The sequence below is a fragment of the Eptesicus fuscus genome, chromosome 8 (genome assembly GCF_027574615.1).
Source record: "Eptesicus fuscus isolate TK198812 chromosome 8, DD_ASM_mEF_20220401, whole genome shotgun sequence".
Taxonomy (NCBI): Eukaryota; Metazoa; Chordata; class Mammalia; order Chiroptera; family Vespertilionidae; genus Eptesicus; species Eptesicus fuscus.
In genome coordinates, this window is record NC_072480.1 from 35,390,247 (window position 1) to 36,543,679 (window position 1,153,433).

Consider the following 1,153,433-nt stretch of genomic DNA (forward strand, 5'->3'; position numbering starts at 1 on the left):
CGATCAAGACTGCAAAGGAGGGCAGTTAGGGGTGACCAGGCTGGCAAAGGAGGGAAGTTGGGGGCGACCAGGCTTGCAAGGGAGGGCAGTTAGGGGTGACCAGGCCTGCAGGGGAGGGCAGTTAGGGACAATCAGGCTGGCAGTGGAGTAGTTAGGGGGTGATCAGGCTGGCAGGCAGAAGCAGTTAGGGGCAATCAGGAAGGCAGGCAGGTGATCAGTTGGGAGCCAGCTGTCCTGGATTGTGAGAGGTATGTCAGTCGGACATCCCTCGAGGGGTCCCAGATTGGAGAGGGTGCAGGCTGGGCTGAGGGACATACACCCCATGTGCGAATTTCATGCACCGGGCCTCTAGTCTATTTATAAAGAGCGGAAAACTACATCTCAAAGAGTTTAAGTGACTTTTTCAGGGTTAGTACAGATAGGTAGTATGGAAGGAAGCAGGTTATAAATGCTGGTATTCAAATCTCAGGTACACAAATTTTAAATAAGTGGATCTCCAGGGAGGCATATCATTTGATGTAAAAAAATCCTGAATCAAATCTCAGAGGGAAGGTAAGGGAGTTTGGGGGTAAGGGGGAGAGATCAACCATAGGACTTGTATGCATGCATATAAGCCTAACCAATGGACACAGACACCAGGAGGGTGAGGGCATGAGTAGGGAGGGTTTGGGAAGTTAATGTGGGGATGAGGATAAATATGTAATGCCTTAATCAATAAAGAAATTAAAATGCAAAAAAAAAGCACAAATAAAAACAGAGAAATGGAAAAAGGTAAACAAAAAATCCTGAAAAATGGGAGGTGTGTTTTTTGTTGTTTTGTTTTGTTTTTCGTTTTACACTGGTACTGGGAGATATGTCTCTGACATTTAGTGGGCAGGGGCCAGGCGTGCAGATCTATTACAATGTTCAGGAGAGTCTGTCCAAGATAAAAACGCACTGGACCAGTTAAAGAGGCTTTAGTCAAGAATTTTGCAATGGGGCTACAAAAAAAGAGAGATCAAACAAACTCCTCTGAAACAAAAACTGAGAGTGTTTTTAAGCACAGGGTAGGAAATACTGGATGATGTTAAAATCCAGTTGGTCCATGAGATTTGTCCCCCTGTGTTTGCTAATTGTTGCTTATGGAAGTTCAGGATTATCTTCCTTGAAGATTACATTTCATAGAGATGGCTTCCACTTCCCTAAGAAAGATATTTCTGGATTTTAATGCTGGCAAGTGGCTGGAAGATTTACATCTCAAATAGGGAGAGTAAGAATTTAAAATTGAGAGTTTTTTTTTTTTTTTTTTTTTTTTTTTTTGTAAATGCTTTCAGAAAAAGGAAAGTTAGGGATATACAGCCAGGAAGAAGCTTTCCTGAAGTTCAGTCAGACTGACGGGGAAATTAGGGCCATCTTGTTCAGGTACCACATGAGAAAAAAATGCCCCTGTCTCCTGCTTTTATATAAAGGAAACAACTGTTTCTAATTATGTGAGCCTGGCAACCCACTTCATTTTTTATAAGGACACAGATATTCTCACACGGTCTTAATAGAAATGCATCATCCAGGGATGCAGCTAACTTTTAAATTTAGAAAAGATTGTTTTGTGTTTGTTTCAGAATATTATCAAGATCATTATATAGATCATGTCACTAACATCCATGCAGATCACAGACATTTTGATTTTATATATATGTATTTTAATTTTAGAAATGAAACAATTAAATATTTGCTTTATTGGCATACTCAGCTTAGACCTCTGTAACAAGCCATTCTAAAGTAGCACCAGGGTTAGACTATAGTCTGTTTTTCCAAGCCATCATTTTACAACGTATTAAGCAAGCAAGGGATCACGTGATGTGATCTTTTTATACACATACTGCTAGTAAGTCCCATTTGAAACAGCTGAAAATCTTTTTAAATCTGATCAATTCTAGATTGTATTAAGTTTGATATAATTGTATACAATTGATGTAAATGTACTCAACCTAGTTGTGGTGGAATAATTCTGATTCATAACTATGTAGGCTGTATTTCTTCTGTCTGATTTTGACAACTATTTCTTATAGGGCGTGTTATTTTATTTTTTTTTAAGCTTGGGTTGAGAAATTAATAGAAATTAATCATTTCACTGTCCCCACTAATCAATCAGAAATACTAGTAAATGTTTGTTGCTTTAACGTCTGTTAAGCCTCTCTCCTTCCCAAGGAGGAACACTGAGTCACCTTTAGCCAGAGCCAGGTATAGCTGAGAGATATGAGAATATGCTGGCCTTACTATAAAACATTCTCTGATCTACTAACCTATAATGTCACCCTTTCCTCCCACTTACCCACACCCTGTCCTTCATAGCTCTGTTTACTCCTCCCTGAAAAGAAAACCCTATATTGCCTAACCTTCAGACACTTACAGATCTATGATCAGAGATTATTTCCTATTGAAATGCCTCCTGACCCCTCCACAACAAAACCCATTCTAATAAAGTATCTCCTTATTAATCCCAGATATATTTTTTACTGACATATTGTTATCTTGGCAAAATGAACAAATAAACTAAAATTTATTCAAAAGTGTCAGGGAATCCAAATATATAAGATTTTAAAGAATTTCTAGAATAGATTAATATATAATTTAAAAGTTTGCTGTAGTTCTCTTTAGAAGCTCATCAAAATCAATTCCTTAGCATTCTTAGACTGCTGTAAGCCAGAGATTATTACTTTTTTATTTCTTTTACTAGAGGCCTGGTGCACAATATTCATGCATGGCTGTGTGTGTGTGTCCCTCAGCCCAGCCTGCACCCTCTCCAATCTGGGACATCCCTCTCACAATCCAGGACTGCTGACTCTCAACTGCTCGCCTGCCTGCCTGTCTGATTGCCCCTAACTGCTTCAGCCTGCCAGCCTGATCACACCCTAACCACTCCCCTACCTGATCAACATCTAACTGCTGCCCTGCCAGCCAGATTGCCCCTAACTGCCCTCCCCTGCCAGCCTGGTCACCCCTAACTGCCCTCCCCTGCTGGCCCTGGTCCCCCCAACTGCCCTCCCCTGCAGGCCTGGTTGCCCCCAATTTCCCCCCTCTGCCAGCCCAGTCACCCCTAATTTCCCTCCCCTGCAGGCCTGGTCACCCCCAACTGCCCTCCTCTGCTGGCCCAGTCACCCCTAACTGCCATCCCGTGCCAGCCATCTTGTGGTGGCCATCTTGTGTCCACATGGGGGTGGCCATCTTTGACCACCTGGCGGGGTCATCTTGTGTGTTGGAGTGATGGTCAATTTTCATATTACCTCTTTATTATATAGAATTTTTCTTAAACTAATCACTCTTTAATGTGTGGGTAAACTGGTTAATCCTAGACAGTCAGACAGGAGTTCTCCCAAGCTACATGGCAATGGGCCTTCTCTGCTTTGGTGAGGTCATACCAAGCCCCAGAAAACGTTGAAGAAAGTGTGAATGCCATTGGCAGTGATTGTTAAACAGACCATAGAAAATGGGGAAAATATACCTTTGTGTGCATTTAAGTCATATTAGCCCTTGGCTGCTCATAGCCATGCTATTCAGAGCACTTAGCCAAGGAGAAGTTTAACAACTTGACTGATTTTCCTTCCTCAGGATGCAGCATCTAAGTTAGATGTGGTAAAAGGATAGTCGACTAATAGTTAAAACCTATGAAATTTTGCATTTTATAATTGGCTAGAAAGCTCTAATTTTACTTGACAACAAAAGAGAAAAGTAAAAAAAAAAAAAAAAAAAAGAAAGAAAATCCATGGTGAATGATATTGAGAATATTTTTTAATAAATTGTATTTATTTATATATAAATTTATCCTCACCTGAAGATATTTTCCTATTGATTTTTAGAGACAGTGGAAGAGAAAAGGAAAGACAGAGAGAAATATCAGTGCTCGCCTATTTGCCTGATCACCCCTAACCACATTGATTGGTTGCCTCCTGCAAGTGCCCTGACCAAGGCCTGGGCCAGAGAGGAGCCTGCAACTGAGAAATGTGCCCTTTACCAGAATGGAACCTAGGACCCTTTGGCCCACAGGCGGACACTCTATCCACTGAGCCAAACTGGCTAGAGTGAGAATTTTTTTAATAAACAAAAATCTGATTATTTGCTCTAATAAGTAAGAAAAGCATTCTAAATTTAATAAATCAATCTGACTTGCAACTTCACATCTGATTCATTATTGAATCAAGATTCAAAATTGAAGCTCTGCCTAAATCTTTTTTCCTAAATATTCGAGACATTCGTGGTGTCCTAAGTTCTTTTGCCAATCCCAGGAACTCCTGCTGTGGGACAATGGCTGTTTGCCAGGAGGGGGAGAGAGTGTATCACACAGAGGGACTGCCACAGCTGACAAGGTCAACAACTTTGCTCTCTGCCCTAGAGAAAAGGTAAATGAAAGACAAACTTTATTTTTCAATTAATAAGATGATAATGCATCTGAAGGTAGAAGATGCCATTATCTGATTATAGTTTTCAAAAATAAAAACATTATGTGTCAGCATAATTATTGTTTTTTGCATGTGTGTTTCTTCATGAGTATAAAACCACATACACTGAAAATGGATTTTTGCCTTAGTTTGATTATTTCCTTATTTATAACTCAATGAATCTTCATTCCAGAAAGCATAGAATTAAATTGCCTAAACTGTAAGTGATTCAATCATAAAAATCATTATTTGAGTTGATTTATGGTTAAAAACTAAAGATAAACTTTAGTATGGTACTTTTAATGTAATTTAATCCCTATACAATACACTTTCATTTAAATGTTACATATATTTCTTATCCCAGTTTTGCAAAATAAAAAGAATATTTCAAAGAGACACAAAAATTTTTAAATGTTCCAAAATGTATATTTTTATCATTCAAGAATTTTCTTTATAATAGTATTTATTTTCACTGTATCTCCTTTTATGAAATCATAAGAATGCCTTTCCAACTATATAATCAATATTCTGTTTTATTGTTTTACCTATAAGCAGAAAGCAATAAAGTCTACATAAATTTCTTTGTTTTTGACAGAGAAAAGGCAAGAGAAATAACAGAAAAAAGAGTGAAGCTACATACATGTTCATTGTGAATAGCTTAGAGCTAAAAGATTTTGAGCCAACAGACAACCCACCCCCATGCCCACCCCAACTTTTTCCCCCTGTGAATATAGCCTCTATCAATGAGGGATTATAGCAAGTGGAAAAAAAAATCATAATGATCTTCATTTTCTCCTAATGTAGAAGCTGGATAATGTCAGAGACACAGGCCTGTGTCAGTCAGAAGTATCATTAACCAGGTGCAGTGGTGGTTTGAGTGTGTTTATAGCACCTTTGCCCTGGGTAATTCCAGGAGATGAAAGAACATGCCTTTCAAAACAAAGTAGAATCCAGCTCCTTGTTAGTAGAAGAGGCCAGTATGTCTCTTGGGGATGTCACTCATCTCAGATACTGTCTACTTTAAAATGGCTCATTTTAAGACCATATAATGGATACTCATCAAACTTTTTCACTTTGTAAACTTTCTTCACTTATTAACATTGCAATAGCTTCTCCTTCCTCAATTGTCATTTATTCAGTTTGTTTAGGATTACTAAAAATATTGGCTATTTTATCAACCCGATGATTTGCACTTTATTCACTCTTTCATCTCTTCCATCTTTCTCAATGGTGTGTGAGCTTGTGTGTGTTTATGTGTGTGTGTGTGTGTGTGTGTGTGTGTGTGTGTGTGTGTGTGTGTGTCCTTACTAGGAGTTATGAATACTGATCACTAGAACTTTATTTGATCTATGAGTGTGCCATCCTCAGATCTTTGAGCTATGCTAATGTAGCAGGTATGAATGTTCCATGACATCCCTAGTATGAGTAACATTTCTTAATGTGGTTCAAATCTGTTACACACCAATATTGACATGAGGTCTAATATTAATAGTTTTTCATGGTTCACTTTCCTACCCTTGAGTTTCACTGGAAGTCGGTAGCTGCCATACTCCATGAAAAATGGACTCCATTGTCTCTCACTTAAAGCTGTCACTGTTGCTAATGATCCTTGGTAAGGACATCATAAACAGGTGCATTTGCCTCTGCCTTGGTAGAGAGAAGTCCCCACAATCAATGTACAAAGCTCTGCCACAGAGACTTTTATAACCTCCAAGATTAAAGTTTTTGGGGGTGTAAATCATTACAGATATTCCCCATTTACTCTGATTCAAGACCCTCAGCTTTAATATTCTGATGGTGAGTCTGGTGTAACTATGAAACTGTGAGGAACTGGCATTGTTTTTTCTCCAATTTGAAAAATCTTCACTTCTCTTATTCAGGAATTAGCAGCGTTCAATATCCTTTCCTATTTTAGTGGAAATTTCCAACTCCTCTCATTGATAAGCTTAGACCAGAGGTTGCAAAATGGTAGTCTACAAGGCAAAAAAATCAACTCACAGAAATGTATTGGCATAGCCTAGGCCATGTTTTGAATATTAGGTATTTTCATCTCAATGTAGATTTCAGGTTGGTCTTGAAACACAAAAAGACTGTTAATCATAATTAGGGGCAAGTGAATCCAGGATTTAAAGATTATTTGACTGCAAAAACAATCCAAGTCCAGTTATAGGAAAATTTTTACATTAAAAAGTTAATATATTATCTCACAAATATGTTGTATGTGGCATCCTAAGATCTTGAACATGGAGCCAACATGGAACTCCCATTCTGGACTACTACTACTACTAACACACACACACACACACACACACACACACACACACACACACACACATACACACACAGCTTCCTTGCTTTCTAGACTACTGAAATCCAGGGGACAATTTAGCCTACCATCATTAACTCATCAATATAAACTTATAATCCAAATTTAGCTGATGACCATATTATGATTTACATGGTCAAAATTCATAGTACACAAATAATTTTGATAGTATCTCTGATTACTTAACACAGATATTGCATTTAAAGTCTCTATTATAAACTATTGGCTGTGGTGAGCCATTTTCTTCTTAACAGTCTAAACATAAAAGCGAGAATACTGAAGAGAAGATAAAATATATGGAATATTAATTTTTGTTCTATTTAATCCATTATAAGGTCATTAATTTAAAATGGTAGTGAGAGTGTTAATATCTTAAATTAGTTGCTTTTATGGATTTAGAAAAGATTCCACAACAAATTGAAAATAAAACTTAGGGGACAATGAGGTCATATATTAAAGCAAAATCATTCTTTTCCCCCCAATAATTAATTTTTCAATCTTGTGGCATTTGACCAGTATTCATAAAATCCACCCCAGGACTAAAATTATTAATGAATACTAAGAAACTGAGGTGAGCAGGCATTTAGAAATTGTTCAGTGGTCTGTAAAATGAATTTCTGATCTCAGTCCAGTCATAAAACCTATCATCACAATTGATGCAAGTCAATGCCTTTTCTATCAGTCTCATCAGGGAAGCCTGGAACTGGCTGCACACAGACACAGAAATGTCTCCGATAAAGCCAGGATCTCTAAGTCAAAATTAAGGATCACTGGTAAGGGAGTTACTGTCTCTGCTTGAATCATTCTGCAGCTAAGTGCAAGGCTTTAAAAGATGATTCTTGTTCCTTCAGGAAGATTTACATCCTCTCCAAAGATAGAGTAGAATAGATACCATGAAAACCCTGCATCCCGTTTGCAGAAATCAAAGATAAGGAACTGCCTCATTCCATGGAGCAGGAAGGGAGCAGGTCACCCATGGTCCTAGTCAGTACAACCGACATTCTCACCTAGAAGTAGAGTGAGTTCCAAAGAGTTTCCCGTACATCCAAATAGACCAATGGAATTCACAATGCTTTAGAGTGGTTAGCATTCCACTTACCTAAATTAAATGTATTTATGCCTGTCTGAAATGACATGATCATATTTTACTTGCAAAATTCTAAGTGTCCCACAGGTCTCTCTCTCTCTCTCTCTCTCTCTCTCTCTCTCAAAGAGCAATCTTTACAATCAGTGTCACTTTTTTTTTTTTTTTTACAATAAAATTACACTTTTTCTTTTGGTTGGGTTTGACTTAAGCAGGATGTGGAGGACCAATAAAAAAGATATAAAATGAGCTCTACCAAACACCCAGCAGCAAATTCTTCACCAGACTAGCCCTTGCTAGCCTTCTCCTTGATTCCTTGAAAAACTCTGGTGGTCCTTTGCATTCTGAACGCTCATTATTTTGTAATTGAAGAATTAGATAGAACTGAGATCTTAGAGTATACATAATATTTTAATTGTCTAATCCTAGAAAATGGGAAAGTAACATTTTGGAGCCAAGAGTCATCTAATTTTCCAGGCTAGAAACAGGTGCTATCCAAAGCAAGATCCCAAGAACCTAAAAGATTTAGATCAGATCACTAAATGAGAGTAAAGATTGGATGACCCTGAGTACCGACACCTCCAACTTAAAGTGAGGTGAAGTTCTCAAGCTTGAAACCATTTTAGTCTCTTTTCTCCTTATAAAATGCCTCTGAGTTTTAGAGACTACAGTTTTAAACTAAGAGGAGAGCAAATATGGGAGGAAATTTTATTATTCTTAAGGAAGTTACAGTCTGCTCAAACATTAATGAAGATTTATGCCTTTACTTCAGATGTGGTATAATATACCAATTACTTTCACAATGCTAACAGATATCATAAACATGTAAATGTGTCCTTTAGCTTTAACATGTAAATATGAATGATTTCTTCTTTTTCTAATTCTTGTTTGTGACATTCTGTATTGAGTGGGGATGGGGAGAAGGCCCTGAAGTGTTAACTGTTTAAGAGAACCAGAAAATGACTGGTTCTCTTCAACCAGCCTAAACTGCATATGGTACAGGTTCCTGAATTCTGTGAGGTTCATTGGGCTAACGTTGCAAAGATTTTCCTGGAATCTCATAATCTGTAAGATTTTAAGTTACTACTGCCCAAAAAAGGTCATTTTTTTCAAAAGGTCATCACAATCAGACATAGTGACAGACCAGCTGAAAGGTGCCAGCGGGTCCCAGCTGGTCTTTGCTCTTCTCTATTTCTCTTCTCAAGCACTGGTCACACTGATCAAAGTATCCCCAAGTTTACTACCAGGCACTTGGCTGTGGTGAGACCACTTGAGAGGAGCTACACAGAGGAAACAGCTTCTCTAGAGCTGGAAGTTCCCATAAAGTTTTTTTTTTTTTAAATCTTTATTGTTCAGATTATTACAATTGTTTCTCCTTTTCCCCCACATAGCTTCCCTCCACCCGGTTTCCACCCCATCCTCTGCCCTTACCTCCCCCACACTGTCCTCACCCATAGGTGTATGATTTTTGTCCAGTCTCTTCCCGTACCCCCTATCCTCTTTCCCCCTGAGAATTATCAATCCACTCCCACTCTATGCCCCTTATTCTATTATATTCACCAATTTATTCTGTTCCTCAGATTTTTAATTCACTTGATTTTTAGATTCACTTGTTGATAGATATGTATTTGTTGTTCATAATCTTTATCTTTACTTTTTTCTTCTTCTTCCTCTTTTTAAAGAATACCTTTCAGCATTTCATATAATACTGGTTTGGTGGTGATGAATTCCTTTAGCTTTTTCTTGTCTGTGAAGCTCTTTATCTGACCTTCGTAATGTTTTTATAAGTGCTTTCTCCATGATCTAACTTTAGTTGTCAGTTGTATATGGCTTTCAGTCCCCGACAAGTACCAGTGGTCCACACACATCAACTTTTATTGATTCTCATCTGTGTTACTATTTCTCTGTCTCTTTGGCATTCACTCACTGGAAAATTGTAGAATAGGTAAAAAGAGTTGGTCTCTTAATTAATAAACTCATTCCATATGAAACATTCCATTAACCAGTATTAATGTTCTGTTAACTAGTTTTATTGGTTACAGCAATTAATTGTCATACAGTCCCTGAGTGAATTCTAGACATAGCATCAAAGTTAGGCCACCACCATCAGGGTAGAGTTTATTCTTTCAAGGTTAGAGAAACAGAAACATTCAATGAGTAAGGAAGGGACAGAAGAATAAATTGTGTTGATTATATTGTTTCAGCATATGCTAAACCTGGTATGAGAAATGTGTTTCTCCCAGACCAGCCTCCTGACAGAAGTCCCTAATTATGAGGCCTTCTTTTGGCTCTGTCAGCACCTTTTTTCAATGCCTGTTGGTTTTCCTGCCTGCTATAATTTTAGGATACTTTTAATTGGGCTAAGGCATGTACAGACATTGAAGATCTGATATTCCATGTTCAGCTGCAAACTTTTACCCCTTCAACTTTGTAGAAAATGCAATCACTCACTTTGCGAATAGCTGTTGTTTTATTCTTTCTGCAATTGTTTTGGACAGTAAAAAAAAAAATACTAGGCAGTCTAAGCCCATGAGTAGAACTAAAACCCATTCTAGTTACCTACTGCATTACAAACCACACCAAACTTGGTAGTTTAAAACAACCATCATTGTATTGTGTCCATGGCCTTTTGGCCAGAAATTCAGGCCCCAATTATCTGGATACTTTTTCTGTTCTGCATGGCACCAAATGTGGTTATTGTGAGGTATTTATTTGGCAGCTGAGATGATCTGAAGTACCCAGGATGGCTTCACTCACATTTCTGGTGCCTTGGCAGAAATAGTGGCCCCATAAGGGCTACTTTCTTGCACTATAAGGTTTTTGTTTGTTTTGTTTTTTTGCTTTTAATGGGGCCTTTTTCCTTTATTATTTGTGGTTTCTCTGCATGGAAACATGACCGCCCACCACACCCAGGCCCAGGTACCTCTGGCACCCCCATAAGCAGTATACCAGTACCAGAAGTCCCCTTTAAAATCACCAACATAAAAAAGGAGTGGGGGAGGGGAGATGGGAGGGCCTGACTACTTCCTGGGCAAAGCAGCTCCTGGTCAGCAGAAAAGGCTGGGGCCCAGGCCGTGGGGGCAGAGGGGGACCTTGGCTTCTGCACAGGAAGAGACAGGCATTCCCAGCCCTGGGGAGGGGCCCTGGCTGGGAGAGGGCTTTGCACACTCTAATACAGATGGTGCAGAGCTAGTGGTTACGGTTTAAAGTTCGCAGGTAAGGCCAGGTGGCTGGTCTCTGGGGTGAGGACAGAGGACACATTAGGATGTTGGGAGGCCAGGGCTGTCAACTCTCCCAGGAGCCCCATCCTAAGGCAGAAACAAGCGAAAGCTGCCTTCCCCCTTTGGCAACGGGAGGGCTTGAGGGAGGGTCTCTTCATCTGGTCTTTCTAATGAAATAGTCAAACTTCTAAAGAGATAGAAGGTGGCACAATGTCACTTCTGTCTTATTCTTATTCTACCAAACAGAGTACTCACAGAGCCTCACGGATTCAAGAAGCAAGGACCTGGACCCAACATTTCAGTAGATGGATCATCAAAGATATCCTGGTTATCTTTAATTTACCAAATAACCAGAAATGGATTGGTGCATATGGTCATTAAAAATATGAATGTGTTAGAGATGGCAGGGTCCTTAGTATTCATTCAATCAATCCTCTTCACTTTAAGAAATGGTACAACTAAGCCACAATGGTAATAAGGAAATTGCTTAAGATGAAAGAGTTGATCAGTTACAGAATAGAGACTAGAACTCTGAGTTTCTGACAAAGTTCAGTACCCTTTGAACAGAAACACATAAATAATAATTACTCTTTTCTGATAGATGTCTTCCTGTATAATTATTATGCACAATGCCACAAAACACAGTATGGAACATAGCAGTTGCTGAGTATTTTATATCAATAAAACAAGTCTGTGCATATCAGTTTAAGGTTTGGAAGTAGATTGACATCTGTGCTCTAAAGTCAGACTACCTGGTTTAACTCCAGGCTCCCGTATGACCACAGTTATTCAATCTCTCCGTTCCTCAGTTTCTTCATCTACAATAATGAGAAAACATCCTTATAGGTTTGTGGTAAGGATAAAATGAGATGGTATATGAGGTGTTAGGCACAAATCGTTCAAGAACCCTCATGCATTGCTTTTACAATTTGGGGTAGGATGATAATACAGTTCTTTTCTGAAGACATTTATTGTCTCATTCTTACCTGGTAAAGCCATTAGCTGAAAGTGAGGTAGAAGACAAATGTAGGAATATTGAGCAAAGAGGTGAAATTGTAAAACTGTTTTCTCAGAGAGTGAAAAAATGTGTAGAATTTCAGAGCAATTGAGTGACTCTTTGAAGTCTGTGGTAATGAATTTAAAGTGAAACAAGGCAGTCTAAAGCAGTTTTTCTATAGCAATAGTCACTTGTTTAGATGCAGTTTCTCAGAAGGCACTAAATTGGATCAAGCAGAATTGGGATCTTGAAAGGCATGCATGACAGTGGGAGAGGATTAAGGGAAGTTAAATGTTTTTGCAAGAAAATGATAATGTAATTTGGAAATTGAGCAAAATTGGGAAGGAAGTCTGTATAATTTTTTTTAACACAATAAGAGTCATTTATTTAAAAACTATGTTGACTGAAGAGGTATAATAATTTTGGATAATGCCAAGGCCCATAAAAGAGAGATTAAAAAGTGTGGTGATAAAAGCCATTAATATTGAGGCCTAACAATGCTGCTATTGAATCTTGTGGATGACAGAATTCTATCAGTGAAAACAGAGGTTCAGTTTCAAAGCCTTAGAAGGTGCAAAAAAGTGACAGAGAAGGAAGAAGATAAGAGTAATAATGAGGAGAAAGGCTGGTTGACTAGCTGGATGTAATAGCTTAACAAATCAGGAAGTTTTCTATGAGGGTAAAAGAAGTTTTCTAAAAACTGTGTCTCAGAACAAAAAATAGTTGAGTGTATTCTCAAGATTCTTTGTTTGCTGAATTAGTGGGTATCACTTATGTCACAAATGCTGGAAGAAAAATTCTATCATCATCATCATCATCGTCATAATCATTATTGTTGTTGATATTACTACTATCACCATTATTAGTATGACCAAGACCCAGTTGAAAAGACTGAGAGTGTAAGAACAGGGCTGGGTGATTCAGAAAAGGGCAAAACAGTTAAGTGATGAGAGCATAGAGAAAATGTTTTCTGTAGGTACTTACCTACATTTTGGTGGCTGAAAAGTAGTATGGTATCAGTATTTCCAAAGAATTAGTCCTATTTGTACTGATTCAAGTGGATTATATTCCAGACCATTGTTTCTCAAAATGTGACCTGTGTGTGTCCCATGAATTTCTTATTAAAACAAAGATTCTGATTCAGTAGGTCTGGGTGATGCCAGACTGTCTAATATTCCAGCAAGCTACCAGGCGCTGTCCTTTTTAATTCACATTAACCCAATCAACACTAAATGCAACAACAACAACATAAAACAGTAAGAAGTCTAAACAACAACAACAACAACAACACAACAACAACAAAAAAAACCCACACACCTTACCCACTAGGGCTCAGTGAAAAACAGAAGAATGAGATTTAGGGAGTTTAAAAAAAATTCATAATTTATTGCCTTAAAATTTGTTATATCTGTTCTCTATTAATAACTCTGTACCTAAATACATCTAGAAAGAGTGTTAAAAATAATTGGTTAAATTATACTTATCCAATTTGAAGAAGTGCTGAATTTTGGGATGGGGAGAAAGTGATATGTATAAAGTTGAAAATTACCAAGAAAAGCCATACTCCATGAAGTTAATTAACTGGTAATTCAAGAAAGACAGAACTGAGATAGGCATTACACACTGACAAAAATGATTTTCCTGTTAAGTTATGGCCATGTGACAGAAGTAAGAAAAGAGCACTAATGCCTACTTCTCATTAAAAATAAACTGAGCATCTTGGTATATTTCCGGACACTTTTTAAAATCAACTCATGGAAGAAATTAAATTTATAAGTCTGATTCAAGTTTTTCTTTATTTATTGAGTAAAATGTCTGTGAAACTTGGAAAAATTATATTGAAATGTCAATTTCTAGTGAAAATTATTAGCAATTATTTTTTCAGGCAAAAATAAGATTATAAGTTTCCTGATTCAAAAAGGCTGAAGCAGTACAGAAGGATTTGCAAGGATTCATAAAGAGTAGCACATACAGATAAAATATGTATCTCCCCTTGGAATAACTAAAAAAAAAAAATCCAAGAGAAGATTGAAGAAGAAATGTGACTCACTTAATTGCTTGATTTTTTGGTATGTTCACATATCAGGAGTGTTTCCTCTTTTTGTCTCCACCTCAGGGTGTTTTAAAATGCCTACACATGGTCCCCAAATATAGGTAGATACTCTGGATTGTTGTGGTTGTACAGTTGGCCTTTCAGGGCTTGTAAGTATGTCAGGGTATTATAAGAACTCAACTCAATGGAGTGGATCAAAAGTTTGGTATGGAGAGTCCATAGTTCCAGTAGCAATGAACCAGTCATGAGATCCCAAATGAACGGCAGGCATGGTCTTACAGATGCAATGCTTAGATGGTCAGGGGTAAGGTCATGAGTCTTGGGCAGCATCACTCTTTCACTGATAGCATTGGCAGCCAGTACTGAGATCAAGTCTTTGTCCAAGCACAGTTCCTGGCCTTCTGGGTGACTCCCAGATCTCTAAATAAGTTGTAAATGACATTTTTTTCTGGTAATAGGCTACCAATGGAAACTCACTCACAGATCGAGTTCAGGCATCTACACCTCAGACACACTGATCCAGCTATGAGCAGGGACATATTCTAGCGTCTAGGGGTAAAACTGTAAGTGAAACAGTCACTGCCCTCATGGAGCTTGAATTTGTTGTGCTCATGGAAAACACAGGGAAAAGCTCCTTGATATTGGTCTTGGCAATGATTCTGAGATATGACATCAAAAGCACAGGCAACAAAAATAAATATAGACAAGTGGGACTACATAGAACTAAAAAGGTTTGCACAGCAAAAGAAAGAATCAACAAAATAAAAAGGCAACCTAGGGAATGGGAGAAAATATATTCAAACCATATATCTGATAAGGAGTCAACATCCAAAATCTGTAACTCATACAACTCAACAGCAAAAAAAGCAAATAATCAGATTTGAAAATAGATAAAAGACCTCAACATACACTTTTCCAAAGAAGATGAACAAATGGACAAGTATATATGAAAAGGTGCTCAATATCACTAATCATCAGGGAAAGGCAGATCAAAACCACAAGGAGATATCACTTTACACCTGATATGATGGCTACTAACAGCATGGTGGACTTGGAGAGCATTATGCTAAGTGAAATAGGCCAGTCAGAGAAAGATAAGTACCATATGATTTCACTCCTATGTGGAATCTATTGAACTAACAAGCAAAATAGAGACAGACTTATAGGAAGCAGACTGACACCTGTTGGGGGAGAGGGGCTGTGCTGGAGAGGGTGGAGGGATAGAGGAAAAAAAAAACAACCTCATGTATGCAAACAACAGTATGTTGATTGCTGGAGGAAGGAAGGGGTAGGTGGAAGAGGGTCTGGGTAGGTGATGGACAGAGACTTGACTTGGGGTGGTAAACAACATTACAGTATACAGATGATGTATTGTAGAATTGTACACCTGAAACCTATATACTTTTGTTAACTAGTGGCACCATGTTACCAGAGTCAGTCAGAGGGGCAGGTCACGAGGGGCTGCACAGAGGATGCAAGCGTGCCAGGGTACAAGGTTGTTCCACAAACTTCAACCAGCTCCCTTGGATGTGCTCCAGCTATGTTCAGAGTTGGGAGGTCAGATGATGGCTGCAGCATCTCCAGGCTTGCTGGTGGTAGGTCCTGCAGCACGGCCACCTCCCCCACCCTCCTGAATCTGACATAATAGGCAGTCAGGGAGCACCATGGAGTCTTCCCATTGGCCAAGATGGCACAGAGGGAGGTTCTTACACTGAGCAGCCAAAGGCTATACAGATAATTGGATAGAGAAAGAGCTATCCTATCCCTACAGAACCATGGCCTTGAGCAGGAAGGCAAGATGGTCTTTGAGGCAGGAGTCCACCATTCTCCCAGGCCAGCACCTGAATAAAACTCTTTCTATTTGCACCAGAATCTGCCTCGTGAGTTTGACTTTTGTTAAAGCAGCCAGCTGAACCCCTTGCTCAGTTTCAACCCCAATAAATTCAATAAAAAGGAAAAAAAGTCAAAAGATAACAAATGTTAGTGAGGGTGTGCAGAAAGGGGACACACATTACTGGTGAGAATGTCGATTGATGTACCCACTATGAAAAACAGCATGGAGGTTACTCAAAATATTAAGAATAGAATTATTTCATGATTCAGCAATGCCACTTCTGGGTATATACCCAAAGGAAATAAAATCACTATCTTGAAGAAATATCTGCACTTCCATGTTCATTGCAACATTATTTACAATAATCAAGATAGGGAAGCAACCTAAATGTCCGTCAATGGATAAATGAATAAAGAAAATGTCATATAGAAACACACACACAAACAGAGTGGAATACAGGCATACATCATTTTATTGCACTTCACTTGATTTTGCCTCAGAGCTGCTGCATTTTTTTCACAAATTGAAGGCAAGACCATCTCCCAGCAAAAATATCATGACTCATTTTATTGCAATACTGGCTGTATCGCAGCGGTCTGGAGCCTAATCTTCAATATCACTGAGGCATGCCTGAATTATTCAGCTTTAAAATAAGAAGGAAATTCTGGTATGTGTGACAATATGGATGAACCTAGAGGACATTATGTTAAGTGAAATAAGCCATACAGAAAAAGACAAATATTATATGATCTCACTTACATGAGAAATCTAAATAAATTGAACTCATAGAAGCAGAGTAAAATGGTTCTTACCAGAGGCTGAGGGTAGGATAAATAGGGGAAATGTTGGTCAAAGACTACAAATGAAGTCAGAAATAAAATTTCTTGTGCTTATAATCTTATTTGAGGCAGATAAAAGGCAACATTATAATTCTACCTTTCCCCTCATTGTATTAACTTTCTGCTGTTTTGTTTTGTTTTTTAGTTTTTTCTAATCCTCACTCAAGGAATTAGGATATTTTTTTCCATTGATTCTAGAGAGAGTGGAAGGGAGGGGGGTGGGCAAGAGAGAGGAGAGGGAGAAAAACAGGGAGAGAAACATCAAACACTGATGTAATAGAGACACCACCTAAAACCCGGGTAGTATTCTTGACACAAAATCAAACCCAGTACCCTCCAGTGTGTAGGCTGATGCTCTAACTATTGAGTCATGCCAGCCAGGGCTTTCAGTCTCCTCTTTAAACTTGGTGTGAATGACTCAGAGAGTTCCTTGAAATCTTTTCTTAATCAACTCACAGTCCCTCATCTCTAATGAATAGTTGCAAACCTCAGCTAAACTGCCAGTTCAATTATTATGGCAGGATTTCATTACAGCCATGTCGTAAACATCTCAGACAGTATTTATCTATCCATCTTGAAAAGCCTGTATTAAATAGCAGGCTTATTTTATCATTTCTGTTTAGTGTGCATCTTAGTTTTCCCAGATCTCTATCAGGTTTTTTTAAAACATTCTTTGGATGGCCATCTCTTATATAAGACTTTAAAAGGAAAAGTAAATTTTCCACATCAAAAGAAGGACCTATGACAATAAAATAAATATTTCATCTCTGTAGATTCCGTTGCTTGCATGTCAAGAAAGAATAAATGGCTCACTGGGAACTCTCTGTGTCGTATAAGTGCCTTACTGTGTGACCTCAAATAAGATACTTAACCTCTTTGTTCTAAAAGTCCTCATTTTTAAAATGAGGGCAATAAAAATTGCTACTATAAGGTTGTTGAGAAGATTAAAGTAGATAATACATGTGAAATGCTTAGGGCTGTACCTATATGTTGTTTGCTTTTTATTATTTTATGATTTTCATTATTTTTGTTGTTACTACTACTCAGAGTATCCCAAAGACTTGTTTATCCTATGTACAGGAGAAAAGAGGTCTCATCTTAGGAACACAATAACAAATATCCCCTTATTCTTCCTCGAGTAAAGAAAACCTTCTGTTCAAAAGTAGGAAAAACAAATCCCAGCTAACACAACCAGAAGTTTTATGCTCTGTTGTGTACAATTGCATGCATACCTATAATTTTTAAGCCAAATGCTTAAGTTTTTATTTAAATTCACTTTCAAAATCATATATGAACAAGCTCTTGGAAGAGTCTCTACCCAGTAATTTAAAAACAAGTATAGTTCTCAACTATTGAGAGCCCACTCTATGTTGAGAGCTGTTGTAGGCCGTTTACATCTTGTTTAATACCCACACTATATTTTCAATATAAGAATGAATATTTCTACTTTTACAGATGAGAGACTTAAGTTTAGAGTATTTTAGTAATTTCCTGAAGCCACAGTTTTAATTAACTCTTTCCACTGCACCAAAAAAATGGCTCAATTGTATAATACCTATCTCTAAACATCTATTGAGCTCCTAGAATTTATAATGACCTTCAATTATAGCAGACTGGTAAGACATGGATCATAATCCCCACTATACAAATAAGGAAACAACAGGCCATGATAAATTATTATGTTTGTCTATGGCTATATTACTTAAAGCGTTTGAAATCTGTTTTGAACTCAGGTTTTCTGGTTGCAGACAGATCTTCTTCCTATTTTACCAGCAAGCTTCACAGTAGAGGGCTTGGCCATAGTTATGCTGGGAATGAAGTGCTGAAGAGAGATTCAAGAACATATTTGGGTTTTTAACATTGGTATTATTGCAATCACATAAAATAAGACATTACAAATCCCCAAATTGGGAAGAATAACATTTACATTGCAAATGTCTGTTCTGGTGGCTAACTTTATGGCTAACTTTATTGATTGATTGATTGATTGAGTGATTAAGGTATTACATATGTGTCCTTATCCTCCTATTGCCCCCCACCCCACCCCTACTAACTTTAAGTGATATTAGCCCATAATAGCCTAAAGTTCCAATCCACTTATTTTTATTTGACTTCTATTTAAAATATGATCCAATTGCATATTATTGGAAAAAATAACTAATCCATTTTAAATTCTCCTTTTCCTTGATTTCTATATAACACAGATAATATCTTATTATCTCCTGTACTTGTGATGTTACAGTATTAGTCACTGGACCATTCCAGAGATTCATTTCAATGCACAATATTTTTGAATCAATGTAAGTCATTCAGGGGTCATTTGCCCTTGTACTGTATCTTTTATTATACCAAAGTTTTCACTAATCCCATATATTTTTACATCATCTTTAATCATGTCCACTCTTACCTTCTTACTCCTACAATCCAGATTCAGATTTCATTCCACATAGAAGATATCTTAAACTAAAATTGTTCAAAAATAACAAAGATTAAACCTTTGCAAGTATCATCTCCCATCTGGTTGACTGTCTCTGTTTTGTTTTCAGTTTCTTTTGCTACAGAAACTTTCTAGTTTGATATAGTCCTGTTGGCACTCAGTTCCTTCATCCTGCTCCATTACACCAACTGTTGGGTCCAAGCCCCTCTGCCAGGGACTAGACCTTCTGGAATTCTGGGTATTTAATGGAGAAGCCATGAGAAGTTATGGGTATATAAGATAGTCTTTATTATAGGGTCCAGTTTTCAAGTAGCCATTGCTAACAAGGAACCACTAGATAAAACAATTCTTCAAAGCAAAGTCCCATACAGTAGCTGCTCACAGGCTGGTTAACAATACATCTTTCCCATAATGCAACAGCCTCTGTACCCACAGCAGTGGTCTGCTGGTCAGTAGCACATCTTCCCCATAATACAGCCCCCCTCCCCAGTACTGGCTGGTCAGTGGCAACTATAAATAAGCTCACACAAGCTCAAACAAAAGAGACTCTTTTCCAAATAGTGACATCAATATTTGAGTTCTTAAAGAGTATGCTTGTGCAGTATATAGCTTGCTGCATCCTTGCTTTGCACCTGCATATAGCAACTCAACCTTGAACAATTTGAGTAAGATTCCCATGCTCAAAGTGGCCTTGAACATCCAGTGTACTCTGAACAGGGCCTCTATACTCCAATTGGCCTTGAGCATCCAGCACACTCTGAATAGGGTTCCCACAATTCCCATTAATTTATTTTTTGCCTTTACTTCCCTTGCTTTTGGGGTAAAGTTCATAAAATGTTCTCTACAACCAAGTTCCTATATTTTCTCCTATGTAACTTGTTTCAGGTCTTATATTGATCTAATTTGAATCAATTTTTGTACATGGGAATAAACTGTAATTTAATTGCATTCATTTGCATGTGGCTTTCAAGTTTTCCTAGCACTATTTATTGAAGAGACTATCTTTACTCCATTGCATGTTTCTGGTTCCCTTGTTGAAAATTATCTGTTCATATGCACTGAGTAGCCAGATTATTATGTGTTCAGAGATCATAATAATCTGTCCACTCAGTGTATATTGTGACAGGAGAAGATTTGACTTTGGGTGGTGGGCACATAGTGAAATATACAGATCTTGTAACATAGAAACCACACCTAAAACCTATATGAGCATGTTGACCAATGTCACCCCAATAAATTTAATTAAAAAATAGCAAAGATTGAATTTTTGATAAACATAGCTTTTTCCCCCTTCTGAGCTCTCACAAAATGAGCATTTCTTATTTTTTAGAAATTTCTTATTTTTTAGAGATTTTTGTTTAAAGCCCAGAAAGTTGCCATTATTTTACTACTTTGTAAAAATCACATCTTTATTAATTACTTGTCAAAACATATGTTTTGTAATACTCTCTGTATGCATACTGCCTTACAATGCTATCCTCCCTACCTGTCTCTCTGCCTCTAATATTATTCTGGAATAGGTGCCACAGATAACTTGTCCCTTTTTATGGCCTTGGCAGACATTGGTAACTGAGGACAGTTTTTATTTCAGAAAGTAGAGTAAAAATGATATAATTGAATAGCTATTACTTGCCAGGCATTCAACGCTTTTTCAACCTGTTATCTTATTGGATTATTATGACAGCACTATTCAGTAGGTATTCTGTTACCTCATTTTACAGATGGAGTAAGAGGCACTTAGGGCTAAGTAACTTCCCAAAAGCCTCTAAGCAAATAAAGTGAAAAGTAAGAATTCCAAGCCAATCCAGTGACCAAGTAATTAACTACTATTTTCTGTTTCTTCAAATGTGCAGTGGTCAAATAATAAAGAGCCTTGGGATTTTTAAGTTTCTGGTGCAATTTGTGGGGGTCATTGGGTGGGGTCCTGTTGTTACTTGCCTCACAATGGTGTTGTATGTGTTTGTGTCCCCAAAATTTATATGTTGAAACTTATCCCCAATGTGATGATATTTGAAGGTAGAGCATTTGATAGGTGATTAGGTTATGAGGGTAGAATCCTCATGAATGGGATTAGTGCTTTGATAAAAGCAACACCAGACAGATCCTTTGCCTCTTCCACTTCATGAGGACACAGTGAGAAGATATCCTATCTAATAAGAGAGTAATATGCAAATTAACCACCACTCTGCTACACCCACAAGCCATGCCCCAAAGCCATGCCCACCAGCAAATCAGGAGCCAGCATGAAAATTAACCCAAGATGGCTGTGGCCATGGAGAGAGCAGGAGGGAGGCTTGGGTTTCCCTGGCGATGGAGGAAGCCAAGCTTTCCTCACACCCTGGCCAGCCCAGGCCTCCGTTTAAGGCTACAAAGTTTCAATTATAGAAGATAAATCAATCCCAACAGAAATGGCTATGCCTTGGAGCAAGCAGAAGGCTTGGCTCCACTCCAGGTTACAAAGTTTCAATTATAGAAGATAAATAAATCCCAGATACCAGGGCCTCTGCTTGGGTCACTGGGGGGGCGTGGGGGCGTGGCTGGCCTGCATACCACCATAGGCCCCTTGCCCAGGCCGCCCCATGTCCCAAGGGAACCCACACCCTGATCCGGTACACCCTTTAGGGCAAACCAGCTGGCCCCCACCCATGCAACAGGCCTCTAACCTATCTAATAAAAGAGTAATAGGCAGATTGACCATCAATCCAACACACAAGATGGTTGCCCCATGTGGTCAAAGATCCTGCCCCAATGTGGACACAAGATGGCTGCCACAAGATGGCCAGCAGGGGAGGGCAGTTGGGAGGAACCAGGCCTGCAAGGGAGGGCAGTTGGGGGTGATCAAGCCTGTAAGGCAGGGCAGTTAGGGAGGGCAGTTGGGGGTGATCAAGCCTGTAAGGCAGGCCAATAGAGGAGGGAAGTTGGGGGTGACTGGGACTGCAGGGAAGGGCAGTTGGGGGGGACCCAGGCCTGCAGGGGAGAGCAGTTGGGGGGACCAGGCTTTCAGGGGTAGGCAGTTAGGGGCAAACAGGCTGGCAGGGGAGCAGTTAGGCATCAATCAGGCTGGAAGGGGAGTGGTAAGAGGGTGATCAGTCTGGCAGGCAGAAGCGGTTGGGAGCCAGCAGTCCTGGATTGTGAGAGGGATGTCCTACTGGGATTGGGCCTACACAGGCAGTCGGACATCCTTCGAGGGGTCCCAGATTGGAAAGGGTGCAGGCTGGGCTGAGGGACCCCCCCCAAGTGCACAAATTTTGTGCACCGGGCCTCTAGTTTGTCTATAAACAAGAAAGAAGGTTCTACCAGGCACCAGATCTACTGGCACCTTGATATTGGCCTTCCCAATCTCCAGAACTGTGAGAAATAAATGTTAGTTTTGTAAACTACCCAATCTATGGTATTTTTGTTATAGCAGCCAAAACAGACTAAGACAGGTGTTTTGAGGCTTAAACAAAATGATTTATTTGAAAGCATATTTTAATAATGAAGCACACATTTTGTTTTAATTAATAAAATTTTAAATAATAGATCCCCCATAAAAGTAATTCTTTATTTTTAAAACCTTTTAAGTTCAGTGCTTTTATTCTACTCATTTTTAATGTGAGCTGATTTTGAACATTTTGAATAGCAAATTGCTTGAAGGTATGTACCATACTTTAAAATAGAATTAGTTATTTCCTTTTTATTTTCCTGTGAATATCTACTTCTAAAAATGTTGAGGCTTGAAATAAAAGGCTTTTAAAATAGAAAGAGAAAGATCAAAGCAATGCAAAAAAGGAAAAGACTGTGGCTGTGAAAGGAATATTGTTACCATTATTATGATTGTACATTCTGAGCTTTCTGACACTCTAAAGTTATAGTTCATTTTATATGATGGGAGACAATATAATAATTTTTAAATGGATAAAAACAGTTTCAATGCATTAAATTCCAAAATAAATTTGTCATATGACAACTATTTCATGAATATTGCATCACAAAATAATTACCTTTTATTTTCATTTTAAAAAGTATTGTGTATAGAGAACCAGTTAACATAAGCCAGCTGTTACCTCTTAAACAGTTGTCAAGAATATATTAACTGAAAGGGCAAAATAACTTCTGTGTGATATGATTTGTCACAAGGCTAAATTTAAATTATGTAGCAACATTGTGTATCACATATCCATTTCTTGTATAATTTACCTCTTATTTATTTAACCCCACAAACTTAAAAAGCATGATTTTGCCTATTTTATACAAGATTGATAGATGTTAAGTAGCATATTCAAGCTTATTAAAAATTTGTATTCTGGTAAGTCTATCTCCAAAGTCATGTTCTTTCTAACAATTTTTTTTCTTCTGAAAAGTGAAAATAGTTATTTGAACAAAGTTTGGGAACATTAGTATAATTCTGCTAAGAGAAAAGAGATGAAGAATTCAACCCAGTAGAAAGCATCTGCAAAGCCTCGAGACAGGAGAGACCATCCCCCTACTCAGGGGTCTGCAAGTTGTCTGGTATGTAGAGTGGAGTATGATTAGCCTTGCATTCTGGAACCAGATCATTCAGAAAGTAAATCATTCTCAGAAGTCTGTATCTCATCGTATGTGAAAAGTAATGGGAAACATTGATAGATTCTATACATTATGTGGGGACTGGGGGAAAGAAGGAGTTAAAACAAAAGGAAAAAATGGTAGTAGGGTGAATGACCCAGCTAAAGTCATCATATTCTTTAAATATTTAAAGTTGTCAATAGTCTTTTTCTTTCCTTCTTCTTTTCACTAACAGGGTTTAAAAGTCCAAGTGTAGAGACATTAACTTGTGGAATTAGATAGGATATACATAAGATTGAACAAGGTATTCAAGGAATTTTAAGATAACAGCAATAGAAAAGATAAAAATGTGAGTCAAGTGCATAAGAGGAAGAAAAGAGAAAGTAGGAGTGGATAGCACGCTGAAATGTAATTTAGTAAGGGTGGTAGGTCCAGATGAGGCTAAGAGACCTGGTGTGAGGAACACTGAGCTTAGGAAACACCAAATGTTAAAGGAGTTTCTAGCAGTCCTGTCAAACTTTTGTCCCCAGGGAATCATTGTCTTATTACTGGCAATGTGAACAAATATTCTCTGGGTAGAGGAAGAAGACTTTACTTCAATATAATGTTTGGGGGAGGGCAATGTTCTCTATTTATGATATGTTAGTCAGGAAACAAATTCAGAGGACTATACTGTCTCTACTGTCAAGATAGTCTGCTATTCAAATATCTTTGATATGATAAGCTAAAATGATGTTTGGAATGCCATGAGGTATTACCTCCCAATAATCTCACAAATAGGTTATTTCCAGGTAATAACAAATTCTGAGTCGTATCCATGGAAATGAGTTGATAATAGTAACCTATAATAACAGCAGAAGTTGACATAAAGAGGTAGGCTATGGATATGTCATTAATCCTTTAATGAGTTACAGAGAAAAATCTGAATTTCAAGATAAATGATGAAAGCTCAGAACAGAAAGGTACAGCAAAATTTCCCTGGTGGTGGGGGTGGGGGGAGAGAAGAGAAAGCAATAAGCATACAACAAGATTTTTATTGCATAAGAAATAAAAGAGAAGAATGGCTATTTTAACAGTCTTCACCTCCAAAAACACACATTAACTCTAGTTTTAGCACTACGCATACTGAATTATTTAGGGCAAAGTATATTCTGAAATGTGTCAAAAGAAAACCAAATCAAGATGGTGCTGCATAGAGATATTGTTAAGCAAATATAGCAATTCTTAGTGGTAGCATAAAGGTAGTGGTTATACAGGCATTCACTAAAAATAATTTTATCTATTCTGTATGTTTGAAAAATTTCTTTAAAATGTTGGGGGGATCAGGGGGATGATCACATGATGATGGGGATACTTATTTTTTGCTGGCTCTACTGTACATCTGGGACTTTAGTACATAAGGCTCTGCACCTCTGTAATACTAGAAGAAGTTCCAGTTGTTTTGTCAAAACTGAACTTTATCTTTGGTTCAGATGTTGGTGTCTTTGGCATTGAGCATTTTAGCCTCATTGTAGACTTTATTGGGTGTCATGACTGAAACATGGAAATTGGACTGGAACTCATGGTGTTCCCCTGGGCAGGATGCAAAGGTGGCCTTCCGGGTTCTTGTCCAGGTGGATTGGAAGAATGAAGTCACGGACAAAAGGTGGTATAAGAAAAGGTGGAATTTATTGAGAAACAAGCATAGACTCCCACATGGGGAGGGGGAGAGAGATCCACCAAGTCCCTCTTTCTTAAGGTTTATAAAGGCTTTAGTTCTTTGTGTCTTGATATCTCCTCCGATTGGTCACTATAGTGGCTTCAGAGCTCAAACTCCACGTGAGGTGAGGTTCCCCTCTTTTTTCTCCATTTTGTTTTTCTATCCCCCTTGGCCTTCCTCTTTCCTCTCTGAATGAGTGGATCCCTTTCCTTTATTCTGTAAATGTGTACCTTCTGCAGCTCCCAGCCCCCTTTTTTCTATTAATGTATGCCTTCTGGCAGCCCCCTTATTCTGTGAATGTATACTTTCTGCAGCTCCCAGCTTTGCAGCCCTGTGGTTCCCCCCCATGGATCCCCTAGTTCCTAAAACTTCCTAAACCTGCCTATTTTACCCCCCAAAAAAACTCCTTTCATAACTATTATGGCATCTTGGAGAGAAGCCATGGCCTTTGACAATGGCAATGACTATAGCTACAATCCAGCAAACTTGAGTCTGAGAGGAGCTATCACAGGAGCCAAGGGGTTAGTCTGGAGAGCCCTTTTGTTACATGCCCTTGAAGACACTAGGATCTCTGGAGGAATCTAACAGTACCCAGAATTCCAGAGGAGTTGAGGGAAGAGTCACAAAACACCGATTTATAATTTTAAAAATTACCTGGTGAGACTAAGGAATCATTGCTTATAAATAATTATTTAAAATGGTTGTGGAGTTGGAGAAACACTCACAGTCCTATTCTTCAAGAATTTATAGTAGGTAGTGAAATAATGTTACCCACAAGCAAAGCAATAATACTAGTTTAAGCTAGAAACTAACTAAGGCTAAAATTGGAGTGTGATGTGATGGAAAAAAAAATAGGAAAATTTGCATACAGTGAGTTGGTATCAGAAGCCAGGGTACATAGAACTGGAAAGAAAATCAGATGGGAAAACCGAATAAGTAGCTTGCCCAGAGCAGAATACAAAGAGAACTGTTGATTAAATATGAGGTTTTTTCAAAGGGCAATATTTCCTTCTAGACTCTGAACTTCAATAATGTGGTCCTAATGTATCTGTATTTCTGTATTCCCAATACTAGTTATATAGTGTTTGAAATTAGAGGCAGATTTCTCAAATAAAATTCTTAGGCTGTAGGGTTCCTTCCTTATATAGGTGACTTCCAAGACCCTGAAAGGGCCCCACGCAGTGTGTTCACAAATTCATATGGTTTTGTTAAACATACATTGTCTTGTAAAATGTTTCATTCTATTGTCTCTCATCAAAGATAGACTCCAAAATTATATAAGCTTAGGCTACTACCTGAATCCATCACTGCCTAAAGATTCAATTAATATTTATGGGAGTAATGAATGTATAAAAATGGGATTTAATGGTAAGATTCGTAAGAAGGGACCTTAACAACTATGTCTAAAATATTGGGAAAGTATCTTTTTGTTGCAGTTATTAATCCTCACCCGAGTATGGTTTTCTACTGATTTTTAGAGAAAGTGGAAAGGAGGAGGAGAGACAGAGAGAGAGAAACATAGATGTCAGAGAGCCACATTGATTGGTTGCCTCCTGCACATGCCCCATTCAGGGCTGGATCGAGCCTGCACCTAAGGTACATGCCCTTCACCGGAATTGAACCTGGAACCTTCAGTTCGTGCACTTCCGCTGTATCCACTGAGCCGAACCTGCTAGGGCTGGGAAAGTATCTTGAAACTGTTCAGCACCTTGCATATATTGCAAAGACTCTTATGACGTTTTCCTAAAGAAAAAAAAAAACACAAATAAAAATGTATATTAGCATTTGGTAAAAGTTGGAAGAGGAGAGAGAAACAAAAAATGAGAAAAAATGTATTAAATAATGAATTTCAGGAAAATATGCACAAAAGCCAGAATATTAGGGGGGAAAAGCAAATAAATGAGACTGAAAATATTAAGCTTTTTTAGCAAGAAATGTGATGGGGCATACATATTTTATTTTCTCTAATAGCTATCAAGAATAAATAGCTTTAAGCAACTCGTTCTAATTCCATAACAGATTATAGGAGAAAGTGGGTGGCCACTGGATAAATAAAATATTAATACAAGGGATTTCAAAATATTCCTCGAAAGAAAAAGAGGCCATGATATTTGAGTAAGCTAATGCAATAATTAGGACACCTTCAGGGAAGTGTTTGAGCAATGTAGTATTTTCTGTAAATGTTTGCAAGAAGCCAAATGAAGAAAATAAGAGATACCACGTTTAAAAATCTTCACTGAAAAGCCATTTTTTTATTTTTTAAATAAAGAGAAAATAAAGTTGTATTAAATTGTTAATCCTGTTTGGAATGTTCATGCTAAGAGAGGCAACATTAGGCATATTAATGTGTTTGCTTCTCCTCTAATTCACAATTCCCTTCCTTCTTTAATGAGATCTGCTCTGCAGCCCATAAAATAATTGTTATGGTAAACTGACTTTTTAAAATTAGCTACACACCAGTTGGTCCAGAAACCTATTCCTCTAGACCATTCATGCACAAAATACCTTTGTGTGAAACCCTTTCCAAATGTGTGATGACTGGACTCAGTCCAGAAGTTTGCCCGCAGAGTCTCTCAGTGGAAGCAGCCTTACAATTTCCTTTCCTCTCAAGCATTTCCATGAAACGCTCTATCATGAGGGCAAACTCAGGCCACTGGCGGGTTGACACTGAAAATACATTCAACCCCAGTGCTATTTCCAAAGAACTGTTTTCTTTAACCTGCAGAGATGCTACCTGACCCAGTGTCTGACTGGATGGAAAGGAGTCCGAGAGAGAAGCTGTTCAAAGATTCTCAAGGGAAGTGGAGGAAGATTTACATGGAGGATCCAGCCTGTCCTAAGAGCCATTAGCTCATTGTTTCACATTCTCACAAACTGTTGTCCCTGTGTTAACTCTCACACTGTAATTGCTATTTCACCAGTGACCCCTGAGGGAAGAAGGCCAACTGAGACAGGAATGGCTGACATCATCCTTTCCTCAAAAGTGGGGAAGAAAGATGTCTGCAAGATTCCCCAAGGATGTAGAGACTATGTAGCACTCACTATTCAAAGTGATGTGGAGAGGGAGGGTTGAGATGAAGCACAAAGCTCATTTACCCCTTACTAGCACACTCCTAAAGCAAAGAGACTAACAGGGCTGAATGTGTGCTAAAGTGGTACTGATTACCGCAAATATTTTTCAAGGGTTCCAATTTGTGTTCATGAAAGCATTCTGTATATCTGGAAGAAAAATGAAGCTTTGCTTTGGTAAAATTGATATACGTATCATTTGTAACACTTAAAACTCTAAGGAAGAATAAACTGACAATAAGGAAGCTTGAACATTACTTAGCACATATTACATTATTCTACTGAATTATTTTTTTCTTAAGAGCATTATAGTTTACTGTGCAAAAGATTATATGTTTCTTTACCTACACTGACAAATGAATTCTCTCTTCTTTTTTTTATTTTTGACATTTGAATTGAGGACATAAGCATTCATTTAATTAATTTTGTAAATATATTCATAAACTGCCCTTGAGCTCCATGCTAGAAATCTAGTAATGAACTAAGTTGACAAACATTGAAAGTTTTTGGCATGCATACTACTCATTTGAAATATGCTCTGTATTTTGATAGAACTACAAAACTGATCAATTTGGCAGTGGTTTATTTTGTATCAATTGAATATTTGATATTAAGAGGCTTGTCCAGTATCAATAAAATTTGTGTTAGAATATATCATCTCAAGACAAAATTTGATATTGTCATCTAAAACACTGAAAATGTCAACCAAGAGGACAGAGTCTGAGATATCAGAGTACAGATTTAGAAAAATATCTGACTGGCAAAATCTAATTGCAAACAATATTTTGCAGTATATGATGGAGAGGATGATGAACCAAGTTTTTCAGCTTAGACTTTTCTCAAAAGGGACATATATATCTTAAGTAACTCAAAGAAAAATTATGATTCAAGTTCCAGAAATCAACTTCATAGCCTATTGCTAAAGAGTAAGATGTGTCATGGACAATCCATAGAGAGGAACTGAAAATGGGAGAAGACATAAGGGAACATAAGTCATGTCAATACTTGTCTTGTAGATTTTAAAAACATACAGGAGTGCATAAACAGGTAAGAAAAAGTTGCTGCAGTAAGCAGCAAACCTTATAACTCAACCATGCTCTGTCCATAAGAAGAAAACAAGGGACAGAAACTCAGATCAAGAGCCATCCATTGAAATATAACTGCTACAGGGAGAATAAAGTCAGATGCAAATGCTGCATTCTATAAATATAGTTTCATGGAGATATATAGACAGACAGATATATCTATCATCTATCTATCTATCTATCTATCTATCTATCTATCTATCTATCTATCTATCTATATCTATCATCGAGAGACCAAGTAAAGTTGAACTAAGCCGACTACAGGTCAACATAGCATCCTGGAAAGGGAGTGAATGTGTGTGTGTGTGTGTGTGTGTGTGTGTGTGTGTGTGTGTGTGTGTGTGTTGTGGGAAGGGCCAAAGGCAGGGCTACGTCACTAGAGAATTCAGGAAAGCAATAGATCAGCATCAGGCTGCATTTGGTTGCAGGTTACAAATACACAGATCTGCAGCTGTTCTGTGAACATTTATAGTATCTGGACTTTAGTAGCTTCAGCTAATTTAAGATTATGGCTGATCTCTCTAGGGGTGAAATAATTTCCCAAGAAATGAAAAGAAAGTGGTAAGAGATAACAAATAGTTTGATCCCATTCTTTATAAATATAACAAGTGGTGCGTTTATAAGGAACTGTTTAATGTGTTTTCAGAAAAAATTAAATTTTTCTGCCTCTGGGAGAAAAAACACACCAAAACTTTGCCTTCAACAAACACAGTTTTACCACCTTATAACTACTTGGAAATAGTCATGTTTATCAGGAAAGAATACCTGAATCAATTAATTATTTTAAGTTTTCAAAATGTACAAATTGAAATGCATGTGAAAAGTGTTAGTAAAAGGAAGGCATAGTAAACTTAATCAAGCCATAGCAAAATTTATATTTTTAACTGTGCATGAACTTTACATAATTTATAAAGCAGGCCATCTGTGAATACAACTATTGAATGACCCAAAAGTGTAGTTAGTATACTTCACAGTAACAAAGACAATTAGCAATGTCCTAGGATGGGTATAACACAGGAAGGTCAACTTCCTCTTCAAAACTAAAGAAAAGGCTTAAATATTAAATCCTGAATTCAATGACTGGCAATGGCCAGTATTTTGTTTTAAACAAAATAATATGTGGTAAATATAGCAGAAAAAAAAGAGCAAATTGATAGCATTACATATAGTTTATCTTGAAATTCCATTCCAGTTGTGCACTTGGATAATATACATTTCTCATGGGTTGGAATCAAAACAGTTGGATATTAATTGGTCTAGAAATGGAAGCAGGGAAGAAGAGGCCCTATCCTTTTCTATATATACTCCTTCAGGTGTACTCATATATTTCTTTATTGAAGTGTTTTTCCAATGTTGACTTAAATGCATATGAAAAGCGTCAGTAAAAGGAAGGCATAGTAAACTTAATCAGGCCATAGCAAAATCTAACCTGTATAAAACATAGAGAAAGAAATATGGGAAACAAAACATTTTTTTTTAAATGTGCACCTCCCTAAGGATGATTTTGCTGAATAAAATATCATTCTAATACTTACCTTTAAAACTCCAACTTAAAGATGTTGTTCAAAAAGTTAAAACCTAATGAAAATATTGATGTTATCAACCAGCATTAATGTTATTGGTTTTCAGTTACTCATGCCTCTGAGTCTTAAAACTCCTGGCACATATAAACATTCCATCATTATAATTTTAAAACAGCTTTAAAAGAAGAACTCAAATGAGTCAGACTTATTTTTTTTCTTTATCTGCTTCAGGCAATGAAGGAATCTGCTGTGTCTCCATTTGACATTTAAAATTTCCCTCATTTAAATTGTCCAAACTTCAAAGAATTGAAAATATAAATCCATCTTCTTTTGGCAGTGTCAATGTCAGAAAGTTATCAAGGGAACAAAGCCCACCTTCAGCTTAATAAAATGATACCTTTTATGAAAGACATTTCCATTATCTACAGCTAAACCAAACTCATAAACAATCACCGCAATACTGATTTCAAATTACCCTATTTATAGGAGTTGTCAGATTATAAAGAATATTAAAGACTCCAAAGAGACATAAAGTCAGGAGACAACTCATAGTTAATAATGTAGCCCACAGAACCACAGAATAAACCTGGCAATGAGAAAAACAGTTAGAATAATAGAGGAGACATTGACAATTCTGGCATCTGTTTTACATTTCAGGGAATGAAAGAATCATTGCACATATTTTATTAGTTTGGGGTCCTGCTTTCCTGCTTAGAAAAGTAATTTTGAAAACTCATATAATCTCTACTTGCAATCTCCATAAAGGGATCTACTGAATAAAAACTAATCTTTTTTAAAATTTTATTTCTAGACTAAATATTATCATTAGCTTACATTTAATAAATTATTTTTAAGCATATTTTATTGTTCAGAGTGTTACAGATGTCCTTCATTTCCCCCCCTTTGCCCAACCTCCACCCATAACCCCACCCAAGGCATTCGCCTGTTTATTGTCTGTTTCCAAGGTCTATGAACACATGCTTATAAATTATTTGGTTAATCTCTTCCTGCCCTCCTTCCCACCTTCCTTCTGAGATCTATCAATCTGTTTCATGAATCCATGTCCATGGTCCTATCTTGTTAGTGAATTTATTTTGTTCCTTAGATTCTACATATAAGTGAGATCATGTAATATTTGTCTTTCTCTGACTGGCTTATTTTGCTTAGCATAATATTCTCCAGGTCCCTCCATGCTGTCTCAAATGGTAAGAGATTCTCTTTTGTACAGCTGCATAGTGTTCCATTGTGTAAATGAACCACATCTTTTTATCAACTTATCTACTGATGGGCACGTGGGCTGTTTCCAGATTTACCTATTTTAAATTGTGCTGCTATGAACACATGGGTGTATATATTCTTTCTGATTGGTGTTTCAGGATTCTTAAGATATATTCCTAGAAGTGGAAGCACTGGGTCAAATCTCAATTCCATTTTTAATTTTTTTAGGAACCTCCATACTGTTTTCCATAGTGGCTGCACAGATCTGCATTTCCACCAGCAGGATACTAGGGTTCCTTCCCTTTTCTCCACATCCTCACCAGCACTTGTCTTTTGTTGATTTGTTGATGGCAACCATTCTGACAGATGTGAGGTGATACCTCACTGTTGTTTTAATTTTCAACTCTCTGATGATTAGTGATATTGAGCATTTTTTCATATGTCTTTTGGCCATCTGTATGTCCTCTTTGGAAAAGTGTCTATTCAGGTCTTTTGCCTATTTTTTAAATTTGATTTTTTATCTTCCTCTTGTTGAATTATATGAGTGTTCATATTGATTGGGCCTCTTTGTGATCCCTGAAATTGTGTAGATTTTTCTTTCACCAGGTTAGGGAAATTTTCTGTGATTAGTTCTTCAAGTAAGTTTTCTGTCCCTTGCTTTCTTTCTTCTCCTGCTGGTACACCTATGATACGAATGTTTTTACTTTTCACATTGTCCCAGAGTTCCCTTAAACTATCCCCATTCTTTTTGTTGTTCTGTTTGGGTGTTTTTTTTTCTAACTTGTTTTCCAAATCACTGTTTCTATCCTCTGCTTCATCCAGCCTACTTTTAATTCCTTCCAATGTATTCTTGATGTTGGATATGGTACTCTTTATTTCCAACTGGCTCTTATTCAGAATTTCTATCTTCTTTTTTTTTCTGTTGATGTAGTTCTCATTAAGTTCATTGTAGTTATCACTAAGTGGTTTGAACATCCTTACAACCATTATTTTGAACTCTGTGTCTGATAAATTGCTTGCTTCCTTTTTATTTAATTATTTTCTAGTGAATTTACTTTGTCTTTCATTTGGGAGTTCTCTCTTTGTTGCCCCATTTTAGCTGCATCTTTGTGTTTATTTCTATGTGTTAGATAGAACTACTATGACCACTAGTCTTTGTGGGGTGGCCCTATGTAGTAAGTGTCCTGTGGAACATGGTGGTAAAGTTTCTTTAATCTCCTGAGCTGAATTCTCTAGGAATATCCCTTTTGTGGGTTATTTGGACCTTCCTATTGTAATTTGGAGCTGATTATTGTTGATCCATACATGAGTGGGATTGACTTTTGCCCCACAAAAATGACCTTAGCAGGGTGGGGCCAGCTGGAAATGGGAGTGCAAATCCAACCTTCCCTTTGATTGGAGTGACACAGACCCTCAGATCTCAAGAGTGGAGCTAGCTGTTTGCCTTCTAGCTCAGCAGTACCCGCTCTGAGTCTCTGAGAGAAGGCTCTGAGGGGGTTCCAGCAGATGACTTAATTCTGAGTTGTGACCACTTTCCCTGTGAGGCTGCACCAGCAGGGAAGTGCTGGTGGGGCCTTGAGGAAGAGAATAAGGCTGACCCTACACTTGGGGTGGGGCTTGCCCTTGAGAGGGGAGAGAGAGCTGCTCCCTTCTTTATATTTCTGCAGCTCACTGCCAGAGGCCCTGGTGGAGGTGTCCCAGAGGTAGGATCCAGTTCTAACTTGCAATTCCTCTCCCCTTTGGTCTTCGCCTGGCTGGTGTTGACAATAGGTTTTGGGAATGCAAATCCAGGCAGCTTTCCGTTGGGGGTGGCACAGGCCCTTGGCCCTCAGGAAGGGAGCTAGCCCTTGCCTTCTAGCTCAGTGGCGCCTCACCAGAGCTCTGGAAGAGAGGCTCCAAGGGTGCCAGATTTCATAGCTCTGAGGTGTGACTCCTTTACCTGCAAGGCTTCACCTGCAGGAGAGAGGCTCCAAATGTCCCAGTTCTGGTTTTCACTTCCTTTCTGCTGTGGGTCTGAGCTTGACTGGTGGTGCCAGTAGGGTTTTTGGAGTGCAAATCCAGGCAGACCTTTGTTGGGGGTGGTGCAGGTTCTCAGCAGGATAGTTAGTCACTGGCTTTCTAGCTTGGTGGCACCCTGCCAGACATCCTGAAGGGAGGTTTGCAAGTGCACGCCTCCCCCTAGCTCTGTAGCTGCCTGCTGCCTAGGCCCTGAATGGGAGCCTTCCATTGGGGATGGCACCAGCCTAACCTGATGGGCAGGGAGATTGGCTCTTGTTCCCAAGCCACTCTGTTCAATGTTTACCTAAGACTGTCCAATAATAGTTTCTCCAGAAAAAAAAAAAAGTAAGGGAAAAATAAAAGCCCAGCTCAGGTCCCTTTTTTTTTTTTAAAATATTATAGAGAGGAAAGGAGAGGGATAGAGAGTTAGAAACATCGATGAGAGAGAAACATCGATCAGCTGCCTCCTGCACACCCCCCACTGGGGATGTGCCCGCAACCAAGGTACATGCCCTTGACCGGAATCGAACCTGCGACCTGTCAGTCCGCAGGCCGAGGCTCTGTCCACTGAGCCAAACCGGTTTCGGCTCAGGTCCCTTTTGATATAGCCGAGTCCTATATGCTGGCTTTGAGCTTGGCAGGATGGTGTTGCCATTGTTTGAAGGACAGGGTTAATGCTCTTTCTCTAGTTGTTTCTGTAAGAAAGAAGTGCTGGACCCTGGGAGATAGCATTGAGGGTGTTGTGAGATGTTGGCTTGGGACTGGGACCTCAGAAGCCTACCTTCCTAATCTTCAGCACTACGCCTCCCAAATCTTCTCCTTATGGCTTCCAGATGCCCCGAGTCTCCTTCCCTTTACCAGAGCCCCGGGTGAGTGCCCGAGGGCGAGTCTCTGTTCCTTAGCCTTTACAGAGAATGCTGGGATTCAATCAGACTCCCTCCCCTTTCCAATGGACTAAGTCCCCGCTTATTTTTTCTGCCAAATAGTATGCAAGCTCTTCTTCCAGGCCCTGGTCTTCTGGGTTGGGGGCCCTGGCATTGGACTGAGACCCCACTTTCCTTTAGGGGGATGGTTTGCATCCGCAATATTTCTCCAGCTTCACAGCCACTACCCCTGGGTGCAAGGACCAGCCCTTTTTCACTTCTCTGCCCCTCTTACCAGTCTCTGTGTAGCTTCCTTTTTATCAATCCTTCGATATAATAGTCCAGGTCAAGTGTCCTTCTACTGTTAATTCAGGTTACTAGCTCTAAATTTTACCTGTAAGTCTGGTTTGGCACCAGGAGGTGGTATGTGTTGCTTTCACTTATTCTACCACCATCTTTGAGCTCCTAGTTTATATTTTTGAGCAAGTTTGTTGGATTTATCACCTGATGGTTGTGTGATGTTGGACAATTACATTCTCTCAGCCTCAGTTTACTCATTTGTAAAATGGGAAGGTTGCCATGAGAATTCAACAAATTGGTAGATGTAAACCCTATATTAGAGAGTCTGGCATATTGGAAATGTTAATAATGCTTTGCTATTATTATTATTATTATTATTTTGTTTAAAGTTTTTATCTTCACATCCTGACTTTCCAGTGTGAATTGTGAGAATTAATGAGGTAACACATTTAAACACGGTTTCATTAGGTAAAAGGTGTTATCTAAATATTAAAATCCACAAGAGCATCGAACACATTTTGCTACATCTATAAATACTCTTATAGAAAGACTATATAACAATATTAATGATAAAACAATATTTACTCATAATACTAAAAAAATAATTATTCATGTATGTTCTTATATGTAGGAACTTTGAGGGGAAATCTATAAATAAAAATGTTTCCCCTGTATTTACTTCCTCTTTATTCCTTTTGAACTTTACTTTAAAAACACAAACCCAACAACACAAAGGCTTTTCCAAGAACACACGCTTATTTTTTCTGACAGAGGAGACAACAATTAAATGTACAGTATCTGGCTGTTAGCTATATTGAGAAGAGGGAACTCTTCTATATACAATGCCAACCAGACTCTTGCCCAGATACACTAGTCTCTCTTGTTGGCTTTGTCTCATTCTGTTCTTCCTACTCACTATCTGGCATAGACCTTAGGGTTCCTGTGGGAATGGTCAGGCATTGTAATCATTAAAGCAAAAGAGAACCCCCAAAAAGAGACTGTGGTAGACTAAAAAGAGAACAAACTATGTTATAGGAATGTTAAAATTTTACTACTTTTGAGCTTGGATAAAGTCCTCATCTCGAATGTTTAAAGAGGCTCTCTAAAGTCTCCTCTGTAACCTGAAATTTTATATTTAGGTGTGAGAGCGATAGATCTGAATCCTAATCTCCTGTGTCACAATGATTATGTTAAGTATATAACACTTTTAAATGAACATATTCTCATTTAATATATCAGAAACTCAGTAACATGGGTAATCTTCACACTAGAGATCCATAAATATAAATTCAGGCTCAAAAAGGTTAAATAACTTATTAATGGTATTGCAGGTTAGAGTTTGAAAGTGTTTCTTCAAAATTCAGAGTTTGTTCTGTCCTCCTATGTCACATTACTTCATATATATGTTCTTTCATTAAATATAAAATACATTATATTTCTTCCCTAATAGCCAGTATAGTTTTGCATGTGGAATTTCTCTTTACTAATTAGGTGAACTAAACAAACTCTATTAATTTAATAAATATTTACTGAACACATTTTGCTACATCTATAAACACTCTTATAGATAGACCATTGAACAATATTAATGATAAAACAATCCTATCTAATAAAGAGGGAATATGTTAATTGATCCTCACATCCTCACAAAGATGGAATGCCCACAGCCAATAAGGAGGGAATATGCTAATTGACTGCCCTGCCCTCAAGATGGTGGTACCCACAGCCACAAGATGGCGTCACCTAGTCCCTTAAGCCCCACCGGGGTGGCAGGCACACGGCAAGGCAGGGCCCGCCCCCAGGAGGGCCTGGCAACTCTGCGTGCCTGCCTCCAGAGTCCCCCAGTCCCCTCAGCCCCCCAGCCACCCAGGGCCAGCCCAAGGTGTGGGCAAGCCTCGGATGGCTGCTGCCCAGCTGCCCAGGGCTGCCCGAGGCTCAGGTAACCAGGGCGGCTGAGGCTTGCACTGCCGGCAGTGGCAGCATCAGAGGTGTGATGGGGCGTCGCCTTCCCCTGATCTCTGGATTGCCTCCTGACCCTGAGGGCTCCTGGACTGTGAGAGGGGGCAGGCTGGACTGAGGGACCTCCCTCCTGCCCGCCAGTGCATAAGTTTTCATGCACCGGGCCTCTAGTATTAATGATAAAACAATATTTACTCATAATCCTAAAAAAATAATTATTCATGTATGTTCTGATATGACAATATGGCAGACACTGAATGATGTTATCAGAGAACAGTAGTAAACATGATAAATATGATACCCAACCTTATACAATTTATAGTCAAGATGGATACACAAAATTTAAAAAAAATATAAAACGGTGTTCAATTATTATTTTTTGCAAGTTACCAGGATTTGTTTCACTATGTACCAACTATTGCTGTATACTTTTATATATTATTTTACTCAGTCTCTATGAATTAAGTTTCTTTCCCTGTTTTATAAATAAGAAAATATGCATAAATAGTAGCCTTGTGCCAATTTATTCCCCTTCCAGCAATGGATAACAGTGGCCAACTTCATCATATCTTCTCCTATATTGAGCAGTTTTTAAAATAAAACACAAAAAAACACACATACAAATAACAACCACAAAGCTAATTTGTAGTTTAAATGATTGTATTAATTATTTTCACTGTATTTTGATTTCTAATGAGGTTGGAAATTTGTTGGTATATTAGAAAGGATTTATTATGCATCTATATTAATCAAGTATTATATGTGGCATAGAGGGCAAAAACACAAAAAGCATTTTTTTAGTTAGAAGATTAAAAGAAAAAAAAAAGTTTATAAGCATCACAAGTAAAGAGAAACACATTTTTTTTTTCATGGACTAAAATCACCCATTTGGTCACAGAGTTACAGTTAGTGAATCTCAATCAGGAGGACAAAGGTCATTCTGGATCCTTGCTATTCTATTTTCACAAAGATTCTGGCCTAATAAAATTAACCATGCTTTTTACCCTTTGTATTTATGCATTTCTCCTCAGCTTTTCCCTCTGCCATACTCAATGACTTAAAATTTTATGTAGATCCCAGTTTAAGAGCACAGAATGGCTTTTACAGTGTTAATCTTCACTATATGTAGGCTTAATATCCATAATTCATCTGAACAAAGAATTACTAATGTGAATATAAAGTTTCTTTTAATACAATTTCAGAATATGTCTATTGTGTTTGCTAATGTAAGCTGTTTTGTATTTGTAAATGTTTCTTAAAAGCTATTAGTTATTCTTTAAAAATCAGATTTAAACTAATATAACATTTCTGGTGTCTTGGCTTTCATTCCATCTTTTTCTTAGCCAAATTATACTGGCTACAAACCACTCTCTGGACAGCAAGTGAAATTGCCCCAGGCTAGGATTATCACAGTAGGAAAGTCAGATGCAATGATAAAGGAACCTAATATTCATTAAACCCATATGGCATATTCATTTTTCATAGAGCTTCTTCTTTGGTTTGAAAAAATCACCTATTTTATCCTATTCTATTCTTTTTTACCTGTTTGTTTTTAAACTATACAATACTGTCAGAGTTGAAGCTACATCTATGACAAGATCTAGCTACACCTAACCTACATCTCTAAAGCTATTTGTGAGAGGTGCTATTTATAACTAACCAAAGACTTATGTGACAGTGGCTTAAACCTTAGGATGCCAATTGTTCACTTATTAGGAAGTCTCCAGGTTGGTGGTTGCTGGGTTGGCACATAGACTCAATATGCTCAGGCCTCTGGGTTAGCATTTTGATGATTCCCATGGCCTACTCATCATAACAAGGCAGGGACATCCAATCAAGACATCTTATCTTTTATTAAAGAAAAAATAAAAAGCATTCCCAGAGGTTCCCTGTAAGTTTTCCCTTCTGTGTCATTGGCCAGAACTTTGCACCAGAGACTAGTCTCACCTTCAACCTGTTCTGTTGCTGAATTAAATCAGGCTTATAGAAACAAAGAAAAGGTTAGGAAATAAGTTTGGTATAAAAATTCAAGAATATCTGAAGGAAAAAAGTCTTAAAAGCACAGTGATTGATCTAATCTAATTAGTTCTTAAATCACTTTAAAAGCAGCAGAAGAAAACATAAATTCATTATGATTAAATCTGGTCGAATATACATTTGAATACGTAAGCTTATCACAAATACCATACATTAGACCCATATTCTATAACCAAAGGAAAGCCTTTCTTATTAAACCATATTTATATGTATTCTGATTTAATTTAATTCATATGTCATAGACTTGTGGCTTGATTCCACTGTGCAGCAAAATTTTCAAAATTTATTGACTTAGTTCAGCCTCAGTAATAAAAAGAACCATATGTGCAGTCAATTCAACTAAAATACTTTGAGAACATATTTTTGTAACAAGAGAGAAATACCTAAAATTGTCAAGAAGACACTTAGCTTGTTTGAACGTATAACAATAAGACACGTTTGTTGAGAGCTAGAACGTCTTTAGAAAATTGAATATATGACAACTATGACGCGTATCATGCACAGAAAAAATAATAGCAAGTTTGGTCTAGATTTTGAAAATTTATAACTACCTGATATTTTTAGCAACATCTTATGGATAGAAATAGCACTAAAATAAAAATAGACTCAAATTTTTTGTCCAATTTTGTTGGTGTATCTTTTTAGTAAAATTATTAAAAATGTCAATATTTAAAATATCAAAGCATATTTTACTCATGTAGGATGTATTTCTCAATTTTAATTAAATGAATATGATATATGAAATCCAAGATAACTATTATAAAGCAAAATTATTCTCAAATGCTTGCATAGTTATATGATTAAATAAGCAGTGCTGCTTTAATGACTTTGTATTATTGAAAAGTTTATTTTAAATAAAATAATCTTAACTGGATTTTCTCTTATTCTTCTTAATTTGTTTTTTGATATTTAAAGCTACAACATGATCAGTAATTATAAATTATGTTTTCATTATTTCATATGCAATTGCACACAAAAGATAAAATTAAAATTTAAAGGAGTTGACGTGTATAGGTTTGTGTGAGCGGCAATGAGCATTTAACTAATCAGAGTAAGATGTAGTATTAACTTTTCAAAGATAATAAATAGTACAAACTGAAGTTAATAACTATATTTTGGTAAACCAAAATAAATTCTCTAATTAAAAAAAAATGGAAATTGTACTTGAACAAAAATGTGATTACTTAATTAAAATTGTTAGGGAAAGATTTTCCACCCCTGCATGTATAAAACAGCATTAAGAGCAGTGTTCTAATAAATATTTATTACTGAAAGAGAAAAGCTAAGTCTGTGATATAAGTGGATAAGTATGTCAAGTCAGGCTCCCAGGAACAGTTGTGTAGACTTTCCAGCATCAGAGCTAATGCTTGGAACTTGCTCTCTTTTAAGTGTTTCCTTTCATTCTCTTCCACTAACTGCAGCCTTCCATTGCTCTTCTGCCCACCCTATCTCTGCCTCTCATCATGACCCAGGGGGCGAGTCCTGAGAGTAGCCTGCCCTTTCCTCACTGGTGGAACTGTCTTGACCAATCCGCCCCATCCTGACATTCCTAACTCCATGACATTTCTAATTGTCAAGGAAAACCAGGGTCTGCCACAGCTGCCACTTTCAATGTACAAAATTCAACCAGTGAGGACTCACTGTAATTTTATATTGTTCTACAAAATTGAGGTTTAAAAAGGAAGAGCGGAGGGAAGACCTATGTTATGATGGCAATAATCAAGACTTCTTTTTATTCTGTCAATAAACATTTTTTTTTTTTTTTATTTGAAAGAGCAGTGGGTTTTCAAAAACAGTTTTGACCCAGGATGTGTCCATAAGCCTTGACGTCAGAGATTGTGGCTATGGAAAGACCGTAATGTGCATTACCTCTTGTCTCTCAGTTAATTCTCCAAATGCTGCCACTTCCCAGACCAGAGAATGATTCCACATCATTCTTGAACAGCACCATTAATACCAGTTTTTATTATGTAATACAACTTGGCTAAAGTCTGCTTATGACATCAAGAACTAAATGCAGGAAGAGACAATAAATAAATAATGCAATTATAAGTAACACTACCAGAATAAACTCAGTTTCTAGGACTTAAAACTGTAAACCTTATTTTATCCAACCTTGTATGGTCTTAGAATCTAGCAGTCTTTTCACTTCCAGGACCATCTGTTTTTATGAATCTGTTTGCCTAGGGTCAAATTCCCACTATCCTGTGTGTGTGTGTTTGGGGTTTGGGGAGTGGATAAATACACATTGTAGTAATCCTCTTCAGTTCTAACTGAGCCCTCGTGGCATCCTAACAACTCTATCTGATTGTCTTCATATAGACTTCATCGCTGGTTTAAGATTGCCTTACATGTGCTAGGGCCAATGTTGCTCTCCAGTTGACCTGACAAGAATAAAGAGAAAGAATTTCTCAAGCACACTTTCAATGTCTAACCTCACTACAGAATGCTTACAAATCCTCACTACAAATGCTTACAAATGTATTTGCTATTTTGTCAGCTTCAATAATTTTAATATCCAGATTCCACCTTGAGCAATACAAGAAACTCTTAGAAATTTTAAATAGTAGTTTATCTTCACTGTATAAACATAATTGTTTCTAAATATTTGAGCATTGATCAAATGTAAGTTACTGCCCTTATGGAATATCTTTTAGTATTTTAAATAAAATGCACCTTTAAATAATGATAGGTAACTTATAATTCAGTATTTAATGCAAAAACTTAAACAACTGTACTTGAGTATATATTTTTTTTTCATATTCATATCCTACCATTTTATTTTATAGTGCTGTTTAGCAGTTGTGGTATAATTTTTGAGTAGTTCATACTAAATTTTAAAATTTAAAATGTGTTTGAATTATTAATGCTGTAACACAAAGTTGCAAAAAGAGAAATCAATAAAGAACTTTGAGCAAGAGTTTTTAAACTTCAAGTTAGAATAAACTAGTCTAATACTAGCCCTAATATCAAGGTTAAAATAACTGCCAATGAAATAATTACACTTAACTTTGGGCCTCAATTTTCTGCTTTGGTTTATACGCATTTATTCTACAACCTACATTGTTCTATATACCTCTTCATAAATACATGCTGCATATCATTTTACAAAGTGTTATGTAACATCAAATTCAAATAAATGATGCTTAAAAGACCATTTGGTGAAACTGCAGCTGATGTATATGCTTTTAAAAGTTCTGACAAACAGTTGCCATATTTATAGCAAGTATGGCTTGTTGCTTCTAGAAGCGGAAGAAATTTGTTCATACTTCACACTATACAGTCATTAAACTCCTATCATATTATAAGTCCTATATGAGATGTTTATTCCACAGAGCTAAGGGTCAGTCTCTGCCTTCAAATAGTCCCCAGCTAGTAGGAGTGGCCAACAAATAAATTGATAGTTACAATTTAATGTGATAATACTTTCATAAGGCATTAAAGTAATGCAGAGGAGGGGTAGCTGGACAAGGGGAGAACCAATTGGTTTCTCTATAGCACCTCCCTGCTAAGGACTGATCACTTTTATTACTGCCTTCTTTTGTGTGTCAGGTAAACCCTGGCAAAGGAAATAAAGTTTAAATCAGCTTCTACCAAAGTTAGGTTTCCTTTCCCCAGACAGAAACACACACACCTTAAAACACATAGTATATTAGAAGAGAAAAAAGTAGGACAGTCCTCCTAAGTTGGTTTAATAATGCCTTTAATACTCTTATGATACCTTGTAATACCTCTATAAGGAGCACTTGGAGTATCTTCCAACTTCTCTTAATAGCACCAATGTGCACTTGCAAGAACTCAGAACACTCCACTTTGTACAGCCGGTTAGATTGCAGCCATGAATTGATTTCACAAACATTTACTGATTCCACAAACATTTACAGGACCCCTACTATGTCAAAGGCTCAGTGAATACAATAGTGAATCACAGAGACAGGGTACTTGTTCTTCAGGAGTTTAGAGCCTAATGAGGGACACTGGCGAGCAAATAGACAAAATACAGTGTGAGTGCTTTGATAAGGCTGTAATATCTGGCTACTTAAGAGCAATCAAAAAAAGACTTTCTAAAGGAAGTAATATTTTGATCTCTGAGCTGAAGAGTGAGAAGTTACCTACACTAAGGGAGAGAACAAGAAGAAAAGAATGAACCAATAGAGCAAAGAACACTCACAGAGGCTGAGAAGCAAAAAGAGCAGGTGTTTTCAAGAAATTGGGAGTTCAGTTTAGCTGGATCACAGAGGGATCCATGTTTTGGGGTAGCTTGAGAAGAGACTGGTCAAGTAATCAGAGGGCTGCATATGCTGGAGTGGGCAGCCTATTTTAAGGTGTATGGACTTTTGGATGGAGAGTGATACAGAAACACTGAACACTTTTAACCCAGAGTAATATGATCAGATTTCATTTTGGACAAAATACACTAGCTACTTGTGGAGAATAGATTTTTCAGGACTTCAAGTCAATAAGCAGATAAGTATATGTTAAAGCTTGCTACCCCCACGATGTGCCTGTATCAGATCCAATTTAAGTAATGCCCCAGATTTGCTCAGCACCAATTAACTCCCAGGTCCTAGGTGGCATGAGTGGTTTTATGGCTTTAGTGGCTTTTCATGGTTGAATGCAAAGGGCTGTCACACTACAGATAATGTCCTAACATGATCAGCTCTCCTGACACCCCCCCCCCCCCCCATGAGGGTTGTCCTCACACACCTCCATCCTGCCAACTACAACAGGACCCAGAGCAGGCACACGGGGGCTCTGGTTCTTTCTCCATTTCCAGATTCAGACATAGTCTGGAGTCATGAGATCTGACTTCCCTCGAGGCTGCATGAAGATGCTGATTGGTACCGAGTTTGAGGCATTTCTGGGATATTTTATTGGCCAGTTGTTTACATGGATCTGGTGTGTAGGAGAGAAAGCTGGAGTATATGTGTAGATTTGGGGGACAATGGAACTAAACCATTGACATGATTGAGATCACCTAGGGCCGTGGTCGGCAAACTGCGGCTCGCGAGCCACATGCGGCTCTTTGGCCCCTTGAGTGTGGCTTTTCCACAAAATACCATGGCCTGGGTGAGTCTATTTTGAAGAAGTGGAGTTAGAAGAAGTTTAAGTTTAAAAAATTTGGCTCTCAAAAGAAATTTCAATCGTTGTACTGTTGATATTTGGCTCTGTTGACTAATGAGTTTGCCGACCACTGACGTAGGGTATGAAGAGTGAGAGAAGACAAAACCTTGGGGGAAAATAACATTGAAAACATGGAAAAATAAAGGAGTTTTGCATAGGATTTAAAATATACCCTAGGTGTACAGGAAAAACCCCAGCAGAATTCATTATTTCAGAAATAAAGGAATAGAATGCTCTAAGAATATGTGAAATGCTTCTTAGAGACTGAGTGAAGTAAAACCTGAGAGGTGCCTTTATATTTAGAAATAAACTTGGGCAAGAGAATTTAGAGAAATTTTGTTGGAGTGGTTAGAGGTGAAAAAAAAAAAAAGATTGTGGTGTGTTGATAGATTGGTGTACTTTCAAGAAGATCTTAAAGTGCACAAAACAGATGAGGTGGTGGGAAAATGAGTGGAAGCAAGGTTTTCTATTTATTTATTATTTCTTGTTTGCTTTAAATTAGAGAGGGTTGAGCATTTTAAATACTTATGAAGAGGTATAAGCCTATGAGCAAGGAAAAAGAGATTAAACTTACAGAAAATAGGAGAGAACTTCTGACAAGTTAATAGACCATTTACTTGGCAAATAAATTTATTTGTTTTAAGCCCATAACCTATTGTAGAGATAGTTTTTTTTTTTCCACAAATTATGGAATTTAGGTTTATTTTGAAAATTTGAAAGATTTGCCAAATGTTGGGCTCAGTATTTTTTGTGAAAATAGCTATGGTGGCCAAATAGTTACCATAGGAAGTCAGTATGCTTTCTTGCTCCATTCATTTATCTATACTGAACTGGCTTCTGTGTTTTAATTTGTACAGGCTGAACTATAGAGTAACAATAGATAATCTACACTAATAAAAGAGAAACATGCAAATTGACCGTGCAAACATGCAAAATCACCTCTGCTACACCCAGAAGCCACACCCACCAGCCAATCAGGAGCAACTATGCAAATTAACCCAACCAAGATGGCAGCAGACATGGAGCTGGAGCGAGCAGGAGGCTTGGGTTGCCCCAGCAATGGAGGAAGCCAAGCTTCCTGCCTGCCCTGGCTGGCCCTGGCCTCCGCTCAAGGCTACAAAGTTTCAATTATAGAAGATACATAAATCTCAGATACTTGCTTCCAGCCAGCCCTGGCCTCTGCTCAAGGAGGCACTGAGAAAAAAAAAAAAAAAAAAGAAAAAGAAAAAAAAAAAAAGGAGGGGCTGGGAGCTTGGGTCACCAGGGGGGTGATCAGGCCAGGATGGGACGGCAGTTGTGGGTGATCAGGCTGGTGGGGACAGGGCAATTGGGGGTAAGCAGACCAGCAGGGAGGCCAGTTGGGGCTGAGCAGGCCATCAGTGGGGGTCAGTTGGAGGTGATCAGGACAGTGGGGGTGCAGTTTGGAGTGAGCAGGCCAGCAGGGGGGCAGTTGGGGGCAAGCAGGCCAGTGGGGAGGGAAAGTGGGGGCGAGCAGGCCAGCAGGGGGGGCAGTTGGGGGTGATCAGGCTGGCGGGGGGCATTTGGGGGCAAGCAGGCCAGTGGCGGGTGGCAGTTGGGGCTGAGCAGGCCTGTAGGCAGGCAGATGAGCGGCTAGAGCCAGCAGTCCCAGATTGTGAGAGGGATGTCCGACTGCCGGTTTAAGCCCAATCCCTGTGAACTGGCAGTAGGACATCCTTCAAGGGGTCCCAGATTGGAGAGGGTGCAGGCCGGGCTGAGGAACACCGCCCCCACCCCGGGCCACTAGTTCTAAAATAAGCCTGAAAGAACTGAAATATATGGGCTCAGAAAAGTTAAAGAATTTTAACAGAAGGGAAGAAAGAAAAGAAATAAGGAGCTACAGCTAAAAGAAATAAGGAGCTTCTGTCTGTTTTGGTAAAAAGTTGAGGGGATCAGGCGCAATATCTTTGAGAGTAGAGGACAGTTTATTAGTGAAAATCAATAATAGCCTGTAGGAGTAGGACTAAAAAATGCATTTATGATATTCTATATTATTAACATATTTAATTGTTCTTGTGATTGGAAAATGTTTTAAATGAATTATTGCTACTATGAATAATAATAATTATAATAATAATAAATTTATTTATGGAGCACATATGGTATTCCAGGTACTATTCTAAGCTCTATAAATGAATCACTCCATTTAATCTTCATAGTAGGCCTACGAAGTGAATTTTATTCTCCCTATTTTACTTCATTAAAAGATGATTCTGTCAATTATATAAAATGCCAGGTTTTATACTGCAAAGTGAAAATTTCTCAATTTGATGAGATTCGGGACCATTATCTCCTTTAATTTTTTTTTTTTTACTTAAGTAGGATTTATAAGCTAAATCTCTTTATCATTTCATTATTAATTTTCATAAATATTGAAATATTACAAGGAACTTCACTTCCACTAAATATTGCTGAAGACATCAACTGCGAACTAAATAGTTAAGTATTTCACTTTGTGCCATCTAAGTTTAAATTAATTCATGAGCTCCTAAAATGCAAAACCAATGTAATCTCTTCTCTAGAGCTATTTTGTTGGCCCTAGGTAGTTTAAATGACACCCCACAGGGAAATGGATATTTATAATAGGTGAACTTTTTGCTTAGAATTCTGGAATTGTATAAGCAATACTAAATGAACACAAAAATAACCATATGAGTTATTAGTACTAAATACTAAAAATAATATGCAGCCATCTATATAACTATGTATTTTTATATCTATCTATAATAAAATTATGCCAAGATCCCCAGGTTGACATTCTTAAAGAAAATGCCTGTATGTATTTTCTTTCTCAAGAAGATTAATATTTCTGGTGTTCTCATACTGATTATTGTCTGCACATAAAGAGACAGATATTTCCTATGAACTCGATACTCAATCATTTACATGAGCTATTAAGTTACAGCAAATAATTAAATATCAAACTATAACAGAGAAAATAAAAATTCCCCTATAAGAATGGCTTAATAGAACAACAGCTTATTAAATGAGATCATGATATTATTATACTATTATTAACCGAATATTTATATTGAATATTTTGTCATTTGTTATTGCACTGTATTATGAAAAAGTGCACTGTAACATTGGGACCTATAGGAAGTTGACATTTAAATTCTCTGGTCAGCTATTCCTAGGTGAAGGGATAGACTAATGAATTACTACTACATGCTGTAAACTTAGCATTATAAGGACAGTAATTTATTTCATATCTGTTGTTTGGGATTCTTGTTTGTCAAATTAAGAGGTACTTCTCCATGAGAAACATAAGCCCAACTTCAGGTGTAAGGACAGTTGATTAAAATTAGTGATGCAGTAAGTGAAGGCATTTATGCTTTGAAGCTTAACATGTAGCTTTCTCCATGATGTTCAGAGATTCCTTTCTCCTCTCCAAGTGAGCACGTAGCTCCCTGGATGTCAATGGGAGCTGCCTTTCCGTGACGGGAAGAAAATAGGCTAGCTAAAGTTAATTATCAGACTGTTTTCAGTCTCGTTTTAATGCCCTCTTTATTGGCAATGGAAGCCTGATATGCAGCTCACTTTGTTCCTCACCTGATTTTCCAAGGTAGGAAACAGAAGGCAAGTGCTATGTAAAAAGGTGTAACCTGTGAATAACTACACGCAGGGAACGGAAAAGGAATTCAGCGGCTTTATCTAGCCGCAGGGACCTTGGCTGGATTTCCCAGTGACGCAGTTTAGGCTGTATTCACTCTAAACCTGTGTATCACTTAAGACTGTGGGTATTTTGTCACAAGGCTCAATAGCACAATTGTTACACATTTAATAAATAAAATATTTAAACCAACATATAAATATGTCATCCATTGGGTAAAACAAACTCTAAGTGGAAAGGGGTATATTTATTTCAGAACAAGTTAATATATCATTTTATTGCTTTTGTGTGTGTGTTTTAAAGGCAGTTTATGATTCATTCTCAGAATCAAAAAGTACTGGAATCTTTCATAAGGAGGTCATGTTGCATAGCAGTTAAAAGCCCAGATTCTACAGTCAGACCAACATATTGGCACTGCGGCTAGCTTGCTCCAGGACCTAGAGTAGATTCAATTAAGGTCCCTGTATCTCAGTTCCCTCATTTGTAATATGGTGATACAAACAGCATATACTAAGCAAAAAAAGTGTATGAGAAAATTTAATGTTCATGTATGTAAATCCTTAGAACTATGTTGAGCAGAATAAGTGCCATATAAATCCAATATAATAAAAGCCTAATATGCTAAGTGTCCGGTTAACCAGTTGGCCATTCAACCAATCAGAACATAACATGCTAATGACTAGAAGCCCGGTGCACAAAATTCATGCACAGAGAGGGGGCGGTTCCCTCAGCCCAGCCTGCACCCACACCAATCGAGGACCCCTCGGGGGATGTCCGACTGCCGGTGGGATTGGGCCTAAACTGGCGGTCGGACATCCCTCTAACAATGTGGGACCACTGGCTCCTAACCACTCACCTACCTGCCTGCCTGGTTGCCCCTAACCCCTCTGCCTGCCTGCCTGATCACCCCTAACCTCTCTGCCTGACTGCCTGATCGCCCCTAACTGCCTCTGCCTGCCTGCCTGATCCCCCTAACCTCTCTGCCTGCCTGCCTGATCACCCCTAACTGCCTCTGTCTGCCTGATCACCCCTAACTGCCCTCCCCTGCTGTCCTGATCTCACCCCCAACTGCCCTCCCCTGCCAGCCTGGTTGCCCCAACTGCCCTCCCCTGCCAGCCTGATCTCACTCCCAACGACCCACCCCTGCCAGCCTGATCTTGCCCCTAACTGCTCTCCCCTGCTGGCCTGATCTCGCCCCCAACTGCCCTCCTCTGATGGCCAATTTGGTTCTGATTAGTCAGTTTCTATGCCAGTCAGCATCTCTGGGCCTATCAACAGGGCCTGATCAGAAAGTCAGGGCTGATCAGCAGCCCTGGTGGAGGCCTGGAGAGAAATGGAGATGCGACTGTAGGCCAGGCCAAGAGAGAAAGAGAGGCAAATTCTGGCTGCCACAGAGGCTACAGATCATACCCTGCCTCTCTCTCTGCAGGCCTCTCTCTGGGCCTAATCCGCAGCCCCTTAAGGCAGTCAGTGCTGGATTGGGGTGCCTGCAGTGGCCCCAGTAAGTGCTGGGTCGCCACGGCAACCCATCACTGACTTCCGGTCTGGTGGAGCCTTCGGTTGTAATGGTCATTACAACCCTGGCTCTTTATTATATAGATATGCTAAGGCCACTCAACTACTCGCTATGATGTGCACTGACCCCAGAGGGCAGATGCTCCGACTTGCTACTGGTGTCCCACCAATCTTGGGACTGGGTGAGATGGGCTGGACATGCCTTGGAGCTCTCCTGCAGTCCCTCCCCTTGGCCTGGCCTGTGCCCTTGCAATCTGGGACCCCTCAGGGGATGTTGGAGATCTGGTTTCGGCCCAGTCCTGCAGGCCAGGCCGAGGGACCCCACTGGTGCATGAATTCATGCACCGGGCCTCTAGTACAATTATAATTATTAATGAATAAATAAGACAAAGCCTCATGAAGGGTATTTATAGTCTGTAGAAAAACAAAGGACCACAAATAAATTTCCCACATATTTAAGTTTCAGTCTGACAATTGTGCAGCTGGATAGACTTTTCCAGGAAATTATATTCTGTTTCATAATGTGTCAGACCTCTCTTTCAGTTACTCCAAAGATTTATGGACCCTGATTAAAGCCACTACTACTCCCACTGCTGTTTGGGACAATCCCAACCAAAGGGAAATAGTTCTAAAATACTGTACATCCATTGTCATATTATGAAACTTAACTAAAGGCTATCTAACCCACATGCTCTGGGCAGTAAAGATTTTAACAATCTTTTGTAACCTCTGCTATATCCATGGACACGGGTCTTTTAAATTCTGAATAGGATTTTATCAGGGATGCTTTAAACAAGGGGGAGAGGCTAGGGAATGAGAACATGTCATTGAGCTGAGATATGTTGTATAAGGATTATGGTGCCCTTGGCTGTGGCAGCTGAGGAAATTATTTCCTCCTCTTAAAACTTTAGACTTTTATAAGAAAAACAGTCTTTTCTATAGTGTAAAGAGGAGAATTAAATTATTATAGAGAACTCGGTGATGAGTGGTATGAGGATCAGCCTAGATGCCATTATTATGATTTTTTTCCAAAGAGTGGAACTTGTAAGCAAGGTTACTTAAGTGATGTATAATTTAACAATTAAAAATATTATAAGTCAAGAAAACATAACTTTATATTGAATTTTATATATGTTATATAGTGTGATTCATGATTTACACAAGCTATTACTTAAAACAATGTTAAATGTAGAAATATCAGCATATTTAATCATATTGTTCACTTGTTATCAGACTTGGGAGAAAATCATAATGGGAGAATATGATATACTGAAATATAAAAACCAAGTTACTAAATTTACTGATAAATGAAGTGTTCTTCTTTGTTTTTGTTTATGTTCCCAGTAATCTCATAGACAAATATATGGCCTATTCTTGGAAAGGATACAGAATTGGTGACATGAATTTATGAAAAAATATAAAATATGGATGCACATTCCTTTTGTCTCAATTTTCTGTTTTGTTTTTTGTAATTTTTCTGTCAGTTTTATTTTTCTGAGATATAAGATTTTTTTGTGGGAGTGGGAGGAAAGTAGTCTAAAACTAGTTTGTGGTAGAAATAAGATGAGGTTTAAAATGAGAGTTGCTATAACGTTAACATTTCCCATAGACTGATGGCCACAGTAGTGTCTGGTGGGGATGCAAAGCACTGGGGTGACTGCAGCAGACTGTGAGTGTCAAAGAAGAAACAATAGTCTATGACAGCAGTGATCACATATCACAGTTTGTAATTTATAGCTTGAATGAACTAGTGTGATTAACATTATGATAGTCATGTTTAATAGTATATACTTTATAAAGACATTTTAGTTCTAAGAGAATAATTTTATATTTTTTCAACAGTGAAAAGCCTAGTTGGTATCTACTAAAATCCAGATTCATGGTTGTGAAAGAGGAAGAACAGTACTAGTATACAGAGAATTCATTATGTGATCACTGTGCCTTTAAGGACACTGGGAGAATTTGAAAGCAATCTCTTTCAAAAGAACCAATGAAGGAGCATCCTTTAGGAAGAGAAGATCAGCTTTATTTAAAACAAAGCAGAACAATGAAGCATTTTTAGGCTGGCCACACCACTCCTCCTTTTCATAGTTTGGTTTGCTCTCTTACAAACTAACACCCTGGCATTCACATTAGGATTAAAACTGACAAGGCATCCCTTTCATCCCTAGCTGCCAAAACTCCTCACTACTAATAATTAGCCATTCCTGGCTTCCGGCCAAGAGAGTTCAATAAATACTTGAATGGCTTCTGGGCCTCAGCTGCATTTGTAGCTTTAGATAAAGAATGATGGGAGTTTGGGAACACCACTCTATTCTGAATAGCATCAGTGCAGCAGCAAAATGACTATTCAGTCTATTAATGAATGACCATTATTTTAATGTATATTTTATTTCACCTATATATAGAAATGCTCATTCAAATTGGTCATATTCAGCTTTATAAAGTTTATTTCTATACCTGCCTTAGGAAATATGTTAGTATATAGCATTGTAGTATTTGATAATCACTCTAAGAACCATTATTTTTATACATTTCATATAGGTGTGCTTTACCAGGAAATGTACATGGCTTTGATTTCCAGGAAAATGTTTCATAATATTCAGTGTCTGCACAATAAAACTATGTGGGTGATATTTAAGAAATAATCACTATGAATGCCTTATTTTATTTACTTAATGAGTAAATTATTTATTTCGTTTGTGCTGTTATCAATCTTAAAATTTCACAGAACATACAACTGAATGTCTTGATAAGACTAAATATTGTATTCATTAGAAGAAATACGGTGGAGATTGGAGTTTCTTTTCTACAATTCTGTGTGTTTTTGTTTGTTTGTTTCATAAAAAGGAGGGCATTGTTATTGCATTTCCTATGGGTAGGAAAATGTATGAGAGAAATTATTTTTGTTTCTTTCATCCTTTATTCTTCAAGGCAAAGGGGAGTAACTTGTCTCATTGGGTAAAAAATGAACAAACTGTGCCAGCACAGATTCTTTTTGTTTTTCCCCCCAGAGTGAGTTCTGTTTTCAGGACACATTCATTCTCTGTGTCCTGGGGTAGGCTCTGCCCCTGGGAAGGAAATGAGGGTGTCGCCATCGGTGTGCCTCAGAATAATGAACAAGTCTGACTTAGAAGGGTTAAGGTTTCACTTATAGCCACGGGTCAAGCAAATATCTTTACCTCTATTCTTCATCTCTTGTCTCTTATTTCCCAACTCTCCTAAAAGCTCTAGAGGCCCAACATAGCTCAGGGGTTGAGCTTCAACCTATGAACCAGGCGGTCACGGTTAGATTGCCAGTCAGGGCACATACCCAGCTTGCAGGCTTGATATCCAGTATAGGGTGTGCAAGAGGCAGCCGATCAATGATTCTCTCTAATCATTGATGCTTTTATCTCTCTCTCCCTCTCCCTTCCTCAATGAAATCAATAAAAAATATATTAAAAAACACACAAAAAAAACAGGTCTAGAGGAAGAGTCAGGCCTGCTTATTGACCCTAAAGCCCTAACATGAGTGAACATTGATCCAGTTGCTCTATGGTCAATAGAAATGCATAGTATATGTGTTAGTGTGTCTTATTAGTCTTGAAAGCTTTCTGTGCTAATTTTCCTGACCTGAAAGAAATATAGATGAACTTTTGGCCTTTGTTTTAAGGCCCTAATCCCAGAGTGGTCCTCTTCTGCCATGGTCTACAATAAAATATGTGAGAGCTTTTTTCATAAAATCTTATTGAAAAGACTGAGTCAAGAAGGTAAGCTCACTAACTAACCAATGCTACCTTCCCAGTTTCTGACTTGGGATTTCACTTTGATGAAATATGTATGAATCTTGACTAGAAAGTAAACCAGTTTTCTCCACGAATTTCCCTAGATAATGATTTCATAGATTATTAAGGGAATTTTACTATCACTTGGAACCATATTTTCAGAACAACGGTATTAAACCTCTAACATATCTTTCTTGATTTCTAATTAAAAGTTAAGTTTTATCAACATCTCTTTATCCAACAATTAGTGTAGGAATCGTCACTTTGGATGTTGACCAAGAATTAACACACTCCAATCAGGAATTCAGAACGTTTATTGCAAGAGCTGAATAATTGTAAATAACGTAGAACTGGCAAAGCAGTAACAAGGATAATTGTTTAGATATTTATTCTGTCAAAGTCATCAAACACCCCTCACAAACCCACAAAAATGTACTGCAATAAGCAATGCACCCCTACCCATTATTTTCCATTATACTGTGAAAAAATGTGAATTGCTATTTACAAAGTAATTTTATTTTTGGTAACAAATTAACTATCAGATTAGCAAACCTTTTTTATTTTATTTTATTTTTTCACGTTTAAACTGATGTTGAACCGTGGCATTAAGATAACTTTCACTTCTTTCAATAAAGACAATTTGTTGCATGCTATTTATTTGTTTAAATCATCTGTCATGCCTTAACAAAAACCTCCTAAGAATGTTCAAATTTGGATTTGTTTGCACGTGCAACTGAGATCTTATTAACATTACTGGTAGTTGTCACTCTGTTGGTTTGACCTAAGTGACGAGATGCTGGTACCTGCCAGGCATTGACCAATTATGATAACAAACAGTTAAACAGCAATAATTAGAGATTTATCCCTTTATTTCCCCCAACTAGCCTACCTGGAGAATGTTCTGTTACATCATGAAGGCACAACACATTAAATATTTTGTGGCTATGGTCTAACACTTGTGTTACAACAACATTATTGTATATGAGGATCAACACAAACTCTGCCATTTCAACAAACTTGTAGACACACATTTGCCCAATTTAAACTATTTTCAAATAGTAATTTTTTTAATAGATGCTAATTTCGATATATTAGTTTTTCATGAGTGACAAGTACAGGATATTATATCACTTTCTGAACAATAACTCTTTCACTTAATACTACTAATTAAGTGATTTGCTTTTGCCTACTTTGAAAATAAGAATGTAAAGAAAATAGGTTCTGAATTTCCAAGCTTTTACAGAAATCATTTTTATATAAAGTTTTTACTTTTGAGCTTTATGTTATACAGAATCTCGGCATTATAAGCTATCATAAAAGAAGCAAGATTCCAGAACCTTTTTCAAAAAGCAAGTGTTTGAGATCCTTGGAACAATGTGTGTCAAGACAGACTACTAACGCAGAAACACCTCACTAAATGAAACAACAAAATAATGACAGAGGCAAATGAAAAAAAAAAAAAAAAAAAAGGAAAGAAGCAACCATAAAACACAGAATTATGCTACACATTTTTTTAGGTGAACATTATAAGTACACAAAAGTTGTTAATAATAACTTGCTTCTATTTACAAATACTTTAACACTGACTTACAAGTGTCCACTAACGTTGTTAACAGCACAATAGGTTTAATGCTTATCTTTTTAAGTTTTATTTGAAGTATAATGTCAAGTATAGCAGTCCCAGCACAAATCAATGACAAAAAGAGCACAATTCTCTAACTGGATATATTTGTCAGTCATTCTAATCCATGGAACTTTCTTACTCTCCAAATGCACATTCTATTGTTCATAGCAGCAGTCCAGGGTCAAAATAAAATGCAATGAAAGAAAAACAGAATATTTGCACAATGGAGAGATCTCTGGAGAGTTTAACCAATTCTAGTAAACAAGATCACATGGCTAATAGAACTATCTTCTCTCTTATGCTGCAAAACATTGTATCCTCCATGGTGCTAACACAAAGTTATGAATATCCCTGCTACAAGGGGCATAGTTGTAGAGATCTATTGAATACATAAAGCTCTGACACACACAGTATTAGCATGTCTATTTAGATTAAAGTTATTAGGTCCCATACAGCCTTTTTTTTTAATTTTGTTTTTTTAGAGTTGGTGTTCCTTCGGACTCTCCATAGCACCTCCTGGCTGCTTATAAGACTTCAGATTGGCCAGAGGAATGTCTGTCATGTGGCTGCCACTGTTGAAATGGCCTTCATTGGAGCCGAACTGCTTCCGGTCGTTGAACTGGTTCCTGTTGCTGTCTTCTTTCCAGGCTCTGGTAAGGGTGTGCCCATTCACAAGCTTGTCCTTCTTGACCCATTCTTTCTGGGGTGCAAAAGTTGAGAGAGGAGATTTGGGGTGTTGATATGGACCTAAGCCAGGAGGCATCCAGCAATTATCAGAGTGACCCAAAACCAAGCACTCCTGAGTGCACATCTCTGTAGCTTCAGCTAATCCTCGGGGGCCCAGAGGCCCATCTGCAGAGGACAAGAGACAGAGAAAATAAGAGAAGAAAAGCGTTAGAATTTTTCATTTAAAATTAGTGACTAGAGAAAAAGTGCATTGGCCATCTCATTTCTCATGAAAAGTATATTAAGTTAAACAATTCAAAGATTCTTTTTTTGTCTCTATTGATTTAAGAATAACATAGAAGGAATCAAGTTTCTTGTTAGTGAGGAAAGAATTATCTTTTCTTCATTAAGCCTTTGTTTATATCCAGAAGAAAAAAAAAAAAAAGACAGAAACATAGGCAATAGACACATAGGTACACAGACAGATATGGGCAAACAGATACACCCATGTGTATGGTAAATGGGAACATGGGCCCCTTTTCATGCTCCGATTCCCCCTCCCACTCTGTGGGAATATAGGGAAGGCCATCTTAAGTGGATGTGATACTTTAGGAACCTGGCCAGCAACTTGGTCTAAGAAAGGCCACAGAGAAACTGTGAGCCTGGATTGTAAACAGCTAATGTTTTGATTTTACACAATTTGCACACCTGCACATACTCCTCCCCCTGCATTCCACGTGTTTCTCTGTCTTCTGTACGCTATAAAACTTTGTCTTGGGAAAGTCTGGGTCTAGGCGGCAGTTAAACAATAGCATTGGTGGGCTGCCCAGATGGGCCTGAGCAGGACAACTTCACTGGTGGCAGCAGGTGCTGCGGTGAACTTCACAGGCCAGCCATCCATGGTGCACACGCAAGTCCTAATATCCCCATGTCTTTCACAGCCAGTCTCCGGGTTATTTCTTTGGAATCCACAAACAATACTGTGAGGTTTTCTGGGACCTCAGCACTTTGCATAACACCTTGATATATGATTTCTGATCAAGTCTTTATGTGTCATATGCATTATTACAGATTTATCTCCTAATTCTTAACATAAAGCTCATAGGTATGATAGATTATGAAAAATAGAAATTTTTATGTGCAATGTTGAAGAATATGTAAGTAATACAACTCCATGAAAACAAAATGAAAAGGCACTACTTAAAATGTATTATTAAAAATACTCTAAATAAATAAATATTCTAAATGGCTATATATAATGTTTTCCATATGAATATTTGTTTTTATATATGAAATCACATGAAAATAATTTTGCAACATTTAAAAAAATCAATGATTATCTTAAAGAATACTTTCACTATAGTTATTGCTAAAGGCATACCTGGTCAATGAAAGCATTCTGAAATTCAAATAAATAAGAAGTCATTTGATTCTGAAGCCAGCATTTGCTTCCTTCTGAGTTAACCTATTTTCAAGATTTGTAATGTACAAAACTATATCTAAGTTGCAAATTGTATCACATGGAGTCTAATATTCAGGGTTAAAAGTTATCATAGATATTTCTACTTTATTTATTTATTTTTTTCTAGCAGGCAATGTAGAACAGACATTTTGACTGTGATTTCAAAAGTAAACTCTTCTGTGATTGTGCAATGATATCAGCCCATTTAATGAATAACAACAGCCAGATAGTTAAGGAAAACGCTGTTTTTTTTGTTGTTGTTTTTTTTCTCCCTTGATTAAACAGTCAAGTGATAAGTGATAGCTTGGAAATTAGGAATTGATTTTACGAATGAGGTTAAGTGGATAGGTAAGAATGCCTGAGGCATAAAGCAATTTGAAAAGCAGAGTCATCAGAATAAAAATGTAGAAGAAAACGTAGACTACATACTAGAAAGGTTGCCTAATGAACAATTAAAATAACTGAAGAATTGAAATGTAGATTTTTGCTAAAACTCATGGTAGCACTACTACTGTTTTTTAAGTGCCCTATAATTGTAGGGGTTTTATTATATTATCAACTACTTGTTTTAATAATATTTAGTTCTTTCTTGCATGTTAAACGACACCTACTGAGTTAGGCAATAGTTCATAGCAAATACCTGAGATCACAAAACACAGGGGACATCAGAATGGATATTGGATGTGAAAAAAGAAAAAGTGGCTAAAATATACTTGCCTACACACTCAAATTTTAGTCATTTTTCAAATCTAAGATATGCTCTGTAGAACAATCTTAAAATTCCTTCCCATCTGACTGGTATTCCCATTCCCTCAAAAGCAAACAGTTTTATTTTGTTTAAATACATGTTTATTACTTAAAACTATTTCTCTCATAAATCTCCAATGATTACTTACTTCCTGGGACATTTAATTGAAACTTCTCTATGAGCCTTTCTTTGACCTCTGAATTCTGCCTACATTTTAAAAGTTTGATCCAATTTCTCCCTTTTAGGTTTGCTTTTGTGTGCTCAGTGACTCTATCCAACAGAGCTAACAGAGTTTCCCCAACCAATCCACCCTCCTCACATTAGGATCACAGGCTTAGAAGATGCTTTTCACCTGGCCTGTTTTCATTTAATTACTTCCTCTTTCAAGGGTCAACTTGTTTCCCACATACCGCACAAGCTTCCAAACTCTACCAATTCTTGTCTCATCTGTACCTGGAGGATTTCCACAGATCTTCCCTCATTGATGAATAACAAATTTCCTATTTGAGCTCCCTCAGCTCTTAGCTTAATGACATTTCCTCTTTTAGGGAAGAGAGGTTCTGTACATTTACGAATACCTGTTTTTATTTTTTTCTCTCCTGACTGGATTTAAAATCCATTAATGGAAAAAAAAATGACTTATCAGTCTTCTGATTCCAAAGCAATAATAATGGTCTACGAATAATGTTGTCAATTAAAATCTTATGAGATTGAGAATGTACTGAAAAATTATTACAGACATCGTCCCCTTAAAAGCAGATCTTATATAATTATAATAGATGCTGATTTCACAAATATCAAACCAACAGCTTCCTTAACAACACATCTCTGCCTAGCAATACTTTGTGACATTAATAAAATAAGTATTTAACTTCTCTGTTAAATATATTCACTCCTTTCTAGACATTAGTGGAGATAACGTAGTTAATCACCAATTTGATGTACAACATATATTGAGGCCAAATCTTAATCTTTACTTTTCTAGAACCCTAATAACTATTTATTTTCTTGTTAATATCTGTAAAGGGAGGAAAAATAACTTTTCAGCTGATAGAATCAAATTTTAACTGAGTTCATAAAAAAAGACAGGATAGTGAATATGTGAAATTATTTTTAATATAGCCTTATCCAACATGCATTGCCATTGCCCTCTTATTAAATTAAGAAATATTACCCAATGATTGAGAATAATGTTTGTACCCTTATAAGTACATGTGGACCCTAAGTCTTCAGCACTGAATACACAATTTAACAACGTGTATATGTTTTTATTTTTAGAACCGGTAACTTTTATTTATTCTATGAATATTTACTGAGCATGTACTATATCTGACACTGTGACAGGCATCAAATATATAACAGTGAATAAAACAGATGTCAACACTATCCTCATGGAGCGTTAGGGCTATCCTGGGAAACAAATAATTGCTTTAAAAGTAGTGAACTGAAAGGGGAAAAAAGGGTGTCATTGGGAAGGAATGGGAAGCAGTTAACAGATTTAGGGAGGCATGTCCCTATGCCAGGTAACAGATGGTCTTTGTTTGTTCCAAGCTATTTCATGTCTACTGTTTTCTAAAAGTTCTTATAGATAATTGACAATTTAAAACATGAATGGTTAAAATTTCTGTGTACTATTCAAAATCATCAACTTGCAAAAATTGAGCTTCTGTCCATTAAATAATATTAATTGCTCTTTGAACATTGAACTTATTATGATTCATTTATGTAAATAAATTTGGGTACTTTTGATAAAGTCTATAAATAAGTTTCTAAAAGTTTGGTAGATTCTTAGGTAAGTCTTTTAGGTACCCGATTGCTGTATAAGATTTAAATGTCCATCAAAAGGCAGGCAGGACACAAGGACACTCAGATGAAAGCCAGAAGTCTTTAGATTCCAGAGGAGGAAAGGGCCCCAGGCCGTGCTACATAGGTGGCTGTACCAGGAAGAGCATAACAGCAAGGTGGACTTGTACGGGCAGCTTCTGTATGACAAGTAGGGTTGGGTTAGCTAGGTTCCTAGGGCTCTCTGTGAATTGACTAATTTTAGTAATTTCTCAGACTACAGCGCTTAAGGGCTGTCCCAAGTCATCTGGTACCTGACCTCTGGACAATCATGGTGGGTGCATAGGGACCTAGGAGTTTGAGAGCTTTGGACAGGAGTTGGTGAGGTATGGACTTACTCAAGTAAGAAAACTGGCCAACCTCTTGCCAGGGCCTCAGACCTGGGACAACAGTGTATCTTTTTAAAAAGTTTAAAAAAAATCAGTAAGCTAATTGAAAATGTGAGTTGTATTATTAAAAAATATATTCTGCATTATACTTTGGTAAATTTTTATTTTGGGACATAACATTAAACAGAGAAAAGTTTCTTTTTTTAAAAAAAAATTGGGCCTACATATGACTCCTAGTAGTTGCATGATATTAAAATTTAAAATAATGAGTTTTATTTAGGGAAATAATAATACTTGCAAGTTGTCTTCTATAATGTCTGTTTGTGAATTAGTAACAAGAAAAAAATATTTTTTTGGTGAAGAATTGTTAAAAAGAGCATAGTCATTCCACTGGTTCCCTAAAATAGTTCCTGTCCTTTAAAAGTTTATAATCTGAAACATGCTAAACACTGAATAGTTTCCAATTGGTTTCTCTCATTATTAGAACCAATAAATGAAAATTTTAGGCCTTTTTTAAAGGATAAAAATATTCTTTAAAAAGCATTGATATTGAGGTCTGGCTAGTGTTTCTGAGTGGCTAGAGCATCAGCCCGCTGGCCAAAGGTCTGCAGGTTCAATCCCTAGCCCTAGTGGTGGCAACCAATCTATGTGTCTCTCTCACATCAATGTGCCTCTCTCTTTCCCTCTCCTTCCTCCCTTTGCTCTATCTGAAAATCAATGGAAAAAATATACTTGAGTGAGGATTAAAAAAGAAAAGCATTGATACTGAATATTGTCAATTTCCAAAATATGATTAAAATAATCTATGATTTCTTATAAGATACATAGAATTTCAAATACCTGGAAATTCTGACTAATACTGCAAAATGTATATGCAATACCCTATTTTTTATCTTTAGCATATAATTATTTTTAATGTTCTCACTATAAGTAATGATACTGATAAATAACTATATTTGTTTTCCATTTGTACATTTTCTCAATAAATATTTATTGAATATCTAACATGCAACACATGTGTCAGAGACTGTGCTAGATTTTTAATAATTATCTTGAGACCTTAAGCATGTGAGAATGCTCATGTGTGTGTTTTTCCTATTTCTCCCTTTTTTTCATATATTTTGCAATGTCCTATTTGTTCTACACCATACAGTATCTATTTAGAATTCAGATCAGGATTCCAAACTGCTTATCAATAATTTTAGCATTACATAAATTTGTTTTCTCTCTCTTAAAAGTAATTAATACCCCATCATGTTTTCTTTTTAACACTTAAACATTTAATGATTTTTTTTTTCTAAACCTAAATTATTTCTTTCCTTTCACAATCTGCAATCCATGAGTTTGGTTATTATTGCTGATTTCTGAATGTATAAAGACACAAGTACTGATAAAATTGTACAAGCCATCTGTCTCTGCATTAAAATGTTGACAGCAAAAACAAAAGCACATTAAAAAAGCTTCTTGAGAGTTGTCTCAGTTAATATTTATATCAAGTTTCAATGTAGTTCCCTCTCCATCTTTGCACAACTCACCTTCTCACTCAAAACCAAACAGAATACTTTTCCTATAGTTTAGGCAACAGCTGTCAGAGAGCTGCTTGAACTGCTAATTTTTAAAGATGCAGGTTTAAAATGTGAAACAATCCAAGTTAATGGATCTCCAGCTATACTTAAATGGTAGGACACTTGAGTGAGCCTTGATCTCATTTTATTACACCCGCGAGCAGAACTGTTACTTCATTGATTAACTCACTACTGTAATTACAAGTAGCTTCTGGCCTGTTGACCACCTGCTTTTCAACCTGATGACTTGAAACCCTTTAATTCCAAAGCTAGAAACTGATACTTTAAAAGAAAAATTATGAGACCTTCCAATTCATGGTTAGGTTTCATACTATATAAAGGGTTGGCCTTTCATGTGAATGAATTTTCCTTACAATTTTTATAGTTGGGTAAAATAAGACTTAAACAGGCTGCCAAAATTTAATTATAATATATGTTATTTTTATATCATGTTAGATCAAACTTATCACATCCCAATTTTTCATTTTGTTCAATTTTTATTATAAAAATATACCTCTTGCATGCAAAACGTAACTGATTGTTATATTATAATGGCCCTTTGGTGATAACATATAGCACTATTTTTATGCAAAATTTGTTCTTACGTTCCAATTTTGCTGTATTTTCCCAAGATATTACCTTAGCATAAGTGTAGTGTGCAAAGAAGTTGTGCATCACTAAACACTTTAAATTGAAAGATACATTCACTGATTTAGATTCATTGAAGCAGTTTCCCTGCTATTTAGGCACAGTGATGAAATGTCTTTTAAAATGTAGACCTTTATTCTATAATTTTGCTTTGCAATTGTTGTTCTTAATATATCAAAAATTCATATTTGTTCCATGCTTTAATCAACCTTCCTATAATAAAATTTCAGGGCAACAAATATTCTCAAGCACTACATTTTAAGTTTATTTTAATATCTCTAGGCGATCAATACAAAATATATATTTAGTATTTTTACTAGCTCTTTTTCATCCTTAATTTATTGTTATTCTTTTTTTTTTGAGACAAGGTGTAACTGCATAACAATATCTTATAATTTCTGTGGATTATCTTGAATGGGAAGCTAATGCTAAATATTTATGCAAATCTAGAGCAGCCTGAAAAAAATGTCAGGAAAATTCACTTGGTAGGCACCCATACTTCCCACTATTCCATCATCATTTTCCATGTTTATTGAACAGTTTCTATTACAAATCAAATAAATTAATTTGTTTCCAGACTAAATATGTAAAATTTAATTTCAAATATGAGTTGGCATGATAAACAGAGAATATTGGTAAGTATTGCCCACATTTGCTTTTGATTCTTCATTTCTATTCAGATCTCATTATACTATGTCCAATCCATACTTTTAAGTCAATGTTACATGGGCATAAATATTAGTTATCATTCTGCTCTTATTATATATACTGAAAAACTATATAAATTTTAGTGCCATTGTCACTCAGATTTTTATATGAAATAATAAAGTGTAATTATGTGAACAGTCTAAATTTAAAAATAGTTCTGGCAAATTTTAGTATCCTTATGGAAAAAAATGTTTTCCATTTACCATTCCATAATTTAATTTGATCATATGTTAGGTTCAAAAGATTTTTGCATAAAATATCTAAAATCAGAACCAACCCAGAAATCTCAAGTCACATAATCATCATAGCTACCTCAAACAGAAAAGTAGATTCAAACAAATTAGCATAGACTTTGTGAAAGTAATATTAGATTCCCTGGTTCTTAGACTCTCATCTAGAAATTGAGAGTAAAAGACTAGATTTTGATGCATGACCCCTACCATCCTCTTATTTTTTAACTAAACATCACTGTGGTTTGTCTGAGATAATATAACTTTAAATGTTATATTTGTTCTATTAAGACAGGAAAAAGAAATTATAAAACAATTGTTCCTGTAGATTATACTATTACTTAGGTCACGATTAGGTTTGGAATGAGAAACTATATTTAGACCAAGATTTATATTTCTAAATCTAAGTAAACACCTAATAGTTTAATCAGGGCTTTACCTTCCAGCTGGTATCTAAATACAACATTGTGAATTCATCTGCAGTCACCTTGAGAAACGAATGCAAAAAAAAAAACGACACCAGCAGGATTTGACAAAACCTTGGTTAACAAGTAAACAAGGATTAAATGTTTTGCACGTTCCTCATACAGATTTCTGTCCTTGGTCACGGATGAAAAGTCAACATTTGCAGATGGACACAGTCCAAATACAATAACACGTGGCCAGGCCAAGCAGCAGATTCTCTGCCGGGCAGGATATTGCTATTTGGACAGACGTTATAGCTCACAAGAAATGAAGAGCACTTCTGTATAAATCTTTCCCTTTATTCTGCATGACATGAATATCAGCTGCGTTCTTCTCATCTGCTAAAGCTAACTGCCGAAAAGAAAATGATTTTTGATAACTGTATTTATTCAGCATTAGTATTTGACTTTGCAATCAATTGAATGGCAATGGTGGAGATAGGCTTTCATCGATTATTTAAATTGATTTTCAGATTTTGACCAAATTGCTTGATGTGAACTCCTTATTTGCATTTTTGTACATCATATGTACTTTCTTTTATGGATTACCATTTCTTTTAATCATATTTGAGGTCTTTCATTTAAAAATGTTTTTATAGACTGCCATTTCCTGAATTATTCTCCATTTCTTGAAATTTGCATTATTTCTAAAAAAAAAAAATTTGATGCACAAGTTTTAAGGAGCAAATCTAAGGTGTTAAGGAATGCCATATTCTTTGCAAATTATTTTCAGGCTTAGATTCAAGTTAAAAATGAAGTGACATATAATCATTTGTCCTCTTTAACTCTCAGTTTCTCATCTGAGACCAGGCCAATAGTACACAATATTGTGAAGTTGTTTGCCTTTATACAATATTTACTGTTTCCCATATTTCAGGTATATTTAAGTAGAGTAAGAGAAAAAATAAACTGGTGAATTTTCATTTGCCCAGTGTTCTCTGATAATTTTCACCTGGGACACTTATAACCACAGCCTTATTCCTCTCCTAGTCTCTGGACTAGAGATTCTATTTCTCAAGGTCTTCAGAGGGCATAGAGATTGTTCCTAGGTGATTAAAACATTGGAAAAGTTGGGGAAAATACTTCACTTATCCCCCAAATTAATTATTTAAAGATTTAATAATTTATATATTTTAAAAGTTACCTGAAGGATTGTTATTTAAAAGGAATAAAATATTGCCCTGGACAGGTGGCTCAGTTATTTGGAGTGTCATCCCATGCACCAAAACGTTACAGATTTGATTCCTGCTAAGGGCGAGTATAGGAGGTAACTGATAGATGTTTCTCTCTCACATCCATGTTTCTCTCTCTCTCTCTCAAAACTCAATGAAACATATTCTCTGGTGAGGATTTAAAAAAAAAAAAAGATTACTGTGTGGGACTAGCATAATCAACATAATCATATGTATCCTTGAAAAGCAAGGAGTTTCCTCCAGCTGGTAGCAGAAGGTAGCAGATTCCAAGCACAAAAAGATTCTGTGAGCTGTTGCTGATTTTGAAGATGGAAAGGATCTGAGAGCAACCTTTAATTACTAAGAGCAACTGCTGCTGGGCAGCCAGCATGATAACCGGGATCTCAGTCCCACAACCACAAGGAACTGAATTTTACCAAAAGCCTGAACAACTTGGAAAATGGATTCTTCCTCAGTCTTCAGAGAAGATGCTTAGCTGATACTTTGAGAAACTCTAAGTATCGGGAGCCCACTTGGATTTCTGAGGTAATAGATGTGTACAGGAACTCAGAGATGCAATATGGTTCCAACAGCAAAGGCATCTGGGCAATGTTAGACTATATGTTTAACCCTCTGCAACTATTTAACTCTGTCACTTCAGGCTTGGCTGACTACCCAGAAGACTGAAATGTCTCCCAAAGATAAACGTCATGTCCCCAGGAAGGAGGTTAATGAAGGTATGGAGTGTGATACTTGCCTAATATTATCTGTTAACTTAGGAAAGCATTGTTCTTTCTGGTGGTCTGTGTGACTACCCACCATATGCTTTTACTGTTAACCCTCTATGAAAAGGGATACTGTCCTTGGAGGAGTGTGGATTCTTCCTAGCTGGCCACCACTGGAAGCAGCCACTTTGCCCATGTAAGTTTCTCCTATTAAAGCTCTTATGGATTTGAATAAGGTTGCATGTCAGTTCTTTGGAATCAATCCTGAATTTAGACATTGGGTCTTTCCCCCAACAGATGGGAAATGAGATGACACATATTTGTTGCTATAAGCTACTGATTTTTTTTTTTTATACAGAAATAGACAATGAACACATTAGTTCTTTACTCAAGTTACACAATCAAGCAGCATGTTCTTTAGTCTATTTACTTTCCTACAGGCCCATCAGCCCAAGTTACTACTATTTCCTAACAGATTTCCCTTCTTCTGCTCTTTGGATATTCTATTCTCCAATTGATAACTAGAGGCATATATATATTTATTTATTTTTTTTAAATGTATTTTTATTGTTGAAAGTATTACAGATGTCTCCTTTTCCCCCCCATTGACCTCCTTCAGGCTTTCGTCACACTAATAAATTTATTAATTTTACTAGAAGCCCGGTGCACGAAATTCTTGCACGGCAGGGGGTTGTCCCTCAGCCCAGCAGGTACCCTCTCCAATCTGGGCCATCCCTCTCACAATCCAGGACTGCTGGCTCCCAACTGCTTGCCTGCCTGCCTTCCTGATTGCTCCTAACCGCTTCTGCCTGCCAGCCTGATCACCCCCTAACCACTCCGCTGCCGGCCTGATTGATGCTTAACTGCTCCCCTGCCAGCCTGTTTGCCCCCAACTTCCCTCCTCTGCCAGCCTGGTCACCCATAACTGCCCTCTCCTGCAGGGTTGATCACCTCCAACTGCCCTCCCTTGCAAGCCTGGTCCCTCTCAACTGTCCTTCCTTGCAGGCCTGGTCCCTCACAACTGCCCTCTCCTGCTGGCCATCTTGTAGTGGCCATCTTGTGTCCACATGGGGGCAGGATCTTTGACCACATGGGGGCAGCTATATTGTGTGTTGGAGTGATAATCAATCTGCATATTACTCTTTTATTAGATAGGATAGAGGCCTGGTGCACGGGTGGGGGCCAGCTGGTTTGCCCTGAAGGGTGTCCCAGATCAGGGTGGGGGTTCCCTTGGGGCATGGGACGTCCTGAGCGAGGGGCCTGTGGTGGTTTGCAGGCGGGCCACGACCTCTGGCAACCCAAGCGGAGGCCCTGGTAACTGGAATTTATTTTCCTTCTACAATTGAAACTTTGTAGCCTGGAGTGGAGCCAAGCCTCCTGCTCCCTCCGGGTCGGCAGCCATTTCTGTGGCAGTTAATTCACCTTCTACAATTGAAACTTTGTAGCCTTAAGCGGTGGGCCTGGCCAGGGTGTGCGGAAAGCTTTGCTTCCCCTGTTGCCACCGGCAACCCTGGCCTGCTCTCTCAAGCTCCATTCTGCCGCCACTTGTTTGAATTTGTTTACCTCTATAATTGAAACTTTGTAGCTTGAGTGGAGGCTTAGGCCTGCAACGGCTATGGGAAAGCTTGGCTTGCTCTGTTACCTGGGAAACCTTGCTCTCTGTGGCTTTAGCCATCTTGGATGGGGTTAATTTGCATACTCGCCCTGATTGGCTGGTGGGCGTGGTTTGGCTGGTGGGCATGGCTTATGTAGTGGAGTGATGGTTAATTTGCATATTACCATTTTATTAGAGAGGATAGCAAATACACTTACAGTTTTCTATTGCTGCTGTAAAAAATTACCACAAACTTAGTGCCTTAAAACAGCATAAATGTATTCTCTTAAAGTTCTGGGGATCAAGTCTGATATAAATTTTACTGGGTTAAAGCAAAGGTATCAACAGACATGGTTCATTTTGGAAATTGTGAGGAAAGAATCAATTCTCTTTTCTTTTTTCAGCTTCTAGAAGCTATCCATATTCCTGGGCTTCTGTGTCCTTCCTCCATCTTCAAAGCACATTACTCTAATCTCCACTTTTCTTACCCTGTCACCTCCTCCAACTTTTCCTGAATTCTTCTCAAAGGACCATTGTGATTACATTGTAGCCATGTGGATAATCCAGGGTAATCTCCTTATAGCAAAATCCTTAATTTAATCACATCTGCAAAGTCCCTTTTGCCAAGTAAGATAACATAGTCACATGTTGTGAAGACTAGGATGTGCATATATTTGGGAACTATGCAACCTAAGGCAACTTTTAAAGCGGACCACCTCACTCCTCTGCTTCCAACTACATCTGAGTAAAAGCCACACTTCTCCATGGCTCAGAGAGTGTCACATGATCTGGCTCCTGCCCAACTTTCTGATCTTATACCCCCCAACTTCTCTCCCTTATCCCACTTTATTGCCCCTCTTCTGCTACAGTGACTTTCTTCCTGTGTCTCAAACTCACCAAGATTAAGGAAGTCTCAGGGCCTGTACATTTGCTGTTATTTGTACCTGGGCTATCCTTCTCATTGGCCTTAGAGTAACTCAGTCTCTAACTTCTGTTAGCTGTATCCTCAAATTCAATCCCTCATAGACACATTTCCTGACCACCTTATAAAGACAAATAATATGTTCTATCCACTCACTCTCTATCCCCTTATCCAGCTGTATTTTTCTTGATAGCACTTATTACTACCTGGCACACTATATTTATTTGTTAACTGTTTAGCTCTTACCCTAGAATGCAAGCACCACAAAAACCATGTAATCTGTTTTTGTTTTGTTTTTAATAACTGTATCCTCAATACCTGTTACAATGACCTGGAACATCATAAATAATTACTAGATATATTTTGAAAGAAAAGTAGAGTTTGTGCTGAGCTCCAAGTTAGTGGGCTAACACACACACACACACACACACACACACACACACACACACCCCACAAAAACAAACAAACAAAAAATTATGTAAAACATTATGTGACACTTTATATTGAAAATAAGTAATCATCAGTCCTTATCTGCACATAAAAAACACATAGCATAAATTTTCACTAAGATAATATGTGTTAACTTACTTTGGAGTTGAAGCAAGTAGGAATGTCCCAAAGTGAAACATAACTAGATTATGTTTAGAGAGCAAATTTTGGTGAGCAAAATTCTTGGTGAACAAAATTTGGCCTTGTCTTCTGAGGGATTGCCTTTTTCCTTCTTCTGGGTTATTTTAATAATTTTTTTGGAGGAGTTACTTCCTATATTCCATCAAACTAATTAATCATTCCAGGAAGTTAATAATTCAGAAACTTCATAATTCTTTAACCAATAGAGTTATTTTTATTTTTTATTCTTTATTGATTAAGGTATTACATATGTGTCCTTATCCCCCTATTTTCCCTCCACCCCCCAGCTAATGCCCTCACCCCCCTAGTGTCCTTATCTATTTGTTATGCTATGTGCATGCATACAAGTCCTTTGGTTGATCTCTCCCCCTGCCTCCCACCCTCCCCTGCCTTCCCTCTGAGGTTTGACGGTCTGATCAATGCTTCTCTGTCTCTGGATCTATTTTTGTTCATCAGTTTATGTTGTTCATTATATTCCACAAATGAGTGAGATCATGTGACATTTATCTTTCTCTGACTGACTTACTTCCCTTAGCATAATGCTCTCCAGGTCCCTCCATGCTGTTTCTAATGGTAGGAGTCCCTTCCTTTTTACAGCAGCATAGTATTCCATTGTGCAGATGTACCACAGTTTTTTAATCCACTCATCTGCTGATGGGCACTTAGGCTGCTTTCAAATCTTAGCTATTATAATAAATTGTGCTGCTATGAACATAGGGGTGCATATATCCTTTCTGATTGGTGTTTCTAGTTTCTTGGGATATATTCCTAGAAGTGGGATCACTGGATCAAATGGAAGTTCAATTTTTAGTTTTAGAGTTCTTAATTTATTTAAAAAAATACTTTTTATTGATTTTAGAGAAAGAGAGGAAGGGAGAAGAAGAGAGAGAAACATCAATGAGAGAGAAGCATCCATTGGCTGCCTCCTACATGCCCCATACTGGAGATTGAGCCCACAACCCAGGCATGTGGCCTGACTGGGAATCTAACTAGAGACCTTTTGATACTTGAAGTGATACACAACCAGCTGAGCACACCAGCCAGGGTAACCAACAGAGCTCTTTAGATGACTTCAGAAGTTCAGATTCATAGGATACATCACAAAATGATTATTTAAAGCCTGAAGACATCGAAGTAATTTTTAGGAATTATTCTGAATCAGAGTTCTAATGAGATACAGATAACTGTGCAGGATTAGCCCTTTCTGGGACAGGTATGCTCAGGTAATGGGGAAATATTTAGAAAAAAATTAAGTTGATTAGGAAGTATATTAAAAACTTAAAAGTAGTTTAGACTCTTTTTAAATATAGTGGCTTACAACTATAAGAGATAAAGTACTTTTCACAAATTTAAGGGGAAAAGGTGATTTTAAAGAGGCTAATATGCCACATTAGATTATATATAGAAAACCACAGTGAAATTAATTCCTTTAACTCAGTTGTATATAGAGAAAAACTACTCTAAAAAAGCAAGGTTATCATGTTATATTTTGAAAGAATTTCCTAAGGGAACTGTTGAAAATGCCATTACTTTATTATTGAAAATAACCTGTGTAATAGAGCATTGTGCAGAGAAATCTTGCCCTCTCAGGGTGATGCATAGGATTACCCATTTCAGCCTAAAATATATGTTTATCTCTCTGAACACACCTTGTAAATCCAGAGGAATTATTTAATTAATATAGGTCTTTGAAGATAAATTTGTCTCTTAAAATAATAAATATTACATGTGAATTTTGTAATAGCTATATAAATTTTGCTGAGATTTTCTGCAATATCTCCTGTGCTACCCATTGCCAGAGACTATAGTTTTTCACTGTAGCATTTTGCTATTTTATTGGTAGTTGACCATGAGTCCCAACTATTCAATAAATATTGTCACATTTGTCATTAAAATTTATTAATCATCATTATAATTTTGTATTATGAAACATGAATAACTTATTATTTTTCTAAGATAGAAATATTGTATTGCATCATCAATATACTCTTAAGATTTAATCAAAGACTTAAATTTTCTCAAGATTAAGCTCTATTTACATTCAAAATCTTAGGTAAACCAGTATTACTATCAGAATAAAATTTCATAGTGAATATAAGAAAATAAAACAGGGAAGATGGACTGCCATTTTTTCTATACCTAAAAAAACAAATTCTTGGTGAGCAAAATTTGACCTTATCTTCAGAGGGGTTGTTTTTTTTTTCTTCCTCTGGGTTATTTTAATCATTTCTTTGGAGGAGTTACTGCTAATGACGTTTGCTTCCCATCTAGTCTGCTGTTCCTTTGCAATTAATATATTTTTATTATCTTCCAATCTGTCTCATCAAAATGACCTATCTCTTGGGTATAATTGGTGGTAGGCTACTGTGATAAGCTCATTAATCTTACATGTTAGTGACCAAAATGCTAAGTGTTATCCTTTGGAAGGATGTCTACACTCAGTAAGAGCTTTATAGAGCTGCTTCAGTACAAATACATGAATGCCTGAGGCATGATGGCAGCTGAATGTGACTTTGAAGTAGTGAAAGCTTTGAGGCATCCATCAGATCACAATGTGAAAATATGCCTCCCCATGAGTTGGCATAGCGTGGGTATCTTTCAATGTCCTGGCACGTAAGAGATGACACTCAAAAGGATTAATTGAAAAGAGTTTAATGAGGGGATTCTTTATGGAACGTAGACTGAGGGAAGTGAACAAGTAAGGAGTGGTGAGGGAGGAAATGACCTAAAAAAATAAGAAAAATATGTCCACTCCTAGGCCTAAAGGGTAAGGAAAGGGGAGGGCTCCTGTGCCTGGAGTCTAGAAAGAACTATGAAAGAATCAAAAGAATGTATGCAGGGAACCAAAGAATGAGTACGGAAGATAACTTGTAATACAAAATATAAGAGCAAATGTGAAAAAAAAAAATTCGTTTTTGTTTTTCTAGAAATCAACATATATAAAACCAATTAATATTCTCTGCGGTAACCTTGCAAATGGAATCTAAATTTTCAAGGTCACCTCCTGCTAACCCAAACAAGTGTGATTGGTTTGGAATAAAACTCTTAACATAAGCCATATGTAAGCCAATTATTTGAATATCAACTCAGAATAAATGTCATTAAAATTTCAGAACAGCCTTATGAGTTGATGTAAAGCGAGCTAGTGAGAATAAGTGAAATTATTCCAGTGTCTTTTTAAATATTTTAGTAAAAAAAATTGGAAATACTGAATTTTATAAACTCACCAAGCACCATGCTCTTTGTATACATGGATTATTATGAAATAACTAATATAATTTATCTTCACTGGAAGTAAATATTATTAGTAAATTTATAAATTTCAATTTCTGTGTTGTTGGTGTTTTACTTCATATGGGACACTATGGTTAAAACACCAATTTCCTGTTACATATCTTGTGTTGAACTCTGTGCCTCGGTCTACCAGATCAATAAAAGTACAGACAGCTGGCCCTTGCCAAATATTATCAATACTGCTAAGGATGCCAGTTTGTTTCCCTCTAATAGATGCGAACTGCACAGTGAACTTTTGCTTTTTAATCTAGATGACAGTCAAAGGTTTCAAGATCTGTGAACTCTTGGCAAGATTTGTAAGTTAAGTTGTCGTCTAGAACAATTGATACGGCTTTTGTCCAAAATCTATCACTGAGAGTATTTTTTTATCTGTCTGAAATATGCCCAAATGTTCTTCCCTGACAGAATAAACTGTAAATAGAACTCCAACAAATAGCATATTTTACTATCAAGTATAATTAATAAATTAGTTGGTGTTAGTACTTGGTGTGCATGTATATGAATCCATCTACCCATAATCTCTTTGTCTCAGAATTACCAAGTAGACAGTACTATTATTTTAGTCAATATAACTATATTATGTTGGTATTAATTACATTCTTTAAGCCTCATTTTACTAAAAGATGATATAGATGAGAGAAGATGAAATGGTGTTATAGGATTAAATAGATGATTTAAGACAACATATAGCTTGAGCATTCTCCCTTGAAGCTATGGGTCCCAACCAAATTTCCTCCTCCTTCAGAATGTTTTTCATTAAGTCAAAAACATTTCTTTCTGGTAATTATTCTTACAACCACTAATATGTATTTTCCTTTTAGGTGAATATGCTACAACTACCTTATGCAGAGCTTAAGACACATACTTGATGTTGCTATGCTTGCTACATGGACATGTCTGATTGGGCTCCTGAAATGAACTATAATAAATATATACTAGTGATTACAAACTGCTCTTCAAATTCTACGCTATAAAATGAAGAAAGCCAAAGTCATGAACCAGGAGACCTACCGAAGATTTTCCTTAGATACAGGGTATTAATTTACCATTAGATTTTCCTGCTTGTGATAAAATATTCAAAGATTTTTTTTAATCTGCTTTTTGTAGGAGGTGAAGGGCTGATATTCTAATTAATTTTAAAACATGAACTAGAAAGTACAACTGTGAAATATAGTTTTCTTATATAAAAATCAGGTTTTTTTGAAGTTGGTATCTAGGTGACTGAGCATCGATGAAGGTTGATGGGACACTGACAATATTTTTGCATCTCTATAAAATATTTGTGGTTAATGGTCAGCACTGATATTTCAGGAGCTAATGCTGTTTGAAAGTGTGCTGTTTGGCTGGCTGCCTATCCAAGAACCCTTTGAATCCCTAACATGGTCAGGTCAATGCGTGAAATTCAAAGCAGTTTTCATTCGTCTGTTTAATTAAAATGGTTATTACAGATGAGCATATTGTGTTTGCAAATATATAGAACATTAATTTTTAAAAAAACTTGTTATCTCTAATTGCTACACGACAAGGTAAGCAATCTCTATGTGTGTTGTCTGCACCCTTATAAGATTAAAAATAACTATTTAGTGTTTTCTCCTTCCAGGCTGCTCAAAGTTTCTTCACTGCAGCTCACTATGGGGTGTTTTCTTTCTTGTTGTCTTTTATGCATTTCTGCTCTAATTAAACATCTCAGTGTCTTTTGTACCTAGCTATATTCCAGGACTGTAAACTAACTGCCTCACCAACTATTAATAGATCTGAATCATAAGTGAGACTGATATAATGACCCAAATTGCATTAACAGATCCATATATTGTAGTTTGGGGAGCATCAATTGTGTGATTATTGTTGTTATTTGGAATGGATTTTAAATTAGTGTCACATTATTTTTGCTGTTTTTCTGAAGGATATGCTGGAATTATAAAAACAAAAATTCTCTCCAGGAGAATACATTTCTGGGTCATAATATTCGAGTACCAACCAAAATGTACTAAAGGAATGGAGGAGGCCAAGCCAATTCCATTACCTCTGGTTATCTCAATGGCAGGTGTAAATTAACCTGTGATCATTTTGGCTGAGATGATCAGTATTGATTGTGAAAATGGCCACAACTCAGTTTGTCATATATAGACAATGTCTCAGGATTTAAAGGCAAGAATAAAAAACCTGACACATTTAAGTTCAACTTGAGTGGCAGCACTTAGTGAGTTTTAGAGACTGGATTTGAGGTAAGTGGCAATCTGTCCCTGTTTATGATTTACCACCTTGTACTGACACATCTTTTTCCGAGCCATCTGCTTCCTTCATATCATTAGAGAACAAGGCACAGGGCACATTTCCTCTGTTCATTTAACAGCATACTTGTTAGTGACTACATGCAGACAGTCCTTATTAATTCAAGAACTTGTATTTTTAGATAGGAAAGTATGCTATATGGACATTGAATATCATGTGCTCTAGCAATGAATAACATGAGTTTCCTGAAGTACATCCAATGATTTCATAATTAGGATTTAGTGGACATTTTAGTTTCATTTGCATATGCATATATGTTCATTATAAGCACTGCTAACAAAACTAGATGCATAAAAAAGCCCTATATACTTTATGTCCCGAAGGATTCCAAAAACTATGGGCTGGTAGAACTCTCTGGTTCTTTTGCACTTTACTCTTTTTAATTATTCCAGTGACACTTAATAGAAAAGTTCCTCTACTGTGAACTATGAAACATTATGAGTTTCCTTGAAAAGAAAATATATAATTTTCACAAAACTAGTAAGATAAAGAGAGTAAGAATTATTAATGCATTTCCAAATGTTAAATATGTAGTGTTTCCCTTTCTTGACAGGAATCACAGTACAGGTGATATTATGATATACTAGAGGCTCGATGCACGAAATTCATGCAAGAGTAAGCCTTCCTTCCCGTGGCTGCCAGCACCGGCTTCCCTCTGGCACCCGGGACCCGGGCTTCCCTCGCAGCCCTGGCTTCATCCAGAAGGTCGTCTGGAAAGACATCGGTCTAATTAGCATATTAAGCCTTTATTATTATAGATAGAATGATTGTCAAGACACCTAAAACCCCGGTCTCTGTGTCCAGCAGTCCTGTGGGGTTTCATGCCTGGCTTAGGTAGGAGAATAAGGAAAGTGAACTCTAATAAACATTTTAAATGAGAGTCTTCACACACACCAATACCTTTCTAGAACATTTAGCTTTACTTCAAAAATTAACTTTAGGAAAGGAACTATAATAAAATGTTCTCTGAGAGGGAGTCCACAGTTACACTTTAACCAGCTGCATACACTTGTACTTGTTGCTAAATTATTATAAGAAACAATTCCAGAATAGTGAGTGGATTATGGGCAATAACAGACAATTGAAGTTGTGTGTGTGTGTGTATGTGTGTGTGTGTGTGTGTGTAAAGATAGTGATTACAAATAGTAATAATAATAATATAACACAAATAATAAAATAAAAATCATTGAGTCACTAAAGAAGCAAAGAGTTGCTTGGTTTCATTTTAAGAAATTAGAGTTTTATTTCTTTGGTTTCACTCTTGTAACTTGAATTATTGCTTCTAAAATACAGAATTTATGGGCAGTGTGGGGATTCTTTAATGATAAATCAATTTTTATTTTGTCTTTCTTTGATTGGTTTTGTTTTGATTTGGAACTTGTATTTTTGAAACCCATGGTGGCATCATGTCTTAACTACTTGTAAGTGAATGTTTAAGGCAACATTCATGTGTAGTCAGAACAACCCTTGAAGTGCACTCAGCATGTCAAGTTGCTCAAATTATAGGAAGCATGAGGGAGTGGAGAGAACAGGCATTCCTGTCACCCGCAGCAGTTTACTCAGGGGCATCAGCTCGCACTTTCAGGAGGAATGACTGGCAGAATTGCTGTTTTAACTGGGTCTCTCCCCTCTGGGTTTCACTATCTTGGTCCAGCAATGCAGTGAAAGTTGTATCACTGAACTGCACATGCATACATACGATGGCATTTTGCTCTTAAATTGTGGTTATGATTACTTTTCGGTCACAACTCTGACTGAGCTCCTCTGCTTTTTTTGTATTTTTTCCTTAAGAAGGATAATAAAGTAGAAGAAAAGAGAGATTTGAGCAGAGGACTAACACAATAGAACAGCAAACCATGAAAGACCACATAAAACATGCGCGGCTGGGTTTTTCCTTTGGCATCTGTGAGAATACCACTAAGGCTGTGATATACACCGTCTCCCTCCACTATCCTGCTGCGTTCTCCCCCTCACAAGATGGAAAATATATTTGTGAATACTGTAGATAGAACGAGCTGTTTTAGAATTGTCCAAGAGAGACAGAAGAGAGCTTTCCCTCAGTCCCATCGTTTTCATTAGGTGAGATGGGTTCAGAGAGGTAAAGTGACTTGGCAATGGTCACACCGTGCCTTAGGGCTAGGCCATGATTTAGAGCTTCTAAATTCTAAAAACAGTCATGCATCCTGCTGCTCCTCTGTTGCTGACAGAGGACATTAATTTTAGATTAATAATGATAATTTAAACAAGCATGACCGGCATCACGGTGCAAGAATGGCACAGAAAAACTGATTACAAGGTGAAATATTACAGAAAGTTAAATTTCCTAAGCAAACAGAACAAAGTAGCTTTAAGCTCAGAAATATGCTGTCTGTAAATTGGGATTATTCAGAACATCTAATTGAATATAATTCACCAAGACCGGAAGTGACAGGTTTACCACTGTAGTGTTCTATCAGCCACCAATATCTCTGGGCTGGTCATTAGGATCTGGAAAATTTCCTCATGGTGAAAATGAGAAACTCTGAACAGATATACAAACTTAGAGCATCTATTATCTCTCACTAGCACTCTGGGAAACTAAACATCAATATCTCCACTTTGACTAAGTTACAAATATTGTGCCTTTAGTACAGCTCCTAAACATGCCATTTATTGGTATGATAGAGATAATAACTTTCACTAGAAATCTACTGCAGCAGTCAAATTTTGGACCAAAAAAAAAAACAACCAGGGAGGGTATCTGTAGTGCAAACTTCATGTGTATTTTTGCAATGTGTTCCCTAGCGCCTTCTAGTTCTATGTAAGAAATGTTCGCCTTTCCATTCTGTGTTTGTATTTTGTGGTTTTTTCTAAGGGATAATTATTATTCAGAAAACTGATATATAAGTACTCGAAGGATAAGCCCTGATTTCAGGTTAATGAAGAGTTCTTTCTTTTTCCATGCGGTAAGGTGGAAATGTACTTATGATGTCTCAGGACATGTGATGAGTGGCTTTTATCCAATGATACAGGGGAAGAAAAAGTTACCAGAAGCCTAAACTTGTTAAGGACAGACATAACATTCATGTTGAGTTAAACTCTGTGATCTCATTTCACAAGTGAAGTTGACAAGGTTAAATTTATGATTTTCCTTTATTGCATTTAGAGAAATACAAGGATGTTTCTTTTTCTTATTTGAGAACTAGAGGCCTGGTGCATGAAATTTGTGCATGGGGGGGGGTTCCCCTCAGCCCTGCCTGCACTCTCTCCAATTTGGGACCCCAGCAGTCGGACAGACATCCCTCTCACAATCTTGGACTGCTGGCTCCTAATCGCTCACCTGCCTGCCTGTCTGATTGCCCCTAACTGCCTCTCCCTGCTGACCTGGTTGCTCCTAACTGCCCCCCTCCCCCACTGCTGGTCTGGTCACCCCTTACAGCCCCCCCTGCTGGCCTGGTCACCCCCCAAATGCTCCCCCTGCTGGCCTGGTCACCCCTCACAGCCCCCGCTGGCCTGGTTGCCCCATGCAGCCTGCTTGTTCAGTCATTTGGTTGTCCCTCACTAACCCCCCTGCCAGCCTGGTTACCCCACGCAGCCTGCTTGTTCAGTCGTTTGGTCGTCCCTCACTAACCCCCCTGCTGGCCTGGTTGTAGGCAGTCATCTTGTGAGGGTGTGATGGTCAATTTGCATATTACCTCTTTATTATATAGGATTTACTTAGAAAAAATGGTACTTAAGAATGGTCATTGTGCACCTGTATGTATTTTCTATGGGGTCACTATTCCTGTCCCATATATTTGATCCAAGAATATATTAGTGAGAGGTCACCCATTTTATTTACAAATGTTAAAGCTAAATAAGGCTTTTGGTTGCTATTAATAAATACAAGTGTTTTGGATAGACACTGATGAAAAAAGTTAGAGAATTAGATTAACTACGTGATCTTGTGTCCATGGAGTAGGACTGAATTAGAATGAAATAGCTTTGAATCAGAGGTTCATTACAGCTGTAATGAAGCAAAATTGGCAGATCATTCCAACCTCTTATTCAGAAATCTGACAGGAACTGAGCCTTATTTTTTCCTTGTAATATGTCTCAGGTACATTATTCCTCTCATTACTCTATCAAACCTCTGTCCAGTTTCCGGTTGTTTCACATTCAGAAAACTCTAATAGCCTTGTTTTTCACCAGCCCCATGCTTCTCACATTTTCAGCTAGTCTGCTCTAAATACCATGACAAGAAAATTATATTCCTCCTGTATTACCTTGATTACATCTTCATACAGTTTAAGCCAGGCCATGGATGGATAAAACTTAAACACATAATTATCAATCCTTTCCCACTTACAGGTAAGTAACCACCTGACGGTGTATTCTCTAGTCTTTCATTTTTCCCAATTATAAAACCTTTGTGGTTAACAGCCATGTCATCTACATTATCTTATTAACACCCATTGATACCAGGGAAATTCCATAGATACATAATACATCTTTAATTCATGATAATTATACTGCTGTGGGTAAAAGTAATAAGAAATCATGAAATTATATTTAATTTTTAAACTTTGTAGATAAAATAAATGTAATGATTTTAAATTAAAATACTTCATTAAAATTATAAAACAAAGGCCTCCCCTTGTCCACCCCACCTCACCGTACCGCCTCAGTTGAAAACCTGCCATTTCTTACTCGACAAGTGCAGTACCTTTAGACTGAGCTCTCTGTCTCTGTAAAAATCCTCTAGTGTTTATCTTCAAAAAGTTAAAAATAATATTTACTTGATATAATTGTTGTTCAAACAATTGAGACACTCTTCTGTCTGCAAAGCCCTAGAAATAGCCTGAAGAATTGCCTTACCAAACTTTGAAACAGTCATACCAAGTCACAGTTCTAAGAATGGAATGTGTATCCTTTGCTTTGGATGCAAGGAAAAACCTCCAAGCAACCCCATAACTTGACCAATATGAATCCTGATATCAGGGGTGCATTTGGTGTTTTGGCTACCCTAAATTCCTTGTCCTCTACGAGAAAGCCACATCTTATTTTATATTTGGTGGAGAGGAGAGTAACAGACTACTATTCTTTATAAATTTGCTTTTACTTTGGTTTGGGGAAGCTTGCTTCTATAAACAGGAGAATGTGAGACCACATGGTATAGAGCTTTGAAAAACAAGTGATATTATTGTGTCCTTCACAAGTCTTTCCATTTTTTATAAATGCACCATGTTAGTCATTCCTTTAAATATATTAACCCAGGAGTAAATAAATAAATAATAAATAAATAATAAATAAATAAATAAACTGTGTATATAAGCAAAATATATTCTTGTAAGAGGCAGGGTAATGTAAGAGCTCTAGGCTTGCTTCTGAGCACCTTATGGAGTGGACATTGGGGGTCTTATCTAATTTCTCTGTACCTTATGTGCATCTCTAAAATGATGAACTATAAAACCTGATTTACTATCAAGTTATCATGAGGGTCATAGTTGGCTGGGTAAGTGTATTAGGTAATAGTGGTGCATAATTACTATAAAAATAAAATGAAAGATATAATGCCAATAGATCCAAATTCTTGTACCCTGTTTTCCACAACTGAGAATCCTAAAATGAACTTAATTTTGTTTATTCATGCTTGTGTCTTTCATCTCTCTAAAACGATCTGTATTTTTCCACACTACTTGGAACTGAGTTGGCATCATCTGACATATAATTAATAAGCCTTTAGTTACTTATTAAAGATCAATGTTGAAAATATTAATAAAACATGTCTGACCCTTCAAAGAGCTCATCAGGTATCAAAAATGCATGTAGGATACTTTATAATTAGTTGTTGCATGAAATTCATCAGTTTTTAATCTTCTTAGATTTACTCGCATCAAAGCCAGAAATATATTATCTCTCCAAAATATTTTTGAAGCATTGAACAAAATGCTTTACCAAGTTACTATCATTTATTACTTTTATCCTCTGGTTGTGTAATTATAGAAACCCCACTAAAGACATTTTTCAGACATAAATAATGTTGGTTCAGGTCAGTTCATGTAAGTGGGCTAACACCATTTAAATTCACGAGCACTTCAACAGCATCAGAAGAAAATAATTATGAAAGTTTGAAGTGACTTAGGTCCTAGCTTGTTTTGCTCAGTGGATAGAGTGTTGGCCTGCGGACTGAAGGGTCCTGGGTTTGATTCCAGTCAAGGGCACATGCCCAGGTGTGGGAGGCAGCCAATCAGTGATTCTCTCTCATCATTGATGTTTCTATCTCCTATTTCTTTCTCCCTTCCTCTCTGAAATCAATAAAAATATATTTTAAAAAAAAGAAGTGACTTAGATGTAGGATGTTTTCATTTAGAGTAAACTAGAGGCCTGGTGCATGAAAGTCGTGCCTGGGGGGAGTGTCCCTCAGCCCAGTCTGCGCCCTCTCCAATCTGGGACCCCTCGAAGGCTGTCCGACTGCCCGTTTAGGCCCGATCCCAGTGGGCAGTCAGACATCCCTCTCACAATCCAGGACTGCTGGCTCCCAATGGCTCACCTGCCTGCCTACCTAATTGCCCCTAACCACTTCTGCCTGCCAGCCTGATCACCCCCTTACCACTCCCCTGCCAGCCTGATTGATGCCTACCTGCTCCCCTGCTGGCCCGATTGCCCCTTACTGCCTTCCCCTGCCAGCCTGGTCACCCCTAACTGCCATTCCCTGCAGGCCTGATCACACCCCAACTGCCCTCCCCTGCAGGCCTGGTCCCTTCCAACTGCCCTCCCCTGCTGGCCTGATTGCTCCCAACTGCCCACCCTTGCCAGCCATCTTGTGGCAGCCATCTTGTGTCCACATGGGGGGGGCTATCTTTGACCACATGGGGGTGGACATCTTGTGTGTTGGAGTGATGGTCAATTTGCATATTACCTCTTTATTACATAGGATAAGGCAATGGTTAAGGTAAGACATTAATATGTCACTTTTAATTACATATTTCATTTATTTTTCATACAAAATACAGAAAATTTATAATCAAACCTCCTCTGTATCAAGAACCCTCCCAGGCTGTTCTCCATTCCTACTGAGCACTCAAATAACCTGTGTGAGAGGTGACATCTGCGTCTTCAGGGCAGTGGAGTGGTTTATATTCCTTCCAATTGATCCGTGTTAACTGAGAATGGGTTTTTGCCTCGATTGAGGACAGTCACCGAGTGTGACGAGGATGACTGACAGCAGCAGCACAAGTAAGCACTTTAGTTTTTTAATGTGATTTCTGCAGTCAAGATATGATTTTTTTTCCCCCTTAGACAAAGGCATTGAATTGAGCTTCAAAGAAATATCAAAGCATATTTTCTCAGAGACTGGGCCTAACAGGTGAATGTTCATTTTTAAACTGGAACATGCCTTGAGGAAGGAAATCTTAAACCTTACTTTAAAAGATTAATTAATATTGTAATTTGTCAGCTTTGTTAATCATTCACATATGTCATTTTCTAGCAACACCTCCGCTTATTAATTATTTTCTCATTTTCAAGAAAGTAAGTTTAACAATAGTTCGTTTTCAGAGAAAATCTATATTTTTGTGTTAACTGTAGGCACTTAGGAATGTCTAAAGTACTAATGGAAGAAGATAGAGAGAATAGTAAATAAAGCATAAAACATAGATCATTTAATCGAGATCAGTTTTCCACAAACTAATCCTGTGTAATTTTAGTAATTTCCTAACTGTGACTTTGAGTCAAAGCTCACAGCCATAGTTGCCTATGTGACTGACTGTGATGGGTAGATTCTGAATGCTTAACAACTATTCTGATTTGTACAGGAATGTAGAAAAGCTAGATAAAATGGTGTGGGGGGGAAAGGTTATTATCTACTGATTCTGGAAGCCTCCCATACAGACTGAACTCAAGTATATAATTTCAACTTATTATCCCCCTTCCGCTCGCCACTCCCATCTCTCAGCACTGTTGCCCAGAGGAATGTATGTTCAGTGATTTTCCGGCTCCCTTTCCCTGGAGAGAGTGTAGCGCGCTAAGGAGAATGTCTCCAGCTGAGGAAGGACACCATGATTCATGATGCTCTCTCACGTCTTTCCCTGTGGCTAAGACATGGAATGGGCTTTTAATAAAATGCTCAGGGATCCCTTTTTAACCCTTGGCCGCCAAAGGACGCCTTGCTATTGCTTAGCTCTTCATAGACTAGTGCGTGCCTGTGTGTGTGCATGTGTGCTGAGGAGGGTGTGTGGATATAAGTCTACACAGGTAGGTGGACTGAGAGTATGTAAATGAAGGTCTTTCGTAAATGATAGAGACTGAGCCATAAATATGAATTTTCTTTTCTCATCTTAGCCACCGTCTACTGAAGCGAAACAGGTATTGCTTATTACAGGAAAGGACTGAATTTCTAGAGGGGAAAAAAATGTATAACTTCACAACATCTATGATGAAAAACATCTGGTAGCTGATCGGAATGTAAACATTTTATTAAACACTTGAACTGCATCTTTCCGGCGTTAATTAAATAAACATAACCCAATTAGAGGAGTAAAAACACTTTGTAAGTGCTGGATAGCAGGACTGCCTGAGAAACATTGCACTCCGTCACTTCTGCCCCCTGCCCCCCACGCCACGCCACTTGCCCATGGCATGGATCATAGACGTCTGTTCGCTGCGTATGCGGATAGCTTCTTCCTGTTTTTCTTTGCTCTTTAAAATCCTCTCGTTCCATAGCTTGGCACTGGCTGCTTATTCGGGATGTCTGCTAATTTACCGCATAATTGCTCGTCGGGACCCGTTTTCAGACTTGAAAAATAGAAGTGGGGAGACCTTGCTTCCTGCTGATACGGTGACATATTTAGAAGCAGTTGTCTACACAAGTGTCTGCCTCAGCATGTCCTGCAGCAAATTCAGCAGCAGAAGCACTTGCCCGTGCTGCACATTTACCATGTTTCAGACACTCATCCTTTCTGCCAACACCTACTGGGATGCGACGATGGCCCACTGGGTAGACTTGTTGCCAGTGCTCCATTTGTTTTCCCACCCTCCTCCCCGCGAAGGGAAATGTGATCAACAAAACGGTACCTTAAAAGATCAAGGATGAAATAACTTCCCGAAAAAGTTCTCTAGGACTCTCCTGGTGTAGTCCTGTTAGGGTATAGATCTCAAAGGCTTTCAAACCATATTTTTTTCACGTGAGGGGAAAAAATGTACATACTCCTACAATTCTCTAAAAACCAGGTCCCTGCTGTATGTTATCTGTCCAAGTACAAATGGCCTCTATTCATCACATGCAGCCTCAGCATAAGAGAGTTCCTGAACTGACTACCATATTTTAAGCACAGAGGATACCATTCTAGAACAAAAACGAGGCTCACCTCTAAAGGCTAGGTAGTTGGTTGGGAATAAATGTGTGTTGTGTTACATATGGACATAGCGGCTGTCCAACTAACCTCTGCGTTGTCAAAAGAGAATGTTGCCAAGCCCTTTCATTAGCACAGCCTGCAGAGTTCTTTCATAATTCTTGAATCAGTAGACCTCACCAGGTGTTTATTGATTTATGCTAACCTATTCACTCAATAAATACTGACTGTGCAGGCCCCAGAGCTGGATGCGAGGGAAGCAAAGAACTTCAAGGGACTCACAGTCTCATAAGTAAAGTTACAAGTCAACAGGTAAGGAGGCAAATGTGATGAGAGATATATACCCACATGGCATAAAAGCACTGAGGTCTGGGCCCTCGGAGCAGGAGCAGTCAGGGAAAGCTTCCTGGCAGAGGCGGCTCCTGGGATCAGTTTCATGGGAAACGCGTTTTTGGGAAGACAAGTCAGAGGGGAAGGGCAGCATGCATTGCAAAATCACATGTTGTTTAGGACAACTCTAAGGAAAGGTTTACATATATATATTACTATCTGTGAGAATACATGTACTTAGTACGTCTGCTCTTTTACAGAACTAAACAGGGGTATTTGTCACTGCTCAATGTGATGACAAGCTCTTTTCAATGCAGCTCGCGTGTTACTCTCCTATGGCATTATTTGCTCTCTTACATTGATTCTGACAGATTCTTCGTTTATACTTAACCTAAAAGTGGGGCATTTACAACTGCAAAGACTCTTAATTATGATATAATTAAAATGTGCAGGATTCCCATTACAAGGAAGGCTTTCTTACCAGCACCTCTTTCCACTTGAAACACCAAATACAGGGTGAAGGGGAAAAGAGAAGACGCATGAACTATTATCTTAGGCAAGAGAAATAAACACGTAGTGTGTGCAGATTTTTTTAGGCACCAGGACAGTGTAACAGCCTCAGAATGTTTGTCCAAGGATGAGATGAAGATTTTATTTTTAACTTGGTCCCAGACATTAACTGCAGGAGACATCAGAAATCTGCAAAGCCCTTTGTACACCGATATAGCACAGAGGTGAAAGTGATGGACTAGGCACCCCCCGCGAAGGCCGGGCCAGCAGGGGTGCCGTATTCTCCACAACACAGCCGCAGCTGCGTGTCCCTTTGCAATGCTCTTTCTCCTCCGTCTTAAAGTAAACAGTGGGGTCTCTGCGGACCAGATACTTCTGTGAACCAGAAAAATTACTTCGGAAGGAAATTTTAAAATGGAATGACCTAAGAACAAAGATCTTTATTTCTGATTTTGTTTCTTTTTTTTTGCTGTTGTTATAAAAATTGCAGGTTTAGCCGTAGCTGGTTTGGCTCAATGGACGGAGCGTCAGACTGCGGACTGAAGGGTCCCAGGTTCAATTCCAGCCAAGGGCACATGCCTGGGTGGTGGGCTAGATCTCCACTGGGGGGCGGGGGGGCATGCAGGAGGCAGCCAATCAATGATTCTTTCTCATCATTGATGTTTCTATCTCTCTCTCCCTCTCCCTTCCTCTCTAAAAATCAATAAAAGATAGTTAAAAAATTGCAGGTTTAAAAATGGGAAGAAAGAACTAAATAAAAAGTATTTCCTTCAGAAATACATTTTGAAGGGTTATTTTGTTGCATGGTAGCCTCTGGTGTTTGGAGTATTTATTAGTAATAGAATGATTAGTTAACAAAATGATTTAAGTTCCAATCTGAAAAATAATAGGTACAGCCCTGTGGTGGTAAATTTTAGGTGACAATTTAGTTAGGTCAAGGTACTCAGATATTTGGTCAGACATCAGTCTACATGTCACTATGTAAATATTTTAAAGATAAGGTTAAATACTAACTTTGAGTAAAGAAGATTATCACCATAATATGAGTGGGCCTCATACAATCAGTTGAAGGTCTTAAGACAAAAAAGGCAGAAGTCTCCCAAGAAAGAAGGAATTCTGCCTCCAGACTGAAGCACCAACTCTTCTCTGAGTCTCTCTAGCTTGCCATCTGCCCTGTGATTTTGGACTTACCAGCCTCCATAATCATGTGAGTTAATTCCTATCTATCTATCTATCTATCTATCTATCTATCTATCTATCTATCTATCTATCATCTTTCCATCTATCTATCATCTATCTACCATTATTCTATTTCTCTGGAGAATACTGACTAATACACATCCTCATAGTAAGTAAGTCTTTTTTATTAAAAAAATGAAAAATAAAAATTAAACGGTTCTTTGATTATATTATACAGCTAATTTTTCATGCCCTACTTTTGATATTCACTTGGTGGAATGGATGTGATTACAGAACAAACTCCTATTCCTATAACAAACATTTCTCTTTTGATCAATATTTTATAAGGAGCTGACACTGACACGACCCTTCATACTTTAACCTATATTTATAAACTCTAAGGATGTCCCTGTAATCCTAGAAACTTCCTCGAACAACACTTTAATGTTTTATAGCACATTCCTATTTACTGATTTCAAATCATTGAGCTACACACACACACACACACACACACACTCAAATACACACATCCTTAAGATGTAGGTATTTCTACCCATAGTAGATTATACATGAGAATAAGAGTCTTGCCCAAACCTTCACACTGTAAGTGAAGAAAGGGAAGAGGAAAAAATATTTCCTGAGCCTGTGTCCTGAACCCAACCTAAGAATTGGAGCTGGGATTCAAACCAGGCAGTATATCCAGGTGTCCAAACTTATTTCATAGCATAAAACTTGTGGCAGGGTTATATGTTAGCCCAGCAGGAAATAAAAAAGAATGAATTAGGTGGACATTCCACTTCTGCTTACTTTAAAGTATTAAATTTCTGGATCTTAATCTTTCCTCCTCATTAGATATTTGAACATTTTCTTATCTCTTTTCAATACAGAACCTGTTTGGACCCTTGATATTTATGCTTGACCCACTTAATATTTATGTATTTCCTAGCTTGCTAGATAATAACATTAACAAGAATAATAATTAATACCAATATACACTAAAAAAATCATTAACATTTTGAGTACATACTTATGTACCAGGCACCATGCCAAGTACCTGATATGCATTATCTGTTTAGATTTTTAATAACCTTGCAAGGTGGGCCTTTTTTTTCTTATTTCAGCAAAGAAGAAATAGAAAGTCAGAGATGTTAATTTGCACAAAATAGCCAAGCTACTAAGTGTCAAACTCAGGATTTAAACCCAGTGCTATCTGATTAAAAGCATATTTTGTCCACAGTAGTAGGTAGGATAAAAAATTCCCTTACTGTGAAATGTGGTTTGACCCTACAACCTCTTTTCTTGGTAGTTTTTAATCTTTAACAATAAACAAGAGGAAATTGACTCTTCTCTTTGTAAGCTAGTAAAATATTAGTAAAAATTTCCAGGGTCCTTTGCCTAAAAGAAAAGCATGGCTTCTGGATTCCTATATTGTCATAGTCAAGTAAGATTTGCTGCAAATGAGCAATGCAGCAATGACCTGGCTTTGGCAGAGCACACACTGAAAATCCTGTAAGAATTGACTGTTCAACTATATCCCTCAGCATCCTCTGGGACTGTGGTCCCTCCTTCGAAACATAAAAGATCCTGTGTGGTAATGGGCACATGACAGAAAGAGAAGCCTTGCAAACACACAGAGATGTGAGAGGCCCCAGCTAAGCAGTCTGTAGGAACCTACTCTACTCACAAGAGTAGGAGTACTTGAGCTCTTATGAACATAATCAAATCTAAAGTTCCATTTAAAAAGATGTATACATGAAACAATGTCTCCTATATTCCAGCACCATCTAAAGGCTTTAAGTTGCAGGATGTTTATTTTTATAAAATCCAAGGAACTATAATAACTAAGAACATGTTGGATTGCCAACAGTGTGGTAAGATTTGATGTGCAAAAGAAAAAGTCACAATCTACTAGTAGACCTGACATGGCCTGTTATTTGCTTTCAGAGCTGGTCAGACTGATACAACACTGGAAAAAGCAAAGTTTTTTCTTAATTATTTTAATAACAGAGATCATAAATACAAATAGTTTAATATACATTAATAAAATATGACAAATATATCAATATAGAATAGTCTATCAGATACTTTCTAAAGTGCCCAATAATCTTTGATGGGTACTGAATAGAAAAAAAAAAACACCGAAATAAACATGGCTTAATGATTTTGTAGCTTAATATAAGTAGAAAATAAGTGAGCTTTGTTATTTGGATATAAGTAGGCTAAAGTTATATTTGAATATGTATATATTTTTAAGTTGTAAATGTTAAAATGCATATTGTTTTTTGTGGCTTTTCAGTTTAACATCATTGTTTAAATCTAAATGAAACAGGTTGGTAAAGATTCTATTTTTAAATTGTTTTGTCAACCTCAACCCAGATATTGCCTCATATCTAGTAAGAACCAGTTTTCTCCTATTTTCAAATTCATTCAGATCTCTTAGAAACTATAGGTTTTTGTTAAATAAATTACAATATATACAAACTATATAAAATTAGAAATAAAATAAAATGAACAGAAATAATAAAAATTCTCATTTACAGCTGTAGATGATACTAAGGCATTATTAGACAATTTTCTTATTATAAGATTTTTTTCTCTTAGGAAACATTCTTTTCCCTAAAATAAAGCTTGAATATTAATTGAATATAAATCAACCTTAAAATAAATAGAGGGATTAATGACTATGTACACAAAATCATCATAAGAATATAATAACAATTAGGTAAAATTTGGTTCCTTTCTAATATCAAATATAAAAGTACTTTATAAAAAATGCTGATAATGACATGAGGTCAAAATTAGGCTCAGTAATAAGTATGACTTTTCATTCAATTTACATGTATTTAGAAACAAAATTGCTCTGAAAATTAGTTGATAGTTGATTTGATCTGTTACTATTCTTGAAAAACCTAGAGGATTTCATTAAATGGCTTAGCATTGATTTGTCTGCAATAACGGGTTTTCATCTTGGAAGGCCCTTGGTGATGGAAGTATGAAGCAGCCTATCTGGCTTTTAGAATAGTCACATTGCTCCTAACACTTTGGTTCAACTGAAGACCTATGCTATTGGATTGGAATCCTGCCACTCAGTATTTGTAACTATCCTCTTTGGATATGGACTCACCTGGGGTTCTTGTGAAAAAAGAAAACTAACAAAAATACAGATTACTGACCATTAATGTCTGCTAATGATTTTAATTTCTGAATCTAAGTTAAAGACTGCTCAAATCACGTAAGGACATTTTGAATTTTTACAAGGAGCTTTTGAGGTTGTTGCCAATCTCAAAACCTTCCTTAACCTTCCTGAAAGTTAATAAAATCCTTAACTATGGGTCAAGACATTATAGGCATATTAATATAATCTGATATGATATAACATGATATATGATATGATATAATAGTAAGCATTACATTATGTATAATTGCACAAAATAAATAAGAGGGCAGTGAATTTCCAATTTATTTAAGAAACATTTATTCAATAGGAAAGGAATTTAGTAAAATAAATCTCTAGAATGACCTTGGGGAGGGAAATCTATGCTCCTGATTTTAGAAAATCAATGTACAATTAAGAATATGGCAAAAGAGTTGATAACATATATAATGAGGGTGGATAAAGGGAACACCCACAATCGATGAACCATTTGGCTCCAGACATACTCTCTATTCTACCCGTAAGCCTTGGGACTTTGGGAAAATTAATTAGGTAGCCAGGCTTCTGTTTTCAGTTCTGTGTTGCTTGGGATCCTAATGCTTACCTCTGGAAATTATTGTGAAGATTATTAAAGCACATAAATTAAAGCATGTAGCATAGTACACAGAACACAGTAGGTATTCAATTAATGTTGTTACCCTTTCTTTCTACTTTATTTTCTGCCTCCATGAAATCTATCTTCCTGTGTCACTAAGTTGAAGGGCAAAATAATAACTGTCCTTCTTGAATCATCTATATGTGAATACATATCTGACATATTAAAAACATTACTTATATACAAACAATATGTACTATCACTAGGGAATTAATTTAGCATTTTTGATAACAAATAATCATATTGAGGGGTTTTACTAACTTTAATATGTCAAGAAATGGATACACAAGCATCCGATTATATTCCGGGTATGACAGAATCGGTAAATGTGAAACTTTTTAATATTTGGTTTCATACTTATTTAGAATATTTTGTAAATGTAATTAATGGCATTTTTAAATAGGATAATGCCTTTTTGAAGACATTATGCTTACTGGCAGGTGACTGCTTTCTCTTCTCAGCATAATTTTGTGGCGATGGGATCTCTGTTTAGGAATTCTCTCTGCCCTCTGGCTAAGTTTGCTTCAGTGGAAATGAGATCCTGACCACTGGACTGATGGATGTACACATAACTGACTGTTCAATTCTAATTTAATTCTGGAAATCTCTCTCCTTTATAACTTTAATTTTTCTGACATGAAAACATTATATCTTTTTAGGCTTCCATTGTTTCTGCAGAACAGAAATATTCTCTTGGTAGAGGGGGGAAAATGTAGTAAAGAAGCAGCAATAAACAATCCCGCAAAACCAATTTTCACATTGGCAGAAAAACATGAGAACTCCAAATAGCCATAACTTGAAACAGTGGCAGATCTTTGGCAGCGTATGATTTGAAATTATTAATGAAAACTTTCACTGCAAACATGCACATCTTTGAGTTTTGAGACTTGAGCTTTCCACATAGGCAATAATCTCAAAGTGTACAGAACAGAAGAGAGCAAACGACTTACCCTCCTACTGTGCATGCAGTCACAGCCTGCATGATCGCAGGTGAGCTGAAACAGACTCTGGATTCACTTCAGTTTCCTACAGTGTAGAGTAATGACAACCAAGGGAAGCATGGCGATCCGAAGAGAACTTTTCTACACCTCTGCTTATCCTAAGTCTCAGAGATGACCTCAGTCCTCTGGCTTCCAAGCTGCATTAGTAATTGGTTGTGAGTGTGTGTGTGTGTGTGTGTGTGTGTGTGTGTGTGTGTGTGTGTGTGAATACAAGATCTATTTTTACCTGCCTCTTTACATCACAAATAATTTGTTAAAAATTATTGACATAACACATCAACAGTCCAATGAGATCTTCAGAATAAAGATGCTAAGTGAATATACTATCACAGTATTGCTGTATTTTCGCTGTTAAGTGCATGCATTGCTTCATTTTCAAACCTTTGAGAGCAAAGAAAATTCATTTTTCCTCTAATTTTAATCTTTTTGAACATGCAATTGTGGTCAATTCACAAAGCAAAAGGGAAAGAGAGTCTTAGCCATAATTTGTAGGCACTTTTTGAAAAAAAAAAACAAAAAAAACAACCCTGTGGCTTTTTCTAGTTCACTTCAACCTGTAGCAGTTCAGAAAAAATAAAAACAAAAAACAAACAAACAAACAAAAACAAGATGTGCCTCTGTGCTATGCACATTGATTTGATCTAAAGGCAACTGAGAGCCTGTGGGCTCAAGAGAAACTTCTGACTCTCCCTCCCCCTTAACTTCTTGGAATTTAAATTAGGAGCCTTGCCCAGAATAAAAGACTATCAGAGATAAGCTCTTTGACCTATCCATATGGCAGGGCAAACTGCTAATTGCAGAACATCTGCCCTTCTTATAGTCCAGCAATGACCTTCCAACCCTCTGAAACCCCATTGTGCCTTACCTCATCCTTAGCTTAGAATGCCATAGAAACCTCATTTTAAGGTTCTGACCCTGAACCTCTCATGTATGTAGTCATCTCTGCCTCTCTCATGTATGTGGGATTCTCATACTTTAGTATATAATTAAATTTGGTTAATTTCTCTTGTTAACCCGGCTCATGTAGATTTAATTAGAGCAACCGAAAGAACCTTAAAGAGTAAAGTTTCTTCCATCCCCACAAACCCTTCCATCATATCAGTTATTGTTTTTGTCAGCATATACTTTTCATTCTCTTTAAAGCTGACACCTCATCATCTCTTTAAAATCTGCTGCCCCTACCCCCTCATTCTCTCTTAAAAATCTACTGTCCCTACACCCTCATCATCTCTTAAAAATCCACTGTCCTTTAGGTTTAGTAACCTATTGGCATAAGCTTTCTCCTTCACAGTCCCTATGTGACCCTACTTGAGGGGAAAGATGAGGGGACTGAAACTGATTTAAACTAAAGTGTATCCATTATTTTTTTTTTTTTAATTCAAAACCCCAGGGTAATCTATAATAATAAAAGGGTAATATGCTAATTAGACTGGATGTCATTCCGGATGTCTTTCCTGAAGAAGCCAGGGCCAGAGGGAAGCCAGCCTGGGGCCCGGGGTGCCTGCCAGCAGCCGGAAGAGGGAAGCCCAGGTCCTGGGTGCCAGAGGGAAGTCGGTGCCGGGGGAAGGAAGGCCTACTCTTGCAAGAATTTTCGTGCATCGGGCCTCTAGTTACAAATATATAGTCAGCCATGTAAATAAATAATGTGATGATGCCTATATTTCTTTCAAATATTTCAAATTAAACCAAAATTCATTTGGTAACAGTCACTTAATATTTTAAAAGTCCTGATGATCTCTTCTACTTTGTTCTCAATAAGTTTGATTTCTAGCAAATTATCTCAGCTAGGAGAAAGTTAGAATTGGTAGACAGGAAACATCATGCATTTTTTCTTGAGGGAATAGCCTTCTTGATGACTTTTCCACTATGCTGCTTGTTTTTCCTGCTCCAAACCAGTGGACTTAGAGTAAATCTAAATGACATGGAACACTGGCAAGGCTAGATCTGGAGTTTTAATGACAAATCTAATAGCTCCTTCTACAGTTCCCATGCCCTCGGAATGGCAACTCCACAGTGACGGCTAAGCTTTCTCTTAAAGACACGGTTCAAAGATATGCCAGATATAGACAGTTTAATACTTGCTAAATTTCTTGAAAATATTTGTTTATATTAGCTTTTTCCTAAGTTATTCACATAGTTAATTCATTAATTCTTTAATTCAAACTCTAGTAGCAGGTACAACTGTATGCCTGGTTATATAATGAGGTTAGGGTACCTGCTCAAGACCACTTGTGTGATTAACCAACATGCTACAAGGAGCTCATCGGTAAACTGACATTTATCCTTTTCCCAAATCTAAATTACTAGAGATTGTTTTACTATTAGATTTTCTGCATGTATGGATACTAAAATCCCAATACCAAATCCTTATGGGAGTTACACTTTTGTTTTAAGGCAAACAATTTAATTTACCTTGATTACAATTGTCCTTACCTTCCTCCTTGATTGAGTTACAGAATTGAGTTATAGAAGATGCCATATCTATATTCTCATAGTAAAAATGCAACTGTTTTGAAATGATTAAGCATTAGAGTGCATATTCAGACACACTGCTGCTTATTCATAGGCGACAATGCTTGCTTAAAAAGAAGGTAATTCTTTAAAGGTTAAATGGTGCTCTGATTTCTTGCTGTGCAAAGCGCTGTAGTTGTGGCAGTTGTGGCGTCACTGGGGGAGGTTGTCAGCAATGTTGACACTCAGCCCCACCTCGGATCTCCTGAATCTTAATCTGCATTCTAACTAAACGAAACCAGCCATAATTCTATGCACATTGGAGCCTGAGAAGCACCGATCTAATTAATGACTGTGGATTTTTGGTTGCACAAGTGACCCAAAGAGAAAACAAACATCTTACATCTATGTGTGTTCTGGGGTACAAGGTGTACCCTGGCCCTGAGCTGGTTTACTGGGGCTCTCACACTAACAGGCACGGGACTTTTGTGTAGCAATGTCATAAATCTCCGGAATGAGGGCATGGTCAGAGCAGAACAGAGGCAGGATGGAGGAGAGCTTGTGGCCCACAGCGCTCCAGGGAGACATAAACGTGCACAGCTGAAGTGTGGGTTTACACACGCTGTGCCAGCAGCTACACGGGCTGTACGCGTCCACCTTGGTTAGATCAAAGTGTCAGTAAAAATGAAACAGATAAAAACGTGGCTCTGGGCTGGTGGGGACAGCAGGCTCATTACTAATGTCTTCATAAGTTCAAAGGGAGAAACTTGGCACCATTACTTCTGAAAAAGAAATATCTTTATTAAAAACCTCTAATTTATAGCTCAGTGGAATTAAAATTAATCTGAACATACAGATTTTTAAATATCCATACCATGGAGCAGTTCTCACTTCAAAGTTGAAGCTATACCACTTCAAGGCATGTTTCAATTTTAAAATAAATATCAATACTGTTTCAAAATTTTAAGCTCTAGGACTGTTACTATTATGTTTTTAAACAAACTAGAAAATTAATAAAACATTTCAGTTCCCCAGAGGGTTCCTATTGAAATGGCTAAATGAACTTTTTGCAACTATAAAGATGGTTAATTGTAATAATCATTGAAATAATTTATACTTAATTTATGCTCAATGTTACAAGTATTAACTTACTTATTTACTCTGCATAACCAGATGGATGCTAGCCTTTCCTCTTCAGATAAAGAAACTGAGAAACAGAGAAGTTAAGTAACTTGCTTAAGGCCACAGAGTTAGTAAGTGAGTCAAGATTCAAATCCTTTCAGTCTCCAGAGTCCATTTATTCAAGTATTACACTCTCTACCTTCTGACTTGTTATGCATATTTTTGGTGATTAGAAACCACTCTTAATTCTCACTCTCCAAATAAGCAAGCAGAGAATAAACAAGCAAACAACCCATGACAACTTCACTGGTATCTGTAATTGCTAATAAGCACTTAATTCTATAAATAAAAATAATGGTTAATCTGCAGATATTCCTCAGAAGGGTAAACATCTGGAATACCAGAGGACAGTGTATTAATTTTATATTGCTACTATAATAAAATACCCCATATTAATGGGATACAAATCCATTTATTATCTCACAATTGTATAGGTTTGAAGTCTGCGTACAGAGTGACTGACCTGGGTCCTCGCTTAGAGCCTCACAAAGCCAAACTTGAGTTAAAGGCAGCATTTTGTTCCTCTTTGGAAATTCTGGGGATGAATCAGCTTCCAAGCTCATTCAAGTTGTTGGCCAACTTTGGTTTCTTGTGAATGTTGGGTGGGAGGTCCCTGTTTCCTTGATGCCTGTGAGCTGGAAGCCAAGCTCAGCATCTTAAAGTTGCCTGTATTCCTCGCCCTGTTGCTCCCTCTCTCATTAAACCAGTAACTAAATCTGAGTCCTTCTCCCTCTTTAAAACTCTCTATAGTATTTTCTGGCTTCAGCCAGGGAAAGTTATCGGCTTTTCAGGGTTTTGGTGATTAGACTGGGCCCACCGACATAATCAAAACTACATCTGCAAAGGGGGACCAAATTAAACTTTGCAATCACCCAATTTTGTCTAATATAATGCTCACCTCTCACACATAATCTGTATTTGCTTTATGCAAGAGAATGTCTTAAGTCATTTACCAAATATTCATTGAAAAGGAAATTTAATAAATGAATTTGGCCAGGTAACTTAAGTTTAAAATACAATACGAAGTGTCGGTATCCTCCTTACCTTTTGTTCAAAAAATTATAACATGGGTGAGAAAATAAACTATTTTAACTCTTAAACTGATGGTGGATCAAAATTGTGCCCACATATTATTAACACAACCACATGACTGCAAATGTAAGTGTTGCTAGTACAGTGCAGTGAAGAGAAATGTGGATCTCCTCACCACCAGCTAAACCAACTCTGCTCGTGAAAGTCCAAGCTCACTAGTCTACCATGTTTCACGTTTGCAAATGTAAACTCCATTACAGGAGACAAAATGAATTTTGGAGTCCTGCCCTTTAAGCTCTAAAATGGCTTTATTTTTATGATGTCTTTATTCTTTGAGATACTAAATATTGTCATTGCAATTCTCTAAATGCGCCAGGCCTGCCGCTGCCATTATTCCCGTCTTTTAACGGTCCCCATCTGTAAATACCGTGGGGCTCAAACCAAAACACACGTGCATGTCTCCTGAGCAGAAGACTGACACAGGACTGCTGACACATGAATGGGATGCTGTCTAACTAACACAAAAATGAAAATAAATTGCTGGGAAAGAAAACGAAGGGATTCAAAGGCTCTCTTGATTGCCTTCTTTAAAATGCCAAGGACTTAAGCTGGCCTTTCTTATCTTCCACTACATGCCTGTGACACTTTAGTAGGTCTTTCTTATTGTACTATAATTCAGGGATTGTTCCAGCTCTGTGCTCCATGCCTTTTTCCAAAGGGCAGCCTGAGATGTATAATTCGGGTAATGAACAGCTGCATAATTTAAGGGTCGCGCTAGTAGGGCACTGTTCCTTATTTGTGTTGCTTTAGCAGTTGCCAAGATGTTCCAAACCTATTTAGGAATACAATTTTTTTGACTGCTTTATTCCTCTCAGATGATATATGCTCGGATTTGGTTGTGTTCCAGAAAGCGAATTTTATCAGCAGAAGTACCAGAGCAAGCTTTTCTCTCATTTTACTCCAAAGGGCAACAGCACTGAGCTATAATGAGGTCATTTTTTTTCCAGCCATGCACACTCTGTGTTCTATCAGGCGGGGTTGCCCAAACCTAGTCCTGTCCCTTTCCAAAGCCCAATAGACTCAATCACTGAGCTATCAAAGGCATTTCCACACTACATCCCTCTCACACAAGGCCAATCTCCTGAACGCTGAAAAGGGCCGGGCAGCGAGGCCCTTCAAGATGAAGGCTGCATGCTGATTAATCAGCTGCTTTTTTATTCCATCTTGGCAAGGATCCCCTGTTTGTAAATAAAAGGTTTACCCTGAATTTCCTGTAAACTCAGGAGCACGAGGCTGCTTTGGACTCCAGTCACAGAGCGAGAAAGCTGCCTGCTCTCCCAGGCACAGGGCTGGGCTGTGTCCACCGTCCCAAATCCCCCTTCAGGTGTCTTGAAGCATATCCAGAGTATGAGCTCAGCTGAAAACGTCTCATAGGACAGAGCAGACCGAACAGACTTAAAAAAAAAAAGTATTTCCCACGTCTTTTAGTACAATACTCCCTCTTTGGAGAAAGATCCTGGTGAGCATTGGGGAAGGTACTGGAGTGCACGTCACGGAACAATAAGCTTCTAGGGAAAACATCAACACAACAGAAGATCTTTTCTCAAGAAATAAATGAGAGCATTCTTTCACTCGTCAGATGGTAAATAGCTAATGGAAACGCAATGTGACAGACCACCAAGACTGGGAACGGCCTGCAGACTGGCAGGCGTGGTGATTTGCTGATGACCCACATTATTTTCAGGCAGTTTGGCACATCTCAATTTGTCACACTTCCACCACCACACCAAATGCATTTAATTAATGTGGAGTATTTTTCTTTTCTTACATTAAGAACAAAGCAGCGAGCATTTTTTCATTGCTCCCCAAACCCCAAAACAGCAACAATTACAAGCCTCTTGTCCTCATTCACCTTAAGTTATCTTCTATGATGAGCACATGAGCACCGAAGAGTCATTCTTGAGTAGGGACTTGTCCACGTAGAAGCATATCTACTATAGGCACTATGTGTATACGTTCCAGAAACCTAGGAGCTGTGGTTGTAGAAATAACTTTTTACGAAGCATTTTGGCATTTCCCCCCTCAGTTTTGAAAGCAAGGTGAAGAGGCTTATTTTGTGAGGTGAAACCTTCTGATCAATAGCAGGGGTTGGCACTCCTATATAAACCCATCCATCACGAAGCAGCAATTACAGAGATGCCTCACAGTATGGCCCATGGGGTTGGGGGGCAGCCTGAGCTTCTGGAAGGGTGTGAATGGGAATGCAAGAAAGGGAGTTTTATTTCTAAAATCCCTTCTCACTAAGATGGAATGCATGAGCTATAGAGTCCAGAAAATACTGCCTAGGGGCCCTCGCTTCCATCCGAGCTCTGCCCCTAGCTGGCTGTGTCGGGAACCTGTGTTGGCACGGCTTCACGCGTACTTAAGATGAGGAATTAACCCAGAGGAATGCAAATGGCACCTCCCAGCTCTAGGCATATATGAATCACAATCACCCTAAACATGTTTTATTAATTCTAAAATAATGCATAGGAGTCGGAAGGTTCATAACAAATGCAAACAATAGTGAAAAGGAAAAATGCTAAACTCCCCCAAATAAAGTCATTTCCTTGCGTCAAATTTAGGATTATGGGGGGACATTAACTCTTTGAGGCCTTGAGGGGTTTTGTGTCAAAACAAACATATCTTTACAACTAAAAATGTACTATGTTAAACTTGTAAGTTACAGCTAGCTATATAAATTTTATACATGGATATAAAATGTACCTAGCACAGAAAATTTAAGAATGTCTCCCAAGAAAAATATATTAAAGCTCCCGCTCAATTGCATACCAAGTGCATTTTAATGTATTCCTGTTTCTGAACATATGTAAACCACAAATAGAATGCAATCGTATTTTGCATTTACGTCTTGAATTTTAATAGTTTTAGTGTGTCGCTCTGTTTAGATGGAAAAAATATCTTTAACAGTTACAATTCCCTTGCCATTCAGTGTACTTAAAATGTCTAAATGTTTCAGGCCTTAGGCTATGATTGAGACTGCAAATTAGAAACCAAAACAAATGTCAAAATCAGCAAAAACAATGGTGCCACTCAGTATTGTGCCATTCCCCAAAACTTGACGTCTGAAATTATTTGCAAACAAAATGTACCTTGTCTACTTTCTTTACCCTAATTGAGACCCGTGGTATTTTAGGCACTTCCTACTCCCTGGTTTATTAACTCCTGTCTGGCCCCACCCGCCCTCCAGGCCCAGCCTTTAGCCCTTGGCCAGCCATTTCAGAGGCTACTGAAAGGACTTGACAAAAGCCTGGCTGCGCTGGCCTTCCGCTGTGCCCACTTGGCTAATTCTTTGCCCTGCAAAAGCTTCCCCCGCCTGCGTTCTCTGCTTCTCTCCCGAGCTGCCAGCTATTGCTGAAGCGACTCCGGAACTGGTGTTGACAGGCTTTTCTACAAATCTGTGCTGTTCAACCTCAACTTGACCCTCGCTGGTGTTCAACAATTCCTTTAATCATCACTTATTGACTCACAAGAGAATTCAACATGGTAGGTTTTCCTCAGGCCTCAGTTCAGGCTTAAGCATCTCATTCTTGGCAAATGACACCATCTGTTATTTAACCGAGACGACTGAAGCTCTAATTTTCTTTATCTCTTCTCCTTTACATTCATTCCGAGAATTCTTCAGTCTCTCAGAGAAAGAACCTGTCTCCTGCCTTGACCCTAATCTCTTTTACTTCTGGTTTTCTTTTACTTCTTTTCCTGTCCAGTTTCTGGGGCCTCGCTGGCTCACTAGCTTACCACGGCATTGCGATCGGTAAATCATCAGCACCCTCCCGGACCACACAGACACAGTTCTGCTCATTTTCCCCGCCTGCGGGCTCCTTCCACTTTCAAAATGTGCAATAACCGGCCCCCTGTCAAAAACCAAGAAACAGAATTCAACAACAAAAACCACTTTCCTCGAACCGTACTGCTGTATCTCCCAAAGTGCTTATATGGTTGCAGTTCACCTTTCTTTTTGTTGCCAAGTTTCTCTAATGATTAATAAGAGCCTGGTGCCTAATAGATTCCACTTCCACATCATCCTTTAAGTCCTGGCAATCAGTACCCTCCTCCTGATGGAAATGATATGTTCAAGGTCACATTTGGCTTTCATGTCAACCAATTATGTTTTGTGTCCTGACAGCCTTGGTCTTTTTTCTCCTCACAGCATGCACACAGCTCACCACACTCGTAGCCCACGCTTTCCTGTGCATTAAAGGTGTTCCAGGCTGGGATTTAAGCCTCGTGTACATGTATGATTCAGATATAAACGGGATGCAAAAGCAGTTATGGCCAAATGTATCCACACATCATATGTATCATTGGGAAAATGAATTCCAGACCTACGAAATCAGAGCTGCAGTGGTGTGATTCTGAAGTACTGAGAGTTCATCAAATATAGATCCAGGGACCTACTGGAACGAGCTGAGCCAAATGAGGAAAACAGCTCATCCTACCATAACCAGCAGGCAGCTTTGCTGGAGGAGAATTCCGGCACATACTAGGTTCTCAATACATCTTTGCTGCAGCAATGAATTGACGAATGTGTGCCTTGGTTTTTGGAGAGAAGGGATGCTTTAAAGTATAACCCTGTGTTTCTCACTTTCTCTGACTTCTGCTCAGTTCCCGGGATCTCAAGAATAACAAGTTATTGTCTTAGATATTTGAGACCCAAAACAAAAATGATGTGATCAACATAGAGAAGGTGGGAAGAGGTGTCCTCCTTCTAGGTGTCAGAGTGTGGCAGTGTACTGCGGAGGCGACAGAGTGTGTGGCCTCGCTTTGGCACATCTAGAACGCCTTGCACAGCAGCAGTGCCCGCAGCCCTGGCAGGGCTCCCAGCATCCGATGTGCTAGGGGTACCAACTGCCAACACCTTCAACAGCAGCTGACGAGAACGGCAATGGCTTTAGAGCAATAGGAGATAGCATTACTAAGAGTTGTCCCCAATAGCAACTGTGCTACCGTTACCTGACTTAGTGGGTGGCTGATGCTTTGCCAAGTGCATAAACAGAAAAGGCCTGAAGAAGGAAAACATTAGACACCGGTTACAATCTGAGAGAACGGAGTTTATGGAAGCTGCATGTTTTCTAAGGTTGAAATAGTGCTGGGGAACTACTGGTTCTTACTATTAACCTGATTACCTTTTTAGCTACTGATTCATAGAGTCTAAGGAAATCCTTGACTTTAAAAATAGTATATAGCCCTGGTTCTATTCATCTTTCTCTCACTGCCCCCACCACTTTTAAATCATTTTTTACCCTACCCTTAAATGTAAGGCATTCCCAAGACATGTCACGTCACACTCTACATGCTCACTGATGTTATCCCACAACCTCAACAGAATCTCTAGTCACATGGTACTAAATCTATAACTTTCAGTCCTGACCTGGCTCTGACCTCCAGAATCAGATTTCAAATCATGTACATATATTTAACTTGATGTTTCACTCATACCATGTATTTAACTTGTGCTAAAGTAAATTCATTAGCTCCTGCCTCAAACCTCTTCTTTCTGACTCCCATAATATTAAAAATAACATGATTTGGCCTTGGCTAGTTGTAATCAGTGGTTAGAGCATCAGCCTGCAGACTGAAGGGTTGTGGGTTCTATTCTGGTCAAGGGAACATACCTAGGTTGTAGACTGGATCCCTGGCCTGGTAGAGGCACATGCAAGAGGCAGCCAATCAATGTGTCTCTTTTACATTGATGTTTCTCTCTCTGTCTCTCCCCATTCCTTCCACTCTCTCTAAAAATCAATGGGAAAATATCTTTGTGTGAGGATTAAAAACAACAACAAACAAACAAATGATGGAAAAAACAAAAACAGACATTATTTGCCCAATCACATAAACATGAAATTTTCCAATAACTCTAAACCTCTGCCCCATAGCATTGGACACAATTGATCGCTGATTCTTTTTTGAAATACTGTGTTTTCTTCATTTGGCTTTGAAAAAAATTCTCTCTTGGAATTCTTACATCACTGCTCACTCCCGCTCCAATATCTTTGCTATGACTACTGAGTGTTGGAGCATTACAGGGCTCAGTCCTTAGTTCTCTGACCTCTTCTATTCTCTAACCCAGTCACTGCAGGCAGAATCTTATCTAGTCTGTTTCCCCTTGTCTGGATTTCAGTCAACAAAAAATCACTTCTTCTGGTGTCTCAAGACAAAAATATTGTAGCTATTTCATATGAATACCTTTACTTCACCTCAGATTCAGTGCACAAGCATACTCTGTGGATCCTCATAAGAAAACAAAATCTAACACTTCTCACCACTCCCAACATCCTTATCCAATTGCCATCATTGTCTGCTTAGATTATTGCACTAACCTTCTAACTGGTCCCCCTACTTCCTGTATTCTACATCTACTTTTCAAACAGTATCAGAGTGAATTTATTAATATTTATGTCAGATTATGTCATTCCTTTCTTACAGCTTTCCTATAACTTCCATCTCACTTTAATCACTGAATCATTGAGAATGTCTATGTTACTTAATAGACTTAGAAATAATATTCTAGACCAAAAACTTATTTGCCTTTTTTCCAAACTTCATGACTAATCTTTTCTCATTGTTTCAAAGAATATAAGCCAAACTGTACATAACCAAGAAGGACTGTTTACACATTAGGATAAATATTATCCTATATAATAAAAGCTCAGCGACCAAAACAGCGGGACAACCAGAACGACCAGAGACTAGAATGACTGTGGCCCCTTGCCCCGGCCGACCCTGGCCCCTAGCAGATACCCCCACCCCAATCGGGGGCGTGACCGGCTGGGAAACTCCCCACGGTCCCTCGTCCCAGCCAGGGCCTCTATCCTATATAATAAAAGGGTAATATGCAAATTGACCCTAACGGCAGAATGATCAGAACGACCACTTGACCAGTCACTATGAGGTGCACTGACCATCTCTCGGTTTCTTTTCCCGGCCAGCAGGCTCCAATCACCCGATGTGGAATGGGGGAACTGGGAGTGGGTGGTGGGGGAGGCAGGTGGCACCAGACCAAGGTCCCTGACCTGCCAGTCGCCCCACACACAGAGGAAAACCCAAGGCGGGGGTGGGGCTGGCAAGCAGGGGCAGGGGGGATGGATAACCTCTTGGTCCCTCCCCCTGGCCATCAGGCTCCAATTGCCCGATGGTGAATGGGGAACCGGGGGTGGTTGGTGGCAGGGGGTGGGGCCAGCTGTGAGCAGCCAGAGAAGATGGCCCTGATGGAGGCCAAGCCTAGGGACCATACCCACGCATAGATTCCGTGTGCCAGACCTCTAGTCCTATATAATAAAAGCCTAATATTCTAACTGTCCAGTCGTCCCATCAGCCATTCAAAGAATCAAAGCACAATATGTTAATTATATGATAAGGCTGCTCAACCCCTCGCTATGACATGCACTGACCACCAGGGGTCAGATGCTCCGACCAGTAGGTTAGCTTGCTGCTTGGGTCCGGCTGATCAGGACTGAGCAGGACAGGCCGGACACGCCCTGAAGCACTCCTGTGGTCCCTCCTTGGCTGGCCAACCTCCCGCATCCCTCCCCAGCCTGATCATGCACTGGTGGGGTCCCTTGGTCAGGCCTGCACCCTCTCGCAATCCGGAACCCCTCGGGGGATGTCGGAGAGCCGGTTTCAGACTGATCCTGCAGGCCAGGCTGAAGGACCTCACTGGTGCATGAATTCATGCACCGGGCCTCTAGTAATGTTAATAATGATATAAATGAATAGCATAACTGTATCAGCAATAATCACTTATGAAGAACTTACTCCAGGCTAGACACAATACTAAACACTTCACATACATTCTTTCATTTAATCTTCTCTGCAACCCCTATACTTTGCTTATGAAAATTATACTTCTTTGGAAGAGTAACCAAGTTTTGGCAGGTTAGTCCAACTTGGCTAGGTACATCTTCAACAAGTGTATTTAAAGAGTTCTAGAAGTTAATGGGATTATGATAGGAGTTATATCTTCATGCCAGGAGTCTCCCACCTCTAACAACATGGAAAGCTATCCATCATGAAATTGCTTCTGTCTTTTCTAACAAATTGGTTGTTTATTATATATCTACAGTAAGGAATGGGTAAAGGAAGAAAATTGAATGTTTGATTTTTTAGTAATCTTAAAGGAAAAGAGTATTTTATTTAATCATGTCAATATTTATGAAATAATGGAAAATAGGAACAGCATCCCAAATCCTCAAATATTTATGAGTGCTATCAAGTACCAAGCACCATACTAAGTTAATTCATATTACCTTATTTAATCCTCATAATAACCACATAGAATATTTCTAGATTTTACACATGAAGAAACTTCCTTTTTTTAAAGCCTTTTTAAAAATATTTTTATTGATTTCAGAAGGGAAGGAAGAGGAAGAGAGAAATAGAAACATCAATGATGAGAGAGAATCATTGATCGGCTATCTCCTGCACAACCTCTACTTGGTATTGAGCCCACAACCCTGGGCATGTGCCCTTGCCCTTGACCAGAATGGAACTCGAGACCCTTCAGTCCATAGGCCAATGCTCTATCCACTGAGCCAAACCAGCTAGGGCAGAAGAAACTGCTTTTTAAAGAGATTAATTGACATGCTGAGAATCACAAAACACAAAGTTGACTGAATCAATATTCTAAGCTATATCTTCTCAATTTTGGTCCAGTGTAATTTCTCACTAAAACAAAATAAAAAACAAACGAGCTTCACCTTTTACATTTCTTATATTGCATCCTTTTCCTCAAAGTTACAATTGATGATACACAAGGAAAGCCTCAAGAGAGCTTCTTACCTTGAATCACAAATTAATAGACACAAACCAAAGATATCTCCTTTATCCCTTTGTTTGTAAATCATCTAATTCAGAGGTTTCTTTGACATTGTCCATGCCCATACAGCGCCTATTCTTTTTTATAGCCTGTATACAGTATTGGTTTGCCCCACTACCAAAACAAGACACCACAGGCTAGGTGGTTTCAACAACAGAACATTCTTTCTCCGTTATAGAGGCTGGAAATTCCAAGATCAAGGTGCCAACAAGGTAGGTTTCATTCTGAGGATTCCTCTCATGGCTTAAAGGCAGCCACCTGCTCTTGTTGTGCTCACTGCACCTCTTCTTTGTGCTCTTGTGGAGAGAAGAGCAAGAGAGCAAGCTCTCTAGTGTCTCTTCCTCTAAGAACACTAATCCCACCCATCAGTGTTTCATGCTGTTACCCTCATTTAACCTTTGTTACTTCTTTTATTTTATTTATTTATTTTTTAAATATATATTTTATTGATTTCAGAGAGGAAGGGAGAGGGAGAGAGAGATAGAAACATCAATGATGAGGAAGAATCATTGATCAGCTGCCTTCTGCACGTCCCCTACTGGGGATCAAGCCCACAACCTGAGTATGTGCCCTTAACAGGAATCGAACCAGGGACTATTTAGTCTGCAGGCTGAGACTCTAGCCACTGAGTCAAACCGGCTAGGGCTGTTACTTCTTTTTAAATTTATTATTATTTATTATTATTGTTGAAAGTTTTATAGATGTCCCCATTTTCCCCCATTGACCCCTTCTAGCCTGGATGACCCATTGCCAAGTATAGCCTAAACCAGTGGATTAGGACTTCATATATGAATTATTTTGGGGGGGGGAGATGGAGCACAAATATTCACTTGGCACTTTTCCTATGCACATGTTTTAAAACAATAGCTGAAAGTGTTTCCAGGAGGTTATAATCTCAAAATAAAATGTGCTAGTTGACACTGATTGTCACAAACAGAACACAATGCTGTGAAACACTTAAGTGGATTCTTCTATTGTGATCTATCCATTAAATGATAAGCATGACCTAATGCAGGCATAATCGATACAAATGTACATAGTGGCTATAAAACAGCCTCTCTAACCAGAGAGGGTAATCCTCCATTTTACAGATTTGAAGAGCTAATCAATTAAATGCTGGATAAGGTCAAATACTATTGACTCAAGATTCAATGAAATCCCTTCCTTTACCTTCCCCTCTTTTGATTTTTCCTGTGATCTAAGTAGGGTTTTTAAAATACATTTTTACAGCCGCTGAACTTACATACTGGTAGAAAAGTGAGTGGTCCTCAAAAAAATAATGATTCACTGGCACTGAAATCAATAGTGTTATAAAACCTTGAAGGCATGAAAAGGTTGAAAAATAAAAATATTAATGCCTAAACTTCAAGAGCATACTTAAAAAGTAATATTTAAGAAATGCCCATTGCTAGCGGGAGATAGTTCATACATCAATTCAGACGAACACCTTCCTACAGGGTATCTGTCTTGAAAATAAAATAAGAATACTGTTAATGGTGTCTTTAAATCCCACTCGTAATTCAACTCTGATTTTGATACAATTTCCAATTATTTTTTGAAAATATTCTCAAGAGCTCATAAGACAAATATATATATATATATATATATATATATTCTGTACCACATTTGTTGTGTGTTTTTTTTTACACCTTTTTATCTATACAGCTGGTAACCTTTTCAGATTTTTATCTCAATGTAAAGTCAAGTCTTGTATGCTTATTTAATATAGTGTTGTTTTTTTTCATCTTTGTAAAAGCATTATAAATTTTTCTGTATATGAAACAATGCATTTCAGGTCTCTCTCTGCATTTGATTCTCAGATACTTAAGTGCATTCCTCTGTCTGGAAAAAACACTTTGCTGCTGTGCTTTTATTTAACTGTCTCCAGAAACTAATAAACAGAGAACTGTAAACGTCTCATGCTTGGAAAAATTCCACCTGGCACATATCAGTCAGTAGGTGACTAAATATTGTGAATAGAAACAAATGCCAAAAAGGAAAACCCTCTTATTAGAAGACAGCAGCACAGGAAGCAGTCCTCCTTAACACAGACACAAAAAAAGTGCTTTTGAGCAGCTTTGATAAAATTTTAATAAAAACAAACCTCCTTTCCCCTTTGACTCTTCTCTTTTGCTTTCTTCAAACCACATGCATTCTGAACTTGGTTTGAAAGGGTTTGGTTATTTTTTGTTTGTTTGTTGTTTCTCTTTATTTTTTAAACTTTACCCAAGAAAACCATAAGATTAAGGATCAGATTCTCTCTGATGTTCCAGATTTGTTCTGTAGTTGGAAGTCTCTTTGGCATGTTTTAAAATAGACATCCTTTTAATCATCTCAAAAAGATAAGAAATAAAATATGAAGGTATTTAACACCACAGCAAACCATGAAAGAAACTCTAAGGTGGCTATCTCTTGCTTTTAAGAAAAATGTGAGTTATTTTCTGTTTGTTGTATTTTGTTTTTAATGAGAAAAATCATATGCCCAAAAGATCTTTAGAGTGTTATTTTTAAAAATGTAATTTCCTCTAACAGTTGCAATTTTTTCCCCCTTAGGAACAAGAAGACCAACATATGGCTTTTTAAAAATGTAAGTAATAGTAGAACGTAACAAACACTTTAAAATAGACATAAAAGTAAGAAAAATAATGGAAAAGAGCTGAAGCTGCTGAAAAAATGGATTTAAAGGAAATTATACTTTTACAACTAGATAAAAAAGATGATTTAGCTATGTAATAAAATGCCCTTCCCCCTTTCAACCACTATTAGGGCACAATGCTTCCATCTCTACATTTTCATAGTATTTAAGAGCTTACCTAGAATTTTCATATAAACTTGCCTCACTCAATATTTGCCTGGACAGACAAGGCAAATGCTATTATCATTATTTTACTAATCAGAAATTAATTCACTACATGCCATGAGTAATACTATTCAAACTGTAACGTGCATACAGATTACTATCATGTATATTCTGATACAGTAAGTCTGGAGTGGGGCCTGAGAGTCTGCATTTCGAATAAGCTCTCAGGTGATATAAATGATGCTGGTCCATGGACCACACTGGAGTGACAAGGCTAAAGTACAAGCTAAAGGCACATCTTCACAGTTCAGTGTCGTTGCTGAACTGTGCATAGTGGTTTCTCACATTATTTATAACCTAAACTCAATAAATACCGCTTTTTAATCCCGCAGTTTCAATAGAAAGTGAATACAGTCAATCCTCCTTATTCACAGATTCTGTATTTGCAAATTTGCCAGCTTGCTGAAATGTCTTTGTAGTCATAAAAAATCAATGACTATGCTTGTTCAGTCAGTCATTGTACATGCTTATGCACAGAGCAGAGGAAAATGTGAGTTGCCTGATGTCCATGTTCACAGCTAAGGTGCAGCAAGGTGACTTTCTGCCTTCTTGTTTCAGTTCTTAAATTGTAAACAAGTGTCCTTTTTGAGGTCAATTTACCCCACCCACAGGCTTTGTATTTTTGTGCTTTTTGCTGGTGATTTCAGTTTAAAATGATTGCAAGCATGGGACTGAAGTGCAGTCTAGTGTTCCTAAGAGCAAAAGCTGGGATGTGCTTTAAGGAAAAAGTGAATGAGTTAGATATGCTTTGTTCTGGAGTGAGTTGATGGTGTTGTTGATCATGAGTTTAATGCAATGAACTCTCTATATAGTAAATATGGTATCTTTAAACAGAAACACACAAAAACAAGGTTATATATTAATTGTTTGATGAAAATATTGTGAGCAGATGCTCATGGGAACCTAACCCTGTATTTCCACAAGAAGCAGTGATTCAGTGTTGGCTAATTCAAGTGTTCATGGAGACTTTACAGAAAACAACAACAACAACAACAACAACAAAACACCTGCAAATAACACAAAGAGCCTTGTGGGCTCTTTTCAGGAGAAAATTTCTATGGAAACCTGGACTCCAAATTGATGTCTCCTCTGACTAATAATATTTCCTCATGGCTGTCCACCCCAACTGATTCCCAAACCCGATATTTTCAAACTATTTTTAAGCAGGAAAAATAGTTTATTAAATGAAAACTGTGGAAATCTACATAATATAGACAAAGAGAAGTATTATTAGAGTAAATGGATACTATTCATTAAAAACGACAACACTTACAAATAAAAACCATTGCATCATAACGAAAAAGTATTAGAGGGCTCCAATATATATTAATGATTTGAAAATACAATATGTCTAAATGAGTCCTTTTGAAATTACAGTCTTAAAACCATATAAAGCATTTAAAACTGAAATGACAATTAAACTTTTACAGAATTCCTGAGTTACCTTCACAGAAGCCTTCTATTTTAAAGGTTAGCTCAAAAACCATTCTTTTAAATGAATTTTCCTCTTTAAGCATTTGACAAGGTCATAGATTTCTACAATATACTTCCTCTTCCACCTTTTGTGTCTGATTAAACCAAAACCTGTTCTCTTCAAATCTCTTCTACAAAGCTCTCATAATATTTTTGTCGGTCCTTTTACTAAAAAAAAATAATGAAGAAGTTTAAAAGTTATCATTGTATCAATGACAGTAATGTAACTCCACAAAAAGCAAGTGAGACATAGTGCAGAAGCAATGATGATGTATTAGGACTATAATAGTGATTATATCAGGTCCAATTATAGTAAATTAAGGACTATTTCTTTTTTTTAAATATATTTTATTGATTTTCTTTAGAGAGGAAGGGAGAGGGAGAGAGAGATAGAAACATCAATGATAAGAGAGAATCACTGATTGGCTGCCTTTTGCACACCCCCTACTGGGGATCAAGCCCGCAACCCACCTTGGCCGGAACCGAACCTGGGACCTTTCAGTCTGCAGACTGATGCTCTATCCATTGAGCCAAACCAGCTAGGGCAAAGGACTATTTCTTAAGAGCAATAGTCCTAGAGATTAGTAAGCCAAATCATTTACCATCAAGTAAATATATGCAAAACAGATACTAAGTGAGATACAGTTTTTTGAATGAATTACCTTATTTGATCATTACAATATTCTTATGATGTCAGGGCTGGCACAGGAGGAAACATATATAGTCCTTGGGTGATTTGCTTAAGTCACAGAGTTAGTACGGGGCAGAGTTGGAAACCAAGCCTGGCACTGTACTTTAGGCCCACCTTTCCACTCCTGTGTTCCAGTGTGCAGAAGAGAGAATAAGAGCACATACTATGATAAGGCAAAGTGTGATCAAGATTTCAGATGAATTCCAAGAAATAAATTCAGAAGATTCATCCAAACTGTCATAAAGAAGATTGCATCAAGATGGCTTTGGTGAGTGGGCAAGATTCTGATGGGTAAAGAGAAATGTGGATAGGATTTCTATCAAGAGCAGAGAGAATGTCAACATATAAACAGGAAAAAAGTTTGAATGGGGGTATTGGTGAAATCAGACTTTCTGAATCACAGGATTTCTTCAGGGAAATGTTAGAGAGATAAGCCTTGAACAGTGAATTGCTAGGAAAACTGAATATGTTTTCAGAGTGAAGGTAGGGGTTAGATTGTCTACTATAACAGAGATTAGCCATAGATGCCAAAATAAATGAAACAATTTATCAATTAATTATTTGAGTAATTTAAACCCCAAGGCTCTCAATTCCTTACAGCCACCCTCAGACTACATGGAAGAAGGTAGATCATAAATATACATACATATTTGAAAGCACGTGTTAAAACTCCCAGTTGTTAAATTGCATGCAGAGATTCCACCTCACATGATTATGTCTTCTCAGATATTTATTCTTTATAATGTACAACCATGAAGAAGAGAAATATGATCAATATTTATTAGATAACTGAGGTATAATTGTATTAGAACTCATTTGTATGCTTTCACAATAATTTCTCTACAAACAAGAAAACAAAATTTTAGATAACTATAAATAACTTCTGCATTAAACATACACCTTGGGATATTAGCACAATTGTCCTTCAAAGATAATCTAGATCATATATATTTAGGTTATGTCTATTTTTAAATATATTTTTATTGACTTCAGAGAGGAAGGGAAAGGGAGAGAGAAATAGAAACATCAATGACGAAAGAGAATCATTGATCAGCTGCCTCCTGCATGCCCCCTGCTGGGGATCAAGCACACAACCTGGGCATTTGCCTTTGACCAGAATCGAACCCAGGACCCTTCAGTCCACAGGCCGACTCTCTATCCACTGAGCCAAATTGGCTAGGGCTAGGTTATGTCTTGATATCATTCAATAAGTTTATCAATACAGAAAGCTCATAAAATTTTTAAATTTTATTTTTATGGAATAAATGTACTGCTTCTACAACTAGCATAAAAGTATTCATCTGTAAATATACTCTGAGCAAGGCAACACAAATTTTAATTATAATTAAAAAATTGATATAATGTAAGCAATATAGTTAAATTGTTTAACAAAATTGAGTTTAGGGTGATGATTATATAATGATAATTCTTTGATATAATTTTATCAGTTCCATAATCTAGCATGTAGTAAATTATTAATATTATTTAATTTAAACAAAACTACTAATTAAAAATATATAAGCTTTATCAAATGTTAATAGCATGGTCATTTTTATAAGAGTATGGCACCTTTAGTAGCATGTTAATTATTTTCTGAATTTTTATTACCTTGTCTCCAGAAATATAGTATTTAAAATATTAGAACAGAATTTCTAGATTTCATATAGACAAAAATCATATTATATTGCGGTGCCTACATAGGTATATCCACACCATATACAGTTTATATATACACACACAGTTTATATATGTATACTTATCACAGCTTACATGGTGGAAAAGGTCCTTCATAAGTTCAAAAATTATTTTAAAAGTAGTAGTTAAATTCACTTTTCTATACTGGGCAATTACAAACTTTTATTTTTAAAATAGCAATTAATACACATGGATAACTTTTTTTCAGGATTTACATTAAGGAATATTTAATTTATTTGTTATAAACTATTATAAAACAGCTACTTGGCAACTGAGTTTCAACATTAGCACAAGACTTGATAATGCTAGAAAATAAGAGAGCAAATATGTCTCCTACACAAAATAGCGTGTTGGTGCATTATGGGTACCTCCATCTTCAACCTAACCATTAGTTTGTTTGCCTGTCCTGTTTTTCATATGAGGACAAAAGACCTTTCCCAAGGTGATTTCTAAGTAGAAGTCCCTAAAATGTTAGCATACAAAATGCCACATTCATTTTCAGTTTTGTTTTAAATGCTGTGAACTGTGTGTGTGTGTGTGTGTGTGTGTGTTTTCACAAAGCTCCCCTTCCCACTACTGTTCAGTAAATAGTATTTTCTTTTTTCTGAAGTTATATAAATTAGTCTTTAATTTCAGGTAAAGCCTTGTTAATGATGGTTTAATACAATATTGGCTTCTTGGCCTTCTTTTTGGTTACTTTTAAGTGTAATCAAGCCTGAAGGGATATCTCAGGAGTAAAATAAAAAAAATTTCAAGGAACACAGTTGACATTGAATGATATCATTTCAAAGTTTCATCCTAAAATCGACTACATTTCAAATGCCTGAAGTTTTAATTCAATACCCAAAAGCAAAAGAAAAACGTTGCATTCCTTTATATCATTTTTCCTCTGAAAGCCTTCCTGAAGGTTTCTTAGTCTGAAGGAACGTCAGCATTCCACAATGGCTGCTGATGTTCCTCATTAGCTGTAACTTAGTTAAAACGGAGCACCTGCGATCAATCAAAGCATTGGAAAATTGCATTAAAACTTATGACAGTTACAGAGTTTGGTGGGCGTCGGTTGTTTTTCTTCCCCAGGATTCCAGGGTCATCACTCATAATAGTGAAAAGTACAGCATAAAGGGGGAGAAAATTCAGAATGTTCCTAAAAATAAAATAGAAAGCCCTCAGGAGTCCTTTCAGAACAACAATAAAAAGTATTGCTAGCTGTAAAATTTGTAAGCAGGTCCCATCCTGTCGGCACAGAAACAATGAAGATGAATTACATTCCAGGAGAAACACTGAGACTGTCTGGTAACATAGTGGCAAATCTACTAGAGTGAGGACAAAGCACAACTATTTCTTCTGTCTTACATTGAAGGTATCAGAACAGGAAGGTGTGAATTAAATGGAAACAAAGGCCCATCTTTAGAAATTATCTCCTTAACCATTCCATTCACTCATTTGGCCATTGTTTGGACTGTTCAGCTTTCAGAATCTCTGTATTACCTCTTTATGAGCTCATAAAGACCGGTATGTAATTCAGTGTGTTAAAGGTATAAATATACATACTTTTAATACATAATATAAAGGGATATGAGATAAGGTGATGTGATAGAAGTTATTTACATGACTTTTTTAAAAATATATTTTATTGATATTTTACAGAGAGGAAGGGAGAGGGATAGAGAGCTAGAAACATGGATGAGAGAGAAACATCGATCAGCTGCCTTCTGCACATCCCTCACCGGGGACGTGCCCGCAACCAAGGCACACACCCCTACCCGGAATCGAACCCGGGACCCTTCAGTCCACAGGCTGATGCTCCATCTACTCCAAACCGGCTTCGGCTATTTACATGACTTTTAAACATCTTTAGGTGTGGTGGACAAAAAAGTCTGGCCCTAGCTGACTTGGCTCAGTGCATAGAACATGGATGGGCCTGTGGACTGAAGGGTCCCGGGTTCCATTCTGGTCAAGGACACATGCCTGGGTTGTGGGCTCGATCTGCAGTAGGGGGCGTGCAGGAGGCAGCCAATCAATGATTCTCTCTCATCACTGGTGTTTCTATCTCTCTGTTCCTCTTCCTTCCTCTCTGAAATATATATGTATCTATGAGGTTTGTTTGGCTAGCTCTAAGCAAAGATGCTTTTGTTTCAGGTGAAAGGACATTTTATCTACTCAGGAGATGTTGGCAACTGATAGAAAATGTTGGGGAGGATGCCACAGGCCTTGCAGGGCCACCTACTACATAGAGACTCATCAGCACAGGAAGGAAGAGTCCTGTCTTGCGTATGTCCTTGTGTGATGCCCTAAATATTATTGTGGTAGCTGAAAACACATGCTGCTAAAATGAGAAATATGTGGATAAAGGTTGTTTTGAAAAAGCTGATGCCAACCCTGTTGGCAGGTTGTAAGTTTAATAACAAACTTTCCATATCCTAAACCAAGGTCAACATTTGCAAATGAAAGTCACATCACAGCAGAAAAGGGGAGAGTGTTTATTAAACCTTAACTGTGAGTCTCAAAGGATGTTTCAGTGTGCAACATGCCTGCACTCTACTAAAACAGCTTGACTTTTAATTTAAATTGAAAACTCAGAGGTTTTCTTTTTTATGTGTTTATGAATGTTAATTAAAAGAGACATCAGATCATTTGAGCAACTACTTAGAGTCTTTTTTTGACAATATTTGAAAGATGCTTTCCTTTTATGCTGGTTTCAGATTTTGTACCTATGAGTAATGAATGTGGCTTGAGTCAATTGTACATTAAAAATTGAAAGGAATATTAGGTTCTCTGAAAATCACAGAAAATTGCCATAATTCATGTTCCAGAATCTCAATGATTGATTGCATGAAGGCAGTAGTGGAATTCAAGGTGAACTGAAATAAATGTTAAATGAAGGTTCTTTTTAACCTCATCAATACCTCTCTGATATACCAAGTTTTGGATTTTTGTTTTATTTTGTTTTGTTTTTTTGAGTTGGAAGGACAACTAATAGTAACCAAATCTCAAGCAATTATGCTGCGCTAGATAGGTATCTGCCCGAGTACCTAATAATCTCTTAGACCTTTGCTTTCACCAGCTGAGCTAATTTTTGATGGAACACCATTGAGAACAATAGGTCACTGAGAGCAAATGAAGTGGGGCTACCACTGTGCTTCCTCAAGTGCTCTCAGCTGCCCAGCCTTGGATGGCTGATGAGGAAATCTGCATAATGACGCGGCCCTCGTGGGTTTCTATTAAGTCAATGAGGCATTAACTACACACAAAAGCGCCACTGGCATCTATTAAGCTGACGGGATCTACAGACCACAATGACTTTACTCAACCGACAGGAAGAGTTGTGCACTAATCTCATAATTATACCCCTTTCCTCCAACACTCAGTTCATCTTGTGTGTGTTGGCGGTAAAATAAGTATCATCTGAAGTATAATCCCATTTAAATGAGTAAAAATGCACTGCTCCAATTATTTGTGTTTGTAAACGACGTGGACTGAAGGTGTGTAAATAATTATTAATTCAAATTAAAGAATCTTAAAGCAAATGTACCTAAAACAATAGAGTAGTATTCAGATGCAGCGAGAAGTAGGTGAAAATGTGAAGTAATCAGGAGTGCAATCGATAAATGACCAAGTTTAATAGAAATGTGTAGCTTTGTGTGCAGGGACAACCACTGCCTCCACCAGTGCTTGAGCAGCTATCTAAAATCCCTTACTCGGTTCCCTAATGTGATGCTATCGCTTGGCTGATGTTAAAATTAACATTTTTAAACTTAGAAGAAAAGCATTTCTTAATTTAGCAATGTCAGATTTTTAAAATGACATGGTTTTCATTAGATTAGGCAGTTTTATTTTAAATCCATGGTCAAGATTTTTCAGCTTTATCTTTTTACTCTGCCATCATTTTGGAAATTTTAGCTGATTTGTATTAGAAGTGCTGTCGAGTACTAAATGTCATTAGAGTACATTTTAAATGTGATCTTCATTTCCTGTGTTATATTCCAATAAAATCAATACCATTTTCAAACACCCGTGTGTCTTAACAATAATTTGAAATATTTTCTGAGAAGTTTCAATTCAGTCTATCAAATTAAAGCAAGTTGTTTCCCAGTGACATGTAAATGTAATGAAAATCTATTTTTTAGTCAAAACTGTTTCATATAGTATTCTGGTGTGAGAGCTACACTTTGAGAATATCTCAGTTAAGCATTCATCAAAATGGGTGGCCTTCCTTCAGGGAGCTATTTCCAAAGACATTATCATGGGATGACCCCAACATTGTATGGATGTGACTGGTATTCTGAGGGTAAAAGTCAGGGATGAGAATCGTATATGATAAAAGGCTAATATGCAAATCAACTGAACAGCAGAACGACCAGTTGCTATGACATGCACTGACCACCAGGGGGGGGCAGATGCTCAATGCAGGAGCTGCCCCCTGGTGGTCAGTACACTCCCACAGGGGGTGCACTGCTCAGCCAGAAGCCAGACTTATGGCTGGTGAGCACAGAGGAGGTGGCAGGAGCCTCTCCTGCCTCCGTGGCAGCGCTAAAGATGTCCGACTGCTGGCTTAAGCCCACTTCCTCAGGGGAGCGGGCCTAAGCCATCAGTTGGAAATCCCCCAACTGCAAGAGGACACAGGCTGGGCTGAGGGAACTCCCCACCCCCGCAAGTGCATGAATTTTGTGCACCAGGCCTGTAGTATATAATAATGAACATCACTATCCTCTGTAAGAAGCCTCTACCATAAATGTGCTCTTCTGGAATTTTCATGTGTGAAATAAAATGATTACCATGTTAAAAGTTCCCAGAGCTGGGGATTGATTTCTGTGTGCTTCTTTTCCTCTTGCTCTCTCCAGTCCCTCTCTCTGCTCTGCTCTCTCTGTTGTATGTCTCCTTTCTCCTCCTTCCCCATCCCCTTACCTGTCCTTGTCATCTTCTTCTTCTTTTTGCAGGTTTGGTCATGGATATGTCTGAGGTGTGAGTGTGTGTGTGTGTGTGTGTGTGTGTGTGTGTGTGTGTGTGTGTTGTGTGATCTTGGAAACTGGTCAAGACTAACCAATTGAGTCACAAAGTGTAATTAAAAATCAATCATTTCATATCTAATTGCATCTCTTGTGCTATGAACATTACATGTCACATATTTTATCTAGCTTATATCTACCTTCATCTGTAAAGATAAATGATTAGGTAAAGATCCTTGTTTTTTGTGATTCTCAGTGTGAATGAAAATTCAAACACCTTTTAGCTTTATTTTTTTTATCATCATTTTATCAGATCTTTTAATTTTTCTCCCATTGGCAAAGTTTAAAAAACACAATATATTTTCATGTTTCTTTTAAGTCCTTCTGCAAAAAAGAATCAAGATTAAGATTGTACACTACATTATCCAGCCTAAACATTAGCCAGAAATCAGTTCAGAAAATACATGTCAAATGAACTAAAATTAAAAAGATAAACCATGAAATTAGAATAAAAACATTATAACATAGAAGTTTTGTATTGAAATATCACTTTGTTGTATGGGGACAGGGAGGTTTTCACCACAAAATGTATACCCTTAAAGTTTAAGAGAAAGTTGTGAAGATTTTTCCAAGTCTTCCTTGCATATGTGATAGATTTAAGACAGACTCCATACTAAATTCTATAACCAAAATGTGCAAAACCCAGATGGCAGGGTTCAACTTTTACTGAATTTTACGTGAGAAAATGTACTGAGACATGAGTGACTATATTTGTTCGCGTGAACATATTCCCTTCATGCATAATCACCCTTATCCCCATGTCAGTGTGTACACATCTCCACCAGTACACGGCGAGGCTCTGCATAATGATGTTGGGCCTACTGCTTTTACAGTTTCTAAAGAAACAACATATATTTTCTTATTTCTTTTTTACTTTTGTGTTTATTTTACTTAAACACATATTCATACTGTGGAGCAGACTTGATCAACTATTCTTTTTTTTAATACATTTTTATTGATTTCAAAGAGGAAGGGAGAGGGAAAGAGAGATAGAAGCATCAATGGTGAGAGAGAATCATTGATCGGCTGACTTCTGCACGTCCCCTACTGGGAATGGAGCCTGCAACTCAGGCATATGCACTTGACCAGAATGGAACCTGTGACCCTTCAGTCTGCAGGCAGATGCTCTATCCACTGAGCCAAACTAGCTAGTGCTAAACTGTTCTTTATTTTATTGTCTACAAATATGCAGATCCCTTGAGCCACGGAGCTGGAGAGGAGGAGGAGGCCCTAAACCTGCCATCAAGGCTCATGATGTGGTCAGTCTACCAGTAAATCTTCAGCAAGTCCTCCATCTTTGGAAATTTAATATTGATGGTAATTGGTAAATACTAATGGTGTCTATACTGAAAAGCAAAGGATTTATTCCAACTGCTATCTGAAGCATGATCTTACCCAGTAGTACGTTTATTTTTTTAAAGTCCTCTTTGCAGAACTAATATACTTAGAATATATGGGAAAATGATTAGCAATAGCTCAGTTCTATCCACTGCATTAAATACCCCAATTTTCTGACAGCTAGAAATACATTACCAGTGTACATAAAAAACAGAATGAAGTAGAGAATGAAACCCCACTGCAGATAAGGAAAGAAAAAAATGATCTTTATATAAGAAAGAAAACCTTGGAGAGAGGAAATGGCTAGATCCTCCGCATCCTTCAAATATGAATCAAACATTGATTTTCTTACATTCTGCCAAGTAGATGCAAAGATTATGCTGAAAACAGGAGAAAACATAATTGTACAACTGCCAGTGTGAATTGAGGACATGAGTCTAATAGAGGCTCTGATGTTAGCAGGGAAAGACTCGGGAGGTATTTCTTACAAAGTCTTCTATCCCTTTAGTTCTGAGCTCTACATTTCATAAAGGATGGGTGCATGCTCACATGTGGCTTTTATTATAACTGCCCTTTCTGAAGCACTGGCCCTTCCTTTGTCATAAAAGGGAGTAATACAAAGGAACATGGTTGTTGGTTTTTTTTTTTTTTCATTTTATACTGCACAAAGTTGGATTAAAAATACATCTCTCTCCTATGCTTGTTCAGTAAATTCCTTCACCTATTTTCTGGCTCCTCACATTGCAAGGAGAAGCCTCTACAGCAGGCAGGGAGCAGAATGACAAGGTTCCCTCTTGGAGAAATGTCATCTAATGGCTCTTGTAGTCCCAGGGATGTGCCACCACTGGAGAACACAGTCCTCTGACAGTTATCCCTGAGTCATCTCCGTGTGTTTGAAACAGTTGGTTCTCTCCCTTAGACACTTGTCAACATGTGCAGATGATGTTTTAACTGGCACATTGTCACCAGCTACATTCAATCAGGAAAAGCTGAGTAGCTGTGAAAACTGTAACGTCCAACTCAAGTAAGAATTAGAGTACTAGAGGCAGAAACAGACTCCTTCATAGTAGGTGTTATTTTTATTCCTTTAATGTGTGGCAACTGTGTTAATTGATATTGTTATGTTTTTATTGCCTTTGTCTTTCTTGCACCCTGGTACAGATTACTGAGAGAAATTGGCTTTTAAAATTTAAAAAAAAATAAAAGAGAAAAGTGGCCAATGTTATTTTTTTAAGTATGTGAGTGGCAAGTAAAAATCATTTGGATTACATGTCAATTAGCCTATTATTTTTCTCTTTGTAGTGGCAGATTCTGTTAACTTTGAATCAACAATGTCTAGTACATCCCATGATATATAGCAAGGGGCCCAATAAATGTGTCTTTTTTATAATACACTAGAGGCCCGATGCACGAAATTCATGCAAGGGGCTCAGCCCTCGCAGCCCCGGCTTTGTCCGGAAGGTCATCCGAACGGTTGTTCCGCTGTTTGGCAGTTCTGTCTATTTGCATATTACGCTTTCATTATTATAGACTAGAGGCCTGGTGTACAAAATTCATGCATGGGGGGGTCCCTCAGCCTGGCCTGCACCCTCTCCAATCCGGGACCCCTCGAGGGAAGTCCGACTATTGGTTAAGGCCCGATCTCAAACCGGCAGTCGGACATTCCTCTTGCAATCCAGGACCACTGGCTCCTAACTGCTCACCTGCCTGCCTCCCTGATCGCCCCTAACCACTCTGTCTGCCTGCCTGATGCCCCTAACTGCTTACCTGCCTGCCTGATGGCCCCTAACCTCTCTGCCTGCCTGATTGCCCCTAACCGCCTCTGCCTACCTGCCTGATAGCCCCTAACTGCCTCCTCCTGCCAGCTTGGTCACCCCTAACTGCCCTCCCCTGCTGGCCTGGTCACCCCTAACTGCCCTCCCCTGCCAAACTGATTGCCCCTAACCACCTCTGCCTCGGCCCCCGCTACCATGGCTTTGTCCAGAAGGATGTCCGGTCTAATTAGCATATTACCCTTTTATTAGTATAGACTAGAGGCCTGATGCACAAAATGTGCGCAAGCGGCTCGACCCTCACAGCCCCAGCTGCCTCAAGGCCCTGCCCACTGGTCGTTCCAGAAGGTCATTCTGCTGTTTAGTCTAATTAGCATATTAGTTCTTATTATATAGGATGATTTAATTACATATTATAAAACAAATTAATACAATTAATATTTAGAATTCACATAATTATATAAGAATCATAGAAGGTTGCCATAAAATTATTTTTGCAAATTTTACAAATATCACTTTGTGATTTATTATAAAATTTTAAAACTTAACCTTTTGCACTCGGATGTCGAGATTAAAATTACTCTTTGAATGTATCAATAATTTGAAATATAAAAAAATCCAAATAAATAAGTTTGTATGAAAAGAAACTCCACTTTTTTTATTCTACTGCCGTGCTTTGTAAAATCTGGGGTATTTAAAAAATTAAATCTGAGTAGAATAAAGGAATCGAGTAAAAAGCAAGCGAGTGCAAAGGGTTAAAATGTACATGTAGTAAATGTTTTATAAAGATGTATTAATATTAGGATTCACCAATTCAAAATGAGGAGATAAAACAATAATAAAGAAAACCTATAATTTCTCTTTTGGGTTTCAGATTAAACCTGGATAATATACAAGGTTCCTTCAATTCCATCATCTCATGTTAAAACAACAACAAAAAATGTTTTTCCTACCAAAAACACATTTTTTATTATCATAAACTTGACATTTGCAGAAGTAGAAAGTTTATTTACTAATTATAATTACTTTTAATTATATTTATGTATATAAATATATGCCAATGGATTATTTCAACAAAATAAGCATGTACCTTAACTTATTGACTTTTCTCGAGAATTTTTGGTATTTTTCTTTTCCAGTACAATATCTTTCAATTTACCATAACTCTGACTCCATTTTTTGTACAAAACCAAAATTGAGTTTTCTCTCTTCTAAAACCCTCCTAATAGCATTTATTGTTTTAAAAATTAGTCATAAGCTATGAGATTCCTATTATTGTCTTCAGTATTTTTAAAACATATTTTGTGCAGGTATGTTATTTACCTAGTTAAATTGCATCTTCTTAAGAGGGAAGAGAGGTGTCATACTTTCAATAATTTCTTGTAGAACATTTATAGTTATTAGATTAAATGTGTATAAATCTCCTAAACACATAGTAAGTATCCAAAAACATTAGCTGATAAATATAGCAGAAGCTCAAGAAATAATTATTTCATTATCATATAATGAACCTGGATAATGAACATAATTATAATTAAATAAGCCTGATAGACCCTAAGTTATTTTTTAAAGTATATGGTAAAAACAGTATATTCTACAAGTGTCCATCAGCATGATATACCTTACATATTACATGCCCATTAAATTCCAGCAATTGTCATAAACTGTGGTTATGGCTAACAAGGCTAAAGACTAGTCATAATTTATTTTATATATTGATATCACACATGATGCATAGCAGAAATCATTTTCATATTCTTTTGTGTTGCTGTTAAGCAACATTTATTTTCCCAATAATATTTATCTGTTTATCCAAACCAAACCAACCTTAGATATTATGGATGTCAAATATCCATTTGGTTTGTTTTCACCTTTACTAATGTTTTCTTTTTTTATTGTATATCTAATTAAAAATGCAGAATTAACAAATAAATTGATTCATTTTATGAAAAACTATATGCAAAGAAGAACAAAAGAAACACATTTACCGTGGTAAATGAAACAGAGACTCCATCTACATAAGTATAGAATAGAAGCTACACTATGTAAAAGTCAAGAAATAATTATCTAAAATAAGCACACATTTAATATCCTTTCCTTGTCAACAAAAATATGGCTTCAATCCTAAATACTGTGTTGGAAATGCCATTAAATGCTGACTCTTAAAACTGTAATGTCACTTTCCAAGCAAGCACTTTTTAAAAAAAAAAATCTTGACAGGTTAATTACAGTATGGCATCAAGACTGAAAATTCTGGGTTCAGAGGTATCAAAGGTGGCTGATGAAAGAAAGGTTTCATACCTCCCAGTAGGAAAAAAATAAAATAAAAGCAAGAATATGGTATTGCACAGATGACAGAGTCCCAGATGTTTAAGGGCAGTTGATGGTAAAAACCCTGGGAAAGTTCAACAAAGGGCCAGTGGTAAAGGGCTTTCATATATTGCTTAGGTGACTGGACTTTATTATGATAATAAGGAGGAGCCATTGAAACACTTTTGAAAAAATGTAATACAATTTGTTTTCGATAATTCTGGAAACTCTTTGTAGCCAATAAAGGGTGGAAGATATGCTTTCAGGATGTAACCAAAGAAATGAAATATATAGTTTCATTCTTAGAAGTTATATTTAAACTCTACATATCTCAAAGTGTAATCAAGATGTCAAGATGTAAATGTATTTTTGAAACACATATTGAATGCTTAAATTGAGAAATTTAAATGGCAAGTTAAATATTTGAAGCAAAAATAGAGTAAGCTTTAAATTTTCAGTTTAAATAGAAAAAACAAAAAAAAAGAAAAAGCATAAAACAATGGACTTTTGAATAAGAACAAATTTATAGAAGAGTGAACATTTTTCTGGATGTCTCTGTTAACATACTAGATGAGTTAAAATTTTAATGCAAAGACTAATTTGAAAGTATGCGAGTTTGTCTTTCCTTTGGAAAATGATATATCTAGAATTATTTCCCAGGATTTTTCAAGATAAAATAAATATGTGTGCCCAATTATTGAATATGTTATTACAGAAAAATTTTAATATAATCTCCCTCTATCCTTCAGTAGGTGGTTATTAATTTATTTTAGTGTTCAGTTATTGATTTACAAGGAGTTTACTAAAATTAGTGACACCTCTAATGTTATATTACATAATAATGACATAAACCTTTCTAGTAAATTTCAGAAACAGTGTCTGGGGGGAAAAATGTACCATTATGAATTTAAGTTCAACATTTCCTGTAAAATATATATGGCTAGAGAACAAATGTTAGATTAATGACATTGTTATGTTTGTATGATTAAGGTTCTTGATTTGATTTTCTTGTTAAAATAAAACTAAGAAAGTTCAGAAAGGTTTTTTTTGGTTTGGGTTTACAAAAGTTTTGTTTATAAGAGTACTTGATAGTCTTTAGAAATGGCTGCATCTGCAGAGATAAATGTGTCTTAATTACAGGTTTTTTTAGGGTGAACATCTGTGCCCTTTTCCGTAGCTATGTAGATACTTTGACGGTTATCTCAGAAGACTATGTGGTTAAATTTTTACTTTTGTCTTACTTGCTAATTTACTTTATTTAGTATAAATCATATATATATATATATATATATATATATGCATATATATGTATATATGTATATATAAATGTTTATCTTTATCATTTTGACATACTACTGTACACTTAATACAATTTTGTTTTCTATAATTAGTTTACAAGATAGGATTAGAATCAAATCAGTATTTTTTAAATTGGTATTTGAGTTGGTTAGAAGTAAACTTACAATCTCCTCCATTTATATTTTCTTTAGTAAAATGATAATTTCTTGAGGTAGAGAGAAGTCCCTACTTTCTCTAATAATCACTTCGGCTTTAAAATAACATGCTGCCTAGGAAAATATAATATCACTTACTTTCTGAAAAAGAAAGTTATTTTATTTTATATGTCTGATTATATAAATGATTCCAATATGGATGAAAGAATATAGGGAAACTGTTTAGTCATAAGATATGAACTTCAACATTTAGAAGTAATACTGGTTCTTTCTGAATTACCAAGTAAGTGAACATGGTCTCTGGTAGGGTGGGCTGGGAAGGATCCAGCAAGACGTGCTTTAGATAGAAAGACTGGTAGGTGGGAATTGTTGACAGAAAGGCCTAAAAATTGTCTATTTTTAATCCTCTGGGTATGGCATTTTATTTGTCAAGCGTATTGAAAATAAACTTTGAAAAGAATCCCTGTCACATATTGGGTCAGAGTAACTCCGGTGAAAAGGACAGCAAAGAACAATCTGAAACTTTTGCTAAGTACCTAACATCTACTGTGTCAGAAAGACCTTGACATTTCCTCAGCTTTAGGAAAATTCAGTCAGGCCTCTTCATGACTCTAGGCCCCTAACCTCTTTTTTCTCAGAACCTTACTTTAGAAAACTTGCCATGGTAAATTATTTCTGTACACCTTTGCAGTATAAATCTTCTACAACCCAGGACCTTAGGACCTGGGAACCATCACTTTTGAAATGCAATCATCAAGACAAATGGTACTCCTATCTCCCAGTCCCTGTGGGAGGGTAAGGGCCTAACTTGGCCTAAAGTAGCAAACACAAATGACCTAATCACTTAGACCCGTGGTCGGCAAACCGCGGCTCACAAGCCACATGCGGCTCTTTGGCCCCTTGAGTGTGGCTCTTCCACAAAATACCACGTACCATAATTAAGTTAATAACAAGGTACCTACCTATATAGTTTATGTTTAAAAAATTTGGCTCTCAAAAGAAATTTCAATCGTTGTACTGTTGATATTTGGCTCTGTTGACTAATGAGTTTGCTGACCACTGACTTAGACCAACTCCCCCTCTAAAATCTTTGTACTTTTTCACTAGCGCATCTTCTTTATTTCAGCAGAATGAGTTCAACTTTCTCCCCTATTGCAATAATCTTCACTAAAGTCTTCCTGGCTATTTTTAACAAGTGTCTGGTACACTTTTTTCTCTTATGATTGTCACAAGTTTTTGAGTTTATGAATTAGAATCATGGTATTCAATTATAGTTTTTAAACTTCTGGGCATGGGTTAATTTATAAAGTAATATTTTGCTGCAGCTTTTACAAAGTTATAGAAGTGTTAATGACACAGACTTAATTGATTACACATTAACAAGCTTTAGAAAGAAAATCATAAGTGTTCTCTCTCTCTCTCTCTTTCTCTCTTTTTAAACCCTCTCCCAAGGACATGCTTTTATTTATTTTAGAGAGAGGGAGGAAGAGAGAAGGAGAAAGAGAGAGAGAAAAATTCATGTGAGAGAGAAACATTGATTGGTTGTCCCCCATATGCACCCTATAGCCCAGGTATGTGCCCTGACCCGGAATCAAACCGTCAGTCATTCAGTGTGCAGAGACACAGTGGCCATGACAATGTTCTCTTTTAATTATAAGACTATCATTCCTGAGAGAAAAGATAATTTTTTTAAAAAAAAGTAGTATTATGCGTTAAAAAATAGTACAAAAGTGGTAAAGTTTTTCTCAATATTTGAGAACCTTTTACACAAATCATATTTTCCAAATTTTTCCAAGTTATTAATTTTAAAGAGGCATCTTCCAGAAACAGTGTCAATCTACATAAAGTATTCTAAGTAATTATTTCAGTGACTTCTCAGTTAACTTGTCATTATAACATGATATTGATATTTTTACTGAATGCTTGGGGATCATACATTCTTATTATTCAAACACCATACAATTTACTAGAATGGCTACTTGACTTGCTGTATACTCTGCCTGTATAGGGCGGAAAAGGCAGTGTCTATATTTTAAAGGCTATATTTTGCTTCTATTAATTAAAAATTTGCCCTTTATAGGAGGGATAGGTACCAAGATGTATTTTGTGATGTCTTTAAGGCAAAATATAAGTGTGTTCAAAATGAGGTATCCTTTATACTTACTTGACTACAATTAAACTTTCAAAAATATTTTCCTTCAACATTTTAATACTGCTGTAATAAAATGGATATACAGCTTTAAGCACCTAATAGATTAAAGAAGCTTTTTAATTCAAGCTAATTTTTAATTTTCAGGCTAATATACTGAAAGATAATAAATAATAAAATAGTAGGATGTTAACCAACAAATAAAATACTATTTCTCATTAATAAGCAAAATCCTACTGCCATTACTCACAACTTTTCCTCACAGATATATTTCAGACACCAAGATGTTTGTTTCCTCAAAGATCTCCTCAATGCACAAAAAAAAGTTGTAAGTGGTTTCAGGCTTAAATGCCAGCCGTACCTCTCTCCGATTTCTCACTGCTCAGCAAATATAAAGCTTTCCTGCTGTTTAAGAATCTGAAGAAACTGTGTCTGTCCCACTTCACAATACTTATGTTAATTTACTTGTTGACTCGTTCCCTCAAAACAAATGTATTGATTGCTAATTGTGTACAAAGTACTCTGCTATGTACTGGAGAAGATAAAAAAAATAAAGACACACACACACACACACACACACACACACACACACACACACACACACACAGACACCATCTGCCCTCAAGCTGTAGTTTAGAAGCTAAATCTTGTATGAAATTTAAGGTACAGAAAATAACTACTATTCACCATAGAAAGTGATAAATGCCATAAAGTGCAATCAATGAAGTGCCATCAGCTAATTGGAGAGGTTGTACAAAATCATGAAATCAGGTATTGTTTCAGAATTTTAGCTGGGGCTTCAAGAACATGAAAGATTAGGATGTGAGAGAGAGAAAGTATTCTTAAAAACATTCCAGATGGTGAACAGCATATAAACAAGCAAGAAGATCAGAAAGTGGAAAATGTAGAAAACATGTCTATATGCAATTCAAACTATCTAGAATCCAGACTTAGTAAAGAGAAATAGTGGAAGTTGGCCGAAACCGGTTTGGCTCAGTGGATAGAGCATCGGCCTGCAGACTCAAGGGTCCCAGGTTCGATTCCGGTCAAGGGCATGTACCTTGGTTGCGGGCACATCCCCAGTAAGGGGTGTGCAAGAGGCAGCTGATTGATGTTTCTCTCTCATCGATGTTTCTAACTATCTATCCCTCTCTCTTTCTCTCTGTAAAAAATCAATAAAATATATTAAAAAAATAGTGGAAGTTGATTTAAATAGAGGTTAAGATTATAGCAAATCTTCATCACCAGAGTAAGCAGCTTTGATTTTATATAGTAGCCAATGATAGGGAGGCATTTAAATCAAGCAAAGAAACAACAGCATTGGAGCTATGCCATAAAAATATTACCTGGCAGGATTTTAAAAGCATATTGGAGGGAGGAAATGACCATTAACAAGACAAGTTCTTAAGCATGTAATTATAATGATATGGGTAGTAGGTAATTTGGTCTATAAGTATGGCGGCATGAAGTCATGTTGAAGAGATAGACTATGTAAAATATGATCAATGATTGGATGTGAAGGATAAGGCAAAGAGCAGACAGACAATCCTGGATGATTCTAATTTTGCCTGGCCTAGTATGTCTTGTTCCATTGATGGTTGGCACAATTGCTATGAAAGGCAATGTGGTAGTTCTTCAAAAAATTATAAATAGAATTGCATTTATATTTACTCTAGTAATATCACTTCTGAGCAAAACAGTAACAAGTAGTGTCTCATAGAGACAGTTGTAATCCATGTTCAGAGCAGTATTATTTTAATAGCCAATAGGTGGAAACAACTCAAATATCCATTGATGGATATGTGAATAAGCAAAATATAGCATTATTCAGACAAAAAAAGGAAAGTAATTCTGATAGCTGGTACAGCATGGATGACCTTTGATGACATTATGGCTAATGAAATAAGCCAGTTACAAAAAGATGAATGAACAATTTCACTCTATGAGGTATTAAAATAGTCAAACTTACAGAAGCAGAGAGTACAATGGTGGTTGCCCGGTGCTTGGGGGAGGAAATGGGAAGTTGTTTAATGGGTATAGAATTTCAGTTTTGCAAGATGAACAGGGTCTGGAGACTGGTTGTACCATTGTGTGATTATACTTAATATTATTGAAATGTACACGTCAAATGTTTATAGTGGTAAATTTTATGTCCATTCATTTTTTAAGTTTAAAAATAGAAAGAAAAATGTAAAGTAAAGGAAAAATAAGAAGAGAAGGAAGGACAAAGACAGAAAAGAAACACAAGCCCATATATGCACATATTTAACCAGAATTACTTACTGTGCGTACTGGAAAGAGAATATCAAACAAAAATAGCTTTTAAAAATTAGCAGTATTTACTTAAGCACAATATGAACAAAGCAGAAACAGCCTGGTCTATGTAAGGGTAAGTGATACCATTATAAAAGATGAATGAAATTAATTATTAGATCCTGTCTAAGAAAGGTTTTCAGATTCCCCCCCTATATGAGTATGAGAATAACTTCCAGTCCTGGCTTCTGACACTTTCTATTTATGAGATTTATAAGATCTTGGAGAAGTCAATTAATGATGCTATTAAAACAATTCATAAATAATAATACCTGCTTATCTCATGGGATTACTATGTGATTTAAATAATGCATTTATTAGTGCTTGGTATACAAGAAAGGCAAATGCTATTATCATCTGCTGACCTCCTTGATGGCTTTTGTGTAAACAATGACTGCAATTTCTAGGTTAATTGCTGCAGAGAGGATTACCAGGACTGTCAAAGGCAGGCAGAGAGCATTATTAGTCACCAACATCACACAGGGCATTGTGATCAGTGCTAAGAACAAACTAGGTAATATAGGCGCAAAAGCTTGGACTCATTTAGCAGATCTGTGTATTTATATTAATATAATTTGCTTTAAAAATCCAGCACGTATTTCCTCTTTTCCACTTAATGTGTTGATCTTCCAAATAAATTTTGTACATAGCACAGAGAAAAAGAAATGGAAAGGGAATAAGGGACCAACGTGAATTTGACAGAATATGAAAAGGAGACGGGCAAAAAAGAGCATCAAGGAGGAACTAAAAATGATGGAATAATACTACTTTCAGAAATTTGATTAGGGAATTCTCTTTCATTTAGATTGCAACTGACAGGAAGCTGGGGAGAGGAGGAACAGTAGTTTTCACCACTGAGCTCAGCACTTTACACATTTTATTCAATTTTTACAACCATTCTAGAAGATAGACTTTTATTCTCATTTTTTAGATGATGACACTAAGTAATTTGCCCCAAGGCACACAAGTAGTAAATGGTGGGTGGGTTTCCAGTCAATTCTCTGTAGCTCCTGTGCCCACATATTTTCTGTAATACCATTTAACCAGACTTCCATGTCTCAGAATGCACTCAGGTGGTTTACCAGAAAGATCACACCACAATGGTATTTCATCTTCTGAATCTAAACTGTTTCTAACTGGAGGGCATATGTCTATAACACAGAGTCTATTCCTGTGCTGAACAACAAAATATATTTCTTCCAATGGGACAGAGAGGTCAGAATAGTTTAGAATGAAAGAATGCTCAGAGATCACCCCAGTTATTGCTCTCACTCCGGGCAATTAGACTAGAGAAATGAGTTCATCCAAACACACTCAACCAATTGATACTCTTCCTGTACACTATGCTGCCACTTCACAAAATGTTGCCATTTTTAGGTAAACATTTTTAAGGTACTAAGTATTATTTATGAATATTCTAATGCCATTTGGGGATTAAGAGAGTACTGTCTAATATGTAATTAACTCTAGGAAAACATCTAACTTGTCACTAAAATAAAACAGACGTCATTGTCAATTTAATTCATTGTTACTTTATCAAAACTGCTCAGTATTTGGCAGGGGGAGATAGACAGTCTTTTTGTAATTCCATTATATTACTCAGATGCCTACTGATAAGTGATATTCTTAACTTGATCACCAACATTCTTGGGAGTAACCTATGCTATTAACTGTATTAGTAAAAGGTAGGTTTGCCTAGCAACCTTGGTATTTTTTAATTCCCATCCTTGTAGTTAATCATATGTGTCCCTGATATTATTGTTCCCCACTAATTTTATCCTCTTTTAACTAGTCCCTAAAACTAGGCTATTGCATTATTTTTATCAACATGACAAAAAATATATTTGCCCTTCCTGTCTCTTTCATTATATGTAATGATTACATGTTTTATTATTTGAATTTTAATAAAAAACAACAGGACAAGTACAGAACTGTTTATTTAGCACTTAGTGAGTGTGATTTATAGGACTTTAAAGTTCATTTGCAAAAATTCTTGACTTATAAAGTGAACTTAGCCATGCTAGAAATATTTATTAAGCTTCATGCAATATTAAGAAAGTGGTAACAAACTGAATATAGTTTATAATAATGAAAATAACTGTTATTTAAGATAAAATATGATTTGAATAAATATAGTTTTTAGATTTTACTAGTAAAACCATCATTTCTAAGCCAAGAATATGGCTTACTTCATAGCACCATAGCAGAATCTGAGCCTCCATTAGGGTGAAAGCCCCCCATGGGATACTTAAAAAAGAAGTGCTATAGCTTTCTGTGAGCACTGTGCATTTAATGAGAAACAGATGTTTAACTTACAACCAAAACACAAATATAAATAAAGGCAGAGCATCCTCTTAACTGAATTCCCATTGAGTTACTTCATGCTCGCAAATTTACTATCACTTAAAATAGAAGAAATAAACAAGGGTAATTGAGGCAGAGAACCTGGCACATTCGCCCATATCCTAATCCATTAGAGGTCAAGTATCAACCACCTCAAACCAGCTTACTGTCTAAAAGGATGCCCCTCGCTGTCTAAAGCCCAAGGAGGGAACTCCCTCAGGTGCTCAATGGTAAAGCTCAGAAGCCTGCTCTAGCTCACTAGTTCCTGTCCTCTATCTCTTATGACTTGGACTGCTTGCTTTTGATTTTTCTGAAATTTGATATGAATATTGTAATTGTTTGTTTAATTATCTAATTTAAATAATTTGATTTTTTAAATTTAAATAGTTTAAATATCATTAAAATTTAAGCATAAAACAGAGTATTTTTTTCATGAAAACTGCAATTATTTATCTTGAAAGGTAAAATAAAAGCAAGTTACCCAAACAAAAACTAAAAACAGGTATTTTTGAATTATGTGTGGGTAAAATGTATTGAAGTTGGGGAAAACATGTTATAAAAATCCAGAAAAGTATTGTATAAAAAGTTTTACATATCTTTAAATTCCAGAGTATTTTGTACTGAAAATATTACAAAAATATGGATGAATTATGAGTTAATCACAAAAATAATACAAGTCCCTTAAGACTAACAACAGCCAAAAGGCTCTGGAATTGCATAAAAACAACTGACAAATAGTTATACATTTAAAGATTTTAAAGTAAAATGTTTTTATTATTCCTAGTGATTTTTTTTTTAAGATTGTGGGTTGAAAGGGGTGGATGGAAGTGGAAGAGGTAGAAGAGGGCATAGAGGAGAAAAATGGTAATGAAAAAACTAAACTAAACTTATATATATATATATATATATATATATATAGATAGATAGATAGATAGATAATTTTATAGAGAGGAGAGGAGAGGAGAGAGAGAGAGAGAGAGAGAGAGAGAGAGAGAGAGAGAGAGAGGGAGAGAGAGAGGGAGAGAGAGAGAAATATCAATGTGAGAAACATTGATTGGTTATGGTATATGCCCTGACCAAGAATCAAGCCACCACCATTTGGTGTACCAAATGATGCTCCAACTGAGCCATACCTGCCAGGGCTATCATTCCTACTTTAACATATTTACTAGTAATAATCAACCATGTACCTAGACCAATAATATCAGCTATAAGGTCCTTTGCTATCCTATATAATGAAGATGTAATATGCAAATTAACCCTCACACCCTCACAAGATGGCTGCCTACGACCAGGCCAGCAGGAGCGTTAGTGAGGGACAACCAAATGACTGAACAAACAGGCTGCATGAGCAACCAGGCTGGCAGGGGGGGTTAGTGAAGGATGACCAAATGACTGAATAGCAGGCCGCATGGGGCGACCAAGCCAGCAGGGGGGTTAGTGATGGACAACCAAACTACTGAACAAGCAGGCTGCATAGGGCGACCAGGCTGGCAGGGGGGGCAGTTGGGAGCGACCAGGCCAGGAGGGAGCAGTTGGGGGCAACCAGGCTGGCAGCATGGGGCAGTTAGGGGCAACCAGGCAGGCAGTCAGGTGGCAATTAGGAGCCAGCAGTCCAGGATTGTGGAACATCCCATGAGGGGTCCCAGATTAGAGAAGGTGCAGGCAGGGCTGAGGGGACCTGCTATACCCATGCATGAATTTCATGCACCGGGCCTCTAGTAGATAATAATAAATAGTAGCAAAATAATGAAAAAAGAGCTGTGTTAAAAACAACATTTGAAACCAGTTTATCAAGATGCCCTCCCAGAATGTACTAGGCAGATATGATATTGTGCTTTGCTAAGTTTATCTTGTCATGTGTAAGCAGTCACTCTGATTGAATAAGCCTGAATTGTTAGTTTTCCATGCACATATAGTGAAGTGTGACAGTCATATTAGTGGACACCTGCTCTGTCCAGCTCACTGAGAAATAAGCATGCTTTTGGCCAGTGGTTCTCAAATTAAAAGGGTCAAAATCACTTGGAGGGTATTTTACACCCCACACTGCTGGACAGCCCCCTTCCCCCCACCCCCACCCACTGCCCCCGAGTTTCTGATTCAAGAGGTCTGAGCTGGGGCTCCAGGACTGCATTTCAAAGGAGTTCCAAGCTGAAACTGCTCCTTCTGGTTCAGAGACCACATTTTAGGAACTACTATTTCAGAATATTAAAAAACAAAACAAGAGTTTTACTCTTCTTTTTGTTAATCCTCACCGAGGATATTTTCCCATTGATTTTTATAGAGAGAGGAAAGGAAAGAGAGAAACATAGATGTGAAAGAGACACATAGATTGGTTGGCTCCCACACATGCCCTGACCAGGGCCGGGAATCGAGCCTGCAACCAAGGCACACGCCCTTGACCAGAATCAAACCTGGGACCCTTTAGTCGGCAGGCTGACACACTATCCACTGCACCAAACTGGCTAGGGCAAGAGTTTTACTCTTAAAAATTTTATAATCTAAATAAGCTCAGATAGCCTGAAATTACATGCGAAAAGCAAGGCATAAACCTGATCCAATATATAAATTAACCAATTGATTGTCTAGGGATGCATGCCAGTGTTGGCTAGAGTGATATAAAGGATTTTGAAGGAATTAGCCAGGAAATCTTCTTCCCAAGAATATAGCAAGGTGACTGAGTGCTTGTAGAAATAAACAATCGTAGTGACCATATATGTGCTAAGACAGATAACATTATATCTCATTTCTTAAATTTTGACTCCATGATTTAGAGAGAACTGAAAAGATACTTAGTTTCTACCCTCTTATATCTATATTTCTATCATTCCTTCACCTTACCGTTTTTGCCTGATGTTCTTTTTCTCTCCTAATATTTCTTTCTCTCTGTATTTTTAGGTGTAGTCAAAATCACAAATGAGGTTTTTAACACAGTATTTCAGTAAAAGCTCTAATTGTGTCATCAGCTGATCCTTAAGGCACAATTCTGTTCATTAGTGTAATAGATTAAAATCTGTTTGGGAAACATTTTTCAGAGAAAATTAAATTGCGGGGAGAAAGAAACATTCACTCACAGAGAGACTCTAGGTTACGTTTTCTATTTCTCTTTAAAGGATGGATTATAGAAATCATTTTGCTGAAAAGCCCTGAGGACGAAGAGAAGTGCAAACTGTGTGCTTAAATGAAAATAGATTTAATCACAGGAACTGTACTGGAATTATTTTCGTTCAACATTTCAAAGACGTAATAATTTTTATAGCATCTTGCCTGAGCCCTGATTTTTGTGGGATGTAATCCATCCTGAGTTCCTGTTACAGTTGTTAGCGCTTTAACTGGAGATAAAAGTGTTGCCTTGTATCTGAAGTGATGCTCTCTGTAAAATAGTACTTTGAGACAGGAACAATCAGTAATGTGTGTGTGTGTGTGTGTGTGTGTGTGTGTGTGTGTGTGTGTGTGTTAAACTATACATTTTCATACTGACTCCATCAGAAAGTGTCATTAAGCTATGAGGGGGAAGGGATTTTCTCAAAGCAAAATGAGATACCTGAAAACAATATGAGGCTCTGTTTTTAGAGGCTGCACTAAAGAACTAAGATTCTAGAAAGTCACTAGGCCTTGACATATAAAGGATAGATGTGCACTTTTCACATGTAACACTTTTTGTACACTCAAGGTGCTATCGGGGTAATTGGGGTATCCTCTTCCCCAATGGGGACTGGGGGTAGGGTCCTTACATGATTTGGAGAAACAGAGTTTTCTGAGACTCATACTGGAAAATTGAGTGATTTTTTTTGTATGTGGGGGTCCAGGCGGCCGTGAGCCATTGTGGCTGAATGCCAGGAAGCAGGGGCAAGAGAGCCCTACAAGCCACGAGTCATGTGCAACAGGCCAAGGGCAAGCAAAAGTGACCAACAGCACAAGAGAGTGAATTCCCTTGTTCAGGGAATTAAGTATCCCAAGTCTTCCCACGCTTACGTCCCAAGATCTTTCTAGCCAAAGACCTCTGTTGCCAGGTGTGACTGACAGAGAGCAAACACCTTTGCTAGTCCCCCACATTTTTACTGGGAAAGCATCTATCTTCCCTTTATTGCACCCCTGGGGAGTGTAAAGCTGTAGCTTCCTGATGAAGCTGCCCAAATGACATGCCTATAATAGTTGGCCTTCCCTTTGCCCCTTTTCTGTTATTAATAACTAGATTAATTACAGTGTTATCACAGTTACAAAATGAGCATATGAAAACTACTCCTGTGTATATGCAGAAAGTAAATCAATGGTCACAGTTTTAGTCTTGTAAACAGATGCAGTTTAAAATTTCATATAATTTTTACTAAGTACAAACAGTACTTATTAAGATCAGTTTTCAATAGATTATTAGGTAAATGATGTGTATTCTGGATTTAAATTTGATCATTGAGTGCAATATATATATATATATATATATATATATATATATATACATATATATATATATATATATATATATATATACACATATATATATATAAATAGCTAATATGCAAATTAGCTAGGTGTCATGACAGGCTCAGGAGGAGCTGCATGCGCAGATGGGCAGGGGGTGGGGGTGGAGGTGGGGGGACTGTGTGCCGCCCCCACCCCTGCAGATACACACCAGGGTTGGTGGTGTGCTCTGAGAGGCCGCCTCAGCTCGGCTCAGAGCACGCCCCCAGTGGGTGGCAGCAGCAGCCAGAGCAAAGCAGCCCCAGTCCCAGATGCCTGGCGGCGGCTGGAGCAAAGCAGCCTGGGTCCCGGGTGCCAGAGGGAAGCCGGTGCCGGAAGCCAGGGGAAGGAAGGCCTATTCTTGCACGAATCTTCGTGCATCGGGCCTCTAGTTAGAATATAATATTAAAACTTAATTCATTTTGAATACCATGGTATCAACAGAGAAAAATATCACCATGTACAGTGTTACCCTAAAGCACCATATTTAACAAGAGTAATATTATGGTTCCGTATTTCCCAGAGAAATAAAAACATATCCACCCCTACATACCCCACCTGCAAACATAGTGTACACTTAAAATAGACTCTGGTTTTTCGTTTCCTCAATTAGACTTGAGACCTCTCGAGGTTACAAAATGATATTTTGTATTCTTATCTTATTCATGGTTCCTAAATAAGTATTTATTAAATATTAAAGAGAAAAGATTGAGGTAGACTGCTATTGTATAGCTTTTGGGACTTGCTATAACTATTTGGGTGTTAGCCAGTTGAAGGCTTACACATAAAAGGACCACGCTTGGGTTTTATTTTCTCATTCATAGACAAGATGAATATGTACGGTTAGGAATTTTAGAGGTTTAACAAATATTGTAGGTCATTCACTTCTGTGAACCTGCAGTTTGCTGCTGAATTAGGAAGATGACACAAGTTCACCAGGCAGGTCACCTTCAAGCTGTCAATATATGGCCTTTGCCTCTCAAGGGAAACCATGCAGAAACCGACACTTAGGATTTTTCCACTGTATAGGCAATCCCTAACACACCGTTTGCAGCAAGGATCCCAGCAATCTGTACAGCAGATGTGACTACCTCGCTTAACACTATCATATGAAGGAAACAAGGGCAGAAGGGTCATCTGCTAATGGGAAACGTGCACAGAGAAACTGCCGCATGAGCATAGATAACACACCTCTCTGGCCATCTGTCCCACCATGTGTGCTGCACATCACAGGAGGATGGGAGAAGGGTGGACAGCTGAGTGCAACTTATAAGTTCCTCAGAGTGGAGATATGATGTCTCTCAACAGCAGTGTGACGCTAGAGAATAAGAGCTTTTATTAGGTTTGCAAGGAGTGTGTTACTAATGTTACTTAAAGGACTAAATGTTTTAAGGCTTACATATTAAAAAAAAATACATTAGTGTTACATTATCATTTTCTCCTTCTCCCTGCAGCCTGATGTTCTTTTATGAGTGGAAGGGACATGTGTACAGTTATAGCTGAGATGCAAGAGTTGCACATGGCAGTTTCTTGTGTATGACACCTATTATGGGTACATGGACAAAACAAAAGGTTGAGAGGGGCTGATCCAGGCTATCACAGACCATGTTAATGCTTACTAATTGCTGAGCCAAAATATACTGCTGGATTACCCTGATATTAGTGTCAGCATTGGGTCAGAACTCAGCATATTTTAACGTAGTTTATATGTTTTATTCACTAAGTTTTACTCTCAAAGATGAAATGTAGAATGAAAATAAATCTGCCCCTGACACACATAGTTGGATGAATAAATCTTTGTTGAATGATCAAAATGATAGAATGATGCCATTGATGTATGGGAGGTGGCATGGAGAGCAGGATTTAGGTGGTTGGTTTGACTAGGGAGTGCAGGCCTTGGTGGAACTAAGATTTGTCCATGGGATGGATGGGGCTATACATAAGTGCAGGGCACAACTCACCTTGCTGTGTGCCATAGTGACCTTGCTGAAGAAGATGAGAAAGAGGAGGAGGAGGAAGAAGAGCAAGAAGAGGAAGAGGGAGAGAGGGAAGAAGAGAGGAAGAGAGAGAAAAAGGAGATGGAGAGAAAATTCTACTTGGAGAAATGGAACACAGACAAATAAAAAGGTTAAAATAATATATCTGAATTATATTTTTACATGTATATAGAAAACTGATGCAGGAAATCAGCTTTCCAGGGTTATTTCTAAAAAAGAAGAAATTTCTTTTGGATGTTTGGTAAGAAAAAGGTTCAGAATGGTTGGGGAAAATGGCCTAAAATAAATAATAAACAAAATACAAAAATGAGGTTGTTGCCTTCCAGGTAGAGAAAAAGATCAGTCAAGAAGGATTACACTGGAATATATATATATATATATATATATATATATATATATATATATATAGTCATCCCAACATACAGTTGAGATCAGAGATTCATATGTAGAATATAGATAAGTATACATACTTTATTTTTTTTAGCAAACTGGCTTTTCAGTCATAAATTATTTAGAAGCAGCCATAAAGATTGTAATCCTGAGAAATACTAGTATGTTTGATTTCATTAATTGACCTATGATAAGTAACTTTCTAGTACTGGAATAATAAGACAGTCAAACTAGATAAAATGATAGCTCTATGCTTAGAAATCAGGACAAAAATTACAAAACATTTGTCCATTCCAATGCAGCCTAAAGTTATTACATATTCTTTTCCTATTTCAGGGATTTCATTACACTGAAACAACTGTAAACAATCGGAGGGACTTGGGATGTGATCAGACTTAAGCAATACAAACCTCCAGAGTGAACTGACATTGTAAAAAGTATAGTAGACGACACATATTGAAGGAGGGAAAGAAAGAGATGGGATTGTGGTTGTTTTAAGGGAGAAAAACATTTTCCTCCATGGTTTATGAAATATGATATTATCTGTTTTTCTTTTTGGGACCCAGAAATAGCACCCTGACTCAAATCGAGGAAGATATATTCAGGCCAACCTTCAATAAGAGAAATCCAAAGAAGTGTTTTATCAGTGTACATAATGCATACAGAACTACCTAGGTACCCATCTCTACACCTAAAAGGAATGATGGTATTATTTCTTTGAGGAATAGAATTTGAAATTATATTTTTAAAGTAGCAGTTAACGTATTTCTATTTCTATTTCTGAAGACCACTGTCTTGGCAATAGCCTCTCTCTTAAGGGTAGTGCTGTCCTTCCTTAACTCAGGTCCTTAACTTTCTACTCTGCATCTAAACTTTAAAAAGGATTAGAATTCATTATGGAAAAAAATAGGACTTTAGCATTTTACTGTAAAGCAAACACACAGGATAAGTATTTCTTTCCTTTACAGTGATATACAGCATTTGCTTAAAATATGTGCTCTTAAATAATAAGAGAAAACTTAGGTATATAAAACCTATCATGTGTATTTGTAATAACTTTTATATGAGTTAAAAATAATTCAAGATAGTTTTTTTCTTGTGAGACTTTGTAAGGTTTCATTTCAGTACTAAAATTAAATAATATTGAATTTTTATGATTTAAAGCAGTTTTCTCCAAAAAAAGCAAAATATCACCAAAAAAAGGGTTCTAATCAGAAGTATAGCAAAAGTTTCTTAAAAAAACATAAAATAAAAAGATAATTAAGCCATCAAATTCTAAGGCACCAGTAGATGAGTTGAAGTCCTAAACTAGCCCTGCTCGCGTGACTCTTTATGAAGAGGCCCTTGATTCATCCATTTGTCCTTGAAAAATATTCTGAACTGTTAGTAGTTTTAAAACTTTCAAACTCTCATCCTTTAGACTAAAAACTCTACTTTAGAACTGCAATAAATTAGACAGGAGTTTTTAAGTTCTCTCTAAATGGCTATAATTAAACCCTCACTTAGAGCTTTACCATCAATACCAAGGACAAATTCAATGTAATAAGGGGTACATAGGATTAAAATTATTATAAAGAAAGAAAACTTGTAACTTGGCATAAATTCCAGCTCAAAGGGTGCAGGTTAGATACTCCTATAATTTCTTCTAAAAATAAGTTATTATATGAAGATCAGAAAGGCTAGGTGAATAGAGGAAAATATTATAACCTTTCCTTTTAAAGCTAGGCTTAAAAGTGAACTCTTACCCATGAAATCTATTAATTGTTAAACTTTCCATCTTCTAAATACACTGTGAAAACAAATGACCCTAATTCAAATTGAGTATGTACTCATAGGTCAAATTCTTTGAAGTGAATCTAATTAGCAAGAATACACCACCTTGCTCAGGGGTGCAGAAAGCTATCTGATGAGATCTAAAAATAGAGATGACATTAATGTGAGAAATAACAGAATTGGTGGATACTGCTGCAATATAGTTGCCAAATTGAATGAAAAAAAAAAAAAAACACAGAAAAACCACAACACGACATAAAAACAGTGTACTCTCTGTGACAAGAAGGGAATTACCTATTGCTCTTTCCTAAGCTATTGAAAAACTTAAAAAAGAAACAAATACATATTACATTTCTGCTATTTCAATTAAGAGGATGATTTTTATGAATTCACTCCCTTGATCATTTAATAAAACTACATTTTTTAAAGGAACAAAACTGTTCTCAGGGAAGAACTAAAGATATATCAAAAAGCTGCTGTCTAACAATGAGGATTTGTGATTTTTTTTCTCACTAAAAGGCAGTCTTCAATTGTGATCTAAAAATAATGAAATTGTCTTAATTATCTCCTGTATGAGGGAAAATGTGCTGTAACTTTAAAGCATAATATACTTCACATTAAATACATACTATCAAGTCTCAATCTCTGCTGATCAACACAACTTTCAGAAAAGAAGTAAAATTATATTATGAAAATTTATCTGATGAGGAAATTAAGATGTAATAAGCACAAAAAATGGCATGTATTTATTTGAGCACTTCACCAAAATATAAGTAGAAGGATCTTTTGACTGTTAGTTCATTGCATTTTCCACCCCCATAAGTTTGGTTTGAAAGCACTGTATTCCATTGTCTTTCTTCTAAGAAAATGTGAGTCGTTGGTGTTCATGTTTCATTAGAAATGCTCAGAAATGTCATCCCTCCTCAGGGGAAGTGCAATATCATTTGCAAGGAAGGCACACATCAAAGTCGATTTGCTAATTGGTTTTAGTTGTTTTCTAAGAACTATGAATGTTACTGCTACCTGGCTATTCCAGCAGCAATTCTGGGGATGTCTGATCATTTGACAACCAGGTATCAGCAAAAATAAGAAAAGTGCAGCAGCTCTCAACATGAAGATATTTAATACATATATCTTGAGAGTAACAGTGTTTCATTTATGACGTAATATCAGTCTATTCACTTCCTCACGTTTTTAACAATCATTCAGATTTTTCAACTTTTTATTTTCCCATATGCAACACTTTAGAAAGATTACTACAGACACTGTAAAATGTTTCTAAATAAAAATCATTAACACAAAATTTCCTCAGCAAGATGATGTTTGAACAAAGAAGCAATAACATTTCAAGAATAGAATATTTCTACTGATGTGTTGATTATTTATTCATATTCATTGTTTATAGGTAATTGGTAACCATTACTAAATATACTGCTTCCTTGTGGGTTTTTTTTGCCTTAATGGTGCTGATATTTTGCAGGACTTTGATTTCACACACAGAATCTAAACTAAATCACTATAGTCAAATAAAAAATCCTCTGAACAGAGTATAAACGGTAATTTTGAAAATATGAAAATTATAGAAATGATTAACATATAAATAAAAATTTTTCTATGGATATTTGACCTTTGATTTTAACATATTTATATATATACTTACTTTGATTACTAATTAAGCATCATGTTTTAAAATTCATAAACTCTAAGATCAGGGGTTCAAACCCTGCTAGGGTAGGATAGGTTATCCTGGGGACAAGGCTGTTGTTTCCCCAGTTTTGCCTCTCATTAGGCATGAGGGTCATATCCCTGGTCAGGCAGTTCAGACCTCTGGATCTTTTCCTCCATAAAGATAACATCTAGGCCTCAGTTGTATTTTAGCTCCAGGCCCAGAAAATCAGCAAAACCAGACAAGTTGCACTGTGGCTACCTCAGGACCAGCTACACTGACCAATGGCCCCCTGCCCTAGCACTGACTAATCAGTGGAGACAATGACCCTGAAAGAGCACCCTGGAAAGATGATGAGTATTTTATTATAACCTTCCCCGTAGACGTCCCCTAAGATTTCCATCTGCAAGAGAGAGAGATGCTCAGAACAAAGGACCCAGTGCAAGCTCTCCCTCCAAGGAGCATGCCCTTGCCATTCCACTCCCTCTCCCCTTCCCCCACAGTATGAATCCCCTAACCTCTCAGGAGCCCCATGAGACTTGCAACCAGGGGAGCAATGGGCAGCGGCAGCTCATCCAGGGCTTACTCCATGAACCTGTCATCAAGGCCCCCTTTTCTCTGACTTCTCAGTGAGTGAAAGCAGCTAAGCCTAGGCATTTTTTGTTGTTTCCTCTATGTCCTTCCTTGTTTCACAGTCCTAAGTACTTTTTTCTGTAATCATCAACCCAATATCCCCTTGGCTCGGTGCTGTGCAATACAGCATCCCCCAGCCCCTTTCCTTAAATAAATTCAAATTTTCTTTAAAAAAGTTAATAAAATCTAATATTATTCTAATATTTGGGTAATAAAACATGAAGAATTTTGCAGAAAATTCAAACAAATAAATAGAATTCATTATGTAATTTTTTCTCATGTCTACTGCTGCCCAATCCCCATCAAAATAGCAATGCTTCAATCTATAGATTCAATGCAATCCCTATTTAAATACCAATGGCATATTTCACAGATCTAGAACAAATAATCCAAAAATGTATATGGAAACAAAAAAGACCTCAAGTAGATGCAGCAATCTTGAGAAAGAAGAACAAAGTTGTAGGAATCACAATATCAGATATCAAGTTATACTACAAAGCCAGCCTGGTACTGGCACAAGAACAGACATATAAACCAATTGAACAGCACAAAGAACCCAGAAATTGACCCAAGCCATTGCACTCAATTAATATTTGACAAAGGAGGCAAGAGCATACAATGGAGTCAAGACACTCTCTTCAATAAAGGGTGTTGGGAAAATTGAACAGGTACATGCAAAAAAAAAAAAAAAATGAAAGTAGACTGCCAACTTACACCAAACACAAGAATAAAATAAAAATGTATAAAATACTTAAACATAAGTCATGAAATCATAAAAATATTAGAAGAAACCATAGGCAGCAAATTCTCAGACATCTCTCATAGAAATATGTTTAATGATACATTTCCTAAGGCAAAGGAAACTAAGAAGAAAATAAATGGGACCACATCAAAATAAAAAGCTTCTGCCAGCAAAAACCAAAAATCAACGAAATGAAAAGGGAGCCCACAGCATGGGAGAACACATTTGCTAATGATAAGTCCAATAAAGAGTTAATATCCAAAATATATAAGGAACTCATACAAATTAACAAAAGGCAGGCAAACAATCAATTAAAAAATGGGCAAAGGATTTAAATAGACACTTCTCCAAAGTGGACATACAGATGGCCAAGAAACATATGAAAATGCTCAAATTCACTAATCATCAAAGAGAGGCAAATTAAAATAACAATGAGGTATCACCTCACACCTGTCAGAATGGCTATCATCAGCAAATTCACAAACGACAAGTGCTGGCAAGGATGCAGAGAAAGGGAAACCCTAGTGCACTGCAGGTGGGAATGCAGACTAGTGCAGCCACTGTGGAAAACAGTATGGAGTTTCCTCAAAATATTAAATATGGGATTGCCACTAGACCCAGTGATCCCATTTCCAGGAATATATCCTAAGAAACCTGAAACACCAATCAAAAAACATATGCTCCCCTATGTTCATAGCAGCACAATTTACAATAGCCAAGATGTAGAAACAGCCCAAGTGCCCATCAGTACATGAGTAGATAAAAATACCTGTGGTGCATGTACACCATGGAACACTATGCAACTGTAAAAATGAAGGATGTCTACCATTTGAGACAGCATGAATGGACCTGGAGAGTATTATACTAAGTGAAATAAGCCAGTCAGAGAAAGATAAGTATCATATGATCTCACTCATCCGTGGAATCTAATGAACAAAATAAACTGGTGAACAAAATAGATCCAGAGACATAGAAGCATGGAACAAACTGAGGAATCTCAGAAAGAAGGCAGAATTGGGTGGGGTGGAGAGTGATTAACCAGGGAACTTATATGCATACTAGAGGCCCAATGCACAAAATTCATGCATGGGGTGGGGTTCCAATCAGCCCAGCCTGCACCCTCTTCAATCCAGGACCCCTTGGGGGATGTCTGACTGCCGGTCCAGACTGGCAGTCGGACATCCCTCTCACAATCCTAGACTGCTGGCTCTTAATCGCTCACCTGCCTGCCTGCCTGGTTGCTCCTAACTGCACCCCCCCCTTGCCAGCCTGATCGCCCCTCACTGCCTCTGCATGATGGCCTGGTCACCCCTAATTGCCCTCAGCTGCTGGCCAGGTTGCCCCCAACTGCACCCTCCCTGCCGGCCTAGTCACCCCTCACTGTCCCCCCTGCCAGCCTAATTACCCCCAACTGCCTCCCCTGCCAGCCTGGTTGCCCCTCACGGCCCCCCGCCAGCCTGGTTGCCCCACGCAGCCTGCTTGTTCAGTCATTTGGTCATCCCTCACTAACCCCCCTGCTGGCCTGGTCGCCCCACGCAGCCTGCTTGTTCAATTGTTTAGTCGTCCCTCGGGCCGGCCCTGAGTGTCTGGGGGGCTGAGGGGACTGGGGGACTCTGGAGGCAGGTGTGTGGAGTAGCCAGACCTGCCTCTGGGTGGGCCCGACCATGCCGCATACTTTCCACCTTGGCGGGGCTGAGGGTACTGGGGGCCACCATCTTGTGGTTGTGGGCACGGCCATCTTTTAGGCATGGCAGTCAATTAGCATATTCCCTCATTATTGGCTGTGGTCACCACCATCTTTGTGAGGGCATGACAGTCTATTAGCATATCCCTCTTTATTAGATAGGATAAGCATAACCCATGGACATATACAATAATGTGGTGAAGGCCTGGGAGAGACAGAGGCCAGGTGGAAGGGGTAAATGGGGGAAAAAAAAAAAAAAAGGACATCTGTAATACTTTCAACAATAAAGATAAATTAAAAAACAAAATAAAAAACAAAATTACGGGGATTCAGAATCACTAATCTAACCATAGACTCACCATAGAAACACTCTCTTCCCTGTATTGCAGTCCAACCAATTAACTAGAGGGTGTTTCAAGTTATCTAAATGTGGTATTTATGAAGTCATGAAGATAATTACTCAGACTTAATATGGTATGATCAACAGCTTCTCAGAGCTTTTTCCTTCTTTTTCATTATCTTTATTTATTATTTAAATGTATAGCTTGTAATAAAATGGTTATGGACTTTTAATGGATTCTAACAGTGTGATTACAAAAAGGAAGTCATATCATTGTAATAAGAATTAAGTGGGTTCAGTTACATTTTAATTCTAAGAGTGGTTTCAAGTATAACCTGTAGGATTTAATAGAAAACAAAGTCAGGTTTAGAACTCTGGGGAATAATATGTCAAACTTGAAAGCAAGGAATGTGAAAATCTTTGGTGGACAGGCACTTAAATGTGCTTAATGGAGCAAATGAAAAACTATTACAACTATATCTTCTATTTTGTTCTAAGAAGCATGTCTGATAAAGAAAAGAAGAAAAGGTATCTTTTAACTAAAGTAAAAAAAAAAAAATGTTGATTAGAAATCAGTGTAATAGTCCATAAGATTCTTCTCTTACACATATACAAACTACACATTTTAGTAAATACGTTGCACATCATTCACTGGTTCAAAACAGCACCATGGGCATGTTCAAGAATTAGGATTACGCCATTGCACATTTTTCTCTGAACATTATAACTTCCTGCTATTTTAGAAAACTGATAGTAAATCTTCCATCTCAATAGAATATATTGTAAAATGTATTCTCCACTTCATTACAAACTGTTGGTTTTTGTTTTAGTTTTTAAAGTCAGATATTGTATCTAACTTCTATGCATTCCCACTCCACTCAGCCCCATTAAATCTATGATTAACATATAATGAATTGCCTTAGGTTTCTTTTAGCTTTTTGGGGTGAAATGATGAATTAAGTTTTAGTTGAATGAATGTTTTATATCACTAAAGAAACAAGTAAGTGCTTACTAAATGTAACTGTGAAACAATGATTTATTTCATTGTTCCCACAAAAATGGCTTTACTAACAGTATTACAGTTATTTGTAATTATTTATAATGAGATTAATTTGTTTAGATTAAATATACTATAGTCTCTACTTTGCAAATGGGTTCCAAAATTTTGATGTCATAGAAATATGCAAGTATTGATTGGCAGAAGTGGAGGGCTACATAATTTTGAGCTAATGATAAAACTGGGTGGTTTCCAACACCATTATGTTACAAGACAACATAGCCTATTTATATCAATATTAATTTATTGGGAATACCACAACAGATTAGATATGATAGTAAGCTATATAATTAAACATCAGCCTGGCTACATGATGTCACAGTTTCTCCATTCTTCAACTCACCTGGTAATGGCAAGATAATTATACTTGTACTTTTAATAATTATTAAGCATTTTACTTTTCATCAAGAAAAATCATAACTTGTCAATTTAATGATCTCTAAGACACAAAAATCAAGTCTAATTGATTTTCTGCACTCTACAGGTAATACACAATATGAGGAAAATTGTCTTTTTGAATATACTTTAAGAAATGGAAATTAGCCCTGGCTGATGTTGTTCGGTGGTTACAGCACCAGCCCACACACCTAAGAGTCAGGGATTTGATTCCTGGACAAGTGCAGGTTCTCTCTCTCTCTCTCTCTCTCTCTCTCTCTCTCTCTCTCTCTCTCTCCTCTCTCTCTTTCTCTTTCTTCCTCCCGCCCTCCCTCCCTGCTTCCTTTCTGCTTTCCTTAAAAGTCAATAAAAAAATATATCCTCAGGTGAGGATTAAAAAAAGAAAAAAAAATGAAAAAAGAAGAAGAAATAGGAAAATAAACAAAAAAGCTCCTCAAAAACTTTATTTTATCCCCTTTCCTCCTGTCTGTACACTATTATCAATTATAAGACATTCTCCTCCAACTAACCAAATTAAGCAAAAAAAGTCCCCACCTTTTGATTGATTTATATGCATCCTTCAAATGTATCTCAAAAGTTATTTTCAGTGGAAATTTTTCATAAAATTACAGAGAGCTTACTGCTTCCTCTCCTGAACTCCCTGGGTAGGTTTAGGGACAAAATCTCCATTTCTGTAATGATCACTTTTGTGATTTTGGCAGGAGCTTTTCAAATGCAGCCCTCTTTTCCATTTATATCTGTCTCCAGAGCCTACTATGTGCCTGGTGTGTGGTTGCACCAGTTATTTAATGAATAAATAATTGAATGATTAAATAGATATAAAAATGGCTCTTTCCCTCAAGCTGGTATTGGGCAGTTTGTAAAAGTCAGCCTGTTATTATCTGGATGCCAGTCAAATCCCCTGGAATACAAATCTAAGGAGAGGGTGGTTATTGCAAATGTATTTTCAAAGAGCCTTCTATCAAAGGATTTCTTTAATTTATAGTTGTCTCCATTTTTATCCATGACCACTCAAAGTAAAGATATATTTCCCTTAAATAATTGTGCTTGCCAACAGAATGAACTCTTCTAGACTAAAAGGAATGGGGGAATATATCATTTATATTTATGAAACTGGGAGATGTATGACTATGTTCACAGTCATAAGAATTATACTCCCTACTCACTGGAATTAGAATTAGTTTATATTGGATAATGATTTTACCTTCAGTGAACTTATTTTAGCTTTCTTATTTATTGGATTAATATAGATTTCATAGTGACTGTTACCAAGGTTCAATGATAGTCAATGTGATATTTATAATTTTATCAGGGTTTTTTTTTTTTCTACTCCCACCGCAACCCACTTTATAAAATTTTCAGTAACATTTAATGGGTATATGCGGTGACTTTGAAGATTCAAAGGTTTTATTTTGGACTGTGGGTGTTTTTTATACTTTTCTGCTAACAAATTATTTGTAAGAATTCAAAGAAAAATGGTCATGTCTTGTACCCAAGTGTTGTGATTTAATATTCACATAAGTCAATAAGGAAAGGTTTGCAATGTTCATTGTCCTCTGAAGGCAAATATTTCCATTTTATAAAAAACTTTTATTTATACTATTGAATTTCATGAATTCTCATTTAAAAATCCTGTTAATCAACATATATTTCCACAAACAGGTGATCATGAAATTTTTTTTGGAAATAAAACCATTCTTTATCAATATGTAAAGATGTAGCATCTCAGAGAGGAAAGCCTACATATACATTCAGATCACATTTCCAAGAAATAAAGTTAGTAACTACCAATATAAATATTCTGTATTGAGTTAACCATATTTTTAATGTTTTAAATTATTTCAAAACAGAGTATGATGCACAATTTTTATTGAAAATGTGAGTGCAAACCATCTTGTTTGTTCTGCCCAGATGTTTTCTTTATCCTACCCTTCACACTTTTAATGCATGCATTTGTAAAATTATAGTGATGGAAAATCATGCAAGAAATACATTCTCCTTATTTTATGAATGAGATTATTAGATTAAGAAAGTACTCATTTCAATTTTTAGCATCTAATCTGAAGCTTTATCATGTGTTTTAAAGTAATATCTTGGAGCCCATTTACCATCTTGCGTTTCCTAACATTCAGCTTCATTCCTTTCCCAAAATCTCTTGCAAAATGTCTGAATCCACTGTGAAATATCTTTGAAGAAATGTGGTATTTTTCTTTATATTGGATGCACATAGGAATTGGTTCATGGAAAGGGATTTCTAAAGACATGTGAACAAGTATGTTCTGCCAGTATTCATAAGTCAAGTTTTAAGTCAAGCATTAAGGGTGACTACTTAAAAGTATAACTAATCTTTTAAAAAGTTTAATTTTCTAGGACTTTCAAAGATAATTTTAACCAATGGTTTTGATATTTAAACTAAATTCATTTCAACCACATCTCCCTTGTCTGAGAAAACAGAGTCTAAAAAGAGACTTAAAAACTTGATCTTTACATGTGCTCTCTCTCAGGTGACTTAGACCTAGCTGGTGAAGAGATTTCAATTCCCTTGCCTAGTTAGCAGGGGCTAAATAAAATATGAGATAAGCAGAGCCATATTGATTTGCTTTTGCTTCCTAGAAGCTAAACTTGCCGTTTCATGCAGGCTCAAAACACTAGTCAATGACTCTGGTCATGAAAGTTCTTTTGCAGATAGTAATCTTTACCTCAACTAAAATAGTATTTTATAAGGCTCTCATTAGTACTTTATATAGACATACACTTATTTTTTAATTAAAATACTATCCCTTAACATTGCTTTCCCCACAGAAAATTTTGCCACACACACAGATGCATATACCATTTCTTTTTCATAGTCAAATATTTTTTTCATAGTAAGAGAGAGAGAGAGAGGGAGAGAGAGAGAAAGAGAGAGATAAATAATTTCCAGGTATAAAACTACATGTAAATATATTTGTTTAGATCATTTTCCTTTGATAAAAGAAACTTGGTTCATACTCAAACAATGTCTAAAATGCACAAATCTATGTTCTGAAATGCTGATTCAAAAGAAAATATATGTCCTCAATGATATTATTTAATTATCTCTCCTCCTAAACTCAGTGAACAAGTAGAAAATATGTTAGACTGAATCTGAATTAGCTTTGATAGGAGAAATCAATTTGGGCCATTGGTCTGTCTTATGGCTCTCCATCTTTTTTTTTTTTTTTTCACTCAGACCCAACAATTGAAGTCACCCTGTGACCTTACAATTAGATCATATTCCATGCTATATGAATAAATAATAATTCCTGGGGACAGAATAATCAGAAACAAATGGGACACCTAGTAGTTGTCTGAAACTCTGTGCAAGACCATTCCACCCACAACCTATGAGTCACAGGCCATGACTTATCGTGTCCCTTGTCCTACACTGGGAAATGGATGGAATCGGTATGATGAGAGTAGAGACTGTTATCATGGAGAACTGGAGCTAGCTTCCAAGGCCAGGAAGCTGTCCACACTTGCATTTATCTTGTACCTCGAGCTGTCTTTGTTTTCCCTTTCAAGCCTTCCCATACTTTTACTTAAACTAGTATTCATCTCGTATACGTGGAGAGTGGACAACACCAAGGAATTTTTCCTAGCTCTGTGTTCTTTTCTCAATCCAGCACACTACCATGAGGAAAATATCAAAAGGGTAAACAACAACAGTTTTTTGCTTTGCAGTCCTTTGAGAAAACAAGTCCAAAAGACAGCTTTATGTTTTACTAATGCGGTCTTTGTGAAGTGGCATGTGACAGAGTACATTACCCTTACTTTAACAATGATCTGTAACTCATTAATCCTTTTATACCTATTTCAGTAGAATGTTGTAAAATAAAATAAACTGTCACCAGTAAAATGACAAAAAGAAATAACACCCATTAGCAGTCCACAATTTTATGAGGGGGAATTGTGCTACAGTAAGTGATCAGAACCTATTTAAGATTTTAGGTCCTGCATATATATGTACTCTCTGCTGACAAGCAATGCAATTATAAATATATTATTCATATCAATGTCTTGCACGTTCCTAATGAAAGTTGTACAATATTACAAGAAGACACAAAATATTGTTAAACTCTAGGAATTCTCTGTTTTATCATTTTCTCCAGTGAACAGGTGCATTTTTAAGGCACCCAAGTGTCAACAAATGTATCTAATAGAGCCTTGAGCTTCAGTGATTTCATAAAAGAGGAACTTGCCAACGAATTTAGGAAACTCACATTATATATTCAGGTTAGATTCACAAATTCATTGTTGCATGGCAAGAAGTCTATGCTCATTTCTTGGTATCATGAATTGCACGTTTTTCCTCAATTCAAAGAACCAAACCTAAACCTTCATAAATGAGTGAACAACTCAAAGGTAGCTTATACTGTACAAGTCTTAGAGAAGGCATTTATCATGTATTCAGTTTAAAGGGCTCATTTTATGGCAGCCATGGAAGTGATATATGTCCAGGTTGCTCAAAATAAATCCAATGTACAATTCATAGTAAGTACACACTTTACTCTCTTCATGTCAATACAGATACACACACCCACACACACACACACACGCATACACACACACACACACACACACACTTGTTTTTTATAGGTTACCTGTTAACTCCTGGTAGGAGAAAACAAAATATTAACTAGCACAGCTGCAATCTTCTCAAAACCTGCTGCTATAGCAAGCCAGGAATTAGAGAAACATTAAGAAAAGGGAATTTTGTCTTGCTAGTTTGTATAACCTGATTGCTATGTGACATATATTAAGTATCAAATATAAATTTGTCAACTGAGACTGAAGTGAAATGTTAAGAATTGAAAGTCACTAGAGAAAACACGTTTTGTTTACATACGTTTTTCCAATGCAAACAAAATTAATTCAGCTAATAATTTGAAAAAATAATTTGTTAAGCCAATTCAGATAGACTTCTTAGATGAGAGCATTAAATATTCAGCAATAAATGAAAAAGTTGCAACAACACAAAATAATCATTATTCAAGACATTTTCAAAAATTACTTAGCTTTCTTATAATATCCAAAGTTTTTGTTAAAGTAATTTTGGAAAAATTTATATGGTTTCATATGTTATTCTTGAAATTAAAGCAAGGTTATCTGCCTCTAGAACTGAAAACTTTAACACTTTTGGGTTTGAACTGCACACTTCCATATGTTATGAAAATAAAATTAGCCGACACGGCTTCGGGTTAAGCGCTCCGGAGATTGCACCTTTGTTTCTGAATTGCAGCACAATGACGCAGCCAGGGGGACCCTCCCTAGCTGTGCAAGCACCACATTGCTCTTCTTCTCAAATGAGCAGAGTAGGGTACACATAGGGGTATTGCTGCTTTCCTAAGGTAGGACTTAGAAAAGTCTATTAGAAGAGGGATGATTGATTAATTCCCTATGCCAACAGCATTTATTACATTGATAGTTCTCTAAATTTTGGGTGGTTTTTAGATACAGATTAAAACACTGCCCCACACTTTCATTTTCTGTATATTTTATCTGACTTGTATGACTTTGAGTTGAGCTTTGGAAGGTTTGACCTTGATTATTCCAGGTGTAAATTTCCTTCCAGAATTAATGTTATATGTTTTTTGTGGGGTATTTTTTTATGTTTAAAATCCTAGCTCAATTTTTTTTTTCTTGTAAGAATATTGATGGCTCTTCATGTCTGCAAATAGTCACTTTTCCACTCAGACAAGGCAAGTAATGATTTATGTTGTAAGAATAGAAGGAGAAAAAGACCTGTAAACACATCCACGGACACATCTCCACTGTTAACTACTTGTAAACATACCATAGACACTGTACCACTGTTAACTCCTTTTCATTAAAATATATTTGTATTGATTTCAGAGAGGAAAGGAGAGGAAGAGAGAGAAAAACATCAATGATGAGAGAGAATCATCAATTGGCTGCCTCTTGCACGCTCCCTACTAGGGATGGAGCCTGAAACCCTAGCATGTGCCCCGAATGGGAATCAACCGTGACCTCCTGGTTCATAGGTCGACACTCAACCACTGAGCCATGCCAGCTGGGCTGTTGACTCCTTTCATGTAAAGAGCTGAGTCAGCACTATGTTTTCAAAGCTCTGCAGGGGAAGACCCTAAGTGTGGTAGAGGGAGTGAATGTCTGGCTGGAGAACAGAAATGCAACAACACTGAAAATAATGCGAAATACAGACATGTTGACAGGGGTTGGAGATTCCTGCCACTGCGGAAGGCCAGTAGGAATCCAAAGTAGCTTTTGATAATGACCAGTCATTACCAAGTTAATGCTGAATAAATATTCATCAGAATGTGAGTAACTTTAAAGATCTAAAATGCATAAGTCACATAAATGAAAAGAAAAGCTATGCATATATTATTTCAGAATGACAAAATGATGTGTAAGTATAGTGGGGAAGAATCTAGGTTAGCTGAAGGAAAGGACATGTTTGCAGAGGTTACTCTTAAGTTGTCTTTTAAATAGAATACACTGTAAGTTATCAGGTTTATTTATCCCTGGTGCCTGCTAGTCAGTTAGAAAATATATACTGAATAAGAGAGAAGAGAGAGGATGAAGCAAGAAATGAATCTGCAGAGTTTGTTGGGAACTAACTAGTACAATGTTAAGGCATTTAACATGATACCATTGCTGATAGGAGAAATAAATGAGGCATGAAGCTGGGGAATAAAACACTATTTCACTTCTCATCTGGTAGAAATGTGAAGGTGATTCAGAAGGCTGGGATTTGATAGCAGGGAGTCCAGGGCTGGAATTGGAGGCAGGAAGTCCAGTTAGAAGACTGCTGTGATTATCCAAATAGAATGATGAGGGTTCTCACTGAGCGGCAGTGGAGAATCCTCTCAGATTTTCATGGGTAACTGACCTAAATGACAAACTGCAATCTTTACTTTCCAATGTGCTTCAGTGAAATAGATAGATCTCTTTGGTGAATTATAAAGAAATGTGCCTTAGTTTAAGAAATATCAGCACAAGAAAGAAAGAAAGAAAGAAGAGAGAGAGAGAGAGAGAGAGAGAGAGAGAGAGAGAGAGAAAGAAAGAAAGAAAGAAAGAAAGAAAGAAAGAAAGAAAGAAAGAAAGAAAGAAAAGAAAGAAAAAGAAAGAAAGAACTCTTACCATTTGCAACAGCATGGTTAGACTTGGAGAGCATTGTGCTAAGCGAAATAAGCCAGGCAGAGAAAAACAGGTATCACATGATCTCACTCTTATGTGGAATCTAATGACCAACATAAACTGATGAACAAAAATGGACCCAGAGACATAGAAACATCAAACAAACTGTCAAACCTCAGAGGGAAGGTAGGGGAGGGTGGAGGGGGGAAGAGGTCAACCAATTAACTCACATGCATATATGCATAACCCATAGACACAGTGGGGTGGTGAATGCTTGTGGAGGGGGGTAGGGCAATGGGGGGAAAAAGGGACATATGTAATACTTTCAACAATAAAGATTTGTTAAAAAATTAAATTAAATTTAAAAAAGTAATATCAGCACCAAGATTTCTATCTACTAAAATGTATCACCTCCTATTATTTCCATAAAGAAGTTAGTACTTATTTTATGGTACTTACTTACAGGTCTACTTATTTGCTTGGGGGTTGGAAGGAGAAGAAAAACTAACTTAAAGGCTGGGACTAGTAAATATTTCCATGTTTTTGTGGCCTTTTTTTTTTTTTTTATAGTCAACCATAGTCAATTACATAAAAACCTACAACATAACCATGTGCCCATAGCATAATCAAATATGCTTATTTATGGGTGCCCTGGGCATATGTGCATTCACATTTTCTTTACAAACTATGGGAAAGGATTGATAATTTTCTAATACATGAAGGAGCCATCATCTTTAAAGTGTCAACTGCCCTCTTTCTAGTTTGATATTTTATTTAAGTACAAAATTTTCTAATTATACAACTTTGAGAAATTGGCCAGAAAAAGAAGTGGAAGAGATGATGATGTTTCTTTAAAAGTACTGCTTTTTTTTTTTAATCCTCACCCTAGGATATTTTTCCATTGATTTTTAGAGAGAGTGGAAGAGGGAAAGACAGAGAGAAATATCTATGTGAGAGAAACACATCAGTTGGTTGCCTCCTGCATGAGCCCTGACCAGGGCCTGAGCCAGGAGGAGCCTGCAACTGAGGTACATGTCCTTAACCAGAATCGAACCTGGGAACCTTCAGTCCACAGCCTGGCGCTCTATCCATGGAGGTAAACTGGCCAGGGCTAAAAGTGCTGCTTTTAAAATGAATAAAAAGTACAATTATGCACAGTGAACAATATAGAAGAGTTAATTTTAAATAAATATAACTGTCTAACAACCAGAAAATTTATTGAATAAAACAAATTATTGTAATGTATGTCAATGATCAGACCATGAACATACAGATTTAAGTAATTCCACTATTCCTTCAATAAGAGAAAAATTTCAAAAGTGGCAGGGTTCAAGGGAATACCCTCAAAAAAAAAAAAACAGTATTGGTCATATACAAGGTCTCTTTTTGTTTATTTGTTTGTACAGTTCTGCATCTTGGGAAAGATAAACATGATATTATTCCTTATATATGAAAATAGCTTCAAATGCCAATAAAGCATTCAATAGAACTAATTTCAGTGTTGGACCTCAAGGAATAGGGAAAGGTGAAGGATACTTCTTCAGTCTTTCCATTCAATATCAATTCGTAGATTTCTTGAGCACTATTGGTGTATTAAAGAGTCTTGGGCTCCCCTAAAGAAAATAACTCTATGACAAATAAATATAGGTTTCAAATTAAATTGCATGACTGTTCTGAAAGAACATATTTATATAATGAGAAAAATATTTTTTATCAGCAAAATCCTCTCTTCATAAACCAAAAAGTTACTCAGTACTTAATATTTATGGTATGAAATGTGTGGTAAAAATTTGTACACTCAAAAAACATATTTAGAAAATCATCTTATGTTTTCTTTTCTATAATGTATTTATATTAACCTAAAGTCTTGTTACACTATTTGTTATTTATCAAACATTTTAAAATTGCCTATCAAGTGAAAAGCACTTTTCTAGTATATTCTGATACAACTATAGATTGTGGAATAAGAATAAAACAATAAGTTTTATTTTCTTGAAGTTTAAATATATTGAGATAGTAATATGTAAACAAAAATATTTAAAGAAATGATGGGTATGTGGGCAAAGTTTATATTTAGTGTTTATCTAGTGTTTAAAACTGCCCTGATCAATGTGGCTCAGTTGGTTAGGCTTTATCCCAGGCATCACATGAAATATCGGAATATTAGAAGAGCCATCAGAGGAGATGGGCAGTACTTAGATTGTCATATAACTTTGTCTCAACTCCCCCCATCCATGTGATAACCATATTTTTAATATGTAATTTTTTCAAAGACAAGAACTTTGTCTTATTCACAGTTTTATTCTCAGGAATCTAACACTTCCCAAAGTGTTAGATTGTAGTTTCATTAGGATATGTGAGGAATCCATGCTGAAGACCTGACTTAAGAATTACTTTATACAAACTATTGAATACCTTTCATTGTGACTCCAGCAATGATCTCAAATAGCACAAATACTCATCAGAAACAGTAAATTTCTGATTCCTATCTATAATCAGAGACAAATAAATGGATCAAAACATGAAAGATCTGTGGGTCTGGGGGCAGCTTTGTTGCAAGGGAAGGGACACTAGACTTGGAGTGAAGCATCTCAGGTAAGTTCCTTGTCTAGCCACATACAAAATTCATAGATGGCATCTTTATTTATATAATTGTTGTGAGTGATAAACAAAACAATGTATATGAAAATGCTCATCAGAGGCCTAATATGTATAACTAGAGGCCTTGTGCACAAATTTGTGCACGGGTAGGGTCTGGCTGGCCCTCCCCAATGGGGGCCATTGGGCCTGGCCGATGGGAGAGAGGGGCTGTGGGAAGTTGGCTGGCTGGCCCTGCCCCCAATTGGGGAGGGGGGGGTCGATTGGGGACCAGAACAGCTGAGGGGAGGGGCTGTGGGAAGTTGGCTGGCCAGCCCTGCCTCCAATCTGGCTGGGGCTGGCCGGGGGGAGGGGCCGCCCAACCAGCCACAATGCATGTCATAGTGACCAGTCATTCCAGTCATTCAGGTGTTCTGGTCACATGGCTTTTATATATATATATATATATATATATATATATATATATATATATATATATATATATAGATGTTGCAGGTGAGTAGATGATTATAGATTCTAAATTTGGAAGTGAACAACCATGTGTAAGTGATCTAGGACCAAGCATGAGAAAAATACCAGTAAGAGAGAAGGAAGCATTTATACAATGAGATCAGAAAAAGGAGATAGATAAGTAATGGGGAATATATTTTGGTATTATTCTATGATAAGTTTTACCATTTGTGCTTGAAAGGTAAATATTACTGAAAGTAGGGAGTCATGTTTCAAATAAAAATCTGGAGTGGGGAGTGTAGCAGACAAAAAATAGTTTTTGGAAGATTAGATATGTGTAAATTAAAGATAAATTTTCAGTAGAGTGCAGTTTCTTTTTGTTTGCTATTTCGTTTACTGATAATTTCTTGAGTTATAAGTGGAGTTGTAACTCAATAAATATATGTAAAAATAATATTGTTGTAATGATTATGACTTCACTTTATAAATAACTAGAGGCCCAGTGCACGAATTTGTGCATGGGTGGAGTCTGGCCGGCCTGGCCCCAAACAGGGTGGATCAGGGCTGGGCCTGTTGGGAGGAGGAAATGACGGGTGGTTGGCTGGCCAGTCTGCCCAGATCAGAAGGGGCTGTGGGTGATTGGCCAGCAGGCCCTGCCCCCAATTGGGGTTGGGGATCCGATTGGGGGCAGGGTTGGCCATGGGGAGGGCCTGTGGGAGATTGGGGTGGGAGAGGCCAATCAGGGGCAGGGCTAGCTGGGGGAGCAGTTGGGTGGGGTGAGGGGCTACAGGAGATTGGCCAGCCAGCCCCACCCCTATTGGGGTGGGTGGGGGTGATCAGGGGCGAGGCTGGCCAGGGGGAGTGGCTGAGGGCCGATCAGGGTGGTGGGGGCCCATTGGGGCATGGCTGGCTGGGGGGAGAAGTTGCAGGAAGTTGGCTAGCCAGCCCCGCCCCTTATGGGGGTGGGGGGTTGCGATCAGGAGTGGGCCAGCCTGGGGGAGGGGCTGCAGGCCTATCATGGTGGGGGGCGGGGGCTGATCTGGGGCACAGCTGGCTGGGGGAGAAGGGAGGGGGCTTTTGGCCAGCAGGCCCTGCTCTTGATCAGGGTGGGAGAGTCCAATCAGAGGCAGGCCAGCAGGGAAGAGGGGCTGCCAGCCCCACCCCCTGATCAGGTCAGTTCGCTGGCCACAGTGGGCATCATAGAGACTGGTTGTTAGGTTGTTATGGCCTTTACAGTAGCTGCCTTTTTATATATATAGATAGGCTCTTAGGTTTAGGTTTATATAAGCAAAAAGGGCAAAAGACCTTGAAGATTTAGAGAAATTTTAATTAATTTAAGGCTGCACTTGTCTATTTAAAAAATCTACATCCTCATTAGATTTTCCATACTATCTCTTTTGTGATTCTCACAAATATGTATAGTTGTGGTATCCTTATTAAATGTGAAAGAGGAAAACAGAAAAAGCTTACGTATTTTTAGATAATATTTGAATTTTAAATTGGGTTCTAGAGTTAAATCATAAAATTTTAAATACATAAGAAAATAACATTTTAGTACCCACTAAGAAATTTTAAAAACTAAGATCAATCCATGTCAATCACCAGACTATAGCTAACATTTATTGACATATGTGATAGCAATTTTCTTATAACTTAAAATGAAATTTTCATCCACTAAACACAAAAAACTTATACAAAGAAAACAAAACAAATAACAAAAGTGATGCGTAGTTCATTGGTAGCATACACCTGGACAAAGTAATTTTTAACTGCATGCTGTGAGATTTGTTGATTATGTTGCCAAGGGATAAGGCAGTATGGAACCCCTCCACTCATTAAAACAGTAGCTTTTACTGAGCTATGCAGTGGGAAAAGCTTGGAATTAGCCACACCTGTAATTGAATCCCGGTACTACCATTTACAAGTAGAGGACCCTGGACAAGTTATTATGCTTCTTAGAGCCTCATTTTTTTATATTGGGAGTAATAATATCATCCATCCTGTGGAGCTACAGTAGGGCAGAAATGAGCATGCACTTGAAGGCTCCTACAATAAAGCCTGGCACCATACACGTTCAATTATTTTTTCCTCCTGAATAATCAGCCTGGGTCTCTTCCTATGGTTTTCCACTGATCTGAACTGGACACATCCGTAAGCTCACCTAAGGTGAGACTGTGTCAATTTTTGTGCTAGAAAAAAAAAAATCTGAAAGGTGTGTATTACGCCTGGGGTTGGCCTGCATCTTTCTATCTCCTGCCAGCAGCTTATCTTTGATATTCAAGTGGTTTTAGAGAGGTGTTAAAATTTCGGTCTCTCTTTTCTTTTGGTGATGCTTAAAATAGGAAGCTAGAAAAGAGATTTGGTGAAGTTACTGATAACTTGTTTGGAATTAGAATGGGAGAGTCAGAGTAAGTAAATATAAAAACACACTTGATTATTCCCCTAAGATAAGATGTGTACCTAAGCCAAATAGTCATTTGTCTATTCTGAGGCATATCAATAAAACCATTTACGTTTAAAACAAAACAGAATTGCAATTTCCTTTATATATCTACTCTTGGAAATGGCTACTTGTTAAAAAGACAAAGAGAGAATAACACAAAAAATAAACAAAATGTCAAACCAAGATGGATTTTGACGTAAAACATCAACCACAGCAAATAAAAAAAAAAAAATATTTGGGCATACACACAAATATCTTTAAATTAATTTGTTTAGTTAAATAAAAAAATGTGAGCAATAGACCCTGGGTTATAATGGATTGCCCTATCTTTTTATTTTCTGACTTTTTAGTGTAATTTAAGAAACGAAAGCTGGGTTCATCAAGCAAAGTTGCTCCCAGTACAGAGCAACATCACCCTTAACCATGTAGCAGCTCAAAGGTGTCCAGACTCGCCCACACAGTGCTATCACTTCCGGTCACTGAAGCCTGTTACTATCCTATCACTGCAAGAAGTACCCGCTTGTCTAAGGTCATCTAAACAAACATTGCATTTAGAGAAAATATTGTTTTATATTCCTGTTTGGCATGAAAGTCTATCAACTTTATTTCTAATAATCAGTTAAATATACCAGGCACAGGTCTCTTAAGATATAGTTCCACTTATCAATGCCAGGATAAAACTGTTGATACATACAAGGAACATTCGTCCTAGCAAAAAGGCAATTAGTCAAAGTGTAGAAAAAAAAATCTTTACAAGTAAGTCTTATTCAAAAGCAATGCATAAATAATAGATGATTGTTATACAATAAATTCCTAAGAGCAAAAATGTGTGATCGCCATTTATCCATAGTTAGCAGTTGCTCTCTAATCATGGCTTTTCCTAAAAAAGAGTTATATTATATCCAGATAAGGTTATAAATTTGCATTTGCAGTAATGAATAGCATAAATGACAGACACAGCCCAGTCAATATAATTGGGTTTCCACATCCACTGGAAGCAAACTCATGGAATATGTATTCTCCAGGTAAATTTGAGTGGGCTAATCTAATGGGACCATAACTTTGCTGAAGGATTTGAGAAATCATTGATTAAATCTCAAGTAAATTTGTGTGGAAAATGCATAGTCTTAACCATGATTATACAGCAAATCTAATAAAAAGAAAGTGTTCGATTTCAACTGCTCAACTTGAGTGTGCAGTTTCATGCGGGGGGACGGGGGGGAGGTAGCCAGTGGTCTGAAGACTCTTTGCTCACTGATTTCAATTATGTTTTCCTTTAGGAGTTAAGAAAACCCTACTAGGGATTGATAATGTAATCTAACAGAATACAATGAGGAATCCAGCCTCCCTGAAGAACTAACAACAACAACAAATGGCAAGGCTTCCTCACACCACTTTAAATGTGTAGGAAAACTAGAAGTATGTGAAAGCACTTCATTGGCCTAATGCAATAGGACTATGTGGACACATGTCCTACTGGTTTCATCTTAGCCCTGCTTGAGTCCTGAAATATACTCATGCAAAGGAGAGGAGGAATACATAGTAATTGACTTCTAACAAATAAAAATTATAAAATGAAAATGAGCCTTTACGACTGAAATAACGTCAGACTTCTGATGCCACTGAGGCCTTGGATAGTATTTTTCCATTGGCCCTTTCCACATGTCTTTCCCATTTAACTCTTGCACTTTCCCTCCCTTCCAGTGTGCCCTTCCCCAGCTCCTCACACTGGGCTTCTTGGCCTCTGAGCTCCTGAGCATCTTGTGCATATCCCTGTTTTTATCCCATATTCATTGTGGCAAAAGCAGTTAGTTTACAATTCAACATGGATGATCCCTCCCCCCTCTTCCTAACAGAGCTAGCTTATTTTTTCAGAATGTCAGTGTGCCCAGCCCAGTAGTTGACTGGAAGGAATAATTCAATCATTTGAACCTTAGTTTTTTCAAACTGATGTTCACTCCTCAAGCTTGGTTGCCCTAGCAGATGGCCATGTAACACATGTCTGGGCAGGAAGATGTCCGGAGAAGTCTGTCAGAGGGTTTCTGAGGAAATCTATCCTCTTTTAAAAAATAATAAATTTTCTGTCTTATATACTGCAGGCTTAGAAGACAGAATTTATATGGGAAACTTGAATTTAGGACAGTTATATTGAAACCAAGAAGAGGAAAAAAGGTGATACAGTAGGAGAATAGAAAACACCCAGCCTTTATTGACACCATTAAACTGATGTTAAACTAATTCTGAAACTGAGTATGAACAGAGTTCTTGTTAAGTAAACTAGAAATGCCTTTAGGGTTCAGAAAAATCTTATTTCTTTTATTTACATATATTTATTTAATAAGAGAAATACTGAATTTAAAAGCTTACATAGGATATGATTATTAACACACCTAATATCTATGTTATTATTATGATGATATATTAATACTGGTTACATAAAGCAAATGTCAATATAACTTAAAGATTTATATTCATCCTCTTAAGACTTTGAAACCATAATGATCACAATGTGATTGTTGATTGACCTGGATGCTTCATTTATTAAATCATCTTAATGGATGCAGCAGAGATGTCACCATTAATTGTGTTATAAATTCAAATCCTCATGAATGCTGACATGCCATGTAAGTGTGTAATACATTAAATTTATCTCTGTTGAAAACTTCTGTTTCTCAGCATTTTAAACTGATATAATGTAGACTCCACTTAGTCATGCAAAATGTACTTAACATAATAGCAAACAATGAAAAACAAAAGTGATTATCACCCAGATACAGTGATGACAGTTGTAATAAGCCAAAGTTAATCTATATTATCTCCCTATGTGTTTTAAATCAATTTTCCTAAAGTCAGTTATTTATTTTATCAAAAGGTGATAACAAGAGACTAAAATCATATGACTATTAATATCCTTTAATGAAATATGCATGAATATATCTTCCTCTAAACACTGTCTAACAAAGCACACTGTCCTCAAGCAAAAAGGCTTTGGAGATAGAATAGGATGAAGAAAAATGGGGGGAATACTGAGAAATTTAGAAATGGATGGTAAAACCACGCCAACTTGAGATGCTCAATTATAATTTCACCGAGTATGAGGAAGAAGCAAATTATATTTATAACTTTGCACAAGTATATATATATATATATACAATTATCATTGTGATTTGATAAAACACTACCCGTTACTGGACTGTAGCAGCTGTTTCCAAATATTTTTGTTTCAGGAACCCTTGACACTCTTCAAAAATAGTGAGGACCCAAGATAACTTTTGTTTATGTGGGTTATATCTATCAATATTTACCATATTATAAATTAAATAGAAATATTTATAACATAAGAATGCCAAGGATACATTTGATTAGTGATCGGAGCAACAAAGCCATCACACGTGATATAGTCTTTGGCAAACACATCTCTACACGTGAGGAAATAGTAGAAAAGCAAAGAATGTCTTAGTATATTTGTGACAATAGTATTGATCTTCCAGACGCCCAGGAATCCCCAGCCCTTACTTTGATAACCATTAGACTAGAGTGATAGAAGGAAAACTTGGAGCAAACTGAATAGACCAACCTTTTGGGGAGGTACATTGTTTTTCAGGCAAGTGTTCAAAGAGAACAACTGATTGAAGAAAGAGAAAGGCAGATGTACTAATGCAAAGTCTGCAACATGGAAAATACTTTTCCTACTTCAGTTTGTAGCTGGCAGTGCTTATGAACACATAAGCTGCTCATATATTAAATAATAAAATAAATTATAGTCAGGTGGGTATTTAAGTGAACAAAGTCCAATATTTCTAAGAATATAAATGTTGGTTTATTGTCAGACTTTCTGAAAATAGAATTAACAGAGAGGGGACCCTAATAATGGAAATGCAGTAGTATAATAATGTAGACAGCCAGTAAAGAAGAAGGGAAGATAAGATTCTAAAGACATTAGGTTCAGAAAGAAATTGATGATGTCAGAGCTATGAGTAAATAAAATAAAATTAAAATGAAGCAAGCAAGAATAGAAGGGTAGGGGAAGGAAAACAAAAGTCAATGAAATTATGGTTCAGGGCACAAATCATTCAATTTACATACATCATTGAAATTTAAAATGTCATTATAGATTTTATAATTGGCTCATGCTGTTTCAATAAGGCTATTTTTGGAAACTGAAGAATCTTAATAATTCTTGCTTGCATCTATCTCTTAATAGCCTTTTCTTTTTATTTTGAATTGATTTAAGCTTCTATCAAATTGAGATATATTTCTACAAATTAAGAGTGTTGTGTGATTTTAAGGTAAATTGTTGAAACATTCCTACTCATAACTACAATACTGTAAAACCAGATTTATAGTCCATACTCCTCCCATTTGACTGTAGCTTGTATGCTGTTCAAATAGTATGTCTATACAAAAAAAATGTTTTAAAAGAAATCAACTATATTTGCTTTCATTACGGACACCTATTAAAAATGAACAGCTGATTTTAGCAAATTCAATGATTCTGAACAGTTCTTAAAAATTCAGTAAAATCTGAGAAAAATCATAATAGCCCATAATAGCTATTTTGTGTCTACTTTCTATTTGCTTTTTCTTTTCTTTCTTTCTTTTTTTTTTTTACTCCTGTTACTCTCCATCACCACCCCAGGTTCAATCACTACTAAACACTCTGCTTATCATTTCTTCACTTCTTCTTGCTATTTCTTTAAAAAAGATTTAACATAGCAGTCAGTTTCCAAGTTGTTGGTTACAATAAAAAACTGCTACAAATAACTGCTGGTTGCCATGATAGCAAAATTTGCATTACAATTTAAAATTGCCTCTTTCTTTGCAGAGATATTTAGCTCAGATTGAACAAACCATTTTACACAGCACTTTTCCTCCCAAACATATAGGTGGTGTATTTGGCACTGACCAAAGAATTTGCTGGAGAAAATAAAATGTTTTTTATCCATAGATTCCCCTGAACAGAAAATATTTTACTGAAATGTTATAAGGAGACGGTGCCAGTCATTCCTCTGCCCTTGGTTGGAAGGAGAAAAGTAAGGTGGAAGTTATTATACAGTGATAGCAGGTGACTGAGTGTGGCCTGAAGGCCACATTAATAATATATTGACTTCACTCTTGCCTTAAGGGGGAAATGTTTATGTATCCACATACAAGGGCAAAGAATGTTTCTTTCCTTTATGCTCAGAACTTTCCTCATCTCACATATATTCTCAACCGTGGACTCTTAAAAATAGGGTGGCCACACATCTTGGTTTCTCCAGAATAGAGTTGGTTTACAACTCTCAACCCAGAGTAATGACCATTAGTGCTCCCTTTACTCCTGAAAATGTCCCAGTTTGGAAGATAAATTGCATGGAGACCATACACAGAGGGGACAGGTTTGGAGTGGAATCAGTTAAGGAGGAGGTGATCCCAGAGAGAGAGAGAGTATTTAAAAGTGGAAGGACAAAATCCGCTCCAAGGTTATGTAACCAGAGTGCTGTTTTATGAGGAAGTCAGCTGACTGTCTTGTTAGTTTCTGAATGCAGGCTCCGGGACAGGGAAAGGTATAATTTGTTTCTCTCTCAAGTAGGAAAAAGGAGAAGAATGGCTGCTCCAAGCAGAGCAAGCCTTGGGTTAAGTATAAGATTGATGCTGTAGGAACACATGGGCTTTGGCATCAGATGAACATGGTTCAAGTCTTTGTTCTGACAAGTAGCAGCTGGGAGACTCGGGCGAGTTTTAATTAGACTCCTGCCCTGGGCCCCGGATTCTTCAGCTGTAAAACAGGATGACTGTACACTTTATGGGGTTTCGGTGAAGTCTGTAGATGATATTTATGACACAATAGTCAAGGCATTACTATTAGAATCTTAGCACACACCACACACTACTGATAACTGATATATACTGTACCCTTCCTAGAAGTTGAGTCCCACCTTAGGTTCCTCACTTTAATTATGTAACATCAGTTTCAAAATTGTGATTATTGTTAGAATCATAGTTTAGATCCATCTAAATCCAAGCGATACCTGCAATCTCTGGTTTATGTAGAATGTACACCGTCTAAGGAGGATTGTGTGGTTTTATTCACCACTATATCATCAGGGAATGGGACAGTGCACAAACAAAACAAAAACAATCCACGAAAAATAACCCCTTAAGCATTGACAGTAAGATACGTATAAAATCCACAAATGTCATGAAGTTGAGGATTCTTATACTTTTCACCTAATACTGCCAATAATATATTATATATATATATATATATATATATATATATATATATATATATATATATACTAGAAGCCCAGTGCATGAAATTCGTGCATGGCAGGGGGTTGTCCCTCAGCCCAGCCTGTACCCTCTCCAATCTGGGACTCCTGGAGGGATGTCCGACTGCCCGTTTAGGCCCAATCTTGGTGGGATCAGGCCTAAATGGGCAGTCGGACATCCCTCTCACAATCCAGAACTGCTGGCTCCCAACTGCTTGCCTGCCTGCCTTCCTGATTGCCCCTAATTGCTTCTGCCTGCCAGCCTGATCACCCCCTAACCACTCCGCTGCCAGCCTGGTTGATGCTTAACTGCTCCCTGCCAGCCTGTTTGCCCCCAACATCCCTCCTCTGCCAGCCTGGTCATCCCTAACTGCCCTCTCCTACAGGGTTGATCACCTCCAACTGCCCTCCCCTTCTGGCCATCTTGTGGTGGCTTTCTTGTGTCCACATGGGGGAAGGATCTTTGACCACATGGGGGCAGCTATATTGTGTGTTGCAGTGATGATCAATCTGTATATTACTCTTTTATTAGATAGGATAGAGGCCTGGTACATGGGTGGGGGCCAGCTGGTTTGCCCTGAAGGGTGTCCCGGATCATGGTGGGGTTCCCTTGGGGTGTGGGGCGGCCTGAGCTAGGGGCCTGTGGTGGTTTGCAGGCCGGCCACGCCCCCTGGCAACCCAAGCAGAGGCCCTGATATCTGGGATTTATTTTCCTTCTACAATTGAAACTTTGTAGCCTGGAGCGGAGCCAAGCCTCCTGCTGCTCCCTCCAGGGCAGCAGCCATTTCTGTGGCAGTTAATTCACCTTCTACAATTGAAATTTTGTAGCCTTAAGCCGGTGAGCCCAGCCAGGGTGTGCGGAAAGCTTTGCTTCCCCTGTTGCCGCTGGCAACCCTGGCCTGCTCTCTCAAGCTCCATTCTGCTGCCATTTGTTTGAATTTGTTTACCTTTTATAATTGAAACTTTGTAGCTTGAGTGGAGGCTTAGGCCTGCAACAGCTATGGAAAGCTTGGCTTGCTCTGTTACCTGGGAAACCTTGCTCTCTGTGGCTGTAGCCATCTTGGTTTGGGTTAATTTGCATACTCGCCCTGATTGGCTGGTGGGCGTGGCTTGACTGGTGGGCGTGGCTTATGTAGCTGAGTGATGATTAATTTGCATATTACCATTTTATTAGAGAGGATATATATATATATATATATATATATATATATATATGAAACTCTTAGCTACAGGAAAACTTCTTTTTCCCATGTTCAGCAAAACCATATAGAGTGGTTTAGAAAGAAGCGCCCAAGAGGTGACTAAGGGAAAATGCCTTACAAAAAAGAGTGTGTATGCTCATCTCAGAAACAAGGTACAGACTGCCCTAGAGCCCTAAGAGGAGCACCTCCAAAGCACAGAGGAAAACCGTCCCACTGGAGCAAGGTCCTGTGAAATGGCTTCCTTCCTCACGTCTCCTCAGATGGCGAACTTCTCAATGTTTAAAGTGCTGGTAATACTAACAAAGCAATGAAAAAAAGCAGCAATAAATATGCTCAAGCATAAATACATCTAAGAGGAAAAAAAAACAAAAAAAAACCTTCCAAGAATAGGCTTAGGACGCTCCCCTACAGAACCCCTTTCTTTTTCATCTATGCTCACTCTTGCATGCTAAATGCCTTGTTCAATCAAGGACACAGCTTTGGACTTACTAATTGAGATACCTTCTTTGTCATTCTAAGTTTTTTCTCTAACACTGCCACGGAGGGGAGCCAATTGTGGCCTGCCCTTGGGCAGCATTCACAGAATCACATCCAGGCGGGAACTTTGGTATTCTAATACTATTGCTGTAAGTGCAATTTCTGTGTAGGTAAAATATCATTTAGAACAGTACAACCAGTCACACGTAAAATATTTCACCGCAGGATTTACAACACGTACGGAAAACTTGTTTTCTTTTTATCTCATTCCAAAGTATTAGAAACATGACCTAGGGTCATGGCTAATTTTTAACTTTAAAGCTTTAATAAGTTAATGTAACATGAGAAACTGCAACCCATCAGTTTTGGTATTACTGGGGTTCATGACAATTTCTGGTAAAACAGAAACAAAAGGTCCCTCGGATGACTCCCTTAATATGCTTAAATTACATGTACTAATTTAATAAAGTTTTATCTAAGTAGTCTATCATATTTAATATTTTAAACAATGTTAAAGAAAATAAAGTCAGGGTCACTAGAATTCAGCGAATTGCAGAATTGAGACACACGATTCGGACCTTAAGCAAAGTTCAAGTGACTATATTCAGAATTGCAACAGATCCTTTCTTGTCAGGGGTCACTTCTGAAGGACAGAAGAGCAGCAAGAAGCAAGGCATGGCTGGTTGCAAATTGCCCACATTTATCATTTTCTTGACAGGGAATATAGAATTTAAAATGCTGTAAACATGACAAAAAAGCACTGTTTTTCTACATATACATTAAAAAACACAAGGGATGTATAAGATAGAATAAAGAATACAAAAGGAAGCACATAGGTATGCTTTTGGCTTCTATTCTTTAACACCCTGGAGAGACAAAAACATAACTGTTACTCATTGTTTTGATTTGTTTTACTTGAGCTAAATAGCAGAACCTACTTTCAACGTTTGGATACATCCTGGTGAATGTCTTAGTGCTTTGAGTTTTGGATGATAACATAAAAAGGCATATACTTTTCTTCTCCCCCTTCTTTTCTTCTTCTTTTTTTTTCAAATTGTAATTATGGAGGTCATGCACACTAAGTCATTGAGCAGGTTTAAGTTAAATGGCATTAAAGAGCAAACATTTCCTGTTTCAACATGACTATTTCTGTTTCACTGGATAAATTTTAGCCTTTGAGTTTCTCTGGGGAAAAGAAAATACTATACCAACATATAATGGAAAAAGTAAACCTCCCTACTTCAAAATATAGAAACATATTTAAGAGATTCTGTGAAGTAAAGCAGATGTATAGAAATCCTTTATATGTAAGGATTAGGGAATATAATGGGAGGAAGACAGAAAGAAAGAGGATGGGAGGTCAGGGAGAGAGAGGAAGAGATTAAAATGAGGATGAGTACATGTGTGACCAGATAGGGTAGAAGCAGAGAGATTTAATTCTTGAATACCACAAAGACTTTGATAAATGATAAAAGGAGACAGGAAGCAAGAAAATATCCAAAAGTAAATATAGGGCTTATAATATTTTTATATTTCAATGGAAAACATTTTCAACATTATGTTCCTTTCCTATGAATTCTATGGCTTTTTAAAACATGATTTAGATATTTACTACATTTCAAAACCTAGCTTTATATATCATATTTATGTTTTCAGTTAGTATTGCACTGGTTTTAAGTATTATTTGCACTTTTTTTTTTTTCCTTTTAAAGTATATGTTGCAAAGGCAGACTCTCGAATGCCAGAAATACTTTTCCACAATTGGGCTCATCTAAACTGTAAAGTTTCCAACATTTTCCACATCTGGACATCATTGCAGATTCTTTAGCTCCAGAATTTATCTTTTCTTTAGTCATTCCTTTAATTTGTAGCCAGCACCAAACTAGTTTTTTCTAACATATCCATCCTAAAATTTGTAATTCACGATTTTGAGCAATCCAGGTATAATAACATTTAAGTCTAGACCTAGATTCCCAGGTGATCCCTATAGTCAATATCATCTCGGGCTTCGTTGCTGAATCATGAATGTGGGATGGAAAACAGGACAGGGTGGTGACATCTGTGCTCCCATCTATGGCATTCATCAGCGTCAGCACCTAATAAATTGGTTAGTCCCACTGGTCTAAGTACAAGCCGTCCTGCCCCAAATCTCTGGTAGACGCATATGCCTCCTCCGTTATCTAGAAAGTTAAACCTGGAAATACTATTTTAAGGTTCCCAGTAGCCACCTAACAGCAGTGAGAAGCAGCAGCAGCTAAGAATGAGCTTTGTCTGCCTTTCCCTCTCCTAAGCAGATGGTTGGCTAAAACTTGCTTCACACGGGAAATCATCTTTACGTTTTCAACTTGGACATCAAGTAATAAGCTATATCTGCCAAGTATGAGGAAAGTAGCCTCTGCATTTATTTTCATCTGTAATGATAATAATGGAAATATGAGAAATAAAAATTGTATTTCTGAATTCATTTTTTTTAAAAAGAAGCTCCATGGCATTAGATGAATGACATTTGAAGGAAGTCTGCACTGTACATGTGGTACTCCACATAAGGATTAGCATTCTAACGCAGTTTTACAATGCCCAGAACTGTGGCCGTATTCAAATTTTTTGGAACAGTGTAGAATAGGAAATTATAATCACATGCAACTAATGACTAGCTGTAATCCCACAAGTAATGCTGAATATTTCTGAGTGGCCAGTGGAAACTACAGCTTGTGTCAATGTCCCTTTCTGATTATTTTGCTTACTTATTTTGGCCACTTTCAGGGCCAGATGTTCCTATTCAAAATGAATGATTTTCGGTGTTCCAGAAAAGTGGAAGACCAGAGATTTGGAAGCTCGCCAGCCACTGCAGTCTTACCTAAACCTTTTGCTGAGCAGCTTAGCTCCTGCAGGACAGAAATGTTGCAAAGAATTGGAACCTAAGGATCTAAGTGAACAGGTGAATAGCATTCACTGACTCAGGGCCTTCTGAATAAATTATGAGTTGGAATCATACAATTATTTTGGCTTAATTCTAGCATCAGCAACCTTAGTGGAAGATAAAATGCTATTTTTTTTTTCTTAAGGAAGATGAAAGATTTTTAGCAATCTTTTTTTTTTTTTTCTGCTTCTGTTGCCAAAGATCTGGAAAAACTTCTGGTAATAAGCTATATGACTAGTAAGATGGTCTAAATAAAGCCCTGGCTGGTTTTGCTCAGTAGATAGAGCATCAGCCTGGGGACTGAAGGGTCCCAGGTTCGATTCCTATGAAGGGCACAAAGCCCCAGTTGCACGCTCGATCCTCAGTAGGGGGTATACAGGAGGCAGCTAATCAATTATTCCCTCTCATCATTGATGTTTTTTTATCTCTCTCTCCCTCTCTCTTCCTCTCTGAAATCAACAAAAAATATTTTTTAAAAAGATGATCTAACTAAAATCTACAAGTTCAAGAAAACAATAAAATACCTAAATGCTAACAAATTTCTTCAAACAAATTCAACAAGTCTTTCTGTTAATTCCTACAATGGTAATAAGTAAAATTTATATATATTCATCAATAATATATTTTATTTTTTATTTTGAGATTTTGATGCTTAAATGTCCAAAACTTAGATTATTACTTATAATTGATATCCTTTAGTCATATCATTGGGAAAAATATTTTCACTAGAGAGTTCTACATGAAGTCTAAAATCCATGTCTGTGGAAATCTTTCCTTAAATAGGATGGATTGAATAATGGCTTCTTGGTGCAGTGATTTAAAAATATCATTTACCTTTGCTTAAAATGTTATAGAAAAATACCTGAAATGATGGCTATTCTAATTTTTGAAGACCTGGCTAACATACCTGACATTGATCATTGAAGATAAACAGATAAAGAGATAGATAGATAGATAGATAGATAGATAGATAGATAGATATCCTAAAATAAACACATTGGAGGTGAGTAGAAGAGAAATTCAATATGTGTGTATATAAACAATGGATTTCCCTTCTGAAATGTGTACAGCTTTTATTCACTTAAGGCCAACATTCTCTGAATGGTTTTATTTCAATATTGATCCAGACAGCTATTTATATTATGGCAATGGATATTGAATTCCAACATTACTCTCTAGAATGTGGGCTGCTCCCATTGAAAGAGAAATATCACCCTGCAGAGTATTTTCAAGTAGTTACCTCTCCCTTAAAAAACAAGCAAATCCCATTATGTACATAGGGACATATGAACCCAAAACAAATAATTTCTTGCTTGTTGAGCTTTTCCTGGGAGCAGGTCCATACAGAACTGTCAAGTTCAATCTGATAGCACATATGAAGGGTTGTAAATCTGTTCAAATTACATTCAAAACTCAGTTATTGTGTATTAGGAAGGACATCACCAACAGTCCCTTTCTTTATTAGCATAAATGTAAGCCAGGAAAGACAGATGGATTTTTTTGCAATGCACCATTCTTTGGAAGGGACATTTTATTTATTTTGCTACCACATTTATCATAGAACTCTTACAGCCATTTCTTGTTGTGTATAAATTAGTCTCTTATTTAATTTTAAACATTCTTTTGCATCAGTAGAGGTAGATAATTGGTGTCCTAAACACAAGATACAATCAGATAACTGAATAATGGATGCTATTAATTTACATCCTTTTCTTCCTTTCCATACCAAGCCTCATATCCAAACTTGCATTCACTTCTAGTTTTTTTAGTTTGCTTGACTTTGGCCCCTTCCAATTTTGGTCCTGTTAATTGAGTAAAAATGATCTGGCCTGCCCTAGCTGGTTTGGTTCAGTGAATAGGTTTGGTTTGGCCTGCTGCCTGAAGAGTCCATGGTTTGATTCCAATCAAGGGCACATTCCAGGGTTGCAGGCTGGATCCCCAGTAGGAGGTGTGGAGGAGGCAGCCAATCAATGATTCTCTCTCATCATTGATGTTTCTATGTCTCTCTTTCCCTCTCCCTTCCTTTCTGAAATCAATAAAAAATATATTTTAAAAAATGATCTGGCATGATGCTGAGTGAACTGCAGCCTGGATGTGGTAAATTGCTCTTGACCAGTAATTTTTAAAAAATATATTTTCATTGATTTTAGAAAGGAAGGGAGAGGGAGAGAGAGATAGAAATATCAATGATGAGAGAGAATCATTGATCAGCTGCCTCCTGCACGGCCTCTACTGGGGATCAAGCCCACAAACCCAGCATGTGCCCTTGACCAGAATCGAACCTGGGACCCTTCAGTCTGCAGGCTGGCGCTCTACCCACTGAGCAAAACTGGCCAGGGCTTGACCAGTAATTTTTCAACCTTCTTCATCTCATGGAACACATAAACTAATTACTAAAATTCTGCAGCACACCAAAAAATATTTTTTTGCTGATCTGACAAAAAAAAATTAATAAAATACCGTAGGTATAATTTTAATTCATTCACACTGGATGGCTATTGTGTTGGCTGTTGTCATTTTTTTAATAATCTAAGGGAAAAGAAACTAGTGCCCCTGACTAAATGGTCAGATATTGTGTGTTTTAAAAATTCTTGCTGCACATAGATTGAAAATTGCTGCTTTGGAAATCTAAAACATTTTTTAGGGGAAATTGAAGACAATGTTTAAGATAAACACACAGAGTGACTACAATTCATTAATTGCTGCACCTATGCATGGAAGAATATTTTCAGTGGAGTCTGCCGAGACTTGGATTAACAAACCTTGTTACTTTTAACAAGCATCATGTGCCTAGTTCCAAGTACATTGTTTTGCAAGTTGACACCTACATATTGGTCTTAATTGACTTAAACTGTCACAACATAAGGAAACTTACAAGGAAAAAATGCAAGTGCTCATAACACTATAATATGAAATCATTAAAACATTAGTAGGTTCATAATTGTTTATTCATGCATTTTTCAATGAATATCCATGAATTTATATGCATCAAATTTAATATTTAGTAACTGATCCATATATATTCCTTTTAGATTCAATTATCTATTCCAAAAATTATCAAAGTTTTAACTATTTTTATTTGAAAAATCCTTGTTCAGATTGAGTTGTAATAAGTTGAGAATAAAAATTGTAATTATGGTGAAGGCCTGGGGTAGGGGCTGGGGACTGGCTAGCAGGGGTCAATGGGAGAAGAAAGGGGACATATGTAATATTTTCAACAATAAAGATTTAATTAAAAATTGTAATTGTGTATGTAAACTAATTACTGATTTATAACATGGGGAAAACCTGCAAAAAGTATTACCAAGGTAACTCCTTTTGCATCTTCACATGCTCAGTTTCAGATTTTAAACTGGTGCCTTTGGTATCTAGTCTTGAAATGTATGTTTGCTCTTTTCTACATAAAAATTATTGTCTAGACTAATATATAGAAAGGGGGCTTTTCTTAATTCTATGAACATTAAAAGGAAAAATACATGTCTACCTTAAAAGACTAAAAATAAGACTACATTGAAAAAAAAATCAAAGACATATATTTCAGTTCATTTATTTTCATCTCTTTCCTAACACTTTAAATTTCACTCTGCAATTTGGAACAGATTTGATCAACTTGCTTTCATGTGTCAGTGTTTTTCAGCTGCAATGAAAATAAACAAATGGGTTTGGTTTTCTACAAAATTGTGGGGATGCTGACTTAACTACGACAGTTATTTACTTGGGCATATGTCACATTGCACAGCTCTTATAGAATAAAGTCGTGTTTCAGGCAGTTAGACAGACATGAGCAGAGCAAGGATGATGGACCAGGTACAGAAACTCACCAGGGCAGAAAGCTCTGGATGCTTCGCAAGAGGCAAAACTAGGAAACAAGAACCTCGCCCCCAGGGTAACCTCTCCTCCCTAGCATATCACTGGTCATGCGGTTGGACCCCCCAATCTTTTCCTCCCTAAAGATAGCATGCAGGCCTCAGATGTATTTCAGCTCCAGGCTCAGAAAATCAGCAAAACTAGACAAGTGGTGGTGTGGCTGCCTCAGGACCAGCGGCATTGACTAATGACCCCCGGCCCGGGCTGACCAATCAGTGGAGACCACGACCCTGAAAGAGCACACCTGGCAATCTGATGAATTTTCTATTGAGATCCTCCCCTGCACCTCCCCTAACATTTCCACCTAAAAGACAGAGAAAAATATGCTTAGGATGAAGGACTTAGTGCGAGCTCTCCCCCAGGGGAACAGGTCCTTGTTATTCCTTCCCCTTGCTTTCCTCTAAGGGACCCCTCAAGACTTGCAACCCGGGGAGCAATGGATAGCTGCAGCTTGTCCCAGGCTAACCCCCTGAACCTGTCTCCAAGACCCCCTTTTCCCTGATTCTCAGGGAGCCAAAGCCACCCAGCCTGGGCTCTCTGTTACTTCTGTGTTCTTCCTTGTTTCACTGTTCTAAGTATATTTTTGCTCTGGCCAATAAATGTTTACTTACTTTGCTACACTTTGTCTCTTGGTTGAAATATTTCCTTCAAGAAGACAAGAACCCAGGTCTCGTTCTCTCCCCCGTAACATAGTGTCTGGTTATTCAAAGTTTACGTGAAACTCTGGAGCCAGCCTCAGGTTCATTATAATTTGGGTAGAAAGGAGAGTACGTAGCGTTTTGCAACTGTTCCTTTTTTTTTGTTAGAGAACATTTGGTATGACAAAATTCACCAGGGGGGTTATGAATTACTTTATAATCTTAAGGAAGATCTTCTTATTTTAACTTTATTAAAATATAAAAATATTTGCTTTGTGCATTTGAGCTCTGTATGGCCTCTGAAAGTGGTTAATGTAGTCCATGAGCTATAAGAAACCACTAAATGTTGCTGAAAATGTGGAACATATGTTATTTCTGAAATATCAGACTTTCCCATGTGATCAAATTACTCGTACAATTCTTCTCACTATAATTTTGTGGTCAGCTTTGGAAGTGTAATATTCTACATGAAAACTACTATGTCATACTTTTTAATTTTGCCCCTAGAAAATAAACAGATTTAAATTTCAAAATAGTAAGAATGTTATGGATGCATAAACAAAGCCAAATGCAGATTCACTTTCCTTTGTGAATGATTAGATTTATGAAAATAGGACAAATATGACATCTGAAAGTATAAAAATAATACACTGTTTAAAGCGCTTGCATTGGTCAGAAGAAGATGGGCATAATTTCTTAGCTATCTATATGGTATTAATAGATGGGAATTTTGATGCTAAAAATGTGAATGAGAGAAATTGATGACACTGGGTAAAGCCAAATGCAATATCTGGGATTAAACATTTGAAACAGGAAAGCTGAATACATTTTGGAAATTAAATTTTTAAAAAGAACTAACATTAGTATTAAAGATACTCAATACCAAACAAAACTCACTTCCCCCTCCATTATTTTCACCTTCCACCACTTATCCTCCTTCTCCCCTAACTATGCTTTTCTTGTTTAAATGAAAATAGCTGTGCTACAAACTAAAAGCTCAAGAGAGTGTTTACAATGGAAACAGCATCTGCCAAAATGCCTCTCCAAAATCCATCTGTTCCAGAAAACACTTCAGATTCATTGACCACACACTCTACATTGCCACACTTGCAATTCTGTCCACATTATGATAAATGCCACCTCTTCATGTGTACAGTCCACAGCATATAATTTCCCACCACCCACAAATAAATTTTACCGTAATTGGTTAGGTAGTACCCAGTGTACAACAACTGTCAGATTGTTTAGCTACAGAAAGCTCTATCATTTGCCGACTACTGCTATCTTACATTCCCTTATCCTTTTCTGTCTCTCTTCAGAAGCCACTTTCCATTTCCCTCCCACCCTCGTTCAACTTTGAAGAATGAGGCCATCCCATCCCAAAGACACATAGATAAGAATACCAAGGAAATAAGAGACATGGAAAATAAGAGATTATACAATAATAAGAGACACTAAGGAAAGTGAAAGAAGCATAACTCATATCTCAGGTTTTGATACTAAAAGATAAATAACGTAAAAGTGCAAATATAAGATTGGTGTCTAAGTATATTGGGAGGTTGTAAATTAATTCAAATGAAATTACATAGTACTTCTCTTTTTTCAAAAATGACATATTATGCGAAGGACTTGTAATGTGTAAGCTCTTCAGAATATTTCCTGACTACTGTCAGGAATTTTTATTGGCTTCTCTCCGAAATGTAGACTACAGCAAAAATGTTAACAGATGTGAAGCCAGAGGAATGCCTCCTTCGCCAAGTTCTAAGTGCTGTTGCTTCAATGAATCCCAAGCTGCTTTAATAGCTACTGCTAGTTTGTTGAAGTGGAGGGTTTTTGTTTTTTTTAATCCTAAGAATTTCTGCAAATTCTTCTTTAGATCATACCCAGAACTCCAGAAGTCTACCATTTGTGCAGGAGATCTCAAGCTGTGATATTATCCCTTCCTTCTTTCAAATATTGAATTTATATTTCATCGTTTTCTAAAATTAAGTTAACTAATGTCCTTGGATAGGACGTTGTTTTCAGAAATTACAGTTACAATGCACATTGACCTGAGTCTCTATTAGTTACTAAATTGAGCAAACAGAACTTAGCCGCAGGGAGTTTTCATGGGTGTGTACTTGGTAAGGTCCAGGTTTATAGGAAGCCCAACAGGAATGCGGCCTGGATGGCAGTGGCCTGGATGGCAGAGGCAACATGCATGAGCAAAGTTTTAGGCTCCACCCAGAGGATTTTGTCTGTGGCACTGAAGTTAATAGTCTAGCTTCTCTTCTGTTTTGAGCCATTGTGATTACCGTGAGCAGCTCTGAGTGAGAAAGGGAAGACAGAGAGAAGGTGTCAGGAGACACATCTGAGAAAAGAGTCTGAGTGGTGTAGGAACTTCTACTAACATCAGAAGGAGGAGATAGGTGTTAGGAGAAAAACAGTGTCATCTAGTATTACAAGTGATGTAATGTAGATGACATAGCACACTTTTTACATAGAATTCTGAATGGGATAAGTGTGTGATGATGATAAGATGAATTTTTGTTCCATTTTCCTAAAAAAAAAAAAAATAAAGCCTTTAATGCAAGCAAGCCTAAGAACACCAAGTTTTTTTAGAGGAAGAATGAGTTTCTTTCCCTGGAGTTATTCAAACATGGTGTAGAAGACTATTTGAGAGTAGTACAGAAGGAAACTGACCTTCAGACAGCCTGTACACATGGTCTCTCCTCTAACCCTGAGACTTTATCATCCATAAAGGTAACAGAGCACAAAATTTAGACCTAAACTAGATTAAGTGAGAGTATTTCACAGCATAACACTGCTTATTTCTGCTTGCCTAGAAGTATTCGTAGTCCTTGTACATTAGCCAAAAGGTTTATATTACCAAAACAAATACAGGCACGCACACACTCTCTCTTTCTCTCTCTCTCTCTCTCTCTCTCTCTCTCTCTCTCTCTCTCTCTCACACACACACACACACACACACAAATAAATAAATAAATGAGAGAAAGAAAAAGGTCATTACATGATCAGATTAATCAATTTATTTAATTTTCCTTTCAGTAAGCTTCCCTAGAGTTTGCCGATAAGAGGCCCAAGGCTAAATCTATGCATAATCTCCTTCAAGATTTTAGCAATACCTAGGATTATACTAGTCAATCTTTATTTGAGTAGTAAAACAAAAACTTGTACTGAAAACTAAATAAATAGTTACCTGGAAACTTCATCAATATTACTTGCAATTATACCTAAAAGCAACACACATAATCACAGTTCATTTACTAAAGAAATAATATTTTTGCACCAGGATGGTCATATGATAACAAATAGAATGTTAATCTTTTAGTGCACATTGACTAGTTTGCATAATTTGAATGAGAAATAAAAAATCTGAAGTTTTATTATGTTCATCAATTTATGGTACTTGCTTTCAGACACAAAAAATATGAATATTGCATTATATATCTTGTTTGAATATTTTCCACTCTCAAACAACACTTGCTCTTCCTTCCTGCCTAAAGAGCTTTGTGAAAAACCTTCAGATAAAGAGCATTAAGTTTTGACACTTTGTTTACAGTCAAATTTATTTATTTTTTGCCTTCTGAAGTTACAATATTTAATGGTTCAGCAAATGTATAATTTAGACTGACTCAGTAACTTCTTATCTCACTGAGTGTGTAACTCACTTTCCCAATAATATGGCCAGAACACAATCAAAATAGAGCTAACAAATTACGTATATGTTTATTTTTTAAAATATATTTTTATTGATTTCAGAGAGGAAGGGAGAGGGAGAGATAGATAGAAACATCAATAATGAAAGAGAATCATTGATTAGCTGCCTCATGCACACCCCCTACTGAGGATTGAGCCCACAATCTGGGTATGTGCCCTTGACAGGAATCGAACCATTCAGTCTGCAGGCCAACGATGCTCTATCCACTGAGCCAAACCGGGTAGGGCTATATATTTATTTTTAATATCATCAAATACTTTTATGTTAATCTTTCTAGGGAAAGAAATCTACCCCAATGGCTGCAGTATTTATTCTATTTCCAGAAAATGAAAAAAAAAAAAAATGCTTGTGAATGTGCCTTTGTTCTGCAAGAGTCCTCTTAAAATTTTCTCCAAATGCATAAATTACATCTTAGGAATAGAGAAAGAGACTAAGTCGGTATATTTTCAGTCACCAGGATTATCTACTATAGCATTTTATATTGTAAGTGTACAGACAAAACTTCTGGAGAAATAGTTTTTTATATATATACTAGTGGCCTGGTGCATGAAATTCGTGCACAGTGGGGTGTCCCTCAGCCCGGCCTGCACCCTCTCCAATCTGGGACATCCCTCTCGCAATCCAGGATTGCTGGCTCCTAACCGCTCACCTGCCTGCCTGCCTGATCACCCCTAACCACCCTGCCTGCCAGCCTGCTCGCCCCCACCTGCCCCTCCACTGGCCTTCTCACCCCCAACTGCCCCCCCTGCCAGCCTGCTTGCTCCCAACTTCCTCCCACCTGTCTGCTCGCCCCCAACTGCTCCCCTGCTGGCCTGATCATCCCCAACTGCCCCCCACTGCTGGCCTGCTACCCCCCCCCACTGGCCTGCTGGCCCCCAACGGGCCGCCCTGCAGGCCTGATCACCCCTAACCACCTCTGCCTCAACCCGGCCACCATGGCTTTGTCTGGAAGGCTGTCCAGAAGGTCTTCTGGTCTAATTAGCATATTGCCCTTTTATTAGTATATATATAAAACCTTCCAGACAAAGCCATGATAATACTAGTTATTCTAACCAGAATGATTCTGTATATATTCTAACCAGAATGATTCTGAATCATTCTGGTTAGAATAACTAGTATTAACTAGTATTTATCATAAATTGGGAGACTTTGGACATATGTGGGTGGTATACCAAAGGAAAAAAAGTATCTTTAAAAAAATCTGGTAAATTTACTCTTTGTGGAAGAGACAAGGATGATTTCTGAAGCTTGTTAAGAATTTTAATGTCCATCAAAACTCATCAGCAAGAAGAAATGAAGACATCCACCTAAATGTAACTAATGAAAGATAAGTTATAGTCTAATTAATTATAAACATGTCCATCATGTCCATCATAACATAATGTTGTAATGACAGAAGCTGATGAGGACTACTATCCATGACAGGAAAAAGAGAGTTAGGAGGAAAAAGTTTCTTGTTTTTATTAAATATGGATTATGAAAGAAAATGATCAAATTTGCCACATGCATACTTTTGTTTATTCAACAGGTAGTAAAATGATTCTTTCTGTTGAACTCATCACATAAATTAAAAACCATTCCCTCCCATAACCAGAGAATTGGGACTAATAAGTGTTAATACAATCTAATGAGAGCAGTAGAACCCATAGTTCTATTTATCTTTTTCCAACCATTGAATAGTCAGTAGAATATATAAACCATAAATATTACCTGAACTTAAATCACACCTAGAGAGAAAACCTACCTTGAATTGGTGAAGGAAAGAGAAATTATGTAATACGTAATGATGACTAGGTGAACAGCAAAAATCTCCTGGAGTGACTTGATGTTTTGTCGTGGGCTTTTTTTCATCTTTTAATTTTCTTTTATAAGTTTTATGTTTTGCACCCGCAGTAGGTAAGCCAACTATACAGTTTCCTAATACAGAACACTTTTGCTAGAATAAATATGTTGGAAAAGTAGGTTTGGTGGATACAAAACACTGAGCCTGAAGAGTACACATTGAAAAACTCCCTCAGAGGGATCTGAACTTGGTCTATAAATACGTTCAAGGTAACCGTGTGAATAAGGGAAGGGCATCATTCATAATGTCAGAAGATAGAAGGACACAGAACAATGGCCTAAAGCTAAATAAAAAAGCAGAAAAAAAGTTTTGCTGGTTATTTTAAAAGTTCTAAAAACGGAGGTCAACTGTTTTGAATCACTAGCAGACAAGTGCACAGCAAGGCTTGCTGTTGATAGTCAAGGACACCACCTTAAAGTATTGACACCAACAGTGAAGTTGGCAAGTTAGGATCAGATCTTCCTCCGCATTACAGAGCTAATTGAGGGAATGCACATGCTAGTGAGATAAAGCAAATCCACCTTCATAGACTTCTCCCCTACCCCCTGTGTGGTAAGTACATAAGGGGCTAGGGCCCCTACCATACTCTAGATGGCCAAAGGGCCACTCTTGTATGTAGATGGGTGTAAGTCCAGACACTTTGGCTAATTTACACTGTTTCTAGTCAAAGTTAAGTCTCTGTTTTAAAGTAGCTTATTTTTTTTCTATTTATAAAATTAATATATGCTTTCACAAACATTCAGAGAAATAAAGACTACTCAATTCAACAACACAATGACAGCTATAATCAGCATTCTGGTTTATATGCACCTATATCTTTACTTATAAATGACATGCTCACACACTTTTTTTTTTTAATTGTATCATGCTACACATCTTTTTTTAACTTAACTCTTTCACTTAGTATACATCAAGGGCATAATTCAAAATCAATAAATATAATAAATTTGGGTCAGAATAAGAAGAGGCGAGACTAAAAGCAGAGAGAATGAGACACTAGCTTCTCTATTTGCCTCACAGCTGCAAGCTCTGACTCCGGGTAGTCTATGAAGGAGAGTGAAGGATGCATTTTTCAAAATGTTGCTAAATCCTTCCAATGCTTTAGCAAATATACAATAATATAGTATATTCATTTGTTCATTCAGCAAACATTACCAAGTGTTGGCCCTGTTTTAGTATACAAGGGACACCAAAATGGTGACAGGATCTTGCCATAAAGGGTTTCTCCTCGATTCCTCATCCTGCTATCACACTGCGATAGTGGACAATTATATCTTTGATTCCTTTTATTGCTGACACATGGCAGTCTTGGAATGTTGCTGAATGAACTGAATTGAAAGGAGTCATACCATCCATGTACACAGTCATTTAAAATGCAGCGAGAAAAGTACTGCAATGGGAGCCAACTCAAAGTACAGCAGAGGCACAAACGGTCTGGGGTGTGGGCATAAAACAATCTTCTCTCAAAGCTGGAGAGAAATTTGAGCTGTTAATTTCTAAATCATAAGGATATATATGTTGTGGCAATTCATCAGTCACAAATAAACCTGCAGATCTTCAGTGTAGGTATGAAGCCTATCTTCATTAAAAATCTTTGAACACTGTTTCAATAAAATGGGAATTGGCACATCTTAACAATTATCTCTTCTCAAGAAATTTGATGGTAATGTATGCATGCAGGTCCAAGGAAATAGGAAGTGTAATTTTTCATTCAGTTCAGGTCTTTCTATAATAGTTTATAAATTATACTACATTCATATTCAAAGGAGCTAAATTTGAGTATATTTTTATTTAATTGATAAGATTTGTTAATATGTATTTAACACCTATATATGTAAGCTTAATTAAATAGTACATTGGTTGTATGAGGTAAGTATTAATATCTCAATTTTACAACATCAAAAATTGACCAACAGGTTGAATAAACTGATCAAGATCACAAAGCTAGTAAATGACAGAGGTGAGATGGAAAATCAAAGAACCTGTTTTTATTCCACTATTAGTGGCCCAGTGCATGAAATTCATGCATGGGAGGGTGTCCCTCAGCCCAGCCTGTACCCTCTCCAATCTGGGACCCCTCAGGGGATATCCAGCTGCTGGGGGATGTCCCTGTGGGATCGGGCCTAAACCGGCAGTCGGATATCCCTCTCGCAATCTGGGATCACTGGCTCCTAACTGCTCACCTGTCTGCCTGCCAGATTGCTCCTAACCACTCTGCCTGCTGGCCTGCTTGCCCCCAACTACCCCCCCACTGGCCTGATCGCCCCCAAATGCCCTCCCCCACCGGCCTCATGGCCCCCAACTGCCCTTCCCTGCCAGCCTCATGGCCCAAAACTGCCCTCCCCGGCTGGCCTCGTGGCCCCCAACTGCTCTCCCTGGCCAGCCTCATGGCTCCCAATTCCCTTCCCTGGCCAGAGGCCCATCCGCAACCGGACGCGGAATGCTTGCCTGGTTGCCGGGGCGATGAGGCAAACATTCCCTGCCCAGCCACCCCTCCCCCATCCCCGGCTGCTTTGTGCCTGCTGCCCAGAGGCCCTCTGCAGCCAGGGTGGAATGCTTGCCTTGTCTCTGCAGAGATGAGGCAAGCATTCCATCAGGCTTGTCTTGCTGCCCACTCTCAGCGGTCGCCCCCCTGGGACTGGGGAACTCCAGCAGGGCTGAGAGGACTGGGCACCACCATCTTGTGCCTATGAGTGCCGCCATCTTTTGGCAGAGTGATGGTCAATTTGCATATTCCCTCTTTATTAGATAGGATGCTCCATGGTCCTACTCCAACTATTCAGGACTTATGTTAATTTATCAGTAATACAGTTTTTAGAATTGTAAGTCCACAAAGGGTATGTATTATATCTAATATTAGCATATAATTTAAGACTCTTATTATATTGCTATTCAAACACCAGTTTCTACAAGGGTTTGTCAATATGTGTTAACTCAATCTTCATCAATATCAAAGTATACTTAAAAGGCTTTCATTTCAATGTCTTGTATTTCAAAACTAAGACATTCATAAACACATTGATTATTTTATGAAAGTATTGCCAAGGTAGAAGGAGGCTTTGCAAGAACATGACAGTTGCACTTATGCCTTCTGAGATTCATTAGGGTTTGTGTCTCTTCATTCTCTCTGATATAATTTCATAGACTGCTAAAATTAGACAAGTGGAATGCCAAGCCAGTTTAGTCAATGAGCAGATTTCTAACTTTGTTGGTTCTCATTATTAACAACACCACTCATTATATTCAATTTATTACTTCCAAATAGTTTCCAGGAAGATGCTTCAAACAGTAATAATTTATGTTAGTTGTATTTTTAATGATATTATAAAACTACAAAATTTTCTTCTGTGAATACTGTCTTTTACATTTAGACAAATATTGGTTTATTTAAATAAGTTCCTTCTGTATATTTATTATAGTATAGAAAAATAGTAGCAAATAAAGCAGATAATACTTATTATCTGAATATTTATATTTCAGTAAATTTATCTACATAGAACTCTTGAATAAAGTGAAATATTATAGCATGTCCAGGTCTAAACTATCCAACGAATACAGCAGTCTAACAGGCTTAATAGAATATGAGAAAACAAGGCTGCTTATATCTACCTCTGGGAATTTGTGACAGCATGATGTTGATACTTGAGATGATTTACCTGAGGGAAGCAGAGCATGGGTACAGTAAAACCTCCATATAAGGAACTAATTCTGGCGAGGGGTGTCCCTTAAAGTTGAAAGTGCTTTATATTATAAAGTAGGTTTTCCAAATGAGTATGCTCAAAAATTGACAAATAGTTTACCTATTTTTACTTTTGTAGACTAATTTGTGTAATTCTACTTAAGTATGTATGAAAAGTTTAATTTCATAGACAAGTTTTCTGTATGTATTACTGTAAATTTACACTGAAAAGGTCTAGTAAATGTGCCCATTCACCAGTCTCCCAGAGTAAGCAAGTGCCTACGTCTGGGACATGGCTTATGCACTTGGGAACATCAGCCAGCACACTTCAAATCTGCTGCAGATGAGAATGGGGGTGTTCAGGGTGGTATGGCCATAGAAAAACTGTGGTACATTTGCACAATGGAATACCGTGCAGCTGCAAAAAAGAAGGATCTCTTACCCTTTGAGACAGCATGGAGGGGACCTGGAGCGTGAATTATGCTAAGTGAAATAAGCCAGTCAGAGAAAGACAACTATCATATGATCTCACTTATATGTGGAATCTAATGAACAAAATAAACTGACAAACAAAATAGATCCAGAATCATGGAAGCATGGAACAAACTGAGGATCCTCAGAGGAAAGGGGTGTGGGGAGGGAAGAGATCAAAGAAAGAACTTGTATCCATATATGCCTAACTCATGATCACACAGACAGTAGTGCGGTGAAGGCCTGGGGATGGGACACGGGTGTGGAGGAGGAGGTCAAGGGGGAAAAGAGGGGGACACCTATAAGAGTTTATACAATAAAGGTAAACTTTAAAAAAACTGCTGCAAAAAGTCATTCCACGAGACAACAGAACCACTTACCAGGTATGATCTGGTGTGATTACATGCTAATCATTTGGCGAACATTGTTTATGAGCTGTGACTCTTGGATTTAAGTATATAAGACTATAGTTGTAGATATTTAATATTTATTTATGTTGATGAAATTACTACATATGGCCTATTTGCTAAATTTGTTAGAAATAACAGTGAATTAATAACAAAAAAATAACCTGTTAATTTAATTATAAGCAAATCTTGGTTAAAAGTATTTTAAAATTAACAGGGTGTTAAATCTGAAGTCCATTAAATTGATATCTGCAAAACTGAGGGTTTACTGTATTTTCAAAGCAATAAATATTCATAATTTTACTGTAAATTGATAACATGGTTGATGTGCTTAAATAACATTCCTTTTCATGAACTCAATTAGATTATTCACAAATTTTCCTATGTGTTGTTATGAAAGGCAAGTTGGACAGAGACCTCTTTAAGTAGTAAGTATAGCAGAAAGACACATGCAGACTACAGGAGAAACAATGAGTGTAGCAGGAAAACTATAACTTCCATTGATCTTTACAGAAAACCAGAGAAGAGGGAAAGATCTTGGATAGAGGAATGTAAAATTAGAGATGAAAAGATATAGGATCAATTCCTAGACTGGATCCTGTCCTCCTCACCCGTTGGGACCCTCTCACTGTTGGTCTCTGTTCACAACATGTTCTTATCATAGGCGGACATTAGACTGAAGACATGAAGGGAAGCACAAAGGCAGAATCATAGAGGGTGGTTAGACAATGAGAAGGATACATTTAGAATGAGGAGAAGAGGTGAATACCATTGAGTCTAAGTAGTTATCCACTAAGTAGCATCCCACTGGCCTGTACAAGTTTACAGAGCTCCCAATGTGCTCAGTCACTCCCGAGACATGGATTTGTGCACACCAGGAAAATATGGCTTAAGGCCCTTAGGCAAATGCCTATTTTATTACAAGGAAGCAAGTTCTGTGTTGGGAAAATCCTATACACCATAAATTATATAAATAACAGTCTTGGGGCCAAAGGAATATTAAAATTCTATAGTTCTTATTAATCTGTGAAATTAAAAGGGTGCTTAAGTAGGTAATTGTCATTTGAAATGGAAGACAAAACAACATATATTTTAATCAACACGCTTATTAAATGTCAATTAGAATTTTCATCAACTAAATTATATCACACCAACTTGCCATAGCAAGCTTGCCAAATGTTAATTAAAAGAATAAATGTTAACAGTTTCATTTTTGTGCCTTTGGAGTTTCCAAATTTTATATTTATGATTACTAAGTAATTAATCTTCTTTTATTTTCATCAGTTTTTCAAATCTAACTAACCTTAACGTGCAAAAATGGTCTCATGAAAATTATCTTAATTAACATGTGCTTGAGAAATAATGAAAACCTTCCTTATTTTTCAAACTATTTATCTATTTCATAAACAAATATAAAGATCAGAGAAAAATGCCTGCATGCTAATATAAATAATTCATTTGCTACAGAAATGGATTCTTAACATCCATTTTAGCACATTTATCCCTTCATATTAAGTGTGTCTCTCACTTTGGTTTACAGCAGTTGAAAGCCTGATGTTAAGTATCTCACTTGATGCATTAATATGGCAGGTATTAAAAATACAACTTAAATATTTGTCCCAATAAAAATTTCCCATATTCAAGTAAGATAAAATATACTTTGTTGTTTTTACATACACTGAAATTGTAAGTCTTTCATTTTATGTCACATTAAACTGCTGTATTAGACAAATAAGCATTTTTCCCAGTAAAAATTGAAGAGTGTTAATTAGACTTTCACAATTCAATCTTTATTTCAATGATGTTAATTTACCTTTTGTTTTGGTAATTTTGCTTGATATCAATAGAGTAATCAGAAATATTATTCATGGTCAAGAGGCAGTAATTAATTTTTCAAGACTTAAATACAGTAATGTTGAGAGAGTTGGATCCAATGCCACTTTAGAATGGACATAAAAAATAAAAATATGTAAAATTATTAAGACACAATGTGGAAAAGGTTGGAATTTTAAGAACTCTAACAAATCTGTAAGAAAACTAATTTGATCATAGATGATACTAGTTCTCTTTTATGATATGGTCTTCACATGGATCTCTCCAAATCTCTTTAAACTGACAAATATTTGGGACATTTGAACATCTATGAGCATTCTAAATTTTACACAGAAAATACATCTCAAATAATTTTTGTTCTTATTCTCAGCTGAATTTCAGTATTTAAATGTAAATTCAAATGAACTGTCTTTTAAACTTAATCAAAGGGTTGTGAATTTCTTGGGTTCACATACTCATTTATATTCTTCCCTGACTCTATAGTAAGGTACATTCAACTGGAGAATTTCTGCTTTGTTCACTGTTTCATAATTAGTAGAATTCAGTGTGTAGCACATAATCAGTGATCAATGCTTATTGACTAGATAAAAGTACAAATAAGGCCAATACAATTGAACTATAGTAGTAAGAATTATCATTATTTTACAACAAATTATCATGTACTTAGAATGTATGAAGGTTTAAAAATAGCATGCATATAAACTGAGAATAGCGTTCACAAATTTTTAACTTCATTTGTAAGCTATTTTCTAATGCCAGACCATAACACAGTCATTCATTCACAAAATCATTTGTGGAAGTTTCTATGATATGTCAGCCATAATACTAGAAGGCTATGAATCACATTCTGAGTTAATAAAAAGGAGAATGATGTATAAAAATTATTCAATAATAATGTAAATATGCTATAATGATGTGTAAGAATTACGTGCTAGGAGAACCCAAAGAAGGAGATGTCTAACTGCCTAGAAATCAGTATAGGCTGCATTGGAACTAAGGTTTGACTTGAGACTAGAAGAATGAATCAGATTGTAAAGATCACAAATGGAGAATGTCAATCCAGGGAAATGACAAAAGTGCAAAGGAATTCATTAGGTGGTTTGGGAAACTGCTCATTTTTTCAATAAGCTGTACTGCAGGATATGTTGGGGGAAATGACAGCAATTAAGTTTGGAGAAGTAGCTAGTATAATTAATCATTATTAAATAAAATGATAAGTTATGGTGCCTTTGACAAGCAACTCTGTCTACATCTAATTCCTTTTAAGTGGAAATTCACTTGGAAAAAGAAAAACAGAATATATGACTCCTTTAATGTCATGTTCATAGTGAGTATTAGTACTACATTATCTAGAACATATAAATCAGCTATTAAATGAAAACTACCAGGGTCTTATCAAAGCATGTAATTCAATATAAAACTCTTATCATAATACTTGCATTGGTAGCATGCTAATTGCTTTCTTATCATATGAGGCAACTTGGTGTATGAAAGTCACTAATATGTTAAAACACTGCTAATACTTTAAGATATATTAATAACTTCCCTAAGATTAACTCATTTCATATTCATTCACACATTAGGGCTTTAATATTATATATAACAAAGTACTTTCACATAATATTCATTAAAATTTAATTCATTAAGAGAAAGAGGAAACTACAGATAGTAGATATTGCCTGAGAATAATAAAATGTTATCTTTAATGGTAGACTACAAAATGCCTCTGTTTTAATCATCTATAGATACTCACAAGAAGCTGAACAGCTAAGCAAAGAAATCCTGTACTCAGATCTCATGGTTGAAGTCAGATCCATGCTTGGAGTTTATAATGGGAGACAGTCTACAGAAAGGAGATGGTTTTTTCTAGTGCTCTTTGTAGTGTTATCTTGGGACCCTAGTTATCAGTGATTCCCTCTCAGTCCTCATTCTGCTGGTTCACATATTTGGCAGTGTTAAGATGTCAGCAAAGCAAAGGCATTATTTCTTAAACTAATTTGATACATTAAAAAAATCATTGCCTAGTAACCATGAGAATAAATCTCATTTTGCTGGACTTCATGCTTGCTTTCTGGTTTAGTATTATTTTAACTTAAATTTATATGGAGATGTTCTGTTGGATATTGCTAAAGGTTTCAGGCTAGCTTTAGTTCTAAAAATGACATATTTTCCCAAGTTTGAATCCATATTTTTCAATTCTACTTCTCTCTCTGTCATGAACTCTCTTTCTGAACACAGCATCATAGACTAGTCTTAACTCTGAGGTCATTTTTCCCATATTGAGTTGACTTAGGAAATCTAGACTGTGTGTTAATTTTCATTAAATTATCACAAGTGTTGATATAAAGATAATACAGGCCTATGCTTCATCCCTTTAAATTATTTGGATTTATACTTAACATATGATTACAATTTTTTTTGCAGTTAAAAAATTATGACAGTGTTTCATGATCAACTTTCATTCAATAGTGTTTTAGATTTTCTTACTAATATGTTCAAAATGAACATTTTTCAGAAACTACAAATTTTCTGAATTGAAAAGTCATAATAAAAATATTTTCCTGCTCAGTTCAGGTGAGAGTAGGGTTAGGTGATTCTCTGTGTACAGTAAAAATGAAATTATGATGAAATAGATCGAGTTCCTATTCTCACATTACTCCTTGAGAAAGCTGGGGTCTAGGATGCTGATCTCACTCTATGGTAATTTTTGCATTCTCATCTTGTTGAAAACAAGGGGGATAATGAACAGAGGGCCCAGCTAGCATGACTCAGTGGTTGAGCATCAACCTATGAACCAGGAGGTCACTGTTCGATTCCTGGTTAGGCTACATGCCCAGTTGGGATCTCGATCCCCAGTGTGGGGTGTGCAGGAGGCATCCAATCAATGATTCTCTCTCATCATTGATGTTTCCACCTCTCTCTCCCTCTCCTTTCCTCTATGAAATAAATAAAAATACACTTAAATAAAAGAACAGAGGGACCTCTGAAACTTCAAGTTACATTTTGAAAATGAACACAGAAAATTAAATAGGATTAGGATTTATTTCACACATTTCAGAAAACCTTGTGGCTGAAAAGATGCTTAATAATATTAGCCATCAAGGACATATAGATAAAATCACAATGAAATAGTTTACATGTCAACAGGATGGCTAGAAAAAAAAAATAAAAAGACAGAAAATACCAACTACTGGGGAGCATGTGGCACACCCAGAAGTCTCGTGCACTGTGGGTGGGAGTGTAAATCAGTATAACAACTTTGGAATATTGCTTGGCTTGGTAGTATGTGTTAAACCTGAATAAATACATGTCATATGCCCCACAATTCCACTCCTATGTATGTACCTAAAATAATTCCATACATATGTTCACCAAAAGGCATGCCCTAAAAGGAAACTGGAAGGGAGCCCTATGCGAATTCCTGGGTTTAAGTAATGTCCTCCTCCTCCTCCTCCTCCTCCTCCTCCTCCTCCTCCTTCTTCTTTTTTTGTGCTACTTTTTTTTTTAATCTTTATTGTTCAGATTATTATAGATGTCCCTCTTTTTCCCCCCATAGCTCCCCTCCATCCTATTCCCACACAACCCCATGCCCTTGCCACTCCACTGTCTGCATTCATAGGTACTGCATACATGCATATAAGATCTTTGTCCATCTCTTTTTTTTTAAATATATTTTATTGATTTTTTACAGAGAGGAAGGGAGAGGGATAGAGAGCTAGAAACATCGATGAGAGAGAAACATCGACCAGCTGCCTCCTGCACACCACCTACCGGGGATGTGCCTGCAACCAATGTACATGCCCTTGACCAGAATTGAACCCTGGACCCTTCAGTCCGCAGGCCATCGCTCTATCCACTGAGCAAAACCGGTTTTGGCTTTGTCCCATCTCTCCCGCACTCCCCCCACACACCCTAGAATTGTCAGTCCACTCCATTTCCATGCCCCTGATTCTATTACATTCACCAGTTTATTCTGTTCATCAGATTTTTTATTCATTTGATTTTTAGATTCACTTGTTGATAGATATATATTTGTTGTCACTTTGTTGTTCATAATTTTTATCTTTATCTTTTTCTTCTTCCTCCTCTTCTTAAAGAATACCCTTCAGCATTTCATATAATACTGGTTTGGTGGTGATGAATGCCTTTAGCTTTTTCTTGTCTGTGAAGCTTTTTATCTGACCTTCAATTCTAAATGATAGCTTTACTGGGTAGAGTAATCTTGGTTGTAGGTTCTTACTATTCATCACTTTGAATATTTCTTGCCACTCCCTTCTGGCTTGCATAGTTTCTGTTGAGAAATCAGCTGACAGTCGTATGAGTACTCCCTTGAAGGTAACCAACTGTTTTTCTCTTGCTGCTTTTAAGATTCTATTTTTGTCTTTTGCCCTTGGCATTTTAATTATGATGTGTCTTAGTGTGGTCCTCTTTGGATTCCTCTTGTTTGGGGTTCTGTGTGCTTCCTGAACTTGTAAGTCTATTTCTTTCACCAGGTAGGGGAAGTTTTCTGTCATTATTTCTTCAAATAGGTTTTTAATATTTTGCTCTCTTCTTCTGGCACCCCTATAATTCTGATGTTGGTAAGCTTGAAGTTGTCCAGAGGATCCTTACACTATCTTCATATTTTTGGATTCTTTTTTCTTTTTGCTCTTCTGTTTGGGTGTTTTTTGCTTCCTTGTATTTCATATCTTTGACTTGATTCTTGGGATCCTCTTGTCTACTGTTGAATCTCTGTATTTTATTTCAGTCAGTGTATGCTTAATTTCTGACTGTTCCTTTTCCATTTTTTTTTTTTGGCATTCTCACTAAGATCCTTGAAGGTCTCACTAAGTTTCTCAGAGATTTCTAGAAGATTCTTGAGTAACCTTATAACTGTGGTTTTGAACTCTATATACAGTAGTTTGCTTTCTTCCATTTCTTTCATTTGTGACATGTTTCTTTGTCTCCACATTTTGGCTGCTTCCTTGTGTTTGTTTCTATGTATTGGGTAGCTGCTAAGTCTCTTTGAGTTGATAGAGTGGCCTTGTGTACTAGGTGTCCTATAGGGCCCAGTGGCTCAGCCTCCGCAATCACCTGAGATGGACACTTTTGGTGCACCCCTTTGTGGGCTGTGTGCACAGTCTTGTTGTAGTTGAGCCTTGATTGCTGTTAGTATCACTGGGAGGAATTGACCTGAAGGCCAATTGACTCTGAGGACCAGCTGTAAACATTCATGCACATATTTTATTGTAATAAATGGAAGAGCTGCTGTGCAGGAGACACCCTTATGGAACAGGACTTGCTTCAGTGGGGCTTTGGTGTTCACTGAGTCTGCCCCTTGAGTGTGTCGCTTATGGATGTGAGGAGTTGTAATCTGGTTTGGTCTCACACTGACCACTGGGTACACTGGCTCCTGGGTCTCCGAGGAGGTGCAAAGTCAGCTACTGCCTGGGGCCACCTAGCAGAAGCTTCAGAGATATCTGCAGATTCCTCCTCTTTGTATTGGGTTCGGAAGTGCCCAGACAAGGCCCAGCTGTGAAGCAAGGCAGGCTGGTGCTGGTGTGGCCTTGGGCCTTCTTTTGATAGCTTTGGTGCTCCCTGACCCAGCTGCAGCTTGTTTGACAGGTTTTAGGCTGAGAAAGGACAGGCCATTCATATGCAAAAGCTGCTGCACACAGCTTGGGTGGGGTTGTAAATTGGGTAGGGCTGGGTCTCAGGGAATCTCCAGGGTGGAACAAACAGCAATGGCTGCCAGTCAGCCCTTCACTGGGGAGGTCCCAGCACAGGCACAATGACTACTGTGAGCACCTCCATCTGTAAGACAACCATCCCCACACTCCTGCCCCGATGACCAGACAGTCCAGTTTCTCCCCGTATGTGTCTGGGTCCCCCCGAGTCTTGCCCAGCACTGGAGCTCAGAGCAAGCGGGAACTTGTATCTCCCTCCTGATTAAAAAAGTTGTACACCCGGGTGCCAGGCCGTTCCGTGCCTCCACACCTCCTACCAGTCTCAATGCACTTTCTTCTTTACTTCTCTAGTTGTAGTACTTCCACTCAGCCAGCTTTCCCGCAGTTCTGGATGGATGATAGTTGTTCTGTATTTTAGTTGTGATTTTGATGTGGTTGTGGGAGGCAGCGAGCACAGGTGTTTACCTGTGCTGCCATCTGAGTTCTCTCAATGTTCTGTTTCTTGTTCTTGGTGCTGCTTATATGGTAGTTCAGTTTGTGGACGTACACTATGGTAAGTGTACTTTTATTTACTTCAATAAAAAGTTTATTTACTAAAAAAGGTATCTTGGCCACTATTTGTCATCAAAGACAAATCATTTTATCTGAACAAGTTGGACATTCCCACCTCACATCATATACATTTAGGCACTAGTAAAGGAAGCAGTGGTAAATAACAGTGGAGAGCTTATTTCAATCAGTAAACAGTTCTAGGGGAAAATGGTAAAGAGATCATTTATTACATGAAAATACAAAACAATTTCCCTGTTTCTCCTGGGCATGCATCAAACAAAGATTTCCCATTCTCTCTCACTGATGGATAGCAGTTATGTGACTGATATGAACAATAAAATGTGTGCATGAATGTTTACCACTTGAAGGCCCAACCCATAAAATCCCCACACAAATCTCCTCTATCTCTCTCTTCTTGTCTGGCAGATTAAAAAAAAAACAACTATCAAATCAGGTAACAACAATCTCATCTCTGACCCACTCTCAATAGTGATATAAGAATAAATAAATGGTATTGTGTTTAGTTATTGAGATTTTGGATTGTTATAGCAGCGAGCATACCCTAATGCTAGCCTTAAAGCCAACCCAGTAAGCAAATGTAGTCATAAATATTCAAGGAGGATGTGAAAAATTAGGAATTCTTCCCAATGCTGAAACATTTGGTCCAATATACCCCATTGTGCTAATAATCTGGAGAGTCTAATCCTAAACAAAAACAATTGGGTCTGGTTGAAACCCAGAATATGGAGAAACATTTATACAGAAAATTCTGTAAAAAGATTGTGTGACTAGGCATAAGATGAAACAGCCAATCCCTCCTGGATTTTGAGTATGTAGCTTGACTTAGGAGCATTCCTGTTGCTCATTAATAACCTCACTATGTGTCTTCAGAATGGGAATCACATTAATTAATTTCCAATAGTTCACCTGAGTTTTATCTGAAATAGCCACTTATTATCTGTGTGAACTTGGAATGGAACTTAATGTGCTTAAAGCATTACTTATCTCTTTTATGAAATGTAGTTAATAATATAACAGCATATTTGTTCAGCTGATTAAAAAAGTAAATATATGTAAAGTATGTTGTTTCTCATGCAGTGAACAGTCCATAAATGCTGTCTTCTACAACCTGGGTAAAAAGCCCTGTTCAATTTCTTCTTTCATTAATGTAAATGTTTGGTAAATGCATCTCACAGAACTCTTTCTTTTGTAAGGAAGCCCTCATATTCTCATTTTTAATTACTCTTTTCTTCTATTTTTCCTCCTTGCCAGCATGTATCTCCATGCATCCAACATAGAAACTTTACTCATCTTGTTTTCAAGATATGATTTCAGGCAAACATAGAGATTTTGCATCACATATATCAGCCACAAGATCAAGCATAAGCATAATTAACTTTATAATGATTCAACTTCCTTCAACCATGATTGTTCTGTCTTTATTGAATTTTAATGTCTTTTATTTTAATCAAACAATATTCCTTCACAGGATATACACTAAGAAATGAGTGTTCCTAAACTAAATTGCTTTTTTATTGTCATTCTACCATACACTCCATTTACATCTCTAGAACATTAAAACCACTCTTTGGATGTGAGTTCACCGGCACGTGAAGTGTGTTGTCTGTGAGAACTCTGGTGGGTGAAGAGCTTCTCTACGGGCATGGCCAGACAAGCTGCGTTAACAAGTCTAAATATTGCCAGTGTTTTCACAATTTATCCACCAAAGATGGAAACAAATTTCATATTCTCAAAGCAGTGAAAATTTAAAAGGTTTTGGTTTGTAAAATTTCTGTGTCTTCAAGTAGGGGAGAAAAAATTAGGTCAACTACCTAAAAATACATCAAAGGGAAACATTTCATTTATTTATTTTTATAATATGTTTGCAAAACAAGGTAAGTATTAAATAAAACCTTCTAATAATATTGGTTTTTCTTAAGTAATTTTCAAAGATATTTCAAAAACAGGTATGTATACAGTATTTTAAACTCAGTGGTTTATTTCAAAATCCTAAACACAAGGACAGAGATTCCAAAGCTAATGAACTATCCTTATAATAACGATCTTCAGAACAAAACCCACCATTTATCTGGCTCTTTTATACTTATATTTTATTAATTTACATTTTATCAAATTAATAAAGGCTTTATTTTAATGAAATAAGAAAGGAAAATAGTTGTTAGTGAATAATAAGAAACACTAAAAATATCTAAAAATGGACTAAAGAAGTGCATGTTTTATGACTTCTCAGTGCTACATTTATGCTCTACTATAGAGTTGCTGGGTTTCTACATTATAAATCTTAAAACCATTTATTTAAATTCACTAAGAGTAGACCTAGAGGCAGGGTTATGTGTGCAAATAGCGAATTTAAATGCATTATCCCATAAGAATAATCTAGTTGGATACTTAATATAAACTGAGTGTTAGACAATTTTATCTGGTTGTAGCCACATAAGTTTAGTAACAAATGATTACTTTTGTTTTAAAATTGTTTAGACTCTCATATCACATAGTGGTATCTGTTTGACCATCTTGATCTTTCTTCTCAGGTTTTGAGATTTAACCATTAACAAAGAAAATACATATCAGATATACATAATGCATTTTTATAATTAACTTTATTGTTAGCAAAATGTATAAATGGTAGTTCCTAATTCCAGATATATCTACATGATATTTCTTTTTTCCATTTACACAGTTGTAGAAATGAACTCATTTCATCAGGGCAAACCAAAAATACATGGCATAAGGGCCAATTTAACCCTCTGACTCTTTCTGAATGCCTGAATAACAACAAAGCAACAGGCTAACTATACACATCAAAAAATTAAAATGGACAGAAATGTATTGAATAGGTTAAGAATTAATTTTTAAAATATTGGCTTGATTTTATCTTTCATAAAATAAATAGATCCTATATAATAAAAGGCTAATATGCAAAGTGTCCCCTCAGGAGTTTGACCAGGAGACTGGGAGTTCGATCACTCGCTATGATGTGTGCTGACCACCAGGGGGTGGCACAGAACATACCAGGTAACCAGTGGTGGTGGTGGGGCACTGAGGGAGCTAGGGAAGGAGGAGGCGGGGAGGTGGGGAATCTAATTGGCTCTGATCGAGGACCAGGCCTAGGGACTCTACCTGTGCAAGAATTTTGTGCACCGGGCCTCTAATTTAAGATAAAGTTGTATACTCAATAAGCACTTCAAAACAAACTCATTCAACCCTTGGCCAAGAGACTAAAACATTTTATAGCTGGCATTGATAATAGATTTTAATTTATCAAAGTGAGAACATAATCTTTTTAAAAGTGTGGCATTTTTAAGTTTTAAGTGTGGCATTTTTCAGTTTTAAGTTAACATTGATCAGACGAATTAGTTTCTATATTGCTTTTAATCTTGAACTTCTACATACTCATAATACCAACAAACTAGCAAGACAAAGGAGTTTGAAAAAGGTTCATGATTAATAGTGACAAAATGCTAATGTAACTAATAGTGCATATTTTCTTTTTCTTTTTTCACTCTTGGAATATGAAAGGAAAGTTTGAAAGACATTTATGGCTTTGTAACATGACATGAGTTTGCATGTTGATTCTTTTAATTAAGAACTTGTCTTCAATTCTTACTAGTATTTATTATGTCAAGTTTGATTTCACAGTTTTTGAACTTCATTTCAGTTTTTACGAGGTTTGCAATTTTTAATGGGTTAAGAATACTTTTAACATCAGATATACCCAGTTAACACTTTTTAAGTGAATAATATAGTAAGGTAACTATCTAGATAAATATATATAGAAAAGATTGTAAGCAAAGCTATGACATCACAGACTTTTGACACATCTCATACTTGGCTATATACAATGGAGGAAAATAACTCTTCAATGATCAATTTTTTAAAGATTATAAAAGTTACATAACAAATTTCAAATTTCTTTCACATTAGTTCTTGTTTAAACTCCAATTTGACAAAGCAATGACTTGGTTATGGAATCTTTAGAAAGGACTTTTTTCCTCTAATCCCTAAGTAGTGCAAGGCTGATCCTATAATCTGTTAATATCTGATTTACCCAGAGACAGTTGTGTCCCACAGAGACTAAGCCATTATTGCTCTCCTGTACATTAAGAATTCTTATTTACCCTTCCTGGATCTCTCAGCTTCCAAAATAAACTTAAACAAAAGCTGTGCAAATCCCTATCCAACAGACACTAGGAGAATTAATAATAATTCCTTTTGATCAGAATTACTTGGTTGGCCAGCAATGGTTTCCATGGTAATCAGATGGTAGACAGGGCTGAGAATGATTTCATCAGTTGTAAGACATCATTAGAATTATCCTACATGTCTAATTATAACTTACTAGGAATGACTGCTACATCATGTAGCTTAGAGGCACAGGAAATGAAGTTATGAGTTTTAACTGTTAGAAAGATTCCACAAGGAAATAAATGATTTTGCTTTCTCTTAATAAGACGTTTTTTCCCTGCCAAGAATGTTTAGAAAGAAGATATTTTGAAAAATAAATTTTATAAGAATTGGAGCCAAGAGTGGTATACTTATAATGAGAATTTCACTAACATTGTATTGTACTAAAAGAAAAATAATTTGTTATCCTAGAGAGTTTAAATATTATAGAATATTAGCATATTAGAATTGTAAACTCAAAACTAATAGGTATTAGAAGAGGAATATTCAGAGTTTCTGTGTGTGTGTGTATATATATATATATATTATGTAAGTATATGTTTCTATGTTGGCTGCAGGTGAAAACATTTGCATTTTTGAAACAGAAAGTCCATTAGCAGGGTTTTATTCCACTGTTCAGCTGGTAACCCCAGAAAAAGAGTAGTCAACATTTGATAAGCTTGCCAGCTGAGCACTTAATCCTTATATTAAAGGCAAAAACCACCCTTGGAAATTAAAAATAAGAAAAGAGGACATCTGGGATTTATGATACAAAATAAGCACTATGTATTTTTAAGTTTATTTCAATGTATATTGGTTCAGTAAAACAAAACAAAAAAGTGTTACTGGAATTTCTGAATGATAGGTAGGAAAAAGAGGCTCCAAAATGAGATACACCTGGAAGAAACTAGAATTATCGAAAGTCCTTATAAGAACTTACAGGAATATTAAAAGATACATGCGACATATAAAAAGAATGTTGCTAGTTTTCTGTTCTGTAGGTTAAAGCACATTCTATGCTTAAGGTGAAGCAGGTGCATGAAAATTACATTTTGGTTCCTTGAGCAATGATGAAGTAAAAAAAAAAAAATCAAAATCATAGAATTGGTTAAGTGTTGGAACATTTTTATGTAGAAAAACTGGAATCTTGAGAATGGAATTCTTTAATTTTTATTCTAACTTTCTGACATATAATTATTTTTTAAATATAAATAAACAAAAATGCATTTATCAATTAGTAACCTAAATAAACAGGGTGAGGGGAACAAAACAAAAGAATCCATAAAATATAGCTATGTATTTGGGCTCTTAAATTATGAAATTAACACTTTCTTTCTAAACATTTAGTTTGTTCACAGTTTATGGACATGACAGTGATTATGCAATTAATAGAAGCATTTCTCTTCACTCTGATAGAAACATTTTTAATAAAAAATAGGTAACATAAAATTTATGTTTATCTATTTACAACCACACATATTAAGTAAATTTTATAAAGTGTCACTTTTCTGAGCACCATAAAATTGTTAAAATGCTGTAATGTGGTTTTGAAGGGGCAATACAGATTTCCTCAATCACTTAAGCCTTCATTTTATATTTGCAACACAACTCTGCTTGAGCCTGTATGTTTAGAGTTAACTTTACTAATAGCCTGGGAGATTTGGGCTTAATATTAGGCTTATAAATTGCACTATATTCACTGCTTGTGCTTTGAGAAATGTAACTGGGAATAATTAGCACATATTATGAGTCTATGTCAAAGGAATCTTCCCATACTAATGCAGCTGCTACCAATAAATGTACTGTGTTTTTTTTTTTCTTCTTGCAAAAACAATTTTTTTTTTACATTCCCATCTACTTAATGTTTTAATATTATGTGTCCAATTAAATCTCTATGAGGTGATCAAGACTGAGTTCCTTTTTATCAATCTGTCTCTTACTGTGGTTCTTTTAAAATGCCAGGTATCTAAAGGTTAAAAACAAACAAACAAACAACAAAAACAAAAAACTTAAAACAAAAACAAAAAAGATGATTATCTACAGGAAAGCTAATCTATTATTATAATTACTTAAAAAATAGTAATTGAAATAAAGTGATTAAAAGTTGTCTTAGAAATTGTAAAGTATTTAAAAAATTTAAATTTAATGTTACAAGGACAAAGTAAAACATAATTATATCCTGATCTTGCATAGATCTCTACCAAATCCCTAATTTAAGTCAAGATATTCTCAAGTACTGAAAAAAACATGTACTGACACTCTATCCGAGTCATTTCTATCAGTTTAGAGAACTGCAAAAATCCTACCTCTTTCTCATTTTATGAACCTCACCATAGTCATTTATGCCTTAATCATTAAGTTATCACACTGTAATTAGGTCCTAATTGGGTAATATTTGGCTGAATAGGTTCCTTTATTTTCTCTTATTTACCAGTTAAAAAAGAAAATAAATAAGGTAGTGGGGAATTTGGTTACAGGCTTTTTATAAAAGAATTTCTCAGGGCAAAATAGACATTAATTCAAGTCCAGAGATGTGAAAAATCTGTTATCAGATAGTATTTATGGGTGACCTAATACCAGAAATTCACATAGTTTTGTGAGAACAGCTATGGCTATAGGAGTATATTTTTGATGGCTCAGACCCACAGAACTCCAATTACATCCCCAGAGACATAGCCATGCATTGTGCGCAGTGAATGTGTATGCACAGCCCATATGCAGGTGTCAGACAAACTGAGTGAATGCTGCATTTCACATGGGAAGGGTCAGGCCCTAATTGGAGTCCTGCGTTAGTTCTTTTCACTACATAGCAAAAAGACATTGAAACACTTTAAAGAAAAGATCCATGGAATTGTAGCTAGGCTAATCCTAGGATTAAAGAGACTGAGTTATGAAGACAGGTTAAAAATCCTAGTGTAAAAATAAAATCGTTCAAATTTCATACCAGTATACTAACCTATCTTGGTGATATGTATTTTTAAAAGCACATGCAGTTTTGATGATACTACATCAAAGAAAGTGGAACAGAGATTTAATTGTGGGCTAACAATGGTAAATTAGATAATATGTTAAAATTACCATATGTCAATGAAAGAAAAACACTTGGAAATATAACTAAGAGGAAAATATATCGGTTTGTCACAGAAAGAGCTAAGACATCTGCTACCTACTATTTTTGAGTTTCAAGTAATTTTTACAGCCATACAATCAAGTTAGTAGATTTGTTTCAGAAAATGAAATTATACTGAAAGATCTTATTTGAAACATGAAATAATTCTAGTTGAAAATATATCTATCATGGAACCTTATCAGCCCCGTTTTGCTGCTTTTCGTCCTTTTACCTGTTCAAATCTTTCTTGGTTTCAATCAACCCTCCAGCCCCTAGCTGAGGTGAGAAGCCTTTGATATAAAGAAATTTAATAGTCCACACAGTTCTGTTAATGCAGCTCAGCAAGAACGAAGGGATACAGTCAGCTGCTCCTCTGAGTGAGCTTATACAATCTTCTTTATCTTAAGGTACTTTTATATGAAACAACCAATTAGCCGCTAGTATCTGAACATGTAACCAAGAAAAGGCTTTCAGAATATTTCAGAGGAACAGCAAAATTAACAAGAATCAAAATGAATATCATTCCATGCTTAAATTTGCCCACCAATGAAAAGGTAAACTTCAAAGTGATTATTTCCTCTTTCTTATATTTCTCACTACTGTGTATTCTGCCTGCCTTCTTCCCTCCTGTTTCTTCTTCTGTAATCTGTTAACATGCAATTTTTTTTTATTTTTTTTTTTTATTTTTATTTTTTTAGCAAAAGTGATGATCTGGACTTGATGTTCTATTTGCCACTCTTAGCTTTAAGACTATGGCCTTGTGTTCTGACCTTTATCATCGTCCACTGTTTTAGGAGTAGAATGGGAACTTCAATAAAGCCATGAACAGTTCATGTGAGTGTTAAGAAAGTCATATCTTGCAGGGTTTTCCAAATGAATGAAATAATCAAAACATGCATTTAAATTTATGCATGTTGCCTTTCTAAAGTTTTATCAAATTTCTATGCTCCAATTTTGCATTAGTGTAGGCATACTATTTACAATATTGCTTTAACAAATATGATAATCAGGTATTCACATTTGATTCTTTTCAGGAGTTAAAAAACATTTTCCTAAATGTACTAATTATGTTAATTGTACATAAGTAACATTCATGAATTTTTAAACATAAAATAATTGACTATTCTATCAACTCTACTTTACGTACCTTGATTCCTTTATGCAATAGAGAGGAATACTGCTTTGGAAATTGCCATCATAAAACATGAAGCAGGCAGGCATTTAGACTTTGATACTTCCACTCATTCAATTCAAATAAATTTTTTTTCAAAAAATACAGAAACAATGAAAAATATAGGCAATCAAATTTAATCCAAGAAAATGTCAGTAGCCATTAGTTGATTTTATTCATATTTTAATACTGCACAAAATCTAATTTGTGTAAAACTTTCTAATACCACCGTAAACTAAATGCCCTTTTCCAACAACTTAACATAACATATATAATGAATGCCAATTATACGTATACTATTAAAATATGCCATAAGGTTTATAGATCATTATGGAAGAGTGCTGGCCTTCAGGAAATGCATGCTTATGAAGATGAGAAAACAAGCCAGTGAACAATGATGATGAATGATAGGATATTTTCTCGAGAACTGTGACTAAAGAGCAATGACGAGTCAGAGAAGGGAAAGCCTTTTTCTATTGGCTAGAGGACTCTGCAGAAGTTTTAAAAGTTGATTGAGATAGATATAAAAATATCTATGATATTTCTATTGGAAGACACTGGGGAGTAGTAGAGAGAAAATAATAAGCAAATATTTAAATGCATAAGAGCATGTTTGAATAATGCAAATAGTGACCAATAATGTTTTCAAGCAGAATTATGACATTGCCAATATCCTAAAATAATAATCAATATATTATGTAATTTTTATACCAAAATGTATGATGGCTTAAGAAAGTAATGGGATTTAAAATCCATTAATAAAAACTATTTTTAATGACAAGTCGATGCTACACAAAACTAATGATAAAAATTACTTCTACAGTAGCTTTTTAATATAACTTGATATCTGGTATTGTGACTCCTCACTTAGGCTAAATGAAATAAACCAGTCAGAGAAAAATAAGTATCACATGATCTCACTCATAATGTGGAATCTAATGAACAAAATAAACTGATGAAGAAAATAGATCCAGAGACATAGAAGCATGGAAGAGACTGACAAATTTCAAAGGGAAGGTGGGGGATGGGGAAGTGATTAATTGGGGAACTTATATGCATATATACATAGTCCATGGACACAGACAATAGTGTGGTGAAAGCCTTGGAGGGATGGGCTGGGGATGGAGGGGGTCAATGGGAAAAAAGTAAAAGAGACATCTGTAATACTTTCAATACAGATAAATTAAAAATAAATAAATTACTTCTACAGGATAAAATTTAGAAAACATGCAAATCTAATTTAGACAACAGTCTATTTTTATATGTGCAGAATTTGCTTTACAGACTGTATTTTGATATAATTTCCCTAATCTGGGTATTGGAAAACAATAAGTGTGCTCAATTCTTTCAAGTTAAAATTTCAAAAGCATGTGCTATGGTGACATTTCAATATGAACCCAAACAAAATTAAACATTTATTAATTTTAATACTTTACTTAACTATTATTTAATTTCTATTTAAACCTACTATCAATTAAACAAAAAATGAACTTTTAAATAATATATAAAATAATACTAGTAATTTTCTTCTCACAAACTGCATTTGTATTCAATAGACATGCACATTCAAAATATTGTTTGCAAATGAGGAATCTAAGGTTCAGAAAAACTAAATCAATTCCCAGTCATCACAAAGCTAGCAAGTGATACATGCAAGACTTAAAACAAATATTTTTTTATACCTAGCTATTTAGCAAGTATTTTATTTAAAAAATACATAAAAACTGCCTCACTGGCATGGCTCAGTGGTTGACCTATGAACCAGGAGGTCACAGTTCTATTCCAGGTCAGGGCACATGCCTGGGTTGTGGGCTTGATCCCCAGTGTGGCGCACAGGAGGCAGCCCATCAATGATTCTCCCTCATCATTGATATTTCTGTCTCTCTATCCCTCTCCTCTTTCTCTCTGAAATAAATGTTTAAAAAAATAAAAAAATACATAAAAATCTAAATTATATTAACATGTGAAAAATGTATTTAGATTTATGGATTGGAGATCCTGGGGTATTCCCTTTTCAGTAGAGTATTTAGGAAGTTAAAATGAATCGCCGAAACCGGTTTGGCTCAGTGGATAGAGTGTCAGCCTGCGGACTGGAAGGTACCAGGTTTGATTCCAGTCAAGGGCATGTACCTTGGTTGTGGGCACATCCTCAGTGGGAGGTGTGCAGGAGGCAGCTGATCAATGTTTCTCTCTCATCGATGTTTCTAACTCTCTCTCTCTCCCTTCCTCTCTGTAAAAAAACAATAAAATATATTTTAAAAAAATGAATCTACATACTATTAAAGTTCAAAGATAATTATGACAGTAGCAATCTTTTGCAATAATATTGATAATGCTGGCAGTATTTCCTTTAGCATTTTTGTTTGTATTTAAGCTTGAGTAAGTGCTTATTAGCCTGTCATGGGCTCCTAAATTCTAAAATATTCTTTTGAGGCTTAATGACTCTTGTGTCTTCAATAAACCTTCAAAGGATATGAACATATCACTGTGATGGATAACAACTCTATCAGCTAATATCCAAGAGAAAATTACGTGGTACTGCAGCTGACAGCAAGACTGCAAAGAGCGGCATGGAGGGGCACTGGGAGAAAAGGATGCTTTCTGGAAAAGGGGAAAGGGCATCTGAATCATTCTAATTAATCTGGCCCACACTGGCCTTTGTCACTAATATTAATTATCTTATTTAAAAGTTGTTATATATTATTCTCCATAGGTCCTAAGCATAGATTATTACACCTCCCTCAAGCAAACTATCTTGCCAAATTTGCAGTGCTATTATTTAGAATGTTCCCAATAGTCGAAACTCAAAATTTTGCATGGATTTCTGACTGATCCCTCTTTTTTATCCCCATTTACAATGTTTGTGCATTTCTTTGAGATCCTTTCATTTGAGTGTGTTAGGACTTGCCTGAATTGCTGTATTCTCACAGTCACTTCTTTGGTCCATGATCTCATTGCTCTATGCCCTGATTACTGCAATAGCCTACTGTTCTCTAGGCTTTTCAGTTTATGTAGATTATTACTTCCACTAGAGGCCCAGTGCACAAAATTCATGCACTTGGGGAGTGGGGTCCCTCAGCCCGGCCTGCGCCTTCTCACAGTCCAGGACTCCTCACTCCTTACCACTTTCCTGCAGAGGAGGCAGGAGAGGCTCCCGTCACCGCCGCTGCACTCGCCAGCCATGAGCACAGCTTCTGGCTGAGCGGCGCTTGCCCTGTGGGAGCACACTGACCACCAGGGGGCAGCTCCTGCATTGAGCATCTGCCCCCTGGTGGTCAGTGCATGTCATAGCGACCAGTCGTTCTGCTGGTTGTTCCGCTGTTAGGTCGATTTGCATATTAGGGTTTTATTATATAGGATAATACCACTCTCTTGACCTAAAGTTCTCAATGACTTCCCCAAAGCTTCTTAGGTCAGGTAGGACTCATATCTCTAGCTTCTAAAAAGCTCAATAAATAGTTTTCACCTTGCCTATACAAACAAAGATATCACTTTACCTAAACTTACATTGTTTCAGACAAGACATTTCCCTCACAATCGTTAGCACTCCCTTGATATTCCTTCTTATATGACTTTGACCAAGCTAATCTTTTAAGTTAGAATATATCCGTATATCCATACATCCACCCATCCATCTCATTTGTCTGTCTATCCATCTATCCATCTATCTAGCCAGCCAAAGAGCCCACATTTAAGGATGCCTAGCACTGTGCTAGTAATTACAAATACAGACTAAAACATTGTTCTTTTCTTAGGATGCTCCTAGTCAAGTTGGGAGGCAGAAATTACCTGATTATGCTGCACTGAATGCTACAGATAGATGTGTTACCAAGAGAATTTGAAAGGGCTTTTTAACTCAGCCTACAAGAGGCAGGATAAGAAGGAGGTGACATCTAGGCTAAATATTAAAATTTTCTTTCCTATTATCTCTTTCTATCTAAAGTCATGTCTTTAAAGGTTCCGACTACAGTACTTCTTTCAAAGAAAATCTCAAGTCTAACTTCCTACATAAAGCTGTTCTCAACAAAGTGAGCTGACCTGGAGACCTATTCTTCCTACTAGCTGTCGATGCATTTTCAACATAGTGATAATCTATGTCCTACAGCTCTCTAATATTTTCATTTTCAAGTCCCCAGAACTATAATCTATCCTCAGGAATTTGCTAGCTTTTTCAAAGGCCAACTCTGATTCTTCTTCTTTATTCTCACAGTGACTATTATAATGATAAACTACTTTTAATTGTGTTAACATAAACACTCTTGAAGTTAATTAAATCCCCCAGCCATTGTGGACACCCATGGTGACATCTGGGGTAATGTCACTTTGGAGGCACCAGCAGCCCTGTTTCTGCTCTGGCATAGAGTCCAAGCTGAGTTAAATCAGACTCCTTCTAAGCATTTGAAATTAGAACATCAATGAAGTCTACTTTGGTCAAATCTGGCTTTTTAAGATTCTTGAATTATTATGAATATGACTAAATTATTTCTAAATTATTACTAATATACACATATACTGGTAACTCATTAAAAATAATTCAGGAATAAAAATAAAATAAATATTTCCATTGAAATTCACCTTATTCTCAATCATCAATCCAAAAAGTACTCATAACATTTTTTAAAATAAGAGGAAAGATATTTGCCTTTGGAATAATAATTATGATTTCTTATAGCATATAGTTGATAACTTTTTTACATCTAAAGGTAAGTCTTTGAAACTTTTCAAGACCCTATTTTTTTTTTTTTTTCCTGATAAGGTTAGTACCATAATTTCAGTCCAAACTGGAAAATATCCACTAGCCTGGGATAACACCAGTCTCAAAATAAAGACTTTTTTTAAGTAATACATTTTCTTCCTAAAAATAATATAATATTTATGGGGTAGTTTTAAAAAACATTATTCTTATAGCTACATAAGTTTTATATCTGAGCAAATCCTATATAAAAGTCTAATATGCAAATCGACTGAATGTCAGAACGACTGATCACTGTGACACACACTGACCACCAGGGGACAGATGCTCAATGCAGGAGCTGCCCCCTGGTGGTCATTGCACTCCCACAGTGGGAGTGCTGCTCAGCCAGAAGCTCTGAGCCAGGCTCAGGGCTGGCGAGTACAGCGGTGGTGGCGGGAGCCTCTGAGGCGGCGCTAAGAATGTCCGACTGTCAAACATCCCCTGAGGGCTCCCAGACTGCGAGAGGGTGCAGGCCAGTCTGAGGGAACCCCCCCCCCCCCCCACGAGAGCACTGGGTCTCTAGTAAAATATAATGATCTAGAATGAAGAGAAAAATAGCAAACGTGAATTTCATCACTATCAGATTTTTAATTAGCACCTATAATAGTTAAGAATATTTGTAGATGCGCTGACATACAAATCATAGAACAGTAATGAAAAAAGTCCTATGAATCTTTCTTCTCAATCTATCCAAAACACAAATAAAATGTGACCTCCCCAGTGATGTATGTTGGGCAAAAAAAAAACAGTGCTATGGAAGGCACCATTCCCTCCTTCCTAGTCAATGGGAATGTGTAATCAAGAGAGCAAGGCTGTGTTCTTTATCTCTTAAAGATCTATTACCTAAAGTCATAGAGAACTTGAAGGGGAAAGACCCAGACTATTTCTTCTGTGAAAGAAGGAAAGGACAAAAGGTCAGGTAATTACTGGTAATGTTTTCTTTCTTCCAGGAAAGCATGACTTTTTCATGTCATATTTTTGCAAGATGTGTGTGTGTATTGGGGGGGGGAGGTAATTTTATGTATTAGTCCTAAGAGATTTTTAGTTTATCCTCCTGTGTTTGCAAAAACTACCAGGTTTTTATCTTTATATGAAGGAATCCTTATGAGGAACAATGAGAATTATTTTCTAATTAGGTAAGCATTTTAGTATAGCAATTATCTGTATTAATTTTCTTTGATATTTTTATATATCTCAGAAATGTTTGCCAACACTAAAAGGAGCAAAGAGATCATCACCTAGCTAATTTAATTATGTCTAATAATTCAATCATAAAATAAACATATTATTTTTGTTTGTATTTATTCATTTCAATTTTCCTAATCCCAGCCTAAGTTATCATTCTGGCTTTGACACTGATCAATACTGACCATATATTATTTGCCTTTTCATTCATATTTCTACAATTAAAACCTAAAAAGTTATGTAAAATAGAATTGTTTTGTACAAATTTTTTCTCCCTCCATAAAAATGCTTATTTTTATCATTTATAACAGCACTCCTAGAATAATTTTAATCATTATTTAGAATAAAAACAAAAATTGAAAATACTCTTTGTTGTTCCCATAATATACCAGATTCCAGAGGCAAACTATTTATGCTTCAGTCTTGGCACAACATGAGGCAGTTATTTGACTCCCAATAAATGATTTAAGAATGATAGTGTAAAAAAAAATTAAATAAATTCTGGTTAATTTCAGTTGAATAATTCTTCCAAATTAGACTATTTCCATTTTAAATTGCTTAGTATGTTCTTTCATATTTACCAGATCTATATTTTTAGAGCAAAACTGTACTTGTAAAATTTAATTTATTATGTTGTTTCACTATGAAGATAGAGAATCACAAATTTAGAAAGTTATATTTGAATTTATTTGTCATTATCCATCTTAAGTAAAAATATCCAGTCAAAATAATGCCTTATGTTAAATTTTTATATGCTAAGAAAAGAAAAGAAAACAATATCTATACATAAAAGGCTAAGTGAACGACCATTTGTCCATCTACCCATCTGACCAACTGACCAGCCAGTACATATGATGTGCACCTGCAATTTAAAAATAAACATTGACTCGCACATGCATGATACATATAAAGCTCTCTCTGGCACCAATTGCATGTGTGTGTGTTTTGATCTGTCATTGTTGATGGTGAATTTGGGTGACACTGCTATTATAAGGAAATGGTGAATAGTGATATTAAAATATTTCTTCTAATTAAATTTCTTTCAATGTGCACGAATCCGTGCACTGGGCTACTAGTATTTTAATGTTACTTTAGTATAAAGGTAAGATACTCAGCCTAGAACTCCTTTATAAACTTCAGAGAGCTCTACACAGGCTATGAAATTATATGAACAATATTGCATCAATATATATTCTCAATTTTCTACATTAAGGGTCCCCTAATCTTCTAATGTCTCATAGAGATCTCTCAAAGAGAGTTTAGAATTAATAGATACAATAAAAAGCTTTTAAATGAGCCTACTTAAATTAAACATATGGGATCTGAAAACATTAAAAATAAAATGCTTTTTATCTGATAATTACTTTTTTAATGCAAAAAATTAATGAAATAATCTGGAAAAATTCAATCTAGAGCTCAAATTGTGCCTTTCTTGAGCTTCCTGTGGGTTGATTGTACTGTATTAAAACGCAGCTCTGAGTTTATTTCCCATATGATAAGACTGCAGCATCTCAATCATTGTAGTTCTTCAACTTGCTAAATTGTTAAAAATAGCCATAACTTAGTTCAGATTCTTCCTTTTTTTCTTCCCACTATCACAACCTGATTCTTTTTTGTATAGTTTGAATAACAGTAAAATTGGAAATAAGCTTTCTTTTTTGCTATGAATTTGTTTTTAAATTAATTTTAATCAACAAATTGCATATATTTAAGGTGTACTATGTGGCATTTTATCTATACATTGTAAAATAATTATAATCTAATTATTAGCTAATGTATTACCCCCCATATACACTTTGTGTGAGTGTGTTTGTGTGTGTGTGTGTGTGTGTGTGTGTGTGTGTGTGTTATGAGAACACTTCAGATCTGCTCTCACATCACATTTCAAGTATATATACTCATCAACTATGGTCGCCATGTTGTCCATTAGGTCTCTATAAGTTACTCATCTTCTAATTGAAATTGTGTAGCCTTTATTCATATCTCCCTTTTCTCCCCAACCAACCTCTGGTAACCACAATTTTACCTTCTGTTACGAGGGATTTGAGGTTTGGGTTTTTGTTTTGTTTTGTTCTAAGATTCCCCATATCATTGAAATCATGTGATATTTGTATTTCTGTATCTGGCTTGTTTCACTTAGCATAATGTTCTCCAGGTTTATCCAGGCTGTCAAAAATGGCAAAATTTCTTTCTTTTGTGAGGTTGAATAATATTCTATGTATACACCACATTTTCTTTATCCATTCTTTTTTGAAAAGATTCTTAGATTGTTTCCATATCTTGGCCACTGTGAATACTGCTGCAATAAACATGGAAGTGCAGATATCTCTTTGAGATAGTGGATCTATACCCAAAAGTGGATTGCTGGATCATACGGTAGTTCTACTTTTAAGTTTTTGAGGAATCTCCATACTATAGTCTACAATAGATGTACCAATTAACACTCCCACCAACGGAGCACTAGGCTTCCCTTTTCTCTTCATCTTTGTGAAAAATTATCTTCTGAGGTCTTGATAATACTAATTTTAACAGGTATAAAATGAAATCTCATTGTGGTTTTGATTTGCATTCCCTGATAAATAATAATGTTGAACACATTTATATATCCCTGTTGACCATTTGAATGTTTCATTTGAAACAACCTTTATTCAGATCTTTTTACCCATTTTTTAATAGGGGTATTTGAGTTTTTGGTTATTGAGTTGTGTGAGTTCCTTATATATTTTGAATAATAACCTCTTACCAGATAGATGATTTGCAAATATTTGTTAGCAACTTCATGGCTGTGTTTTCACTTTGTCAGTTGTTTCCTTTGCTGTGCAGAACCCTTTTAGTCTGATGTAGTCCCGCTTACTTACCTTTGCTTTTGGTGCCTATGCTTTCAGTGTCAATTCTCAAAAATCAATGTCAAGACCAATGTCAAGGAGACTTTTCCCTCTTCTATAGGTTTTAGGTCTTATGTTTAAGTCTTTAATCCATTTTGAGTGATTTTTTTTTTATATAGTGTAAGATAAGGGTACAATTTACTTTTTTTTTTTTTTTGCATGTGGATATCCAGTTTTCCCAACACCATTTATTGCTGATACAGAATATGTTAATATAGTGAAACTATAAAGAATAATGTAATAGACACTTGTGTATTACCATTAGCTTTATCAAACATGAAACTGGCTGTATTAAACAGGGCTATTATTTTTAAAAATTAAAAATAATAATTGTGTACCACTTCCTAATCACATTTCTTTCTACATTACCCAGCAGTAATCACTATCCTGAATTTAGTGAATGTTATATCTGTTCATATGTGTTATCTTTATTACATATTATAAACAAAAGCAGTTATTTTAGAGCTTTTTGTACTTTATATGAATGTTATATTATATGAATGCTTCTTGAATTATCCTTTTCCAATACAATTTATTATTTTGATATTTAAACTCATTAATATTTAAAGGCTTCAGTATATTTGTTTTTAATGCTATATAGAATTCCATTGAATGCCTCTACCAGCTGTTGACAACCCAAATAACCAGCATGACTTTATAAATTTTCTTTTAAATATAGTATTTCCAATTTTAACATAAATGGTATATTTATATTTCTACACAATTAGTAAAAATTTTAAAAACACAAAATGATTGCTTATTCAAAATAGCTTTCTTGATATATTTCATTTTTTCAAAAGGCATCATATTCTTGCCAGTATCCCCAAACATTGCTGTACATTAAAATTGCCTAGGGAGCTTTTGAAAATCCCAATGCCTAACTCAAACCCTATAATAATCAAATCAGAATGTCTGAAAGTGAGAGTCAGGCATTAATTGTTTTAAAAGATCCCCAGGTAATTGCAAAGTAGAGCAAAGTTGGCAACCGCTGAGCCATTTTTTATTTAAAGTATACTGAGATTTCAGCACCTCCTTTATAGCCGTAAGCACACTGACTCATTCCCATCACCTTCGTCTCCTCTAAATGTTTTCCCCGAGAAAGTGTTGAATTATTTTTTCCCTCAATTATTTTACCTGTTACTCCTAAAACTACCAGCTGTGTTCCTTAAATGATCTACTTAAATTGTTTAGGTTATTCTGCTCTCTGATGGATTTTAAGTCCTTTACATATATATTTATATTGTTATCATTGTACATTTCCAGGTCCTAAGGATTTGGTGACAGGTCAGTTAATGAGGTCTGTACTGTACCTAACAAACTGCTACATGCTGAGACAAATCATGCTTTGCTGATAATGATATTTTGTAAGAAATAAAAGCTATTAACTCTCTAAAATATGGTACCAAGTCTCTTAAATCACACATAATGGCTTAGCTGTTTTCTTCCTGGTTTTGATTTTATACCATCCTACACATTACATGCAATTATTTAAGTTGTTTTTTGCTTAACTTATTTCAGGTCATAATTTATTCATGTTTACTTAAATTTAATCACATCTAAATTAAATGAAAACTACATAGTCTTTAAATTGAGAACCAATAGTCTGTGCTCCAAAATATATTGTATTTTTTAACAGAGCGTTGTCTTCAGTACAAAGAAACCCATGTATTGAATTTAACTTAAACTTAGAAAGCACAGGGTGTTTTTCACTGTGCTCATTTGGCTGAACTCTACTGCTTTCTTCCCTTCCTCACTCTCTATCTCTGACTTTCTCCACTCTTTCCAAAAGTAACAAGAACTGTTTAGCTTACCTATGACTAATTTAATCAGAAGGGTGCTGTGTGTCCTCAGGTTACACATATCTCCAGTACAATAGGAAAAGCAACTTTGATTCTATCCAAAATGTTACTTAAGACAGCTCGCATTACTACGGAAAAGACAAATGGTAACATTCAAAGAGTACAAATGTACTGTGCACTAAAACAGCGACATTCCCAAATGTTCTCGTAAGAAAACATAGTGTAAATTTATTATAATGAATACCTAGCCATTTAGTTTTAAAATTAAGTAACTCCAATTCAAATTATGTCCATCGTGCATTGCTCTCTACTAAGATGACATTCTCCAGGAGGTTGAAATGTTTATGTGGTTGACAAATTCAAAGCTGGTGACCAATATAACATGTCCATTAAATAAAATCAAAACAGTGCGCTTTGAAGAGGATATTTGAACTCCAAAGGACCAAGACGTGCTGCTTCTGGCTTTGGAAAATAATTTACTTTTAATTCAATGTTGTCTGTTTTCAATTCAAATTGCAGGCAAAACCACTCCCAGGTGGAAGACATTAATCCTGTGGTGAGTTGTGGCCTACAGAGAAGTTGACACAGAGGAAAGAACGCAGCTAGCTGAGTCACAGGAGCATGTATATTCATGGGCTCTGCTCCAAGGCTGTGCACAGTGTTGGAGGGTCCAGTTCTGAACCATGGCTGTCACCTCGTGCAACAGTGCGGGGGAAGGAAAAATTGACAGCACTTGTGACACTGGGTGTTATCGCTGGGTGAAAAATAGAAATATTTTTATTTCTGCCCTCCAAGTGGAAGCTATTGATGGAAATGACATGAGGATTTACTTTTGAGGTTTTCTTAAAGTATCATTTGGGGTTTAATAACTTTTGAGTTTGAGTTAATATACTGAAGATACATTAATTTATGTAAATTTCTGGAAGGCTCAAAAATATGAGACCATAAAATAAATGACAACCACCAAAAAAAAAAAATACTAAGAAAATAGTTTGTTCTTCGAGAAGAGCAAGAAAGGCAATTAGAAGTTTGCCATTTCAGCATAGGCCTGCTGTGGTGTGAGCTTACCGCACATTCCTAATGAACTTGAAGACAAAATGTATCATCATGCTTAAAGCTGTGCATTAATATTTAATGTTATAGCATCTATTAAATATCTGCATATCAAGTTGGATTCTAGATTCAAAGTTGGCTCTGGGCTTGCTTTCGCATTCTTTAACATTTATACAGATTATGTAAATTACATACAGCAATGAAAACTGTGGTGAGGAAGTATCAACTCTTCTCCCATGCACAACATCATTCTCTAAACCCCACCTCCAGTTTATAACTACAATCTGTTGATTCAAAAAGCAGGTGTATTCTCTATAGAAGAAGTGAGGAACAACAACTATAAATAACTAACAAATGTTATGCTGACCTATTTGTCAGATCAATAGTGCCATTTTAATATCTTTATCATATACTATTTAATGTTTTCAGATTTTTTGTGACTGGTAATGACTTACAGCTAGAGTGATACAATATAAATATTGCTTTTTAAATTTACAATTAAAATTAGTCCTATCAGGTAAAATATACAGAATTATAGACTGTAACAACAGGAAAGAGATAAGACAGAAGAAATTACTTTCATAGTTTAGAAATAGAATACAAAAATATAAATGCAGACTGTTACATTTTCTAATTTGAAGAGCTTTATCAGCCTGAAGCTACTTTAACAAGAAATACAAAAACCAGGTTGGAATGAACTCTAAGCCTGCCCAATGAGGCTTATTTAACAAGAATTTTCTACATGGTGACAGTAGGATGGCAATAACTGTGGAGGGAAATGGTGGATATTTAGGAGACTCTGCCAAGTGAGGGGAAATTCAGGTTTCAAAAGTAGGAATATACCTAACAGGTAACAAAAAAATTACAAAAAGCCTTGGCCTTTTCCCATGGGACTGCAAAGCATTGAACGGAGGCTGCACTGATGTAACTATGAGATGGTTAAATTTAAACCCTCTTCCTGTTTTAAAGTTGTGGGAATGAAGCTACCCGGGGTTTTAAGTGACTTTTTCCAAGGTCGCATAGATGAAGTGGGAGAGACAGGCACAGCTACTGACTGACAGACAGCAGGAGCTGTAGTCTCTGCTCTCACTCAACACCTGCAGAATTGCCTAAACTACTCAGGCATGTAAGCCTTTCACCAGTGACACCACCTAATCATTAGAGACTCTTGGCAGAGATGACAATTCTGGAAACTTCCACCTACACTCAGATGGTTTCTTCATTTTAAAAACAATACTGATTAGATTATTGGCATTTGTGGAATGAATGCCACAAAAGAAATTGACCAAAGGTTTTTCATATCTGTCCAGACAAAAGATTAGACACTAAAACAAGGAAGGTTGATACTGGTCAACAATTTAGACTATTGTCCTCAGCCAGACCCTCACCAAGAAACTGTCTTCAAATGCTAACCTAAATTAACCAGAAGTCAGTCCCTCAGATATCACTACCACATTAAACCTTCTTAAAAGATTATGCCTGGCTCATACATTCCTTTGATTATTCATTCATGTGGAATTTAAGACTACAAATCAAATTTGTTACATTTTAGAAAATCCCCATTGCATAGTTTCAGTTATATCAACACTAAATAAATCCTCTTTAGCCAAAAATACTTCTTAATCTTCAAGTTCCTCTGGGATACTATACATTTCTATTCTTTTCAGATTTCACTGAATGAAAATTAGTGGTTTTTGTTGAATTTAGAAAAAAATGTTTAGACATAATATTGATATTGAAAAATAGGTCAGAGCAACATATAGTTTAGTTTAAATAACTTATATTTCAATGCATACATTTTAATGCATTTTTATTTCAGTATAATCCATGAAATACAAACTTGAGTGTCCTTATAATCAGCTATACACAAAAAAACATGCTTAACACAGACTGTAATTTTGCTTTACTTGCAGGAGACATTGTGACATTAACGCAACCTGCAAAAAATGTGAGGCTTACAATTGTATAAGTTTATAGTTTTTTGACTAGGAATAGCCCTTTAGTTTTTCAGAAATATGGTATATAGTACTGGTGAGGATCAATAAATAGGTACTTTAGAGACAACATCAATTACATTAAGCAATATGTGATTGCCAGGTAAATTGTGAAGAAAGCTATAACAATATTAAATGCTATTTTCTTTTAGTTATTAATAAATTACTAATTGGAATATAAAGTAAAACAACTTAAAATACAAGTGAACAGATGTTTGCCTCAAAACCATGGATAAGCAGAGCCCTTACCCTACTATTCCTCTTTCTTATCCAGTGTGATCTGATTTCACACCCGCAGTTTTTGAGAACCTGATGCAGTGCTGTTGGAACCGGCTCATTCCAGTTTGCAACAGCTGATTGTTAACTATTATAAATTTTGTAAGCCATCATTGTCATGCTGGGAGAATTTACACCATAGGAATTAGCAAATGGTATAAATCATGCCTCTCCCTAGCATCTTTGCTCATTCACTACTGTGATTGTCCAGGAAAATCTATGTAGAGTGCTACAGGGACAAAAAATAATAACTAAACCCAGACTAGTTCTCAATATACTTATATGAAGGAATTGAGTTGGAGAGAAGAAGCTTAAAATCTGAAAAGAAGAAGAGTCGAAAATTATGTTGACAGTTTAAATCTTTATGGTTTTGAAGAATGAAGATGCCATTACCAGAAATACAGACTTCAGGAAGGACATTCATTTGAGAAGTGTGATTGGGGCACAAGTCGTTCAGCAAAGGTAAGATTCAGCAGAATGATCAGGGGAGCTAAACATTAAAGTCCAAATAATCCACAATTTCGTCTTTGTCTATGAGGATAGTTTCCCAGATTGTCTGGACATTAGATTCAGCTGGGGAACCTACAAAATTGACATATGTGTGCCTTTCCAAGGACTGGCTTAATTGCTCTAGAATGTGGTGTGACCTCTGGAATATTTTAAAGACTCCAGGTGATTCTAGTTGCAGGCAAGTTTGGAAATACTGGTCTATGATTCAAACATTTTAAAATCTCTTAAGGTGTTAAATGCCTAAACCACAGAGACAAATAAAGACATCACAAGCTTCAGGGCCTTGTGGGACAGTCCCTCAAACTGTGCTAGCTACTGTCATTACTCAGAGCTGAGGGAGAAAGACGGTTCTATTTTCTACTCTACAAGAGGAGTTCAATAAAAGGAATTCAGTGGCTTTCCACTATCCCCACATTTTAACAATTGGTAGTCAGGGAATTGTGAAAAAGAAGTTAGTTGTTCTTGGCATCAGCTGAGATGTGAGGTCACCACTTGAACAAGCTATCCAAAATAAAATGCCTTATACACTGCATATTTAGCTCTCCAAATAAAAAATATATATAATGCTTTGTAATTATGGTGGAAGAAGAGGCTCAATCACCTCCTAAGGGATACTTTGTAAAGAAGAGAACTACTCGTTTAGTCATATGCTTGCCCAAAGAGAGAAGTCATTAAGAGTATAAGCAATCAGCTTGATTCTACCCAGTGAATTCAAGGGAGTACAAGAATGCTTCCTCTCAGGAGTCAAAGGGCATTCCTTCTTTTTGCTGAATGGCAGATAGAATTCTAGATTGTTTAAGAAGGCAGAATACTTAAAACATGTTATAGAAAATTTGACAGATGTCCTTTCTACCCTAATCATAATCTGCCATATGCACCTGTGTGGCATACCATACAGCAAGTTGTACAGGTGTGTGTGTGTGTGTGTGTGTGTGTGTGTGAGAGAGAGAGAGAGAGAGAGAGAGAGAGAGAGAGAGAGAGAGAGAGAGAGAGAGAGAATGCAGAAACAGGACTGCCAACCAGAATTTCCAGCACTTAATGTGCATTTATTTATTTATTTTATTGTCTAAAGTTTTACATGTCTCCTTTTTCCCCAATTGACCCCCTCTCCACCCAGCCATTCCCACCCTGGGCAAGCCCCCACCGCCCCAGTGTCTGTGTCCATTGGTTATGCTAATATGCATTCATACAAGTCCTTTAATTGCTCTCTAACCCCTCCTCCCCTACCATTTGTCTCTGGATCTATTCTTGTTCATCAAATTACGTTGATCATTCTATGCCACATATGAGTGAGATCATGTGATATTTATCTTTCTCACTGGCTTTTTTCGCTTAGCATAATGCTCTCCAATTCCATCCATGTTGTTGCAAATGTTAAAAGTTCCTTCTTTTTTATAGCGGCATAGTAAACACAGATTCTGACTCAGGAGCTTTGGAATTCTGCATTTTTGCCAAGTCCCCAGGGGAAGCTGATACTGTTAAAGTATATTGTTCATGCACCACGCTTTAAATAGCAAGATGGTAAATGCCAGGACTAAACGTTTTTTTGGATCCATTGGATTCATTCCCTTTACATCTTTATATGGTTCATGGAAATAACATGCTCATATGTAGAAGGGTCATATACACAGCAGGAGAGACTGTCTTCTCCTGCCCTCCACCCATAATCTCACATTCTTCTCAAAGGTTCAATTAGTCATTGTTAGCAAAGAATGTTGTATCAGATGTGGGTTTAGGCTAGCCACAAATCTACGTATGATTACAAATCTATATGTGATTCTGCATGATTTATTCCTATGTAAGTAGATGTCTGATGGGAAGGGGAAACAAAACAATCCATCAGCATTAAGAATTTAATTTTGATGCCAAAATTACAGAGCATGTCTGTTTTACACTAAAAGTAATTGACAACATCCTTTCTGCTTATCCATTTGCTTTGTAAATTTGAAACCAAAATATTGGAGTCTCCTCTCCTTATAAGGATTTGCACAGACCAGGAGGCAGATTCAAGCTTTTAAGGCAGAAAGGATGCTAGTAGACAATGCAAATCAGCCCATTAAGACAAGTGCAGTCACTGACTTATGAAGCAAAGCAAATGCTTAAAAAAAAAAAAAGTGCTCCTGAGGCTGCTTCACAGTGTGATCAATGGTATTCACCTTCCTCTTTCAGTGTAACCAGAAGGTCTATCAAAACCAGCAAACGGAAGCCTTCAGAAGCATTATGTAGCTAAAAAAAGGAGACTATTTTACCCATTAGTAATAAATGTACCTGCTGAGCAGAACACAGTTATACCTGAAAAGGTTCCACAATTCTCTTTCACTTGGGTCTGCCTGCTATGAGAGAAGCAGTGTGTAAAGAGCATTTTGTAAAAGCAAAAGAGTTTATTTAATTGACTTTACTGGAATTAGGAGACAGAGTACAGTGTGCTCAACCTGCAGCAGCCCGACTCTATGATAAAGGAAAATTGCACAATTTAATAGCCAGATATAGGGACTGTGCGGTAATAGAAGTAATCAAAGGCTTGGCCATGCTTTAAGGAACAAAACACTGTTGCTTTTCTATTTACTCTGGATAGGAGACTGCAAGGACTATCTGCAGGAAAGAGCTTGGGAAGAGCTTCCTAAATTTGGGTGACACTCTTAGGAAAGGGAGGATTTAGAAAGGGAGGCATCTATCACAACGTTAAGTGTGTCTTCTGGAAATGGATTTTTGTGTTCCAAGGTTAGAACTTTTATCTCATGTGAAAAAGTTATAAAAAATATTTCAAATTTATTGGAGTTAATTTTTCAGCTTCTAGTTGGCCACACCAACCTCACTTTCATTAAGGATACCATCTTACTATATCTAACATGTATTTTCTATAGAAAGTCAACTACTAAGCCATATTTAGAGTAAAAACATATTAGCCTCTCTTGAACATCTGGCGGAAAGTGAAGTTTCAGCAGTAGCAATTTATACATCTGTAACATATTGGGGGAATGTGGCTTGAGTGATTTAGTAGCAAGAAGGAGTACTGATTTACACTGCAGCATCAACAGAACACCAGCCTGTGAAAAGCAGAAGTGTTGGATTGTAGCCTTGCATGATCTTAATATAATCTCTATGTTACCAGAATTCAAATGACTAAAAAAAAAAAAAAACTTCTATAGGAACCAAAATGTGTTTTAGTAAATCCAGAAACTTAAACAGAGAAATGTTGATGACAAAGAAATGCATTAGAGATCATTTAGATCTTGTCATACCCTAAATATAATAATATTTGTAATGACTCAGACTAAGCAGTTGAGCTGTGGATTACAACCAAATTGCCAGTTAAACATATATAAAATTAATTTTAGTAAAATGTAAGTGTATGTGACAGCTCAATTCCTATGACTTATATACTTCAAAATAATTATACTATTAAGGTAGGCAGCACACTACCTTATCTTTCTCATGCTTTGGTTATACTAACCAAAGAATCGCAGAGAAATGCACATTGAACTAGGCTTTTCCACTAACAGTAAATTGGAAATATTGTTCAGTCTCATGCCTCAATTTGTTTATTTGTGAAAGTATTATTAAAAATATTGAATTTTGTATTGTTTAAATCCCATAGAAACTAGATATCCACATTTATTTTAATACAATATATTAATGGTTTTTTAGTGAAAAGTCTTCCATATTAGCCAATACAATGTTTTATTAAAATGTATTAATATGTGAAATTCAATAGGCTTCATTTAAGCAAAAGGGAAAAAATAGTATTAGACTCACATACTAAGTACTTACAATTTGGTTTAAACAAAAGTTTGCCTTAAGTCATAGGTTAATGTTTTCAATATGTTTTTCAAGAAGCACCAAGTTCAAACAGGGAAATAAAGAATCCTCTATAGAACCTATATTGTGAATTTTTTTCAAATATTGGCAAATTCTTCTTTTCTTGTCACAGATATGCAACTATATCTCATTTCACAATTTTTAATCCAGTTCAATTCTATAAAATTTATTTTTCTCCCTCTTCCCTTCCCACCTATCTTCCTTCTCCCCATACCCTTTCTTCTCTTCCATGGACAAGAGTGAAAGAAGTATTCATATTAAAAATAGCCATCTTGTTCACTAATGTACTACTACTTCTAGTTTGACAAATCCGTTGCTGAGTTTTAATGTCCTTTATACCTCCCACTCCCTCCATCTCACCAGTAACTCTGCTATTTTGTCATGAATACTTTTCTTGGTTTTTAGTGTTACCATTTTCTCAAGATAGTGAATAAGGACATTCTTTTAAGTCTTCCTTTCCCTCACCCACTAAATATCTGTTAAATGTCATGTCCTACAGAGTCTAAGACCTCCTAAGAATTTTTCAGTACATACATACACTCTCTATTCCCATTGTTTCAGGACCCTACTCTAAGACACGTAATGTGACTTCTGAAAAGTCCCACTTCCATAGCGTGAGTATATTCTCCATGCTTCTTCAAGTGTAATCTTTCTGAAAAGATGTCTGATCATCATTACTTTTTCTTTAATGCTTCCTATTAAATAAAAGTGTGGTTTTAAAACTTTTGTATTCAAGGCGATAATGGTTTACCTAGGATGATAAGAAAATACGTTTTAAGTTGTATTTCAATGATTTTAATATAGGTGGTTAGGAAGCACACTCTAGAAAAACTGCTTTAGACCTGGAGATACATCACATAGATAAGAGTACTTGAAATTATTCACAATTCTGTTTCAATTTAAAAGGCCTTTAGATGACTTAAAGAAGCTCTACCTCTACAAAAGATCACCCTCATTCAAATTTTTGCAAAGTATCTAATGCTTATGCTCATTTTTTTCTTGTATATGTTTACATATTTTTAATATGTATACATGGAAAAATAATTCAAACAGCATGAAAAGACTAATTTTAACAGGAAGAAAAGTTGCTATCTCTTCAACCCCAAACCTCAGTCTCTCCATGTCTCCTTTATAAAGACAACCTCTGCTCTTGGTTCCTTGTGGACTTTTGTAGAGATCTTTTCATAGTACATTACCCAAGCCTACTGACTAGACACTGCATATCTTCTCCTCTCTTCTCAAACTCCCAATAATGTTATTCTCAGTCTCTTTCTGTGATGATGACTTTGCTATCTATCTCACTGAGAAAGCAGGAGAACCAGCCTACTTATATCTGCATCTATATTCTCAACTTTTCCTTTCATTTCTGTGTTTGACTTGCCCATACCCCTGCATAAAGATCCGCTCTCAATGTCATCCCCTGTGCTCTAGATAACAACACTGTTGTTAACTCAAGAAAATTGTTCCAGGGCTTATCCCTCCAGCCAGTACCATCTCCATTTTTTAATGGATCATATCAATCAGAAAAAGAAAAATAAAACAAACAAAAGCAAAGCAAAAATATACCTTGGCCCCTCATCCAAGTCCAGCTACTACATTTTTATGCTCTTATGTATAACAAAATCTCAAAAGATGATCATACTTGTTCCTCAAAATCCTTTCTATTATCTCATGAACCCTTCCTAATAGGTTTCATGCTTACTTTCTTTAATGGAAACCTCTCTTCTCTATGACCTATAAATCCTATAGTCAATGCTCAGTTCTAATCACACATCTCCTGCTGCCTCCCTTCTCTGAAATCTACATGTGTTGTATCACTCAGTGTCCTTTCCTGATTTGCTTATCCACTCCTCCTTTCTGCAAATGGATGTCTAATAGGCATCTTAAACTTAACTTTTACAAAATGGATCTATTATAGTTTTCTTCAAGTATCAACCTGTCCACTCTACACTCGTTCTTATCCACCCCAAAATAGCATCACCATGCTCTTTTCAGAAGCGAAGTCCAAAAACCATCAGATCATCCTCCAACCTGCCAGCAAATTCTCTACCTTAAAATCAATTGAGAATCAGTCTACTTCTCAGAATCTCCACTGCCACCATCCAGATCCAAATCATCATCTCTGACACTTCCCTAATGACCTGATCTATTTTCAACATAGTATCCATAATTAGCCTTTAAAAATATAAGGCAGGATGACTGTCATCGATATGACTCACCTAGTACTGAATCTCTAATTATTATCCAATTTTTATTAACCACTCTTAGACTCTAATTTCTTAAAAAGAATATTAATCATCCCTTAAACTTTATGACAATACATACTCAGCTTGCAGTACAGTAATAATGGTAATACTATCTATTAAATTATTTCTCAAATGCAAGGCACATAACTAGTAAATGCCTATTTTTGAATACAGTTCTAATTTATTCATGGATAAAGTATGGATGATGAAATAGCCTTCATTCAATGGACTGTTTATCTACAGTTTCTTTTATTAACAATTAATATACACATACTAGCTTTCCTGTTGCAGGAAAAAATCCTGCAATAGGATTTCCTGCTGCACTCTAACCCGCCTCCGTTCCTCCCTTGTTCGCCCGCCTCACCTTCTCCTCCAGCCCGCCCGCGTTTCCCTTCACCCCCGGCCCCGCCTCCGCCCCGCCCTTCTCCTCCCCCTGGCCCCGCCTCCGCCCCGCCCTTCCCCTCCCCCGGCCCCGCCTCCGCCCCGCCCTTCTCCTCCCCCTGGCCCCGCCTCTGCCCTGCCCTTCCCCCAAGCTTTACTCCCTTCTGCAGCTGTTGGCTTCTTTGGACGCTGTCTTGATATGCAAATTAGCCGCCATCTTTGTTGGGGCAATTTGCATACTCATCCTGATTGGTTGGTGGGCGTGGCTTGGCTGGTGGGCGTGGCCTAGGTGTAGCGAAGGTGCGGTCAATTTGCATATTTGTCTATTATTAGATTAGATTGTTGTTATATCTACAGGTACCCACATTGGTGATAAGTTGAACAAAGGTGTGAGTGTGTCCCTTCTATAGAGAAATTTTATAAACATTTGTCTATGTGCTTTTTAAAAATGCTTACATATCTGAAGGTACAAGTATGCCTGCCAGATGTGGTCATTCAGCACCCAAAGAGACAGGGCTAAAGGATAAACTTCTGCAAAAATATATGCAAAACCAATATTCTGAAAATATAATGTTCAGTAGAGATGCTTTCTAAAGGACTCGTTTATATGTGTGTGTGTGTTTGTGTGTGTTATATGTATGTTTATAGTGCCTAAATAGAAACTGGGTCAAAAATATCCCTTTTATCAAGCTAATTTATGTCTTCCTCATGCCCCTTATTATCTTGAAAATACATTGTATCTATTTTTTAATTCAGTTATAATTTTTTTCGTATTTCTTCAAAGCTGCTTATAAATTTAATAATTAGATATGCTGTTACAATTGACAGTTTCATTTACTTTAATGAGAATAGTAACATGCCTGTTTGCATACAAAGAAACATTTTCTATGACAAAACCACAATATGTTGTCTTATCTGGAACCTTCACAAGTGTATAAGACATTAATAGTTATTTACAAAAGGCATCACTTTTAGAAAGCTAAGAAGAAAAGAGGCAGGAAGAGGTAAAAATAGGTAAAGAGGGAGGGAAGCAGGGAGAAAAGAGGAAGAAAGACAGGGAGGTAGGGAGAGAGGGAGAGAGGGAGGGAGGGAAAATGGAGGAAAGGGCAAAGGACAAAAGAGGAAAAGGGGGGAGAAAGGAAGGAGGGAAAGGAAGAAAAGAAGAAAAAGTAAAGGAAGGAAGGGGAGAAAGATGGCAACAGTGCAAGGAAAATAACGGAAGTGATTATCTCAGACCACTTCTCATTTTTACACAGACCTCTGCATTACTCCTTTCTGCAGGCTTCTCATTCTCTAAGGGTTTGTGCCCTCTGTCTCTCCCTGTCTCTGCCTACTCGTTTCACCAGTTCTCTTTTTTATCCTTTATCGTGGACATTTTATCTGCTATGTCTGTCACTGATAAAGAAAGCCAAAGCAGTTCATGGACAGGGGCACTTTAATTGTCCTTCAAAGCTAATAGCAGAGGGGTGATGCTGTGAATTGCACTGGCTGCCTGTCTCTCTAGACTATGTCCACTTTCTACAGTCTCTGGTGAATTCCTGAAATACACCAGCTCTACCTTTCTCTCCCTCTCCTCTTTTTGTTTGTTTGTTTCACATGAATATTACTTTCTCTCTATAAGTGATTGGCAAAGTACTGATTAATGCCACTTCTCTACTAGTATAATTATGCTTCCATAATTAAAAGAATATGACAGACCCTCACTTGCTAGTTTGAGTTGTGACATCTGTAGGTACGTATATATACATATAGATGAGAAAAAGAAGATAACAAGAAAATGAAATCCAGAAAGAAACAGCGTGACTTAAGGCACTTTTATACTTAGAATATATATATATATATATATATATATATATATATATATATATATATATTCTAAGGATATATATATATAGCCTTCTGTCGATTTAGTATGCATGCATACCCAACACATGGCTTGCCATATTTATCCAGTGTGAGTTTCTAAAATGCAGGCATTTATATAAGATACACTAACTCAATTCCCTAAGTACATATCACTAGGCACTAAAATACTCTGAACATCTGAAACTGTTAATGCATCTTTGAAAAGTGCAATATTCCTGAAGAGCATTTGGTGATTTACAGGAATCTGGGTCAGTTTAACGGTGAAGGAAGGCGCACCTAGCCAGAGCCTTCCTCCATAGCTTATGCAAACACATCTCTACTGTATATGATAAGGTACAAAATGCTGAAACATGAAATTTTGTAAATATCTAGAGGAGAAAGCCAATGGGGACATGTGTGGCTTTGAACAGACATGAGCCTTGAAATCCAAAACAACTTGTGAAAGCTCATGTAGGAATTAACATTAAAGACTGTGCAGACACAAGGCTGGATTCATTATCTACCATTTCCACTTCTTATTGTACAAAAGCAGACAAGTATTTTGTCTCTGAGTCTAACTTTTCAGAGCTATCAAAGGGAGTCATAGCTGAGAGTTGATTTAGCAGGATTATTCTTTTAAAATAAAGATATATGGAGTGCATAAAATACAGTGGGTGATGAATAGTAAATACTCACTAAAAGGGAGCCTTTATTAATGTTTTTCAACTATTAACATCTGAAGAAAATACTTGCACTGAGCACCTGGGGGAAAAGATTCCTTATCTTGTAAACCAGACCACCGTAGGCCCTGCCTGAGCTTAAAATATTGCTACTAGAACATAAGATCAATTCGCGTTTTCTACTTGATAATTTTAGCTATAGTTTTAAAAAGACTGATCAGTTTGTAGATGCATTTTTTCAGGGAGGAGGGAGATATTGAGAAAAGGTAACTGTTAAAATGTTACTGTGACAACAAAGAACCAGTTGTGAAATAAGCAAAGAGACATTCTGAGCAGTTACTGGGCTCCTGCAAGTTTAGCTAAAACAGTCAATACCATTTAATTGATCTTACAGAGTTGCTGGTTAAAAAATAAAAAAGATTACTGCTACAGAGATTTACTAAAGGGATTTGCAAAAAAGAAGTTGGCAATAATTTTAATTCCAGCACAATGGATCCCAATTTGATCAACTTGTGCATCTGTAATACTTTGACATGATTGAAACATTGACACATTTCTACATTAACATTATTGTACTAAGACACCTGTCACATCCTATTGGCCAGATGCTATGCAAAAATCTTTACTTATGATGAACACATTTAATCTTTGTAACAATCCTATGACGAGGATCCCCTTTCACAGGTTAGGAAACTGAGAAAACAAAGGTTAAAAAGGTAGCTTGCCCAAATTTACATAGCAGCTAAATGACAAAGTTGGAATTTGAACTCTAGGCTACTGACTATGGACATTGTGGCCAAATCTCAATACAGAAAATGATCCCAGAACTCTCATCTTTAAATATCTTTATTTTTAGTTAATAACTTTCTAATTAAAGTTTTGTGGTTTAAGCATCTATGCTTGTCTTATTTTTAGCATCTTCTCAAACTTACAAGGCCTGGATGATAGAAAAGAATCTGAAAGCCCAACATTTATATACTCTAGATTGAAACAAAACAAATGAACATTATCTTAAGAGTGATACTTCAATGAAATACTGTCATTTCCTAAAGTATAAAAGAATCAGTGCATTATTATTTATTATTATATTGGAATCTTTATAACTTCTAGTTATATATATATATATATATATATATATATATATATATATATATCACACACACACATATATATATATATTCCATTTAAAGGCTAACATGTGGTCATGATGCTATAGAATTTTCTCAGTACACTTTATACAGTGTTGGGTTTTGTTCAATTTATTTGCAGTAGGTAACTGAGGCGCTTCCCATTGACAATTGTCGTTTCATACATAATCTAAGATATCAATCCAGGACAGGTTAGTTAAACTTTCTTTGAACTTCACAGGGTTCTAGGTCTTACAGAAAAAGTTACACATTTAATGATTGTTATGTACATGGAAATTTGTGAAGGTTATGTTGGTAGAGATTTTAATTAGGAAAAAGCAGACGCATAGCAAAAATTGAAAAAATATTAGCACATAATGCGAATCGAAGTATTAACATTTGCCAGTCTTACTTCCAGCAAATGTTAAACTAATAATAACGAATGTATACATGTTCTTTTAAAATTCTATTGGCATATATAGAGACATATTCCATTTAGGAAGCTAAGTTATAAGTATCTCAATGAATACTACTAAAAAAAGCAAACTGAAACTAAACTTGTATATCTCTATTAAAATTCTATCAATAACTCCTGAATAATACATGTATTAGAATTCATGTTACAATGTATCTAGTAATTTACTACATACAATGTGATAACAGACAAAAGATGAGCCCTCCACAATCATTCTGTATGTGTCATTAGCAATTCACTTTGTATTCTAACCTATACAAAATATCTTAAGCCACTTAACAGCTTTCTAAAGAGAGTCCTAGCTCAAGTTATTAATATCTTTATTTAAATGCAGATCTTGGCTTTTCCTTAGGGACTACTTAAAGCTTCTCCCATAATGCTCCATAGAGAAAAGCAAATTTTCATTCCAAAAATATACATATCTAACTCTTCATCTCCTATGTATATGTAGAACTTTATATGTTTGCATAAATTTTCCATTAAAAAAACACATTGCCATTAATAGTTGTCTTAATAAAAGATATAAAATTGTTGACTCTTTAATCTTGATACACACATACCAATCACAAATTTTAATGGCCACCAAAAACTTCAAAGATCAAAATAAAATTACAATTTATTTAGCTTTATTTATTATAAATGTTTAAAGAAATTGCATGTGACAACAAGTGTATTCAATATAGTAGTATAACCCTGGGCATAAATAACCTGCAGATATTTTTATGATCATGCCCAAATTTAATCAACCCACAAGTTTAAATCCATTTATCATTATTGCTCACCTATCTGCATGGGCAAACCACTCTGTAAATATGGAAATGCAACTCCATGGCACATAGAACATATAGTCCCCAATGAATGAAATGGCTCTTATTTCTGAGTTCACACAGATGCTAACAATTTTGAAGTCATGATTTCAATTGATAAAGTGTGAAAACTACAGAAAAACTGAGAGATTCACTTCTACCATCTAAGCTATTAATCTGAAGTTGTATACAATAGGCTTAATTGTGGCTAATAGTTAAAGGTATATATAGTTAGCACCCAATAAATATTGCTGACTTGAAACTTTGAAAGGTACATGTAGCCAATACTTGGTTATAAGGAACTTTACTGTTTACAGAAGAAAATATTCAGTAAAATAAAAATTAATTAAAATTATGGTATAAAATGCACCAATGTGCAAACATAATAATAGTTACTGAGTTCCTACATAATTATACTGCTTAATATGTAAAAACACTAATGAACTTTTTAAGACTGGAATTGAAAGGTAAATGGAGTGAATATTACGTGGCTCTTATCACTGAATCAACATGTGGTTCTTAGACTGAGAGTCACCACAACCAACCCTCTAGCTGTGTAATCCAGGGTTGGAATTCCAGAGTTCTTAACATTTTGTCCCTATGTTTTCTTTTCTGTTCTTAGCACTAATGGATTCTGAGGTGGAGTAGAGGAAGTTCCCTAGAGCCTCCTTGATGAATTCTAGAAAATTTCTAAGGAAAAGAGATTGCTGAATGTAACAAGATTTTTTTTTTTCATTATACAAGTGTTACAACTTATAGCATAAAGAAAAGCATTTGTTGTTGGTTGTAGAGACTATCTAGATGCAAGATTAGCAAATATCTGCCAGTTTTGCTAAAAGAGACCATATGTATACTAGTAAAGCACACTTGTTGGCACAGAGGAGATGCACAAAATATGCTAATCACCTTCTTATACCCTGCTGTCACTGGGACTTGAAAATAGCTTTGCAGAAAATATGTTTCATTATAAGGGCTTTTATCATGACATTTTACTACATACTATTCAATTCAAAGACAATAACCTTTAAAACATCTCTATTCTCATATGTAAGGTTCCTAATTTCATCCATTGTGAGATTATGTGTTTGGAATGTGCATACTATTTTTTCAGCTTTCTAAATATTCCTGCATGAATATATTATTTCTTACTTGTTTCCCCCCCTCCACCTTCCTACTATATTTTCTTATCTCAATTCTACCTATGTAAGCCCAAAGTAAATGAAAGTGAATGTAATAAGCATATATTTGATATTCATTCTACTTAATAATGAACCTCAAAATGGTCTCCTGTCAGGAAAGAATAATACACAGATAACAAGTGATGTCATAGCGCCAAATGCCCAGAAATGGAGATGTAAGAACTAAACTTTGTCACAATAAATTGAAAACATTTATTCAACTTGAATATTTCCACAAAATTATCACTACAAACCTGGAAAGTTCATCACCCTGAAGGAGTGTTGAATTTTTTAAAAATCACTAAAATACCATATAACATTAATATTACATAAATTATTATGCTTTGTTACATAGACATAGAGAAAACACTACCCTACCTAATAAAAGGGTAATATGCAAATTGACCGCACCTTCACTACACCTAAGCTTCGCCCACCAGCCAATCAGGGCAAGTATGCAAATAAACCCAACTAAGATGGCTACAGCCACAGAGAGCAAAGTTTCCCAGGCAACGGAGGAAGCCAAGCTTTCCGCCTGCCCTTGCTAGGCCTAAGCCTCCACTCAAGCTACAAAGTTTCAATTATAGAAGGTAAACAAATCTTAACAGAAATGGCGGCAGCCACGTAGCTGGAGAGAACAGGCCAGGGTTGCCCCCAGCAACGGAGAAAGCAAAGCTTTCCGCACACGCTGGCCAGGCCCAGGCCTCTGCTTAAAGCTACAAAGTTTTAATTATAGAAGGTGAATTAACCTCAACAGAAATGGCTGCCAGCCACGGAGCGAGCAGGTGGCTTGGCTCCACTCCAGGCTACGAAGTTTCAATTGTAGAAGGTAAATAAATTCCAGATACCAGGGCCTCCTCTTGGGTCACCAGGGGGCATGGCTGGCCTGCAAACCACCACAGGCCCCTTGCTCTGGCCGCCCCATGCCCCAAGGGAACCCCCATTCTGATCCGGGACACCCTTCAGGGCAAACCAGCTGGCCACCACCCCTGCACCAGGCCTCTATCCTATCTAATAAAAGAGTAATATGCAGATTGACCATCACTCCAACACACAATATGGATGCCCCCATGTGGTCAAAGATCCTGCCCCCATGTGGACACAAGATGGCCACCACAAGATGGCCAGCAGGGGAGGGCAGTTGGGAGGCACCAGGCCTGCAAGGGAGGGAAGTTGGAGGCGATCAACCCTGCAGGGGAGGGCAGTTAGGGGTGACCAGGTGGGCAGAGGAGGGAAGTTGGGGGCAAACAGGCTGGCAGGGGAGCAGTTAGGCATCAATCAGGCTGGAATCGGAGTGGTTAGGGAGAGATCAGGCTGCCAGGCAGAAGCAGTTAGGGGCAATCAGGAAGGCAGGTAGGCAAGCAGCTGGAAGCCAGCAGTCCTGGATTGTGAGAGGGATGTCCGACTGCCCGCACCGGGATAGGGCCTAAACGGGCAGTCAGACATCCCTCGAGGGGTTCCAGATTGGAGAGGGTACAGGCTGGGCTGAGGGACATCCCCCGTCTCCGTGCACGAATTTCGTGCAACGGGCCTCTAGTTTTCTTATAAAGAGAATCGTGAATAGAATTGCTGTTATATGCATTGATAATATGTAATCCTAATGCAATCTACAGATATTAAACTATTATTGGATTAAGTAAAAATATCATCATAAATATAAAGATGGATTGTTTCCAACATTTAAAAAAATGTAATAACAATATCTCTGATTCAAAGTGGATTTAATGAACACTTGTGATATGTCAATGCTTTAAAGCCCAGCAAAGGGGATATTTGTTCTCTTGCATATCATGTAAGAAGGTAAATATCTTCTTAGCAGTTGATGACATTATTTTATTATCACAAATTAGGAGTGTCCTTTGAAGACACATATCCGAAAATATTGTCAGGGAGGAAGGTTTAGTATTAACTTGATGATGATAATGGTATTTCAACCGTCAGCTTGACAAATAAATAGCTCTGATTAAAACATTACATGTTAGAATGTAAAGATCTTAGTCCATACCCATTTAAATAAGCAAGTGAAGTATAATTATGGATAATTAAGTTTTGTTAACTTTCCTAAGAGTTGTTTATTATTCAGTGATAAGAATTATAGCACCAATATTTTAATAACCTTTTACTTAAACTATTGTGTGTTTTATTGATTTTAGTCATTAGGAAATGTACAAAGTATGAATATTGAATGAGCAGAGAGAGTGATGCAATGTATGTGTGTATGTGTTTGAGAAATAAGATGATATGATGAGACCACACATTTTATTAGGAAAGGTTTGGTGAAGAGTTTATACTCTATAGTTAGACACACCTACAAGGTCTGGATGCCCCTTACTTATAAGCTACATAGCTCAGGAAACGTATTCTCTTTAAATTCAGCTTGTCCATCTATAAAACTGAATAATAGCAATACTAATTAATGGAATCACTGTGAGGATTAAACAGGATCATATATATTGATGCATTTAACAGCATGCTCTTCATAAATGCCAACCTCTTGATTAGCTATAATTATGATCTGACACATGGGAATTTATTCTTACCTAAATAATATGATTTTTGATGCTTATCTAAATTATATGAGACTTCAGATGGGTTGTCCGCAGACTAGAGATATCAAAGGATAGCTATCCAATGGACAACTTGGGATTGGATTGTCTCCACTGCTACTGGCTGCAGGACATTGGGCTAGTTGCTTTCTTTCTTTGTGCCTTGGTTCCCTATTTAAAAAGCAGGGATAAAAATAGTACCTATTTCTAAGGCTGTTTGTGAAGATTACTACGTGAAACACTTATTATAGCATTTAGCATATAAGTTTTCAAAAAAATGATTATTTTTATTATTAATATAAGTCATTTGTGAACCACACTTAAATCTACATTACACTACTCAAGAAAATATATAGTTAGTATCATGAAACAATATAGTGACAAAAATCATGCTGTATCCATCCTCTTAAGTGGCAAAAACTTGGTTTATTTTGCATAATCTCATAATTCTTTTTAGCATGACCATGAAACTACTAGGGGATTATTATGAGAAACTATATATTGTCATTTAAACCATCTGTTTTGTTAAATCAGCTTAAACAGCATGGCACAACGCTGAATTACTCCAAGTTAATTGTAGATCTAATTACATGTTGTGTCTCTGAAAAAGTAATTGGCAATCATAATCTACCTCTTTCTACCCAATTTCTTAAATAAGGAAAAATCTAAAATCTCCACTTATTAAAGAGATTTGAAAGATAGCCAAAGCAAACGTAATTAAAAAAGACACTTCAGGAAATAGTGAATAAAAAAAAATTGCAAGTCATTCAGAGGAACACACACACACACAAATGAAGAATGAGACACAAATACAAAGTCCATAAATGAATTAACCCAGTGTGTGAATCAACATCTATAAACTCTACTAATATGAACCTTTCATTTACTTGTAGATAGTCAGGAGAGATTCTTAGTTTGGAATGTTCTCAGCTAAAACAAAACAAAAACAAACAAACAAAAAATAGTAGCAATAGTTCTAACTGTGACCGAAGCAAGACCTGAGTATCCCATAAAAGAACAAGATGGCTGGTGATAGGAAGACAAATTCTGAAGTTGCCACTCAACAATATCGTCAAAGGCCAGTCCCTTTCTACTTTTTTCTGTTATTTTTGGCAGTTGGTCTTCTGACCTAATGTTTGTCATTTCAGACTCCCAGTGTGGCTACTGCAACTCCAGGAATAATACCTGAAAGCAGCCTCAGCCACTGCTGTCCATCGTGTGCTTTCTCAGACACACAGTCCCCTTCTCCAGTCAACTTGCCCTCATTTCTAATTGAGCAGAAGCCGGGCACGCTACACCTCTAGCTCCAGGAAGGCTGAGAAATTAAGTGCCTGACAAAGTGAAATCAAATGTTGATGGTAAGTTTATATAAATCATGCTTTAGCACAGGATGCTGGGCATATTGCCTCCCCAAATAGAATCATGTTCTGAAAGCAAGAGAGTTACATGGTGTGATCGATATTTGTTGGGCAACAACAAGGATTAACAGCAACTAGTTTTTAGAAGCAGCAGCAGCATTTTCATGACTATGGCATGATATAATTTTTCTTTTTCTTCTACTTTTAATCACTTCAAATATTAGATTAATTATGAGAACTCTCCAATAGCTTTGGGTAAAAATTATTCTTAGTTAATAATGAGGTCAAACTAAATATCTAATCAGCATCATTGAAGCAAACAATGAGTTAATTTTGAAACATTTTCATGATATAAAAATTAATGCTTCTTTAAGAACATCGTAAGGACTCTCCGGTTCTCACTTGCCCTGGACATTGGTGCCCACGTCCTCCTGCTCAGACTAAGCCCTGCTGTGTTTCATTCTGTTATTCATAGACAGTGTAGAGAGTTTTTGCTATGAGGAAAAATGTCATCTGAATGATTGATGATAGAAAAATTGTTCTTTCTGACTCATGTTCTAAAGAGTCTATTTTAATTCATCTGAAATGCAGAGAAGAGATGTGCAGTTATATCTGAATATTTGCCTTCAAGAAATTTTTTAATGTTTTCTCCAAAGTGGTGATAAACTTCTCTGATTTGAAAACATTCTCAAAACTATACTGTATTGTCTTTCTGTCTTATTTTTAGTCTTGTCTTATAGAAAACAAGTATATATTCCACAGAAATTATAGGTTCACACAATATTATGGCCAGAGAAGGAGATAGTTGTGTCAGTACCTTTATTTAAAGGAACAAGTGAAGTAGGTGGGCCAGGCAGTCAAATTATTATTACCACAGCTTTGCCATATAAGAATCTCAGAAAAAGTGGAGTGAAAAATTTATGTTATGCCACCACCATCATGGGAAAGCTATTATCACCAATACATTCATATGTTCTTGCCCACACACAAAAGCAAGAAAAAAATCATTTTATTTAGAAATAATTCCATTTAAAAATAGAACTATGATTTAGCACTTCTGGGCATATATCTGAAGGAAGTGAAATCATTACGTTGAAGAGGTATCTGCCCTCCCACGTTCATTACACCATTATTCACAACAGTCAAGACATGGAAATGAACAGGGGTCGAACCCATAACCTAGGTATGTGCCTGACTGGGAATTGAACCCGCAACCTTTTGGTATATGGGATACCACTCCAACCAACTGAGCCACCCATCCAGCCAGAGCTTCTGTGTATTTTTTTTCTTTATTGATTAAAGTATTACATATGTGTCCTTATCCCCTCCATTACTCTCTACCCGTCACCCCACTCATGCCCTCACCCCCCTGGTAATATGTTCTGTGTCCATTGGTTAGCCTTATATGCATACATACAAGTTCTTTGGTTGATCTCTCCCCATTACACTCTCCCCTACCTTTCCTCTGAGGTTTGACGATCTGATTGATGCTTCTCAATATTATGCCATGGAAATGTGTCTAAAATTGATGAAAATAACCTCATCAAGGCTATTGCTCTTTATAATTTATTCATTTACTAGTCACTCTAAAATTTATTTTTAAAGGTTTATGTGTTATTTCTTGAAACTTATAATTATTCTTAATCAATAATCACTTATTTTGAGATAATAAACCATTGAATTTATAAAATAATGTTGCACAGTTGAAAGCAAATTAATAAGTTTCTTCATTGAGAAAACATTCCCTATATATCTACCATATTCAGATATCAACCAGTGAGGTCTGAATTCAGATTTATCAACATAAAGACTTGGTCCCCATACTCAGGAGCTCATATATCCGAGGGACAAATAAGAAAGAAACAAGGGCCTGGCCAGTGTTGCTCAGTGGTTGAACATCAACCCATGAACCAGGAGGTCATGGTTCGATTCCTGATCAGGACACATGCCCTGGTTGCGGGCTCCATCCACTGGAGGGGCTTTCAGAAGGCAGCCAATCAATGATTCTCTCTCATCACTGATGTTTCTAACTATCTCACCCTCTCCCTTCCTCTCTCTGAAATCAATAGAAAGCATATTTAAATAAAAAGAAACAAGGGACTACTGCATACATATACATATATATATATCTTTACCTGACAACCTGGCTAGTGGTTTATATCAATCAGATAAGGTTGGCACTGGCAACATGTGTGACCAAAGCTTCTAATAAACCACTAGATGGTTATGTAGTAATGCAATTTCAGAAGTGATCTAGAAAGTGCATTCATGCCATTAACAGCACCTCATTAAAAAAAATTCTGTGGAACCATTAATAATGTGCACATACATAAAAATTTTTCACAAGACTAGTGGATTTAACAATTCATTAAGCTTAATTAGTCTTTATTATATATTTTTAAAAGGAACATTGAACATATTACCATATTTTAATAGGAATACATCAAGTTAGGACTGAATATACACATTTGCAAAGATTTTGACACTTATTATCTTGTTTTTCCAGGATGTAGTACTAGAGATTTCCTTTGTGAATCAAGTTGTACTTTGAATGTTTAGAACATAATTTTAGGCTCTTGATATATGAACTAAGTAAATGATTGATGTCCCTGTATAACTACAGGTACAAAGATATATTTGGGACATCCAATAATTCTTCAAACCATTGTCTATTCTGTATACATTTAGTTTTATATTATTTAGGGGGAAATGAACAATTCCAATTATATAAGAACTAGGGGCCTGGTGCACAAAATTCGTGCACTGGGAGAGGGGGGTCTCCTCAGCCCAGCCTGCCCCCTCTCACATACTGGGAGCCCTCAGCAGATGTCCTACTGATGGCTTAGGCCCGCTCCCCATGGGGAGCGGGCCTAAGCTGCAGTCTGGTCTCCCTTTGTGGTAGACAACCAGGCTGATCAGGGAAAGGCACCAGCTCCATCACCCCGCTGCTGGAGCCACTGCCAGTCACCGCAGCCACCAAGGTGTTTTCATCAACACGGACTCCAGTCCCTTCACCATGAAAAAATGACAACTTTCTTTAGGCATTTTCAACATGTATCTATTTTCATAGGATATGATATTTCTTTCTTTCTTTCTTTCTTTCTTTCTTTCTTTCTTTCTTTCTTTCTTTCTTTCTTTTTTCTTTCTTTTTTTATCCTCACCTGAGTATATGTTTTCATTGACTTTTAGAGAATGTGGAAGAGAAAGGGAAAGACAGAGAGAAAGATCAAAGTGAGCAGAATACTTTGATTGGTTGCCTCCTGCATGAGCCCTGACCTGGGCCCCAGCCAGGGAGGAGCCTGCAACTTAGGTACATGCCCTTGATCAGAATCTAACCTGGACCCTGTGGTTGGCAAACCTAGGCATTATCCACTGAGCCAAACCGGATAGGGCAGATTATGACATTTCTTAGCCCTCCAGCAGCGGACCTTTGTTTTTTTCCCCAGGAGTGTGGTGGAAAAGCCCTAGATCACCTTTTTGGATTCTTATACCCAAGTTACTAAGAATATTACCAGTGGCATACAGGGAGCTTAGCCAATGAGTGGTCAGAAAAGGTGTTTCCTCTGTAGTTCACACCTATCTCCTCTGATCTCCAGCTCCACCCCTGCCAAGGCCTAAAGCCTCCAGCCCGTGGCAGGGGACCCCCAGCTGGCTGGATCTCCAGGCTCCGCCCCCGGCCAAGGCTGAAAGCCTCTGGCCAAGGCTCTGGCCCTGGGCATGGACCCCCAGCTGGCTCTAATCACCCGCAGGGGACCCCAGCTGGCTCCAATCGCCCAGCTCTGACCATGGCCAAGGGCAGCAAGGGCAGGGGAAACCCAAGCCTCCCTCCTGCTCTCCACTGCCGGAGCCATCTTGGTTGGGTTTATTTGCATATTCGCTCCTGATTGGCTGGTGGGTGTGGCTGGTGGGTGTAGCAGAGGTGCTGTCAATTTGCATATTACTCTTTTATTAGGTAGGGTGTTTACTACATACTTATTGAATTACTAAAAATGCATGCTTACCTCTACTAAATTTCCTCCTTATGAATGTTTTCTTTTTTATAGAAATTGTGTCTCTAAATTCAATATAGCCTGCATATTTATAGTGTTAACATAGTAACAGGCTTTTCCATCATTTTCCCAACTTACTTTGTTAGTGTCCATATAGTAAATTGTGTAGGAATGTATATAAAGATAGTGAAATGACCTGCATTAATAATAATAAAAAAAATCTATCTTTATGGAAAAAGGAGCTACCATTTCAAATCTATATCAGGGAGAGTTATTTTGGGTAAATTCTAGAAACATAACTTAGAAAGTTTCTTCTCCCTTCTACTAAAAACTCCCAATTTTGCTCTCTTGAGTCAAACTGATAGACAAGCCAGCCAGATGCAATGAGGAGTATAGATCAATGGAGAGAACTTGACTGAGTATCGCTTGGTGAGAATAAAAAATGTCACATCCTGGGAAGATCTTGGCTGGCACATTTCTGTGTTACAGAAAGTTAAACATCAGAGCTAAGTCCTCAGATGGATGAGGCACGTGGAATAGAGCCACAGGGAATCACAGCATCCAACAGGTCTCAGGACTGAGAACTGGCATTTGCTTTCAAACCATGAAGACGTTTTAGACTGCAACTAATCTGACACTAGGAAAGTACAACAACCAACTCTGAGCTAGAGGAAGCCAATGTTGAGTAATAAAAATCAAGCTAATTTGGAGGGAGGTATGTTCAAAGAAATGCAAAAGAGATTTAATGAGATACAACTGCTCAAAGGGAGAGATGGCCTATATTGATTCAAATACAATATCAATGATAATTCTGGTACTAACACACCTATTTTCCCAATTAACAATGTGTGAGTTGATAAAGGGGTGGTCACTGATGAGAACCAAATAAGCACACTCAAAGATCAAATCAAAGAGACACCATAAAGCACTGCTAAAAATGGCTTTATAATTGTTAAATCATAAGGAAAAGATAAGAATCTTTTAGAAGTAATTGTGTGACACAAATATAAAACTCTAACAGTTTATATGGAAAATAATACACAAGAATTGTCAAGAACAGGAAAAGAATAACAGAGTTGCTTTAACAGGTAGCAAATTCTATAGACTCACTGTAATGAAATTAATATTGTATTGGTAGAGGAATAATTTACAGAAATAAAATAGAACATATATACATATGTATGAGAATTTAGGTATTTGTGAGGATTAAATATATAATATCAGTAATAGTTTCATTCTGTGTAATAAGTATCAATTATTTAATAAAATTGCTGGCATAAAAAGTACTGGTAATCCATCTGAGAAAAATAAATTTGAATAGCTATATTACATAACATAAAATTGTATTTCAGATGGATTAAACACTTTCATAATACAAACCAACCAATAAAAGCACTTGTTTATTAATTAGTTGCCATAGGTGAGTGTACCAGAATATATAAAATATAAAACATAAATATAAAGTATGTGTGTTTATACATACATAGTTGCATTTTAGACATAGTTGCATTTTAATTGCATTGTAAATAATTTGTCTGCTATTTGTTAGCGGTTTTATTACTTAAACACTTGCAAAGGCTTGAATCTATAGAATCATCTTATAGTTAGATACTTTAAAAATAATTTAAATCTTCTTTAACTTTATGTTTTGCTCTTTTAAGTTATTAGTCATAATGATTCTTCCTAATTGTGGCATGAATGATGGCTGATGCTGTGTGATTGCATTAAATCTATTTTAATCTGTTCCCCAAATGAGTCCATACCAGACTGGGGCTCTTGTACCTTCTTCTTACTCTAAAATTCCCATAGCATATTTTTTGTTAATATACAATTATACAATTCTACTGTTTATATATCCATTTGCTCCACAGCAAACCCCTTGAAGAAAATTTCATCTTAGTATGCCCACTGCTGAGTTTAATTTTGTTGATCCCACTGAACACATATCTAGGGAGAAAAATCAGTGATGGATCCTCAGCAACAGCACACATTCTTGCTAGCTTAAAGTGTGACCAGTTTCTGTTATGATCAGAACTCAAAGAGCTACAGTCTTAAAATGTCTTTATTGTCTCCCAACAGGAAAACAATTCCAGTTACAGAGCTCTTAGCCACTGATTAAGCTGGTGATTTCCTAATCCCTGTCTAAACACAAAAACTCCATCACTGGGTAGAAATATTTCTAAATCTTGTATCCTCTTTCCTGACTTCTTAAGAAGATGCTGCTGCATAGAATGATTAACCCGGGGTCATCATCAGGGATAGAAACACCTCTCCTTTGATGAAGAAATTAAATGTTGTCAAAGGCCCCAGAGTTTCCCCATGTTTTTCACTTTTGGGTAAAAGCCCTGAATAGGGCATTTAAGCTTGCAGATGTGCTGGGTCCTGCAACATGGTCATGCTGATGGCCTTATTTAATGCTCAACCTGTAACTAAATACCCTTTTCCTAATTTGTTTCTTTAATCATTTGTGGTCTTTGAGACCAGTTAACCAAGCTGGTAAGAATATGAGAGGATCTTTTGTGAATGTAGTTAATGAGATTTCACCTTGATTTCTGTGTTTTATGTGTGGCTGTTGTTGTTATTGTTGTTTGGGGGGGCATTATTCATCAGCCCCTGATATTAACTTTTTAAAGGATGAGGCTGTGGGCAATAGAGTGTTTGAAGCGAGAGAGTTGTTAACTGTGTAAATCTACAACTTTTTAGCCCTTCTTAGTGGATAAACCAAAGCCCCAAAAAATCAGGAAAAATTTCATGACACAAAAACCTCTGAGCAAACTAGAGCAATTATCTTCCTGGTACCTGATCCACATAAGCTTTCTGACTTAGGTGAGGGTTAAATATGTCTAACATTTATTTCTTTGGTCAGAACTTGTCTCTGCCCAGCATGCCTGTCCTGCTTCGGGCTACCCTGTATAGAACCACAGCTTGTCTGACAGGGAGCTCCCCTTTCTTTTAGCTAATTGAGCCTGCAGTGTATAGAATGAAATATCCTCTCCTTTTGGAGTATTGGTTTTACAGCCTTCTTCTCAACATCTATTTTAAAGTGAAACTAAACTGCACTAAACATGTTTACTGCCCCTGACAAAACGGGGCATTCTTTGCCTTTTTGTTCCTTTTCTTAGTGAAAGCAAACTTGTAAGAGACCCAGCTATAGTATAGGAACTGAGCTTGATCAATCCATAGTTCTTTCTAGATAATGGTTAAGGGTAATTTGGTCTAAACATGAGAAATTTAATGAGAAGCTGACTTTTATTGAAATTCTCTGACAAATTTTGCTACCTATAACTAACAGATTTTGGGCAATGTATGGTGTGGGATGTGTGTGTGTGTGTGTGTGTGTGTGTGTGTGTGTGTGTGTGTGTGTGTGTTTAGTCAGTGAATATTTAGTGAGGGCCTACTATGACCCAATAGAAAAGACAACATTTTTTATCTAGTCTCCCAAATGTGTCATATTAGTGAGTTAAGTGGCATGTTGGTTTCCAAGTTCAATACTTGGAAAGCTGATTGTTTCTTCTTATGTTGCTACCCTTTTAAGGGAGGGAGATAGCATAAAGAAATTGGTTTCCTCATGAGGGACTGATGTTGTTTTAATTTATTCAGCTTTCTGCTTAGACATTTTAGGGCTTAACTCTTATACTGTATCATATAAAGACAATTACTTTTGTTGCAATAAAGTTTTCTGAGATAATGTTAACAGAATATACCTGTTTGCTGTATAAGGAAAGTTAGTTTTTAGTATGGTGATTTTTTTTATAACTGTTGATTCCTGACCAGCATCCATTTCTTTTCCTCATTTTCTATACACATATAGTCTATTATCCACACATTCCCTCTGTAGCTCATGTTCTTTGAGTTAAGATGATTTCACATCATGGGGGTGTACATTAATAGGACCTATCTCCTAGAAACACCTTGTGTCAAAGTGATTGATGCAGGTAACCCAGACCTAAGCCACTCATTCTCCTAGACAAAGTCTGGTTTTCAAAGGGGCATGTATGACCCAATTTAGATCAATGAAATGAGCGAGAAGACTCATCCCACGGCTTCTGAAAAAGAAGCTCCCTCCCTTAAAAGAAAGATCCTAGAGAGAGACATAGCATAAGAGACACTCTCTATCCTCTCTGTTGTGATACCATTTCTTCTTGCTGTTATCATTAGCTTCCTTGATCTGCAGTCATTTGCCTTCATGCTTATACTTCCTTATAATACAGTAAAGTCCTTGAGTCTCTATGACATCTCTTTGCCATTCAAAATTTTCTCCAATCAATAAAGAAAACATATTAAAGTTACCTGAAGGTGAGAAGGTATCTTTTTTAGCATTCTATCCTTGGCATTAAATAGGACCTCAATATATATTTGTTTAAAGCTGTGTTGAAAAAAAATGAATGGTTGATACATGGGTGGATGTTTTGCAAGTAGCATTAGAGGAAAACATGATGTTGGGTTAGTAACACTGCAAGCTGTCAGAAAAGATAGATGGCTTTGGTAGTGATGCTATAAATAACCACCACGCACCACTCAGGGCTGGTGGAAGCCTCATTCTGCATGACAGTCATTGATCTGCTGTACAACGGAATGCAACCTTTTGTGACACCACTTGAGGAGAAAAGGTTATGTTTCACATTTAAGCTTTGAATAATAAGGTCATGATCAAATTAAATGAATTTCTCTGGCGAATACATGAAATATATACAAATTAATACAACAAATTAGAGACATCATTGCAAAGAAAAGGTGAACAGGCTGGAGCTAAGTGTGATCCTGGAATGTATTATTAATGAAGTGAAAATCCTGCCTCATTAAAAATATCCTAAGAGTGAGTTCTCACCACCTATGGAATGACCCTAAAATGTACTCTAAACTAGAATACTACAGAATTAATAAGTTAAATAATAGATATGTTTCCTAAATGATTATAAACTTATTAGAGCATATTTCAGAGGCTAGCAAAATATTTAGAGGAAAATCACATACTGGAATTCTTAGTATATCTTTTTTTTCAGGTTTGTAGTAAATCTCATATTTGTTATTTGGAGGAAAAGTTCAATTGTAGTTTATATTAGTCTGACAAATATATTAGCTACCAAGTCTCTCTTTGTGAGACAAAGCCACAAATTATGTCCCTAACTTCAACTTCCAGAGCTACTGAAGATTGTTCTCTTTGTTCCTCTTCTAATAACCAAATATTCTATTGCAGCAACAGTTGCATTAGTAAATTTTGCACATATCTATACATTATTTGACATACTTTAGCAAATAATGAAAATCCAAGTGGTTTAACTTTTAACTTAGCAAAATTGTCCACTTGTGTTTCATACAACCTTGGCATTTTAATTGATTAGTATAATAAGTATTTTAAACCGGATCAGTGTCAATGCTAAAAAAAAAAAGTAACTTCTTTCCAGATTTCTCAAATGAAAATGACCTAACACATGAATATTTGCAGTTACCAAGTAATTGCCTTAATGGATGAATGTTATACATATATTTAAAATGCTCTTTTATTATCAAAACAATGCACTCATTCATTCAACAAATATTTATTAATTTCTTACTCTGTAGTAGCCACTAATATAGGCAGTTTGACAAAGTGCCTGATTTATTAAAAAAAACAAAAACAAAAACCAAAAAAAAAACAAACAGCTTATTTGTGAATACATTTTCTTTTCATATATAGTCACATTATGGTATAAATCAAATATAATTATTCATGATAATTACAATGCTTTAAATGTTTCATAACATGTTTTAACATAACAGTAAAATATTTACAGTGGTATGATGTGCCACTAATAAATAATAATGGCAATGACGGCCATAATCACTGAACAACTGTTTAAATTTCACTTGTAAGACCCATGAGTTAAACACAATTTTATTTTAATTTATTGATGAGGAAAGGAATCATAAAAATAAAAGAAAATGGAATGTAAGCAACCTGTCAATGAGAATGCGGAGACGTGGAACATTACTTGAAGATGAGTCTGTTTGGCTAAAGAATGACGTCAACAAGGCTACTTATCCGGTACATTTTCTATTTAGAGACTTGCATGCTGTTTGGGTGGCAGACCTTAAAAAACAGTAAGCTCTCAACTTCCAGGACATGAAATGTACTAACTGATAATGATTGTGAAGACAGTGAGGCATTCCAACATAGCACAAAATATTAGGAACAGATGATGCTGACATCAACAACAATCCACGGAGCCTGGCAAACAAGGACATGCAAAACTAGTGGAGGTAATTTCTGATATTGTAAGTAAACCATTAAATGATTGAAATAGCTGTCTCGAATTTGTCATGAATTTAAGAAGATAAATATATGCTGACTGTACATAGAATTACCTAAATAAATTACATGTGTGTATGTCTTTATCTATGTATTTATGTACCTATGTATGTATGATGTATCTATCTATCTATCTATCTATCTATCTATCTATCTATCTATCTATTCTCTATCTATCCTCTATCCTCAGCTCCCATCATCTCTACCTCTGTCAACATTTCAACCAGGAAACAAAAACTCTGGGGTTAGTAGGCTTTAAAACACATGCATATTAATATATTTATGTAACTTAAAAAAATAAAGAATAGAACCATACCCAGATTTCATATAACTGACTTGGTTTCTTCAACATATTTATTATATAAAAAAAAATAAAACAGGTACAGAGAATTATTAAGCAACTGTACACATAGTCTTCTTCAGGCAATTGTGTACATTTAAATATGAATAATAGTTATTAATTATTGTACATTTTAGTAGGTGTGATGTGATTTGTTTAAATGAGAAAATATTCAGTTTTTTACTATTCATATTGAACTATATAAGATTAAATGATGTAAGATTTGTTTTAAAGTACTTCAGTGAAAGAAAGCAGGAAAGAAAGGAAATAAATAAAAAAGGAAGGAAGATAAGAGAGAGATGTGAAAATATAGCAAAATTATATTGTTTTATAATTGCACTTAATAGGTGGGTAAATAAATGTTCATTATACAAGTTTCTTTATGCTTGGAACTGAAAATTTTCATAATTTTTAAAATAATAAAAAAAGGAAAAGTTTCTGGTAAACAACTAGAGATTCTTGTATCTTCCCTATCAAAGCCTGATTTCTAATTCTTGAGTCCAGCAACCTGTATTTTAAAAACACTTCAGGTACTTTTAACACAGGTGGTCCCCAGATGGACACTGCTAACAACGTTCAGCCTCTATTCGAAGGTGACGCTACTGATGTAACCTATGCTTAGAAAGAGTTTGCAATCCATTAATGCTGAGAAAAACTCTGGATCCGTAGGTAATAAGTCCAAAACCTTACTTCTTCAAATAGAACATTATAAGACAAAAAGAGTTGTTTCATTTAGCACTGGCTAGAAATCACCATGATGACTATTTTTTTTCTCCTCCACTGGCTGCATTTCCACCTCTGACCCCAAACTGTGTACATCACTAAAGGTTTAGCTCTTGATCTCGGCAGGAGCCACTAGCATTAATCCTGCTAGTAATTAAGAGCACAGACTTTGCAATCAGACATCCTACGTTCAAATCCTGGCTCTACCACTTCCTGAGAGTTCTTTACTCATCTTCTCTGTGACTCAGGTTCCTCTTCTGTAAAGCAGAAGTCATAATTGTCCTTACTTCTATTGCCTTGCCGAGGGATTATTCGGTTTGTATGTTTAAAGTACTTGAGATTGTTCCTGACCCATAGTAATGAAAGGTGATATATATTACTGTTCTTATTTCTCATGGTATTAACACTCAAATATCTATCTCCAATACTGTTTGTATTAATTTACCTGAATAGAAAAAAAGACACACACACACACACACACACAAAAAAAAAAAAAAAACTCACCTTGGTTAGCCCATGTTGTTTGGCCTGTATTCAAAATGGTACCCTTCTTCTGCTACTCAAACCAGATCACATTTTTTTAAATTAACATTTGTCTAGTAAACTAAGGGAACTCATTAACTCATTTAACACATTTCAATCTTTGTCCACTATATTCAAACTATCTTCATGTCTTCTATATTGCACATGTCAAGACTTTTTCATTTTCTATTTCACAAATCCACAAACATATTATGTTCTAGACAATAACTGTCCTCACATTCCCTCTTCCATTCCTTAAATGTTTCTGGCTCTAGAATATTTAATTCCTCTTCTCACTGCTGACACTAAGCTCCCAATACAAACTACTAATTCAAATGTGACATGTGTTATATAACCCTTTCAATGTTATGCCATATATATATATATATATATTCATTCAACCAATATTCATTACACATATACAATTAATAATGGTTTCCATGTAAATATCTATCTTGAGATGGCCTATTTACACATTAGTAATTCGGAACATAACATCAGTAACTTGTCAGTGAGGTACAATAGAATACTTGTACCAACAATTAGCTCCTTGGCCCTTATTTGATAGTGAACATGGCCTCATATCACAAGCAGTTTAGTCCTTACCAATGCAATCAATGACAAGATCAAATGCAATTTAAAAAAAAAGTTTATTTTACAAAAAGAATAATAAATCCCAAGTCATTATGAGATGATTTAACTATGATATTATTTTTTAAATTTATTTGTATTGGTAAAAGTATTACAGATGTCCCTTTTTCTTCCCCCATTGTCCCCTCCACCTCACTCCCCACCCAGTCCTACCACACTATGGTCTGTGTCCATGGGTTATGCATATATTCATATAAGTTATTTGGTTAATCTCTTCCCACCACCTTCCCTCTGAGATTCATCAGTCTGTTCCATGGCTCCATGGCTCTGGATCTATTTTGTTCGTCAGTTTATTTTGTTCATTAGATTCCACATATAAGTGAGGGTCATGTGATACTTGTCTTTCTCTGACTTCTTCACTTAACAAAAGAAACCCTCAACAAAATGAAAAGGGAGCCCACTGTATGAAAAAACATATATGCAAATGATACATTTGGGAAGGGGTTAGTTTACGAAATATATAAATAACTCACACAACTTAAAAGGTAGATAAACAATCCCATTTAAAAATGGGCAAAGGACCTAAATAGACACTTCTCCAAAGAGGACATACAGATGGCCAAGAGACATAGGAAAAAATGCTCAAAGTCACTAATCATCAGAGAGATGCAAATTAAAGTGACAATGAGGTATCACCTCACACCTGTCAGAATGGCTACCATCAACAAACAACAAGTGCTGGTGAGGATGTGGAGAAAAGGGAACCCTAGTACGCTGCTGGTGAGAATGCAGACTGGTGCAGCTACTATTGAAAATAGTGTGGAGTTTCTTCAAAAAATTAAAAATGGAACTGCCTTTTGACCCAGTGATCCCACTTCTATGAGTATATCCTAAGAATCCTGAAACACCAATCAAAAAGAATACATGTACCCGTATGTTCATAATAGCACAATTTACAATAGCTAAGATCTGGAAACAGCCCAAGTGCCCATCAGTATATGAGTGGATAAGAAAGGTGTGGTACATTTACACCATGGAATACTATGCAGCAGTAAAAAGAAGGATCTCTTACCCTTTGAGACAGCATGGAAAGACCTGGAAAGTATTCTGCTTAGTGAAATAAGCCAGTCAGAGAAAGAAGTATTATACTCTTTTAAGATTGTTATACCTGTTGCATTACTGATTATGATTAGTTATTTGGTTTCCCAAGGTGTTCTATTTCAACACTTTTATGTTTGTAAAGAATTTTTTTTTTAAATTCTCTGCTTGTTTTCAATAAATATACTGAAAGCATATCAAGAAATGAGTGCTACTCATAAACCATCTATTGAGTAAAATTATGCAGTTTTACATTATGCCTAATCTTACTTACTATGCTTACTTTGATATAATTTCAGTTGCATTGCCCTCATTTTCCCAAAATTCCAATAGTCAATAAAAATCAGAATTTATACTAAATAATCATCCATATCTACTTTTTTTCTCAAGCTGTCATATTTATAGCCCAGAGGGGTGTTAGAGACCATGTTTCAAATGCCACATATTAACAGTTAGAAATTTGATACCAAAATAGTCAGGAGACATCATTGTTAGCATTACTAGATGGTAGTAAGTGGGCTTAATAATCCAGTTTCATAGAATTGTAGGCAGCTACTCCTTACATAGCACTAATTTGCCCCCTATGAGGGACCAATAGCTAAGAAAGTAGAGATATGGAGAAAACTCCAATATGCCCTCATTGTTTTCGTGACTCTGCTCTCCCTGAATTATGAATTACAACCTAGTATCTATATATATAAAAAGCCAGCGACCGGAATGCCGTAATGACCATAACAACCAATCACTATGACACCCACTGCAGCCAGTGAACTGGTTGGACTGGGGGGTGGGGCTGGCCAGCCAACCTCCCGCAGCCCCTTTCCTCAGCTGGCCCCGCCCCTGATCGGCTCTCCCACCCCAATTGGGGTTGAGGCTGACTGGCCAACCGCCTGCAGCCCCTCACCCCAGCCGGCCCCACCCCTGAAGGGCCCCCCTCACCACCCCAATTGGCCCGTGGCCCCTCCCCCCAGCCATCTCTGTCCCCTATCAGCAATCCCCACCCCATGTGGGAGCAGGGCCAGTTGTCCCACTGCATACAGCCCTTCCCTACAGCCGGCCCCCACCACCCCAATTGGCCCACAGCCCCACCCCCAGCCAGCTCTGCCCCGATTGGCCTCCCCCACACCAATCAGGGGTGGGGATGGATGGCCAAACTCCCCTGACCTCTCCCCCAGCCATTGACCCCCAATCAGCTCCCCCACCCCATTCGGGGGCAGGCCCGCTGGCCAATTGCCTACAGCACCTCCCCCCAGCCGGCCCAGCCCTGATCGAGGCAAGCCAGCTGGCCAGCCTACTGCATCTCCTCCTCCTGACAGGCCTGGCCCCAATCCGCCAACTGGGGCCAAACCAGCTGGATCCCACCCATGCATGAATTTATGTACTGGGACTCTAGTTCCAGAATAATGTCCTTTTCCTCAAGTTGAAAGATTATAAGCAGGAAGTGTGGTTGGGGATGACTCTTTGCAATGACTACTAACCTACTCATTTCAACATCCCTGTGGTCTGAAAAGGAACTTATAACTTTTTGGAACTTGTCCTCTATCTATAACATTATAATGTCATATCTTATTCCCTACTGCATAAATATTAAAATTTTCAAGTAAAACATGTGAGTAAAATCAAAGAAACATATTTACAGTATTTAATGAATGTGCTAGCATTAAGGCCTTGAAAACAGCAAGAAGAAAGAATAATATGAGATGCTGGTATCTTAGCCCATATGATGTGAGAAAAGATAGCTCAAAATACAGAGAAGTAATTTTCATCTTGCCTTTGATAAATGAGTTCTTATAGTTGAGTCTTGAGTTTGGCTTTAAGTTGGTTGGCAGCTACATTAAAATTTGCCTTCTATCAACAGAGTCAAAACACAAGACCAGAGCTATTTTTTTGATTTACACATGTAGGATATCATTCTCAAATGTCACATGGCAATAGTTCACTTAAAGAGCAATGAACAGAATGAAGTGTTAAAGAAACATTTTACTTTTCATCATTGTTTACTTATTTTCTGATTGATATGTCAGACCTGAATGCCTAAAGGAAAATGTAAAGGAGAGAGACAAAACAAAAGCTTTTAGGTTTGGGGCTAGAAAAATCTTTATACCATATATATTTTATCCTAGTGTTATGTTTAACACTTGAAATAAAAAGAAAGGCAATATTTGAATGGAAAAAATAAGAACAGGTAATGTTTAAATGATTTATTTTATTTCTTCATACTAAATATTTAAAACATATTTTATTTCAAAAACGGTCATATGTAAAAATGTAGTTTCTATGATATTGTATAGAAACAAACAAACAAAAATCACTGTCGTTCCAATTAATTAGCTTGAGATCCGAACATCTCTGTGACTCAGCTAGAAGTCGTGATTCTCAGGACAGTGGTGAAGGAGGAGTGTTGTTAGTGGTGTGTAAAGAAATAAGGAGTAGACTAGTTCAAACCACGTAGATCAGGGGGTGGGTGGAGAGTCAGAGCACTTATCAATCATTTTATTTGAACTTATTAAAGGCAATAGAAATATAGAAAGATACTAAATATGTGAAAAACATAATGACACAAAAATAGTAAGCAACCCACTATAATAATATCCTTTTCTAATTCTATCATGTAGAATTAATAAATAATTAAATGTACAGCATAAAACAGAATAATCCATTGTTACAACAATTTTTATTCTGGTTTGTAATTTCTGTGAATATCTCTGCAATTTCATTCCTTTCCTTCATTTTTTTAAAATATGTAGGACAGGAAAAATAAGTTTTCTAAGAGTAAGTTTTTAATGAGATAATGCACATGAAATATTTAGGGAAGATCTCAAAAATGTTCATTACTGTTATCTATATTAGTGTTATTCAAAACCAGAAATGTCAAGAGTTTTATATTATGAACATTGTGACGTTAATGTAGCTTATTGCTTATCAGTTTCAAAAAAAGATTAATTCACTAGATGTTTGTAGTACAAGAAAAACTCTTATTATACTCTTGGTTTCTAGGTTTTCCTGTATGATTTTTACTCTTTTACTTTTTTTATTTATGTGGTCTATATTTCATTAATATCTAATTAATTTTATAATATTAGAATGTTCATATACTACTTGTTTGACAAGACAATTACTTATGCTTCTTTCCTCTTTTTACATAGAATGTTTTATTTGGTTGAGATTAACAATAAAAAAATACTTGACAAAAAACATACCTAAAATAATTCAAATTTCAAGAATTATTTTAGGTTTAACTATACTTCCAAGAGCTGAATTAACAGGTTAGTTGTAATTATTCCCATTGGTAAAGAGTCACCAGGACTTTTAAAATTCTATACAAAACATAAGAAATCACTTATACATTGTTGATAGAAATGTAAATTAGTATAGCTACTACAAAAATAGTATAAAAGTTTCCCTTAAAATTAAAATAGAACTACCACATGGATGTGATGTTATCCATAGAAATGCAAACAATGTCTCCTGGGTATATATCAAAGGGACAAAAATCACTATCCTGAAGAAATAGCTACACTCCTATGTTCATTGCAGTATTATTCACAATAGCTAAGACATGAAAACAATCTAAGTGTCCATTTATGGATTAATGGCTAAAGAAAACATGGGAGATTTTACACACACACACACACACACACACACACACACACACATATAAATATACATATAAAACAATATTAGTCATTGAAAAAGGAAGTAAGGAATCCTGAAACTTGAGGGTACTATGCTAAATGACATGTTAGGCAGAGAAAGACACTCCGTGATCTCACTTAGTTGTCAAATCTAAATAAATAAACTCACAGAAACAGAAGAGATTGGCCATTGCCAGTGGTTTGAGGTGGGTGTGAAAATGGGTGAAGGTGGTCAAAGGGTACAAACTTCAAGAATGAGTTGCTAAGAGCAGATTTTAAAAGTTCTCACCAAAAAAATATGTAATTGAAAAGATGTGAGGTGATAGATTTGTTAACTATCATTATATGGTAATCACTATATATATGTATATATATATATAATATGTATATATATGTGTGTATATATATGCATATATATACATATCTATGTATACACACACATTATATACACACACCTATGTAAGAGAACATATGTATATACTGTATATTTATTTATATAAAATCACTTAAACTTACACAATGTTATAGATCAATTATATCTCAATAAATATGAGGGAAGAAATCTCAAAAAATGAGGTCCAAACTTAAGAACTGCTAAAATAAAATCTCACTTAATTTAAATTAAAAATGCACATTCTAAAGAGTATTCTTTGCTGAAAAGGTTGACCTTAGCACTCGTGTTAGTTGCACAGTTTGTGCTCAGCTTTCCTCTAAGAGTGACCTCTCCTTCCTGACTGGGAGGCACAAAGACTTCCGTGTTTTACACACCATTTCCCATCAAGGGTAAAGCAGTCTTATACTCCAAAGTACTTCATCATGTGGTGAATCAGCATTAAACAGTTTGCTCTTAAATGTCAACTATATTCTAGTGTATCATAACGAATTTCATTAAACAGCATAGGGGAAATGAACAGAGTGACTTTAGGAAATTTCCCTTTCCATTCATTATAAGCTTTATTATTTCTCTCCCTGCCCGTTTCTTCCCAGCCACTATGAATGATCTGATCCTCATCCCAGTGCAGCTAACCCAATTGTAGGTTTACATTTTTAAGCAAATTATTTTATAGAATTAAAAACTTACCTTCTACATAGTCAGCAACAATAGTGAATCCAGTAAAGTCTAATAGGTTCAAATATGCAGGCATGTTAAACAATTAAGATAAATGAGAATCACAAGAAGACATGTGCATCCTAAAGAACTGAAACATCTCCCCACCACCAGTCAACAGCACAATCATTTTTAAAGATCTTTTAATGAGGTAGGTGCGTTTTGCTAAAATGGAGTCATTACACTTTCTGGGAAGAATAAAGCAGAGCAAAGTGACTTTTTCGTGACCAAGAGTTGTCATCTAACAGAAAAGAAAGTAAAGGTACAAAAGAATTGATGAAGTCTGAAAACCCTTCAGTGCTTTCTGGCTGGAGCTGTGTGTCAGGCATGCAGAGGTGCTGTAAGGGTTACTTAGTGTTCAGATCAGACAGCAGCTTCTCTGCAGTTTTGCTAGTGGCCAGTTCAGATAAACTCTCTCTGTGCTATCCAATATGGTAGCTCCCATGCACATATGGCTATTCAGTGTTTGAACTATAAAATTAAATTCAACTAATGTAATTAGTTAAATCTTAAATTTAAAAAAAGAAGCAGAGTAAAATATTGCTCTGTTAAACAGACTATTGTTTTAGTAACACTTCGTGTTATGCTAGCTGTCACATTGCATATGCTATTTTTATTGTGGCACATACTTGCTTTTTATCTTTTGAAAACATAGCTACTAGAAAGTTTAAAATTTTATATTTGGCTCATATGTATCTATTGGACAGGGCTGCTCTATTAATAGACTACTTATATAAATTAGTTATTTCTTATGACCTATGTATTTTTTAAAGTTTGTTTTATTAGATTTTCAAATCACATGAGTGATTTATTTTTATAAAATGTAAACTATATAAAACACATTAACAAAAGATAATGATATCCCAAGGTTAGCAATTTTATCTCCCAAAACTTTTAAACGATTTCTTCCTGCGATGTAAGAGGATGTGAAGAATCTAGAGGTACATGCTAGATATCTAAATGGAAGTTAACTTAGTGAAGAATGAAACTTTTAATAAAATACAAGTAAACATTCAAGGCAATTTATTAAATTATTGGCAAGTTAAAAATCCCACTGTACAATATTCCTTTAAGAACTAGTCAATTCTCCCCCCCAAAAAAAATGCATATCATCTACAATTTAGAATTGCACTAAATCTTGCTGTTAATTTATCTTCATAAATGTGTGCTTGATCTCCAATATTATTTAATTTTTAAGCAATGAAATAACTAATTTACCAAAAGTTTTCATAGTAAATGTCTTTATCTTGTGAATATACTTTTTTTCCAAAGTATAGTGTATCAGTATTTTGGGGGAGAGATTAAAAATATGTATTTTGAGAGTCCCCTTCTGAATATTTTAATTTAGTAAGAAGCTGCATTTTACCAAACATACAAAATTATTCTCTTCCAAGGTAGACCTAAATGATACTTTACAAATATTATTTTCTAAAATACTAATGTGTAATTTTCTCTCCTTTACTGATATATTCTCTCTTTTTTTATTATCTTATGAAAAGAAAGCATGAAAGAAGATGTAGTGTGTTAGATAAGGAAATTAGATTCACTAATAATTTTTGGGTGAATTTGAGCAAGTAATTTGATTCATTTAAGCTTCATTTTCTTTATCTTATCTTTGCAAAAGAGATAATTATCATATCAATCACATCGTATTTGAAGTTCCAAAATCATAAAGCAAAAGCCCTCTTTAAAGTATCTACAACTTTCAATGATTGATTTAAATCTAATATTTCCAAATGTGTGTTGTTATCTGTTCCCCTACCTGATTCATTCAGATAGCATTTCTTGATCACCCTTTATGTTTAAAAATTGGTAGGACCTTGTTAAATAAAGGGATATCCCTAAAAACAAACTATAAAATCAACAAAAAAGACAGATAATGGGTGTGCATTGTCAAAAAAAAAAAAAAAGTTTAAAACTTGTAATCATAGTCCACAAAGCCCACTAGTCAGAATGATTCCTCATGGAAATCCAATTTTATTTCGAGCCACTTGCCCTTCACCTCAGTATTCCTCAGACACATGGACCTCTCATCTCTGCTCCTTATACACCCTTTCTTTCCTGTCTCTCCAAGATGAGGCGACCAACTGTTTTTTTCCTTTGAGGTTGCTAATTTATAGCTCCTTCTTAGAAAGGCATTGGCTGATCCTTCTTCCTAACATGGTTGGCTGGACTGACATCTAACTCATGACTAGGCTTATTTCCTTCAAAGCACTCGTTGATTTTTGTAATTCTCTTATTTAATACTAGAGGCCTAGTGCACAAAATTCATGCACGGGGGTGGGGGGGGGGGTGTGTGTGTCCCTCAGCCCATTCTGCACCCTCTCCAATCTGGGACCCACTGGGATCGGGCCTAAATGGGCAGTCGGACATCCTTCTCACAATTCAGGACTGCTGGCTCCCAACCGCTCACCTGCCTGCCTGCCTAATTGCCCCTAACTGCTTCTGCCTGCCAGCCTGATCACCCCCTAACCATTCCCCTGCCAGCCTGATCGATGCCTAACTGCTCCCCTGCCGGCCCAATTGCCCCCAACTGCCCTCCCCTGCTGGCCTGATTACCCCTAACTGCCCTCCCTTGACAGCCTGGTCGACCCCAACTGCCCTCTTCTGCAGGCCTGGTCCTCCCCAACTGCCCTCCCCTGCAGGCCTGGTCCCCCCCAACTGCCCTCCCCTGCAGGCCTGGTCCCCCCCAACTGCCCTCCCCTGCAGGCTTGGTTGCCCCAACTGCCCTCTTCTGCAGGCCTGGTCCTCCTCAACTGCCCTCCCCTGCTGGCCTGGTCACCACCAACTGCCATCCCTTGCAGGCCTGGTCTCTCCCAACTGCCCTCCCCTGCTGGCCAACTTGTGGTGGCCATCTTGTATCCACATGGGGGCATCCATCTTGTGTGTTGGAGTGATGGTCAATTTGCATATTACCTCTTTATTATATAGGATTGACTTCCCCTATAGTCATAAGCCCATACTTCTTTTCAGCTTCTCCCTTCAAAGGATGAAGTCTATTTTTCTATTACTTGCATCTGGGCTGGCCATATGAGTGAGTGCATGACAGACCAGACAGTCTAGCTGGCTTTCACTCAATGCAGCATCAAAAGCAAGCCCTGGTTAGATCAGTAGAATATGATCTAGTCAACCCTCAGAATTGTGAGAAAGACAGTGGTTAATGACCTTAAACCTCTAAGGTTTGGGTGGTGTGTTTGTAGATAATTAACTAATGCACTGTGATAGGATATTTCTATGAGGGCAGGGACTGTCAACATTGGCTATCACTGTGTATGCAGCGCCATGGACTATGGTGAGCATAACGGATGTTGTTTATTGAACATCCGTTATGCTCACCATAGTCCATGGCTCATGTGTGGACAGAGGTGACTGGATAAATGAGTAGACTGTCAAACTACTTGGTAGGAGAGGTATCAGGGACACTTCATACAGGATCTAAGACCAGATAAATAATGCCTCTGAGGTAAAACACTGAGAAAACCATCTATTCCCATTTTTATCTTCTCCCAAGTAGTCTTAACAAATCATTCCCTTTCCATAGCTATGAATTTCATCAGGATAAATTCAAACTCCTTAGCAGAGCACATGATCCTTCAAAAACTGCCATCTGTATTCTGTCCCAGGTTTCTATTCAGAGATTCCATCACTACATACCCTTTTTTTTTTTCATACCAGATTATGTATCATTTCAGGACATACTGTGAGCCCTGAGGTTGACATACCTCTCCTAATGTTTTTCATCTCTCTAGAGTGCCTTTCCTACCCTCTCAGCATTTGTGATAACCCTGCTCAGCATTCAAAGCCTATTTCTATTTTCATTCCTCATGAGATGCATTTACTAGGGCAGGAGAGTAATCTGCACCCCTATACAGCTCTTGCACATGCGTAGAGTATATCTCCTAACTGTGGTTTTATAGTAAGATTCCAATACTTCTTACTTTTCTCCCTTTTGAGATTATATGTTCCTTAAGGGTAGACATCATACCTCATGTCTTCCCTGTCATGGGCATATAGCTATTCACTGTAAACAGTTGTGAAGTAAACAAATAATGCATAGAAATGTTTGATGGGAAGAATGATCTAATACTCACATTTTTGTGGACCTGTATCTTTCCACATTTTTAAAATATATTTTTATTGATTTCAGAGAGGAAGGGAGAGAGATAAAGAGAGAGAAACACCATTGATGAGAGAGAATCATCGACTGGCTGCCTCCTGCACACCCCCTAGTGGGAGGGATCCAGCCCGCAACCCCGGCATGTGCCCCCGGCCGGAATGGAACCTGGGACCCTTCAGTCCACAGACAGATGTTCTATCCACTGAGTCAAACCAGCCAGGGTTCTTTCCACATTTGAAAAAAAAAACAAAAACAATCACAGTTGAATAACCCCACAAGACAAGCATGGAAAATGTCTATGATCATACTTCCCTAACTGAAAGTTTAAAAAGCTCTGAACTCCTGCTGTTTCTCTTTCTTTCTTCCTACCCTAGAAGATGGGCATGATGGCAGTCTATTTCAAGATTCCCTGGAAACAGAAAAGTATGTCAGAAATAAGAAAATGCTCCTGGATCAGAATAAGAAAGAAGATCGGTTTATAAGCATCATCACTAGAGAAGATGTCTGTTATAGTCATTATTCTTTAAGTCAGTCAGTAAAGGCAGTGAGTGAGCTGGAGTCCATTCTGTGGTTAGGCAGCAGGTAGCAGGCCACTCTGTTCTAATGGACAGAGACCACGTCTGTTTTAAATCCTGATTATGGCGCCATGCAGCAAGAAAACTTAATAAATGGTTAATGATGATAAGATGCCACCTACTGCACTTGAAACTGTTTCAATTTAAAATAAAAATGCAAATTCCTTTTAGAAGCTAACTGTAAAAGGTGTTCTTTGCTTTAGTAAATAATAGCCAAAAGGAAGAAATACTTTTTCAATATCTTTAAAGGTCTATGCCGTGCTTCATAACACGAGATTAAAGGCGGGGGAGATTCTGTGCTGTGCAGGAAAACCTGGAGGGTTGTAACAAATGATGGACAAGTTCTCATTCTTAGGCATTGCCTACAGCTAGGGGCTTGCATATTTTTATTGTTATGATGGTATTGATTGTTAAGTCAACAAAAAGCTATCACAAGGGATTGCAGATTTCTATACCAATACTCTGTTCTGTAACATTAAAATGTCATTACCGAATCACCAACTTTTTCTCCTGCTGTAATATTATTCTCTGTTGATTGCCTGCCTGAGCTGAAATTTGAAACTGTCACCCTCAGACTTGCAAAAGTGATTCAACTTCACTTATAAGGAAAGTGAAATTAAATATTCATTCACAGGCTGCATTTCAAGTTCAAACTGTCTGAAGCTCCTTAAGGCAAAATGTATTTAATTTGAAATACTTTTTTTTTTCTTCATTTTTATGCAGCAAAAATTCAGAATGGGTATCATGGGTGCATAAACCCCCAAATAATAATTTATCTTGAACTTTACATGGCGGGGGGGGGGGGGGAGTTGGATTTTCCTTCTTCCTCTGCAACCCTACATTGTTACTGGCCTACCCCATTTATCTCCTTTGTCAGGAACCCTGAATGTGTGGGTTCGTGGGTGTTGTTTATTGCTTCATTTTTTGAATGTGTCATGTTCAAGCATTAATCACGTTGTAAAGCATCACAGTATTTGATGAAAGCATAACTGTGTTTATGTCTGCCAGGAAGACAGGGTTACAGAGTGGTAGGTGTGCAGACTACATGGGCTTAAACCTGGCTCTAGTCATGTTACCTGTGATAGCTGTTTAACCTCTGTGCCCCGGTTTGTCTATAAGGTTTGCAAAAAGATCAAGTAAATTATTTGAGCTAGCCCTAACCAGTTTGGCTCAGTGGATAGAGCGTCAGCCTGTGGACTCAAGGATCCCAGATTTGATTCCGGTCAAGGGCATGTACCATGGTTGCGGGCACATCCCTAGTAGCGGGTGTGCAGGAGGCAGCTGATTGATATTTCTCTCTCATCAATGTTTCTAACTCTCTATCCCTCTCCCTTCCTCTCTGTAAAAAAATCAATAAAATATATATTTTTTTAAAAAAATTAATTGATATAAAACATTTACAATAGTGCTTGGGATATGGTAGCTTCTAAATAAACGCTGCTATAAGTGAGTGTTACCTATCATTTGGATCGTTTAATAATTATAATTTGCATTTGAAAATGAGCTAGTATTTTAGGAACCCCTCACACATGATCTCATTTCATGATCAGAACAAGCACATATTATAGTCACAAACAGTAAAATCAGCGTATATGTTTGTGGTGGATGCTGTACCTTGGCAGTTCAATATCCATCCTTGTGTGCAGCCTGTTTCTTGTGTATCTTTTTATACTGCAGAATCTGGAGAAGTAAAACTACATTCCCCACATGGCTTTGCAACCAAGGTCGGGATTAAATTTAGGTTTTTCACCAATCAGATGTACTTTCCTTAGATTTATATTTAGAACCAGGTTAAGTGAAGGACAGGCAAAGTGCCCTGAATCAGGTTAGCTGGTGTGGATTCTGACAGCATGTCTCTCTGTTGGCAGCTTTGTGATTCAATGGCTCCTCCCAAAGGCAGAGGGAGCCTTCCCAGTCCAGGGCAGGCCAGGGACTCTGGGGCCTGGGAGTCACTCAGGAGGCAGAGCCTACAGCCTGCCCCTCCAGTTCACTCAATGAGTGTCTAAGCCACCTTTCTGTTTATATAAGTGAAAGGAGTTTTGTTCGCAAATGACCCTTAATTTATTTCACATTGAGGCCAAATAAAGGGACTTGAATTTTTTTGTCTGTGCTTCTTAAGGTGGGATCGTGGGCAAATTACCAACATGATTTTTACTGTAATTTAGTGAATTTTAAATGGGATCAATAATATCTAACTTGAATTGTTGGGAAATAAAGACTAGATGTAAAAAATCAAAAATGGGAAGGTAGTATTTAGGGGGGGGAAATGTTTAGGCTTGGTGTGTTACTTGGCTGATGCAAGTCTTCAAGGCTAGTGTGTGATAGGTTTGGGAGGAGAATACTTTTCTTTGGAAAATTAGTTAAATGCTCTTTAATTATACCAGGCTGCTTCTCAGAAGGAGTAAATAGTATCTGCTTCTAGGAAGGAAAATAATATTTGATGAGACGGTTTGCTTTTGACAGTACATGAAATGTCTATAAGACAATGAGTTTTCACATAGAAATGATAAATTGCAGGCCACATCCTTATACCCTTGACCTGAAAGAGATAGGTTAATGTTTGGTTTGTTGGTTTGTTTTCCCATAAACTATGAAGATATAGAGCAATGGATCTCAACTCTGCTTAGATATTAGAATCACCCAGAAAGATTTCAAAGACGACTGAAGCCCAAACTCCACCCGACTCAACTGAGTAAGAATTTCTAGAGAGGTACTTAGGTAGCTGTATTCTAAAAAGGTCCCCAAGTAGTTTTAAACAGAGTCATGAACCTTTAGTACAGAGTGAGAATCTGTTGCCATCTGAGTGTAGGCATATCCAGAAAGTGCTTCTTTACTCTCCTTTCTGTAAACAAAGGCCATCATTCTCAAAAATTAAGGTTTTTTGAATCATAGAGCAGCAAAGGATCTTTAAAGCACACCAGATCTCACCTGTCACTTTCAGGAAACTAAATAGGTTACCTGACATCATCCTGGTCTCTGGGCCACATGCTCAAAGGAGAAATATATTGCTCAGTACAGCATCTGTGAGCTGTGGGCCCGGATGTCCCCATGTCATAACTGCTGATTTTGCATGCCTGTCAAAAACACATTAGCTTTCTCTCTTTTCCACGAGCCTTTCTCTAGCAAAACATTTTATTAAAAACTGTGCTAGTCAGATAACAGACACTGAATTCCTCACTGTTGTTTTGCTCACTGGTAATCACAGTATGGAAGAGTGGACACATACTTTGAAATACAGATGTCAAGTACAATAATATCAAGAACTTTGTAGTCAGTTAATCAACGTTTCAAAACACTATGACTTTCATTAAACAAGGAGTCTTGACACCCTATGGGTATTCACAATAAGCCCACACTAAATATCATTGCTCAGTATTTCCATCATATTAGCCTAATGGGTTATTGTCTTATTTATCCCACTATCCTACACAGTATGGCAAGACTGGGTAATAGATGTCATGCTAGCCAATCTGTTTCATGAAAACATGTTTATATCTGCAATAAAGAAACTGCCAAGTTACTTTCTTTTGAGAAATTATTAGGTACGTAATACAGTATAACTGCTATTTGGAGTCAGAAATACTTTGGTTCAAATCCCAGATCCTTTACTTATAAGCCCTATAAACTTATCTTCCCTTCCCTTATAGGTAAATTGTGGTGATGAGAAATACTTTTTAGAATGTTGTGAGGACTAAATGAGATAATGAATATTAATGGAGTTTGAATTATGCTTAGCCTACAATAAGTATTTATATATGTATGTGTTGAACAAGATCACTACATAATATTAAGTGTGAAATGGGTTGAAGTATATTATAGTAGACAAAAAGAAGCCAGTAGATTATCAAACTGGATTGTATATGTAATGTGACTGTGCTTTACGTTATATATGTAAAGTTCTCAGTTGACTAAATGTTAGACAGATTTCTTTTGGACTCGATCTCTGAACTCCCTTTTCTTAGAGCACTTAACTTTAGATAATTTGAAATTGTGAATTCTCTTTTTGCCTCTCTGAAATGTTTGTGAATCTTCTTCCAGCCTCTTGCCAGTTTTAGAACTCAGGAAATGCCTTTCTCAAGAACCTAAGAACCCTCTCTTTGAAATGGAAACTTAGAAGGAACTAGCCTCTCTAACTCCCTGTCTCGGTGGGGGACGTAGGAGCCTAACTCCTTACATGGGCAACAATTAGCAAACACAGATGGCCTAATCAAAGAAAAACAAACAAACAAATATTTGCAAATTCTGGGATAACTAAATGAGCTTGACTCACCTCATTGATCAACCTCTTCCTATAATTACCTCCAGTACTTTTCATTAGCTTACCTCAATGCTTAAAACTTCTCACCTTTTGTTTTAGCAGTTCATTTTCTCTCCTCTGTTGTAATAGTATTGAATAAAGTAGTATGTGCCTGATTAATTTTGGCCGGTGTAAATTCTGATTTGGTAATTCACACAGACCCCAGTGATATCTTCCTGGAACTTACATTTTACATGAAGAAAAAATATGCAACTGAGCTGCACACTTACATTTCTCTATGAAAGTAAACATGGATATATTATGGGCTAAAATTTAATTTTCAAACAGCCTATAAGGTAAAAGAAATTACAAATGCATTTCCATATAAAGACTGATAAAATGTTTATTTTATCCAACTATTGAGTATTTTGCATTTTCTTGTGCCCCATTTAAAAATAAATGCATTACCTATTGCTCAGGAATCGAATAATTTATGTTTCTGTTTTAAAGCAGTCAAGTCTTGAACTGTATATTTTTGTATTGATTTCAGAGAGGAAAGGACAGGGAGAGAGATAGAAACATCAACAAAGAGAGAGTATCATTGATCAGCTGCTTCCTGTATGCCCCACACTGGGGATCAAACCCGCAACTCAGGTATGAACCTTGACTAGGAATCAAAGTGTAACCTCCTTGTTCATAGGTCAATGCTCAACCACTGAGCCATGCCAGCTGGGCTTGAATTGTATATTTTGATTGGGTTAACATTTTATTAAAATCTTATAATATATCCTCTACTTATAGAATAGTTATGTTTTTAAAAGGATAAAATATATGCAAAACTAGACCTTTTCAATGATTCCTGAAATTTCTCATTGAAATGCTGTTAAATATTTCATCCATGTAAACATCTAGATAAAATTTGGAAACCAAAAATTTGTTGCAGCAATGCTTCCTTTGCTCATTAAAGAAAACCATCCTTTCAATAAACATGCAGGGTAAAAGATGTCAGTGAGGCCTAAAATTGTGATGAGCTTTGAATGTTCTAGTGTTCCTCAGGATTAATATCCAAAAACTTCTGATATTGAATCTGTAGCACTAAGATTCCTAAGTATTTATGAAACACACAATCACCATACACTTAAGTATTTTTCTGGATAAAAATGGAAATGTATACATTAGTTTTTGCATTGTAGCTGTCTTTCATTGTATATATTATAGCATCCTATTCAGTTTCATTGACTTGAAATCCTATAAATTAGAATTGAATTTTGTATTTCCCCATTTACTAAGTGCATGCTCTGATGCATATTATTAAACTTCTTTGAGTATTAATTGCTTCATCTTTAAAATGCAGAAGGTCAACACATGCCTCATAGAATTGTTATGAGAATTAAATGAGATGATGATGCAAAACCTTTGCATAGTGTCTGGAATATTATAAGTGCTCAATAAATGATGATGATGATGGTGGTGGTGGTGGTGGTGGTTGAGGTTGTATAGATTGGTCAGGTTATCATAACTGATGTGTTTTACTTATGCTTAATGATGTTTTTCTCCACTCCATTTTGAAAAGAAAAGCAGACAGGTTTACCATGAAGTTAATGAAGCTTAACTTTTAGAGAGTCTCACTTTCTATAAGCTTCTTTCTAATTAATATGTACTTCCTTAAGCAATGACTTCATAATTTCATATTCCTTTCTTAGAGTGAGCACCACAACTTTTATAATGTTTATGCCTGGATTTGTGCCTGCCTACTTTTTGAACAAACTTTTAGAAAAACATATAAAACAATTTAATTTATCCAAAAATAGGTATATATGGATACCTTAAAATTTATATGCATGCAGCCCTGGCTAGAGTGTCATCTTATCCCCATAGATCAAGGTTGTGGGTTTGATCCCCGGTCAGGTCACATACAAGAATCAACCAATGAATAGATAGATGGGTGGATCAACAAATCAATGTTTCTCTCTTTCTCTCTCTCTCTTTAAAAAGTCAAGAAATAAAAATATTAAAAATAAAAAGAATTATATTCATAAAATATATATGTTTAATACAAAATAGGTATTAATTATTAATAAATGTGTTGCATCAATTATGAATAAAGACTTGTACTTTATAAAATATATGTGGCTTTTAAACAACTTTTTCTAAAAGTTGTGTTTGGAATGGACAACATATTATATAAGAATAGGCTCTGAGAGTAACTAGGACATATTTCAAAGGAGAATGCAGATGCTTCTCACTCTCTGTAGTCCTGGCTGGTCTTCCTCAATATTTATAGATGCTTTATGCCCAAACTTTGTTGTGAAAGTTTATTCTCATTCATTTGTAGGCTCCCCTATATTATTTTGAGACTTTTTAAGAGAATACACATACACAGACACACATACAGGCTATAGATTTATTTAAAAAATAAGAAATACATTATTTCAGAGTGGATATTGTTTATATAATGAGAAATTGCCTGAAATTTGAGCTGTAGGGCTGTTAACTCTAGCACAAAAGACAACTTCTTATTTCTTATATTTACTATAAAAACAGAAGAATGTATTATCTGTTTGCTTTTAAAATAATAGATGGCCTTCTATGTCAGAACAGTTTATATGCCTGGGTGAATGAAATGCACCTTTTCTTGCATTTCAGAACTGTTTCCTCAACAGCAAATGAAAACTTTTACATATTGTCTGCCATAGTTTGTATAATCTTCTTTAAAATAATAATCTATTTTAAAACATAAAATAAAGTCCATGCTTTATCAAGTGTCTAAACTATCTGAGTGCTTTACATATCCTTCTAACCACTTCTCCCTAAATACTGCCACCTTTAACTTAATTTCCTCCATCCACTAGCAGTGTTCTTATGCCCTTGTTCTCTCCTGGAGACAAAAGGAGACAAAAACTATAGGCCCATCAATCAAAAACAACACAGTCAGCACCAAGTCCAATAATGAAAATCATGATTTCATAAATCATCTCCCACAGGTTGGGGTCATCTCTAAAGAAAAAAATCTTATCAGGTGCAGCTGAATATTCTCATGGTCTTTCATTCTTCAGTCTGTAATGAAAACAATAGAATGTCTGACAGAATAAAAATGTCTAACCTTTCTTAACTTAAAAATATGCCCCATGTCCTTGAAATATGTTGAAGTCAAGATATTTTCCCCTTAAAAGGTTCATCCATCCTTTGTGTGCGTTTTTTTAACAGTTTGGCAACGAGATAACTTTCCCCCCTCTTACTTTCTTTTCAGATATGTGTGTTTAATTCAATTAAATGGAGATTAAATTTAAGAACTCCTTTCAAAAAGCGATTTCCTGGCAGTGACAAGTAGTAACTGCAAAAGAAGGTTTGACATGGCATTTTTGTTTTAGCTGAATCAACAACTCTTGGGTAAATTTTGTTCCATGACCCTGTGACCACATCCACATATCAGGAAGTAAAATAAGCAGCTGGAAATCACTAGGTAGATTTAGACCAATGGAGATTTATCTCTTTGAAAATATGGACTTTATATTTGCAAACCTGGGTAAATAGCGCTGAGTAAAATAAAGTTTGATTAGGCCAACAAAATACTGTATACTTAATTAAAGTTCTCAAATTTATTTTGCTATGACATTGCTGTCTGGCATATCCCAAGTCCCTAATGTGATTCAATAAAATCTATTTTTTTGGATTTTAATTAGCCACACTTATTGGGACATTCACCTCGTTGAAAGACCTAGACCTGGTTTGTACAATATATAAAACTCATTTAGTAGGGGGATTGAGACATGGTACAGAGACACGTTCTTATATGAAGACAGATAATGGCAGTGAGCCTGAGGAATAAATCTTTTGAGTTTAGAAATTAATGGATAGGAAAATGAAGTAGATACAGAAAGAAGAGAGACATGCAAAATAGGTTGCTGAGTACAGGTAGTAAATGCCCTAGGCAACATTTGCATTAAAATTTTAAAGCATATTATATAGAATTCAGAAATTCAATGCAGACGGAATTTATTCTTCAGGTATGCTTTTGTAGCTGACATGAGAAAGCCAGTTGATGTAGCAAGCTTCCATTGTCTTATTTAGTAAGCATTCTGGAAACCTATTCAGAAAAGGTTGCTATTTACAGGCATTTTAAATTCTTACCAATTTTCTGCCTGCTACATAATGTAAAAGCAATGAATGGCTACACTGCATCATTCACACTTTCAACTATATGTGATTATCTGGTCCACTGGTCTACTGTAGTATATTTCTGAAATGAATTGAAGATAAACCCATAATAGTCCATTTCATACAGAGACATTTGTCTCAGTTTAAATCCAGGGCCCAAATATCTACTTATTTCTATTCTGTTTTATAAGCACAGTGTTTTCATCATCATAAAACTATATTAGCTCCCTGATTATACCTGAAATTCTGCAAGTGTTGTGAGAGAGCTACCAGACTCATTCCTGGTTGTTCAGTAATCTCACTTTAAAACAAAAAGCACAGTTACTGAATAAAGGACAGAAAATTCAGAAGGGATTTGGAAAGAAGTTCCCTCTAGATACTGCATTATGGCCAGTTTTATATAAATGAATTGACTTATATGTGTTACCAAGGTACTTATATGAACTTTGCTTTGATCATATGGACATAATATATCATATGTGAATAAAAAATATATGATTGATGTTTGAACAAGTTTAATATAATTATTCAGCCAATTAGAAAGTTACTATTATGTTAGTAACTATTTTAATAACTACAGCTAATCAAATTTTTGTTAAAGTATTCCTAAAATAATCTGATTTTTAAATAAAAGTTACAAAAGAAGAAATGCATGCTATTATATAGGTAAATTTAAGATAAGAAAATAGTTATCTTTGTTTTGTTGGGGAATACATAGCTATGCAGAAAATTTTTAAAAGCATGTATGCAAATGATAGCCCTGAGTGCAAGGAGAGAGTATATTGTATCTGTAATGTTTTATTTCGTTCATAAAAATTAAGCAATCAGAAGCAAACAGAGAAAAATGTTGATGTCTGCTAAGTTCAGGTAATGAATACATAAACATTTCATTTTTTCTCTATATTATAAACCTTTCATAATTAAAAATGAATTATTATTTAACAAAAACACACATGAGGAATAAAATTGATAGAAAATTATGCATCATGTAGAAGCATTCTATACAACTTTTGCACAAATGTATATTTGTTAGTTTCTTTCTGAATACAAAATCAGGATTTAAAAAGAGATTACCGCTCTGTGTATATAGGAATTAATTAATATTACTTAAACATATAGAGTGTCTTATTATCATTGATTTAGCCTTAAAATCAGCTACACTTTTAAGAAAATTATTTTTTGTTTTCATTAAAAGGACCATGATTTCTATATTATAAGTTTACAATAGAACATTTTCTTCCCATACCCACTTGTTTTGCTCTTGTTGAAATTTTTTTTCAGAATTTCTTCTAAACATAATTTGAAATACTTAGTTTTTTTGTTTTTAAATATTGGCCCATATAACATTACTCTGCTGATTAACTCTCATTAACCTAAAAATTGTGTAATAATTGAATGTAATTTTATTTTTCTTAACACAGTTCAATAGACAAAACATGCACTAACTTTATAAAACAAAAGTTTAGAGAAAACAATGGATACAACTGGCAAAATTATTAAAACAAAGGCATGTATACACTAGTTTAAGACGGATTAACTGTTACTAGTCCTTCAAGGGAACTACTGAATGCCACTAATGCTATCAATGATAACCCTAGAAGTGCTTCTCTCTTTTTTTTTATCCTTCAGTGCTCTGTAAAGGCAAAAAAAATCCAGAATGGTATAATAAGCCCCTTTGATATTTTTCACTCTAATATTTATTAATGAAGAAATATTTTAACATATGTGCAAAATTAGAAAAGCTATTGATAATGCTTATGAAGGTCATGAGACATTATAGTATGACTAATCATGTTTCCATATTCTTTGTGAGCACTTAAGTACTTTGAATAAAGTTCCAGTTATTTGGAGACTATCCAATACCTTGTCTTTAGCCGTTTGGCTACACACCTAAAAGTGTGTAAAAAAAAAAAAGTGACAAGCTGCTACACTCATCAAACTGCACACACACACACACACACACACACACACATGCTCTGTGTGTGTTTATCACCTTTTTATGTATTCAGGACATGTTCAAATTTGTCTTCTTCAAAGCCTTTAGCAACTATCTCCTTACTTAAGGATATTTCTTCCCTTAAACTTGCAGGCATCTGTAGTCAGTGTCCCATGGATTAGAATGCAGTTGAATCGTGTGTTCGATAACAGAGGTGTACAAACTCCTGCCAACAGACCAGATCCAGCCATGCCCATTTGTTTAGTATTGTCTATGGCTGCTTTCTTGCTACACTGGCAGGAATAAGTAGCTGCCACAGAAGCCTAATGTGTCCAGGGAAGCCTAAAATATTTGCCATCTAGGCCTTTACAGAAAAAGTTTGCCAACCCCTGGCAAACTGTATATAATACAGAATAGGACACAGAAAATATAATTTAGCTGTATATTTCCAGTGCCCTTCAATTTCAGTAAGTTTATTTTTCCAACTAAAATGCAATATACTTGAGATTAAGAATAATTTTTAAAAACTTATACTTTGAGTCTGACCTCGAAGTACCTCAGCTGGCTCAGGGGACATATTGAACACTTGATACCTAATTGATTTATTAAATCATTGTAGAGCAAGAAATCCAATTATGATATAAACTACATTTTCTCTAAGCTTGATCTCTTTATCTAGTGAGATCACCAGAGCACTACATATCCGGGCTGCGTGACTGCGGCATTAAAGATAGCTTTGAGGACCTTTGACAATAATTATGCTTTTAGCTTTTGGAATAAAACAGCCATTCTTAGAAGTCTCTGTAATTTTTTTTTTTTAAGATTCCATTAAGGACAACATCTACTGTGTTCTTTAAAGATGCTCTTAAAAGCTCATGTGAACTTCCTCCCAGAATTCATCATTAAAGAAAAGTGTGTGCTTTCTAATGTACTGCTATGTTTCCCTTTATTAGACAAGGATAGCCACCCAATCCATTGCCCTTTCTTTTTAAAAACTGGCTTTCAGAAAACCCAGATCTAATATTCAAGCTCAATATGAGCAGCTGATCTTAAATTTCCCTTCTTATCATGCACTCCACACTTTTAATACATAATTCTTGTTTTTCTTCCTTTTAATAATTTTACAATTTTTAAAAATTGTCTCCACAACAAAATTGTTTAGATGTAGGCATGAGAAAAAAAATTAAGAATGAATGCATGAATAGTAAGTGAAGGAACAAATGAATAGATATGTTCTACATTATGGAATCTATTATTCCTAATAAGACAAATTGCCATATTCTATCCAATCCTATTTTCTATATCATAAAAACAAGGCACAATAGAGCAATATTTTAAAAACTTCAAATAATAAAATTTAGAAACAATAGCTGATGCTTGACCTTAACTTGGAAATATCCTACCCCAAATAAACACAAGATTTAAACATAAACTAATGGGATATTGTCTGATCTAACTAAATTAGCTAGTCTAATATTAAAAATAAATATTATAAAATGTTTATAGGCATAAGACTGGGGATTTAAGCAGAATTAAAAGGGTACACTATAGGCCATTCCACACTTATGTTAGTCTATTTACCATCCTTGGGTGAGAAGATAGTCTCCTCAAAGCAGGTATTTGCTCTGAGGGTTATAAATTATATAAACTTAGGGGGGATATGAATTTACTTAGAATGTAAGTGAGTTAGGTGGGAGAAAATATTTTTGTCTTGCCATACTCCAAAATGTTTGGTTTGCACGGCTGTTGGTAGAAGGGGGGAAAGGCATTCAAGGGGAGGTCAATCTATCTTTAGAAGGAATTTTAAAACTTTTGGGATGGGCGGGACCAAAACTCTAACCCATAATAGGAAACTAAGGCAAATTGCCTTATCAGAACAATAAAATGGTGCCAACAAAGGTCCAAGGGCACACAAGGCAACAAAATCTCTGAAGTGAAACTACTTTAAATAAAGCAAAGCTTGTCTGGTGACCCAGACATAACAACAAACAAGGGTCCATGGAGAATGATCTGTTTCTGCAAGTAGTTTGCTGCTGGAACCTCTGAGGACCCAGCCACTGGGGAGCAACACTGTGTGTTGGGAAAGCTGACTGAGCTTGTGAGCTCTGGGAACTTGGACAGATTATTTCTGTTGTCAGTGCTTGGTATCCTCTTCTGAAAAAAGGTGTCACAATACTGCATTCCCCTTAAGGCCTATAAGGATTAGATAAGTTAATATATGTAAATCCCTAAAACCAAATCCGGTACTTAGTAAGTCTTATATGAGAGGATTGCTCATTATTATAGCCAATCAGTACATTTGATTGCATCTATCAAGGTGGATTCACCATTAATTGGGTTATGCACGTTACTGGTGATAATTTGGGTAAAAGCCTGATGATGATCAAACTGACCATCTACAGAGAAAAATTCAGAGGAACACATTAAAATCTCAGGCTTGTTTCTAATTAGCGGTATGTCCTTTGCTAAACCACTTGAGCTTCTGAGTCTTAATTTCCATATCTGAAAAATAAAAATGAGTCAGTCTGGAGAATCCCTAAGGTCCTTTTGGCCCTAGATTTTATGAGTCTATGAATCCTCTTAATGCGTGAATATCATATCTTCAGTCATTTGCTAGGCACTAGGAGAGAAACAGACAAAATGCAAGCCAGTTCCCTACCCCACAACAAGTTATGATCCGGATATGACTAAAGAGCCTTTGAATCCAAATTTGCACAGCACAATGACATCCTCAGTTATATCAGCTGTGTTAAATATTTCTCTGGCTTTGCCGGCCACTGGAAAAATCTCCTGCAAGGCCAGGATGACTAGCATTTACAGACTCTGGGCTTCTCTTTTGAGTGATCAGTGGCAGCCCTGTGAAAACAGAGTCTCCACTTCCATGTTTTACGGTCAAGGGGTTACACTAAGTAAAACTTTTATGATTGACACATATTCCCTATTACTCAGATTGTCCTTTGCTGCCAAAGTAGCCATCCAAATAGGTTCACGACAAAAAAGCAGGAAGGCCTTGTCCCCTTCTGACTGCTAGGGATGATGGAGGGAGCACTGTGACCCTGAACAGTCTGTGTGCTTCAGGGGTGTTTGTGGCTCTAGCCCTCTTTACGTCCTTTCCTTATGCTCAATACTATTATTTATTTTTAGCACTTTTCCTTTAACTTCTTAAACTTTAAGTACTAAGTAATAAAATGACATTGACAAAAGACTTCCTTGAATTTGTATTAAATACATACATAATGATTTTCCCCCTCTCTCACATTTAATTTGGGATTTATAATAGCCCTGAAAGTCCTTAGATCTTCTTTTCTGTTAATAGGGAAAAATCAGTAATCTGAACATGAACTAAGTACATTTAATTTTTTGCAGAATACTACATGGGAGATAATGTCAGGCCAGATACCACCAGGTGTTGTGCACCGCACACTCTGCCTGCAGAGGTCCTGCAGATCACCTTGTAGGTACAAAGGCACATAAAAACCTGTGATGCAAAGCAGTCTGCCTGGGACCAGTCAAGCTTACTTTAATGCTGGTTGCCTTTAGAATTGATCTATCAGGTATCTGATTATTTAGCTGGTCTTGTCCCATGGCAGAATCTTCAAACCCTATGCATTTGCAGGATAAATTGTTAACCCTGGATTTTACTCTTTGGAGCTTATAAAAGCCACAGCAGAAGAGCTAAGAACCATAACTGGGGTATCTGCCTCACAGTAATTGAACTGTCTGATGTCTTGTACTTAGGCATCCTCTGCCTTCATTCGTACCTAGTTTGAAAAGGGCCTGTTTCCATGACATCAGGAAACTCTTGTCTTCCAGGACAGAGGAGAATGGAATGTTTCATGATTAATGACACTATCTAAATACTGGCACAAGCTGGCAAGCTCTTGCAAAGGAGGCGTGTTTGACTGCATTCTGCCCAGCACAACAGCTCATTAAGCAATATTTTCCCCATTAATGTTTAGTATTAAACACTGAATGAAAGACTAAATATCATACGAAAAAACAAATTGAAAACAGCACAGTGGGGTTTAGGGTAAGCAGCCAACAGCCTCCCCTTCATTTGGAAGACAGCTTGCATACCTATTCCAAAGATTAATGAGCAATCAGTTCCAAATTAAACCAAGACCTGCATTGAAATCGTTTTTGGTTTTTTTTTCTCTGTTGAAAGCATGGCTGTGAGTTACACTAACTGAGATAAAATACAGTATTAGCCTTTCCATGTGTTGTGTAATGTGGTTAGGAACATGAAAGATTGTTTCTGAAACATTTCCTTCACATATTTTCATCATTTATTTTCCTGGACAATTTGAAAGGAAATGGGCCATGATGAGGTCGGTAGTTTCTGCCACATGATGTAGAATCTTGCTCTCTGTCAGTCACTCAAAAAACAGTCACCTCTTTGAAGATGAAATAAGAAAACTGTTTTTATGAGCATCATAGATCCTATCATAGGTGGCTAACATAGAATTCCAATTTTATAAAAACTGTCAAAAGAAACTACCTTTCAGTAGGAGCATTGATATTGTTATCGGGAATGAAAATATGGTAGAGCCCAGTGTATGGCTAAGGCCTCGGGACACTGATAACACTAGTGGTGTGTGTTATGGTCAGACATTCTTACATATAAAGGTGCATGATTTAACCCACAAGTAACTGAATCCTAAAAATGCAAAATTGGTCCAAGAAAAATTAATTTAATTGGTGAGTCTTACACTCAAATGTTTTTATATAAGCAACAATTCACAAAATAAACTCATTATCCAGGTCTCTCTAAAGTTAGAACATCTGAAAAAAATGTGCATGCATGTGGGTGAAAACATACATATTGAATGCATCATTTTGTTTGTGTGCACATATATACATTTTTTCTGGGACAGAGTCTAGAGTTGTGCATTAGATTCTGAGATATAGTTTTGATACCAAACTTTTAAAAATTATTGCATAAGGCAGTGTTGCTATATCTCGATTATACTTTTAAAATTACTTAGAAAAGTTTAAAAATACCAACACCAGAAACCCTTCCAAAGCTGAATTGAACCAGAATATCAGGGTGGGTAAAGGCATGGAACTTTTCCTGAAACACCTCAAATCTTAAGATAGTATGACCAAGAACCAAAATAAGTGACACAGACAATATTGACATACAAAAAATATGACATATGAAAAATAGAAATCTGATGTAAACTCAAGTGGCCAGAGAAGATTTCCTGAAATCAAATTGATAACCTGTAGTTTTCAAAATAAAGGAAGTAGATTAAGTAACATCAAGATTAATGAAGAATGACAATTTCACAATTATTTAGAAGCATAGCCATCATATTACCTAAGTAAATATGTAGGAGATTACACGGTCCCCAAAAAGATATGTTCCAGTCCAAATCCCTGGAATAGTAAATGTAATAACATTTGGGGAAAAGAAAAGAAAAGTCTTTGAAAATGTAATTAAGTCAAGGATCCAGAGATGAGGTCATCCTGGATTTCTCAGGTGTGGCGCCATCTCCAGTGACAACTGTCCTTAGGAAGGACACACAGAATGACACAGAAGGAAGAGGATGCAAAGCAATTATGGAGGTGGAGATTACAGCAATGCAGACAAAAGCCAAGGGGCATGTGGTGATATGGAAACTAGATGATTCAAGGAAGAGGGTCTCCCCAAAAACCTAGGGAGGCAGTGCAGCCTCACAGCACCTTGATTTTGAACTTCCAGCTTTACAAAGGTCAAAGGTCAGAGGGAGGAGTTTCTGTTTTTAACATCAACACGCTTAGGATAGTTAGTCCCAGCAGCTACCGGACACTAATAAACGATCTTTTTCTTATTTAGCTGTTAGTAGATAACAACAACCTCAACTTAGCTCCCTGAGTTAAAGTTACAGTCTCAGAAGTAAGTGGACCGTGTTCCTCTTACTTGCAGGGTGTTTCTTTAAGGCAAGAGTGGTTTTAGGAGAGGTCAGAGCAACTTTTCAAGGAAGAAATCAGCATTCTTGAAAGTTAACTCACTCTCATTTGCCTTTCTCCCACCTTCCACCTCACCCTCCATCTCCATTGCACTTGTCTCTTCTCACCCCTTACTTTGCCTCTTCCCTGAATCGAATGCCTACACTCTTTTTTTTTTTTAAATATATTTTATTGATTTTTTACAGAGAGGAAGAGAGAGGGATAGACAGTTAGAAACATCGATGAGAGAGAAACATCGATCCGCTGCCTCCTGCACACCCCCCACTGGGGATGTGCCAGCAACCAAGGTACATGCCCTTGACCGGAATCGAACCTGGGACCCTTGAGTCCGCAGGCCGACGCTCTATCCACTGAGCCAAACCGGTTTCGGCGAATGCCTACACTCTTATAGAGCAGTTAGTATGGGCATCCTTGTATTGAGGACTGTGCATATAGTATTACTATTACATACAAGTTAAGCTCAAGTTAAAGAACTTATGATGAACTAGCACTTGCTATATGCCAGTATATAAGAATATTTATTTACTCCTAAGAGCAACCTTATAATATAAGCACTATTATCATGAATATTTTACAAATAAGATTTACAAACAGAATTTAAGTACTTGTCCAAAGGTGAAGCCAAAAAAAAGGAAGTTGATATGAGAAAAATAAAAAGCCCGCTGGAGATACTGATGAGCTTAACTTGTATCCTATATAATGAAGAGTTAATATGCAAATTGACCTTCACATCCTTGCTTCACAAGATGGCCGCCCCCACATCATCACAAGATGGCCACCACAAGATGGCCACTCCCACATTGTCAGGTGGCCTGCATGGAAGGGCAGTTGGAGCAACCAGGCCTACAGGGGAGGGCAGTTGGGGGCAATCATGACGGCAGGGGAGCGGTAAGGCATCAATCAGGCTGGCAGGCAGAGTGGTTAGGGGCAATCAGGCAGGCAGGCAGGCAAGTGGTTCAGAGGATCAGGCCAAAACTGGCAGTCAGACATCCCCAATGGGTCCCAGACTGGAGAGGGTGCAGGCTGGGCTAAGAGACACACTCCCCCCCACCCCCCAGTGCATGAATTTTGTGCACTGGGCCTCTAGTGTAATAATAATACTATATGCATAATCCTCAATGCAAGGATGCACATACAAACTGCTCTATAAGAGTATAGGGCATTAGATTCAGGGAAGAGGCAAAGGGGTGACAAAAGACAAAACTAAGATTCTTATTATCCTATATAATAAAAGTCTAATATGCTAAGTGTCTGATCGTTCAACTGCTTGATCAGTCGCTGTAATGTGCACTGACCACCAGGAGGCAACACTCTGACTAGTAGGTTAGCTTGCTGTTGGGGTCCAGCTGATTGGGACTGGATGATATAGACCAGACGTGCCCTGAAGCCTTCCCATATTCCCTCCTCGGCCCTGATCGTGTACTGGTGGGGTCCCTGGGCCTGGCCCGTGCCCTCTCGCAATCCAGGACCCCTCAGGGGATGTTGGAGAGCCACTTTTGGCTTGATCCCCGCAGGCCAGGCCGAGGGACACCGCTGGTACACGAATTCATGTACCATACCTCTAGTCTATATATATAAAAACCTAAGTGACTGGCCGACCGGTATCTATGACACACAATGACCACCAGGGGGGCAGATGTTCAACGCAGGAGCTGCTGAGCTGCAGTGACTTGGCACTTGTGTTTCTCAGGTGATGCACCTGGAACCAGAGAGCAGGGAGCCAGATTCTGGGATGCGTCACCCAAGAACTGCCCTCTTGCAATCCGGGACCCCTCAGGGGATGTTGGAGAGCCATTTTCAGCCTGATCCCCACAGGCCAGGCCAAGGGACCCCACTGGTGCAGACATCTGTGCACCAGGCATCTGGTTATTATTATTATTTTTAATTTTTATTAATTTTTTACAGAGAGAATGGGAGAGGGATAGAGAGTCAGAAAATCGATGAGAGAGAAACATCAATCAGCTGCCTCCTGCACACTCCCTACTGGGGATGTGCCCACAACCAAGATACATGCCCTTGACCGGAATTGAACCTGGGACCCTTGAGTCCACAGGCCTATGCTCTATCCACTGAGCCAAACCGGCTAGGGCTTGTTATTATTATATTACCACTTAGAAGATGTTTGGATCAAGTGAGAGCATCTATAGAAAGACTCTCAGAACTTAGAGTTCTCTGTTGTCACAGAAAAAAAAAAAGTATCACAGGTGGAAAACACACACACAAAACTTCCTTTTGGTTTTTAGAAATTCTAACTTTGATTTATTTCTTTCTTTCTTTCTTTCTTTCTTTCTTTCTTTCTTTCTTTCTTTCTTTCTTTCTTTCTTTCTTTCTTTCTTTTGTTGACAATGTTACAGATGTCCCCCAATTTTCCCCCTCCCCCCTCCTTCCAGCCCCTGCACCACCAGGGTTTCACCACACTATTATCTGTGTCAATTGGTTATGCATATCCTACCTAATAATAGACAAATATGCAAATTGACCATACCCCTGACACACCCACAAGCCACACCCACCATCCATTCAGAGTGAGTATGCAAATTAACCCAAACCAAGATGGCTACAGCCACAGAGAGCAAGGTTTCCTAGGTAACAGAGGAAGCCAAGCTTTCCGCCTGCCCTTGCCAGGCCTAAGCCTCCACTCAAGCTACAAAGTTTCAATTATAGAAGGTAAACAAATTCAAACAAATGGCGGCAGAATGGAGCTTGAGAGAGCAGGCCAGGGTTGCCACTGGCAAGAGGGGAAGCAACACTTTCCACATACCCTAGCCGGGCCCACCCGCTTAAGGCTACAAAGTTTCAATTGTAGAAGGTGAATTAACTGCCACAAAAATGGCTGCCTGCCATGGAGGGAGCCCCAGGCTTGGCTCCGCTCCAGGCTACAAAGTTTCAATTGTAGAAGGAAAATAAATTCCAGATACCAGGGCCTCCGCTTGGGTTGCCAGGGGGCGTGGCCGGCCTGCAAACCACCACAGGCCCCTCGCTCAGGCCGCCCCACACCCCAAGGGAACCCCCACCCTGATCCGGGATACCCTTCAGGGCAAACCAGCTGGCCCCCAACCCTGTACCAGGTCTCTATCCTATCTAATAAAAGAGTACTATGCAGATTGATCATCACTGCAACACACAATATGTCTGCTCCCATGTGGTCAAAGATCCTGCCCCCGTGTGGACACAAGATGGCCACCACAAGATGGCCAGCAGGAGAGGGCAGTTGGGAGGCACCCGGCCTGCAAGGGAGGGCAGTTGAGAAGGACCAGGCCTGCAAGGGAGGGCAGTTGGAGGTGATCAACCCTGCAGGAGAGGGCAGTTAGGGGTAACCAGGCCGGCAGAGGAGGGAAGTTGGGGGCAAACAGGCTGGCAGGCAGAAGCGGTTAGGGGCAATCAGGAAGGCAGGCAGGCAAGCAGTTGGGAGCCAGCAGTCCTGGATTGTGAGAGGGATGTCCGACTGCCCATTTAGGCCCGATCGATCCCACAGGGATCGGGCCTAAACGGGCAGTCGGACATCCCTTGAGGGGTCCCATATTGGAGAGGGTACAGGCTGGGCTGAGGGACAACCCCCCTCCATGCACGAATTTCGTGCACTGGGCCTCTAGTATGAATATAAATTATTTGGTTAATCTCAGAAGGAAGGGTGGGTTAGGAAGAGACATTTTAATTTTTAAAAGATACTTAAACAGAAAATACTTTACCTAGCAGAACGAAAAGAAAGTTTTAAATTTGATTATATATTTTAGGTTCAGATTATACCAATGACCCCTCCATTGATTTGCAGATAATGGAGGTTGGGATGGACCATTATGAACTGATGCTAAATGCTGATTAATGTGCTTGATCATTCAGACCTCAGGTAGAGAAGTGAGGTAAAGAAAATGAATAAATAGTGGGAATGGCTTTAATGAGTTTATGTTGTTTTTGCCAAGATGAGCTTTCAAAATCTTTTATCACAATCTAATTATAGGAATGATTTCATTAAAATAGCATAAATTGGAAATAATAATTATATTTTGAAAGTATTTTATGTATGATAAATCTTCATAGTTATATAAGCATATAAAATGATTATAAATTGCTTTTGAAATATGAATTCCATTTGTATCAGATGTATCAGAATTTTTTTTTTTCTTATTACTCTTCCTTTTGTGTCCCTCTTGATTCTGCCAAGGCAGACTAGCTTTTAGTGAATCTTGTCTGTCTTCAATTTTTATAAATAATTCCAGAAGAAGTAATCAGTATTCTTTCTTTTTAAGAATTTTTAAAGAGAATACAAGTAAATCTGGCAAATGTCAAGAACTCCCTTTCCAGCTAAAGGAGAGTATTAATGGTAACATTATAATTTGGACTTGCAAAATGACATGGAGAAATCTGGAAATGAAGAGCTATTAAAAGGAACATTATGCTAAGTGAAATAAGTCAGTCAGAGAAAGACAAGTACCATATGATTTCACTCATTTGTGGAATTTAATTAACAAACTGAACTAACAAGCAAAATAAAGACAGACTCACAGATAGTGAGAAGGCAGACAGCTCTGGTGTGTGTGTGACGGGGAGCGCTAAGGGGAGTGTGGTGGTGTTGAGCAAAAATGGGGGAAAAGAAAGATATCCATGGACACAAGCAATAGTGTGGTATTTAGGGAAGGGGAGAGGGGGTAGGTGGAGGTGGAAAAGTGTACAGGGGATACATGGTGATGGAAAATAAAATAAAAAAGAAATATTAAGATTTTTTTTTTTTAAAGAGCAACCTAAAGGGAGAGAAACAAAAGCAGCAGTGAGAATGTTTGATTATTCTATCATGTCCTAAATGTTAACTCCAACTTTGTTGAGCATTGCAAAATGATTAAAATGGTCATATAAGCTTTCTAGTAAAGCAAACCAAGCCAATATGTTGCAGTTTATAAAAATATATGTTGAGAAATAAAAAAGTAGAGAATATTCATTCTTAAACCAACATATGTAGATACCTCCAGTGTCTTGAAAAAATTGTCTTCTTTTGGTTCTGTTTTAATATAGCTGTCAACTTTTGGAGGAAAACTCTATAAAAATACTGAGTGAATCTGTGTGTGTGTGTGTGTGTGTGTGTGTGTGTGTGTGTGTGTGTGTGTGTGTGTGTACTTGCATGTATCAGGAAAAAAAATCAAAGAATTTCACAGGCTATGTCACTCTTCATTTGCAGTTCTAACCTCAGCTATATACTTAGCATTGCTAGGTACTGCTTCTAGTTCTCGCTCTCTCTCAGCCCCCTTCTCTACAATGGCATTTTCAATCTTCCTGGTGCTCTCTCGCACGCTCTCTCTCTCTCTCTCTCACTCTTTCTCTCATCTTTATTGTTGAAAGTATTACATGTGTCCTCCTGTTTCTCCATTGACCTCTTCTAGCTCACCCCCAACCCCCAACCCAGGCCTTCACCACCCTATTCTTGGCTTTCTTTAATTAACCCCTCACTTCCACCCATTTCCCTCCACCTCTAAAGAGGCCATAACAATTGTTGGAAATAGACATCTCATCAGTAAAAAATTCCTCCTACTTGCCGCCCTTTACAATCCTCCTAAATCCTTGCTATCCCTTTCCGCTCTAATTCGTTTAACATTCAGATCAGCCAGTCTCCTGTCACATCCTACTACCTCCAGGTCTGTTCTGCACCCGATTCCCTCTTCTTTTCCCTGGAAATAAATACTATCAATTCAGGACTCTTTTCCTTAGTTTTCAATGCTTTTTCTTTTCAGTGCCTCCCCCGACCCTCAAATCAGCAATTACATACATCCAAATTTTTTCCATCTTAAAACAAAGCAACAACAAAAATTGTTCTTGTTAGCTGACTCTCTCAATCTTGCTGTTTTAAGCTAAATTTCTTTAAACACATTTGTCTACATTGAATGTCTGACTGTATCACCCACTTACCCTTTAGACTGCTGTAATTTGGCCTTTGCCCACAACATATATTCAGTTGCATCAGAGACATCTGCATTTTCATTCTCCAAAGGCACTTCAAAATCAGCATGCCCAAAATAAAGTTTCCATCTTCTCTCTCGAAATACAGCTTCCACCCATTGCAAAAGCTAAGACCATGCATGTTATTCCTGCCTGAGCCGTCTCCCTCAACCCACGCAATTTAATTCTTAGATGTTAGCTCCTAAATAGTGTTTAAATCCTTCCGTTTATTTCAATCTCCACTGCACAGATCTTTCCTTTGAAGAACTTATTTGTACTGTTTAATTGGACATCAGTCTGATTCCCCCAGTAGAAGGGCTATGACAATATCATTCCTTGTATATTCTTAGTGCTGAGCAACAGGCTTAGACATAATTGGTGCTCAATAAAAATAAATAATAGTTGTGAGTGTAAAGCCACCTCTCTTTTTCTTTTAAGAATGGGGTGAAAGCTTCAACTAACCAGAGTCTCCCTGTTAAGAGTGCTCTAGAGAATAAATAATGCTATTTATTTTAATTATGAACCGAGTGAGCACAAAGAAAGAACACCTGAGGTTTGAGTTACAAATGCAGTGTACCGTGACTCTGATCCTGTGGTGCTAATAAAAGACAAAAATAAGAGTACTGTGTCTTGTACAAATATTTTGATTAACAGTTTTGTCAGAATGAAGATTCCTCAAAGAGGAAAGTCTGTACAGCTCAAAGTTCAGAAATGTTGCTGTGCTAAATGCCCAAAACTCATGAGTCTCAAATTCCATGTATTTTTTTTAACTTATGCAACACTTTGAAATTTCTCTCCTTCTCTCTTCCTCTCCCCCACCCACAGTGTATAGTGCTCCACAGTTCCTCCTAATTCACCAATATTTGCTAATTTGCCACAATGTGTTCATCCTTTTTATGAGTACTTAGAAAGAGATTGATTCTCACTGCATTGGGACTTAACATACAAGATGTTTTGATAACCTGATTTTACTCTGAATATCTGAAATATAATAAAGTCAAATTTCACATGAATGAAAGTTCAAAATAGACCACCCACATTGCCCTAGCAAGAGTGTCTCAAATTGACCTACTTTTGAAATGCTAGGGTTATTGTTTTTTTTAAGTCTCTGTGAATAAGAGAATTTGTAAGATGGGTACTAGGCTTATTGGAGTGATCACTTCCTAATCATAGAAATGTCTAATCACTGTGTTGTACACCTGAAACTAATACAATATTGGATCTCAACTATAATTACAAATAAATATTAAAAAAGAGAATCTGTCTTTTGGATTACTTACAAATGATAAATCTACAGGATTATCTTTGGTGCAAAGCAAAATTGCATAAAAGTACCATGAGCATGTTTTTGAATTCACACAACTGCCGAAGTGGTAGAGAAAACCATTGCATGGTTGGTTGAGCTAAATATGAGCAGGTAAGCCATGCAGTGGCTATGCGATTGGAATATGAATGTTATTAGGTTTCCTCAGTCCTAAGCCAGCTTTGTTTGGGGGCCACTAAAGCTAACCAATACTGATCCTCCACAAAAGTTTTCAAAACACGTTGTCAGTCTTACAGGACACTCCTTGGGGGAAATATCTGATTATGTAAAACTTAGATGTTTTACCTTTGTTCATTTTCTACCTTTTAATCACTCCCAAATATTGTGAGTGTCAGGGTGAAATATAGCTGGCCACCTTGTTTTATTCAAGCTGATACAAAAATAATTCGAGACCAGCAATATTGTCATGTCATTTTTTTAAATTAAGAGATAAAGTACTCTCTTTGAATTCATCACTTTGTACTAGTATGTTAGATATAAATCTTTCCTGCTACTCTGGTCTACAGATGATTGGTTTCTGTTTTTCTGTATTCATCTCTGCCTCTCTCTTTTAATTTATGTCAAACAGGTGATAATATTCAGGTGCTGCGTGGAGACAGCTGGGAAGCTCCATCTGCGGACTTTTCATTTCATGGACTGGATAATATGCTTTGTACTGATGAGGTTCCTTACGGTGGAAACTACGCTCTCCTTTTTACATTGTTAAATGTCCCTTGACATAATGGTCCAAAATGTGTAAAGAAGTTAAAGATAAAAGAAAAAATATAAAATAAATAATCATTTACTAGAGATTAACTGTCAAAGACACTAAGTATGCATATGTCAATCAAATGTACCAAGGCATCTATACTCGTCCCGAAGTAAACACTAAAAGGAATTAAACTACAGTAGTCCTGTTGGTGAGTTACTATGCCATCATTTCTAAAGAAAAAGGGGTGCCCAGCTGGCATGGCTCAACGTCTACATATGAACCAGGAGGTCACGGTTCGATTCCAGGTCGGGGCACATGCCTGGGCTGTGGGCTTGATTCTCAGTAAGGGGCGTGCAGGAGGCAGCCAATCAATGATTCTCTCTCATAATTGATGTTCCTATCTCTCCCTTTCCCTTCCTCTCTGAAATCAATGAAAATAAATTTTTTAAAAAATGAAGAAAAAGGGGTGAAGATGTTATTCCAGAAAAAAGCCTAAATTATACAAATAAATAAATAACATGTTGTTAAAAGTAAAGAGAGAGGACCCTGAAAAGGTAACTTTTGTTCCCCTCCTGCAATTTCACCATCTCCTCAGATGTCTAGAATTAGAAATATAAAAACAGACGTGGCAGAGGAAGAGAAAGTCTGGTCCCCTTGGATCTAGCTTTATAATTTCAGAAAAATCTATCCCTGCTTTGTTATCTTGGGCAATAAAAACTCTCAGCAGTGTCCTTCACAGGGGAGTCTTCCATTTCTGACTTGGCATTCCTCCTCAGCGATACAAGGTCACTCAATTATCCTCTCTGTAGATGCCAGCCCCATGGAAGGAAACTCCTCTACTGAGGAAGATCCTAGGGATAGTACAATTGTACCAACAGAAACAAATACTGGAATCTTGCTAAAATGTGTTTTAGCAAGGAGCTAAAGTGTAATTGTCAGCTGTACAGTATCGACTACTAAACTGCACATAAAATGTGAGTACCTAGTCCAAGGAAACAATCTTCCTTCATTCTACGCCAGTCCTACCTTTTGTATTGCACTACAAAGTATCATTTATTTAAGTCAGAGTAAGCTAGCCATAGTCAGGGGAAATCCATTTAGAAAAAGATTACATTATCACAGCCACTGCTAGCAAAATTCTTCTAATAGGATGGGCAGAAGAAGTATGGCAATGTTCTCCTTTTTCCTTTTAAACAGAAAAACTAAACTGATTTACAGTTTATTATAAGACTTGTGAAAACTCTTACTAAGAATTAAAACATTTTTTTCTTGAATTTGTCCTGACTGATGTGTCATTCCACTGCTCACGTGAATACATTTGTAAGGTTGGATTTTAAACTGACCTTCCATTATTCACTTAATTGACAAGGCAGTAGCAAATTCATCTAGAACACCACTGTTAAACATTGAGTGGCACCTTTCTTACTCTCCCTAGCATTCTTATGGGGATTGATTGCATCCATGGTTAAACAGAATATCTCCTTTAATCTCCTCTAACTGCTGTTGACCTATCTCTGCATTGCTTCCCACATATATAATAAATAAAGTGCATTTTACATGAAAAAATAAAGTAATTACTGAGTAAATCCAATGGCTAATTACACATAGAGGCTTCTGGGAAATATAGGACAAATCAGTGTCAGATTTTGAAAAACAGAAAAGAAGTTGAAGTTAAAAACTCTCAGATACTGACAGGATAAAAAGGACTTGAAATGCACCATTTCTTCAGACACAACCTGATTCTCCACTTAAGGGAATTGGAAAATTCTAGCGATACACCCAGTCTGTATGCCAATAATAGTACAAACAGCTGAGAAAATAGAACCTATTGCACTAAAATGAAGTATTTGGGGAGAAAGATCTGTTTTTTATTACTATTTGTATAAAAAAAAATGTTGAGCAACAAAAAGGTTTGTACCTCTTTTTCTTTTTGTTTGCACATCAGTAGAGTCATATTTGTTCCAAAAACTAATAACTACAGTTTGTTGAGATGTAATGAAATCTGATTGTCTCTAGAATATTGAATAAAACTATATTGGAACTGAATATTATGCAATCTCTTTTTATTACAAAAAGTATGTTTTAAAGTATTTTTTTCTGTTTGCAAAAGTATCTGATAGATCAATCTGATCTGTTTTATTTATTCTTATATCTCTTTTATAAGGTAGCTCACATATATCTGTGACATAAAAATATGATATATACTACAGTTACAGAGCAAAATATATAAAGCTCCTCATAGAGATCAATACACATAAACACAAGATAGTTTTGCATACCAGAAAGAAATTATATCACCATAGTGGGGGGGGGGGGGGATGGTTGTACTTGTTTCAGGGAAAAATATCTCCTTTTCCAGGAACTTAATGATTCACAAACTTTATGATGACTAACAATCATAACTCCAAGCATAATATATCCATACAATTCATCATGAGCACATACATAGGCACACACATATCTCCCAGAATATGTAGTTGAGTTATGCTGATATCTTGTATTGTTAATCACTATTAATGGTGTTTAATAAGCAATAACTTTCTGCTTACCATTTTAAATGTAAGTGCAGGTTTTAATTTTAATTTAGTTTCAAGCCTCTCCTACTTCCTTATAAGACGGTCTAGGGCTTTGAAGGTCTTTTGTCTATGGAAAGGAAATATTAATACTGTCAGAGCATAATAAGATATGTGTTTGTGACAAGGATTCCCAGTGGCCAACCTTTCAGACTTTATTATTTTTAGACAGTGTGTGGCTTATCTCCTGAAATCATCTCAAGTGAGAGAAAAAATGTAATGATGCTCACTTAGTAGCATTTTACTTCTCTCTCACTGCAGTGCTTTGAGTATTAGGTACCTATTAATTGATTAGGTACCTATTAATTGAAGTAAATTATTTACATAGCCATATCTTTGTTTGGGAGAGTCTCATCTCCATGCCAACTTTTAAATGTCTTGTGGCATTTTTTAATAATGCGAACTATGACATTTACAAGGAAAATTATAAAGTCTCCTATTCTTTATCAATCTAGGAACAGAGTGTATAGTAAATAAATGCTGTTTAGAAATTAGGTCAATCATTAATATAGTGTACATGAGTAACGCTTTTTTCCATGTGTCTACTGACCCAACGAAAACATAAAAATCAAGTTAAGACCACCAACACACATGTCCCTTCTCTTGCACTAGCAAATAAGTTGATAGTTAGGAAAATAAGATGTCTTACCCAGTTAAATGGCACAACTAAATCCTTTGCTGGTGTTCGTTGCATTATCATTCTGAAGACTTACTCTGGGGAGAATTCTGTCTCCTGAAATACTTCACTATTCTCTTTCTCTTTTGAAGTGTTTGCATACCTTTATGTGAAACTCACTGACTTCCCCACTATTTTCTCCTTTTTCCTCAGGCCAGCCAAGATGCTTGATGTTAAAAAGAGCCTGTGATATTTTGTGTTTTTTTTTTTTTTTAACCCTCCATTGTTTTCCCTCATGCTTACAATCATGATAGTACTGGAATGCCTTAAGAAAAAGGATTTTAAATATATATAAACTGAGTTAAAAAGTGTTGGAGGTAAAAACAAAATCCCTGTTTTGTTATAAACAGTTTTTGGGTCTTGTTTTCTTTTGTCCCCTGCCTTTGATCCCTTTTGTTCTCTGCTTTCTTGGCAATATCGATTCTATCAGGCTCAGGTGGTGATAAGAACTCTGCTCTAAAGAACAAAAGACAAATGAGAATTTGCTGATAACAGATAGCTACACTTTTGCATTTGTTTTGAGACTAGGAGGATGCTGTACTTTATTTCTATCAATTACAAGAAAACAACAGTCTTTATCTCCATTTAATCGCAATGGGTTGCTGCGATGTCCTCATTAAAAGTTATATATGAAAAACTGATTAAAAATCATTGTTTTCAATCTGTCAGTGAAAAGCACTTACCAACAACAAGACATAATGTTAAAATAAAAGGATAGTATATTATTATCATCTCTGGAAGCAATCTTCTTGTTATGGTATAAATCTTTTCATTCACTTGAGATTCTTTGCTATCCAGAATCTGTACTTGATGGGAAAGAAACGCCTCATTTAAATTTTAATGGCTCTTCTGAGAAACATTTATTATGCCTTGAGATTTGTTTGGGGTGGGGATCCATTCCCTACATCTGTAAAGTGAGAGACCACTCCTGGACAAAGAAGGAAACATTTGAAGCTTTAAATAATATCCATTGTAAAATACTGTTTATAATTTCTAATTAATGAAGCATTAAAAAAACATGAAATTCATAGAATTTTAAGTTAACTTTTCATCATTTGATTGTTAATGAAAGATAACAAAAAAGGAACTTAGAGACTTAGGCTACAGGCTCTCATTAATTTAAATTAGAGTTACAATTTCTTCCCTTGTCAAGAAAAATGCCTGTACATCTCTAACTGCTGTTTTTTCCATTCTAAGATATCTTATCTATGTTTACTTTATAAGCTGGAAATCCTTAAATCAAATTTCTATGTTTAAACATACCCTCTAATTCACTTAGCATAGAAGTTGTCAAAATAGGATTTGAAAAGGTTTACCAATAAGCCAGTGAATTTTAATATTTAAGAAATTAAAAATGAGTTGTAAATGGAGGCACAAACTTAAATTTTTCATTTTAATTCTTTACAATTAATTGTAATGCTATTTTATATTCTGAATATATATTTGATTGCTTTTATTTTCTGTTTGCTCCCTTTCATATCATAATGGCCATTCTCCTTGATTTTCACTTTTCTTTCAACCTGTTATCAGTGCTTGGCCATTCCAGCATTTTTGGCAGAGTAATATACTGGTACCACTTGAAGCTAAGAGACAAGATGAGTAGTTATAATTTTAAAAAATGTAGTGGCTTAAAGATATGCATAACTCGAGGAACTTAAGGGTTAACCTATGGTCAGAGCAGCACAGCTTGGTGAGGCTGAGGAAGCCACTTGAGCGCTCAGGCTCTGTGGCTCGGGCAGTCCTGTGCTGGGACCCAGGGCTCCTGGACTGATGTTATTTCTGGCAGAGGCATACAACCAAGGCCTGCGCTGGAAGCCATGGTGAAAGGGCACCAGCTGCGTCCTGATAACCGTGGACATGCTCCAGACTGTTCGTCTATTCCTTTTTAGAATTTTAACTCACTTCTGATTTTCTCATAATGAACCAGTAAACCCCTTTCTACATCTCATGGCTTATACTTTTTTTTTTAATCAAATATTGGAGATATGTAAACATAAATAGAAAGTCCAAGACTATTTGGATGCTCAATCACAAATGAATGATCAAATTCCCTTTGCTTCAACTATAATAATTACTTTGAGAATGGAATGTTTTTTAAACAAGAATAAATCGTGGCTCCCTGGATGCTCAGATTCACTTTTAGCTAGGTCCTTATCTAGTCAGTTAATTTCAGTAGTTGGTTGTCAATGTAGTATTGAAATCAGCAGACTAATCGGCTGTGGAAATTCTCTGAAATGTATTGTTCAAAGAAAATAAAAAAGACTTGTCAACAACATAGTTGAACTAGATTTCTTTTACGTCTATATCTACATTTATTTATAAATGTTGAAAATATACAGAAGGTTAAAGTCTAAGAAAAATATAAAAAAAAATTCCTTTCACCTGGTTGGCATGGCTCAGTGGTTGAGTGTTGACCTATAAACCAGGAGGTTACATTTTGGTTCTCAGATGCCCAGGTTGTGGGCTGGGTCCCCAGTGTGGGGCATGTGCAAGAGGCAGACAATCAATGATTCTCTCTCATCATTGATGCTTCTATCTCTATCTCCCTCTTCCTTCCTCTCTAAAATCAATAAAAATATATTTTAAACATTTAATTTTTTATACTTGTATATCTATAATACTAGACATTTTCTTCTTTTATTTCTTTCAAACTACTGTATTTTTTGTAATAAAAGAGTTTTTAGAGTATAAGAAAACAGAATAAAATGAGTATCTACGATGGTTTGAAAATTTAGTTGAATATGAAATATAAGGTAGCGGATGACTTGAATTAAGTTATTAAACTCTTTATTTTCTAAGTTGTAATAAAAATATATTATGCTTTAAAATGTTTCTATATACAGGTGTTTAAATTCCATTTAGACCTCTAAGTTCTATGTATATTTCAGGCTGTTAAGCAGCTAGAAATAAATGAAAAAGTAAGCAATGTAAAGAGCATGAGCTTACAAATGGAAAGAAATGTTACAATTAAGAGAACAGCAAAAATACTGAATTTGAAGATTAAGTTTATAAAACATTTAGTTTTCATTTACCATTAACAAGCAAAATTTTATCTCCTGAAAGAGAGTCTAAGTACATTTCTTGAACTTTTTTTGTGTGTGAACACTATTTTTTATCAATATCCCATAAAGATGGTTAAGAAATTATAAAGAAAAACACATTATAGGAAAAGGACCCAAATGCTTTTAAAATTAGTTTTAACACTTCTATGCAGTGAATTTGTGAAAATGCTAGGATCATAAAAATTTGTTTAGAAGTATTTACTAGTAACTGTTTAATGACATTAGAAACAAAACTTAAAAGTATTATCCTAAAAACACAAAATTAATTTTAATAAAACAAAGGCATCTTTATAAAACCAAGTAGAATATACCATATTAAAGTTAAAATATATAAAAAAAGACTTTTCCTGGAAATTCTTCTAAAGCTTATTTTATATATTTCCTACATATAACCAGTATAACTCTATTAAAATTAGAAATGAGTAAATTACTTAAAATTTAAGCATTTAGCCGAAACCGGTTTGGCTCAGTGGATAGAGCGTCGGTCTGCAGACTGAAGGGTCCCAGGTTCGATTCCGGTCAAGGGCATGTACATTGGTTGCGGGCACATCCCCGGTGGGGGGGGGGTGCAGGAGGCAGCTGGTCGATGTTTCTCTCTCATTGATGTTTCTAGCTCTCTGTCCCTCTCCCTTCCTCTCTGTAAAAAATCAATAAAGTTTATTTTAAAAAAAATTTTAAGCATTTATCTTTCAGTTTTCTGCAAATTTAACAAAGAATTTCTAAAATTATTTCACTTTCAAACTATTCTATCCCAGTCTTACACTCATTGATGAACACATCTGCTTTTAAGCATTTGTTCCTTATGTCAGTAATTTAAATAGACTGTTATTACTTATTCATTGTAAGATGTACTTATTTAATCACAAAATTATTTTAATTTGTTTATGCTGTTAGTTTTAAGAGCCTTAGAAGTTAAGTATTTGAATGGCTATTTAAGTACTTCATTAATTGACTGTATAATCTAAGAACAGGTTTTTATTAAAATGCAATCAAATATAAAGCCACATAAAGAACCACAAAAACTCACTTAATCAAATCCAATTTTAGTGTGATTGGTTGACTTCTGGAGCTCTGTGTGGGCCACATGTGTATGGATGGTGGAAGTATGTCTGAATTAGCTAATTTGAAAATATAATAGAAAATAACAGTATGAAATGATCCCCAGGGCAGACTATACACTTTGTTTTGATTCAATTATGTTCCTTACTCTCACTTTTAAAAATGATGTTTTTATTAATGCATATGAATATTTCTACTTCAAAGAATGAACCAGATGAATTAAAATTGAAAATTCAGCCAGTCCAAACTCTATGATGTCATTTTGATACACTATATAATTTTGAAGAGTTGGGGAAATTTTTGGATAAAAGTCAGGAGAATCTGAAAACTCTAGTTAAATAAAGATGAATAGGGTGTTGTTGTTGTTTTAAGAATGCCCTAATTAAATGTTATTATGTTTCTTTTCCTTCCTCTCTCCTGTACACTTTCTCTTATAATGGCCTTAGTTGCATGCATTCCTGTAAGAGTTATAATAATGGTGATCTTAAACTCTGTGTAACTGTCTAAGGAAGGCAGCATACAGAAGGTCGACAGTCTTTTTAGTACCCTTATGAATATTGGCAGCATAATCTGTTGTTAGAGGTCCTGAAATATGTAACAAATTCAAAAAATAGCTCTTGTCAAGTATGACAAAAACTAGTTATGAGAGGGCAGGCTTATTTTATTAGAAAATAGTAGCTTTCCTTTTCTCCCTGAATTTATTATATAAAAATATGCTTGCCACCCAAAGAATGAAATGGCTCTATAATAAAGAAGTATTATTGAGTCCTTTGATCCAAATATGTTTGTTTAAGTGTACATGGCATGAAAAACCACTGACCCACTAATTTTTTTGCATTCTGATTAGTAAAAAGAAAACCAAAAAGTAACAGAGTGATATTTAATTTATGTCCTTCAGAACATGCAACATTGAAAAACTGGACTATGGCCATTACAATATTTCATAATGTTAGAAATAACAAACTGCATATAGTGCATATTAAAAATTGTTATCCAGATGGAAAACATTTACTGGTATGTCTGGTTTCCCTTGCAGCAGCTCACCACTAGACTCTGATAAATACCTAGAATAAGATGTTTTCTTTTAACTAACAAAATTCAACACAAAATAAAAAAAAAGGAATATCTTTGCAACCTATTTAAGTCTGAAGTAACATACTATAATCACAAATATTTTTGTTGAAATTCTCTTAGAATGACAAACTCTTAATTTTACTAGTCTTTCCAGTGTCCTACTAAGTAACCCAGATCAAGAAGATCAATAGCCAGAATAATCAAAATACAACAATTTATATCATCTTTTAAAAATGAAGTATCATTGATATTCAAATTACGATGTGACAGAATTTCATACCAAACTTGATTGATTCAGATTGTAACAAGTAAAAAGCTACCCTTGACTATCTAGAAAGCAGGTGTTATGGTTGCTGGTGGATCCTAGACTCAAATCTCAGAGAACTCTCTTCTCTTAGTCTCATCTAATTAAAATAATGCTTAGGAGGAGGTATAATTAACACTACTTGGGTAATCTACTCTCAATTATCCGAGAACCACACGATGCCATTGTTGGCAGCCCCCATTAGAGCCACAGATTTTCTTTATAGGTAATAAGCTCTTTGAGTCAGTTAGGTAACTTATTCAAGGTCATGCACCTCAGGGAGTAAGGCAGCTGAGTCCAAACAAAGGTCTTCTGATTCCTCACTTAGTGCCTCTTCCTTTATATCATGCAAAAAAGGATGTAACAAAACCAATCAATAAATTAATGCATGCATACATACATACATATATATGCCCACATGAATACATACCATGAATCAGTTTGATCATTTAGCATATTTTCTTTCAATATAAAAATAAACTTATCTGTTTGGTTTTTGAAAAATGTGTTTTACTCTTATTTTATGACAAGCACTGCCTTCTAGATGCTTCCTATATGTTAGCACATCCAATCCTCACCTGTCTGTCTGAAAAAATAAGACTCAAGAGGAAGCCTTGTTTTTAATTATCAGTGTGACTTCTGCTGCTGGGTACAAATTAAAAAAGCCTTGATATTTTATTGTATTTTAGACAATAAGAGAATAATTAATAAAGAGTAAGACTTGACTTTGGGTGGTGAACACACCATACAATATATAAGATGATGTTTTGTAGAATTGTATACCTGAAACCTATATAATTTTATTATCTAATGTCACCCCAATACATTTAATAAAATAAACTTAAAAAATAATTTGGACATTAAAATATTAATGAACTGTGCAAACATAGTTTTAAATAAATAGATATAACTTCTAAAAAGTGGTATAATGTACAAGTGTGATATTTTGAAGAGGACACATTAAATAAACACTAATTTTGACTTACAGGGCCATGTTTTCTATTATCACAAAAATGTGCAAAGATAATTATGAATTGAAGTTAAAATCAGTGGGCCTTAAAAGCAGATAAAAACACACACAAATTTTATCAATGTAGAAACAGAGAAGTTAAAATACAAAAACATGTTACAGAATTGCATGGTACTGAGTCAATGAATTTTAAGAGCTAAAGATTCTCACAAATCACTTTGAAGTATTTTGGGGGTACAACATGGAATTATCAAATTTGCAACTGTAAATTAATTAGCATATTTATCTCTAAATGCTATTGTTTTGAAGAATAGATCTCGATTTTAGAAAGTATGGAGCTAATGCCCAGCTCTCAAGCCTGAATTTCGTGGGAGTGCTGGGAGCATGCTCAGGTATTTTTTAATTACCTGCCTAGATAGGAGCCACTAGCCGCACTGCACACAGTAATCATGAGCACCCTGGGTTTGAGCACCCTTGAGTCTTCAGGGCTTATTAGTCAGCTAATGATGCATTATGCCCAGCGAGTCCTGAGCGCTGGCATCACTCTTGGTAGATCTATAGGGTCTGGATCAGAGTGAACCTATCTTTATTGTCCACATGAACTATTTAACTAGTGCAAAGTTTATATAATTAGCAGACATAGTTTGATACACATAATAAATAGGTAACACAGATAGACTCAGTTGACATTTTATATAACAAAAAGGCCTACTGAGAAGATGACATTTGAACAGAAAACCTGAAAGAAATGAAGAAGTTTGAAGCTACCTGGGTAAAGAGCATTCCAGGCAGATTTGCTTTGCATGTTTGAAGAATAAAAAAAAGCCCCTAGTGCTGACACAGAGAGAAGTAAGGGAGATGGGTGTGGAGATGAGGTCAAGGAGAGAGCCAGGGGCCAGATGATGTAGAGCCTTGTAGGCTATTGAAAAGTCCTTAGTGTTTACTCTGTAAAGATTAACACAGACTCATTCAAACAGTTTTTCTAGTTAAAATAAATATTTTATCCAGGGCACATTTGGTCACTGAATAACTTAGTCACGAGCAGGAACCTTCTAGACTTTGGGTATTCAGTGACCTAAGTGAGATACACATTTGCAAGGCTTCTTCGGAAGAGCTGTCCAGTAAAATTTTCATTAAACACTAAAATGATCCGTCAAGTTACTCATTATGAGTTGTTCATCTGCAAAAACGAATGCACTTTTTTGGGATCATTATGTGCTGTTTGAAAAGGTCATTTGAAAACCAAATATGTAATATGGGAATAAAAAGGGTTAAATATTGTTTTATTTACCTTGGTTGTCTAGTTCAGTGACAAGGATACTCTTAAAAAGTCTTTCTTGTTAATGAAGTTCAGACAATACAAATGCTTATATTTTCATTAATTAGTACTTTGTACTCTTGGTTTCTGCATATTATCCAGAGAGATAGAATGAAAGGTGATGGAATAACAATTAAAACATGTATATTGGAAGCAAGAAGTAGGAGTGGGAGAAACATCTACACAAAAGCACACATCATTGGAAAATAATGATTTAATACTTTTCAATACCTACTTTTCTATATATAAACTAGAAGCCGGGTGCATGGATTCATGCACTGGTGGGGTCCCTAAGCCTGGCCTGTGCCCTCTCAAGAGATGTAGTAGTGCACGAAGCGGCAGGTGGCCAGGGAGGAGCCTGAGCCCAGGCCAGGCACCACGCCGCTCCCGCTCATCCCAGCCCCACCGTGCCTGCTGCAGCTGCTCGGTAGCACTGCCCTGGAGGCGGGAGAGGCTCATGCCACCGCAGCTGCACTTGCTAGCTGTGAGCCGGGCGTCTGGTGCCCATTGGTCAGCTAAGCAGCGCTCCCACTGTGGGAAGGCACTGACCACCAGGGGGCACCTCCTGTGTTGAGTGTATGCCCCCTAGTGGTCAGTGTGCATCATAGCGACTGGTCAATTGGTTGTTTGGTCCTTTGGTCGCTTAGGCTTTTATATATATAGATGTTCAGCATTTATATAACCTGGAAAGTTCAGAGAAATTATTTTTGGAAGAATGAAGCATTTTACCAAATTATATTTCCTGATCTTTTAAGATTTACATCTTATGGGATGACGTTCAGGATTCTTCAGAGAAATAGAACTAATAGGGCGTGTGTGTGTGTGTGTGTGTGTGTGTGTGTGTGTGTGTGTGTAAATACATATATAGAGAGATTTAGTTTATGGAATTAACTGATACAATTGTTAAATTGTTAAAGTTTTTAGGTGCAAAATCTGCAGAGTAGGTTGACAAGCTGGAGAACCAAGGAAGAGCTGCTGTTTGAGTCCAAGTCACTTTGCTGGAAGAATTACCTCCTCATGGGGAAGGTTAGTCTTTTTCTATGAAGGCCTTCAAGTGATTGGATGAGGCCCACCACATTATGGAGGATAATCTGCTTTCCTGGAAGTCTGCTGATTTAAATGTTAATCGCATCTAAAAGTACCTTTACAACAACATCTACAACTTTTCCATATATAAACTAGAGGCCAGGTGTCAGCTTAGCTATACCCCAATAGCCGTATAGTTGATCAAATATTTTAAAATTTTATGTCTAATATGTTCATAGTAAGATTTTTTTAAAACAATGTTTCCTTCCTTTTCATCCAAACTTCACAAAGGAAGTGTTTAACTCACTGCCTCCACTTCTCTCACAGCAGCACTCAGAGCCTTATTACAGTCTTCTGGAACCACCTACACTGATGTCACCATGGACCTCTTCACTGCTAATGAGCATTCATTTTTCAGTCTTATGAATTTACTGCCTCCTTCTTCTTGATAGTCAACATTACCTTCTCAAAGTTCAGGATCTTCTTCATCTCCTTCATAGCTCTTCATTTTCTGATCATCTCAGAATTTTGCAGAGTCCCTTCTTCATCTATACAAACTCCAAAGTCAGTATCATATACTTGGAGAGATCTGAAATGTCTAATGACCTGGAAAATTTTACTTTTTATCTCCTGAAAAACCCCAGATATCTTTTTTTTTTAAAAATATATTTTATTGATTTTTTCACAGAGAGGAAGAGAGAGGGATAGAGAGCTAGAAACATCAATGAGAGAGAATCATCGACCAGCTGCCTCCTGCACACCCCCCACCAGGGATGTGCCCACAGCCAATGTACATGCCCTTGACCCGGAATCGAACCTGGGACCCTTCAGTCCGCAGACCGACGCTCCATCCATTGAGCCAAACCGGTTTCGGCAGAAAAACCCCAGATATCTTACAGGGCACCCTGCAAGCTGTTGGCATGGTGTCCCAGGACCCTGGCACAGAGACGGCCTCACCTCTCTTATGCTTTTCACAGCAGTTTGAAGGCCACATGACATCTTTGTAGAAACTGGGCTACTTCCCTCTTTTCTGTCTCACTACTTGCTTCACACTCCCTGACCATCGGCCTGCCATCCTGTCCTCATCAGTGAGACTTAATTCACAGGGAACTTCTTAGGGACTCCCTGTAAGAAACCACACTCCCAGGTGTGCTCTCTCTCTTCTCTGCTCCTTATGAATGAAATAAAGAAGTAAAAACTCTGACATACCACAACTATTAAATTGTGCCTTTTTTATTATAAGGCACTTCATATGACATCAATGACATAGAAGTTTTATTTAAAAACAGAAGCATAAACAAATGTTTCCTAAATATAAAAAGTTTATGATCTAGACAATTTAAGAGACTTACAATAAAAAAGACCCACTGCTTTGAAATATTATAGACAAGAATACCATTTTGGGGGAATTGGTCTCTTGATTTATAAGTATAAAATAATTGACTGGACTTAAGATTTTAAAAAATAATAAATATAAATTATTTATATAAATAAGGAATTATTTTTTTCAATCTGTGATAATGTAATATTTAATAATATTGGCTTAAATATGAAATACTTTCCTAGAGAACTGAAGTTAGATGACAAGAATCACAGAATAGTTGGGCACTTAGAATTATCAGCTGTAACCCATCATTTAATTGGTGGGGAAAATAAGACTTAACAAAATAATGACTTTATGAGAACATAGGTACTCTGAGTGTCATGTAGGTTGTTTCTGCTCTATAAATATTACTGAAGTGGTTTCTAAACCAACTAACTCAGAATCTTTGTGCAGAGCTTTAAACCTTTCATTTTGTGTGTGTGTGCGCGCGTGTGTGTGCACAATTCTCCCTTCTACCCTCTAATCACATTTTTTTTTTTTACATTGTGACTTGGCAGCTTCTCCTATCACAATGTAGAATGCATTTATTTAGGCCTTGTATTTTGATGGACTTTGTGACCTGCTTTGAGCAACAGAATGTGGAATAAAGAGAGTTGTGCCAGTTCTGAGCTAAGCACTCAGGCTGCCTGCCCTTCTCACTGCCACTCTCACCACTAGAATCTGCAGAGCTGGATGAGAATAAGCCTAACCTAGCCTGTGGAATGAGAGAAGACATGTGGTCCAGTTGCCCTTTCACCTCAGTCAATAAAAAAAATACCATCTTAGACTGTTCATCCTCTAGCCAATCCACCACTTATGACTGGCAGCTGAATATAATGATAGAGCTCAGCCATACATAGAAGAATCACCCTGCTGAGCTCAGCTCCAGGTGCTGAGCCACAGAATCTTAAGCTAAACAAATACTTATTTTATTAAATGAAGCAGTGTTATGGTTTGTTTGTTTTGTTTTGTTTTTACACAATAATAGAAATCTGATACACTGGTTAATTTTTGTAAGCAATAAAAGTTTAACATTTACTATTCTTTTGCTTTGCTGTTTCTCCAAAATTCATTTTTAAGATAAACCCAAAGGGGACCCAAAGTTTAGAAGATGAAAGATGAATTGCTAAGTAGCCTTCTAAATATAACTGAGCAGCCCTGACCCACATTACTCCATTGGTTGTAGCAATGTCCCATACATCAAAAGGTTGTGGGTTCAATTCTGGGTTGGGGCACATACCCAGGTTATGGATTCTATCCCTGGCTGGGTTATGTGCAGGAGGCAGCCAGCCAATCCATGTTTCTCTCTCTCTCTAAAAATCAATAAAAACATATCCTCAGGCGAGAATTAAAAATAAAAAATAAAAATAAATAAATATAACTGAACAATAATACATTAAAATTTGGAAAACATTATACACACATATTTATGAAGGATCTATTGAAAAACAAATTGTAGTTCAAATAAAAACAGCACATTGTAGTGCTGGTTTTGCAAATTTAGTAATTTTAGTAGGAAATTAAATTTCATCTGAACCACATATCAAACTGTCAGTTCCATTCTTGTAAATTCAATGTAACTTGTGCTGCCTGAACATAATCAGAAAATTAGTTATTAAGCTTTCTTTATATGGCAACTGAAGTTTAAAGTCCTAAAAGCTCTCAAGGATAATTTTATATTAGAAGCCACCCAGGACACAATTAAATTTTTATGTACACTTACACTGACAGTTGTCAGAAAATGCCTTGAGAACTTAGCGTACATTTGTTCCTGTGTAAGAGTAATTAGTACCCATTCCCAAAAGGCTACTTAATGTACAATGGAACTGAGGACTCCCTTTGGGTAGATTATAATGGCATCATACCTCAGATGTACGTAGACCATTAACGGTAATTAAAATTCACTTTGTATCAGTGAAAAGCTAAGGGATCATTAAAGGTCACGACTTTGTCCTTAATTATTTGGGTTATTGTTTTGATTTAATTAGATGAGTTTAATGAGTCTTTGGTTGCAACATGGTTCTAAATTGAGCAACACACCTTGACAGTGTCTTTGACAGCCTTGGCTGCTCATTCTTACTCGAATGGAAGTAACTTATTGTCCTCTGCACACAACAGACTAGGTCAGTTAATTCTCTCAGGAAAATATGAATTGGATGAGAAAGGAGTTTTGACTGGATGCAATACAATTCAATTCAACTCAACTAACACAGTATTTTAAACATATCCCATTGAAGAGTATTCCTTTCCTCCATTCACTATTTTTTTCTGCCATGTAAGATTTTGAAGAGAACCACCAAAAATGGGGAATCTTTCTATAAATAGTCACAAGAATCTAAGATTTAATACAAGTCGTTTAAGTTTTTTTCCGTGGAAGATGGAGAAAGCTCCAATGGTTCATGTGATGAGATTGTATTAGTGTCATAGGGCTACTAAATTACCACAAACTTTGTGGCTTTTAACAGAAATGTATTCTTTCACAGGTATGGAGGCCAGAATTACACAATCAATAGGTGTCAATAGGACCATACTCCCTCTGAATGCAATAGGGAAGACTTTTTCCTTGCCATTTCTGGTTTCTGGTGGCTTCTGGTGTTCTTTGGTTTTGGGCAGCACAATTCCAATCATTGTCTCCATCTTTACATGGCCGCCTTCCCTGTGTGCTTCTGTGTCTTCACATGTTTCTCTCTGTATCTCTATATCCTCTTTTATCGCCATTGGACCCACCTTATCCTAGTATGATTTCATCTTAACAAATTACATGGGCAAAGAAATTCTTTCTAAATAATGTCACATTTCTGAGGTTCCTAGTTTACATGAATTTGTGGGACACTCTTCAACATAATAGAGAGTAAGTACTCAATTATAGACAAAACACAGAAAGAACTACGGAAAATGCGCTCATGCATCTATTTGAACCATGTCATCAGAGAAGCTCACTGGAGTTTTCCTTCTCTGTAAATTGACAGGCTAAGGATATATATGCCCTTTTGGTTCCTAGCCCCTGCAAGATTTGTTTGCATGTTAAAGGCTTGCACAATAGATGAAGTTACTTAAGAAGTGCTGAGAAATTTCCTGTAGGAAACAGGGATGAAAAGTCTTTAAGTAAGGTGATATGAAAGTTTTTGCTGGCTTTAGACTATCTTCACCATACATTATGTCATTTGTACCTCCTTACGTGAGGTAATTTGTGAAGTATCAAACAGAATACTCCCATTAATGAAACCAGACCATAAAATTAAATTAGGTCTGACCATCAGATTTTACCAATGAAGGGTGTAATGGTTCGCATTATGAGTTAACCTGGCTATAATACCCAGTTATGTAATCAAATTCTAATCTAGGTGTTGTTGTGGAGGTATTTTATAGATGTGCTTAGTATCTATAATCAATTGACTTGAAGTAAAGGAGTTACCTTAGATAATGTGGATGGGCCATATTCAATTAGTTGAGGACTTTAGGAGGAAAAATTAAAGTGTCCTGGGGAAGAGGAAACTCTGCCGAAGACTGCAACCATGACTCCTGGCTGAGTTTCCGCCTCCTGCCTTACCCTATGAGTTACAGATCCGCCAGCCCCCACAAACATGAGCCAATTTCTTAAAATAAATCTCTTTATTATGCATGTATTTTACATTTGCATTCAAAATTTTATATATTTATCCTATTGTTTCTGTTTCTCTGAGAACCCTTACTAATAAAGTGAGTTACACACTCATCATTATAATATATATAATTTTAATGATGTACAATATATATAATTTTCAGATTGATGCATGTGTGTGAAAATTCATATGGTCATAAAATATAACCTCAATTCAGGAGAAACACATATAAAGACAACTATAAGTGAATGTTGATGATAATATTTTTACTTTCCAATAATTGTATATATTCTGATATTTTTATTTTTACATATTGATAATGGTGTTCTAGAGGAAGAGGATTAAATAATTTTAAATCAATTGCACATTAGACTTCAAAAATTACTGATACATTATCCTTTCATATTACTAGAATGTAGAATAAAATAATGAGCAGTATATGTAATTTGTATCTAAAATTTGTATATGTAATCTGGTCAGTTTGAGAAATGAATATTTGTTTATCCCACAGACTAGTTAAGTGCACTGTAAGATAGTAAAGAAGAAAAAAGAAAAAGTCAGTTTAATTAAATGCATTAAAAAGAGGCACCTCTGCCTGGCCAGTGTAGCTCCGTGGTTGAGAGTTGACCCATGAACCAAGAGGTTCCTGGTTTGAATCCCCATCAGTGCACATGCCTGGGTTGTGGACGTGGTCCTCAGTCAGGGGCCTAAAGGAGATGTTTCTATCTCTCTATTCCTTCCTTTCTCTCTAAAATCAATATTTTTGAAAAAGAGACACCTCTTAAAAATATTTTCTTTCAAACAACATGTGGTAAAAACAAATAATACAAATAAAATATAGAAATGAAATAAAGTGGTGTTGTACTACAAGAACATTATCCCTAAGCAAAACTCATCTAGCCCCATCATTTACCCCCTGTAGGGATTCGGGGAATGGGATAGAATGGGGACACAGCCAGCTCTTCTCTCCTTATCACACCCTCACCTGGTGTTCTTGTCGTGTGGGGCAGGCTGCACAGTCTGAACAGCTCCCTCCATTCTAGCAGATGAATATATATAAGTTCAATATGGTAATGCCTTTATTTTGTTGTTTAGACACAGAATTAGAAATGAATAATTTATCAGATACAGATAAACTTTTTACTTGTGTTATATAGGGTCTTAAAGCTTTGTTTTAAATAGCAGTAAGCTCCCATGAACACAGGGACAGGATCTCTCTATGAGCACCAATATTTCCCTAACTCCTACCACAACCTTGGATCCAGAATTCCATCACCAGGAAATTAATAATGAAAAATAATTCACACTTGTAATACTGACTAAGGGTTATGCCAAGCCTCACATAAGCTTCCAAATTAATCAAACTTGTTCAATCAACTAGATGAAGGTGGTTTTATACACACACACACACACACACAAACATTCACATACATATATATAAAAGGGCAATTCATTTTTATTTAGGCAGATCCAATATTCCCTGATCAACTTGAATAATAGACATTTTAGATTAAATGCAGATTGAATATAAGTATGATTTCAGCAGGCCTAGATATTCTTTACATTGTCACCCTAAGACTAGAGGCCTAGTGAACAAAATTCTTCCTTGGATAGGGTCCCTAGGCCTGGCTGGAAATCAGGGCTGATCTGTGGGGTGACCAGTGGGGTGATGGGGGTCTGGGGGGCGCTGCTGGCACCATGTTGGCTGACCTGGCACCGCCTGCTCGCCGGCCCCACCCGCTGTCAGGGCCACCTGTCGCCTCCCGCTATGGGGTGACCAGTGGGGCAATTGGGGGCCCGCATTGGCACTTGCCTTGGTTGGCCTGGGGCCTGCAGGCTGAGGGCAGCTCCTGTGTTGAGCATCTGCCCCCTGATGGTCAGTGAACATCATAGCAACCAGTAGTTCTGCCATTAAGTCGATTTATCTTATATAGGATAAGTATAATGTATATCTAATTTCCTTTACTTGATTCATATGCTGATTCTCATTATGTTTTTTAATTGTCACTTAGAATAAAGACAAATATACCAAAAGTGTTTTTTTTCTTTGAGGAATCTTGAGATTTGTTTTTCCCTTAGTGAACCAAAATGGAACATTCTGATATTGATTAACCTATCCCAGGTTTTCATTATCTGGGTTAAATAAAGAAAATTAAAACACACCAAATTAGTTAATAAAATATTTTAAGAAATGTAATAAAATTTGACTTACTTTTTATTGTTGTTAATCCTCTCCTGAGGATATTTTTCTATTGATTTTTAGATAGAGTGGAAGGAAGGGAGAGGGAGAGGCAGAGAGAGAGAAACATCGATGTTAGAAAGACACATCGATTAGTTGCTTCCCACACATTCCCTGACACAGGCCAGGGATCAAGCCTGAAACTGAGGTACATGCATTTGACTGGAATCGAACCTTAGACCCTATAGTCCACTAAATGATGCTCTATCCACTGAGCCAAATGTGCTAGGGCTGGACTTGTTTTAATTAAATGATGGTACATAAGTTTTACTTCTATATCTGATAAAATTGAGTTTTTACAATTTGATAAATCATGTAGCTTTATTATACTATAATTATTTAAGCCTTCAACCCAGTTACAGCACCAACTTTATAGAAATTAAATTCAATTAGTAACTTTTAAGCTAATCAGTTAGTATTTGCTGTGTAAACAGCAGTTGCTAATTAGCACTTGATCCACTATTTAGATGAAGCTATGACTTGTATGCACTGTGTATGATTTTACAGACCAAAAGTGCCTTATTAGCATTATTCTTAATATGAGAGCATTATCTGCCCTAGTGGGGGAAAAAGACACAATGTTTTTATATCCTCCATTTGATAACTATGTCTTTTTTTTTTCTTTGTTCAAATCTATAGAACATACATGACTACTGATGAGAGATTAATGTTAATTAAATTGACTTTATAGTAACAACTGTCATACTCTGCTACTGAACTGTACAGGGATTTTCTTATGGAAATAAAGATGACTGCTTTCTGCATTACTTCCATTATTGGCAAGAACCTTCCAACATCCTGCCTTCACTTGTTTGGGATGTAATCTTCCTCCTCAATTCTGATAAAAAATAAAGCTGTCTATGCATATTTCCACTAATTTTACAGAATGATAACAAATAATTACCATAATTCTGTTTATCTTCCATAACTTGATAAGGGAAATGAAGAACTATAATTCAATTTCTTTAAACATATGATTTCAATCCCTTTTCAAATTGTTTTGATTAAATTTTATTTTTATTGATTTTAGAGAGGGAAAAGTTGAAAGAGAGATAGAGAGAGAAACACTGATATAACAGAGAAGCATCAATTGGCTGCCTCCAGCACTCACCCTGATCAGAAATCGAACCCACCACCTTTTGGTGTACCAGATGACCCCCAAGCAACTGTGACACATGGGCCAGGGCAGAGGTAATGTAATTTTAAAAGCAATTTTCCTACTTCCTCATCAATGTAAGGCAAGATTATTAAACATGTAAAAGAATGCACATTTTTACACAATCCAAAAAGTCACAGGGATCTGTGAGTACATAAATTAACTTATAGTTAGTTACCAGAGGGAAACAGGGTTGGAGGGGAGATTGTAAAGGGTAAAGGAGGTCAAGTGTATGGTGATAGAAGGAAATTTGACTTTGAGTACTAAACATAGAATGCAATATACAGATGATGTATTATAGAATTGTACACTTGAAATTTTATAAACCAATGCCACCTCAATTAATTTAATAAAAAAGTTAAAAACATTAACTCATGGACCTATTTAAATAAAAATTTAAAAAGTAATGACCTTAGAAATAATATAACTTGTAGAAAGCTTTATGGTGTGTGTGTGTGTTGTGTGTGTGTGTGTGTGTGTGTGTGTGTGTGTGTTAGTGCTTGTTTTTCTACTGTATAAGTGTGGAGAAGAACAATTATAACTTCTTCATTGAGTGCTGAGATGTGGTAAGTTGTAACTTAACAGTATTGCCGTTTTAAATAGACATATTAACTTTGCAATTCTAGAGCCTTATAAGTCAAAACATTACTCTATTTTTAAAGACCTATTCTTGTAAAAATAATAAATGCTCATTTTTTCTTTCTTCCTTATTCTTCCCCTTTTAATCCTTACTCAACAACATGTTTTTAGTGATTTTTTTTTTAAGAGAGAGAGGAAGGGGGAGATTGAGAAAAAAGCCTCGATTGGCTGCCTATTATAGTATGTGCCCCTACCAGGTATCAAACCTGGAACCTTTTGGTATACAGGATGATGCTCCAACCAACTGAGCCACCCAGCCAGGGCAAATGGGTACCTATTTTGGTCAGTTTTTCATTTAGATATTCCTAGTGCTCCTGAAAAAATGACCATCATGGTACCTCCCTGTGAAGACTTTTTTCCAGGGTTCTGGTAAACCAGGTTACATGCTAAATTTGTGATTTTATTTTAATAAATAAAACCATTTGCAGTGTCAATTGATTATTTTTATTGTTTACTAAAACATTTTCTACAGATAATGGTTTTATGAGATTGATTTGATTGATATATTTGCAGTCAAATATATTTACATATCAGGATCCATTCTGGAAGAGGTACAATGCAAACTAATATATTAGAAGGTCTCCAAAGTATTTCATTACAAAATTCTGCTAAATTTTGTTAAACTTGATACTCCCAAACTTATTCAAGTATGTAATTATGTAATTAAATGCATTGCTGTAAAACAGTGAAATAAATAAAAAATACATAAAAATATATATGTATATGTGTATACTAAACCAGTTTTAAAAGGAGCATACCACATTGGAAACATGTGTCTAAAGCAACAATTTTCAAACTTTTTTATCGCAAGGCAGACATAAACTAATTATTAAAATTCTGCAGCACACCAAAAAAAAAAAAAAAAAAAAGGTGTTTTTTTTTTTTTTTTTTTTTTGCTGATCTTACAAAAAAGATGGGTATAGTTTTGATTCATTCACAACAGATGGCCATTGTTGTGTTGGATATTGTCATTTTTGTATTTGACAATCTACAGAAAAAAAAGGTCAGTGTCCCTGACTAAATACTCAGATATTGCATGTTTTAAAAGTTCTTGCAGCACATTGGTTGAAAATTGCTGATCTATACAATACTAGCACGAAAAGTATTAAGAATAGTTGACAAATCAAATTAACTATTGTAGGAGTTTGATGATCAAAGATTTATTCTAAACTTTAATTATATATTAGAGTGTTAATAAAGCTAATTTTCATGATTGTATGGTGTTAATTAAAGGAAATAGTAAATGAGTCTATGGGAAATGCCATTTAAAACTCACTACTATAATAATACTGTTTTTTCTTGAGATTCTTGAGTAAAAAATCACATTGTAATAACATTAATTAAAAGAAAAAATGTTCATTAAAAAATGTGCCTTCTGCCCATCCAGTGTACTCAGTGGTTGAGCATCCACCTATGAACCAGGAGGTCATGATTCGATTCAGGTCAGGGCATATTCCTGGGTATGGGCTCCATCCCCAGTAGGGGTCATGCAGGAGGCAGCTGATCAATGATTCTCTCTCATCAGGAATATTTCAATGTGTCTCTCCCTCTCCCTTCCTCTCTGAAATCAATACAAATATTTTTAATGTGCTTTCTATATTTAGCAAAAAGCAATTGATAATAGAGGCAGTCTCCTCTATTGAATTGATATTAAATTAAATAGAGGAGATTTTAGGTCTTTAATTGTGAGTAAATTATATACATATATATCAGTGATTTTCAACCAATGTGCTGCAGTACACTGGTGTGCCCCAATAATTTTTAAAACATGCAGAACCTGACTATTTAGTCAGGTGAACTGACCTCTTTTCCCTTAGATTGTCAAATAAATAAAAAATGACTGTCAACACAACAATAGCTATTCAGTGTGAATTAATCAAATTTATACCTCCTATTTTTTGTCAGGTTGGCAAATATATAATTTTTGGCATGCTTCAGAATTTTAGTACTTAGCGTATGTGTACCATGAGATGAAAAAGGTTAAAAAGCACTGATACAAATAACCGATATTCTCATCTATGTACTGTTGGCCAATTTGTTTTTGTATTTTATAATAACTGTTGAATGACTTAAGTGTAAAGGGTGAATTCAAATACTAGAATATCATGTAAAGTTTAAAAAATGCTTTGTAAGTAATGGAATCTAAAAACCTGTTTGTGTTTCCATATCAAAAATTATAGTACAAGAGTATTAATATGTCATGACTTCTCTGAATCAAACAATGTGCAGAGACCTGCTTTTTCTTCAACGTCTCTTCCTCCCTGCTGCCTCAGACATATACATTTAGGTTGGGCATGTGACCCCCACAATACATTTTCTAGCCTGTTTTGAAGCTAAATACTGGGCAACGGATTATAAAGACAAACATCTATAGGGTATTTTTGACCACTTCTTCATCCCCTCCACCATTCTCTTGGCTGTGTTTTAGAGCTGCTGTCTTGGACCTTAAGTTAGAGGCAATACCTAGTGAAGCAACAAGTAAAAAGATCCTGGGTCTCTGATAGCACAAAGCTCCAAACCAGCCCTAAGCATTTGCGTGAGCAAAAATAGATTATTATTTTGTTAATGGCACATGCTATTTTTGGGTTTGGGTAATTTGCAGCTAAACCTCATCCTAACTAATAGAGAATTGTTGGAGGAAAGAGGGATGATGCTGACTAAATAGCCTGGCGTTTTTATCAAAGAACAGTCATTCTTTTTCTTTTAAGTGATTCCCGAACACACTAGAGAAACATTGTCTACTGAATGTCTGTGATATTACAAATGATACTCTAGACTAATGTCCCTGTTTTCTCTACTACAATTTGTTTGATTAGTCCCTTGACACTATTCTCAACTGAGGAAAGGAAAAAGCAATTCATGACATTTTCAGAAATGCAGCTAATCTACTTTCACAAGCTTGTCAGCTGGGGTTTCAAGCACAGGGTGACTGCAGTGTTGTTTTTTTAAAACATTATTTTCTAAGGGAAGCACAGCGTTTTTAGTAACAAATCCCTCCCGTTATGTTGGCCAACAGAGACTTTTCCTTAACTTGATGTGTAACCTTCCTAAAATGATCTAGGAACTAAGATCCCAAAGGACCATATCCGATGTAAGCCCTCTTGCCAAAGGGAAACTAGATGGTTGTTTTTACAGTTAAAACTTGAGGCACAAATGCATCTCACTGCAGAAGAGATAAGATAATGTGATTCATAGCATCACAGCATTCAAATGATTCAGAGCATCTGTAGCTCACCGTTGAGGGAAAGAAATCTGAAATCATATGCCCTTCTTTTGTTCCTTTACTTTCTCTTCAATGGAAAGAATTAAATTAGAAAGAATTATAAAGAAGACTAGAGGCCCAGTGCACGAAATTCGTGCACGGAGGGGGGTTGTCCCTCAGCCCAGGCTGTACCCTCTCCAATCTGGGACCCCTCAAGGGATGTCCGACTGCCCGTTTAGGCCCGATCCCAGTGGGATCGGGCCTAAACGGGCAGTCGGACATCCCTCTCACAATCCAGGACTGCTGGCTCCCAACTGCTTGCCTGCATGCCTTCCTGATTGCCCCTAATCGCTTCTGCCTGCCAGCCTGATCACCCCCTAACCACTCTGCTACCAGCCTGTTTGCCCCCAACTTCCCTCCTCTGCCGGCCTGGTTACCCCTAACTGCCCTCTCCTGCAGGGTTGATCACCTCCAACTGCCCTCCCTTGCAGGCCTGGTCCTTCTCAACTGCCCTCCATTGCAGGCCGGGTGCCTCCCAACTGCCCTCTCCTGCTGGCCATCTTGTGGTGGCCATCTTGTGTCCACATGGGGGCAGGATCTTTGACCACATGGGAGCAGCTATATTGTGTATTGCAGTGATGATCAATCTGCATAGATAGATAGGATAGAGGCCTGGTACAGGGGTGGGGGCCAGCTGGTTTGCCCTGAAGGGTGTCCCAGATCAGGGTGGGGTTCCCTTGGGGTGTGGGGCGGCTTGAGTGAGGGGCCTGCAGTGGTTTGCAGGCAGGCCACGCCCCCTGGCAATGCAAGCAGAGGCCCAGGTATCTGGAATTTATTTTCCTTCTACAATTGAAACTTTGTAGCCTGGAGCAGAGCCAAGCCTCGGGCTCCCTCCGAGGCTGGCAGCCATTTGTGTTGGGGTTATAATTGAAACTTTGTTGCCTTAAGCAGGTGGGCCCGGCCAGGGTGTGTGGAAAGCTTTGCTTCCCCTGTTGCCGCCGGCAACCCTGGCCGGCTCTCTCAAGCTCCATTCTGCCGCCATTTGTTTGAATTTGTTTACCTTCTATAATTGAAACTTTGTAAGCTTGAGTGGAGGCTTAGGCCTGCAATGGCTGGCAGAAAGCTTGGCTTCCTCTGTTACCTAGGAAACCTTGATCTCTGTGGCTGCAGCCATCTTGGTTTGGGTTGATTTGCATACTCGCTCTGATTGGATGGTGGGTGTGGCTTGTGGGCGTGGCTTGTAGGTGTGTCGGAGGTGTGGTCAATTTGCATATTTGTCTATTATTAGAGAAGATGGCAACATGGGGAAAACTGGGAGGGAGGAGGTAGCAGAAAATGCAAGAGTTCTAGAACTGGTGCCAAATTTAAGGCGGACATGTATTGACAGCTAATCAATTTTTTAAAAGTTCTCTTGTACTCTATTATTTACCTGCGAGAGCAAGCATAAACATTGATGCCCTAATGATATAGGAGAATGAAATGGTTCAGTAGAGCTCATTAACAAGTAAAAGCAAAACTTGGTTAATTTACACTCCAAAGCTATGATCTACTACCAATGTACATTTTTAGATTGTAAATTCTTTACGGTTTGCATTGCAAATAATGTGGAACAGCTCTTCAAGTCAAAAAGTGAAGTAAAATTATATATCATACAATATTGGATGCATTTCAGAGGCCAAATAACCTATATTTGCTTTATTCAGTTTTATGAATGAAGAAATAAATGTATTCTATGTGGGGATTTTATCCTAATGAGTCAAGTGCTTGATTTTTACTTATATATGAATATTAAAGGTAAAATAAACCCATATATAAACAAGGCTGAACACAATTACTATTATTACTGATTGTCTTATAATTGTCAGTCCCCAGTGAAGTTCACTTTCCAGTCCACTGAAGATGAGTCCATAGATGCCTGTTTATTATGCCAGTTTGACCTTATCCAATCTTTATCCCGGTCTGGTTTGAGGCAGGTTTTGCCCTGATGTCTGCCCTTACAGTCCATGGTGATACAGTGAGACTGGGTGAAGTATTATCCACATCACTCCAAACATCTGATCTTGTTTGAAACTTTCTGATACTGATCCTGGATTCTAAATAATTCCCCACCTCCGTGTATATTACCTTGGTGTCTACTAGTAGATCCGTGAAGAGTTTCACAGCCAGTGAGACCTCTGATATATTTTCCTGTGGTACCTAGGCTCAATATTTCTGTGAACTTTCCTATCTCCATTCTCTATTGCTAGGGCACCTTATTCTTTGGGTACCATTAACTTTCACCTTGGACTTTCAGCACAGATATGCCTAAGAGTATACCAAAATTTGGATGGTGTTATTCTCTCTCAGGTAACAGCTGGGCATAATTCCAATAACTCCTGTTTATTTACCGAGTCCAGTGCCAGAGCTTGATGCTATCCCAACTCCCCTTGTGTCATTGAGATAGTCAGCCCTAAGTTCAATTCAGTTGCACAAACATATGCTGAGAATCTACTGTGTGCCAGGCATTGGATAGATTAAAGTTAATAAATTATTGGTTGCATCTTTGTGAAGAAAAATATATAGGAAAATCAACATAATCTATTCAATATGTTAATGAATGGTCCATAGATTTAATAATTTAACATAGCAAAAGAGAAAAAAAATGGGCACTTGTACTGGTCAGAAGTCTAGTACTAAAACAAAGTCAGTTAACTAATTTGGAAGAAGCCTAAAGAACCAACATAACAGCAGAAGTTTCCTTGGGTACCCTTGTTTCTCCAATGCCTACTATATAGCCTAGTACATAGATGACATGCACTAAATATTTTTTGAATAAATTATTGACTAAATAAATAAGTGGTTATTCTTACAGAAAATTAAGTTAAGTAGATTAATGTAAAATTTTCACTGATGTAGAACTGTGATTCAAATTTCCACACTTTATGTATTAAATTGTAACATGCAATGTTGATCTATAAGGTGTCTTTATACACTACTTCAATTAGAACAAAAACACCCCAAAACAGAGAGAGCACTTCTATGGAAAATTGAAGTTTGCTATTTATATTGAAACTAGAGGCCCAGTACATGAAATTCGTGCAGAGATAGGGTCCCTAGTGGCTGCCGACTGTCTGCCAGGGCCTCTCTTCCCCTGGCTGCCTGCCGCTGCTGCCAGCTGGGGCCTTCCATGCCACCCTCTGGTGGTCAGTGCACATCTATAAATACTGGTTGGTCGAACTCCCGCCAGTGGGGACAATTTGCATATTAGCCTTTTATTATATAGGAAGGATAATGTGCCTGGGGAAATAAAACACACACACACACACACACACACACACACACACACACACACACACACAAAACCTGACCCTTAATAGAAATGTGATTTTGGTGAGTGCCAGGGGACTACACAAACAATTCTGTGTTCAATTATTTATACATTTATGAAGCTATCAAGAGGTATCTCTTACTAATATCAAGTTTATCCTGGTATATATAGTGGACATTTTATTTCCTCTGCAATTTGATAATACCTCCATGTTTATACATTTTGGAGACACTTCTATTTCCATTTATAACAATATCAATACAGAAGAAAAATGTGCTTTTAGTTTTATAAAGTACTTTTATATACAACTAGCATTCCCATTGCAGGAAGATTCTTGCAATAGGGCTTCCTGCTGCACTCTACCCCACCCCACCTGCTCTCCTCCCTTCTCCCCTGGCCCCGCCTGCTCTCCTCCCTTCTCCTCCGCCCTGCTTGCTTGCTTCTCTGCAGTTTTGCTCCCTTCTGCAGCTCTTGGCTTCTTTCTACACTGTCTTGATATGCAAATTGACCGCCATCTTGGTTGGGTTAATTTGCATACTTGCCCTGATGGGCTGGTGGGTGTGGCTTAGGCGTAGTGAAGGTGCGGTCAATTTGCATATTACTCCTTTATTAGGTAGGATGAGAGATTATCACTAAGTGCTATAATTGTTCCCTTCCATTCTCTTAGAGTTTATATAGCTTCTGTGGGGTCTCTGAGATTCTCTCTTTCAATTGCTGAAATAGTCTTTAATTCTAAATTGCTCCTTATATCAAAGCTCCTGAGATGAATAATCTATGTCAAAAAGGATATTTCAGGCAAAGAAGTGGTTAGTTCTAGTCAGACTTGGGAGAACACAATATTGTTTACAACACTCTGTTCTATGTTTTAGGACCTTAAATACCTTTCTAGAGAAGCTGAGCCACTTGCTAATCAATAATTACTTTTTTGTAACCATATACAAAGTATTATTTAATCCCTAAAAGTAAGTTTTTAGAAAGTGACACACGTATTTCCTAGACATTAAATATGCAGTTATAGTCAAGTTTTGATATTTATAATGCATGAGAGGCCCAGTGAACAAAATCCGTGCATGGGGGAGGAGGTTCCCCTCAGCCCAGCCTGCACCCTTTCCAATCTGGGATCCCTTGGGGATTGGGCCTAAACCAGCAGTCAGACATCCCTCTCACAATCTGGGACTAGTGGCTCCTAACTGCCCCATCCGCCAGCCTGATCACTCCTAACCACCTCTGCCTGCCTAGCCTGATCACCCCTAACTGCCTCCCCTGCTGGCCTGGTCACCCCCAACTGCCCCCCATACTGTCCTGGTCACCCCTAACTGTCCCCCTGCCAGCCTGTCACCCCTTAATGCCCCCCCTGCTGGACTGGTCACCTTTAACTGCCCCCCCCCCGGCAACCTGGTCATCTGCAACTGCCTCCTGCCAGCCTGGTCGCCCCCAACTGCCCCCCCACTGGCCTGCTTGCCCCCAAATACCCCCCTGCTGGCCTGGTCACCCCATGCAGTCTGCTGTTCAGTCGTTTGGTCATCCCGCACTAACCCCTCTGTCGACCTGGTTGCCCCATGCAGCCTACTGTTCAGTTGTTTGGTCATCCTTCACTAACCCCCCTGCCAGCCTGGTTGCCCCATGCAGCCTGCTGTTCAGTCATTTGGTCATCCCTCACTAAGCCCCCTGCTGGCCATGTCACCCCACGCAACCTGATTTTTGGTCGTTACTGTTACTGTGACAGCGTCCTAGACAAATTGCATATTCCTCTATTATTAGTATAGATTCTCTGTTGCAGCTTTAAGTAGGAACATTTTCATCAAATGAAAGTGAAAAAGATCCTTTTCAAGAAGGTAGTTGTAAATATCATATTTTTTGAAAGATTAAGTCAAGAAAACATTTCCAATCAGCCTCAAACTTGTATTGAATAAGGGCACAAGGATATTAAATGGATATCTAGATATATAAATATACAATGAAATATTTTTTTCTGAAGTCAAGTGAATAAATAGTTAAAATCCATGTAGTTTATTTCAAAACATAAAGTCTAATAAATAAATTGTTATTGGAAATTTTAGTTGTCTTACAGAAAATGGATAAGGTGTGGGGTTCTATTGAAAAGTATAGGAAATCATCATTAGCAGGTTAATAGCATGAAAAAGATCTAGAACTTCAAAAAGGAAAAGTTACTAAAGATTAACAATAAATTTGGAGTAAAATCAAACGTATTAGCAAATTAATGGTGACTATCAGATTTAAATTAAGTGATGTCATTGGAAAAACATGAAGAATATAATATCCTATCTAATAAAGAGGGAATATGCTAATTGACCATCACTCCATCACAAAGATGGCTGCACCCACAGCTGAGGCCAAGTTCCCATAAGGAGGCTTAACGAACTATCGGCAGGGACCTGAGGCTATGCCCTCCCCCACCTGGCAGGGCTTGACAGGGGACCTCAGGCCGCACCCCCACCTGGCAGGGCTTGACAGGGGACCTCAGGCCATGTCCCCCACCTGGCAGGGCTTGACAGGGGACCTCAGGCCATGTCCCCCACCCAACAGGGCTTGACAGGGGACCTCAGGCTGTGTCCCCCACCTGGCAGGGCTTGACAGGGGACCTCAGGCCATGTCCCCCACCCAACAGGGCTTGACAGGGGACCTCAGGCTGTGCCCCCACCCGGCAGGGCTTGACAGGGGACCTCAAGGTGCACTTCCCGTCCTGGTGCTGGGCTAGGGGACCTCAGGCTGCTCCCCCCGCCCCAGCACCAGGCCAGGGGAACTCAGGCTATGCCCCCCACCCAGCGGGGCTTGACAGGGGATCTCAGGCTGTGTCCCCCACCTGGCAGGGCTTGACGGGGGACCTCAGGCCATACCCCCCACCCAGCAGGGATTGACAGGGGATCGCAGGCTGTGTCCCCCACCTGGCGGGGCTTGATGGAGGACCTCAAGGCATGCCCCCCCCCCTGGTCTGGGCTGGGGGACCTCAGGCCATGCCCCATCCTGGTGCTGGGCCAGGGGACCTGAGGCTACGCCCCCTGCCTGGCAGGGCTTGACAAGGATGGGACTGGCTGGGTCTGGATCTAGCCCAATGGGGGGAGCCAGCCAGGGCTGGGTCTCACGTGATCTTGAGGTGCATGTGGGTGGGCAGGGACTTGACTCTGGGTCCCATGGTGAGCCCCAGACTGACAGGAGGAAGGTTTTCATATAAATTTTACTAATTTTCTTTCATCTCTGACACTTCTATTATAGAGAAAGGGCAAATAACAATATTAAATTATTTCCTCTAATTAATCCCCTTTTAATGTGCATGAATTTCATGCACCGGGCCACTGGTATAACATAAAGTAGTTTTGTGTGTTCATTTAAAAAATGATTATTCTATTTAAACTCTGTTAGGCTATATACTCTTGGAGATACAAGAGTTATTTCATAGAAACAAAAAGGCATTTTCTCTCAAGTATTCTTTTATTACTTTGTATATATTTTCTAATATAATTAAAAAATTGCTGGGTAATTTATACTAAAAAATTATGTAACAATTTTATTTTTTATTTTTTAAATATATTTTTATTGATTTCAGAGAGGAAGGGAGAGGGAGAGAGAGATAGAAACATCAATGATGAGAGAGAATCATTAATTGGCTGCCTCCTGCATGCCCCCAACCAGGGATTGAGCCCGCAACCCAGGCATGTGCCCTTGACTGGAATCGAACCTGGGATCCTTCAGTCCACAGGCCGACACTCTATCCACTGAGCCAAACCAGCCAGGGCTATGCAGCAATTTTAAACTTCTTTGTTCTTTTTATTATATAAATTCTGGCCAAATTCTATAAAACATATTTTTCAGGTTTTTTTTATAACAATTATAACTTGCGTACTCCAGAATTGCATTATTTATGTTAATCTCCCAGCTGAAACTGAAGTTTTTATTGTTGTTGTTGTTTTTTTTTTAATATACTTTTATTGATTTCAGAGAGGAAGGGAGAGGGAGAGAGAGAGAAACAGCAATGATGAGAGAATATTATTGATTGGCTGCCTCTTGCAAGCCCCACACTGGAGATGGAGCTCACAACTCAGACATGTGTCCCGACCTGAAAACAAACCGTGACCTCCTGTTCAGAGGTCTATGCTCAACCACTGACCAACACTGGCTGGCTGAATTTTTCTTTACATATTAAAGTATCCAATTAGTTGTACATTTATAACAGTTATAATTATCTAATTGTATTGAAGTTTTTCATTTATACATCAGTGTTCTTCAATACACTGTTAGATCTAGAGGGCAAGACCGGTGACATATTTATTTAACTCTCTGTCAGCTAAAATATATGAGTTGCATGAAATATCTTCATTCTGAGTATAAGTGACAAAATACTGAGCTTTAATTGCACAGTAAAACCCATTCTAAATTTGTTCAACAAGTGCTAAAATAGTTTAATTAATAAGAGATATAGTTCTTAAATATATAATATTTTTTAAATTGTAGGTAAATGTGACTTTAATTTATACAAATAGTATATATTTATTATTTTTGTTTGCTTGTTTGCTTATTTCTCCTACCTAAAGCATGAGTATAAGATGTGGAAACTAGAGAAAACTGGATACAATAATATAAATAGTTTGCCACTAAAGTATTAAGGTATAAACTCTATTTCTCTGTGTGTAAAAAGGTGATTTACTTTGTGTGTGTGGGGGGGGGAGGTCTTCAAAGAAACAAACATAGGTAGTTTTCATTTCCATATATTGAATAGGTTACAAAATTCAAAAAATAGCAGGAACTCTCTTTTTCTACCATTAAATATTTCAGAATTTTAAAAGCAAAATTAGAATTAGATAACTTAATGAATAATATCAAAAGTTTTAGCATATTATATAAAATTTTATATTAAAACAGTAAAATATAAACAGTTCTTAGTAGATTTTAAATTGGTTTGAAAAATTAAACCTGAGAATGAGGTAACTAGATGAAATTACATATAATTAAATTAAAAAATCATATTTTGAACTTATTTTAAAGATATTTGACAAGAGAACATGAAAAAGCAACAAAAATAATCTAGTATGATGTTTTAGTAAATTAAAAATAATCTAGTATGATGTTTTAGTAAATTAAAAACTGTCTTCTTAGAGCAACTAACCTCTGATTTCTTTACAAAGTGTAGAGGTTTTTAGACCTTGAATCTTGTCTGGTAAGATAAATTATAGTAACGATGATTCTTTCTGCTAAGAAATATTTCACTCTCTTCTAGTTTTTCACTCACTCCTATCCTTGACATGTAAGGGGCTGAATAGAATATTAAGAAACTCCTCAATTTAACATAGAGACTATAACATCAATGTAATTTCTGAAAGTTTTAGAGTGAATTGTCCTGGTACATACCAGTGTCATATGATGACATTATAATTTCTACTTACGAATTAGCATAAACTTATATTATCTAAAATAGGCGAGGCTATGATGCAATAACAAATTAACCCCCAAAATATTTTTATAACAAAATTAATAGTTCATATCTTGCTAATTTTACATGACCTGTGAGGTTAAGTGTTTCTTTACAAAGTCACTCGGGGACCAGGCTGACACTCCGTCCTCATGTAGATGTTCCATCTGGAATGTGTAACCTTATCAGTCATCTCAGCTCAAGAAGAAAGACAAGAGATTTGGGCTTTTCATTAGCCTGGAAATGTTATATCCTATTCCATTGACCAGAGCAAGTCAGATGACCCTGCTTAACTTCAAGAGGATTTGGAAATATAGATAGAGAAGCCGATGGAATTTTTTTTGGTGATGATATAGTAGGAGGTTAGACAGACATGAGCAGAGCAGAAAAGACAAACCAGGTATAGAAAGTAACCAGGGAGGAAAGCCCCCTGTATCTAGCAGAACTGGGAGGACAAATACTGCAGAGTGTGACCTCACCCCAGGGTGACCTTTCTCCCCTAGCATATCTCTGATCATGCTGATTAGACTCCTGACTTTTCATATCCCTGGTCATGGGATTCAGACCTTCCCCTGACCGTTTTATTCCCCTGGCATGTGGATAGTCATGCAGTAGACCCCCTCAGAGGAGAAACAAGGAGGCTGGAGAAAAGCATCATATGATCCCATATAAGTCCCCACAGGACCACTCCCTTAAGTATTAAGCACTCAAGTCAATGAGGTTCTGATCCACATCAAATAATCTTAGGAACAAACCCTCATGTTTGTTGACCACAGAAACAAAGTTTTGGTCAAACTAGATATAACATCTTGGCCTCAGTTGTGTTTCAGCTCCAGGCCCAGAACAGAAGCCAGGCCAGGTGGTGAAATGGCATGGTTGACATCAGCACCAGCTGTGATGACTAATGATCCACCGCCCTGGTGCCAACCAATCACTACAGACCATGACCCTGAAAGAGCACACCTGGGAAGTTAATGAATATTCTATTTAGGTCTCTTCTGAGACTTCCCTAAAATCCCTGCCTAAAATTCCTAAGATGAAGGACCCAGGGATCTCTCTCTCTCTCTCTGTCGCTCTGTCCCCTTCTCTCCCCCACCTCTAGAGCACACCCATGCCGTGTCTTCTCTCCTTCCCCAGGCACATTTTCTTTGGCTTTCTTTCTCCTAAGCTCCAAGGACCCTTCTTTTGCCTCAGTAAATTGTTTCCTGAGTCCACACAGCCCAGCTAGCTCAATGCTTCCACAGTTCACTTCTTCTACCCCTGTGACTTTCTAAATAAGCCTCCACTTGTATGTAAGTCTTAACTCTGAATTCTTTCTTAGCCAGAACTCAAGGTCCGAGGTCTAACATCTGGTGCCATTCTCCCTCAACATTCAGGCTTACTCTTTCCATAGCAATCATCAATAGTTTATATGTTGTAAATTGAACTGTACCATGCTGATTAAGTTGTACTGGTCAATGATTTTTTATGATGCCTGCCTGAAGTGCATAATTTAGTGATGAAAATTTCAAAGAATAACAGAACAAATCCTAAATTATGGTTTTATGTTATTCTATTTAGACCTCTATTGTGGCAAACACTCAAACTACAATTGTTTGGTAGGAAAAAAAACATTTCTACAATGCTTCTCTGAGATAATAGAGCTCCCCCCACACCCATAACAAAAAGGGCAACCATTGAAGTAGGAAGGACAAAACTCAGGAACCTCTGCAAGTGACAGGTAAAACTAGAATGGCAGCTCTGTTTTGTTATTTAAAATCAATACTTAAGAGCCTTCCTTCTTCACAAAGATAAAGGAGTTATCAGAGCTAATGGTTGAGGTGAATGCTTAGCACTGTTTTAACAGATTACAGGTCGATTTTAATTTTGCTTTACAAATTACAAAGGAGCCCATCAATAAGATTATGGACAGAGAAACACCAAACACTGCTGAGAAAGTAGTTCACCCTTTCAGGTTCAAATAGATTAGAGAAAAATATAAAGGGGGAAAAATTTGCCAGCAGACAATGCAAAGGAATATATTTTTTGTTTGTGCATAAACCATGCAAAACTCATCCTGACATAATCACACTGTAATAGAAGCTGTTTATTTTTTTTATCAGAAATATTTGGTGAGAAGTTTAGAAGAATTTCCTGGGTTAATCCAAAAAGGTGACATAGCAAATTTCTTAAATATGTAAAATTATCACTAAACAATATATTTATAGAGACTTTTTATAAGTAATACTAAGTGTAGTTTATTTATATTTTAGGATTATTTTGTTATTAAGGATATTGCTTCCACAGAATATTCAAATATTTCAGAGAAACATAATCTTCTCATCTCATAAATATAGAAATCACACTGTGCATGATTACATGTGATTTCTGTTGTTTTCCTGTACTGGAACCATCATCAAAAAGTATGATCAGTATATGAAGAACATATTCTAAGAAAAAGGATGGTATAAGAATGCATATCCAGATATGATAAAATTGCATAGAACATCAGAAGTATAATCAAATTATAGAAAAAGAACCAAAGTAAATGATAGTAAGCCAGCCATACCACTATTTATTTCACTTGTATTTATAAACAGTCCCATTGTTACATGAAAGTACATTTAAGTAAAAACAAACAAAACAAAACAAAAAACAACTTTGCTTTTGGCAATCACTTTACATGCCATTACACAAATTTGTACTTTTAAAAAAGCCTTTTATGACGTGGAAATGTTTGCATAGTTTAAAAGGGGTCAGAAGTTCTGCCCTGTGCAGCGTAGAGGAGAGGCAAGACCCCTTTGGGTTCCCATCTCTGCTTCTCTGAAGTCATTTCAGAGCGCTTCTGGTGAGATTCCATTCTCTGCAAAGTCCACGGAAAGATGTTTCACAAGGGGGGAGTTAAAGAGTTGCTGAGGAAGAAAATGCCCCCGAAGCCCTTTCTGGCACAGACAGAAATACAGAAAAAACGTTTCTTCCCTCCCTGAAACTTTCAGAAAGTGCCCTCCTACACAGTCAGTTCCTCTGGAGCAATTGCCAAAGTCAGCGCCTCAAGCAGAGAGGGCAGGCGCTCATGGTCACAGAACTCAGTGATGCAAAGTATGGGCTTCATCTGGAAAACACTGGATTCCCTTCAGACCACTCTAGAGGCAGTCAGCCAGAAGCTAAAATTTGGTTCTCAAGACTCCTTGGGGCAAAGGTTCAAAAGGCTTATTCTATAAGTTGTTCCTAGGATTGTTTTTAGTTGTAATTAAAGGAACTAAAGTTCTATAAGCCAAATGGAAGACTGTCAATGAAGTGAGACATAATTACCTGGTGGTAGTTGAGAGTTCTTAATTTGTGCGTCAGTGACAAAGCTGACAAGCACAGAGTTTTGAGGACTGGAGAAGCAGGGTCAGAAGAAATCATTAAAAGGCCTGGAGTGGAAACTTTACACTTAGTTTCTCTGGTGCAGTGAATTTGAAACCTGTTTCCATTAGCAAGATTTACTTTTGATCACAACCAGAAGGCATTTGTCAGGAGAGTAAAGAATGAGACATCTCACTCCTCTATTGACTAACTTACATCCTGTTAAAGCTGTTGACACATTCACTTTCCTGGTATCTGCTAATCTTGGTCATCTAGGGGAAAAACTGTGTAAATGAAAAAGCTACTGTGAACTCATATTTTTAATTCTCGCTTTCCTATGTCCACAAATTAGAAAAATTTACTTTTTGACACTGTATTGGAGGACACAGTGTGCTTGTTATATGACCAATATTTCATTACATGTTGTCTCATTTAATCCTACAAATCTCTTGAAGCAGACATGATCTCTAATGTCCTGAAACTGGACTCTGTAGAAGTTAAGTAACTATTTGATATATGGTAACCGAAATGGAGGTCAAGCTGAGGCAAAGTCCATTCTTTTCTCATTTTGCCATGCTACATCTTTAGGCACTTTATCATACACAGCTAAGGACCATATTTTCATACACAGGAGAACAACACAAATTAAAATGTAGAAGTATCAAGTGTATTCAGTCTGAAATAATTGCACTTCCTCAGTGTTGGGAAAGGCGGTCTCATGCATTCAGACTTTTGACCCCAGCAACACCATCTAAGAATGAGCCTTGAGCCTGAAACATGCCCTTGCTAAGTCAGAAAGAGCCCTCACAGACATGCTGGCCTGATCACCCCATTCCAAAATATCTTTTCCTCGATGTGTATTCCTTCATTCTCTTTAAGCACCTGTGTCAACGGTCCCCAGGCATATGCTGAGCTTTCTGAACTTCAGACACAATGGGGAAGGGGTTAGGGTCCGTCCACTGCAGCATGAAGTAGAGGGAGTGTAGCTATGTTGCCTGCCTGGGCTGTGGAGTGGATCTGTTGGCCACAAGGGACCAGCTCATGGCTGGTTGTGTGTTTTCTGTTCTCAGCAACATTGAATTATGCACTGGTCTTATCCCTGGTGGCACTATCTGCCTTTTAATTTTTGCCTCACAGCCTTGCTACCCAATAAATAGTGAAACACATAACTCTGTCATAGTAAGCAGTTATATGAATTCAAATAAATAGACAATTAATAACATTGTCTGTAAGACATCTTTGTCTTTGGAACATAACTTAAATTATATTTTTGTTTTAAGGCCACCTTATCTAACTCCTTTAATTAAATACTGCCCCGGCCATTGCCACAGTTCTGCTACCGCTCGCCTCTCCACTCTACCTACAGAAATCCAATCCAACATTAGTCCAGAAGTCAAGCACTGTGCAGCTTAGGAATTCATGCATCATGTACACACTATTTAAGCATAAAACATATTTAAAAGGCAAAGAAAAAATCTAAATTCACAATAAATGTGAATCTATTATCAATGATGATATCATCATCTTTGATATATATTTTTGAGCCCAGCAGGCAGTATGCTGTGTTTTCCAAATCATTAAACCTTTAAAGAGTTAATAGTTTTAGACACAAATAGACCTCAGTAAAACCGATGCACTAAACACATGAATGGTCAGAGAGCCAAACTGTCACCCTTGGGTAGGTAGGTGGAAAGTTGTGAAACCGAGTCACAAGGACTCCTGGGGCCATCCCAGATGACAGAGAATAAAACACAACTAACAGTCCATGGTTACATTCCTCATATATATTTAAAAAAATATATATATATATATATATATATATATATATATATATATATATATATATGCTGCATACACATATTCTTGCATATATTTTATATATAGTAATGCCTTAACAAAAATTCAGTTTAACTTGTCCTATAGAGACTTTATATTCTAGTTAATTTCATTGACTTCTGCTAAGTTTATTTAACATGTGTGGGTCTTACTAGACACCAGTCAGGCTTGTAGAATTAGATACCAGAGATTGACATCTTACCTGATATCTTATATGTTCCTTTACCTTTACTTATACCACCAGCTCCTGTGAAAACCTGTTCCTACCCTGTTTCCATTTCCTAAATCTCTTAATATCATCACTATCTACCCAATTGCGAGGCCAAGACCTAAGAGTCAACCTCCCTTTCTCTCCCATCTCCTTCCCCATAGACAAATTCAATCTATTGGCAAGTCCTATTGGCTCTGACTCCAAAATAGATTCTGCACAATCACTGAATCTCTGTCTCCTCACTCCTATTACTTTAGCCAAAACCAACATCTCCTGTGAGGAAGGCTGCTTATGCTCCAAACTGCTCCCCCAGCTTCTATAGAGTGAGGACTACTCTTGAAAATCCTTCTATACTGAGCCAAGTGACCTATCAAAATAAAAAAAGAGCTTTAGACTTCATGCTGTCTTCTCCTTGTGCTTAAAATAAAACCTGAACTCATTTTCAGAGCAAGGTGCTGCATGCTCTGACAGCTGTCCGTTGCTATCATCTCCCACCATGCTCAGCCTCACTTACGAGACTCCACCCTCAGTGGTCTTCCTTCTGTTCTTCAAGAGAAAAAGCCCATTCAATCCTCCAGACATTCACATGGTCCTATTTTGAAAATGTTCTTTGCCAAAACCATTGTCACATCCTTGGCATCTTTCTGTTTTCAAGTTTGGGCTTGGTTGTTACCTCTTAGAGAGTGATTCCTTATTTGGTTATTCTAGATTAGCAGCCTGAGTACCCATCCATCCCTTTTTTTTTAAATTACATGATCTGGTTTTCTTTTCATCAAAGCCCTTTTGCAATTGAAATATTATTTATATCATTTTTAATAAAATGATTAGTTTTATCCCCCCTTACTTCAGCCCTTTGTAAAAGCCATTTGTTGTCTATCACTGCCCATTGCATCCCCAGGGCCTAGAATGTGCCCGGTACTCAGTCCATGATTAGGAAAACAATTGTGGGATAAATCAAAGTGCTTTGCTGCTGACAATAAGCCAGAAAGAACCTTAAATAGAGCTGGCAGATCTCAATGGAACAATGGCATTGACATCCTGTTTCAATAATTTTATGAGAAATTTTTGACACGCTCTTATAAATGCCCTGGCAAAGATTTTAAACATGATTTTAAATATGGGGAGAAAAAAAAACTGATAAAGGACAAGTGGGAGGATTACTGCATGTGATGTTGCTTAAATGACAAATAACGTATTCTGAAAATGCAAGGTATCTTCTAGTAACTTTCATTCTCATCTCTGAAATTAGTGTATTTGTGATAAAAAATATTCCATCTGGTTGCTAAAATTCCAACCTATTTTAGGTTTTACTTGATGCACAATCAATAGGGAGTGCTCTCTCACAAGTGATTTTTTTCTACATCTTTCATTCATCTAGAAAAATGCAAATAAAAATTTTAAACTCACTCAGACACATATACATAATGAAGATGTGTTTGATTTTTGTTTTGATACCCTAATGATTTTTGTGTGTGTCCATAAATCAATGGAAAGGTTTTCCTCATCTACACAGATACAACTTGTTTTCTCTCTGGTAGATGTCACTTACAGAATACTATATTCTTCCCTTAGGAAACTATACAAATATACCATGTCATAAAATTGTTACATATTTTAACTGTTTCATATCAATAAGTGTACATTCTTAATACCATATACTCATTCATGTTTGGTGCTAAAATGCTATATAGATCTTTTTTTGTTGGTATCTTGCTCTAACCCCACATTGATCCTAATGCTGATGTACAAAGTGTTCACCTTGTATTGAGAACATAACAGCATGCAGATTAAAAAAAACACACAGTGATAATAACTTAAATGCAGAAGAATAATTATCTAGTTTTGTGATAAAGATTGTTCTTTGTTTTTTGTTTTTTGTTTTTGTGTGTGTGTGTGTGTGTTTTTAAATGGATGCACTCTCAAGAATCACAGGGAATCTTTGAGAAGCCTAGAAAGTGCAGTGAAACTAATTCCTGGAATGAACTTTCCCAGGTTCAAAGAAGCTGGGAAGAGTGGCAGATTTTGACATAACAGCTGTTAATGCTAGTACAGAGAAAGCTTCGAATTTATTCCCATCTTAATTTCATACTCTGCTTTACATCCTCATGTAGTTAGTGATCTCATCTTCAGGTCCTTTTATCATTCAACATTTCCATACACAATTATAAGGTTTCTTTTTGTGGGAAAATGTTATTTTATGAGAGCGTACATGTCTTGATAAAACCTATGACCAGACCCAGTTTCCTTAAGAAAATGTACAGACATTCACACACATTCTTGTATATTTATACACATTCCCTCTAAAACATTGGTCTATTCGAATGTAAGCATAAAGTGGAAATCTATTCATTGTTCTAACATCTGGCCACATATTTCCCTTGCTTGGGAGAGACACTCTGAAGTTAGAAAATGGTGGTAAAAGCCTAAGCAAAAATGAATACGCCCTCCTCTGCTCTGCCTAGGAGAGAAAATTACTGGTTCATGGTTTCATTATTTTGCTCCAGGAAGGTGGTGGGAGTAAGGATAGCAGAGAAAGGAGGTATGTGGAGAAGAGACAAGAAGAGAGTGTGAAAATCAAGCATCAGGATGGGGCTGGGCTTGGGAGGAATTCAAGGTGGCAGAGTTCCAGAAAGACCTTTTAATGTTGAATTTGAAGTTATTTGATCTATGATGCACTCCTCAGATTTCTGTCCACCCTAAAATCTGGTACACTAAGAAATACTTTCTGGGAGTGTGTTGAGAGAGAGAGAGAGAGAAGAAAGGAGGAGGAAGAAGAAGGAGAAGGAAGAAGAAGAAGAAGAAGAAGAAGAAGAAGAAGAAGAAGAAGAAGAAGAAGAAGAAGAAGAAGAAGAAGAAGAAGGAGGAGGAGGAGGAGGAGGAGGAGGAGGAGGAGGAGAGAGAGAGAAGAGAAGAGAAGAGAAGAGAAGAGAAGAGAAGAGAAGAGAAGAGAAGAGAAGAGAAGAGAAGAGAAGAGGAGAGGAGAAGAGAAGAGAAGAAGGAAACTTGTGGAAGTAAACCAGCATAAAAATTCAAGCCCACTGTAAATATTAATAAAATGTAGGGAGAGCTTCAGATTTCCACAGGTAACAAGGAGTGTTGACTCTCTTTTATAGCTGTATGAAGAAGCAAGGAGAATTTAGATTATTTGTTTTCTATATACATACCTGTGCCTTATCTAATAAAGAAATATCAATAAGGCCTGAGTATATTGCTCTCCTTTTCTTCACACCCAACAACTAGGCAGTGAAAAGGTAAGAGTATATAGTATGCAATCCAAAGAAAGTAAAACAACTACACCAAAATCACTATATATATTTATATGCATTTTTTGAGTTTTTAAAATCAGCTTTTATTTAGAAAAAAAATTTAGATTTTTTCATAAAAGGTACTACAGGGAGTTACGATATATCTTTTATCCAGGATCCCATACTGTTAACATCTTAAATTATCATGATTCATTTGTCAAAACTAGGAAACTGAAACTGTCTATTACTAATAACTAAACTACAGATTTTATTTGGATTTCATTAGTTTTTCCAATTCCTGGTATCACACTGCATTTAGTTGTCATGTCTCTCTAGTCTTCTGTGGTATGTAACAGTTTCTCAGTCTTTTTTGTCTCTCATGACCTTGACTCTCTTGAGGGGGTCCTTGTCCAGTGTCCAGTAAAATGTCCTCCCATCAAGATTAGTCTATTATTTTTCTCCTGATCAGATTGGGCACCCTACAGTGTCTACTACATTGAAATTTTAAGTATAGTTTGAATATAATATTGCATTAGTTATTAGTTTACAATATAATGATTCAACATTTATATAACTTAGGATAATAAGGATCTGTCACTGTGCAAATTTATCACAATGTTATCTATATATATATAAAAGGCTAATATACAAAGTGTCCCCTTGGGAGTTCTACTGGGAAAACAGGTGTTCGATCACTCACTATGACACGTGCTGACTACCAGAGGGCAGCGTGGAACATGGCAGGCGACCAGCGGCAGTGGCAGGGTGCTGAGGGAGCAAGGGAAGGAGGAACCGGTGAGGCATGGAGGCAGGGAACCTGATTGGCTCTGATCGCCAGCCAGGCCTAGGGGCCCTACCCATGCACGAATGTTGTGCACCAGGCCTCTAGTTGACTATATTTTCCTTCACCTCATATATTTCTTGTACTAACAGTGACATTGCCTGTCAGGGACTCAGTGGTTGAAGTGATCTGGCCTGTTACTTGTTCTGAAGTGGAATTGTCTTTTATGTTTTAGAAACCAAATTAATGACCAATTAGGTCATAATTTTAACATCTAGTTATAAATTTGTTAGACAGCACTTTATTTAAAAAATCATGATCAAATTTTTGATGTGTTCAAGAGTAAAACATAGTGCTTTAAACGTGAATGAACACTATTTTGACATCTCACAGTTACATAAGCAAACTGTAACTAGTTAGCTGTGGAAGGGTATGATAGGATCACAGGAAATCCACCAGTTATGTGAAAATATATAGGAATCTACACCACTGTTTCTTTCTCAAGGAGCTCACTTTCTACTTCAGGAGAAAGAGTTTGCATGTATGAGAGTACCAGACTAGATCTGAATAAAAAATGTGTAGTTCCCCCTGACACTTGTCTTTTTTTCTCCTTCCTTTCCCATTCATTACACAAAAATGTCAATCACTGACTAACCTTCAATTATCATTTCAATTTATTTCATTTTTGCAACACTGAATAAATCCATCTTTCATCTAATAAATCAATAGTCTTGACTTCAACAAATGATATAACACAAATGAATGATCCTAACAAAAATGCACAGAACTCCTAAGCTCCTTTTTATACACCTTTCTTTTTCACTATGGACAAAGAGAACATGTTTAGAGCAATATTTAGTGAAACACAATTTACCACCAATATCAATGGCTCAACAGAAAATTTTCTTTAAAACTCAAATGCAGCATTTGAAAACACAGAACCAAGTTTAATTGACATTACAGTCAGTGACTTTTCTTTTACTATCAAATTATACAACAAGTAAGAAATTATCCTTGCAAATCCTGAAATATTAATTCTTATTATATAAATTGCATATAGTCATACCCATGCCAGCCTAATTTAGAACTGTATTTCAGTAGAAACAAAAAATGTTTTTCTGATTTATATTCCATTTCTATCAGTTTGCAGCCAAGGCCTAAAGAATTGCTTAATAAGCAAGCCTACTGTGTGTTACCCTGCACCTTAAGAACTGAATATAATTTCCCTCCCAGAAAATTCACATTTTGAAGCTATAATCCCAAAATTTGGAGACAGAACACCTGTGAGAAAGCGATACAAGTTAAATGAGGTCATAAGTATGGGACCGCAATCTGAGAGGACTTGTGCCCTTTTATGAAGTGGCAGAGATATAGTAGCTCTCTGCCATCAGAGGACACAGTGAGAAGGCAGCCAGTACAAGCCAGGAGGAAATGCTCACCAGGAATGAAATTGGCTGGCATCTAGTTCTTGGACTTCTCAGAACTATGATACAATCAATTTCTGTTGCTTAAGCTTCCCAGTCTATGTTATTTTGAGATGGCAGACCAAGCAGATTAAGACACTGCAGGATTAAGACCTGAAGAGTTTTATACACCCACTCACCACACTCACGCGCACACGTGCACGCACACACACACACACACACACACACAGTGTTTTGTAGGGAACATGTAAAGTACATTAGAGAGGAAACAGGAGAAATCCAAATGTTCCTTTAATATTTAATGGAAGTCAAAAAAGAAAAACATCAAAATATACTCATAAAACTATATAGGTACATCTGAGCAACATACTTAAGAGAAGGAGGGCTATAAGTCTGTGAATGAAAAGTAAAAATTAATGTAAGTTCTTAAAAGTATAGGGTTTCCTCACACTACTTGGACATAAAAGAGATGGGTCTTAAAATGCAAATACTAAGCAATATGTGTCATGAAATTTTGGTGTATTTGGAGTTTTTATTAACTATTTTTTTTTTAATTAAATTGTCATTTTAGAAAATTTAGAACATACAGGTAAATAAAAATAAATTATAAAGTCATTTATAATGCTACTACTCAAAATTAAACATTAAAATTTTGGCATTTTTCTACATATATAATGCATGCTACTTATGATAATGTCAGCTTTTTCCATTGAAAATCATATCTTGAATATTTGTCAATGTCATTATATGCCATTGTTACTGTATATTTTTCAAGGTTACCATACCGTTGTCTCCATTCTTGAAACTTTATGTAGTCAAGTCACCATATATGAGCTTTATGGCTGTTTATTGGTTGGCAGATGTTTCTATTTATGAAATACATTCAGATAATCTGTAGAATTCTTAGACAAGAGATGAGATGATCAAAACTTAATTGGGCAGCGGTGGCTGTGGGAGGGTCCGTGTGGTGCAAGGTGGCATTGCTGGTGGCAGGGTCTTGTGGGAGAGAGTGGGATGCAACGCAGAGACTGTAGACAGAGGCTCTGCGTGGCTGGCCTCTGCACTGAGCGACAGGACTCAGGGACCCTAAGGGGACAAGAGGCAGAAGAGCAACAGGGGAACAAGTGTGGGAGAGGAAGCAGCAGCAGCGAAGCAAGGCCAGGTGGTGACAGCAGGTCTGAGTCAACACAAGAGAGAGAGAGAGAGAGAGAGAGAGAGAGAGAGAGAGAGCTACATAACCAGACACCTGGAGAGGAGAGATCATGGGGAGACAAGGATATAGCTCACATATGAAAGAAAAGGAGGCATCACCAGAAAAGGAAGTAAATGAAATGGAGGCAAGAAATATGTCAGAGAAAGAATTCAGGGAAATGGTCATAAGGTCTCTGAAAAGGTTGGAAGATAAATTCAACATTATGTGTAAGAACCAAGAGGAAATGAAGAAGAACCAAGAAGAAATGAAAAATGGCATCACTGCAATAAAGAACTCAATATAAAGCATCAACAGTAGACTAGAAGAAGCAGAGGACCACATCAGTGAGCTAGAAGACAAGGTAGGAAAAAATACACAAGCAGAGCAGCATCTAGACAAAAAGCTTAAAAACAACATCCACATAATATGGGTGCCAGAAGAAGAGGAAACTGAGCAAGAAATAGAAAACCTGTTTGAAGAATTAATGACAGAAAAAAACTTACACAAGTCCAAGAAGCTCACAGAGTCCCAAACAAAATGAACCCCAAAAGACTGATGCCAAGGCAAATTATAATTAAATTGGCAAACACCAATGACAAAATAAGAATCTTAAAAGTGGCCAGAGAGAGACAAAAAGTTACCTACAAAGGATCCCCCATCAGACTAGTGACTGATTTCTCAACAGAAACACATCAGGCCAGAATTGAATGGAATGAAATATACAAAGTCATGCAAAGAAAGGGTCTAAATCCAAGAATACTGTACCCAGCAAGGCTATGAATCAAACTTGAGGGTGAAATAAGGATCTTCACAGACAAAAAAGGACTAAGGGAGTTTATCACCACCAAACCAGCAATGCAAGAAACGCTAAAGGGTCTGCTGTAAAAAGAAGAAATAGGAAGCAAAGAAGGACCACAGGCATAAAGAATAAAAATGGCAATAAACAAGTACCTATCAATAATAACTTTAAATGTAGATGGATTAAATGCCCCAATCAAAAGACATAGGGTAGATGAGTGGATAAGAAAGCATGACCCATATGTCTGCTGTTTACAAGAAACCCACCTCAGAAAAAAGGACTCACAAAGACTGATGGTGAAGGGATGGAAAAAGGTTTTTCAGGCAAATGGAAGTGAAAAAAAAAGCTGAGGTAGCAATACTTATATCTGACAAATTACACCTCAAAGTGAAGGACATAACAAGAGATAAGGAAGGCTACTTCATAATACTAAAGGGAGCAATCCAACAAGAAGATATAACTCTGGTAAACACATATGCACCCAATATAGGAGTACCCAAATACATTAAAAAAAACACACAAACTTTTGGAGGATATTAAGGGAAGGATTGACAGCAATACAGTCATAGTAGGGGACTTTAATACTGACTAAAACCACTGGACAAATCCTCTAAACAAAAAATCAGCAAAGAAACATCAATCCTAAATGACACACTAGATCAGATGGAATTAATTGACATCTTCAGAACATTTCACCCCAAAGCCACAGAATATACAATCTTCTCATGTGCACATGGGACATTTTCAAAGATAGACCATATATTGGGACACAGGCAATGTCTCTTCAAATTCAAAAAGATAGAAATCATATCAAGCATCTTCTCAGATGACAATAGCATAAAACTAGAAATCAACTACAATAAAAACAATAAAAAAAATCAAATACCTGGAGACTAAACAGCATGCTATTAAACAATGACTGGGTTACCAAAGACATCAAAGAAGAAATAAAAAGCATCTTGTCAACAAACTACAATGAAAACACAACAATCCAAAATCTATGGACACAGTGAAAGCAGTGTTGAGAGGGAAGTTCATAGTTCTACAGGCCTACCTCAAAAAACAAGAAACAATGGTAATAAATTATCTAACCATACAATTCAAAGAGTTAAAAAGAGAGCAACAAGAAAAGCCCAGAGTAAGCAGAAGAAAGGAAATAATAAAGATCATAGTGGAGATAAATGACATAGAGACCAAAAAAACAATACTAAAGATCAACAAACCAAGAGCTGCTTCTTTGAAAGAATAAACAAGATTGATGAACCTCTAGCCAGGCTCACCAAGAAGCAAAGAGAGAGGACACAAATAAACAAAATCAGAAATGAAAGAGGTGAAGTAACAACCGATCCCACAGAAATACAAACGATTATGAAAAAATACTATGGACAACCTAGATGAAATGGACATATTCTTAGAAAAATACAAGCTCCCAAACTCAACCAAGAATAATAAAAAACCTGAATAGGCTGATAACTATCAAAGAAATTGAAACAGCAATCAAAAATCTTCCAGCAAACAAAAGCCCAGATCTGGATGGCTTTCCAGGGGAGTTCTACCAAGCATTCAAAGAACTAAAACCTATCCTTCTCAGATTATTCCAAAAAATTCAAGAGGAAGGCACACTTCCAAGCTCTTTCTATGAAGCTAGCATTACCCTAATCCCAAAACCAGATAAAGACACCACAAAAAAAGAACAACAGGCCAATATCCTTGATGAACATAGATGCTAAAATTCTCAACAAAATTCTAGCAAATCGGATTCAGCAATACATTAGAAAGATCATACATCATGACCAAGCGGGATTTATTCCAGGGATGCAAGGATGGTACAATATCCACAAATCAATAAATGTGATAACATCACATAAACAAATTGAGAGAGAAAAATCACATAATCATATCAATTGATGCAGAAAAGGCATTTGACAAAATCCAATGCCCTTTCTTGATAAAAAACTCTCAGCAAAGTGGGACTAGAGGGATCATACCTCAACATAATAAAAGCCCTATCTGACAAACCTACAGCCAACATAATATTCAATGGGCAAAAACTAAACCCATTTCCCCAAAGAACAGGAATAAGACAAGAATGTCCACTTTCACCACTCCTGTTCAACATAGTACTAGAAGTACTAGCCATAGTGATCAGAAAAGAAGAAGAAATAAAAGGCATCCAAATTGGAAAAGAAGTAAAACTGTCCTTGTTCACAAATGACATGATACTATACATAGAAAACCCCAAAGACTCCATCAAAAAACTACTAGACCTAATAAATGAATTTCGCAATGTAGCAGGATACAAAATTAACACCCAGAAATCTATGGCCTTTTTATACACCAATAATGAACTCACAGAAAGAGAAGCAAAAAAAAAAAATCCTATTTACCATTGCATGAAAAAAAATTAAGATACCTAGGAATAAACTTAACTAAGGATGTAAAAGACTGGTACTCAGAAAACTATAGGACATTGAAAAAAAGAGATAGAGAAAGACATAAACAAATGGAAGAGCATACCATGTTCATGAATTGGTAGAATCAACATCATTAAAATGTCCATACTACCTAAAGCAATCTATAGATTCAATGCAATACCTATTAAAATGCCAATGGCATATTTCAAAGATCTAGAACAAACTCTCCAAAAATTCATTTGGAATAAAAAAAGACCCCGAATATCCACAGCTATACTGAGAAAGAAGAACAAAGTTGGAGGGATAACAATACCAGACATCAAGCTATATTACAATGCCACTGTTCTCAAAACTGCATGGTACTGGCATAAGAACAGACATATAGACCAATGGAACAGAATAGAGAACGAAGAAATTGACCCAAGCAATTATACTCAATTAATATTTGACAAAGGAGGCAAGAGCACACAATGGAGTCAAAACAGTCTCTTTAATAAATGGTGCTGGAAAATTTGATCAGATACATGCAAAAAAATGAAACTAGATCACCAACTTACACCATTCACAAAAACAAACTCAAAATGGCTAAAGGACTTGAATGTAAGACCCTACAAGACTCCATAGGCAGCAAAATTGCAGACATATGTCATAGCAATATATTTACAGACACAGATCCTAGGGCAAGAGATACTAAGGAGAAAATAAACAAATGGGACTACATCAAAATGAAAAGCTTCTGCACAGCAAAAGAAACCATCAACAAAACAACAAGAAAGCCCACTGCATGGGAGAACATATTTGCCAATGTTATCTCCAATAAAGTTTTAATATCCAACATTTACAGAGAATTCATACAACTTAACAAAAGAAAGATAAACAATCCAATCAAAAAATGGGCAAAGAACCTAAATAGACACTTTTCGAAAGAGGACATTCAGAAAACCAAGAGACATATGAAAACATGCTCAAAGTCACTAATCATCCAAGAGATACAAATCAAAACAACAATGAGGTACCATCTCACACCTGTCAGAACGGCTATCATCAACAAATGACAAGTGCTGATGAGGATGCAGAGAAAAAGGAACCCTCGTGCACTGCTGGTGGGAATTCAGACTGGTGCAGCCACTGTGGAAAACGGTATGGAGTTTCCTCAAAAAGTTAAAAATAGAACTCCCATTTGACCCAGTAATCCCACTTCTAGGACTATAACCCAAGAAAACAGAAACACCGATCAGAAAGGATATATGCACCCCAATGTTCATAACAGCACAATTCACCATAGCTAAGATCTGGAAACAGCCTAAATGCCCATCAGCAGATGAGTGGATTAGAAAACTATCATATATTTAAACAATGGAATACTATGCTGCTATAAAAAGAAGGAATTCTTACCATTTGCAGCAGCATGGATAGAACTGGAGAACATTATGCTAAGTGAAATAAGCCAGTCAGTGAAAGAAAAATACCACATGATCTCACTCATTTATGGATATAAAGAACATTATAAACTGATGAACAAAAAGATAGATACAGAGGCAGAGAAGCATTGAACAGACTGTCAAACTACAGCAGGAAGGCTGGGGAGGGTTTGGGGTGGGAAGTAAGAGATCAACTGAAGGACTTGTATGCATGCATATGAGCATAACCAATGAATGCAAGACACTGGGGATGGGGTGAGGGCATGTGCCAGGGGCTAGGGGAGACTGGGGGAAGGTCAATGGGGAAAAAAGGAGACATATGTACTACTATTTGTAATACTTTAAACAATAAAAAAAATTACTTGGGGGAAAAAACAATTAAAAAAAAACTTAATTGACACAGCATCAAAAGTTTGGTGAAGATGCAGAGAATTGGGGACACATTAGATTCACAGTTAGATCCCTACATTGATCACATTGTCCTGGGAATGTAATACAGCATAGCTTTTCTGGAAACTAATATTTTGTAAGTCTTATAAAATTAGACCTAAAATTACTATATGACCCAGCAATCAGACCCTTGGTCATTTATCCTTTAGAAATAGAAATTCATATTCACCCAAAAACCTGTACATAAATATTTAGTAGAAGCTTTACTCTTAATAGGAAAATATGGAAATAGTCCAGATATTCTCCAGTGAGTGAATGATTCAACAAATTAATTTTACCAGGGAATACTACTCAGCAATAAAAAGGAACAAACTACTAATACATGATGCCACTTGGACAAACTTCCAGGGAATTATGCTGAATGAGAAAAGCTGACACCTAAAGTTTAAACACTGTATGACTCCATCAATATAACAATTCTAAATCACAAAATTTAAGAACTGGAGGACAGATTATTGGTTAACAAAGGTTAGAAATGGGTTGGGCAGGGGAGAGAGAGATGGGAATGAGGAGTACTAGCATATGGTTAGAAAAGGGCAGTGGGAGAGATCTTTGTGTTGTGGGAGCAATTCAGTATTTTGATTGATGCTGTGAAAACATAAACCTTTTCAAGAGGTAAAATTTTATAGCACTGAATACAAACACACACACATGTGCTCGCACACACACATACCAGTAAAATTGGTGAAATTTGAATAAGATAAGTGGATTGTATCAATGTCAATATCCTGATTGCAAAATGGTCATTTGGTAAACTGGGCAAAGTAGATTAGGGATCTTTCTGTCTTACTTCTTAAACTTCATGCGAATCTTCAATTACCTCAATAAACATTTCAATTTAAAAATTAACCACATAAAAAGATTTATAGTAAAAACAATGTAAGGTCATGTGAGATTTTAGAAAAGATAAATGGTTAGCTACTTCTTGTTTGTTTTGTTTTTCTGTGTGTTTTTTGTGGCTATGATAATTTTTATTTCCTATTGTGGGGGCTTTCAGCAAATAATTTGAACACACAATTGTAGAGATTAAGAATTACAGTATCCATATATGACAGTTACAAGACTTAAAATAAGAAAGTATTTATTTCACTTGTGAATAAGAGGACACATTTAAATAAATAGCTCTCAAAATAGAGGAAAATTAGTAAGTCTAGAATGTATATTTAATAATAATTTCAGTACTTATATTGTGCATCCAAATAAAGGAAGGAAAATTGACCAGAATGTATAACTATTCAATAATGGAAACATATCATTTCTTTTTTTTAAAATATATTTTATTGATTTTTTACAGAGAGGAAGAGAGAGGGATAGAGTTAGAAACATCGATGAGAGAAAAACATCGATCAGCTGCCTCTTGCACAACCCCCACTGGGGATGTGCCCGCAACCAAGGTACATGCCCTTGACCTGAATCGAACCTGGGACCCTTGAGTCCGCAGGCCGACGCTCTATCCACTGAGCCAAACCGGTTTCGGTGGAAACATATCATTTCTTAAAGTATAAGTAATACTTTTAAATGTTATCAGGCATAATAGAATCAAAATCTTACCACTGGTTCAAAGTAACTTTTCAAGGATTTTTGCTTTGTCAGAATATATTAGATGAGGTCTAATAAAATGTGAATGATATTCCCTTTGAGAGAATATTCAGTGTCATATGGTAAGTTATCCTACCCAAAAAGCACACTCACATTATGTCAAATTCTCTGATACTCTGTTATAATTCCTGTCCTCCCAGGTATTTATTGTGAATTGTTATGGCTGATCTCAAACAATTGTCCAATACATTTGGATTCCTCTTTATAAGCAACAAATACATGTAATTTAAAAACGTTGGCCTTTCACTTGGTATTTGTAGACCTATCCGAATGATTTGCTCACCTAACTGTATGTGAAAAATTATAATAGCCAGAGATTGAATGTTATGGCAAAATAGAAAGGCATTATCAAAGACATAGCAAGCTCTACTTAGCCTAAAAATAGCAATTAAGTGGCACTGATATCCTGTTCTGCGTTGTTGCTATGAGAAATAATTGTCCTCTTCTGCCCTACATTATTAGTTGTACTCCCAGCTACCGTCCTCATTATCACTTGACAGTTCAACTGTTAAAATATTGCTGTTTTTAATGTAATTATTCTTACTTATTAGCCATTTTTCACAAAAAGCTTTGAGATAGACTGATAAGTCTAATGCATACACAATTACAAATGAGAAATCTCAACAGTAAATGAGCAGATAATCCTTCTGAGGTCAGAAAATAGATATTTGAGCATAAAAGTAACATCTTTTTTTTCTTTTTCTAGTTTCTCAACTTGACACTTTGTTTCTTGCTATCTTGGTTGGGTCTTGGAAACAAATATGCCATTGTGTATGCCTGAATTAAAATTAATATATGATTACGTCTAAAAATCTACAATTTGCTCTAGTTGCTCTTGCAGCAAATTGGTAGTGACGTTTACTTTTAAATATATATGCTTTTGTAGACATGTCAATAAGGGGAAAACAAAGTAATATGATGTAGAGTCATAAGATGGATTCTACTTCAACTTCTGATTCTTTTTGACCATATAAACTTGAACAAAACACCTGAACTCTCTGAGTTTCCTTGTTCTCGATTAGGATCCAATTCAACTATCACCTTCTATATGTAATTTTGCCTAGCTCTCCTAGATAGACTTACCCATTGCCTCATGGGACTTCCTTGAAGGCAAGAATCATGTCTTGTTCACCTTGTATCACTAGATTCTAGTACAGTATCTGGCTAGATATAATCATGAGATACTAGGCTGAGATTATGCACATGCAGTGTTTTATGAACTGCAAAGTGATTTGCTGACATAAATCTTTATAATTATTACTATCAAGTGGCAGTCACATAATTAAGGGTATTTAGTTGAGTGCTGATGATTTTTTTTTTTTTTTTGGTACAAAATCTACTGCAATGCAATGCCAGTAATCAGTCAACATTACTTGCATATGGACCTAGGCGAGCTGATTAATTTCACTGCAGTGTTCCTTCACCTTATTGATTCTCCAGTTAATTTTCTTCTCTGCTTTGTTTTTATCCATCAGTCTTTTCCAGCTTTATTTTTCTCCCCTGCTTTTAGTTTTACAATTTTATAGTCTGTCCATAAAATCCCTCTAGTCAATATCAGAGCTGCCCTTGTCACTCTGAGCAAAGCATCCCCGGAAAACAACCGCTTCCTAATAAATTCAGGTTTCTGGTTTCTACACGCTAACAACTAAGCTGCCAATAGCTACTAGAGAAATAGCTCATCACCTTATCAAGATTGTTCAGCTCTAGCTGGTTTGGCTCACTGAATAGAGCATCGGCCTGGGGACTGAAGGGTCCCAGGTTCCATTCTGTTCAAGGGCATGTACTTTGGTTGCAGGCACATCCCCAGTAGGGGGTGTGCAGGAGGCAGCTGATCGATGCTTCTCTCTCACTCTCTCATCGATGTTTCTAACTCTTTATTGCTCTCCCTTCCTCTCTGTAAAAAAACAATAAAATATTATATATATAAATATATATATATATATATATATATACACATATATATATGTATGTATATATATATATGTATGTGTATATATATATATATAAAAGATTGTTCAACTACGTGTTTGTGGTCACCAGCTTAATGTGGAAGCCAGACACTGCGTGAAACAACTACCTTGATTCTCTGGTCAGTTTGTAGTACCCTCTCCACGGCCACTTTTTCCAATCAGTTACAGTCTTCTCAAACCCGTCTTCTGCTTCCCTACTTCCACAATCTAATCTCTCTCTCTCTCTCTCTCTCTCTCTCTCTCTCTCTCTCTCTCTCTTTACTGAACCAGCCTCATCCCCCAGGCAAATGATCTAAACTATTTTATATGGAGAAAAATTCTGATGAGGATAACCTTAAAGTGATAATATACTACCTACAAACATATTCTCTAGTCATATGATTTTTTTTTAATTGAGTGTCTGTTATTTAACCTTTCCTTCTGGGTTCTATATTCTCCACTGAGAAGATAAGAAGGTATTCCTTACTGCTATTAAATACTTCTTATCTTAAATTTCCCACTCCCTATGGATTCAATCACGTTCATTTTCAGAACTAATTTTCTCAAGCCAAGGTGTTTAGAACCACTTTGCTTTTCTTTCTGTCTACTCATAATTCTTGAGAAAGTCACATTCACAGCTTCCATCCTGTTAATCTTCAGTTTTCAAATTCATGTGGCTTCTGCCTTACCCATACAGGTTGGCCTCGCTCTAGCACCAAATGATTCTGTTACGACTAAATTCCTTAGAAGAGGAAACGAGGAGTACCCTGGCAACAACAGGGACATTTATGTCTGAAAATACGTGTGTTTACATGTTTAGCCCCAGCTCTCTCCTGGTTCCTAACACAGAAATATTCAATTGTATTTCTTACAACTGTCTGTCATTCCACTGGTGGTTCTTACCAGGAAATATCACCATAATCCACCCCATTGTGTAATCAAAACTGAGTGTCTTTACTTATATATCCCCTGAATCTTCTTCAGGTCAGTACATCAGCATTTACTTAAAAATTGGCAAAGATTCTTCACTGCTTTTGGTGTAATGTTGAAAAGTCTTAGAGAATCCAAAAGCCCCGAACGATCTCCCCCTGCCTACCACTCTCCTCTTTAATGATGAGTATGCTCCAAACACAGTGCCTTCATGGGGTTCCTTTAATACATCTCCCTCTTACTTCTTTCCAGGCCTTAGCATTCTTTGTTTTCACTATGTTGTTTCCTCCTCATCCATCCACACCTGTTCATTCTTTAGGTCTTATCTAAAATACTTTTTCCTCAGAGGCAGTTCTGTACCACCATTTCCATCAGACTGTGTCATTTCTCTTCATACTCAAAACACATTGCAATGTTTCTTTATTTGACTTATTGTAGTATTTATAAATTAATAAATTATATGAGACTTTCTCACTAGACGAGTTCAATGATAGAGGAGACCGTATATATCTATATCTATATCTATATCTAATCAATATCTAACTATGTTAATAAATAGATAGATAGATAATATAATATTATATACATATTCTATACCCAATTTTTAGCATGGTCTTATAGAGTGGCTGCTGAATTAATACATTAATTTTTAATTATATGCTTTTGTACTACAATTAACACATGGGTATAGTACAAAAAAGTCATCAGATTAGAGTGTGTAAGCTAAATACATTGAATTATTTTTAACCTAAACAAAAAGAGCAGTTGCTATAAAACATTACAGAGGAGAGAAAAAAGCAAAGAAAAATTCTTCAATAGTTCAAAACAGGTAGCCTTTAATTTTATAATCAGCATGAGGTTAGAAATCATTTTGTAAATCCAATTAGCTTTTAAAATGCAAACGTTTTATTGCTTTGAAAGTTTCATTCCTTAAGAACGACAGTTAATATATAATACAAAATGTTCATTATAAAGGAAGTATGTGGCTCTATGTGATTAGGTGTTAGAGATTAATACATGGATTTTTTTTTACACACAGAGATACACATATATTGCTACTAGAGGCCCAGTACATGAAATTCATGCACTGTGCCCTCTCACAGTCTGGGACCCCTCAGGGGATGTCCAACTAACAGCATAAGCTTATGCTGTCAGTCAGACATCCCTCTCGCAGTCCAGGACCCCTTGCTCCTTACCGCCCGCCTGTTTACTGCTCCTTACCCCTCGACTCACTGCTCCTTAGCGCTGCCGCAGAGGCAGGAGAGGCTCCCACCACAGCTGTGCTCGCCAGCCGTGAGCCTGACTTCAGGTTGAGCAGCGCTCCCCCTGTGGGAGCACACTGACCATCAGGGGGCAGCTCCTGCATTGAGCATCTGCCCTCTGGTGGTCAGTGCACATCATAGTGATGAGTCATTCTGGTTGTTCGGCCGTAATGGTCGCTTAGCTTTTATTATATAGATAGATAGATATGTACATGTATTTCCTTTTATAATGTCCGTAATCATAGCAGTCAAATTTAAGCTTGTAGACTCAAACCTTTAGAGCCATTATAGAGACTCAGGAGGAGTCTTACCTAAGGTTGTTAAAGACAGTATTCACAGGTAGAGTCCCAACCTTGGTGGATCATTAAGTAAGAAATTACTAATGAGACATCCCCTTTTTCTAGCCAGTGTAACTTTTTTATTCAGCATGACAGCATTCAGACCATAACTGCGAAGTAAGCTGTTTTGTTTTGGAATCATAATTACATATTGACAAGTTTAACTGTGAGACCTATATCAGGGGAATCTTAGCTATTATGGGAACAATCTCATGGGGGAAACCGAAAGGGACATCAATAATTTGCCACAATCTCACTCCTTTCCAATTTTCATTTTTTGTGTGGAATAAATTCTAGGAAAAAAGAAGCCATAGAAAAACTGAATGCAGTACTGAGCCATGGGATTTAGATATAGCTTCTATGGGTAAGCAAAATAAAAACAGGTATAACTCGGTGAGAAAGAAATTTCTATCATTGCAGTGTATTTCTTCTGTTTTTCCCCATGTAAATTTATATTTAAGATCAATAATATATACATTATATATACATAAGAATATGTATATATAAAATTATGAAAACATTAGAGCTGCTTGAATAAGAAACATCACATAACTTTATAGAACAAGTCATTGATAAATTATGTCTTAGAAATTATCTTATATAATTTAAGTTAATTTCACAGTTTTGTCACTGTTATAAGAAACCAGATTTATGTTCTAGCTGGTTTGACTGAGTGGACAGAACGTTGGCCTGCAGACTGAAGAGTCCCAGGTTCGATTCCTGCCAAGGGCACATGCCTGGGTTGTGGGCTCGATCCCCAGTAGGGGATGTGCTGGAGGCAGCCCATCAATGATTCTCATCATTGATGTCTCTCTCCCTCTCTCCCTCTCCCTTTCTCTCTGAAATCAATAAAGAAATATATTTTAAAAAATAAATCAGATTTATATTGATTTCATTAGTAAACCAGTCTACTAACATATAAATATATAGTCAATCAAAAATATATCTTTTTACCAATAGTGTACAAATCAAAATGAATCTTTACACTATTTAAAAAAAGTGTTCTGTTCAGAATTTATTCATCTTAAGGGCAGCATTAAAGTTAATAGTAATGAAACTACCCTATATTTCAGAAATAGGGATAATCAACTAAATAGAAAGAGAAGTGTAAAATGGATATATTTTTAAATTAAATTTTGTTTTACTAATGGCATTTTAAAATAATATTTAAATTATCAATATTATATGAATTCTACATTTGGAGTGCAAAACACTGCCAGAAAACATGGTATGTTCTGACTCCTATTTCAGAGTGTTGTCCTTTTCCCTGGTTGGTAGCCATGAAACACATTGCATAGGATGTATAGTTCATAGCCATATTTTTATTACTTTTGTATCCTGAAAGAAATTGAAATCGAAGCAGCCAGGTTCACTGATAGGGGACTGCTTTCCTATTTTAAGTTCTGCAATTCCATTTGAGTTGACGAGCATTAGTTATTGGTTAAGAGAAGGTTTCAGAGTTACGGATTTTAGCATTTTGTTGACTGAGTATTCTGATGCTCAGCAAACTTGGCTAAAAACTAGAAGGTGACAGATGCATGAAAAGTTAAAAAATAGGGCGCACAACTGTAAGCTCAGCTGATAAACTGCAGCCGGAGATTTACTATTTCTTGAAGTGCTGATGCAGAAGTAAAGGTGGGAAAACCGCGATTACATACTAATTTCCTGTGCTTCCCTCTTATCACAGCCAGCCCTTAGATTGAGATCAAAGTTAGTATGTGTCTCTCTGTGAAAGCTATACTATATATCTATCAAGACACAATACAAATTATCTGAACGTTTAATATTTTCCTAATGTATCCAATACCTCCAGGAAGACATTTGAAATGAGTGTGAAAACAAATATTACCACAAACGATGTAAATTAGAAACTTATACTCTTTCAGATCATTTGTAAAATGTTCTGCAACTTCAAACAAGACATCCTACTACCTGGATCCACATTATCTTATCTGCATGGGGTGCTGATCTACCCAGGGAGGAGCATCCCCTAGTGAGGCTTTCCATGTAGGATGGCTGACTTTGAAATGCATGTTCTTAGTTGTCTGACTTTGGATAAATCGGTTAAGTTTAATGAGCTACAGATTTTTCATCTTTAAAAAGAGGATAACAACTACTCCCTCTGAAGGGTGGTGAGAGGACACAGGGCGTGTAGCTGGCCTGCTACAGTGCTGGGATACATGTTCCATGTGTCTTTTAGTGGCTACAGGATTGACTCATGGGGACACGACTAGCAAGTTTGCTTACAATAGCAATTTCTAAAACAGGGATCTCAAATGCTTCAATCTCAAAGGAACATATTTTACCAGAAAGAGACAAATGTAGAGAACTTGGAACTATATTAAATCACCAATAGTCCATGAAATAAGTAGAGTAAAGGGAAAGTCAAGCTTGGAATGATCCATGGAACATCCCATTTCCTGCATATAGTCTTCTGTGAAGAAAACAATACTAAAAACAACAGCGATAAAAACATAATGGCATATAACATGTGGTGACAAACTCAGTACGCACTGAGAGAACCAACTGAGTTCATGTGGTTCTCTGCCAACTAGCCACACGGCTCTCTTCTCATAATTTCCTTCAGTCTTTAAGCTTCTTTATTATTATTATTATTATTATTATTATTTTTTATTATTATTTTAAAAATATTTATTGTTGAAAGTATTACAGATATCCCCCTTTTTTCTCCCCATTATCCCCCCACCCAGGTCCCACCCTGCCCCAGGCTTTCACCACCCTATTGTCTGCAAATATGCATATCAGATCTTTGGTTAATCTCTTCCCACACTCACCTCACCCTTTCCTTCTGAGATTTGTCACTCTGTTCCATGTTTTCTGGTTCTTTTTTTATTTTTTTTTAGAATCAATTGTTGATAGATATGCATTTATTGCCACTTTATTGTTCATATTTTGGGGGGGGTATTATTATTTTATTTTTAAAAATTTATTTATTGTCTAAAGTTTTACATATGTCTCCTTTATCCCAACTGACCCCCCCCCCTCCAGCCATTCCCACCCCAGGCAAGCCCCCACCACCCCAGTGTCTGTGTCCATTGGTTATGCTAATATTGTTCATATTTTTGATACCTTCTCCTTCTTCTCCTCCTTCTCTTTCTCCTTCTCCTTCTCCTTCTTCTCCTTCCTCTTCTTCTTTCTCTTCTTAAAAAATACCCTTCAACACTTCATCTAATACTGGTTCTACAACCTTTGTGGAGAATTGCTTTCTAACTCTCTCTGCAGAGGCAAGATAACTTGTAATTCTGCATCGATCTGTATTTGAGACACTCATTTATGGCTCTGTTTTCCTGCCAGTGTAGGCCAAGGATACTTAGTGATAAACCAGTAGGAGCTGGGGCCGCTAGAATAAATTTGCTCCCATTTTTTAAAATTTATGACCACAGAAACTGCATATTTAATGGAAATCCCTCCATTCTACAGGTACGTGGTCTCTTAATTGTTTTGGCATGCATAATAAATAGGAAACTCTTTCTTCCAAAATTGATACTTCTATTAGTTTCATTCTGCAGTAGCCATTAACCACAACTAAAATATAAATGTGTAATTCATAACTCTTCCATTATGGAGAACATAAAATTTACTACATAAAATGTCTTCATATAAACATACTCAAGTATATGAGCAGCCAAAATGCTAAAGTTTGATCTGGAAAAATATCAAAACAGGGACAAGCAATGTTAAATCATAACTACACACACAAAAAAACTGCAATGTTTATTTAGTGAAGGTCAAAAACATAAATGAGAAAATAGAAATATTTACCAGAGCTATAAAAAGGATTCTCTACATAGAAAATTTTGCTGTGAATCTGGACATTTGATATTATGGTATGATGTAAAGATAGGAGGTAATAGGAAGTTATCAATCAACAGTGTTGCTACAGTAAAAACAAAACACCAAAAAACAAACCAACAACAACAACAAAAAATGGTGAAAATGGGCATATTGATCAGTTAGATTGGGCTTGTTTATGCTTATATTATTTCAAATGTCTTGAAATAAATTGACTGTCAGAAATAAAACTAAAACAGTACCTGTCATATAAATATTACAATACCTCAAATATTTGAAGAGAGAAAAAAAAGAAGGAAGAAAGAAATGTGACAAAGGTAGGATTTATTTTAGATCTATTAGACAAAACTAGTGTTCTTATCTACGAACTTAAAAAATTTAATCCTCAAAGAGCCTGCATTTGAGCACATTAAGTGATTTGATCCTAAGGATGATTTTAAAAATCCAGTTAATATTTCCAGAGTCAAATTTAGATCTAAACCATAAAAAGAATTTTGAAGATGTTCAAATATATCTCTTTAAAATGGATCTTTGAGCTCTCAAGTTTCCGGGATCAATAGATCTATACATCTTGAAAGACTATGGATTCAAGCCTGACATAAACTGTGTTGGTCAGTATTATATGAGATGAATGTTTTAATTAAAAGGTAATCATTTCCTTTTTCTTTTTCTTTTTTTTTTTGGTAATCATTTCCTATAGTATGTGTGTATAAACTTTATATTTTCCCATCCCAGGTAAATTTAACAAAATATTTCTATGACATTACATATCAATTTAAAGCTTGCTTGTTAAAATAGGCCTCTCATTTTTCTAGAATTATTGGCATATGAATTTATTTCTGACTAGATTACTTTCTACCTATACTGCTTGAGGCAGTGTGATGGTCATGTTTCTTTCCTCTCTATCTACCATTTTGTCTGGCACCTGGGAGATGTTCAATAAAATGCTTGTTAAACAAGTATATGTCTGATTCACCATACAGCATGTGTAGAAAAGGTCATTAAACCTTGCATGAAGTGCTAAATATTGTCAAATACTAAGGTATGCAGGGTGGTAGTGGTGGGAAGTGACTGATAATAGGTACAGGTTTCTTTTTGGGGTGACAAATATATTCTAAAAGGGCTGTTAATGACTGTACAACTTTGTGAATATACCACAAAATGTATACTTCAAATGAGTACATTTTATATTATGTGAATATCTCAATCCAACCATTAAAAATACAATAAACACAATAATTGCCATGCTAATTTTGACACCTTTTCTCCTATATATTTAAGCTAATATTAAAATAAATTGAGACGAATCAGAACAGAAGAACAGGATGTAGTTGGACATGGAGGAAGGTTATAGTGGGTGGGAGTTTCCTCAGTTAATGCTGAACATGGCTGGAGTTCGACCATAGAGGTGGTCGGTGAGTGTGACCTCCTGGTTATAGCCTTGTCAACCATCATTTCCATAAATATTCCTACATTTATGAAGCTCTAATTTAATTTTTACATTAAATCCCTTTATTCCTTTTTTTAAAATGCTATGAGAGTTACTAATCTTTACCATAAAGTGAGTAATAGTTCACAATTTGCTGCAAATAGAAACCATGAAGTTGTAATTTTTGAATGTCAGACAGTGAAAATTTGTAAATAGATTATGTCTGGAAAAAGGTTTAGCTTTCTAGAACAAATTTCAAAAAGCAAATCTAAGTCTTAAGACTTTATTGCCACTGGCAAGTTAGTACCATTCCATGGATGGGATAAAATCAGCATCAAGATAGCTTGGTTATTAAGCCAGGCCATGTTTTGCTGTGTGAAGGTTCCTGCAATACTGAGTGGTGAATAATAAGAAAATTAACATTAAACACACCATCTGCTGTAGGTTTTCTGTCTCAAAGAAGATGCACAGCAAAAATGAATTCCCTGAAGTACAATGTTATCGGGGATGCTTTTAATTATAGCATTTATTCCAACTCCTCATGACAAGAAACTTACTTTAGAAGGAGACATCCAAATAAAAGACAGGAAAAAGGAAATATATCATTTCAAACTCAAAAACAAAAAGTTTTCTTTATGAAGCAAACTCATTTAATTACTGTATTTCCTCAAAAGATTTAGATTTCATCCACAGAAACTGAGTTATAGTCCAGGTATGCCCAAGAAGCGAAGTGTCCCAGGTACTGTTATAAAAACCAGCAACTCAAAGGAAAGTCCAACATTTTTCCTTCAGTCTCTTTGTGGTTTCACATGCCTACTGTTCAAAGCACTGCCTCAGAGTTCTACAAAATAATACAAAATGTACACTGTCCACCGGCGATCCTATTTAGATATTCAAAACTGTGCTTTATCTAGTCAACAAGAAACTATTCATTTGGATATGCAAGACCTCGCACAGGATCAGCTAATGCATTCCTCTGCCAGCCCTCTCAGTCAGTCCCCAACTTAAATCTTCCTCTTGAAAGCCAGTGAGAATCCTATGCCCTTTCATGTCATTCTGGGTAATGTGTTGAGACCAAAGTGCATATCATTACCCACCTAACCTATCATAATGAGATAGAAAAGTACTCAAATTTTTTAAGAGAAAGAAAAAAATTGTATTATGCTCTCTTTAAAAAAATAATATTTTGGCTTACACTGTTATATTCCATTTTAGATGAAAAGGTTATTTCTTTATCCGGATGGCATCTATTCTAAAAGCAATCTGGATAAATTAAACATCATGAAGCAATTTCAATAATTACCCTGACAAAAATTTCACATATCTCAAGAAATTATCCATTTCATACCAAGGATAAAATATTAAGTTGACTGATAATTTCTAGTTCTAGAGCATCTTGTTCTTTTAACATCTCCTAATAAAAACTAACAGACATCCCTTTATGACCTCCAACATTTAGTGCAATTATTTAAAATTGTATTTCATAAAAATTTCTAATGCTGGAATATTAAATCCAGTAACCTGCAAAATTACTACTCTGTGGTCAAAACTACCTCAGTAGTACAGAGACATAAAAAGATAACCTGATTTGGAGCTGTAAATTGATTTTCCTTTCACCATTAATCGAATCTATTATAAAATCTATTTCTCTGTAGTGGACATCTACAAAGGCTGAAGCAAGATCTTGGTTCTATGGTAATGCACTTCTGAGAACAGGGTTCTTCCCTTAATTCTTGTATTTTTTAATGTATTTTTCAACTACACTTGATATAATATACTAGAGGCCCATTGCATGGATTCATGCACTGGTTGGGGTCCCTCAGACTGGACTGTGACCTCTAGCAGTCTGGGACTCCTCAGGGGATGTAGCAGTGCCAAAGCAGCAGGTGGCTGTGGAGGAGCCTGAGTAAGGCTTGGTGCTAGGCGCTCAGTGCTCCTAATGGCTCCCTACTCGCTCCTTACCGTTGCAGCAGCGGCAGGAGAGGCTCCCGCCACCGCAGTTGCGCTCTCCAGCCTTGAGCCCAGCTTCTGGCTGAGCGGCACACTGACCACCAGCGGCAGCTCCTGCATTGAGCTACATCTTGGGCTTAAGAATGTTCTTGATAGTGTATGCAGAAATTGTGAGTATGTGCATGTGAATTTTTCTTGTAGTGTTTCATTTTGTTGTCACGAACATTTTGACAATCTGACTAAAGAAGTAGATAACCTCTTTAAAAAATCAAATTCTTATATGTATCTGCTATGACATTTTGATTTTTTTATTTCCTACCACTCAACATTAAGGATTTAAACTTTTTGAAAGAGTTTATTATCCCATGCTCTATTCATTGTATCTGTCTAGAAAGAAACTATGCCATTTAGGCAGAAAATACTTTATGGAGAACCCAGAAAAGCTTTTCTCAAAGTATCCTAATAAAATATATACTCAACAGGGTTGCTTTTGAGTATGGAATTAATTATAATTTATGGACTCTCTTGGAAACCCAGAAATCCTAGGCAACTAAATATTACTGGTCCCAACAACCTAGGCATTTCCATTTTGATTACTAGGATATTAAACACTTACAAAATTATTAACCAAAGTAGAGAATTATTAGATGCTATTACCATTCAAGCTTTAAGTGAATGATTCATTTAGAAGTTTCAGTTGCTCAGTCTCAAAAGTTTCACTATGCCATTATATTATTCATTGTGCCATAATAACATTATTCATATTTAATATATCTCTAGATCATCCCTACCTCCACAAAAAACCCTGAATATTTTTCAGAAGTATCTTTATTACTTTAAAATTTGTTAAGAAAGTATCATTAAATTCAATTTAAACAGTTTTTATTTAATTCACGGTACATACAAGGAATGATAGTTTATAGAGGCAGGAAAGAAATATTGTCTTTGACATCTAGAGGCTCATAATTGAAGTAGGAAGCAGTTTTATAAATGACTAGAGGCCCGGTGCACACAATTAATGCATGGGGGGGTGTCCCTCAGCCCAGCCTGCACCCTCTCCAATCTGGGACCCCTTGAGGGATGTCCAACTGCCCGTTTAGGCCCAATCCTACCAGTCGGACATCCCTCTCACAATCCAGGACTGCTGGCTCCCAACTGCTCGCCTGTCTGCCTTCCTGATTGCCACTAACCACTTCTGCCTGCCAGCCTGATCACCCCCTAACCACTCCCCTGCCAGCCTGATTGATGAATAACTGCTCCCCTGCCAGCCTGTTTGCTCCTAACTGCCCTCCCCTGCAGGACTGGTCACCACTAACTACCCTCCCCTGCAGGCCTGATCACCCCTAAATGTTCTCCCCTGCAGGCCCGGTTGCCCCCAACTTCCCTCCTCTGCCAGCCTGGTCACCCCTAACTGCCCTCCCCTGCAGGCTTGATCGCCCCCAACTGCCCTCCCTTGTAGGCCTGGTCCCTCCCAACTGCCCTCTCTTGCTGGCCTGATTGCCCACAACTGCCCTCCCTTGCAGGCCTGGTCCTTCCCAACTGCCCTACCCTGCTGGCCATCTTGTGGTGGCCACCTTTGACCACATGGGGGCAGCCATCTTGTGCGTTGGGGTGATGGTCAATTTGCATATTACTCTTTTATTAGATAGGATAAAAGTGGTAACACCTATATTAAGAGTAGGGAACACAGTTTAATCCAACTAGACATAAGCTAAGAACATTTCAATGAGGTGGTATTTAAATTAAAGAGAAATAAAACTCTGTTATGTAAGGAAAGAATAAGGTCATTCCAGTTAGAAGCAATAGTTCATACAAAGGCATATAATTAAGAAAGCACATGAATTGCAGAACTAGTAGTTTTTAAGGACTGGGATATAGGGGTGCATGTTGGGAAAGTGTATAATATGAAGCACACACACAAAAATAACTTGTGTTTGTACTGTGTAAAGTTTTAATTATCAGTGAGAAGTTGAAATTAATTTGGTAGGTTTCTAGTATAACCAGTACTTTTACTATCTCTTATATAAATATCCAGTGAGAACAATTGAAATTAATTTAAATGTGAATCTCCCCTTTTCTATTCTTAACAGGTTTTATCTCCATATTCCCGTCAGAACTTCCTGAATAAATAAGATTCAGCAAAGTTCTTCTTCTCTTGTCAATTATTAAAATAAAATAAGTAACTTTAAAGAGCATTTTATTTATTCATTTAAGGACTTAAAACGATATTGCAGGGATGGAATCCTTTAAAATATTGTCTATTATTCATTGTTTTATCTTAAAAAATAATTGCATTGTTATAGAAATAAAGAGTTAGTAATACTGACATTAGACAGGGGGCTTGAATGAAGGTGACCTCACGCATTCCATCAGAGGATCTCAGAAGTGGCCTGTCATGCCTCTGGCCTTTTTTCCCCCCTTTTTTTTTTTCTTTTAAAGGACTAACAATTACCTTCAACTGTATTAAGGTGCACAGAGGTGAACAAATAACCTTAGAACATGAATATATGACCAACAAACTCAATTTCAATTTTGACCTAAGGCAAAGAGACTGAACGAGGTGGTCTTCTGTTTCCTTTGTGGCCAACATTCTATGTTTCAAGTTGAGACCATTAAATGAATGATTTATCTTGGGCTGGCTCTATTGGGTTAGCACATTATACCCTTGAGATAGAAGCTTGCTCTATTTCAAACCACATCAAACATAGACATCTTAGTACAAAATTCTATCAACAGGATAGGAGCAAGAGAAAGCATTCACATCTGAATGTCAGCTAATAAATATATTGGAGATAATGCACGGATGACTTTTTTAGACTCTAAGAGATTCAGAGAGAAATAAACATAAATAAACTAAAAGTTGGAAAAGCATAATGGCAGTTTAGACCTTATGCAGATTAATAACAATACATTTGCAAAAATAAACACTATCAGAGAGCCAGACTAATAATGTATAATGACACACAAAAAAATACATTAGCTAAAATCCAGGAATTAAGTTACGGATTTTTTTTAACTGACTCTAAGTTTCTTTCCCTTTTCAAAGAATCTTTATTGTTGGAAGTATTACATTTGTCCCCTTTTTGTCTCCATTGAGCCCATCTAGCCTGCCCCTGCCCCTGCAGGCCTTCACTACACTATTGTCTGTATCCGTGGGTTATGCATATATGCATACAAGTTCTTTGGTTGATCTCTTCCCACCCACCCCTGCCTTCCCTCTGAGATTCGACATTTCAAGCAATGCCTTTTGGAAGACAATAATCACTATGGCATTGCATACATACCCAAGGAAAGTGCATCTAATTGTGCAGCTGTTAGACTTTGCTTCAAGTCCTTGGGCATATCAGCTGGGGTCTGGGCTCAGCTGAGACATCTGGGAAGTTTGGGTCTCTCATCCTCCAGGAGGCTAGCCTAAGCTCCTTTATATCATCTGTGACCAGGAAGGGCTGCCTTAGATATCTCATAATAGCATATTGAGAAACTTCCAGTGCAAGAACACTCTGACTGCTCTGTCCCCTCAAAAGTAGAAGATAAATTTCCAACACAAAAGGTGTCCTTCCAGCACCTATAGACACCCTTATTGCTAGACTTAAACAACTTTAGCCAGAGAATCTGTATAAGTAAGTCTTGTTGCCTTTTCATATATAATTTATTAACTTGTGTAAATTCCTTATTAATGGCTATTCAAACCTTACATTACCTTCTGATGGACACTAACTTTTTCCCCCCTTTGCCCTGTCAATTTCTTCACAAATTTAATGTTTCTTTGTCAACAAGTGTAAAAAGATGCCTGATTTGACATTTCTTTGAGCTTCATTTTATGACCTGAGCATCATATTATGACCTCCAATTTGCACATATTAAAGTGGTCTTTCTCCTGTTAATTAGCCCATTTTATTATTTTATGATTAGCCCAGCCATAAGAACTAAAGAAGGGTTGAAGAGAGGATTTCTCCTTTTCCCCAACAGTGTAGAAGTCTCAGGGCTCCCAGCAGTAAAACAGAGCAAACCCCAATATGTCTACACTTTGGCACTTCTTTATGGGAATAATAGCATAGCTTTAAAAATCAAATCCACCAAAAAAGTATTGCATAACATGCTAATTTTCAGACATTTAAGTGGCAAATTTGGAAATAAATTCAAAGTTCTTGGCCAATAAAACTGTCAATTCTAAAAATAGAATCCAAAAATCCTCATTTCATCATTGTATCAACATTTATTATAGGTTTTAATGTCAACTGATTTTGTTGACTGAACTATTTCATTATTAATTCCCTGACCAGATAAACGTAACTTGTTTAAAGTAAAATTGAAAACAAAATTAATGTATTCTTGTTTAGTATATGGTATAAGTCAAGAGGCATTATAAACATACAAATAAAAAGTACAAACATACAACAAAGAAAGAGAGCATCATACTACTTTTTAAAAAATGATTTCAGATATCACCTTTATTGGCTACCAATTTCTAGCTATTCTTTAAGGAAAAATTCAAGAGTAATGTTGAGTTAGCACTCTAAAGGTAAACCCAGCTCAGTATCCATGAAATTTATGTAACCTCTGTCATCACTACATGCTTCTAGCTAGGAGAATATGGATGTCTTCTTTCAGAGCTCGGAATCTCAGGGTATTTCTCAGAGTCAGCAGATGGATGGCCCAGTGCTGAAGGTAGCTGCATGAAAATACAGGACTTGGTATATTTGGTATATGTGGTGCTTATATTTCTAATGTGGTCAGAGACAGAATTACTGAATTAGTTCTTAAACGAAGCCTTGTCAAAGAAAGCATGTTGCAGCAATACAACAGAAGTTAACTTGTGATATCATGAAGTCTTGGAGATTTAAAAATCATGCATAAAACTAATTTATAAACCCATTAACTCATCTTCAACCTTTTTCATCTCATGGCATACATAAACTAATTATTAAAATTCTGCAGCAACCAAAAATATATTTTTTGTTGATCTGACAAAAAAAATAGGTATACTTTTGATTCATTCACACAGGATGGCTATTGTTGTGCTGACTGTTGTCATTTTTTTTATTTGACACTTGGAAAAGAGGTCAGTGCCCCTCTTTAAAAATTCTTGTGGCACAGGAGTGTGCCTGCCGTGACACACCAGTTGAAATCGCTGCATTTAAACACTGCCCAAACAATCAAGAATGCTAAATACCTGGATTATAGCAATTCTTGAATTTTACATCTTTACTTGACTTTATGATTTTTTTTTGAAGACCATCCAGTGATTTCCTCACCTGTAAGTGTTTTCTTTTTCTCTCTGTCTTTTTCTCTCTCACACAACTATCTTATTCTTTCATATTCTGAAAGACTACAAAAAAGGGAAGTTATGGTCACAGCCTCTTCACTTTTTTTTTAAATAACTTTGTAAAAAATCATTTCTTGGTTGACAGAATTTCCCTATGGCATTAGTCCACCTTCACATAGCCATCTATAATTTTTCTCCTGCTTGAAACAATCTCCCACATGCCACTCTTGTTAATGACTGAGATACCCCCTGATGGTGCTTAACATTTAATAGTGCTAGAGCTCCACATTTGCCCAAACAACCTTTTCCATTTACCTTACCTCAAAGGCTTTCTAATTTTTCTTCAGAGACAGAAATCCTTTAAGCCCATTGTATCCTTAGGCTACAAATTTACTGAGATTTAGCTTTCCAATAAGGGCGTTGAGATGAATGCCACCATCTCATTTATGAATCAATTTTTGCCCATCGGCTTTTTACTGTTATTACTTTTCATTTTATTTTGTACTCAAAGGAGATAACCTCTATTACATGTGTATATGCCTGTGTGTGGGTGTAATATATAAACATATGAATATGCATATATGTTTAATGTGTTTATTAAAATGTTGAAAATTTAAAGAAAATGAAAGTCTAGCCACACAAAAATTTCTAAATAAATTCCTTGCCCTGAAAATCTCTCAGACTTGGTCCTTCATTTTTATGTTTAGTGGAGAAAGATACATAGGGTAAAATTCCTAAGGATTACATTTAACGCTGATTAAACAAGTTCTTTTCTCAAACATAATTCATTGAAACTCAGTATAGCTGACAACATAATGTATTCTATATAATTGTATGATTTGGGGTTCTAATGCAAACAGTGCCTTGAAATGGAGAAGTAACAGACACAAATCCAGTTTTCCAGGAAAATTTCAAATCTAGTGTTATGAGAACATTTTTTTTTTTAAATTTCCCTTGTTTCACAAAGAAAACAAGAGAAACGAAGGTTGACTTTTAAGTTAGTTAATAATCAATAACTCTGAAAGGTTTCCCATACTTCCTTTTTGTTTTCATTCTTTTTTAACATGATGTTATATTAAATGTTCACTTTTAATTAAACCAAAAAGTACTGCTTTAGTGGTTGGTTATTGCTCACCAGTTCCAAAAAAGGTTTGAATATGACCTAATCTTTAAAACCAATTAATTGAAGAATTACTGAAAAATCCTTATAGATAAAGTATATCTATGCCCAGCTGTCTTTGTAATCTCACTGATATTTACAGATTACGTAAAGCCAGTGTGCTTGAAGTACAGCAATAAACGCTGACAAGTTCTGCCAATTATAACAAAAGTGTAGGGTGAAATTACAAATGTACTAAAGGGTTAATTATAAAGAAGCAGTGTGAGATAGTCACGTAGTAAGGCATGCTTTGAGAGCTAGTGCCCTATGGATTCTAGGAACTCAGAAGTCCCTGGGGGTCCCTTAGGAACGTGGTCCCTGTTGTGAAGTGGAGGCTGGGTCGTTTCTGGGCTACAGGCTGGGTTCTGTGGCTTTAATCCCATTGTCAACTATAGCAGCTGTTTTATATTAAAAATAATACTGCGCAGGATTGAAAAGTTTTATAATTGAAGAAATTAATAAGTTTGAGAATACATATTATAGTCAAATGGGATAATCTTACATCTAGGAAGATTATGTGACTGCAGTAATTTCACACAGCTATTTGAGAAAACAGAATCATATACTGTATATTATGTCCTGTCAGAAAATAATTGGCATGCCTTCCAGGCCAGGTAAAAGTGAAGTTTATTGATTTTGTCCATCTAAAAATGCTAATAGAGTGGGAACAATTATTGATAACTCTAAAAACTTTCTCAGTCATTTGATACAGATGCCGTGTTTTATGTTTTTGTTTTTGTGTGGGTTTGTGTTGTTCAAACCAACCAACAAAATCAATTACAACTCCCAGAGACCATTGGCCCCAAAAACTCCTAAACATGATTATTTTTAGAACCATAAAACTTTTAAATGTTCAAAAATTAACAATAATTTTATGGATATTTAAGCCCCTTATTACCTTTGTTCTGGACATCAGAGTGTGGTGATGCATATGAGTAATCCAGCTTTCAGAACTATTAAAAAAATCTTTGCAGCCAGCAGCAGGAAAGTTTATATTTATTTGATCTTTTTAAAAAGTTAGTGTAATAAACATGAGGCAGTCTTTTTCAAGATAATCTAAATTCATATCAAATTTTGAATCGGTTGACTATTCAATCAAGGTGACAATTAGATTCAGAGTACAAAATAATACAAGTACTGAGGACAACAAAGACATCCACTCTTTAGCAAAGAAAGAGGAGACATTTATGGAAACCAAAATCTAATCTGCATCTACCAATTCCAGAAAATGACTGAAAGCTGTCAATTGAAATATACAACTATTCAGTGAAAGCAGTCCTCAGTGTTTGCTTTTGTTATTTGTTGCACAGCTGTATTTTCCGTTGAAAACACCCTTAAAATTCACTTTCCCACTCATGCTCAGAAATGCCAAAACTAAATTTAAAAGTAGAAGTATGCCTCTTTAATGATCTAGATAAAAACATTATAATTCATTATATATAGCTCTATATTTTGATTTATTTTCTTGCATTTATTCTCTTTTAATTACATAGATAGTTTAAATATTATATATATTATATTTTATTGATTCTTTACAGAGAGGAAGGGAGAGGGATAGAGAGTTAGAAACATTGATGAGAGAGAAACATCGATCAGCTACCTCCTGCACACACCCCACTGGGGACGTGCCTGCAACCAAGGTACATGCCCCTGACCGGAATCGAACCTGGGACCCTTCAGTCCACAGGCTGACGCTCTATCCACTGAGCCAAACCGGTTTTGGCAAAATATATAATTTAACATAAGCATACTTTTATAAACTTTTATTTAATTTTTATTGACATTATTACAGATGTTCCCCATTTTCCTGATCTTTGCCCACCTCCACCTGTCCCCCCTCCCCTTCCCCCTGGCCCTCACCGACTGTTGTCTGTCTTCATGGACAATGCATGCATATCCCTTGGCTAATCTTTTCACCTCCTTTTAAGGGTATTTTTTAATACAGGTATTCAAACTGCCCCCCACCCAATAGGAATTGGGTTTTGTTAAACCATAATTGTAAAATTTTTAAAATCTATGATTATCAAACAAAAATTTAGGTTCTATATTTATTTCACATAAAAACAATTCTATAGGAATGTTGTATTAATGTCCCACACAAGAGACTTGGCCTGGAATCCATTATCCCTTTTTCTGTTTCCCAATTATTTTTATAACAGACTTCATTTTTTTTTAGTACTTAAAATACAGCAATTATGTTATATAGGGTTTTTCCAAACTATATACTTTATGGAGTTCTTTTTATGTCAATATTTGTAATAAGATGTTTGGCCTAAAATATGTTTCTCATTTCAATCAAGACTTTTCTGCGACTGCATTTACCTTAAGATAAATCACGTTAAAAGAAATTATAGTATGAAAATTAATTCAATATAAGCCAATTCTTTTTACCCACAGATAGCAACTATCTTAAAAGAAAAACTAAAAGCAGAATCTCACTTTTAGAGTCTTGTCAAGTAGTTTGATTTATGGCAGTAGAGAAAGAAGCCAAATTAAACAGAAATCAATTAGCATGGAACAAGTAATGATCATCTATGATTTAAGTTTCAAGGGAAGAAGTGTTGACTCAGACAGAATTACAATAGGCCTAGAACATATTTTAATTTGCAATTATCTAACAACAATGAATTTTGAGTAAGCCAGAAAAAAAAAAAAAAAAGATCTGCAATTGTTATAGGCTTTAACAGTATAAAATTCTGGTGATATAGTTCTGTCAATGTAAAGTAATAGAGGGGGGTGGCGCACAGTGAAAAGAAAAAAAGGTGTTAAAATTATTTAAGATATTAAAAATATAGCTGTAGCATTTCAACATTAAATAGTTACATTATAAAGTGCCTTCTCGTGACAATCTTAATAGAAAATTTTTACTGAAAATATGACAATGAAAAGTGAAAATTGAAAACATCTGTTGCTTATGTGAGGTCAGTTACTTAATGAATTATATCATCCAAAGAGACTTGCAGAGACTATAAATTTATTGTGAGCCTCTTACTCGTAGTATCTTCCAATACATGAAGTACAAATAAGCACAAGACAGAGGCTTTATTTAAATCCTGAATGGGATTGGACTAAGCCCACGTTTAGGGAAAAGGCAAGATTCTATCAACCCAACAGTGTTTTATGCTCAAGACACACACACATACAAAAATAGAACACCGTTTCAGTTAACTAGCACTGGCTATTTGAGTGTAGTTTAGGATCTAATGTACTTATTGATTCAGGGTTCAGTGTTCATCCTTTAATTGGGAAGAAAGATGAAAGAGAGAGGGAGTGAGAAAAGAGAGAATGATGGAAAGGTTTAAATTTCATGATTTCCTTACTTATATTTAATAATCAATAGTCCAGAACTTTTCAGAATGCAGCTCTATGAAAACATGCTATATCAGTGATTCAAGATATTAAAGTGAACTGATATCAAACACATGTAGTGTTTTTGAAAAGCTTATAATTTCCCTGTTTCCTGTGATTTTTCCTTTCTCTCAAAAGTCAAATGTAAAAAAAAAAAATACAATGAATTACGATTTTATATTGTCTTATTCCACTTGCATATATTCTGACTATAATTAGTTTGTTTAAATTTTTTCTCATTTTATCTATTTTGTTTGTTGTGAGACAAATACAGCCTATTTTCTACAATATTATTTGAGGGAATTAACTCAGAAAAACTTCAAAAGAAATAGAGCAAGGAGTCATGAATAAAAGATTTAATAACAGCCCTGATGGGGTGGCTTAGTTGGTTGAAGCACTATCCCATACACCAAAAAAGTTGTGAATTTGATTCCTGTTCAGAGTACATACCTAGGTTGCAGGTTCAATCTCAGGTGGGGGTGCATATGGGAGGCAACAGATCAATGTTTCTTTCTCACATAGATTTTTCTCTCTATTTCTTCCTTTCTCTCAAAAATCGATAAAAACATATCCTCGAGTGCGGACTAAGAAAAAAAAAAAAAAGTGAGCCGAAACCGGTTTGGCTCAGTGGATAGAGCGTCTGCCTGCGGACTCAAGGGTCCCAGGTTCGATTCCAGTCAAGGGCATGTACCTTGGTTGCGGGCACATCCCCAGTAGAGGGTGTGCAAGAGGCAGCTGATCGATGTTTCTCTCTCATCGATATTTCTGACTCTCTATCCCTCTCTCTTCCTCTCTGTAAAAAATCAATAAAATATATTTTAAAAAAAGAAAAAAAGAAAGTGAAAAGAAAAAATATTTTAAAAATTAGGTAATAAAGATGATTATTGAAGGGTTAAAACTACTTTATATAAACAGGTTTGCTTAGAAAATGAAATGGATGGATAGAAAAAAAAATAATGTAAGAAAGAGAAAAATAAAAATGAAAATAGAGAAATAAAATTTTAATATAGTTGATTTTCTATTATTTTACTTACAAAATGAGCATTGTTCAGACACTTGTTTTCCACTGTACCTTAAACATTAAAGGTGATGGCAGCAACAACAAAAGCCCAAAGAAAATTATATTGCAGGAATACAGTGGGCAATAAATTCTCAAGCCCATATCATTGATTGTAAGAACTTCTCTAATACATGTGTACATGTAAACTTGTGACTGAAAATCATTCTTACAGCATTTCTTCTTGTCACCGTGAAAGATAATTTTAATGGTGTTTATTAACCAGGGCTAGATTTTTATGTGGTGGAGAAGAAAGAAATTATAATGATACCCCTACAAGACACAGAAAGCAATAAATTAAATATAATTTGTAAAAACAAATTCAGAAAAAGACGATTTGGAATAGAATTCTTAGAATATATATTCCTCCCCAAGAAGTGGCTTTTATGTAGGCCCAGTGGTCTAAAAGAATGAATAAAGATGGTATTATATTTGTTAGAGATAGTGCTTTATGATCAAGTCTGTATTATTCTGTACATCTACACTAATAAAAGAGTAAGATACAAATTGACCATACCTTCGCGACACCCACCAGTCAATCAGGAGTGAGTATGCAAATTAACCCAGCAAAGATGGTGGGTTAATTTGCATATGCAGGTGCCAAGCGGCTGGGGGTGGGGTGGGACGCAGGTGTTCTGCACTGCCCCAGTTGCTCTGGGCCTCAGGGCAGCATGGGAAGGCGGAAAGGCGGCTCCAGGCCAGAGCGAAGGCAGCTCTGGCCAGAGCGAAGGCAGTGCCAGCAGCCAGGGTAAGGAAGGCCCATTCTTGCACAAATCTTCATGCATCAGGCCTCTAGTATAAAAATAATTTGTAACAGTGGGGAAAAACGTTAAATTACCTGGTGGTTCTCTAACAAGAGAAAATTATTTAACAATGATTATAGACCCAGATAAAGTATTTTTCTAACACCCAAAAGCACTAGTCAATAGTCTAATTTAAATAACTATGGCTAGCATTCTTTTTGAGGCAAGAAGGGAAAATATTTTTGCTTTTGTTTTTAATTCTAAGTTTTCATTTGACAATAAAAAATAAAGAATATTCCTTCCAAACATGAAATAGACTTGTAACTTATTAAACTATCAAAGCTAGGAAAAAAAGCAGGGAGTTACTCATTTTCCCCTGGGTATGTTCCATGTATAGTACAGGAGGTACACATGTTAATAAACTTCTGTTTGCTTTCTCTTGATAATGTCTTTTATTATAAGGTTCTCAGCCAAAAACTCAGAAGAGTAGGGAGAAAGTTGTTTTTTCCTCCCATATACTCTTTAAGTAATTTTCATCTAAATTATACCAAATCCTTCTATATATTAGCATACGACTTACCAAGGTTTGGAGTATGAAGGAATTCATATTATTATTATATATAAAGTATTTTATACAGTTTTTAATCATGAATTTTTCAAGGAAAATGGTGTTTGGGGCAACAGATGGGATGTCATAACTGAAGCAATTATGTTTTATTAAGGTAACATATCATGGAACTAACTACAAAAATATTTACTTGGAATTGGGGCTTGGCTATATTTAAGCTAATTTAGAAGTGTTGCATTAAGAGAGAATTTTTTTATTGAAATCAGAATAATATGACTATGAGATGTGTGATATGTGGGAGGAGAGAAACAATATGCCCATAAGATTCTCAGGAGAATAATATTCTACTGGGCAAGTGACAACATAATCTTCTGAATCAAAGACAGGGAGTGAAAAAAGCTCTGACCCTTGACCTCTGGAAAAATCAAATATCGAGTTGGAAATTTATATGAAAGCAATGTGCAAATATCACTTCATTTTTTTTAATTTAAGGAAAAATGTAAATTTGGGGAGGGATGATATTGATAAATGCAGAAAATTAAAAATAAGGGACTTAATTATCTGTTGAAAGTAAGGGAAGAGATTCACTCCCTTTCCCTTGCTTTCTTAGAACAATTACTGTGTAAAACTTAAAACTGTAAGTACTTTCTCATCTGTTTGAAATACAGGTAAAGACTTTTGAAAACCAGGGAGACCTTTTGTCAGCTATAAGACCCTGGAATGGCTTTTTCTAGGACTTAGATTCCATCTGTTTGAAATGTAAATGCAAAGGGAGATAACAACCCTACCTCCCAGTTTCTGTGGGAGGGTAGGAGCCGAACTTCAGTGGGTGCCTTATGATAAGTGCTAAAGTACTTCCTGTCATCCAGATATGAGAAGTGTGTTTTTCCTCTTGGTAAAGCCAATAAGCTAACACAGAGTCCACCCTATTACCACATAAACCCATATTGAACTATGTCTGAAAAAAGGTGCTATCAAGTCTTCTTGAGGGCTGATTATTGTTTAGCTTGAAAACGTGTCTGAAATGGATTGAATCTACTTGGCTATATAAAGAGGTAAGATTCATAACTGTCTCTGGAATCTCTCAGGGAATTTCCTAAGATCCTCATCACATTTTGGTTTAATGCATGTTCAATAATGAAAGTGTTTTCTTTCTCTCCTGTGTTTGGGGAAAGAATTTCTGGGTAGGGAGAGACGATTTTGTTAATTTTATTTCCCAACAATGGAAAAATTATTCAGAAACAAATAATTTAGGATATTTGCACCAGAGAGAAAATATATGTCAACTTTTTAGTATTTAGTAGCAATTATTAGAGTAAATTTATATATAGCCATTGATAATCACATTTCTAAATACAATGCATTAATACCGAGGATTTATTCCTTTTTATAGTAAAACTAGTGTCCCAGTGCACAGATTCATGCACATCCAGTTATGAGAAGTGTGTTTGATCCTCACAAAAGTTAGGCCAGCGGAGGCTTACGGCCTGGAGCAGGAGCGGACCCCCAGCTCCCTGGGATCAATCGCTGGGGGTCCACTCCTGCTCCCTGGGATCGATCGCTGGGGGTCCGCTCCTGCTCCAGGCCTTACCTCACAGTGACCTGGGTACCAGGATGTTCCTTGGACACAGGCGCTGGGCGCCTATGTATGCAAATTAACCGCCATCTTTTTTGGGTTAATTTGCATAGTCACTCTGATTGGCTATGGGCGTACCGAAGGAACGGTCAATTTACATGTTTGTCTATTATTAGGTAAGATAAACTTGCTTAATTAGACCTGCTTTCTGATTTAGCTAAACTTTTTCCAGCCCAGTGAAGGACCCCAACTTCTCTTTCAGGTAATTGTCAGCAACACAGCAGTAAATATCCACACAAAGCAGGTTATTATTGTAGATCACACAGAGAGAACAAAGGGTAAAATATTTAAATGCAGCAGTGTTTGACTATATTCTGCACAGTGAGATAACCTGAAGTCATTTTCAAGTTCCACCATTTCTTGCTTCTTTTCAGTCAGGTCAAGTCTCTAAACTTTCTAAATCTCCATTTTCCAGCTCATGAAAAGAAAATGGGATTCTACTGAGTCTCCTATCTACCTATTCCAGGACTTCTGAGGATCAAATGAGATGAGGCATGTGAAAATACTTCACAAACATTTGGTTAAATTGTAAAATGTTTGCACCTGGCTATAAAGCAAGTTGGCTTCCTGGTCTGAAGAAGCTCTAAGAAGGCTAGTTGCTAGGGGAGGAAGCTGGGCGTTGCTATGTGATGTCATTACCCGGCACCCCCCGTAACCATTTCTGGGCTGGGCTGAGCTGTAAGCCGCATTTTGCACTATGGGGTGGTGGCAGGGCCTGTGTTCCACTTGGGGAAGCCGACTGTTAGTTTGTAGGTGGTGGGTCCATGATGCCGTTTATTTTTAAATGGCCAATGTGCATCATGGCAGCTCCTGAATTTAGCATCTGCCCCCTGGTAGTCAGTACACATCATAGCTACCAGTTGAATGGATGGACATTTAGCCTTTTATACATATATAGATTAATAAATGTAAAAGGGGTAAGATTCTTCTTTTAGCCATGTACACCACTGTTAAGTGAAAAAAGAAGTACTGTGAACTTACAAGGCAAAAGTTAAATTTGGCAAATCCTTTTATGGAATAGAATTTTCTAAATGCATTCAGTTGGATAGTATATTAAATGGACAAGGTCATAGATAATGATGACGAACATTAAAAATAATTATTTTTAAGCAATAAGATCATATCAAAATGATATGATAATTTATTATAAACAAAACAAATACATATTGTATTTCCATGATTCAACAGAAGATCACATTGTTTTGATCCAATATTGAAGATATCTAAGAAATGAAAAACTTGACCCCAAATTGTGTAGAGATTCCTTTTATTTCACACACATGAAGAATTGATGAATACTACATACCTACTTATCCAGGCAGAGGAAATTTGTTATATCAAGTCTTCATTAAATATATCTACTCTCTGTCTCATTTCCCAACAAATGATTATTTAATACATAATTAACAAATTGAACATTGTCTTTTTTTAAGGAAAATACTTAAATTCTAAACATAAAACACCAAGAATAAGATGGTTGTATGCTTATATCTATACAGGCAGTCCTCAGGTTACATCAGAGATCCGTTCCTATGGCACGACATAATGTGATTTTTGCCGTAAGTCAGAACCCACCTATATAAGCACCTATGTCACTCACATGGAGCACATACACAGCAGTAATGAAGTGAAACAGTAAAAAAAAATTAAAAGAAAGATAACAATTCCTGACCTTTACTTGTGGCAAATAAATAATAAAAAACATAAAGCACATAGGTACATACGTCGAAATGACGGAACTTTTTGTTTTATAAATAAATGGGAAATGGCAACATAACCACAAAACATCATACGTCGAGTCTGACGTAACCTGAGGACTGCCTGTATTATATGTATGTGTGTTTATATAAATATATAGGTTTATAGATATATGTATATCCACCCATATGTAAAGTTGGAAGAGATGAATCATATTTTAATTTCATCAATATGATAATACATATTATCTGTGATATAAATCCAATATATACTATTTAATAGTTCACTACTTTATTTAACAAAATTGCTTTGATTCATTTTTTCCCAGGTATCCACTTTTAAAAAAACATATATTTTTATTGATTTCAGAGAGGAAGGGAGAGGGGTATAAAGAGAGCAACATCAATGATGAGAGAGAATCATTGATCTGCTGCCTCCTGCATGTCCCACACTGGGGATTGAGCTCACAACATGGGCATATACCCTGACCAGGAATCGAACTGTGACCTCTGGTTCATAGGTTGATGATGCTCAACCACTGAGCAACAACTGGCCAAGCCTCCCCAGGTAGCCATTTCATATAAATAAATACATACATACATACATACATACATACATACATAAAAAGAGGAAAGAAAGCACTTTAAAATGTAAGGGTAGATATTTTACTGAATTGTACTATAACAAAACATGGATATGAAAAAGAGACTAATTTTCTTTTCTGTTTTCTTTCTTTACTTATTTTTACATTAACCAAAAAAAATTAAAAGTGAGGATATATAGACATAATACACAACCTGAGAGAAAAACTGTTCAAATACTGTAATAATTTATATTCAAGATTATGCTCAAGAAATTACTATTTATCTTTTTTAAACTAAATTAAGTATTTGAGCCAGAAAGGTTAAAAATGACTGAGGGAACAACCATGCTAAGAAATGTTTTAGGGTCATGATTTATGCAACAAGTTCAATTTAGTAATGAACAAAACTGCTAATCAGTGCCCACAGATATTAGATCATAAATCCAACAAGGCCAAGAGGACATTTGCAGCATAGTAACCACTGGCTTAATGATTTAATTAATCTAAACATGCAAAATTTTGTGCTTGCTTAAATTTGTTTAGTACATGCAACATTAATGGAGATTAAAAACTATGGGTATGGATTCATGATTTAAAATATGTTTTAGGGGAAAAGATCTTACATTAATGCTTCGTAAGAACCAGGAACTTGAGAGAATGAGTTCATATATTTGACCTTGTACTTATTTGCTCTATATTGCTAAATTGAAATAGCTCTGATTAGTACAGTGTACTTAAAACTGCTCTAAAGAAAAGACAGTGATAATCAAAGTAGCATATAATTAGGGTAGAATACTAGCTTTCCTTAGGGCATCTCTGTTGCAACAATTACTTCAAGTGAACTATTTAAAATCATGTAATTTGTTTTTCTCTTTGCATCTGACTGGAAATTTAGGATGTTTCCTTTTGGAAAAAAAATCCTTTTGAACATTTGAAAATATTTTAACTTCAAAGCTCTTTTAATATGTAGTAATATGTGTGTTTTTTTTCATTTAACACTATTTTCACTAACCATCTATAACATAAATTGGGCTCTATATTTTGCTACTTGATATTGTTATATGAGCATCCTTTAATAATAACACTTTTTTCTTTGCTCTGGGAATTTAATATGACTTGTTTAGATTGAAGAGGTTTTTTTGAATTAAAGAAAACTATAAATATTTAAAATCCCATTTTGGAAATATCTAGAACACCTAAGGCTTAGTATATCACTCAGTGGATTACTTTTATAGTGTTTTCCAACTAATAAAAGCTATTAAATAAAATATTAATATTTGGCTTATGTTTGCAACTACTGTTGCTTCTTGAAAAATATTTAAGTATATTAAACATCATTAACAATTTTTACCATGAAATTTCATTTAAATTATGGTAATGTTAGCAATTTAATTATGTGAATATTCTATATATGCCAAATAAAAGAAATTCCAGAAACAAACTTTTAATACTTCAGTTTTTTCTGTGCTTGATTTTGTTTCTAATATAATTTTCTTAAAATTTTATTAAAGAGGTTTTTCAGGATTGGGATTCAATTTCAATGTTTAACAATGATAAGTTTCTTGATTAATATGAAGTTATGCTTGAAAAAATGCCCCATTACCTCAATTATAGCACTTTTCAAAATGAGACCATATCTCATTTATATTTCCTTTCCCAGTTACACACAAGCCCTTGGTAAATTTTAAATCAATAAAAGCACAAATGAGTGAGTGGAATATACATTCCAGAATCGGAATGAAAGAGTTCCCCTGCATCTAATTACTTTCAATGAGTTTATTAGAACAATAGATCAATAAAGAACTAATAAATATACTATGCATGTTTCTAAAATCATTTGAATTCCGAAATGTTCAAAATCAAGTATAAAGACTCATGTTCAGAATCATAGTTTTACAATGTATTGTCAGATAATTCAAAGATAAAATATTTTAGTACCACAGAGTCTACTTTGAAATTGTCTAGCAGTAGATATTATCAATTTTAATTGTTTCTTTTCTAGAAAACAAAAACAATCATATTTTATTCTGCTTATAGTATTTTTGGTAACTTGTGTTTTCTGTTTCTAATATGACAAAAGATAAATACAAACTAAAAGCACTTCAAGCCATTCTGTAATTACACATTTTTTTTAACATTTTGTTTAAGTACATGATAATATACTTAATTGCCCTCTATTAGCAATTAGGAGTTGGGCCTGTTACATATTCTGCACAAAGAGAGTATTATATTGTCATGTCTGTTTTGTGCTTTACATTTTATGAACAGTAATTATTGATATTGGTATAGACATTGGCATCAGAGTTTATGTCTGAACTCTTTCTTAGTATTCAAGAATACACATATATAATAACATTTTTGACAAACAAATTAAGTGTTGTTTTTTTTAAAGAAGCCTACTTACACAATATTGTAATTTTCTCTCTCTCAATATTTATGCATTAAGACTGAAATTGCACATGAGTCCCAGGGAGCACTCTAATTTACTTGAAAACACTTAACCTTAAGATTTTTTTTCATTTTTTTTTTTTTTTTAAGTGCTATGAAATCCAAAGTTGTGAGAGAGAAACTGACAATATAGTTCAATTTTCACTGGTTTTAAATAGACAAATTAACAAACCTTTCCCAGGGACACACCTAGTATTTATGCTATGAAGTAATATTATTGGAAAGTATTTAAATCAACTTACAATATCTTATTTCTATAGCATGTATGTCACCTAGAGGATTGTATTTGTTAGATGATAAATTTGTACTGGATATAAGGACATCTAGCTTTTATTTCCAACAATAGAAAGTTCTGAGAAGTATTCTTTGCCAAAGATATTGGTGCCTTTTGTCCTTTTTTTAAAGGGTATTTAACTTTTCTCAATGCCTTGTACAGATCTTAAAATGAGTTTTTGGTTATTATTTAAAACACAGATACACACACACACACATAAATATACACACACCCCTACGGAGAACTTTCGCTAGATAATGACATTAACTACTTACATATAATTTATTATTTTTTTAATTAATGAAGACATCATAAAAATATATTACTTTCACTGTAGATCTGTGAAATTAATTTCCTTTTATTTATTTTTTTTTGGTGACGAAAGAGTTAATTACACCACAAAACTATTAGCACTGTAATTGAACAAACTGTGATACTAATCCTCTCTCAAGTATCATTAGATCATTAGTATCACAATTAAATCAACTCAAATATCTTTGCATCTGGAGCATGTTATTTGTATTGACATTTTCTCAGATAGAAATACTCAAAGAGCACATTTAGGAAAAGAAGTCACATGATTTCAAAAAGGAAAGTCGACTTAAAAGTTTTCTTAAGACCAATGCTTAGCTTAGTGCAAGTAGTGACTGTGCAAAGACTACTAAACATGTAGAAATCCAATAGTGCTCAGTTAATTAGAAAGAGGTTGTCTGCTTTTTAACTTGGAAAATGTAGCTGTGATAACCATAAAGATGATTTAAACTTTTTCATTTAGAAGTAGAGGCCCAGTGCACAAAATTCGTGCACAGCAGGGGGGTGTCCCTCAGCCCAGCCTGCACCCTCTCCAATCTGAGACCCCTCGAGGGATGTCCTACTGGGATCGGGCCTAACCTGGCAGTCAGACATCCCTCTCACAATCCAGGACTGCTGGCTCCCAATTGCTCGCCTGCCTGCCTGTCTGATTGCCCCTAACTGCTTCTGCCTGCCAGCCTGATCACCCCCTAACCACATCCCTGCCAGCCTGATTGACACCTAACTGCTCTCCTGCTGGCCCGATTGTCCCTAACTGCCCTCCTCTGCCGGCCTGGTCACCCCTAACTGCCCTCCCCTGCAGGCCTGTTTGCCCCTAACTGCCCTCCTCTGCTGACCTGGTCACCCCTAACTGCCCTCCCCTGCAGGCCTGATCGCCCCCAACTGCCCTCCCCTGCCAGCCATCTTGTGGTGGCCATCTTGTGTCCACATGGGGATGGCCATCTTTGATCACATGAGGGTGGCCATCTTGTGTGTTGGAGTGATGGTCAATTTGCATATTGCCTCTTTATTATATAGGATTAACTTGAATTTAAGAAAGTGTAATTCCTTGGATGTCCTCAGCATCATTTTTGTAAAATTATTACTATCCTTGAATACACTAAGATATTTCTTCCATGTATAAAGCATTGTGATATTTTAGTCTTTGAGAAATTGTTCAGTGTATTTAATGTTCATTCAAGAAATTTTCATTGAAACATATCACTGAATATGTATTTACAACTTATACATTGAAATTCATGCACGTAGTATTGACTACTTGAGCTTTACTGAAGGTAGTTTCATTATTAAAAACAGGCCACCTTTTACCACTTTCATATACTACTAGAGGCCCTGTGCATGAAATTTGTGCACGGAGGATGGGGTCCCCTCAGCCATGTCTGCACCCTCTCCAACTCGGGACCCCTCAGGGAATGTCCGACTGCTGGTTTAGGCCCGATCCCAGGGATCGGCAGTCGGACATCCCTCTCACAATCTGGGACCCCTCTGGGAATGTCCGACTGCTGGTTTAGGCCCGATCCCAGGGATCAGGCCTAAACCGCCAGTCGGACATCCCTCTCACAATCTGGGACCGCTGGCTTCTAACTGCTCACCTGCCTGCCTACCTTATCGCACCTTAATGCCCCCCTCCCCACACCAGCCTGGTCACCCCTTACTGCCCCCTCTGCTGGCCTGGTCACCCCAAACTGCCCCCCTGCCAGACTGGTTGCCCCCAATTGCCCCCCAACTGGCCTGGTCACCCCCAATTATCCCCCCTGCCAGCCCGGTCTCCCCACAGCTGCCTGCTGTTCGGTCATCTGTCCAGTTGTATCGGTCTTGATGGCCCCTGGCTTTTTATATATTAGGATGTTTAGATTTAGATGTTTAGATTGTGTCACTTATTTGTAAGTGTAAGAGTTTTTGAAAAAAGTTTGGCATGTTCCTGGTGACCCAACTATCTTTTGAAGATTTTTATATTTTAGGTGCATATAAAATTGCTTCCATTATTTAAAATTTTATCTAATTATACAGTTCAAAGTAAATGGAAAAGTACATGAAATACCAAACAAACCATAAGTACAAGAACATAACATCATAACATATGCCTGTTCAATTAAATTTAGGTGTGTGTGTGTGTGTGTCTATGTTTAATTCTACTGTGTTTTTTTTTGATAAAATTATATCTAATTAGATTGATTGTTCCTGTCTTTTTTTTTTTTTTTCCATTTCTGATATTTTGACTCCTCTGATAAATATAAGTACTGGTTTTATGTTATAATCTATATTTTAGGTTGTCAAATTTATATTCAAAAATATAGTTCCTCAAAGTGAGCACTCAACCTTGTCCCTGTTCTTACTCACTTTCAGACTTCCATATCTGGCACTTTGTATTTTATGCTTTTTTTGACTTTGTCAGCAACTCTTTCTGCAGCTCAGAGTTCTGCATGCTTCAGAGGAAGGAATTCTTTTTCAGGTTGAAATCTAAGTTTTTCCATTGCATCTGACTGAATATATGATTTTTCATACTGTGATCTTTTTTTCAGAATAGAATATTCTAAAAATATTTAAAAGTACATTTAGATAGATAAATAGCTATGTATGTACATATTTATTTTAATAAATTCATTATTATAACAGGATAAAATATTTTTATTCAACCTATTTATGCTACCTAAGTCATAAAAGAAATCTTTATGATTTCATATAAATTATTGTACATTACTAATTATGCATGCATCTCCATCCAAAATGATCATATCTCTCCTAATTAATATGACTCTAAAGAAGTGTTAAAAACCAGATGGGTAATTGATTTATTCTAACATGATTACCAAAACCTTTAACTCAGTAGTAGTATAAACTTAATTAAAAAAAAAAAAAAAACTGTTACCAAAGGCTATTTTTCACAATAATGAATACACATAGGCTGAAAATATAAAATTTACATATATAACAAAATAGAACATATGATGAATTTCTTCTTAATCCCATCATTCAATGGAAACCATTTCTTAGCAATATGTTTTTCAAGTATTATTCTATGCACAATTTTTCCTAATGATTTCTCTGCTGGTATGGAAGCTACTCCATCGCTTTCCATAGTAACTTCTGATTTAACACTTGCTTTTAAGAAAGGCTGCAAAGCTCCAACTAGATGAGGTGGTCACATACTAAGCAAACTGTCACATTTACTAGGTTTCCTGGTGTTGGGAGAAAGTGAGGTATCAGAATCATTGAGACTTAGAGTATATTTTAAAATACTATTATACCTGAATTTCATTATATTAATATTAATTACTGGAATTTTATGGTGTATAAAATATATCTTCCATTCAAATTTACCACAACTGTTACACATACACACTTAGGAACTGGAGTTGTTGGTAGATTTTTTTTTTTTATATTTTCTAAATTTTAGACTGAATACTTGACCAAAATAATGTTTGTATTGGAACTGACCCAAGAAATACTGTCCTATGAGAAATTCACTGAATTTATGAAGAAGGTTAGTTTTGGCAATAATGAAAATCAACAAGCAATGCGTGGTGTATAAAGAAAACTCCTTGTATTCCTATGGTATCATATAGTGTGAATACAAAGGTTAAGAATTGAAGTTCTGAGGGAAAGACACAAGAGAAAAAGATAAAGAAGAAAATAAAGTACAACACATGTCATCTACAAGCAGCTGTTACAAATACTGAATGGAATAATAAAGCCTAATCTATATTTAAAAGTGATTGTCTACGTGGCTCCTGCTCCGTAGACAATCAGCTAAACAGTAAATGAAGTGTTCACGTGACGGACTCTTCTGCAGAACTGGCACTTTGATTATTTATTTAACAGTTTTACTTATTTATTAGTTTTGCCAGATGAATAAGCATGTTTTCCATATGTTATCATCTTAGTAGACTTGATGATGCACAGACAGCATTATAAAACGTCATGTGTGGCTCAAAGGATGACAGTTTTTCTTCCGCAATTCCTAATGTGGGATAGAAGAACTCTTTTATGTGCTAGGGCCATTTTCCCCCTCCCCAATAGCAACATTGGCTGACTTGGCTTTTCCAGGACAATTCATTATTCTGGATAACAGGGGCATCCACCTCCTCCCTGGTCTGCCAGGATTTGTAGGATCTAAAATGTAGTTGGGGGAGTGAAATGGAAATCAAAAGGCTGCCTTCAGCATTCATGCAGCTCTTCAAGCTGCAGGCAGTCTTTTCATCTGTCAATGGTCCTTAGGATTAGGGCTTTCAGAGGAACCAGACTCACCCACTTACTTATTTGTTTCACACAAAATTAGGCTTAGGAGGACAGGCCTTGAGAACAAATAGTTAGTCCACTGCAGCATGCTTTGTGCTTGTATTAGTAGTAGGAAAAATGCACATGTTATCCTCCTTACGTGTATCAACATCTAACATGAGTGTCACTGCAGTGAGTGTGGCCCTTTAGTGTCGTGGGAGATAAAGACAAATTTTTTTTTTCTTGATGATTAATCTGAGATGACAGAGTCTACTCATAATGAAGAGTCTAAAATTGGCTGGTTTTCAATGGATCTGTAAAAACACTAAATATCTCTACTAAGAAAAAAAGCTATTTGCTAAATATAAAAAATTAAGATTGAAAACAAAACATTAGTTGAGGAGTGTCTTGAAGAAGCAATTAATTTAGTAGTTGAAAGCTAAATTTAAGATCCTATCCTCCACTCAGCATTGTGACCTTAGGCAATTATTACTGAATTTAAGCCTCAGTGTAGTTTTTTTTTTTTTTTTTTTTTTTTTGTGTGTGTGTGTGTGTGTGTATGTGTGTGTATGTGTATGTGTGTGTGTGTGTGGGGATGTGTGAGGGGGATGGTAATTAATTCATAAGGTTGTAATAAGTAGAGAATGATTTCAGCTAGGAATAATTTATCACAGTGCCTAGCACATTGCAAGTACTTAATAAATAGCACATATTATTATTAAAATCCAAACTGTTACAAATTATGTAGTGTCTTGTACATTTACTTCATTAAACCTGTGGTGGTACATCACAGCTATTAGAGAGAAAACAATCTTGAGGTCCCTTCACATTCAACTGCTCATCATAAAGGCAAAATATAGTCTACTCAGGCACAAAATACAGCAGTTCCCATTTATCTGCAGTTCCACTTTCCTCCATTTCAGTTACCCACAATCAACTCTGCTCTGAAATTATTAAATTAAAAATTCCAGAAATAGACAATTTGTAAGTTTTAGATTGTTCACTGTTATAAGTAACGTGATGAAAAATCTTGTCATTCCACTCTGTCCCTACTGGGCTATGAATCATGCCTTTGTCCATTACATACATATTGTACACCCTCCCAGCCCCCAAGCTGAAGAGTACTGTTGCTGGCAATTTAAACATGCCAAAGAGAAGCCATAAAGGCCATGCATGCCCCACCCAAGCCCATTTGCATAGGAGAGTTTCCAAGAACCCCAGTATATGCTTGAAACCAAGGAGAGTATTGAACCTTATATATACGTATAAACTATGTTTTGTTCTATATATACCTATCTATGACACAGTGTAATTTATAAATTAGGTCCAATAAGAGATTAACAACAAAAGCTAACAATGAAATGGAGCAATTGTAACAAGGCACTGTAATAAAAGTTATGTGAATGGCTTTGGGACCATTATTACGTTAAATAAGAGAACTTGAACACAAGCACTGCAATACTATGACAGTCGATCTGACGACTGAGAGGGCTGCTAAGTGACTAACGTGGGTAATGAGTACAGCTGGATATGCTGGACAAAGGGTAAGTCCCATCCTGGGTGGGAAGGAGCAAGAGGACAAGCTATTTCATCACACTATGCAGAATGGCACACAGTTTACAACGTGTGAATTGTTCGTTTCTGGAATTCTCCATTTAATGTGCTTGGACTACAATTGAGCATGGGTCACTAAAATGGAGAAAAGTGAACCACATTAAGAGGAACTATGGTTTAGGAAAAAACATAGTATATATGAACTAGTATAGGGTTCGGTCCTATGCAAGGTTTCAGGCATTCAGTAAGATAATGGGGTACTATTGTATAGCATTTACCAAAGTTATTTCTCAATTTCTGTGCTGTTCTAATTAATCATGTCACATAACGACATTTCCCATACCTATGTGTTCATGTTCTCATAATACCAATGAATCAATCTCAAAATTTACTTGATAGGACTGATTATAGGCAAATAAGTCCAAAACCCAACTACCTGCTCACAGGAATACTATGTAGGTTGTTAGCTACTGTAAAGTAGTAAAATTTTCAAACTAGTATATACCTAAGTCATAATCAAAATTATGAAAGAAGTTTTCCAGTGAAGGAACTGATCATTTGTGTGACCCTTTCATATTTTACTTATTATGTTACTGCCTATTTAATGTAATCGTCTTTTTCCACAGAAAACATGAATAAAATGAGTACTAAGTAGACAAAACAAAGGAAATACAGCACATATTTAAATTGCTTTTTAAACATCCTGCAATGAAGTAAAAATTTTCCAAATACATGAATAAATGTGACAAAATGAAATTTTGTAAGTAAATAAAAACATAATTTTTGAAATAAATAAAAATGTTAGAATGAACGAATGAAACAATAAATGGAGTGTGCAAAAAAGAAACTCACTTATTTGGGAACAGTCTCAGTCAGAAGTGTGTTTTTTTTTCATAATTATATATTTTTTGATATATTTGTCCCTTAAAACACAAGGTAGATATAGAAGTAGGGATATATATAAAAGCCGATTACACTATTTCATAAAAACTATAAGTTAGATGTCTAAGTTAACTCTTCTTAGAGTTTACATAGTAAGTATCATTAGGTTTAAGAATAAACTTTCCTACTTATTGTGTTATTTAAATAAGCTGCTCTTATTGCCTGAGGAAAACATTCTAAAGTCTAAAACTTCAAGGAAACCATACTGATTTTTTAAAAATAATTACAAATTCTCACATATTTCCAATCTCAGACATTTCTTCTAAAAAATATTAGAGGAACACAACCCCCAAATTTACTATTTTTTAAAAAAAATGTACCTTCCTTTTACTTTACTGGTAGAGAGAGGCAGCATTACAGTTAACGTTTTGTTCCAGCTGCTTGGAATAAGATGAGTCCCATCGTTCACGCAAACCTCCAATTCCCCAAACTAATAGTGCTAGGAAAGAGGCAGAGGGAATAGACAGAGTTTGAACCTCACCCTAAAGGCTAATAGAAGACAGTTCTGTCAAATGCCCCCAAGCAAGAGATAACCTGAGCTACACTGAGGCCCAGAATCAAAGCAGGGGACTCTCAAGGCATGCTGCTCCGTTTGACCTCCACATCCCCATAGGATAAAAATGCAAGTAACAGTCCCTAAAATATTTGGGAAGTAGATTAATAATATTTGGATTGAAATCAGCATCTTGACTTGCAAGAGGAGGAAAAACTTATTGGGCACTAAGAAAAGGTGAAAGAGGATGATCACTATAGAATACAACCTTGAATTGTAGCAAAGGAATTAGCTGTTGGACCTTCAAGTTCTCTTTTACTTCTCTGCCTTTTCATTCCATGGAGACCCCAACCTGGTGTGTGCCGATTTTCAAATGTGTGTCAGTAGTGCTGTGAGTGGACTGTTGAGGGTGGGAATCTGGACTGTTGAGGGTGGGAATGCTTAGCCATGGAGAAAAGAATCACTCTATTCCAAGTGCTTATGAAATTCAGTGAGAATGAGAAAGTCCATGCCACATATCAGGCTTTCTAACAGTGAATCAGAATGAATCAGAATTTCATTTGGAGGCCAAATAAATAAGCAATTGAAAGATGTAAGGGAAAACACACACACCCAAAATGAATTTGAAAATTTGATTTCTGTATCAATAGTATTATATTACAAATATAATATATCTCTTTTGTTTATTTAAAACATGTTATACAAGTTTATATTTTATTTAGTCATTTTCTCTTCATAGCAATTTTATTTCATGCAGGTTACTATTACTATAGCTCAAATGTCTACTAGTGTAACATAAATCAGTATTTTATGAATTTTTCTCCTGTGGAGATAAACATAGTGGAAGACATCAGTGGGTTTTAAGTTTTAAAAACTCCATGAAGCCCTAGCTGGTTTCACTCAGTGGATAGAGCCTCGGCCTGCGGACTGAAGGGTCTCAGGTTCGATTCCAGTCAAGGGCACATGCTCAGGTTTCAGGCTTTATCCCCAGTCGGGGCGTGCAGAAGGCAGCCAATCAATGATTCTCTTTCATCATTGATGTTTCTATCTCTCCCTCTCCCTCTCCCATCCTCTCTGAAATCAATAAAAATATTTTTTTAAATAAAGAAATAAAAAATCCATAAAAATTTATACCTTCTATATGCACTTGGCAGATTATATTGAATAGTTGACCATTTGAGAATTTGAAAGCTGTTTATTCAATACCATCTATCACAGTCATGCACATTGCCTTTACTCTAATTTTATATTTGAAAACAATAACTAAACATAATTTTTATGAGAACAAAGAAGTAAATAAAAATGTTATCTGAACAGTCAAAATACATTTCCCTATGTTCATAAAAATCACAGTGGTACATTACTCATGAAAATATCCCACAGGTTTTTTTTCTCATTACTACTCAGATTGTCTCTTTGGTTTAGCGACTTAAATTTGATTAGAAGCATTATATGTAGAAGGACTAGGTGTGAAGACACTAATACAAGTAAGGACAGATAGCATTCCTTACTCAATAGTAATGCTGGCATTTTTTAACTGTTGCTATCTGCTACACCTTATTCAGGATGCTTTCCTTATATTATTTGTAATAGTTCATTTATTTTGGTCATTTATATTAATATCTTAGAGAGACAGAGAGTGATAGAGCAAGAGAGAGGATGAGAGAGATATTGACAAAGAGAGAAAGGGAGAGAAGAAAGAGACGGAGACTGAGAGAGAGAAAAAAACCAGTCTCAACACCAATTTTCTTTATTTTGGAGTACATGTTCCTAGAGCTCTGCAAATAATAAAAATACCTTCATATTCCATACTTTTTGAACAATGAATGAACTAAAACACCTAAGTCCTTCTGATTGTGCTAACATCTTATAAAATAGATAGTCTATAAACCAATTTCCTTTCCCTCTCCCTTGTGCTACTTGTCACTTATGTCAAGATTTTACTGCACATGGAGTACTGGCATTTCTGCCTCAAAACACCCGAATGTCTTATTTTAAATCATAATCTTCTACTGCACGATAAGGAGAGATCACTGCGTGTTGCAGTTAGGTATAGGTATTTTTTAGCTAGCTCATAAGGAGTTTACAACAGAACCCAACATCCTCTTCCGAATTAGGGACCCTCTTTGACTTCATGTGAAAATGTATTTCCCTAATGAAAAGAGCCTTGGAAGAATATTCCAATGAGACACCACTCTTCCCAGGATAGGGTGGTACCTTTCCTAAGCCTTGGTTTGTTTTGTGAGGGCCCTCAAGTCTAGTTTTAGTCCCCAGATAGAGTTTCACAATTGTCATACTCTATTGAGTCTGACTGTTTCTTAAAAAACAAAATATAATGTACTCCCTTCCCTGACTAAAGCAACTTTTTTTTTTTTCATTCATGGAATAATTTAAAAGCTGGTCCAGTGTTATTTTATTCTAATGTGAAAGGGTTTGTCTTTTGAATGTGCAGGAATGATAAAACACCTGTTTATGGCAAAACACAAAAGCATGAAAAAAAATCAATGAACCAGTGCCTGCACTTTAGGAAGTTTATGGTTTAATTCTTTCCTTCCAAGAAGCATTTAAATCAAAATCGTTATTATGTTATTTTTAACTGTGCTATTGACTTGAAGAGATCAACTGGCAAATTTGTCTAATATACAGTAAATTTCTATTTGTTTGCAGATCTGACTGTAAGTTAGGTTATTTCTAATTACAAAGAAAGTGTTCTCTGGATAATTAGTAGGAATAAATCTGTAAAGGTTTGAAATTCAAGTGAAGATTAGGAGTCAGGAATCTTATAATAGTTTCAGTAATATGTAAATAAATTTGCAGCAGTTACACTTATTTGTAGATATTATGCAAATGTTATTTTTAGACTAAACCTGTAAAATTTTAAACAATAAGAGCTAAATCACACAATTTTTAGACACAAAGTGTGAGTGCCTATGCAGGTAAAGTGAGATGCAGAGCTACAAAATCATGCCGATGATTTAGGATACACTAGAAAAATCAATGCCTGCCTTTTCTCACCTACCCAGCAAGAATTGGAATTTAAGGAAAATAGGTCACATGTTTCTATTCTTGTATATTTGTTATGAAGACAGAATTGAAGCCAAGAGTTTGCTTACATAATTATGTGTTGGACTGAATTCTTACAGGAATCCTATCTAATAAAAGCGTAATATGCAAATTGACCGTACCTCCACTATACCCACCTGCCATGCCCACCAGCTACGCCCACCAGCCAATCAGGAGTGAATATGCAAATAAACCGAACCAAGATGGCTGCAGCCACTGAGAGCAGGAGGGAGGCTTGGGTTTCCCCTGGCAATGGAGGAAGCCAAGTTTTCCGCCTGCCCTTGCCGGCCCAGGCCTCCACTTCAGGCTACAAAGTTTCAATGATAGAAGATAAATAAATCCCAACAAAAATGATGGCAGCCATGGAGCGGGAGATAGCAGGAGGCTTGAGTTGCCCCCGGAGATGGAGAAAGCCAAGCTTTCTGCCTGCCCAGGCTGGCCCAGGCCTCCACTCCAGGCTACCAAGTTTCAATTATAGAAGATAAATAAATCCCAACAAAAATGACTGTGGCCACTGAGAGAGCAGGAGGCTTGGATCCACTCAAGGCTACAAAGTTTAAATTATAGAAGATAAATAAATCCCAGATACCAGGGCCTCCACTTGGTTTGACAGGGGGCGTGGCCAGCCTGCAAACCACCACTGGCTTCTTGCCCAGGCCAACCCATGCCCCAAGGGAACCCCCACCCTGATCTGGGACACCCTTCAGGGCAAACCAGCTGGCTCCCACCCATGCACCAGGCCTCTATCCATTCTAATAAAAGAATAATATGTAAATTGACTGTCACTCCAACACACAAGATGGCTTCCCCTATGTGGTCAAAGATGATTGCCCCATGTGGACACAAGATGGCCACCACAAGATGGCCAGCAGGGGAGGGCAGTTAGGAGGGACCAGGCCTGCAAGGGAGGGCAGCTGGGGGCAATCAAGCCTGCAGGGGAGGGCAGTTAGGGGTGACCAGGCCAGCAGAGGAGAGAAGTTGGGGGCAACTGGGCCTGCAGGGAAGGGAAGTTGGGGGGGGACCCAGGCCTGCAGGGGAGAGCTGTTGGGGGGGGACCAGGCCTGCAGGGGAGGGCAGTTAGGGGCAAACAGGCTGGCAGGGGAGCAGTTAGGAATCAATCAGGCTGGCAGGGGAGTGGTTAGGGTGTAATCAGGCTGGCAGGCAGAAGTGGTTAGGGGCAATCAGGAAGGTAGGCAGGTGAGCAGTTGGGAGCCAGCAGTCCTGGATTGTAAGAGGGATGTCCAACTGCTCGTTCAGGCTCGATCCTAGTAGGATCGGGCCTACATGGGCAGTCGGAGGTGGGATCGGGCCTAAATGGGCAGTCGGACATCCCTCGAGGGGTCCCAGATTAGAGAGGGTGCAGGCTGGGCTCAAATTTGTCAGCCTGCACAAATTTCGTGCACCAGGCTCTAGTCTACACTAATAAAAGAGAAACATGCAAATTGACCATCACTCCGCTACACCCACCAGCCAATCAGGAGGGAATATGCAAATTAGAAGGACAAAGATGGTGGCCACCCAGCTGCTCTAGGCCTGGAGCAATCATTAAAAGCCATCATTTCACAATGGAGCAATGCATTTATCCTGTTGAATATAAGCACAAACGGAACTTGTATTGTTGAAGTGTGATTATTTTCTAATATGGAAATACTATACTAAAAATGGATGCCTTTTCAAAGAAATAATATCTCTACATGACAAAATGCAACAGGACTAACTCTAAGGTGGACTAATCATGCTCTGAATTTTAATTGTTATTAAATATATGCAATAGGTAGATTTCTTCATTATACTTAAATTTTACACGAATTTTATATTGAATATTAGTTCAACACCATATTTTTAGGAAAGAGCTGCCAGTTTTACAAAAAAAAAGTAAAATACAGGTTGGCTGCTTAAATTTGAATTTCAGACACATAGTGAATATTTCTTTGGTCTACGTGTGTCCCAAATGTCACTTGGGGAGGATAGAATTTGCCTTCATGTATTTTATCTGGCAACCTTACTTTAAAGTTATTAAAATTTGGCATCCATGTATATGTTAATCACACTAATCTAAATAATTTTCAATCATCTGTCAGAAATGTCTGTCAATATAGCATTAGGGTAAATTTAGGACATTTTAGACAAACAGCTATGATTTCTTCAAATATTTTAAATTGTTTTAAAAATCTAGATTATTTATTTATTTTCATATATCTAGATAAAATAAAGGATATTAGTGTGATTTTATGATTTATGTCCTTTAGAATTTGTAATTTATTTCCATGTTTTCCTTGTGATATGGCTTTGAAAAAAAGAAATCTTTAATTTTATGCTTCTCAGAGTTACTGAAATCAGTAAGTTCCTTATTTTTAGATATGGCTACTGATTTGCTTATCTATTTATCAATCACTTTTAATACTATCAAATTATTATTAAGAAAAACATACAAATAATTATTTTTCTCCTCTACATCAGACTACCCATTATAGGGTGAAATAATGCTATTCTGCTTTATGGACCCTTAGAAAAATGAATCACATGACAGCATGCAGCTATGGAAAAGTGATTCCATGCAGCACACCAATATAGGCTGATATTACCCTAACTGTACACTAGGAGGCGCATTGTTCCTACAGATACTTCTACTGTAATAGTAAACACTATTCATGACCTCTTAAGTTCAATTGCAAGAGACTATTACTAACAACTTTAAATATTTACCACAAACAAGTAGTCAAAGAAAATTATTTTGGAGATTAAAGTCATACTTGAAATTTATTATATTTAAAACTTTCCAGCAGAAAGTGTCCCTGTCTGTTTTACAGCCATTTTTAACTACTTTAAGTAATAATATATAAAATCATCTCATTGTAAGTCTCTCAAAAATAAAATAATACAACATAAAGTGCTTTGTTATTAATTAATATGATAAGTACTTTAAAATCAAAAAGTAAACAAAATTTATTTAAAGTAAAACCATAAAATACTGGAAAATAAATATGCTTTATTATTTATTTTTTCTTCGTTTTTAACAAATTGGGACGTTTTGAAACCACCCATCAAATATGATAACTATAAAAAACTAGTCACAAAAAGAATTTAAACTAAAAAGCTTTTAGAATTTGAAACTAAGATCTTGTTAGAATTTTCTTTCTTTATATCTATAACAATTATTTTACATTTCAAAATTTACTATAATTTTTTAAAAAACTCAATTGGAAATATTTTACAAGATAATTGATATATGATTTGCTTTTACTGCACCTTTTCACTATCTATTTATAATAATAATATTTTTTTAAATGACATCTAAACTGAGTCTGCATTCTGTGTCCACAGCCCTGGGGCCCCAAGGTCAGTGAGTCAGGTCAAAAGTTATTTTGAATCCATAGTCTGTGTTCTGAATCACAATTCCACATTGTCTTTACCCTTAAATATGTACACAATTTATAACTCCTCGGAGCTTTCAAATCTCTGCAACTCTCCCTTAATTTGAAGTCTCTGCTTTTGTTCTATGCTACCCTCATCTTTCCCTGCCCTTGGACTCCTTGTCTCTCTTCATAATTATCACATTTACTCCCGGAATTTCCATCACCTTCTATGTTGTCTTTATCCAAATTCCAATTCAGAATTACATTTTCAGTTCCAAGATAACCTTGTATAGCAGCTCAAACTTCAAAAAAAAAATTAATTTCAACTTTTTCTTCTTATATTCTCTTATTTACTTTATTTAAATGTGTGCTTTTCCAGTAAGGTTCACAAACTAAAATCTTGGAAATATTATCAAGTCTTTCTTTTCCCTTGTCTGCTATATTAGAATTTATTCTATCCTCCCCAGAATTCAGAATCTGGTTTCAACTTACCTCACAAAACCTTTTCATTTATTGCCAGATACTTGCACAGTTTAATATCAACCATTTTTTTTTTGTATCTAGTTTTTTTAGGCATTGGGCTAGATAATTGCTTATATCAAGTAACTGCAGTTTTTAAACAATAGTCTCATAGATATTAATAACCCCATTTTGGAGGTTAGGAACCTGAGACCAAATGGTGAGCTAAATATACCTGCATGTGCTACAAAGATATTGAACTATTAACTGCTGCCTAACTGACCATGATCTTTTATAGCACCAAGAGGCAAACACACACACACACACACACACACACACACACACACACACACACACACTACTTAAACAGTTTCTACCCATGTAATGTAATTTGTTTAAAGTATCACTTTATAGAATCTTTATTGACTAATCAAAACATTCTATTCTAACAACCACTTTTTCATACACTTATCATTAGCATTTATTCTAGACTAGAGGCCCGGTGCATGAAAATTCATGCACTGGAGGAGGGGGGTCCCTCAGCCTGGGCTGCCCCCTCTCACAGTCCGGGAGTCCTCAGGGGCGGGAGGCGACCCGGTGATCAGGGGAAGGTGATGCCCCATCACAACCTCTACTGCTACCACTGCCGGCAGCACAAGCCTCAGCCGGCCCGAGTTACCTGAGCCTCGGGCGGCCCTGGGCAGCTGAGCAGCCGCCATCCGAGGCTTGTCTGCACCTTGGACTGGCCCTGGGCAGCTGGGCAGCCACCATCTGAGACTTGCCTGTGCCTCGGGCTGGCCCTGGGCGGCTGGGGGGCTGAAGGGACTGGGGGACTCTGGCAGGGCTGAGGGGACTGGGTACCACCATCTTGTGGCTATGGGTGCTGCCATCTTTGTGAAGGAGTGATGATTAACTTGCATATTACCCTTTTATTAGATAGGATTGTTTTAAAGTGCTAAGATTGTGGTAATTAGCAATAGAAGATAGATAGATAAAGATATGGGTAGATGTATGTTTGATTTATAATCTAGGTGTTTTCAATTTAGAAAATGTATTGTCCTCTCTAATTTCAAGATAAAAATAGTTAAAAATTATAAGTTTTAGGCAAGCTTTGGAAAAGTATTTTTGATAAAGCAAACAATGTCTCATCAGATAAGAAGGTAATCAAATGTGTGTTTTTTTTTAGTGGTTTTTTTTAAATATATATTTTATTGATTTTTTTACAGAGAGGAAGAGAGAGGGATAGAGAGCTAGAAACATCGATGAGAGAGAAACATCGACCAGCTGCCTCCTGCACATCCCCCCACTGGGGATGTGCCCACAACTAAGGTACATGCCCCTGACCGGAATCGAACCTGGGACCCTTGAGTCCACAGGCCGAAGCTCTATCCACTGAGCTAAACTGGTCTCGGCTCAAGTGGTTTTTTTAATTGCTGAGTTTTGAAACTTTTATTTTTCCTTTAACTGCTAACTCAGGGGACACTACTGATTACAAAATTCCCAGTGAAGCCCTGGCTGGCATGGCTCAATTTTTTGGGCACCTTCCTGTGCACCTAAGGGTTGCTGATTTGATCCCAGGTCAGGGCACATGACTGAGTTTTGGGCTTGATCCCTGGTAGGTGGTATGCTGGAAGCAGCCAATCTATGTTTCGCTTTCACATCAATGTTGATCTCTCTCTCCCTCTCCCTTTCTATCTCTCTAAAAATCAATAAAAATTTGGTAAAAATTCCCAGTGAACACAACAGATGACCATAGGAAACTTCTGAACAATTTTATTTCAATTTACATAATTAGCTCAACCCAGGATACTTATAAAAATTATAAATGTGGTTCACAAAAAGTATTTAATACAATAGTGTGCCCTCAAAATCAAATTCATGTTTAGTTCCCACTGTATATTATGGTTAATGTTGTTGTTGTTTTCCTCTGCAGGTTAAGATTAGCACAATTTCTTAAGATTGAAGTTTGATAGAGTAATTTTTTTTTTTTTTCTGGAGACCTCTAAATTTCATTAACTTTATATTTTCATCCAAAATTACAACCTATCTCTCATGCCCAAATATTTCAAATTCTCAGTTTTTCTCAGCATATATCTTATATCTTTAGGACTGTCAGAAATAATTTTTCATGTATTTTTTTAAATATAAAATATTAATGTGTCTTTTTTTCAGCTGTGTCAAGGGTGTTACCTCATTACAAAATAAAAGTATAATTTTAAATACATTATTAAGAATTGGAATATACAGATAATTTAAAAGAAATCAATACTCCAACCTGAAGATAACCACAGATAACATAATGCATTTCTTTCTAGTTTTTGTTCATTTGTCATTATTTTGATAAAACAATTTCAATTTCTTTGACTATCTTTCCTGGTGTTTGTGAAATATTGATTTATTCATTTAGTCAACAAATGCACATTTCTGGCCTATCACATGTCAGGTACTCCCATGCATAGAGAATAGAAAGTAAGCAAATAGTCCTCAGATTAATGAGAGAGACAACTATTGATCAGATAATCATAATGATTTTCTTTGAGGAAAAGGTATAAGGGACATGATAAGGACAATTGTTCCATTGAAAAGAGCACTAAATAAGAGTCAGCAAGTATGAGCTTTATTCTTGATGCAGAAACTATATAACTAACTATATGCAAAGCTCTTCCATTTGTATGCTTCTGTATAAAATAATTCTACTAATCCAATACCATTTTAATTAATCCAATACCAGAAAAAAAAAAAAAACACAGAACTAGTTCTCTAACAAGTTAATATTACTAACAAATGTGCAACCAAATCATCTTTTTAATATTCAATTGCTCACATTTCCTCTTAAAAGTAAGATTAGTACCACAGAATTTAAAAATCAATGACAGGGATGATGGCATTGAGTTATAACATGTGTACATTGAAGGTAGTTTCTCTGAACAGTCAAAGCAAAACATTCTGCCTCAGATAGTTGTTAAGTAGTTTGAGATAAAAACATTTTCTGGAATTCAGTTTCCTTATAACACTAACTTACAATATTGGTGTGAGATCATGAACAATATATCTAAACACTGAGTAGCCTTCCTGACCCATAAGTAGACCTCAAATATTACTCATAAATATCCTCAGTTTTCAAAACAATCCTTAGTGAGAACTTTACCAAGTGATTCATACACAGTCCAGGTAGAATCAGAAGCAAATGGCAGACAAGGCTTTTAAAAAAGGAAATACAATCTGAAATTTTACACATGATTAAACAGGAGAAAATACTTTAAAATAAACGTTTAAAAGAAATACCAGGTATAAAAATGACCCTATTCATGATTCTCAATAGGACAAGATTAAGACTTAATCCTGAATTAGTGGTAATAAGCTGTTCCTGATCTGATGTTTTTGTTTGCTTTCCACTTAGTAAAATTCTTTCATAAGTCTAGTTATATTTGTTAAAAATAAAAACTATCAATTGAAAATCCCTTACTATTTTCTCAAAATTAATGGTTTCATTGAATTTTTCATGTAGTACATGATCATGTTAGTGAGTTCATTTCTTAAGGAAATATGATTTACCTTGATAATTATTTTTTAGAATCATCAGATTTGAAAAAATAAAAATCATGCAGATGCAATACCTAATAACTCTACAGCTATATCTAATATAGATATGTCATTAATACATATATATTATGATTGCTATACAATTATGGCTCTGCAAGAATTATCAGATCACAGGCAGAAAGCTCCATTGAAGACAAAGGAAACAGTTTAAATCTAAATAGCAAGACCATTACTGTTGAAGATCATTGCTTCAATTATACCACACCTCACTTCACAAGTTTCTCAGACTTAATTTTAAAATGTGAATGAAGAATTTTAAGGTAATATATCATAATAATATCTTAATATGAATTACCATTTAGTTATGAATCTTTTCATATATCTAGGCTATGCTAATGAATTCTGTTCTAGACATTTACAAAAGAGGTTAAAATTTTAAGTCCCATTAAATGTCAAAAGTCTGTTAGTCTCCAGGGGCCCTTAGGGCTCCTCCTTCCTCTTTCTCCACTAAGGAGTACTCTTCTGGTTTAACACATTTTATTGACCAGGATTCTCCTGGGTGAAGCCACCGTGTGGAGATGAATTTTGGGGTGTGCAAGTGTGTTTCATCCCTTGGGTCTCTTTTTCCATGTGACTAGATTGGTAAGAACTCTGGAGAATTACTGAAGCAGACTTTATTTTATTTTATTTTTTCAGCTTTAGAATCTCTTCTATCTTCTCTCATTTGGAAGCTTGCTCAGTGTTATTGCCCACGTCTAAGTCACTGGGTGAGTAGCTATACATATTGGCTAAAATTGTAGCTTAGGGCAGTTTAAGTTAATCAGGCTTAAGTTTAAAATGGTGTCTTTCTATCTTTGTTTTGGCTGATGCCCAAATATAAGAGGAGCCAACTACTCCCCATGCAGAAGAGGTAGTCAAAAACAAGTTTTGAGACCCTTAGCTTAATGGCAATAAGAGATATCTTAAAATTGGGCAGGGAGAAGTTGGAGACTAGAAAATCGGTTCAGAAAGAGCTTTCCTACCAATCTGACCTCTTCACACAAGCCCAGAAAAGGTTAATTCAATGAACCACTTAGATTTAATGGTTCTTAGACTAATCAAAACCAAGAAATCTAAGGGGAATAGTTGGCCAGCTCTCTCAAATGCTGTGTGATCAAAAGTTACCTCTGAGTATGGCCTGTTATTTCTGGAAATGTGCAGTCAAAAGATGCATTTATGTTTTTGTTATGAGACCATGACATAGAATGTAAAAGACTGAGAACCAGAGCTGGTATGAAATTTACTTAAATCTTCCTAAAAGATTGGCTAGAGAGAAACTTCAAGAAAAAAAAAAAAAAAAGATGCACATGTAACTCCACACACCAATGAGAAGAAAAAGGAATATTAGAGAAACTTGCGGCTGTGGGGCAGAACTTGGAAAGGGGTATATGTACAAAAGATCCTCCACCACCATCCTGGAAATGGTCCGTTTAAAAAATCGTACAACTCAGAGAACACTATTACCCTATTGCTGGATTACTGTGACAGGACTACTTAAGAAAGGACTTGGTGGTTTTTACCTCCTCTCAGTATTTCTACAGCAATCACAGAATTAATAATTATTAAATTGTACTTTTAATCCTATCTAATAAAGGAGAAACATGCAAATTGACCATACCTCTGCTACACCACAAGCCATGCCCACCAGCCAATCAGGAGTGAGTATGCAAATTAACCCAACAAATATGGTGGCGGCCACAGAGCTGGAGAGAACAGGAGGCTTGGGTTGTCCCCAGCGATGGAGGAAGCCAAGCTTTCTGACTACCCTGGCTGGCCCTGGTCTCCACTCAAGGCTACAAAGTTTCAATTATAGAAGATAAATAAATCCCAGATACCAGGGCCTCCACTTGGGTCGCTAGGGGGCATGGCCAGCCTGCAAACCACAAAAAGCCCCTCACCCAGGCCACCCCATGCCCCAAGGGAACCCCCACCCTGATTTGGGACACCCTTTAGGGCAAACCAGCCAGCCGCATCCATGCACCAGGCCTCTATCCTATCTAATAAAAGAATAATATGCAAATTGACCATCAGTCCAACACACAACATGGCTTCCCCTATGTGGTCAAAGATGATTGCCCCATGTGGACACAAGATGGCCACCACAAGATGGCCAGCAGAGGAGGGCAGTTGGGAGGGACCAGGCCTGCAAGGGAGGGCAGTTGTGGGTGATCAGGCCAGGAGGGGAGGGCAGTTGGGGGGACCAGGCCTGCAAGGGAGGGCATTTGGGGGCAATCAAGCCTGCAGGGGGGGGCAGTTAGGGGTGACCAGGCTGGCAGAGGAGGGAAGTTGGGGGCGACTGGGCCTGCAGGGAATGGCAGTTGTGGGGGAACCCAGGCCTGCAGGGGAGAGCAGTTAGGGGTGACCATTCCTGCAGGGGAGGGTAGTTAGGGGTGACCAGGCCTTCAGGGGAGGGCAGTTAGGGGAGACCAGGCTGGCAGAGGAGGGCAGTTAGGAGCAATCAGGCTGGCAAGGGAGCAGTTAGGCATCAATCAGGCTGGCAGGGGAGTGGTTAGGGGAGTGATCAGGCTGGCAGGCAGAAACGGTTAGGGGCAATCAGGCAGGCAGGTGAGCAGTTGGGAGCCAGCAGTCCTGGATTGTGAGAGGGTTCCCAGATTGGAGAGGGTGCAGGCTGGGCTGAGGGATACCCCCTCCCTGTGCACGAATTTTGTGCACCAGGCCTCTAGTTTTTAAATAAAAGTAAACAAGTCAGTGATTTTTTTTATAATAACATGACTTAAAATTATATAACACTTATCCACAATCTCCCCCAAAGGCCACCGTGGAGCCCTCACAGGGCTCACTTTGCATGGGGCAATGATCTCACAGATGGGTGTGGGTCTGTGGAGAATAAAAGTTCTGCCAGGTACATTCTATTCATTCATTCCACTAGTTCATTGTACTGGTTAAAAACCAATCATCAAAACTCAAACAGGAAAAAGTAAACCCCCCAAATCATTATCACTACCCTTCATGCTTGTTTTAAATCACTATTATATATTTTTTGTAAGTCTTTATTGGAAAACAGGATTCCACAGGACCATTTTTCTTCTTATTCTTTATTGACTAGGTTCTACTTAATTGTATTTTATCATTAAAATGTTAAACACTGCATTTAACATTTTTGACATCAAAATCTCTGTCAACCAATGACTTTTGAAATTATAGTTTATTTATTTATGTTTTCTTTTTCAATGGTTTATAAAATAAAAGTGACACATACAATTTAACAGGTAATTGTAGTGGAAGCCCTGACATGGTTTGTTTTGTTTTGTTTTGTTTTGTTTTCTGTAATAAGAGTGCCCAGCTTAATTAAGCTTTGATTGCTGAGGCATCTACTTCAAAGATGTCTGTCTCCAATAAACACATTGCCAGCCACATGACCAAAAAAGAAGAAGCCCTCTCCCCCGCTTTCCCCACTCCCAACAACAACCTACGCTCCTTTGTTTTCAAGTCCTGGTTGATTTCAATCGCTGACCATTTGGGCTACTTGCTCCTTTACCCTTCCCCTAGGGCCCTACCTTCCACCCCAATAAAAGCACCACCCAGGACCATCTGCTCACTCTCTCCTCGCCACAACCTCTCCTTGTGTAGCCCCAGGGGTGCTGGTCTCATGAGTAATAAACCTGTATTTTTACGAAGTTTCCTGATGGTTATTGCTGAAGGGCTTCTTGCAATCATAATAAGAACCACCCTGCTGGTGCAGCCACACCATTAGTTATTGATAGGCTAAGAGCAATACACAACACCAATATATATCAAGCACATTAGACTTGATATACTTCAAAAAAGGCAACAACAACAATTAAACCAGAAAAAAAGAAAGAAAGAAAAAAAAGCAACCAGATGTTCATTTATTTGCTCCCCAGAATGACTGCTGAAAGCTCACGTGCACCATCGGAAATCAGAGCAATGCCAAGCGGAGGAAGTTTGGAAGAGACTCACCAGAGTTGGGGTCAGAGTTGCCATCCGCTTCGGTCCTCTTGTCCGGAGAGGCCTGGTCGTAGAATTCGTCCTGTGGCTGAACCAGAGGAAGAGGGTGTGAGATCAGGGTTCCACTACCCACCGGCTCGTGGTCTCCTAGACCACTGTCACTGCAGCTTTCCTGGGAGCCATCGGGCAGGTGAAAGGTAACGCGGCGCTGCGACTACAAAGAAGACCACAGGACATGCGATTAACACTCCTCCCAAAAGACATGCGCAGCGGAACACACATCAAAACAGCTTTCATTTAACAATGCAGTGTAACAGCAAAATAAACTCACATAAGTAAATAAAGCTAGGCATACACATGTATTAGTTGCCATTTACTATGTGATGCCCAGCTTAAATACGAGGGAGAGTTTTTATCCTGTATAAGTTAAGAAAAAAACTAAGGGTACACTGTTGAAAATGTAGCAAGAATGGCAAAAAAGAATATCTATACTAGTTAGCAAAGTTATAGGGCCTTTTTAAAGAAGGAGGAATGTGCAAACATATAATGTGGCATTTCATTTCTTTTGAATGAACGCAAATTTTGTTCACTTAATTATTTTTAGGTAGTTTTTGCAATGAAATCACGATCGCCCACTGGCCTAGATATTACTACCAGTCATTTCAGTCATCTGTTCTAGAATGCCCCAGTGGAAAGAAGTTTGGAATATTATTTTGGCATCTATTTGCACAATGCGACTATCAGAAGTGACCTAAAATATGTATATGGGTACTTCAACACGTTAGTGTTTTAATTAAATAAAATTGTGCATTTCAGCACATATTGCTGCTCATTTCTCTTGGTAAATATTATTTTAGCTGCCTGGCCAGTGTGGCTCGGTAGTTGAGTGTCAACCCATGAACTAGGAGGTCACGGTTGGATTCCTAGTCAGGGCACATCCCCAGCTTGTGGGCTCAATCCCCATTATGGTGCATGCAGGAGGCAGCTCATCAATGATTCTCTCTCATCATTGATGTTTCTATCCCTCTTTTCCTCTCCCTTCCTCTCTCTGAAATCAAAAATATTCTTTTAGCTGATATAACCCATGAGAAAAGAGAATATTTAAAGCTGAGTGGAATAAAGATGTATGACTTAAATATAATTATATGAATGGTAGTAAATGTGTTCTATCTGTTTGATTGCACCTAATTTTAATTCTGCTTTAATAGCCCAAAGGTCTTTCTTTCTTTTTTTTTAAAATATATTTTATTGATTTTTTTACAGAGAGGAAGAGAGAGGGATAGAGAGTCAGAAACATCGATGATAGAGAAACATCGATCAGCTGCCTCCTGCACACCCCCTACTGGGGATGTGCCCGCAACCAAGGTAAATGCCCTTGACCGGAATCGAACCTAGGACCTTTCAGTCCCCAGGCCGACGCTCTACCCACTGAGCCAAACCGGTTTCGGCCCAAAGATCTTTCAATATCATGTCACATGTGACCACTTTTAGTCAGATTTAATAAAATTATGAATATATAAAATATATAACATATAATAAATATATAATGTATAATGCAATCATTTTACAATACCTAAAATTTCTGTTTTTCAAGAGACAATTTATAGATTGTATCAATTTTTTAAAATGCAGTTAGAAACAAAATGTTATAAACAGATAGATTGCTACTCTGTAAATTCATCTTTATAGACTGACAATCGAACATTGCCATTTTCCTGAGAGTCACTGGTTCAAATCCAGCTCAATCATAACGGAACAGAGCTGATACCACTTTACTGCTGTTCAATGACCTGTGTAAAATGATTTGATAGTTCATTACATTTTTAATAAACTGATGCCACATCACATAAACTATAATCATAAAAGGGAGTAACTGAGTCTATTGTATCACATTTCACCTTCATGCACAACTCTCAGTGCTATCATTCCCCTTTCAAAAGGTTTTGAAATGTGGCTAGGTAAGAGTTATACAAGCCCAACTTGAATATTGATATCTGAAATATATTTCTTTTTTATAAGAAAGGCTGCACTACCATTTATCTATTATAATATTTTGTCTCTCATGTGAAATTAACCCTTTAGGGAATATCAACAATACAAGTATTCTTTGTTTCTGTTTCAATACACTCTTAATTCATCAGCATCTTTTTGTCATAAACACAGCATTAAGAACAATGACCAGGCTGCTCTTTATACATGACTAGCAAACATAGCTTTTAAAGTGACTGCCCTAATATGAAGTCCACAATTTTGGTGATTAAAATATCTTTGGTGTTAACTCTGGAGGAATACCTCTTAGTTTTCAATCAGGTGAGTGGAAAAGAAGTCAAACAAAAGAGAAAGGCAATGGGACAGATGATTCTACAATCTCAATAAAGCATTTCCAGAAGCCTCCCAAGCTATGAAAAATTATGTTTCATGACAGCAGGAAAAGGGGAAATTGGTAACTGTGATGTTCTTCTAAACATGACTATTGTTGCTTGAAATACAATATTTTTTCCTTTTAAAATAATGCCCACATCTACAACACCAGTTAGCCTGAATCTGGCAGTCCTTACGTTATTTAAACTCTTACTTGAGCATCTACTAAACGCTTAGTCCTGTGATTACACTAAGAATAGAAAGTCAAATATTTTAAATATAACTTTTTAAAGTATAACAACAGATTTCATCTCACATATACTCCACTATATTTCTTTACCACTTTATTAGTATGAGTTAATTATAATTTCAGTATAATTTATTTAATTGAGATACTATAAATTAGACTGACACAATGCTTATACCACTGTAGCTTATGAAAACACTTCCTAATTAATTTGACTTCCTAATGAATTTAAAGATGTTTAAATCTTAATTGGAAAACTTGTGCACAATTTATCAGTCTAATGGGGGTGATGATACATATGGACTAAGAATTGAAGCACACCTATCCTGGTACTAAGAAAACTCAGCAAGCAGAGCAATCTTTAGTTTTTATCATCATAATGATTGATGCACGTAGACAAATGGCCAACATATCAAGGGAGATGTAAGGAGAAGATTTGAATAAATTGAAATGCAGAAGAATGAGGATCCATGGAGCGTTAAGAAACAGGAGTTGCGGGTGTCACCAAGGACTCAACAGTACTTAATTCAGGTTTTGCCAAATAAGACGAGGTGAAGAGCCAGAACCCAACCTCCTGGATGGCAGTGCTTGCTCTGCAGAGACTGGCGTGGGGCAAGGTACTTTATATCTTTGAACAAGTTCCCAGCTTTGTGAAATGGCCCAGTAGTCCCTTTGCCAGAGGAGTACTGTAAGGCTCAAATGAAATAAGAAGTGTTTCTTGTATATAATACTTGACACATAGTAGATACTCAATAAAAGGCAGCTATAATTATTGAAATGTATAGCAACATGTTATCTTTTAACCTCTGTTTCTATCAATATCTAGCTAGTTTTAAAGATGTGATTCCTTCACCCTAGAAAAGGAAGTGATTTGTTCTTTCAGAAAGGAAGTGGCTGAAACCCAGAATGAAGGTGTGCCTTGCCCTGTGCCCCTAGCTCATGTCAGCTCAGGGCTTCTGAGGGGCAGCTGCTCTGGGGAAGGAGGGATGAGGAAGACCAGCAGCCTAGAATACATGGTTTTTCCTCCAAGAAAGTGAAGGTTTCCTCATTTATTCTTTCAAGAAACCTACATTTGTTTGTATATTTGAAGAGACAAAGAGGAAGACATTTTTTACTTACTGCCTCTGGGAATTTTGCTTTTGGGTAATCCCTATGGAAATAGGCACAATTTGGGTTATAAATATAGTCAAACCCTGCCTGACTGAATTGGGACAACACAGGTTATGAGACTGTTTCAGATTTTCCACTTAGCTTTTGTTTTTCTAAATCTATTTCTTACTCATCCCGCTTTCTCCCATGGGAAACTGTTATTATTATTAATAAATTATTATTACTGGCTATGTCTGGTTAATGGTTTGAGTATTACCTTTGTTTATCTGATTTATCTCTGACAGGTTAGCTCCAAGTCCCTGGTTGCCCCAAGAAAGAATAAGATGGGAATAAGTAACTACTAGTAAGACTGTTTCATGTTATGTTCTCAGAGGGCTGCCAATATGAATTCTGACCAAGAAAACCCTTCATGAGAGACTCCTTACTCTACACAAGCTTAAGAGACTAAGGATACAAATATACGTAAGTCCCGGATCCTGCAAGTCAAAAGGTTCCACACTGGTTTGATTCAAGAAACATCACCAAGTACCTTCACAATATTTTTTCTTGCAGGTTAGTAGAAAGGAAAGAGAGGGGAAACTGAAGAGGCCTCCAGAAGATATATATGTTCCTGCATTGGGCATTATTCTTCAAGAAGAACTGAAAGAATGAGTCCCCTAAGATACCCCAATCATTCCTTGAATACTTGTGTGTTTCTTATTGCTATAGCGTATTGTTCACCAATGAATGACTCACACTCAAGCTCACAATTCCAATCCCATTAATCTAGAGGGATTCACATGTGCTAAGATTTGGAGGTAAACTTCATTCTGTATTTGAATAAAATAGCAAAATATAGGAAGAAGTGTTTAATAAGTGATTAATTAATAAATTATGTAATACTAGAGGCCCGGTGCACAGATTCATGCACTGGTGGGGTCCCTCGGCCTGGCCTGCGGGGATTGGGCTGAAATCGGCTCTCCAACATCCCCTGATGGGTCCCGGATTGCAAGAGGGCGGTTCTCAGGTGACACACCCTGGAATAAAGCTCCTTCCTTTCTGGTTCTGGGTGTGTTACCTGTGAGCCACAGCTGCCAAGTAACCGCAGCTCAGCAACTCCTGCATTGAGCATCTGCCCCCTGGTGGTCATTGCACATCATAGCTACCAGTCGGCCAGTCGAATGATCTGATGGTTGCTTAGGCTTTTATATATATAGACTAGAGGCCTGGTGCATGAAATTCGTGCACAGGGGGGGGTGGGGGTGTCCCACAGCCCAGCCTGCACCCTCTCCAATCTGGGACCCAGTGAGATCGGGCCTATACGGGCAGTCAGACATCCCTCTCACAATCCAGGACTGCTGGCTCCCAACCACTCGCCTGCCTGCCTTCCCGATTGCCCCTAACTGCTTCTGCCTGCCAGCGTGATCACCCCCTAACCACTCCCCTGCCAGCCTGATTGATGCCTAACTGCTCCCCTGCTGGCCCAATTGCCCCTAAATGCCCTCCCCTACCAGCCTGGTCACCCCTAACTGCCCTCCCCTGCTGGCCTGGTCGCCTCCAACTGCCCTCCACTGCTGGCCTGGTCACCCCTAACTTATATCCCTTGTCAGCCTGATTGCCCCCAACTGCACTCTCCTGCAGGCCTGGTTCCCCCCCCCGCCTCTAACTCCCCTACCCAGCTGGCCTGATAGCCCCCAACTGCCCTCCCCTGATGGCTATCTTGTGGTGGCCATCTTGTTTCCACATGGGGGTGGCCATCTTTAACCACATGGGGGCGGCCATCTTGTGTGTTGGAGTGATGGTCAATTATGCATATTACCTCTTTATTATATAGGATACCATTAAATAAATAAAAATAATTAAAATTATATTAATTGATATGAAAAGTATTTATAATCTATTGTTAAGTGTAAAAATTATGTTAGTATAGATTTTGCTTAGTGTATTGCATTCTTGTTAATGTACTTTCAGATGTGAGTATATATCAAATAAGATCTGTCTCAGCATATACCAAGTGTTTAAAATGGTATTGCTTGATCATGGAATTAAGTATTTTATAATCTTATTATTTTGGTTACACTAACATTTTATGCATTGCCTTTGTAATAATAATCAAACATTCTAATTTTTAAGTATTTCTCATTATCACTACAACAAATTAGAATTTAGTCAAAGAGAATGGAAAGATCTCATAGATGCAAAGTGAGTTTCCTCTTGAACTAAAGCATATAAAAGAATCTTTCTATTCCTTCTCTGCTATTCTATCTTTCATTCTTTGCCTGTTTTTTTACACCTAGCTGTTTAATCACTGAAATTAAAAATCCTTGCTTTCTCCTCAAATGACAGAATAACTACCTGAATCTGACATTAAGCTAATTATTATAAGTCAAATAAACAAGTTTAGCAGTTAATGACTGACATTTAAAATAATTATTCTCTGGAGAATTATTAATTGATATTATGAAAGTAGAAAAATGCTTCAGAATTGTTTAAATATGGTTATATTTGTAGAGAATTATTTAATTATAGTTTAAAGGAAATATTACTAATTCTGATTTAGTTCCTTTAATCATATTAAGACATAAAATATCACCTATATTTCTAATCATGAAAAACTACACACACACACACACACACACACACACACACACACACACACAAGTATCAGCCAGAATTTACTAATGATGAAGTAAAAGACAAAATTTTGGTAAAACTCCATGTGTGAACTTGGTTTTGCTTTATCTCTGCATTATATCCAATGAAGATATGCTCTTTCTGAAATAGTATTTTTATATATACCTCTTCTCAGATTAGCAAAGGCAATTATTCCAGAGGTTTAAAAAATCTAGAGACTAAAAAATGAATTTTCATACAAATATTTATTAGAATATGAATTAGAAACATATTATTTGTTCTTAAGAAAACACACTTAAATTGTGATTTTCACAGTAAAAATTATGAGTATTATCTAGGTTGCAAGTTATGCAAAGAGGGATTTTTAAATGACAAACAACACATTTTCAGCTAAAACCACCAATTCAATTAAATAGTTCAGTTTCTCAATAGACTCTTGCCATCTGAAATTAATGTACACATACTTTCTCTTAAGAATATCAGAACTGAACAAAACTTCTAGTGATTTAGAAAGCAAGGCAACCCCAAAAGAAATCTCTGGTAATAGTTTAGTTTGATATTACTTACAGGCTCAACTAAAGAGGAATGAATATTAGTACATACATCTTCTTCATTCATGCTGAAGAGATTAATACCAAAGTGGTAAATAAACAAAGATTCTGAACTTATGATTTAGGAAAAATACGAGTAGTTATTAGTAAAAGAAGTTCATTAACAAAAATAAGGAATAGTTTTAAAGGACGAACTCATAAGGGAGTTTTTTGTTTTTTTTTCTAATATATTTTATATTGATTTCAGAGAGAAAGGGAGAGAGAGAGAAATAAATAGCAACATCAATGATGAGAGAGAATCATTGATCAACTGCCTCCTGCACAACCCCCATTGGGATCCAGCCTGCAAACCAGGCATGTGCCCTGACTGGGAATCCAACCTTGATCTCCTGGTTCATAGGTCAACACTCAACCACTGAGCAACACCAGCCGGGCAGGGACTTTTTGACCGGTGCTAAATGAAATATTTGGAGTATATGATTATTTCTATGTCATTTAATTATTTTAACTGATTTATTGAGTCATTTTTTTTCTTTTTATTTCAAGTACTTGTGTTCAAATGGTTCTGCTATTGTAGAATTTGATTTTAGATGGATATTATTTAGAAATATTCTATTCTACTTTAATCTACTACATGTTATCAGGTAAAATAAGGTAAAGTGACTTGTCTGTTTCAGTGCAGTGGTAAACAAACCCCACATTTTTTGACTTTTAACATAAAACACCACCCATTTGTGCATCTACTCATTTAATAAATAATTATTGAGTGCCTTCTCTATGTTAGACACCATTCTATCTGCTAAGAATAAAATGATGAACACGACAAAATCTATATCCCACAACTTCCTAAAGAGTAGAATTCTATTAGAGTCTTCTCTCAGTTATGAGGATGCTTTTGGCCAGCAGATGTGCCACCTTTTTCAAATGTGATTCCTTTCTAATTCTTGCAAACTATGCAGACGTAGGCAAGGTCCATGCATGAATGAGAGACCTTGGCTGTATTATTCAACAATAACCTAAGGAGATAAAAGAAAGGAGGGAGCAGATTCTGCATTTATGCCAAAACAACCCTAGGTCGGTGCCATCCTTAGATTGGAATCCATTGCCAATTGTGAAAAAAAAATTAAAATTAAAAGATAGAAGAGTACCAAAACTGTAGAGTAGGCTATTCTTGACTACAATTCAGAATTATTGTTAACTCTGAATGCCCTTGAGCGTTTTTCTACCTTCGTAGTTAGAGAAATGTTAACACCTCAGTAAGACCTGATGAAATACAAACCAGCAAGTTTTTCTGAAAGATGTACATTGACATTGCATGAGCTTGCAGGGAATATTTATTGGAGCTTGCAGGAGGATAATTTATCCAGAATTGAACTAGAACATCTACAGGGGATGCAGTAGAAGTGAGTATCACTATCCATGCTCCAAAGTGCTTTTCCATGGGATAAGTTCTCTGTCTCCCCAGCAAGAATTTTGCAGTGAGTGCATCCCTGGTTTAAACAAGTAGAAAAATGAAACATGATAACAATTCACTAGCTGTCAGTCTTTCCTTCTTTCCTCTTTCCATGTTTACATTTTAGGATATTTAGAGAGAAATGGGGAGGCTCAATTTGTGTTTGAGAAAGATGTGTAACAACTTCCCTACTCATTGGTGATGGATGTAAAGGCATCAGCAACTTTAAAATTATTATTTTTTATTCCTATTGCTACATACAAAGGACAAGGATGACGATGATAATGGGCTCTATGAAGCTGAGTAGCATTTTCAGGGGGATGGAGAGTGTTCATCTAAGTATACTTACTGCTCTGTTCCCTAACAGTTCCCTACCAGCCACTAAGCAACCACTTCCTTTCAGGATAGAGCTGTACCTTGTGTTCTAACTTCACTACTCAACTGCATGTTTAGTTTAGGGACCTTGCTTAAGCGTGTGTAGGAAACTCATATTAATGTCAACAGCCTGTTCAGTTTGTAAATTTCTTATTGTGAAATGACTTCCTCCAAGTAAGGACCTATGTTTTTATATTTGTAAAGTCCCCTGAGTACCTCTTAAGAGTGCCTACGGAGGGCCTACAGTGAAATTTTAAATGTAATTTTATTTTCATTTCCTTTTGATCTCAGTATGACCTGAGAGAAAGAAAGTTAGATAGCATTTCTCTCCATGTGCAAAAACACATTGATAGCTTTAAGAAACTTGAGGGAAAAGTATATTCATTGTCCTATTTTTGGGTGTAGCCTTGATGCTTGAATATGCGTATTGGAAACAGACATAAAAGAGGAATCTCTTGCCTACATAATGTTCCCCTCAGGGATATCAGAGAAAGGGAAAGGATTCTGAATGAACTTTCTTCTTGGTTTAGTGCCATCACCCCACCCTTAGGGTTCCTCTGGGGCCCAAGGCAAGCAGAGAGGATTATGAATTGTCAGCATTGTTAGCTATTTTGCTTCTTATATTCTTATTTAGTTCCTGCTATCAGAAATACCCTCAACTTATTTCTCATAGTTAAATGTTGCCCAGTAGGAATGCAGCATTTTATCTGAACATACAAAATATAAAATGACTACATTAAACAGGAGCAGCTGCTGCTGAATCCGCAAGCAGAATTTTCCCATCTATAAATTATATGTGCAGACATAGGGAAGAAATGACTCAGCAAGAGTCCTTTCCAATGTAGTTTTCTAGTATAAACACATTCATGTGACAGAGTAAGTTGCCTTTACCATATTTACAACATCAGCATACATGTGAGTTGCAGCAATTTAATTAGAAATTATACCAAAGTATCACTGTTATTAAGTAAATATATACAATCCACAAACATAGCATGTGGCATTTAAAAAAAAATGAGACTTCCTTTGAATAATGAAAAATCACTAAAATAATATGTGTCAGATCCGTCAATGTTGGTATCAGAAATAGAGTCTGATTTGGTGTCTAGGATTCAAGAATGCATCTCAGGTAGCATTAGCAGTATTAAAAAATATATGATGGACATCTCAATAGCATTTCTCACTGTTAATAATTCTCAATATATGTAAAACCAAAATAGGCCCACTTTTCTTTAAGTATGCGGTATCTTTTAGGAGGTAGCCTTGATTTTATAGAGTTTCAGTACTCATGCACACACATACACAAATACACACACACACACACACACACACACACACACACTTTAACCTTCCCTTGTGTATTGCTGAACAGGTACAAGATCATAATTACCTAGCAAGAATGAAAACTAGTAGTTCAAGGCTTTAGAGGATAGATTACATTATTCCAAGTTAGAGAATGAAACACACATAGAGGGGAAGAGGAGGTGATCTGTATAAATCTGCCAAGAAATACTCTTACTGTACAATAAGGCCGTTTAAAGTTCTCATGAAGGATTATGAATTTGCACCTAAAATGTAGTATAATCTGTTTTAATTGATTTTGTTTCAGCATTGCAGTCTGATTTTATTTAACTTTTTGGTTTCATGTTTGCAGTATAAAGAAAAAAGTGTAAAATATGTTGTAGGAGTTGAGTTCTTTGAACTAGTCCTAGGATGTGTAATTGATATTTACCACCAGCAGCCCATGGATTATAAGGAAATCGTAGCCACTTGTTGTCTTCAGCAAAAATAAGGAAAATGCCAATGAGGTTGATACTCCTGAAGAAAGAGCCACTTGCTAGTCTATAATTCATATAATTTATAGATGAAGACAGTCATCTATTAATAAAAGAGATACTAAATCACAGGAGCCACTAAAATAGTCATTCATAGTAAAGAACCAGATCTTCATAAGCAGGTTAATGGAGGAAGCAATTTGCATGGACAAGGTGGATTATTATGTAATTTACAAAACATTGGTGATAATCCAAATTACACTGAGAAGATGAATTGTATGATAGGAACAAAACATGACAATGGCTACCAACCAAGTATTGAATTCTCTCTTCTAGGCTTTCCTATAAACATAATACATTTTGAGAAATGCTTTTCCAGAATGGGGAGAAGGAAGCAGTGTGGTGAAGAAAGGGGCTGTCTTTGTCCACATAGAACACACGAAAAAAGGCATCCTTGGACTTTCATCTACCAGTAAATTCTTGGATTCATTGGTAAAAGAGCCAATAGTAGATAAATTACTAGATAGATTGATATACGATGACTACCCATCTTCTAAGTAGCAAACTAAAAAAAAAAAAAGTTACTAAGAACTTTATTTATCCTTTGTAATTGTATTGTGAAAAACATGTGTATTGTGAAAGACAAGGGTTCTCTTTATTTTCCTTTTTTTTAAAAGAACATTTTTAATAGAATTTATAGGGGTTACATTGGTTAATAAAATTATATAGGTTTAAGGTCTACAATTCTATCCTATATAATAAAAGGCTAATATGCAAATCAACCAAATGGCAGAACTACTGGTCCCTATGACACACACTGACCACCAGGGAGCAGATGCTCAATGCAGGAGCTGCCCCCTGGTGGTCAGTGCGCTCCCACAGGGGGAGCGCTGCTCAGCCAGAAGCCCTGAGCCAGGCTCATGGCTGGTGAGTACAGCTGCGGTGGTGGGAGCCTCTCCTCCCTCCCTGGCAGTGCTAAGGATGTCCAACTCCCAGCTTAGGCCTGCTTCCCACTGGGAGCAGGCCTAAGCCATCAGTCAGACATCCCCTGAGGGCTCCGGACTGTGAGAGGATGCAGGTCAGGCTGAGGGACCCCCCCAAGTGCACAAATTTCATGCACCAGACCTCCAGTAATAATATAATATATCATCTGCATATTGTATTATGTTTTCACTGCCACAGGCATGTCTCTTTCCATCACCATTTATCCTCTCTTTATCCTCTCTTCCCTCCCCCAAACTCCCTGAAATACATGCTAATGATCATACTATTGTCTGTCCATGAAGTTTTTGTTAATTTGTTTGCTTTTTTGCTTAATACCTTCACCTTTCTTACCCAGCCTCCCTCCCCTCCACCCTGACATCTGAGTCTGTTTCTATTTTGTGTGTTAGTTTATTTTGTTCATTAGATTCCACATATGAGTGAAATCATATGTTATTTGTCTTTCTCTGACTGGCTTATTTCAGTTAGCATAATACTCTCTAGGTCCATCCATGCTGTCTCAAAAGGTAAGATTTCCTTCTTCTCTATCACTAAGAAGTATTCCATTATGTATGTGTACCACATCTTCGTTTATATACTCATCTAACTTTATCTTCTTTTAGTTCTCAAAAGATCATGATAAAAATATTGTTGGCAGTTGAAATAATTGATTAGGAAGGAGTGAAATTGAAGTCATATTTCATTTTCTCAGAGTAAGTTAGGAAGAAAATGAAAATACTTTTAGACATGTAGATACTACATGTGAATATTTATATGTATCTATGATAAAAAGAAAACTTGCACACAAACTTGAATTTAGATAGACACATGTCTTAGAATGTGAAATTTTTATATTCTTAGACAAGGAAATTGTCAATGATATCTGATATCTTTGCTTTATTTACTAATTTTAAAAATGAAATCCAAACTTATTTAAATCTGAGAAAAACTAAATTAATCAAGACAATGTATATTACAAATTACATTTCCAAAACAGGTTCCTCATGGTAATATTTGGTGCCTTATAATATATTAGAAGCCCAGTGCATGAAATTCATGCTTGGGGGGTCCCTCAGCCCGGCCTGCACCCTCTCGCAATCCGGGACTGTTGTCTTTTAACCACTAACCTGCCTACCTGATTGCCCCTTACCACTCTGCCTGCCTGTCTCATCTCCCCTAACCACCTATGTCTGCCTGCCTGATCACCCCTAACCACTCGCCTGCCTGCCTGATTGCCCCTAACTTCTCACTTGCCTGCCTGATTGCCCCTAACAACATCTGGAAAGATGGCCAGAATGAAGTCCAGAAGGTCATTAGGCTGTCTGGTCTAATTAGCATATTATGCTTTTATTATTATAGATATCCTTCCCTAGTGATTTTTTTTTGTTTAGCAATTATACTTCATTGAGTGTAGAATATATTATATAAACCTGTGACTATAAAATGAGAAAAATATTTTTAAATAAGTACATTGTATAAAACATCTATTTAATTATTTCAAGAAGGAGATACTTAAAAATCTAATCTACCAATGATACCACTATAAGATTTGGAGTTTGTGCTTTGGAATTGCTTGAGAGCCTGCATGACATTATATGACACAGGCTCAGGTGCCATCATAATCTTAGCCTCTTATGATCTGATTTTGGGTTTTGAAACAACGGAAAGGCATCTGTAGTGGTGAATAATAGCATGTTTACAGGAACAGATTGCAAAGTAATATAGCACATTTTATTCAGTGACCTAACATTTAATTTTAAGGACCATTACTAAAGAGGAGTTTCAAAATATTTTGAAAAAAATATAATATGAAGCATGGAAAGAAAGAGGGCACACTTGAAGGATCACTCTCCTCTAAGTGCAGTTTCTGTTCTCTAGCTAAAGATCACTCTAATTTTATCCTCAGCTTATATGTAGGAATGTTCTTTTGGGTCATAAGTTGGTTTGTTTATTAATTTATTTATTAGTTAATCTTCACCTGAGCATATTTTTCCCATTGATTTTTAGGGAGAGTCGGAGGGAGGGGGAGATACACAGAGAGGGAAACATCAATGTGGGAGAGATACACCCGTTGGTTGCCTTTAGGATGCGCCCGACCAAGTCCTAGGATGGTGCCTGTGGCCAAGGTGTGTGTTCTTGACCAGAATGGAACCTGCACCACTTCAGGTGCTCTATCCACTGAGCAAAACCAGCTAGGACTGGATCATAAATTTAGAAAGAATAGTGAAGGTGGTATGATATTAAAGAATGAGAGGAATGGTGATAGATTTTTAAATTTTTTTTTATTTTTTTTTTTTTTTGAGAGAGAAAAAACATTGATGTGAGAGATAAATATGGATTGGTTGCCTCCCATGTGTGCCCATCCCAGATATAAAACCCAAAGCCTAGTATGTGCCCTGACAGGATATGGAACCTGCAACCTTTTGGTTATGGGGGACACTCCAACCAGCTGAGCCACCCAGCCAGGACAGAAGGGTGATGGGTTTCATAGGGTTTTGAATTACAGAAGCTGAGAACAAGCTTACAAAACAAGTTTGCTGCATATATATTGACAGCAACATTTGGATATGGAAAACATACCAAATATTTTTGTAAGTATTAATAAGCATTATTCAGAAGAGTATAAAACACTGATGTTCTAATAAATTGGAGGGACATATTTTAAGCCTCTATTTCCTTATAAAGTGTTGTTTGCAACTTCCTAGTCTACTCTGTTAGAATCAGAACCCTTATAATGATGTTAAGAAAACAGAGAAGCTATGCAGCTGGAATAAACATGAGTGAGATTTTATATCTCTTTTCTCCTGGGTAGATTGGCCTTCGTTCAGAACAGTCAAATTGGCTAGACTTTATTTAAAAAAAAAATATCCACCTATTACTTCCGACAGTCAGTGTGACTTTGAGCCTGATATTTGAAACAAAATAACTCCTACATCTCAGTAATAATCCCCGCTTGCCCTGTGGCTTTAGTCTTTTCTTTGAAAACATTACCGACTCACCGATCTCAGTTATTTGTGCACTGAGGATAATTTATTTTCCCTGAATACAAATATAAAATTCAAGCATATGTGAAGGACTTCTTTATGACAAAGCTTCTGTAGATTTAGGTACTACTAGTATAATAATGAGCTGTACTTTGAAAAATATGGACACTTTTGAAGGGACAAAATTTCAAATATTATGTTCCAAATGTAGACACAGCAATTCAGAAAGTAAAGATCCAAAAAGCATACCAATATTTTGTTGAATATAAAAAAGTAAACACTTATAAGTCCAATTTACTTAAGGATTTAATGTATGTGCCCAGAAAGTCCCTCTAACTTTTATTTGGGGCAAAGATGGAAAGATAGACTCAGAATGGAACACATACAAAATGTTTAATATCAGAGATAACTTACTATATGGTACAAGTTGCCTCTGCATTAAAATTTAAGAACAGTAAACATCTTGCAGTTAGAAAAAATATATATTAAATTTTCTAAAGTTTATATCTAGAATCTTGCAAATCATAAATATATTATCCTATGTACATAATGTTAAAAATGATGTACAAATTGTTAGTCTGGAATGGATTACTTTCAATAAAACTATTGTAAGCCATTGTTTGAACATGTGTACTTAGTAAAATGGGAGAAAAGTACAATTAAATATTTGAAAGAAAATTTTCATTAACTAGGATATATAAAAAGAAGTGAGAACAACTGCTAACACTAATGTAAACTATAAATTTTAGTTAATAATAATTCAATATTGTTCATTACTTGCAACAGATGTATCAAATTATGCAAGATATTAATAGGAGAAACTGTTCAAAAAGAGAATACTTGTATATGACAAGTCTGTACTTTGTGCATAAATTTTTCTAAACCTAAAACTGCTCTAAAAATAAGGCATATTTTTAAAAATCTGAGGACTAACAGAGAGAAGAGATGGGCAATTACTTTGATAGGCAAAGGGAAGGTGATTTCAGGTCCCTTTCAAAGCATTTAAAAGATGATACCACCGCTCAGGATTATGTTGAATTTTACTTCTATTGAGTGTGTTTGTGTGTGTGTGTGTGACATAAATATTCATGCATCATCATTTTTTTTAGCTAGCCCACATTGGTCCTTTTAAAATCATAAATAAAGCTTCTATATTTATATAATTATACACATTTCAAAAAATATTTCTGCATGCAATATTTTTTTCAAATGTGTTTTTTCTATAATCATCCTTAATATTTTTAAACATATAAACTTCAAAGGTTCTCTATTAAATAGACATTTTAATTTGCATTTAACAATGATGTAAACTAATTTTTACACTCCTATGGATATATTTCAAAGAGTTAGCTTCATGAAGATGAAATGAAATGTTCCCCATATCAGAAAATAATTCCGATTTAGTCCATGTCCTAGCCTGGCAGAGGGGAAAAAATAGGGAATGGTACTTGGAAATTAAAAAAAAAAAAACACACACACACACAAAAAAAAAACCTCCCTCTCCTGAAAGGGATCCTAGAGCTCAATGTCTATAAGAGGAATCTTATCTTAGGTTTCACAGGCTGTCAAAGCACATAGAGAACACAGTTCAGTTATCTTATTTGATCACTAAGTTTTCATAGGTATGAAAATCTTGGAGATTTTCATTGCAACTGCAGTTTGGGTGATAACTGTTCAAACATGGCAGCTAACCAATTTTAGTTCCTGGGAAATTCTGATAGAAGAAAGGTCTTTTAGTGCAAGAGAATGTCATTTGACTCCCACATGCATATAATCTCTCTCAGTGTCTGTAGAACAATATTGTTAGGGGGAAAAATAGTACCATCATAGTATTTCTGGTGAAAGAAGAAATTGGAAATTAATAGCTGGAGTGCAGAAACTGGGCATGGAGGGGAGTGAGGGGCATTTGTAATACTGTCAACAATCAATAAAAATAAAATTTAAAAAAATTAAAAACTTCAGATTAAATCTATTTTAGTGATAAATGTTAAAAACCTTCTAACTTATCTACTAATTTCATTACTAGGCTTTAAATTGCATGCAAGAGCTGTACATAACAAGATAGAGTAAAAGGAAAACTAAATTATGAATCATCATAAAACAGACACTTCTAAAACTATACCATTTGTAAATATGGAGAATACATGCTAAAATAACAGAGCTTTTACTCAACTATTTAACAAAAACTATTAATATCTATCTAAATACTAATACTTTCTATCAGGTAATCTTAGATACTGATGGGAATTTGTCAATCAAGAATGGTGCAGTGTCTCCACACATAGGGCTTGCAATCTGTCAAATGGACTGGAACAAGTAATTATAAATGTGTTAGATATCATGAAGGAGAAAGTCAGGGTGCAATAAAGTATATAACACAAGGATCCAACACATCCCGGGAAGACTTCCAATAATGGTTATGACAATTCATACATACTAGTAGCTACTTGGAAGAGAGTGGGAAGCTATAATTCCATGAAAAAATATGAAATAACTCCCCACAAGTAGCCTCTGTGAAATACAAACTCTATGTCCACTAAATAAAATTAACAATACAATTCTAGAATCTGCCCCAGCTGATTTGGCTCAATGGATAGAAAGTAAGCCAGAGAACTGAAGGGTCTGGTCAAGGGCAAATGCCCAGTTGTGGGCTCGATCCCCAGTAGGCTGCATGTAGGAGGCAGTGATCAATGATTCTCTCTCATCATTGATGCTTCTATCTCTTTCTCAATCTTCCTTCCTCTCTGAAATTAATAAAAATATATTTTTATAATATTCTAGAATCTATTGAAGCACATTTCCCAATGCTCCTGATTTTTACTGCTTTCACTTAAATACATTGATGTAAACATGGATGCAGTAATGTTTATCTTTTCAGGATATAATTACTGGGTCCCAATAATTCTGGATTTTTTACAGTGGTGTCTTGTTTGCCTCGGGGTTTTTTTTTAAGCTTCCTTTATTTTATTTTAATATTTTTAATTATAGTTTACATTCAATATTATTCTGTATTAGTTTCAGGTGTACATATAGTGGTTAGACAATCATATACTTTATAAAGTTTTTTGTTTGTTTGTTTTTGGCTAGCTTGTATTTTCAGCTTCTTATTTGAAATTATAACCAAAATCATAAATGAAGAAAATTATGACAAACCAGAATTAGAAGTAGAAATTCTTCAAAGTCAAGAGCCACATCTTATTTGACTTGATATATCTAACATCTAGTATAAACCCTAGGAACTGGCAGACACTCAAAAATATCTATATAATGAAAATATATAACAATATACATTATCACAAAGCTTTTTTAAAATATATTTTATATTGATTTCAAAGCTAGGAAGGGAGAGGAAGAGCTAGAAACATTGATGAGAGAGAAACATCGATTTGCTTCCTCCTGCAAGCTCCCTGCTGGGGATGGAGCCTGCAACCCGAGCATGTGCTCTAGGCAAAAATCCAACTGGCTGCCTCTTGGTGAATAGGGTGATGGTCAACCAACTGAACCACACAGGCCTGGCAAGCTTTCTTTTCTTTATTCACAGTATCAAAATAGAAGGACTAGCTTGACTGAGTTTCAAACATGAAAAGAACAAATTTATCTGTTGAGAAAATAATTCTGAAAATGTACCTGAACTGACAGATGATAAACAAACATAAGCAGGTAAACTCTGCATTTTTAATAATTAAAAAGCACATATAAATGCAAGTGAAATGGATCTGTACAACTTTTTATTTTCCCACCACTTTCATTATGAAGGTCATTCAACAAATTGTATCCTGCCTATAAGGTCTTCCTCTCGGGGACCTACAGGGAACTCTGCCATAAGTGACCCATACATTATGAAAGAAACTACAGAATCACAGCCGGAGGATCAACAATCAAATCCAGCCATTAAGCCCACTGACTCACACCTGAGAAATGATGAAATTCAGTTTCCTGTTCATAAGTTTAAAAGAATAGAGCACACAATAGCTGTACAAAATAAAATCTAGAAAAGAGGTAACCATCTTCAAGCATTGCTTTATTTTCACATGCAGAAAACATGTAAAAGGTTAGGAATTTTAAATAATAAAGTTCTAAGTCTTACAGAAACTTTTCAAAGCTATGGGATGCTGGATTAAGGCAATGTTGGTAACAATATTTATTCACATCATCTTCTTAGCATGCCTTCTCTTTATATCAAGTCAGTCCTTTATTTAGTTTAAATGTTTTAAAATTATAATTGATTTGAAAATATAAGCCACTCAGGCCATTAAATGATGGATCAAGGGAATATGTATTTATGATAAACATTAATAAAGGTAAATAATGCTCAGAAACAACATGAAAATCCTTAATCACATTTAAATTATTTATTATTTATTATGTAAGCTTTTTCTTTGGATGAATAATTTGTCATAATACCAGTTTGTAAATACATTTTGACACAGAAGGAATGATGACTTTTACCGGAATAAAAAAAATATACAAAAATGTGTTTACTCTTAATAGTGTTTAATTTCATATTGCAATGATTAATCTGAATGAATGACTTTATTTTCTGCTGTTTTGACTACAAGAAATGATCTCTTCTGTTTTTATCCTATTATAAAGATCATTACAAAAATGGGAAACAATTAACACTGGGTTTAATGCCTGAATGCTGTAGAGCTGAAGTAATTGCACTCAAGGTCTGCTAACTTTTTAATCAGGCATTTGTTTGCAAGCTGCTCACGATTGATTCTGAGAGAAAACGCTATCTGAGGAGGAAAGCAGGTGTGCCAGAAAAGCAGGCATGTTGGTAAAACAAATAAAACATTTTAAAAGGAAAACGGGGGGGAAAAAGCAAAACCAAAGCAAAATGCTTGTCAGCAGGCCATTTACTTGGCTCAGCCTGTTACTGAACAAAGCCTGTTGTGTGCACAAGCCTAGTGGTGGGAGCCCCCACTGACCTACTGCTTTCAAAGTGTAATATTAAAGCTTAGGCATGAGGAACCCTGTCCATCTCAATGGGTGCGAATTGAGTTAATTAACAGAGAAGGCTTGAAATTTCCATATTCAGTAGAGCTAAGACACCAGCAGAGGTTTCTGGAATTACATTCTAATTAGAAAAGTGCCTGCTTCTTTGCATTCAGGCTGCTCTTTGAAAAACAAATTTGGTTAGGTACTCTGTTCATTCTTAAAAAAAAAAAAAAAAAACCTGCACTTGTCCTCTCAAAGCTAATGATATTTTTCTTTTTCTTTCCTTAATAAGTGCCATTATCTTACTGTGAAAGTGACTCTTCTAAGCATGCTGCGCACATGTAAAGGTGTATGCATTGCTTATGAGCACTGGGTGGAGGAGGGAGGCATTTTAAAATCTCCTCCTCCACAGTCCCTTGAAGGAAGAGCCTCTAAAATAATAATCCTGTAGAAGTGCTTTCCATGAGTAGGAGAATCATCTGACAAAAAGCAGGTGCATATTTATGAAATTCCAAGTTTGAGATTTATTTTTTTTTTTAATGATAGGTACACCATAGATCTGCCTTTACACAGAGAGAAGTGAAAAAAAGAAGACAGATTTGGACGTTTACTTGGTGAATTCCAACACAGTTGCTATTGCTCTCTTGAATCCCGAAAAAAAAAAAAAAAGCATTTGAGCATTTAAAGAGTATGGAGCAGAACTCCCTACTGCTCCAGAAGAGCAAGTCAGCATAGGAGGACTAGGAAATGGAAAACAACAGAAAGGAGCTTCCGCTAGCTAAGACCCTTGTGTGCATTTTAATTACACTTGTGCGTGCGCCTGGGCCACCTACATTAGAATTCCTTAGGATGTCTCAGGGCCCAGACTAAAGTACATAGAGATCAATGGACCTAAAACGTGATGGCCATTTACATGAGTTTCTACTCCAGCTTCAAACAAGTTGTGGAAGTCTCAGCTCATTTGTGTGGATCATTTTAGTTTCTCATGAGCTCTCCCTTAGGCTCTCTGACTACAAACAGTTCTCCCCGAATCACCACTGCATCTGCTGTTTCTCTGTGAAGGGCTAACACAAATGAAAGGAAGCCACCTGGCATCTGTCCTCCTGCACATAAAGTCCCTTAATCATACGGGACTCTCACATGGCTATGATCCCCAGCAGTTTCAGGAAGGAGGCCAAATAGGAGGAGAGCTAAGAGACAGACAGGCCAGGAGCCTTGGGGTGGCTCAGATGACATCACAAGAATGGCTGTTGCCAAATTAACAACTATGAACTTCCTACTCCAAATGTGACTTGAAACCAAATTCCCATTTTCTGTGCAGCAATTTACAGCCCTTTGGAACACAGTATTGAAGTAATCCTTTGGAATCCACTAGATCTGAATGGTGTTTGTGTGTACAAATGTGTGTATTATATTCCAAGAATTTGTGGAAATACCTGCCAGGATATCTCCTCCTGCCAGTGGAACAGGAAAATGCATCCCAAACCTCTGGGCACATTTGTGAATGAGAAGTATCACTCTTTACAAGGATGAGCTGTCTGTCTATCATGATGCTTCTTATAAGCTTAATGTTGCTTCCACATGGGAGAAATCTATAAGGAAAACTTGCCACTGCTAGGCTTTGATTGCTTGCATTTTTTTTTGTGTGTGTTGAGTACTTTTAGTTTTCTAAAGTTATCCTATCTTACCTAATAATGGAGAAACATGTAAATTGACCGTACCTCTGCTATGCCCACAGCCAATCAGAGTGAGTATGCAAATTAACCCAACAAAGATGGTGGTTAATTTGCATACAAACCTGGGTCCTGGGAACCTCCTCGGCACCCAGGTCACTCCCAGCTGGCCATCAGAGGGTAGGGGCACCCTTCCCAAGCCTAAAGCCTCCCCCTAGCCTGCGATCAGAGGGGCAGAGCGGGGCGCTTCCCAAGCAGACCATCCGGAAGTCAGTGCTGGGTTGCCCAGCTGCAGCCTGGCGACCCAACACTGACTGCCCAGGTGGCTGAGACCCAGAGAGTGAGTTAGGGTCTGATCTTCAGCCTCAGTGGAAGCTGTTGATCAGTGTATTTACCTCTCTCTCTCTCCCTCTTTCTTTCTGATCTTTGCCAGCAGCCAGGCTTTTCTTTCGCTCTCCAACTCCGAGGGGGCTGCTGTTAAGCCCTGACTCTTTGTATATGTATATATATACACACACACACTAGAGGTCCAGTGCACAAAATTTGTGCACTGGGGGGTGGGGGGTTGTTCCTCAGCCAGCCTGCACCCTCTCCAATCTGGGACTCCTTGGGGGATGTCTGACTACCGGTTTAGGCCTGATCAGGGACCAGGCCTAAACCGGCAGTTGGACATCCTTCTCACAATCCAGGACTACTGGCTCCAAACTGCTCACCTGTCTGCCTTTCTGATTGCCCCAAACTGCTTCTGCCTGCCAGCCTGATTGCCACCTAACCACTCCTCTGACAGCCTGATTGATGCCTACCTGCTCCCCTGCTGGCCCGATTGCCCCCAACTGTCCTCCCCTGCTGGCCCAGTCACTCCCAACTGCCCTCCCCTGCTGGCCTGGTCACTCCAAACTGTCCTCCCCTTCAGGCCTGGTCCCCCCAACTGCCCTCCCCTGCAGCCCTGGTTGCCCCCAACTACCCTCCCCTGCTAGCCATCTTGTGGCTGCCATCTTGTGACCACATGAGGGTGGCCATCTTGTGTGAAGATGTGATGGTCAATTTGCATATTACCTCTTTATTATATAGGAGGATAATAGCATATTCTCCTCATTTGCAACAAACAAAACCAAACCAAACAAAAAAAAAAAAATTCTAAATTATCCCCACGATGGGAAAAGTGACTAAAATTTTCAAAAATGACAAAAAATAGAAAGAGTTAAATCATTTATAAGCGTCATGAAGAGAGGGTCATGTTTGTTTCACTGTCAAATATACCCCTAGCCTTAGAAGCGTGTTCAATAAGTATTGACTGAGTCATAGAATTTCAGTCTCAAAGGCTTATTTTGTTCATGCATTAGTCATCCACAAAGCGGACCAACACCATCAGACTCATCAGACTCAATTATGAGTCTCTCTAAGTTTACATCCCTTGGGGAGAACCACTGTTCCAAGTCATTCCAGAATGACTTATGGAAAAATAACTGCACTGAAACAGACCTTGGAACATTTAAAACCAGATGCAGTTTAATGTGGTTTATCTCTCCATTTAGGGTATAGTATATTTCATGTGTTTGGCAGAGAAGCAGAGAGGAGGCTATTTGCTTATTCTTCAACAGGTTTTAATTTTCTTCTCTCATTTTAAAGCACACGCATCCCGCTGCATTTTCCGAGAGACTTTTGAAATATTTATTTCCCTTTGTTGCTCTGTATCCACCCTCACCAACCCCTTCCCTGCCCTGGTCTCTTCTTTATCCATTTCTTCTCCTATTCTCAACTTAACTGCACCCGTGGGTTCATTGAAATGTTGTCTGACTTTTCCCACAAAAGATAAGCTGATTTGGGAGGAGGATGTCTAGTTTAGTGTCTTTCTACCGAGGGCTAGTAAATGGGCAAGTGGCCCAAAAGCCTGGAATGTGACTATTAATTGCAGAGAGATGATGGCAGTATTTAAGGTGCCATTGCTTTTTGCCTGTGGGGAAACAAAACGAAACAATTAACTTCTGCAGGATTATAAACTATGCTGCCTGGGAAGTGGTAGAATTTAAATCACTCCAATGTTCAGAGCCAGATAAATGCCTAAAAAATATGTCTCTTCCTCTCTCTCTCTCTCTCTCTCTCTCTCTCTCTCTCTCTCTCTCTCTCTCTCTCTCCAGCTTTTCTTTGAGCTTAAGATGATATCACACTGCCATGCAATCGAGCAAGCCATAAATGATTAGGCCTTGAGATATCGAAGAAGAATATTGGAGGAAGAGAAACTTTCTAGCCTGGTAATAGCTCCTTGGAGAAGCGAGACCATTTATTTTATTCCTGAGCACCAGCTTTCATGCATGTGGAGAAGCAAGAGCAGCCCGGCTACTTGCAGTACACAGTTGAAGTCTTTATCTCGCCACCCCTTTCTACCTTGAGATTCCTTTTTGGTCATTATTGGCCTTATGAATTAATTATCCCGTTGTCTGAGTATAGACAAGGGGTCTGCAAATATGAAAGAAGTGTGTTCAAATAGTGATTACTGACCTATCCAACCGATACAATGACCAATTGATTCATTTATCTGATTTTAAATGCCAAAAAAATCCCCATGTCAAACCTCTTTGAACCAAAAATCATGTTTTTGTTGTGAAGTTTTTCATTAATATTCAATTTCTAACTGCAGCAGTGATTTTTAAGTTTGCACAATACAGATATTTTAGTGATGCTTTCTAGAAATACATCTAGCAAATTATTTTTCATAATATATTAGCAATAATTAATTACAAATGACTAAAATGTAAAACAATACATAGCAAGTATGAAAATAATTCTTCAAAATAGAAGTGAGGATATCAGTAAAAAAAAAATCAAAATATAAACAAAAAATAGTGAAAAACCAAGCCCATGTATGAATCTTTACTATTTTTTTTTCTTTTGAGGCTAGGGTTTGGTGACATGTTGGTTTAGCTATAGTCATAATTATGTCACTATTTCCTACATCCTTTAATAGGAAATAAAACGTAAGAACAAAGAACTTCAAGATGAAGAATCTTATTTCTTCTGGAACGTTAACTTAGCATTTCCCTCTCCCTGGCTGGAACTGAAGAATTGAGATAACTCTGAAACCTGACACTTGGATATGAGATTCAGTGCCAGGAGGATGAGTGTCCTTCACTTTGATCCTTACTTCCAGGAACTTTAAGTGACACTTTTCATTACCTTCCCCAGCTCTTCCCCAAAGCTCCCTGCCTTTCATGAGTTGTGAATGAGAACTCTGACTGATGGCACCAATATCGCTTGCTGAGTATCAGTTTGCTTTGAATGTGCAGTTTCAGGATCTTTCACTAATTAATATTGGCTTACCACTGAGAGGTCCCCTGAGGTTCACCCTTGTTTATGTGGGTTAGACCATGAAGTCATGGTTGAATAAACCTTTGGACCATAATTTGTTGCTGATCAAAATAAAAAAGTTGGAAATAAATTGATAAAATTGTCTCACAATTTTATCCACAGACAAATGCAATTAAGTTTATCATAAACCAAATAAATGCATGTGGATATACAAACTGATACCAGAAGGCAAACCCTATCTATGGACCATGGAGCTATATAACTAAATTCCAAATATGCTATGTATAAAGCGGGGAGGGTGAACTTTGAGCAGACTGAATTTTTCGTTTTATTCTTATAACCATATAGTTCTAGAGTTCTAATGGCATAGCCCTGTGGCATTAATGAACATACACTCTTTAGGGAATAATCACTCAAAACCAACAAATACATAGTTCAAACTTACTTTCCCACATTAGGTTAGTGCTGTGACATGCTGAAAATTATGTATGTATGTGCTTTGTGAGTGTGTGTGAATGTGTGTGTGTGTGTGTGTGTGTGTGTGCGCGCGCGCGCGCGCGCCCATGCATATGCGTGTTGGGGAGTGGGGTAGGAAGGTTTCCAGAAACTGATTCCTCCAGTGCTGATGGGGATTTTGAGAGCATATATCAAGTATATAAAAGATGAGACCCCAAAGAACAAGTAAAATAAATGACCCAAAGGCAATGTGAAAACAGGACTTAAATGTCAATGAACCAAATAATTCTCCTAATTTAGATCACTTGTCTAAAATATTTCATATTTGTATTCAGCAAAGGGACTGGCATGCAGGAGCCTCTCAGACAAGTTTGAGAAATAAGTGGGAAAGGATGGATGGGCAGATGAAGGATCCATGCCCACAGGAAGGTGTTGGTATAGGGCTCCTGTGTGTTGTCTCTAGCTCAATACTAGTAAAGGGCAAATAAGAGAAGACAAAAGATTAAGACCTAAATAATTCAATTTTGAAGAATGGTGTGTATGGGAAAATTAATAAGGAAAACTATTAGAGAGAGAATTAGTGGCTAAGATGCCTGATTTGAATTCAAACACTTCTAGCTTAGATGTCAAGTGTCATATTAGTTTATTTAACCATAAAATATGAAGAGTTCACCTTCACCCTGTTATGATACTGTATATTTAATGTTATGAGACAATTCAATTTATTGTTTCATCTTTTGGCAAACTTATTTGTATAAGAGAATCTTAACAATCATAGCTTAATTGTGAGGAAAACTGTCCTATTCTTGGTTAGATTATAGCATCTAATGATACTTATTGTTTTATGATATTTCAAAAAAAAATTTTAGTCCGGCCAGTGTGGCTCAGTGGTTGAGAGTCAACCCATAAATCAAGAAGTCACTGGTTTAACCCATGAACCAAGAAGTCACTGGTTTGATTCCTGATCAGGGCACATGCCAGGGTTGCAGGCTCAATCCCCAGTAGGGGGTATGCAGGAGGCATCCAATCAATGATTCTTAACATTGATGTTTCTAACTCTCCTTCTCCCTAAAGTCTATTAAAATTTTTGTTTAGATTTATCATTTATTTTACATAGGAGGTTGATGTCCTGGGCTATTTAAGATTAAATTGTCTATTTATCCAAACAAACAAACAAGAAAACCCTTTAACCCTTACTGTGACTTTATATCTCCGAAGGCAGTGGGATCCTTCCAAATGTCAGTGAAAAAAAATCTGGGCAGAGCCTGGCAGCATGAGAGAAAAATGCAGCCGAGTTAGCACTGTGTGAGGCCTCGGGGAATAGAGCAGACATACATTATCGTCCTTGGTAGTCAGTGACAAAAGAGATTTGAGCAATAAAGAAGAAAGTTTTCATAGCTATGCAAGTATCTTTGATAACATGGAAAGGTGGCCTAAATCCTAAATATGTAAATTACTTTCACAGAATAAGTGAATATACATACGCATTTTTCTGCAACCACCACTGACCTAAAAGTATTAGTATATTTTCTGATACATGAAGTAGATGCATAGAAAGAATGCAGGCCTGAAGATTAGTTAATCCTTAAATTTATTATCCTAATATCCTGTCTCTTTCAAGTACAAGGTTCATTCTGGTTTATTCTGTAATTAATAATTTCCTATTGTGAATTAGAATTATGGACATGCTCAGAAGGTCCCACAGAATTCTTCTTAGGTAGAGAATGATCTAAAAGGAGGCATATGAGGCCAGAGGGAATGGGTTTTGGGGAACAGGATGAAAAAAAAAAGGTAATGGGATTAAGAAGTACTCATTGGTAGTTACAAAATAGCCTTGGGGATGTAAGCTAAAACATAGGGAATATGTTTTACCTTCGTATGGTGCCAGAGGGAACCCTTTGTAACATATGAATGTCTATAGGCTGTGCTGTACACCTGAAGCTAATACCAAAAAAGGGGGTTGAGTGCAAACTGTAATCGAAAAATAAAATAAAATGAGGCATATGTTAAAACTTCTTACACCAGGCCAGCTCTCAGCCTGCTCTGTACCCCGCAGTGCTTATTCAAGTGAAGAGCCATCTTCGCAGGCAATTGGAGCTTCTGGCTTGGCTGAGGCCATGGAGCTTGGAGCAAGATAAAGAAAGAACCACAGACTCTCAACTGTAATTCTGCTAGCAGGACACACTGAGTCCTGGAGTAAGTTCCACTAGTCCCTTAGCTAAAGGAAGAAATTCTATCTAGTCTAATTGGCCAGCAGTAATTTTTATTTAAAAAAATAAAAAGTGTGTTTCTAAACATGTTCAGCATTTATTTTATTGAAATTCTCTTCTGATTAATTTGCCTGCATGCATACATAATTATGGCATTTACAATCTGTACAATTTTATCTGTTTTTTAGTGTAAGGACAAATAAGAAATCCCTTGCCCTGGCTGGCGTGGCTCAGTTAGTTGACCATTGTCCAGTGCTTCAAGAAGAGGTCACCAGTTCCATTCCCAGGTAGCTCACATGCCCGGGTTTTGGGCTTGATCCCCAGTAGGGGACATGCAGGAGGTAGCTAATGGATATCTCTCTCTCTCTCTTCTCCCTTCCTCTCTCCCTAAAATCAATAAAAACATATTGAAAAAAGAAACGATTTTATTGCATTGTCATTAAAATACCTTGTAGCAATGCCATTAGGTGAAGAGAGCCTTAGTGGCTGCTTGTTATGACTTCTGAGAAAGCTGTCGGTTGAGCACGGACACTTGTCCTGCAATCAGCAATTTTCAGATCCCTTCCCAAATAGTTACTCGTTGTATTTGTTTTCAAAATAACCATTCAAACATCTCATCTAAGTCCTAAAAAATTAAACAAAGATGAACAAGTTGTTCAAGTGATTCTGACAATGTCATCAAGTTTAGGAACCACTATTCTGCATGATATTATGACACCTAAAAACCATGAAGTTCGCCCTAGCTGGTTTGGCTCAGTGGATACAGTGTCAGCCTGCGGACTGAAGGGTCCCAGGTTCGATTTCGATCAAGGGCACATGCTCAGGTTGTGGGCTATATCTCCAGTAGGGGACATGCAGGAGGCAGTCGATCAATGATTCTCTCATTGATATTTCTATCTCTCCCTTCCTCTCTGAAATCAATATATTTAAAAAAACACAAAAACACATTAAGTTCAAGTTTATTTTCTAAAAGGGGAAATATGACTTACTTTAAACAACTATGATCTATATTTCCCATGGAAAATAATATGCTTAGAGAGGCTGCTGTAATTATAAATATTTTAGCTTTCTTCTGTCTACTCTCTACAATGTATCTCCTATCCAACGATTCATCTATACTCTATACCAAGCATGTTAAACTCGGGGCATGTGGCCCGCAGACTGAGAGTTTGACATGTTTGTTCTATACCCTCTCTTTATTCAAGCACTTCACACCCTCTTACCTGGAATATTTCTAAGGCTTATGCCTATCTCTGCTCCCAGTCTCTCTTCCCTACAACATAGAAAAATAATCTTCCTAAGGTCTAACTAAAATAGGCAATGTGTTCCCAGTCTCTACATAATAAAATGCAGCCTTCTCATACAAGCTTTGAAACCCTCAGTGAAAAACCCCAGCCAACCAGTCCACTTTGTTCCATTATTTTCCTCTACCAGATTATCCTTGCTCAAATAGAAAGCTAACTACTTTCCTGATTCTGTTCTGTATTTTACCAATTCCACAATTTGCTCCTTATTGTTCTCTCATCCTTATTAGGTCCATTTATATTGCCCAAATTTCTGCCCAAATCCTGCTAGTTCATTAATAAACATATCAAATTTGACCTTGATGCCCACGATGTGCATTGCTTCTGCCACCTAGGATCCTCCTTTTGCTCTGTAGTTGCTATCGTTGTACATTTTTTAAGGTACCGCTGGGGCACTCAGCATAGTCTATTACTTATGTGGGTATTTTATGTCTGGGACTGTCCTCTACACCTGCATTCCCCTTGCATCTGCTCAATATAATTTTAAATTGAATTATTGATATAAATTCATTTAAGCTAACACTTGCACCATTCATGGAAGAGTAAATGCATGCTGGCAGAATTGATTTACTTATGGCTCTGAGATAGATTAGATTAGAGTAGGGAAGTATTCCCACTAAGGGTGAGTAATGAACTGCTGTTTCAAAACCATCCACTAAAGAGAGATCCAAATAACATCAAATAATCAAGCTGATGGTTTTGCTTTTGGGCCCATTTTGGGGACCTTGGGTCTAGACCTCATATTCCAGTGAGTGAAACCAAGGAGGTCACAGTTGATGACAGGCCTGAATCAAGCATACAGATAAGTTTGCAAATGAATCCAAAGCTAAGAAATAAGTGCCCGGCTGTGTGTGGGAGCAGAAGCTGAGACCAGAATCCAGGCTGTGTGAAAACCAAGGACTGGTAGTCATGGCAACAGGGGCACATCCAGAAGTCAGAGCTGGAAAACAGAGCAGGTCAAATGTGGAACAAGCTGTTGGTCAGAGAAGGGAAGTGAGTGCCAGAGAACCAGACTAGGTCTAGGCCAGAGACTGCCCGTGCCTCACAGGCTGCAAGGGAAGTTCCTAGGAGAGTCCAGATGGAATTCTGCTGGATGTCTGGTCCAAGCTCCAGCTGGCTCAGGGTCCCATTCACTCCTTAGGCACGGATTCTTCCAACTGGCTTCTGATGTTCTAGGGATTTCTATCTTTTGGATGCACTTGAAGCAGTCTCACAAAGCTTTTTGTTGCCAGAAGCTCCATAAGGTGACCCATTTATAAAAAATGCCAGGAGTAAGCTAAAGGATATATTTTAAAAACTACCTAGAAAGATACAGTATATCCTTCTGTACTATAATGAAAGAGTTCAAGAATTTTCATCATGCTAGCCATGCAGATTTGAGAATGAGCTTCCAGGAGAATTGGTCTACAATGGGTCAGATTCTTCAGAGGAAAACACTTACTGTATTTCTTTATTATCATTAACAATAGTGATCAGAGTTTCCTATTCAAAATAGGCTGTACTGTGAGAGTCAGAAATTTTCACATTGCATGAATTACTTCCAGTAATAGCTGGAATTAAGAGATGTTTGCCTTGACTTGCTATGTTCCAGGTATCCGAAAAAATATTTAAATATATGAAGTAGTTTTATTTTTCATATAAACCTATGAGGTTAGTTATGATTACTCTCCTCCTCTTTTCTAGTTAGGGAAACTGAAACTTATATATATGGTGAACCAAACAAGAAGAAGATATAGAAATGGACATACATAAGGGTTGGGGAGGGTGGTGAGGGCATATGCTAGGGGGTGGGGGTGGCCGGGGAGAGGTCAATGGGGGAAAAAGGAGACTTATATAATACTTTAAAAAATAAAGAATTTAAATTAAAAATATGTTTTCACACAGCCTGGATTCTGGTCTCAGCTTCTGCTCCCACACACAGCCGGGCACTTATTTCTTAGCTTTGGATTCATTTGCAAACTTAAAAAGAAGAGGCTATAGAGCAAAAAGCTATCATGTCAATCTTAGACTCAAACTATAAATAATCTATGTAGAGACATTAAGCTTTAGAACTAGTAGGGGTGACTGTCAGCACATTTTATCTACAAAAGCAAGCAGAGTAATCTGAAAAAGGAAAGAGAGAGAAAAAATTTTGGCAAAATGGATCTCACAGTGGACACAATGTGCTTGTAGTAAGACAGTGCCCAGTTTGCTGACTGTAGAAGGAAAGTGAGAGGCAGGGGGATGGAGGGGAAGGGAGGAAGTCAGGAGTGTGTCATCATGTAAAGGTCTTCGCAATCAAGCACTCACCACTGCGATGGCTTATTACTTATAAGAGCCTTGTTATTCCCAATCATTTGTATGTTTTATAAAACATCTGCAGTAATGAAAATATAAATATACTGGAATAAAATCTTACAAAAATGGTTATTTGTGCTGATCTTACTAGTAAATCTTATTTGTTTTGTCTCAGTGCCTTCTGAAAATCTAATGAAACATCCCCAGTAAAATGCAAACCCTTATATACTGAGGTTTACAGGAACCCTGAAGTTTTGAATGTAGGCTGATGGATATAGTGGTTATGAATCATAGGATAACTCAAAATTATAATATTTTATTACTTAAGAGCTTTTATACATCCATTTTAATTATGAACCCTAAAAAGGGCATGTTTGAATTTGTTCTTGTTGCTATAAAGGGCCACCATTATATTTCCCTCACTACTTTGTTCCTGACAAATAAAATACATATTTAGCACTATGCGGAATGTTGTCTTATATATCACTAGGACCCCAGTACACAAATTCGTGCACCTTGAAAGGAACTGTGGGCTACAAGGCTGCTGTGGGCACATGGGCAGGTCTCTGCCCATTCTCCGTCCCCTCACCCGGCCCCTCCTGCCATGGCCCCTGGTCCCCTGTTCACTGGCAGCCCTGCTCCCACCGCCAACACTCCCACATGCTGATGGTGCCAGCCCCGCTAGCACCTGCTGATGGCATGGAGTGATTGGGTCCGGCGTCAGCAGCGGGTGCAATCGGGGCCAGCACCGTCAGTGGGTGCGAGCAGAGGCTGCTGCCCCGAATGCCCCTCAGGAACAGGGGGAGGTGGAGAAGCCCTCAGGGGCGATCGGGGCAGGCACCCAGCAGTGGGTGCGAGCAGGGCCATTGCTGGCAGCAGGTGCGAGAGGAGGCTGCCAGCCCAGATCACCCCTCAGGAGCAGGGGGAGGTGGAGAAGCCCTGTGGGGCGATTGGGGCCAGCAGCCACCACTCATACCAGCTGATAGCACCGAGTGATAGGGGCTGGCGCTGGGCACCAGCAGTGGGTGTGAACAGCAGCTCCAGTGCTGGCAGTGGGTGTGAGCAGGGCCAGCGCAGGAGGCAGGTGTGAGTGCCAGAGAGGACCGCGGCATATGGGAGCAAAGAATTTTCAGTAACCACCAGAGGCTTGCCACGATGACAGTGACTGGTGCCCTGCCTTAGTCTGGTGCCCCCACTCACCTGCTCCACCATCCCGCCACAGCCAACGCCAGCCATGTTCTGCACTCTGTCACCTGCTGCTGATGCTCGCATGTTCCACATGCGCCCCCTGGTGGTCAGCGCAGGTCATAGCGACCGGTTGTTTGGTTGTTCTGCTGTTCAGTCTATTTGCATATTAGGGTTTTATATAGGTAAATTATATTTTACCAATATAGGTTTGAAAGCAAGCTACATTTAGTTTCATAACTAAGTTAATCTTAGTATCTGTCTATGTAGTATTAACTAAATATTTGGAAAAATTGCAAATGTGGTTGTGATACACAATTATAAATAACTGTAGCCTGGGATTTATAACCAATAGCAAAAACAAGAATTATGTATTTCTTTGTACATCTAATTTTACAGTGGAATAAGCACAATGGACAACATCCACTGAATGATTTGAAAAGATGAGTTTCAGAAGGTTGAGAATTAAATTACTTGTTTCCCTGTCTGCATAGATTGTGTAGTTACAATTCCCAGGGGCCTGTATTCATGAAAGCAGGCTAGGATGATTATTTTCCTCCACCTCTTCTTTTAGAAGAGTTTGCAAAGGTGTGTGTTAACTGGAGAACTAACATTGGCAACTCTGTTATAACTAAATGTACAATATCTTTGGTGGCATACTTTGATTTTTATTGATCTTTAACAAAATTGTTGCACACTGATTTTTTTTTTTCTAAAATGTTGTCTAAGCTTGGCTGGTGTGGTTCAGTGTTTGAGCATCTACCCATGAACCAGAAGGTCATGGTTTGATTCCTGGTCAGGGCATGTGCCCAGGTTGCAGCTTTGATCCCCAATAGGGGGCATACAGGAGGCAGCCCATCAATGATTTTCTCTCATCATTGATGTTTCTATCTCTCTCTCCCTCTCCATTCCTGTCTATGAAAACAATAAAAACAAAATTAAAAAAAACAAAAAACTTAAAATGTTGTCTAACTTCCCTTTCTACTCATCTCACTTACCCTCCAAGATCCCAAAACCTAAATGTTTTCCTTTCAATTATCAACCATGGTAGCCAACGATTCACAACTGCTTTATATGGAAGAGCCTTGAAACCTGAAATACAGGTCCTGAACCCTGAACCCTTTGATCATTGTCATCCGAATTGTATTCATTCTCTTAGAAACAGGTGCTATAAGTAGCTCGTTTTCATGATTCAATCAACTCATAGTAAGAATTGAATTTCTTGGTGAAATGTACATGGTAATATGGAGTCATGTTAGATAAAGTCCTCTAAGAATTTCCAGAACACTGGCTTTCACAGACCAACATTGAACAAACAACTTATTATTGAAAATCACTCTTACTCTGAAGAATCTTTCTCTCTCCCTCTTTTCTGTACAAAAAGATTTCTGAGCATTTACATAAGTTACCTTTTCCTATATAATAAAAGGCTAATATGCAAATTGTCCTCTTGACTGGGAGTTCGACCGGGAGTTCAACTGGGAGTTCCACCAGTGGGTGGGGCCGGCCCGCCAACTGCCTGTGGCCTCTCCCCCTGGCTGGCTTGGCTCAATCGGCCCCTATCAAGGTGGGCCAGCCTGATCCTGCACATGCACGAATTTGTGCACTGGGCCTCTAGTTGTTAATAAATAAACATTTTGTATTCTTCACTCACAATTTTAATCTAGTGTATTTAACAATTTTTACTCTTTCAGAGTAGTATTATGGTCTCACATTTGTTTTCAATAATTTCTGCCTCACTTCTTTCAAATCACTGATTTGATAGATAAAACATTTCCATACTCTTTAGGGAACTATTTCACCTATAATTTTTGCTAATGATTGAGTTATTTAATCTCATTTTGCATTTGGTTTCAGATTTGATTTTAGCTTCTTGAATCTACTTAATTTGTTTTGTATGATAAAATTTAGCTAGTCATTAGTCTGAGAACTAAAAATAAAATAAAATTTAAAGCATCATTTTCTATTTCTCCATTTCCATCTCTTTGTATCAGTAAATTTGCCACCTCCACAAACAAGAAAGTGAATTCAGGTTGTTTCCACCTGGAAAATGAACCAGTTTCTCACCATTGTGTTTTATGTCTGATTTGTCTAACTTAAATTGCATGTCCTTGGGGCAGAGAATAGCCTTCTATCTTTTTCTTTTTTTCAGAGCCAAGTAACCTGTCACTGTTCTACAAAACAATAAATAATGAAGCCAATTGAAGACCCATGAATTGTGCCAAGTTGACAGAACTAGAGCCGATGTCCTCAGAGGTGTTACAGCAGTATTTCCTAACAAGTGGCCTGAGCCACTGTCCAACATCCCAGATCCAAATAATGATAGGGGATAAGAAGGTGAAGTGGGAAGAAAAGCAGGAAGATAACAAAGGTATGAGAAGATATTTATTTGGAATTAGCTAGTAGTTGCTTGAGCTAAAGCATTTACATGAAATAAACAATGGTAGTGAAGTCTTTTAATTATCAGGCATATTTTACAAGTGTCAATCTTCTTTTTTTTTGCTAATCCTCAACCGAGGATAGTTTTCCATTGTTTTTTTTAGAGAGAGTGGAAGGAAGGGGGAGAGGCAGAGGAAGAGAAATATTGATGTAAGAGAGACTCATTGATTGGTTGCCCCCTGCACATGCCCCGACCAGGACTCGAGCCTGCAACCTGCATGCCCTTGACAGGAATCGAACCCAGGACCCTTCAGTCCACAGGCTGGTGCAGTATCACTCTTCTCAAGTACAGTGGGAGGGAAAATCGCCTCTCATGAAAATTGTACTTTATACCTGTAATGTGTAAATGAGAACACTACACATAATCATGTGTTGGAAAATTTTTACTTAGTTTCTCTTACAAACAGCCAAAGTACACCTCTTCCATGAGGGTTGCTTTGACTCTTTGTAAATTAGTCCTGTCCTCAAACTTCTCCCTAACAGCACACTCCCACCACCCTGTGTTATTTCCCCTCTATAACTCATCCCTATCTGAAGTGATTTATTTTCTATTTTCTTTTTAATCTGCCACATTATTAGAATATGAGTTCTGTGAAGGCAGTGAGTTTACTGGTCTTATTTCACCAATACCTTATAGAATGCTGAATTATAGGAGGTATCAATAAATATTTATTGAAAAATAAAATAAATGGGGATTTGAAATAAAATAAACAATTTAAACAATCTGTTCATTTTCTATAAATATTGTATAATAATATATCCCTAATAAAAGTGTGGCACATAATCGATAGTTAATAAATGTATGTAAAAAAAGGAAAGAGTGGAGATTTGAGAGAAAAGAAAGCTACACGAACATCATTATCCTAATTATGGGTTGGGATCCAAAAATTTATAGCAGCATCTTTTAAAATATTGAATCTTTACCAAATTGGTTGCATGTATTTTTTTAAATGTATCTCAAGGCAGAGCATAGATACTCGGTTAAGTGGGAAGAATGATGGGAATTACATGACACCAATTGAAACAGAAAACATGCCACCTGTTACTGGCTGTTCCCACACATTGATATATATCAAACACTATTTAGCACTATTTCTGGAAAATTTGGTCATCTAATGAATGTGTATGACATATTTCACAGGTTAAATTGTGTCTCTGAAATATCAAAATCTCAATCTGCAGCACTTGTGAATGTGACCTTATTTGGAAACAGGGTCTTCACACATGACCAAGTTCAGGTGAGGTCCTTAGAGTGGGCTCTAACCTAATATGACTGTGTCCTTATAAAAAGGAGAAATTTGGACACAGATTCAGACACACACATGGAGACACGCACAAAGGGAAGACTGTGTGAAGTCACAGGGAGAATGCCATCCATCTGCTGCTACCTGGATTTCCGACCTCTAGCCTCAGGAACCGTGAAACAACACATTTCTGTTGCTCCAGACACCCAATTTTAATATTTTGTTACAACAGCCCTAGAAAACAGCACCTATTTTCAACATCAATGGTTGACATCACTACAGAAGCCAAATATCTAGAAAAATTATGTTACATGGTATTCATTTAAAAATTTACATTATTTAATAACAGTTACTTTAATAAGTTATTTATTTAAATAGTTACATAGTTGCAATTAATATGTCTTCCTTATACCATTCCTTCACTATCAAATTAGCTTATGGTATTACAGTATTCTGTTGTTATCAATACATATAGGCAATTAGAATAGGGACTAAATTTTGTATATTTTATTTATAGAGTATATATTAATACATTTTTTTACATAAAAATATGGGGAGTTAATTTATAACTTCTGGAATCTCTTCAAATGTCAGACAACAGATTTTCTCATTATCAAACAAGATGTTTAATGTAAGGAATACAGATAATACAAAACTTTTAGAATATATGCAGCTCATTTTATGAGAGTGATTTATAAATCTCTAATTATACACATAGTCATAAAATAAACATTTTCTGATACTACTAGAGGCCTAGTGCATGACATTCATGCACTGGGAAAGTCCCTCAGCCCGGCCTGCACCCTCCCGCAGTCCACAACCCCTTAGGGGATGGGAGCGGGCTTAAGCCGGCAGTCAGACATCCCCCAGGGGTCCTGAGCACTGCCACAGAGGTGGGAGAGGCTCCTGCCACTGCTGCTATCCTCGCCAGCCATGAGCCCGGCTTCTGACTGAGCAGCACTCCCCCTGTGGAAGTTCACTGACCACCAGGGGGAAGCTCCTGTGTTGAGCGTCTGCCTCCTGGTGGTCAGTGCACCTCATAGGGACCAGTGGTTCTGCCTTTTAGTTGATTTGCATATTAGGGTTTTATTATATAGGATTATTAAAGGAATGATCACAGTTATTTTGCTTAATTAAACATGAAAAATGTATTTTCTGTTTGACTCGCTATTGTATAAGCTAAAAATAATCACTTGTCAACAATTTATATTGACAACACTTATGTATGTAGAATAAATTTCTAGTTTACATCTAATTGATTTTAAAATGATTGAATCGCCTGGCCAGTGTTGTTCAGTGGTTGAGCTTAGACCCATGCACAAAGAGGTCACTGGTTCGATTCTCAGTCAGGGCACATGCCCTGGGTTGCAGGTTTTGTCTCAGCAGGGGGCATGCAAGATGCAGCAGATCAATGTTTCTCTCTCATTGATGTTTCTAAATCTCTCTCCCTCTCCCTTCCTCTCTCTCTCAAAATCAATTTAAAAAACATATTTTAAAAAAATGATTGAATATAGATGGGAAATCAAAATGTGCCCTATGGAAAAACCATTATGTTAACTTGTGGTATATTCTGAAATTGTACTATAGTATAACCTACAAAAAAACTGCTATTTATATTTTTTTCTACACACTGTAAATTGGAATGTAGAAACTGTTCACTAAATATGAAGGTGATCAAAGGAACATAATAATAAGGATTAGGACAATGTGATAATTATTTTCCTTTTGTATTTAAAAAAATACACAATATTGGATGTAAAAGTTCAAATCATTTATCTGCTACAATAAATTATTCCATTTAATATAAGTCATTTAAATTTCATTAATATTTAGTTCACCTCTCTATCATATTCTAAAATTATATAAAAAAACACTCAACAAACAACTTTTTCAATTATAAAGAAATGAAAGCTACATTGAGTTTAGATGTAAAAATGCAGCTAACTGATGCTTTCAATGGACTAAGGTGGACTACCATTAAATTATATCTACCAGGATATTTCATTTTAAATCAGTCTTGATAATATTTGAACTTAACTCTTTTCATTATTTGTATCCCCATTTACTTTTCCAATATTAATTATTGTGGAGTCTGTTTAATGTTACTGGAAAACTAGATACATTTTTTGTAGGAATAAGAAATTTACACTTTTGATGGCTCGGATTTTTTATTTATAAAAATACACTAGCCCTAGCTGGTTTTGTTCAGTGAATAGAGCATCGGCCTGTGGACTGAAGGGTCCCAAGTTCGATTCTGGTCAAGGGCACATGCCTGGGTTGCCAAATCTATCCCCAGAAGGGGGTGTAAAGGAGGCAGCTGATTAATGATTCTCTCTCATCATTGATGTTTCTATGTCTCTCTCTCTCTCTCTTTCTCTCTGAAATCATTAATTTTTTTAAAGGAAAAAGATAAAATATTTAAAAACAATACACTGAAGATTTTATGATCAAGTTCTAACTGCATTTTGTATATTTAAATTTTTTAAACTTATTTCAGAGAGGGAGAGAGAGAGAGACAGAAACATCAGTGATGAGAGAGAGTCATCAATCAGCTGCCTCCTACATGGGGATCTAGCCGCAACCCGGCCAGGAATCGAACCATGACCTCCTGGTTCATAGGTGAACACTGAACTACTGAGCCACGCAGGCCGGGAAACATTTTGTAGATTTTTATGTGTTTCATTTATCCAAGTTAAAAAATAAAATTCAATAAACACATAAGACAAAGAGCTGTGTTTCATTTTCAGAAACCTGTTGCTTATTTTTGCCTATGGTTTGATTTTTATCCAAGAGCTCTTTGTTGAAATCATAAATATCATCTATATTTAATGTTTTTGAATAATCAAAGGAAATGTAAATATGCCTGGCTTCTGAAGTTGCACATTTAACAGAAATTTCAGAAGACTGTGCTGGTAATTGATTTGGCTGTTATTTCATGTTTCTGGTTTTACATGCTGCCAAAAATGTTCCCGTTAGGTCAGGATCTACATTTAAGACCTAGATTTAGGTAGGGGATAAAAATTTCATCAATGTATTTGGAGCTCCTGATGTGTTAAGGGATCAAGTGGCTTAACCAAATTGAACCGCAGGTGTCATAATAATGTCTACATTGTGTGGAATGTAGTAGTATTTGAAATACATAGTGCAGAGTCTATAACTGGCACTTAGCAAATATTACTTTCTTTCCTAATCCTTCTTTTATCTTTCTTCAGAATGGTAAAAACAGGTGATTTTTTTGCCATTTTTTTTTTTTACAATTATATTGACATTCAATATTACTTTATACTAGTGGCCCAGTGCACAAAATTTGTTCATGGGGGGGGGGTGATGTCCTTCAGCCCGGCCTGCACCCTCTCCAATCTGGGACCCCTTAGCAGATGTCCAACTGCCGGGGGATGTCCCTGTGGGATCGGGCCTAAACTGGAAGTCAAACATCCCTCTCGCAATCCGGGACTGCTGTCTCCTAACCACTCACCTGCCTGTCTGCCCGGTTGCCCCTAACCACTCTGCCTGCCGGCCTGCTTGCCCCCAACTGCCCCCCTACCAGCCTGCTCGCCCCCAACTGGCCCCCTGCTGGCCTGATCGCCCCCAAATGCCCTCCCCTGCCGGCCTCATGGCCCCCAACTGCCCTCCCTGGCTGGCCTCATGGCCCTCAACTGTCCTCCCTCCCTGGCCAGAGGCCCATCCACAGCTGGGCACGGAATGCTTGCCTTGTCGCTGGGGTGACGACGCAAGCATCTTCCCCTCCCCCGGTCACTCTGTGGCTGGGGTGTAACACTTGCCTCATTGTTGTGGCAACAAAGCAAGCATTCCGCTAGGATGCTCACGCTGCCCGCTCTCAGCAGCCGCTCCCCCCCACCCCCAGTACTGGGGGACTCCGGCAGGGCTGAGAGGACTGGGCGCCGCCATCTTGTGGCTATGGGCACTGCCATCTTTGTGACGGAGTGACGGTCAGTTTGCATACCTCTCTTTATTAGATAGGATTAGTTTCAAGTGTATGGTATAGTGGTTAAACATTTATAAAATGTATGAACTGGTCCTCCCAACAAGTCTAATACCTACCTGGCACCAGAGGTAGTTATTACAATATTATTAAGTGTATTCCTTATGCTGTACTTTACATCCCCATGACTATTTTGTAACTAGCAGTTGTACTTAATCCCTTCACCTTTTTCACCATTTCCCAATCCCCCTTCCATCTGGCAACCATCAATCTGTTCCCTGTATCTATAAGCCTGTTTCTATTTTTTGTTGTTGTTCATTTATTTTGTTCTTTAGATCCCACATAGATAACAGGCTTTTGATTGTAGCTCTGTCATCCAGAAGGTCTTACTCCTGTGCAAGTCAGTTAAGCACTCTGCCAGCTTTCTTGTTTACAGAGGTGAGATTTAACTTCTTTTATCTTTTTCCTATAAATTCTGTATCTGCCATTTCTACTTTCATTATTGTGGTCTACATTCAAGCATTATATAGTCGTTTTAAACAGGCAGATTGCTCAATTCCCCTCCACCCTCAACCTTATGTAACAGTGTTGGACTGTGTCTAGACAAGTTACCATTAAAAATATGAACTTATTTTGTAGCTTAAGATTTTGTTAAGGGGCATTTATCAGTTGTCAATCTCTGTGCTACTTTTTAATAATCCTATATAATAAAAGGGTAATATGCAAATCTAACGAGCTGTGGAATGACCAGTTGCTATGACGCTCACTGACCACCAGGGTGCAGACACTCAATGCAGGAGCTGCCCCCTGGTGGTCAGTTCGCTCTCTCAGTGGGAGCAACGTTCAGCCACAGTCAGGCTGACGGCTGGTGAGCACAGCGGGTGCAGTGGCCCTCCTCTGCAGCAGCGCTAAGGTTGCCTGACTGTGGCTTAGGCCCACTCCCCGCCAGCAGTTGGACATCCCCTGAGGGCTCCTGGACTTGAAAGGGTACAGGCGGGGCTGAGGCTGCCCCCCTCCCAGAGTGCATGAATGTTGTGCACTGTGCCTCTAGTATGTATATATTTTATCTCAATCCTCACAGCATGAAGAATCAGTTTCAGGAGCTTCATTTTATACTGTTTAGTTTGGCATCTCAAGTGAAGTTGGCACTTTTATTATTACTTTTTAAAAATAGTGAGAAATTATTGGCTTATTATTTAGCACTGCTACTTTAAAAATAGTAAGAAAATATTTGCCTCATAAGTTAATATGATTTGCTGAATAACTCATCTTCTATAGTAAAAGAGATACTTGTAATCATTGCAGTCCAATCAAACATATCAAATAATATTAATAATAGGATCTTATTCCATTACATCAAGCTTATACATTAGTTACTTTTCATAAGTACCAAATAATTATTTGAAGCACTGCAAAGATATTAAAGAAAAATTAAATACACCTTCCCAATAATAGTATCCATAGTACTCAGGTGACTTAAAATATGGGGTATGGCAAAAGTAGGTTTACAGTTGTGAGCACACAAACCAGAGTTTATTCATTTTATTATTATTATTAATCATTGTATTATTTTCCATAAAAACAAGTGTAAACCTACTTTTACTCCTCCCTGTATATGCTTAAAGTAAGTTGTAGAGAGATTACATTTACTAAAAAACACATGACAAGTTATTGTTGAAAAAAATACCTTCAACTAGGTCTGTTACTCCAAACATAAGATTCTTTTCATTTATGGTGTCATTTTTAAAAAAAATATAACTTACTGCTATTGAAATTAAGGTTTGCCATGTGTAACTATCATCCATCTCTTTATGAATCTAAAAATAGCAAAATAAAAGAAAATTCTGTAATTAAATGTGCATGGGTGTCTCACGTTGTATAACCGATTAGCATGCATGTTTTAGAGTGCAGATTCTGTATATTCTTACTGTTAGAATCATACAACTATAACCAGCAGGTGGAAGAAAAACCATAGTTTTCTGTAAACTATGCATTATAGTTAGTAATACAAACATAATTTATACATTTGCTTTCCTTATACTACCAAAATATAAACATCTACTTACATGTCAATATTGATTCATTTTCCAACTACTTAAAGTAGGTATGTGGATTAAATTTCTTTTAGATCAAACTTAAGAAGATATAGTGATACAGAAATGTCTTGAAGGTTAATGGATTGACTATGGTTAGAAAATCATTAAAGGGTGCACAGCCATCAGGGTAACTGTCATCTTAACTTCTTTATAAAGCAATTTAGAAAACCATAAACACAATGCACAGACAGCAATTTTAAGATAATAGAATTTTTTTAAATGCTATCTAATCAATGTGAAATTTCATTTTAAGTACCTTGAAATAAGAAGAAATGCATATCTAGGTTAACTTATAAAAAGCCACATGTCAACAACGTTTTTATTAGTTTTTTAAAGTTCTATAAATATGAATTTCATTCTTTTAAGACCTAGGATATTAAGTAAACGGGCTTAAATATATATAAACATGTTTACAAGGTTTTCAAAGTAAATAGGCAGCAGCACAATATTTGAAATTAAAAAATGTATCAGTTAATATTTTGCTTCAGTGATAGTTTGGTTTCATTTTAAAATACTTCCTTTGCATTAGAATATTTGTTTAAAAAAGAATGAAAATTTTTCTTAAGAACTAGCAAGAGTAATTTTTTTTTAACTGCAATTAGACAATCATAAACAGAATCTTCTAAAGAGAATTTTATTATATTATTATAAGAAATTCCTTAATTTTTGAAAGTTTATGATTTACTAGAGGCCTGGTGCACAAAATTCGTGCACTTGGGGGAGGGGGGAGTCCCTCAGCCTAGCCTGTGCCCTCTCACAATCTGGGAGCCCTTGGGGGATGTCCGACTGATTGCTTAGGCCCACTCCCTAAGCTGGCAGTAGGACATTCTTAGCGCTGCCACAGAAGCAGGAGAGGCTCCAGCCTCCACCGCTGTGCTCGCCAGTTGTGAGCCCAGCTTCTGGCTGAGCAGTGCTCCCCCTGTGGGAGCACACTGACCACCAGGGGGCAGGTCCTGCATTGAGCGTCTGCCCCTCGGTGGTCAGTGCACATCATAGCGACCAGTCTTTCTGCCATTTGGTTGATTTGCATATTAGCATTTTATTATATAGGATTATTTTATGAAATTGATATGTCATGGTTGTCATTTTCCTTTCCACCTATTCCTGTTGTAACTGTACAAACATTGGTCTTAGCTTTTTCTCTTGGTTCACTTTACCCTTAATTTATTTTTTACAAAAAGTTTACATTTAAATTTCATTAAAATTGTAATAAATATTACAGTTGATTGTCATGTGTTTTTAAATGTGCATATAATTAAATGAAAATAAAGAAATGAATTTTAGAAATACACAGATGTATATCTCCATTTCCTTAAACCTGGAAATCTCAGAATTTAGTAATAATTTAAAATGCATGAACTGAAACTAAACATAAAACATTTTATGTATTATTGAAGGAAATCACTATTGTTCTTAATATACATTATGTTATTAAATAACCATTTTAAAGATTTAGAAACTCAGTTTTAGAGTGATTGAGTAACTTAGTAATAGTAAATATACATAATACTTATTGTGTCCAGGTACTGTTCCAGGCATGACATATATTATCAATAATCCATGTGCAAAACCAAGCCAAATAGTTATTAATCAACAAAACCAAAATTGGAAACTAGGCACGTACAAAACATATGCCATGTACATTATCAACAGTGCCGAATTTTCCTCTCTACAGGAAGAACATTTAATAAGAGGAAGAAAATTTTCTATAAAAATAGCATATAAATTGGATTCGTAATCAGAAAATGTGAACCCTTAATGATATTTACCACTCAGGAGATGAGGGCCTTGGGCTACTCATGAATCTACTATATAAACATAAACATAACTATATATACATATACTTGTATGTGTGTGAGACAGATAGAGAGGGGGAGGATTAGATTTCTCTAGGAACTGCATATTTTATGAATGTTTGTGGTTTGTGTATAGAGGTTAGAATACCAATTTAAAAATTTCCAGGCCACATTTTGAGTACAGTAGAATACTCTCTCCAGACTGGCTCCCTATTGATTGATTAATGTTCTTTGAATATTTGACAATACTTTTGTTAATCAAATTGACTAAGACTCAAGCAGTCAGAAGGCTCAGAGCTAACAGGACATTGTATAGCTCACTTTTCTGTCCACAGGATCTTTCTTCCACTGGTGGGATGAAGTGCTTACCAACATTAAATTGTTTTTGTTCTCAATAAGTTTATTTCACTAATAATTTTACTGATATTACATAAATTCATTGGTTATTATTAAAATAATGTGCACTTCCTGTGAAATATGAGTGCAAGGCAAAGAAATATTCTTTCAATGGAAACTAAGTTGAGTACTTAGGCAAACCATCATGAAGTGGCTAAAAATTCTGTTGAGATTGATTTGAGCAATTATGGAAAAAGTAGAGAAATATTTTTTAAAATCTCGAAGACTCCTGCAAACAAAATCTAGAATTTACAGTTAATGCAGTTCTTTGGTTGTTCTTATAAAACAGAAGGGACAGAGCTCCAGCTAGCATTCAAACTAGGTCAGTAGCCTGCATATTATATGTTCCAAGGTAAAACAAATGTTTTAAGGTATGCATTTATATATTTAATCTATTCCTTATGATCACTTTTGATGAATTATTATGTCATATACATAATACATTATTTATGTTCAAACAAAACTTTAAATTAAACAAATTGTTTTCCTCTACCATTTCTCAAATCATTTAAATGCATTTATTATCATATTTTTGAACATTTTATACAGGTACTTCTTATTCTGAAATGTAATTTTATTATCAAAACATTTACCATGGTTTTTACTGTCCTTATTAATTGTGAAAATTATAAAATAATATTCATTGACCTATAAAACAAACACTAATATTATCTTTATGTCAGGCTAGTGGAATTGAAAACTTGAAAAGGCCCTAGGTGGTTTGGCCCAATGGATAGAGCATCGGCCTGCGGACTGAAGGGTCCCAGGTTCGATTCCAGCCAAGGGCACATGCCTGGGTTGCAGGCTTGATCCCCAGTGGGGGACGTGCAGGGGGAAGTCAATCAATGATTCTCTCTCATCATTGATGTTTCTATCTCTCTCTCCCTCTCCCTTCCTCTCTAAAATCAATAAAATATATTTTAAAAAAAAGAAAACTTGAAAAGGTTGAACCCAATTGCATTTACTAGTACTCTCTGTAATAACACATGCATTCATAGGCACAAGCTCTCGCAGGCCAAAGCACTGGATCCAATAATGGGTTTTCTGAGGATTTTAGGTTATGTTACTCAACATAACCTTCTCATGTGTGTTTAATTTTTTGTTCTAAATTATTATTGCATTGCTATGAAAAATGAAGAGAACTATTAAATTGGAATTAATGTAACTAAAACCTTCATTTATGTATGAATATAGAAATGTTCATGTTACAGTGATTTAACTTATAAAGCAAATCCCCAGTAGATTATCTAAATGTTATCTAAGTATATAGAGACATAATTGCTTTCAGAAATATAATATTAAGATTTCCAATGCTAAAAGAACAGTTTCTATAATTTTCATATGCAAATGCTTTTGAAAATTACCTTACCTAATATATAGCAAGGTCTTGAACACATTTTAATTAGATAATCTTTGAAAACTCCATTTAAATAAAAGTAGACAATTCATGGGATAAACCATTAAATTAATTTTTTTACATCTTTTTCAATACTGCTAAGAAATTCTAATTATCAAGCTAGGTTTTCATTTTTTTTTTCTTTGTAGGTATTGCTTTGGGTAAAAATCAGAGAACGTGTTTACGAGTTTAGGTTCACCATTTAAACTCCTGATTACTTTGGCAAATATTTACGGAGGATCAACCAAGTCTAAGGCACTTGGAAACTGACATCAGCATGGATGCCGTATGTGTGCTGTCACTATGGAGCTTTTCAGTTTTGTACTGCACCATCTTGGACTTCTCTGCAACGAATACAGCTCTGAGAGCAACAGAAACAACCCAGGTATACTTACATGCTGACTCAGTGTATCCTGACTTAGTAATTAATGATCATACTATTTATAGGTAATTTAGAAAGTATTTTTAATTGATAAGGGACAGAGATGAATGAGATCTTGGCAATGTAAAATGCAGCCAATCAATCAATCAACTAATTTTGTAGTTCATTATATTTTTATTCTGTAGATAACCTGAGCCATTTCATTTGGGTTAGTATATTTCATATATATTTTAGTATTTTAAATTTAAAGACAAGTATTACATCCATTTGCTCCTTAAGGTTCTTATTTTCTAGAAGTTTGCTATTCCACAAAATTTTTTTGGACAAGTTTACATCTTTTTCAGGGTACACTTTCATGTATGGATAACTGCCATAAAATAAAATTCCATTGTCATTTATAATTTCCCATTTTGGTTAATGGCATTCTGAAAGTTCTATAGCTTTCTAAATGAACCCAAGGGCTACTTCCATGGAAACTAGTACACAATACACAGTACCAAAATAAACTTCCACAAACACAAAACAAGTTTCTCAACCAAGGAAATATGATGAATTTAAATGCAATGTTTTATAAATATTCTTGCAGCCACATGTAACTCAAAAATGTGATTTATGTTGCAGGGTAAATATGTATTGATATAAGACAAAATCCTATATAATAAAAGGTTAATATGCAAATAGACTGAACAGTAGAACAACCAAATGGCAGAACGACTGGTTGCTATGATGTGCACAGACCACCAGGGGGCAGATGCTCAATGCAGGAACTGCCCCCCTGGTTGTCAGAGTGGTCCCACAGGGGGAGTGCCTCTCAGCCAGAGGCTGGGCCTGGCTGAAAAGCACAGCGGCGGTGGTGGGAGCCTCTCCAGCCTTTGCAGCAGTGCTAAGGATGTCCGACTGAAGGCTCCTGGACGGTGAGAGAGTGCAGGCCGGGCTGAGGGACCCCGCTCTCCCTGACTTCAAGAATTCTGTGCACCGGGCCTCTAGTCTATTTTATCTAATAAAGAAGGAATATGCTAATTGACTATTATACCCTCACAAAGATGGCGGCACTCACAGCCAATAAGGAGGGAATATGCTAATTGACTGTCACACCCTCAAAGATGGTGGCACGCACCATCACAAGATGCTGGCACCCATTCCCTCAGCCCTGCTGGGGTGGCAGGCACATGGCATACACCTGCCTCTGGAGTCCCCCAGTCCCCTCAGGCCCCCAGGCACCCAGGGCTGGCCCGAGGCGCTGGCAAGCCTCAGATGGCAGCTGCCCATTCGCCCAGTGCCGCCAGAGGCTCAGGTAACCGGGGCCGGCCGAGGCTTGCACTGCCAGCAGTGGCAGCAGCAGAGGTGTGATGGGGGCATCACCTTCCCCTGATTGCCTGGTCACCTCCCACCCCTGAGGGCTCCCAGACAGTGAGAGGGGGCAGGACAGGCTGAGGGACACCCCCTCCAGTGCATGAATTTTCGTGCACTGGGCCTCTAGTCTACACTAATAAAAGAGTAAGAAGCAAATTGACCATACCTTCGAGATACCCACCAGCCAATCAGGAGTTAGTATGCAAATTAACCCAACAAAGATGGTGGGTTAATTTGCATACACAGGCGCTGAGCGGCTGGGGGCGGGGCGGGACGCAGGTGTTCCGCACTGCCCCAGCCACTCTGGGCCTCTGGGCAACCTGGGAAGATGGAAAGGTGGCTCCGGGCTGGAGTGAAAAGGCGGCTCCGGACGTAGCAAAGGCGGTGCCAGCAGCCAGGGGAAGGAAGGCCCATTCCTGCATGATTCTTCGTTTACCGGGTCTCTAGTATATCTATCTAATAAAAGAGTAATATGCAAATTAGCCATCACTCCGTGACAAAATGGCGGCGCCCATGGCCACAAGATGGCGGTGCACGGTCCTCTTAGCTCCGAGCCCCGGCACGTGATCCGGGGCAAAGCGGCCACGGGCTGGGGGGCCGGGGATCTCAGGCCAGCTGACAGCGCCCCGCCCCCGAGGCCGGGTGCATGATCTGGGGCAAAGCGGCCACAGGCTGGGGGGCCGGGGGTCTCAGGCCGGCTGACAGCGCCCCGCCTGCGAGCCCCGGCGCAAAGTGTGTGATCCAGGGCAAAGCGGCCATGGACTTGGGGGCTGGGGGCCTCAGGCTGGCAGACAGCACCCCGCCTCGAGCCCCGGCGCAAAGTGCGTGATCCGGGGCAAAGTGGCCTAGGGCTCGGGGGCTGGGGGTCTCAGGCCAGCAGGGCAGTGCAACCCCAATGCGCGATCTTCAGGCCAGCGAAGGCAGCCTGGGCTGGAGCTGTGCACCCCCACCGGGCTACCCCCACCGGGCTATCCCCAGTCAGGCTGAGATGGCAGCCTGGGCAGGGGTCTCAGCCTGGCTGAGCTTAGATGGCATTCTGGGCTGGGGTCTCAGCCTGGCCAGGGCCCGAACCCCTTCCAGCGGTGGCAGCCTGGGGTCTCAACCATTGAGTCACACCAGCCAGGCAGATATGAAGGAATCTTAAATGTTTCTTTTTTTATAATATATATTTTATTGATTTTTTACAGAGAGGAAGGGAAAGGGATAGAGATCTAGAAACATCTATGAGAGAGAAACATCGATCAGCTGCCTCCTGCACACTCCCCAGTGGGTATGTGCCCCTAACCAAGGTACATGCCCTTGACCAGAATTGAACCTGGGACCCTTGATTCTGCAGGCCAATGCTCCATCCACTGAGCCAAACCAGTTAGGATTGTCCAATATGCTAAAGAAAAAACCCTATCTAACAAAGAGGGAATATGCAAGGGAGGGCATTTGGGGGTGACCGGGGTGTCAGGGGAGGGCAGTTAGGCATTGATCAGGCTGGCAGGGGAGCGGTTAGGGGGTGATCAGGCTGGCAGGCAGAGCAGTTAGGGGCAATCAGGAAGGCAGGCAGGCGAGTAGTTGGGAACCAGCAGTCCTAGATTGTGAAAGGGATGTTTGACTGCCTGTTTAGGCCCGATCCAATGGATCGGGCCTAAAGAGGCAGTCAGACATCCCCCAAGGGATCCCAGATTGGAGAGGGTGCATGTTGGGCTGAGAGACACCCCTCCCCCTGTGCACGAATTTCGTGCACCGGGCCTCTAGTATATATATAAAAGGCAAACATGCAAAGTGTCCCCTCAGGAGTTCAAGCGGGAGACCACGAGTTCAATCACTCGCTATGACATGCTCTGACCACCAGTGGGCGGCGCAGAACGAAGGAAAGCCCTGGCTGGCAATGGAAGGCCTCAATCGGCCCTGATCGCTGGCCAGACCTAGGGACCCTACCTGTGCATGAATTTTGTGCACCAGGCCACTAGTAGATAATAAAAAGACGTTATTCTTACTTAATGCCTTCACCATAGTGTTTTTTTATATTTACATGTGAACTATTTACATTCTAGGAAAGCTCTGGGTATTAACCTTTTGCACTCGGATGTCAAGTGTGACTTGACATGGTTAGCATTAGAATAAAGGAATCGAAAAAAAAAGCAAGCAAGTGCAAAGGGTTAAATTCTCACAATTTGTCATCTGCTATTACAGAAAATAGTTTGAAGTAAGGTTTTATTTTTCATCTACTCCATTTTGAACAAATAAGCATAGATAAGGCGATGGAATCATTTAATGGGTTGTGTATTCCTGTTAATGAAATGGCTTATAATCTTTCACTCCTTTTAAACTTTACTTTATAAAAGGACAGGTGTTCAAAAAGATGCCTAGACTTCAGCTCACAGAGTAACTTCAGCTCCCCATGACCACAGATAGACTGGCCCTAACTACTCCAGAAGGCTATTGCAAACAGAAATCATATAGGTGGTGGAAAACCAACCAAATTATTTAATTTATGCCTAATAATTTCATCAGCATTAACTATTGCATTCACTGCAGAAATGTATGGCAAAGCCACAGGCATTGTAATTCAACCTGTCCCACATGCCCTGTGAAAACTTATCACAATAAGTTTGCCTCCTACAATTACACTGTTTGTATGTTTAATTAATTAAATCATTGCATTCTCTTTTTCCTCATCTCCAATGTTAAGATGACATATTGCCAAGCAAGAATTCCAGCTTTTGGAGTTTTCATTTTCAAAAAGAGCCTTATATGGTTGCAAGAGTATTCATTAGTACGTAGAAGGAAAACTAAGTTGTTGGGCAGTTATTTACATTGGAAATTTAACTTCACTTAATCCAGTCTCTTAGTCACACAACCCTGATCAGGTAAATCACTCTCCTTCTTAAAATTATACAATGGTTTTCTTTCATTTGGGGTTATACCCCAAAATGCTTAACAAGAATTACATGGCTTCCATCCACCTCTCAGCTATTTCTTCAATTTTACCAACTTTCACTGGCCTCCTCCTTGTCTCTAAATCTCAGCCTCTGGACCTATTCATTTATTTGAACATGTCACACTGCCTCTGACTCCTGAGCCTTCAGACATGCTAGTGTCTTTGCTTGTGACACTCTTGCATGACCTTTGCCTTCCTGCCTTCCATTTTTTACTCAAGTCAATCATTAAAAGTCACCTTCCAAGGGTTTCTTTGCTGTATGCTTCCTTCCTTCCCACACTTGCTCTGCTAGTAATCCTTTGATATCTGTTTTCATCTAGCTTATATTTCCTCTATTCCAAAGGAAGTACAATGCCTGGCACATAATATGCATTGCATATGTCTGTGGAGCTGAGTTGGAGTTAAAGAAATGTTTGTCAGATATTGTACATAATAGTATAAATATATGGACATACCAGAGTTAGAGTTTTGTTTTGATCTTAGTTTTCATGGTGATGCTGCCTGGGATCCCTGTCTCTTCATAATTAAAATAGCTAAAATAAGTTGCCTTTGACTCGAAGTCCATATATCTATATCAGTATTTCTCAGTCTTTGTTCCATTATCACACTGCTAGTCAGTCTTTTTAGATATTTTTCCTAATCATCTCTGCCCTGTGAAACTTGAAAAACACAAATATACTGGACCACTATTTATGCACTGTTTATAACCATTAGAACACCTTAGATGTTTTACACCAATAATAAATGTCCACACCTTGGGAAGTAATGCCTCTGTGGAAAATGTATCATACAGATAGCCATATTTTATTCTATCTATCTATCTATCTATCTATCTATCTATCTATCTATCTATCTATCTATCTATCTATCTATCTATCTATCTATCTATCTATCTATCTATCTATCTATCTATCTATCTATCTATGTATCATCTATCTATCATCTATTATCTATTTATAATCTTTTAATCTAAAGAATAATAAAAGGATAGAAAGAGAGAGAGAAAGGTTCAGTTGGGCATTCTTTGCTGTATGGCTTCAGCCGCTCTTTGCAGAATCTTTTCCTGTTTCCAGCTCAGACTCAGAGTTTGTGTCTGACCAGAAGCTTTGCACACAAAAAACATCCTCTTTTGCGATTGTTGTGTTGCTTTCCTGACTATTGGGTGCTTTAATGAGTGTTAACAAAACATTAATTTGTATGGAAATATTAAAAGTCAGAATGTACTGTAATTTTAGATTTTCATAGTCTATATTTACCGGCGTTATCATTTTATTCATGTCCGTTTCCAGATGAACTGTTTTATGTGTTTTCAACTGGAATTAGTTTTCTTTATGTAATTACTTTTAAAGCTGCATCAGAATTGAAGCTTTGACAGTGACTGGTGGCATGAGGATCTATTCAGTTTCCACAGGCAGCTTGAAAAATAACCCTCTACGGGCAAACATCTCAGGTGCATGGAAAACCGAGGTCTTAACAGGAGCAACCGCAGAGAGAATGGGATTGCAGCCCTATTTCTTGCTTTCTCTGGCTTTTATTAGTCCACAGAGTGGTTAGAAACAAATGGCGGGGATTTGCTGAGAACATTTTACAATTCCTCCAGGGACCACAGCCCTGTTAAATCTACCTGCAGTGGCAGTTGTCATTTAAATACAATGTTACAACCTGTGAGGACGCAGGAGGTTGGTGGGTTGTAAAGCCCACAGTCAAGGGATCTTCAGTGACGATGGCAGAGCTAAAAGAGACTTCCCATTTGTCATCTTTATTCCTCTTGCTCAGTAGACACTCACAAACTATGTGCCCAACCAGTTTAGTCCAGACACACATGTCAACTTACATGGTTTTGCTAACAACTCAAGCTTGTCACCAGTCATTAGTTGTTGTCCTCAAAGTAATTGCTCTATATCACATTGGCTTTAAAAACAAACAGGTATTAGTTATAGCAAAATTGAGAGAAGTTTGTTAACATTCCAAATTTCCCTCCCTCAAACTAAACCACAGGCATTATAATATCTAATTTTGCTACTGAAAGGATTTTAGAGACAGGAGCGGCAGTTTTAGGGGAAGGGGATCCATGGGAGAGGAATGCATACATGATGGGCAGATTGTTTATCTTATGTACACAGAGGAGAGAGGAATGTTACAAGGTAAGGAGGAGAAGAACAGGGGCACCGGATGAGCTTTGAAACTGAAACCATACAGTGAAAAGGGGGAAAGTGGCCAATTAGGAAAGCACAGGGGACACAAAATAAGGGTCCAATTAGAAAGTGTTATGAAGAGACAAAGAAGCTTCCAGCATTTATAAATCCATGGACAAAGAGAATCACAGGATTATGATTTTTTTCCATTAGAGAGAGCGAGCAGATTTTTCATGATTTGGGGACCCCATTTGGGGACCCCTCCCTAGGAGGAGTTTGTATACACTTACATTAAACTTAAACACTTGCTAACATTTTTTAAATCCATGAATCTTATTCTTTAAACTTTGTAGGTCAAGCACCCTGCAATGAGAGTCTGAGCTTGCCATTCCTCGTATCACTACTGCATGAGCCCTTTACTCCAGAGACCAATGGATGCATTCACAGGCCATATTTTGATATGAATGCTGGCCTCATCATGTGGGCAAGCACTATGTTTAAGTGCTTCACTTAATTTTTCCTCACACAACCAAACGATAGGTGTTATTATCAATTTGTTTTTAGACGAGACAGGCCAAGAAGAAAAAAAAAAGCTTTGTGTTATAGTAGAGTCAGGAAAAAGTAGATCCCAGGGTTAAAGTCTGAGGGCATGGATAATCTTTCACTGAACAGCATCTTGCTCAACATTATGCAGCATAGCCAGTTGTCTTTCCCCCTAGTCACGTGTACCCACATTTTTGCCACCTTTCAAATTCAAATTCAAACCCTTTTCCTACCCAAAGTATCTAAAGGACTGTAATTCACAGTGATATTTAAAGTGTAGGAATTCATATGATCCATTTATGAAAATAGTGACTTAAAAATATCAATCTACGTATCACTATTTAATTTCTTAAGATTCTTTGCCTTAAATAAATCACACCTAAATAGATCAAAAAGGTTTTAGAGGGAGGGAGTTTTTCTAGTACTTTTTTTTTATATATATATAATGACCACTACAGAGCCTTATATACACTGAGTGGCCAGATTATTATGATCTCTGAATGCACAATAATCTGGCCACTCAGTGTATATCCTACATAATAAAAGGCTAATATGCAAATTGCCCCTCAACCAGGAGTTAGACCAGCAGGCAGGCTGGCCAACAGCCCATGACCACTCCCCCTGGCCAGGCTGGCCAGAGGACCACACCCATGCACGAATTTCATGCACCGGGCCTCTAGAGGCCCGGTGCATGAAATTCGTGCATGGGGTGTGTGTCCCTCAGCCCAGCCTGCACCCTTTCCAATCTGGGACCCCTCGAGGGATATCCAACTGCCCCTTTAGGCCCGATCCCAGTAGGATTGGGCCTAAAGGGGCAGTCGGACATCCCTTTCACAATCCAGGACTGCTGGCTCCCAACTGCTCACCTGCCTGCCTTCCTGATTGCCCCTAACAGCTTCTGCCTGCCAGCTTGATCACCCCCTAACCACTCCCCTGCCAGCCTGATTGATGCCTAACTGCTCCCCTGCCAGCCTGTTTGCCCCTAACAGCCCTCCCTTGCAGGCCTGATCCCTCCCAACTGCCCTCCCCTGCTGGGATCTTGTGGTGGCCATCTTGTGTCCACATGGGGGCAGCCATCTTTGACCACATGGGGGCAGCCATCTTGTGTGTTGCAGTGATGATCAATTTGCATATTACTCTTTTATTAGATAGGATAGAGGCCTGGTGCATGGGTGTGGGTCTGGCTGGTTTGCTCTGAAGGGTTTCCGGGATCAGGGTAGGTGTTCCCTTGGCGCATGGGTCAGCCTGAGTGAGGGGCCTGTGGTGGTTTGCAGGCCGGCCATGCCCCCCGGTGACCCAAGCGGAGGCCCTGGTATCTGGGATTTATTTATCTTCTGTAATTGTAACTTTGTAGCCTTGAGCAGAGCCAAGCCTCCTGCTTGCTCTGTGGCCACAGCTTCTTTTTTTGGGATTTATGTATCTTCTATAATTGAAACTTTGTAGCCTTGAGTGGAGGCCTGGGCTGGCCAGGGTGTGTGGAAAGCTTGGCTTCCTCCATTGCCAGGAAACCCCAGCCTCCTGCTCGCTCTGTGGCTGCAGCCATCTTGGTTAGGTTAATTTGCATACTCGCTCCTGTTTGGCTGGTGGGCGTGGCTTGTGGGTGTAGTGGAATGATGGTAAATTTGCATATTACTCTTTTATTAGATAGGATATATATATATATACTCTGAGTTGCCAGATTATTATGTGTTCAGAGACTATAATAATCTTGCCACTCATTGTATATATAGCATGAAATTGTAAAAAAAATCCTTTGATTTATTCATACTTAGGAAACATCTGGAATTACCATACAATCCAAATAAATAAATAAATAAATACACATTTACATTTTTACTTGACTTCTGCAACATAGTCAAGTAAGAGTCCTATATTTTCATTATAATTCTGCCCTTGGTTATTCTGTATAATTGGCTATTTCTCTGATTTAACTTACCTATTGCTGTAATCTTACTTATTGATACATGTACAAACACTTGAAATTATTTGCACAAGTTAAATAATTTTTTAGAAAGTTCCTAATTATTGTAAGTCAAACCTGAAGGGCAGACATATATATCTGAGAAGCAACTGCAGAGTCTTCACAGCAGCCACATAGTCATTGACCTGGGAAAGTAAGTTGTCTCTACCTCCCAGATACACACAATTATTACTGTAATTGTCTCTTGGAATTTACCTATTGGTTTCTCTATTGTTTACCAAATAGGAAAAAATATATATGAGGCATAGCAAGATGCTATGTAAAACAGTGGCGTGAAACTTACGACTTCCTAGAAAGAAATAATAGCTACCCTCTTATAGAATGATAGGAAAGCGGACTTTTAAAACTTTTATGGCAAGCTACATTCCAAAATAGAAGTAACAGGTTTAACATTGGAAAGTGGTTATAACCTTTGACAAATAACTTTGTCTATTCTTGATCTCTCATTTGTATATTTAGTTAAAATATATCCTATGTATGTGTCACTTAAGTTTTTATATCCCTAATCATTGTTGCAAGAAATACTAGCATGATTACGGTCATTACTATGACTATGTATTTCCACTTTTGCAAAGGAGCTTTTCATGAATTATCATGAAGAAACAAGATATAACACTATAAATCATTCACCTAAAATGTTCATATTCTTTCATTATCTACTTTTGTCATTAATTGGTATTTTTATGAAGAAATTCTAAGTAAATTATGTATTGCAATAAAAATTCTTGAAGTTGAAAGTTTACAACGTCCCTAAATAAATTTAAAACAGTAATTCAGTTATAAGCTTTTCTTTGAGCTCCTGCTTTGTTTATATAGTAGGTATAATAATTTTTGATTAGCTTAAAAAATCATGATTCTTACTAAAAAGCAAGATAAAAGGAAGGAAAAATGATTATTCTCATGCTTTATAACAAATAATTTTCACCTTATGTGAATATAGTCACTGTAAAATCATGTCATTGATTATGAATATATAAAATAATAGTTTTGCATTTCATAGTTAAGAAAATAAAAAAACATACCAGTTCTGATATTACTAATTAAGGAAGCTTAAAGTATACTGTGTTTATTGATATAAATTTATTTTATTTATTTTAAAACTCTAACTCATATTTATTTCTAGAAAACTCAGTATGGTCTTTTAAAACAAAAGCCACATTTAAATCACTGTTAGATGACTGGCTTACTTAAGGGCACAGCATTAAGTTGGTAGTATTTCAAGTTATTTGAAAAAGCCATCCCTCAATAGAATGTTCGCAATTAAAGAAAAAACAATCACTATATTTTTCATATGCTATAAAATGTCATAGAAAAAATAAGTATTATTTATCTTCTAGAAAATAACCGCTGCTCTTATTCACTATGTCTGTGTGAATAAGGGTTCAAATTACTTGTACCCTTACCCACGTCTTACTTTCTACTATATTTTACATTTGCTAATAAGTGAGTAATTTGCTAATAAGTGGCAGACGTAGGACCTGAGTAAGCCTCATTTTTTTCTTCAAAATTAACATTCCCAGACAGGATACAGGACTAGCAAAATGGGCATCACTCAGCTCAGGAAAATTCTCAGAACCACAGATTGTCAAAATTTTAGTTTTAACGTCTAAAATTAAATCTGTAGAGACTGAAAATAGAAAAATTGAACTTTTTAAGAAGATTAGTCAGGACAAAAGCTCTGGGTTCTACTTGTGCCCCAAGAAAACATGGAGCTTTCCCACATAAACTAGGATCAGATACAGTCTAGGCAACTCAAAGTAAACTACAGGTAACCCATGAGACACTGGGAGATAAAGGGAGACCTATGAGTTTTCTTAGGTGGCAATCACAGGTTCCCATAAGCTGGGCTTTGCTTATGGGACCAAATTAAAGACTATGCTTGATTCAAGCCCAGGAATACTAGGAAGTAGTAGATAATAACACCCATGAATTAGGAGTTTTCCATTTTCCAAAATTTGAAAATGTTAAGTAGCATTCTTTGAAATCCTGCTTATATCTATATCTTCGTTACTTTTACTATTTTGTTTCACCTACTCCTCTCTATTTATTTTGTGCCAATGTAATTTTTTCTTCCAGAATTTCTTTGAAAGAAATACATATTTTCTGGGCCTGTTTTTCTTCATTATGTCCACATATTCTCAGACTTTGCATCTACTTTAAGCTCAATTATCACTCTATCTAGATTTCTGCAATTCGATATATCTACTTTTGACATCCTACTAGTTCTGTGCTTGAATGTCCAGTTACCCACTGTACATCCACAATATGTATACTAATGTCTTCTAGAACTTTGGTATCTACTCTGTGTACAACAAATATGTTTTGAACTAATTAATGAATATACACACCCAAACAAAGTCATGCACATTTTTGGCCCTTATTACTAATTTAGTCACTTAGTTCTCACCCATATTTACTGATACCACCTATTTCAAAACCTAATTGTCACATGAGGTTGCAAAGTGCCCTTAACTGTTGATCTTTCATTTTGTGCTGTAAGATCTTTACTTTTTCCAATTCCCATGGCTTATACTTAAGATCCTACAGGATGAAACTCAAAATTCCTTATTTTGAATTCAGAGTTTATGTTGTGGAATTAAGTTCTATTCTTTTCTGACTGGAAAACCTGTGTGTGTTTTTTCCTCCTTAATGATCTTTTTTATCTATATTTCTCATCATGTTACCAAAATCCCAAGCCTCTCTTTCAAAGGCCACCTTGTTTATGAAGGATTTTCTACACTTGCATCTATATATACTATTCTCTTCTCTGAATGATTTCCTCTTTTTTTAAATATATTTTTCTTGATTTCAGAGAGGAAGGGAGAGGGAGAGAGAGATAGAAACATCAATGATGAGAGTGAATCATTGATCGGCTGCCTCCTGCATGCCCCCTACTAGGGATCAAGCCTACAACCCAGGCATGTGCCCTTGACTGGAATCGAACCCAGGACCTTTCAGTCCGCAGGCTGATGTTCTATCCACTGAGTCAAATCGGCTAGGGCATGATTTCCTCTTCTAAGATACATCACAGTCTGCCCTCTTTTACAATAATGTGTGTACTTCATAGGCCTGACTCAATAGGTTTGCCTTAGTCTTTTGTCACAAACACATGAAGCTCATTGCCTTCACCTCCATGCCTTTGTTCCACTTCACTGGTACAACCTTAGTTTTCTAATAATTAAATAAACTATTTACATTATCATGTGCTCCATCTATAATGTGTTTATGTTGATTGGTCTATCTCACCACTCTTCTTCACTTTTTACTGATGAATAGAGACCATATGCATAGATGTCTCATGTAAAAGTGCTTTTCTACTTCTCAAAAAATATTTATGTACAGTTGTGCAGAGTGCTGATATTTGTTTAGCATGAGAGTAAAAGTAGAGGCTCATGTTAGCTTAAAATTCATGTTAGTAAATATATATATAAACATTAAAGCCAAAACAGTATGTGCATTTGTTTTTGGTGTGATATGGTTTTGAATCAATTGCTTCACTAATAATGCAACTTTCCCTAATCTAATTCAGCCTGTTATTGTTCCAGAAACCATTGTCTGAAAGTCATTATACTATGGAAACTTAATAATTAATAACAATAAATATAGTCATCTTACATTTTTATAGCACTAGCATATTTTCAAAGCACTTTCTCAGCTATTATCTCACTTGAGCCCCAGCATAACCCTGTTGTAATGTATAGGGCATGCAGAGGAGCAAATTCCTTGTAACTACCTGCATATTTTTTGTATCCTACTGTTAATGTGGTCCATTATAAACATATTAAATATGTAAGAAAATGAAGGATTTTCTACACTTGCATCTATATATACTATTCTCTTCTCTGAATGATTTCCTCTTTTTTAAAATATATTTTTCTTGATTTCAGAGAGGAAGGGAGAGGGAGAGAGAGATAGAAACATCAATGATGAGAGTGAATCATTGATCGGCTGCCTGCATTTGGTGGCTATATGGAAGAAAATCTGTGGACATTTTGTAATTAAGGTGTTTGCATTGAAAACAATATTTTCAATAAACAGGTGTTCTCAACTGTAGTAATTATGCTTTGAAATATTCTTTATTTGGGGAAATACAATGTATGTATCTAGTCACCAGTATGTGTCATCATTATGAATTATGCTGGTATTTGTGTATTTTTGAAGACTAAGGTTTGATTTTAATGTATAATATAAACCCCATCTTCTTAGGGAATCCAGCACCATTACAGTTTACAAAAAAAAAAAAAAAAAAAAGAAAAAAAGAAAAAAACAAGACTCATATAGCCCTCTAGTGTCCCAAATCTACAGTCCCTTCTGTCCCTCATAGAAAGTGCATTCACGCCTGGCTAAACTCATCCCCTCGCTCTCCTCCTTTAATGTGGAAACTCCGCTGATTGTACTACTCCTAGGAGCACAGATTGTTTAAACTACAAACATTATGGTGTTGGCTGTGGGAACTGCACTGTTCTCACATCACTAGGGAAAGTGAGTTGAATACATGACAGCTTAGAAACTGCCTTTATGGGGGAAATGTTCAGATAAACCAATTTTCTGCAGGAAAAAAAATTAATTTGCTGAGTACTTATTTAAACAGCTGACTGAAGAGTTTATTATGCTTGATTGCAGACCTTCAGCAAAAGTTATTGCTTCCTTTTCCTTCTCTCCCTGTCTCCCAATGAATGCCCATTGACAGAGCCTACAGCTACCCTCTCAGAAATCATATAAAACTTGACATCACTAAAAAATTAGCCTCCAAAAGGTGTCTTCGGGTGTTGTCTTTCAAATCAAATTTTAATAGACAACTGTGAGCCCAGAGCTCATTCTTTCTAACCTGATCATTAAGCAAAATTCACAAGCCGGCCCTGGCCTGCAGATGGAGCTATTGACAAATCAGTACCACCCACTTGAGAAAAAGCAGGCCACAAACCTAAGTTTTACTGAATTTTTCTTTCTTCTTTTTTTAAAGGACTATGCTTCAAGGCATGCCCTAAGTATTTTCTTTTCAATTAAAATAAATCTATCTTCTGAAAATTAAAAATAGCTTCAAATTTTGATGAGCATTATCTATCTCAGTTATGGAATTGGACCATGTAAAACCTACAGTAAAATAAATAAATAAATAAAGAAATAAATAAATAAATAGATACATGCCAGTGAAAAGTGATTCAAGCACATAGATCGCCTATGCAATACAAGAAATAATGGTAGAAAAATAGACTTTATGTATCATTCTTCTCTAAATGGGAAGGTGACAGTGGGGCCATTACTGTAAGGCAAATTAAAGTATTTAACTTTAGTATTCAAACAGTACTTTCATGAAATATCTATTTTTGTATCCAGTAATCATTAACACAATACATAAGGTAGATTACATAGTTATTTACTTTAGGAAATCTAAGTATGGAGTAGATGAATATAGAACTGTCTAATTTTAAAGTTGGAAGGACCTCTTTGGTGATAACCCAAATAAGATTTGATAGAGTTAGAAGAGACTTCAGTGATCATTTATTCTTTTCATAAATACAAATGTAACTCACATGAATGTTTATATATGCATGGTGTTAGGATTAGAGAATCAGATAAGTCATTTCCTGCTCTCAAGAAGTTTATAGTTAAGTTACATAACAGACACATGAAAAGCTTTAGGGCAATGTAAAAGTCCATGGTAACACAGAAAAAAGTACTAACCGCAAGTTCTGTGGTATATCAGAAAAGGCAATTTAAAAAGTCACTTAATCTGAATATTTCTAAGGCTACCTAGGAAAATTACATCATTTTACAGAAGTAGAAACTGAGTTAGCAAAATATCATGGCTGATAGGTGTCAAAATCAGAGACAGATATTAGCTTTCTTTGTTTTATTTTGAAAAATATTTCCACAATAAAGCACATTTCTAGGTGAAATATATATTGGTATCTGCTCAGAATGAAATTAAGGAGTCCTCCTGTATAGTCTGAACAGATGCTAGAGTGCAGGCAAGGCATTTGTCCTCAACTATGAACTTCATGAATCTAATGACCTTGGTCTTGAGATATATTGCACTGAAGTTTTAAAAATTAAGAATTACTTAAAATATTAAGAATTACTTAAAAGTATTAAGAAACGTCTTTATCCAAATTCAAATACATTCCAACTGCTGTGTGTATCTACTGACATAGCTAGAATAACAGAATACTACATTCTTGTCATTATGGAGTGCTTAAAGTATACTAAAAAATAACACGTGGTCCAGTATATTGTCAAAACATCTGTCCTTTACTATTTTGTTGCTGTAGGATACAAAATTAAAAATAAAAACTAAGTCTGATTTTTCCTGATTATTTTAACTTTTTATATGATAAGCAATAGAAACTACTTAAACATAGATGCTTTGCATCTGAAAATTACTATAATATATGTCTTGCTATCTCAGAGGAAAAATAAACTTAATCACTATAATCACCACTGGGAAAATAAACCCACATATCCCATACTTGTTGAAATTAGACTTTAGAAGAGAATAAGAGTAAGAGAAAGAAAACATGCATTATATTTGCAAAAATGTGTTGAATGCTGCAAAATATTAAAAATACGATAACAATATGTTTTCAAATTTTATATTAAAGTCATAATATCTGAAATCATGGTCAGCATCTCTATTTCTAACCTCCAAATAGATGCCCCTTACATTTAGTTTCATTGAAAATAAAACATCTTTCAAATTAAAATAAAAGCAATTCCACTGACAGGGACGGGAAAGAGGGAGGAAGGATGCTCTGCCACTTGCTTAAACCTGGGCAATATTTGATGCACCTGGAAACTAAATTTTAGAAAATCCACCATCATTCCTCTAAAGCTCTGGAGAGGGTATCGTAAGCCATAAAGAATTGTGCTTCTTGTCAAAATATTTTACTCTTTATGAACATTAATCTCCTCATCTGTAATAGGAATAGCAGCATTTTCTTGTTTATAACACAGAGTTCTGATATTATAGTTGTTTTTATAAACTTTGAATAGTTAAAAATTTTCAAATCTTATTCAAATACATATTGATTAGAAATCATTTTTAGTTTTTGCTATCTTTTTTAGTAAGCTTTTTGCATTACTAGACTAAGAAAAAAATCGCTTTTCTCTAAGAGGCTTACAGAACCCACAGACAAGAATAGAAAGTAAAAGGGATTTGTAACATGCTATATATCATTGAGACTTGAATATAATTATTATCAATAAATACTTGGTGATAAAATTATTAAATATTCATTATTTTATTATATCACTAGTTTTTTAAAATAAAAATGTCAAGATGTTTCCAAAATTACTTTTTTATGGACAATTTGTCAATTGTTTATATATCCAAATGTCCTAGAATTGGTCAGCTATTTTCTCAATAACAACATTGTTTTGTTGGCAGTCTTTATATTTTTTCAAATTTTATGTCAAAAGGATCAATTGAGAAATTGGACAAATGTCATTTGACAAATGACAAATATGTTATTAGGTTGGTCTAGTTAACTAGTCCTAATATCAGTGGACATGAAGTAGAAGTGGTGGATAGGACATTTAACTACCATCTGTAGACACTTGTGCGTGACAAAGGTCATTGTTCCAGTTACCGGTTTTAGAGGAGTAGAACACATTGACATGTCTCCAGCCACACATTAACTCATAAATATTGTGAAATATAACAGCAGTTAAAAAGAAATGAAGATGGAATTTGCAGGTGGCATTTGCTGGTGAGAATATAAAGATACTCCCATAGGGACATCCCAGATGAGAAATATATTTTATATCCTGTGTTCTCAAAATGTTTTCATATATATCAGTTGAAAATATTCTAAAATTTAAAAAGTCCTCTATGGGTGACATTGCAAGTCAAAGCTGAAAGGATCTCATCTGAATTTCTATAAAGGATGTCTGTAATAAAATCTTTGTATATAATGTGATTTCAAGAAATGCATTACCAAAGCATAAACACCTTGCTAATAGTGGCCGTGTGCAGCACAGGCCTAAGGGGCTATCAGATGATCAACATAAACCAAAATGTCAGAAAACAACTGTATGGGTTTCAGGCAAGTTAATTTATAAGGTCAGTTAAGGGAAAGACATTATCATACAATTGAAGTTGCATTTACTACTCAGGAGAGTATTTTCGTTTATATTGATTGCACTGGGGACACCCTCAGGTGATGGGAGGCATTAATTTGTGGCTACTCTCACATAAATGCACTAGTAAGTTAAAAAATATTGTCCATCTAGGGCAAAACATCATTGTAAAATGTTTTTATTGTCATATGTTAACTAATTATTTTAAATAAATATTATAGAAGATATTTGCATGAAAGTAAATAGACAAATGTAATATATTTAACATCTTAGATTTTAGAAACTTCTTTATTTTAAAGGATTTTTTTTTCTCATTCATGTTTGCATATTCAGAAATTTGGACAATATTGACCTGTAGTTAGTAAATATATATTTGCTGAATTAAATATGTGAGCATTTCATAAAGATGCACATTTATTACTTATATAAATATTGCAATCACTAATTGTGATTTTTTAATTTAAATTCTTCATTGTTTAAAGTATTACATGTCTCCTTTTTTCCCCATTGACCTTTCCCCAGCCACTCCCACCACATAGCACATGCTCTCACCCCCCTACTGTCTGTGTCCATTGGTTATGCTCATATGCATGCATACAAGTCCTTTGGTTGGTCTCTTGCTGCCCCTCCCGCCCCCCCACCCCAACCCCACCTTCCCTCTGAGGTTTGATGGTCTGTTTGATGCTTCTGTTTCTGGATCTATTTTTGTTCATCAGTTTATGTTGTTCATTATATTCCAGAAATGAGTGAGATGATGTGATACTTATCTTTCTCCAACTGGCTATTTCACTTAGCATAATGCTCTTCAGGTCCATCCATGCTCTTACTAATTGTGTTTTATTGGCACCAGTTTACAACTGGCAATCAAAATATATGAGTTCTGATTTCTGTCACTAAATCTGAGAGTTAACTTTTATAAAATAATCAATTTTTAATGTAGATTCTTCCAGCAATTGATTCCATGAAATCTGGGTCTAATTTCAAACTACCATATCCCCAAAACTGAGATATCTATATATAATAGAGAAATATGCTAATTAACCGGGACGCCATAACAGGTCGACCAGACAGGAGGAGGTTGTCCATGCAGTGTAGGGGGTCGGGTGGCAGGGGCCTCCAAGCACCTGTGCTGGGGAAGGACCTGTCAGTAGCCGCCGAGGCTGTTTCAAGGGCTGGAGAGGGAGGCAGGGCCGGACTGACGACTCCAGGGTGGGCGGTGCAGCCGGAACCGCCCCCAGGCAGGTCCAGCCATGCAGCTTGACAACAGAGAGCAGGGCCTGCTTGGCCATAGCTGCGGCGACCCATGAGCAGGCAAGCGTGGCCCACAGGCAGCAACCAGCAGGGCCTGATTTCTCATCACCGTGGTGTGGAGCAGGCAGGCCCTGCAGAGAGCAGAGAACCACGGGGAGTAGGCCTAAGTCGTCAGTAGGACATCCCCTAAGGGCTCCCAGATTGGAGAGGGTGCAGGTCGAGCTGAGGGACCCCCCACCTCCATGCACGAATTTCATGCACCAGGTCTCTAGTTTAAACATAAATCTCTATAACAATGATTACTATGATATGAGAGAACATTGAGCACATATAACACAATCATGATTTCTCCTTCAGTAATTATTAGGTACACTCACTAGTAAGGTTATGGTAATTTGCTATGTGAGAAATAAATTTAACATATATTATTCTATAACCATATTGTAAGAGAGGTTTTGAAACCAGCTTTGAATATCGTCTAGTTATTAAGGTGATTGTCTTGCAATCCAAATCTATCCTGCAAACTGCATTTCTTTTTTGCAAGCTGGCTCCCCACTAGGTTCTGCCAGTATGATACACTCAGCTGGCTGCACGGGAGGAGGGGGTGTTTTCCTCATTACCTGCTGCAGGCTGGTGCATGCAGAAAGGCCCCTGGGACCCATACCTTTGAGGAGAGAGGGTTCTGGTAGGTTCCTGACAGCTGTACCCAAGCATCGGTACCTTATCCACGTTGTGGCCGTTGGTTCCAATTGCAGTTTGTTCTAGATTCTAGCTTTTTACACTTGCAGACTCATCATGCCTCAGAAGATGTGCTATTTTAAAATTCCAACTCCACAGGGCCCCTCATCTAAGCCACTGGGTTTTGAATTCTCTCTCTATGGAGCTGGACATAGAAACACTTGAGAGCTCGGCACACACCAGGTGGACCCTTCCCTCAAAGGTCTGTCCTAGAAAGACAGGGATCTCCTCGTTCCGCACACCCGCTTTCCTTTGTTTTCCCAGCCCTAAGGATGATAACTGGGTCCAGCAGCCACTACATCAGTGTTCCCACTTGTCATTTTAGTCTTTTAATACCCGTTTAACCATTTGCCTACATCAAAAGCTCCCACTTAAAATAACCATCATAGTTTCTGTTTTCTTAATTGGATCCTGACTAGCACAGGTGCTTTTTTAAAGATTTAGCTCCATAAAATTCTTTTATTAATGAATTGATCACATTGTAAATACAAAAATATGTGAGTTTTAATGTCCCTAACTGAGTTTGAATATGATATTAAATGTAGTTCACATTTTAGCTTAATTATGATGTAATTATACTGGTTATTATATTGTTATGGCAATTTCAATATTTTAATATGTGGTTAAATAATCAATAATATAATTTTCATCTGAGAAAATTAAAAGACAATTAGAATATAATTTCCTTTGCATTACTCTATGCATTATCATTGTAGTTATCATGGCTCAGAAAATATGAACATGATGAATAAACACAATAGATTTAGTTTGTTATCCATCTTGAATTTTAAAAATCTTTATTACATTAAAAATTATATAAAGTCATGAATTATGTTTGTGTGGTGCAGAAAATTAAAAAGCAGAATATTATGCACTGATTAAAATTCACTGGTAATTAGAATTATGCTACAGGTGATATGTGAATCTAGTGGATATTTAAAAAGTAATTTTTCTGAGACTATAACACTGGAAAAAGGAGAAATTATTTTCAATTGTACTAAATTAATGATCACTGATACTTCATTTATATTAAAAATCAATATTTCAGTAACATTGATGTGCTTTTCTGATAATTATGCAATTTTTGTTATAAAAAGATAACTCAAATATTAATCTGTGCTTTCTCTTTGTGCAACCATGTATTTTAGAAAAGACATCAGGTAACCATCTCACAATAATTTCCATATTCATATCAATTCAGGCAAAATAAATATTCTCTAACTTTTAATTAACCTGTAAAGAAGGCATACTCCTCATTCATTCACTGGTTCTTCTATAATATACTAGAGGCCCAGTTTATGAAATTCTTGCACAGAGTGGGGGTTCCTCAGCCTGGTCTGCAACCTTTCCAATCTGGAACCCTCGGGGGATGTCTGACTGCCGGTTTAAACCCTCGAGCAATCTGGGACAACTGGCTCCTAACCACTTGCCTGCCTGCCTACCTGATTATCCTTAACCCCTCTGCCTGCCAGCCTGATCATGCCTATCTTGCTCCCCTGCCAGCCTGATTGCCCCTAACCTCCCTGCCTGCCTACCTGATCACCCCTAACTGCCTCTGCCTGCCTGCTTGATTGCCCCTAACTGCCTTCCCCTGCCAGCCTGATCTCACCTCTAACTGCTCTCTCCTGCTGGCCTGATCACCCCTAACTACCTCTGCCTGCCTGATCACCCCTAACTGCCCTCCTCAGTAGGCCTGATCTTGCCCCCAAATGCCCTCCCCTGCTGGCCTGATCTCGCCCCCAAATGCCCTCCCCTGCTGGCCTGATCTCCCCTAACTGCCTCTGCCTTGGCACCCACCACCATGGCTTTGTCTGAAAGGAAGTCGGACGTCTGGAAGATGACTGGTCTAATTAGCATATTACCCTTTCATTAGTATAGATAGATTATATAGGATAGGATTCCTGAAATGCGGGGGAGCCTTTTTCAGCAGGAGGAGATGCTCTTGGCAGACAAAAACACATAATCCCTATATCTGGACTGATAGCCAGCGATATGCACTATATTGCCAAATTGGTCTTTAAAAAATTGAATCACTTTCTTACACCTTACACCAAACATCTGTTGCCTTTAAAGCCCCTTCTCAGCCCCCACCTTAGGTTCTGCCTTTGCAGTTCACCCAGAGTAGGTTCTGATTGGTCAGTGTCTATGCCAGTCAGCATATCTGGGCCTATCTCGGGGCCTGATCATAGAGGCGGGGCTGATCAGCAGTCGCCCCAGGCTGCTGGTGAGCGGGCTGAACTGCTGACCTCTGGGAGAGAGAGAGGCTTGGCTACTGGTGAGACCTGGAGAGAGAAGCAGGGTCTAATCATGCTGCTTCTCTCTTTGGGCCTCTCTAGCAGCTGCTGCCACTGCTGATCAGCCCCAGCTCTCTCTCTCCGAGAGGTAAGCAGTTCAGCCCGCTCGCCTGCTGTGCGCGCAGCCTGGCATTCAGTCGAGCCTTTGGTCATTTTGGATGTTACGACCCTGGCTGTTTATATATATAGATATCTTACATTATGTCTACACAAACCATCACTCTTGTTGGGCAATGTAATTCCCTTACTAATTACATTGCAAAAATGAATAGCCATAGATAGATTTTTTAAATGTATCTTAATTTTGAAACTATTATAGATGTCCCTCTTCTTATTCCCCCTTTGACTCCATCCACCTCACTCCCACCACCACCCCCAGGCTTTCACTGCACTATTGTCTGTGTCCATGGGTTATGCATATATGCATATATGTTATTTGGTTAACTTCTTCCCACTCTCCCCCTTTTCCCTCTGAGATTCTTCAGTCCGTTCCATGCTTCCATGTCTCTGGATCTGTTTTGTTCATTGAAAGTTTTAAAAATTATTTATTTTTCAATGAAGTAGTTTTTTTTAAAGACACTAATAGTAGTAGTCCTGATGCATGATTTTATATTTTTTTCTGAAAAAAAAAAAACAAACAAACAAAAAAAAGAGGAAAAGTAATGCTGTTGAACAGCAATCCTCTTCACTACCCACCATGTAAACCACCAAGATTGTAACAATAGGAGAGATTGGTGATGAGCTCTCACACCGGCAAAGAAGAAATTGTATTACACAACATTTCATAGTGTAAAGCATCATTTAAAGAACTATCTAATGCAATAGTCCATATCTCTCTGACAACATTTAGAAGAATTAAAGTAATAGGATCAAGATAATTCTTAATATAAGAATTCTTTCAAACAAGGTTTTCAACAGGGGCATTATTGATATTCTGGACCAAATAAGACTTTGCTTATAGAGGAGTGTGCTGTCCTTTATATTGTATGCTGCTTAGCAGTATCCCTGGCTTCTATTCATTAGATGCCAGTATCACCACCACCCTCAATAAAAATGTCTCTATGGTATGGCAGTTCTTCAAAAAGTAAACATAGACTTACAATCTGATCCAACATTTCCACTTTGGGGTATATATCCAAAATAACTGAAAGCAGAGATTCAAGGAAATATTTATATACCAATATACATGGCAACATTATTCACAATAACCAAAAGGTGTAAGCGACTCAATTGTCCAAATGTGGTGAAAACACAATAGTATATTATTCAGCTTCAAAAGGAATGAAATTCTGGGGAATGGTACAACCTGTACGACCCTTGAAAATATTATGCTAAGTTAAATAGGCCAGATGCTAAAGGACAATTATTGTATGATTCCATTTAAATGAGATACCTAACTAGTCAAATTCAGAGAGACAGAAAGTAGAATGATGGTTGCCTGGGTCTGTGTGGAGGGACGAATGGAAGTCATTGCTAAATAGATACAGAGTTTCATCTCAGGAAAATAAAAAAAGTTCTGGAGATGGATGGTGGTGATGGTTGTATAGCAATGTGAATATACTTAATGCCACTTATTGCTCATTTAAAAATGGTTAAAAAGATAAACTTTCTTTTTTAAAATATATTTTTATTGATATCACAGAGGAAGGGAGAGAGAGAGAGATAGAAATATCAATGATGAGAGAGAAAAATTGATCAGCTGCCTCCTGCATACCCCACACTGGGGATCAAGCCTGAAACTCAGGCATGTGCCCTGAATGGAAATTGAACAGTCACTTCCTGGTACATAGGTTGATGCTTAACCACTGAGCCATGTAGGCCGGACAAAAAAAGATAACTTTATATTATGTATATTTTGCCACAATGAAAAGAAAATGTCCTAGGCATTATTAAATTTCTATGGATTGGGGCTGGGGGCAAAATCATCCACGATTGAGAAACACTGCTTTAATATATGGTTTGTATTTCTATTTCCTTTACTTTTTAAGCAATTCATAACTTTGCATTAGTATTTCACATAGTGCTAGTGCTGTTTCACATCTCAAATTCTTATAAAGAAAATAATTTTCTCCTATTTTAAGCTTATTAATACTACTTCTCTCTCAAGCCCATTGTTTATGAGAAAGTTTCCCTTTTAAAATCTCTTTGATAGCACAACAGAAAATAATTGTCTGATGACTAGCAAATATATGACAAATCACTACTAAACACACTGGCTGAATGGCAGGTCTGGGATAATGAGTTGAATGGTCCCCGAAAATATATGTCGATATCCTAATTACATCTTGTGTCTGTTAACTTAGATATAAAAAAGGGACTTTGCCTATGTAATTAATTTAAGAATCTTAGAGATATTCCTGGGTTATCCAGGTGGGTCCTAAATGCATGACAAGGGCCCTTAGAAGGGACATAGAGAGGAGAGACACCCAGAGAGGGGAAGCAATGTGAAGACAGAGGCAAAGATAGGAGTGGATGCCACCACAGTGCAAGGAACAACAAGGATCCCGCCTAAAGGCTTCCGAGAGAATGTGGCCCTGGAGACACCTGGATTTTGGACTTCTGACCTCAGAAAGGAGGGAGAACAAGTTACGTTTCTGTAACTTACTTTCTGGTAATTTGTTAAAGACGCCACAGAAGATTAGTACAAAAGGCAACTGCAATTTGCAATCAGAAATACTCTATCCACTCTCTTGTAAATTAGATTTAAAATCTTTAATAATATTTCAAACATAATGTGGATAGTGAAAGACGATGTGAGGCTGATACTCTTCAAGCACTGCTGCTCTACAGTGTGTCTATTTTCACCTAACAAGAAAAGTATCCTATAGCATTGTCTGTAACCATTCTAAGCATGCTCATTTAGAGACCTCAGAAATATGTAAAACAAGAAGTCTGTCCCTTTCTGTGCTGTCGGGGTCCTCTGACTGTCATACAAGGAGCTAGTTAATGTAGCATGGCAGACCCCAGCACCTGTATTGCAGGCACTAATCGAAGTGCTCCTTCATGGGGTGAAAGAACCACTATTTGTAATGCAATACTTAGGCTGCGTGGGGAAGGCCCGGAAAGTAAATCAATTTTGTCTGCTTTCACGATCTTACTCCATTCTCTTGGCAGATTGTTAACATAATGAGACAGAAGCCTAACAAGAGGTCCTGTGGAAAAGAACAATGCCACCACTTTCCCTTCTTTTTTTAAAAATTGACAAGGCTTCTTAGGACATAATTGTGGTTAAAAGTAATAAAAGCCACTGATTAAACATGGGATCTAAGCTTTTCACAAAGTTATGAAAAGGATGAGCTGCAATGCAGAATTCTGAACCCATTATTCACAATCTCTGAGTTTTCTCACTCCAAGCTCTCCAAAGAACACAAGAATCTCCAGTAAGTAATTACAATGGAAGAAGGGGGGTGGGTGGGCAGGAAAGAAAATTCAAAGGCCAGCTTGCAAATACTGAGCAGATTAATCTGAAATTCAACAAAAGGAAACAAATTAAGTGTTCCTTATAAATCAGGAAGAGACTTTCAAAAGCAAATTTATTTGTTCTTTCAAACAAGTGCTGAGTTGGCAAATGTGCTGCCCTACCCCAACAATGAAGCTGTTTTCATGTGTACAGCAAGATCCTTATATAGTGGTTTCTATAAAAACACGTGTCAGTGGAAGTTATTATCAAACACTGACAGATTATTTTCTATTATTTTCCATAAAATCTACATATTTATTTTCCATTTCACAGGCATGAAAAATTAAATAAGACCCTTCCTCCATTTTTCTCTACTAATATAAATTAAATGTTTTATAGTCATGATTTGTCTGGGATACATAAATATACACCCTAAGGAGAAGTAAAAGTTCAGTACATTTCTATGCTATCACTTGCATCAGAGTGATGCATTCTTTTAAAAAATATATATATTTGTATTGACTTCAGAGAGGAGGGGAGAGGGATAGAGAGATAGAAACACCAATGATGAGAGAGAATCATTGATCAGCTGCCTTCTGCATGCCCCCTACCAGAGCTCCAGCCCACAACCCAGGCATGTGCCCTTGGCCAGAATTAAACCTGGGACTTTTCAGTCCGCAGGCTGATGCTCTATTTAGTGAGACAAACCAGCCAGGACCAGAGTGATGCATTCTTTTGAAAACTTCAGATATCTTAAAATGAAGAACATCAGACTCAAGCACTGAGACTTGTTTGGATAGAATTGTGCTGTCTGCTTTGTCTCAGCTCTGACTTTTACATGATGACTACCGTGAATAACAACACTGCATGTTTAACTACATCTATCTATATCTAAATTTATCTACATGCTGTACATATGTGTGTGCATGTATATATATTTACATTTTGTAAATGCTCAGGCCATCCAATATTTGAGATTAATTCAGTAGGAGTTCTGAAACTGTAAAATTTCTAATTACCGTGGTGGTCTTTTGGTTTGATCTGGCTGTTTATTTACGTACAGAATAAAACTGCTTTCTTTCATGGGCAGGTTCAGAAGGCTTCATCAATGACTGACTTTGCTATTGCTTGTTATTATTGTTTGGTTGACTTTGTTGATTTATGTTTTTACCAATAAAATGTTGTAGGCTTTTGTAAGCTAAATTTTATTTCTCTGATACTCTCTGTTGAGTCATAACATTAAATATAAAACTATAGTTAAAAATAGAGTAAATAAACCAGCAAACATTTTCATTTAATGCTGATTAACAATAAGCCCAAGACCTGATCATTTAATCCTGATAATGTCCAATCCTGTGATGCATATGTTGTTATTCCCTTTCTACAGATGAAGAAACTGAAGTCTGACAAAGTGAGTAACTTGCTTAAACTCAGAATTCTGGGAGGAGACTGGAACCTAAGTCTGATTCTGAAGCACATGTCCATACCTGGAAAAATATGCTGCTCCAAGACCCCTTATATTTTTCCTCTCTCTTATATTTATGATGCCTTGTTTTCAAATAGCAACATAATCAACACTGACTCTACAATGCCTGATGATACAACATTTCACAATTGCATGAAAAAGTACTTCCTGTCAGAAATAAATTCATGTCAAAGTAACACTTTGTACAAAGTACTAAAGATACTTACAATTAAATCTTAGCACTAAAATTTATATTGCTAAAAGTATTTAAAAGAAAACCTAAAGATGAGCCTTCGAGAACACAGACTTTTAATTATAGGAAAAAGGCATACTATTGAGCAGTGAATAAAGGAAATATGAATAAAAACATTCAAATTGATATTAATAAAGCTCCCAGTTTTTTGAGGAAAAGCATAAATTTGTAGTAATGTCATGTGAACTTTACTTGAATGTTTTCATCACCAATATAACCACTATCATAATGGCATGAAAGTTCTAGTGATAAAAACATCAGTTTTTAAAAAGTAAATGTCAAAATATAACATACATGTAGATGTATATAAAAATGTTTATGTGTATATTTTATATACATCTACATCTATGTAGATATGCATGCATTTATGTATAAATATATGGATATATGTGAGTGTGTGTATGTAGTTTTTTTCAGGAGAAATTTGGAAAAAACAATGAAATTACATATTAAATACACTTTAAAGCAATGTAATTATTATTGCTATTAAAATATGTTAAAATATAGACCAAGGGAGATTTCCATAATTTAAAAATTTAAGTCTACTGAAATTTTTATTCATCATTTAAATTTATTATTCAAAGTTTCAGTTTAGTGAAATTACATGCATCACATTGTATTATCATTAATTTTTGGTTAAATGTTTATAATTTTATTCAACATTTACACTTGGCCCAATTACTTCCTTCTAGGAGTTGCCCTTTCCCTCTCTCTTGCTCATACAAACAATATCACAAATAACACTCTATGAATTGACAAAATGAATTATAATGCTTTGTTTACACTTATGATTAATTTAGCAGAGTGCCAAGATTTTAATAATTGGCCTAATGAATAGTTCAAGCTTTGTGCTAAAGCCCTTAATCATATTCCACTCTCTTCTGGTGTTGGCCACCTCTAGATCCAAAAGAGTAGATGGGATTAAATTATTTATTTTCTCAAGATAGTCTATATAGGTTTGATGGCCATATATATTAATTGAAATTAATAATTTTTTTCATTTGGTAATATCTTTATACATTATCATTCATTGATGTTGACTCAGACCATAAAAAATAAAAGTGGTGAAACTCAATGTATCTGCCCTGATTATTTTTTCTTATAATGACACTAAATGCTTCATTATACTTAGGGTATCATGGTGAATGCTTTAAAAATCAGTTTTCCAGAAGATTTATTTTTGAACAATCAAGCTTCTAAGACTCATACAGAAACAAAACATTAAATAGATGATTAACCTTGATTAAAACAAGACACTTGTTCTTGAAATTAAATTTTATATGTTCAATTATGAATGAAATAAAATTACTTATGTTTAGGAAAAAAATAGTTTCAATTTTCTAACATGCCTTCACTATAGGTGAAACATGAACTGATGTCTTATATGTGACAGGCAGTTTAGTTGCCTTAGGCAAAGCTGATATGATCCATGAGACTAGACATTTCTGAGGGCTGTTTTCTTTCTGCTACATTTCTGCCTTACATAGATAATTCATGTTTTAGTAAGAGTCTAAATAAAAGCAAATTTAGTTAGATTTGTTCTTTCCTAAATGTAAAGTGTAAAAATAACAAGAAGGTAAGCCCCTGGCACTTGAGAAAACTGAAGTAAATTAAAAAGGCAGTAGGGAAGAGGGGAGATTTGTAATTAATTTACAGATTATAGAAAAGTATTATAATACAATGAGACAGAATGATGGCAATGGAAATGACATCATGAAAGGAAAGGAGACTGGTAAGTGTAACTTTCAGCAAAGAAATATAAATGCACATTTTCTTTATGGTAGATAGGTTGCACAAAAACACGTTCCAGAGAAAGAAGTATCTATATCCTGATTTAGAAAATGCAAGTGGCTTTGTCTTGTACTTGTACTTGTACGATAGATCTCTAGGACGTATTCATTTTATAGGAATAGAACGTTTTGCTCTCTGCATTTCCCACCTCCTCCCAGCCTCTGGCACCAATCACACTGCTCTCTGCTTATGTAGGTTTGACTACATTAGACTCATCATATAAGTGGTATCATTTAGTATTTGTTGGTGATGGAGATGTTTATGGCATGGACTGTGGTGATAGATTCATGGATGTATACTTATATCCAAGCTCATGAAGTTGTATACATTAAGCAGAGGCAGCTTTTTATGTTAATTATACTTCAATAAAGTGTGATTTTTTTTAATGAAGAAAATGTGACATAAAGCACCTAATTTGCTCATTTTTGCTCTACTTAGAGTTTCCAAACATACTTTTTTTATTTGAGTAAATATTATATTGGTATTAAAATATTAATACACTGAAACAGATTTCTGATGCTAAACACTTTGCCATTACAGTTTGTAGTAGTTTGTGTTCATTAATCTTAAATACAAAAGTTTAAATTCATAAATTTTCCTTTGTGACTTTTATTATCCCATTAAACCTGGGGTTATACAATGTATATATTTTTCTCCAATCAAAGGAAGTTATTTTAGAAAGTGTTAAGTTTAGATTGATGGCTTATACAATAAAGCTTTTAAGAAAGTGGTAACCAAGTTTCTTCATGAAAATAAGATCTTGGGATAATTTTGTGTCATAGAAATATTACACTTAATATATGCATATCAGGACATCATTTTTTTCTTAAACAAAGAATAAAGGCAAAATGTGTGGCATATAAATTGCTGCTATTGTGAAAATGTTTATAGAAGACATGGAAAAGATTGTTCTTCATGCAGGTGTTAATCAAATCTGGATGCTAGTGCATTTCTCCAAGCTTAACTATATGTTCATTCAACATGCTTGTTGCTTATGTTGACTTCTTTCTAAATTATAACTAGTTAGAGGAAAACAACAAATCACCCAATCCTTCATTGCACCTAAATAAAATTCACCTCATCTATTTTAAAGAAACTTGAAAATGCCTATGAGTTGGTGTAATGGCATTTTTCATAAATACATTTGTATTTTGTATGTAATAAAACTGTAAACAAACTTATTTTTTGTATTTGAAAATATATTATACAAAGAAATAAAAACAAAGGTGCAATTTTCACTCCTTTCTCCCCACATTCAGAAATATAGAATTACAAGAATGTATAAATACTAATGATGGAAAAAATGATATATGATAAGATGACAAGTTAAAACCTAACTGAGTGTTTAACTTAATAATTAAATGACCATAAACATAAGAGGACTATGGAAAACTTGATTTTACAAATAATAAATATATCTGATTGTTCACTACTGAAAAGTCCTTAATGTTATGGCTACTTTTTCTTGGCCCTGTAGGCATCTGATTTTAGATAATTTCTTTTGAAGTTATTCATCAGTTATTGATCACAACTCAAGTGCCTGTAATAAAAAAATTTTTTTTTGATTGAGGAAGAACCAAAAGCACACTTGGGGCCAAAGAGAGCTAACATTATGTAAATGAGGAGTCAGTAATTATAATGAGCCAAAACATGAGGATTAAAGTATGTATTTGAACAGAAGAAATACCCTTTAGAGGGAATAACTTATCTTAGAAATGCTTAGAAACCTGGGAGTTAAAGCAAGACCATGAATCCCAGTGACATTATCACTGTCAGTTTAAAGAACACCCCTATGTATAATGGGTTATTCTGGCTGTTGGGGATGGGAAGATATTAGGCTAGATCCAGGGTCTCTTTCTTCAAAGTTCATATGACTCAGTCTAACCTTGGTTCAAATTTATGCTCTACCACTTCCTAGGCAAGCAAATTTGACAAATTCATTAAACTTTCTGAAATTTCATTTCTTCAACAATACAGAGTTAAATAAACACTTAGATCCCTGGATTTTTGTTAGGATTGTATCAATTGATATATGTAAAGTAATAAGCAAAATATGTAGTAAATATTGAACGCTTTACAAATATTAAAACATTAGTGGTAGTGGCAGAAAGATTGTGTGTATGTGTGTGTGTGTGTGTGTGTGTGTGTGTGTGTGTGTGTATATTTATATACCCAAGACATAAAGCAAGAGATGAGAAGTGTTACAAGCTTAAACTGGAAGGCTATAAAAGGCCAGTCATTGTTTTCATTTCTTACCCAGTGAAAACTTTGGAAGACAGACTTGAGATAGAAATAGTTAGGAAGCCAATGATTTAGTTGTTAGGGCCAGTGCTAAAAAGAGACGGTTTCAAATGGCTTATGGGTACTGCCTGTCAAGCCAATAAAAAGTGTTTATTGGGGAGACATCAGTCATGGAGCCTCATATTTTAGTGCTGTTTGGGCTCTAGTCCCCAGATAGTGGGCTCAGCCTGCCAAGCCTCTAGGAAACCGATGTGGGATCATAGGGCTAAGGTCAAAACTATGCCGAAGGTAAGGAGAAATCCAAATAACTAATCTTTAAAGTTAATATGTGCTATGGTTCCTTTAAATTTAATCCTTCCAACAGCAATAACAAGCTATTTAAATTTTAGTACAGTACCGACTTGAAACATGTAGCAATAACGTGGTGTAGGAAGCTAAGCAGTTGCCATTGAAGACCGGCTCAGGTGGATGATTTTAACTTCTTTTGCCATTTCAAACACTACAGAACATCTTTGACTGGGGATCTTAACATAAATAGGTGTGCTGCTGAATTATGTCATAGTGTTGAATGAGGAGATACAATGATGATGAGCCACTTAGGAAAAACAAGCGACAGATTCAAAAAGCAGCCTGCAAAGTCAGCTGCTAAGCTACAGTGACCCTCAAGAGCTGGCCATTTACAATGAACGTGTCTTCTCTGAGGCAGCACTTAATTCACTCCACACCTACAGAAAACGCTCAGCACTTGTAGTTATCAGTGCTGATAAACACAGGGATAAAGGAGATTGCATAGGCTCTCTTACTAACCTCCCATAATAAATGCTAATTAATTAACTCATCAATGGAAATAGCCCATAGAGATCATCAAGATTTTAAGGATGACAAATTAGTAGCAATGCAAAAGATACATGTTCCTCTCATTGCTCCGGTCATTCACTTATCTTTTATATGAAAGGGGGAGGTTTGGCAGGACTTTACCTACTCAGCATCAATTAATATTTATTGAATGCTTCATGAATATATCACTCTGTATTGAATTGCTAAGCGATGTACTAACAATTTACTGTTAAAATATTTATGACATTTAATATGCTTGCATGATAAACTTTACGTTTATCCTACAAAATTATCCTGCTTATTTACCTTCACACTAATTTCTTGACACTAATTCCCAGTAGAATTTTCTTATCTCTTTGATTCTGCATGTTTGTGTTTATTTTCAAGGTAATAGTCAAATTAAATACAGAGAAAATCTCTATTTTAATTGTCCTTTTAAACTTAGAAATGCATTTGGTGATTAGTTCCGAGATATTTTTGTTTTAGTTTATTCTAGTTTGAAACATCCAGGCAACAGTTGGAGTTCCGGATGATGTTCCCTTAAACACCATTTCCAAAGGCGTAGTATTGTATTCAGGAAAAATAACATAAAGCTTTGGAAAAACATAGATAGATATGTAGATGCCTATAAATGACAATAAGTCACCAATATTCCAGCTATAGAATGTAAGAAATGTCTGTGAATGTTTTGTGTGTTTTTTTGCAACAGAAACCTGCAGAGATGTTGAAAATATATGGCTTCCTCAGTATAAGTATGTGATTCAAATAAAAGACACTTCTTTCAGTGATAGGAGAAATCAAATTTGCAATTAAACCACAGATCCTGCAGCTATAGAGTAGTGTTGGTAAAACAATGCCTGGCTTCAAAAACCACACCCAAAAGCAAAATCCATGACATTCAGCTGCTGTTTTGATAGAGATCACTCATTCTGCCCCCAACCAAATGTTCAGAGGTTTGGTTTTAGGGAGATGATATACCTCCCATGAAGTGTCACAGTGGTTATGGTGTTCTCTGATATATCTTTGGGAAACATACTATTTCTAAGTAAGCCCTTGGTTAAGAGACAAGATCAGAATTGAGATTGAAAGCTTTAGCCATAAGACAGTCCTCGGGCTTTTTCATTTATAGGGTATAGCTGGATGTGCTGGTAGAAAACACGACTTGACAATTGATTTACTGCACAACTTCCTGGAAGGAGGTTTTTCCAATTCACTGGAAAAATAACATAACATTTTCTATACTGCTATTATCGACATTTACAGACCGAGGGAATCACGGCGCTGTGAAGGACAGTAAGAGAGGACACAGTTAAGCTGATTATTTCACTCTGAAAATAAACTATATTCATGAATATATTTTACGCTGTTACTTTCAAATATGTTTTCTTGTCTCGACATCAACACAAGTGTATCAAAGAAAATAATTATTTAGAATTCAGAAACATTTATTTGCTTCTGTTTCCAGTTTCAATTTATCCAGGACAGGTTACATGGTACACTTTGTGGGCCTTTGCAATCATCGTGTCATATTTCTCTGAAGTCAAACTTTATTTTAAGTCCCATTTTCTAAGTATGAATTTGAGTTAACAGGTATTAGAAGATGGAGCTTGCTTAACCAGCTATCAATAGGCTGCTTTGCTCACAAAATGAATAGACAAGGAAAGAAACGCTAAGTTCCTCCTTTGGTGCCTGAAAATTTCACTATTGTGTTGAATTCAGACACAGGCCTTTGAACATTGATGTTAAAATGAATATGCTTGCAACATGGGAGTACTGTGTTAAAAATCATTGCCAATTATTAATTTAACTTATCTTTTAGCAAAACGCGTAAGGGCTTCAATACAAAATTGCATGGCTTGATGAGATGATGGAAGATGGGGAAGAGGGAATATATACTTGACAGAGTCAGGGCAGATGCAAATTTGAGAGATCCCTTCATCTAAGAAGACGTGCATTTGGGAGAAGGATGAAATGGACAAGGTAACGGGATGTCAAAGGAAAGTATTAGTGACTCTGTTGTAGTTTCTCAGGCTAATTCTGACCAAGGATATGGACTGAGACAATTATTCAATACATACGTGCATACTTATAATACATAGACAAGTAAAATCCTTTAAATACTGTTGGAAAAGGAAAATACCTAGTCATTTAAATAAAATATATCTATCACATTGATTTAACTATTAAAGGATTTTTTTTTTCTGTGCTTTTAAGTAGCTGGGTGTAAAAAATTGTCCAGTGGTCAGCATTAAAACAAGTTTAATAACCAAGTTTAGTATTTTGGTACTGTACACATTCACTTCTCGGTCTGAAAGGAGATTTGTGGGGGGGAAAAATCTATCCCATTTAACATACAGGCATCTGCAAAAGTAGGTTTACAGTTGTAAGTAGGGGGTACATAGAGTTTATTCCTGTATTATTATCTATTAATTCTTGAATTGTTCATTTGTACAACTATTCACCTGCTTTTTCTACCCCTGTATAACTGAAACTAGAATATTTTTTCTTACTGAAAATTAATATATAGCTTTCTGTCTGCATTTTACTAGAATGTCTTATGTCTTCTGTTATTTACTGCTGTGGTGCAGAAAATGACAAGATTTGATTTTATTATGCATCCCAGAAGAAAACAGGATGCATTTATTATCTTGGCACCATAAACAATAATACCTAACCTTTCAACATTTAAAAGAGAAGAATGTATAAGATGGCAAGACAGCAATGCTCTTTGCTATGTATGAGACTTGAGTTTATTGTAGAAGATATATATTTTCTGACTGGACAGGCTTTATACCCCTTCTGAAAACTTAAAGCATGTTGTTTTCTCTATTTCAGTAACTCTACTTCATAAAATGGGTGTCTACAGAAATGTAAATACCAGCAGCATATATTAGATTTTATTGCAGCTGTAACAGATTACTACAAATCTCGTGGCTTGAAACAAATCAGGTTTATTACATGCATTTCTGTAGGTCAGCAGTCTGACACACTTCTCACGGCTAATGTCAAGGCCATGCAGAACTACATTCCTCTTGAAGCTCCAGTGGAGAGTGCATGCCCTTGCCTTTCACAGTTCCTAAGGCGGCTTGCATTCCCTGGCTCACGACTCTTTCCCTTCACCTTCAAAGCCAGCAGAGTTGCATCTCTCCTCCTATTCTTCCACAGTCACATGTCCTACCATCTCTCCTATTCTGCCTCTCCCTTCCACTTTTAAGGACCATGTGATTGTATGGGGCCCACCACCTTAATCCAAGTAATCTCCCCATCTCAAATTATTTAATTGATTCATATTTCAAAGTCCATTTTGCCATGTAAGATGACAAAGTACAGGTTCTGGGTATTAGGAGACTGAGTTTTAGAGAAAGGGCATTATTGGTCTACTGCACAAAAATAAACAATATGTTTTTAATTCCCGTAAACTTGGAAACTATTCATCAACAGCAAATTAACTAAGAACATTTTGATACATGTAGTGCAACATTACACAATGCTACAAAGAATCTTGCTGGCACATATAAATGGCATAGAAACATGATAATAATATCTATAATAATAAAAGGGTAATATGCTAATTAGACCAGCCATCTTCCGGACATCATTCCAGACATCCTTCCTGATGAAGCTGGGCCTGAGGGAAGCCAGCCTGGGTCCCAGGTGCTTGCCAGTGGCCAGAGGAGGGAAGCCCAGATCCTGGGTGCTGGAGGGAAGCCAGTGCTGGTAGCCAGGGTAAGGAAGGCCTACTCTTGCACAAGTTTTTGTGCATCAGGCCTCTAGTATCCTATCTAATAAAAGAATAATATGAAAATTAACCATCACTCCAAGACACAAGATGGCTGCCCCATGTGGTCAAAGATGGCCGCCCCCATGTGGACACAAGATGGCCACCACAAGATGGCCAGCAGGGGAGGGCAGTTGAGAGGGACCAGGCCTGCAAGGGAGGGCAGTTGTGGGCGATCAGGCCAGCAGGAAGGGAAGCTGGGGGGGACCCAGGACTGCAGGGGAGGGCAATTGGGGGTGACCAAGCTGGCAGAGGAGGGAAGTTGGGGGCAACTGGGCCTGCAGGGAAGGGCAGTTGGGGGGGGATCCCAGCCTGCAAGGGAGAGCAGTTGGGGAGGACCAGGCCTGAAGGGGAGGACAGTTTGGGGGGATCAGCCTGCAGGGGAGGGCAGTTAGGGGTGACCAGGCCTGCAGGGGAGGGCAGTTAGGGGTGACCAGGCCTGCAGGGGAGGGCAGTTGGGGAGAACCAGTCCTACAGGGGAGGACAATTGGGGGGACCAGGCTGGCAGATGAGGGCAGTTAGGGGTGACCAGGCCAGCAGGGGAGGGCAGTTAGGGGCAATCGGGCTGACAGGGGAGCAGTTAGGCATCAATCAGGCTGGCAGGGGAGTGGTTATGGGGTGATCTGGCTGGCAGGCAGAAGCGGTTAGGGGCAATGAGGAAGGCAGGCAGGTGAGCAGTTGGGAGCCAGCAGTCCTGGATTGTGAGAGGGATGTCCGACTGCCCGTTTCTAAATGGGCAATCGGACATCCCTTGAGGGATCCCAGGTTGGAGAGGTTGCAGTCTGGGCTGAGGGATACACACCCCCGTGCACGAATTTCATGCACCAGACCTCTAGTATACAAAAAAGTAAGATGTTCTCCTATCTGTTTGTTAAGACCATTGGCTCTGTGGATTCAGATTCACCATATTTATATCCAAGACTGTACATTGACTTGTCATGGAAAGATATCTATATCAACTAAGGAAGTAGAAAATTGCAATTGTAAAAAAGTTAACCTGAAATGCAGCAACCAATGTATCAAAGCTAATTTCAAATCAAGGTCACATGAAGCCTGTGATGTTGAGAATGTATTTTTCCAGCTTTACTCTTGAACATCATCAAGTTCCATTAACATTAACAAAGAAGAAATTCAGTGGTATCATACTTTAAATTTTTTTATTTAATATTCATGTTTACACATGATTATAAAATATAAGACTAGTAGACACTATATGATTTTAAAATAATCAAATTACTTTTAAAATATGTTCATCCTTTATCAAAAAGTACTTATTTTTCTTATAATTCATGGTACATTATCTGAATCATTTATATTCTTAGCTTTGAGTTTTTTGGAGTCTGCTGTATGCCCAGTGTTTCAAGGAACATCTACTTCAATTGTACTTGATATTTTAGACCTTCTTGACTTCTGCTCTTTACAGCAACATAGTGCTGATATTTTATTCAAACTCACAAACAGCAACTTCGCTTTTACTTAATATCTCTGTTTCCCAATTCCCAGGTTTGTGACATTACATTATACCTTTCCAGATCAAGAAGTTATCTGTTTTTCATTATGTTCATCCTTCACAGTTATAGAGAAAGGACACTACTAAAATCCTTACTTATAGATGCAAATTTTTAATAGTTGTAGAGGTGGATATTGAGAAAACTAAAATGTAAATATTCCATTTATTTTTATTGAGATTCTAGTTAATTTTAAAAGAAGTCAAGACATTATTTTTCTTATTTTAGAATGTCTAGGAATAGTTTTATTTTGGGTTTGCTTTATCACATAGTTAAAATTATATGATATAATTTATTTGCTAAATTGCATTGAATAAGAAAAGGTTATTATTTCCATAAAAGTGATAGTATAGAGAAATGGATTCAATAAAAAAAAAAAAACTCAGCACATATTCATTTACTACTCATCTGAATTATACTAAAGTAATTTTAATAATGCTATATAAAACTCATCAAAATTCAGAGTTTGAATTTTCATAAAATAGTTCATACCTAAGTAAATGATTCTCATTAATTTAAATATAAGAGTAAATATTATAATGGGCACAGAAAATAAAAAAAAAACTAAGACTTCTGAACACAGAATAATTTCATATTTCAATTTTAAAGTAAGATTTCCTATTGAGAGGAAAATGGACACTGCCAAGCTTTGAAGACTGAAGTCATTTGGATAACCTTTCCAAATATTCTATACTGGAAGTCTTACCTTCATATTACTATACAATTTTTTTCTAGTGCTATTAATTCTGAATGCAAAATTGAAGAGCTAATAATGTTGCATACACATCAGATATTTTCTACTACATTGTAACAAAATATATACTTTGGATTGTTTTATTTCTACGTAAACGAGAAGGTCATATATTATATTAAATACTAGAGGCCCAATGCACAGACTCTGTGCAAGAGTAGTCCTTCCTTTCCCAGCTACCCACACTGGCTTCCCTCTGGCACCGGGACCCGGGCTTCCCTCTCAGGCCTGGCTTCGTCTGGAAGATCTATTTAGCATATTATGCTTTTATTATTATAGATATTAGATATAGTTGCTTCACATAAAAAAGGGATATTACTAATAAATATTGTTTTGAAAACAATACATACTACTTTATAGGAGCAAAGAGCAATTTGGCAGTCCAACAATGCAAAAAAATAATGGAAATAAAAACACTAATGTAATCAATAAATAAATAACATACAATTCCATTTCTATCTACCTACCTACACACCTACATAATCTGGTTTACCTAGTTGTTCATGCAGCCTGTTTCTGTTTTTATATCACCACTTAAATTGAGATTATATTAAGGATATGCACTGAATGTTATAATAAAAGTATGATTTTGCCATTTTACATGGCTTGAATTACTAGTAGTTAATTAAGATATTATAAAATACTCCAATTTTCCTTCTAAGGAAGTTTTCTGTGAAACTTAAACAGCATGATTTTTTTCTTAAAAACCAGGAAAACATCATATATTTAAATATTTAAATTGTTTAATTTCTTAGTAACTCATTGTTACTACTTCTCCCCAACCCCAGCAGGATAACTTACTGAGTATAGCTAAGCTTAACTAAGTCAGATATTATTAGCAACTGATATTGAGTTAGTCCAAAAGCAGTGGTCATACCATTTCTATAGGAGAGAGCAAGAATAATAAGATTTATAGTCTTATTGGATCACCTGGATATAAGAACAAATATATTAGTTTCTTTGGATAAGAAATCAACAAGCACATATTTGAATTGCTTCTGCGATTATAAGCACACTTCTAACTTCAGCTCCAAATGATCAGTCCCTTAGCATATTTCAGTTTATCCAGACTGACAGAGATTCCTTGAGTTCCAACTTTTATATGTATATAGCCAAATTTCTAAATTATTTCCTATTAAACAGCATCAACTATTTACCTTTTTTTTTTTCTATTATGAATATACTAGAGGCCCGGTGCACGAAATACATGCAAAGGTGTGGTTCCTAGGCCTGATGGGCAATCAAGGGCTGATCGTGCCTGAAGGCTCTGGTGGGGTTGGGAGAGGAGGTGACTGGCGCCAGGCTGGGCGTGGAGGGAACAGATGCCAGATGCAGACGCTGCCCTCAGCGCCCTACTACCCCACGGTTCCCGCCTCCCCCGCTCCTTCTTCACTCAGTGCAGTGCTGCCACCGGGGACCTGTTGGCTGGGGGAGTGATAGCGGGGAAGGGCCGGGGGAGGTTTCAATCCCCAGTTTGGAACGTGCAGGAGGCAGCCAATCAATGATTCTCTATCATCATTGATGTTTCTATATTTCCCTCTCCAAAATCAATCAAATAAATATTTTTAAAATGCAAGGCTTTTAGAGGAAGAAAGTTAGGGAAAGGGAGCTATTGACAGGGGGGCATTTGAGATCTTGCTCACATTTCAGAAAGGATAACATAAGGTGGTCCTCAGAGGGTGACAGGTGAGGAGTGGCAGTGGGTGGAGCAGGGCACTGTGGCTGAGGAATGGGCTGCAATGACTGGGAATGTCTGTGACAGTGACACTGAGCGTGTGTTGGGGCCATTGCTGGGATCATTCATCCCCAAGAAGTTTTGATCCTGGACGGGAGGAGAAACACGGAGATCAGTAGGCCTTTCTTAGCCTAGAAGGTATGGCCGGTGGCAGGAGTGGGCTGCCCTGCTTCCCTCCAAATGTAAACACACAGTGTAACTGCACATGGACATCAGTCAGCGGCCAAATCAATGCCCAGTCAAGCCCTGGTGGCTGTGTCCTGCCACTCTCCGGCTGTGCTGTGGTGCTATTGGCCTGGGAGGCTCAAGCCACACCCCCAAGCACACCTAGTATTCGAAGGGGCGGGCAGGAAGCCAGAAGCTGGAAGTCTGACCAGAGGCCGCCTGGCAGTGCTGTGTTAGCCGTGGAGCTGGACAGGGGAGCAGCTGTCAGGGCAACCGGCTTTGGAGTTGGAGGGGCTGTGCTTCCTGCATGTCACCAGTGAGTCCCCATGAGCCCGTGGCACAACAACTGGGCCGGGCGTGGCCTGAGGAGGCCTTTCCCTCCTGGAGCCATTCTTCCCAGGGTGGCGGCATTGGGCCCCATTTTTTCCCCGTTTATTTATTTATTTTTATTGGAAAGCAAGCTCTGGGCTTGTGGTTCCTGGGATTCCTGGGCCATATTGTGTGCCTCCAGACCTCACTGTATCCCCTCCTGCTCCTCCTGCATTGCACACCTGGCTCATGTGGTCAGTGTGCCTCATAGCGACTGATTGACCAGTCATTCTGGTTGTTCTGCCAAAATGGTCACTGGGCTTTTGTTATATAGATTTTTCTTCCAAACCTCCCCAAAGTGATCGATATTTTTCTTCTTATAGTGATAGGTCTTGTTTGTGTTTTACTAATGCTAATTATGGGTTTACTTGGCTTTCAAATATATATGGCTTAAAAATGAGATGATTAGCTAGAACATGTAATAATGAGACATTGGTTTACCTTAAAACAAGAGGATGCATAATTTAATAGTCCACATGTTGTATTTATGGTATGCTTGAGCCATGCATAGTTTTTAATTGGGTTTCAACTCAATACATTACCTAAATAATTTGCATGGCACTATAAGATATTGTAGTACAGATGATATACATATCTAATTCATCATTGTGCACATCTTCGTGTAAAGTGCTATTTCCACCACTTTATATTTCCCCATAATAGTCTATTCTTAATCCAATTCCTCTGAGTATAAATGTGTCAATAAATAATGCACAGACAAATAAATTAAACAATAAACAGATACCAAGGACCAATAGATCAATATAAATATGCATTAGTGTCTACATTTCAGAGGTTGTTTAACTTAAAGCTCCATTTCACATGCATGCCTTGCTTTCTTCCTTCTTTCAATATCCCTTGCTGTTATAGATATACTAGTACAAAGAAGCACTTGAAAGTTTTAAAATATTCCATAAAGCAAAATAGAGATAGTGGATTATTCCTATCTTCAATAGTTATAGAAACTGCTCCAATACAATTGGAGACAATGTGTATTGTATAAAACGGGATTAATAAATAACATACTTGATCCTATCAGAGGGAATCTAGAAGGCAGCTGCAAAGCATTGAGGACAGGTTTATATCTCTAAAGTCTAATTACCATTTTTCAAATTTTAAATGATGAGCTCTTTATTTTGGAAAGTATTCATTTTGTCTGAAAGATTAGAAAAATCTTTGCTAATAAAACGAATATTACAGAAAAGTAGCCAAGTTTCTTTGATGAAAGCAGAAATCTGGGCTACTTAGTGAACATGTGGGCTGTCTACTAAATACCTTCTTAGAGATAACTAAATAGTATTCAGGCTTGGACAAATTAATGTATATAATCAGTAGGCCTGTTTATTAATTTAAAATTAAAATACCAAAGAAACTAGAAAGGTTGATTCATTTTACCTTTTTATCATTTTTCTGTAAGCATAGGATGGGGGATATGGGAGTGGAGAGAAGGAAGACGTAAAAAGGTTTGGGTAAGAAATAATCCAATCTTGGCTTTTTAAATCAGGAATCAGATTCTGGTAAGATTCTAAAATAGCCAGATGGCTCCAACTCACAATAAAGGCAGTTTTGCTGAAAAAAAAAATAAAAAAACTCAAATTCTCAAGTCTGTCAGTCATACTTCTTCCTGGCATCGCTTGAATGGGCAATGTCAATATTTATCTCAGGGATTCTTCTGGGTATAACATTTCATGGCTGACCCATTTTTTTTTCTTAATGGCATGTTGTTTTTTCACATATGTACATTCATTCAATTGGCTAAATTCAGTGGTAGAATAATAATAATCCTGAAGCTAAAGAAGTTTAACCTCCTCATTTAAGCTTCTCTACCAAAGGTCTGAGAAAAGACAAAACAAAGTGTCCACATACATAGTTATGCATTTTTAAGGAATTTGCAAAAGTAAGATACTTGTTTCTCAAAATTCTTCTGATATACACTTCAGGCCCTTCCAACTTGAGTCTGCTCCTGGGTATGGTTAAATAGGATAGTCCCAGCCTGGGAACTATTTTGTCATATCATGTTATGTGCATAGTCTTTTCTTAAAGCTTAAGTTTCATGAAGTTATCTTCTTTATTTTTATTTCTTAAGAATTCTTCAGGGTGTTTTCCAGTTACTTACACCATATGGCAACTTTAAAAATATTTTTTAAAAAGCTAAAATTTAAGCAGTGCAGGTTATGTTTGGCGTATGAATGTAACTTTGCTTAAGAGGTTTACTGTCCTCACTTTACATAGTATCTGCTATTTAAATGGTCCTAATATTTACAGGACACATTTTAGTCCTGCAAAGCTTTATAATCAGCTTGTGGTTAGTTTTTGTGTCATTCTTTCATCTAAAACCCTTAAATATTCTTTATTGTGATGTCTTCTAAGTAGATATACACTGAGTGGCCAGATTATTATGCTCTCTGAACACATAATAATCTGGCCACTCAGTGTGTGTGTGTGTGTGTGTGTGTGTGTGTGTTAGAGGCCCGGTGCATGAATTCGTGCATGGGTGGGGTCTGGCCAGCCTGGCCAGTGGGAGGGGACATGGGTAGTTGGCCTGCCTGCCTGCTGGTTGAACTCCTGGTTGAGGGGGCAATTTGCATATTAGCCTTTTATTATATAGGACATACACTGAGTGGCAGGATTATTACATGTTCAGAGATCATAATAATCTGGCCACTCAGTGCATATAATAATGTTAATATCAAATTACCTAAATTGGATGCTCAGAACAAAACTTCATAAATGACTCTTTTGTGTATATTGAAGTGTTAATATAATTTATAAATAATTTGTCTATTTATTTGTACAGATCCATGCTTCTCAAATAGAGATCCTTTTGTATTTTCACAGTGATCAAAATCATCAGGATAATTATAATATAGACCATTGTCTTTTCATAGTTTAACAACTTTAATAATTCTGTTATCTTTCACTTAAAAATATACCAGTGGAATATTAATTGACTATAAAGGAATGCATTTATTTCTGGGCTCTGTACTCTGTTCCATTGATCTATATGTCTATTTTTATACTAGTACCATGTTGCTTTGATTACTATGGCCTTGTAATATAGCTTGATATCAGGGTAGCATGATTCCTCCTTGGGCAAGGGAAACAAAAGAAAAAAACAAAAGAAAAAAACAAATGGGACTACATCAAACTAAAAAGGTTTTACACACCAAAAGATACCATCAACTAAATGAGCAGACAACCTGTCTGTTCATGAATGGGATGACATATTTGCCAATGCTATATCTGATAAGAGGTTAATACCCAACACTTACAAAGAACTTATAAAACTTAACACCAAAAAAGCAAACAATCCAATTAAAAAATGAACAAAAAACCTGAAAGATACTTTTTCAAAGAAGACATACAGATAGCCACAGACATAAAAGCATGCTCAACATCACTAATAATCAGAGAAATGCAAATTAAAAACCACAATGAGATATCAACTCACACCTGTCAGAAAGCCTATCAACAATAATTAAAAAAACAAGTGCTGGTTATGATGCTGAGAAAAGGGAACCCTTGTGCACTGTTGGTGGGGATACAAATTGGTGCAGTCACTGTGGCATTACCTAAAAAAAAAAAAATAGAACTTACTTATGACTCAGTGATTCTACTTCTGGAAACTTACTGGGGAAAACCTGAAACACTAGTTGGAAAGAACACATGTACGCCTATGTTCATACAGAGTTATTTACAATAGCCAAGATTTGGAAGCAGCCCAAGTGTCTATCAGTAGATGAGTGGGTAAAACAGCAGTTGTACATTTAGACAATGGAATATTACTCAGCCGTAAAAAAGAAAAAGAAAAAGAAAAAGAAAGAAATCTTACTCTTTGGATAAATGGACCTGGAGAGCATTATGCTAAGTGAAATAAGCCAGCCAGATAAAGTCAGATATCATGATTTTACTCATCTGTGAAATCTAATGAATAAAATGAACTACCAAGCAAAGTAGAGACAGACTCAGAGAGCAGGCTGACAGCTGTGGGAGGGATTGGGGTGCTGGGTATGGGTGGGAGGAGGGATAAGCAAAAAGGAAAAAAGAGAGAAAAAATTCACAGACAAGGACAACAATGTGTTAATTATAAGGGGGGAAGTGGAGGAAGGTAGATGGGGGATAAATGGTGATGGGTGGAGACTTGACTTGGGGTGATGAACATGTTGTAGATTTATGCACCTGAAATCTGCATAGTTTTGTTAAGCAGTGTCTCCCCAATACATTCAATGAATAGGAAACACACACACACACGCACACACACACACACACACACACACACACCAGTTGACTACACACACACATCAGCTGACTTCCCTACAGCACTCCAGCAGAGAGGAAGGCAGTTTTCATCCAAATCCCTGTTCTACCCAGGTCCTACTGGTCAGTGGGTGAAGTCCGGATATATCTGCCTACAGGCGCCAAAGAGGCCAGAGGAACAAGACAGACGACCAAGTTCAACAAAAAACAACACAAGGTTCTTATCAAGTTCTTTGAAAAGGACTGATACCCTGATATCACTGTCCATGAAGAACTAGCCAAACAAATCCAGATTCCTGAGCCAAGAATCCAGGTGACTCCCTCATGCTGACCCGCTTGCCCTACACCAGGCCTTGGTCTTGGACCGAATGTTGTTGTCATCACCAGGAGAAGTTTACGGTTTGGTTTCAGAACCAGAGAGCTAGAATACCAAATGGGTTTCTTTAGATGGGAGAAAATTGATTTTAAAAATCTATCTGTCTTGCTTTTTATTAACTTGTAAACATGAAGCACTTACAATGTTATATAAACTCTTGGAAAGGAGGGATTAGGGCGTCAGAGTGGGACTGTATCAGGCCATTAAAGAAATGTGATGTTCAGACCTCAAAAAAACAAATACACCAGTTGAAGAAAGTCACATTAATTAGACTTGAATTATGGTCCAATGCTGGGAAAAAAAAGAAAAATAATTATCTTCTTACTATTATACTTATTTAAAATATGTTTAAGGTCAAAACACTCTAGAAATAAATATTTTAATTGCATTTTCTATAAGAGTAAATTGGGCTTAAATAATTAGCAAAATTAAAAGAAGTATGAGAGCTAGAATTCATATTTAACTTATTTACTTTTATAACTTTAAACTAGTATCAAATCTATACATACTATATGTAACACTTTATAGAGGGCTTTGATACCTGTTGTGTTATCTATACCTCACAAAAATCCTATTGTGTCAAATTTTTGTGGATGTTCAAATTGAGGTTAAGAAGGGTTAAGTCATATTGTAAAAATACTCATTTTATATAGCCTGCTGAGGCGGGACTTTAGCCTAGGACTTCAAATACTGTTGAATCTGATTCTATTGTCCATTATACCATGCTGCTTAAAAAATAACTCATGCCGAAACCGGTTTGGCTCAGTGGATAGAGCGTCGGTCTGCGGACTGGAGGGTCCCAGGTTCGATTCCGGTCAAGGGCATGTACATTGGTTGCGGGCGCATCCCCGGTGGGGGGTGTGCAGGAGGCAGCTGGTCGATGTATCTCTCTCATCGATGTTTCTAGCTCTCTATCCCTCTTCCTTTCTCTCTGTGAAAAATCAATAAAATATATTTAAAAAAATAATAACTCATGTTTATATGTATATCTTCAACTATGAGTAATAGAATAAAAGATAATTAACTTTTTTCCTATTATTACTTGTCTTAAAATTGTTCAGTGCTGAAAGGCAAAAGGAGGTATAAAAGCCATCATCAGAGGATAATTTCTAGCAAGCTTATGCTTAATTTGCCATGAGAATTATAAACAATTATAGAGGGAACACTATTAATGGTTTTGATGATTTAAACTTTGCAGTGAAACAAAAGTACCCAAAAGTGTTGGTCCCCAAAATAAACAGCATATTTAAGCATATCCTATGTGGATAGAGGTCTGCGTTTAAGCATGGCCTATAAGAGGAGAGTTTTAATACTTTCTTGAGAAGATTTATTTTTATCTTCCCAGAGCCTTACTGGTACCTGGCTGGAAGCATGAAGCAGCTACCCTAAGCCTTGTGTATGGGACTATTACAGGTGCCAGCTCAGATATTACCTAAGACAAACTCCCAGCCTGTGGGTAGGTAATAAAGTTGTTGAATTATTTCCTGTCTGAAGATTTTGTTTTTTTATCTAAATTTATAAAACTTTGTTAATATGGCATAACTTTTAATTTCTTATCTTCAAAGAGAAACCCATTTCAATAATAATTCCTTCAGGCATAATAAAAATTGGAAGGGTAGTTAATAGGCTGAAATTTGGTCCTGGAAATCGCTGTACATGGGCTTGGAATCCCTGCTCTGCTGTGGTGTAGGTAAATGGCCTTAGACAAGTCTTTAATACCCCTCATTTACTTCAAATGCTAATATTATGGATTAAAGTGAACATAAAACTTGATAAATGTTCAATATAAGGTGATGATAATAATGAACATTTGTACCACTTTTGTTTAAATAAATAATTTGAAGATTCTGCACCTTTCTCTAAACAGCTATAATGAAATTATTTGGCATCAGAACACAAATAACATAACTTACAAATGATTCTAGATATTTTTCTGAGAAACTTCAGTAAAGTTGGTCAGCAAGAACATAATTAACAACAAATAAAGGGGGAAAGGCTGATGGGAACGCCAGTGGTTTAAAGGAAAACAGGCATGCAGTCCAACAGAATGAGGGAGCATCTGAAGACCTAACTTCTAATTAAATCCACCTCCTCCTTGGTGGCCCCCAAGTTTCAAGTTAATTCCTGATTATTTGGACACCATGTTTGAGCTCCTAGGAGATCTAAAGCAAAAATGGTAAGGATCAATATTAAATGTTGTTAAATATTTTTAAGTTAGGACCACTCTCTAGATTTCATTGAAAGTATTTACATTAGACAATAGAAAAAGAAATAAAAATGCATTTAGTAATGCAGCACGAGTAGTTAGTTATTTTTACCAATAGTTATTTTTAAAAATTGAGAACACCAGCATTTTTTTTTCCCCAAGAACCACAAGATATCTAATTAAATGCCATATATACCACACACATTTCTGCAACAAAATGCAAAGTTTAGGGAGTTTAGGGAGCACATCTGGCAGGAGACCTAAATATTAAATGCATTCTGTGCAATGATTTTTAATTTTCAAATGCCAATCATAACAACAAAAACCTCAAAGCATTAAGTAAAATCATGATAGTAATGAATTCTGGAACATAATAAAGCACAAGAGATAAATTATAATAATGAATATAATAATAACTTGATCATTGTATGTTCTGGGCCGAAAAGTACAAATGGTATTGTGGGTATACAGAGGAAAAAATTGGTATGGTGGAGTAAGATAAATACCAATAAATTAGTTCATAACATCTGTGGACCGACACTGACTGCAACTGTATATGAGAGTTAGAGTCACTGTCACACACACACTAGTAAACAATCCATTTATGCAAAAGGTTCCAAATGGTATGGGTTTATCACCATTAGTGTTAGTTTAATACAAAAAAAAATAGTATACAGAAAGTTCAAGGGCTTTTGATGAAGTATGCATGAATAATCCTGCTGTTATATGGGCTGTGATAAATATCTATATATATATATAAAAGCCTAAGTGGCCTTTACCAACTGAATGACTAGAATAACCAAATGACCAGAACGACCAGATGACCAGCCAGTAGCTATGACATGCACTGACCCAGACCTTGCTGCTGGAGCCCTGACAGCCCCGAATCTGGTTCGCCCACACCCTGGATCCAGAGCAGAGGGAGGAGGGAGCCCGATTCCTCATGGAATCAGCCGTTGGTTATCTTGCTGCTGGGGCCAACCTCCCATGGTCCCTCCCCTCAGCCAGTCAGCCCCCCCATTGGCCTTGATGTTGGGGAGCTGGCAAGCCAACCTCCCACAGTCCCTCCCCCTGGCCAGCTGCCCCCCCGCCTCCAATCAGCCCCAATGGCCAGCCAGGCCAAGAAGCAATAACTTTGTGTACCCATGCACAAATTTGTGTACCGGGCCTCTAGTATTTTATAATTTGGGCATAAGTATACTGCAATGTGGAGGAACAATGGAATAAAATTATGTTTCCTGAAGTAGGGTTCTCAGAATACCAAGTCTCACTAAGTGTACTGTGGAAAAGTGCACTGAGATCTAATGTATCTTGAAAACTCAGCACATATTCCCCTCCTGGACTTCATAATGTACATTGGCATATTAAAGTTTCTATTTAGTCCTGCAGTAATCATAGCTATGTTTATTTAATCTGGTGTGCTTTGTATGACCTGTTAACATTTAAAGGATGCACAATATGCTTCCTATATTATAGGGAAATGCTGATCTATATTATATAAACTCTTTGAGTATATTTATATTAGATCATATATATTTTAGTATTTTTTTCTTTTACAATGTGATGTGTTCCCACAACCATATCCTGATTCAGATAAAAACTTCTGGAATTTATAAGACAATTTATATTTTTAGATCGTTCACAATGCGTTTCATCCTGAAGTATTAGCACTTACTCCAAATCTGAAATTAGTAACCCTCATGCCATGGCTATATTTCTTACACCCAATATCATTTACACCTAGTCTGTAAGTAAAGCCTCTAATCTTTTTCTAAAAATGTTGACATCTCTATTTTTAATTATGCCCCTTCATAGTCTTCTCATATAGTGCTGCTCTCAATTTACCTCAAGTACTAGAAAATCCTCATATCCCCCTGAGCGTCCTATATTAGCTTTCAATTTATAAGCTTACTGTGGTTTCTAATTATGAACACAGACCTCAAAGGGGCATCATAGTCTGTTTCCTCCTATTTTGATGTCATTTAACTTTAGCTATTATCCAAATATACTTGCTCTAAGGGAGCCTTAAAATCCACCTTACTTTCTGCAGTACTCTAACCTAGATAATCATAGACATTTGCTAGAATTGTTATCAATGTGTGAATAGTCTCATAATATTAAGGGGTGAATGCTGCTTGCATATTCTTAAAACTAAGTCTATATATCATATATACTCAGGTATACCTGAGCATACTAAATTAAAATGTGTTCCACAATAATTATATAAGCTCTTCAAGTATATTATATAGACTAAGATGCATTTAATGTTTTGCTTTTGGCAATAATAATAATGCATATAATTTATTGTTCATTTTATTTAATGTGGTAGGTTCTATTTTCCCTACTTTACAAGTGCTAAAACTAAATCTCAAAGAGATTGAGCATGTTATTTCAAGTTAAGCAATTAGTAAGTATTGGAGACAGACTTCCTTAGAAGCAATAACTAATTGTAGTGTTACACTCTTCCCTCTGCTCTAACAATATTAACTGGACTCAGTTGGTTTAGGAAGGCCAAGCAGAGTTTCTTTCCTCTGAAATTCTCCTGTAGGTGAGATTTTTATCTCAGTGTCTGCTGAATTTTTGAATGTGTGATTCATGGGACAGATGTTCTCTTCCTTGTGGAGAAAGACAAGTTGAAGAAGAATAAAACAAATGTGATGAGAAGCAATGAAAGACTCTTATGTCTGACTCTTGCCAATTGCGATTCTAATTTCTGTTCTAGTGTTGTAAGGTGCACCCATACATTCTCATAATAAGTCCCCTCACAATCTTATTATTTGCTTAAGTAATTTGGCCTTGCATTTTATTCTATGAAACCAGATAGTTTCTAAATAATATTCTAAGTCTGCCTGATTCTCTACCCTATATTATGTGGCCTTCCCTTCAATTTTAGGATCCATATGCAATATCTTATAGAAAAGAAATCATTCTTGACAAAATGGACAATCATTTCTAATTAAAAAAATTAATAAAAAATTCAATAAGGGAAAAGCCTTCGGTTTTACAAATTCGGGAAAATGGTGTAAGAATATTGTACTAAGGATCTGCATGCATTTACTATGGCTACATATAAATGAGAGTTATCTCAGTGCTCTACTTAAAAATTCAATTGCAAATAAAGTCAAGTAGTTATGCGACTTATTGACCGTGGTTTAAAGTTGGTAGTTCACTTGGAAACAGATGGGCTGAAGAAGGAAGGAGCAGGGCATAATCATAAATCATAACAGAAGAAGACAAAGGACACGGAAGCAAGGCAAGGAGGGTAATAGAAGCCGGATAACAAAAGATCCAGGCAGAAGCAAAAGAGAAGGGGGTAAAAGGAAGGGCATGGTAATAAAAGGAAGGATAGGGATGCCAACGTGATGCCTCATGCCCAGAATTCTAATGAAAATCTGCAGCACTGGTGAGCTAAGGATAGAGGGGCAGAGACCACACACAGTTGGACAGATTTTAAATGTAGCATTGTGCCAGAAGGCTGGTGGTGAGCCTTCCCCGATAGAGAGTCCTTTATGATGAACAAAAACAGATCCAGGGACAGAGAAGCATCGATCAGACTGTCAAACCTCAGAGGGAAGGTAGGGGAGGGTGGGGGTAAGAGGGAGAGATCAACCAAAGGACTTGTATGTATGCATATAGGCCTAACCAATGGACACAGACAACAGGGGGGGTGAGGGCATGGGTGGGGGGATAGAAGAGGTTAATGGGGAAATAAGGACACATATGTAACACCTTAATCAATAAAGAAAATAAACAAAACAAAAAAATAAAAACAATTTGATGAACAAGAATAGATCAGAGACAAATAGTAGTAGGGGATGGGCGGGTGGTTAGAGAGCAACCAAAGGACTTGTATGCATGCAATTAGCATAACCAATGGACATAGACACTGGGGCGTTGGGGGCTTGCCTGAGTGGGAAAGGCTGCGGGGGGGATGTCAATTGGGGAAAAGGGAGACATATGTAAAACTTTAGACAATAAAAAAAAGAAATGATAAAAAAACAACAAACACAAAATACTTAAAGCACATGGCTTTGCTTAATTGAAATTTATTCTTTAAAAGAAGGCCACGGGTTTAGGGAAGAAAAACCTGACAACAGAAGGCAATGAAAGAAGAAAAGAGTGTAAGAAAGAGTGGGCAAAATGATAATAACGGCAGTACTAATCAATTTTGGTACTGACAGTGCTCAAATTATTTCCCCTTTAAAAAGCCACCCAATCCTTTCCAAATGGCCTTGACTCACAGCTAAGGTATCTCCATAAAATGGTTTAATACTTAAGATTTATACACAATGTGTTTTACTATTTTTACTACAGATTATTTAAACAAATCCACAATATTTAAGTTAGCTGTGTCCTTGCAGAGAGGACTTAAACTTGGATCAGTATCACCTTTGGAAACATACAAAAGCACTGGGCTTGAAATCGCCACTAAGAATTGTGAAAACCATTCCCCTGCCTCCCCTAATGTAGCAACAAAATAATTCAATACACAATGACATGACTGCAAATCTTTACATTTCCACTCTTATCTTTTCTATCCACATTCACTCCCGTGGACATCTTATCTAGTGTGAGAGATTGAATATGCAAACAGACAACGGCCAGGCCAGATATGAGAATAGAATTCTGACCCACATAAGATATCCAGAAAGCCAGACCTCAATTTCTGAAGCAATTGTTCCAAAAAGGTCAGACTTTGTCAACAAATGCTTGCTCTTTTACCTCTTCCCCCTTTCCCTTCCAAGTCACTATCAGAGAAAGCCAAAAAGCCTTCCTAATATAAGAGGCCTCACTTCTAATTAGCCCACATCCAGCTTTCTAATTCCAATGACCTTCAATCTGAGTATATCTGAAGTCTTCCTTTGCTTTTGTTTGTCCTCTACTTTGCCACTCCTGATTGCGTTGAAGTCTGCCAAACACAAGTGATAGTGACTGAATCCCTTGATATTATAAGATCTGAATAAATAGCCTTTCTTTGTTCTCATTTAGGTGGTCTTTGTGTATTTCTACAAATGCCTGGAATTAAAATACTATATAGCCGCTAATAGCATCATTACTATATCTCTTGCCCAGATTACTCTCCACATTGTCTGGCTTCCTCCACAAGATCCATACTCAAAAATGTAATGAGTTTGTTAAACTTAACATATACAAAACTTCTAATCCCCCAACACACTCCCTAAAGCACCGCGATTCTGATTTCTTAAGTCCAATATCTTGACATAGTGACTAATTTCTCTCATTCTCACATGCCTTGCATCTAATCTAATTCAACAGTAAATTCTGTTGGCTCAACCTTCAAAAGATATCCGGAATCTGATTAAAATTCATTATTTTACCATTGCCGACTGGGTTGATTGGTCAAGCTATCATCACCTCTCATCCAGGTAACTGTAATAGCCTTTTAATTGATTTCCCTGTCTCTAACCTTCACCTCCTGTTTCCTATCAAAACCACATCCAGGGTGATGCTTTTAAAGTGCCAATTAATTTGGCACTTCTCCTCTTTCCTTCTCACTCAGAATGAATGTCAAAGTTTCAAAATTTTCTACAAGGTCCTACAGGATCTGGCTCCCAACACCCTCTTTCCCTGTTACCTCCCAGCCACAGCTGTTTTGAATGTGATAGTTACCTCCCCAAAGGTTAGCAGTAACCCCTGTGAAAGAATACATTTTAAAACAGACTTGTATAAGTATAAAATGAACCTGTCAAACATTTTATTTAGCTCCTTAATTAACATGGGAAACAGTAAGATGTACAGCCTGTTCAAAGGTGGTAAATATGGGGCATAAGGGATTCTGAAATGAATTTACAAGAGTTGTAGAACAGAACTATTCACAATCCACAGGACAATAATCAATGGTATTCCACTGGAACAAATAATTTCCTTTATATAATGATCATTTCCATCATGATTACTTTTCTACAACTGCCAAAGCTTTCAATAGCCCAATACAATGAAATCCAGAAGTAATAAATATTTTAGATGAGTGAACTAGATAGATAGGGTACCTCCTAATCTCTTCTCTCTCTTTTTTAATAAAAAAATAACTGTTTTGAAACTTTTTCTGGCAAAAGGGAGAGAGAGAGAGAGAGAGAGAGAGACAGAGAGAGAGAGAGAGAGAGAGGAGGGGGAGGGAAAGAGAGGAGAGGAGAAAGGCATGATAGAAGAGGGTTGTTTTTTATTTCCATAAAATTTAAAATAATCAACATGAAAAAGATCCAGAGACATAGAAACATCAAACAGACCATCAAACCTCAGAGAGAAGGCAGGGGAGTGGGGGAAGCGGGGTGGGGTTGGGGGGTTTATTCAGGGCAGATATGGGTAAGAGATCAACCAAAGGACTTGTATGCATGCATATGAGCATAACCAATAGTCACAGACAGTAGGGGGGTGAGGGCATGTGCTGGGGGGTGGGAGCGGCCAGGGAGAGGTCAATGGGGAAAAAAGAAAACATATATAATACTTTCAACAACAAATAATTAAAATAAAAAAAAAAAGAATACACTATTTGAAACCAGACCTGGAGGTGAAAAGATAAAGATAAGTTGTGAAACACCAGAAACCAGACTGAGGAAGTAGGATTGAGCCAACGGAGACTTGGCAACATCTTTAAGGCAGTGAGAACTTGCACGATGGAAAGTAAAAGACAAAGCAATTGGATGATAAAAGAAATATGCAATTACAAAGAGTAAGAAAAATGGAGAAGCAAATGAATCTCCTTAAAGCATAGCATAAGGATGAAGACCCACTAATGCTTGCTCCTCTAGTCCCTAGAGGTACATTTGAGTCGCTGAGTCTCTCGTGGTTATGAAAAAATACTCCCATCTCTGTGAGGCCCAGCTGTTCCAAGGCTTAGCTGAAATTTTTGCTCCAGCTATTCCCAAAATTATTTTAAAATAATTATGCAACACTGAATTAGGTTGAAGTAGTACCCCTGACCCTGCATAACAAAGACCCTAAATATAGCACTATTCATGCTGGTATTCAATTTCTAGCACAATTTCTGTAATATAGTATGTGTTAAAAAAGTGTTTTGAGAACAAACTAACTTGAACAAATTTTGTCAAATATCTGATTAGCCAATCTGGCTTTTAGTATTTGAGTATCTCAAGTATATTCACTAATAGCAAGAAGTTTCTATCTTCATATCAGCCTACCTGCTCACTTCACTTCTTGCATATTTTAAAATATTTTTATTGTTCTTAAAAATCCAAAATTCTTGATAGTTATGTACACACTGAGCTTACAACCCCTTTTAAATACAGTAAAAAAAAGCATAGTTTAGTGTGTTTGTCAACTGCTTAATTATGAAATTTAATCCTCTATTGCTCTTTTTTAAAATATATATTTTATTGATTTTTTTACAGAGAGGAGAGGAGAGGGACAGAGAGTTAGAAACATCAATGAGAGAGAAACATCGATCAGCTGCCTCCTGCACACTCCCTACTGGGGATGTGCCCGGCAACCAAGGTACATGCCCTTGACTGGAATCGAACCTGGGACCCTTCAGTCTGCAGGCCGACACTCTATCCACTGAGCCCAAACCAGTTAGGGGCTCTATTAATCTTTATTTTATCTTTCCCAGTAGGCTCTATTACTAAAAAATAAAACTGTGAAGAGATTTGCTAAAACTCTTACACAGATGGAGGGGGGGTGATGCCACTAGAATATCTTCAGAAATATTGAATTTTAACTACGGAAAAATAAAAGTATAGTAATAATCCTATCTAATAAATAGGGAATATGCTAATTGACCATCACACCCTCACAAAGATGGCAGTGCCCACAGCCATTAAGGAGGGAATATGTTAATTGACTGCCATGCCCTCAAAGATGGCGGCACCCACAGCCACAAGATGGTGGCACCCAGTCCCCTCAGCCCCACCAGGGTGGCAGGCGCTCTGCATGCCTGCCCCCAGAGTCCCCCAGTCTCCTCAGCCCCCTAGCTGCCCAGGGCCTGCCTGAGGCACAGGCAAGCCTCGGATGGCAGCTGCCCAGCCACCTAGGGCTGCCCAAGGCTCAGGTAACCAGGGCCGGGTGAGGCTTCTGCTGCCAGCAGTGCCAGCAGCAGAGGTGTGATGGGGGCATTGCCTTCCCCTGATCGCCGGGTCACCTGCTGCCCCTGAGGGCTCCTAGACTGTGAAAGGGGGCAGGCTGGGCTGAGGGACCCACCCCCTCCAGTGCATGAATTTTCATGCACTGGACCTCTAGTGGAATATATTTTGTAAGTGATACTGTACTATGTATATGTGTGTGCGTACCGTGTGCATGCACACACTAAGTCTATAGATGATATAGATATATATAGATACATAGGTATAGATATAAATTAAGATATGTAGATATATAGACATGTCAAGTAAAGCTGAATTATCTTCTTCTCTCTTCTCTTCCTCATGTTACCTTCTTCTTTTTCTTCCCAAGATGATGCGTGTTGTTGAAATTAATATAAACTGGGTACAAAATAAAAAGCATTCCTATGGTTCCTTTTACCCAGTGGGGTACTAATATTGGGGAACATTTCTTTATCATTGAATATAAATAATTATAAGAACTATATAATCTTAGAGATTATGATACTGCAAGTAGTTGGATTTGTAAACATTTCCAGAAACTTGGTGGTGGCAAATAACTCTTTTTTTTTTTTTAAGTCAGACATTTTATTTATTGACAACTATAAGTCTTGGAAATATATTTTATATGTTATTCTAAAATATGTCTCTCCATAATTGCTCACATTAATTCAAATATACCTCCTCATAATTCTTACTTAATTATCCAGAGTAATAAAAAATGAACAGAATTCTCTTTTTTACATAATAAGTCCTTCAACTTAAACAAAATGGTTATATTTTCTAAAGCATCTCTTATTTCACTCATGTTAGTACAATAGACAATATTAATACTTTATATTATATAGTGTATATACAACCCACTATTTTAATGGTACTATTGTTTTCATAACTCTAAACTATATTCTCATCTGTGTAACGCTTTAACATATGAAGACAAGTCAATTATTGAAACCTAGAAGCTTTATCGGGAATATTTTGTTAGCTTTTAATTTTAAAATTCTCTCTGTCCCCCCTTCTCTATGTGTGTGTGTCTTTGTGTGTGTATGTGTCTTTCTCTCTTGTCATATTATAGTGTTATTGCTTAGGAGATAATAGTTAATTCAATGCTCCTGGTTTCAATACTGTTTGAGCTAAGTCTTGCTCACTCTTACTTTGTACAATTGATTCCTTGTTTAAAATTTGGTGATTTGTATTTATCCTTCTAAGGTATCTTTTAAGGTTCATCCTTTGTTCAACCTATACATTATTAATCGTTAGACATTTTTCATAATTAAGAATGTATCATAGGGGGGAAGCTTCTTCAACTTGATACAGATTATAACAAAAAGCCTAATATTATACATAATGGTGAGACTCATAGAGCTTTCCCACTAAATGAGGTACAAGTCAAGGATATCCTCTTTCACAAGATTTTTCAATTATCAATTATTTGTTGATGACATTGTATCATCTAGATAATCTTTCCTGAGCTCTCAACATATACATGTAACTAATTCACAGACTTGGGCATCTATGTAAATTAAAGTTCTGGAAATCTTTAACATTCAGCATGCCTAAAAGTGGACTCAACATCTTATTTCCAGGCTTATCGTTCTTCTTATGCTCCTTTGATGAGTGAAATAACAGTGTCACACCCTTTCCAGTCCTGTAATACCCAACTTTAAAACTTACTAGACATCTTTTGTCCAACATTTCCCTCTGACTCAAAATTCATCACAAATTCCCCTTGTCTCAGGCTCTCATTATTTCACTCCAGTGTTAGTACAGTAGACAGTCAACTACAGTTCTTGCTTTTAGTCAGGTGCATGGATGTAACTAAATATGCATTTTAAAAAAATTAATTATTTTTCTGCTACCAGAGACATTTGGATAAAATACAAGTCAATCTGTGCTACTCCTCTCTTTAACAATCTTCAGACTCTCCCCTTGAATTCAGTAGGAAATCCAACTTCTTAGAATATTAGGCAAACCAGCTGATGATTGTTGCAGCCTTTATTTTCAGGGGCCTACCCCTCACCTCCAAACTCTATACACTTTTCTTTCTGCCACATTTAACAAGTTGCTATGTATTCTAGTTACCAACCTACATGGCTATTGTTGCTTCTTTTGCCAGAGAAAATTCTTTCAACCATCTACTAGACCAATTTTTCTTGGCAAACTTCTCTTTTTTAAGGTTGAAAAATCCTTCCTGAAATTTCTTGGCTTTTAAAGCACTGATGGTCCTCTGTGCTAACCAAGATATTAGCACTTACCACAATGTGGTAAAGTAAGCCAGACCTTTATTTTGTCTGACTTGCTAAGCAGACTATCCAGTACTTGAGGGCATAAAACATAGTACCTATTCAATCTTATCCCTTTGTTATTATACACTAGTGAACCAGTCCAAAAAATTCAAGCATATTAAAAGGGGATTAATTAGAGGAAATAATTTAATTTTGCTATTTGCCCTTTCTCTATAATAGAAGTGTCAGAGATGAAAGAAAATTAGTAAAATGTATATGAAAACCTTCCTCCTGTCAGAGTCTGGGGCTCACCATGGGACCCAGAGTCAAGTCCCCGCCCACCCACATGCACCTCAAAATCATGTGAGACCCAGACCTGGCCAGACCCTCCCCCCCATTGGGCTAGATCCAGACCCAGCCAGTCTTACCCTTGTCAAGCCCTGCTGGGCAGGGGCATAGCCTTAGGTCCCCTGGCCCAGCGCTAGGATGGGGGGCATGTCCTGAGGTCCCCCAGCCCAGACTGGGGCAGGGGGAGTGCCTTGAAGTCCTCTGTCAAGCCCCACCAGGCGGGGGACATGACCTGAGGTCCCTTGTCAAGCCCTGCTGGGCGGGGAGTGAAGTCTGAGGTCCCCCGGCTTGGTGCTGAGGTGGGGGGGCGTGGCCTGAATTCCCCTGTCAAGCCCCACCTGGTGGGGGGTGCAGCTTCAGGCCAGGCCAGGGGGCACGGCCTGAAGTCCCCTGTCAAGCCCTGCCAGGTGGGGGTACGCAGCCTGAGGTCCCCTGTCAAGCCCCACGGGGGCGGGGGAGGGCGTAGCCTCAGGTCCCTGCTGATTGCTCCTTAAGGCTCCTTATGGGAACTTGGCCTCAGCTGTGGGTGCAGACACCTTTGTGATGGAGTAATGGTCAATTTGCATATCCCCTCTTTATTAGATAGGATGTTTAAGAAAAGCTCTCTGAATGATTGTCAAACAATTGCTTTGTGTTTAATTTATTTTAACCTGTTTCACAAACTACAATGGACCTGTTTTCCCATTGTATATTTTCTGTAGAACTTTGATAGTCTATATCTTCTACAACATTCAATGCATTTAACTATTTAATGCTCCTGACAATATCTTAAGTATGCATTCATTTTTACATCCTGGAATTTTTCTTCTTTTGATTTTACTTTCCTTTTAAAACTGAAGATATTGAGAATACTTTTTGTCATTTAAAATATTTAATATTCTTACATCTTCATAACACATTTGTAAATTTTATAATTAAAATCATTTTTAAATTTTAAACCTCTAATGCGTAAGTGTCTGTGAAAACACTTGGGCAACACTCTTAGAAATATTTGCTTCTGTTCAACTGGGGTGGCTCAGTGGTTTAGAGTCAACACATAAACCAGGAGGTTATGGTTTGATTCCTGTTGGGCATATGCCTAGGTTGCAAGCTCAATGCTCAGTGTGGGTCCTTTAAGAGGCAGCCAATTGATGATTCTCTCTCATCATTGATGTTTTTATCTTTCTTTCCCTCTCACTTCCTCTCTGAAATCAATAAAAATATATATTAAGAAAGTGAAATGTTTGCTTCTCCTATGAATCTAGTTAATAACTAACTATTGGCAGATCTCAGCCCAAGCATCTCTTTTTTTTATTTTTTGTTAATCCTCACATGAGGATATTTTTAGAGATTGTGGAAGGGAGGGAGGAAGGGAGGGAGGGAGAGAGAGAGAGAGAGAAGAGAGAGAGAGAGAGAGAGAGAGAGAGAGAGAGAGAGAGAGAGAGAGATGAGAGAACTACATGGACTGGTTGCCTCCTACACGTGCCCTGATTGGGTGGGGTGGGGGGGGGGGGAGCCAGAGAAAACCTGCAACCCAGATACATGCCCTTGACCAGGAATCAAACCCGTGCTCCTTCTGTGCACTGCTGACACTCTATCTATGGAGCCACACCTGCTAGGGCCCAAACATCTTTTCTTAGAGAAATACTAGAGGCCTGGTGCATGGATTTGTGCACTGGCGGGGGGCATGGCCTGTGAGGATTGGCCCCCTGTGAGAGGGCTGCTCATCCTGGTCAGACAAGCTGCTGTGGATCGCCCTCTGAGTGGCTGTGGGATTGGCTCACTGTGGGAGCACACTGACCACCAGGGGCAGCTCCTGCATTGAGTGTCTTCCCCTTGGTGGTCAGTGCACGTCATAGTCATAGCGACTGGTTGACTGGTTGTTTTGGTCATTCCGCTGTTCAGTCGCTGGGCTTTTACTAGTATATATACAGATTTCCCACCTTCAATTTCAGCTGGATTCCTAGGACACTACGAACCTCTTCTTTACATCAGTGATCACAGTCACAATTGTGTAGTTGTGTGATCACTAATCTCTGCACTCCATGAGGACAGGGGTATATATGTATATTACCTCTCAAATAATGAATAAATGTACCAGTTGTACCGGTTAATAATGCGGATTTTTTTCAATAGATGGAGTTATACATATGTTGCTATATATGCGATTTGATATGTATGCTATTTTGTTGTATTGACAACCAGCTTCAAAACTTCATGTGTCAAATTTTCTGAAGGTGTTAACGCCATAGATATTTTTACGCTTAAAAATGACGAATTTCATGCCAAGAAAGAGCATTTGCGGGAAGTTTTAATTCATTACTTTATTTTGAAGGAAAGTGCTGCTGAAAGTTATCGTATACTTCAGGAAGCTTATGGTGAACATGCTCCATCTCAAAATACTTGTGAACGCTGGTTTAAATGCTTTAAAAGTGATGATTTCGATGTGAAAGACAAAGAACGTCCAGGTCAACCGAAAAAGTTTGAAGACCAAACTTACAAGCAAACTTACAAGACAATAATTACAAGCATTATTGGATGAAGATGCATGTCAAACTCAAAAACAACTTGCTGAAAGATTAAACGTTGCTCAGCAAACAATTTCTGAACATTTCTAAGCAATGAGAAAGATTTTAAGGGAAGGAAAATGGGTGTCACATCAACTGAACGAAATACAAATGGAAAACCGAAAAGTCATCAGTAAAATGTTGCTTCAATGGCATGAAAGAAAGTCTTTTTGCATTGAATTGTGACTTGCGATGAAAAGTGGATTTATTTTGAGAATCCCAAATGCACAGAATCATGGGTTTATCCAGGTCAACCATCTACATCGACTGCAAGGCCAAATTGCTTTGGAAAGAAGACAATGCTCTGCGTTTGGTGGGATCAGGAAGGTGTGGTGTATTATGAGTTTCTAAAACTAGGTGAAATCATTAATACTGATTGCTACTGACAACAAATAATCAATATGAACCACACTTTGATCATAAAATGACCAGAATGGGCCAGAAGACACGGCAAAGTAATTTTGCTTCATGATAATGCACCATCACACACTTAGAAACCAGTTAAAGACACGTTAAAAGATCTAGCCTGGGAAGTATTAACCCACCCACCCCATTCACCAGACCTTGCTACTTCAGATTACCACTTGTTCCAATCGATGGCACACACACTTTCTGAGCAGCTCTTCAAAACATACGAAGAAGTGGAAAATTGGGTCTCTGAATGGTCTGCCTCAAAACAAGAAAAGTTCTATTGGGACGGTATCCACAAATTACCTGAAAGATGGGGAAATGTGTAGCTAGCGATGGACATTACTTTGAATAAAGCACTTTTGATGTTTCTTTTGAAATTATTGTGTTTTCTTTGATTACAAAATCCACATTACTAACCAGTATACCTGGTAACTCCAAATAGGTCGGTGTATAGTTAAATGTAATTCTATACAAATCTTTAGGATTAGAAAATAACCTTCCAAGAGAAGGACTCATAATTTTTCAAGTTTATGAAAGAGGAAGTAGTAGCAATCAGAGGAATAAACCCTAGTAGAGGTTTACTTTATTTGCATTGACAAACTTTAGATATTGAAATAGTTTACTAAGGAAGTTAATGGAATTTCTTCTGTACAAGCATCATAGTTATTTATAGGTTTAGTTCTGAAGTCAAACAGTTTGTATCCAATTTGTGTTTAAATATGGCTCTAGTGAAAACAGAGAAGATGACTTTTTAAGGTTATTGTTAGCCTTAGAATTTTGAATCCATATTATTTTATCATTATGAAATTCTTGAATCATATGCTCAGAAAATAATAGTTCATTAGCCTAATAAAATAAAACCTTGTGTTTCCTATTTAATAGAAATGTAAATTATCTGTACAATACTAAATTTATAAATTTATTTTCCAAGCAACATCATGATGGATTATGATCCCACTGAATATTCAATATAGTTCTTGCACAAAAAAGAAAAGGAAATTCACTTTGAATTGAATTGAGATAAACGTATCTTCATAAATAAATCAAGTTTCAATAATTCACAAGCAGCAAAGCCCAAGGAAAATCAAAGGATACCTGTTATAAATGCCATAGCCAAAACCCAAACTAGTATTATCATAATATAAAATTATATGTCCTATTTATCAACAGATTTCTGTTTCACACCTTTCTTGAAAACAAATTTTGAATATTTGATATCAGTATTAAAAATTACATATTTTATGTCATTATAAGTAGACTCTGCTATATTTCTTAAAACATTTAATGCCACTTCATTATTTTTTTATGAGCCATAAGATTGTCACCTTATGTGAAAGGCTGTAAGTGCTAGTATATTTGTCTAGGATAGTCAAAATATTTGTAAAAATATTTTCCTTGTTTATTTTTTGTCTTACATTTAAGATATGTATTTAATTTGAAAATAAAATATAACTTTAGATTTTTAGGCAATATTTTTAAAAGTCAACCTGCTACTATCATCTGTGATGTAATATACATTTTTAAATTTCTTTTTTTAAATTATCTTTATTGTTGAAAGTATGACAGATGTCCCATTTTTCCCCCCCTTTGACCCCCTCTGCCCCTGCCCCCCCGGCTTTCACCACACTACTATCTGTGTCCAGACAATATGTATACATGCATACAAGTTCCTTGGTTAATCTCTCCCCACCTCCGCCTACTCACCCACCTCCGCCTTCCCTCTGTCTACTTTGATATGGCTTAAATAATATATAGATGTATTTATATGGACCAACTTTGGAAAATAATTTAAAGTTATTAATTGATAGCATCTAACCAAAGGTAAGAGAAAAAATTTTCATGACCTCAAAGAAAAACTGATTTAATATTTTAAAAATTATTTTTCCAAATCACTAAAGTCAAATTTCCAAAACTAAATACTGTATCTACAAAATACCTTCATGTTTTGTTTTCTTCTCAGACACAATTAAGAACTGATATTTTATTTCTGATAAATTGCTAATATCTACAAATTATGTTAATATGATAAAAATTGAGTCTGAATTTAGAACAGGCTCAATTGAGAATTGCTATTTTTACTTGCATATAAGTAAATATATGAAAACTAATTTGTAAAGATTTTAATTGACCCACAGCTTCAAAATTTTCCAAGAAATGTATATATGAGAGAACCTTTATGACAAATACTAATTGTTAGCATCTACTTACTTATAGTTCTCATAGCTCACCTTATCTCACCATGGATATGTGTGATAATTGCTATCCCTAATACTAACATGGAAACTTATAACTTAGACGTATAGGCATGTATTTTACTAAATTAATTATTTTAACAGAAACAGGTGCTGGTTACACCACCAAGAAAAAAATAAAGCTGATTGGTCTTGATGTAGACCACATCACTATGCAAATTTAAGGCCTGGCTCTGTGGCTTTGAATCTAACCTTGAAAATCTTCTGCATATAATTTTATAAACTTAATCACCAGGGAGTGTTATTGTTTATATAATATCATGAGGATATTTCTAGATCTCACAATGTCCCTTTATGATATCAATAGGATAGACACTTAGAACTCCTTCTTATAGTTCTGTCAAGTATAACCACAAATTATTCTTTCCACGTGTTTTTTTTTTAATTTAAAAAGTGCTACTCAATCACATTTAGTTAATTGTTGAGATCACTTTCCTGCACACTAATCATTTTTGATGGCTATATTTATTAATCTTGCAACTAAGAACATACAAACTACAAACCTGATGCCAAAAATTCATTCCCCCAATTGACAGGTATAAACTATTGTGTACATGCTCATATACTACAAATTAACAATCAAGCATATATTTTAATTCTCTATTCAGAGCTCAATAAGTTTTATAGGTATACAGTATGTTCTAATAGGTATATGTTGTAATCTTTACATGTATATAGTGATTTCAATATTAATGATATTTTATAGCATTAACAACTCTGAAGGCCATATAGCTGTCACTTCAGCTTGCAGGTATCTTTATAACATTAAAAACATTACTATAATATTGACTATTAGACATTATACTTTGAAAATTTCTTAACAAACAGAAACATTTTGTATTATTTTTTATATTAGCATGTAAATTATTTTATACTAGAGGCCGGTGCATGAAATTCATGCACGGGCAGGATCCCTAGGCCTGGTCAGCGATCAGGGCCGATCTGTGGGGTAACCAGCAGGGCAATTGAGGCCCCTGCTCATAACTGCCTTGGCCTGGCGCCACCTGCTCACTTGTTCCACCATCCCACCTTGGTTCCACTCTTGTCAGGGCCCATTGGGTCCGGCAGCACCTCCACTGCTGCCCACTGCCAGTGCTGCATCACTGATGCCAGTCATGTTCCACACTGCCCCCTGGTGCTCAGCGCACGCCTAACTCCCATTCAGTCAAACTCCCACCCATGGGGACAATTTGCATATTAGCCTTTTATTATATAGGATATATTTTATATTATTTTACTAATCATCTTACTGGGTTCTTATAAAAAAAACAGCAATGCAACAAAAACAAACAAGCCAACCTATTTGTATAATTAAAGCAGTATACTGTTTTGTAAATAATTTGGCTATGCCCAGAGAGGAGGCTTTTTGTGCTAAGTTTTAGGGAGGTAATCTATGTCATACTTAAAAGGATTATTTTGTTGAAGGCAGGATCTGTCTATATCAGATCTGATAGTTATGCTGGTCATATCCAATAGTCTCAGGAAGTGCCCTGGCCATGACAGAAAGACCAATCATGTGATTCAGAGTGGGGGCTTTTGGCCACATGGTATCCATCAACGTGGGAAATAAATCATCATTGAGGCCTATATAATGAAACTGCAGTAAAAGCCCTGTACACCAGATCTTGGAGAGAGCTTTCCTTAGTGGCAATAATCTCTGCATATTGTCACACACAGATGTCAGGAAGATAAAACACCCTGAGGTTGTGGGTAGTAGTTTTGTATTTGAAATGCTCCGGGATTAAGCCCCATGAGTCTCTTTCTTTGGCAGATTTCAGTGTGAAAATCCCTATAATAAATTCCAACTATGAATATCATAGTTTGCATTGAGTTCTGTAAGACTTTCACTGAATGATTGAAAGTGGTTTTGTTAACTCCCCAAATTTGAAAGTGCTGTCAGAAATTAAGGCAATCTTGGGTACTGTGCCCTCAGACTTCACAATTTGTCAGTTTGTCAGTCTTTTAGCATACTAGCATTCTGTACTAAACATCAGTACTAATTGATATCCACCTCTGCTCTATTGAAAATTAAAAACTATATATTTAAACTATGTATTGGCAAAATAAATAGCAGCTGCTCTATGTATTAAGTGCTAACTATATGCTAGGTACTAGGAAAGTATTAAAAGCTTGGTTGTTCATATCTGTTTGTGAAATTCAGATTATTATGCCTATTTCCAAAGAAGAGAAGAAATAAGTAACTTGTCTAAGATCCAATAATGTATGGTAAAGCCAGAATTCAAAACCAGCTCCATTTCAAATGTGACACTCAGAACAATTATCAAATGCAGCCGCTTCCTGTTACCACAGATCCCAAACCTATTCTGAGGCTGAGTTGATTAAGACTGAAATACCTTATGGCTAAAACAGTATGTAGTTTTGAGTAACATGATTCACTAAAATATAAGAAATAACTTGTTTTGTCACATGAATACAGCTCTGAACAATTTCTATGAACCCCAAGTACCATATATTTGTTAGTAGCAAAATTATATCTACAACAGATTGTGCTATTGACTTCTCAAAGTTTCAAAAGACTATCAGCTAATTAGGGCAGCTGTGAAATCTCAAGCAGATTCCACTACCTTCATTTGACAAAACATGCTGCCAAGAGGCTCCAAAATATAATGTAAAATTTAACCATCAAGCTCTTGCAAAATCTTGTGTAACTGAAGCTCATTCTATTAATACAGTGGAGGTTTCAAACAACTAAAATAAGGAGAGGTTTATGAGATATCAGAAAATGTCTCATGAACTAAAAATTGAGTATATTTTATGCACAAACACAAGGCTATGCAGTACCACATACATTTACATACATTACAAAATGGTACATACATATAGAAACATGTGGGGCTCAGGCAAACAGATTGAATAGAATAAAATCTTCTAGTATAAGCACATATGGGGAATATATAGGTGTGAGGAAAGCTGTGGTTGGAAAAACAATATATTAAGTGTTTGAATTTCATGAATTTGAATCTGAGGCTCCTCATTGTGTGAATTTGCTTTTATTTTCTCAGGCAGTAATTGAAAAGATTAAATGGGAGGTAATACATTTGAAAATATTCTGTATGTATGCTGAATCATTATATTAATAAAAGTTAAATAACAGAAATAAAATTTTGATTCTTATATCTTATATTATTAAATAATATATTTATATATCTGTAATAATAAAAGTATAATATTCTAATTAGACCAGACGTCCTTCCGGACGTCCTTCTGGACGACCTTCGGGACGAAACCACCACAGCTGCCAGGGCCAAGCCTCTTCCACAAATTTTGAGCATTGGGCCTCTAGTTTAAATATAATAATATTTATGCTATTATAGTTTAACATTTTATAACATTAATTTTATCACAGCTTAACTTTTGCCTTTTTTATGGGATAAATTGTATCTCCCCTGAAATTTATATGTTTAAGCCCTACTGCACAGTACTTCACAATGCTACTATTTAGAAATAGTCTTTAAATAGGTGAGTGATTAATTTAAAATGAGGCAGTTAAGGTGGGCCCTAATCCAATTTGAGCGGTGTCCTTATAAGAAGAGGACATTTGGGCACACAGAGAGAATACCATGTGACGGCACATTCAGAAGGCAGCCATTTACAAGCTAAGGAGAGAGGCCTGAGGAAAAACCTAGCTTATTTAATCCATACAGTCTTGCTTTGTATTTTTATGGTGGTATTTCCTAATTGCAGCCTTGGAAAACTAATACAGCCTTCTAATAAAACAAACAAACAAACAACAACAACAAAAAAACAATTTTCAAGGTAACAACTAATTGCCATTACAAATGCTTGCTCAGACCTTGAACACTGGTCTCCACTGCAGAAGTTTTCAGGGCAACCAAGCATGAATCACATAATGAAAGTAGGTGGGTCTATTCTGTTTACTCAAAGATGCTTAAGAGTGTCTCACTTCAATGTATGCTCTCAGAGTTCCCATTACTTAAACACTTTTTTTTTTTTTTACATCTATCTGAATCCAATCTGTCATGCAGAAACCAGCCTTCTTTGTAAAGACATAACTAAGGGCTCAGTGCCCCAGAGATTTTTCTCCTGAACTGACACTTAATTACTACCTTCTTTATCTAGTAACTTTTAGGGGTCATTTTTGTGACTTAAAAAGCAATATAAAATGTAATTTCCCTGATTAAAAATCACTGAAGCTTATATTTTTAGTATCTCACACAAGGCCCAGATAGTGCCTTGCATAAAATAAGCACAAAAATGATATTAAATTAATGAATATGCTTAATAAACTATTAAGAAGTGAAAAGATATACATATTTTTATTTTGTATTTATTCATCAAATAACAGTTAGTAGATACTGAACTAAGAACAAATTAACAAATAGTCTTGTTCCTTCTCTCCTTATTTCTATGTTTTTGCATTTTGGTTTTACCTGGTTTCCTACCATGCCATTAGCACAGTGACTCAAAATAGATAAATTTAGCCTGCACATAGCTCTCCAGTCCTTACCATAGATCAGTGGTTCCAAAAACTTTCCTTATCAGGTATCTTTTTCAATATCTGGTTAAAAGCTATAGGTTTTCTGCCCCCAAACTGAGACACACACACCTTTGAAATCAGAAGTTCACAGACTCCCAAAACTCGGGTCTGTGAATATCTTCTTAGAGACTCTTACCTTTATAGGCTACTGTCATGGAGATCATTATTTGAATGTAAGAGAGAGAGATGTGAAAATGATCAAGTTTTCATTTGAGGAAAATATACTAACTGCCTGAGAAGTATCTATGTATACATCAGGCATGTCAAACCTTCATGATGGTGCAGAAATAGCACCCAGAATTTGGCAGAAGTCATTATAGGACATCTCTTATAATTAAACTAGAGGTCCGATGCATGAAGATTCGTGCAAGAATGAGCCTTCCTTCCCCTGGCTGCTGGCACCACCTTTACTCTGGCCCAGAGCCGCCTTTCTACCTTCCAGAGGCCAGGAGCAGCTGGGGCGGTGCAGAATGCCTGCGTCGTCGCCATGGCGATGATGCAAGCATCCTGCCCCACCCCCAGCCACTTGGCACCTGTGTATGTAAATTAATCTGGCATCTTTGTTGGGTTAATTTGCATACTCACTCCTGATTGGCTGCTGGGCATCATGAAGGTATGGTCAATTTGCATCTTTCTCTTTTATTATTGTAGATAGCTACTATCATGTTACATTTTATTTATTTAATATGTTTTTATTTATTTTAGAGAGATAGAGGAAGCGAGAAGGAGAGAGAAGCATCCATTGGCTTCCTCCTGCACGCCCCCTACTGGGGATCTAGCCTGAAACCAGGCCATGTGTCCTGACCAGGAATCCAACTGGTGATCTTTTGTTGTGCATGGGATGATGCTAAACCAACTGAGCAACACTGGCCAGGGCTATCATGTTGCATTTTAATGTTTTAATCAGTAGGTATTTTATTTTTCTTTTATTGAATCACTAGAGGTCCATTGCACGGATTTGTGCACCTTTGGGGTCCCTTGGCCTGGCCTGCACCTTCTCACAATCCGGGACCCTCAAAGGATGTCAGAGAGCCGGTTTTGGTCTGATCCCCACCAGCCTGATCCAGACAGGAGGGAGCCTGATCCAGTGATCTTGTGTGTTAAGTGCCTGTCCCCTGGCGGTCAGTGCATGTCATAGTGACTGGTTGAAAGGTTGCTTTGGCTTTTACATATATAGATATTTTTAAAAATATATTTTGTAAGGAAACAAAATCTAAGTGAGGTCATATGCTACAACTTAAACATGTATAAGATATAATACCTGCCTAATGTGGCTTAAAGTCCAATTGAAAAATAGACATGTCCACTGAAAATAAAAAAATAAAAAAAGGTGCAAATGGAAAGAAAATGTGAAGTTGTTAAGTGCACTAATAGCCAACCCAAAGGTGTTGAGGCAATTACTCATGTTCATTTTAAATCCTCTCTCAGCACTATGAATGAAAGCAGAGAACCCTATAAGTCCAGGTAATGCAATTCTGACACTTGTGCCTGAAATTCCTAAGTATAAAACATTATTTAAATAGTCATCAATTCCTGGGACATATATGTCATTTTCATAATATACATATTTCCTGTTTTATTACTCTATGAAACCTAAATACTCCTGACAGAACGAAAAAATATATAATTCTATTTATATAATAGTTAGGCAATCTCTATTCTTGGATTAATGCCCAAAAATGTAAACATCAATTCTAAAGCATGACTTGGAATAAGGGTTACTCGGAAATATCAGTGAATCACTGTGTTTTGAGAAGCTCAATACTACATAAAAGGCATATAACCAATCTTTTAAACTAAATAGTGCTATCTTTCTAACATTCACCATACCCAATACATGTCCACACAGAAAATACATTCCCAAAACTTTCTTAGTTACATATAAAGCTGTGTGACATAATTTTACTTTGTATAGTAAACAAATGCTATATAATAGAACACATATTTTTTGTATTATTCTCCCATACCCCTTAGTATGCCCAACACAAACACTTGAGAGAAATTCAGATGTGAAGAATCATGTTCTGTTCAATAAATTATTCTTATAAGGTAAATATGGACAGAGTTTTAGACTGAAAGGAAATATGGCTTCAAGTCCCAGTTGGACTACTGACATACTCACTTTCATAAATCTGACATCTCAAATTTATATTAGTTCTGGCATTTACTAGCTATTGCCTCACCTCAAGGGATAAAATAAGATTGCCTGCAAATATCTTAAAGAGAAAAAAATGTTTGCTTTCTTTTTACCCTCCCTCCCTTTCCTTCCTTCCTCCCTTCCCTCCTTTCTTCCTTCCTTCTTTCTCCTCCTCCTCCTCCTCCTCCTCCTCCTCCTCCTCCTCCTCCTCCTCCTCCTCTTCCTCTTCCTGCTTCTTCTTCTTCTTTTGTTTTTACATTCAGCTGAGTTCAAAGAGAATGGACTCCAATGTCAGACTATGTAGATTCAAATTCAGGATGCATAACCAATCAGCTATATAACCTTACTAGTAAGTGATTTATTTGTCCTTTCTATGCCTCAGTTTCCTCATATGGAAAATTGGAATAATAGTACCTAACTTATAAGAATGTTGTGAGGATCAAGAGGGTAAAGCACCTTCAGCAATTAGAACAATTTCATATTTAATGATGACTAAATAATAAGTATTGATAATGATGTCTTAATCATTTAAAAATTATATTGATTTTTTATAAGTATTATACTTACAGAGATTCATACCAGACAGGAAAAAAAAAAAAAACAAAAACCTTCCTCTTAAATTCTTAATATGTAATTTCCTTGTTAAATTTATCATTGCTTATCAGATAAGCAAAAGGAGTGCCATCTCAAAGTGTGACCAGAATAACAGGCTTTATTCAACAAATAGTCCATTTCTCCTGAGCAGAAGGTTTCCTAATTTGACTTGAGAGATCAACTAGGCTGGAGTGAGCTGGTTCCAACACCTCAGTACAACGTTAATGATTTTTTCATGTTGAATTAATAGGATTGAAATGCTTGTGATTTCAGCAGCTTGGGAACAGTGGGAGAGCTTCTACCAATACACTGACAGCCTTGTGCCCCTCACATGGCTCTGTTTAGATGAAACAGGAATGCTAACAGTTCGGTGAGAGTACCCTAATCTTAAATTAATAGTAATTATTTTCTCTAAAGGCAGATATCAAACATCTCCTCCATCCCATGGAGAATTTTTATATTTATTTATGTGTGCATGAATGGGTAATTTGTTGTGCACACAAAGTAAGATTTATGTTTTGAAGCAGGTGAGTGGCTAGTGCTTAGCTGTTTGATTAATTATCACAGCAAGAAATGGTTAAGTTTTGCCAAGATGGAGAACATTTTTACTTTGCTCAAACACATTACTATCCCCTTAGAATCTAGATACTTTCACTGGCTTCCAATTGCCTCCTGTTTAAAATTTAAATGTTTTCTTTGCATCTGTATTGAGCTTTTCTCCTCTCAAAAATACTGCTACAAACTGATTGATTTCTGTTCGTTTCCCCATCACATTGAAACATTCTTTTTTCTTTAATTTCCTCTCCATTCACTTGATCTAGTCTGTGTTGCCCTATACCTTTCATTTGTCTGTTCTTTTAAAAAAATATTATAATATATATATATATATGTATATATATATATGTATATATATTTATTTCAGAGAGAAGGGAGAGGAAGAGAAAGATGGAAACATCAATGATGAGAATCAATGATCGACTGCCTCCTGCACTTCCTCCTCTCTACCCCCCTCACACACACACACACACACACACACACACACACACACACACACACACACACACCCTGGGGATGAAGCCACAAGGCAGGCATGTGACCTGACCAGGAATCAAACTGTGACCTCCTGGATCATGGGTTGACACTCAACCATTGAGCCACACTGGCAAGCCCATCTGTTCTTTCAACTTCACAGTGCAAACAATATAATATCATTGTTACTTTGTAGTGTACTTTGCTTATAATACCTAAAAATATTGCAAAGCTATTGAAAGGAATAAAAATAATTTTCAGATATAAAAGTGTGGTTTAACTTTAATTTTTTAGGAATATTGATAAATAGGGTAAATAACAATAAATAGAATAAAGAGAGAAAGGGATAATGAAGCTAGAATCAAAATAGGATTGAATGCCATTACTAGTAAAATGTCTCTAAAGCAAATAAGCACACAAATTCAGTTGAAATCCTAAAACAACTGAGAGAAAAATAAGTACATACTGAAAGGAATTTTAGGGATAAAACAGGCAGGTTTATGGAGTCCTAGGAATAAAGAGGGTCCATGGGGGAGGAATGCAGAGGTGAGGGTTTGGAGCCACCAGGGGGCGTACATTGACAGAGAATAAAGAAAAATCACAGAATATGCGGGAAAGGAAACATGTGTTCACAGGAGACAGATGAAAGTTATAAGGTAAGGGGGAGAGAAAGAGGAGGCACCACATGGGTTTTGGGCTTTGAAGGTGATATTCTGCAAAAGAGTGACAATTGAAAAAGCACAGAGTCATAAAATGGGGAAGGGGACCAATTAGAAGAGAGCATGAAGAGACAAAGAACTGCAGCCTTTATAAACCTTAGAAAAACGTAGCTTAGTGGGTTATCCCCTTGGGACCCCCTCTCTATGTGGGAATCTATATTTGCTTCCAAAATTCCAACAAGTCCATTTAGTCCGCAAATTTTATTCTTCAAACTTTGTGAGGCGAGAACTTGCAAGGGGGAAATTCCCTCCCTGAACCCCACCTTTCAAAACCTTTTAATTTGTATAAAAGAGATTTAGAATTTCTTTTCTGAAAAGTTAACATGTCATCTATTCCTCTTTCCATAGGAAACTTGGCATCAAACTTCTTTAAAAATAAATAGTAATGTTTTCACTCCAAAAAGGCAAATTTAAATCACATGTACATAACTAAAACAGGATTAAATTTTGTCAGTGCTCTGGTTAAAAGTTAAATCAATGTTTTGGAGAACCAATATTGGAAGTGGTTAAGTATAATCATATTTCGCATATTTTATAATAAGTGCTTCAGATTGCTAAATGCAGTTGTCTCTCCTCCCCAACTTTCAGGATTTGTTAGATTTCTTATTCCTTTTCCCCAAAAATATTAGTGTTAAGACAATTTTATAAATATTTTACGCAAAGCGATATATTTATAATGATAAACAGGATGTCTAAGTCTGTTAAATAAACATATGACATGACCTTAACTTTTTTTATTATAGTACTTTATTAATAATACTAGAGGCCCATTGCACAATATTCGTGCAAGAATAGGCCTTCCTTCCCCTGGCTTCATTCCCAGCCACCCGGGAGCCGGCACGGCCCTGCTCTCCGGCCACCTGGGAGCCAGCAAGTCTTCGCTTCTGTCTGGAGCACCAGTCCAGTAGCTCCCTCCGCAGCCCCCCTTCCCCTCATAGCAGGTGTCACGCCCCTCCTGGCTGCTCAGCTCTGCACCTGCATATGCAAATTAACCTCCATCTTTGTTTGGTTAATTTGCATACTCACTCTGATTGGCTTTGGGAATAGCAGAGTGATGATTAATTTGCATGTTTCTCTTTTTTTAGGTAAGATGGGAATATTTTGTTCAAATTCCAGACCACAGAGAGAAAAATGATCCATAAGAACTATATATACTTATGAAAATATATACTAAACTGGAAATGCAGTTTTTGGAAAATAAATTGAGAATGTAGTCATTATACAGTTTTTTCTTACAATCTATAATAATAAAAGCATAATATGCTAATTAGACTAGACATCCTTCCCAACGTCCTTCTGGGCAAAGCTGGGGCTGTGAAGGCCAAGGCAGCCACCATGGCTGCAAGGGCCGAGCCCCTTGCACAAATTTCATGCATTGGGGCTCTAGTGTATATATACACTGAGTGGCCAGATTATTATGATCTCTGAACGCATAATAATCTGGCCACTCAGTGTGTGTGTGTGTGTGTGTGTATATATATATATATATAGAGGCCCGGTGCATGAATTTGTGCATGGGTGGGGTCCAGCCAGCCTGGCCAGGGGGAGGGGACTTGGGCAGTTGGCCAGCCTGCCTGCTGTTCGAACTCCTGGTCAAGGAGACAATTTGCATATTAGCCTTTTATTACATAGGATATACACTGAGTGGCCAGATTATTATGCGTTCAGAGATCATAATAATCTGGCCACTCAGTGTAAATATACATGAACACATACAGGGGTGGGCAAAAGTAGGTCAATAATAATACTACAATAATTAACCAATAAATAATACAAGAATAAACTCTGTATTTCAAGTACTCACAACTGTAAACCTACTTTTGCCCCACCCTATATATAATGTAAAAATAACATGTCCTAGATGTACATTTTGCCAGGTATTTATCTGACTGGCACACACACATGTACACATATACACTGAAGCAAATGTATGCATATACAATTTCCATATTTCAATGAAGCCTTAAGGTTTCTGCATAAAATCATGAAGATAATCACTAATTGTGGCGTCTAACCTCTGAAACTGCACCGTCAGACCTTGCTCAATGTGCAGTAATTATAAAAAGACCATTAGCATCAATGCTGTGAACTTTTTGATGTAGTTCAGGATATAGTGTGTTATAACCAATTAAAAACACTTAAGGGGATAAGGAAACCACTGAAGCCAATTCATTAGGCCATATTTTGGGTTCAATGATAATAAACATGCACATTCAAGCAGAATAACTTGAATTGATAATATATCCCAAAGCATATTGTATATTTCCCAGGTAGGATTGCTTTCAGGTGCTGATCATACATTGAAAAGGCTGTCGTAATGATTTAAACAGCTGGTAGGCAGTATAAGGACTCAAACCAATAGCAATGGATGGATATAAAGTGGATTCTAGAATTCTGTTTCCTTATTTTTGGACAATTTTATTGAGATTGATTTTATGTTGTGTATATCTTGCCTGGTTTATATAGTTATCAAAAGTCAAATTCATTCCTGAAGTGGATGAATGAACAGTATTAAGCAGAGCACAATGGTAGGTTCAGGACTCTCTCCCTTTCTGCAACTCTCCAGACCATTCAAATATGATAAAGCTAGTTTTCTAGAAGTAGCCACGTCTTTGCAAATGGTGGTGTGCACTTGCTCTATTCTCCATAACTTTACATTAAAATGTGTGCCACTCTGTCTCTACTTGATCACAGAGGGGTGTGGTGTTTCAGCCCGGCAGACGCCATATGCAGTTCATGGAAAGTTGCTCATAGTGGCTCAAGAAAAGAAAACAATAGTAAAAACTGTACAAATATTTGTGAGATTATGAACCCCCATTTAAAATCATCATTATTAAAACATAATATTTCTAAAGGATACCCATGCAAACACAGATACATGAATCACTCAGATAACTGATTCTTTAGCTGCACAAATAATTTTATCTTCTTAAACATCATTATCCAACAATAATATGCTGTGGGTGTGGAGAGCATTCTATCAACATCCACAATATATAACAGTTGGTGTGCCTGTTTTTAATTCTGCCAGTATTTTGACAATCAATGCCTATGATGATAGGATGATCAAATCCCACCTGTACCCTCCTGCACGCCCCCTCCCCCCCAGGAATAATAACAAATACCACATCATAATCAACAATCACTTATAAAGCACTTACCACGTGTCAGACAAACCTCTCTTCTCATCCCTAGAACAACCCTATGCCATAAGCATTAGGATTTGATTTTTTACATAAGAAAAACTATCATTTAGGGGCCAAAGACATAATCATATTTAAAAGAGCTGGTGCCACTGAAATTTAGTTTAATTCCAAAATTAGTTATTTTAACCATAGTAGGTCATTATCTTTTCTATTCTTACTATCAGCTCAAAACCAGCATTTAGAAAGTGCTTTCAACATATTTTAAAGTGAAAGCACACAATGCCTAAAATCAGGAGAAATGTCTGTACTACAAGTGGACACCTACTCCTTACCAACTATGTACCTCTAGGTTTTAACACATTCTTCTGGTTTAAGCTCTACTTCAGAAATAGAATGAACTAGGAGGCAAATCTACCTGATAATCACAGACACCACCACTGACCCATCACTTCTATGCACGTTCTACAACAAAACACCCTGCAAGGAGAAAGCATCAGAATCAGAATAGCACAAATACAGCGCAGGCCACGTGAGAATGGGTTTTTAATCTTTTAATCTCTCTCTCTCTCTCTCTCTCTCTCTCTCTCTCTCTCTCTCTCTCTCTCTCTCTCATGCTAAGTGAAATAAGCCAGTCAGAGAAAGATAAATATCACATGATCTCACTCATTTGTGGAATATGATGAACAACATAAACTGATGAACAAAAACAGATCCAGAGACAGAGAAGCATGGATCAGACCATCAAACCTCAGAGGGAAGGCAGGGGAGGGTGGGGGTAAGGGGGAGAGATCAACCAAAGGACTTGTATGCATTCATATGAGCCTAACCAATGGACACAGACAACAGAGGGGTGAGGGCATAAGTTGGGGGTGGGGTGAGGGTAGCAATGGGGGGATAAGGACACATATGTAATACCTTAATCAATAAAGTAGAAAAAAATAATAAAAAGTATCTTGGATTGAATTTTTTAAATCTAAATATGTTTTGCCTAGATAACCTAAGAAGTCTTAGAAATAAAATTTCAGAATAAAAATAAAATGAGCATAGCTAGAGCCATAAAATATTATCAAAAGGGAAATAGGAGTGGATACATTAATATCAAACTGATATTTTAACCCTTTGAGGCCAGATGATGTGTCATACCTTTAAGTATAATGTATAGGATTTGTTTACGACTGAGTGAGCACACATTCATGAAGATAAATGCCCAAGACATAGAATATCAGAAACACAAGGGACACTTAATTCTGGATAAAAGACTAGCTTATAACAAACAGTTAACAATAGGCCCAAGCATTCTAATCTTTTTACTTTATGTTTTTATTAACTTCTCCCCTATGCCTTCTAGCATCCCTAGCCCCTCTTAAGGGACTCAGGTTTGGTTGTGTGTGTTTTTAAATCTATATTTCATAATAACATAGAAACTTTGCAAGATCTAAAGCAGAGCAAATAGACTGGCAATTCATCAAATACATTTTATTTCATTTTATAGGTACATAAAAAGGAATACATTTTGCCCCCTGGCACAATTCTTTTATCTCTTATTCCTGTTTGGATCTCCCAATGACTTCAAAGAGAAATTTTCTCTGGGAGATGTGAGCAAGGTTTACAATGTAAGAATCTAAGTTTTAAATGTCAAGACAGAAACTCACAATGATTCACTGTTGTTAATCCTCACCCAAGGATATATTTTATTAATTTTTAGAGAGAGAGGAAGGGAGAGAGAAACATTGTTTGGTTGCCTCCTGTAGGCACCCCCACTAAAGATTGAACACACAACCTGGGTATGTGCCTTGACTTGGAATCGAACCCACAACCTTTTGGTATATAGACTGATGCTCCAACCAACTAGCCACCCAGCCAGGGCATCACTTTTTTTTTTAACTAATGAAAAAAGCCAACAAAAATAAAAGCAAGTTAAAAAACAAACAAACAAAAATGCCTCTTACTACTAAAATATCTTTGCCTCACTATAAAAGACAAACTTTCACTAAGCTGATGCACCAATAATGTATGATTTGTAGAATTCTGTGTTATGTCAATATTTCTAAGTAGAACGATATGGTGATTTCCCCAAAGCCAGCAACTGAAATGTTCTTCCTTTAAAGGCAGCACTGTTCTCTTCTCAATGCAACCATGGACATATCCCTGCACTGTCTACAATTGTAGTCACTAGCCTCATGTGCCTACTTAACAGTTGAAATGTGGCAGGTACAACTGAGAAACTCAAGTTTTAATTTCACTTAATTTTTAATTAACTCAAACGTAACTTTAAGAAAACACATATGTGTATTGGTTACCATATTGGACAGCACGGTTCCAATTGTACTCTTAAAACGGGTGATCTGCTAGGCAGGCATGCGATAAAAAGGGTAACCAGTTTTAAGCTTACAGTTCAGTACTGGTGACATTAAATGAGTAAAGAAATAAACAAAGGAGTTTCAAATGAGAACGGATACGAAAAGCATGTTATAGATTAATATCTCTATTACTAAATTTTTGTATTAGTTTCTAAATTTTTTGTTACAGATTAATATCTCCATTTCTCAATAAAATTTTTGTTAAAGGAATTTTTCACTTAAAATAAAAATTAACAGGAAGGTGTCATCTAATCAAGAAAACTGACTCAGAGGATTCTGATTGGAGGGTACAGTAAGCAAAGCAAGCTGTTTTTCTACTCTTTCTACAATTTTATCATTCTAGATAAAAAAACACTATACTCCTGCTTTAAACAGTATGACAAAAGGCATAACATATGCAACAATTTATTTAAATATAAGGCATCTAGATGATTAAAACTGTCAAAAACACACATTAGTATAAATTAATATTGTGATTAAAGTGTTTCCTGTAATAATATTAATATAAAAATCTTTATTGTTTTGTTAGTTTTAGAAATTTATTGATCACCAATAAGTAAAATTAATTATTACTTTTTTCTTCTAGTTGCTGTAATATGTTGTTGTCATCTTCCTGCATAACATAAAGGAATCTTAGAAGTAAATTTTAATTAAATAGCTTCTTAACTTTTTCTTCATTCTTTGTTGGAAGTGTGTGTGTGTGTGTGTGTGTGTGTGTGTGTGTGTGTGTGAGAGAGAGAGAGAGAGAGAGAGAGAAAGAGAGAGAGAGAGAGAGAGAGAGAGAGGGAGAGGGATGCTGGAGTAGGGAAGGGTTAAACACACTTTTGAAACAAATCTTTTAGACAAGACCTTTACAAAATATTTTATGAAGAGATTTAAAAACACAGCATGCTATACTTAATCTACACAGGCTTTAGAAATTAAGATTCCTTGAAAATTTCAGAGAGAAGTATAATTGCTGTTCACCTATTTTTATAATTATGTAATAAATATATTAGCCAGATGAAATGGATATAAGTGGAATTGTATCAAGCATTTATATTAGAAACTAAAATGGAAAGTTTAGTCCTTCCTAGATTAAATAATGTCCAAAATTGTAATAAAGATAATAAAATTACTTTATTACTTAAGATAATAAAATTACTTTAATCCATAAAATAAAAAATGTGCTGATCACAAAGTTGAAACAAAAATTCAATATGATTATGAGAGTCAAATAAAATCATTAAATTTCTCACAATATTCTTATAAGGCAAGTATATTTTATCCCCATTCTACAGAGGAAGAAACTGGTACCTATGAATATTAACGAAATTGTTCATATCACAGTAAGCAGGCTATAAATACTTTTGAGAGTTAGGACTGTCTTTTTCTTTTCTGAACCTATAGCACATAGTCTGGAGAGTGACTGACATATCATAGGTACACTGGATATGTCTGTCTAATTGAAATAAAGTATTGAAGCTGGGAAAAAAAGTGAGATTGTTGTCATTATAAGGCATCATCTTTCCATTGCACTGTATAACACTGTTGAATAAATGCAGGTATGCATTTTATTTTATTCCATTTTTTCTATTGCCCTTTATCCCTTATATGCCCTCTTCCATCTCCCCACCACACCAGAATCACCACACTGTTGTCCATGTCCATACATTTTCTCTTTTATTTTTATATTTTGCTCTTAACCTTCCCCTAACCCCTTCCACACCAGAGCTGTCTGCCTGATCTTTATCTATGAATCTGTCTCTATTTTGCTTGGTGGTTTCATTTGTTTATTAGATTTAACATATGAGTGAAATTATATGATATTCTTTTTCTGACTGGTTTCTTTCACTTAGCATAATGTCCTCCAGTCCCATCCATGCTGTGGCAAAGGGATACATTTTCTGTAACAAAATATAGGTGTCTACTACATCACAGATCCCTTTTGCTTAATCTTCTTTAATGAGAAAAAGCAATTTTGGTTTTCTGAAATGTATATTCACTATATTCAAAAAGCCAATACACAACTAACTAAAATTGTGAGTCTAAGGTATTGGGGAATGGAGGTAGAGGAGTCCAATAAATCTATCAGCTGAGAAAATAAGAATCATATCTCTTGGATTTGAAAGTGTTGCCCAGGAAAACACCAAGGAATAAAACAATAGAAGAGCATAAGGAAAAAAGTGCAATAAGTAAGAAATTGACACATAGATAGAAATTCTCCAGGACATGCTTTTGAATCACAAACTTGTGCCCTTATGACAATGGACTAGGAGGCTTCTGCACTTGAGCGGTTTTCTGTGATGTCAAAACCCTTTGCATCCCTCATCCCTTAAAGCTCTCAACTTGGTGCCTTATTAATAACAAGTGTCTGATAAATGTAATCATACCTTGATTAATACCATGGACCTGCAGAACTCCCAGAGGAAACGGCTACATTACGCAAGGGAGTAAATATATGGCTACTGGTTAAAATAGTCTAAAATTAGATTTATATGTACAAACTCATAATTAAAAGTCTATTGTGGGTAAAACAGGGTATTTAGTGCTTAAAAACAAAAACAAAAGCTTATAAGTTTACAGTTAATATATTTTAAAAAGTATAAGTACTAAGTAAGATAAATATGAATATGCTTACCAAATCCTACTATACCAGAAAAATAAAATAGCAAAGAGTTTTTATTAAAACTAAGGTAAATAGATACTTCATAAACTATGAGGTGACTTATCAAATTGATAATTATATCCTGTAAGGCTATAAAATCTGAATATATAAATAACATTAGGAATTCCATACGATGATACACCATTGTTCATTACTAAAGATGATTAAGAAATATTGTCAAAAAGATCCATGTCCTCTGATGTTGATACAATGAGATTAACAAGACCTTTTAGAGAATAATCTTTGCTGCAATTCCAGCCAGAATCTCAGGATGCATATCACTGGAATGCCAATTCTAATTTCCAAGTTTCTAAGTTTCATGTATGAACCTCATACGCTTTTGCAAAACACATATTTGTGTCTGTGCCAAGGAGATATGATAGATATTGGTAATTGTATACAAATTTTATTTTTTTCTTATTTTATAATAATTGAGTTGTACCTGGGAATTATTGTCCATCTGACCATGTTTTCCAGCACTCCCTATAGCTCGGTATGGTCATGTGATCGATTTCTGGACCAACTTGCAAGTTAAATCCTCAACACACTTTCCTGCTACCTTTTCTAGAGTGACATTGGAAATTTCAAGTTGAAGATGGCAAAACTGCCCTTCCCTTAGTCTTTGAATGACAGCATGGAATACAGTTATTTATTGATCTGATATTGTTTTTTTTTTTTTTATTCTTGTATTATTGTATTATTGAAGTCACTGAATTATTTGTAGTTCTCTTACAAAAGGCTTAGTTTAAATGAACTATTTTAGTAGTACTACAGTCCTGGTGCATAAAAATTCAGGCACTGGAGGGGGGTCCCTCAGCCCGGCCTGTCCCCTCTCACAGTCTGGGAGCCCTCAGGGGCGGGAGGTGACCAGGCAATCAGGGGAAGGCGATGCCCCCATCACACCTCTGCTGCTGCCACTGCCGGCAGCACAAGCTTTGGCCAGCCCTGGTTACCTGAGCCTCAGGCGGCCCTGGGCAGCTGGGCAGCCACCATCCAAGGCTTGCCTGTGTCTCAGGCTGGCCCTGGGCAGCTGGGGGGCTGAGGGGACTGGGTGCTGCCACCTTGTGGCTGTGAGTGAAACCATATTTGAGGGTGTGGCAGTCAATTAGCATATTCTCTCCTTATTGGCTGTGGGTGCCACCATCTTTGCTATGGCATGAGGGTCAATTAGCATATTCCCTCTTTATTAGATAGGATATTTCTAAGAATTCAGTCCCAGGTTTATTTAGACTGTCATCATTGAGTTGTTTCATTCATTTATTCATTCAATTTCTATGTGTCTTCTTTAATAAAATGAAAGTGCCTAGAAGTTTAAATAATGAAAAATAGACTAGAGTTTATCTTTCAGGATATAGGATTAGATTTTATGCATGACACAAAAAAACAGTCAAACTTATATAGCACATATGGGGAAAATATGAACTCACTACCCCACAAAAGGGGAAAATGTCTGACTATTGTAGAAAGAAAATATCTACTTGTAATTATTTAGCACCCCCATATGCACAGCTGTTGTCAAGTATCTCAATTCAAATTAAACCAAAAGGTTTTTGTTGTAGATGAAAGAGTAAGAAGTAAAGAGTATTTTGCCAAACTCTGAATAGAGTAAGATCTTCCAATTTCCTGTTATTAAAAACTTAAATAGCTCACAGGCTTAGTCTGAGTTCCTTCATGTATTCTTAATGGATTAGAAATGAAGATGTCAATAATTATCTCTTAAATACATCCAACATTAATACACATATTGGCATGATGCTAAAGATAAAAAAATATGCAAAGTAAATAGATTATTTCTAAGGTGTATGTCTTAAAATGTATTTATTTGATATTATAAAGGAGATTATTGCAATTCATTGGGTCAGATAATTTAATATGAGTATCCAAATTCATTAGCATAGAACTCTTAGGAACTAAAAATAAATTGTATAAATATATACTATAAATCAGTTTGCATTTAAATTCAGAGTTCAACAGTTAAAATAAATGTATGGTAAATATGTTTTTAGAATCATAAGACTACTTAATTTGTATGCATATATTTTGTGTGTGTATATACATAAATTTTATAAAATAGAAATATATTTTATTTACAATCTATATGCATGAGTATAGGAAGGCATAATAAGTACATAACGAAGTAGAAAGTAAACAGAATTCAGACAAGGCAACATGCAAACAAAAACAACATATATTTAACTAAATAGACATTGTATTGAAAGCTAAAAACAGAGCCAAATAAAAGTCAATATTTAGTGGCAAGAATGTGAAGTATGAAGGCACAAAGGTGACGCAAATGAGGTTGGATTAAGATGGAGAAAATTTCACTAAAGCAAATAGAATTTTAATTCCAGATTTAAAATATAACTGATATGGCCAAAATACTTTATACCTATGATCTTCTCCTGCCCCATTTTTCTAGAGATGCCCAAAGAAAATTCTAAAGATAGGAAGAAATTATGCTGTCACATTGAATAGAGATCAGAGGTTATGCTTTTACTAGTAAAAGTGTGGCATTTGGTAAGAGTGGTGTCATCAAGGCTGATCACAAGGATCCCTGGTGGAAAATAACCATGAGACCTACTTCCAAGTAGTCTTGGGCCAAGGTTGTCTGGTCTAGATCTCAAGTTTGTTTAGAGGTAGGTCTGAGGAATTGCATGTAGGACTTTCTATATTAAATTTCTAAAGAGGTGAAATATGGACAAGGTCTATATAGTGAAAGTAAATATATACTAACCAATCTCTCTCTCTCTCTCTCTCTCTCTCTCTCTCTCTCTCTCTCTCTCTCACTGTTTATAGGTGCACCCCCCCCCCAAAAAAAAAAGCCTTTGAATCGCATCTGTCCTTATTCTAGAGAAAATTTTAAGTTAAAAAAAAAAAGTCAATGTAAATTAAAAGATATGACCCAGGTAACAAGGAGCTTATCATGTAGGCAGGACTTAATTCACGTTAATTTCTTTCGATTATAGCCATTAACATTTGCGTGTAAAGCTTTCTATACAGATTATATGAGATGTTCCATTTCCAGACTTTGATACAATCATAGATCATTAAGTTACACCTCTATTAAACTAAAGGTTAAATAATTTGAAGAAAGTGACAGGAATTCTCATCACATAATATCTTTTTAAGATTTAGCTTTAAAAAGTCTGGTTTCCAAGATGAAACAAAGGGGGAAAAATGAAAGAAAGAAGTAACACAATTATTATACATTCTCTAAGCAGATCTATGTACAGGAGTTCAAAGTCACGAGCAAGACAAGGTCAATAATAAAAAAGCAAGAAGGCTGAGTTTGATCTCTTTAGCTTTCTTAGTATAGCACAGATTCAGTGATTTCTGAGCAAACAAGGAAGTGATGAATATAAAAAATAATAATACAGCTTTGCATTATTTTAGTAATATGTACATTGATTAAGAAAATCCTGATTTCTTGATATTTTCTGTGTGTGTGTTACTAAAACTCTGAAACAGCATAAAAATACAAAAAAAGAGGAAATAAAAGATGTTTTTCTAGTAGATATACAGAGTGTACCCATTCACTGATAAATTGATACAGATTAAAAATATATTCAAAATAATTATGCCTTTATAATTTTTTAAAAAATGGATTTTTCCATGTAACTTTTCCATATTACCTCCAAATTGATAAATATTTACTATATTCTAGTCCTTGGAGTATTCTTCATAAATGAGATCTTATTCATGCCTGCTAATATTCTTGGAATGGGCTACACAATGGAATATCCTCATGTTGAAAGTTGTTTTCTTGTGAACAGTACCTGTTTTAGCTACATGGTTGAGGTTTTTAATTTATATGTAATGTGTTTATAGGTATTCATAGCAATCAGCTCTAAGCCAGTATTTCACAGAATCTGGGTTACCAAATAACATTAATAATTTACAAATGTGGGAAGATGATGTTATGAATAATAAAGCACCATAGATTAGGAATGACTTACTTTAAAGTACATTGGTGTAAGTTCAAAGGTACTCCAGCACTGAAATCATTCTCAACTTTCACTCAGATGTATTTTCCTGAAGAAATAGGTGGAGTTAGAGCTGTCTCACAAAAAATCGTGCACAGGTTGAATGCATTCTCTTGGATGTATCAAAGTGGGAGAAATGGACCAAGGTTACACTATGACAATAAAACGAAAGAAAGAACATCATTCCTTACATGGAGGCACTATCTTTGTTAGCTTTCTAACAACTTTGTTAACTTGCAAACACAATATAGTATTTATTTTTTCTAAAAAGTAACATTAGGGGTACTTGATTCTATTATTTACTAATGAAGCAAGTCATATTACTTAACATTATTTTAAATCATCCTCAAGAGATGTTTAAATGATAGTACACTCATAATTATAGAGTGCTAAAGTCACAATATTGGCTATAATGGAGTCATGGAGAGACAATGAGATTTTCAGTCAGAATAATTGTGTTCTACCTAGGAAGCGAAACAAATGTCAATGTTTGTACTTCAGTTCCTCTACATAAAAATAACAATATCTTCTATGTAAAGTATAATTATTTACGTACTTTTAAAACTTGTTTTCATTTAATTGCTCAGAGATCATCTTGGGTTTATTTAATCTTTTGAAGCCTCTATACACTCATCTGTAAAATTTAACTCAATATCAGAACTTATGTCTCCAGGTTTTGGAAAACAATGAAATCATGGCTGCAAATTGTTTAGAATAGTGCCTGGTACAGAGTATTCCACCTACCAATATCCTATATAATAAAAAGGCTAATATGCAAATCGACCAAACCAGGGAATGACCAATTGCTATGATGCACACTGACCACCAGGGGGCAGACACTCAACACAGGAGCTGCCCCCTGGTGGTCAGTACACTCCCACAGGGGGAGTGCCACTCAGCCAGAAGCCAGGCTCAGGGCAATCAGACATCCCCCGAGGGCTCCTGGACTGCAAGAGGGCACAGGCCAGAAATCCAAGTGCATGAATTTCATTCACCAGGCCTCTAGTTAGGTAATAATAGGTAAGAAATCAGGATTTTCTTAATACACATACCACTAACAATGATGCAAAGCTGTATTATTTTGTATTGATCACTTCTTTGTTTGCTCAGAAATCACTGAATTGGTGCTATACTGAGAAAGCCAAAGAGATCAAACTCAGCCTTCTTGTTTTTTTATTGTTTTTTAATAACAATTGCAATTTATTTTCTGTTACTTTGAACCAGTCTGCTAGAATCCTCAGATGTGAGATGCAGAAAAAGCCTAGCCCCTAAGTAGCAATGGTGAATTAAATTGAGATACTAATGACCATACCCCATGTACTGATATTGGCTCTTTCATTCACAATATAAGTTAACAGGAATCCTGCATTCTTGACATAAACTGGTGATAACTTTTCAGGTTGAGTTGCGATAATAGGTATAGTTGACTGCCAGAGAAAGAGGAGAGAGGAAGAGAGAGGAAGGAAGGGAAAAGAGGAAGAAAGAAGACAGAGGATGAAAGGACAGAAGAAAAGTACAAAGGGGTTTATGAGTGGCAGCAGCTCTGAGGGTGGATGCTGGAGGTTGTGACAGGGACAGATAGCCTCGGTCACTGTGGGAGCTGTTGAGATAGTCAGTACGGAAGAGAGATCCATCAGGCCATGGCCCTGCCAAGGTATAGGAGGTTGCTGCTCACAAAAGACAGGTGCCAAAGAGCTCTCAGAGACTCAGCACGCAAACACAGGATGTACCCACTCATGTCTGAACATTAGAGCATCAGGAGGAAAAGTAACAGGACCCAAGATCCCAGCCTAGATAGATATATCAAAACATGATTACAGTTGTGCTGTGCAGATGGATCTAATGAGGCATAGAATAACAGCAGTCTACAGATATAAGTTTGGAAACTATATTTCAAAGGGGAATATATTTTAAAAAGAAGAAAAAGAATGAATAATAAGTGAGAGAGAAGGGAGTAGAATGAGGAGGGGAAGAGAAAAAAAATAGAGTTGGTGAGGGAAGGGAAAGGGGGGAAAGAAGATGGAGGAAAGGGCGAAGAATTCTAAATTTTAGTCTTCACAGCATTAAATATTCTAATTATCACGTATTTGGTGAATTCAATTATTTAGGTAATCAATCATCGATGGTGCTGGAGAGCTGAAGTTTACTGTTTAAACAGCAAGCACAAATACAAATTTACATTTTAGTTTCCTCAATAAATATGTCTCACAACTGTTATCAGCTACTGCAAGCTGGTGTTAGAGGACCACATGGTGGTTTCATTCAATAAGCTTTGGAACATCTAATGCATTTGTCACTTGAAGCTATAGTAGGAGTCTGTATGCAAAAGAAAGAAATTCAGCTTTCAAGCAAGGTAAACCATCTTATTGATACTTAATGGTTTGAATGAAGATGTTTAAAATATCTTTAAATAAACTAACTCCCAAGACTGATGTAGAGACTAAAAATCTAACTAAGGTAGAAACCTATCTCAAAAAGATTGTGACAGTCTGAATGGGGTATGGTTGACAAAGCAGCCAAGAAAAAAGGAGTCCCTGAAACACACATTGGCAGTGACTGCCAGGCACTTTACTGAGGAGGTAGTCCCACATAAGACCAAAGGGAAGGTTTTACTGGACAAGTACAGATGCATTAACTTTAAGACAATATCATAGACTAATTCCATCAAACAAATCCCACTCTTGGAATTTCTCCATCACTAAGCAACATTCTGGCAATTTACTTTCCATTCAGTTTTCCATCTGAGAAAAATTGTAAGTCAAGATAATTTAAAGCATGCTTGATTTAATGTTTGTTCAAGTATTTTTTTTATTTGAGCTCAATTACTGAAAACTCTGGTTTCCGTTTATAACGAATATATGCATTGAGCCTTTTGAACTTCAGCTAAAAGTACATAATAGGTATCTTTCAGAAAAAGAGTTGGTTATGTTGACTAGCTTGACAGCAAAGAGTCAGAATCTCTGTAACTTTTTTCTAACACTCACGAGAGAGTAGAATTCAGGATAAAGTGGATCCTAATGACTAGTGTTCAAGATAGTTTTTTTTTTCCCCCTTTTTCTTTTTTCTGAAGTACTAAGTTTGTAGGAATCAGTCTTGTCTATGGAGCAATCCTACCAAATAAATATTAAAAAATGCTCCTTCCTTTTCTTCTCTATTCCTTCTTTAAATGTTTATTGAAAGCCTTGTAAATATACCAGTTGATACAAAAATAGCTGAAACTGCAGAGATTCAGAAGTCTGAGTCCTGCATGTACTCAGTCTAGTTGAGTGGACAGACTTGAAAAGCAAACATAGCACAAAGTGTGATAGTTGCTACGGCAAAGGGATATATGGGTTGTCAAATCAACTCTTCGGTAGGGAACACTAGGATTGAGAAAGGTTTAGAGTCAAAGTTTCAATTTGCAACCTTGGATTTGAAAAGATCCCTGTCAAGGAAGATCTATTTTTAGTACTAAACTTACAACTATAGTTATTTTTTTTTTTATATTTAGTATAACTTTTATTGTATGTTGGCATCCTGGAAAAATATGGTTCCCTATACAAAGTGTAATTTTTTTTTCTATGATGGCAATAGTAGATACAATCAAAGGCACAACTAATAAAACAAATTGAATTACATTTATATCTCATGAGGTTAGCCAGGTTTCCAAAGTTTAAATTCATACTTATTTATATAAGACTAAGCATATATAACAAAGTTTTTGAAGTAATTCAGTCCTCATGAAACCTAATTTCCTATATTCCTGTAATGTCAATAAATTTAAAGATAGAGTGATTGGCTTTCTTCTCTCCGGGGAAGTGCACTCTCTGCTAGTGAATAAGGTATGCAAGAGGTGACAAAGGACATTCTACCATAAAGTTGTATCAATTCTGGGTATAATGAGAAAGTTTTACTCTTACGTAAGACAATATTTTTAACAGCTAAGAAAGTTGTTTGGAAAGAATGACACAATTATAGACTTTAATAATTTCAAAAACTTTTCTTGATGAACTTTAAAAGGCATGCAGGAGAGTACCTGCTACCAAAAAGCAAATATAAAAGAAGCCCCTTGCTGACAGAGCAACCTTTAATCCTTCAGACATTATCTGTGGCCTAAAGGAGATTTAACAGGCAAATGTCACTGTACATCAAATGCCTTCCTTCCAGAGATTGCTTTATTATATCTTAATTTAAAACATAAATTAATGTCCTTAAAGGTACGAAAGTTAACAAGTAAATCAGATGAAAACAAAAACAAAAAACACCCAGTTAATTCTATGCTGATTTTCATACTCAGGGAGATAATGCAAAAGATCAATGGGATTTAAAGAAAAATGTTACATACTGGTATACAAGGTATGCCTCATCTCCCTTTGTACATATTTGTATTTAATTTTCATAGAGAAGGACTTGCATTTATATCTCCACTCAGAAGCAGAGTCTGGTTAAAAATATCACCTTTATTAAATCTCAACTAGCCATCAAATAAACAAGTACATTTCAAAGTAGTATTCCCACCCTGCAGGGTTCCAGTTAAGGAAATAATAAAGTGAAATATGAAAAAAAAAGAAAGATTGCTCTTTGAAAGGAAGGGATCTAATTAAAAGGAGGACCTAACAACTCCATGGATTAATTGGGAGCCAACTGAGATAATTGGACCTATGGGAGTATGATTACACCCATCATAACGTGCTTTGTTCACTAGTATAGGGTAAGTGCTTGATGCTTTAATTGAGTGTAGCACTACAATGAAAATAGAGATGATATAGAAAAATTCATATTTTGGAATGCAATCTCCAGAAGTTCTCTGGCATCATTAATAACCTTCCCCCCCCCCCACAGAATCAATTCTCTAGGTTTCTTGGAGCCACTTTGATAACAGTGTGGTTACAATCATATCAACCAAAATAAATTTAGGCTATTAAAAGTTGATCTACAGACCACATGTAGCTGCATTGCAATTAGAAATTCAACAAGATCACATCACTCTGCAATTGAAGTTAAAATGGGCTACTTTTTTTGAAGATGGTATCTTTAAAAGTTTATTGCAATAAACACTGCCTTTCAGTTCGATGATCTTCCGGGAAACAAAACTACAGAATTGTGGAGCCTCAGGGAATCTTATCTGGTCAAACTCCCTATTTTTACAGTTGAAGGGTCTGTCTGAAAACAGCGGTTGAAAGTTCTAGAACAGAACTAGGTCTTTATTGGGGATAGGAGGTGTGGGGGCTCATTTGGTAGATGTAGAGTATTTCCTTTTGAAAACGCATGACCGAGAAACCAAAAGTCATTTGCATACATCTAAACACCTTGTGATTTTTATAATATTTTAAAAACAAATCTCTATGTAAGGGAAGTGTGGAGGTGGTAAAATAAGAATCACTCCATTTGCACTGGGAAATGGGATGGCTTGTACTTTGAATAGTGAAAAGTTATTCCAGTTCGTTAGGTAAAAAGGCAGAAATGATATCACTGTAGACAGGAAAGTATGGCTCAGATCCCCTAAGTAAGCAAATAGGTCGGCACAGAGAACAGGCCGCCCTTGCAGGCACTGTGTTCCTCCACCAAAGGCCACCGATTCTGCCAGGAGCTTCTCCTACGGTGACAACATCGTCTCTCCACTTCCTGGCACATTCTTCCTTCGTTGGCCCTTCAAGCATAAATCCAATCCACACGTGGCTCCCTTTCTATTTTAAACACTAAAGACAAAGACACCTTTTAAAAATACAAATATGGGCATTTAGACATCCTGACATCGTAACCTGAGCAACACAACACAGTAGGTCTTGGCTGCTCCCTATCATCCCAGTTTTACCTAAATTACCTCCTTACTTAGTCTTCCAGACTGAACCTGAGTGTCACATGCTATCTATGCTCCTACCTCTTTGTGTGCCTGTACTTCTTCATAGCAGTCATTTGAATTTTAATAATTTGTTTAATTAGCTTTTGATTTACAGGTGAATATAGAATAATTTGTTTCTTTCCTCCTTTATATCCCTCCCTCCATCCCTCCCTTCCTCCCTCCTTCCCTCCCTTTCTCCCTTCCTCCTTTCTTGTCTTCAGTCTTTATCATTCAGTCTTTCTTTTAGTTTGTTCTCTTCACAAATATTCACAGTGTTCACCAAGGTCCCTGCCCTCCTGGGGATTACATTTTGACAGGAAAGGTATACATTAAACCATAATTGAATACAAATCATGATAAGCACTAGGTGGACAAGATTCAAGGTCATATACCACCTTCACTGCATTAATATCAGAACCAACAATAAAAACTGGCAGATAATGGACTTGCCATAAGGTAAGGAAGCAGCATAGAGTTTTCATAAAGAGCATTGGATGTACTGTCAGTATTAACTGAATTTAAAATTTGCTACCTATGGACAACGAGGCAAATTGATTTGTTGCTAATTCTGTTTACTAATTATAAATAGCACTTAAAAAATCTTCCCTTCGGAATTAAATGAGAGTAAAGTTACATAAATCACTGAGAAGAGAAACTGATAAACACATAGAGCTAGCATTATGGTATATTTTCAGAAAGGCAAAGATATCTTGGACTATGTATATGAATTTGTAAGAAAAGGAAGAACAACAAAATCAATAATAGTTTAGAGCTTTTCTATTTTAGGAGATCACAATTTAAATTAACCATAATTAAAACCTCACAAAAATATGGAATAATTAATTTTAAGCACTGAGCATAAAAAAGCCAACATTCTGGCATAAGGAATTAAAACAATATATTGTATCAGCTTTAGAAATATAGGTTTATGTACAAGAAGCCACCTGGAAAATGCAATAAAGCAGCTTTATTAATATAGTAAGTTTCATGCCTAAATCTGATCAGATTTGCTCAGGCAGTCATCCTGTGTGCCTCAAAACTCCTGCAGTGGGTAAGGAAGTCATGTTTCCATGCCATTTGAAAACTCCCGTCCTCTGTGGCCTCTACTGCCTGTTAATTTGCAACCCAGAGTTAAGCCACGCCCCTTTATTAGTGGCAGGCTTTGCTTACATGCCAGTTCCCAATTTCTAGCTTATTGTTGCCTCATTTATAAAATTATTTTGGGAAGTTTTTATATTTGGTAAACTCTAAGCAAATTAAAGCTTCATGTTATTCTTTTATACTATAGATTCTATTACTGAAATTTTTGCTTGAATTGTCCCTGAGAAAATGACATCAATTAGAAATATTATCTTTTAATTTTTCCATATTTTATAGCATGTAAACTTATATAAATAACTCATATCATGGTTTTTAATCTTTATTTATATAATGACTAGAGGCCCGATTCACGAAATTTGTGCAAGGAGCCCCGCCCTCACAGTGCCTGCTGACTCCCAGCCCCAGCTGCCTCGTGGCCCCACCCACTGGTTGTTCTGGAAGGTTATTCCGCCGTCCGGTCTAATTAGAATATTAGCTCTTTCTAATATATAGGATATTTCTAAATGTCACAAAGTATGGGAATAACATAGGTATAATAGAAAATTTTAATAAAACAAGAATAAAAAATAAAACCATGAGGACATTAAAGTTAATAAGCTAGAAATACTATATTTTTATCATTCTCAAATATCAAATTATATCCCATTTTAGCACAACATTACAAAGCATAATAATGTCATAGGACTACTAATATTTATACTTGCATATTAGTCATTATCCTTTCTCGACTATCTATGCACAGATTCACATTGTTTGTTGAAAAGTAAGCCAGGAAAAATGTCTAAAAAAAAATAGTTTCAGTCATTTAAATTTAGTTGATTAGAAAAGAGTGCCAGCAACCATCTTAAGTTTGGCTTGACTTTGACATAAGCTGAATAAATTAAACAAAATGTGTAAGTTGTAGAATTTCACTTTTTATGGTAACATGAAATACCCATTCAACCACACGGAGCTGGTTTGTCATTCCTGTATGACTGTTCCCATCACATCAAATACAAAGAAAAAGAAAATGGCACCTTTATCTAGTGCTCTCCAATAGAACTTTCTTCAGTGATGGAAATATTCTGTGGTCTCCTCTAGGCACACGTGACTATTGAACACCCAAAATGTGTACACTGTGACCAAGAATTTTTTATTGCATTCAATTTTAATTACTTTAAATACAAATAGCCACATATAGTGAGTGTCTATCAAACTGAATGGCAGAAACTGATCTGAATAATTGTCCCTGCACCTATTCCTGCAATTTCTTAAATGAACATTTTTCTCAAGAAACAAGACAGATATGTCCAAATATATTCATAATAATCTGTTTCAAGTTGCTGAATATGACTCGTCCTGAGTCTCTTTAGTTATATTCATAAGGGACTGAAGATCACAGAAGACAGACTTGCTATTATGAGAACCAAAGTCTGACTCACCCCGTCTATACCTGGGGGGATAAAAAGCCGCCTTGCTAACCTAACGTGCTTGCACTGTCCCTGCGTGAATCACCATCCGCTTCTGCGATGAGAGGAAGGCAGCAGCTCCGAAACGTATGGTTTATCAAGGTGCGGAAAACAGGGGGGAGATGATGGAGTCACTTCTTTTTCCTGCTCATCCACTAGATTTTCATTCTGGGGCGAACTCATCAGCAAATTTTAAGAGATATGTAGCATATTTCCGAAGCATATAAAGTGGACAGATTGAGGATGTCCTGCCAAACATTAATATCCTAGGTTTATATTTTAGTCCAAACTGTTCTATAAAAGAAGCTTATGTATTTATTGTGCTTCATCAGGGTACCAACACTTGGGCATTGTTCAGCCCTAGAGTTTTCATATTGATCCCATGAGGTGATTCAGAATACCCTAAGTGACGTATTGTTTTTATCACCTAAGCATTTAAAGTGGCCTACGATCAAGTAAAATCAGTGCTCAGTGGGCAATAATTCTATTGTGTATAATTACAATTACCCACACCCTTCTAACTTTTAGCCAATGTTCATATTCACTCACCTTCAATCAGACAGCTTTGTTTTATGTATGCAACTTTGGGTCCTTGACACCCCGGGAAAAATTTCCATTTACCATCAAGTAGCTTGTTATTTTCCTCACTTGATTGAATTTGGATATTATTTTCTAAGTATATGAGGTTGGAATCCTTTATAATGATCAGATTCTTATCTGCATGATGAAGATATTACTTTTTTTGTGCTGATTACTGCTAATGCTTTACAAAAGGAAACTTCATTTACCTGAGCAGTTTTGATTTATGGATTATGAACTAACTCAGTGTTGCTTTAAAAAATGACAGAACGTTTGTTTGCTTTGTAAAAAGAATGACTATTAAAGAATAAGCAATTGACTAAAGAGATTTATCAGTGTCTCCGAAAGCAGGGTATGGCTGTGGTAAAATTAAATCACTTTACGTTTTCAATATGCCTCATGACGCTTTCAGGTTTAAGTAGAGTGTGTATAATTGTTTCCTAAAATGAGACTCTTTTGAGGGCAAAATAAAACTATTTTAATAATTAAACTGGGACAACAGGCATGCATGGGAACTGCCCCAGACAAAGCAGGACCCAGTGACCCTAGATTTAAGAATTTAAGAATGCTTAGATAGGCCCTGGCCAGGTGCTCAGTTGGTTAGGGTGTTGTCATGATATGCCAAGGTTGTGGGTTCGATTACTGGTCAGGGCACATACAGGAATAAACCAATGAATGCATAAATAAGTGGAACAACAAATTATCTCTCTCTCTCTAAAACTAGTAAATAAATAAATACCTTTTTAAAAAATGTTTTTATATATTTCAGAGAGAGGAAGAGAAAAGGAGGGAGAAATAGAAGCATCAATGATGAGACAGAATCATGGATCAGCTGCCTCCTGCAGGCCCACCACTGGGGACTGAGTCGGTAACCTGGGCATGTGCCCTGACTAGGAATCAAACCGTGACCTCCTGGTTCATGGCTCAATGCTCAACCATTGAGCACACTGGCTGGGCAATAAATAATTTACAAAAAAAGAATGCTTAGCTATATTGGAGCACCCCTTTATTAGGAAACTAATCCTTGGAAATATAATAACCCAAAACTTTCCTGAAGTGAGAACTGAACTGTTCCTTGCTTCAAGGTGATTCATTAGTCTACCATGTTGGAGACTCCCTGATCCTCCTCCAATTTTTATCTCAACAGGCATGCATGGGATAAAAAAACATCACCCCTGCAATTGTGGAGGAATGACATGTTAACAATTACCCACAACATGAAGGGACATACTTTAATTAAAATGAGAGGTAAAATATACAGTCCAAACCTGGAAGCCAAAGGAACTGGGGACTGAGTTCTCAAGTCTTTTGGTACATTACCATTGCTTAGGATCTTACTGTTTACCTTAGTCTCTGAAATATTTTACAAAGGTGTATTTAAAAACCCTCTCCATTCTTTAAGCTCTTAGTTAAATATTCTGTTATAGACTCAATGTTTGTTTACTCCCAAAATTCATAGTTTGAAACCTAAGTCCCAATGTGATGGTATTTGGAGATGGGATCTTCGGGAGGTGAGTCATGAAGACAGAACCCTCATGAGACTCAAGAGAGCTCCTACAAGACTGCTGTCTATTAAAGAGATGGACTCTTACCAGACACTGAATCTCACCAGACACTGGATCTGCTGACATCTTGATCTTGGACTTCTAACCCTCTAGAATTGTAAGAAATAAATGCTTGTTGTTGATAAGCCACCTAGTGTTATCCCAGTGTATGGTAGTTTTTCTATAGCAGCCCAAGCAGACTATGGCATATTCTTTTCTCCATGATTATCATCTCCAGTAACATATGTGAAAATATTTCCTTTGGCTTCCAGGTTTGGACTGTATATTTTACCTCTCATTTTAATTAAAGTATGTCCCTTCATGTTGCAGGTAATTGTTAACATGTCATTCCTCCACAATTGCAGGGGTGATGTTTTTTTTTTCTATGTTTGACTCACCATGGTGCTTGTCTCAGTGTACTTCTATGGTGTCTACTGAGTTGACTAAAGAGATTACTGAGAGGTACTTGAGGAAGTTTGTAATTACATGGGAATTATTACTAACTACAGGTATATTACTAACTTCAATTATTGTCTACTATGTGTGCATGGCGGTGATGAATGTTCTGAAGTCGTATTTTACATGAGTCTAAACTATACATACCTAACATGCCTATGAAGCTGAGATTCAAATAAATAATTTATTTCTTAGATCTCTTCACAATATAATGTAAATCCGGAGGGAAAAGGTGATTTTTGTTTAGTTCAGTGCTTTATCCCCAGTGCCTAGAACAGTACCTACCACATAGTAGGTGATTAATAAATTTTTTGAGTAGATGAATACAAAATTTGTCTTACTTTTTACTATGTGGCATGCAGGTAAAAAGACTAATAAAAACAAAGGCATAAAGCTGTAATTGTGAAATTTTAGGCCAGATGTCCTCAAACTACAGCCCGCGGGCCACATGCTGGTGGTTTTGCCGTTTTGTTTTTTTACTTCAAAATAAGATATGTGCAGTGTGCATAGGAATTTGTTCATAGTTTTTTTTTAAAACTATAGTCCGGCCCTCCAACGGTCTGAGGGACAGTGAACTGGCCCCCTGTTTAAAAAGTTTGAGGACCCCTGTTTTAGGCCATGCTAAAAAACGGCAGAAGACTAGGAATTTTAATATTAAGTAATGTAAAACTGGGCAGAGCTTGTTGTAGATAGATATGTCTTAAATTTTAAAGGAATCATAGAAAGAAAACTCTTATTTCTAATTGGGTCAAGTGTTTACACTGATTTTCTTTAGATAATATTTGATTTTATTTAAATTGGGATCTTATATAATAAAAGGGTAATATGCAAATAGACCAAACTACAGAACTATGACATGCACTGACCACCAGAGGGCAGATGCTCAATGCAGGGATCCCCCTGTTGGTCAGTGCACTCCCATAAGAGGAGCACTGCTCAGCCACAACCCGGGCTGACAGCTGGGGAGCACAGTGGCAGTGGTGGGAGCCTCTCCTGCCTCCATGGCAGTGCTAAGGATGTCTGATTGACGGCTTAGGCCCGCTCCCTATGGAGCCTAAGCCATCAGTCAGACATCCCCTGAGGGCTCCCAGACTGCTAAAGGGTGCAGGCTGGGCTGAGGGATTCCCCCCCCCCACTCCCTCCACCCCAGTGCATGAATGTCCTGCACCGGGCCTCTAGTTTAATTATAATTAACTAACAGAGAATTACTTTTGTTTTATTAGCTCTGTGCATGTCAAATCACTCCACATTCTGCCCTTATGGGTGACAACTGCACTAAGATTCACCTCTTTCAGGGCAAAGTCAAAACGTGGATTTAATCCAACTTTTAATCAGCTGTACAGATGGGTTTATTTCACAAATACACTATGCTGCACAGATGGAAGTTCCTGAATGCCTGACAAGGTGTTAAAACTGCTATTGATATTACAAAGGAATTAAAAATCAGCACAAGAAAGCATAACTAGTAGGGGCTTGGTCTCTGACGAGTGTATTAGCTTAGCACTTATACTTTGTCCTTGGCAGGAAAAGAAAACATATTTGCAACAAATAATTTGAAGTACACATTAGGTTTACATGATCTCAGGTTTTACATGAAATATTTTTTGGCCTTGTAAGGACTTAGTAACTCAAGTAAACTAAGTTAGTAGAATATATGAATGTAAATATTTTAAAAGTGTTTCAAAGGGTAGACTTTTTTAAATGACAACCTATCTGAAATACAATTGCAAAAATAATCATGAAAGTGGTACATAAAGTATGAACATATTTCAGTTAAATGTTAAGCCATTTCAATAAAATAAATCACATAATAATCAGCTTAAAATGAAATGGTTTCAACAATCAACAGCCTCTAGGCACTACCTGAAAATTTGCTGTAAACACCTGTGGTTTTTTATTATGAGCACATTTTCTTCATGGAAAAGAATTAGTAATGAGCTGTTTCTATTCTTTTGTTCAAGTAAATCCCAATATATTTAACTTCCTGGATTCAGAATTTACTACTTTAATTTCTTTACTATTTTCTTAACAAAACCATCTTGTATCACTTTATGTCTTACATTCTTAACATTACACTTCACTATCCACCCCATTTTCTCCCTCCCAACAACTGCAAATATTAAAGAGTTTGTATTAATTCTATTTGTGAAATGGAAAATTCCTAAATCCTACAAATTAATAATAGAAAGAATTTAATGGCATAAGCACAATTAATATAAATTATTTCTAGCTTAATAAAAGAACTAAAAAAGCAAGGAGAGTTTAGGAAGATGCTGTCAGCTTGCTGATTTATTTATTGGGAAGAGGGTGTGACTGGAGGCTAATGATAGCAATCATGGTAATCTTTAGATTACCAATATGGTAGACCAGTTGCCACAAGTGGCTGTTGAGTACTTGGAATGTGATTAGTGCCAACTGAGATGAGCTCAAAATGTAAAATATACATTAGGTTTTAAAAATAATTCCAGTATACATCATTAATATTTGTGTTTATTTCACGTTAAAGTGATAATGTTTTAAACATATGAGATTAATGAAATATGTTGTTAAAACTAATTATATAGTAAACAGATCAACAATTATTTTCCCCCATTTCCTTTTAATTTTGTTAAGAGAGCTACTGGAAAGTTTACAATTACATTTGTGGCTTGCACTTGTGGTTCACATTATATTTCTATTACACAACACTAGTCTAGGATTTATTTAGAGAGAATATCTCAAATAGGAGAGTGTGTCCTGCTAGAGGTAATTACACATAACTTCAGACAGAGAAATAAGCTTTCTTTCCTGTCAAATGGTAATGGATATTATTAATATTTCTAAATTAATGACCCACTATACAGCTATGGCTCATTTAACGTAAATTAATCTAAACAATTTCACATTTATGTGTTTAAGTTTCGCTCTTCCCATTGCAAACTTTTTCTAAAGCAGCAGGTCTGGTCCAGGACCAGAATCAAAGCAACTCCATACGCCATTTAATTCTCTGAAGGAATACATACTTGCTTTTATCTTCTCCATGGACTTCTCCTTCTCTCTGCAGGCAGCCTCTGGCTTTCTCCTCTCACCCATGTTTTATATATCTCCCAGTACTGCTTTATCGTTTGCCCCTCTAAGCTTTGGCCAGTTTATGGCCCTAAAGGGCGCTGTCCTCCAGCCTCTCTCTGCATGTATATATTTCTGCTTTTGTTCTCAGTGTTCTCTGTCAATTCCCTTTTTGTTTTATAATTCACTCACCCTTGAGAACATGATTGCCCTTGTTTATCTTGCCATGCTCTGCCAAAGCTCAGAGGTAACTGACTAGCCTCTGTGCACCGCAAGGACAAGGCCTCCTGGCAAAAAAGCAGACACGTGGATCATACCTTAACCCAGGCTAGGAGCAGAACTGCTCCCCTCAAAAGTGACACGCTAAGGCAGGTATATCATAAACAATTTCATGCACAACAGAAGAAGTGAAATAAACATAATTGAAACTAATGATTAGTGCCTCCTGCAAAAATCAGTCTTTGATGTTTGCCAAGAACATGTATAGAGTTTAATGGATATTATTTAATTCATCCAAGTAAGTTTAAGAAGAAGAAGAAAAAAGCAAACAACCAAAAACTCCAAATACATTATTGAATGAAGACACAAAATGAAGGAGAGAATCATACTACTATAATTCTTAGCAATGGTAGTATTTCATTTGACATATATAATTTCCCCTAAAAGTTATCACCCTTTTACCCCTATATATTTTTTGACTTCAGGTACAACACAACAGTATTGAAATATCTTGAGCATTATCAAACTGTATGGAATATTGCATATTTATTTTTTTAATTTACTTATTTTTGAAAATTATTATTGAAGTGACAAATCGTTAATAAAATTATACAAGTCTCAAGTATATAACTCTATAATACATCATCTGTATATTGCACCATGCATTCATCACTCAAAGTCAAGTCTCCTTCTGTCACCATTCATTTGTACCCAATTTACTCTCTTCTACTTCTCCCCACCCCCTTTCCCTCTGGTAATCATCATACTCTTGTCTTTCTGTTTTTATTTTCTTTACTTAATTCCTTCACCTTTTTTATCCAACTGTCAGTCTGTTATCAGTATCTATAAGACTGTTTATATTTTGTTATAGTTTATTTTATTCATTAGATTCCACATATGAGTGAAATCATAGGGTACCCTTCTTCCTCTGAGTGGCTTAGTTCACTGAGCATAATGTTCTCCAGATGCATCCTAGTGGTTCCAAAAGGTAAGATTTCCTTTTTTTTTTTTTACTGCTGAGTAGTATTGCATTGTGTAAATGTGCCACAGATTTTTTATTTTTATCCGCTCATCTACTGATGGCCACTTATGCTGCTTCCAAATCTTGGTTATTGAAAATAATGCTGCAATGGACATAGGGATGCATATATTCTTTTGAATTATCATTTTGGGTGTCTTTGGTTATTCCCATGAGTGGTATTGCTGGCTCATAAACCAATTACATTTTATTTTTTATTTTTTGAAGAAACTCCATACTGTTTTCCACAGTGGCTATACCAATCTGTATTCCCACCAACAGGGTTGACTTTTCTCCACTTCCTCACTAACACTTGCTATTTGTTGATTTATTGATGATAGCCATTCTGACAGGTGTGAGGTGATACCTTATTGTGGTTTTAATTTGCATCTCTGTGATGATTAGTGATGTTGAGAATCTTTTCACATGCCTCTGAATTAATTTTAATGATTGCTGTATCATTGAACATTAATTTCATCTATGAGCTGAAATAACAGGTTGAGGAAAAGTAGGTTTACAGTTGTTCATATGAAAAATAATATAAGAATTAATAAATAATAAAAGATTAAACTCCGCATTTTGCACATTCACAACTGTAAACCTTTTGGTCCATTCTGTATAATAGAACAAATCTCCAATTTCAAAATTCTTACAATGGGATTATATAATTGAGGAAAACTTCAAAGAAAGTTCCGATTAGGTACCTAAATTTGGGCCAATGGGATGTCAGCACAAAAGGGGTAGGCATGTGAGAAGTCTTCTGTATAGGGATTAATCACCCGTTTTACTTCCTTTGAGTTTCTGGGTACCTGGAATGAAGAAAAGCAATCTAGCATTCTAACAACTTTCTATGTATGACCTGCAGTGAGCTGAGAGCAAAACCCATATGCTAAGATGTTGTAGCATCTCTGAGCACATCAAGAAGCAATCTAAAAACTCTGGACCACCCATTACTAGGCCTAATTTATGTCCAGGTAAGTAAACCTTGATATATTTTAAGTGACTCTTATTTTGCTATTTTCTGTTTTATACACTTGAATCTAATCCATACTGATGGAGTATTACTCATGTTAAAGTCATGTCCCTACTTTATCTCATACAAGCTTTTCTCCTAAGATCTATAAATGTAAAACTCCTCCATAGATGTCTCCATAAATATTGTATTAAAAAAATAAAACAGCAACAACTTTCCATTCAGGAGAGCAGGTATTTTATAACACAAAACGTTTACACAGCAGATAACATCTATATATATAAAAGTCTAAGTGACTGTTACCACCAGTAAACTGCTTGACTGGTTGCTATGATGCACACTGACCACCAGGGGCCAGATGCTCAATGCAGGAGCTGCCCCCTGGTGGTCAGTGCACTCCCACAGCTGGAGCGATGCTCAGCCAAAAGCTGGGCTCATGCCTGGGGAGCACAACTGTGGCAGCACTACCAGCGGCAGGCGCAGCAGGCCAGCTCAGGCCCCTCCTCAGCTGCCTGTTGTTTTGCACACTGCTACATTCCCTGAGGGGTCTCAGATTGTAAGAGGGCACAGACCAGGCTGAGGGATCCCACCGGTGCACCAATCCATGCACTAGGCCTCTAGTATTTATATAAAAGGTCAATTAAAGCATATTTCTGTTACTGATGCATAATATCATACTCATTATAATGCCCAGACTTTTATAAAATATATGTAACCTCTAAGTAATAAACGTATATTTTAATAATTTTTAAAACTTATCAAAGGGGTCTGCTGCATATTATCCTTTCTTTTCTTTAATTATTAAAACTTCTCTTTAGTATTTCCACTATTATAAAATGTATGCCTAAAACACTTAAAAATAATGTTTGTTGTAAATGTTCTCTTAAAATATGAAATTACACTTTCTACATTTTTACACCTGCTTTCTTCAGTTACCATGTCAGCAGCTTTATTAGCCATGACATTAAATATTCTCAACAGTAGATATATCAGTCCCTCTCAAGTTAAGTCTTGTTTTATGTATCTATTTGACTATAATTGGATATCACAGGTTTGTCTAATGTTTTACTGTAATACACCATGAAAACAAATAAATAAATCTATTTCTGTATCATAAATAATGTCTTTCGAAAACTGGTGAGTAGATTTTTGAGTCAGATGACATGAGTATTTTTAATACTAGTGATAAACATTTTCAAACTAATCTCTTGGAAGAGTATATTATTTTAGCCTCTTTCACTGAACCTTTGCCCAAAGAGATCAATTCATTATTTTTATATTTTCCTAACAATAATTTTGATTTAACTTGTATTTATTTGATTAATAAATGTGTTCTTTATTTCTAATATGGAGAGGCAGAGTTTTCCTAGAAACATTTACCTCAAAGAGCATATACCTGTCAACACAAGAATGGTATCATTGCTTTTAGTCTGCTTCAAAAAATTCCATTCTATTGAAAAGTGTCCAGTCATCAGCCACATTATGGTGAGATTTCTGCATATCTTTCATTCTGATCTACTTCCTGTTATTCTATAATCTAAATGGAAGCTGCTGGCAAAATGTGACTATTAATTCCCTATTTCACCATTTTCCTCAACTGAGGAGCATCATTGAACAGGCCATGTCTGAAACATGCTGCGTCATGACTCACTCAATTGACTACTGTTGAGGTTTTGTAGTTTCTACTAAAGTAAAAGAAAAAATCAAACTACTTGAGACTGTCATTTATCTAGCTCATAGAGACACGGGAGAGATAGCAATGATCAATTTTAGAATTTAGAAATAACAATATAAAGAAAATACTGTTATAATTAAACTAAGGAACAATTTTCACTATAGAACATCACACAAGTATTAAATTATTACTTCATGTTAACCTATCACATTTAATTTCTTAGCTCCTTATGAAACAAAGTTTTAATGTCTACCTTCATATTGTTCTGAGAGGCTAATCAATGTTCTCCTTGTCACACTGCTAATTAACCCCAATGGTAAGTTGGTTGAGTGGCCAATATTAATTTCTCCCTCTCTTACTTACAGAACCTTGGTTTTGAGGTGACTACCTCTGCTACATTCCGCCATATGCATCAAGGACAGCTGGGCACAATGTCAAGCTCCAGAAATAAATCCCCATGAGAATCAGCCATGTCGTATTACTCTGAAGACAGCTCCTGATCAAGCATCAGACCCACTATATAAGCTGGTCCAACAGGATCAAAGGAGAAGACCCCTGCTCAATGTTGGAGAAGATGATGGCTTTTATGGAATCCAACATATGAAGAAAAATGTCCAATTGCCATTTGTATTCATCTTATAACCATGAGGAGAACTAGAATGACACTAATGTTCAATGGCAGAATTTAGAAGAAAGTTCTGGATTGCTCAGTGACATTATTGAATCATTGATCTAATTATATCGATAATTAAGTGGAGTGCATTTTTTAAGCATGTTTGAGTCATAATTTCTATTACTTGCTGCTTAAATCATCCCATTTGTTTCCCTAGCCTATCAGAGGCAATGACTATCGTCTTTCAACTGCCCTAACCTTCCAGAAGGTAGGACAAGCTTCATTTAGGGAAAATCTCATTTGGGTAAAAATATAATTTAAATACAGCAAATATCTTATATGGCTTAAATTGGAAACACTGAGTATAAAGACAGAGTAAACAAACAGTAAAGTTATTTATATCTGAGAACATTTTCCCTTGATTAAATGTTAAGAAAATACTAAATTGGTATTTGCTGTTTTATTTTAAGTATTATTGAATAATTATTTTGAACTGCAATTCAGTGCTTCTCAAACCTAGCTAGTCTTCAGAATCACCTGGGGATCCCCTCCTCCACCCTGACAACCAGACAGGGGTCCAGGGCTAGAACTCCTAACTCCGGGGGAATACATGCCTTCTATACTGCCAATACACCATAAGAAAGTCTTTGATAATAAGGTAGGTTAAGAAAATTTAACTTGCTTTTATTTTTGTAAAGATATATTCCTCAAAATATAAAGATACAGAACTTGGGTACATACAATATATATATATATATTTTTTTTTTCATTTTGGCTCATGTTTGAAGCACAGCAATATCATAGACACAAGACACCCAGGCTTGGGTTTAAATCCCTGTTCACCATATTACTATTTGGCAATCTTAGATAAGTTTTGTTTTTTTTTTACTTATATGATTATCACTTTCCTCATCTGCAATATGGTAATAATAATACTGAATACATGCCATAAAGATGAGACTGTTAAGCTGAGGCGTTTAATAATGCCTGGTACATTCAGCCTCTCCCTGTTGTTCTAATATTAAGTCTTGGAGTTGCTTGCCAGCTCACTGACTTCCACTCTTAATTTCAGGTTGAAATTTCAGTATATCATCTCCCAGGATACAAAAAGAAACAGTATTTTTTATCTTCCTGGAATTCAAGTCAGTATCTTAAAGGCTCAAGGGAAAAATCAAAACAAAATAAAGCAAAATATCCCAGCAAACTAAACTCATGCTACCACTGTCTTTACAGCAGTTTTACTGTATGAAATCAATGGTTAATTCCTGCCATTTTCCTCTTTAGACTTGTTTTCTAGAGATAAGACTTCCATTTTGACTAGCACATCAGGATTCTCCTAGCTCTCTACAAATCTACTGGACTTTAAAAATCTTCCTGCCCTTTTTTGTTTCCTCTCCTTCAACTGGAAGATTCAGCAAATTCCAAACACCCAGGCAACAATTACCACAAGCATCTCCCATTTATGGGTGCTCTCCATGTGTCATGATCTAAACCAAGACATTTAGATCTGTGCCATTTAATCCTCACAAAGTCCCTGTGGATTATGGGTAATTCAGACCCTGAGGAACTTGCTCAAGTTCAGCTGGGTGACATCTGGCAAAACTGAGATGTGTGTAAATGTCTATTTGACTCCACAGCCCAGACTTTCAACCAGCACTCTTCTATCTCAAGGCAATCTCCAAGGTGGCTTACAGTTCCCATTAGCAAAGACATTTAACATTGCAAGAATTTTTATTTCAACCAGTGCATGCTGTTCAAGGGCATATTGAAGTGATTGTTTCCTTTGCAATAGTGCAAACAAATTTTCACCCCCGGCGTATCAAAATAGTCACTGCACAGTAAGGAACTAATCTATCCACAGTGATTTTTTTTTTTTACATATAGAAAGTCTTTTGTTCAGAACCTAGCCTCAACTTGCTGAGCAACTAAAGCTTCTTCCAGACCCCAAAATGGATTACATATGTTTATCTCTATATTGTCCATTAGTAAAGCAATAATTAAGATTAAGATTGCAACTTCCTCCCAGCACTCTATATTCCTCTTTTCTGCTTTATTGGTCTTACTAACAATCACTATCTTCTAATATACCACATAATTTACTTGCTTCTTCTGTTCATTTTCTGGCCTCTCTCAAAAAAAGCAAGCTCCATGAGTACAGAATTTTTGTCAGTGCTGTCTGCTGCATTTCCTCCACATCTGGAGCAATACCATACAATGGGTGTTGAACAAATATTTTTTAAATTAATGAGTAAACGAAAATGAACAGTGAGCAGATGTGATTATTCCTCAGTAAAAAAGTTCTGTTCATTTTGAATAATGCTTAAGTCTACAATACTGTTATCAACTACACTTATTTCCAGGGCATCTATCTCATAGTAGAAGAACAGTAGGAGATTTATTAGGTAATGCTAAACTGTTTTTAAAGTGGCTCTACCAATTTTTGTTTCCACAATGAAGAATTTAATTGAAGCCACATGCAGACCTCTTCAAATTGTCAGTCTTTAATTTTTTTTTCCAATCTAATAGGTGTGAAATGGTATTTCACTATGGTTTTACTGGTGTTTCCCTAGTGCACATCATTTAAAATAGTCATGAACCTTTATTCTTTCTCTTCTGTAAAATTATTTTGCCAATTTTTACCCAATAAATTATTGGGTATTATTTATTGATTCATAAGAGCTCACTGTATACTTTGCACAGGAATCATTCATAAATTAAGTAATGGTTTGATTTTTTTTAAATTTGGTGGCCTCATAAACTATTTATTATAGTTGAATTTATTAGTCTTCTTCTGCATGGTATATATATATATATATATATATATATATATATATATATACTTTGTAACAGAGATCTATTCCCATGTTGACTTCTAAATGTTTACTAGTTTTGACTCACATATGTAGTTCTTTAATGCATCTGGGGTTGATTTTTATATTTGGTGTGAGGCAGGGATCTATTCAATGTTTTTATTCAAATGAATAACCAGCTCTCCCATCAAAATTTATTGAAATTCCTGTTCTTCACCCAATAATATGCAATGCCACATCTCTAAAATATCAGATGTTACTGTTTATTTTCCTGTGCCCAATTTCATATATAATTTTTAACAATATACATGGTCGAAAAACTTTAGGCATATTTAATATGTGAAACTTTATATAGGATTAAAGAAGAAATCTAAATCACTCAGAAACCTAATTGCTTACGCTGTATTTTATCTTAGCCCGTCAATGTAGGCTCTCTGTGGGTGTTAAATTTCAATAAATAATCAATCAAACATAATGTAGGAAAGTTAATACTCAAATGTGAGGCAATTTCTAAAAGGCAATTTATTATTACTATGCAAATTCTCCAGTTCTACACTTGTAGCAAGGCAGACACTATTGTGTGAAGTTAGCTATCATCTTTCACCATGCACTGGATTTACTGCAAGAATAAAGAGACTTTACTTTCTATTGTAGCTCTATTAATCTGCAATAATGTGAGAGCACACCTTCACATGTAAACACATCAATATATTAATACATTTTAAATATGTACAGCAAAATCAAGGTTAGTGAGTCATAAAACACAGGATTTGTTTCACAATGATATTGTGCTTTGAATTTGTGATGAAATAGTCAATATAGTATGACTTGGGCAGTAATTTACAATACTAATTATCTATCTATATATATATAAAAGCCCAAGTGACTGAACAACCGGTCGCTATGATGTGCACTGACCATCTGGGGGCAGACGCTCAAAACAGGAGCTGCCCACTGGTGGTCAGTGTACTCCCACAGCAGGAGTGGCTCCCAGCTGACTGACCTGTCCCAGCAGCCCACCAGCCCTGGGCCGCTGGGTGACAGCCACTCATTCCCTCAGTAGTCCTGCAGGTCCAATCTCCAGAGAGCAGGCCAGGCACCCACAGACCAGCGCTTGGTGGCACAATCCTGACAGCGCTGCTGGCCTTCTGGAAGTCAACTTCAGGCACCGTGGCTGCTTCCCCTCCCTAGATGCCCACAAGGAAGAAAAGATATAAAAGCAGCCTCCAAGTGGCTCTGGACAACCAGCGTGAATGTCAGCAGGATGGATCCAGATTCCAGGCCGGCAAGGGCATCCCACCACCTGCCTGGAGGGCTGATTGCGTCCCAGCTCCCACTCCCACCCCCCACGGGATTGGTGCCAGATGCAGGGCTCACAGCTGGTGAGCAGTGAGCGCCACTGTGGCCAAGCTAGCCTCTCCTGATCAGGACTGACTGACTGCGAGCCTACAGCAAGCGCAGCAGGGCTGGGATGAGCAGGAGCTACAGGAAAGATGTGGCAGGCAGTGCTGGATGGCTTGTTTTCAGCCTGATCCCTGCAGGCCATGCCAAGGTACCCCACCTGTGCACGAAATCGTACACTGGGCCTCTAGTATATATATAAATTTAAAATAGAGCTAATTACTAAGCTACTCTGGTAAACACTTCAGTGAAATAATTTTAGGCTACTGGCAATGTTAACGTGATCAACTCTACAGGAATATAAAGATTTTGAGATTCACATGTTGCAATAGTTTTTCTAAACATATATAGACTTCACTCTCTTTACTCCTGTCCTATTATGTGGATTTTCCTACAATATAAATAATATTATAGTGTATCAATTACCATCCAAATATATTGAATTATACCCCCCTAAAATCTTTGTTCCACTGACCCAATGTCAATAGATACTTATTCTAAGACTGTTAAAGTCCTAGGTTATGAATTTTATAATGGAAATCAATAATTTCCTATTTAGAATGCTTGCTTTGTTCCACCAGAGTGCTTTGCAAATTTCATTTCACAAAACTCTGAGGGTCTATTAAGGCATATTTATGTGGTTTTATGTAATGTAGTCACTGAGAAATATTTTTCTTATTGGTCAATCTATCATCACCTTCAGGATTTATTGCAGGGTCACATGAAGAATTCCTCAGTAGTAGGAGGCTAACTGTATTAATATCTACAACTGGATAAATTATTACAAGGGCATTGCTAGTTAAAATTATGTGAACATAGCTTTTATTAAATGTATAAAACATATATATGTGTATATATATATATATATATATATATATATATATATATATGAATTCTATGAATTTAGGATAAAAAGGGCCATATACATGGAACCCATTATAAAGTTCACATTTATTATAATTTGTTGTATTACTATAGGTTACCTTTGAAAATTCCTGATCACTAAATTGACTATATACATTTATATGCATATATATACCTACATGTGCATATATTGGTCATAAATGTGTTGTATATATTTATGTTACATGTTACAGATAAAATAAGCATGTTATATATAACATGCATATGCATATATAGACTTAATTTTATAATCAGAATTTTTGTTCCTACATATATTTGTAGATTTTGCATATAAGAATAGAATGGCAAAGTAAGTCAAACACTAAATTAGAATAATGTAAGTAGTTACAAACACTGTGTTGGTATCTAAAATGGTAAACAGAATTCCTAAAATAATTTGGAGATAATTTCAACAGTGAATCAAAGGACAAATAATAGTTTTCCTTTATTGAATTGGATTCCCTTATGGTTGGATCCTTGTGACATAAAACAAATATATAAACAAAAAAAGAGTAAAATAGATTTTTGCTTTCTATTTAACTCTATTGTACATGTAATATATAAAGAATAGACAACGTCAATAGATACTTATTCTAAGACTGTTAAAGACCTAGGTTATGAATTTTATAATGGAAATCAGTAATTTCTTATTAAGAAGGAATGATACCTTATACTGCATTGTCATATGACAACTCAAAATTTGTGATGAAATATATTATATTGACTATGTCATATATTATATTGAATCCGGGTCTGATTTAGTGTATGAATGTCTACCATTTTCAAGAACTCATAATATGTAGATTTATTGTTAATTAACCTAGATTACACATGTCTTAAGTCTACTGTGGTATACTTTTACCTATGATTTTTCAAAAAGATATTTTTATGGCCCAGCCAGCATGGCTCAGTGGTTGAACATCGACCAATGAACTTTTAAAATGTATTTTAGTATAGTTTTAATATAGTTTAATATATTTTGTTAAAAATATAAACTATATTAAAATATATTTTATTGACTTCAGAGAGGAAAGGAGGGGGAGAGAGAGATAGAAATATCAATGATGACAGAGAACCATTGATCGGCTGCCTCCTGCACTCCCCTCACCATTGATAGAGCCCACTGCCCTGACCTGGGAATCAAACTGAGACACCTAGTTCATAAGTCGATCACTCAACCACTAAGCCATGCTGGCCGGGCAATTTTTTTTTTTTTTTTTTTTTTTTTTTTTTTTTTATCAAATCCTAGATTTATTTCAAGAGTGTTTGGAGAAAAAAAAAAAAAGTGTGTGGATTGAATTCAGTTTGCTGTGGGTAGTTGGAAAAATAAAATTTATTTTACAAAGATGCAGTCTCAAGTAATAGAGCTAGAAAACATTTAGTAGTACTGTAGATGAGTCATAGACTTTACAGGTGAAGAGACATAGGGCCAAAAATGTAATTAATTCTAAATTCCACTGTAGCATTGACTTTGGTTGGGCCATTCACTTATATTACCACTGAACTGAAATATATTTAAGTAACCCTCATGATGTCTTTCAACATTTTAATTAAATGTTGAAAATAATATTAAAAAGCTTATTTAATATGATTTTAATGTTTTTATTTATTCCTTACTAGTGCCAAAACACTTAATTGGAGTATTATGAAATGATGTATTGTTCCATCACATTTATACCTCTTTGTAGAAAAATATATGACTATCATTTAAAATCCAAGAGAAAGAGGGCTTGAGGAGTTGGCTATTAGAACCTAATTTCTTTTTTAAAAAATTGAGCTGAAAACTTTTAACATCTGTTGTACTTGATTAGTGAAGCTTTATTTTCATTGGCTTCCAAAAAAATTGCTGCTACATTCAAGCAAGTAGATTAAATGTTATTAGCTTTAATACCTTTTAAAACAAGTAATCTGTTGAAGTGATAATGGAATTTAAAGTAAGTACATTCATTAAATTGGTTTTTACACAATTGTGGTTTCCCTGTTGGCCACATGAATCTCTAAACCTGACATTGCTAATTACAATTATAATAAATGGTAAATGTATACGTGATTAACTTCACACTATACTTAAAGTAGACATAAAGGTAATTGAAGAACTTTGCTGTCATGTATAATTCTAGCAAAGAAAAACTGCTATTTTGTTTGTCTTACAAATAAAAAATAGAGATTTTTTTACATAAATGCTTGAATCTATTAAAATCAGAAATTTAGACTGGAATGACCACTTGCTCACCTACTATTAGATGAAGGGTAACAGACTCACAAGGCAGAAAGAAATGAAAGAAGGAAGGGAGGGAGGGAGGAAGGGAGGAAGAGAGGAAGGGAGAGAGGAAGGGAGGGGAGAAGAGAGGGAGGAAGGGAAATAACATTGATAGGAAAGATCTAAGAGCAATCTTTCCATATTAATACACCCCAATTTAGATTTTCAGTTACTTAGGCTTGAAGCATTGGCTCCACTGTTACACATGGCTAGAGGCATAGTTTTAATACTTCTTTGTGTGTCAAGACACCTGTCCTTTTACTTCAGTGCCAGAAGGGTTTAACATCTTGTCACTGAAGCAACACAGCCTGCACATTTATAGGTGTCACTCACTCTACCATCTGTTCCTCAGGATAACAGCCACCATTATCACCCAGCCCCAACCTGAGGCTTTAACAATCTCTGTGGATTAAAGTTCAGATCTACAAGGAAGAATGGCTATCAGTAATGTTGCCATTCAACTTTGCCTGACCTTAACTCTCCTGCTGTCACTACTGCACTGCAGCCTGTTAACTTGCTTTTTCTTCCTGTGTTTATATTGCACTGTAAAGTTTTTGATTAAGCAATTAAACCATATTTTCACTCTTATTAGCATTTTGGTTCCTGTTTTTCTGCTTCCAGTTCACTAAAACACTCAAGGCTACATCTATAGTATTTTTAATAAATAAATTTAAAGGGAATGAAACCTAATTAGATTTCAGTTCTAGGGTCACTAGTCAAATATTTTGACAAATGGAATGAACTCTCTCTCTCTCACACACACACACACACACACACACACACACACACACACACAAACACACACACACAAACACATAAACAGATTGAAATAAGAAAGGAGGGTATTGTGTTAAAAGCTAGCCAATACATGGTAATCAAGTTTCTTAAAAGCTTATTTAATATGATATCAATGATAATGTAAAATAATCCTGTCTAATAAAAGAGTAATATGCAAATTGACGGTACCTCCACTACACCCACAAGCCATGCCCACAAGCCAATCAGGAGCGAGTATGCAAATAAACCCAACCAAGATGGCTGCGGCCACAGAGCGAGCAGGAGGCTTGGGTTTCCTGGGCAATGGAGGAAGCCAAGCTTTCTGCCTGCCCTGGCCTGCCTTGGCCTGCGCTTAAGGCTACAAAATTTCAATTATAGAAGATAAATAAATCCCAGGTACAAGGGCCTCTGCTTGGGTCGCTGGGGGGCATGGCCAGCCTGCAAACCACCACAGGCCCCTTCCCCAGGTCACTCCATGCCCCAAGGGAACCCCCACCCTGATCCGGGACACTCTTCAGGGCAAACCAGCAGGCCCCCACCCCTGCACCAGGCCTCTATTTTATCCAATCCTATCTAATAAAAGAATACTATGCAAATTGACCATCACTCCAACATACAAGATGGCTGCCCCCATGTGGTCAAAGATGACTGCCCCCATGTGGACACAAGATGGCCGCTATAAGATGGCCAGCAGGGGAGGGCAGTTAAGAGGGACCAGGCCTGCAAGGGAGGGCAGTTGGGGGTAATCAAGCCTGCAGGGGAGGGCAGTTAAGGGTGACCAGGCCAGCAGAGGAGGGAAGTTGGGGGCAACTGGGCCTGCAGGGAAGGGCAGTTGGGGGAGATCAAGCCTGCAAGGGAGGTCAGTTAGGGGTGACCAGGCCTGCAGGGGAGGGTAGTTAGGGGCAAACAGGCTGGCAGGGGAGCAGTTAGGCATCAATCAGGCTGTCAGGAAAGTGGTTAGGAGGTGATCAGGCTGGCAGGCAGAAGCAGTTAGGGGCCATCAGGAAGGCAGGCAGGTGAGCAGTTGGGAGCTAGCAGTCCTGGATTGTGAGAGGGATGTCCAACTGCCCGTTTAGGCCCGATCCCGGTAAGATCAGGCCTAAACGGGAAGTCGGACATTTCTCGAGGGGTCTGAGATTGGAGAGGGTGCAGGCTGGGCTGAGGGACACACACCCCCGTGCACGAATTTCGTGCACCAGGCCTCTAGTATTATTTATAAATATGTATTACAAACTGATTAACAAATACTTATTGCTCACACTTTCATGAAAGGTACCCCCTGACAAGTGATTTATAGATACCTTCAATCAAATAATTCCAGTCAATGACTGGAGGTTCTTTCTTAACTTACTTTCTTTCTTTACTGGTCATATGCAGTGGTTCCAGATTATGTGTGGTATTTTCATGCTGCCTGTATTTTTATGGCTGTCATTATTTCTATATAAGGTATTCTTCCACATTCAAATGGCCAGGAAAAGGAAGTGGGCTCTGTTTACTCACTGCCAACAAACTAATAAAAATGTTTTGCAAAGACGGTAAAACATGATAATGCTTGTCAATTTAAAACAGCTAATTACAAGGAAGAGTGTTTGTGCACATTTTGTTCTACAACGAAACTTTTACTGTGGCTATAAAACAGCATCCCTTTGTTACTACAAACAGTGAATTCTGCTGCATCCTCTGGCTTTGCCCACTGATTGGTTTGTGTGTTTGCTCATTGTGTTTGGAAGGTTTCAGCTATTCTCTCCGCTGGGAAGCAATAACTATTGCCCAGCAATGTTCTAGGATGTTGTCAGTATGCCTTCTCTTCCTTTTTATAGCAATATTAGCAGGTTAATCAGTGATTTAGTCAACAAAACAATAGCTTAGACTTTCAACGTGCTCTTTCCAGGACAAGTTAGCATGGTCTTTTGTGAAAATTTTCTACCAGTTATTCCTAGCCAGTGGCCTATGAGGCACTTCTGGCTTCCATCTGCAGTTGGCTAGCACATAAATGTCATGATGACTCTTGATTCATTTGAATATGTGTAAAGTAAGCTTATTTCCTCAGCCAGCTACACTTAGATATAGCTACACTAAGGCATGTTTGTAATGTGCACAGAAGCTGGAGTGAAATTATACTGCAGCCCCTGTTTCTAAAATATGTGACTCTACCATGAAAATCAAGTGAATGTAAAGATTTCATCATTGAAGTGGTATTGCTTGGAACCATTGGTCTCCTTTCTTCATTTAGAGACCATCAGTACCCTAATCCGCTGCAGATAGTGGCAGCTTCCGCAAACAACTCTGCTTCTCTTATTTGGAAAGTTAAGTAAATATGACCATTTTTATTTATTATTTATTTATTTATTTATTTATTTATTATTTTTATTGATTTCAGAGAGGAAGGGAGAGAGAGATAGAAACATTAATGATGAGAGTATCATTGATCGGCTGCCTCCTGTATGCCCCCCACTGGGGATTGAGCCCACAACCTGAGCATGTGCCCTTGACTGGAATTGAACCTAGGACTTTCCAGTCCACAGTCCAACACTCTATCCACTGAGCCAGACCAGCTAGGGCAAGTATGACCATTTTACAGTTGGGGATGATACTGAGGAAAGGCACACATAATTCAATGCTCCCCATATGAACTGTACATAAATAGTAAACTGAACACACACAAAGATTTTTAGTATTATTCAGAATATGATTTTGCTCTAGGGAATTAATTCATTCAACAAATATTTATTGAGTTTCTATCACACTGCAAAACTGATGAATGAAATAGTTCTTGCCTTCAAGAAGCACACATTTTAGGGGAGACAGACATAATTGCACTATATTTGCATTATTGATATAATAAAAGTTGATGGAAGTACATTGGTATTTCAAGAAGAGAATAATCAGAACAGAGAAGTAAGAAAATAGTAGGCAAAACGACAAAGGAAGTAACAATTCATTTGTGTGACAAAGGAAGACTTTAAAGGTGGGCATTGTGGATGAAAATTCTGTGGAAAGAATATAAGTGGTGCAAAGACAAAGTAATGAAATAATATTGCTCATTAGAGGGGTTTCAAGAAATGTTGTATAACTAATTCATTCATGGAGATAGAGTCCAGGATGTAAACAAAGAAAAATGATGCAGAGAAGACGCTATCCAATAGGTTACAGGACTCTGTTGATTGGGAGTTAACTTTTAAAGTAAGTACTTCTTGCATGGGAAGGGGTTTGAGATGGGAATGGGGGGATGAGGACAAATATGTGATACCTAATCAATAAAGAAATAAAAAAAATTAATTCAGGAAAGAGAAATTCAAATGAGTATGTAATTAATTACAGTTTTATTTATAAGAACAATGGTTATTCCAAATATAGTTTTTTAAGAATAAAGAATTAGCTCTATCCTAAAATAAAATAAAATAAAAAAAATAAAATAAGTACTTCTTTAATTTTTCTAGGCCACTAGTGCTGTATTTATTTAAAGACTTATTCAACCTAAACACATTTCGAGTTTTTCAGAAAAGTGGGAGTAAAGGCTAATTAAAAATGCAATATTATAATGACGTATATTAATTTAAAATTAACTTTACCCCATAATCCAAATGTACATAAGTTCAAAATTAGAATTTACCAGTTTGTGTAGTGACATGATTCTCTGAACTGTAAGTTAACCTTTGGCTGCTTCAAGTTGATTAGATAATATCACTGCACAATGTAAAGTATTAACCTCCTGGTAATGAACTTTCTAAGTAAACCACCTTTGTAAGTCTTAATTTTCAAGACAATTTGGTACAAATGGTAACTGAAGACATTACCAAGTTAGTATGTATGTAATAGTGAATAAAATACATATGATTATTGAACCTGTCCCTTTTGAGATGTATTTATTTGTATATAATACAATTCTCCACATAAGTCTGATTACATTTAAAGAGTATGTACATTAACATAAACACAAAAAAATGGATTTTTAAAAATAAGGGCTATCATTGTACAATCAAGAGCAGGAGACTGTAACTGTCAGTAGGGTCTTTAATGCTCTTTCCCAATTGAGCTGCAACCTTTCTCTGTAGACTCATCTATCAGTCTTATATGGTCACACATTGTGTTCTCATCCCACGCACAGAGAAAGGATTCAATATTTCTTTTAATAGAATATAATGAAGGAGGAGGAGAGACAGGGAAAAAGGGAGAGAGAAAAAAAGGAGGAGAAGAAAGAAAGAACAGAGAAAAGGAGGAAGAAGGAAGACATTCTTGGGAGTTAAACTAAATGTCTTTTTCCTTATTTTTCCATGTTAGTATTAAATTATTTACTAAATTCTTTACTAACACAAATGCAATCATATGAAATGCTTTGTTGTCTCTTCAAAATATTTTTTCTAAATATGGCTTAACCATATATTTTACTAAGTTGAATATTAAATATCCTAAAGGGTTTTATTTAAACACTAGAGGCCCATTGCACGAAGAGATTCGTGAAATAGGCCTTCCTTCCTTTGGCTTCCAGCACCAGTTTTCTTCCGGCACCTGGGACCCAGGCCTTCACTTTGCCTTCGTCTTTGCTGCAGACTCAGGCCAGAGTCTGCCTTCTTTGTCTTTGCTGCAGACTCCCAGAGTCTGCAGTCTTGTCTTTGCTGTGGCATTCTGCTCCTGTAGATTCCTTCACCCCCCACCCTCCCTCTCATAGCAGGTGTCCTGCCCCACCTGGCCACTCCACGCCTGGTGGTGGCCATCTTTTGCCTTCTAATTTGCATACTCACTCTGATTGGCTGTGGTGTAGCGGAGGTATGGTCAATTTACATATTTGTCTATTATTAGGTAAGATTAATATTACCATCTTTTCATGATCAGTGATTCTCTGGAACCACTTTCCCTTTCAGGAATGTCTCTAATCCCATCTTTTCTTTTCCTCAGTGTTCTATCTTCTTGGAGTTTAAGTTTTTTTCTGTTAGCAGGCTTAACTGATAGCTCACATTGAATCTAGACAAAAGACTAATGTCCCCAAAGCAAGAGTCCAGTTCCTCCATCAAAATGAGAAAGGGGAAGCGGGCTTCTTCTGCAATGAGTAAAGGTAGGCATATTTGAAATTATCTCTTTGTAATAGAAACAGTTTTCCTGGAGAGATTTGCCTAATGGAAACCTACCTTGAGCAGCTGCTCAACACAAACTTCGGAACTCTTCATTCATTTAATTTCATCACCTTCCCAGAATCAAACACATTAATCTTAGACCCAGAATATATTCTTTCCAAAGAAGGTGCTTTTCATTAAAAATTACTGATGCTGATACGAAAAAGTTTCAAAATTATTTTAATTATTTGACCTTATGATCTTTATTCTTTTTTTTAAAGAAGATATTTTACCATGCTTTCTATTACACATTTCACAACCACATTTACTACTTTAAGCTCCTTCCTTGTCTTAAATCTCTGGATTTATATCACCCTATTGTTCTTTTGTAAGTTGGAAAGTATAGGTTATCATTTATACAAACAAATGGTCAAGAAATTAAACACATTCACTGAATAAGGAGAGACAGTCACCCTATGTGAAGAGCCTGTCATCACATACATCATGCCAAGCACAAAGAGGAGACTGTGCACTACTCAAGTCACTTAAAAATATTTAAATCAAAACCGAAATGAGATATCAAGTCACACCTCTTACCATATCTAATATAAATACAAAATGAGATAACACAAATGCTGGTGAGGATGTGTATAAAAGGGAATCCTTGTATACTGCGATAGGAATGTAAGTTAGTGCAATCACTGTGACTAACAGTTGCTCAGAAAATTATAAACAGGACTCCTTATTATTCAGCAATCCCACTGTGGGTATATCCAAAGGAATTGAGATGAGAAACTTGAAGAGATATTTGTATCCCCATGTTCATTGCAGCATTATAAACAATGACCAATACATGAAACAACAGAGAAATGGATATATACTGTATGTGTGTGTGTGTGTGTGTGTGTGTGTGTGTGTGTATATAATTATTATTCAGCTTTAAAAGAGAACAAAATCTTGCCATTTGAAACAACATGGATGAGACTGGAAAACATTATACTAAGTAAAATAAGTTAGAGAAAACCAAGTACTATATGATCTTACTTACATGTGGAATAAAAAATGTTGAAATCATAGGAACAGAGTGTAAATTGGTGGTTGTCAGGAGCTGGGAGTAGGGAAGATGAGAGACTTTGGTAAAAGGATACAAACGTTAGCTTAAAAATTAATAAATTCTGAAGATCTAATGTATAGCATGGTGACTATAATTTATAATACTTATTGTATAATTGAAATTTGCTAAGAGAGTAGATCTTAAGCATCCTCATAAAAATAAAAATATAATACAATAACTAGATGTGTTAATTAACTTAATGTGGGAGTCCTTTCACAATGTATGTGTATGTCAAATCCTCACATTGTACACTTTTAATATATTTCAATTTTGTCAATTATACCTCAATAAAGGTGGAAGGAAAATTGTGATATAGAGAAGGCATATCACCATTAATTTATCAGCCCAATGAGTCACCTATGAGCTTATGGCTGACTTTAGTAGCAAGGAATTCAATATATTTTAAAAATTACTTTTTTTTCTAATAGATAGCAATACTCAATAATTATCTGATAAGAAATATAAAGACCAGTTTTTATTTCATTCACAATTTATTCTCATGGAATAAAGAATGCCTGTACATGTTCAGCTATTTGTCCTGTAACACAACAACTGACATATGATATGAAGTTTTAAGTAATTTTAAATGATCAATCCTCATAACTTTTGTTAAAAACTTTACCTTTTTTAAAAATGTGAATCCACACTATCAGAAAACAGGTAAAAAATGAAGCATTTCAAGTCTTTTTGAAATTTAGACATTTAGCCATCTGAGTGACAGCATTAAAACTCCAGCCCATTAGAAAGCTTTGGTGGCTCAGGTGTTTACATATGTCCTGAATATGACTTCGTCCCATCACTTCCACTGTACCTTCCTGGCCTTACTCATCTGGATTGGAACAGAAACTTCTCATTTGTCTTGTTGCTTTCCATCTGGCTAATTTACAGAATATTTTCTATATAGAAGCCAAAGTCATCTATTAAAATTATAATCCTTAGTACTTGACTTTCTTCCTCAAAATCTCCATTATTTTCTCACATCTTATATAATAAAAGGCTAATATGCAAATTGACCAAACAGCAGAATGACCCGTCGCTATGTCATGTACTGACCACCAGGGGGCAGATGCTCAATGCAGGAGCTGTCCCCTGATGGTCAGTGTGCTCCCACAGGGGGAGCACCACTCAGCCAGAAGCCAGGCTCATGGCTGGTTAGCACAGCAGCAGTGGTGGGATCCTCTCCCACCTCTGCGGCAGTGCTAAGGATGTCCGACTGATGGCGAGAGGGTGCAGTCTGGGCTGAGGGACACTCCCCCTTTCGAGTGCACGAATTTTGTGCACCAGGACTCTAGTATATAATAAAATCCAAATTATTTTGCATGATCACCAAAGTTTACAGTGTTGTCCAGGTATTGCAATCTCTCTGTCCTCATTAACAGTTAACTCTGTTTTCCTCCATAATACTAATTTCTTTTTTTTTTTTTTTTTAGTTTTTTTGTTTTTGCCATAAGCTCTAGTCCTTCCTGAAGTACTTTCCTCCATATTGTTGAGAAAAAAAAATCTCCTTATTTTATTCAAGATTTTGTTCAACTAAATAATCCCTAATCACTGGAAATGAAACTTAACCTTACCTTATACCTACTGTCAATCACCTGGCACGGCTTTGTGCTTCCTATCACTACCTGAAAGTATATTATGCATTTATGTGTTTACTTGGTTGTCATTTGTCTCCAACAGTCTCATGTAAGAACCTACAAGGCTTTGCTTGTCTGTCTTACTGACTAATAAAGCTTTCAGTGCCTAGATGGGGCATATTATAGATGCTCAAGCATGTACACGTATGTCAAAGGGATCAATGAAAAGTACTTTGCTAATCAAAATTTTTTCAGAGGAGGTTTTTGATCAGAAAGGTGCATCACCTGCATATTAATTTTGGTTAAGTGTGTTAGTACATTAAATCTAGCCAGAAAATCTTGGTAGAACTCAAACTTTGATTTTAAATTGCAATATAAGTCAAATTGCTCTTTGTATAAGTATATTTAACAACCTCACTATTCCTCATTTTTTCAAACCTAAAATGGGGATAATAATGATAGCTACTTCCTAGGGTTGTTGTGAAAATTAAATGCGTCAATACATGTCAAGTACTTAGAATAGTGCCTGGCATATCATAAGAACTCCATAAATGTCACCACTTATTATCGCTATTATTATTTAGTTCTGCTCAATCCAAAATGCATTTGTAGCATTTTCATTCTTTGTTCACAGCAAATGCATTCTTCTTTTTTTCTTTTTAACGCATCCTTCTTCACTAAAAATGTGCAGTCTGAAAGTTCTAAAAGGCAGAAGCAAGTCTCAATGTATTCCCATGTACCTTACTAATTGCCTGGAAAACAATAGACATTAAACAAATGCTACTTGACTAAATTAATGAACATGATTGAAAATAAGCCTGAATGTTTTCAGTGAAGATTAACCAGTAACATTTGCTTTCCTTTGATTAATAAAGGCTTTTACACTACAGTGTGTTAGAATATTTAGAAGTATGTGTAGCTGAGTAGGGAAAAGAAGAAAATAGAGTAACCTTAATTTTCTTTTTAATGTGTGTTCTAGGACAAAGGTATAGAGGCATTGTCAAGGTCACAGAATCAAATGCTCTTTGGGACTGATTAATAAAATTATACTTACTGATATTTGCACTATAACAAATTTCCATCTTAAAGCAAAATGAAGTTTACATATTGCTGCAGGCATTGTGCAAATTAGAACTTCATTGAATATTAATGAATTACTCTTTGTAGCCAATTGTTATGCAAATTGCCAGAGTGTCAGAATTTATCATTTTATTTAGTTTGGGATTAAGGGGGAAAAGCTTTTAAAAATCAAGCAGAAATATCCACAAACTAATAATATATGAGTTCAAGCTAAAAAATGTTATATAGTTCCAATATCTTTAAAATTGCAATGTAATGGTTACATTTTAAAAAATATTAATTTAATGCATATGTTCTTCAAATTTCAGAAAATTGAAGATATATTATTAAGCAAATGTAGAGTAGTCCGTGGGGTTTTGGAAATTCTTTTGAATATTTTTTAAAAATAAAATCCATCCAGCTTATTTATCTACAAATTATTAAAACTGACTATATTAACTTTAGAAAAGTTTATTTAAGCAGAGCATATTTCTAAAGAATTCATCAGATCCCAAAGCATGATTTTATTAAAAAATCTACATATATGCTGAATCCTTAAATTTCAGCACATGGGAAATAGAAATATTGGGGTGGGGCTCTGACAAACTTGTCTTTAACTTAATAGTCAAGTCATAAAGTATAGAAGATATTATTAATTTAATGATAAACTTCTAGAGTTCAAATTATTAAAGTTCTATATACATAGTTATAACAAAAGTTAAGTTTCTGGGAGGAAATATAACAAAATGAGAACTTTGCGCAAAATTCATTAATTAGATATTTCTTTCTCCCCTTAGAGATTGTTATTATTTGTTTTAGTCTGCTTTTAGAAATAATTCAGTCAGTATTTTTCAAATTTCTGAAGTACAGTTCTAATAATTGATTTAAATATTAAGAAATCACAGAAAGTGAGATGAAAATGCTCAATTACACTTGTTAAAGAGGAAAAGGTAGATTTTATTCACGACTATGTTGATAGGTATAAGAACACTGCAATGGGAGTTTAGAGTGAGGGAGGGAGTTTGGGCTCAAAGCCAAACACAACTTAGGCAAGTGGGAATTTTTAGCCAAGGAACAGTGCTGGGAGGGAGGTTTTGGTTAAACTGACTTTTCTGGATTCTTGTTGAAGACAGGCCAGGGTTATCAGACTTCTTCTGGGAGATGGTGGAGGATGGGGAACCTGGTCAGATAGCCAGGGTAATCAAGTGAGGGTTCTGATTAAACTGTCTTAGCAAAATTCATGCAAAAACTGAATATTTTAAGGAAGACAAAGATGAGCCTAGGATAATGTTCAGGAGCCTGACTGAAGTTTGGTCAAGCAAAGAATGAAGAACAAGAACAGCAATGATCAGACTGTCAGACCTCAGAGGGAAAGTAGGGGAGGGTGGAGACAAGGGAGATAGATCAACCAAAGGACTTGTGTGCTTGCATATGAGCCTAACCAGTGATCACGGACAACAGGGGGAGGGGGGCTTGAGTGTGGGGGGGATTGGGAAGGGATCAGGGGGAGGGGGTTGATGACAAATATGTGATACCTTAATCAATAAAGTAATTAAAAAAAAAAGACTCAGAAGGGTGAGTTTTTTCTTGGTGTTTTTTGTTTGTTTGTTTGTTGTGTGTGTGTTCATTTTGTTGTTAATATATTGGCCCTGCAATATAATATCCTGGGAACAGTCTGGCATATACAAAGTTATTAATTCATAGAGGAAATTTAAAACAATAAATGTTAATTAATAAATGCTAGGCATATTTTTTTAAATAAATAAAATAAAGATTATTCACATATATTACCTTAGGAATATGAAATTAAAGATATAATCACTATAATTATTATGACATATTTTGTATCACTTACTTCTTCAACTGAAAATTATGGGAAGTGCTACCCATTTAATCTGTTATTAAAAATTTCTACTTCTATAGGCTGTTGTAAAGTTTTTTTGATGTTGTTGTTGTAAAGTTTTAAAGCACTTTATTTTTCTTTCGCCCATCATTTAATTCTACCCAAATAATTAAAAAGCTATTAATATATGATTAACAATCTTTGTTTTTCTTTCTGTAGCATTACAAAACAATTGAGACAAATTAAAATATTTTAACATATCAATTGCTTACCATTCTTTTTTAATTTCATTATTTTTCACTTATTTAAAAGTAAGAGGTGATTTGGTAATTAAACAGTGACAGGGAGATCACCAGCACTCAAACAGTACCAATAGATTATTACAAAGGACCTTTTTCTTCCAAATTTAACCAGGTGTGTACGGGGGTGGGGCACTAACGGAGTCGTCTTTAACTTAATAGTCAAGTCATAAAGTATAGAAGATATTATTAATTTCATGATAAACTTTTAGAGATCAAATTATTTAAGTGACACATATGGTTTTACAAACAAGATCAACTTGGAGTACACAGCAGAATGAAGATTGAATTTCATGCCTATGAAAAAATGAGTAGAATTCATTATGATGTTAGCCTATTTAGAGGGGACATCATGTCCCTGGGGGTACACAAATCATGTGTGTTGTTTTTAGCCCTATGCCATAAAACATGCATTCTTTTTCTTTTTGCTTTCTATGAGATGCCCAATGCAATAAACAGCCAGAATAAAAAGCTATGAAATGCAGAGATGAAGAGTGCATTGCTACTCAGGAAACCGATGCAGTAATGACTAGGTCAAAGGTACATTTAAGAGCTAAATGGAACAAGTGTCCGCATTCAACTCCCTCTAATTTCAAATACAACAATTTCATACTATTCCAGACAGCAAAACCCCAATGACCCTCACTGCCCATGTAATGTCTAATATTGAGCATCCAGTAGGGGCCACCTGCCCCTCACCACCCTCTGCAGCAGAGCTCATTCAGGAAAGCTCTGAAATCACAAAACCACCTGGGCACTAAGCAATTCATTTCTTTAGCTACCTTCAGTACCAAGGCGAAAAGGTTTTCTTTTCTTTTTTTTTTTTCTCCATCCTTCTGGGTGTTTTGAATTTCATTACAATAATGATTCATTTCATATGCACATGGAACACGGGTTTAGGGACTGCTCAGTGTAAAGCAGGCTGGATAATCTTATAGATAATTTGACCCATCAGAAGTAACTATCATCTGTATTTCTTTGCTTAATAAAATATTTTAAACAGTATCTGGGAACAGGTGTGGCATAACTATGCTGGCTTGTGGAATAATCCACGAAATATGGAGGTGCTTTCCAACTGACTGAGACAGACATGCTGCTAAGTGATCTGTGAGATTAGCCTGGTGTAATCACCAGTTGTCTCCGGCTCACTGCATGCCAGGGGCTACTTGAACAACTGAGCCTTGAGCTTGACAGAGACTGCTGAGTGACCACAACATGATTTTGATACAGGCAGCTGTTTTCTTGGTTACTATCAATGAAACCAGCTGTAATAGCAGCATTTGGGTATGTAACTCTGCTGTCATCAATCAAGAGCTTTGCTATCTAATTGACTTTTGTGCATCTAATTCTCCCTTCCTCTGCTCTCACAGTAGGATGTCACGGTTTGCTACACTGTGTTTTGGGCAAACACACTCAAATAATTCAGCTGTAAAACTGATCTCTGATTAAGAGTCTTTTCAGTATTTTCTTTTCCTGAAGATCACTAAATATTTAGATCAAAATAATGTTTCCCACAGTCACCATACCCATAGAGAACAGAGGAGACTGGGACTCAGCAAAAAACAAGTTTATAGACACATTGCACAACATTTTGCATGATTCCAAAATTGTTTAACTTTTAAGATGGAATTGAAATTATTTTAGCAATGTTTCCTCATTAAGATAAAGATGACTTGAAAGGGTGTATGGTTCACAAATACTGCAGGAAAAGTGCCAGTTGCTTTTTACCTCTTCCCATCAGACTTGTGAGAGAAGCAATATTAACAAAGAAACTGATGCATAAAAATAAATAAATGGAAAACTTTATTTGGCCTAATATTGATCAAAGGTTCTGTTGTTAACTATTTGGAATTATTCTTGCAAGAATCGAGTTAGTTCTTACTTATAGCTTACATACTTTTCCTAAATGAAAATTATTTCCTTTTCAGGAAAATAGGGAATATAATTGATACATAAGAGTTTCGAACTCAAGAAAGTTGGTAGGATTATGCTTCCTAAAAGTAAGATGAAAAATATTTAATTGCTCCTTTTCAGACACATCTGGGAGTGATAGGGAGTGCTGTTAATAGTTACATGAAGATAATCAGCATTGTCCTGGCTGAGCTGGAATATGTGCTCCACTTACTTTCAAGCAATGTTTCTGGAGCTTCTAAGGATATTGGCTAAGCTAACTGAATATAGGGGTTCCATGTAAGTGGGTACCTTGGTAAGAATGTATCATGTTTTACTGTCCCCTTTATTTCAGTAGACATATAATATTTTAAGCTATTATTTACTTATGTTCCTTAGAGTTTTAAATGCTTGATTAGAGGTACCATACAACAACAATTTTATTCAGTTTACATAAAGTAAATAGCTCCAATTTTTTTTGCTGGTTATTCATCCTCACTTGTGAAAGAGAAACCTGGAACTGTTGCCTCCAAGACACTCCCCCACTGGGGGTCAAATCAGCAACCTGGGCATGTGCCCTGAATGGGAATCAAACCTGTAACCCTTTAGTGCATAGGACAACACTCTAACCAACTGAACTACGCCAGCCACGGCCTGTTAAAAATTCAATTTTGCAATGTTTTCTAACAAACAAATACTACAGAAATCCTATAGGATATATAGCAGACCTCTGGAGAATATTCTTAAATCCTAATTGGCAAACAAGGGGACTAATTCTATAGTCAAACTTATTCATGGTATTTGATAGCACTGGTCCAGATAATGAAATTTGGGACTTGAGAACATTTTACTAGTAGAGAATCCTAGGGTGACAACTCTGTACCCACAGAGAATTTCAATAAAGATGCAACTTTTAAACTAAAATCAATAAAATTTTATGTTCATCTATAGAATCAGAACCATGGGTTTTTATTTCTGGAAAGAGTTGAGTGGAGATATGATTTAACCTCCTTATGTTACAGGAGAAGACATCAAGATCACTGAGCTTAAATAACAGGCACAAAGTCACCCAACCAGGCACATGTCCATTGGGACTATGACCTTATCTTCCCTCTATTGTACATCTTATGAAAGAAAAAAAATAAAATTTTTTAACATAAAAGGTTGTTTATATTCTGATTCCCTCATATCTTCTTCAGATTAAGATGATACTACATTTTGTTTTGTTTTTTCCTTATTTACTTTGCTATAGTATTTTTATCCACTCTGGACCCAATACAATCGTATTTGAGGTTTGGCAGACTGCCCTTTTGGCTTAGCAGAGTTGGAAAAAGGTTGCCAAATACCACAGTAGTTCATATTTATTTTCTGTTTCATGACATTTTCCCCCAAAGCCCAACGTTCTTTTTCTCAGAAAACCATCAATCAATTCTAGAAAAAAACATAACTTTTTCAGTGGGATGCCAATGTGGCTCTAGCTGCTGACAACGTCTTCTATGTATGCAAATATATTCTTAATAATTCAAACCCAGGAGATGAAATATCAAATTTTAGAATCATGTGTATGTTTGACTATGTGACTAGATGTATATCTATCTATAAACACACACACACACACACACACACACACACACACACACACACATTTAATGTATAAACACTACTGCTAAGAATATTTATACTAAAGCTTACTTTAAACCACAAATATAATTCAATTTAATGTTTCCTTTTTGGGGCATGGTATGGTGGGTAGTTCAGTGTTACCAGACTAGTAGCAGTTTGGAGCTCTGCTAATGCAAAGTAGCCCCAGGTGGTATGATCTGATGTCAACTAACTAAAAACTTAGAAGATGTTTGAGGTATATATAACCATTTCTTACTGAAAACTTGTATCCAAGCCAGTATCCAACATGAATCACACTGTTAGCTACAGTGTTGGAACAGGCCCATCAGTTGAACACTATTCAGATTTCCTCATAGTTGTTATGGAAGTAAATAATAGTCATCTATTCTACAAACAATTCCTACAACCCACATATATTCATTAGCATAATTAAATAACAAAATCAGAATTAGAAGGGTTTGTAGTCTGACTCTGCTGCGTATAATTTCTTGCTATATGCAACCTAAAGTGAAGCACTCCATTTCTAAATTCTGTATATAAACATGAGATAATAATAACATGAATTGGGATCATGTACCCTGCCGTACTGTATTTAGTGAGACAGAGGAGTACAGTGCTAAGCACAGTGTCTACATACAAGCATTCATCAATCAAACTATTTAAAATTAAATATTGACAACTAGTATGTACATAATCAATAGTAGCAATTACTAGGCATTTTTGCAAAAGGGAAACAGGGTCATTTGTATTCATTTATAGTTTTAAAAAATATATTAATTCTGTCTCTCATCACACCTCTTCCTTTCTACCCCAAATACCTTCACACTAATTCAGAAAAGCACCATAGCTGGCCATTTACTTTTCCCTTAATAATGTTAATATAAACTCCTCTTACATGCTCATTCTTCAAGTTGACTACATACCTGAATCTCAGATTTATGAAGTATTTTTAACAGTATGAAATTAGACTATTTTAACTATTTTTGTCTTATAATGAGAAATACAAATGTGAACATACAGTAACTGCCAGGATTATTTTATATCATTGGTTTGAAAGTTCTATTTTTTCATTCCCCCATTATTCTCTTTATTCATCAAAAACATTCTATTCTAGCTATATAAAATCTAATAATTGCATATATTGCATTGGTTGAAAGTTTCAGTGATTACCAAATAACTATATATGGATTTGGACAACACTCTAAACAGTATTTTTCAAATGCTTCAAATTGAAAAATTAAAAAATCATCATACTCTGGTCTAACTCTTTGTTTAAATTTAAATACAATGGGTAAGTTAACATCTCAGTATCCAAATTTCCTTATTTGCTAAAAATAGATAATAATATAGTGTTAATGTTATTGGGCTATAGTAAACAGAAAGTACTTAGGCACATACTTGCTCAATCAATGGTAGTTATAATTATTCATGCCACTTTATAAAACAAGAATAAAAATATAGGTGTATGATGATACACACTTAAGTTAACCTATTTGTTTACAACTCTATATCTAAAAGACATCAACAGAGCTTTGAAGGATCCTAGCTGACAAAGAGGAAAACATTTCAATTAGCAATTATTACTTTGGTGAAATACAGCAAGCTTAAGAAAAATAAGCATTATTATGGAAACTAAGCGAGGACTTTCTATGGTAATGTCAATAACAGTACCCGGTATGGATTGCTATTTCTTTTATAGATTAGGAAACTGAACAAATGCATAATTAATTTTAGCTAATATGTGTGTGTGTGTTTATATTTCATCATTATATTTATTGGTAATTATCTTAACTACAACTGATAAAGGACTGGAACCCCTTCCAATAGCAACTTTCAAAAACTGCAATTTCATTGAACAATATTTTAGCATAAGCTTTTTGGGTCAAAAATTTTGCCCCAAATTTGTTAACAATATTTTATTTTTATTCATTAAAGAAACAAAAACATTAAAACAGTAAACCTCTAGCCCAGCTGGTGTTGCTCAGTGTTTGAGTGTCAACCTATGAATCAGGAGGTCATGGCTCTATACCCAGTCAGGGCACATGCCCAGGTTGCAGGCTCAATCCCCAGTAGGGGGTGTGCAGAAAGCAGCTTATCAATGATTCTCTCTCATCATTGATATCTCTATCTCTCTCTCCCTCTCATTTCCTCTCTGAAATCAATAAAAATATATTTAAAAACAACAACAAAACAAAACATATAATAGGTACTAATTTCAGTTACAAGTTAAAGCCTCTTGGGTCTTTTGTTCGTCAGAGGGAAAAGCAAGCGAAAAGAGTTAGAGGTATTCTGGCTGTTTAAAAATATATATATATCTAATTGACACAGGGAACCAAACCACTGTATAAAAGAATCTGCTAATGAGGCCCTATGGTCCTGCATTGAGCACCTTCTCATGTAACAGGTGTGTGATTGTCAAAGATTTTGGAATCATGAAGGGATAACTAATAAAGATATTTTAAGGAATGCTCTCATTCAGCTTTCATAGTAATGTTATTTTTCCTATGCTTAAAATATTTCACCAAACTAATTGCTGATACTTGAAAATATTTTTACTCAGTGGCAGTCATTTTCAATATTCTTCATATTCCTCCCTCCTTCTCTCCTCCCTCCCTTTCCTTCCTTCCTTCCTTCCTTCCTTCCTTCCTTCCTTCCTTCCTTCCTTCCTTCCTTCCTTCCTTCTTCCGTCTCTCCCTTTTCTCCCTCTCTCTTCCTCTATCTTTCATTTTTCTTTTCAACAAAGTTTGCAGCTCAAAATATCTTCACAAAGCCTAGAGAAAATAATAAAACATAAGGTAGCTTTTCATAAAATTGCCTATAGATTGAGCCTATTCTCTCAATATTTTATGAGTAGAACTTTCAGGAAAAGCATAATGCCTATAAGGAATAAAAAAAAGAGTTTGGAGGAAGGACAAAATACAAAATATGAGAACAAAAGAATTCTACTATCACTATATAATACATAGTATAAAATTGGGTAATGCTAAACTTGGCACCTAAGCAAAAACAGAACAAAGAAAAAGAAAAAAACTTGGAAGGTTTAGCCACCACTCCAACCAAATCCTGTGGGGTCAGAAGGACTCTAATATTTAAGTAACATATTATAGACACTGATGAATCACTATGTCAAACATTCAAATTATTGTACTCTGATGATACTGAGGAAGAAATTATTTGCATATAAAATGTGATTTGTCTAGGAGCAACTCATTTTCTATTCTGATTTCACAGCCTAAGGCACTGAGAGAGCCTGAGGGGATTGGAAGTAGTGTGTGGAAGACAGAGAGCATCTGAATACCAGGAAATAGAACAGTGCAGAGCACTGCACCTAACTATGGATTCTCACTTCCATGAGCAGCAATACTTAAAGGAATAAGCTTATGACTAGGTAACTCCAGTTACAGAATCAAAAATAATATTGGTGTAATTAAGAGTAGATTTATCAGTTATTTTTTTCTTTGGCTTAAACCTCCTTATTGTCCCCTATAAAGGCAAAGCAGTAACACCACTGGCTGGTAGCATGTATAGTTCCAATGGCAACCATCACAGACACTAGCTTGTTCCAACACTGTCCTAATCTGGTGAATTGTGTGCACACTTGCTAATCTCTCTGGAGGAGCAGCCTAAATGGGAAGGGACAATAAATGCACAATCAAGGTAATTTCTCACATCCTAAATGCAAATGGTTCCCATACAACTGTTCACTTTCCCCTTTTCTGGCGGGAGCAGGATGAATGGAGTCGGTGATGGTTGTGGAGATTATTTTTTCATAAGCACCAACTCTTTCACTTGTCAAAAAATGAGAAGATCGCTACCAGGGACTGATGCATGTGGATTAACAGAACAGAGATGACCGCCTTAAGGCATTCTGACTCTCAGAATTCCTAAAGCAATTCCTACAGCAATAAACACAGTATCTTATTTGAGTATAAGCAAAGGAAACTTTCATTAAAGTAGATTTGTCCTATTTTTTAATCAGAATATCAAAAACAGAGATTTGGACCAAACAACTCCTGGTGCATAGTTGTTGAATATTTGATACTCAAAAAAATATTTGTTGAAGGTAAAAATTAATGCAGAAGGAAAGAGATAAAGAAAGAAAGAAAGAAAGAAAGAAAGAAAGAAAGAAAGAAAGAAAGAAAGAAAGAAGAAGGAAGGAAGGAAGGAAGGAAGGAAGGAAGGAAGGAAGGAAGGAAGGAAGGAAGGAAGCCAGCCTCTTGGGTCTTTTGTTCAAATAGAAAAATTAAAAAATCATCATACTCTGGTCTATCTCTTTGTTTAAATTTAAATACAATGGATAAGTTAACATCTCAGAGAAAAAAATAGAAGGGAGGAATGAAAGGAAGGAAAGGAACAGATAACAAAGATAAATATTATTTACCAATCATATATAAAGATAAACCTGAAAGACAAAGATATTGGATATCTTATTGATTTCATGCTGCTTTTTAAATCGTACTGAATATATTGTGCCTATTATTCTGTTATTTATTAAGCATAGCAGGATATTGTTATTAACCATTTTGTGTACCACCTGACAAATGGTCCTTCAATTGTTCTTTTAAAAAGAACAAGGATGGGTGCTTATTATATACAATATAGTGAGATTCAGACTCAAAAATTCTAGCCTCTTTAAAAAATGGTCTAAATAACAGACCCAGAAACAAGGACGCATGGATCAGACTGTCGGGCCTCAGAGGGAAGGTAGGGGAGAGTGGGGGTAAAGGGGCGAGATCAACCAAAGGACTTGTGTGCAAGCATATGAGCCTAACCAGTGATTAAAGACAACAGAGGGGTGGGGGCATGTTGTGGGGAGGGGTGTGGGATGGGAATGGGGGATGAGGACAAATATGTGATACCTTAATCAATAAAGAAATTAATTTTAAAAAATGAACACAAAAAAAATAAAAAAATAAAAATAAAATAAAAAATGGTCTAAAGAAAAAATGAGAGGCCTGGTTAAAAAATAGTGAAGATTACTACCAAACACAGGTTTTTAAAATACCAGTAGAAAGGAATGGAGCAAGTGGCAAGCAAGCTACCAACAGTTCAGTGCTAATTAGTAAAACAAGGTCACATTGATGTGTACATGTAGCACAGAAGTACAACACACAAATGCCACTAAGGTCTAGCTTATCCACTGGTCACAGAAAAAAATAGACAAAAGTCAACACATAGCATGTTATGAAAGAGTTTAAGACTTTTAGTTAATAAAATTAAAAATGTACTATTAAAAATGTAGTGCCCTCCAACTAAATAAGCATTTTTAGAACATATTTAATAACTTACATAAGAATAATTGTAAATAATCACCATGGAAATTTAAGTCCCAACAAGTGAAATTCTTTGTAGCTTATTTTTTTTCAACTTTTAATTTTCTCTAGCAGAAATTTATTAAATTGTTTAAAAAAAAACACATTATGAGAAAAGATGCACAATTTCTAATTAATTCCAAAGTCTCCTTAGATATTAATATATATGCAATTTATTGAATGTTTATGTAATTATTTTAAAGTGTTATATTTGCATATAAATAAATAGTTAAACCAGTAGGTAATAATGTCAGCCTTTTAGTCACCCATATCTATAGCAAGGCTGTTTTGATGCACAGGGAAAAAAACACAAGTTTTTTGGTTACAAATATCCAAATGCATGATTGGATTCCCAATGAAATAACCGTCTTTATATGTACTATTTCTATTAATTGAAAATAAAATATTTTATTAGATTTGTCTTCCTCATGACTAAAAAATGACTCTAATATACTAGTAAATGCCATTATTTTCCGTGATATCATTTTAAAGTTTTGGGAAAAGTTTATTGAGTATTTATTTATATTTATTATGACAGGTGCTTTAAATATATCTTATTTTCCAAAACAAGTTCATGAGTTAAGGATTATGTAATTCCTTCTTGCAAACTGGAAACTTATGATGTAAAAATTAAGTAACTGGCTCTAAATTTAAATAAATGTTAGGTGTCTACAATGGAGCATGTATACCTGAGCACAGACTGCATACTCTTTCTAGAACACTATGTTCTGGCCCAAGATAAGATGGCAGAGGTATTAACAAAACCAACAAACTCAAACTAAACCAGTCCTAGATCAGCAGGTTTATGATTACGTGACAATACAGGTAGAGATAGAATCGAAGTGCAGCAGTGTGGTGTGCACAATCTCTCTCTGTCTCTCTCTGTCTCTCTGTCTCTCTGTCTCTCTTCTCTCTGTCTCTCTCACTCTCACACACACACACACTACACACACAAGCACAATATTTTTAACCTGGATTGTCTTTCCTTACCTAAGTTAGTATTAATGTTCCTTTCTAGGTTTGTGTATACCTTAGAGAGAGTAGAAAGAAAAATTTCCCTATAGGTATTTCAAAAGGTTAGGTTTACCTCACAAATATTTTCAATCCACACGGATTATTAAAGAAACATTTTTTTTTGGTAAAATAAGTCATGATTTTATAAATGTTTTGTGCCAGTGTTATTGTATAATCAGAGTATAAACTCAGTAACTCAGTAATCTTTAGTAATTACCATTTGCATTGTTAACATGTTGAGATCAGAAAGTTTTGGAAGTTCACATCTATCTGCTTGATACATATTGCTGAACATAGTCCAACTATTGAACTATTTACAATAATTCACATTGTGTTTTATAAAACTACCTAACAAAGAGAAGCTAAGTGAGTATATTAAATACCTTGGCATTTTCTAGTTTAATTCTTATTTTAATAGAATGTCTTTGTAATACTGTAATACTTTTGATATGTTGGAGTACAATTACTTAAGTAATTTCATACTAATGAAATTATGCATTTAATTAGATTTTAAATTTTATATAGATAAATAACTGATCCCAAGAATTATTTTCAACACTCCAAAAAACTATTTTATTGGGAACCAAAATAAATATATCCAAATAAGTCACTGTTACTGAATATAAAATATGAAAACCTACCCTTCCTAAAGGGCAGAGTCTTGAGTTAGCTTCTTAATTGGCATTATTTTTGTTTAAGAAATTCTATTATCAATGTTTGAAATATTGACTGGTTTTAGCATACTACTCTGGTACAGATCAGAGTCTTCATAAATTCAGATTTATGAAGCATGCCCATTTCTCCTAGCATTAGGCATGAGCTAGACAAATGACAAAACATATTTTAATTAACATATGTCAAAAAATAAGCAAGACTTAAATTCCCTTATATAGTTGTATTGCTGCTGCCTTTAACAGGGGTTTAAAGTTATATTGTTGCTTATTATTTTTAAAATATATTTTTTTATTGATTTTAGAGAAGAAAGGGGAAGGAGGGAGGGAGAGATAGAAACATCAATGTGAGAGAGAATCAATTATTGGCTGCCTCCTGCGTGCCCTCCACCTGGGATGGAGCCCACAACCCAAGGCATGTGCCCTTGACTGAAATTGAACCCGGGACCTTTCAGTCTGCAGGCTGATGCTCTATCCACTGAGCCAAACCAGCCAGGGCATTGTTGCTTATTTTAATAATTAAAAATATTTGATAATGCTTCTCAGAAAAGGATTTACTTCAATTTCCATTTTCATCAGCATTTAATTAAAAAAAAATAATCTATACTACCTAAGCATAGAAAATATCTCTTAAACTTTCATGTTGTGGCACAGTGCCAATAGCAAAGGAAATGGAAACAAAACTAAACATAATATATCAATAGAATAATTAATAACTCACAGTACTCTCTTCCCATGTTGCAAATGCTATCGAAGTCAAGAACATAAGCAGAAGGAATGAGGAATCACTGTTATCTGTCAAAAAGGTGTGAACATTTATTTAAAATGGCAAGCCAAAGGTTTTAAAGTAAAACTTCAAATGGGTATAATTATGCATGATTACAACAAAGAACCCTACAAAGAAGGAGTTCCTTAGGGCAGCCAAAACCAACAAATGTGCTCCAGCTCATCACTTCCTCCAACCAAGTATAAAAAGTTAGTGTTTGGTTGTGGAGTCCATATTTTAAATAAATGAAAGAGAAAACTACCTGAACCACTGGTTTGCCAAATTCTACTGGGTTTTCAAATCTCAACTGGGCTGCCTCCTTAAGCATTTATTTATTTATTTACTTACTTACTTACTTACTTACTTATATTTTCCCCATTATAAAACTTTCCATTTGCTTCCTCCCAAAACAGTTGAGTAGGAAAAGCAAACATTTCAAAAGGTGTTTTTGCAGGAGTCTTTTATTTTATTAAAATGAAAAACCTTACATGGACTGTAGAGAAAGTCTTTAAAAAAAAAAAAATATATATAAATATATATATATATATATATATATATATATATATATTATTGATTTCAGAGAGGAAAGGAGGGGAAGAGAGAGATAGAAGCATCAATGATGAGAGAGAATAATTGATTGGCTTCCTCCTTCACGCCCCTAGTGAGGATGAGCCCGCAACCTGGGCATGTGCCTTTGACCAGAAATCGAACCTGGGACCCTTCAGCCCACAAGCCGATGCTCTATCCAGTGAGCCAAACCGGCTAGGGTGAGAAAGTCTTTTGATTCTATTCTTTAGTCCAGATTGGTTAATGTTAATGAATTTTACCATGAAAAGAAATATGGTGATTCCTTTATTATTGGAACCTATGCAGTTAAGGGACAATACCTCTAGTTAGGCTTTTATGGAATCCTTAGAATCACTACATTAGGGAGAGTAACTATTATATCTTGCTAAGATATGTTTTGAAATTTCTGTTCAGTCTAATTTATTGGAATGGACAAAAATAAGATTCAGCAGAAAAGGTAATTATGGGTACTTAAAAATAAGCAAAAATAATGTTTACCTGTTACTCTTTAGTCAAACAGTAATTCAAAATAAGTAAATTTTAGGGTAAGTAAAAACATTATGAATTATCAGCAAATTTTAATGTTTATGTTATTATAGCCAATCATTTTATAAACATTTAGGTTAATGTGATTATCTGCTTTTTCAATGACTACGTTTAGCCATGAAAATACAAATCAACATATAATCCACATTATTTGCTTGCATGATATTAGATATTATCTATACTAATAAAAGGGTAATATGCTAATTAGGACGTCTTCCGGACATCCATCTGGACATCCATCCAGACAAAGCCACAGCAGCTGTGAGGGCCTAGGATCCGCTGCACAGGAGAGGTGCCACTGCAGGAGAGGAGGGTGGCGCCATGCAGGGAGAGGCGGGTGGTGCCGTGGGCCTGTCCAGCACCACTGGTCCAGAGTCGCAACCCCTTTTGCAGAAGTGGCAGCACCCATGCAAGAAGGTGGCATCTGTGCAAGAAGGCGGCGTCCGTGCAAGAAGGCAGCATCATGCCCCCTTCCACAGAGGCAGCCACAGAGCCAGCAGTGTGGGCCTGGTCCAGGAGCCATGCCTCTGCAGAGGCTGAACAGGGTGCAACCTGCTGTGCCTCAACCTCCCACAGCCCTTCCCCCAGTCAGCCTGGCTCCAGATCGCCCACACCCACCAGTGGGAGGGGGGTGGGGCCAGCGCCAGGCGCTAAGAAGCGAGGCCCGAGGGCCAGCAGCAGTGGGGTGATGGGGGCAGCGCCTTCCCCTGATCAGCCTGGTTGCCTTCTGCAGAGGAAGACATCCCCTGAGGGCTCCTGGACTGTGAGAGGGGGCAGGCCAGGCTGAGGGACCCCTCCAGTGCACGGATTTTCATGCACTGGGCCTCTAGTTATAAGATAAAAGGAAGACTCAGATTTGTCAAATAAGTTTCTAGTCTAGGATGGATCTGCTCCTGCCTGGGGTGCCCAGTCAGCAAACTGAAAGTTAAATCACTTTAAGGTCCCAGCAAATATTCCCCTTTACCAGAGGAGCACTCTATCCTGGCAGCTGATCCCTTAACACCAAACCAGCGTTGGGCCTTCTCACCCCAAACTAGGTTGATCTTTTGGCCCCAGCCGATCAGATATTTTCTATCTTTCTCTTCCTTGTTCTTTATTCTTTACCCTATAAAAGACTTCTGCCTATGGCCCCATTTTGTAATTCTCCAAAAAAGACTGTCTCCTTCATGGATTATTAAATAAATGTATCACCTAAATTGTCTTCTTTAAGCATTTTTAAACACATTTAAATTATTATTTGTTCTACTCCTATAAGGGTTTCTCTCGTGACCTTGAGTGTTCTGTTGTACAATTGTAAGTTAAAGGTCAACATGTCCATCTCTATTTTAACGGTTAGCTGAAAGCAGTATTTTCCACTAGATAAATAAGTACAATCGTATTTTCCTACTCAAATCTTTCTTAGACTCTGAAATAGGAAAAAAAATGAAGATACTTCAGAGGAAATAGGCAACAAGAGAAAAATTGAATCACAGAAATATAGTGCCTATTCCTTTTTGAACCTTATAGAGTAATAGGGTTTATATAAGCATAAGCTAAACGGACCATTTTATATCCCTCTGAGACTTTCTGGAAGCCAAACACATAAGAGTCATACTTCACTAGCAAAGGCACAACATATCTTACTAGTATACCAAGTACTTAGTCAGTTTTCATAGAAAAAGGCAGTATTTTAAATGGCATCCTTAAGAGAATAAGCCAGACTATTTCCTCAAGGAAATAAATTTGGAGTGGTAAATGATGCAGGAACTTTTTTTATTAAGTCATCCTAATTTCATAGCAGTTCTACAAACTCTGTGACCGGAATCCCCAACTTAAAAATAAAAACATCTGTTAATTGTTCCTTTATGAAATTGTTATCCTTATTTGAGGTTCTTTGTGGTGCATTCAATTCCCAGTGTGCCTTAATACCATAACCAGAAATAATTAGCAACATGTCTAGAAGATTTCACTAAGAAACATGTTAATTTGCCCTGGAGATAGTTCTTGCACATTTGTTTTTGCAGATTTCTTACTGAGTTAGTCTGTATGATTTTATGACAAGTCTTATAATTGTAGTCTATATGAACAGTGCTTTTATAAAATGTTTAGAATTGTTTCCTTATTATTAAATTTTATGCCTCAACCCATATCAGTATTTTTAACATGTCAGTATAAAGCAACTTGTTTCAGCTCAATTGTCCCTTGGCTTTTAATTCTTTCCTTTTTAACTTTATCTATAACTAGAGGCCCAGTGCACGAAATTCGTGCATGGGAGGGGGGGGGGGGTGTCCCTCAGGCCAGCCTGCACCCTCTCCAATCTGGGACCTCTCAAGGGATGTCTGTCTGCCCATTTAGGCCCGATCCCACCAGGCAGTCGGACATCCCTCTCACAATCCAGGACTGCTGGCTTCCAACTGCTCGCCTGCCTGCCTTCCTGATTGCCCCTAACTGCTTCTGCCTGCCAGCCTGATCACCCCCTAACCACTCACCTGCCAGCCTGATTGATGCCTAACTGCTCCCCTACCAGCATGTTTGCCCCTAACTGCCCTCCCCTTTAGGCCTGGTCACCCCTAACTGCCCTCCCCTGCAGACCTGGTCCCCCCCAACTGCCCTCCCTTGCAGGCCTGGTCCCTCTCAACTGCCCTCCCCTGCTGGCCATCTTGTGCCGGCCATCTTGTGTCCACGTGGGGGCAGGATCTTTGACCACATGGGGCAGCCATCTTGTGTGTTGGAGTGATTGCCAATCTGCATATTACTCTTTTATTAGATAGGATAGAGGCCTGGTGCATGGGTGGGGGCCAGCTGGTTTGCTCTGAAGGGTATCCTGGATCAGGGTGGGGGTTCCCTTGGGGTGTGGAGCAGCCTGGGTGAAGGGCCTGTGGTGGCTTGCAGGCCGGCCACGTCCCCTGGCGACCCAAGCAGAGGCCCTGGTATCTGGGATTTATGTTTCTTCTACAATTGAAACTTTGTAGCCTGGAGCAGAGCCAAGCCTGCTGCTCACTCTGTGGCCAGCAGCCATTTCTTTTGCGGTTTGTGTATCTTCTATAATTGAAACTTTGTAGCCTGGAGCAGAGGCCTAGGACAGCCAGGGCTGCAGAAGCTTTGCTTCCTCCATTGACGGGGACAACCCTTGCCTCCTGCTCTTTCCAGCTCAGTGGCTGCTGCCATTTCTGTTTGGATTTGTTTACCTTCTATAATTGAAACTTTGTAGCCTTGAGTGGAGGCTTAGGCCAGCAACAGCAGGCGGAAAGCTTGGCTTCTTTTGTTACCGGGAAACCCAAGCCTCCCTCCGGCTGTAGCCATCTTGGTTGGGTTTATTTGCATATTTGTTCTTGATTGGCTGGTGGGCATGGCTTGTGGGCATGGCTTGTGGGTGTAGCGGAGTTAGGGTCAATTTGCATATTACTATTTTATTAGGTGGGATAATAACAGGAAAATTTGCTAATTAGACCGGACATCCTTCTTTCAGACAAAGCCACAGGGTGCGGGGAGGCCGAGGCAGAGGCCCTTGCACCAATTTCATGCATTGGGCTTCTAGTTTAGGCATAATTGACAAATATAATTGTATATACTTAAAATATACAATGTGATGACATGATATACATATACATTGTAGAATGATTACCAAGATCAAAGTAATTAACACATTTGCTTCCTCCCAAAATAGTTGATTTTTTGGGCGGGATGAGAATGCTTAAAGTTTACTCACACCAACTTTCAAGTATACTATGCATATACAATTCAATATTTTTAACTGTGTCACCATGCTGTACATTGGATCCTCAGAACCTTCACTCCTTATATCTGTAAATGTGTACCCTTTGACCTACACATTTCTCCATCTCCTCAGCCCCTGGCAACCATCAAGCTACTCTCTGTTTCTATGAAATTGGTGTTGCTTTTTTATTCCACATGTAAGTGATACCATACATTATTTGTTTTTCTCTTTCTGGTTTATTTCCCTCAGCATAAAGCCCTCCAGATACTAACAATATAACAAGATTTGCTTAACACACACACACACATACACACACACACACACACACACACACACACATTACGATTTTCAATTTATATACACATACATATGTATAAGACTTACTTTGTGCACAGCATTTACTTTTGTATTAGCAGATCTTGATTGTTTAGCTTGCTCAGAATCTCATATTTATACATAATTGTTAGGAAATGAACATCTCTGATTAAATTAGTTGACACTTAAAATATACATGGTTTATGGATTACCAATATTCAAACATTTAGGACCATCATTACATCAAACATACCCTACCTTAAATTTTTGACATGCTTCGGAATCAAAATTATAGATACTACTTTTCCATATGTGTTGCTACAGTTATTCAGAGCAATGGATATGTCTGAATTGATGATATCCAAGATTTTATAAATCATTAATTTACTATTGGTTTTATTGTTACTTTAAAAGATAATATATTTTATAAAGAAAATTGAATTCCCTGAATTTTGGATGAATATGAATTCCCACATGTGTACTATATAGATATTTCTGATATATTTGTATATAAATCTGTATTGTGGAATTTTAGCATTTATTTCCAATAGTGTATAAGTTTTGTAAAAATTGCAATACATAATTATCTATACATTTAGTAATGGAAATGGAATTTAAAAATATATAAATTTTTTGAGAAATAGAAAGGTATTTACACTATATTCTCCATTAGATTATAAACTAACATTACTAAAATTATACATATTACAAAATTTGAAGTTATTTTTATGTGATAAGCAGAAAAATGTAGTTCTACTTTCAATATATGTTTGCATATTTTTGGTAAATATTAAAGTGTAAAAAATAAGTGATTTTTGATGATTATAGGATTTTCATATAGTGTATCTAATAAAGGCAGCATATTGAGACATATCCTATCAAAGAAAAACAGAAAATACACATAATTCTAAATCTATATAAAATGTATAATGTATAAAGATAATCCATTTAAAATATTTACTTAAACAGTCTTTAATAAGTAACTCATGAAAAATATGGGCAAAAATAGACTAAATAATTACAAGTTGAGATGTTATATTATAAAATGAAGTTGATAATTTTGCAAGTTCCTTCTTTATATTCAAGTTAATCAATAAATTCCTTAAAATAATGAATTTCCATAAGACATGTTAATATAATTTTAATTGCAAATGATAAATTATTGATCCTTTAGCAACACAGACTGGTTATTGAGGTATGCCTAAAATCTTGCTCTACTCACAAAGCACATTGTGATTCACTCAGCAAAAGTCAGATCTATAAAACTGCTCAAGATTTTTATGGTATATTTTAATTTTGTATAAAAAATGCTTGTTTCAGTGAACAAAACTGAGTCTCTGACACTATGCTATATCAGTTATCAAAATGTCAGGTTTCCTATTTTCTGTGTATTTATAGCATCTAATGTGTTTATCCATTCAACCTAAATTTATAACACATGTAATATTTATAAAGCATCCTTCATAGAAAAGCACTATATGGACTTCAAAGATTAATGAAGCCTGAACAACTTTTTTAGAGGGTTCTAGTTGTTTTGCATTAAACATTTTATTTCATAACTTATTAAATTGTCAAAACTAATTAATTAAATTTGGACCATTTAAAAATAGGTTTTACTTATTGACAGAAAACAATGGAATATATTTTTTCACTACTAAATCTGTTAACTATTTTAAATCTATTTTTTAAAACTTCCCTTAAGATAGTAATATATTTTCAACAAGATTTATAAATTTACTCCTTTCAACTTGCCAAATAAAGCTTGAAATAAATATTTAACTTCTCCTTAAATTGTCTGAAATAAATTATATACAGTTAAATTTTCTAAAACTGAGGTAGGCAAACTGTGGCTCGCGAGCCACATGAGGCTCTTTGGCCCCTTGAGTGTGGCTGTTCAACAAAATGTCATGGCCTAGGCGAGTCTATTTTGAAGAAATGGCGTTAGAAGTTTAAGTTTAAAAAATTTGGCTCTCAAAAGAAATTTCAATCGTTGTACTATTGATATTTGGCTCTGTTGACTAATGAGTTTGCCGACCACTGTTCTAAAATGTTAAGTCCAATTGGATAGAGAATTATTATATTCAATTTTCCAATTCAACAAAATGAATAGAGCTTTCAGAAATATCTGAAATGAAATTCTAAATTCTGCCCCAAAGTTTATGCCCAGGCAAGAGGATTGGTTTTGTAGCTGTCTTTGTGCCCCAATGTCATGTATGTAAATCTGTAAAATGCAATTATCAGCATAGCAAAAAAAAAAAAAAAAAGGAGAAGAATAGAGGCTAAACTATTCAAGAATAAAAGTTTCCATTAGTTTAAGATATTTATGTTAATGGTGTTAAAATCAGTGACATGTCATTCTTTTATTTAAATTTTAATTAACTATAAACTTAGTAGCATTCTCTAATCATTTGAGAAAAAAGTGGTTCCAGAATGCTTTCAGTCCACTTGGCCTGTGTCTAAACAACACATGGAACAAATGCAAATAACCTTATCTCCTTTAGACTCATTGTTTATATTTTTCTTACCATATTGGTGGAGAATTTAGGACTGGTCCTAAACCTTATTATGCTAGCCTTAAGTAACACTAAAAGCAGAGAGAGTTAAAAAAGCTTTTTAAAAACTTATTGCAAGTTTGTTAGGTTATGTGTTTGGCTAAATCAAACTTGCCAATGTAGTTATAGAAGTCTATGCCTTTCAAAACAAAATCAACACAATAAAATTCTTCTTTTCTAGCATACCCAAGCAACTCTACATAAATACAGTGCTTTAAGAATTTGGCTTATAGACAAACAGCTTGATAACCTAAATGATGCCAAAAGCAATCACAAAGTACATGCACTATGGAAGAAAATATTCTTGTTAAACCAAATATTCTAGTAAGCTCTGGCATACTGATCACAAACTCATTGGGTGAGGCATTAATGTTTAAAGAAATAAAAAGAAAACATTAGATATATGAAATTACATTTTTTGTATTGAATTAAGACCTAAAGACTCTTTAAAGTTTTTAATAAAACTACATAAAGAATGCATACATTTCACACTCCAGAATCATTTTTAGAATGATAGAAAGGTAACTTGCCTGTTAAGCACCATATTGTATAACATAGTCAAAGACTTGTATAAATCATTCCTATTCAGCACATGGCCATGAAATGGATTCCAAAATGCACAATTTCAGGAAAGAAACAAAGAGTGTTCAATAGCACTTATAATAATATTATTCTCCAGGCTGCCCTTAAAAATGCAAATGATGTGGGTTTGGTTGTTCTTGTTGTGGCTAATATAGATGCATACTTATATAGGTCATGGTTAACATGAAATTTCATGAAAAAGGGAGAGGTAACATAAAGCATGTGGGTTTTTGAAGTTAGTCAAATTGGAAACGATCTCAGTTCTGACACTACCATCTCTGTGATCTTAAGCAACTTAACACCTGTGAGTCAGTTTACTTACTTTTATAATTGGAAATATAGATTTTACTTAAGAAATTACCTTGTCCTTGCAATGCAGTTAATCCAGGGACTACATCAATGACACAATGAACAGTCTGCCTTATGGTGGTGAAGTCAATGAGATAGTAAACAAATAATACCAGAGGTATACTGATTGTGAATATAATAATACAAAGCTGAAGAGTAAATGGAGAGAGCATTTTTAAAATATAGAGTAAAAGTAGGTCTTTTTTGAGGAAATGACATTTGAACAGAGACCTAAATGATGAAAAGAGGCCATATTCTAGGCCAGTCGTTGGCAAACCGCGGCTCGCGAGCCACATGTGGCTCTTTGGCCCCTCGAGTGTGGCTCTTCCACAAAATACCACGTGCGGGCGCGCACATACAGTGAGATTGAAACTTCGTGGCCCATGTGCAGAAGTCGGTTTTTGGCCTGGGCAAGTCTAATCTGAAGAAGTGGCGTTAGAACACTCAAGGGGCCAAAGAGCCGCATGTGTCTCGCAAGCCGCGGTTTGCCGACCACTGACTGTCCTAGGCAAATGGAATATGCATAAAAGCTCAGAGGCTGTTAGGAGCTGACTTGTTTAAGAAACCTATTTTGGTTTCAGCAAATCAATTCAGGGGTGTGGTACGTGGAAGATATATCCAGGTCCTCATCTCTGGAAACTACAAAATGCTACCTTATATGATGAAAGGGACTTTGCAGATGTGATTAAATAAATAATAATCTTGAGATGGGAGAATTACCTTGGATTATCAGGATAGAACATACATGTAATCACATGTGCTTTTACAAAATGGATGCAGAGGGAGATGTGACTACAGAAGGGTAAGAGGAGATGTAAAGCAGGAGGTTTGAGTGATGCAAAGAAAGGGTTACCATTTGAGAATGCAGGACAAATAAAAGGCAAGCAAGCAGATTCTTTCCTTGAGCCTCCAAACATAAGCCCTACTGCCACCTCGATATTAGGCCGCTGGAACTGACTTTGGACTTCTGTCTGGCAGAACAGTAAGATAACTCTGTACTGTTTTACGCTACTAAGTTTGTGGTCATTTGCTGCAGCAGTAATAGGAAACCGAGTCAGAGGGAAATGATGAAAAGAAATGGGTTCAGAGAGGTAGCAGGGACTGGGTCATTTGAGGTACCACACAAGGATAATAGTGAAAGCAAGACTGCCAAAAGCTTCCACCGATACGCTAAGCATCCTCTGGTGGTGAACTGGACTTGGAAATTGGTGGATTGAGGCACAGAAAAGGCTCAGGCATGGGCCACATTTTGAAGGCGTTGTTCATAGGATTTGCTGATGCTTAGGACGCATGCAGTGAAGTGGAGAGTGATCCAAAAATCTGAAACAACTGGGTGACTGCACAGCATTTTGGGGAGATAGCTAAACCTACACAAAGATGGTAGAGAATGGTCTAAAGGGAATCTAGAGTTCATATCCATATTCAATTTTAAGCAGTGGAGCTTTTTTTAAAAAAAATGTGAACTAAAGGATAACACAGTCATTCACCTAAAGGGAATGAGCAGGAACAAATGAGGGGAATATTCCCTTATACTCCCAAACCCCATGGAATAGTGAGAGGACATATTAAAAGACAAAAGATAAGAAGACCTCCCCAGGCATCACATATTTCTCAATATGTAGTAATTTATTTTAGTACTGAATATAAAAATACATCTTATTTCTTCTCTTTATCATTTCTTTAAGATAAAATGGCAAACATATCCACTTAGAAATTAAATTCAAGCTGACATCTGAACTAACATCTGAGAAAATATACTGGCAGACAGGATAAAAGAAAAAAATATAGAATTCTGTGTTTAAAATATGAAAGTACTAATAATGAATGTATGATACTGATGTAAGGATAAAGAAACATAAGTGAAAAATCAGTGACCTTTTAGAACAAGGAAGTTAATCAAGGCACATTCGGACTTCAAAGTTCTATGTCATAGCCAATTTTATCCTAAAAGCTAAATAATTCCTGAATTTCTCTGATGTAATCATTCCAGAAATAAATACAGAAAAAAACAAAATTAAACCTCCAAAATATTAATGACATTACTGAAAACAATTAAAATACTAAGTTTACCCTTAGTTGTCAAAAGTAAATACTTTCTCCACTAATATGTATATCACTCTTAATTAGGTTATTTTATTGGTTTTTTAAGTTAAAACCATTGGCATCTATAAACAATACTACATATCATCAATCATCTAAGATGTTTTTTAAAAGTCTATCAGATAGTGCCCAATAGAAGAGTAGAGAAAGGCTAAAATAATTTAGATTTCCATAAATCACTGACTTGTCTTAATAAAATACTAATACAGCATATTTTTTTAAAAAGTGACAAAGTGTTCAGGCAGTCAGGAAGAAGATACAGAGTAACAAAAGCATTTTTTAATGAAAATTGAATAACTTATTAAATGTATCCTGGAGTTTCAAATGATTGTGCTTAAATTTCATTATAAGCCCCACATAAAAAATCAGTAATAATTTGGGCAAAACAAAACATGCTCCTTCATCACCTATGTAAATTGGGTTAAAAAGTATACCTCTTCCCACACCCAAATTTGATAAGGAAGTTTGTCTCTAATAGATGTTATAAACAGACATATACAAATGTTACAATGGCCTTATTAAAAATGAAAGACAAAAAGTCACACTCAATTGTCTATGCAATGACAGATATTATTGATATGACATTCTGGAAAAGGCAAAAATATGGGAAGAGATAACATTAGATGTTACAGCAGGCTGGGCTTGGGGGAGGGCTTGACAATACATGCAGGAGGAAATTACTGGGGATGAAGAAAATTGTCCACATCCTGATGAGATGGTAGTTACACAAATGTATCCATTTGTCAAACATACAGCAACTGTACACTGAAAAGGGTGAATTTCACTGTATGAAATTATATCTTAGTTAACCTGGCTTTAAAAAGTGAAAGAAAAATATATCCCTTTGCAATGCTGAAAAACCGGATTTTGTTCCAGAATTCTGGGTTCTGTAAGTTAGTCCAAAGTTTGTAGCTCATTTTAACTTATCAAATCTTTAATCAGAATTATGAAGTTTATATTAAAAAATAACTCATTTACTTTCAACCCTAAGGCTAAAACATGTACAAATTATATAAAAGAAAGAGATATTGTTTCAACTTTATAATATCTTTGGTTTTGAGTTTGTTGAGAGAAAAACAAAACAAAATAACAACAAATTGGCCAAGCCAAGTTATACACATTACAAAAGCATCAATAAAATCTCAATTTAAATGAAGCCAGAGCAAATCCATGGAACTTAAAAGGACAATATGCAAGGAGAACTTTGATTCTCAGAGACTAGCAGTGGAGCAGTGGACCCTTAATATTTAATTTTAAACATAATTATATTATTTAAAAAATCAAAAGATGAATGAGTTGCAAGCCAGAAGATATTTAAATTAAGGCCCTATGCCCTAGTTGTAGATGTCAATACAGGAAAATGGTTAGATCATTCCTATGAAATTCAAAATGAATGAATTTTAGAACTTTTGCCATATCCATGGCCAATATATGTACTAGTACAAAGCAACTCAGGATAAGGTATATAAAGATTTGATTACTTTCCACAATTGCATAAACAACTTGTAGAAAACTTTTTTTTAAAGAGGAGAGAATGAATTCAAAGTGATTAGCATATATATATATATATATATATATATATATATATATATATATTAGAGCTAGATAATATTTTTTATTAAATTTCAACTTTTTAAATTGTCCCTTTCACATATGTTGTGCCTGGGGCATAAGTACCAAAGTTGAAACATTAATAGAAAACACATAAAATGGAAACAGCTGCAGCTATTAAAAAAGTAAGATCCCTTAGGTTAGGTCAATACACAGATATATGAGTTTATACCAGAGCTTGTTACAGACTCTGCTAGGCTAAAGAGCAATACGAGTTATAGAGAATCAAGCTCTCTATGGATGGGTGCGCTCTACAAATGAGGGCATTAACTCTTGAGCAATGGTGTCTCTTTCTGTCCTACAGATCTTTGGTGCACACTAGATTGTTGATCCAAAATTTGTACTATTATTTGTATTGACTACTGTGCAACATTTTCATGTTTTAAATATACCTAAGACCTCTTTTTCTTTCAAGCTAAAAGGTGTTTTTTTGTTGTTTTTTTTAATTGACAAGGTAAAGCACGAAGTGTGGCTTCCAGACACCAATCTTTCCTAGAAATTAAGCTGCACTAAGCAGGCACGGTTTTCCTTGCCTTTGTATTCTGAGCTGTTGCAAGGGAATTCCAAAATGACAGCAGCTGTGACAAGCATACCAATTCTTGTGCACCACTTGTGTCTGTTAGCTGGCATGAGGAAATGATCTCTGAGACAGAGAGGTAGAACTGACATGGAGACAGAAATAAAACCTCGATGTCACATTGGCCTCATGTCAAAGCGGAGGACATTTAAACAGCAGAACAGCCTAATATCAGTTAACCTCTATTTGATTTTCACAAATGGATTTCATCTGAAGAGCCAAATTAAATCTGAGCCTGAGAAATGGGCCTGTGTATTAAGATGTGTCCAAATTAATTGGTGTCATGACGAGTGTTTAGCTTCCAGCCTCAGACTTGTGTGAGTCACTGTATTCGTATACAGAGATTACATTTTGTGGTGGGAACTTAAGCACAAATTTTATTTTACTTTAGTATAGGAACATGACTCCCAGCATCTATGACAACATTGCTAAGAATCAGGTGCTTGGTAATTGGGTAGTATAATGGAAACATCAGTAGAAAAACAAAAGCTCAAAGAAGTCAACAGCATTCCTTATATGTCTCATTTTTTAGGGTTCAAAATTATGGGAAAATATTTAAAATATGTTCATTATTTTTCACACAGTTACATAAGTATGTTAGTGGCTTCAGACTAAAGTGCAGGGACCACCGCAATTTCCAGAGTTAGAAGATGACAGTAACTATCAACTACCTCAAAAATAAAAATATCTCTGATATAATAACAGTACACAAAAGGTATAGGACCACAGCTGGATAAAAAAAAAAAAAAAAAAAAAAAAACACAATCCACCCCAAGGTACAAAACATTTTCTCTAAAAATTATAAATAAAATTTGTATTGTTTGATTATACTAATCAGAACTAGAACTTATAATAAACTATGACATGCAATTATATATCAAATTAAAGTCAGTGTATTTAAAGGTGATTAATAACTAAAACAGAATTAGAATGCCCTTACATTCAACAGTATCTAAAACATCTTGCAGACATTCCAATACTTCAATATACTTTGTTATTGATTTCAGAGAGTAAGGGAGAGGGAGAGAGCAATAGAAACATCAATAATGAGAGAGAATCATTGATCAGCTGCCTCCTTCATGTCCTACACTGGGGATCAGAATTGAGCCTGCAACCTGGACATGTGCTCTGAATGGGAATTGAACCATGGCCTTCTAATTCATAGGTTGAAACTCAACCCATGAGCCATGCCAACTAGGCAGAAATTTCAACACTTTAATTTACTATAATACCATATTTTTTCCTAAACTTTATCTTTAGTGATGATAAATCATAAGTACTAATATTTTTCATTGTCATTTATGCAAAACCAAATCTATAAAAACTCTGGGTATTTTATATAAATATTTTTACACTCATTGATATATGTGTGTATTGAATATGCACCATACATAGATGGGAATATGCAGATATGAGTAATAGTTATCCATTTCTCAATCTTTGTCTTTCTATTTATCTATACATATGATGATCCCATTTGGTTAAATTTAGGTTAGAGTACCTAAATGCCTTTCCCAAATGATCAATCAAACAAAATTAAAGATGCATATTTTTTCCATGATTGGAATCTTCTAAAACAGCTATCAATACCAACTCAGAGACATTCAATTATTAGTTCAGGGGTGCTATAGCAATACTACATTAATGTACAGCACTAAGTTATTTCTCAGGCCACCGTAACCTTCCTCTGCTTCCTATAATTGTTGCTGGAACCAATATGCCCAAAGCCACTGTGCTTCAGAATCTTAATACCCTGTCCCTTCACACCATGAAACAATTAGTTACCAAGTCTTTTTGTATCTCAAAGTGTTCTTTATTTTTATTCTCATTGCCCTCACTTTAAATAAAATTGTTTACTCTGTAGACTTTCAGTCAATCAACCTTTCCCCTTCCAATAACCCTGCACATTAACACCAGGTAAATGTACCCAAAAGAGAGCTGTGATGGTCTCACCTCACTGTTCTACCATCTTCCCTTATTCTCACAGTAACATGTTTCATCTTTTTTTTTTTTTCTTTTTCCTTCTAAGGAAACTGAACTGAAACTCTGCTCTGGAGCCCAGATCATGTTTTATTCATGTATTTTCTCCTTCCTTTATGCTTGTTTCTATGGGTGTAAAAGCAGTGTGTTGGCATTGTCTGAAGTGCCAACTCCTCCATAACCTCTTACCTGATCCTCTCTCCTCCCAAGGAAGAGAGAATCAAAATCTTGTCTTCCTCACACGCTCTGTTCCTCCTTGTGGCCAGCACCAAATTATATTTCCGCTTACCGATGGTGTACCTGTCCTTTCTGTTTACAGGGTATCACCACATGAAGGGTAGGCCCCGTTTCTTTGTATTCTTCAAAATACTTGGAATTTTGTTTTAATCAGGGTACATGATTGAGCATTCTTAATAGATGAATGATTTAATAAATGGTGATTTTTGCATTTCTTCCTATTTCTATCTATAATTTGAGTTTAAGTTATCAATTTCATATAGAAAAGTGGTTACAATTTTATAAGTGAAGTTATGTCAAATAGTATTTGCAAAGTAGGTCTGTACAAACATATAACTGCCAGCTTTCAAATTAAAACTACAGATAGGAAAAGAAAAACATTTCCATATATTTGAAATTTGAACAAATTCTTCTTTGGTTTATGTAGGAAAATGTGGATAGGAGATGATTAATCATAGAAAAACTGTTTCTAAGTATCACTTGTTTCACTCTGTGATACTTAACTAGCTGACAGCTGACAAATACTTCAGTTTAATTCAACTGCTACCAAAATATCAGTTTCTATGGAAGAAAATAACACTTTTGGTAGAGTGAAAAAAAAAAAACTCAACTTATAAATTCAGTCCTTTGCAACAATATGGCATTTTTATACACACATAGCGTTTATACTCTGGTGCCCTCTTAACATACGTTTGCCAGGTTATTCTCCTGAATATAAATTCTACATGCCTAATGACCTAAGCGTTTATGCGCTTTTGGATGCATATATGTTATATAACCATACCACAAATTACAATTTACAGATATATTTACATTTTGTAAAATCCCAGAAAAGTACTACAATCCTCTCAAACTCAGTAGGTGTTTGCTTTACAGGAAGTACAAAACAGTCATTATATTTTGCTGCTCATATATGTAGCTATTATACACTAACTGGTTGCCATAAGATGTTAAACTCCTGGCACACTGGGGAATCTAAGAGTTAATCTTCCTGGTGATCTATCCCCTAAACACTTTTTTGAAAGAAATATAACAGAGTTAGTCAACATGCATAACTCTTATTTAAATGCCACTAATGTTTAAACATACCTGTCAGTGAGGTTCCCTGTGGTTCCATTTCACACTTCAGCCACAGGCTGATGCACTGCAGAGTGTTTTGTGCTTCTCTCCTTAATCAAGATGCTACATTTAACAGAGTGACCTCTTTAAAGTTATAGGCGCAACACTCTTTGAGTCGAGCTCAAAAAATGCCTGTCTACCTAGCTTACTTCAAGGATAAAAACAATAGCCTAAATAACTGGGTGCAAAACAGCAGCTCCACAAGTAATACAGAAATGTGACATGAGCAGTTACCTGGCCTTTGATTCTGTCTTGAAACTGAACTCCAAAGGCCTAAGCATGGTATGTCCTGAGGACTGACTACCAAAGTGACACAGTAGCTAAAGACAGTCACCAGCTAGGCCGGGTTCCAGTGGGAAACCATTTCCTCTGGCAGCTTTTGAAGTTTGTTTTTATAGGAAACTGCCTCTTGGAGCACATAAAACTAATTCATGGCGCTTCCCAGAGCTCCCGCACAGCACACCGGCTGGAGCTCCCCTGTGGACAGGGCCGTCTTGTTGACATAATCGGGCCTCTGCTCCCGGAAAAGCTCCAGCTGTTGGTGTGGAGCCACTCAGATTAGGTTAAAAGCCTCTAAATCTTCCAAAGTGTCCCCAGGAAGGGAATATAAAATTGGTGACGGTGATATGGCGAGACCCAGGGCACACAGCGAGGCTGGGACATTTGTATTTGGGTCTGTCATTGAGATTCAATAACACAGAACTTGCTAGTGGATTCAGCAGAGGTCACGACGCAAAAGTGATGGATGATCCACAGTTCTATTTTCCCCACTGAATCTGAGTTATATGCTGGGTTAACTTTTCTTTGGGGGTTTGTTATGCTGCTAAAAATATTGTTCTCCTAACCACCTGGCTATCACAGTAAATATTTTTTATACTAGAATGCCTACACACACTTGAATAATGAATTTAAAATCAATGGGCTTTTTTTTTTTTTCCTGTTGCACAGGACATGGTAGGAGACATGTATATATTATAATTTTGAAAGGGAGGATTGCTCTTAATTTGATTACCCTTCTTCCTCCCGATTTATTTAATACATACATATTCAAAAAGATTTTTAGGGACAAAAATGATTCACTCAAATTATGAAAACCAAGAAGAGAAAAGTTTGAATATGACCCTAAACATCTAATTTGAGATAAAAGTTGAAAATCAAAAGCAATATGCATTTGAAACATAAAAGAACTAGCATTTCTTTGTCCAGGTGTGAGAAATACTGAGGTTTGGGTATAAAAGTAATGTTAAGTGAGTTGAAACACTAGAAACAAAGAAAACAGCAGCTGTATACAGAATAGATAAGAATAAAAGTGAGAGAACATTTAGTCACATGGGGAAACGGAGTTGAAAGAATCGTGTATTTGTTTGAATTTGATGTAATCCGCAGTAGTGAACATGAAGTTCAAAATGAAAAGCCATTTCTCTTACACTCTTGGCTCCTCTTTCCCGGCTCTACATTCCTTAGGAATAAAAGAGAATGAAAATGTGAGATCTTCTTGCCAATAGTCCAGCGAAATTTGAGGACTAGAGTATCAATAACTTGTGTTTTTGAAAATTTATGAATTGTCTTTCTTTTATCACATTCTTTTCATACCTAGATATCATTTTGTATGATTTTTTTAATGTTACATACTGCTCCTATTGTTTGCAAGATCGTCCTGGTACATAGTCCTATCTGACTATGAAATTTCTTCTTGACCTTCTTAGTCATTCCATTCATATGTTTCTCTTTATTACATCTTCACCTGTCTTCAACTCTATTCTCTCTGCACCTACATCAGCACTTATTTCACTAAATGGATATTTTTGCTTATAGCTCTGTCTTATGCAAGCAAAGCTAAGCTGTTTGATATTGGGGCATCATTGATTTCCCCATCTTTTGCTTCATTGGTTCCTAATATGGAGTCTGGACCTCTGTGGACAACAAAACCATGCGGTGGACAGAAAACTTTCTCTTTTTTCTGCTCCATGCTTCACGTTTTGACCTGTTCTACAGCCTACTAATACCATGTACAAAGCATTGCATTTTTAATTCTTTATGCTTAAATTATTTTCTCTATAATAGCAATCTTCCAAACCATCTTTGCGTAGCTATGACATTTGTTAATATTTTCATCAAATAAGCTTCAAGAAGATAAAGACAATCCCTCTGCAATAGATATAGTTACACTACAAGACTGCCAAATACATACCCACAGAAGTTACCACGAACTTCTTCCTCTTCTCTTTTAATGAAATATTGCCAGAAAAACTTATAACCATAGGAAGATGGTATAAATGAAACTGAACACTAAATTTTCACTAAAACATAAAGGAAAAATTAAGCATCAAAAATTAAAATTAAAGCATAAAAAATTAAAAATGAAATTAATCTACTATGCCAAATTTTTCAGTTTTGTACTCATTACCATTACTTTCAGGTTTCTAAATATATATTCACGTTACAGAACATATATTTCATTCCACATTATCTTTTTCTCAGCTTTCACTCTTCTGGAAATCTTGACACCTCACTAGATTTTAACCAGAAAACCATTTCCATTTTCTCCTTCAAAAGCCTTCCCTAGGTTCACCACTGGAGTTATGTAAGCTACTAAAACAAACTCAGCAGTGCCATGCACTTTAAAAGTTATATTTATAAAAGTATTTTTACTTAATTTATTCTTCAAAAATAGTCACATTTTTAAAATGCTCATTGTTGATGTGTTGAAAAAAAGTAAATTCTCAATTTATCACAAATAAAATAACTTGTATGTATCCATGTACACTGGAAGAATAATGTAAAATTTACCAAGGCTTTCAATACAGAAAACTTGCTTTGATATCAATAGCTAAAATGTGTTTGATGTATTTTACAAGCTTTTGTTCTACTTCATTAAAATTGAACCAATATTAACACAATTTTTCAGGCTGGCATAAAAAAACTATAGTACATAAAACCCATATGAATATTTGCATTTTAATATTACAATTGAAATAAAGTGCATGAGCATAGAGCCATGTCTTATTACAAACATAGCTAAATGTAAATGCCATGTTTTATGTTTTTTTCACTTAAGTGGAAAGTATAATGTATTAGAACAAACCATTTCTCTGTTGTGCTTATAATGTACTAGAGGCCCAGTGCATGATTAAATCATGCACGTGTAGGGTCCCCTAGGCCTAACCTGCCATCCAGGCCATATCCACTGCCCTGCAAAGCCTAGCACACTCCGCGGACACTGCTAGCAGCCTGCTCCCCGCTTTTGATGGCCGGGGGTCCGCTGGTGCCAGAGCGGACACACAGCTCCCCGCTTTCGATCACGGGGGAGCTGGGTGCCTGTCCTCTGGTGCACCAGGCCTTTCAGAAGCCTCCTGCGTGGCGGAGGCTTCTGAAAGGCCTGGTGTCGGAGCGGACAGGCACCCAGCTCCCCCGCTTTTGATGGTCTGCGGTGGGACGTGAGCTCGCTGCCTCAGAGGCCCCTTCTGAGCCGCAACATAGCCATGGCGCAGACGCTGAGCTCGCGCCGCCGCTGGCGATGGGAGCTCAGCGTCCTGCCGGCACACTCGGCCACCCTGGCCACCCCGAGTCCCTCCCCTCCGCGCTTCCTGGCCAATCGTGGGCATAGTGAAGGTACGGTCAATTTGCATATTTGTCTATTATTAGGTAGGATGATGCACTAATCTCTAGTAACAGACGTTTATTAAAAAGAGAGAAGTGATCTCTTTAAAAATAATGTCACTTATTTGAATAATTCAGAACACAAAAAAAAGGTACTGCAAATATATTATGAACTGGTACAAGGAAACTAACCTCCTCTAATGATTGTCCAATCTGTGCTGTTATAAACTGCAAAATATAATAATGATATTTTAATCATTTTCTTATCTAATACATTTTATACACAAAATCTATTTCAAAGGAAGGATGGTATTAAAACATTTAAAATATTATATTCATAATATTTCAGTAAACGTATATTCAAAAATGACCTTTTTTAGAAGATTTGAAACATTTAAATTATTATGTAACTGGTTAATATGCAAGGATCACTTTTTAATGTTTATGTCTAAACAGACTTTCTATTCAGATTCCTGCTTTTATTTTATATCTTATTTTTAATATGTTTTTATTGATTTCAAAGAGAAGGCGAGAGGGAGAAAGAGATAGAAACATTGCTAAGACTTGGCTGCCTCCTTCATACCCCCTACTGGGGATCAAGCCTGCAATGCGGGCACATGCCCTGATCAAGAATCGAACCATGACCTCCTGGTTCATGGATCGACCCTCAACCACTGAGCCACACTGGCCAGGCTCTTACTGGTATATTTTAATAGCCCATTAATTTATCTCCCTGCCTCTGCTTCTCTATCTTTAAATCAACTGGATATAATACCATCAATCATTTTTTCAAAAATACCTCTTGATACTGTCAGTCATTCAGTCTTCTGCCCAAGTTAGCTAGTTGGCCCTTCAGGTCTCCACTGGAGTTCCAACTTGGATTCTAAGACTCTTGATTGGTACCCTAGCACATCCCTAAATACTTTTCAATTACTGTTCCCTCCAATTTTTGGTCCTTATATTCTCAGAGATTGGCTGAGGTTCTGTTAAAAAATTGAAAAAATACTTTGAATATGAAGTTGTATTTGTTATATTTCTCATTCACCACTGGCCAAACAATTTACTTCCATATTTTCCCTTCTGGATCAGACTTCATTCGGTACTTACCTAAAAAGCCTTAGTGCGATTAGACATCTCATTCCACCTGTAGAGGGTGTTGCTGTCCTAAGATGCAGTAAATGTCCCCAGACTCTAACCCGCTTGGTCTAGGTCATGCCTTTTTCTTCCACTAGTCAAGCCACTGGGGCCTAACATGTCCACACAGAAGCTTATCAAACAATCTACAACGAATTCTGCACTATCTTTTGAAACTAATGGACACTATAATATGGAATGAATCACTCAAAGGTTCTTTATATCATATTAGGAAGATAATCATTCCTTTGAAGCAAAGGCTCTGACTCTGGAATTACAGAAGTAATTATAATTAGAGTCAGTTGATTTGGAAGTTCATTTTGCATTTGTAAAAAGTTTATTTTTTTTAATTTAAGGAAATAGTTAACGAATTCAAACTCCTCTTGATTTATTCATGGGCATAGACATGTTCATGTAAGGTTAATTATTTTATTTAAAATCAGCGACCAGATTCGACAAAAGTGTACAGAGAACCCTATTATATTTGTTAACTAAACTACATTATATGCTGAAGCCCTCATGTGGATGTAGAATCATGTAACGAGGATAAAGAAGAATCACTATGTAGCTGATGAATATTGTAATTTGATATCGATTTGTGCAGCAACAAAGTGCTTGCATGGAACAGAAAACCACACAATGTTGAGAGAATGCAATTGTGATACAAGGGTGGATCTGATTTCACTCTTGTAGGGCAGTTTTTTCCATATGCCACTTTGAGTGTTTCTCTTGTACATCTGTTGCATGACAAACATAAAATGGTTGGGTTCACTATCAATTAAAGGCTGGAACAAGTAAGATTTCAATTACAACAGGAGAGCAAAACAGCTGGGAAATCCCCAAGGGGAGGTGCAAGAACCAAGGGGGTGAGGCAGGCATCACAACGGTACATTGCACACTACTAATTAGAGAGAAATGAAGTCAAGTTAAAAGAAAATATACCCCTAGATATTCTGTTTCACAGAGACCATTGGGTAGTGAAAACAGTACCTCAGTGGCTTGTCTCAGGCTAAATTCTCATGTAATTGTTGCCTCATGAGCAGACTAAAAAAAACAGTGGCATAAAAGATATTATATATTTTTAAGATAACATTTTTTAATTCAGTGTGATTTAATTGAGACATTTTTATCATATCCAAATATTTTTTAAGACTGGGTATATTTAAGAGAATTATGTAATGAGTTTACAATAGCCTGTAACTCCCTAAATAAGAAATGCATAAATATAAGCACATATAAAAGTCTTGTTGACAAACATCTTAGTCTTAGGAAAAAATCAGAGATGTTCTACTATGTACACTGCATGACAATTATGTATTTTTCCTGATATGCCCATTTCTCTTATGTATAATTAAATTATAAGTAGTGTAAATTAAAATAGCGTAACATGCTATTGATAATTACTTTTTCTAACATAGTTAGAATCTAGCAATATAGTTAAGAATTAGCCACAGGTTATAAAATGTTACAGCTCTATAGAAAAGCACATTTCCTCTGTAGTTTTCATAATCAACACATTTCATAAAAATAATTAATACTATAATAGCAATTTTAGAAATATGCTATATATAAATTGTTTTATCTATAACCCACCCCATCCATTTTTGGAGAATTCACATATATGGGTTTAAGAAAATAATAATAAAAACAGCAATTATTATTATTATTTTAATCAATGTTAATGAAGCCATCCCAAGATTTATCTTGTAGCTCACACATACCTGTGATCCAAGTTGGAGGGTTGAACATAGATCTGAAGTCTTATCTGGAATTCCCCCCAAAATAAATTTCCTTATATTGCTTCATCTTTCTCACTAGAAATTTACATGGGTAGAATAAAATCATTTTATAACTTCAGTTAGAAATTATTAGAGGCTCAATTAGGACAGTGGGGGAAACCATGACGTTCTAAGGTAGGAATTGCAGGTATTAGAGAATAACGAAAGGTGAGCATGAGGGAAAGGAGAAGCTGGGAGAACTGAGATTTCCAGCTTGAGAAACCACAAGTGGAAAGTGTTGAAAGAATAGTAGATAGGGGTGTTATCTTGGACTCCTCTAGGTACTCGATGTGATATATTTAACATCAAATATAGCTTCATTTACCTTCAAAGTTTAAAATCATGTTTTATCTTAATCATTTCTGTATGATAGTTTGTGAAAACCAATAAATCCTTGAATAGTTATCCTAATGGCTAAGGGGAGCATCTGCCATAAAGTAATTTAGCAATGACCTGGGTCTTATTTTAAACATGATCCTAGAAAAAGAAAGATAATTTCTCTTGCTCCTTCTCCCAATGTATGTGTAGTGAATTTATTCTAATGTAATTCAAATCCCACCTCTCTAAAGCCACCTGCATTGAACAGGGAAGGGCATTTCCAAGCCTTTTGCCACTCCCCACATTTCCCTTCAGTAATCTGTCCAAGCTTTGGATGATACTTCCCAAATGATCAGTATAGGACTCATGGAAGCTTTGACCTGCCTCCCAGATTGTGTGCTATTTTCCTCCAATTATAGAAATAAGGAAACATTATAATTAAAAAAAAAAAAACTGAGGATGGCATAAAACTACTTCCAATCTGAGTATAAAACAACAAAATAGGGTCAGTTTTGAACATTCAGTACATGTGTTTTGATAATTACATTACTCATTTATTAATCCTAACATTTGGGGAATACGAATAAAATATTATCTCTCAATGTTTAAGTAAGGAGAATGAAATTTTATAAAAATATCATAAGCACTTAATAAAGGGAGAAAGGTACAAACTTGATAATGGCAAAGAGACCATTTTCCTTCCAGATCTGGTAGTGTGGGATGTCTTCCTAACTCAGATGCAGAGTGGGGAAATCAGTGCCTCAAAATTAAATTCAGAAGCATGTACAGCCTCTATGGAAACCATAAAAGAAGGATGGACAGGCAACAGCAAAATTACAGCTGCTGAGATTGTGTGTGTAACCAAGTGCCACTTCACTCTTGATCTGTTAAGTTGACTGAAGGAAGGAAATCAATTACTATCATCAGTGAATTTCAGGTTGACCCAGGTTTGAGATGCTAGCTACAGTCAGGTGTGAGCCCTCAGCAAAGATAATTCTGACTAAGCTTTCATTTAGTAGGAGTGCTACTATATTCACTACTTTGAGATTGTAAGTGGTTGTGTTTTAAATGTAGACAGTGACAGGTAGAGAAAACCCAAATATCAAAGACATCTTAACATCACCAACAAAAGATCTGCCTAATCTAGTTAGATTTTCTTTAGCCCAGGTCTATTTCAGGAGCACGCACACACACACACACACACACACACACACACACACACACACATCAATATTCTCTGATGAACATACTATAGTCTGGATATATTAAAATATCAGAGACCACAAGTATTAGATATTTGTAATACCTTTCAGGTTGGGATCCATTCCATCTGTTGTGGTAACAGTGTCCCAAATTTGCTTTGTACAGACTTCTTTCCCACTTTCACTCCCTGAGTCTGAAGCCAGGAGACTGACTATTCAAACAACAACTCTGTTCCCCAGATACAGATAGTTTTTCAGGGGTGGGAGTGTGCCCTGTTGTCCCAGGTCCGATAGGATGACTCCCTGGTCTAATGTGGAAACTCCCAGACAAGACAGTGTGCTGAGCTCACAGGAGCTGGGCCTGCAGCTGAGGTCACAAAGAGGAAGGCATCTGTCAGTGAGACAGCCTGGAGGAAAGGGACTATGAGATGGTAGCTGATATCACCACTTGACTTTTAAATGCAAGTATAATTGAAGTACAAGTCAATAAATGCCCTCATAAATACCCTTTTGTGGAGATATATTATATATGCACATCTGTAGATTAAATAGCCAAACTTACTTCAGTGGTGCTCAATACATGGTGTCACTAACAGACTTGACTAAAATCTCTCTCTCTCTCTCTCTCTCTCTCTCTCTCTCTCTCTCTCTCTCTCTCTCTCTCTCTCTCTCTCTAATATGCTAAGTGTCCGACTGTTTGACCGGTCAACCAGTCAACCGGTAGCTATGATGTTATGATGTGCAATGACCACCAGGGGGCAGACCCTCAATGCACAGTCACGGAAACATGGAACAGACTAATCAATCTCAGAGGGAAGGGGGTTGTTGGGATGGCCGGAAGAGATTAACCAACGATCTGATATGCATACTAGAGGCCCTGTGCACAGATTGATGCACCAGTGGGGTCCCTCAGCCTGGCCTGCGCCCTCTCACAATCCAGGACCCCTTGGGGGATGTCGGACTACTGGTTTCAGCCTGATCCCCGTAGGCCAGGCTGAGGGACCCCACAAGTGCACAAATCTGTGCACCAGGCCTCTAGTATATAAAAGTAGTCAATTTTCAAATAGTTCTTTTCAAGAGCATCTATAATAATAAAAGCATAATATGCTAATTAGATAGGGTGTCCTTCCGGACGACCTTCCAGACAAAGCTGGGGCTGTGAGGGAAGCCAGGGTCTGGGTGCCAGAGGGAAGCCAGTGCCGGAAGCTGGGGGAAGAAAGGCCTACTCTTGCATGAATTTCATGCATCGGGCCTCTAGTATAACTAGAAACAGTTGGCAAAGAGAGTGATGGGCAGAATGCAAAATCTGTGATTCCTTTATGATAGACTTCAATCTAATTAATTTAGAAAAAAACACATATATGTATTTCTATTTAATTATGTTTCCCAAATTCCTCATATCTAGCATTATACTCAAGTTTTTGTTTCCAGGTTGAATAAGTGGACACATTTTTAAAGAAACAAAACTGAAGAAAATAATCCAAAAGCAAAATAAAACTCCCTAAAGGATCACATAATATCAGTAACATGCTAATTAAAAATATCCACTCTGTAGGAATTATTTGTGGACTAGAGAATATCTAAATATCTTATTTTATGCCAATGACTGCTACTGTTATTGGGGAACAGATACCTTATTCTGCCACAAACATCCATTTATTTGAAAAAACAAATTTAGTCAAAAATAAAAGAGAATACACAAAGCATTTCTCATGTTTTTATAAGTTCCTGAACAAGGTAGCTTGTTCAAGGTTTTGCTTCTAGAACACTTATAAAATAAAATAAAAAGTTAAGATAAAGCCCCAAATCCATGATAACCCTTTTGCCATGACTTCTGGAATAATTTTCCCAAAAGGAAAACATTTAATTCTGCAACTCAATATGTGTTTTAAATGTCTCCTATAGCATTGTATTTATTTTGATTTTAAAAATGAACAGTTAAAACAATGCATAAAAATTTAGTTTGCATTGTATCAGTACACTTTATCATATCAATACACACTTAGGGATTCTTCAAAACCAAGATTAAGCTGGTAAATATTATTTAGATACTTCTTAAAATGGAGATCAGTACAATGGTAGCTGATAATGCTATCCATGTATTTAGAGAGTTTAAGACATAGATTATCGATGAGATGGACCATAATACTTCTTCTGGGGGCCATTACAGTAGAGAGAATAAACACATATAGATAGTGGGAATAGGAGGGGAGCAAAAATCAACTTGCATACCACAGTGCATAAAAGCTTTTAGGAAGCAAAATAGAGGGCATGTATGGGTACATGTATTCAGAAAATTATTTGTAAATAACTTGAAAGAAAAAGTATCAATAAACACATTAACAAATTTTCAACAACAAAAAAATCTAATTTGGTGCCTGCTAAATATATTAAGAAATCTCAAGTATGGATAACTATTGCTTAAACATTTTATTAAATAATCAAGCATATTCTAATCATGCTGAATAATAAAATATATGTATGCTTTTTTTCACTACCATATTGGACCTGTTTTTATTACCCACCTAAAGTACTAAAAATAGAAAACATTATATCACCTAAAATAATTTGGGATATTTCCTTGTACTGATATCTTACCACCTATGACTTGCCAGCTACTCAAATTTCCTGTAAGCATTTTGGCATATTTAAAAAGCAAGTCATCGTCTCTAATAATAGACAAATATGCAAATCGACCATACCTCCGACACACCCACAAGCCACGCCCACAAGCCACGCCCATCATCCAATTAGAGCTAGTATGCAAATTAACCCAAACCAAGATGGCTACAGCCACAGAGAGCAAGGTTTCCTAGGTAAGAGAGGAAGCCAAGCTTTCCGCCTGCCCTAGCCAGGCCTAAGCTTCCACTCAAGCTACAAAGTTTCAATTATAGAAGGTAAACAATTTCAAACAAATGGCAGCAGAATGGAGCTTGAGAGAGCAGGCCAGGGTTGCCGCCGGCAACAGGGGAAGCAAAACTTTTCGCACACCCTGGCCAGGCCCACCCGCTTAAGGTAACAAAGTTTCAATTATAACCCCAACACAAATGGCTGCCGGCCAGCCTCGGAGGGAGCCCCAGGCTTGGCTCCGCACCAGGCTACAAAGTTTCAATTGTAGAAGGAAAATAAATTCCAGATACCAGGGCCTCTGCTTGGGTTGCCAGGGGGCGTGGCCCGCCTGCAAACCACCACAGGCCCCTAACTCAGGCCGCCCCACACCCCAAGGGAAACCCCACCTGATCTGGGATGCCCTTCAGGGCAAACCAGCTGGTCCCCACCCCTGTACCAGGCCTCTATCCTATCTAATAAAAGAGTAATATGCAGATTGATCATCACTGAAACACACAATATAGCTGCCCCCATGTGGTCAAAGATCCTGCCCCCATGTGGACACAAGATGGCCAGCAGGAGAGGGCAGTTGGGAGGCACCTGGCCTGCAAGGGAGGGCAGTTGAGAGGGACCAAGCCTGCAAGGGAGGGCAGTTGGAGGTGATCAACCCTGCAGGAGAGGGCAGTTAGGGGTGACCAGGCCGGCAGAGGAGGGAAGTTGGGGGCAAACAGGCTGGCAGCAGAGTGGTTTAGGGGGTGATCAGGCTGGCAGGCAGAAGCGGTTAGGGGCAATCAGGAAGGCAGGCAGAAAAGCAGTTGGGAGCCAGCAGTCCTGGATTGTGAGAGGGATGTCCGACTGCCCGTTTAGGCCCGATCCCACCGGGCAGTCGGACATCCCTCAAGGGGTCCCATATTGGAGAGGGTACAGGCTGGGCTGAGGGACAACCCCCCTCCATGCACAAATTTCGTGCACCGGGCCTCTAGTATTTGAATAAAAAGGTGTATCAATTTTATTAAAAAAAAAAAACGATTCTCCTTCTATTTGGGTATATTGTAAATTGATATTAAAATTGCTAAGTTTAACAAAATGAACTGTATTTAGAATAATGAAATGTTTATAATTTAAAAATAACTAACATATTTTTAAAATTCTATAATTGAATTTTTCAGCTCTGGTTTTGCCAATAGCTGGCAAGAGATCTTCAAGTGGCCAATCACATTTTATTGCTGTCTTATACAACCAAAGGAAAAAAATAATGCCATTTTAATATTTTTGTTAAGACATTAGTCAAACACTTATCCTTAAAAAGCAATAATGGCAGATCTTGTGATGTATAATTTAAATTAGTTTAATGTGGGAGTATTAATAAATGTTCATGCTCTGGCACTAATTACTAAATATAAAAAGTGCCCTATAGCGCAAATCCTTTTGTAAATAGGCAGTTTAGATAACTACATATTTTGAGGACATAATTTCTAGAATATATGAGAAGAGAGAAAATTACATTTTATTTCATTTGTTATAGTTTACAGTAACTTCACTAGCAAATATTATTCCACGTGCGATTGCCTATAAGTTGGAAGTAGAATACATTAGCATTTTTAGTATATTATACATTTGTAACCACTTTTATTATCTGAATAACAATGATTGGATATATAGGATTTATGTTACTCATTTTTCTCCCATGGTAGTATTTTTTTAATATAATATGATTTAACCAATATTATTGCTACCACTACCAGTAAAAAAGGCATAAGAATACAGGACATTCATCAGTTAAGTTCAGTATGACAACATCCTATCTAATAAAAGAGTAATATGCAAATTGACCATCACTCCAACACACAAGATGGCTGCCCCCATGTGGACACAAGATGGCCGTGACAAGATAGCCAGCAGGGGAGGGCATTTGGGAGGGATCAGGCCTGCAGGGGAGGGCAGTTAGGGGGGACCATACCTTCAGGGGAGGGCAGTTGTGGGGACCAGGCCAGCAGGGGAGGGCAGTTGGGGGCAACCAGGCCAGCAGGGGAGGGCAGTTAGGGGCAATTGGGCTGGCCGTGGAGCAGTTAGGCATCTATCAGGCTGTCAGGGAGTGGTTAGGGGGTGATCAGGCTGGCAGGCAGAAGCGGTGAGGGGCAATCAGGCAGGTATGCAGGTGAGTGTTTGAGAGCCAGCAGTCTTGGATTGTGAGAGGGATGTCCAACTGGGATCGGGCCTAAACGGGCAGTTGGACATTTCTCAAAGGGTCCCAGATTGGAGAGGGTGCAGGCTGGGCTGAGGGACATCCCCCCCGGTGAATTTAATGCACCGGGCCTCTAGTTATAATATAAGCAAAAATAGCAAAGCAAAGGAAGAAGACATAAACAGCAAAGGATGATTATTATTTCCTACATTCAGGAAGTTATTTAAATAAAGTAAACTAGTTAAAAATCTACTGAAGCTTAAAGATAACACTTATGTCCCTTATTCTTAAGTGAACTTATATTCCAACTAGAGGCCAGTGCACTGGGGGTGAGGGCAGGTCCCTCAGCCCAGCCTGCCCCTTCTCACAGTCTGGGAGCCCTCAGGGGATGTCCTACTGATAGCTTAGGCCCGCTCCCCAGGAAGCAGGCCTGAGCCGCAGTCTGGCCTCCCTCTGCAGGAGGCGACCAGGCTGATCAGGGGAAGGTGCCATCCCCATCACCCTGCTGCTGCTGCCACTGCCGGCCACCGCAGCCTCCAACGTGTTTTCAACAACACGGACTTCAGTCCCTTCACCATGAAAAAATGACAACTTCCTTTAGGCATTTTCAAGATATATCTTTCATAGGATATGACATTTCTTTCTTTTTTCTTTTTTTTTTTTTTTTCCCTCACCTGAGGATATTTTTCCATTGATTTTTAGAGAGCATGGAAGAGAGAGGGAAAGACAGAGAGAAACATCAATGTGAGGGAGACACTTCAATTGTTTGCTTCCTGCATGAGCCCTGACCTGGGCCCCGGCCAGGGAGGAGCCTGCAACCTAGGTACATGGCCTTGATCAGAATCAAACCTGGACCCTGCGATCCGCAGGCCAAGGCTCTTTCCACTGAGCCAAACCGACTAGGGCAGGATATGACATTTCTTAGCCCCTCAAGCAGTGGACCTTCCTTTTTTCCTCCAGGAGTGTGGTGGAAAAACCCTAGATCACTTTCTTGGATTCTTATTACCCAAGTTACCAAGAAGACTGTGAGTAGCATACTGGGAGCTTAGCCAATGAGCAGTCAGAAAAGGTGTTTCCTCTGCAGCTCACAGGCAGAGGCAGGACTGCTGGTGTGCTGTGGCTGGCAGGCCCCCTATCTCTGGGCCTGCTCAAGCCGCCATGGCATCTGTGACTTGTCTCACCTCACGCCCACCTGCGTGCAGTCCCCTCCCTCCCACCTGTGCATGGAGCCTCCTCCTGAGCTGTCTTATGTTATGGCATCCTGGACAATTTGCATAATATATATATGATTAGCCCACACATTTCCATTTGCAATTATTGCAAATTCTTATGTGATTGTTTATGGATTAGAAACTTTTACTTCAAACAGTGGGATCAATCTTAATAGGAAATTCTTCCATTTGAAAATATGCCCAACTGATCTTTCAGATATCTTATATGGGGCCCTGTGTTCTTAAAAAGTTACAAGAACAATGTTAAATTCTTTGAAACAGTGTGTTGATAGACAAAACAATCTTTTCCCAACTGGAATTTTGGACCTCCTTGAGGAAATTCTGTCTCTGCCAACTTGCATGTTTTCAAAGAAATGTCAAATTAAACCAATAGGAATCTAGTTTAGGTTCTTCTAACATCTTTTGAATGCAAGGCTCTGTACCAACTTTCAAAAGTCTTAAAAATACAAAGTATAACAAAGGACAGAAAAGCATTTGAGAAAGTCTTCTAAAATACATGCTACCCTTAGACAGCTTTCCTTTGAAATTGGCCACAAAAGTATTAATGTCTAGAAATATGCCAACCTGTTATAAAAAAAAAAAAATGCACTTCTGAATAGACTGCAAAATTTGTGATTCTGTATGATATAGAATCACAAAACCTTTAAAATAGAAATAATAAATTTATGACAAAGAACCTACTCAACAAGTAACAGTAAGTTTATATGATGAATTGCTATATTTTCCAACAAATAACTTACTTTAGATTAAAAAAAAATTAAAAGAAAAGTAAAATTTTAAATATTATATCACTAATAAAAATGTAAGTCATTAGAAGTCCAATGTGCTATCCATTGCACCAAAGAACAGCCCATCAAACCTCAGCGGGAAGGCAGGGGAAGGTGGCAGGGGAGTAAGAGATCAACCAAAGGACTTGTATGTATGCCTATAAGCATAACCAATGGACACAGAGAGTAGTGGGGAGAGGGCATGTGCTGGGGGTGGGAGCAGCCAGGGAGAGGTCAATGGGGATAAAAGGAGACATTTTTAAAATTAAAAAAAAAAAAAACTAAAGCCAAATTACATACATCTAAGGGAATTATCTATGGTTGCATCATTAGAAATTTAGGTTTTGGTGTTAGACTATTTGTGTTTTATCTAATACTCTGCAAACAAATATACCTCTTATTGGCTATGGGACCTTGGACAAGTTACCTAACTTCTCTAGACTTGGGCTCTTTGACTACAAATGAATCATACTAATTATCTTCAAATTCCTAGGACAACAAAATTAGAATATACTAATGTCCTTGTTTTAGTGCACATGAGCCACCAAAGAAAATGTCATTGACTAAGACAGCTTAACAACAGACATTTATTTCTCATAATTTTGGAGCCTGGGAAGTCCAAAATCACATGCTGGCTGATTCAGTTTCTAGTGAGAGCTATTCTCCTGTCTTGTAAATGGCCACCTTCTCTCTGTGTCTATCACATGGCCTTTCCCAAGGTCCATGGGCATGGAAAGAAAGAGAGAGAGACAGCTATGATCTCTGCTCTTCTTAAAGAGACACTGATTCTGATGGATCAGGACCCTACCATTATAATGTCATCCAAGCTTAATTGCTTTCATAAAGGCCTCATCTCCAAATAAAATCACATCAAGGGTTTAGGGTAAATATGTACATTTAGGGGGCAATTTAGTTCGTAGCAGTAATTAATCCTGGATGAATGATAGCAATGTATGATGATGGCCATTATAATGTAATGATGATAATGTTCCTTATCCACTAATAGAGAGACACCCTTCCAGAAAGTACCACCCAGCTATGTGACAAAGAGTAGTTATTTTTTCTTTAATTCTCAGACTCTTTATATAGGCACTGCCTGTTACCCTCCTCCAAACTTAATTTGTCTTTTCATTTTCTGCTTATCTCCAATCAAGGTAAGGCATTTGATGACCAAATTAGAAGTGATGAAAGGCAAGGAGAAGGCATGACCAGGAAAGATTACTACGGATAAGTTTTCATTTTCTTCTTTTGATCATTGTGGCTGAGAAGAGTAAGTTCTCCCAGGCTAAATTCTCAACAATCCTTTCTGAAAGGCTGCCCCATTACTATCAACCTCCTGTTCCTAATTGTGTAACCAAATGTTGTGTAGAGCTTGTTCCTGGGCTCTCTGAAATGCTGATTCTATTTACTTTTCCATATTTGTATATAAAGATCCTTTAATAACCTTCATGTATGAACTTCATTTCTTTAAACCACTAAGTCACAGAACTCAAGGTGATCCTATATCACCTCTATTAGAACAGGGACACTTGTTAGAAATGTAGTTTCCTGAACTCCATTGCAGACCTATTTGATCAGTCAATCTGGAGGTAAAATCCATGGATCTATGATTAAAAAAAAAAAAAATCCACAAATACAAACAAACAAAGATAAAACTCCTTAGATGATTCTTATTTATACTAAAACTAGTAGCCTGTGCACAAATCCGTGCACCAATAGCTAGCCAGTACCTCGCTGCTGCCCTCCAGTAGCTCCCCCCGCCTCCCCCCCCTCATAGCTTGCTGCCCTGCTCCCTCCTGTGTAGCTCTCCATCGCCTGTTTGTAGCTCACTGCCCCACCCTCCTGCTGATCCGTGATCCGGTTGTTACGTCGTCCATCGTTAAGCTTCATGGCGTAACGACCATTAGAATATTACATCTTTATTATATAGGGTATGAAAGACAGCAATTGCAGGGAAAGGAAGGGAGATAGAAAATGCTTTTAAAAGCTTTTTATTTTTATTAATAGTAGTAAATCTCTAAGAACACATTCATTATTTGTGAATTTAGAACTTTAGGAACAAGAATACAAATGGAAATCTATAGAATTTTCATCAGGGTAGTAAGAAGATGAGAAAGCAGGTCAAAAGAAACAAATAGTGGATGTGAAGAAGCTAGCTCACCAGTCTAACTATGAGGCCATTAGCAGTAAAAAAAAAAAAAAAAAAAAAAAGAAATGCTGTTTAGGTAGGAAGATGCCTTAGCCTAAGAGGGTCTCCTGGTAGAAAGGGTGTAGGAGGCGTAGGAATACTTCTGGTCCACTCATTCCTTACTCTCATCTACGTCTCTCTTCCCAAACCTCCAATCACCCTCTGTTTCCTTTACCTCACTCAATCCAGCTCCAAAAATTCTGGAGTTGCTTATACTTTCTTTCTCAGCAGTGGTTTGAGGTGAGGTAGTCTCATCAAGTGATTGTGAGTTTCTAACTTAATATACTGGGAATACATATTTTTGTCATTCCACCCAGAAACTGTTTTCCCAAGATAACATTGTTTTAAAAGGTGGTTCTAAAAGCACTACCCTTGCTCTTTTGCTAGACCGATTTCAGTATTGATGAATAGGCTTAGAAGGGCTAGTACAGGACATTCTCCACTATGTTTAAATAACTAAATTCCTGAATGACTCACAGCGAGCACGACTCACCCAAGAGTCATTTTAATGGGAACATCTATAGAGAGAAAAATGTGGAATTATTTTGATGGTCAAAACTTGAGAATTATGTGGCCTCACAACACTTACAAATAAAGCAATATTATTTTACATTTCAACAGCAAGTTCAAAGGTAAAAAGTAAAGCCTTGAACATGAGATTCAAAGATCAAAGAAGCACTAAAATGGAACATGCTGTGCTTTTAGCCACTAATGTTGCTCTATTGTGAAGAACTGGACAGTATATTCCTTAGAATGAGAAATACAGCATAGTGGTTAAGAACTTGCAGTCTCTGGACTCAAGCAGACTGCTCTGAATACTGGCTGAACCACTTCTAGTTGTGTGACTTTGTCCTTATTTCACATAGCCTTTATTTACTTGTCTGTCAAAGAATAGTATAGCCATAGTGGTAAAATTAATATAAAGTGCTTAGTTCAGAGCCTAATCTCACATTTATTTAATAAATGATTATTGTTATTACTAGAAGCCCAGTACATGGATTCGTGCACTGGTGGGGGTCCCTCGACCTGGCCTGCGCCCTCTCACAATCTGGGACCCTTTGGGGGATGTCAGACTGCTGGTTTGGGCCCATTCCCCCCAGGCCAGGCTGAGGGACCACACCGGTGCACAAATCTGTGCATCAGGCCTCTGGTATGCATATAAGATCTTTGGTTAATCTCTTCTCACCCTCCCCCCTCTCTCCTTCCCTCTGAGATTCATCAGTCTGTTCCATGTTTCCATGCCTGTGTGTCTCCCCCCTGGTGGTCAGTGCGCATCATAGCTACCAGTTGAAAGGTCGCTTAGGCTTTTATATAGAGAGAGATTATAAATCATATATGTACCATTGCTGTTCAAGATAAAAACTTTTTAAAAATAAAGATTGTTTTACAGATACCATCAATACTCATTATGCATGGATTCCGTATTTCTTAACCCTACCAGACCACTGTACCGATTTTTCGGTAATTTCCAAATCTGCCGCTATACCGCAGTACCTAATTTTCGGTACTTTGCCTAGTACGTGAAAAAAATGCGTCACAAACTAAAAGACAGATAGAATATATAAAGTTAGGCCTTTCTTGGAAAGTCTGCTCCCCAAGTTTCTCCACTTCTATCTGCCAAAGCAACATTTGAGCCTAGATGATGGGATGATCCCGACAAAAAAAAAAACACAAAAACTGCTTGGCCATCAAGCAGTATATCAAGGATAAGCCCACAAAGTGGGGCATCAAGTCTTTCCTTCTCTGCGAAGGTGAGACTGGCTACATTTTGAACGCAGAAATCTACACTGGTGCTGCACCAATGCCTATAAAAGACTTGAGCGCAGTAGGAAATACAGTCATTCGTCTCCTGACCTCATGTGCAATGGAAAATAAATCTCATGTGCTTGTCATGGACCGGTTCTACAACTCTGTAACCCTTGCTAAATATGCGCTGTCAGAATTGCACACAGGAATTGTGGGAACCCTGCAGCAAAACAGGAAGCAGTTTCCTAAGTCGCTGAAAAGTGTAAAAAAAACTTGCTAGGGGTGATAGTCGCTATCTATGTCAAGAAAGTGTAACATGTTTAGTTTGGCAGTGTAGAAAGCCCATCACATTTATTTCGAACTACCACGATCCAGCCAAAAATGTAGTAATAAACAGAAGAAATAAAGATGGCAGTGTGCAAGAAATACAGATGCCACAGCTGGTGAAGGACTAATATAAATATATGGGTGGCTGTGACAAAAATGACCACATGACCCGCCTTCACCAGTCTCGTCATCATTACCGCTGGCCCTGGCAGCTTTTCATAAAATTTTTTTATGTGGACCAGTTATAATTCTTATATCTTGTATGCTTCAAAGCAGCAAGCTGCTTCTAAAAAGCCAGTTTATTTCACCAGCTATATTCAGAAACTGTGCCTGCAACTTATTGGTGGATACAGGACATCAGCCCACCGCCACCCACAAAAGGAAGCCTGCTCTCAACGGATGACCCCAGGCAATCATTTTCCAGAGATTCCCCCTGGGACATCGTCTAATCATATCTGTGCTGTGTGCATGGAAAAGCACTCCAGGTACAACAAGCACAATCCTGGAGTGTCTTACAAAGACAATCCATGCAAGAAGGTGAAGAGAAACATCTGGTGCTCACTTTGCAAGAAGTACCTCTGTGTGAAACAAGGCTCATCCTGCTGGGTGGAATGGCACACAGAGGTGGAATATTGGCGCTAGATGAAAGGTAGACCTATTTTCTACAATGTCTCCAAGTTCCATCTTATTCTAACCACTTGTTTGCATGTAACTAACATTTTTCTATATCATGTTGATTTTTTCTCTTTAATGCTCAGGAGCCCAGGTATAGGGGACAGTTAGGTTCAGGGCCTCAGGTCTGGTAGGGTTAAGTCGCCTACATGCTGACATTTATTTGTGACCTCTAAGTCAATAATCACAGGCTTTTGTGGTCATTTGTGGATGTACTCAGAGCTTTAGAAAATCTGAGTTGCCCAATACACATGTTCCCAGCTGAGGTCAAACAGGGTGACACTCTGTCTTCCTGTTTCAGCATCAAAGATGTTGTAAACAAGCATCTTTTTTGCAGTCTTTCCAGAGCCATGTTTTTTTGCATAGTTGTGTTTTTGGTGATTTTACTGTTTAAAATGGACTCCAAGTATAGTGTTGAAGAGCTGTCTAGTGTTCTACACCCAAAAAGGCTGTGATATATTTACAGAGAAATATGTCTTAGGTAAGCTTTATTTAAGAATGAGTTACCGTGCTTTTGGCCATGAGTTCAATATTAATGAATCAATGATATGTATTAAATGAGGGGTCTTTAAACAGAAACACGCATAAAACAGTTATGTATTGATAAAAAATTTTGTTAGCAGAGGCTCATAGGACCTAAATTTTCTCTAGGATCAATTCTTTGGTCAGTATTCATGAATTCAGTGTTTGAGACATTATAGAACATAGTTACTGCAGATAATGAGAGCCTGAATGCATTTTTTTTCCTTATTGTAAATATGAACATGGAATTTTAAAATTTAGGAAACATTAAAAATCCTCTTTCTTCTACGTCATATGTGACAAATTATTAGGTGATTACAAAGAATTAAGAGTGGGTTTGGCTTTGTGCTTCTAATACTAATGAAAAGATGACCCGTTTGGGACCTAGGATCGTGTCCTTCTGATTGTATTTTTACCAGCAGTAGTAGTATGAACTGGATCCATGAGAGAAACGTCATTCCTCTCATTCACCAAAAAATGATAACATGTGATAAGGTGGTAAGTCAGCTCTAACATACAGACCTTTGTCTTACAACTAGTGTTTCAGAAATGAATAATGGATCAGGGCTTGCCTTGTAACAATGTCTTGATTGATTGCTTCCTTAATATGTGCTGAGTGCTGACAAAGTGCAGATCTCCCAATCTGCTGTGACGGGACCATTGTTATTAAAGAGTACAATTATGCTTTTGGTAGCCTTCACTCAGTCCCTGATTTCATTCAACTTCCTGAAAGAAATACAAACAACTTCTCAATTGAGACAGGACTAAAATAATAGCTACCTTTTATTGAGTGACTACTCTAGACACTATGTTAAATAGGATCTATACTCATAGCACCTCTATGAATTAGGTTTTATTACTAGTATTATTCCAATTTACACACACACACACACACACACACACACACACACACACACTTAAAAGAGTTAAATAACTTGGCAAGTGAGTGAGTGAGTGGTTGAGCAGGGAATTCAAACACTTCTGTCATGTACCAGTTTTCTGTTCTCCTTACAGAAAATAAAATTTCATGTGCGTTTGTATAGGTATAAATAAACATATGTGCACCTATGTACTCAGGCAAAAGTGAGAAATTTTATCATGAATAAGATCTATTGAATGTATGAAACATTAGGGATTCTATAAGTTACTCTAAAAATAAAATGAAATCAAATTATAAATCTCAGAAACTGTGATGACAATGGCTCACCAGTTTCTTCCTACAGAGAAATAAATTGGAAAAGGCGGAGCATTTGAATACATGATAGGTATGAGGTGTTGGCTTAATAAATACTCTTACTTTCAAGTTCTAGAATACAGGATTTTTTTTTTAATTCAGTCCTTGTCCTTTGATCTTCTACACAAATAAATAAATAATTTACTAACTTCAGCAACATGTAAAAATAGAAACATAAAAAGTGATACTATTTTGCTACTTTCTAGCACACTGAAACAGCTTGACAGATGACAGATTAGTTTAACATAAATATTTTATCAGCAATTTAGACACTGTAAAAGAGTAAAATACACTACACATCACAGGAAATGTGAGAAAGTTGAAGGTAATCACTTTTTACTTTATGAAAGCACTGGGAACTCAAATGCATTGCAGAGATTTGGTCTTAGAGGATAAATATGAAACAGAGTAGTAATTAGTTTCTCTGATCACTTGAAAATAAGTTTTCAACCACAACAAATTGATTCTTTTAAAAATAATAAATGTATGCCTTGAAAATATTTTCTAAAACCTATAGCAACAATCATTAAAGGATAAGTTTGCCCTGTGCTACTTTAGGGACAGGATAATACGCACCATCTCATTGCTCTCCTCTGTACCACTGTGTTACCACCGAAACAGTATTGCCGCAATAACGTCTTCCTCTAAAAACCAGGCACGTGCAGTCTTACCTTGGTGGAGGAGGCATTTACAATGGAGTGGAGGCGCATACCCTTAGAAAATGTATTTATTTTTTCATATAAACCTTAATTGAATATCAATAATTTAGCAGTCCCTATACCAGTGATGGCGAACCTATGACACAAGTGTCAGCACTGACACGCGTAGCCATTTCTGATGACACGCGGCCGCTGAGGCGGCCGCATGCCGAGGATGAAACATTTGCTCATCCTGAGGATGAAACATTTGCGAAATAATGTTTTTTCCTCAAAGTGACACACTACCCGAGTTATGCTCAGTTTTTTGGCGAAGTTTGACACACCAAGCTCAAAAGGTTGCCCATCACTGCCCTATATAAATGTTCAATCTCTTAAACTTTCAACCTCTCCACTTTATTTTTTAAATTTATCTTTATTGTTGAAAGTATTACAGATGTTCCCCTTTTTCCCCATTGACCTCCCTCCATCCCATCCTACCCCCACCCTGCACCCCACCCCACCACTCTCAACTTCTTCACTTTAAAATGATACTATAGTATTTTAGTATTTTTAATTTTTTTCTTTAAGCTTCTGTTTTCAAGAATTTAATCGTACCAATTACATTAATCTAGCCTTAGAAGCTAAAAAAGTAAAAATAAAATAAAATCCACATCTGTCTTAACCTCTGAGATCTCAGAGTGATGACACTATATTATAGCAAAGCCTTTGAAGAGGTCCGAGCCTATTGAGATGTTTGCTTTACCAAAAGTTCACAATTTGTGTTTGACTTTTGAAGTTCAAATGACTCCTTTGCCGTGGGGGCCAGTAAGCATCATTCCATTGGTACATTTGGTTCCTGAAATCCCTTATTATTAGCACCACACTCTAACCAACTGAGCTATCCGGCCACTCCATTTACTAAAATCCCTTAGAAAATAAATAAGCAGTATTTGTTGTTGTTGTTGTTTCATTGATTAGCAATAGATGTCTAGGGGGCCGGGAGTCTCAGAGATGAGAAAAAGGATGTTAGGTCATCAGAAGGCAGACTTGTACACTGAAGCAACTTGTGCTGTTAAAAGCAGCAACTTCTGGAGGTAACTAGGGAACAAATATAGAACTTCATTTATATTTCTTTACTTATTATGCCCTAATTGAACAAGATAGATATGCATGAGAAATCTAAACATATTCCTTTTTCATTTTGGTTTTATGTTCATTTATCCTCTTTTCCTCCTCCTTCTCCTTTGTTTATTTTATAACCACCCAATTCCAACCAGATCAGGGATTTCAGATTACGTTATTGATAGGGAAAATAAAAATAGCAAATTTTAAAAATTCATAAATATTTTCTCCTGCGGTCATATCTTTGGAAGTATGATCCACACACTGCAGGTATGGCACCTCCTCCTCCAAAGTCACGGACAGGCTGATAATAGCAGCCTTGTCCACAAAGCAGTAGTCCCCAAACATCAACCTGGGTGAACACGTGAAAGACAGACTCTCAATAGCCCTATCTTATCTCTAATAACCCAAGACTCATCACACCTTCAAAGTCCTGGGATGACTAGGATGCATGGAATCTTCCTTTCAATCCTTGAAAATAACATCATTACTAGGATGAATAACAAAATTAAATAGTAAAGTCACCTTTGCCACTTCATAAAATTTAACCATGGTAAACGTATTCATTTTTCATTTGATTTGTTTTCTCTTTTTGTTCCTAGAGGAGATTGTATTTTGGAGGGTATGCCCTTAATTAACCAGCTCCATAAACCTGAACAAATGAAAGGATAGTCACTTTCAAAAACTTGTCACAGCGATTTTTTTTTCTAGAAATCAAATTTGTTTCTTATAAAATTTGCTGCTTAAAATATTTCAATGTCTTTATCTGTTACAGGTGAAATGTCCAAAATTTTAGTATGACACAAAGATTGCCTCTGAGCTGTATTCTTATTTCCCCAAATCCATCTTTTGTCATGTCCGTGCATAACACCATCCACATTATCTTGCTTATATTTATATGTTGCCTACAGTGGCAGGCACATGCTTTCCCCTCTGCCTGGGATTCTGACTTTTTTGCCTGACTCCTGTATTTCAAGCATCAGCTGAAATGTCAACACACTTTTGAAGTTTCTTGTGGCCTGCCACTTTCAAGTTCCCAATCTCCACAAGCCAGAGCTTGCCAAATCTTTCTGGATGTTCCCGGAGCTCTCTGTTGTCTTCTATGTTAATAATGCTCACATGCTGTAATTACTTGTTTACATGTCTGCCTCCCTGATTAGGTAACCACTTCTCCTGCCTGCATTGATTTTTGTTTCAGCGCTTAGGAGAATGTCTGGGTCAGAGTAGGCACTTAATGCCTCAGAAAGCCCTTCCCATTCCCTCTCCCATTTCCTCCGATATCAATTTTATTGTGTCTACATACTTACTGCATAGTTTTAGTTAATATTTTATAGTAGTTATTGGTGAAAATGAGCTTTTAGGAGTCTACTGCTCAGTGCTCTAAGTATGTGATACTTGGAAAATATTTTCAAAACAAAGTTAATTGTGCATAGTTTTATCAATATCACCTTCCTGAATATGTGAGCTTGATAAATCATGATTTTTAAGAAAAGCAGTAAAAGACTGTTTTGATAGTTTATGCATTTAATGGTAGAAAAAAAACACACACAAATAAAACTCTTCCTTGTAAAATTATTAATTAGATATCCACACTTTGACTACATTTCATTGATGGAAAAACTTTCTATTTGTAGGATGCTCACAGCTCTATTTCACCATTATTAGCATTTCCTTTTTGGTGTAGTAAATAGGCACTCTGATTCACTATTTCTTTGTTTGGCATTTCCTTATACTAATTTCTGTTAATGTCTGCTTTTGAATGAAATGAGCCTCTCAAGTGTCAACAAACACTTCACCAACATTTTAGCTTAAAACACAGTGTAAGCGTAAAATTTAGGTCAGGTAGACAGTTTTCTGCAGTATCTCATAAAAGCTATCTTTAACTTTTACAGTCAATCTTTAAATGCTCTCAGGAACAGAAAATTTGCATATGTTCTCAGGCACAAACAAAAATCATTTGAGTGCAAGTTTAGAGAAGAAATTTTGTTATTAAATTGGTATGTAATACTGTTTCTGAAATAATATAAAGCAATCAAATAACATAATTTCTTCTTGTGCTTAGTAATAACCTTATAGTTAAGACATTTCTAAAACAAACATTTCAAAATTACTTTCAGAAAATACAGTATAACTATAATCCAAGAAGAAGGTACACAGAGAGATACATTCTGGTGACATTATTAGATACAGTAGGGAATACTTTTATCCTTAAAGGGTACTTTCCAAGTATATATACCAATGGGTGTCTGAAAATGCAGATAGTTCTGAACCCTATATATACTATGTTTTTTTTATACAGACATAATATCTATGATCAAGTTTAATGTATAAGTAAGACATAGTAAGAGATTAACAACAACAATAAAAAGAACAATTATCTATATATATAAAAGGCTAAGTGACCGACCATCCGTCCATCCAACTGACCAACTGGCCAGTACATATGATGTGCACTGGCAATGTAAAAATAAACATTGACTCTTGCACACACGATACATATAAAGCTCAGCTGGTGCTAATCGCATACGTGTGTTTCGATCTGTCATTGTCAATTGTGAATTTTGTTTTTTTTGTTAACATTCCTATCATAGAGAAAGGGTGAATAGTGATATTAAAATATTTCTTCTAATTAATTTCCTTTCAATGTGCATGAATCTGTGCACCAGGCCACTAATCCTACCTAATAAAAGAGTAATATGCAAATTAACCATCACTCTGCTATACCTACAAGCCATGCCCACCAGCCACGCCCACCAGCCAATCAGAGTGAATATGCAAATTAACCCAACCAAGATGGCTACAGCCACAGAGAGCAGGAGGGAGGCTTGGGTTTCCCAGGCAATGGAGGAAGCCAAGCTTTCCGCCTGCCCTTGCCAGCCTAAGCCTCCACTCAAGGCTACAAAGTTTCAATTATAGAAGGTAAACAAATCCAAACAGAAATGGCGGCAGCCACAAGCTGGAAAGAGCAGGAGGCTAGGGTTGCCCCCGGCAATGGAGGAAGCAAAGCTTTCCGCACACCCTGGCCAGCCCAGGCCTCCGCTTAAGGCTACAAAGTTTCAATTATAGAAGGTACATAAGTCCCCAACAGAAATGGCTGCCAGCCCCAGAGCGAGCAGGAGGCTTGGCTCCTCTCCAGGCTACAAAGTTTCAATTGTAGAAGGTAAATAAATTCCAGATACCAGGGCCTCTGCTTGGGTTGCCAGGGGGCATGGCTGGCCTGCAAACCATCACAGGCCCCTCGCTCAGGCCACCCCATGCCCCAAGGGAACCCCCACCCTGATCCAGGATACCCTTCAAGGCAAACCAGCTGGCCCCCACCCATGTACCAGGCCTCTATCCTATCTAATAAAAGAGTAATATGCAGATTGACAATCACTCCAACACACAAGATTGCTGCCCCCATGTGGTTAAAGATCCTGCCCCTATGTGGACACAAGATGGCCAGCAGGGGAGGGCAGTTGGGAGGGACCAGGCAGCAAGGGAGGGCAGTTGAGAGGGACCAGGCCTGCAAGGGAGGGCAGTTGGAGGTGATCAACCCTGCAGGGGAGGGCAGTTAGGGGTGACCAGGCCTGCAGAGGAGGGAAGTTTGGGGTGACCAGGCTGGCAGGGGAGCAGTTAAACATCAATCAGGCTGGCATGGGAGTGGTTAGGGGGTGATCAGGCTGGCAGGCAGAAGTGGTTAGGGGCAATCAGGAAGGCAGGCAAGCGAGCAGTTGGGAGTCAGCAGTCCTGGATTGTGAGAGGGATATCCAACTGCCCATTTAGGCCCGACCCCTCGAGGGGTCCCAGATTGGAGAGGGTGCAGGCTGGGCTGAGGGACACCCCCCTTGCCCCTGTGCATGAATTTCGTGCGCCGGGCCTCTAGTATTGTAATAAAAGCTATGTGAATGTGGTCTCTAAACATATTTGATTCTATTGGACTCACCCTTCTTCCTGTAATGATGTGATATAATAAATGCCTATATGATGAGATAAAGTGAGGTGAATGATATAGCCATTCAGATGTAGTGTTTGGCTACTATTGACCTTCTGAGGATACATCAGAAGGAAGATCATCAAGCCATGACAATATTGATGGTTGGATGTTAGGAGCTAATGATGTTGAAGGTTGAGAATCCTCTATAGTTGAAGGTATTTTAAATATTTTGGGGCTGTAGTTAACCGTGGGTAACTGAAACCACAGACAGTAAAACTGCACATAAGTGGGGACTCCTGTAACTGCTGATTGGGTTATAGCCCTTTGGCTTAAAGATATCCAATCCTGCTAATGAAACACGTGGCTTCATTAGGGCTTAAAGGTACTCAGAATCGTTTGAATGTAATGTTCTTTTTTTAATTAAAAAAATTACAAACATTTGCAGCCTAGTTTTATTATTAGTTCCTGAAGTATTTTAGGTATTCAGTCTATTTCAGTACAAGGTTGATTGGACGACAAAGAAATATATATGGAAATCAAAAGAGTTAGGCAACCACTTAACCTTAGGCAAGTGACAGGAAAGTGATAATGTCAAGGTTCCCAGAGTAAAGAATTTCCATTTCCCAACAATGCCAATATTGTAATATAAGTCCTAAGTGTCATCTATTTTTAGCAAGGGATCAAAAGGGAGAATCTTTTCACTCCTAACCTTGAGCTACATCAATGAGCCCACTGTCATAAGACCTCGCCATATCAAAACGTCCTGGGCTTTGGCCACAGCCCACGCTGCAGTGCCACTCCTGCACCTTATTGGGCTGGGAAAGCCCTGCTGTCTTTGGCCTTGGGCGCAGCAAGCTGGGGAGGAGAGCTGACACCAGTCCCTAGCTCAAGTTTTGCAGAACACTGACGTGAGTAAAACTGCAGTGTGGGAAGCTCCTGTCAGCGCGACTGTACTTGAGCTGAAAAGACACAGGGAAAATTCAGATTCCACAGCTGTCAGCTTGCAAACTTTCAACAGAAAGAAAAGCCTTTAACAATGTAAACAAGGGCAGTGAAGGTCTTGCTATCTAAGGATACCGGCGTGCGGGAAGCTCTCTTGCAGCTTGAACACAGCGAGGCGGTGACAAACCCCATGCCGTGATGTGCGACGGGGCCTCCCTGGGAGACTCCTGGCGCTGTTTCTTCCTGCTAAGCACTTTACCTGTGACTGCACTGGCAGACTCTTCAAAAGCCAGAAACGGAGGCCTGTCTCTGTAGAAGCAACAGCAAGCTTCTCTGAAAGAACCAGTTTAGCATTTCTAGGGGAAAGGTCATTTCTTTACACCTCAAAGGAGGACTGATAACCAATCCTGGAAAGCGTATCAGGCATGAGAAGCTACATTTCCTTAGACCCCCTCAAGGAAATCCTGTCACAGCTATGCAACTGGTATTATTAGCAGCCAATGAACTAATTTATCCAACTTCATTGCATTGACTTTCCTCTTCTGTGGACTGGCAGCCCAGCTGGGAAAAGAAATGTTTGCTGAGACTCGCTGGATTTTATTTACAGGCCTAGCAGACTCCCTCTAAGTTTCAAAGCAGAGATGCCTCTCCTGTTGGTGAGATATGAGGTGGTGTGAAAATCACCCAAATGCACTTGAAAGATAGCACTCTCCTGACCTCAAGAAGGATAATATCGAGTTAAGTGCGGCACTTTGACTTCATCCAGCATAAGTACCAGTGCCAAGGCAATCACATGAAGGGCCCTTGGGATGCTGGGGTGATAAATCAGCACTTGGAAGGAGACCTCCAAAATTTCCCTGATTACAGTGCCTGAGGAGCAACTGATTGAGCCCTCTATTAGAAACTTCTCCATCAGAAAAATAAAGAAATATTGTGTCACACATTATCTAAAAGAGCTGCATTGTTGCAGACATTCCTATTCAATTATTTACATATCCCCTTTCTGGTAAATCTCATCTGCTTCTCTCCTCTTTCTAAATGTCACAAGTTTTACTCTCGCATTGGCACTGGAGTTAACATTTGAAGGGGGGAAAGGTTGTACTTAAGTTTAATAGATTTCATATTTAATAATGGAGTCAATAAAGTCTGCCCACTTAATCAGTCAAAGGCTATTCCGCTCTGGACACTAAATGCCTCCAATGAGCCGTGTTGTTTCCATTACAGACAATAGAGCCATTGTTTTAAACTCTTAAAGAAATATTTTAATATTTCCAGAGCTTTACCTATCTATAAATAAATAAAATGGCATTGATTTTAAATAAATGAAATAATGCTGACATTATTCTTTATACATTTTCATTAACAAAATCACAGAACAAGGAAATAAATTCAAATCCATATGAGATGTGAAGGATTTAAAGCACAATGTCAACTTTTTTTTAATCTTTTTCTTTCTCTCTTGTGACAAAGATACTTTGCTTGATTAAACTTTAGTTAGGCTCCTGAACCTTCTTTTAGGCCCATCCCTAGCCTTCCTTATACAATCCAGTTTTAGGAAGAATCCTGCTAAGTCTATTTAGTAAGAACTCTCCACCCTCCATATCCCATTAAGCTCTTTATCCTCCAGGGTCTTCCAGGGGAGGGCTGATCACCCTAGCTGCCTTCAGCAAGAATCTTTTAGGTGGATTTACCCAGAATTCCCTTTTACACCTGATGTGTCCTCTTAGTAATTTCCCATCCACTGATCCACCACCTAGTTCCTTGGCTAAAGATCCCCACTTGCCCATCTTGTATTTAGAGTTGAGCCTGATCTCACTCCCCCACGATAGAATCGCCTCACAGTGGTTCCTGTACCGATGGCTATGGTCCTGATTCAAGTTCACTGTGCCATCTTTAACAAGTGTCATAGAATAGTTGTGTGTATTTTTTTAGCACTTCAGTTTCTCATTTTATAGAAGAAATGTAGAAGTCAATACAAAAGCACAATCCTATAATCAAATATTTCCATCTATTGTTTGTTTTGCATTCAGCTTTACAGCAATATGCCATCATTAGTCATAGCAGTATTGCTCTAAGCAGTATTAACAGCATAGCTCTACTGCCTTTATATTAGCTTTCTAGCCATTTCAATTATATATTCTCAAACCTCAATTACTAATACATAACCATTTTTAGAGAAAGGGATAGTGCATGTCTAAGCATTTTTTTTCATATCTTGGTATTCTATTAGTTTGAAATGAACTCTGTACAAAAAGAATGACCCCTGAAAAACTTTAATTTTAAGCCAGGGAAGAATCTATTTAGTAGCACATATTCATGGCAAGTTGGTATAGGGTTGTAAAATATACTAAGTCTAATGGTTTTTATAATAAATAAATAAAACTTTTGCTGTTAACTGAACATATATTTTTCTGTTATGGAACAAAAGACTTAAACTCACTATATGATTGCCTATCATGACACTCTCATATTCTTCTGCTCTTTAGGGAGCCTATAAGCAAATGGCTGGAAAATGTAGTTTTGTTTTGTTTTGTTTTTACTGAAAGTTACTACTGTGGTGTCTTTAGCTTTTATGGACTTATTATAAGACTGTGAAGAAAACTGGTTGTTTATTCTTTTCATTAACCGTTTTAAATTTTCTGAAATGTAAAGTGTTAAGGAAATGAAGTCTACTTTGTATTTTCATAACTTACTAAGTTTCAGTTGAGGCTTTCCCTTCATAAAAAGTCTCTTAAGGAGCTCCAGACTGGGTTGATTCATTTATATGCAAGGTATCCTCTTTATAGCTTTCACTGTATTTGTCACTCTGTATTATAATGTTCTTTCCATATTCTTTCTTCTCATCTACTCTGTACACCCCTAAAGTCAGTAATCTTTAACATAAAAGATAGAAGAATTTGCCAGCAGAAAGTGGTACTATGTCATGTGACATGAGCAATCAAGATTCATGAGATGGGCACACCTCCATCAGAAAGTATCCCCTATGACTCACATCATGGCCTTGTTCCAGGTTTTCAATTAATATGCATTTTCACTCTCCTATAGCACAGCCCAGTAGGAAAAAAAAATGGTGGCAAGCAAGAACATTTTGAGAAATAACTATGAATGAAAAACAAAGTATCAAAGAAACTTTATTATCTATATTTAGACATTTGGGAAAACATAACTTTTTGAGAGGTTTGTTTATAGTAGCCTTCTGAAGCAAGAAGCTCTTATCTATACAATAGATTATATGTTTTAACAGTGGAATCTTGAAAGTTGCATTTTCAAAATCATAACACCCTATTTCTTTACAAGTTGCTACCATTCAAATATGTAAAGATTCCTACTGGGAGGTTAATTTACTTTTCTCAAAGGGCTGGAGTAAGGTTAAAAAAAATGAAAACAAGGTCCAAAAAACAACTAATTAGATTCTTCTGCTTCTGTCCTCTCTGTTCTTATAACCTTTAGAAAGTTGTTTAATCTTTTTTCATATAATTTTGCTAATCATCAGTAAAAAAACAGTGAGAATAATCACCACCTCAGAAAATGGTTTATAGGATTAATTGAGATAATGGAGGAGAAAAGTACTTTGTATACAGTACTGCCTAGCAAATAATACAGGATCCCTGAGACAAATTCCAGAATATTCACTTCTTAAATTTCAGTTTTCTAAAATAAAATGCATGGTTAAGCACATTCTGAAACTGACTTATTGGGATAACACCAAACTACAACAATAACAACAAAGAATAATAAGACACAGTAGAATCTATGTTAAAGATAAAATTTCTAGGGAACTTTTGTCATTATAAGAAATTACAATACACAAAATATTTTATAATATTATAGGAATTACAGTGCAAACATTCTGAATGGTATTTCTCATTTTCTTGGTGACAGTGGGAACACTTCTGAGGTTCTTCAGTCATTGAACCATCAGTTTCTGAGGCTTCCTCACTCCATGCACCTCCCTCCCTTCAAAAAGGAAAGTGGAAAGACAGAAGAGCAGCCCCAGCCGGTTTGGCTCAGTGGATAGAGCATAGGCCTGTGGACTGAAAGGTCCCGGGTTTGATTCTGGTCAAAGGCACATGCCTGGGTTGCGGGCTCCATCCTCAGTGGGGGGCATGCAGGAGGCAGCAGGTCAATGATTCCCTCTCATCATTGATGTTTCCATCTCTCTCCCTCTCCCTTCCTCTCCAAAATCAATAATAATATATTTAAAATAAAATAAAATACTGTATATCTGAAGAAAGACAGAAGAGAAGATATTAGGTGATCTGAAACAAGGTCCACTTTATTTTAAAATCTATGCAGTTTTCTTATTCATTGTTGTCATACTTGAAGTATTTAATAAAAAATTATTATGGATTTAGTATTTTGTTCAACAGTTTATTTTGTTCATTAGATTCCCCATATGAGTGAGATCATGAGATACTTGTCTTTCTCTGACTGGCTTATTTTGCTTAACCTAATATGCTCCACATAGAACCATGGAACAGACTGATGAACTTCAGAGGGAAGGTGGGGCTGGGGGTGAGGAGGAGAGATTAACCCTTTGCACTCGCTTGCTTTTTTCTTGAGCTGCTACCTATGCTAACCATGTCGAGTCACACTAGACATCCGAGTGCAAAAGGTTAACTGGGGAATTTATATGCACATATGCATATCCATGGACACAGACAATAGTGTGGTGAAGACTTGGGAGGGGCAGCTGCAGGGAGGAGGGGCTCAATGGGAAAAAAACAACAATTAAAAAAATAAGGGGGACATCTGTAATACTTTCAACAATAAAGATAAACTTTAAGAAAATGGTGGAAGCTGACATAAAACAAACAAACTGTTATGCATTTGGGAAAAAAAATGATTATGGATTATTTACTCTCAACATCTCATCATATCACAACCAAAGCACATTCAAGATGTATTTGGAAATTTAGATATTTTTTTTTATTTATATTAACTATATCTAAAATTTGTGAACAAAGGCATTTTCTCTAGAGCCAACTCTACCTATTTTTGTTTCCGGCTCACAAAATTCCTCCCACAATGCTCTCCTTTCCAATAACCATGTGGTTCCTTTAGCATTTTGCTGGTGGCTGGCCTGCTCTGCTTGTTTGTTTGTGTTTCAGAAGTTAAACTGTAAGCATTAATCAGATCCTACAGTGTTTTATTTTGTGTGTCACTTTAAAAATGCAAATAAACTTGAAAGCTGACCAATTGCCTGAAAAGTACTAAAAAAGAACAGTTGCTAACAAAAGTGCTAAGGAAGAAAACCTAACACATGTTCTCAATCACTTTGTTAGCTTAGAAAGTTGGAGGAAGGACAAGAGTGACAGAACAAGAACAAATACAAGGGAAAGGAAGGCGCCAAGATCTTAAAAGCAAATCCTTCCAACTAATCGAGTTTTGCAAATATGTTAAAATAATAAAAGTATGTACCACAAAAACAGAATCTTCAGATATTTTTATCCCCTTAAATTTATTATTTTTCTTAAAAAATGTCTAAATAGTTTTGGAAAACGGCAAAGAACTTTAAAATTAATTTTTAAATATAGTTGAAATTATTTACCCTTATGTATGTTATAGGCACATTAAAACCCTCTGTCCTCATTAATGGACACTTCAGGTATCTGCCTGTATTTCCCTCATAAAAGAATACTAATAATATATTAATAGAGTATTGAATCCCATTGAGTGTGTTCTCTCCAATTTGTGTGTAGTCATTTTCTTTTCTTCATGATTTAAAATATTGGTTTACATGCTGTTATTACAAGTTGCAATACTTTTTATTATTAAAATGGCTCAATAATTGTGTGTAATGAGAACCTTTGGAAAAGATGATGTCTTTTGATCTTTATCACTTTTTATTTTACTGGGGCAGTTTCAGTTCTTTAACTTTTCCTAGGTCAGAAGCACCAGACAATACGGATTAGAAGATTTTCAGAGTGTTCTGCTAGGACACATCACAAAATAGCCTCCCTAGCCTGGTGAACATTGCAGAGAAGGACAAGGAATGTGTGGGAGCATCTTTTTTTTTCTTCCTCAAAATGCCACCATTTTGAGATGTCAGCATTTCGCTGCCACAAGGGGAGGAGAAAAGCTTCCTTGCAGCATGTCAGAGACTGTTCTCACTTTATGCTTTGGTCAAGTGACTTCCACAGTAAACTCCTAGAGTATGGCTGTTGTATCCAGAACTAATATATAGTAATATTAAGTGATTGAGCTTTAAAAAGATATATCCTTTGAAATGTTTACTTTATCAGCTCAAAAAATTTATTTGAGTCAGAAATGTATGCAGCTTAGGCAAAATTAAAGGCTATTTCTAAACTTGGTTGTTTCAAGTTCATTCATTTACAATAAACTTTTATTTAAAAGTGGTCCATTCCTTATATCTATCCATTCCTAATTGGGAAAAAAAATATATATTGAGGATAGAAGATGTAGAGTAGATTGATATGCTATGATGGGAGAAAATGTATTTGTTAAGAATTTGTCTCTATTTAAATATTTCTACAGATATCACTTTGAGGAAAAGTATATAATCTTGGGAGAAAAATCATGCTCATGTGTATATGGATACCATCACTTGTCAGTAGAGAGATATGCTAAATTTCTGACATTTTTAAAAACCAGGAAGCCTAAGGCAAAACCATGATTCTTACAATAAACAGACTCATAAATGCAGAGAACAGACTGACAGCTGTCAGAGGGGACAAGGGTTGGGGAATGGGTGAAAAAGATGAAGGATTAAGCAAATTAAATAATTCATTAATATTAATATTAGAAATCCCAAAACTAGATCTGTATGGTTATAAACCTGTTTGTGGTAATGATCAAATCAGTTTATTTTGCTGCCTTTTTGTATTCAGTTTTTAATAGTACTGAATTCTATCCCAGTTTTTACTTTCTTGAGACTTTTATTCTTGAAACACAGGGGATAAAAAGAGCAAACCCAGAGATAAGTGATCATGTTCTTGTTAGTGCTTAAGTCTCAGACCCTGAGGATCCATCGCAAAGTAAGTGTTACTCACGGTTGGTCTTCATTTAAGTTAAAATCCCATTAAACTATTTTCCAATTTCTTTTGAGGCAGATATCTAATGATTATTAATGTTCTCTCTGGTGATGTTTATGGATGCAGAACCAGGGAATAATTTGTCTCAATAAGAGAGACTAAGCCTGTAGAATGATATTTGGGTATCTAAATATTTAAAATACCTAATTGCTTATCTCTAAGTAATATTTCCTCCCGTTAGAGAGTTTAGAGTACTATGCTGAATTACTGAATAATATATGACTTAATATTTTTATATGAATCACAAAATGTAAAAGACAAATCAGAGGTATGGATATGTGATGAGAAGAGCTTCAATATTATAAAAAGCTCAGAAACATGAAATGTGCTGAATGATTAAAAGTTGCTAAATAGCCTGGCCAGCATGGCTCAGTGGTTGAGCAGCGACCCATGAACCAGGAGTTCAAGGATGGATTCCAAGTTAGGACAAGTGCCGGGGTTATATGCTCAATTCCCAGTAGGGAGCATGCAGGAGGTATCTGATCAATGATTCTCTCTCACCATTGATGTTCCTATCTCTCTCTCTCCCTCTTCCTTCCTCTCTGAAATCAATAAAAATATATTTTTTAAAAATTACTGAATTATTGGAAGTTGAGGGGAAGATAATTTATTAAGCTATGCTATTCAAAAAAGTAACCAAAATGTGTTATCATGAGATTTACATAAAATTATCAGCTTTCTTTTATGACCTGTATTTTGCTATAATAAATCTTCCAGGTCACGTAAAGATCACTGAGATGAACATTTTTGACTCTGCCAAGTATTGTCAACTTTTAAAAAAATCCAAATATTAGTTTTATATTCTTTCATTTTTTCCCTTTAAAATCAGATATAGAGAGTATTCAGTTATTTTTATGAATTGCTGAATAAATAAATGTGGATTTAATGGATTCTGATTAATTAAAAGTTTACTTTATAGTGCACGTTCACATAAATAATTGGTAGATTGCTAAAATGTATATTATTTAAATAATAAATTAGCTGAAGTTAAAATCATTCTCTGAATAGGTTTCCTTGACTGATTTACTGTCATAATGCAAATGCCAGAATGTAATGAGTGATTCAAATTTCACTGATATAATATGACATCTGACAGTTAATAATGGGTTCCTGAAACTGCTGCTAAAAGTAATATGCAGTACAAATTTAGCATGGCTAAATTCAATATTAGTCTATGAAGATAACAGTGCAACTGGGCAAATTAGGCAATCTTACCATGACAAAAATAGTATAATTAGTTTTATGATTACATTTATTTACATGGTGAATTTTGATAATATGAACTCATTTTTGAGTCATCATCAATTTTTTTATAGAAGATAATATACAATTATATGAAATACTATAATCACTCAAAAGCATCAGCTGTGACTTTCATATTCTCTTATAGGAGAATATACCCAAATATAACAACATGCCTTTCTGTTGCTGATTTTTAACAAAATATTTGAGGAATACCTACCATGTGCTAAATAAATAATAAATAAATAAATAAATAAATAAGAACTTAAATAAATAAGAACTGTAGAAACCAAAAATCTATTGTATTCTAGAGTATTGGTACTATTTTTCTGTCATGGTGTAAAGAAAGAACATCATAGACATGAATCCAGAGTGAATACCAACCAAAGATGTATACTAAATATTTGAAATCCATTTGTGAAATAAACTTGCCATTATGTACAGTGGTTAGGTGACATATGGTATAAGGGTATGTATGACAGGAGTCAATTAACTCCAGTTGGTAAATTCTGTTCACTTGAGTAGAAGTTGGAAAACAAAGCTAATATTGGATTTAGTGAACAGGTATTTATTGCATTTATACCATGTGTCGGGCACCATGCCAAGAGCTGTAGTGTTTAAAAACATAATAAAAAAGCTGCTTCTCTTTGAAGAACTTGTAAGCTAGCATGGTAAATATACACGTAAAGTCTTTATTAAAGATATATATAGCCGAAACTGGTTTGGCTCAGTGGATAGAGAGTCGGTCTGCGGACTGAAAGGTCCCAGGTTCGATTCCGGACAAGGGCATGTACATTGGTTGCGGGCACATCCCCAGTAGGGGGTATGCAGGAGGCAGCTGGTCGATGTTTCTCTCTCACCGATGTTTCTAGCTCTCTATCCCTCTCCCTTCCTCTCTGTAAAAAAATCAATAAAATATATATTTAAAAAAATTATACACACACACACACACACACACACACACACTATAATGTTATGCTCTGGGAGATAAAATGTGTGATTAAATAGATCTAGCTCGACTGACTACACACTAAAATTTAAATTCATTCAAACCACACAAGATTTTCATTTATGAGTTTACTTGTTTAAAGAATTCATATAGCCAAAACCGGTTTGGCTCAATGGATAGAGCGTTGGGCTGTGGACTGAAAGGTCCCAGGTTCGATTCTGGTCAAGGGCGTGTACATTGGCTGCGGGCACATCCCTGGTAGGGGGTGTGCAAGAGGCAGCTGGTCGATGATTCTCTCTCATCGATGTTTCTAGCTCTCTATCCCTCTCCCTTCCTCTCTGTAAAAAATCAATAAAATAATTTAAAAAAAAGAATTCATATATTCTATGCTTTTTCTAAGTCTGACCTACAAATGACAGTCATGGTCCAAAGCTGCCCCCCATAACATGCCCTTCATCACAGTTCTGGCTTTCCTACAGAAGTCAAAAAGTTCACAAGGTGATTGTAAAATGACAAAATTAATGCTGAGTTTAACAATTAATGACAGTAACAATAATGAGGAGTTTTAATAGTGTATTTTCCCTAAGATAGCCTTAATCATTGACATTGTCATACTAACATTTATGGAAAGCCTACAATGGGCCAGATGCTGAATACATTATTTTATTTTTGCAAACTTTTTTTTCCATTGTTATTGTTGAACGTATTACATACGTCCCCTTTCTTCCCCCATTCACCTCTTTTAGCCCACCCCCACACATGGCCCCCTGCCCCAGGCCTCCACCACCCTATTGTCTGTGTCCAGGGTTATGCATATATGCATACAAGTTCTTTGGTTGACCTCTTCCAACCCACCCACTCACAATTTTTGCAAACTTTTAAAGAAAAAGAAAAACAAAAGCATGGAGAAGTCAACTAAATTACTCAGTGTGTTACTGCTTGAAAGCAATAGAGATGAGATTTGAACACAGATTTTGTGGACTATAAAGGCTGGAATTTTCCTTTTCTGTTCTCTTTACTTTCTCACCTGCTTTTCTTGCCCACATGCTGTGATCTAATAGAAATATTTTGAGCAGTGATAATATTATTACAGAAGGCTGAAGATTTTTTTTTCTGCATACCTTCACATTTACTTTTTATACAAGCCTCAATATATATATATATAATTGACATTCTGTTGCTGGTCAAGTACTTTTCATTCCAGTTATATTTTCAAAAGCTTGTTTTAAACTCCCTCCATAGTGCACCGAAACCTAAAGACACTCATGTCACTCTTTCTATACTTTGTTCACCATGATTTCCTTAGTAACTAGAAGATTGAAGATAGACTATGAACTCAAAAATATTTCTGAATGGAAAGGAGAAGAATGGGAAGGAAGATTGGCTTTATTAAAGAGGAACTAAGCTGTAAACAATTCTCTGATTTCTCTGTGAACATTAAGGATAAGAATAATAAAATGGTCGTTCTGGTCTGCTCCTGTTTGACTCTCTCTTCCTCGCTGTTCCAGAATGGGAGTTTTGGTGATAGTCTTGGGATGAGATATACTTTTATCCTTATGCCCATACTGCTGCCAGAGTGGTCTCTGTGTGCCCATGTCACTGTCAGCTTAAACTTTTCCTTATTTGCATTGATGATATTACTTATATTGCTAATAGATAATGATCATATCTTCATCTGCCCTAGTACAACTTTTGAGACCTACTTTCTGGAACTTATACAAAATCAAACCACTTTTCTATTCAATGCGATTTCATCTCTCATTGCCTCCCCTCCATTTCTCATTCTCTGTGTATGAAGTATTCTGTCCTACCTTCACATCATGGCAAACTTCTTATCCTTCCAGATACAAATCAATGTTTATTTCTAGGTAATAACTTCTCCAAGCTCAAAATGGGTAATTCTTTCTACACATATTTCTATATTTGTATATTTTAACATGTCTAATACTAGAGCTTGACTTCTTGTAGAACTGTGTTAAACATTACCAGATACACAAGATTCTCAATAAAGGACATATGAAAAAATATTAGTCATCTCTGAGGAAAGTGTCAAAATTAATGATGTTTCTGATCTAATATAAATATTTGATTTCAAGAGGGTGAAATATGACTCTTACTATGTGCCACAACTGTTTTATTATTTGATCTACAATTAATTATGCTTATCTTTTTAGTGAACCAATTCATACAGCACCAAAGATCCAACTTTTTTGAACATATCTAGATAATTTAAAGACAAATATGAGTTGATCAACCCAATATAAATCAAATCATTAAATTTGTTAATATAGACCCAAGTGTTTCTTCATCTGGCCTAAGAAAATATTATAATTTTTTCAGTAACATTTGAACCTGCTAAATTACAGTGGATTATAATCAATTTAGTACTATAAACCTTATCATCTGATTCACTACAAAGCTAGTTCAAGTGCACTTGCTAATGATATTTCCCTTAGGTCAAATACATATATAGAACATCACACATAAAACTGTATTTTTATCTTTATTATTCCACTCAGAAAATGTATTTATCCTGATTATGTCATCTACCTTATAGATTTTACTTTGTACAACATGCAGATATGATATACACTAGTAGGTATTTCTGGACCTTTATCAAAGTCAATAATAAAACAATGCCAGACTAAAATAGGACCAGGAGCACTATGTTGCCTAACAATATATAAAACTCCTCCAGCTTTACACGCTGACCATACAAAAATAGTTATAATTTGATAAAGCTGCAGAAGTAAATGAGATAAATGAGGATGCCCAGGGAAATATCTGGCTTACAATAGGTGTTCAGTAAAATATACTTGATATAATTCTTTTGAGGCTAAACATTAATTAAGACTCATTTATCTAGATAAGACTCATTTAACTGAGTATCTAGAGGTTTGAGGACTTCCTGAGTATCAAATTCTCTATAACAGTATTATATTTTATATTTAAAAAAATCAATTGAATTATTTTCCCCCAATAGTGATTTAGAAATGTGTATACAAAGGTAGGTGTGTGTGTGTGTGTGTGTGTGTGTGTGTGTGTGAGAGAGAGAGAGGGGGGCGGGGGAGGGAGAGAGAGAGACTATCAGAACTCTGAGAACTCTGATATCTTTTGGAGAAACAATCTTTCATAAATACATGAAATAGAAAAATTAGCTTTAAGCCACTAACTATCATCTATTGTACCACCTACAGGGGCAGTATCAACATCTCCCCTAAAGGAGCTAGACTTGATTATAAAATGTTTTCAAATATGATGCCAGAGGCATTCAAACAGCAAGATAACTTTGATAATTCAAGCGATATAATTCAAACACATGGCTCATGAATGAGGGATTACAATATCACAACCCACTGTGTAAAAATCTGGTTACAGAGCTCCATGTGTGTGAGGAAAATTAATTTCATATTAGATATAGATCCACATGCATCTTCTAACAAATGATTTGGAATATTCAAGCATATGTTCTGCTTTTCTTCTTATGCACTGTAGTAGGAAACTGTGCACCCTGCTGTTTAGTAAACATCAACACATTGGACCCTCACTGACTGCACAGGACACCGGATACGCAGAGCAGACAAAGCAAGGGGTGAGTGGCTGCTGGAAACATTCTCCAACTTTTCTACATGAGAGAATGTAGGCAGTTTCCATGCCCGTATCTATCTCAGAGAAAATAATTACATTATGTATTTTTTAATTGTCAACCAGGGAAATGTTTCACTTAACCTAAGAATTACATGTTACCCTGTCTTTTCTATATAATACCATGTTTATCTACATTCTATAAAGCAACCTACCGCCCATTTATTTAGTACACTGCTAACAATTTACAGGTATGTTTACAAACTCTAAGGAGGCCAAAGGGCTCTTTCATATTTGTTTATACGGGAATTTGAAGATTATTTCACTTATGGAACAATTTGGGGGGCCTGGGGCATATGCCTTCATTCTCCCTAAATACTGTAAACCAAGTCATGTGTGTGTTAGACAGCATGGCAGGTCCTAACATCCTCCCTTCCTCTTAGTATGTCTATTTCTTATAAAAGTTTGAGTTTGCATTTTAAATATCAATATTGCTGACCACAAAAATAATTTATCAAAGGCATTATATATTGTCATTGTAAATTCTGCTATCCTGTCTTATCATTATATACATGATAATGGATTGATTAATGCCTGGCGTGAATTACCAGGGTTCGGTCTTTGAAAAAGTTATCCATTAAAATAGTGCCAGGACTTTCTAAAACCAGCGACCAGAACTGATTAGACTTTTTACTGTGAAGTAAAGTGAACACTATCACTAAGAATCAGAAGTAAGAAGATAAAAAAAAATATTACTCAATCATTGGGCATCTGTCCTCAGTATGAAAATCAGAACAGAGCGTGACTACAGATCAGATATAGTTACCACTGCTGGAAGAAGAACACACCGTATAACAAATAACTTTGCCTTAGAAGTAGTGAAGTAAAAAAAAAAAAATCACAAAATATCATTTCATATTGTTAACGCTACTCTGGTTTTTTGTCTCAAAGTCAAATGCATTTCTCTGCTCTCTAGTATGTCAACAAAGGCACTAATGAATTTCATTTTTCAAGGAGAGAATTAGGAGACATTTCAGTTTTTCTAATGTTTGATACTACTTGATTCTTTGTTTTTATTTTGTGGACATGGACATCAACAATGATTTTAAGTTAAAGTGTGTGTGGCCTAATCAGTAGTCAAACTAAAATGAATAGTAAAAAGAGGTATTATTAGCCATGTTAGAGAAATTACTTTTGAAATCAGTAGAGAAAAGAGACTTCTAAAGATCAAAATGTTTTAAATATCAGGGGCAAAATATAAAAGAAAATTTGATAGTTTCACATATTCTAATTTTTAATATGACAATGTGTTCCAATTTTTTAGTTATTTGCAACAGTGTCCTACAATTCAGACTGAAATTGTCACTTGATCTTGGATCTTCTTAGGTACTGTTATAGTTTTATAATTTAAATATTAATAATACATACCTCACAGATTTGAGATAAAATAAGACAATGTATATGAGAGTTCCTAAAAATACTAGATGCTTAATTAATCTTAGCTAAATTGAAAATAATTTTTTAAAGAAAGCATTAGTTGAAAGACAGGGCCTATATAGACACTTTCCAAAGAGAGCATACAAATGGCGAATAGACATATGAAAAGTTGCTCATCAGAGAAATGCAAATTAAAGCCACAGTCAGATATCACCTCATGCCTTTCACAGTGGCTATCATCACTAAATCAACAAACCACAAGTGCTGGCAAAAAAAGTGGAGAAAAGGGAACCCTCCTGCATTGTTGCTGGGAATGCAGAATGGTACAGCCACTGTGAAAAGCACTATGGAGTTTCCTCAAAAAGTAAAAATAAAATTTCCTAATGATTCAGTGATTCCACTTCTGGGAATATATCCAAAGAAACCCAAAATACTAATTAAAAAAATATGTATGTTCATAGCAGCATTATTTACAATAGCCAAGATCATGAAGCAGCTCAAGTACCCAACAGTTCCAGTCAGTACATTTACACAATGGAATACTATTCGGCCACATAAAGGAAGCAAATCTTGCCTTTTGCAACAGCATGACGTGCCTGAAGAGTATTATGCTAAGTAAAATAAGCCAGTCAGAGAAAGACAAGTATTGTATGAGTTCCCTAAAAAAACAAAATAAACTAGCAAACAACATAGAAACAGAATCATAAATAGAGAACAGACTGACAGCTGTCAGAGGGGATGGGGGTTAGGGTGCTGTGTGAAAAAGGTGAAGGGATTGAGAAAAAAAAAACAACAAATACATAAATCAGACACAGACAATGGTATGGTGATTACCAGAGGGAAGAGGGCATGGAGAAAGGAAGAAGAGGGTGAAGGGGAAATAAATTGTGATGGAAGGATATTTGACTTGGGGTGGTGAACACACAATATAATATATATACAGATGATGTATTGTAGACATATACACCTGAAAGCTATACTATTTTTTCATTTTATTTGTTTTAATTTTTAATATATTTTTATTGACTTCATAGAGGAAGGGAGAGGGAGAGAGAGATAGAAACACCAATGGTGAGAGAGAGAATCATTGATCAGCTGCCTCCTGCATGCCCCACACCAGGGATCAAGCCCACAACCCAGGCATGTGCCCTTGACCTGAATTGAACCTGGGACCCTTCAGTCCACAGGCTGACGGCCTATCCACTGAGCCAAAAAGGCTAGGTCCTAGGGTGAAAGCTATATAATTTTATTAAATAATGTCATCCCAATCAATTCAATAAAATTAAAAATATATTTTAAAAAGAAATTCAGGAAATTAGATATATGTGCTTTTGACCATAAAAATTAGATTTATTTTTTAAACAATGCTATATTTTATAAATAAATAATGGCATTAAAATAATAAGAAGCAAGATTTAAAGAAATGTAAATCTGCATGCCATTGGGTTACTTTATCTCCTCGCAGCTTTTGTTTTGCACCTAAACCTCTGCAATCTTCTCAGAGAGGTTTAAATACAAGAGGAATCCCAAGTCAGAAGTGGTCAAAAAACTAGAAAATAGAAGCTTATAAGCCTTGGAGTCCTTGGCTTCGGCCCACAGGTGTTAGGGATTTCCTTTGGGAACATGAACCTACATTCTGCCAATTCCAGGCTTCAGATATTCGTGAAAGCATTCAGATCATTTGTACTCCAATCTCTCTCTCTAGACATTCTATGGTTAGTTTTATTTTTAAACCAACACCTTAGTCACGAAACGTCTTTATTGGACTGTACCCTTCAACTACATGATGTTTGATGTTCAGAGAGGAAAAAAAAGAGTATTCTTCAATTCATTAGAACCTACATTTTCCTTTATCTCTTTTATTTTTTGTGTGTGAGTGGCTTCTGTTAATTCAAATACTTAATCTGTCGCTGAATTTGTCTAACCTCAGTAAGACTAGGAAATACTTCCACATATCAATGATTTTCACAATCACTTTTTCCTTAATGGGTGCCTAAATTAACTTTAACTTGTTAATCACATATCAAAAAATAGAGAAGACAAACTTTTAATCCAATACTCTTCTCTTTGTTTATCATTTTACACCAATCTTCAATCCAAGAGATTTTTAAATCTTTTCAGAAATAGCTGTACACATAAAAAAAGATACAAAAATAAAGATTGTGTTCTAAAGGAGAATGTAGGAGGTGCAGGGAGTGAAAAGGGGAGATGAGTAAGGGCAATTCACACAAAAAGCTTAACATAAGAGCAGTGGTACTAATTAAAATATTTTCATTTTGGGGCCTTAAAGGCCTAATTGCATCTTCATGTAATGTGATGTCGGGTACCATGGTGGGCAGACAAAATAAACACATAGGTTTTAGCATCTGTGGTCCTGAAAGTCGAATGATAAATAGTTGGAAAATTATACATTTTATGACTTAAAATTAAAGAAAGTATATGAAGGAAAACTTATTTGTAAACATATACATTTACAAAGGAAGAGAATAAAAACAGAAAGAGAAAACAAAACAGAGATCTGAAGGTAAAGAACAGAATACAAGTCAGGCAAGAGCATGGGAAGGACAGCTTCAGTGTGACTCTGTTTTCTTTCCTAACGGATGCCCACTTCCAAATTGGACAGGGCGTCATGTACATAGAAGACAACTAAACCGAGACATGCGTGTGAGTGTGGATAACCTAAGACTATGATATTTTGTCATTCCGTGTAGCAAGGAGGAGGCATCACTATAGAAACAGTAAAGCTCTTTGTGGAAAGCTATGCCTCTCTCAGAGAGAAGACAGTCACTTTAGAAAACAGCAGATTTGCTGCGAGCTAATTTAAAAAGAGTAGGGATGAAAAAATGCCTCATGCACAATTAATAATTATGTTTCTCCTATTTTGAATTTTCTCATGTTGAATAGTAGGAATTTCCACTATCAAAAACCACCAGTGCAGACATTCTCTAGGGGGGTAGAAAAACAAACAAGTACAAACCTTAAGCTAATTTTACAGCTGGCTACATAATTGCTTTGGCAACAGTCATAGACCAGCCTTTATTCTAAAATGTATTCTTATATTGAAAATAAATGGCTAAAAAGCAACATGCCTAGAAATGAGGGAGCCCAGCAGAATAAGCATGCTTGGTCCCAGGGTGGGCTACCAATTATCATTTTTTTATCCCTTGTGAAACAAACACATTCACACCCCTACAGATGACATAATAGCTTTGAGGGGAAAAGCTAATGCACTTACAATTTCAAATGGCAATTTAGGATTAACAACATTAATACGTAAGAAGTCCATTTCCCCACCTTGCTCATTTTAAAAATAACCTCAGCTAAAAGTTATCTCAGACAAAAGATGGTTCTACTCATTTTGCTCAGATCTAGAAATAGGAAGAAAACATGAAAGGAATTCTCAACCATGCATTTGTAAAACAATACATCAAGCATCTAATTGAATAAAAAAATTATTCAAATTAGATTGACAAAGGTTGCACAATTACTAATGCCAGAAAATTAAAAAGCAGAATAGGAAATGAAATAAGACATCTTTTAGAACTTACTAACACATTTAGGTAATTTAAGTGACTTGGCTTGAAGACAAAATAAAGAACAATGTAATTTAGTACGAATGAATGCAAACAAATCCCAGAGCCAAAGGACAAATCCAACAAATGCAGCAGGACCCAGGATGCGAAAGGGGATGTTATTACTGAAGAAAAAAATAGCTGCAAAGCACTCAACTCAATGTATAGTGGCAGTGAATAGAACAAACAAGAGATTGGTTGTATTGTGGTATTGAAGTATTAAAGAATAAATCAAAGCAAGTTTAACAATGATGAAACACTAGCTGTATTCATAGTACTTACTATATGACTAGTACTTTGTTAGGAAGCTCTAGCCGGGGCATTCCTTTTAATGTCCATGAAACACCAAACACAGCTGCCTAGAGAGCCCCAGGGTACAATCATCCTATGAAGTTCAAACATTAGACAACATCACTTGTGACAGCAGCACTGCCCCAAAAGAGGAAAACTGATGAGGGATGAGATATGTGCCTTTCCACCCTCAGTAATTGGAAGCTGGCGATCATAAGCAGAAAGATTTTGAACCTTCACTGGATCACAAAAGTAGTAGCAAGACAAATAATTATGTTACCGGGCATGAAAGTCACATAAACTTACATTTAACGCAACAAATATACTTTATTCAGGTATCTTTCCTAGGTTCTATTGTACTTAATACTTCATAACCCTGATATAAAATTATTCTATCAAACTATCTCAAAGTCTAGCTGATTTTTCTATATAAGAGAAAAAAATATTCCCATCTGCAACATGAGAAGTAACTGACAGGTTATTTATTTACTTGACATAATATGTAGGAGGCAGGGAATGGGCAGTGGAGCTATAGCATATGTTTATTTGGTTATTTTCCTTAACATTTCACAGTATTTTAAAAAAATAGTTCAATGAATCATTTACTGCTTATCAATTCCTAATAATATTGAGTTTGATGTTATGGCAACAATTATAGGTTCTGGAGCTACAATTCAAATATCAACACTAACACTGGTTTGTGTGATGTTGGACAGATTGCTGTCTTTCTACACTTCAATGATATCCTCTGTAAGTAGTGGGAGATAGTAATATTTTTAATTGGAAATACAATAACTAATGTAAAGTACTTCAGACATACCTGACAAGAATACTTGTTAACCCAGTAGTAATTAGGTCTTCTTTGTAATATTTATCTCTTTAATGCAACTAACTGAACTATTAGTAGAATATTATAATTTGCAATTTTGATTTATATTAGGGAAGCATTTTATATTAGTAAGAAATACAAAACAATGTATCATTCCAAAATATGTTACTTGAATATATTTTACAATAGAAAATAATAATAGACATCTAAAATGGGCTCTTTTACAGAACTAATATAATATATAACTTTTAAAAGTGTATATATTATAAACCTTATAATATATAGGTATTTATAAGAAATAATTTGTTTTCTAGCCCTAGAACTCCAGGATTATTTTCAATGCTTTCTATAAATATTTAAATTGTATGCATATTTTGTATTTATAACCACAGAAATGGGGACCAGGAAAAGTGCCTATGTGGAATATGCGGAAGGAAATTCACCAATGTTAGAGTTGTGTAAAGCAGGATAACTTCATGGGTTTCTCTAAGATAACCTTAAGCAATGCTTAAAAGATACATGGCCTATTCTTAATTTAGTTGTAGTATTTTATGCATAATTTATTAAATCTATATGTAGGACAATCCACTTTTATAAGCAAATGTACAGTTCTCTAAAGCACAGCTTACTGCTATATGTATTATTTAAACTAGAAAGCCACGTGGCCAAAATTAAAAAAAAAAAAAAAAACGTGTATTTTTCAGTCCCCATGAAACATCGGTTTCTCAGAAATTTCCTTGGTGACAATATAATTATTTCTGAAACTCACATTTACTTCATGTGCCATGGAGAAACTCTGGTTAACTTTTTTTTTAAATGTAAAAATATTCTACTCTAATCTAAATTGAAACTCTTTGCTGTCATAATTAGCCATGTATTTCTTAGTGTACTTCAACTCCACAAACAGTAATTATTTGTGGTGTGGAATCCTGTCTGTTCCTCTCAAACACTGAGCGAATGCTGTAACAAAACTTCAGAGGGCAGTTTTGCGGCTGCTCTGTCCTAGCAAAATACCTCAGTGCTTCCTCTCTCCCATTCCAAATTGTCCTCATTCATCAAGGCCTGGCCCTGTTTTTATTTCTTTTACTGAAGAAGGACAACCTGCATTCCTCTTTTTGTGCTCTAAAGTACTGTATTTACATTTTAATTCTATATAATATACCACATAGTTGTCCTAAAAAATATCTTATATACAGACATGGCTTCCCTCCATCTGACTGATAAATATTTGCTCAGTTTCTTATTCCCTCAAAACATATCCAAAAAAGGCAGGTACTTAATGCCAATTTGTCCACTGGTTTAAAGACTAAGCATCAGCAACTACTCTTTTACCATAACGTTAACTAATGGGAAAGATGTCCAATTATAGGAGGACAAAATTTTAAAATATGTAAATTTCATAAAATAAAACTGTCTTCAACAAAATATCTAAGTGCATAAGTTCTATCTGCCCACACTAGTTTAAAGGTAATACTTCTGACCTCATGAAGTTCTCAAAATTCCTTCTTTCTTATGATGTCACAGTTCACAAATTTACAGCTTCATACTATCTAGAGACTGACTTTCAAATTCATCATGACAGTTGGTGTCCTTCAGTCTCTAGATAAGTTTAAACTTTCTTTTCATCTTTTTTTTTTTTTTTTTGGTCAGAGCTTTCTATACACATTCAGTCAAGCCAGGGCTCCTCAGTGTACCCTGAGCTATACAGAACCTAGATTGCATTGTCCCCTTTGCCTAGAAAAGCCGCTCGTGTACATCTAAATCACTAATAACACTGATCAAATGGCACCTGCTTCAGGAGTGTTTAGCTATTCTAACAGTTAGAAGTAAATGTTCATTCCCTTGTAAAACTTGAACACATTGTCAGCTACTTAGATACTTACATTGCATTTTATTCATCATTTTTCATGCTTATGATACTGTAGATGTATTGCTAGATGTATGTTTGTGTATTTGTTTGTTTAAAAGAATTTGTGCTGGTTTCAAGCATCCGATGAATCTTAAATAATAGGCAAGTTCTACTCACTCACTGAGGATATTCTAACTCCTCCTTTCCCAAGTTGTATTCTATGGAACACTAGTCACATTAGATGGCTCTTGAAATGATGACAGGGTCTATGGCAGAGTAATGAAACATATTAGCTTATGGAAGGGGTAAAGAAATCCTCCAGAAAAGAAACCTGGAGGTTTAAATATTTACTGTTGCTATACCGGGGTTTTGTTTGCTTGGTTTGTCAGACTTCACTCTGGCCAGAGCCTTCAGTCTTCACTCCAGCCAGAGCGCCTCTCCTGTAGCTCCCTCCCCGCCCCCCTGCCCTCCCCCTCATAGCAGGCGTCCCGCCTGCCTGGCTGCTCCACGCCTGCATGCGTGCTGCCCAGAGGCCCGAAGTGGCTAGGGTGCGGGGCCACATCCATCTTTGTCAGGTTAATTTGCATATTCACTCCTGATTGGCTGGTGGGCATCACAAAGTGATGGTCAATTTGCATATTTCTCTTTTATTAGTGTGTGTGTATATATATATATATATATATATATACATACATACACACACACACACACATTTCAGAGAGGAAGAGAAAGAGAGATAGGAACATCAATGATGAGAGAGAATCATCAATTGGCTACCTCCTGCACTCCTGTAGGCTCCCTACTGGGGATTGAGCCTGAAACCTGGGCGGTGTCCTGACAGGGAATGAACCATGATCTCCTGGTTCATAGGTCAACTCTCAACCACTGAGCCACGCCTCCTGGGCCTGTTTGCTTGTTTTGTCGCTGCTTTTCTCAGAACACCATCTCTTGGGAAGTGATGTTCAGGGCTCTGCAGATGACCAGTTCTTCCTGTGTGATCATCCTTGATCCCCTCCCCTCTAATCTGCTGCCCTCTCCACCTTGAGGGCTTTTGTTCCTACTTGCTCACCTACTGAATTCCTAATCATCACTTAACATAGATCTTATATGTCACCTTCTACTGGTTCTTTCACCTGACCTTGATCAGAATCTAGTTGCTTCTTTCTTTGTGTTCTCATAGCACCTACAATATAGTAGATATCACATCACTGTTATTTATTGTATACTTGTCTCTGATTCTTAATTTATGTAAGTATAATGTCCTGCCCTCAGTAGATGATCTAAAATGTCTGCAATCAATATTGAAAGAATCAAGTGAGTTAAGTTGATTTGGTTCTGTATATGTGCTGGCAGGGTAGGTTGGTTGTGGTTATGTTAATTTATGAGGAGAAGGTTAAAGGAAGGATAGCATAAGAAAAGGATCCAAAGCTAAACTGACTTTCTCTCATTCTAATATTTTTCTTAGGTAACAACATAATGATAGTTGACCAGAGCATCTATAAAATAAATGATTCCATGGATTGATCGAGTTTACAACCTTGTAGCTCATCAAACAGAAGGGATGCCTTTGAAGAAGTGGGGGAGAAAATAAAGGAGATATGCCACATCACCATAATGGATAAAACGTTTTCTCTTCTCAGTTTTTCCTTTATTCCCAGCTCCCAAAACATTACTGCCTGAAAGGAGGAAATTCATTTATTATAAGTTTTGTGAATTAAGAAAAAATGACAGGCTACATGCTGTTTCTCTCAAAAACATTTCTTGCACTCTATTGCTGCCTATCTCAATAAGTCATTAGTGTCAGATTATGTCTGGCTTACAAACTCATATCAGAAATAAAATGGATTACAATTTATCTCTATCACTTCTCAGACTTTTGGCTAGAATCGAGTGTAAAAATGTCTGTCTCCTGACAGTGTATTCCCTGTACCTTAATTCCCTAAATGTTCTCATTCTTCACCCCTCACTTTGCTACCTCATTTGTCTAGACTGCACTGCTCCCACAGTATTCTTTCCTGACCAGCACTCCAATCTCCTGGTAGCTCTCCTACTATTCCCTAGGGCTCTACTCAGATCCTGCTTCATCCATGAGGCATTCTTTGATATGTCAGCCTGAATCTGTCTCACCTTCAACCCTTCTCCCACCTTATGGGCCCCGTTACAGGATGTATTTCAAAATAGGTTGCAGAAGTGATGTGTGTGCAGGGTGTCTCAAGTTCGAGAAAACTTGGATGTCAAAGTTAAGAAGTGGATGAAATCATTATCCCAAGATTGCCTAGGAAAATATATGTGCATTGTCTATCAGCAACATATTAAATTGAATATTAAAAGATTGGGCTTAATGAACATTGAGGTTCAAGGTGTTTCTTTTGTTAATATCTTTTAAAAATATGAAGTTCCTGGGCTCAACAGTTAATGCAGAAGAAACTGGGAAGGAGGATAGCCTAAAAAAAGGATCCCAAATATAATATTTTTATTAGGTAAGAAAGGGAAAGAGTGTTTAAGTAAAAACGGGGATTATTCATTTATACGGTATTGACACGCCAGCCAATATTCCAATTCACTAGCCGAAGTCACTCAACTCTGAGATGTTTTGATTTGTATCAAGGCCTTTTAGTCCCTTAGTTGGTAAGCATAGTTTATTTCTCTTCCATAGTCACTTTGAAATATGTAGAAATAATAATTTAAATAAACTGGAGGAATCGTATAACATAATTTCTTACAACCTGTGAGAGTAAACGGAGATTTCTGCAGGGCTGTGAACACCTTAAACCCAGAAATCGCTTATATTTCCTTCTCATAAAAGCCTTTTCTTTTCTTTTTCATTTCTATTTAAGAATACCTTGCCAGACTTTTCCATTTCTTCTCTATATTCCACATCCTACCCCTACAGTATCCTTTTGGTATCCTAAAACTTTATAGCATTTTCTTCTCAGTGAGTCCTCCACCATGGACCAATTCTCATCCTACTTTAAATGGTCAGCACACACTCCAGTACAATTATAAACCTGGCCTTCTTACTCTTCCTGTTCTGTTGATTCATTTGCCTTTGTTGGATCAATAAACTTATAGAAGGGATTTCTGTGTTGGGTCTGTTGTTTTTTAAAGGGCAAAGATGTCATTGAGCCCAAACTCTGACCTGTGTCTTTTCAGAGCACACCTGAGCTATTTTTAAAAGGTTTATCTCTCTCCGAGGACTTATAAAAGGAGGAAGGGAAAATTTGGTGAAAGGGGTGTCTAGTCTTGATCAGCTTTCTACTTTTCCCGCACAAAACGTAAGCAGAATTGGAATCAGATGGGCCTGTGAGGCGTTCAGGAACACATAGGTGTTCCCCAGGGTCTGCAGCTGCGGGAGCCTGCGGGGGCAGGATTGTAAGTGGCTGGGAAAAGCCACTGAGGGGTTTGTGTTACCAGAGGCCGTGGAGCTGCCATCCCCAGCTGAGTGGTTCTCTGTTCACACTGGGCATGAGCCCAATTTGAACAGAGAATCTGCTTTTTCCCCCTTTTCAAAGGGCACATTTCTGTACACTTCCTCATGTGCAGGGGCATGCTGGGAAGAATGCTATTCATTTATAAAATAAACCATAGTGTTAATTATTAAAGGTGAGTGTTAGTAAATACCTAAATAGCACTGCGATATGGAAGTGTCTGGTTACCTGAAGAGCCATGAATTCAAGTCCCTTCTTAAAAATTTTTACATTTATTAGAAATTGTTTAACAAACAGGAACTAAACTCTTTAAATCCAAAAGTGACACCGATATATTCTCTAATTCATGCATCCTGAGATACGTATACTCCTGTGATGGAATTGCTATCCTTATTCAATATTGTCTTGAGGTAATTCAATATTTCTTCCTTCCATTATTTCTTTTATTTTTGTTTTGTTCTCTCTCTCTCTCTCTCTCTCTCTCTCTCTCTCTCTCTGTCTCTCTCTCTCTCTCTCAGAAACACACACACACACACACACACACACACACACACACACACACACACAATCTAGATAATTCCTTAAATTATTCCAGACATCCTTCTAGGCAGCGCTTTCTCTCTGTGCTTGTCGTTTTGGCACTCCAACACCAAGTTCACATCCTGGGCCATGACTTCTATTAGTGGATGTCTGGGCAGTCTCCCAATAGAGCTGAGCAGCTTCAGTATCATTAGTGGGCTGATGGTATTTCAGTTCCTCTTCCTTTCATTCCTCTTTAGTTTACTATCGGTGCCACTGAGCTTAATGAACCAAACCGCTTGCTCATGCATTAAAAACGAAGAAGTGTATTCTGCCATGGGAAAAAGGAAGGCTACTTTATATTTTCTACAGCAGACACTTTTTAACAAACAAAAGTAGGAAAGAAAGCATAAGTAGAGGGATGTTAACAAAGGCTTTTAAAACTTTCAAATAAGGATTGTAATGATTTGCAACTGTAGAGTGCCATCATAAATAACATGCATTCATAAAAATATAAAGTTACTGAAAGTGGTCTTAATACTAGCTACTGCTTTACATTAGTACTAATTGTATTACTACTAATATACTAATTACTAAAACGGTATCAGAATTGACTATTAGGTAACAGCTGTGTTATAAAATATTACCTACAACTTGTATTCACATCATTGTTTCACATCGTCTCTGGCATTTTAAGTGAACTAGTCACTGGCTTAGAAGTAAAAGCATGCCCATATTGCTAAAACTACTAAAAAACATAACAGTGGAATCTAAATGTTATGTTTCTACATGTAATAATATCTAAATATCCAATGGTCACATACCTAAAAGTCATAATACTGCTTTTAATTCAAGGAGTGATTACATGCGTAAAGTAGCTAATGATGATACATTTTTACTATAAAGAGAGTGCTCTGAAACTTTGGCCCATACTTTGTGGTATTGAAGTCACTCTGACATATTAAATCACTGTGACATGTTTTTACTGAAGTCAGCTTGCAAATACCTCTGGCTATAAAGCTAATTCATTTTATTCACTCCTATCACAGTGAGGGAAGTGGAAGAGTAGCTACTCAAAATTGTCATTCTCGTAAACTATACGCTCGCCTGACTTAGCTCTGCTCACATGCAGGAAATAAATACTTGAATCACAGAGAGTGGATTTTGAAGAGGCAGGCGATCCTGGGAACGGTGCGGATTTTTGTAGCAGCCATAGCAAAGGAAAAAGCAAGGCAGAGTTTAGAAAGAGAGGGTAGAGCGTGGGACAGATAAACTGAAACTGTCTTGCAATCTGACTTTGTTCTTTTAACAAACACATTTTTATCCTCCATTTCCCCACCCCAGAAGGCACTGGGTGGTGTTTGTGAGTTCCCCCGACATTTAGAACCTCTTAAAAGCTCTTAGGGCTCCTCCTCATGGAAGATGTGATTTTCCTACAATACTTGTCTATAATTGTGCCAGGGAGCTAAAAATAAAAATGACCTAAGTAGTTTCACCACAGTGAGAATCACAGCCCCATTGTAGAACTGAGTCATCAGCTTCCTGTTTCGGGGAGATATATCCAGGGTAGGAAATTCACTGTGCTGACTGCCTTCCTCCCGCCTCTGCTGGTTGAGATATAAAGTCTGCGGTGTGGTTATCAATAACTGCTAGGAACTCTGGCCGTAATCGAGTAGATAGCTGTAAAGCACTATCGTATTGGGAAAGTAAATGTGGTAAGAACCATAACAGGCTGAGGTTTATTGAGAAAGTCCTGATTGCTGTGCAGGCTGCGCACCTCTGATCTGGGGCCAAGGCTGTACACAGCAGTTACAGAATTTATCGAGTCTTATTTAAACTAAACGTATGTCTAGCTCTCTCCATTTTTATTTCTCTTCATCATGCGGCAGGACATAATGTTCTGGTTTATCACGAAACTTCTGTCGGTTCCATCCTTTAAGTCATTTGTCACACTTCTCAAGGTCACGAGGACGCCTCGGAGAAGAAGTATTTGTTTTGATCGATTGGTTCGACGACGCTTATGTGGAGGAGTGCTGCTAAATGATTAGCCTTTTGTGTTTTCAATGAAATGACTAAAGGGAGGGGAGAGAGGAACGTGTGAATCCTGTTAGCAAGATGCAGAAAGCATGCTGTGCCCCGGGTACCCCAGTGCTGTGGATCGCCCCTACCCTTTGTCACTTGCTCCCTGGTGGAAATGAGAACTTTGCCCTCCGATCATCACTACAAGGAGAGGAGACATTCTCTGGGTCTGGAATTAAAATAAAGCTGTCAGCAGTGTAACAGTCAACATATAGAAACTCCCTCTTTTTCCCTGACACTATACTGTTGCATTCTGAGAAAGAGGCACATGACAAAAAGCAAAGTTCACTCCTGCTGAGATGCTTTTCATCATAACTGCGTACATCAGTTGTTGAAAGAAGAGGACAGCGGCTCCAATTCTTTGAAGCTGGAGTAGTAGGTGTGGGTCAGCATGTGTATATACCAGTGCATTGATTTTAAGCAAATATGCTTTTTGGGTAAGAGCTTCTTGCTTTTCTTACTAATTCAGTAAACATAAAGAGATGCAAGTAAACATTTTATCTATAGCAGCTAGGGTCTCTATTTTTATTTCTGAGTTGATACCTGCTATCTTGTGCATATATTAGATTTATGAATTATCGTGGCATTTGTAAAAGATGTTTGATAGTCCATATAAGGAAGAGAAAGGGACTTACTAGTATTTTTCTGTGAGGTTATCATGTCATTTCCCCCCCCTTTCTCTATGACATCATGAGTCTACTGCTCTCATTCTATACCACTGATGACATTTTTTCATAGTTGCATTTTTTAAATGTCAGAACTTTTGAGCTTACAATGATATAATTTGCATACAATGAAATTCACCCATTGAGGAGTAGAGTTCTATGAATTCTACACACAGACGTAGTCATGGAACCTGGCTAAGTTGCCCTAACATTCTCCTCAGCTGGACTAAACTTTACAGTCTTGTTTCTGAGTCTAGGCACTAGCTTCCCTTTCCGTAGAGCATTTGCTAAAAACAAACAAAAAACTCCTTGCAGTTGTAAATTCTGTGTCTGCCCTTTTGAGACGAAACTCTCCTTTCTTGCCAGTTTTACAACTCAGAAATGTCTTTCTCAAAGACCTCTGAAATGTATTCATCAAGATGGAGACCGCTCATCTCTCCTAGTCTCTGTGAGAGGACGAGGAGCCTAAATTTGATAAGTAGCATTGGCAAACACAGACAGCCTATCACTAACCTACCACCTAACATTTCACGGTATTTTCCTACTAGCTTATTTATTTCCCAATACTTAAAAACTCTCCTGCACTTGTTTCAGAGAAGTTGAGTTCCATCCCTCTTCCCCATTTCAAAATTCTTTTTTAAAATGTATCTTTATTGTTAAAAGTATTACAGATGCCCCTTTTTTCCCATTGACCTGTTCTAGCCTGCACCTCTCCCCGCCCCCCTGTCCCACTCCCGCCCCAGGCCTTCACCACACTACTTACTGTCTGTGTTCATAGGTTATGCATATATGCATGTAAGTTATTTGGTTAATATTCTTGAATAAACTCTCCTTTGCCTGTTTAACTCTATCCAGTGCAATTTTTCTTAGACAAACTACAACTACAACCATGTTACTGAATCTTTTTCCCTTCAAAAGCTTCCTCTGAGACCCTTCGTAGTTATTACATCACCCTCAGGCCACAGTTCCTGGCAACCACTAATCTGAGTCTGCCTCTATAGCTTTGCCATTTCCAGAATGAAATAGAAATTATATCACACACTATGTAGCCTTTTATGTCTTTTTTTTTTTTCACTTAGCATAATACTGTGGAAATTCATTCATGTTATTACATGCATCAACGGTTTCTTCTTTTCACTACTGCATAGTATTACATTGTATGCTATCACAATTTTTTTTCTATATTTCAATCCCCGTTTATAATTTAAATTTCCCTCTCCTTATTTCAGAGTTTGTCTCACTTATGATGATACTCCTCATATTGTGTTTTCTAGATAGATGCTGAATCAGGATTAGACTCACTCAAAATGTTCTTGCTTTTCCTTCCCATACGAAGCAGAGGTTTTCCATGGTCTTGTGGATAAAAAAGGGAACACATACTAATAAGCTCAGGGGAGGCCTGCATGGTAGCCTTACAAACTCAGAGACCTCCAGTAACCACAAAGGATGGTCTAAAGTTAAAACATCCTAACCAAGGCAAGTCATGGCAGGTAGCCATGTCCTAGGCCAGTATCTTCCTTAACAAAGGTCAATCTTTACTTTAACGGAGCATATCTTTTGTCTAAATACTATGCCTTTCGGATGTCAGAGTGATCCCCTTTTCTAGACTTCTCAGGGCACAATCCCCCACCAGAGCAAGACCAAAGAAACCCTCTTTATTCTCTTGCTCCCCTGCATACCATCTCTTTGTGCTATACATGTTAATTGTTGACTATCCTATACCTGCCAATGTAAAAGAAGAATGTGTCTGTTTAACGTTTTATCCAGGCTCAGAGATTTCCCTGCTTTGCTTTCTCCAGCTTCCCTAATCTATCACCAATGGATTTCATGTATCCCCTTTATGTCTTCCCTTTTGATTCTGATGTATAAAATAAGGTGAAAAACTGCCAGATTCCAGAGCATTTTCTCAGTCCTTTGAGATGTTGCTTCCCAGCAATTGCTGTCAGTTTGGCTCAAATAAACTCATAAAAATTCTCCACAGGTTTGGACTTTTCTTATGGCCACAGACTCAACTGGTAAATGTCTTCTATAACAATAATCCCATTAACTGAGTAAACAAACCAGATCTCACTTTGAAAATAATACAAAGTTTTTTTTTTCAAAATGTTGGTAAAATGCACGTCTACAAGTTGTTTAAAATTGTCAATGAGATATGCTGAAATTTAACATTATCCATGTTTTAAGTAGCTATTGTGCCATAAGTGCCCATTCAAGTCAAAACAGAGTTAATTCAGCGAAAAAGTGCAATTGAAAGCAGCTTGGCTTGTTGGCCAAAAAGATGGAAATAAACATCCTGTATAATAAAGAGCTAATATGCTAATTAGACCAAACAGCAGAACGACTGTCCGGACAACCTTCTGGATGAAGCCGGGGCTGCGAGGGCTGAGCCCTTTGCATGAATTTCATGCATCAGGCCTCCAGTACACCAATAAAATAGAGCTATTAGATGGTAGAAGGCTATGGGATCAATTTGCAAAAAATACAATCCATTTTCATTTAATAATGCTTTAAAAAATCTTTTGTTGATGTGGGCTAAACTCACATGCATAAAAGTTCATTTAAAGATATATATATATATATATATATATATATATATATATATACATAAAATCCTCAGCTGAAGATATTTTTTCCATTGATTTGACCAGGAATTGAACCCAAGACCCAGGGGTCCACAGGCCAATGCTCTAACCAGTGAGTTAAAAAGGCCAGGGCTACAATAAAACATCTTTTAAAAGTATGAATTTCATTAATTTAGAAAGCGGTATCAAAACTACATGCATTATGGGTTGTTTGTTTGTTTGTTTGTTTGTTTTGGGCTGCCTTTTTAATCTTTAGCTGACACTGAATGAACTTATTTGGGAGAGTGAAACTCCGGGATATTAGGAACCAGCCACCTTCTGCAGTTAGAGAACAAATAAAAGAAAGGTTGAATGTAATGGCAGTCCCCTTACTTTATTTAAATATTAAGATGTAAACATTTAGGATGGCATATTAAATAATTAAAATATATTGAGAAAGTAATAAATTAATAAATTTTCCTCTATTTTCATATTACCCTACAAGTCTAAAATCTAACTGACTAGTGTTTAGTATTGGTGGTCAATCTGAAATTATTTATATTTCATATATATAAGCAATACTTGAATTTTATAGAATATACTTTTGACCAATATAAAATGTTAACAATTTTATATGTTAAAATTAAGAAAATGTCATTATATATAAAATTTAAGCATTTGTGCATTAATGACAAGAAGTGAGGGTTGCCAATCACCAAAATTTAAGCTCTAATTTGTCATCCTTCACTGTACAGTAGTGTTTATTCAAAATACCATTGACTTTGGCTTTTATTATTTTGTAAAGTACATAGAAACTTAAAAAATTAATTTCATTTTTTATTTTAAAACATCTTATCAGAAATAAAAAAGAAGGTATCATACTTGTAATAAGGTACATACACTGTCTTAAAAAGCAAACATAAAAAACAAAATGAAAGAAGACACATTGAATGAATAACAATGACAAAAGAAGCAGGAATTTAACATTAATAAGAAAGTCTGTGAATTTATGTTCTTTAAAATGCATTATTTGAAAAATATGCATATGTAAATATAGTCATATATCATCAATTCTTTTGTCTAAAAAGCAAGGTAGATTTAGCAATTAAAAAATATATGTTTAGCCCTGAAGGATTGGATTCCCAGACAAGGGTATGTACCTGGGTTGCAGGTTTGATCACTGGCTCAGGTCAGGGTGGGTGCAGGAGGCAACCAATTGATGTCTTTCTGGATTTTTTACTTCCCCTCCCGTTCTCCCTTCCCCTCTCTCTAAAAAGCAATGGGAAAAATATCCTTGGGTGAGGATTAACTAATAAATAAATAAATATAAATAAATAAACAAACAAATAAATAAAATGTTTACTTTGATAACAAGTGTGTGGATAATATACACATATGCAAAGCTTTGTCATCACATGTTCATTTATCGTTTTGTTTTATTTTATGACATGTATCATATTTAAAAAATTGAGGTCTTACTTAAATGTTAAGAGTATTAATTTTAACTTTAGAAAATTAATTTTAGCCTATAGGTGACATAGGCCAGCATTTATCAAATTTAGTTATATAGGATATATTAATAGGTATTCTTTGAATATGATTTTATAGTCAAATTATTTTTTCAGTGAGTGGGTTAAAATATATTTTAATAGTTGTACACTTAAAATTGGCTAAGTGCGGTTATATATTAATCCTATTATAAATCACCAAGATGCATTACTGAGAAAAGAACTTTTTAAACTCAGCTAGATATATATATATTTTTTTTTTTTCAGGGAACATTTTATGGCCAAATGATCCATGAGGCCAATAAACTTTGACCTGTGATTGGGATTTAGGCTAACAGGAGCAGTAGCTGATGAAGTGACTGAGTGCTATATTATACTGTGAGTCAGGAGGCTGGTCACAAATCCTGGGTCTGCCACCATCTTTGTCAGAAGTGTTAGAACAGTGGCTAAGAGCACAACCTATACTAGATTCTCTGGATGTGAACCTTGCCACAGCCTCTTATTTGCTGTGTAACAGTGTGCACGTCGTTTGCCTCTCTCTGCTTTCCTTTATTCAACTATAAACCAGAGTTACAGGAAATTTTACCTGGAAGAGTTGTTCATTCAGTTAATATAATCAAAACATTTTTGAAGTCATTAATGAATTAAAAGTGGTATCTGTCAGCTACTTTTGAACAGTGGCTTTCAAACTTTGACAGTGACCCATAATAAGCCATCCATTTTACACAGAGACACAGTATAAACACTCAAACTTACAGAAACATATACAATTGAAATAAAAGATACGTACAATAATACTTAATGACTCCTTATGCCATCCACTCCAATATTTTTATTATCTTCTCTTTTCTTCTTGATCTCCTTTCTTTGTCTCCTCATTCTATTCTGTTGTAACCTATTTATTCAATTCTATACAATTATTTCTATTCTGCTCTTTTCCTATCTATTAAGAAAAAGCTGGTACTGATCCTCAAATTGCAAGACACTAATTTATTAATGACCTAATTTACTGATCATTATTTAAAATCTGCCTTCAGTCGTCCTGTTCACCTTACACATAAAACCCATTAGATATTCATAATTTCTTTTTCAAAAATTCAGATTCCATTCCTAACCTGCTGAATATGGCTCTCCTGGTGTTTTGAGCCCAGAATCCATCTATGTCACTCATAACATGCTGTAGTCACTGACTGCTCTTCTAGGTTTCCTATAATTCTAAAATTGAAGAAGTAAAATGACATTGAAAGAGGTCTCTACTTAATTCATTCTGTATTTAATCAATATTTAATGCATGCAACACAACACACAGGCATTTACTGTTAGAACTATCTAGAAGAAAAAAATGTAAGTTCAGGCAACTCCTCCTCAATAATTAGAGAGATTCTATGATGCTTCTATTTGTAAATGTTTTAACTTCTTAAAACTCAAAATTATATAAAGTTAGAATAAAATCTAAAATAAAGTCAAAAATGAGATTATGTACTTTTTATTATTTGTATTATTTTCTTTTGCATAAAAAAGTGTCTCAAAGCAGTTTAAGTAGGCAAAACATTCTTGTATCTATCCACAATTTTATGTACTACAGAACAGATAAGAAGAGTAGCTATAAGTCCACCAACTTTCCTTCCAGAATTTGGTGATATACCAAACAATATCTAATAAGTCCTCCTTTAAATCATGGTATGTCTATAGAGTAAAATAGTGATATTTATATTATACAAATATACAAAACATCAAAAAATCCATTTTAAATTTAAATCTTTTATCAGAATTTCTATAGCTTACATCATAATTTAGAACATATTTACAAATCCTACAATATATACAGACAATTCAATTTATTATATTAAATATTAGGTATTCTTTATAAAATATTCTTGGTGAATATTTGGAAATTAGAATGAGAATTTTATAATATGAAATGCTTATGTGAAAAATATTGATTTAATTGAATTAGTCAATATAGTCTTCTAACAATATATACTTTGACTTTTTTTGGATTTCCAAATCCTAAAATAGTAATTTAAAAGTGATCTCCTAATTCACAATCATCAATGAGTATAAAATAATTTTATTCATTATTATTTCAATATAAGTACACTTTTCTAAAAAGAAGTTATCACTTCCTATATTAAGTTTCTATATTTTCCATTTCTATACTCCTTTCATATATATTGGTATTACTTTTACTCCTCCCAACTTTTATTCTCTTCAGTATCCTGTGATATTTAGCATCCCAATTAATTTTGTGACCATGTACTCTATAGGAGTTTAAATAAGAAACATTCTTCCTCATTATTACCCAAAAATGTGCAGGATCCACTGAAAACCTCACACTTCTATGTTAGTTCCATAAGCAAATGCCTGCCTGTATTAGTCACAAGAACATACAATTCAGTTGAGTTATAAAGAACTATGAGGAAGCTGTATTTTTCTCTCTTTCTCACAGTCTGATATTATTTATTGTCATTTCATGTGTGGATTCCATGCTGATTCACCAGGTAATTGATTTACACCTCTTTATATTCTACATTTTGCTTGATTTATTATCTTCAGGATCTTTCCATTAAAGACACTATGGCTGTCACTTATTTAAAAGGTTCTTCCCTCTCTCTCTCTGTACACTCCATTCCCTCCACAAACAGCTGCATCACAGCTGTCACTCTGAATGGCAAAGATGTCTTTTGGTGACAAGCTTATGCCTGTGGCACACAGCATGGCTTCAAACCACTAATTGGCAGGAGCTGGGCCACAACACGTTTTAGTGATGTCCATCAAGCCTGCGACCACTGCTGACACCCTCAGCAAACCTGTCCAATGCGGCTCTTCCTAGGAATGAACCAAGTCCACTTGCTTTGTGGTGAGGAAGAAATTGCAGAACATGTTTAGTAAAAAGTAGAAGAAGGTGATGACCACCCTTTATATAGGGTTAACTAATTGAAACAAAAATATTGATCTGTTAGAAAACGTGACAGCTCATTTATATCTGAAGCTAGACTACAAGGAATTCAACTGAAAACTTCTCCATGAATTTCCAGTGGAGTTCATTATTCAAATACATTTATTTAGCCTCTGGAAAATAGTAATGTGTATTTTCTTTAATAATAAGGGGCTAGTCATTATTATTTATAAAATCAGATTTACACATCTACATAAAGATGCAACCCTACATCAGCTTTGTTTTTTTCTCTAATAATTATATATTCACATATAGTACATGTGCAATTGTTATAGATTAAATTTGATTGAAAAATCCAAATCTATTCCCTAGCCAGTTTGACTCGGTGGATAGAGCATCGGCCTGCAGACTGAAGGGTCCCAGGTTGATTCCAGTCAAGGGCACATGCCTGGGTTGCAGGCTCAATCCCCAGTGGGGGCAGGAGGCAGCCAATCAATGATTCTCTCTCATCATTGATGTCTCTATCTCTCTCTCCCTCTTCCTTCCTCTCTGAAATCAATAAAAATATATATTTTAAAAAAATAAAAATCCAAATCTGTAAAAAATATATCTATAAATATGCATATCTAAGTTCAAAATTACATTTTATAAATTTTAAAGTCAAGTATATTAAACACTCTTTGAGAAATATTATACTGTCATTGTTCTCAATAATTAGAAATGTATGTAGATATCACATCAACCAAGTAATGTAAAGTTTGAAGTTTTTCATTTTGAAGCATGATGCGGTCTTGATAATGAAACCAGGAAAGAATTCTGATTGAAAAGAGAAATATCCAGTGAAAATTTCTCAACCCCATGATGCAGTCTCCTAACACCTGGCCTTCACACATGCAGTCTACTTGCGAAATCTACTCATTTTTCTACCACCACATATCACACCACTCCTGATCATTCACCTAGTAGGCTCCTTCAAGTCTTACGTTAATATTGTGATCATTCTCCTCTATTAGGTTAAATTGCTACTGTTATGTGTTCTTTTTGAATCTTAAACACATCTTACTTTAGCACTGCTTACACTATACAGTAGCATTGAATATAAGAGTATGACCCTTAGACTATAGCATCTGAGACACAAAGAAACATGTGTGCATGCTCAGCTTGATGAATTTAGCATATAATATAACAATGTCTCTGACATATTTGCAGGATATTTTGGAAGGAAGAAAGGAAGGAAGTTTCTGTCGGACATTTCATTTAGCTCATTACCCTCTAGGCTCATCCATGTTATTGCAAAGGGAAACATTTCATTCTTTTTATTGTGGAAGAATATTTCTTCCTTATCTTCATATAGTGATGAATATCTAGGTTGCATCTATATCTTAGCCATCACTGGTAATTTTCCAATAAACATAGGGGTTCATATACCTTTTTGAATTAGTGTTCTCATTTTCTTCAAATAAATACCTAAGGGTGGAATTGCTGATTGTATGGCAGCTCTATTTATAATTTTGGAGGCAACTTCGTATTGCTTTCCACAGTAGCTGCATCAATCTGCATTCCCACCAAGAGTGCACAAGGGTTTCCTTTTCTCCACATCCTCACCAATACTTGTTATTTGTAGATTTATTGATGATAGCCTTTCTGACAGGTGGAAGGTGATATCTCATTGTGGTTTTAATTTGCATCTCTCTGATGATTAGTGATGCAGAGCATCTTTTCATATGTCAGTTTGTCTTCTATATTTTTTGTTGACAAAATGACTAAGTCCTCTAGCCATTCTTTAACTGAATTGTTGTGGGGGGTGGGGGGGGGTTGGTATTATTTGAGTTCCTTATATATTTCCTTCACTATGCAGACATATTTTAGTTTGATGTAGTCCCATTTGTTTAGAAAAAATGTGTTCTTATGAAGTAAAAAACAAAAATAAACTAGCTTGTACATTACTTTAGTATTATTAGTGAAAAGCTATTAAATCAATAACCTTTATTACTCACAAATATAACACACACTATAACTAAATGGCAAAGCTATTATTTTAATTTAAATGGTGATATCAACTGCAATACCTATTCTAAGTACTGAATACATTTTTTTTAAATATATTTCTTTATTGATTTCAGAGAGGAAGGAAGAGGTAGAGAGAGATAGAAACATCAATGATGAGAGAGAATCATTGATCGGCTGCCCCCTACTGGGGATCGAGCCCGCAACCCGGGCATGTGCCCTTGACCAGAATCGAACCTGGGACCCTTCAGTCCAAAGGGCGACGCTCTATCCACTGAGCCAAACTGGCCAGGGCTGAATATATTTATTTATTAAAAGTTAATGGGTAATATCACTACATAATACATCAGGAACAAAAAAAAAAATCAAGTATGTATAGTAAAATGAATATATTAAATCCTGTTTAATTAGATCCTCACTAGTCAGTTACATGTGAACGAAAGAAGCCACCTGCTAACCTGACAAGCTCAGGGGAGGCCTGTGTGGCAGTCTTGAAAACTCAGAGACCTAAAGTAACCACAAAAGATGGTCTGAAAATTAAATATTTAACTACAAACAGGTTATAGTGGGTAGTCATGTCCTAGTCCGATATCTTCCCTGACAAAGATCAACTTAGATCTTCTTTACTGAGCCCGTTTGCCTTTTTGCCTCTAAGATAACATATCTGTGAGATGTCTGTGAGATGTCTGGGTAACTTGTAACTTCCTTTTTACCCCGGACCCCTCAGGGCACAACAAATGGCACCGGGACATTCCCTCATTGTTATTGTTATCAAGTTAATTGTCAACTGTTAATTACGTTAAAGTATCCTGTATCCATCTCTGTAAGAGAAGCCTTGTCCATCATTTCGCTTTTCACCCTATCCCAGAGGTTTCCCTGCTTTGCTTTGTCCCACCTCCCTAATCTAACACCAATGGATTTCATGTAACTCACCTACGTCCCTTTCCTTTGATTTCAATGTATAAAAATAGATGTAACCCTGCATTCTCCGGAGCATTATCTCAATTCATTGAGGTTCTGCTTCCCGGCATATGTCGACAGTTTGGCTCAAATAAACTCACTAAAATTCTTTACAGGTTTCAATGGTTTTTTTCCATTAACATACATTAAGTTTCATCAGTGATAAGTGCAGAAAGGAGACCAGGAAAGGGAAAAAAAAAGAACAAAATAAAATTAAGTAAGATATAAGCAATATTGTTTTGGTTTTACATCTCTCCTTTTTTTGTGAAAGTACCAGACAATGTGACCATTTTGTTCTTACCACATTTGGTAATGTTAACTAAAACAGAGGTGTTCTAAGTCACATCACAAACACTGAGCCCAGTGTATTCATAAACCTCTTAGTGTGCCCAAGCTCAAGATACACCCATAATCTCATTTTTAGTTGAGGGAAATAATACCTGAACACTGTTGTCCTAAATAAGGTTGTAAATGTGAAATAACTGACACAGCAGTAGTAATGGTTTTGTACATTTAGTTCCTTTCTCTATGACACACTCTTCTCACTCTCCATTTGATATATTTTATATCAAATGTTTTTATCAAGTGCCACTATTGGAATGTTTGTGAAATCAGCTATAACTTCTTAAGAATTTCTGAATCCAGCAAAACCTGTGTTGTAAATTGTTGTAAAAGGTCAGAAATATTTCCTTCATCAAAATGATTTTCCCAATTTGGGTCTGGAGACTTAGCGCAGCGGTCCTGGGCTATCTTCATCCACCATCTGCACCCGTGAATTTCACACTTGCGTTAACTGCCACGTTTTCCAAGTCTGGTGGCTGACATTCACACTTATTTTAAAGCTCTTCCCCCAATCTCCCTAACTTTTAGAGCTAAGATTTCCATCTGACATTGATTTTCAGATTTCATTGCTACAAGGAGAAACTCTTATCTCAAAAATTCATACACTGAACACTAGACCATTTTGTAAAAACACTCTGCCTCAAGCATCAAAAACAGTGTCAAGGAACAGCTACTCATACTGAAATGCAGTCTTGTGTGAATTCCAATAACTGTGAGACATTTTACTCCAGACAGCAGAATATAAGTACTGAATGCTCTGTCTGCTTACTTTCTATGCTGTCTAATGAGTAAAGTGATTTGAATCTATTAGAAATAAATGGCAATAAAATGTACAGCTCACAGGTGCGTAGTGAAGGTAATATGCATCTATGGTATGAAAACAATGTGCACTTATTGATTTCTTTGCTTCTATTTTAACCATTATGGTGCTTTGTGTACCCAACGACAGAAGGACTGCCAGAAAGAGAAAAGTTAAACATGATAGCTTAAATTTAAAATCAAACTTCAGAAAAATTTCAAATTTGAACAACTTTCTTAGACACTTGTTTAGAAAAATTGAATGCACTTCTAAGGTAGTTACTCCAGAATCAGAAAACCTGAATCTGGTTGTAGGCTATCACTAGCTAGCTCTGTGACCTAGGGCAAGCTACCCCAACTTTCTCATCTTTAAGTTACGTGTCAGCTATATAAATATGTAATCTCTATGGTCCTTGATAAAGAGCCTGTGATTTTTTAAAAACTATCACAGAGTAGTTAACCTTGCAGTTTCTGAAGCCATGTTGTTGTGTCTATATTTCAGCTCCACTAATTATTATCTGGGTGAATTTGGGCAGTTTATGTAAATTTTGTTTGCCTCTGTTTCCCATCTGTAAAATGGAAAAAAAATAATAATACCTAATGAAGTTGTTGTCAGGATTAAATGAGCTATATTTTAACAATGATAACATACATGTTGCCTATATTTTAACGTATCTTAAAGCAGAGGAATCAAAAATAATAACTTATCAGAGCTTAATTGATATAAATTTTTTTCCTAGTTGTATACATGAATTAAAGCATGTTTTCTAAATTGAGTTTATCAGGGTGACATTGCTTAATAAAAATATATAATTTTCAGGTATGCAGTACATCATCTGTATATTGGATGGTGTGTTTACCGCCCTAAGTGAGGTACTCAGTAATATCTTAGATTAGATGAAGGTTGATAATACATATGAAGTGCTTAGAATAATGTCTGGAGCAAAATTTGCCCAATACCTGATGTTAACATTTCTCCATAAGCAATAATTGTTATATCTAAGTTAAGAGTGATATGCTAAGAATAATAAATTAAGAGTGATTAAAACCTTGCTAGTCATATCAGTCTTGGTTTTATTTTGTATCTAATGACATAATACAAATTTAATAAGTTCATTCATATTAATCAACATCAATTGACACAAAATGTGATCTTCTACTCAAACAACAGTATAGTTTTATAAAATTAAATATTGTTATGGTAAAACAACAAACATCCTCCTTTTTTACTTTATTAAGCTGTTTAAGGAAAAAAGACTAAATTGTAAGAAAATAAAAAAAATAGTAATATAAATTCATTAACCAGGCTTAGCACATTATTCAATAAAATAAAAATAATAAGAGCATACTGCAGGCACCAATTTATAGGTTATAATTACCTTTTGTTATTAATTTTTAAGAATGATTAATACTATATTAATAACTTTTAAGTAACAGGTTATTAAAACTTTGTTACTGGTCTGCAGATATTAAACATTTATATTAAACTCCTCTGTCTCTTAGAATGCTTTATATAACTCCAAAAATGGCATCACTTCTGTCCTTAACTTTTATTTTATAAGAAACATCAGAGATTATCGCTCTGCATTTAAAAAACATATACTTAAGAAACTAGTCATATTATGGTTAGGAGCAATTTTAACTGATCAAGGATAAAATGTAAATGATGGTCTAATACGCACATTAAAAGTCTGAAATAGCCTAGTCTGTGTGGCTCAGTAGTTGAGAGTCAACCAATGAACCAGGAGGTCACTGTTCAATTCCCAGTCAGGGCACATGCCTGGGTTACAGACTAAATCCACAGTGTGGGGTGGGAATAAGGCAACCAATCAATGATTTTCTCTCATCATTGATGTTTCTATTTCTCTCTCCCTCTCCCTTCTATGAAATCAGTAAAAAAAAAAAAAAAAAAAAAAAGAATTTTTTAGATGTTTGAAATAGACCCTGACACTAAGTACATGCTATAAAAGTATTGGTTGTTGTCACCATCTTGATTTAGAACACTAAAGAGAGAGGACTTTATAGATGACCTAGTCTAAAATCATTCAGACTAGAATGGGTCTGAATTATGATTAAATGATAATTTATGGGATAAGAGATTTCTAAAATAATTTTGTCTACTTTATTTAGAACACTAAAGAGAGAGGACTTTATAGATGACCTAGTCTAAAATCATTCAGACTAGAATGGGTCTGAATTATGATTAAATGATAATTTATGGGATAAGAGATTTCTAAAATAATTTTGTCTACTTTATTTAGAAGTATATCACTGTAGGTTTAATTGTATTGTTCTTAGATCATTTGAATGATAATATACTAGTAAATTAATACCATAGCTCTGAGTATCATTTTTTTTCTTGTCCACATTTCCTAGAACTTTAGTTAAATAAACCTTGTACAAACTGTGTTGTGTGCTTTGGGATTTATATAATATCTAGGGATAAAAACACATGGTTATTAGAAAACTATTTTAATTATCGACCTTTTAAATTCTCTACAAAAAATAAGGTAGTCTTCAGTAAACAGTTTTCCCAAAGCCACCCCACCTTGAGCAATCAGATGTCTGGGTAGTAGAGCCTCTTTACTAAAAAAACACAGGCACGAATATGTTATAAAAATATAATTCTTAGAAATTGAAAACTACTTGGATTTCAATGGCTTTCAGAACATTCAGGGTAGACTTTGTAAAGATTGATGTGACTCTTTATTTATGAATAAAACTTATTTATTATTGCACAGACTAAGGGTTATTGCATTATTATTGGATGAATTAAGGGTGACTAATGGAAGAAACTCCTGTCTTCTAGACACTTAAAACATACGTGGTGATGATGAAAAATCCTAAAGGGCTAAAAAATTATGCTTATTCTCTCAACTGTCATGTGAGTAAGACTTTGGAAAAAGAGAGATAAAGACAAAAATAAAACCAAAATAAGAAAATGAATATATGCTGTAGCTCAGAAGGATTTTTTTTGAATATCTAGATCCATATAAACATAAAGAAAAATATGTGGATGACAAATTAGCAGATAAAACTGTCCAAATTATCACTTTGCCTTTTTCTACATCAATTAATGGATTGAACATAAAGAAGTTTCCTATCAATAAAATTTGTGTTAATCAAAATAGTGTGTCAAACTTACATTACTATCAATGCTTCTGAAAATGATAGATCCCTATACTTGGCAAAAACAAGTACAAAAAAATGCTTTTCTACTACTAATAATAAAAATATTTTCTATAACTTTAAGAGAATGGGAAAAAAAACCTAACTTCAATGAGAAACTAGAATATACATTAATACACACATACATATCTATCTCGCTATCATCTATCTATCTATCATCTATCTATCTATCTATCTATCTATCTATCTATCTATCTATCATCTATATGTCTACCTACCTATCTATCCACCTGTCTACATGCTGTTATGGCTGTGGAAAATAAGTGAAACAAAAATGTATGCATTAATATTATAGTTAAGTCTTAAAACACATTTCCTACAAATACAGATCTTTTATTGCACAATAACTTAACCTTTCTGAACTTTACACTTAAAAATGATTACAATGGTAAATGTTATGTGTTTTATAGCACTTTTTTTTAATGAAAGGTAACAGATTTCTCCATCCAGCCATGTTAGAATAACTGGTACTGGAATAGCTCTCCCAACAGAAAGTAAGAAAGAACAAAAGGAAGAAGGGAAGAAGGAAGGAAGGAAGAAAGGAAGGAAGAAAGGAAGGAAGGAAGGAAGGAAGGAAGGAAGGAAGGAAGGAAGGAAGGAAGGAAGGAAGGAAGGGGAGAGAGAAAGAGAGAGGAAGGAAGAAAGGAAGTCTACATTTTACAGTGACTAGACTCTTGTAAAAATAAGAAAAGCAAAGACTCTTCTTTTAAATTCAAAATACAAAGAAATAAATGTTCAAGCTGAGAAAAAAGTAAAGGAAAATATTAATGAAAATTCCAATTCAGCTTGTTTATTTTAAACACCATTGTCTTTTCCATCTTCTTTGAGTGTAGGAGATGAAGTAAATCAATCTTTCAACTAAAGATGTATCTTTTAACTCAAGTAATAAAGATGAATTAGTTAAAAAATATAACAGAAAAAACTTTTCCTATTACTTTCTCTAAAACAGGTAAAAATCAACATTTTGCATCCAATGACAAGAACACTATACTATATTTAATAGTTGGGCCATTACCAAAGAATAAAAAGATTATTGTTCGCTTTTTATCCCCCTAAAATTGTTTACTTAAAGTTGTTAAAAATGTATTAGTATAAAAATATGAACTTAAAAAGGTCAGCAAAGAACATATTTATAATAGTTTACTTATAGTATTTAAAATCACTATGCAAATGCAAGTTCCTCAGTACTAGCATGGTCTCTATGGAGATGTGGCATACCTCGTAATGGTTTTCTTCATTCTCCTGCATGTGGAAACCCGCAGAGCTGGGACATTTCTGAGGAGTGACAGGAATATTGTCACTTTTGCTGTGTGAGTTACACTGAAAGAGATTACCAAATAATTGTGACAAACTACTCCACATTTAGAGTGTCTATTGAGAGACATGGTTGTTTGCTAAGAAACTAATTAAGAAATACAATTTGAATTAACACAGATTGACTCTACACTCATAGGTACATGCAATGATATTGAGCTTTTATAAAAGAGATAAAAAATAAACCAAGGATGAATAAAAATAAAATTTTATTTTTAAAGCAATATTGATTTATTATGCTTATGATTTTAATAGCTAAAACTTATATTTAACAGCTAAAGTCATTAATACCCCACACATTACTATGTGTGAGTGATTTATCCCCCCCTCTCTCTATAATATATATATATATATGTATGTATATATATATATATATATGAAACATGTTAACCTGTGACATGAATATTATTTCCACTTACAGATGAGGAAAATAAAGCATAAAAATATTTTAACAAAGTTGGGCTGCTACCCAGCTTTCTGTGATCACATTCCATACCTTATCTACCACGTGCATGGCCTTTATAAATGATGCATTTGAAATAGATAAAAATGAAAAACTAAAACGTTTAAGGTCTTAAAATATTACTTCACTTTTTTCTGAACCAAAGATATATTTAAACACAGGTTAACTAAAATAATTCATTTGGAAATAAATGTGAATTTTAAAACATAAGCTATTAAATTATGAGTTGGCCTTTCTCTGTTAAAATACTAAAATGGCTCTTTTCAATATTCCTCATGAGTTTTTATGTAAAAATAAGATATGTACTTTCTATTATCCTACTTCCTTCTTCCTTAAATCTCTTGTTAGATTCAAGACAAGTATTTATAAGCATTGCTGTCTGACCGTTTATTAAACATCACATTGGTATTTCTAAGATTTCTTTAATAAAACATATTGTAGTGCTTCCACAATGGATTCATCATTGATATATAACCACTCCTCTCCCATAAGACTACAACAAGCACACAGAATTTTATGGCATAAGTAGGAAAAACAATATTTTTTCAAACTAGTATGTCGCATTTTCTATCCACTAATGAAATTTAACTTTCCCAAAGAACAATTTGTTATAAAATAGCTAACAAAGATGTTTTATAATAAGTTGTAGACTTTAATACATTGAGTTTGGTATATTCTTATTTAAAGACTACCATTTTACATATTTAAATACATTTTTAAATGCATTACATTTTTAAGTGTTTTGTAATTATTTTGAAATAATTTTAAAGCCATAAAAGGGGCAAAGAAATTAAAACGATTTTCAGGATATTCTTCATTACATTTTGAATATATCAATTACCATGTATTTTTGTTTGTTTGTTTGTTTGTTTGTTTAAGAGAGGGAGCAATATGGAAGACTAGGAAGCCATGACTTTCAAACCCAAAACTATATTAGAAACTTTGGGCATGAAAAGTTATTTTATGCCTGTCCTCTCCACAAACAATATCCATCAATCCTGTTCAAAACTTACCTCCCCTAGGAACTCTTTATGGGTAACTAAACTGATGGCAATTGTCATTTTAACCTCTGCTTGCAACCTAAGCAACTTTTAGATGTAGTTTGTAAAATGCTGCTCTGCCAATATTAATTCTTAGAATGACACTAAGCTTGTCTAAACCACTTCACTGTTAATTATGAAGGCCTTTCTGATATTTCTCATCACTGGCTTCCTTAGCTTTCTAAAAAAAAAAGAAGTTTAGATCTTAAAACAGTTATTTTCATCTGTGATGTTCCTAGACATTTTAATCATTCAATTCCTGTCCCTAGCCTCTCCTCATATCTATTCATGCTGATTAATCTTTTAAAAACATCTCATGTATTATGCAGTTATTCTCCCTAGAAACATTTTCTCAATTTCTGTGGCCCAGCAGTGGCTCGCACCCTGGCTGTATTAGAATTACCTGGGGAGTTCCAAAAAAATGTTCATGACTAAACCCCAACTCACACTGGAGAAATTTATAGCTAAGGCAAAAATAGTTTTTAAATATCCAGGCAATTCTAATGTGCAGTCAGAGTTGAGATCCCTGGGTTAAGGTTAACATCTCTTCGACTGGCCCTCAGGATATTAATAGTAAATTTTGGCCTCACTTCTTCCTTTTCCTTATTTAACCCATTATGGACTAGGTGCTATTTTTTTCATGGACATATCATAATGCCTCTGAATCTGAAAACCCCCCACTATATTCCAATACTTTATACCTGCAAATACAAGATTTTATATATTATCTACAAGAACCCTCTGCAGAGAGGTAGAAAACATGATCCTTCTTTAATAGGTGGAAAAGACAAAGGTTCAGATGTATCTAATGCCCTTTGTGAAAAAATTTGCCAGGGAAATGCACCCTAAGTGACAAGACTTAGGCAATTACTCTTCTGCCATATCCCCCTTATGGGTCCATTAATTTGCTCATTTATTTACATATTACACTCTGTTTATTCATTTTTTATTAGTCATTTTTGCCGAGTACATTCAATGTTTCAAAATTTTATTGGTTCACCCAGATATGGCATTTACTATTTGTAATACCCTCACTCTAACAGTGAAACCATATATAGAAACAAACAACACTACACTATGTAAAACTGTAAAAAGGTATGCACCGGTAGCTAAGGGGCAGAGAAGAAGGAATGACTGGACTCCTGGGCGTGACACGAGCAGAGTCTTCAAAGATGGGCCGGGAAGGGAATCATGCTCTGCATGAATCCATGCCAGAAGGAACAGCATATGCAAAGACTAGTAGATATGAATTCTCATGATTTGGCCTGTGAGTTTGACATTGCTTTAACCGTAAAAATTGTGATGATAAATTTGAGAATGGGGACAGAAGTTATTGATGCATTAAATTTGACAGTAGACCCAATGACAAAAAATTACAGAATTAGATGTAATATAAGGAATGACTACCAACTAATGACTTCCAAATAAAGGTGCTTTATAAACAGTGGAGGTACCAAGGATGAGTTTTAGTATCATTCCCTCTCTCCTAACCTACTTAGGGAATTACAATATAAGCAAAATGAGTGCATTTGAAATACTTCTGTGGAACTCGGGCAAGTCCCTCCATCTCAACAATATTTCACCAACTAAAAATTATTTGTTTGCCAAGTTCGATATGAATAATTATATAATAAATTATAGTTAAGCTAGATTTACTTAATCAGATTTAATATTGCAGAAAACACATGTAAATCAAACTTGAGAGGTCCAGAACTCAATAACAGCAGTCATGTTAAATAGTAATCACTGTAGCCCTGCCCTGTGTGGCTCAGTTGGTTGGCACGTTGTTCTGTGCACCAAAATTTTGCCATCCAATTGATTCCCAATCAGGACACATACCTAGATTGGGGGCTCCTACAGGAGGCAACTGATGGATGTTTCATACATAGATGTTTTCATCTCTCTCTCCTTCCTTCTCTAAAATAATCAGTAAAGTATATTCTTGGTGGGGATTTTTTTTTAAAAAAAGGAATTCACTGTAAATACATTTGTTCTTTCTTTAAAATCATTTTGAAGTTTTCCATTACCTACAATTAACAGTCGTTATTTAAATGCATGGATATGTCTTTTCTCCCCCATAACATCCATTGCAGTTCCTGAGAGATTGTCCTTAACTACCTATAGAAATACCTGCTCAAACCTGCCTCATTACCAGGAATATTAGCTCTTTCATTTTTGACACAGAATTCTAAGAAAGCATTTCACAGCCATGATATCAAGAGAAAAATATCAACAGTAGCAAAAGCAACAAAAGTATTATGAAAATAATCACAAAAATAAATGACACCGCTGTTTTCTTTGCTAAAAAGGTGTTTGTTCTTTACATTTTCCACCCAGTTTATAGCAGCAATATGCCCTGTTATTCTACTCCTCCTTCTACCTTCTTACAAATCAATGTTGTTTGCTAAGAATTAATAGCACTGTTATAAATTGTGTGCAATCATTATAGAGGCAGTAGTCTTGCATTTTTTGTTCTACATTTTCTAGTAAATAACAATTCTAGTTGTTAACTACTCCATCTGAAAATTTTTTTTCTACCCATTTTAAGAAGCTAAGAAGTCCTTTTATCAAGAGTTGTAAAACTTTTGATACAAAAGCCCTGGAGATTGATAAGAAATTCACATTTACAGGAAGAAGCTACTTTAAAGAGCTGTCTGTACTTGCTGTCTGTAAGGTCTCTCCATACATCACTTTGGAGAGCCCACATGTATCAAATTCTCACCATCTCTATGCCCCTGATACTGCTCTATCCTGATCACCAATGATGTCCACATTAGCATCTCAAAGGTCAATTCTCAGTCCTCATCTTGCTTTATACCCTGATAACTTCTTCCTTCTGGATCACTTATGTCATTTCTTTTCCTGGGCAACATAAACTAATGGGTTTTTTCTTACCTCTCATGTTCTCTTTATGGAATAGTTTTACTGTTTGCGTTGTTATTGTTAAAATTGAGAAGCCTGAAGCAGATGAGGCCTGAGCATTTTCTCAGAAAGTATGTTCTCCAATGGTCCCTGACTTTAAAATACATTCTCAATTAGACACATGGACAATATCTCACTTATAAGCAGACAAGGGCAGAACTCTTAGAACATTCCTACACATGTTTATCTTGAAGCATATATTATTTTAATGCTTCTAGAAACTGATAAAGCTTATATTTTAAGGGATTCATTTAGAAGGTTCTTATCATTTCTAAAAATTTGTTCTAATAATTTAGTGTCCTAAAACTTAGTCTGTCTCAAATCGGGAAGCCTTGAGTCTGTATCTACAGCCATCTCTTTAATATCTTCTACTAGAGGCCCAGTACACAATATTCTGCACTGGGGGGGTGGGGGGAGGTCCTCAGCCTGGCCTGCACTCTCTCGCAGTCCAGGACCCCTCACTCCTTACTGCCCACCTGCTCGCTGCTCCTTAGTGCTGCTGTGGAAGCAGATGAGGTTCCCGCCACCACCAATGCACTCGCCAGCTGTGAGCCTGGTTTCTGTCTGAGCTGCGCTCCCCCTGTGGGAGCACACTGATCACCAGGGGGCAGCTCCTGCATTCAGGGGGCAGCTCCTGCATTGAGCGTCTGCCCCCTGGTGGTCAGTGCGCATCATAGCAACCGGTTGTTCTGGTCATTCTGCCATAATGGTCACTTAGGCTTTTATTATATAAATATCCTTCTCCATTGGTTTATTTTTCTGTCATCATTAAATATATTTGCAAAACAAAGTGAAAATTCCCATTAGATTTTGTTGAACATGTAGGCATTCAGCATGGGTAATATATATTTTGACTCAAAATGAAGATGCAATATATATTTTAAAACCAATTCCATATAAATAGCTAGTCAAATCACAGAAATATAGAGTACTAAAATGCATATAAATTTCAAGATAGAGATTATTAAAGTAGAATGAGAAAAAGGAGGGGAACTGCAAAAGGATTTTAAAGAAATATCAATTGTATCTATAGTATACAGAAAGTCTTTGTTTTTTAGTTGTTTTGCCTCGCTTCTCTAAAAACAAGAATACTTTTTCTTTAAAAATTGAAGACATAAATATTAGTATATGTTAATTTAGGGTACCAGGGACAAGTATTTTTCTTATTTCTCTTAACTGTCTTCAAATTTTTCAAATACCTGAAAACAAGTAAGTACATAGAAGAAGATTTAGCATGATTTTGTTAAAAATCTGCTTCATAGTCTGGCTGGTGTGGGTCAGTGGTTGAGCCTATACCCATGAACCAAGAGGTCACCAGTTTGATTCCTGGTCAGGACACAAACCCTGACTGCAGGCTCAATTCCCAAAACGGGCATGCAAAAGGCAGCCGATTGATATTTCTCTCTCATTGATGTTTCTATTTATCACTCTTCCTTCCTCTCTCTCTAATATCAATAAAAACATATTTTTAAAAATCTGCTTCAGCCGAAACCGGTTTGGCTCAGTGGATAGAGCGTCGGCCTGCGGACTGAAAGGTCCCAGGTTCGATTCCATTCCAGTCAAGGGCATGTACCTTGGTTGCAGGCACATCCCCAGTAGGGGGTGTGCAGGAGGCAGCTGATCGATGTTTCTCTCTCATCGATGTTTCTAACTCTCTATCCCTATCTCTTCCTCTCTGTAAAATATCAATAAAAATATATTTTTAAAAATCTGCTTCATCCACAACAAGGAGATTATTGATAATAGTTATGAAAGGGCTTTGTAAACCATAATTGTGCATCTTCGGAAATAAATGTTTTAGATAGGTGTGAAGTTCTTTCTGACTTGGTTCTAGGTAAATCTTCCTCTTCCTGTTGATTATGGTTTTCTAAAGCCAGGTGAGGGACATGATTGCTTTTCTTTTATAGTACTACAGCTAAAAGGTTATCCTCTACTTCCTGTACATATAGTTCTATTTTCTTTCACCTCATGAGGAAAAGGGATCATCCTGTTGATAATTTATCTCCAGCATAAAATATAGTGCCTGGAGCATTACTGAGTATTTTCTAAATATTCCAAGTGAAATGGAAGAATACATGAATAAATGCAAGACTTTTACAATGATATATTCACCTAGATTGTTTTGGTTTCTAATTGTCTGTGTGAAAAATTCTTTGTACCTGTTTTCTTTTTTGTTTCATTTCATCTCCAACAGATAAAATCATGGCAAAATTAGCATTCCCAAGACCTTCATTTTCATCACAAGTGCTATCACAAAAATAAAATCCAGTAGTACCATAGATTCAGTGTTTGTAGCAGCAACATCAAAGAAAGCAGTGGGTTTAGCCATCATGCTTTGTTTCTCCGACTGGACCCTTAGAAACTCATCTCAGGAAGAAACTTCCTTACAGTGATATGTTACCTCAGTGGATCCATTTGCATCTACCTATTGCATATATGAAAAAAATTCCTCCTGTTCAACCTCTGGGACCTGCAACCTTTCCTTACTTGTAGACTTTGCCAAGTCCACCCTCATGATTTTTCCAGGGCAGCAGACACCTTTGTATATAAGTTTACCCAGATATGCTTCCAAATTCCCTGAACTGACTGCTATCCCTTCTCACATGGTGCAAATTCTCCTCCATCCTTCTCACAATCTCCATTCCAGATATCCTTTCAGTCCAGAGACCTTTTCTTCCCCCTTTTTCATGTCCCTAATATACCTCCTTTCCTCCCTTCCACCATAGCACTTTCTCCTCATAGCAATAAGCCTTCCCCTTTTAATCCCAGGTTTGCAGAGAGACTAGCCAGATAAAGGTAGTCACTACTGCTCAATGCAAGTGAGAAGCTGGCTGTGCCATGTGGGATTGATGAAAAGATAAAAGCTATATACTGTTTTGGCACTGGCCATTTAATAGACCAATTGGCGTTCCTCAATTATAGTTCTGCATGATCAAGTGATATTAACAGCTACTAAGTTGTATTTCCTACTGTGCCCTTTGTTGTTGCAAGTAGGTCACTTTTAAAGCACTAGTATAACATTTACCTCAATTCACTGTCTCATGACATACCTTTCAGATGTGTTCTAAAACAGTTAAGATATTAGGACTACTTTATAATCAGGAAAAAATATTAACACATCTAAGTAAAAAAAGAATTGAAAAAATATCTAAAAATGTGAAATTAATGTCTGAAGAAATTCAGTAAGCCGTTCATGCTGAAGTACCAGATGAAACATTTATTTCTTTATCTCTGGTTAGGAATTCCTCTTGCATACGTTACTCTAGAATTTAATGGTCTCCATTATAGGCTGGCTGACATTTTTCAAACAATTGTAACAATTTAATGAAATGTATAGATGCCAAGTACCATAACCAAGAAATTGCTTTCTCTCTGTGTATTATTGCTTAAGTGGTATTTGAAAGCAATTTATTGCCATAAATATCTTTGGTTACTACAAAGTTTTAGCAATTCTGTATGGTGTCCATTTCCTGAGAATGCTTGCTCAGTTGCTTTTCCTCCTATGCAATGACTTTCAAGGCTTTTCTTAAGGGACTATTCACAAGTCAAAAATAGAAATAGAGATATACTAGTATTCCAAAAATAATTATTCCATTTTTGAAAATGCTTATATTAGGCTGAATTTTGCCTCCTTCTCTCAATAAAATATTTAATTAGAGTGGGGAGAAAGGAAAAAGTAAGTTTGAATTCGTGTAGGATTTGGAATAATTCAATTAAGGATTTAATAGTAGCACCATATATCAAGGTAGAGGCTCTGGGGTGGCGGGTGCATAAAGATGAACAGAATCTTACTAAATGCATAACTACATGTGTAAGGCCACATATTTCCTCACACCCAGACATAAATTCCTTCATAAGAAATTACTACTAAGTTCTCTAACTTAATATAGGTAAACTGGATAAAATTTTAGGTCATTACTCACCAAGGAAGAGCAATGCAAAACTGTCTTTATGAGGACCACAAATCCTAGCTGCTCTGTGCACATTACATTTTCCTTAAACGGTTCATGGATGGTATACTAGTTTTATGCACCTCTTTTGACCCAGTTACTATAGGCATGCATAGAAATAAAATCCCTCAGAAAGTATACTTCAAACACTAATGTTCTATACTTTACAATTTCTCCATTGTTCCCTTCCTTGTATTATTACCTTACTGTAAAGCCATTTCACAGAGCAATAATACATTGAAAGGTTTTAAATTACAAAAGGATTATATGCTATATTGCTTGGGCAAAGCTCTATTAATGCCAGTAGGCATTGTTCATTGCAACTTAATTCTGCATTTTAAATAAATGCATGCAGGCAATACAGGCCTTTGTAAGTCCTTAGACATTTAAAAAGAGATACTAACTTCTGTCCAAACATATTTCAAGAAATACGATATCAGAAATTTTCAGTGCGATGGTTAATCAGAATTATGCATTCTATGTTTTTATGTAAGACAATTATTTTGTAGTTCATTACATTATTTGTTGTTATAAAATCCCTGAGACTTTTAAAATATTTCACTTAATTCTATTCATATTTTAAAGAGAAACAAAAACTAAATATTTCTCAATACACAAAAATAGATTGTCTAAAAATATTTTAAATTCCAAACATAATGAAAGAGGTTCTGTTTTAGATGTGTTCACTTGGATTTAAAGATGAGTCTTTTATGTTTCCAGATTGAACTGAAAGACTTCAGGAAAGGAAAATGATTAGTTTCATTTTCATTCTAGGTAATTCATGCTTAAGAATAGATAAGTCAGTGTACTTTTTGAGTTGGTTAGAAATTTTTGGGAGTTATGAAAGAGTGCCAAATACATAGTGCTAAAACTAACTTATTAGAGAATAACATATTAGTTTATCATATGCCCAATTTACTGGTATCAAAGTAAAAAGAAAAGTTATATGAGCCTAAGATATGAGGGAGTGCAGGTGTGTAGTGATGGACTTTCCATACAGTAAATGTTTTTTGTTTGTTTGTTTTTGTTTATTTGTTTTTAAATATATTTTATTGATTTTTTACAGAGAGGAAGGGAGGGGATAGAGAGCAAGAAACATCGATGAGAGAGAAACATCGATCAGCTGCCTCCTGCACACACCCCACTGGGGATGTGCCCACAACCAGGGTACATGCCCTTGACTGGAATCGAACCTGGGACCTTTCAGTTCGCAGGCTGACGCTCTAACCACTGAGCCAAACCAGTTTCGGCTTTTGTTTGTTTTTTTTAGAAGAATACAGAATGATAGTTCTTTGTGAGGTAACAACAATTTTTATTATACCACTAGAGGCCTGGTGCATGAATTCGTTAATGGGTGGGGTCCCTAGGCCTGGCCTGTGATCAGGGCCATCAAGGCAAGGCTAATTGGGGCTGGGCCAATCAGGGCCTGCTGGCCATGGGGAGGCACTGCGGGAGGTTGGCCAGCCAGAGGTAGGGATGGGGCATGGGAGGTTGGCTACTGGCCCTGAAAGGGGCCATGTCCGCCGACACCCATCCCCGGTTCCCCATCCCAGCCCAGGGCCTGAAGTCCCCAGCTGGGTTGGGAAAGGAGGCAACAGTCACCGGACTGGGTGCGAAAGGAATGGATGCTGAAGCCGCACCAACACACAGTTCCGTGACTCCCCCCCTCCTCCTTCGCTCGCCACCATGCTGCCAAGCATCTGACCCCTGGTGGTCAGTGTTTGTCATAGCGACTGGTCTACTGGTCATTCTGGTCATTCTGGTTGTTCAGTCGTAATGGTTGCTTAGGCTTTTATATATATAGATGATATCAAAATAGATTTATTTACTCCAACTAAATAAGGATTAATATTTAAGTTCATGGTAGTTTTATAAAGTGGAGGAGGGCAATATTTAAAATTGATAGAATAATATATAGGAAACATTTTATAAAACATTACTCTTCATATTAACAATACTGATAATAGCCCAGTGGGCATGGCTCAGTGGTTAAGAGTGGACATATGAATCAGGAGGTCAAGGTTCAATTCCTGGTCAGAGCACATGTCTGGGTTGTGGGCTCCATCCCCAGTGGGGGACATGCAGGAGGCAGCCGATCAATGATTCTCTCTCATCATTGGTGTTTCTATCTCTCTCCCTCTCCCTTCCTGTCTATGTATTTTTTAAATATGTATTTTTTAAAACCAAAAGACTGATAATAGGAATCCACTTGCAAATAAAGATAATAAATGATTTAAAGAAAATAAATTTAGGAAAAGAGAAATAGACACATTATAATTATTGCTTCTTAACTTAAAATTCAATAATATCAAAACATGGCTCTTTGTGATCTTATATTAGTACTAGAGTCCCGGTGAACAAAATTCATGCATGGAGGGGGTGCATGTCCCTGAGCCAAGCCTGCACCCTCTCCAATCTGGGACCCCTCGAGGGATGTCCGACTGCCCGTTTAGGCCCAATACCAGATCGGGCCTAAACGGGCAGTTGGACATCCCTCTCACAATCCAGGAATGCTGGCTCCCAACTGATCACCTGCCTGCTTTCCTGATTGCCCCTAACCGCTTCTGCCTGCCAGCCTGATCACCCCCTAACCACTCCGCTGCCAGCCTGATTGATGCCTAACTGCTCCCCAGCCAGTCTGTTTGCCCCCAACTTCCCTCCTCTGCTGGCCTGGTCACCCCTAACTGCCCTCCCCTGCAGGGTTGATCGCCTCCAACTGCCCTCCCTTGCAGGCCTGGTGCCACCCAACTGCCCTCCCCTGCTGGCCATCTTGTGGTGGCCATCTTGTGTCCACATGGGGGCAGGATCTTTGACCACATGGGGACAGCTATAGTGTGTGTTGCAGTGATGGTCAATCTGCATATTACTCTTTTATTAGGTAGAGGCCTCGTCCATGGGTGGGGGCTGACTGGTTTGCCCTGAAGGGTGGGGGTTCCCTTGGGGTGTGGGGCAGCCTGAGCGAGGGGCCTGTGGTGGTTTGCAGGCTGGCCATGCCCCCTGGAGACCCAAGAGGAGGCCCTGGTATCTGGAATTTATTTATCTTCTATAATTGAAACTTTGTATCCTGAAGCAAAGCCAAGCCTGCTGCTTGCTCCTCGGGCAGCAGCAATTTCTGTTGGAGTTAATTCACCTTCTATAATTGAAACTTTGTAGGCTTGAGTGGAGGCTTAGGCCGGCAACAGGATGGCTTCTTTTGTTACCGTGGAAACCCAAGCCTCCCTCCTGTTCTCGGTGGCTGTAGCCATCTTGGTTGGGTTTATTTGCATATCTGCTCCTGATTGGCTGGTGGGCGTGGCTTGGCTGGTGGGCGAGGCTTAGGCATAGCAAAGTCATGGTCAATTTGCATATTACTCTATTATTAGGTAGGACTAGAGGCCCAGGGCATGACATGCGTGCACAGAGGGGGTCTGGGGAGTCCCTCAGCCCGGACTGCACTCTCTCCAATCTGGGACATCCCTCTCACAATGTGGGACGACTGGCTCTTAACTGCTTACCTGCCTGCCTGCCTGATCACCCCTAACACCTCTGCCTGCATGCCTGATGCCCCTAACTTCTCACCCTGCCAGCCTGATCACCCCTAACTGCTCTCTCCTGCTGGCCTAATTGCCCCAACCACCTCTGCCTCAGCCCTTGACACCGGGGCTTTGTCTGGAAGGATGTCCGGAAGACATCCAGTCTAATTAGCATATTACCCTTTTATTAGTATAGGTTCTATCACAATTTTAAGCTTTTACAAAATATTGTTAATTCAACCTTATAAAATAAGGATATGACAAGAATGAGTAGAAGTTTTTCAATAAAGAAAAATTTCTGCTAGACTATTCTTATGGTATCTCTTTCTTACTATTTTGATTACCCAGATCCCTAAGATAAACAGAAAATAAAACCATCAACACTAATTTGTGTTTATTTTTGTACATCATTACAGGAAGATTTTTAAATTCATCCTATAATCTGAAATATTCTGTAATAATTCAGTTACAGAGCACTTTAAAGAGCAAAATTTAACTTCTCCCCACCTTCTAAGGGGTAGGAGCTTAGATAGGAGCTTAGGTGTGTGTGTGTGTGTGTGTGTGTGTGTGTGTGTGTGAGTGTGAGAGCGAGTGTGAGTGAGAGAGAGAGTTTAGAAGCAGAAGGAAACAACCACATAAGGTAGCTGGCTTCTTTCAAGATTCAACATAGAAATAAATAAGAAATCAGCATAAATGTGATTCATACTCCTGACACTGAGCTCAGTAGCTCTGAATCCCTCTTTGCTTGTGCTTCAGCCTTTGTTCTTCTTATTTTATTTTATTTTTATTGAATTTATTGGGGTGATGTTGATTAATAAAAGTATATAGGTTTCAGTTGTACAGTTCTATAACATAATAGCCACATATTTTATTATATGTTCATTATCCCAAGTCCAGTCACCTTCCATCACCATTTATCCTGCCTTTACCCTTTTCTACCTCCCACCCCTTTCCCTCTGGTAATCACCATACTGTTGTCTTTATATGAGAGTTTTTTTATCTGCTTAATCCCTTCCCTTTTTCATCCAGACCTGCTCTGATAAATGTCACTCTGTTCTTTGCATGTGTGAGTGTTTCTATTTTGTTTGTTCATTTATTTTGTTCATTTAAATCCGACATATATATGAAATCCTATGGTACTTGTCTTTCCCTGGCTGAGTTTTTTCACTTAGCATAATACTCTCTAGATCTATCCATTCTGTTTCAAAGATTAAGATTTTTTTATGGCTGAATAATATTCCATTGTGTAAATGTATAACTTTTTTATACACTAATCTACTGATATAAACTTGGGCTGCTTCCATTGTCTATTGTAAATAATATTGCAATGAACATAGGTGTGCATGTATTGTTTCCCTCTTTTTAAATTACATTAGGTCTCTTTTTCATCTCCCTCTGTGGTGCTGAAAAATATTTTAAAAGTTTGGAATCTAGGCTTGAAAATTTTCCTTGCAAGTAAGAATTTGTAGCAATCTCCTTCCCTTTGGTGACTTTAACCTTTGATAGACTCTGATAGACTCGATGAAATTAGAATTGAAAGGTACATTACAGATTCTTTCTTTAAGTTCTATTATCAATGAGGAGATTATCTCACAGAGACGAACCACTCCAAGCTCCAATATTTAGAACAATGAATTTTATTTTATCTTGATGATATAGATAGAAATTTTCTTATTTCCTTTTAATATAATTTAAACAAAGAGAAATTCAGCCATGTTCTTAATCCCATATATTAAATTACAGGCTTGCAGTGTTTAAAAGGACCTTTGAACCTAGCTCACAAATTGCCCAAATCATTGCCATGCAAGAGGCTAATAACAAAGACCCAAGAACAAACTGGATTTAGAGCCTCCAGTGCATTTGATCCAGATGGCTATTCAATTTAATTGTGGGGCAGGAGGAGTTCTCCCTGGAAGGGACTTACAACCACACCTTAAGAATCCATCTGTTTAATTCAATAGCTAAATTAATTAATAAAAAGAAGCACCTTTCTTAGTTCAACTGGAAATATCCCATGCTCAGAATCTGGAAGGTTGAAAAGGCCAATCAGATATTCTGAAACATTTACTGAAAAGGAAGGTCTGATGAGTTTCAAGCCAAACACTATGCTAAATATGTGTTTCAATATGGCCCAAAGTGTAGGTCTCAGTTTAACAACTCTACATGTAATGTATCCATATAGCTTAGTCCCTTTGGTTTCCTGGTTGATTGTAAGGCTTAACTGAACTTTTCCAACTTGTACTTTATGCCTTTGGCTAATTGGCATGGTACATATCTTCTCAAAATACAAAACATCCTTTCTCATTTTACTCCCTAGTGATCTCTCTAAAGTATGGAGAAGTATAGGAATTTGTCCACATTCTTATTAAAATAAATAGCTAACCGCAATAAGGGAAGTTTGCCTAATAAGGAACATCCATACACACACATACACCTAGGCACACTTGGCAAATATTTACAAACTTTTAAACAAGCTGTGGAAAGTACACATGAAAGATAACTAAAACCTTACTTTCTGCTGCTCATTAAACTGAAACTACTTGTAAATAAAGATTTTTTTGAAAAATAAAGTCACAAGCAGCTTTCCCTTACTTCAATTGTCTACTTTAAATATTGAACATTGACTAATAAAACATACACTTCCTTGTTGAAATCTTTATCCACTCATTTGATGGTTTTTATGTTAATGTAAAGTTAGACAAGGCAAATTTTGTTCAACTTATTCTTCATAAATAAACAAGAATACACTTTACAATGAACTGCCATGAAACCAGCTATTTGGATATGTGTTGCATGAAAAATCTGGGCACAACTGTATTACATATATTTCAATAGTACATAATATTAAGAGCCAAAATTGTCCTTTTATCCTTCCCCATTTTCAACAGTCTGAGTCAAATGCTTTACAATATCCTATAAACATGTTTAAATGTTTATGTCCTTTTGAAACATAGTCTCTTGATTATCATAATCAGAAACATTGATCACTACAGTCTTGATAAAAATTCAGACCTTATCTCAAGAGGGGCCCTGGCCAAATAAATGTGTTGTCATGCTACTTGTTTTTATGACGGTCATTCATTGCGATTCAATGTGAAACAATTTTACGAAAAAGAAGTGACACGTATTTGGTGTGAGAATCCAGTACAAACAGAAAGTATGTAAGATGGAATCCACCAGAATATTTTTTTTTAATTCTGTTAAAAGGTGAAAACAAATAAATAAATATTTCCTTACTAAAATGCCTCCACAGTAATAATTCCCTTTCTTTATATGAACAGCTCTCCAAATTTAGTGTCAGGTTTTCACTTTGATGTTATGCAAATCACAAACTATTCAAGACATCGCCCTCTGCTATACTCAAATCTCCTAAAGAGACATCTAGCATACAGGACACAGTCACCTCTCTCATTCCCTTACCTCCACACCTGCCACAGTAGGCATGTGGTGCGCCTCAGCCACCCAGGCAAGCGAAATCCAAGACGACCAATGTTTTATGTTAAACAGCTGTATATGGCTATGTTCAAGCAAAGATGAGTTAGTTCTTCCTTCCCAATGCTTTTGTGTAAATTTAAATGAGGGAGAAAAGAAAGAGTCGGTTGAAATCAAAGTGTTGGAATATACAAGGACCCAGCAGTAACCATGTATGAGTGTGACAAAACGGTATAGAGACAGTAAACAGATGTTTCCAGTAATGCATAGGTACCAAGTGAAAAGAAAGACCGACAGGGACAGAGAATGAGGGACATAAAGACAGAGAGACGCTGCCTCATTTATCATTCTCTGTTCCACTTTAGGTAAGAACTCAGGTGATCTTCATTTTCTCTCCTTGGATTCCAGAAGATCTCTACATTAATCTAGCTGTTGTAAGAGATTTTCTGTTTCCTATAGCCAAACGCATCTTTAACATCAACTTTTACAATTGTATACATCACATTTTATTAAGACTATCTTCTTAAACTATCTTTACCATTTTTTTTACTCTTTTTTTTTTTTTGCAGGAAAAGGTAAGAAAAAAAGAATGTCTTAACTTACCATTTTAACAATTTTTATAATCGCTACACTAATATTTTTCAACAATTTCCCCTTTTGAAAAAAAATTTGAGCAGAGAAGTAGATAATGTGCCCAGGTGTCAAATAGATGCCCTGCAATTTTTATATTATCATAAGATCACTGAATACTTCCAACATGCCAAATGCATTTAAATCTAAATAATTATATAACTTTGTCCATTCTCTTTTAAAAGATTTATGAAGATTGTTTTTGATCAGAGTAAAATAAATGTTTCTGTAATTAATCTAACTCCCACTGATATTTTCAATCCTCTGTTTCCCACATATTTCTCTCATGCACTTTGGAAAGAGTATTTTCAACTTCCTTACCTCTCAGTTATGCCTTAGCTTTCTTAACATGACAAAAATTACTCTTGGAAAGCCATTATGCTTCTTTCTCCCCCTTTTCTTCCATAATGCTAATCTATCCACCCCTCAATAATTATCCGTGTTTCAGTATCCTTGCATCTTCCTTTCCCATTGGAAACATACTGTATATTGATGTTTCTCAAGTCTATATTCTTGGTTAACTTATTTTCTTACTGTTTTTTTATTTCTCTGGGAAACCTCTGATAATTTTATACCTTTAATCATATGCTATATAACTGTAAGTGATGACACCCAAATGTATGGCTTTAGAACCACCTGTTCTATGCTTCATTCTGAATTTTTAAATGTTTGCTATATATCCCTTTTAAGATTCCTTCATGCATCGTAAAACCAACTTATTCAATGCTCAAGTCATCAGCTTACACTCTCCTTACTTTTTTCCTTGTACATCCATTGCAAATACAACATTTTTAAAAGATTGTTTAAATTGAATTTTTAGATAGAATGGAAGGGAGAGGGAGATATATAGAGAAGCATGAATTTGAGAGTGAAACATCACATTTTTTAAACCTTCATTTCTCTGTATAATAATGTGTGTCTGTTTGTGTGTCTGTTTTCCGCTTTGAGGTCCCAGTGCTATGCACAGTTTCTAGCGATAGAAAAGTCTTAAAACTGGTTTTGAATAACTGCATTCAGTGTTTTCCATTTCAAATTCTGCTTTGGAACCACACAATTCATTGGCATTCAGAGAACTCCATAGATTTGCCGCAGCTAATTGGAAGTATTGAATATTTGGGATCGTTTTGTTCAGACAGGTTGCATGCAGGCATAGTCTTCAGAGTGCTCCAGAGGAAAAAGCACTGTGTTCTCTGTAAAACCACAAGCAAGTAGTTATGTCCCTGTGGGAATAATAACCCCTCTGCTGCTTGTCGACGAAGGTGGCTAAGAGACTTTCATGAGATAATTAGATGTGGAAGAATTTGAAATGTATAAGGGGTTCTATAAGTTCAGGTTCTGTTAATTAATATTAAATTTTTAAATTATATAGAACATATTCTTATTATTTTTAAGTTTTAAAACTAGCATGATTTTCATTTCCCAAAATAACAGAATGAGGCAGCGATTTTCAACCCTTTTTCATCCCATGGCACACATAAACTCCTAAACTTATGTGGCACACTAAAAAAATCTATTATATTTTTTGCCATTCTGACACAAAGAAATACGTATGATTTGAATTCATTCACACTGGCCAGCTATTGTTGTATTGGCTATTGTCTTTCTTTTTTTTTTAATTTCACAATCTAAGGGGGGAAAAGATCAGTGTTCCTAACTAAATATTGCAAGTTTTAAAATTTTTTTGGGTCCTGGCATTGAAAATCGCTGCATTAAGGCAATGTATTAACATTCTTTCACTTATTAAACACTAGAGGCCCAGTGCATGATTAAATCATGCATGTGTAGGGTCCCCTACACGATTTCACTTTCGATCACAGAGCAGCTGGGTGCCTGTCCTCTGGTGCACCAGGCCTTTCAGAAGCCTCCGGCGTGGCGGAGACTTCTGAAAGGCCTGGTGCTGGAGCTGACAGGCACCCAGCTCCCATGCTTTCGCTTTCGATCGCGGGGGAGCTGGGTGCCTGTCCACTGGTGCACCAGGCACCCAGCTCCCCCGCTTTTGATGGTCCGTGGCAGGACATGAGCTCGCTGCCCCAGAGGCCCCTTCTGTGCCGCAGCACAGCCATGGCACAGATGCTGAGCTTGCGCCGCCGCTGGCGAAGCGATCTCAGTGTCCCGCTGGCCCAATTGGCCACCCCGGCCACCCCGAGTCCTCCCCCCCCCCCGCCTCCTGGCCAATTGTGGGCATAGCGAAGGTACGGTCAATTTGCATATTTGTCTATTATTAGGTAGGATATTCATATATATGATAATATGTTAGCCCCCCAAGAATAACCTAAATAGCATGCTGCCTGTCACCCTACCACACTGTTCCAGGAAAAAGCTTTGGCATGCTATTGTTCTGAAGGACATAGTCTTGATATCTTAACACTGTTTGCATTTACTTATACATCCTTGCCTTATAAGGGTCTTTACTTCATAAACTCACACATTTTAATATGCGCACTTTTACCTTTTACTCAAGAATGATAGGAATAGATCATTTTTCCCTGTGTTTTTAAACAAGATATGCAAAGGAGCATGGCTGGTGTTGCTCAGTGGTTCAGAGAAGACCTATTTACCAAGAAGTTGCTAGTTCAATTCCCAGTCAGGACACATGTGCAGGTTGTGGGCTTGGTCCCCAGTGGGGGGCATGCAGGAAGCAGCCTACTGATGTTTCTCTCTCATAGATGTTTTTCTTCCATAGATCTCTTTCTCTCTCTCTCTCTCTCTCTGAAATCAATAAAAACTTATTTAAATATATATATATATTTATATATATATATATTTATATATATATATATATGAAAAAGAGAATAAAGGAGATATCCTGAAATGGATTTGGTTTTCAAGTAAATAAAGGGAAAATTAACTGACTTCTCATTGTTACTAATCCTTGAAATTCTTCTCACACCTTTCTGAAAATTCCTGAGCTGTAGTATTAATCTCTTTGAAAAGGAGACACTAAATTTACTGTGTATTTTGCATGTTCCTAAACAAGTCTTGAATGATGAATTTCACTGTCTATGTGAGGTGGTTTACCTCAGCACATAATTTCTTATATTAATAACCTTCCCCCACAGGAGTTGAATGACCATCTATAAATACAATCCCTTCATTCAATCAAAAAATTAAAGCCTGTAACCACCTCATAATTCATCATCTTTTCTTACAGGCAATTATCAAAGCAAAAACAAAACACAAATCCCCAATCCTCAACCCATTGTAATGTAAAATTATGCAGCCTTCCTGGATATATTGAAAATTATGTAGTATCTTGTGTTCCAAATCAGTTCTATTGAGTGACTTCCTATTTCCAGTGAGCCATAATTTTCAGAGCAAAAATAACTCCTTTTCAAAATGAAAGGCATCCTAAAACAATAACCTTCTGAATGTTTGTATATTTTCAATCAGTCTTTAAAAAACATCTCTTCATATGAATGCCTCAACAGTTATGATGAAGCTAGATTATAGGGTCTTTTTGGAATCTGCAAGACTTCCGTTTTTATAAACCTACCTAAAGGCGCATCCAAGTGTTCAGTAATGGGGCTTCTTCCTCTTTGAGAAAGACTGATGCAAATGGTTACTGAACTGCACCATGCATACAAACCCTAACATATACACTCAAACAACTGATGTCAAATTCTTAGTTCAGCTTGGAAAGTTCTCTACCAGAAAAAGCATAATCTTGAGAGAAGATAATAGAGTTACTGGAATGTTAGAGAATTCTCTGGGAAACTATTAGTTAAAAGGTTTCAGATATTTGGTTTATTTTCAAAATATATAAATGAGGAATATTGGGTAAGTGTCTTAACTACCTTCAATTATAGTAACTATGAAAGCAGAGATTATATTCAGATAAGAAAAAAGGATGTTTTTTAAAGACAAAATCATAATTAGTCTCTGAATAGCGCTCTATAAGTCGGGTAGCTCAGTCATCTTAAATAACTTCTGTTGGGTTATCCAGTTGACAAAACTAGGGTGACGGTTTATATTTCTTGCATCTTGTTCTCTTACATTAATTAAGGAACCTTGATTTTACCAACACTATATAAATGTAAAGCCAATTTCAGTGTAAGACCTAACAGGGTTAAGATTTGCCACATGAATACACACATACATACTATAGGAATGTATGTTTTGCATAAAGCAGAAGCAAAACACATACTCAGTCCAACTGGCATAATTGACAAGACTACATAAAGCATAGTAACTATCTTTTAGAATTTCAGACTACATGTACAAAGAGTAATTTAGCACAAGTTAGGTTGTTATGTGAATGCTTCCTATTTTGAGTGTCATAGAGGTAAGTTGAGTAATTAGCAAAACCTCTGGGGAAATAAGCAATACTATCCTAATAGCAATAGTAATAACAGTGATTTAAACAGTCCTGGAATTTATTCATGTCATTTGTAGCAGTTTTCATTAAACCAATTAATATATAGAACAATTGAAGCCTAGATTTTGCCAGATAAACATCACCATTGAAAGAAGAAAAATGTAAACTTTGAAATATTATACACTTCGTCAACTAAGCTTTGAAATGACTTGCTACTTGGCTTAACTTTGTCTCATGCATATGTAATAGCATACTTCTTTTTCTTTCACATAGAGAAACAATGCTATCTCTTCAATTTTTTACACTCAATCTTGTGATTGACTATGCACAGATGAAATAACTGTGCAGAAATAAAATGTGATGCAAACATAATATATCAAAGTTGTTATTTAATATTTTACACAAATGATTTAGAATATATAAAATACATATCTCATAAAAATCAAGTATCACATTTGGAATTTTATAAAATAACTAGAAGCCCAGTGCATGAAAATTCATGCACTGGAGGAGAGGGTCCCTCAGCCCAGACTGCCCCCTCTCACAGCCAGGAAGCCCTCAGGAGCAGAAGGCGACCTGGTGATCAAGGGAAGGTGATGCCCCATCACACCTCTGCTACTGCCACTTCCAGCAACACAAGCCTTGGCCCAGCCCTGATTACCTATTCCTCGGGCTGGCCCTGGGCAGCTGAGAAGCCATGATCCGAGGCTTGCCTGTGCCTCGGGCTGGCCCCAGGCATCTGGGCAGCTGCCATCCAAGGCTTGCCTGTACCTCAAGCCGGCCCTGGGCAGCTGGGGGAATGAGGAGACTGGGGGACTCCAGAGGCTGCGTCATGCCTGCTGCCCTGGCAGAACTGAGGGGACTGGGTGCCGCCATCTTGTGGCTGTGGGTGCCGCCATCTTTGAGGGTGTAGCAGTCAATTAGCATATTCCCTCCTTATTGGCTGTGGGCACCACCATTTTTGTGAGGGCATGATGGTCAATTAGCATGTTCTCTCTTTATTAGATTGGACTGGCTATTTCTTCTTCAACTTCAGGAGAACTACATCTCTGCCTTTTTTATAAAAGAGTGCCCCCTCAAACCTCAAAAAGAAAGATTTGAATTGTTTCTGAATGTGCAGGAAAGCAGACTCAGTGAGTGCTAATAGGCATTTCCTATCTTTAATTTTCATCATTCTACAGGAGATGTGAGGGAAGAAAGGTAATAGGAAAAATTAATTCTAGCAACTCACCCAGAAGTAATTTCCTTATATTCATATTATTCCTGAACTTTTGGCTTGGATAACTTTGCTGGTAGACAAACATTGCCACTGCCTCATGCTTGAAAAGTTCTGAATGTAATTGTCTGTCAATGATATGATGATTTATAATGCAATCTGTTCCTATTGCTAGTGCTGCAGATAACTCTAATTTGCCACTCTTATCCTATCTAATAAAGAGGGAATATGCTAACTGACTGCCCCACCCTCAAAGATGCTGGCACTCATAGCCAATAAGTAGGGTCTATGCTAATTGACTGCCACGCCCTCAAAGATGGCAGCAACCACAGCCAATAAGGAGGGAATATGCTAATTGACTGCCATACCCTTAAAGATGGCAGAACCCACAGCCTCAGGATGGCAGTGCCCAGACCCTTCAGCCTTCCAGCCACCCAGGGCCAGCCTGAGGTGCAGGCAAGCCTCGGATGGTGGCTGCCCAGCTGCCCAGGGCCGCCGGAGGCTCAGGTAACCAGGGTCGGCCGAGGCTTGTGCTGCTGGCAGTGGCAGCAGCAGAGGTGTGATGGGGGTGTTGCCTTCCCCTGATCACCTGGTCGTCTTCTGCCCCTGAGAGCTCCCAGACTGTGAGAGGGAGCAGGCTGGGCTGAGGGACCCCCCTCCAGGGCATGAATTTTCATGCACCCGGCCTCTAGTATTAGATATTAGGAATTTGACAGTCCTTCTCAGTTTTACAGGTGATATAGCCAATCAAAATACATCTCCTTTCCATTCTCTTTAGGAAAGGATAATATTACCAAGACTAGCTATTATTCTAATGGTCATGTTTTTCTAACATTTTTGTTCATCTTAAGAAAGCTTCATATTATTAAATGTTATAAAATAAATAGAACTACAAGTGTATGTTTATAATTTTTTAGTTATATTTTTTCAATAATTCTTCCTGTATCACTCCAGTATGCAAAAAAAAAATAGAATATTTATGCTCAAGTTGGAAATAGAGGCTATAACATAATTAGCCTATCATGATTCAGATAACTAAAAAATTATGCACAAATATGAAAATATTAATCACTAGTGAGACGATGAATTATTGTATGTCTATTATCTGAAAAGCAGAAAATGGCATAATTCTTATAATATCTTCAGATTCACCAAATTAAGTTTAAGGCTAGAGGCCCAGAACGTACAATCACACAAAACCCCAGACCTTCCATGCCAGCAGGACCCAAACCTGCATCACCGTCATGGACAGGACCCCAGCGTCCACCATGCCACCACAGGGGTGGGACCCCAGACCTCAGACCCGCTGCAGGAGGCAGGAACCCAGACTCCAGACCCACCACGTGAGACGGGACCCCAGACCTGCCACGCAAGGTGGGACCCCAGACCCGTCACACTGGTGAGACCCATCAATGCACCTCCTGGTGACTGGTTGTTTGGTCATTATGGCATTATAGCATTACGGCCATGGGCTTTTTATATATATAGATATGCTACACCAGGCTAATACACATAAGCACTTGTATATTAGCACATATTTGATTGCCAATTATATATACCAAATCTTGACTATAAAGAGTAAGTGAAATGAGAAAAACTACACAGAACATCTTTGAGTTGTGCACATAAATATACATAAACTCTGCTTCATAACTGATTTATTTCTGAATATTTTGTATTCAAATATTATTATTTTGTAAATTGAATAAAGACTACACCTCAACTAAAACAATTAACATATCTAGTTCTATCTGACTTAGATTATTTTAATATTCAAGTTAAAATCAAAGTTCATATTTATAGGAAACATTGATTTCTATATGACAGGTTTAATTCTCGGTAATTCAAAAGTATTATTCTTTTTGGTCTCTAAACACCCTATAGAATGTACACAGTCTACGTCCTCATTTTAATAGATAAGGAAACTGAGGTATAGAATAAATGATTTTCTCAATGAAACAAAGCTAATTGGTTAAAAAGCTCAGATGTGAATCCTCTGCCATGGTTAGAGGGTCCAAATGCTGGTAATGCACTGCTCTATTTCTGCTTTATTAATGAGGATGAAGTGGATTCCAAGAATCAACAAAATTTATTAATGCATATACACAAATATTTCCATTTTAGTAGCTATAGCCTGTTTCCTGAAACTGCTGTCTGTTTTGTGTTTAACTATAATACTTCACATATCAATAAAATTTAGTAATTTTATGTGCAAAAGAAGTTTAAAGGTATAGGATTCTTCTGTTTTATCTAGTCCCAGCAATGAACTTTCAACCATAGATCAGATTCCAAAAGCACACAGTCATGTTGGCACAGAATTAAAGCAGAAAGCTTATTTTGTCCTTAAAATATTTTACAACTATCTACTGACTCCTTTATTCAATACCGTTTTGAACTTATATGCAACTTGTATTATTTTAAGCCTTTCTGGAAATTCTTATGGTTGAGAACTCAATTGTGGTTATCAGTCCACGAACAAGTAGTCATCTATTTCACACAGGAAGGGTATCATGTATAAGGCTCTTTTCTTAGCCTTCATTAAGAAATGTTTGCCTCTAGATATAGTAATTTAATCATTCATTATTTGCAGGGTTTCATTTATTGTTTATCTACACACTAGAGGCCCGGTGCACGAAATTCGTGCACTGGGGAGGGTGTCCCTCAGCCCAGCTTGCACCCTCTCTAATATGGGACCCCTCGGAGGATGTCCAACTGCAGGATTAGGCCCGATTCCAGGAATCGTGCAGTTGGACATCCTTCTCACAATCCCTCAGCCCAGCTTGCACCCTCTCTAATATGGGACCCCTCGGAGGATGTCCAACTGCAGGATTAGGCCCGATTCCAGGAATCCTGCAGTTGGACATCCTTCTCACAATCCGGGACTGCTGGATCCTCACCGCTCACCTATCTGCCTGATTGCCCCCTAACTGCTTCCTTGCTGGCCTGATTGACCCCTAACTGCTCCTCTGCGGGCCTGATTGCCCCCAAATACCCTCCCCTGCTGGCCTGATCACCCCCAAGGCTTTTATTAGTATAGATATGACCCTGCACAGAAAATTTTACTAACCCTGCTTTACAATAAGGGCTTGACAATTGAATCATTAGGACCAGACACCAAGATTTCCTTTCTTTAAATAGTGGAGGGAATACTTATCTTGTATTTAAGTTGCCCAGAAATTAAAATGAGATAATGACTTAGAAAAGCATAAAAGCACCACATAAAGACAACTGTCTTTTTAATGAAGTGGCAAAATGAAAAACACTTTTTATTCTCCCCTTCCTTCCTTTACAACTTTTATTTAATCTTTGAAATTCATAAAAAATTCACTCCAATTTTCATTTCTTTACATTCAATATTATTTTGTATTGGTTTCAGGTTTTATATTAGTTACAGAATAGTGGTTAGACAATCATATACTCTACAAAATGTTCCCCGATATTTCTAGTACCCACCTGGCATCATACCATCATTACAACACTACTGACTATATTCCCTATTTAAGTGACAATGGGTTTACAGGTTCCTTTCAATCTTTCTTTTGTGTTTTTTTGTCCTCCCTTTTCTTTCTCACTTCTTCCCTCATTTTCTTTATATAGTATCTCAATTGTCCATCAAAGCTCAGTGAAGGCACTGGGACACGCTTCATCCATTTTACAGACCAGGAAACTGAGGCCAATTCCAGTTGGCTGTGGAACTTGACTCAGGAAGCCCTCAGAGCACACAGGAAGCCCTCAGAGCCATGCTCTTGGCGCTTCCTAAGGGGCAGCGGCCCAGCAAACAGAACAAACCTTCCAGTCAGGCGTCCCAGCCTCTTTCTCAAGCACCTCTTCATTGCGGATGCTCCACATTCTTTCCTCTCCCCCCATTCTTTACTGCCCCCCCTTCTTGGAAGCAGGTGGAAGGCTTCCCACTCACTGCCTAGGCATGCTCTGCTATGGGGCAGGGTGTAGCGAGCTTGCTTTTGGGTGAAGGCAGGAGCAGGAGTCACTGCCTCTGAAGTGTGAAGGCCACCTGAGCGAGGCCCATTAGCACTGGGAGCTTCTCTGAATCACGTCAGTCAGTCCAGTACCCTGCAGTGCAGCACCCCTTCACTGAGGTGGCTCCACCCCTCAACCCCTGCCTCAGGTGTGAGGGTCCTTGCCCCTCTGCCAGGAGTCCTTCCATGCCCCTTGATCCCTGGCTGGGCCCACCCACGTCTTGGGGGCACTGCAGAACCTCTGTCTCTCTGCAGATAAAGCAGATCCCTGCCCTAGGTCTCTGCAAAGCTATGAATCTGTGGCCAGAGGCCTGGTCTGGGAATCAGCAACCACATGCCTGCAATGTTCCCAGGGACCCTGGGAGCGGCTGGGCAAGTCCTGCCATGGCGATCGCAGCCTGGATCACCCAGGGAGCGCCCAGCTGTGCCCGGCCACGCCCCCCCGGGTTGCGATCTCCGCCTGGATCACCGCGGGAGCGCCATGCTGAGCCCGGCCACGCCCCCCCGGTGGCGATCGCTGCCTGGGACACCCGCGGAGCGCCCGGCTGTGCCCGGGCACGCCCTCCCGGGTGGCGATCGCCGCCTGGATCACCTGCCGAGTGCCCGGCCACGCCCCCCGGGTGGCGATCGCCGCCTGGATCACCACGGGAGCGCCATGCTGGGCCCGGCCACGCCCCCCCGGTGGCGATCGCCGCCTGGATAACCTACGGAGCGCCCGGCTGTGCCCGGCCACGCCCCCCGGGTGGCGATCGCCGCCTGGATCACCGTGGGAGCACCCGGCTGTGCCCGGGCACGCCCCCCGGGTGGCGATCGCCGCCTGGATCACCGCGGGAGCACCCGGCTGTGCCCGGGCACGCCCCCCCGGGTGGCGATCGCTGCCTGGATCACCCGCCGAGTGCCCGGCTGTGCCCGGGCACGCCCCCCCGGGTGGCGATCGCCGCCTGGATCACCCACCGAGCGCCCGGCTGTGCCCGGCCACGCCCCCCCGGGTGGCGATCGCCGCCTGGATCACCGCGGGAGCGCCCGGCTGTGCCCGGCCACGCCCCCCCGGGTGGCGATCGCCGCCTGGATCACCGCGGGAGCACCCGGCTGTGCCCGGGCACGCCCCCCGGGTGGCGATCGCTGCCTGGATCACCCGCCGAGTGCCCGGTCACGCCCCCCCGGGTGGCGATCGCCGCCTGGATCACCTACGGAGCGCCCGGCTGTGCCCGGCCACGCCCCCCGGGTGGCGATCGCTGCCTGGGACACCCGCGGAGCACCCGGCTGTGCCCGGCCACGCCCCCCCGGTGGCGATCGCTGCCTGGGACACCCACGGAGCGCCCGGCTGTGCCCGGCCACGCCCCCCGGGTGGCGATCGCTGCCTGGGACACCCGCGGAGCACCCGGCTGTGCCCGGCCACGCCCCCCCGGTGGCGATCGCTGCCTGGGACACCCACGGAGCGCCCGGCTGTGCCCGGGCACGCCCCCCCGGGTGGCGATCGCCGCCTGGATCACCCGCCGAGTGCCCGGCTGTGCCCGGCCACGCCCCCCCGGGTGGCGATCGCCACCTGGATCACCGCGGGAGCGCCATGCTGGGCCCGGCCTCGCCCTCCCGGGTGGCGATCGCCGCCTGGATCACCCGCGGAGCGCCCGGCTGTGCCCGGCCACGCCCCCCGGGTGGCGATCGCCGCCTGGATCACCCGCCGAGTGCCCGGCTGTGCCCGGCCACGCCCCCCAGGGTGGCGATCGCCGCCTGGATCACCGCGGGAGCACCCGGCTGTGCCCGGGCACGCCCCCCGGGTGGCGATCGCCGCCTGGATCACCGCGGGAGCGCCATGCTGGGCCCGGCCACGCCCCCCCGGGTGGCGATCGCCGCCTGGATCACCCGCGGAGCGCCCGGCTGTGCCCGGGCACGCCCTCCCGGGTGGCGATCGCCGCCTGGATCACCTGCCGAGTGCCCGGCCACGCCCCCCGGGTGGCGATCGCCGCCTGGATCACCACGGGAGCGCCATGCTGGGCCCGGCCACGCCCCCCCGGGTGGCGATCGCCGCCTGGATAACCTACGGAGCGCCCGGATGTGCCCGGGCACGCCCCCCGGGTGGCGATCGCCGCCTGGATCACCGCGGGAGCACCCGGCTGTGCCCGGGCACGCCCCCCGGGTGGCGATTGCCGCCTGGATCACCGCGGGAGCACCCGGCTGTGCCCGGGCACGCCCCCGGGGTGGCGATCGCTGCCTGGATCACCCGCCGAGTGCCCGGCTGTGCCCGGTCACGCCCCCCCGGGTGGCGATCGCCGCCTGGATCACCCGCCGAGTGCCCGGCTGTGCCCGGCCACGCCCCCCCGGTGGCGATCGCCGCCTGGATCACCGCGGGAGCACCCGGCTGTGCCCGGCCACGCCCCCCCGGGTGGCGATCGCCGCCTGGATCACCGCGGGAGCACCCGGCTGTGCCCGGGCACGCCCCCCGGGTGGCGATCGCTGCCTGGATCACCCGCCGAGTGCCCGGCTGTGCCCGGTCACGCCCCCCCGGGTGGCGATCGCCGCCTGGATAACCTACGGAGCGCCCGGCTGTGCCCGGCCACGCCCCCCCGGGTGGCGATCGCTGCCTGGGACACCCGCGGAGCGCCCGGCTGTGCCCGGCCACGCCCCCCCGGGGGCGATCGCTGCCTGGGACACCCCCGGAGCGCCCGGCTGTGCCCGGCCACGCCCCCCGGGTGGCGATCGCTGCCTGGGACACCCGCGGAGCACCCGGCTGTGCCCGGCCACGCCCCCCCCGGTGGCGATCGCTGCCTGGGACACCCACGGAGCGCCCGGCTGTGCCCGGGCACGCCCCCCCGGGTGGCGATCGCCGCCTGGATCACCGGCCGAGTGCCCGGCTGTGCCCGGGCACGCCCCCACGGGTGGCGATCGCTGCCTGGATCACCGCGGGAGCACCCGGCTGTGCCCGGGCACGCCCCCCGGGTGGCGATCGCCGCCTGGATCACCGCGGAGCGCCCGGCTGTGCCCGGCCACGCCCCCCCGGGTGGCGATCGCGGCCTGGATCACCGCGGGAGCACCCGGCTGTGCCCGGGCACGCCCCCCGGGTGGCGATCGCTGCCTGGATCACCGCGGGAGCGCCATGCTGAGCCCGGCCACGCCCCCCCGGTGGCGATCGCTGCCTGGGACACCCGCGGAGCGCCTGGCTGTGCCCGGGCACGCCCCCCCGGGTGGCGATCGCCGCCTGGATCACCGCGGGAGCGCCATGGTGTGCCCGGCCTCGCCCCCCCGGGTGGCGATCGCCGCCTGGATCACCACGGGAGCGCCATGCTGTGCCCGGCCACGCCCCCCCGGGTGGCGATCGCCGCCTGGATCACCTGCGGAGCGCCCGGCTGTGCCCGGCCACGCTCCCCGGGTGGCAATCGCCGCCTGGATCACCCGGGAGCGCCGGGCTCGGCCCGACCCGCCCCCCCCTGTAGCGATCGCCATGCGGATCCCCGGAACTTACAGGATTGGGCGCAGCCATCTTGGTCTTCCCAACGGCCGGATGGGCCACCCGGAGTCCCGCCCCCAGCCTCTGCCAGGCCCAATCATGGGCATAGCGGAGGTGCGGTCAATTTGCATGTTTCTCTATTATAAGGTAAGATAGTCATCTGAATAAAACAAGGATGGCAATGGTAATACCTAAATTACATTGTTATGTTGCCAAAGACTGTTTTATTTTCCAAATCATATTTTCCCAGATAAATGCCATTAACCAACATAATGAACTTCCTCTAGGAAACCAGTTCTCTCACTTGGCTCTAGCATGGCAAGTGGCTCCCACCTTGTCTGAGCAGTGGGGAAGCAGGTCCTCCTTAACTGATTTCTCCTAATACAATTTTCCCAATCCCCTTTCTGACAACTATCTGGTATCTGGAATAAACAAACAATTAAATAAATAAAACACCACTTCTTTCTGTTGTATCATTTTCTTTATGTGAATTTAAAAAAGCGTTTGAAATGCCCTCAAAATAACCCTCACAATATCTCCAGTAATTGTGTGAAGCTATAATGCCCTGTGTGGGCAGGATGCCCATCACTCCCTCCCTCTCACACAAAGCCTGTATTGATAACTCAGACTATGTCACTGGGCTTTCAATCCAAACTTTTAATTTTCTTCTAATTAATATCATATCACTCTAATTGGGTTTTTCCCTTGTAAACTGCATGGATTAAGATTTGTATTGCATGTTAATTAGCTTTAGGTACCAAGGATGATCCCCATAACCAAGAACCAGAATTGCCATTCTGGAATTACACTATAATAGCATCGGCATGTAATAGTCTTTCCTGGAGACCATCCAAGAATGTTTAATTATTAAGGGGTTTGAAACATCAGGTTGTGAGAACGATTCACCACCAAAGCAGTCAATTCGCTATATAGTAACCATATAGCAAAGATACTGAGATCAGCATTGTGAAGAGATTTCACTGTATTTCCACAAGCATTTACCACCTATCCACACGCCGCACACTACACTTGGCTGTGCTAAGTGCTTGGGGAGAGAGCCTCTATTTTATATGAGCTAACATTTTAGCTTTTAGGGATGATGAAGAATTGGTAAAGCACAATATAAAGATTTTCCTGAGAGAAGCTCACATGAAGGTACTAAAGTAGATTCACAGAACACAGGAAAGTATGTTCAAGTAACATTAGGATGGCTTTCAATGAGAGAGTTCTGGGTATCACTATTCTACCTTGACTGTCAGATGTTTTTTGTTTTGTTGTGGTGTTTTATTTTAAGAAAGAGAGTCAAATCTCCATTGGAGGAAATGATCTTGACATTTCCACAAGGGTTGAAATGGCTAGTTTTGAATTTCAGCTCTGAATGGGAAAATGAAGGTAAGGTTTTCAGAAGAGTAACTAGTTTCTGGTGCCTACTTTGCCAAGCCTGCTCTAACAAAGTACGGGGTGCCTTACGAAGAAATTCATTTTCTCACCATTCTGCAGGCTAGAAGTTCAAGATCAAGATGCCAGCAGGGTTGGTTTCTTCTGAGGCCTCTCTCCTTGGCTTGAAGCTGTTCATCATAATTCTACCTTCACATAGTCTTTCCTCTGTGCATCTGTGTCCTAAGCTCTCATTCATATAAGAACACTATCCATATTAGATTAAGGCCCACCCTAATGACCTCATTTAAACTTAATTACTTTTTTAAAAACCTTAACTCTAACTACACTCACATTCTGAGGTACTAAGGGTTAGGACTTCAACAGATACATTTTGGAGGAACACAAGTTAGCATATAATAACTGGTAAATGCACGTTTGTTAGCTAGAAAATAAAATTAAAAAGCCAAAGTAATCCAAATCAATCAAATTCTTTAATTTGAAGTCCTATTTGAATTTATGTTCCCCTATACTCCTGCCACATAGAAGTAGGGGTGGAACAATTTTAGGGAAAAAAGCATATAATATTTATTCTCCCCACTTATGATCATACGAAAAGCACACTAGACTGAAAGTCACAAGCCCTGGGCTTTTTCTTAGTTTGCTATACTTGCTGTGTGGCCTTGCAGGTGAGCTATTGAAGTCTTAGTTATCTCGTTTTTAACATATAAAACTTGGAGCAGAAGTATTCTGAACTTTCTCCCAATTAAAGATGTCTTAATTGGTGTCTATTTTAACAAGTGGCATCATAATGGTTATGAACATGATAATAACTTATGCTATGTATTTAGTACAAGGCTCAGACACTGGCTCTTGTGTACAGAATTTCATGTTTTCACAACAATACACAAGGTTAATAGTATTATTTCCACTTCTCTTACATGAAAATGGAATCTCAGGATACTAAAGAAACCTTCTAAAGCCACATCACATGGAAAGAAATGGCTTTGTTTCCACAGGTTTTGATCTTTCCATAGCAGGTTGAAGTATGCTTATAGTAGCATAATCAGGTACAGTTAAAAAAATCTTAGTGCCATCTTTCAAGCTTAAAAATATTTTGGGGGTAGAAAGTAATTTCCATAATGAATACATAAATTATAGAACATGACTCTGATATTTTAAATGTATTTACCTTAAAGCAGATTATTATCAAAAGAACAATACTGGTTTCTTTTTCTTCTTTAATATTATATACACAAAATTAAAAGTTATGATATCAAAATTATAGTTACAAAATAATCGGTTAAACTCCACAGAATAAATCTTGATATTTTTTAAAAGAATATTTACTAAATATATTGACACTTTTCATGTAACTATATCCTAATAAATCTTACTTTACTATTGAATTAAATAATTCATATTAATTTGATGTTTTATCTTTACTTTTTATGTAAAAATGTAAAATTTTAGAAACTTTATATTTTATAGTTTAAACTTTGTTCTATACCTAATAATTTTGTACACAAACATATTCATGTGCTCAAATATAGTAATGTGCTTTATAGAATATGTCAACTGCTTTATTCTATACATTTAAAATTTTTAATATGTTTTCATTGATTTCAGAGAGAGGAAGGGAGAGAGAGAGAGAGAGAGGTAGAAATGAGAGAGAAACATCTATCAGCTACCTCCTGTATACTCCCTCCTGGGATCAAGCTAACAACCAGGGCATGTGCCCTGTCCAGGAAAGAACCAGTGACCTCTTGGTGGATGGGATGAGCCACACAGACCAGGCTATATTTATGTTTTTATATTAACTAGTCTTCACAATTGGAAAAATATTGGGACATACTTAGGAATATAATGAGGGAGAAAATTTTTACATTCAGTGTATCATGCAAAAATCTTCATAATTTCAGATAGTGAAATAAATAGAAAACTATAAGAGGTATTGTGGTTCATCATACTCCTAAGTGACATATAACCTTGTCCTGTGACAAAGTCTGACTTATATTCTCACACCAATAATTGGCAATTATCTGATTATATTAAAAATTTGTCTTTGCTTTCTGAGATCTATGTTAATAAGAAACCAATTTCATCTTATTAAATACTAGAGGCCTGATGCACGAAATTCATGCAAGAGTAGGCCTCCCTTCTCCCAGCTGCCAGCACAGGCTTCCCTCTGGCACCCGTGACCTGGGCTTCTCTTGCAGCCCCGGCTTCATTCACAAGGTCATCCTGAAGGGCATCTGGAAGGACGTCCAATCTAATTAGCATATTACACTTTATTATTATAGACTAGAGGCCCGGTGCACAAAATTTGTGCACAGCAGGGCGGTGTCCCTCAGCCTAGCCTGCACCCTCTCCAATCTGGGACCCCTTGGAGGATGTCTGACTGCCGGTATTGGGCCTAAACTGGACATCGGACATCCCTCTCATAATCCTGGACTGCTGGCCCCTAACCGCTCATCTGCCTGCCTGCCTGATTGCCCCTAACTGCTTCTTCCTGCCAGCCTGATCACCCCCTAATCACTCCCCTGCCAGCCTGATTGACGCCTAACTGCTCCCTTGCTGGCCCAATTGCCCCCAACTGCCCTTCCCTGCCATCCTGGTCGCCCTTATCTGCCCTCCCTTGCAGGCCTGGTCACCCCTAACTGCCCTCCCCTGCTGGCCTGACTGCCCACAACTGCCCTCCCCTGCAGGCCATCTTCTGGCAGCCATCTTGTGACCACATGGGCGTGGCCATCTTGTGCGAGGGTGTGACGGTCAATTTTCATATTACCTCTTTATTATATAGGATAAGCATGGTTCTTTAATATGAATTATATTACTATGATATGCCCTTGTCCTGCACTGACATTGAGAGAACTACATAAAACAATAATATATACTCTTTTATTTTACCTAAAAGTCATATTGTTTAGCATTCTCCTTTCGTTCCAAGGATACAGTCATTCAAAGTAATGTCACTTGTAACTTTGAAGATCATTTTGAGTAATTTTTACAGAATAACCAAAATGTATTTCCTCCATTGTTCCTGCTATAAAATATCTCTCAAGAAGAATAATTTTGATCTAGTACTTTCATATGCCCTACCAGTGGCAGGAACAGCAAAACCTTCAACTAAAGAATATTTACAGGTAGAAAATGAGACTTGGAAAAGACACTGCCTGGCTTCCCTTTCAGAGCTATTTGTATTCCTTGTAGCCTTTGCTCTGTAAATTGAGGTTAGCTAAAGTAAAAACCATTGAGGAAATATAAGCATGAGAATCTTATGAAGACATTTTTAAAATATTACTTCATCTGACTACACATATATTATAGAGATTATGAGCAATTTTTTTTGGTCATTCTTCTATTAATGTTCACAGTTATTCATTTATTTGGAGGGAAGGGAAGAAGGGAAAGCCAAGTCTATAGCCATTCAAAGATGTGTTTTGCACATATAAATAACAGCTCATATTTGAAAAAAAACAAGCAATAGCATATATTTGTAAATATTCTCTGCTTTGACGTATTCGTCAGACTTCCCCTGCCCGCTCCTGCCAAAATGAAAATGAAAAGGCACACTGAGAGACCAAACAAGTTTCCCTTTTATGACAATGACCTCCATAGACGAAGCACACATAGAGTGGTGAGAGGAAATGTGATTAAACTGTCTACTAGAAACCTTTTAAGGTTCTCATAAAAATTGGATGTGCAGGAAATTCTTGGACAATACATTAAGTGGCAGCACACACTGAATGTGCTCAGGGTTTAAAATTTTCAAAAGGGAAAGCTATCTTTTCAGCCCACATCAACTAATGTTTGCCAGCTCTGTTTTGTCGACTGCAGCTCACTGAACTCCCATTTTACCTTACTTATTTCAAAAAAGAGACCGGGTTAGAGCTTTGTAAAAATTGCATTAGTTATAAATAGAATGTTATGTATTTAAATTTTCTTTATATAGTTTAATTTCAATTATAAATGTTACTTTGTCATTTTATATTCTTCTTTATTTATTATTCAAAGGTAAGCTAACCACATTATAGTTAAAAAAAAAGAAAAGGTATAAAATATTATCAGAATATATGGGGTCTATATAACAAATAAAATATTAAGAAATATTAAGAGTCAGCCTCTAAACATCTCACCCTACTCAGGGATTATAAATATATCACTGAGGAGTCTTCAGAAAAAATAAAATCCTTATGGTCAATCAGAGGGATCCTTCTGTATCTCAGTAAAGTATAAATGGACGTATCAGATGTAGAAAAATGGAATTTATTTAATTTTATTCTGAAATTAATGAGTTTTAGAGCATGGGGATGAGCAAACTACACACACAAACACACACACACACACACACACACACACACACACAAACACACACAGAAATCAAAGAGAAAAATGTCACTCATTGAATTTCTAATGCATTGTATTTCCAGTACTTTCAAGACTAGGAAGAACCAAGTAAGTGGAGTTATTTTCTCTGTAGGTATATCCCTGATATGGAGAAGTTTCTTCTGTCAAGTCCTTAATGCCTGATAGCCAATGATTCGATCCAAGTATGTATATTCTGATTTAATGCTATTATTAATCCCACTTCTTACAAAGAGGTGTCTAGAAGTGACAGACTATGCTGGCCATCATCCCTCTCCCCACAAATTCTTGACTACATAGCAAAGTACTACAGAGTGACTGAGATCATTTATATTTGCCATCACAAAGAATAGATGCATATTACGGTTGATGTATGTATGTGGATGTCTCTTGTTGTATGTGTCTGCTGTCTTTTTTGTAAATGAAACACAGTACTAAGAATGGAGCATATGGGAGATTAATGAGTCGGGAAGTCAGTAGTCAACTGGACACAAATATTAGTACTTGTTATCATAACAGGAAGGGAATTGTAGAACCTCTCTTTCTGGATACCCCAAAGGATAATTCATGATGTCTCTTGAAAGATTAGCAGAGCACTCTTAATTCACAGGATGTAGAAGCCTTGAGCAAGTAATTTACTTTAATATTAAACACCTACTTAGCTTTTAGCTTTTCTGTGTCTCAGTTTCTGCCTCCATATAATATCTGAGTTAGCTAAGAACATCCGTTCAACTATCTTTCAGTCATAAATCTTTTCAAAGAAATTAATACCCTTCAATTGAGAGTAATTTCTAAAATATTTCTGTTATAACTGTAACCTCAGATGAATATTTGAAAGTCACATCAGCAAACAAAACAAGAGAGGAAAAATATTTCTCTAGATAATTTCTAGAGTATTAGAATATAACTAGAGGCCTGGTGCATGGATTTGTGCATCGGTGGGGTCCCTCAGCCTGGCCTGTGGAGATCGGGCCGAAACCAGCTCTCCAACATCCCCGAGGGGTCCTGGATTACTAGAAGGCAGTTCTCAGGTGATGCACCCTGGAATCGGGCTCCATCCCTTCTGGTTCTGGGTGTGTCACCCAAGAACCATAGCTGCCAAGTCACCACAGCTTGGCAGCTCCTGCATTGAGCATCTGGCCTCTGGTGGTCAGTGCACATCATAGCTACCAGTTGAACAATAGGACAGTCGCTTAGGCTTTTATATATAGAGAGATTAAATACTCTATTTATAGCCACTTATAAGAAGAGAAACCACATCATTGATTTCAGAAAGTTAAAAAAGAACCTTCTATTTTTTGTCCAATCTTGAATGTGTAAATAAACTATTTTTATTCTTAGAGTGGACTTATAAGACTCTAAGTTATACATTGCAAATTCAGAGTATAGTAAAATTATAGTGGTGTAACTGAGAGAAAAAATATGTCCACAAAACCATTTCTAGAATATCTACTAATGTGTTAAAATTTAGAAAATTGTTGCTTAGAAAAAGTTAGTATAGTTTTTACATTGATATATAAATATATTTATATGATATGTTAATACATAAATTATTAAAACAATTAAATTTATTGAATTACTAGGAAGTTTACTCTTTAAGCTATGTAAGAAGTATATTTAAATTAAAAATTAGAAATATTGAATGTGGTTTATATTCTATCACCCAAAGATCTGTAATACTGCTCAATTTCATACTAAACTAATACAATATGTTTTGCCTGTTTAAGTCCCACATTTTTTTCCTTGAGCTATGTGTCATTTCTTGTTGTGTGTGAATCTCTTCTTGTTAGAAAGCAAACGATCTCTTTCTATAAAGAACTTTTTTCTTAATGATCTATGACTTAAAGTGTATTTTATCTATGTCATCAATATAATTTCAACATTGTCAACATATAATGTGTTAAAGAATCAGTTTAAAGAAAGCATGTCTCTCAGTTTCTCAGTGGAATAAGGTAAATAACTGCCTTCTAAAAATCAACAGGAAAGATTAAGATGACAAGTCAACAGTATATATTATCATGTTGCAAGTGGTGTTCGTTCATAATCCAAATAATACAGCCAAATGTGACACTCGATGAGAAAAAACACTTTCAAGATTTGGTACTGCTACAATAGTAAAGTAGATTTATTAGGCCCCAGTATCTAAATTGGGAATAAAAACGCCCTAGTTGATTCATAGATTAGATTTATAAAAGTACTTTACTCAATCCAGAGCAGGAGATATTTGCAGTTGTTGTTTTCCTGTCAAGACAAAATGTTCAGTTCTCCTGTTTATGTCTTCAGCAATAGAATGTCAGGCAAACAAGGCAGAAAAAAAAGTGTCATCAATCAAATCTTATAATCCTGTGAAGTGTCTCAGATTCTGTAAATATTAGTTAGAAAATGTGTATTAATTTGCATCAGCTCTAATTAAACAGTTCAAAACATGACAGTGGTTTTTACATGAAATATTCAGAATCTAGTAATTTTATACAAACCCAAGCTAGGCAGAAAATATTGGGGCAGAAAAGACATTGGGTCTCAATTGAACTAAGAAAGGAAGATGAAGATCCACTTACAATGCAATGTCCCTAACCAAAAGTAACTACTTTTAAAATGTTATAGCTTATACACTAGTAAATATCAATCATGGTTGACCAACAAAGTACCTAAAGCCTGCCTGCTCATTGCCTGCCTTGCTATTGTTGCCCAATAATTCAACTTGACTTTGACCCAGCTAATGACAATAATATGGCATTGCATATATTTAATTATGTTGACTGATATCCAATTGTTCTTTCCAATCTACACCATGTAGAAAAAAAAAAGGTAAAAGCTTGGTGAGGCATAAGAGAAAAAAGCAGATAAAGCAAAAAGCACAGTAGTTGTATGCTGAGATGTTAGTGAATGTTTTAGGATGATAACGTTTCTTCTTGATATTTGTGCTTAATTTTCATGTGTTTGCATTTTTACAGTTCACTAATTCCTTTTGTTATTTTTGTTTTTATTTCAGTGCTTAAAGTTTGCAAAAGGTTTGCAAAGTTGGTCCTGAGTTGAACTTGGTGGCCTCTGTGCTTCCCTAGTTGTATTGCAATAAAGCAGGTATACCTTGTACAATTAAAAACATAGTGTAAGACTACAAATAAAATGGGAAAAAAATAAGACCTTTCACTGTGAATAGATATTATTAACTCCAGTGAAATAATGGAAAGCAAAATATTTATTGTGGATAATCATTATATAACATTACGTAAAATTGTGAGGTGCATTGTTTTGATTACAATGTGGGCCTTAAAAAAGTAATGGCAGAAAAATAAAGAATATTTAAATAGAAATAAATTAAGAAAACAAAATCAATGTTAAGTTGTGAGTTTTTTAAAAAAAGATATTTTATTGCTCCCAAAGTTAGTTACAGAACAGTTCTTTGAAGTATTATGAAACCTTCAACTTTGTAAAATTAATAATGGAAGGCATTCCTTTGTGTCTAAAATGATACCTGGTGTCTCCTAAATGTCTGATGCAGATTATTCTTTGAGGTGTTAGTAAGCTCAATCTCATATGAATTTATTTTTTACAGAGTAAGTATGCCACACTTTAACATCAGGGATCAACTAATCCTAATCTTAACTATTTTTCAATTTGACAAGATAACATAGTATTTTTCTGAGCTTCAGTTTTAGTTTTGTTTTAGTTTTAGTTTTTAATTTTGTGGGTCCAACACCTAGGTGTATGTAGTGAATAATACTATTTTGAAGAATTTTTATTTTTTAAAGGTATATTGGACCATATTTCTGAAAGAAGAAATTTAGGACAGTAATGAGATCATCTGACAAAATTAAAATTAGGAGGAAATCTAGGCACATAAAAATGATGGGTGAAACTAAAGCAAAAAAAAAAAAAAAAAAAAAAATAGTGCCTGGAGAAAAAAATCACTGTATGTAGACTGAAGATAACCAAATTAATATTTGGATTTTTCATTAACTGATAACTAAATAAATGAGAATTATGTATTAATAACATAATAATAAGTAACAATCTTTTTAAATTTTAAAGACACATGAGTTTGAACTGCAATATTTTTTTATTGTAAGTTAAAAACAGTAAGCTCTCAGCCAAATTCCTTAATCTTTTTAATTAATTCTGACATCTAGAAAATGGGAATAATATTTATTCTCCTCAAGGCAAATCTGAGATATTTATAAACAACTACTTGAAATATTTTAATCTCATTGTATATCATATCAAAGATTGAATGTCTTATAGATAAACTTGCATAAGTCATTTTATAAAACCATGCAGTGCACAATTTAGAAAGAAAGAATGATTTCTGTTCAGATCATGTAAATTTTTTTCTCAAGAAATAAGATTGAGGATATAAATATGTGTTACAGTCATTGTGGTTCTTAATATAATGTTTCCAGTTTTATCATTGGCCTTTATTTGCCTGATACATGTAATAAGTATTGCTGCTACAATCACTTTGATATTTTTATTGATTTTTTTTAGAGAAAGTGAGGAATAGAGAGAGGAATTGTTATTCTATTTCTTTATGCATTCATTGGATGATTCTTGTATGTGCCCTGACCAGGGATCAAACCTGCAACCTTAGCATATCAGGGACGATGCTCTAACCAACTGAGCTACCCAGCCAGGGCACTGCCACAATCATTTTAGAGTATATATAATGTGCTATACATCTGGCTATGCATTTTACACAGATTATCCTATTCAGTGACCATAGAAACACTGTGGGTTGGTTGAATCTACACTAATAAAAGAGAAATATGCAAATTGACCATACCTCCATGATGCACACCAGCCAATCAGGAGTGAGTATGCAAATTGATCTAACAAAGATGGCAGGTTAATTTGCATACACAGGCACGAAGCAAATACTGAAGACTGATGACTGAAGATGACTAAATACTGAAGATTGAAGAGGCTAGGCTTCTCCGCTGTGGCTGGAGTGAAGGCCTGGGTCCCAGGTACCGGAGGAAATCTGGTGCCAGCAGCCAAGGGAAGGAAGGCCTATTGCACAATCTTTGTACATGGGCCTCTAGTTATTATATAATTGAGGAATTTCAACTTCGGTAGAGTTATTCAAATGGCAGAAATTGCTGAGTAGTAGCATCAGGTTTCACATTCAGGGACGCCAGTCTCTAAACAGCATGCTCTTAACTTATCTGAAGTTTTTACATATATAATGGAAAATCAAATCGACCTGCTTTTCCCCCATAGTATTTATCACTACTTGAAGTTACATATTTCTTCTTGTCACTGCCTGCCTCCTCAACTTGTTTTTAAGCTCCGTGAGGAAGGAAATATGTTGCTTATTCACTGCTTTATAACTCACCCCTGGTATAAATCTGGTATATGCAGGAACTCAATATTTATTGAATAAATATGTAAATGAATAATTTTTCAGATGGAGCAGAACTGTTCATGGATTATCCCCTCAATGCTCTAAAAGTATGGCTCATTGCTATAGTTCAGAGTTATTTTTATCAACCTTTATAACTGGTGGACATTTCAATTTTCCAATCTAGGGGAGTCCTGGCCTTACCTCTAAGGGACAATTGATAGATAGACTAGAGTTCCTCAATTACCAGAGGCATAATTAGTTGCCATTAGGAAAAATAAAAGATGAAAGTATCAGTAGGATTTCTTTAAAATGACCATAGTTACAAAGTTGAGATTTAAATGAAATAATTTATTTTACATTGATAAACCAAAATAAAGCCTTAATATTTAAAATAACAGAATCTATAATAATAAAAAGGTAATATGCTAATTAGACCAGATGTCATTCCGGACATCCTTCCGGACAAAGCCAGGGCCAGAAGGAAGCTAGCCTGGGTCCTGGGTGCCTGCAGGTGGCCAGAGGGAAGCCAGCGCAGGTCCTGAGTGCCAAAGGGAAGCCGGTGCTGGCAGCTGGGAGAAGGAAGGCCTACTCTTGCAAGGATTTTGTGCATTGGGCCTCTAGTTAGAATATAATGAAGTTTCAAGATGCAATAATCCATTGATTTAGCTGCAGTGCTTTAGATATGGACTTTTGTGAAGCTTAGAATTATGACTATTTTTGAGTGGAGGATCTTGACCAAATTCAGGTACAAGAAATAAACTGCAGTAAACCCTTTATAAACTGCAACAGCCACAAACCAAACTGCAATCTTTCCATGTGATGGTTGTTTAATATTTGCAATGTTCTCTTCAATAATTCCTAACTTTATGCAGAAACTACTGTTTTTGATGCCATCCTTTTAAATAAAGTAAAGATAAACTTATTTCCCTTTTTTGTTCTTAACTTTTCCCCCTTTCTCTTTCACTTTAACTGCATCACCATAACATCATAGGAGGAGAGCAAAAGGCCAGGAAGTTATTTTTATTAGATTAATATAATTATTTATGCTTTACTTTTGAGAAACGTGTGTTATTTTGAGTCTATATATTTATCTACCTATACAAATTTTAAACATGCAAATGAATATCATTTGAATTACATTTGCAAACTATGACCTGATAATTCTAATAGATAAAGCATTTATAAATATACTAGAGGACCGGTGCATGAAATTTGTGCATGGGGGAGGAGTCCCTCAGCCCGGGCTGTACCCTCTCCAATCTGGGACCCTTCGGGGGATGTCCGACTGCTTCTCGCAATACAGAACCACTGGCTCCTAACCCCTCTGCCTGCCTGCCTGATCACCCCTAACTGCTCCTCTGCTGGCCTGATCGCTCCTAACCACCTCTGCCTTGCCCCACACCTGGGACCCAGGATTCCCTCCACCAGCCTGTCGCAGGCACATAGGACCCAGGCCAGCTTCGCTTGGGCCGGCCGCAGCTGCAGGGGACTGTGGGCATATGGCTTCACCCTGATCGCAGCCGCAGACACCCGGGACCATGGTGCAGGTGGCTTGTCCCTCTCCCAGGCTGCAGCTCAGCTGCTGGCACCCGGGACCACGGGGTGGGTGGCTTGTCCCTCTCCCAGGCTGCAGCCTGGCTGGTCCCCATTCCTCTTTCACGAGCTCATTTGTGCCTGGCTGGTCCCCATTCCTCTCTCCCTAGTGTTGAGTGTCTGAGCCCTTATGTTATCATGTGACAGCATGAGGGCGTAATGACCATTTGCCTATTAGCTCTTTATTATATAGGATTACTTCAGCTAATTGTGGAAATTATTTTAATTTATTTTTATATTGATATATAATATCAAAAACTATATTAAATGAGTCGATTTATGTATTCAACTGGCAAATAATGAGTTAGCTACTGTAAGATCATAAATTTTGCTTGTGGTAGGGGACAATTATTTTTTCCTCATATTGTAGCATATTTTAACTTTAAGTCATTCAGAATTTACTTAGAGACAGCTATAATGTATAAAATTATTTGTAAAAATATTATTCAAGATAACTATTTAAAATACACTTCTTAGATCTTGTGTTTTTAATAAATAAATATTTCATTTATTAATAAGAAATTTTCTGAATCATAATGGCAGGATCAAACCAAGTTTAAATAATTATAAAAATTAGAGGTTTATGAACTGTACATATGTCCTATTCATGTGTTTGCTTAAAATAAATAAGTAACAATTTCAGGAAAATTTTCATTTTTTAAAATAAATTCTCAAAGCAAGTGAGATCAACTTATATTTTTTTAAATAAATTCAAAATCAAACATTAATATCAAAATTATGAATAAAATCTATATATATATAAAAGCCTAAGTGACAATCAGACCATCCAACTGTCCAACTGATAGCTGTGACATGCACTGACCACCAGGGAGCAGGCAATGAACTCAGGGGCTGCCTAGCTGCAGTGACTTGGCAGCTGTGGTTCTCGGGTGACACACCCAGAACCAGAGAGGAGGGAGCCAGATTTCGGGGTGTGTCACCTGAGAACCATCCTCTCACAATCTGGGAACCCTCAGGGGATGTCAGAGAGCTGGTTTCTGCCCGATCCCCCCAGGCCAGGCCTAGGGATCTCATTGGTGCAAGAATCCCTGCACTGGGCCTCTAGTAGTTAATAAAAGACTATATAGGCTCTATATAGAAGTGGTACTTAGTATAAGGTGACCAGACATTCCGCTTGTGGCAGGACAGTCCCGATTTTTAACAATTTGTCCAGCGTCCTGCAGCGTTTTAAAAAAGTCCCGATTTTTGGAAAGAATGCACGACAAGCTAGGGAACGGCGGGAGAACGGGAAGGGAATATACGGTTTTTTCCTGCCTTTGGAGTTGAATTTTATAATTTAAATAATGAAGTTGTTTTTTGGTTTAATTCTTAAGTAGCTTGAGTCAAGTATCTCAATACCCTTAGAGAAACTGGCCTTTGAGGTAATGGGGTACTAATGCTCAGACAGCAAATCTTAAAGAAAAGAGAAGTGCTTATAATCTCACAGCCTTCCTTATGTAGTATTTGATATATCCATCCGATTACTATATCAAAGTTACCAATAGGAAAATAAAAAAAGAAAAAAAAAATCCTCCAAGAGATCTTAATTGATCGTATTTCATAGTTTAAGAACATTATCACAACTTTTAAATTTAGCATTTTTCTTGTTTAAACATAATTTTCTACTACTGATGCATATTAAAAGTAGTTGTCACAACATGCTTTAATGCATTTGCAAACCAAATAAATCATGATAATTCAGATTGTTACTTTTCAATTACAAATGATCTGTAATTTCAAAATACTGTGCTTTGGCCCCTCTTCTGGTCATGAACTCCATTAGCTGTCTGGCATTGCCCTTGTCATAGGCAAATTGTCTATTTGCAACTGACAATGGATGATTAATAAAGGTTATTTGGATGTTCTACATAGATACTCAAGGATTGTGGAAATCATGGAGAACTGACATGCCTCTACTCAGCTACTGCAAATAATTTCCCTAGTGAGGATTCTTGTTCCTTGAAATTTTTAGTTTACTTAACTTAGACATTTTGAAATTACATTAAAATTGCCTCCATTTGATTCAAATACAATTACTCTAAGGTTTTGAGACTCTTTTTTAAATTGAATATATAGTTGTCACATTATAGCTTTCTCTGGAAATTCCTCAAAGTTGACATAGATCTCTATTCTCAAAAGACCTGTGTACTTACACATATCTATCATTATGCTTTGTATTCAAAGAAGAGTGATTCTTGGTGTCATTTTTCTAATCATCCGTATAATGATATGAGAAGACCTCACTGTGTGGGCAGAGAGAACAAGAGAAGGTGATTGTAAGAATCTCTTGCTTTGAGTGTCCCAGAGTGGGCAGAAAATCTGCTTAAGACAATATAAAAATGTGTGTGGCAGAGACTAATGAACTAGTTTTGTGTACTTGCCTTCCTGAATATAAATTTCATGAACCTCGACCTATCTCTTGAAAACTCAGCAATTCATTCTTTTCAATGGCAGATTTGAATAATAATAATAATAATAATAATAATAATAATAATAATAAATGTTTATATCTTAGGATTATTGTGAGAATCTAATAATATAATGACTATTAGATTACTTTGAAAATTAATACACAATATTCAAATAATAATTTTATGAATAATTTGAGAACTGCTCAAAGGGACAATACTTTTCAACAATTGGGCCACTATATTTGTTACACAAAATACATATTAAAAATATTTTGCATTGTTCTCATGAATCTTCCTTTAATGCAACTAACATTTTAATTTTAAAATATGTGGAAAATTAAAAATCATATTTTAGCACAAAACTTTTTTATATTTCACATTTTATATTTATAAAAATACTAGTGGCCCAGTGCACAAAATTCATGCATGGGGAGGTGTCTCTCAGTGCAGCCTGCACCCTCTCCAATCTGGGACCCCTTAGGGTATGTCTGACCGGCAGTCGGACATCCCACTCGCAATCTGGGACCACTAACCGCTTACCTGCCTGCCTGCCTGATGGCCCCTAACCATTCTGCCTGTCGTCCTGCTCACCCCCAACTGCCCCCCCACCAGCCTTCTTTCCCCTAATTGCCCCCCCGCCGCTGGTCTACTCGCCCCCAACTGCCCCCCTCTGCTGGCCTGATCACCCCCAACTGCCCTCCCCTCCTGGCCTGATGGGCCCTAACTGCCTCTGCTTGGGCACCACCACAATGGCTTTGCCTGTAAGGATGTCCAGAAGGTCTCCTGGAAAGTCTCCTGGTCTAATTAGCATATTACCCTTTTATTATTATAGATTAGTATAGATAAAATGCTAACTAAGCAAAACTATAAAAAGCTAAGTAAATAAGCTTGTCCTACCATGAGCCATAATCAGAGTGATGAGTGGCTAGAACACAAAACAGATACTCACTAAACATCAGTATAATTAAATCACATTGAGGACATGAAAATCCAAAGAATATTTTACTGTTACATTTGTAAAAATAGATCATATTTAATTTGCAGCATTAAGACTATTTTGGAAAAGGTCATATATAACACTGGTGAAAAGAGTACACACTATGGTACTGAGAATTTAATAGCGATGGACAAAAAAAACCAACATAGCAAGGATCATCCTCCTATATAATAAAGAGGTAATATGCAAATTGACCATCACTCATGCAGCCAAAGATGGCCACCCCCATGTGAACACAAGATGGCTGCCACAAGATGGTCGGCAAGGGAGGGCAGTTGTGGACGATGAGGCCAGCGGGGGAGGGCAGTTGGGAGGGACCAGACCTGCAGGGGAGGGCAGTTAGGGGCAATTCGGCCAGCATGGGAGGGCACTTAGGGGCAACCAGGCTGGCAAGGGAGGGAAGTTAGGGATGACTGGGCCAGAAGGGGAGGACAGTTAGGGGTGACCCGGCCTGCAGGGGAGGGCAGTTAGGGGCAATCGGGCCAGCAGGGGAGGGCAGTGGGGTGACCAGGCTGGCAGGGGAGGGCAGTTGGGGCAATCGGGCCAGCAGGGGAGCAGTGAGGTGTTGATCAGGCTGGCAGGGGAATGGTTAGGGGGTAATCAGGTTGGCAGGCAGAAGCAATTAGCGGCAATCAGTCAGGCAGGCAGGCAAGCGGTTGGGAACCAGCAGTGCTGGATTGTTAGAGGGATGTCCCAGATTGGAGAGGGTGCAGGCTGGGCTGAGGGACAGCACACCCCCTCCCTGTGCACGAATTTTGTGCACCAGGCCTCTAGTAAATATATAATCATAAATTTTAACCACTTGTGAAAACTATAATATCCAGGAGTTATTGGCCTTCTTAACACTATAAAGTCTTTATGGATTTTATGACAAACATATCTCTTCTTCTGTTTCTGGCCTTACCACAAATTCTATATATTTTAGAAATAAATATTAGTAGCCTAAAGTGGATCATGTGTATTTAATATGAATCTTTCCAGAATAGATCCAAAAAGATGACACGTTTCTGCACAATAAAGCCACCATATACCTTGAACAAGCTATATGTTCAATAAATGTGCTGTGTTTTTGCCATGGATTTTTCAACCTTAATAAAAATAGTCTCCTGAACTTTAAACAAAGAGAATAATAGTTTAGAAGTTACACTTCAGCATAAGAATATAAAAAGTTAATCTAGTAATATTGACTAGATTCCTTTTAGGGCATATCATTTACCTGTGCTGATTTGCAAGCCTGTCCTATCATGAAGCATCTCTCTGGTAAACAAAGCAGAAGGGCAGTGTGCAATGGCCACAATATTCAAGGTCAGACAGTCACCTGAAATCTTCATCCTGTAAATAACAAGCTCTGATGCTCCATGCTGAGAGGTACAATCAGCACACCTATGCTAACGTACTTTTAAACCGTGTTGCCTTATTTATCTGTCAAAACAGCACTGATAATAACAAACCGTTATTTCCATTTTGCAGATGAGGAAACCAAGAGTCAGAGACAAGATCTGTTAGTGTAAACTTTACTGTAAAAAAAGAAACTTTAATATAAAAATGAAATAATAAAGATATTCCCTCTCCAAAAAAAAGACTCCCAATATAAGTGTTATGACAAGAATAAAAAGTTATTGCGGAACAAGGCAGATATAATTGCCATTAGAAAGATGAAGATAAAACCACAAAGAGTTTAAAGAACAAAGTATTGATGCAACTTATTTAATCTTGTTGTTGATGGTAGACAAAGGTGTTGGTTGGAAAAAAAAAACTTCATGGAAATAGATTTGAATGAAGATTAAAGGATTGGACCCAGAGGGTTGAAATTATTATAAACACATGTTTGGAGTTGGAAAAACATGGGATCATTTTATAGAGAAGAATAAATAATTCAGTGAAATTAGGGTTATGTTTAAGGGAAATATTTGAGACAAGTTTAGAAAGGTAGTGCAGGGGTGAAATTGTATATGACCATACACAACTAGGCTAATGTGTGTATGCTTTTTGGAGGGAAGCAGCAGGGTTAAAGGGCTAACATAATTAAAGGTACTTTTTAACAAGTTGAATCTGCCTTTAATGAGATGGGTGAATTGAATAGGAAGCACTGAATGAAGAGGAAAGTCAAGTAGTTCCTGGAACTAACATAGAGAGAATAGAATATGGTAGGGAATAAATATATAATGGGGGAAATTGATGTGAGAGATACTACAGAAATAGAATTGACAAGACTTATTTAACAAATTTGGGAGTATGAAGGCTTAATGGACTTTTCAAAGATACTTTCATAAGTTGAAGTTGTATGATTCAGGGAATAGTAGTGACATTGACATAAATTGGGAATTCTGGAGAAATGGTTGGTTTACCATATTCATTTGGACATGCTAAAAAGGTTATCTTGAAACCTCAAACTGCATAAATATTAATATTTATTTGGCAAGAAATAGATATGGTTCATACTGGTACAGTTCCTACAATTCAGCAGAAATTGAATGAATTGCTGGTGATTAATGATTGACCACTAAACCAAAATAACAGTTAAGACTTTTGAAAAAAAAAGTTGCTATATGAATTATTACAGTTATGTCTTTTAAAAAATATTAGTTCTTCGAGAGAGAAGAAGGGAGAGGGAGAGAGAAAGAGAAACATTGAGGTGAGAGCAGAATATCAATCTGCTACCTCCTGCACACTCCCTACCGGGGACTGAGCCAGCCGCTGGGCGAGTGCCCTAACTGGGAATTGAACCAGCAACCTCTTGGTGCACAGGATGATGCTCAACCAACTGAGCCACATGGGCCATGGCCATAGACTTGCCCTTTTACTTTTCTAAGTTATTTATGCCTGCTTTTGGGAAGAAAAGTGGAATGCAGAATTTGTATTTAGGACCCAGACTTATATGCCTCTTCCTTTTCGATTCCTTGAGTATCTACAGTGATACAGAAAAAAAAAAAAGTATACTATGAACAGCTTATTATCAATTGTACCATTAAGACCCATAATACAAAAGCATCCTTAGAATCTTTGAGAAAATTAATAACATAAAGGAAAAATTGGTAAATTTCTAAATATTTTTACCCAAATATTAAAATAAGTGGTAAATATTAACATTTTGTCACGAAAGAATGCTGTACTCAGCAATTAAATACGAAGATATTAATGAATTTGACTAAATGAGGGCCAAGTTTTTCAGAATGTTTCCCCAACTTTCTACACTTTGAGAGTGTGTTTGAGAGACCCCTTTAATTGTTTTCCATTTTTAATATATTATCACAATTACTAAGCCTTTCTGAAAATTATTCAGCCTTTTAGGCTTGTCACTACCCAGGTAGGGTGTCTATTTTTGCATAAAAAATTACTATGTGGCCCCAGCCGGTTTAGCTCAATGTATAGAGCATCGGCCTTCAGACCAAAGGGTCCCAGGTTTGATTCCCGTTCAGGGCATGTAACTTGGTTGCAAGCTCCTCCCTGGTCTGGCTCCTGCAGGAGGCAACCGATTGATGTGTTTCTCTCACATGGATATTTCTGTCTTTCCCTCTCTCTTCCAATCTCTCTAAAAAAAATCAATGGAAAAATATCCTGGAGTGAGGATTAAAAAAACAAACACAAAAAAAAACACACTACTATATGGAAGCACCCAATGTAATCTAGAATATATGCCAAATCAATGCTTACCTGACAAAACAAAACAAAACAAAACATTATCTTAATCTTTTCAATTATTTCAGTTGATAAAACATGTAGGTGTGCTAGTTTACCTAAATGTGCCTTAAAGAGAAAGTTCTGCAGCTGAAGTGACAAAAGCTATCTGGGTTCTTTATTATGTATTCTCTTTATATCTAAGAGAACTCTAGCATTTATACAAAAACAGTATTTCCTTTTTTAGGTGTGTATCATAACACAGCAAAGGAAAGATGGCATTTCCAGACTGGTCTTTCATCCTGTTGGCAGCTGAATTATTCTCCTCCAAATCTGCTAAAACAACAGATTTTTTGTTGTTGTTGTTCAATGCCTTACATCATCGTTAAAAAGCCTTTTAGAATTTGTTCCAGTCATCAAAAAAATGCAGAACTAAGAAAGAGAATAAACTTTGAGGTACCAATATCACACTATCTCTGAGACAGGATTCAAACCTCTGGAAAAGCATGTGCAATTACAGTGAACTGTAAACAGCAAAGCCAAGGTCTTACAAATAAATGAAGTAGGCGGCTTATGGGATGTGATTAGAGGGGCAAGCCAGATGCTCCTATCTAAAAATATCTCTCTTGCCTTTTACCTTTAGAATTTATTCCTCTGCAAGTTGGAGGCTTTTTGATCAGCAAGAGACCCCCATTAAAATGTAAATACTCCTGGGAGATTCACAGCCTAATCTTTTATCAACTATCATCTTAGTGGACTAGTTGGAGTGAAACAAGAAATAGAATAGAGCTTTGGGGAAATGAATAGAGAAACAAGATAAAGGGGAAAGTGATACTGGCAGAAGAGAGGAGACCAGGAAATAGGAACTTCTATATTTCACAATTTTGCCTGGCACCAGTTTGAGTAATCTGGGAACCTGTGTATGCAAAAAAGAAAATAAAGGAAAAAAATACAGAAAGGCTCTTAAACTCAGAATTAAAATGCTATTTAGCCCTGGCTGATATGATTCAGTTGGTTGGGCATCCTCCTGTGCACCAAAAGGTTACTGGTTCAATTCATAGTCCGGGCACATGCCTGGGCTGTAGTAGGCAGCCAGTCAATATTTCCCTCTCACACTGATGTCTCTCTCTCTCAATCTCTCTCTCTCTCTCTCTCTCTCTCTCTCTCTCTCTCTCTCTCTCTTTCTCTCTCTGAAAAATCAATAACAAATATATTTTTAAAAATGCTAGTCAAGCAACTTTCAACAAATTTAACAAAAGAATACAGTGGTTAGAAAGTTTCTGAGCCTTGACAAATAAAAGTTCAATTAATTTTTAAATGAGTATAGAAACATTAGTTAATCCCAGTAAACAAGAGTATCACATTAAATAGAAAATAATAATGCTTACCATAGGATTTCTATAAATATGAAATTAGGTTATGTATATAGTAACACAAAATAAAATGAGATTCTCCCATCACTAAAAAAACAATATTGTATGTGCCAATTCAATCCACAGAATTCCTTCAGAAGTTGATGGTTCTCAGGGCTGTGTCTGTGACAGCATACAGCACTGGAGTAAAATCAAACAGATTTGGATATGGATTCTGTCACTTAATAGTTGTGAGATTTGTGGAACTGTGTACATTCTTTAGAAATGTTCATTTCCTCATCTATAAAATCACTATGGTCATGCTATGCTATGTAGTATTCTCTTTTTTAATATAATTTTATTGATTTCAGATAGGAAGGAAGAGAGAGAGAGAGATAGAAACATCAATGATGAGAGAGAATCATTGATTGGCTGCCTCCTGCATGCCCCCCACTGGGGATCAAGCCCACAACTGGGGCATGTGCCCTTGATGGGAATAGAACCTGGGACCCTTCAGTCTGCAGGCCTACGCTCTATCCTCTGAGCCAAACCAGCTAGGGCTGTAGTATTCTCTTTTATAAATTTGAGTGAATTTATGTTGATTATCTAAAATTAGGGAGAATATTAGATTCACAATAAGTGGTATTTGTCTCTGATATTTTTCACTCCTAATGTTATCACTAAAATGAAAATATCCATTTTTGTTCTGGAAAAATATTGCTTTATTTTTATATATTAGGTCATTGTACATTAATTACCTAATAAAAGATTATCATTTTAATATTTAATAATCATACGTGATAGAATTCTAAAATTAAAACGGGTAACTATGTATAGACTGAAAATACCTTCCCAGAAAATATCTACTCAGCACTGCCAGGTCCTTGACTAGGAACATAAACACTCAGGACAGGTGATCCTGTGAACTTTTTTAAATGATTAAAACCATGTGAAGAGCTTAAAATTGTCTACTTAACAACAAACAGCTCTGCTTCCAGGAGCAATCTATCCATCCATCTGTCATATGGCATGGGACAGGTTTTCCCATTGTGGTTTTTTTTTTTTTTTTCTCCTTACTAAGGACAGCTGGTTGAATGTGAATTTTCTAACAGATACATTTAACCCTTGGCTTGTAAGCAAGAAAAATGTTGAATTTATCATTTAATTAAATTTTCTTAACATTTACTGGATGAATTATCTTCTAGTCTGTCATTTCTTGGTTATCTGTGAAAACCTTAATGCACAGTGCAATGAGCATTTAACTTACACAGTGTCTAATACAACATCACACACACTTAGTATTTGCAAATGCTTCATAACAATGAAGGATTTGGGTTTAAGTAGTTAGTTATTCCTCTATCTTTCCCCCCAACTTTTCAGTGCACCAGATGTGTATACCACTTGCTTGTGCTAATGACAAATGGAATAACAAATGAGGTAAAGATGTAAAGGGATGTATCCGTGTGCACAGAGTGGAAGGCTCCTAAAGCAGCCTGGATTGAAAGGTGTCTTGGGAAGAGGATGAAAATGGAATGTATTTCACTGAGCCACAGGGAGCTTTTTCACATTAGAAAGAGTGAATGTCAACATAATTGAAGTCGTAACTTCAAACAAGAAATAAGAAGCAGTCACAAATTAAACTGTCGTCAAAGATCCTGTTTTCACAAGAGTAACCTGGGTGTTCATTTTCAATGCTGGGGGAGTGTACTGGAAAGAAGAGAGCAAAGATGAGTGTGTCTGAGCAGCATGTCCTCCCTGTGTCATCATTCCTAATAGAGTCAGTATCCCTGACGACACAGATGTCAAAACACCAAAGCTAAATCTCCCAACAAAACAATCAAGAAGAATGGTGCTATCTATATTTTCCAGGTTGAACTTTCTGTAGCATTTGCTCATACAGAGGGGAATTTGGGGTTACACTTTCCAGATAACCACCTTAATTTCCCCGTTCCCTTTTTATATGTAGATACAGTTTCTATCTTCTAAGTGCCTGCGGGGATCTAGCTGTTTAAAAGAAACTTTCAAAGGAGGAGGTAAATTTGTATGTTAATCCTCTCCCTATAAAATAAACATGGGATGTGTTGTAATTATTTCTTTCATCTGTTGCTAGAGATGATTTTAACTAAAGTAGGGGTGAGCATCTGTGCTAAGGTAAGCGAAGTGGCTTTATTAAACGTAAGTTGTTTCTCTGAATTTTGTTGCGTCTTCTAAACTTGCATTCCTATCAGGGGTGGATAACATCTGGCCCTCAGGCCATATAAAGCCGGATAAGTCATTTGGTCTGTCCCTGCCAAGGCATTAGGGGTGAGTTCATTAAATGTCTGACCAAATAGAGCAGGCTAGTTTTTAAGTTGATGATTTTGTATGGCCTGCAAATGATGTTATAAATATCCAAATGGCCCTTGGCAGAAAAAAGGTTCCCCATCCCTGCAAGTGAACGTCTCACATAGTTATGCACAGGCTACCTACCTTCTCCTTCCTGAACTAGCAAGGTGCTGATAGCACTGTAGGTCACAAACACTTCTCCAGCAAAAGCACAATGGATGTGGGAGGCTCTTTGGGCAGGAATCGATACAAATCCTGTTTCCCTACTTTTAATCAATGATGTTCAGCCTCCTGTATCTATAGCAGTATCCTAATTGTTCAGCTGATATTTCCCACTATGGTGTTATTTGACAGCCTTACAGACATGTTTAAAAAGTAGTGTAAGTTAATGGTTTGTTCTAAGTATATGCAAGTACCTAACATATCAGATGCTCCAGAAATATAGTTCTTGTTTTTATGAACTATTTTTTTTCTGATTCACCTCATCCAAAATAAAATTCACTTCATAACAGAGTGAATAGTTTACCTGGAGGAGATGTAGTAATCTGAAGCCAAAGAAATGTAAAGTATTAAGTATAAGTTCACAGATTTAAGGTCTACTGATTATATGCTATAATTTCCATTATATCTTGGCCACTGAGCATAAACGCATACATATAAACACATGTTGTAGGCACTAGAGCTTACTAGGTTTTGTTGCAAGAAAAATCACCAATAAATGAAAAAAATGTTTTATAAAAATGTTTACTTGTAATTATTTATAATGAAGCCATATGCAACAATATGGTAATTATTTACTATATGCTCTTTCCAGTAAAAGACCTCATAGAAGTTGTACATCCTTGCACGCCCAGGGTCTACAACGCCTAGAACAATATCTATACTTATTCCCAAAATTTACTGGCAACTATCCTAGAGTACAGACTAATAATTGCAAAAACATTGCACAAATTATTTCCAACTGAATCTATGCCTCCACCCTTTCCTTTTGCCTGCTCTTGTCACAAGTCAACACTCTACCCTGCACCCACTAATAATAATGGGTGTGGGTGTTACCAAGTCTTTGTGTTTTCTCATTCACCATTTCCACCCCCTTTGCCAACAAACCCAATGTGCAGTTAATCTTTGAAATAGCTTTCCTCACAGTAATTTTATCTAGTATATCTAGTATATGTATTTTCTTCTTGGGTTCAGAATTCTACTGGTGACCTTTCATTAAATAGGAGATAAGAGAATTGAATCATAGAAAGTCAAGTAAAACACATTCCATTTCCTGCAGAGATGCTGGAAGGAATAATAGTCATCTTAAATTCACCTTTCCCCTTTGCTTCCAACGGGAATATAGTGGTTTGTCAGTTCAGCAAAACAACTGAAATTTTAGGAACACGTGACAACTAGAAGATATCTTTTGATAGCACAATTTGGGGCAAGCAGAACATCAAATGAAGAAACCTCTGTGCTGACAACTAGAACAATAGTATTGGCAGTAACAGCAGCCAAGTATCAGGAGCTAGAGCGACTTTGAAAGAGCTACTTAATATCTCTGAGTGCCGCCTGTCTATGTCTTAAGACACTGTGTCATTTATGACTCTGTGTGTGTATTTTATGCTTAGACATGTATAACTATATATGTACATAATTATGATTGTATATATATTATATATATATGTGTGTATATATATATATATATATATATATACACACATATATATATAAAATCTAACAATAATCCTGTGAAATGAAAACTATCTTCTTCACTTTATCAATAAAATTGGCATTCAGAGAGATTAAATCCTTTATACAAAACTGCAAGGCTAGCAATTGGAGAAACTGCTTCAAACCTAGGCCAACTACTCTACTCACTGCACTGCCTTCTCAAGATTTTATTTTAGAGAGTGGGAAGGGAGAGATGAGAGAGTTGTTGTTTCACTTATTTATGTATTCCTTGGTTAATTCTTATATGGATGAAGCTCTAACCAACTGAGCTACTCAGCCAGGGCCTCCTCCTACAGTTTTCAATTTATTTCAGAGAGGTAGGAAAGATGAGAGAGAGAGAGAGAGAGAGAGAGAGAGAGAGAGAGAGAGAGAGAGAGAGACATCAATGTGAGAGAGAAATATCAATTGGTTGCCTCCTGTATACACCTCATTCAGGGATTGAACCTGCAACCCAGGTATGTGCCCTGACCAGGCCTTCCTACAGATGTTTAATCTAACTGTTGGATATGCTGAAGTTGATGCAAAGAGCAGTTTCTGGGTTGTTAAAAGAGTAACATTGGCTTGAATGATCACTATGGCACATCAAGAGTACTGGAGCGTATCAGCAAAAGGAACTGGGACTCCTCCCCATTGACTCTGCTGAAATCTCTGAGCTGTAGATTATAGAGATCTCAACTCACGAACCCCTCTCATGTTCTCTGTACAAAGTATAACATGACTCTAGCAACCTCCCTTTCTCACAAGCCAAGGACACTTAGATTAGGAGCCCTCCTCCTAAACTCCCTCACATCAAATATCTGAAATCACATCTCTGATTGCTACCTGTCCTTCCTTGATCAATAGCATGTCGTTGACCATCAATGATCTATTTCAAAGCTCCTAATCAGATAAAAAATTATAGAATAAATTGGAATTCAGAGGGAATTAAATATTAATTAATAGTGGGGTTGGGGGGATGAAAGTAAAGAGAAGGCAGAGAGAGAGGGAGATAAATGAATACATAAATGAAATTTGGTTATTCAGCTCTAAGTTAGGATTTCTAGTGATAGTAAACTTGCTCTACAAATGAGTTATCTCAATTACTTTAGAAATAGTTATTCCAATATTATTCAAATAAAATACTTTGAACTCTTCCACCCAAACACTGGTTTGAAGCTGGATAGATCTCACCATCCAGCCTTTTTTTATTGAGACACTAGAGGCCTGATGCATGGGATCCATGCATTGGTTGGGGGCATGGCCTGCAGGGATTGGCTGGCTGTGGGAGCACCACTCATCCAGGTCATCTGAGTGGCTGTGGACCCGCCCTCTGGGCAGCTGCTCCCTTGTCCAGCATCTTCCATGGAACCAGAGCACTCACCTCTCCAGAGAACCCAGTCGGGGCTGGGCCCAGGGACAATAGCACTGAGAGAGGGCAGAGTGGCCTCAGTCCTTCAGCGGCCACAAACCCGCCTCCCAGACTCTGGGATCAGCTATGTGAGCCCAGCAGTGGCACTGTGTGGCATGTGGGCATCCAGAGGAGGTGGCAGTGAGAGAGAAGGTTCTGCTTGTCGGCCCTGGGTTCCTGCCTGTCAGCCTGGGGTTCTCAGCAGGAACAGCCACTCATCCTGGTCAGCTGAGCGGTGTTCCCACTGTGGTAGTGCACTGACCACCAGGAGGCAGCTTCTGCATTGAGCATCTGCCCCCTGGTGGTCAGTGTTCATCATAGTGAATGGTTGACCAGTTTTTCTGGCCGTTCCACCATTCGGTCGCTGGGCTTTTATTATGTAGGATAATTGACATATAACATTATATCAGTTTAAGGTATATAACATAATTTAACAAAAGCATATATTGCAAAATGATCACCACAATAACTAAACATCTATCACCACACACAGTTAAATTTTTGTGTGTGTGGATGTGTGATAAGAACTTTTAGAATCTACTCTTGGTAACTTTCAAGTATATAAACCAGTATTATTATTATTAACTATAGTCACCATGTGGTATATTATATCTCTAGGACTTGTTTTATAACTGGAAGTTGGTACCTTTTGACCATCAAATGCCCCCCTTCATCAATGTGAGAGAAACATCAATGTGAGAGAAACACATTGATTGGTTGCCTCCCACACATTCCCCGACCTGGGTCAGGGATTGAGCCTGCAACTGAGGTATGTGGCCTTGACTGGAATAGAACCCAAGACCCTTCAGTCCCTAGGCCAGTGCTCTATCCACTGAGCCAAACTGTCTAGGACCAAATGCCCCCTTTTTAAGGTTTATCAAGTACCATGCATATTTAAACATGAGGTGATATTTTTTCCAAAAAACTATCCCTCAGAACAAAAGAACAAAGTATGGTTTGCTATATAACATTAGGATTTTCCAATGTCATGAGCCCTGTTTGAGGAAGACATATCAGTCTTTGAGAAGATGAATCAATTCCTGTTTTGAAATGCTTACAGAGGTCAACCTTTAAAAAAATGAGAGAGTACTTTAACACTGTTTAATAATTAGTCTGGGATAAACTAAAATTTAGAAGTGTTCTATAACTTTATAATGATATATTCTAAAAGTCACTTCAAATATTCAATGGAGAAATGCATCTGTGGTGGCAATGAGAAATATATACCAAGGCAATAAATGAAAACTTAATAGTTTTCTTGTTATGCAAATATAAGGACACTAGAGGCCCAGTGCACAAAAGTCGTGCATGGGGGGGGGGGTGGTCCCCTCAGCCCAGCCTGCACTCTCTCCAATCCCGGGCCTAAACTGGCAGTCAGACATCCCTCTCACAATCCTGGACCTCTGGCTCCTAATCGCTCACCTGTCTGCCTACCTGGTCACCCCTTACTGACCCCCCTGCTGGCCTGGTCGCCCCCAACTGCCTCCCCGCCCCCACCACCGACTTAGTTGCCCCTCACAGCCTGCTATTCAGTCGTTTGGTCATCCCTCACTAACCCCCTGCCGGCCTGGTCGTAGAAAGTCATCTTGTGAGGGCATGAGGGTCAATTTGCATATCACATCTTTATTATATAGGATAAAGGCTGGCCTTTGTTACTGTGCTCTCTTTCACCCCTCGGACCTACAACAGGGCCTGAAGGCTAGAAGGTGCTCAAAATGCATTTACTGACTTAAATAATTCATGTCTATATGATGAACTGTGGCTTGAATTTAAAATTTCTGATAAGAACATCAACTTCAAAAAGTAATATTTTTTTCTAGTAAGTTGAAAATGAAGACAACACGTTAGTTGGGTCCCAAGGTGATAGTGATTCCTGCCATGATGTGGCTTAAATTGAGTTGAAAAATTTACTTGATGCAATGTCATATTGAAAAACAATAGCTGTAACTTTCATACAAGTAAAACTTGACTTTTTAATATATTCCCACATATTTATACATTTAGTTAGGTCATTTTTTATTTGTTTTTCCAGGAAAATGGGGGTTATTTTTAACGTGGTAGCATTATATTCCAGTTTATAAAGAATTTGAAGCCTTGGTCTCTTTAATACTGTGTCTCTTTAAATGTTTCCACAGAAGATATTCATAAGCCATGATTTCGATTCACCCTAAAATATATTATTGAATATGGAGCACCCAAAATTTAATGTAACAGCGCTATGTAGTTAGATACAGCACGGAGTGAGTTTTTTTGTTATCTCCCTTATTTTAGAAGATGTATGCTGACTAAAGCAGCTTAAAATTGCACTTGCACTTTGGCAGTCACATCGCACTATTGACTAATATTGAGACTTCCCGCAACTAAAATCCTAACATCTTTCTGACATGTGCTGATAAGCCTCGTAATCCCCCAACCACATTTGGGCCCTTAGCTTCACTGAACTCTATTTTCATTCTTACTTTTGTCCAGCTTTCAAGATATCCTTCTAACAGAGTGCTACAACTCCAAGTTTCACATAATCTGCAAATGTGATGCCTATTAGGATTCTATGACCTTACTAAAGTTTTTGATAGGGAAAGCAAATGAAGATGCATTGCTCTGGTGTAAAAAACAGATCCTCTCCTAAAGAAAGAATAGTCAGAGATGTTAAATATGTCAAAAGAGTTGCTATGGACTGAATTGTGTCCCCTGGACATTTATATGTTGAAGCCCTAAGCCCCTGGTAATGGTATTTGAAGATGGGATTTTTGGAAGGTAGTTATGTTTAGATGAGGTCATGAGGGTAAAACCCTGGTGATGGGAATGGTACCTCATAGGAAGGGGCACCACAAAGCTTTCTGCCTTTCTCTGCCACACGAAGAGGAAGCAAGAAGGAAGCCATCTGCAAGCTAGGAAGGGAGCCCTCATTGTCACTGAAACCACAGGATTCTGGTACTGATTATGGACTTGCAGGCTCCAGAACTGTAAGTAAATTCTGTGTTTTTAAATCCATCCAGTCTTGGTATTTTGTTATGGCAGCCCAAGAAAACTAATACAAAGTAAAAGAAAGGAAGTTATTAGTAAACTTGAAAGGAGTTATTGCACATTATAAATTAACTTAGAGAGAGAGAGAGAGAGAGAGAGAGAGAGAGAGAGAGAGAGAGAGAGAGAGAGAGAGAGAGATTGATGTGCTCTTCCACTTATATATGCATTCATTGGTTGAGTCCTTCATGTGCCCTCACTGATATTGAACTTTGGTGCACTGGGATGACTCTCCAACCAACTGAGCTACCTGGCCAGGGCAGTTATCACACTTTTGAGGATGAATTAATATGATAAGACTTGTAAGAATAAGATACTGGAAATATGTTATATGTCATCTAACTGGAGAATTTTGGCACCAAAATTAAAGAGAAATATGATTAATGTTTAGAAGAGGAAGAGTTATAAATGAAGGTATATTCAAGTTTAAAAGATCTCCCCATATTAGAAAGCAGTAGAAATAAAAACTCTAAAACAGAACATGATAAAAAAGAAGAAGAAGAAAAAAAAACAGAACATGATAGAGACAGTCAGTATAATTGAAAGAGACCAACTGGTTGAAACGCGCACTAATAATGAAAAGAATAGTCCTGAACAAGGAGTATTGGAACTGGAGTGTTGAGAAAGTCGCAATTATGAGGTGAGTTGGATGAAAACATGTAATTCTATGACGAATTTCACAGATTGCATATACACTGAGTGGCCAGTTTATTATGATCTCTGAATGCATAATAATCTGGCCACTCTGTGTATATCCTATATAATAAAAGGCTAATATGCAAATTGTTCTCTCTAATATGCAAATTGTCCCCTCGACTCAGAGTTTGACCAGCAGGCAGGCAGGCCAACTGCCCATGTCCCCTCCCCCTGGCCAGGTTGGCCGGACCCACCCATGCACGAATTCATGCATCAGGCCTCTAATACACACACACACACACACACACACACACACACACACACACACACACACTGAGTGGCCAGATTATTATGCATTCAGAGATCATAATAATCTGGCTACTCAGTGTATAAAGATCAAAAGAAGTAGGACTTGCTCCAAATGTCAACATAGTCAAGGAGTAGCACTGACATAGCAGGCAGGTTAATGTTTGCTTTTTCATGGCAAGTCTTCAATTGTATGGGGTTGGAGATAAACAGAGTAGAGAAAGATGAGGACTCAGTAACGCATTTAAATGACTTAATTTTACAAACATGCACTATATAGCAATTAATATTTAAGAACCCATATTTGTTTTCTCATATAGTACATTAAAAATAAAAATACCTCCATTCATTTCTTCTCCCTTACAAGTGCAAATAGGGCATGCTATTCATTGATTTTTTTTTTTTAAGTTTTCATTCTTTTACTTTTTCATGAAACAGACTAAATCTTTCTGAGAGCATTTCTATATTAGGTACAGAACCTTGCTGCTGTTTCTAAGCGAAGTTAAACATAAATAGGAGCTCTCCCCAGTCCCATTGAAGTGTCACTCAGAGGACTACCCACGTTGGCAAGGAGGTGGTTCTCTCTACAGAGATTCATCATGCTGTATTTTATACTTAGACTTTTTTTCAGAAATGAAATCACTTGAATTTCCTATTATGATGCTTGACAAGTTTTTCTTTGGAAACTTGGTGTTGTTTCTGTCCTAAACTCAGCCTTTATATTTTCCTTTCCTTTTTAGAATATGAGTTTTAAATGATCACTTACAAATGTTCCAATTTGTGGCAAGTTAATTAAGATATATTTTATAGTAAGAGTGTATATTGGTTAATGCAATTTTAGATGACAGATTTGCATCCTTAAATACACACAAAAATTGAAATATTAAAAGCCTGGTAAAAACACCTATTTGAATATAGTATTCTTCATATAACATGAAGTACATATAGGAGCTGGCACTTAGACCTTCCCAAAGTCTTAAATAAATACTGTAGCAGGTGCCATGAATCATGATTTTTATAAAATAAAAATGACATCTTATATCACTCTTTTTTTTTAAAAAAAGTGTTTGATAATTGTACCACCCCAAGGTCCTTTCTTAATAAAAAGTAAATTCTTAATATATTTTGCCAACTATAAACTGTCTATAATAAATACACACATGAATTAAGAAATTACTGCCCTGACGGGTTTGGCTCAGTGGATAGAGCGTCGACCTACGGACTCAAGGGTCCCAGGTTCGATTCCAGTCAAGGTCATGTACCTTGGTTGCGGGCACACTCCCAGTAGAGGGTGTGCAGGAGACAGCTGATCGATGTTTCTTCTCTCATCAATGTTTCTAACTCTCTATCCCTCTCCCTTCCTCTCTGTAAAAAAATCAATAAAATATATTTTTAAAAAAAGAAATTACTAAGTAAGAAAAGACATTATTTCGTTCTAAGAGCTAGAACAAACAAACAAGGTTACCCTTTTCTTTATGTCATCAAGTCTCAATCCATGAAATCTAAATCAGGAGAGTTTTTGAAATGATTGAGACTCTATGTCAAAATTTCTGATGGTTTCTGAGCAATTTACTAGGTGAGGATCTTTATATATATAATTTCCTTAGTGACTCAGCACTCTGAAACACCATCTAACACCAGAATACCTATTAGGGAGTGATTTTGACACAAAGAAGCATAAAGCAAAAAGACCCAGCGTCTGAAAGTCTTGTTTGTGAACTGACTGACAAACAATAAAGATCAGTCTTTATATGTTTGCAACTGAACTGAAATCAAAACACTTTTGTTGATTTCATGTTCACTTAAAAATATATATGTAATTGCAAAAGAGCTTTTGGTCACCATCCAAAATTAGGTGTCAGTGTTCTATAAAGATCTTACAGTAGCAATTTAAAAGAATAATCACAAAAGAATGGTTTTGATTTTTTAAGTGACATATAATTGAATATTTCCAAACATATCATTAGACTTCATGTGAATCGGAATGCTTTGTTGACTGCCATCAAAGTTATACAACTAGATTTATTTTTATCTACTTGCTTTTCCTCAGTACTTTTGAAAGCTCTTTAAAGAATTTATGATAAGAATTCAATCACTCCAAAAAATTTCAAAGGGCCACAATGGGTTCCTAGAAGGAAATGGTCTCCTGTTAATTAAATTTTGCCCAAGAAATAATGAAGGTCATTCTCACATTGTCATTTACTTGTTTGGATTTTACATAAAGTAACAGTTAAGATTATACTTTATACTTTTTTTTCTTTAGAAGCTATAATATACTAGTCATTGATGTTATAATTATTATTTTAACAGTATTTATATTGGGGCAGATAAGAAAATAGTAGCATTCATTACAGTTTTAATGCACCAAAGAGAAAATATTTTTCAAAGGAATATGAAATCATTAAATCAATTCTTATTAATAATATTCAATAAACTTACCAAGTTCTATAAATATTATAGTTTTTTAATTATTAAAAAACTATGTATTATTAACCATGGCTGTCTTAGTTTCAATGGAAGATTAAACTGTATAGATTATCAATTCATAAGATAATTACACAATTTATTTGTTGGTTTTCTCTAAAAAGTAGCAGCTGTGGAAAATCCATTTAAATGAATGGAAAGATGATAGATTATGCATAAATATGTATAACTTCTATATATTTTCTACCTATTGTTTTTCATCTGATTTGTACCAACTTTAGCATGACTATAGTACAAAATAATTTTCCATTTCTATTTTTTTCTATAGCTATACAGTTTAAAATAGAACTGGGATACATTTTAAAGCATATGTTGAAATAATCCATTGGTGTATAATTTCAAACATGGTTACAAAAACAAGCAAAGAGCTCATTATTTATGTAACATGGGGATTATATCTTTAAAATAAGGTCCACTAGACTTTAAGCACAATTACAAGTCACTTCAGCATCCTTATTGTTCCCAAAAGATGAATTGTCTAATGCTAAATAATTGAGTAAACTGGCAAAATCAAAGGGAGTAATAGAAGTCAATGCTTTTCAAAATTTAAGAAATATTGAAATTACATTAATATAATTTAAATATTTATCCAATGTAAATCTTCACAGTTTAAAATATCAAGTACTTTTTTTTTTAGATATAATTGAATCAATTGAGAAAAATAACACTAGATCACTAGATTTTTTTATGTTGATCAAAAACTTTGGTTATATTAGATATGTCTCTGGTTAATAAAATTATGTCAAGTAATTACTTTATTATGCATTACATAAAATTGGTTCTGTTAGAAAAAGGGGTAATGAAAAGGATCTTTGGTCTGTAAAGTGTGGTGAGGGGTACACCTAGAGTTCTAATATTCTAAATGAAGACATGTATCATTCTCCTAGGTCCACATTAAAGTAGATAGGGATCATAAATAGCTATCGTTAAGTATTCAAGAAAATCTGCAAAACTGGATATAACTCAGCACACTCAACTACTAGAGAAACCATAAAAAAAAAATCTCAGCAAAAATAAATCATTTAATTGTTGTACTCTGAGGAGACACAATTTCAGAAGAGTAAAATGCCATATAAATTCCCACAGTATACCTGCCTCTTAAGGACTATCTTATATCTCCATCATTTTATATTTGTTGTTCTGTTAAATGTCTTAGTATATTGAATATTGAGTAGGTGGATTTAAATCCAGTGAGACTCCAAGAAATGGTAAATTTTTCACTCCTTAGATACTCAATAATTTCCATAGTAAGCACATTGAATTTGCTTTTACACTACTTTTCTTATTTGCTTTTATTCTAATAATGCAGAGATGGTGTGTTAAAAAATATTCAAATAATCTTACAAACACATGTGTTAGTCAAAAGTAAAGAGATGAGTTCAGCATTCATATGTGCAGACTCCAAACACTCATTATTTCTCTTTTAGGGAGTCAATAAAAAATACAATTTAATGAATCAATATACAATGAACATATAGATTTATTTTATCAATCTAAAAGCAGAAGATCTATAATCCTGATTTTGTGCATGGTAATAATTCTGAGTAAGGCAATATGTTTTGGAAACAGTTATACCATAAAAGACATTCTTTTACAGAAAGTCTGTGTTCATGCTGTATGTTAAGTAATGGTAAAATTGTAATGATATAAATGTTAAAACTACTAGTAATATTATTAATAGTTTCCACATTTAATAATGAAAACAATAATACTTTATCTCTTGGGGTGATAAATTGTGAGTTTTATAAGTGCATGAAATGAATAAATAGTACAAACTTAGTTGTTGCTTATATTCAGAAAAACAAAGGTAATATGTATGTATTTATTGGAAATATGGTAAGTACAAAACAAACAGGTAGTGAAATATACTTTATCACTTTCTGTGGAATACAATGCTATCTGGTGTATTTAAAAATTAGGCTTAAATGAAATACCTCTCAAGGCACTTACATGTGTTGCTTTCTTTAAGACAAAATTGTGTATACCAGATAAAGACAGACAAAAAATAATCTAATCATATTAGAAAACAACAAAAATAAAAGAGAAATGGATTGTGGTGATTGCATACTTTGGCAAAGAAATGTTATCCATCCACCTGGAGCTAGTGTAGGCCTGGCTTTAGCCAATGTTTCAATGTCAGATTATCTCAACTCTGATTAAAAATTATTGTCCTAAAACAATGTGGACCTATTGTGTACTTTTTATGGCTCACTCTATTGCAATGGGCTGCTTCTTAGGGGAAAATATCATTTAAAATAAAGCTTTTCAGGAGTCTAACAGACCTTCAAGTAAGGAATTTTTCCTATTAATCTCTTAAGTCCTATCTTGGAAAAAAATAACATGTCCAGTTTCAGAATGATGAACAAGATGTCATTCCAAAAATATTTCTTCAAATATTGGAATAAGCATCTAACTGTAAACATTCCTTTGAAGTAAAAATGCATGCTCAAGGTTAATTAACATAGTAATTTTTTTGAGTGAGAGATCTGGGGCACAAACAAAATCAAGGGCATCATAGAACTACACACTGCATATTTTCCTGACAATTATCAAATAAAAACTATTAAATATGAAGTTTTCTTTTACTAGAGATAACATCTAATCTAATAATAGACAAATATGCAAATTGACCGCACCTTCGCTACACCTAAGCCACGCCCACCAGCCAAGCCATGCCCACCAACCAATCAGGACGAGTATGCAAATAACCCCAACAAAGATGGCGGCTAATTTGCATATCAAGACAGCATCGAAAGAAGCCAGGGGCGAAGGGAAAAGCAGGCGGGCTGGTGGAGAAGGCGGGGCGGACGACAAGGGCGGAGCGGAGGCGGGGCCGGGGGCGAAGGGAAAAGCAGGTGGGCTGGAGGAGAAGGCGGGGCGGGTGACAAGGGAGGAACGGAGGCAGGGTTGAGTGCAGCAGGAAATCCTATTGCAGGATTTTTCCTGCAACGGGAACGCTAGTATTAAATAATTAGAAAAAGCAAATAATTTTTGCACTTTTTAAAATATAACATTTTTAAATAGTTCTTTTTTATAAATGAAAGAAGAATAAAGCATTTAAAAATCCTTCATTCAGCCCTGGCCTGCATGGGGCAGTGGTTAGAACATCAGCCTGGGCACTGGAGGGTCTTGGGATTTGATTTCCAGTCAAGGGCATGTACCTCGGTTGCAGGCTTGATCCCTATCCCTGGTGGGGGCTTAAGTGCTCCCCCTCCCCATCACTGATCCCTTCCATTCTCTAAAAATCAATGGAAAAAATATCCTCCTTGGGTGAGGATAAAAAATTAATAATAATAAAAATAAATAAAACCCTTCATACATTGTAAATGTGTTTACATTCAGAAGAGAATAGCAAACATTTCCTTCTAAATGTAAGGGCATTTACAATGATGCTATGCAGAGCATACAAATTAAAAACTTCACCTTACCCATTATTGGACACTAGAGGCCTGGTGCACGAAATTCGTGCACAGGTGCAGCCCCTAGGCCTCGCCTGCAATCGAAGCATGGGTGTCTAGTGTGGAAGGGCAGGTTCCAACTGACCTCTGAGCCCTGGGCAGCACCTAGGCTCCCGGGATCACGTGTGCCTCCCTCCACCTGAGTCACAGCCCCTGAGTCCCCATGTGAAGATGCAGTGAGCGTGGCCAGACACCGTGGGCCAGGGTGCAGTGTGGGCCTCTGGGCCACCCAGAGGTACCACACAGAAGCCAGGCGGGCAGCATGCTCTCTCCCAGCTGGCCTAGAAAACTAGCTCCTGCATGAACCCATGGAGAGCCTGACTGAACCCTGCAGTCCCAGCGGCTGTGGCCTGGCTTACCCGGAAGACACCGTGTGGGTGTGAGGAAGGCTCTTTGCAGGCACCCAGCACCTGAGCATGGGGGCTTCCCCAGCGTGCGAGCCCTGGTGTCCCAGGGGAGGTTATCAGGGGGAGTGAAAGCGAGCTTGGCGGACACCCTGCATTCTCACCGCACCTCTGTCCCTGTCACCCCTGTCCCCAGGTAGCCAGCGAGAGGTCGCAGCACATCACTAATGACCTCCATGTTCCACACCGCCCCCTGGAGGTCAGCACACATCATACCAAACAGTCAAACTCCAGGTCTGGTCGAATTCCCAGTGGAACTCTCAGTAGAGGGGACAATTTGCATATTAGGCTTTTATTATATACGATTCTTAATACTAAATTGGACTTTGGTCAATAGGCTGAAACTAAAGATTGCTATCATCTAAAATATTATTTAACCATTCAAGCCAGTTTAGCCTCTTATTGACATATTATGGGCCCAGGTGCACGAATTCAAGCACCTTGAAAGGAACTGTGGGCTGCGAGGCTGCGGTGGGCAGAGGAGTGGATCTTGGCCCATCCTCCACACCCCCACCCAGACCCTCCCACCACAGCACCCAGTGCCCTGTCTGCAGGCAGCCTGGCTCCCGCCACTGCCGATCCCACACACTGACGACGCCAGCCCCACTAGCACCTACTCATGGCACAGAGCCATTGTGGTTGGCACCAGCAGCAGGTACGAATGGGGCTGGTGCCATCAGTGGGTGTGAGCAGCAGCTGCTGCCCCAAAAGTCCCTCAGGAGCAGGGGAGGTGGAGAAGCCCTCAGGGGTGATTGGGGCTGGCAGCTGCCACTCACACCCACTGATGGCACCAGGCAATCAGGGCCAGCGCCGGGAGCCAGCAGCAGGTGCGAGCACTGGGCAGGATTGTGGTGCTTGGTAGCAAAGAATTTTCAGTACCACATGAGGCTCACCTCAATGACAGTGCCTGATGCCCCACCTTGGTCTGGCGCCCCCGCTCACCTGCTCCACCATCCCGCTGATGGCCATCATGTTCCGCATGCAACCCCTGGTGTTCAGCGCATGTCATAGCATCCGGTTGTTCAGTTGTTCCGCAGTTCGGTCTATTTGCATATTAGGGTTTTATGTGTAGAGATTTTAGCCTCTTATTGACATATTATAGCTTATTCTTTAAAAGAGCATATTCAAAATAACCTCATGATGTCCAAAAATACAGTGACCATCTCTACATCAGTTCTTTTCTTCTTCCCTCAGGCAATTCCATTCCCCAAGCTTTTCCAATTTTCACCTTTCCTCACTAGCATTTCTGTGCCACTCTTTCTCACCACTCCATATGCTTAGGGAGCCTTTCCAGATTATACTCATCAAGCTAGTGCAGCCTCCTACATATATCCCCCAAAAGCAACCTGCTCAAACATTCCAACTGTGACCTTTTACAAATTTATATTTTTCCTATTTATATTAAATTGTTCTATTTTCCCCCTCAGGGCCATCATAATTTAGATCTAAAATTTATTATTAATTGATTGCAGAGGCTTCATAATTTATTTATTATAATGCTTATGAATGAATGATTATTTTTAATCACAGCAACTCATTATGCCCTGATAACCTAGTGAAGGTGATAACACTATTAGCATATTAATAGAATAATCTTTGATTATTTTTAATGTTATCCATAGTTGTTTCATTAAAGAGACGATAATATATGTGAAGACAGATTATAAATTCTTATATAAAACATATTTTAGATATATTTCCTCAAAACACAAATAATGCCAACTTTTAAATTAAGAAGTCAGAAATTCAAGGTCAAAGGCTAATTACAGATTTAAAAATTAAATTCAGGTCACCCAAATCCTTTTGAAAGTGTTCTCATTACCAACTTATACTAAGAATGAGAAAATAGCTGAATCATATGCCATATTTTAAAAATATTTATTTATTTAGTCATGTGGTACTTATTTTTTCACATGGGTATCATGGGCATTAAGCATCAAATTTAATTTTCCTCTCATTTCTGCAACTCAGCACACACAAACTCTTGGGCAAGTCCCTTATGCTTCTGAGGTTTTCTCATTTAGCAACAGAGATGGTAATGATTGCCCTGCCTACCTCACTTGTTTTTTTAAGTTGTTTCAAGTATCAAATGAGATAAAGTAAAAATTAATATAAGTTAAAACTACAATGAGATATCATAACACACCCATTAGGATAGACAGATATGAACATTGGCGACACCGAATGCTGGTTAGGATGTGGAGCAACAGAAATTCTCATTCATTGATGGTGGGTTTGCAAAATGATACAGCCACGTTGAAAGACAAATTAGAAGTTTCTTACAAAGTTAAACATATTCTTACAAGGCAATTCAGCTAGCATGTTCCTTGGTATTTGACCAAAGGAGGTGAAAACTTATGTCTTCACAAAACCCTGCACATGGACGTTAATGGCCGCTTTACTCATAATTACCCAAACTAGAAAGTAACTAAGATGTCCTTCGGTAGGCAAATGAATAAATAAACTGGTATATACAGAAAATGGAATATTATTCAGCGCTAAAAAGAAGTGAGCTCTCAAGTTATAAAAATACATGGAGGAAATGTAAACGCATATTATTAAGTAAAAGAAGCCCATCTATAAAAGCAACATACTGTAGGATTCCAACAATTTGACATTCTGGAATAGGCAAAATTGTGAAGACAGTATTAAGATCTGTGGTTACTACGGGGGTGGAGGTTGGGAGAGATGAACACCCAGAGCACACAAAATGTTTAGGGCCATGAAAATATTCTTATCCTACCTAATAAAATAGTAATATGCAAATTGACTGCACCTTTGCTACACCCAAGCCACGCCCACCACCCAAAGCCACACCCACCAGCCAATCAGGGCGACTATGCAAATTACCCAACAAAGATGGCGGTTAATTTGCATATGCTGAGGGAGGGAGGAGTGAAGACTGAAGACAACTTAGAAGGAAGAGGGAGGAAAAGCGGAAAGCAAGGTGGCTGCCAGAGGGAAAGCCCAGGCGGGGCGGGGCGGGCGGCAGCGGCCCGCGGGTGCAGGTGTGGCAGCCACCACGGTGGCGGCAGCGGCAGTGCATGCAGCAGCGGCTGCGCACGCAGCCGCAGCGGCCGCTTGCAGGATTCTTCCTGCAAATGGGCTACTAGTGATACTATAATGATAGATACATGTCAATACACATTTGTCCAAACCACTGCATGTATAACACCCAGTGCACCCCAATGCAAACTGTGAACTTTGGTTTATTTGATGTGTCACTATATATTCATCAATTATAACAAAGGCACCCCTCTGGTGAGGGATGCAGATAATAGGGGAAGCTATGCATGTGCGGGGGCACAGGATATATGGGACCTCTGCATCTTCCCCTCAAGGTGAGGCTAAAACAGCTCTAATACTTTTTAAGTAAAGAAACAAGTGATAAAGTAGAGCAGAAATTCCAACCTTTAAAACAGCCAAGTAAAGGTATGTATATTTTCACTACTAGAGGCCTGGTGCACGAATTCGTGCATGGGTGGGGTCCCAAGGGGATTTGGGGGGAGCCAGGACACTATTGGCCCTCCGGGTGGGCTGTGGGACACCCATGCCGGCCCGGGATCCAGATCTGTCCTGCTGTCCTTCCCACCAGTTGTCAGGAGCCACCTGGCGGCCACTTTTTTTTTTTTTTTTTGACACTTCAACTGTTTATTCCATAATCAGAATGGACCTTTGTTACCACAGAGGATGAAACCCCACTGTAAATAGACTGAAAGCAGAAAATAGGTAATTTCACACAATGTCCCAGTTATCAACCCAGATGGGTGCACGGGTACAATAACACATGAATGAGGGAAATCTAACAGGCCAAGGGGTTCAAGAAGAATGTCACCCACATGGTAACTAAATCCAACTGCTCTAGAAACCAGCACCAGACCGGCCACAGGCCTCACTTCCCAGGACAGCCCTTACGTGCACGGGGTGCTGGGCTCTGTGGTGGCTGCATATCTTTCTGTGTAGTTGTCTGTGGGCCAACTGCTCTCTTCCTTCTCGTTTAGGGGGAGCAGCATGTGAGGGCAGAGCGCACTGTTGTGGAATACAGAGGGCTGCCCAGAGCTGAGGGGAGTGGCCGGGCCCACGGGGTGAGAGGAAGACACAGAGGACGCTATCTCACCCAATTGTGGGGCGGGCTGGCCAGCCTTCATCTGCCTGACCCCACCCAGGGAGGGACCGAGCAGGGTGTCCGCCTCTCCATTCTCCATCCTTCCATCTGTGACACCTGTCACCCTTACCAGGCCTCCCCCAAAGTGAGTTCAGCTCAATCCCTGAATGTAAAAGGGCATGGGGGCGGTGGGGGGAAGGGTCTCCACTCCAGTGCCCCCTGATTCCCAGCGACAGGACCTGGTCGACAGGACCTGATCTCAGGATGGTGGCCACAGCTGCAGAACATAGATCTGTTTCAAGAAAAGTTGGGAATACAGACTTTTGTATGAGCCCCTATTCCAAAGGGTGGCAGTTTATTCACATTGTGGCAAAGACACCTTCAAGAGTAGCATAAGTGGGTAAAGTCAGGGCCAAACCGGGCCATTTCCTCATCCGATCTCTCTGAGGCGCGTGGGCAGAACCAAGTCTCAGCTCCTCGCAGGACACTTCCGGGGTTTTTTAGGCCTAAAGGACAGTAGTCTGTCTCCATTCCTGTTGTTTGGGATTTTTTCATCATCGGATAAAAGAATACGTACATTGGGGCAATCCTCTCGAGATACAATATTCCAGTTGCAGCCATGTGACTTCGACAGCACCCCTCAGAGGGAGGGAGCTGACAGATGGGGAGCATGGAATTCTGAAAACCAAAGCGATGACAGAGATGCTAAGCCTTTCCTTCACGTGTCTGACACCCCACCTCAGGCGGCCTGCAGGCCGGGTGTCTGCTGGACCTTTACCACTTGATGTCCTGGCAGGCTGCCCTGGGCCCTCCTAGACGGTGTGCAGGGCCACGTGGGCCCGGGGGGAGTCTCCCCCGCCCCCCAGCCCCAGCCACTCCTGGTACAGCTCCTGCACATGGGCGCTGGTCTCTGGGCGCCACACCGGGATGGCAGCGTAGATGCCTTCCATCTGCCGCAGCAGTGCCCTGTCTGCACACCCGTCCTCCGCCTGGGCCTGGCCCCTGCCACTTAGGCACGCCCGGCGCAGGCCAGGACCTCCATGCAGTGGCAGGGGAACTTGCCCCTCTACAGCTTCAGGACCACTTCAGATTTTCCAAAAGCCATAAGCAGCTTCAAAGCATAGCAGAACCTCTCCATCCCTTTCAAGGGTGACCTCCTGGAAGTCTTTGTTCCTCAGGGTGTGGTAGGTGAGCACCCCCACATCCTCGCTGAACAGCTCCTTGGCCACATGCCTGAAGATGTGCGCCAGGGACCCGTCGGAGCTGGCACCCTCGTGGAGCCTCACCTCCTCCTCCTTCTGTCTCCAAACAGAGTGTCCATGGCGGTGGTGTTTGAGGCAAGGTCACTTTGCTCCATTATCTGGACAGTTTCACCTGAGGTTAACATGCAGTCAGCACCCTGGGAACTATGTAAAGCTGTGGGAACAACTTCTCAAAGGGCCTCCAGTTTCTTGTCATAACACGGGGCCACAATGACGTGGAAAACCTTGTCTGGGGACAGGTTCTGCCATCTGGTGAAGTAATCCTTCACCAGAGAGCCCATGATCTGCTGGGGAGACTTGGCCATGCAGAGGTGGGGGTGATGGGGTGACCCAGCACGCGCTCTGCATATCGAACCCAGCCCGGGCAGGCGGAGGTCAGCATGGGAAGCCGGGGCTCTTCCTCACGGAGCTGGCAGTACCGACGCACAGATTCCTTCTGACTCTCCAGGATGCTGAAGTCCGCAGCTATCTTCATGTCAAAGACAGTGCGCCCCAAGGCTTTTGAGGAAGCGCAGAGCCTTCTGGATGCATCAGTGACACTGAGGCTGAATTTAGCAGCAAAATAAGGCAGAGACTGAGGACACACGGACACTGCCAGCACCTTGTGCTGTGAGGTATCACATTTCTTATTAAGGTTCAGAACACAGAAGAAGTCCTTGGTGTTCTGCTGAGAAACTTGGACTCCTTCCTCTGCGGTCACACAACTGTCACACGCCAGGCAGTCACTCAGGAATATCTTGGCATCGGCCAACTTATGGAATTCTCCCTTCTCTCCGTTCTCCTGAGCCGGACTCCGGATGTCAACTGCGGCATTCTCTTGGTCATCGGTTTTTGTTTTTTCACTACATTCCTTCTGTGCGTGCAGTGATCACACTTCATCTGGAGCGGGGCAGGTAGGGGCCAGCGCGCCTGACCTGGAGGAAGCAGGGGAGAGCAGTAACAGCTCCTTGTGGAGCTTCTAGGGAGAGGAGGCAGCCGAGGTGCCGGAAGCCGAGTTCCAGGAGGCTGGCGGCACTGTAGGGATCATGCCAGCAGCACTGGTCCGTCAGTGCCTGGCCCATTCTCTGGAGACTGAAACTGCAGGACCACTGAGGGAGGGAGTGGCTGTCACCGGGCTGGTGGTCATGCTGGTTGTTCTACCTTTCGGTCACTGGGCTTTTATTAGATAGGATGCTACTCTCTGTGGTGGTGTACACATAGAGCTGACTCCTTTTTAAAACCGATCCACCTAAACCCTTGACCCCCTCACATACCGCTAGAAGACTAGAGAATGTGCAGAGACCCTGGGCTGATGAGAAGCTACCGCTAACTCGCCCTGACACCGGGATCCTGGTACCTGGTCTCTTTGTTCCCCTCCATCAGCTCTGTACTCCTTTCAGAGTATATTGGTCCCATTTCTTAGGCAGGTATAGAATAGGTATGTTCGTGAGTGTTAAGGGGTAACCAGTGTGGAGATCCATTTTGTCCTGCTGTCACCAGAGACGGCATGTCTATAAGTTCCCTATTAAAACTCTTTTAACCAACAACCTGAACTTTTCCACTTCCACCTTTGGCCCTCCTGCTCCTTCCGCATTTGGGGCCGACTTTGCATAAATGGCTTTGTCATGAAGCACATAGTTACAATGTTAAACACTCTGTGGGGAATGTGAGGACTAAAAAATGATGGTTCTCTTTGGAAAAGAGAACTATTCATTAGGAAATATTAAAATATCTTTCTCACAAAGAATAGAAGCAAGAACAAAAGCAGATTCATCTCAAAGCATGAGATTTAAATCTTTCTTAAATTCAGGTTTGCTCTAAATTTCCATGATTCTGTGATATTTAGTTGAAAGGTTTTTAAGCTGCCTTCATAATGAGGTAAAAACTATTCCCAATAATTTTGGTGCACTACATCTTTTGCTACATATGATGATATGCTACAGAGCTATGATGATATGCCAGTGACCATACATGTAGTGGCACACTCAATGGAATGTTCAGAAATGAGCTCTATAGTGAGAGGTGAGAGAATGAGAGACAGTGTGAAAAAGAGAAGAAAACTGGAAACATTTGCTGTACAGAGTTGTTAGTAACTTAGAACTAGGAAATGTCAGCAAACAAAATCCAAAGGCATGAAGCCAAATGGATAAACCACAAATGGCCCATAGCCCGACACTCAAACTTTAATGCCTAACTCACTGACTAATGTGGAAGACAAGGAGCAAAAGCAGGAAGACTATTCTAATATAGCTCTTGATCTGACATTAGAAAAGTGAGATTTAAGGATTCAAATATACATACTGTACTTTATCAAAGATGAGACAGATAACAAGTCATGTTAGATGAATAACATCACCACAAATAGTAGCGCAAATTTAAATCCTCATAATTCTAAAGAAAATAATGAGTTCCTTTGGTCTAATTATGCATGTATGCTTATTAATGGACTAGAGGCCTGGTGCACAAAATTTGTGCACTTGGAGGGTCCCTCAGCCCGGCCTGCACCCTCTCACAGTTCAGGAGCCCTCAGGGAATGTTACCCTAAGCCATCAGTCAGATACCCTTAGCACTGCTGCACTCGCCAGCCGTGAGCCTGGCTCAGGGCTTCTGACTGAGCAGTGCTCCCCCTGTTGGAGCACACTGACCACCAGGGGGCAGCTCCTGAGTTGAGCGTCTGCCCCCTGGTGGTCAGTGCATGTCATAGCGACCAGTCATTCTGCTGTTAGGTTGACTTGCATATTAACCTTTTATTAGATAGGATAGGTATAATAGTTTGTGATATCAGATTAATCCAGTTGTTTACAGCAGTATAGTCCAATACTGTTGCTACTTGCTACATGTGGCTATTTACATTTAAACTAATAAATAAAATTTAAAATGTGTTTCCTTAATCACAATAGCCACATTTAAAGTGCACAGAACCAAATATAGCTCATTATATCAGTCAGTGTAGATATAGAACATTTTCATCATGACAGAAAGTTCTTTTGGACAGCACTGCTTTAATGTAATACAGTTTTTCCAAATATTGAGGCACAGATGCACATTTTATGTGTGACAAGGCTGTCTAAAATCATAGGTCAGCCCAATATACTAGTATAACTATAATAATCCTAAATGCAATATGAAAACATAATACAAAAATTGTAACAATTTTTCTCATAATAAATGCAGTTTAAAGTAAAAAAAATAAATAAAACTAGATATTTTGACATCGGAGTTTACCTTTGTCATTTTATTTTTGCCTGTTAAACTTTAATAAAGAATTTCACATTACAGGATACTGAGAGGTTTTTGGAATGGGATGGGTGCTCCTTCTTTGCAATCTGTCACATATATTTTAAAACTTGGACCATTTACTAATCTCTGTTTATCATCACTGCAACCCTGGTATCTAGCATGTATTCAGTATGTTTGTGCAATGAGGGAGACTTTCATCCAGTTCTAACAGGAAATCATTCAGCATCTGCTTAAACACTTGCATTGGCAAAGGATTTACCGCTTCATAAGGGAAGGCATTTCTTTTTTAACAGTTCAGTCAAAAACAAGTTTCTTTATTACAAAAAATCCAAATTTACTTGCTTATAGAACTTCCATTAGTCCTACATTTTATCAGACAAAAGTTGAAATAAGATGTTTATTTTTCCAAGGAAAAGACTTTGAAATACTTACAGGTGACTAACATTTAACCTACCAACTCACCTATAAGGCATCATTTCCAGATACTTCGTTGTCCTCTTCTTAATTTAAGTCTCTTGAAATGCAATGGCCAGAACATTACATTATCTGCCACTTGTTCTGATCAGTGCAGAGAATTGTGGGAATTACCTCCATAGCTCTGTATAGTATACTTCTATTAATGATGCCCAAGATTCCATTAGCTTTTCTTGGCATTCTCATCACAGGATGACTCATAGTCCACTTACAATCAACTAAGAGTTCCTAAGTCTTTAAGATGAGATGTTGTCAAATCATGACTCCTTCGTCCTTGGTTCTTTTAGTTATTTCTTGTATTTGAGTAGAAGACTCTTTTTCATGCTGATTGCTTGGGCATGCTGTTCCATCAGTCAAAATTTTCTAAACTTTGATTGTGTCAATCATCTAATACATTAGCTATCAATTCAGCTTTGCATTAAGTGCAAATATGATAAGCATAACCTATACGTCTACATTAAAGTCATTGATACAAATAGTCCGAGGGCAAATGTCCATACCACAACACTAGAAACTTCTAAGATTATACTCACATATCTTCATGTTTTTTTCACTTATGTTTTAAGAACCACACATATATAATCTTTAATTCTTAAAATGTCCCTTTAGGACACTACCAACAATTTATCCAGAAATAAGCAAAGAATGTAAATGAATTTATCAAGAGTGCTTAACTAGACATTGGCAGAGCTGGAAATCCATGTGGGGCAGTTTCACTCCAAAGTCTGCCATTTCCAGATACTTCTGTAGCCCTCTGACATAATGTCTCTTTTCAAGTATAGCTGGATTTCCTTAGATCTTTTAACTATAACATGTGTAAGTATAACAAAGACTGTCAAAAGCCATGCTAACAGTGCTAATTTATTTCTATAGCATTCCAGTAAGCTGTCAATCTATTTCTTTAAAAGTAAAAATGAACTTTGCTTGACGTTTTTGCTATTTTAAAAACGTGTTAGTGATTCCATTTCTTTTCCTAAATGTTTACTACATAACGAATCTTTTATCCCATACTTTGCTATGAAGGATTGTTAAGTCAATCAATCTTTATTTTAAAAAATCCATCATTTAGCCCTTTTTGAATTTCAGACCCCCCAAGTAAATTATATATTTAGATACTTCCTATTTCAACATTTTATTACTCACTGTTTCATGCAGAAGCATATAAAGCAATATTAAATTGCAATCACTAGTCTAGTGTTTATAATTAGGTTCATAGCATAATCCTGTCAGATGGAAGAATAATGTACTCTTCAAATTCAATAGTATGATTGAAAAACCTAAATTTTACTCTTGCCCAGTGCTTTTTGCATTAAACACTATCATGCACATGAATTAAATGCCCTCTATTTAAATTTTTTTTTTCAATAATAAGCATTAATTCACTTTCTAGAAATTGTTACCAAAATATCAAAAATATTGGTGCTTTGACCTGAATTGGTGTTTTATCAAAATTCTATTTTCCTAGATTTACACAGAATCCTATATAATAAAAGCCTAATATGCTAAGTGTCTGGTCAACTGCTCTGCCATTTAACCAATAAAGCGTAATATGCCAATGATATGCTAAGACTGCTCAACCACTCATTATGACATGCACTGACCACCAGGGGGCAGATGCTCCAACTGGTAGGTTAGCTTGCTGCTGGGGTCTGGCCAATCGAGACTGAGTGAGACAGGCTGGACATGCTCTGGAGCCCTCCTGCGGTCCCTCCCTGGCTGGCCAACTTCCTGCATCTCTCCCTGGCCCTGATTGTGCACCAGTGGGTTCCTTCAACCTGGCCTGTGCCCTCTCGCAATCCAGGACCCCTCAGGGGATGTTGGAGAGCTGGTTTTGGCCGATCCCACTAGAGGAGCACTGCTCAGCCAGAAGCCGGACTCACGGCTGGCCAGCGCAGCAGCGGTGGTGAGAGCCTCCGGGGAGCAGGCCTAAGCCATCAGTCAGACATCCCCCGAGGGCTCCTAGATTGCGAGAGAGTGCAGGCCGGGCTGAGGGACCCCCCCCCCCAAGTTCACAAATTTCATGCACCAGGCCTCTAGTCAATTATAAAAGCTAAATCTATTCTGAATATCAGTTATTCGATTTTTGTTCGTACGTTAATTGTGAAATGGGGCATGCACATCCTCTAAAGACCTAAATAGATCTACTTCATATTTTGAGAGTAAAGTTAATTGCAAAAGTGTTTCTTGGAAAAATCATAGGTTTTAAAATAATTATATTGATAACAATGACATTTTAGCTCTGGGTTATGTGTCCAAAGTATATGTATATATGTATGTTTTTAAGATATCATTCTACACCCAATTCTCGCTTTTGTTTTCTGCACTTGTAAGTACATTCTCTTTGACAAAAGAGGAAATAGAAAATCAAACTTTCTTCAGATATTCTTCCAAAGGAAAACTAGATTATCTGACACCTATCAAAGTTGTTCCAGGTTGACATTTCTTGAAACTCTGATTAGAATTTCAGAAAAGCTAGATGTATAACAACTAGAGACAGTGTGATTATTATTACTCTCACATAATTTTCGGTGCAGAAGAACCTAAAAATTATTTGTTGAAATGGGAAGTATATGAAGTTACATGTATGCTAAGAATGATAAGTGCAGGAGACATTTCTTTGGCAGTCCTTAAGAAAAACTGAGTTTAAAAAGTTGTAGTCCCATTTCTAACAAATGTCTAATTTTCTTCTCCTGAGGTCACATCCTGTGTCCCTTCTGGATTGTAACACTGATCCTGACATTTCCTAATGGTAGCAGGAGTGAGGTTTATGTTATCCCCCATCCTACCCTTTCTCCATTATGGTTCTAAATCTCTGAGGGTGTCACTTTATTAAAAAAAGAAAGAAGGAAAGAAAAGCTAGCCTGTATTGGATTCTTCTGTCTAGCCTATAATGATCAGTGTCAGAATTGCTGGCTACTCAGTCTAATTGTTTGGCCGACTTATCTATGCAGATCACTACCCAACTGTGTCAGTCATAGATATTGATCAAAGGGGCCAAGTTGTTCAGATCTTTGGCCATGCATGAGATCAGCTTTCTAATTACAGTACTGAAGATTTAAAGTGCATTTGGACAAATTCTATGTCTTTTCAGAATCTTCCTGCTTTAAATGGCAGTATAGTACTGCAGAATAGTTAGCTAACACTCTGTAGCACGATTCACTGGTCTTCAGTGCAGATAATGGTAGGATACTTTCATAGGTTATAACAATGTATATCACAAAGGAAACACAATTGTGTTATTCATATGTGTAATCATCCATGGACTGACTAGAAATAACAGCGGTCTTATTATGCAAACAGCAGTCCATAATATGCAAATGAATATAAACAAAACCAAACAACCACCTCCAGAATAATGTTTACTGATGTGTCCTTAAAAATCTCTTTCTTAAACCACATTTTTCCTGTCTTCTCAAAACATTAAATAAATCAAAGATGAATGCATGGAAAAGTTTATGCTCTTTCTCCTGTGTTTTTGAAAAGGAACCACAATATAATCTTATTCTGATTATTTGATTTATATTCTCCCAAGGCCATCATTGCCTCCTGGCATCATTGTATGCTTGTGTAAGGTTTATATGGTGTCTCTTTTAATTGCTTAAACTAATCTATTCAATGACTGCAAATCTAATGCACACTGGAACAGGCAGCCCATAAATTCTATCCTTCAGATGTGTCCTTGAACATCTATTTGTCCTGATGAAGAGGAGAAACAAAACAAATAATAAAATGGGAAAAGCCTATTCAAATATTATATCCAAGAGACCTTAGAGTGAAAAAGATATTTTAGTTAAAAAAGACAAAAAATAAACATCTCCTTGGTTTTACATTTTATAAGGAATCATTCTAATTACAGTGCAGTTAAGGCTTCAAACTACTCTTAAATAATATGTGATTTACCAAGAGAAAAAAAATAGATCATTAAACATGCTGTTAATATAATTGATGTAATATTAATTTTTTGATATATATAACTTCCACTGAGTGAAAACATTCTTAATGCCAAAGAAGAAAACTATGTTATGCTATTACAACTGTGTATTTCCTAATCTTATGTGACTGCACTATGATTATGGAGTACTCCATTTTAATGTATAGCTAATACACACATACACATACACAGCACAATGAAAGAAATCAAGTCACTTATACAATGTAATTGTTTTGATTCCTAGAAGTACGGTTGCCAAAAGATAGCCAATCCTGGATTATCTTACACATTAAACAGACTGATCATATTATCCTAGTAAATACATAAGAGTAAACACAGACACAAATAGTGGTAGAAGAAGGAGGATGAAAGACAATGATCATAAAATACAGAAAAAAAAAATTTGTATTCAAACATATACCATCCATTCCTGGTTTTTTTGTGGACCTTTGCTTACCTTGCAACTACAGCCTACTGTTGAACCCTGAAGCAGACGTGGTTTAAGTCATGCAGCCATTGCTCCCCTTAAGAAATGGTTGCTGCTACTCTGCTCACCAAGTATATGTGCAATACTTAGTTTTTCTCAAACTACTAGACCATTGTTTATAATAAGGCCTGAAATCACTAATTTTTGGCCCAATTGTTGAGATCTATGGTAGTTTCCAAATGTACATCTGAAATCCTGGTTCACTCTCTCATTTATTGTTTACAGGAATGATTTGATAGAGTTCTAATCTCCATTATATTAATACAGAAATTCCAAACCTGGTTTTGACAAACAAAAAGATCAACTCAAGTCACCTGTAGTTCCAATAGAAACAAGCTTTATGACTTTTACTTGGCCTACCACCCTTCCTCTAAAATAGTAAAATAAGACCAAAAATAAATAAAATTAAGTTAAAAGACTTAATTGTGTTTTATTTGTCCTTGATTTATATGTAAAAATTCATTTGGTATTTGGTAAACAGACAAGTGGCCTCAGGAACTTTCTTTCTTTCCCTATTTTATAGTATGCTCATCTCCTTCCCAATCAGCTCTATCTCACATTACTGACAGTAGCCATACCCTCAAACTTCTATTTTATTTCCTTTGGATTCTAATCCTAGTTCACTGAATTGTAGTATCATTGGGAAAATTAGCCCTCTGAATAACTCCGAGTTTTGTTTATCCTTGTGGCTTCCCCTGGGCATGGTTTTTGCATCCAATGCCTTAGAACTTGCATCTTTTCCTAATTCTGATCACTTATGTGCTAAAAGCTGGTATCTTTTGGAATATTGCTTTAGTCCTTCAGAAATCTAAAGGTTTATCTTTTTTTTTAATCTCTTATAATGAAAGTTATTACAAGCAAGAACAAACACAAACTTTCAAATAACAAGACACCATACCATGGTTATTTTATTAAAATAAATGCTCAAGAGATACGGTTGTGTGCCACAGTCAGCTACAAAGAAGATGAATTGTATTTATGAGCCACAGATGGAATGGTGAAAGAGGAAAGGACAGTTTGGTACTGGAGGTCCTCAAAGAAAAAGGAAGAGGTAACAGGATGGTGGTCTAGACCAATGGTTTCAAAAAACAAGATATACTAGTAATATGAACCTGTTATAGGTAACTATTCATTTTCAAGTATATCCATATATTTACAGGTTAGCTTATCTATCAAGACACAATAAAACCTATGGTAATATTCCTCATGAATAAGATGATGTAACATTGGATTTCAAATGTCTTTTATACTTTCAGTATTGTATATGACTTCCTATCACAAGATCATCAGTTAGTTTTGAAAATGTAATGTATTTGATGTAACGCTTATTCTAGAAGTAGACATGTAATTTTCTTGATGTTTACTTGCATCTACTGTATTAGATTCCATTGACAGTGTTGTGCTATGTCCACTTGAAAATGGGCACATGGCCACTTGCTGAGGATTACTTTAATCATAGCAGAATAATGTGATTGTTATTTCACATATCAGGAGTGAACATGTTACTTGAAACATTACATCAAAAGCAAATGTGTGACTAAGGATGTCACTCTTCATCTTTTCATGTTATGATTCTCCTCCTCTTCCCTCAGAATACCTCCCAAAGGTATAAACTGCCACTATAACCTTAGTATTGGGTTAAGTTTCAATCCATATATTCAATATTAGAAAGTTAAACTTTATTTTCTTTAATGAAAAACACATTGAGATTCCGTTATTTGTTGCTACAGTACAGTGTATCATCTCCAACTACCTCCTGGGGAATTTGCTCCCCATTCTGGAGGCTATTGATATAAAGGCACATCTGTATGGGACATAGGAAAGAAACTTTTATTTCTGTTTTCTCTAAGCCAACCCCATTCTCTTCCTTCCTTTCTAGATATAACCCCTTTTTCAGAGCCATTCAAGTGCCTACTTTGTTCAACTTCCTGCTATTAGCTATAGGCTTGTGATGAGAGAGGCTTGAATCCATGTGCACAGACATTGGATTATATAAGAAGCAGAAAAAAAATATAATCCGGAGTTGAGGGAAAGACAGTGTTGTCACCCCTTTATGAACTCCTGAGAACATTTTTCCATGTGTCAGTGCTGTATTAGTAACAGTCTACAGAACTTTTTCTTGATGTAGTTTACCAGCACATTGTTTGTTGGCTAACCTGTCCACCTAACTTCTTAAAACACTGTTTCCATAGTAAAACAGCTTTCTAATCTCAAACAATTGACGCTCGCCACACGTTATGGAAACAAAACCCATTCATAAGTGATAAATTGCACATATAGAAATGTTCAGGTCTTATGGCAGCTGAGAGTCTCAAGCAGCTCTAAAGTGAAATTTTATGTTGTAAAGTTTAATCATGAGAGACTGAACATGCAATACAGTGTGAACTATTCACCTTATCTGCAACAGTGTTGTGACATAACCTGGTTTAAATAAGACAGTTTTAACCACATAGTAGTTAAGTGACTTTGGATATGACACTAATAAAAGCCTGTTTTGTTAGAGATGTGCGAGATGCTTAGGCTTTTACTCCTTTGTTTATTTTGAGAATGTTAATCATTGTACTAAAGTAATAAAAGAAAATTGTGGGTTTAAAATTTCCACTGAAACGTCCATTTCTTCGCCATGAAGTAGCATGATAAATGTCTATAAAGCATCTCTGCCCAGCCCAATAAAGGTTATAATAATCAGAATAGACATGAATAGGCTATGCTACAGAAAGCAAAAATATAAATTACCTCAAGTTTATTGAATTATAACAATCAGGATTATTTCTGATACCATGAAGTTTTCTCAGATGAAGAGCTGTCAATAAAATATAAATCCTTTGGGGAAGAACAGACAATCTATCCTAACCTTAAATTATCTCAATGGACTTTTGGTTAGGGCAGTGGTCGGCAAACCCATTAGTCAACAGAGCCAAATATCAACAGTACAAGGATTGAAATTTCTTTTGAGAGCCGAAAACCGACTTCTGCACATGGGCCACGAAGTTTCAATCGCACTGTACGTGCGCGCCCGCACGTGGTATTTTGTGGAAGAGCCACACTCAAGGGGCCAAAGAGCCGCATGTGGTTCGTGAGCCGTAGTTTGCCAACCACTGGGTTAGGGTAAGAATTAATAATAATTACTAACATTAGCCAACACTTACTAAGTTTCAGACACTGCCCTAAATGTTTTATTTATATGGAATTATTTAATCGAAAACGACCTTATTAAGTAGTTAGGTAGTATTATTCCCATTCTAGGGAAACAAAAGCACAGATAGATTAAGAATCTTTCCCAAGGGCATCCAGATAGCAGAGCATGTTTTTTAACTCCTCTGATGATATGGAATAACTACTGTTGAGGAAGTTCAAAGCTGTTCCTGAGAAATTCAAAAACGTCTAGGCAATGCTGAACATTTTGCTTAGAGCAGTGACAAAGAAAAATAGGTGGAAGAGGGGCCAAAGAAATTAAAGAATCACTCAATAGGCCTTTCTATATTCATGAATGTTCTCATTCAGCAAACCTTTATCAAATGCACACTATGTGCCAGGAACTAGATAACTAGGTGCCAGGAATACAAAAATAATGTACTTGACCTTGGGGAGATCTTAGTATAGTAGAGGAAATAGAAATAATTGCCATAAGATATGGTAAGCAGCAATATATTTATATATAAAGTGCTATGATATCATCCCCCTCCAAAAGCAACTTCACAGTGAATGAAAAGTAATATATTTCTAAGTAAACTGTATGGAAGAGCAATTTAGTAATCAGTGTGATATAGTTAATCAAATGAAAGTCTATAAGAGGTGAGTTTTTGCTTCATTAAAAAAGGATGAGGAATTAAGATTGGGAGAGAGAAAGAAGGCATTAAGGAAAGTATTTCCTGTGAAAGATATGGCATAAACAAAGTGACATAGGAGATATCCCATTAGTCCTTTGAGGAAAAATATGCAAAGTGACTATTGTATATTGTCTACTTCAATCTATTGAATATCCTTCAATCCTACAATCCCCCCACTAACAAATTGAATTTCAGTTACAAGTATTCTTCCAACTTTGGTTTTGCTTTAAATATCCTAGGGAAAAAATGTTGATTATTCCTCTTAAAGAATTAGCAGCCCAGCTGGTGTAGCTCAGTAGTTGAGCATTGACCTATGAACCAGGAGGTTATGGTTTGATTCTCCATCAGAGCACATGCCCGGGTTGTGGGCTCAATCCCCATTGGGGGACATGCAGGAGGCAGCCAATGATTCTCTCTTATAGTTGATCTTTCTATCGTTCTCTCCCTCTCCCTTTCTCTCTGAAATCAATAAAAATGTATTTAAAATAAGGATTAACAGAAAAAAACTGTATAGAATATGAGGTACTCATATATAAAAGTCAATCTGAGGAACATATAAAGTAGAAATGTACTGAAAGTTCCATTAGGAAGCTCTTATATGGGAATATTGGCAAAGGACTGTACAGGCCCTTTGGCTAAAACTCATTTCCTCTCTGGAATCTCTCAGTGCCTGATACTTTACCAATAAAATTCCTCGAGATTTAAATGATTTTTGACTTCATGAATAAAGTATAGATTCCCCCAGGCAAGTAACACACTTTATTCTCATGCATACTATATTTTACTGGGAATAGCATTTAAGTAAGCCCAACAAAGCTCAAGACCAATATGGAAGAGAAGAGTCAATATTTAGGCAAGGCAGGCAGTGCTAAGGTTAGGGGCAAGTCCCTTGAGCTGGAAGTCAGGGGAGATGAGAAAACAGAGTACAGACTTTCATTTGTTGTTTGTATGACCTATATCCTGTCCAGGATATTACATTTTATCTGTAATCAAATAAGAAAAAAAAAGGACAAATATGACGTTTGGGGGAGTAAAGAGAGTTTATTTTATCTTTGTTTGTATCAATAGATCCATCTGCACTATCATTTTTATTTTATAATTCTTGAGGACAAAGACAAAAACAAAACAAAACTTCTGGTTTGGAAATTTGAACCTAATTTTTCAATTTTGTTTTCCATTTAATCACTTCCCAAATTCTGAAACTTAGACCATGTCCCCCCACCACAAACACCTAACCTATCATGTTTAAATAACTTGTTGGGAGTATCATTTCTCTTTATTCACTGGAAACCTATAATAAGTTTGGGGTGTGTCATATTATTTTTCATTCTACTAACACATTTCTAAGATATGTATACTTCCCCCTAGGTAATAACTAATAAATAAGATTTCACTCTTCTTAATTGTATACCTCTCTCTCTGTCTTTGAACTATATACCGTCTATATGCTTGACACTTGGAAGATCTTGTCTAATTTTCATAGGAAGAAGAAAAATCTGGCTTGCAGAGTATTTGGAGTACAGTGATGGCAGACAGCCTATATGCCAGTTTCACAAGGTTGCAGCCTGAATCATAGGCTGTACTTTAAACGGCAGCATATGGCTAGAGAGTCATAGCAGCAGGAAAGCGTGGCAATGCCCAGATCACAGCTGTAGGCACACAAAGAAAGTTCCGATGCTGGTATCCATCTCCCTTCTTCTCATCAACAACAAAAAAGATGACTATTTAAGATTCTGTTGTCTTAAAGGTTTTATTAAGTTATTGCCCAGGGTAGGAAAGGGATATTATTGTCTACATATGTTTGCCAGAATCATGCAGCTTCAATATTCTGGTTTTCCTAGCAGGTGTCTCTTTAAGTACTTATTCTAAATGGAACACAACTGGGAAACATCAGAAAGGGCACTGTTGACAACTGTCATAGCAGGTTCCAGTTTGAATGGTAACTGAGCAGAAGGTCTCCCTCCAGAGTCCTTCAGATCATCCTAATAGCAGCATCATTTCCATCAGGAACCCAGCTTCTATCAGAAGAGAGTGCTGGGAAATAGTGCCGCTTGGGAAATCTGATATCTGCACTGGAAATTGTCCATGCCACCAGATTTCCTATAGAAATAACTATGGTACACTTAAAAGAATCCTAATTTTAAAGGCAAAACTTCAGTATTTGAAGGGAGCACATAATCCAGATAGGTGTCAATAATGAAATGAAAATATGCTAACTTAACCTTTGTTTATATCTGTTGTACCCTTAAATATACACTAAAAACTTTTAATAACATAAATGAAAAAAAAATACCTAAGATATCCAAATGTTTCCTTAAACTATCCTATTACCGATTAATTTACCAAATCTAGGAATGATGATTTAGATGTATACAATCAGGTATTTATGTTTTTGTCTTGTATTATTTTGATTAGTCTTGGGTTATATTATGGTTGTTGCCATTAACCACAAGAAAACAACAGACTTATTTTCAGATGCTGAAACTTAAGAGTCCATTTAAATGCTAATTTTCAGATAGAGCTTATAATATATTTAGGGTAAAGTTGTTCTGCTAATCAAATATGTGGAATAAAAAAACAACAACATGGATTTTCTTCTTGCTCAGGATTATCCATCTGCAAAACAAAAGCTACTATAATCTATATATATAAAAGCTTAAGTGACCATCCAACAATTCCACTGTCTGACCAGTAGCTATGACTTGCACTGACCACCAGGGGGCAGATGCTCAACACAGGAGCTGCCGTGCTGTGGTGACTTGGCAGCTGCAATTCTCAGGTGACACACCTGGAACCAGAGAGGAGGAAGCCCAATTCTGGGGTGCGTCACCTGAGAACCACCCTCTCACAATCTGTGACCTCTTGAGGGATGTCAGAGAGCTGGTTTCAGCCTGATTGCCACAGGCCAGGCTGAGGGACCCCACCTGTGCACAAATCCGTGCACCGGGCCTCTAGTTTATACATGATTACAAGAAAAATAGATAATATTACCTAGCATGCTATATTACACATTTCTGAAAGGTATCCTTAGTTCAGATACACTGAGTGGCCAGATTATTATGATCTCTGAACTCATAATAATCTGGCCACTCAGTGTAGACTGACCACAGAGTTGGGATTTTAAAATAAGGTTTTTCCATGTGTAAGAACTGCATTGTGGGTAGTTAGAAAGAAGCAGAGGACTTACTAGCCAGAAGCTGGGGGCCACTATCTCCTGGCCCCTTGACATAACAAGATTTGCGAGCTTTCCCTTATACATAAGTACACTGAGTGGCCAGATTATTATGCATTCAGAGATCATAATAATCTGGCCACTCAGTGTATATTTGTTTAAAAAGAAGTGAAATTGACTACAAGACATTAATACATGTTTCTATTTTAATTTTTCCACATCATCTGCAAAACATATATATCTAGTCTTCTTGAGTAGAAGTCATACATAAGAGACACATAAATACATTGTATTTTCTTTTATATTAAGCTATTAATACACATACATATATAAATTATAAGGTCCAGTACACCATACACATTTAAATTTTTAAAAACACAAACATATTTGTATTTATAAAGAATTTTATAAAATTGTCTTTTAGTCTTATGGTCTATATAAATATTTGTTTAACAAAGAATGACTTGATGTTTTAAACTACATGTTGTAAGTGTTGAGTTAATATTGAATGTCCTTATACATAAGAATAATGAGGCTAAAGTTCACCAAAAAATATAAAACTACAAACCTTAGAGTTTTCACTGTCTTTGACTGGGATAGACTGGAAACTCATGCAAAAATTGACTCTAGGCAAACTTTCATATAATTAAGTCTTTTCCTTATTTTTTATAATAAAGTGCCCTTATATATGGCTTTTAATGAAAAAGTAAGACCGTGCTTCACATTTCATTGAGAAAATTAAAGCCAGTTGACAGAAACTTTCTCATATTTTATTCAAAAAGTCTATATACCTACATGGTCCTGAATTTAATTTTTCCATCATCTTGCTCATTAATAATGATGGAAATATCTATTTTTCCAATTAAAACCTGATATAAGCACCTGTTATGGAATCAATTCACCCTTCCATTCCCCTGAAACATCAACATCCCTCTCTAACAACTTATCATTCTAACAACATACAGATATTCTGTAGTGAGTCTTTTTAAAACTGGAATAAATACACAACCAATTTTATTTATTCCAGATTTTCATCAAAATAACATCTACTTTAGCTTCTCTTAATCATGTTCAGAGTTCCTGAAAGTCATTTATTCTACCCAAATTTCCCCCCTTATAACTCTAAAGATTATATTTTTAAGACCGCCAACAACATCCATGTCTATCAAATCATAGGTATACTTTTCCAGTGCTAGTTTTATACAATTGACCATACTATGCTTGAATTCCTACCCCTCCCTCCTCACCTTTTCTATACCTCTCCCTAACTCACTCCCTTGGGCTGCTCTTACCTACCACCTGCTAGTTATTATCTCTCATCCCTTTGTCTTTTTGACTTTTCTTTCTTATCTCATTCTCTTCTATTTAACTACTGAACACTGAATTTCTTAATAGCTCAGCTTGCAGCAATACTTTTTTTCCCCCTGAAAAGTGATGTTTTCTATTTCCATTGCTTTTAATATTACTTATTGGGAAATGACATTCACTTTGAATAAACAAACAAACACACGCATTTATAAGTTTACATCTATCTATCTGTCTTAACTTGTGATACTTTCTATAAGTTTTTACCTCATTTTTCCACCTCAAGAAATGGCAATGCTGGTTAGTTAATTGCTCATATTCCCAAATTGGGGGCATACTTAAAACCTCCATCCCTCTCACCAGCCCCATCTAATCCAGTAAGAGGTGAGCTCGATCACACCACATATTCTCTCTCTCACACACACCCTCTTCTCCTCCACAGTCCAAGACCAAGCCAAGCCAAGCCCAAGACCACTTCTTACAAGGTAGCTAAGGTAATCTTATAAAAGTATAATGTAACCATGTGTTCCTCTAACTAGAATAATTTAAAGTAAGATAAATATAAATTATCTTGGCCAACATATCTTAATAGTTTCTAACCACCTCCACAACTACCTTGTATGTTAGAAAATTTCATCCATCCTTCAGATTTCAGTTATAATATTACTTCCTATAAAAAATTTTATGATTTGATCTAAAGTCATATTATCCTTCTCCTCTTCTCTGTTTTTCATTACAATCTTTATCACATTTTGCAATCTATTTATTTGCATGCTCACTTATTTAAAAGTATATCAATCACTAATTTTTTTAAATCATAAAAGTTGTGTTTATGTATGTTTTATTTAACTTTATATCCAACCCTTTGCTTAATATTTGACACTCAATAGGTACTTAATAAACATTTATCAAATAAGTATCTAGTAAAACTCTTTTAGCAGTAAAGAACATTAGGGTGAAATCCGATGTAAATAAAACGCAGAATTAAAAAAATTCATAAAAGCACACATGCTGGTCCCAAGCTGTTTTTATAAGCTATATTTGTTTCATCATAGTCAGCCTTTATACATGCTTACTAAAGTAAGTTCCATGTGTTTTGCTACTAACAGTCTATTTTAAGCATGTGCTATATGCTGTGCATTATATCTATTAATAGGATATATAAAGTACTGACCTTAATGAAATTTCCAGGATAGGTTAAAATAAGACAAAGACATAAAAAAATAAAAGAGCAAAATTATAATAAAAATATATACTTCAGAAAGATTTGTTTTGTAATAACTACTATAATTACTTATTTAAAACTTGATCCAACTTAAACTTATCAGACTTACATTTTTCTAAAGATCCTGTTAATTATACAATTTTTATGAAAAAAACTTCCCTTTTTTATTATCTCATGAATGAAATTCTTGCTATTCTATAAATTAAAATTCACTGCTTATTGAATGCAATATATGTCCACCCACTTTCTTCATTTGTCATCATGCTAATTGCAGACACTATTAAGTATTTCAATATAAATTGAAGTGATAAATTTGAAAATTATCATGGAAATTAAACTAAAATTTATGACACAGGTAAGATTTATAACAAAATTAGTCCAATTAATTTATTTACCAGTAAAAATAAAATGAGTTCCTATAAGATATATATGTTTACAGAGAACAGGCTCCCAATATATACCAAAAAGCCAAAATTACAAAGGCATATAAAAGTAAACATGAGTAAATATTAGCATATAAAAGCTATATTACTATTCAATATTTAGTTACAAATGTAGGATTTGGAGTAGTCTTCTTATCTGTTTTGGTTGAACATAAGAATTTATTAAAGCTGTCTTCCCGCACTACCTACAACAGGCTCTCCTTGAAGGAGAACCACACCCCTGTCTATCCCCTCCTAAGACATGTCTTAGAACATTTCACTACCTTTGTCAAAACTGGCCTGCTCTGAGTACCACTCCCCAAACCCTGCCTTGTAAATAAGCAGTGAGTCTGTATGCTTGGAACAAAAATTCGGGTTGGGGGAAAATATGCTTGCTTTCTTCATTTTTTTTTTCCAGCAAAATTTCAAGTAAAATTATTTTATAAAGTTTTTTTTAATTAATAATAATATAAACTCCTGATCCTATTGTACATTTAAATGTATTATATACTCTATTGTATGTTTTATTTACTGGAGAGAAAAAATAATTGAATCTTTAAAATTTAAAAAGTTATCAGAGGACAAAATGTAATTTAATGGAAAAGAAGACAAAAATATTTATGTTCATCCATTAATATTTCTATAAAAGTTCTGGGAAAGGGACAGTTCACTGATAGGTGAATCTCACTTAATATAGAAGTTTGTAATTTGAAAACAAATGATTTTGCTGTTTTTTCTCCATCTTTCCCAGAACCTTTAGGTTCATCATTTTATTTCTTGCATATTACAAATTGAATAGGGTAAATACAATCCTCTTTATTGCTTGCAAATAACAAACCAGATAAGAGCTCTCTACTGGCTTTCTTTTGCTGAAAGGTATACTCTCTTTCTTCACATAACTGGTTTTTAAATTAGGTATAGTAGGAAAACCATAACTTTGAGGTAAGATTGGTTTATGTTTTAAATCTTTATACAAGTTAACCAGTTTCCTAAATTTTTAAATGGCAGAAATACCTACCTCACAGGTTGTTGAAAGGCTTGAATGAGATCCTAGAAGCACACAAATTTATTGGTTCATTTATTTAGTGTTTACTTTGTGGTAGCAGTCATTATACTATTTTTCTCCTTTGCTTTCAGTTTTTTACATGAATGAATGGTCCAAATACTTTAGGAGAATGGACATCTGTTCACATCTAGTACATTTCAATTTCTTTATTGGCATTAAAAAGTGATTCCAAAAAAAGTTTGTTTTCAGACATATTTTCACACAGTGGATACTTGCAATTTAGAAGTATATGACCAATTATACTACATAGACACAAACTATTTTTTTGTGTGTACACATGTATATATTTTTATTATATATTCATTATATATATATATATATATATATATATATATATATATATATATATATATATATATATATATATATATATATATATGAATAAGTGAGAAGTTATTTGTAGAAAAAATTTGGTTTTAATCTGAACATTTACAATTTCTATTAAAAACATCCAATCTCAAACTCTGCTCATGACAGTCAACAGAAGAGAAAATGATTACCCAACAAAATTAGTCAGAAAATCCAAATGCCTTACTCACCACTTAGCATGTTAATTACTTAATAGGTTATCTGGGCACATATGCACACACTTTTGAAGACTAGAAATACAATTTTTCAAAGTAAGAACATATCTCCTTCAATTTTAGTTAAAATAATACATGTCAAAAATTCCCTTTTTAAAAAAATAAATTTATATTAAGTAAGATTTTTTTGGGGTAGTCATTTAACATCTTGCTATTACACTATATCCACAGGTCTATCTATATATATATAAAAAGCCAGCTATTGTAATGGCCATAACGACCATAACGACCAGTCACTATGATGCCCACTGTGTATGTATCATCTCACTAAATACCTCATTTAATTCAGGCCTGGGTCAGGATGGTGAACCAGGGTTGGGTGGTGGCAGACGCAGCCCCTTTCCCAGCCAACCTCACAGTCCCTCCCCTCTGCTGGCCTGCCCCTGATCAGACTCTCCCACTCCAATCAAGAGCAGGGCAGCCAGCCAAATGTCCCCTCCCTTTCCCCCAAACCCCACCAGCCCCACCCCTGATCAACCAGCCCCACTATAATAAGGCCACAGCCCCTCCCCTTGGCTGGCCCGCCCCTGATCGCACCCCCCCACCCCAATAGGGGGTGGGGTTGGGTGGCCAACCTCTTGCAGCCCCTCCCCCTGGCCATCCACGCCACTGATGGGCCCCCACCACCCTGATCGGCCCCCAGCTCCTCCCTCTGGCTGGCCCCACCCTTGATTACCCTCCTACTACAAAAGGGGGCGGGGCCAGCTGACCAATCTCCTGCTTCCTTTACCCCTACCTGGCCCCATCCCAGATTGGCTCCACACCCCAATCAGGGGCAGGGCTCATTGGCCAACTACCCATGGCCCCTCTTCTAGGCCGCACTGGCCACAGATTGGCACCCTACACCCCATTCAGCAGTGGGGCCGGCAAGCCCACTGCCCACAGCCCCTCTCCATGGCCAGCCCCACCTACAATCGGCCCCCCAACCCCAACCAGGGGCAGGACTCATTGTCCAATTACCTGCAGCCCATTCCCCCAGCCAGCACGGCTCTGATTGGGCGCTGATCAGGGTGGGCTGGCCAGCCAACCACCCGCTGCTAGCCGGACCCCACTCATGCACAAATTCCTGCACTGGGCCTCTAGTATTATATATACACATATATGTATTCACACAAAATGTGTATATTTTATGATGGCAGAGGTTATATATCTGTCATCTATCTATCATCTATCTATCTGTCGACGTACCTCTCTATCTCTCTATGTATCATCTCCCCTCCCACCATTAATTTAATGTTTGCAATCATAGCCCTGAAGACAAAATGTACATGTTGCTTCATTGAAAAGGTAGCTGGGCAGGATTGACCATCATGGCATCTCCCTCACCCACCCCACATCTGATGCAAGCCTTATACTTTCTGAGATAATTAGACCATAGAATATGGCAGTTGGTTTAAATAACACAGTCATAATAATTGAATTATAGACTTTAGGTGAATACAGATGAAAAATATATGGTTACCTTTTTCTAAATAATTGAATCTTATTTTCTAGCTTTAAGCATAAACTCAATGGCATGCTATACAGCATATTGTTTTATATTGGTTACAATTGCACAGTTACATATTTATGTTTAACTGTGTGGTATTAAACTACAGATAACCACATTTTGTTTCATAATTAGAAAGTTCACAATTTTCCCAATTTTTACTATGTTCTAAGAAAGAAAACAATTCTAAACTAATAAGAGTAATCAGAACTGGTAAAAAGGTTACCTTGCCTGCCCTATCGCCCCTAATCTCTCTGCCTGCCTGCTTGATTGCCCCTAACTGCCTCTGCCTGCCTGCCTGCCTGATCACCTATAACTTCCCTCCCCTGCTGGCCTGATCTCACCCCCAACTGCCTTAAACCTCTTCTCAGCCCCCACCTTAGGTCCTGCCTTTGCAGTTCACCCAGATTAGGTTCTGATTGGTTGGTTTCTATGCCAGTCTTCTGATTTGATTTAGTTTTTTAAATGCTTTTCAAAAAATTAATGTTTACTAAGATAAAGACTGTGGTCTTGGCCCCTTAATTAAATCTGCACTACCCCAGGCCAATACACTCTAACCAGGCCCTTATTAACTGTATAGAAGAGGATGAATGGTACCTAATAAAATGGTGCACCATGGTTGCAACTTTGGGATTTACAGTCAACCAGAAGCATAGGTGGTATAATCTCTGTTGCTAATGTTTTAGCACCAGGAGATTTTCTTAACCTTTGACAGTTTGACAGGCTAACATGTAAATTGGGGGTAAAGACAGCTTCTAGTTCACAGGGTTGTAAGAATTAGGTGAGATAATTCAGGTAATTGCTAAAGCAGTCCCTGATACATTGAAAACCAAAATATATTTGAGAATGAAACATAAAGCATACACACTTCTCATAACCTGTTCTCACCCATAGCCCAGATAGGCCTTTTAAAATATATCAGATCACAGCACCGTTATGCTCAATGTTATGCAGTAGCCACCTTCTCAGGTTAAAATCTTAAGTCAAATGTGGAGGTCCTACAAGGTTTCTCATGGCCCAGTCCCTGCTGAGTCTGCCTCACTCCTACATCTTCTAATCGTCTCCCTGTTTGTTTCCGAAACAAACCATGTGAGCTCCTGATTTGGGCCCTTGAACTTGTTCTTTCCCCAAAACTTGCATATTTCTACAAGTAACCCCAACATCCTCTTCCCATAAACCCAGCAACTTCTTGGCCTGCTTCTTCCTCATTTCTCCTCTCTGTTCAAATTTCATTTTATCAGACTTTTCCCCATCTAATTCACAACTTAACTCTCCACCCTGGCCTCTATCAATTTACCTTGCCAGCTATCTCTTTCTTTCTTTCTTTCTTTTTTTATTTCTTTCTTCCTCTCTCTTTCTTTTTTATTATGGCACTTAAGAACATTTAACATGCTATTTACTGACTTGTTTATTTCCCTATTGTTTGTCTCCTTCCAATAAAATATAAGATCAAGGAGGAAAGAGATTTTGTTTGTTTGTTTGTTCACACTGATTTGGGACTATATATTGCATATAGAAGGATTCAATAAATATTTTCTAGGTTAATTAATAAACCCAGTTGGCATTAAGGTTTTAGAAATCCTGATGTCACCAATCACACAGGTTCAAAAAGAGAATTTGGCAGACGCCTTAAGGTAAAATATAATTATTAGTTGGTTTATATTTGTAGAACTTCCATGAAAAAGTATGATTTTAAGATCCTTATATTAATCCTATAGTGTGATTATGAAATATTTAATAATATTAACCTTACTAAAATAATATTGCTATAAAATAGGCTAAATAACTAATATATTATTTATTAAATGGCATAGAATTATTATTAAACATCGTGTGAATATTAATATTTATGCAAAATGTAAAAATTTTTAATCATTAAAATTTTAATTTATAAAAATATTATTGAGTGATAAAATATAATATAGATGTCACTCTTTCATGCTCAGGGGAGGGTTCCCTCAGCCCAAACTGCACCCTCTCCAATCGGGGAACCCTTGGGGGATGTCCGACTGCCGGTTTATCAGGCCTAAACCGGCAGTCGGACATCCCTCTCACAATCTGGGATCACTGGCTCCTAACCACTCATCTGTCTGCCTGCCTGATCACCCCTAACTGCCTGTGCCTGCCTGCCTGATTGTCCCTAACCCATCTGCTTGCCTGCCCTATCGCCCCTAATCTCTCTGCCTGCCTGCTTGATTGCCCCTAACTGCCTCTGCCTGCCTGCCTGATCACCTATAACTTCCCTCCCCTGCTGGCCTGATCTCACCCCCAACTGCCTTAAACCTCTTCTCAGCCCCCACCTTAGGTCCTGCCTTTGCAGTTCACCCAGATTAGGTTCTGATTGGTTGGTTTCTATGCCAGTCAGCATCAAAAGCTCCGCCTCCTAGGTAGCCATTGACTCCTTGCAATTCACCCAGATTTGGTTCTGATTGGTCAGTTTCTATGCCAGTCAGTGTCTCTGGGCCTATCAACGGGCTTGATCAGAGAGGCAGGGCTGATCAGCAGCCCCCTCAGCAGCCTGAGAGAAAGAGAGATGTGGCTGCTGGCCAGGCCCGGAGACAAAGAGAGAGGCAAGGGCTGATCAACAACTGCCATGAAGGCTATGGATCAGACCCTGCTTCTCTCTCCAGGCCTCTCTCTGGGCTTGATCCACAGCCCCCTCGGCAGTCAGTGCTGGGTCGCCGTGCCCAAAGCAATAGTCAGTTCTGGGTGGCCACAGCAAACCAGCACTGACTGCAGGACTTACTTTCGGTGTTGGGTCAAGCCTTTGGTCGTTACGGTCACTGCCTATATATATATATATATATATATATATATATATATATATATATATATTCATGAAGTTAATTATATAAAAAAACACAAAACAAAAATAATTCTCAACATTCATTTTCATTATGAAAGTACTTCTTTTTGTTACTCATTCCTTTAATGAATTGTAGCATTTGGTATTTTCATAAATTACACATTATCAGAATTTAGAAAGAATGACTCCACTTCTGGCATTAAAGTTGGCCCCTTGCCATTTCACCAATATCTATAACTATGATGTTTACATAGTGTTTGATTTAGGCTAGATGCATGGCACAAGTCTAAGCCAATCCACACTTGGTGTCTATAAACCCCAGTGACTGTTTCAGGGTGAATCAATGAACTAAACTTGCCTAATCAGAGGAAAGCCCAGGACTTGGGCTTGATGTTCCAGATAGCCTCTCTATGGGAGCTCAAGAACTTTTGGAGTATTTTGCTACCAGGAAAGAAAAAAGCCAGAGGGAACATCTTAAAACAAAGCAAAGATGAACAAAGAACCCTGCCCAGATGGATCAATTGTTTGGCACGTCATCCCATACACCAAAAGTTCCAGGCTCAATTCTGGTCAGGGCACATACCTAGGTTGTAGGTTCAATGATCAGCCCAGGTGCTTACGGAAGGCAACCTGTCAATCTCTCTCTCTCTCTCTCTCTCTCTCTCTCTCTCTCTCTCTCTCTCTCAAAATCAATAAAGAATATCCTTGAGTGAGGATTAAAAAAAATTTTTTTAACCAATAAAATGGCAGAAATATGGAGCAGAATTCCTGGTCAAATGATAGCACAAGATCCACCATTTTTGTTTGTTTAGGACAATCTGAGATAAGATTTTTGCTGCTGGCAACCAAGAGTATTTACAATATTACCTTAACTTCCTGTGTTGTCAAAATATGTAAATTAATAAATTGCTGCAAAACTGCAGACTGACTTGATCGACATTTCTGCAGGAGTTAAGAGTACCCTCCTGTTACAGACAGACATAATATATCTACAGTAGCATATTTGCGTTTCTTCATAGGTACAGATATAAATTAAAATTACGTGTTAAGTAATGAAAGGGAAGAAAAGATACCCCATGGCTTTTAATAGAATGTTTTCTGATTCCTATGAATGACTATTTCCTTCAGGTGCTAAAGATTCTGCTCAGAGTGATCACTGCCTCTAAAGAAAAGAACAAAACAATACACCTACATTGTAAAATGTCACTTTGTAGAAAAAAGTTTGCAGATTATTCATATGATAGTGAAAGAGGGATTTTAGGGGTAAAGTAGGACAGGTTTAGGATATTTTAGAAATTAAGGGGACCATGGAGGAAGAACAGGGCTGCAGAGCAGCAGAAGGTCTATTTCCATAGAATAGGGAAGCTGAAAAGCTGCAACAGGTCCATTTCCATAGAATGAGGGAGCTGGGAACAGCAAAAGGTCTATATTTACAAAATAAAGAGAAGGAAGCCCTTCATCCAGAAGGAGAAGAAGAAAGCCCAAAGGGAATAGGGAAACAATAAGGAAGGAGTGGGGGAGAACTTCACATGTCCCATGTGAGGTTCAACCTTTGAGCCCAGGAGTTACTATAGTAACCAGTCTAAGGGAATAGTGACCAATCAGAGGGGATATCAAGGCACCAGGATCTACAGCCTTTACAAGCCATGGGGAAAAGGAACTCAGTGGGACCCTTTTCCCTCTCCCTACTTGGGAGTCCATTCTGTGAGACTCTTTCCTTCTCCCCATGTGAGAGTCTGTACTTGTTCTTCAATAAATTTCCACCTTTGTTATACTAACCTCTGTCCATGGATTCATTCTTCAACTCTGGTGGACAAATAATCCGGGTTCCAGTCAAAAAATTCCATTTCGATAGCATGCTTTATTCTCCTTCACTATCCAACAGAGTTGGGTCACTAATTTTTAAAAAAGTATAAAAGTTCATTTCCAATTTGTTGCGGGGGGGTGGGGGAAGAGTATGTGAGAAGTTAGGTGTATGTGTGAGAAACTTTTGAGATTAAAAAAAAAGAAAAGATTAGTAAGGTAATTAGCCAAATATAAATAGTTTCTGAATAATTCACTGCTTTACTTTATCCTTCTTTTTCGAAGGTAATTGGAAACTGATTGCATTCTCAGAGTTACTAGAGATGCAGCAGATGGCTTTGAAAATATCCTCAAATTAAAACATGAGTTCAGCATGTGCTCTGGCAACAGAAATCATAAAATTTTGCTTTATATACTCATTCTTATTTTCGCTGATGTAATCTAATGTAATTAAGAATTTCATTCTTTTGAAAAGGTACTTTTTGCAAAAGATCTCATCATGAACATCATATTGTAATAGAAACCAACTAAACAAGATAAAAATGCTCATAATTGTAGATATCTCGCTATAATCTTTATAACCTTTCTATTTATACTATGTAAATTAATATTCATACTAAGTAAAAAAAAAAATAAAACTTTGTTACATAACAAAAAGCTACCTGATTATTATAAGCCTAATCCAGTGGTTGGCAAACTGCGGCTCGAGCCACATGCGGCTCTTTGGCCCCTTGAGTGTGGCTTTTCCACAAAATACCACGTGCAGGCGCGCACGTACAGTGCGATTGAAACTTTGTGGCCCATGCGCAGAAGTCGGTTTTCAGCTCTCAAAAGAAATTTCGATCGTTGTACTGTTGATATTTGGCTCTGTTGACTAATGAGTTTGCCGACCACTGGCTAACCAATGGACACAGACAACAGTGGGGGTGAGGGCATGAGTGTGGGGGTGAGGGGATTGAGGGAGTAATGGGAGGATGACACATATGTAACACCTTAATCAATAAAGAAATTAAAAATAAAGTAATACAAAGTTAATTCATTCGCAATTAATGTTATGATCATGTTATATATTAAATTTATTTCAATAATGTGGCCTAACAACATGTAGCTATGCCTAATAAAATTGTATATATGGTGTCCCAAAAAATATAAACACACACTTTGAATAATTATAAAGGCAGTGTTTACTAAAATACATTTCATTTTCAAAATTGATCTATCATCTTTGAAAATGTATATATATATTTCTTGGGACACAATGTATAGTTAAATCTCATACATATTTTTTTTATCTTTAAGATTATTTGAAAATTTAAGTGCTAACAAATCAGAGTTTGTTTTCTTCTTCATCTATGGACTGTAATAAAGTCCACAGGCTGTAGTTCTCTTTGGAGTTCTACCAGGCATCAACATAGCTTATTTGCATGACTGTTATAAAATTTATTTATTTATTGAATGATGCTTAGCTGCTGTGCTGTTCAAATTCTGTAATAATAACTGCGGTGTGACTGATAATTGTTTATCATCTCTCTCCTACAAAAGCATTTAAATTAGTAAAATAGGTTGTTTAGTCATATATGTGTGTTTATTTGTATGTTGGAGTTGGGTGTATTATGATTTCTGTTCCAATGCAATGCTTCACACTCTTCATACAATGTGAGAGGGGGGGAATGTGTAGAAAATGGTAGTCAATCTTCCCCATAAATTCTCATCTGGTCAAGTAGCCACTGTATCCATTCCTTTAGCCATGAATATAACCTGAAAGTTCATAAATTTACATACTGTCTATTTTTCACTGGTGAGGTGTTGTTGTTGGTTTTTTATCACATCAGCCAAAACAGAAACATAAGTGTTTGCTTCATTTCCTTTGACACTTTATGAATTAATGATAATGACAAAACAAATGAAACTGAATAATCTTTTTTATTCAGGGGAAAAAAATTCAGGATCAACTGATACTACCTTTAAGATGTAGTATTGTAATAAATAAAGTACAAATATTAGATAGTCCATTTATATAGTTAATGGAAGAAGAATGACCTTTAGTTACTTGCTTTATTTTAGGAATTTAAATTACCTAACATCTTATTAAAATTTCTCTAGTGAATCTTTATAGTGATTTTCTAATAAGTTTTTAGGGGTACTAAAACCATGATGGCTTGAAATGCCTAAAAATATATAACAAGATATTCCAATAGCACAGAATATTAACCTATATACTGTTCCATGAAAAATGTGCTTCATTCTCAAAAATATCTGTGTTCAAAATAAGCATAAAAACAATCACATAATAGAGTGAAAGAGAAAGATTAGGTATGCAGAAAAATAGAGCATGATTCTATTATTATAATATACATGGATATATAGTAGATAGATAGATAGATAGATAGATAGATAGATAGATAGATAGATAGATTACACTAGGGGACACAGCCGCAGGCACCCAGGACAGCGGGGTTGGTGGCTTGTCCCTCTCCCGGGCTGCAGCCACAGGTGCTGGTGCCCAGGACTGTGGGGCGGGCGGCTTGTCCCTCTCCCGGGCTGCAGGCGCAAGCACAGCCCCTGGCTCCAAGGACTGCGGGGTGAGGGGCTTGTGCCTCTCCCGGGCCACAGCCTGGCTGGTCGTCATCCCTCTCTCCCCAGTGTTGAGGGTTTGAGCTATTACACGTGACGGCATGAGGGCGTGATGACCATTTGCATATTAGCTCTTATTATATAGGGTGGCATATGTTTATGTCTGCATTAACGTATCAACATATAAATTTATATCACAGGTAGGAAAATTGGAGAATAATTGAAACTATTAACAGAGCCCACTTCTATAAATGGCATGGGAGAGGGCAGAGATTTTGATTTTAATTTTCACACTTTCGTTCACTTAAATTTATTATAATGAATGTGTATTGCTTTGTAATTTTAAAAAGTTAAATAAACTAAAAAGGGGGCTTTAACTTATATTTTTATTTTCTGTTTTATTCTTCAAAATGTGCTTTGTAATATGTATATTTTTAAGATGCTTGGAAACATTTGAAATAGAGTTCTGTGAATGATTCTAAGGCTGCATGTTGGCGTTTTTCTGCAGCATGGATGTGAAATGTCTATGAAGCCCAGCTTCCTTGCCTGTTTATAATCACTCACAGGACCCTGGTGTGAACAGTGGCATCATTACATTGCTGCTTAATAGCACATGCTGGTGATACATTAATTGTTTTATTGACTATTTTAAAAGTTTATTACCTCATTTGCATTCCAATTTGACCTTGTTTTGCACTTTTCTAGTGAATCACCACATTCAACAACCTATATAATGTATATTATACCAATAAATTTACAAAATGAAAAAAAGAATCAGATGATTTGCAACTCATTATTTTTTTAATCAACTAAATCATTGGTAGGCAGGATTTATATTGCAGAGAACTGCATAATCACAAAACTATGATATTACAGCTTCATGATTAGAAAAGATGCTCCCCATTTTTTTTAAATGCAATTTTCTTTTAAATAACAATTACCAGATAAGTGGGACAGGCAGTATACTCAGTTTAAACAAGAAAAGAGGCTCTAAAACTGGAACTTTAAATAGAGATTTTATTTAAAATGTGAAATGGATTATGAGTGGGCTCCAGGACACCATATATCTATTCAAAAATATTTTAATTGTAATTGTTATTTCTAAAACCTAATTCAAGTCCTTTGTTTCCCACGCAATTAAGCCAATTGGGAAATACATATAAGTATATTGAGGTCATGGAAATTTGGTTAAGATGTAAGATGAAAATACAATTCTGTACCTTAAAAGCAACCTTTATAACATATTGTCTGGTATTTACACAAGAAAAAGTCTCACATAAAGCACTCTTGTTAGTTTCCCTATTCCCATCCCACCCTCAAAATACTATAAAAATAAACTTTTTAAAAAGGTCATCACACATGTTTCCCTTACTAGGCAACTCTATGTCTGTGAGTTTTATGTTTTAAAAGAAAATATGGCAAGGTATTACATTCCATGACAGAAAGAATGACACAGACTTTGGGGATATTTATTGAATTTTCATTATTGGAGAGTACTGTTCCATATAGAGCTCTGAGTGCTTTTCAAATGGTTTAGAAACTAGAATACATAAAATATTTCCCATGTGGAATGTAAATGAAGGAAGTGGGCAAGAATGCAAATGAAAGAATGGAGAAAGAATTGGAATTAGAATTTCAGAGCTAGATGCAATAGGGGCAATTGTCTGTTCTTCCTTCTTTTTACAGATGATGAAATGAATGCCAGAACTGTGAGATGACTTGTCCACAGCTGCAGTACAAGTAGGAGATCCATGGTGATCTAAACCTAAGAGATCCTATAGCTACTGATAGCAATTGCAGAGACTATGGAGAGAGCCATTCAGGGCAAATACATGGTGTGCAAAGTTGCTGACATATGAAAGAGATCCTCACATGCAGCAAAAGTGGTCAGAGCACAGTCAATACATTAGGCAACAGGGTAACTACTGAGAGGAGAAGTGAGTTTTAGAAAAGAGATTTTTGAGAGACAGAAGTTAAAGATCTCTACTTGATTACCCACTCATAGTGAATAAGTATTGGTATAAATCCTATCTAATAAAAGAGTAATATGCAAATTAACCACCACTCCACTATACCCACAAGTCATGCCCACCAGCCAATCAGGAGCGAGTATGCAAATTAGCCCAACCAAGATGGCTGCAGGCACGGACTGAGCAGGAGGCTTGGGTTTCCCCGGCAATGGAGGAAGCCAAGCTTTCCGCACACCCTGGCCTGCCTTGGCCTCCACTCAAGGCTACAAAGTTTCAATTATAGAAGATAAATAAATCCCAGATCCCAGGGCCTCCACTTGGGTCGCCGGGGGGCGTGCCCGGCCTGCAAACCACCACAGGCCCCTTGCCCAGGCCACCCCATGCCCCAAGGGAACCCCCACCCTGATCCAGGACACCCTTCAGGGAAAACCAGCTGGACCCTACCCATGCACCAGGCCTCTACCTATCTAATAAAAGAGTAATATGCAAATTGACCATCACTCCAACACACAAGATGGCTGCCCCCATGTGGTCAAAGATGGCTGCCCCCATGTGGACACAAGATGGCTGCCACAAGATGGCCAGCAGGGGAGGGCAGTTGGGAGGGACCAGGCCTGCAAGGGAGGGCAGTTGTGGGTGATTAGGCCAGCAGGGGAGGGCAGTTAGGGGTGACCAGGCCGACAGAGGGGGGAAGTTGGGGGTAGCCGGGCCTGTAGGAAAGGGCAGTTGGGGTGGGACCCAGGCCTGAAAGAGAGGGCAGTTAGGGGTGACTAGGCCTGCAGGGAGGAAGTTAGGGGTGACCAGGCTTGCATGGGAGGGCAGTTACGGGCAAACAGGTTGGCAGGGGAGCAGTTAAGCATCAATCAGGCTTGCAGGGGAGTGGTTAGGGGGTGATCAGGCTGGCAGGCAGAAGCAGTTAGGGGCAATCAGGAAGGCAAGCAGGCAAGCAGTTGGGAACCAGCAGTCCTGGATTGTGAGAGGAATGTCCGACTGCCTGTTTAGGGATCCAACTGCCCACCGGGATCGGGCCTAAACAGGCAGTCGGACATCCCTAGAGGGGTCCCAGATTGGAGAGGGTGCAGGCTGGGCTGAGGGACACACACCCCGTGCACCAATTTCATGCACCAGGCCGCTAGTCCTATATAATAAGAGAGGAATATGCTAATAATTAGTAGCCCGTTTGCACGAAGATTCGTGCAATAGACCTTCATTCACCTGGCTGCCTGCACCGGTTTTCTGCCGGCACCGGGGACCCAGGCCTTGGCTGTGGCCACTGCCCTCTACCTTCTTTCAGGGTCCGGGCTTGGCCCTGGGCGGTGGCCTTGGGCTCAGCTGCACCCAGCGTCCCTGCGACCCGATTGCAGGAGCAGACCCCCAGGGCTCCGCCGCACCGCACCCCAGCCGGGTCCCTGCTCTGATCCGGCTGGCGCCCAAGGCCGCTTTCCGGTCCATGGGCTCGGCCGCGCCGCACCCCAGCCGGGTCCCTGCTCCGATCAGAGCACGCACCCGGCTGGCGCCCAAGGCCCGGAAAGCCCCGGGCGGCTTTCCGGTCCTTGGGCTCGGCCGCACCGCACCCCAGCCGGGTCCCTGCTCCGATCGGAGCACGCACTCGGCCGCACCGCACCCCAGCCGGGTCCCTGCTCCGATCGGAGCACGCACCCGGCTGGCGCCCAAGGCCCGGAAAGCCCCGGGCGGCTTTCCGGTCCTTGGGCTCGGCCGCACCGCACCCCAGCCGGGTCCCTGCTCCGATCGCAGCAGGCACCCGGCTGGCGCCCAAGGCCCGGAAAGCCCCGGGTGGCTTTCCGGTCCTTGGGCTCGGCCGCACCGCACCCCAGCCGGGTCCCTGATCCGATTGCAGCAGGCACCCGGCTGGCGCCCAAGGCCCGGAAAGCCCCGGGCGGCTTTCCGGTCCTTGGACTCCGCCGCACCGCACCCCAGCCGGGTCCCTGCCCCGATCGGAGCAGGCCCCCGGAAAGCCACAGGCCCCAGCGTCCCTGTAACGGTTTCCTGGTGGGCGTGGTTGATGGGCGTGGCTTGGTTGGTGGGCGTGGCTTGGGCGTAGCGAAGGTGCGTTCAATTTGCATATTTGTCTATTATAAGGTAAGATCCTTTATGCCCTGAGGCGTAACAACCAAGTGCATAATAACCTGATCATGGATCTGCAGGAGGGTGGCAGAGACTACAGGACAGGGCAGGGCAGCAAGCTATGAGGAGGGGGAGGGGGGTTAATGCCGGTGGTCTTGATCCGGCATCTAGAAGGGTTCTGGAATCTGGAGAAGGGGCTGTGTGTAAATTAATAAAGAGTCCAGAGACGAAAGATAATTTTGAAAGGCATTTGTGGAGGGAAGAGGAGCCTGGCTAAAGAAATCAAGTTCTCCTTGACTCAGGACCCCTTGCTTTTTATTAACATAATTTGTCCTAAGGCAAGGTGAAGATATACACAACAAAGGCCAGGGTTAGGTACAGAATCTGTTGTCATATTGGGGAATAGCCTATGGCTGTTCAGGTGTTTGGCCAACAGGAGGCAATAACATATAGATGAAGATGCCCTGAGCTGTCTGGCAGCAAGCAATTATTTTATGCATCCTTTTCAGTTTTGGGGAAATGCCCTCAGCCGTCTCAAGATGATTCAGCTCTGCTGACATTCTGTAATTGGCTTCCGGCAGAGGGAGCTACAGAAGGGTGGGGCAGCAGGCGGAAAGCTACAGGAGTGCAGCAGGGACCTACTGGCACATGGATTCGTGCCCAGAACTACTAGTATTCTATAAGCTGCAAATCATGAGCTTATTGTGATTCTGATTGAAATAATATGGAGCAACTAAAATGTGGAATATTTTTAAAAATCACATCCTAAATAGTTTATAAATATCACATAAAATCAGCTAGAGATATTTTCCATATTTGACCCACTAATATCCCAGATAACCTTATGAAATAAGACCTAGTCTCATTGCAATTAGGAATACACACATTTTTTCCTTCTTTTAAGAAATATGTTTTTATTGATTTTAGACAGAGGGGAAAGAAGGGGGAGAGAGAGAAATATTGATGAGAGAGAAACATCAATTGACGGCCTCCTGCATGCCCCTCATTGGGGATCAAGCCCCCAAACCAAGCATGTGCCCTGACTGGGACTCAAACTAGTGACCTCCTGGTGCATGGGTTGATGATCAACCACTGAGTGACACCAGCTGGGACAGACACATTTCTTAATATAGAGATTGTAGCTGAATTAAAGGGACTACAGTTCAATTTCATCTTTCCCATGTTTTGCTCCCTGTGATCTTAAAAATACAATCATTTGATAAACAAACTAAACTTTATTTCTCAACTACTTTTATCAAGTAACGAATGCCACTTTCTGATTGCAGAAATAGCACTTTATGAAATTACTCCATGCTCCTGTCTTTTCTTACTTAACCTTTTTACCAGAAACACTTTCATTTCAGCTTCAGCTCTAAATCACTTGCTCATTAAATATGAACTAGAAATCCTGTGTACTTGTGAAATATTTTAGATATCTAAATTATTGTTGAAATTTACATTCTCACTTTATGTGACAGAGTGTCTAATTGACTATGCACTTGGTATAACATTCACTTCCTCAGACTTTCACAGAATATTAAAGGACAGGATGGGCCATTAGCACAATGAAGAAATAAAAAAATTGAACAAGGAGGAATACTTCTGCAGAATGGCAGCATATTCACCTGAATTGCAGAAGAATTCAAAATTACTATCCTGCTTGATTCCTAGGCTGATTCCTTAGAAGAAACAAATAAAGTACTCTGTAATAGCACATTTCAAAGACTGATGAAAAATAAAAAGTTTTCAAGCCATAGCAATATAATAAATATATCAGCAACATTTTTAATCTAAAGAGATTTTGATTATTTTGATAGAAGTAAAGGTGCTGTAATATTTTAATTTGTTTTGTTTTGGTTTTTCTTTAATTGTTCACAACATTTTCTAACTCTTTAACAAACTTTAATAATAATTCAGTGGATAAGACTATTAATTTGAAGGTTAAACTGAATGTGATTTTAAATATTTATGTATACCCTTATAGTCTGAGAGGTAAAGTAGATAAAGTGTTACCACCCAAAAGATTTCAATTATAAGCAGTAAACCCCAAGCACTGGCTCCAATGACAGCACTTAATGGTGCATCAAAACCTCTCCTTTTCCATTTCCTCAAAGGAAATAGCATTTGTAACACTGTTAAGCAAATGTGAAAACCAAAATAAATTAATATAAAAAAAAATTCAGTAGCAAATAAAACTAATAACAATTTCTCATTATATTAAAAGGAAATTCACATTTCTGAAGAGTATAGATATCTCCACACTAGATTTCAAATAAAATACTAAGATTTATGTAGATTTGGTATTCTCATTATCCACTGGATAACCGATATAAGTTCCATCTTCCAACTCCTACTCATGCTAATTCTGATTAAAATTTTTATATTTTTGCATTGGCCAGTGTGGCTCAGTTGGTTGGGCATCATCATGTGCATAGAAGGCTGCTGGTTTGATTCCCCATCAGGGCACATACCCTGGTTGCAGGTTCAGTCCACTTTAGGGGACATGCTGGAGGCATATGATCAATGTTTCACTCTCACATAGATGTTTCCCTCTCTCTCTATAAAAAAAAAATAAAAAAATCAATGACAAAATGTTTAAAAATTTTCTACTTTTTTTTATAACAGAGAACTACCTTTTCTCATCAATAATAATATTACTACTGAGAATATCCCCTATTCAAAAAAAAAAAAAAAAAAAAAGAGGGTCTGGCATTATCTCTCCATTAAGTTTGGTTTTCCTGTTGTTTAATTGTTAATTTTTCTTTTCCGAATATCCACCTAAAAAGATTTTCAATATTAGTATTCTTTTATAGCATGCCCCTGACTCATTTTCCAGTTTTATATATATATGTATTAGAAGCCCAATGCACAGAATTCGTACAAGGGTCTCGGCCCTCGCAGCCCCAACTTCTTGTCCAGAAGAATGTCCAGAAGGACATTTGGCTGTCTGATCTAATTAGTATATTATATTTTTATTATTATAGATAATCTGGACCACAGTTCGTAATATATACTTTTATTTTTTTTTTCTGTGACAATGTTTTGAATCTATTATTCATAACTTATTTGTACATACAACAGAATCAAGGAGTTCCAAGACATGAGCAGGTGTAAACTCAGCTTATCAAGACTAATCCACTCCTGTCTAAAAACTATTAATATAGAAAAGTAGATGAGGCGCATTTTTTCCCATTGCACTGGGCAAAGATAAGGCAAGCTCTCCTTGTGAGAATTTGATCATGTATGTTACAACCAGAAATGTGTGATTAATGCTGTCTTATCAAAATTAATGCTTTCTTTTGTAGTCTCCAGTATATATTACTAAAAGAGTATAAGAGTACATTTTAAAAAGGGAAAATAAATATTATATATGTATAAAGAATATTATATATAAATAACCATGAAAGACTTGAGAATAAAATTACTTTTTCTTGTTACACACAATTTTAAAGCATAATTTTAATTTGCTCTTCTTTAATAAATTTAGCATTCTCTATTATTTAAGTTTAGCTTAAATTTAATTTATTCATTGCAATTTCACTCGACTAACTGCTTTTTCAATTCTATTAACATTTTCACCTGAACTCAAGCCTGGGAAATAATTTTGAGTGAACATTAAAAATGAGGTTAACTCTAAAACAAAAAGAACAAAAAACCTAAAAAAAAAAATCAAAATAAAGTCTTTATGTCAGAAGTAAAGTTAAGCATACTTTTATGAAGAAAATAAAATATTTTCCTGAGGGGAAAATAAGTGTTTTCATGAAGGGTTATAATAAGATTCAATCGCATAAATATAAATGGAAACCAGAGAAATGCAAAAAACCAAGTGGCATACTGCTTGATTATGAGGAGAAGTCTCAAACCTTAATATTCCAGACTGGAGGAAATGATAGAAGAGTAACTTAAAGTACATTTTCTTTAATTTAATGCTATTTCCTTCAATTTTATGGAAAGTATAAGTCCCTATTTGATAGAATAAGCTTTGTTTTTGCCTAAGAGAGTAAATAGTCAACTCCTTCACTAGTAGAACAAAACAGTATCACAAACTCTAGATTTTTAGAAAAATATGTTAAGATTATGACAAGTGACCACTGCACCACTACATAAATGTTTTATGACTCTTAATGTATCAATGAGCAGATTATAACCTGAGATTTAGGAGCAAAAAAGATAAATATCCCCAAAGGGAAACAAATGCTTCAGTCATCTACTGATATATTCACTCAACAAATGAATGTTCAGTTTTCTGAACACCTACTGTGTTTTACATCTTATGCTAGAAGTGGGGAAAGATACTGTCACTGCCTCCAAATAGGCAAGGAATTTAACTTGATATTGGGGAAACTGCCCCCTCTAATGGAGTAAGGAAACTTGAAATTAGTGTGCTTTTCTTTTTGATATTAATTAAAAGAGTTGATATTCCCACAGGAGTGTGATGATACTTTAAAGAATAAATGAATTAATACCTTAAAAAAAAAAAGGAAAGGAAAAAGACACTGAAGTAACATGGTTATGAATAACTGGGAAGGGTCAAACACCTGAACACCTTAGGACACAAAAGGAAGAGCTTGAGGTTCTCAGAAACTAGAAGTCTGGTGGAGCGGAGGGCCCCACAGAATTGGACTCACTTCTGAAGAGATTCTGAAGTAAGGACCCTGCCTACCTACTCCTGATAACTCAAGGGCCTGTGATCAAACTAATTCCAGGAATTAAAAAAAAGAGAGAGGGGGAAAAAAAAAAAAAGCCCCACTGAAACCAGGGAAAGGCTGCTGCCAGGGTAAAAAGTGCCATTGCTGGGGCAACAATTAAACCCACAGAGGAGGAATCCAGGTTCCCGCCCTCACCAGCAGGCTGCCCTCTGGCGCCCCCTACTGGCAGAACCTACCAGGGAGCGGATGGTCAAGGGGAAAAGCAGTTCCCGGAGCCCGGGCCCAGGACCACAAAGCTGTGGGTCTGGCATTGAAAGAGAACAGCATCCTAGCTGGCGCTGAAGTCTAATCAAGGACATTAAGAGGTAATAACTGATCAGATTTCTTTTGTTTAAATCATAATACCACTCTGTGGAAGAACTTCAGCCGAGGTACTGACTCCAGAAATAGTACTCAGCCTGTCCAGAGGCTTGATGGCTGAGGACTTCTGAGAGCAAGAGAAAACATGGAAATGTTCAGAGCACAATTCTGTCTTCTGGTCTCCCTTTTGAACCTTCCTTGAAAATGATCACTCCCTCGGTGATGCTGTGACATTGTCTACAAAACGCTATTCCCCTACTCTATATTGTATGTAAATAGACTAAAACCACCTAGGCCCTGGCTATATTTGGTACGCCTCATCTATCATCGCATAGTTAATTTGTACATTCATCTTTTAAAACGAATAATGAATTTCTGAAACCTTTTATACAGGCTTAAGTTTTGTCATCCATTTATTGAACATGGCTGCGATGAAAAATTAATTATTAACCAGAGCCTTGGGAAGACACCAGTGGCCTTGTCACCCACGCACTAGATTGATAACATGTCAGTTTCCAGACCAGGGAGGGTGCTGACAACTCTCAAATTTAAACCTGGAAGGGTAATGCTTAGCATGTCATGGCATAAGTCACATTTTTAATTTATTTTTTATTAAATGTTGGATAGAATAAATTCATCCATGCCTCTCAAACTCTGCCTGATTAAATGAGCTGGCACTCTGTCCGACGGAAAGCATGGTTACGGCTTCTCAAGGGCATCAGAAACGCTGAAGCAGAAGACAACGGTAAATACAAAAGGCAAAAGAGGTGGACAGTGATATATTCACAAGCACCACAGGCGAAGGGAGGTATTTGAAAATGCGGAGGCTAACAACACAAGGGCAGCGCGTTCTCCAGAAGGTAAATGCGCCTGCAGGCAGAGGCTCTGCTTGAGTGCTGGTGCGGAAATGTGTCTGCCACTCAGGTGGGGGGAAAAAGGCACCTGAAAAACAGAAAGGAACAGCTGCAACCAATTTTCAAACCTCTAAGTTTTGAGGTTGGGTTAAGAAGTTAGGAAAACTGTTCAATATTTGGACCAGTTCTATCCTTTTATTTTGCAACATGAAGGTGGTTTTCCGTGACTATAAAGAAGAAAAGAACGTGTTATAGTGTATGTTCTGAAGCAAACATTGCAGCTTCCTGAACTCTTCCCCTTACAGGCAGAGCTCACTCTCATTCTGCAAATGATTGGAAAATAGTTTATTTCAAACATATTCAACCAGAGCAGAGAGAACAGATTATTCACAGTATTGCTCTGGTGTACTGAATTTGAATTAAAAGAGCTCACAAGTACAAAATGATTATTACTGAGACCTCTTAGCTGATTAGTATTGGGCCCCAATATTTGAAAAAAAAAAAAAGATAAAGAACATCACAGAGTATTTCTTCACAGCTTGTCATCTTCACTCATTTTTTTTTTTCAATAAATACTTATTTGCTATTTACTGGGCTAATGGGCTAAATGCTATGTAAGATACAAATATGCAAACAAAACTCACTAAGCCTCGTAAGCCTTTTCTTTAATAGGAAGATACAGCAAAGGAAATATTAAATCTTATCTAAGAAGTACAAGGTAAGATTTAATATTTATATAATCTGGGTCATCAGAGGAAATTTCATTAAGAGAGTGCCTTTTGAGTTGGACATTTTATTGAATATTACTATCTTCCAGGAAGGAGGGCTACAGATCCCAGTCCTTGCAGATCTTACCTTCTTGTGAGTGGAGGCAAATGATTTACAATAGGCATCATAAAGAAGTTACATGTCATTATAAAGAACACAGAACATCAGAAAAAAGAGAAAAGCAGAGGAGGTTAGTTGGGACTCAGAGTGCCCATCCTGGGGAATGAGTGACCACAATTTTAACCAGGGTGGGTGGGATAGGTTGCATTGAGAAAGGGCCATGTGCAAACAATGACTTGAAGAATTTTAATAAGCATTTGCTCTGGGAAAGAGAATTTTAAGAAAAGAAATAGCATCAAAATTATAATTTATTTTTATATTTATCTTCAGAACCTAGTACTAAACTGACACAAAATAGACACAAACATATACTGAATAAATAAATGCATGTGAAAACTTATAGTATCATCAAAGTACACTTGCCCAGATGTGAATAGAGCAGGTTAGCTGGAAAGTGGTGTGATTGCAGTAAAATCCTGGTAGTAAAAGCAAAAATATTAGGTGAAGGCATTATTCTAAATTCAAAGTTTAAAAAATGTATGGGGAATTCAGTATAGAATTAAAAGCACTTTAAATTTTAAGTAGAGTCAATGTGGAGGGACAAAGAAAAAGAAAGAGTCCTAACAGAAGAGAGCTGTGCTTTGCAGTGGTGAGTGGATTAGACTAGATTTGGAAGAACTGGAGATATGAGAGAAGATGACTAGGCCCTTAAATATTCTTTGCAAGAGGCAACACAGCCTTAATATTGGGTTACAATATTGGAACTTGAAAGTTGGGCCATATTCAACAGAAACACATTTACTTATTGGAGACAAAATAATAAAGCTCAGTTAAAAATAAAACAAAAATAAAAGATTTCGAACAATCATTATTAGTTAAACTAGAGGCCCGGTGCACGAAATTCGTGCACGGAGGGGGGGTTGTCCCTCAGCCCAGCCTGTACCCTCTCCAATATAGGACCCCTTGAGGGATGTCCGACTGCCCGTTTAGGCCCAATCGGGCCTAAACGGGCAGTCGGACATCCCTCTCACAATCCAGGACTGCTGGCTCCCAACTGCTTTCCTGCCTGCCTTCCTGATTGCCCCTAACCGCTTCTGCCTGTCAGCCTGATCACCCCCTAACCACTCTGCAGCCAGCCTGTTTGCCCCCAACTTCCCTCCTCTGCCGGCCTGGTTACCTCTAACTGCCCTCTCCTGCAGGGTTGATCACCTCCAACTGCCCTCTCTTGCAGGCTTGGTCCCCCTCAACTGCCCTCCCTTGCAGGCTGGGTGCCTCCCAACTGCCCTCTCCTGCTGGCCATCTTGTGGTGGCCATATTGTGTCCACATGGGGGCAGGATCTTTGACCACATGGGGGCAGCTATATTGTGTGTTTCAGTGATGATCAATCTGCATATTACTCTTTTATTAGATAGGATAGAGGCCTGGTACAGGGGTGGGGGCCAGCTGGTTTGCCCTGAAGGGCATCCCGGATCAGGTGGGGGTTCCCTTGGGGTGTGGGGTGGTCTGAGCGAGGGGCCTGTGGTGGTTTGCAGGCTGGCCATGCCCCCTGGCAACCCAAGTGGAGGCTCTGGTATCTGGAATTTATTTTCCTTCTACAACTGAAACTTTGTAGCCTGGAGCGGAGCCAAGCCTGGGGCTCCCTCTGAGGCGGCAGCCATTTGTGTTGGGGTTATAATTGAAACTTTGTTGCCTTAAGCGGGTGGGCCCGGTCAGGGTGTGCTGAAAGCTTTGCTTCCCCTGTTGCTGGCAGCAACCCTGGCCTGCTCTCTCAAGCTCCATTCTTCCGCCATTTGTTTGAATTTGTTTACCTTCTATAATTGAAACTTTGTAGCTTGAGTGGAGGCTTAGGCCTGGCCAGGGCAGGCGGAAGGCTTGGCTTCCTCTGTTACCTAGGAAACCTTGCTCTCTGTGGCTGTAGCCATCTTGGTTTGGGTTAATTTGCATACTTGCTCTGATTGGATGGTGGGTGTGGTTTGTGGGTGTGTCGGGGTATGGTCAATTTGCATATTTGTCTATTATTAGATAGGATTATGAACCAAGATAAACTATCAACACCTTTGTAGGACTCAGAATCCCTTACACTCTATAGACCAGCCTCCTCTTCATCCTTTAATTGGAGCCATTTCTCCAGCCAATCCCCCTTTAGAATGTCATATTCCCCAAATGAACCATTCTTTTTCACTTTCTGCTAGGCTATATACATTTATTCTTGTGTACTCAGTCTGACAAACTCCTACCTATACTTCAAGGCCCAGTTCATAATAGGGCCTGAGATGTCAAACAAATTGTAGAAATTATTTCAGAGTCAGCAGCAAACTGTAGAAATGCTGATAATGGAGGAAAGTCACAAAGGAAGAACATACAAAAGATCTGAAGGAAGTTGAGGAAACTCATTTATACCTCTAAAGTATATTCTATCCTTGCAAGTTTCTTTTAAAAGTTCCTTTGAATCAAACTGTGATCTCCTGGTTCATAGGTCAATGTAATTTGATTTTATTTCCATCATTTAGTCATATTTCTGGAAAAATAAATTTCACAAGGAATAGAATCAAATTATCTTTGTACAGAAGAAAACTAATAGTATTCTTAATTTTTATTCATACTAAAAAGTAGATTTTAGATTTAATTCATGATTAATTGATTTTATTCAAAATAAGTTTAAATATCTTTAAGCTGGGAAACACATACCAAAAATTTTCTTAAAGTTGAACATTAATTTCTGGTACTTTTAAATTGGTTAAAAACATCTATATAAAATAATCTGTATTGTTATTATTAATTTGCATTTATTGAATACTTATAAAACCCTGTCATTTTTCTAGGTACTTAACATCCTTTACTCATTTACAAAATGATAGATGAAAAATAGCTTTTGGCCTGGTCGGCGTGGCTCAGTGGTTGAGCATTGACCTATGAACCAGGAGATTACAGTTTGATTCCCAGTCAGGGCACATGCCCAGGTTGTGGACTTGATCCCCAGTGTGGGGCATGCAAGAGGCAGCCAATCAGTGATCCTCTCTCATCATTGATGTTTCTCTCTCTCTCTCTTTCTCTCTCTTTCTCTCTCTCTCTCTCTCTCTCGCTCTCTCTCTCTCTCTCTCGCTTTCTCTCTGAAAAATAAATATAAATATATATATATATATATATATACTAGAGGCCTGGTGCATGACATTCATGCATGGGGGGTGGGGGTGTCCCTCAGCCCAGCGTGCACGCTCTCCGATCTGGGACCTCACCGAGATCGGGCCTAAACGGGCAGTAGGACATCCCTCTCAAAATCCAGGACTGCTGGCTCCCAACCACTTGTCTGCCTCTGCCTGATTGCCCCTAACGGCTTCTGCTTGCCAGCCTGATTATCCCCTAACCACTACACGGCCAGCCTGATCAATGCCTAACTGCTCCCCAGCTGGCCCGATTGCCCCTAACTGCCCTCCCCTGCTGGCCTGGTCACCCCTAACTGACCTCCCCTGACAGTCTGGTCGCCCCTAATGTCCTCCCCTGCAGGCTTGGTCGCCCTCAACTGCCCTCCCCTGATGGCCCGGTCACTCCTAACTGCCCTCCCTTGCTGGCCTGGTATCCCCCAACTGCCCTCCTCTGCCGGCCTCATCACCCCCAACTGCCCACAACTGCCCTCCCCTACCAGCCATCTTGTAGTGGCCATCTTGTGTCCACATGGGGGCAGCCATCTTTGGCCACATGAGGCGGCCATCTTGTGTCTTGGAGTGATGGTCAATTTGCATATTACTCTTTTATTAGATAGGACATTTTTAAAAAGAATAGCTTTTATAGTTACCACATTTTAAAAAAGATTAAACTAAGAATTAAAAAGGCAAAATACCTTCCCAACATCACATAGGTTTCACACACAACTAAGTCTGTCACAATAAAAAATTGATAAGTTTTCTAATCATTATACTCAAAAGTAAGAGATTTGATGTTTGAACTATGATTCAAATGTACAGTCATTGTGCTCCTATTAGCCACATTGGCTAGAATAAAATAGCAAAATAATTTTTAAACTGTTGAAAATGTTGAAAAATTGTGCCATAAAATTTTAAGAATTATGTTCCTGAAAATTATTTCACAAGACATAAAGGCTAAAGAATAGGAGCTAGCTGTGCTGCTGGGAATCCAAGTATTAATTTTTTGTTTTGTTTTGTTTTTTTCTTACTGCTAACAAAACAAGGGTAGAGAAATCCCAAAATGGGAAAAGCCGTGGCTTGTTCCCTGGCTGTCATGATCTGAAAATGCTCTTGGTACAGCATCCTAAGTACCTGGGAGAGAATGTCAATCCCCTTGGTTTAATTAGGACCAGAGTTGTTTGGCTGTGACTGAAAGACAGAGAGAGATCAACATGGGATCTAAGAAATAGGAGGAACAGACAGGCTGTGTACTCCTAGTGGGATGGAGGAGACAGGAGAGTGTCTTGTGGTAGGAGTGAATCCCAAGTACCTGGCTCAAAAGAGAATCTTCCAAGGACAACTAAGAGCCATTCAAAAATCAATGGAATCATTTGATATATTAAGCTTTTTAAGAGTTTACTTCTTATTCTCCTAGTTTCAATTTCTATCAGTAAAGGTGACTACTTTAGTTTTGTTTTTTTGCTTGTTGTTTAAATAAAATATGACAACCAAATTTAGACAAAGACACTTTTAGTAGAGCCATACTCTAGTTTATATAACTCCATGCTGCATCATATTGGCCTTTACCAGACTTGTTTTCCACAATCTTCCAGTCAAGCTCATTGACCTGGTTCATTAGGAAGCTTTTAAGAATTTAGTTATTGGCAGGAAGACTTTTCGGCTTATTTGTTTTGCTTCAAATGTCCTGTACAAAATTAATGTAGGTTTCTCCTATATTATAACATTTGTAAAATAAATGCTTATTACTTGAAATAATGCTAGGAAACTGTTCCCCTTGCTCCTAGAAATAGCTACAATCAAACTAATACAAAAAGTAAACAAGTTAGAATTCCTATAGAATATCTTCATTTTCAGAATTCCATGGGGTAAATGCTTGAAAAAGATTCAAAACATTTAGTTTTATGTACAGCCACATTCTATCAATCACTGAAATATGGACAATATAGCAATCATTAAAAGAAATGTTTATTATTAAAAATTTAATTTGCTATGTCAAACTTACACTAAAAGATTTTACTAATGATTTTAAAGTTGCCTACAATAAGGTCTAAATTGTTGAATATCTTCCTAATTCACCTCAAATGAAAAGAGATAATAAATTCTCAAATTTATGTCAAAATGCATATCACCTAGGTATGTGCATAAATCATCTTTTGTATTGAATTAGAGTAATAATCAAATATGTTCAAAACTGAATCTTTTAATTTATTGAGTCAGTTATAAAAACCATGATTCTGTTTTGAAATGATTTAATGATTAGTAAGGAGTCTAAGATAGCCAATGTTTTAATTCCTTATGTTTTTTTTTTTTCTTTTTAAGAAGATAACTATCAATTTTTAGAGATCATTGATTATCCCTGTTTGGTTCCCAAATAGGACTAATGATGTGCTAAATCTAATTACTCATAACAACTTTCACTGAAACAAAGTTAGTCTTCTACAGAGAGAGTTTAATCTTCTATGAACTTCCTCTTTCTATTCATTTACCATCTGGCTATACTTTTAATTATCAGGTTTATAATGCTATTTTTTATATAATAGAAAATATTATGTATGATGTAGGAAAGTGACTTACTGATCAGTCCATTAATTATTAGTCTATCCAGTTCCTTCTTTGTCAGACATCTACCTCTGGGCCTTTCTGTAGTTTCTGTGTGGAAAAGGAGCCAGTTTTTGTTTGTTTGTTTAGTTTTATTTTTTGCTTGTTGTTTAACTTAAATATGACAACCAAATTTAGACAAAGATGCTTTTAGTGGAGCCGCACTCTAGTTTATATAACTACATGCTGCATCGTATTGGCCTTTACCAGACTTGATTTCCACAATTTTCCAGTCAAAATCATTCATTTATGGAGTTTTCTCACAATTATAAGTGTATACACATACATGTAAAAGGTAAGCGCACATGCTATAGAAATCCATTATATAAAGCAAATCTATTTTTGAAAGTATTGTTATATTTTAAAGTAACTTTACAAATAACTTTCTTGCAATAAAGATATTATCTGACTTCTAAAATGTCATTTATTCCATATACTTCAGCATTCAGGCCCCTTACACTGGGCTTCGTTTTCTGTTCCTTTTAATTATTTAATTGCATTTATTGGGGTGACACTGGTTAATAACGTTATTAAGTGTGCAATTCTACAATACATCATCTGTATATAGAATTGTGTGCTCCACACTAGAGTCTAGTCTTCTTCAATCACCATATATGTGAACCCTTTTACTCTCTTCATTCTCCTCCAAGCCCGCTTTCCTTTTAACCACCATACTTGCATGCCTATGTCTATGAGTCTCTTTGTTTTGCATGTTTGTTTGCTGCTTTCTGCTTTATAACCCACATATGAAAAATCATATTGTTTTTGTCCTATTCTGTCTGACTTATTTCACTTAATATGATACTCTCAAGATCCACCCATGTTGTCTCAAATGACAGTATTTCATCCTTTCTTATGGCTGACTACTGGTCCATTGCCCATATGTACTATATCTTCTTTAACCAATCATCCATCAGACAGGTTGTTTCCAAGTCTTGGTTATTGTGAATAATGCTGCAATAAGCATGGGGGTACCTATAGCTTTATAAATAAGTGTTTTCAGATTTTTCAGGTATATACCCAGAAGAGGGATTGCTTGGTCATATGGTAGTTCTAGTGTTAATTTTTTGAGGACCCTTTGTACTGTTTTCCATACAGGCTACACCAATTTACATTCCCAACAGCAGCCCTTACACTGGGATTTTAATAATTTAAGTTTAAGAAATGAGGGGGTGGGAAACAGATTTAATCTGTTCATCTCCTAATTCTACAATGTGTTTATTATTAACTTATTATCACCATATTATTTTAAGGAACTATAATGACAGATGTTTACTCTTACATTTTAACCTTTTATTCTATCTGACAGCATCTACATAAGATATTTTTCTTCATCAGAAGCAGCCTCTGATGGATGCACATATTATTAGATAGACCTAACATTACTGGACTTAGAATATACTTAGGAACATCACATTCAATTATTTAAATACATATTAAAAGAGAACCAATATAGTATGAAGCAGAAACATTCATTACTTCCTACACTTCCAAAGAGTCTGTCCCAATTGCAAAATTAGTCATGATGCACTCAAGATATTTCACTCTCTAGCCTATCCATTATAACTACAAAATTAAATAACACTTTACAGGAACTATTTTAATGATTGCTTCTCATTATTAGAGAATAGCATAGGAAGGAAGAGCTTTTATTTAAAAAAATAGTCTCTTTAAAAGGCATAATATCTGTCATGAGTTCTCAGTTCTACTAGTCTCTAGGGAAGGCAGATGGATGTACCTGTTCCCACATGCAGGGGCGATCTAGCAGACCTGACCAAGACTCTGATAAATCTGCTCGATGATCCCATTAGTTTTGATGAAGTTCTTTCAGAAACTGAGAAGAGAAAAATGCCTTTGAAAAATGCCCCTATTCTGCAGTGTAGTGTTATCAGAGCCCTGATTTATTCCGTAGAAGGGAGTAGGTCAAAGAGGGAAAAATTAGCTTTTTTTAAATTTAATATATTTATTTACTGAGTGCAAATATATTGGTAAAAACATCACTATAGTTTGAAAACTTTTCACAAGTCTACTTAATTAGATTATTTTAAAATATTCATACAAACTATGAGTTTCTTTTTTTAAAATATGTTTTTTATTCATTTTTAGACAGAGGGGAAGAGAGAGGGAAAGAGAGAGAGACCAATTATGAGAAAGAAACATTGATCAGCTGCCTCCCATATACTAGTACACCTATACCATGGATTGAACCTGATACCCAGGCATGTGCCCAGACTGGAATCAAATTGGGACCTTTTGGTGCTTGGGACAACATTCAATCAGCTGAGACACATCGGCCAGGGCTTAGTTTCTTAAATTAAAGAAGAAATTTATAACCTTGCACTTCATTAAAAGCATTTTATTAAACAGAAAATATTTTAAAACAAATATGTAGGCTTCTATGGAGGCCAGGTTAGAATCTAAGTTCTCTTGCTTGGTAAATGCATGATTTTGAAGATGTTTCTTGAATTTATTTGTGCTTCATTTTCTTTAGCATAAAGTGGGGGAGGGAGGATAATATTAATTTATGGGATTTGAGAAAAATGAAATAAAATATTTTATATAAGAATTTTGTTATTCCTGACAAATAATAATAGATAAATAAATACTTTACTATTGTTGATGATTTTGTTGTTGCTTTGTTACTGTTAACCTGTCCAACCAATATTTAAGTCAGTTCTCTCTAACTGAATATCAACATTGAAGGCAAAATAAGTGTATTTTGAACTGGTCCAACTAACAATAGGTATTATATTCCAAATTATTTGAGGGATCATTTTCCTCCTCTCTGTAATTTAGCAGACATTAAAGAAGGTCCTCTTTGGGAAAGGGTGACAAAGAAGGAGGAGATTGTGCAGCCAATGTTTCCTGTTTAAAAACTTCACACAGGACATTGGAGGAAATTTGAAAAACTAAGGCAAGTACAGTCACAGACATTTAAGCTTGTAGGAACATCCATTCGCTTTCCCTTCTAATTACGTACAAGATGTATGTCCTTGAAACTGAGATCTCTATGAAAAAATAGTAAAAAGAGGAGTCAGAAGAGGAAACTGATTTGGTGAAGTGAGGAGTCTTTGTTTTATAATTTGAGTCCACTTTAAACCTTTTGATTTCCATTTAGAGGGTTTGGGTAAGTGCCCAGGTAGCAGTGAACCTAGGCAAAACAAAGCTGGATGAGTTTTCTGTGCAACTCTGTCTGTACTACTTATCAGGTATCAGACCCCTCCATCCACCTCCCTCACTTGCCTGCTTTAATACTTCAAGTGCACCTTTCATTGGCCTCAAACATTCCATGTGTGCCCCCTGTGGTTGACATCCCATACCCAATCGACCATTCTGTTTCCTTGCCATCAAACTCCTTTTTAGACCCTTGTGGTTTCTACAGTGACACTCATAGCAAATTAAATCATGATGATATCAATATGTGCACTTCAAAATGTCTTCCAGAAATAATATGCCCATGTCTAATTTTCAAGCCAAACAATAAATTTAGGTAGGTATAGCTCTCATTCTGTCAGTGAAAGGGAAGAATGAACAAGGTATTTCAATATATTTTAAATAATATGTTTCTGCTTATTTCACAAATATTTAGTCCTGCCCTATATCCACAATAACCTTAGATAAGGGTTAGATGATAATTCTAAGAAGTAGTAGGCATCATTAAATAATGGGAATAAAATTGGATCTTGTAAGAACTATAATACCTTAAGTCCAGGCCCTAAAATTGTAGTCTATATGAAGCATGAAGAATGGACTGTGGAGGGATGTGAGAAATGTAAAACAGAAATAGAAACAGAATGGGTATCTCTGGTAATCTAGGTCATTGATTCTGAATCTTAACTGAAATTATCAGAATTAACTGAAAAACATATTAAAAATACTGATTCCCAAGTCCCAATCCCTAAAGATTTGGTTGACAAGATCTGGAAATAAGTATTTTTATCCATATCCTTGGTGATTTTACACAGTTCCTTCCACAGTGGTCCTTGGACCATCATTTGGAACACAATAACTTAGAAAAAGAAAGATCACTGAAGAGAAATATTTAAAAACAGGATATTTTTTACTTTAGCTTTATAAGTTAGATTGAAATAATTTATTCTGAAACTAGAGGCCTGGTGCATGAATTCATGCATCAGTGTGGTCCCTTGGCCTGGCCTGTGGGATTGGACTGAAACCAGCTCTCTGACATCCCAGGAGGTGTCCTGGACTGTGAGAGGGCGCAGGCTAGGCCAAGGGATACCACTGGTTCATGATCGGGGCCTGGGAGGAACCCATCTTGCCCAGTCCCAATAGGCCGGACCCCAGCAGCAAGCTAACCTACTGGTCAGAGCATCTGCCCCCTGGTTGTCAGTGCATGTCATAGCAAGCAGTTGAGTTGCCTTAGCATATCATTAGCATATTATGCTTTGATTGGTTGAATGGCCAACCAGCTGACTGGACACTTAGCATATTAGCCTTTTATTATGCAGTATAGGCTCATCTCTTTGAGGCCATTAATTTGGATATAATTTTTATTTATTTAGCTCCTATTATGTGGTAAATGTTACTATATATAATGTTGTATTTGATTATATGTAATACCTGTGTATTCTATATATTTGATTAATGTAACAGCAATATTTTATATATTTTAATAAGTTATAAATAACAATATTAGTAGCTTTAAAGGGAAACATAACTACATATATTTTGTAAATACATAATTCAATTCAAAAGAAAATTATTTAATTTCCAAGGAAAAAATATTCTTTAAAGGAATAAATCCATCTAAGCTTAGTTTGGCTTCAGTGTCAAGAGCCAAACTACTTATATACATTCAAGCTTCAACATTACTGCCAATATGTGAATATATTACATTGAAATATTCCAAAGAGCATCAAACCTTATTCTAAAATCTCTTTACTGGAAATTTTTAAAAATATATTTTATTGATTTTTTACAGAGAGGAAGGGAGAGGGATAGAGAGTTAGAAACATCGATGAGAGAGAAACATCGATCAGCTGCCTCCTGCACACTCGCTACTGGGATGTGCCCCCAACCAAAGTACATGCCCTTGATCGGAATCAAACCTGGGACCCTTGAGTCCACAGGCCAAACCGGTTAGGGCTGGAAATTTTTTCTAAGTTTATAATAGTAAAAAGAGCTATTCTACAAAACTTGTTATAGCAGCAATATCTATGACAAGAGTTAGAATACTTTAGAATATAAATTCAATGTGATTACTTGAATATTGTGCAGATATAAAAATAAAGATAGTAAAAATGTGAAAACTTTAGGAAATCTTTAAGGTATGATTTTGAGTTAAAAGTAACAAATGGTTTCTACATATCAAGATAATAAATCTGTAAATACATTTATGTATGAGCACAAAGACCACAATAGTGGGATTATGAGGGATTTTTAAAAATTTTAATTTTTAATATATTTGTATTTAATTTATAAACTTAAAAATTTGTTACTAAGTGATTTTTTTTTTAAATTTATGAATAGAGATAGAGTTTTAAGAAGGTAGCATAGGTAAACACCTGAACTCGCCACCTCCCAAAACCACATCAAAATTACCACTAAAATACAGAACAACCATCATCCAGAACCATTGGTAAACTGGCTGAATGGAAGTCCTACAGCTAGAGAAGTAAAGAAGAAAGCACACTGAGACAGGTAGGAGTGCAGAGGCGTGGAATGAGCTGGTCCAGCACCTACATGGGCAGATTTTTTAATTGGGAGGGAGAGCATCTTTGCAGAGCCTCCTCTACCCCCAGAGGTGCAAGGGGTCCCAGCCCCATAACAGACCCCTAACCCAGGATCCAAGAGGTGGGAAAAGAAATCCCCGTAACTACGGGCTATAAAAACCAGTGCAGATTGGGGCTTAGAGATACAGAAGCTGATGGAAACCCATCTGTTCTTCTTAAAAGGCTGACACACAAACTGAACTTACAAGGCCCTGCTTCTTCTGAGCTCCAGTGACAGGAAGAGACTCTGGAAAATACATTTATCTGGCATCGGGCAAGAATTTGGGGATGGCTTTCTCCGAGACAGAGGCACTTGCAGATATCATTGTTCCTGTGATGGAATCTTCTTGGTTGCAAGGCTAACTGGCAGCCATTTTTATTAGCTCCACCCTGGTGATTCCCTAAGACCTCGCCTCATTCAATTTACAAACCCACCCAAGCTTACTGCAATGACTTTTGCATATGAATGGCCTGTCCTTGAAAATCTCAAATAAGCTGCAGCTGGGTCAGGGAGCCCCAAATCAATAAAAAGCCCAAGACCTGGCACCAGCACCAGCCTGCCTTGCTTCATACCTGGGTCTTGTCTGGGCACTTCCAAACCCGATACAAAGAGAAGGAATCTGCATATTTCTCTGTAGCTCCTACTGGATGACCCCAGGCAGTGGCTGTCTTTGCACCTCCCTGGAGACCCAAGAGCCTTTGTATCCAGTGGCCAGTGTTAGACCATACCAGATTACAACTCTACACATCTATAAGGACACACTCAAGGGGCAGACTCAGTGAGCAACAAAGCCCCACTGAAGCAAGTCCTACTCCATAAGGGTGTCTCCTGAAGATCAGTTTTCCCACTATACTTGTAGTTGGTTCTCATAGCCAATTGGCCTGGAGGTCAATTCCTCCCAGTGACAACAACAGCAATCAAGTCTCAACCACAACAAGACACTCACAGCCCACAAAGGGGTGCAACTAGAGTTCCCAGCTTAGGTAACGGGAGGCTGAGCCCTATAGGACACCTACTACATAAGGCCACTCTACCAACTCAAGGAGACATAGTAGCTCTATCCAATACATAGAAACAAACACAGGGATGCAGCCAAAATGCAGAGGCAAAGAAACATATCACAAATGAAAGAAATAGAAGAAAGAAAACTACTGGATATAGAATTCAAAACCACAGTTACAAGGTTAATCAAGAATCTTCTCAGAACCTCTAAGGGACTTAGTGAGACTTTCAAGGATCTTAGTGAGAATGCCAAACACATGGAAAAGGACTAGTCAGAAATTAAGCATACACTGACTTAAATAAAGAATAATATACAGGGACTCAACAGTAGAGTAGAGGATTCTGAAAATCAAATCAATGATTTGAAATATGAGGAAGCAAAAAACACCCAACCAGAAGAGCAAAAAAGAAATAAGAATCCAAAAATATGAAGAGAGTGTAAGGAGCCTCTGGGACAACTTCAAGCATACAAACATTCGCATTATGGGGGTGCTAGAAGAAGAGAGAGGGCAAGATATTGAAAACCTATTTAAAGAAATGACAGAAAACTTCCCCTACCTGGTAAAAGAAATAGACTTACAAGTCCAGGAAGCACAGAGAACCCCAAACAAAAGGAACCCAAAGAAGACTACACCAAGACACATCATAATTAAAATGCCAAGGGCTAAAGACAAAGAGAGACTCTTAAAAGCAGCAAGAGAAAAACAGTTAGTTACCTAAAGGGACCACCCATATGACTGACAGCTGATTTATCAACAGAAACTATGCAAGCCAGAAGGGAGTGGCAAAAAATAGTTAAAGTGATGAATAGCAAGGACCTATAATCAAGATTACTCTACCCAGCAAAGCTATCATTTAGAATTGAAGGTCAGATACAAACCTTCACAGACAAAAAAAAAGTTTAAAAAGTTCATCACCACCAAACTAGTATTATATGAAATGTTGAAGGGTATTCTTTAAGAAGAGGAAGAAGAAGAAAAAGATAAAAAATATGAACAACAAAATGGCAACAAATACATACCTATCAACAATTGAATCTAAAAATCGAAATAAACAAATAAGAAATCTAACGAACAGAATAAACTGGTGAGTTAAATAGAATCAGAGGCATGGAAATGGAACAGACTGAGAATTCTCAGAGAGAAGGGGGGTGGGAAAAGATTAAACAAATATCGTATATGCATATATGCATTACCTATGGACACAGACAATAAGGTGGCAAAGGCCTGGGGCGGGGTGGGAACCAGGTGGAGGGAGGCAATGGGGGGAAAAAGGGAAATCTGCAGTAATCTCAATAATAAAGATTAAAAAAAGAGTTAATAAAAAATATGAATAGAGAGAAACATTTATTTGGCTTAGGAATTATTTTTGGTCTATTATCATTTTTGGCATAATTGAAAACACTCACTATTCTCTCTCTGACTTTTCTGAGCAATTGGGAGCATGGAATACAAAGAAGTAGGAAAAATAACTTCCATTCACTCATTCAGCAAAAAGATACTATATTATGTCCAGGCTATGCCGTGGAATTTGAATAAGCATCCTCATGTGTACAGCAGGCAATGTCTGCTTTTGTTCCTCATTTTGGCTAGTCCTGATCAATGCCCCAGAATCCACACAACTCTGAGTCCTTGTGCCTATGGCTAACATTTTTATGCAGGTGTCTCTCCTAATATGTATAATAGCCAATTTAAGAATGGTGGGGTAGTCATGAGTATATCAACTTTATACCATTAAAGACATAGAATGCAATTATATTAATGCTTTGAAAACAACGAGCATATGGAAAATGCTTCTGGTCTTGAGTGATTATACACAAAAAGAAGGCTTCTAATTGGAGCTTATTTCACCATTCATATTAGCACCCATTATAAAATGCAAATATATTCATTAAGTATATGCTGCAGATTTTATTAAAGTTAGAATAATTCCTAATCACTATTGGATATAATATGTAGATTTTGTAATAAGAGAATGAAACAAGACCATAATAATATGGAACAAAATAATGAAAAGTTCTCAACAAATCATTTGTTTCTATTTACACTCTTCATAGCAGTTAACATTGCTAGAGCCTATTCAAAGTTACTGGGAAGTAAAACGCACTATAACCAATAGTGGGATTTCTTTTAAGTACTACCTACCCACTGGGAAAAGAGCTGTATCACATTTCTTTTCTATGTAAACAAGTTGAACAAGAAAAAATCAGCTAGTGCACAATCTACAAGATTGTTAGTTTATTTTTGTGGGGTGAGGAGGGTGTGTAATTACATATTGTTTTGTATTATACTGTTCTCCAGGAAATATGCTAACTCTATACTTCCAGTGCTTGTAATGAATTCTGGTTCTTTCAGCCCCTTGGCTACTAGATACTTTCTTACTTAGATATCTCACTGATATGTGAGAATCAGCATGTTCAAAACAGATATATATATATTTTTAACCCGATGGAGGCCGTTTTCCATTTCTGGGACTCTCTCTTCTAATCTCAAAAATAAGGATAGTAAAACTGGCCCTATGTATATCACAGGATGGCCCAAAGAATAAAATATCTATTCCTAAAAATGAAAATTGGGGAAAAAATGTTACAGAACTCTGGGAGGTGTAGCTCTTATTCTTCTCTTGTTCTGCATTTTGCTTATAAATGGTAAAAGGGAGCAAGAAAACACAAAACAAACAAATAAACAAACAAAACAAACAAAACCCTGTGCTATTGTAAAATCTCAAACTTCATTTCTGATGCATCTAAGCAGTTCTATGGTTTGCTCATTTTCAGACTTGCCTCCCCCTCCCTATTTTCTTAATAGCACCACACTCAGTGAGAGAGGTTGAGGACACCCTAGGAATCTGAAGAGGCCAAGCCCCTACATCCATCTAGTCTTACATCTTCCTGGCGCACACTGCATCCCAGGACTTGAAAGCCTTCTCTTTCCCCTCCCTGGGACACTGAAGTTGGGAGGGTGTCCTTCCTGAACAAGTCCTGCAGTCAAATTGGGCCTTCGGAGGACACCTCCAGGACAGAGCTGAAAATAATTTACAATGTGCACTGAACTTGTTTTAGTCTGAGTGTCTAACTACATTCAAAACAAAATCTTCTATCCCTTTCCCCGTCCATCAATCCCATCTTCTTCTTCCCTCAAACCACCTCTCTTTCTTTCATTGCTGCCAGGCAAAGCAACCTGGACACCTGGACTCATCCTGAAGGTAAACCTCCTTCACACTCGACATGAAGCAATCAAATGTAGCCAATTTCCTGATTCTTATGTATCTTCTTATGTGAACTGCTACCTACCAATGTGTTAGCACAGCGGTCGGCAAACTCATTAGTCAACAGAGCCAAATATCAACAGTACAACGATTGAAATTTCTTTTGAGAGCCAAATTTTTTAAACTTAAATTTCTTCTAACGCCACTTCTTCAAAATAGACTCACCTAGGCCGTGGTATTTTGTGGAAGAGCCACACTCAAGGGGCCAAAGAGCCGCATGTGGCTCGCGAGCCGCAGTTTGCCGACCACGGCGTTAGCATCATGTCTTGCCTCTCTGCCTCTAATCCAGCCAATGCGGAATACTTATAATGCACCTAAACCACATTCATTCAAGTGTGCCATTACCTTTATTGTAGGCAGCTCAGAGCCCATCTCTCAACACAGGGTCTCAAACTTCAGTGTCCATCATAATCACCAAGAGGGCTTGACAAGGCACAGGCTGCTGGTCTCCGATTTTCTGAACCAGGTTGGGGGTTAGGCCCTATAATTTGCCTTTCTAACAAGTTCCTACTTGAGGATGACACTGCTGGTCCTAGGACTATACATTGAGAAACACAGTTCTAATACAGTTTGAAACTCCTCTCCAGGGATTTCAGAGCTATCCATAATTTGAGGCCACCTTATTCATTTCATTATGCTTAGTAAATGCTTCTCTTATTAGTTAGATGTGGGTTTATCGTGAAGTTAACACATCAGCTTCAAGGTCCCGCATTTGTGGGACTTATAATTAATTTGTATTATTGTGATTAAAGAGAACCCTAACAATATTTAAGGCACACAAAGCCTGGATCCTACCCTGCTGCTGGGAATCTAGGGTTGATCATTGAATTATGAACACGTTAAACTTCTTTTCATGTATGTATTCTGTCTGACCTGTTACCTTTACTTAGTAGCTCCTTTAGCCCTCACTCTCTGCTTGTTTCTCTCCCACAGCAACTTCTACCCATCCTTAACTTTCAAGACCATTTCTTTATTTACTGGACTAATATAGTTCTTTTTTATTTTTTTATCAACTCTCACCTGCTTTGTATTTCTATTAGTTCTTTATATGTGTTTTTCCTTAAAGAGAATGGATGTAAAACCCTTTTGGATGTTACTTTGCCAAGTTACATATCTATCAATTAACTAATGATGTTAAGAAAACATGAAGTTTAATCAGGTTAATTAAAGTAACTATTGCAATAGCTGCGGATTTTGTTTTTTAAAATATATTTGTATTGATTTCAGAGAGGAAGGGAGAAGTAAGAGATAGAAACATCAATGATAAGAGAGAATCATTGATTGGCTGCCTCCTGCATGACCCCCACTGAGGATGGAACCGCAACTGGGCATGTGCCCTGACCAGGAATTGAACCGTGACCTCCTGGTTCAATATGTCGATACTCAACCACTGAGCCAGGCAATAGCAGTGGATTTTAATGGAAGACTTGCTAACTAGCAGGCTTTGTACTGAGAGCTTTACACATATTATTTCAATGCAAGGTCATATTATTCACTAAAATAAGCTACCACTATTGTTGTAATGATTGTTGTTTCAAGGTGAAACTGGTCACAAAAAGGTTAAATAACTTCCTCCAAGTCCCTTATTATTATAGAGTATGGATTCAATCTCCAAACTATAGGAATCAGAAACCTTCACTCATAATCAGCTAAACTAGAAGCTGTAATCCATTACGTTGAGGTGCAGTGGGTGTGGGAGGTTCTTTCAATCATTTTTCTTCTCTCTATTGACTACAAAATCTGCAAGATAGGATGCTATCCTCACTTAGAGCCCACCAGCACTGTGCACCAACTCCAAATACAGCATGGAAGTAAAAAAGGAAAAAAAAACACCTGAATATCAGAGATGTCATTTTTATAGCTTCCAGACCAATAAAATACTAGTAAACAGGTTGCAATAGTTATTATTTTGATGATTGACCTATTATAATTCTGTTATTAATAGAATATCCTGGTCTATTTGCAATATTATTTCCCTTATGGTACTTGTGTATCCATTGCCCAAGTTGTGACAACTCTTGACTCATGCAATGATTTCTTGACCCGACCCACCTCAGGGCATATTAACATTTTCACTGGACTTTAACAATTTAAAGAAAAACAACTCAAGCGCAAGTCAGTCACCTTTGGCATGCGGGAGAAACTATTATGTAAACTCAAATGTGGGGCTATTTGACTTCCATTTTTCTGAGCCAGTAATATTGAGTACTTAGTTCTTACTGCTTTTCCTTCACTCTATGTATTAAAAAGAAATCATATACATTGGGGTATTTATCATAATTTAATGTGACCTGGAGAGGAAGTGACTAATACAATTCCCTATCCTATATAATAAAAACCTAATATGCTAAGTGTCAGGTTGTCTGGTCATCCAGTCAACCAATCAAAGCATAATATGCTAATGATATGTTAAGGTGGCTCAATTGCTCGCTATGACATGCACTGACCACCAGGGGGCAGATGCTCTGACTGGTAGGTTAGCTTACTGCTGGCGTCTGGCCAATTGGGACTGAGAGAGACGGGCTGGACATGCCCTGGAGTCCTCCTACGGTCCCTCTCTGGCTGGCCAACCTCCTGCGTCCCTTTCCGGCCCTGATTGTGCACTGGTGGGGTCCCTCAGCCTAGCCTGTGCCCTCTCACAATCTGGGCTGAGGGACCCCCTGCCTCCCTGCCCCAAGTGCATGAATTTTGTGCACTGGGCCTCTAGTATCAATATAAAACCAAAGAAAAAGGAAGGTAAGACAGGTGGGTAAAAGCAACTTCTGACTCTATTTAATCATTGCCACATTTTTTCTTCATATATATATATTTGTTGTTGTTGTTGTTGTTAATCCTCACCCGAGGACATTTTTCCATTGATTTTTAGGGATATTGGTTGCCTCCTACATGTGCCCTGACCAGGTTCCCAGGCCAGGGAGGATACTGCAACCAAGGAAGATGCCCTTGACTGGAATCAAACCCTGGACCCTTTGGTCTACAGACCGATGCTCTATCCACTGAGATAAACCAGGTAGGTCCATATATCATTTTATTGCTTCTTTTAATCATGATGTTATTAGCATCAACTCTATGATGAAATGATGTCAAATGTTTATTTACAGAGCTGTCATCCACAATACTTATTAGACACAATATAACTAAGAAGAAACAGAAAAATCTGCATTCATATCCTACATTTATAGTCAAAAGTCAAATAAACCAGAATATTATAAAAAGATTTAATGCAGAAGTTCATCACTTATTAAATGCTTCAAAGAATAAGGTTACTAAAATAATTATTAGTTTCTAAAACAAAGATGATGGAATATGAAAGAGATGGAAGTTTTGCTAAAATGTTTTTCACTAGATATCTGTTAAATCAATACCTTGGGGTGGTGAGTATCTTTGGTGTGCCAATAATTAAATGCCTTGTGTACATCTCTATCACTGTTACGTAAGAGATTGTGTCCATAAGAAGCATCATTAGACCTTTGCAATAAGACCTGAGGCATTTCATTTTCAATCAATAAAGCACTAAGACTCACAAATTAAACATACATGGAGAAATACCAATGCCAATAGATCAAAAACGCACTTAGAGCCATGCATAATGATGGGAGAGCTGAATGTTAGATGCTTTTTAAAATCTTTTGCTCTTGATAAAGGTGTTTACATTCAGATTCCTTATTCCTTAAAAATACAGCTGGTTGCTACTAACATCAGCAACACTGTACTCCAAAATAATGTCACGCCTGTTTTCAAATGTATCTGCTACTCAGCAAAAGCAGCATGGCAACTCATCTTTATATATTTATATAGAGAAAAAATTTCAGTTCAATTATCAATTAAACCATGAAACTAAAAATAATTGCCGGACCTTGTTTTAGATAGAGCATTCTTTGCAGAGAATTGCATTTCTCTCCTCCCCTCCCCACCCCTCCCCTCCTCTTCCCCCTCCCCCCTTCCTTCCCTTCCCTTTCCTTCCCTTCCCTTCCCTTCCCTTCCCTTCCCTTCCCTTCTCTTCCCTTTTCTTCTCTCTTTCCTTCTCTCTCCTTTTGCAATTTTAAAATAACTCTATTGCTTAGAAATTTTTATGTACTAAATCTTGAAACAACTGATTTAACAGATTTTTGAATGTAGGTTCTGTTATTCATTTTTGAAGAGTATTAAGCTATAAAGATTAAATAAATCTAATCCTTTTATAAAGTTGTGAAATAAAATATTACTAAGTATAAATATTAACAAATGAATAGTTAAAGCCATCGACGAGGAGTAATTATGTATAGCAGGTCATACAGCACTTGGCCCATATTTGTAGCTCTATAACTCTTATCTCCCTAATAGTATTTTTAATAGTAATTGCATTATTGATGACGATGAGATTTTGTGAAATTTTGTCTATAGTCACATCAGCAAAACAATGTTAAATATGCAGTACTACGTCTGTGTGCACGTGCAGGTATGCACTGGAGAGAAAAGGAGAGAGAGGATGAGACTAAAGCCAGCAATCAGGTCTCCATAATGAGTTACATTCTTTTTCAAGGTACAACAAGCAAGTTATTACCAACAGCATTTAATTACTTTTTCTAATTTATCATTGATGCAAGAAAGAAAGAAAAAGCAAAACAAACCATGGGACCTTAAGATTTCTCCTGCTGAATGAACACTGATAAGAAAATTCTGAATCATTGTTTTATCTAGTTTATACTATTCATGGACTAATGAACAGGAAGAGTACAAGTAAATTGAATGGTTAGTGAATCACATTATTTTCCATCCCATGAACAGCAGAGACAGCCTCTGATTCATCCAGCTTCTACTCCCATAATTGTGATGGTTCCTACATTCCCTTCCTCCAACTAAACCAAATGGTTAACTGAAACACTCAATAATAGACAAATATTTCCTTTCTTATGTAAAAAGATTAAAGAGTCACACTGTTGAGAAAATTCTAAAGTGTTATTACATCATGAAAGGCCTAGATGATTAATAGTAAAGGACCTAAGTGTAAATTGGTTGGCATTAGAAATCGTGGCAAAAAGAACACATTCCTGCAAGGAGATAATTAGTCCCAATTACTAGGGGAACTCACTCTATTAATTTAAGACCCAGACAATATGTCAAAGTGTGTATATATGTGAGTGTATGTGTGATTGTGTGTGTGTGTGCCATAAAAATTGTGACATAACAAAATTATAGCTGTGATAACCTAAGTATTCATTTTTATTAATAACATATCCATGATTAGAATAGTGATACAGCTTATAAATGGGAAGAATTAATACTACTAAAATGGCTATATTACCTAAAGCAATCTACAGATTTAACATAATCTCCATCAAAACTCCAATGGCTTATTTCATAGAACTAGAATAAATGAGTCAAAAATGTGTATGGAACTACAAAGCATCCTGAGTAGCCATAGCGATCTTGAGAAAGTAGAACTGGAGGTATCATGCTCCCTGACTTCAAATGCCACTACAAAGTTATAGTAATTAAAAAAATAAGATATTGTTACAAAATCAGACATACAGATCAATGTAACAGAACTGAAGGCACAGAAATAAACCCTCTTATATATGGACAATTAATTTACGACAAAGGAGCCAAGTCAATAAGCATATCCTTGGGTGAAGATTAAAAAGAAATAGAAACTGCCACAGGAAGTTCATGAGGTCCTATGCTGGAACTTTTCATGTCTCTTTCCTTGCAAAATTGCACCCTTTCTAGGTTGATTGTGTCCTCTAGAACTTTTATTCACTTGCTGACGAAGAGTGGATATCCTCGGTCTTTCCCCCAGAGCATTCTCGCTGTTGCTCCACTTACGCCAAGTCTGGATTGCCTTTGATAATAACACTGCTTTTATCTCAGTGCTACCAGGCACATTTAATCACATCTGCTCCATTTCTTTTCCCATTTCCTTTCACAAAGTTCTGAGTTATCACCTCCCTACTCAAAATACCCTTACCGCCCTCCCCTCACCCTACCCGCCACACACCAACACTTCAGCAGGTGACCTATTTCTGTACCATTACTAGCTGACTCTTTACAGTATCTTGGGAAGAAGAGGCTCAATTAGCTTTAAACTGTGTTTTTGATCTTCTAACTCTCTACTTCTTGCAGCTTTACTCTAAGAAAGATACACACCCCCCTTCTGAATTTCCATTGCCTTCATCCACCATTTCTTTGCTTGAAAATGTGTTAAAATATCCTCCATCTTCAAAGATCTCTGTCCAGCCTACTTCCTCTCCAAGAAGCAGCCCCAACTCCCCTTTCCTTAGCTACCAAACTTACTGAATTAATTTTCCAACATTAGCTTCTTTTTACTATAACATAACCATTGCCTTCTACCCCACGGTGAATTTGTAATTACCAATTCCAAAAATAAATTCTTAGTCTTACAAAAGAAGCTTTGGTCTCAGGTTTCCTTGATATCACTAAAGCATTTAACAATAAGATATTCCTTATTTGTTGAGATTTTCTTCTACAGTGTCCATGGCATTATTCACTTCTGGCTGTTCTTTTACAACTTTTCTCTGCTATCTACAACAGCACCTCTCTTATAAGTGACCCCGTCAATGTTCCTTAGATTTGGCCACACTCACTTGTATTCTCTCTCTCTCTCTCTCTCTCTCTCTCTCTCTCTCTCTCTGCCTGTTTACTTCTTAGACAGGCACACTGACCTCCCTGGGTCTGCTGTCATCTAAACACATGTAACTATCAAAACTGCTGATATTTGAGTGAATATTAAAAACATAGCCTGAATTTTATATGAAGATTAGAATGTGGAATATGGAAGGATATAAAACTTACCTTACAAAAAGTATACTTTGTTACTCTTTTCTTTAAGTTACCCTTCCTTCCCCCTTTATTTCTGATACCCATAGTTGGTTAATAGTATTACTACCCATTACTGACCCAGTTACTCAACTTGGATATCATCAAATCATATTTGATTTATTCTTTTCTATTGCTGAATTTCTCCACAACTCATTTCTAATCTGCTTTTTCTCATCACAGTCACAATTACTTTTTTAAACATATAGGGCAGGTTAAATACATTGATCAGATTCAAGAGGCTTAAAAACTTTAATAATTTCTGTTAACAGGATTCCATCTATGTCTACTATTCAAGTCCTTTACATTTTGGCCCCAAACCCCTTTCCTAATCTCTGATCCTGTATAATCAATTGTTCTCTTTATTCCACCAAGGCAGAATGAATTTCTATTTCATCTATGTTCCCATGGCTCACTGCTCATGCCAATAGTTATAGTTTCGAACTCCCTCTGTCTTACTAACTTCTTAGCAAGTCTGTCCTCCTGTTAAATTATAAGTTCCTAAAAGGCAGCAACCATTTTATTCATCCCTGTGACTCCCAAACCAGCACAATTCCTGGTAAATATTTTGGGCTAGATAAATATTTTTAAACTAATTTCAGTAATTAAAATCATTCTGTTATCTGTAAGAATAAGCTGCTGCTAGGTGAGGTTAATTCCATAGGAAAATATGTTTTCATTTATGTAGCTTTAATTTATTAAAATTTAGTTCATGTCCTTTTTCCAGAAGAACTCCAAAAATTTTCTTAATCAGCTTCATGATTTCTTCATGATTTCTCCACATGATATTAAGTGAAAAGTATGAATATTTCTTTGTGGTATATATAGATAAAGAAAATAAGATTAGTAGAGGTTAAGTTACGCATCACTGTCACAAAGCCAGTAGGTGAGACAGTAGGAATTAAAAACACTTACTTTGAATTTCCACTCATTAACATATTCACTCCATGGAGCATTCATTCAATAGTAACTTCCCATCTTTCTATGAGGACAAATGAGATAATGTCTGTAAGACAATTTGAGCTACTCAGGAAAAGCAGCTATATAATTTAAAAGATGAATTTGATCAATTGAATTCACAAATAACTGAATTGGCTCAAAGCCTCTAGAGAGAGGAAGTTATTGTGTCATTTTCCCAATCATCTTGCCAATTTACCTCAAGCTTTACAGTCAGGCAAGACTTCTACAGAGCTCAGCAAGTGAACTTCCTGAAAATGAGTTTTGGTCTCAACCCAGTAAATTTTATTTGTACTTTCCCCATATTCTTTTCAATAGTTCACTGACCCATTACATCACCAAAGTTACTTCTCATCAAAATCAGAATACAAGCACATTTGACTTGTTTCATGGCTAATATTTTAACAATAGCCTCATATAACAGTATCGACTTGATATAAAAGCATTTTCTCCTTCATATTATTGCATTTATCTATAGGTTCTACATGAGAATTCACCACATCAGCCTTCAGGAGTGTACTTCTTGCACTGCCGTCTTTTTCAGTAATAGCACCTACTACATAGGCCCCAAGGGCACCCATTAAGAGCTCAGTGATATTTTTGACAAGACATTTTTTTGTCCTCTGAGAGCAATTCTAGCACTCTCAGAAGGGCAATACAATCAATGCAACCTCCAATCGTTCTGAATTTAACAATGTGAATACTATTGAAATAGCCATAGTGTATGAAGAAGCTGCTGATACATGGGCAAATATGAATCACATGCAGGCCAGACAATGTGGGCCGTGTCCTGTCTTCCACTGTTTAAGAAAAATAGAATGATTTCATTTAGGGTAGAACTGTGATCTGCTGAACAGAAATAGAATAAAATTCAATTTGATTTCATAAGTAAACCCTGCTCCAAGAAAAGTGACTCTGTATAAACCAAAAATGCAATTTAAACAACACAATGCATTTTAGATATCTGAACGAATGTTCATTCGGTTTTACTATAAATGAAGTTTCACTTTAAGTGAATTATACTGTCACTTTTGGGAATCTAAATAAATCTTGCTCTCTAAGCAATTTACAGACATTGATATTCTCTTACAGTTTAAAAAATACCCCTGTTTACAAAGATAAGGCAGATGGGTACCAGCAGATGGGCACCATGAGGGGAAAAAGGAGGGGTGCCCACCTGTTACTGTGTATGTGCCCATGATCCCAGGTTTACTGAGGAGATGTTTCTATTTTTACATTTGTTTCAATTATGATGAGGAAATAGGATAAATTATAGTTAAAACAGTTATACTATTTTAGTATTTTTAAAATGTAAATATATCCCCAATATAAAATAATGATTGTTTTTAACAGCTTTCTCCAAAATTATAAAATATTCAGGAATTTTAGAAAATTATCGCTGTGAACATTCTATGAGTAGTAAAACATGTAGTGCACTTATGTTTATTTGTGTGTTAAAAACAAAAATCGTAAAGGTATTTGCCATGCACAGAGACAAATTCAATAATCTCAGATTGATACTACAGAAAACACATATTAATTTAGAACTAATGCCATACGTGACAGAAAATAGCAACTTTAAAGACCCATAGATATACAACTCAGATGGATTTAAGAGCCAATATTTGCATACAGATACATATATATGTCTATACTAGAGGCCCAGTGCACAAATTTGTGCATTGGGGAGGGGTGTCCCTCAGCCCAGCCTGCACCCTCTCCAATCTGGGACCCCTCGGGGGATGTCTGACTGCCCATTTAGGCTGGATCCCTGTGGGATCGGGCCTAAACAGGCAAAAGGACATCCCTCTCACAATCCAGGACTGCTGGCTCCTAACTGCTCACTTGCCTGTCTGCCTGATTGCCCCTAACCACTTCTGCCTGCCAGCCTGATCACCCCCTAACTGCTCCCCTGCTGGCCTGATTAACACCTAACTGCTCCCCTGTCAGCCCGATCACCCCCAAATGCCCTCTCCTGCCAGCCTGATCTCACCCCCAATTGCCTTCCCAGCCAGCCAGATCTTGCCCCCAACTACCCTCCCCTGCTGGCCTGGTCCCCTGCAACTGCCCTCCCCTGCCAACCTGATGGCCCCCAATAGCCCTCCCCTGCCAGCCTGATCGCCCCTAACTGCCTCTGCCTGCCTGATCTCAACCCCAACTGCCCTCCCCTGCAGGCCTGATCTCGCCCCCAACTGCCCTCCTCTGCCAGCCAATTTGGTTCTGATTGGTCAGTTTCTATGCCAGTCAGAGTCAAAAGCTTTGCTTCCTAGGCAGCCATTGGCTCCTCACAGTTGATCCAGATTGGGTTCTGATTGGTCAGTTTCTATACCAGTCAACATCTCTGGGTCTATCTCTGGGCCTGATCATAGAGGCGGGGCTGATCAGCAGCCGCCCCAGGCTTCTGGCGAGCGGCTGAACTGCTGACCTCTGGGAGAGAGAGAGAGAGAGGCTTGGCTGTTGTTGAAGGAGAGAGAAGCAGGGTCTGATCATCCTGCTTCTCTCTCCCAGCCTCGCCAGCAGCCTCTGCCACTGCTGATCAGCCCCGCCTCTCTCTCTCTCTCTGAGAGGTCAGCAGTTCAGCCCGCTAGCCTGCTGCGCACACAGCCTGGTGAATGGTCGAGCCTCCCAGTTGTTGCAGATGTGAGGGACTCAGGGTTTTTATAAATTAGGATTTGTTTGTTTGTAATCCAACTCTTTGTGGTTACTCTGCTCTTTTTTAGTTTTACAATTTTTTTTTTATTTTAAGCAACTCATCTATTACCAATATGCAATGTGTTCTTTGTGTTACCACTCTTTGAACATTGCTTTGTGGTAACCAAAATGGCTTGTGAATCCATTCAGCAAATATTGACAAACTAGTGGCCGGGGCATGAAATTCGTACACATTAAAAAGGAATTAATTAGAGGAAATAATTTAATATTGCTATTTGCCCTTTCTCTATAATAGAAGTGTCAGAGATAAAAGAAAATTAGTAAAATATATATGAAAACCTCCCTCCTGTCAGAGTCTGGGGCTCACTGCGGGACCCAGAGTCAAGTCCCTTCACACCCGTGTGCACCTCGAAATTGCGCAAGATCCAGACCCGGCTGGCCTCACCCCCGTCAGGCCCCACTGGGGGGGATGCAACCTCAGGTCCCCCATCAAGCCCCACTGGGGAGGGGAGGGGGGCACAGCCTCAGGTCCCCGCGCCCCAGCACCAGGGTAGGGGATGCGGCCTCAGGTCCCCTGTCCCTGGTGCGAGAGCGTGAGGGTGCGATGGTGTGATGACCATTTGCATATTAGCTCTTTATTATATAGGATTGGTATTTAAGTGCAAATTATATTTGGAATAAGAAAAGCTATGTTAGGTAAATAGCATCATCAGGTTCTCAATGAACTTGCAATTTACTTAGAAAAAGAGTCCTAAATGGGTAAAATTAATTACAAATGAGATGCATATTGCATTTCAAAAAAACATAAATAAACAAAATGTATGATGAAAATAAATGGGATGGCCTAATAATGAGTCACTAAATAAGTTGAACATATTCTCCCATAAGATTCCCAAAGAGAACCAATAAACTAGGAGCCATCTTATCTCAATAATGGCAAATATATATCCTTGTGGCCCTCTGATTGATTGGGGTAGGTTTTAGAAGTGCTGTGTTCTTGAGTCATACCCAGCTTTAGCTACAAATAATTACCAGATTGGGTAGTACTGTGCCCATGGATACAAGGGTGGGAGAGATGACACTCAGCTCCATTTTGCCTTTCCTCTCCTAGACCCTCTCCCTTCTTTCTCATTCTCTATAAGTAGTCAAGCTCCATGCACTAATTCTCTCCTAGATACCTCAGCTCTCTCACATCCCTCACTTAAGTATTATAACACTCCTCATTCTAATCTTTCTGCCTCTAAACTCAATAATGTATGCTGATAATTACATTTTATTTCTTAAAATTTAAATATGACCATGTTACCCCACCTCAAGTGAAAATCATAAATTAAGTTTGAAATTAATTTATTTGGCAAATAAGAACATTCCTGGTCTGGTAATTTCATAAATATCTAGTTTTATGTCAACCATCCTCACTTGCCCTGCTAGTTTCTCACTTTTCCCTCAAGTAGTACTAAGCTAATTAAAGCTCACTGAACAGCCCCATTATTCATGTCATTTTTTCTCATATATTTTTCTCATTTTGAAATTCCCTCCCTCAGAAAGTTCATACGCTCATCTTCTCCTTTTGAAAATGTCAGTTCAAATAGTAGCCATCTTCAACATCTTCAGACAATAGCTCCTTTCTTTTTTTTTTCTTTCTTTTTTCTATCTATATATTTCCATTGCAATGTTTACTTTTTCCAGATCTCCCACAAGACTAGAAGTTCTTGAGGGAAGATACTGAATTCTTTCACTCCTGTCTTCCCAGGCCCTGAACATCACCCTGGCCACAGTAAGTATTCAATACATGTTTAAGGAGAGGTAGGGCAGCCCACCTAAAGCTTAGGTAGACAGGGGAATGTTAGAGAAGCCAAGGATGCGGATTGTCTGGAAGGCAGAGAGGAAGCTGCAAGAGATTCCTAGAGGGAATGACGCAAAGTGTCAAAGGCAGGAGAGGAGAGCACCAGGCATAGTCCAGGGACAATGAGCTCATATGACAGTTTATTGGGAGAGAAAAGTCTGGATGGGGTATATAGCTGGATAGGGTGGCCTTTTGTTGAATAATTTGTTTTATTGGACACACACTAATCATCATTTACAAACTTCATAGAATTCTTTAGCTGTAAATAAATTGTCTATGTTTGAGTGACTTAAGTCTCTTTATAAATTTTGTGCAAAATAGCCTTTGATTTTTCTGTTACATTTTATTTTTTCAGAATGCACAGGGATTGTCACATTTTCCTTTTTAGTCTGTGTGTAGTGTATGTTTCTCTTTCCTAAGAGTCAAGTACTGCTTACAGGAAGAATGCATCTGTGGGAAAGAGCACGCAGGAAAACAACAACAGTGAGAAGCTTCTCTTTGGTTGGGTGAGCCTCACTTACCCCAGTTTGACGATGCTATGTCATGTGTGACTAATGCCAGTGCATCCAACCTCCTGCCTTCTCCCACCAGACACTGACGCTGCCGTGAAATAGAAACTGAAGTACATTGACAGGCAAAATTATTTTTGGATTCACTACTCAACTAAAGCTTTATTGAATCCATAGCAACTCAAGCCACATCCATATCTGCCTGGATTACCAAGCAGGCAAAATATCTGTCAGAAGGGTTGAAACCCTGGAAAAGTATACCGACGTCAGGAGATGAAGCAGATATTTCCTTCTTCCCAAACAGCAAAGCAAAAAAAAAAAAAAAAAACAGAAGCAGACTGTCCGTCAAGAAAGCAGCTGGAAAAATCAAAACAGTAAACTATGTAGTTGCAATGTTGCTCTTATATACTAGCCAAATCCCCACAGGGAAAAATGCCATGTGGATTTCAGTCAATAAAACAAGTATCTATCAAGAGGTCACATACACCAATCCAGACTGTTATAAGATGCAGTTATGGGGATAGAATCATCATAAAAACACCAGTAATATGTTTAGTTTTAACTAGATTATGTATCTGTCATCTGTTAACCTAATCATATGGGACTGTGTAGTATTTTATTCATGGTATAAAATGCTTTGAGATTACAAAATCTGAATATATGCGATTTCTATCAGTAGTTAAAATGCCAGTGAAATTAAGTATGAGAAAACAGGTAAAATTAAAGACAGTCTAAACAAATTATACAATTAAATGTAAATGTCTTCATTATATAAATATCTACATATTACGACTTGGCATTTCTACCCTCTATTTTTCTTTGTCTATGTGAACTAAAGAAGCACTCCTATTTCAAAGTTTCAGACTCCCTTCAGTTTCTTGTCATTCTTATGGTACCAACCAAGTCAAGCTTCAAACTCATGAAACAAAGTGACAACTTCTTTTCTTGCATTGTTATACTGTAAGTCCTCACTTAAACTCATCAACAGGCTCTGTGACTTTATGTGCAAACAACTTATAACAAAACCATTTTCACCACAGGCTCATGGATATGAACAAGAGTTAAGTTTCTATGGTATTCCATCACTGTTATAGCAACATTGAATGAAGCATTACTTGAGGACTTGCTGTACTATACAACTCCTGACAGACAAGGAAGAATATTTTGCTACACCTATAAGCCCTCTCTACATGTTTAAGTGGAATTTTGCAGGAACCATGCATCGTTGAATCTCTCTCATCTCAGTGCCTGAATATCAGACACTCAATCAGTATTAATAAATGAATATAACAGGAAGAAAGAATAATTAAATACCTGAATGCACACTTACATGACAAGTAGCAATGCTTTATTTCATTCAAGTACCCATCAATGCTTTTGATCCTAGAGAAGTATCATTGAAATAAATTATATATTTTTCCTCTTATACCTCTGGGTTTCAAAGTTTATATACTAGTACTACTATGAGTGTACTAATGGGAGTGGAGGTAGAATTTTTAAATTCTAATTATGATATCATTTTAAATGTAAGTTACTTGTTCTTTTTGTATATACATATATATAAAACTTGCATTTATAAGTTAGAAAATATATTTGTGAATCAGTTAATTTGTGTGCATTAGAGCCTCGAAATGGAAGATTTTTTTTTTCATTTCATAAAAAATGTTCTAGCCACCAAGTGCTAGAATGAACAAGGAGATGGTCTTTTATTAAGGATCCGAATCAGAGCCTAGAATTCTACCCAAACCCCTACCACGCAATGGTGACATGTGTGTGAAATGACTTTGCTGCTTTTCCTCTGAATCAGAAACTAGGCAAGACATCCATGAATACCTGTTTAACCCAATCTGCACATTGTAAACTATAAGCATATCCTGTTTTATTGTGTTTCACTTTGATGTAATTCTCTTTTTTACAAACTGGAGGCAAGAACTTCCACAAGCAAAACAATTTACTCCTTGCTTTCTTGCGATACTCACTTTATTAGGGTGGTCTGGAACTGAACTCACAATATCTCCAAGGTGTGCCTGTAACCAAAATGTGATCTTGTAATTTTCTTTCAAAACAGTACCTTATACTTCCAGTGTTCAGGCACATCTAATAAAGATAATTTTTTTTTTCTAGTGGTTCAACCTCCTCAGCTCTCTTAAACACGAGGAGGAGGATTTTCTGAAATATCCTCTAAGTTTATAAGCCATAGTGTTATTTCCCTTAGAGACAGAAAAGAGTATGGCTTGCTGATCAGACATCAAAGGCTCCTCTCCTGGGCTGAGGCTTCAGAAATGGGGTGCAATTATTGTCCAAAGGGAAACCAATTGTTTAAGATGGGCTGCTTCAGCACCCCGATGCTGACTGAGACGGGGTCTGCAGAGCTTTGCCTATTGGCACAAATTGAATCTGAAAATAGCAGTGTGTTCACCAAATCAAACCAATCACTGCAATGCAGTTTTCTCTGTTGACTTTTATTTCCAACCAACCACGCTTAACCACCCAAACTTCTGTTCTACTATCCTTTTCTGTTTCAGGAAGAGGCTTGGGGAAGCTCTCAGAGAAAGTCTTTCCTTTAGCCTTTTTAACGTTGAGCCTTTATTTTAGAAGATAATTTGTTTATAGTTACACCACTTAATCTAGGCAAAAATGATCAACACCTGTTCCAAATTAGTACCCCAGCCCCCTACTCCTTTTCTCTTCTCCACCAACTGTCATTTGTCTTTCTTTGCCCATAAAAAAGCAATCACATTAGCATCCTTTGTAACACAATTTCTAAACTTCAAAGGCATACCAGAGATTCTATAGTAAAACTGCACCTTCTGTATGCCAACATAATCAACTTCCAAGAAATAGGAAACTGCACAAAACAAAGACATATTTGAAGGGAACCTTTTCATTTAAACAGCTCCTTGAAGCAACACTTAATAGCCAAGTCAAGAATTTGAAACAAGTAAATAAAAGACAGTTTGCCTGAGGGGAAGGAAACAGAGCAAAGAAGTATGAATTTGGATCTAAGACTGGACAACTTAATGGACTCTCTCAAGATTCTGAATCAGCACATATCCCTGGCATTTGGCCAGCCTTTTCAGAGCTCCTCAGTGGAACCCTCACAATGGCTAACCATAAATTGTTGCCATGGCTACAAGCAGCCAACAAAGTGGGGGAAGGGGATAACTAACTTAAGAAAAGCAATTGGGAAACAAAAGAAAAACAAGTTGAACTGGAAAGAATGCATATTTAAATGCAATTTTTAGGCAGAATCTATCAGAAAGAATATAAACAAAGGAAATAAATTATATCCATTACAAACCAGATTGTATTAAATGATGTTCCATGATATAAGGCATTCTATCTATAGGAGAAAAAGCAAGAGGAAGATGAGGAGGATTGTTAAGAATAGGAGTAGCTCTGGTCGCCATAATTAGTTTCCAGGCCTTGGGACTTTAGAAAAGTGAATCCTGCATGAGTTAGCCCATGTATTACTCTAAATTCTTTATCAGGAAGCCAACAGAATCTCATTTTCATATTTACCTTTAAGTCAGTGTGTTTTAATATAAAGACGTGATAGGAAAATATTGACTTCATTTAGATAAAGGGACATAGACCTTTACAATCTGGTGGAAACTTAAGTTGACTTTAGTAAAGATTGACCAAAAGTGGGTGATTAATTATTATAGAGCAAATGTTGTATCAGAATAGGCTAAATACCACAATACTCACTGGCCATTGCTCATATTTTCTATACTTAGGAATGCAGCACTCTATAAGCAGTGGTGTACAGAAGCTGTTAAAACCTGTACAATTTTCAGAAAGTTTTTGAGTCAGTTATTAAACATAATCACTTTTGAAAATTAATGTATATGAACTTATAATTTAATAAATCACATTAAAATAGTTTGCTATTTTTAACTATCATGTCTAATCGAAGTTTTATATCTACTGTATCTGCATGATGGGAATAGTATATAATGGTGTGCCATGTGTATCTCTTCTCAACTCATGTTCAGTAATATCATGTTGGCAGCTTGAAATTGGCCATGATGGAAGGACTTATGTCATAGGAATTAGCAAACATTACATATCAGAGTTTAATTTGTTACTCTTGATTATTATTATTTTTTTAATTTTTTTATTGATCAAGGTGTTACATATGTGTCCTTATTCCCCCATTACCCCCCATCCCTTCCACTCATGCCCTCACCCCCCTGTTGTCTGTGTCCATTGGTTAGGCTTATATGCATGCATAGAACTCCTTTGGTTGATCTCTCTCCCTTACCCCCACTCTCCCCTACCTTCCCTCTGAGGTTTGATCAATGCTTCTCTCTTTCTGGATCTGTTGATTATTTATACTTAAGACAGTGACAGAAAAATATTAATACCAAATAAACTTAAAAATTAATCCTATCCCTAGCTGTTACATTGTAAACAGAAAAAAAAATGATGAAATACTCTTTCAGTACAGTCATCCATCAGTATCTATGGAGATAGATTTCAGTAACCCTGTCCCCATACACACTCACACACATAGATAATAGGATCCTTATAAGCCCAGGTCCATCACATAAAATCACATAGTATTTCATATAACCCACATGTATTCTCCTATATACTTTAAATCATTTCTAGATTACCTGGTACAATGTAAATGCTATGTAAATAGTTGTCATATTGCAAGAATAAAATGTGTGCACATGTTCAGTACAAAACAACCATCATAAGCCTAACTACATGATACAACAACATAACATTATTTTTTCTGAATATTTTTATCTGGGGTTGGTTGAATTTGGAATATGGAGGGCCGACTATATTTGAAAACTATTATTGACTAAACAAATACGTGCTTACATTGTTGATGAACAAGTGAAGTTCTGAAATATCTTATTTGTTTGTTTTTAACTCTGTTTTACTACTAATATAAATGAAAATATCAACCAATATATATCAAAAGTAAACTCATTTGTTATTTTCCACCAATTAATGAAAATATTCTGTAAGAATCAGTTGGTTATATAGAATTACTCATGAAGTTTAATGCAATTATTTATATATTGGAGGCTACACATTCTTTATATCAGTAAAATGTACAATAAATGTGTCTGCGTCTGTGTGAGTGTGTGAATGTACACATATGCCAGGTAAGAAGAACTTAGCATTTACCAGGGTGATGAACTTTAATTTTTTCTTCTAAATGGACAGGTGAAAAGGGTTTAGTATGTTTATCTTAACTCTCCTATGAAAAGTCAGGCCTTCTGTTATCATACCCTTATTTAAATACTGAACAAATGTAATGAAACATTAATACCAAGATAGTTCAAATATACTTCATAGAATGTCCAAGAAAAAATAACATGAATGTTTCCTCACTCTTCCTTAAATATTCAAACATCTCAATTGCTATTGAGGGAAGGAGTTTTATCACTTTCTTTTCAGACTGCAGGAGCACATTCAAAAGTATATAATTCTGATATTGCTATTGGTGTCAAAATTTAAATAAATCATCTTCTTTGAAAAGAACTGCTTTGGAGCATGAACTTTATATTGACTTATCTAATTTCCATTTTTGAATGTCCATTATGTCCTAAATTAAAAGCAATTCCATGTCTGAAACAGGAGATTAAGTTACTAGAAGGATGGAAGGGAGTGAATACAGGCTTAAGGAAATTTCTCTGGGTTTGTTGGAGGTGTCTACTATTTTGATTGTGGTGATGATTTCACACTTATATCCACATGTCAAAACTCATCAAATGGCATTTTAAATATGTATATTTTCCTTCCTTCAATTTTACTGCAATAAATCCATTTTAAAAGTTTCCAGAATGAAAAAAGATAGATTAAATATATATATATATATATATATAGTCTAGTATATAATATAGTTGAATACAATGTAATGTAATATATATTATATTGTGTTATAACATAATATTAAGTTATCACTGTTTAGCTAATATTGTGCTTATATTTTTATCTTTTGTGTTATGTTCTTTTTTTAAAAATAAAGTAAAACATTATGATAAACTGTTATTCTATATTTTAAAGCAGGCAAAATCATTTATACATAGAATGAATTCATTTTGAAGTGTACAATTTAAAGAAGAACATTAAAATGTTTAAGTATAAAAAGTTAGTTAAACCAAGGCCCATGAAACTGCAACTTTTAATCTTCCCTTTCTTGTACTACTTTCATTCTAAATATGGTTTTTCTAAATATTTTATCTTTTTTTTTTACTTTTCTACATTAAAAATATTATTTAAATAACTATTTACAAGACACCCACACTAACACCTTAAAATAAATGACAATTATTATGGATTACCTAAAAAATTAAATGAGGCTTAGAGATATTTGGCATCTTCAAAGAGCTTTATTCTTCCCTAACTTAAGGCAGACTACTAGAGTTCAATTATATCAGAAAGATAATTCTGGCAGAATCATGTTGGCCTGAAATCAAATTAGCTTCCAAAAATACCTTATGTGAATTCTAATTTTAAATAAATCTGTTAATATATTCCTATCAATTTCTTAATGTATTCAATAAATATTTTGACTTAAACACTGATTATACAAAATTGAATGAGAAAAAGAAAAGGTCTGCTGTCATGGAACTCATAATATCAAGGCAAGACAGATGAAATAATAACTTTGATAAAATACTTAAAAAGCTGTTGGAATTTTTTTTATCAAAGGATAGAGCAAAAAGGGAGGATGATATATTCCTCCAATTGCCCTTAGATGGGATTTATATGTGGAAAGCCTGCACAAAGAAGCATGAGAAAATATAATGGCTTCTTAAAACGACTGTCAATGTAATACCTTGCAGGTTTTCACTCTATCTAATCATCTAGTTCTTGAAAATATCCTGTGTGGACATCTCATGGATACTCTCTCCCCATCTTGGAGAACTACCTAGCTTTTTTCAATACCTGCAGTTTTTAAATTCCTTCTAAAATGGCTCTTCAGTGGTTAACCTCTTCATTTAAGAGCTAATACATCCCTATCTTCCCTAGAAAGCAGCTTCTTTTACTGGCATAACTCCATGCATGTGTTTTAAGAGCCTTGACTAAAATGTTTTGCCTTTTAGTTTGCAATGTGCTTTTGAATGATCAATATGCATTATGGATCTATGCTTATTCATCAGTTTTCCAACCAGGAAAACACATCCAAATTCTGGAGAGCACATTTAAACATAAATAATGCTACTGAACTAATGAAACCCTTCATTACTCTACATTTTCCAACTTCCCAAACTCAAAGTATTTTGGTTGGTGTTCTTATTATGTTTTTTTCTTTCTAGGTAAATCTCTTATATTAATAAATAAGATATGAAAATAAGTCAGAATCCTCTATCTTTCTATCAGAACCATTGTAAAATTTAGCAGAGGCCATAGGACATTTACAAATTTGCCATTTTTGAGCCAGACACTTTTCTTGATGGATTACTCACACCATTGCAAAAAAAACACCCACATTTTATCATATCTGAGTAGAAGAGAAAATGTTCCAGGCATACCCTGCTCTGAATCTGTAACTTTAGATAAACTGTAAAACATTTTCCATGGGCACAAATGGGTAAAGTGGAAGACAATAAATTGTTCAAATAAACCAGAATGCTTCAAAGAGTCTCTAAGACCCAGCCCTCTTTTCTGGAGCAGGTAGCTTCAGCTGAGACTGAGCATACTTCTGCCAGTATCCTATGCCTTTCGCCTAACTACTCTAATGGAAAGAACAGTTTGCTCTCCATACCTTCTTAGAGGCTTTAACCTGAAAGTTGAGGGTGTCTCACTCTACAAATTTAAAGTTAGCCTTCACTCTTCTGCCACTGATGATTAAAGATGCTGCCTTTCAACTTTAAAATAAAATTGTTAAATTCTGACAATAAAATTAAAAAGTAGCAAGTATACGGTTAAAATATCCACAGCTCCTAAAGTAAGTTTGCTTATTTAGTATTTTAAACAAGTCATTCAAAGTAATCTATTCAAATGCCTACTAACAAAAACACAACTACCCCTATAATTATAATGGCATTTTGAGAGTAAAATAACAACAACAAAAAAAGAACTATTGCTTTAAACTAACTTTGCATTCAAAGCATAAATGAGAAAAAAAAAACAAAACACAACAGTAAACCATTTATAGAAAGCTTTGAGAGAGCTATAATGTTGGTTCATTTTTCTTCTAGCCATAAACTATTTTGAAAGCAGGTGTTGAAAAGAACAGTCTCATCTAAGGTTGAAAGCATCCTTAATTTTTGTAATGAGCAAACAGATTTGTTACAAAGTTATTTCAAAAAATATATATGTATATATAATAAAGTTTAAAATTATCCATATTTTCTACAATTTACAGTAATAATTTCTTTCAGAATTCTTAACTTTCTACCTGTACAATCCATTTGAAATAATACATGTATCCCTCCAAAATGTCTATTAGTCTATGTTTAAAGTATAATTCTATGAAATACTGGATTTTTCAATGTTTAGGTATTTTGATTTCTTTTTCCATTATTTGTGCCTGATACATTGGCTTCCTAGTAAACTTTTTGGAGAAAAAAAATCTGTATTGTTTCTGTTTATTACTAGAATTAAGAGAAGCTACCTTTGGAAATTATGCCTATCAAAGAGACAGCACTTCTTTTACTTAGTCTTTATAAAACTTTGCAGAAACCTGTGAATGATATGTAGAGGGAAAATAATTTCAAAATAAATGTTCAAAAAACTTTTGAAGGGGTAGTTCTTTAGTGAGCACAGGTGTGCTTGTACCAACAAGAATGCTGTAATTAGCCATTGAGATCCCAGTAAATGTTGCTAGAAAAGCCACCAGTCATAGATTACAGTTGTGAAGGCAAACATTAAGTGGCTTTGGGAATTAAAACTTCAGTTTTAATAAGAAAAGCTTAATAAGCAAATATTTCAAAATTAGTGAAGTATAGTATTGTTTGTATTTGTGTAAAAATCTAGCTAAATACAGAAAACAAATAGGTCTCCCCTGTCCTAAGATTTAAATGAAAAACAGGAAGATATTATGTAATATTAGCACAATTTGAATGAGATTTATTATAAGACTATTTGGATAAATACCATACCATTTCTTAGTTTGAATGAAAACTGTGCAGCTATCTTTATATATAAAAGCCTAATGCAAAGTGGCCCCTCTGGAGTTCGACCAACCAGAAGTTTGATCACTCACTATGACATGCACTGACCACCAGGTGAAGTTCAGAATGAAGGGAGGCCCCAACCAGCAGCCCATAGCCACTAGGGGCCCTACCCGTGAATGAATTTTGTGCACTGGGCCTCTACTCTATCCTATCTAATAAAAGAGTAATATGCAAATTGACCATCACTCCAAGACACAAGATGGCTGCCCCCATGTGGTCAAAGATGGCTGTCCCCATGTGGACACAAGATGGCTGCCACAAGATGGCCTGCAGGGGAGGGCAGTTGTGGGCAGTTAGGGGTGACCAGGCTGGCAGAGGAGGGCAGCTGGGGGAGACCAGGCCTGCAAGGGAGGGCAGTTGGGAGGGACCCAGGCCTGCAGGGGAAGGCAGTTGTGGGTGATCAGGCAAGCAGGGAGGGCAGTTAGGGGTGACTGGGCCAGCAGGGGAGGACAGTTGGGGGAGACCAGACCAGCAGGGGAGGGTAGTTGGGGGGGGACCAGGCATGCAGGGGAGGGCAGTTGGGAGGAGGCCAGGCCTGCAGGGGAGAGCAGTTGGGGGGGGACCAGGCCTGCAGGGGAGGACAGTTGGGGGGGAGGGTACCAGGGCAGCAGGGGAGGGCAGTTGGGGGGGGACCCAGGACTGCAGGGGAGGCCAGTTGGGGGGGTACCAGGCCAGCAGGGTCAGGAGTTGGTGGGGACCAGGCCTGCATGGGAGGGCAGTTGGGGGCACCAGGCCTGCATGGGAGGGCAGTTAGGGGCAGGCAGGCAGGGGAGCAGTTAGGAGTTGGTCAGGCTGGCAGGGGACTGGTTAGGGGTGATCAGGCTGGCAGGCAGAAGCGGTTAGGGGCAATCAGGCAGAGGCAGGTGAGCGGTTGGGAGCCAGCAGTCCTGGATTGTGAGAGGGATGTCCGCCTGCCCGTTTAGGCGGGCAGGCGGACATCCCCCAAGGAGTCCCAGATTGGAGAGGGTGCAGGCTGGGCTGAGGGACAATCCCCCTCTCCCCATGCATGAATTTCATGCACCAGGCCTCTAGTAGTATAATAAAACCCTAATATGCAAATCAACTGAACGGCAGAATGACTGGCAGAACGACCAGTCACTAGGATGCTCACTGACCACCAGGGGGCAGATGCTCAACGAAGGAGCCGCCCCCTGGTGGTCAGTGCACTCCCACAGGGGGAGTGCTGCTCAGCCAGAAGCCGGGCTCACAGCTAGCGAGTGCAGTGGTGGTGGCGGGAGCCTCTCCCACCTCTGCTACAGGCGGGTGGTAAGGAGAGAGGGGTCCCGAACTGCGAGAGCCCTGGACTGTGAGAGGGATGTCCGCCTGCCGGCTTACATTGGCAGGCGGACATCCCCTGAGGGGTCCCGCACTGCAAGAGCGAGCAGGCCAGGCTGAGGGGCCCCCCAAGTGCAGAATTGCATGTACTAGGCCTCTACTATTACATAAAGGGTACAAAATTTAAGAAGATAATTCTTACTATATAACAGGATTTCTGCCTCATGCATGTTATTGAGTAACACGTTGCAAAGTTTTTCTCCTAAAGTCAGAAATTGGACTTAAAAAAAACACACACACAAAAAAAACACAGTATGCTTCAAAGAAATAAACATATAATTATACATTAATTATAACCATATATTAATAAAATTCAATTATATATTAACTTTACTTGTTAGGGAAAAGATCTATGGTAATTATAATAGGCACCATAGGTCAACTTAAACATAGATTAATTAACATTGCTTGAGATCAAGAAATCTCTCCATCAAATTTCACAGCAATCTCAAAAGGCTGAAGAGGAAAAGAAAGTCAGAGCAAATTTATCCCTACTTGTAGAACAGCTTGCTTACCAATTATGAGAACTCTTGCCTTATCTATACACAGAATAATACAATATTTTAAAGTTTAGCATAAAACCAAACTTTGTCCTTGGTTGATTTTCTCATTTACTAAAAAGTTGTCTGACCATACTCTGATTTTAACCTTGAAAACTTATAGACATAAATCATCAAAACTGTTCCAAACAATAAAATGTTAAAATATGACAGGAAAGAACAACTTCTATATATTTTCAAAGCTCTGATAGGTTTTCTCTTTTCAAAATGGTTACTCATGCCATTCATGGAAATTGGAATAGCACATGAGCATTTTAGTAGAGTCACAGTCTGTTATATATCTAAAAAGGAAAAACACAAAATGCCACATTTAATTATAAACAATATGTATACAGACACAACTATTATAGAAGTAGTTTTAGGGGGGAGGCATGGGCATTTGACAAAAGTGTGGTGGGTACTTTTGGAATTGGTTTTGTTCCCACTTGTTTCCTATTTTATTTGCATTTATAACCTAAACTCATTGCCAAATCAGTTTTCCAGCCATTCTAATTTCTCTGCCTACATAAAGCTCTAAACCCACTAATCTCTCAGCTCTTTGATAAGTCAACACTGCAATCAATAATAGCATGCTGCCTTTAGTTCTCAGTGATATCCTTTGATTAATATCAGCCTTCAAGAGAAACATGAAAATCGTATCATGTGCAGCTGGATCAAACTGTCAGACAACTTTGGGAAACTGAGATATTTGAGGGATTTGGGAAATGAATTGCAGTAGATTAATGTCAATTTCAGGGTTTTTGACATTTGGTTATATTTATGTATTACTTTTTGGGCCAGGATTTAAATGAAAAGTGATGTTATTTTGGTTCCTTCCTGCTCTAAACAGGTTGATTTTCCTTTTTAGCAAATTCTGATAAAACATGTGTGATCATCCCTTGCCAACATTTCCAATTCCTCTTCTGTGCAGACAGCAGGGTTTATATGATAAAATTTTAATGACCCTGGACCTGAATAATAATGTGAGTCACCAGCACATTTTCAATAGGGCTATGCATTTGTTAAGACTGGCATTGGAGGGTATTCTCTAAACGGAAGCCGTGGTGGCCTGAGAGGCAGGCGTAGTGGAATAGGAGCTGTTCCAGAGAAAGCACCATTATCGTGCAGCAGTTGTCGGATGAAATGGGGATTTATGAATCACTGCCAAGGAAACTATATTACCGGCTGTAAATTAACCCTGGGGTTTAACATATACCGGACACAAGGCTGGAGGATCTAGCTTTTTTCAGATTACCCCACAGACTTAGTGAAAAGCAGCTGTAGAGTACCTTCAATCTCTGATTTACTTCCCTTACCACTTTCCACAAAATCCTACACTGTTTTCTGGTTGCTATAGTTTCATCGTTGGAAAATCTAAATCAATTCAAGAGAGGTTTTGGATTTTTGTTTAACATACAATTTCTTCCAGGTTAAGTAGCATTGAAACTCGGTGGCAGGGTGGGCGGGGGAATGCTCACTCTATCAATATTAAATCACGAAGTTATGTTACTTGCTTGGCTTATACAGAAATGATTTTTGTGCATGCCTTCTTGACTCACATACAAACCCTTGGCCCTGAGCCTGGGGATATTTACACTTTCTGCAGCTTTACTATAAGTATTCTATGAACAGATATAAAAATCCACTATAAATTTTCAATTCTAATAATGTTATTTTTAAGGGTTTTTTGTGGTTGTTGTTTTTCATAAATGCTGCCATTTTTTGTGAACTCTATAATCCAAAGTAAAAACACAAAATTCAGAAGTCTTAATTCTGAATCTACAAGTGCCATCTTACAGAAATTTTCAGGTTTATGTTGAATACACCATGCTATTCTCATGTTATATAAATCTGACAGCTACTAGGAGAGTTATTTCTGTGAGAACTACATTGTAGCTCTTACATGATAGAAATATTTGAAAGTTCCTCTCTGGCACCAAGCATAGTCTCATAAAGCATAATGATGAGATAGGTCAGAGTTCAGGATTGTTCCATTTCATAAATGAAAATATATGACTGCTATACTTAGTATCTAGGCAAGATGAAATTAATGGGAACTTCTGGTAAAGAAAATGAACTTGAAAGGTGGAGGAGTAGTTTACCCCATAAACCTGTACTCTTGTCCAAGGGAGAACTTTCCTTCATAGCAATATTTAACATATTGGAGATAGAACATTTTTTTTTGTAATAAAAATAGTGAAATAGCCATTGAAATGAAATGGAAAGATGGTAGTGGTGAGGGGGCTGAAAGGAAACTTATAAATATTGGAATATGGCAGTGAGCTCTTCCTATAAAGAAAAGAATTCATAGAAATTTAACATCCTATCTAATAAAAGAGTAATATTCAAATTGACAGTCACTCCAACACACAAATGGCTGCCCCCATGTGGTCAAAGATGGCCACCCCCATGTGGTCACAAGATGGATGCCACAAGATAGCCTGCAGGGGAGGGCAGTTGAGGGGGCCAGGCCTGCAGGGAAGGGCAGTTGGGGGTGACCAGGTCAGCAGGGGAGGGCAGTTAGGGGTGACCAGGCTGGCAAGGGAGGGCAGTAGGGGTTACTGGGCCTGCAGGAGAGGGCAGTTAGGGGTGACCAGGCCTGCAGAAGAGGGCAGTTGGGGGTGACCAGGCCTGCAGGGGCGGGCAGTTGGGAGGGACCAGGCCTGCAGGGGAGGGCAGTTAGGGATGACCAGGCCAGCAGGCGAGGGCAGTTAGGGGAAATTGGGCCAGCAGGGGAGAAGTTAGGTGTCAATCAGATTGGCAGGGGAGTGGTGATCAGGCTGACAGACAGAAGCAGTTAGGGGCAATCAGGCAGGCAGGCAGGTGAGCGGTTGGGAGCCAGCAGTCCTGGATTGTGAGAGGTAGGATCGGGCCTAAACGGGCAGTTGGACATCCCTCGAGGGGGTCCCAGATTGGAGAGGGTGCAAGCTGGGCTGAGGGATACACACCCCCCCACCCCCCACCCCCCTGCACGAATTTCATGCACCGGGCCTCTAGTTAAGATATAAATAGCAGTTCATATGGGAATGATGAAAACAGCTTTTAAACCAGGAACAGAAATCACAAATGTTTTAAAATAAAATTGCACAGAATTCTACTTGAAACCAAAAACTCACCTAGAATCCAAGGAAATAATCTTTGGTATTAGCTACAGGTATAACAAATTGTTTTGGGCTTTATATTATAAAATGAATTAAATTGTAATTTAAGATGAATATTTTTAGAGTAAAAATACTATAGCATTGATTGCATTATAAAAAGCCACATATTTCAAACAGTTTTTAGTTATATTAAGATCACCATAGACCTGAGAGTATAAGAATAAAGTGAGCATAAACATAATTACTGTAGATAAGAGTAGTAATTTTAATGCACATGCATATGTTCAGGAGTTTTAGGAAAATACAATCGGTCTGATGTTTAAAGTATTAATTATTTTATGTAATTGCTCATAAGGTAATAACATAGCAGGTCGCCTTAACAAACATGTGCCCCAATTGATTTAATTAGATTTGAACCAAAGTGTACCCCATTTCCTGATGGAATTACAAAACTAATACTTAAAAATACCTAGACAAGCCCCAGACAGAGTGGCTCAGTTGTGAGTGTTGTCCTGTGCACCATAAGGTTGCAGGCCAGATCCCCAGTCGAGGCACATATGGAGGGCAACAACCAATGTTTCTCTCTCACATAGATGTTTCTCTCTCTCTCTCTCTCTCTCTCTTTTTCTCCCTCTCCCCCTTTCTCTCTCTAAGCATGTCCCCATGTGAGAACAAAACAAAACAAAACAAAACAAAACAAAAAACTAGTCAAATCCACTTTTCTTTATGATAGTAAAGCAATAATAAACAAACAGTAATGAACACATTGATATGACTTACTTATAAACATAAACATTGAGATCATATTTAAAAACTAGAAGTACTTTTTTCAATAACCAATTGCTTATAGAAATTTTAGGTGAAAAACAGCAGCACACAATGGGGGGATGGAGTAGTGTTAGAGGTAAGAACTACCTGATAACTTTTGCTGGTAAAGGTTAATATTTGGGGAAACTATAAAAATTCATCTTTACAAATAGAGCAAGTTAGAGTTTGATTAAATAATTAACTATTAATATTAGAAAAAATTATATCAGAAGAAAAACTTCTACTCCTGAAGACTTAATTTTTTTAAAAAATATGTTTTTAATGATTTCATAAAGAGGAAGGGAGAGGGAGAGAGGGATAGAAACATCAATGATAGAGAAAATCATTGATCTGCTGCCTCCCTCATGCTTCCTACTAGGGATCCAGCCCACAACATGGGCATGTGCCCTGACAGGGAATTGAACCCCGATCTCCTGGTTCATGGGTTGATGCTGAACCACTAAGCCACATTGGCTGGACAAGACTTAAAATTTTAATTTAAATATACTATATTAACTCTGGAGTATTTCCTTCCATTATAACTAATCATTTTGAAGAATGTATAAAAACTTGGAAAAATACTACATTTTAAGTGAAGATGAGAATTCAGCAGTACACCTTATATATGCATATGAACAAACACAGTAGGCATTTTGTGTGTTTGTTTGTTGGTTAGTTTGCCTTCCCAGCATCCATTTCTTCTCTAGTATATTCTCCCTCCTCAACAATCATTCCAAGAATGTCAGATAGGTCTGATCATCAACATTTGGGCAAATGACACAGGCCTAGCCATTCACAATATTTGATCTACTAATCATAGTGATTAGTTAAGACATAAGCATTTGATATGAGCCACGGTAATAAAATTTTATTTGGTCCTACCTCCTGAGGCAGTGGGCAAAGATACAATAACTAAAACCTATGCAATGTTTAGCAAGTGCACAACCTTTTCCTATACCCTAACTATAGTAATTAATATCATCCCCCTAATAACTTTACTTTTCATGAACAGGAAGAGTATAGAGCTGGCCAAGAATCACTAAGTGACAAGAACCTTCCTGGAAATAAAACCTAAATAGAGGAGAGATGATCTACAGGTGGAAAATTAAAGCAGAGCCCAGGTCCTGGCAACACATTAGAGCAACAAGGCATAGTTGAGCCTGAATTCAAAATAGGCTGTGCTATGCCTAAACTTTTCAATACTATCAGCCAATATATTCCCTTTTGTGTTTAAAATCATAGCTGAATACTATACCTTAGCATGAGAAACTCTTGATTTAAAAAGTAAAAAACAGTGTTGCTTACTGAAAAAAAAAAAAGGCATTTGTTCTCTTTCCTGACTTTTCACAAATTTTAATTTTTCAAGACTGGATCATTATATCCCATTTATGAAACAGGTACCATAAGACTGTGGCTGACAGAAATGCTCAATAACCATCACATTTGCTCCCTTAAGTTTTCAGTCCCCTGACATTAGGCAAGGTCATGTGACTAATTTTGGCTACTGAATTGTGTTCAGAATAAGTGGTGTCACTTCTGGGTTTCCTCTGCCAAAAAACTCATGCACAGTTCTCCATTCTCATTTTTATGGCATCTCTCTGGATCCCTGAGTGACTGTGTGGATGGATGTATTCTCTCATGCATGGGCTTATAGAAAAAGTGAGAAGTAAAATGTTGTGGTGTTGAACCTAAGAAGAGGTATTGGGGTTCAGGTAGGGGTAGAGTTGTTTTGTTTTGCTTTACTATAACATAACCTAGCCTATCCTAATAATCACAACACTTTTGTCCAAAATAAGCCATAGAAGATCATCACCTGAGTGTACTCGAAGTCCTACAGTCTCCTCTTAAGTCAGATGTGCATTCACTTAATATAAAAAAATAATATATAATTTTGGTTAAAATATGATTTTCATTTTGTTTTTCTGATTAAAGTCCTATTTAAGACAGACCCATTTTCTCTTCAGATACCAAACAATAGGAAACTACAAAGTAATCTTGATTATCTAAGTAAAATACAAAACAGAATAACCAAAACAAATATAGCACATTGTAAGGATAATTGCAAACAAAACAATTAACTCTCTGAAATTCTTTCTTTCTAAGCTGGGCTGTTGTCATATACAGATAGTCCTAAGTCTTTACGTTAGCAATTCTTCTCTCACTATTCATTTGAAAACAAACATTGGTTGTCTACTGTGTGCCAGGCACATTGCAAATATAAGAAGTACAATGACCAATGGTGCTAAGCTCTAAGAGTGCAGGGCTTAGTAGAGAAATAGACCAAAACATAAATATTAGAAAGTGCCTTGTCTTCTAATAGAGGTATGCAATGACAATGTGGGAGCCCTGAAATGAACAGCCCAATGCTGTCTAAAGAGTGCTCGGGTGAAAATTACATAAATGTTACCTCTGGTGATCCTTGAGGATTACATAGAACTTATCATATACAATATTATGAATTAGAGGGAGTACATGGAAAGAGGTAAATTTGAAAAACCATCACGTTGTGAGAAAATAGTGATATTTAGAGAACTTAGGAAATTCAGTATAATTGGAACATGAAATTCATACAGTAATAAGCTAGGAAATATACAAAAAGGAAAAGAAAAATACATTTTAAATATGCAAAAAACTTGGGACTTTATCCTCAAGGGATAGGAAATTGCTTACAAATTTTAAGCAGAAAGATGACATGCCAATTTGTATTTTAGAATGTTCTTCCTGGAAGTAATTTTGGAGATTGAATTGTTGGGGGAAGAGATGGAAGGCTGAGAGAATGGTTGGCATCTCTTGCAACAATCCACATAAAGAATAATTATGGATTGAAGTGAGCCAGATGAAGTAGATATAGGAGGACTGCATGAATTAAAGAGATTATAGAAGTTTGCATAAATAACACATAGTGAAAAGTTGGGTATGGGAAGTGAGGGGAAGAGGAAGAAAATAATCTAAGATTTCTTTTCTGTGACAAAGGGGATGGTGGTACCAAATACAGGGGGAAATCATATAGGAAGTAGAACATTGACAATAATGTGATAAAATTACAAAGCCTGTGGGACACAAATAAAAATATACAATAGCTGAAAATGTAGATTCAAATAATAGAAAATGTCTGAGCTGGTTTAATAAGAGTGAAAAAATGGCTTAGGGTACATAAAAAATATTAGCTTCTCTAGTAAGTATACGAAGTTAGAGCAGTTGTCAGGGCTGATTGCTACAGTGCTTTAAAGGCCACCATTTACCAGTCTCCAAATACTTCTGTGCTCTGGAGTTGCTTTAGCATGAGTTTACTATCATCCATGGTCATTGGTGGCTCTGAGTTGTAATCATATATATATATATATATATATATATATATATATATCTAATAATAGACAAATATGCAAATTGACCGCACCTTCGCTACACCTAAGCCATGCCCACCAGCCAAGCTGAGATGAAAATTTCCTAGTAGTATAAACTATGCTTAAAGTGTTTTGAGTATAAGATAATGTACCCACGCCCACCGACCAATCAGGACGAGTATGCAAATTGCCCCAACAAAGATGGCGGCTAATTTGCATATCAAGACAGTGTTGAAAGAAGCCAAGAGCTGCAAAGGGGAGTAAAGCTTCGAAGAAGCAAGCAAGCCAGGGGGGCAGGGGGAGGAGAAGGGAGGAGCGAAGTCAGGGCCGTAGGCGAAGGGAAACGAAGGCGGGCTGGAGGAGAAGGCGGGGCCGGTGACAAGGGCGGGGCAGAGGCGGGGCCGGGGGTGAAGGGAAACGCTGGCGGGCTGGAGGAGAAGGCGAGGCGGCGGCAAGGGAGGAACGGAGGCGGGGTAGAGTGCAGCAGGAAATCCCATTGCAGGAATTTTCCTGCAACGGGAAAGCTAGTATATATATATATATATATATATATATATATATATATATATATATATATATAAAACCTTAGTGATATCTTGTAAGAGAGTAGTACTGGCTTTGCTTTAAATGCATGGAAACATTAAACAGCACACTGCAAACCTCTTATCAAATTAGATTAAACTGGTTTAGGCTAATCCATCCCTAATCTAGGGAAAGAAAAAAGGGGTATTAATAGAATTAGCGCATTTGAACAAAGTTCCATCCCTGGAATGGAGGTTAACACCAAGGAACAAACCCAAATACAGTCAGGCTTCTACTGAGAATGAAGAGTGGAATCACAAAGATTAGGCAGGCAACCAAAAATGTCCACAAATTTCAAGAAAGAAATTGAGCTAATTTATGAAATTTCTTTATCCTGAAGTTGTACTCAAAGGGAAGGGGATAAAAGATAGCAAGATCATCTTAAAAAAGAAAGATTCAAAATACCATTTGTTTTAGGAAATAGTAAGAAATATAATCTTATAACAACATGCCATCATCAGTGTGGCTAGAAGAAACAGATCAAAATTCACATCAATTTTATATGGCTACCAAAATGATACCCAAAATGCCAATTCCAAATGGAATTCTTAGTGCTCCTCAAAAGTATTCATTGTGTTATGTACATGAATGAAAGCTTTTATTTGTGCACAATATATGCACACACGTGTCCAAAGTGCAATAACTCACTCATTTATTTAACCCCAAGAGAATTGGGCCCTAAGCTTGCTCCCGGCCATTCCTTTCAAGACAAATCTTATCCTTTCAATGGAGTATCATAAGTGGAATGGCAGATGTTGTAGTCCTTCTTGAGATCTTCCTGAGGCTGCTGATGACTACACTGCAGTTTCAGAGGGATGAAAACATCGTGACTAATTCTTACTAAACATTAATAATTCAAGAAAATGAGCAAATTCATGGAGGCAGTGGGGGTGTCCCTTAAGGGCATGGATGTCAATTTGTATCAGGGCGTCAGAGAAGGGGGAAAAACGACTCTTAATGAAATGAGAGGAAGGTAGTAAAGAAGAAACTTACAAGTATGGACTATCAACTCTTCAGCAAAATTTCAAAAAATGTGAAATACATGTTGCAGATGAATTTTTTTTTATGAAAAGATTAGAATGCTCAATCTGATATCCTTCCAGATATACGGTGAAGTAGAAATTGTCTATATACAGACAGCCGAAATGAAGCAGATAATGGAAATACCAGCCTTAGAGATTCACAAATTGTGGGGAAAGATTGAGACATTCACAGGATCTAAAGAATTAGGGAGATAGGACAACTTTACTCAGATCTCCAAGAGGTACAGGGTGGCCTCAGCAGAAATTAGGTAAAGTAATATTTAGAAACAGGGCCTTTACCAATATCTCTATCATTTCAATAGCTAATAGCCGACTTTGATGCTGGATGTGGTAACTGCTGAACTTGAGTCGTTCTACAATGTGACTCAGGCTTTCCTATTTTATTCCTTACCACCCCTTACATAAATGCAATGTTCAGTCATTAACTAGATAGTGTATTGTGCGGTTACCTCCCAAGCTTTTCCCCTTTCCTTTCATAGTTTTAATACTTTAGATACGTATCCCTCCTCATCTCAATGTTTCTAGCCAACTACACCTGGTCCTTTCCACACACTCAGAAACGTTGTGTCTCTTTCCAGTTCCCATCTCTGCTTTACAACATTTACTTTCTTGTTTGATAATGCAATGGCACTGACTAGCAAAAGCATTAACAGAAAAGGCTGGACTGTGACTAAAAACAATGTTTTAAATGACCTCAAAGGCCACCTATCTCTAATTTTTTAAAATATACTATTTACCCATGGAATTGGAAAACCCATCGCCCTGTAGCATCAATAATTAAATGTTTTAATGTCTTTTATCATGACTACTACTAAAATTTAATTTAAAATGTTGAGATGCTGTGTTTCCTTCCTAAAGGAATAAACCTTTAGCTTTATTTGGACTGTCCAGAGCATTGTGGAAACTTCATCAAACTCTGGTAATTGTTGTCTGGTAATTCTTTTTGTTGTGTGTTTTGTTTTTGTTTTGACTTGATTTTTTTCTTATGTTTTATTCTTATTATTTTTTATTCTCTCTTTTTCTCCTGAATGGTTTTAAGTGTGTTAATGGTCAAAGAAAGGAATAAAAGGAAGGGTATGTAACTGAATGTAACTCATCCCATCTACTCCAAATATAGACTCAAAATACTTTAAGCATAGTTTATACTATTAGGAAATTTTCATCTCAGCAGATTATAATTCCATCCTTGGCCAATGGCCCAAGCTATTAGTCATGCTATTATAATATGTTAAGAACAAAATCCCCTGAGAAGATAATTATTATAAGATAATGTACCCTCTTAGCTATGTGGGCTTCACTAGCAGCTATTAAAAAAAGTTGCCAAGATTACACTCTAGCAATTAGCCTTCAGTGTGGGCTGCTAATATCTTAATGCTTTAAGATATAGACTTTAAGACCATATTAGAAACAACTCAATAGATGTTTTTAGGTTAACAGGGACAGACTAACAAATCTTGGTCAATCAAATAAACTTTTTGGTTGATAAAATTTCTTAATAATCTATATATATAAAAAGCCAGCTACTGGAACACCGGAATGATTGGACGACCAGTCGCTATGACACTCACTGCGGCCAGCGAACCAGCCTGATGCGGGGAGTGGGGCTGGCTGGCCAACCTCCTGCAGCCCCTCCCCCCAGCCAGCTCTGCCCCCGATTGGCCTCCCCACTCCAATCAGGGGCAGGGCCAGCTGGCCAACCACCCATGACCCTCCCCCAAGCCACTGGCCCCCGATCAGCCCCCTACCCCATTCAGGGGTGGGGCTGGCCAGCCCACCACTTATAGCCCCTCCCCATGGCCGGCCCAACCCCCAATCAGCCCCCACCACTCTGATTGGCCCACGGCCCCTCCCCCCAGCCAGTTCTGCCCTAATCACCCTCCTACACCAGTCATGGGGTGGGGCTGGCTGGCCAACCTCCCATGGCCCCTCCCCTAGCCACTGTCTCCTGATCAGCCCCCCCACCCCATTCGGGGAGGCCAATCGGGGACAGAGCTGGCTGTGGGGAGGGGCTGCAGGAGGTTGGCCAGCCGGCCCCACTCCCCGCCGGCCAGTCACCTGCCCCCTCCCACCCCCCCAGTCAGCCCGGCCCTGATCAGGCCCCTATTGGGGCCGGCCAGCCGGCCAATCTCCCACCATCTCCTCCTCCCAGCAGGCACAGCCCTGATCCACCTCAATTGGGGCCAGGCTGGCCAGACCCCACCCGTGCATGAATTTGTGCACTGGGCCTCTAGTGTATTAATAGTTGTCACAAAAACATTAAAAGCATAGCTTTTTAAAAAGACCTAAGGTCCAATTTACAATAATCAATATAAAGTCCACTATTTTGGCAAATCCTGTGGATTCACTATATGTTTTTAATGTCTCATGGAACTGAGATTCTATGATGTTTTCACTTATTTTATCACTAAGGACAATCTATTGAGGGAATGTTCTGCTGTGTCTGAGTGAATTATTTGAGTTAAAAACATAAAGTTAAAATGGCAATGGTCTTTGATAACATAGGAGCGGTATACAAAAAAACAAAACAAAACAAAACAATATATACATATCATTAACACGATGATTTTCAACTGGCATGTTGTGTACACTGGTGCTGCCATTTTTAAAACATGCAATACCTGACTATTTAGTCAGGGGCACTGACCTCTTTTCCTTTAGATTGTCAAATAAAAAAAATGACAAGAGCCAGCACAACATTATCCATTAGTGTGAATGAATAAAATTTATACTTATTTTTATCAGATCGGCAAAAATATATTTTTTTGGTGTGTCTCAGAATTTTAGTAATTAGTTTATGTGTGCCATGAGATGAAAAGGTTGAAAATTGCTACCATAACATGTTATAACAATGGAGAAGACACTAAGGAAATCCTCCTTATTCTCATAAGGAGAAAATATGATCTTATTTTTATTTGACAGAATAAAAACATAAACAATTAATAAATGGGAGACATAAAAGATCAGTTTAGCTTAACAAACCTTACTAAGCATCTAATATGTCAATAAAACATAGTGTCTCTTGCATAGCTGAGTTAGACTCATGAAGAGATCATTTCAATATAATCTAGTAAATATTCTGATAGGAAATTTCAAACAGAGCGATGCATATAAAGAACATGCCATCACACCTGCATAGTGAGCACATGATACATGTGGGCTATAATCTATATATATATATAGATATATATATGCCTAATATGCAAAGTGTCCTGGGGAGTTTGACTGAGAGACCAGGAGTTCGATCGCATGCTATGACATGTGATCACCAGATGGCAGCAAGGAAGAAAGGGAGGCCCTGGCCTGCAGCCAGAATGCCCTGATCGGCCCTCATCACCAGCCAGGCCTAGGGACCCTACCTGTGCTTGAATTTTGTGCACCGGGCCTCTAGTATGTATATAACATAAAAAGCGTGAATGGGAAATGGAGGAGAGGCACTTGGACCAGGAGAGTGATGTCCTCTTAGTTACATAACTAGTGCTAAAACCAGCTAGGAGCCAGGTTTCTCAACACCCACTCTCACGCCTTTTCCTAAAGGCCATGGTGCTCACAGGCTCCACCGGGATGAAATCTTTGGGTTGAATAGTAAACAGCACCTGTTGAAGTACACTTGCCATTCTCTTCCTTCCTTGAACCACACCCAAAAAACAAAACAGTTACTAAATATTCAAGTTATGTACTTCTAATTATGTCTAAGCAAAATGACATCTGCAATAGAAAAGAATGCCATTTTCCTTTTTATTTTGCATATATGTATGTATATATCACAATACTTTAAAGGTTAAGTTATGCAAAATATACAGCTACATACAAAGGATGTTCCCTCTTACTGTTTATTGGAAATCGACATCCAGAAGGTCTTCTCTATGGACATACTATTTCTTTCCCACCCTTGCTGCTTATCAATTTGGTTCACAATTTCACCATAAGAAGTTCTTGATATGACTTCACAAATAGGTACAGAAAAGAAAGGGTGTAATGCTTTTAAGTAAAATTAAACATATTAGTGAAAATGTACAATGCCATTCCAAGTAAAACAGGTTTAACAGCATGCCACCAAGCTCGTGTTCTAATATATGCCTACTTAGAGCAAAAGTCAACTCTCTTGATTTTAAAAATTTCATGCATAGTGAAATAAAAATGCTAATGCCAAATTGGAAGGTTTATTTAAGGACCTACATGGATTAATAAGATTATTCATTCAAAAGCACTGTAGAATATATTACCAGTTTCTCTATCAACAAAAGTACAGTATAATTTATAAATAAGAATTCTTTGAAAAAAATAATTCAGAGGCATTATTTACTTGAGGAACGGCTATTTTTTGTATTGCACTTCTTTCATGCTACTTCTGATGTGTTTCCCATCCCTTATCCTTGACCACTGACCTCAAAAAACCTGTGATTCTGAAGAGATAAATAGTGAAATTGATCCCTAAAAGAGATCTTGACAAGTAATTTATTAAGAAAAAAAAAAAAAAGATCTAAACACTTGCTCATCTTATAGCCTAACATGAAAGTGTCTCATTCACATCCTAGTGACTGAAAATGCCATGGAAACCAGTGTTTAATAGCTTTACTGGGTGTATTTTCCCCCTTCCATAAATCCATCCCTCTCCCAAGTGGTTCACAAACACTGCCTTTTCCCAGGAAGGGACAGTAAATTTTATACATGTGCCATAAGTGGCTCTGAAGACAAGCCCTCGCCCATACGTTCAGAGCCTGGAGTGACACTGGCAGGTGCTGCGAAGGGGAGTAAGGCCACACTTCTAAGAGCAGAGCACGCGGCCCGTCTCTTCTGTTTGTTTTCATGTGCTTGTTCCGTGACTTAGGGCATTTACTCCCACATAGAGGTGTATTCGCAGTCTCAGAGGAAAGAGGTCAAATGAAAGAAATCGGATGGCATGTTCAAACAAAGATAGTAAATGGGTGGGTGGGGGATAGAACAAAATGTGTGCTGAGCAGAGTTTCCCTGGGCCTGCTAACGCTGAAGCTCTCTGTCTTCAATTAAAACTCAGGAAAGCCCGTACCTCTCCCCCTAGATTGTGGGCAGTTTACAGGCAGGGCCTCTGCCTCACTCACAGGTGTGTTCTGCTCAGTGAATTGCACAAATTTTGAACACAGTGGGCATTTATATCATGTCTCCAGAATTGAATCTGCTGCTGAGATAGTTGTCTTATACTGCCAGGGAAATGTGGAGGTCTGTTACAGCTTGAATTAAAAGCAAAGCCGCTGGAAGACAGTCCACCGCCAGAATGCCTGCAGGGTTTGCAGTGGCCACATGTGCTTAAAGCCATAGGACACCAAAAATTCTAGTCACCTTTGAAAGATCAATTGCTTTTTGAATGGGAGTGCATTGTAACCAGATATTTCTAAGAGTCTAAAATTAAGAGTGGTCTGCTCTCTTAACTTTTAGCTTTCCCTAAATGGTACTTTTTATTTAAATGTAAAGGGGCTTTCTTAAATACTGCCATCTCTATCTTTACGAAAACATGTGTGTAAATGTAAAAACAATAATATGTGAATGATATAGAACTAATTATTCATTGGCCCGACACATTGCTTTATAAAGGATCTTGAGTGTATCATTTATACAGTCCCGATGAACTGTCTGTCATACACACGTGCTGAGGGATGATGTTGGTAATAGTAGGAATCTATAAATTGTGGAAAATCAGCTACTATGCCATGCTTCATACTTGGACAATTTATAACAATAGGAACAAGGCATATTTCAAGCTTGGAAAAGCAATCAGATTCTTCTTCCTAGCAATGAACAGAGTTTTCTCAAGGGGCAGATTATTATAGTTCTCTCCTCACTGTTGGTGGAGCAGAATCCCAAGAGGCATATGTGTATATATCAAGAACTTATTAACACCTTTTGTAGGAAGCTTTGCCTGTGGATGACTATAAAAAGGCATGTACTTTTTGAAAAAACTTATCTTTATTGTTGAAAGTAATACAGATGTACCCTTTTTGTCCTATTGACCCCTTCAAATCTGGCCCCAGGCCTTCACCACACTATCCTCTGTGTCCATGGGCTATGCATTATGAATTTAAATTCCTCTGTTAATTTCTTCCCACCCACCTACCCACCCACCCCACCTTCCCTCTAAGATTCATCAGTCTGTTCCATGCTTCTGAGTCTCCGGATCTGTTTTGTTCATTAGTTTATTGTGTTCATTAGATCCCACATATGTGTGAGATCATGTGATACTTGTCTTTCTCTGACTGGAAGGCACTAAGCACTTACCATTAAACAGCTCATCTTTTCTTCAGGGTTAATTTTTCCAACAAGGGAGGTATTCACCTTGCCAATCTATTGAAATAACTGCCAATTTGAGAAACAAACATTAGCATTTTAAGAATGTTCATGTGTCTGGAGGAAAATTACATGTTCAGGAAAAGCAGAAAATGTATAAACATAAATACTATTTTGTACCATATTTGAAGAACTGCATGTAGCCAAAATATTCCGCAGATAGACAGCAAGACAAGATATCCAACAGTTAGTGTGTGTTCTGCTTCTTGCCTTCAGAGAACAATGAATTGAGAATGAACAATAGTAAATTCAGAGGGAATCAGAGAATGAAAATGTTATCTGGTTGACCTTAAATGTTTGTCACGATTTCCTGCAGGTTCTTCTGAATCCCAAGCTGGTACTGTGTGGGGTGCACAGTGTGGCACAACATAATGAAACGCTTCGGTTTCAAAAATAAAAACATATCATTTTCTTCACTAGAGATTTTCCCTTTGCAGGCAGATTTCCCAACTTAATTTTGGTTGCTTGAGATACCGCATGATGTGATAGCATTTATTTTAAAGGGTTACTTAAGTATGTTTAAGTAATTCCTTGTTCTTTGGATCTAATCTATTTGAACTCTCTATAGACCCCTGATCATGTAGGGGAAAAACAAACAAACAAACAAACAAAACACACACACACAATTTTACCATAAAGAGAATCAGTGATTCTACGCACTCAGTTCCACCACATTGGTACTTTAATTTATATTTGCAAATTTTCCATTCTCCTAAGAAAGAATCTCAGTGTGATCTCCACTGAGTATTTATAATAAGCACTAATAATTATCTTCTTGACAAGCTCACGAAAGATAAACCTAAGCAAGAATGGAAAGGATAGCAGAACCCAGTTTACAGGGAAGTTATCACAAGCTTACTCACCCATAAGCAGTGTTCAGCTACCTGTTGTTATTACACAAAGCACTTCTAAAATAAACTGTTATTTGGCTCAAACTTAATGGCAGCTTAGGATTGGTACTTTAATGATTGGAACAGGGACTCTGTCTAGAGTTAGATATGAAACTCATAACACAGGCAAGTTGTCATTCTGTAAGCCAGAAACTTCTCTGCTCTAAAAAATCATGTCTGTCTGACAAGCAGGAGGTTATGTCTCACAGCAGATCCTAGAGCATTTACATTCTCTTGGATTTCCATATTTCATATTGCTTCTTTTTCCCTAGATACAGAGCAACAAGTCGTGATTCAATATCACCCTGCTGTCTATTTTAATTGAAATCTTCAGCATATACAAACATGTCAAGAGTTAGTAATAAAAAACACAACTAAAAGCTCAACAAGCAATTGATATATATCTGTGGGGGATTGGAAATCTTATTTCTTCACTTGGTTTTTGAATTGTATTAATGGTCACAAATGAAGGTACAACAAAGTGCCTTGTTTCAAGGAAGCCAGTGGGAGAAGGAGAGATCCCAAGTTAGAGGAAATAAAGATCACCCAAGTAAAACTTACATTAGGGCACAATTGATAAGTAAAGAAAATGGGAATTTTATTTTTCACCTAGGTGGTCCACCTTGTCTTATAAAAAAAAAAAGAGGGAAAAGAGAATTTTTGGTAGAGCTTTGTCCAAAAGTAAGTGTCATATAAGTGCCATATGTATGTCTAGAACTTTAGAAGTTTAAGTTTGCTCTATCCTCCAGGAACCGCAGAATAAAAAGATAAGGAAGCCACAAATAGCCCAGAGGAAACAGGACATAGGACAAGAAATAGCAAAGTGGTATAGAATGAAAGGAACAAAGTGTATTACTTTAGGAAATTTCAGTTAACAACATAAAATAAGATAAAGAATAAAAGGGTCAGAGACTAAAATATACATTAAAAGAATAAGTTTTTTGATATATATATATATTCTCATTTATTTATATCCTACATACCATAAGGTATCTGAAAAAAAGTGAATTTATGCTGAATTCTCCTTCCATACATGTCCACCAAGACAAACAAACAAAATAACAAAAAATACTTTTATGATTTACTGTTAAAATAATGATTTTCCTTTTAGCACAATTTGTCATTTACATTACTATCTTGATGATACACATTTAAGTTCATAATTCTAACATTTATCAAAACTATTTCCTAAACATTGAAAATACTTATAGTAATCATTTCAAAATGTATATAAATATCAAATTATTATGTTGTCTACCTGAAACTAATATAATGTATGTCAATTATACCACAATTTTAAAAGGGAGGGGTGGTTTTATAATCACAATTATTAACTCACTGAATCCTCATAAAAACCCAATGAGCTATATTATTATGCTTCTTTCAATGGAGGAAACTACACTAAGATACTCTAAAATTATGATACCTCTGAACCATCATCAATTGAAGATACACATTGTTGATTCCCCCCACTCACCCACCCCTCTACCTTGAAGAAAAAAACATAACTAGTTGTAACAGATGAACTGGTAAATAAAAGGTGAACAGGTAGGCAAGAGATAAAATGAAGTTGTTCTTTTCTTTCTGACCATATATTTAGAATCATTTCCATAAATCTCTTCAAAATGTCAATAATAAATTTGCTTTAAACTAGTTAAAAGAATAATACATTCAAGAAAGAAAAATCTGACATTTTGAAATTGTATCATTTCCATTTCCAGATAGTTTAACTTGTAAATAAGAACAAGAATATATTGTGTTGTATGCACATACATACCCACAGAGAAGCAGACAAAGACCTTCACTTAAGCTGACTGGTACTTGAGCTTTTGGACATAATGGTTCAAACGATATTGGGCACTAATCAGAAAAAAATATATGCACCCCTATATTTATAGCAGTGAAACTTACAACAGCTAAGATCTGGAAACAGCCCAAGTGCCCATCAGTGGCTAAAAAAAGCTATGGTACATTTGCGCCATAGAATATTATGCAGCTGTAAAAAAGAAGGATCTCTTACCCTTTGGGACAACATAGAGGGACATGAAGAGTATTCAAAGCCAAAGAAGCCAGTCAGAGAAAGCTAAGTATCACATGATCTCACTCATATATGGAATCTAATGAACAAAATAAACTGAAGAACAAAATAGATTCAGAGGCATAGAATCATGGAAAAGACTGACAAATATCAGAGGGAAAGTAGGGGTGGTAGGTGGTGGGTGGAAAGAGAGTAACAGGGCTACTTATATGCATATATGCATAGCCCATGGACGCAGACAATAGTGTGGTGAAGGCCTGGAAGGGATCGGTGCAGGATGGAGGTGGTCAATCAGAAAAAAAAAGGAATATCTGTAATACTTTCAACAATAAAGATAAATTAAAAAAAATAATAATCTATATATATAAAAGCCAAGTGACTAGAATGATGGATTGACCAGAATGACCAGAATGACCAGAATGACCAGAACAACCGGCTTCTATGAAGCTCACTGTGGTGGCCAACTGGCCTGATTGGGGTTCCCCCAACCTCCCGCGGCCTCTTCATCGGGGGCGGGGCCAGCTGGACCCCACTTGTGCACAAATTCGTGCACCAGGCCACTAGTAATAAACAATAATGAATTTGTTACTGTCGATTCTGAAGCATGTCTTGCTTTTATCTGAAAGCAATTCAGCTAAGAACTCTAAAAGACCTTACTAGCAGCCTTAAAGGTTGGATGAGTTAGTATTAATAACACTTAGAGATTTTTAGCATCATTTTCTAATGTACATATGATATACTGTGTAAGTTTTTGACAGTTATTATGTTAACATTCAACACCTCAGAAAAGAAATAAAACATTTCAATTATTTAATGTTAAAAAAACTTGTTAAAATTAAAAGAGCTCGAAGGATTAAAAAATATAAATAACAGGACTAAATTTACTCTAAACAAATCACAATCCTTTAATATCAGAAATGTTTATGTCCCAGCTAATGTCATATTATCCAACATTGGAACTTGTATTCAGTAGATGATAAAAAAAAAATAAACATTTTTGGCATAGATAAATTAGTGAATCTGTTGGCTTGGGCAACTATGGAATCACCATATTCTATTCTTGAAACTGTCAGAGACCTATATGATTTCAAAAGAATATTAAAGTGCTGAATTTTACTAAAATTTGTCACCATTGCATTGATTCTATTTTGAAACTTAGTTTCACTTTGGTGAAATACATTTTATTATTTCCTCTTAAATGCCATTGAACTCTTTTGATCCTATCTCAGGTTTTTTTTCCCTTTGAGCAAAATATTGCACTTACTAAAAATTACTCTTCTTTGCTCTGATATTTTTGATATTACAGTACACTTGTTGAGTCATCAAATGTACGTGTAATAGTTGCTATAGAAATCATTGCTCAAAATGTACTCTAAGAAGTACTAAATGGTTTATAAATGTCAAACAGTTTTCTTTGAAAATTCTGGTGCATTTGTTGAGGTTTTACGATTAATACATATGCATCTGGACAGGTCCTGTGAGCAGAATCAGGAATCACCCAATCCACATTCACTGAATATCCTTAAATGCACAGTAATCCCTCTAGGAATTTTGATTAGATTCAAATGGAATTATGTATCCTAGACCTGGGAGTGGAGGTTGGGAAGGGTTATATTCTAAGAATAATAATGTCTAACTAAATAGAAACAGAGCAAGCAAAACAGAACAAATAAATAGAATATTTTAGAAAAAAACATGCAAAAATGCACAGATTTGCTATGGAATCTGTAAAACTGAGTGCTATTATTTTAAAAGGAGAAGCTACAGGATATTAGGATATTTAAAGCGGTCTTATCAATTCTCATAAGGTGGTTAATGTACTAAATGAGGCCAGAGCTGCAATTTACTTATTTAAGAGGCAAGTACTTATTTGTTTAGAAGGATGGATGACACTTAATAAACAGCACTAAGGGCCTAATTAGCAAAAATGTAATTATTTCTGGATCTGATAGCTGCATCTCTTCTAGTTAGCCAGCTGACCAGATACTATCTATCTATGTACCTCCATGTCTATTTTTGTATCTCTGTGTTTATTTGATTTCCTGCTCTCAAAAGGATACACAGTCAATTATTAATTATATTCACTAAAGAAAGGGCCGAAGGTTCAATATTAGAATGATAATGAAGCTTTCTTGGTCGAAATGTGTCTCAAGGAGTTATTTAAGGAAGAGGCCTAGCCTCCCTAGAGTTCCTTGCTTTTCACGGGAAACAGCAAAGTGTAATAGTAGGAGCCTGTGTTCTGGAGTCAAATCATGGCTCTGAAATAATGTAAACCTTGACAAGTTAACCTCTGTACCCATTCACTTCCTCCTCTGTTAAATGAGAATGAAAATGGCACCTTAGTAATGGGGGTCTTATGAGAATCATATGGGATACCACATATAAATCACTTAATGTAGAGTCTGATACTCCATGAGTGTCAGAGGATGTTTGATCATCATCACCCACCACACTATCACAAAAACAGGAAGGATAGATTACACCTAAACTTTTAAGCCAGCACTGATGATCTATACACTATTTTACATACAGCTGACCCCTGAACAACATTGTTTGAACTACATAGGTCCACTTAAACCCAGATTATTAAAACAAACAAACAAACAACAACAACAAAAACACCTGTACCGTTTTCTTTTAGGTTGGGAGTCCTTGGGGGTAATGGGATGACTGTGGGTATTGAAATACACCATTTCATATAGGAAACTTGAGCATCATGAATTTTGGTGTCCACAGGGGTCGGGGCGGGTCCTGGAACCAATCCCCTGTGAATACTGAGGAAGAATTCATGTAGTTAAGTTTGGGTGAGTCAAAAGTTATATGCCAGTTTTTACTGCACAGGGGTCAGCACGCCTAACCGCAACAGTGTGCAAGGATCAACTGCACATCGTGTAAGGGATTCGGGACACAAAGATGAACAAATCTTTGTATCTTATAACTATACTTTACTACCCTTGGTCATACATTCTCGGATTCATGACCATATAGAAACTTAATTTTAAAAAGATATAGATCATACCACAAATGAATATTTTTTTAACATTTATGGTTGAATATCAGCTTCTCTGAAAACCAATGCTTCTCAACTCAGGGCACAGCTCTTGATCGGATAAGCCCCCTTAAGGTTAGGAAATACTTGCGGTTATCCTGTAAATTCTGATATGTGTTCTCCAGGTTGCAATCCACGATTCAATACATGTTTTCCTTAGGATAGTGGCTGCTTCATTGCTGAATGGGGTTAACAAGGCAGCCTTGATTGATTGAAGCTTGAGAGAGAGGTGCTGAAGTTGACTCTAAATCTACACAGAAACATGGCCTTCAGTCGTGGTAGCCTTTGGGCCCACTGGCATGTCTGCTACTTAAAAATAACCAAATGTGTGGAAGTGTAACAAGCCACTGTATCTGTTTTCCTAGAGTTCAATATCATTGATATGCTTTCAGAGGTCTAGCAAACAGAACATAGGCTTTAAGCCCAAAATAATAGACATAATGTTATCCATTGTTTATTAAAAACTAACTTTATGCCACACACTCTTTAACCTTTTGCACTCGGATATCGAGTGTGACTCGACACGGTTAGCATTAGAATAAAGGAATTGAGAAAAAAGCAAGCAAGTGCAAAGGGTTAAAGACCATCATCTATATTATCTCAAATATCACAAAAGCTCTACAACATGTTTATTATTATGTTCCCTGTCTGTATCAAAGAATTGTGCAAGGTTAAGTATCTTGCACAACATTTTACAAGAATATAATTGGAAACCACTATAATTTGAAGTCAGTTGTATTAGACTAAAGATTTTAGTTATTTTGAATACATATTTATTGAAAGGTGTAACTTCATGCACCTTATTTAAGTATGCTATTTTTTCTTAATTTATAAAATGGATAACACTAATAACACATTGACTTAGATCATTAAATGGCATTATCAATGCATGATACCCATTATATACTAAATACTCTCTCCAGCTTGGTCAGAGGTGTACTTCCCACTTATTAAGTCACCAGTTGCTTCCTAAGTGAACACGTTTCTCTACCGTATTAAACAAATAATTATTAACCTATATTGTCTCCTAAACTCTGAAAATGCAAATATAACCCCAGTTCTCTGGGAACTTACTTTCTAGGGGTAGACAACATATTAAATAATCTAATCTCATGGGCAATGCAGTTTAAAGTAGTTGGGCTGAGGGCTGAATAGATTTATTCTACACATAGTTAAACAACAACAAAAACTGTGCTAATATTTAAAAATGAATGATTCAATATAAAAATATGGATTTTTTTCTGAAAAAAGATATTTCAGGCAATGCTGAACTATCTCCACATGGCAACAATTGGCAAGTGTTGAATAATAGCTACACTCTTTTACATGTGGTAGGTGTCTTTTGGGTAATTATAGGGGACCTCCTTCTCCTGTTTATACTAGTAGTACCTGCCTAGAAATTTGTGTCCTCAACCCTTGTAAAAGCCTTTCAGTTCTACAGGAGTCAGGCAAGGTCTGGCACAATGTCTACACAGGTAAGTATATACTATGTTTTTATTGAATGAATTAATAAATAAATGACAAAAATCTCTAGGGAAGCACCGTTTGTTTTTTAAAAATTAACCTCTATTTCTTAGATTCAAGTAAATGTTTTATCAAGTGGCAACTGATCTAAGAAAATGACTGAGTGAATATGAAATTCCCAGCATGAAAACACTTGGGAATAATCAAAACATGCATCTTATAGGCCATAGATCAGCAACACCGTAGTTGGTCATCAAAAGCAGAAATGTACTTAATCCAGACCTATTAACCTTGTTCTTGCTGTGCTTGAAGGATTTTCATGCATTCCAGCACTAAATTATGCTTATACTTTGATGCCCTTTCTTAAATTATCGTTTAAGAAAAATAGACAAACTGAAGAAACAGAAAGTAAGATAACATTACTTTTGTAGAAAGAGGAGGAAAAAGCAATAACAAAGATGGATTCAGAAAGACCTACATCTAAATCCTGGTTCTACCAATTGTGACCAATTAACAATGGGCAAATTATTGAATGTCTCACTAATTTTGTTTTCTTTCCTTTAAAAAAAGAGATGATACTTAGCTTTTATATTAACTATGAGCACAAATTGTATTATCACAAAAATAAATAAATAAATAAATAAATAAATAAATAAATAAATAAATAAATAGGGGGGGCAATCAATATACTTGACACATTCTATGCCCAGGAATAAAATGTGTGTTTTTTTCTTTTCCTTTCCTCTTTCTTGCTTACAATTTTAAGAATGTTCTTGTTTTGTTTTGTTTTCTGGCTCAGCATTATCCTCTCAAACTCTGCAATCATGAATGTGTAAATAAAAATCCAAAGTTGAATTTTATTTACATAGTCCCAATTTATATCTGATTTAAATAGTAGCATGCCTACACAATAGCTTTTGAAAGAATACGGTAACATTCTCTTGAAAACCTTATATTTCACATGATGTGGCATTTTCTCTTTTTATCAAAACATTGTAAAATAATAGCATAATATTGAAAAAGGACTTTTTACTTTACAATTTTTATCTCTCAGTATATAAAAACATATTTGTTCAGCATACACATATATTTATGTGTTTGTGTGTCTAAGTATATATATATATATATATATATGTGTGTGTGTGTGTGTATATGTACATATATATACATATATATATATATATATATATATATATATATATACACACATATATATATGTATACACACACACACACACACACACACACACACACCTGCTGCTGCTGGCAGCCACTGCAGCTGCCTGCCCTCGGCCCTTGCAGCTGCCACAGCTTTGTCCAGAAGGACGTCTGGAAGGATGTTCGGCTGTCCAGTCTAATTAGCATATTATGCTTTTATTATTATAGACACACACACACACAAACATATATATCATCTTAGAGAAAGTTCTAGGCATTTAAACAAGAACTACAAAGCCAGTATCTTCGCTTCCCTGAAGGATATAAAAGGATATGATTGAACACTTCTTATCTTATTATACTGACCCCATGTTCTCCTGTGCCACGTGTGTAAATCCCAGCAGTGAATTTAAACCCAATCTCATTTTAAGTTTCCTTTGTACTCAGCATGATCCTCATTTTTCACTGCACTGCCCTCATCAGGACCTTGGTCCAGTCTAGGACACTGCTACCGATAAACCAGGAGCGGTAATTGAACTTATAATTACATATACTTTAACTCCAACCACAGAAGTGTTACTATAAATGAGAGCAAACAGACTTCCATGCTTTGAAGTAGTGGCTACTCTTAAATAGCAATAACAGCATGCCTATGATGGATGTTAAATAGTAGCATTGTGTAACTGGCTCAACCTCTGACCTTCAAAGAGTAATAAATAATTGTATTAATCATTCTCTATACATTAGCACACCTTTGAAAAGAGCTTTTAGCTAGAGGTGCAGGCATTATCTAGCACAGGATAGCCCACATCCTGAAACTAACTGGATGCATCTAACTTACAAATATATGGCTGCTTTCTAATAACTGTAAACACATGTACTCATTTTTAGGTGTACCTTTTTTTAAGCAGGGATCATTCAACATGTGCTGAATACAAAGTGTCTAAAGGGCATTTTAGCAGATAAACACAGATTAAGTGAGGGCATTCCAAGTGCACTAACTTCGCAGTTTTCTTCTAACTCTTCTTACCCAGCTCCTCCCCAAGGAGAATCTGAGCTCTCACAGGATCACCCTGAACCAGACTTCCAGGCGCAAGGCTGCCTTCTCCTTTCCGTTCTGTCCTCCTTTGTTAAAACACCAAGCATGGTTGTACTATTGTCCAAGTGTAACTGCCTGCTACCTAGAAGCTCTTCCATTCATTTGCAATAAATATCTGCTGCCTACTGTGTGATAGCTTCCTTCTAGGTGCTGACGATGAAGAACAAGTAAAACAAAGTTTAGGACCTCCTGAATCTTTCATTCCAATGGGGAGATAGGGAAAAAAAGTAAAAACAAACTGTAATATGCCATCAAGTAATGATAAGTGTTAGATTAAAAAAAAAAATGTGCAGCCAGGGTGTGCATGCAACATGTTGTGGAGAGTGATTACAGATAAATTGGAAGGCCTCTGAGTTGACACTGAAATGACAGGAATGAGTGCAAGACATGGGCCTATCTTGGGAAGAGAAACCAAGCACATGTGGGTCTAAATGTCCTTTTAAGACAATAATGAAGCTATTCGATATTTGCCTAATCAAACAGAGGAAACCATTTTCAATGCGGGAATACATTTATTTTGAGTGCTGCACTGATTTTCTAATCAACATACTTTTTAACATTATAGACATTAACTTTGAAGGAATCGGCTTCCCAGAGGTCTCCAGGGCTTTCGGGGCATCAATAGCATCACCATTTTGTGTTTACCTATGTGTGCCCTCCCCCTCTCCGGGATGAGGGTCCACCACTTGTACTGTATGTTCCAAAAGCATAATAAGCCCTAGCCGGACTGGCTGAGTGTATAGAGCATCGGCCTGCAGACTCAAGGGCCCCGGGTTCAATTCTGGTCAAGGGCACATGCCCGGGTTGCGGGCTCGGTCCCCAGTGGGGGGCATGCAGGAGGCAGCCGATCGATGATTCCCTCTCATCATTAATGTTTCTATCTCTCTCCCTCTCCCTGCCTCTCTGAAATCAATAAAAAAATATTTAAAAAAAAACATAATAAGCACTGTTTGTAAAGAGGAAAAGTGCCATGTGTACAGTGTGGGGCTCTTGAACTCAGAGAGATCTGGATATGAATTCTAACTCTGCTGCTCACTACGTGGCTCTAGGCCTGCCATTGTCTGAATGTGTGTGCCCTCACCCCCATTTATATGTTGAAATCATGATATCCAAAGGAAATGGTGTTAGAAGATGTGGCCTTTGGGAGTGATTAGGTCATGAGGGCGGAGCTCTTATAAAAGAGATAACACAGAGCTGCCCAGTGCCCCTTCCCCATTTGAGGCTACAGGAAATCTGTTACTCACCTGGCCATGCTGACTCCCTGATCTTGGACTTCCAGCCTCCAGAACTACGAGCAATACAATTCTGTTCATAAGCCACTAGTCTATACTATCCTATATAATAAAAGGCTAATATGCAAATCAACCAACTGGTGGAACTTCCAGTCACTATGATGCACACTGACCACTAGGGGGCAGATGCTCAGCGCAGGAGCTGCCCCTGGTGATGAGTGCACTCCCACAGGGGGAGCACTGCTCAGCCAGAAGCCAGGCTCCTGGACTGCGAGAGGGTGCAGGCCTGGCTGAGGGAACCCCCTGCTCCCCACCAAATTTCATGCACTGGGCCTCTAGTTTTGTTATATGGGCCTGAACCGACTAAGACAGGGCAGGCTGCTCACATTACTTGACCTTCACTATTATGTCATAATGAGAGGCAAACTTCCTCAAGGTTTTTCTGGAAGGATTTCACAAGGTCAGATACACAAAGTGTTTGTGCCCTGCTTAGCATTCCAGAGGAGCAAAGGAGACCATAAATGGTGGATGTTTCATGCCTTATTCCATATATCTTTTACAATAGCCCAATTCACCCAAGAGCAAATGAAAGCTATGCAAAATTAAGTAATTTCCCCAAGCTCTCATGATAGAAGTGGGGAGCTAAACTTCAAATCTAGGACCTTTCCAACCACAACCACCTGTTTTGTTTTTGCATTTCTGTTTGTTTGTGTTACCTATATCACTTCACAAACAATAAATGCCTTTGATTCTTTTATTTTTTTCTCACTTGTTTGCCATACCTAATCACTCTCTAAGTCCCAGGTATTACTTTTGTTTTGCTTTAAAATGGCTCACTTATCAATCCCTTGATTTCCATTCTCACCACCAGCATCACAATTCTGACATCACCATATAATAGAAATAGAATGACATTCAAGTAAGTCTCTTTTGTTTTCATTTCCTTCTCTAGCCCCAAATTAGTTTCTCTACATCACTTTGAGAGCAACATTCACTGACTCAACACCAAGTACAACATCAAAAATAGTATAGACTAATTCCATTCACCCCAAATCAATTCCCAGAGGAGGTGGATTGGATTTTCCTCATATATGAACCTTCTCTGTTGTCTCTTCTGCAAAGGTTTTCTTTACACTAGAATGCTCCCGCATTAAATGTTTGGGAAGGAAGTTAGAGCACCTTGTTGGCAAGTAAGAACTGGTTTGTCCTGTTGTTATTATTACTACTAGTATCATCATCATCATCATAATTATAGAACCAAATGAAGCTATATTTTGTATAGCTGACAAGTCAAATGACTTTTTAAAATTTGATTACTCTTCCGAGATCGGGCGCATCCAGGGTGGTATGGCCGTAGATTAAAATTTGATTACTCTTTTTGTACTCATATGCAGTTAAATAGATTGTCAGGTAAAATATGAAAAAAAAAGTATCTATTGTATAGTAGAGTAGCAGTAAAAACAGAAACAATAGGTTAAACACCACCTTTCACAACTTTTTTCTCCTACCATTCCCAATGTTAAGCAACCCAGTGGTGCTTCCTTCCTCACAGCAGTTACCAACAGATACTAGTTTTTCTATTCATCTCACTGCCTCCACAAAGACCTTCAGTTATAAAGACAATCAAATGGGCAGAAAAACGAATATCTGTTGAGCTGCAAGACCTTTGAGAGCAGGCGTGATGTGTCAATCCTATCTCTGCATACGTAATTGCTATATTCCTATGCAAAGAAGCTGTGATTTGAAAACTGGCAGAGAAGGTATTTGAAATGACAGGATGACTGATAAAGAAAAGATTGGTATAAAAATGTTATATTTTTTTCAATTTAATTTTTGCTATTTCTGAGTCTTTGTCTTTTACAAAATTTCTAATGACACAATTTGAAAGGAAAATCCGTTAACTTTTTCATTTCCCTTCATGCCTCTTACCTCTCAATAAACTCCTAAGAAGAAACCCACTTTGCCCTGACCAGTTTGGCTCAGTGGATAGAGCGTCGGCCTGAGGACTGAAGGGTCCCAGGTTCGATTCTGGTCAAGGGCATGTATCTGGGTTGTGGGCACATCCCCAGTGAGAGGTGTGCAGGAGGCAGCTGATCGATGTTTCTCTCTCACCGATGTTTCTAACTCTCTCTCCCTCTCTCTTCCTTTCTGTAAAAAAATCAATAAAATATATTTTTTTAAAAAGAAGAAACCCACTTTTTTGAAAGTGCCTTATAGACATGATCACAGTGGGTTTATAGGTAAAGAAAAACAAGCTCCCTGCTGTCTTACGTTTTCTAACGTTTTCAGGTAATTATCTGAGACAGACCTTGTCAGGGCAGAATCCACTTCCTGGAATCTGGCTTTTGGGCAGAATCCAAAAGCAAAGGGACCAAAATAAGGAAATCGATTCCTGCCAACAAGTGCCTGAAAAGCTCCAGCTAAATGAACTGATGCAATCTCAGCGCAGGACTCGCAGGCGGGAACAGAGGGGGAATTCTCATTACTCCTGAATCTTCGGGAGCCAGAAGGAGATGGAGTGAAGCACTCCAGCAGTGCCAGCTGGTGGAAGTCAAAGATTACTGATAAGACAGAGGCCGGAGAAGTGCTCCCTTGCTTCAGCCTGGGTGATGTGTCTTACACTGTTTCACCAGGCCCCAGTGACAGGAACCCAAGGCACCACTATCAATCTTATTTGCCCCCCAAAAATAGTGGAACGTAGGCAAGAAATTGGAGCGATTAGATAGATAGATTTAAAAAAAACAACAACACATACACACAAAAACACAACCCATTTAAGCTTGTGGCCTGCACTCCAAATCTATCAACATGTTGCAGGAAAAATTCCAGTGTTTATCAGAATGGATACAAGCATGCTATAGTCATCTGACAAAAGAAAAGCCTTCTCGGCAGTTCCTAAGAATGGTAAGGGAGAAACTGCAGAGGAGGCAAGATTTCTCTCACAACGTTAACCATCTCGGATAATATAAAAGGCAAGCATATCTCCTGCCATTTCACTGTATGGCTGCACATGGCACATTGTGTATAGCTAGCTCACATTTGCAGAGGCTGATATATGTTGAGAAGAAAGAAGATAATCAACAGGAACGATAAACAATTGTGTGTTCTGTACAACATCTGGAGCTCTGGTCTTAAAAACCTGTTCTATTTTTTTTTTAAACTTGCAAAACTGTATACAGATATATTTCATACAGCAATATAGTAAACTATAAAATTATTCTGAAATCAGAAGTATTGGGAAGAAATCGGTGTCCTAAAACAATTGTGGAGAAATTAATTAAATATGCTTCAGCTTAATTAAATTCATGTAGATTCAGTCTTTTTTAATGTGTTGGAGAACAAGAGGATACATTCATTACTTTTCTCTTAAAAGGTAAGAGAAGCAATCTATGAAACATGCATTAAAGTTTGCTAATCAAGGTCAGAATTTGCTATTAAGTGTAAGTAGTTTCAAAGAATTAGCATAACTTTGGTATTATACTCTCCACTTATTTAAAGGTTATGTAAATTAGGATAGGCTAGAGTAGGATGCAGAAAATAGCCTTGAAAGCTTAGTAATTTAAAGCAAACTATGGCATATTCCTCACTTATATTACAAATCGATCACAGTCAGCTAGAGGCTCTGCTCTTTGCTGTACTCACTTTGGAATCTTAGTTGATGGAGCAACTACTACCTGTAACAGTTCTGGTTGCCATGGGAGAGACAAATAAAGAGTTTTGGGCAAGCTCACACAAGCGATTACGTCTCCAACTCAGCAGGAAGAAACCCCACTTCTGCCCATAGTTTATTGTGTACTATTCACAACGGACCATCTAACCACAAGGGAGTCAGGAAGCACAAATATCAGAAGTAGCCACCAGTTATTAAGGTCCGGCTAAGTTGGGGAGGTGCTTTCCCCTCATTGCATAATTTTAATACCAACAGTCACTCTTGCAGGTAGGTGTTGTTAAGGTTCCATTTAGCTTACTAAATGAATCTGAGGCTCATATAATTTCAGACACTTTCTAAAGCAAAAAGCCATTACTGTCTGACAATGGTCACCGTCCTTGCCTCTACGTCGTACTGATGATTTTGCCATCAGGGCTCAGGTACTATTTAATTCCTCACATTCAAAGCAACAACAAAATGCATGCTGCATGCATACAGCCACTTTGAGGTGACTTGGTACTTTTATATAATAAAATGTTTGTGAAGAAAATTAATGATAGAGAGCTAAAATATAGTTTTAATCATGAATTTACAGAAAAAGAAAGAGCAGCCTTAACTTTGAAAAATGTGGATGAACTCTGTGCTCATTACCACCTCCAAATATACTACAGATAAGTGGTAGAACGACAGGGAATATGATGGATTGACAGGATGTTTATATAGCATCGAGAGTCTATAGGAAAAATGGAGAGGGAAAACATCTTGGCATAAATTATTCAACAGAAAAAGAAACATAATAGTCCGCCCTTAGAATTCCCTCCTTTGTCTCTTTGCTTGGCTAGTTCTCCAGGCCTTGGTGTTAACCTCAGAAAATAGTCCCATCTGGTCCCAACTGTTAAAGTGCTAGAGACCTCTGTTGAGCAGCATCTTCAAAATTACCAAGTGTGCTCAGTATTGGAAAACAGTAGACTGGAAAATTACAGAAGATTGGTTTCCATAGACCCTTGTTTACAACCGTAGCTGGTAACTAAACAGACCAACTCATTCTATGGCAAGTGGTTTCTCTGAAAAAAAAATTCTGAATCAGAAAAACAAAACCTGTTCAGCAAAATTTAAATTCTATTTATTCCTTCCTAAAGGGCTGTGTTTAACCATCAGCCTGAGTACCAGTACAAGAGCCTCAAATATTTTCTAGATTTAATATAAGTATTATGAGCAGAGAAAATTATTTAAGTAATAAAATAACAAGGAATAGTATTTTTAAAAACCTAATAATCACTTAGTGCTTTTATCACATCAAATGCATTAAACTTCTTTGAAGTGAAGTCTTTTCATCATAATGCACTAAATTAAATATCTGTTCCTTATAGAATGTGATTCTGCTATACTAGATTAAAATCAAATCATGAGCAAAATCAATTTTACTTACAATAATCTTAGCCTACTGAGACTTTGGTCTAGTAATCACAATAAATGTCTCTCCCACCCATATTTTTCCCCCTAGGGTTAGACTGTCCCAAAAGATATAATTTGTTGATCTTTCACACTTTTTCAATGCATTTTGTTTACTTTGAAGGTAAACAAACAACACACATTTCAATAATTCCTTAGGATATTTGAAGAAAAAATATATACATGTGTGTTTGTGTGTATATGTGTGTAGATAATAGGTAGATCACATAGATAATATGTTATCTGTAAGGGATTTCTTAATTTAAGAGAGAATGATAAATATTTAAGCTGTATTGGAGGAATTGTGCTGACATTAAATCATGGGATTTGTTCTCACATAAAAATCAGAGGATTTGGTATCTTGTCAGAAAACTGGAATGGAGCATGCTTATATGATGTTAATCATGTATTTAATCATTATTTTATTGCAAGCCCACTACCTTATGACAGAGACAATGAAAAGAAAAACATGAACATGTTCTTGCCACACAACTGAGCTTTTTCAAAGGAGAGCAAGAGTTTAGCTATGTTCATGAAAAAAGCTTTTTATTTGTCTAATTTTAAAATAATACTGGAAAACAAGTAATATTTCACTTAAAGAATAATTATTCTTTCACAACTTATGTTCAGTTGTCTAAAATTAGACTCTTGTTTTAGATATTAACTAAACTTCAACTCCAATATAACAGAGTGAGATAGAATTGAGTTTGGAAGCTGCCTAAGTATGTCACATATATAATAGTTATCTGTGAGGGCTAAAAATTCCACTAAATTACCCATGGTTTAGACAATACAACTTTAAAACAAAATTTTAGTTTTAACAAAAATTTCACTGGCAAATGTTATCAACCACCACTGCTGCTTTAGCAATTAAGAAATCCTGACTCAAATAACTGATATGAAAATTATAAAGCCTTATGGTTTTGAGGGGCAGAGCAGGTTTTAACACACATGCCTAATATTCTTTCACATGCTTTAACAATAATTTTGCTCTTATTCCTTTCATGGTACTTTAATTTTATGCTTAAAAATAAAAATAATTATTAAAGCACATATTAATTTGAATATTTATGCATCAAGTTGAGAAATAAAAATCAGTATATCTTTTGAAAGACTAAAATTCCACTGATAAGAAGTCATGGTTAGAAAAAAAGTATCAGTCTCCTATATAGCTGGTAAAAGTACAAACGAACACAAACTTTCTGAAGGAAATGATGGCTCTAAGAATGATCTATTGCAGTATGTTTCCCTTCATGAAGCACCTCTACCTTAAGAAATTTATTTCTTTTAATAATATAAGATGTGTACTCACTGATGGGAAGGTTAAGGGTTTTACTTTGCAGAATTTAAAAAATCGAACTGATATGCTTGTGCATTTTTAACCTATCAATTCAGTAGAATAGTTGGCAGTCATTAAAAAGTAGTCATTATGAATTTGGGTCAGTCAGTTTTAAAACCCAAAGAGAAAATATGCTTCAAGTTAAACCACATAGGCAGAAGGCTTTTTTTTTTTTTAACTCTTTACTGAGGAAAATGTTACATATGTCTTCTTCCCCCCCCCCCCCCCCCCATTGACCTCTCCCAGCACACTCCCGCCTACCAGCACAGGCCCTCACCCCCCTATTGTCTGTGTCTTTTGGTTATGCTGAGATGCATGCATACAAGTCTGCAGAAAGCTGTTCTTCTCTCTTTTTAGTGAGACTTAAATGACTGGGATAAATACTTACTAGTAATCTTAGATGAAGCCTGTCATACAGAAAAATCATTGCTATTTATTACATTATTTTAAAATTCTGGAGATTTTATCAGTATTTTTCTTGCTGAAGGAATAACAGGTATAGTTAACATAAAAAAAATAGGCTACTTCTTAATTTTCCATATTAGAATACTCCTAGTAATTTTTTTCCTATATGACCAATTTCAATGTGTTCGATTTTGCTGCAGTTTGCTTGAGGTCATACAACATTTATCTAATCAGATTATAACAATGTTTTTCTTATGATGTTCCTTGATGGGATTCTGGTTACACTACCCCCAAAATATAGCCTGTTGGCACACAATACTTTAAGCTGAAGACGTTTGAGAAAAACAGTAGAAGGAGAAAGTTTACTCTGACCTTCCTCCACCCTCTCCCTGAAGTAGGTCAGAAAACTCTCCTGAGAAAGGAACATCCTTACCTCCAAGGAGGAAGGGATGTCAAGAAGAATCAGGACAGGCCTTACTATGCTTTTCATTTACACTCACACTCCTTGGCCTATCTTATGTCTTCACAACTGCCCACTCTTATTTAACCTAGCATAAAAACACTCAATCTGTTTTTTGAGTTCTTCATTTCCTTATGAAAGCTCCCATGTCATGTGAAACATCTTACCTAATAATAGACAAATATGTAAATTGACCGTACCTTCGCTATGCCCACAGTCAATCAGAGTGAGGGAGTATGCAAATTAACCCACCAAAGATGGCGGTTAATTTGCATACGAAGGCAGGGCGGGCAGCACCATGGCCTGCTTCGGGGGTACAGGTCCATCGGAGACGGAGGAGGCCCTGAAAGCAGCGCCAAACACCGCCCCCAAGGTACCAGTCCATCGGCAGGGGAGGCGGTGGGGTGGGCAGCGCCAGATGGCACAGGAGGGGTCCGGGTCCATCGCAGGCCCCAGGAGGGGCAAAGGCCTGCCTAGCTGCTCCCCAGGGTCCCTGGGACAATTGTGGTCCCGAGACGTGAGGCTGGACCCGCCTAGCCGCTCCAGGGGGCCCCTGGGACGATCGCCTCCTGGGGGAGGCGAGGCTGGACCCACCTAGACCCTCCTGGGGGTCCCTGGGAAGTGGCCCCGGGGACGTGAGGCCGGACCGCCTACCAGCTCCCAGGGGTCCCTGGGAGGATCGCAGCCCCGGGGACGCGAGGCCGGACCGCCTACCAGTTCCCAGGGACCCCTGGGACGATCGCGGCCCCGGAGATGCGAGGCTGGACCTGCCTAGCCACTCCAGGGGGCCCCTGGGGCGATGGCGGCCCGGGGAGGGGGCGAGTCTGGAACTACCTAGCCGCTCCCCAGGGGTCGCGGGGAACAACGCTGCCCCAGGGAGGTGAGGCCGGACCTGCCTAGATGCTCTTGGGGGTCCCTGGGAACAGCGCTGCCTTGGGGAGGCAAGGCTGGACCCGCCTAGCCACTCCCAGGGTCCCTGGGAACATTGCAGGCATGGGGTTGCTGAGACACAGACATGGGCCTCTGGCCACAGATTCATAGCTTCTCGGGGAGGGCAGGGATCTGCCTCATCTGCAGAGAGACAGAGGTTCTGCAGTGCTCCCAAGACACGGGTGGGCCCAGCCAGGGATCAAGGGGCATGGAAGGACTCCTGGCAGAGGGGCAAGGACCCTCACTCCTGAGGCTGGTGTTGAGGGGCGGTGCCACCTCAGTGGAGGGGTGCTGCACTGCAGGGTACTGGACTGACTGACGTAGTTCAGAGAAGCTCCCAGTGCTAACGGGCCTCGCTCAGGCGTCCTTCACACTTCAGAGGCAGTGACTCCTGCTGCGGCCTTGACCCAAAAGCAAGCCCAGGGTGCCCTGCCCCATGGCAGAGCATGCCTAGGCAGTAAGTGCGAAGCCTTCCACCTGCTCCGGAGAAGCTGGGGCAGTAAAGAATGGGGGGCAGGGGATGGGGAGAAGAAAGAATGTGGAGCATCCGCAATGAAGAGGTGCTCGAGAAAGAGACTCAGAAGCCTGACTGGAAGGTTTGTTCTGTTTGCCGGGCGCTGCCTCTTAGGAAGCGCAAAGAGCATGGCTCTGAGGGCTTCCTGTGTGCTCTGAGGGCTTCCTGTGTGCTCTGAGGGCTTCCTGTGTGCTCTGAGGGCTTCCTGTGTGCTGAGTCAAGTTCCACAGCCAACTGGAACTGGCCTCAGTTTCCTGGTCTGTAAAATGGATGAAGCGTGTCCCAGAGCCTTCACTGAGCTTTGATGGCCAATTGAGATACCATATAAAGAAAATGAGGGAAGAAGTGAGAAAGAAAAGGAAGGACGAGCAACACAAAAGAAACACTGAAAGGAACCTGTAAACCCATTGTCACTTAAATAGGGAATATAGTCAATAGTGTTATAATGATGGTATGATGCCAGGTGGGTACTAGAAATATTAGGGAACACTTTGTAAAGTATATGATTGTCTAACCACTATTCTGGAACTAATATAAAACCTGAAACCAATACAAAATAATATTGAATGTAAAGAAATGAAAATTGGAGTGAAATTTTTATAAATTTCAAAGTTTAAATAAAAGCTGTAAAGGAAGGAAGGGGAGAATAAAAATAGTGTTTTTCATTTTACCACTTCATTAAAAAGACAGTTGTCTTTATATGGTGCTTTTATACTTTTATACTTTTCTAAGTCATTATCTCATTTTAATTTCCAGGCAACTTAAAGACAAGATAATTATTCCCTCCACTATTCAAAGAAAAGAAATCTTGGTGTCTGGTCCTAATGATTCAATCATCAAGCCCTTATTGTACAGCAGGGTTAGTAAAATTTTCTGTGCAGGGTCATATCTATACTAATAAAAGCCTTGGGGGTGATCAGGCCAGCAGGGGAGGGTATTTGGGGGCAATCAGGCCAGCAGGGGAGGGTATTTGGGGGCAATCAGGCCCGCAGAGGTAGGTGTCAATCAGGCCAGCAAGGGGGCAATCAGGCAGGTATGTGAGTGGTTAGGAGCCAGCAGTCCCGGATTCTGAGAGGGATGTCCAACTGTAGGTTTAGGCCCGATCCCACCGAGGGGTCCTATATTGGAGAGGGTGCAGGCTGGGCTGAGGGACACCCTCCCCAGTGCACGAATTTCATTCACCGGGCCTCTAGTCTTAAATAAATATGTGTGCATTTCTCATACTAATGTGTCTTTGTCATTTAATTTTCAGATCCAGCCAGAGACCTTAAGAGTGGGTGGAGGAAAACATTTTCATCCCTTACAACTTCACCATTATTTTCAGGACAAACACAACATATCCATATTAACTCCATGAATCTATACCCTCAATAGCATTGTTGTCTATTAGTGGTGTTGGACTCTGCTTCTGAGAGTGATAAACGGCCAAGGCTTGGAAACCACATAGGGCTGTCATGCCTGCCAGACTTATCTGCTACTTCTCCTCTTCTTTTTTTTCTTTTTAAAGGATTCCCACCAACATATCTTCATTCACATTTCTAGCCATTCTATTTTATATTGTCCTTCAATTTCATTGTGGGAGAAGATGTCCTTGTTAATGAGCAGAGAAGCAAAATTGTAACTTCTGTTCTAAACCGGGACTGTCTGGTGGAGGTATGTAAGTCACATATCTAATTTTACATATTTTAGCAGCCTTATGATACATTAAAAAGGATAGGTAAAATTAATTTTAATGATGTACTTGGTTTTACACAATGCATTAAAATATTATTACTTCAACAAGTAATCAATTTAAAATATTTTAATGACATCTTTATTGTTTGTGTGTGCATGTGTTCTGTCTTACAATTATCGTGTTTTACACTTGGAGCACAACTCATTTTGGACTAGCCACAGGTCAAGTGCTCAGTTGCCAGAGGTAGTTTACAGCTACCCTTGAGAAGGCTAAAAAGGGCTAATTCCAATGTAACCCTGATATTTGAGGCTAGTGATCTGAATCCAAGCCAGCAAGCTCAGTGTACGTTCCTGATAGCCTATAATTAAGTCCCTCTCTCCTTCCCAGATACTGGTCTTGCAGAACCTGTTACTGTGAACAATGCACTGCCCCGGAGGGAGGGTTATTAAGGCTGACGCCAGGCCAGACCATCAGATATGGCCTGGAGACCCCCAACACCTGGGGGCCTTCTTGCAAGGCCCTCGAAAAGGACCGGAAGCATAATCCGTGTTTGTGGGACAAAGATGACAGGGAGGGAGATATAAAGGAAAGCCCCATGCGTGTTCCTTCACTCAGATTTGGAAGGCTGTTCCCTGAGTCCGCCGGTGTATTAAACAGTGTCTCTCCTTTTTCTTAGAAGTGTCTTTGGTTTTCTTTGGTCTTCTGCAACACCCTATTGGATTTCAGCCTTTACTAATATAAAAGGGTCATCTCTCTTCTCAAAGAAGTCATGTAATTTTTTTTTTCTTTTAACCTTATTTTGTTTTCTGAAAATATAAATAAAGAATAAAACAAAGATCACCAGAGCTAAACCAAACTAAACAGCAATATCACACACACACAAAAAAAATATTTGAGTGTATTAACTTCTCAGGCAAGAGAATGCCTGGCAGTGAGGACATGTGTGGTGTGTAGGTCACTGATTTAGGAAAAGAAGTCCAAGGTTTTAACTGACAGGTCTATGGGAGGCGGGGGAGGGGCAGTTTCATGCAAATTATGTTAAATAAAAATGGAAAGCTATTTCCTGGGATAGGATTAAGTACTTTAAGTCTCTGTATTATTTAAATGCAAGCATCCCTTGGTTATAATAGTCTGAAAAATATGTGACTTCCAGTAAAATTCAGGTATCCTTAGTTCACTCAAAGTTCATAGCTCTTTTCTTGGTTTCATTTGGTTAGAACCAGTTGTGGTGACATAACATTCAGTTTTGATAACTCCTAAGCAAATACCTCTGCAAGCAGCACATATTAATTGTACAATAGAATAACCCAAGAAAGCAGTGCAAAATAAGCATACTGAGTACAAAACAATGCTCATTATTTTCCAGTTTTATCCAGCACTGTCACAAACAGTAGTATTAGTAAATGACACATTTTACTCATTAATAACTATACATGTAAAAACACGAACTACAACTAATTTAAACTATCCCAACCTGTAAACATATGAAGGACTAATCTTATCAGAATATGTTCATATCTTACTTTCTAGTCATCTTCTTAAAATAATTGAACCCATAATAGTAAGTCATTGAATTTAAAACTTTCATTCTATGTAAAGGTCTATAAACAACATTTAGTTGAAGGTTAAAAAACAAAACAATAAGGCCAAAATGAAGTCTCTTATGCTAAGCCCTATGTCATCAAACCATGACTCAATTACAGAAGTGGAATCTTAATTAAGCAGGAATCTCCTGAACAGCAAAAGTTAGGAATTTTCTTGATAGACCATCCCCATACCCCAAAGAAAATTAATTTTGCAAAAACCAACCTGCTTTTTTTTTTTTTTTTACCAAATATAACTCCCTTTTTCTTACTCCTTTCTACCTATAAAAGTCTTCCCTTTTGTATAGCATTTTAGAACTCCTTTCTATCTGTTGGACAGGATGCTGACTAACTTGAATCAACTTTTACCCGCATAAACTCTTAACATTTTTAATATACCTGTTTACCTTTTAACATTTCTGGTCAGAAGAGGGATGAGAAGGAGACTCCAGTAGCCCCAGGAGCAGTGAGCAAACAGGCATAGGAACCTGTTGAGCCCCACAGCTTGCTGCTTTCTAGATGCCTCGGAGGTGGTGGGTACGTCCCTTTTGATCCTAGCACTGCAGCTTTTGCTTATGAGCTTTCAGATTTTGAGCATTTCTTTTCTTTTCTTTTTTTCTTTTTACTGGATCTGACTTATATAAGCATAATAGGCTCTGGGGTAGGACTGAATCCAATTTAGAACTGGACTGGGTCCAGGGTAAGACTGGTCCCAACTTAGAAACTGGATTGAGTCCAGTGTGAGTTTTCAGGTGAGTAAAATTATTTTTTTAAGCCTAAATAATCATTTTAACTTTTCCAAAGACTATTGTATCTTGAATTACAGTGGCTACAGTAGAGAACTTTTAAGTAAATAAGCTTATCCATTTACTAGGTGCCCTACAGAATAAGAGGTCTCAAGCAAGCACTCACCATAAAGGGTAGAAAAAAATTATATTTCTTTCTCTGTATTGTCTGGTGACTAGGATGAGATCCACTGGGACACACCACTTGTCTTAGTGCCCACAGATGGGACCCTGGGAAAACTGCTGAAACCAGCAAAGGGCAAGGATTCTTATCAAAGTCCGCTCTTCCAGATCTGTGGTGCCCCTTTCTTTCCAAATTCAGATTGGCAGGAAAATACATTTGAAAGATTTAGATATGTGAATTGTGACTTGTGAATTTGCTTTCAGGTACCCGTTGATTGTTGATTCTTTCCCTCTCGCAGAGCCGCTAAAGCCTCTTGTTTGAATCGTTGTGTGTCCTGAGAAGCTAGCTTAGCAGCAGTCAGGTTGGGAGCTTCCAATATGTATCTGTACAGAAAAGTGGGTTGCACCCTATTTGAAGCTAGGGTCCTACTGATTGTTGCCAGCTCTCAGGGGACTTTTCTAACTCTTTCTTTTGGTTATCGCAGAGTGTCTCTGGATATTGGGAGATTAGTATTCTATGCACACTTTTAGGGAATGCCTCCTGCTTCCAAACAGCTATTCAATACTGCTAGGAATATTTACTGCTCATCTCAGCTGAAACCTGGAGTCCCCGGTCCTGTCAGCCCCGCCGGGGGGTCAGGGGGGTGCGGCACATGCTGGAGTCCTGGTCCTGTCAGCCTGGCCTCGGATGGGCCTCTGGCCGGGAAGGGCAGTTGGGGACCATGAGGCCAGCAGGGGTGGGGGGCAGCATTTGGGGGTGATCAGGCCAGCGGGGGGGGGCAGTTGGGGCAAGCAGGCCGGCAGGCAGAGTGTTAGGGGCAATTGGGCAGGCAGGCAGGTGAGCGATTAGGAGCAGCAGTCGCAGATTGTGAGAGGGATGTCCCACTGCCAGTTTAGGCCGGATCCCACAGGGACATCCCCCAGCATCCGGATATCCCCTGAGGGGTCCCAGATTGGAGAGGATGCAGGCCCGGCTGAGGGACATCCCCCACTCCCCCCGGTGCATGAATTTCATGCACCGGGCCACTAGTTTTCTAATAAATTTCTCAAACTGCAAATATCCTTTCTTTCAAAAGATATAATTTAATGAAAATAAAATCATATATGATAGTAGTATCTTTCTCCATTCCCCAAATTACTCCAAAATCCCAAATAAACAGAAGTGAGTTAAATGTAGGGGCAACTCTTTTATTTTGCATTGGTGTTTGCTGGTGGAAAAATACCAACCTAACAGAAAATAAATGTAAAATACCATTCAATTTGCAATTTTTATTAAGTTATATTAAATATTTTATAATTAATGATCTACTAATTCAAAACAAACTTCAATCAAAATCATAGGGTAACAGAATTACACTCTGACTAAGAAGATCAGGCTAGTTTCAAGCCTGCTTAGCTCTCTCTTACATCCCAGTCAGTCCATGCTGAGAATGAGCAGCTTGATCTCATGCTAGTGATTTTCACACCCTATAATAGACCTTCTCCTTTCTTTCTGAATTTGCTTTTTTCAGACCACAGAACTTTTTATGGTAAAGAAATCATTACAATAATTCATTCTGAGGAAATTTCATCTGATTAAATTGTTGCCTTTTTATCCTTATGGAGGCTAATATAAACAGTACCAGTGGGGAACAGAGTTAAGCAGATTAATTGATAAAAAATCCATGATGCTACTTGGTCCGCTGCTCTGAAAAATCCTGGAATTGTCAAAAGAAGGGCATATTCAGAAGAATGTATTGAACACGTGAATATTTTATCCTTACTGTTACATCAAGTAAAAGACTGAGGATCTTTTCTGACAGATATCATTAAACTTCCCTCCATCTTTGACATTATTTTTTTAAAATATATATATTTTTTTTTAATTCAGAGAGGAAGAGAGAGGGATAGAAACATCGTTAATGAGAATCATTGATCAGCTTCCTCTTGCATGCCTCCTACAGGGGATTGAGCCCTAAACCTGGACATGTGTCCTGACCCCAGAATCAAACCGTGTCCTGCTGGTTTATAGGTTGATACTCAACCACTGAGCCACACCGGTTGGGCCATCTTTGACATTCTGAGATCCAGAATGCTTCAGGCAAATTCTGTGTAATTGGTAGGTTCTTGATTTTTATCAGCCCTGTCTCCCACTATATGAATATTAAAAAAAAAATGGAATGAATTATAAATACAAAAATATGAATTTTAAATAAAATATTATTGTTTTCCATGTAGAGGTTTTCAATGGCTATATATCTGTACTTTGTTTTATTATGGACTAAATTATGATATATTTGCCTTTGGATTTCAAGTATCTACAAAGATAAGTTTAAAGGCAACAATCACAATACTTAACCTCCACCTGATGCTAAATATTGCCAAGCATAACTTGTGAAAAAAGAGAGGCTCATTTTACCTTCTCAGGTTCAAAATAAAAATGGGGTGGTGGTGGTGGTGAGTAACTTAAATCTGCCAGCAGATATTATGGGTTTTCTGAAATCAGTAACATTGAATGTAAAGAGAAGTAGACAGCCTTTTATTGTCAAGTGTGAGAAGTATTAACACCTTTACTATTTTTAAACTTCTCTTCAGACTCACAATTGTTTCAGCAATCTACCTGCTGTGCTTGTTTATAGTGATTACACAGAACAAGCAAAACAATTGCTTTATGTTGATACTTTCCAATCTCATCTAAGCATGGCAATTGCCACTGATTAAATTATGCAGAGGCCTTGGAGAACTCATTATGTTCAGTGTTAATGTATATCTCCTCTTTAAATTATGCATCTTAATAACTCTCCATTTTACAAAAAAACACTGTGGTCTAAAGTAGGTATTTCTAATTATTTGTTTAATTTAACTCTTGAATACAAAATCTAATAATTGAATTTAAATTGTTTGTCTTTACTTTCCCCCCCAAACACTGGTACTCACATTCTATTTTGAATATTGGCAATGTTAAAATGCAGATTTCTTGACCCTACTTTCCAGAGATTCTTATTCAAAAGAACTGGAGCAACCATCTATACTTTTATCAAGCGTTTAAACTCTAGGTAGTTTGCCATATATTTTGACAAAATCTGAATTCTCAGATCTACGTATATTTCTGCTAATTTCCCAAACAAAAGGCCCTTTCTCATTACAGATTTTTCTACTCTTCCTGTCCAGAGCCCTATATAGGGGCAGAATGGAGAAAATAGGAATAGCCAAATTATTTAATAATGATAGGACGATCAGATTTAATTAATTAGTAAGCCCATTTTCCTAACTCATGCCAAACCACTGGCAGTGATTTTTTTTAAACAAAATGAAAAACCACCACTTTCCAAATCATAAAATGTGAAATATAAAAGGCTAACTTCACTAAATATTATAAAAAGCCAATGGATATCACTGTGTAATATAATGTTTTACTTTTAGATTGTCAAGATTTAAAAAAAATTAAAACTGATGATTTCTCCTCTTGGCAAAACCTTGGTAGGGCTTCAAATTCACACAATGACAAAAGAATAATTTGGTAATATCTATCAAATATAAGATCATTATAATCTTTTATCCAGTAAATTTACTATTAACAACATTCCTACAAAAATAAAACAAATTTATTAAAAGAAATATAATATTGGGAACTAGCTATTAGTTATAAGAAATAAGAAATATTAATTATGTTCTGTTAACCATGTTTGTTTTGCTCTGGTTAAAGAAAGCACATTCTAACCTGGCTGGGAGTTATATGCCCTGGGACATGGGAACTAACATCAGAATGCAGTCCATCCTCCTGTCCCAAGAACTGCCTATGATATGGAAAGATTTACAACCTCGCGGCTGAAACAATCTAGTCTTGAAGGCACCTGCTCTTTACAACCCCCAACCCCTATTGCCTATAATCTGGTCCAGGGGTGCCTGCCTTCTGCAACCCCCCACCCCCCCAGCCCACATGATTTGTAATCTGTAATGATTATACCATGCCTACTTCCCCATGCCCGTAATTCCTACTTTCCCACATGATTTTTGTACTTCTACCCAATATAAGCAGCTGGTTTTCAGGGAGAGGCAGAGCAGATTTTTGAGGATGACCTGCTGCTCTCCCATACTGCCGGTATTAATGGAATAAACGGTCATATGTGATTCAACCCTGTCTCTGCTTAATTGACTCAAGTAGTGACAGGCAGCCTGGACCCCTTGGTTGTCCAGTTACATATCAAGAAAATTAACACAAACTATTCAATAGTAAGAGAATGCTTAAAAACATAGGTTGAAAGACCTGTTACCATATAAATCTTAATAAAATGACCAAAGTTATGATATGATTAATGTGAATGAATTCTTGGTGAAAGATGTTTTGCATAAAACTTATTTCAGACCATTGAGAGAGTTCCTCTGAGCAATCTAGAAGTGACTGCCATGTTGTAGACAATAGAAGGTGAGGTTCTGCATGTTGAAATCTAAGGAGCAGGGAAGGAATTTCTTATGTTACATACTTCCAAAAGTAGTAGTGACATCATGGTAAATATTTCAAAATTTCTACAAAGTGGCATGTGTTCCATTCTGTAATAATAAGTTAAAATTAAAAATAAATCTAGCCCTAACCGGTTTGGCTCAGTGGATAGAGTGTCGGCCTGTGGACTGAAAGGTCCCAGGTTAGATTCCGGGCAAGGGCATGTACCTTGGTTGCAGGCACATCCCCAGTGGGGGGTGTGCAGGAGGCAGCTGATCGATGTTTCTCTCTCATCGATGTTTCTCTCTCATCGATGTTTCTCTCTCATCGATGTTTCTAACTCTCCATCCCTCTCCCTTCTTCTCTGTAAAAAAAAATCAATAAAATATATTTAAAAAGTAAATCTAAATATTATATTGCAATAGAAATATCTGTTAAGTGCTGGAAAGTTTGAAACAATGCATACTAGGTTATTCTCAGAAGCCAATAGTTTTGGTTCATTTTTGTTCTTCTAACAAAAAAATTATTTTGAAATAATGGTTTACCACTTGCAGAAAAAAATTGTAAATTTTCTTGAAGAAAATGACTTGTTTTAGGAAGGAAGGAAGTTAGACATCAGTGGCTGGGTGGGGCCTGCCCTGGGCCCCTGGACAGGGGTCAGTCCAACATTGTTTTCATATCGCCTCTCTGTGGGCGGCCCAGCAGCCTCAGACCACCAGTGGGCAGGTTCAGAGCCAGACAGTTCTTGGCACAAGCTCAGAGGAAAACGACATGGCCTCAATGTGACCTTCCGAGGATTCTGGACTAATTGTAATAAAATTGGAATTGCGGTTTTGACCGCCTTCCCACTTGGGCTTTTCTATATGCATTATGGGTAAGGACATGCTCAGAAAAAAATATCTCTATATATATAAAAGCCCAGTGACCTTTATGGCAGAACAACTGGAAAGACCGGTCACTGTAAGCACACGACCAGGGGGCAGATGCTCAACGCAGGAGCTGCCCCCTGGTGGTCAGTGTGCTCCCACAGCGGGAGCACAGCTCAGCCAGAAGCTGGGCTTACAGCTGGTGAGTGCAGCTGCAGCATGCAAGCCTCTCCTGCCTCTGGTAGGTGCAATCTCCAGCAAACACACTGCAGTCCCGATGCCCAGGTGGTGGGTGTAGTCAGAATGATCACAGTTCAGCCACTGCCTGCCCCTGAACTCTCCCTTCGGACCCTGCAGCTGTACCGCACCCCTTACCTATTGCCCTCTGGGTCTCCAGATGCAAACTTGGTGAAGTCCAGCCCAATGACCAACACACACGCGTGTCTGTGGGTGAGCCCTTCACAACTTCCACCTACTGCCCGACCCTGGCCCCATATCCTGGAAAGGTCAGCATCCTGGCACTGAATACCCCCTCCTGGATCCCTGAAGAGCACTGGTTGGCTCCGGTGGGCAGAGGGGCATCAGCAGGTGCTGGCCTGACCTGCTGGGTGCAGGAGTTGCGTTGAAAAATCACAACCTACCCGGGTCCGGGTGGGGCATCGCGCACCTAGGTCCGGGTGAGGCCACGCGCCCCTGGGTCTGGGAGAGGCCACGTGCCCCTGGGTCCGGGTGAGGCCATGTGTCCCTGGATCCGGGTGAGGCTGGGTCCCGGGTCCGGGTGAGGCCTCGCGCACCTAGGCCCGGGTGAGGCCACGCACCCCTGGGTCTGGGAGAGGCCATGTGTCCCTGGATCCGGGTGAGGACTTGCGCACCTAGGCCCGGGTGAGGCCACGTGCCCCTGGGTCTGGGAGAGGCCACGCGCCCCCGGGTCCGGGTGAGGCCATGTGTCCCTTAGTCCGGGTGAAGCCATGCCCCTGGGTCCGGCCGAGACCAAACCAGAGGGAGTCGGACCTCCGTTACCACCATTTGTCCACCATCCAGAGCTGAGGGGTCAGTGCTGACATGTACACATAAGGAACTGGTGGACATTGAAATTGGGTCTCAAAAGAACTGTTGGTCCAGAAAGAAACTCACTACAGACTGATTCATTTGCCTGTCAGCATAACTATTATTGCTCGTCTCATTTTCAGTTCTTATAAGCATATATCTAGTGACATATGATCTCGCTCATCTAGGGGAAATGATGAACAACATAGACTGAGGAACAAGAACAGAACCAGAAACAAGGAGGCATCGATTGGACTATCGGGCCTCAGAGGGAGGATAGGGGAGGTTGGGGGGAGGGGGGAGAGATCAACCAAAGGATTTGTGTGCGTGCATATGAGCCTATCCAACGGTTAAGTTCAACAGGGGGTTGGGGCATCCGTGGGGAGGGGTGTGGGATGGGAATGGGGGGATGAGGACAAATATGTGACACCTTAATCAATAAAGAAATTAAAAAAAAAAAAGAAAAAAAAAGAAAAATCACAACCTATACCCTGCAGGTAGCATCTACTATGAACAAATGCAGTATGGAACATTCATGTTTGACCTGGACGACCTTGATACTGACGCTGGCTCCCTGGAACTCCCCCTAAAGCATCAGGGTCATGTTCTACCCCTTAGCTATTGACATGTTCCTTCGGATGCAGAACTGAAATACTAAGAACACACATTACCCAGGACCATGATTGGCCTCTCCCTCCTTCCTTCCTACTACCTCCAGTTGCCACTTCCAATCCGGACCAGTCCCCACCTCTGGAGAGAGTCCCGGAAAAAGTGAGAAAATCCCAATCGATTTTCTCACAAACAGCGGGTTTCCCACACGTCTCCACAGCTGAGCACATCGGACACTTTATGGGCCCGGCAGGCATCTGGGCTCCCAAGTTCCCTGTGGATCCCAGGCAGCTCTTGCAGGCGGGTGGGCTCATGGACTGCAGCTCCTGCAGATGGACCCTGGTGGTGCTGGTACCCGGCCGGAGGATGCCCACAGCTCAGCCAGAACTTGACAGAGGCACATACCCCATAATAAGCCTACATGTACAATCTCTGGGGAATGGATGAAGCGCAGACATTCAGGGTAACCGGGATGAGCATGATATGGCTGCCAGGCTCCTGGAACTCTGCCTTGGACATCGAGATCAAATCTTGTCCCTTACTGATTGCCCAGGAGCTACAGAAGAAGGCAGCAATATAAAAATGGCCTCATGGTGTTGACTGACAATCAGGGTAAAAGTCAGAGCTATGGATCTGAAGGGTGGGGGCGTGGTCGAGAGAGCACCCTGCCCTCCAAGAACCCCAACTCTGTATTGATCACCTCTGAGCATCTCTTATCCAGTTCTGGGCGGTGGAAAGTGTCCAGCACGACCGAAGGTGTCCACCGGGAGCCTCCCAGCCAGCAAGGCACAACCCTGGCCACAGAAGGGACATTTGGAAATATTTTTTCAGGAAGCTGCGGGGAGAAGGACAGACTCCCCACGTGACTTCCCAGTGGCTCACGGGGACATGAAAACTCCCCAGGCACGCGGGCATGGGCTCCTGATTTCCTTTCAATGTGCACGAATCCATGCAATGGGCCACTAGTAGTTATATCACCCTCTTCTGTCAGTCATCCCTGAATGCAAATGAAAGTCTCCACCCAGAAGATCCCTCATTTAAACCATATAAACCAGGAGTTTGCAGCCAATGTCTCTCAACTGGCCCGCTCCTCGCTTGGAGTGTATCTTCAATAAATCCCACTTTGCTTTACTTTCATTTTCCTTGACCTTAAAATCTTTTCTGCCTTGATGAGATGAACCGAGGTCCCAGAGACAACTATGATCAGTAACACAACTACACAACTGCACTTAAAAAATGCTCAATTGATTCTCTGAGATTCACATCATAGAGCTGCCATTCTCTAGGCTTTAGGCACCCAATAGTCACGCAAGGAGCTTGTTAAAATTGCAGATTCCTGTACACACATGCCCAAACGATCTGTGGTGAGACTTAAGGATTTTAATATTTATAAAGTATCCAATGTTATTCTCATGCAAGTTGACTGGGAATCACAATTTGAGAAAGGGTACTCCAGAACAAAGTTGAACCTGATGGGTCTGGAAACTTATCCTAGTAGGTATTACTGATGACCTCCTTTAAACATAGTTAATCTTCAATTATCTGAGGATGAAACTTCATATATCAAGCAGCAAAAGTGTTCCAAAATCCAACAGAAATTGATGGTCATTAGAAGGCCCCTGGAAGTAATTAAAATAGTTCATTTTGTACATGAGGCTGTTTAAAATGGACTAACTGAATTTTGGCAAATATCTGCCAAAGATCATTTTATTTTTTACCAGATGAATGTTCAGTAATGCGATCTGACAGTAGATATCAAGACCCATTTCAATAAAAGCTATCTTTGGTTCATGCTGTCAGTAACTATATTTGCTATTACAGAAACACAGGTATCCAATTAATTTAACTACAGAGAAGTTGCAAGGAAGAACTAAACCAGTGTCCTATTTTATTTTACTAGAGATTATTATATGTTAATTAAAATATTCCTCATGACCATCAAAGGGTTTATAGGTTAAGAAGAAAGACAAGATATGTTTCAGAAAAACATGACATTGCATATTATGAGCAATAGGAATGAAAAGATGAAAGCTATTAGACTTAATTAGAAATTTATTTAATGGAGAGTGGGATAATATGTAAGTAAGTCTATCAAATGAAGTTGAAATATAGGAACTGCAGGAGATATTTAAAAGTAAAAAGTTTTGGCAAAAAGAACATCAGCCAATAATGCTCACATTCTAAACCTTTGTAATTTAATAGCTTTGTAATTTAGCTGTTATAATAATATAACTATTCTACAACAAGCTATATCCTATGCAAAACTATTTCATATGTAATAAAATATTTTCTAAATGTGTATACTTTGAGATTCATAGTTTTCTTGTATGCTAATTAGATGTGTATTACTTCCATTTTAATACTATAATGTTAATATATGTATATTGTTTAGACCCATGAGATACTTGGCTTTGAGCATGAAAATATGTTTTCATTTCCAGTATAATAAAATACTTCTATTAAAAGTAAACCTCTTGAATTGCTTTATGAGTTTTTAATTTCTAGTGGTAAAGCTTGAGACTTTAACCTGGGGACCAGTTAAAGCTTTGCACTATAGCCTTCCTGATGCAAGACTTGGTTGGTATATTTTATTTCATTCACTGAAGGGTAATTATCTCTGTATTATCTATCTATCTGTCATCCATCATCTATCTATCTATATATCTACTTGTATTTTCCAGCGTATAAGATGACTGGGCGTATAGAAGATTTTCCTGGGTTAAAAAGTCGTTTTATATGCCGGAAAATACGGTATCTATCTATACATAACATTTAACACAATATATTTTTGCCTTGAATCTCAGACAATAGAATATTTATTTCCTGAAGTACCTACAGGTAATGCCATTTCTAAGGTTATCCAGGGGAAGAAGACTCAAGGTAAGTACTATAGAATGGTTCTACTCAACTGTGAATATATAAAAGCCAAGAAAAAATGAGAAAATCTTTGAGGGATGTAATATAACCTAGTGTGTGATGTATAACCTCTGAGTAAAATGGAATTAAGTAAGAGGATAGAGTTATTAGTATTAATATGCAATAGATTGTTTTAAACACAAGAAAATAATAAGAAAGGAACCTTATGGGGACTATGGCTCTCAACATGTATTAGTTTATTCTGACACTTGTGAACAGGAGAATCCCCAGGTACCTGATCAGACACTCTGTAAACCCGAGCTGCAGCCAGGATTTGCTTGTCCTAAGTGTAGACATCTTTTAGGTGCTATGCATCATCCCAATGGGGAATGGATCAGTTGTCATACAGACTTCTATTTTCAGTCCCTTAGTGTGTTAGTGTGATGTAGACAAGAAAAAAACAATGCAACTCCAGTGTTCCAATAAAATGCTTAGCCAAATGATAAAAATATTTCATGACACCAAGGAGTATAATCCACCTACGTGTATCATTTACAACATTTAGTTTCCATTTCAACATTTAGTTTTGAACTAGTTCATTTTGCTCAAAACTTCTCAGTTATCCTAAATTTAGTGCATTTGTTTTTCTTCAAGGAACAAAATTATTGTGCTATTTATGTATGCATAAAAAGTAAGGTTATTAAAGTCAGTTCTGAAAGGGAGAGAGAGAAGAGGGGAAAAAACTGGTATTATTTTGATTTTACATAAAGTTAAAGAAAACTAACAGATGTAGTTTTTATTACGGCTTGTTAGGTAAGGTACAAGAGGATTCTAGTATATTGCCTTCTATACTCATTTTCCTACTTTTAAATTCCTACATTTCTTGTATAATATAAAGTTGAGTTAATTCAATTAATTGTTTTAAAGGAAAATGTTGTTTTTAAAGTCTGGATCACATAAGGGAGAGAGGAGTGAAACGAGCACTACAAAGCATAGATGCCACCCAGGCAAAACAGAAAGGGCCATGGGAGCACGGAGGGGCCATACCAAAACTCGTGACACCACCTCTCTGCAGGGAAGACTGCTGAGTTGAAGTGGTATTTGAACCAGGAGCTAAACTACGAGGAAGGGAAACAGCATTTCTGGCAGATCAATCAGCATCTGCAAAAAAAACTCTAGTTTCGGTGAAAACTATTAATAGAAGCGATCATAAAATTTCATGAAACAAAGCTGTTTCTCTGCACACTGGAAAAGGAATGATAGTACATCTTATTTATGCAAGACAGATCACTAGCTACATTCGATTTACGTACAAGAGAGAGTTTGATTTTCTTATTCAAAGTAACATAAGACATATGTTTATTATCATTGCTTCAAACTTTGAGAAGTAAATATGCAGTGTAATGACAGGGTAGCTGTTTAGTATCTGATTATGTCTGATTAATGTATCCAGAATCTGAATTCTTCCCACCACAATCATTGCTCACCTCTCTTGCCTGATAGTGGAAGAGACTCGTGTGAGCTTGCCCTGTTTCTGAACTGGCTATCCATCAGTCTATTCCCAAAATTATAAGCAGATGAAGAACAAAGTGAGATTACATCACTCCTCTGTTCAAAAATACCTTTGACCTTTAATTTTATGTAATATGTCCTATCTAAAAGATATCTGCCTCTTCCCATAATCATTATCATTCTGGCTCTGTCGCTCTCTTTTCTTCAATCTCCCTGGCTTCCCTGCTGTTTGTTGAACATGTTAAGAAACCTCCTACCTCATCACCTTTTCCCTTGTTGCTTTTCCTCTGTCCGCTATTCTCTCGCCCACTTATACCTATTTGCCTGCTTCCTCAGATATTTGTGTTTTTTCTTTTTGTAATCATCATTTTGATGAGGTGTCCCTGATCAATCTTTTTAAAACAGCAACGGCTGTCCTCCCCTCCCTGATAACTCCTTAATCTTCTGCATTCTCTGTTTCATTTTCTCATAACATTTATCATCACACTAGAGGCCTGGTGCATGAAAATTCCCTCAGCCCGGCCTGCCCCCTCTCACAGTCTGGGAGCCCTCAGGTGTGGGAGGTGACCCAACAATCAGGGGAAGGCAATGCCCCATCACATCTCTGCTGCTGCCACTGCCGGCAGAGCAAGCCTTGGCTGGCCCTGGTTACCTGAGCCTCTGGCGGCCCTGGGTGGCTGGGCAGCCGCCATCTGAGGCTTGCCTGCACCTCAGGCCAGCCCTGGGCAGCTGGGGGGCTGAGGGGACTGGGGGACTCCTGAGGCAGGCACCGCCATCTTGTGGATGTGGGTGCCGCCATCTTTGAGGGCATGGTAGTCAATTAGCATATTCCCCCTTTATTGGCTGTGGGTACCTCCATCTTTGCAATGGTGTGAGGGTCAATTAGAATATTCCCTCTTTATTAGATAGGATTATAAAAATCGTACCTTTTTTTCAGTCACATGCTACTCAAATACAAATTCCATTTAGAAAGAACTTTTTGTTCCTTTTGTTCTCTGACTTATCTCTGATCTCTAAAATAGTATTTGGCACATGTAGTAGATGCTCAATAACTTTTGAATGAATGAATGAACAGATGATGTTAACATTCTTTGAGAAATCTACATTTCAACTTAGAATTATCTATCTTTCCTCCCTTTCTTTCATCCCACTTGTTCTCTCTCCCCAAGTTTTTGATTCATTTGTCAACATGTTTCTCTGATATTGCATTTCAGTCACAGCTGTTAACGTTTAATATTAACATTTAAGGCATCATTTTTTCAGTTGAATCTACAGAGCACTCACCCTTTATCCACAGGTACTACATTCCAAGAAATCTAGTGAATGCCTGAAATGGAGAATAGTACCAAGCCCTACATATATTGTTTTTTCTTATATATACATACCTATAGTAAATTTTCACTTATAAGTGAGGCACAGTGAGAGATTGACAATGATAGCTAATAATGAAATAGAATTATAGTAATATACTGTAAAAGTTATGTGAATAAAAGTTATGTGAATCTGTGTTTCTCCATCAAAGTATATTTTTGTACTACATTCATTCATTTTCTTCTTGTCATGATGTGAGATGCTAAAATGCCAAACCTATTCCTGAATCTCAGTGAATGGCTCATGTCATTTATTTTTGGGGTATCCCTTGCTGAAGACTTCACTTAGTCTCACTGCTTTCTGGTACAACAAGTGACCGTAAATCAAAACATTTTCCGTCCATGTTTCCACCCCCATATTTAATGCTTTTTCCATCTTAACTGAACACTTACCTTCTCAATTTGAGATGCGACAGCAAAAGTAGCACAATTTTATTTTTTTTCTTACAGTTTCATGGAGAGAAGATTCATTCTTACTGTAGATCTTAACAAGCACAGCATATGGTACTTTTTCCTTTCCTTAAGCTCAGAACTTTCACCTTTTTCCTTAAAGGAAGCATTTACAGCTTCTCTTTGGCATATCGGAGTTGTCAGCATCACTCTTCTAGTGCCTTGGAGCCATTTTTAAGTAAAATAAGTGTTACTTGAACACAGTACTGTAATACCAAGACAGTGGATCTGATAATCAAGTTGGCTACTAAGTAACTAACAGTTGAGGAGCATATACAGGTTGTAGACTCTGAATAAAGGAACGAGTTGCAACTGGTGGGAAAGAGTGGGACTCGCAAGATTTGATATTGCTAACTAGAACTGCACAATTTAAAGTTTATAATTTTTTTCTGGAATTTGTCACAATATTTTGGATTGTGGTTGACCATGAGTAGCCGAAACCACAGAAAACGAAACTGTGGGTAAGGGGACTACTTTACAGTAGGTGCTGTGTGGGTTTGTGTGGCCAACCTGGCATGAATATTAATTTAGCTCTCAATTCTAATTCTTTATAAATTATACTAGAGGCCCGGTGCACAAAATTCGTGCACGGAGGGTGTGTGTGTCCCTCAGCCCAGCCTGTACGCTCTCCAATCTGGGACATCCCTCTCACAATTCAGGACTGCTGGCTCCCAACCACTTGCCTGCCTGCCTGCCTGATTGCACCTAACTGCTTCTGCCTGCCAGCCTGATCCCCCCTAACCATTCCCCTGCCAGCCTGACTGACGCCTAACTGCTCCCCTGCCGGCCTGATTGCCCCTAACTGCCCTCTTCTGCCTGCCTGGTCACCACTAACTGCCCTCCCCTGCTGGCCCAGTCACCCCTAACTTCCCTCCCTTGCTAGCCTAGTTGCCCCTAACTGCCCTCTCCTGCTGGCCCAATTGCCCACAACTGCCCTCCCCTACAGGCCTCGTCCCCCCCAACTGCCCTACCCTGCAGGCTTGATTGCCCCCAACTGACCTCCCTTGCAGGCCTGGTCCCTCCCAACAGCTCTCCCCTGCTGGCCTGATCGCCCACAACTGCCCGCCCTTACAAGCCTTGCCCTCCCAACTGCCCTCCCCTGCTGGCCGTCTTGTGGCGGCCATCTTGTGTCCACATGGGGGTAGCCATCTTTGACCACATGGGGGCAGCCATCTTGTGTGTTGGAGTGGCAGTCAATTTGCATATTACTCTTTTACTAGATAGGATAGAGGCCTGGTACATGGGTGGGGGCCGGCTGGTTTGCCCTGAAGGGTGGCCCAGATCAGGGTGGGGGTTCCCTTGGGGTGTGGGGTGGCCTGGGCGAGGGGTCTGTGGTGGTTTGCAGGCCAGCCACATTCCCTGGTGACCCAAGCATAGGCCAGGGCCAGCTGGAATCAGGTATCTGGGATTTATTTATCTTCTACTTTGTAGCCTTGAGCAGAGACCAGGGCAGGCCAGGGTGGGAGGGAAGCTTGGCTTCCCCCATCACCAGGGGCAACCCAAGCCTCCTGCTCATTCTAGCTCTGTGGCAGCCGCCATCTTAGTTGGGTTAATTTGCATACTCGCTCTGATTGGCTGGTGGTCATAGCAGAGTGATGGTCAATTTGCATGTTTCTCTTTTATTAGTGTAGATTTCTAAGGCTTATGAACATATTTCCATTAGAAAAGTACACATTCCAAAGCATGACATGTCAGGCCCTCCTTGATATAGTCTCAGCTCTTTTCCTGCGTTGCATTCTGTATGTTCCAACCAATGCAGCTGCTGGGCATTCCTGCAGATGGCTGTGATGTGGGTCTATGTCAGCCACTCAGATCTCTTTCAAACCTGGTTCAGGAGCCATAGGTAGGCTCAGCCTCCAGCTGCTACCTACCAATACTAAAGCCATGATTCCCTGGGGCTGCTTCCCATCCAGAGTTAAGCAGGGCATCAGAAACTACTGTCAGTGCCTTGGCTCCCAGCTAGCCCACCAGCCTGGCCAAGTTCTTCTCACCTGCACGGAGTCCTGAGCCTCTCTTGCCCAATACTCCCTTTCCCACCTTTTCTTTCACAGGTGGGAGACAAGTGTTGATCTCAAGGGTCTCCCTGTTTTCTTTAGCTCTCTCCCTTGTATCCTTCAATGAATCACTTATAGGTCTTTTTCCATATTAGTGCCCTAATCTCTTGGAGGATTTGAACCTATACCCTGCTCAACAAAGTTTTGTGTGTTTTTCAACTCTGTCTTTGCTCTTCCTGTAATGCCCTCCTTCTCTTTCTACTTGTCTAAATTTTACTTGACCATAAAGAGACAAATTGAAAGCTCAAACTTTCCATCTATCTATATATATAAAAGCCTAATATGCAAAGTGTACCCCCGGGAGTTCGACCCACCAGGAGTTCGATCACTTGCTATGATGTGCACTGACAACCAGGGGGCAGTGCAGAACGAAGGAAGGCAGTGGCCTGCAGCTGGCAGCTGCTAGGGACCCTACCTGTGCACGAATTTTGTGCACTGGGCCTATAGTATACATATGTATGTGTGTGTGTGTGTGTGTGTGTGTGTGTGTGTGTGAACTTTTATAAAAATGTATTTTATTATAGCTCCTCCTGCACAATATCTCATCCTCCTATTGGACTTCAAGCCTCTGATGGCAGAAACTATGTCTTATGTATTTTCCTAAAGTGTAAACACAGAACCTTGGGAGTTCTAGAAATTCAATACCCATTTGATGAATTAGATTGCTGAGGGTCTTTTATTAGAAGAGTATGAGGCTGGGATATCAAAATAAAGTACTATTTATGACCTATGGCCCATCTTCACGTTTATATCTAAATCTTTCATAACATTCTAGTAAATCAGAGTGTAATTCTCTATTACAGTTCTACATTGGTTAGTCTGGATCTGGTCCACAAACAAGAAATTCAGAAGATGTCACTTTGCAATAGTGGATCAAGTCCAAAGCTTATGGATAGTTATCAAGGTCCACATGTAGGTAGTAGAATTACCATGACTCTAAAATACATCAAACACTAAAGATCATGCCCTAGCCGGTTTGGCTCGGTGGTTAGAGTGTCGGCCTGTGGACTGAAGGGTCCCAGGTTCGATTCTGGTCAAGGGCATGTACCTTGGTTGTGGGCAAATCTCCAGTGGGGGATATGCAGGAGGCAGCTGATCGATGTTTCTCTCTCATGGATGTTTCTAACTCTCTATCCCTCCCTCTTCCTCTCTGTAAAAAAATCAATAAAATATATTAAAAAAATAAATAAAGATCAGCATAAGGGGGCTTGGAATCAAGAATTTCTTTCTTTTATTTTTTTTTGATTGATTATTTAGCTGTTATAGCTTCTATAGTTATCTTTGAGAAATCTGAAGCCATTCAGGTTCCTGATCCTTAGCATGTGACATACTTTATTCTCTGAAAGTTTGTGAGGTCATCTATCCCGTGTTCTGAAATTTTGACGGTATGCTTTCATTTGGGGTCAGCTTTATCCCTTGTGTTGGGTACTCAGTGGGTCATTTCAGGCAGACAACTCATATCTTTCAGTTCTGAAAAATGTTTTGGCGTTTTAAAAAATTCCTTTTCTTGCCCTGAAACCTGTGGCTAAGTGGTTACAGGGCCATGCATCAAAGGGTGGCGGGTTCAATCCCTGTCAAAGGCACTTACCTGGGTTGCAGGTTCGATCCTCAGCCTTGGTAGTCAAGGCAAGTGCAGGACACATCCATGTTTCTCTATCTCTGTCTCTCCCCCACCCCTTCCATTTTCCCACTCCATTCTTTCTAAAATTCAATGGAAAAAATATCCTCCAGTGAGGATTAACAAAATCCAGAAAAAGGCCTGGCCTCAGGGCCACCTGGCCTGAGAACTGCTCTACAGCCTGACTGTTTTCACAGCTGTGCTGTATCACAATTGAGCTGTTTTACACTGAATAAAGTTTCCTTCTTCACTACACCCCATATCGGGATTTCCTGTTGGTGTTGAATTGGTGCCAAAGATGATCGGTTGACAAAAATTAAATTGTAACACTAAAAATTAATGATAAATTTCTTGAATCTTGGTTAACTCTGAAAAAGGTTTTCATTTTTTAGCTGGATAGGATTAAAGAAAATAACTGTATAAAGAGTACAGTTCATCTCTATGAATTGACAATATACTCTGCATCTATTCAACTGAATACACAGATTAATAACTTATGTATTATTAATATGCATTCATTATCTTTGTTGAATTCTATTTTATAGAGTTTTGCATAATTAATGTGGTATTTTAATCATGTTACAATAACAACAGTCAGTTTGAAAACAGAACTGGGTTAGATACACTTAGTGATGTCCAGTGGGAGGCATTCTTATATTAGCTTTAAATAAGTAATTAGAGAGAGCAACAAAATGTGTGTCACTAGCACATTATTAAGAAAAAGGGGCCTATATATTAATTTAAAATATCAGTGTGCAGCTGGGAAAAGAAAGTATGATAATTTAAAATAATGTATACACAAAGAATTACAGGAAAATAATCAGTTCTGCAGCTTTTCATTACTAAGTATCCTTATGAGAACTCATAGACCAATGTGCTCTTTTTCTTTTTTTTATTCTACTAATAAGAAAAAGCAAGTAAGGGAATGGTCAGCAGAAAAATGAGCACAGAGCACAAAGGACACCTAGAATGGAATATGTCAGAGCCTACATTATGTTAGTACAAGATACTCTGAGAGCTGCACTCATGTATCTTGCCACCTTTCAGGGCAAAAGAGGGCTGTTTTGGGTCCTGCCCTTATGAGATTGTAACTATCAATGTGTCATAACTCCATTTATTAGCATGTCTTAGGTACACTCACTTAGAAATTTAGTTTAACTATTAGTTTAAATTTGACAATTTAAAAGAGATTTTTACTCTATTTTAATTTTCTAGCTCTTGCAAATTTTACCTAAACATAGGACCTGTATTAAAATGTCAAATATTTTATTCTTTAGGTACAAAGCACTTAAATTATTTCACTTATTAACAAGTTATTTATATAGGCAGGCTCATTTGTACATTTCCTATATGTGTGAATTGTAGTTGCCATGGTTTAATTAAACAACAGTCTATTTATAGTGGCTGATATATACTTTGTAGAAGTGCACATTACAAACTTTGCTGCTAGCTGTTCAGTCCACAAATTACTATGCATTTATCAGTGACCGATCTTGGCATTTCTTTCAAAGTGCAGAGACCGCAAAGCATATAGTTCTGTTTGCTTCTGTCTCCCAGTGATAAACCCATGTGACATTTTACAAAAATGGATAATTAAAAAAGTAATTGGCCAACAAAGACAAAGATGCAGCAAGAAAGTGATAACATCACAAATAAAATCTGCATAGAATATAAATGAGTTATAGAAGAAATAACTGAATGTGGGAATGTTGTCCCTACTACTGTTCAAGAAACTCTGGATCTGCAATCTGAGAAATTTAGTGAAGGCAAAGTTATTGACATAAAGGAGCAAAGTGGCTGTGATGAAAAGGATGAGGATGTCTCAGAAGAAGTGACACCAGCAAAAAGCTTCATAATAATGGAACTCTCAGAGATATTTCAAAACATGGACACTGCAAAGGGTAAAATGGTGCTAGCTGATCCAAAAAGAGGAATATGTAAATTCACCAAGGCATAGAAAAATGCTTGCTCCACACTATGTTACATGGCCAGAAGAAAAGGCAAGCTCCCTTTTAAAGTACACTTGATACATTCTTTACAAAGAAATAGAAACTTTAATCCTCAATGTTTCCATGAATTTAAATTACAGCATACTAGATAAATACTAGTTTTACAACTTGTTCATTTGCCTATATGTGTTTAACCATCCGAAAAAGAGTTTTCAAAGTTTGGAAAATTATTTAAAAGGTGACAGAACAATTACATTTCCTCCCTCAATTATTAATATCTCTTTGCAAGGTTTCAGCTAGCACAGTCATTTTTAAGGTCCTTCTCTACTGTGCAACACCAGAACTGTGTGAATTTCAAAGAAAGGGACTTTAGTGGTCCCTAAAACCCTCCTCTAGGCTTCTGAGTTTTAGGCCTTAAAAAGGCATTTGACATGCAACACAAGAGCAAAGATTCAAGGACACAGAAATAAATCTTAGTACCAATATCACAAATATGTGGCAAACCTTATTTTATTCCAGCCTATAGAAAGAAAGGTTTATACGTTCTAATCTTCCTTCTGAAATGGTGGGGAGTAGTGGTCAATGGGGGAGAAGAGGGCAGGTAAACTTTCAACAACAAAGATTATAAAAAAAAAAAAAAGAAATAAATGTTAATATAGGAAGTAATTCAACCATTACTAGAACCTAAGTGGTAAATGCGGGTTCTGAGTGTTAAAATTATTTAACATGCTCATCTCTCAGTCTCCATGAACTGCTGTGCACTTCAGATCTGCAGCACTGACTCCCTCCAAGCTTTGTTCTTCTCAATTGACAAACATTGGCAGTCCACGCTCCATCCTCCTGTTACACACACTTTACTTATACAACTCAGCCAACACGTTTTTTTCTTCTGATGTCTTTTGGATCATTATAAGCATCATAGACATTTTCATCAGTGATGCCAAGAGAACTGGGAATATGTTAGTTTACTTTCGCTTCCTCTGCTGCCTAGTTGGCTGCTTCTGCAGCAACAGAACAAAAAGAGGATCATGCATGAAACACAGCTATTATTTATGAGAGAATGGCTGGTTTTAAAACAAGATAGATGTTTAGTATTCCATGGATATTTCCCCACCAGATTGTAACAGTTCTGAAGGAGGTTAAGTTGTGAGCCAAGACTGTCAAAATTTTCTCTTGATACAGCACCAAAATAGCCTGATCAGCCCAAAAGCTGCTGAGGCTCACTATTAGGAATCACAGCTACTCTGCAATGTGAAATATAGGGGATTTGGTCCATTTAATCATTTGGGTTTCTTTCCTCCCAGAGTTACTTCCTAAAGAACAAGAATTTCTGCTTGAGTGGCTTGATGTGACATTTATCTCTCGTTTTGTGAATGAGGTCAGAGTTGTTTAATGCACTACATTAACCCATGTCTGTTGGATCTCAAATCATTTTACACTGCCATTCAGTTTTACCCAGTCTCTAGGAGTGGGTATGCAAACAAGCTCAGATGATTTATAAATTCAGATGAGTCGATAGGCCATCTATTCATTCACCAAATTTTATCAAGCATCTAATCTGTGCCAGTGATACATCACGCATGAAGAATTCAATGGGGACAAAGAGGGTTTTTTTATTTTCTTATGTCTTCTCCTAGATTTTTTCTTAAAAGATTGATATAAAATAACTTAGAATTTTGGCAAGTCATAAGAGAATCCTCACAGTGAGGTAAGTATCTCAAATAATGATTTTTAAGATTTGATAGGCTGGCCAACTTAGTCTCCCCCAAAGAGGGAGAGCTGTCACTCACTATTCCTTAGATTCCTTAGGAGGTCTTAAGAAGACTTGGGCACCCGGGGCGGTTTGCTCAATGGTTAGAGCTTTGAAGGGTTGTGGGGTTTGATTCCCAGTCAAGGGCATGTACCTCAATTGCAGGTTTGATCTTTAACTCCAGTTGGGGCAGGTGTGGGAGGCAATCAGTTGATGTGTCTCTCTCACATCAAAGTCTCTCTCTCTCTCTCTCTCCTCCTCCTTCCTTCCCTTTCACTCTCTCTAAAAATCAATGGGAAAAAATATCCTTGGGTGAGGATTTAAAAAAAAAAAAAGAAGAAGACTGAAGGCAAATAGTGTAGCTGTCACTGGATCTAGCAGAAGAGGTGTTTATTAACAAGTAGAGGCCCAGTGTAAGACATTCATGCACTGGGGGGGATCCCTCAGCCCAGCCTGACCCCCCTTGAAGTTCAGGACCCCTTGCTCCTTACCGCCCACCTGCAGCGGAGGCAGGAGAGGCTTCCGCCACCGCCACTGTGTTTGCCAGCCATGAGCCCGGCTTCCGGCGACTGGTTATTTCGCTGGTTGTTCTTTCCAGCGAAAAGAGCACTGTTTGGTCGATTTGCATATTAGGGTTTTATTATATAGGGTATCAGGGTTCAGAGTGCTTGAGATGAGAACTAGGTGCTCTAGAGAATGAGATCTGCCACATAATCAATTATACAGGGTGGAACAAACGCAGATTTACAGATGTTCCTATGGAAAATAATACAATAATTAATAAATAATAATACAATAATATACTCTGTTTTGCATACTCACAACTCTAAACCTATTTTTGCCCCATCCTGTATGTTTTTTTTTAAATATATATTTTTATTGATTTCAGAGGAAGAAAGGGAAAGGGGGAAACAGATAGAAACATCAGTGATGGGAGAGAATCAGTGATCAGCTGCCTCCTGCACACCCCCTACCAGGAATGAAGCCCACAACCCTGGCATGTGCTCTGAGTGGGAATTAAACCATGATCTCCTGGTTCATGGGTTGACACTCAACCACAAAGCAACACCAGCTGGGCCCATCCAGTATGTTTTAAAAATAGTACTGAGCAGTTTAAAAACAATTCTACTTTCATTTCAATGAAAAGAACACTGCAAGGAAGTCAATGACTACAGTCTGACACTTGAGTTAACAGCATCATATTTAAATTCCTGATATGGAAGAAGGCTAAGAATCCTATCTAATAAAAAGGTAATATGCACATTAACCATCATTCCGTCACAAAGATGTTGGCGCCCATAGCGGTCGGGATGCGGGCGGCATTGCCCCTACAAAGGGCCCCAGTGTTCTGCACACCCTGACCTGCAGAGGGAGGGAGGGCGGGTGGGCGGGCTTCTGGCCAGAGGCTGGCCGGGGCACGGGACTCTGGTATCGATGCAGGCCAGACTGAGGGTCTCCCCCACCCCATGCACGAATTTCATGCACCAGGCCTCTAGTAGTAATTATAAGATTAGAAAATATAACTAGAGAAATGACAGAATTTACTCTATATAAACACATCTAAACATGCATACTCTATTTTCTCTTATAATTCTCTTGTGTATCCATTACTTCGATTAAAATTATTTTCACTTAGTGAAGTTTTAAGGTTGTTCCAGACTACATGTGCCAAAAGCAGGAAGAGTGAAGATCATTAATAATGTGTGCATTATTTCCTAATATCCAATTTCACACTCACAGGCAGAATCCTACCTAATAATAGACAAATATGCAAATTGACCACACCTCTGACACACCCACAAGCCATGCCCACAAGCCACCCCCACCATCCAATCAGAGCGAGCATGCAAATTAACTCAAACCAAGATGGCTACAGCCACAGAGAGCAAGGTTTCCTAGGTAACAGAGGAAGGAGGAAGCCAAACTTTCTGCCTGCCCTTGCCAGGCCTAAGCCTCCACTCAAGCTACAAAGTTTCAATTATAGAAGGTAAACAAATTCAAACAAATGGCAGCAGACTGGAGCTTGAGAGAGCAGGCCAGGGTTGCCACCGGCAACAGGGGAAGCAAAGCTTTCTGCACACCCTGGCCGGGCTCACCCGCTTAAGGCAACAAAGTTTCAATTATAACCCCAACACAAATGGCTGCAGGCCTCAGAGGGAGCCCCAGGCTTGGCTCTGCTCCAGGCTACAAAGTTTCAATTTTAGAAGGAAAATAAATTCCAGATACCAGGGCCTCCACTTGCATTGCCAGGGGGCGTGGCCGGCCTGAAAACCACCACAGGCCCCTCGCTCAGGCCTCCCCATGCCCCAAGGGAACCCCCACCTGATCCGGGACACCCTTCAGGGCAAACCAGCTGGCCCCCACCACTGTACCAGGCCTCTATCCTATCTAATAAAAGAGTAATATGCAGATTGATCATCACTGCAACACACAATATAGCTGCCCCCATGTGATCAAAGATCCTGCCCCTATGTGGACACAAGATGGCCACCACAAGATGGCCAGTAGGAGAGGGCAGTTGGGAGGCACCCAGCCTACAAGGGAGGGCAGTTGAGAAGAACCAGGCCTGCAAGGGAGGGCAGTTGAGAGAGACCAGGCCTGCAAGGGAGGGCAGTTGGAGGTGATCAACCCTGCAGGAGAGGGCAGTTAGGGTTGACCAGGCCAGCAGAGGAGGGAAGTTGGGGGCAAACAGGCTGGCAGCAGAGTGGTTAGGGGGTGATCAGGCTGGCAGGCAGAAGCGGTTAGGGGCAATCAGGAAGGCAGGCAGGCAAGCAGTTGGGAGCCAGCAGTCCTGGATTGTGAGAGGGATGTCCGACTGCCCGTTTAGGCCCGATCCCCCCTAAACGGGCAGTCAGACATCCCTTGAGGGGTCCCAGATTGGAGAGGGTACAGGCTGGGCTGAGGGACAACCCCCTTCTGTGCACGATTTCGTGCACCGGGCCTCTAGTATTATAATAACAAAAAGAAATAGTGTATGTGGAGGATGTATTCAAATATCACTTGTCTTTTTTTCCACCTTTATTATATACAAGTACAAAAATAGAATTGCCTGTTTATATAGGATTATATTTTTATATGCTTGAGACTTATTTCCAAAGTCCAAGGCACATAACCTCAATTGTTCTTTCATCAGTGATGAGATAACATCTCTGAGTTATCTGTAAATGTTTATGCCTTAGGTGAATAAACCCAATGGCTTTAGTCAAGTGCCATTTAATATGATTTTATTGATCATATACCATTTTTGTGAGTATATACTATACCCATGTATTATATTAGGCACAAATATAAGAAGGTTAAACAATTTGCATTCTGCTTCAAGCTATTGTGAAATATATTAATTTATTTTTATAAAAAGTTGTCATGGTGTGACAAATAACCCCTACTAATACAATTATTTAGTTATAAATTAAATTACTCTAAATAAATAGGGAAGCCATTTTTATTAAACACACACACACACACACACACACACACACACACAACACACACACACAAAACTCTTTGGCCAAATACTAAATCCTCTAGGACATGAATATTGGCCCCTTCATTTACCTGCATTTCAATATTAATTTTTTGTCCATTTTCAGATGTTCATAGAGCTATGCCTAGGGAAATGTATAAAGGTCAAGTTTGGTGTCACTTCTTTACCCTACCTGTTCCTGCAGCTTTTGAACTACCTGTAACTACCAGTTAATAGTGCCCCAAAATATATAGACTTGCTGTTGCTTATTTTTCATTGCTTCTGTAATCCTTCCCTAGCCAAAGGGAATTGGTAATTAATCTGCTGAGATCTTAGGTGGTCATTTCAAATTAACTTTTGCCCCTTTGTATTGACCATAACCCCAAACCATTAGAATGGAAGAAGTTCAAGAAACCAAACTAGGCACTTACTAAATATCTGTTGAATGAATGCATGAAATGATTGCTAATGAAGACTATAGTTAGACAAAAATGTTTTAGGGTAGTCTTTCTCAAATTTTAATATGTATATGAATCATATGGGGGAACTTGTGAACATGCACATTCTGATTCATTACTTCTGGGGTGTGACCTGATGGTTTGCATTTTTTTATATTATGTATTCATTTATTTATTTTATTAAATTTATTGGGGTGACATTGGTTGATAAAATTATATGTTTCAAATATTCAATTCTATAATACATTCTATAAATTGCATTGTGTGTTTTCCACCCAAGTCAAATCTCCTTCCATCCATCTCAATGCTAACAAGCTTCCAGGTAATGCTGATGATGCTGGGTCAAGTTCAAGTTTCTTCTCCATTGCTTCATGAAATGTTTCATTTTGTTCCTTTGCCAATGAATTTGTAAATGCATAACATGTTTGAACTCCAGTATTAATTTAAATAAATTCTACATTCCTTTGGTGCAATACAATTTAAGATAACATTCGTTCTTTATTTAAATGACTTAGATATTATAAATGTACATAAAACTAAAATTCAAAATAAAATCTGTGTTTCATCTACACAAAAATCTTCATAAAAATGCAAGAGATGAAGCTAATATAGTGTAGATTTTGCAAATTTAAATCTACATTGGTAGAAATTACAAAAGCTAAAGTTTATAAAACTCCAACTACAAATATTACCACGTTTTGTTGAATGTGTAGATTGCCGTGACTTGCAGGACTTGCTGCCAATGTTGTTCTTTTACTGTTATACACAGATTTTAGCTTACATGCTAAGGATCTGTGATGCAGCCACAACCTTTTAATTTGTTCCATATTCACTTTAATTTGTCATATTTTAAACTCTCTAGCATTAGCCACATTATTTGGGACAAATGTCTTTCACTTCAGTCATCCTAAGAAATAATTTTAGAAATAGAATGACTGTAGGCTTGAATTTAGACAGCAGGCTTGGAGTGCTTTTGAAAATGGCTTCCTGACTTGTGCTTCCCTGGGGTAATGAATACGTATCATAACAACCAAAAATCAATATCTGTAATTGACAAATACGTGCTTCATCTTATATGACTACTAGAGTCCTGGTGCATGAAATCTGTGCATGGGGGGAGGGGGGTCCCTCAGCCCAGCCTGCACCCTCTCCAATCTGGGACCCCTTGGGGGATGTCCAACTGCCGGTTTAGGCCCGATGCTGCAGGATTGGGCTTAAACCGGCAGTCGGACATTCCTCTCACAATCCGGGACTGCTGGCTCCTAACTGCTTGCCTGCCTACCTGCCTGGTTACCCCTAACCGCTTCTGCCTGCCAGCCTGATTGCCCCCTAACTTCTCCCCTGCTGGCCCGATCGCCCCCAACTGCCCTCCCCTGCTGGCCTCATGGCCCCCAACTGCCCTCCTCTGCAGGCCCGGTTGCCCCCAACTGTTGTTGTGAGATCATTGCCTTTGAAGTCGCACTATATTGTTGTTGTGAGATCATTGCCTTTGAAGTCCCCTGCTGGCCTGACTGCCCACAACTGACCTTCCCTGCTGGCCATCTTGTGATGGCCATCTTGTGATGACGTCACAGAACGCCAACTATGCTTTTATTATATAGGATTATCTATCAACCAGAAGGTGACATTAACATTTATCCTTACAGATAAAACAAATAAACAAACAAACAAACAAACAAAAAAGAGGCTCACTAGCCTGAAGGGATATACTCTGAACTCAGGAGCTATTAATCAAAATCCCAGCCCTCTTTATTGTACCATGGTTACCTTTTCTGCATGTTAGAAGTTCTGCTTATACAGATACAAACAGGTACTCAAGCATCCTTCTTTCACTTTTGTAACCAATACAATCTGTGACTTCAGAATCTTCTACAAGGACACACTATATTGTTGTTGTGAGATCATTGCCTTTGAAGTCACACGCAGCTGATCCTGCTCTACCCTTTATTAGTTGCCTCATTTGAAAACTAAAGATACTAATATGTATATAAGCCTTAAACTTACAACACGCATGTCAAAATCAACAGAGTATTTAACATTCTGGCATGGTTCAAATTGGTAGCAATTTATGGTTAAAATTGCATCAATTATGACATGTGTACCTTATGTATTTTTTTCTGATATCATTTACAGTGTCAATCCACAAGAGACTCAGGAGAAATAAATATAATCATGTAATTTCTTTCCCAGTAAAATGGCTTTGTTTTAAGTAATACATGTAAGTTACTGAGGTTCCTTTTTTTTTCAAATAGTTTTGGGGTTTTTTCTGACACAGAATGTAAACCTTTAAAGGAAATATATTTTACTTATATCTAAACTATAGAAACAAGATTTAAGATATGGCACATGTGTCAAGAACAGTTCGATAGTTTCTACACTGATATGATTTGAGGGTCTATGATGAAATTATCAATTTTAAATAAACTAACTGTCATACCTTCAAGATAACAAAATGCACTCTGTCCATTTACTTGAGTTGCTCTATTTTTATGAGATTTATATTATCTTAAAATCCACATTAAAGGTCTTTTATATCATTGGCTTAATGATACACATATGGAAAGGGATCCCAGTCTGCCATCACTATCAGATTTTGATTTTAGATACTTTGTTTTTGAATCTACAAATTAATAGTACTCAATTTGTAGCAAAGTCAGAACTTCAATAACATGGCTTCTTATTAATTTATTCATTTAACCTGCATTGAATCATAAAGAAAATGACTTGAAATTAATGTACCTGGATGTTAGTATAGCTATTACTATCCAGGCAAAAACCTAAGAGAGAAAAGCAAAAAACCTCATTTTTAAGAGCCCATAGAGATGTGAACTGCTGCCACTCTCATACATAACTCTTTTCCGAAGTTTACTCCCCTAACCAATTAGGCAGTTTCAGTGCCGAATGCCACCCAGGCCTTCCTTGATGGTAGCATGCCTTGTTTGCTAAAGTTGTCTTCTCAATAGCACTAAACCACATGATTTCTCCACTATGTTATTTCATTTTATTTCCCATAAAAAGCACAATGAGAAATATCCTAGGAGACAAAGCTTTTACTCTCCAACTGTAATGTTCACTTTTACAACATCATTAGAATTCTCACAGAAAAATAATAATGTGGGCAAAGTGAATCAGTTTCTCCTACTGGCTTCAGCATTTCTGAGGCCCACCAGCCATCAGATTCATTTTGTGACTAAAATTTCAGCCAATTAGTGATACAGACTACTAGGCCGCAAGATAAAAAGGGGGGGGAATCCATAGTAACTTCAAAACTAAGTAATTGCACAAAATCAGTATCACACTAATAAGATATGAGCTAATAATATTTTGACCCCCAAAAGAAAAATATCACTTGCTACCATTTGAAACCCAAAGGAAGTAACTATAAGAGAAGTTTAATTTTATCTTTATTATTGAAAGTATTACAGATGTCCCCTTTTTTTCCCCTCATTGACCCCCTCCAACCCACTCCCACCCCCTTCCCAGGCCTTCACTGCACTATTGTCTGTCCATGGGCTATGCACATATGCATATAAGTTATTGAAATTATTTTTAATTAAAAATTTTAACTAAAAACAGTTTATAGTGTGTTGTCATGTCTGAGGCTGGCATCTTCCATGACTAAGGTCAATCTTTACCTTAAACAAGTCTTTTTATTGTCTTTTTGTACCTACCATAACAATATCTTTGGAATGTCAAAGTAATTTTATTTTTTCTTCTTTTTCTGGACCCCTCAAAGTACAGGCACCGCTCTGTGGAGACCACAAATGCCCTCATTGTTATTGAGTTAATTGTTGACTATCCTCTACCCACCTAAGTAAAAGAAGTATGTGCCTATCATTTTATTTTTTATCCAATCCCAGAGGTTTCCCTGCTTTGCTTTCTCCTGCCTCCATAATCTATCACCAGTGGATTTCAAGTAACTCACTTATGAGACCTCTTTGGAATGTTATGTATAAAATAAGGTGCAAAACTGCCATTCTCTGGAGCATTATCTCAATCGGTTGAGATTTTGCTTCCCATCAATTGTTGACAGTTTGGCTCAAATAAACCCACAGAAATTTTCTTTAAAAAAAAAAAGAAGTTTAATTTTATTAGTTAATGAAAAATAAAATTTGATGAACTTGTCTTTAAATGAGCAACATTAAGATCGTCGACTATAATCTTAGGTCTCTGAACCACTCAAAAACACCTCAGAATACCAGATTTCAGAAAAAAAGAAAAAAAAGATGCTAATCATTTCTATGAAAATTGCTGTAACCTGCTTCTGTTTTCTCATTAGGAAACAAATGCACTCATTGAAACAGATTTGTAGACAATCTAGCCGCTGTAGTCAATACCTGCCTGAAAGGTGTGTACACAGTTACAGCGGGACTTATCAATTGGACTGTCAGCAGCTAAGTGTCATTACTACCTAGTTCCAATATTATTTATGCAATTTATCTTGACAAATTTACTTTGTAGCTTTAGGAAATTTGGAAGATGAGGTGGTAGAAAAGGTATCAGATACAGAATAGGTAGGTTTGGTAAGAAAGAGAAAGTGAAATAATAATCTTTTGTTCTTTCACTCTATGGACTTCTATCACCAACAAATAATAGATTTGCTTATATAATTGAAAATCTTTATATTCTCCCAGTCTATGGCTGTGATATTAAGTTTTAGGAAATATACTCCAAGGCAAACAGTCAGAACTTCTCCTGAGTATTCAGAAGAACAGGACATGCTTAAGTCGTATCGGCAGTAATCATGAGAATGAATTTAATCATGGGTTAGTGAGAATACTTAGTGAAAACTATTTCAATAATTTCACGATTTACTTCTCATATTCTAATTTCCCATGCTGGTAACTGAGAAAATTTTACCACAAAATTATTCTTGTTGGTGTCATCATTCCCACCCCCAGGCTGGAAGTAGCTTAACACTATCTGAATGGCTCTGCTAACCAGCCGATAGTCATGGCTCAATTAGGGGAGGAAAAAAATAAAGCTGACATTTATGGAAGGCATTCAACACGTTTAATACTGTGGATATTTTGTGGCATTTAACCCTGAATCCTATTCTAAGAGACTGTGTGTGTGTGTGTGTGTGTTGTGTGTGTGTGTGTGTTTACTTTACACATGACAGAAATAAGATTAAGTAACTTGTGCAAAAGAGGTGACACAGAATGCCCAGATACACACCCATGTCCAGCATTGCTGAGTTGCCTAAAAAGAAAGACCTTAGACATTTTTAGCTTGTGTTTTTTTATTGTTGTTGTTGTTTTCCTTTTTTCCTGAATAAGTACACTTAATAAAACAAGCACAAATTTCCTTCTCTTCCTTTTTAAAATAACATTAAGGTTGTTTTTTAAATCATGAATCTCTTCTGGCCCATTTCCAAATCTTTTTCCATTCTTCAGAAAACACAACCATGTTACCATCACTGCCTTCCGATTAAACATGGCCCACTCCCTTCAGGTGTCTTAGCAATTTGTCCTTTTAGCCCACAGTCTGGCCAAGTCTCAGACTAAAATGAGGAAACAATAATATTTTAAGAGCTTAAAAGCAAACCTCAGTTGAAAATCAAGTTGTCTCTCTCAGCTGATGGAAAAATTGTGACACATTTGGCTCTCCTTATGACATATATATTTTTATTTAACAGCTAAGCGTGTGTTTTTTTTTCCAAAAGACTAATATTCCTTCAACTTGTTTTGTTCATTTTTACCACCTTCACTGAAGCATGATAGCACAGAAGTAGGGATTAGTCTTTCGCTTGTGGCTGATTCAACCAAGTGTTACTTGCATTCCAATTACTCAGACATCATAGAATACAACTGTGTCCAAGAAGTGTTTTAGAGATTCTTAAAAACCTCTAAATACTGTGGTATAGAATTGACTTGGATTGTATGTGAACTATTATAGTTTGTATTTGGACTCGAAGTGTTTCTTGATTATTATTTCAAACTCATGGATTATTTAAAATTATTACCAAATTCAGAAAAGATTTTAAGAGTTATATTTAAGATAGGTAATATGTCTAAGATCCTCAGTCAGACTACATGAATATGTAGAGTAAATTAGGCAAAAGAAGAACTATGTCAGATAACACAGTTCATGATGGCAGTCTCTGTTAATTCAGAAGATCGGATGCATATTTGAACAGCATAAAACATTATCAAATTAATCAGCAGACCAATGCATTTTAGTAAATTCTTCCTCTACCATTTGTAGCTATGTGACTTTAGAAGCATTATTAGCTTTCTGCTCTTCAGTTCACATTAATGGGCTCCTTGTTGGGAAGATTAAATTAGATAATGTATCTAAAGTGCCCAACACAGTATTTGTCACCTACTGAGTCTTTGTCACCAAAGACTCACAATGAGTCTAAAACAAGATCTCAGAGAATACCTTATTTAGCATGAACTGTTCAATTTGTTATATAATAACACATGGTCCAAGTAATTGCACTTGTAATCATTATCCTCACACATAAAAAAGTAATAACTAAACAGAAACCAGAAACCTTTTACTAAAAGGAAAATCTGATTTCTCCATGCCAAAGCTGAAGTTGTAGTTACTGAAGGCAAGTGAAGAACAGAATGATAACTTTCATAATTATGCATGCTATAGTACTGGCAAAAACAAGCAAACACATAATAGTCAATGTTTCCTCTTTGACAAAATATACAATGGATTTTTCTTGAAAAATTATAACAGATTTTGACCTATTTTGGGAAAAACATGTACTTAACATCTACATAGAGTAGCCATGAATGAAAAAAGAATTAAAGATAAATTGTGTGTGTGTGTGTGTGTGTGTGTGTGTGTGTGTGTGCGCGTGCGGGGGGGGGGGGTAATGTTTCTGATATTATGTTTCCTTAAATTTACAGTATTACTGTAACTAGATTACTGTAACAGTTCTTAGATTATCATATAGCAGCACAATAAAGCAACAACCCAGAAAATTCTACCAAGTCGTTTGAAACACATTATACTTCCTAGACCCAGAAGAATTTCAGAATTTATAAAAAAATATTCATTTTATTTAAATCCTGTCTCCTTAGAATATATTCTCATTGAACTAAGTGATGGAGAAACTGAATTTATTTTTCTGTAGATAATTTTCCTCCGAGATGGATATAGCAACACCGCAAGAATCCTCAGCAACTCAAGAACTAGGATCCTAATTAATTATACCAGTTTGGCTAAAAGACAACTTTTAGATACTGCTCACATCTCTTGAACTGCTTTTGTCACAAGTTCTCTTTGATACAACTGGCTAAGGATAACTATAGTATATAATAAAACAACCATATTTGAGAGAGTACTGCTATAGATTTTGTGTTTCTGCATTATTTGTCTATCTTTGCTTTCTTTTACTTTTCATAGAAAATATTTTAAAAAGTATGTCAAAATCCGGTGCAGGGTGGTGATAGGTAGGTTGTATGTGTGTGGGAACGAGGAGTATATGGGAACTCTGTACTTCCTGCTCAGTTTTGCTATGAATCTAAAACTGCTCAAAAAGATAGTCTATATTTTAAACCTATGTAAAACTAAAATAAAATGTTTTTTGTACTTTGCTTCTGTTATCAAATGTGTAACTGGCACAGATTTTTAAATATTTTACAAATTTTTTAAATTGAAATATTTTCAAAATATAAATGCCGGTTTAAATAAAGTTATCCTGTTAATTTCTCTTTTCATTACATTTAATTTCATTTAAAACATTTTCCTGAATTACAAGATAACTTATCTACATTCTTAGGTTTCAAGCAATTTGAAAACAGATCACAACAGAATATTTTGCAAGTAGAAAGATTACTTTAATTTCTAAGCTATTTAATATTAGAAAAGAAGGACTCATTACGACTGAAATAGTAGCTCGGCCTTTTAGGACAGGTATTATGTGAAAAGTGTTACCATCTATCGTTAAGTGAAGCCGCTGCTCTCATAACCATTTGCTCTATAATTACTCTTTTCCGTAAAGGAAATAGCAATTTTATGTTTATTTTAATTTTAACTTACTAGATCCCAAACTAAAGCAATTTTTGGAGTAAAATGCACTTACAAATTTGTGATATATATATAAAAAAAAAACAAAAAAAAAAAAACTACACACTAAAACTGATAAAAACAAAGACCACAACCAATGAAGAGCTTAATAGTTTACTATTATGGAGAAACATTATAAGGTAAGGACTTCAGAGTACTATATAAATGTGCTAAGTACTTTTTAATTAGCTAATCCTAAACAAAATCCTGGTGAAGTTGATATGTTATTCACATTTATGAATAAAAATTATTTCTTAAAGTTGCAGAAGGTAAAGCAGTACTTTACTCTTGTGGATTTGGTTAGGGCACACACACAGATACATATATATAATCATATACACACAAAATACTCACACAACAATTAATTTCTGATTCTGAGTATATCACTGAAGTGCTAAAAATAGTATCATTGCCAAGGTTAAAAACAAATAGCAGCAACAACAACAAAAGATACAGGAGGAAGAAATGATTTAAAAAATTAAATAAAGACATAGAATATTGTGCAATAAATAAATATTAACCTGCAAAATGTCAAAATACATCATCTCTAAATTATGACATTGTGTGAGCATTCATATCTGTTAAGTATTGGGACTAAATGATGTCTGAAGCATTGTCTAGGTCTGTAATTCATTATATTCAGGATTAAATAATATAATTTAAAGAATGTTTAAATGCTTAGGAAAAATGCCTCTGGAAATCAAGTAAATGTTTTTAAAATCAGAGTATTATTTTATTAAAGATGGTCTTTGTCAAAGTCTTCTAAATGTAGTATTATTTCTTCTTACTTCTTTTGAATATAAAGAGTGAATTTTATTGTTCACAAATATTTTAAGTTCTTTATCTAAATCTTGTTTCTGATTAAATTTAAAGTAAATTTTCTTCAAGCTTCATAGTTTGCATGACTACCTTGTGCCAGAAGTGTTAGAATAAAATTATTTAAAGGGAATAATATAAATAAGAGTGAAAATGAGATAGAGAACATTTGTATTCCCACACTTGCTCCTCTTACCTGAAGAAGTAGGTTATTATTTTTAGGTAATAGGGAAAGATGGTTAAAACATCTTTGCTAGGAAATGAAAATAAAAAGGCCCGGATATTGCATGAAAATAAAATAAATAAATGTAAGTGATAAAGTGAAAAAAATTAAACAGCAATAAGAACAACAAACAAACTGATGGAAATGGGTGGTGGTGAAAAAATTAGTTGTTCTAGTTCTTTCTGGAAGTGAGATAGATATTTAATAAAACACAAAACGTAAGCCCTAAATAAATGTCATATCAGGTAATCCTTTGTAAAGAATTTGAAGTTGAAAGGAAAAAAAAAAAAGAATTTGAATTTGGACACTTTGAATCTAGAATTTTACACTGAAATTCATGGATTCATATTGTCATTATTCTCACACCCCAGTCATCCTAGTCAACTAAGCAACAACACAGCCATCAAAGGGTAGAGTCAATTTACATAAACCTAGAAATGCTGTGAACACTGCAGTGGCCATTAGCACGATGCTCTGGTTGTCCCTCTTTTGGTCATAGGGAAGATTAATGGAGAACTTGCTGAATAGAGATGGCTGACAGACCCAAATGACCCACTTGAAACTTTCAATTTAAATAAAAAATCAATGGATTTTATAAAAATCTGCAATTAACTTTATGAAAAATTCAAACAAGTGAGATAAATATCAATGATTTCCAATATTAATTTCTTTTATCTGACCGTATATATCTTAAGGGATTGTGCTATAGTCAGTAAATTTTCCATTTGAGCTGGAATGTTGTAAATGAAATAATGGAAAGAAATAACTTCTACATATTCAGAAATGGAGTTTATTGTGTGTTTTTTTTTTTAGCACAATTCATCTGACTAGACTGCACAGTGGGAAAAGCTAACTCATCTACAATGCATTAGATAAAGCGGAGGCGCTCAGGTGAAGGGCCCCGTGGAGAACTCAACAGGACTAAGTAGAACTTGATATGAGGGGCTGACACTACAGACTGGATAACATTCATGCTCTGTAGCTGTAAAGGGATAGCGAGTGAGGTGTCTCTAAGGATAATAACTTAGAAATACCTTTCAACTCTTCATCTAACTCCTTCCTCTAGCAGAGGTTAAAAGTAAGTTTGACACCTTGTTCTATTGCCTGCTCTTACCCTCAGGTAATAAAAGAGACAATGAAATATAATAATGGGTCCCTGTACTCCATGGCACTGTATAACATCTATTGCACCTCTCCAGAAGTTCAAACATACTCTTCCTAGTGATTTTAAATCATTGATCTATATTTAAAAGAAAATAAAAGAAAACATTAGAGTAGACATGCCACTAAGTCTATGGCTTTTTGCCCTGGCCTCTGAAGTGTTTGACATCTTAGTTAATGCTCCTAAGGAACCTGACATTGTTGAAGACATTAATGGATATTTTATGTCAGTTGACCTGTAACATATTAATTAATTAAATAATAACTTCATTGGCTTCATTTAATCCTCATTATAATATTAAATAGGAAATAATAGTACACATAGTGATAATTATAATAATAATGAGCTAATTTACTGACTGATTAGTATATGCTAAAGGCTGCTTTATGTGAATTATTTAGATTTTTTTTTCTTGAAATGCAAAAATGTTGGAACAACACAAAATAACTTACCTTTGAATATATACTAGTACATACAGCATAGCCTACCTACACATAGAAAATATATCTTGAATTTGCCGAAACCGGTTTGGCTCAGTGGATAGAGCGTCAGGCTGCGGACTGAAAGGTCCCAGGTTCGATTCCGGTCAAGGGCATGTACCTTGGTTGCGGGCACATCCCCAGTAGGGGTTGTGCAAGAGGCAGCTGATGGATGTTTCTCTCTCATCGATGTTTCTAACTCTCTATCCCTCTCTCTTCCTCTCTGTGAAAAGTCAATAAAATATAAAAAAAAAAGAAAATATATCTTGAATTGTACTAACTTATTTAAAGTCTGCTAAAATGCAGGAAATGGAGGAACCAAGATGGCGGCATAGTTAAACAACTAATCTGCTGCCTCACACAACAATTTCAAAAATACAACTAAAAGACAAAACGTCTACCACCCAGAACCACGGGAAAGCTGGCTGAGTGGTAGATTTACAACTAAGGAGAGAAAGGAGCACAAATGCTGAAAAGCTGAGGTAGGGAGGCACGCAAATAGGGCTGGCGGCGGGCGACTGGGTGAGCGGCTTTTCTTCAACCCAAAGGGAGACAAGCTCCCGATCACTCTGAAATCCAGTTTCTGGGGACACTCGGGGGACCCAGACACCTACGGGGAGAAGCTGGACTCTCGGCCATTGGGTCAGAAAGTGAGAGTGATTTTTTTGCAGAGGTGTGCCCAGCAATCATTGTTTTACTGCGCTGGAGCGCGGGGCGCAGGGACTTGGAAACGTGGAAAGGCAGAGATGGCTGATGCCAGCCATCGCCGTTGGCCACACCCTAGCCTAGTGACGCCCTGAGACCCCGCCCAGCCCTGATACCCCGCCCCGCACATTCTACAAACCTGCCCAGGCTCCACACAGAGGCTTTTGCATATAAATGGCCTGTTCTGTGGCAGCTCAACCAAATTAACTGCAGCTCCAGTCAGACTGCTCCAAAACCGCCCAAGCAAAGGAGGAGAAAACTAGTTCTTGCTGTAGCTCCTGCTGGGGGACACACAGTACACAAGGGTACACCAAGAGTGTCCACCTCAAGTAACTGGGAGGCTGACCCATTGAACCAATAGGACATCTAGTACACAAAGCTACCCTACCAACTCAGGGAAGCAGCGAAAATGAGGAGGCAAGGAAACAGATCACAAACCAAAGAAATGGAGGATAACAAGCGATTGGACATAGAGTTCAAAACCACGGTTATAAGGTTTTTCAAGAATTTCATGGAAAAGGCCGATAAATTCAATGAGACCCTTGAGGATATGAAAAAGGACCAACTAGAAATTAAACATACACTGACTGAGATAAAAAATATTATACAGAGACCCAACAGCAGACTAGAGGATCGCAAGAATCAACTCAAAGATTTGGAATACAAAGAGGCCAAGGACACTCCTCCAGAGAAGCATGAAGAGAAGAGAATTCAGAAAGTTGAAGATAGTGTACGAAGCCTCTGGGACAACTTCAAGCGAACCAACATCAGAATTATGGGGGTACCAGAAGAAGAGAGAGAGCAAGATGCTGAAAACCTATTTGAAGAAATAATGAACGAAAACTTCCCCCACCTGATGAAAGAAATAGACTTACAGACGAAACCGGTTTGGCTCAGTGGATAGAGCGTCGGTCTGCGGACTGGAGGGTCCCAGGTTCGATTCCGGTCAAGGGCATGTACATTGGTTGCGGGCACATCCCCCGGTGAGGGGTGTGCAGGAGGCAGCTGTTCGATGTCTCTCTCTCATCGATGTTTCTGACTCTCTATCCCTCTCCCTTCCTCTCTGTGAAAAATCAATAAAATATATTAAAAAAAAAAAAAAGAAATAGACTTACAAGTCCAGGAAACGCACAGAACCCCAAACAAAAGGAATCCAAAGAGGACCACACCAAGACACATCATAATTAAAATGCCAAGGGCAAAAGACAAAGAGAGAATCTTACAAGCAGCAAGAGAAAAACAGTTAGTTACCTACAAGGGAGCTCCCATACAATTATCAGCTAATTTCTCAACAGAAACCATGCAGGCCAGACGGGAGTGGCAAGAAATATTCAAAGTGATGAATAGCAAGAACCTACAACCAAGACTACTCTACCCAGCAAAGTTATCATTCAGAATTGAAGGTCAGATAAAGAGCTTCACAGATAAGAAAAAGCTAAAGGAGTTCATCACCACCAAACCAGTATTATATGAAATGCTGAAAGATATTCTTTAAAAAGAGGAAAAAAAAGAAGAAAGATAAAAATTATGAACAACAAATACATATCTATCAACAAGTGAATCTAAAAGTCAAGTGAATTAAAAATCTGAGGAACAGAATAAACTGGTGAACTTAATAGAATCAGAGGCATAGAATGGGAGTGGATTGATAATTCTCAGGGGGAAAGGGGTGTCTGTGTGGGGAGTATGGGAAGAGACTGGACAAAAATCATACACCTATGGTTAAGGACAGCGGGGGGGAGGTAAGGGCAGAGAGGGGGTGGGAACTGGGTGGTGGGGAGATATGGGGGGAAAAAGGAGAAACAATTGTAATCTGAACAATAAATATTCATTAAAATAAAAAATGCAGGAAATATTTCTATCTTGAATTACATGTATGTATTTAAATAATAATATTAATTTAATGTAAGGATTAATACTAAGCAACTGCAGAAATAAGTACCAAAAAAGTAATCACTAAAGTTTCTATCTTTTACCTCACTCAGCCTTACCAAAAACTTCTCCAGGAAAACCTGCAAATGTCCCTTTCTTCCTCAGAGATATTTTTCATTCTTTTTTACTTTCTCAAACTTTTGCTTATCATTTTCTAATATTGGCACATACTTTGAGAATTGCATTCTTTGCTTGGTTGCCTACAAATTGCTCTCAACTATTCATTCCTTCTCATCCCATTTAGTTGAGGTTGAACATCTGTCCCTTGGGCTGCCCAGAGGATATTTACATAAAAAGTGTTCTAGCCCAGAAAGTGTGGCTCAGTGGTTGAGTGTTGACTCACGAACCCAGAGATCACTGGTTCAATTCCCAGTCATGCCACATGCCCAGATTGCAGGCACCATCCCCAACGGGGGGCCATACAGGAGGTAGCCAATCAATCAATATTTCTCCCTCAGCCTTCCTCTCTCTCTAAAATCAATAAACATATTTTTTAAAAGTATACTAAAGGAATAGTACCATCAAAGGTACAGAAAGAGAACTAAGACAAAACCTGCTAGAAGAGAAATGTAGTCACTCAAATATGGTTATATTTCTCTAAAGTGAAAAGTGCCTCACAAATAAAATCCATGATTTCCCCCTGCAGGGTGTGAGTAGAAGCCTAACCAGGGTTATCAGATTGGAGGCAAGAACCATTGATAACAAGTGTCCTCTACAAAAATGCTCTCTTTTCCTTACCACCATCCTTTGCCACTGCCATCCAGAAATTTTTTTTTCATATAAAGCAAAATAGCAAACATCAGCTTTTACCTTTTTATTCATGCTTTCAGAAAAAAAAATACTTTAGATACAATGTAATTATAAGCAAAGAAATGTTATTAAAATATTGTAGTTGTGATGTATACTACCACTTATCATACACTGAATCAGCTTCTGTACATTTGGGAAAAGAGAAGTTAAGGAAGTACATGTGTAAGTAGCAAATACATCGGGATATTTCAGTTTTTCTTCCCAGATCCAATGTAATAACAATGTCTTAAAAATTGGTTTTCCTTTAAAAATTGAAAAGTGGGTTGCCAATGAAGTGATATATGTTTGCCTCACTCATTTAGGATCCTCTAAATATATGTGTATTTATATACACACACAAACAAACACACACACACAGACACATACTCTTGTGTGAATATATATATATATATATATGTGTGTGTGTGTGTGTGTGTGTGTGTGTGTGTGTGTGTATGTGTATATATGTATAAATATATTCACAGAATTAAAATTGTAGACCAATGTAAAATAATGTAACTCTAAAATATGGTAATAACCTTTTTCAAAATCTTAATGTGCACATCTAGCTAATATTTTTGTATGTATCACTCAATGAGCATTTTTTAAAATCCTTGTCCAAGGATATGTTTTTCATTGATTTGAGAGAGGAAGAGGAAAGGAGAGGGTGAGAAAGAGAGGAGAAGGAGAAGAAGAAGAAGAAGAAGAAGAAGAAGAAGAAGAAGAAGAAGAAGAAGAAGAAGAAGAAGAAGAAGAAGTAGAAGAAAAAGAAGAAAAAGAAGGAGGAGGAGGAGGAGAAGGAGGAGGAGGAGGAGGAGGAGGAGGAGGAGGAGGAGAAGAAGACGAGAAGGAAGGGAAGAAGAAAGAGAGAGAGAGAGGGGGAGAGAGAGAGAGAGAGAGAAACATTGATGTGGGAGAGTAACATTGATCAGTTGCCTCTGGAACGTGCCCCAATGGGACACAAACCCACAACCTGCCCTGACCAGGAAATGAACTAGTGTCCCTTCAGTGCACAAGACCACCCTCTAACAAACTGATCCACACTGGCCAAGGCTCAAAGAGCATTTAAATAACCCAAGGGTGAAAAATCTATTGATTTTTAGCTCTAGGTGTATGTTATAATATCTTCAGTTATGGCAAAAGTTTTCTTTCAGAGCATTTAAATATCAATGAATGGCATTGAAGTAAAATAAAAGAGTAACAAAAATAAAAAATAAAAACAAACAATAGATACCAATACTGTTAAAAGCAATATCAATGCTGTTACGGAATGGAATGCCTTGATGGAATCATCAATGGAATACTAATGCTGTTAAATAATTGGACATTTATAAATATTCCCAATATCTCAGTTCAATACAGAGTTTTGTGAGAATATTTCTTTCTAGACTAGTAGTAATATTTATGTCAATTTTAATAAACCTTCTTTATTTTAAAAGGACACAGATTTCCTTTTACAAAACTAATTCTCCTACACTAAAAGATCAAACAAGTGCACATCTTCCAGAGCTTCAGTTAAAATGCATCAAATGCGAAGGACATAGGGACAGTGCAATAGTGAAACTGCTAGAATTAGACTTCAGGTCCCTTAATTTCTTAGCAGTTATGAACCAAAGTAACTAGAGACTGTGTAAACAGGAAGAACAAGGGTCCTTCATTTGTTTTTTGTTTGTTCTTTTGCATTTTGCTAACCTGAGATCTTTCTGACCCTCAGTGTCTCATCTGTAAAGTAGGCAAACTTTCTGAACATGGAGTAAAACACAAATATAAAGCACTGACATTTAAAAATATTAGTGTTGCTGAGAGTCTGCATCAAATGAGAATATGTTTTTTTAAATATGTGTTTATCAATTTTTTTGGAGAGAAAGGAAGGGAGAGAGAGAGAGAGAAACACTGATGACAGAGAAATATAGTTCGGCTGCCTCTTACACGCCCTCTACTGGGGATCAAGCCCGCAACCCAGGCATGTGCCCGGCAACCTTTCTGTGCCTGGGATGGGACCCAACTCACTGAGCTACACAGACTGGACTGCTCTAATAGGTTTGTACATATAAAACAACAAAATCAAAAATTCTATAAGATGTAAGGAAATAATTTGCAGTAGAAAATAATACGGAATGCCCAAATTATCATTTTTATTTATCCTTCATACCTCTCAAAGTAAATAAAAAACGTAAGTAACATAAGTAAGCCTTTTTATTTCCTGCTTAGGAGACAGGTTTGAGAGGACATAACAAAAAGGTACTGAATTTAATCTATAAGGCTAAATAATAAAGAATAACAGGTATTCTGGGAAAGAGAGATAATAATTAGATCTGAACTATTGGGTATAAAACATTTAAATTCACTATAATACTGAAAAAATAATTGAAAGATAAAAATGATGAAAGTAAATAGAAACAGAAATTAGTATATACATGAATTTAGTTTATAATTTAATTGACCAAAAAAAACCCTCTTAGTTTATTAAATAGAATAGATAGTACCTGAGAAACTAATAAATTTGTTTGAAAGACAATAATATAATTCTACCTCTTATCATATATAAAAACAAAGTCTCTATAGAGTAGGGCAATGGCACTTTAATAGTTCTTAAAATATATTAGAAATATATATGCAAATATTCACCTAAAATATTTTCTAAACATTCTGGCCAAGAAAATAACCATAAAAGAAAAGAGATAGCTCCACTACACAAGTATTTGCAAATGTCTACAAAATGTAGCAAAATTTAAGTAAAAACATGGGGAAAAGATCACATATATGGCAGAGTATTACATATATTATATATTGGGGTATAAACATTAATAAAAAATAATAACAGTACTGGAAAAATAATAAAATTCATGAAAATATTCAGAAATTTATTTTAATACATTTTTATTACTTTTTAGAGAGAGAGGAAGAGAGGAGGTAGAGAAATATAAACATCCATGAGAAAGAAACATCATTGATCAGCTGCCTCCTGCACGCCTCCTACTGGGAATCAAGCCCAAAACCAGGCATGTGACCTGACTGGAAATTGAACTCATGACCTCTTGGTTCCTGGGTCAGTGCTCAACTACTGAGCAACATCAGCCAGGTTATTCATAAATTTAACACATCAAATACCAGTACATATGTGAGGAGGGATTTGGAAATGGATACCTCCCACTTGCCTTTTTTAGAGGTTAAAATCTATAAGACTGCTTTGCTGGTGTAGGTGTTGATAAAATTGAAAAACTTTTAAATCTTCCTACATTATACTTCAATAATTTCATTATCAAGAATTTATTACAAGTAATTATCAGGTATGTCCATAAAAATGTACATATTATATGGTATCACAAAAGGTGACAACTTAAATAAACAGCATTGAGAGAAAACTATAAACTTCTAAATTCAATAACATTTTAAACTTGCCAGCAATACTAGCAATTAATATTGACTTCCTCCAAGTGGCAGAAAAACAAATGATTTTCTCTTTTTCTTTCTTTTCCTATATTGTCCGTATCTGTAATAAACCTTTATTACTTATACAGTCAGATAAAGTATTTTAAATTATGTTGAAATGGAAGTGATGTCTGGTGGACAAGAAAATGGATGATTTAGCTTGCACTCATAGAATATTTAGCAGACTGAGATTGCATACTGACTTGAATGCCTGACTAAGGAATTTCTGCCATTGAGCAGGCAGTGGGGAGCCATTGAAGTTCTTTGAACAGGGAATTCACACAGCCAATTTGATGGTTATGTGCAGGGCTAAGTGAACTACTTTGAATCTAGCTGCAAAGAGGCCAATTGCGATCAAATTACAGTAGTTATGGTGTGGTTGGAGTTTAGTGAACTTAAAAATGTGACATCACATTTTTCAAGATAAGAAGATAACCTTGCTGATACATAGTTTGTATATGAGATGTTCAAAGTAAGGCCTTGCTGTCAACAGCCATGTAAGATGCAGCAACATGTTCAGCTTTGTGTTCCACGCAAGGGTATCTCTTGAAAAGAATGGCATGAAATTCATGTGATTCATGGGGAAAACCTCCTGCGAGCACCACATCTAAAATCTGGGTCCTGGGGTTTTCAACATATCGTGTTGAATTTAGGCTAGATTTCACTGTGCGGATAAAAGAAAGGCATCATCTCTGTTGCTTCTAACGATCTTGTTTATGAATTGAACTGCTGGAAACTCAAATATTGCAGAATTCTATGGCAAAATAATAAATTCACAGATAATTTTTAAAGGGCCTTCAATAGAGTATTCTCAGATGAGTTCTATTAATGATAGGGTCTAGAGGATATTATATAACACCCCTCTCCCCCTTTTAAGCCACCTTCCTTCCCAGTTACAATATAGGTTTTAAACTGATTGCACTTTTGCTCAGTATGATACTTTACAAGTAATGGCTTTGGATTACTAAACATACAAATTATATCTGGTTACACAATGAAATGGTTTTAACCTTTGGGATCCCTCTCTTTCTATGAGAACTTTTGGTCTCATTTTTAAATCAGTCCAACTTCACTGAAATACAAACCAACTCCTCCTCCCTAGAATGTTCTTTTGAAACTTTTCCTTTACAAGATTATCTTTCTCTTGAACTCAAACCCCCTCCGTCACTCACACTGCTACGTCTACAGTCACGTACCTTGCTCCTAACACTCTTCCAAATTTGAAACCCCCTGGCCTTGGAGTTCCCATTTCCTGCATTCACCATTTTATGTGCTTTTTTTTTTTTTTTATTTAATTTTTATTTTTTAAACTTATTTGTATTAAATTTATTGGGGTGACATTGGTAAAATTACAGAGGCTTCAGTTATATTATTCTACAACACATCATCTGTATGTTGTATAGTGTGTTTACCATCCCAAGTCTCCTTCCATCACCTTTTATCCATTTACTCTCTTCCACCTCCCCCACCCCATTCTCTCTGGCAATCACTATACTGTTGTCTGTGCCATGTATCTTTTCTATACTTGGATCACAAACTGATTTGGAAAGATTATGTGAAATTGCCTACACTTTTGGACAAAAGACCAAAAATATACAAGATTGTACTATTTTGTTGTTGTTCTAAGAAAAAATATTAGAACAATAGAAAGTTCCTTTTTTTTTTCATCTCTGGGTAATTTAGCAAATCAAAATAATACTATTGGGCAAAAAACTCTAAACTTTGGAAATAAAACACAAGAAGCAAAACATCTTATTTTAGACCATAAAATACCACATTCTTTGCTACAAGGATTTTGAGAATTGTATTCTAGATTACTGTAGAAGAATGGACTATTAATAGGAAAGTCTGAAATAAATAATTCTAACTGCAAATTCTCAGTGTGCCCAGATATGAAGTGAGCATATGAATTAACTATAATACTTGCCTGTTTGAGAATTAAATATGTACATTTTTATTAAAATGTGAAAGTCATCATAATTTTTGATGATGCACCTTCAGAAATGATCTATTTTTATCGATTAAAAGCAGCCTCTTAGATGATGATTGAGAAGAGGAATGATGCAGCATCTTTTAAAACTAAGAAAATACAGTTATTAGTCTTTTATTTTCTACTTTCTTTTTTTTTAAAAGAAGGGAGCTGTTCATGTTTTCCCTCACCATTAAATTTACAAATATCTGTCCTGGCTGGGTAGCTCAGTTGGTTGGAACCATATATCAAAAGAATGCAGGTTTGATTCTGGCCAGGGTACATACCTAGATTGTGGATTTGATCCCTGGAAGAGGTGCATAAGGGAGGCAACCAATCAATGTTTCTCTCTCACATTAATGTTTCTCTCTTTCTCTCTCTCCCTCTCCCTTCCTCTCTCTCTCTCTCTCTCTCTCTCTCTCTCTCTCTCTCTCTCTCTCTCTCAAATCAATAAAAACAGATCCTTGGGTGAGGATTAAAAATAAAAATTACATGTATCTGAAGAATAATATTTATTAAGTCCCAAAGCTTACATTTTCACAATTGCTTAAATGTATACTAATTGTACTAATAGAGCAAGATAAATGCATTTAGTATATCAGATACACTATTTAAATATACATATCATTAAAGTAAATAATCTAAAATATAATAAATTTAATATACATAATAGTTTGTGGTTAGGGACAGAAATTTTAGTGACTTCTGTGTCAGCTAGAACTTCTACCAATACTCACTTGACCACTAAAGTACTCATGCCATTGACTAAGTCACAAACTTTTCAAATCTGTTTCTTCATTAGTAAAGTGATGATCATGCTGTCAGAATTAAGGAAGATTAAAGGAGGCACAAACAATTTCAAATACATTTATTTCTGTAATTTCATCACAAAAATGTTTTGTGAATCCACAGTGAAATGACAATATTCCCCTTCAAGTGCCCCACACGTGGAAGGCAGTCAATAAATCTACTCCTGCTTGTTTCGGAGTTGTTGTGAAGATTAAGTTGGCTAATTTATGAAAACTTTTGGGATCTTGCTTTACTTGTGATTGCTGTTTATTTTTTTATTCATTCATCCAACATGTCCATGTTAAATAAAATATAGGATAAATGTAAGCATCAAGATTCTATTAAACATTAACTATATTTCTGGACTTGTTCTGTATTAAATGTAACAAAAGATTATATCACCTTTTAGTGAAAAGCAATGGGTTAATCATCAGTTGTGAGTATTTCATGGTATTTTATGGTTAGAGTTAATTTGGCCATACTATGATTCTAATTTTAATATGGTACCTTAAGGATAATGCAATTCTGATTCAGGATATTGTTCTTTAAAATAATTAAATGATACACAGAGATCACTAACTTCTAAGCTGATAGCATAATTATATGGAAGAAAGGATTGTTCATAATATAATCAATATATGATGTTTACAATTGTGACAGGTAATGGTAATGAGACAGATGTGATAAAAATACACTAATGCCAAAGTGATAAAGAATTTTTTTGTCAATTTCAAGGTAGGAAATTCCACTTCAGAATGATAATAAAATATATTTTTAAAGGAGGAGCTAATCTTCATTTGTACCATTTCCATTGTGTAGCATATTGCCTGATATAACATTTATTATAAAAATAAAGAATGATCTACAAGGACATAAAAGGGACTGATTAAATTCACACATATAACCATGGAAATTACCATTCCTTCACCAAATAAATCCACCTTCTAATTAAACTGGATATTATATTAAATAACTGGGTGGAGACAAGATGAATATTGAATAAATTGGAATACATCAATTTTCCTCCAGTTGATAATGTTATAAAGAGTAACATTGCAGCCCTAGCTGGTTTGGCTCAGTGGATAGAGTGTTGGCCTGCGGAATGATAGGTCCCAGGTTCGATTCCAGTCAAGGGCACATGCCCAGGTTGCAAGCTCTATCTCCAGTGGGGGGGGGCATGTAGGAGGCAGCCAATCAATGATTCTCTCATCATTGATGTTTCTATCTCTCTCCCTCTCCTTTCCTATCTGAAATCAATAAAAACATATTTTTAAAAAAGAGTAATATTGAAGTATGGATCTGGAAAGCAAAACTATTAATCAGGCCACCAAACTATTTTAGCATAATTTTATTAGTTTGGCTCAATACCACCATTGCTACATCATATATAGTCAGTTTTCATCAAAACCATGTAGGCCTTTGGAAATTAAATAAGTGGTCTTAGTCCCATATCTGGAAAACATCTGTGCAAATTTTAAAAATACATACACTTTGTAAAACTTTATTTCAACAATATCTAATTCACTGCAAACTCCCACACGTCTGAAATTCTGAAGAGGTGGTGGAGATCAATTAAGTCTCACAAGAACAAAACAAAAGTGATCTTGAACTTCTAGGAAGAGGGTTCTCCCATTCTGCCCCTTTGATGCCTTCAATACTTCTCACTCTGTCTCCTTCAGATCCACAACCTAATAGTGTTTTACTAGCTATGATATTGATTTATTTTGAAATTATATTTTGCGAATGAGATATAGGTAATTCTATGTTATGAAAATGATCAAATTCACTTTGCTAAGTAAGCAAATAATGTAGCCTAAACACATAGTTTAACATATTTCATTTTTTAAAATGTATCTGTCTTCAATTGATGTGTGTATTGAAATCCAGTCCAGGTCTAGAATCTTCCCTGTTTGGAAGCACACATAAACCTTCATTACTGATTTTTAAAGGGTTTCTCTACAATTTTTGTCTAATACTTTCTAACCCACAATCAATACTTATACTACCCATTTGAATAAAAGTTCCCAGACAATTCTAATTTTTAGTTTCATAATGACATAGGATTGTTTCAAAAACCATCTCCAGTAAGGCTAAATTGATTTTCATGCTATTTTAGAAATAGTGAAATCTTTTATTTTAGCTCAAAATAGTTCTTTGGGCTAATGAAAAAAAGCTAGTTCAAATATTTATTATATTTCTCTCTTATTGAGACAGGCTATTTATCATCTTGAGCTTTGATTTCTTATTTATAAAATGAAAAATCAAAGCTTTTCGATGACTCCCTAGTGAAATAATGTGCCTCTTGAAGTGCATCATTTAACATAATTATATTTAACCATATCAAGTGACCCTTACTATGTACATAACACTTCCTTTGTGTACTACATTACCATAATATTTTAAAGAAGTACATGAGTCCTTGATCTCAAGGGTTTAACAATTTAGCTGAGGAGGCTTTACACACATATGAAATAATTTATTAATAAGTAGGCTGACAGAGCAACATCTAAGCATGTGCACATTTTAACAGTCCTTGTAATCTAGGTTTTTTTTAAGGCTCCTCATATGGAAAACCACTATGCAAAAATGTTCATTTGCAGAAAAATAAAGTTTGGAAATGATTCTTTTAAGTCACAAAGCATGTCGTTGTGCAGATGATAAGCCAGGTGGCCCCTGAAATGCCAGCTGGTAGTGATGCATTTGAACCAGGTTCAATGAGGTAAGTAATTTCCCAAAATATCCAATGAGCATATGACCATCATCTCTTCAATCCTTTAGCAAGGCAACAACTCCTGACCACAAAATTATTACTCCACCGACAGTGAGAATTAACTAAACACAAATACCTGACTATGTGTTTAACTTATGAAGCCTTTGAGAAAGCAATTCTAAGAGAAAGGGTCATTGAAGAGAAGGGGAAAAAAACATATCAAGGATCTTTGTTGCTTTTATTGTATGGTTCTTAATGACTGACAATTATTGAAGGCCTCTTATATACCAACATTATACAGATAATATCTGTAACCTCACAACAATTTTGCAAGGTTGGTGTGATCCTTCTTTTACAGATAAGGAAACAGGAATCCACTGGAATAAGTAACATACACAGTGAGGAACTGTTTGATCTCTGATTAATATACAGTTGATTCCTGGACAACATGGGGGTTAGTGTACTAATCCTCACAGCTGAACAGCCATATATATCTTTGACTCCCCAAAAACTTAATTACTAGTAACCTACTATTGACAGAGTCTTGCCAATAGCATGAAGAGTTGATTAACACATATTTTGTATATTATATGTATGATATACTGTATTTTTATGATAAATTAATCTAGATAAAATAAATTGTTATTAAGAAATTCACCAGTAATAAGAAATGCATTTACAGTATTTATTGAAAAATAATCCAAATGTAACTGTTCCCGTGCAGTTCAAACCTGTGTTGTCCCACCAAGTCCATTTTTATTCTATTACCCTGTTTTATTTTTAAAATAGTAATGGTCACTATCTAAAATTATACAATTTATCTGTTCACAGGTTTATAGTCTTATTTAATAGGATGCAAATTCCATGAAGTCAGTACCTTTTGCATGACAGCATTTAGAATATAATGACTTTATAAAAGTTGCAGTTCTTTGTGCCTTGATATCCCCTGATTATATTTTTTTTATATATGATATATATATATATATATTATATATATATATATATATATATATATATATATATATATTATGCCTGCTTTACAAAAAGGGAACCAAAAACATTAATGACTGACATTAATGAATTAGAATTTTATTCAGAATTAGAATTTTAATTATAAATCTGGGATAGCAAATAAGACAAGTAATGAGTCTAGTAATATGTGAAATTTAGGTATAGTTGTTATCATTTTGAGATATAAACACATCACAATTATTTTAGGCAAACAATCCCACAGGCTATGTAAAGTTTTACATAAACGGTAAGCTCCTGGACAAAAGGGCTAAATAAACATCAGCCAAGCAATGATCCATTATGAAAATGGTAAGTTCCTACTGCCACTACCAAACAGTTGGGTATTTGTTTTGTTGTTGTTGTTTTGTTGTTGTTTTAGGGAAGATGGAGAAAATTTAAAATTCACTGTCATGTTACAAACTTGTAATTATTCATTGCAAAATTAACAGGATCTTTTTGCCACTAACTCTTATAAAGGTATAATTTTTAGTTATGCCACTGGAGGTGGAATCAGTCCCTAGAAATTAGTTTGTCGAGTCTTATTTTTGAGTGGCTTTGATAAGATCAGTGGAATAAAAACTAAACACAATAGATGCAAAAAAAATGTAGGATTATATGTAATATATACCTCTTTAAGATAATTAAGTCTGTCATGCCACTGTTGTCTCTTATTTGTTTATAGTGCAGCTATTAATTTTATAAAGCTAATGGTGTTATTGCCTTAGCCTGGAACTAAATTGTAGCAAATTCACACATCATTTTAGTTGTATTTAGTCTATCCATACACATTAGCTATGTCATGCCACTGTCACTCTCGCCATATCAGTAAGCACATTAATTTTGTACACATTTTAACAGTGAAATCTAACATCAGAATAATGTTAGTTAGATTATTCCTGGATCATTTTCTGCATTGAAGTTATAGAGCAAAGCTGACTTAGAGTAGAGCCTGGCTCTAACTTTCATGTGTGGCCCTGCTAAGTACTCCATTTTATGTAATTACTAGAGGCCTGGTGCATGAAATTCATGCATGGTGGGGGGTTCCCTCAGCCCAGCCTGTACCCTCTCCAATCCGGGACCACTCAGGGGATGTCCGACTCCCGGATGGGATCGGGCCTAAACCGGCAGTCGGACATCCCTCTCACAATCCAGGACTGCTGGCTCTTAATTGCTCACCTGCCTGCCTGACTGGTCACCCCTAACTTCCCCCCGCCGCCAGCCTGCTCACCCCTCACTGCCTCTGTGTGCCAGCCTGATCACCCCTAACTGCCCCCCTGCCAGCTTGGTCGCCCCCCAACTGCACCCCTCCCCCACCGGCCTGTTCACCCCTAACTGTCCCGCCGCTGGCCTGGTCACCTCTTACTGCCCCCCCTGTGGGCCTGGTTGCCCCCAACTGTCCCCTTCTGCCAGCCTGGTCACCTCTAACTACCCCCTGCTGGCCCTGGTCGCCCTCAACTGCCCCCCACCCGCTGCTGGCCTGCCCCACTGGCCTGGTTGCCCCACTCAGCCTGCTGTTCAATCATTTGGTCTACCCTCACTAACCCCCCTGATAGCCTGTTCCTAGGCAGCCATCTTGTGAGGATGTGAGGATTAATTTGCATATTACCTCTTTATTAGATAGCATTAATTCTGTTCCCATCATTATTTTCTTCATCCCTAATATTAAACTTACTCTGAACACTTATTCTGTGCTTGGCAGAGTGTTTGGGACATTGTATATCTTAATCTTCAAAGCCAGTTAATGCACAGTCATTATGGCTGTCATTCAATAAGATTGGCAACACTTCAATGTGTGGAGGAGCCATATTTAAATCATGTGTTGCTGCATTCAGCAATAGAACTCCTATCCACAGCCTAACCCTCTGTGAACATTGCTCTCCCACCCTCAGCATCACAACTCTTCCAGGAAAGGGATTCTCATTTGCCCTACTCTGCTGTTTCTAACAGAGCATATAAATTAATAAAATACTATCAAAGAAATAAAAAAAAATAAGTGAAGCTACACATATTCAAAATTTTGGAAAAAATACACAACTGAATAGTATTTTTTTTATTGTTTAACTAAAATGCAAATAATGCTTAAGGCTTCTGCAAGATAATGTCCTGTAATCTCTTTGGGCCTCCTTTGCCTTGTGACTTTGCCTGATCCACTAGACTATTTAATTTTCCAGGTAGAGTTGTACTACTCATCTTGGTTTGATCTTATTTTCTACTCTTAGATTCTGGTCCCTTATTTATATTTTGCCTTCAAGTGGAAACTTTATTAAAATTAATTTTAAGTTCACAATATAATGCTAAATGGGCATATAGTATATCTAGATATAGTGAAGATCAAATCAGCCTATAATTTTATTTTAGTAAATATAACTTCATCTAAACAAAAACTACACGAATATCTGTGACTATATTTCTTCTACCTTTATCCCTAGAAGAAAACAAAGGAAAACTTTTTTTTTACATTCCTAACACAGGTGACTTTCAATGTTCCATGTCATATAACTCCAACTAAAGCACTATCAGCTATAAGGAATACTCCTCAACAAACTGCAAGTGATTAAGTTGAATTGCTTTCCTTTCCCTCATTAATAATTACTTTTGTTCCATATGGTAACAGGAAGAACACCTCACATTAGTGTCTGCATTGCCAAATCATGTTTCCTTCTGATACAGTAACTGCCAAACTTCGCCCATCAAACACCTGGATCACACTGAGAAATGCAATCACTGAGCTAGGCAATAAAAGGCACTTGTTTTGCTGGATAGAGCTAATTAAAAGTCAAGGTGTTCAGTTTTGTACATCACAGAGCATAATGCTCTATACAAGGCAACCCAAGTTTTATTTATTTACTCTTTGAATAAAATTAGAGAACATAACATAGCATAATTATAACTTAGCAAAAAAGTATGAGTTCAATCTGCTTAAAGTCAAAGCAACCAGTCAGTTCAATGTAAAATATAAATTGGCCAAAATAATTTATTAATTATGTTGCAACTAGGGGCCCAATGCACGAATTCATGCACCTTGAAATGAACTGTGGGCTGCGAGTCTGCAGTGGGCACAGGGGCAAGTCTCGGCCCATCCTCACACCCTAGCCCAGCTGCTCCAGCTGTGGCCCCAGTCCCCTGTCTGCCAGCAGCCCTTTCCCACCACCGCCGTTCCAACAAGCTGACAGCACCAGCCCTGCTCACAGCTGCCCATGGCATGGAGAGATTGGGGCCGGTGCCTGCAGCGGGTGTGATCAGGGCTGGCACTGTCAGTGGGTGCGAGCAGTGGCTGCTGCCCTGATCACCCCTCAGGAGCAGGGGGAGGTGGAGAAGCTCTCAGGGGCAATCGGGGCTGGTGCTGGGCATTGGCATCAGGTGCGAGCAGTGGCTCCAGCACCGACAGTGGGTGCGAGTGGGGCCAGCGCTGGCAGCAGGTGTGAGTGCCAGGCGGGACCGTGGCGCACAGGAGCAAAAAATTTTCAGTAACCACCAGAGGCTTGCCCTCATTACAGCTACCGGTGTCCCGCCTTGGTATGGCACCCCTGCTCACCTGCTCCACCGTACAACTGCAGCCAACGCCCGCCATGTTCTGTGCTCTTCCACCTGCTGCCGTCGCCTGCCATGTTCCAAGCGTGCCTCTGGTGGTCAGCGCATGTCATAGCGCATGTTGTTTGGTTGTTCAGTTGTTCGGTTGTTACGCAGTTCAGTCTATTTGCATATTAGGATTTTATATATATATATATACTAGAGGCCCGGTGCATGAAATTCGTGCACAGGAGGGGGGTACCCTCAGCCCAGCCTGCACTCTCTCCAATCCGGGACCCCTTGGGGGATGTCTGACTGCTGGTTTAGGCCCGATCCTGGGGAATGGCCTAAACTGGCAGTTGGATATCCCTCTCACAATGCGGGACCACTGGCTCCTAACTGCTCACATGCCTGCCTGCCTGATCGTCCCTAACTGCCCTCCCCAACCCCCCCCCCCCCCCGCTGGCCTGGTCAACCCCAACTGCCCCCTTGCCGGACTAGTTGCCCCCAACTGTCCCTTCCCCCACCAGCCTGGTCATTCCCAATTGCCCCCCTGCCAGCCTGGTCACCCCTTACTCCCCCCCACCAGCCTGGTCACCCCTCACTGCCCCACTCTGTTGGCCTGGTAGCCCCTTACTGCTCCCCCCTGGTGGCCTGGTTGCTCCCAACTTCCCCCCCTGCAGACCTGGTCACCCCATGCAGCCTGTTGTTCAGTCATTAGGTTGCCCCTCACTAACCCCCCTGCCAGCCTAGTCACCCCACGCAGCCTGTTCAGTCATCCATTCGGTTGCGATGGTCACTTAGGCTTTTATTATTAGAGATAGAAGTTCCATTTCAAGAAACTACAGTAGAGTTGTGTTTGTCAACCTTTTTAATTCACTTCCCCCATAGGATTAAATTGATTATGCCCTCTGGATATTGATCTGTTTTGCTGACATTTGTAAATTTATTTCAAATTTACTCCTTATCTGACTTTCATGTGTGGATTCTCTTTTGGAGAATTTTGGGTTCTCTTTTGGAACAACTGTAGTTCCCTTATTAATTAATTAATTAAGTGAAATCTGAAACATTTTTTTTATTTTTTATATCTGGTTGAAAGTCATAATTAAATCCTATTAGAGGCCCAGTGCATGAAATTGTGCATGGGTGGGGTCCAGCTGGTGTGGCCCCAATCAGGGCAGATTGGGCTGGACCTGTTGGGAGGAGGAGATGGCGGGATGTTGGCTGGCCAGCCTGCCCCAATCGGGGCCAGTTTGCTGCAGGGAGGGGCCATGGGGTGTTGGCTGGCTGGTCCCACCCTAGATCAGGCCAGTTCACAGTGGGCATCATAGCTACTGGTTGTTCTGGTCATTATGGCATTCTGGTCGATGGCTTTATATATATACGTGTGTATATATATATATATATATATATATATATATATATATATATATATATATATACTTTAACTGTTATATTTTATCAATTTAAATAAGGAGTGGCAGTATAGAATAGTCATTAGAATCAAAGGCACTAGTCATACTGTCTGGGTTAGCATCCAAATGCTGCCTGCCATGTGAATTTGGCTGGCAGCTTAATCCCCCAAGTTTCTATTTCAGCAAAGAGAAAGGGATTATATAACTTCTTAATAATTTTTAAAAATCATTTAAAAATGTGTTTTCTACAAGAGTATACTACCAGTTTTTATCTCACAATAAAATTATTGTATCATTTCTCCTAGGTAGCACCTTTTGGAATGACATAATCAGTCAATCACATAACTTTTTTGCTCACCCCTTTCTCTTAGATATCTGATAGTCAAAAATTGTCTTATTTCTTTTGGTATGTGAAAATTTCCCAAAACTAGATAGAAACCCCCAAACCTGGATAATTTACTACAGATAACAATATCAACCAGAGAATGCAGGAAATAGAGACAGAGAATCAGAGGGAATCAAATGAAATTGTTACATTATTTTCATTCTTAGAATTTACTTTTAATCATATTCCTTTATTTTAAAAATGTGCTCTTTACCTCAAAAGGATATCCTGATAAAGTCTGATATACCTTCCAAAAATCAACTCCCAATTTACTTAACTTCTTCAAAATGCTATCCAGTGGTGGGGAGGAGGTGGAGGAGGAGAAAAGATTAGGAAGATTAGTTGAAAAATAAAGTACTCATTATTTCCACTCTCGAGACCTGAAAAGTGTAAATTAGTGTTGGATTCGACTTGATAAAAATAAAATATCCTTTTGGGAATAAGGCTTAATCAAGTGACCTACAAAGCAGTAACGGATATTTCCTCATTCAGCAGAACTGACTGAAATAAGGCTAGCAATATTGCTACAAGCACACACATTACTCCTTTATTCTACCTACATTCAATAGGCAAAATACACTACTAAAATTACTATGTTAAAGGTAAGGAAAATAAGAGGTTAACATAAAATAATATGCTCTATTCCCCAAAGCAACAACAAATGCACCTCACAAATGCAGTCAAGGCATCAAACCCATTCTAGCGAACTTATTGTGCCAACCCATTATTAATGTTGCCTCTCACAGAATTTCTATTTCTACGTAAACTGGGCCAAATATTATTCACAATTTTATATGATCACGTTTTGCATTATCCATTTAAAAAATAAATTTATAGAATGGAGAAGGATAAACTTTAAGAATCAACTCCCATAACAGAACCGGTCTTTAATAAACAAACAGGGGGAAAAAAAGTATCTTGACAAACTCATAAAGAATTTACAATACTGACACTAATTGGTGGCAAATTTGACAGGTTATAGATAAGTGAGTTGTCCCAGTTGAGGAGCAATTCCATAGATCAATTTTTCTGTATTTCTTTCCATGCCAATCACTGAAAATTCTGAAGATGGAGCCCAGCTGAATTGAGCCATTGAAGGCAAGAGTATAAAATTATTTGTGTTCTCTTGCATCTTTCCCTACCGCCAAAGAAAAGCACTATTGTCCTCCTTGAAGAATCCTTTCAGCCTAAGGATCACTGCCAACTTCGCTGAGAAAGTCAAACTGCATATCCAAATGGAAGTAAGGGGTGTTCACATCCAGCTTTGTTCTTGGGGAAGGGGGTTGTGATGGGTTGTAAACATTAGCATCACTGAGCATCGTGTTTTAAGTTTATTTTGAAAGTGTCTTAATGTAAAAAGAGAAACACAGAAGTAAGAGTGAGAAGTAAAAAAGAATAAAGCATAAATTTATAGCCTGAATGAAAGTTACACTGAATTTATAATGTTGTCTATGAAAGCGTGCTATGAAATTGCACTTGTTAAGTGTGTAAGAGCCTCTGAAGCACAGAGAGCAATCTTATCTGAAGTAATAGTATAAATGCCCACTTTCACAGATGAACAGATATATTGGATTTTTTTTTAAGAAGCAGTTCCCTTAATGTGACCTAATTAAGGGTATAAATTAAAAAGGATATTTTACACATAAAAATGTCAGATCGCCAATATAACTTATTTGAGGATTTGAAGATTACCCACATAAAATGCAAGAACTATATAGTGACTCCTCAAGAAAAGAACATGCAAGTGCACTTTCCCTGAGGAAAGTGTGTAAATTGACTGGATGATCAGGGTTAGAATATAAAAAAAAAATTAAGAAAAGTATAACACCACTTCATAAATGAAAAACGATATAAAATTTTCAATACTTTATCTGAACTCAATAACTTTAGCAATATATTTGGCAGGTGATAGTTCATATGGGCAATGTTAAATAGCTTTAAGGTATGAAATGTCTACTTTCTCCATAGGAACAAAATATTATATGCCAGAGAAACTTTTGCGTGGATGTTGGATACAAGAACACACCCATCCATATCTAACAGATTGAATATTATATTCATTAGGATAAATGTCACCATAGTTCTTGGCACTTGTAACAGGACTGGGAGGGAATTAGTCTAATTTTATTCTCTGTTCTAGTTGGATTTCATTTTCTTACACTTCCTGCAACAAGGACACATTGTTATTTATGTTTATAGATGTCTGGGCAAATAACCCTAAAGAAAACCTTTAAAGGGGAAAAAAAAAAAGAACACTGGATATGTATAGCAAAAACTGTGAAATGCATAAGCCAACAGCTTTATTTGGAAATAAATTCAATCGTATGGCATAATTGCCATATGGCACAATGAATTTTGTTTGTTTATCTGTGCTTCATTAAAGTGAGCTCCCAACATTTCTTCTTGGACTGTGAAAAATCTATTATAAACATGACTTCCTACAAGCCAAGCAAGGTGAAACTCAGATACACTTCAAATTAACTTTCCAAGTGGCTATAGCATTTTGAAAAGGAAGAAGCCATAGAGTACAATAGTATTCAACTGAAGGTTGGCCTAATAGTAAACTCTGGATTAAAATTTAATTAAGCTTCTGAACATTTATATGGATGGCATTGCAGGCACCTTCACACTACAACTATTTATCCTAAATACCTTTTCCCAACAAGTAATTTTCTGATGTCACCACAATTTACCAGGGCCAGCATCCAAATGTAGAACAGGTAACATATTTAACTTAGTTTATTTGGTCAGAAAGAAATGTTATATGATCTGGCATGAATCATATCATTATTAATTTAATTGTGCCTGGAATTTAATATATCTTCTTTGCCAAAGTAGGTGGTTGATAACAGTGGATTAAAGCACAAACAGTTAAGATCATGTTTAGAATATATCAAGTAAGAACAGAATGTCCTTTCAGCAAGGATGTCATGGATGAAAGAAATAAAAGGCTTACATCTGAAAATCAATTAAGGGCCTAAGCTTTAGGGGATTTAGAAGTTGTTTTTCTCTGGGGTTTGCTTATTAATTTTGCTGTTGTTATGATCATCATCATTTAACCAACTGGTCTTGGATCTCGTGGACCTTAACCTGGAATAAGATGCATGATGTACCCTTCCACTCTCTATAAGCTCTCCAGGAGAGCTAATAATTATTAGGATCAACACATCACCCTCCACCTCCTCCTGAACACTTTGCATGAGTACGGAAAATTATTTACTTAGTAAGTAAGGAAATATTATTCATTTGTACATTACTTATTTTTAAAAAATTAAATATGACCATTAAAAATATCTTTCACCCCATTTCTTAGATTATACTGTCCAATGAAGACAGGTAAAATGCTGAATATGCTACTCATGAATAAACTAGCACAGAAAAGAGTAATGGAACAAAATTTAGAGTCAATTTGATTTTTAAAATGTTGCAATCTATTCGTGTGACAACTTACTTACATAGGGAAATGACACAAATTCACTTGTTTCCTCGGGATTCAGGAGTAGAACTTAGACCCCGGCATTGGTTGGCCAAAGGATGGAATCTACCCTGACAGGTGGAAATCTGCATGCTTTAGAAATGGTTAAGCAATTACTTATTTGCAATGACTCTTACAAAACTAGAATAGGGTATGGAGGAGTGATTCACATAAATGCTGTCACAACCTCCACGAAGGGTGCAAGTCAGGTCAGAGATACTGGGCCAGGCAGGAATGACTAGGTTGGAATATGAATACTGTTTTCAGCATTTTAGTGACTTCTGGTTTATATTGTCAGATCTTCCATTGTCTGTTTATGATTTTTTTTCATAAAAAATATATGCAGAAAACAACAATAGTCATGTATTTATCTTACTCTAACTTTATATATTTGTATGCTAATTATTTAATAATTTCATAGTGTTTCCCTAACAACAGAAAATGTATTTAAATTAATGAGGAATTTAGTATTTTCTCCCCCCCCCAAGCTTATACGTATGTAATGTGTGAATTAAAAGCAATCTAAAGTCTGCTGTATATCATGCCCATGCATTAGGAGATAATATGGGTCTGTATGAAGGCCCTGAAGAGGCTGATTGTGCACCTAGGAAAGGCATTTATATTTATGGCATTTTCATTAATCTGGGTCTACATACAACAACATAATAAAATGTGCACTATAGAGTTTTCTTTGAATACAGGCCACCCCTATGGATGCAAGTACTATCCACTAAGAATATGAATCCTTAAGGACACATATGTAATACCTTCATCAATAAAGAAATTTTAAAAAAAGAATGTGAACCTTCACTTGACCTTATTTGTGGCCAATGCCTGGAATTAGGAGTTAGAAATGAGTGTTTAAATAATTTCTACAACCCAAACACTTGTCTTTTCCTTTCCAACTCTTCTCATTCTTCTTCTTCTTTAGTCTTTACACTACTCAATCTTAAAGATTCAGTTTAAAATATGACTTTTTTTGTGATGATATCTAACTCTTTACCAGCACAAAAAACTCGATTTTTTTCTCATTATTGCTTACATAGTACTTTACACACAGTTCAATTTCATTGTATCAGTGTTTAATCACAGGAATATTTGGTCCAATAAAATAAAAATTGGTTGTCATTAATATTTAAATCATCAGTACCACATATTAGGCCTTCTGTAAAAAACTGGCTAAAATAAATTGATACTATTTTTCCATTTATGTAATACTTCTCAGTTTTCAAGTGACTTTCTCATATATTATGGCACAAAAAGTATAGATTTTGCAATAAGGAGCCAGCATATGTTTTTAAGGAGATGAAAAACATCTTATTTTGAGGAAATTACTTGAACCACTGCAGAGGAAATGGGTTTAGAGGCACTATTCCATTGAGAAGAAACATTCTATTGTTAACAAAATATATTTGCTTATTAATCTACTTAGCAAGTACTGACTTCCTACTATATACTCCGTAAGCTCCTGAAGACAGAGTTGAGCAGTGGGACAGATGTGCATGCAAACCTATCATAAAATAATCTTCATCTCTTACAAGGTATTCTTTTATAGAAGTACTAGGGGCTCAGTGCACAAATTCATGCACCTTGAAAGGAACTGTGGGCCACAAGGCTGCCGTGGGCACAGGGGTGGGTCTTGGCCCATCCTCCACACCCCCTCCCGGTCCCTCCTGCCCTGGCCCCCCAGCCCCCTGTCTGCCAGCAGCCCTGCTCCCACCACTGCTCCCATGCCCTGATGACGCCAGCCCCGCTCACACCCGGTGACAGCGTGGAGCTACTGGGGCCGGTGCCAGCAGCAGGTGCAAGTGGTGGCTGCTGCCTTGATCAACCCTCAGGAGGAGGGGGAGGTAGAGAAGCTCTCAGGGGTCATCAGGGCCAGCAGCTGCCGCTCGCACCCACCAGTGGCACAGAGCAATTGGGGCCGGTGCCAGGCGCCGGCAGTGGTTGTGAGCGGCAGCTCCGGTGCTGACAGCAGAACTGAGGCACACGGGAGCAAAGAATTTTCAGTAAACACCAGAGGCTCATCCTGATGACAGCGACTGGCGCCCCCACCTTGATCTGGTGCCCCCGCTCACCTGCTTCACCATCCCACTGCAGCCGACGCCTGCCATGTTCTGTGCTCTGCTGCCTGTTGCTAACGCCCACCATGTTCTGAGCATGCCCCCTCGTGGTCAGTGCATGTCATAGCGACCAGTTGTTCAGTTGTTCCACTGTTCGGTCTATTTGCATAGTAAGGTTTTATATATATAGATTTATTTTTAAAAATTGGGAATTGTTATAAACACAGAAATCAAGGTACATTATAAGATTTGCAAATATAATTTATTTTGGCCTTAAGTATATTCTGGAACATACAGACTCTTATTTTTGTTGCTTTTAAAAGCTCTGTTTGTCCCACAAGCAGACAATGAGCATGAGCTGTCATTTTAAAATGTGTTAAACCTGCAGGCCCATGAGTTACTGTATTGGGAATGGGCAAATCTGCTCTATGTTCTGCCAGTGAATTACTGCATATTGCTGCCCGGAGCAATGTTAACTTTTAATGTCTTTATTGTGGTATCTTAAGCTTTTTTTTCTTCCATCATATAAAATAATTATTTTTTTTGTCCCTTTCTACATTACTTTGTATAGCACTCTCTAATCTTTTTTTACATATTACCAGCCATTTCAAGAGAATCCTGCTTAAACATAAACCCCTTTTAGAATTTTCAGTTAGAAAAAGTACTTGGGTAAAGGCAGCGAATAGAATCTTCTTGATGCACGATCACATGATTATTGCTATGTCTGTAAGAAAATCTTTTGTTATAAATGGGCAAGTGGTCCGGATTTGAAAGCACAAGAGACTTGGCACTCTCTGGTCTCCGCCATTAAAAAAATGTATGTAATGTTACAAAACTCATGTGATTCTACTGGGCCTCAATTTCATCTTAAGATAGCAGGTTGAATTTATTGACAAGGCCTCTTTCAACATCTATTATTTGGTCCAGATTCTTGAGTGTATTTTTTTTTTATTTACAAATAACTGAATTACAGATGTGACTCTTCCAACTGAAATAAAAAGAAATTCATGCCCACATAAATAAAATATGGCATATCACTGTAAGCACCAAGCACTTTTCTTACATGGTTGAGATGCCAGAGAAAAGGAGTCAATATATTTTAAATACATTCACCTCCTTGACATATTATACATATTTACTTGGTTCTTCCTAATAATAATTTTATGAAGAATACATTATTACCATTTTACAGATAAAAAAGTTGAGACCCAGTGTGAAATTAATAGCTAGAAAGCAAAGATCCTAATCAGCTCAATGTAACTTCATTACATGAGAACATATTCCAGGGAAATTAGACATATATATATATATATATATATATATATATATATATATATTTAAATGTGTACATTAGTTCATCCATGAAATGAATTATATTCTACTTTAAAAACAATTCTGTTACTATTTTGTTAGTGACACAAATATTAAAATAGAACTAAACAAAATTAGTATACAAATTCCCTAATTTTGTTTAAGGCTTTTAGTAGCACATTCATTAATTTCTTTAGGTAGTAATATAACTGCTTTTAAAAATTCTTGATTTCTCCCTTCAAACTTGGAAGGACAAAATCTACTCACCTTTATAGACATCTACACTAATAAAAGAGTAACATGCTAATTGACCATACCTTCGCGATGCCTACCAGCCAATCAGGAATGAGTATGCAAATTAACCCAACAAAGATGGCAGGTTAATTTGTATACGCAGGTGCAGAGTGGCTGGGGGCGGGGCGGGACGCTTGTGTTGTCGCCATAGCGATGAAGCAGGCGTTCTGCACCATCCCTGCCACTCTGGGCCTATGGGCAGCGTGGGAAGGCAGAAAGGCGGCTCCAGGCTGGAGTGAAAAGGTGGCTCCAGCCAGAGCAAAGGTGGTGCCAGCAGCCAGGGGAAGGAAGGCCCATTCTTGAACGAATCTTCATGCATCGGGTCTCTAGTTTTGTAATAAAGAACCTCTTGCTACCCATTTTTATTTTCTTAATTGTTCACAAAAGATAAGTTCTCAAGAACAGAATGCAAACAAAGACAATGCTTTGCTATTTTCAAAAGAATAAATATAGCAGCATATTTCTGGTAAGAAATGCCATAAGATTTAAATACCTAAAACACTCTTTTCTCTTTTAGACTGTCCTCAAATAAAAGTAAAGCAAATGAAGGCATGGCTGTGCTCCACCATACCATGTCTGTTCATATGTTTAAGGCAAACAAGGATACTCCCCATCCTTTATAAATACACACTTGGTGGGAGAGAAAAGCTTTCTTTATTTATGTCTCTATTTCTTTCATTTTTAGCACTAACTGAAGCCCTACATTGATTTTCTTTATTCAGATATATGTCTTTCTGAAACAATTTTATGACACCCATCTTGGATTAGTATGATGATTAAATTATTAAAGTATGATTAGGAGAGAGTTTGTGCCTGCAGTTAAACTTAATATCTGTCATCTCATTCTTGTTCAGTCTAAAGAAAATATAAGCTATTAAAGAACCAACTTGTTCTGAATATGAAGAAAAAATATCAGTTTCTAAGAAGTGATAAAAATACCCAAGTTAGTTGATTTTTGTACTTTTCCTTCATAAGACACCTAGTCACAGAAGATTATAAAATGTGTTATTCATATATATTCTAGTGCTCAAAATTAGTTCAGATTAATTAGACAGACAGTACTAAAAAATTTCCCAAACAGTATCTTAATTCTCAAAAAAATGCTTCATCTGAAGAGTTAAAGAAAAAGTTAACAAAAAATGCTTGTTATTATGCCTAGCATGACCAAATGTAAGTCTTTATTTTCATTATAACTTACACAATTATTCTGAATGATAACTCTGTTGTTTTTTAAATACAAAATGATGAACCTAGTCTCTGAGTAAAATGCATACAGTCCATAACTACCAAGTATTGTCAAAGCAATGACATCTGTAGTATGCCATAATGCTATCCACTGGAGACAATGAAGATCAAGCAGAACTCTAAGTATGCTCAGGTCTTTGCTATTCATGACAAATAAATACAATAAATGTATTCCCTAAACTCAATTGGAGAAATGACTAGTAAGGATATAAGATATAGTAGCCATATACATTAACATACTAGTACACTTACTGAACACCCAATATATGTACAGGAATATTGTAAGTGTAATGAAAAATAAGGGTTATCAGGACCTGTTCTCTTCAAGCATCTTTCAATCTTGTGATGTAGAAAAAGATGTTAAAAATTAATGTTATAACAAGGTAGAAGATCCTACAGGGCTTCTTAATCAGTCCTTAGCTATGAAAAAATAAATATATTGTTGGCTACCCCTTATTAATTTATGACTAACCTAAAGCATTTTTCTAGCTATATCATTCTTTATTAAATTTAATAACCTAACACCTACTAGCATATCAACTCTACCTTTCTTCTAGTATTTTTTGTTGATGTAGATCATGACCTCACTTGCAGTAATTCTCTCTTGTTTTGATTAGATGAGTACTCTATACACATTGTCTTAAAAGAAAAACTTGCAGAGAAGGGGTGAAGGAAGCAAATGGAATATTCTTTTGAATACATACTAAATAAGAAGTAAAAATAGAAGACAGATTTTAGATTCTCTTTGAATTTATAACTCCACACCCATGGCTATCATGGTGTAGAGTAGATTTCAGCTGATTGGGCAGAGTAATAAATTACTCAAGAAGTTTTATCTCTGTAGTATTAGAACCATTGCCCTGATGTTTCTTTGTACTTTCTATGTGATGTGTTTGTGCTGATGACATGAAGTTATTTAGATTCACCTCATTGGGTTTTACTAATTTACATATTCCCAAGATGCAGATGGGTCCTGGTGCAACTCGCTAAGTTAACACATTAGGAAAGTGATTTGTTTATGTCAACAAAGCCTTAACTAAAAATCAGGTCTTGTGGAAGTAGAGGGTCCTGGCTTGGAGCCAGAGCAGAGTGTAAATCCTGGTTCAGCAACTCATGGAACTTGTGATCTGGGGCAAGCTTTGAGCCTCAGTTTCCTCGTCTGTCTGCATAATTGAGAATATTCAGAGATGTATGCAACTTTAGTGGAAAATTGATGTAAAGTATCTGTTTTGACAAAGAACAGACACTAATAAAAATGTTTACCAATTTTTTTTCTTTTTTCTAGCTCCTAGATTATAACTCCCCAAGGTGTGCCACTGGTTCTAATACAGAGACGGATTTGGCCCTTTGGCGTCATATTTTGCAGCTCTTTTGTGACTCAGTAGCCTGAACACAGTGCATGTACACTAGAGTTACTCATGAAAAAAGAATGTTGTTAGAGAACAATTAAATGCTTCTATTTATTCTGTATTATTAATCATTATATCTCCTAACCACACCTGTGTCTAGATCATGTGTAGAGGGTATATTTTAAAATAAAGGCTCTGTGACTATACCTGCCAGAGGTAGGAAGGAATAAATATATGCGATGAAAAGAAAATCTTTCTTCTCCTCTTTGTTACAGAGACATTAAGCTACAGAAGAATCACATATACTAGTAATTATACACATGAAGAAGGAGGGTAAGTACTGGGTTCTTAGCCACTAAACTGCAGTAAATTAATTGTTATACTAAACCTATTTAAATTTTTATTTTACTATCTTTATCAACCAATAAAAGGGTTCTCTAGTAAGCTCTATCATGTAATAAGTCCTCACGTAATGTCATCAATAGGTTCTGCCATTTTAAATGAAATGACATTTAAAATGAAATCAATTTTAGTATTGGCTAATTGATAGAAACAGAGTTAAGTTCCTGGTAGCATTGTTCACAATAGCCAAGACATGGAAACAATCTAAGTTTCCTTTGATGGAATATTGGATAAAAAAATAATATTATATAAATGAACAATGGAATAGTACTCAGCCATAGAAAAGATAAAACATTTGCAATAATATGAATAGATTCTGAGGGTTTTATGCTAAGTGAAATGTCAGCTGGAAAAGAAAAATAACTATATTGTTTCACTCATATGTGGGACATAAAACAAAACCAACAAAAACAACAAACAAGCTCAGATACAGACAACAGAATGGTGGTTATCAGAGGAAGGGGCAGGAAGACAAAGGCTGTAAAGGAATCAAATATATGATGACAGAAGGAGACTAGACCAGGTAATGAGAAAACAATGGAGTACAAAGGTATTTTAAAGTTGTACACCTAAAATTTATATAATGTTATTAACCAAAGCCACTGCAATACATTTAACAAGAAAGTTAAATTCCTACAGCATCTCATCAACATTATAACAAAATGACTTTGAACAAAACAACATTATTAGAGATCCTGTTGTACTCTTTACCTCCTTTAAATAAGCATTCACTAGATTGATGTAGCCAGGGTATCAGTTTATAAATACTTTTTAAAATGTTCAATTTGTAGACCAGATGCTTAAATGTGAAAATAATATTATAAATGTGCTTAGATATCAAGGATTATTACAAAGGCCTTTTTAATCTATTATTAACTAACTAATCGTTACTTAAGGCATAAATGTTCTTTATCCTGGCAGCAGGGAGGAAAGCATGGCAAAGAAGAGAATAAATAAGTTTCTTCCCTCACCTAAGAAGCAGTAGGGCTGATTCCAGGCAAAAGTTTGAAATAGTTGAAGTTTGACGTTGGTACTTCCCTAATATCCCTACTGTTCTCACACTATTTTAGGCCACAATATTTCATTCCATGGAGATCAATATTCTTATTTCTTTAAGTCAATTGATCTTTGCTACACTATAGGTGGGGACCATGAAATTTAAGTGAGTAGTAATATAAATCACAATTGCTTCATGATGGACCTAGAAATACTTGCATTATAAAAAAGATATTCCTTACTCAGATTAATAGAAAGTAATTGAATTTAGTCTCTAAATGAGGAGAGACAAATCCAGATGGCCCTGGAGGCCGATTTTCTTCCTCTTTTGGGTAGTTTCTTAAGAAGCTGGCCTAGCAGAGCCCAGGAGCTCAATAGAAGAGCACGCGGATACAATGTTTTCTGAGGAAGTCATCTTCCAAGGCCACTTTGCTGACCAGAAATCCTAGCTGTACATAGTTGTCCAGATGTTTCTGTCCCTTGGGCCCTAATATTTAGTAAAACATTGCTTGGTGGGGCAGGAACTCTTACAGCATTTTCCCTGCCTGTGATCAGCCTAGCTAAGCCCAACCTAAGCACCCTTCTCTGTGGGATGATGAGAGTTTGGGAGATCTTAATACTGATTCTTTCTCTGATAACCCAATACACTGCAGAGTGCGAGTGTGCGTGTGTGTGTGTGTGTGTGTGTGTGTGTGTGTGTGCCCTCTTTATACCACAACTGATAAAAGGCTCATGCTGTAGGGAAGAGCATTTTGAGCATGTCCTTAATCCAGCCATCTCTGGGATCAGGTCTCCTATGCATTTCATTGTTTTCTGTTTTACAGACATGTATATATTTCTATAACATATCAAGCCATACTTTTTCTGATGGTGCTAGTGTGGATACCAATAGTTCGTGTCATCTTGTTGTAAGGGAGTCAGTACTGGGGGCAAGAACACTTCTTTATACATAAGGATCTATTGCAAATCAGTTGTTTGTACGTCTGGCATTTTGTTAATGAAGAGAATGCTTTTATTATTATTTTTTTTCCAGGTGAAGTAGATGCTTTGGAATCTTTTAGCACCACTTGCTTTTGCCAAGTAGGAGGATATTACACAGGTATTCTCATCAAAGCAATTAGGCTGTTAAGATAGGCTCTGCAGGAGGCAGTTAATGTGACACATTAGTTAAATTGTAGCCCCAAAGGCTTATGGGATCAGAATTCCAAATGCAATCTGAGTTCCCAAGTCCCACGAGCCTACCCCTTTAGGATATACTTCATCTGTAGTGAGAGGGAACACTGCAGTAACACATTGTCATCTTAAGGGGATGAGCTGATGCTCTTGGAGAAAACACTTGTGTAAAGATATTCAGTGTTTAGAGAAGCACATTTGGATATGCTGGAGTTTTTCCACAACCCCCAGACATGCCAATCAAAGATAACACAATGCAAGAATCTCTGACTGACACTTTGAGCTGCATTCATAAGCAACCTGCCTCATTCAAAGTCAATGAAGAGACAGGATTTACAAGCCCATGCTGAAAAGTTATTGAAATGTGACAGACACCTCAAAGAAACAGTGTCAAAGGGGTTGCATGACCCGGTGCTGAAACACAGCAGTGTTAATCAAAGTTATGGCAGTTGGGTACCACAGAGGTCTTCTTTAGGTTTATTTATTTTATTTAATTCATATCACTCAGTGGGTTTTTCTCCACCCCCTGTGCTCTCTCCTTTTGGCATTTAACCCCTAGTTTGTGTTATTGGTTGTAAACTTTTGCTTTGGTTGTGGTTTAGAAAGGAAGAAGTCCTTATGAGGCTTCTGAAGATAAATGCTGATGTTACATCTCTTTCAATTGTTTGAATTCCCCTAGGAGATCATGAGCTTCTACAATCATGTTCCATATGAGGTACGTCCTAGGACAGGTGGATGGGGCAGCTAGTCTACAGTCCTGTTCAAAGAATTTTCACTGGTATGTGAGTTTAATGATTCACTGAAACCCTGTCTACTCTCCAAAAGGGTCAGAAAAGGTTGAGGAGTAGAAGTGAGTTTGATCTTGGTCTATCTAATTATTTTGTCTCTTCCCAGTGGCAGACACAACTCTGTGTGTGTGTGTGTGTGTGTGTGTGTGTGTGTGTGTTAATTAGATGCTATGTCAGAGAAGTCAATCAACTGAGAACACTTGTAATGTAACCATGAATAATAGTTACCAGCAATTCTTTTATATTTATATTTTATGCTGAATGCTTCTCTTCAATTCTCCAATATTGTTGTAAAATAAGAAGGGAATATCACCATCAGACAGTGAAAATAGTTAATAACCTTGCCTAACAAAAGAAAGAGAGGCAAAAAAAACCTCTCTGAGATGAACAGAATATCACAAATGCTATAATTATGTTCATGGTAATTATGCCCATGGTTTTAAAAGCTCAAGCAATTATAAGTTATGTTTATATTTGTTTGAAGGTAACAATGCATGATAGAAATTATATGCATGAAAGTGTGTGTGTGTGTGAGAGTGTGTGTGTGTATGTGTGTGAATCAATCCAGTATTCTGGCCTCATTTAAACTCTACATTTGGGTCCCATATTTTTTCTTTTCTTTTCTTTTTACCTTGTGAACCTATTAGGAATGAGTCACTGGTTAAAATAGTATAATCACAAACCTCAAAATTGGCTACTAAGTGTTTAGATATCTGCTCTTCCCTAGAATCATATATATTCTCTATAACTAAAAAAAAAACCTAGAAAGAAAATTTGATTATTTTTATGCTTCCAGACAGTTCTGCTACAAAATAAGTGCAAAGAATGATAATATCAAATAAATTATCTATTCTGGAATCAATCCACAATTCATATTAAAGTCTTTCACAATAATAAGAGAATAAAATAAAAGTGAAAAATGACAGTAAAGTGGCTACATCCCTTATTATTAATTATTTTAAAATTTAAAAAAGGGATAAGAGTTAGATTTCACGAAGATCACCTTGGAAAGAAAGTATATCAAACGTGACTAGCAATGGACTTTTTTTTATAAAGAATAATGGTTTAATGTTTAATTAATCTTATCCATTTCTGCATTTATGGGAAGGCAGAGAAGAGTCTGCTTTATAATGTAGAAAATTAAATATTAAAACCTTGGTGCCTAGCAGACTTACATTTTCTTATTATGAATGAGCATTTTCACTTTCTACACACACAAAGAAAGAAACAGGAGATAGATGTAGTCACTTAGCTCTAGGAAAGGATTATTTCAATATATATCCTTTACCATCTTGCTACTGCAAACAAAACACACCAACAGTGAATAAAGGTTTAAAATGTAAAAAAATGAAAACTATGTATATTATATGTAATATAAATCCTCAATTCTAAATATAGTAAATGAAATATTATTGTCTTTTTAATGTATGAATTATCTAATATTCATTGATCTAACACTCCAAATGATATATTGCTTAAAGAATACTACAATAGTTTTCATATTCAATGATGCTTTTTCCAGTGAGAAAACTGAAGTAAGGTATTAATTAAAAATAATAAATTGCTACCAGATTAAAATACAGACATAACAATTGGAAAAAAATGAAAAGAAGGATATTTAATTTAAATATTTAGATGTTTATTTCAAATTAGTGCCTATTTACGTTGTATATAGTTTGGACCATTTTATAATATAGATATGATATTTTTAGTTCTGTTTTAAATTACCATTTGGACCTTTGGTCTCCAGTGTATTATTTATTACAAAGCAGGATTTGTAGAAAGGGTCAAAGAATTGGCTATTATAGGTGTACCACCTGTGATAAATTCATCTCTACTGATCATCAGAGATATTCTGGCTCTGTAATTCCTGGGAAATATTATTTATTTGAAAGGAAAAGAAAGATACTTTATAAACACTATTCCTAAGTTTAAAGGGTTAATATGTGTAATTCAATACGGCAAATTCTTCCAAAATTTTGGTGTGCATTTCTGAGCTTGTTAACATCTTGACTGCTAACCCTACAATTTATTGCCTCTAAGATTAAACCAGGATTGAAAATATTACATTCACAAAAATCTCAGCAACATAATTTTATTTTAATATCACTTATTAGAAAACATTAATAACATTTATGGGAAAATGTAACAGGAAAATAGCAATAAGTTTAGAAAAAGTTTGAGAAATAAAATTCAAAGAAACCATATACATATTTTTATCTTATGTTTTACACAACTTTCCATTTCTACCTCATCAGCTTTGCATTTTGCCTGGGACAAGTACCTTAGACACAGATTAAAAAATTACTAATATGATAAACATATGATTCCAGTTACAGTAGACTCTGTAATGGCCTGCATGCCAATCCTTGTTCTGATAATGGAAAGACATCTTTCAATACGAACTCAATCCCTACCTACCCAACTTCCTGTGCATTTGACTCTGTGATCCCATACCAAGTCAGTCAAATTTCTACCTGGAATTTCTGCTGCCATTAGCATAGGTGCTCTCTTTTCACAGAGATCACAAACACAAGTGTCTAGTTCAATTTAATTATCTACCAAATTGTTATTTAAATATAGATATGCATTAAATTTCAATTGGTAAGTTTTATGCAAGTATAAGGAACCAGAGAGTTAGAAAATTAAAACTTATTTTTTTATCAGGGGAAACAACAAAATAATGAATATTTTCAGCTTTAATTTTCATTTCTTCCCTATTTAACTATATTACCTAGTACCTTCAGATCACCAGGAATATATTTGAATTGAAATATACTCTCCATTCCTCTCTCCTCTCATCTTCTAATCCACAATTAAAAGATTACACCTTCAAGAAAATTTTCCTGATTTCTCCAGCTAGAAATATCTTAGGGGTTCACAACTGAGTTTACTTTAAAACTGAAAGTGCAGTTCAAAGATCTTATTTTTTTTTACCATATTAAATAAATAACTTAAATTAAGGTAAAGAAGTGTCAAAATAGAAGATATAAATTACATCATTTATAAAAACAATCAGGATAACAAGATTTCAAAATAAGTTTAATAGAATATAATAGTGGGTAAAAATTAAGAACATATAAGTTAATAGTAATTCATGCCACGTACAGAGCATAGCATTAAACAAAAAGAAAATGACTTTAAATATATGGCTACAAATATGATTGACAAAATATATGTCAAAAAATCGAGTCCCTTAATGAAGCATGCAGTCAATAAAATAGAAGAATTCAATACAAAGTGTTGTGTCAGGAGAAGGACAATACTCCTGATCTTTTCTTCTAGTTAAAACTGTGTATTCCTTAAAGATCTGCTCAGATCCAATTATATTCAGGATGTCAATCCTAACTACTTATGTTTTCTGAATTCCTGCAACACTCCTGTATGTACTAGATTTGATGATGACATTTTCTTGTAAGACATTTCAATGGTTCTCCTCAAAATATAAATGCATAGATTGGGTACCCATATCATAAAAAAAAAATAAGTCTTTGAAAGTACTCTGCCATAGTCAGCATATAAGCTATTCCATGTCCCTATAAAATCTACATATCAGATTTTTTAACATGAAAAGCAAGATCTCAAAAGATAAAGTAAATTTGCAGCACAACATCTGAATCAATCTATAATAAAAAGGGGGGGCTTGTGAAGCTGTTTCAAATTTTGGTGGGGTTTATGTTTTAAAAAACATGTATGTATCCATTTTTATTTCAGAGGGTAGAAACAGGAACAACAGGTAAAAATAACAAAGGGGGAGATTTCACTTTGAATTGTAACTGAAGCTCCATAGTGAAATAAGCTACCCTTAAAAAATGATGGATGCATATATCCTTTCTGATTGGTGTTTCTAGTTTCTTGGGATATATTCCTGCACATAGGTAATACCTTAATCAATCAATAAAAAAAATGATGGATATATTTGCATAGAGGCTGAATACTACTCTAAGGAATTCTGGTTCAAAATTGCAATATTGCTTGAAAAGTTGGATTTTATGACTAGAAGGTCTTCTTCAACTCTACTATTCTAAAACTTGAAATCTAAATTCTATGTCATAACATTAGAGAAAAAGACAACTCCTTTTCATTAGTGCAGTGCTCTACCGAACTCTGGCCTATATCAAAGGGAGATAAAAGATTTGCTTAAGAGGGGAATTGGAACAAACCCAGATTCCCTGGCAGGCAGTTTGTGTTTCATCTAAATGACTGCATTACCTCTTCTTGTGTTGTTCATCTAGAAATGAAAGGTTATAAAAAGACATCACTAAGAAAATATCTTGATAGTCAAGGTTAGACCCTTCATGCAATAAATTAATCAAAAGCAATGCAAGAAAGAGTGACTGTTTCATGGACTAATTTAGAATTGCAAAAATGAAAGTCTCATGGGTTCTTTTAAAAAGTCCACAATGAGGGTTGTATGGGAAAGACTTCCACCAAAAAATACATGTGAATATTCAAAGTCCCGTAGGTCTCTTAAAATAAATAGAAATAAAAATTTATTAAAGGATGTCAAGAAGACTCCCATTCTTGAAAATTTGCATCAACAGCATTTTGATGACTTTAACATATTTATATCCAATAATTATATTTTCCTGTTGAGCAATTTAAATTCAAACAAAAGTTACTATCTTTCATAAAATCTTCTATGACAGCCTCCAAATGTTTCCAACATAAATACAAAACCAATGTGTATATATATATATATATATATATATATATATATATATATATATATATATATATATATATATTAAAAAACAAAAGCCCTAATGGTTGTATCATCTTCTTTTCCCATTTCTAATATAGCCAAGATCAGTATTCAGGAGAATTTAAAATTCAAAACACTCCCTGAGGTTCTTAGATATAGGTCATTTCATTTAGATAAAAACACAAACTTGTAATAAGTTATATAAATCACCCTTTATCACAGAATTAGCTGTTTTAATAGTCTAGAATAAGCCATTCTTTTTGGCACTCTAATTCACCATGGTTCAGACACATGACCACCCACGCAGACCTGGAATCACTAGCCCTGCTGCTCAAGCAGCATTAAGATGACCCTGGAGACTCAGAGGCACTGAAATTTTGGTCCCATGCCCAATTCTCTCTTGTTGCGTTTTCCTCTAATATATATGCGCTTCTTCATTTAAAGCCTTTTTTTTTCTTTCTTTTTAAATTGTTTTCAAAAGCACATTCTTAAGAAATACAAGGCTGAATATCAGGGTGGCCTGCTGCTACAGTACATCTGCAAATACCTCCGAACAGCAGCATATATAAACCTGCCAACATATATACGAGCAAACAAGTGATCTATAATACACTCCAGGGGCTTCTAAAACAACAGAAAAGTGGCCTCTGACACAGGCGAGATGACAATGTCACCTCCTTGACTCTTCATCCAAATTTCTGCCTAAAACTCTTTCAAACAACTGATTAAAGGAAAATAAATGCTGCATTGGTTGATTTTTCGGCCATAAAAACTGGAAAGAAGTTGAAGTTACAAGGTGGTAATGTCATGTGAGGAATGAGATTTTTCCAGTCCATCTGTATAATATGCGTAGGTTTATGAAAATAATTTCTGGGTAGGGAAAATTACTCTTAACTATTATTGTTAATAATAACGCATTTCATTGGTTTTAAGATGCCATCAATTGCACAATGCATTATGATTTCACATGCTATTAAAATGTTATCAATTAGTTTTAAAATGCCATTGGTTGCAAGATACCACACAATTTCAGAAATACGAAAATGTCCATGCTTAATTGTTATAATAAATGAATACCATTTTCTAGTTTTTATTCTGATAACTGGTTTATGGTGCTATGGCTCAGGGGGTTGTGAAGATAGTTGGAGGCTATCATAGTCAGCTAAAACTAAACATTTGGTTTCAAAGCTCAGCTTGGGGAAAAAATAATCTAAACTCCAGCTGTGTGTATCCAATTTATATTTTCTACATTTCTCTCCATCTTCTTCCCACAGATATTATTTTGTAAAGGCATTTTCTGTCTTTATTTATTTTTTACTTTTTGAAATCTGTTTCCTTTGACTTACAGAAAGCCTAAGGTTTTCTAACGTTATAAGGCAGAACATTGGACCAAATACCAGTACTTCACGACACAGGTACTTTCACAATAAGAACACTGGTGGGCAGTATTTAGGAGATACGGACAATTAGTGATTTATAAAGTGTTGTTCTGAGGGGAGGATGTACAATGAGAGTAGTCAAGAAAATTTAAAAATTCATGCAGTAAATTTGTCAGAAGTCGTTAAAAAAAAAAACACTTGTAGAAAAATACAAGTGGGAGAAATTGTAGTATATTTGCAAAGTGCAGAGAGCTGTTGGCATATTTTCCCGTCATCTTTTTTCTCCCGGGAAATACTTCCTTGAACAGAGGGAGATTTGGAGATCTGGTAGCTTTGACTGCAGTGATGTTATGCTATTCTAACATTTGTAAACATGTTATATTTACAGTAACATTTCCTGCTCCTAGAAAGCAAGAAAGGGCTTATCTGACATGTCTGCTCTGGTGCCTCAACTGCTGTTACTTCTTCTCCGCTCGTGCTGGATATTCTTAAACTCTAAGGACAGCCACAAGGTGGAGAATGAGTCAGCCCTCCACTGCAGCACCTTTCCTCACGATGTTCCAGGTGACGTCATATTCTATACCTGGGGTTGGTGCTTTGAGTTTGCTGTGTTCTATGAAGCTAATGTCCAGAAGGTTGTGGGAGGGGCAGAATATATACTTTGAGAATTCGAGAGGCTGTATTGAATTGTACCTACTAGAAATGAAGGTAGCTATCTACTAAATGCTGTAGTTTCAAGAGGTAGCACTGTCTAATCTCTTGAAATGGAGACTAACGTTGCAACTGAAATCGATCACTCAGACCTTAAATTGACATTTTACAAATTAGTAAAATACTGTGGTCTATTTTCTCCATCTCCAAATGTTACACAATGGGTTTATGAATAAAAGGTTCTACAAAATGACTTATGGAGATTATTTCTATTTCTTTACCCTGCAATGTTATCATATATCAATGTAAGACACAAGAGCATCTCACTCATTCATTTTATTCAATAAATATTTTATAATGCCTATGGTAAGCCAGGGAGTGATATATGTAAATCAAGTCTTATTTAGGTAATAGTGTAAGGATGAAGTCTGGTTGGTATTTTATTTAAATGAAATTTGGTCTACTGAAATCTCTAATCATAAGCTCAAGGAAAGCTTTGGACTGTCATTTCTGCAGTCTGTTGTATCAAATGCAACTTTGTAGGTCAGAAGTTTGGGTGATCCTCTTGCTTCCATCATGAGGATGAAAATATAACATGAATTATCTTTAGTGAAAAAGAACAGTGACCAAAATAGAGATGACTCAGCTTCTGCACATTGAAACTATGTTGTAATGGAAATTGGTTTTCAGCTGCTGTGACATACACTTTCATAATACATTTTAGAACATTTAACCTATCCACATTTTTTCAGCTCTGTCTGCAATAGTGAGGGGTAGTGCTATTGTTACAGATTCTGCTAAAGCTACTTATGTGCTATTAATATACAGGAATAAAATGGAATTCTTTCTTCACTGGTGGTCTCTTCAGGCTACTCAAAAAGCTGCTTGGCCTAAAAATGTCATCAACCACAAGGGTTACTTGATTTCTTTGTCCATAATCGATTACTTGGCTTTTACTAAAAAAAGAAAACTTAAAAATTGCCCCTAAATGAGAGGAAATCTGTTCACTTCCATGTCAAAATTTCTAAACATTTTTGAAGCTGAAAGGAATGCTTGGGAACAATCTTACTCTGGTCTTATTTTCAGTAGCTATGCACACATCATACAATAAAGAAAAATAAATTTTCTGAGAGAGAGAGTTGGGGGGAGTTTTGGGTAGAAGTCCATTTCAGCTCAATGAAAAATGCATGAACTTCTTCATTACATAAAGTGGCTTTGAATCTCAGCTTTACTATTTAGGTGAGAAATACTGAGAAAGTACTCTATCTCATTGAGCCTTCATATCCTCCTCTCTAAAATGTCAAAAATCACACAGGCCCTTTTCACTGAGTTACTGTGAGGACCAAATGATCCAGAACATTTAGACTGTTCAGCACATTGCCTGGTACATCATGGACACTCGAATCACATTGTCCGTTATTCATGCGAGTTATGTAAGTGGCATAAACTGTTTAAAAATGATTTTGATGGTTTTTGTGTGTTGAAGCTTTATTTACAGTCTGTGCCATCTGTTGATCTGAAGTACTGAACTTAATGATAGTCTGTTAATATAATCACTTAAAATAGCCTGTACTAATCAGAGTAACTGAATACTTTTATCAAATCACACAAAATTCCCCTAGGAAACAAAATAGAACAGCATCGTTCCATTTATATGTTAATGTAAAGTAATATGAAACAATAGCAATAAACATATGTGTATCTGTGTGATCTCCCATAGTAGAGAATCCAAAGCAGTAAGATGATACCTGTATCGGGAAGGAAATGCCACTCCCCCCAGTTCTCAAGGGCAAACATTCTAGTGGATGTGATCACATGTGCATCTTCTTCTGCCTTGACATCTGCCATGTCCTATTTTGCATACACCACAGTGGGCTCTGTCAAATCACCCAAGTAATGACATAACTATCTGAAACATTAATGGAAGACTTGCTTCTGACATCAGCTGTCACACTATGTGTGAATCAAACTCGCTCCATTAAAATAATTTTGTTTTTGTTCTGACTTCTCAATGTTGCCATTGGAATCTGTGAGCAGTCTTATTGACTCCTCACCACTATTAACAAGTCTTAATCGCTCAGAGATTTGGCACAGTTGGATATTGCAATCAGAGCAAATTTCCCATTTGATTCCAGCACAGAAGTTACCAATGAAAATGACAGAGTGATAATACAAAATTCTCTAACTTTTTCTCCTTTTCTGCCCATTCTCTGTGAATAAAAATGAAGCCACATCGGGACTTATTTGTGTAAGCTGCTATTTCTTCAATTTGCAGTGGTTATTCATATCCTGTATCACCGAGGATTTGAACATATCCCAAATATGTTACTATTACTTTAAAATTAAAAGCATCCTGACAATCAGCACGTTTGCTTTTCAAAGTGTATGACTTATACATCTGCTTACCCAATCCAGGCAAGAGGCAACCGTTATAATAGGTTCAGCTTGCCCCAGCGCACAACATCTGCTCTACAGTACCCAAGCAGACTCTGAATAGGAACCCTTGCAATAAAGTAATTTTGCTTTCATTAACTCCAAAACAGTTCCCATCAGCTGATATTCAGTCACAGATAACAAATAGTTAATATGTGAGCCATCGGAGTTCCTTGCATGAAGTATTTTTTGGTGTATTGGGGTTATTTTGTGACTGGATTGAATATTTTTCTTTTTCTGAAATACACCTATCATAAGGTAATCCCATCAGCTGATTACCCCTCTGTTCCAGGAAATGCTGTTTTCTGCTCATTCCCCGTCACCTTCTTTTTTAAAACAATATTCTTGGAGTTAAGGAAGGGTTAAATCATAAAAGAACATGCTTGCTAACATCAATGGCTACTGATTTATGACAAGAGCACTTTCAGTCAATTATTGTCTGAAAGACTGAACGCACCCCCTGGGGTTCGGCATTCAGTCATACGAAGTGTCTGGCTCATATTGCCAGAATCGACCATTAATTATGATGACCACAGGTGGCAATCCATGTATATCTTAGCTTTTCCTGGAAAAATGTGCATCGTGAGAACTATTAGAGGTAAAAGTCCACTGTTGGGAGAATAAGGAGAAAAATATTGCCAACCTGAATGACCCTTTAAAGTATCTACTTCAAACTCTTTGACTTGAAATAAGAAAACTCAGGGGAGTGATACCAACAAGCGCACACATCTGGTATATACCAGCCTCAAGTCTAGGAACCAGTCCTCTCTACTCTAGGTCAGATGTTCTCAGCCCCAGGGACACATTAGAATGACCTTCAGTGCTTTTTAAAAATAATAGTTCTTGGTTTATACCCACAAAAATTCTGATTTAATTTTTATCTCAGGCGGAGCCTATAAGTGGTGTTTCTTCAAAGGCCCCAGTTAATTCCAATGTAGCTTCTCCATTGGTATTTTTTGTTTGTACCACCAGGAGAAATGTTTCTCTTCTCTTTGAATGAGAAATAGTTTGTTCTTATTTTGAGATATGCATGCTCTGGACACATGGGTCATGTGTAACATATTTCTCTTTGCGTCTTGGCTGCTAGGGGTCTCAAAGTCAGGTGTGCGGGGAATACACTGTACTGGCATGGTCCTCTAGGACATCCAGTCTTTTCTTATTCATTTTTGTGGCACTACCTTTTCTTCCTTTCGCTTTTTCCCCCACACTTGTTTGCATTATTTAATATTTTACTGTTTCATGATTTCTTGGAAGGTAAATTTGAAGAACATAGGACATCACAAAAAATCAGGAAATAGATACCTAACAATGGAGAAGAAAACATAGAAGTAAAAGCTATTAGAGTTCATAAGAAAGACATTTAGAATGTCTCTATACATTTTGTTTGGAATTCCACAAGCCCTATAATAGACAAAAATTTTAAAAAAGAGGCAAGAGCACGTATGCAATAGGAATGTTGGGCTAAGGATTATAAGTCAGTGGGAAAAGAAGAAACAAGAATTAGAAAGTAGCCCAGCTGGTATGGCTCAGTGGTTGAGCATTGACCTATGAACCAGGAGGTCGCGGTTCCATTCCTGGTCAGGGCACATGCCCGGGTTGCTGGCTCCATTCCCAGTGGAGGGGAGAGAGCATGCTGGAGGCAGCGGATCAATTATTCTCTCTTATCATTGATGTTTCTGTCTCTCTCTATCTCCCTCTCCCTTCCTCTCTCTAAAATAAAAAGAAAAGAAAACATATATTAAAAAAAGAATTGGAAAGCAGAAGGCATGAAGATTTAGTAACAACAAGAAGAAAGGTAGAGAAAGAGAATGTTGTGTGAGTTTTGGATTATTCCAGGTAATCACAATCCTGCATCTCAACAAAGTGATTGCACCAACTTTATCTTTCTTATTTTCTGGCAACCTCATATGGAGTCCATTCCGCATCAATAATTCTAATCTACAAAGTGCCAGTACTTTCAATGGCTATAAGACCTGTCTCTGTATCATTTCTAATTACGGGGTTTAAAATTTTACATGAAACCATTTTAGATGACTGCCAGAATGCACTTTGGGTTAGAAACTATTGTGATGGTTTTGGTGACTGCTATTTTATGTTACCATCAATAGAACAAAGTTCCTGATATGAAAATCTGGGGAGGTATATGTGATGCTGTTGTAATAACATGGTTATCAGCAGTAAAGCGAAGGCTGGGTAATATAGCATGGCATTTATACAGCTCTGTTAATTTAACATTCTCTCAGTCTGTTTCCACTGATCGATGAGGGAAGGAACTAGCTTAGACGCATGTCCAGTAAGGTCTGAGTAACGTGGAAAGGTGCTTGTCAGTCAATCACAGCTGGGAGCCGCAGTTCAGTGGCCAGGATGGGTGTGGCCACTGCCAGGGCATGAAACCTGAATATTTAAACTTCTAAACAAAAGAGCATTCTCTCATGCACCCGCCCGAGGGAGGGACTCCTTCTCTGCCTGTTTGCCTGGGCTCCTGTGACACCTGTTGTAGGGGCATGCTCCCCTGCGACCACATGTGGGCCTCCACGTGGACTAATGGACTTTAATGAGCTTGGATACTGAACTACACCCGACTGCAACATGGAAGAAAAGCTCTGGACACTGCCCTGCTTTTGGCTCTGCTGGAATCCCAGCTGCACCTCTTTCAGGACTGGCTTAAGGAGCAGGGGACTGTGGAACCGGAGGATTGTAAATCCACGCAAATAAAGCCTTTCTCCACACCTCATGCTCCAGTGGGAGCTTCTGAAAATTCTTCTTTCAGCGGTACCCTAAGAACCTCCCTCTCACGAGCAACAGGGAATTTGGTTATCTGGTAACATCTATCTATATATAAAAGGCTAAGTGACTGACCATCCGTCCATCGACAGTCCGACCGACCAGCCAGTACATATGACAAGCACTGGCAATTTAAAAATAAACGTTAACTCACACATGTGCCATACATATAAAGCTCTCAGAATGGATATTATTGAACTCCCCTGTGAAATGATTTGTAATGGATCTATTATTGAAGCTACCTTTGGAAATACTATATCTATAGATAATATTAAAATATATATCTAAACCTGCAATTCTCTGTCCAAAAAATGAGCATGTTCATAAGTTAAATGAAGAAATTTTGTATATACTTGATGGAGATTTTCACACCTATCTGAGTGATGATTCCATCGATTCAATGGATGATGCCGAAAATGAAAAATTTCCCATCGAATTTCTTAATAGTATTACTACTTCAGTTATGTTGTGTCATAAATTAAAATTGAAAGTAGGTGTAATCATCATGCTACTGAGAAATCTTAATAGTAATTGGGGTCTTTATAATGATATTAGATTTATTATCCAAAGATTGCGACCTAACATTATCAAAGCTGAAGTATTAACAGGATCTGCAGAAGGAGAGGTTGTTCTGATTCCAAGAATTGATTTGTCCCCATCTGACACTGGCCTCCCATTGAAATTAATTCAAAGACAGTTTCCCATGATGCCAGAATTTGCGATGACTATTAATAAATCACAAGGACAAACTCTAGAGAGAGTAGGAATATTCCTACCTGAACCCGTTTTCGGGCATGGTCAGTTATATGTTGCTTTCTCTTGAGTTCGAAGAGCAAGTATTAAAGTTGTAAATACTTCATCACAAGGGAAATTAGTCAAGCACTCTGCAAGTGTTTTTACTCTTAATGTGGTATACAAGGAGCTATTAGAATAAATTTAATCACTTTATCAGTCATTGTTTGTATAAATGTTGTTTTTATATCATATTTTTGTTATTTTTTTCATGTTTTTGCTGTTTTTATATCATGTCTTCATTTGCTATAGCATGTCTTTGTTGTTATATCATGCTGTTATTGTTTATTTATTAATCAATTTATATATTATTTTCATATACAATTTATTAATTTTCTTTCATTTCTGACACTTCTATTATAGAGAAAGGGTGAATAGTGATATTAAAATATTTCTTCTAATTAATTTTCTTTCAATGTGCATGAATCCGTGCATCAGGCCACTAGTATGTAAATATCAGAATATGTTTCTTTGAATCCAGAATGTGGACAATTCATTCCATTTCATCCCATTGTTTTGTTACTGTAGATTTTAGGAAAATCAAACAGAATTAAATTCTTGTGTGGTCGAGTAAATGTATACATTTTAATAAACTTTTATATGGTTCAATTTATCAACATTAACAGTCTCAGTGAAACCTTACATTGATTCAATATGGAAATAAAATTGCTCCACATCAAAGACCTAGAAAAATGTTTCAAACTGATTCTATATTTAACAAAAAGAAACAACAACAAACTGGTATTTTAAAAATTACAGCTCACATTTATACTAATTTTGTGACTTTTAAGTCAGCAATAGTTTCTATGGCCCTATTACACATGATGTTTGAATTTTAAATGAAAATAAAAGTGATGGCTTAGTTCAGTACTCTCCACCTGGCAACAAAGGGGGTTTGGCACATTGGTATGTGCTCATGAAAATGTTACAGAATGAACAAAGGTAAGCTTTGAGAGAGCAAAGCAATACTAAAGAAAGGTAAAATTAATTTTAAAAAATAAATACAAGTAGGTACTAGGATGTTTGTATTTGGCTTCTGAAATTAAAAGTCTTGAAAATTTTTAAAAGAAATGCCAAATTTCCTAAAATTGAATTAAATGAGAAAACAGAAACATTAACAATTGGACTAATTCTTCATAAAATATGTAATATATCAAAACAAAATGTTTCATCAAATACATCATTATGATCTTTCACAATATCAGGACTGGATTATAATTGTTTTAATAACTCACTTATACACAATTTATACTTTTTGCTTCCCATAAATATCCCCAATTGGGCTTTACAACAATCCTATGAGATAGACATATAATTTGATATTAAGGAATCTAAGGCCTAGAATTAAGAAACCTTGTGGTTAAGTTTGGTCTGCTCTAGGTTTGGGGTTTTGTATAATAATCTTTCTTCTAGTTACTGGAAAAATGGTTCTGGTCACACTGACTTCATAATGGAGATGTTTATAATATACAGTATAAATACATCTAGTGTAAAATAGAAATACATCTAATATAACTTCTATAGCATAAAACAAAATACATCTGTAATATTTGAATTGGGAAAAAAGGAGGAAAGCCTTCTGAGGTGTTCCTTCTCTGTTCGGATTAGAGTTTTAGGAAAGTCTCCAAAGACCCAGTAAGAAAGGAAGCAAGGGGACCCTGCTGGCCAGACCGAACAATAAACCGAAGGTGAGGGAGTGATGGAACGGGTGAGACACATCATGCACGTACAGCCTCTTCCAATGACAGACCTTTCCAAGGGAAGTCCTGTTGAATTCAAACTCATGTAACTAGGTGGCTGTTACATGCTTCCGGTAGACTATGAAAGGCAAACTGAAGGAGAAGTGCATCCCTACAGAAAATTAGATGAGATATAGCATTATGCCTGCATTTTTTTGGGAGAATAAACACTGTCAGGGAACACACTTTGCATTTCATCCCATGGGGACATAGGCCCTATATCTCCCTGAAGGGCAATAGTAACCAGCACAGGGGAGCTCCTTTTAACATAGGAAAGGTAAAAAAGGCTGCATTTTAGGAGCTTCCTAACATAAAAATCTGTAAAGAAGAAATGCAAGTAGAGCTCATTCGGGCAACAATTCCCATTCCTGGTTTTGGCACACAATTTCCAGAAGGGATTTTTAATTTGCTTTAAGTGGGCTTATTTGCCAGGAAACAATTTAAAAAAGAAAATGTTGTAAAATGAAGGACAAAGCGGGTGTTGCGATTTTGTAAAATTTGTAAGTAACTGTCTCCTAGGAACAATGGTCTTGTTGGCCATACTTGTTTTTCATCTTAATTAATAGCATTCATGTGAGAAGAGCCTTGCTATATATAAGATCTTATTATTATGTTGCTAGTACTAAACTAAAGAAGATACAGTACAAATGAAAAACAGTATCTATTAGTCTTGTACCACCTTAGTTAATTAGTAAAACATTCATGCATTTTATAAAATATTCATAGTAGGTAATATCTATAGTTCTGGGAATAAGTACACGTATTAAATGTGTAAAACATTAGGCATTTGCTATATACCAAACTGACACTGAAAAAGTAAAAATGTCAAGGACCATAAATCCCTGCATGAACACCTTTAATCATTCACTAAAAAGGAATGGTAATGCAGTATCCAGAGAATACCTTTGTATATCAGATTCAATGTTCCTTATGAGTCATTTCACATATTTTTCAAGTGTTGAATAGGCATGCATTAGGAAGAAAAGCACACAAAGAGGACATATAAATGTTCTGTAATTCACTGTGTACTTTCTTTATCCAAAGTAGGATGAAATGGGAAATGCTGTCTCAGTAGTCACATTCTTTCGTATTAAAAGCTTCTCATATTTCTCAGTTATTTAAATCCCACCTGTCACTTTGACTCCCTTAATTTCTAAAAAACATTCTCTAGACCCTAAATCAGATACATATTTCTGTTTTACAAGTAAAGGACATCCATAGATTGAATTGGGAAGAAGTGATACCATTGTAATTAACCTAGTTTTTAATATCAGGAAAGAAAAAAAAATATATATATATATATATCAGGAAAGGAGCAAAGGGAAGACCAAATATTATAGGCATGTCATTTGGACAACTTCATCAGGAAGCTAAAGGGTTACATTCTCCAGAAAGCCACGGTCCATTCCCCTGAAGATCACTGGGGGAAGAGACTGGGCAGAGAGGGACTAGAATCATGCCCAGGAAAGTTGGGGTGACTTTGCGAGGCTACTTGCAGATCAGTCACACCTGGGAACAGGCCTTTGGGCAGAATGGGTGTGGAGATTTGAGATATTTAATTCCCTAATCAAAGGAATTTGCTGTCTGGGTCAATCTCTTGGTCTTTCTTGGTTGACTCTTAGCTTCCAGGGCTCTCAGGCTCCTGCTCCCCTGCATTTGCCCACATGACCTATGGCCATGTGGACCCCACACACAATGGACTAATGGACAGTCATTAGCCTGATGCTGAACAGGACCCAGCTGTAACATGTACCAGAAATTCTGGACACAGGCTTTGCTTCTAGCACTACTGAAGTCCCAACTATACTTCTAGAACTGTTATGCAGGCGTCCTCAAACTATGGCCCGCGGGCCACATGCAGGTGTTTTTGCCGTTTTGTTTTTTTTACTTCAAAATAAGATATGTGCAGTGTGCATAGGAATTTGTTCATAGTTTGTTTGTTTTTTAAACTATAGTCCGGCCCTCCAACGGTCTGAGGGACAGTGAACTGGCCCCCTGTTTAAAAAGTTTGAGGACCCTGGTAGGGAAATGCAACATTGGAACCCCCAGGGAGGTAGTTCCATGCAAATAAAAATCGCTCATCCTCTCATGCAAGTCTCAAAAAATTATTTTTCTCGAGATACCATAGGAACACCATCCCCAACACCAGTGGAGAGAGGGATACCACTTCCACCGATGACAGAAGGAGTGTTCACAGATTTTCAGATTTCCCATCATCTTTGATGTGGGACTCAGAACAACAGGGGAAATTAAAGTTTTGTTAAATTAGACATTCATTAGTCTCCCTAACTTGTTTTAAAGGGAAAATCTATTACACACCACAGTAAAATGCAATTGATGATAGTAAACAAAATATCCACCCCAACATGTACTGCGTGATGACTGCCCCAAACTCTCTTTGGATGGCTGTCTAAATGTTAGCAGCAAACACCAAAGGGATAGAATTCTTTAGGAACTGATGATTTGATCTGAACGAGATCATTGTAAAGGAAGCATTTCTCTAGTACAATTTTTAGTTTTCTTCCAAGTATTATGAATTAATTATTTTTACCTTGTCAGAAATTTTTGTTCTTCCTTTCTCATACATGATTGGGATGTTGAGGGATTTTAGGCACCTCATTTAGTATCACAGAAGCTCAAGAGTCTTAATTAAGAAAAAAAATATGATTTCTTAATAACAAGAAGAGGCTGTTCATGCCTGAAATAAAAGGATATCTTACTCTATTAAATTATCATCCACACTCCAGTTTATACTATAGGTTTTAGAGCATAAAGTAGTGGGCTATATAAAGAAAACCTTTTCAAGTTTCAGTGATGCATTCAGATGTGCAATCCTATAATTTTAAAATCCAGGAGTAAGTAACAGGAACCTTTAATGGATAAAGACTAAGAGAAGCATTAATGCAAACTAGTGCAGCTCAAAGTGAAATTACTACTTAATGGTTACTATATTATTTTTATAGGATATAAAATATACTAGTACAATGAATGAAAAGTCTTCCTAAAGTGTGTGGAAAGTCACTTCAATGACATTCCTCAAATTTTAGAAGAGATGATATATCTGTCAATAAAATGACACCAATATCATATTTTATAAGGATTTTTATATTAACACGTGCTTTTGAAGGATGACATTAGAGGATCTTAATATCTATAATCAGAAAGTCTTTTGCTCAACTTGCAAGGCAATAAGTTTAAGAATTAATTTTGTCTGCTACAAAGCTGGCTTGCCTTTAATCTTCAGATTTAATAGGTCTCTTTTTGCTGACTTTTTTTACGCAGGTAATTGAGGAAACAGTTCACGTTCCATTTCAGTCAACATAAAATGACATTGAAACGTCTTCAAATGTTTCCAGGAAATTCATGCAAATCAGTCTCTGTTTTATTTGATGCTGAATAATGGCAGAAATCCTTGTATTTAATAGTGTTCCCTCAGATTCTATGTAATGAAGCTACATGCTCATGATAACTCACTTCGCTAATGAAGATGTTACAAAATTAAGCATATATAAAATGCATATAAATTAATATGGGGATAAATGATGATTTATACACTAGAGAATATCACACATGCCATATGTTCTTTTCTCCAAATAAAATTTCTCAGTGTCATTTTGAAGCCAAATTCCTAACAAAAACAAACCAAACCAAAACAAACAAAACAGAATGATTGTCATTGATTTGCTCTGATGGGCATCTTGATTCAGGCTTTCTGCCATTATCTATGTCAATGGAAATCTTGAAAAATCATCTGCTCGGTACATTTTGTAAAGAGCCCAGAAAATAAGCACGGAACATCAGAAACCGACAAATGACCCTATCCAAAATAGATCCTTCCAGGAATCTTTGAGACGGCTCACATTTAGAAGCAGCAGTGGTTACATTAAGGACTTATGAAAGGGTTCCAATTCTGAAAGGCTTTCAATGCTTGTGGATAACTGGCAACTTCTTCCTCTTTTATTAAAAGTACTCTTCCAGAAAAGCCTATTTCAGTCAAAACAAGCTTCCACTTCAGAGCAGGTATTTATTTTTTTCCCTAAACATTTTCATAAAGTAAATAGTAAAGTTTTTTTTGTTTTGTTGTTTTTGTTTCTTTCTCTTTTCTGATAGGAAGTTAAAGTCTAGTTTGGCAAGGAAAAACCTGTGATTTTGGCTTTCTTTTTTAAGTGTATTCTTTCATGGCTCTGAAGTTGTTATATAGGTGCCCAGAGGCAAGAGGAAGCGTTTTTATACATACAAAGTAGATAAGCAATGTAGAAAGATGCTCCAATGGACCATTTCTCTGCTCTCCTCATCTAGCCCACAGTGTTTTATTTATTTTCCAAGTGTTACAGTTCATGTGAAAAGGCTTCTTATACCATTGTTTTTAGACTTAGCATCCTTTTTTTATTTTTTCAACATTTGAAAATAGGATGCTTAAACTTTCTATCAGTCTTTCATTCTTTGCACAGGAAATGATCATTTTTGGAAAAATAAAATGGTTTTATTTTTGCAATTATTCAAATCTACTTATGGTATTTTTTCTAACAGCAGAGATGGGAGTAGGGCAAGAGGAAAGAGCGAGAGGAAGTCCACATCACAAATATAAAACCATGTATTTACTAGTGTATTTACTAGGATAACAATAACATGCTGTTGGCCACATCCAACCATGTGGTCTGCACTGCTCCTGGAGGGAGAGTCTGACTCATTTTAAAGTGACCTCTTTGTCCAATGCTCACAGATCTGTTAAAGAACTTGAAGGAGTGCTACATCTTTCTTCCTTTCCTCTCTCTCTCTCTCTCTCTCTCTCTTTCTTTCTTTCTCAAAAGGAATAATAACTAAGATATAGTGTTCTTGAAAGAATGCAATGACATTCATTTTGGGGCTATTTCACAAATGCCACCTTTTCAATAGCCAAAATTATTTTCTCTTATGTATGGAACACATTTAAAAGCAGAGACCATCCACTATTTATTTTTTGTCCTCATTAGGCATCAGAAGGATGCTTTTGCAGATGAATTACATAGAAATAGTTGGGGCCTGGGCCAGTTCTCTTGTGTTTTTGATTTGCAAAAGCACTCCATCCTTCCCCTGCAACCCTCTTCATCCTCTCTCCCCCGGGGAAATGAGCACACAATAGACAAAGGATAAAACTATCATATCCTTAAACAAATGTCCTTCTCAAAAATATAATATAAAGCAGACCTAGAAAGTCTGCTGCTGTAATGATTTCACGTTTTGCTGATCGTGGTCTTTTCTTCTGAAAGGCTTTTTAGTGGTCCCCAGTGAAAAGTTGAGATCAGCATTTAAATGCGGGTCTATCTTTTTAACATACTTTAAGTCCTCAGAAGTCATTCTGTCTCGGTGGCTTTGAGAATTTATAAGCATATCTAGGATGTTAAAAATACCGCCCATGTTTCTTTTTTTTCCCCCAAATTACATGGATTGGAATTTGTATTGCTTTCTCCCCCTTTGTGATGTGAAAGAAACATACAGAATAAGATTTGCTCAAGACCATTTCTTTGTGTGAAGCAGCTCTCCCCAGGCAGTTAGAGACCAATTATAGGAATTTCCTATAGTCTTTGGATTTTAAAAGCTGACTTGCATTCCCTCCTTTCCTAGGTAAACAGCAGCAGGCACATGGGCAATGAGACAGGGAAAACGTAATTATGTTGTTCCTTGCTGTATGCAATAACCAGCATTCTCTTCAGAATGCCTATATGAGTTTTAATCTTAAACGAAAAGATTATGGGCAAAAAAAGCCAACATTCTCTTTAAAATAACCATTTTTCTGAATCAATCAACATAGGCATTTGCATTTAAAACTTAGCATTTCTTGCTTCAGTCATAGTGCTCTTCCATGTGCTTTGAAGTCCTTTTCTACACTCTTCACACCTGTCATAAGACACTTTTATTTACCATTAAAAGCCTTAGGCAAACTGATCAAGGTCCGGAGGTTTCATGTTCTCAAGATCTGGGTCTACGTGTTAAATTGCAAAAACACAGTCACTGAAAACTGTCCAAGGTTGAATATAATAAATAGAAAAGTTCCTCTGACCTTTAAAAATGTATTGTATGAAGTTTTATTTTTTATTCCTGTGATGTAAAACTACTGTAAACCTTGTTACTTCTAATCAAGAAGGGAGTCATCCAATGAAACAAACTCTTATTGAGCATGTACTACAAAGCTGCGGCTAGCATAGGGCAAGTGAGGTACTTCTGAGGTACTTTAAGGAGGTTTTCACCCTCAAGTTGGTGTTCGAACTTGAGCACCCAGGACCCTGTCCTAATGCTATACGGCTCCGATAACTCTCCACTATATTTATGGAGTAACTAGGTGCCAACAATGTTGCTAGGTCTTTTGAAGGAGTATAAAGGTGGATAATTATGTGGAAGAAGTGCTGAGACAGAGACCTGTCCTCCCAGAGTTTGTGATACTTAAAAACGTACCTATCAGTACAAAAAGAGCAGGCGTGACTGAGCAAGAATATGGGCTCCTGGTGCTGACTGCCTCAGCTGGAATCGTGCTGTCATACCTGACATGTTCTTTTTAATATTTCTAAGACTCATTATATTCATGAAGTGTATATAGTAAGAGTGCCTACTCTACAGGTAGGATGAGAATTCAATGAGATATTTTAATCACAGTACCCAGCACACTGTTAGGACCTGATAAATGTGTGTGATTATAATTATCATCATCATCATTTTTTACAAGAAAGGAAAGAAACAAACCTGGACCAAACATCTACTTTCATACAAAACAAAGTAACACTAAATGGAAAACCAAACTATAAATACTAATGGCCATACATTTTTTTTATATTCTTATGATTACTTGTTAGCCTAAGATCACAAAGAAATTGCAATTTCTACTTCTATGAAGAAAAATTACTTTAAAAGCTTTTACTTCTATAAAGAAATCTAAGATTATTAACTTTAAAACTAGGTAATAACAGTTGTAATAAAATGCATTTGTATATTGCTTGAATTTTAAAAACTCTGCTTTTAACTAAATACTTTCATACAAAATAACATATTAATCTGTACAAAGGCCCTGCATAATGTTTATCTCTGTGGTATAGAGAAGAAACTAAGGCTTAAGGTTATAGAGCTTCTAAGTGACAGGAATATCTGATATTCAATATCTAATAAGGATCATATATAGGCAAGAATATCTTCAGTCCATGTTTTAATGATAAAACAATTCTAATTTTAATCAGAACCAAATGTCCAATGAATTGCTTTCCATAATAAGTCAAAAATTTATAACTAACAGAGGTTGTTGCATTTAGTTAACCATATTTTGACTACATTAGAAAGTAAAAAAGGATGTATAACTAAGATATCTTGAACAATGTTAATTAGAAATATAGTCATTGGATTCTTATTGATTCCAATGGCCTCATGTTGCTCCCCCACACTTGGTTTTGCTAAATCAATAAGTATAATTTATTTAAGTCATGTGATTCTTAACCACAATCCATCTAAATGAATACCTGTAATTATATCAAAGAGTGAGAATAATGGTTTATAAATAAGTAGAGGACTATGACTAATGCACGATTGTTTTTAATTAAAACACACACACACACACACAAAAAAAAAAAAGAAAAAGAAACACAACACTGGAAAACAGAGTAACCAGAATGCCCTTTGAACCACAGGCATGCAGGGCTGCCTGCTCACCTAACAGCACCCCCGGAATACTGCTTGCTTCCACTGCACAATTATTTGCAAGCAGAGGAGTGGATCTCCTTTAATCCAACCTACTGGCTACAACCAGATTGACCTTTTTATTTCACCAAATTTAAAATAAATGTTACTTTTCCCTTCCCAAGACCTTCCACTTGCTCCTCACTGTCCACCTAATCTATGAAGAAGCTGAATTGGACATTGATCATGTATGATTTCTTTCTTACACTGCCTTGTCTTCTGCCCTCACCTATTTTAATTCAGAAAAGTTCAGTGAAGAGACCATCTTCTTCTTGAGGGTCCCTTTGGACATTCTACTCAAAACAATCCCTTTCATGAATAGCTAGACAGAGCTCCTTTTTTGTTTATTGTTATCACATTTGTGGGTTTTATCTTTGTGTTATCTTGAAATACGGTCATTTAGTGCTGTGTCTTTTCTGCTACCAGAGACAAACTTCTGATAAGCAAGTTTTTTCACTTTGATGTTTCCCCATTGCAGCTCAGTGTAATACTTTGCATATAGCAGATGACCAAGAAAAGCCTTGAAGAAAAAAATATTTCTTCCCCTTTAGAGATATTAATGTTTAACGTAATAAGAGAACATGACCTTATTGCCTCCCTTCCTTGCCGTTTCTCTTTGCAGGTTGCTGGGTGTGGGTGTAGGCCGCTGAGCAATACAAAGGGAACAGGGTCAGGTTCTACCTGGGGGACCAAGAGCTGCAACTTCTTTGATGACTTGCTTGAAAGAAATGGGCATGATTGGAACTTAGGTCGGAAACCTAAGAGGGAGCACTGCATTCTAAAATCCTGTAATGTTAGAACTAGAAGACCCCATCTGGTCCAATGGCCTCATTTCACACAGCAACTAACAATAGGGAATATTTCTCTTCTAGAAGCTGGGAAACCTTTTTGCTCAATACTTAGAGGAAGAAAAAACATTTATATTTTCAATCGACCGAAACTGAGGCAAATAAGGAGGATAAAATATCATAAACAAAAAAGGAGGAAAATATTGTTAAGCTCAGGGACTTTAGGCTTTTAATGTCTTGTAAAGGCCTCAGGAAGTAAAAACCATGGTAGAGCTGCAGGGGCCAGATCCACTCAATTTGGGACCAGACTCATTTTTAAGGCGCCATGTCCCAGATGCTCTAAGGGTTTCTGTATCATCATTGTGCCCGAAACGATCATTCTTTTGTTGCAAGATGATGTGAATGAATTAAAAGATTTTTAAGGATATTTTTTTTTCATTTCTTCAACACTCATCCCAAATGACATGAGAGAAATTATAATATTTCACAAATTCCCCCAAATTGCATCTTCTTATAAATAAAGAACGCAGAAGACATTTTTTGTGTTAGACTTCTTGTTTTTACATTGAATAAAAGCACAAGCTGCCTTTTGGAAGTGAGAGCGTTCTATACCCCCAGAAGAAACCTCTATGTGTTACTGTTGATAGGAAACAGACCTCTGCCAAGCCGTGAACTAATGAATTAGAATTTGGCAGCACTCCATGCCTGATACAATTTAGTTCAAATTTATGAAATCTACTGCTTCCAGAAATCTACTTGTGCCTAAGGCCTCTCTGTTCTTTTCGGAGTAAAAAGCATGACATTGCTAGACTTCTGGTCTTACCTCACTGATGAAGAAGAAATTATGAACAACATATTTTTTCTAAAGTAAATCTCTGAACATTTCTTCAGTTTTGCAATGACAACAGTAAATCAGTTGAAATCAGCATCTAACCGAATATTTTTAAAACTCTGAGGAAATGAAATCCCCTTAGACATGACAGAGTTAAGCATCTAAAAAAACCCAAAAACCTGCCACCTCAAAATGATTGACATCCCTTTTGGAAAGGAAGGAATACCAGCTCTGTTCAAAGCCATGTTGTCCAGTTTTTATAGTCTTAGAACAAAAGTAGCACCTCCCCCTCCCCCACTCCCCCCCCCAAAAAAAAAAAAAAAGCTTTCAATTGATCAATGTGAAAAAAATCATTACCATTGCTTTCAAACTCACTATATTTGGGGGAACCACTTTCAAAATAATACTCAAAACACAAGAATGAGAAAGATTAAAAAGTTTTACATTTTAAATACTTAGGAGGAATAAATCTAGGCTGTTAGAGGACTGAGGCTCAGATCTCAGGGAAGCGGTGCCTTCTTTGTAAATGCGCGTGTGTAAGTGATTCAGGTCGGCCCTGTTCCACCGTCTACACTCCAGTGCAGCATTCCAGACCCTTCCCCAACTGGCCCTAGTCACTGCCACCGGGACCTGCCCTGCTGTCTCACCCCTGGGCTCTTTGGCCATGCTGTCTCTCCCCTGGGGGCCTAGCACAACCTTCTTTTTTTAACCCTCCCTTCTCTAACATAATTAGTTACCCTTCCACATATTTAAACATGTATATATATATATTTTTTAAAATATATATTTTATTGATTTTTTACAGAGAGGAAGGGAGAGGGATAGAGAGCTAGAAACATCGATGAGAGAGAATCATCGACCAGCTGCCTCCTGCACACCCCTACCAGGGATGTGCCCACAGCCAATGTACATGCCCTTGACCGGAATCGAACCTGGGACCTTTCAGTCTGCAGACCGACGCTCTATCCATTGAGCCAAACCGGTTTCGGCTAAACATGTATATATTTTGGCACATCTCACAACACACTTAACAACTTGTTTAAACATACTTTCTGTTTGTAAAATTGTGAGCTTTTCACCTCTAAAAGCTGTGTCATTTTCATCCTTCTGTACTTTGAAATGTCTTGCACATTTAGGGCATTCCATATGTGTTGATGGAAGTCATACAATTAAGTAGGTTACTTGGGGGGAAAGATATATAAACCCTTTAATATCTACTCCCTTTGCTTACCCAGAGGTTTTTTTCTCTGATGCTTTTATCTGCAGTGACTGAAGATTTACCATTTTCTGAAAAAAAATATACTTACAGCATAATAGGCACTGCTGTAAAAGTTATTTTACCCTGAATCATCAAAGGGAATTATTTTGCATGGGTGACAAAAGCAATACCAGTCTCATTTGGCCTGGTTGTGATCTTAGAATTAAAAGACAATGCACATATACACTTCGGCATCTTGCTCAAGATATAGATTGTTTGATGCAACTAATTTAAAAAAATTAGTGTGTTGAATTGAAACAAATGTAAGGAAGAAGAGGATAAATATTAATAGACACTTCAAATGACAAAAAGTCCTCCTTACATAAGACATAAAAATAAATGTTTAAAATAACCCACCACCTGTTTAGAAAATATGCAAGAAAGAGATACTACCTTGTTTTGGTAACTTATGTTGTGTGAAGAAACATTATCCTATAATTATTTCTTTTTGCCTAATTTTCATTACATTCTTTTAATATATGTCTTTTGTCAAAAGGGTTTGAGTTTCTATATATACAATTTTTAATTTTGTATATTGGTATCCCATCCCAGCTTTTCAGATATTTCACAATTTCTCACAGGATTTTTTTTTTTTTAACTCATATCAGTTATTTTTCAGGAGCAAACGCTCTGCCTGGAACTGAATGCAATAGGCCAGAAGGCTCAAGTAATTCCAGTATCATTTCTAAATCTTACAGGTTTTTCAGAGATAGTTCAACGCTTCCAGCTTTTCTAATATTTTTAAATCTGTTATAAGGCGTTGGTTTCATGAATACTTGATGTTACTGTATTAGAGGCGAGAGTACTACATAAGCATGGGAAGATTTTCAAATGGGAAATAGGGGATTAGAAAACAAAATCTACTTATGTTGGAATTGGCTCATCATGCTAAGTAGTAATTACCAAACGTATGGAAAACAAATGTCCTTGTGTTCTTATAACAATGGAGGATATGTTAGATGTATGGTGTGTTCCATCAGGTGATTTCATTTTTCGGTCATCTTCTCTCTCAGTCCCAGGGGCAGTCTCCTCTTTCCCTCTGTATTTACTAAGGAATTACTCACTGTTGACAGACGCGAGATACCCTAGAGGAGATATCCAGAACACTAAGAACTGTACAAAGAGAAGTAAAACATTGGACCCACTCTAAAATAACCAACAAGGAGGCCGTTTTGTGGGAATGAAAACAGCAATAGCAATCTCATCTGGCTTTTGCTTAGGTGTCCAATTTCCATCCCCGCCTTAACCCTCACTGGAATGCTAGCACACCTAGTAGGCCTGCACTCGCTTCAGAGCTGTTTGGCTTGCTCTTCTTCCTGCCTGGACTGTACACCGCCCTGATTGTCATAGGGCTGGCCAATTTCATCCTCCAAGCCTCACCTCAAACACTGTGAGGTGCGACTAACCTATATAGTAATGCCCCTTGCCCCTTCAGAGTATTTAACATTCTCTGATACTGTTTTATTTCCTCTGTTTATTTCTGGTTTTATTTTATAAAATAAGTTGTTTATCTTCCATGTTATCCCCTGTATCCTTGGTACTTAGATCAATGCCTGACATATATTGAATACATATTAATTGACTGAATGAATGAAGAAACACACTCCTTCCTGAATATTAATATATTTTAACTACATCACATCTATTGTCTTTATATCTGTCCTTACCCCAACATTTTATATACATCTCACCTAGGCCACTTATCACTCCCAGAATTTCTGTAATTTAAAATTTTCTCCATGAAACTAAAAATTTCTTGACAGGTGGGTTTTCTTTTATTCAGTTTTGAAATATCCATGCCTTTAAGACATACATATACTAAGTGCTCAAATAGTATTATTTAAATGAATAGATGTAAATTATATTAATGATAAGCTTAAGAGCGATTATTTCAGGTCCTTAAAAATGTTCCGTTTTCTAAAAGTCTCTGAAATGGCATCTATATGATTCTAGTCCTGGCCTACACTACGGATAAACTCTACTACTCTCAACCTAATGCAATAACCTACAAGAGTAATTCCAAATAATTCATTTTATTCAATAAAATTGGGTAACCTGGCCAGTACTGGCTCAGTGCTTGATCTGAACCATGAACCAGGAGATTCACAGTGTGATTCCCAGTCAGAGCACATGCCCGGATTTGGGCTTGGCCCCCAGTAGGGGCTATGCAGGAGGCAGCTGATCAATGCTTCTCTCTCATCATTGATGTTTCTATCCCTCTCTCCCTCTCCCATCCTCTCTCTGAAATCAATAAACCATTTTCTTTTAATGGGTAGGAAATAAAACGTGCCATGTGAGATAAAGGAACAGTAATATAATTATGAATGTGGTCAATTTTTAGCCATAATATTTACTAAAAAATATTTCTCTGATGATCAGAAGGGACTCTAGCAGAAGGTAACCTTAAAACTAATGCAGAAACAGACCCAGATTTTTGGAAAGTTGAAAACTTGAGACTGAAACCTTAATGGGCATCAACATTTCTTCATTGCCAGCATAATTCTTTCACTCTGGGCTCTGGCAGGAAAATCAGACAACCTGGGGGTTGACATTAATTAAAAACATGAAATCATAAAGCATCTGTGGTGAGTATAGATGCCAAATGAGATGAAGCGATTTTAAAAGTAAAGTTATAACAAAGGTAACTGAATGTCAGAATCTTGTTTTTCTAAAATAACAAGAATTACAACATCTTTCTGTAACACAACATACAGTATACACATTCTTATAATTTTTTAATATATTTTTTATTGATTTTGGAGCAGGAGAGAGATAGAAACATCAATGATGAGCAAGAATCATTGATTGGCTGCCTCCTGCATGCTCCACATTGGAGATCTAACCAGCAACTCGAGCCAGGAATTGAACCGTGACCTCCTGGTTCATAGGTCCATGTTCAATCACTGAGCCACATCGATGGCCACACTCTTATAATTGACATAATTGTTATCATTAGACCTTTTACTGTTCCCAAGAGACATTGTGAGGGTATGAGTATTAGTGCTTATTTTAGGCCCAAAGAAAGTCAATATGTCTGCTTCTTCATTTAGCTTCACACAATGTAAGTTAATAAAATGTCAGTTTGTTTCCATATATCTTTGCTTCAATGTGTACGTAGCTCACAAACTGAGAGCAGAAATTAGAAGTGTTGACTTTCTTCTTCACTGTTTTTTATCCCAATGGATGAAAGCCCTAATGCACAGCTACAAAATAAATAAATAAATACTTTTTGTTATAGGCTCACCCTTAATGAGCTATGGTAAGTGGGATTTTCCTTCTATGGTTTTCTTACTATATTTATCTAATCATAGGGACATTGAATGAATGGCCTAGCCAAAAGTTACACAAGCTACCATGTTGAAATTACACTAATATATTTCCTATCATCAAGAGGTCACAACATCTCCCTGTAGTAAAAAATAATAAAAAATTCCAAAAGAGCAAAGGTGACACTCTATTCATGGACAGTAAGACAAACACTGGCCCACTGACACTATCTTTAATCTTCAAAAGAACCATGAAAGGAAATGTTATCATTACTATCTTACAAATGAAGAAATTAAAAGTGGGAAAAATGAGAAGATTTCTTCAAGATCACAAAACTGGGAATTGTTGGAAGGAAGGGACAGAAAGAAGCCAGTGATCAACTGTCCTGACTGGCTGAGACATGGGCCTTTTGGCCCAACCGGGTCAGTTGTGGCAAAGGGCAAGAGTGGGGACCCCTATGCAGAGGTATATGCAGAGGCATGACAAAGAATTCAGAATTTATTTTAAAGGAAAGTTTGCTGCCGAAATGTTTTAACACAGGAATGACATGACTTGACTCGAAGCCAGTGTGGTATGTTACATCTGGCATACTATTGACTTACTTGGCTTTTCACAATGCTTCTCAAAATCAAATGGATTTTACAAAAGGAAAAGTAATAGGATGAGTTCTTGGACCTCGAATAGGAAATAACAGTCAGAGAAACCAGACTCAGCAATATATTTCTTAGCGAATTGAGAATAAAAATTTAAAAATATATTATTTTACTGATGGGCAGTTGGATAAAAAAGCTGTGGGACATTTAAACTATGGGATACTATAGAGCTATAAAAAAGACAGCAGGGATGGACCTAGAAAATATTATGCTGAGTGAAGTAAGCCAATCTGAGAAAGAAAAATATCATGATCTCACTTATTTGTGGAATCTAATGAACAAAAGGAATTGACCAACAAAATAATACCTGAAGCATGGAACACTGACATACCCAATGTGGGGTGGGGAGATGAAGAGAAATAAACCAAAGAACTTATATACTTACTAGAGGCCCAGTGCACAAAATTCATGCACTCAGTGTGGGGGGGTGTCCCTCAGCCTGGCCTGTACCCTCTCACAGTCCAGGAGCCCTCGGGAGCCTTAGTGCTCCCGCCACCACAGCTGCACTCACCAGCCGTGAGCTCCCCCTGTGGGAGTGCAGTGACCACCAGGGGGCAGCTCCTGCATTGAGCATCTGTCCCCTGGTGGTCAGTGTGCATCATAGCGACCGGTCGTTCCACGGTTTGGTCAATTTGCATATTAGCCTTTTATTATAAAGGATATGCATAGCCCATGGACACAGACAATAGGATAGTGAAGACCTGGGAGGGGTGGGTAGGGGCTGGGATGAGGGGGTTTGGGGAGGATAGGATATATCTGTAATATCATCAACAATAAAAAATTTAATATATATATATATATTATTTTAGATTTGCAAACAATTTAAACATTTTTCAATGAAATCTTTAATATAACTATAGAACTGACTGAAGGGACAGGTGGTGAATAATTTCTTGTTTAACAAATGGCAACATATTTTTTAAAGAATTGATTCATTAAGCAATTTTTAGAAAAAAATTCATTCAAGAAGAAAATAAACCTACATTGAAGTAATGTAACACTTAGTGCAAAGAAAACACATACTGTAATAATAAACCAGCTTTGTAGCAAAAAATATTTTCCTTTTGTCTGAAAGTATGCTTTGTCAGCTTCCTTTTTCCTTTTTTTCTACATTTGCTACATTTTTTTCCTACATTTTTGTACATTTGCTAGAACTCTAAGGGCTTCTTTGCAACTGTACAAATGAATCACCTCCCGATTTGAACTTCTTTTCCTGTTTCTTCCCCTGTTGAAATACTCCAGCTCAGATACACTGAGAAGGGTTTCCTTAGAGGAACATCACTGCCATCGTGAAAATCCTGACTTCACTGAGATTTGTGATTCATTTATCTTCAACCTTCAAGACTTCAAACAAATAAATCATCAACCACAACAGCAACAAATTGAAAAAAATAAAATAATAAAATTAAAAATACAGGTTTGCTATCTGAAAGTAGAACATTCTTGTGAAAGCTTCCATAAGCCGAATTGGCATAAAGTAAAGACACAATTACCATTTAGTTGTGTGGAAAGGCATCTTTGAGTGTTCCCAGACCCCCAAAATAACCTACCAAATGATACATAAAACCTAAAATAACACTAAAATATAGAAAGCAGTGCCACTCTCACTGCTCAGATTGAGTGCTGCCTCTACAATGACTGGCAGCAAAACCAATGCTGAACGCTATTTTTGCTTTTTCCTTTTTGTTATTAAAAGCAAAAATCCTCTTTAGATTTCTTTTGGTTAGCAAAGACAGGCAGTAATGGAGGTCTTTCGTAAAAGCTAAGTGGTATAACAGGAATTTTCCAAAAGCAAGGGGATATGTCTAGCATTTTATGTGAATCTGTTACTGCCATATCATGAGCCATGAACATCATTTAGGATCTCTGTAAAGAAAGGGTACTTAGCTCACAGGCACCTAAGAAAACCATTTTTCCTCCTGAGTCAGATTCTAGATTCCCTCTGAACATTCATGCAACACCAAGTACAACTGAATCCCCACACCCTTCGAGTTATGTGGTTAGGAGCCAGTTTGTGGAACAGTTGAACAGTTTTCCTAGTCACATATATTGTAAGCATCTCTGAAACCCTGGTACCATGGGGAAATTTATCAGAAATTTCAGATAATCTAAGTAGAACAACAGCAGTAAATGAGGTAGGCAGGGAGATTCTTGGGAAGAGTACTTGTCCTGGGTGTTTTTCATCACACCTTTAGATCACAGTACAGTTAATGGAATAAAATGATTGAATAATCTGGGTATCCAGAGGAAACCATTCCCCATTCCCTTTCTGATTGCAGAGTGAGCCAGAATTGTTAGACAATTCTCTGTAATTTTACTTTAGCTATAAATTCTGTCCAAATACAGGGAAACACTCATAGAAAACAAAGCATAAGCAAACAGACGAACCTCCCAGTTAATGAAATGCCTCTGTGAGGATTGCAATCAATAACAGTATAATCTGTGTTCATAAATAAGAGTACAGCCTCAGAAGAGTGCAGGGCGGTGATGAATTATTCAGGAGGTCTGCTTTGCTGCCATTCTGCTGCTTCCAGGCTGAAAGCGCTTTAGTGACAGAAACACCTGGCTCGACACCCACCTACTTCAGTCTCCTCCGAATAGTTAAATCCCTTTCTTCCTTCTCATTCTAACCGTTATGTATCCACGGAGCCCAAGACTCTTCCAGGTCATCTGAGAGTAAGCTCCAAAGACGACGCTGAACAACGAGAGAAGTGGGTCACTTTCTGCAGCTCACAGACCCACACGCACAGCTATCTTTCATGGTGGGATCTGTTGACTGTACACAGTACCACCGACAGTGTGTAGAAGACCAGGACCTAACAATAAACACTTTAATGTCTAGGGACTGTCAAGCAGGGTTAATGTGAGTTGGGAGAGGGAATTAGTAGTTAATAAGGGAGAATAATAGAAAATAAAACTCATCTTGCCAAATGTCTGTAATTTATGCCTCTTTCCATTAGTTTCACAATTAGAGAGCTGTTGTAATAATAGCAACAACACGATTTCTCCGAGGAATACAAAGGGCTTTGCCCTTCTCTGGACTTGGGAAAGTGATAACTGTAATATTTTATGTGCAGTCAACAGTGCTTAGAAATCGGTGAGAGCCAAAACTTATTAGCTGGCCCAGTCTAAGCATTTTGTTCAAGTCAGCCTACTTAAATGACCCCAGAAATAGAGATTTTGCCATATCTTCTGGGAAGCAATTATGAAGCCAATAATTTTTAGTGTTATTAATTTTTCATATTCAGGCTAAATTTTCCTTGGCTTTATTCCTTCTGTTTATTCATACTTACTGGCCTATATAACTACCCTAAATAATGCACATTTGCACAAAACTAACGTTTTAGATTATAACATTTGATAAAATAGAAACATATACCAGTATCTTTGTCGAATTAAATTGCAGTTCAAATTTTATAACCCATGGACACAGACCACAGTGCAGTGAAGGCCTAGGGAGTGGGTGAGAGCAGGGTAGAGGGGGTCAATGGGGGGCAGGGGGCACCTGTAATACTTTCAACAATAAAGATAAATTAAAATTAAAATCAAAGTATCTCAAAATACATGTTAAATTTTAAGGCATCCAACTCTTGAAGGCTTCTCTCAAAAACCTCAGTTTCAAAATGTTGGTTGCTTAAAATGGACTAGCTGTATTCTCTGAGAAATTTTGGTGTGAAATATTTTTATTAAAGTTCACCTAACGAATACCACAAGCAGTGTTGACTTCCAATTGCTGAACTTCTAACTCACAGAACAACCATCAAAAGCCTTTCCTATCTGATCACCAGAAGAAATGTTCACAGAAGAAGGTCAGCAGTGTTTGACCTAGTTCCTGGCCTGCAGGAGTCAGCATCAGAAAATGAAATTGGCCATACTTCAATGCCCTCTTCTAAAACTCCCTGGTGAGCGGAGAAGAGAGGGTGCTTCAGAGTCTTTAACATCTTTCTTCACATCAGAGAGAAAGGGAAACTGGTGGACCACCCCCCCTAGAGATTGCTGTTTAAGTAATAATGTATTCAGAAAAAGAGAACTGTTGAATATACAAGTACCCCACACTATTCTGAACTGAGAAAACAGCACTTGATTCCAGGCCACTAAAACGGAAAAGATTCCTTACGTGCGTCAATAACTTTAGTGGTGATATTTAGAAAAGTTAACAAGAAAATGTAGGCAAAACCATGCATGGACTTTTGTAATCCTTGATTGCTCTCCAATCTTCCCACATTAGGCTCATGGTGCAGAGTAGCCAAGACAATGAGTCTCTTACCATATTGAAATAGTAACGCTTTTAGGTTTGGCATACAAAATCAGAGAAGTAACCAACTCTGGGCTTTCAAATGTATGATTAAAGCAGCAGCAACGCAAGGTGCCTGAATGAGAATCAGAAGGAATCAAATATAAAGGGGTTCACACAGATCTAACTCAGCCCCCATAAATAAAAAAATGTGGAAGCCCAGACTGTCACTTTCACTAATTGTTCATCATTTCTTTGGAATCAATCTATTTTATCGTTTAATATCATGGTATTATAAAATATTCTTTTTAAAAATTGTATTGTGTAGGGACATATCTACCCTCTTAACAGCTTTTTGAGGATATAATACAGTATTGTTATCATTGGGCAAAACGTTATAGAAATCGGCTACACTGCATTGGTTCATAAATTTATCAGTCCTCAGGGGAGAGGAATCAAGCTATGCTCAAAGTATAATATGTAGTGAAAGGAACTAAAAGCCATATTTAAATATGTACATAATACAGAACCTTGAACAGTGCTTTCAGGAGATACTTTAATCTCATTTGTCAAACACAGTTATTAAAATTATCCTTTCTCTGTGCTCTAACGTTTCCATATTAAATTTGCTTCTCTGTCATATTCCAAGCATTTAAAATTCCAGTGCAGCTTTTCTGTAACAAGGTCATATCAAAACCATTAAACTTCCTAACTTCAAATCATGGTAACAATTTATTTTATCTTGTAGAAAGACACTCAGATAGTAATTATAATTTCTGGTTTTAGTTAGTAGTATGCCAACGCAGACCAAAAAAATTTTTATTTTTATTCTCAAATTTGTTGTGCCAAGTAACTGAATTTAAACACTGGGTCATATTTTGCAAATATATATATCTTCACTTTAATTATACCATTCTTTAAGTCATAATAAGGAATTTACATTATTATTTTATTATAAATAGGAAAACTATAAAAAAAAAAATAGGTCCAGACTTGTTTACTGGTGAATTGAAACAAGACCATTACAATAAAGAGAAACATAATGACAACTTACAGGACTTTTAAGTAAAAGGTTAAAAGGGGTTCCTGAATTGTGTGAAGAAAATAAATGACACAATTTTTCCTTACCTTATTATAAAACTCATTAGCTGAAAGTTGAAAGGACTTAGTTTTTTAAAAAGTTAGTCAACTAAAACTTAATTGTGTGCTTTGTTATCTTCTAGTCATTGTCCAAATGCATGTGCATTTGCACATAAAGCAGTCATAATGCATCTCCAAGTTCATTTTCTGTTATTCTCATTTCATCTATAAACATTTTTACTTTTGTTATTTCTGCCCCTTTTAAATAACATAGGTCTATATGTCAGTTAAAATATTTGAAAATATATAACAAGTTTAGTATAGAAAAAGCAATAATCAGCAGCAGTTGTTAAGAAGGACCAATATGGAACTCTGGCTTCCAAACTCCCAGGATGCTTGCGGACAGCCTGCCCTCCACTCTGGCTCGTCTCCATTGTTGCACGGGTGGGGCCCATGCTTTCTCTTAGGTTTTTGACCAGATTGCTCTGTACCTATCTGGCTTCCTCTTGTCATTCTGGTCTGTTTATTTCTTTACTCCTCAGATATTCTCTGGTCACACTTTACACAGAGGCACTTTTGCCTCCCTGTCCCTATACTGTCCCTTTCTAACTCATCATTTTGTTTTGTGTTTCTAGGACACTACCCCTGTGGAAATTATCTTACAAATGAATTTATTTGCCTGTTGACAATACACCTCAATGAAAGCCCCAACAGGCAGAGACCTTGACCATCTTGTTGATAGCAGCCATATGGAACCTAAAACAGGGCCCTAGCAAAATGTAGGTACTTGATAAGGTAACACTGTGTTTTATACCCCACCTAAATGTATTTTTAAATGAAATCAGTTATAATCCTCTCACTGAGAAATAAATAAATTATTTTGGTATTATTTATTTCTACCAATTTTTTCTTCTTTTTTTTAAATATATTTTTATTGGTTTCAGAGAGGAAGGGAGAGGGATAGAGAGATAAAAACATCATTGATGAGAGAGAATCATTGACTGGCTGCCTCCTGCATGCCCCCTACTGGGGATTGAGCCCACAACCCAGGCATGTGCCCTTGACCAGAATGGAACTCAGGATCCTTCAGTCCCCAGGCCAACATTCTATCCACTGAGCCAAACCAGCTAAGGCTCACTTTATTTTTTTCATTAGTAAACTGTGGTAATGAATAAGAAGAAGTTTGGGCTAGTTAAATACTAAGCTAAACATTATACAAGTGCTAGAGGCCCAGTGCATGAATTTGTGCACAGGTGGGGTCCCTCAGCCCTGCTGCAATTGGGGCCAATCCAACCGGCCAGGGGGAGGGACCAAGGGAGGTTTGCAGGCCATGGGAGGTTGTTGTGAGAGTGCACTGATCACCAGGGGGCAGCTCCTGCATTGAGTGTCTGCCCCCTGGTGGTCAGTGCACATCATAGCGACCTGTTGTTTGGTCAACTGGTCATAATGGTCGCTTAGGCTTTTATATCTATACTAGCTTTCCCGTTGCAGGAAAAAATCCTGCAATAGGATTTCCTGCAGCACTCTACCCTGCCTCCGTTCCTCCCTTGTCCCCCGCCTCACCTTCTCCTCCAGCCCGCCCGCGTTTCCCTTCGCCCCTGGCCCCGCCTCCACTCGACCTTTATCACCCTCCTCGCCTTCTCCTCACCTCCGCTCCGCCCGCCCCGCCTTCTCCTCCAGCCCACCCGCGTTTCTCTTCACCCCCGGCCCCACCTTCGCCCCGCCCGCCCCGCCTTCTCTTCCAGCCCTCCCTTGTTTTCCTTCACCCCTGGCCCCGCCTCCGCCCCGCCCTTGTCACCCGCCCCGCCTTCTCCTCCAGCCCACCCGCGTTTCCCTTCACCCCCGGCCCCGCCTCCGCCCCGCCCTTCTCCTTCCCCCGGCCCCGCCTCCGCCCCGCCCTTCTCCTTCCCCCGGCCCCGCCTCCGCCCCGCCCTCCCCCCCCACCTTGCTTGCTTCTTTGAAGCTTTACTCCCTTCTGCAGCTGTTTGCTTCTTTGGACGCTGTCTTGATATGCAAATTAGCCGCCATCTTTGTTGGGGCAATTTGCATACTCATCCTGATTGGTTGGTGGGCGTGGCTTGGCTGGTGGGCGTGGCTTAGGTGTAGCGAAGGTGCGGTCAATTTGCATATTTGTCTATTATTAGATTAGACTAGAGACCTGGTGCATGAATATTCATGCACTGGAGGAGGGGTCCCTCAGCCTCGCCTGTCCCCTCTCACAGTCTGGGAGCCCTCAGGGTGGGAGGCATCCCGGCAATCAGGAGCCCCATCACACTTCTGCTGCTGCCACTGCCAGCAGTGCAAGCCTCGGCCGGCCCTGGTTACCTGAGCATCAGTCAATGGGGGGTGCAGGAGGACCTGAGGCCACCAACGGGGCTGAGGGGACTCCAGTGGCAGGTGTGCAGAGCAGCCGGCCCTGCCCCCACTGTGGTTGCCACCATCTTGTGATGGTGTGACAGTCAATTAGCATATTACCTCTTTATTATATAGGATAATAAAAGCCCAGTGACCTTTATGGCAGAATGACCAAAATGACTGGTTGCTATGACCTGCCAGTTACAGGGGCTGCCACCAGCCCCACTGCTGAGCCCCAGGACCCGGGGGCCAGTTGCGTGGCTGCCACCAAGGTACTGGTAAAGAAAAATGCGAAAGTGGCCAGCGTGAGCGGGCAACTTGAGATGAAGGCTCTGTGGGACTAATTCAATCAGCTGGACACTGAGATGATTATCACCAAGGCTGACAGGTCATGGTGGCCCCTCTCCCCACCGCAACCCTCTCCATGTGGTGCCAGTCTTGGGCAGCGGGCTTTGGCCCGATCCACATGAGCAAGACTGAGAAGCGTGGTGGGGGGCATGGCCTGGCCACCTGCAGATCCAGATCCTTGGCTCTCTGAGTCCTGGCTTTAGCGACAGCTGCCTGGTGTGCTGGGCTGGAGGGTACTGCTCGGGAGGCCAGGAAGGCGGCAGAGAGAAAGCTTGTGGACCTGCCGCCCGACCAGCAGCCCATGTCCCGGCACCACCAGAAATGGACCAGCTCAGAGCACACTGAGCTTGGGGGGAAGGAAGCTGCCTATGAGGGACCTTGCCACCAGCCGGCTCCCAGTGGATCCCACCTCAAAGGAAACTCAGTCTTTGGTTCCTTAGTTCAGTCTATCCCGGCTAAAGAGGAGCAGCTGGGCACATTTTAGGGGAGAATTAAGACTCTAAAACAGTGTGTTGTGTTCTGTGGAGATTGCTACCTAGTTGTCTTAGGCCTAAATTCTGGGTGATTATGGGGCCTGGCTCTGCCGCTGGGACCACGTCTTCCAATTGGCCTGAATTTGTTGTAAGGGCCCAAGGAGATGCAATGGGTTTGATCAACAGACAAAGGCGAGTGCCGGGCTATGTCTAATGCACACACAGAGACACCAGCTCTGAGTCCGCCTGGCCAAAGGGAGCTCAAGGCCTGTTTGCAGAGCCTTCTGGTGGCTTCTGTTTCCTTGCTGAGGCCGTCCTCCCTGGGAAGCCTGGGTCCATACTCAGCTCCAGCTCAGTGGGTCTTCTCCAGGATCCTCCTCCTGGCTGGCCCCACCCCTGATCAGCCCTCCCAATCCTGATGGGGTGGGCCACCTGGACCCCACACGTGCATGAATTTGTGTACTGGGCCACTAGTATATAGATAGTTATACTAGATAAAATATATATGATTGTCTTTATAAAGTGAAATAATATAATAAATATTTTTATAACCAGCAATTTTTATTTACCCATGCATTCATAAATATTTCAGAATTCTGAATTTTATGACTGCAGAATGTACCATTATATATTTTATAATAGCAATAGTTAATATTTTGTGGGTGCCTACTTTACTATGTTCTATGTTAAAAACTTCACATTAATTACCTCATTTATGTCCTCAATAACTCTATTATTGCTCCATGTATGACTACCTTAAGGTGAAACGACAGAATAAATCCAGGACAAAGACAACATTTTAATGCTATCTATCTATCTATCATCTATCTATTTTCTCTCTCTCTCTCTCTCTCTTCTCTCTCTCTCTCTCTCTCTCTTTGTGTCCCCCCTCCAAGTGAGGAGGAGGGGAAGGAGTTATTCCAATTTATATTGTCTTTGGCTCCTTACAAGAATGCCTGCTTTTTGGAACATAAACTACTTTTGAATACTTTTTAAATTTATTTTTTAGAGGTGGGTAGGCATTACCAACTTATCTTTTTAAAAAAATATATATTTTATTGATTTTTTTACAGAGAGGAAGGGAGAGGGATAGAGAGTTAGAAACATCGATGAGAGAGAAACATCGATCAGCTGCCTCCTGCACACCTCCTACTGGGGATGTACCTGCAACCAAGGTACATGCCCTTGACTGGAATCGAACCTGGGAACTTTCAGTCCACAGGCCGATGCTTTATCCACTGAGCCAAACTAGTTAGGGCTCAACTTATCTTTTTAATATAACTTTGTTTCCTAGTGAATTTGAATAATTTTTCAAGAAGTATTTGTATTTTTTCACTAATGTAATAAATCATATTTGAATGACTGGTTTGTTGATTTATGATTACTTCTTAACAGTTTATTATGCTCTGTTAATTAAAGGCTACATAACTCTACCCACTTTTCAGACAATGTATATGTTACAAGTAATGATTTAGCCACATTTAAACCGATATGATTAATTCGGCTTTCTGAATCTCTTTCTCCTTGAGTGGGAAGTGCTGTAGTACGGGGTCAGTTGGCCTAAATGGTTAAGGCCAGGAGCTTTGCAATAGCTTCCTTTGGGTTTTCCTATCAGCTTGGCATCTGCTGATAATATATAATAATTTTCACACCCATGGTAACTCCCTGGCTCCTTATTCTTCTTTATTCCTCTTTGATACCTTTATGAGCAACTGCCTACAATATGATGTCAAATGTTTTCCTCTTCTATTAGATATGCATAAGTGACATGAGGGCAGAGTCTTGATTTAGCTTAGTGTTATATCCCCAAACTCTGATACTTATAGATCAGGCATCCCAAAGATAATTGTGAATGTGTTACTATAATACTTAGCTAGCTAATATTAAGGATATAAAGAGAGCAAAGGGAAGCCAGACATTGTAAGCATGGTCATCTGGGCAGCTTCACCAGGAAGCTGCAACTTCACACTCCCCAGGGAACCACCATCCATTCCCTGCAGGTCACTGGGGAATGGGGTCCACAAAGGTGAGGAGAGGCACATGCACAGGGAAGTCAAGGTGCTGTAGGGAAACTTTTGGTGTAGCCTTCTAACTCGTTTGCGTTAAGTCAATATCTTTTCCTTTACAAGTGCCCATCTAACCTGGGAACAAAGATCATTGGCTAGAAGGGTCCACCCCAATGCACGCCTGTGAAAATTTGGAAATACATAATACCCAGACAAAGAATTCCCTCTCCCTTGCTTGCTCTTTTAAAAAATAAATTTATTGATTGCAGAGAGGAAGGAAGAGGGATAGAGAGACAGAAACATTGATAATGAGAGAGAATCATTGATCGGCTGCCACCTGTTGCCCCACACTGGGGATCGAGCTCCCAACCCAGCATGTGCCCCAACAGGGAATTAAACTGGTTCATCAATCGATGAACCCCTGAGCCATGCTGGTGGGCTCTCTTGCTTGCTCTTGTTTGCTCTTCTGCTCCTATTTCTTGTTTAATCCATGACCTGCATGGGCCTGTGCACCTCCACAGCCATGTGGCCTTAGCAACCCCATGGCCCATGGTCATGCAACCCCACACACAATGGACTGCAGCTGGGAACACAAGCTAAGCTAACCTGATGCTGGACTGAACTGGACTTGAATATGGAGCGAAGACTCTGGGCAGTGGCTTTGATCTTAGCCCTGCTGAGGATATAGCTGGACTTTTCTCTCTGCCGGTCAAAGGGAGATGGGATCTTGGAGGGAAACCCCCTTAATTTTACATCTTCAATTACACTTTCCATGACACCTCTCGTGGGGCCTTTAGGAAATTCCTGTTCCCACAGGTGGGGACACAGTGGGCATCCCACTTATAACAAATGAACAGAGTCCCAGGATTTGTGGCATCCCTTTGAACTGGAGCCTACTTTCTCTACACTGTGCAACCATGAACAGTCAATCTCTTTAAAAACTCAGGTTCATATTATAAAAATGTATATATTTGAGTATGTAACTATACTATGAGTGTAATGAGTCTAAATTATTTGTTTTAGTTTGGTAACACAACATAATTGCTATTTTCTGTCAAATGTAAATATCTATTTTATTAGACTCATCTATACAGCATGATCAATAAGGATTTTGTTGTTTGCTTTGTTTTGATTGTTTTGCTGTGCTGCTCTTTCTAAGCTATACTAGTATTTGATAGTGGTAATAATAAAAATAAAGTTTCTTTTCTCTATCAGGATTAAAAAATGTATGATGTTGCAATAGAATAGCTTATAATGAGAGGGCAAGGTTCATGTTTATCTCTGACTGCATTTCTGTCTAATGGACTACAACTTTACTATTATTTCTATTATCTGGAAAATATGTTTTCTTTGGTAAACTAACATTGGTAAAGGTCTTTGCATTACATTAATATTTGCATAAATTTAGAAAAATGATCACTGAAAAGTAAGGTTTCTTCACACTGTGCCATTAAAAATTAAATTAATTAATTCCAGTTTGTTAGAACAATACTTACTCTTTCTTATTCTATCTTAAAGTAATACATTCAGAAGAATTCATTATAATTTTGTAATCCTTTGTCCAGTTCAAGTATAAAATATTTAGGTTACATTATTTGACTTCAAATGGGGCTATACGTGTTTAATAAAATGGTTAAGAGCAGAGAGAATATAGAGCCAGACTATACAGGTTTCAATCTGCTTTTACTATTTAATAACTGCATAGCTGTTGGCAAATTATTTAAGCCTTTTGGTGTTCTATTTCCCCTTATTTAAAAATGCGTGCATGGGAGGGGGGGCCTCAGCCTGGCCTGCATCCTCTCGCAATCCGGGACCCCTCGGGTAAGGTCCCTAGGGGCCTGGCTGGTAGTCAGGGTCTATCGGAGCTTTCCTTCCCCGGGCTGCTGGCAGCTGGCCCCGCCACTGCTAGCCATCTGTGCGGCTCTGACCGCCCCCACAATCCCCTGCCCCCGGTCGCCTCCCTCTGCTGGCGATAGGCGTGGGGTGTGATCACTTGGCTGGCCTGGGCCTCCCTTTGTGGGGCGATTGCTGGCTGGCCCCACACACCTGCCACAGCGTCGCTGGCCGGTGGCCTGGGCCTCCCTCTTTGGGGCGATTGATCGCGGAGCGCCCCCATCGATGGCCCCGCCGAGGGTGGCCTGATCCTGACTTTGCAGGGTGATCGTGGGGCAATGGCAGGGCCCCATGACCCATTGCATCACACCCTCCTTGGCTGGCCTGGCGCCAATACGTGTCGTAGCGTGGTTGTCCAGAAGGTCATCCAGAGGGTCGTTCTGCTGTTCAGTCGATTTGCATATTACACTGTTATTATTATAGATGAGGAGGATAATAACTATGTTACTAAATAGTGAGGATTTAAGATGTGATAAATACAATAAGAACAATATCTGACTTTCAATAAGGACTGCATATATAACTCTTTAGTACAATGGTCTGCAAACTGCGGCTCACGAGCCACATGCGGCTCTTTGGCCCCTTGAGTGTGGCTCTTCCACAAAATGCCACGGCCTGGGTGAGTCTATTTTGAAGAACTGGCATTAGAAGAAGTTTCAGTTTAAAAAATTTAGCTCTCAAAAGAAATGTCAGTCGTTGTACTGTTGATATTTGGCTCTGTTGACTAATGAGTTTGCCGACCATTGCTCTAGTACATAAAGTCAAATTTACAGTTTCGTAAGGAGAAAAGCCACTCTTCATCAAGCTTTCACTTAACCATAGAAAAGCTTTTGATATAGCCTTCTAACTCATTTGCTTTAAGTCAATATCTTTTCCTTTACAAGTGTTGACATTCCCCTGTGGCAGGAAAATCAACATTTTAAGTTACTTGCTTTAAATAACAGACTGAGGCCCAGTTTTGACATCTATCCATTTCCAATTTATTTTCAACAGTCTTTCACATAGGCTGAAGTTTCTCAGCCCCGTTTCATCTAAATGATTTTTCTTCTCTTCATGATTATGCCATAACAGTATTATTGTGCTACTGAACAGATCAGGCTTAGAACAGATCAGCTGTCTGGAGTTATATTTATCATCCAATTTATTAGCTAAAGTATTAATGTTAATGTATAGAGGAATTTAGATTCATATGGAATAGTCAAAAAGCAATACAATATACCCATGGAAAAATGAAAAGGAGACAGAACTGTCTTCAGAAGCTTGAGGTCACATCCCTGCTATTTCATGCAGAAATAAATTGCTTGCTTCACGCAATAGATAACAAAAGCTCATATTAAAAATGACAAATACAATGCCAGGAGAGAAGAGAAAATACCGATAAAGGCAACCATGTTGCAGACAACTTCACTAGAAAAATCACTTGTTATCCAAAGCAAGTGGCAATCTGTATTCCCATTTATGACAAGTTGTGACAAAACCTTTATTCTTGCAGCCTTCTTCTAATGTAAAATATCTGATTTGGAAATGATTTCAATATATAATCTCCTTGCTGAGCCTCTGCATCTTATCACTATCTTATATTGCTATAGTTCAAGAACATTGATTCTAAAAGCTGATACAGAGTGTTCATAACCATGGGAAATAAGCAAGGAAGAAGATGAAATAATGGGGAGAGAAATAGTTCTATACCAAGAATACTAAAAAGGACTTCAGTGACTCAAAAAGGAGGGAATCGAGAATGCAGAAGAAAAAAATACAAAAAAAAAGCTAAAAATTGTCAAGCATTGCTCAAGATTCTTTTAAAATTCTATCTTAATCTTGAAACTTTTATCATCTCTAACTTGAATGAGCTCAAATTCCTCTAAATTTTTACAACACTTTCAAAAATGACTTTTAGGGCACCTTTCATGAGTAAGTCTGGATCATTTTAGTATCCCTAAAGATGAGCAACAGTTCCAATAGATATTTAATAAATGTTTGTTGAACCAGTAGTTATTAATATATATGTTTTATCCACTCTTCCCTACTCCTCACACTTTCACAGAATATTGTAAGCTCTTGAGGTAGAGAGGATTATCCTATTTACATTGATACACTGGCAGTCATTGCAGAAAAGCAATGATTGTTTATGAATGGAGACCACAGCTATTTTGTCACACAAATGATTGTATTTGACATGGAAGCCAAGACTGCAAATATGAAGCAAGAACTATGAAATTGTTGAAAATTCAATGCAATTCATAGAGAATCTTAGCAACTCTGTGCTATTGAAAAAAAAAAAATCCAACAAAGTATCTGTGTGTTCTCCTAACAAGTTATTTTTAAATGACACTTTCTATGATTGCATTAATAAAAGCTTCTTTTACTAACCACTTAAGAGATCTTGAGCAAGTGAACTAATCATTTTAGCTCTCATTTTCCTCTTCTATATTTTTGTCCAATTAACTCATTGTTGAAATATGAATTTGATCATTTTTTCTGCTGTATTTCACTTTGTTGAATGATAATGCTGACAACACACCCAACTCCCCAAATCGCAGGACTAGATTAAGTATACCCCTACATACCCCCAGAGCATCTGTTCCTCTTTTACATTGTTTATTATATGGTTGGCATCTCCCTGTTTATAGGCTGGTCTCTTATACCAGAAGGTACACTCTTTGAGGACAATAGCTGTTTTATGTTTTTCAGAGGTATTGGTGCGAAAGCATTGTGAAAACACCAGTTTACTTTTATTCACATTCTTTTGCAAAGTTCTTTTCAGTGTTTTTATTTGAATGTAATGCTTCATTAAGAAAGTTTAATACTTACATAGTCATGTATTTTAATGCCCATTATAAAGAAATGGTAACACATAACACTGCTGTAGACAATCCATGACTGTTTGCTTGTGAGTGGAATAATGATGGTTTTCCTAACATGAAGAACTGCATTTCACATAAGGTTTCAAAATATATTTGCTAAAAATTACCTAAAATTGGGTAAAATCCATGGTAAGAGGATTATTTATATGCCAAATATGGAGAATGACTGTTTGGAAAGAATGACAAGAGAAGTCTAAAGTGAGAAATACCCATTGATATGAAAGAGCAAATGGTGTTCTATGAGAAGTCCTCTTTTAACAATCAAACTTTTGCAATATAATGTCAAAATGTTATAATAATAATGAGGATGCATATCTAATCTAATAATAGACAAATATGCACCTTCGCTACACATAAGCCACGCCCACCAACCAATCAGGACGAGTATGCAAATTATCCCAACAAAGATGGCGGCTAATTTGCATATCAAGACAGTGTCGAAAGAAGCCAAGAGCTGCAAAAGGGAGTAAAGCTTCGAAGAAGCAAGCAAGCCAGGGGGGCAGGGGGAGGAGAAGGGAGGAGCGAAGTCAGGGCTGTGGGCGAAGGGAAACGAAGGCGGGCTGGAGTAGAAGGCGGGGCCGGCGGCAAGGGCGGAGCGGAGGCGGGGCCGGGGCCGAAGGGAAACTCGGGTGGCAAGGGCGGAGCGGAGGCGGGGCGGGGGCAAAGGGAAACGCAGGCGGGCTGGAGGAGAAGGCGAGGCAGGCAGCAAGGGAGGAACGGAGGCGGGTAGAATGCAGCAGGAAATCCTATTGCAGGATTTTTCCTGCAAAGGGAAAGCTAGTTGAAATATATTTATCAAAGGAAGAAATGAGAACTATGGGATATTGTAAAAGCCCTATGTAATCATGACTAAGGTAGAAATATCATTCCCACATTCTTCAAACTATTTAAGGGTGATGGCATGAAGTTTGACATCTTCAGTCCCAAGTAACTTATTTCTCCTATAGTAAATATAGCTAACTTATCTCTCTGATGTTAAATATAGCATACCAAAATCTACTTACCATAAACTGGTTCAATATTCTAACAGTGATTTTTGTCACTTTTCTTTTCTTTTTTTTTCAAGTATATTTTCTCAGGAAACGATTTTTCTATTAACTGTATGCACTCCAACCCAAACCATATGTAAAAGACAAAATGAAAATAGAATGTCTACATTAAGCAAAAGAAAGCATAAGTATTTACAAATTGTGGTCGAACTTAAAATGAGGGTAACAGTTGATTTTTCTAGCTCAGGGTGGATCTTGGTGTTCTATTCCTATTAACAGCAGAAGACTTTGTGGGTGTTAGGTTGTCACCAATCATTAAAACGGTCAATCCCACCCATTCAATATTGTTTGAAGTTGATATACTTCTTCCATACGTGTCAGAACTGAAACTGAGGGTTCTGAGCCAAATCATTGAGCTGCCTATGATCCCATCCCAAATCTCAGCACCTAAACCTAGGAGACATTGGAATGGCAGTGATTTATCTTTGGTAATGTGGTTTCATCCCTGCTTTATTCCATAACTTAACCAACACCTTTAATGGTCTAGTATGTGGAAACAAGACATTGAAGTAATTATTCCTCAGGATTTAAATCCTGCCTCAATGACGTATTAGTTTTGTGACCTTGGATGTATTACCCGAGGCCACTGAACCTGGATTTCCTCTTCTACGAAGTGATGATTATATTGTTTTCTTACAAATGAGGAAATTGTCGTGGTGAGATAACCTTTATAATGTATCTAGAAGCATGATGGACACCTCATCGGTCTCCCGTAAATGAGAGCAGTGGAACTGATTTCTGTAACAGGCCTCTACTCTTAGCAGGTATCTGCGACAGGTATCTGGATTTCACTGGCTGCTCTAAGAAAATATGAATGTTTCCAAAACACTAAGGGAACACAATTTTAACAGACAAAGATGAACATTCAAAATGTAAGATCACTACTTACTAGTTTTGTCACATTACATGAGATCTTGAGCCTCAATTTTATACCTGTAATCTAGGGCTAACTACAAAACCAACAATTGTGTGTGTCAATCTGTTTGAGAAAAACAAAAATGCCACGAAAACCTCAGCTTTGCTTCCAATGGCTGTAATAATACTATTCAAGGCAACCTTGCTGCTTGTTTACACATCAGAGGAGACATTGAATCTCAGTTTCTTATCTTGAAATTAAAGCTAACTAGATTACTACAAGCCTGAATTGAGTGTGTTAATCTGTCTGGGGTGGGGCGGGGCGGAAGTTAAGTAAGCATCAGCTTCTCTTAAAAAATTGCTGTAATGGGACTATTTCTGGCAACCTGGTTGTCCTTCATCTCAAGTGTATGTCAACTATGTCTGGTATGATTGCTCTCACACCCCACCCCCGGCAGATAGTGCAATTCTTGAAGGCCCGCTTTCCTGCTGAGGCCAGACAGAGCCCTAGCATCATTCTTAATACATCTCTCCAGGCAGCACATACTCATTCATAAGACTTGACAGAAAATTTGTAACATCTATCCCCTTCCTATAAAATGAGCAGAAAACTGAAATGACTAAAATGAACAGGCAGTTATAGTAAATAAGTGAAGCTAAATGGGAGTAAGATGAAAAATGGCAATAGAGACTTGGCCTCAAGTGATGGGGATAATAGGCAGTGGTAGGAACCATTCAAATTGGAGGGAGCCTGCTATCTGTAAAGTGGTAGCTGGGGCTCGACTCTAGAGGATTTTTGTGGACTTTCAAGAGTGGGGTGGTGTTGCGGGCTCATTCAAATAGTCTAGGGAAGTACACATTTCTTAGTTGTTAAATATTGGCAGCTAATTAAAATTTAAAACACTGAGAGACCAAATAAAACAGATCCATGGTCTGTACTAAGACCTTAGGCAGAAATGCATACCTTTGCAGCCATAAGCAGCTAAAATCTAAAAAACAAAAAGTCCTTCAAGTTCTTTGCAACTCTGGTCCTCACAGCTCAGTAAACTCAAAATAATAATAATACAATAATAATAATAAAATAATAAATTTCTGATTAAGAATAAATCAAAGGGAGGGAAATTTAGATCATCATGTCTACCTTATACAGATAGACCAGAAAATTGAAGCAGGAAGTGGGGGGATTGAAAACTATCCACTTTAAGGCTTTCTTTCCATAGTGATCTTGAATAAATAGAATTTGCAATTTGTTTTATAAAAATACCTAGGAGCAAGTGTGCAGGGTAGAAAATTATATCACCTAACAAGTATAGATATTGAATCCACCTTCCTGTGAAAAGTAGTAAAGCAGAAAATGTAGGGGTGAACAGCTTAGCCCCTTGAAGGATATATCCTTTAAGATCAGCAAATTATATATATTTTGTCCAGCTGTAACCCTGATTCACAACGTGGGGACTCCTGGAGCATCTCTCAGGGTTTAGCTCATTTTCCCCGCTGGGGCCTCACAGCTGAAGTTTCACAAGATGGAAAATTCACTTAAGCTACCTGCTCTAGATAAAAGTCTAGAATGATGAACTTAAATCCCAAGAGCCTCTGGTACATACTTCAGTTCAACAGAGAAAAATTTTAACTGTACTTGGAAGAAAATGACCCTGGAAAATCTGTTAGCAAGGCAGCAGAAAATGTGTGCCTGATATGTTTTGAATTTCGAATTCTAAGTACTCTTTATAGGCAGAAAATGCTGTTTTGTGCCTCTAGCTATAAGACAAAAATAAAACTACCCCACCACCCTCCTATCAAGCCATAAACTTCCTCCAAGAGACATATCTGTAGAGTTGCATACATGAATTTTTTGTACTTTTTTAAAGACATTTTTGTACAAAACTAACTCTTTCAACAACTTAAATGACAGGTTTTTCTTGTCAAATGTAGCTCTCCAATAAAGCAGGCAAAAAAAAAAAAAGAGCAATCCACATAATTTATAGATATTATACTTTATAATTAATTTATTCATAATATTTTATTTTTTAGATGGAAGACAAATTAAAAACATCTTTAACATCCCACAGATCATATGGCCTGCATTAAAAACATTGATTATATTAAAATAATAATTAATGGGAAAGTTAAATATCTCTTTTACACACATACACTTGTATGTAAAATATTAATTTTTAAATGTATTACTGGAAGCAGATATCTAGATAATAGTTACCTACCTACATACATACATACATACATACATAGCGGGTATGGAGGGAGGACAAAAACCCTGACTGAGGGATCAAGCCCGCACCCTGGCCATAGGGGACTATGCTCTGACCAACTGTGTGACCCGGGCAAGGCCCACTTATTTATTAATGTCAAGTTTATCTTTAAAAAGTCACTGCAATTTTGAAAACAAATTAAGCATCTTTTATGTCAAAAAACTACTTGTTCATTGATTTGATCTAAACAAAACGAAATGCCTTGGATAAAGAGGCTTTTCCGTCCTGTGGAAAGTTGCAGGGAAACTTGATTTTGCACACTGTATCTAGAGATGGGTCCGAGCCAGCATCCTGTCATTGGACCTCATGTCTTTAATGATCCTCTAAGATGAGACACTATGGTGCTCCTGCCTGAGAAATTAGCAGTATTATTCAGGGAAACTAGCCTTTTAATGATTCAAAGTAATTATTATTATTTAAAAAGTATTTTTCGCCCTCGCTCGTTTGACTCAGTGGATAGAGCATCAGCCTGTGGCCTGAGGGGTCCCGGGTTCGATTCCGGTCAACGGCACATGCCTGGGTTGTGGGCTTGATCCCCATTGGGGGATGTGCAGGAGGCAGCCAATCAATGATTCTCTCTCATCTTTGATGTTTCTATCTCTCTTTCCCTCTCCCTTCCTCTCTGAAATCAATGAAGATATTAAAAAAGAAAAAGTATTTTTTCAAAACACCAGAAATAAAGGGGTCTTGATTGGCTTTTACCTGCCACAAACCAAGATTCATAATAAGTACATCATCCTGATGGCAAGCTATCTGAACTCTCACACATAAATCACCCTAACTACCCATGAGAGCACCACATATAGAGCCTAAAATAAACAAGGCTATAAAATGAAAAATATAAAGATTTATCTATCTATCTAGATAGAGATAGCTATTTCCATATATGTACATATATCGATAACATATATATATATATATATATAATGCATATATTGACATACATACAGATTAGTACCCAGTGTGCATGCATGTGTGTGTGTGTGTGTGTGTGTGTGCGCGCGCGCGCGCGTGTGTGTGCATGTGTGTGTGTGTGTGTGTGTGTGTAGATGGTTATTTGGGGTGAGACCAGCTTTCTACTTCCACGTCTGTTGCCAACCTAAACCCTCACTTCACATTGTTTAGGGTACCACTGATACCAACGATCCTCCCAACCAAGGTTCAGGGAGTGTCCTAAATGAGTGAAAAGGGTCTCATAAATACATTTTCCTTAGTCTAAGAACAAGAATGGAAACTTAATTGTTGCTGGAAAGAGAGTATTTATTCAAATTGGTTACAGATAAAGTACTTACTTCTACTGGTCTCAAATTCACCTAACATTCCTACCTCCAATCCCACACTTTAAACTAATTATAAAGAATTATGATAGTACTTCAATAAAATGCCTGCACTAGATCCTAGATTTTAGGAATACACAAATATGCAGACATAGAAACCATGGCTAATGTTTAAACAACAGACTTAGACTGTTCTAACAACAAATTCAGGGAAAGTGTTTTATTTGTTTGTTTGTTTCTTTCTTTCTTTCTTTGCTGCACAGCAGGAAGATGTTTCCAGCTGATGTGTTTGATTGAGCTAGCTGATACGTTTTATTGCTCTCATGAAGACAATGAAACAAATGCCTAATGGGAGAAATTACATGGAATCTTTCTTGGAAACAAAGTTGGCCTCTAGCTAGTGAGTGGGTCCAGCTGAGAAAACTAGTTTCAATCCCTTCCAAGGTCTAAAATGTAAAGACAGAAGATGGATATTTCATTAAAAAGGATAAACTCAGAAAGAGTGGTGATGCAGAGAAAGTTAATAAAGGAAGTAGGGAATTATTACCAGCATAAAGCAAATTGCTCGGGGTCCCACAAATCTTTTCAGGTCCAGTCCCCCATGCTTAACCAGATGATCTGCCCGGATCTCTGCACATGCCTCTTGCCCACACTCTTCATTTATTTTCTCTTCAACAAAAGGCACTTTCAGTTCAATGCTAAAGTTTTTAACTAAAATCATTCTATTATCAAAGCATTATTGTTAAAGCATCTTTTGAATGGTTTCCAGAAATAAAACCAAAAAGCAAAAGTAAAGGAGTATCTCCATTAGGACTGAAAAACATATTTAGACATGCTTCAACTGACAGCAAGCACTACCTAGCTTCATTTATTCCCCAAATACTAATATTTCTAGAACAAGAAAAAATAAATATATATCTATAATGCAACATTCTGTAAGAATAGATTATTCCCCGCTTTATCTACCCCTGTCTATCCCATTACACACCTGGTTCTTTTGTGGAACTTCTCAATTGTACTATTATAGGCAATGCCTTTTTTTAAGAGCGTGTGAGGATACTTTTGTCAACCCTCACAAGATACTACTGTGATCTTATTACAAAAAATATAATTAAAGAAAAAATGCAACACTGATTTATTGTCAGAGATGAAAGGCAGTACAATTGAGTTACCGTAAGTATTGTATAATCTCTCATAGTCATAGTTTCTGCACCTCTAAAAATGGGAATAACAATCACACTTTTTTCATAGGTTGTTATAATAATTAAAGTATCTATTGTTAATAAGGAATATTGTATCCAGTCCATAGTAAGCATTCAATTAAGTCCCTTTATTATTTCTATGAATACTCATAAGTCATACTAAGCTTCATTATTGAACTACTACTTTCAGAACTTATACTTGTTTTTTTAAATTAAAATTGATGTCTAACCTCCACTCCTACAATCAGTCCTCTTCTGGTGTTCCCTAGCTCAATAAAGGGAAGCAATACCTAACCATTGCCCAAGCCACATCTAGAGCTCATCTTTGAATCATCCTTTCCATGCAAACCCAATATGTAATTAGATAGCAAACACTATTGACTCTAAATATCTCTCAAATCCGCTGTCCTTTTCTTTTTATCTCACTACCACTGTCTTAGTCCACATGATATTTTTCTTGCATTTTTACTACTGCCAACTCCAATTTTCTCTCTCTGTACACTGCAAGAGATCTTGCTAAGATCACTAAGATGGGAAAGAAATGTATCATAGAAGTTAAAGGTCAAGCTAAATTAAGTTAGAATTTATTTTTCATTAGCACGTTTGTGTGATCCTGGGCAAATTATTTATTTATGTCTCAATTTCTTCAGTTGTAAAATGAGGGCAATTAATATCTGATGTTGGAAGGATTAGATGAGATATTGCAAGCCAATACTTTTGATTCCAATATACATGTTTCTTACTACTGTTTCTTCTACATTTGATTATGTCAACTCTTCACATTAAAAACTTATGGTGAGTTTCTACTACAATTTAGAATAATGTCTATACTTTTAAACTTAGCCTTCATATAGCTTGAACATTGAACTCTATCCCTTTGGCTCTTAACTTGTTACTTGATGCAATAGCATGCCCAATCGTTTTAGCTGCTCTAGGTGCCATTCTCACTCACCCAGGTCTTTGCACATACTGCTACATTTTCCTGAATTATCTCCCCTCCATTTTCCCAGTTAAAGCCTATTGGATTTAAATGTTTAAATCTCCTCTTAAGTGTGTTAATAATAGGAAGCATTTATTGTATGATTATTTTATACCAGACACTGAGTAAAGATTTACAGATATAATTTCATTCTTAAATTCCTCAAAACAACTTCATGAGGGAGAAAAACTTTCCAATAGAGTGAAAATAGATACCCTGGCATAAAACACCTTGGTATTCTATCCTTATCAGAAACACACAATTCAAGGCTTGCTTAATTTTATTCCGACTTCTATTGTGACATACACGACATTTTAAACATAATTGTGCATTTATACCCATGTACCCAATTAAACACAGTTGTAGTACATAGTAATCACACAATACACTTCTGAGCCATGAAGCCATAATATTACTATGTCCCAGGCACTGTAGTGAGTCTGTCTCCTTTAGCTCCTATGAGTTAGGTAGTGAATTCTTATTTTGCAGAAGAGAAAACTGAGGTGAGAGAGCAACTAGTTATTTTCCAAAGCCCATAGTAACTGTCAAAGGCAGTACTAAAATGTTCATGTAGAAATTTTCTTTATTTAACATCTGCATAAATGGTACTTATAATAGTATTATTGGGGTTTAAGTAGGTAAAAGTGCTAAAAGTGCTTGCCACAAGAGTCAATGTCTATGATTGATCCATAGAAATCTATGCATAGGCCATCAACTAAAGCATGTTTACTATTCAACTGCTCAATGACTGTGAAGTCGGTTATAAAAGTAACTAGATTATAGCTTAAATAAAGACTACAGGAACTATATCCTAGCAAACCAGCTTAAGCAAAAACAGATTTCTAGTGTTAACTTTTGTTTGTTTCTTTTTTACTTTGCATTAATTATAATAATTACTGATATTAAACCTAGTCGGGTTTGTTGTTGTTGTTGTTGTTTTTGCCTTTAATACTATATTAGAATTAAAGCTAAAATCATCAGGAGACATTTTGTGGTCATTGTTTATAAAGTATATATTTCACTGATAGGTGTTTTAACCAAGAGTTTATATATATTAGAAAAACTTGTTAAAAAAATTAAGCCAGGTTAAAACATTTCTGCCCAGTTTCCTGGGTATGTCCCCATTACTTGTCTTGGGAATCTATCTCTATCATTTATCTTTTCAAACCATATTTCAAAGTTAAGGTTAAGGGGAAGGGGGGGAAGTAGAATAGAAAAGCAAATAATAATTGCAATACTTACTTGAAACTATGGTTTATCAAAATATTTTAGTCTATATTTTGTGTACCCAAGAAAACTCTCCTAATTTAGAATCTTTTAAATCTCTAAACTACCAGTTGATATTATTGCTTAGGTTATTTCTATAAAAATGATTATTTGGAAGATTAAATAAATATTTGATTTAAGTATGATATATTGAAAGGCACTTTAACAATCTATAATACTTCCTAGATTCAGCTTCATCTCTTATTGACAGATGCTTTCTGCTTTATTATTTTTAATTGGAGAATGAAAGAATGGATAGGCTTAATGCCTATAAACTTTAACTCACAAATACAATCTGTATTCCTGTAACTGGCACTAGTTTTCAGGAATATTAGTTACAGTTATACCGTTTTATAAGTATTATGATTCAAAGCTTTTATTATCTCCAAATCTGCTGGTGAAGCTCACTGTTGGGTTCTGGTCTGACTGACTGAAAGACATGGTTCTGCTATTATTACAGGATTCCTCCAACTCCAAGAGTCTCTTGTATTAAATCAACCCATCACATCATTTACGTCTTTAAGTTCCCTCATTCGCTTTTTGGTATTGATTTTTAGATTTTTTGCTTTTGACCTATAAGACTCTGCATGGCCTATACACATTTAAAATAACTATTTGAAATTCCCTGGTTGGTCTTTAGGAGCTGAGCTGACTCTGAGATGCTCCAAAGTCTTGTATTATTATCCCTTTGCACTCGCTTGCTTTTTTCTCGAGCTGCTACCGATGCTAATTGTGTCGAGTCACACTCGACATCCGAGTGCAAAAGGTTATGATTACCCTAGGCTTTTCTACCTATTGCTCTTTTTACCTTCAGAATTAATAGATTGGGAAGATTAGGTCAATTGGCATTTCTGAAGCAGGTCTGAATTAATTTTCTTTGGCTTGTCTTGTTGAATTTCACACTCCCTGAACATTTCTCACTGATAAGTAGATTATGATGCTGGCTCATGTTCAGGGATAGCAACTCAAATGTGTTTATAGAGTTGTATTGTTACCTTTTAGCACCATCAATTGCAGTAAGCCTTACCGTTTATAAAGTTAAAGCTCTTCATTTTAAATTTGTGTCAAGAGGCTAATATAACTGTGATTTTAATTACTAAAAATCAATTTCAAATTAATGGGGAATTTAACAGTGGGAGATGTGTCGGAAGGCAGAGACAGTCAGCTTGGCCTTTACCTTGGGTGTTGTCCTCTGTAAAATACATTAACATAACGCTTGTTTTCTATATCAGTGGCTTTCAAACTAGGGTCTCCGAAAACGCTTAAGTCAAAAGAGGAGCTCCTGGGGATTTATTATTGAAATTTAAGTCATGGTAAATCAAACTCGCAAATAGTGCAAATAATTTTTTTTTTCAACTTCCTACTTACAGTAGCTGCATAGAGAGAATAATCATAAAAAGCCACTGGTTCCGATGTTTAAGAAAACATTTGGTGTCATTAAGCAGGGCAATTTCAGGAGAGTTGCAGAGAAAAGTCATATTGTAAGAGGTTTAAGAGAGAGAGAACAGAAAAACAGGTAGATAAAAGACATGTCATTAAAAATGTTTGTGAAATGAATGTGAAGACCCCTGCAACACATTGGAGGTTAAAATAATTGTTAAATTGTTAAGATGGAATAGCATTGAATCTTTATAGTAATATCATCATGGGGGCAATGTAAAGGGAAAATTCCATTAAAATATCTTACAAAGAGTGAGAATAACAGTGGGTGTCAGCTCTGCAAGTGGGTGTAAAATCAGAGAAATGTGGGTTAATTTTGGAAAGATGAAGGGACACTATAATTGAGCTGTATCTTTTAAAGTCACCAAAGGAACGTAGATAGAAGTGCCTAAAAATGCAGGACATGAAAAACTACAACAAATTGGATTATTTTTTATTTATCTTTATTGTTGAAAGTATGACAGATGTCCCCTTTGTTTCCCCATTGACCTGCTCCACCCGCTCTTGCCCCTCCCCAGGCCTTCACCACCCTATTGTCTGTGTCCATGCATATAAATTCTTTGGTTAATCTTTCCTCATCCAGGCCACAAACCATGTATTCCAATGTTAAGTTCTATGTCATTTATTTATTTATTTATTTAGTTAGTTAGTTATTATTTATTATAGTTTGGTGTTGAAACACAGTGTGTGTGTTTTTTATATATTTTTATTATTTCTGACAGGAAGAGAGAAGGAGAGAGAGATAGAAACATCAATGATGAGAGAGAATCATTGATCGGCTGTCTCCTGCAGACCCCTACTGGCAACCGATCTCGCAACCGCAACCTGGGCATGTGCCCCTGACCAGAATCGAACCTGGGACCCTTCATAGGCCGATTCCTATCCACTAAGCCAAACCAGCCAGGATAGTTCTCTGTCTTTTAATGCCATCATGCACCCTCATTGGAATTTTACTAGATAATAACTTCCTCTTCCAGAAACTGTTCTTCACTTGGTTTCTAGGACACTACTGGCCCAAATTTGCCCCTCACCAGATTGGCTACTTTTGTGGCTCTCCTCCTTTGTCACTGAATGTGGGCTTTGCTCAGAGGATTATCCTGGGATCTCTTCTCTCACATGCTACCTAGATTGCTACCTAGTTATCTAGTTTCAGGGCACTGAGTTGTACAAAGATGGATCCCAAATATATGTCTTCAGATACAGTTTCCCTGCCTCTCAGGACTCATAAATTAAACCACCTCCCTGACATTTCTATTTAGATGTCAAAGGAGCATCTTAAACTTCTCATGCCTAAAACAGAACTCTTAGTTTCCCTCCTAAGTCAGCTCCAGCCCCAGGATTTCCCATTTCATTCAAGCCAAAAAGCAAGGAGGTTAGATACAAATTGTCTCTTTCCTCCACAACCCCACATCTCATGAGTGGCCATGTCATCTCAGCTCTACAATATATGTAGTAAATATCCCAAAGTCATCATTCTTTACAACCTCCTTGGCTATATACTGTGGTCAAAACTACCATTATCACTATTTTAGTTTTCATCATTTACCTACAAAGTCAGATCACCACATACTAATTGGAATAATATTTTTTTAAATTGTAGGTCAGATTATACTACCCCTCTGTTGAAAATTTTCATTCACTTTCCTTCCCACTTAGAATACAACCCAAATCATTGTTGTTTATAATTTAGATAAACTGATCTATGCCAATTCTTCATCTCATCAATATCTCAATATGTCAAGAGTAAATTTTTACCACCCAGATTAAGGAACCATAGGTTGAAAGAAGTTGAATAAAGTCCTTCCTGGAGAAGTCAGGAGATAAATAAATTTTATTCTGGGCACTCTCATACTTGTCTCTGTCACTACGCTTCTCACTGATATCCTTAACTTTCACAGAGTGTTTGGAAGGTGCCATGACAGGAAGGATTTAAATTCTAAAATTAATCTCCTTTAAATGTCTTGAAAAAGGAAAATGAACATGAAAGAATGTCTCTATTTCCTTAGTGCAGCTTTCTTAGCCAGATGTTGGAAGAAATTAATTGGATTTAATTAACTTATCTGCAGATTTGAATAATGGCTACAACTACTGTTACTACTGTTATATAACCGATATAAATTATAATAAAACTGTTATTATAATTTATGGAGTACATAGCCCTTCATGTACATTTGAATCTCATTGCAATATATTTCTGAAAATAAGGATCCAAGGTGCAAAAATTGTGCCCCAAACCAGAGAGCAAGCAATCAGAGGGAATAAAATCAAGTTCTACTTATTCTAATTCTTAACTCCTAACTATTAAGAAAAAAAAAACAACACAAATTTAGCATGTCAGATAGAACTTTGGGCAGTGTAGGTAAACATACATATTTTAAAAAGCCTGCTATGAACTAGATCCCTTACAAGTTCCTGCATCCACAATCTGTTTCCTTCCTTTTCTTCTGAATTCAAACATCACCCCAAATATCTCAGTTGCTATTTTTATTATGCCTCTCTTGGGCCTTTGTGGTATTGCTAAAGAGGAGTGATTTCAGAGAGGAAGGGAGAGGAAGAGAGAGATAGAAACATCAATGAGGAGAGAGAATCATTGATCGGCTGCCTCCTGCACGCCTCCTACTGGGGACTGAGCCTGCAACCCAGGCATGTGCCCTTGACCAGGAATTGAACCTGGGACCTTTAGTTCACAGGCCAACACTCTATCCACTGAGCCAAACCCGCTAGAGTGAGGCAATCACTTTTAATTACAAAGGGAAAAAAAAAACAAAACACATGACTGAAGTTTAAGATAAAAAAGAAATGGTTTAAGCAGTTTGACACATTTTAACTTTTGTAATAAAAGTTTATTATTATATTTTAAGATAATAACTTAAGTAAAAATAAAAATATTTAAGATTAAAATTTAAGATATCAATTTACAGTATTTTTTATGAATATCTGCAATTCATTCTATGATGAATTGACAATTCCCTTCTTGTTCAAATGCAAGGTGTTAATGAGAAAGCTAGTGCCCTAATGCTACATTTGCCTCTTTATTTTTAAATATTTTATTGATTTTTTTACAGAGAGGAAGAGAGAGGGATAGAGAGTTAGAAACATTGATGAGAGAGAAACATCACTCAGCTGCCTCCTGCACACCTCCCACTGGGGATGTGCCCACAACTAAGGTACATGCCCTTGACTGGAATCGAACCTGAGACCTTTCAGTCCGCAGGTCGATGCTCTATCCACTGAGCCAAACCGGTTAGGCCATTTGCCTCTTTCTAAACCACCTACTAATTTGTATAGTTATCTACATTTTTTGCTCAATGAAAAAAGGGAACAGAGACTCTTTTCTTAGTCGTTATTTCACAACCACCCAATAAGTGGAAATGTAAGATAAAACTTCCTTTAGGTTGTTGATGGCTGAACACCTTATCAGACAACATAGGGACCAGACTGGCAATGAAAATAACACAGCTTCTGTAACAGTAAAAATTGTTAAAATGAAGTTTATAGTTTAAAAGGGGGGGAGGGTTTAAGGTCTTTTTCCTCCACAGATTCTGTGCTAATTCTGAACAAATTATGCTGTTTGTCCATCTGATAATTTTACTTGATCCCCATTTAGAACTCTGTGAATTTGTGGAGGTACAGGATTTTTAAACTAAGGCATAGTCAGAGTGAGGGGTGTTGATAAATGGCAAATGATAATTCAATCTTGAAAAATTCACCTCTCATGTTATTGGGCAAAGTAATGGTATTATCTTGGAAAATAAAACCATGAGTTCTGGAAATAGTATATTTTTTACTATTTTCCATTCATATAGTATGAACTTTCCTGATCTGTCAAAAGATGATTCATCCTTCAAAATTCATCCTAATGCATTTCTATTTAATCTTCTCAGCTAACTGTATTAATTGCTCCCACAGATTGACTATACTACATAGACAAGACTTTCCTATGGCATTGTCATACCTTCTATGATAATTACTTGTTCATTCAGCTCCTCTGTCTCTTTTACCTAGCAATGTCTTTAAGGACAGTGAATAAATGTTGCATTAATTTCTTGATGCATTAGATCCAGAGAGACTGAAAATTAAAATAAACGGATTGCTTATAGTTCATTTAAAAAACATACCCACACAACTCAAGATCCTGAACTCTTAAAAGTGCATAGTAAGAGAGCAGATACCATGTTAAGTGTTCTTACCACAAACCACGAACACACACACACACACAGAAAACACCACCACCAAGGACAACTTATGTGATCTCAAAAACACACAGACAATACAATATTTCTGCAATATAAATTCTACTCTCATTGCTTAAATTTGGGTATTCCTTTGCCCTGACTAGTTTGGCTCAGGGGATAGAGCGTCAGCCTGTGGACTGAAGGGTCCTAGGTTAGATTCTGGTCAAGGGCATATGCCCAGGTTTCAGGCTTAATCCCCAGTGTGGGGCATGCAGGAGGCAGCTGATTGGTGATTCTCTCTTATCATTGATGTTTCTATCTCTCTCTCCCTCTCCCTTCCTCTCTGAAATATATATATATTTGGGTATTCCTTTATTTTATTTGTTTAATGGGGAAGAGTGAAAACTCATCACCAACTTTATATGAGCAATATAAAATAACAATTTTAAAAAAATGAAATTCGCCCTAACCGGTTTGGCTCAGTGGATAGAGTGTCTGCCTGCGGACTGAAGGGTCCCAGGTTCGATTCTGGTCAAGGGCATGTACCTTAGTTGTGGGCACATCCCCAGTAGGAGGTGTGCAGGAGGCAGATGATCGATGTTTCTCTCTCACCGATGTTTCTAACTCTCTATCTCTTTCCCTTTCTCTCTGTAAAAAATCAATAAAAAATATTTTTAAAAAATAATAAGAATAAATAAATAAATAAATGAAATTCTCTACTTTTTTGCACAGAATAAAATAAAATACATTAATATGAAGCTAGTATCATAGTTAGTTACTATTTATAATTAAGGTTCTTAAAATATAGAGTATGTATTACTTTGTGTATTATATAATAAATTCTTATGAAAAGCTTTATAAATCTGAAAATTTCTATACAACCTTATATTTTAATCTGAGAATCCAAAGCATCTCTGATATGTAGTTGAAAATGTATAGCCTAAAAAAAAAGCAAATTGGTCATGTTGAAAAACTATTTATTAAACACATTAAGCCTCATAATTAATAATGAGACCTTTAATAAACAAGTTGAAATGGTATTCCTTTCCAAGTTACTTGCCTGAAATAAAAATAGTTAAATGTATAGATGGTTTCAAAGTAAAAAAAAAAAAAAAAAAAGCTAAAAATGACAGAGGGAGTATTTATCAATTATATTATACTAGAGGCCCACTGCACAAAATTCGTGCATGGGAGGGGTATCCCTCAGCCCAGCCTGCACCCTCTCCAATCCGGGACCACTGGCTCCTAACTGCTCACCTGCCTGCCTGCCTGATCACCACTAACTGCCTCTGCCTGCCAGCCTAATTCCCCTAACTGTGCTCCCCTGCCGGCCTGATTGCCCCTAACTGCCTCTGCTTCAGCCCCTGCCACCATAGCTTTGTCCAAAAGGATGTCTGGAAGATGTCCAGTCTAATTAGCATATTACCCTTTTATTAGTATAGATGAGATGGCTAAAATTAGAACTAGGAGAAAAGAATGGATATAGGTTAAAAGATAATATCTTGGGTGTGATGAGAGAGACCTGATATCACGAATCAGCTTATAGTTGTCTGTGTGAAAAAAGAAAAAAATATATATATATATTACATGGTGTAAGTGATCACAATAGATAAAATAAATATACATTAAAACAACATGCTTCATCATGAACCAAGAAATCGCTACATGTGAACCCAACATAATCTGGAGTTAATAACCCATGAGCAATCATGTGAAAGACTTAATTTGCTCAGGTATTGAATCTACTATTTTTAAGGGTTTTCAGTATAATACTGATACCATAGATCTCAAATATTCTGAAAAAAAAAAAACACCTCTTAGTTTCATGGGGACACTCTACCATTTATATTCTTCAACTGGTTGTAAATATTTTTAATAAAAACTTAAGACTTTCCAAAGGTAAAATTTGTCGTGTTGTACAGAAACGTAATTAAGGTACCAATAAATATGATACAATCTGCAATTAGAAAGAATTATACTTTTCACCCTCTCTGAATCCTAAGAGTATATACTTAAGTTAACAGTATGGATCCTGACCGGTGAGTGTAATGTTAAAATAATTTATGTTGACTCTCCTTTGGATATGGTGACAATGAAGTTATTATGATCTAATGGTTAATAAAAAAGCATACATTTATTTCAGAGATCAAAAATTTACCTAGGGTTAGGAAATATCTACTGCTATCTAATGCATACATCCAAATATTGCTTCTGAAACTTTAATATGCATTCAAATTACTGGGAAATCTTGATGAAATGCAGGTTCAGTAGGTATGGGATTCTGCATTTCTTTCTTTTTTTTTTTTTAAATATATTTTATTGATTTTTTACAGAGAGGAAGGGAGAGGGATAGAGAGCCAGAAACATCGATGAGAGAGAAACATCGACCAGCTGCCTCCTGCACAACCCCCACCGGGGATGCGCCCGCAACCAATGTACATGCCCTTGACCGGAATCGAACCCGGGACCCCCCAGTCCGCAGACCGACGCTCCATCCACTGAGCCAAACCGGTCTCGGCTGGGATTCTGCATTTCTAACAAGCTCCCAGGTAAATCGGATGTTTCTGGTTCATGGATGGACTGCATTTTTAATCAAAAGACCTTAAATATAATTAGGTAAATTCTAGTGATCTACCACATGGTGAAAAGATTAGAATAAATAAATGGGAAAGAAAAAGAAAAGTTATTTTCTGGTGAAAGATCAACTAGATAATAATGCTAATGTGTAATAATAGTTTGATATATTAATGTTTATTTTTAACATATGGGTTTTCTACAAACCCAAAATGAACATACACACTACATTCCCATTAAGTTTCTGACATGGAACATTCTTGGGCTTTATAAGTCTCAGGTGTTAAAGCTCCCCCACCCCCTCCACTCACACATACACAAACAACAACAAAACAAATCACCCAGCATTATAGAGCAAAATAAAAAATATTAAAGCCATTTTATTTGATACACACTTGTTATGATTTAAAAATAACTATGAATAATTTCACTATGAATTTATAAGCATTTTTGTTGTTCATTTATTTGTTTCAACTTAGGCGGACCCAAGCATTTTTAACATTTTTCCTCAACTTTTTACTACAAATGCAGCAAGCATCTTTCTCTGTACTGTGTTTTATATATAACTATCCCCCATGAGCACTAGAGTTGAACATGTTGGTCATGCTGTTTCATGTAGCTCTGAAACACAAACAAAAGAACAAACAGACCCCAACGACCTCGAACCTGGAGCCCAGGGAGCTCCCCGGGTTTCACAGTGCCTCTCTGATCCTCCCAATGCATAGAAAAACCGCTTTCTTCAGTAACTGAAAACAATCATAACTGTCTTTCCTCCACTCTTGTTGAACCTCTGGGGATAGAGGAAAGGCAGAGCATAGAAATGTGCGCCGAAACATCCACGGGTGGATTTGATTTACACAGTGTGATCTGCTATAACCTGTGAAGACCAGATAATGGGTTTTCTAAGGGATAGTTTCTAGCAGAAGACATTCTAACATCTTTCAATGGCATACCTATAAAATTCTGCTTTTCTAAAGTGCAACTGATCAAGAAATGCTTTTATTAAACTTCAGCATAGATTTTATACAACTTTATATTTAAGTACATATAATCATAAATGTTATCGATGTATATGCCTATTGATTGTAATGAAATTTAGAAAAAAAACATCTATTTTTATTTTATTGATATAGGCTAAGGGAAAATGCAACTATACCCACAATAGAATGATTTCAAAGCCTATGTCTTCAGATAAGCAAGTCAGGTTTAGGAGTAAAATGTAATTTTAAGAATCTCATAAGAAATTATGGTATTAAAACCAACAAGGTAATTTATATGTGATTTCCTAATGAAGTTTAATTTTAAACAGAAGTGGAAAAAAAATTGTGTCTCATGTTTATCCTACCAATGTCTATGCATCTATTTGAGATTTCTGACTTTACTGATAATAATTTTGTTGATAATAATTTATAAACTTTAATCACTTTGTTATGTCATCAAAACTACACTGGTATTATTATTAAATAGATCATTTTCTGTAAAAAATACTCAGCCCTTCTATCCCTATCTTCTAAATTTTATCTAAATCTTTCTTGAACCTCCAAATGTAAAGAAAAAATATATTTTTTTAAATAAAGGTTTTATGACTTTTATTTTGATAATGCTGTTGTCTATGAAATCTTAAAAATGTATTAAAGGTATTTTTTACTTCAACACTGGTTTATTGATTTAAAAAAATAATAAAAAAACATTTTTATTAAACACTTCTATTGAACATGTTGTTGAGTTTATAAAACCAAATATTAGTGATCTAGTAAGAAAAACAGAAAAATAATTTTAATCTATTTTTAAGATCCACATACACTGAAATGTAAAACAAATATAATAGACATCTTATATGAACATTGGGACTTCACAGAAAATACTCGGAAATTGAAACATGGGCAATAAACAATTTATCTTAAAAAGTCACCCTATATGATTACAAAATAGCAGATTATTTATACACTAGACTTTATGTTTGTCTTGTATTGTATTTTCACAAATTATAACTATTTTAGATCTAACCCAATCTGAAATATACATTAAATAACTATCTTACTTGAGCTAGGAAAAATTGAAAATGTATAAAATAGTTTTATATTACTTAAAGCTGACTTTTCCTATTTAGGACAGAGTAAATTTGAAAGGCACACTGCAATTAAAGCTATATTAACGATAAAAGTTAAGTTTTAGTAAAATGAAATCTGGAATATTTATTTAAAAGAAGATTGGGAAAAGTGCCCTTAATAGCAATCTTGGGGGGGTGGGAATGGCAAGAAAGTATGATAACACTAATTCTGTTTTCCTGACATAAATTAATCTTCTTCTAATTGCTGTAAGGTTTTTTTTATCTATCATGAACAAATTTTTTATTTTAATAAAATACTTGAAATCACAGAAAGAAATAAAAAACAACACTTGTTATTTGCCCTGGAAATCTTTGATTTTATTGGTGAACAAGAGCCTGGGAAATAGGTTACCTTTTAATTTTTACAGTAAGTTTCACTGCATGAATATCATCCCATTAAAAAACAAAGAACAAAATGTGTCTTAATTGAAAATATTAACTTTTGTTTAAGTTTTTGGATTTGGTCACTCACTTTTTATTTTGCATCTTTTATTTGTTAATTACCATAGTACTAACCATAGAATTTTCTCTGATGATGGATATGTTCTATGTCTACACTGTCCAGTAGAGTAGCCACTAGCCATCTCTATATATAAAATCCAATATGCAAAGTGTCCCCTCAGAATTCGACTGACCAGGAGTTCGATCGCTCACTATGATGTGTGCTGACCACCAGGGGGCGGCACATAATGAAGGGAGACCCCGGCTGGCAGCCTGCAGCCGCTAGGGACCCTGCCCGTGAATGAATGTCATGCACTGGGCCTCTAGTAAGTGAATACTGAGTAGCTGAAATGTGACTATTGTGACTGAGGAAATACTTTTTTACATTATTTACTTTAGTTAATTTAAATTGTCACATGTGCCTAGGCTCTACTTTATTGGACAACATAGTAAATCCAAGGAACTGGTGTATAGCTTTGCTATAAATAAAGAAACCAGTCTCAAAAATATTATTTCTCATTAGCCTTAAAAACACTTCCATTTGAAAAATGTGCTTGCTGTAAGGGAAGGGGAAAAGGGGCAGATTCTCTCCCTAAGCAGAGAGGCCAGCAGTCTCAGGGCTTGGCAAGATAAAGTTGCCAGGTGCTTCTCATGAATTCTGGGAAGGCCACAGCAAAGTAAAAACAGGGACCTTGAGGAAAGTCAGCAGAGGAATTTTGAGACCCATAGACAGTAGGGTATATAACACCTCCGACTGCACTTCATAAGCCAGATGTTTAGATTTGCTTGCTTTGCTTTTTCAATAAAGGTGCATACTTTAATTGCTTTAATATATTGGTTTTTCACAATGCAAAAATAAATAATAATAAATAAATAAATAACAAATGCATTACTATATGGTCAGGTTGTGATAAGTGTAATGTAAGACAATAATTTAAAAGGACAGATGACATTGGATGAGTACTGAACAGAGATGTGAGTGAAGGAGAAAGTCACATGAAAATCTAGAAAAAGAAATTTTCAGATAAAGGTAAGTAACTTTGCAAAAGAAAAAGAAGTTACTAACCTAATACTTCAAAGGAAAAGTAACTTATGTTTAAGAGAAAAGCATGATGTTTTAATTTTTTTATGTAAATACAATTAGTGGTTTTCAACTAATCCACTAAAACAAATATTCTTAAAATAAGATGATCAAAAGTAATACAACTTCAGATACTGTCATAAGGGCACATCAAATATTTATGCCACTCTTGTCAGCAGCATTTATCCACTAAAAGCTTATTTACTGATCTCATTTTGTAAGGTTTACAATATTAAAAAAGTTTTGTGAATGATCAACATAATTTGATGAACAAGAATAGATGGATCTAGAGACAAATGGTAGGGGATGAGGGGGGGCGGTTAGAGAGCAACTAAAGGACTTGTATGCATGCATATTAGCATAACCAATAGACACAGACACTGGGGCGGTGGGGGATTGCCCGGGGAGGGAATGGCTGTGGGGGGAGGGTCAATTGGAGAAAAAGGAGACATATGTAAACCTTTAGACAATAAAAAATAAATTTAAAATTTTTGGAATGTCTTCATTGAATATTAATATGCAAAGAATCTTGGAAATTCTACTCAAAATTCTTGTTTATACAGATAAATAACCTGAGGCATAAATTTATCATTGATCTACCATTCAATTCCTATGACTAGGTCCTTCGATATTCAGTCCCACTACTTACTATGGTGATGGTTGGTGCTGTGCCTGATATCTCTAATAGATTAAAATACTCCAGAAAACATTAGGTAGACAGAAAATAAGGCAGGTAAAGACACTAAGTGTGAACACAATATCAGTGTTTGTTGAGTTAGTAAGTTAATGAACGAATGGTAGTAGTACTGATTTTTGTTTTCCCAATTTGAAACTACCAGACTTCTTTATGTTAATTTACTTAGAATTTGATACCTTTAGCTAAGAAGAATTGTTTTATTTTACTGTGCCCATAGCAGATTCAACATAGAGAACAAATTGAGCAATTAATGGATGCTTTTTTGAAAGATGAACTATAGAATTGAATAATGTAGTTTCCAAGATAGAACTTTGGATTTTTACTACTTTTAAAATGTTGAATCCAGCATACTAGATGGTCAGAATCCAGTAAAAAACTGTTAACATAAAATAAGTATTTAAATTATAGGTAGGAGAAGTGCTCAAATGCATTAAACAACATAAATATGTCAACAAGTACTTTTCTTTATATGAAACTTTTCTGTAATTTATTTATTTTTTAATTTATTATGAGAGAGAGAAAATCCATGTGAGAGAAGCATCAATCAGTTGCCTCCAACATGAGCCCCAACCAGGGATTGAACCTGAAACCTGGTATGTGCCCTGACCAGGAATGGAACCTGCCACCTTTTGGTGCAGAGGACTAAGCTCTGAACTACTGAGCTACATTAGCCAGGGTAACTTTTCTGTAATTTAAATGATATATTTTAGAATATAGCACAACCTTTTTTTCCATCTTCTAATTGGAATACACATTGCTTTATTAGTGTTCTATGTCCCTTAAATTCTTGATTCTTCCCAGTAATAATTTAAAATGTCAAATAAAGGCTAAATTTTTATTTGACCTTCTTATAGATAAGTAGAAAATAGGCGAAGACAATAAAACTGATAATTTTTATTTTCTATCCTACTTAAAAATGCTGAGAAATGATTGCATATGAAATTCTAAAGGCCTTGGCCTCCATTTTACTCATATGTGATCTCTTAGATCCGTGGTTGGCAAACTGCAGCTCGCGAGCCACATGCGGCTCTTTGGCCCCTTGAGTGTGGCTCTTCCACAAAATACCACGGCCTGGGTGAGTCTATTTTGAAGAAATGGAGTTAGAAGAAGTTTAAGTTTAAAAAATTTGGCTCTCAAAAGAAATTTCAATCGTTGTACTGTTGATATTTGGCTCTGTTGACTAATGAGTTTGCCGACCACTGTCTTAGATTAAATCTTTTAAAGCAATAAAATATATTTTTGATACTTTACTCTCCAGGGCTACTTTTGTAAATGCTCTGAAAAATACACCCTTTTAGAAAAATTATTCATTTTTTTAGCTTTTAATCTGTAGTATAAGCTAAATCCTAAATCCATAAATAATATAAATATATACTCAACACATTTTTTAACTATTACATTTCTCTGTCTATAATATAAATTCTTGGAAAATCTACAATACTTGAAAAATATAAATGTTTTGAAAACAGGTAGGATGTCTTGTTTATTTTGCTGTTCCAGATTCTAGCATACCACAGACTCAAAAAAAAGAATTCATAAGTATTTGAATGAATTTAAATAATTTATTTCTACAATCTACTTCTTTGTTCATGCCTTCTACTGCTCATCATCTTGAATTGTTTCCTATTGGCCAAAACTATTGCCAAGATGTTTAAAGAAAACAATATGTAACCTTACAAAACGTTAGGGAGATATACCCAAACTTCAGTTTGAAAACACTGGAAACAGTGGACACAATGAGAAAGTTATTTTGTGCTCACTGTAATTTAATAACACCCTGCTACTTTAGGCATATTTCTGCACAAATCTCTGCGTGGTCAAACTAATAGCATCCCTAAGTGTCCTGCCTAATAATATTCTTCTGCATGCTATCATCTTTCTTTTACCTGCTCTGCTTCTGGCATCTCAACCTGTATTCTCCCTCTCTTTTTCTGCTACTTCTCCTTCAAGAAACCATTAGAAAGAAATCAGAAAAAAAGGGAGTCTTACTGGAATTGAAAGACCTGCTTCCTATGTGATCCTAGTCATCTTACTACTTTGATTTCCTGTAAAAATTGGGACAAATTATAATTAAGAGGATTGCTAGAAGACTTAAGAGAGATTAATGCTGTTCTTAGCACATTTGAGAATATATGTCCTTCTTCTACCATGTATCCCATCATTCAACCTCAATTTTGTCAATAATAATATGTTGTGGGGTGGGGGTAAGGGAAATACCTGACATTTTGAAACAGCTTTTGAAACAGCATGGATGAGCATTATGCTAAGCTAAATAAACCAGTCAGAGAAAGACAAGTATCACATGATCTCACTTATACGTGGAATCTAATGAACAAAATAAAATGATGAACAAAATAGACCCAGAGACATGGATGCATGAAATTGACAGATCTCAGTGGGAAGGTGGGTGGGGGTTGGGAAAAAAAAAATTAACCTAAGACTTTATATGCATATTTGCGTAACTTATGGACACAGACAATAGTGTGGCAAAGGCCTGTGGGTGGGGGAGGGGGAGAGTTAGGGTTTGGAGAGTGTCAATGGGGGTGTTAGGAGATGAAGGGGGTCAATGGGGGGAAAAAAGGAGGGCATTGTAATACTTTCAACAATAAAAATTAATTTAAAATTTAAAAAGGGAAAAAACCCATAATGATTTTGTAAATAAATGAAAGAATAAAATTTAAAGTGATATAAAAAAGCTAAAAAACAAACGTCACTTTTGACTTAAATTTTTATACAATTGTTAAGTTTTTATCTCTTCTGTGAAGTTTTTCTGACCATTCCAGTCATAAATACTAGTTTACTTTTTCTATAAAACCTTCTAGCTATGTGTGTGTGTGTGTGTATTCTAATATTATAAATATAAAATCCTTAGATTTTTAAAAAATATATTTTATTGATTTTTTACAGAGAGGAGGGGAGAGGGAGAGGGATAGAGAGTCAGAAACATCGATGAGAGGAAAACATCGATCAGCTGCCTCCTGCACACTCCCTACTGGGGATGTGCCCACAACCAAGGTACATGCCCTTGACTGGAATCGAACCTGGGACCTTTCAGTCTGCAGGCCGATGCTCTATCCACTGAGCCAAACTGGTCAGGGCAATCCTTAGATATTTTTAATCCTCACCTGAGGATATTTTTTCCCATTGCTTTTCAGAGTGAGTAGAAAGTAGAAAGGGAGGCGGGGAGAGAGAGAGAGAGCAAGAAAGAGAGAGAGAGAGAAACATTGGTGTGTGAGAGACACATTGTTGCCTCAGGTTGCCTCCTGTACATGCCAGGACTGGAGGCAGGGAGCAAACCTTCAACACAGATACCCTTGAAATCAAACTCAGGACCCATCCTACCTAATAAAATGGTAATATGTAAATTACCATCACTCCGCTACACCCACGATTGGGCCAGCGGGAGGCGCAGGGGGTGGGACTTGGGGTGGCCGGGGTAGCCGATTGGGCCAGCGTCTGTGCCATGGCTGTGCTGTGGAACAGAAGGGGCCTCTGGGGCAGTGAGCTCAAGTCCCGCTGCGGACCATCAAAAGCGGGGGAGCTGGGTGCCTCTCTGCTCTGGCACCAGGCCTTTCAGAAGCCTCTGCCGAGCCGAGGTGCACCAGCGGACAGGCACCCAGCTCCCCCGCGATCAAAAGCGAAAGCATGTAGGGGACCCTACACGTGCATGATTCAATCATGCACTGGGCCTCTAGTGCTTTTATAAAATACTAGTAGCCCTGCACATGAATACATGAGCCAGTAGCTCGCTGCCACCCTCCTGTAGCTCCCCTCACCCCCTCTCTCATAGCTTGCTGCCCTGCCCTCTCCTGTAGCTCTCTGCTGCCTACTTGTAGCTCACTGCCCCACCATCCTGCTGATCAGTGATCCTGTTGTTATGCGGTTGGTCGTTATGCGTCAAGGTGTAACGACCATTTGCATATTACATCTTTATTATATAGGATTTTTAGGGTTCTTAGATTCCAAATGACAACATATACAGTCTGACATAATGAAAATGAATTCAAAACTAAAGAGGTGGGATTACAAATGTCTCAGAGTTGGGATTCATATTCATTTCTTAACTTCATTCAAAATCAGACCAGACCTGAGATATCATCATGCTTACTTTCCTACACTATCTCAGGAAATGGAAGTAAGGAGATAGAAGAGGGCAAGGCAGTCAGGAACAGGTCCATGGGAGGGAAGTAGAACTGGGAAGTCCAAGAATAACAGAATGCAGCCTGCTGACTGTGCCCAGTTCGAGAAAAACGACAGAGACAAACAAGAAGACCTAGAATTGCACCCAGCTTGGCGGGAGTTGCTAAGGCAAACCAGCTGGGTGGGGAAGGCTAGACCTAGCTAGGTAAGAGTTGCTAGGTGGGAACAGTGAGGTCACCTCCGATCTGAAGTGGCAGGCCTCAATCAGGTCTGGCCTACTGGTGGGTGGGAACTTGAGCTTTAAAATGTATGAATGTGACTAAGGCAGAATTCTTTGAAAGAACCAACCAGAAACCAGCAAAGCATATACCTACCCCTAGATAAATAATCATAGGTAGCAACCCTCTTGGGCCCCCTCCCTGCTGATCTCTGATGCAGGGAGTCCATCCATCTCTCAATAAACTTTGCTTCTGCTTACCATTCTTGGATTTTGTGAGACAAGGATCTCAGTGACTGGACATTTTAGCATCAGAAAGAAAGCTGAATAACTAAGCATTGGTGGCTAAACTCAGAAAAACCCACCGTGAAGCAGACTCATCAGATATTGAAAATGGCAGATGCTTATTTCCTTATTTCTGTGTACAAAACTGCAGCTTTAAATTCATTCAATTCAAATACCTTGTTCATTGAATTATTGCCAGAAGCAAACATAACTTCCATGTGTTTGTAAGGAACATTTTTGTAAGATTCTAATATCTTCCATCAAGTAGCCAGAAGGGAAGATTGTTTAAAAAGAACCATCCTCTCTGCCCAATTCTGTTGAAAGCGCCTTCCTACTTTTCTTAATTCATCAACAACCAATTTGCTTTTGTAACAGCTAGAGAGATAAACTGTACATATGCACATGAAAACCCAATAATAGTTCAAGGCATTATGACTGTGCCCATATATGCCTGACTAAAGTCACATTTGTCTGTAATACATCCAACAGCATGCCTGGTTCAGACTCCATTTTGGATAAAATTTTTCAGCCCAGTGAAATAAAAATATCTAATAAGTTAATTCCATACCAAATTGGTTAGTATCATAAGATCTTCCCTTTCCTTGAGGCTTTAGTCCTTAGTCAACTATATATAAGAAATCATGCTATATATACTGTAGGAGATTAAACACACATCCACATAAAAGAAGAGCAAAAAGAAAGCCTATGGCACACATCCCTTATAACTTCATCCTTTCCATTCACATAATTCTTTTCGCATGGTCACATCTATTTTCCTCTGTTCAGGTTTCATTAAAATCAATGCAGAAAATTAAGCATGCTATCTCAGATCTGGTCTGATGTTGAATGAAGTTAAGAAATTAACATGAATTCCAACTATATTACCTATCAGTTAAACTCTAAAACATGAGTTTTTCCAAAAGAAATAAATCATAGCACTTGTGTTTGTTTTTGTAATTTGTGGACAAAAACTATATACAGGTGCTAAAAATAAAGCCTCTTTTGCAACCCAGAACTCATTGTTCAGTATGAGTTTTGATACATATAAGAAGGAACATGATAAAAAGAAAAAGAGAAAAAAAAAGAAATAAATCATAAAAATAAATAACCTCTCATGCAAAGCACCTATAACTGTAGATTACCTTGAATATACATTTTAGTTCACTTCCTTAAAAGTGGGGAAAAAGCAATTATAAATAATGATTAAAAAGAAAGCCTGCAGTTACAAGTTTCTAGAAGTTTCAAAAAATAGGATATTTTAATTTGATAGTCTCTTGTAATTCCCATGGCAAGAACCCTTTACTAATTCTGCCCATATTTCAATGGAAGTGAAACCAGTTTTAAATATTTCTATTAAATCAGATTTCATTACACAAATAGGGCTAACATTTAACTTCAGTGCCACTAATATTTGTTACACATACCTACATAGAAACAAGAAACAATGGAACTTCCAAATTTTGTTCAGTTAGATTATTTTAGTTTTTTCTCCTATGTGAAACAGGATATTTTTTTTTAATAGCTGATTGGACATAATAATGTTAAAACAAAATTTGTTGTTAAAGTTAAATTGAGAGGAATCTTTGGAGAGTCTTAGCAATGTTACTTATAAAACATTTTATAAATGTTCATTATGTTCTGAGCACTAGTCTAAGCTCTTTTGTATGTTAATTTATTGATTATTGCACTCATATAAGCACTATAGAAACGTTCTTTTTCACAAATGTTGAGATACTCACAAAATCATTGGCTTCAAATTAAGACATGTGGGACAAAGACGAAAATTCAATGGTGACCTCTTAAGACTAACATAAGCTTTGAAACTCCAATTTCATCTCCTTTATCTCTATGTACTTCATTCTTCATAAGTATGGTGAATCTCCAGTGAATTATTTCTCTGTTATTGACCATATATGCTCATCTCCTCATATTACCTGTTTGATATTTGCTCAGAAAATAAATCCTTTAAACATTTGCTCAAAAATTACAATCAAGGAATTTAATTTGCTACCCCAAACCCAGAAAAGGCATCTTACAATAAAAACAAATACCATTTGGATCATTTACTATTTTGCAATATATTATCATTTCTTTTCAAAGTAATAATATTCAAATGTATTATTTTATTGGATGGATTATAAAACTTTAAGTTTGTTTTCTGGTGATCTCTATAAATAATTGCAAGGAAACGGAATTTGTTACTACTCACTTAAAATACTATGGGAAGACTGATAAGTTTTATGGTTCTGTAAATTTTTGACAAGAGTGGCACAGTTGAAATCTCTCAGTGGGTAGAGTACATGTTGAAATATAGTAAAAAAAGAAAATGTTTCAAAAGCATAATGAAGAGATGCCATCATAAAGAAGCAAGTGTCTACCAAGCGAGCCAACTATAATTATAACAATGGGTGTGATATTTATTAAGGAAGAAATTCTGACTTAATTGAGATTGGAAACCGTAATCATTTGTGTCAACTGGGAAATCCCCATAACAGGAGGTTACCAGAGTCCCATCCACATTGTAGTAAATACAGTGTCATTGTGTAAATTAATAATGTCTTGAATATTGTTAGGTTTTATACATTTGTGAAATATTTAAAAGTAATTAGTTAACCTACTATTTCAAGAGTTATTTGATTATATCAGATCTTTTTGAGAAAAATAAGGATCTTCACCAATTAGAAAAGCTGTAGGGAAAATGATTCATGCTTGTGAGGCTATAAATAGGTGTTATATTTTCACAGAATTAGTAATTATAATATGTAAATATATATTCACTTTAAAATGGCATAAAGATGAACACTTAGAAGCAAAATACAAAACATTACTTGTGGTACAATTCCACATATATGAAATGCCCAGAGAAGTCAAATCTACAAAGACAGAGGACAAACTAGTGGTCATCTGAGGCCTGAGGATGAGGGAAATAGAGATCAACAGTGAATTGGCACAAGAGTCTCACTGGAGTGAGGAAAATGTTCCAAGACTGATTTATAGTGATGGTTGCACAATGTGCCAAATTCACTTAAAGTTGTAGAATTGCACTCTAAATGAGTGAGTTATATGAGATCTAAAATATGCCTCTATAAAGTTGTAAAAAATGGATCATTCATTTGTAAGGAGAAGTGGAACCAAAGTATTTTACTACTTAATCTGTAGTAGTTTGCTGTGAAGTTGAAACAAACTTTTTGGTACATTACTTAATGTCTATGAAACTCAGTTGCCTCATTAATGATGACATGAGGGTAAGAACACATACTTCATAGGGCTATTCTGAGGGTTCAAAAATCCACAAATAAAAGAATATGTGGAACCTATTAATGCATAATAACTACTAGGTACTAGTATAGCAGTAACCCTGGGTACTGATATAATTCACCAAAGTTAAAAAGGAATTTCAGCTACAGGAGAAAAAAAAGAAGCCTGTCTTTTAAGAAACGGACTGGTAGAGAACAGTAGTCAGGACATGTAAAAGTTTGTATTTATTAGAATTCTGATCCAGGATGTCTTAACCCTCAATGAAGAGAGAAACTACTCTCACCTCTCAATTCTGGCAGAAAATTCACCAAAAAAGAAGGAAAAAAGGAAGGAAGGCAGTTTTACTAATTCATCAAAATTGAAATGATCTTGGGTTAAAGATAAGTACACATAGTTAAAATGTACTGTGAAAAATATCTCACATATATGACAAGTACTATTTAAATAAATAACATTTAAAATTTTGAACATATTTTCAAAAATGAATTCTGGGAAAGTATATTTTGATGCATGCTTATGTAATGTTTCACTTCATTGTCTTTAAAATACTTTTGTCTCTTTTTCAAATCAATCCTGATACCTGGGATGAGTATTAAAAGATTAAAAAAAAATTCTAGCTGAGCCACATAAGGACCTGTATGTCCTTGAAAAAGACACAAATACTGAGCTTTAATTTTCTCAGAAATGGGGATAGAAACCAAATTTAAAAATTTTTGTGGGATTCAAACACACTATTTTATATGAAATTGGTATATAAATACGTGTATGGCTATAGGCAAAAATATTATCTTTATTATTCTCTGTGCAAGAAGAAAATGTAAGACCAAGTCTGAGTTGGAAATGTGAGAGTGAACATCAAATTACGCCTGTTATGTCACTCCATAGGGATTGTTGATGCATCTTACAGAAGGAAGAGGACAATGGACTAAATACAAAAAAAAAAAATAACTCCAATTTAGCAATAAATGAGAACTGCATAAATCAAAGAATTTTAATTTAAACCTGCCTTATTGTGTTTGACTGGCTCCGTCTGGCTGCTTATATGCATGTCTGCTAACAGCATCAATTATATATTCAATGGAGAGCAATTCATTCATGTGATCAATGTATGCATTTTATGGCAAAACGTATGTTTTAATGTGTCTCATTTTTGTATTGCTCAACATAAGTAATCAAAAATAATTCTAGGTTTTAGCCATTATTATAGGAGGAACTGGTTCAAAGAATTTATTTTCTAAAACAAAATAGCTAGTTCTGAGAAAAGAATATTAACTTATTTTTTGATTAGAAATATTTCAAACTATTTTCAAAGAATAGCCAGTAAGAGTTCAATAAATAGCTTAATAACTTCAATATATTTGGATATTACCGAGGGCCACAGGCCACTTCAAAATTTTATAGATGGATTTCCTAGGGTCTGAGGAAAATTTAAATAATTTGTAATTTAAAATATGTAGATATATATTACTATATATATATATGAATTTTTCTAGATAGTGGGCTTAAAGCTTTTAAATGATACTCAGAGGAGTCCAGAACACAAGTTTAAGCATTGCTGGTTTTAAAATGACATACTTAAAGTAACAAGTATATTTACTATACTAATAATTCTTTATATGCTTAAGGCTATTGCACATTTCTGAAATAATTAAAATAAGTAATTGCCAAAAGACACAATATTACATGCATGCACTTTATATTTATATAGGAGTAGAATAGACTCCTAGCCCTAGCCAGTTTAGCTCACTGGATAGAGTGTCGGCCTGTGGACTGAAGGGTCCCAGGTTTGATTCTGGTCAAGGGCACATGCCCAGGTTGTGATCCCCAGTAGGGGCCATGGAGAAGGCAGCCGATCAGTGATTCTCTTTTATCATTGATGTTTCTATATCACTCTCTTCCTTTCTGACATCTATCTATATATCTATATATATCTATATATATATATATATATCTATATATATATATAATTTTTTTTTAAGAATAAACTCTTATAGCCCGGCTGGTGTGGTTCAGTGGTTGAGTATGAATCAGGAGGTCATGGTTTGATTCCCAGTCAGGAAATTAAGTTTTTTTTTTTTTAATATATTTTATTGATTTTTTACAGAGAGAAAGGAGTGGGATAGAAAGCTAGAAACATTGATGATAGAGAAACATTGACCAGCTGCCTCCTGCATACCCGCTACCGGGGATGTGCCCGCAACCAATGTACATGCCCTTGACCGGAATCGAACCCGGGACCTTTCAGTCCGCAGACCGACGCTCTATCCACTGAGCCAAACCGGTTTTGGCGGGAAATTAAGTTTTTATAGTGTAGAATTAATGTTTCAACAATTCTCAACCTATATAAACATAATGTATATAAATGTATTCTTCTATACACACATTCATAAAGATTAAAATATATCTTTACCTTTATGAAAAGATGTGAACATATAACCACATACATAAACATCTCTGAGATTAAGCACTTTATTTCTAGTCACTAAATAATAAAATTGAAAGTCTAAGCTACACTAGCTGGTTTTGTCTATCAGCATATCTTGTTGCCAGGCACAACATTTATTCCTTTGTTCTCCCAGATCCTACTCAGTTAAAAGCCACTTGCTTTATTTTTTCAAAATGTGACTAGTACTACTTATTTAACCCTTCAAGTTAATATCAAAATACACTTTTGAAGTGAAATTAAGTGGTGAAAGTTATTAGATAATGTATTGTGTTAAGGTGTCTTAATATAGTAACAACATATACACTATTTATGAATAAAAATATGGGAAAATATCTGTGAAGAATTACATCTCATGAAAAAACATGAAAAAGTAAAAGAATGTATAGAACTGCTAAATAGCTTTAAAATAGGAAACAATTTCAAAGAAATAATCACAAGAGAACATACATATTTGAAATTAATTATCCCTTCTCCTATGGAAAAAGCACCTCGTTGCCCTGGCCGTTTAATATTTAACTAAGATACCAATAAGCCACTTGACCAGCTCCAGGTAGTCCTCAGATTTGAGGACTTCAAAATTCAAAATACTTTTCATTACATGAATGAAAAGTAAAGAGAAAAAAAAGTGTTCTGTTTTTTTGTGTAGTATTAAAATGTCAGTGAAAGCTAAAAGTATTCTTATTTTTATTCAACTACATTTGTTAAATGGACCTGACCAACTTACTGTTTTTAAGGGTGGGGGTTGGGGGGAGAGATGTGCAAAAACAAACAAAACAACATTTCGCTAACAGGACAGAGTAGGCTATATCTCCCTGGGTTAAAATAAAGGTGACTTTAAGGCCAACAGTAATTTTCTGTCATTCATTCCACATTTATAATTAGTAAATTTTCATCTCTGCTATTTCAAATAAGTATCATTACAAAATGGAACCTTTTCATATGAAAAGTGTTTGGACTCTCTAATGACTTCAATGATTTTTTTTTTTGTCTTTGCTTGTTTTAAACAAGTATATAAAGAAAATAATCAATCTGCAATTGAAAACAATATTTACTATGAAAATTTAATTCAACTGCCCATTCTTTATCATAGGGAATCTAAACACATAGCAAAAGCGTATTTATTTCTACCCAGCGATATGGAGTACTAGTACATGTGATTCTCTGAAGAAATAGCCTAGAGACTGTACCCCAAAGCTTCAAGGGTGACATGAAATATTGTGATGAACTCATGATGATACAGGGCTTGTCCTCAGCCCAGATATTTGAATATTCTTAGCAAAATAAGTGAGCCTGTTCCTTAGTAAGCTAAGCTGAACCAAATGTGGATATTTATATTTGCCATATTTGAGAGTCTAGCCTTATATTTTAATGGGATGTCAGAAGTAAAGTAAGCCAAAATTTTACTCTTAAGCATCCATTTAACTTCTGTAAATACAGCATAAAAATTCCATTAACAGTTCTGCATATATTTTCTCCACGTTACCTCCATGAAACTGCTTCTCTGCAGTCTAGGACACTCAGTTAAAGTGCAAATTGCTTGACATTCCAGTGCTGAAAAGTGGACATAATGAGTGACTAGGGATTTGAGGGGAAGCCCATTTGGTGTCTCTTAGCCAACATTCCACAGGTGTGAGCAATTCATCACGTAGAACAGCCTCTGAATTACACAGGGACTAGCTCTTCACCGCACCACATGTTTTAATTCATCATTTTATCAATAAGATTAAGTTCAGGGGATCCTTATTAGAAAGCCAGAGAACAATTAAAAAAATATTCACAAACAAATTCAACACAAAATCTCAACACTGTACAAAACAATTTCTGAAACTTTATTGTGAATTTTAAGGTACATTTAGTAAAGGATGTTTTCCTTAATATAATTAATTAAAATAAATTGGAAAAAAATGCACATACTACTTCTTTAAAGCAAGGATAAGTACAGACTTTTGAAGCCACAATATATACAATTATATGAGTGCAATAAACTTTGAAATACATTAGTTATATATCTGTTTAAATAAATAGTAGAATACTTGATTTGACACATGTGAGAGTCATACTGACATACTGATTACACCAAATATGTTTACAAAATATAGCCAAAATGGAATGTTATACATTTTGATATACAACTTTGTAAATACTTTATATATTCATGACTTAATTCAAATTATAGTGTACAAAAAGCCCATTTTTATGAGGACAAATTTTGTGTTAACACTGTTCAGCAAATATAGATATTAAGATGCATCCCTATACATGTTACTAAATTTTCATTCAACTTAAATCACTAACATGGGAAGGAAAAATTCTATCAGTTATTAACAGTAATAAATTTTATTGATAAATTATCAATATAATACACTGCAACATTATTTTGGCTATTTTAAATCTTCTAAAATGTATCACCTAATACTTGAGCCAAATATTTTATCTGTAAAAACAATTTAAAATCAGAATAGAAAGATATTGCTACATTGAACTTATCTACTCTGCAATACACTTATTTTAAATAATATTTTTACTTATCAGTTTTCAATTGGGAATATTTTTCCAATAATGCTTTAATAATAATGCTTTGTGTAGTTCCTTATGATGAAATCTCAAGAATTCATTTCGTAAATTAGCAATATGATATACTGTACTGTAAATACTATCTACAGAATAATGACATAGGAATATGTAATGTCAAGTGTTTACATTTATAATTATTTATACACTGTAGCACAAATAAAGGAGGTTATTTTCTGCCACATTTCATCATTTTTGCATATAGCTACACATGACAATTTGTTTGGAGTATATAAAAATGTGGCCATTTTGCAGAAGTAGAACTGAATATAAATTAGCAGGATTGTTGATTTTTAACTGAAAACAAATGTTTTATTATCTATAGGGTTCTTTTAATAAAAGAAAGAACGGAAAGGGAATGTAACTTTATCCACCTAGGATAGAGTGTTGAAGTGCAGGGAGGGACCAAGCAATGATCATTCTCTAAAATTTGCTTAGGCAATAATGAGTGAAGAAATGCATTTTGAAATTAAATAATGAATAATGTGTTTATCTAGGTCTACAAAAATGGCACAGTTAATATCAGAACATGATTATAAAATGACTAGGAGCACATTATCATTCTTTTTTTACATTGGTACTATAAAAGCAAAAGCAGGAAACCTATTATATGAGAACTGATGTTGCATTTTTATATTCTAAGAATATTAGGATATCAACATATCTAAAAGTATTTCTGAAAACAAGCAAGACAGGTTAATTTCTCCTCAGCCTCCCCAGTACCAGTTGCCCACTGTTTTAATGGACTAGCACCACATGTCAAGCACCCAGTCAATCTCTGTAACTCACCAAGTCGCCTTTTATTGGTCAGAATGAAAGCACATACATTTTCTCCAATTAGTCAGCTGATATTAGGAAGGCTATGTAGAGAACACTCACAAATGCAGTCTTAATCTACTTTTACTGCAGGCCATAAACCTGTAACGCATAAGCTTCCTTTCTAACTATGGCACTTTTTTTTCCATTAGAGAGAAATACCATCAGAGCTATTAACATTCGGTTTATGTTAGGAAGACATGCACTCACAAGGGGGATATTTCTGCTGTCCACATCTGCGTGTGTGTGTGTGTGTGTGTGTGTGTGTGTGTGTGTGTGTGTGTGTTCAGAGTAATAAAAGATTACATATAATTCAAGTAACATGTGATGGCCAGAGTAATCTCATTTCTTCCCCTGTAAAAGGAGCAGGGGTTAATTAAGTAAATTGCTATGTCTTTCAGCACTCTGTGCTTTAAAACATTGACAGTAGCAAAGCAATGAGTCGTTTAACTATAAAATGTGTATACATTCACACCAAGTTTGAACATTTTCAGTCTCTTGATCACTCTCTCAGAATGTTAGAAACTAAGTAATAGAACTTCAAATATTCTTTAACTAAAGCATTCTTAATTTTTTTAAGGCAAATGAATACAAACAAGGTTTCATAAACTACAAACATTCCTAAACTGAGTAACAAATATATTGAAAGCTTAAAGACATTCATCTACATCTAGAATTACCTCATTATGGTTAATAGACTTTATAATTTTAATGCCATTCTGTATATCAAAGACTTATCTACATTTACCTCAAATATATAGCATGATTAATATGTTTGTGATTTCTCTTTTTCAAATAATATCCCTAAATTTTGCATACTCCTGATCTTTTTGGCCTTAATATTACTATTTTCAAAGGGGAAAAACAAGTTTTATAAAATACTGTGAATTACTAGAATCCATTGCCTAAGTGAGCGGATCTGTAATAGTGACACCAAGTAAGTCATTTTCATATTGTTATAGTTTGCTTTTGCCAATCCTTGCACAGCATTCAAGCAGATTTTGTGGTAAAAAAAGAATATTTGAAATTAAGGGGAAAAAAATCACATTATACTGAATAAATACCTAAAAAAAAATCACATTTTAAAAATCTAAAGATTGGCACTCCCATCAGAAACCTATGTAAAAATATGTTCAAGAGTTTGTGAAATTAAAATTTACATATAGTAATTTTATTAAAGTGCCACTATGGCAAAAAATAGCAATAAAGATAGTTTAAAAAGTCCCCAAATAACTTGAAAAAAATAAATACACAGCCTTAATATTAGAAAATATTGCCTTAATTCTACCGCTATGATAGATAACACTTTGTAAGCAGGAAAAACAAAAAGCTGGAGGTAGGGGAGCCTTCAATATTTTGTAGTTAAAATATTTTATTAAAACCTTTGGTAAGGTATGGAAAAGTCTTTTCACTTTAAAGACATTACATACAGCAATATGTATATGATTTGTTGTGTATAGTCATTGCGTCTAATTTTCTTACTGTGGTCACAGTGGTTGTGAATAAATGGACAAAATAAATACACTATAAACAACATTGGGCTATTGTTGATATTTTTGAAAAGTTATTTATAAAAAGAAACTTATACCAACTTGAATTACATGTTTTCTACTTTCCTTCTTATCCACTTTCTTGATATTTTGAGTGTGCGAAAGCTAGGAACCGGTCTCCATTTGTCTTCTCTACCGCTTCACAGCACAAAAACCATCACAGCATTTTAACTCCACTAGTGCAATGAATGTTGTCCTGTTCCAATAATCCTCTCAACTGCCTAGAATTGATATGTATTAATCCATAATTGTGGCAGGAGAAAATAAGTACAGAAGCCTTCTGCTCTTCTCAAGGCAGAGATTTCCAATGCTAAGACTATTAAATTTGGCTCTTGTATTGTCCATTTGGATAGAGCCTGCCTGTCACGATCATAACCAATCGGCAGAATGTCACTGCAAATTACCACCAACACCCAGAATGTCGATACAAAATTAATTTAGTGTTTCACAAAGCCTTGTCTGTTTAGTTCCCTAGATAGAAGAGGGCTCCAGCTACATTTGAGGTCATCTAAATAGCTAAACCAACACATGATGTTAGACCATTCACCTCTGCGTGCCAGGTTTTAGGCTCTCACCACCAAATGAGAACTCTATGACAAGACTGCAACCTCCTGTGGAACCAAAACAGTCTGGCACTTTTCTACCTGAATCTAATAAAAGGAAGTTACTAAAAGTGTTTGCTTTTATGTTTGGTTTTATTAAACATGCATTTCATCAAAAAGTATCATTTAAAACACGTATCTGTAAAAATGACACTTGTAACAAATAAATTGGCAAAAGTATTATATCCTTGCAAGTTACTGAGTTCAAAGTAAACTTGCCTGTATGTTTGTAGATTCATATTTAAGAATTATGCTTTTCTAATATCTTACCTTAACAATTTAAATGAAGGAAATCCTGTCACAGTCATTCATTAACTAGCAGGTGAACTTAGCTTTCTTATATCCATGGTTGATCTAAATAACAGTATGCTCTGACCAAATTCTTGTTGTCTAATTAACAACATAAAATCTACATTTGGTCAGCATGTTCAGTACAGCTCTTTAATCAGAATAACTGAAATGTTCCTGCCTATTATAGCTTATTAGCTAAGGGTCATCAAAGAAAGCTGCTGCTCCAAAACCAAACAAAGCTTTAAATGTTCACCGAGCCCACACAATAAAAACATAAGCAATGCAAGCTTCAAAACCATAGGTTTTTGGAATTATGTCAATCTGCTTGCCTCATATCAAGAAACTCTTTTCTCAAGGAGCAGATCATTTGTTTTTATTATTCTCTAGAACAGTGATAGAATTTGTGTTCTAAATAAAAATAGCATTCATGACACACGATGGACAAAAAGGTTAGCCTGTCGTTTTAAGAATCAATTTCTTTTGCCAAATGAAATAAGGAAAGTTGTGCATTCGTAATGCTCATCTATTTCATTTTAACGCCCAAATTAAAACTGCAATTTTCTCACCTAGAAGTTTTAACAAAGTGCATCCGTTAAAATAATCCATGATAAACAAATTATGTGGCTATGTGGCTGAAGTGGTTCTCTGGAGTTCTCAGATTTAAGGGAGACAGTCAAAGTCCAACATGTGGTTGACAAGTGTTTACCCCCTATTAGAGTTTTAAGCAAGGAGGCATTAAGAAGTAATAAAATACGGTGTATTTATAGAACTGGATAAAATTACTGGATACTTTTGGTGGCTGCAGGAAAAACAAAACCTGGAAAACCTGCTCTAGGGCTAAAATGTTATAAAAAAAAAAAACAATGAAATAGCTTATTATACATGCATCTAACTCGATGTGAAGATGTGTTCTCCCAGTGCATTACAAATAGGTTGGGGGAAGGCCCATGCTGATCGTAAATGGCAAGTTTGTGCAGAGGTGGTTGCTGCTCTCCCAACTCAGGAATAGGGGCTGAAGTAAAATTTTGGGGAAAAAGAAAAAGAAAAAAAAAAAAAAAAGCACACTAGTCTAATGGGGAGGAGAGATCTTTTCATTATCAGAGTTTGACCTCTCCCTCTTCTAGATTCCTTCCTATCCTCTCTAATAAAATGGTAATATGCAAATTAACCATCACTCTGCTACATAAGCCACGCCCACCACGCAAGCCACGTGCACCAGCCAATCAGGGCGAGTATGCAAATTAACCCCAATCCAAGATGGCTACAGCCACAGAGAGCAAGGTTTCCCAGGTAACAGAGCAAGCCAAGCTTTCCATAGCCCTTGCAGGCCTAAGCCTCCACTCAAGCTACAAAGTTTCAATTATAGAAGGTAAACAAATTCAAACAAATGGCAGCAGAATGGAGCTTGAGAGAGCAGGCCAGTGTTGCCGGTGGCAACAGGGGAAGCAAAGCTTTCCACACACCCTGGCCGGGCTCACCCGCTTAAGGCTACAAAGTTTCAATTGTAGAAGGTGAATTAACTGCCACAGAAATGGCTGCCGCCCCAGAAATGGCTGCCGCCCCAGGCTACAAAGTTTCAATTGTAGAAGGAAAATAAATCCCAGATACCAGGGCCTCCTCTTGGGTCGCCAGGGGGCATGGCCAGCCTGCAAACCACCACAGGCCCCTCGCTCAGGCCGCCCCATGCCCCAAGGGAACCCCCACCCTGATCCAGGACACCCTTCAGGGCAAACCAGCTGGCCCCCACCTGTGCACCAGGCCTCTATCCTATCTAATAAAAGAGTAATATACAGATTGATCATCACTGCAACACACAATATAGCTGCCCCCATGTGGTCAAAGATCCTGCCCCCATGTGGACACAGGATGGCCACCACAAGATGGCCAGCAGGAGAGGGCAGTTGGGAGGCACCCGGCCTGCAAGGGAGGGCAGTTGGGAGGGACCAGGCTTGCAAGGAAGGGCAGTTGGAGGTGATCAACCCTGCAGGAGAGGGCAGTTAGGGGTGACCAGGCTGGCAGAGGAGGGAAGTTGGGGGCAAACAGGCTGGCAGGAGAGCAGTTAAGCATCAACCAGGCTGGCAGGGGAGTGGTTAGGGGGTGATCAGGCTGGCAGGCAGAGGCGGTTAGGGGCAATCAGGAAGGCAGGCAGGCAAGCAGTTGGGAGCCAGCAGTCCTGGATGGTGAGAGGGATGTCCAACTGCCCACTGGGATCGGGCCTAAATGGGCAGTGGGACATCCCTCCAGGGGTCCCAGATTGGAGAGGGTACAGGCTGGGCTGAGGGACAACCCCCCGCCGTGCACGAATTTCGTGCACCTGGCTTCTAGTCTGATATAAGGAGGGAATAGGTTTTTTTTGTTTGTTTTGTTTCAGGGTTTTTTTTTTAGTTTTTTTTTTTTTTTTTTTTTTTAAGGACTATCACATGTTTGATATATTTGGAGATGAGCAGAATGTTTGAAATTCACTACTAAAATCACTACTGGAATCCTACTGTGTAAAAGATACAAATGTTATTACTATCCTTAGGATGTACTGTCTGTGAAGGTTCATTATAAACTGGAAAGAACCACACGTGCCTCAGGTATGGTTTTATCATCATGCCACATGCTCAGTGGTAAAACTTACACATTAAAGGAATCACAAACCCCACATTATATTAGACTGCAGCTATCCTTTTTTACTTTAAATAAAGAATTTATTTTTGGCAGAATTGAGTCTCAGTGAAGTGCCACAATTTTATATTTTTAAGTAAAAGTTCAATCATAGAGGCAATATTGCTTAGCAACTACAAGCAAAGCTTCTGATATAAGGCTGCTAAGGCTCCAGTCCTCAAATGCTCTTCACTTATAAAATTCCAAATGACCTTATATCCATGGAATGAATATTTAGAAAACATATCATGTGCACATAGCCATATGGTTAAGGAAGGCATCTTTGTTGCTGCACATTTAGGACAAGTGCATAAGATGAGGCTGATTAATATGGGGGGGGGGGGGGGGGGGGCGGAAAGTGTCTTGTGGCCAACATGTGCCATTTTTGAAATTACACCTCCTCCATCTATATTAGCTTGCCAAACATGCAAACTAACTCCTAAACCCATCCACTTACAGTGTAAAATAGTCCTTTTGTAGTCCTCCACTAAAAGACCAACAGAATTGGTTTTCCAAAGATGAAAGAGCACAATGCAATAAGTAGTACTTAAATGCAAACAAATTTTAAGGTTCCAATATCACAAGATATTAGAGGAGTAAGCATTCTAGGCTACTGTCCAGCTCAGAACCACCCTGCAGGGCCGGGCTTCAGCAGTGCTTTGGAGAAAATGTGGGCGGCTCTGCTTTGGCAAAACATAGTTCTAATTTATGTTCCAATAGCAACTCGCATTTGTTTGACCTTCAGGTGGTATATTTGGGGGCTACTTTAGCTAATTTTCAATTCAGTCCCTTTAATCACAAACTTGATTTTCCTTCAGCAATAGATTGACAGTTCTGATTATTTACATTATTTCTTCAAATTAATTTGACTTGGTCTTTGAATGAGCAGACTGCCAATAAACTCAATGAGCATTATTAGATTTAATTAGCTTTTCTAAGACTTATCCTGATAACAAATGAATCATCAATCAAAATTACCACTGTTTGACATTTTAAAAACTATATTTACACATCATCCCCAAACTATGTAGAATCCTCCAATATTCACGTAAGTCGAAATACTAAATTCATCTTAATGCCTTACTATGGAAAAAAAATCAAATGTAACTAATGTAATATTACTGATAAAAATATGGTAGCTACGTACTATTTTAAGTTGACAGTTTTTCAATCAAACTATAAACACCAATAATCTGCTTGAGGTTTTGTAATTTTTCTGCTTTGTGATTTCTGATTTTGAAGAAGAATAATTAATTTTCTAGTTCAGAAGGGAAAAATTAATCAGGCGGAGACTGCAAAGAAGATAAAGGCAATGCTGTGTTATCAACACTAATGCAAGAGTGTGATAACAGAGATCATACAAACAATGAAAATATTGCAAATCGCTCATTGTCAAGAGAGCCTGAACTGTATGATTCACTTTGTAATTGTTTTTCTTGAGCCAATGTTAACATTAATTGCTAATGTTTGAACATATATCAACTGGTGATAGAAAGAAGTAGGTCCAGGGATGTTGTGTGGTAAGAGGGATCCTGACAAAGACTGATGTTTCCCTAAGTAATTAACAAAAGCTTGTAGTTCTATTTCTAATAACAAATATTCAAAAGTGGCTGAATTCAAAATCCAATTTTCAGATGAGAAAAGTTGAATCTCAAGATGCTAAATGAAATTTTAGCAAAGTATGGTTTTGAATAGACTTTATCGTTGCAAAAAATTAGAAAGCAATGTGTATAAAAGTTTTGAAAATGGGAGGATCCAATTTTTTTTATTTTATTAACTCCAACTAGTTTATTTTTTTAGTAAAGTAATGCAACAGTCACTTATAGAAATCATATTAAGCAAGGAATTTAAACTATGTAAAAACATCAAGTTAATTGTCACTATGGTAACTGTGAGACTTGCACAGTTCTCATTGTATGTAGAAATTGATTAGTAAGTATAACACTCAAGTGATTTATACAGCAACTATTATTTAAATGTATTGATTTCTACTATGCTTTATATATCCTGCTGCTTGGGTCTATATTAGCTTTCCAACTGTCCATATTTTCACATTATTGGACAGTGGATTACACTTAGCTAATGATTGGTCATATAAATAAATTTATTATTTCCAAAAGACTGTTTATAATTTCATCAATATATTTAGCAAGTGCTATTATACATTTTATTCCTGAGATCTACATATTTTGCCAGGTTTCAATTATGTACTTCATTTACATTACAGTAATTACGTGGGAAATAGTTTCCTAAGTAGCCACAGAAAAGTTGGAAAGATCTTCCTGGCACTGGCTTGCTGATTATCACTGAAGCCTAAATGCAATTAAAGCACCACATTTTCTGGCAGTAAAAAATTTATCTTAAAAATAATTTTGCAAAAAATGTGCAGGTGAAGTATTAAATGCATTATTTTTAAAAAATAAAAAGATTTTTTTCACTTCAATTTTATGTTGAAATTTTGAAATGACCTACTCATATAAACACTGATATGAATGTAAATTATTAGTGTTTAGAGATGATTAAGTTAAAAATAAAATAGTCTGTCTTGCCTGAAATGTAAAGCCCAATTATAACTTTTTCTGTTATGATTAAAAGAAACAAAATGTTCAGGATATGAAAATTTTTCAATTTAAGAAAAAATTGTATAAGACAAAGGTCTCTACTTTCAATGTTTATGTCATTGAACTCGTGTGTTGAATATTCATAAGAAAATGGACTTGCCCAAATCAGCACCATCTGGAGGTAAAAGCCAATTAAATCACACATTTATTCTAGCCAGAGTTTAACATCCATGTTCCAAGTCTATGTTAAGGTTATGTCTTTTCAAAGGGTGAAGGCTGAACATTCTTTTGCAGAATACCATGACTCAAAATGCCCTTTTTAAAGGATCCTTATAGAAATGAATCTCCATTTTAATAGAAGAGTGTCTTTTAACTTGGGTGATTACTCAACATTATCAATGTGTGCCATGTTTTTAAAAAGATTTTTAATATATCAAATATGCTAATCTCACATAGTTAAAATAATGAAGTTTGACTTGCAACGATATTTTATTAACACCTTTGCCTGCAGAAGAAGTGTGATTTTAAGGATGAAAAAGTGTATTTCCCTCTAAATTAACCAAATGATAAATTTAAACTTGGCATTCTTATAATTAGAGTAATAGATCTTAGAATTTTATTACCCTAATGAAAAGACAAGTCTTCAGTACTAGTTAAAAAAAGGAGAGACTTTAAAAAATGTAATTCAGGAAAATGATGACATCAATTTAAAACCAAGAGAGAAAATATATACAAATATATACATATATATATGTATGTATTTGTAAGTAAGGGAATTTCAAGAAGAAAAAAGGAAAAAAGTATTGTGTTTAACATACACTGGGATCTTTTAAAGCAAGGATGTCTTGTTCATTTATTTTTTAATTCTCATTTTCTAACACCATTTCTAGATCATAGCAGTTACTCAATAGATGTCTATTGAAAAAGAGAATTAATAAAAAAGAGACTAATTTGCACATATATCAGTGGATCATATCACAGTTCTTTGGCAGTAGAAAAAATTCATAGTTATATGTCAAAGAATATTTTAAAAGAATGCGCATTTAAAACTATAGGATATAATTCTAGAGTAAGTTTTAATATCCATTAAGGATAATGTAATATGGTTCAGTAGTCTAGTGATAAGGCTGAATGGATATTGTCTAGCTAGATGTCAGGCTAGAGCCCAAGTAAGATAAGAGTAAAAATAAGATACAAGTTCAGCAAGCATCAAAAGTCTTTTACATTGCTAAATTAGAAAATCAAGATTTTAAAGGTATAGTACAAGAAATATAATTCTCTTCATACAATAAGTATTTGGTCATTATGTGAACTGGAATTTACATAAACTTCCTGGGATGCACAATAACCTCTGCATTCTAAGAGTTAATAGAAATATTGTTGATATGAACAACATAAAATGGTGGCCATCTTAATTTATATTTAGCTACATGTATAGTGTGTGTGTGTGTGTGTGTGTGTGTGTGTGTGTGTGTGTGTGTATATATATATATATATATATATATATATATTTAATGCCATGAGAATGCAAAGTATTTCAAATAAAACAATAAATACAAATCCTTAAAACCTAATTCTTGCCATTTAAAATGTGTTTAACAACCTCATTTTGCCTGATCATCTCCATGTTTGCCCCTGTGGTGGACTTAAGTAGAATTTATTGAAAATATACTATATGTCATGCTATAAGGCTTACAGCTCCATGAGGTCTGATACCCAAGGCACACCCATACTATGTCTCCACCCTGTCAGCATCCCAATGCTGTAAAATAGATATCATAACTTAGCATAAAACAAGCAGTAGTTTAAAGGAAATCGTGTTATTTTGCCAAGTTGTATCTGTTTAAGTCTTTTCAAGCGCAAAGAGTTTTCTTATTACTGTTTGTTTTATTTTAAAGTCCTTCTTACTGAGTCACTATGTATATATGAAATTAGAACTAAACACAAAGGCCAATCCAAAAACAATTGTTTCACACTGAGAGTGTAGCAATGGTTAATAAGAATTTAAAAATTTAATTTCTACCATCTCAGTCACAATGAGACCAATTGAAGTGTGACTGCATCTATTTCTTTAGTTGATAAAATTAATAACAAATCCCCACTATATTTTACTCCTAATCCAAATAAATAACTTTATCGTGATGATTTCAGCAGTAAGGCAATGATTTTGGTCCCAAAACTTAAAGAAAAAGTATTTTTCCAGGTACTATAATATTGTGCTTTAATTTTATTTTTTGGATCTAATTTATGTTATGTGATCCACATACCCAAACATTATAAACTTGGATATTCAAAAATTAAAAACTTATAAATGAACTTATTTTAAAATATGAAAAAGTTCAAAAAAAAACATTGGCTATTATGCATCTGGCAAAAATTTGATGAATCCCAGAAATATGATCCAAATACCCCGAGACATTTTAACTAGTTTGATTACACCATGGATGCCATTCCTTCAACCGAGATGCTTTCTAGTCTATGGAATAATTGGAAGCAAAAGCCAGCAGGTTTCAAATGGCTCCAGCTGTGTTAACTATGACTGTGAAACAGATTCACTCTTTTATATGTTGTTTTGTAATAGGAGTGATGTATAAGGTGAAAATCCCCAGACGGGTGGTATCCCTATGGGAACCAACAAGGAAGTAAATTAATAACAAATACTAAAAGAAGCAGAATAATTTAAAAACACAATATGCTAAGGAATATTGTAAAAACTCACAATAAAAGATGAGGCAATAATACAAAAGTGAAACAATAGGAACTAAGACTATATATATATATATATATATATATATATATACACATATATATACATATGTACATATGTATATATATGTACATGTATATATGTATATATATGTATATATGTACATATATGTATATATATATATATATACACACACACATATATGTATAAACACACACACACACACACATATCCTATATAATAAAAGCCTAATATGCTAAATGTCCGACCTTTCGACCAGTTGCTATGATGCACACTGACCACGAGGGGGCAGATCTCTGACCCATGGGTTAGCTTGCTGCTGGGGTCCAGCATATCAGGACTGGGCAAGATAGACTGAACACACCCTAGAGACCTCCCGCAGTCCCTCCATGGACTCTAATTAATTTCCTTTCAGTGTGCACAAATCCATGCACTGGGCCTCTAGGGTGTATATATACACATATATATACACACACACACACACACATACATGTATACACACACACACACACTATCTGCTATATACTGATGCTGTTACAAAGATCAACTTTTCAGAAATTCTATATAATCAATAAACAGTATTTTAAACCTAAAGCATATTAATAGAGATATTTTGCGTATTAGAAAAGACATAATATGCCCTTAGCCAGTTTGGCTCAGTGGATAGAATCGACCTGTGGACCAAAGGATCCTGGGTTCGATTCTGGTCAAGGGCATATACCTTGGTTGCAGGCTCCTCTCCAGCCCAGACCCTGGTCAAGGATCGTGCAGGAGGCAACCAATCGATGTATTTCTCCCACATCGATGTTTCCCTCTCTCTCCCACTCTCCCTAAAAATCAATGGAAAAATATCCTTGGGTGAGGATTAACCAAATAAATAAGTAAATAAATTAAATAAGAAAGAAATAATAAAACTCAGATTCCAGAAAACCACAAACACCAAACTAAGAGAGCATGCTTTAAATGAATTAGGGCAGCTCTGTCAGTTGGTAAGGCGGCATCCTTACCAAGGAGGTGGGAAAACATGTTGCTGTCTTTTAGGATCTGCCTACTATGGGCCAGGCATTTACCTGTACCCCAGTACCTGTTCGCTTAAAAGAGCAAGGACCAGTGCATTTAAATCATGTGCCTAATGTCACATGGTTTTTAAGGAGCAGTCCATTAAGTCATTTTTTTACTTCAAATATCCAACTGCTTTTTATAGTCTCTTTTTTTTTTAATCTAGAAAATGAATTAAATAGGCCAAATAATCTCAAAGGTCTATTTGAGTCTTGAGAAACTATTACTATGAGTTCTATTAGGCACCAAATTTATCTTTCTGAAATTAATATAGTAGCTAGACACTGCTTTAGTCACTACTCAATTATTATTTTGCTTCTTTTTATAGAATTCATATGTGATTCTAGGGTGTAGTCTGGATGGCTCAAAAGTCTATGAAGGGAACTTTAATGTGATGACTTTTTTCTCCTCCAAAACACGATTTTTATTAAGCAGATATCAAAGTAAATACATTCACCATTATGTTTAAAATTAATCACTCAATAATCTAAGTATCAAAACTTTAAGTAAAAATTTTGGATGATGAGGCTTGGCAGAGAAGGAATCTGATCCTGTATATTTAGTCCCTGTTTCCCTCCCCATTGTATCCTGATATGAAGAAAGATGTTAGGCTGAGCAGACACAGTGGTGTGCAAAAAATGAGGGAGAAAATGGAAACCACAGATATCTCAAATTAAGTGAAAGAAGAGTGTATTTACATACATTAGAATTAGCAGTTTTCTAATTTCTGCTACTCTCTCTCTGATTCTCTGCTCCTCTCTCTCTCTCTCTCTCTCTCTCTCTCTCTCTCTCTCTGACCTATATGCAGGAATGATTAGCCAAGACCCTGATAAATTACATAAAATGTTAGTTATATTTTACTGTTCAAAAAGATCAAAATGACAAAATATCAAGTCTAAGAATGCCTATACTTGCTCATCTATAGGAATAGGATTAGATGGGCCTTCACTGGACCTCCAGAAATATGAATGGAGGAGTGCCAGGGATATCATAATTTCTTACACTGGAGAGTGTGCGCGCACGTGCACACACACACACACACACACACACACACACACACACACACACAAATCCAATTAGACCGTTTTTCAGCTGCTGTACAGGATTATAGGGACAACTGAAATCAGACATTCAGAACTCTCTCCATATATACTTTATACATTTTGGCCTCTGTCACAGCAATACATCCAGAACAGCTGTTGTGTGTCAGATGCTCACCACACTTTCATGTAATCAAATGCTCCAAAGTTAGTTTACTAGGGGTTTACCTGTGAAGAACACTTTTGAGTGTACTGACTTGCTTTGTAATATGGGTTTTTAATAAATGGGCTGCAGTCCTTTCCAACATAAATAATGTACCTGATAAAGAAAAGGTTTCAAACTTATATCTGGTCTAAGAAGAGTGTTTTACAAATAAAAACAGGCCACATATGGGTAAGAAATACCAGTGTCGAGGTAGGGCTCTAGACTGAAAATAAAAGCCACTGGCTTTAGTCGTGTGACTTGGAAAACCATTTTCTGATTCCCAGTTTCTACATAAGTTGAATAAGAATGGTAATTTAGTTTTTCTATGGTTATGATAGAGGTTAAATAAATGGAAATATTATACATACCTAAAGTGAATGCCTACTAGGTTTACTCTTCTAGCCAATGTTGTAGGTTTGGTCTTGGAAATACAAAGATAAGGAAGATGTAGGCTCATGCTTTGAGGGACATTTTAGTATTCTCCTGAATTATAAACTTTATGTTATGATATGCCAGTATTTGATTGGACTGAGCTGCCATTTGAAACTGAAAGATCATGAGGAACCAGGGCAGTGTTTTGAAAAGTCCTGAATATATGCTGGGGTGGGGGAGGGGGCTGGAGAGGATGGTCCTGCAAGAATAGTTGAATGTTGCTTCAGAAAGCAATAACCCTTAGTGGAAGCAGAATTTAATTGTCTAAAACAGACTTTAGGAGCCAAAACGATTTTGCTTAATTATTACCATTTTGAAAAAAAAATCATCAATGAATTCAACATGTGTTTTGCTGTCTCTTCTTGGCAGAAAATTTTGCTGTCAAGACCAAAACTGAAAATGAGTTCATGTCAAACTCAAATATCCTAAAGACTGTGTCTGTTTTTACTACAGGTCAATGTAATTTGATACTCATTTCAATTTTGCAGCAAAAAAAAAAAGTATTTTCATAAAAGTCTAATGTCTATGTTGGAAATTTGAATGGATTGGGAATACATTGAAACATTATTAATCTATATAGCTAAACTTAACATTGTTTCTTAACTTTGAAAATGATATCAGTAAGTAAAACCAAATTTTTAAAGTTGCAAAGGAAAAATATAGAGACTTGCTATTTATAGGAAGAAAGAACACATTGTTAGCATTTTATTTGAAACTTTATGGATATTCTTGAGCAAAAGGGTTGAGAAAATATATACAGAAACAATTTTGTGTCATTTAAAAATCTATCAAGAGACCTGTCAGGTGGCTCAGTTGATTAAAGTGGCATCTCCATTTACCAAGGTTGCAGGTTCGATCCCTGGTCAGGGTCCATACCAATGAATGCATAAATAAGTAGAACAACAAATCTCTCTCTCTCTCTCTCCCTCCCTCCCTCCATTTCTAAAATCAATAAAGTTTTTGATCTAGCCATAAACTGAGAAAGCAGCTGTGTATTAAGAAACACACGTGAATACAGTCCACCTAGCGAATGACAAGAAATGGAGCTGAGAAAAGTTGCCAATCCAGGTGTGTTCACAGCTGACAAACTGAGAAAAGGCTATTGTGATTCTAGGCTTCCAACGTGAAAATTGGTTCGATGACATGAATATATGACACAGGAGGACATCAACTCACAACTCAGAACTCACTTCAGTTTGTCTCCATTTGTCACTTGCACCTTCTACAAAAAGTTTCCTGCAGAATCCTGTGTAGCTGTGTATTTGAAAGTCCTCAGCATGCAGCTGCTATCACACAGAGGCACAGATTGGTTGCATTCTCAGAATCCAAAAAAGCACCAGCATTTTTTTTTTTCTCAAGAAAATATCTACTGTAGAACTACTGTCAGCCGAAGGCATTTTCTTTCTATAAAAGATACAGCTTCATTTTATATATCCTTCCGTGTTTCCATTCCTCTCCTCATTGAGGTTTGTTTAACGAGAGAGAAAAATAAATACAAAAAAACCTCACTTACCGACTTGTGGTAGCTATTGTCTTGCACAAAAACTGTTTTGTTTTCAAAATCAATCATCTCTGATGGTGCTCAGCAAACCCCCTGTATCCACTGTGGACTGCACGGGGATTATATACTTTTCTAGTAAGCAAAAATCCATGGATTGTAAAATAATTTTAAAATCTGCTTGGCTATTTCCACCCATTTATATCTAACAGGGCCAAAAACATTAAGCATTTAAGAAATGTGTGGCATTTTACTACACTGTCATAAAGGTAAATATACTGAAGCCCATGTGAGTCTGTAATGAAATGCTGTGCTTCAAATACACACCATTTACACATGGAGCAAAGAGGAATTCTAAAAATACAGTGAGAAATGATTCAAAGCAATTCCTATGAGGATCAAAGCACTCACGTAGTAGCCAGCCCTCTTCATTATGGTAATGCTATAGCTTTATAGACACCAAAGGTTTTAATATGATTTATGTTTAAAGGAGTGTCTACACATGATTGAGAGTTTCTTCTCAGGAGAGGTGAAGACCAGATTATGGGCATCAGGGTGCCACAGGTGAGTAGGATAGGAAAGGGCCTGCATTGTCTACCTTGAATGCCTAGAGTCATCACGGAGCAAATCTGTTCATTATAAGTCAGGCATTTAGATTTTTATTCTTTCAGACATATCCAGTGTTTCTGTATTTGGTGAAAATAGGCAAGACTAATTCCCCAGGCTATAAATCTTTCTAATGTGGAGGGAAATGTGTTAGCTGGTTGTATTACAAAGCTTTTACTTCATATTTAATAGGCACCTGCAATACCAGCTTTATACAAAGCTCTCTACTTTGCAAATCTTTAAAACTTCACTTAATTTTCAGCACCAATTTCCTGCAATCTAAGGGCTTATGAAGGGTTCACTGTGTTCATACAGATCTATACAGAATGTGCCAGAACTTCGCTGTCTGTGATGGCATTCATTTAGAGGTGAATCCCAAATTTCTATCACAGGCACGCTTATTTCCAACTAAAATATCCTTAGAATGAAAACTGAAGATTAGGCGGACAAAAAAAGGAGGCAAAGTAACTAGCCCTGGGAGAGATATATGCAAATATCAGCTCAATGACAATTCTTCATACCATTTACAATTGAAGCTTAAAGACCCAAATACTCTGCAATCCATTAGTTTCTCAATATCCTGGAAGGGATTAGAGTATTTCTTAATCAACTGCTAACAGACTGAAAAAGGCCACAGACTGGATATTAACGAAGCAGTGTAATACGAAAATGCAGAGATGGTCCAGATAGAAAGACAAACTGTGGATTAAGGTTAAAATATAAGATATGCAAACACGCTAAAACTGACCATATTTCTGTTCTTTCCTGCAGCCCACATAATTATATAAATTAATGAGTGGTAAGGCTGTAGTAGACTTTCAATAAAAGAGAGGTTAATTTCAGATATTTTCTCAAGAATAATCCTATATAATAAAAGCCTAATATGCCAAGTGCCTGGTCATCTGGTCATCTGTTCAACCAATCAAAACATAATATGCTAATGATATGCTAAGGCCGCTCAACAGCTCACTATGACGTGCACTGACCACCAGGGGGCAGACACTCTGACCAGTAGGTTAGCTTGCTGCTGGGGTCCCGCTGATTGGGACTGAGTGAAATGGGCTGGACATGCCCTGGAGCCCTCCGCCCACCCCTCCCCAGCTGGCTAACCTCTCGCGTCCCTTCCCGGCCCCGATCATGCACCGGTGGGGTCCCTTGGCCTGGCCTGAGCTCTCTTGCAATCCAGGACCCCTTGGGGGATGTCAGAGAACCGGTTTCCACCCGATCCCGCAGGTCAGGCAGAGGGACCCCACTGGTGCACGGATTCGTGCACCGGGACTCTAGTTAATGTAATATGACTAGAATCATTCAAATGTGCCTCAAAGATCTTGCCTGTGCTCACAGGGTGTCCCCCAAAAATGCACAAACAGTTTAACAGCTGCTAGCTCAATTTTGAAAATGAAATGTATTTTAATAAATACTACCTTTATAATTATTTAAAGTGTGTACACATTTTCTGGGACACCCTGTGTATCCCACCACTCCCAGCCGTACAGGCGATCCCAAGTCCACCAGATTAAATGTGGTATGTGTTCATAGCACTGTAATCAACCAAAGTGTTAAAAACTGGAGGGAAATATTTCCAAATGCCATTTAGATGACGAATAAGCATGTAAATACAGATCCCGAGTGAATGTCCTAAAGTTATATTATAGCTCAGAAAATTCCAGATTCTGCCACTATTCTTGTCTATAGGAGACAATCTGTCTATAGGAGGAAAACATGAGTGGGAGAGATGACATATGGGATGTTTTCCAAGTTTCTTCCTGCAATTACGTCTTACCGCTAAGGAAGGGTAGTTATTTAACAAATTTAGGAATTTTACATTTTAACGAATCTTGATTGGGGGGGGGGGGGAGGGAGAATAGAAATCAAAACCAAAATGTCAATCATGGTAATATATGTTCTATGTTTCTGATGACTGACAGCCCAATAGGTTTGTATCAAACAAAGGCAAAAAGCATGTGTTCCTTTCCAAATGAAATGTTTGACAGATTTAACAGTTTTCTGAAACAACTGAGGAAATCTTAAACAGTAAAGTATATCTCCTTATGTATATGAGGGATTATATTTCTACATTTAGATTTGCTTCTGTGATCTGATGCAGATTTGGGGACAATAATTGTTACAAGGGCCATAGCACATTAGCACAATTAATTATTGAATGGCTGACTCCTATATGCCTCCAGACACTGAAAACTTTAGAGTAAGCCCCTTGCTGACTTACATTTGCAAATTCTCACTACTAGTATAGCTGGCCTATGATTAGAGTCATATTTCAAAAAACCTGATATACATTTTTGAGACCCTGATATGTAACAAATTCTGGAAAGTATAATAAACATAAAATCGGCTATCAAGAAATCCAAATCTTAAAAATCCACATTAAATAATCCTTACTCAGTTTCCAACTATGTTAAATTTGTAAGACATTAACTTATTTGTTATTATTATCAAAAGACTAATTTATAGCCTTAATAAAGGATCCATTCCAGAAAACACCAGGCTAAATTGAGAGAAAGCTTACTCCAAGATTTTAAGAAGAGTGGTAAACAACTCATGACTTGGTTTTGCTTTTGTTGCTTTTAACTATTTGCAAGCTCAGAGTTCACTCTGACAAAGTCAAACTGAGAAATTTTACTAAAAGGGAACAGTACAGTTGATACAGCCCCTTTCCCTGTAAACACCCAGTTTGGTACTGCTAGACCAATACAACCACTGTAACTTCTAGCACACAGTAGATTTCTGCATTCCCACAACAACAAAAAATATAGAGGTCAAAAAGTCTAAATAAAAATAGTTGTGGACACAGAGCTTATGAGGAAAAAAAAATGATTTAAAGGTATCACTTTCATACCTCAATCCTATCATGTAATGTACTGTGAAAAGAATTAAGACGCCAATTGTAATATTTTGAGTATGATCTATAGACATTCAATATGAAAATAAAACTCCAAGAGTCAAAATAATCTCCAACTGGTTATGAAGAAACCTAATTTGAGATGTGACGTTTTTCATTAAATGTAAATTCTCTTTTTTACTATTTCACATACTTTAATTTGTGCTATTATGAGAGGCTGAATATTTAGCTAATAGCACTATGCGTATGCCATAAGAATATAACATTATTTCAAGTACAGTATTTTACAAGGTAATGAGAATGATGCCAAAGCCTGCTCTGTGACACCATAAGGATGACTCATCTGAAACTCAGGGAACATCAATTGACAGTGTTTCTATATATAGAATTAATTGCAACAAAATTTAGAAAACAAGATAATAGAATATTTTGACTACAGAAATTTATTTTCTCTATATGAATAAATGTTCAGGAATCTGTAGGCACGGTTATGTTTAATACAGTGGCAATTTTTTACTTGACCCTCCTTAAGGTTATTAGCAATAAATGCTAAAGTTTATCTTAAATTTTACAGCTTAGGTGTATCAAGCTGTGAAAAAATATCAAATCTTTGTCTTACAAACCCAACAGGAAAGGTAGCCAATTTGAATTAGTGGCCCATCCATGTTCCAGATTCCTGAATCATTATCTAAGGGGTCTGGGTATCCTCTACCTCATAAACAGATTCCATGATCATAGAGCACTTAGCCAAAAGGAAAGAGTAGAAAGAAATACCAACAACTGGTAACATTTTAAATATAATTTGCAATTTGGGGAGTAATTTTTCTCCAAATGCCACCTGTGTTCAACCATCACAATATACTGCAAAATTTAGTAGTTTAAAATATCTTAAAGTTTTTGCTAGCCTCACATTAGTTAACATTTTCCTCCTTCAGTTTCAATTGCATTTTTCTTTCTCACACTTCTAAATAGCAATTCTATGACTGTCTTGTGCATTTTACATGACATAACAGCATTTCAGTAGTGTTTGTAGTGGGATTACTCAAAAATGAAAAGTAATCATAAATGTAATATAGTATCTCTAAATGATTGGGAATAGAAGCAATTCCCTTTATACTGCAAAAGTACATGTATACCCTTGAGAACAGCATGCATACACATTTTCAATGTATAATTTCTTCAATATGCACACAAAAGTATATACTAGCAAATACTCACTCTAGATTATGAAAAGTAAAGTAAGGATGTTTACACTCTAAAATGAGCATTTCATTTAGAAAATGAAACATGACTGTTTACCCAGAACCAAACTCTAGTGCAACTATCACAGATTATTTCATGACTGGAAGAAGCTGTCAAATGTAAACAGGTCACTTTTTTTTTTTTCTTTACCATTTTCATTTGTACCCCCATAAAAAGCACACTGGGGCCAAGAAAATTAATTCCCTAAAGCTGTCAGCTGGGTTGGCAAACAGCTTACTGTAAAGCCTCCGGCTACAATAAACGGCTGTCAATAGTGAGTGGAGAGGTGGGCTGTGGAAAAACAGGTCCTCTGGAAATGGTCATCTGAGAGGGAAACGAGCTGACGTTTCTCCTTCCAATATGCTGAGGCAGTGGTTCTCAAAGTGTGGTCCCCGGACTAGCAGCGTCAGCATCACCCAGGGTCTGGTCAGCGATGTAAATGTTCAGGCTGGACCCCAGAGGTCCCAAATCAGGACCTCGGGGAGTAGGGCCCAATAACCCAATTTAAGAAACCCTACAGTTGATTCTGAGAAAGCCTAAAATTTGATACTATCATATTTTAAAAGGCATATCCATTAAAAAAAAAAACCAAAAAACACATCTTTTTCTTTTAGAGAAAATACACCAATGCTTGCTATTATTTAAAGCCCTACTGGAATTAATTATACTGTCCTTCTCTTAACTCTATTAACAATAAACTTTGCTTATTTATGAGTAAATATCAAGATACAATCTTGCTTGGAAAAAAAAAAAAGGAAATTTCACTCGATCTGTGAATGCTAAGGATACTTCCAAACACTCATAAAAAAAATAATCTGTGGACAATTCAGGGATAGATCTGTTGAACACAAGGAAAAGAAAAGCTTAGTAAAATAGAGTGGATGAAGAATGTGGCTTATAATTGTTTCACATGACCTTTGCAGGGTCATACAAGGGAAAACAAGGGGGTTAGGTGTGTGTTTGTGTGTGTGGGGGGAGGGATAACAATCAATGCGCTGCAAGCAAACTCATGGTGTATAAGTCAGACATTATGTTTTCACTGTATAGATAATACAAATTAATAGCATTTAAGTTTGGTAACCCTTACTCAAGAATCCTGCATTTTACCCAGGCATCAATAAGCGCCATTAGTGAAAGGTGTTCCTGTTAACAGCAATCTGAGCCTACTCAACTAAAAACCTTCACAGATTATATGTAACTTTACGAATTTCTCTGAAAGCTTTTGTGGTAATAAATCTCACTTTCCAAAATTGTGTAGCTTCAGGAGCACATGTAGTATGAAAGCCACTAGTTGAAGTAAACAAACTAAGAAAAAAGAATTTTTACCTTCTAGTTTTAAATATAGTGTCTTCAGATAATAATTATAGAGTTCAGTGGGAAACATTAAGAGAGTAGTATATGATTTATGTTCTCATTCATAGAAAATATGCCTTTTCATACTAAAATTGTACATGTTGCTATCACCATCGTCTTTCCTTTCCCCCAAAATTCCTTTTCTCCAACATCACAATTTTTCTTTCTCGTCGTGAAAACTTCTAAAAGGTATAAGCAAAGCCATTACAATAGCTTTTATCATAATAGCAAATTACAGCTACATATGAACATCAAAATGCCTACAAGGAGAATTGCACAGTGACACATGGTCTCAAGAAATGTCTAAATTGCACTTCAGTTCCAGTTAGCGAATTACTCAGCATCCTATTTCAAAGATGACATCATACAAACAAATATTGTTATGGCTAACTTAGGCTCAACAAAAGATCTTTACCATACTTTGCTAAAACGCACTTAACATTTATGTCACTGTACTATTTTTTTTCAACTTTTGGGGCAAAGTCAAAAACAGTGGGTCTGTATATTAATGCTACAATGAAATGAAAAGAAAGGTGATGTGAGAAGAATATCAATATGTTTCTTTGGAAAACAAATTTCTGTTTTATATTAAAAGTTTAAATCATGTTAGTTTTTTCAACCCATTATGCAAATCATGTAATGTCATCAGTATATGGTGAGTGACATTCACATTAAAAGTCAATAATAAAAAGCCGTTTTCTTTCTTTTCAATAAAAAAGTTATTTTATACTAAACTCATCTACTTTCATAAATTACTTTTTCTTACCATGATCAACTATTTACGAACTTTTATAAACCTTTAGTAATCTCAGAAATATTCTAAATTTTAAAACTTCAGCTTCTTTTAAAAAGATGATAAATTTAACATGAAAATAAGTCATTCCAACTTCCAGTTATATCTTTCAACTTCACATTCTCACTAGAACTTCTATACTGACTTTTTAATTCTTTTCATTCTATGTATTAAGCTCTAAGTATACTTTTTAAATGCTCTAGGTTTTTTTCTTCTTCAAGAAATGGAGATTTTAGTTGTATAATTATAGTCAACACATTTAATGATCTGGGAGAATCTATGTGATTCATTGTCAAAATTATTTTTATAAATAACCACAAAATCTTAAAGTGCCTCCAGAGCAATAAACACCAGAAGATGAGAAGGAAATGGAGTTTCAATAAGACCTTCAACCCCACCTCACTTCCACACACACACAAAAAGGTGTGTGTGTGTGTTGGGGGGAAGACTCTTTAATTTCCAATCACTAATCAATGACTGTCAATACATACTACATGCACATTTATTTTGCTTTACTGTATTTTCTGAAATCTATATGTTCCTTATTTTTAACAACTTCAGATGGGCCAGCACCATAGATGGACTCAATACCAACAAAGATCGAACATGGATTGCGAAGTGCTAGAAAGGTGGTGTGGTGAGACTTAATCACAAAAGAGCAAGCAAACGAACTGAAATGCCAGTTGCTCCAGAGCAACTATCATTAAATAAAAGGTATCTTTGGCTGTAGTACCAGCTTGATGTCTCCCTCCCCCCTCTCCTTGCTACTGCGGGATTGGCACCTGGCCAGCGCAAGCACATGATACCCTAGTGCCATCTACAGGCTATTATTGACACTCAAATTTCGTGGCAACAGACAAGCACCAGTGAAATAAATTAGACAGCGCTGCACTTAAATCTTTATTAACAAGGAATTATTAGACCTAAGAAAAACTAATTCTGGATTTGGTTGAAATATGAGTTTCTCAGCCTCTTAATCCCTCTTCATATGGCATATTTCACAGTTTAAAATGAGTTATGACAGATCACTTATGCATTACTAAGATGAGAGAATATTTACAATGGATTCATTCTTTTCTGTATAAATGAGTTAAATCAGGGAGACAGCATTCCTTCCTTTTTTTTTTTTTTTTTTTTTTTTCTTTTCTTTGCAAGAGTACTTTGGCCATTGTGGACAATCTGCAAGTCTTTCTATGCAATACCCAATTTACTATATTACAATAAAATCATCTGAAATCAAAAAGAGGACCTATATGGCTTAGTTGCAAACTATCCACAACCATGTGCTTCACAGCTGATGTACATTTAATATCCTACCATCTTGTTTAGAGACTAAAAAAAAAAAAGTTAACCCCTTTAGCAACCACGGCTCCGATATAATTACCGTCAGCCCTTCAAACGTCATTTAACACTTGAGATCTGAAGGTGACGTTTTAGACGAAAAGGTAATTATGACAATGTTGAAGCCGTCAATTTGGGAACCCCAGGAGCAGAATTTGGCATACCGGGACAGGTTTCCTTCTTCAGCCAACATTATCTTGGGACATTTTGGAATCATTTTTCCTCTTTTCATCTTTTTTTCCTTTTGAAGCAACCTGGGAAGTTAAATAATTCTCAGGACTCAGACATTTCAAAGCTGTTCTAAAAATTCTTGACTGAGCCTCAGAGGAAGAGAAAAAGGGGTCAAGTTTTTTTTTTTTTTTCTTTCTTTCTCTCTTTTCCTTTTTCCCTCCCACCATCTTTCTAACTAAGCTAAAAGTTGGACCAGAACAACAGACACGCCGGCACGTTAGTACTGGTTGACGGGGCACTTGTATGCAGTACTTATAGACCAGTAAAAGGGCTCGTTTACCTGTCTGGTGTGCAAGGGGCCCTTTGTCTTGAAGCCTCCTTGGGAGCTGCACTCCGAGGCACTGAAGTGATCTGAGCTAGTGGAGGAGCGTTTGGAGAGGGTGTCGCAGCCCCCGACGAAGGTGTTGTCCAGAGGGAGCTCCTGAATCACGTGGTGCTTCTTCCCGGACACGGGCGTGTCGGGCTTCAGGTGGAAGGCGGGCTGCGGAGAGGCGGACTGGTAGTGCTTGGCCAGGTCGGGGCTGCTGGGCTTGAAGGTGGTGGGCGGCGCGGGGCCCCAGTCAAACCTCCCCATGCCCTGCTCCTCCAGCTCAGCCGGCAGGCGGATGGTCCCGTTGATGGGCTCGTGCACCGCGTCCTCGGGCTTGGCCTCTTCGATGGTCACAAAGTTCAGCAGGGAGCTCTTGGGAGACTTCCTCCTCTTCCTCTTCTTCTTCTTGCTCTGCTTGCTCTCCTGGTTGGGGGACATCCACTCGGCCCCTTGCTTGCTCCGCTGAGCGGCCTTGAACCTGGACGCGTGGCGGCAGCGCACCAGCACGGTGACGAAGATGGCCACGAGGACCACCATGGCGCCGGCCACGACGGCGATCACGATGGTGAGGTAGTCCTCGTGCTGGTAGGGCCGGCTGCCGTCGCCTATGTTCCTGTCCAGGGGGGTCTCCATCGTCCGGCGAATCAGGTCGTGGATGCGGGAGGCGTTCCCGGCCGTGTCGTTGACGTAGAGGAACACGAGCACGAGCGTGTGCAGGGCCCTGGGGTAGCCCAGGTCGCTGATGTTGACCACCAGGCGGTGCAGGCCCACGTCGGCGGGGGCGGGCTTCTCCTCCAGGGTGATGTTGCCCGTGACCGGGTCGATGCGGAACAAGCCCTTGCCGTTGCCGCTCACGATGGTGTACTTGAGCTCGGCGTTCATCCCCGTGTCGATGTCCACGGCGAACACCTCGGCCACCACCGAGCCCGGGATGGCGGACAGCGGCACCAGCTTGAAGGACGTGTTGGACGGCGGGGAGATGACCACGGGGCTGTTGTCGTTGACGTCCATGACGTTGATGGTGACCTTGGCCGTGGAGGAGCGGGGCGGCTGCCCGCCGTCCGTGGCCCGGACGTCGAACGTGTAGGAGCTCTGCTGCTCCCGGTCGAAGGACACGTTGGACTTGATGACGCCGGAGGAGGGGTCCAGCACGAAGTTGTCGCCGCCGCCGCCGCCGCCGCCGTTCAGGATGGCGAGAGTCACCGCCTTGTTCTCGCCCGCGTCCGCGTCCGTCACCGTGATCACCCCCACGGTGCTGTGCGTGGGCAGGTTCTCGGACACGAAGAACTGGAAGTGGTTGTGGGTGAACTTGGGGCTGTTGTCGTTCTCGTCCAGCACCGTGACGATCACCGCCGCCTGGCTCTGGAGCGGGGGCGTCCCGTTGTCCCGGGCCGTGACGGTGAAGACGAACCGCTCCTGCTCCTCCCGGTCGAAGACCCTGGAGGCGGTCAGCACGCCCGTCTTGCGGTCCAGGTCGAAGAAGGAGGCGTTGGGCCCCAGCTGGTAGACGATGTCCGCGTTCTTCCCGCTGTCCTCGTCGGTGGCGCTGACCGTGGTCAGGTACAAGCCGCGCCGGTTGTTCTCGGGGACCGACAGCTCCAGGACGGGCTGGCTGAAAACGGGCGGGTTGTCATTCTCGTCCTCCAGCTTCACCCTCACCAGGGCCGTCTGATTTAAGCTGGGCTTCCCCGAGTCGGAGGCCACGATTTTAAAGCTGAATTCTTTGGTGCCCTCGTAGTCCAACAGGGAGGAGGTCTCCAGCAGGTACTGGTTGTCGTACACGGCCTTCAGGTGAAACGGGACCTCCCTCTCGATGAAGCAGATCACTTTGCCATTCACGTCCGTGTCCTTGTCGGAGACGGTGATCAGGGCGATCTTGGTATTGACGGGGTCTTTCTCGGATAAATACACCGTGCCGTTGATGGGGCTGATGATGTACCTGAGGTCTATGTTAGGGGGGTTATCGTTTACATCGGTCACATTGATGGCGACGGTGGCTCGAGCGGGAGTGGAGCTGCCGTCACTGGCCAGCACTGTCACTTTGTGAATGGCCGTCTCCTCTCGATCGAGGGGCCTCTGGACCGTGATCAGCCCAGTAGTGTTATTTAAAGCAAAGAGTCTTTTGGTAGCAGGGGCGACCTGGGCACCAAAAATGTACCGGATTTCAGCGTTGCTGCCCACATCGGCGTCAGTGGCGTGGAGCTGAATTACAGAGGTGCCCACAGGAGCGTTCTCGGGGATGTGGACCTCCACCTGGCCCTCCTTAAACACTGGCCTGTTGTCATTCACGTCACTCACTGTGACCTGCAGGATGGCCGTGCTGGACTTCTGCGGAGTGCCCCCATCCTCTACTTTGATTTTCATCACATAGGTGTCTTTCTGTTCTCGGTCCAAGTTTTGCTGAACAATCAACTGCGGCCACTTCTCTCCCTCCGGAGTCTCCACAATATCCAGTCCAAACACACTCTGCCCGTTTAACAGTTCGTAATGCTGAACACCGTTGAAGCCTGTGTCGGGATCTGTGGCTGAGGGGATTGGGAAGCGGCTGTTGATCAAAGTGTTTTCTGGAATCGAAATATTGATGACAGGAGATGGAAACATGGGGGCATTATCATTGGTGTCCTTCACGATTATTTTTATTTTGATCAGCCTGAAAAAATCATTGGGGAGGATCACCACCTCAAGTTCGAAGAAACACTCATTCTCCTCAGCGTAAGAGGCTCCGGCACAGAGTTTCTCTCTGTCTATTCTATTGGAGGTTGTGAAAATCTCCCCAGTGCTACTGGACACTTTCACCAAAGGGGCATCCCCGGCTTTAGAAACCAGTCTGTAGACAAGGCTGGCACTGGTCCCTGTGGCAGCACTGATGTGAGAAATGTTCAGGTCCTTTGGTATGTTTCCTATGGGCACATTTTCAGGCAATTCCTCTCTAATGGTGTAAATAAGTTCTTGAGCTACTGCGGAATCCAGCCTTAAACAGGCAATCAGAGCAGCCAACAGGTAAAAATCCCTCAGGTCCATGATAATGTATTTATTTTCTTTTCCCGAATTTTAGGGCTTAAAGGTTCCCACTGAGGAAGGATGCACGGATTGCAAGAGGAAGCGTGCATGGGCCGGAGGATGCATTACATCTCATCGCTTATTTGGAGACAGCCGCTGTCAACACAATTGTACAGACAATATTATTCTCCAGCACACAGAAACACACAGTCACGAAACATTACGGCACATTTTCCACCGCATATTAGTAAACATGGCAGTTTGCTCTGCCACTGTTCGCAAGTTAACTCTGTGGATAAAAAAACACTCAACGTCCCCTGCTTGTTGCATTTGGCCAGAGAAAAATAAAACCATCTACTTTTGAATTCAGGACAGCTGCTATTTTTACCTGTAGTCACCCACACTGTTTTTCAGGACACCGTTTAATTCAAAACATGCATTCTTGAATTCTTGTTCTCCTCCTCCCCTCCCCCTGGCTTACCTGCCTCCTGGTTTCTAGCCCACCTCCCTTAGTTTTATTTTATTTTATTTTTTTAGGTGGAAGTGAAAAACACTAAGTATTTAGCTGTGCTTCCTGCTAACTGCTTTGTCACATGTCAACTGTGATGAGTTTTCTCCTCTGCCACACTGAGTCATCTCTCTTTTTTTTTTTTTTCTTCTTTTCTTTCTAAAAGGACTATGCCTTTCTTTCCCTCCAGTTCTTCAACTGCCTTCTAACACAATCTTCCAGGGAAACGAGCATCGGACATGCTGCAGCATCAGCAGCAATAGTCACCGGCCACTACAGATCCGTACTGCCTAAAAGCACAACACCAAGACTTCAAATGTCTTATCCAGACCTTGCTCTCATTTCTCCATGTTGCCAAATTAACCCCATTAGCATTAATAAACACATTAAAACTTTACAAAATAATCATATAAGATTTCTTATCCTAGAGGTGAAAGAGAGTGTCAAAGGTGTATGTGAAACGCAGCAATATTTCCACGTAACAGCACACTATTTCCTACAGAGCCTAAAAGAGGGGGGAAATGCAGTTTCTTAACCCCGGTCTCTGTTATAATATTAGTAACATCTGCCACACATAAATACTGCAACCCGATAATGCAGGTTCAAAGGCGCCTGCTTAGATGCTCCCCCAACTGCAATTTAAACGGGTGCAAGGCTCCAGACAGCCACCCACTAGAGTAAAACTGGTCAGTTCCCCGGCTCTGATCTCATCTGCATTAGCTGCACGGTGGCTGATGCCCGTGATTAGTTCCGGCAGGGTGATGCAGGTAGGGATGCAGATACAGCCTAGTGGGTGAGTTCTGCCCCGACCGTCTACCCAATTACAAACATTCCCCCCGTCTGCACCGAGGACATATCTAAACACAGCATTTACAATCGTGCATGCGAAACTTTACACTTACGTTTAGTTGCCTCAACCTTTCCCCTTTCCCGGTATGCTGCAGTTAGGAACGATTTGTTCCCACACATAGAAAGCCATGCATCTGGTAGCACCAGTTTGGGGAGAAATCAGGAGCAGCAAAACGTTTCCTCCCGGTGAAATGTGTTGCTTCGGGCTGGCAAATTAGCAACTCCAGAGAACAAATGCACGGATTTGCCGTTATTCTCTCCACATTTCGTCTCTGTGGCCCAGGGGGTCTGGGCTCTTCTGGTATTTAACACGCACAGCATCCAGTCGCACTTCTCCCGCTCAGGGGTATTTCCCACAGCATCCAGCATACCATTTCCCTCCGATGCCAGTACTGCTTAAGTCTCTAACTTCTTGTAGGAAACGTCAGAGTTGGGGTGATGGTGATTCTCCGGCTGCTCTCCGGGGGTGACAGCGGCCCGAGAAATTCCCAATCGGTTGTTTATCTCTTTCTGGTTGGAGAGACTCCGGGGCGCTTCTTCCAGTCTGGCTCGCTTTCCCTCTCCCGCTTCTCCTCGGCCCCTCTCTCCTTCTCCCTCTCCTCTCTCTGAACTGAATTTCTTGATATAACTCTCAATAAGCCCAGAGGGAGGGCGTGACGGCCGAGGACCCGCCCCCGGCACCTGATTGGCCCGCATCCTGCGGCGCGGCAGCCGCGCGCGAGGGAGGGGGCGCCGAACAGGGCGCTGACTGTCTCCCAGCCCCCCGCCCCTCCCCTCCTTGGCGCCCCCTCGGCCGCAGCGAAAACACGGAGCAGCGATCCTGGCCCCGAGAGAGCCGGGCTCCCGGAGGCGCACGGAGCATGCCCAGCAGGGCCCGGCCGGGCGGGGAGAGCCGGCGCGCCTTAGGCGGGCGCGGGCGGTGCAGGCGGCGGCTCCGCGCGCTCCGGGCGGCGATCGCCGATCCCGGCGGCCTGGCGAGGACGGGCGGCAGCCGGGGACAGGCGGGCGTGCGGGCGCCGGTCCAGGGAGCCTCGGGCACCGCGGCGGGCGGATGGGGGTCGCCGAGGGCACTCCTCTCTGGGCGCACATTTCGCACTTCCCTTTTCCAAATGGAGGGGCCAGCATGCAAAGATGGGAGTCCACCCGGAGTCCGAGGCCGGCGATGTAGGGTCACCCCTCGGACGGGAGTGCGGGCCAGCCGATCCCCGGAGCGCGTCAAACAGGCAGCACGCCCGGTGATGCTGGGCAGGGACTTGGCCAGAAGGGCGGAGGGGGCGGATAGCGAAAGGTCCGGGCAGCGAATCTCTGAATCTCAGTCGATACCGGAAAGAAAATTAACGGGAGCCTTTCTGGCCTGCTTGGGTGACGGGAGCTGGCGGGGAGAGGGAGGGCGGCAGCCTCGGGGGTCCCCGGTCGGCCCCGGCCAGCCGCGGGTGCGGCGCGAAGGCTCCTCCGCGGGCGCTGCGGCGCACGGGCGGCTGCCGCTGCGCTTCTGCTCCGCCGCGCGGGAGCCTGCGACCCGAGCTCGCCCCGACCCGCGGCTGCTGCACCGCCGCTCCAGCTCACTTCGCTGCAAACTTTGCCTGCGAAAGGCTGGAAGGAGTCCCGTCCAGCTGCTTCCCCAGGCTGTGGACCATTTCCTTTCCCCTCGCCACTTTCTGCTGATTCCAACTTTACACGTAATACTTGTCTTTCCCGGTGCAAGTCCTGTTTCTGACTCGGTTTGTAGCGTGTACCCACACGTTTCGCATTTTCATACAAGTGCAGGATGGAATGACTCCCGAAAGGATTAGCCTTATTTCTTAAATAGTGGAAACTAGACTATCTCTCTATATGACTGATCTTTAAAATCAGTAATCCACAAGGTTTGCGGAATGGGTTGCTACCAAAAGGATATATGCATGAGTAAAGTTTGAGGCTTTAATAATAACAGTTCACTTGGAACAAAAAAAAAATTTTTTTTTGAATGACCTGTAAAGGTTGTCTGAGAAGGTCTTAATGTGTAACTGAATAACTGGTTCTAACGTACAGGGAGAATAAAGGGCATTTATTTTAAATTTCCGTGTTCCCCATCCTGTGCTGAGCTGTGGATGGATGCATGGATGGCTCTTCACACAGTTCTGCACTATGATGGCATGTACAAAGATACCTCTTAGTTTTTGAACAAAGTGGTTTTCTTTTTCAACATGAACACTTATTTTTAGATACTTAACTTAAAATGTAAAAATATCACCAAGCAAACCCACCAAACTTAGATATTGCATAAATAATTTCACTATTTAACCAACTCTGACATTACGATGTCCCCACATCAATGACAAAATATAAAAAAAAAACACACAAAACTTTTCTTGAGGTCAATATTCACGGCAAAATTCAGTGCCTAATGTGAACTAAAATAGGTTAATCTACTAATGAGAAATATAAAACAGGTTTTCTGAAGGCAATAGATTTATAATGCTTTCTAAATATCCAAAAGTCCTCTCAGAATAGTAGTATTTTGTATGATTAGAGTATACAAAATTTAAGAATAAAAAGGACTGCTTAAGTATTTAAAATTATAAAGAAAAATATTACTTCATAGAACAAGACGAGTGAATCAAAGGAAGCTTCTTTTATCTTAACTCTGAATGATCATTTTGCCATTCACAAAATGTACAATTAGAACTAGTGCATTGTTTCAGTTGACACCTATTTTATGCTCTGAACTTGTTTAAAATAATAAATGAACCATCATTTTGATACATTTACAATAAACAGCAGCACAGCCACTTTCCAGTTCACTTCTTATGTATCAGTTATCTCACATTCTTATGCTAATCATACTATAGTCGTTTTCAAAGTCATGTTGCAGTCACAGCACATAACCTAGCAATAATTAATATTACTACTAAGCAGAATTATTTCTGTGTGCTAAGGGGTAGCTTTACTAGTAGTCAGAACTCATTACTATCCTCTGCTCATAAATGAAATCTTAGTATGAACACAGATGAAGGTTAAGGAGGAAAAAAATCATATGATTACATTTATGACCATGAGACTTCAATTACAGAAACCAAAGGTCAAAGCCCCCGAATGAGGTCCATCTCTAGACTCTTCAAAGGAGGTTGACTATAATATGGAAACAGAGCTACTGACTTCAGTGCATTCTGTCATTTTAGGTGTTTATTTGGCATATCTAAATTATTGGAATTCTTTAATCATACCAGTTTTATCTCTTAAAGCTAGAATGGTTGAAGCTTATTGTTTGCCCTATTATATTCCAACTGCTAAACTCCAGAATGAGAACTATTATTAAAGATCTTATTCATATTCAGGAAGAAAATTAAATATAAAGGGTCATATTTCTAACCCTCTACTCTCATAACTTGAGGCTTCTGCCCAGAAATCTATAAAAACATTTCCATAATGAGAGCTGCTCACAATTCACCTCCTCTACCTTAATTTTTTGAAGTTATATCTACATAATTATGTATTAAGAAAATCACATTGTACATAAATTTTAATTTTTGTAGGAGGCTATCTATTGGTTTTGATGCATTTTAATCATTTTTTTCCTTCATTGAATTTAATAAAATATTTGATTTCCAATTATATGACTTCCAATATAGATCTTCCAGTATATGTATTAGGGTTCCAATTCGATCTCATTAATTAACCCTTACTCATCTTTGTCATTGCATACTTTCTACAGCAAGGAATTGTTATAGTCTCGCATGTGTTGTACCTGATTAGTATATAATTTAGGAATTATGCCATCTGGGCTATAGTAAAACTGCTTTAGTGTTCCCTGCTGCTATATAGGTCATGGGATATTGTGTAGCTGAGTCACCTTAGACCAGCTAAGTAAAGACTTAAATACTATTTCAGATTAATATAGAAACAGATGTTGAGTTAACATTATTTTACATCCCAACATTTAATGTTGTTCTCTTTATATATTTAAACAATTTTCATGTGATGGCATTTAATAACTTCAATTATCAAGCAGTTTGGTTTGTTAATTGAATTTTCATCTATGATTTTTTTAGTTTCCAGTCAGCATTTTAAAATTACATTTCACACTGAGATTGTAAAGGCTTTTTGTGTTAAGTTACAGTTTATATAAAAGCCATAGACTGTGGTATTTGCAATGATCAAATGACCTCCTCAAGGATTTCAAGACTGAAATGTTCAACTTTAACATATTATTTCTGTATTCCAATCAAAGTGAAAAGTAAAATAAAATAAATACCAGTATGCCTTGTACTTCTAAAGTTCCTTTAATCCAGATGTCTCATTGTGTCTAACAGACATTAATCAATCAATCACAGGGATCTTGTGTCACAGCAGGTATTATTGTCCCCATTTCACAAAAGAGTCTAGACTATTGTACTGTACTTCTGGGGGAAAATTGTGTGAAAATGCTGAGGGTTATTTATATTATCACTACTTAGAAAGGGACAATGCAGAATGTTAACAGCACAAAAAATTAACACCTTTTAAGACTGTACAAACTGGCAAAGTATAGTAAGGTCCTCGAATAATTCCTCTGCTGCACTATTAGGTCTTTTCCTTGAATATATATTTTTTCTCTCTTCACTTTAAAGTGATATAATTTCATGTGAAATGTAACAGAAAACTTTCTATTTCTTGTCTGTAGAACATTTATTTTCTGTAGGTAAGAGCTGTTAGATCAGAATATCAAGTAGGATTTATTTAATTGTTTTTAATATAAAATAAAATACCCCCAAATGCAGAAAATGCATGCACATTATTCAGAAGCACCTCTATTTGTCCTTAAAAATAGATATAGAGAAATGTTGAAACAACAACACATTTAATGCACAATAGCATTTGCCCAAAGGTAATTGGGAAAGTGATTTTCTTAGATATTAGAACTTCCTAGATTTAAAATAGACATCATACAAGTTTTTTTTCTTTATTCTCTTTAATACATTCTCATTAATAAGACTATGTTGTTGAAAACAGAACTTCATGGTACCTGAAACATTATTCTAATAACTTTTTATTCCTATTCTTCTCTCCCACTTCTGCATGCCTATATTCTTTTCCATTCTTTTTCTTTTTTTTTAATAAACTCACGTGATATTCTTCTAAGAGCCCAACTTGTTACATAATGTGCACATAAATAGACTTACTAATATAGGGCAGAATGGATAAGCCTCATTTTTCTCTTATAGTCTCCTCTCAGGAACCAAATTCAACCCACAGTCCCCCTCTAATTGAATTAGGATGAGTCAGGGAGACTATGCATATTCCATTGACTCCTGCAGCCCTGGCTTAATTCCAGATCACTGATAACACCCAAGTAATAGAGATAGGGATTGCTCAGCCTTTAAAATACACTGGTATGCTTTGTCTGGGATTTAAGTCAATACCACTTTACTTTAAAAAATTATGTATGTATACACATAATTCTTTAATATATCTTTTCTTAAATGGAAATATTATTTTGTAGTGTATTAATATACAATCTTTTAAATGGTCCTAAAATGCACATCATCTTTTCAGTCCTATCCCTGTGAATTTACTGTGCCCTAGCTACACAGAGATTGGTGAAATTTTCATAAAGAATAAAAAGCACCTCACAGAACCTTCTTGGCTGTATGGAATGGAGTCTGTCTGCTTTAAAGTAAGCCAGGACACATCATCAGAGAGATGTATTTTTAAAAATAGAAGTTATAAGGAACATTATATGTTGAGAGTTTAAAGCATAAGCCTAATTAGAAAATCTATCCTTGGAAAAATATCACTTGGAAAGTAAAATAACGCAATAAATACTTCTTATATTTCAAAAGATTTGAAACATTTTTTTTTTAATGTCACCAAAACAGTCATGTGGTCTGTTAATTTGGAGAGTAAACAAGCATCTCCGTTTGAGTGCAGAATCAGTAGGACTGTGGCTATTATCTGTGTAATTTCTGGAAGGAACAATCATACCAATGGAAGTGTCTTTAAAAGCTATATGCTGAAATAATGGGATTATTTCCCAGTAATATTAGTCCCTCACTGTGGAAGTAGGCTGACATTTTGGTATATTAGAACAGGTAAGGAGATCCTAAAGACGAGGTGACATTTCAGACACACTCCAAGATTAGTAGGAAAAAGTGGAAAGGGAGAATTACATGAAATGACTATAAAACACAAAAGTGAAAAATGTGTCATAAATTTATTTATTACTTCACTCAAAAATCTAGTAAAAAACACACCATGTAAAAAATACCTACTATATTTTTAAAAGCCTTCTGTATTCTGAAGCACAGAGATATTTAATATCCACAAGATGGGGAAAAAGTAAGTTTGTAGCTGTGAGTACTCTAAACACAGAGTTTATTCTTGTATTTTTTATTTATTAATTATTGTATTTTCTATATAAACAACTGTAAACCTACTTTCGCCCCACCCCATATATCTTAAGCATAAGTCAGCTGAGGCCTCTTGCTGCTTTTTCCTTTCATTGTTGTTATTTTTTACATAGAAGCATACGATCCTGAGAGTACTTCCTACTTTGCTAATTCTCATCATCATGTCTTTCTTTATATTTTAGATTTTAAGTATTTTGCTTATTACATTCATTGTAATATTTCAAATGCTCAATAGCAAGTTTTTGGGAATATACATAAATAAATATACTGACAATTTAGTTTTATTCTTCTTCATATTGTTCCAGAATGTTTACCGTTTATTATTGTAAGCCTAATAATATACTAAAGTTGATTTTTTGTGATTTAAATATCAGTTAACTTAAACTGATTCTGTTTATCTCAAACTTTAATTAGAACACAAATTACCCAGATACCTTGTTAAATTAAAATGCAGATTGATATACTTGTTTTGGGGTGGAAGCTGAAGTCTTGCATTTCTACCAAGTCCTCAGGGGATCCTGATGCTGTTGATCTGTAGTCCCCACCTGAAGTAGCAAGAATCTAGAAGGCCTCTTAGATACAAAGTGCAACCCACACAAGACAACATGCAAAAGTGAACACTGGAGAAAGGATTATACCTACTCTTTACCATGCGTGGATTAATTCTGTTACCGAGCATTCTTCTGATGCAGGTACAGCTCAGACACTCAAGGAATGTACAAATCACTCATATATTAACTTGGTTTAGCTTATTTTCTTTCTCACAGAAATTAAATACCTTGAGCTAAATTTTAGTTTTACTTTGGACTGAAAATGAGGAAGATGTCCACTTGGAGGCTAGCATCTTTTTGGGGGAGGACAGAACTGCATGGAACAAAACAGGGGGACCCAGGGCAGCTGCTAGGCAATGTGAGGGTACAGGGCACTGAAGCATATAGAAGGTATCAACCAGAATGTGACCGAATACATGCCTGAACACCTATGTGTCCTCTCCAGGCTCACAAGAGTTCCTCCTTTTTGGGCAATGTTTCTCCTAAATTCCACCCACATGGTAAGCAAAGCAGCCATCTTCACACAGCATAGACTTCTCCCACTCTGCCAGAAATTAATGGATCTACCCCATTCTGCTAATATCTGGTTATGTTTACTACGAAGATACTAAATCCAAGTGGACCAATGAACCCCTTCATCAAAGAACCTAGATTCTGTAATCAATACTCCAAGATCCAACTAATTGTTCTGTAAACAGGAAGTGATATATTCTCAGGAGTGATTAGAGGCAGTTTTTCATTGTGTAAACAAGGAAAAACAAAGAAAAGTAGAGGGAGAGAGAATAAGAAAAATGAAGGTGATACACATAAAGAATCAGAGACAGAGAACCCCTTGTGGCAGTTAATGATCTGGTTCCAGTTCATTGTTGGTGCCCAGTTATATACCTACCACTGTTTCTTAAGAGCTAATCTAGGAGTCTTTATAATAGTTTGTAAGAAAGAGTCCTAATTAATATGAGCTAATCACAGGAACTAGTAATTTTGCTTGACCCTATCTATTCCTGATTAATTAACACACTGAAAGGCTAAAATATGGACTGTAATAACATGACTGGGATTTTATAATTGTGGGAGAGAATAAGAAGAGTGAAAATAATCAAATTTTTATATGAGTGGTTTTAAACGTAGAGTAACATTGCCCCTTAGGTGACACGTGGCAATGTCTGGAGACATTTTGATCATCACAACTGTAACATGGGTGAAGAGGCTGGCATTGCTACTGACATGTAGTGGGGTGGAGGCCAGGGATGATGCTAAATATTGTAAAATGTGCAGTACAGCTGGCTGCACATTTTTCCCCCACTCCGCTTTCCCCAACACACACACACACACACACACACACACACACACACACTATGGCTCAAAGTGGCAGTAGTGCCAAAGTTGCGAAACCCTGCTTTAGAGGAATAGCATTTGTATTTTATATAATTTATTTCAGCAAATTTATATCTATTGTTTGTAAATAGCAAAATCAAAAGTTAATATATCATTAAAGTTCATTTGATGACCTATAGGAAAACAGACAATATATGTTACAAATTATGCTGCTGAAATCTGAAGAAATAAATATCTCTTCTAACCCTTCGTGACAAATGTTCTATTTTTATAGAAGGCACAGCAAATCTAAAACCAACCATTGGGCCTAATCGTGGTCATTTCTGTCCATCCTTCAGAAACTGTAAGATTCTTCAATGAATATATGAGGCATTTTATTAGCTTTATACTAATGTGTAATATATCCATTATAGAAGTTGGTTTTATATAATTCCTTTATTATTACTTCTACTATTTCATACTTAGAAAAACATCTATCCTACCTACAGTTTCTCTGATAAAATACGAATTCCCTAGATTCTGTTATATATTTGTGACTTATTAGGATTTTTTCATCAGGTCAAAAAAAATAAAACTACAATTATTTGCAATAGAAGATGTAAACCTCCCTTGGTTATAAATTAACAAAGCATCTATAACTCCATTCAAATCTATGGTAACATACAAACGCAAACAAAAGAAGTAATATAATTTATTTGGTTTGTTGCTAAGATTTTTTTCATTCTTGTTACCATAGTCTCAATAACATTTTATTTCCTACAAAGGGTATAAATCGCATATAGGTTTATTCTAAAGTTTTTGGGTCAACTTAATGGTTTCTGGAAATCCACAAATTAAAATGCAATAACAACCTAGTAAATAAGCAACGACTTTCTGAATTAGGTTAAATATTCAGAGAAAAATTCTGAAGAAATATCGAGTACTAGAAAATGAATTTTTAACTATACACTATTTGGCTCATCTGGGAATCATTTTAAAAGTTAAAGGATTTCTAAAATAATTTTTAACTGTGGTAAACACTGCCATCTAGAGGAATTTTCTGGTAATGCATATCAAAACTAAAATGCCTAAAAGTGTTATATGTATGGATTTATGCCATAATTTTTATTTTATAAATTTCATAAATGTGAAAAAATATTTTATGTCATATTAAATAAATGTATTTGTAAAACTGAGCTATTAACTAATACTGTTGCTGTGATTTTCAAATATCAATACATTGTCAAAGTAGTTATTTGAATGAAATCATTTTTATTAACCATGTTTTCAAGATATTTTCTCACATTTGTCAGATAGTAATTTAACTTTTGTATTTAACAAACTAATTATAATATCATAATTATAATCAGATTTTGCAAAAGGTATATTAGAATCAATAGCTAGAAAACCCTGGAATGCAATGATATCACTTTATAAGCACACACTTTAAAACAAATGCTTCTTTTTAGAAAGCGACACAATTGCCTGTACTATTCTTATTATTTCTTGCTTTCCCCCCCCCCTCTTTTGTGTTGGTTTTAACGTGTGCATTTTTCAGTTCTGTTTCATTAGCTTACTCCATGTGCTAATTTCTAAGTTCTGCTTTTTCAGTTCTTTATTAGTCAGTGGTAGTAGCTAAGACTGCAGAAACTCAGGGCCTAAAAAAAGGGATAAAATCAGGGTAGCATGCTGTGTTGCCTATTCAAATAGAAATAGAAGCACCTTAACACCTATGAAGTTTCCATTATCAGAACTGATGAATAGGAACAAAGAAAAACATGTATGTTCTATAACAATTTCTCCACATAACAACAGTACTAATTTTTAAAAGTTAAGGGGCTACTTGGTATTTTCATTTATATAGTTAAAATTATGCAAATATTGCCTACTGAAATTTATTTTATATGCTCCCTGAATTCCAACTTCATTACTAATAAAATTTGTGAAAGTCTACTTTATATCACAATGTTACACATATTTTCAATTTTCTGAGATGACTAGGATTCTATTTTAGTACCTTCTTTAATGTTAGATCTGCACTTAAAGTGCTTGATTATTAATTTAATTCTATTACTATGAACACAAAGGAAAGTATAAATTTCAAATCAAGTTAAAAAAAAAGATATGTAGCATTAAACTTAGTGCTGCAAAGATGCTAAATGCTGTAGAGAAGTCTAGCTGAAGGGGAAATCTATAAGTGGGGATACAAGTAATTTTCTTTTCATAATTTGATGTTATAATTACAATGAATATCCGTGTCAGAATCTGATACAATCTTATTTGGTTATTTTTTTTATTTAAGCCAGTAAAAAGTACAGGGTTAATAATACCAGTGAAATGCTGATGAAATCAAAGTGCTGTGATCAGATCAGGGGTCATTGTCTTGTAAAATCGAAGAACGAGTCCATGGACAAAGACGGTTAGCAGAAGTAAAGTTTATTGAGAGAGAGATGGACTCCCAGTAGCAGAGAGGGGACCCAAAGTGGGTGGCCGGTGAAGCTTCTTTATCTAGGGATAGCTATATGCTTTGCTAGCTCCTGATTGGTCCTCCCAAAGAATTCCGCCTTAGCATCATCTATACATGTGAAAGCTCACATCTCCCGTGATGAGTGAATAAAAGGCCGTGGTGTATTTACACAATGGAAATACTATGCAGCTGTTAAAAAGAAGGGCCTCTTACTCTTTAAGATAACAGGGAGGGACCTGGAGATATTATGCTAAGTGAAAACCCGTGCCTTTTTAATAAGAAACCTTTTTTGACAGGAAGTAGAATTTATTGGTGAGTGTAAGGTGGGGACAGCCCTCAGACCCTCATGAATTCAGGACCCATCGTTTGTCCAGGGGACCCTGATTGGGGATGTATATGACGTCACAGCCATCTAGGATGAGTCGCTTTTCAGCCACCAGGTCTTCAAATGCACCCGCATTAAACTTAAGAAGGCCCCACTGCTTGGAGATGTGGCTCTCGTGGTTTTTCAGGGAATTGAACTTGGCTCTGTGTAGGGCCTCAGTCACATGCTGCTTGCTCTGCAGCTTGGTGCGATGGGCACGATGGCTTGCCAATGTGGCCCCTGGCCCCTGAGCCCTGGGCTTTCCGAAGGCCCCGCCCCGCATCCCGGCCTGGAGCCGGTCAGCCTCGGCGCAGGACAGCATCTTGTGGATGCGGATAGCGTGGAAGGGGTGGAGCCACAGTGAAAGCCATCTTTGCCACAGCCTTTCACCATGTACTCCTCGTTGGCACAGCTAAGAACTTGTCCATTTTTGCCTTCTTCCACCCCAGGTCGGAGATGCAGGTCTTGGCACCAGGACGCCTCTGCAGAAGCGAGCCTGCGGGTACGGCTTGTTCTCACGATGCCGGTAACACGGGGCGGGGCGACGGCCAGCGACGCCAGCATCTTCGGTGGCAAGCCGAAGGGAAAGAATGTGAGAAAATTTTTATGCGTAAAAAAAAAAAAAAAAAAATAGTACAATCCTTTATTCTAGATTCAGCAATTTTTAATATTTGGCCATTTCCTTGACCCTTTTCTCACATTTCTGCTCAACCATTTGAAAGTAAGTTATAGACCTGTCACTGCAGAACCATTCGGTATGCATCCCCGAAGAACAAGGACGATCTCCTACATAACCACACGGTATCATGTTAAGTAGTAATAATTCCGTACATCATGCAATGTCTGTTTTACATTCAAGTCTTTCTACCCGTTCCCGGGAAAAGGTTTATAGCCATTTGTCTGTTTGTTTGTTTTTTTCCCTCTTCAAGCTCAATCCAATCTAATTTATATCCACACTGCTTTTCCTGTTATATTTCTTCACTCTCTTAGTTTAAAAGAGTTCTCTTATTTTTTCCTCCTTGACGTTTTATTTCTGATTAGTTTAGGACAGTTGTAGGGTAGACTATTCCACACTCTGGATTTGCTTAATTGCTTCCTTTTGGGTCATTATCTTGCTTCTCGGTGACCTGTATTTTTGTAAACTGGGATCTAAAACAGTGCTGTTTAACCAAAATATAATTTGAGTGCTCTCTGGTTCCCCCCTGTAGGGTGGTTGTGGTTTCCTTCCCAACTGAGCCCTGCCTGCTGCAGGCAGCTTCCCAGTCCTAAGTGGAGAACATTATCTGGAGTAGTCTGGGAGCCCAGTCCATGGATAGGTGGGGCATGCAACCATCCTGAGAAGTCACCAGAAGTGCTCAATGACGGTGAGGTCTGAGCATGACCTCGCTGGAGCCACTGACTCCCTCAATGTTTCCACTTCTGCCTCCCCAGTCCTGTCATCTTTCCAGTTTTCCCTTCAGTTTCCCTTAGGTTCTGACATCTGTGCAGAACCCCAGCCTACTTGGAAGGCATCCCGAACCCCTGCCTTCTGATGTGTCGGAATCTCTTCTTGTCCCTACCCCACAGTATTTGGCAACAGAGGAGCCAAATACTGTCACTGGCCTGATTCTGAGCCTCATTGTGGTGCAGGGACTACAAGCATCAACGGTCGACCTGCTGGATTCTATCCTGTGTCTTTGACTTGGGCTTGACTTTATCAATTTGACTTGGATATTAACATTTGCAGTGCTTGCCTTCTTCCTCCCCATCCCCAGGCCCACTTCTGCTCTTCCTGACTAAACCTTGGGTTCTGAAAGGATCAGCTTATTTTTTAAGATTTTAATTAATTTTATTTTTTTAATTTTTAAATTACAGTTTACATTCAATATTGTTTTGTACTAAAGGCCCGGTGCATGACAATTCATGCACTGGAGGGAGGGTCCCTCAACCTGGCCTGCCCCCTTTCACAGTCTAGGAGCCCTCAGGGGCAGGAGGCAGCCCAGCAATCAGGGGAAGGCGACACAAGCCTTGACTGGCCTTGGTTACCTGAGCATCGGGTGGTCCTGGGCAGCTGGGCAGCTGACATCCGAGGCTTGCCTGCGCCTTAGGCCGGCCCTGGGTGGCTGGGGGGCTGAGGGTCGGTCCGGCCGCATCTTGCACCTGCCACCCCCTCACCCCCGCGGCTGGGCTGAAAGGACTGTGGGACTCCTGTGGGGCTGAGGGGACTGGACACCGCCATCTTGTGGCTATGGGTGCCACCATCTTTGTGATGGTGTGATGGTCAATTTGCATATTCCCTCTTTATTAGATAGGATTAGTTTCAGATGTACAGCATAGTGGTTAGACATATACTTCACAAAGTGCTCCCGCTGATATTTCCAGTAGCAATCAGACACCCTACATAATTATTACAATATTATTGATTATATTTTCTATGCTGTACTTTGTAGCTAGCTCCATGACTATTTTGAAACTACCAATTTGTACTTCTTAATTCCTTCATCTTTTTCACCTAGGCCTCTAAAACCCCTCCCCTCCGGCAGCTTCTTGCTGGCCCCGCTGTTTGCCTGCACACCCTCTGCCCCCTCCCCCCATTCTTCTTCCTCTTTACTTTTTCTCTCCCTCCCTGTTTCACAAATATTAAAAAATAAAAACTATGGGGGCTATCGTGATTTTCAAATTAATCTGAGTGTTTTCTCATCTGGCTTTTAAATTGACTGCACCATTATTTCTCAGAATGTTTGCTTTTTAACTCAGTTATTTTCCCCTTAATTTTATCACTTAAAAAGCTTAATTTTCTGTACTTTAAACAAACACACTGTAAAGACCATAGTGCATTATAGATAGATTACACACAATTTGAGGAGCTGGTTTCAGCGTCTGTTGTTATTTTTCTGGGGTTTCAGGATTGAGCACAACATCAAGACACATGTGACATTGCCATAGAGCAACCAGCAGGTCTGCGTGCCACGTGCATCTCTCCAGCAACTTAGAATTATATACTTAATAAAATTCAGCTTCCTACAGTGAAACAAATGCATGCACTGATCAGGTTTCTAGCATTCTGTTAACCTTTAATGAGGTCTAAATCACCCAGCATCAAAAATGGTTTACTTTTCTCTGAAAATCTTTTTAAAGGCTTGGAAAAAGATGCCAGGAAATTGCATATACTTGAAAAAATATGTAATTTTTATTTAAAATATGCTTTATCACTAACTTTTACATTTTATAAGATTCACAGAGATATTGCCAACTTTCAAATAATTGATTCTTTAAAAAAAATAATACATTGAGTGTTTAATTACACAGTTTTGCTGTTTTCCAATTTGGGGCAGTTTTATTGATTTTATTTCAATACTATTTTCATTCTTTTATACTTTAAAATGTTATCAGTATAACATGCTCACTGTTTGAAATTCTGATAATCTGATAGGCTGCACTGTCTTCATTTACTATTTTGTATCTTTGTTTATGTAACCTATTTAAATTAAAACTCTAATAGAATACTTTCAATGGCTAAGAAATAGTGTTTTTTTCATATAACTTAAACAAGTACATCATAATCATTTTAACGTGTCCAGGTTAGTAACACAATTATTAATTTAGTATTATACAAAATGAATTGTTACCTATTCTCATTAGTGAGTAAACCCACTTTCAATTTAATCTTACTTTTAATACAGGAATACCTCAGAGACACTGCCTGCTCAATTCCAGACCACCACAATAAAGTAAATATTATGATAAAGAGAGTCATACAATATTTTGGTTTCCTGGTACATATAAAAGTTATGTTGACACTAAAATGCGATTTATTAAATTTAGAACAGAATTTTGTCTAAAAACAACAACATACATACCGTAATCCTTTCTAATAAAAGAGTAATATGCAGATTGACCATACCTTCGCTATACCCACAGGCCACACCCACCAGCCAATCAGGAGTGAGTATGCAAATTAACCCAACCATGATGGCTGTGGCCACGAAGCTGCAGCAAGCAGGAGGCTTGGATTTCCCTAGCAATGGAGGAAGCCAAGCTTCCCTGCTGCTCGGGCCAGCCCAGGCCTACACTCAAGGCTACAAAGTTTCAACTACAGAAGATAAATAAATCCCAACAAAAATGATGGCAGCCACAGAGCTGGAGAAAGCAGGAGGCTTGAGATGCCCCTGGCAAAGGAGGAATTCAAGCTCCTGCAGCCCTGGCCTGCCTTGGCCTCCATTACAAAGTTTCAATTATAGAAGGTAAATAAATCCCAACAAAAATGGCTGTGGCCACAGAGTGAGCAGTAGGCTTGGCTCTGCTCAAGGCTACAAAGTTTCAATTACAGAAGATAAATAAACCCCAGATATCAGGGCCTCCGCTTGGGTTGCCGGGGGGCGTAGCCAGCCTGCAAACCACCACAGGCCCCTCACCCAGGCCACCCCACACCCCAAGGGAACGCCCACTCTGATCCGGGACACACTTCAGGGCAAACCAGCCAGTCCCCACCCATGCACCAGGCCTCTATCCTATCTAATAAAAGAGTAATATGCAAATTGACCATCACTCCAACACACAAGATGGCTGCCCACATGTGAACACAAGATGGCCACGACAAGATGGCCAGCAGGGGAGGGCAGTTGGGGGCAATCAAGCTTGCAGGGGAGGGCAGTTAGGGGTGACCAGGCTGGCAGAGGAGGGAAGTTGGGAGCAACCGGGCCTGCAGAGAAGGATAGTTGAGGGGGGACCCAGGCCTGCAGGGGAAAGCAGTTGGGGGGGAACCAGGTCTGCAAGGGAGGGCAGTTGTGGGTGATCAGGCCAGCAGGGGAGGGCAGTTGGGAGGGACTAGGCCTGTAAGGGAGGGCAGTTGGGGGCGATCAAGCCTGTAGAGGAGGGCAGTTAGGGGTGACCAGGCCTTCAGGGAAGGCCAGTTAGGGGTGACCAGGCCTGCAGGGAAGGGCAGTTAGGGGCAATCAGACTGGCAGGGGAGCATTTAGGCATCAATCAGGCTGTCAGGGGAGTGGTTAGGGGTGATCAGGCTGGCAGGAAAAAGTCATTAGGGGCAATCAGGAAGGCAGGCAGGTGAGCAGTTAGGATCCAGCAGTCCTGGATTGTGAGAGGGATGTCCAACTGCCCGTTTAGGCCCCATCTTACTTAGATCGGGCCTAAACGGGCAGTCGGACATACCTTGAGTGGTCCCAGATTGGAGAGGGTGCAGGCTGGGCTGAGGGTCACACACCCCCATGCACAAATTTCGTGCACTGAGCCTCTAGTTAAACATATGAAAAATTTTTCCATATCAGCAATGAGGTTGGTTGTTTGTCAGTTGTGTGTTTACTATAGCACTTTGCATTTCCTTCAAGAATTTTTCCTTTGCATCATATTTTTTTAATTTATCTTTATTGTTGAAACTATTACAGATGTACCTTTTTGCCCCCATCGACCCTCTCCACCCCACCTTCATCCCTCTCCCCCAGGCCTTCACCACACTATTGACTGTGTCCTTTTGATTTAAAGTGGGAGACTTGTGATCCTTTCACTTGAACACTTAGAGGCCATTGTTGGGTTATTAGTTGGCCTAAATTCAATTCTGTTTTGTCTCAGGGAATAGCGAGTCCTGAGGAGAGGGAGAGAGATGGAAGAAGGGCTGGTTGGTGTAGCAGTCAGGACACATACAAATAGTATTAATTACAATAGTATCTGCAAAGATGACCAATCACACATCACCATAACCAATATAATAATGAAAAAGTTTGAAATATTGCGAGAATACCAAAATGTGACACAGAGACACAACTGAGTAAATGATGCTAGATAATATGGTGCTGATAGACTTGCTTGAACAGGGTTGTCATAAACATTCAATTTGTATTAAACAACATCAGCAAAGTGCAATAAAATGAGGTATGTTTGTGCTTTTCTTTTTCCACCCAAATGTGGTATTTGTATATGGAAGTGTTTTTTAGGGTTGCACTTGCTTCTTAAATTATAAAGTTATACAAACTCCTTAGGGAAAAGGAAAACAAACAAGCAAACAAACAAACAAACCCACAACAGTATAACGTAGAGGGAATGTCTCCTCTCACAGTCTTTTCCATATTATCCCAGCTCAGCAGCAAATAGATAGGTGTACAATGACACTAGGTTCTCTCTCACCTCTCTCATTCCCACCTCACTCTGCACAGCAATAAATATGCCTTATATATAAGTATGGAAATACTTAGTAACCACCTTTATCAATATCTGTGGGCATATTCCAGAAAGTTAACCATTCTCATATGCTTGATTTTTTATAAAGATCTATGCTATGTTAGTTTCTTTTGTATCAATATAGTAGTAGATAAATGTATAGAACCAAGACTGTGGGGTTAAAGAAAATGCATATGGTATGTTTACATATATATTACCAACTTGTCTTCCAGATAGATATACCAATTTGGTTTATCAATAGTATACACTCCAATCCTTTCTAACATTGAAAATGATTAATCTTTTAAATTTGTATCAATGTGATAGGCAAAAATAATAAGTTATTTTTAACTTTTCATTTATTTGACCATTAGCTAATGTGAGATTTTTAAATGATGTGCGTTGTTGTTTCTGTTTCTTTCAGTAGATGCCTGGTTATACCATTTAGTTTGTAAACAAATTTATGTATTTCTTACTGAAATATGGAAGCCAGTAATGCATTTTGAAAAATAAGAGAGTCAGATAATGCAACCATTTTTGTCATTTGACTTTCAACTTTGTGATATATTTTAACAAAGACATTTTAAATCTAAATGTTACAAATATGCTTTTTTTATATTATAACTACAAGAGTCCTACCCATTCCAAGATCATAAAAAATATTTACTAATTAGGCAGTCACAGGCATTTTAACATATTTTATTTAACTATCCTCCATCTTTATTGAAAACTATAGCAATAACAATAAAATAGAACTTTAAAACATGCACAATGTTTTAGCAAGGAATGAATGTTGTTGACACATTTTTACCCGAAAATCCCTAATTTATGAAGAAAATTTAAACAAAATTTGTATTTAAAAATATATTCTATTAAAAAATATATTTCAGGACTCTAGGCCCTGGCCAAGTATCTCAGGTGGTTAGAATATCATCCCAATACACCAAGGTTGTGGGTTCCATCCCCAGTCAGAGCACAGAGCACATACAAGAATCAACCAATTTATGTATAAGTGGAACAGCAAATCAATCTCTCTCTCTCTTTCCCTAAATCAATAAATAAAATTTTAAATACATATACATATATTTCACAGCTCTAAATAACATTTCATATGGTAATGTATTAACACTTACAAAAAACACACAAAGCACCCATGTTTCCCAAATGTATTTCTTGGTGGAACACTTTTTACAAAGGAAAAGCAATTAGAAATGGCATTTCAGAAAAATAATTATAGCTATAACATATTATTTATGATATAAATGCTATTTATTACAAACACATTTTCAATATACTATTATGTATTCATATATATATATATATATATATATACACACACACACATTTATATATATAAACATACAAACACATATATAGCTATATCTAGATATACATTGGTTTATACATTTATACCTGCATATACATTAACCTGATTTTTCTCTAGTTTTGAAGCTCTGATTTTCCACCTTGCCTATCTCTGGGAAAGAAAAAGTTCAGATAACTAGAAAGACAATGCGTATCTTTTGAATTTCAAACATGCTTTAATATTTATCTCAAAGGCATTAGTTTGAAAGAAACAAAAAATTGAGTTCCAAAAGCTTAGATTTGAAAGCTAAGCCCTCATATCTGTGGGGTCTTAGATGTGATCTGCAGAGTAATTATTGAAAAGTTTATGCCAGCTTCCTGGACCTAAATATATATTTCCTCAAAGAGGTAACGTTGAGCATTTTTTTCACATGTCTATTGGCCATAGACATGTGAAAAGATGCTCAACATCACTAATTATCACAGAAATACAAATATAACCACAATATCACCTTACACCTATCAGAATGGCTATCAGCAATAAATCTACAAACAGTACGTGTTAATAAGGATGTGGAAATGCCCTGGCTGGTTTGGCTCAGTGGATAGAGCGTCGGCCTGCGGACTCAAGGGTCCCGGGTTCGATTCCAGTCAAGGGCATGTACCTTGGTTGTGGGCACATCCCCAGTAGGGGGTGTGCAGGAGGCAGCTGATCGATGTTTCTCTCTCATCGATGTTTCTAATTCTCTATCCCTCTCCCTTCCTCTCTGTAAAAAATCAATAAAATATAAAAAAAAATAAAATAAAATAAGGATGTGGAAAAAAGGGAGCCCTCATGCACTATTGGTAGGAAAGAAAATTGGTGTAGCGGCTATGGAAAACAGTATGGAAGTTCCTCAAAAATTAAAAATTATTCTGCCTTATGACCTAGCACTTTAAGTTCTGGGTATATATCTGAAAAATACCTAAAACTCAAAGTTGAAAAGATACATGCACCCCTATGTTCATTGCAACATTATTCATAATAGCCAAGTTATGGAAGTAACACAAGTGCCCATCAATAGACAAATGGATAAAAAATTTATAGTACATATATAAAATGGAATATTACTCAGCCATAAAAAATGATGAAATCTTACCATTTGCAATTACATGAATGGACCTAGAGGGTATTTTGCTAAATAAAATGAGTCAGAGAGGGAAATACAAATACCATATGATTTAACTTATATGTGAACTCTAGAGAACAAAATAAATAAACAAAACAGAAAGAATTAGAGATACAGAGAACAAACTGATGGTTGCCAGATGCAGAGAACAAACTGATGATTGGGGGACTGGGTGAGAAAGGTGAAGGAAATTGAGAAGTACAAATTAGTAGTTACAAAATAGACACGGGGATGTAAAGTACAGCATAGGGAATGTAGTCAATAATTCTATATAATAAAAGCCGAATATGCTAAGCGTCTGATCATCCTTTCGACAGTTCGACCAATCAATATGACGCACACTGACCACCAGGGGGCAGGCGCTCCGACTGGTAGGTTAGCTTGCTGCTGGGGTCTAGCCGATCAAGACTGGGCAAAGGGCCGGACACGCCCTGGAGCCCTCCCGCGGTCCCACCCTGGCCGGCCAGACCAGATCGGCCCCTATCGAGACTAGCTGAGACAGCCCCAATTGGCCCCAATGGGGACTGGGCGAGATGGGCTGGACATACCCTAGACAAATCTATGCACCAGGCTGGTTTTGGCCCAATCCCTGCAGGCCAGGCCGAGGGACCTCACTGGTGCACGAATCTGTGCACCAGGACTCTAGTGTGTGTATATATATATATATATATATATATATATATATATATATAAAAACCCTAATATGCAAATAGACTGAATGGCAGAACAACTGAACAACCAAACAACCAGTCGCTATGACGTGTGCTTACTACCAGGGGGTGTGTGCAGAACATGGCAGGCATCAGCAGCAGGCGGCAGAGCACAGAACATGGTGGGCGTTGGCCACGGCGGGATGGTGGAGCAGGTGAGCAGGGGCACCAGACCAAGGTGGGGCATGAGTTGCTGTCTTGGGGGCAAGCCTCTGGCGGTTACTGAAAATTATTTGTTCTCACCCACCGGCAGCGGGTGTGAGAGGCAGCTGCTGGCCCCGATCACCCCTCAGGGCTTCTCCACCTCCCCCGGCTCCTAAGGGGCTATAGGGGCCAGCAGCCTCCTCTCGCACCTGCTGCCAGTGACAGCCCTGCTCGCACCCACTGCCAGCACTGGAGCTGCCGCTCGCACCCACTGCTGGTGCCCGACATCAGTTCCGATAGCTAGGTGCCATCAGCGGGTGCGAGGGGAGGCTGCTGGTCCTGACCGCCCCTCAGGGCTTCTCCACCTCCCCCTGATCCTGAGGGGTGATCAGGGCAGCAGCCGCTGCTTGCACCTGCTGAGACCATTGGCCCTGCTTGCACCCATTGCTGGCACCGGCCCCAATAGAGCGGGGCCGGTGCTGTAAGCCCATGTGAGCAGTGGTGGTAGGAGCGGGGCTGCTGGTGACAGGGGACCGGGGACCATGGTGGGAGGGGCCAGGTGGGGGTGTGGAGGATGCGCTGAGACCTGTCCCTGTGCTCACTGTACCCTTGTGGCCCACAGTTCCTTTCAAGGTGCATGAATTCATGCACTGGGCCCCTAGTATTGTAATAACTATGTATGGTGCCAAGTGGCCACTTGAATAATTTGGGGGGATCACGTTGTAAATTATAGAATTGTCTATCCACTGTGCTGTACATTTGAAATTAATATAAAAATTGAGTGTCAACTGTAACTGAAAATTAAAAAGTCTACGCCACCTTCAAGGGATCAAGCTCCGCCTCTCCCCAGGGCCAGCGCCTGGGAGTACAGGCTCTGTTGTTCTGTGAATGGACACTACTTACAACCACATGGCCAAAGAACTATGTTGTTTGTCCTCCTCACCTCGGTCCTGCAGTGATTTTTCTTTCGTATTCGCCTATTTTCCCCTAAAAGTAGAGTGTTTGAATGTTTACTCACCTTATCTGAACTACCCTATCCAGACAACCTTCTCTTTTCAACAATGCAGAAGGTTTATAAAGCTACTCTGTCTACCAAAAGGGACAGAGAGATGTGAAAGGTACAAGAACCCAACATATGTTTCTGTGCACATAAAGTGATAGCATGATTCACCCAATACTTTCAATTGAGCAAACTAGTTGTGTTTGACCCAACCTTAGTCTTCTAACACCCACTGTTCTATATTCAGATTAGTGATGGATAAAAACATTGTTAGAGGACAGATAGGATTCCAGTTCGCCAATTAAAAGTATCTCAGTATTTTCTTACTTAAGAACTAGAGGCCTGGTACATGAAATTCATGCACTGGGGGTGTGTGTCCCTCAGGCCAGCCTGCACCCTCTCCAATCTGGGACCCCTGGTAGGATTGGGCCTAAATGGGCAGTCAGACATCCCTCTCACAATCCAGGACTGCTCGCTCCCAACTGCTCACCTGCCTGCCTTCCTGATTGCCCTTAACTGCTTCTGCCTGCCAGCCTGATCAACCCCTAACCACTCCCCTGCCAGCCTGATTGATGCTTAACTGCTCCCCTGCCAGCCTGTTTGTCCCTAACTGCCCTCCCCTGCAGGCCTGGTCACACTTAACTGCCCTCCCCTGCAGGCCTGGACTCCCCTAACTGCCCTCCCCTGCAGGTCTGGCCCCCCCCCAACTTCCCTCCCCTGCAGGCCTGGGTCCCCCCCAACTGCCCTTCCTTGCAGGCCCAGTTGCCCCCAATTTCCCTCCTCTGGCAGCCTGGTCAACCCCAACTGCCTTCCCTTGCAGGCCTGGTCCCTCCCAACTGCCCTCCCCTGCTGGCCATCTTGTGGTGGCCATCTTGTGTCCATAAGGGCACATTCATCTTTGACCACATGGGGGCAGCCATCTTGTGTGTTGGAGTGACGGTCAATTTGCATATTATTCTTTTATTAGATAGGATAGAAGCCTGGTGCATGTGTGGGGGCCAGCTGGTTTGCCCTGAAGTGTGTCCCGGATCAGAATGGGGGTTCCCTTGGGGCATAGGGTGGCCTGGGCAAGGGGTCTATGGTGGTTTGCAGGCTGGCCAGGCCCCCTGGTGACCCAAGTGGAGGCACTGGTATCTGGGATTTATTTATCTTCTCTAATTGAAACTTTGTAGCCTGGAGAGGAGCCAAGCCTCCTGCTTGCTCTGTGGCCACAGCCATTTTTGTTGGGATTTATTTATCTTCTATAATTGAAACTTTGTAGCCTTAAGCAGAGGCCAAGGCAGGCCAGGGCTGCAGAAACTTGGCTTCCTCCATCACTGGGGGCAACTCAAGCCTCCTGCTCTCTCCAGCTCCTTGGCTGCTGCCATTTTTGTTGGGATTTATTTATTTTCTATAATTGAAACTTTGTAGCCTTAAGTGGATGCCAAGGCAGGCCAGGGCAGGTGGAAAGCTTGGCTTCCTCCATTGTCAGGGAAACCCAAGCCTCCTGCTCTCTCTGTGGCCGCAGCCATCTTTGTTGGTTTAATTTGCATACTCGCTCCTGATTGGCTGATGGGCGTGGCTTGTGGGTGTATCGGAGGTACAGTCAATTTGCATGTCACTCTTTTATTAGATAGGGTGTACATTTTAGGTATTTAATTAGTCAGTTCAAAGTTCAACTATCAATGCTGTTTCTCTCCCACCCTAAGATCCTCTGCCCTCCGCCCTTTGTTCAACTAAGGTATTGCTTTATCCAGAAAGCCTTTAGCCCTCCCTGAGTAAGATCCCCTTTTCCCCTGTGCCCCTAGCCCCACCAGTTTCTTTGTCATGTGCTCTTCTCATTCTGTCATCTTCTAGTTCACTGAATGCCCTCTATGCATATTTATCAATACATGATTCTCATTTTCTCTGACCCAATAAACCACTTTCTCAAAGCTGAGGAGAATGAGCTGTGATCATGCTTGTATGTTATTTTTTCTGAACTCTGCTCTTCTTAATAGCCTCACCCATTTCCAACCTCTCCTCAAAAACCATAATTAACCACTGTCCTTATTCCAAATATTTCTTTCCATGACTCTTTAGAAAAAGATAAAATAACAAGGTCCTAGCATGATAAGAGTGTTGACAGAACTGAAGGTCCTCAAAATTGCAGGGCTGCAATCTGTTAACTTTCCTATTTTCAATCTGAAAATGAACTCTATTTCCTTATTTTCAACCTGAGTAGTCTCTTCCTGTCAACCCAGTGGAAAGACCAAAGCATAGTTTCAGAAAAGCTGTTAAAACATAGTTGAAGTTGTCCTGTACCTTAGAAAATTTATCAAGTTGGTATCGGTTTATTTGAAAGCATGTGTGAATCAAAGGTAATATGATTTAGGCATGTTGAAAGTAGTTAATTCATTGTCACTCTTTGTATTTTTAATTTTTTTTATAAGGGTCAGGGACAAATTTAGCTTAGAGACAATTAATTTTCTTAATGGCACACAGCATATAAAAGCCATCCCCTGAGGCTAAGTTCCAATAGTATCTTATCATTAAAGCCTTTCAAATAGTCCCTCTGATTCCCTTCACCTTGAAACAAATGATACACTGTTGAACATAATAGCAACCACTGTTGAATGCCTACTATGTGCTATGTACTCCACTAAGTATCACTTCTTATATAAGCCTTTTCATACTTCTAGGATTTTATATCTTCATTTTGCAGATGATCAATAGTATTTTTGAGAGTTTAAGAGCCATGACAAATTCATACCACTTGTGGTGGCAGAACAAGGATCAAAATTTTTCACTCTCATTTCAAAGCCCAGGCTATTTCTTTAAGACAGACTTTCTTCTAAACATGTAGTAATCAACTCGATATATTATACTTATTAGTTTAAATGCTAGTTCCTCACTAAACTTTAAGTTTCCTAGAGTAGCTATCTCATTAAATAAAAGTTTTTGAAACTCTCAATACCATGCCTAAGATACATATTTATTTCTTGAAAAACTTTGTCAAATGAAAACAGTGACATAAACCAAAATACTACATAAAATAAAAGCTCACAGTTCTAGCCCTGGCTGGGTGGTTCAGCTGTTTGGAGTGTTGTCATGTATACCAAAAGGTTGTGGGTTCCATCTTGGTCAGGGCTGTATGAGAGACAACTGATGCATGTCTCTCTCTCTCCCAAATCAGTAAAAGTATATCCCAAGGTGAGGATTTAAAAATAAAGAAAAAAGAAAAGCACAGTTATTTACACACTAGTAGCCAGTAGCTCTCTATGGGGCCTGGCCGCTCCACACCCACTACCCAGAGGCTCTCCTTGGCTCAGAGGCCCATCCGCAGCTGAGCACGGAATGCTTGCCTTGTCGCCGCGGTGACAAAGCAAGCATTCTGCCAGGCCACTCATGCTGCCTGCTCTCAGCGGCCACCCTCCCGGGACTGGGGGACTCTGGCGGGGCTGAGAGGACTGGGTACTGCCATCTTGTGGCTATGGGTGCCTCCATCTTTGTGATGAGTGATGGTTAATTTGCATATTCTACTTTTATTAAATAGGATGATCTCACTCACATGTGGAATCTAATGAACAAAATAAACTATGAATAAAATAGATCCAGAGACATAGAACATGGAACAAACTGATGGATCTCAGAGGGAAGACAGGGTGGGAAGAGTTTAACGAAAGATCTTATATGTATACTAGAGGCCTGGTGCACAAAATTCATGTGGGGGGGTGGGGGAGGAAGGGGGTCCCTTAGCCCAGCCTGAACCCTCTTGCAATCTGGGACCCCTTGGGGGGATGTCCGACTACTGGTCAGACATCCCTCTCACAATCTGGGACCACTGGCTCCTAACTGCTTGCCTGCCTACCTGCCTGATTTCCCCTAACCACTCGCCTGACTGCCTGATCACCCCTAACCACTCTGCTTGCCTGCCTGATCACCCCTAACCACTCGTCTGCCTGCCTGAATGCCCCTAACCGCTTGCCTGCCTGCCTGCCTGATCACCCCTAACCAATCACCTGCCTGCCTGATCGCTCCTAACTGCTCGCCTGCCTGTCTGATTGCCCCAACCACTCTGCCTGCCTGCATGCTAGCCTGCCTGCCTGCCTGCCTGCCTGATCGCCCCTAACCACCTCTTGCTCGGCCCCCGCCACCACGGCTTTGTCTGGAAGGAAGTCCGGAATGATGTCCGGAAGGTTGTTTGTCTATCCAGTCTAATTAGCATATTATGCTTTTACTATTATAGATATGTGTAACCCATGGACATAGAGAAGAGTATGGTGAAGGCTTGGGATGAGGGGTTGTGAGGTGGAAGGGGTCAATGGGGGCATCTGTAATACTTTCAACAATAAATATTTTTTTTTTAAAAAAGCAGATATTTAAACACACTTTTGTGCCCTAGTTCCCATTTTTACATGTATTTTAATGACCCCTTTGTTCTTTCTCAATATGTTTTCATTATGTCTGCTATTCAAATAGGGAATTCTGTGATGAGATAGCATATGTAAGTTAATTAAAAAGGTGTCGACATTTTTACTATATTTGCTTAATGACAGAATTCAGCAAATATTTAATCTCAGTGACATTTCCACCTCACTTCTATGACTCTCTTCCTATAAATTATTTTAATTTTACAATGTTATCTTCTGTGTTAGTTAACTTAATTTTACAAATCCTGATTTTTTTACTCAGAAGGCAAAACAAAACAAAACAAGTTTTCCAACCACACTCAAAGAGATATGGGTAGGGGGAGGTGTCTGTCCATCCAGCCCTAGGCCCCACTCTATGTGGTTTTGGAAGCAATAAGGGATGTGGAGTAAAGGCCCCCCACATAAAAATGGTGTATGTATGTGTATGGGAAGGAGAGAGGTGCAAAAGTAGCGGGGAGTGGTGAGGTGGAAGGTAACAGCCAGGTCAGTGCTGGGAATGCCTCAGGTGGGAGGCCATTTCATTACATTTCTTGTTGAGCATACCACTTCTTTGCCCATCAGCAGGACTAATGTCTTGACAGATATGTGACAGTGATGTTGAAGGAGGGGGCTCCATCATTGCTCTTGGTTCGAAGATCCATAGTAAACTCCCAATCCAGCAGCAGTGAGTCCTGGGTAACAGGCATTTCTGTCCTCCAAGTATCAGCCCATTCACAAAAGTCCTTGACAGGTCTTTGCCAACCAGGACACCAACCTCCACTAGCATGCTGTTGAGGAAGGATTTCCTGGGGAAAGTGGCCCAGACTGTAGATGAGTCTTTATAGCCCACAAGGTCCACACCCTGACGGGTTCCAGGGCCATGAGGTTGTGGATGTAGGCGGTTCACCAGGCCTGGGCTCTGCTGCTGAGCTGGGGCTGCCTCAGGCTGGTGGCTGAGGGTGGAGGGGTAGGGGTGGGGATGGAGGCCTGGGGCACGTGTTGCCTGTCCTGTAGACCTCAGCTCTGTAGCTGTGATTCCTGATTTTTAACTGTGAAAGTAAATTTAATATTCCTAGAAGTTGAGAGAAAACCTTTGTATGAGAAAGTAAGAATTGTTACTAATATTTACATTTTTAATATAGCACACATATCAGTTGATTATATGTTAGCATATAAAACTTGGTAATTTCAGATATCTATAACTTTACTTGCCTTAGGCTTTCTTCAAGCATGAAACATTTCAATTCAAAAGAATATATTTTTGGAAATGATTCATCATTATCCTAGGAAATAAAGAAGATGCTTCTTATATTTAAAGGAGAAAATCCCAAACTCCTCTTGCCTTGAATAACGTTTGTAAAAAGAAATGATTTTTAGTGCCTTTGGCAAATAGTCATAGGCAAACAGCCTTATTTTCCTTTATTTTTTTTAATGCAAATGTTAGAATTCTTAACTTTCTGGGATTCTGTCCATCATTATAATGAAGGTGTCGCATGCATCTCTTATAGACTACAAAAGCTCAAATCACATCCTATGTCTATTCACTGGTAGGACCTGATCTCTAATCTCTATAGAAAATGGTAAATTTCAGAACCAGAATGAAACAACAATACTAGAAGAAGGCAAAGACCCAATATGAATTACATTTACAATGGGTGTTAATTGATCCAGAACACTAAAAGCAGAAGAACTGTGCCATATCTTCATTTTTGTCAAACAAATCAAATCCAGTTCAGGATGTCCATTTGTAAAGGTCAGCAAAAAAACTCAATGACATGCATGCCTGTAAACACATTGGGTTCTACCTCAATCTGTATCTACTATTATCCAAAAAAACTAGAGGGAGAGTGTAGGTTGGAGTGAGGAGGTGTCTCTGGTAAACCATTGCATTGGACATTCTGTAGCTGCCATGTAAATATGTATATCTTACCGCTACATTCCTTATAGCTGCGGTAAAAACACTTGAAAGCCAGCATGTTAAGGAAACACTAGAGATTACTAAATAAGCAATTATCAAGAATTTGGAGAAAAAAGTGTCAGAGTAAAATTATGAAAATGTGGTACCATGTAATTAATAAATAGTTCCTTTAAGAATGCCTATTGATTTTATTCCTGAGAGGGGCTCCTGGGATAACTATGAATTATAGCCAGTTAGTCTCATTTGCATACTTATTTCCACTTAGTAGAATTCAATAAAAGGTAGGATTTGAGGATATTTATGGAATTGTATATATTTTGAGAAAGGTAGTAAAACTTCTATAAATGAAGATCATTTTGATTAATAATTGGAGTTTTTTGTTTATTTACTTTTTCTTTCTTAGAAATGGAAAAATTAGACTAATAGTCAAATGTTTTTTGAAAAGGTAAACATTGAAAAATTAAAGGATTATGAAAAATATGGAAACAATAGATTATGGATACATTTGAATTACAGTCAATGAACATAGATTAAAGGTAGATTAATGTAAAGCTGTGAATGGAAGGATTCCTAAAAAATGCTTATGAGAGCATAATCATTTACTATTTTAATATGGTTTCTTAAGTAGTTAGTAAGCCTGCTAAATTTGTAGATATTATTAAATTTCTGGAGAATGAAATGGTACATGAATAGCAAAATCTAAAGATGATCAGGAGAAATTATATAAGTGGAAGAATGAAAGCATATGAACTTTACAGAATTAGCATATAGATGTCTATATTAAATATTAAAAATTTCTTCATTTTAAATTTGATTCTCTAGTATTCAGTCATATTCTAGGCTGAAAGAATTACTGTGGGCTTTGCCTTGTATATATCATCACACTATCTTGGAATGTTGAGAATTTTTGTTTAGGAGTGTTGAACACAAAACAGAAAATATTATTGTACACTTCTAACAATAATAATACATATAGATCTGAAATATTATATGTATTTCTGGAAACTGCACTTCAGGCAAGAAATTACCACATGAAGAAAAGTCTATACAATGTAATAAAATAATTAAGGCAGTAATTCTCAGCTGGTCAATGGGTAATGCTATAGGTAACCATCAATCTTTGACCAGAGGACCATTACTTTTGGTAGCTGAATTATGCTTCAAAAGTGCCACCAACCGTTTTTGAACATTCAGATAGCATTCCCCACTAAAAACTAAATGAATGAACTAAATAAATGAAAATATCATGGGGTATGGCTCAGATATCTGTATTTTATAGTTATGTACAGAAGTAATATTCTATCAAATGCATAGTTAGGATTTCAACTATGTACTATTCTATTGCTTACAAGTTTGAAAAGACAGAAAATTTGGAATTGTGATCAATGTCTAGTCCTGTGTGGTGACTTCTTCCTTGTGGGTTAAGAACATCACAATTAACATCTTTGTCCTCCTCTCCCTTATCCTTATATGAGCATACAAATTACTAGATCAATGAAAACCAGGGCTGGTCTGTTTTGTGTCTTTTCAACTTCTAAATACCCAGCATCACCACAAACTAGTTTTCAACACATACTACTTCAATGAATGGGTAAATTGACTAGTGATATCTATGAGCTAGGTAACAATATTAGGCCCTTGAATAGCTATTATTTATTTTAACAATCCTAAAAGATATGTGATATAATATCTACATTAGCATAAGGACAATGAGGACTCAAATTTAAGTTGTCTAAAAATCACACAACTAGTTAGCATATTCTTTGGCAGCAAGGCTTCAAAAAAGCAAGCTGTCCCCTCATCACAAAGTTTGAGGCATCATGGATTATGGAACCAAAAAAAAAATTGCTACTATGTAAGTAGAATTTTTAAAAAAAGATAGAATTCTTTAACCTGGAGAAATGAAAGTCAAGAAGGGATGTTATAAAATCCATAAATTCAAAAATATTATGAGAGGATGGACATGAAAGTTTTTAGCAATCGGAGGACATTTGAAGAGTCAGTCCCCAGAAACTCACAAAACATACTTTTTTAGAAGTAAGAAAAGATACTTCCATTTTACAGAGTTAGTTGTAAAAACTGTGAAACTTAAAACCCAAATGTTCCAGATTGAAGTTATAAATGAATCTGAAAAGGGCAGAGAAAAATTCCATAGGTGCCAAATTTGTAACAAAAGGAAGGAAAACTGGAACTTGAAGGCCAATATGCTCCCCGCCATGACTTTGGTTAATGAGTTATCTCAATATTTTCAGCAGAGTCCAAGGTTGTTTTTTTTGTGTGTGTTTTTTTTTTTTTTATAGTTTATTGATTTTTTACAGAGAGGAAGGGAGAGGGATAGAGAGTTAGAAATATCGGTGAGAGGGAAACATAGATCAGCTGCCTCATGCAACACCCCCTACTGGGGATGTGCCTGCAACCAAGGTACATGCCCTTGACCAGAATTGAACCTGGAACCCTTCAGTCCACAGGCTGATGCTCTATCCACTGAGCCAAACCAGTTAGGGCGAGTCCAAGTGTTTTGAAGTGTCTACTACTCTGTCTCCTATCTGCCTAAGTTTTTAAAGTGTTGTTAAATCTTTGTTGTTGTTGCTGTTTTGCTGGCAAAGCAACCAATGCTGTGTTTTTCCATATAAGTAAACATGTTGATTATATTAATGTTGGCTAGGAAATACGCTTAATATCAGCACCAACTTATTAATAAATTGTATTAATAAATTAACAAATCCATATTTTATCAGACTTTAATAAATAAGACAACACAAATTTTTACACTGAATTTCATAATAATAGTATAGGGTTTTAACCAGTGGTTCTTCACCAGGCACAATTTTTCCCCCTGGGACATTGGGCAAAGTCTGAATACATTTTTTATTGTGATAACTAGGGCAGGGGGTGTGATTGTCACCTAGAAGATAGCGGCCAGGGATCCTGCTAAATATCCTACACTGCAGAGATCAGCACCCACCACAAAATTGTAGTAGGCAGGATTCTAAGATAAACCTGAATATTTATCACCCCTCCCAGAGGACACATTCTATATAATCCCTGAACCTTGAATATGATATGAGACTTCAAAACTGTGATTTTGGTTCTATGGAAAAGTTGACTTCAAGATAGAGAGATCAAGGAGGCTAAACCTATGAGCCCTTTTAAAGCAGAGAGTTTTCTCCCAATGGTCACAGAAGAGGAAATCAAAGAGCTTTGGATTTGAGAGAGAGATTCAACAGAAGTAAAGGAAGTTCTTTGTTGCCCAGATTTAGGTGCTTGAGGTTAAGGATCTGCTGTTACAAGATGGGGTCCGGTCCCAGAGTGGGTCTGCCTTGGGCCCCCCCAGTAATGTGTAGGTTTTTGATCTCATACAGGACAGATTTCACAACACTAATACAGGTGATTTTGAGAGTGTGTCATTAAAACTGGGACAGTGGAACAAAAAAAGGGTTTAAGGTAGAAGAAGCAACAGGAAATAGAAAGACTGAGAAAAAGGGAGCTGAGCCTTGGAGACAGGATCAGGGGTAAGCTGAGGACAAGGTGCCACTGCCCACTACTCCACTGGTTGCAACTTTCGTGGGGTCCATTAGAGTTTAGGAGAAAAACAACAGAGATACACGCCGTGGGCAAGCTCCAGGGAGAGTGCACTGTGGGTCCTTTGTCTTGAGGCTTTCTTATTTTTCTTTGGTCAGTGGGAATCCTAAGGGAGTCTTAGAGAATGGTCTGAACAAAATATTCATTAGCTTTCCAGGTGTATCCTTCAATATGTTCATTCATCAAAATGTGTGTATAAAGGGATCAGGAGTTATTTTCTGGTTAGTTTTATTTTCAAAGAACGTCATTGAAGAGGGGACCATGACTGAGGCCTGTCTGCCCTGGGACAGTTTAGAATGTGTTAATCATTTGCCCCTCAAGTGTCCTTGGGGAAGATAAAACCTTGTGATTCATTGGCTGGATATAAATTGCTCAAATTGTTTGGCCTTGTTTAATTATTTTGTCTCAGTTTCCCTTATTCCACTTGTCAAGGAGGTTCCCTAGTTTCTTACTATCCTGCTACACTGCAGGTAGCCTTTAGGAGACAAGAGCAGTTCCTGGCTGACATCCATCAAGGAAACAGGAATTCAATCTGACAATCACAAGGAACTGAATTCTTTTCATAACAGAAATGAGCTTGGAAGAGGACCTGAGCCTCTGGATAAGAACTCATCCCAAGCCAGAGTATAGAACTCAACCACACGACTGGGCTTCTGACCTGCAGGACTGCCATGTAATAAACAGGTGCTGTTATAAGTCACCAGATTTGTCATTTGTTATGTTGCCATAGAAAATAAATACAGACCAAACAATCAAGGTTCAGCCATAACCATTCTAGCCTAGCACTAAAGGGGTGATACTAGGTTTGTTTTCAAAGAAATAGTGAACAAAAAATGTCCTCTGAGGAAATAAGTTTATTTAACTCAAATCAAGTTAAAGATGTTTCTTTACTATGAGACATCTTGGGAACTTTTCACATCTTAATTATACTGTACTGTGGAGCTACAAGGGAGGAGTGAATTTTGCAGAATTCCAAAGAATGTTTAAACAAAGATCTACTGTTCTTGAAAAATTGAATATATTTTGCTCCTAAGGTTTCTTAGGATTGAGTTTAATAAAATGTACAAATTAGTAAACTTGTTAAAAAAACAACATCACAGTTCATCTTCCAAAATTCAAACAATATAAAATGTACTAAGATATATCCTTTGTAATTTAGTCTGTCTACTTTAAAAAAAAAGTATTTTTATTGATTTCAGAGAGGAAATGAGAGGGAGAGAGAGATAGAAACATCAATGATGAGAGAGAGTCATTGATTAGCTGCCTCCTGCATGCCCCCCACTGGGATCAAGCCCACAACCTGGGCATGTGCCCTTGACTAGAATCAAACCCAGGACTCTTCAGTCTGCAGGCCGATGCTCTATCTACTGAGCCAAACCAGCTAAAGCTTGTCTGTCTACTTTAACAATGATTCTTCTTTATCATTTACTAGAGGCCCGGTGCACGAAATTCGTGCACTGGGGAGGGTGTCCCTCAGCCCAGCCTGCACCCTCTTGAATATGGGACCCCTCGGGGGATGTCTAACTGCAGGTTTAGGCCCGATCATTGTGCCTAAACCTGCAGTTGGACATCCCTCTCACAATCCTGGACCGCTGGCTCCTAACTGCTCACCTGCCTGCCTGATTGCCCCGTAAGTGCTCCCTTGCTGGCCTGATTGCCCCCTAACTGCTCCTCTGTGGGCCTGATTGCCCCCAAATACCCTCCCCTGCTGGCCTGATCACCCCCAAGGCTTTTATTAGTATAGATATGACCCTGCACAGAAAATTTTACTAACCCTGCTTTACAATAAGGGCTTGACGATTGAATCATTAGGACCAGACACCAAGATTTCCTTTCTTTGAATAGTGGAGGGAATAATTATCTTGTCTTTAAGTTGCCCGGAAATTAAAATGAGATAATGACTTAGAAAAGTATAAAAGCACCATATAAAGTCAACTTTCTTTTTAATGAAGTGGTAAAATGAAAAACACTATTTTTATTCTCCCCTTCCTTCCTTTACAGCTTTTATTTAAACTTTGAAATTTATAAAAATTTCACTCCAATTTTCATTTCTTTACATTCAATATTATTTTGTATTGGTTTCAGGTTTTATATTAGTTACAGAATAGTGGTTAGACAATCATATACTTTACAAAGTGTTCCCCGATATTTCTAGTACCCACCTGGCATCATACCATCATACCATCATTACAACACTCTTGACTATATTCCCTATTTAAGTGACAATGGGTTTACAGGTTCCTTTCAGTCTTTCTTTTGTGTTGCTCATCCTTCCTTTTCTTTCTCACTTCCTCCCTCATTTTCTTTATATAGTATCTCAATTGGCCATCAAAGCTCAGTGAAGGCACTGGGACACGCTTAATCCATTTTACAGACCAGGAAACTGAGGCCAATTCCAGTTGGCTGTGGAACTTGACTCAGCACACAGGAAGCCCTCAGAGCCATGCTCTTTGCGCTTCTTAAGGGGCAGCCGCCCGGCAAACAGAACAAACCTTCCAGTCAAGCTTCCGAGCCTCTTTCTCGAGCATCTCTTCATTGTGGATGCTCCACATTCTTTCCTCTCCCCGTCCCCTGCCCCCCATTCTTTACTGACCCCACTTCTCCGGAGCAGGTGGAAGGCTTCCCACTCACTGCCTAGGCATGCTCTGCCATGGGGCAGGGCACCGTGGGCTTGCTTTTGGGTCAAGGCAGGAGCAGGAGTCACTGACTCTGAAGTGTGAAGGCTGCCTGAGTGAGGCCCGTTAGCACTGGGAGCTTCTCTGAATCACATCAGTCAGTCCAGTACCCTGCAGTGCAGCACCCCTCCACTGAGATGGCACCACCCCTCAATCCCCGCCTCAGGCGTGAGGGTCCTTGCCCCTCTGCCTGGGAGTCCTTCCATGCCCCTTGATCCCTGGCTGGGCCCACCCACGTCTTAGGGCCACTGCAGAAACTCTGTCTCTCTGCAGATGAGGCAGATCCCTGCCCTTGGTCTCTGCGAAGCTATGAATCTGTGGCCAGAGGCCAGGTCTGGGTCTCAGCAACCACATGCCTGCAATGTTCCCAGGGACTCCCGGGAGCGGCTAGGTGAGTCGGCCTTGCCTCCCTGGGGCGGCAATCTTCCCAGCGACCCCTGAGAGCGGTTAGGAGGGTCCGGCCTCACCTCTCTGGGGCGGCAATGTTTCCAAAGCCCCATGGGAGCGGCTAGGCAGGTCAGGCCTTGCCTCCGCCTCCCTGGGGCGACGATGTTCCCAGGGACCCCTGGGGAGCGGCTAGACAGGCCGCTGCCCCTCCTGGGGCCTGCAATGAACCCAGACCCCTCCTGTGCCATCTGGCGCTGCCCACCCCACCACCTCCCCGGCCATGGCCTGGTACCTTGTGGGCAGTGTCTGGCACTGCCCGCAAGGCCTCCTCTGCCCCCGATGGACCCATACCCCCGGAAGCAGGCCATGGTGCTGCCCACCCTGCCTTCATATGCAAATTAACCGCCATCTTTGGTGGGTTAATTTGCACACTCACTCACTCTGATTGGCTGTGGGCATAGCGAAGGTACGGTCAATTTACATATTTGTCCATTATTAGGTAAGTCTAGAGGCCCAGTGCACAAAACTTGTGCACTGTAGAGTCTCTAGTGGCTGCTGGCTGCCAGCTGGGGCCTCCCTCCCTTCCCCTGGCTGGCCCCACCCCTTGGTCAAACTCTTGGGCAAGCTACCAGTTGCGGGGACAATTTACATAATATGCTTTTATTATATAGGATTATTATAGACATCTTGGAAGAAAATATAAGGTATCTGCAACTTTAAATTTGCAAAGAGACTATGTACATCTCAATTATTTGTGAGAGGAGAAGCTAGGACTGAGGGAATGCTTGTTAGGCATTGCATCAGGTTCTACTTTTCCTAGTTCTGCTATTATCTTCATTCCAAGGTCTTCTTCTGGTGAATTATATAGCATCTTCATAGACCAGGATGGAACTTTATTTTCTGACTTTTAGTAACTCTCTCACAGAGTATCACTTTGTCTATAATTCTAGAATATGGAGCCTTTAGGGTAATGATATGTGGTACAGAAATTGTTTGTATCCACTCGAGAATACAGGGAACAGCTTCAAAATATAGGGTAATAGATCAGTTAGTTTAGAAAGCACTATTACTCTGTGCTTTGTTTGCTGATGATTAATCTTCATATGATGTGTTGAGTCTACTGCCTAAGTACTAAATTACACCTTCTGAACTGAGGGTAGTTGCTTTCCATCTGGCTGTGATGGCTTCTATAACATAGACCCAACTGGTCTTTATAACCTTATCCCATATTACCACCCTACACAGGTGGTATGCTCTAGCCAAACTAAATTTCTCCCATTTTTCACTTTTGATGTTCTCATTTAAACATTTATATTTACTTTCCCTTTACCTAGAATGATTTTGATTTATAATATATTATAGGTTACACTGCAATTATAAACAGCCCCAAATCTAAGTGGCATAACTCAACAAAACTTTATTTCTTGTTATTATGCAATATTTGTGTAAGTGTGTGGGAGGGAAAGGTAGGTAGAGGTCCACTTTGCTTCTCAAAGTCTCTCAGAGTAACAGATTGATATAGACCCTGCAAGTTATTTCATCTCCTTACATTTTCTCAATAATAAAAAAGGGAATTTGAATGCCTACCTTTAGAAATCTGTCATGAGGATAAAAAACACAGAAGCACATTTTTGATGTCCCAAAGAAAATGTTCACTCCCTTGCCCCTCCTCCCTCTTCCTCTTTCTCCCCTCTCCTCTGAATACTTTTAAAACAAACATATTCCACCTTTCCTTTTGCCTTGTACTATAATTACTGCTTTGCTTGCTAGATTTTACAGCATGTGTCCTTTTCATTCTTGTGTCTGTGTAAGCACCTAAGTTCCTAGCACAGTTCCCAGTGGAAATTTTAAAAATTTGAATTTTTGTTGAAGTGCCCAGCCCATGTGGTTCAGTGGTTGAGCATCAACCTATGAACCAAGAGGTCAAGGTTTGATTCTCAGTCAGGACACATGCCCGGGTTGTGGGCTTGATCCCCAGTAGAGGGTGTGCAGAAGGCAGCCAATCAATGATTCTTTCTCATCATTGATGTTTCTGTCTTTCCCTCTCTCTTCCTTTCTCTCTGAAATCAATTAAAACATTAAAAAAAAAAAAAAAACTGGTTGAAGAGAACTACTCATGATTCTCCGATATAGGAATGACTTTCTAAGAGTTCTCTGTATCCTAGCTTTCTATTTAATCTGAAATAGAAATAGAAAGTCACATGAAGTAAAAATGCATAACTAGTTTGAGTTTTTACTTTTCCCACTGCAAACCTGATCTTTTTTAAGCTGAAGTTTATGGATTAAACTTTTTTTTAAGATAACCATGGGACCTGGTATATCGTAGTTGTTTAAAACATAATTATGAATGAAATCTGACCCACTTGCAGAGAAACTATATGAGTTCAAAGATATTAATTATACATCTGTAAAAATAAATTAGTATTGGCTTTCCTGAAGAGCTGTCCTAAGAATATCAGAATAAGAAATATTTCAGAACCTTGAAACTAAAGTTCTTAAGTCATATGCATTTTGAAGAAATTTAGTAATTTTTGAATTTTTATATTTTTTCTTGGAATTTATTAGGCATTTATATACAGAGGGAGGGGAGAAGAAATGCTAGAAAGTCTTACTTCTTCAAATGTTGTCTTCAGTATTTGCATTGCTTACTGAAGTGTTTGGTTGTGGAAAGCACTTGGTTTCCATTCTGACTCTCAATAACTACATAATTCTAATGTGAAAATATGAAAAGTATTTACCCATTCTGATACTGTTGCCTCACTTGTAATATGTGAAAAGCTAATCAAATGCAATAAATTAATTGAAATGCAAAGTGTGAGTTATTGCTGCTATACAACATTTTCTACAGATTAGTTTCATCTATCAATTGTCATGTATAGATTTGGATTAGTAATAATGAATTTTATTTTTTTTTAATGCAATGAGATTACTTTGTCTAGAAAAAAACAATTAAAAATTCTCAACTACATGAGTAACTATATGTGTGTTTATACACACACACCTTAAACTCTCAAAGTGTGTTTGGGAGGAAAAAAAAACTTACTAAATACATTCAGGAACATTTTAGAATGAGATATATGTTTTCAGAAAACATTTATATCTAAAATATGCATTTTACTTATAAATCCCTTGCTTCTTGATATTCTAGGTGTCAACCAATATTTCACCATATTTTCAACCCATAAAAAGAAGTTGTAAATTTAAGAATAAATGAGAGTGTGATTCCAAGACAAATACATTACTAAAGTGCGAATAAGAAAGAAATGTGTTGTTTCAGCATAAGCAGGTATTCCTCTTAATTTATGGAACTGTTTGCCCTGCTTGTAAAATTCTGTTTTTTATGGAACAGAAAATTATTGCTGCTGTAAGATGTAACAAAATGGCTAAATGCCTGAGGAAAATATATAATAAGGACATTTGGCTTAAGAATCTAATATTCAAAAGTTTTCACTGGGATGTTGGGTAGTTATACTAGTTTTCTTTTTAAGAAATTGGGACAGAAAGCCAATTTAATATTAAATATAATATTATAATAATCTGAATATTACAACACACATTAATGTAAGTTATTTAAAACACTGGACAAGTGATCTATGTATATTAATAATTAAAATCATTACTGAAATTCCATGGCTTTCCTTCATCTTCTCCCTCTTTTTTTTTAAACTAAATAATACCAATTAGGTTTGGTTTAGTAATGTGTCCAGTTAACTTCATTTTCCAGGCTATTGCCTATCTAGGTGTGGCCTAAGTTATACTTTTCTGACCAATAAAATGTAAGTGGGGAACTACTGGGCAGCACTCTGAAGAGAGCTGATTATTCTTGGATTAACTGAGACAGATTTAGCTGTCATTCCCCTTTAGTTTTAGCTTCCTCCTTCCCTTTTATCTTCTGGAGTGTCTTTGTGATGCACTGAACTTAGGAAAAGAGATATTTTCTTCAGGCTCCCTCATAGATAAGGAGATATAATTCTTTACCTTTGCACCATGCTGCTCCAAAAACTTTGGCTTTCTGTCAGTAAGCAGAAAGGGGGAAGAATATTGAATAGAAAACTGCCACTTTATCATTGTATATTAATCTCATAAAATGAAGTGGGTATTTTTTTCTATTATTCTTTTAAAATGAGGGGGCATCTTCTTACTTTCACTTACGCATATATTTTTCATTGTATGTTGGCAATGTCATATTGTGATCTGAGGTTCACCGAGAAGGTTACACAGCCTCAGGAACTGCAGCAATGGGAGATAGGGATGGAATACATCCACCCTTGAATATGGGCTGACATCATGTCAATGCCTATGACTGAGGGATGCTGGTGAAATGACCTAGGGGTAGCTTAGATTGGCATGCAGCAGAATCTCGGCAGGTGCTGCATAACCCGTCTAGGTTGGACAGAGTGCTGAGTGCCTTGTTCCGCTTCCTGTCTCAAGGGCTGGTTAGTGCATTATTTCCATCACCGTTCCTGCCTAGACTTGCTGAGTCCCATCTGCTGTTCAGCTGAGGTCTCATGGCTGCTACAAGATGACAATACCTGTGAGTGCTCTGTTTTCACTGAAGAGTAAAGGCAGCATCTGGCAAGTGGGGCTGCATGCTTAGGAGTGATTGGTCCGGATTAAGAGTAAAAGATATATTCAATTATTAGATTAATAAATGGAGATGGGGTTCTAGTAAATAATTACCTCTGGCAATTATAGAATGCTGGTACTTCAAGTCACTGGGAGTTAAGTGCTTCACTGTGGCATTCAGCTGTAGGTCCCTATCTTTGCTTTGGAAGTCAAGGATGGGTATTTTTCTGGTAATAAGAGGAATATTAGAGACCTTACTTGAAACATCAGATAAGGACACTTCTTTCCCGGTAATCCTTACAACTTAATATTCTCTTCAACGGGCTTTTTGACTATTATGCTGTACTTTTTCAACATTAATATTCTCATTTTCTCCTTTAAATTACCCAATAAGAATGATATAAAAGTTATTTCCAGTACATTTTCATTTAAGGATAATGATCCCTAATGACTACAAAGCTGAGATTCCTCAGCTCAGAAAGTCCAAATATAGCTAAAGAGGATGAGCCAGACAGGATACTAATGAGAAATATTGAAGATCAGCTTTCTTATTGGGGTAGCAAAAAATATTTAGCTGGCTAATTTGTAATAAAAATTAAAATAAAACCTTTAGTTGCTAAATAGTTCTTGGCCAGTTACAGCTTGTAAACAAACTATTCCCGTATCTCTTCATGCTAAATCTTTATCAGTCCTGCCTCTAACTGTAATTTAAATGTTGGAGACAGCTTTTAATTTGCTGACATTGTCATGCCACAGTATCTCCTTTGCATATCACACATTTCCAAGTCTGTCATAGATAGAGACTATAATAGTTTTGTTGTTGTCAATTCCATTTCAAATTTATTTTTAGTTTAAATATATGTCAAATGTCACATGTAGTAATTGACTTAAAATTTATTTAAACTAGTTGTTCTATTTAAAATTTCCCTTTAATATTGTTATTAAACCTGGAATTGTCTTTAATTTCTCTTTCCTTCAGCTCTTATCTTTTATGTTAGCCACCGTTATTCTATGCAAAAGCAAAAGATGAGTTTTGATCATTTTCCCCCACCTTTAAGTTTGTTACCTCACTTCCTTATCCTTGACTTCCTTAAACTCCCCCATCTGGCACTATTGATACTCTGCCAGTACTGTCTTTACTGACAGTGTTTCTCACTGATTTTTTTTTAGTCTTCTTGGTTCATACATAGACCTAAATTAGAACCCCCTAGATAAACATGTAGGAGCTATTTTCTCCCAAGTCACAGTTTTCAACTTCCTTTATGTAAGTGGTACTGGACTGTGTCATAGAATTCTAGTTTCACTCTAAGATAGGAGATTAGTCCTGAAGCTGGCTGCCTGGTGGGAGCTTTTCTCTATCCTTCAATCCTGTAGCATTGGGGTTCTGTGTTTAAAGGCTATCTGAACCGTGGATATTTAACTTGCCTACCTGTCATAGAAAACCTGTTGGTCAGCATTGTCTGAGATCATATAGATCTTGCCAAATCATTTGGCCTGTTTCCAGTCTGACTTGATATACCTCTGGAAACAAATTAAAAAAAAATTAATTTATTTTTTAAGATGTTTTATTGATTTTTAGAGAGAGAGGAAAGGAGAGAGAGAAAGAGAGAGAGAGAGAGAGAGAGAGAGAGAGAGAGAGAGAGAGAGAGAGAGAGAAAGAGACATTGATGTGAGAAGGCAACATCAATCAGCTGCCTCCTGCATGCCCCCTGCTGGGGATCAAGCCCATAACCCAGGCATGTGCCCTGATCCAGGATAAAACCAGTAACCTTTCAGTGCCCAACCAACTGAGCCACACCAGCCAGGGCTGGAACCAGTCCTTGGTGTTTTGTTTTGTGTGTGTGTGTGTATGTGTGTGTGTGTGTGTATGTGTGTGTGTGTGTGTGTGTGTGTGTTTTAAAATATATATTTAATTGATTTCAGAGAGGAAGGGAGAAGGAGAGAGATAGAAACATCAATGATATATAGAATCATTGATTGGCTTCCTCCTTCATGCTCCACACTGGAGATCGAGCCTGCAACCCGGACATGTGCCCTGATCAAGGTGACCCTCTGGTTCATAGGTTGATGCTCAATCACTGAGCCAGACTGGTCAGGCTGGAACCAGCCTTTAGAGATAACTCAGTTTTATCAGTGTATTTCATGACCAGATATTATTTATACAATGTCTTGACTGTAAGTTGCCTGTCGCAACCTGAGCTTAAATTTTCCAATAAATGCCTATAACTATGCTATTTTTTTAAATTAGCCTAACAATCATCCTGCTTGCATCTTCCCTAGCACTCTAGTCCTTAAAAAGCTCACTTAATATTTAACTCAAAAATGCCTAAGTAGAATTTAAAAATGTACCCAGATACTCTAGCCCATTTCATTGATTCTGGAAACTCCACTGTAGCTATGGAAAGGGACATTAAAATCAAAGTGAAAATGAAATATTATATTGCCTACTTTTGTTATTGTTTACTCTTTTTTATTTCTACAGATATTTGTTGAATCTCTATACTTAATTGCTGTCACCTTTGGGACTTAAGAAAGACATGACCGCAGACCACAAGAAGCTTTTAATCCAGTAAGAGAAAGGAAGATTCGTGCATTTTAGAAGTTCATTGATAATCAATTAACAAATTAATAATATGGAAATTATATATTTTATTTTTATACTAGCCAACTCAGCTAGAAAGATAACATTAGGGGATATATATCTCTATCTCTATCTCTATCTTTATTTCTCTCTCTCTATCTCTACCATCTATATCTATGTATCTATATCTATCTATATCTATATCTATATCTATATCTATATCTATATCTATATCTATATCTATATCTATATCTATATCTATATCTATATCTATATCTATATCTATCTATATCTATCTATAGCTAATCTATATCTATCTATATATATTTCATGTATAGTTCTTTCCTTAAAAGTACAGGGCAAGAAAAGATTTCACAAACCCCGAAGACTAGAAAGTATCCTGAATGAATACAATGATATAAATCAAATAAAGCAGACAAAAGATGTCAGAGTAAACTCCATGTCATACATTCTCATTCTCCATACCTAATGAAGCAAACAAGCAAAGAAACAAAAAGTAAAAGCAGCAAAAAAATTATATAGATATAGATTTATATATGCTTAGCGTTAATCAAACTAAGTTAGGGTAAAATACTCATATCAGATAGTTGGGAAATTACTGGCCAGAGAAAGAAAAATTATGAATAAATATATGAGTGTTATTCTACCTCTCCTATAGCATGTTGGTAAGAAGTTAATGGTGAGAGTAGTAGAAAATGCTTTGCTAAATGTCTTCATTTTTTTAAAAAAAATTATAGCATTTAAGGTGTTTATATTATACCAGAAAACATGTGTGAATAATTTAAATTCCAATAATTAATTGGAATGAATATTTCTTATCAAGAATAATTTAAAAGTTTATCTTTTTTTAAAATGAGTATTTTATTGTTAATCAATTTGAGGTTAATTATATTTTACTAGAGGCCCGGTGCATGAAATTGTGCATGGGGGGGAGGGGTGTCCCTCAGCCCAGCCTGCACCCTCTCCAATCTGGGACCCCTCAAGGGCAGTCAGACATCCCTCTCACAATCCAGGACTGCTGGATCCTAACCGCTCACCTGTCTGCCTGCCTGATTGCCCCTAACTGCTTCTGCCTGCCAGCCTGATCACCCCTAACCACTCCCCTCCCAGCCTGATCGACGCCTAACTGCTCCCCTGCCAGCCCGATTGGCCCTAACTGCCCTCCCCTGCAGGCCTGGGTCCCCCCATCTACCCTCCCTTGCAGGCCTGGTCCCTCCCAACTGCCCTCCCCTGCAGGCCTGATCGCCCACAACTACCCTCCCCTGCAAGCCTGATCGCCCACAACTACCCTCCCCTGCAAGCCTGATCGCCCACAACTGCCATCTTGTGGCAGCCATCTTGTGTCCACATGGGGGTGGCCATCTCTGACCACATGTGGGTGGCCATCTTGTGTGTTGGAGTGATGGTTAATTTGCATATTACCTCTTTATTATACAGGAGGATTAGTTATCTATTGCTGCATGACAAATTACCCCCACATTTAGCAGCTTAAAACACCAAACATTTATTATATCATAATTTCTATGGTTCAGAAATCTTGGTGCAGCTTAGCTGGGTCCTCAGGCTCACTATGTCTCACAAGCCTGAGATCAAGATATAGGCTGGGGCTACAGTCATTTCAAGGCTGGACTGGAGGAGGAGCCTCTCTCAAGCTCACTCATGTGACTGTAAGTCCTGTGGGTTATTGATGGGACATGGTAGTTTTTTCACACTTAGGGCTCTCAATTGAGCAGCTCAAACATGGCAGCTGGTTTCTCTGATAGCAAATGAGCCAAGAGAAAAGACAAGCAAGACCAAAGCCACAACTCTTCATTAGTCAATCTTGGAAGAAAAAAACCCATTGCTCTCACCTTCTGTTTATTAGAAGAGCACCATCAGATCACCCCACACTCAAGAGGAGGGGATTATACCCGATTGTGAATGCTAACAGGCCAGAATCACTGGAGCCATTTTAAGTTTGCATACCACATTCATATTAAATACTATTGTTTAATTATAGTAAGTTAAAATAAATAAGATTACAACAGTCTGACCTCCATGTTGTTCAGACTTTTTAAGAAAAAAGTTATAGAAACCCAACTCAAACTGGCTTAAACTTAGCCAAAACAAACAAACAAAAAATAAGCCCTCAAACTTAGCTAAAAATAATTTGTTCATTTAACAAAAACATCTCAACATCTCAGGGTTGTCCTAACTAGAGATCTAGCAGAATTCTGTTCTTCCCCCAACACACAATTCTGCTTTCTAAATATTTCTGAATGGATTATATTGGTCTTGTGCTACATGCCCATCCTGGAATCTGGGGGAAAATAACAGAATGAAAATCTAAATAATATGAACTAAGATTTGGGGAAAGAAAAATTAAGGTACTGTTACCACAATAAGGGGTATTGGCTAATAGACAGGCAAATCACTGCTGCCCATTGTACCCCTCTGTCCCCTTTATTTCCCTTTATGCACTTTACAGTGTTTGTAGTAAACCTAAAGAAGTACATGATGACATATTTTGTTTGGCTAGAGGGAATGAAAAGAGAACCATCACCCTGAACTACTTTCTCTAGCCCTTCTGTTTGTGACATGTTCAACTTGAACACTGCCATTTTATGTCTCTCTATTAGGTGAGAAGGTAGGAAGGAGAGGGAGTGATTAATTAGTGATCTCAATCCCCAAGAAAGGCTTAAATGGGAAAAAAATCTTCACCTCAAAATTTAGAAGGGAGGCTGGAGTACAGAGAGAAAGCAACTCAGACATGGCATCAAACTCTTGTTTAGAAGGCACCCTGTACCACCATGTGTCTGCAGAAAACATGACACCTGCTAATACTATTCTGTTTTTCTCTGCTGGAAGGAAAACATAAGAGGTCCAGAAAAATAATATCACCATATCATCATGATACTTATTGTTTTCTGACATGCAAAAAAGGCATAGCAGAAGGAATCAAAAGGGATGAAACAAAACAGATATCCTGGAAGTTATGGGTATATCATAGCAAAATTCAATGACAGTCTAGAAAATTTAGCCTCTGTGAGTGTTAGCCTTTTCATTTGTTGAAGGGATTTTATCTTCCTCATCTCTACTACTTGCTAAATGTGGAAATCAAATGAAACTGACTGAATATTGTATATCTCTTTAAACTGCTACACATATTGTGGTATTTCCACTAAGCCCTCCCATCATATATTCTATTGGTTTGGAGAATTTCTCTTTTTGGAACAGTTCTTACCCATTTGGAGATCTGTAAACTTTTTGCATTCTTCCTATTGACGCCTTCCATGAATCCTTTCATGTTTTAAATCCTAGATTCACTGAAATAGGGTAATTATTTAGACTATTCTATAACCAAGAAGGTGACTTTTGAAGGGCCGTGATATTTATCTGGAAAGTGAATTATAACCCTCAAGTCACCATCATTTCCTTGTTTATACTTGATTTTTTTTTTTTTTTTTGCAGTTTCAAAATTTCTAATTACTGGAATCAAATTGTCATCAAAATGACTTTCTATCTCGAAAGCCTTATTCACTCTATTTCTCATTATCTCCCCTAGATCTTCCTTGGACTTATTTATTTTTCATTAACAGATTACTATCTATATATCTGATCATTATTTCCTTCCACCAGTTTTATTACTTGCACCTCATTGCATTCACACAGCCATTGTGATCATCTCAGGTCATTGCAAAGTTTCCTTTCTATTTTCCTCAGATGATACAGTTCTTGTAATTTTGATATCCTTGAAAAAATGTTGAGCTGAGTTGTATTGCCCCCCGTCTTGGAAAAAAAAAAAAAAGAAAGAAAGAAAATCTAGGCAAAAATAGTCTTGACACATAAGGTGTGTTACAGACCCAAAAAAAAGTAATTTAAATCAAAATGATATAAATCAAATCTGATTTTCCCATAGAAATAATGGTAAAATATTTGTGACAGACAGGCATAACATTGAATTTTTAAAAGAAATGCCCATATGTTTTATATTTAAACCAGTATAAATATTTTTTTTAAATCAGAATACTAAATATGTTCAAATGTTTTAGTGGAACAAGCTTATCAATAATATATAATTTTATTTGATATATTGCTTAATATTGACCTAGTTATTATATTTTAACATATTAAATCTTAATAATTTCAGACATTTGTTTTGAAAAAGTTAAAGAGGAAATAAATATTATTTCTAGGTCAAAGTGTTGAAATATTTTTTTTTTTCCCTTTGGTAAGTAATAATGTGAAGTAAAAGAATGTGGAAGCTTTAAAACAGGGTGGATTCTTTGATAAACAAATCAAACTATAGATTAGAATGGGATTACGTGTGTGGCTCTATGTGCTGATGAATTGATCATTTGAGTGTAACTGGCTGAAGTTCATAAATGCAAAATTCTAGAACCACTCTAGTAACCTGCTTCCCTGGGGGACAGACTTGCAAAGAGAATTTGAAATAGGTTTCAAATGGAAGTAGTCGCACTGAGTTTTGCCTTCTTATAGCAATGTTATTCTCTGAGGTCAGGGCAATATTGCACTCTGTAAATTTTCACTAAAAGCCTCTGTGTAAGAATAAGATTAATTAATCTCATATATTTCTTGGCACATGGTGGGTACTCAGTAGCTATTTATTGAATGAATGAACTAATGGTTTCTGGGTAGCACAACAACCAATTGAAAGTTATAGCAAATGGCTGTTTATATAGAGCTCCAAACAAGAACCTGAAATGGCAGTTTGACTACATTGAACCCTTTTCCCACCTCAATTTATTTCAGCCCATTTTTGTGTATTGAGCCATCACAGCCACAGCACAAGCACTAATCAAAGACACCCAACTGCAGATTTACTCACAGTCGTGCCTGAGGAGTTGCACACACCATAAATATTCTGCAAAGCTTTCTCTTAAATCTGCCTACGAGTACCTTACAGGATTATGGTAATATAAAAATTCTCTACCTTCGTCACATTTATAGTAATGAGTAGTTTAATTGACTTCCCTACAGCAGAAATGTCTTCCTTTTGAATTAAAGGAAGAGTAAAGATGGAGATATTAAACTCTATTAATAGTGTAAGATGTAATAAATGGCTCAACCAGAAATAGCTGACTCAGAGACAGACGGAGATATTTTAATTTCTCAGCAATTCATATGCAAGAAGTGAGTCCCCAAGTACAGAATCTGGAAATGTGGGTTCCGCACAAATTACTCCAAGGCCCAAGTCAGAAAATCAGGAAGAGGGACCTGTGTTCTTTCACAAGTTTTCTTGGTGGTTTTTGTACACTCTAAACTTTCTCAACCATTCCTTATAGTTTTTTTCTATGGATTAAAGAAAAAATTTCCTTAATTGTGATTACACATTATCTTAAGCGTGTTGTCCTATATAACTTAGCCACATTGACAGCCGACCAAAGAGTTCTAAGAGTAGCTATAGTAGCTGTATTGATAATAGCATTCTCAAATATTTTCAGGGGAGAGGCAATACAATTTATAGTAATCTCATATCTTTCTTGGCACATGGTGGTACTCAGTAGCTATTTATTGCCCTAGCTGGTTTTCTCAGTGGTTAGAGCATGGACTGAAGGGTCCTGGGTTCGATCCCAGTCAAGGGCACGTACCTTGTACCTTGGTTGCAGGCTCAATCCCTAGCCCTGGTCCGTGTATGTGTGGGAGACAACCAATCCATGTGTCTCTCTCACATTGATGTTTCTCTCTCTGTGTCTCTCCCCCTCCCTTCCACAGTCTCTAAAAATCAATGGAAAAAAATATCCTTGGGTGAGGATTAACAAAAATAAATAATAATAATAATAATAATAATAATAATTGCAGAGAAAAGTCATAAACATGGCTATAATATGTGTTAGTAGTAGCTACAAATTCGCCAGTATTAATTGTCCCCTTTCAGTGAGTTCCCACAATGCAGATGCACTATGCCAGGTATTTTTCCCATTTAATAAATATTCACAGCAGCACCATGTGGTAGAAATTACTGTCTCCCTTTCCAATAAGAGACTGGGGCTTAGATAAACACGGTGAATGCTCACAGGACACCAGTCCGTTCCTTTCTTTCAGAGAGTTTGGATTTCAGATTTAGAGAAACTGATACCAGGCGAGGGGCAGGAGAAGTAAGGCAGAAGCAGCGGAACCACCGCACTGAGGACGCACTGAAGCCCTTGGGTCCTGGCGGTCGGGGAGACCCACACTTTTCTGAAGCCGAAGCTTCTCTTTTGAAAGTCCAGGTGCCTGCACGTCCACGGACCCACTTCCCCTGGAATCCACTTTCCGTTCCTTTTCTCTGTTCCTGATTGGAGCCTAGGTTTGTGCTAGTGTCCCCACCCCCACCCCACCCCACCTCCGGAGATCCTGGCTCGGTACACCTGGGATGGAAAACTCTAACCAGGTGTGGGGAAACCTGGAGCGCTTACCCCTTCACCACCACACTCACAGCTGAACCCACAGCAGCTTGGCCTCGGCAAGTTTCTTTATCTCATTAATATAATTTGCCTCGCGTTTTGCCCTGTCTACTCCCGCTAGAGCCCGGCTTCTCCATCCAACATTTAGATTTGTGTCATTTGCACATGAATGGGCATTTTAGAAATGTCCTTTCATTTCTCAGTGATATTGGTGTTTGAAGCCTGAATTCTCATCATGGTTCTTCCCCTAAACAACTTTCAACTGTCAGGGGGCATGGGGAGAAGTTGCCTGACACCCTGACACACAGTACACATTCCATAATCGTTGAATGAATAAAATAAATAAATCTCTCATGGTTTGCACACAGAACACATATTCTTACATTTGTCCTCTGAACTCTTCTCTCCCTTGGCAGTCTCCTTTTGTGTTAAAGATATAACTTTGCCCCCTAAGGTCCCTGCATATAGTAATTAGACACTTTTAATATCCTCTTTTTAAATCCATATTTCTCTGGAAGCAGCTTTGGTTATTTTGATCTTGGTTGTTATCTTTTATGCTTCCAGTGTTCTTTATGTATCTACCTGGTGATTTCTGGTTATCCATTTCTATTCAGTAATTAAGCACCAAGAGGGTCGGTGTGTGTTTCTTCTTTTGTTGCATGTACAGGATGATTCCTTACCTTCCCTAACTGGGAAAGCTGCAGAGACCCTCATGTATGGGAAAGAGTTGGGCTTAATTAGCAGTTCTCACTTTAGGGTGGACAGCCAGGTAGCTGCCTGTCAGGCGGGTCCTCTAGGGTCTCCAGAACTGAGAGGGCTTTATCTGAGACTCTAATTCTCCACTGGGAACCTTTGCTCTCACCTTATTACTATTTCAGTTTCTTAAAAGGAGAACCACTTGTCCTTTTGCCAGCAGTTATTGTGTGTGTGTGTGTGTGTGTGTGTGCACGCGCTGGTGAGATGGTGACAGGCATTTTTTGCAGTTGTCTGCCACCTTCAGTTAGTCCTCTGGTTTGAGCTCTGAGTCTTACTGGGGCCCTCCATGGTAGGTGCTGTCTTTCAGCTCAGTGCCTCCCTGGGATTTTGAAGGATAGATTAGTTCTCATTCTGCTGCAGCCTCCTTGTAATGTAACCGTGTAGTCTAATTTTGAATTAGTTTTTGATCCCAGACTTATTAAGAAGTGCTGTTAACTTTCTGAGTGGTTGGTTGTTTTGTTTGGCTTTTGTTGTTAATTTCTGGTTTTACTATAATGGATGCAGCAAATGAGATATTTATGAATTTGAATGATGGTACAATATTAAGTCTTTTAAAATTTTATTTATTTATTTACTTATTTTTGGTACTGAGGACATTAGCAACTTAATGAATTTTTAGGCTGCTTTTCAGTTGAATTAGCTTCCTATGCTCACAGGATTCTCCTCCAAATGAGTCCTAAGGTTGGTTCTTCTCTGGTGATAGAAACTGGTGGGCAAGCTCACTTCTGCATTTCCCTGGAGATGATATCAGTATCTGGCTGCTCTCAATGAAGGATGCTAATGGGGCTCCTTAAGTCTTTTATCTAATCTCTGTCTATTGCTCAATAATCCCTATTCTCTTTGGTCTTCTGGCTATGGGCTATTGAGAATTCTTTTCCATCTAAATGCAGTTATGAATAAGACATAGGAGTGGAGGTAATGTGGAGACTAGTTTGATTTGGAGATTTCACCATTTTTCTGAAGGTTTTTCTTCTTCCTTTTATGGGGGGGAGGGGGAGGGGAGGATAGTCCCAATCCAATCCTTAATTGGCAAACTGCTTCTCTAACTTTTTTTTTTTAAATTGTCTATCTTGGACTATCCAGTTGCCTCACCAAGTACCCCCAAGAATGTAAGTCATAAACAGTTTTAGTTCTGGTGAAGTTTTCAGACTTCATCCTACCACCCACAAAACACACACAGGTCACACACACATAAAAATACGGACATGGATAACACTGACTCCTTCAAAGCTTAAATATGTGATTTGATTTTTTTTTGGAGGGGAAAATAAGCCCACTTGTTTGATTTGTCCCTATTGCAATAAGTTTAATCAACTGCTTTTAAAACTAATTGGCTATTTCCTCGATCTAATCTCATTTGATTCCTGTATTAAGAAGATTAACCCAAGTTTTGTTCTAGTGATAGCACTGTGTTTTTTTTCTACCCTGTTATAGAATTTATCACATTTACTTGATAATTTCTATTATACCTAAAGGCAAGAAATGCAAATATATGCACTCACTTTGATATCTTGAGATCAATAGTTTATTGTCTTTGTTTCCTTGGAAAAAGCAATGCTTCCATTAGTATAAAGTGTTCTAGTTTGTGTCTTAGATCTCCTTTACAATGTGCTCTACTTAAAGTAATTTACCTCATTGGACTAGACAGTGCATGCTATTTCTTATAAGCATGCTCACACAAAATTACATCAGGAAATCTTATTAAGTAAAAATACAATAAATGTAACAAACATCTGGCATTGAGGGAAATATTTCTTCTGTGTCCTTAGACTCAATAAACTTACCTGTTAGAAGTCAATTTACCTAACCCTGAACCATTGATACATGTATTTGTTAATTAGGCTCACAAGGAAAAACTTTGGATATGCTGTATCTCCATTCAAACCTCTTTTTTTTTTAAAATATATTTTATTGATTTTTTACAGAGAGGAAGGGAGAGGATAGAAAGCTAGAAACATCGATGAGAGAGAAACATCGACCAGCTGCCTCCTGCACGCCCCCTACCGGGGATATGCCCGCAACCAATGTACATGCCCTTGACCGGAATCGAACCTGGGACCTTTCAGTCCACAGACCGATGCTCTATCCACAGAGCCAAACCGGTTTTGGCACAAACCTCTTAATGTTCTAGCTTTTCCTGACCTATGTTTGACCCCCTCCAGGATCTTCCTTGGGGAAAAAAAAAATATTGGAGTGTTTTATCTCTACTACTTTCACATGCCTAGGCCTTATATGCAAATTCTACTGTACTCAATCATAAAATCAAATAAGAAGTCATTTAAACTCCAAATCAATCAAAATTTCTGTATTTATTTGTATAACTCTGCTCTTAATTTCTTTACTTGTTGCTTGGGAAGCATGTATTGGATAACAAAAGACTTTCAAGCTCTTGGAATATCAATGAAAGTCTTAATTCCCCAATATAACTAGCTAACTAGCATTTACAACAAAAGCAATCTTCTTTATCTGCATTTTCATCTTTATTACACTTTATAAAAGATAACACATGGATAGGCAATGTCAGGCCTGAAACATAGAAAAATAAAGTATTTAGCATGTTTTAAAGGAGGGAGCAGGATGTATGCCCCTTTCTGAATAGAAGAGTTAGCCGAGACAGGGCCTTCTCCAGTTAACATTATGGATATCTGCCAAGTTTGCAAGGAGATAGACAGTATATCAGTATAATTTTCACCGAAGGCCAAAAGGATGAACCTGGGGCCAAACAGAAAAGAATTCTTCACTACCCTAGAGATTCAAAAGGAGACACAAGACAATAAAGACCAAGAAGTTGAAAATAGGAAAGACAAACTAGACAAGCAACAACTTTGAGGTTGAGAGTTCTGTAGACTAAAGGAAAATGATGTCAGGTGTGCTGTGAAACTCTGTATTTTGAAAACTCCAGTGCCTAGAATTTTGAGGAGAAATACACCAAACATAAAACTACTTGCAGTAAAGAAAATGTTAGATAACTGTGCTTTTATTTTATTTTATTTTACTAAGAAACTTGAGGTGATTTGGTATGTGATTCCTGCCTTCACAATATAAATGCAACACCTCAACCCCTTTCCTTTAGTTTCAGAGTTGGAGGTATTCCTCTAGGATTCAAGGCTAACGTTTCCATTTGTTTGTTCTGTTTTGTCTCCTCCTACTTCTTCAGGAATCTTGTTTCATCACTTCTTATTCCTTTCCTGCTAATCTTCAACCAATCTCTTAGATTTCTTAAATATCTACACATATTTAAGTAAACACATACTCTGTCTTTTAAAATAGTTCTCAAGTCTATATTGTCTTTCTCTGTAGCTAAATCATAAATCTCTTCCTCTCTTTAGAGCCAGGTCTCGTGAAAATTAATTATTTTTAATTTCTTTGTGATTTAATTTAGTTTAAGTCACACATCAGTCCATTGCAATCAGACCTAGCTCTTACTACTGTAAGGTTATTTCCCTTCTAAAGGCCAATTAGGAGCTCGTGGTGGTCAAATCTAATGAGTGTTCCTAAGTTGTCATTTTATTTGATCCACTAACCATTTGATTTCTCCTTTACTTCAATCAATATTCATACTAGTACATGTTGTTCTCTAGATGGAGCTTCACTAGGTATTTTATCTTCTTTCGAAGGACTCTACTCAGTTAGTTTGTGCATATTTTACCACACGGGCAGGAGGACAGTGAAAAGTGATGGCTGAGAAAATACAAGAAAAAAACAGGATTTCAGGAGTGTGCCTTCAGATGGGATATTTTCTTCCTTGGATTATTGGGTTCAGATTGCAGATAGAGACGAAACATCACTCAATGAATCAGATACTGTGATATCTCATTTAAATCTAGGAATTAGTTTGACAACTTGCGAAAGGAAGCAACACATGACACTTTTGTTTATAGAAGTATAACCTCACATTTGCAGGAAAAAAAAAATTTCCTGTTACCCATTTTGTCAGAACAATGACAATTTCTATATGTTTTTCCAATAGCATTGGCAACAACTCTGTTAAATTAAGAATGGATAGCTAGTCACATTTTCAAATGAATATCTCTAAAAATGTAATAATAAAAAATAAGGATATAAATAAGATTATAGATTTTAAAGTTTAAAAGTGACTTATAAAAAGAGAAAAGTTGTAGATAATACTGAGGAAATTAGAAGCATTTATTATTTATGGAATAGTCTGGAAAGAGTTGAAAGATAATTGAAGGCTAGAGAATGAGGACCTATAGAAAGTTTTAAAATTTCAAATTCCGGCCCTGGCCAGGTGGCTAAGTTGTTTGGAACATAGTCCCATATACAAAAAAGTTGCAGGTTCGATTCCTAGTTAGGGCACATACCTAGGTTACAGGTTCAATCCCTGGTCCAGGAGCATAATGTGGAAGTCTTATTTTCTTATTTTATAATTTTTTGAAAATCCAGATGATGCATACTTTTAAAAGGATGGTTTTCAAAAGAATAATCTAAAAAGGTACTCACCTTTATCTTTAATTTTTATTACTTCTTCCTTTTGAATACATATAAACATCACCGGCATGTAATACTCTGAAATGAGCATGGATAATTATACTGGTTTCACATATTTGGTAGAAAAGAGAAAATAAGGGGACAGCTCTCATATGAGATGCAAATCAGAAAATATATGTGATTTAATGGCAGATTAGCATCATTTATTTTTATATTCACTGCATTTTGTTATTTTTACTAGAATTTCATTTGCCAGGATTTGGTTCCAAAGTGTAAGTTATTTAACAGATATCATTACGTTGCTAAGCATTAACACTTAATTATCATATTAATAAACAGTTATTACTCTCTTCTACACTGAACCTTGCCTCTGTAGCATTAGTATGCATGCACTGCTCTTAGGCAACTTAATTGTCCTTAAAGAAAATCATTACAATTTAAATGGAATTGGGAGCTACTGGTTAGGGAAGGCTGTAGGGCATGCACAATACATACTAAACAAGGAACTGTAATTTCCCCAAATCACATTTTTTTTTTTTTTCAGTAATTTCACATCACAGCACTATATCTATTTGGTTAAGGGGAAAACAGTTTATTTTTGCCTCACAATTTTACAAGGGCACCATTTAACCAAGGGCAGGCAAGACTCTGGAATGGTAGCAAAGGAACTTGAGTAAATCAAATAATTTCTTTGCGGCTAGTAAATTATTGTCAGCATTTGCAACACAGGCAATGAAGCAATAAAGTATAGCATGGTGGGCAGCCATCAACCACTACGTCTGCCTCTAGGATGGAGGGCAGCAGGAGGCCAAAGACTTTATGGAGACAGCTGTTGCCTCTCCCCACATGTGACTTTGTTTGTTCATTTCACAGCAACACACTTCACATGCTGCCTCAGAAATGGGGAATAGGGTCGCCCTTCTGTGTCATGTTATTTTTTCCTCGTAGCTGAGAGCTCATGTTTTGCATCCTCTATCATAAAATGACTTAGTTCGGTGATTTACATTAGACATTATCCGCTGCTGAAATGCAAAGAGTTTAAGTATCCCTGGAATCTTATTTTTGAAAGATAATTGATTAATGTTCTACACAACCGTCACAAGTCTTTATTTGTAGTAAGTGACTTATTTGAAAAGAAGTATTTAATTCATGTATCTGGCATTTTCAGATTAATTTGTTAGCAACTGAGAATTAACCTTCCTGGTGTCTAACTTCGTAAGACTATAAGAAGAGTGATTACAAAATGAATAAAAACCTGCCTTTTCTGAAACACATAAACAATAAACCAGGAATTTAAAATATTGAAATGAAATCACAAGACTGCCAGGTGTTGAGGAATCTGGAACTAGGCACCTACTAAGCCCCTTGCAAAGGTTTCCTTTCACTGACACAAGTGGAATGTTTCCATTTTACATTCCAGTTACAGATCTCCATTTTGCATATTAGAAAACTGAGATGGGAAAGCCTCATTAATTTTGCATAGGTTTTATGGTTATTAAATGACTGCATAGGGTTTAGGTTCCAGGCCTGTCTGCCTCTGGAGCACATATTCATATTTGAGCATCTCACCACAAACCCAAAAAATCACCTATATTATTAACCAATACTCTCCTGTTACAACTAGAACTTTCTATGAATGCAGCAAGATAACACTATTTTAGTATTCATTGCAAAATAATTTATGGAGCCTCCCTCTTCTTAGGCAATATGAGTTATTGTATTTGTTTTGTGTTTTCCATTAATAGGAATGCTTTCTGAGTAAATCCTATATTATGGTAATGCTTCATAGAATTTTGTCCTCCTTTCCATGGGAAATCAAAAACAAAATTAGAAAGCAGAGTGAACATAGAAATTGGCAAATGTGATGCAAAGTATCTGGAGTCCTTGTGGTGGTTTATTGAATTTTCAGATTGATGACAGAAGTATGTCCTTAACCTTGTGCTCCCCAGGAATGTGAACTTGGTTTAGCCACCCAGAACTTCAGCTTTCTTATAAAATAATAATAATAATAACTTATGCCATACTTTCTCTACAAGTTTTAAAGGGGACAAAATAGATATTCATGATTTGTTGTTAATACCACAAAACAACGAACAAGTGACAACTTGTTTCTACTGAGTTGTTGCAATATAGGAGAAAAGGCATGGAATTTAAACTCAGTCAGATAGACCTAGGTTGGAATCACAAACATGAATTATCTGATAATGACAGGTTATTTCTTCTCTCTTAGTTTCAGTTATGGTGTCTTAAAGCTGGAGATAATAGTGGTTTTATATAGGTTAAGTAAAGATGAAAGAAAATGTATGTAAATTTCTAGAGATATTTATAGAGAATATCTGGAGAAAATGATATTAATAACTACCGTTAATCCACACATGGGTGGAATAATCTAACAATAAAAACTACAAATTAATTCCATAAACAATGTTCAGAATTTATATTTAGTCTTTATAATTTATTGTATTGAGTCTAATTTATGCACTTAACCTAGATTCACTAATTCCCACTTTCCTTCTCTGTTATTTGACCAATAGAGAATATTACCACAGCAGCCTCCTCTGCCTCATTATTAAACCTGTAAGCACTGCTAGTTATCTAATCTCTCCTGGACTAAGGACTAGGCAGTCTCCATCACTTCTATTGCAGTGGAGTTGAAATAACTCCAAAGTCCAAGATCACATATAATGCCGTATGAAACTGGGACCAGTTTAGTACCAATCTGCATTTGCTTTCTCTCAATCTTCGCTGAACTTTCATTTTTTACCTTCATCTTATTACCTTGAATTTCATCCGCCAACAAAACATTAGCTTACAGTCTTAGCAAAAGCCGCAATTTTAAAGGAACTTGGGCTAAAACAATTGACCAGGAATGGCCCTGAAAAGGCAATCTGCATGATGAATTTCAGAGTGGCCACTATTGGAATGAAATGGGACTTGTTATGAGTGGGTGTTAATAAATCTTTGCATTCGATAACTTTATAGTTAGTCATGTTCACTTGAGGTATAAGTGTAAGGCAAGTGCAAAAAGTTACTAAACATTTATAATGTGATATGATTTTTATGGCTGTGGAGATCTTACAAAAAGCTAATTGTCAACTTAAGATAGGCTACCAAAGCCAAGAACCTCTATGATAGATTCTAAGACTTTTGATATTTTTTTTAGTCACTGGACAGATTCTTTGAAAATCAGACCAAAAATCATATTATAGGATTGGCAAAAATGCAAAAGAGTTTGTTGTGTTGCTATAACCACAAGTATCTTACATCTAAGTGAGCATCATGACAGTGCAATAGTGCCAGAAGTCAGTAATAAATACATATATATTTGAGGTCCTCTAGATTAGAGTAATTTTTATGGATTCAGAAATCTGAGGCATTTCAGGATAACCTGCATTAAGTTAAAGACAAGTTGTTGCTTATAGGACTATATATCACTAAGAAAGAGTCATTGTGCTTGATGAGTCTCTTTGTATTATAGATGCAGCATGCACATTGCTTGATCACTCCTAATGGCTTGCCTGCCTGCCTGATTGCGCCTAACCGCCTCTGCCTGCCTGCCTGATTGCGCCTAACCACTCTCCTGCCTGCCTGATTGCCCCTAACCACTCATCCTGCCTGCCTGATCGCCCCTAACCACCTCTGCCTCAGCCCCTGCCTCCACGGCTTCATCCGGAATGACGTCCAGAAGGTCCTTCAGCTGTCTGGTCTAATTAGCATATTATGCTTTTATTATTATAGATTTACTCAAAGTACTCCCTAAGACTGGCTCAGATTCATGGGGATGGAAGTGATGTGGGGTTTAGACTTTATCTCCTGATGGGAAACTGACAAAATTAAGTTATATGGAATGGAAGATATTGTTGTGGTCATTAGGGAAATACAGTGAATTCAAATTCATTGTTCTCTGGAGATTGTATATGAGCTAATCCAATGGCTGATATATGAAGCTATATTCTAAAGGATCTAGGTAAGAAGAGGAAGAAATATGATTGACTCCCTCATTATGGCACCCAGTGGTCAACTTGTACAATTTTAGAGTAATTCTGCTGAAATAGTCCTGGTTACCATCAGTGTAATTTCCACCAGAATAAACTATATGAGTTCCACTGGAATGAACATTGCAAATATCACTAGGCCATATTGGGTTCCCCATTCTAGAGGATGAAAAGGCAAAGAATGAATTACTGACTATCTGATGTAGTTAATTAACCCTGATGACCAAGAGAAACTGGGATTCTTTGGCACAATGAGTGCAAGAAGGAATATGTATGAAATGAATGAATTTCAGTGTAACATTACTCGATGTGTCTATGCAGCAAATTCAGTCTGACATGAGCAATGCATTTACACTTAGACTTTTGGATGTGAAGATCTAGGTCACTTCACTATTTTACTAAGCGAGGTGAAATATTGGTCAAAGTGGCGAGGAGGTGGTAATATATACTAGTAATTAATTGGAAGAGAACTATCAATTATATCTTAGAAGCAACTTTAGCAATATGAATTGCTTGATAACCCTCTGCAATACTTTTTAACATTCTGAAATAGGATATAAATGATTGGATTGGTGCCTCTATTCTTAGTGGAGAAGTGTGGCAACCTTATTTTCACATTATTATTGAGAATGTGTACCTTAGTCGATTTGGCTCAGTGGATAGAGCATTGGCCTGAGGACTGAAGGGTCAAAAGTTCGATCCCAGTCAAGGGCACAAACCTCTGTAGCAAGCTCTTGATCCCTGGTTTTGTTGGGGTGCATGTGGGAGGCAACCAATAGATGTGTCTCTCAAGAATGTGAGCAGATTTAAGTGGTGCAAGGGATAGACTGCCTGACATCTAATTAATGTGCTCTCCCAACAGTTTTGTTAGGTCCCATCTGCCCCCTGAATTAGGGTGCTTCTCCAACTATCATCCCCTAACACTACTAACTGCCTCTGCAATTCTTGAAGTGATAACCGGCCCGCTGTAAAGAAAGCAGAACATCTGCAGTAGCCAAGTGTTGCCTTAATGAACCCATAGACAGCCTCACACCTCACCATTTCCAGGCGCATATAAAGGACCTCTCTGCTGGGTGGTGGTGGTAAATGGGGCTCTCAATTCCCCAGTAACTGTTCAGAAATGTCAATAATAACCTAAAACTCTAGAAAAGTAACTCTAGTAAAGTCACTTACTAGTAAATTAGGTGAATTTCAAGCCTGAAAGATAGGAGAAGGGAAGGAGTGAGAAGATAAATACTTTATTTTGCTCCCAAATTTTTATCAAAGCAAACCCCGGAGCCAGCCCAGCTTCAAAGGGAATGGAAATAGACTCTATCATATGACAGGAAGGGCTGTGTGCATTACAGGGATGAGATAAATTCTTGGCAGGCAGCTTCCTAGAAAATTTTCACAAACTCATTCCTTTCATAATTTCCAATTCTTTATCTTTTTTTTTTATTTTTAACATTTAAACATTCTTTAAAATTCAAATTTCTGAAATTTAAAAATAATTTTTCTTTGAATTCTTACTATTTGACATCAAAATTTAAATTTCTAAAAATTTACTTTAATTTTTAGTAAGTTTCTTTGTTGAAGTATAATATACTTTTTTTCTCCAACTTAATTTTATCTCCAACTTTTCTCCATCTCTTATAGATAATGCATTCTCCAAAATGAACTCTGATGATTCTTGTCTCTTCCTATCCACACCTGTGTAGACCCCTCCCACAATGAATAATGATTAGCCAGTATATTCAGTAGAATACTGAGGAAATTACTGTATTTCTTCTGAAGCCAGACCATAATAAGAATTGTAGTTTCTGTGTTGTCTTCTCTTGGGCCACTTGTTTTCTCTGTGTTGTCTTTCTTTTGGACCACTTAGAGACACCAGCCACCAGAATCATGAAGACATGTGAGTAGCCCTGGGGAGAAATTGAATTGTCTTGCTATAAATCAGCACCAAACTTCCAGCCCTGTGAAAGAGTCCTCCAGCCCCAGTCAAGCCTTCAGAAGACAAAACTTTCAGACAACATTTTTACTATTATATCATGAGAAATCCTGAACCAGAACCACATTGCTAAACTACTCCCAAATTCCTAACCCACAAAAACACTGGGAAATAACACATACTTATTGTTTTAAGCCAATAAATTTTGAGATAACCTATGAAGCAGCACTAAATGACTAATACAGTTATTAATTTCAGATTAATAACATTTTTTTATTTCTGTATGTTTTTCTAACACTTTATGAGTTCCTCTTTCTGTCTTGCTTGATTTTTTTGTTATTCTCGGTTATGGTATTCTTTTTCTTGACTGCCCATGTATATTCAGAATTGAGATGCTAAAAAAGCTAACTAAAAACTTGGTGTTCACAGGTTTCTTATACAAGTGTGGACTTTACCATTTTTGGAGAGACACCTACCTATCAGTATTTGAAGGTTTTACTCTTTGGCTTATCATTTTGCTCAAAGAAGCGTCTTCCAAATGTCTATATGGGAAGTTTTCTGGAGAGCTAGGGAAAGGGACTGGAACTATACAGTTTTAAGTTTGAAAATTATAGTTAATATCTACTGTTTTGGTATAGTGCTTTACCCCTCCCCTCGGCTAAGCCCTGGTTCTTCTTATTCAGATTCAGCCTCTAAAGAGCATAAACTTTGTGTCTTCTGGGTTGGAGAATGGGGTCTGGAGATCCAATTTGTTCCAGCATCATCCCTTACATCTCCTTCATAGATATCCAGGGAACAGGATGGCTATTCAAAATTGGTAGTAACTCTACCTCTCCCAGAGACTGTCCAGAACCTGGTCCCTTCTGTCTTAATTCCTAGTCATCATCTATGCATTCATCTTTAGATAAAGGTTGGACCACCAGCACTGCATTGAGTTGTAGCCAGAAGGATGGAGAAAACATAATTGGAAGGCAATTAGCTTTCTTCTCAAAGGACATAATCTGGGAGTCACACAAGCTACTTTCATTTACATACCAGTCACTGTATGTCATGAACATATATAGTTGCAATAGGTGTTGAGAAATGTAGTCAGACCGAGGCAGTCATGGGTCCAGCTAAAAGAGAGGGGACCTATTACTGAAAAGAAGAAGGAAGAAACTGTTACCCTATATTGCTTCTAATGCTTTCAGCTTTTTTACCTCTCTAAATCACCACATTTCATTACATATATTCAATCTCCTAAATTTTTGTTCACATATCTTGTCTCCTCTCTCTTCTTTTTTTTTAATATGTTTTTTTTTTCATTTCTTTATTGATTAAGGTGTCACACATTTGTCCTCATCCCCCCATTCCCATCCCACACCCCTCCCCACGGATGCCCCCACCCTCCTGTTGTCCTTAACCATTGGTTAGGCTCATATGCATGCACATAAGTCCTTTGGTTGATCTCTCCCCCCTACCCCCACCTTCCCCTCCCCTCCCTCTGAGGCCTGACAGTCCGATCGATGCCTCCTTGTTTCTGGGTCTGCTCTTGTTCATCAGTCTATGTTGTTCATCATTTCCCCTAGATGAGTGAGATCATGTGTTACTAGAAATATACTTATAAGAACCGAATGTGAGATGAGCAATAATAGTTATGCTGACAGGCAAATGAATCAGTCTGTAGTGAGTTTCTTTCTGGACCAACAGTTCTTTTGAGACCCAATTTCAATGTCCACCAGTTCCTTATGTGTACATGTCGGCACTGACTTTTCAGCTCTAGATGGTGGACAAATGGTGGTAATGCAGGTCCGACTCCCTCTGGTTTGGTCTCACCCGGACCCAGGGGCACAGCTTCACCTGGACTCAGGGGCACGTGGCCTCACCCAGACCCAGGGGCGCATGGCCTCACCCAGACCCAGGACCCAGCCTCACCCGAATCCAGGGGCGCACGGCCTCACCCGGACCCAGGGGTGCGTGGCCTCACCCAGGCCCGGGACCCAGCCTCATCTGGACCCAGGGGCGCGTGGCCTCTCCCGGACCCAGGGGTGTGGTCTCACCCGGACCCGGGACCCAGCCTCGCCCAGATCCAGGGGCGCACGGCCTCACCCGGACCCGGGATCCAGCTTCACCTGGACCCAGGGGCGCGCAGCCTTGCCCGGACCCGGGGGCGCGCGGCCTCACCCGCCCTCTCTCTTCTTTTTCCATCTGTTTATCTGCTATTTATTTTGTAACTATTTTTTTTAGTTGGTTTGGGCAGCAAGTAAAAACTTATATATTCAACCTTCCACATTAAGTTGGAAGATGCTTAAGACACATTTATAGCCTATATAATTGATCACAAAATAGTATATATGTATTTTTTTCTTTCTTAATAAAGTTTAGTAGTGCAGATAATATACAGTCAATTTTCATTTTGAACAGCCCTTCCATACAGTAATGCTCTATAAAGTTGTCAAAAACTGAATTCACAAATACTAAACCACTGACTTAGGGAAAAATATGTACACATAGGTAAATCTTAAAAACAATTTATCCTGGTAGATTCTATTTTCTTTTTTGCAAAAGAGAGAATGAGGTTCTAAAGTGTTAACTGACTTGCCTGAGGCTGCCCCACATAACAGGTACCAAACTTAGAATTCAATCCTCACCTCAGAGCTGGATCTTCTTGCATTTCACTCCACTACCCCCTACTGTCTCCATCCTCAGGTCATCTCGGTAGGAGAGCTGAATCAAGAAGGCAGAGCTGTGACTTGTATCATCTCAGCTGGGAATGTGGATGTCAGGCAACTCACCTTTTTTGCTGCTTTAAGCATATTCACAAATGACCACAAAAGCATCAGAAGAATATACTTTGGGTTACAAATAACTTTTAGCAAGTCAACAAATTCACAAATAAAGAATCTTGGAATAAGGAGAATTAACTGTAAATTATTGAACACATCTACTAATATATGCTACGTGTATGCTAAGAGCTGTTCATATTTTGCATATCAGTTTTCTAATTAAAGTGTAAATTGCCATATCTGCTATCATATATATTTTTATTGACAAAAGAATTTTGCTAATCCCCCACTCTGTGTTCTCTCCAAGGATAATATTTAGGAATAATTATCTGAAATAACATGTCTTAATTATAATTGATTATGATTTCCTAAAAGAATAAAACTTTGATATGTCCATGATTTTGGCATCTAAATCATGACAAGTCTGTCAAATTTACATTGTAATTAAAATTGAGCACCTGTTCTAGAAAAAAAAAGTGATTCATTTACTAAAGAGAAAATTGCTTTAAGAGTTTTTCATAAACAATAACCTAATGAAAACTTGAGATAATGAATTTCTAGTTCAAAATAATCTACTTTCCAATCCTGACTTTTAAGTTATCTTAGTCTATTTGTGTAAAATTATCACACTCAGTTTTATTTTCTCCAACTCACACAGATTCCTAATCTGTATTATTATTGGCATCCATCTAACTACTTATTTATGGCAAGTCTAGGTTATAATATTTACATGACTGTTTTCATCACTTATTTTTGTCTTTTCAAGAATTGCTTTTGAGTCCATGTTTCATATACAGTATATATATTAGAGGCCCAGTGCATGAATTCGTGCATGGGTGGGGTCCGGCCAGCCTGGCCAGGGAGAGGGGACATGGGTGGTTGGCCGGCCTGCCTGCTTGTCAAACTCCTGGTCGAGGGGACAATTTGCATATTAGCCTTTTATTATATAACTAGAAGCCCTTTGCACGAAGTTTCGTGCAATAGACCTTCCTTCACCTGGCTGCCAGCACCAGTTTTCCGCCAGCAGCAGTTTTCCTCTGGCCACCCGCCGATCGGAGCGCCTCCCGCCAGCGCGATCGGCCACCCCAAGAGGAACTCCGATCAGGAGGCGCTCCTATCGGCGGGTGGCCAGAGGAAAACTGGTGCTGGTGGAAAACTGGTGCTGGCAGCCACGCAATCGGCCACCCCAAGTTCTGCCACGGGTGCCTTCCGCGGGCTCCATCGGTCCTCCCGCAGTGCCGGCCGTTGGGGCCGGCAGGAGGAACGGAGTCCTCGTCCCCCGCTCATCCTGTCAGCCCAATTGGCCACCCCAAGTCCCGCCCCCAGCCTGCCGCTGGCCCAATCGTGGGCGTAGCAGAGTGATGGTTATTTGCATACTTCCCTTTTATTAGGTAGGATATACACACTGAGTGGCCAGATTATTATGCATTCAGATTATTATGCATTATTATGTCTTCCCACAATTAAATAAAAACAAACATTTTAAAGGTAATTTGTAACATGCACAATAAACTAACCCCTACACCCACAAACACCTCAGCAGAATCTATTCAATAACCCAATAATGTAAGTTAAGTAATGCACATGGGGAAAAGAAACCTGGTAAGCATATTAAAAACACTTAAGAATGTAAATATTATTATGATAATAACAATTTTTCTGAGAAAATATCAATGAAGCTTAAAATTCAAATTTGTGAAATGCAAGTCAGCAAAATTATTTCATAGTTTTAAAATAAACTACTCATGGATTTCTTGATAGATCGTCAGCAGCTTTGAAACACTTTTTTTTTTTAAATATTATTATTTGGCATGCAAATTTTAAAATTTTTGGTTGAAAATCCTAATTTACAAAACATGTATACAAACTACTTTTCATAGGGGATTTTAAAAAGATTTTAAAAAAAACACCTCAAGAAACCTATTATAGTTCTTAAGAGTGTTTCAAATTGAAAAGAAATAATTTCATATTGAAGATGTAAAAAGTTTTTTAGATCAACAATGAAACAATTTAAATAAGTGGCTCCCTAAAATAGATGTGTAGAGAGTTAGTAGGTTGCCTGAAGTAAAGATCACCTCAGGAAAAAGTTAAAAATACAAATTCATTAAAAACACTCCCAGAAATTTTAATGCATAAAATTGAGGTGAGGCTATGAACTCTACATTTTACAAAATTTTTCCAACAGCTTATAATTGAGCACCAGTGATATAAATTAGAAAGAATGAAATTGTTGAATTTTGATGACAATGAAAGAGTATTTGAGTTACTTTTATATGTATACTAATTTAATTCTCAAAAGAACAGTAAGAAGTAAATTTTACTATCCAAAATTTACATCAGAAGAAACTAAAGCTCATTCAGGTTAAGTACCATGCTCATATACACTGGAAACAACAGAGCTTGGATAAAAATCTGTATTCCATAAGTATTCATTTTCTAAGGCTGCCACAGCAAGGTAACAATGTGGGTGGCTTAGCTTTCTCAAAGTTCTGACTAGAAGTCCAAGAGGGTTTTTTGTTTGTTTGTTTGTTTTATGTGTGTGTTGTTTTTTTGTTTGTTTGTTTCACAATTCTAGAGACTAGAAGTCCAAAATCAGTGTGTCAGTAAGGCCAAGCTCCCTCTGAACTCTAGCGAAATTCTTCCTTGTCTCTTCCTAGGTTTTGGTGGTTTTCTGACCATCTTTGATGTTACTTGACTTGCAGCTACATAATTCCAATCTCTGCCTCTTTCTTCACATACTCCTTGTGGGTCTCTGTGGATACATTCTTAAAGGAATGCAGTCATATTAGACAAGGGGCCCAACCTACTCCAGCATTACCTCATCTTCACTAAACAAATTGCATGTGCAGCGACCTTATTTTCAAATTAGGTGATATTCTGAGGTACTGAGGGCTAGAAATTCCACATATCTTTTGTCAGGAAACACAGTTGATACCATAAACCAAAGTATAAACATGTTCACCATGCCAAACCACCTCTACAGAAGAAACACATACAAAAATTTTGATGAACTTCTAAATGGTAATATTCACTTCTTGATTAAGAAATCCTTGAGCAATCTTTGAAAATAAAATACGTTTAGTACTGGGAGGAATTTACTAGTAGTTAGATTATTCTTTCTATTTTGCAGGTGAATAAACTGAAGTCAAGAGACAAAAGAGATTGTATAACTTGACTATAGTCATATAACTAATTAGTGAAATAGAATAGGCCAGAACACTAGTCTTCTGATCATTAAAAAGACCAGGTACTTTTCATAATACAATTTTGGCTATTGCTATAACTTATTAATTTTTGCTTTTTAAACCAACATTCTTGTAGAAATATTTGTCCTGGTCAATTTAATTGAATTATTTACAAGTAAATTTTTCTATTTTTAACGTGTTCATGCTAAATCATCTTCATGAAGAGTAAATATAAAATAATTGATTTTGCAATAATATTTCTATAGTAAATGCCAAACTTAATGTCTATTAGGTGTTTTCTTTATTATTGCTGTTTTTGAGTTGATGTTGTTTTTATTTTAATAATTGACTGAGACACAATAGCATCATTAAACCTTAAAAATTAAAAAAAAAAATAAAAAAAAAAGATTCAGAATCACTACAATGAAACTAAAAAACAAAACCAACCAAACAAAAGTGCTGAGAGAAATTAAAGTGGAAAAATATCCAATATTTATCTATTGAAAGATAATATTGTTAAGATGTGAATATTACCCCAAATGATTCTTAAAACAAGAGTTTCAATTAAAAATCCCAATAGGCCTGTTTGGAGAAATTGACAAGTAGGTTTTAAAACTTACATGAAAATGCAAAGGATCTAGAAAAATAAACAATACTGACTAAAGCAAAAAAGCCGAAAGACTCATGCTAACTTATTTTAATATTTACTGTAATCATGAACTATTCAAAATAAATTAGTATTGTCATAGGAATTTGTAGCTTCATAGCGTTTCTATTTTACATATTTTAAAAATAAGCTCTACTTTATTGTTTTTTTAAAATGTATCTTTGCCCTAACTGGTTTGGCTCAGTGGATAGAGCATTGGCCTGCGGACTGAAGGGTCCCAGGTTCGATTCCTATCAAGGGCATGTACCTTGATTGTGGGCATATCCCCAGTGGGGGGTGTGCAGGAGGCAGCTGATCAATGTTTCTCTCTCATCGATGTTTCTAACTCTCTATCCCTCTCTTTTCCTTTCTGTAAAATATCAATAAAATATATATATATATTTTTAAAATGTATCTTTATTGTTGAAAGTATTACAGATGTCCCCTTTGTTGTTTTTTTCCCATTGACCCCTCCACCCTGTACCTGCCCCTCCCAGGCCTTCACCACACTACTGTCTGTCCATAGGCTATGCATATATGCATATAAATTCCCTGTTTAATTTCACCCCACCCATACATCCACCCCCACCTTCCCTCTGAAATTGATTAGTCTATTCCATGTTTCTACGTCTCTGGATCTATTTTGTTCATCAGGTTATTTTGTTCATTAGATTATGTGATATTTATCTTTCTCTGACTGCTTTATTTTGCTTAGCATAATACTCTCCAGGTCCATCCATGCTGTTGCAAATAGTAAGAATTCCTTCTTTTTTATAGCTGCATAGTATTCCATTGTGTAAATGTACCACAGCCTTTTTATCCACTCATCTGCTGATGGGCACTTGGGCTGTTTCCAGATGTTGGCTATCTATATATATAAAAGCCTAAACAACCATTATGACCAGTTGACTGAATGACTGGTTGACTGTTCACTATGATGTGCACTGACCACCAGGGGGCAGATGCTCAATGTAGGAACTGCCCCCTTGTGGTCAGTACACTCCCACTGCCAACCTCCTGCAGCCAGCCAACCTCGCACAGTCCCTCCCCACACCCGGCCACCCTGATCGCCCCCTATTGGGACTGGGTGAGATGGCCCCGATCACTGGCCAGGCTGAGGGTCCCCACCCATGCACAAATTCGTGCACTGGGCCTCTACTTGTAAATAATGCTGCTATGAACTTAGGGGTGCAAATATTCTTTCTGATTGGTGTTTCAGGATTCTTAGGATATATTCTCAGAAGCAGGACCATTGAGTCAAATGGCAGTTCCATTTTTAACTGTTTGAGGAAACTCTAATTGCTTTCCCACAATGGCTACACCAGTCTGCATTCCCACCAGCAGTGTACTAGGGTTTCTCCATATCCTTGCAAACACTTGTCATTTGCTGATTTGTTGATGATAACTATTCTGACAGGTGTGAGGTGATATCCCATTGTCATTTTAATTTGCTTCTCTCTGATTATTATTGATTTGAGCATTTTTTTCATGTCTGTTGGCCTCTGTATGTCCACTTTGGAGAAGTGTCTATGTCCTTTGCCCGTTTTTGAATTGTATTGTTGGCATTCGTTTTGTTAAGTTGTATGAGTTCCTGATATATTTTGTAAATTAACTCCTTATCAGATATATCTTTGGCAAATATGTTCTCTCATGCAGTGGGCTCTCTTTTCATTTTGTTGATGGTTTATTTTGCTGTGCAGAAGCTTTTATTCAACACAATATATTCTCTTTACTGTCCACTGTGTCTTTCTTTCCCTTCTTCTCATAATATATCCCATTAATCATCCTTCTGAAAGTCACTAAAACCACCATCTTACAAACAACCTCAACATCTTTGTCTCCTTATCTTTCCATTTACAGGAGCTGACAAAGTTTAAACTTTATCAATCTAACCATCCATAGCCACTACTTCTTCATTCAGGTTGCTGATGCTCTTGGGGAAAATCCCTCAATTGTATGGATTCTTGTCAGTACACTGTTCTTGTCTGCAGTTTCAGGGGGATATCATATAATGTTTGAAATATGTAGTATGTTTATTTGTACTCAGTTCCTAACCCAATGTGTTGTGCATTCTAGACACTCAAGTAATGCCAGGGATGCATAGGATTTGTTCTACCAAGTCTTATTTATCCAAAGCTATTCCATTGCAACTTCAATACTTTTCATATTTGTCAATTGTGAATTTATTTTTAAAACATTTTTATTATCGCATCTAACATACTAGAGAATATTTTAATGTAAATGAGCTTTAAATAATACCAATAATTGGTATCAGTTGTCCTCACTTTATCATTTTCACTGTTCTTGATACCTCTGTCAATCAAGAAATTCACAAGGCAGTTTCAGACTTACTGGCATTTTGTTCCCCTGACTTTCAGCACATTATATTTCTAATTAAGTCCTGTATTATTTTAGTATTTTACTTGTTTGGCTCAATAACTTTCTTTCTTTCAGGTTAAATGTTGTAAACCAAAAGCAAGTATAATAGCTGCCCAATCAAATTATAGAATGAAGGCTGAAAAGGTCAAAACAAGCAAAACACACTATGGTAATGTATGTAATGTTGAAGGTAATAAAATTTTGACTTTCATTTGAGTCTAAAACAGTAATGGCCTGAAAGAAATAGCATTGGTTATTCTTATCTTCTGACTGGCAGGAATGTATCACCTTTGTTTGTGCCCCTGCTCTAGGAATGTTTCTGCCATTGTTCAGAGATAAATTCACTCCTGTGCTCATTGGCAACCTCCCTCTAGTTCTCCCCTCCTTCTTTGTCCTAAAGAAGGAGAAGGAGTATGCTAAATCCTCCTGGTCTTATGAAATACTCTTAGATCTCATGTTCCTTCCTCTCTGTGTGTTTCTTACTTTTACAAGCATTGCTTATTAGGCTGACAAAGGCTTCCTTATTTAGTCTCTAGTGATACATGATGTATTGGCTTTGGCATGAGCCATTTAAACAAAAGCCAGTACTTACAAATAGAAGTGGAGAGGGTTAAGTACTACCAATGCTTACTAAATTGGCAGGAATGTGTAATGAAGTGATGAGAAGCAGTGTGGTTACTCCTACCAAGTAGTAGCTTTTGATATAAATACAGTCAATATATTGTCAAGGAGGCATGAGAATATACACTAAAATAATTAAAGCCACATATTTTACTCATTCTCATTATGCATTTGATACTGTAGTCATAAAGACAAGAGTAGAGAATAACTTCTTCATTTGGGGAAAAAATTCTATGTTGATGGCAAGTTTGAATTAAGTGGAATGCATGAGTAGGGACATTTGTTATATTTGCCTTGATGTGACTAGTTAATTTATAGAAAGAAACATGTATGTGTTAACTAAATAAAATACCTTATCATTTGTGGTTTATTGTGTTCCTTGGGAAGCTGACTCTAAGATGGGGGCTGTTTGTTAAGGAGGGTCTTTGGGAACAATACCTGTGGAAACAGGAAAGTAAACAAGTGTGGCCAGAGAGATAAGTCATGCCCCAGCCAGCATTGCTGAGCTCACTGATGGTTTTGAAATGGAATAGGGTTATCCTCAGTTTTAGTGAGGGAGCCAGAGTCTACATCCCCACCAGGATTAGTCATTGCATTTAGGTTGCCTTGTATGAGATTTGTCTTCAGACTAAATGACTCTTTGCAACTCAGGCAATACCTGAAAGGACAGAGGGCTGAAGTACGTCTGCTGACAACAGTCTAAAGAAGCCCGCTAATCAAGTCTCTCCTTGAAGAAAAATCCTTCTGGAGGGTTCTCTGCAGCTAAGTATGGCCAAGCGACAAAGTTCGCCCTAATGGAATATGGGCTGCAGATGTAATCTATGTTATATGTGAGTGTCTTGCTCAATAGGAAGTTGCCTGTCCTCAATTAATGTCCCTATTTCCAGAGGCTGAAATAGGAACCTGGCTTTAAAATGACTTGTTTTGAATGTATAGATGAAATCAGTACTGTAGGGGAAGAAATGGCAACAAAATGAAAAGAACCTGGACGCCTTCATAGAAAGAACTTCACAGAGGCATGATGCTTTTCAGTCTGGACCACTTTCAAACTGCATAACTCCTATTTAAACTAATGTGGTCTGTCATCTCTTTGTAGTCAACTCAGTCTTTCATTAATAGAAAAAAGATGATACCTGCAAGTGAAGTGCTACTAAAAAAAAAAATATGTGGCAGCAGCATGGCTATAAAAAGGTGAAAAGGGATGGCATGAGTGTGCTGGCTGGGGCGATGACTCATGTTGGGACATGGCAAAACACTGGAAAGCTATCACCTGTGAAAATTTCAGTAGCAGACCACACGCTTACCAAACCTGTAGCTTTACTGGAACCTGTTAGAAAAATTCAGACAAAGATGTGTTTGGCTGCTCTTTAGTGTTTTAGCAAAGTTTCTAGTAAAGAGAGCTGAGATCAGGCAAGAAATGGCCATTTTTGCAATCCTATATAGGAGAAAATAGAGCACTGCCAAGCAAGGCAACCTCTGCCTGCAATCAGCAATCACTGACTGTGCCACTAGTCACCCGGGCCCTAAGAGCATTAGAATGCCAACTGCTTTTTTATCTAAAGAGCAGAGGATGAGCTTGTTACTTTTAACATATCTCCAAGGCTTCCAAATTAAACTATTTAGGCAGCATAGGGAGCCAGTCTGCAATAAAGCTCAGATTGAAAGTGTTGCCTTATCACACAAATGCGTTGTTTCAGGGTATCTTCAATTTGGCTGCCTTTACATCATTGGAGAGTAGATGTGCCTAGCCCAGAACCAGTCAATAGAAGAAGTGGCAAACTTAGGTGTATATCTAGAGAAAATCTTTGGGCATTGGTTATTTTAACAATAAAATAAAATAAAATAAAATAAGGTGAAAACCTTCTGTTTTTTGAGAGAATATTATTGTCAAGAAAACCAAACAAAATGCCCGCCCCACCAATATTCGCCTATGATAGACGGATACATTGTTTTATTGATTTTGGTGGAAGGTGGTAATATACATTGTCAACTAGTGCATAGATTATCAGATTGCAAAGAATCATATTTAGGCTTGATGGAGAGGATATATGCTTCAACAAAAGATTCTATACTAAGCAAGATGCAACAAATTGTGGAATGAGTTTACTTATGGGAATAGGGAGGACATTTGGATCCATTTATTTGCTTTTCTACAAATCCATTCCTCCATTTCAGTAGACTGTTGCTGGGCCCATCACTGGGGAGATATTTTCCAACCTCCCTTAGTTAATTATGACTATGTTTTCATCAGCAGAATGTGAAAATGAATATCTAACTTGCTTATTAAACAAAATTCATTTGAATTGCCTTTTTCCTCCCTACAGGTTACAGGACAGAAAAGTGTTGACTTACATTCAACAATGCAGATCAGAATGACACTTTGGCAATGGCTATGTGAAAATGTGAAATGAACCTGGGACCCTATTTATTTTCTGGAGTAGAGTCATCTGACTTGCATTCACCTCCAGAATGTGATGAGGAAAAAAATAGTTTAATAAGTTAAACCATTGCATTTTGAGTTTAAAATTTAATATATTATACTAACCAAGTCTATACTGCAATTAATATAAACCAGACATTTAATTCTGTACAAATTTTATTATTTACTTTTTGTTTTGTTTTGTATTGTTTTAGATAGTATGAGGCTATATTTGGCAAACTTTGTCATGATTTTTTTGGGTCAAAATATCTACAGATTTCTGCTTCTCAAAATATTAACTTTTTAAAGATTTTTTTTCTCATTGTAGGAGAAAAAATTGAAAATACTATTATATAATTTTCAATAAAATGTATTAGATATTGCTAACATGTACAAACATTTCAGAGGAGAAAATGAATATTGTTGTGTAGAAGTTTTGAAATTCAAAGAGACTTCTTGCAACTGCTAAATATTTTTTGAACAATTTTTTCATTCCTGTAAATACAAATTGACAATCAATTCCTCTATCTTTTTTATTGGATACATCTGTGAGTCTTTAAGAATTAGGGCCATTTGACTAAATCACTTTTTTTTTAAAATAAAAACCAAACTTCTCTTAAATTAGACAGTGAGCCTTAAGAAATTTAAAACATTTTAATTGAAATAGAAAACATGAACTTCATTAAAGCATTTGGTTGGATGTGTTCTGTGTTCTGGTTTACTTTTGTAAACTCACCAACAGTTTATCTATCGTCTGGAGTACTCTGACAAGTGATATATGCTCCAAAACATGCTCCAAATGTTCTTTGTAAGCAGAATTGATGAATAAGTAAATATATTACTCACTCCTTAGCAGTTAGTGATTAAACTTCCATAATACAGTCCATTTCTCTGCACATGGTAATTTATTGCGAGTCCTGGGATGCCATTCAGGTAGCTCCTTCTCCCCCATTTTGATGCCATTTTTCCCAAGGACATAGCACCTATAGATTATATTGATCAATGTTTAGAAAGTGCTTTGTAATTGTCCAGTAGGTGAATGGATTATTCTATAAGAGTGGGCATCTATTAATATAATCCAAACAGTGTTTAATTTTAACTCACACACTAGAGGTATAATGAAACTTTTAAAATTTCCATTATTTAAACTGTATATTTTAAAACATTCAAATATGAACAACAGAGGATTTCCTTTTTCTTAGTTTGCACTAAATTCTTAGGATGCAAGGGCCACTGAATTCCATTTGCTTCTGGTAAACAAATTACATTTTAAAAAATCTGTTTCCACTGAACAGAATTTTGAAATGTGATTTTAAAAGTATAAGCTAGTTCTTTTTTGAAAAATCCAGATCTTTAATTCTGTCAAATGTATGTTGACTCAATTCAGCCTTCTTCTCTCAATTTAGGATGGCACTCATCAATGTTATCTTTTTACTGATGCTTTATTTAAATGATTATTATTAAAAATAGAATCAATTATTAGAAGAAATGTTATCTGAAGTTAGAATTATACAGATTAAAGTTCTATGGGTTTGGTTTCCTAATTGCCCTTCTTTCTCCAATCTTGTCAGACTTTAATCTACAATTCCCACAAAAGACACCTACCTACCATAACTAATAAAATATTAATGAATAGCTTGTCTCACCTGTTTTGTCATTTCAACTTTATTTATTTATTTATTTATGTTTATTTTTGTTAATCCTTACCTGAGGATATTTTCCCATTGATTTTTAGAGTGAGTGGATGGGAAAGAGAGAGACAGAGAGAAACATAGATGTGAGAGAGACACATCTATTGGTTGCCTCCTGCATGCACCCAGACCAGGGCCGGGGAACCTGAAACCAAGGTATGTGCCCTTGACCAGAATTGAACCCAGGACCCTTCAGTCCACAATCAGACACTCTATCCACTGAGTCAAACTGGCTAGGGCTATTGAAAAGTGTTGGAATTATTTCACATAATCATATGAAGCCATCGATTTAAATAGTATCACAAAAATCAGGTTTCATTAGCAAATAACATTTTAGCAATTCCAATTCCTTAGTTCTTACCTGAAAATGTTTAGTTTTTTTAATACACTCGTAAATTCCCTCAGACTCCCAGAATTGTTGGGTGATTTCTTATTTGAAATAGCTAATTTATCAAAATATATATTTGAACAAACTAAGAATAATCAAAATATTTTAAAAGATCTCTACATATCTATTGCATTTTTATTGTGTTAGTATTTGATTTCCACAAATATATAAGTTACATCATACATATTCAAGTATCTCCACTTATTTAATTATTATTTAATTTGAAACAGCTGGGGTTCTCTTAAATTTTCATCTCCTGCTCTCTTCATTCACCAGTTCAACCTCCTATGTTCTTTTTACCCATTGTCAGAATAACTTTCTTATTAACTCTATTTAATGTGCTATTAAAGCTAACCTCTCATGCAGTAAGGACATATTTATAATCTCCCAAGGATCTATGCTCATGCAAGTATCTCACAAGAATTTTTATGGGAGGCAGGTTTCCATTTCATACAGGCCTTGACATAGAGACAGCAAGGCCGTATTAGAACACCTTTATTTGTCACTTACCTCATTTCCTGCCAAACAGATAGAGCTTCAGGAATTTTTGAGTTGTGGCATCATTTGGCATCTCAAAGTAATAAGCTTGGGTTTCTAACAGCACACGTCCTCTGATGCACTTCTGCTGCACAAGGCCCTCTACACAGAGTTACCTTAAAGTGGCTCATTATTTAGAGCCAGTGTAAGAAAAGTATTTCCTCTGGACACGGCAAAAAGTCCCCTTCCGAGGAAAAATTGTATAATGCCTCCCAGGTGTGTAAGAAAGGTGAAAAACTGCAGCTCGTCTGAGGTACTGTTCATGACTTAGTGGGCTTATTAGTTCCCTGAACGGAGACTCATCTGCCCTGCGAATCCGTGGTTTAATTGAATGGACAGGTTCTCCAATAAAGGTAGACGGAAATAAATGCATTAGACAGTGCATGCAAGCAGCAAAAGGAAAAGGCTTTAACCATCAGGGTTTTTATATTTTTGAAATAATATGTTGTTTCAAACAATCTCACTTTTTCTTGCTTAAGTTTATCTGATTCTTACTGCCATCTGGTTCATATGTGAGTGCAAATCATAAGCAAGAAAAAGCAGAGCTAATTTTCTGTTGTCAGCTTAACAAACAAAAACTGTGCGATATGGATAGGTATCATTAAAAGCATCTATTGCAAAATATTGATCTGAAGTAGGTTAGTTTTTCAATGTTTAGATATGAAATGGTAATTAGGATTATTTGAAAAGGGGTGAGTGTCAATCTGTAATGTGGAAGGCTGTATTGATTTGGGAAAATTACTTTGTAAAGCCACTAATACTTTCTACACACTTCTTATGAATTAATCTTTTGAATACTTTTATAGCATAGATTTTAATAACTGAAACTATAATAATTAATAAATTACCCTAAGTTTCTCTTGCATGTGAATAACTTTATATCAGTCTCCTTTGAAAGATATAAAATGGATGTTACAATTTTGGTCAAAATCTTAAATTTAATGGAAAAAATATGACAAAGGGAGAGAAAAAAAGAATATTTTTTGATTGTCAGATCATTGTTGGCATTTTATGCACAGAGGTTGATTAAAATCTCTGAATTCATCATTGTTCCTTGTCCAGAGAAACAAAAATGTTTTCTTCTACAGTAAATAAAATAATAAAATGTAATAAATTAATGCTGATATGAACCTTTAAATTGTTGGGAAAATACATTTTATAATAAAATACTAAAATACACCTGTTTAAAAGGTTTTAACTTCTTACAGTGTTGTAATAATTAAATTTGTTTTGATTCAGAGCATTAAAAGTAGTGAATAATTACAAAGATACTTTATCAAATGAAGTTTTCATAACTTACCACAAAAATATATTTCCATATGTATTGTCCATATGCACACATGTTTCTCTTTTTGAGTTAGGTAAATCCCTTCACAGATGGAACAATCTATTCTTCCCCAGTGTAGACTTATGTGAAGCCAATTCTCTATTACTAGCCAGATTTATATAGAGAATTAAAAATTACCCCAAGAGACTTTTCTTATACTTTCTTGGGTGTTAATTTTATGTTCTTAAGATCTAAATGCCTAATTATGTCCTACTGATGTTATATATTAAAAACACTTAAAAGCCCTCAAAATAATATTTACATTAATAATGTAAGTATGAAACATAGTATAGTCGTCATTGTCTAAGGTGGCCCCCAAAGATCATTGCTTGTTGGTGTCCATGCTCCCGTGTAATTCATTCTTCGTGAGTGTGGGCAGGATGTGGAGAATTTGTAGACTCTCTTCTGAGGAATAGAATATGGCAGAAGTGTTGGAATGTCACTTGCAAGATAATAGGACTCTGGCTTTTCTGTTGGGTACTCTCTCTTGCTCTTCTTACATCATTACCCCTAGAGGAGAAGCCAGGAGCCACGCCTTGAGGTAGTTTTGTGGAGAGGAACCATGCCCTGACAACTACCTGTGTCTTAAGATGAAGTTGCAGCTCCCTGCCACAGTTTAATTTCATCCTATTAAGACTCTAAGCCAGAAGCTCAAGCTAGTCCATGGCCAGAATCCTTACTCACAGAAACTGTGAGATAATAAATTGTTTGTTACTTTGAGCTATTATAATTGGGATAATTTTTGTGACAATATGTAACCAATATAGATGTTCTAGTAAGTTTTTTATATCTTGTTTTTACTTTGGTGTAGGAAGAGCTTATTTTTCAAGGTTTACTTATCTAGGAACAGGCCACTTTGCATGTGAATGATCCTATATACCTGGGTCATGATATTTACATAGGTGAGTTTTTAAGCAAAATTCTTAGATCAAATTGTTTTATTTGAATCCTGATGGACTTAAGAAAACTAGAAAAATATGATCAGTGTGCACATGGGCATTTATATTAGACTATTTTGACATAAATCATTTAGGGAAGTGAAAGGTGAAACACTATAGAATCCTATGCCTGTGAAGCAAGTAGTGAGAAAGTAGAAAACTATGCTAATACCATAGTATTTATTTCAGAATTACTCAAATAGGTTATAAAATAATTTCTTTATGTGCTCTCATGTTGATGTAGTGATCACCTCACTTTTTCAAAATTTTCTTCAATTTAATATTTTTTATACTTTCTCTTATCTATTATTTTAGATCTGTACATAAACACTTTTACCTAAGTTATATAACTTAATATGTCCATCATATATTATAATTCTTGAAACAATTTTAAAATAAAAATCAGGCTAATACAGTCAATAATAATAATTCTGTTTATTTGAAAATAAACAAAAATTAAAGGTTACCAAAATATCTAACTATCTATGCAGAGTAGATAAAATGCTGCATGTGGATAGGCTAAAAGAGGTGAATCACTATTAGTCTTCTAGATATGGCAGTTTTAATTTTTAAGGCAGAACTGACAACACTTTACAAAATCTGCTATCAAGATAACACGCTAATAGGGGAAATATATGAAGTTTAATGATGAAGCATGACTTTTACGAGCTTAACGACAAAGCTGAACCCTGACATTAAGCTTCAAACTATTTGAATGTGTAAAGCATGGTGTTAATATCTAATTTTGAATGAAATCTGGACTACCCACGAATGCCTTATACCATTTCCTGAGCCGTTTCATCAACAGCTTGCTAGACTGCATCCAGTTCACCATCTGGAAGTGTCACTCGCTACAAAATAAACCTGCTCCCTGGATGACAGCAGGATACCTAAGCATCTGCTGTTTAATAAGCTGCAGCAGAACATCTACCACCAACCCAGGAAGGGGCCGTATTTCAAGGAAATGATGGAACCATCTAATATTAGCCCTTGAATGCACCTTAGGGAATAATCTAATCTATCATTTTCAAGGTGTATTCCTGAGATACTCATGCTGTGAGGCGAAAACAAGGATTCTGTGTTTAAAAAATTTCTTGAAAAGTTCCTCCAATCCTTAATTAAGTTTAGGAAAATATGCATTTTACAATAACATGTCAGAAATGAGATTAAATGATAATATAATCAACTCCATAATTTGTAACTATTGATAGATATAAATAATTATAAACTTTATGAGGAAAGATGACATACAAATAAATAATGAGAAAATAAGACATAACATAGAAAACAAAATGCAAAATACACAAAAAAGCATAAGTCTGGGGTAGGAGAAGCCCAACAGAGTCTGGGAATTATATTTTTTGGCAGTTTGCTAATATCTGCTGATGTATTGATTATTCTGCTTTTCTTTTCTAATGGGAGATAATTGTCCCTTCTTTTTTACTTTCTTAGTTTCTTTCTCTTCTTAACTTACTTCTCAGATACAAACAAGGTCAACTTTGGACTGATGGGATTAGTCCTAGACGTAAGTCCCATAATTTGGGAAAAGTTTGATCCAATTTAGTTCTCTAAGTAAAATATGGATATGCTTTACCAATTCAGAGACACTGGTCCATATTTTTTGTTACCCGTTTTTAAATTAGGAAGTATTTCACACATATAAAGGTAGAGAAAAATATCATGAATACTTATGTGCCTACTGTATAGTCTAATCTAATATATGCTAACATTTTTATCATATTTAGTTTAGATTTTTTGTTGTTGTTGCTAATCCTCACCTGAGGATATTTTTCCATTGAGTTTTAGAGAGAGAGGAAGGGAGGGGGAGAGACACAGAGAGAGAAACATTGATGTGAGAGAGACACATCGATTGGTTGCCTCCTACATGAGCCCCAACCAGGGCCCAAGATTGAGCCTACAATGGAGGTACTTGCCCTTCACTTGGGATACAACCTAGGGCCCTTCAGTCTCTATCCACTGAGCCAAACTGGCTAGGGCTAGATTTCTTTTTTTAAAGAAATAAAACACTAAGGATAGAACTAAAGTCCTGTTTGTACTTTTCACTGATTCCATTTTCTTTTCCCTTCCCAAAAATTCAGGGCTAGAGTTTATTACCTTGTATATTTTCAAAATAATGCAAAATAACCACAACGTTTCTGGCTCCTTTCCCAAACTCTCCCTATCTCCTACAACTCCTAGTCCTTAATTGCTCAGATGCAAAAGAAATTCCTCTCCTTGATTCATGAAGTTTAGCTTATATCTTCTTTATTTTGCAACCCCAAGCTTGAAATTTCTACTTTCTCCATGTAGTTTCAGTGGTATAATTTGCTGAACAACAACAACAAATTTATTACTTCTGATGTCATGTTTTAGGTTAATGCATTTGTGTGGCCCATTATAGTACAATGAGTATCTTCTTACACCTAAGAAGCAGAAACACTAAGATTTTCAGAGATAAAAATAGAGTTGTAAATTTGTGCATATTCAAAGAAAGTGCCAACAGAGATTCAACAAAGCATGCTTTAGGAAAGTGGGAATTCTATTGAAAAATAGTTCATGGATCCTATACATTTAAAGACTCAAGTTTAAGCCATAGCAGACTGAGAGGAAGGATGTTTAGTTAATACATGTATAGTGATGATTTCTACATTATTTAGATAAAGTTCCTGTTTTGGTGGCTGCAGGTAGAAACCCTGCGAATCCCAGATTACTTTACTGTCAACCGGTAATTGGTGCTGGAGACAGCAAAATTTCACAAAGGTGTTGCCCACCTCCTAGAAGATAAAACCTCTGTGGCTTTATAATAAGAGAGAAATGAAGAGCATTGCAGTGTACTGAGAACAACTATTAGGTGGGATTTTTCACTAATGAGAAATGATTGAAAAAGCATCAAAGAGCCAGTTGAACAGGTGGGTGGAACACATGCTTTTATTTCCATGTCCTCTGGAAACTGTCAATATAACAAACATTTTAAAAAGTCATAAATGCATAAATATAAAAAAAGAGAGTTTAAGAAGATGTAGGTCAACAAGAATTTTGAAATTGGAATATGGATGGAACTCAGCAGAGCTAAGAAAGCTAATGCCTAACCTTTTAGGAAGATAGTCAAGACTCAGAGATGGGAGTGAGTTATAACAAAGGGGTATGGCTGTTGTTAAAAGCTAGAAGATTATTTAAAGACTACCCTCTAAGGAGTTATCAAAGATTCCCTCATCCATCCTGCAAAGCCAGGCAACACTGATGAGTATTCTGTAAATTTCCTCTCTGGAGATGTTGAAGCAGAGGACTCCAAACAGGAACAACAGGCTTAAGTGAAAATCTACATACCTAACATTGAACTCCTTGAATTAGTTTCTAAATTGAGGCCAGTCATTCTGAGACTGGATAATTTCTCTCTGAGGTAAGAAAACTTAGAAACTGACTAGGAAACATCCACACATTCTCACCTAGACTGAAGGGGCCTAATCATTATAGTATAATGATCACCAGTTATATATTGCAATGCATACATAGGAAGTGAGAGTCAAAGAATTAGAAACATTTGTGGAAAACTGTTAATTTTCAAAATGAGACCAGCCCAATGAAACCCTCAGAATAACAGTCAAGCAGCAGGAAATTATTCATATTGGAGCAGGAGTATGGAGCATTCCAGGAAAACTTTCTTCAAGAAATAAAGAAAAGAAACTCATAGAAATTTTGATGTATTTCACTGTATTAGAGGAGGTTTTATTTCTGTGGGAGAGTTTAGGAATAAACTAAAGAAGGTTACAAAAACAATTCCTCCCAGTTGAAAATAACTATATTATTAATTTGAGGAAAACAAAAGAATTTAATAAGAAAAGAAATACAGTGCTAATATATCATGTAGCTCAGTTGGTGATGATAGTCAATAATTAAAAAGTAGTGTCAAGCCAAAACCGGTTTGGCTCAGTGGATAGAGCGTCGGTCTGAGGACTGAAAGGTCCCGGGTTCGATTCCGGTCAAGGGCATGTACCTTGGTTGTGGGCACATCCCCGGTAGGGGGTGTGCAGGAGGCAGCTGATCGATGTTTCTCTCTCATCGATGTTTCTAGCTCTCTGTCCCTCTCCTTTTCTCTCTGTAAAAAATCAATAAAATATATTAAAAAAAAAAAAAAAGTAGTGTCAAGCCCTGGCAGGTTTGGCTCAGTGGATAGAGCTAATGCCTAACCTGCGGACTGAAGGGTCCCAGGTTCGATTCCAGTCAAGGCCACATGCCTGGGTTGCGGGCTTGGTCCCTAGTGGGGGGCGTGCAGGAGGCAGGCTATCAATGATTCTCTCTCATCATTGATGTTTCTAGCTCTCTCTTCCTCTCCCTTCCTCTCTGAAATCAATAAAAAATATTTTTAAAAAAGTAGTGTCAATGGAAATAATAGAAAAAATATAACCAAAATTTGTGTAATATTGTTAGGATGAGGGTTATAGTGGTACTTGAGTATAAGAGAGATAAAACAAACATCTGTAGGTAGAATTTAATAGATAATATCTATTTTTTAGAAAAGCAAGAAATGAGTTAAATAATATCTAAAACAAAAAAAAATAAAGAAATGTGGATAAATTATATAATAAATATGACATAAAATGTGTTGCCTCTGGGGACCAGGTATGAGAAAGACATTAAACCTCAAATCTTTTTTTCATAACAAGTTTCCTAGAATTCTAATATTAAATATATGGATATTTAAAAGTTTGATTAAAACAACAACAACAACATTTAACCATAAAAGGAAAAAAGGGGGGGAAAAAGACAAGGGCTATGCAGAGTGGTCTTCAGTATGAAAGTCATTTACCAAGGAAAGCAAAAGACTCCCATAACTTCAGGGTGGATAACAATGGGATTGCTCGTTTTCTGAAAATTATAGATGTTTTTCAAGCTACTTAGGAAAACAAAGAGCTATTTTTTATTTCAATTATAGAAAAGATGTAGAGAGGAGCAGCCAGGAGAGTTGACAAGGTTCTCATGGGCAAGAAATATCAACTTGAACGACAGCACTGGACATTAATCTAACCAGCAGAAAACTGCAGGAGTAACTATCCATATACTTTGATTCAGTTGAACTTTGGGTTTACAGGTTGGGGATATAGTGAACACTGATGATATCTTAGTTGTCTTGTATCTATTTTTTGCTGACAACAGGGAATTGGGAAAGTAAGTGTTAAGTCCCCAGCTTCAAAGAAACAATCTTGCTAGAATAAAACAGCATGGGTCACACAAAACCCCCCAAAAGGGCAATGCAGTGCTCCATGATGAAAGACTACCTGAAACATTTGTTCTTAATTACATTTGGCAGACTGCTCTAACAATTCTATATTTAAGACTTGATAATTAATATAAAACATCTACTGTTGATTACTTGAGGTAGTTCTGCATGGACCTACGTAGCTCTCATCCCAAAATATGGATTTTTTCTTTATCAACTAAATATTTTATGTGTTTATAAAGTCCAAAGTTCAAAACGGGTTCTTTCCAGATACATAAAAAACCGGATAGTGTTTATACATTTAAGAACAATGTTTAATTTTTCAATGCCTAGATTGGGAAACCCACCCTTAGTGTACCTTTCTAAAAGCCACCCAGGGTAAACATATCTTAGTGGATGTACTAAATTTCCAGCACAGTATCTTCAACTATGGCATTGAAAGGGTAAAAATTCAGTGAGTTTCAAAATCAGTATTCTGCAGGACTACTGCAAGAATAAGATTCAGAATTATGACCACTTATCAGTTGATAATTATTACAGGAATTCATTATTTTTATTTAATAACATTAAAACTTAATCCTTAAATACTTCCAATATGAAGATCAATGATCATACCTCATACTCTTAATTCTTTTTCATGGCACCCTCATTCTCTTGATAAACTCTCACTAATCTACATACACTGAATGGCCAGATTATTATGATCTCTGAACACATAATAATCTGGCCACTCAGTGTATATAAAAGCCAAGCAAACCAGAACACCAGAATGACCAGAAAAACTGGTCTCTAAGACACGCACTGCGGCTGGCCAACTGGCCTGATCAGGGGGTGGTCCCTCTCCTGATCACCTCCCCACCCCAATCAGGGGTGGGGCTGGCCGGCCAACCTCCATGCACAATTCCTTTACCCCCGCCAGCCTGGCCCATTCGGCCCCCATGGGGGTGGAGGGGTTGGCCGGACCCCACCCATGCACAAATTCATTCACCGGGCCCCTAGTTTTCATATATAACACCAGACTGATCCCAGCCAGTGTGCCCCCTAATTCCTTGGAACACTACTGAGATCCAGCTAAAGCATTTAATCATGATTTAGTGTCATATTTTATTGAAACTCACACACCATCTTGTTATAAACCTTAAATCAATTTTTAGATAATGTACTCTGTTAAAAACAGAACTTTTTAATAAATCAAAAATTAATAATGCTATCCTTCCTATTCCTAACCATTTTCTGTCTTAAAATATCACAATTAGAATTTGAGCCTATACCTAATTCACTTCCTAAGTACAACAATTTTTATGAATTCCCTCATGTAATTGACAGTTGTTATAACACTGTGACATCCTTCTAATATGCAATGATACCTTTGGGCCTCATTATATAATATAGGTATCCTTAAACCTCAGTATACCATTTTCAATATTACCAAAGAATAGCATGATTCTATCTGCATTGCCTATTTGGCTAAATTCTTATTTTGTTTCTATCATAATTAAATTAAACATTGTTGAAAATGAAATAGGTCTTCTCTAAAAGTCTGCCAAAACACTTTTGTTTTGATAGCTGTTGGCAACTTTGTCACAGTTTTTCATCATGTATGAATCCATTCCCCATGAACTTCTAATTTTAAAAGGGTTTACTCTATACTGAAAATGTTGGCAGTTTCTACCACCTTTGATTACATTGCCTAGTGTGTGACAGGCAATTTTCTGTGTATGAATTTTTTTTTTCATTGCTAACTTGCAATGTAAAAAAAAAATTAAAACATTTTAAGAGATTTTTAGGGATCTGAATTTTAAGCTAAAATTCAAACCTCTTCTGTGTTGCACAAGCAGATAAACAACTAAGTTGACAAAAACAATGAACTGTTCAATCTATTGGTAGGTTTGCACCTGGGCAGATAGCTAAATTGCTGGTAAATTTCAACCTCCCAATCTGTCACCTGACATATTTTTCAATTGTAAGGCACATACAAATGCCAGAAACTGTAGTTTAGATTGTGAAGAAAAGAAAAATATTTAATATCAATGCTTGGGTGTAAGAAGAAAAAATGAACACGGTCTCATGCAATTAGGTACTATGTCTTCACTGGCAATTCAAGAAAATCTAAACAGGATTTGTTTAAAGTACAAATGTTTTGGATGGGAAACTGATCTTGCAGCTGCATTTGTATAGAAAGGGTAAGAAATTCTGTGTTTGCTGCTGTAAGTTTTGAGGGGTGTTACGGAGATTAACTTCAAACAGCAAGGAGGCTTCTAAAAGTTCAGGCTTTAACCAGTGGTTAAGGACAACAGGGGGGTGGGGGCATGCGTAGGGAGGGGTGTGGGATGGGAATGGGGAGATGAGGACAAATATGTGATACCTTAATCAATAAATAAATTAAAAAATTAAAAAAATAAAAGTTCAGGCTACTCCTTGGAACTGCTACGAATGCCTGGCAAGTTTTAAATTAATTCATCTGTATGTTAAGAACCACCACTTATATTATATGCTTCAGCTTTGTTTTCATAAGACAAGGGGCATCTTTATCTTCCCACCTGAATGTGTGTTCAAAACTGTCTAGAATCTTTATTTTTTTCTAGATTTATTGAGCTCTAATTGACATATAATATTGTGTAAGTATAAAATATGCAATGTAATGATTTGATACACTTGAATATATGAAGTAACTACCACAATAGGGTTAGTTTAATATCTCCATTACCTCACATAATTAACGTTTCCTTTTTGTGGTGAGAATATTTAAGATCTACCCTCATTGTTGTTTTTTTAAACTTTATTGTTGAAAGTATTACATCTGTCCCCTTGTCCCCCATTGACTCCTTCTCTCCCTCAAGTATATAATATAGTATTGCTGATTATAACAGTCATGCTGTACATTGGATCCCAGAAATTACTCATTTTGTAAGTGGAAGTTTATATCCTTTGACTGATATTTTTCCTATTTCCCCCACCCTCTCTCACCTCTGACAACCACCATTCTTCCTAGTCTCTGTTCAATGAGTTCAGCTCTTTCAGATTCCATAAAGAATTAAATATCATACAGTATCTGTCTTTCTCTGCCTGGCTTATTTCACACACCATATGGAGAAATTCTGAGGATAGCATAATTGTCAGACCCGGCCGATGTGGCTCAGTGGTTGAGCGTTGACCCATGAACCAGGAGGTCAGTCATAGTTTGATTCTCAGTCAAGGCACTTGCCCAGGTTTTGAGCTTGATCCCCAGTGGGGGCAGGGGTTATGCAGAAGGTGGCTGATCAATGATTCTCTCTCATCATTGATGTTTTTAGCTCTCTCTCCCTCTCCCTTCCTCTCTCTTGAATCAGTAAAACATATTTAAAAAAATAATAATAAAATTGGCTGTGTTATAAAAATCATGTAAACAATAAGTGCTTTAAAAAATTGTCAGGATGTGTTTAACATACACACTGCACGGGAATAGAACCCAAGTGTAAGCCTAGAGTTAAAGAAAGATCCAATAAATAGAAATAAAGTAAATCCAATAAATGGGAAGACATGATTAAATGTTATTTGATTAATTTACTAAGCCTTCATGAAGATGTATTTTTTGGAATTATTTAATTATTTTAAAAAGGGAAGAAAGAGACGGCATTTGAAGAAGAACGTTTAAAGATTCCAGTTCTAATCTGACGGTATGTTTATTAGTTTCCAATGGCTGCTATAACGAATTGCTACAAACCTAATGGCTTAAAATATGCAGATTTATTTCTTACAGTTCTGGAGATCAGAAGTGCAACATGTGTTTAACTGGCTCTGTCTGTGTGTCTATCTGTCTGTAATACACTTTGAAAATTATATAAGATATTTAAGATCATGTAATTTTTATACAAAATTACATCTTACATTGTTCATGAAAATTTCCCCCGAGTATCAGATAAAGACTTGATAATAAATCTTACTCTATGTACTTTATAATTTTTAACTTATATACTAAAGAGCTAATATGCTAATTAGACTGAACAGCAGAACAACCGTCCTGATGACATTCCGGATGAAGCAAGGGCTGCAAGGGCTACCGAGGCTGTGAGGGCTGGCGGGGCTGTGAGGGCCGAGCCCCTTGCATGAATTTCGTGTATCGGGCCTCTAGTTTTTCCATAAAACTCTTTAAAGGCAAAAAATATGCTTAGAATACTTTTCTAAACATTATATCACAGCACAAATCTGAATATAAATTATCAACATTTTAAAATTGATTTGAACAATTGCAGTTAATTTAATGACTTCTGGTATCAAAACTTTATTGAAAAAAGTTATCCCGTGTCTCCATGGAAGTAATTCCCTTTCCCTAGAACAGATGTATGGAATTCCATAAATATTCTCATTTTGTAGTTTATTTGTTAATCTGTTTCTTCCTACTGGAAGGGGAAAAATGGTTACGTTTTAAGAGACCACTTATATGATGGAAGAGAGACTGAGGACTCTAGTGAAGAGATTGCTTTCACTGGGTATGAGGTCTGCACACATCAGTTTGTGAGAAAAGTCATTGTCCCTACTGAAATTCACATATGCTATATTTACTCAGGACCATCACAATGCATAACTCCAGGTGTGTTATTTCTCATTGTATTGCTGTCTATGCCAGTGATGCCCCCTGGAGTTGTGTGTTACATCCATATATGATGGGTTGGCAAAATGGACTCAAATAGAAATTAATTTGATCTCTCCTTTTGCAACTGAAGAAACATTTAACAGTGGAGGGTACAATGCAAACAGGGAAAATCTGTGTTATGGGAAAGTGTTATAAGAAAACTGAGAATGATCTTGCATATTAAAATATTTATTATCCTCCACAAAATATTAAACATCAGGCCTAGTAAGAGGGCATAAACAGGAATTTTTGTACTTATAGAAAACCAGCCCCAATATTACTTTATGTTGTTGGTTTTTAGGCATCCCCAACATTTCTTTAATGTCTGTAGTATATGACAAACACAATGGTAAATTTGATACAAAAATAGTATTTCTTGGTCCTGCCTTCCATTAGGTCACAATCTAATGGAATTTGAAGAAAGGCATATAAGAAACTAGTTCTCAGATAAGTAAAGTATCTAAAGTCCACTTCATAGGAAGTGTGTTAATTATAATACACTCTAACCAAGCAACCATATTTGCACTTTAATTTTTCTGTCTCTGAAATCTAAATAGGATTTTTGTATGCATACTTTATTTTGATAAATATTTGAGTTTTTAATAAGTCCCCATGTCCTTTTCCTCCCACAAATAAAACATGAGCTCATCTTTTGGTTCAAATAACATTGTGAAGTGGCTTCTTTTATTTTTTGATGATGTTAGAAGCTTGTGTTTGTCATTAGTGTAGTTGTCTGACTATCTTTGAATGTTACAATGGCACTGGCTTTAGACAGTTCCTCAGGGCAGGGACTGTGTCTGCTTAAATTGCTTTGTGCAGAACACAGGTGGCTGAGTAATAAACACTTTCCGCTGATGCAATGTCTTGTATTGAAGACAAAGCCCCTGATTACTTGGTGTTTTGAAATTAGTTTTTAAAGATGCATCAGGAATCCAATTAGTGTATAATGTGTGCCTGACACTGAAATGGCTGTGGAGCAAATTAACAGACCACCTCGCCCTCATCTCAAACGTTTACATTTTAAAACCAATACTACAGGATGAAAACAAATGTGGACATTGAATAAGTAGATTTCTTTCCAAAACCTTATTAGAATTCCTAATAGTGTACAAAACAAATCTGCATATCTGGGTGTGCATGTGCGTGTGCATTTTTCTTCCTCTCTCCATTATAAGGTTAGGAGTAGATCAATGGCATTGTTATAGGAATAATCAGAAGCAAACTGGTATTAGTTAGGCTAAGAATACTTGTTTGACATTGACATGTCCAATATAGGCGTTTTTATTTTTTTCATAAAGAGCAATGTTCTACTGAGGATAATAAAACTGTCGTTCTTTTGGGGACATCAGCAACCCCAGGCCCTGCTTTCTGAGACAAAGCCCCAGGTAACCCCTTGAGAGTCCTCTGTGTTCCAGAGTACATACAATCAGCATAGTTCACAATCCAACCAGTGACCTCTCCGTGCCGGGGGCCATGCCAACCAACGGACCTACACCGGCCAGGCTTATCCCAGGTTTTAAGTTTAAATTTTCTGCTTGTGTTGTAAATGCTGGCTCTACCCATACCATGGCAATTCTGATTCTCTTTTTACTTTCCCTGGGTACCGCATTTTCATCAATGTAGGGGATTTTGGCCATGCAGGTTACCTGCTTACCTTAACTATATAGCACCTATCTCAGTGCACTTTCCCTGCCTGCATTCATTTTCTTGTTGCTGCTGTAACAGATTGCCATATGTTTTAGTGGCTTAAAACAATATAAATTTGTTCTCTTTGAGTTCTGGAGTCTAGAATCTCAAAATCAGTCTTGTGAGGCTAAAACCAAGGTTTTGGCAAGAGTAATTCTTTCTGGAGCCAGTGAGAACCTGTTCCTTGACTCTTCCAGTTTTTAGAAGCTGCTGACATTCTTTGGTCCATGGCTGCTTCCCCTGAAGTCTGCATCTGTCTTTGCAGCTTCTTCGTCCCCCTGTCGTCAAATCTTCCCCTGTCTCCTTCCTGTATGGACACCTGCGATTGATTACATTGGGCCCACCTGGATAACCAAGGGTAATTCCTCTATCTCAGAATCCTTAAATCAATCTCACATTTGTGTGTCCATTTAGCCATGTAATGTAACATAGTTACAGGTTCCAGGGGTTCAGATGTCAACACCTTGGGAAGAGGTCATTATTCAGCATAATTTATAAAGCAGCCAGAGGTTTCCAAAAGTGATTGTCATGTCCCCCAATATGACACATTTTGTTTCTTTGTTAAATCTTTTTTATTTTTATTTTTCAAATATAATATGGTCATCATAAAAATGTCAAGTAACACAGAAGTACATAATGTATAAAAAGCTCTCCTGTCTCCAATACCCCATCTGTTTTCCAGCAATGAGAGCCCTATTCGGTTTGGCTCAGTGGATGGAGTATCAGCCCGTGGACTGAAGGGTCCTGGGTTCAATTCCAGTAAAGGGCATGTACCTCGGCTGCAGGCTTGATCCCTGGCCCTGGTCAGAGCACGTGTGGAAGGCAACCCATTGATGTGTCTCTCTCACATCCATGTTTCTCTCTCTGTCTCTCCCCCTCCCTTCCACACTCTCTAAAAATCAATGGAAGAATATCCTCAGGAGAGTATTAAAAAAAGTTTAGTGTGGATTATTCCATTCCTGCATAAATGCACACACAGAGGAAGAAAAATGCATATACATTCCATGTATTCTATGTGTTTACAACTATAGATGACTGATAAAAGATTGGGTATTATTCCATGACTTGCTTTTTCTCAACCAATAATACACTTTGAGCATATTTCCATGTTAGCACAAGTATATCTATTTCTTATTACAGTTTTGAAGGACATTACATTAAAGTAACATGTTTATTTTAGGAAATTTGACATAATTGTATTATTGATTCTTCCTTTCCAGGAATATAGTCCTTTATTAATTCTTTTAAAAACACACACTTCTTTACTTTTTGTTTTGTTCATTTACACCTTTCTCTACCTTCTGAAGTTCATCCCTAAATAACTAGTTTTTTTTTTTTCTATTTTAAAGTGAGAGAGAGAGAGAGAGAGAGAGCAAGAGAGAGAGATCCTAAATTATTATTGCTGGGATTTGGGAAAGCTATTATTTTGGTATGTTTCTTTCTATCTTGCTATTTCATTGGATACTCATTAGGTTTATTTGTTTTTAAGTGATCCTTTTGCACTTACTAGAAATATAAATATATTATGTGCAACTAATGACAATTTAATTTTTCCCTTACTTGTTCAACATTTAAAAGTTTTTCAGCTCTCTCTTTGTAATTACTCTTGGATACTCTAGTTTCAGGCATTTGTGTGTGCAGGTAAAGATGGCCGAATCACCAGCCACGGATTAGCTTATAATAATCAACTATCTTTTTAAAAATATATATTTTTATTGATTTCAGAGAGGAAGGGAGAGGAAGAGAGAGATAGAAACATCAGTGGTGAGAGGGAATCATTGATTGGCTGCCTCCTTCACATTGGACCAAGCCCGTAACCCAGGCATGTGCCCTTGACCGGAATTGAATCTGGGACCCTTCGGTCTGCAGGCCAATGCTCTAGCCACTGAGCCAAACCAGCGAGGGCAATAATAAGCTATCTTGACATGTGTTATCAGAGGAAGACAAGAAATAGTACTTGAGGTCAATATCGGAATAAACTAAAAATCTTTCATACTTCAGTAGGAACTATAAGTGTCTGGGTTTTAATTTGGGGATACTGTGAAGACAGTGAAAGAGTTAAAGAGAACAGAGTAGAAATAGTAGGGAATTGATTCAAAAATGCTCCTTCTACTCTATAGTGTGTCCTCATCTGTCACTTAAAATTTCTTCCAGTTAGCTTACTTATCTTATGGCTAATAAATGTGAATGTGGTACACATAGTAAAAAGATCATGTTAATGATCTTTATATTAACAAGACTTATTTCTATCTGGGAATATTATATGCTAAAAATTGTTTTCTACAAGGTAAAACAATATGCTATTTCTAGTGTTAATGTTAAGCACTAAAAACACAAAGTTGTGTACTAAAAGTGAAGTAAACATAATGACAAAAACTAGCATGCAACCCTTACAAGTAGATATAATGTTTTGAAAAGGTGCAAAGAAATAATAAACATCACTGTCAAATTCAAAGCAGTTGGTGGAGAGATGGACCAGGAGGGGCTGGGAGAGTGGCATATGGGTTACAAGAGCATTCAGATTCCTTTTAGAAACCGGCGTAATATTCAGATTCACCACATTTTTTCCATTCATCTTTAGCGGTTTGGAAGCATACTTGTTAAAATATGTGTGCATGTATTTAGATATATATTCTTAAGTTTCCAAACTGTATTATTACTAGGAGAGAGCTGCAAATTCATTGAAATATTCTGAACTCACTATCATGAAAATCAGTTACAAATGTTGTTCTAATGCTGACTTACTTAATCTTCATAAATAATGTATTCATTTTACCCAGCTATTGCTAAATCATTTAAGAACAAATTGCCCAAGTGAAAAGAATTACACCATTACTATCCTTTCAAAAAAATGATCTGCGTTCATTTTATCTTTTAAAATATTTTGTGAAATATTTTAAATATATAAAAAGTTTAGAGAATGATTTTGCACATACCAATGCAAACACACATTTCTTAACATTTTGCCATGTTTGCTTTAGATTTTTTAAAGAAATAAAATACAACAGATGCAATTGAAACCTTTCTGTACTCTTTTCCAATAATATTTCTTCCATATTTACCTCATGTTAATCAGTATCATAAATTTGTTGAACATCCTTCATCCATTTTAAAAATATTTTATGTTGGTGTATATAAGTACCCATATGAAATCTTGTTCCATACTTTTAAAAAATAGAAAAATCATACCATACTGTTCATTTAATCTTGCTTTCTGTCATTTTCAATCAATATTATGCTTTTGGTATTTGTCTAGATTAATACCAGTCATTCTGATTATTCATTTCAACTGTTCTATAAATTACATATTTAATAAATAAATAGTTGTCCAATATTTATTTCAATATTCTGAAATCTGAATATATTCAATATTTTGTTATTGAAGGGCATTTAGGTTATTTCCATTTCTTTAGAGTGGTGCTTCTCAAATGTTAATTTGCATGTGGATACACCTGGGATCCTGTTACAAAGGAGATACACTGAGGACAGGGACAATAGTGTGGTGAAAGCCTGGGGCAGGGCGAGGGGTGGGCTAGAATGGGCCAGTGAGGAAAAAAAAAGAGGAGATATGTAATACTTTCAACAATAAGGTTGTTGTTGTTTTTTTGTAAATGGAGCTACTGGTTCAGTAGATCTGGAATGGAACCTGAAATAATGCATTTCTAGAAAAGTCCTCACTGATCCCCCTGCTGGTTCACAGAGCACAAAACACACTGAGTAGCAAGGCACCCGGCTATATATTCTATATTCCTGTTTATTTTATACATCTTGTATATGTGTATAGACAAAATGAGTACTCTAAACCAGCTAATTCAAACTACCCTAACCCCTTTTACATTTGGCTTTCTCAACTTAAGAGTTTGAAAAGCAAATTATTCTGAATCCCAAACTACTTTTTGCTATGAGAGATATCTAAGTGATAAGATGTTCTGGCCAGTGCATACTGTATAAGCATAAACCTCCGGTGCTGACTCAATCGTCCCTGATCGTTTCCTTGCCTGGAACTGACGGGACTCTGGAGGTGCGGCAGCCACACGTTAAGGAAAGCGAGTGACAACATGGTCTGGTTCCTTGAGGGCACTGAGAGCACTGCTCCAGCTCTGGGTGCCTGTCTAGATAATTTTTATTTTAATGTCTGAGACAAATCCCTTGCTTGATTAAACCACTGTAATCTGGTTTACAGTTACTTACACCTGGATGTCATTCTAAATGACACAGGGCCTCTTAAGCTTTTCTAGATATCGCCAAGTTACTTCCCAAAATGCTATTATTTTACACTTCCAATAGGAGCATGAGACCATTCCTAATTTTATTCTTCACATCTTTGATAACTCTTGGCCTGGCCTAGTATTTTAAAGTTCTTTCCCATATAACGAAAAAGACAAATGACATCTAATTGTGTTTTGATTTTCATTTTTGTTGTTACTGGTGGTGGTGTAGAGATTTCTTCTTTGCATTGCTCATTCCGATTTCCTCCTGTAAAAATTGTTTCTGTGGTTGTCAATTTTCCCATTGGGTTATTTGTCATTTTATTGTTGGTTTATTATTATTGGAGAGGTTCTTACAACAAATAATTCAATTTTTGTTTTTTTATATATGCTCAGTAAATATCTTCTTTCAGATTGTAGTTTTGTTTTTTTTTTCCACTTTGTTTATATTATCTCAGTTTAGGCTAAATTTAAACTAATTATGATCAGATTTATAAAAGTTTTTGTACATTGTATACTCTGTTTCTTCTTTAACATACATTCCCTACTCTGAGGTCATATATTTTTCTTTTTAAAAAATATTTATATTTTCTAAGTGAGATAATTCAGAAAGACAAAGACAAATTCTGTATAATATCACATGTGAAATCTAAAAACAGTCAAATTGTCTTATATTTTCTTGTATAATTTGAATGTTTTGCCTTTCTCTCTTTTAAATTATAATCTACTTGGAATAAGTAGGGTTTTGTTTGTTTGGGGGTTTTTTGTTTGTTTGTTTTTTATTGTTAATCCTCACTCGAGGATCTTTTTCCATTGATTTTTAGGGAGAGTGGAAGAGAGAGGGAAAGACACAGAGAAACATCAATGTGAGAGAAACACATCAATTGGTTGCCTCCTGCATGGCCCTGACCAGGGCCCAGGCAGGGGAGGAGACTGCAACCAAGGTACCTGCCCTTGACCAGAATCAAATCCGGGACCCTTTGGTCTGCAGGCCGATGCTCTATCCACTGAGCCAAACCAGCTAGGGCTGTTTGTTATTGAAAATTTTCCACCCTCTCCTTTATACACACACACACACACACACACACACACACACACACACACACACACACACTAGAGTTGGTTCTATTTGGTATTCAGGATGAAGCCGATAAATCAGGCCTGAGGCCTAATCTTTGTGGGAAATCCTTAAGAAAGTGGGGGACAGAGGTCATGGCCACCTTCTCAGACAAAAATGAATATATTTTTGTTATGTGATGTGGAGAAAAGCAACCAATTATTCTAGCTCACTACCTAAAACATTTATTATTGAATGCTTTATAACGTCAAATCTACCAAATTATACACTGTTAATATCAGGTGGAGCGAATACTCACAAATTTGTTCTTCAAAATCTACTATACTATTCTTGCCTGTTGGTTTCCCAAATAGGTCTTTGGGAGTAATGTTTAGAAGTGCCAATCCTACTTCCTCCAATGGTTCCTAGACCCAAATATTCTAACTTAAGAGGACATAACACCATATCCAACCTGGTGGTTCAATACAAAGACTGAAAAATAGCATCTCAAACTCACAAGATATATTAATCTAAGCTATTTCTTAGTGGTGAGTTCAATATGAATTCCATCATTCTATTAAGCAAGTTATGTCTTTGTGATGCAATACTAGTATGTTATAGCAGCAGTGGGTTCTGTGATCAGAGGCTCATTGTCACACTTCTGCTATAAAATTGTTCTGTTGGTAACTTTAAGGCAATGCAGTACAGGATCTCATGCAAATAAGTCAGATTTGTTTTTAGTAAGATGTTTGTTAGTGCTCACAGAAGCACTACAGCAGGCAAGGAAGACAAACTCCTATCTGAAGTAGGTGTCAATTCCAGTAAGAATGAATTGCTGCACCTTCCAGAGTGGAAAGGGTTCAGTATATTCAACCTGGCACCAGAGGTCAATTTGAGGAATGGTGCTAAGATAAGGGGCTCAGGGCCCTTTATCAAACCTTTATCAAAGCTTCTGCTAGCAGGTTTATAGGTGAAAGGGAACGTACTAGTATGTCCCTGAGCCCATACATAGTTTATAACTCTGTTACCGTGTGTACGCTTTCCTTGGATCCATTGTGCATGCATGGAAGTTTATGAGGAGAGAGACTGATAGACAGAGACTAGAAAAATAACGCAGTCCACCTCATTGATAAGATCTCCAACATTGTTCTCTGGTGAGTGTTAATGTGAGACACAAAGATTCCCATAGACTTACCCACTTAGCTCTTTGCCACACTTCTTTGACTGAAATTTTTCCATCTTTGTCCTTTGTCCTCCTTGGCCATTCATGCCTGCCTAGGAGTCAGTGCATATAACATTAGGCATTTCCTGCCAAAGTAAATGATGAAGTTTAATTTATACATCTCTTCCCACTGGAAGGATATTTCCTCTTGCCCACAGTCTTCAGGTCCAGTCCTGGAAAACACTAGTTTGGAACTAATTTTCCTCTAATAACCACTTATTCACCTGTAAATAAGAGCTGAATTAGTAACCACCTGTGCAGGGAGTCTTAGAGAACCCTCTATGAGGCCATAGGGGTAAAGCTGAGGGTGAAGCAGCTGGGAAACAGAGGTAGGTAACAGGAAAATTGTGGCTACCTGTTCATATTCTTTATTTAGGACCTCTGGATTTTTCAAGGGGTTGATCATGCAATTATCATTTCTATTGCATGATGAATTGTTGCTGTATCCACCTGACATTATAAGACTCTGATAGTGATAATACCCATACATGGATGTCACATCATCAAACACAGCCTTATCTGGTGCTCAACAGACTATAAGAGACTGTTTATTTAATAGCACCATGGGTTTTTATTAGTTTGTTTTTGCAGATGACTTGACTTTGTATTACATTGGAACTTGTGAGAATTATAAATTCTTGAGCTCCAACCCAGATCTACTAATTAGAAACTCTAAGAGTGGTACTAATAATCATTAAAGTTTGAGAAGAATTGATTTAAAAGAATATCCTGAAATGCCAAAGATTACTGAAACCCTCAAAACTTTACTATTGAGGCAGCCTCTGGATTTTTTAAAAGCTTTGTCTCTCATTTCCTGACACATGTGCATCTTTCTAAAGCAATCAAAGTACTTGTCTCTACCATCAGGTCTAATCAGCATGAGGGACTTCAACTCTAAACATTTTGAAATGTATCTGATCTTAAGCTTTTGTTTTATATATTTATATATTTTTTTCAAATATTATTCTTTCCTAGTAATCTCATAATGGCTTATTTCTGCACTATGTTTGCAGGAAAAAAATTTGAATATTTTTTAATTTACTTTTTTAATTGAATTTACTGGGGTGATATTGGTTAATAAAATTATATAAGTTCCAGGTGTACAGTTCTATAATAAATCATCTGAAAATTTCATTGTGTGTTCACCACCCAAGTCAAGTCTCTTTCCATCACTATTAACCCCTCTCCCCTTTACCCTCTCCTACACTACCCCATTCTTTCCTTCCCTCTGATAATCACTATACTGTTGTCTGTATCTATGAGTTTTGTTTTTGTGTTTTTTGGGTTTTTTTTGCTGAATCCCTTCACCTGTTTCACCCATCCCCCAAAAAACTCCCCTGATAGCTGTCAGTTGTTCTCTGTATCTATGAGTCTGTTTCTACTTTTGTTTGTGTGTTTATTTTGTTCATTAAATTCCACATATCAGTGAAATCCTATGGTACTTGTCTTTCTCTGACTGCTTATTTCACTTAGCATAGTACTCTCCAAGTCCATCCATGCTGTCGCTAAGGTAAGATTTCCTTCTTCTTTATAGCTGAGTAAGTATTCCATTGTGTAAATGTACCATAGCATTTTTATCCATTCATCTATGGCCTGTTTTTAGAACTTGGCTATTGTAAATAACACTGCAAAAAACATAGGGGTGCATATATTCTTCCAAATCAGTGTTTCAGGTTCCTTAGGATGTACTTCCAGAAGTGGAATTGCTAAGTCATAAGGCAGCTCCATTTTTAATTTTTTGAGGTAACTCCATACTGCTTTCCATAGTAACTGCTCTGACCAGCATTCCCACCAATTGCACAAGGATTTCATATATATATTTCAGAGAGGAAGGGAGAGGGAGAGAGAGATAGAAACATCAATGATGAGAAAAAAATCATTGATCTGCTGCCTCCCTCATGCCCCACACCTGGGATGGAGCCTACAACCTGAGCATGTGCCCCTGACTGGAATCAAACCCAGGACTTTCAGTCCCCAGGCCGACGCTCCATCCACTGAGCCCAACCAGCTAGGGCAAGGATTCCCTTTTATTAACTAATGTTAGCCCAATAAATTCAATGAAAAACCATTTTTTTAAAAGGGTTCTCTTTTCTGCACATCCTCACCAACACTTGTTGTTTGTTGATTTATTGATGGTAGCCATTCTGACAGGTGTGAGGTGATATCTCATTGTGGTTTTAATTTGCATTTCTCTGATGATTAGTAACATTGAGAAATTTTTCATATGTCTATTGGCCATCTGTATGTCTTCTTTGGAGAAGTCCTATTGAGGTTATTTGCCAACTTTTTAATTGGATTGTTTGTTTGTTTTTGGTGTTGAGTTTCATAAGTTCTATATAAGTTTTGGATATTGAGCCCTTATCAAATGTATCATTGGCAAATACATTCTCCCATTTAGCTTAAGATGGTGAATAACAAGGATATCTGATTTACCACTCTTAATCAACACAGTATTGGAAGTCCTAGCCACAACAATAAGAGAAGAAATAAATGTCATTCAAATTCAAAGAAAGAAGTAAAACTGTCATTATTTGCAGAAGACATGATGCTGTATATAGTTAACCCTAAAGATTTCACCAAAATACTACTAGAACTGGTAAATAAATTCATTAATATGGCACCATATAAAATAAATATCCAGAAATCAGTTGCATTTCTATACACTAATAATTAATTTTCAGAAAGAGAAACTAAGAAACAATCCCATGTACAATTGCATAAGAAATAATAAAATACCTAGGAATAAATTTAACCAAGGCTGTAAAAGACATGTCCTCAGAAAATTATAAGACACTGAAGAAAGAAACTAAAGAAGATACACATAAGTGGAAGCACATACCATGTTCATGAATAGGAAGGAATAACATCATTAAAATATCCATACTACCTAAAACAATCTACAAATTCAATACAATTACTGTCAAGATACCAAAAGTGTATTTCACATAATTCGGGCAATTACCATTACAAAAATTTATATGGAATCACAAAAGACCCTGAATAGCCACAGCAATCTTGAGAAAGAAGAACAAAGTTGGAGGAATCATGCTACCTGATATCAAACTATATTACAAGACCATAGTAATAACAACAACATGGTACTGGCATAAAAGCAGACATATAGATTAATGGAAGAGAGTAGAGAGCCCAGATTTAACTCACAATTTTATGGTCAGTTAATATCTGACAAAAGAGGCAAGAACATACAATAGGGTAAAGATAGTCTATTTAATAAATGGTTTTGCTGGCCCAGTAGGCATGGCTCAGTGGCTGAACATGGACCTATGAACCAAGAGGTCACATTTTGATTCCTGGTCAGGGCACATGCCAGGTTTTAAGGCTCAATCCCTAGTGTGGGGCATTCAGGAGGAAGCCGATCAATGATTCTCTCTCATCATTGATGTTTCTATTTTTCTATCTCTCTCCTTTCATTTCTGAAATCAATAAAAATATATTTTTAAAAATGGTGTTGGGAAAATTAGATACTTGCAAAAAAATGAAACTAGACCACCTTGTTATACCATACACAAGAATAAATGCAAAATGTTTAAAGACTTAAATGTTAGGCTTGAAACCATAAAAATTCCTGAAGAAAACATAAGGAGTAAAATCTTGGACATTTTTCATAGCAATATTTTTTCTGACATATCTCTTCAGGCAAGGGAAACAAAAGAAAAATAAATAAACAGGACTACATCAAACTAAAAAGATTTTTGCACAGCAAAGGAAACCATCAACAAAATGAAAACTAATCTACTTCCTTAATTATATTAAATATAAGTGTGTAAATTTTTTTACATATTATATTATTATTCTTTAATTTAAATTAATTTATAGTAATTTGCTATTCTTCATACTTTGTTAGAATTTTTATTTTTTGGGTGCATCTTGTTTGGTATAGAGCTATGAAATATATAGCTATGATTTATCGCTTTCTTATAATCTGTGTTGCTTAGTTCATTTAAATACCTCTGACTAACCCACAAGGTTCCTAATCCAGAGCCAATCCTTAAAGTGTCAGCTTGGAGTTCCTATTCTACAATGACATAGGGGATATTGTAAATTCAGATCCTTAGCCAGAGATGAACTGTAAGTAGGATATTTTTCCATCTTCCTCCTAAATTCAAGATTTCAATTAAGCCATAACTTTACTATGCCCTATTTGGTGTTCATTTATTTTAGCTCCTTTCACCATAAGTGGAAATCCTGTTCAGCCCTGGTTTTAGGAAGTGAGCATGTATCTGCTCCTCTCATCTTTGTATGGTGCAGTTTATGTCTTTATTACTTAGGCAAAATGAATTTCAGGCTTCCTCAGCTACACTGATACCAGAAACCTAGGGGCATGTGGTTTTACCCTCTACTCTTTGCTTTATATTTATATTTTATTTCTGATACCTGGAAATGCTTATTTTTGGGGGGAGGGGGTTTAAAATATATCTTTATGTGTTTATCTACCTACCTAGGGTGTCAGAGAAATAAAAGTTTAAAAGTAGCAATTCATATTTTATTTTTTAATGTCTTAAAATGAACGTATAAGTAAGGCAGAAACCATTTTTTAAATGAAGAAACACATACTGATACTAGCTGAAACACCTAGAATATCTTACCAATATTAATAATAGCCAGCAATCCTAGGTAATATCACTTCTGGGGTCTTCCTCTTCTTTCGAAATTATGAAGCAGAGGAGATTGTTTTAGCTAGATAACTTCCTGGACAATGGCTAGGCAGTAGCTAGGATTACATTAATAAGTATTAGCTTTGTATAAAATTGAGTTTTCTTCAGTATTTCTTTGTTATCTACCACAGCAAGTTAAAGTATTTTCCATGAGCAATATATTCCTTTCTACCCAAACATCTATCACATTATTCTGCAACACTTCATCAGGCAATGCTACTAATTTCTCCTGAAAACAAAACATGCTCATGACTAGCATACTGGTTTCATTTATCTTAGTTTTTCTTTCTCTAGCATTTGCTAACACCTTTTCCTTACCTGTCCGTACCCTCCACATTCTTTACAAACCAATCAACTCCAATCTTCTGAAGAAAGCCTTCCAACTTTTTAGGAGTGCCCTGTTGTTTTGTTCCATCCCATTTATATTACATCGCCTGCTTCTCTGTTGAGTTTTTATTTTCCCTACTTGAACTCTGTGTGTTGAAACCCCATTTGAATGATAAGCTCCTTGAAAACAAAGACTGTGTTCTATATTTTTGGATGTTCCACAGTGAGTGACTAAGTGAAGGACCCACTGTTGTCTAGCTAATTTGATGAGAGGTCTAGGTAGATAATAATCACATGCATTTTACCCTTTTTCGCTCCTAGTGGTCTCACACTATCCTGCCCATTTTTCTATTTAGAGAAGTCCTAGAATTTCTGCCAGTAGTGATTGGAAAGGATAACTAAATTTGCTTCCTCTTTATTTGAGGCACTTGTTCATTTCCTTCCCATTCATCCTCACTTTGATTGTCAGAAATAATGACATTTGATTATGCAGATTTCTCAGTTTCCAAGCATGCTGTGTATCAATTGTCAATCAAAAGTCAAACATCTTTGACCTCTTGCCTTCAAATGTAAACTATGTTAGACATTTTGCATGTCTGTTATACAGGGAATACAGTAATAAAGTTAATCTGAAAGTCAAAATTATATAACTAAAATATATTTATAAAATAACCCATCTAATAAAAATAAATTTTTCAGTATTATATGTGCATATTTTCTATGTATTCTTCTATTTGATAAAAAAAAGATACATAAAGAATATAGTACTCAATGGCAAAGGTTCAGCATATAGTTTGGTAGATTTAAGAAAAAGTCGAGAAAATAATATTTAAGGCAAAATTCAATGTACCTTATACTCTTAACCAAATAAAGAGGCTGGTATATTTTCTTCAAGACTGTTCTCTTAAATTTCTAAGAATTTCAAGGAAAAAGAAGTTAAATGACTTACCGGCCATTTATCCAGAGGCATTACAGTTTTGTAATGGAAACAAGTAGTGGTAAAATGTGTTATTTTCCTCATTATGCCAACTTAATGTATTAGTTTGCAGCATATGGCATGTGAGCCTCATGATAGGAGAATAAGCTTAGGTTTTATTCCATCTACCAATAGGTGCCACCATTCATTCAGTTCCCTCCAGGCATGGCAATTGTTCACATAACTAGGATGCACATCTAGACTCATGGCGATGGCTGAGAAATTGAGTTTGTCTTACATTTTTCTCTCACGCTTTTATTACCTTGTGTATTTCAAGGCAGTGACTTGATTTTTATGCAATTTAATCCTCTTGCTGTGAGCATCATCTTTGAGAACTTATGATCTTTCAGTCCATTCTTTATTCAACAATCTGTTTATATGTTCTCCATGCAGCATTGTTTTGATACCAACTATTCTGTCACATGTTCCAAAACGAATCAATTTGTGCAAACTAGACCAGATAAATCAGTCCTAAGAAACAGGCCATTGATTTCATTACACAGGTAAATGGTAAGAAACACTCTAGTGCAGTAAAAAGTAGAATAACTGTAGACCCTAAAGGATGCATTACTAATATATCAACCCTCTTATTTTGGTACATACCACTTCTAACAGGCTATTCAGGACAGTGACCAACATCATATAATTTAATTTCTAATAGGAATCTGAGCTATAAAAGGAATATAGATTGCCTCTGAGTATGGCCATTTCTGGTAAGGCATCATAGAAGAGGTCTCAGACCACCACAAGATAGTGTAAACATATTAAGATATCTAAAAGATCAGAGGCATAAAAGGAAAGGAGTATTTTCTAGGTACAAAGAGAAACTCATGAAATTAATAACCATATTTGTAACCCCTAAAGCAGAGTATCAATTACATTACTAAAGCCATATTTGTAGAAAAAAGAAACAAACAAAAACCTCTTTCTGAATTCATTACATGACACAATCAGGTTTTTTATTACAAGCAACAAAAACTGACTTTAATTTCCTTAGACAGAAAATAACACATTTTGGAAGAATGCTAGGTATCAGAACCTGACTCAGAAGATGGGACACTGGACTCTGGGAACCTGAGTCAGAGCCAAACCCCAGGAATGTCACAGTGAGCCTGCATCACTGATAAGTGTGTCATCTCTGCCTCTACTCCACACCTGCCAACATTCCCAATACCACCTCCAGACATGGAGGCTGAACACAAATTATAATCACTTCCTTCTCCAGGAGTTACTTGTTCTACATCCAAAGTCGCAGGCAAGAGATTGAGTCTCCAAAGGGAGATCACTTGCTCACACTGAACCATCTGAGACTATTAAAAGTGGTATTTTGCTCCTTTGGAATCTGCCTCCTTTATGAAGCATCTGCCCTTCAAACAGGATTTAGATACATTCAATTTACAGACTTCAAGCAAACTAACCTTTTTGACCTTTCTCTGTTCACTTATTAATTACTTAGTTATATGCTTTCTCATAGTTTCTAACAATTTCTTTTTATATCACTTTTTAACATACAATAACACTATGAGTTATGTAGATCATTTATTTTCTACACTTTATAGAGGAATATGATAACATCTAAACAAAATGTGTACACTGGCCGGGAATTTCAGTTGTTAGAGCATCATCCAGATATACCAAGATTTGGGATTTGATCCTTGGTCAGGACACATATAAGAATCAACCAATGAATGCATAAATAAGCAGAACAACAAATCAATATTTCTCTCTCCCTTCATTCCCTTCATCTCTCTCTTTCCCTCTCTCTCCCTCTCTCTCTCTCTCTCTCTCTCTCTCTCTCTCTCTCTCTCTCTCATGTGTGCATGCTCTCTTTCTTTCAAACCAATAAAAAATGTTCCCAGATAATTAAAAAATAAATAAATAAATAACATGATGGAAACTTATCTTTGTCTAAGATCAAGTGTTCTTTCTACTACATTTGTATCATGAACATATTTCTATATTTTCTTTCCTGTATTGCTTTGCTTATGTCATGTTTTTGGATAAAACTTACTACCTTAACTAATAAAGTTTGTGTATTTCAATTTTTCTTTGTCAACTAATCAGTGATACTCAGCTAAAGAATGAAAAATACAAAATATGACTTGGGAACTCAGTGTGAATTATTTCCCAAACTACATATTGTGATCTGCATATAAAAATGGCTAATGAGAACCATGTATTCTTTGAACCCCAAAATAGCTTCCCAACAGTTTAAATTTTTTATATATTTACCTATTTTAGAATGAATGAATTCTAGAGTGAAATAAATTAGTCAATTTTAATCTTCATTTTCTAAGATATTTTAGGATGGTTTTAAATATTATACATACACAGACTTAAACTGATTACAAATTAATCATTTTATATGTTTAAGCTTAGATTTCTAGTTTTCCACTTTATAATCAATGATGCAAGCCCATGACCTATGCAGACTTCATTTAGGAATAAATAAGGGACTGCATGAGAACTTCTCTCTCAAGTAGCATTGTGCCACTCGCCACTAATGATACTGTAACCCATATCCAGAGTATTACAAAACTGATGATACACTAAGTGCCACACAGTGGGCAGAGACACAAAACTTTCAGACAGCATCTGCTACCTGAGCATTTCTTCAGTGTTTTGTCACTAAAATACTCAGGTTTGAACCACATTGGAATTCTTTTGCAGCCATATATTTTCACATCCGTGTACTATAACAAAATAGTTACCAGTGCTAGCCAGAACATCTTTCCTAAGCAAAGACATTATGATTTGGCTAAACTGTCATATAAAACATCTACTGATATGTTAAAGAATATGTAATGTTTAAGCACAAGTTTTACATTCAAAATAATTTTTATTATTCAAATTTTTGTTAAAAACTATCTTTTGTAATTATATGAAAGTTAGTGAGAGATTGTTTGGTCACCTTCAAGGATACCTTAAAGCTAACATAATTTTGTGAATATAATCTCTATCTCTTGGGAAAGTATTAAGCTACTTGTGTAAAAAACACTTAAATTTATTTTTTAAATGCTATATTACCTTGACCATTGCTGGGATGTAAACAATTATCTTGGTATATTTACTTGTTAAAAATAATTTTTTCTTGCCTTAGCTGGTTTGGCTCGGTGATTAGAGTATCAGCCCATGGACTGAAGGGTACTGAGTTTGATTCCAGTCAAGGACATGTACCTGGGTTGCTGGATTGAACCAGACCCAGTCATGGTGTGTGCGGGAGAGAACCAATTGCTGTGTTTCTCTCACATCAATGTTTCTCACTCTCCCCCTCCTTTCCACTCTTTCTAAAAATCAATGAAAAATAATATCCTTGGTTGAGGATTAACACAAATTTATTAAAAACAAAAACAAGAGAGGAACCAAGATGGCGGCATAGTTAAGCAGCTAATCTGCTGCCTCACACAACAATTTCGAGGGTACAACTAAGGGACAGAGCGTCTACCACCCAGAACCACGGGAAAGCTGGCTGAGTGGAAGATTTACAACTAGGAAAAGAAAGGAGCACAAACGCTGGGGAGCTGAGGTACGGAGGCGCGCGCGAAGCGGGCTGGCAGTGGGCGACTGGGCGCGCGGTTTTTCTTCAACCCACAGGGAGACAAGCTCCCGATCGCTCTGAAATCCAGTTTCTGGGGACACTCGGGGACCCAGACACCTATGGGGAGAGGCTGGACTCTCGGCCATCGGGTCGGAAAGTGAGAGTGACTTTTTTGCGGTGGTGCGCCCAGCAATCATTGTTTACTGCGCTGGAGCGCGGGGCGCAGGGACTTGGAAACAGGAAAGGCAGAGACGGCTGACGCCAGCCATTGCCGTTGGCCACGCCCCAGCCTAGTGACGCCCTGAGACCCCACCCTGCCCTGAGACCCCGCCCCACACATTCTACAAACCCGCCCAGGCTCCACACAGCAGCTTTTGCATATAAATGGCCTGTTCTGTGGCAGCTCAACCAAATTAACTGCAGCTCCAGTCAGACTGCTCCAAAACCGCCCAAGCAAAGGAGGAGAAAACTAGTTCTTGCTGTAGCTACTGCTGGGGGACACACAGTACACAAGGGTACACCAAGGGTGTCCACCTCAGGTAACTGGGAGGCTGACCCGTTGAACCAATAGGACACCTAGTACACAAAGCTACCCTACCAACTCAGGGAAGCAGAGAATATGAGAAGGCAAGGAAACAGATCACAAACCAAAGAAATGGAGGAGAACAAGCGACTGGACATAGAATTCAAAACCACAGTTATAAGGTTTTGCAAGAATTTCATGGAAAAGGCCGATAAATTCAATGAGACCCTCGAGGATATGAAAAAGGACCAACTAGAAATTAAACATACACTGACTGAGATAAAAAATATTATACAGAGACCCAAAAGCAGACTAGAGGATTGCAAGAATCAACTCAAAGATTTGGAATACAAAGAGGCCAAGGACACTCCTCCAGAGAAGCATGAAGAGAAGACAATTCAGAAAGTTGAAGATAGTGTAAGAAGCCTCTGGGACAACTTCAAGCGAACCAACATCAGAATTATGGGGGTACCAGAAGAAGAGAGAGAGCAAGATGCTGAAAACCTATTTGAAGAAATAATGAATGAAAACTTCCCCCACCTGATGAAAGAAATAGACTTACAAGTCCAGGAAGTGCACAGAACCCCAAACAAAAGGAATCCAAAGAGGACCACACCAAGACACATCATAATTAAAATGCCAAGAGCAAAAGACAAAGAGAGAATCTTACAAGCAGCAAGAGAAAAACAGTTCGTTACCTACAAGGGAGCTCCCATACGATTATCAGCTAATTTCTCAACAGAAACCATGCAGGCCAGACGGGAGTGGCAAGAAATATTCAAAGTGATGAATAGCAGGAACCTACAACCAAGACTACTCTACCCAGCAAAGTTATCATTCAGAATTGAAGGGCAGATAAAGAGCTTCACAGATAAGAAAAAGCTAAAGGAGTTCATCACCACCAAACCAGTATTATATGAAATGCTGAAAGGTATTCTTTAAAAAGAGGAAAAAGAAGAAGAAAGATAAAAATTATGAACAACAAATACATATCTATCAACAAGTGAATCTAAAAGTCAAGTGAATTAAAAATCTGAGGAACAGAATAAACTGGTGAACTTAATAGAATCAGAGGCATAGAATGGGAGTGGATTGATAATTCTCAGGGGGAAAGGGGTGTCTGTGTGGAGAGTATGGGAAGAGACTGGACAAAAATCATACACCTATGGATAAGGACAGCGGGGGGGAGGTAGGGGCAGAGGGGGGTGGGAACTGGGTGGTGGGGAGATATGTGGGGAAAAAGGAGAAACAATTGTAATCTGAACAATAAAGATTCATTAAAAAAAAAAAAGTCATAGATACAGACACAGACAACAGTGTGATGAATACCAGATGAAAAGGGAGGTTGGGGGAAGTAAGAGAGGGTAAAAGGACAATAAAGGGTAATGGAAGGAGACTTGGCTTGGGTGGTGTACACATAATACAGTATACAGATGATATATTATAGAATTGTACATATGAAATCTATATAATTTTATTAACCAATGTTACCCCAATAAATTCAATAAAATCTTTAAAATAATAATTAATTAATTAATTAATTAATTAATAATAAATAGATAGATAGATTCTGGGAATTAGCATGCAGTTCATTCCAATTGTGTGGGCAGTGATTCTGGAAGAAAGAATGGTGCTGCTTAACTTAGCAGAAGATCTTCTCATTAATAAGAATAATCAGAAGATCAATTTAAAAAATTGAAAGAATATGTTGAAAGTTCACAAGCATATGACTACAAAAGTCTCATTAGCTTGAGCTAACATGACAATGAAGACCTCATCAAAGAGCCAAGAGAGACTTTGGAGACAAGTTCCAACATCAATCCTACCTAATAATTCCTACCTAATAATTCCTACCTAATAATAGACAAATATGCAAATTGACCATACCTCCGACACACCCACAAGCCACACCCACAAGCCATGCCCACCATCCAATCAGAGCGAGCATGCAAATTAACCCAAACCAAGATGGCTACAGCCACAGAGAGCAAGGTTTCCTAGGTAACAGAGGAAGCCAAGCTTTCTGCCTGCCCTTGCCAGGCCTAAGCCTCCACTCAAGCTACAAAGTTTCAATTATAGAAGGTAAACAAATTCAAACAAATGGCGGCAGAATGGAGCTTGAGAGAGCAGGCCAGGGTTGCCGCCGGCAACAGGGGAAGCAAAGCTTTCCGCACACCCTGGCCAGGCCCACCCACTTAAGGCTACAAAGTTTCAATTATAACTCCAACACAAATGGCTGCTGGCCTCGGAGGGAGCCCCAGGCTTGGCTCCACTCCAGGCTACAAAGTTTCAATTGTAGAAGGAAAATGAATTCCAGATACCAGGGCCTCTGCTTGGGTTGCCAGGGGGCGTGGCCGGCCTGCAAACCTCCACAGGCCCCTCGCTCAGGCCGCCCCACGCCCCCATCCTGATCTGGGACACCCTTCAGGGCAAACCAGCTGGCCCCCACCCCTGTACCAGGCCTCTATCCTATCTAATAAAAGAGTAATATGCAGATTGATCATCACTGCAACACACAATATAGCTACCCCCATGTGGTCAAAGATCCTGCCCCCATGTGGAAACAAGATGGCCACCACAAGATGGCCAGCAGGAGAGGGCAGTTGGGAGGCACCCGACCTGCAAGGGAGGGCAGTTGAGAAGGACCATGCCTGCAAGGGAGGGCAGTTGGAGGTGATCAACCCTGCCGGAGAGGGCAGTTAGGGGTGACCAGGCCGGCAGAGGAGGGAAGTTGGGGGCAAACAGGCTGGCAGCGGAGTGGTTAGCGGGTGATCAGGCCGGCAGGCAGAAGTGGTTAGGGGCAATCAGGAAGGCAGGAAAGCAAGCAGTTGGGAGCCAGCAGTCCTGGATTGTGAGAGGGATTGGGCCTAAACGGGCAGTCGGACATCCCTCGAGGGGTCCCATACTGGAGAGGGTACAGGCTGGGCTGAGGGACAAACCCCCTCCGTGTACGAATTTCGTGCACCGGGCCTCTAGTATGAACATAAAACTCTGCTCTCCTTTGTTTTAGTTTGGCTGGGAATCTGGTCCCTGGCTAATGTTACCATCAACAATAACTATAAGAATCAAACACAGTCCAGCTGGTATGGCTCAGTGGTCACAGTTTGATTCCCAATCAGGGCACATGTCCAAGGTTTCAGACTGAATCCCCAGTAGGGGGCAGGCAGGAGGCAGCTGATCAATGATTCTCTCTTATCATTAATGTTTCTATCTCTCCCTCTCCATGCTTCTCTGAAGTTAATAAAACATACTTTAAAAAAATCTAATATAAAATTTGTAAATAACTTCGGTGAATTGTGTGATGGAATTAGAACTTCTAATAAAACATTGTATCTGTAAAAAAATAAATAAATAAAAGCAGAACAAAGACATAGATGCAGACAACAGATTAGTGGCAACAGAGAGGAGGGTGCTGGGAGGAGAACCACATGAGTAAAGTGAGGTTAAATGTATGGTGACGAATGGAAACTAGATTTTTGATAGTGAGCACACAATAATGTATACAGACATCCTATATAATAAAAGGCTAATATGCAAATAGACTGAATGGCGGAACAACTGGAACAACCCAACAACCAAACAACCATGATGTGCACTGACCATCAGGAGGCGTGTGCGGAACATGGCAGGCATTGGCTGCAGCAGGATGGTGAAGCAGGTGAGCGGGGGCACCAGACCAAGGCAGGGCACTGGTTGCTGTCATCGGGGTGAGCCTCTGGTGGTTACTGAAAATTCTTTGTTCCTGTGCACTGCAGTCCTGCCTGGCACTCACACCTACTGCCGGCACCAGCCCCACTCACACCCACTGCCAGCACCAGCCCACTCGCACCCGCTGCTGGTACCCAACACTGGTCCTGATTACTTGGCACCATCAGCGGGTGCGAGTGGAGGCTGCTGCCCTGATTGCCCCTCAGGAGCAGGGGGAGGTGGAGAAGCGGTGGCTGCCAACCCCGATTGCTCCTGAGGGCTTCTCCATCTCCCCGTGCTCCTGATGGGTCATCAGGGCAGCAGCCACTGCTCACACCCGCTGATGGCGTCAAGTAATCAGGACCAGCGCCAGGCACTGGCAGTGAGTGCGAGCGGGGCCAGCACCATCAGTGTGTGGGAGAGGCAGCAGTGAGAGCAGGGTTGCCTACAGACAGGGGACCTGGGGCCATGGCAGAAGGGGCCGGGCGGGGGCGCAGAGGATGAGCTGAGACCCGCCCCTGTGCCTACCACAGCCTCGTGGACCACAGTTCCTTTCAAGGTGCATGAATTCGTGCACTGGGCCCCTAGTAGAATTATAATATTGTACATCTGAAATTTATATAATGTTATAAACTGTTATCGCAATTAAAAATAAAATACTACATCTTTAATTATAAGAATACATATATATATACATATATATATACATATATATATATACACACACACACACACATATATATATGTGTATATATATATATATATATATATATATATATATAGTGTTTATAGTACAATATAAGTAAGATAATAAAATAGACATATAATACAATTATTATGTCTAAGGACATCAGAAACAGTATAACCATGCTTTTTTAATATTAAGTGAAATAATGATTGTTTTAGTTAGGATTCAAATAATACCCCCTTTGCCAAAATCTGCATGTGTGTTTTCTGTTTTTACATCAGGGATATTATTTTCCATGCTTTTGGAGAAGGAGAGTTGTTGTATTGCTATTCTCCAGGACAGAGTATACATAGTTGGAGCAACATTTCACAGACTATTTTTTACCAGATATGAAATAGCTGTAATGCATTACCTACTATGGAGGGAGATGAGGCAGGCTGGTAAGTATCAAACAGATAAGTCAAAGTGTATTGGAAAGAAGAAAAGACAGGATCCCTAGGTTCTATCTCAGCTGGAAAGAAACTCAATTTAGAATTGCAAAGAGGTTCTCACCACACATAAGATGCAATCCTATCTTTTTTTCAGGGTGTCCAACATTGTCACCAATACTCTGCTTGAACATGTAGATTAATAGGAAAATTATTACCTCACAAAATAGTCCATTCAGTTTTTTGTGTTTTTTTTTTCTATATGGCATTGACTTTAATGAGTGTCATTACCCTTGGCACTCAGTCTTTTACATATGCAAAAGAAATGCAATGTAATATATTCCTTCCAACTTCACTCCATCTCATACAGAGTCTTCTTTTTTCTAGGCAAGTATAGTCTCACTTCCACAAATTATATTTCCTATAATGCTTTCTATACCTTCTATATTATCTAGTAAAGTGTTTGGCAAATTATCAGCATGCTGATATATATTAATCTGAATTGAACTGGTTGTTCTCTTCAATAGATTACATATGCCAATATTTTTTGTAACATAGATGTCCAAAATTGAACACTAGGTATATAGAACATGGTGGAATATTGCTTCACTTGGTCTAAAAACCATAATTATTTTAATCAATTGATCATTGTATTAGAATTTGAGGAATCAAATATGTCTTCCCCATTTTGTTCTTACCTCCTAAATTTGTTTGAACCTAAGTGAAGTCTGCATTACTCATTATTCATTTTATCTTGATTATTTATACCCATCATTTCAATATATCACAGTGCATTTAAATTGAAAAATTTCAGCCTACATATACAATCTCCAGTTTGGCTTTGGGCAATGGATGATTATCTATACTAATAAAAGGGTAATATGCTAATTAGACCAGAAGACCTTCCAGGAGACCTTCCAGACATCCTTCCAGACAAAGCCATGGTGGCGGGGCCGAGGCAGAGGCGGTTAAGGGCAATCAGGCCGGCAGGGGAGGGCAGTTGGAGGCAAGCAGGCTGGCAGGGGGCAGTTGGGGGCAAGCAGGCCAGCAGGGGGTCACAGTTGGGGGAGAGCAGGCTGGCAGGGGGGCAGTTGAGGGTGAGCAGGCTGGCAGGGGGTTATTTGGGGGCAATCAGGCCAGGATGCAGAGTGGTTAGAGATGATCAGGCAGGCAGGCCTGTGAGCAGTTAGGAGCCAGTGGTCCTGGATTGCAAGAGGGATGTCCAACTGCTGATTTAGGTCTAATCCCTGTGGGACATCCCCTGAGGGGTCCCAGATTGGAGAGGGTGCAGGCCGGGCAGAGGGACACCCCCCCTCGTGCATGAATTTTGTGCACCAGGCCACTAGTTTAATAATAATAAATATAAAATACATAGCACTTTTCATTGGAATTGTCCAATATAAAACCATGAACTCAGAAATGCTTGCTAGCATTCATATTGGGAAACTTAATTATTAATTCAGGTAAGTTGAAGAAATAAATTTATTTGCCTTGGCTTTATTTTCTTTAATACAAGAGGCATAATAAATTCTTCTACTGCATTCACATTCTAAAACATCTAACTCCCACTTACCCAGAAATGTTCATATTGCCCCTCTGCATCAGAGCCGCTAGCTCTGAGACCTATTGCATGATTGCCACCACCTCCAAAGTGACACCTATGTGTCACCATCCTCTCTTCTAATACCTGCAACTTGGAACTTTCCTTATAATCTGCTTCTGTGTGGCTGTCCAGCCTCCTGGTCATAGCTGTCAGGCCCAGAAAAAAGCATATCCCATCAAACCCCAGTTCTGATTTTTTTAATCATCATGCTAAAGAACATAATTCAAAATGCTTCCTTTTAAGAAACTTTTATGGTAAGATTTCTGTACTCAGAAGAACCCTTGAATGGGAAATTTATTCCATACTATATAAAACTCTAGTTTATTTAAGGCTGGATTAGGTTTTGAGGTTTGATGAATTGATTTGAGTGGGTGCAGTATAGAATACCCAATTTCTAGGGCATCGTATACGGGAAAAGATACAATTCTGCCTTTATTCATTCTTCAGTGTTTTTTATGGTCCTGGAAATGCTGTGTCGATTTTCATGTAATTATGAAAGCAAACATCTGGAATACCAGATGTGAGCAGACACAATAAGGGGCATTTAATCTATACATTTAAGAATGAGTCAAGTTAATCAGAAAACTCATTTCATTTCTGAAGATGAGTTACATAAGCCAAATTGATAGTGATAGTCTATATAACCTGAAAGACAAAAGATTAAAAGGGACCATATGGCACTTAAGAAATAGTATGTGAATGTGTGCATATGTGTGTCCATACAGATATATAAACCCCTTTGCAAGTCTTATATGCCTCTGAAAAGAGAAGGCTGTTTTAAATAAGTGAAGAAAATAATACGTATTTATATATCTTCCTCCATTAATTGTGTAATAATTGCACTTAGGGACATGGATCAAATATAAAGATTTAGTAAATATACTGGAGAAGTAAACTATATATTTTATATACTACTAGAGGCCCGATGCACGAAATTCGTGCAAGAGTAGGCCTTCCTTCCCCTGGCTGCCAGCACCGGCTTCCCTCTAGCACCCGGGACCCGGGCTTCCCTCACAACCCTGGCTTTATCCTGAAGGTCATCCAGAAGGATTTCTGGAAGGACGTCCAATCTAATTAGCATATTATGCTTTTATTATTATAGATATTTCAAATTTTAGATATTTTACCTCCATCACATATTTTCTGACTACAGAAATTTGTTAAATTAAGAGAGAAATGTATTACATAAAACTTTGGCTGTCCCTCAATAAATTCTTCTAACAGAAGTTTAATTTAGGAAAGGATGTATTTCATTTGAACATATTTAATGCTTACACTATAAATCAACTGCTAAAACTATTAAGCAACTCTGTTCTAAGGCGCAAAACAAATATTATACATGCCATCTTGAGATATTTGGAGGTAGCAGAATTGACATATGAGGAAACTTGTCCATGGTCAAGATTCAGAGATTTCAAATTCCACAATTTAACTCTACTCATTATGAAAACAAAGATGAGACTTTGCCTCAAATGCCCATCAGTCTATTAAAACTTACCCAATTGTTTTTCTTCCAATATTTTATAAGGATTTATTCTCATACCTTAGTATGCAAAAGAATCAACTTGGGAGTGAACCAAAATTTCTTGTCCTTGAGATGCAGAAATCTGTATTTATAATGAGCACTTCAGAAAAATTGTATGTTCCTACTGGACTCTCTAATTTTCATATAAACGTATAAATATCTAAATAAATGTATAAAGTTATTTGCATAATCTATATTTTTTATATTCTGGTGTGGATGTTCCACTTCATTCTGTTTTCAGTAGATGTCAATTGAGGGCCCACTAGGTTTCAGTCCTGTACTAAGTCTAATAATAGAAAAATGAAGACCTTTCCCTAAATAAGCTTGGAATTTAATTTTTAACAAATATGGATATAAAAGTCTGGCAAATGGAAATATAAACGTCATAGTGATAGCTGAGTGAATGTTGTAAATTTGAGGTTTTGAAGAAGAAAAGAGGACATTTATTTCTCTTCTCAGTGAAAAAGAGAGGTTTTGTAGAAGTAATGCTTGAAAGAAAAATAAGAACAAAAGGGTTAGGTGCTCCATTCCGAGGGAACAGCATGAACAGATGTAGAGAGGTGCAATGTATTTCAGAAGTGGAGAGTATATTTGGGAAATAATTGGAAAGAACGGTGCAGGGAGATTTGTAACTGATCAATGAAGTACCTTTAAATTATGTTGAAATATATGGAAATTACGTTGTAGGCAATGGAACCATTGCAGAATTTTAACAAGACTGTTATGATCAGACTTCTTTTTTAGAAAAAAACAAATCAATTAAATGACAGTATGATGAAATTAGAAGCCAAGGCCATTTAGTAATACTTCAGGGGACAAAAAGTGGGGACTTGAATGATTGCAGTAATCATGGGGTGAAAAAGAGGAATTATTTTCACAATTTTACAATTCCATAATTACAGAGAACTTAGTTAAAATATAAAAGCAGCCACAGTTCAATTTGAAAAATAATACATAGGTCTTCAGAATGAAAATAAGTGATATTGAATGAAAGATATACACTGAGTTGCCAGATTATTATGACCACCCCATCAGTACTTCATTGGGCCACATTTTGTCTTCAATACTGAGGCAATTCTTCTTGGCATTGACTCCACGAGATGTTGAAAGGTGATGCGAGGAATCTGACACCATGCCTGATGAATAGCACTGTCCAGTTCTGTGAGATTTGATGGTTGTGGAACCAGCTGCCTGATGGCTTTTAACTCCATCCCACAAATGCTCAATTGGATTGAGATCTGGTGATTGTGGGGGCCACCTAAGCAAGGTAAAGTCTCCCTCATGTTCTTGAAACCACTCCTGCACAATACGAGCACCGTGGCATGGCGCATTGTCTTGTTGGAAGAAGCCATCTCCATTGGGATACGCCATCAACATGATAGGATGAACTTGATCAGCAACGATACTTAGGTATGTTGTGCTATTCAGACGTTATTCCATATGAATTAAAGGGCCCAAATCAGGCCAGGAAAACATGCCCCAAACCATAACACTGCCCCCACCAGCTTGAAGGGTTGTACTTATGCATGTGGGGTGCATGCTTTCATGCTGTTTCCGCGAAATTCTCACTCTGCCATCTGCATGATGCAACTGGAAACATGATTCATCAGACCACATGAATTTTTTCCAATGCTCGACTGTCCAATCCTTGTGTTCCTGTGCAAATTGGAGACGTTTTATCTTGATAACTGCAGACAGCAAAGGTGTTTGAACAGGCCTTCAGCTTCCATATCCCATACGATGCAGTGTACGGCTAATTTGCCTACAAACGTCAGGTGGTCATAATAATCTGGCCACTCAGTGTATATAACAATCAAATATTTGAAGGGAAATGTGACAAAAACACAATGGAAATTTAAAGCTACAGAAAAGCTTAGAATCATCTTGTTCAAACCAAAGGAGAATTGGTTAAACTTGTGGACTGCAGGGTGAGTAACTAGGGAGCTCAGGGTGTTTTCTGAAAAACTTTGAGCATAACATTGAGGGGTTCCATCCCATTGCAGAGATACATGGAGACATTTTTATACTTTAAAAAGGATGTTTAATGATTGAAAGTGAAAATATTGAGTTGGTTTTAGGAATATAATGGGGAAAACAATATCTTACATCTTATTTTCTGTATTTGTCTCATCATTGGATTACAGGAAAGTCTACTTCACACTTACAGTAATCTTTACAGAATACCTGCGAGGATTAAAAATATGTGGCTGAGTTTAACTAATTATAAGAATTTTTAAAACTGATTTTAGAGAGAGAGAATCATCAATGTAAGAGAGAAACATCCACGAGTTGTCTCTTGCATGTACCCAACTGGGTGTCAAACCTCCAACCTGGGCATGTGCCCTAACCAAGAATTGAACAGGTGACCTTTCTATGCAGGGGATATCACTCAACCAAATGAGCCACACTGGACAGAGCAAGAACTTTTATATAACAATAATTTATTTCAGAAACCTCTGCTTTTGATTATGTTAATCATAAACAAAACTTCTCATATGTGTTAGTATCTATCTATCTATCATCTACAGTATCTATCTATCTATTGATCATCTATCTATCTATCTATATCAATTCACATGCATAACCAAATATACACACACATATTATACACACACCCACATATCTAAAACATGCAGATACTTACATACACAAACACACATTTTTGAGCATAAAAAAACAGTTTATATTTTCTTTGTACCGCAAGCATTGCCTAGTGCTCTGGGTTAAAAAAAAAATCTTAATAAAAATGAATAAACGTGTCAGTGATTTTTTTTTTCACATTCAAATTATATTCCTTGTTGTTTTTGTAATTCTGGAAAAAGACCATGAGAGAATAAATACAATTTTACTACTTAATAAATAGTTTAATAAACACACATATTTTACCTAGAAGCTATAACTGTTACACATTTTAGTATCAGAAAAATATTGTATTTTATTATAAGGTTCTTTAAATATATTTTTGGCAAATACATGTATATTTATCCTGTACAATGGCATCTAAAATAAAATTTTCACTTAAAATATATGGTATGATTACAAGATACAGCTATAAAACAGTTTTAAATGTAGACTCTATTCTCATCAAAACCAAACTGCCTAGTTTTTCATTCCATTTTAAGATCTGGAGATAAAAGAATAAATCAGAATGAAAATTCTAGGTAGTTTATATTTATTTATGATGATGTTGAGCATGTCATTTTTGTAGACATCAAGATTTACATATTATCTGTGGTTTTTAAGAAAGTTTGTAATAATGGTATACAGAATTCCATAATTTAGAAAATCACCAGTAACATGAACATTTGAGCCCCAAAATCTCTAATGTAGTGATATCCAATTTTAACATACATACAAGTATTAGGATACGGAGGGTTTTTTTTTAACAATCATCAATGGAACCCACAAAGTGTCTAATGTGTGTATTTAGATACCACATGATTCAACAAGGTTTTATGAAATATTAATGTAGTTTTGCAAAAGTCATTTTAAAATTCAGTGATTAATAATTGATTAGTCTATAAAACAGATGCATGGCACAACAGTATCAAAGCTATATCAAATTTACTTGAAAATTAAATTTGCTCCAATATTTTAATTATTTTTAAAACAATATTTTCCTATTTTTATCAATGACATTCTGAAACCTAAGGTCTCTACTTATCTTTTTTTAAAAATAGAGTAGTATGGAGACATTTTATAGAAAAATGGATATTACAAGACTATATTTCAATTTTAAAGAAAATATGTGATGATCCCAAAACAATCAGTACTTTTTAGCAAGTAAATATAAAATGGTGCAAGTAAAACACATGAGAGAGGGAATGATAGCAAGCTTTGCAGCTTGCTAGTTGCTTCAAAGGTAGTCATATAGTTACTACAGTCAATATCTAAGAACTTATCATTGAAATCCATGGGCCAACACTAATATTACATTCCATTCTCCTTAGAATTCAGAAAAAAAAAACAACTGAAAGAGTTAATAGTCCGAATTTTAAAATTCATATGGATGGAAAAATGGTGGAATGCATCTTAAGAGATTTAAGAGAGAATTAAGCTCAAAAGTCAAGACCCATTAGTAAGTCTAAAAATAACCCATAGACTTTTGTAATTAAGACTAGGTAAAATAGAAAAGATTTGCCAAAAATTGTATAACATCAGTGGGCAAAATGCACTCACCCTTTCAACCTAAATCTGTACCTGTGGCATGTGTGTGTGTGTTTGTGTGGAGAGGTATCTACCATTTCTTTACCAGGTTTATATATTTAAGGTGACTTTTACCCCTATATTTTAGTGTGAAATACTAGGTATATAAAAAGTATGAGGCATATGTGTAAATTATGAAGCATAAAGTAAATAATTAAAGATCTGTGAGCTCATTCTCCATTTGGAAAAAGGAAACATTACCAATTATTTTCTTCATTTTTTTTGCCAGTCTACCTTTCCTCCTTTCTCTCAGAGAAACACACACACACACACAAACACACACACACACACACACACACACACAGACACACACACACACAAGCACCCATACACAATACCCAAATCAGATTATTTTGTCATTCTCTTTATTTTTATAATGCATACATTACTTATATGTGTACCACATTTTTTGCTTTGTCTTATAAAAATGTTTTCATAATGTATACATTTTCTAATTTTACAATTCTGATGCCCATTGCCATAATACAACCATTACCTTTGTACTAGTATACTCTTTGTTCAGTGAAAAATTATTTAACCATTCTTTTTGTGGACAGTTATATGCCATTAAAAAAAAATGTTTCTGTAGTGACCTTTTCCATGTTTCCTGGGACAAAGACAAAATTTTACTCATTTACAAGATGTCACTAAATTATTTTTCAGAGTAATTATATCTGTTTTAATCCATCTGCAGTAATATGAGAGTTGCTGAGTACAAGTGGACCGGCACTTTATATTCTTACAAATTTGAATTCTTGCCAAAGTACAGAATACTATTTCATAGTTTTAATTATAAATTTTCTGATATCTAAGGTTGAGCATATTTTCACATATTTTATTGAACATTTGTGTTATCTTATGATATACTTGTTTATAACTTTTTCTCATTATATTATATTATTATTATTAACTTTTAGTATTTTTAATTTTTATGTTAACTACTCCTAGGTTGATTAGGTTGTAAATACAATGTTTTCTCCAATTTGTGGTTTATGATTTTTCCTTCTTCATGGTGCCCACACTTACTTTTAAAATAAGCCCTCATTACGTAGACTGCAAATAATAAAATGAGAGTGCTTTTTCCTTAAAATTCCTGAAAGACTTTTGACAGCTCAAAGCAGCACAAATCAGCAAATTACTGAATAGTTTAACTTGCAGGGATATGAATAACATTGTCCCCATTTTGTAACTATCACTTGAGCACCATAGAAAATGGGAATAGACACAAAAAATCTGAATTTACATTTATTCCAGAGATGCAGCAGAGGGAGGAAAAATATAGATGGGGTCCACTGTACAAAGAGAGCATGAGAAAGAGAAAAAAAAACAGGAGACATTTAAAGACTAAAAATATCTACTAATTCCTAAAATTGTTAGGACAAATTTAATTATAACAAAGCTGAATTTCATGCAAAATGGGTAAATGTTTCAATTAGAGTATTTACTAGTAGCTAAGAGTTACACTGATCCTGTTATGGTCCTGAGAGTATTAGACCGGAAAAATGATTACATATTATATTTAGAAAAATTTAGATAAATACAAGGGAAGCTGTTTACAATCTTTGGTGACAAATATATGTGAAGTGTTTAGGTTTCTTTGGTTAATCGTGGAACAGCTTTGTCAATTCTAACCATTTGTACCAATTTTCAAAGCCTACAATCACAATGAAGTGATATAGAGGTTTTTGTAAATGAAGTCATGTCAATGTTGGGAGACAACTCAGAATGTTTCTCTGTCCCCATTCCAGGGCTGTGGACAGGTTTGTTTACAGACCGTTTTAAAAGATATAATGTTACCTTTCTGGAAAACTGTGAGCAGGTTTGTTAGCAGCCACTTTTAAAAGGTTGGGGTTTCCTAAACTCAGGATTCTTCAGCTGTGACACCAGCCCACCCTGTGCAACACCCACCTGAGCCTCAGCTTCAGCTGTGCGGAACTTGGTGAGCGAGAGGGAACTGGTGCACTGACTGCTGTGTGATGTGGAATCCTATATAATAAAAGGCCAGCTACCATAAGGTAACGACCGGAATGACCAGAGACCAGAACCACCATGGCCCCTCGCCAGGCTGGCCCCGCCCCCAAGCAAGGGGTTAGGGGTGATCAGGTAGGCAGGCAAGTGGTTAGGGTCAATCAGGTAGGCAGAGGGCCCCTCGCAGGGCTGGCCTCATCCCCCAGCAAAGAAAGAGGGAGGCTCAGGCCTCTGGCGGCGACTGTTGCAGGTGTGTGGCCGGCCAGTGATGGCCCCGCAGAGGGAGGCCCAGGCCAGCCAAGCCATCACACCACATGCCTGTCGCCTGCAGAGGGCGGCCACCAGTGGCAGGGGAGGGGGTGCTGGGCTGAACAGATGGCAAGCAGTGGCACCGGCAGGGGTGGGGCCAGCTGCCTGCTGCCGGGGGAAGGAAAGCCCCAATAGGCCCTGGTCTCAGGCCAGGCCTAGGGACCCTACCTGAAGGGTCCCGGATTGTGAGAGGGTGCAGGCCGGGCTGAGGGGACACCCCCCCTCCCCCGAGTGAACAAATTTTCATGCACCAGGCCTCTAATAAAGTAATAATGTCCTTTGTCTCTGACCCAAGAGTGGCATGCCCTCTGCCTGAATCTATGACCATGTGGTAGACTAACAATGTCAGTTCGCAAGAAGGGTGATATCTCAGATACTGCTCAGTTCTTGAAATATAAAATTATGCTTCTTTTACTATCATCTTTTTTGGTAAGTCTGTAGTTTTGTCTATCACTACCACTCATTCTTATGGAACTTCCTGACGGTTCCTCCAATAATAGAATTGCTTAGGAATTCTTGTGGAGAATTAGCCAAAGAGCAGAGTTTTCTGAGGTGGCTGGTATGGGGAAGAGAAGTACAACACTGTAGCATAATTCTGACCACTTAGAATTAACTTCAGTTTGAAAAGTGAATATTATTTCCATATTGTTGTACATAGGAGGCTGGATGTAGTATTAAAGTGTATGCTAAACCAAGATAAACACTAAAAATATAATGAGTTTCTCTATGGGAAATGTGAGATTTCTAGTTCGTATACCTGTGTATCCTCAGCAAGAAATAAGGAGATTCCAAGGAAACCTCTCTCACTTTTGCTTTAATGAAAGGTACACAAAACGTTTTTAACTATGGTAAGTAATCAAATATACATAATATGCAATAAAGAGGTATGATTTTGAATGTGATTTATACTTTCATATTTGCCCTCACAATGACTGGATGCTTGTTGAGGATGTTACAAAATTAATTCCCTGCTAGATGGCATGTTATGATTCATAAGATTCTTTCCAACTCTAAGACTCAATGATTGTGTACCACTTTCAGAAATTTTTAAAAATCCACACAAGTATTTCTAATTACGTTTTTTTTCTAACAATCTAATTTCAAAGATATATTTTACACATTAGTAAATTAATTCTTTTAATGAAATCATCTTGTATTTAATGTGACAAGATTTTCCAGTTTCATTTCATCCCTTACAGGGGCTGAAAAGCAAGCAAGTTTCTGGGATTATATACATTTAGTTTTATATAAATTCATAGGAACTTGTGTATTCAAAAAACTTAACTCATCCAAATAAAGCCTATAACTCATAAATGTATATAATATTTACTCAATCTTTGTGTATTTTAATTGCAAAAAATAAGCTGATACCTCCTCTTTAAGAGACAGTGTTTTCCAGAGTCCTATGGATTTATTTATGACATTTCTTGAGAAAACATCCAATTTCATTTTTAAATTAAAGTTAAAAATATGATGTATAACTTCAAAGCTAAAAACGTCAAGGATAATAAATACAGTATATACACTAAAATTTCAAGGACAAGTATTGGTCTGGAAATGTATTTTATGTTTTTAGTAACAGGAAATCTAGGCATTTTTGGGGCGAGTAAAGTTAATAAATGTATAATCCAAAGTGTGAAAGCTAAAGGGTTTCTCTATGAATAAAACAACTGAAATATGTGAATTATACTAAAATACTAGCTCATAAATAGCAAAAAAAGAAAAACTTTGACCTAAACTTAGTAGGTTAAATTGCTTTAATCTATCATTTCTTGTGGATGTTTGTTATAATGTTGGGCTCAGTGGAAAACACATCTGTTTTATTCTAGAAAGAGAGACAGCAATAGACACAGGTCAAGTCAGAGAGAGAAAAAGAAAAGAGAGACCGAAAGAGGTAGAGAAGAAAAAAATGTTAAAAGTAGTGGCTTTTAGCAATGATAAAAGCATGTTTTAGGTGGCAAAATGAGATGCATGCAAATGACAAGTAGGCTCTCTGTACCTTGAAAACATTCAATTCACAGTGACCTGTGGCCATAAATTACCAGCATGAAGCTTCAGATCCTATTCTTGTAATTTCATCAAGATCAACAAGATGCAATCTTACCAACTGCATGGTGTGAGGACGAAGTGACGCCCTTGTTCTCTCAGACAGCAGAGTTTGATGCACAGGAGTCTGACGACTTTTCCGTCTCTCTGCAGCCCTATATGGCCATTGTAAATAATTAAGTAGAAATTTGTTACCCTTTTGTCAAATGTATTTCTGATGTTGCTCTTCCCAGCTTCCATTAAGAAATCCCTTGATTAAATTTTAAAGTCTTAAACAATTTGAGAGTCTGAGAGCATGGGATACAAACTACAATTTGAATGTTTTGCAGGGGAAAGTCATATTCTCTTTGGGAGTAGGGAAAATAATGTCAGGTAGTTAGTATGCAGCTCCATGATTCCTTTTCAAGACACGATATTACAGATTTGATTACCAGCCCTGTTGCTGCTTCTTGTAGGTCATTTATTTTCCCAGCTACGCCTTTCAAGATATTTAGAATATATTACTTAAAATATTTGAAAATATTTTAATTTAAACAAAATATGCTTGTAACTAAATATTTAAACTTTTTATCCTCCAACTCTTATGAAAATGATAAGAAGAAAATACTTAAAAATGCTTACTTACAAAAATTCATTTTTAAATCCTATAATTTCTTTTTATACTTGATGATATTCTTAAATAATTTTTAGAAAAGAAACCATAACAAAAGGAAAACAGCTAAATACTAAAATACAATTTTCCTGATTTACATTTGGAAAATATGAGTAACTTTCATTTTAATGATCTTTTTAAAATGCATGAATTCAAAACAGATTGATATGAATATGCGGCATGTCATGAAAGTATACCATAATCATTACATATAGGTTAGAAAAAATAAAACAACCTTTAAATCTAGACCACCCTTAATTAAAAAACAAAACATGGCATTAATTTTTTGTTATCATTAACAAGAAGCAGAACACATTGTGTGCTGTGAGGATGATATTCCATAGTGACATAATGCAATGTTTTCTGCGGATTTTTACTTCCTTTCATGTAGGTGAATGTTACAAGTTGTATTTCCCCTCTCTATATATTATTTCCCCTTTTGCTTCAATATAATAGATGAAAATGAAATATGCAGAACTTAAAACTACTCTCCTCGGGGGCTTTATTTCCTTGATGATGCATTCCCTTCATAACTCACCTTCTATTTTGACCACTGTAGTGTCATTACATTTACTTCATATCTGTGTCTCTTTCATTTTGAGATAAAAACAATTAGAAACCTCAAATTAAAGTATTTGGAAATATGTTACTACTCTTTATTTATGTACTAATCCTCTCTAGGTTTGAGTTATGTTTTGTATGTTATAAACCCTGAAACAAGATTTGCCTTTTATGAACTCCACAGAGTTCAGGTTTACCTGTTCCATTCTTTTCATTTTTCACCTCCTGCTAGGCCTTGACTGTACAAACCAATTTTAATTGTAGGAGTTATTGATCCAGAGATAGAAGTTGGCCTAGCTGGTCACCTCCTCTCCTGCTTTCTCTCTTTAGGGGATCAGCCTCACTTGGTTGGCTCTGGCGTGGACCCATAGAATTGTTCTCTTTTAACATTAATTCATATTCAGAAAGAGAAAGAGGTAGATAACCTCATAATTGTAACTTGAATCCATTTTTATTAGAGTTGATATATAATATATTATGTTTTAGGTATATAACATAGTGATTCCATATTTATATATCTTAGGATGTGATTACCATTAAGGTTGCCAAAGGAGAAATGCACAAGGCCAAAAGGGGTAAAGAATTATGAATTTATTAGGTCATCTGGCAACCCAGATGGGCTGAGTCCCAAAATGGCACCAGCACCCCGGGACTTGGAGTTAGATATTTTAAAAGACTCTAGGTGGGCTTTTTCTGGGCTGAGAATTTTCTGGGCGGGTCCTGAGGGATAAGATAATGGTCTTAGCAAGTGCTAAGCAAAACGGAATGTCTGTTATGAAGTGGTCTAAAGGTCAGTTCACAGGGGTGGGTGTGTCTATTCAATTATTTGATCAGACGTAACAATTGCCATGAGAAGTCTAGTACCCCCACCTGGTGGGGGTTCAAGGGTTTTATACTTCTTCCCCCTGTAGGTTTCAATGTTCCCCTGCCAGATGGACTATATTTCAAAGTCCCCCTTTTATATTGTTGTGTCTTTTCCCAGAATTTCTAAGAACATTTGGTGATTTTATTTTGGTAAGTCCCAAGACTGCTGACTTTTTTGTTAGGTGGGTGAAATAAACTCCCATTTTTTCCCCCTTCTCTTCCTCAAGTGATACCATCTAAACGCTTTTTTGTGGTGGTTGTTGTTGTTATTTATCCCCCAGACCTCATCTGTACTAGGGTTTAGCTGGCACAAATGGCATTAATTGGGTCTTTGTTCTATATTTTCCCAGGCCAGGATGATTTAAGATATGTATTCTCTGGCAGAGAAGAGAGGTATAAACCATTTGCTCTCAGGTGTCCTTGGTTGGGAAAGATAAGGGCTTGCAATTTACAAGCTGGCTGCAAGCTGCCTAAACTGTTTGGCCGTGTTTAATTTTCTTGTCTTTGTTTCCTCATTCCAATTGCCCAGGAATTTTCCTAGCTTCTTACTATTCTGACACAATATAGTAGTTGTCTTTCTCTGTGTGACTTATTTCGCTTAGCACAATACCCTCTAAGTCCATCCATGTTGTTGCAAGTGGTAGGATTTTATTCTTTTTTATAGCTGAGTCATATTCCATTGTATGCAGGGGTTGGCAAAAACAGATTTACAGTTGAAAAACACAGATTCTATTTAACCATTGCATTATTTTTCATACGAACAACTGTAGATCTACTTTTGCCCACTGCTGTATATGCACCACTTCTTTATCCATTCATCTGACGATGGACTCTTAGGTCACTGTCATATCTTGGCTATTGTAAATAATGCTGCAGTGACTATATAGGTGTATATGTCTTTTCAACTTGGTGTTTTGGGTTTCTTCAGATAAATACCCAGAAGTGGAATTGCTGTTTTATAAAGCAATTCAATTCCTTTTTGTTAGTGTTTTGAGGAATCATTGTAGACATTCATTCCTTCTGTAAAACAAACTGATAAATTCTCCTTGTGACCCTGAAATCACCTCCTCCTGCTTGACAAAGAGACGCCACATCAGCAACTTATGACTTCATATGTGAGAACAAAAAAAGTTGAACAGGAAAAGTGTTTAGCATGTGGAAACAGGCCCAATTAAGAATGAAATTATTTCATTCTAGTTGCCAAAATACGAGGGCATTAAAATCATAAAGGGCTTGACTTTCAGTGAAGATGGCACTGAAGGTAAACACGGTACTCTCTGCCTCCCAAAACCACATCAAAATTTACAACTAAAATACAGAACAGCCATCATTCAGAACCACCTGGAATCTAGCTAAACAGAAGTCCTACAACTAGGGAATTAAAGAAAAAGCACATTGAAACTGGTAGGAGGGGCAGAGAAGCAGGACAGAAATGCTGCACCAGCTGGTCCCACCCCTACACGGGGTGGTTTAAAATCAGGAGGAATACGGTGGCTATGGAGGTGTCGCTGAGGAGTGAGGTGTCCCTGCCCCTCCCCAGGCACCCAGCCCAGGGTTCTATTCCTGGGAAGAGAAGTGCTCACAACTTCTGGCTCTAAAAACCAGTGGGGGTTGTGGCTGAGGACAGGGAGTCTGCAGGAGTCACAGGCAGTGTCTCTTAAAGGGCCCACACACAGGTTTATTGACTCACTCTCTCTAGCACTCACAGATCTATCACTGTGGAAGAAGTTCGAAAGGGACCTGGGACATGTGGGGAGTAACTAATTTGCTTGGAAACAGGGTGAGAGCTGGAGGAGCAACTTTCTCCCCAAGAGAAGTGCTGGTAGAGATTAGTGTTCCTTTGCTGAGCCCTCCCTGCCACAGAGTGCAGGTGTGCATCATATCTGTATCTCCATGAACCTGGCTCACACTTTTTTCCCTGCCCTGGTGATTCCCTGAGACCCCATTCCTCCATACTTGTGGGCTAATCCAAGCCATTTCGAGTGGCATTTCCATACAACTGGCCTCTCTTGCCTCATGGACTTTCCTAAAATCTCTCAAACAAGCAGCAGTTGGCATCAGCATGCCCCATAACTCTCAATAAGTGGCCCCAGGTATGGCACTAGCAGAAGGTTGCCAAGTTCACAGCTTGGACTCTCCTGGGCATCTCCAATCCCAATACAAGAGCAGCCATCTGCAGATTACTTTGTAGCTCATGCTGGGTGGCTTCAGGCAGGGCACAGACAGAGGCTGACTCTGCACATCCCTGGGGATCCCAGAGCCAGTGCACCCTGGCTTCAGCTTCAACCACTCCTTTTTACAACCCTACCACCTCCACGAGTCACACACTCAATGGGAAGAGTCAGTGAGCATCAAAGCCCCACTGAAGCAACTCCTGCTCCATAGGATTGGCTCCTGCACAGAAGTTCTTACACTGTAGTAGCAGCCAATTATCACAACTGATTGGCATGGGGTCAGTCCATCCCAGTTACTCCAACTTATATCAAGGCTCAACTACAATAGAACAGTGCACACAACTCACACAGGGGTGTACCTGGATTGCCCAGCTTAGGTAACTGGGAAGGCTGAGCCACCAGGCCCTATAGGACACATATTATACAAGGCTACTCTACCAAGTCCTGGAGACATAGCAGATATACCTAATCCACAGAAACAAACACAGTGGAGCAACCAAAATGTGGAGACAAAGAAACATGTCACAAATGAAAGAACAGAATAAATTTCCAGAAAAAGAACTAAAGAAATGGAAGCAAGAAAACTACCAGATAAAGAGTTCAAAACAATGATTATAAGTATGCTTAAGGAACTTAGTGAGAATTTCAAGAAACTTAGTGAGAACATCAAAAACATAAGAAAGGCCCAGTCAGAAACAAAGTGTACACTAACTGAAATAAAGAATAATTTACAGGGTATCAAGAGTAGAGTAGAGGATTCTAAAAATCAAATCAACAATTTGGAATGTAAAGAAACAAAAACACCCAATCAGAACAACAAAAAGAAAATTAATTTAAAAAATGAAGATAGTGTAATGAGCCTCTGGGACAACTTCAGACATATCAACATTTACATCATGAAGGTGCAAAGAGAGGAGAGGGACCAAGAAATCAAAAACCTATTTGAGAAAAATGACAGAAAACTTCCCTTATCTGGTGAAAAAAGTTGAAGTACAAGTCTAGGAAGCACAAAGAGTCCCAAATAAAATGAACACAAAGAGGCCCACACCAAGAAACATTATAAATAATTAAAATGCCAAAGGTTAAAGACAAAGAAAGAATCTTAAAAGCAGCAAGAGAAAAGCAGTTAGTTACCCACAAGGGAGAACCCATACAACTATCAGCTGTTCTCAACAGAAACTTCGTAGGCAAGAAATATTCAAAGTAATGACCTACAACCAAGATTACTCTACCCAGCAAAGCTAACATTTTGAATTGAAGGTCAGATAAAGAGTTTCCAAGATAAGGTAAAGTTAATGAATTTCATCACCACCAAACCAGTATTATATGAAAGAAGAAGAAGAAGAAGAAGAAAGAAGAAGAAGAAGAAGAAGAAGAAGAAGAAGAAGAAGAAGAAGAAGAAGAAGAAGAAGAAGAAGAAATCTAATGAACAAAACAAACTGATAAAGAGATTAACCAAAGAACTTATATGCATACTAGAGGCCCGGTGCATGAAATTCATGCACAGGGGTGTGTGTCCCTCATCCCAGCCTGCACCCTCCCCAATCTGGGCCATCCCTCTCACAATCCAGGACTGTTGGCTCCCAACTGCTCACATGCCTGCCTTTCTGATTGCCCCTAACTGCTTCTTCCTGCTAGCCTGATAACCCCCTAACCACTCCCCTGCCAGCCTGATTGATGCCTAACTGCTCCTCTGCCAGCCTGGTCACCCCTAACTGCCCTCCCCTGCAGGCTTTATAGCCCCCAACTGCCCTCCCTTTCAGGCCTGGTCCCTCCCAACTGCCCTCCCTTGCTGGCCATCTTATCGTGACAATCTTGTGTCCACATGGGGGCAGCCATCTTTGACCACATGGGGGCAGCCATCTTGTGTGTTGGAGTGACGGTCAACTTGCATATTATTCTTTTATTAGACAGGAGGATTAGATAGAATAAAGACCTGGTGCCAGCTGGTTTGCCCTGAAGGGTGTCCCGGATCAGGGTGGGGGTTCCCTTGGGGCATTGGGAGGCCTGGGCGAGGGACCTGTGGTGGTTTTCAGGCTGGCCACGCCCCCCAGCCACCCAAGCAGAGGCCCTGGTATCTGGGATTTATTTATCTTCTATAATTGAAATTTTGTAGCCTTGAGTGGAGCCAAGCCTCCTGCTTGCTCTGTGGCCACAGCCATTTTTGTTGGGATTTATTTATCTTCTATTATTGAAACTTTGTAGCCTTGAGTGGAGGCCTTGGCTGGCCAGGGTGTGCGGAAAGCGTGGCTTCCTCCATCACCAGGGAAACCCAAGCCTCCTGCTTGCTCCGTGGCCACAACCAGCTTGGTTGGGTTAATTTGCATACTCGCTCCTGATTGGCTGGTGGGCGTGGCTTGTGAGTGTAGCAGAGTGGTGGTTAATTTGCATATTACTCTTTTATTAGATAAGATATGCATTATCTATGGACACAAATGACAGGGTGGTGAAGGCCTGAGATAGGGTGAGAATCAGGTGGAGGGGAGAGAATGGGGGGGAGGGAAACATCTGTAATACTCTCAACAATAAAGGTTTTTAAAAAAGGAAAAAAAAAATATATATATATATATATAAAGAGGAAGTATGCAAATTAGGCCAGGACTCCGTAACGGGTCATGACCAGACAGGAGGAGGTTGTGCACACAGGTGAGGCCAGGAGCACAGCCAGGGGGGCTCTGCCCAAGCCATGGCAGAGGCTGCAGCAAGCCCGGAGTGGAGCTGGGAGGGCCCTGCCCAAGGTGCAGTGGAGGCTTGAGCAGGCCTGGAGACAGGGGTGTGCTAGCTGCGGCTTACCAGCTGTCCTGCCTTTGTGGGTGAGCTGCAGAAGAAACATTTTTTTCTGACTGCTCATTGGCTAAGCTCCCTATACGCCACTTGCAGTGTTCTTGGTAACTTGGGTAATAAGAATTCAAGAAGGTAATCTAGGGTTTTTCTACCTCACTCCTGGAGGAAAAAATGAAGGTCCGCTGCTGGAGGTCTAAGAAATGTCATATCCTGCCCTAGCTGGTTTGGCTCAGTGAATAATGCCTCGGCCTGCTGACTGCAGGGTCCCATTCAATTCTGATCAAGGGCATGTACCTAGGTTGCAGGCTCCTCCCTGGTTGGGGCCCAGGTTAGGGCTCATGCAGGAGGCAACCAATCAAAGTGGTCCTCTCACTTTGATGTTTCTCTCTGTCTTTCCCTCTCTCTTCCATGCTCTCTAAAAATCAATAGAAAAATATCCTCAGGTGAGGATAAAAAAAAAAGAAAGAAAGAAATGTCATATTCTATGAAAGAGACATCTTGAAAATGCCTAAAGAAAGTTGTCATTTTTTTGTGTTGAAGGAACTGGAGTCAGTGTTGATGAAAACACCTTGGCGGCTGTGGCAGCCAGCAGTGGCAGCAGCAGCGGGGTGATGGGGGTGGTGTCTTCCCCTGATCAGCCCATTCGCCTTCCACAGAGGGAGGTCAACTGCAGCTTAGGCCCGCTCCCTGAGCAAGCCTATGCCGTCAGTAGGACATCCTCTGAGGGCTCCCAGACTGTGAGCGGGGGCAGGCTGGGCTGAGGGACCCCCCCCCCTAGTGCATGAATTTTGTGCACTGAGCCTCTAGTAATTATATAAAATCACAAGGGGCTCACCTACAGTTATACAATTCATAACTGTATGTATATATGTATGTATTTATAGCATAGCTATATGTAAATTAGCAGGATTGTGATGCATAGTAGGCTATTGATAAATGGTTAACATCTTTGAATCCACTCATAGAAATCTAGTCCTTAGATCCCTGGCTTGGAGAAGTTCTACAGTTATTAGTCAACTCATCAAATTTAAAAGTTTGACCAGTAAGGTGGTTCACTAGCCTAGAGAAAGGAGAGGTTTGTGATTTAAAACATTAAAATCACTGGACTAGATAAGGGAGAGGTTTAAAAAATGTTGATGTGTGTGCCCCTCCTCCACAGACTGACAAAATTAGGCTGGGTTGTGGCCCTGGTATTGTGAATTTTAAAAGCTCTCTGGATGAGCCCTGGCCAAGTAGCTCAGTTTGTTAGAGCATCATCCTGATACACCAAGGTTGTAGGTTCAATTCCCAGTCAGGGCACATACAAGGACCAAATAATAAATAGATAAGTTGACTAAAAGCTCCCTGGATGTTTCTAGTATGGAGCCAAGATTGAGAACCACTAGTGTCATGTAGCATATACCTCTGGTAGATTTTTTTATTTAACAAGAGCTTCATGAGACACAAAGTCCTGAAGTGGTCCTCAAGTTAGGAGATATCATCTGCCTGGGTGTGTTGGTCATATTTATAGGTGGTTTTGTTATGTTTGGTTTTACTATGACTGGTGGTGTCACTGGCTTTTATACAGGAAGCCAGAGATGTAAACAGTGTCCTGGCCATGGAAGAGTCATTGCCCCTTACCCATGCCAGTAGTTCCTTCTCCCCAAACAACACTGAGATTTTAAAACAATGTTTCTATCATTCTTTTTTTTCTATTTTCCCTTTTCTTCTTTCTTTTTCTCCTTCCTTCCTTCCTTCCTTCCTTCCTTCCTTCCTTCCTTCCTTCCTTCCTTCCTTCCTTCCTTCCTTCCTTCCTTCCTTCATCTTTCCCTAGCATTCTTTAAAATTAATATTCCCCTTTTTTCTGTTTTTAATTTTTTAAAATTATCTCTGTATTACAGAAAATAGAAGACAAGCTTGAATTTGCCTATGCTGCCTGGTGATAGGTTAGGATTATTGTAGAGAAAACTGGACCAAGAAGGACTGTAATATCTACAGCGCATGGTAGACATTTGTTCATGTTGTCCTGAAACTACCTCTTTTACAATGCTGGGTTGGTAGGTATCTACTCCATTTAATCTTTGCTGTTCTTGTCCTAAAGTAACTACCCACCCTCCCCAGAAAAACCACTAATGCAATTTGTAATATTTTTTCATTGATCATATAATGTTACAAGGCTGCCTTAGAGTACCCAAACAGCAGCGATAATTAGTACTTATTGTACACCCATTGAGTACATGTCTAGCACTACATAGTAGCCACTGTGTGAATCTTTAATAATTCTGCTACTGCAAGCTTCAATCGAATATAGATAACTACATAGCCCTTTTATATTAGGTAGGAAATTCATCTTTCCAGGAACACAGTCTGAATTTAATTCTAATTTATAATTTTTCTATGCTGATTGGATTACAAGGACTTATTCTTATGTCTCTTTCACTCTTTATCACTGTGGTTCTAAAACATCCTAGATAAGGATAATTGTCAAATAAAAAACAGTTTTAATTTATTTTGGCATAATTATTTAACTAGAATGAAAGTAGAGCAATGTTAATGTATGACACTTGAGTTTTGAGTGTGGCATGGTTCAATGTTTATCTTAAAGTTCTTTTCATTGAGTCTAATCACAAAACATGTATAGTCCTTGTATTATAGCAAACCCTTGTTTTATACACAGAGAAAGTGGAATCATGCGGACACAATGAATGTTAAAGAAGCATAAGAATTATTTGATTAAACTATTTCCTACCTTTGGATTTTGGTTTCTTTATGTGTTTTAACTCCCACTCTTCTAAAATCAATTATTAAAATGCAAAAAATCGATTTGGAAGGTGTGAAAGGGGCATTGAGTTAATAAGCAAATCAATGACATAAGTATTGCACACTGTGATTTTTATACTTTGACTCCTTATGCCTAAAATCCCTGGATGTAAATAATGGCAATCCAGATTTTCCTAGCAAGGAAATCAGGATATAGAACAATTAAGTTAATTTGGGCAATAATTCATGTAATTTTGAGTATTTGAGTGTTATAATGAAGTAATAAATAAATAACACTGAAACAACTAGAAATTTGTAAATGAGAATTTTATAAGAATTGAAATGATTTAATGTTCTATTTGTTCTTTGATTTCTCTTAGGTAATTGGTATCATAATACATTGTTACATGTGAGAAAACATGCATTTCCCAGAACACTCATATCGTAGAGATTTTTTTTTTATCTTGTCCATTCATTTTTAATGAATAACATTGAGTTGATTTGCTGTTTTTCCAATGGAATATCACACAAAGTGCCCCAGCACATAAATATATAGTGTAATAGTCTTAGTGCATTCTCTTGTTGATTTTATAATTGTTAATTAAAGTGCTATGTTAGATAAAATATGAAGGCCCTCTGGCAGGGGAGTGATTTTACCAAAATAATTCTATATAAAGACTTTGATTAACATTCTTAATACAACATACCAGTACAAGGTATTTTAACATATTTGTGCATTTATAGATACATAGCTAATGAAGTAGAACCTATTTTTATAACTCTATGGGCTTTATTAGCTATATAATTATTTAAATGATAGAGGCATGGTGCACAAAATTCATGCACTGGAGGGAGTGTCTCTCAGCCCAGCCTGCACCTTCTCCAATCTGGGACATCCCCTTCACAATCCAGAACTGCTGGCTCCTAAACGCTCTCATGCCTTCCTGATTGCCCCTAACTGCTTCTGCCTGCCAGCCTGATTGCCCCCTAACCACTCCCCTGCCAGCCTGATTGATGCCTAACTGCTCCCCTGCCAACCTGATCGCCCCCAACTGACCTCTCCTGCAGGCCCAATGGCCCCCAATTGCCCTCCCCTGCAGGCCTGATCACCCCCAACTGCCCTCCCCTGCCAGCCTGGGCGCCCCTAACTGCCCTCCCTTGCTGGCCTGGTCACCCCCAACTGGCTTCCCCTGCCAGCCATCTTGTAGCGGCCATCTTGTGACATCCTTCTTGTGTTGGCCATCTTGTGACAATGTGGGGGCGACCATCTTGTGATGGTGTGGGGGTGGCCATCTTGTGTCAGCCATCTTGTGATGACATGGGCAGCCATCTTGTGATATCGTGAGGGCATGAGAGCCACCTAGGCTTTTATTAGTATAGATAAAACCTGTTCACCTGCCCAATATGCAAGATGTTCTTTCTGCCATAAGCATCTGCCTTTTCCATTTTATACATTTATTTTGTTTAAGCAATATCTCTTGGCCATGATACAAATCAATTAAAATCTCATTTCAGCTTTTCTGGAAGAAAAAAATGCATATTCAACTGGTGTTTGTGAAGATATTAATTGTTAAGTGATTTTTTTTCTGACAATAATATCTTATTTCTGACTGTACATAAGATTTTTATAATTCAAGGGTATTTTTGATATGTGTTTTTTTTTTATTGATATTAGAGAGAGAGGAAGGAAGAGAGAGGAAAATTGATGTGAAAGAGAAACATTGATCAGTTGCTTCCCATGTACACCCTGAAGAGGAATGGAACCCACAACCTAGGTATATGCCCTGATCAGGGAATTGAACCTGCAACCTTTGGTCTATGGATTAACACACCAACCAACTGAGCCACCTAGCCAGGGCAGATAAGATTTTTTTAAAGACCTACAGAACCCTTAACATTATTAAATTAAAATAATTAAGTTAATTATGAAATAACTAGAGACCTGGTGCATGAAAATTCATGCACTGGAAGGGGGGTCCCTCAACCCGGCCTGTCCCCTCTCACAGTCCAGGAGCCCTCAGGGGCAGGAGGCAACCTGGCAATCAGGGGAAGGCGATGACCCCATCACACCTCTGCTGCTGCCACTGCCAGCAGCACAAGCCTCAGCGGGCCCTGGTTACCTGAGCCTTGGGCCGCCCTGGGAGGCTGGGAAGCCACCATCCAAGGCTTGCCTGTGTCTCGAGCTGGCCCTGGGCGGATAGGGGTCTGAAGGGACTGGAGGACTCTGGAGGCAGGAGCACAGAGTGGCTGGATGCACCTTGGGGTCGGGCCTGGCCTTGCTGCGCGCCTGCTGCCCTGGTGTGGCTGAGGGGACTGGGCACCACCATCTTGTGGCTATGGGTGCCGCCATCTTTGAGGGTGTGGCATTCCATTAGCATATTCCCTCCTTATTGGTTGTGGTCACCACCATCTTTTGAGGGTGTGATGGTCAATTAGCATATTCCTTCTTTATTAGATAGGATAGTAAAATATTGAAAATAACACCAATCATAATTATATTGCATATTCATATTAAATACAATATATTGTATTCATAATATATATTTAACTCATCAAGGATAAACTTTATAATATTGCTTCAATCTAAATGGGGAGAAGAATTATAATCAGCTATTGACTTAAATTAACTTATTGTGGCTTGCTAATAATATATTTTAATATCTACACATTTTTTAAAGATATTATATATCTGAAAATATTCCAAAGACATATTAGATACACTTGTATTAATGAGTATGTAGTCTATCTTGATATTAATAAATATCATTATGGTACTTTTATCTAGTAAGTACACTAACTTATATACCAGGGATCAACATCTTAACTCTTTTAGTGAAGGTTCATCAGAAACAGATATTTATAAATGGCAATATTCTGAAGAGTTCTCAAAAAAGTTTCTAAAAAAGAAAATTTTTAGAGGCATTCTAAAAATAGACATTTTTAAAAGACAACAAAAATCTTAGAGAACTAGTGACAATATAATAAACCACAAAAAAAATGAGTGAACATAAAATAAGTTACATTGAAGTCTCATTATGGTTGCCAATGGGGTCATCACTGAAAAGTGTTCTTAGGGAGTCAGATACATGTATCTGTATACAGAGAACCTAGAAACAAAGAAAAAAAATGTTGGTTATAAACCACATCTTTGGGTACACTTAGTGTCAAAAGCTTGAAGCAATATTTACCAAATACATTGTGTTTTCATAGGACATCATGCTTTCTCCCATTAAATAATATTAACATTTGATTATATCGAATGGAAAAAAATATTACTCCAAAAATATTGAAGATATTCAGCTAAAGGTTTTTGATAGGTGAAAATTTGGATCACATAATTTGTGACACAATAATCTCTTCTTTAAAATTTAACCCCTTCATTAAATTCCTCATCTTACTAGCTGATATAATTTTTTAAAAGTTTTTATCAATTTGTTCTAAATCATTAATGTTTGAGATTTTTATCCAAATAACACTAGCCAGCAATAAAGTAATCGAATAAATTTGATAGGAAAAAATGCTGCTTCATTCTTAGTTTAATTTGAAATTTTTAGTTACTGATAATTTATAGCATTTTACTATACTCTTAAAGTTATTTTATCTCCTATGATTTTTTTCTTTATGCTTTTTGCCTATGTTTTCCATTGAAATTATTTCCTCCCTATTCAATTATAGGATTATTATTTAGTAATACTTTTAATTGTATGTTATATTTATTTCTAATGTTTTTCCTGGTTTGATTACTTTTTAAAGTATTTGTTCTTTGGAGGTGCATGTTTCTTTTAATTTGTATAGTTACTTTTATATCTTTCCTGTGAAATTCATAACTTTCTCTTATGTTTAGAAAACATCTTTCTAAGTAGAGACAATATAAATCTTCAATGTCATTTATTCTTTGTTTTTTGGTGCAATTATCTTCTAAACAGCTTTCTTGAAATCTCAATTTTATTCTTACTGGCACTATCAGCTTTGGGTTTTAGTCTTAACTCTATAGTCATTTTCTAATATATTTCAAGATTTCTCTTCCTCATCCTACCCCTAAACTTTCTGCTGCTATTCGCTGGGATTCTATCTTTGGCCCATCTTTCTTTTATGACCTGTACCAGATGAATGATCTCATCTGTAGATATGCATTCATTTATTACTTATACAAAGACTTCTCAGCTATGCATTTTCTACCTAGATATTTATCCTATGTTTCAAAACTATAATGTATAGCTTAACATGCACCTACTTTAGAAATTTCTAATTGAAATCATCATATCCATAGTCTTAATCCCTCCCCTTCCTTGATCAAGATACTAACTCTCCTATATTTCTTTTTTTTATTGAAATGTATAAATCCCTCTATAACAAAGATTTTTCTTATCTTCCCAGCCTCAATTCCTACATTAGATTGAAGGTATTTATAATTTTTAAACACAAGAGACTGTTTCATATCTCCTTCCCTCTGGCTGCAGTCATCTTTCTATATGGAATTCTTTTATTCTCATGACATTTTCTCTAAGCCCACTTTAGGCTAAATATCTCTCATCTGTGCTCCTATCAGACCATTCACATGTTTGTTTGTTTGTTTTCTTTCTTTTTTAGCATTTATCAAAAATTACTGATTACCATTTTAGCTCATGTTTCTAAACCTTAGTGTAAGGGATGTTTCTTAAAAGAGGAGTTATACCATTTTACTTTATTTCCCAGTGCTATGTGATAAGCACTGAGTGATATATGCAATGAATAAGCAATTGTTGAATTAAACGAAATTGAAAATGGACAGAGGTCTATTAATACAATTACCATGCTTCAGTAAGTCTACAAATCCTGAGCCAGAATTAAATGAAAGAGATAATGGGCTTACTCAGATCCAACCATTAGTAAATGTGCATAAGAGATGCTCAGAGGTTATATATTTTTAGTTTGAATACTTTATGGATTTGAGTTGTACAGTAGAAAATTACTTTAGAATTATGTTAGAAATTTGTGATTGTGGCTGGGGAATGAAAAATAACTAAATATTATAATAAGAACAAAGAGCAAAAGAACATTAAGAATTAACATGGGAAGTTAAATTGAGAGAAAAAAAATGGAATTTCTCCTTTAATCATAATGTGAAATCTTGAAACTTTTAAGTGATAATAGTTCACTTACAACTTTTTATCCAAATGAGATAGAATTATAACAATTAAAAGTAATGCTCTTTAAAACCATTAGTTAAGATTCATATATTTAATTAGCCATTTTGTAGCAAATTAAACTTTAAACATATTACCTTTGGAACAAAATTTGAACTGTAGGAAGTATTTTTTCTCTTTTTCAGTTCCTGTATTCTCAGTAAAAGTCTATTCTAGGTATTCTTGTTTGACAAATCCTTGGAAATGCCAGAGTGGATTTTCTGTGTTACATGTTGACTTATAAATAATGAAGAAAAAAAATTCTGGAATAGACATTAAGGAAGTGGAGATAGTAATCTTGATAAGTTACTTGTACCTCCCCTCTTTGATACAGCAATTTAAAGCCTGTGAGGGACTATGGACTACTTTTATTGTTGACCGGAGAGGAATAAGGGACAAGGATATTTGCCAGAGCAGAAAGGAAGAAGATTTGGCTTAAGAAGAATGGTATATGAAGAAACAGACATGCTTTACAATCGAAAGATATATGTGCTGACATGTGTTGGGTTTGCTTAGAGAAACGACTTTCTGAAAATCATGCCCAATGATTTGTCTTATCAGAAAGTAATTCGGCAAAGTCATCTGGGGAACATGTCAAACAGGGATAATACTGAACACAGGAGAAATTCTGGAAACTTGGGAAGAGCCTCTATAAAGAAGCCTAAAAGGAGCCCCAAAATAACTAAAGAAAATGATTGATCAGAAAAAAATAAGAGATTAATTATGGTTTGACGGCAGTCATGATTTCATCCAACAGGGGTTTCAAATCCAGAAACAAATTGGGGGGAAATATTAAAATGTTGACAAAAGCTGCAAAGAGCCTGGCAAATAGAGAAGAAAGTCAAGAGAGAAATGAATTCAGGGAGCGATGGATAATAATGAAAAATACTGGGAATAACTACATATATAAGATGCAGAGTGGTGTACATGAATTACTTAACTATCCATCAAGGGGAGTTATGCATTAATTGTAGAGTTATTTTTGTTCCCTTCTAATTTACTCTACTGGAAGTCTTTGTGAAACAAAATATGTATTGTTTTCTAAGTTTTTAGCTATTCAACTCTAATTAATGTCTGGTAATTCTTAACTGTATTCTTGCCCAAACAACTTAGACATGGCAGAGCTAGGAAAAGATATTGTATAGGTAAATCTTATGAATAATTTAAGCAAGTAGAGGTATGAAGAGTGACTTTGGAGTCATGTTAGGAAATTATTAAACATGGGGTTGAATTGATACACAGAGGTTGATGAGTGTTCAAAAGCCTTGAATTCTGCAGGGTAAATTTGGAAGTGATGACTACAGATAGTTAACTTCAAGTCATTTAATTTGTTTTTCAATTGTGTTTGGTGTTAATAAACAAACATACAGATAATTAATAGCACTTAGGTATTTCATATAATGGGACAATATAAAGAAGCTAACTGTGTATAAAATTGATCCAGTCAAGCACTGGGGATTCATGGATCCTTTGAGTTAGATCTGTTAGAGATGTAGTCTGTCTTCCTATGAGAATAAATTAAAACAGTGTATGAAGTTACCCATTATTAACATGGGGATTATGGAATGATTGCCATACATACTAACTAGTACTCTTTTAGAATGTCTACATACTTTTTCAGTGTGGTCTTATTTACCACAGAAAATAAACAAAGGAAAATTCTATTCAGTAATCTCTCATGTGATCTAAGCAAAAATATAAATTATGTTTATTTAGTACCAGAGTGTGTGCATGTTTCCAGAGTTCTCTGACTACTATTCATAAACTCACTCACTGAATATTTGGCTACATTCCAACTGTATATCGAATTTACAGCTTTTCTGCACCATATGGACTTTAAGGCCTAGAATCAAAAATCCAACAGGAAAACCAAAAGAAAACTGACTAGAATTTTAAATCTTGAACAATGAATAGAGTCATGGGATTTGTGGTATAAATGCTGCAGAAAATAACTTTTGGATTTTTTTATTCCAAAAAAAAAAATATATCAGCTTGCCCTTTCAAGGACATCCTTAATGATGCATGTGCCAGGGTAATGTATGCTTGTATACATATAATGAATGTATGTTACATATAATCTTTTTTTTAAATGCAAGATAAAAAAATATTTTCACTTACAATTCATGCAATGGAATGCAAGTCTTTCAAGTATAATTTAAGGGCTATTGTTAACTGGGTGTTTTTTTTTAGTTACTGTCTTCTGAAATGCTTATGTATGTAAAACCATTTAATTCTACACATTTATGCATGAATTGCTTGTGTGAACACAGTTGTGAATAGTTTAATAAAATAGATACTTGCTTCTTAAGAAGTAGATTCAAATATATTAAGTACTAATTATGATGTCTGTACAATAGAGCAGATAATAAAGCTTTGGCCACGGAAATTATGGCTGACAATCAGAAGCTTTTTGTTTTCCCAAGATATGTAATCAGGGGAAACCATTTAGAATAATATTGTCCCAACCCATTAAAATAAATCAATTTCAAATAAAAGACTAAAATATCTTTATAATCTAATGATGCATAGCAATTCTTAGTCTTTCTGTTTGTTCTATTTTGTTCTTCCTTTCTTCCTTTTGAATCAAGAACATTTTCTTTTTTAAAAATGTCACAGAAGTGAATCAGTCTTGGGCATAATTCAGGCATGAAAAAGGCTTTGATTTTTCCATTTTTATTTTTTTTATTCTTTAGAAAAAATAATTTCAACAATAATGAGCGCCATGCAGACACTTAGAAGTGTTAATGATGATGACTTTATTTTTAAAGTGGACACATCTTGCCATGTTATTGAAGATATTTTAAAGTTGATTGAGTTTCCTTTTCTCTTGTTAAGTTTAAAGAGAATCACTTTGTGGGTGGAGCCCCCTTAAGTGCTTAATACATTTCTGGTTACCAGGGTGACAGATTATGGTCATCTCCCACTACCATAGAAACAAGGCTACAACAACTATAAATTGCTTATAATTGTTTCATTCTAACAATTTGCATTCACACTTATAGGAACAGAAATGTATAAATACAAGTGTGGTCCATACTGCTTTACAGAGTATTAAATCTTAAATCACTATGATTTTAAATGTAAACTCATTTGAAAATGAAAAAAAAGCACCTCCATATTTTTTATAATCTTCCAATATTCATAAAATTTTAACAAAAATGTGAAGTTTTCATTTTTCCATTTAGACTACTATGGTAATCACTCATATATTCATTCCAAAAAATTGTAATTGTTTACAAAGCACCCAGTCAAGTTCTCATCTCTTGGATGTAAAATAAAATAAAATAAAATAAAATAAAATAAAATAAAATAAAGAGCATGTGAAGCAATTAGTGTAACAAGTACTTTATTTGAAGTTAAAGAATGGGGTTAGCCCTAGCCAGTTTGGCTCAGTGGATAGAGCGTCCACTGAAGGGTCCCGGGTTTGATTCTGGTCAAGGGCACATAACTCGGTTTCAGGCTCCAGCCTTGGTTGAGAGCATGTGGGAGGCAACCAATCAATGTGTCCTCTCACATCAGTGTTTCTCTCTGTCTCTCCCTCTCCCTTCCACTCTCTCTAAATATCCTTGGGTGAGGATTAAAAAAAAAAAAGAATGGGGTTAGACTTTAATAATATTTAATAGAATGTGAACTTGAACATGTCACTTTATTACTTGAAGTCTCAATTATTCATTCCTAAAAAGAAGATAGCAATAACACTGTTCCATCAATCTCAATTGTTCTGAAAGTCAAATGGAATAATGCAAGCAAAATTATCTTACATTTGATAAAGTTTTGCAAATATTAATAGTAAACTTTCAAGAAGATCATAACATACAAGGGCAGGTTATGCAAGTATATACATTATCACAATTAAAGTTAATAGGACATTGCTTTTGTGATGTGATTTATAATAAGGAATATATATTTAAATATGTATATATAAATATATAAAATAAGAAATCTATATCTCTATATAGATATAGATGATAGAGATAAATAGATATAGCTATAGATGATATAGCTCCTGATTTCTAGCTTAGAGCTTCTAAAACCTTTGAAATTTCCTAAGTGTTGAGAGAGATAAAGATGTCTCTTGTTATGTTAATGAGGAGACCTGGACCACACCTAGGGTTGGGAACTGGTTGCCAGGAAAATCAACCATGTGAATACATGGTTAGAACTATCAGACCTACCCACCTAACCTCAGGGGCTGAGGGTTGAATCATTCTCCAATGGCCAATGATTTAATCAATCATGCCTGTGTAATAATCCTATACAATAAAAGGCTATTATGCAAATCAACTGAACGGTGAAATGACTGGTCGCTATGACACACACTGACCATCAGGGGGCAGATGCTCAATGCAGAATCTGCCCCCTGGTGGTCAGTGTGCTCCCACAGGGGGAGCGCTGTTCAGCCAGAAGCCAGGCTCACGCTGGTGAACGCAGCGGCGGTGACAGAGGCCTCTCCCGCCTCCACGGTAGCGCTAACGATGTCCAACTGACAGCTTAGGCCCGCTCCCTGTGGGCTCCCAGACTGCGAGAAGGCACAGGTCGGGCTGAGGATCCCTCCCTGAGTGCATGAATTTGTGCACCAGGCCTCTAATGCCTCCATAAAAACCCAAAGGGATGGGATTGGAAGAGCTTATGGTTTGGTGAACATGTGGATATTCAGAAAGGGCAGAGCACTTGAAAAGGGCATGGAAGCTCAGAGCCCCTTCTCCTTATGCTTCTTTTCCATTTGGTTGTTCCTGAGTTATATCCTTTTATAATAACCTGGTAATCTGGTAAGCAAAATCTTTCTCTAAGTTCTGTGACCCACTCTTGCAAATGAATGAAACCCAGAAAGGGGCTCCTGGGAACCTCCAATCTTCTAGCCACTTTGCCCGAAGCATAGGTAACTACCTAGTCTTGCAATTGACATCTGAAGCAGAATTCAGTCTTGTTAGAATTGGGTTAATTGTAGTGTTACATTGGTTAGCTAGATTTTAAGGAAGGAAGCAAAGGTAATCAGACACAGAGCCTGTTGCTTCACCAGGAAGCTACCCCAGGGAATTGCTGCATTATTCCTCCAAGGGGATTAACACCCCACTTTTCCCCCCATGTAGGAAGCAGCCCCCACTTGGTACCTGATTATTGGGCATAGCAGAGGGAGATAAGCTCATGCACAATAGAAGCCAAAATGGCACAGGGGGAGGCCTGTCAGCCTAACCTAGGAAAGGGATCCTTGGTCAAGGGGTAGACCCATCAGAAGCCCTGGACAGCTTGGGAAGTTGAACGTTATTTTGAAAAAGCACCTGCTCCTTCACAAGCCCAATATGATATAATCTCCAGGGGTACAAAAAGAAAAGAGCTTTCTCTCTCTCTGTCTTTGTCTCTCTTCCAGGACTAATGCAACCACGTGGATCTAAAGGCCCGAGGCAGACAGAGCAGCTCCAAAGAAATAAGCTTCAATATGAAATGGAAACTCTGGACACCGGCCTTTGTTCTGACCTTGATGAAGACAAGGTTGGACTTTTTTCCATGGCAAGACAGAGGGAGATGTGAAATTGGAAACCAAGGGGCAATCTTCCTGAATAAATCTTGTCACACCACAATCTCCCATGCATAGGTCCTTGGAATGCTTTACTTTCAATACTGTAAAATAATACAATTTCCACTGGCAATAGTAGTGGTGTCTGAAAATTGGTTGCCAGTGTGGGGGAACGCCTCACCACATTGGAATTGGGTATTCATGTTAGAGTAGGCAGCTAGGTAGATATGAGCTGGGAGAGGCAGCTGGGGCTTGCAGGGAGTATGTGTGAGACGTGACAAACTAAAAATAGACAATGGAGGTGGCAGGTCCCAATGTGAGCAGGAAAGAATCAGAGCCCCTTCAAGATGTGATCTGACCAGTGGCAGTCTCAGCCAGCTGAGTTGCCCACTCAGGTCCTCTCTGAGTGTATTTCTTTCCTACAAATAAGACCTCATCTGTTTTTGCTGCCATTTGTTGTCTCTTGTTTGAATTCATTCCTACAAGCAAGATATGAACTGGGGGTGCAGAGTACTGTCTCTGGCAAGAGACCCCTTTGGCCACCACTGACACTCAGACCCTTAGGTTTACTATTTCTAAATCTTAAATTTTTATTTTATCTTTAAAAAAATCTTAGATATTAACAAATAGAAAATATTAGATGCTGAATACAAGGTCCTGGGGAAACAAAAGTAACAAATTACACCCAGCCCTCTAAAAGTTCACTGTCATGTAGGAGAAAGAAAACTATATAAATTAATGTTTAAAGTTTAACCTACCTAATAATAGACAAATATGCAAATTGACCATACCTCCAAGAAACCCACAAGCCACACCCACAAGCCACGCCCACCATCCAATCAGAGTGAGCATGCAAATTAACCCAAACCAAGGTGGCTACAGCCACAGAGAACAAGGTTTCCTAGGTAACAGAGGAAGCCAAGCTTTCAGCCTGCCCTTGCCAGGCCCAAGCCTCCACTCAAGCTACAAAGTTTCAATTATAGAAGGTAAACAAATTCAAACAAATGGTGGCAGAATGGAGCTTGAGAGAGCAGGCCAGGGTTGCTGCCAGCAACAGGGGAAGCAAAGCTTTCTGCACACTCTGGCCGGGCCCACCTGCTTAAGGCAACAAAGTTTCAATTATAACCCCAACAGAAATGGCTGTGGGCCTCTGAGAGAGCCCCAGGCTTGGCTCTGCTCCAGGCTACAAAGTTTCAATTGTAGAAGGTAAATAAATTCCAGATACCAGGGCCTCCCCTTGGGTTGCCAGGGGGCATGGCCAGCCTGCAAACCACCACAGGCCCCTTGCTCAGGCCGCCCCACACCCCAAGGGAACCCCTACCTGATCCGGGACACCCTTCAGGGCAAACCAGCTGGCCCCCACCCCTGCACCAGGCCTCTATCCTATCTAATAAAAGAGTAATAGACAGATTGATCATCACTGCAACACACAATATAGCTGCCTCCATGTGGTCAAAGATCCTGCCCCCATGTGGACACAAGATGGCCACCACAAGATGGCCAGCAGGAGAGGGCAGTTGGGAGGCACCCAGCCTGCAAGGGAAGGCAGTTGAGAAAGACCAGGCCTGCAAGGGAGGGCAGTTGGAGGTGATCAACCCTGCAGGAGAGGGCAGTTAGGGGTGACCAGGCCGGCAGAGGAGGGAAGTTGGGGGCAAACAGGCTGGCAGCAGAGTGGTTAGGGGGTGATCAGGCTGGCAGGAAGAAGCAGTTAGGGGCAATCAGGAAGGCAGGCAGGCAAGCAGTTGGGAGCCAGCAGTCCTGGATTGTGAGAGGGATGTCCGACTGCCCGTTTAGGCCCGGTCCTACAGGGATCAGGCCTAAAAGGGCAGTCGGACATCCCTCGAGGGGTCCCATATTGGAGAGGGTACAGGCTGGGCTGAGGGGTCCCATATTGGAGAGGGTACAGGCTGGACAACCCCCCACCCCATGCTCGAATTTCGTGCACCGGGCCTCTAGTATACATATAAATACATGCATGCATATTCATACACATACACTGAGTGGCCAGATTATTATGATCTCTGAATGCATAATAATCTGGCCACTCAGTGTATACATACATTATATATATTAGAGGCCTGGTGCATGAATTCATGCATGGGTGGGGTCAGGCCAGCCTGGCCAGGGGGATGGGACATGGGCAGTTGGCCAGCCTGCCTGCTAGTCGAACTCCTGGTCAAGGGAACAATTTGCATATTAGCCTTTTATTATATAGGATATACACTGAGTGGCCAGATTATTATGCGTTCAGAGATCATAATAATTTGGCCACTCAGTGTATATGTATGATATATATGTTGAAAATATCCAGGTAATATGAGGAATCAGACTAAAAGCAACAAAGCCTAGCAAGTATGTCAAATGAGACTAACAGCAGCTAGACCACTTACATGAGAATGAGGAAGATATCCCTATGGAAGTGCCTAGAAGACAGCCAGATAAGGAAACAGCAGGAATGGAATCAGAGGTGGGATCAGGGGGCCAGGGGAGCCCTTGACATATTTGATACACAAGAGGTAGTTGGGGAACAAATGAAGATGAAAAAGGCTTCTCCTACAAAAGATTTTATAAGTTAAATTAATCAATTTGCACTGTATTCTGAGGGTCATGGAGCCCTTTGACTGATTTAAACTGTAAAGTAGCTTGATCCAAATAATTTTTTTTTTGAAAGTTCATTTTTGATTGAGTGGAGATTAGTTTAAATGGCTCATGATTAGAGACCGGGTAAATAATTGCTAATCTGATGAGGTAATGTGGGTGAACGTGTATGGTAGGCATGAAAAGAATTGATGAGAT

The 1,153,433-nt window shown here is 37.3% G+C and overlaps 2 protein-coding genes, 3 long non-coding RNA genes, 1 other non-coding gene and 3 pseudogenes across 12 annotated transcripts; 3 read left to right on the top strand and 6 right to left on the bottom strand.

The window, feature by feature from the left end:
- Positions 1 to 55,623: 55,623 nt before the first annotated feature.
- On the bottom strand, positions 55,624 to 583,689 carry LOC129147080 (protocadherin-9-like). Its single transcript, XM_054720289.1, has 4 exons — positions 583,591 to 583,689; positions 559,179 to 559,252; positions 381,454 to 381,529; positions 55,624 to 55,997 (listed from the first exon to the last, which is right to left on the bottom strand). Exons 1-4 carry the CDS (start codon positions 583,607 to 583,609, stop codon positions 55,624 to 55,626), a joined length of 543 nt encoding a protein of 180 aa, XP_054576264.1. The 5' UTR covers positions 583,610 to 583,689.
- On the top strand, positions 420,781 to 472,649 carry LOC114232423 (uncharacterized). 3 transcript variants are annotated; one of them, XR_008556739.1, is made up of 4 exons: positions 420,781 to 420,876; positions 421,205 to 421,307; positions 426,703 to 426,938; positions 472,513 to 472,649. It is a non-coding gene; the product is annotated as an uncharacterized LOC114232423 (long non-coding RNA). The 3 variants fall into 3 exon arrangements; XR_003618480.2 differs by lacking the exon at positions 421,205 to 421,307 and adding an exon at positions 470,906 to 471,104; XR_008556738.1 differs by lacking the exon at positions 421,205 to 421,307.
- On the bottom strand, positions 576,819 to 581,982 carry LOC129149946 (uncharacterized). 2 transcript variants are annotated; one of them, XR_008556742.1, is made up of 3 exons: positions 581,910 to 581,982; positions 579,247 to 579,282; positions 576,819 to 576,913 (listed from the first exon to the last, which is right to left on the bottom strand). It is a non-coding gene; the product is annotated as an uncharacterized LOC129149946 (long non-coding RNA). The 2 variants fall into 2 exon arrangements; XR_008556743.1 differs by lacking the exon at positions 576,819 to 576,913 and adding an exon at positions 577,738 to 577,754.
- A 5,742-nt stretch (positions 583,690 to 589,431) lies between the features above and the next one.
- LOC114232424 (uncharacterized) lies at positions 589,432 to 626,234 on the top strand. Of its 3 annotated transcripts, XR_008556740.1 has the most exons (5): positions 589,432 to 589,525; positions 591,654 to 591,769; positions 616,548 to 616,644; positions 622,596 to 622,687; positions 626,081 to 626,234. It is a non-coding gene; the product is annotated as an uncharacterized LOC114232424 (long non-coding RNA). The 3 variants fall into 3 exon arrangements; XR_008556741.1 differs by lacking the exon at positions 591,654 to 591,769; XR_003618482.2 differs by lacking the exons at positions 589,432 to 589,525; positions 591,654 to 591,769 and adding an exon at positions 613,477 to 613,550.
- Positions 626,235 to 628,816: 2,582 nt separating this feature from the next.
- PCDH9 (protocadherin 9) lies at positions 628,817 to 1,010,199 on the bottom strand. 2 transcript variants are annotated; one of them, XM_054719840.1, is made up of 3 exons: positions 1,005,243 to 1,010,199; positions 646,789 to 646,845; positions 628,817 to 628,893 (listed from the first exon to the last, which is right to left on the bottom strand). In XM_054719840.1, the coding sequence occupies exons 1-3, from the start codon at positions 1,008,291 to 1,008,293 to the stop codon at positions 628,873 to 628,875; spliced, it is 3,129 nt and encodes a 1,042-aa protein (XP_054575815.1). In that variant the 5' UTR covers positions 1,008,294 to 1,010,199; the 3' UTR covers positions 628,817 to 628,872. The 2 variants fall into 2 exon arrangements, with proteins under 2 accessions (XP_054575815.1, XP_054575816.1); XM_054719841.1 differs by lacking the exons at positions 628,817 to 628,893; positions 646,789 to 646,845 and adding an exon at positions 844,042 to 844,231.
- Positions 717,498 to 718,826, bottom strand: LOC129150071 (nuclear prelamin A recognition factor-like; annotated as a pseudogene).
- Positions 973,765 to 973,889, top strand: LOC114232453 (small nucleolar RNA SNORA40). The gene has a single exon (XR_003618500.2). It is a non-coding gene; the product is annotated as a small nucleolar RNA SNORA40 (small nucleolar RNA).
- Positions 1,010,200 to 1,020,673: 10,474 nt separating the features above from the next.
- LOC114232431 (60S ribosomal protein L10-like) lies at positions 1,020,674 to 1,021,501 on the bottom strand (annotated as a pseudogene).
- Positions 1,021,502 to 1,036,046: 14,545 nt separating this feature from the next.
- LOC103288410 (profilin-1-like) lies at positions 1,036,047 to 1,036,444 on the bottom strand (annotated as a pseudogene).
- Between the last annotated feature and the right edge of the window lie 116,989 nt (positions 1,036,445 to 1,153,433).

Excerpts from the sequence above, each read along its gene's own strand:
- LOC129147080 (XM_054720289.1), bottom strand. Across the intron at positions 381,530-559,178 it reads CAACATGGGAAGAGAGTACT|CCACAGGACGAATTCTACGA; the intron begins GTGAGTTATTAA and ends CCTCTGGTTCAG. Across the intron at positions 55,998-381,453 it reads CAACTCTGACCCCAACTCTG|ATGGGCCTCTGGGCCCCCGA; the intron begins GTGAGTCTCTTC and ends TGTCCTCTGCAG.
- PCDH9 (XM_054719840.1), bottom strand. The coding sequence starts at position 1,008,293 with ATGGACCTGAGGGATTTTTACCTGTTGGCTGCTCTGATTGCCTGTTTA. Across the intron at positions 646,846-1,005,242 it reads GCCCCTTGCACACCAGACAG|AAATGTCCCAGCTCTGCGGG; the intron begins GTAAACGAGCCC and ends GTCACTCCTCAG. Across the intron at positions 628,894-646,788 it reads ATGAAGAAAACCATTACGAG|AATACACTTCTTCGTTTTTA; the intron begins GTATGCCACATC and ends TTCCCATGGCAG.